The sequence below is a fragment of the Panthera pardus genome, unplaced genomic scaffold, assembly GCF_024362965.1.
Source record: "Panthera pardus isolate Hobbes unplaced genomic scaffold, ASM2436296v1 HiC_scaffold_8, whole genome shotgun sequence".
Classification (NCBI taxonomy): domain Eukaryota; kingdom Metazoa; phylum Chordata; class Mammalia; order Carnivora; family Felidae; genus Panthera; species Panthera pardus.
The window spans coordinates 35,016,618-36,158,819 of NW_026527013.1; the positions used below are offsets into that span (position 1 = coordinate 35,016,618).

A 1,142,202-nucleotide genomic window follows, 5' to 3' on the forward strand; every position below is an offset into this window, starting at 1 on the left:
CAGGAATAGTGAATGAGACAATTAAGAATTGCTGAATGTCCTGATGATTTCATGAATAATGGCAACTATTTAGCATGATTCTGGCCCAAATCTCTTTTTGCTTAATAACAGGTATTTCCACCTGCAGCATCTCATCATAATTTATGGATTGTGGGGTATATGGTATATGGGTCTGTGAAACAATAGAAAAAAATATTAGTCTCCTCCTCAGTTCCTGGCATAGAGCTCTTAAAAACCTTGGAATTCCGTGGGTTATAGGAGCATCTTTCATTGTAATGAGGCAGCTTTTGGCAGGTTCCTGGATAGCTTCAGGATGGGGGCACGTCACCAGAGAGACTAGGCCATGATTGGAAACTTGGAACTTGTAACCCACCTCCCATCTTTCAGGAAGAGGAAAAGTGGCTGGAGATTGAGTTAACGATTGATCAGGTCAACATGATAAATCCTCCATAAAAGTCCCAATAGTACTGGGTTTGGACAGTGTCCGGGTTGGTGAACATCACCATGTGCTAGGAGGGGGACACTCCAACTCCATGGGGACAGAAGCTCCTGTGCTCGGGACCTTTCTAGGCTGTACCTTATGTATCTTTCCATCTGTATCCTTTATCACATCTTTTATTACGTAATGTACTGATAAAAGTAAGTATTTCCTTGACATCTATGAGCTGTTCTAGCAAATAATCAAACCGAAGAAGGGGGTCATAGGAGCCTCTGATTTATAGCTGGCTGGTCAGAAATACAGGCGACAACGTGGGATTTATGACTGGCATCTAAGGTGGGGGGCAAGGGCGGTCTTGCGGAACTGAGCCCTTACCCTGTGGGGTCTGCACTCTGGTTAGTGTTCCAGGTGAATCAAATTGAACTGTAGGACACAACCAGCTGGTGTCGCAAAGAATTGCTTGCTGTGAGGAAAATCTCCACACGTCTGCTGTCAGAAGGGTAGTGAGTGTGAGTAGAAGAGAGGCTCCTAGACTGTTTTTCATGCACAGGCTCCCATGGCCACATGCACGCTGTGGTCACTGCACAAATAAAGATTCAAGCACACGAGTCACTATTTGCTTAAACATTTTATGCATTCATCTAATATAACACAGCAGTTAAGAATGGGGAGCTTAGAGCTACCAAAACCCATTCTTTATCTTTTACTAGCTGTGTGACCTTTCGAAGCCTGTGTTTCTCATCTGTAAAATTAACAATGGTAATGACTTCATGGGGGTGACTGTGAAGAACTAATGAGAAAATTCCCATAAAATATTTTGCAGAGAGTTTGGTATATAGGAAAAGTTATTATTATTCCTTTATTTGGTAAATGTGTTTTGAATACCTAGCATGTACTGGACAGAGTCCCGGTGGAGATGCAAAGGCAAGTTCTGTTTAATTTACCCTCAAGGAGTTCACAAAAGATTATAAAAATATTTTTAGATAGCAAGGCAGAATTATGGTAAAAAATGATTATGGCTCAAAATCTCCCCATCCACGCAGTTGCAGTGATACATGTCAATTGTATGGTTTGACAAGGCATTTAATTTGGTCTTCTGTGGAACCGTAACTGGTTTCAAATCTGACAGTTTCCTTTTATATTCAACATCTGATGCTTCTATTCATCCTGAAGGATTATCTTTCAAGCAACGCTCTGTGCAAATTGTATGTTAAAGCATTATCAAATAACCTAATGCAATTAGAGCCAATCGTTGCTGATGTGATCAATTTCAAAACCTCTAGCCTTTGAATATAACACAGAATAATTTATGGTTAAACTCCACTGGATTTTTCAAATTAGATTCCATGTTATTTTAGCTGAGTAGGAACTTACAGAGCCCCAAGGCGCTAGGAAAATGTAAGCAACTGAAAAAAGAAAAAGAACGTAGACTGACAGCCTTACCAAAAAGTGATCTAATTTGAAATTTCACGGAAACTGGGCAGTCACAAAGTGTTATGATACCACATAATTTCAAATCGATACTGACCATAAACTGGGTTTGTTAATTACTACAATCTCTCACTGCTGTGCAGAGATCAAACGGGGAAGAAAAAGAAGATGGTCATAAACCAAAGACTCGGAGGGGTGTATGCCAACTTTACTAAAAAATATTTGCTGGCTTCAGGGCAAAGCAGCACATAACCCAGGATTAACAGCATCTTTACCTCATCAGCAATGCTGTTAGAAAAAGCCACATGGCTTTAGTTTCTTTATTTGCACATGAGAGAATATTAGAAAATTATCTTATACCTTGTATTTAAACATCCAATCAAAATGGCTTGAGCAACCTGGGTTGATGCCTCAGTTTCATTTTTAGTGAATGCATAAATTTAAATGAAACACTACGTGAGACATTTGGAAATCCATTCGTGTGATAACCCAAGTAATTCATAGAACTGACTTGTGAAGATGTGGCTTAAAAAAACAGAAACTGTATGATGCTGGAAATTTCCTGTCTTCAGGGACAGAAAGTAAGTACGTCTTTCCTGAGTGCTGGTTTGCTTAAGCCTTCTTCCTTCCCAATCTTATCCGGGTTACTCAGATCTTTCCCCTTAGCTTCAATAAATTGACCCATCTTTATCTATTATCTAGCTGATTGATATAAGTAGTTTAGTGCCAGCATACATTTCCAGACTAATTTTGCAACTATTTCCATTTACTCAGTTTTTCTTTCTGGCTCTCTAGAACTGTGTGTTTCCCCCCCTAAGCATAGGGTTGCTGTCATCACCCTTTGGCATTCTCTGTTCACTCTCTCTTTTTGTTTGTTGTTTGTTTGTTTTTGCTATGTGATTAAATTAAAGTCCTACTCATCCTGGAAGACCCATTTCTAATATTCTGTCCTCTCTGAGGCCTTGGCTGTATTTTCACAATTACCTTTCCTATTTATATCATCCTATAGTTGTTCATTTGGTTTGGGTCTGCCCAGGCGGACTGTGGACTCTGGGAGGGTCAGGTTCATATCTCATTCATTTTTGTATCTCCAGAGACCAGCACAGTCTTGACACATAGTAGATACCTCATAGATGTTTGTTGGATGAAAGGCTTCTTTATATGGTGATTAGCACCCTGCAGAAAGATGTAAAGCTAAGAAGCAGTGCACTAAAATCCAGCTTGAAATGGCATAAGCTGTCACGGCCCCAAGGAGGGACGTCTATTTTGGTTGTAATTTATTTATTTTTTAAAGAGTGTATAATTTATTTATTTAAATTCAAGTTAGTTAACCTACAGAGTAGCATTGGTTTCTGGAGTAGAACTCAGTGATTCATCATGTGCATACCACACCCAGTGCTCATCCCAACAAGTACCCTCCTTAATGACCATCACCCATTTAGCCCATCCTCCACTCACCTCCCCTCCAGCAACCTTCATTTTGTCCCCTGTATTTAAGTCTCTTAGGGTTTGCCTCCCTCTCTATTTTTCACATCAAGATTAAAAGCTTCTGCACAATGAAGGAAACAACAAAACTAAAAGGCAACTGATGGAATGGGAGAATATATTTGCAAATGTCGTATCAGATAAAGGGTTAGTATCCAAAATCTATAAAGAACTTGTCAAACTCAACACCCAAAAAACAAATAATCCAGTGAAGAAATGGGCAGAAGACAAGAATAGACACTTTTCCAAAGAAGACATCCAGTTGGCAAACAGACACATGAAAAGATGCTCAACATCCCTCATCATCAGGGAAATACAAATCAAAACCACAATGAGATACCCCTTCACACCTGTCAGAATGGCTAACGTTAACAACTGAAGCACCCATAGATGTTGGAGAGAATGCAGAGAAAGGGAACACTTTTACACTTCTGGTGGGAATGCAAACTGGTGCAGCCACTCTGGAAAACAGTATGGAGCTTCCTCAAAACATTAAAAATAGAACTATTCTTACAACCCAGCAATTGCACTAATAGGTATTTATCCAAAGGATACTTGAGTGCTGTTTTGAAGGGGCATAGGCACCCCAATCTTTATAGCAGCACTATCAACAATAGCCAAAGTGTGGAAAGAGCCCAAATGTCCATCGACTGCTGAATAAATGGATAAAGAAGTTGTGGTATATATATACAATGGACTACCACTTGACATTGAAAAAGAATGAAATCTTGCCATTTGCTACAACATGGCTAAAACTAGAGTGTATTATGCTAAGTGAAATAAGTCAGTCCGAGAAAGGCAAATATCATATGATTTCACTCATGTGTGGAATTTAAGAAACAAAACAGATGAACATAGGGGAAGGGAAGGAAAAATAAGATATTTTGGGATTTATTTACCGAAGAGGTCCCAGTTTTGCAACATCCATAGTGGCATAGTACATGTTAATAGCAGGCCTGGTTGGATGGATGGATAAAGAAACAAGTGAATGAAATTTCCCATAATCCTCTAGAGCTACGGAAGAAGAAGAAGACGGAGGAGAAGGAGAAGCCAAACAAGATTTTTCACTGGGCTAAAACTATCTAGTCAGCTTATGAAAACTGATCAGGTTTAACGGGTGATTGCTTATCTCTTTGTTCTAGTCAATCTTTGACTACTTCCGTGAAGGATGAGTCCTGATGTCTGCATCTTAGGTTGTATTACTCCACTGGCAATGGCAACTGAATGGTATTATTGTGAACACAGGTATTTTTTATGATGATTTGTGTGTACTTCTCTTTCTCTCCTACACATTGGCAGCAACTCTTGGACATTCTGCGGGGATGTTAAAACTTGTCAACAAGGAGTCCATTGGCTCTTGTATAAGCATCTATACTCTCAGTAAAAGAGAATGGCCCTCAGGTCTAGTTATATAAGAGCCAATCCCCCTCCCCACCCGGCAAAAAAAAAAAAAAAAAAAAAAAAAAAAAAAAGAATTCCTAGGCAAAATGCAGGCTGTTTAGTTGACTTAAAATAAGTATTTTAGTTAGAGTCAATTTGTTTCAGTACACTGAAAATGCTAACCCTATATTGTAATACACATTACATATTATAAGTAGACCGGAAGGGAATGTTGGATATGAGCTCATTTCTTCATTCACTCATTCATTTACTCAACAAATATTTATGTTTGTTCAATGCTTACTGTAATGCTTAAGGTACAGTACATGTTTGGTGAATATGACTTAAACTGAATTTATTCATGTATTCATTCTCGCATTAATATTTATGGGATAGTCACCTCAGGCCAGACACTGTGCAGTCCTAGGGATGTATTGGTGATCAATGCAGACAGTCATTGCCCTCACGGTGCTTAAAATAATTGACCTATTTTATAGGTTCCCCTCTGAATGATAGTTGACCCTGTTCTTAAACATGCTAGCGAAGGAGGCATTTCATGAGTAGCCTTCAATCCTTGCTGCACTTTAGAACCACCTGAGATACTCCTTTAAAATACTCATGCCTGGGCCCTAACCCAGACCAATTAAATCAAAATTAGTGAGGGTGAGAGCCAGGCATAGCTCCTCTTCAAAGCTTCCCAGGAGATCTTTCACAGAGCCAAAATTGAGAATACTTAAGTGATTCCCTACCCTCCTGGGCCATCATTGTTATGGGTAAGATTGTGTCCCTTCTCTCCCCAAATTCATGTGTTTTGTGTCCTAACCCCTAGTACCTCAGAATGTGATCCTACTTGGAGAGAAGGTCTTCGATGATGTAATCAATTTAAAATGAGGTCATTTGGTTGGGCTCTAATTCACCAGGACCAGTGTCCTTATTAAAAGGAGGTATTTAGAGACAGATAGCCACACAGGGGGGCACCAAGTGAAGGGGAAGGCAGCAATGGCGGTGAGGCTTTTGTAAATCAGAGAATGCTAAGGAAGGCCAGAACCCCACCAGAAGCCAGGAGAGAGGGACAGAACAGATTCTCCTTCCCAGCCTTGGAGGGAACCAGCCCTGACAGGCTGACTTGAACTTCTGGCCTCCAGAACTGTGAGGTAATACATTTCTATTGTTTAAGCCCCCCAGTCTGGGGTACATTGGTAAGGCAGCCCTCACAAACAACCACAATCATGGTCTTGATAGCTGCAGTGTTTTTTCAGGGTTAAAATTTTTCAGCCTTTCCTTCCCCTTCCCTCCTGAAAATGGGCCAGCGCCTGCCTCTGCACGCAGGTGGGATTCGTGTGTTGGCTCTTCTCTTTCTGTGGTAGGTTATCTTTATTAAGAATCAAAGTGTTGAAATGTAAATGACCACCCCCCCCCCTCCCCCCCCCCCAGCTGGAGCCTTACAGCCTCACTCCATGATGAATAATCAATGTGCAATAATTCCACTTGCCAAGCAGAGCTCTGGCTTCAGTAGCTGCTTCTGGCAGATCGATAAAGTACTCGAAGACACTTGTTTCAGCGGCCCTTTAAATTCCGCATCATCATTTGATTTGCTCCGACAACATTCAAGTCTTGCCTCTTTAAGTTATTGTTTTAGCAAATTCAATTTGCAATTACTTTCAATATGAAAAGCTTAAGAGATTCAGTTTAATGCCTTATTAGCTGTAAAATCAACCACTGTTTCAACTGCACAGTACAAGGAGCAGTGGAAAGGCCTCTGTTGCCCGGCTAAGTCTCCTTCTGAGTTTCTGACCATAACGGCATCTTCAGTCGCAGAGTTGTCCTGCTAATACCTGCTATCTAAGTTCCTAATCACTGGACACAAATTTGAATTATATTTTCCTCCCGTGTCAGGGATTCCTGGGGTAAGAACAAGCTACTTTGAAGATACTACTCCCAGCAGAGACTTTTTGCTCGTCTAATGTGGATCCATGCAACAGGCAGCTTCCTAAGCTCATAATGAGGCAGATGCTAATTTTAAAGCAAGGGGCAAAATGGCGGTGACTGCAGCCTGGCTTTACAGGGTGGGGAGAGGGAAGACTTTATTGTCACACCGTTTGAATTATTTACAGTAATGTGTTTTTCTGTTTCTGGATAGTAAGAGTTAAAAGTGAAGTAAATCCTCACTAATTGAAAATAAAACCGGCCTTCTTACTGTGGTGTCCGAGGTCCTACAAGCTCTTTCCCGCACCTGCCTCCTGGACCACCACTTGGGGCACCCACCCCTAGTTCATTGCCTTCCTGCCCCTGAGTTGCTGTCTGCGACCCAGGCAGCCTGATCCCTCAACAGAGACTTTACATTTATTGACAGAATGTCATTCCCTTACATTTTTTTTTTTTTTTTGGGCCTGGTTCCTTTTTTCTTAACATTCAGGTTTCTGATTAAATGTCACCAATCAGAGAAGCCTTCTCTGACCATCTTCTCCCACCTCTGCCCCACTACATCCCTTTATCTTGCTTTGTTTTAATCATAGCACTCACCTCCTTGTATGTGAAATTATTATTTATTTCACTGTTTTGTAATCATCGGACTTTGCCTTCTCTGCCTTCAAACACTAGAATGTAAGCGCTGTGGAAGAGGGGACCATTTGGTGTTCATCTCTGCTTTTCCGGTGCCAGTGACTGGCACACAGTTTGCACTCAGTAAATGGTTCTCGAAGAGTAAAGAGCTGAAGCCATATTTTATTTGTTGCTGTGTAACAAACCACCCCAAACTAAGTAGCTGAAACCAAAACCTGTGTATTCTTTGTCCAGATCCCCTGGGAGGTCAGGCACTCTGCTTTCTGGTTTGGGTGGGTTTGTTGGGCTCCTCTGAGATGGGCTTCTCTCTATGGATTCTTTTATCTCAGGTTCTTTCATTTCTTCAGGCACAGCGGTGGCAAGGTTTAAAAGGATGAAAGCAGGAGCTTCAAAACCTCTTAAGGCCTAGGCTGTAGAACACACACACTTTTGCCAGATTCTGTTGGTTAAAGAAAGTCACAAGGCTAGCCAATATTCAAGTGAGTGGAGAAATAGACTTGGCCTCTTGAGAGGAGAAACGACAATGGAGCATGTGCACAGGGAACATCATTCATTGTGGGATCATTATGACAATGATTGCAAATTAAAGTAAGTTAAATTAAATGACAAAGCACATATTTTTGTGCAAGTGCTCCATCTGACCTATATATGGGCATAAATTTTTGGAACATTTTTTAAAATGTTCATTTGTTTATTTTGAGAGAGAGACAGCGTGTGAGCATGAGTGGGGGAGGGCAGAGAGAGAGGGAGAGAGAGAATCCCAAGCAGGTTCTGTATGTCTGAGTAGAGCCCAATGGGGGGCTTGATCCCATGAACAGTGAGATCATGACCTGAGCCAAAATCAAGAGTTGGAAGCTTGATCAGCTAAGCCACACAGGGGTCCTATGTCTTATGCATTCCTATCTCAGACTTTGGCATTTTGGCAGCCTCTTGGGATACCCCACAAACCACAGATGCTCAATAAATGCCTTCCTGTTTTTACTGCCACTGCTGTATTTACATTGCCATATGTAGGGTAAGCTTCACTTTTTACATTCACGTTAGTGGACATACAGGGATTCTCCAGGCCTTAGGTACATCAATTCAAATAAATGAGAGTGGATTCTGGAATAAATTATATTGATTTTAATTCGGACATTAAATATTTTTTAATTGCTTTTGCAATTGAGGAATTGATCTCAACAATGCAGATAGAGCAAAAGTAGATTAGTTTTATTGAATTCATAGTGACCTGATTAAAAGACAGTTGTTATGAGGGAAATAATTTTGCTTCCTATTTCACTGCAGATTGTTTTTTCCTTCAAAAATTTATTGGCTTAATATAGTAAGTAAAGAAGATGGTGAATTTTATTTAGCATTGTGCAGAATGGCTTGGGGGCAGTTAAAAAACACATTTCTGAGAATATTTCTTTCTTCAGATGATTGCAAAGCTTATTTTGATCAAGAAAGTGTGTTGCATGATGTGATGATTTTTATGTTGACTGAGCAAACAGTCCAGTGGCCACATAATTCACCTCTCAACACTGACTTAGATCTTTATTTTCTGAAAGAACTGTTGAAATGTGAGTCACTGCTCAGGTTCTTTTCTTAAAACAAAACAAAACATTCAAGCTTGATTTAGGAAAATTTCTATAAAACAAAGGGAAATAGAGAAGAAAGTAAAAAGTCACCTGATCTCCTGAAATCTCATCTTGACTGTTTAAGAGATAATATGCAGTATTTAATTCAATTTTGAACTTTCCTTTTTTGGATTCCGGAAAGATGAAGTTTTGGATACATATTCTGACAATTCCTTCACTGTCCAACCTGTTGCCACCAAATAGATTTGGATAATGCAGAATCCCTTGTTATTTGACTTTGCTGTGTAAACTCCCACTAACTGGGAACAGATTTGGATAGTAGGCATACTACTACTAATAACCGAAATCTATGCTCTTCAAAGAAATTGGTACCCCACTGATCCCATGGTCTGTATTGCTTGTTAGTTATTTTGTTCACTGAAGAATATATTGGAAAGGAAGATTCCAGCTGGGAGCATGATTTGTCATTCCAAGTTCCCACATAAAAACAGAGCATTTAGGCAGCAAAACCAAAGCCCTTAGAAAATATTTACCACAAAACCATGTCACATTGTGTCTTTAACAAACTTCACATACAAGCTGTGGAGGGAAAGTGTGTACGTCAGTAAAAACCATGGTGTCATAAATATTCTGTTCTGAGCACTGTCAGGGTAAAGTCTGGGTTCAGGGAGTTCCTATGAAGACTTCACAGAGCAGCACAGATTTTTTTTTTTATGTCGTATCACCTACTTAGGGGTAACCTTCATACATCAGATTGCCATTCAATATCGCCCATGTTCTTGTTAGGTTTAGTTTACTCATTCAAACATTATTTGGCTTGTCAAGCTTTGTTGATGAGTGTGGCTTGAATGGTACTTGTGCAAATCTGATATTCTGAAGTTCTAAGAATTGCTTTTTACTTTTTATTTAAAAAAAAAATTTTTTTTTTTTTTGTTTAACATTTATTTATTTTTGAGACACAGAGAGACAGAGCATGAACGGGGGAGGGGCAGAGAGAGAGGGAGACACAGAATCGGAAGCAGGCTCCAGGCTCTGGGCCATCAGCCCAGAGCCCGACGCGGGGCTCGAACTCATGGACCGCAAGATTGTGACCTGAGCTGAAGTCGGACGCTCAACCGACTGAGCCACCCAGGCGCCCCTGCTTTTTACTTTTTAAAGATCAGTTACAAATCGTTCAGGAGAATAGGCGATGTCATTTAGCTACATCAAGATGGATAGCAATGACTAATTATTGAGTCTAATCCATAGAATTAGATTCATTATCATCTCCCCAACTGTGGTTTTCACTTTGTTTCATCTAGCTTAATTGAGATATAATTGACATATAACATGTTTAATGTATATGCTTAATGTGAACAATGTGTACGATATATAGATTTATATGTTGTGAAATAGTGACCAACGTAGCATTAGCTAACAACCCCACCATGCCACATAATTACCATTTCCTTTTTGTGGTGTGAACATGTTAAGAGCTACTCTCTCAGCAACTTCCAAGTATATGATACAGAGTTATTAACTACAATAGATGTGCTATACATTAGATGCCCAGAACTTATTTGTCTTATTTCTGAAAGTTTGTATCCTTTAATGGTGTTATTTATTTATTTATTTGTTTGTTTATATTTTAAAGAGACAGAGAGCACATGAGTAGGGGAAAGGGGCAGAGTGGGAGGTGGGGAGAGAGAGAGAATCCCAAGCAGACTCCATGCTCAGTGCAGAGTCCAGCATGGGGCTCCATCCCAAAACCCTGAGATCATGACCTGAGCCAAAATCAAGAGTTGGAAACTTGATCAGCTGAGCCACCCATGTGCTCCCCTTTTTTTTTTTAAATGGCTTTATTTTTAAACAATGTTTTTCAACAATAGGCACTATATACACAAATAGTTGCAAGTTTTAGAAGTTAAAATGCAAACATAAAAGGTCTTTAAGTTCGTTATCACTGTGCTTTGGCCCTTGATCTGCTCCAACCTCTGTTAGGGTTTAAGAGATTACTCAACAGTTACTAAACCTTGTGTTAACTTCTTTATGATACAAGTGATGCATGCTAATGTCAGAAAAATTTAAATCCTTACTAGGAAAGGGATAAAGATTACCAATACTTCCGATTTTTGGCAAAGATTGCTATTTAATGTTTTGATATATATTACAGATTTTTAATGCAAATATATTGTTTTTCCAAAGCAATATAACGATTAATATACTGTTTGTAATCTGAATTTATCTTTTAACAATTTGAAGAAAATAATTCTCTACATATTTATTTTAGATAGTTTTATAGTATTTTATTATATGGACATGCCCTAATAAATTAACTAGTCACCTATTATTCTTAGATATTCTTACTTTCTTCATTTTTTTCCATTCACAAAATGCTATAACAGACATTTGCACATTTATTTTGACTAACTTGCCTAATTGCTAAATTAAAAAGAATTTATAGACATAGAATAAAGGAATTCATAGACAGAATTCATGGAAGAAAAATATATGCATTTTAATGTTTTCAATCAAATTACCAAGTTGCCATTCCAACTGTCCAATTTTATTCCTTTTTTGACACATATGATGATGCCCTATTATCCATAAGTAATGGGGTTTTTTTTTTGCAAGTAATGGATTTTCCCCATTTTTACTTTAATGTTCATTTCTTTTATCAATAGTAAAACTGAACATATTTGCTATTTTATATGTATTGTCTACTAATAGACCAGAGGAAGAGTTAATAGTAAATTAAGAGTAGAGAGTTAATTAACTTAGGACATGAAGCACTTACTGACTGGCCTCCAACCTTTAGTATGTTAATAGAGGAATTTTAAAATAAACTTTAGGTTCTCTATGTTGGAATAACGTGCAACTTTGAAGAGAATTCAGTTGTCTCCTATGTACTGAACAGAAAAAAATTTATAAGAGACATTGTTAAGTGATAAAAAGCATGTTGCAGAATAATCCATATAATAAAATTCCATTAATGTAAACAAGTCATAAGGCAGAATTTAGGTTTCCTAATAACTAAAATTTGTTTATTTAATGATTAAAAATTAATTTTATTAGGCATTATATTTACTTATTTAAATTAAAAATGTGCGAAAGATGATCGGTGTTGAGACTCTCTTCTCCCTCTGTCTGAGCTCCTTGATTCCCTTCCCCGGAGGTTGTCAAGTTTGTTTTCCTTTATAATCCTTTTAGATATATTTTCCTGCATTAAAAAAATAAAAATAAATACACACAATACACAGTGTCCTGTACCTTGCTTTCTACATGTGATGGTGTATTTGAGACTTTTCACTATCCGTCTATTTATTTAAAACTTTATTTATTTTGAGATGGAGGAGGGGCAGAGTGAGAGGGAGAGAGAGAATCCACAAGCAGGCTCTGTGCTGTCCGTGTAGAGGCCTATGTGGGGCTTGAACCCACAAACTGTGAGATCTTGACCTGCGCCCGAATCAAGAGTTGGATGCTTAACTCACTAAACCACCCAGTGGCCCAGAGACCTTGCGATATTTAGATGTAAAGAGTCCCTGTCTTGGCCTCAGAAGTTTCTATTGTATGGATGGATAATTTACTAGTCTCCTAATAATAGGTACTAAGTTTTTTCCTAATTTTTTGCTAGCACTAAAAATGCTATATATATATATACCCTATGTGTGTGTACATATGTTTGTATATTACATGTAATATATAAAATTATACATAATAATGAAATACTGTATAGTATCACATATTTTTATATATTTATGTATTTCTAAAATTTCAAAATGGTTTTAAGAACGTCTGGAAGCTGGAACACAAACAAGGGCCACTGCCATGGAGAGGGGGTACCAAGGGGTGTGCCAGGGAGGGCTTTCCTGATCATTTTAGACCCTTTTCTGATTGCCTCATTCTTTTCTGTTTTACTACTTTGAATTTTAAGTTGAATTTAAGCCTCATCAGATTAAAAATGGTGATTTAGACTCGGCATCATGACTTGGACAGACACATCCTTTGGGAAGCTGGCCCTGGAAAGAAACTGTAATGGGAAATCGTGTTATTTCCAAACAAGTTCCTCCTCCTGAGGGTGATGGTTAGGCAGGTACATATTAGCACATGGATAAAAAAAGGAGTTTTTGTCCTTGAGATCCTCAGTTTTGGAAAGAAATAAGGCTTAAAACTTAACTCCATTTTTTAAAATGTTTTTAAATGTTTGTTTTTGAGAGAGAGAGAGACAGAGACAGAGCATGAGCAGGGGAGGGTCAGAGAGAGAGAGAGGGAGACACAGAATCTGAAGCAGGATCCAGGCTCTGAGCTGGCAGCACAGAACCCCACACAGGGCTTGAACTCATGGACCATGAGATCAAGACCTGAGCTGAAATCAGACCCTGAACTGACTGAGCTACCCAGGCGCCCCTTAACTCTGTTCTTTTGAGTGTCAGATTTCTCAGCTGGAAGCCAGGGTGAGTGAAGGCTGGTGGGCCAGAATTTCTGTAGTTGAGGGAATTACATACATACAGACATTTAATATCTATATAACACACTGTCTAGAGGCACGTTTGTAAAGAAACAAATGATTCCTGTGAATGTAAAGATGAATCCTTTTAAAATGATTTATCTTGTTACATGTTGACATCCAGACTTTTCGCTGGATCTTAATATTTCACATTGTAATGCTTGATCAGATTGAATATTGAACATTAGCAAGAGTATGAACATTTCTGAAAAATGACATAATTTATTTTGTGAAACCAATTCCAAATACATGAAAACATGGGGCTTGAGTCAATTCATCAAGAATATCAATAAGCTGATAGAGCTGGGGCATTTTCATTTCCATCATAATCTTTAGGCCATATTCACAGAAAAATTACTTATTAAAGCAGCCATATGTGTGATTAATGGGTTGGTAGTGGTACTAATTACTCATTAGAATGCTAGGACTCAAATATCCTAGGACTTGAAAAAATATAGTGATTTTCATTAAAAGTGTTGGCTAGGTCTCTAAGTCTCAAAGGGCTCCTATTCTGAGCTATAAGGACATGGTTTTGATCTAAAATGAAAGAAAAATTATCTTAGGAAGGTCTAAATTGACACTAACATAATGAAAGCCTTCTTTTGTGTATGTTTACTTGAGATGTGTGTCTCCATATTATTTGAGATAAATAACAAGTTCCCATTTGCTTATATGTATTTTAAAAGTTAAAACTTGGGAATGTATATATTTTTTAACCTATTGAATGCTTGATCATCTACAGATAAATGTCCCTTCATTCCCCATTCACCTTCATTGAATGGGTGCTATTGTACAGTGGTGGCCTATCTGGCTATTCAAACAAAAACCAAACTCAAAAATTCATAAATTCAATTGGGCATCAAATGAACAGCATTAATCATCATTAGCAGACAAACAGCGCATGTAGGAATGACTTCCTTTCACATTAAAAATATTGTCTCCATCATTACCATTGAACACGGCAGCTCAGACTGAAAGGGTAGATATTAGGTAGAGGAAAACTTCTAAGTAAAGAGAAATGTTCTGAAACACATTTAAAAAATAAGATGCAATCCAAAGGAAGCCAGCTTATTTTGTTTGGGATATGACAGTCATGTTAACATTCTAAGTATTAACTATATTTTTTACACAAGTAGTGTCATTAATTTTCACGAGCTAACAAAACATCCTCCCCCCAAACACTTGCATTTTAATTAAGCACAGTAGCGATGAGTGCTATGAATCACAGTGGTGTTTGCTTTCGATGATGGACAACAGAAAAGAGGTTGATTCTTTAATTTTCCTAAAAAATTTCCCAGAAATTTCAAAATATATTAAAGAATAGCTTAAAAACATTGAAATGCCAAGTTAGCATTTTCAGATGGGAGAGAATTTTATCTAGTGAGTAATGCATCTGGTGAAATTTTTGCCTGTATAGAAAAGAGAGAATTTAGCAATTCTCCAGCTTCTGTTCATAGGATAGTAGGGAAAGGCATCAAAAGTCTCCACCCACCAATAAAGAATTAAGAAATAGCAGCATGATGTAAAGAGAATGTGGACATTAATTTGGATCTTTTGCTATAAATCGAATTCAGTGGATACTTTTAAGATTATTTAGTATAAAATAATATAACATATAATATAATATAATATAATATAATATAATATAATATAACTTTATAGTGTAGACATGTTGTTGAATGTATAACCATGCACAGTACCTTTTCTTGAGGTTCATTATCATTTTATTTCCTTTATATTTCAGGGGGCGTTTGACTGAAATAATTTGTCATTCTATAGTGACAAAGGGTCAAGATTTCATTGGTAATGGAAAATGGAAATAATTATTCTCATACTTGAGATCATCAGCTCTTGACCTCTGAAAAAAACCCACAGAAAAATCTGTTGGTCCTGCAAAGCTATTATTAAAACTATTGCAGTAAGGAAGAATAGCACCTTTGCAAAGGCTTTGTACTGTCTGAAAATGTGAAGTGGCAGTAGGACACATAGAGAGTTCTAGCAGGTGGGCCAGAGAACTTTAAGGTGAATCTTCATTGTGATGGGGCAGAATCTATGACATCATAGCTTTGGCTTCATGGGCACAGTGAGGTGAGGGGCTTGAAGCAGACATAGTGGGCAAGAGATTAGTTTTGCTAAGTAAAGTGTCTTAGTTTTTACACCTCATCTTCCAGGAGTAGGTGTTTTCTGGAGCCAGCCTCTAAGTAATATTTGTTGTTGGTATTTTTTAACGTGGGGAAATTCTGCCCATCCCAGAATTGTTTAACTTGGGGTCAGGAAAGAATATAGTGTCAGTACTGTATAACCTGGGGACAAGGAATATGTGGTGTGATAGGCAACCTCGATACCGTTCATGCCCATGTGTAAATTCTCTCCCTTTGACTGTGGACTGGACTTCATAGCAACCAAAGAAGAGAATAGAAGAAAAATGATGGGTTGTCACCTCTGAGATTAGGTTACAAAACCCTGTGACCTCCACATTGCTCCTCACTCTGTTATTCCCTTTTGCGGCCGTTGCTCTGGGGGAAACAAACTGATCTGTTGTGAGTAACCCCAAGGAGAGGTCCTTATGGCCAGGAAGTGATGACTCCAGCCAACAGACATAAAGGACAGGAGTCCTGCCATCAGATGTGCATGAGCTTTACCATAGATCCTTCCCCAGTTGAGGGGTAACCTGACTGCAGCCTGTGACACTCTCAAAGGTGTCTATCTGCCCTTTGCCCAGATTCCTGACCTTCAGAAGCCACGAGATAATGAATATTTGCTATTCTAGTTTACTGTGTTCGGGGGAAATTTGTTATGCAGCAGTACATAACTAATACATGTTGGTTTCACTTTTCAGGATGAAGGAGTATACTTTTGCCTGAAATTTCCACTTTGAAATAAGTGAAATAAATAAGCGGCTTTACTAGCTCAAATGAGTCAGTTACATTTACTCATTATATGCTGAAGCGATTTTGAGATTTGAGAGAGATGCATCCTATATTATCTTCATCACAAGCTTTTCTTCATTGTGTTCTATAGAAATTGGCCCTATTTGGAGTATAGGAACTACCCTATGGAGGGTCAGCTGAGGGGATTAATGCTTCCTTGATGAGCACACTGGGTTAACGCCCTGAAAAGAGTTTATACTCAGCTTCGTCTCTGGCACATGGTAGACCTCAAGGGTATTTGAGAAAAGCAGGTATGTGCCCGGGACCTGCTTCGGATGTGGACTTTGTCAGCCTTGGCCTCAATGCAGCATTGCAGTGAGGCCTGACCCCTCCCACTGTCTGTGAGTGTCTGAATACCATTCATATACTAACTGCTTGGAGCAAACAGTTTTCTTCTCTGCCCAGGGAAGTCCAGGCCTTGGTAGGCAGACATCTTTTCAGAACTTCATCACTTTTTAAATTTAAAGGAAAAACGTGTCAACAGTGTTACTCTGAGGAATTTACAAAGGGGCATATGATCACTACCTGGGACAAGGAAAACTGAAGTACAGTCCCAGACAAGATATGGCTTCTAGGGTAATTTGTGAAGGGACGGTCGCCAATATTGTCCTGAAAAGTGTCGAGATACCGGGTTTCTCCTAACTGCTCTTAACTAGCTAGTGATTTCAACTGTTCTTGGTAGGGGTGACAGGCAAACAAGAGGGGTCAGAATGCATTTGGGTTCTGCATATTTCTCAGTTGACTTCGGTCTTAAATTTGGATTTAAATAGAGCATAGCTTAATTCCATTTCTTCCAAACATTCAACTTATTTTGAACCATACACATTTGAGTGTTTGCTCAATTTGACTTTGAGTGTTTGCTTTTGGGTTTGTGGACTTTATAAGCTCTTTCCATCTTTATTTTTCTTTATTCTGTCTACCGACATTTGTTCCTATCAGTTACCCTTCTGTTCCCCTGATTTTGCAATGTCTGTGAACATGGTGAACAAGGACAGAGGAAGTAATAGCCCAAGAGACAGCGGGTGTCTGTCCATGGGTAAGGAGGTATGGAACAGGTACCATGCAGATAACTTGGCCATGCATGAATACATTCATCCACATAAGAGCTGCCGGACATTATAATCTCACTGTCATTCCTTACTAGCTGGGTCACCTTGCCTTTTCTACTTTCTGGGCCTTGTTTTCCTTATCTTCAATGTCTTCTGCCAACATGGGGAGTTCAACTGGTATACAATTGGCACTGAGAGCCTTTGCAAATCATTGCTAAAGTCTTTATTTATGAAAGCCATTGGTTCATATCGTAGGGACCCTGTTCGTGTTTTCTAATTCATTACATTCTTTTTTTCATGAATGGGCCTCACAAATACTCACGTGTGCTGTTGCTAAGTCTGTAATAAAACTGGCTTCAGAGAATCTTTAGGGTCCCAAATATCTGTATTCCCATACTGCTCTGGGGCTGAGGCATCAAAGCCTCAGTGTGAATCATTACATCAGAGGGGACAGGTGTTCAGCCTTCATGAACTTAAACTCTAGTGTGGAACAGTGTCCTGAGTAATCCAGAAATTCTAACCAGTTTTTCAGGGGCCAGATTCAGGATGAAGGTATTCTCTGGGACAGAGTGCATTTAGAGACTTGGATATGAAATAGGCAGAGCTTTGTGGATGAAGGTTGGTAATGCTAGACATCTGGGCACCTGGAGTTTCAATGAAAAGGCGAGATCATAGTGCCGTGGTTCCCAAATCAGTTGCACGTTGGAATCACCTGAAGGTCTCTTTAAAAAGAATGAAGCTGGGGTGCCTGGGTGGCTCAGTCGGTCAAGCATCTGACTTGATTTTGGCTCAGGTCCTGATCTCACAGTTTCGTGAATTCGAGCCCCGTGTCAGCTCTGCGCGCTGACCATGCAGAGCCTGCTTAGGATTCTCTCTTTCTCTCTGCCCCTCCCCCACTTACATTCTCTTAAAATAAATAAATAAACTTTAAAAAAAAGAACAAAAAAATTAAAAAGGCTGAGGCTGGCTTCTACTTTACTCTGACTTTGTTGTGTGGAGTGTAACCTGGCATCAGGATTTAAAAAAAAATCCATTTTTTTAAAAGTTCACTTTTATTTATTTTTAGAGAGGGAGTGGGGGAGAGGGCACCAGCAGGAGAGGGGCAGAGAGAGAGAGGGAGAGAGAGAATCCCAAGCAGGCTCAGCGCTCTCAGCACAGAGTCTGACACGGGGCTCGAAGTCACAAAGCATGAAATCATGACCTGAGCCGAAGTCAAGAGTTGGATGCTGAATTGACTGAGCCACCCAGGTACCCACACTATCAATTCTAATGTCTAGAAAAATTTGAGAACCACCAGAGTAACGGCTAACGGCTTCAGCTTTGAATTCAGACAAATCTTAGTTCAAATTTCCATTTTGTTACTAGACTCTGTGACTTTGGGAGAGTTCTTTGACCTCTCTTAAGTTTGGTTTTCTTTTTTCCTTTCTTCCTTTTTCTTTTGTAAAGTGGAGATAAAAATAACACCTGGACCATATGGCCATTATTAACGTTAAATATATGCTTAGCATAGTGACCAGCACATGATAAATACTCAGAAGATATTAGCTAGTATTCCCACTGCCAGAATTTCAGTTTTAGAAGGATGCTTGATGGTGGTCAGAGGGGAGGTGTATTTAAGAACCAAGATAGCAGGGGGTGTAGGGAAATGGGGCTTCCCTGCTAACCTGGCTTCTCCCTATCCCCACTTCCAAGAATCAGGCAGTGGGAATATTTGAGAGAGCTGCTGTCTCTTATTCTCCAGCAATTCTGACTTGCAGGAACTCATCAATGAACCCATTTGACTTATTATAAGTATGTGCGATTTTGAGGTTGTGTCAAGGGAACAGGTTTGTTATGGTTGTTCTAATTATGTGAAAATCGGGTAATATTATGCGTACATTTTTGTGGCAGTTCATTTAGAAAACAGGCTTAGTTTCTAATAACTTAAAAAAGGAAAAGAGGGGAGGTCTAAGTCATAATTAAGTGATTTTGAGTGCATGTTCGACCAGAAACGTATGGTTCTGGATACTTCAAATCTCTGCTGAAAACAGCTGCAAATACACCCAGAACCATCAGGATTTAAATTTCAGGTATATGTATATATACATATATATATATATATATATATATATATGTATATATACATTAGATTTGCATTGTTCTTTATTTCATTTTTAACTGGCGCTAAGCATTTTATACACACTCCTACCATTGTTAACAGTTGGCTGCATTCACACTAATGAAGTGTCTTTTTGAAATTAAACATTTTATTTTGAGATAATTGTGATTATCTCAAACTGTAGATTCACAGGCAATTGTAAGACATATCAACCTTTTACCCACTTTTTCCCAATGGCAAATATTGCAGACGTATAGTACAATATCACAGCCAGGATATCGATGTTGGTATAATCAAAACCAAAACATTTCCAAGACCACAAGTTTCTTCATGTTGCCCTTTTATAGACATACCGACCTCCTTCCTGCCCCTACTTCCTGCCTCATGCCTGGCAAGCACTAACGGCTCTCCACTTGTATAATTTTGTCATTTCCAGGATGTTATACAAATGGTATCACATAGCATGTAAACTTTTGGAATTGACTTTTTCACCCAGCACAGCTGGGTATCCTGGTAATACTAGTTTCATAAAATGTGTTGGAAATGTTCCCTTTCCTTCTATTTTCTGGAAGACAATCTATGGAGTCAGTATTAATTCTTCTTTTAACATTTGATAGAATTCTCCAGTGACACAATCTGGGCCTGGAGATTTAATTTTGGGGAGTTTTAAAATTACAAATTCAATTTCTTCAATGGCTATATGGCTATTCATATGATCTACTTCATATGGGGTGAGGTGTGGCTCATGCTTTTTTCAGGAATTAGTCCATTTCATATGAATCATCAAATTTATGTGTGCAGAGTTGTTCACAGCATTCCCTGATTTTGTTGTCTGTAGGGTCTGTAATGCTATTTTGTTCCTGCTACTGGAAATTTTGCTTCCTCTCTTCTTCTTGTTTTTAAATTTTTTTTTTAAAGTTTATTCATTTTTGAGAGAGAGAGAGAGAGACAGAGCGTGAGCAGGGGAGAGGCAGAGAGAGAGAGAGGGAGACACAGAATCCAAAGCAGGCTCCAGGCTCTGAGCTGTCAGCACAGAGCCCAATGGAGGGCTCAAATTCATGAGCCATGAGATCCTGACCTGAGCTGAAGTCGGGTAGGGCGTTCAACCGACTGAGCCACCCAGGCGCCCCAGCCTCCTCTCTTATTCTTTGTTAGTCTTATCAGATCTGTGATTTTCAGATATTTTTTCCCATTCTGTGGGTTGTCTTTTCACTTTCTTGATCGTGTCCTTTGAAGCTCAAAAGTTTTCAGTTTTGATGAATTGCAACTTACCTATTTTTTTTTCTTTGATTGCTTGTCTTTAAGTGTTGTACTAAGAAACCACTGCTTACTCTAAAGCCATGAAGATTTACACTTACGTTTTTTCCTAAGACTTATAGTTTTAGCTCTTACATTTATATCTTGATCCATTTGAGTAGTTTTGTGTGTGTGTGTGGTGTGAGTTAGAATGTTCAATTTCATTTTTTTATGTGTGAATCCCATTATTTTGATTAACGTTTCCAGAAAATGTATTTTTCCATACTTTTCATTTCCATCAGTCTGTACTGTTATATTTAGGGTTTCTTGTAGATGGCATAATTTCTATCCTTTAGCTGGTGTATTTAGACTGTTTACATTTAATGAAATTATTAATATGTTAGTACTTAAACCTGTAATTTTGTTTATGTTTTATGTTTGTTCTCTGTTTTTGTTTTTTCTTTTTCTTTTTTCTGCTTTTCTATTTTCACATATTCTAGAATTCAATTTTCTTTTATCTATAGTGCTTTTGAGTGCATCTCTTTGTATAGCTTTTTAAGCAGTTACTCTAAGTAGTACATTGCATATACATGACTTGTCACAGTCTATTGAAGGTGTCATTTTTCTGGTTCAGTGAAGTATAGAAAATTTGCCTTCCTTTATGTTCCTTTACTTTCCCTCATGTGTAACATAATTGTCTTAAATATTTCTTGTTCATACCACATCCAATGGCGTTAAAATTTTGGCTTCAATGACCAAATGTAAATTAGAGAACTGAGGAGGAAAAGGAAAGTCTATTGTATTTACCCATATTTTTGCTTACCATGTTCTATCTTCCTTCCTGATATTTCAAACTTCTTTCTTTTATTATTTCCTTTATGCTTAGAAAGTTTCCTTTAGCCATTATTTCAGGGTAGGACTGCTGGAGACAAATGTGTTTAATTTTATTTTATCAGAGAATGTCTTACTTTCTCCTTAATTTATGAGGGATGATTTCTCTGGATAGAAGGCTCTGGCTTGGCATCTCTCTCTCTCTCTCTCTCTTCTTTCTTTCTTTCTTTCTTTCTCACTTGAAAATGTGAGAATTCATTCTGGTCTCGATTGTTGTTGATGAGAAATTCATTATCATCCAAATTTTTTTCAACTTAGACGTCACTTCCCTCACTGCATTCAAGATATTTTCTTTGCCTTTACTTTTTTTTTTAAATTTTTTTTAATGTTTATTTATTTTTGAGACCGAGAGAGAGACAGAGCATGAATGGGGGAGGGGCAGAGAGAGAGGGAGACACAGAATCGGAAGCAGGCTCCAGGCTCTGAGCCATCAGCCCAGAGCCCGACGCGGGGCTCCAACCCACGAACTGTGAGATCGTGACCTGAGCTGAAGTAGGACGCTCAACCGACTGAGCCACCCAGGTGCCCCCTCTTTACCTTTACTTTTAAGAAGTTTGACCATGATGTGTCCTGGTGTGATGGAGGAATTGTGCCTCCCCCAAATTCATATGTTGAAGCTCTCCCTAATGCTCAGTATGATGGCATTTGGAGAATTCCTTTAGGGAGGTAAGTAAGGTTAAATGAGGTCATAATGGTGAATTCCTAATTGGACGGGACTGGTGTTCTTATAAGAAGGGAAAGAGATATCAGTTTAATCTCTCTCTTTCTCTCCATGCATGCACAGATGCACAGAGGAAAGGCCATGTGAGGTCAGGGTGAGAAGACAGTCATCTATAAGTTGAGAAGAAAGTCCTCACCAGAAACTCACTTGGCTGGTATTTTGATCTTAGACTTCCAGCTTCCAGAACTGTGAGAAAATTAATTTCTGTCATTTAAACCACCCAGTGTGCTACATTCTCTTCTGTTATGGAAGCCTCAGTAGACTAATACATTTAGTGTGGATTTTTTTTAGTTTATCCTGTTTGGGATTCACTTAGGTTCTTGAAAGTAGGTTTATGTCTTTTTCAAAATCAGGAAGATTTCAGCCATTATTTTCTCAAATTTTTTTTAGTACTGCATCTTTCTCCTATCCTTTTGGGACTCCAATGGCATGATCCAGTGGCTAGATCTTTTGCTGTGGTCCCATGGATTCCTGAGGCTCTGTTTATTTATTTTTAAATCTGTTTTCTTCCTGCTAAGGTTGGGTAATTTATATTGCTTTATTTTCAAGGTCAGTATTCTTTTGTTTATCCTCTCCATTCTGATTTTCAGCCCATCCAATGAGGTTTTAAATTTTGGTTATTGTATTTTTCAGGTTTAAAATTTCCATTTTGTTTTCCTTATATCTTCTATTTCTCCAGAAAAACTTTCTATTCCTTTGCTGAGACTTAATTTTTTTTTCCCATTTGTTTCAAATGTATTCTTACTTGTTCATCAAAGCATTTTTATGGTGGCTGCTTTAAACATTTTGTCATGTGATTCTGACATCTATGTCAGCATGGTGTTGGCATTTATTGATGTTCTTTATTAAATTCAAGATATTCTATTTAAAATTAATTATTTAATATTTTAGAGAGAGTAGAGGAAGAGGGGCAGAGGGAGAGAGAGAGAACCATAAGCAGGCTCTACACTCACCCTGACATGGGGCTTGATCCTAAGACCTAAGATCAGGACCTGAACCAAAATCAAGAGTCAGATGCTCAACTGATTGAACCACCCACGTGCCCCTAAATTCAGGATATTCTTAGTTCTTAGTATGATGTGTGACTTTTTTTTTTTTGTTAAAACCTGGAAATTTGGGGTTTTATAAATATTTGGGTATTTCTGAATCTTATTTAAGCCTTCTGTTTTAGCTGGCTTTCCCTGATACTACCAGACAAGGTGGGAGTTCCAGCTCCCCACTCTTCTTTGAGGGTGGGACAGGGAGAAGTTACTGTCCTTGTGGGGTTGAAACCTCGGCTACCTGCCCTGCCTTTTGTTACTGCTTTAGCAGCGTTTGGAGTGCTTTGTTCAGCCTGGCAGAGGTGACTTCTAGGTTCCCCCATCAGCCTTTGCTGTTGCAGGCTGGGAAGCGGCCATGGTGTTTTTTTGTGGTGTGTGGCTGGAGTAGTTATTTTCTGACAGTTTTCTTTCTTGCTAGGCTGTCCTTTCGCTGGTTTTTGGTTGGAGAAACAGGAGTTCATTTGTTTGTTTGTTTAATGTTGATTTATTTTTGAGAGAGAGAGAGAGAGAGAGAGAGAGAGAGAGAGACAGGGCATGAGTGGGGGAGGAGCAGAGACAGAGGGAGAGACACAGGATCCAAAGCAGGCTCCAGGCTCCAAGCTGTCAGCACAGAGCCCGACGCCGGGCTCCAATCGTGAGCTGTGAGATCATGACCTGAGCTGAAGTCAGACACTTAACCGAATGAGCCACCCAGGTGCCTGGGAGAAAGCAGGATTTAGCTGGAATTTCTTTTGTATGTTCCTGTTAGAATTTCTGGATTGCTGGTTTCTTCTGTCTAGAATGCATGAAGCAAAACAGCTCCTGCCCACCTCCCCCCAAAAATCAAACTAGAAAAAACACAAATTAAACAAACCTGGGAACCTGATCATTCTGTTGTTTTTCAGGTCCCAAGATCCACAGCTCATCTGTCTTCTCTCTATCGTTAAGAATTTCTTTATGTTTCTTCCATATGTAATGCACAGGTTTTTAGTTGTACTTAGTAAAAGGCATAAGAAAAAGTATGACTACTCCATCTTTCCTGTCATGGAAGTAACTTGAACCCTGTCATTTTAATGGCTAATGATTTTTAATTTACTGTAATGTGCATTTTAGTTTTTTTAGAGTAGACATAAGACAAACACAAATTTTCTTTTCGTGTGTTCATCACCTAGTTAGGAAAGCACCATAGAATACGTATCAAGTAGCCTGTGGCAATACAGTTAGCATCACAGTCTCCAAAAAGAAATATGTGGACGAATATATAATATATACAATTCAAGGCTGGCCTTATGCTGTTGCATTTAAATCTGTACATATTGTGTAGTTTTTATATCTTAAATAGCTTGTTAGCCTACTACCAGCAGTCCATTTTATTTGGAATTAAAACCTTTCTGTGGACATTAAGTAGCTACAGAAAAAGCAGAAATCAGCACTTTAAAATTGGTTTATTTTATAACTAAATGTCAACTAATTACTCCAATAAGTTGAAAATTCTTGCTTATATTAGCCAGAGTTATGTTCATTTTCCGAGAAAAAAATTCCGTGTCATAAAATCTCTCTCTTTCTCTCTCACCTCCTTGTTATAAAAAGTTAAGTGTTTCCTCATCTGGGTTTTACTATAGGAGTCGCATAAATGACCAGATTTATTAAACATAGACTTCTTGAGAGCATTCAGGAAAGTTTACAGTCTTCAGTCAGTAGACAACCGCTTATGGGTCTGCAAAGCTTACTCTATGAGCCCCTGTCTGGGGCCATTGCCAGAGGCCTCCCCCAGGGAAGTGTTTGGCTCTGTCTTTTCTCAACCACTGTCTTTCCTTTGACTGGGACTGTGTCCAAGGCATGCCTAGATTTCTTGTCTTCCTCTGATCTCACCTCAGTCCATCACACCTCAGGAAATCCCTTTCTTACCTGTTCCTGTATCTTTCTTTAGCCCTGGTCCACCAACCTTACCCCTTCCAGCTCCAGTTACTTCAGAAGTCACAGAATCACCATTCCTTCTACACAGATGTGGGAACAAAGACCTGGCGAGATTAAAGTGGTTTTGTTAGGACAGGCATATTAATAGTGAAACAGAAGATAAGAATTCCAGTTCTCTAACAAAAAATATTTCTATCTTTGTTGCATTTTTATAATTCCCTCTTTCTCTTTTTGTTATCTTTCTATAATCACCTTGGGGGCAAAGTAGAGGGGAATAAAATATCACTAGCAATGGGTGATTAATGACAAGAATTGACCCAAATCGAGAAAAGGAAAGCCATACATAGATGAATAAAAAATTACAAAATAACTATTGTATCCTGTAATTCAAATTCCCTTCACATTATCTAGGAGTCAATTCACCTGGTGTCAGAATCTGGAGAGAGGTTGGATGGGGCTTTCTTCTACTGTTATGGAAGTAGTCTAAAATATATACTAGTAGTTGACATTTCTTGTGAAATAAAGTTTTTTGCTTGAAAGTAACAGAAAGCCAACTGAAAAAATGCCTGAAACAAAGGAAAAATCAATGGCTCGTATATTTAAGAAATAGGTTTGAGGCACAAGGATTTAAAAGTTGTGGTCAGGAATTTATCTTTGTACATTTCTTGGCTCTGCCTTCCTGTGTTGGCTTAATTTCCAAATAGGATTGACTTTTAAAATCTTATTTATTTATTTATTTATTTATTTATATAAGCACCATCAGGTCTGTATCTTAAAATCTTAGACACTCTAGGGGAATGAAGGTCTTTTTTCACAATAGTAAGAGTGATGCACATTTTCTGACTGGGACTACTAAGGTCACATGCTCATCTCTGGACCAATCTCCTGAAGACTGGAATGCTCAGATTAGCCTAAATTCCTAATAGATTTCTTAACCCCAGAGATGGAGTCAGTTCTATTGAACTACGTAAGTTGAGGGAAGGGTAGGAATATTTCCCATAGAGGAATATTGAGACACTATCAGCGAAAGAAGGAAAGAATGCTGGGAAGATAGATCAACATGTATCTATTGTCCACAGAGGAAGTTATAATCTGAGTAGAGAATGAGGTCAGGGGAAAATTAATCCCATAAACACCAAGACTTTCTTTGCTATCTCTGATTTAACTATCTCTTCTGAATTGGAGATAGGACCCTAAAGGTTCAGATTTCTCCCAAAATCTGTTTCAGAATTTTCCTGAAAATTTTCTCCTATCACATGCCTTTTGTGTTAAGAATTTGTGTGTCATCCTCGTGCAGGGCCCATGCTAATCTTCTCTGTATTGTTCCAATTTTAGTATATGTGCTGCTGAACAAGCACATACGTCACTTTTGTTATTAAAACTATCTTTTTTCAAAGCATGAGTCTTCAAGTTACATTTTTTAAAAACGAAATTATTATTCAATTTTATCTTTTCTACTTTGTTTAACCATGTACATCAAGGCAATATGAACCCATTGTGAATATACTTACTTTATTCTAGCAAAGTTACTGCGTAGGTAAGTTTGGGAGGCTAGACTGGAAATGTAACTACTTTTTGTAAGTATTTTTTTAATGGAAAAATGAATTTCATGTTCCACACAACTAATTAACAAATGAACCAGTGGAATACAATTCATTTGCAAGCACACACTGCTAAGAAATCTAGGGGATGCATCAATGAACTTTAATTACATGGAATCATTTGATTAACTTAGTCTTCCTCCTCTACTCCAATAACCAGGTGTCTTCCTGAGCAAAGTTTTAGCAGATATGATCAGATGTACAAGTTGGGACAATCATGTTTATTTGGATAGATGACCTAGATATAACTATGCCTTAAACAGAGCTCAGTTCCCTTCCTGGTGAGTATGTGGGAGGTTAGGAAGGTATTCTCATGTACAGTGAATTGATCAGAAAACCTTGTTTCCAAACAGATGAAAAGATTTTCATGACTCTTAAGATAGGCACAATCTTTAAGCTGATGGTTTTGGTGTAGCCCTTTAAAGAATGCCTTTCTCAGAAGAGGTCTTCCCAGGTGTTAAGAAGAGCAGTGTTTGTGTTGGCCACTCTTGTGTGCTACCTTTGGTTTGCTAACATAGAAGACTGATGGCAGTAATGTTAAACTGCAGTTCAATGTTTTGGAAAGAATCCATCCATCCATCCATGCATCCATCTATCGATTCCTTCACTAAGTATAACACAGGTATAAGATTCTGAAAGAGGGGGCCAGCCAGGCCATTGGGTCCCAACCCTCAGGTTTAAAGGAAACTTGACTTTTGACACCTGATCAGCTAAACAAGTTCATGGGAATAGCATGAGGCCTCATCACAAAGGTTGACCCCAACTGAAATCTGAGGGATCCCAGAATGGTTAAATAGGAAATTGAGAGAGTAGCCTCAATCCGAATCCAAAAGTTGCTTGATTCCAAGGGAGGATCTCAGAACGTGTCATAGATGGTTTGATGGGAGAGTGTGGAAACAAGGACAAGTCTTAGGAATATATAGTTTGATGGGGGAGATTGATGTGTAAAGATTCATTATAATATCAGGCAGAGAGAAACAGTTGCTATGCTGGAAGTAAAGGCTTTGGGCTAATGAAGGATTCATGACGGCAATGACCTGAATTCTTGACATCGACTGTAACTTTGACAGACTTTGACTCCTACCACCTGTGTGGTGAATATCTTATTCTGTGTGATTCCAAACGAGGGGAATTCCCTTAGCCCTGAGACCCATAAACTGGTTAATGGTTAATGGTAACTTTAGGACAGAAAACAAACAAACAAACAACAACTATATATATCTATATATATCCATATCTATATATATGTATATTGCCAAGAGTTTTATTAAGTAGTTAGGTCCAAATAATTTATTTATGTTATTTTTTTAAGTTTATGTTTATTTATTCTGAGAGAGAGAAAGAGAGCAAGTGGGGGAGGGGCAAAAAAAAGAGGGAGAGAGAGAATCCCAAGCAAGCTCCTTGCTCTCAGCACAGAGCCCAATGCAGGGCTTGAACTCACGAACCATGAGATCATGACCTCAGCTGAAGTCAGCCGTTTAGCCACCTGAGCCATCCATGTGCCCCAGGTCTAAACAATTTAAAATGTATAACATATTTATGTCCTAACAATTTAGTAGCTGTTAGAAAAAACACACGTGCACTGGACAACAAAAAAATGTTTACTTCAATTTTAAACAACCATAGTTATTGACTGACAGATGGGTGTGCCTGTCAGGTACTACACCGCTTTTCAAATCTTGGTGCCAGAGAGAACACCCACCATCCTTTATTTGCATTCCATCGTGATTTTTATGTGGCCTTGGCTTTTTATCAGAGTACGTGCTGAAAACCCATCTTTACAAAGGTAAGGCGCTCTCAAACGGAGTGGAGCTAATGTCAAAGTTGTGAACTATCATAGATACTAATTCATGCAGTGTCTACAGATCTTGAGTATCTATTTCTTTTACACATTTGAAACACCCTGTTGTGCTGTTGTGTTTGCTTAAGTGCTCTGTGCACAGTCCGGGAACTCAAACCTTAGCTATTTTTTCTCTGTTTATCGTGGTGATATCCATGCATTAATCCCCAAATCCTGTGTTCGTGTTAGGACAAGGGGCATTCTGCTTAGTCAAAAATATAGGCTCAGAGAGTTGCCAGTAAACTGGATCAACATCAGTCATGTTGAATTGAGCTAAAACCATGGAGATGAACTATCAAATCTGGAGAGGATAACAGAATACACTTATTACTTAAATTTAGAGTCGGTGTAGCTTGATGTATTTGTATTTTTCATGACTCAGAAGAACTTCCAAGTCTTGAGGTCCTCACCGTGATTATTCATGAACATGGTTCTAGTGAGTTTAGTGGTGCCCAGCTTATAGATTTATGTTATCAGAATGCCAGTTTTACACTAGCTGTACTATGCAATATATTATTTCTCTAATACCAGTAGTGTCAAATGGGTCTAGAGCTATAGACAACTTTGGACTAACTATATTTTCTGGCAGCAGTGAAAGAGAATGAGACATAGGTTTGTGGGAATAAGAAATGCTCATGAAAATAAGGACCCAATAGATTTGCTAAAAATTTTTTTTTCTGAATGGGATGCATATCAAGGGATTAATGTTTCTGAAATATAATGTAGTTCTTTTTCTCACTTAAGTAAATCTTGCCTTATGTTTCCCCACCCATGAGGTCCATAGCATTTGTTGGCTGAGGGGAAGACAGGTACCATCCTGAACAAAGACATCATGGCTGGGCTCTGAACCTCAGGAAGAATATTCTGGAGTCCAGATAGCAGTGGTTATCCAGTTTTAGTAAGCATCAGAAGCAGTTGTAGGGTTCGCTACGAGATGAATTACTGGGCCCTATTACTGAAACCCGTTCAAAGTTTCTGGTTTAGTAGATGTTGGGAAGGCTCCCAGAATTTACATTTCTAATCAGTTCCCAGGAGATATTGTCACTGCTGATTTTCAGACCACACTTTGAGAATCACAGTAGTTCTTGAAAGTCAAATGTACTGAGAAAGATGTGGGATTTGTGAATTTCAGAGCTTTCATTTCCATATCAAAAGCAAAGCATAGAGTTCTAAACCTGGATTTTATTTATTTATTTATTTTTTTTATCACAGATCGATGTTAGTAGGCATTACCAGATGGGATGAGAAGTCCCCTCTGCTGATGGAGAAAAGTGACCAAGGGAGGGGAAAGAAGACAAAATGACAATAAAGAGACAAATTGTTTTCACCCCCTTTCCCCAGCACTTAGAGTTTAATTTAAATAGCATAAAATAACAGTCATTAGTTAATGTGAGGAAATTGACTATTATCTAAAGATTGTTGTCCATTTTCTTGCCTTAGGAGGTGTCAGACCTTTCATAAAAACTCTGCTAGGATGTTTCAGGGTTCCATCCTGTTGCTATTAAATTTTTTTCTATGTGTAAAAATATTCTAACTTCAGAATTCCAAGGTACAGCCTCACGAACAGTTTCACATGCATGGGCAGTGGTGAATTCACTAGCGACTTTAAATAAGATATCACTCTACTGCTGAATGCATCAGTGTTTTTCAAGGCTTTGAACTGTTAACAATCTTCCTTTTGTTTTCCACTAAGGACAAAAGCTGTATCCTTTTCGGCAGTGGGCACAACCCTGTAATGGTATTCCCTCCTGTTTGGATATGACAGATACCCTCTCAGGAACTAAACTCATTTCTGCACGAGGTACTTGAGACTTGGAGAAGTAAACCACAATTTATCTCCTCTAAATAGCACTCCCCATTTCAGAGCATGAGGCAGATAACCTCAATGTGAACTTTGCCTATGGATGTTTATCTACAGCCTCCAAGTAATATGGATTTATTCTGGTAATATACAGACCATTTTGCAGATAATGTCGAGAGCAAACATTTTATTACTGATTTCTTGTAAATTACACATGGCTGTGTTTTAATGGATTTTCCTTCCAAGCCTCAGTCTCATAACATGAGTAGTTATACAGATTTTTATTATGATCTTGAATATTGACTTTTAATTATACACTGGTTAACAAAACAAATAAGGCTGTCATTTCCATCAAGGGAGTGCTAAGGATAGAGGGTATCTTTTGATATCCCTCCTACCTTTTCATCCCAGTGCTACTTGCTTTAACATCACCCACACCAGGCATAAAAATGTAAAAATATCACATTACTTTAAGAAGGCCCTGGAGCAGTTTTTAATTATGTTTATCACAGAGGATACATGGCTTACAATAATGATGGTTGAAGGGCACCTTAGCAACTATATTCAAGGGTAAAAAACGCTGTTCTGAGGGGTATATGAGATTTCCATCTCAGTAGGAGACAGACTGGAAAAAAATACATTTAAATTGAAGCCAGGAAAGGTAGACAATGGAATGAACTTCCTAACCATAAGGATATCTGGGGAAACAAGTCATTAAAAAATCCAAGGACTAAACTCCACTCTTTGTGATATATTCGAGTTCTTAAGATGGCCTTATAGAAGATACAGCATCTCACAGCAATGGCCCGAGTCTTGCAAATCCGAAGTCAGCATCTAGAAATGGTGACCCCTCTAACACTGCTCCTGTTCTAAGACTCAGTGAGCTCATCCTTGGAGATAAGAAGAGGTGGTGAGGAACTTCTATCAGATGTGTATATTTTTAGATTCTGTTTCTGAGTATGAGGGTTAAAGGCTTTTGAATCGCTTTCCTCCCTATTCAGGCAAAAAAATAGGTCAAGAGCTCAGTAAGACCAAGGAGATCAGTGGTTTATTTTTGTATGGTGGTTAGCATTCTCCTTAACCCTTTCTCCCAAGAATATCCTGAAATACATCCTGTGAGGAAATATTAGTGGTGACAAGAAAGTCAGGATATTGAGGTCTAAATGAGCGTTGGTTGTTTAATAAATCTTGGTGGGAGATATGGATGAGGGAATGAAATATGAAATTGTGATAATAGTGTAGTTGGGATCAAATCAGGTTAATGTATTTTATTGAGAACTCTAGAAAATCAGAGTAAAGAAGGACCTCAGAAATGAAATTTAATCCATTTTTTAAAAAGTAACGGGGCAACTGAATAACATGCTTTTTTGGTCATCTGAATAATAGTATCAGAATTGGGCAATAAAGCCAGTATGAATGTGTTTCCATACATTATACTCTTTGGGGATGCTAGTTCTCTCTGCAGCTTGTCTTATGGAAAAATCTAGAGGTTTTTTTTTGTTTGTTTTTGATTCCTATACACTCTCAACAAAAACAGCCAAAACCTTAAGCCAGTTATTTAGCTCAATCTGGGAAAAATAGAAACTACTTGAATGTCTGACATTATATTAAAATTCTTCCATTAATTCTGGGGCCACCCGTGCCAACTTGGCAATGAAGTAATTAAGATTATGTTAATTACTTTAAAATATTTTCACTACAGGGATGCCTGAGTGGCTCAGTCCGTTGAGCATCTGATTCTTGATTTCAGCTCAGATCATGATCTCACAGTTTGTGATTTTGAGCCCCGGACAGGGGATAGGGCTCTGTGCTAACAGTGCGGAGCTTGCCTGGAATTCTCTCTCGCTCTCTTTCTCTCTGCCCCTCCCCGGCTTGCACGCGGTCTCTTGCCCTTTCTCTCAAAATAAATAAACATAAAAATTTTTTTTTCACTACAGGAAATAATTTTGTCACTTTTATAAAGTAACATTTCCACAGACGGTAGCTAGACAAGAAAAGTTGTTGCTGGAAATACGTATCAATGACTCGATGAGTAAATGGGGTCCTTTAATTTGATCAGGTGTCTGTTTCTTGACTTGTTGGTTGAAATGGATTGAAAACCTCACCATAGTGATAAAAACTGCAAGCCCATGGTCACTTTGCATGGAAAATGCATATATTTTTGGAGCAGATATGAAATTGGGCCATTTTTCTCAGCATTAAGTTTGTCTCAATACTTTTGGAGAAAGAAGCGCTTACCCCTTAACTTTTCAGCCATTCTGGCCAATTATCAGAAATTCTTTCTATCCCACTAACAGAATCAGTTCTCCAGGAATAAAAGAACACACACAAACTGCAACTGGAGGAAGTTATGTTTATTTCAGAGTCTCAAGGAGCCATGTGTTGTTAAACAAAATATAAAATGTGCAATAAACTTTAGTTATAAAGGACTTTGTTGGCTATAAAATTTTATTTTACGGCTGTCCTCCTATGGCTAAACACATTCAAGATCAGTAAAGTATTAAAATATTTGAGATGGCAGAACACGAAGCCTAATTCCAGAAACACAGCAGTGGGAAAGAATGACAAGGGGCAGACACAGAGTGGCTATCCTGTCATCTCTATAAAGCCCATCCTTTGACTATGTACGTAATTAAAAGGGATGCACAGGGTAGAGTGAGCATCTTTAATTGATCATTTCCATTACTCTCCACACTAATACCAGTTGAAACTGAGAGTGACAACTTTGAGCCAGAACCTTGTTACAGTCAGTCAAATGCAGGCACTTCCATCTTAAGCAGTCAGAATGTTGAAGAATTTTCCTGAGACCCAAATTGTTTTCAGAAGCCTGTGGGAGCTGAGAAAACGCATAGTGTTTTAAATTTCCCTAAATGTTCAGGGAGGCGGGGATTTTTATTTTTAAATACAAACCCCCTTATACACTGTCTGAAGAAATCCTTTGTTACTGAAATAAGTCTCTCTGTGGAAAATTATAATTTTCAGGGGAGCTTCCCTACTCATCAGACTCAAGGCTGGTTTGGACATTGCAAAATTGCATTATATTCCTTGAGGATAGGAATTACTAAATAGAGGGAGCAAAATCTTAAAAACAAGAGGATGATGGTGTTTTGTGCTGAACCACTTGCAAAATAGGAAAATTAGAAAATTCTTTTGGATCTTCTATCAGACTTAAGAACATGATCAGGATGGTGTTGCTAAAACCCACCATTTTCATTGCTTTCGGAGTATCATTGTTATATTTGAACTTGCTTTTTCAAGTTCCAGCTCTCTGGTATACACATTTGATTTATTGAGGTTTTTGTTGTTCCTGTGTGTATGTCTGTGTGTGTTGGGGGGAGGGGAGGGTAGTTTTTATTATTATATCCTCAGTTTCTAGCCCAGCGTCTGGTACATATTAGCCTCTTAATATATCTTAAGGGAAGACATTTTAGACCATTTGCTTTTGTTTCCTATTTACAAAAGTTATACTTATTCATTATGGAACAAATTAAAGGAAAATAGAAAAAAAAATTAAATTCACCCATAACCTTACTATCAAATTTGGATGAATTGGTATTAATATTTTGGTGTGATTCCAAATACCTGATTAGTGTATATATACACATACACTCATAAATATACCTAGAAACACAGAGTCACACACATATATACATACATATACCAGGCACCCAAATTGGTATCAAAATAAGTATTCACTTACATATTCTTTTTAAATTTAATTTTCATGAGTTGGAGAATATTTAATCTGATGTAAAATTATGTATAGAATTCTCAGGGACCACTCACTAAACTCTCAAACCATGAACTTTACAAACTGGGACTCAAGAAGCTTCCCTATGTTTCTCTTACTGGCTAGTAATAACATTTATTGAGCATTTACTGAAAGCATAAACTCTGCTAAGCCCTTGATTCATAGTATCCTGTTTTGATCCTTACAACAACTTTTTGAAATAAATGCTATTAGGATGTTCTGTCATCTCTATCTATCTATCATTATATATATATATATATATATATATATGTATATATATATATGTATATGTATATACATATATTTACATTATTTTAAAATATAAATTTATGTTGTGTTTATATAAATTGTATATTTCTATATTTATTTGTATTTATATTCGTATATTTATAAAATTGGTATATAACATTATATTAGTTTCAGGGGTATACCATGATAATTCAACATCTTTATTCATCACAAAGTGATCATCTCAAAAGTCTAGTTACCATCTTTCACCCATTTCACCATTCCCAAACCCCTTCCCTTCTGGTATCCACCAACCTGTTCTTTATGTCTATAAATTTGTTTTTGCTGTTTCGCTCGTTCACTCGTTTTGTTTAGATTCTATATATGAGTGAAATAATACTGTTTGTGTTTTTCTTCCTCTAATTTATTTCACTTAACGTAATAGCCTCAGGATCCATCCATGTTGTCACAGATGACAAGATTTCATTCTTTTTATGGCTGAGGAGTATTTCATTGTATTCCTGTACCATTTCTTCTTTATCCATTCATCCATAGATGGGCATTTAGGTTCTTTCCACATCTTGGTTAAGGTAAATAATACTGCTATGAACATAGGAGTACATGTATCTTTTCAAATTAGTGTTTTCATGTTCTTCTGATAAATACCCGGATATACAATGGCTGGATCATATGTTAGTTCTATTCTTAACTTTTTGATGACTCTCCATATTGTTTTCCATTCTGTCTGCACCAATTTACATTCTTTTTTTAAGGGTTTGTTTTTTTTTTTTTTTTTTTTTTTATTCATTTGAGAGAGACCAAAACAGCATGAACGGGGGAAGGGCAGAGATAGAGGGAGAGAGAGTCCTAAGCAGGTTCCATGCTGCCAGTGCAGAGCCCAATGCAGGGTTTGAACTCATGAAACCATGAGACCATGACCTAAGCCAAAACCAGGAGTTGGACACTGAGCCACCCCTGTGCCCTTGCACCAGTTTACATTCTTACCAACAACATACCGGGGTTCTCTTTTCTCATGTTCTTACCAAAACTTGTTATTTCTGGTCATTTTAACGATAACTGATCTAGCTAGTGTGAGGTGACTGATATCTCACTGTGGTTTTGACTTGCATTTTCCTAATAATTCGTGATGTTGAACATCTTTTGATGTGCTTGTTGGCCATCAGTATGTGTCCGCTTTGGAAACATGTTTATTCAGATCCTCTGCCCATTGTTTAATTGGGTTGTTGGGTTGTTTTGTTGTTGTTAAGTTATATGAGTTCTTTGTATATTTTGAGTATTAACCCCTTGTTGGTTATGTAATTTGCGAATATTTTCTTAGGAGCTTCTTTTTTAAAAATTTTAAAAAATGTTTATTTATTTTTGAGGGACAGACAGAGACAGTGAATGAGCGGGAGAGGGACAGACCGAGGGTAAGACACAGAATCTGAAGCAGGCTCCAGGCTCTGAGCTGTCAGCACAGAGCCCCATGTGGGGCTTGAACCCACAAACCATGAGATCATGACCTGAGCCGAAGTTGGACGCTCAACCAACTGAGCCACCCAGGCGCCCCTCTTCTTAGGATGTTCTTTTTAAAACCTACAGAGTATAAGTAATTTGCCCAAGTTTTCCCACTAGTAGGTGGCACAGCTGGGTTTCAAACCCAAGACTGAAATCTAGGTGCTGAGCTTTGAACCTGTGAAGTTAGTACTGACTTGACTATTACCATGACTGTGTTACACATGTGGACATATCTTTGAGCCCCTCTACCTTTCGATCACTCGGCCTTGTTGATCATATTTGTGAAATATCCTATTTTCCATTTTCTCACCAATCCCTTAGCTCAATGGTTCTCAACCAGGGACAGTTTGCCCTCCAGGGAGACATCTGGCAACGTGTGGGGACTTTATTGTTGTGGTGGTGGTGGTTGCTTGAAGGGGATACTACTGGCATCTACTAAGTAGAGGCCAGGGATTTCGCTAAATATCCTACAATACCCAGGCTCCCAAAGCAAAGAATTATTCATCCCCAAATGTTAATAGTACCAAGGTTGAGAAGCTCTGCCTTGGTTCATTTCCACAGCCTTTCTTGTCTAAACATAAACAGCCTCCTAATTAGTTTCTCTTTCTTACGTTTCAGTCTCATCCACACTGCTTCCATGGTTATCTCTTTAAACACAGATGTAATCATGCCATGCTCTTGCTCTGTTTAGCTCTGGAACTCTGGAGAACTGCCCGTGTCCAAATGTAGATTCAAGCAGTTTTAGATTGTCTGACTTCAGTGAGATTGAACCTCTCTGAATCTCAACTCCATTACCTATAAAATAAAGGGATAATAGCTATTCCTAACTTTGATAGGGTTCTTGTGAGGATATTAGCACTTCATGGATGGCACAAGGTAGGTCCTCAGTAAATGTTATTCACCATTAAGAAAGAAACCTTTGAAGGTTTTTTTTTTCCTGCCTGCAGAAAAAAGCCCAAACTTCTCAACAAGACATTTCAGACCCCTCACTATGTACTCCCACTCAGCAGCCTGTTTTCTGGGCTGCTACCCTGGATCTTCTAGGATCTGTGCCCCACTCAGGCAGATCTAGCTGTCATCCTCTAGATTCATGGGGATTTGGAGGTCTGCCTTTGCTCCTGCTCCCCTGCCTGCCTGGGGAAGTCCATTACTATCTCCTCCACCTGGAAACATCTGTCTTCTTCAGGACTCTATTTATCCTTCTTCAATAGCTAGTTAGATGATCTTACTCCTTCCTCTACCTTATCACAGTATTTTGATTATTCCGTTTATCAGTCCGTCCATCCATCCACCCATCTGTCCTTCCACCCAACCACTTATCTATCATTCTATCCTTCCACCCATTCATCCATCCATTAGGTGGTTGTAACACCTAGTAATTAAGATTACAAACTCTGGAATCAGGTTTCCTTAGTTCAAAAATCAAATTCGTGTAACCTTGAACAATTTACTTGGCTTTATGAAGGCTTGATTTCCTTGCCTCTAAAATAAATATAATCACATTGTAATTGATAAAATCATTGTGAAGACGGAACGTGTGTACAGCATTTACCATGTTACTTGCTATGTATAAGCCCTACGTGAGTGTTAGCTCTCATCCGGCTTGTATTTGTTATGCATCTACTCTGTGACAGGTCCTCTGCACGTTGTGCCTGCCTTCTGAAGAGTGGTGCATGTGCCCAAATGTTTCATTAAAGAGCTTGCTTAAAAAGGTAATTAAAAATATCTCCCCATTCACACCAACGCTTGAAATACAGGTGGTAAAAATACTGTGTCTGTCAACTTCTGCCCATGTTTCATAAAGTTCTGCTGGCCAATATTTCTCTCATACTAAATATGCACCTATTGTTATGAGAAGTGTGGTCAGTCAAAAGAAGTCTGCTATCTTCCTGCAGTGGAAGACTCTCCTCCATTTCCAACCCACTTTGTAAGCTGCCTTTTTGGGCATAATACAATCAAAAGAAATCTCTTCAAGATTATGATAATGGCCCTCAGGCTTCTCCATTACCCTAGAGCTGAAGAGATGATAGTGTCATATTTCTGTAGAAGGAATTCAGTGACTGCTTAATTTTACGTGCGAATGTTGAATGCTTTGTATTTTGTTAAAATTCAGATTAAATTCTCCTCACTAAGCAAGTGATCCAATCTGATTAGTATAATACATTCTCCTCTGTTGCCCACCATTGCCAAAGGCAAGGTATTACTTAGAGAACCACTCCCTCCCCCCAACCTGTACACACATAAACGCAAAATAAATAGATCTGTGCAATCATTATTGAGCTAAAATAGCACTTAGAAATGTATTTTCATTATGAAAAATGGCCAAATAAGAGTTGCCGACTATTTGTAGCCCTGTAATGTAAGTCAGATAAATTGGTGCCCAGAAGTCTGACATTTCAAAAGCCTGAGAATATGTTGCATTTTTTCTGATATGCCGTTTTTGTAATTCTCCCCACTATTTTCCTGTAGCATGAAGCAATTCTTCTGTGTCCAGGCAGTTCAATTAGAGCATTGTAAAAAGCTGTCCTAATGACTTCAGCATAAGTGCCCCTGAGCAATAGGTATAATTTTGGAGAGGAATAAGTTCTTCTCTTACGACCCTGGTGTGGGCTCTAGCGTTAATTAAGTTGGAAAGAGAATACACCATCGGTAGCTTCTCAACTTAGTTAACCTGCCCAGAGACTTAGAAACACACTATCACGGGGTGCCTGTGTGGCTCAGTTGGTGGAGCGTCTGACTTCGGCTCAGGGCATGATCTCGCGGTCTGTGAGTTCAAGCCCCGCGTCGGGCTCTGTGCTGACAGCTCGGACCTTGGAGCCTGCTTCCGATTCTGTGTCTGCCTCTCTCTGCCCCTCCCGCGTTCATGCTCTGTCTCTCTCTCTCTGTCAAAAATAAATAAACCTTTAAAAAAATTAAGAAACACACTATCTCACCTAGAATGGGTTCTCTGCTTGGGTCAGCTTAGCACCCCCATGCCTTCTGTAGCCAACAACACCCTCATTGTCTTCTTAATAGATGTGTATTAGGCGGCTCCACACTGGGGTGAGATAGCCATAAAGTCATCTCCTCTGAGCACGGGCAGGCCTTAGAGGTTGACTTCTAGTGCATAGAAGGCAGCAGAAATGACACTGTGTGACATTTGAGTCCCGGCCGGAGGTCAGCAAACTTTTTCTGTAACGGGCCAGAGAATAAATATTTTTGGCTTTTCAGGCCATACCCATATTGTCTCTGTCATAACTACACAGCTCACCCACTGTAGCATGGAGCGCAAGCGAGGTCGGCTGTGTTCTGATGAAACTGTATAAAATTAGGTGTATGGTCAGATTTGAGCCACAAGCTATAGTTGGCCAATCCATGGGTTAGGCTGTAAAAGATGATGTGGCTTCTGCTTAGCTCTCTCTCTTCAAGTAGACTTTTTTTTTTCTTTTAAAGAAGTTTTAGGGGCACCTCGTGGCTCACTTGGTTAAGTGTCAGACTCAGTTTCAGCTCAGGTCATGATCTCGTGATTCCTGTTTCTGAGCCCGGCTTCAGGCTTTGTGCAGACAGTGTGGAGCCTCCTTGGGATTCTCTCTCTCTCCATTTCTGCCCCTCCCTAGCTTGTGCTCTCTTCCTCTCTCTCTTTAAATAAATAAATAAACTTAAAAAAAAGAATTTTTAGGTTCACAGCAAAATTGAACAGAAGGTACAGAGGTTTCCCGTGTATTTATGGTTCCCCCCACAGAACCATAGCCTCCCACATTGTCAATATCCCCCACCAGAGTGGGACATTTATTATAATTGATGAACCTCTGTTGACATGTCATTATCGCTCAAAGTCCTTAGTTTATATTGGAGTTCACTTTTGGTGTTGTACATTCTGTGGCTTTAGAAATATAATGGCATGTATCTGCCACCGTATATCATACAAAGTAGTTTCTCTGTGCTTTACCTTTGTCTCCCTTCCTCCTCCCCAGCTCTGGCAACCATTGATCTTTTTACCATTTCCACAGTTCGTCTGTTTGTATTTTTCTCCCAGAATATCATATAGTTAGAATTATACAGTATGTAGCCTTTTCATATTGGCTTCTTTCATTTAGCTTGATAGCTCACTTCATGAGCTTCTTTCATGAGCTTGACAGCTCATTTCGTTTTAGTACTGTATACATTCCATTGTATAGATGTACCAAAGTTTACTTATCGACTCACCTCCTGAAAGATAAGTTTTGGCAATTATGAACAAAGCTGCTATAAACGTTTATGTGCAGGTATCTATGTAGACAAAGCTTTCATTTGGGTAAATACCAAGGAGCGTGATTGGTGGATCATAAGATACAAGTATGTTTAGTTTTGAGAGAAAACTACTAAACTGTGTTTCAAAGTGGTTGTGCCATTTCTCATTCCCAGCAGCAGTAAATGACCTGTTGCTTCACATCATTGCCAGAATGTGGTGGTGTCAGTGTTCTGGATTTGGGCCATTCTAATACATCAGTAGTACATCTCATTGTTGTTTGAATTTGCATTTCCCTGAAAGCATATGACGTGGAACAACACATATACATTTCATATACTTATTTGTGACCTGTATATCTTTTTTTGGAATCTCACTCTTCAAGCCACCATTTTTAGCTGTCCTGAAGCCACCATTCAGGAAACGCTCTGAAGAAAGACGATATAGAGATAGAAGGAGATGCTAAGGAGCCCTAGTTGTTTAAGCCTTTTCTGACAGATGTATGAGAAGGAAGTCTTCAAGACGAGTCCAGCTGAGCCAAAAATCTATCTTACTGCAACCATATTGTAAGACCCTCCTGTGAGAACTACATAGGGGAGTGCAGTCAACCGCGAGTATTGAGAGCTGATGAGATGGACATATGACCTAGTTCTTTCTTTCACTATAGTTCAACACCCTGCTCATATCATTTTGTACAGGGTTGGATGTATATCTCAGTTTGATCCATTCGGACTCAATTTCTTGATCTTCACCGTGCGAAAGAGTAGAAGATCTCTCTTTTTGCTTTGTTTCTAACTGAATAGCATGTAAGCCTGGGGCTCCTAGTGTGCATCATCATACCATACAGGAAGAGCCTGTCGAATACAATAGCCAATGAATGGGGGTGCCTGGCTGGCTCAGCGGGTTGAGCGTTTGACTTCGGATCAGGTCATGATCTCATGTTCTGTGAGTTTGAGCCCTGCGTTGGGCTCTGTGCTGACAGCTCAGAGCCTGGAGCCTGTTTCAGATTCTGTGTCTCCCCCTTGTTCTCTGCACCCCCCCCCCAACTTGGGCTCTGTCTGTCTCTAAAATAAATAAACATTAAAAAAATTAAAAACAAAAACAATAGCCAATGAAGAAGACAGCAGGGAAGACAGGGAAAGAGAGAAAAAGAGAGATCACTAATGGCATGATTCGGGTACCTGCACAGAACTCTTCCTGAGGGTTAACGCTGGGTATTTCAGTTACAAGAGCCAATTGCAGGGGGTGGTTGCCAGAGACCAGGTGGTGGGAGATGGGTGAAATGGGTGAAGCGGGTCAAAAAGTACAAGCATCAGTTATAAAATAAATAATTTGTGGGAATGTAATATACAGTATGGCAACTACAGTTAACAATATATCGCATATTTAGAAGTTGCTATAAGAGTAGATCTTCAAAACTCTCATATTGGGGTGCCTGGATGGCTCAGTAAGTTAAGCATCTGGCTCTTGATTTTGGTCATGTTCTCACAGTCATGAGATGAAGGCCCGCATCACGCTCCACACTGGGCTTATAATCTGCTTAAGATTCTCTCTCTCCCTCTCCTTCTGCCCCTCCCCCACTTGCACATACACTTTCTCTAAAAAAAAAAAAAAAAAAGAAGAAGAAGCTCTCATCACAAGAAAAAGTTTTGTAAGTCTGTAGAGTAACAGATGGGGTGATTATTTCACAATATATAAACATCTCAAATCATTATGTTGTATTCCTAAAAATAATATAATGGTACATGTCAATTACACCTCAATAAAAAAGAGACAGCTGTTGTATTACATATAATCATAAATCTTAAGGGTAGAGATTGATGAATTTTAAAAAAGTGGACACAACCGTGTAACCAGGAGCAAGATCAGGGCACCAAAGTTTATAGCTTTCCCAACACCCTGACTCTTGTCTACTTTCAACTAGTTCCCAGAGGAAATTGCTGTCTTGAATTTGACAGCATATATTAGTGCTTTTTTTTTTTTCTAAGAGCTCTGTACAAATGTAATCAGATAACATATAGTCCTCTTCATCTGACTTCTTTCATCCAACATTCTGCTCATGAGACTTGTCCATGTGTGTGGACAAGATTAGATTTGATTTTTCATTCGCATTTCTGTATAATTTTCAGTTGTGTGAATATTAACACAGTTTATCCAGTCTGTGGTTGGTGGATGTTTCCAGTTTTTTGTTTATCAAGAATAGTGATGCCGTGAATATCCTTGAACATGACCTTCAGTGAACATTTGCACACAATTCCACCAGGAATGTACCTTGTGATGAAACTACGGGCTTACAGAGAATGCATATGTTAGGCTTTATTAGTAACCACCAAATAGTTGTCCTAAGTGGATATTCTTCCAGGAATGTATGAGAGTTCTGATTACTCCACTTTCTTGTCAGCACTGAGCATTTTCCATCTCACTTATTTTATTATTCTGTTTAGGTGATGAATTTGTATTGTGGTTTTTACATTTCCCAGATGCTTCATGAGGTTGGGCACCTTTAATTTATGTTTATTGACCATTTTGATACCTTCTCTGATGAAGGATTCAAGTCTTTTACCCATTTTTCTATTGCATTATCTCTCCTTTTCTTATTGATTTATGAGAGCTCTTTATTTATTCCAAATATGTGTTCTTTTTGAAGAAATATAGATATGCTAATACATTTTTAAATGTGTGTTTGAATTGGGACTTCATCACTTAAAACTGGCTTATTATAGTATGTGGCTTGGCTGAAACACTGGACACCAGAGCAATAGTCTCTTTGCTGTTCCATGAAGGGAAAAAACCAGACATGATGGCTTAATTGAATGATAGCTAAGAATTCTTCTGACTTCCCCGAATAGATTTTTGTTATTAACTACAACTTCATGAGGCATGAGCAGAGAGTGGCAGCCCATGTCCCCTTTTGTGCTAAAATGGGAGAGTTGGAGAGGAAGGGATATTTAACAGGCCCTGGGTGGATGTATTTCCTTCATTTTCTATCTTCTCTATTTGTCTTTTAAAATAGTTTGCACCAGAATGCACTGCGTTGTCACTCCTTGCTCCCATGTCCACCAGAATCTCTGATGCCCCTCAGGTTGGTTCTTAATGGTCCTTCGGAAGCCCACGTGAAAAAACCAATGTATTTCTGACTGAACAGGCAATGGAACTTCTAGGATACAAGATTCTTCAGAGGTGCCTAATGTCAGAAACTCTCAAATTCTTCCTTTCTTTTATCTGTTACAGTAAGATGTAAATCAAGCACAATATCTATACTCAGTGGGGAAGAATGTCTTTTCCACTCTCTTCTAAAATCTCCAGGTAATACATGTATATGTGGATTTTTGAAGCTTTCTCTCTCTGCATAGCCTTGTTATGAATTTGCTATGAAGTTCATGCTGGTAGAGGAGTCCATTATCAAAAAAAAAAAAAAAAAAAGGGTAGCTAGGAGACTGTGAAGAAATAGAAATTGACAAATCAGTTAAAGTGGCAAATCTAAAATAAACCATTCATCAATAAATAATACCATATCCGTCACAGGATTATTAATATATTTGTTTTTTTAGAATTCAGATATACTGAAGGTCTAAGAGATTAGGTGACGCACAGGAAATAGTGCCTACAAGTAGTTAAACTTGAATTTGCTATTTATAAGTGTAAATCATGAGATAGCAATGACTTTTAACACATTAAGCGTGGGAACCTAGTTCAATTTACTTCTCAACATGTGGCCCTTAAGTCTTAAGATAAACTAAGATAAGTCTTAAGATAAATTCCATGGGATATGACTGGTATCTTAAAGGAAGTGAGGTACAAAGAATTTAGAGATAAATATTTACTCTCCCTTACCCATACTCCTCGGCAGATAGACCAGTAAAAAATTACATTAATCTCCTAGGGTTGATGCACTCTAAGGAGATGCACTTCATTCATGCAGTTAATACTGATATTGCTTGTAGTCTGTGAGGCATGGTGAAGCTCCTTTCCTTTACCTTGGTAAAGGAAAACAAGATGATCAGATTGCAAAACCCGTCAACTTTGCTCTCTGATCATGTCTAGACAGTTGATGGCCTTGCCTCTTAGGATCATAGTCAATGGTTTCGCATCAATAATTTGATAAGTGGGCATTTTTGAGACGCTACACTTTCCTGTCATCTCTTGCTGTGTCAAACACCTATCTTCCCGTATTCATTATGACCTGGTAACTCAGTGGGCTTGGTGATACTTGGTTTAATTGAAGTTTCTCAAGAAGGAACTAAGAAGGCTCAGCAGCTTAAAATACTATCTGTGGATAAATTAGAAAAATGTGAACTGAATTTTAAGCATCTAAAATAGTTGCTGAATTTGGATCCCCCGTAATAAAATTTGAAAGCAATAGTTACATCTAAATTTAGATACTAGATTTTAAAAACCTGGTATCATTCACTTTCATGTTAAGGGAAAGATTCAAGATGGCATCATGAATACTTTTTGGAGAAATGGGAAAAAAATGAAGTGACAGAAGAGCAACAAAAGAGTCAGAGGTTAATAATACTAACACTGACCAAAAGGATAGTGATACTGCCATCCATACATTTGTATAAACTTTGGTTAATCTCACTTTTATCTACAGACTAATCCTGTGGTCTTAGACTGAGCAAACAGCGTTGTACCCATTAGAGAAAACGGGACAATCGGTGATTGGGCTAAATTATTTTTAATAACAGAACTCGGCCTAGAATTGTAGTCTCTAACTTCTTTGTCTATTTGAAAAGGCAAGGAAAGCACATCAAAACAAAAACAAAACCTCTAGCAAATTAAAATAAACTTTGAGAAACAAAATTATTATTATTTGCTTCATTTCTAGTCGTTGGGAGTAATACCATTTAGAGCTACAGTTTGTTTTGTTTTTATACTATGTCCTATGCTAATGACTATGAAGGAGGAATTATTCCCACTTTCCAGATAATTTAGCAAAAGTTACGTATGGTGACCACCGGAGGAAGGATTATCAATATCCTATGAATATATACATAAAATAACAACGACCACCCCCACCACCACAACAACAACTCCTGTAGAATCTACTGCTACCTAAGATCTTGGTTTCTAATACCATTCTCCCAAACAAAGGACAAGCAGTTTTTGGAAAAAGGCTGATTCTAGGACTAAGGTAGGAAATAAACAAGAAAACCAGAGTATTTTTACATTCAGGTAGTAAAAAAATTGTCCTGAAAAAGGAAAAAAAAATCCATAATGATAGAGGTATGTAAAAGGGAAACAGAAATCACTTAAAAGAGCTCTCGGGGTGTCTGGGTGGCTCAGTCGGTTAAGCGCCAGACTTCCACTCAGATCATGATCGCACAGTTCATGGGTTTGAGCCTCCCATCGGGCTGTGTGCTGACAGCTCAGAGCCTGGAGCCTGCTTCAGATTGTGTCTCCCTTTCTCTCTGTCCCTCCCAGACTCATGCTCTTTCTCTCTCTCTCTTCTCTCAAAAATAAATGTGAAAAAAAATTAAAAAAAAAAAGAGCTTTCAATGGCCAACACTGAACAAGTTGAGTAACAAAATAAAGTAATATCAGATTATAACCTAAAGCATAAAATAAATGTCCATGAGTCTATACTGATATAAATTAATGATAGAATAAATAAATTGGAGAGAATAGGGGCGCCTGCGTGGTTCATTCGGTTGAGTGTCTGACTTCAGCATACGACGCGATCTCACGGTTCGTGGGTTCGAGCCCTGCATTGGCCTCTGTGCGGACAGCCTCCTTTGGATTCTGTGTGTCTCTCTCTCTCTGCCCTCCCCCACTCACACTCTGCCTGTCTCGAAAATAAATAAACATTAGAAAAATTAAAAAAAGTAATAAATTGAAGAGAATAGACAAATCTCCTGTGCATAAGATTCCAAATATTTTATTTACACAGTTCGCTCTCAGGGAGGTAGATCATAATTCCCTCATTCCTTAAGTGTGGGCTGTGCACAATGACTTTTTTCCAAGGAAGAAAGTGTGGAAAGAGGGAAAATAACTCTGCAGCAGAGAAGTCTGACAAGCACTACCTCAGCCAAGTGATCAAACTTGATATCATCAGTAATAAGTCATATTTGCTGGCACATACCCTTGATCTAATGTGATGAGAATGATTTTTTACCTGTGGTCTGTCTTCCAAAAATTCATAGCCCAGTCTAATTACCACAAGAACATCAGACAAAACCCAATGGACAATCTACAAAACACCTGACCAGTGTTCCTTGAAATACTCAAGGTCATTACAAATTTGGCTAAGAAACTGTCCCAAACCAAAGAGCCATGACGATTTCATATAATGTGACATCTGAGATGAAATCCTAGAACAGAAAAAGGATGCTAGGTAAAAACTTAGGAAATCTGAACGAAGTAGGGGATTTAGTTAATAATAACACATAAGTATTGGTTCATTAATTGTGATGAACATACCATACTTTTGTAAGATATTAACAATAGGGGAAGGATATGAAATATATGGGAATGGAGGTACTATCTTTGTAACTTTTCTTTATTTCTAAACCTCTTCTGTAATAATAAAAATTTACTTCAAAAGCCTGTAGCCTTGGAATTTAAAAACATGAGAAAAGCAAACCAGTCAGAGCAAAATTCAGTTATTCATTAAGTTAATTAGTGTGTCGATTGGTTTGTTCATTTATTGATATCTTTCAACAAATATTCTTTCATACACACTTTGTGGCAGTATAGCCCTAGGTTGTAAAGACGCCTCAGTTCTACCATGGGTAACTTCTCTCTCCAGTTACTGGCACAACTCTGACAAGAGATTTTATACCATGTTCAGTAGTAACTGTGCAAGACTGATGCCATTTGGTAGAATTCATAAAGAAAGGAGAGAAGTATTGGACGTAAGTGGCTACTTGAAGATTACTGGGCTTAGAAAATTTCCTATAATTGAATTCCGATTAAATATGATATTGCCTAGACTGATCCATTGAAAAATGGCTTTAATTATGACTATTATTTTTTGACTACATATTCTTCCAATGCACCGTAGTATTTCTCAGAGTTTACAATGACGACACGTTAATGGTTGCTTATGGCATTATCGCTTTCTGGTAATGACAAATAATTAAACCACTCTAGGAAGCTCACCTCTTTTGGCTTGCAAAATAATTCAACGGAAGTTGATCTTGTTTCCTAAGTTCCATACTTTAAAAGAAACGATCGAATTATACTTATGGTCACTTTGCTTTCCGCCAGGCGTATACTCTGATCATCAAACTCATTTTGCCGCTGAAAAATATATTGAACAGAAAAATGAAGTTCTTAAAGCATTTAGACACCTACTCATTTTGTAGTGACCCCTGTAATGTCGATGAAGGAAAGCTAGAAATACATCCTCCATTTGATGATCTAATGGCTGTTCCCCAAGCCTGCAAAAAACCCATGTAGCATAAATCTGTGTTTTGTGAAAATATCACATTGTGTTCTTGAGGACTTCAGCATGGAAATGATCTCTAGTGTAAAATCTGTATGAGATGTATGGAAGTCTCTACAAGGAATATTGGATTATTGCACTCTGTAGCTTTGAAAACCATCTTTCTTGGATGGCAGCAGAAAGCTTCAATATACTTGCATGAATTATAGATGATACCCAGTACTCTTGTTAAAGTAGCTACAGGATGCTTTTCTAAGAAAGACCCTTCAGCTGTGGATGTTGTTATGCATCTGTCACACCAAAGATTTGCCTTTGGAAATACCTTAGTATTCTAGACATTTTTCAATAAATTGACAATAGTACTCAAATACTGATTTTCTTTTCTTTCTGTTTAGTATTTTTCTTTTAGTTCTCAGAGAGGTACAGGCATGTATTTAACCTGGAAATGAAGTCATGGCTTTTAAACAATTAGCCCCAAAGAGGAATTGATTTCAAAGAAGGGCTGTCTATGAAGGGATGGGAGACAAAACCAACATTGATTCTGGAGTACAGCTTCTTAACAGTTCAGACTTGTAGGTGCCTTAAAATGAACATCTTTTCGGTAGGTAGAAAATGGGATAGTACGCAGACGAGAGGCTACAAATTAACATGTTCCTTTTCAAAGACACGCTGCTAGCTAAATTCACGCTCTTTTCCATAACATTTTTGTTTGTTTGTTTGTTTGTGTTTTGTTTTGTCTAAACACTACACACATATCCAACATGGACACTTATGTCATGAACTTGTATCATTTAACTATTTTCTTTAGAGACAGACTAAACAAATAGTTGCATTTTAGGAAGTACCTATTTTTTAAAAACCAGTGAAGTACAGTCAGAATCCCTCAGTATTTAAAGAGAAAATTATTTAATGGAAAAATGGGACTTTATGTCATTAATCATATTCATTTTTACTGTAACAAAGTTTTACTTTTTAATACCTTAAAATGATTTTCCCATTAATTATGTCAATACATCTACAAGGAAGGGAACCAAATAAATGTGTCTAATATTGAATCATGTAGATTTATAACAATTTTTTTTGCAACCAGATAAAGTATTAACAGAAACTACACTATGTTTACAGCCTCACTGTCTTATATTATTTTGGAAGGATATTATAGAATGAAATTACACATCAGAAATATGCAGAAACGGTGGGTGAAGAGGACCCTAGAGATACTAGCTTTTTCTCTGGGGTTAACTAGCTGTGTGACTGAAGGTAAGTTACTCAGCTTCTTCCACTTCAGCATTCGCATTTGTAACAAGCTTTTCTTAGACTTGTGAATGATTGAATTTTAGAATAATGGAGTTGAAAGAAACCTGCGCATAATTCCAGGGCATTCTCACTAAGCCTTACTGAATGTCAAGAGCTTTGTGACTTGAGATCAGAAATATACAAAAAAGATTCCAAAAAGAATTTAAAAAATGGGTGATTTAAGAAGGTAATGTATGAAGTTGTAGTTTCAGCTCTGATATGCCAAATGTTTGACAGTCACTTGTCAACGACTCCCACACTTACAACAACAAAAAGATGAACAAACTGAAAATCAATAGCTTTTTAAATATTATTTGTCTATTTTGAGAGAGAGAGAGAGAGAGAGAGAACCAGCAAATGCACAAGAGGGGGAGGAACAGAGAAGAGAATCCTAAGCAGGATTCTTAAGCAGGAATCCTAAGCAGGAATCCTAAGCAGGCTCTGCAATGTCAGCACAGTGCCCGATGTGGGGCTCGAACTCACAAAATGTGAGATCATGACATGAGCCAACGTTGGATGCTTACCCGGCTGAGCCTCCCAGACACCCCCCAATAACTTTTCTTTGACCCATCAAAGAATTGAGTTGAAGGCAAATCATTGTCTCAATGGCTGGACAGGCAAAGGATACAGGGAAGATAAAGAAGACATTGGAGCCATAAAGTGGTAGGAATGAATTTCTGAGTGTGGACTAAATTGAAACTTCTGGGGGCCCAATTTTAAGGGAATGCTCACATTCCCTCCTGCTTCCTCAAGGTGGATTTTACCTTGAGGAAGCTCACCAGATTTTCATAGTGGGATCCTAGGAAAAAGCCCTCATGTTTTGCTCAGGTGGAAGGGGAAAATAACTCTTTTGAAATACTCCTAGGGCATTCTTCATAACAAAGGTTTAATTTTCAAGAGAAACAGCTTTATAAGAGCCTTATTTGACCTGGAGGAAGTGGGATTGGACCGCAAAGATATAAACTGGAAATCAGTAAAAGGATGCGGAAAAATCCCAAAATATTTAGAACTAAACCACATACTTTTGTATAACAAATGGGTCAGAGAAGTTTCAAGAAAAATTTATAGATATTTTGAACTAAATCAAATGGAATATACAACTCACCCAATTTGTGGGATAGTGTGAAAGCAGTGCTTTGAGCAAAACTTATAGCATCGAATGCATATATTAAAAAGGAAGAAATCAATCATCTAAACTTACACCTTAGGAAGGTACAGTAAGAAGTGCAATTAAGCTTAAAATAAGCAGATAAAAAACCATAAGAAGTCAATAAAGTTAAAAACAGGAAATAAGAGGAGAAAATAAATGAAACAAAAAGCTAGTCTTTGAAAAGATCAATAGAATTGATAAACCCAAAGCCAAGCTAACCAAGAAAAAAAAGAGGGAAGACACAAATTACTATCAGAAAGGAAATATGGGTCATCACTGTTGAAACCATGGGCAGTAAAAGGGTATTAAAGGAGTATTGCAAAAAAATCTCTGCTGACAAAATTTGACAATTTAGACAAAAGAAACTAATTCCTTGGAAGATACAAGCCATCAAAACTCCTGGAAAGAATAATAAATTATCGAACTAAATCTGTATTTATTAAAGACATTTATAAATAATTAGTAACCTTTCAAAAAAGAAAGCACCAGGCTCAGATGGCTTCCTGGTGAATTCTGCCGAACACTTAAGAAATGACACCAATTCCCAATAATCTCTTAGAAAACTGAAGCATAGAGCACCCTTTCTAACTCCTTTTATGAGGCAAACCTATTCTTAAAAAAATTTTTTTTAGTGTTTATTTATTCTTGAGAGAGAGACAGACAGACAGACAGAGGATGAGCAGGGGAGGGGCAGAGTGAGAGAGGGACACAGAATCTGAAGCAGGCTCCAGGCTCTGAGCTGTCAGCACACAGCCTGATGCAAGGCTCGAACTCAGGAGCCGTGAGATCATAACCTGAGCCCAAGTTGGACACTTAACTGACTGAGCCATCCAGGCATCTTGAGGCAAGCATATCCTTAGCATCCTAATACCAAGACCAGAGAAAGATGTTACAAGGAATGAAAACTATAGCCTATTAAATATTATGAATATAGATGCAAAAATTCTCAACAACATGTCAGCAAGTTAAATCCATCAATGTATAAAAATAATTATACATCACGATAAGTGGCATTTATTTCAGGTATGCCAGTCTGGTCCATCATTCAAAATTTAGAATCATTCAATGTGATTTATCACATTGACCAGCTAATGAAAAATCATGATTATATCCATTAACGCAGAAAAAGCATTTGACAAAATTCAACATCCGTTTATGATAAAAACTCTTAGAAAAGTAGGAATAGAGAGAAACATCCTTCACTTGATGTAGAACATATAAAACAAATATAACTATCATCACATAATTGTGAGAAACTGGATGCTTTTCTTCTATGAGCAGGAGCAAGACAAAAATCTTCTCTCCTACCACTCTTATTCAACAGTCTACTGGAAGTCCTAGCTAGCACAATAATACAAGAAAAGGAAATAAAAGGTATAAAGATTGGGAAGAAAAAATAACTTTGTCTTTGTTTGCAGATAACATGTGAATATGTCTATTTAGAAAATACCCAAGAATGAACAACAACAACAAAAAACCCTCCTGGAACTAATTAAGTGATTATAGGAATGGCATAGGATACAAGGTTAATATACAGAAGTCAGTTACTGTTGTATATACAGAATACATAACATACTGAAAATTGAAATTGAAAATATCATTAAATTAAAAATTATCAAAACCGAAAAGTTGTTGTTATATAATTTACATTTGTATCAAAAGAAAAAAAATACTAGATAGAGACCTAACAAAATATGTATGAGTTCTATGCTATATATGGAAAACTATAAAACTCTGATACAAGAAATCAAAAAATATCTAAATAAATGGATATGTTCCTGGATAGGAAGACTCAATATTGTTGAGAAATCAATTATTCCAAAGTCCTTTATGGATTCAAGGTAATCCCATTCATTTCCCAGCAAGCCATTTTGTGGATATTGGCAAACTGATTCTATACTTTATATGGAAATGTAAAAGACCTAGGGTAGCCAACACAATACTGAAACAAGAATGAGCATAGTTGGGCGACTGACACTATCTGACTTCAAGTAATACTATAAAGGTATAGTCATATTGGCAAAAGAAGAGACAAGTCAGTGGAACAGAAGAGCCCAGACAGACCCAAACAAATATAGTTAGCTGATTCTGTACAATATCAAGATTCAAGAGAGAAGAGATAGTCTTTTTAATAAATGTTCATTAAAAATTGGATAAGTATATGTAAAAAAATGAATTTATTATTTATGTATTTATTTATATTATTTATTATTTTTAAAAAATTAAAGTTAGTTAATATACGGTGTACATTAACTCCCAGTGCTCATCCCAGCAAAAAATGAATTTAGATACAGACCTTATACTTTTCACAAAAATTAACGCAAAATGGATCATAAATCTAAATGTAAAACAAAAACTCTAAAATATTTATAAGATGATAAACAAAAATCTAGTTGATCATGGTTTTGGTGATGAGATCTTAGATATAATATCACAATCATGATCTATGAAAAAAAACATTGTTAACTTGAATTTTATTAAATGTAAAAAAAATAGTTTATAAAAGGCTTTTTTTAAGTTAATGGAAAGACAAGCCACAGATTGGGACAAAATATTTTCAAAACATATACTTGTTAAAACGTGGATCCAATATGTAGAAAGAACTGTGTATAATAGGCTAAAGATCTGAACAGGCAACTCACCAAATAAGATACACAAATGGCAAATAAGCATATGAAAAAATGCTCAACATCATATGTCATCCGGGAACAGTCAACTAAAAGAGCAATGAGATAACCCTCCTATATACCAATTATAATGGTTAAATTCCCAAAGACCGATAATACCCAATGCCATTAAGAATTCAGACCAATAGGAACTCTTGTTACTGGTAAGAAGGTAAAATGGTGTGGCAACTTTGTGGGATAGTTTATCAGTTTCTTACAAAACAAAGCTAAAAATAGTCTTACTAAATAATCTGCAGTTTTGCTCCTAATTAATTGAAACCAGGTTAAGTTGAAAATACATGTAGACACAAAACCTGCATATGAGTTTTTATAGCAGGTTTATTCATAGTAACAAAAACTGAAAGCCACCAAATGTGCTTCAATAGATGCATGAATAAAGCATAAAAATGTACATTCATACAATGGAATATTATTTGGCAACAAAAAAGGAAATGAATCATGTAAAGATATGGAGAAAACTTAAATGCATTTTTGATACATAAAAAAAAGCTTCTGAAAAGGCTATATACTGTATGATTCCAATTATGATATTTGGAGATACAGTTAAACTATAGAGACGATAAAAAGATCAATGTTTGGCAGGGTTTGGGGGAAAGGGAAGAAGAGGTCAAGAATGAGAGATTTGGGGGCCTATGAGATTATAATGTAAGATATTGTAGTTTGCATTATGTACATTGCATCATGTATCTGTCAAAAGCCATGGAACTTTATGACATAGGGAGTGGCCATAATATATAAAAATTTTAAAAATAATTTAGGAGGTCAGGGGATTCCCGGAATAATGCAGACTTGACAAGAAAATCTAAATGTATTACAAAGAGTGAAGTAAACTTACTGAGGTGCAGAATGTAAAAGTAACTTTGGAGATGAATAGAGTCTGGATGATTAAAGGCAAAAGGAATCATGCAAAGGGAAGTGCACAAAAGCACTGTACTCCAGTTGATACAGTTATTTATCTGTTTAATAATTCTGATACTGCTATACAAGTCTACTGGAATTGAACAATTAAGTCAGAGATGGCAAATAATGGGAGCTGAATTTCTCACAGTTGGAGTGGGGATTCACAGAAAAACTAAGGGAGGAGGCTAGCATGATCAGTGTGATAATAGATTAAAGTCGGAGACATCAGAGGGAAACTATGTTTAACTTAATGTCGGTACAAATTGTTACATCTGGAAATCTTTGTAGGTATCTGTATATAAGTGGGTTGGTGTACATACATAAATTTCTTTGCTCTATAAGCTGATAGTGCCTAAAAGAAATGACCTCTCAGTAGTGATGAGCACCCTTAAGAGGCAGATCTTGGCTTCCAATGTCGTTTTATAATAAAAGTAGCAAGAGTTCCTTGGTGATATGGCTGATTATTAGCCAGAAGAGGAAAATACACAAGATGAGGCTGAAGCATCTTGTACCCCAGAAAGTAAGCAAGTGCTCAGAAAAATATATATAACATTGATGGCGGTATGTCAAGGGAACACAGGAGCTTACTGCAAGAGCTCTCAATGACCAATGCTGGAAAAATTGGAGCAAGAAAATAAATAAGATAGCACTGGACTTCAACTCAAAGTATAAAATAAATATCTGTGAGAAAATACATAATGTAATTAATGGCTAGATAAATTAATAGGTGGAGAGAGAGTAGATAAATCTCCTATGCAGAAGGATTTCATAGAAACTCTGTAGGTGTTACACCTTAAAGAAAGGGGACCAAAACTCCCTATTCCTGAAGTGTGAGCTGTGCATAGTGATTTCCTTCCAAAAAATACAGTATGGAAAGGTGGGGGGAAAGGAGTCAATTTACCATGTAGAAACCCAACAAACAGTCCTTCAGCCAGGTTATCAAGGTCAATATCAACAGCCGCAAATCATTTGGATCATATGTACATTTAATATAACGTAATGGAAGCAGCACTTCATCTCTATTGCCTTCCTCCCCCAAACTTGTAACCTCGGTATAACTGTGAGAAAACTATCCGACAAAGCCCAACAGAGGAACATTCTGAAAAATACCTCACGAATACTCCTCAAAACTATCAAGGTCATCAAAACAAAGAACTCTGAGAGGCTGTCCCAGCCAAGAGGAGCCCAAGAAGATCAGACAACTAAACGTAATGTGGTATCCTGGATGGGATACTCAAACAGAAAAGGACATTAGGTAAAAAAGTAAGGAAATCTGAATGAAGCATAGTATTTAGTTAATAATAACACATCAATACTAGTTTATTAATTATGAGAAATATACCATACTAATGTAAGATATAAATAGTAAGGGTAACTGTGTTCCAGGCTGGGTAGAGAGAGTACGTGGGAATTTTCTGCACAATTTGCTCAGTGTTTGTGTAGATATAAAGGTGGTTAAAAATTGATTAGTAAAAAAGCATTTATTATCACTGAGAAAATTTGATACAAGATAATATTAACTTATGGTATAGCTTAGAAAAGTAATTTCCATTTTGGTTGTTATTTTATAAATTTTTTTTAAAGTTTTATTTATTTTGAGAGAGGGAGAAGCACATGGGCATGCACATGCATGAGTGGGGTGGGGACAGAGAAAGAGGAAGAGAGAGAGAACCCCAAGCAAGGGGGGCTTGAGCTCATGAACCAAACTGACAAACTGTGAGATCATGACCTGAGACGAAATCAAGAGTCAGAACTCGATCAACTGAGACACTAAGGCACCCCATATAAAATTCTTAATTTACTCTGCTTTAAAGATGAACTGCTTTACCGAGTACATTCACAATGTGATTTTATTTACAAATATTTTACTTGCAAAAATATAATTCTACAGGATTATAGCTGTTGGGCAAATTGAGTTATTCCTGAATGGAAATGATTGACGTACACAGAATTTTTCAAGAGAATCCAGCTAAGTGTTTTTGGGTATGATGCTTTAGAGGGCACAATTTATTCAAAATTTAAGCATCTCCTCCCCCAATTCTGTATTTATAGGTTATCATAATCAGTGATGAGTACACGTACATTGAATTCTACATTGTTATAATCAAGACATCTTGGATGAATTCTCTTATAAAATAAGTAATTTTTAAGTAGTGTTATAAGTTTAAATCCTGACATGCTAATGTCCTAAAAATGAATTATACAAATTGCTTAATTTCCATATATTTTCTTACCTATAAAGTGGGTTATTAAGAAAACTAACCTCTTCTTTCTTTTCTGTATAAATTAAGACAATCAGTGTAAAGCTCTTAGCACTGAGCTTAGCAGTTTTTGATATAAGCTGTTGATACTATTATTATCTAAAACATGTAAGGGATTAAAACAGCATAGGAGATTTATAATAATTTACATTTGCAGAGACCCTTGGGCTTTTTAAGTGCTTGATGCATGAGAAAACGCTTTAAAAACCTTTAATGGCCTTTGCAAATGTAAGAAATTAATGTTTTCTTAGGCTTGTTGCAGCTCACATCAATTCACAATGGTTCTGTAAGGTCTGCAGAGGAAACATTTGTCTTGATTTTATAGATGAGACATTGACATTCACATAATTTGCCAGTAAGTTCCATCACCTAGACTCTGATATGTTGGACAATTCCTTAACCTCTCTGAGCATCAGCTTCTTCTGTTATAAAATAAGAGTATTACCATTTACCTTCGGGATGGTTTTTGAGTGAGATAATGCACATTATGTACTTAGCTTCATGCCTTGTTTTCTCAAATTGCTATAACCATAATAACAAAACTATTATATGTAATAACATTTATTATATATAATAATATAATAATTATATACTACAATTATATTATTATAAATATATAATATTTACATATTATTATAAAACACATACAATGTAACAATAATATTATATAAATATATGATATAGCAACAATATTTATTGTATTGTAATATTTGTTATATTATGTTATTACATTTATTATATTATAATTATATACTATATATAGTGAAATAATTATATTTATAATTATATATATAATTATTCTGTTCAATTTTTGTTTTCTGTTTTCTACAACCACATTCAGGCTCTCAAAGGCAGGCAAGAGTGGCTGGGTAATAAAGATAGGACTACTGGAGCACCTGGGTGGCTCAGTTGGTTAAATGTCCGACTCTTGACTCTTGAGTTCCACTCAGGTCCTGATCTCACTGCCGTGAGATCAAGTCCTGTATCGCCTTCTGCACTGGGCATGTAGTCTGCTTAAGATTCTCTCTCTCCCTCTCCCTCTGCCCCTACTCTACCTCTCAAAAAAGAAAAATAAAAGACAGGATCACCATCTAATTTTCATCATTCAAAACTGAATTTGAGCGGACAATTGTGGCTTCCAGATCTTAGATTTTACTTATTTGCTTTAGCATTTACTGAACACCTCCCATGGCCAAGCTCTGGATGAGGTGCAGTGACCTATGGGAAGATGAATACAACATAAATTTTGCAGTTAATGAGATAACACAACTGTAATAAACTGCTTAAAGGACGTGTAGCGGGAGAATGTAAAAAAGTTACAAAGGTAAAAAACATGCTGAATAGGTGGCATTCGAATGGGGCCTTGAACAAGGAATAGAATTAGTGTGGCATGAAATTGTGATTTCAATTGGGTGACAGCCTGTGTTTCATTCTTTCAATAATTAGCCAAGAAATCATTATTTTAATAATAAAGATAAATGAGCTGTGGAGTTTTGTCCTGCTACTACATGTGTTCTCACAACGTTAATTAGTTCACATGCAATTGTAAATAGGGAATGAGGTCAGTTGAAACACGAAAGTGATATTGGAGTCATATGTGCTTTTTCGTAGGCAAGGAGGGCTACAGCAATGGGAAGAGCTAGAGCCTTCAGTGGGAAAAGGAAAGGCCTTTAGTTCTCCGCTCTGCATGCAGGAAACTTTTCAATTCCATTTTATTTTATTTTATTTTATTTTATTTTATTTTATTTTATTTTATTTTATTTTATTATTTTATTTTATTTTATTTTATTTTTTATTTTAATCTAATTTTATTATTTATTTTCTTTTTTCTGTCATTTCCATTTTAAAGAAAATTAAAAATAAATGTCTGCATCCAACTCCTGCCCCATCAACCTTGCCGAGCTCCTGTCTTGTAACAGGTGCACTTCCTTCTAGGCCCACCTTAACAACAGCCCTGCTGGCTCAGAACTTCCTTTCAGCGTGCACGGACTCTGCCCACAAGCCAGCACTGGTATCGTGTCGTTTCTTGCTCATTAGCAATGCCTTGATGGCAGTCTCACTGAGCTGCCTTCTTCAGTTGTTCGAAGCATCTTCCCAGGTACCAATTGTTGTTTTGTTATTGACTCGGTTATGAAGCTGGAGAGGTTTGGAGCACCCTTGACTGTATTTTTTCCCCCCGCGGGTGGATTATTTTTAATTTCTATTTCATAGATGACATAAGTTTTGTTCACAATATATATATCATGCTCCACCTAGTAGCACCCTTAGGTCTTAGCAAGAGGTAACCCTGGGCCCCAGGCTTTAGAGGCCCACCACTGGCTCTCCACAGGATGAGAGTTCCTGTGGCTAGGGGGATGTGTCTCCAGGAAGCTCATGCACCTTCATCTGGCACAAGCTGTTGGCACCTAGATCTAGAATTCCCTGCCCAGATGGTCCAGATTCTCTTTACAGAGCCTGCATGACCTCTTAACTGAAGCTATCTTATCTGGGATAGACCATGTGGCCAGTATGGAAACCCTACGCATGCAGGGTATTTGAGGGCAATTATTTGCAGAGAACGCAGATGAGGCGTGCATGCACAGGCCCTCATGGTGAGAGAAGAGTGAGGAGACCAGTGCTTGGGGGCTGGAAGATGGCCCTCCCCATGCTACCACTTTCTGCTGCAGAACACCAAGGACTTTGAGAATTCTAAGCTCACACCTGACCTTCTAGATCTTTATGAGGATATATTTGTCAAGGTAGGAAGAAAGAATATATTTATTTAACATTTAGTGAGATATAAATATTTAGCTATACGATCTGTGGGCCTCCAGTTGTAATCTTACTCTGGACCCTGTGCAGAGGTGGGCCTTGTTAACAGCAAAAATACCCATGCTAAGAAATTGGGCACCCAATGCCTGGATGGATCAGTCGGTTAAGCATCTGACTCTTGGTTTTGGCTCAGGTCATGTTCTCAGGGTTCGTGAGTTCGAGCCCCACAGTGCACTGTGCTGACAGTGTGGACCCTACTTGGGATTCTCTCTCTCCCTCTCTCTCTCTCTCTCTTTCTCTCTGCCTTTCCCCCCACTCGCTTTCTCAATTTCTCTCAAAATAAATAAATAAAGTTTAAAAAATTAAAAAAATTGGTCTCTCGAGGCATGAACTTTCCATCTGGTTTGAACAAACCTCCAATCTAACTAGTAATGTATAGCGGATTTAAAGGAAATGGTAACGTAAGTTAGGATAGTTATTTCTAGTGATTTTCACGGCACTGGAGAGTGCATTTTATTAGCATTGCTGCTCTTACGCTGCTGATCAATATCCTTCACCTCTCTCCCCACACCTCCCATTCTGGTGAAAACAGGGCTGCCGATACCCTAACCATAGGGTTGAATACATGGCTCACTCTGGACCAATCGTGGTCCTTCTAGGACTTTCTTGACTGGAGGTAGCAGGATTACTCTTTATTTCCCCTGGGTATTGATTGAATTATAAGGAAGTGTCTCCAGATCTGTAGGGTTGTGTTCACTCCCAGATGAATGGCTTGAGAATATAAGGCCGGCAAGAGAGAAAGAAGAAAAGGAGCAGTGGGGAGATCCTAGCTGCCGTCCAATGCCAGCCGGCTGGATACCTGCCTTTTGTGCTTTGCTCACGCGTGACCACATTGTTTCAATTAGTTTCACGTGGAGTTCCGTCACTTCAGCCAGAATTCTGACCAGCATGAGTACTTACTGGTCGTAGAATCTTAGATCGTTGCACTGGAAGTGGAAACCTCTCAGTGGTTCTCACTCACTGATCATGTCCAGTAGCGGTTTGACACCACTGTTCGTTAAAGGGGAGGGGATTTTGCCTACATTTAACACTGGCAAGTCCGAGGGCATTCTTGGTTGTTACATCTGGGGATGGAAACATGAATGGAATAAGACCGAGCAGATGCTACTACATATCCTGCAATATACATGGCAGCCGCATATGACAAAGAATAATCTGGTCCCAATATTAGTAGTGCTAAGCTTGAGAAATCTGCTCTAATCGCATTTCTGTCTTTAACCACTGTGCAACCGTGGGCAACTTATGTCACCATTTTAGGCCAACCTACTTGCTTGCATTACTTAAAGAGGGTGAAATAAATGATTGTTCGGGCTCCCTCACCCCTGACATTCATTGCATTTTATTATCTTTTACAAAAAGGTGGTTTGTGTTGCCTCTCCCGGCCCCTTTTTCCATCAGCACAGTCTCCTCAAAGAATTATCATTCCCTGTAGTTTGTCTTACTGCCCTCGTCTTTTTCTTCAAACCCAATGCTATACAAACCCAATCTGCAATATACAGAGTTATCTCTAAGGACTCTACATAAAACAATATTCAAGAGCTTTAAACTCGGAGTGACATTTAAGGATAGAAACAGTCAGATGAAAAGCTAAGTTTCTGATATGCTCTAAAATGAAGTCTCTGAATCTGCATTTCTAAAGTCTAGTGGAAATGGTTGCTTCAGTCATTATGCATGACGAGGTAAATCCCCACTGCCAGAAGGATTTCATAGAATCCTTTCCTTGTTTTTGTGAGCTACAAAATGTTTTCCCCTTCTCTGATGATGAACTTCCCATGAAATCTCTTTCATCTGTGACTTAAATATTCTTGGCGACAGCCTTTACTTTCCAAGTCAACTAATGGCAAGAATGAGGTGACAGAGATTTCTGTTGGGGAATGTGAGTGGGGTGGGTTTACGAGTTTATATGGTCAATCACATCAGTGGAAAACCTTGAGTAGCCAGAGGGCTATTGGGCCTCAGTTACATTTGGAAAAAAAAAAAAAAGAAAGAAAGAAAGAAAGACATAATCATCCTAAGATTAAAATACATTATAAAATAGATATCAAAGTGAGAACAGTACAGGAGGGATCATGAAATCCAGGGATGGAAACAAGTGAAAAGTATTTATGTCTAGAATACCTGCAGTGTGCCTTGTTCTCTGCCAGTAATGGGGGAGGATGGAAAAATGAGAACATAGCTCTTACTCTTGAGCTTTAATTTACTTGAGAACACAAACCATATATGGAGCAATTAGAACAAAAACGAAGCAGTGGGTGTTGTGAAGGAGTTTATGAATTTGGTGAAGGAGTTGTACTGCGTGGAAAGGAATAGGCAGTATGGAGGGGGCTGTGGTTTAGGCCTGAAGGAAGAGAATTTTCTCAAAATTTTAACCATTTTTTTCTGTTATGGAAATGCTACATTCATTCATTTCAGTTATTTAGTTAGTTTATTCAATAAACTGCCTTCGATATCATAGGCGACACTCCTGTCGTGCTGTGAACAAAATGCACACTTAATGGAGGAGACTGATAAATAGAATAAATAATTTGCAGATAGCTTTAAGTTCTAGTAAAAACAAGCAGAGAAAGGAACAAGGAATTTGTGGTAAGATGACATTTAAGCAAACCTCTACGTGGTGGGGGAGAGTTAGCCATGTGGATATTTTAGAGAAGAGCATCCATGATAGGGTGCATAGCCAGTGCAGAAGCCCTGAGATATGGGTTTGTCTGCCATATTTGCCATCATCAGCAAAGAGACCTGTAAGACTGGAGCTGATGGATGGGGGGGGGGGGAGCGTAGAAGACACAAGGTTAGAGAGGACAAGGACACTGGGAGTCAGACCATGCCGGACATCAAAGCACTGGCAAGAATTTTGACATCTTCCGTGATTGTTTCTTTGTGTTTAGAAGCTGTCGAGAGGTTTTGAAGAGAGGGATATCATTATCTGACTTATGTCTTAAAGAACCACTCTAGCTGCTGTGTTGGAAATAGACTGTATGGGCTCTTGGGTAGCTCAGTTGGTTGAGCATCTGAGTCTTGATTTCGGCTCAGGTCATGATCCCAGGGTTATAGGATCAAGCCCAGCATCAGGCTTCATGCTGAGTGTAGAGCCTGCTTAATATTCTCTCTCTTTCTCTCCCTCTTCACCTCTCCCCCACACTCTCTCTCTCTCTCTCAAATAAAAAAATGAAAAGAAAATAGACTGTAAAGTAACAGGGAGATTGTAGAAGCCATTTATGAGGCTGTTAATATATTCCAGGTGAGAGATGGGAGTAGCAGTAGAATTGATGAAAAAAAATGGTCATGTTGTGGATATATTTTTGAAGGCAAAGATAAGAGAACTTACTGACAGATTGGGCATGTGATGGGAAAGAAAGAGAACAATCAAAGAGAACTCAAGGATTGTTGTCATGTATGGATAAATTTTAAAAAGCCAAAGTATGAAGACGATGCAATACTTATCTAAATGCATACTATAAATATGTGTACTTTTCCAAATATTCAGATGCCAGAGGTCATATACTAATTGTTTGCTGATGCACAGCTCGGAGCCAAACATAAACCACTTCAAGCGTATTTACTCACAGATATTAACATCTTGTTGTGACCCGCACAGAATTGGTTGGAATCTGGGTGTTTTCGGTTTGCTAAATTTCATTTTTATGAGCACTCAGCATTTTATAACAGCTTAGAAGTTGAGGCAGGTCTTCCCCACCCAGCGTCTTGTTTTAGTTAAAATTTTTAATTAAAACCTTTTTTTTAAACATTTATTCATTGTTGAGAGACAGAGAGACACAGAGCATGAGTGGGGAATGGGCAGAGAGAGAGGGAGACACAGAATCCAAAGAGGGCTCCAGTCTCTGAGCTGTCAGCACAGAGCCCAATGCGGGGCTCAAACCCACGAACCATGAGATCATGACCTGAGGCGAAGTCAGACACCCGACTGACTGAGCCACTCAGGTGCCCCTAAAGTTTTTGGTTTTAGATAACTTTAGATTTACATATGGTTTTAAGAAACAATACAGAGAGATCCTTTATACTCCTTACTCAGTTTTTCCGAGTAAATAAAGTCTTGCAAAACTATACAGAATCGCCACTAAGATATTAACCTGGATGCAGTCAAGCTACAAGCCAGTTCTAGCACCACGACAATCCCTAGTTTTGGTGCCCTTTTCAAACTACACCAATTTCTGTTCCCCTTCTCCCTGTTCTCAACCTTAGCAGTCATAGCCTCTCTACTGTGCTGTTTATATCACACTTAGAATACTACAATCACTGTAAGAAAACCCCGGTGATACAGGAATGTGCTTAGAGAAAACCTGTTTAGAATGGGAAGAACCACAGGAGCATGATATATGAGAAAAAAAATATTTTCTTTTTCTTTTTCTTTTCCTTCGTGGCTTCATTTAATTTATTTTCTTTTTTTCGTTTAGTTTATTTTCTAACTGAAAAAATTTTGTGATATTTCAGACTAAGATGCGGTTGTAAGAAGTAGTAGAGAAAGATTACATGCACATTATCACCAATGGTTAACATTTTACAAAATTATAGTATGATAATAATAACTAGGATATTGGCACTGATACAATTGAGCAGCATTATTCGGATTTCCCCCATTTTATTTATGCTCATTTTTGTGTTCTATGCAGTTTTGTCATGGGTTTAGGTTCTTGTGTCCACTCTCACAGTCACCATCCTGAAGGTTCCAACACCACGAGGATCTCTTACTTTGCTCTTTTCTAACCACACCTGCTCTGCTCACTCTTGCTATCTTGCTGCTCCTGACCCTGGACACCATGAATCTCTCCTCCATTTAAAAATTTTGTCATTTCAAGAATGTTATAAAAGTGGAGTCACCAGTATATACCCTTTTGAGATTAGCTTCTTTTACTCAATTTAATTTCCTGAGAATCATTTAGATTGTTGTTTGTATCAGTAGTTTGGTTCTTTTATTGCTGGGTCATATTCCACGGCCCGGATGTGCCCCATTTTGGTTAACCATCCCCCTGCTGAGGGGTATGGGGGCTGATTTCAGTTCTTAGCTATTACAAAGAAAACTGCTGTCAATATTCATGTACAGGGCTTTTTGGGTAAATATGAATTTTAATTTCCCTAGGAAACTTCTACAGGTGTACAACTGCTGGGTCCATGGTAGATGTGTGTAGAGTTTTTTAAAGAAACTGCCGAGCTGTTTTCCAGAGTGGCTGCACTGTTTTACATTCCTAGTATTCTCTCTCTCTCTCTCTCTCTCTCTCTCTCTCTCTCTCTCTCTCTCTCTCTTTTAAATCGTAGTTTATTTTTTGTTCATGGAATTCTAATTGGGCTAAATGAACCACAATGTGGGAAGGATTTTAGAAACCTTGCTGAGACATAAAAAAAGTAAAGTATGTTCTGTGCTAATTTGGAGAAAAAAAAATCCTGTTTAACTAAACCCCTTATATAATAAGGTCATAAAAGAGGCTTTATAATAACACAGAGAGAATAGCTCTTTTGGATTTTCAGAGAAGCCTTTGTTAATATTCCACATGACCCAGCTCTGCTTAAAACTAAAGCCATGGGGATTAAGGGGGAAATATAAAGAATCAGAGTTCTAATTGACTGTGAGTTGAACAGCCCACTTTATGCCTGGATTCTTGTGTATTACAACAGTTTATAGCATACTCCACTTAGAGTTGCTGGAAGCTCTCCTTGAGGTTGTTAGCTTTCCCAGACCGACCTTGATGTCCTAGAACATCTAGTGTGCAAATGGAAGTGAGGATGTTGGGAGAGAAACTATCACACCTCATCACATCCCATCAACTGGAATTAGGGGATTAAAAATGGATTTTAATCATTGTTTTCATCCTAAGAACAGTGAACACATATTATTAATTATAATACTTATAGTTACAGCCACTATTTTTGGGTGTCTACTGTGTGCCAGGAGTTATGCGAGATAAATTACATACATTATATGCAATGTTCAAAATAAGCTGCTGCAAAGGAGCTAATTCATTTCTAATTTGAAAATGAGAGATCTTGGGTCATCAGGAATTAATCACACACATTTGTTAGAGTACTTCGGGAAATCGATCCAAGAGATATTAATTTCCATGTTGCCATTGCTCTAAGGGACCCTCAGTTGCCATTTTCATCTATTCTTAATGACCTTTCCACCCATAGTGCCTCATTACAGACCGTGGGGGACAGGAGAAGAGTTGGGGAATGGGTAGTAGAGGTAGAATGGCTTAAGGTACACAGAAATAATAACCATAGTAATAATAACATTATTATTATTATTATGCTCTCCTTTATTGAGCTTCTGCTTGTCCTTCCTTGTTATAGTATTAACATTTCACAAAAGCAACCATGAAATCAGTTAACATTTACTCTTAATTTACATCAAATAATGGTGTCAGCTAGAGAGAGATGGCATATGGTGCTTAATAAACACTATTTTTTTTCCTGTTTTTCTGTTATCCATCCTTTATAACAGGAAAACAATGTAATTTTGCGAGGCATCCGTGGAAATAATCACCATAGTTTGCATTTACAGCTCGACGATGCCTTTCTACAGAACAGCAAAGGCACTCAATAATTATATGTTAAATGAAAAAAATAAATCCCAGAGTCACATGGCAGGGGCAATAAGAAAGAGACTTAAAATGGGGAAAAAATGAAGATAAAATTCTTGAGTTGAATTTATCGGGCACACATGAAATATGGGATGGCAAATGGTACTCCACGGTTTTATTACCACTTCTTGGGGAAGGCCTGTGTAATTCATTTGAAGCTTCCCTTCCTGTGACTTATGTTGTCATCCCAGAACCACAGTAATGGAAGTTTACAGAGCTCCACATCGACATATATTCTCTCTACTGTTTATAATCCCTTTCTACCTCTGCTGCTTTCCCAGGGGAGAGGGTTGATCCCCAAAAGGTACCATAGAGGGGAATGTTGTAAGTGACATCATTCCAGATAAACATTGTCAGTAATGCAGTCGTCCCAATGTGCTTTGCACAGTGAATTTGTGCATGCCATTTAGCTGTTGGCCTCCAGGAAAGTATGGCATGCCTAAGACCGGAACTGGATAGGCCAAAACTTTGCAAAATGAACCCTTATTTGTTTTCATCTAAGTACCTCCTTCTACTCTATTCTACATATAAAAACATTTAGTGAGTACTTGCTTTGTAGCCAGATACATGTAACACCTTTGTCTTCATGACAGACGTAATGCTTCCTAAACCCGATCATGGAGCAGCTGTTATTGTTTCCAGTTTTCATTTAGGGGAAACTGAGTCATAAGGAACATAAATAGTTTATGATTGCAAAGCTTATAAAAGTCAAGTCCTCATTTAAAAGACGGTCTGATACCAACGAATGGACCCTAGTTACCATACAGCATGATCTCCTATATGGAAACTGTGCTTGACATCTGGCTGATTTGATAGTCACTCCTAGTAGGCAGCCACCTAGGGAGTTTTGTTGACCCTATAGAGAAAATGTCAAGAACGTAGTTTATAACTTGAACAAAATCTCTGCCTGTCGGAGAGAATGCCAGGGAAAGAAGACACTGTTTTACTTCCCTGTTTCTTCCCAGTGTTTATTCTGGTCTTAAAACTGCTTGGTTGTAACTAATAAATGTTATTGGGTGAATAAATGTTCATCCAATATACCATTTTTGACATAAATAATGTCATGTCCAAACAATGCAGGGAGTGCCTTAAATAAAACATGTGAATTCTGGGTCTTTCTTGTAATAATTTGAAAAATATCAATAATGTTGTCAGTTTAAAAACAGAACATGCTATCTGGCCTTTTCATCTTCTTGGCTACATTAGAAAAGGAAAAAATGTGCCCCTTCATTGGACAAAAAAGTGAACTTCTCACCACCCTTGTCTTAAGAGTTGTTTCAGGAGCACTGTATTCAATTTTATTTACTTATTTTTGGACTATATATAATTTTAGAAATGAGCAAATGAACATCAGTGTCATGTTTCTAAAACCTCAAGAAAGGTGATGTGGTGTGGCAGACAAGAACGTTGCCTTTAGAATCAGATTACTTGAATTTGAATCTCAGCTGAGAGACTTTGGGCCACATACTTACCTTCTGTGAACCTCTGTTTTCCTATCTGTAAAACGGAGGTAATTACACCCACCTCAGAAAGTCACTGTGAGGATTACATGAGATAATTAATGGGTGTTGATTTATCAACCAACTTAAATTCCATGGAGGCACAAGCAGGAAAGAGCTTTATTCTCCACCCCCCCCCCCCCTGCAACCACATTTCTCAATTCCTCGCTACTTAAGGCTATTGAGTTGGAGCTCATGTCTTAGGTAACACTCAGTGATATAAGAATAATTTCATTTTGGTAATTGTCTGCATTTGGGTTTCCCTCACAAAATGACCTTGACACAAGAATTTGGGTGCAATGAGTTTGTCTGGGAGGTGGTTCCAGGTGGTACAAGTGAAGAGATGGGGAAAGAGGAAGAAAAGAAAGACACCCTCTACCCCTGCAAAAAGCTTTGTTATGAGCAGGTGGCTACAATAAGTAACTGGGGCTCAAAGTCTCTGAGATACCTCCTAGAACATACTGAGAACATTCTCTTTAGAGGAAGGGTAGTGTAGCAGATGCTGCTGCCTCCATACCTGGATCCCTTTACTGGTCCAGTGCAAACGTTCCCTAGTTAAGCTGAGCATTGGATGGCTCAGAGCTGCCTCCCCACCCTGTAGCTGCTTCTCCTTGGAACTGTCCTTGGTGAAGCCCACCTTCTCATTCCAGGTGCCAACAGCCATTGACTAATTGATGTAGGGATAGAGAAGACGGCCCTTTGCCTCATGAGAGAACAATTCAGCTGTGTAGTTTATGCTACAGAGTCCTCCTCCACCCATGGCTTACACCATGATTAGACCTACCTGTCTTGACTAGATTGACTCTTTCCCCATCCCGGTTCTCTTCTATTTCCTCCTTTATAGATTTCTCTTGAGACCTCTCCATCCCTATGTCTGAATCTTTGTCTCAATATCTGCTTCCAGGAAACTTGGTCTAAGACAGGGATATTGGGACCAGTTATTCAAAACGCTCGCTTCCCATTGGTTGAAGATTTGGTGACACTGACGAGCTTCTGTCTTCTGTGGCCCACATAGGACCTGTTTCTATTGGGTTCGCTGCTCCTTTCATGGAGAAATCTTGGGCGTGGTACCGTCAGGATCGTTTGAGTCAGGTGAATAAGTTACCTGGTGCATGGAAATCTCGCCATGCTGAGTGAGCAGGCTGTTCTCATTGCTGCTCTCTCCTCTCCCTGTTGTGTGGTTGGGTCCATCCAGCCTCCCTTTCCGTCTTGGGGAAACTTCAAACAGGAATTGAATATCAGCTTCTTGTTTCACATATGCTCCCAAATTTAGGGGACATAAGTAAAGCTCCTTCAAGAATCTTGTCACTGAGCTCTGTACTACAAGGTAGAGGAGGGGAGAGGTAGGAAGTTAGGATTTTCTGTAGCTCCGAAAGGGGTCTGCCAGTGAATGAGGCTCTTCTCACCTTATAATCAGCTTTCACTCTCTCCTTAGAAACACTCTCGCTTGGCTTGTGGGATGCCTTCTAGGCCAACAATCATTCTGATTTAACCAATCTCTGTTAACACTTGTCTTCTGCTTGTATAGGTGGGATGGGTGATGGGGGTGAGTGTCAGAAGCCCAGTTCAGTCACCTTTTTTTGAATAAGGGGTTACCTCCTGACTCATGGGACTTTGAGACTTAGTTGATTTCCAGAACCACAGAAAGCATTCTGTGTAATATTCTTTTATATATTTAAATGAATACTTAAATACTCACTAAATGGTATCTGTTATTTTAATTGTAAAATCGGTTTCTGGCATCTTTGAAAAGCCATCACATCCTAGTGTTTATTTTAATGCCGTGACTGAGCATGTTTGATGATAAGACCATGACTCTAAGAATCAGAGACCTGGGTCTTTGTGCTCTCAGCCCTGTGTGTGACCTTTTCCAAACCATTTAACCTTTCAAGATTTTGAATTCACAACCACAATAATAAGATGCTTTACATATCTAACAGGGTTGTCCTAAGTCTGAAATGAAGAGAAACATGCAAAAACATATTTGAAACTGTAAAATAATGAAATGTCAGGTAATAATGAATAAAACAACCTACTTTTTAAAAGTTTTTTTATTTCAAGAGAGGGAGAGAGTGTGAGTGAGGGAGGCTAAGAGAGAGAGGATCCCAAGCAGGCTCTGAGCTATCCGGGTGGGGGCTGATAGGGGCTCACTTTCATGATCATGAGATCATGACCTGAGCCAAAATCAAGAGTCACAGGCTTAACCGACTGAGCCACCTGGATGCCCCTAAACCAAACTACTTTTAATTACCAGAAGGCGATTTCCCCTTTCCTTTATATATGCCGCTCTGACAAGCTGCTGTGGCTGAGACCTGACTCATTTTCAGCAGATGCCATGCTAAATGATGACAAAGTGATAAACATATGTAAATATTTCATATGGGATTGAAATCAATACGGACACATGCGAAGACATAGCTCCAAAACTGGGAAAGCTGGGCTCTGCACAATCACAGCAGAAAAAGACATGGTTGTCAGAGTGGATCATAAGCTAAAAACAAGCCTTGTGTTGTTATTTAAAAGCTTACCAGAAACTATTAATAGTCAGGGACTATTTTGTGTCAGACTTCATGATGTAGCTTGCTTGGGCCAATGCATGCTGTGGAGGAAAATGGACTGGTTTCTAATCCCTTCTTCTGGAGACATTGGACTTGCCATCCACCTCTCCAGGTTCTTTGTTGGCCAAGTTGGCATGGTTTTATGTATATATAGCCATATATGTATATGTATACGTATATGTATATGTATACATATGTATATGTATATATATTATAATATGGTTATATTAATGTGTAATATGGTTGTATACATTTATAGCTTTCCCTTGAGACCTCTCAGGTGGTTACAGATGGTTGCAGATGATGTCAGATTCTGTATGTGAAGTGTTTTGAAAAGTGTAGTGATGCTGTAGACATATAAGGTAATAGTAAACAAGTGAAAAAAAGATGGGAGAGCCTAGAAGGAAGTGAGAGATCAACTTGGAAAAGGTGTCTTAATTTATAACATCATCATGCAGAAGAACAAATGTCTTTAAATTTCAGAAAGAGAGAGGAGGGCAGGGAGGGAGAGAGGGAGAGAAAGATTGAATGGGCTCAATAGGACAAAAGCAAAGATAAGAGCCCTAGTGCTGGACTAGATGATCATGGGGGATTGTGCAAGCTTCAGTTTTGCAAGCATGTTATGTGTCGTATGGACACTTACTTATCCAGTACAGAGATGTCCCTTTTATGACATCTCACAAGTGTTGCCCATGGTCAAAACAAGAAATCGCCATTTATAGAAAATCCAGTAAGAAGTCAAACCATTTCTAAAAAATGAAAAATCTCTTTATTGTGGAAATTTTTCATACATAAACAAAATAAACACAACAGAATATTGGAGCTTTTATATACCCATCACCCAGCTTCAATATTATCACCAGTCTCAAAAGAGTATTCCTTTAAGAAATACATTCTTTTTAAGAATGTTACTTAGAAATGATTTCAAATAAGAACAGAATAAGTAATAGTAATGACAGTAATGATTTCAAATAAGATAGACTAATATAGAAGAGTGTCATCTATATAGAATATTTTCAATTAAGAATAAGAGTAATGTGGGGTGCCTGGTTGGTTCAGTTGGTTAAGTAACCGATTCTTGCTTTCAGCTCAGGTCGCAAGGTCATGGTTCGTGAGTTTGAGCCTGCATTGGGCTCTGCACTGACAGTGTGGAGGAGGCTTGGGATTCTCTCTCTCCCCCTCTGTCTCTGCCCCTCCTTGCCTCTCTCTCTCTCTCTCAATAAATAAATAAACTTAAAAAAGAATAAGAATAATGTAAAGAATACCCAGAGACCCTTTATCCAGATTCACCTATTAATATTTTTTTTATTTTCCTTTATCATTGGCACATGTAGTTTCTCTTGCTCTTTCTTTCCTATTAATATTTTCTTTTTCTTTTTCTCAATCATTTGAGAATAATTTTTACCAGTCATGGACATTTACCTAAAAAATATTTCACTGTGTATTTCCTAAGAATAGAAATATCATCTTACCTGACCTTATATAACGTCTTACACGAGTTATCAATTTCACAAATTTATTTTGATGCAATTTTATTATATTCCAAGCATAGCAGTTGGCCCAGAGATGTCTTCTATGGCATTTTTCTTCTTCATATAGGGCCCAGTCTAAAGTCAAGTATTGCATTTAGTTGTCATGTCTATTTGCCTCCTTTAAAATGTGGAACATTTCCACAGTCTTTCTTCGTTTCTTTACAAGGTTGACAATTAAAAATGTCTACAGTCCTATAATTTTCAGTATAAAGGACTTTCACCTTCTGGGTTAAAGTTATTCCTACATATTTTATTTTTTTTTGATGTAATCATTACATGGGATTTTTTTCTTTATTTCTCTTTCTGGTCGTTAATTATTATATTGTATAGAAATGCAACAGACACACACACACTTATGTACTTATGCTTACATATATGCTTAACCATGTACACATATACACACATATGCTCATTCATATACATATCTTTGAAATTCACACCAATAGCCCCAATTTCCAATTCGCCACTCCAGGTTTCTTTCTTGTCTTTTCCCATTTCATGTCTTTATGTATCTTCTTCCTCACTGGAACACTTTGCTCCCAAATTTATTCAATTGCTCAATTTTATAATCCAGTGAAAATAGTTTCACAATTGCTTTGCCCATACCATTACAAAGAACAGCCCTTATTAAAAACCGCTGAGGATTTGCTTGCAATTCTTGCCCTCACCCCACTCCACCCTACTCCATTCTGCCACAAACTGAAAGTGTATAGTCAGTTGCTTGCATTAGTTCATCCTTCTTTCCTTCCCTCTTCTTTTCTCCCTCTTGTCCTTTCTTTCTGCGTCACTTATGGGTAGTTATGATATTCATTTGAAATACAATTGAATTTATATGGTTCAGTATGCTTTCAGTGTTAGTCTCTTTCTCCTTGCATCATACAAGCGGCATTGCCCAATGTATGTTCTGCAGAATACTAGTCTCAGGAGACATCCACCAGGGGAAGAATGTTCCTGGTTAAATCACAATGGGTAAAGTTACACATTTGATTCCCTTGGAAGTCGTTCGGTCAAGAAACTAAATATGTTTCTATGAGTTTGACTTTTTTTTGTTGGTGTTCGGCTCACCGAAACAGAGAGTAGAAAAGTGGTTGCTATAGGATCTGAGGGATGGGGCAATAAGGAGAGTTTGATAAATGTGAAAATTTTCAGAAATTTTTAGGAAAACATTCTGACTATAGTTGGTAACACTGTACTACATAATTGAAATTTGCTAAGAAAATAGAACTGTAATAGTCTCACATGAAATAAATGTCAGGTAATGGATGTGTTAATTAACTAGATGGGGGGGGGATCTTTCACATTGCTTGTGTATACCAAATCATCACGCTGTACCCTTGCTTATCATTCAGAACTAGTCTTCAAGGGAACACATTTTGGGAAGTTTGGGTCCATTCATTCATTCAGTAAGCATTTACTGAGCACTCCCTCTGTACTGGGTGCTGTTTTTGGTTCTGTGGATGGACAGCCAACAAAACAAATGAAGTACCCGTACTTGAGTAATGTATTTCTCAGGAGGGCTACGGGGGGCAGGAGGCAGACAGAAATACCACATCTGGCACTGACATCTTGTATCCACTAATGTGTCCATCCAGTAAGGATAAATAAAGCCTGACCATTTCCTTTCCTCCTTTGGGAAGCCTTCAGAATGACTTCAAAATGCTGACCCCAGAGGAAAAAGAAATATGGAGGAATAAATGTCTCCACTAACCCAGATGCTAAGCATCTGAGAGAGTGTTCCTGAAATGTTCCCAGGTCAAGAGGGAATATATCAAGGGACTTTATCCTACTTCATCTGCTTACATCTGAGCACAAGCCAAAAATTAGGGGTATAAAATTTAAAAAATCAAGGGTAAAATTCCTGAGTTTTTAATCATATTCCCATGTTGATAAAATATTTATGAGCTCTCCTTCAATTAATTAGAATAAACCATGTAACACTGCAGGAAACAAATTGAAAATTTAATAAAGTAAGTTCACTTCCAATTTCTTTTGAAGAAAGAAGCTAATTATATTTAGTTCTGTAATTATAACTTTAATTAAAATATAATGCAAAATATTCCATAAAGTGAAAACAGTGCTGAGTAATAAAATGGGGCCTTTAAGACAATTTTCTCTTTAGATGAGAATTTATAATTTAAAATGAAGCCTTCAGTGTGCCATTTTCCGAAAATTTCATCCTTTCAGTATAAATTTAATTTAACAACCTACCTATAAAGACTAATCAATGTTTATTTACTGGTTTTAAATCTATTTCCTTCTGTTTGTTGTGTGCTGAAAATCTTTTCCTTTGTTTTGGCCATCTTCCTCTTAGGGTTGGATTTATTTATTTCATTATTTTTAAAGTTAATTTTAATTTTGAGAGACAGAGAGAAAGAGAGACAGAGCACGTGCAGGGGGAGGTGCAGAGAGAGGGGGAGACACAGAATCCGAAGCAGGCTCCAGACCCTGAACTGTCAGCACAGAGCCCGACATGCGGCTTGAGCTCATGAGCCATGAGATCATGACCTGAGCCAGAGTCAGAGGCTTAACCGACGGAGCCACTCAGGTGTTCCCTCTTAGGGTTGGTTTAAAGAAACACTGCTATTTTTCCCATCCATGTCATAATTTGCAGTGCGTCCCTTTTGAGTTCGGACATACCTGGAAAGTTTCAACTAAGACTTTAAACTTAGAGGTGCTGATGCTCTTAGAACTGCACCACATAGGAGTCCCCCTCACCTGGCTGGCACGGAGATGATTTGATTGCTCCAGGCAGACGTCCAGGTAGAAGGAAATTTGGATCCTTTAAAATGAAATGAGGAAAGTGATAGTTTTAATAATTATTTGCTCTCCAACACCTCTCAGACGAATACAGCTGACTAATAGCTTGCCCAGACATCAGACTTAAATTGTGAAGTCTACTGGAATTTGGGGCCATTTCGTATTATGTTTCATACCCATTTCTAAAGGCCTTTCAGACTGCTGTCTAATTCGGAAGTTACTCTGTTGTTACCCAAGTCACAGAGGTTTTATGGAAGGGAAATGCCAGGCTTGAGAAACTCGTCCCTTTTCAGCTCAACAACTCTCTATACTTTAGCATCCAATGAAGGATTCACTTGGTTTCATCCGAATTGATTTAAAATGACTAAAAAATATTTATTAAGTGCATACTGTACTTATGCACTATATGCGTATAACAAAAATGTTATACGTTCTATGCACAAATGTCTCCCCGAGGAGTTGTTAACGGTCAGATTTCTGCACCACACTGTCCCCTGCCCTCATATTCAGATGCAGTATGATCAGTGTCCATCCCAGTACCTTTCATTCAGTTAGTTAGTTTCAGAAACATACTGGGTGTTCACTGTTTTAGAGAGTGAATAACACCGTCCTTAATTCAAAGAACATGGAGCCCTAGTGGCCGATGTTAAGTGAATGAGGGAGCGCCAACAATCAGTGATCCTCTCTGCTTTCCACTGAGGCATAGCTTACCTTGTCCTGCAGGAGAGGGTAGATAGCTTAAGTAAGTAGGGACTGAGTCGGGACAGGGGGTCGTCACTTCTTTGCATGTGGAGAATAAAGTCCTGTTGCCTACGAGCGCGGCCCCAGGAGCTTGCAGGTGGTTTCCTTCATCACAGATAATCAAGCAAAGATGTTGTTTGGGGGCTGCTGGGGTGTGGGGAGATGATGCCTTCAGAGTTGTTTCTCTCTTGCTGTTCTGTTTTAGGGCCCACGATGTTGACTTCCCATCCTAGAATTGTCAAGAACATTTCAGGAACACTCTCTCAGCTTTTCAAACCTCCTGATCTTTCCAGAAAGGATTGGTGGCTTTGGGCAGGGACTTTACGTGTTTCGTCTTGGCCTCTTTCACTGTGTCTCCCTTGGGGTCCGCATGGACAGCGTGCTCTGATTTTTACTGTTTAACTGTAATCAATAAAATGATTGGAAACACGATTTGGAAAAGTTTAGCTCGTTCTAATAAGGCAAGCCCCAGCAGGAACACATTGAGACGAGCTCACCAGCTCTTCGGCCCTTATTCCAGCTCACATCTCTGATATAATAAATGTGAGCAGGTTGACAAGCCTCTTTTCGTATCTTTTGCTCTAGGTAGGTTTCAACATTTGTAAACCAAATGGGATACTATACACAACACTCCGCATCTTTTTTTCAGGTTTTGTAAAAGCATGCATTAGCCTGAAGAGCCTGTGTGACGTTAGCACAGAAACCATTGAGGGTGCCATACTGGAGGCTAAATCTATGCCATCGCAGCCCCAGAACACAGTGGCTTAGAAAGGGGGCACGTAGAGGGTGCATTTCGCCCCTCAGGGCACATCTGACAGTGCCTGGAGGTATTTTGGGTGACCGTATCTTTAGGGATGCTTCTGGCGTCTCGTGGGTGGAGGCCAGGAATGCTGGGAATCATTCTCCGGGAATTGTTCTGGCTTCTGGGCAATGCAGAGGACACCCCAGCCACCGTGTCTCTGGCTCTTTATTACAGCAGCCTACCTGACAGAACACTTAGCTTATCCCCACTTTGGTGCTGATAAATTGTGTGCAAGTTACCTCTTGAAACCTCGGTTTCCTTATAGGTTAAATGGACCTACTAACAGCATCAGTCTCGCAGGGCTACTGTAGGAATTCAGAGCTGAAAAAACAGCTCTGTGCTGGGGCAGGACGTGCTCCTTGTGCATACATTGTTATTATTGTTTAGGATTCAGGGTTTTTTGTTTGTTTGTATTTGTTTCTTTAAAAAGATTTTAAGTTTATTTATTTATTTCAAGAGAGACAGAGACAGTGAGCATGGGAGGGGCAAAGAGAGAGAGAGAGAATCTCAAGCAGGCTCTGCACTGTCGGTGCAAAGCCCCATGCAGGGCTTGAACTCACAAACTGTGAGATCATGACCTGAGCCCAAACCAAGAATCTGATGCGTAACTGACTGAGCCCCTGTTTGCTTGTTTTTTAAACGTTCATGTATTTATTTTGAGAGAGATGGTGTGCACATGTGTGTATGTGAGGGAGCAAGAGAGGGGCAGAGAGAGTGGGAGAGAGAGAGAGAATCCCCAGCCAGCTCTGCGCCATCAGTCCAGAGCCTGAGGTGGGGCCCAAACTCACAAACTATGAGATCATGACTTGACCCAAAATCAAGAGTTGGATCTTCAACTGGCTGAGCCACCCAGGCACTCCTAGGATTTATGGAGCTCCTAGGGGTTTTATGGAGCAAACAGACATCACTCCATGTATTCCAGCATGAAGAGTGTGAATTCCGGGGATTAGAGATTTGTGCAATTATTGGAAAGTGTGAGGGGGGAAAGGTCAGGATTTCTAATCCCCTCAGCCTGCAGCCCTGAACCGGCGGGTCGGGGGGCTCACCGCATGCTGCTGTGACTCTCTATGGAGGGGAGAAAGGAGAAAACCTCACAAGCCTGCAGCCCTGAATCAAGTCTTGTGCAGGAGTTCACTCAGAAGCTGCTGGGGACATCACATCTGCCACAATGCCTTTTTCTGGTAATCCACTGCTTTTCCCTTATGTCCTCCACGTAAGGGAAGGACAATTCCTTCTACAATTGATTCTTCCTGGCAGAAGCCAACCGGAAGGTGTTCTGTGAAGGGGGTTTGGGGAATGGTTCTGGCTTCTGGACAATGCGGAGGACACCCCAGAAGGGATGACAATGACATCAAAGTGACAACATCTTGACTGACTTTGTTAGTGCTCTCATCTCTGCGGCTCTTTGGAGTAGGTGTTATCTTCCCTTTTTATGTGAGAAAATTGCCACTGTGTGTGTGTGTGTGGGGGGGGGGGGGTGATGGGATGCTTCTCAGAGTCTAATTTGTAGCAGACCGGACTCTAAATTCAATTCTTCTTCCACTGTACCAACTCCTAGATGTAGACCCAAAAATTATCTACCATTTTGGAGTCATTAAAGAAAATGAAAACCTTATTTTCTGAAATTACTTTCTTGCATAGATCTCGATATCTTTATTACTCCCTTGGGTTAAAATGAGAATTCCTCTTTTAAAGTAATAAGAAAGCAGTAGAGAGGGGTAGCCATAAAGACATCGATTATTTACACCTTAGACAAAATAGTTTCTTCCTCAAGCTAGGGTATTATGTCAAAGAGATCCTACTGACCCTATGGCTGGTTTCCCTATCAAGGAATGAAATGGAAAGAGAGTGGACTTCAGATCTTGACCTGACTTTCGTGATTTGTTTCTAAGTGGCATTGAGCAAGCTAGTAGACTCCCTGAGCTCTGGTATTCTCAGAAATAGAATGGAGGTGACATCCTATGTCTCAGCGGTGTGATATGAAAATTAAATAAATAGGGTGGTGTCAAGAGAGCATAGAGAAAGCTCTTTCTTTTCTTTCCACACTTGTTTGAAAAATATTTGAGGTTCACCACTGTGTTAGGTGCTAAACATCATGAGGTTAGATGAGGTCCCGACTCCCATGGGGTGTACGATCTAGTGTGTTTGGGAAGAAGATATTATGCACAAATAAATCACATATTAATAAGGTAGCACAGATCTTCACAATCCCATAAAGAAACAAACAGGGTGAGAAGCTATAGATTAGGGGTGTGGAAGGGCATTTTAGATGGGTGTAGAAGGGCGCCTGAGGAGGTGGGTATTTGACCTCAGACCTGAAGCATTAAATACATTCTTTGTTCTAATATTTACTGGAAGCCCTGCCATGGGCCAGGCACTGTGCCAGGTACTGGAGAGAAAGAAATGAACAGAGACTGAGAGTCTCTGTCCTCAGTTCTAGTGAGGAGAAGTAGACAATAGACAAATCACTGAAGCAGTGATATAATGTCTCAGAGGGTGATACATTCTATCGGACACATAAAGAGATAAGTAAAGTAGGGCACATGTCACTGCTAAGAAGACATTTGAGCAGACCCTGAAGGAGTCACAGATGAGCCACAAGAATATCTGGAGGAAGAGCACTGCAGACAGGTGGAAAAGCAAATGCAAAGGTCGTGAGGCAGGAGCATGCCTGTTTCTTCGAGGAAAGCTAGGAAGCTAAGTAAAAGGAGTACAGGGAACAAGGGAGAGGGTGCTAGGAACTCCGAGGGGTTCAGACCACATGTGACTTTAGCTTATTGTAAAAACATTGCCCTGTTCCTTGAATGAGATGGGTGAGTCTTCCTGTGGAAAATAGACTGTGGAGCAAGTGTGAGAGCAGAAACACCCATCAGGAAGCCAGGGCAATTATCCAAGTGAGACAGGATGGTGGCTTGGCCAGTAGTAGTGATGGTGGTGATAACTAGCGGGATTCGAGATATATTTTGAGGGTAAGGCTAACAAGAGGCAAATACTGAACGATTGGATACTGGATTAAAAAAAAAAACAGGAAGAGTCAAGCTTGTCTCCAAGATGTGAGCCCAGAGCAGTTCCAGAGATGGGGGTGTCATTTACTGAGATGGGGAAGCAAGTTTCATGGTGAGAATCAAAAGCTCCGTTAAAGTCTCGTGAAGTTTAAGAAGCTAATTAGACACCTACACGAAAGTGGAAGTCTGAGGTTTAGGGAAAAGTCAAAGACAAAGATCTGAGTTTGGGAGTTGGAAGTATGTAGGTGATATTTAAACCTGTGAAACTAAATGAGACCAGTGAGGAAGAGATCTGAGGTCTAAGGGCTGGGGCACTGCAATTCACAAGTGGAGGAGATAGAGGGAAGCCAACAGGAACCTCTCTAGTAAGGTAGGAGACGGTCTAGGGAAGGAACTGCTTCCAGAAGGAAGTTGGTCAATTGTGGCAAATGTCAATAACTCAGGTAAGGCAAAGACTGAAAATCCTTGGATTTAGTGCAGCTAGGTCACTGGTGATTTTGGCCTGAGAAGTTTTGGTGTAGTGATATCAACAAAAAGTTGACTGAAGTAGACTCAAGAAAGATTGTGAGGGAAGGAATTAAACTCTCTTTGAAGAGCAAAGATATGGGAAATAACTTGGAGGTGGGGGGCAATTGTGCGGTGAAGAGAAGGGTAGACTATTACTTCAGCGTTATCAGAACGTCAAGATCCAACTTTGCATCAGAAGGAGGTTTGTTCAAATGAGATCACCGGCCCCACCCAAATTTCAAGAACGCATCAGAATCTCTCAAGGGGCAGGATGGTGAAAACAAGACAGCTGGGATGACCTCTGGTCAACGGTGGGGCCCAAGAACTTGCATTTTCATCTTGATCTCAGATGCTGCAGGGGCTGCCGGTCCAGGGAACACATTCTGAGTATCACTGTTCATGGGCATTGATTCCCTTGCTGACACTTCCCTCTAACAAAAGCACCCCATCTTTCTATGTGTTTCTGCCACTCTGTCACTATATGAATCGGCCTCATTTATTGTTCACTATTTAAATTCACATTGATATAGTCATTGTAGGAGAGGAGATCTATCTGCCTTGTTCGCCGTCATTCTTCCTGTGTGCAACACAGTGTTTGAAACCAAAAAAGTGTTTTCTTGGGATAAATGAATAAATGAAGAAATGAGTGAATGAATGAAAAGTTCCTGCAGCGATAAATATTGTTTTACACAAGTTCTGGGATGTCTCATGTGTCTTTGGAATTGTTTGTAAAGAAAAAAAGTTATATTTTTCCAAATGGCAAATGAAAATATTAAAAGCTAGTTAAATGTCAACCTCCAAGACACCCCGAGGGACCTGAGCTGGTTATTTACATTTCAAAATACATGTTTAGGAGCCCAGAGATCCCTAATGTGGCTATTATGTGGCATTTCGAATATGATCACATAACTTTCAAAGAAAATGCTGCTTGGAAAGTAATGGATCATTTTGTCATTAACTATTTACGTGTAGGTAGCCAACTGTCGCGGTCTGAGAAACCTCCACAGTGTAGGAGAATATAGTAAAACCCTGTTTGCTCTCCAATGCACTAATTAGCCTCTAAGCCAACCCATTTGAAGCAGGCTTCATCTAACACATCTCGGTTTTGCATGAGAGATATTTAAGGCCCATTCAGTTGGAAGAATTTATCTGTCAATCCAAGTCTCTTTAAAACAAAAACAAAAACAACCAAAACGGGCAGCCATGTTCCCATTAGAGTTTTTTTTTTTAAGAGTGTTAAATGAAAACATCTCTGCTTGATATTCATCATTTTGCAATGACCATTTCATCACTCAGACAACATGAATAAAAGATATTACTTTAAGTCATTAGCAACTCAGTCAGGGAAAAGAGAAAAATTGGGCATTTAAGAACATTTTACTTTTCTGTCATTTCAGACTAAATGACATTCTTAAATGATGGCTAGTCAAACCTACAGAATCTATTAGTAACTTGAAAATAAGTGTGAAGGGATGCCAAAACCCAAAGGAATCTTAAACTTACATTTATCAGGCTTGTCACATCACTGCTACTGGTAATAAAAGCATTTTTGTTTTATGTTGCAATGTCTACAGAGAATAATATTTTTTTGCACCAGAGTAAAAAGTGATATTGCAACATTCATCACATTCTTTGATATAAAATACCCCAAAAAGGCTGAAAATTGACGTTCATTATTTCAAGGCTAATTTAAAAGCCTGGCACGCTTATTGAAATTGTCCTGGTTGTTTTTTTTTATAAAGTTCCAGCATTCAACAGTCATTCCATTTTCAGAAGCATTTCCACACATGGATTTCACGGGTTTTGCTGGGTTCCCAGCCAGAAATGCTCAGATTTTAATGGTGGTGGTAGTACCTGACCAATTTATTGGAACATTTATTTTCTTATAATCACTCGGCTGCTGGTCCTGTTGCATTGTAATAACCAAAAGCCAAAGAAATGTCATTTTTCAAGTTCTATAAGATTTAATCAAAGCCCAAACTTGTACTTTCTTCTATTTTGTTCCCCCCCTCAGGGTCTCCACAGCACTGATCCAATGAAAGAAAACTCAATCTAAGGGGTGAAAGAGAAACCAAGACTCTAGGCACAGTTGAAATGGTTTGCCACATTTATATGTACATTGATTTTTACATGGCTGCATTCAGAAACGAAATCCCATCTTCTGTGATCAATTCATTCAGAGTTCCCTTCGCAGATAAATTAAAAACAAAGTGAATCTAAAACAGCAGCTCTCTCTTTTAGCTGGAGTTCTGAAGCATCTCTCAAGAAGCAAACATGTTTTTATACCTCTCTCATATGAGAGACAGGACAACAGTTGAATTCTCTGCAACCATTGAGAATTTGCATAATAAAGCAGGTGCAATTTCTCATAGACATTCAGGTTTAAGAAAAACTACCACACAGGAGAAGTGAGAGATTCCAATTCTGCCAATTAATCACTTTCCAAATGTTAGTGCAGGAACAGGGAGGTATAAATACCACTTAAAGTGTTTGAAGGTGTAGGGCGGGGGGGTGTTGAGTAGCCACGTACCTCTCTCCATGATTGTAACCATCACTTGAGCTAGTGCAGTATTTCCCAGAGCAGAGCACACATATATCTTCCGGTAAAATGTATGTTGATTGAAAGAGATACATGAACCAGGGATGCCTGGGTGGCTCAGTCAGTTGAGCATCGGACTTTGGCGCAGGTCATAATCTCACGGTTTTTGAGTTCGAGCCCTGTGTGGGGCTCTGGGCCGACAGCTAGGAGCCTGGAGCCTGCTTTGGATTCTGTGTCTCCCTCTCTCTCTGCCTCTCCCCCCCCCCCCCGCCCCCCATTCTGTCTCTCATGCTCTCAAAAATAAATAAACATTAAACATTTTTTAAAAGAGATGCATGAACCAATGCATTTTATTTTACGGGTGTTGAAAACCGTGATTAAAAAAAAAGTGCCTGGACTCAGGCACTCACCGGCTCCTCATGCTTTTTCCTGTGCTTGGAATGTGGGTTCCGCTTGCCTTCCCCCATTCCCAGGAGCTGCTCCAAGGACACAGCCTTGAGATGGTGATGTGGTATTGAAAACACCTGCACAGTATACGCGACTGGGCCCGATTAGGGGCTCTTTATAAATTCTCAAGATTTGGAGGGCGGGTGCAGGGATCTCTTTGTCTTGCTGCTGCCCAAGACCAGCCTCGCGTGTAAGCGCCTATCGCTCTTATTAAGGCCATCACCTACCGACCTCGAGTGGCCTGCCTCTCTCTGCGGTCTCTCTCTGCCCTTTGTGTATGGGTACAGATTCCAGGTTACCCCAGAAAATCTCCCCAGAGGGTTGTGAACCTACAGCTGGTTAAAGATTTCTTTGTATGTGTATTTAAATCTTGCCACAACCGCTTTTATTTTGATTTCATAGACAATATTCTTAGTGCAAAGTTACGAAAAAGTTGATGGAAAAGAAAATGAAAGAAAATTTTCAAGAGAATAATAGAATGGTGTATTCAAGATCAGGGTGAAGAAATGTAAAGGACAGAGGTGTGGGAAATACTCCCAAGACATAATTACTTTTCTTTCTCTTTGGACATCCGTGAGTTGTATTCAATGTTTAGAAGGTATTTGGAGAAAAGAGAGGAGAGAGAGAGAGAGAGAGGGAGGGAGGGGACAAATGGACCGGGAGAAGTGTAGCTACTGGAATTTCATCAGGGAGTAGAAAAGAAGCCACATGACAAACTATGTTTTGAAAAATTGGACACAAATACACAAGTATAGAGAACCAGACATCAGTGCACTGCAGCTAATTCCCAAGTCAACAATGATCAACTCATGGCCGATCTTGGCTCATCTGTATCCCCAGCCTCTCAGATCCTTTTGAAGCATCGCCTATTTCATATCATTCCACCTATAAATAGTTTCCATGTATCTTGAAGAGATAGGAACTCTTTTTAAAAAGACTTCCAGTCTCTGGTCTGGAACTTAACAAGTTGCCCCTCTGTCCTAAACAAGTAAAAACCCAAATAAACTGAAAAAAAAAATCAACAATCGTTCTTGGATCTGTCAGAGACGTGAGGTCACAAGCAAACCAGTGCTCCCGTATTGGAGACAGACAAGCCGAAACAGAGGATCATAATTACTGGAGCAGAAACCCACAAGCAGACCCAGCCTCGGGAACCAGTGTCAGGAAGGAAAACCTGAATTGTTATTGATGAATTACTAGAGACTCAGTGTGGACAACTCTGAGAATTAGAAAACTCCAAGGAGACTCGGTCAAATCCCCACATTTTTGTGAATTTTAGGCTCCAGTAGCTCTATCAAGTTCTCACAGTAAATATTTGAGAAAAGGAAAGGAACCATTTTTAAATACACCGGAGCATTGTGTTCTTAACAAGGAGGAACTATCTCACCAGAACACAACTAATCTAACCAACCTCAGCTGGCTCTAATCTTCTGTGTGGGGAAAGGGAAATACCCAGCCCCCTCTAGCCATCCTGCACCACCTGAGTCGGGGGAAGTCTCTAGGAAGTACTTGTGAAGTTCACCTTCCAGAAGCAAACACTCAACGAAAGACCGAGACCTACTCATAGGACCGTAGGAAGCTTCTTCCCCTTTCTTTATTACTCCATCACTAACGGCCTACTTACTGCAGCCTCTTTTACCCAGTACATCATGTACATTCTTGAATAAAAGATAAGGCCTACTAAAAGGAGAAACGGTTTGAAGAGACAGAATGAGCATTAGAACCACAGTCACATGACAGGAATGTTGAAATTAACATCCCAGGAATTTTAGAACCACGGTTAATATGCTAAGGGCTTTAGGGGGAAAAGTAGACAGCATGAAAGAATAGGTGGCTAATGTAAGCAGAGAAATGCGATTTCTAAGAAATTCTAAGAAAGAATCCAAAAGAAATACTAGATCAAAAACACTCTAACAGAGATGAAGGATACTTTTGATGGCTTCATTAGGAATCTGGACACAGCTGAGGAAAGAATATCGGAATTGGAGGAAATGACAATAGCTACTTCCAAAATTGAAAAGCAAAGAGAAGAGATACCAACGGACAGAAAACCGAATATCCAAGAACTGTGGAAAAATGACAAAAGGTGTAACATACACATAATGGGAATTACCGGAAAGAGAGGGAAGAGAAAAAAGAAAAGAAGCAATATTTGAATCAATGATGAGGGAGAATTTCCCCTAAATTATGTCAGACATCAAACCACAAACCAGGAAATTCAGAGAACACCAGGTGATAAATGCTAAAGAAACATATATTAAGGTATATCATATTCAACCTTCATAAAATGAAATAAAAATATCTTGGAAAAGCCAGAAAAAACATCTTGCCTAGAGAGGAGAAAACATAAGAATTATATGCTGGGACTTGCTTATGGTTTTGCCATTGTTTGTTCGTCCTTGATTGCAATTCTCTGCTATTCCTGAAGCAATGCATTTTTGTTGGTAAAAACAAGCAAAAAAAAGAATTACATCCTACTTGTCAAAAACTGTGAAAGCAAAGGGAGTGGGGTGAAATATTTGAAGTGCTAAGAGAAAAAAAACCCATCAACCTAGAATTCTGTACCTTGTAAAATTGTCCTTCAAAAGTGAAATAATGACTTTGTCAAATAAATAAAAATTGAGGGAACTTGTTGCCAGTAGACCTGTCTGGCAAGAAATGTTAAAAGAAGTTATTTAGAAAGAAAGAAAATGATGTACACAGATACTTGGGTCTGTATATTAAAAGGAAGAACATCAAAAAATGAGTAAGTGAAGGTAAAATAAATACGATTATTTTTATTATTCTCAGGTAATCTAACAGATAAGAGTTTGTTCAAAATAATAACAAAATGTATTTTTATATATAAAAAAATATATAAATATATATAAATAAATAGAAATATTTATATAAATATATATATACATATATTTGAACTCTGTAAGTGAGCTATATACATAGCAGTAAATGTATATTTCAGACAACTCTAGGCAATACCTAAAAATGTTTAAAAGAAAAATTATTATTGATATGCTAAGACAAGAAAGAAAATGTAATCCTATAAAATACTCAAAGCTACAAGGAAAAAAGTTGATAAAAAATATAGGTAACAAAGAACAAGGGCAACACATAGAAATCAGTAACAAATGTGGTAGCTATTAATTCAACTATCTCAGTATTTGCTTTAAATTTCAATACATTGATTAAAAGACAGATAATACCAGAATGGGTCAAAAAAATTGGACCCAACTTAAAGACACCTATAAACCTGAAGGGTGGAGAAAGATATACCAGGCTAACACCAAGTAAAATAAATCGGAGTAGCTATACCAATTTCATATAGAACAAACTTCAGAGCAAAGAAAATAATGAGGGATAAAGTGGGATAATCTGTAATGATAAAGGGGTCAATACTCTAACAGAATATAAGAATCCTTAATGTGTATGCACCTAAAAACAGAGCATCAAAATACATGAAGCAGAACTCATAAAACTGCAAAGAAAAACTAAAAAATCCACTTACAGAGGTAAAGAGTTTAGCATCCTTCCGTCATCGATGGACATATCTAGCAGGCACAGAATCAGTAAGGACATAGTTGAACTCAACAGGACAACACAATTGGATATAGTGGACATCTATAGACAACTTCATGTAACAACAGCAAATTACACATTCTTCTTACTCATATGAAACATTCAGCAAGATAGACCACATTCTGGGTCAGAAAATATGCCTTAACACATTTTGAAAATAGGAACCATATAATGTCTGCACAATGGGATTAAAGTAGAAATCAGTAGCAGAAAGATAGCTATAAGTCCCATTTGACTTGGATATTAAATAACATACTTCTAAATAACACATGGGTAATAGAAGTAATGTCAAGAGAAATTTTAAAATGTTTGAATTAAATGAAAAATATTTCTTTTCAAAATTTTATCAAATTTTGTGAGATGCCATGAAAGCAGGGCTTAGAGGGAAATTTTTAATATTGAACACATACATTAGAAAAGAAGAAAGATCTAAAATCAATAATCTAACCTTCCACCTTACAACGTTACAGTAAGAAGAAAAAATAAATAATAAATTAAGAGAAATAAATAATAGAAATAAAAAGTAGAACAGAAATCAATAAAATTCAAAATAGGAAATCAACAGAAGAAAATCAAAAAACCAAAAGCTGATCCTTTGAAAAGATCCATAAAATTGGTAGGCTTCTAGTTAGGCTAACTAAGAAAGAAATAGAGAAGACACAAATTACTAATAGGAGAAATGAAGGGGGAGACATCACTACAGAATCTATTGACATTAAAAGGAAAATTAAAAGAGTATTATGGATGACTCTATGCCTACAGAGTTGATAGCCTAGATGAAATGGACCAATTTCTTGAAAGACTACCATCTGCTAAAACTCACACAAGAAAAAATAGACAATCTGAAGTAGGTCTACATCTGTTAAAGAAATTAAGTAACTAATAGACTTCCGAAATAGAAAAGAACTGGGTTCATTGCTGAAGTCTACCATTTAATAGAGAAATTATATGAATTGTCTACAATCTTTTCCGGAAGGTAGAAGCAGAGTGAATACTTCGTAATTCATTCTATGAGGTCAGCACTAACACCAAACTAAACAAAGATGTTACCAGAAAACAACAGACAAATTTCTCTTAGGAACAGTTAAGAAGTCTTTAACAAGATATTAACAGATTGATTCTAACAGTGTATAAAAAGTGACTTACCATGACCAAGTGAGATTTATCCCAGGTATGCAAGGCTGGTTCAATATTCAAAAATCAACTAATGTAATCTATTGCTTCAGGCTAAGAAGAAAAATCACATAATCATATCAATAGATGCAGGAAAAGTAATGAAATCCAGCACTTATTCATGATAAAAACTCTTAATAAGCTAGGAATGGAGCATTATACTGAAAGTCTTAGCTAATGGAGTAACACACACACATAAAGGAAATAAAAGGAACAGAGATTAGGAAGGAAGGAGTAAAACTGTCTTTGTTTGCAGATGACAATATTTAGAAAATCTGAAAGAATCAGTAAAAAGCTCCTGAAACTGGTAAGTAATTATAGTAAAGGTCAATATATAGAAATCAATCACTTTCCTATATACTAACAATGAATAAATGGAATTTGAAATTAAAAACACACCAGCATTTATAGTAACTCCCTCCTTAAATAAAATACTTATTTAAAACTAACAAAATATGTATATAATCTATATGAGGAAAACTACAAAACTTTGATGAAAGATACCAAAGATGAGCTAATTGAATGGAGACATACTTAATACTCATGAATAGAAAGATTCAATACTGTCAAGATGTTAGTTTTCCCCAATTTAATCTGTAAATGCAATGTCATACCAACCAAAATCCTAGCAAATAATTTTGTGGATTTTAACAGACTGATCCAGAATTGCAAACTAAATCCTGAAGGGGAAGAACAAAGTTGGAGGACTGGCACTACCTAAATTCAGGACTTACTGTAAAGGTATAGTACTCAAAACACTGTGGTCTTGGTGAAAGTATGGACAAATAGATCCATGGAACCCAATACTGAGGCCAGAAACAGACCCACGTACATGTGGCCAACTGATCTTTGGCAAAGGAGCAAAGCCAAGACAGGGAGTGAAGATACCCTTTTCAACAAACGGTGCTAGAACAAATTGACTGCATGTACAAATAAATAAATAAATAAATAAATAAATAAATAAATAAATAAAAAAACAATTTAAGCACAAACCTTACACCCTTCACAGAACTAAATCAAAGTGGATAAGAGACCTAAATGTAAAAATAGAGTACCAAACTCATAGAAGATAACATAAAAGAAAGTCTAAGTGACCTCAGGCATGGTGATGACTTTTGAGCTACACCACCACCACCCAAGGAATAAACCATGAAAGAAATAATTAATAAGCTGAACTTTATTAAAATTAAAAACTTCTTCCCTGTGAAATACAGTGCCAAAGGAATGAGAAGACAAGCCACAGACTGAGAGAAAATATTTGCAAAAGATGCATCTAATAAGCGACTGGTGTCTAAAATAGACAAAGAACCCTTAACGCTCAAGGATAAGAAAACAATCTGATTAAAAAACGGGTCACAGCAAAGAAGATACACAGATGGCAAATAAACAAACGAAAAAGTGCTCCATATCACAGGGCGTTGGGAAAAGGCAAATTAAGACAGCAATGAGATACTCCTGCACCAGGATTAGAATGGTCACGCTGCAAACACTAACGACCACAACCACTGGTAAGGATGGAAGGCATCAGGAACCCTCATCCGTGGCTGGTGGGAATGCAAAATGGGACAGCCACTTTGAAAGACGGTGTGGCAGTTTCTTACAAAGCTAGACATACTCTTACCATATGATCCAGTCAACATGCTCATTGGTATTTACCCAAATAACCTGTAAACTTAGGTCCATACCAAAACCTGCATGTGGATATTTATAGCAGCTATATTCCTAATTGTCACCATTGAGAAGCAGCCAAGATGTCCTTCAGTAAGTGGATGGATACACTGGTAAATCCTGACAACAGAATGTTATTCAGTACTTAAAAAATGAGCAATCAAGTCACGAAAAGACAGGAAGGAAACTTAAATTCATATTCTCTGTGAAAAAAGCCAATCTAAAAAAGATGCATATTGTATGATTCCTACTAGAGGACATTTTGGGAAAGGCGAAATTATTTAGAATAGTAACAAGATGACCAGGGGATAGGTAAGAGAGAGAGATGAAGAGGACAAGGGATTTTTTAGGGCAGTGAAACAGTTCTGTATGATTGTACAATGGTGGATGCATACATTTCATATTTCTCAAAACTCAGAGAATGTACAACACCAAGAGTGAACTCTAATGTAAATTACGTGTCACTATAGGTTCATCAGTTATAACAAATATACCGCTCTGGTGGCAGATGTGGATAGCAGAGGAAGTTGTTTGTGTTTGGGGGTGAGAGGTGGCTGTGTTTGAGAACTCTACTTTCTGCTCAATTTTGCTGTGAGTCTGAAACCGCTGTGAAAAGTAAATTTTATTAATAACAAAAAGTGCTAATGTAATTCTTACAACAAGTAAATGCAGCACTTGCCAAATGCCATGAAACATCCAATCAATGTCCCGGATTGCCCTATGAATTTTTTATTTTTACAGCTTGCTTGAATCGAGTTCTAAATAAGGTGCATACATTGGCATTAGTTGATTTGTATTGGCTCTTTTACTTTACGGGTTATCCCCTCCCTCTATTACTTTTTCTTTAGTATTTGTTGAATTAATGTGGTTTTCCTAGGTCTGGATAATGTGGATTGTCTCCCCATTGGTATCATTGGTCCAGTGTCTCTGTTCCCTTGTATTTCCAAGTTGGTGACAATATTGTTAGCATTACAGATTTGATGAGATTCAGTTTTGATTTGGGGGAAAGAATATCTTAGATGGTATTGTGTGCATCCATCCGGATGTGGCCTTACACACCATTGATGCTTATCAAAATCATCATTTCAAAGAGTGTTTTAAAATGATATTTTAATTCTATCATTCCTTCTGCAATTATTAGTGGAAATATGTCTATAAAAGGAGCTTTTCCCTCACCAACTCCTGGTTACCTGGAAATAGAGTTCATACAAGAAAGACAGAACACATCTTTGATTGTTTTCTCCTCAGTGATTAACTTTCCAATTAATGTGGCTGTTTCTCTAGCCGTGGCCAACAATGGAGGAGGTGACGCAATCAATCTCTTCCTGGCAAATTGTGTCACTGAATTGTCCCTTGAGTCAATGACCAGTTGTATTATGCCACTGTACTCTCAGATTTTCTTTCTATGATTATTTTCTATTTTAATGAAAATAAAAGGCAAATTTTTAGCTCTTGCGGACGCATTGGTGTTGGGACTTCAATTTCTTCATGTTTTACATGTCAGGCACCCAAATGTCTCCAGGAGCCTGGTGTGCAGCATATATATATATATATATATATATATATATATATATATATATATATTTATTTATGAGTGAAGGTGTTCAGATGAAGGTTGTGGCCAAATGCAGGCTCTGAGGGTGGGAGCTGTTCCACAGCCCTGACTACCAATATACTCTGTAGGAAGTTCTGTGGTAGAGGGCGTAGTGTGGCTGGACCTTCAAAAGAAGCTGATGATCTGAATCTTCACGTGATGTCTCCTGACTTCAAAAGGTTGTGAAATAATGGAAAAATTAAAAACACTGCCACACAAGGTCAAAGACGACACACATGCAAATGTTGTTAGCATATGGCCCATCAACCCATTATTTTTGCTCTAGGTAATTTAATGCACTCTGTTCATCTCTATTGTCGTTTCTATTTTCCTTTTGGAAGTTGAGGGGACACACACTCTGCTTTTTTCTTTTTACTTTTTTAACGTTTATTTATTAAGATACAGCATGAACAGGGGAGGGGCAGAGACGGGGAGACACAGAACTGGAAGCAGGCTCCAGGCTCTGAGCTGTCAGCACAGAGCCCGACGCAGGGCTCGAACTCACAAACCACGAGATCACAACCTGAGCCGAAGTTGGACACTTAACCGACTAAGCCATCCAGGCGCCCTACACACTCTGCTTCTTATGCCCTAGTCTTCCTTCAAAGTCTAGATTATAGTCTTACATAATCCTAGATTATGACCCAAATGATTCCCTTTCCTGGTAGGACCCTGGGGTTCGGAGAGGAGAAATGTCCTGTACATATCAACTAACACTGTAGACAGTCTAAACCTTGAATCCAGAACCTGATGTTAGTGTAGTGCACCTTCCACTGGGTACCACAGCCTTTTATTAGCAAAGCAATAGTCCAGCACCATCATCACCTCTCTCACCTAGAAGCATCTACTCTCCCGGGCCATGGCCTCCCATCGTGGGTCTTGTTGCTTGGAAGCAGAGGATGAAGAAAGGAATTAACACTGACTGAGAACCTGCAACACTCTGGACCCTGTCCTACATGCATTCTATTTTTTACCTTAATAATTAAAGATCTCACAAAATTCCCAAGACGTGAGTACCATTATCATTTCGCACCGATGATAACAAAGAGATTCCAGGATCTAAGTACTTCCTCCGGGCTGCAAAACTACCAAGTAACAGATCCAGGTCTCTATGACCTTCAAACCTGTGTTTATTTCATAACCTCACACTGCCTCCCACCTCCGAGCTCCCAATGACACCCAATGTCATTTGCTTAATTTCTGCAACACCGTAACCTAAGCCAGATGGCTTCGGTGGTAGTGCTGCTTTTCTAGAGGACAGCCAAGGACCACAAACAGCATGTTGTCCTGGAGGCCTCTCTCCCGTCATTGCTACTAGTCTCTTTCCCCCTCTTCAAATTGCCTTTCTGGAACTCATTTACTCGCCAGAAGAAATTCAGTGCCTGAGTTAGGGTCCTGGCAGGAGACAGACAAACACTGGAGGGGGGGGAATGACTCCCACTGGGTAGGATTTCCTGAGATCATTACATAGGCAAGGGCAGTGTTAAGAGACACAAGAGGAGATGGTGAGGCACCCCACGGAGAGCAGCAGGGCACAGTCACTGCCACCCAGCAGCTGTGGACTTGGAAGAACCCAGAGCCTAGCAGGGAAGGGGCTACAGAATAAATGCGGTGAAATCACTTGCTTCCACCCATCCAACCATCCATCCAGCCAGCCATCAGTAAAATACACAGAAACGCAGAGAGTGGAACTGGAGGGGCAAACAAAGAATATCCAGCTCATTCCCCCTCCTTTTCTACAAGATGCTGCCAATGCGGTAGATAGGAACCTGTTTCTGAAGGGCACCTCTGTTGAAAAAGATCAGAATGCCTCCCTCTCATTCCCAGCTTCACTTCTGTTTCCCTGGCTGGAGTCCCAGCCAGCTTGTATCCAGACACACCTTCAGCTCTGCACTGGCAGACGTGAGAGTCTCCACCATCTGGGTCAGGCAAGCGGGGCGTTCAAGTTCATACTATAGTACCTTGAGTAGAAAAGCTCTATTCTTTCCCCAGCACATCTGCACTGTTAACATCTGTACATTCCTCCTCTTTCCAGAAACCTGACCTAGGTTTTCCCTCCACTGTCTTGTGTTCTCTGGCCCTGCTCTTTCTCTTGAACCCCTAGGGATAATTCTCCCCCAAGCCCCTCTGCTTCCAGGACCAGAGTGCCAGCAAATCGAGTTATTTTCATTTTATGAATATGCATTTACAAAACCCAAGATATTTTCCGAAGAAATTGCAAATTTGATCTGCAGAAGTGTGTTGCTATTTCTGCCAGTGGATAGAAGCCTTGCTAAATTACACCAAGGGCAAGCTAGTTTTTTGCTCTCAGAAAGCATTTTGCCTTTTGGGAAGCAGAACTACTCTTTTCTGGATGCTGTCCTGGCTTGGGAAAATGGCTTTCACTTTCCAAAGAACCAGAAAAAAATTGGGTTCTAGCCCTTCTTCAAAAGGTGATGTGCAACTTTTTTTTCCAGACAGATAGGTAAGTTCAATATTTAGAAACCCCAGTGTTTTGCCTTTGACCACATCAGAACTAGGATTTCCTTCCTCATGTTAAGACCTCTCTCATGTAGTCAGCAAACATGTTACAATTTGAAACTTTGTAGTTTCTGACAGCCTTCTTCTCCTCTTAACACTTGCTGGACTATGTAGTTTGTTCCCCCCCCCCCCCCCATCCACTCCAAGGTACAGAGGGGAACAAATGCAAAAGACAGACCAAGAACAAAGGATGTGGATCTTAGTCATGCATTCACTTCCTAAATGGAAAGCTTGCACCAGTCAGACTTCTCTGGTAGTTAACTAAGCTAGACCAGTATAATGTTACTTATGTGGCTGGTCTTCATGCCTTCCATTCCTTTCCCCTTTCCCAAGCAGAAAGTCACCTGTAACTGCAACTTTTCTCTGCCCCTCCCTTTTCTGATGCTGAAGCGGTCTGCATAGCGGTTAAGAGCACGTGCTCTAGAGACTCACAAATCTGGATCTGTGTCTTAGTTCTGCCTTTTGTTAGTGGCAACCTTAATCTCACTGAGTCTTCGATTTCCCACCTGTAAAATCGGGAAAATAATAGTCCTACTGGAGAAGAATTCTGTGACTATGGAATGAAGCAGTGCATGTAAAGCATTTAGTGCCATGCCTGAAATGCAGTAAGTGTTCAATAAGGGTCACCTCTTACTACAAATTTCCCTTTAGCTCCCAAAACAAGCCATCACCTACGGACTTATCTTTTCTTCCCACTATGGACTTTGTTCAAAATTTGATAGACATTTGCAGTGAATTTATAATACAATATGCCTTAATATTTTGGTTTTGTCTCCTGCACAGAATTCTCTAGGCCCTTCCTTTAATGAGTGCTATATCCTAAAACACTGCTTCTTTTCCTTAAAGCCACTCATACACAGAAGTGCTGGCATGTCTGAGAAATGGCCAGAGTCTCCCGGGTCCTCTCCATCCAAAAGAGTAAAGTCTCCATCTGCTTTTGAGAGATAGCAGGTTATACCTCTTCTGGCTGTTGTTCTCCGACCCAGCCCAACATCATTATGTTACATGCGTTTAGAAAGTGATCACTTCTGGGGCGTCTGGGTGGCTCAGTCAGTTGAGCATCTGATTTTGGCTCAGGTCATGATCTCACGGTTCGTGAGTTTGAGCCCTTCATCTGGCTCTGTGCTGACAGCTCAGAGCCTGGAGCCTTTTTGGATTCTGTGTCTCTCTTGCTCTCTGTCCCTCTTCCACTCATGCTCTGTCTCTCGCTATCAAAAATAAAATGTTCAAAAAAAAAAATGTGATCATTTCATTTTAACCTTAGATTCTGGGTTCTCCTATCCTCTTTCATCTCCTGTGTCCCTGCTGCCTTGTCTCTAACTACATGCAAATTATTTTTCTTTTCTTTTTTTTTTAACATTTATACATTTTTGAGAGAGAGAGAGAGAGAGACCAAGTGTGAGTGGGGGAGGGGCAGAGAGAGAGAGAGGGAGACACAAAATCCAAAGCAGGATCCAGGCTCTGAGCTGTCAGCACTGAGCCTGACACGGGACTTGAACTCATAAGCTGTGAGATCATGACCTGAGTTGAAGTTGGACGCTCAGCCAACCGAGCCACCCAGAAGCTCCATGCTGATCATGGGGCTACGTTGTCTAACACAGTTTGGGCAGAAGCAGAATATGAATCCTAATCTTAATTGCTAAATGAACTGCTTGTTTTTTATTGAAATTATTCAGCACATATTACTGAGGAGTGTGGACTTTTTCTTCTTAATTTCTAGTTTATTGGTGAACTTAAAATATCCTTTAAAAGCAGATTAAAATACAAGGGTTTTAACTTTGAAAAGAACTTGAACATTTACATATTTTTAACTTTATAAAATACGTGTAAGTTATAAAAAATGGATATACAGTGAATGCCTGTGTACCCACTACTCAGTTTATGGAGAAAAATATTACATTTTATTTGAAGCGCCCTTAGGTGCCCACCCTTGAAAACGTCGCTTCAGAGGTAATACTCTTTACTGAATTTATTTTGCTCCAGTGATTAAATGAATATATTACAGTGTATTCTTGCATTTTGCTGTTGATGGATATTGAGTTCTTTCCAGTATTTTTCTAAATTAGACTTTTTGCTTTGAGATAATTAAAGTCTCACACGTGGTTCCATGAAATAATATAGAGAGCTCCCATATAACCTATACCCAGTTTTCCCCAAATGGGACATCTTGTAAAGCTCTAGTATAATCTCATGACCAGGATATTGACATTGATGTAGTGAACATACAGAGCATTTCCACCAGCCCAAGGATGGCCATACTCATTTCTCAAGCCCTCCCCCTCTCCTTAACCTGAGGCTACTAATACTCTGTTCTTCATTTCTATCGTTTTCTCTTTTCAACAATATTTTCTAAATGGAATCATGCAGTGTATGACCTTTTAGGATTGACTTTTTCCACTCAGCATAATTTTCTGGAAATTCATCCAGCCAGTTGCATGGAACAATACTTCAATTTCTTTTTACTGCCAAGTCCTAGTGCATGGTATGTGTGTACTCTGGGATCTTTAACCATTGACCTGTTCCCCAACCTCAGGTATTTCTAGTTTGGGGCCATTATAGATAAAGTTGCTATGAACATTTGGGTCCAGGTTTGGATGGGACTATAAGCCTTAGTTTCTTCATGATAGGTACCCAGGAGAGCGATTACTAGGTCCTATAACAATTACATTTTTGTGGTCTAAGAAACTGCAAAACAGGTTTTCCACAGTGCCTGTGCCTTTTTTTACATTCCAACCAGCAATGCTTGAGTCATTCGCTCTCTCTCCTCATCCTCACCAGTTATCGGTGTCGCCATTCTGCTTTATTTTAGGCATTCTGACAGGTGTGCAGTGGAATCACGTCATGGCCTTGATCTGCATCTCCAGTATGGCTAATGACGTTGAACATCTTTTCACGTGCTCATTCACCGTCTATGTGTCTTCTTTGGTGCAGTGTCTTTTCAGGTCTTTTGCTCATGTTCTGTTTGAATTGCTTGCTTTTTAAATGTTGAGTTTTAAGACTTCTTTAAGGATTCTGGTTACCTGACCTGTGTTAGATACGTGGTTTGTAAATATTTGTTCTCAGTCTCGAGTTTGTCTTTTTTATCTGCTTAATAGGGTCCTGAGGTCCCAGTATGACTTCTCTCCACTGTGCGTGGTTATATAGATCTCTCCCTCTCCCACCAGGCTTTTAGTTATACTTAATGAGAGAAATAGGAAAAACTATATCTACTCTTTCTTCCCAGAAGCACAAGTGACCCAGTTCTTTTTTTTTTTAAACCCCTAGTCTTGTGCTGTTCAGTATATTAGCCACAGTTACATGTGGATATTTCAATTAAAATTAAATGAATTAAAATAAAATAAGATATTCACTTCTTTAGTCACAGTAGCCACATTCCAAGGGCTCAGTAGCCACACGTGGTAAGCAGCTACTATATTGGACAACTAGATTATGGAATATTTCCATTAACATCCAAGTTCTGCTGGGCAGCCCTGGACCAGAGTATATATGTCAGAGTAGAGATGCTGAGTGGGACGGTGTGAGCTCCTTAGCATTTATCAGGTAATGCTAAAGATGTTTTCCAAAGTATTTCATTGATTTATCCTTCCATTAGCTGTGGATAAGAATTCCCATTGTTCCACATTTGTGTTAACACTGGGTACTGGGTTACCACTTGTCAGACTTCAAACATTTTGCCATATTGGTGGGAGTGGAAATGATGAGGTACCATTTTCACATTTACTGAAGAGAATGGATGTCTTTTTATTTGGTTGTTGATCCTTATAAACCAAACTGTTCATATCTTTTGTCCATTTTTTCCTGTTGGGATGCTTCTCCTTTTCTTATTAATGTATGGGAGGTTAAAAAAAAAAAAAAAAGTACTGGATCTTAATCTTTTGTCAACTAGAGGGACCAAAAATGTCTTCTCCACTTCACAGCTGTCATTTTCTCTATGACGTTTATTAGTTAGTATAAGATAGGCTCAATTGGGGTAACAAATAAACCTTGAACTTCAATGGAGTAACAAAGTCTGGGGTTAGTAGGGAGATCCTCTGTCTTGAAGCTGTACCTTAGAAAATACCTGGCCTTCAAAGCTATTATAGTAAGGGAAGGACAGTTGGAGGACTGCACAGATTATTTGTAAGTGCCAGGCCTGGAAGTGGCTTATGTCACAACTGTATCATTAGGCTCCATGTAATGCGAATGAGTCTGGGAAGTGTAGAGCAACCCACTGACATTCGGGAATGTTCATAGCTTCTGCCACACGATGTTTTAAATGAACAGATGATCTTAATTTTAAGGTAATGGAACTTAAGTTTCTTGCTTCATGGTTTCTACTTCTTTAGTGTTTAGGAAATACTTCCCTACTCCAAGACCAACTCTAGACACAGTGGAGACTTTCTTGAATACCATGGTGAAGACATTTTGTTACATTGCGTTCTAAAATTATTATACCTCTGCTGTTCACATTTAGATCTTTCATTCATACAGAGTCGTCTTGTTTTAGTTAGGTGTCGATTTTATTGTTTTAGCACTATTTATAGAAAAATGCCTATTGTCACTCATCTGTCAATCAAACTTCCATAGGTGTGGGGATCTATTTCTGGGTTCATGATACTGTTCTTTTGGCTTTCTTCTATCTCAGAGCAATACCACCTTATGTTAAATATTAGATTTCTATAACACTTGACACCTGGTAAGGCAGATAGCTCCACTATGTATTCCTGTGATGGGCTCTTTTGACTATTCTTAGTCTTTGCTCTGCTATTTAAATTTCACAATCTTCTTGTCAAGTTTCAAAGTAAAACCTATTGGGAGTGAACAAATAGATCAATTTGGGAAAAAGTGATATCTTCACAATATTGAGTCTTCCTATCTACAAACCATGGTACATCTCTACATCTATCTATTTAACTCTTATTTAATATGTTTCAATAAATTTTCACAGTTTTTTTGATGTTGGTAATGTCTTGTACATCTTTGGTGAGATTGATTTGTTGGTGTTATCGCAAATGCTATCTTTTTAAAAAATTACATGTTTCAAATGCTTTTCAAATAAGGAAATTTAATTTCTTTTGTATATGTGTACTCCTTTCTATTTTTAAATATTTCCTCCTGGCTTCCATCCAGAAACAAGGTTTAGATAGCTGATTTTATTTTCTATCCCTAAAAGGTACGGTTTTATTTCTGGTTTGTTCCCCGAGTGTGTGATTTTTAAGCTCAGGTATATGGGTAGACTCTCCTATTAGGCCTCCCTGCACCACCCCCCCTCCCCCAGAAAGATTTTTCTCAGATCTTCACGTCCTGTGAGGCCTTCAAAAGTGATGCCCAAAGTTATCTGGGCTTAGAAGATGCCCTCAGGGTAAAAGTGAGCTGTCTTCTGCTTACCATGTTGAACTTACATTTTCCCTAAACTTTAGGTCTCTCGAGAATCCTTATCTTCTTGTTGATTTGTCAACGTAATGAAATGAATATTCATATTTTAATTTATTTTTATTTAATTTTAGTCAAGAGGGTAAGTTAGTTTATTTAATCTGCCATACTGCCAGAAACCGAATTGAGAAAGATGTACTAAAGCATACGTACATACATACATTTTAAACACCTTTAAAACACAATATTTGTAATGAATCTGAAAAGATATCCATATAATTGTTTTAAAGGCTTCATATAAATGACTTAGTTCTGTTGAATTACACATCTCCAGCACAATTATTGCTATTCAGACTTCTTTAACTGATTACTCCCTGCTTCCACCATTGTTTTTTCTTATTTGGCTGTTGAGTCAATAAAGTAACCTAAGGCTTGCAGTCAACGAAGTTATCCTTTTTGTTAAATGGACTGACATTTTTAAAAATTTCACTCAGCCTCAAATATTGTGGTGTTTATACTGTACATTTTGAGACAGAGTTGATGCTAACCTTGACAGATCTTGCAAAGTCAAGTTGTCTCTGGTATAAACTCCCCTGCCTTTCCTGCCACTTCATCAACACATGGCTATTGAGTTTCTCCCACAAGTCTGTTATGTGGTAATGGCAAGCTTGTTCTGATAGCCACTGGATCTTCAAGCAGATTTTCCCCAGGCTGAGAATCTGACTAAACAGATTCCTTTTGGTTACCTTATTTCTGCTCTTATTTTTTTCACAAGTTCCCTATAAACATTTCTCAGGGAGGGAGATTAAAGGGTATAGTTAATTGCTTGAGATTTCTCCTCTGTGGATGGTCAGGCCAACACACAAAACATAGAGATAATAATTTAAGCCCTTAAGAAAGCTCTGGCAATTGAGTTAAGGAAGATTCAAAATGATGAATATATGGTGCTTTATCATCATAATTAATTGAAAATGCTTAAAGCAATATCCCAATTTATTAACTCCCTCCTTCTTGATAAATGAACATTGGCCCACAGGTATCATACGTAGGTATACAATCTCATCATTAGAGATCTGTTACAAATCTTGTCCTATGATTTCAAAAATATCTGATACGTATTTCTCCTGAGATTAGTATCTGCACAGATAATTAAAATACTTCCCTTCTGAGTGATTGATACAGTCAATTGGTATACTTCCTTGGCATTAAAAAATACATTTTCGCATAACTGATCCCTGTTTGCTGTTAAAAAAAGAAAGTAGAAATAAAGAGACAGGAAAAAATCCATTATTTTATTACTCAGAGATAACCACTATAGTACTTTCAAAAGTGTTTTGTTGTAAAATAGTTTCAAATTTACAGAAAGGCTGTAAGAATAACACAGAAAACTCCCGTGTACTTCTCATCTCAATTCTATATATGTAATAATAAATAGATTATATATAATAATCCATATTATATAGAGATTATAATATTAATTATTATTTATATTATATATTTCTATATTCTTTATGTATATATTATATAATATATCTGTATACATATATTCTCATATGTGTATATATTTAGTATTATTTTTCCAAATCATTTGAGTGGAAGTTGCATCTATCCTACATTTTTACCTCTGAGTGTTTAAGGATTTATTTCCTGAGAAAAAGAACATTCCATTAAATAACTACAATTCAATGACAAAATTCGGAAAATTTAACATTGATATAATATCCTCAATTGAAATGCAGTCCATTTCAAATTTTGTCATTTGTTCTCAATAATGCCTCTTATAACAATTTCCCCCTAACCCAGGATTATATCAAGAATCATATATACAATTTAGTGGTCATGTTTCTTCGGTCTTTTTAAACTTGAAACATTTCCTTAGCCTTTTTTTATCTTTCATGACATTGACGTTTTTGTGGAGAAGAGGCCAGTTGATTTCTGGACTACATCTCAAATTTGTCTGATATTTCCTAATTTTCAAAGGGCTTTGAAAGAGTTGTATAAACTCACTGTTCCTGCCTTCCCATTCTCTCTTGAGATCCTAATTTACTCTGACTTTTGTCCCTATCATTCCTCCAAGATTGCTTCTTTCAGGTTATCAGTGACCCCCATGGCACAAAATTCAATGGTCAATTCTCAGTTCTCCCATCCAACCACTCAGCAGAATTTTTTTAGAATTCATCTCCTCCTCCTTTTTGAGTGCATCTTGCTTTCTTCACTAGGTTTTCTTCACAGAGCTATTTCCTTCATCTCCTTCCTCATTGATATTTTGTTTTGTTTTGTTTTGTTTTGTTTTCCCTAAGTAAGCTTTACTGGACTCTCCTAATCTTCTAGAACCCTAATGATGGAATGCCATATGGCTCAGTCCTCTTTGCCTTCTCTATTTATTTTCAAGGCAGTCTCACCTACAGAGAAAATGGATTTGAATACCATTTATGCGTCATCCCAAACCTATAATACCAGCCGAGGCTTCACTCCTGAACCCCCGATCATGTATCCAGCTCCCACTTGGAGCTCTGATAGACATCCTAAACTTAACATGTCCATTACCAAAACTCCTGATTTTTTTTTTAAATCTGCTAGTCTTTCTGATATACTCGGAATGACAATCAAAATTTCCAATAGGGCATTACATAATGTGATTTCCCACTAATTCGCTTATTTCATATCCTACAGCGTCTCCTTTTACCTATTGTATCCTGCCACACCAAGTATAGTTGTACCTCAGGACCTTTACACTTACTTTTCCCTTTGCCTGGAATCCACTTTCCTCAGATAACTACATGGCTTATTGTCTTACTTTAGGTTTGGAGGAATAATCCCTCATCAGACAGGTGTTTCCTAACCACCTTATACAATGAATTGTTAACCACACCACCCCTATCACTGTTTATTCAAGTTTTCTGTTTTATATCTCTTCGTTGCACTTATTGTTGTCTTAAAGTTTTTCTCTCTATTCTCTCCCTCGCTAGAATGTTAACTCCATGTACACAGAGATTTTGCTTTGTTTTATTATCTGTATGCAGCTATTAAAATCACATGTGGCTCATAGTAGGTGTTCAGTTAATATTTGTGAGGTGAACAAATATATGTCCTCTCAGGTCTTTTCTACATATAGAATGTCTACTTAAAAATTATTTGGATGATGCTCTCTCTGTGTTTCTGCCAATTGCTTTCTTAACTTAATAATATGCCCTGAATGTCTTTCTACATCACCAACTGTAGATCGAAATCGTTTTTAGTAATTTTTAAGAGAATTCCATTTTGTGGAGGTGCCCTGACTGATTTATTCAAACTCAACTGATGGACAGTTGGATTGTTTTCAATTTTTTGCTATTTCAAGCACTGCTGTAATGAATAGCCTTATACTGAAGTCTTTTTTGTAATCCAATTCGTCAAACGATGATTGACTATCTGCTATATGCAATTCACTGGTCTGGACAATCGCACGGAAAAGCAGAGACAAATATGGCATATGGCTCTTGCATTCAGGGAGCTCGTGGCCTATTCAGAGAGACGAGTGATAAGGCCAGACAATTAAGTAGGTTGAGGAAGGAAGACATAGCAGATAAAAAATAAAGTCATTTGACAAAGCACACAGGGATAGAAAATAATATAGAATGGATCCATTTGACTTACCCATCAGAATTTTTCCTTTTTGAGAAAAAAGTTTATCTTATCCTGTGGGAATGCAAGTTGACTTTTTCCAGATGTTCTGGCATTTGAAGAGAAGCCGAAAAATCTTTTTAAAATATGAAACTTTCTGACTTTAACTGCTAGCCTTCAACTCAGATTTTTTTTTTTTCAAAATCTCTTTCTGTGAACCACAAAAACAAAATAAAAACGATAATAATATAACTCCCAATCCACTTACTGGGCCATATCTGTTCTGTGACTCACCAGTTTGTAAACTCTGCCTGAAGAGACTACAAGTTCACCCTGATTTGGTGAACTCTCTTCTTTTCAGACCTTGAACCATAGCAGCAAGTTCCATTTCACATTGCAGCCTGATATGAACACACATGAACATATATGCATGAAGCAAAACTCTTAGAAAACAATACTTAATCCCTAAATCTACTTCACTGAAAGGCAAGCACTCTGATCTAGTCCAGTTCCATCTATCCTATTCTAAAAATGTTTGTCTCGAATTACTAAATTAGTGGTTAGGACTTACCAATGCTTTCAAACCTTATTAAAAACGCTGTCCTAACTATAATGATCCTTTTCCCAGCTAAACCTATGTAATTTTGTAATGTCTCTTAAGAGCTGCCTTCTCAGGTGTTTAAGATTTAGACAGCCAGATAGATTAATAAATAGTTCTTGGTGGAATCTTTTTTTTTCCTCAGATCCACAATGCCATAAACATAGCAGGTATTCAACAACAGGGATGTTTGGGGCTGGGACCTCTGTTGAGTCTCCACAAGTCAGGTTTTATATTCCGAGTTCCAGTGGCCTTGGATCTGAAACCCTGTTCCCTGATTTAGCTGGAGGAAATGGTCAGTGGGTTTCCATAAAGAAACCTAGCTCACCCAGTTGTCCTCCAACAATGTGTCCATGAACTTCACCCCGAAATTGAGATCCTCCCAATCTTGAGGACAAATTAACTCAACTGACTAGTCTTCTAGCTCCTATCCCAACCTCAGTCTAGGTCCTGATTGGTAGATTCATTATGAAGAACAAGTCATAAAAAGCCCTACTGTTTTCAACTTTGATCAGAACTCTTTCTGGTTACTAAGAAACACAAATGATTTTTAGTTACCTTGGAATTAAATGTAGCCTAGAACGTTCAATATTTGTCAGGTCACGTTGCAAATGAGCTACTGTATTCATAATGGATGTGTCACCATCATAAATATGACAAAAGGACATTTTCAAAAAGATGATTATCCACATTGACGGGAGAGAAATGCAAGCTCAAGAAATTAACATTCTCACCAATGCCTTGTCTCTCTTCGCTTTGCATTATTTAGGGATCGCTGGTGACTTGACTGAAGTCCTCCCTGCCCCCCAAAACCCACAGTGTGCAGAGCTTTCGGAATATACACCATTCTGATATCAAAGGAAGGACCCCTGTTGGAGGACTTGACATTTCCCCTCTTATCTCTGGGTTAATGGAAAGACCTGTATTCAAAGGCACCTTCGTCTCAGCGGGAGTACCGTAAGACATCTTTGGTATTGATTTATATTGGTCGCAGGTACATGCTGGATCAAAGCAGAGGAGAGTGGGAAAAAGAAGCCAGATGCAGAGTAGATCCAAGGGAAGAAAGGAAAATAGAACTTTTTACTTTGTTTAGCTAAACTGTGTGATAATAACTGGCCAACATTTATTATTATATTCTTTACATTTGTATTATATTATTTATTATAACATTTATTATTTATTATTGAGTACTCACCAGGCACAAAATCAGTGGCCTTCAACCCTCCTGTTTATGTGAATCTCCTGGGGAGCTTTTAAAACTACTGCTGTGCTGACCTCACCCCCCAGGACCCTGATTTAATTGGTCATGAGTGGGGTCCAGGCACGGGTATTTGTTTATAAATCCCGGGTGATTTTAATGTGAAGCCAGGGTCGAGAACCACTGTGTTAGATTCTACTTAAAAGCTTTTTATTCAATCCTAATAGGTCTATAAGGTTGCTATTATCATTATCCTCAATTTTCAGATGAGAACATAGAGGTAAAGGGAAGTTAAGCATTCTGCCTATGCTTATATGGGCTAGTGAGGAGTGGAATCCAAATGTGAATCCCGGTATGTGCATTCCAGAATGCAAAGCAAGTTACTGCAAAGATCAAGGGAGCAAGGAACACTTCCTGCTAGTTGTTTGGGACAAAAGTAGCAGAAAGATGACTGCAAAGAAGACAAGAAGGAGGGAGGGAGGGAGGGAGGGAGGGAGATGTTTAAAGCATGAGCAGGGTCTGCAATGTGTATTTGTGCTCACAAGGGTCCCACACTTGGTTTAATCCTCTGCTGTTGCTGTCTTGAAATTCTTAGGTTTTTTTTTTTTAAGGTTTACTTATTTTTGAGACAGAGAGAGACAGAGCATGAACAGCAGAGGGTCAGAGAGAGAGGGAGACAAAGAATCTGAAGCAGGCTCCAGGCTCTGAGCTGTCAGCACAGAGCACGACATGGGGCTCGAACTCACGGACCGTGAGTTGATGACCTGAGCCAAAAAGGGATGCTTAACCGACTGAGCCACCCAGGCGCCCCTTGAAGTTCTTAGTTTTGAACAAGAAGCCCCCTGCCTTCATTTTGCACTGGTTCCTACAAATTAGGTAGCCTGCCCAGAGTATCAGACTCATGGAAATAGAGGAGTAGACATTTTCCCTAGTTTTGAATCATGTGTGTGATGAGGTGGATGATATCTTCCCTGGAGTAATTTCAGCAAAACAGAGACCACAGTCCTCTCTTCTTTGAGGATGTTGTTCCTAGAGCTGACAGAGCCACATCTACAGCTCTGACAAGGGAGCAGCAGAACTCTGAATTGCATACGCTCAGACGCAAGAGTTGGTGGGTACAAATAAAAAACAACAATGCTCTAAAAAGTCAGTCCTTTCATTTTTCTAAATACTCATTGCTAACATTTACCGAGTGCTTTCTATATTCTAAGCACGGGTTTGCATGATCCACGGGCACCGTTTCCTTTAATGATTACTACTGCGTGAAATGAATACCATTATTTTATCCCCTTTTCATGGATGAAGGAAAAGAGAACCTAAGGACGCGGAGCCACGTAAGAGGAGGAACTAAAGTTGTAACCAGACCTGTACACTTGCCCGTTACACTGTGCTGACACTTGGAATATAATGGATTAGTTCGTGGTGTGTTCACCTGAGTTTCTGACCGTTACACTCTCCAGAGATGCTCCTTAACAATCTTCTCTTGCAATTTCTTTACGTGGAAGGCATTGAGTAATGTAGGAAACTTTTTTGTTTTATTTAAAAAACCAGGTTCTTGTCCATTTCCATCCCTGCAGAGTCTCAGTTTCCCTGTTTGTAAACAGAAGACTTAGGTGCTTTGGGCTGGGAATGGGGATGAGGGGACATAATAGCTACCTTGATTATCACTAGAAAGATTGTCAGGCAATGCTGTACAAATGTGATCTCTTATTAGATGGATTCCCCCCACCCATACAGTTTGGGCTACTTACTGAGTCCCCACATGGGATGTGATGACTTGGTCAGTGGTCTCCTTTCCTGTTCGAATCCTACGCTTCCTTTCGTATTGAGAACCAAATCACATCTGTTTCCTTGACTTCTTTTTCTGGAATTCTGTAAAGCTGAATCATAACAAGGATGGTGATTCTAAGAGTAGCTAATCTTTATGCAGCGTTTCCGATATGCTGGACACAGTGACAGTGGTTATTGGCATCAACTCCTTTAAAGTAAACCTCACAACGGCCCAGTGAGTTAGGTACATTTTACAGGTGAGACTTAAGCTAGGAGAAGAGTAATACATTAGTCAGTATCACCCAGATAACAATCTGAGAGCCAGGATCAACCCCTATTTTGCGTGGCTCTAATGCTGAGGCTCTTGGAGGCTGCCAAGGTAAACCACTTAGCTAGTATTTCTAGCATTGTGTAAATATAATATGTATACATATTTAGGTTATATACAAATTTTAGATTTGACTTATGTTATTATTGCGTGTCGATAGAGCTCCACTCATCAAATACTTAACGTACATTGTTATTATGTGTTGATTCAGAACATATGTCGTGTGTTAGCTCCCAAGCTCCCAGAGGAAGCTACGTTTTAGACTTAACGTCTTCTGCAGCATTGTACATCGTGTCTTTCATGGTGTAGACACTAAACCATATTCATGTCGATGTCAAAACCCAACTGGAAAACATACAATAATACCTGATCGCATGTCAATTTGAACATCCTCAAAATATTTTGTATGAGGCCATGATTTTTCTTGGTGTGACATAAATTCTTTGTTGCCCACACTTTTAAAATTTTATTTAGAGAAATAGTTATAGTCCCAACAAAAGAGCAGTTTATGATATGGAGCTTTTTTTTCCCCCCCACATCCCAGGGATGTCTAGGTGTTTTACGGGCCGTAAGCCATTTAATCTTCATAAATGCGGTGAATGTATCACCTCTTCCTGCCTGGTTTACCCTTAGGTATTTTCATTTCCTGCTTGCAGCACAACACCAGTGCTTCAGGGAAACAGGGCCTGTCTCCGGCTCCCAGGTGGAGTCTGACTTGTCTTGCATCCCTCTGGTGACAATTGGTGGAGGAGCTCAAGCCCAAGATGCCCAGCCATTCCTGCACACAAGAATCGTTTCAGAGAGTGGCCTATGACTCAGTGCAAGTAGAGGGGATCAGACCAGATATTTGCGGGGGGAGTTTGGAAAAGAGAAAGCCATTGACAAAGATGGCCTCCCCTTGCTGAGTACATTGGCTTGGTGGTGGCAGCCTTCTCATTACCAGCTTAAGCATGAAGCCAACAGAAAGAGGGAGGGATAAGAAAATTCAAGGAAGAACTAGCCTGGGTCCTGAGTAGTCTGCTGTATCTGTACAACTTTTCAGATATGTGAGCCTATAAATTCCCTGTGTCATTTAAGCTTGGTTGAAATGGGTTTTCTGTTCCTTATCTCCCAGTCCATCCTAACTCTAACATGAACATTGTTCTGTTACGTACAAATATTAATGTAAGAGGATGCATCAAGAGCCAAACTCTGATAATAAGAAAAATACGACATTTGCAGACTACTTAACATTTAAAAGAGTGTCTATTATGTGTTTTAATCTGAGTTTCTTTTAAAAAAAATTTTTTTAACATTTATTTATTTTTGACACAGAGAGGGACAGAGCATGAATGAGGGAGGGTCAGAGAGAAGAAGACACAGAATCTGAAACAGGATCCAGGCTCAAAGCTGTCAGCACAGAGCCTGATGCAGGGCTCGAACTCACGGAATGTGAGATCATGTCCTGAGCCAAAGTCAACCGCTTAACTGACTGAGCCACCCAAGGCACCCCAATCTCACTGAGTTTCTATAAGCCTAATAAGTTAGTGTACACAGATATGATTGCAATAGAGTTATACCTTACTAAGGAGATGGGTTCTAAACATGCAGGGAGAAAATTGTGTATAGTCAAAATTATCTTTAGGAAACCCATCCTTCAGTAAGTACAGCCCAGCCATCCATCCACCCCTTTCTGTCCCAGCATTCATTCCATCACTCGAAATTATTTATTGAGTGCCTTCACTGTGCCACATCCTGGGCACAGAGTGATGAGAAGGTCTCTGATGTCATGAAAGTTACTTTCTGGTGGATGAAACGATATTTAAATACATTAATAATTATAGACTGAGGTAGTTTCTAGAAAATTGAGATTATAGAGATTAAAAAGGAGTATGAAGGTAGTCAGAAAAGGGTTTTATGAGGAGCCAATTGAGCCCTGAAGAATGAAAATGAGCTAATTTGTTTGTAAGTAGTCAAGGGAGCATTCTACGTACAAGGAAGAGTAATCACGGCAGAGACCTCAACTGGGAAGATGTTTGATGTTTTGAGAAACAGAACAGTTTACCTAGACAGTAGTGAGTGATAAATAATGGGTAGAAGATGAATTCACAGAAGTAGGCAATCAATAGGGCATTAAGAAGATTTTTTGCTAAGTGAAATAAGTCACACAGAGACAGACAGATACCACATGTTTTCACTCTTATGTGGATACTGAGAAACTTAACAGAAGAACTATGGGGGACGGGAAGAAAAAAAAACAGGAGGTTAGAGAGGGAGGGAGCCAAAGCATAAAAGACTCTTAAAAACTGAGAACAAACTAAGGGTTGATGGGGGGTGGGAGGGAGGGGAGGGTGGGTGATGGGTATTGAGGAGGGCATCTGTTGGGATGAGCACTGGGTGCTGTATGGAAACCAATTTGACAATAAATTTCATATTTAAAAAAAATAAAATGGTTAAAAAATTTTAAAGAAAAAAATTTTAAAAAATAAGGTTTTTTTGTAGGGCACAGTATAGGAATTTGGATTTTATACTAATAGAAATAGAAGGAAAACGATGAAAAGGCTTTGAACAGGGTAGTGGCATTCTCTGACCTGAGATTTAAAAAGAATCATTATGAGAAAGGCTAAGAGAGGAAAATCAACCTGTTTGGGGGCTACTGAAGTTCAGGAAAACTTGTAGTGGTTTGTGGTAGGCTGATGGTAGTGAAGGAGAGAAGTGGCTTGAAATGAAATATACTTTGCAAGAAGAACCTCCAGAACTTGATGATACTTAGATATTGGGCGTGGATAAGGGAAAGGAAGGCATCAACTAGGTGTTTGTCTTAATCATCTGGGGGTGGAGGGATGCTATGTAGGGGGACAGGACTACAGCATGAGCATTAGGATGAGAACCAAGAGCTATTTAGGACCCTCCACGTTTGAGATGCATGGTTGACATGGCGTACAGCTGAGAAAGAGGACACAAAGGGCATGAATGACCTGTCCAAAGTCCTATGACAAATCAATGGAGAGCCTAAACTTGACCCCAGGTCTGTCTGAAGATACAGGTGTCTCCCTTAGCTAGTAGCCTACACTATTATACCAGCAACTGAACAAATGAGTTGACTGTCACTAGATTGTAAAACACCTCACAAATAGTAATGAATACATGCTTATAAGCTTAACAATGGTAGCAAGAGATTTAATTGTTTGTGAGCATCTCTATTGACAAGCTTCACGGAGTCAAGATGGGAATGTCAATAGGGCTACAAGGCTAAGTTGGCTGATGGAATGAGTAGCAGATATTTCCTTCCTTGGCTACTTTTCATGTTCTTCGGTTTATCATCACTTCCAGTAGTTGAACTGTAGAAATTCCTTTTGTCAGGTCACTATAGAAACTATATACAATAGTTGTGGTATGTAACAGTTATGAGAGGATAAACTAGTAGGTGAAGTCAGATAGTGATACAACCTACTTAAGCCTGGCATTTGCATACTACCTTGTTTACTATGCAGAATACTATTCTATGTTTTAATCTTAGTGAGTTGTTGTATGAGCCTCATGAGTTAGGTTATACAAGTATTGTTACAATTACTTTTATACAATTGTATACAATTACTGTTACAATAGGGTTGCGTCTCACTGGGCAGTTGGGTTTTAAAGTCCGTAAGCAGAGCATTGTGCATAGTCAAAATTACCCCGGAGAATTCTTTCAAAAAGTCCGACACAGCTAGTTCCCCGTCCCCCCATTAGAATTTGTTGCTATTCCTTCCATTCACACTTGGTAAAAGTAGATGGCTTCTCACTGGGGCCGTGTTATATCAAAAAATAGAGACACTCAGTACAGCAAGATGCTCATTTCTTCCTTTCTTTTTCTCTTCCTTCCTTTCTCCTTCCTTCCCTTCCTCCCACAAATTTTATGGCCTCCTACACGTCAGGTATTATTGAAGATACTGGAAATAACAGTGATGAACCAGAGAGATAGGTTCTTGACTTCCTGAGGCTTACAGTGTAACATGCATTGTGAGAGGCACACAGAATGCAAGAACAATAGTCCATGCCTCAGCTTTACATGAAAAAAAAAAAGACTCCAAATGTCTCCGTTGTTTAATCTTTTGCTTTTGAGATCCTTGACTCTTGGTCAGGATTGGCACGGGCATATCTGTTCAAGGCAGGAAGGACCTGCCCTCACCTTATTCAAATCTCACCTTTCCAACTTCCTTGGCAATTCTATTCTATTCAGACAACCCAGAGAGGGATTGTCATTGTTACCGAGGATAAACCTATTTAGGTGAATGTCCCCCTGCAGAATCATTTATCTTCCCTTCCAATTTATACTGCAGACATGGCTTTCGTCCAAAACACAGTGATTTATTAGGGTTTCTATTTAGGACTGTGTTTAAAGACACCATGCCCTACATTGTGGGATTGTTAAAGTAAGAAATCCCCATATAATTAAATTTAGAGCAGAACTATTGGTGTGGGGGAGGAGAGTTGTCTAAAGTACATACAGTTTTTACTGTGAGACTGTGGGACCCTTTGTGTCATGTCAAGCTGCCCTCTTCTATTAGTGGATAAAAGCAGAAAGCTTAAGCAATGTGACTTCATTTATCTGAATGTGCTGCATTATAGAGTGGCTTTAAATGTTTTCGAGTAGATGCCTCTGTAATTTTATAAAGACTTGGTTTAATGTCATGGTCATTGAAGTTTTTACATTTACCTGAAGTAAATGAAAGGAAACCAATGATTACTTGCAAACAAGGACCTTTTAGAAATTGGTTTTAAAAAATAAAAGACACGGAAAAATGAAGTCTGCAGCGTCTAAAGCAGTATCTTCCGGTAGAAGGAGTACAAGCCTGCTATACCCTTAATTCACGTGGAACTTCAGACGTGCTGTCACATTTCTGGGTCTCGGTTTCTCTCAGGGTAACTCACACCAGCTGCAATAACTACCCAGATCTCAGTGTTTGGACACAAAGTTTGTTTCTCCTTCTCTTCATTCTAAGGATTGTGTTTGGGGAGGTGGGATCTGACCTTTCCAGGTTGGTGACTCTACCACCCTTAGAAGATAGTTTCAAATTAATACTACTTAAAAGTTTTAGGGGCACCTGGGTGGCTCAGTCGGTTGAGTGTCCTACTTCGGCTCAGGTCATGATCTCACAGCTCGTGAGTTTGAGCCCCGCGTCGGGCTCTGTGCTGACAGCTCAGAGCCTGGAGCCTGTTTCAGATTCTGTGTCTCCCTCTCTCTCTCTGCCCCTAACCCACTCACATTCTGTCTCTGTCAAAAATAAATAAACATTAAAAAAAAAAAAAGTTTTATTGTTAACACCATTGCCCTTATAAGGAGACCATCTCTGACACTAAGTGTGTTCTTTGCTTGTAGGATTGTTGCATCTTCTCTATCTCGTGCCCCAGAGGGTGACTACAACTTAAACTTGGATTATAATGAATGAATCTTATCTCCTCGATACTAAGTTATTGCTCCCAAGAAAGTGCTTAGGCTGTAACCGACCACTAATCATGTAACATTTTATGCTTCTTTATTTCTCAAGTTTTTGAAATAACAAATGTAATACTTTTTTGGTTCAGTGATTCTGGAAGTGTTCTTCACAAAACTTCAGCCATACGAACAAAGGTGTCTGGTTGCTTCAGAAGAAAAAAAAAGTTATTTTTTCTTAAAAGTATTTTCCTCAATTACCTTATAGAATTATAGTCTTTTAAAACATATCTAAATTCTTCTCTCTTTTCTTTTTCTTCTAAGAAAAGGAAATTAAAATACCAAGTGTCCCCCTGCCCCCCACCTCTCCACTTTGGTTAAATAGATAATCTGCCAGCATCTCAATGAACAAACTATTTTGGATAATGCCATCGTAGGTAGTAGGGAGAATTAGAAGATTGTAAAATATGGCAAAGAAGAAAAACGTATTTCGGGTGGATTAATTTGGTAAGTGTGTGGGATAGGCGGATAAAGGTTGGCATTATAGAGACACGCAAATGTACTTGGAGTCTTAAAAAAACAAAAGTAAAAATATCCAGCCAAATAAAAAAAATAAGTGCAAATCAAAGGACTGTTGCATGCGCTATTTGAAAAAAACAAAACAAAGGAAAAGAGTGAGAGAATGTGGTGATGAAACAGAGAAAGTAGTATATACTTAATCCTTGAACAACATGGGGGTTGTTAGGGGCACTGACTCTCCTCTCTCCTGTCATCAAAAAGTCGCAGGTAAGTTTTGATTTCCTAAAAACCGGAGCGATTATTAATAGTCTGCTGTTGACCAGAAGCCTTATTGATTTACCGTTTATGTAGATGAACACATATTTTGTATATTATATATACTAAAGAGTAGGTTCTTACCATAAAATAAGCCAGGGAGAAGAAAATGTTAAGAAAATGGTAAGGAAGAGAAAGTCATTTATAGTACTGTACTTATTGAAAAAAATATTCGTACAAGTGTACCAGTGCAGTGCAAACCTGTGTTGGTTAAAGGTCAACCATACGCTCTAGAGAGCAGAGCAGTTAAAGGCAATGGTATTGAGTCAAAGAGATTGGGATTCTTTCCTTGGCTCTGCCCTACAACCTGTGGCACACGGGGAAGGTCACTTGACCTCTCTGACCCTAGAGTGACTCACGTGAACACACAGACATAATTACGGGGTCTATGGAATACATTTGTTGGGAGGATTAAAAAAGCACATTGTAAGTATTTATAAAAGAACTTTTATTTTCCGTATTGAATTTGGGTTACTTTCAGAAAGTTTAAATGAAAATAAAATTTTTGTTATCGATAAGACTCTAGATGATCTTAAAACTTTTTAAAAACTCAAGGGTCCTCATTATTCAAGATGTTATAAGTGGGTAACATATCTTGATTGATACATTGTGCACTTGAAGGGAAAAGCCCTTCCATTTGCTTCTATTCCTTTTCCTTCCTGAAGTGTTGTTACTCAAAGAAGCTCTGTAGAATGCAAGAAATCTGTGGGTTGTGTTTTCTAAAAAACGAATGGATAAAACCAAACCACCGGTGGAAATTTTTGAAATAAACTGTGAGAAGTTCATGGTACAAGCAGAAGATATGTTTCCTTATAGACTATATCTAAATGCAGACAAATGAATACATTCCAACCAATATAAAGTATCTAGAACTCCAAAAGAGCTGAATTCCACTGTCAGAGGGTTGGAAAAGTGAATGAGCAATCTGCTTACCAGGATTTAATTGTTTTCATTATTCCTAATGAGAATTCAGTTCCATAATATTTGTAGTAATTCTGCAGGGCAGGTGCTGAGTGTTATTCACTGTCATATCCCCAGTGCAACTCAACACGTGCCACTTAATCATGTTCAATAAATATCAGAGGGATAAATAAATGATGGAGTAAGTGAATAAAGGAGAGGATGTTTTCATGAAAGGGGAGCAGTACAGATGGAAGTGGATAAATAGTATGAAAAGGAAACATTTAAAAGAGAAGAAGAAATAAAATTTGGCTACAAATAGATGCCTTAAATGAAGAAATAAAACGATGTATAAGAAGTAAGACAGCTGAATTATATGATTTTCTTCTGGTTTAAGGAGACAGAATTCTAATGTTTTGTGAGTTCCGATATTCTCTGAATCTTTAAACTTGGTTCCAAACTGCATTAAGAGTAGTTCATTGATAGAGATTTGGAATTCAGGAGGGAATGCCCATTTGGGAGAGGATAAAAATATATACTTTGGGGCCTATGGTATTTGAAGATTGGATGTTGAAGCAGAGCTATCTGACAGAAATCTTGAGATGTGGGATAAACTAGAATAGATAGGGATTAAATGTGTGGTTCTCAAGTCCATTTTCTCTAGGCAAATACAGTATTGTGGCAAGAAGTGATTGACTAGCTGAGTATTTTTGGTATGCCCTGACCATCAGTCATTATGTTATACACAAGGAATAGAGAGCACTGGTTAATTGGGTGAATTGATTACATGGAAGTCAGTGAATAGAGATTCTAAAATAATGACGATGATAAAAGCTCACATTTACTGAGCATTTATAATGTGTCAGGCACATTAGTGTTTTCTTTTCATGTACTTTTATATTTAATTCTTCTAGCACTTCTGTGAGATAGATCAGGGATTGGCAAAAATTTTTCTGTAAGGGCTAAATAATAAATATTTTAGGCTTTGTGGGCCATATAATCCCTGTCATAACTACCCAACTCTGCCATTACAGCAGGAAAACAATCATTGACAACATGTAAATGAGTGGGAGTGGCTTAATTCTAATAAAAGATTATTACACCAATAGGCGACAGGCCAGATTTGCTAACTATGGACATAGATCATCACTCCCATTTAATATCTTCTAATCTGCAGAGCCAAGACTCCAATTCAAGTCTGTGCCAGCTCCTGTTCTCTTAATCTCTCCATTATATTGCTTGGAATTAAGCCTCAGAAAGGTGCTCTAGGCAGAGGAAAGATGACTGGATTGGATAGGAGAAATTCGCAGCAGAAGACAGAGAGACAAAGGGGCAAAAATCTGAATATGATCCACCCACATCCAAAACCAGGGAGATAAAGGTTGTAATGGATGGAAGAGAATGGGTGGAAGTCTACTGTTGGGATACAATCCCCATGGTTTTGCAACGAATGGGAAAGATGATGTGCTAGAATTGGGGATGCATATTGAAGAGGTGCCAGAACATTATGTGAAATCAGCTCCTGATCTTGTGGTTGTATGTTGTGGCTATTAAAGAAGAGAAAACATCACTGTGTCAAGATGAGCCATCCCTGCGTTTGTAAATCAAAAAGCTGCTTCTTCCCAAGCATGAAGAAAATACATGGAGTATGAAAATCAGTTGAAATCTCCCAAACAAACTCCCTGTCTTGCCAGAGCTTCAACACTGTGTCAATTACAGGGCCATCCTTCCTACATGAACCAGCCCTGACCTTGCAGTTAATCAGGGACTCACTTGGGGAACTGCTTGGCACTTGCCCCGAGGAGCTCCTTGTAAATCCGTGACAGACTGTGTTGCTCGCATAAATGCTCTCACAGCTATAGATTGTTTGAAGGGTCGAAAAGTACTTTTGCATGTTTTCAGATTAGTGCTTAGGCTTTTGCTAGTCTTGTTGCTTATCACTGAGAGATGCCAGAGTCTGCAAATGGTGAAACGCTGAAGTTTTTTATTCTCACTGGAGAATAAAAGGAACAAATCTTTCCTTTTCCCAGTTTCCTGACTTCGGTGCCTATATTATAGCATTAGCCAGGGTCCTTGAATCAGAGCTATGTATGTGTATGATTGCTTCCATAACTAGATAGCAGACAAGTTAAGGACCAAAGGCAGTGACTCATTTGTTCTTCTAGGCTTTGGGTTAACACAAAGGGAGTCTGCTGGTTAAATCTAATAACAGACCAAACAGCCCATGGAAATCTCATGAGGATCCAGGAGGGAGCTGTGGTGCAATGAAGGCTTATAAACAGATTTTTAGAACCACCACTGTAAAGATAAAAATGATGTTCACATTTTTACAAGATATTTACATGCCAGAGGAATATGAAGCTAGGTGTACTTTCTTCTGTTGATAAAAGAAATACTGAATAGGAGACATTTTTTAATTGTTTAGAATATATATATATATATATATATATATATATATATATATATATACTAAAAAGACTTCACCTGCTTGGAGAATATAGAAAATAAGGATACTACGGAGGCAGAACTGAGAGGATTTGTCTCACTGGAAGCCAAAATGTCAGGCACCCAGGTTTCCAGTCTGCCTTACAGCTAAAGGATGGGCTAATGACAGCCTTAGTGAATTAGGCACACCTACCTCAAACTTTGTATGGTTTCGTAGTTTGGGATTTCCCAAGAGCACACCTTGAGGTGTGGTTTTTGGCTTATTTGCTTATTTGGGAAGTAAACCTGGAATTTCAAGTGAAGGAATGGGAAAAGTGAGGGAGAGGATAGATGAAAGCCCATTAAAAGGAACGTTAATGAGCAGGTTACAAATATAAACAAATGAATTTCAATATTCTTGACCATCATGTAAGGAGTCCTCTAGATGGCAGGTTAGAAGTGTCTCAAAGAGAAGTTTGGTGTCTACCAGCTTCTATACGACATTGGTTGAAATTTTCCCCAAGGCATGGGCTAAGTGAGCACCTGGGACACCAAAGGAATCCCAGATGGCAAAGTAAAAAGACACTCAAGATACAACGTGGCCAGGAACTGTCCACTGTAGCTGCAGGTCAGCTCAGACCCGGACTGCGGGGATATGGGGCAGGGAGGCACATCAACAGCAGCTGCGCCATGTTGGAACCTAGATGCAAAAGGAACACAACAGTCTGTGGTGGTAAAGCCCTAGTTGAAACATTCAGGGACTAGAGGCAGTGTGGGGCGGAGTGCAAAAGTCATCAGTGCTACACTCCCAGGCTATTTCACTTGATCCCCACAACTATGTCTTCATATCAGCTGGGGAGGAAACAAAGCCTTCGGGAGGAGAGCATAACGTGTCCAAGATCATACAACTACCATGGCAAGTAACGATGTTTTCATGCAAAGAGAGCATAACAAGAGTCAACACGTGGTTGCCATTCTTCATACTTAGGGCAGATTAAGAATGTTATAATAATAGCAACAGTAAGGACAGTTCTTTGACTTTGTAGAGCGCATGTCAATGTGCTTCCTCAAACATCTTGTTTATCCGCACGCATGCTTAGGTATCCCTATGCTCCTTTCACAGATGGGGAATCTGAGGCTTCGACATGCAATCATTTGCCCAGGAAGCCATGGAATTAATTGCAGACCAAGTGCACATTGAATCCGTCCAGCGTGTTTTCTGCGCCTCCCTGTAGGCAGCAGCAGACAAACGTGCCATGCAGTTCATTTTCCTTGTAGGTATATGCCTCCCCCTATTCAATTCTCAGGAAACATTTCATGAGGTTAAAGGATCTGCTTGCAGAAGTTCTGGAAAACCCCACTGTTGCAAAGGTAAACACATAGTCTTAATACGTTTTCCAGTCTCCCTAGTTGCAGGATGGAATTAGCAAACAGTTAATGCAATCATCTGCCATTCTCCGGAGGGAAGAAAAATTTAGAGGGCATGTGAGATCTGGAGAAAGGGTTCCATGGAGAATGAAGACACTTTGAAAGGAAGTCTCTCATTGTTACAACCGGATGTGTATGAGTTTTTCCTCAGGGTTTAAAAGAGAACAGATACGAGGGTTGATGGGGGGTGGGAGGGAGGGGAGGGTGGGTGATGGGTATTGAGGAGGGCACCTTTTGGGATGAGCACTGGGTATTGTATGGAAACCAATTTGACAATAAACTTCATATATTGAAAAAAAAATAAAAGAGAACAGATACGATTTTACAAATAGTTACGTAGTGACAGTTTGCTGATCTGTGCATTTGGATTTTGTGTGCTTTCTCTCATTTTGAAAAGACCAGTGGTAGACTTCTGAATGGCGTTACAGATGAACTGTTAGAAATTTTGACTCTGCGTAGTTGTCCCTATAACTTAGAGAAATGTGTAGTTCTACCAAGGCAGGTAATATAAGGCCAGAGGATGGAATGGGTCACAGACCCCAAAGCACTGAAGTACATTCAGTTTTAAATGCACATGAAACCATCAGCTTAAGCAGGTCATCACCTTTGTGTACTTGACAATTCCATTTTTTCTGATGCTTTTAGGGTAACAAGGGATGAGAAGTAATTAAATGCCAGGCCTAGATTATTTGACTGTCAGAACGGCATAAAAAACCAAAACCAAAACAAAACGAAAAACTCTTCTTGGGTTCTTCCTGATGTAAAAACCAAAACGAAAGGGGTGAGGACAAAACGGTAAAAGAAAATTGTTGTCAGAAACGAGTATCAAATAATGCATGTGTAATTTTTTCACTTGGAATCGATATGGTTTACAAAGCACCAGATAAAAGATTGTGGGCTGGTTAAGGCTGTATCAGGACGAATGTTTACACAGTCTGCATATGCTGAGCAGGGCTGGGCTATGCTTGGAGTTAGCTCTTTTGGTTATCTGTTGTTGCCTAATGAAATACACCAAACTCGGAGGCTTATACAAAAACTATTTTATGTCTTCCCAAATCACAGTTCGGCTGCTCCAGGGGGGCTGAAGTCTCTACATTCAAGATGGCCTCATTCACATGGCTGGCAGGCCGGTGCAGGCTGTCGGCTGGGAATCCCTCTGGGGCTCCTGGCTTGGGGTTCTCTTCCACATGCCCCTCTCTACATGACTAGGTTGGACTTCTCATGGCATGGCAGTTTTACCGTGGTCATATCTTACCTGATAGCAGGCTTCCCCCACAGAACAAAAGCAGAAGCCATAGGCTTTCTTACCACTGAAGCACATCATCATTTCTGCTGCATTTTGTTGGTCACAGAGCTGGTCTAGATTCAAGGGGAGGGGCAACAAATGGGCGCAAATACCTGTAGTGTCCTTCATTAGGGGCCAGTAAAGTAAATTAGCTCTGTGTGTTATAATTTAGGACGAGTTTTTGTAGTTACCTTCGGGAATTCAATTTGTGCACAAAGATGTAAAATTGATGCCCTGCCATAGTGATCGGGGATAGGGTGTGCACCCAGCCTTGTAGGTTGGAGAAATGCAGTCTGGGGAGAGGTGTAGGACTGGTCATGTACGAGCTGCTGAGCTAGCGCTCAAGCACTTTTTAAAAATCCATAGCATTACCTGTTCACGTCCATAAAGTGCCACGAACAACATGAGGCCTATTAACTACTTGAAAGGAACATTAGAGTAAATTATCTGAATCATTCCCCCCCTTATGCCTTCGAAGGGGCCAGCAATGGGATTTTAGGTGATTTGATTTAAACACACGGTACCATCTCCTCCATTGCTCCGGAGGAATTGTGGAAACTTGGGCAAAAATTTTAGCATGTCGTTATCATGCAGCACATACACAGCATCCTTTCTTCTAGGTGGGGAACAAGTGTAGCCTAGGAACAGAGGAAAATCTCCTTCATTAAAATTCAGAGCTCAGCATTACCGCGGATACTTCCACCAAACATAGTTATTCTCACCAGAGTCATGAACATTGATAATTTGTTATTTAAGTCTCTGGAAATGTATCAAAGTTAGGGTCTCTACCCTTGCTCATGGAACTTGTAAAGCAAGTCTTGGAAGTCCGTATCCTAAAGCGATATACCCCCCGTTGATCAAAGTTTCAGGACCTATGAGTTTAATGGTCATTCTCATAATTAAGATTTCTGCCTGATGTTAATTTCCCTGGGGACTGCCCAACTTCTTAGAAGGGATATTTCCTAATTTATGATACCTTGTTAGTGAGAGCTCTGTAGCACCAAGGAAGATTGCTAAGTGTGTGTGGTCTGAGTCATGACAAAATGAGGGTAACCAACAATTATGGAGCACTCTTTCTCTGCCATACACTGTTAAAGCTATTATCATAATCTCCGGTTTTTCCAAAGAAAAAATAGAAGTATAAAAGAATTAAGTAAACTTGAAGAGCCAGGACTCAAGCCCGTAACAGCTTTACTTCCAGATCTGAGTGCTTGATTCCCGTAGGACCGTCTGTAACAGAAGGGTGGTTCTGAACTGTTGGCCATGGGCCACGACTTGTGAAACTGCAAGATCTTGATCTACTCCAGATCTATTGGATCAGAAATTCTGAGGGTGGGGGCCAGCAATGTGTGTTTTCTCCCTCCTGCTGATTCTCATGGATGCTCAGGTTTGAGAATCACTTATTTTGACTTTTACTTCAAGAAAAATGCTATAAATCACAGGGTTCACTGATTAATGGTATGACACCACGGACTTCTTGAGGCATCTAGTACTCAAGAAAGATCAATGGGCTTCAGGGAAATGATCCACATCCAGTGAACATTCCAGCTATAGTGTGACTTAATGATCATGTCTTTCACTTTTGGCTTGGAATCTGAATTGGCAGTATTTCCCGACTATCTAGTTGATTCTATGCTTCAGTTTCCTTCTCATATTAAAATATAGATAATGATGCTTGCTTTCTTTTCTTGCAGAAATGGTCCAAGAATTAATGAGCTATATTAAACTCTTTCAGTTCCTGGAAGAAAGGCAGTATATAAACAGTATATTAATATTTTAAACAGGTTAACTTTGTCTATGTGAATAAAAGTCTTTTTTGTCTTTTGATGATCAAACATGTTGCCTTTTCCCAAAAGAATTTTTTGATTTTTAAATTTCTTCTTAAAAGGCACCAACGAGATTTCTTTCTCAACCCCAGAGGAAAGAGTAGCAAGATAAGAAACCACTTTTTCTGAAAAGAGCTGAAGTTTTTGAATCCTCGTTTTACAAGTGCTAAGAGGCAGTGTGGTCCTATACCAGGAACACCAAGTTAGAGATCCAGTAACGCCAAGTTTGGGCTTTCTTTGCCACATTTTAGCATGAAAATTTGGGTGACCTCTTCCTCTTTCCTGGCTTCAGCTTACTGAACTGTAAAAAGTGACAATATAGCACAGAATTAAAAAGTACCGGCCCTGGTCTCAAAGAACTGGTTGCAAATCCTGACTTGGCCATTCACCAGTTGTGTGACCTTAGGTTACTCTTTACTTATTTACTCTGATCTGATACCCTCTGTGATTTTCATTGCCTCATGTATAAAATGAGGATTGGGATAGGATTAAATAAGGCAATAAATTTTAAATGCTCAGTTCAGTGCCGGGCACTCAACGATAAGTGCTGGCTGTTGTTACCATTAATGAAAATTGAGGGGTAGACTAGATGATCCCAAAGAGGTCCTGCCACTTTGGAATTTTAGGATTCCTTCTGGAAGTTTCTCCCAGAATCTCCAGTTGCTTTCTTTCCTAAGGATTCCACATTCATCGTGTATTTATTGAGGACCTACTATGTGTTGGGACGATTCAGAGCACTATGGCTACATTGAGCACAGCTAAAAAGTCTTTGCCCTTCAGGACTGTACATGCGAGAGAGGGCTGGCCTTTCTTGAACCATTTCAGGTACAGAGAAGCACTCAATACATTTTGGTTCCATTGAGTGGAATTCTTTTTTTGGACTGAAAAATTTCCAGCACAGACAGGACACTATTTTTCTTAGCCATCAGCTATTCAACGAGATAAAGATTTCCCTTTGACGAATGCTCTGCTTATTTATTTACTTGTTTTTTATGACGTGATGGCTTACTGCTCCGTACAGGTATAAAGAATGATGTGAAAGAGATAGGTGTCTCCATTTCATCTTGCGTGGCTTGGGGGGAGACTTGAAAAATTAGGGTAGACTGGGAAGGAGAGCATGGCAGCTTGTTTAGCAGGAAGCCAAAGGCATTTGGAAATCCATCTCTTCAGTTGCCGATGCCTGTTTGAAGGTTAAGAAGAAAGGGGTTTTGAAATTCAGCTACCTGGGTAAGGAGGGATTTATCTAGAGGTTTGGGACATCTGAAATGATGCGGCTCCAACCTGGTGGGAGGAGGGAGTTGCTGAACCTTTCTGGATTCAGACAGAATCTTCCTCCCGATACTTTGTCTCCATCGCACAGGAACAACACTGGAGATCTCAGCGGATGTAAAGATTTTAAGCAGGAAGGAGTGTGCTTCTTTATTTCTTACAGCATAAATTAAACATCACAGCAGACATCCGGCTGGGAAAAGTTACAGGAAACCAAGGTCCTTCCAGCACTCTATTAATGCAGTCTGGCCAATGGGTTCTGAGGGGTGGTGAGATCACCAGCAGGTATGGGGCCCCGGGGTGATTCGCAGCCAGCCCCGCAGACAGGCTGGAGCTCAGGAGGCCAATTGTTCTGGCTCCGGATGCTGTATCATATCCAGTCCACTTAGGTCTGGAGACAGGAATCAGAAACATAGGCAGAAAGACGGGACCAAAGAGCTTCATCAGCAACTTGCAGCAGTACCAAGGCCTGGTCTAGACAAGCTGGGGAGCGTGAGGACCAGAAGCCAGGCTGGGCTGGAGAGGGAAGTGGCCCAAACAGTGTGCAGACTGGGAGTTGAAGTCATGCTGGCATGCTTGTCCACGTGCAAAAGGGGGTGTAGTTATGACGAGGCCAGTTGAAAAACTAAGGTCAAGTCCAGACTGCTAGGACAAACTGGAGACCACTTTAGTGTCCAAGGAGATATAGAAGTTTCCTAGGGCAGCCATAAAAAAAATCACCTGAAACCTGATAGGCAACAATAGATATTTAATCTCTCCCAGCCTGGAGGCTTGCAGTCTGAAATGGGGTGTTGGCAGGGTTGGTTCCTCTGGAGGTTCTGAGGGATGGTATGTTCCATGCCTCTCTCCCAGCTTCTGGTGGCTGCATGGCAGTCCTTGGTGTTCCTTGGCTCGTGGATACATACATCTCTGCCTGCAATCTGTGCCACCCTCTTCCTATCAGTCACCTTCTCCTCTTCTGACAAGTACACTTGTCACTGGATTTAGGCCTCCCTACATTCAGCATGATCTCATCTTCAGATTCTTAATTATATCCACAAAAAAGCCCTTTACCAAACAAAGTCACTTTTATAGGTCATGGGGTCAAGACTTCCTCATATCTTTTGTGAGGTCACTATTCAACCCACTGTAGTAGATAGTAAGTCAGAAAACCTGGGCTTTAATCCCAATTGATAATACAACAATAGCTGTACTTTTTTACTGTTTGTCGAGCACTCGTTTATGATCAACAAACATTTATTGATCACCTACTGTATGCCCGGCACTATTCTAGATTCTGGGACTTCAGTAATAAACAAAAGTGGCAGAAATCTCTGTCCTCGTGGAGACTACACTCTAGTGGAGGTGGGTGGAGCAAAGACAACCAAATACTAGCTGAAGGATATGGTATATCTGATGGCAATGAGCACTAAAGAGACTATAAATGAGGGGAGGTGGCTAGGAAGTTCTGGGGGTATTAAGAACAGTTGCCATTTTAAATAGGATGGTCCCGGAAAGCCTGGTAGTAAGAGCTACCATGTGAGCAAAATCTTGAAGGGGGGGGAGGGGGAGTGCGCCCGGTAGACATCCACAGAAAGAGTCTTCCAGGTAGAGGGAATGGCAAAGTGCAAAGGACTCGGGGCTGCAGGCTGGAGAGTGAGTAAATGGCCAGCCAGGCAGAAGGGAAGTGGGCGGGATGAAAGGGTTGAAGCAGATGAGGTGGAAGAGAGAAGAGCAGTGAGACTGTGCACATTCAGCTGGCTCTCTATTGGAAGGACTGTGGCATCTGCTTGGAGCAGAGTGAGGAGCCACTGGGAATTCTGAGAAGAGATGTGACACGACGTGGTGTTCTGACTGGAGGATCACTTCTGCATCTGTATTGAAAAGAGACTCCTGGGAAGGCGAGTGCAGAGCTGAGAGACCATTGGAACTACTGCCCTAACCCGGGAGAAGGATAGCTGGAGCTTGGGCCAGTAGGAACTGGGAAACATTGTGAAGTTCTGCATATATTCTGGGGCTGGAATGCTAGAATATGCTGGGTTGAATGTGACAAATGAAGGAAGGAGTCAAGGATCCCTCCAACGTTTGGAGCCTGAAAAGTAGAAGCATTTACTGAGATTGGCCAGAGCTAATCACTGCACATGCATTAGACAACCCACTGCTCAGCTCGGTTAGGCTGGGAATATCATATTACCCAGTTTATAGATGAAGAAACTGAGATTTTCAAAACTTAACTCTTAAGACCGTAAGTACCTGAAGTAGGACTTAGACCCAGATGTCTGATACTAATTATCCCAGAGTCCAAACTCCCAAAGCCCCAGTTTTTTCCTCTATAAAGAGGCTCTTATGATCTTAACTACACCCCTAGGATTGTAACGATTGTATGAAAGGGAACATAAAAATGCTTCATAAACTATAATGTGCTATACAATTCTGTTTGTTATCTATTGCCAAGGAACAAAATATCCCAAACTTTGTGATATAAGATAACAACTTATTATTATTTCTTTTGGTTCCAGAGGTCAGTAGGGCTCAACAGGGTGGTTCTTGCTTGGATGCCTTGGATAATCGTTGTCAGTAGTGCTGGGGCCAGGGTCCTCTCAAAGGCTTCCTCACTTACATGGCTGGTGGGTGATAGTGACTGTTGGTTAGGACCTCAGCTTGGATTGTCAACTACAACACTAACACACGGCCTCTTCACGTGGCCTGGACTTCCTCAAAGCATGGTGGTTGCATCCCAACAGCAAACGTCCTGAAGAAGAAGAATCAGGTAGAATCTGTATTTTTTTTTTTCATGATGGAGCTTGGGAGGTTACATAGAATCACTTGTGCCTTCATGTATTGATTAAGGCAGTCACAGGCTTCCATTGGGTTCTAAGGAAGGGATGTAGACACCATCTCTTTTTTTTTCTTCATTTTTTAAAAATGTTTATTTATTTTTGAGCGGGGGGATGGCAGAGAGAGAGGAAGACACAGAATCTGATGCAGGCTCCAGGCTCAGAGCTGTCAGCACAAAGCCCGACGTGGGACTTGAACTCGTGAACCGCGAGATCATGACCTGAACCGAAGTCAGACGCTCAACTGACTGAGCCACCCAGACGCCCCTAGACACCATCTTTTGATGGGGGAATAGCAAGATCACAGACAAGTCCTATATGAAGAAAAGCATGTGGCGCGAGAGAAATGCCAAATGACCTTTGGCAAATACGACCTACAACAAAGTGGAAGATATTATAAGGGAAGTTCGGCAAGAGGTTTGACAACATTAGACACACTGGGTTTCAGCCAGGCACATGTACACAGAGAAAATCAGAGCAGGTCCCTAGAAACAGCCTCCCAGGGAGGCCGCAGAGTAGACAGACAGCATCACACAGACGATGGTGGATGTCTGTGCCCAGATCAGGAGAATTCTGCTCCTTGTTGCGTTTTTTTTCCTTTTTTTTTTTTTTTTTTTTTTTTTTTAATGATTCATTCCTAAATTTATATAAGGAGCCCCAGGTATTAGTGTTATAGAAAAAAATAAAAGCTATAGGGAAACATATCAGGAATATAAGTACTCATCCTCCCATCATACAGTCAGAACCAGTGTTAAGACTCTGGCGTTGGGGCTGATTGTCTGCCTGGATAGAGACCCAGGGCAGAGCACAAGGGCTTTGGGCCTAGAAATCCCACAGACGTAGGTTTCAATTTTCTTTTAGCTGGAAGATATTGGGCAAGTGACTGAACTTCTCTGTGCCTCAACTTCCCAATCTGGACAATGCTGATAATTATGAAATAATCATGATGTGGCCCAGGCACTAGAAACTAGTAAGTTCTCAATTCAGATCAGCTTGTAAAATCAGTATTAAATATATATATATATATATATATATATTTTTTTTTTTTTTTTTTTTTTTTACAAAATATCTCACAAAAACAGCCTGCATGCTCTTTTGTATCTGCTTTTTTCATGTAACAATTTTATTTTGCATATATGGCTTCACGACTCTGGAAACAGGCACCTATATCGTTCATTGTCTTTATGAGATGCACACCTCCCCATTGTATGCGTGAACTGCAATTCATTTAGCAGTTTCTTTTTTTTTTAATTTTTTAATGTTTATTTTTGAGAGAGAAAGAGAGAGAGAGACAGAGCACTACTGGGGGAGGGGCAGAAGAGAGGGAGGCACAGAATCTGAAGCAGGTTCTAGGCTCTGAGCGGTTAGCAAAGAGCCCGACGTAGGGCTTGAACTCATGAATTGTAAGATCATGACCTGAGCCGAAGTCGGATGCTCAGCCGACTGAGCCACCCAGGCGCCCCACCGTTTAGCAGTATCTAATTGTTGGACACTTAGCTTTTCAAAAAATTATTTTTTGGGGGGCACCTGGGTGGCTCAGTTAAGTGTCTGACTCTTGATTTTGGCTCAGGTCACAATCTTGCAGTATGCGAGATCAAGCCTCATGATCAGGCTCTGTGTTCGCAATGCAGAGCCTGCTTGGGATTCTCTTTCTCCCTCTCTCTTTGCCTCTTCCCCACTCATGTTTTCTCTCTCTCTCAAAATAAATAAATAAACTTAAAAAAATTTTCAAAAGAAAAAATTAGTTTTTATCTATTACACATAACACTGCAAAAATCAACTTAAATACTTACCTAATTATTTTCTTACTGCTTGGCACATTTGTTTAACAAACACATAAATCTCGACAAATTTCTAGAAGTGGATTTGTCGGGCTCAAACTGTCCAATTCAAGGTTTTTTTATTTGCTTTTTGTTATGTAAAGTTTCAAAACAAGAAAGCCTTAAAATGGATTGTATAATGAATATCATTGTATGACTAGCATCTATATTTAGCCTGTTTATGTTTAGCCATATATACTTGATCTATATTTTTCTTAAGTGTTTAAAAATAAAACTTTCATCCTGACATTTTGGCCTAACACTACATAATATGTTTTTCATAAACATGAGGACATTTCCCTATATAACCATCAAATTATCATACATAACAAAATTAAATATAATTTCCTAATATAACCTAATACTAAGTTTAGTTGGAAATTTCTCAATTGTGCAAAATGCTTTCATATTCTTATATAGTGTTTTTTTTCAAATCAGACCGTGAGCAAGAGGCTGAATCACCTATGGCTGTTACTTATCTCTTAAGTGTCTTTTAATCTAAAGTAGTCCCTACCCCCTCTATTTCCCCCCTTTAACATTGACTTGTTGAAGAGCTCAGGCTGGTTGACCTTGTCCCCTTCTGACCATTAAACCCCCATCTAAAGAAAAATCTCAGAAGTGATACGGTTGGACCAAAAGGCCATCCTGGTTGCAGGCAGTGTTCCTGGTGTGAGCTCTTAACAGCCTTCAGCTCTTAACTACGGCTCCAAAGTGAGGTCTTACATGCTAGACAGATACTTTCAATTAGAAACGTTGGCTTTGGCAGGCCCCACCCACCCTTCTAACAGACACCCAAGGGTCTGCTCTCCAGCACAAGGCTTCCTTAGGATAAAGGGGACCACCATAAATTAGTGCCAGAAATGATGCTCTCCTTTAATGGAAAAGGTGGCCTGACGTCCAACACGAGTGACGAAGACATTCTGAGAGATTTCATTCCACTCCATTTAGAGGCAGGTGAGTTTCTCCCGGGTACATTTTTATCCCTGCTGGTGGGATGGCTGAAGCAGGCCTTAAGAGTCACAGACATGCATTGAAATTCTGGTTCTATTATTAGGATGACTTGTTAGCTTGAAAAGAACCACTTAAAATTCCATTTTATATGGCACTCTGCTATATGCCAGGGACTGAGTTCTTTCTGGAGGACTCACCTGTCTTTCACCTGCTGGTCGGCAAAGATACTACCACTGAGAGGTGAGCAGGTCTCTTCTCCAAGACAGGGCTTCTCAAACATTTATGTACATAAGAATCACCTGAAAGGCAAGGGGGTCTCATAATAACCAGAGATTCTCCTGAGATTCTTTTTTTTTTTTAATATGAAATTTATTGTCAATTGGCTTCCATATAACACCCAGTGCTCATCTCAACAGGTGTCCTCCTCAATACCCATCACCCACCCTCCCCCACCTCCCACCCCCCATCAACCCTCACTTTATTCTCAGTTTTTAAGAGTCTCTTATGGTTTGGCTCCCTCCCTCTCTAACTTTTTTCCCCCCTCCCCCATGGTCTTCTGTTAAGTTTCTCAGGATCCACATAAGAGTGAAAACATATGGCATCTGTCTGTCTCTGTATGACTTATCTCACTTAGGACAGCACTCTCCAGTTCCACCCACGTTGCTACAAAAGGCCATATTTCATTCTTTCTCATTACTACGTGGCAATGTTTCTCCTGAGATTCTGATTCAGTAGATATGCGACCCAGGAATCATCTTTTTTAACAACTGCCCTAAGAGATTTTGACTCAGGTGGTCCAGGCACCATCTTTGAAGAAATCTGATCTTGGAGCCTCAGTTTACTTTCACTGATAGGTAGCACTTTATAGCAATCGCGAACCAGACATCCTTCTAGCTACTTGAAAACCATTGGCTATCAATCCTCACGGCCACCCTATTAGCTTGATATTCTTTGTACCAATACTTTACAGATAAGGAAATTGAGGCCCAGAGAGGTTAAAAAATGTGCCCAAGGTTCACATTGATATTAGGAAGCAGAGCCTAATATGCTAATACATGTGGAATATGCTGTTATAAAACTTAATTGGTTTGTAAATTCAAAAATTCCTAGAGTAAAAGGTGACTACCACTTGGTGGTGTGCGAAGAATATTTCCCACTATGATTAAAGAAGAATATCTGAGGTACTTTGTTATTCTATTGAAGCTGAGGTTGGCTCTCCAGAGAGTGGATGAATGCTTGGCAAATAGAGAGCACTCAATACTGGCTTGTTGAATGAATGAATAAATATGCTCTAATATGTTCCGATACTCTGCAAATGTTAGTCCTTGAGCCCTTACACAGATGCTATGTTTCTATGTGTCCTTTCTTGATTTTTTTTTCTTGGTCCAGTTCTGCTATATCCATGCAATACTATGTAAGTCCAGTTGGTCAATCATGGCAACTGTGGCTTGTCACGTGACCTACCTGGATGCCTTTGTTTTCTCCTACCCAGCTGCCACGTGCAGAGGGTGGGAACATTTTTGAACTGAACCTCTTCAGGGCAGAGTCCTGATACTGACTGAGTCACTGGTCATTATGAGACCATAGCCTGGTCCTTTAGCCACGTAAGTTCTCTACTTTGCTCACACAAAGGATAGTTCTCAAAATCACAGGTTTTTATTTAAATTTCAGCTCTGACAAGAGGGAGGCGGGTTAAATTCTTTGATTTTGACTTGCCTCCTCTATCAGGTGAGGTGATGTCAGTAACTAGCAGTGAAGGCTTTAGAGATTTTTTCCTGTGTTTGAGTATCTGCTCAATTGCTTATCAGCTCTGCAGACCTTGGGAAAATAACTTGCCTTATCTGTAAAATGGAGTATATAATATCTACATTAGAGGCTTAAGATAAGTTGGAATAGAATAGTACATTATAGTACAGTGCCCACCATATAGTAAGTTTGCAGTAACATTAGCCAAGTTATTGCTATGAAAAATGAAATCGTCATACCTACCTACTCTTTTCGAAATTTGAAAGAATGTTTGTAAATTACTCTGATGTTTTGTAACTGCTCTGTAAATAGTGATTGTTATGACTACTAACACTATACCACGAGGTTAAATTCAGAGATTTACAATACTTTTTTCCAGCGATAATATTCTGTGATTTTTAAGAAATAACAAAATTAATGAGCTGCCGTTTTTACTTTGAGAGATACGACACCACCATAAGAAATAATCACGTGATGTTTCTGAGACTGCTTGGGTTATGAGGAGCTCTGAACTCGGGGCTGCCTTCCGGAAAATAAGTTGTCGCCTTTAAGGGCGAGGGTTGCTACAGATGTTTCCAGTAAGAAATTTCACGACCTGAAGATTAGACAAGATCATTGAGATTTGCTATTCTTTCAGCTAATGGAAATGTCAGCCCTTTGGAGCGTTGTTACATTACTCAATCTGAGGACAAGAAACATGCAACCATAAAGGAGCTTTTAGAAACCAAAGGTGAGTCTTTGTCCTGTTTTCACATCATTCTGTTGAGCCTATCCACTTTCTCCCCTGCACTTCAGGATGAGCTGTTGTGATAGGATTGCCAGATAAAATATAAGATGCCCAGGTAAATTTCAATTTTAGGTAAGCAATGATTTTTTAGTATAAATATATCTTTATATGAGTGTATGTATGAACAGGTCCCAAATACCACAAACATTTACTGGCTAAGTATGGCAACCTTAGAATGTACCCCAGGACAGTGTCTCTCAACCTTTATTATGCATGTAAATCACCTGAGAATTTTATTCAAATGCAGATTCTGGTTGAGAAGTTGAGATGCAAAAGCTACTATTTTGAAAATCACATCCGGAGTAACAAGGGTGATGGGTTAGAGTCTCTGAAACTTGTCAGAGTAGAAGAATCACCTGTGGGGGCGCCTGGGTGGCTCAGTCGGTTAAGCGGCCGACTTCGGTTCAGGTCATGATCTCACGGTCTGTGAGTTCGAGCCCCGCGTCGGGCTCTGTGCTGACAGCTCAGAGCCTGGTGCCTATTTCAGATTCTGTGTCTCCCTCTCTCTGACCCTCCCCCGTTCATGCTCTGTCTCTCTCTGTCTCAAAAATAAATAAACGTTAAAAAAAAAAAAATCTGGGGATGGATACTAGATAGTAATTTAAAAAAAAAAAAAAAAAGAATCACCTGTGGTGCTGATTGAAAATACAGACACTTTGGCATAACAGCACAGTACTGACTGGGTGGTTTAAACAAGGGCACGTCTGGAAATCCAAGATCCAGGTTAACAGCAGGGTTTGGTTTCTTCTGAAGCCTTTCTCCTTGGCTTGTGGGCTGCCGCCCTCTTGTTGCCTCTTGACATGATTTTTTTTTCCCTGTCCTGTGTGCCCTTGGTCTCTCACTGTAAGTGTCCTAGTCTCTTCTTATAACGATGCCGATCAAATTGGACTAGGGCCCACCTTAACAGCCTCATTTTATCTTAATTATTTCGTTAAAGCGCCCGTTTCCAAATACAGTCACATTCTGAGTGAGTTGAAGTTAGGGTTCAACAGAGGAATTGGGGGAGGACACAGTTCAGTCCTTAACTCCATCTGGGACCCCCTGAAACAAAATTTCTGGGGGAGGGGTTTTCGGGGACTCATCCATTTCACCGGCTAGGAGTTCTGGTTGAAGAATAATATCCCAGGTAAGTTTTATCAAGCAACGTTTGACCAAGAATCAGAGTCACCTGAAGAACTTGTTAAACCCTCCGAGTTTCTGATTTGAGAAGCAAGGAGCTCCTGATTCTGCCTTTCTAACAAGCAGCTATTCTTAAGAACCACCACCTTAGACAAATCCCTAAAGTCCTCTGGGAAGCAGGGACAGTGGTAGCACGCTCCTCGTGTGGCTGTAGTAAGGATTTCCTGAGATCAGGAGGCAAAATCTCTTGAAGATCTAGAGCCCTGGATTAGGGGGAAATGAGTTATAGCGATGCATTTTCTACAACCTGTGAAACAGGAAACAAAGTCAATGTCTTTTCATAAACAGAAAAGCACTGACTTAAAAAAAAAAAGAACTTTCCCCTGATTCTGTACTTGACAGTCCGTGAAGTGTACTTCTGTCTTGTCCCCATAGTGGTCTTTATTGAATAGGACCATATTAGATCCCCTGAGGCTATTTCCCCAGATGTGTTGGGGGTTGAAGATCAAATCTACATATTTTGGGGATGGAATGGAGTTGAAAGAGCCCCAAATTATGTGATTAAGCCTTCATTCTCACGAGAAAGTGCTTTCTTTTTCTTGTTACAACTAAAATTCCTGAGCCATGAGTTACTTTGATGCCGGTCATGTTAATAAACATGTAAACAAAGTCTTACAGAAAGAGAAATCAATAGCTTGTTACTTTTTTTTTTTTTTTATACAAATCTCTGAAGCACTTCCATGACTCACTCTTTCTGGCATATTAGAAATCTAGAATTTAGCCAATCCAGATAAATGGAGAAGTCCTAAGAAAATGGACCCTTCTTTATACAGCAGTTTCATAAGGGTCTCCCCTTAAAAATCAATACTTGGTAATTTTCTTTTTTTTCTGAAATCAGATGTAAGTGATTGGTCGGTAAGTGATTTTAAAGGTCTTGTTTATAATAATGGCACCCTAAGCTAATGACTTTATTGTCTTAACTAGCAGGTTGGTACATCACTTGGGAGGCCAAGAAATTACTGGGAGATGGTTTCTGTTGTTGTGTGCTCTTTCACATGTTATTTCAGAGCTTCATCTCTACTTTAGTGCTCTGCCTTTAAAAACGCTAGCTGCTAGGACTTACGTGAGCACTAAATGTGTGCAAAGTCACCACTCTCCTCTCAGTGAAACATAATAGCTTCATATGTGGTAGGTGTTTTGTTACTTATATGATAACATGCTGGAATGTGTTGTCATTATTATTTTTTTGTTCACTTTAACTTTTCCTCTCCTTTTTTTCCCCTTGCTTTCTTTGGTCTTACTAACTGAACAATCAAAACATGAGGTCTGTTTTCACTTAGGGTATTTTGTCCAGCAACATTGTGAGTAAGCTTTTTGTTTGTTTTTTAAAGTTAGAATTTTAAAAAATTTATTTTGAAAGAGATAGAGAATGCAGGGAAGAGAGAGAGGGAGACAGAAAATTGCAAGCAGGCTCTATGCTGTCAAGCACAGAGCCTGATGTGGGACTTTGAACTCATGAACCGTGAGATCATGCCCTGAGCCAGTATCAAGAGTCAGGCGCTTAACCGACTGAGCCACCCGGTCACCCGTGTTTTGTTTTTAAATCGTGAAATGATAAGAAAACTGAGACCCAGACTCTAAATATCCAGACCAAGGTCAACCAGCTGGTTGTAACAGAACTGAATTTGAATGCAAGATTTTGACTGCAAATGCCATTCTTTTGGGTTTATGCTCTTCCAGTTCTTGGATTTAAGGTTAACAGTTAGTTATTGGGTTCAGTGTTGAAAACTGGTACAGGGAAAATGCACACTGGTGTTAATTTAGGGACAAAGCATCCAGCTGCCTAGTAGGTTTCTGTGTCTCATCAAAAATAGTCTTTGGCTGTTGGGTTTATTAATAAATCTGCCAGAGAGTCATCAGATTTACACGTGAACATTCCTGGTTAAGAGGTAAAGTATGGTGGAGAAGAATAAGTTAGTTGAAAACTGAGATGTGGTATTCAAAACATCTAATCAGACTGGATCCTGGGGTGTTAACCCTTTAGTGGCTGTATTGAAGAAGTTCTGGACAGCTCGCATAGAGGTTGGATACGTGGGAGCTTAGAGCAATGGCTATTTGCCAACTAATAGGTAATTAAATAGTTTAACCAATGGCATAGCAAAAACCACGTGAACAGGGTGGATATCTACCCAGGTTGAAAGCTTGGGTCCCTAAATAGCCCATTCCCTTGGATAGTTGATGAAAATTGATGTTTGTGGTGCAAAGACAAATTTGCAGCACCAAAATTGTTAATTTTCCTGGGCTACCAAGAGCTGTGAAATAAAGGTTAAAATTAGGGTTTTAAACTAAAAATGTCAGCTATTCTTAACCATAAGTATGCATCATCATTGCCTATGCAGTTTTCCCAAAATTCATGTGCCTTTGAATTTTGCTATGACTCTGATTCAGTAAGTGTGGGCTGTGGCCCTGGAATCTACGTTTTTAAGAGTCTTCCCTAGATGCGTCTGCTATATTGGATATCTCCTGTTTTACCCTCTAGATGTGCACTCAACTTTTTTTCTTAGTCATGCTTTAGTCTCAGGAGGCCAAGCTCTGTGAACTGCCTTGGTGAACTTCCTTGATATCTAGCTTCCTGTTGAGAGAAGCCAATGGGAAGCTGTGGTGGAATGTGGGAGGAGGCAAGGAGAGGGAGGCTGGTCTATTTTATTTCCTTGTCCCCTTACTTAAGGGATCATTTTGGACTGGCTTTCTCTTTGACCAAAGATCATAGATCCTTCGAAGGGGGCCCTCTTCATACGTCTCTTTCTTTCCAAGTTCTTGTAACTGTTCTCTCTTTTGGCCCCTTCCAGCAAAGGGGCGGTGACAACTCTGTTGGCCCTAACATCAGGGCACTCTCACAGCTTTTACCATTTTCTTACACCCTTGTAAACATTTTCTTTAGTAAAACTATCCCCATTATTCTATTTGGACTGTGCCATTTATTTCCTGGTGAGACCCTTTCTTTTTTTTTTTTTTTTAAATACATGAAATTTATTGTCAAATTGGTTTTCATACAACACCCAGTGCTCATCCCAAAAGATGCCCTCTTCAATACCCATCACCCACCCTTCCCTCTCTCCCACCCCCCATCAGCCCTAACTTTATTCTCAGTTTTTAAGAGTCTCTTATGCTTTGGCTCTCTCCCACTCTAACCTCGCTCTCTTTTTTTTCCTTCCCCTCTCCCATGGGTTCCTGTTAAGTTTCTCAGGATCCCTGGTGAGACCCTTTCTAATAGGCTCTTACTTATCTATTTCCCCAACCTCTCATTGAACTTAGATGACCTTTAAGAAACCTCCCATTACCAATATTCTGACTCTATCTATAGCTCAGATAAGTCAGGTGGAATTCTGCCATGGTTGATATCTCCAAGGTACAATGAGAGGTATGGAAAACCAGCTGGAATTCTAACATTACCTTCTAGCATCCTGCCCGCTTTGTGTACGATGTCTGAAGAAAGTCTGGCCAATTCTAGTCTGGCAAAGAACAAATGAATTGAGGATGATCCTAAGGAAAAAAAAAACCTTAAGTGAACTTTGTAAGTTTTATTCAAATAATACAATATGATTAAAATATAAGGGAGTTTGCTCCCAAGGACAAATACTTACAGAGGCCTTAACTAGGTCTCTGTTTGGCGGCAGAATTTTATGCCTCTCAGTATTTGCATGGTCAATTAATCCCTTAAAGTGATGACTAGTAGGCAATTTATTTGGACGGCACAAGAGGCTAATTGGTAATATTGTTACACAAAATCTTGTGGGCAAAAATTATGCCTGTCTTTTAAAAAAATGTGCCTTTGGTATTTGAAGGGAGAGCTCTAGTGCCTTGGGCCTCAGAGGAATTCAGCCTGCTGATGTCAGAATTAATGAAGAATATGGAAACTTAAGTGTAGGATGGATGGAGTGAAAATGCATTAAAGATTAACGACATTAGACTAGTAGGAGAGCCACATTTTCTGGTGATCAAAGACTCTGAGGCTTTCATCTGAAGTGCCTGGAAGAATGTGGGACATCTTGGAATTTGTCATATCGCCTTTGGTTGGATTTTATCAGCCTGTTATTCAGTAAGACGCTCCAAGATATATCCCCCTACCCTCAAGCTCTGATCTGTTCATTCATTCAACAAATGTTTTCTGAGTACCTACTCTGTGCTGGGCGCTCTCAACAAAACTGATGACAGTGATGAGTCAAACACAGACGTTGCCATGCACTAGGGTGAAATGGACAAGTTTTCTCAAATAATGGAATAAGTACACATTTACATTCTGGTGTAGAGTAATTACATTTCTTGTAATATTAAGTCCCAGGATAACAAGAAATCCTCCAGGTGTAACATACTCCAAACGCTGGATGAACTATATGAAGAAGCATTTGAATGTAGGAAAAAGTGAGGGAGACTCTCACAAGCTAGAAGAAAAAACCCTGAAAACACACCGGACAGTAGAATATGGAAGCCCCACAACTAAGGTAGTGTTCTGAAGGAAAGCATGATGGTACTCTGAGAGTATCCAGCTAAATAATCTGGCTAAAGTTGGCCAGGCATGTGTTATGGCAGCTTCACTGGAGACCCTGTGTTTGGAGCGGACTCTGTGGGGCTGAGTTGGGCTGCTGCAGGTGCCGGGTGAGCAGTCCTCTCAGAAAGCTGACCATGTGGAAAGTTGCATGGGCCAGAGTGGTCATGGTGTGTGGGAGGGACTGAAGCCAGGTGATGACTACAGGGAGGATGAAAGGGAACTCTGTGCAGTTCCTGCCCGGCAAGCTAAGCTCATGAACCATCTTTATAGGCACCCACATTTGAAAAGCTGGGCAACTATTGAGGGTTTTAAATGGTATGATAACATTAGAAATGTTATTTTAAAAATCTCCTTCTTTCCACTTTGCATAGTAGGGGGTGCAGCAGGGTAAGCGTGGAAGATGATCTGGTGAGAGTGAGAGGGCACATGTCTTAAATCCTCCTGGGAACCAGAACATCATAAACAGAACATCATGAGGGGCAGGGGTGGGGAGAGAACCCCTAGCGAGGGATGTAGGACTCTGTCCAGTGCTTCTCTTTTAAGCCTGGTATTGCTCCATCATGAGCAGAAAACCTGCACTGTGCACGTGCATGGATTTTTCTAGTTGAAGCCTTTAAAAACAAAACATGAAATATAGGATAAACACCATAACAAACCATCACTACCATCAAAAGTGCACCTTTATGGAATGAAGAAGAAAAGTTTAGTTGCATTAAGTTCTAGAACAGAAGTAATGATGTATTATAGCTATAAATCGATTTCAGAATTAATGTAGAGCAAAGGTTTTTTTTTTTTTTTTTTTTTTGGTTTTGTTTTGTTTTGTTTTTAATCATTCCTCCACCCTGCCCTAATTAATTTTTCACCATTGCTTCTCCTGGAACCATTTTGCCTCAGCCCCTAATGATAGAGATCCTTCCCCACCTCTCCATGTTTTCATTTGGCTGATTGTTATTTCTTTCAGACTTTAACTTAATAACAAAACTAACACCATCGGGGGGTTATGTCACATCGCTATGCCAAGCGCTTCTAGGCAGAACGAATTTTTTAGTTCTTAACAGCGAATGTGAGATAGGGGCTTACATTCCCAACTGCAGATGAGAAAGCAGACTCAGGCAAGCCGTATCACATGGTAAAAGTCCAATAGTTAGTGATAATAGAACAAAGATTTAAACCCAAGCATTCCCCACATACGTAAACACACACACACACACACACACACACACACACACACACCAAACAAACAAACAAACAAAGAAAAACATTAGTTGATTTAGGCAAGTTTAAATTGAATATGTATCAGCTGGGATCTTGTTAAAAAACAAATGCTGCCTCTGTGAGCCTTTGGCTGAACTGTGGACCCCATTTCAAGTCGCACTCGTATGTGCTAGGCTTTCTGTGAATATTTATTAAATAAAGCAATGAATGAAAAAGATCAAGGAAAGAAAATGCTAAGATATGTTAATGATTTCTTTGTTTGGAGATCCTGTTTTTGCCTTGCACTTTTAATTGTCTGAGTTGTAATTTTTCAGCTAAGTATGGATAGGGCACCATGGAAGATGCATGAATGAGATGTGACCTCTCTTCTGGGCTGGAAGCCCGAGATGGCAGGCAGGCAAGGACTCTGGCTCAGCGGTAGATTCCTGGAGTACAGTCGCTCCCAGCCAGCTTTCCCTACCACTAGTCATCACGAAAGTAACTACCGGTGCCAATCTTGGTGCTAAGAAGTGTTTTTTACATGTGCCATTTCACTTGTTTCCCTCAATATCCCCACACTCAAGATGATTTTGCTTTCCCCCTTTTACACACGGAGACACTGTAGCAGAGAGCAGTTAAGTAGTTTACCCACATACACAGCAAGGCTGACATTGGAATCCAAGTGGTTCTAATCCAGAGCCCCATTCATTTACCATTATGCTCATCTTGGCATCTGGAACCATAAAGTAGCAAATACAGAGAGTTTTTTTTTTTTTAATTTTGAGAAATACTGAAAATTTAAAGCATAGAAAACTATATAAAAACACTGGGATATTGACATCAATAAAGACTTCCTTTTGTCAGTCTTATTTCACATTTTTTAATGTAAAAGAAACAAAACAGAACAGGCAATGTTGCATTCCTTTTACCCCTCCATATTCCCTTTTCATCTCCCACTGACTCCTAACTTAGGGAGGCATACTTGGAGTCATTGTTTTCTATTTCTAGAAATTTTTTTCTATTTTCTCTTTTCTATTTCTAAATAATATATATAGTACTGTTTGGGTCCACAAAAGATTCAGAAAGTATAATGTGCTGTATGTACACTTTTTTCACTTGGCATTATGTTTTTAATATCTGTGCTGCATGTTATAGGTATAGCTATTTCCTTTTAAATTCAACTGCACTCCCCCTTAATTATCTATTCTACTATTGGAAGATGTGTAGGTTTTTATAATACAATTTCATGATTGCTGGTGTAAACATTCTCAAACAGTTTTCTGGGATACAAGTGCAAGAATTTTTGTAAGGTATATACTTAGGAACGGAACTGTTGGGTTGTAGATTATGTCCTTTTTAGAAACTACTGATATGTTGCCAAATTGTTCTCAAAAGTTGTTGCAGCAACTCAGTTCGTTCCGGAAGCATACACTGTTATCAGCACTTTATGAAGTCAGACATTTTTCACCCTATTTGAGTGTATGAAATACTATGCTGTCATTACTTTCATTTGTAATACTTAGGTTGCTACTTGAAGTTGAGCTGTGTGTATGTGTGTTTGTGGCTGTTGGGTTTCTAATTTGCCTGTTTGTATCATTGGCTCATTTTTTTTTCTAACTCATTTGTAGAATTTCTTATTTTTTCTGAATACCGTTTCCTATTTTTGTATGTGTTAAAAAATATCCGTATCCTGTTGCTTCTTTATATTAATCTTTTAAAAATTTAATTATTTATTTTGGAGAGAAAGAGCACGAGCAGAGGAGGGACAGAGAGAGAGAGGGAGACAGAGAGAATCCCAAGCAGACTTCACACTGTCAGCACAGAGCCTGACGTGGGGCTCGATGTCATGAACCATGAAATCCTGACCTGAGTGGACATCAAGAGTTGGATGCTTAACCAACTCAGCCAGGTGCCCCTATATCAATCTTAAGTTACTCGTAAGCTTTTCATTTGGGTGAGTTTTGTTTTTTCTTTTGCAAATTGTATTTTCCCTGTATTAAAGTCTTCTTTGTAAAGGCACAATAGCAGAATGTTTAGGAGCTTCATTTCTGGTGCCAGGCTGCCCTGAGAGGCAAGCTGGGTTGTCACCTCCTGTCCTAGCCCATCCATCTGATCTTACCCATTGCATTCATGAAGACCTTCAGTAGATGTTGAACAGTAGAAGTGACTGGAGGTGGAGTCAGTGGATTTCCTTATGAAGTAGAGGTGCTATCATGATTGGGGATTATAGAATTCTTTTTTAGGCCTGCTCTGTGTAGCAGGTGCTACGGTAAGAATAGCTTTAGGTGCTGGTGCTTCATCCTCATACAGGTTTTGGTCAAGTGATCATTTGCAGGGAGAGTCACACTTTTGTGAGAATAACAGACTCACGTCTGAAATGCTGTCCACTATTTTAGGTCTGCTACTAACTTGCTGCTTGATTTCATGGGTTTTTTGTGGTTGTTGTTTCGTTTTGGTTTTTTTTTTAGTTGCAATTATAGTTATCAGTGTCCCTCACTAGACGCATGCGGATAATGCCGAAGTCAACGTTATTGTTCCAAAGCCCAAAATAGTATCTGGCATTTTTTAAGGTAGAGGTTTAGGAGATCCTAGAATGATTAAATTAATGATCTCACTTTACCTCTGTGTTGAATAATATCTGTAAAATGAGATTAGTGGAACTTGGTCTACCTTCCATGATGAGTTGGGAAGTTTATAACAAATAATGTGTTTGAAAAGCTACTCATGGTTCATGACAACCACGGTTCATGGTGGATAACAGCAGGCAAGGAATCACAAGTAGGTGGTAAGTTTGCCTGTTTTCAGCACTAGAATGTGAATTCTATGAGAACAGCAATCTTGTCTGACTTGTCTATGGCTGTGACCCAGGCACCTAGAATCCTTCCTGGAACACAGATATTTGTTAAATAAATGGAGCAGAGTATAATTTAATCAAGATATCTTTAGTAGACTCAGAGAAAGTAAAGGAAAATAGGAAGTTGAATTCATTGGTCTGCTGTGTGAATTTCAAGAGGAGTCAGAGTTTATATGGGAAAAGTAGAAAAGAAGAAAGTAGAAGAAAAAAAATAGATATGAAAACTGTAAATGAGAATGAAGGAGACATTGTCTAGGACTTAAGAAAATCCTAGACTGAGAGGTCAATTTGATGTTTGGGGTTGTCTTTCAAACTTAATAGAATCGATTAAATGACCAATCTGATTGCATAAAACTGGTCATTAAGATGGTAAGGGAACCACAATTTAACTGTAAATGCTTGATTTAGTATTTGTAAGTCTATGAAAAGAGATGAGAGCCAAAAGTCTGTATCTCTCTGACCTTTTGCATTCTGCAGAAGTGTTTTAAGAGTTGGATAGTTGCCTATTCTCTGAAAACAATACTAATGTGTACTGAAGAACTTTGAATTTATACTTGGATTTTGTCTATCCTGACACTCTGTATTCTCATAAAAGTGGCTTTAGTAGGCATCTGTTGTTTTTGTTTGCTTACATGCATTTTTTTTTCTCTCCTAACAATATCCCAATTTATTCTGGGGAATAACCTCCTAGTCTCATACATTTGATTTGTGTGAGGATGGACTACTTTTTTATCTCCAGAAGTGGCCATGTGACCCAGGCCAGGGCAATCAACATAGACTCAGAGATGTAGCACAAGACCCAGGATAGGCAAAGACACACAGTCTTGGAATTTTGGATCTGATTGTTGTGAAAAGAAAGTCATTCTTCAACTAGGCCTCCTGCATTGACTCTTATTCAAAAGAGAGAAACTACCCAAGAGAAGAGGACCCAGAGGAATTGAAGATCACAGAGAAAAACTAAATCCTGATGATGTTGTTGAGCAGCTGAATTCTTTCTTGCTTGAAGGTCTTCTAGTCATTGCATTCAGGTCAGCCAGGAAATTCCTACTTCATTGAATTTCAATGGGGGTTCATTTGCAATTCAGACGAGTCTTGATTAATATATTTTGATTTCAAAAAAAAAAAACAACTGTTCAATGGCATTGACTCTTGAGAGCAAAATCTTCAGACATGGGCTAGTGAAAGTCAGGAATATCTCTCATACACCTTATATTAGGTGATCAGTTATTGAAAACATATCTGTAGAAACTTAACTTCTCATCGGTGTTTGTGTACCTGTAGCTAGAGGTGATTGCATATGAATAATTGGAATTAGATAATCCCAAGGCTGTTTCCAGGTCAAAAAATGTAAAATTCTGAGACAGCTTTTCTTGTAATGACCTCGTGTTCTCTCCTGTATTTTCTGGCAGCTTCTGATGACCAAGGCTACCTCTTATAAAGTTCCCGACTCTATTCCACCATTTATCCCTCCTCTCTGATCTCTGCCGAAGCTGTCTAAGGTCCTGATAACACAAGGAGGCACTGCTACTATGATATTGATGATGAAAGTAGCTACCATTTTGAATCCTCACAATACTAAGAATTTCACACAAGTCATTTCACTTAATCTTTCTAAGAACGCAGCGAGGCAGGAAATAATATGTAATGTGTAATCAATGATCCAGCATGAGAATCTTGGGTTTATTCAGTTTAACTTACCTACCCTGCAAGCACAGGTAACTTCTCCATCATCACCCTAATTAATGTCCAAAGTCTCATTACCATTGGAGGAACATACAGATTCCTATGTAATTGAGAGGTATGTTCATGGAGGTTCACTGGGCCAAAAGAATTGAAATCTATCAAGAGTTTTACCATAAATACATATCACTCCTGCTAGGTGTTTATAGGCGATGCTTTATTTGTTTTGCTTTCAAGGGAAGATTGCCTTACAAGTTCTTCCTTCAGTGATAGCTGGGTATTTAGTGATGAGGGTGACAGATCATCTATGTGACCCACTAGTCTGTGTGAACAGTGCCACTCCAAGTGATCATTCCATGAGTTTGCATACCTGGATCCTTCTGGGTAGGTGATCTTCAATCTTTTAAGGAAGTTGTTCCTAGGCTCAGATTCCAGCCTCCCAGATTCTAGCCTACTTTAAAAATTTTTTTAAAGTAATTCTTCCACTTTCCTTTGATCCCTTTGCTGCCTGCTCCTTCTCCGCCTTCTTATTCTTTTTGCAAATGTTTTCTCTTCTTATTCTTTCACAGTTGACAGGAAGGAGTCAAACTCATAACACAAATTGTTAGCAACCACAAGAAAGATGTCTTGTCTTGAAAATCAAGAACATAAACTTGAAACCATGCCAGAAGGTGAAAAGAAATTCTTAGAATTAATCTTCCAATTTCATTAAAAAAAAGAAAAGGGAAGGAAAAGGAGTTGGCTTTCCTTATTAAAACATTGTGAATATTCTTCTAAGAGCATTTCAATCTTCATTTTACAGATTAGGAAACTGAGGCTCAGAGAATTTAAGTAATGAATGAAAGATTACAGAGTTAAGAAGCTATAGAATCAAACCTAGTTGGGACTGAGAATCAAACCCTGCTATTATCCACTAAGCTTACAGGAAGTGGAAGGATGTGGCCCATGTAATTTTTAGGAAAATGATCCTAGAAAAATTTTACAAACGATCGGTTTTGGAAAAAAAATATTTTAAAAAATAAATCAGGATTTGTCAGATTCTCTTTTCCACATGTTGTTAGGGAATGAGCCAATAAAACGTTTAGAAGTCCATGTAAATCTCTAAAAAATATATAACCAACACATAATAGTCCCTCATGGTAAATATTGTTCTCTGAAATTCTTAGTTTATAGCCAAGCCCCTAGGCATTTGTTTTCACTCTAAGTTTAAAAAGGACTTTGATATGTTCTGTATGTAACTTTAGTGATTAAACTTTGCATCCAATACCTGTTTATAACCCTTTCATAGCTTTATTTCTCAATATCTAGTGGGCTATGTGGTTAACTATTTTAAATAATTTTAGTCCTTATATATAGCTACGAACATACTACCTTGTGATCCTGTAGAAAATGGAAATAATTCTTTCCATATGAACGTTATTGGCTTTTCACATTTCCCATGAAAATTTTGGATGAATAGGAAGTTTCTCCTCATCGCTCTTGATGTGTCTTTCTGCTTCGTTTCTTGTGTCAGGATATAGGAAACAAAGGGATATGTATTTAATATCATAAGAGAATATAGCCACATCCAAAGTAAAATAGTTAATTGCACAAGGTTCAACTTGCACAGGAACGACTTACCAACTTGATAGTGAAATCTGCTTTTAGTTAAGAATTTCCAGCTGCAGAAACTGAGCATCACTTTGTACAGAAAGTTTGATTTTCAAAATAAGGGAGTGCCTGATAGCTTGTTGTAGAACTACGTGCCTTTTCTAGCCAGTATAAATTGTCGCTTCTAAGTTGCTAACATTTCTTGTGCTGTACATTTTCTTTCATGGCCTGAGAACTAAGGCACCGGTGGGATGGAGGTGCAAATGTTTCATATTGGAGCTGGATGTAGACAGTATGTCAGTTGCTATACTCTGGATGTTAGAAATAGTATGGACAGGTCAGGTTCAAAGCGCTGGACTCCAGCTGGCATTAGAAATGTGTCTCCAGGGGCGCCTGGGTGGCGCAGTCGGTTAAGCGTCCGACTTCAGCCAGGTCACGATCTCGCGGTCCGTGAGTTCGAGCCCCGCGTCAGGCTCTGGGCTGACGGCTCAGAGCCTGGAGCCTGTTTCCGATTCTGTGTCTCCCTCTCTCTCTGCCCCTTCCCCCGTTCATGCTCTGTCTCTCTCTGTCCCAAAAATAAATAAACGTTGAAAAAAAAAAATTAAAAAAAAAAAAAAAAAAAAAGAAATGTGTCTCCATATTCTTTCCACAGAGTGAAGAGGGTTTTGTCTTATTTGGTTTTGTTTTGCTTCAAGTCCATCATAAAAGTCTCCTTATGATATAGTGGTTGTCCTGAAGTTAGGAGAGAGAGCTAATGTGAAGAATGTCAAAGTGAAAATGAACATCTAACATGACAAGCTAAAAAGGTAAAGAATTCCTTTAAGATTAATTCTGATGACAATTAATGTTCAGAGGTATCAAAAATCCAAGAATGATAACAGGATGATTTGGATTAAAGTCTCCTCAGGAGGGCAGAAAAAAAATAGAGGACTTAGGTGACAAGGACAGCTTATATAATGTAGCTGCCTAAATAGGTGATACAACCCTAGGTAAACGCCTTGAGCCACTACATACAGTATTGTTAGGTTATATTTAGAACGTGAACTCATTCCTACGGCTGTTATTGGCAAGTGGGAATAGTCTAAAATTCAGCATGGTTTTATCCGAAGAGCACCTGGGGATGTGGTTCAGAGATGTGGAGGCCATGTTTTCTCTTCCAATGGCCTGCTGATACTTCAAACTCAACCTGTCCCAAATGCAATTGAGTATTATTCTCCCCCAAATTTGCTTCCTCCTGAGTATTCTCTATAAAGTTGTAGGGAAAGGGAAACACCACTGTCAGGATCAGTGTGGGTAATGTACCCCCTTAGCTTTGAGCCTGGCACATAGTAAGCACTCAGTAAATAGAGAACTCAGAATGATAATGATTACCATATATCACTGCTTTTACTCTTTTAAGAATTTTATGAGGTGAGCACCTGGGTGGCTCAGTCAGTTAAGCATGCAGCTTTGACTCAGATCGTGATCTCATGATTTGTCGTTTTGAGCCTTGTGTCAGGCTCTGTGCTGACAGCTCGGAACCTGGACCCTGCTTCTGTGTCTCCCTTTCTCTCTGCCCCTCCCCCACTCGTGCTCTGTCCTCTCTGTCTCTCAAAAATGAATAAACTTAAAAAAGAAAAAAGAACTTTATGAGGTAAGTACTACGATCACTTCCATTTTTAGAGGAGAAAACTGAATGTCACCGAAATGAGGTGGTTGAACCAGACAATGGTTTGCAGGCTTCAGACTAGGTGGCAAGCTGAGGTCTCTCTGAGTGCAGAGAAAGCCTGTACTGTTAACCAGTAATCTCTACTGCTTCTCAAGAGTGTCTAATATGATTGGATAAAGGCAGTGAAGTGGGAAGAGGTTATGATTTCCACATTCTTTTTAACTGGTCCAAAAGACTTGCTACTATGCTTTGGGTTTTGAAAGTTTCCGACACCACTCTGCTGTAGTTTGAATGTTCTTCTCAACTGGAGAGAGAGGGGACCGCGTTAGCTATTAAGTCGGATACATGGCCATATTATATTTTCTGAGTGAACTTTTTAGCACTTCAAAGACTTGAAGTACAGTTTAATGGTGTTCTAGCTGCCAGTAGAATTAAAAGTCGAGTGCTATTGTGTGCTGGGTTTTGTCCCCCCCTTCGGCTGCTATTTAGAGAAGTAATTATTCTACTTGAGGCTTGCAAGGATGTGTGTACCATGGAACAAACAATAAAGATAGACCTCTTGAGGGGTGCCATGTATTATTTATTTCCCTTTAATATTTCTTACTGAGAACAACTCACTGCCTATGTTTTCTGACCCACTATAACTTTTTCTTTAGTAGAAAGGTAAAAAGACCTTAGATCTAACTCTCTGAAATTTATACCATCAGTAAATCATGCAGTAAACAGCAAAAAATATCTTCTAGTCCTTAAGGTTGCCAGTACAGGGAAGCAAAATCAGAGTTAGCTATTGCCAGGCACTGATTAAACACCCCCAAAATGGTCATGCTCCATTGAGGCTTATGAGGTAGACCAAACGGACTAACAATTGCCCAATGAGGAATTTATCCCCGTTCTATGGCCCCTCCATTTGGATATATGAAGGGGTAGACATCTTTCTCCTGTTTAGATTTCCCACGTAGTTCTTGTCTTTTGCCAATTGAGATTTGGGCGTTGTTGTCCTCACCTACGTTTCTGCTTTCTTCCCTTTAATCACGTGTGCTGAGTAATCATTATGTGCTAGGTTCATGCAGGGAGGGGACTAGGGGGTGGATAAGAGGTACAGGTCCTGGCCTTGAGGAGTGAACTAACTAGTGTTCTATCTTCTGTATTATTATTTTTTAAATGTTTATTTTATTTTGAGAGGAAGAGAGAGAGAGGGCGTGAATGGGGGCAGGGCGGAGAGAGACAGGGAGAGGGAGAATCACAAGCACAAGCAGGCTCTGTGCTCTCAGTGCAGAGCCCCACACAAGGCTGGATCTCATAAACCATGAGACCATGACCTGAGCTGAAATCAAGAGTCAGACACTCAACTGACTGAGCCACCCAGGCACCCCTGTCTTCTGTGTTATTAACACAACTCCTGGTCTGAGACCTTCAGGAGATGCTTAGTAGGTATTGATTAACTTGATATGGTTAAGAATGAGGCGAGAAGGTGATGACACCGATTTCTTCCCGGTAATAACCAGGAGCAGCTTTCTGAATTATCTCCACCTGTGGCATATGGAATAGGAGCTGCCGCAGTTTTAACTCCTAAGTCAGTAGTATTGTGTTCTGGGAGACATGAGTCAGATAGGTAAGAATGGGTGACGGGAACTGAGCTATAAGACAGCAAGAAGTTGTGGGATTTGTGGTAACCGAAGATGGCAAGCTATGTCCAAAAGCATCCAGAAACAAATGTCTGAAAACAAAACAAAACAGAACAAAACAGCATCTACAGGCCTGTAGGCTGCTGGATCATGGGCTCTGATTGTAAGAGAAACTGGGGCAAGTTCAGAGGAAAGCATTGTGGATATCAGGGGATCAATCATGTCTTAAGGGAAATAGTAGGAGCTGGATACGTTCATCCTATGTAAGTGAGATCTCAGACAGAAGATACTATTTTCTGCAGATATCTGAAAGACTGATCGGAGTGGCATATGACTTACTCAGTGTCTAAGGCTAGTATTTGGAATTCAGAGGGAGAGAGAGAGATTTTGTTTGAATAAATTTATTTGAGTTTTTCAATAGATGGCGATAAATAATGAATTCCTGTCCCTGAAAGTGTTATGACTTAGCCTGAAGAACTTACAGCTGGCATGTTGAAGAGGGGGCTGAAATTGAAGATATTTATGATCTGTATCAATTTTTCTGATTAATAATTCTATGAAGGTCAAGGTGCAGAGAAACATACTGCATACATGGATAAGTGTGAGCATCTTTTTACAAACAGTTGCATGGAAATAGAGTAGATGGGCAATTTGTCCACTATGCCAGTTGTGTACTGGAGAGGTACTGAATGGAGTTACAGATGCCTTGAGTCTTAGGAATCTGTTACATCTCAAGACTGACATGTGTAGACAACTGGAAAAATATTATGGACCTCATTTCTTAACTGTAATCAGTATTGATGAATATTCAGAAACACATTCACCCTATTATTAAATAAATAATAGCTGTAAAGTCTAGAGAAAAAGACATGAGTAGGTTAACTGCCTGGTGAATTAGTTATATATCATAGCATAACAAATTACCTCAAGCCTTTGTGGCTTGAAACAACAATAATTATTTATTATTTCATGGCTTCTGTCTATCTGGAATCCCCTGAGTGGCCTGGCTGAGTAGTTCTGATTCAGCGCATCTTATGAGGTCATAATCAACATATTCGCGTTGGTAGGCTTGACTGAGTCTGGAGGACTTGCTTCCAATGTGGTTTCCTCACATGGCTGGCCCGTTGGTGTTAGCTGTTAGTGAGAAGCCTCAGTTCCTTCCCACTTAGTCTTCTGCAGAGGTCTCTCTCAGTGTTTTCACAGAATGGTGATTAGCTTTCTGTGGACTACCCTATTCAAAAGAAAGCAAGACAGAAGCCGCAACATCTTTATTGACCTCAGAAGTCACCCTCCTTTATATTGCATTATCCTATTGACTGAAAAGGCCAGTCCTATCATCGTAGGAAGGCACTACACAAGGATATAAATGTAGAAGGCAAGAATCACTAACGACTGTCTTGAGCCTGTCTACCGCATTTCTTCAGCCCTAGTCTCGTGGATTCATGTCTCAAATAGGCCTCCGCATTTGAAATATCTTAGCCAAGGAAAGCTTCATCATTTTTAATTCCATTTTAGGTTTTTGGGGGGTTTTGTTGTTGTTGGTTTTTGTAAGTTTTTCATCCTGAAGTCAGGCTTTATAAGGGTGTTTTGAGGGACGTCTTGACAGCTTCCATCCTGGATCTCTTGCGGTGCAATTCCTCACAAAGTCTTTGGTACTTAACAACCAAAGGACACATGGGTTGGGAAAAACTCCCAAAAGCAGATGCTGAACAATCTAATATTATTGGTCCTTTGTTTTAAAATTTTAACTAAGGGTTGAAAATGTTCAGCTCTTACAATTTATATGTGATTAAAATATATATACATTTAGAGAGAGAAATTAATAGGTTATCCACCCAGCAAATTATACATATATGAAATTCATGTTGTCCTTCATTGGCTTCTGATAATTAACCTACTGTGCAAATCCTGACCAACTCTGCTATTTTCTCAGTAAGAGAGTCCTAAAAGGAAGGTTTTACTGAGTTCACTCCATGAGCTTTTTGATGGGTTTACTAAACCTATCAAAGAATTGCTGTGTCAGAATACATCATTTTTTAAAAATAGGTACTTGGATGAGATATTTTTGTTTTCCTGGTTACAATTCTGCAGCCCTGTTGGTGGCTAATTTTTTTTTTTCTCTTCTACCACAGATTGTTATAGTATTTAACGTTTATGTGTTCTCTCTCAGTACCAACTGGGGCCATGGCCAAAATTCTGATTGGGAGTGGGTGGTGGGGTTGGAAACTATATATATGATGGCTGAGCAGCTGTGATCATCTATGTTTTTGAGGCAATAATCATGAATAATGCAAAGTTAGCTATTAAAATAGAATGGGGTATGACATCTTGTTGGGTGGGAATTTTAAGGAAAAGCTACAGTTTTAGAGTTATAATGATAATACCTATGGCTAGGTGTCAACGTTATTACTCACTGTGCACTCAGTTTGAGGACAAAAATGTAACATCTTTAATTTAACCCCTGAGGAGCAGGTGACAGAAAATCCATATGATGTTGTCTTCTTTGACAGATCTTCCCTAAATTGGGTCAGTGCTCTTGCTGAGTGGTCCCATAACTCCCTGTATTTATTTGCTGTTAGCAGTTATTATGACTCATTGACTCATTGGTATCCTTCACAAGAGTGTTGACTCAATGAGACAGGGTCACTATTAAATTTCCAGCAACTTCTTTCCTTTGGGTATCAACATGGCCACCAGAAAGCCCCAGAATTACTGAGAAGAGAGTTTCTTTTCTTCAGTGTTTCCACCACATATATTAGGCACTAAAGCACTTTGCTGTGATGAGACCCTCTAGAGTCACATGTTCTCCCAGGCAATTCTCTCTCGGTGGAGGGACAGAAGTATAGTAATTGACATGAGCTGTTGATATGTTAAAGATCTGCCAAGGATATGGTACTTGACTTGGCTTGTATCAGAAGAGAGAAGGGGGAGGGGCGGGCATACCAACCCAGCAAAACGTAGGAGCAAAGACCTTTGTCTTTGGACAAATGGATATGGAGAAACTAAAGAGGCAAATAACTGGTAAAAGTGGGTTTCTAAACATGAATAGCACAACTTACCATTATGCCACATTATTCTCTTATAAATGCTATTTTATGCCATTCTTTATACCTTTATATACTAAGGCAATTTCCAACACTGGGTAGGGTAAGACATCTTCAAACCATCTGGAGAAGGCAGAAGGAGTTGATGTTTTTAGCATTGCATATATTGGTTGAGCAGATTCTACCCACCTGGGTGATAAACTTAGGTATAACAATAAAGCTGTTAAAGCAACAAAAGAAAGATAACAAGTGACTCAAGCGATTTCTGAAAATAGAAAGCAGATATATTAATCTACAAAGGCAACGATTTTTCTGAAATGAATCTCAAAACAAATTCACTTAGGGTTCTTACACAAAGGATATTGAGACAAAGTAGTATCTCATTGCTTACTCCATGGTTGTTCAAAGATTCAAATGTTGTTGGTTCATTGGCTCTACATTGTCCACAAAGGAAATAAGTAACAGGTATGTCACATATCACTTTAATTAGATAATCATATGGCTTTCAACCCCTCACCTCTACAGTGGCTGGTGTTCTTTCTGTCTTTCCCAAACACAATCATATATGATATTCATACATGTGCAAAAGCAGAACACCCAGCCTCTCCAGACATGTGAAATATTACATGATACCTGATGTGTTTAAAGGAACACTTGGTGTTAGTGTCTTTGCACTGAGGTCATTTTCTCTGTTGAAATTTTAAATGCATGCAAAATATCATTAACTAGTTCAGAATATGATTTATTATTAATTGCCACTAAGATTTACTGTAAGCCTCACTATGTGTCAGGCCCTGGAGCCAAGCACTTTAAAAGTGTAATCTAATTTAACTGACCAGTATTTGTATAAATTAATAGTGGTCTGGATAGAGGAGAGGCAATTTATTCATCTCCTTTCTTGGAACTCACATTAGAAAAGCAAGGTCATTACTTCCTTATCTCCCTGTTGAATTAAAATAAGTGGCTAGGACGTTGGTTTGTGCTACCTCTCCAGCCATATTCAGATGGTTCAGGAACAGTCTGCAACTGTGAGCAAGGTGGCTGTGCGTTTCTGTCCCTGCCAGATGTTTCTGGCCATACGCAGAGACGGGCAAATGTGTCCAGTGGAGCGGTCACCACTTGTACTGGTGGCATTGTCCTCAGCAGGTCAAACTAGCCTCACTGAGCAGTCGGGAAATTCTGGAGCTGCTCCCTGGTTGGGATAGTGGTTAGGGGCCCTCACTTAACACAATGGTTTAAGAAAGAAACAATGAGGAGCGCCTGGGTGGTTCAGTGGGTTAAGCGTCTGACCTCGGCTGAGGCCATGGTCTCACGGTTCATGGGTTCGAGTCCCATGTCAGGCCTATGCTGACAGCTCAGAGCCTGGAGCCTGCTTCAGATTCTGTGTCTCCCTCTCTCTCCACTCCTCCCCTGCTCACCCTCTGTCTCTTTCTCAAAAATAAATAAGCAGTAAAAAATTTAAAAAAATAAAAACAACAACAAATGAATTTTGTTCACATTTTAGCCATAGGGTGAAAAAGACCCAAATACTCAAAGTTTCTGAATCATAGATACTGAGGTAATACGTGGTAAATAAATTCTTTAAAGTGACCAAAAACTGGTCAAATTTGGAACACTAGGTATCCACTTAAGGAATATTTCTTAGGCTACAACACAAATTCCCATTTCCCAACTGCCAGTGAGACCTCAGAACCATAACTATCCTTAATTTGTGTATGTTTTTATGGGTTAATGGCACTAAGGGACCGTGGCATGGGTTTCGTATTAATATTGATGTTGTAGCCTCAGCCGAAATAATTTTCATTCTATTTGGTCAGATATATTTCTGGTTATGTTACATAAATGTCACACCTTTGAGCATAGAGAGACGGTATGCTAAATGTTCATCAAATAAAAGAAGTTAAAAAAAAAAAGCCCAAAGAATTACCAGTCTGGGATTTTCACCTAGAAACATAATGATCCACGTCTCTGACTTGGCTTGCTCCACAGGAAGGTAGAATCACTTCTGGCCAGCTGTTGCTTCTGCAGCATCTTGTCTGTCGCTGGCAGGAGAAAATGCTTTTCCTTCCCCTCAGGCAGGAAAGAATTTGGAATTTGGGGAAGCAGTGAAGAAAAGGTCAAGCCTGATGGGAAAGGGCATATGAAACAGCTGGTGAATTCTACTTTTGCGCTTATGAATCACTGGCTATTTCATTTTCGAGAAAACGTTTGTAAAAGTCTCTGCAGTTTGTGTAAAAGTATTGGTCTTTGTTACTCAAAATTCACAATGTGAGTTTGTACCGAGGACCTCAAAGGTTCGTAACAGGTAATAATATTCAACTTTGTCAGATAAGGTGAAAGAACGAGTCACTTAGCTAGTGAGTGAACCTAGCTAACTGTCCAGCATTAAGATCTCAGCGGAGCTTTGACATTTGACTATTTCCTGTATTTAGTAACATTCACCAGTTGATTAAAACAATAACAGTAATGTTGTTTCTTTGGAAAAAATGACTCCCAGGTGAAGGGGAATGGGGTAAAAGTTGGAAGGTGGGTTATTGGTGAGGTAAAGATAGTCTGAGGAACCATGTTTCTTGATGTGATTGGAAAGGAAGCACTCAACCTGTATTCCTCAGCTTTAGCAACTGTGATGGTCTCATTATGTACATTCTTCTCATCATCAGGACATGGATGTCATTTAATGTATGTGCTTTATTTTAGTGTAAATAACAACACGGTTAAGTGGAGTAATCACCATCTGGGATGGGACAAAATTAATAAAAATGATCCTCAAGGATCATTACCCTTCAATGATCCTCATCGTCTCAACACTTACCAAATCTGACACCGGTGTCTCTACCCAACTATGATACTTGGTATTTTCCAGAGTAAAAAGAAGGGGCAGAATTAAAAAAAAAAAAAAAAAAAAAAAAAGAGGAACGACTTAGCATAGTGCTGGTTAGAAGCCAACCTTGCACTTAGAGACAAAGAAAGAGGAAAGAGGGGATGTCATTGAAAATGAATAAGGACTTTTGAAAGTTCTTTTCTTTATAAAAGCAGTGAGAAAACTGGACAGCATTGTCCAAATAAACTTTTTCAAAATTTTAAAAGCTAACAAAGGCTTGCAGCAATCTGGAGAATTTTCGTTGAAGAAAAACAGGTAAATCTTCCTAAGAAGAGTGGGCTTTGTTATATTTTAACTTGCTCCCCTCCCATCTCCCTCTCTACAGCTCCGCAGTAACACTGAAAACCAGCAGACCACAATCTTGAGAGAATAAGGAGACAGAATATGGTCGGAGTTGCCTCACAGCCACATTCCTAGAGAATTAGCATTATTTCACCTGTTTGATAGTTCCTAGGATGACCCCAATTATGAAGCTGGCTTTCTTTGACCTGACTTACAGCTCACCCACTGAAGAAAGCCTTAGTGAAGACTTTTTCCTGAGATATTTGTCAAAAATCTGTAGGGGTGATTGTTTAATTTTGTGGTTGCCTGAGGCACTGGATGATGGTTGCAGCAAACAATAGGCTACACCCCCCCCTCCAAAAAAAAAATTAATAGAAAGAGCTGGGAAATGAGGAGTTTATTAAGGCTTTGGAAAACTCTCCCATATTTCTGAGAATTTAGGAAGACACGCGCATAGGTAGGGCTGTGCACATTCCCAGGGCTGCATGAATGCTTACAAAAGACCTAAGTTACATGTCCTAACCTCTTACCTCTGGCCAGTCTTGATGTTCCTTGCAAAGCATGAAGTAAAGACTAAGGTAAAGTCAAGTGGCTGACTGAGTATTAAAATGTGCCCCAACATGCACATGGAGGTCCCTAGCAAAGACTAGGATGCCTCTTGGTTTCCAAGTTAGCAATCACTAAGCTAACTAAGCAGAAATCTGATGGCCAAATAAGGAAAAGAATGCAGATTTTACAGAATTAGTTCAGAAACATTACTGGATAAACAATGACCAGCAACAATAACAAGTCCTGGGGGGGGGGGGGCGGAGATTATGGTTTTCAGAGTTTCTACAATACATTATTTTAATGTCAAGTTTTCAACAAAAATTATGAGACATGCAAAGAAATAAGAATATCTAGCTCATCAACTCCAATATAGCCCAGCTCCCCTGATGAATGGATAAAGAAGATGTATATATATAGTGCAATATTACTCAGCCATGAAAAAGAATGAAACTTTGCCACTTAGAAAAACATGGGTGGAGCCAGAGAGCATTATGCTAAGTGAAATCACTCTGTCTGAAAAAGACAAAACCCATACGATTTCACTCATATGTGGAATTTAAGGAACAAAATAAGCAAACAAAGGGAAAAGGAGAAGGGCAAGCCAAGATGCCTCTTAACTAGAGAGAACAAACTGATTCACCAGAGATGAGGTGGGTGGGGTTAAACTGTTGATGGGGATTAAGGAGTGCACTTGTAAAAAAAAAAAAAAAAAAAAAAAGGTATAGTTCAAACACAAGAAAGAAGCGATTGATTAAACTCCCTAAGGAGCCCCACATGCCAGACAAAGTAGATAAACATTTTAAACTGGCTATTTTAAATAAGTTCAAAAAACTGAAGGAAACCATGCTTGTGAAAGTAAAGAAAATAGAACAACAACTTCTCACCAAATAGGGACTACCAATAAAGATATAGAGGATATAAAGAAAGAACCAAATAGAAATTCTGGATTCGAAGAGTACAATAACTGAAATTTAAAAATTCATTACAAGGGCTCAGTGGAAGAATTGAACAGGTGGAAGAAAGAATCCTTGAATTTAAAGGTAGGACAACTGGGGTTATCCAGTCTGGGGAACAGAAACGAAAAGGAAGAAAGAAAAGTAAACAGAGCCTTCGAGACCCAAGGGACATTCAAGTATATTAATATACACACAATGGGAATTCCACAAGGAGTGATGAAAGTGGAAACAGTAGCTGAAGAAATAATGGCTAAAACTTCCAAATTTAATGAAAAACATTTATGTACACAACCAGGAAGTTCAATAAACTCCAAGTAGGATACCCTCAAAGAGATTCACACCTAGGTAAAACATAAATTGTTGAAAGGTAGACACAAACAGAGAATCTTGAAGGCAGCAAGAGAAGAGTGACTCATCATTTAAAGGGATTATTGATAAGGTTGATCACTGATTTCTCCTCAGAAGCCATGTAGGCTAGAAACAGTGTGGTGATATATTCATTGTGTCCAGAGAAAAAGACTGTCAAGCTTATTAAAATCCATCAAAACTATTATCTCAAAATTTCCATCAAAATAAATATCTCAAAAAAATTGAGAAATTAAGAGCCTCTGAGATAAATCAAAATGGAGAGAATGCTATATTTAAAATTTCACTAAAAACAGATCAAAAACCTAAATGTAAGAATTAAAACTTGGAGGAAAACACAGGTGTAAATCTTCATGACCTTGTATTAGGCAATGGTTCTTTAGGTATGATACCTAAAGCACAAGCAACCAAAGGCGGGGAGAAAACATAGCACAGGATACCATCAAGAAAGAAAAAAGACAACCTCCAGAATGGAATAAAATATTTGTGTGAACACACACACACACACACACGATAACATACTCTTTTCTTATATATGAGGAGTTAATTTTTGTATATGAGATGAAGTGATGTCCAGCTTCATTCTTTTGCATGTGGACATTCAATTGCCCCAGTACCATTTGTTGAAAAGACTATTCTTTCCCAGTTGAATTATCTTGACACCCTTGTTGAAAGTCATTTGACAATAAATGTGGGAGGTCTTCTGGATTCCTAATTCTGTCCCTTTCATTTACTTGTATATCCTTATGCCATTACCACACGGTCTTGATTATTGTAGTTTAATCATTAAGCTTTGATACTGAGCTTCAGACGTATTTAAGATGTGGATTTGAGAGAAGTGATCATCAATTTAAAGGCAGCTGGATACTAGCCCTTTATCTGATATCATTTGCAAATATCTTTTCCCATTCTGTCAGTTGCCTTTTAGTTTTGTTGATGGTTTCCTTTGCAGTGCAGAAGCTTTTTTTCTTGATGAGATCCCACTTGTTCATTTTTTGCTTTTAATTCCTTTGCCTTTTGAGATGTATCCAGTAAGAAACTGCTGCAGCTGAGGTCAAAGAGGTTGTTGCCTGCTTTCTCCTCTTGGGTGTTGATGGTTAGAGGATGTTTTGCTAAGTAACATAAGTCAGTCAGAGAAAGACAGATACCATACGTTTGCACTCATATGTGGCTCTTGAAAAACTTAACAGAAGCCCATGGGGGAAGGGAAGGAGGAAAAAAATTACAAACAGAGAGGGAAGGAGGCAAACCGTAAGAGACTCTAAAATACAGAAAACAAACTGAGGGTTGATGGGGGGTGGGTGAGAGGGGAAAGTGGGTGACGGGCATTGAGGAGGGCCCTTGTTGGGATGAGCCCTGGGTGTTGTATGGAAGTCAACTTGACAATAAATTTATATTAAATAAGTAAAAATAAATAGATAGATAGATAGATAAATAAATAAATAAATAAATAAATAAATAAATAAATAAATAAATAAATGCAGGTGACATAAAGATAGAAACTGCATCTTTACGTCCAATGCCCCAACTGGGAAAGTCCCAAAATTTGCATTCTGCAAATTGGATCCGTGTGAAGACATACAGCCATCGATGCTAGTTGGTTTGACAGAATGAAGAAAGAAGCATCATGTGGGAGTAGGACATGTCTGAAACTTGAGTCACCCAAGTACCACTGCAGTATTTTTCGCTACAGCCACTTACCAACTCTTCTGTCATTTTTTTAATGAATTGATTCACTCAAGTGCCTAATTGTTTATTTTCACAGTTCTGAGCTATTTTATTTATTTTAACACCTACCATGCCATGAGCTCATAGGAAATGGATTGCAGCAGCTCAGACCCGTTGGCATTGGTTCTCACAAAGTGTGCTTCTCTGGGTGGGGCAAGCTGGTGCTTCAGTCGAACCCAAGTACCTTTCTCTTTGGCTTCCTTCTTCTTCTGATCATTTTCCGTCACACATTTCACAAAGCTGTCTTGGTTCTTTCAGTGCTTAATATGCTCAATATGTACATTAGTTCTCTTGGCAACAATCTTGCCCTTAACTTGTTTGTTTACAACAATGCCAAAAGCATGCTGGGTAACAGTGTAGACTCTTCCAGTTTTGCCATGGTTACATGTGTAGGGCATTCCTTTCTGAACAGTGCCCATTCCTTTGTCTACAGTATCATCTTTCCTGTAGATTCCTGTGAATATGGCCCAAGAAACAACTCCATGTTTTATAAAAGGCCTGGACAGAGGGGTGCCTCTCCTCTTGCCCTTTGTGTTGATCATTTTGGCGAATTGCAAGATGGCAATTCTGGCTGAAAGGCAAACACCTAACTGTTTTAAATGACAGCTCTGTATAAAACACCTTGAAAGAAATGTTATTTGTGAAATCGTGCGTTTTAAGTGCTAGTAATATTTCTTCTAATGCATGTTAAATAAATAATTATTAAAAATAAAGATTGTCCTCTTAATACCTAAAATTTTTTAGAAGCCGTAAGGCATATGAATTACCAATTTTGGGAGACACTGCTGTTTATAGAGACCCTTCTATGGATTTATTTTATCAGATTTCTAATTCCATTGTATTAGTTTTCTGATCTTTGATGAACAATGCAAAATTCACCGAACTTACCTGAAAAAATGTGACCAAAATATGTCACCCCATATTAGCTATCATTTACTGAGGGCTTCCTGGAAGCTTGATCCTAGGATGGCCTGCCAAAAATTATGTGGCCAAGTTGTTCATTAACTACTGTTGTGGATTGAATTGTGTCCCCCCCCCCCCAAAAGATCAGTTGAAATCCTAACCCCTGGGACATGTTAATGTGATCTTACAATAGGGTCTTTTCAAATGTAATAAAGTTAAGATAAGGTCATAGTGGATTAGAATGGGCCCTAAATCTAATGACTGGTGTCCTTATAAGATGAGAGAAATTTGGACTCATACACATTAGGAGAATGCCATGTGACAATGGAGGCAGAGATTGGAGTGATGGGTCTGTAAACCAAGGAACACGACGATTCCCAGAGCTAGAAGAAGCAAGGAAAGATTCTTCTCTAGAGATTTTGGTGGGAACATGATCCTAGGATACCTTTACTTCAGTGTTCTAGTCTCCAGGCTGCGAAAATAAATTTTGTTTTAAGCCAGGTTTATAGAAACTTATTATATATCTCTAGAGAAATAACATAGCTATCTTTTATGTATAAGGTTGAGGAAGGTAGGGGTCTCTCATTTTTGTTCACTGCTAATTTTCAGATCCTGGACCAGTTTCTCACATTTGGCAAATACAGTTGAACCATGAACAACATGAGTTTGAACTGTGAAGGTCCACATGTGGATTTTTTTTTCAATAAATACAGTATAGTAAGTGTATTTTCTCTTCCTTAGGATTTTCTTAATAACACTTTCTTTTTTCTCTCTTTATTGTAAGAATCCAGTATGTAACACATATAACAAAAACTATGTGTCAATGCACTGTTTATGTGACCAGTAGGGCTTGTAGTCAGTGGCAGACTATTAGTAGTTGTTTTAGGGGAGTCAAAAGTTATACATGGATTTTCAGCTCTATGGGGTGTTAGCACCCCTAACCCTTACATTGTTTAGGGTCAACTGTACTCGGTTCACACATTTTTGAGTGAATGAATCCATAGGCTTCTTTATAATCCTAAGAGTTAGACATTCATTGTTTTATTGTATAAACCAAGCCTAAAAGAGTTTGAGAAACATGTTCAAGGTTACAGAGCTAGTAAATAGTGAGCTACAGTTCAAACTTAGGTAGTCTAATCCCAAAACCTGTATCCTTTTCACCATACTCTCCTACTGTAAAATATAGAGCTGGAATCAAATGATCTCATAAAGTCCCTTGAAGAGAGCCATGGTTCTGTAATAACATATAAGGTTTCTTAGAGATTATTGCTAAATATAAGGTCATTGCTTAGAAAAATATTTATTGAGGTTAAGAGCCACAGAGAGAAAAGAAATAACAATTAGTTTTCATTTTTTTGTTCAGTAGATATTTACTAAGCACTTACTATGTACCAGAACCCATACATATTTTACTTGATAGATCACATCATATGTTTTTCACATTAGTCTTGCCAAGTTGAAATAATTATCATTTCCATTTTACACATGAAGCAACTGAAACAAAGTCATACAACTTGCTGAATGTCACAACTAGCGAGTAGCCAAACGTTGATTCGATGCAGACTTTGAAATTACAAATCTCTATTACAGGAACACCTTGTGCCCTCTTATTCTGTATTGTACCCTTTCCACAAGCCCTAGTTCAGCATCGTGCAGCCCAGAAAGCCTTTCTTTAATGTTACACTTCTTGTGGTATATTTCTTGTGTGTACCACTCATTTGAAAGTTCTCTCTCCTTGGTCTACCTTGAGAGCTACCCCATTATGCTCCCATGCTTACACACAGCAGATACATAATCAACTTGACTTGATTTAGTTATATAAATGGTGCCAAGAAAGGTCCTGTGCAGATTCCTGAACATATTTTCCAAAATTTCTAGGATGACCACATGCGTACTGTTTCAAACTACCATGTTGCTTCTGACTTTCTTTAAACGTTTTTAATCACTTGCATTAATATTTCTTGGGGTGCTTGTTAACAGTACATTGTCCTGGGTTTCATTTCAGACTCACTGCATCAGAGCATCTCAGCGTTGGGTCTTCCCAAATTCAGCCTATGTTGTTCCCATTGTCTGAAGTGTCTTCTCCCAGTTCAGTTATTCATTAGAACAACTCTCTTTGTATTTCTCATGTTGGCTTAGATGCCCCCATCTCTAAGAATATTTCTATTTACCCCAGGCTAAAGGTGTGCCCATCAAACTCCATTTACCCCTTTGTGTGCCCATTGAACTCTTCAATGTTTAGCACTCTGAATGCTCTAATGTCCTTGTGCCTTTACTTATATGTCTATTTTTCACAACCCAGTGAGCAACTTGGGACCAAGGACTTTCACTATCATATCCCAAGTTCTTACACAGCCCCTGGCATATAGCAGTTGGTCAATAAGAGACAAATGCACAAATAAAAAGAGATAATGGAATTGATGAGCAATTAGGAGCAGTTAATTTCTCCTCAAATTTCTGCCAAGAACACACAGGGACAGAATATGTCTTTATTCAGTGTTAGTGAGGAGATCACATTTTGTACGTCCCACCCCTCCCCATGCTCAGCCATTTTCTCATTTGCAGGATTTGAGTTACAATTAATAGTCATAGAAAAGCAGAAGGAAACCACAAGAGTTGATGGGGTTGTTTGTCTTACTCATCTCGTTTGAAAAGGACACAAATGCAGTAAATTTAGATGTTAATGGGACAACAGCCTAGCCTCCTAAATAGTTCTGGGCAATGTTGACATGGCTTCTGTTGAAATGCAGGAAGAAACCAGTAATGACAAACACATAATTTTGCAAATCACAGTATTTCAAACAAAACACACCCTTTTGGCAATACAGGCTAACTACAAATTGAGGGAGCCGCCGGTCCCTTTTTTTTTTTTTTTTTTTTAATGTAGGATGTTTTTGTTTTTGGTACCATGTAGCGGGTGTTCCATTCTCTTGCAGCCTCTTAATAAATGCTTCTAGATTAGACTTAAATAACTAGTAGCCTTCACGCTCATGTATGTGAAAAAGAAAAAAAAAATGCCTTTTGGATTCCTTTTCTTTGTCGTCCACATAGTTAACACAAACCTGCCTTTGGAGAGGGCAGGAAAATCTGCTTGTTCACCCAAACAATGGGTTGGGTGCTTTGGTGGGTTGGTGGTTTGTGGAAAGATTCTTGATTCATGATAGGAAATACTCTTAGGTTTCGTCTTGAGTTTGTCTCTAACTAGCCAGGTGACCTTAGATAAGACACTTGACTTCCATGATTATTATTATTATTATTATTATTTATGCCCTTACTTGTCAGAGGAACAAAATTCTAGCTTCTGTGTTAGCTCATATTTTTATTCTGAGGATTTAATGAGACAATGTTCTAATGAGGGTTCGTCTTCTATATAATAAGCAGTCACTTAAAAAATACCAGGAATATTTATAAGTAAATGAACCAATTTGTATAAAGGTGTTTTGGAGGTATAGAATTACCCAAGAATATGAAGGCTGTCAAAAGGTCAGAAATTTCCAGAGAAAATTATTTCTGAAGTATTCAGGCTTCCTCCTTCTTATTCAGAATCTGTTAACCTCATCATCCGAGCACTGTTCTCTGTCAGATTAGTCCTAAGAGAAAAGGGCCACACCCTGGATACATTTTGATAGAAGGAGAAATAGTAAAGACTTACCACAGGAAGGAATGATTGAAGCCCAGGTGGAATGTTCCAGGGTGGGCCCATGGATTGCCACACCTTGGGATCTGAGGCAACAAAACATGAGAAGGGAGAACAGAGAGAGACCTAAGCTGAAAAGGCAGAGTCTTGTACTAATTGACAAAATATCCAACTTGTATATAGAGTTTTGTGCATTGGGCTTTGGGGTCATGACCAGTGGTGTGCTGATTAATATTTTACAATCAATTCTTTGGGTGGTGGGCAGGGGTGGGGGTGGGGTGCGGGGAGGCGGAGGGGAGCCTTAATTACAGTACGGTTAAATTCCATAGTGGAAACACATCCACTCTGGCTGATTTCTAGCCACTGATGGTTTAACAACAGGCTGGTAAAATTTCTGAAAATTTAACAATCAACTCTTCATGAGCCAGTGTAAGCCAATTTAGGCAAAATAGTGGATAAGATAACTATGAGGTTATAAGAACTTTTGATAAAACATTTTCAAGAGAAGTGAGAATTTGTTAACTGACTCCCATGTTCCCAATACCTGGCTTCAGTAATTATCAAACCATGCAAATTCTTGTTTTATCTGGATCCCACCTGCTCCTTCCATCCCCAGATGGGTTATTTTGAAGCCCGTTCTTCAAATGTGTCTCTAAAAGATGCAAACTCTTTAAAAATGCAACCACAATACAAAAAAAAACAAAAACAAAAACAAAAAAAAACACACAAGAATAATTCCTTAAAACTATCAACTAACCACCAAGATTCAAATTTGCCTGAGTACATAGAGATTTTTGGGGGGAGGGGGAGGGTATACAGAGCCTATCCAAATCAGGATCCAGACAATTGTATTTAGTTGATACATCTCTTAAATCTCTCTTAAGCTATAGGTTCTCTCTTCGTCTCCCCACCTTCTTTATTTTCTTTGCAACTTATTTGTGGGGGAAACCAGGTCACTTAAGTCTTAAGTTTTCCACAGTCTGAATTTTGCTGATTTTACTTCTATAGTGTTGGTAATGTGTTCTCCTGTCCCCTGTCTTTTTTCTATAGAGCATAATTGGATCTAAGTGCTTGATCTGATTTAGGTTTCTCTCTCTCTCTCTCTCTCTCTCTCTCTCTCTGGGGGGGAGGGGAGACTACATGCAACCACAGGGTCTTTCATGGGGAAGGGTGGAACTTTTTCTCATTGCCTCCTTTTAGGGGACACATCGTGTCTGGTTCTCTCTCCTTTAGTGATATTAAGATTGATCAGTGGGCTCAGCCTGAAATGGATGACATTCAACATTGCCAAAAAAAAAAAAAAAACAAAAACCCACCCCAAATCTGAAATACATATTTCTTTCTGAGTCTTGAAGATGCCTTTTTACCACAAAAACATAAATCAATATACAAGCATAAACACTTACTAAATCAACCCACCCATTTTATTCACGATCACTTCGCCTCTGAAAGCTCTTGCTGTGTTTATTTTCTCTGCACTGAATCTGGTGCTTTGACTAGGAAGCCGTAAATACAGTTTTTGATGAAATACAACTTCACCACTAACGCCAGGTCGGCAAGCATTCCTTTCCAATTTTTCTTCTTAACCTTGGTTTGGTCAGTAGTGAGCGTTCCGTTACATTTCCTTCAGGACATCCCAGCCAGAAATTTCGTTTCAACCTTCTAGAAACTTTTTCCTCGAATGTTTAATTTCTGATGGACACAGTATTACCAGGACATTCACATCTGCCAGGTTGTACGGGCAGGATGTGAGGGTGCCTAAGGTGTGGGCAGACGAACAAGCTCTATCACCTGGAGTCTGGCTGGTTATTCTAACTTTCTCTAGCTACTGGTTAGGCCTTAATACACTTAGAAGGTTGTTCTTCTAATTTGAACTGTGTGAGACTTTGGCTGGAGGGTAGTTCTGTGTCCCAGTGATAAAAGAACACATAAAACAACCCAGTGCCTGATCATTCTCCCTGGCTGTCAGTGAATCATGTGTAATAGCGTCTCCATGCAGTTTGCGCCAATTTGCTTGCAATGGCATCCTTTTCCGTGGGCTTGCTGCTCAGCAGGCCCTGAAGCAATCTATGAATAACTTCCCAACAGATGCTGTTTATGAATTGAAGCAAATGGCTTCCCTGTTTCTCTTTTTTCTCACTTCAATAATTTTCAGTTACATTACGATGAATATTTATAGTCCTGTAGCAGTGCATAAAAATGGAGAACAAGCAGACCTGGGCATTGTTTCCTACGTGAGTGCTGTTCTAATGGGTTTTGGCTGACTGGTTTTAATAATGTTCTGCTGATGGACTGAAAAGAGAATGCAAATTGTAGATCAGTCATTTTCGTTCAGTGTTTTAGCAGGGTGGGCATTGATGGAGCGCTGGCCGCATCCTCGCGCCCAGACGACACCTTCGCTCGCCGCAACAACCTGTCGTGTCCTGTGTGTCTCCTCTTTCTACTTCGTTTGAGTAATTTCAGATGCGTGACTTCAACAGAGACTCTGACACTAATGTAAGGGCTCATTAGGTTTATTTTACCACTCTCTGCGGGTATTACTATTTGTGACTCAGGTGACTAAGTGCATTAGAAGCCGGGGCCCAGCTCATATAATATTCCTAGGAATTAAAACGTAAAATCACAGGGAATAGATTGGTTTTGATTTGCTGGCTGCTGCTGTAGAAAGGGACTGGTCCACATTTTACTCTAAAAGGGATTTTCTAAGACGCTTCACAATTCCATGTTTTCTTAAATATCACGAAAAGGAGAGGACTTCTATCTAAACATACCTCCTACATTTGATTCTAAGGGAAGCAACTCTGTTTTCAGTGGCTTATGTTTCAAAGAGCTGATATACCTTACTTGCACTTTCTATTTACAATAATGAGTTAGTTAGCTAGCCTATATTTTCCAAACCATTGACTGTGTCATATTGGCCCACATGCAAATAATTGCCTGTTTGGCTATTTGCTTATAAATAAGAATGTTGAAAATTATATGTAAATATGTATATGCATGCACCGTGAGTATATATTGAAGCCTCCCAAAATATTCAAATTGTCCCATTTTCCACTCTTGCGTTATGAAATGCTCGCCAACTCCTGAAATGAAACCACATTTATTATGCATGCAAACCCACAATATCTTTACCACCTATCATTTGTATGCTACACACTCTTGGTTGTGCTGTAACACAACAATAAAAAAATAAAAAAGGCAATTTGAAGAGGAATATGTTTCTTGCTCTAACTGCAGAAGATGCCAAGAGTGATTTTCCTTTGACAAGAAATATAACCTGCCATCCTGAAATATTCTAAAAATTAATGAAAAGCTGAAGAATTTAATATTTGATAGAGAAATGTTATTTTTAAAGGAACTAATATACAGCATTATGTCCCGAAGTGATTATTCTGCCACTAAAATACAAAAAATAAGACACTCTGGAAAGGTTTCCAGGCCTGGAACAAAAGTACTAAGAATAGGCTACTTTTACACAACAATTCGCCATAGTGCTTTCTATTTGTTTTAAATCATAGTAATACATTATATAAGTAACAAACGTTGAGAGTACATGAAGCTAATGAGAAAATGGTTCTCCTTTCTAGATAACTATAGTTAACAGAGACTTGTATATAATTTTAGATGGTTATATTGAAGATGTGACATTTACACAGAAATGCCTGTCTTCAAGGGAAACATGTTCCCCTTCTCTGTTGTAAATTTCTTTCTTTTTCTTTCTTTTTTTTTTTTTTTTTTTTTTGGCTAATTCCTTAATGATCAACAGCTGTGCTGGTTTCTAGGTAGGCAAGACTGTTTATTCAGGTTGTTTCTTCCATATTATTCCTTCACCCAAGAGTAACATAGAGTTTCCTTCTAAATATGCCTTTTAAAAAGCAAGAGGAGGCTTTGGGGGACATTGTTACTTGCTGATGACCTTTTCGGTAGTGGCCACAACTTCCGGAAATGAGTCTCCTTCTTAGTACAGAGGTGCTGCAAAAATGTTATTTGGGTATGGAAGGTTGTGTGTGAGAAACTTAGGTCTGGGATGTTCCAAAGCCCAGCAGAGCTTTGAATCTAGGTCTATATGACACAAAAGACCATCCTCTGGACCAGTGTGCTCCATCAACCTGTCACAGCATCTCCCTAGTGGCTGGAGGTGGACAGAGCTCATTGACAGAGGAGGCCATCCATCCCATAGGTGATGTGCTCTAGATCGATGAGACATTCCAGATCAACTTGTTACTATCTACTAATTCCCCCTTTTATGACCGGAAGGGCTGCAATTGTCTCCACATCAGATGGAAATTGGGGCAGTAGGGATTGTAAAAGTTATTTGCATGATACTTACATCTGTAGGTGTCCACAAAATCTCGAAATGTAGGCAAATATGTCACTATTATTATATATCATCAAAGACCTCTTCAAATTATAGGAAATAAAATATTATCTTTGTTTCCAGACTTCGTAGACATCCTGTTATCCTTCAAGACAACTTGAAGAAAAGATTTTTTTCCCTTTGAAAATGGGAAAATACATGGTGGTATTGAATATATTATTCTGGGGTGCCTGGTGGTATTAAACACGTTTTTCTGGAGTGCCTTATCTCAGTCGATTAGGCCTCTGACTCTTGATTTTGGCTCAGGTCATGATCTCACAGTTGGTGAGATTGAGCTTCACGTCGGGGTCCACACTGACAGTGTGGAGCCTGCTTGGGATTCTCTCTTACCCTCTCTCTCTGCCCCTCCCCCACTCCCATGTGCATGGTCTCTCTCTCAAAATAAATAAATGTAAAAGAAAAAAATATGCTTATGTATATATATGCATATATAAAAAATATATATTATTTATATATATTACAATATATAAATAAAAATATATAAATATGTTTATATAGAGATTTATATAGAGATTTATATATAGATTTAAAATATATATATATATATATATATATTTCTTTGATTTATCCAGTGTGACTAAATTGCTTGGTTATGTTTTTCCTGTCTATCCTTTCTTACCTTTCTCATCTGTTCTGTCATATCCACACCCCACATAATTCATTTATCCATCCATCTCTTCATCAATTTGACAAATTATGTTTTTTGGGCAATTACTGGCAGGCACTATAGTAAACACTAGGGATTCACTAGCAAATAAGATAGAGCCTGAACCTACCCCAAGGGAATACTGCCTTTAAAGGGGTTTCTAGACCAACATGAAGCCTTAGAACACCGTGAGATAAATGCTAGAATAAGTGAGGGAGATAACATGCAAATGTACCTGGATAGGTAGGTTTGGGGTAGAGGAGGATGGTGTATAAACAGAGACCCAAAGGATAGTAAGAGTTCACAGTGAAATATGTAAAAATGACATAAAAATGTTCCTGGCAGGGTCCAGGGTATGTAAAGGCCAAGTGAAGAAAAAAATGATGGCCTTGTAAAGAAACAAAAGATATGTGTATCTGGGGTCAGAGTGAAGTAGGTGATTGGGAAGACTGAGTGAAGACAGAGGGAGACAAAAGACATCATTAGAGGTGAAGACTGGAGGGGTAAAAAGGTATGGTGGGATGTGATTTTGAATAGGGTGTGGAAGCCAGGGTAAATATATTAGGTTCCATTATTCTGAGGGTAATGGGAAGTTAAGATGATTTTCAAGGGGAGTAATGACATGAAATTTTCATTTTGGAAAGAACACTGTGGGCACAGCATGGTTGTGGTCTATTTGAGAGGTGAGGGTAGTCTGAACCAAAGGTGTCCAGAGAAGTAGACAGAATAGCATGTTTAGTGGGAAACCACTGTCTTGCTTATCAACATTTTCCTCAACTTGACGTTCAAGATGCCTCCCATTATGGAGCTTACTTCTCAGTTAAACATTAAAACGCAGTAGGAAACTACTCTTGGGGCCAATAGGAATTCTTTATAGTCTCATGAAAAAACTTCTCCTTTTGTTCTTCCAGCCTTTTCGTACTGTTTTTCCTTGTTGTCTTATCTATAGTCTCTGTGAATCTTTTATATGAATTTGTATAAATTTATAAATTTCACATGAATTTGATGTACCTTGAAGCACTGTGGGGAAGGGTATAGGCTTTGGTGTTGGACCCACATGGGTTTATGTCCTGGGCCTACTACTAAATAGCTAAGTGACTTAGGACAAGTGTCTTAACCTCCTGAGCCTCAATTTGTTTACTTTTAAATGGGCATCGACATCATCATCTTCTTTATTTTCCAACTTTAAAGCCAAAGACTCACCTACCACAATAACCTTTGTGGTGTCTGGTTCATTAGGCCCGGAGGCAAGTCCATGATTTATAATAAGCACCTCCAGAGAATTCTAAATCGTATGTGAGAAATGGAACATTAGTCCAAGTTCCTTTTCATTCAGTGTAAATATAAATTCAAACATTTGAGGCAACCTAGATTAAAAATTTAATTGTTGGGAAAATCAGACTTTGTAAAATATTAACACCACTTGGCAATTACATGTAAACCTTGTATTATTTTACTAGCATAACCCAATAACTAGAGGTTAGATGTAGTTAAAAATGATTGTTGCCCCAGTCATTGTAGAAGCATGCATTTTTAAAGAGCACATTTTAAACACCACAGAACGTAACCCATGGCAATTCTCATGGAAATTAATTTTTTGTTTCTGGACAAAGAGTTCAGAGCCAATCAAAAATCAATCAATATAAACACTAATGTAAATCATAATTAAGGATGACAAATAGATGCTTGTACCATGTTAAATAATGTATTTAAAGAAACAAAAATCCAAAGTAACAGTTCAAAACCAAACCATCAGTTTTTATGGGATCTATGATGGTGATATTTCTCTTAATTTCCTCGGAATTTTTCTGGTTACCAGTAACTGACTATAAATACCTTCTATGGTGTTGCAAATGCTGGAAGGTAGGAGTTCTATGATATTTTAAAGGGAGTTTAGGTTTTCACGTGCAGATTCATTTTAACCAACTCTTGATATTCATTCGCTGCATCAATAGGGTCATATGGTTCTGAGATTTTTCCATGGGAGACCTCTGATGTGTATGGGACTCATAACTTGAAGGACTGGTGGGCATCTCCCATGGGTTTGCTGAAGTCAATACCTACAAGAATTCATGCAAAGCAAGAACGTAGATGATGTCCATTTCAAAGCAAGGGTTTATAGGAAAAAACATGGGCAACAAAAGCCCAGGATACTTTTATCTTATTAAATCAATTTATTTATTTTTGAGAGAGAATGCGTGTGAGCAGAGGAAAGGCAGAGAGAGAGAGAGAGAGAGAGAGAGAGAGAGAGAGAGAGAGAGAGAGAATCCCAAGCAGGCCTCTGTCAGCAGAGAGCCCACCACGGGGCTTGAATTCACAAACCATGAAATCATGACCTGAGCCAAAATCAAGAGTCGGATGCTTAACTGACAGAGCCACCCAGGCGCCCCAAGCCTGGAATAATTTTAGATAACATGTATAGTAAGGAGCCATCAACTGGGTGGCAAAGAGGGATGTCAGCCGCACGAGGAGTGCCAGCCAGTGATCCAATGAATACGGTTCACACCTGGAAGTAACTGTTGCCATAGTACACAAATAGAAAATGAAGGTGAAACACCAGCGCATTCAGACCTCATAGAAATGTTGTGAAAGTCCATTTGCTGGTAAAGGGACTGAGCATTTGGAAGGAAGGTATAAATTTATTATATCTCTCTACAGGTAGTTAGTTATATTTAAATACAAGCCATGCATTAGAAGTACAGCAACCCTTCTAAGCTTTCAGTATTTCTAATGAGTTATTTAATTTTTTATACTTGTAATGTGCTGCCCGATCAATAAAGCCTAGATAAAAGGTACTGTACCACGTTACAGCTTATATTATTAAAGAACACAAATTTAAGATAATGACTCTAGTTTGTACTACTTCAAAGTAAATTTCTGTTTCAAGTCACCAGCTGTTTGTATTTGGCTCTTTGAAGGTAATTTTCAAAGGGATCTACATATGTAACGGAGGTACACAGAGATCATTGTCTTTAAAATTTAGTCCATGAGGTATCTTCATGTCTGAGTCTGAATTTGTCTGTATAAATGACTTGGCGGGCTGTGGGTTCTTGGCTTTCAGTGGGCATCTGGGGAAGCTGAGGACATGTGTGAATCAGATCTTCTGAATACAAAGCATGGCTGTACCGAAATCAATCGGCAAAATTTACCTTGTCAGCAACGATGGTAACATACCTGTTCCTCTCTACCACGTAGAAAGTTAGGTGGCAGGATTATCTGATTAGTCTAGTTAGTCTTTTGCACTCAGTTAATCCTCAGGCTAAGTTTGCTTTGTTCCTTGCATTACTTGGGTTGGAAAAGGTCTCCTTGAATAAGTTATGATTTAAATTATAGACTTCTTGGGGTACCTAGGTGGCTCAGTCGGTTAAGTATCTGACTCTTGATTTCTGCTCAAGTCACAATCTCGTTCACTTGTGAGACTGAGCCTCATGTTTGATTGAACCCTGAGTCCGGTTCCTCCTTGGGCTTGGAGCCTGCTTAAGATTCTCTTTCTCCCTGTCCCCTTGCCCCTCCCCCCCATCATGCTTTCTCTCTTAAACAAACAAACAAGCAAGCAAACAAACAAACAAACAGTAGACTTTTTAGGTGTAGTGGTAATCCTTAGAGGCATATACTTCTTATGGGCTTGGTAGATTGACCTGGAAAAACTGACAGTGTTCCAAGATCTAGATTTCTTTGACTTTCTTTCTCTTTTTACTATACTTGCAGAAATAGCTCACTATAGTCAACAGGCTCTGTGGACTCAAGGTGATATGAAAAACTATTTACTGTATCTGCTAGGAGTAGAGTGTTGTGTCCTAGCAATTTAGATATGTTATCTGATTTAGTGTATGCAAGAACTCTAGAAGACTCCCTGTTTTGTAGATAAATAAAGCTCATAATTATTAAATAATTTGCTCAAGCCCATAAATCCAATGTTCAGTTACTTCTAAGGCTTCCTCCAACAGTATAAAATCTTGATTCCATGAATTCATTACTCTTCTGTAGAATATAATTTGGGATAATAACTGTCTTTTTTTATCTCATCCCTATTCAAGGGGTTTAGTTAATAAATTACTAAGCACCTTATTACTCCCTGGTAGAGAAGGGTTTTTGCCTACTACTTAGGGTTTCTCATGGCAAAAAGGCGGAAAACAGCATTTTTTAAAGTCTATTTATTTTGAGAGAGAAAGAGAGCGAGCATGAGTGGGGGAGGGTAGAGACAGAAGGTGAGAGAGAATTCCAAGCAGCTCCATGCTGTCAGCACAGAGCCTGACATGGGGCTTGACCCCACAAACTGTGAGATCATGACCTGAGCCAAAATCAAGAGTTGGACCCTTAAGCAACTGAGCCACCCAGGGGCCCCTGGAAAATAGCATTTTTGAATGTTTCTGATGTACTGTTGTTCTTCTCTGTAGAGGTCAAACAAAAAAGTCCTTCCAACCACTAAAAAGTTAGATTCATTAATTATAAAACTTTTAGTGCTTACATTTTATTCCAGGAATTATCATGGCAGCCTTTTTTTTTTTTTTAAAGTAGGTTGCAAGGACTGGTTTGCAGTGAGCTGTAACAATCAGCTAAAAATTTATTTTTAAATGCTACTTGTTGAATTTCCAGGACCTGCCCTGGGAAGATAAAAAACAGAGCCCTTTCTTAACTCAATTAAGAACACCACAAGTGATATCTCCATTTCCCTGTGTTTTCTCCCAGCATGAGATGACTCAGCCAGAAATAGCGTGATAATATCACAGATGTTCCTTTGCTCGGATAGCTGGTTATTGCTTATCTCAATGATATTTTAATACAAACACACAACTGTTCACCCTGTTTTATGGCTGTCAGAATTTTGCTTCATATTTAACAAATGGAAGTTTATGAGCAGATGTATCATTGACTCAGATTTACTTTTTCCCTCATTATGTTGCATGGAAAAGCTAACTGCTGGAGAGGGTATTAGCCATATCTGCACTGATAGACTATTGGAGTCAGGTTGTTCATCTGGTCCGTCACTTCCCAGCAGCTTCATAGCCCGGTGAGCTTCAATCCCTCTTGTCAGGACCAAAAGATTAAAATCTGAATCTAGGATCATGCAAAAATTTCTTCTGTTTTTGACAACGAACTATGTTTAACAGCACCACATTCTCCCTTTGCTCCAGGTACAACTTTGCAGAAAAACCAGAAGTTTTCCTCAACCATCGTCGTGCATAAATGATGGTGTGTGTCTGACTCAGTGTATTCAGCAGGGCTCTGGAACCAGACACACACGGCTTCAAGTTCTGACTCCCTAGTGATTCGGTTGTATGACCTTGGTCAATTCACTTGCACTTTGACCTGGTCCCTTTCTGTTCTCCAGCCTCATCCTGAGCCTCCATTTAAACTCACTTCTGTCACATCAGCCTTTTAATTGTTTTATTGAAACAAGATGCAGGATTTGTCCTCTAATGGGCCTGACGCCTCACCCAGGAGGAGGAGGATTTCCTTGGGAAATTCATCTCGAGTGGCACTGAGCAAGGTGCTAGGCTGTTGGCAATCACTTCCACCAATTGGAAAGTCGGTCTCCAAATCCACGGAGATGAGGTAGAAGGTTATCGAAAACAAACAAAGCAGACAAGCGAGACTGGAAACCAGAGACCCATCCAGGGAACCTGCTGCAATTCCTACTCCAATTACAGGGTGATCAGCAGCTGGGAAACTTCATAGGGACAATTTAAGCCAAAACAATTTACAGCTCTAATAGAATGTTGAGGAATCTGGTTCCAGGTTAAAATTCTCTCTGTGATCTTTGAGACCCAACCACAGGCAATTCCCAGACTTTCCCCAGCAGGTCTGATCAGGGGTAGCTGCCCTCCCCACACCAGACTGGACGCACGGGGAGTGCATTGCAATTTGCATTCCTGTCCCAGACCTCTCTGATGAGACCTCCTAATCAGGGGTCATGGCTGAGGCATTTTTCCCTATTTTGACCTGGTACCTTTCCCCACAGACCCGTTTTTTTCCCTGCATCTTCCTCTTCTGGTCCATGGGCCCATGAGAACTCAGGAGACTTGTTCAGGGCTCCTCAGCCATGAGAGGAATCCCCCATCTATGTGCATTGCCCACCCCTGCCCCTTGCCCATTACACTTCCATGGGGGGCAATGGAAAAACAGGGAAACCACACCTCTCTTGTGTCCTACTCTGTCACAGTACTACCTAAATTCTTGATAGTTACTGTCATTTTGCTCATTGTCCTAATTGCCCACCTCAACACCTGAATCAGGTGTCCAGGCATATCAATAGATATGCCACTGTGTTTCCTGTTCTGTGCATTTTAATAACAATACTAAGAAAAGCTAAAATTTACGGAACAATAATTCAGCACTAGGCACTGTACTTTAAGTGCTTTACAAAAATTAATTAATTTGGCACAATTTGAAAGTCATTATCGTTTCTAGTCCCATTTTGTAACGAATCTTAGACAACAAGGGGTCAAATTGCCTTATTTTATTTGGATAGTAAGTGAGAAAACCAGGATTGAAGCTGGATAATATGGGTTGAAAGCCTGTACTTCTAACTTCTAGGCTAAATGACTTCTCCTTTACTTCCTTTGAAAGCACCTGAGTCCTTCCCCTGATTCTGACATAGTCCCATTGGTCATGTAACTATGCTGCTATGAAGTCAGGGCTGTCCTTTCCCTCCTTGGACCTTTTTCACTTCAAGTCCACCCATACGTTCATCCTGCTACCTTCTACTCATCTGGCATATTTCAACTTAAAGATGGTTTTCTCTAAGAAACTCTGCTTGAAACCGCTCTGCATTTATTCTCATAGCATCCTGTGTCTCTTCTTTGAACACTTCTCACAATTGCATTCAAATAATTACGTGTTAACTAGTCTCCTCTGCAAATCTCAGGCTCCCTGCAGGTAAAGGTCATGACTTTCCTGGTCATTATTGTACCTCCACAGTAAGGTGCAATGCAAAGCTTATCACCGACCTGAATGCAAAAATTGTGGCTGAATATATCAAAATTTTCTGTGTGTAGATTTCTTCATTTATAGTGAAAGAACAAAAGAACTGTGTTACAGGCCTTTTGTGAAGATATATCCAGATATTATTGAATTGTAGGATATTACATATCTATAATGTGTCTCAGAGTATGTAGAGCAATGCTTGACATATAGGAGTTGCTCAGCAAATACTAGTTAGGTTTGCTATGGTAGCCATAGTAGGCTTCAAATTGTTTTCTTCTTTTCCATGTGGGATGATTGATTTTCCTTGATCCTTTGAAGTTAGGCTAGCCATGGTGACTTGCTTTGGCAAGTAAAAGTGATACACATCACTTTCGAGTAGGAAGTTTAAGAGTCTTTGGTGGTTTTTCATTGCTCCCTTTCCCCCTCTGTCATGAGGCCAGCCAAGACGTGGCACGAAGGACTGCTCCTTCAAAGAGGAGGCATGCATGTGATGACATTCAGCCTAGCTTTAGATGACACACTTGTGAAACTCGATCCAGAAATAAAACTTTGCAAGCCAATGAGATTTTAGGGTGGTTTTGTATAGTAGTAAAAGTTAGCATACGCTAACTGGTATATTTAGCCCAATGGCAGGGCCATTAGAGCCATGTGCATATAGTGATTCTTTTGGGAAGTCACTTTTGAGGGCCCTTATTTCAGTATCAAATATGCCCTTAACAATTCGAGACACACACTTGAATGAAATACAAAATGAAGGTCATATCTTACATTTATCAAACACATAATAATTTAGAAACTTTTATAAGTGCTTTGTGAGTATTACCCCATTTAATCCTCAAAACCTTTGTGAAATCAAGTAGAAACTATGACTTCCTTTGTACAAAGAAATTGAGGAACAGAGCAGTCAGATGAAATGTTCTAGTCGCTGACAGAGCCAAGATTTGAGCCCAAGTGTTCTGATTTTAGAGCCTGTATTTTATCACCATGCTACATTGTGTCACATATAAATTCACAAATGTGCAGACACAAGTAGAAAGGCAGCCATCGTAAAATGCTAAGAAGAATGTGTTTCATTGATGACGAATTAATCTCCTAATACGGAAAATGGAAGAACAGGCTGTATTGAGATTTTTGTCAGGTGTCAAGTTCTACCACTTCAACTTTATTTGCTTTCCTTCTGTAAGATGAATAGTATGATTTAGCCAAGGAAAGGATCAGTCCCATTTATTGGAATCTTCCACCTGCTGTCTTATAGGCGAGTGTGAGTGGACCCATGGTTCAACTCCGCAGATGCTTGGAAAGCATAGCTTCATGAGAGTTGTTCTCAGAGGGGTTATTCAAACCCCCCCTTATTTACTGACTTAACAAAGATTCTATACCATCCCAAGTAAACACCCAAACAACCACTCTGACGTTGCTTAGATGGCCAAGGGTTTCAAGGAAGTTAATATCCAAGTGAGATTTCTGAGTTTTCTATGATACCTCAGGCAAAGATTTGGGCTTTCATTTTGTTGAAAGTGTAAAAAATAAAGATAAGCACATTTTAAAATATAATTCATTGTCAAATTGGCTTACATGCAACACCCAGTGCTCATCCCAACAAGTGCCTTCCTCCACTTTCCCCTCTCCCCCACCCCCCCATCCACCCTCAGTTTGTTCTCTGTATTCAAGAGTCTCTTGTGGTTTGCCTCCCTCCATCCCTGTAACCATTTTTTCCCCTTCCCTTCCCCCATGGACTTCTGTTAAGTTTCTCAAGATCCACGGTGAGTGAAAACATACGGTATCTGTCCTTCTCTGACTAACTTATTTCACTCAGCATAATGCCTTCCACTTCCATCCACATTGCTGCAAATGGAATGATTTCATTCTTTCTCAATGCCAAGTAGTATTCCATTTAAACCACCCCAATGTTTATAGCAGTGCTTTCAACAATAGCCAAATTATGGAAAGAGCCTAAATGTCCATCAACTGATGAATGGATAAAGAAGATAAGCACATTTTGGATCATTTAGGAGGTGAATGGAAATCCAAATGTTGGAGTCTTTGGAAACAATGAGTTTTGAGTCATCTAGGTCTGGCTTCAAAACCCGGCTCTGCCTCTGGGTGATGCTGAAGCATGTTGCTTATAGTCCCCAAGTTCTAGCTTCTTATCTATTAATTGAGCATGATGAATTCCTGAAGTATGTGGTTACTATTAAAACTAAATTTAATTTTGTCTTTTTCTAACATATAATAAATATCCAATAAATGAGTAAAGTAGCCATTATTTATAATTAATTATTAAGTAAGGAACAGATTTCTTAAAAGAATAATTCTGCATTATAATGGGCTGCCCAGGTACTTATTAACACAGATATCTCCCAGAGGACTTTTCCATGGATTGATAACATCACGAATGTTACCGCAGAAATACTGGCTCCTTTTAAAAGATGTTACTGCTATTTGGCAAACAGGTAAAGCCCAGCATGCCCCAACTATGATTCAACACAGTTTGTAACACAGGACCTAGATAAGTGGATATCTCAAGGAAGAAATTGTTTTAGCATAACAACAAAATCAGGTAAAGCAGAGACAATAAGAGAGAGCAAAACAGATAGATTTTATAAATATAAAGTGAAAACCAAGCCACTCTGGCAATTACAGCTTTCATATGATTTATGCCTTTAATTTGTCTAAATCAGTGACCCATGGAGTATTGGCATAAAAATTTCAAATTCAGCAAAAACCTAAATCACTCTAAGGAAACAGTGAATTTTTATTAGTTATCTTTCTTTCATTGACTTCTCCCAAACAAAATGAATTCTTCCTGGAGTGAGGCAAAATGAAGTATTATACTTTATGAAGATATTATCGATCTGTGATTCTTAGCATCCAATATGTCATGGAAACACAAACACAACTTGACTGTGAAATCAACAGTGCAGAATTACTATTCAAAACGCTTTCCCCTTTTCTTCTGTGTAACATTAACACTAGATATCATTTTTATCCGGTAGAGAGCAACAGAAATGGACTCTGACCAACTTGGGTTAAAAACGAAAAAAACTTCTTGGAAAGATAAGGTGTAGCTCAAAGAGTCAAGAGAATAGATAAATAGCCAGGCATCTAAGCCAGGCTTAGATTTTCCCCTCACTCTGGTCTTTAGCCTTCTAACCATCCTGATGTTTCCCCTATGGCTCTATGTGGCATGATGTGTCCCCTTGTCTTAGGAAATATAGGTAATAAATTCTTCTGTTAACATGGACTTTTCTGCATCATCATTTGGTCAGGCTACTATACGTTAAATCCTGGATATCAGTTTAGAGCAATTGCAAACCTGATTCTGCCAGGTTTTGAGAATATCCACATCTGGCTTATATTGGCACTCAAAATTAGAGGGAAGTACACCAAAAAGCGTTGGTGTGGAGTACCCTGTTTGCACACTGTTCCCTCATGGGGAAGAGAAGGGCTGTGTGTCTTTCTACCTAAACCCAAGTAAGATGTGATATAAGAGGAACACTAAGGGACGTGGACAGGTGTCCCTTCTTGTTTAGGTCTGTGGTAGTACGGGAAATAATAAAAAATGGTATATAGTTTCACAGAATCATTGTGAAAGAGATTCCATCTAGGATAACTCCCAGGATGAGCCAAATGACCCAAAAGAGGAATAAATAGCAGTAAGACCAGGAATAGGAGGAGAGTTGAAAGCAGCCATATAAAAAGGAAACACTGCTCGTATCGTGGGAGCTACAGTTAGAAGCTCCCCCTGGGAGAATGTCCCAGGCTCAGCCACTAAACCGCAACATCTTTCTGGGTTAAATTCTTCATGCCTCAGAGACCTATATGGGGAGGAAGCTGTGGAGGATGGGCAGGGGAACAAGAGAAGCCAACCAGAGCTCCTTTATTCACTACAGACTTCTCTGTTTCAAGTGGATCTAAACTGGGCAAGGAGAGCTAACTTCCCTGCCACCTTCATTTTATAGTGCAGGCTATGACAGTAAAGCCTTCATTTCCCAGCATTCCTTGATTTAGACTTTTCCAACTGGATGCTCCACAGGAAGATTCCAGAAAGCAGAAATAAAATGTAGGTGCACTTTGGCTTCTACTCTGTCTACATGCATGACCCTGATTGGAAGCCTTGAGTTTTCTGTTGATGTGCTCCAGTGAGTAATCCTGAGATTATGATTTCAGGCTGGGGCAAGGGCATGCCATTTGCCTTCTTGGGAATGTGAATCTAGGAAATGGGGTATTGGCTGTGAAACCAATAGTTGTTACGGCTGTGGCTTGTTGGTATCTGTGTTGTTTCCAGTCTGGAGTTGGCCCTTCCAGGCAGTTTCTCAATGCTCCACCTTTCTTTTTTTTTTTTTTTTTTCTTTTCAACGTTTTTTATTTATTTTTGGGACAGAGAGAGACAGAGCATGAACGGGGGAGGGGCAGAGAGAGAGAGGGAGACACAGAATCGGAAACAGGCTCCAGGCTCCGAGCCATCAGCCCAGAGCCTGACGCGGGGCTCGAACTCACGGACCGCGAGATCGTGACCTGGCTGAAGTCGGACGCTTAACCGACTGCGCCACCCAGGCGCCCCAATGCTCCACCTTTCTGACAGTGGTGGAGGCCATTAAGTCTCATTTTGAACCCATTCTTTTCTATTCTAAAGCAGTGTTTGTATAATGTTCAATAATCTTCGATAATGTTGACGTTTTGAGTCTAATGATTCTATTGTGAGGGCTGTACTTTACGTTGTGAGATGATGAGCCTCTGTGAGGTGCCCACCGCACCTGTCCTATTTCCCAGTTGTAATAACCCAGACTGTCTCCAGACATTGCCACATGTCCCCTCATCAGCAAAATCACATCCTGTAGGAACCACTCACCTAAAATCATATATTCTGTTTGTCCTACCGCCTTTCTGATTCTCTTGTTCCATTCTGTATTGTGTAAGATTTGAAAAAAAGATGGAGGTTTCAAATCGTTCCACAAAGCAAGAATTTGGAACAAAGAACATGGCATGGCTTCCTATCACTGGAACAGTAGGGCTCTTCTAGGGAGACTTTCTACCTGGGTATGTAGCATGAGCAGTGGCCGGGCACACTATGGCCTCAAATCCTCATTCTGTGAGTCTTTGAGGGTTAGGGGTTAGGGTTAGGGTTAGGGTTAGGGTTAGGGTTAGGGTTAGGGTTAGGGTTCCATCCCCATCATTCTGTGGTACAGGTCTTGGGATGTCAGAAAATCATATAGCAGAAGCACATTCTAGGTAGAGAATTTACTTTGCTTCAGCTTGCTGTCCAGTACACTCTTTTATAAAGTTTGGTGGCATTGTTAGTCATACTCTGACAAGTGTAATTCTTATATTTTGATAAATTATAAAATGATTATGTCTTATTCTAATTCCCTCTCCTCTTTCCTCTATTGAATTTTGGGTAAGACTTTTTATAGTATCATCTTTCAAATTATAAATTGTAATACGTGTTCATTTTGGAAAAATCTGAAAAATACAAACAACACAGCAAACATTATGTATGCCCCAACTGGCCACAGGGGCCTATTATTTATGTTTTGTTGCACTTTCTTTCAGTAGTGTCATTTACATTATTTTTATATGTGTGCATGTCTATATTTGTGATTATATGCTTTTTGAACACAGTTGCCTTGTTAGCACGGAGTAAAAGTTTCCTTCCCGCTGATTTACATAGCTGTGTTCTATGTAATATGTCATATGACATTATAAGAAAAATCATGAATTTTCTTCTCACTGTTCTATGTCTGTGCTTTTCAGGGCTAATCTTCTCCATCTTCTCCGTGCTGTTCCTTTATTCACTAGGTATTTACTGAGTCGTTCCAATGTGGCAGGCAGATTCTGGCTTAGCCACTAAGTAAGGATACAAAGCTAAGCACCCTTGAGAAGCTTTTCAAAATGAAACCCATGAAGAAATCATTTCAGTGCCATTTTCATTGCTGCCAGCGCCACTGAAGCAGCTTCTTTGCAATTATTTAAAAATAGGTATTAAGGTCCTAATTGCACAAAGGACTGACTTAAGCAGGAAGCTAGAAGTTTCAGGCAGACATGCCAATGCAGATACACATCTCTAAGTCACATCAATCTGAGGTTAAGGACAGTGCATTTTCACAGAAGAAGGCAGGGATCGGTAACTAACTGCGGGGAGAGCTGGGAAAGTGATCAGAGGCGCAGCTCAATCAGTTATTTGCCCAGTCAAACCCCAGGGAGGCTTTGAAGCAAAAAAGTTATAAGGGAAAAGAACCAACTAGTGGCACCAGGTGGTGGAACAGATTTTATGCAGAATGTTACCTGTTGCTTTAAATTTCAGTGTCTGTAATATTTCTTAAAAAATAGAAGAGTAACCCAGAGCGGAGGTGAGTGCAGGGATGGGTGAAATAGGTGATGGGGATTAAGGAGTCCACTTGTCAGGATGAGCACCGGGTGATGTACAGAATTGTTGAATCACTATATCGTACACCTGAAACTAATGTAACACTGTAGGTCAACCATAGTGGAATTGAAATAAAAAGTTTAAAAAAGAACAAAAAAACAAAAAAACAGGGTTTCCTGGGTGGCTCAGTCAGTTAAGCATCTAGCTCTTAATTTCAGCTCAGGTCATGATCTCACCATTTGTGACATGAGCCCCATGTCAGGCTCCACGCAGACAGCATGGAACCTGCTTGGGATTCTCTCTCTCCCTCTCTCTCCCCCTGCCCTTCCCCAACTTGCACACACATGCATGCGCTCTGTCTCTTGAAATAAATAAATAAACACTGGGGAAAAAAATAGGATAGTCACTGACGTCATTTACATCCATGCCCTGCTTTTAAGCAGCCACGCCCCTCAGCCACCACAGACACGCTTGGCTTGGGCTCACCAGCTGTGTAGAAAGAGTTACAAGGGTTAAAAAGCCTGAAAGTTAAGAAGACTATTGAAATTTCACTGTAATTCTTTATATCTGGGGTTTAAATTATGTAAACAGTAGTGCAGTTGGCTTTTGCTGCCACATTATCATGAAATTGTGTTGCACAAAGAAACCTCAGAAAGAATCCTCGACTGGGGTCTTCTGTGAGAAAGAACCATGCAGACTTCATATGGATCTCTGCAGGTGATTCAAGATTGAGGTTACATGCCTCCTTACACCTGCTCAGCCTACATGCACTCTCACTGCGGACATCAGTTGCTTGCTTAGTTTCCTGTTAGAATGGCCCCAGTGGAGGCTCCTGTTCTTACGGTTCTGGAGTTTTTATGACCTTCCCTCCTCACACAGATTACTGTGTGAAAATCATTGTTCTCCCTATGGTAGAAGCCACATCAGTTCCAGCCCCAGCTCTGTGCCCTCAGAGCTCTGGCTTTCCCAGTGGCTGCCCAAAGGTTCCGGGAAGATATTAACCCATAACCCAGAGGTGCAGGGAATAGCACCATAATAGCCCATGGACAGAACTTTGGCCAATAAGTGGCGGGAGAGGGAGACAAGTCAGCATTAAAGTGCTGCTACTCCTCTCCTCAATGGAGTGCTCTGAGGCATAGCCATGTGGCATGGCTTCTGAGTGACTGAGTGACTCAGCTGGGTTGCTGGGATGCTGAGGCCAGCTTCGAACATTCTACCCAGTCTTGCTTTCCCTTCCTCCCGGCCTCATTCCCCGCCTTTCCTAGAATTAAACAAATCTCCATGAAGTGAGGACACATTTTTAGAAAAATATGTCCTGCTCATCATGATTGGATAAGTACAGATAATTCTTACTTTTGAACTTTCATTTCAGAAACAGAAATAAACAATTGATAAGCTATATCCCTGAATATTATTGCAAAAACAACAGGTTTCATCTCAAATTAGCAGTGATACTGTAACTAATAGAATTTAGTGGCAACAGTTTTCTTTTTTAATTAATTAATTAATTAATTTTTAAATTTACATCCAAGATAGTATATAGTGCAACAGTGATTTTAGGAGTAGGTTCCTTAATGCCCCTTACCCATTTAGCCCTCCCACAACCCCTCAGCAACCCTGTGTTTGTTCTCTATATTTTAGAGTCTCTTATGTTTTGTCCCCCTCCCTGTTTTTATATTATTTTTTCTTCCCTTCACTTATGTTCAACTGTTTTGCATCTTAAATTCCTCATGAGTGAAGTCATATGATATTTGTCTTTCTCTGACTAATTTTCCTGAGCCTAATACCCTTTAGTTCCATCCACATAGTTGCAAATGGCAAGATTTCATTCTTTCTCATTGTTGTGTAATACTCCTTTGTGTGTGTGTGTGTGTGTGTGTGTGTGTGTGTGTGTGTGTGTGTATATATATATATATATAATATATATATATATATATATATATATATATATATATATATATATATACCACATCTTCTTTATCCATTCACCCATTGATGGATATTTGGGCTCTTTCCATACTTTGGCTATTGTTTATAGTGCTGCTGTAAACATTGGGGTGCATGTGCCCCTTCGAAACAACACATCTGTATTCCTTGGATAAATACCTAGTAGAGCAATTGCTGGGTCATAGGGTAGTTCTATTTTTAATTTTTTTGAGGAACCTCCATACTGTTTTCCAGAGTGGCTGCACCAGTTTGCATTCCCACCAGCAGTGCAAAATAGATCCTCTTTCTCTGCATCCTCACCAACATCTGTTGTTCCCTGAGTTGTTCATTTAAGCCTTTCTGACAGGTGTGAGGTGATATCTCATTGTGGCTTTGATTTGTCTTTCTCTGATGATGAGTGATGTTGAGCATTTTTCATTGGTCTGTTAGCCATCTGGATGTCTTCTTTGGAGAAGTGTCTATTCTTGTCTTTTGCCCACTTCTTCACTGGATTATTTGTTTTTTGGGAGTTGAGTTTGATAAGTTCTTTATAGATTTTGGATACTAACCCTTTATCTGTTGTCTCATTTGCAAATATCTTCTTCTCCCATTCCATCGGTTACCTTTTAGTTTTGCTGATTGTTTCTTTCACAATGCAGAAGTTTTTATTTTGATGAGGTCCCATTAATTCATTTTTGCTTTTGTTTCCCTTGCCTCCAGAGACATGTTGAGTTAGAAGTTACTGTGGCCGAGGTCAAAGTCATTTTTTGCCTGCTTTCTCCTTGAGGATTTTGATGGTTTCCTGTTTTACATTTAGGTCTTTCATCCATTTTGAGTTTATTTTTGTGTATGGTGTAAGAAAGTGGTCCAGGTTCATTTTTCTGCGTGTCACTGTCCAGTTTTCCCAACACCACTTGCTGAAGAGACTGTCTTTATTCCATTGGATATTCTTTCCTGCTTTGTCAAAGATTAGTTGGCCATATGTTTGTGGGTCCATTTCTGGGTTCTCTATTCTGTTCCACTTTGCTGAGTGTCTGTTTTTGTGCCAGTCCCATACTGTCTTGATGATTACAGCTTTGTAATACAGCTTGAAGTCCACAATTGTGATGACTCCTGCTTTGGTTTTCTTTTTCAAGATTGTTTTGGCTATTTGGGGGTTTTCTGGTTCCATACAAATTTTAGGATTGTTTGTTCTATCTCTGTGAAGAATGCTGGTGTTATTTTGATAGGGAGGGAATTGAATATGTAGATATCTTTGGGTAGTATTGACATTTTAACAATATTTGTTCTTATAATCCAGTAGCATGGAATATTTTTCCATTTTTTGTGTGTGTCTTCTTCAATTTCTTTCATAACCTTTCTATAGTTTTCTATAGATTTTTTACCTCTTTGGGTATGTTTGTAGGTATAGGTATAGGTTTCTAGGTATTCTATGGTTTTTGATACAATTATAAATGAGATTGATTCCTTGATTTCTCTTTTTGTTGCTTCATTATTGGTCTATAGGAATGTGACTGATTTCTGTGCATTGATTTTGTATCCTGCGACTTTGCTGAATTCATGGATCAATTCTAGCAGTTTTTTGGTGGAAACTTTGGGTTTTCCATATAGAGTTTCATGTCATCTGTGAAGAGAGAAGATTTGACTTCCTCCTGGCCTATTTGGATGCCTTCTGTTGTCTGATTGCTGAAGCTAAGACTTCCAATACTATGTTGAATAACAATGTTGAGAGTAGATATCCCTGTCGTGTTCTTGACCTTAAGGGGAAAGCTCTCAGTTTTTCCCCCTTGAGGATAATATTAGCATTGTGTCTTTCATATATGATTTTTTTGATCTTGAGGTATGATCCTTCTATCCCTACTTTCTTGAGGGTTTTTATCAAGAAAGGATGCTGTATTTTGTCAAGTCCTTTCTCTGCATCTATTGAGAAAATCATGTGGTTCTTGTCCTTTCTTTTATTGATGTGATGTATCACATTGATTGTTTTGTGGATATTGAACCATCCCTGCCTCCCAGGTATAAATCCCACTTGGTTGTGGTCAATAATTCTTTTAATGTATTGTTGGATCTGGTTGGCTAGTATTTTTGTGTCCATGTTCATCAGGAAAATTTGTCTATAGTTCTCCTTTTTCGTGGGGTCTTTGTCTGGTTTTGGAGTCAAGGAAATGCTGACTTCATAGAATGACTTTGGAATTTTTCCTTCCATTTCCTATTTTTCAAAACAGTTTGAAAAGAATAGATGTTAATGCTTCTTTAAATGTTTGGTAGAATTCCCCTGAAAGCCATCTGGCCCTGGACTCTTGTTTTTTGGGAGATTTTTGATTACTAATTCGATTTTTTACTTGTAATGGGTTTTTTCAAATTTTCTATTTCTTTCTGCTTCAGGTTTGGTAGTTTATATATTTCTAGGAATTTCCCCATCTCTTCCAGATTGCCCATTTTTATTGGTGTATAACTGCTCATAATATTCTCTTATTATTGTTTGTATTTCTGCTCTTTCATTCTTGATTATACTTATTTGGATCCTTTCCTTTTTCTTTTTGATCAATCTGACTAGGGGTTTATCAGTTTTGGTAATTCTTTCAAAGAATCGGCTCCTGGTTTCATTGATCTGTTCTACTGGGTTTTTTTCCTCAATATCATTGATTTCTGCTCTAATCTTTATTATTTCCTGTCTCCTGTTGGTTTGGATTTAATTTGCTTTTCTCTTTCCAGCTCTTTAAGGTGTAAGGTTAGGTTGTGTATCTGAGCCCTTTCTTTCTTCTTTAGGAAGGCCTAGATAGCTATATACTTCTCTCTTATGGCCATCTTTGCTGTGTCCCAGAGGTTTTGGGCTGTGGTGTTATCATTTTCATTGGCTTCCATGTACTTTTTAATTTCCTCTTTAACTTCTTGGTTCACCCATTCATTCTTAGTAGAATGTTCTTTAGTCTCCAAGTATTTGCTATCTTTCTAAATTTTTTCTTATGGTTGATTATAAATTTCATAGCATTGTGCTATGCACAAACTATGCACTGTATGATCTAGATCTTTTTGTACTTGCTGAGGGCTGATTTGTGTCCCAGTATGTGATCTATTCTGGAGAAAGTTTCATGTGCACAGGAGTAGAATGTGTATGCCATTGCTTTAGGATGAAATGTTCTGGATATATCTGTTAAGTCCATCCAGTCCAGTGTGTCATTCAAAGACATTGTTTTATTGTTGCTTTTCTGTTTATATGATCTGTCCATTGTTGTAAGTGGGCTGTTGAAATCCCTTACTATTATGGTATTATTACCAATGAGTTTCTTTATGTTTGTGATTAATTGATTTATGTATTTGGGCCCTTTCACGTCTGGAGCATAAATGTTTACAACTGTTAGATCTTCTTGGTGGATAGACCCCTTAATTATGATATAATGCCCTTATTTATCTCTTGTTACAGTCTTTATTTTAAAATCTAGATGGTCTCATAGAAGTATGGCTACTCTGGCTTTCTTTTGGTGACCATTAGCATGATAGATGGTTCTCCATCCCCTTACTTTCAATCTGAAGGTATCTTTAGGTCTAAAATGGGTCTCTTATAAACAGCATATAGGTAGATGTTGTTTTCTTATCCATTCTGTAACCCTATGTCTTTTGATTGGAGCATTTAGTCCATTGACATTTATATTAAGTACTGAAAGATATGAATTTATTGCCATTAGGTTGCCTGTAGAGTTGGAGTTTCTGGTGGTGTTCTCTGGTCCTTTCTAGCCTTTGTTGCTTTTGGTCTTTTTTGTTTTGTTTCATCTTTTCTCCCCTCAGAGAGTCCCCCTTAAATTTCTTGCAGGGCTGGTTTGGTGGTCACCAACTCCTTTAATTTTTGTTTGTCTGGGAAACTTCTTATGTTTCTTTCTATTTTGAATGACAGCCTTGATGGATAAAGAATTCTTGGCTGCATATTTTTCCAATTCAGCACGTTGAATATATCCTGCCACTCCTTTCTGGCCTGTCAAGTTTCTGTGGATAGGTCTGCTGCAAACCTGATCTGTCTTTCCTTGTAGGTTAAGGACTTTTTTCCCTTGCTGCTTTCATGATTCTTTCCTTGCCTGAGTATTTTGTGAATTTGACTATGATATGTCTTGTTGATGGTCAGTTTTTGTTGAATATAATGGGAGCCCTCTGTGCTTCCTGGATTTTGATGTCTCTGACTTTCCCCAGATTAGGAAAGTTTTCTGCTATAATTTGCTTACATAACCCTTCTACCCCTTTTTCTTTGTCTTTATCTTCTGGGACCCCCTATGATTCGGATGTTGTTCCTTTTTAATGAGTCACTGATTTCCCTAATTCTTAAATCATGCTCTTTTGCTACTCTCCCTCTTTTTTTCCTCTTCATTAGTCTCCATAAGTTTGTCCTCTATATTGCTGATTCACTGCTCTGCATCATCCACTCTTACTGCCATAGCACCATTTGAGATTGCAGCTCAGTTATAACAGATTTTTATTTCATCCTGACTAGTTTTTTACTTCTTTTACTTCCACAGAAAGGGATTCTAATCTGTTTTCAGCCCCAGCCAATATTCTTATTATCATAATTCTAAATTCTGGTTCAGACATCTTGCTTGTATATGTGTTGATTAAGTCCTTTGATGTCATTTCTTCCTCTTCTTTCTTTTGGGATGAATTTCTTCAATTTGTGATTTTGAAGGAAGAAAAGAAATTAATAAAGTAAAAAAAATAAAAAAAATAAATTAAAGTATTAAAAACAACACACAAAAAAAATCAAATGATGCTAGATCCTAGGTGTATTTTGGTCTGGTTGTTAAAAAAAACACCTTGATAAATTATACAAAAAAGGGAAAGATAAGAAAAGGAAAAAAAGGAAAAAAGGAAAACATTTGAAAGTTTGAAAAATGGATACATTAAAATAGAATAAAATGTAATGATGGAAGTAAATAGAATTTTAAAAATTTACAAAAAAGCAAAAAATACAGTAGAAAAATTAAAGAAAAATCTTTTTAATAAAAATGGAAAAAAATAAACTTTTTCTTTCCATATTCAATAATAAGAAAAAAAATTGAATAGATGGATCAGTGAACAGAATCAAATACGATTGAAATTATATCCAGTTGCCCCTAGACGTCAAACTATGAAGCACTTTATAGTCCGTAAACTAAGCAGGCACAGAGACTTGTGTTCCTCAAGAGTGTGGTTGGCCTAGTTCGGCGGGGCTTAGTGTGACGGCTCCATTCTCCACTAGATGGGACTGCTTATCTTACTGGGGTGGATTATTAAGGCACGTGTAGGCGTGTTATGTGTATACACTGAAGGGGTGAAAATGGTGTCACCCAGCTACCCAGTCTCTAGTACCAGAACTCTGTGCTTTCCCTGATCAGCAGTTGAGCACCCCTCCTTTGTCTCTGGCTTCTGTCCACTCCCTGCTTCTACACTGTTCATGACCAAGCCATCAGGCTTCAAGGTGGCACCTCCCACCGGAGTTGTATCTCAGATGCAGCTGCATTTCCCATCCCCTCACTTCTGAAGGACTGCGGGTTTGACCCATTCTGACCCTCTGGGGAAGGGTCTCCCTGAGCAATGACTGGGTGCTGGCTTGCCCCCAGTAACGTTCATGAAATCAAGCTGCTTCCAATGCCCAGGGATTGCAGCTGGGTGCCAGCCCACTCCAGAAACAGTTTGCAAAATCATGTAGCAGTAGGGTTTCAGGGATTATGGCAAATCACAACACATATCTGTTGCCAGCTTCACCCTTCATGTCCTCATTCTAACACCAGCGAATGTGGCCATTCTCCTGGGTCTGCTGAGACCTTTGCCTGTGGGAAGGTCGCACTGCCTCTACCAAATGTCCTCCCAGCAGGGGTACCACCTCTGTGTGGCCCAAGGACCCCTCAGACCTCATTCTCTGCTCCTGGGGATTTGCCCCTCCCACCAGAGCACCGCCAGGTATCGAGCTCCGGAGTTTCAGACTCTGCACTTCCCCTGTTTATAGAGTCTTAATGGAATTTAAACCCTCTCCTTTCTCCTTTCTCCCTCTTTTGTTCAGTCCTTGTGGCTGTTTCCACTCTGACATTTTCTCTCCAGCTGCTTTCAGGGAGGGGTGGGTGCTTTTCCCATATTCTTCCCCATCTCCGTCCTCTCTCCACAAGCAAAAATAGCTCCCTGCCCTCTGCGGCTTCTCTCTCCCCCAGTTTACCTCTTCATGCTGCATACCTGCCGAATTGTGTGTTCAGGTTGTGCAGATTGTTGTGTTAATCCTCAAATCAGTTTTCTAGGTGTGCAAAATGGTTTAGTGTTGATCTGGCTGCATTTCAGGGATGAGAGACACAAAAAAACTCCCACACTGTTCTTCCATCTCGGCCCCTCTCGCAGACGCTTTCACATAAGGTCACTGAGCCAGTGGGGTGGGAAGGACTAGAATTCAGGACCATCCGTCTGTGTTTGGAGCCTCTCAGAGAAGTGTGTTATAGGATTCCAGTGTTAGGTCACTGGGCATCACTGTCAGGAAAGAAACATAAATGTTTTTATGAGAGAGCTCAGTGCACCAAAACATAAATTTTCTCATGGAAGTGGGCTTGTGCATTCCCAGTCCTTAGCATCTGACCCTGCAAAATATATCACTGAAAAAAGAAGAAAAGAGCCATGCATCATACTGGTGTATACCACGTCCCAAGCAGCCAACTGGGTAGTTCTGTCAACGTACAACATCTACCAATTCGATCACATTTTCCAAAATGGAAATGGCACCAAGAGGGAAAACTCCTTAGGCATAAATTCATCATACATGCTTGATACTCAATGGGATGTTTTCACATTAAAATAAGGTACCCAAAGCAAAAAGTAACATTGTAGTAGATGAAGTAAATTGAGGATATTGGCTGCTGAGAAATCTTCGAAAGAGTATCTGAGGTATGTAATATCAGTACAGTCATTTTGCCAATTTCACTCCTGTCACATAACTTAAAATGCCTTTCAAAAGCAGTAAGTCAAATCCCTAAATCTTATCCCCTGTGGATTTAAGAAGCAAACCAGAGCTCCCACGACTAGGCCAGGGCTCTATCTATTGGGGCAGAATTTCAGCACTAATAAAGAATGTTGATTCCCTGATTTAGTCCCAGCCCCCAGATTACTTTACTGTAACTTTTCTTTGGCAGCTTATTTCTTTTGAGTAGTTGTTTATTATAAAAACCAAAGGGAAATAAAAAGTACATAAATTTTTTAAACCAGCCCTTTTCAACTCCCTCCTTATGCCCCACTGAGTTTTTAGAAGCATGTGCGTTAGTGAAGTGTTTGCAGTATTCATGACTTGAACTTCTAATTTATGAGCTCTTAACCGTACACTAATCATCAGCACACTAACTATTAATATTGTACTCTGAGGATTTTCCCTCCAACTTCTATTCCAAGCAAAAAGAATATTCTTAAAAATGATATTCATTGACTTCCATAAACAGGCAGGTCAGGTTGGAACATAAGCCATTGACATTGATGTGTGGATGGTAGTGTTATCAGAAGTTATTTACTACATGAAATGCCAACCTTGCCAATTTTTAAATGTTAATGGCCTTATGGTAAAAATGACAGGTTTATACACTCCACTGAGGGATTTCAGAAGTTTGTAATCTTGGCATGGGAATGGCTTGATTGTCAAATAAGTCATTTTTACTTATCTTTTAATTATAGGTGTTTATGAACTTTTATAAATTTGAAAGCAAAACTTTCTGGAATGTTGAATATAATAATTGAGCCTAAAAGACTGAATTTAATATGCCAGGTTGACTGATTTTGGAGGAGGGCAGATTTCTCTGTTGATCCTGGGGGAAAAACGAACCAAAATAAATTTTAAATGGATTATGCGGATTTGTCTAAGCAAATCCAGAATGTTCGGCTACATTTATAGGAAATTCTGACCGACTCACTATAACTTGAATGTATCATCTTAGCAAATTAGAAAGAGTTGCCCAGGGCCCAGCTTATCCTAAGAGACTGTGCCAACATGTCCATAAAAGTTCTAGTTTGTTACTTAATTTTTTATTTCTTGTATGTGAAACTACTTTTAAAAATGTTAAAAGACATCTCATCTTTGAATAATACTCCTTAGATGTGTATTTTTACCTTAATTATTGGCGTATTAAATTTAATATTTTAGGAGGCTAGCCTTAAAGTCCTTATTTTATGTGATGGCTAAATTTTGCTTGAATTATTCATGAGATGTTACTATAGTTAATAGTATGTTATACGCATATAATTTGTATGGATGATACTAAATCAATTAGGAATCATTACCTAACCCTTACTTGATAATAGAAGAGCTGTATGCTCTCATCACAACTTACTTATGGCTTCAGGGGATTTAGCGAAGTGTATTACCTTCACAAAGCTGAGTTAGAGGATGTGTAGAAAGTCCTATGACTATGCATAATATTCCAGGTATAATTTTCATTCACGTCTTTGAGAAACAGTTTCAGCCATGATTAAGTAACCTAATAAAACTGCTGAAAAAATTTGTAATTATAGAAGATAACTAGCCACCCACTAGTACAAAGAAATGGAAACTAGACAAAAATTACTTCCATTAGTATCATCAAAGATAATCGTTGTAACTTTGGTATATTTATTCTTAGTCTTTCATTGACAAAGTCCCTGTTTTTGTTTTTAATAGTGCTATGTTCACATATCTAATGAAATCCCATTCTGTGTTATACTAATGTTACAGATGTTTTTCTATGTAATTTCAATTCCATAGTGGCAGCATGAAGATGTCAGCTAATTCCTCCTACAAAACAGCCTTAAAAGACTCATATGTAGAATTTTCCATCTGTATATCATCTTCAGTGAAATGTCTTTTTTTTTTTTTTTTTTGGTCTTTTGTCCATTTTCTAATTGATCATTTGTATTTTTTTCTTTCTAAATATTTGTTTATTTATTTATTTTTGAGAGAGAGAGAGAGAGAGAGAGAGAGAGAGAACGAGAATACACACAAGTCAGGGAGGGAGGAGCAGAGAGAGAAAGGGAGACAGAATCCAAAGCAGGCTCCAGGCTCTGAGCTGTTTGTGCACAGTCTGATGCAGGGCTCGAACCCATGAACCGTGAGATCATGACCTGAGCCGAAGTCGGTCGCTTAACCAACTGAGCCACCCAGGTGCCCTTCTAATTGATTATTTGTTAAGATTATCAGTATATTCTAAGTATGAGTCCATTGGGAACACATAAATAAAACCACAATGAGGTAGTCTTGGATACCAATTAGAATGGCTAAAATAGGGGCACGTGGGGTGGCTCAGTTGGTTAAGTGTCTGACTCTTGATTTTGGCTCAGGTCTTGATCTCAATATTTGTGAAATGGAACCCCCTGTCAGGCTCCAGGGTTGGCACTGGCAGCATGGAGCCTCCTTAGGATTCTCTCTCTCCCTTTCTCTCTGCCCCTTCCCTGCTTGCTCTGTCTCTGTTTCATTCTCCCTCTCTCAAAAAAAAGAGAGAGAGAGACTAAAATAAACAATAGTACCAACGCCAAATGTTGGTGAGAACATGGAGAAACCGGATCACTCATGCTGATGGGACTGAGAAATGGTATAGTCACTCTAGACCACTGTGGAAAACAGTTTGGTAATTTCTTTTAAAACTGATATGCAATTAAAAAACTCTAATATGCAATTATCATATGACCTAGCAATTATATGCTTGAGTGTTTGTCCCACATAAATGAAAACCTGTATACACACACACACATACACACACACGCACACAAACCCAACAAGCTGCACACAAATGTTCACAGCAGCTTGATTCATAATAGCTAAAAATTGGAAACATCCCGGATGTTCTTCTACAAGTGAATGGCTAAACAAACTGTGTATGTATTTATTCCAATGACTGCTACAACAATAAGAAGGAAATAACTGTTGGCAAATGCCACAAGTTGGATGAATCTTCGCTAAGTGAAAAAAGTCAGTCCCAGAATACTAAATATTCTATTCATGTAACATTTTGAAATGATAGTATTCTAGAAATGAAGTTCAGATTAGTGGTTGCCCGAGGTAAGGAAGGGATAGGGGCAGGCAAGAGGTAGATGTGTTCCTAAAAGGACAACACAAGAGATCCTTCTGATAGAAACACTGAGTATCTTGACTGTGGTGGTGGATACACAAACTTACACGTGTGATAGCATTTTGTAGAATAAAATATATATGCACACAAATAAGGAAAACTGGAGAAATATGAATAAGATCAGTGTATTTTATCAGTCAATATCCTGGTTTTGATATTGTATTATAGCTTTCCAAGATGTTAACATTGAGGGAAATTGAGTAAAGCATACATGAGATCTCTCTTTATTATTCTTTAGAACTTGATATAAATTATAATTATCTCAATAAAAACTACCCCAACCTCCCTTATCACTTGGAAGTAACAGAAGATAGAGTTCTGAGCACAGAAAAGTTTGATCTTTAAACAAAAAAAAATCAGAAATTAAAGAGCTGCAGTCTAAAATCTGAGTATAAACTTTCCTCAAATCCTGAGGTGACCTCAAAACTACATATGCTTGGAATAAGGAAGACCAAGCCTGCTTGGGATTCTCTCTCTCTGCCCTCTCTTTCTGCCTCTCCCCTGCTTGTGTGTGTGTTTTCTCTCTCTCTCTCTCTCGCTCTCTCTCTCTCTCTCTCTGTCTCAAAATAAATAAATAAGCTTTAAAAATAAACAAATAGGGGCGCCTGGGTGGCTCAGTTGGTAAAGCGGCCGACTTCGGTTCAGGTCATGATTTCGCAGTCCGTGAGTTCGAGCCCCGCGTCAGGCTCTGTGCTGACAGCTCAGAGCCTGGAGCCTGTTTCAGATTCTGTGTCTCCCTCTCTCTGACCCTCCCCCGTTCATGCTCTGTCTCTCTCTGTCTCAAAAATAAATAAACATTCAAAATAAACAAATAGATAAGTACAGATACACAATTTGGAAGTAAAAAGATGGAAAATTATATCATATTTAAATAGTAAGCATAAGAAGGGGATCAATATATTAATATATAACATATTATATATATATGTGTGTATATATATGTATATATATATACACACATATATATGTATTAGACCTTAAGACAAGGAGTAGTAACAGAGACAGTAATATTTAATGAAAAAAAGATCAATACAACAGGAAGACAAAACAGTTATAGAAGTCGATGTACCTAATAAAATAGCTCTACAATACATGAAACAAAAAATAACAGAAGTGAAAAAAAATAGACAATTTAAAAATTATGAGCAAGCATAGTTAGAAACTCCAATACTCCTCTCCCAGTAATTTACAGGACCAACAGAACAGCAGAAAGGATTTAAAAGACTTGAAAAATACGAACCAGTTTCACCAAAATGACATTTTCAAAATAGATTCTACTGAGACAGCAGAAGATGCATTCTTTTCATGAACACATGGAAATTTCCCCAAGACACACCAAATACAAGGCTATAAAAAGAAACCACAGTGAGTACAAAAATATTGAGATCATACATAGGGTGTTATCTAACTGTAGTAGGACAGACAGGAAAGAACAAATATTGTATGATGCCACGTAGACGTGGTATCTAGAGTAGCGACATTCCTAGAGACAGAGAGTAGTCGAATGGTGGTGTCCAGGGTCTGGGGGGAAAGAAGGAGTGGAGAGGTATTGTACAACGGTATAGAGTGTCAGTTTGGGGAGATAGAAAAAGTTCTAGAGACGAATGAGAGTAGTAGTGGCACACATGGGAATGTATTTAATGCCACTGAACTGTACATTTAAAAATGTCTACAATGGCAAAATTTATGTTACGTGTTATTTACCACGGTTGAAAAATAAATTACAAGAAAAAAATGGAAATCATTTTGAAAGTAATAAAAAGGAAAATAAATCATGTTCAGTTTCATGGAATATGGCTAAAGCAATGCTCAGCAGCACTTTTAGAGATTTAAATACTTATATTTAAAAGAAGAAACATCCTAACTCAAGTTCTAAAATTGCACCAATTTCTAAAGAAGCTAGCAAAAAAGAGCAAATTAAATTTAGTAACAAGTGACTAAATAATAAAAATCAAAGCAGAAATCAATGTCAGGAAATGCTATGAACAATTTTACGTCAATAAATTTGATACTTTCTATGAAATGGACAAATGTATTGAAAAATACAATTTACCAAAACAGCCTCAAGAAGAAATAGAATACCTGAACAGCCCTATGTCCATTAAAGACATTGAATTCATAATTTAAAAATGTTCAGGAGGGGCGCCTGGGTGGCTCAGTTGGTTAAGCATCCAACTCTTGATTTCAGCTCAGGTTGTGACCTCAGGGTTATGGGATCGAGTCCTCAGGATCTGTGATGAGCTGAGTGTGAAACCTGCTTGGATTCTCTCTCTCCCTCTCTCTCTGCCCCTTCCTGGCTCGTGCATGCACTCTTACTCTCGCTCTCTCTCTCAAAAAATAGATGAATAAACATTTTTAAAAAATGTTCAAGAAAAAATAATGTAAAACCATGTGGCTTCACTAGCGAAATAAACATTTAATGAAGGAGGTCAACTAGTCTTTCACAAACTCTTTAAAAAATAGGAGTCCAGGGGCACCTGGGTGGCTCAGTCGGTTAAGCGTCCGACTTTGGCTCAAGACATGATCTCACAGTTTGTGAGTTCAAGCCCTGAATCGGGCTCTGTGCTTTCAGCTCAGAGCCTGGAGCCCATTTCTGATTCTGTGTCTTCCTGTCTCTCTGCCCCTCTCCCGCTCATGCTCTGTCTCTGTATCTCAAAAATAAATAAATGTTAAAAAAAAAAAAAGGAGTCCCCTTGCCAACGCATTTTATGGGACCAGTATTACACTAATAGCAAAACCATATTAAGATATCCTGAGAAAAGAAACTACATAAATACAGATGCAAAAATCTTTAACATGATCTTAGCAAATCAAATACAGCATTATATAAAAAGAAAAATTAATCGCAAAGAGGAGAGTATAATCCTAGGAATTCAAGACTTGTTTAACATTCAAATATTAATGAATGTGATGTATGACATTAACAGGATAAAGGATTAAAGAAACTATTTGATCATCTCAATAGTAGTAGAAAAAAATTTAACACACACTTGTATTACTAAAATCTCATAAAACTAGCTTCAGAGAAGTGCTTTCTCAACTTGGTAAGGAACATCGACAAAAATTCACAGCAAGCATTATACTTAAAGACTGAGTATATTTTGCTCAGTTAAGAGTTAAGAGTTAAGAATGAGTTAAGAATGAGTTAAGTTAATGTTAAGAACGAGTTAAGAATGTCTGTTTCTTAAATTCTTAAATCCTTGTAAGGATACAGTGTTGTACTGGAGGTCTGAATCAGTGAAACAAGACAGGAAAAAGAAGGAAGAAGCATCTATATTGAAAAGGAAGAAAGAAAAGTATATTTATTTGCAGATGACAATATCATGTATGTAGAGTCCTAAGAAATATATTTTAAAAGCTGTTTGAACTAGCAGATTAAGTAACTTTATGCAGTATAAAAGCAATATCAAAAATGAACTCTATTCATTTTTTTTTATTTTTTAATAAATCTTCAGATTTATTATTTATTTATTAACAGAATCTTCAGCAGGCTCCAGGCTCTGGCTTCCGAGCTGTCAGCACAGATCGCGATGCAGGGCTTGAACCTACGAGCCATGAACTCTTGACCTAGCCGAAGTCAGACACTTAACCAACTAAGCCACCCAGGTGCCCCTGAACTCTATTGCTAATACAAGTCATGAACAACTGGAAGATGAAATTAAAAGTACAATTGCATTTACAATGATACCTATAATAAATCGAGTTCTTGAGAGTTATTTTAACAAAGATTAATGTGTAAGATCTGTATACAATATCACAAGAAATTGCTCAGATAAATTAAAGATGAACTAAATAAAGGGGGAGAGATACCATGTTCACAGATTGAAGACTCAATGTTATTAAGATGTCAATTCTCCGATATAGATTCAATTCCATTCTTCTTAAAATTCTCTCCGAATTTTTGTAGAAAGTGACAAACTCTTTCTGAATTTATATGGAAATGCAAAGGGCCTGGAACTGCCTACATAATTTGGAAAAGTATGAAATGAAGGACTTATACTACTTGATTTCAAGCCGTAGTATAAATCTTCGTATAAATCTATAGGGAACAAGACATGCCACAGTCATAGTTAAAAAGTAGACAAATTAGAGGCACAGAATAGCATCTAAAAATGAATACAGACATACATGGATTTTCAACAAAAGTACCAAGTTAATTCAATGGGGGAAAGAAGTGTCTTTTCAACATATGATCCTGGTACAGTTAATGTGGTAGGCAAAGTAACATTCCTTATCCCAAGGGTGTCCACAACCCAATCCTTAGAACCTATTTGGTCATATGACAAAGAGGAATGGAGATTGCAGATGGAATTCAATTTGTCAGTCAGCTGACCTTGGAAGAGCATAGGAAAAACATACTGCATTATGCAAATGGACCCAATATAATCATGAGGATCCTGAAAAGAGAAAGCGGGAAGAAAAGAGAACCACAGAGGTCCCAGGGTGAGAAACACTGGGCTCAATGCTGCTGGTTTTAAAGATGGAGGAAGAGGGCTATGAGCCAAGGGCAATTTCTGTAAGCTACAAAGGACCAGGAAATGGGTTTTCCCTTAGAGCTCTCAGAAAGGGTCACAGTGCTGCTGACAACTTGATTTTGACTCTGTGAGATTTATGGTGGAATTTTAAACTACAGAACTGTGAGATAATAAATTCATGTTATTTTAAACCAGTACCTTTCTGTCAATGTGCTACAATCATAGAAAAATAATGCAATTGGATATCTGTATGGGATATCCAAATTAAATGGAAACTCATCATAAACCTGAGTGTAAGACCTGAAACCATAGTACTTTTGGATAAAAACAAGAAAAAATCTTTTTGTCTTTGTGTTCTTGGTTTAACGAAAGATTTCTTAAGTATGATATAAAAGGCATACACTTTGAAGAAGAAAAGTTGGTAAATTGGACTTCATAAAAATTTAAAATGCACTGTCTTTTTGAAAAACTCTTAGGAAAAAAGAAAGGTAATTGACAGATTGGTAGAAATATTTACGAAGTCATAAATCTAAAACTTGTATCCAGATTATATAAAGAACTTACAAAACATGCAATCCAATAATAAATGGCAAAAATTTGGACAGATACTTCAGTGAGGAAGATACATGATGACCAACAAGCACACTGGGAATGTTACATGTCACTGGACATTTGAAAATTAAATTATCAAGGAAAAACCACTGGACACCCATCAGAATGGCCAAAATTAAAAAGAGTAATGACATCAGGCCTTTGTAGGGAGGTGGAGTTAATGCAACTCTAATTCACTGCTGATGAAAAAGCAAAAATATAATAGCCACTTTGGAAAACAGGTTGATAGTATCCTATAAAGTTAAGTATACACTTATTTTTATGACCTATCCGCTCTTTTCCTGATTATCTATCCCCCAAAAATGAAACGTGTCTCTCCTAGGATTCATAGTTCTGCTGTGAATATTTATTCACATTACTTGTAACATCTAAAAATTAGAGTAAACTACAATTTCCATCACTTGGTGCGTGGATAAATAAAATATGGTATCTCCCAACAAGGGAATACTCTTCAGCAATAAAAAGGAGCAAACTGCTGATACATGCAATGAGGTAGATGGCTCTCAAAGTTACTGTGCTGAATGATAAAACTCAGATGCAAAAGATTACGTGCTTTATGGTGCCATTCCTATGAAATTCTAGAAAGGGAAAAAATTATAGTGACAAAACAGAGTTTTGGTTGGTGGATGACAGGCGTGAGGGGAAGAACTTGATTGAAAAGGAGCAAAGGAAATGTTCTCTGTCTTAGGTGGATGGTAGTTACAAGGCTGTATTTTTGGGTGAAACTTGTCAGACTATGTACTTAAAACAGGTTCATCTAGGGGCGCCTGGGTGGCTCAGTCGGTTAAGCGTCCGACTTCAGCTCAGGTCACGATCTGTGAGTTCGAGCCCCGCGTCGGGCTCTGGGCTGACAGCTCAGAGCCTGGAGCCTGCTTCCGATTCTGATTCTGTGCCTCCCTCTCTCTCTGCCCCTCCCCCTTTCATGCTCTGTCTCTCTCTGTCTCAAAAATAAATAAACATTAAAAAAATTAAAAAAACAAAACAAAACAGGTTCATCTTATTATATGTAAATTGCACCGCAGTGAAGCTCTTAAGCAATTAGAGTATAACGCTTTATAATATTTGTCATGTTTAGGCTTTGATGTAATTAACACTAATAAAGAATAACACTTACTGCGTTTACTCAGGGTTCATACTTCCTAATTTTACTTTTTTAAATTGTCAGACTCAGTTGCCTTATGGAAGTATTGGAAATAACCAAGATTGGTCATTCAAAAGACATCATCTGATGTGCATGGGAACCGAATCACTGAAAGGGGCGTAGGCCAGTTAGGGGGAGTCCTGGCAGTTATAGGTGAATTGATGTGTAAATTGTGTATCATTCCAGGAAATAATAACAGTAGTGCCTACCTCAAGACTGTTGCAAGGATTAAATGAAGTTAGGCATCTGAAATGTTTAACAATTATGCTTGAGCCATAATTCATCCTCAATATAAAGTAGTTGTTACCTTCATGAAATCTGTGCTTTGTCCATGAAGAAATGTGCATCAAGACGGTAGTGGTTAAATGTTGCTTCTGCCTGTCTAGCGTATCTTCCCTTTCTTCAGGTAACTAAACATTGTATTTTTATTTTGGGCAACTGCCCTTTTCCCCGTCAGTGAGGTCTTGGTTAAGCAATTAATCCCAGAGCCAGTCGTGATATTTGATCTCTGTGCTCAGTAATTAGCTAAGGAGGGGCCCTTGATCCAGGCCAGGCTAATTAGAAACTTATCTAAGACCTAGTAACTCCGTGATGAAAGTCAGTGTTGGGGTTACTCAGTGCTGTTTTCTGTGCCTTGAGGAAAAGTCAGGCAGACAGCAACGCTTCCCTTGGGCAGAAGAGTTGAAAGCTAAGCATAGCAGAGCCCTACGGACATTGTACTTCTGGAATCACTGAATATCTGACTTTCCAGTTTCATGAGTGAATAAACTATATCCTCCACACCCCTTTTGCCTACACTAGTTTAATGTGAGTTTCTTCCATTGACAACCAAAAGAATCTAGTGTTTGAAACTTTGGTTTTAGCAAGAACGTTTTCTCGCGCACACAATGGTTCTCATCTCTTGTGGTTTATTTTTTTTTTTTCTAACTTACTTGAAATATTAATTCTCACGATCCATTAATGATGGTAAATTTTGAATACTGCATGATAAACCTGATTGTAAAGAAAATACTCTTAGTCCATGGCATACAAGGCTATCTGATATTTCTGGCATTCAGGCCCATTGAGGCAGTTTGCATTTGAACTGGATGTAAGCAGTGCATACATACATATGTGGCCAGTCTTTTAGAACAAACCATGACAAATTTTGGAGAGTTTTAAATGTTTATTTAAGCCTAGACATACCATGTTGACAGTTCTGAATCTAAGATAATTGGTCCTCGTGATACTTAAAATACATCATTTATGTTCTTATAAAAATCCTTATTCATGGATATGCTGATAATTTGAATACCAGTTCCGCTACCTACTGGCTATGCGTTCCTGAGCAATCAATCTCTTTGTGTCTGTTTCTTCATCTCTAAATTTAGAGTGATAATTGTCCCTATTTTGCAGGAAGGTTGTAAGGATTAAATGAAGTAATATCTGTAAAGGGCTTAGAACAGCGCCTGAAAGTTAGCTAGTGCTATCCAATTATTTGCTGTCGTTATTGTCACATCAATTTTTTTTTTTACTCACAATTGTGTTTTGGTAGGATGAGGAGGGGATACAAACATAGGCTTAAAAAATTTCTCACGGCCATTGTCATGAATGACTGCAATAAAGAATTAATTAAATTGAGTGGATGAGAAATTTAATACATATAATGTCATTCATTTCCAATGCATCTTTCTTAGGCTAGGGGCTCAATAAGGGTCAAATGAAATCAATTCTCCGTAGCACATAACTAAAGGCACACATAATAATCTTGTTTACTTTACGGTCGTGGGAAGTCTGGGTCCTTATAGCTGACTTGCTTAGCTAATTATAGTTATTTCTTCCGTGAGCAAAACCGTGACAATAACGGCAAAAACTTAGCCATGAAATGAAAGCGTTTCTACAATGAATTATAGCTTCCTCTGTCCTCTTACAACAAGTATTTTTCAACAAGTTTTGTGTTTTGTGTAAGGTATCTTAGGGTTTTCTTTTATTTCTTTCTTTCTCTTTTTTTAAAGCTATTATTGAACCATGTGGACAACAGTGGTGTCTTCAGATGCCCTCGCTAATCCCAGCGAGCTGTACTTTGTGAATACTTGTGTCGGATGCTGTATTATTTTCTGTCCTCTCCCTCTGTGTTAGACACTACTTCTTGCTGAAAGTGTGTCTGAACTTCTGTTTTCTTTCTTGTGTGTTTTTTTTTATAATAGCTTATGTGTCCAGAAATGAAATAACTAAAATTGCTCAAGTAAGAGGAAATGACTAAAATAAGAGTAAATCAGTCATTAGCGAGTATACTTTTCTAAGAAACACATTAGTTGGTTTATTTTACACATTTTAGTGCGTCAAGGATCTCTTGAGGGTCTCATTTACCCCAATCCCTCCCACCTTGCCCACTTAATTCTACATATGGGTTTGTTAAAAACGTTCTCAGTCTGAATGAATTTGTCATAAGTTCATAATACATCTATCTGATAATTCCATGATCCCAATAGGGGGGGACAGGATTTATTGTTAATTTTTAAAAGAGGTGATATGGGTAACTTGCCTTTTCTTTGCTTGTATAATGTATTGACAGGAAAACATGAGGATTTCAAGTTAACAATTCCTCAATAATATCTATAATATGCCACGTGGATATGCAGCGGATTTTTCAGAATTATAAAAATTTAGTTTTTGATAGGAATTGTCTTAGTGTTGCGGTCTTATTGTCATAGCCAAATTTGTATTTAATTCTTGTTAAATGCATAAAATAATTCATATTTATGGTGACTTAAACATAAAGTAGGCTTTGAGTAAAAGCTTCACCAGGACCTTTTGAAATCACCAAGAGGTGATAATGAGAAAAAATTGAATCTGTCACCTGTGGCCAACTGTATACTAGCAAAATGAATCTCCTTTACTTTGAAATGCAAGCCATTATTTAAAACAAAGCATGAAACGAATCAGTGACACCCACAGTATACAGACTTGATGTAAAGATTTAAAATATTCACCAGTTGAGTTCAAGGCAACAGCTCTGGAGGTAAAAGGGCATTTTCACGAATGCTGGTATGCTTCAAAGGAGACTTTCACAGTATGGAGAAGTCAAAACTTTGACCATTAGTTTAAACAAAGAGGTCTGATCTTGCTGCCTGTAGGTCACGTAATTCTCATTTCATATTAATTAGAAGTTATGCCCAATCATCAAGGGTAGAGTACATTTCTAAATTATATTCTCTTCTAAAAGAGCTATGAGCGTAACCTCCGTTAACACTGGGGAATGTTAAGAAGGCAAGACTTTGCATGTTGAGATAAAGGTATGTCCCTCTAGCGGAGGGTTATATCTTACCCGTAACTGAGTAATTCTGACTCAAGTGACCTATATTGGGAAATAGATTTAATAGTAGAAAGATGGTGTATTGATGGATCCCTGCCAGGCAAGAACAGAAAGTTCAGAGCATTAGCAGTAACTGGAAGAATATAGGACATGATGTTATTCCCAAAATTATCAAAAAGAGAAAATATAACAGGGGGAAAAAGTAGTGTGAACTGTTTCCTTCCCTTACCTCTCTGGATGTACAAGTTAATGTTTTCTTAAATGGAGTTTTTTGTATCAGATTTCTCTTCTGAATTGTTCAATGTTTTATAGATTCTCATCTAATGAGGAATAAACCAAAAGCTTTTGTTTATTTTATAGCAATCACCGAGTCCTCAGCATATAATTCTCTGAAGCCTATTTGTTGGTGTTCTAAGAAAATGAACTGCTTCATCTGTGATAAAGCCAGAGTACGCAATAATCTTCCAATTGAACGTCCAGTTAAGAATGTCTTCTGGTCCTCAGAAGCAAGCTAAATGTCTCTAATAGAATTACTTCTTCATGGAATTGCTGGCTTAGGGAGTAAGAAATCTTGATTCTCCTCCTTCTTCCTTTTCCTCTCTTCCCTCCTACCTGTATCCTGCCTTCTTCTTTCTCCTTCCTTCCCTCTCCCTTTCTTCCTCCATCTTTGCTTTACTTCTGCGCCCCCCTCCTCTTCTTCCACTACCTTAGTTCTTGTAACATTGCTTAAAAAGTGTCCCAAATTTGAAGCATCTTGAAATTTTTGTTATAGAAAATGCATAGGAAAGTTAATCTGATTCTTAAAAACAGAATTGCAGATTCAATATCTTATAATAACTTGCTAGTGTTTTATTGACTTTGTGTCTTCAGGACTGAGCTAGCGTTATCTGAATTAGGCGGTAGCATGGAAAGAGACCAACCAACCATCAAACAACAGGAAAACAGCAAACAACCTATCTTTGTTCAACATATAATGCAATACAGACTGAGAACAGATTTAAAACTTTCAGGAACTATATCACTGATGTTTTTCTGTACGGGGTGCTAAAAGGAATTTAGATGTGTTTGTGGTGCAACACAATCTTTAAGGGCAATTTTATGAAGGGCGATCATCAAGCCACAAGTGTTCCTTTGAAAAATGCAGAGTTCTTAATTGTATAAACTTGGCTCCTATTTTAAATAAGGACTCAATCAGGACTTGTATCTGCACCATCACCTCCTCTATGATTTAATTATTTCTGAGCTTTTGGGTGTGTAGATCACACATTCTGACATTTGATAGCACAGATGCTTTCCTAATTTTCCCTTAAGGATATAGACTGATTTCGTACATAGACATTCTTAGAAAACATAAACCTTCCTAATATCATTAAGGTAATAAAATGGTTTGTTTTTAAGGAATTATAAACTTAAAGTAACTTGATCCAAGTTAAGGCCCAATTCTCTCTGCCCTTTCAAATTCTGGGGCTGATTTTATTTAAATCGGTGTCTACCGATTGCACTAAAAGATACCCATGAGTTCAGCAAATGTTACTTTAATGAGAAGAGGAGTAAATGGTCTCTAATGATCTCTAATTTTCTGGCAGCCATACATTGTCTCTCTCTTCAATGAAAGGAGTAAAAAAATGGAAATTGAATAGTAGAGAGGAAGCTCTCTCTAACTGTCTTCTAGACACTGGTAGATTTGTGTTCATAGTTACTCAGTAGCAGTAAGCTCTGGGTACCTTGACTGGGCTTGTCTTGTTTCAAGTCTGTTTTAAAATCTGTATTTCATGATATGAGGTGATTTCCAGGACAAACTGTAAAATTCAAAGGAGCAAGGAGGGGAGCAAGTATACATACGTACACACAAATATACACACATATACTTTTGTGTACACATATTCAGTGTGTATACAAACAGATTCAATATCTCTGAAAGGATGTATAAGAAATTGGCAATGAGATTGCCTTTAGAACAAGACAGAGGAAGAAGATGAATCAATTTTCACTATATGTACCTATCTAAATTTAAAAGAAGATTAAAAGTGCCTTCTTCCATACAACTATCCTAAGTTGGTATTAAAGCGGATCTTAGATGTCTCCTAATTATACGGCAAGTTTGAAATAAGTTGCTGACCTCATTACCTTGGTAAGAAACTCTCATATGTATATATGTTGATTAAATAATCTATTTATAATGTGACAAGATAGAAAATGACTAGGGGTGCCTGGGTAGCTGAGTTGATTAAGTGTCCTACTCTTCGTTTCTGCTCAGGTCCTAATCTCAATGGTTCTTGAGTTCGAGCTCACGTTGGGCTCCACACTGGCAGTGCAGAGCCTGCTTGGGATTCTCTCTCTCTCCCTCACTCTGCCCTTCCCCTACTCATGCCCTCTCTCTTTCTCTCTCTATCTCAAAATAAATAAAACTTAAAAAGAAAATGACTAGAGTATACTGGTAATTAGAATCTAACTACTGGCTTTGTCACTACAGGTGCACATGGGGTGCACTGAGAAAGAAATACAGAAGATTCTGAAGTCAGTGAGACATTTTTATGAGACCAACTGTTAAGTTTGTGTATATGTATATTTCATATGAATCTTTAAAATGTCTGAGACTATTAAATCATATGTAGGAATATCATATTCTATCTGAACCTCAAACGGGAACTAATGCTCTCAGTTTAAAGGAAAGTTTTGAAGAATTGATGAAAAAACATTTGGTCTTTAACAGTTAGATATGGGCGACCACCATAACAATGACTTAAAATAACAAGTATTTATTTGGCTCACAATTCTGGTGGGTGGTTCTTTTTTTTAAGTTTATTTATTTATTTAGAGAGACAGAGAGTGTAGAAGGGGCAGAGACAGAGAGAGAGAGAGAGAGAGAGAGAGAGAGAATCTAAGTAGGCTCCACACTATCAGCACGGAGACAAATGAGAGGCTCATGCTCACAAACTGTGAGATTATGACCTGAGTGGAAACTAAGATTTGGCTGCCTAACTGACTGAGCCACCCAGGCACCCCACTGCTGGGCAGTTCTAATGTGAGCTGTCACCCTCTTGTGTTTGTGGTCAGTTGGGAGTGGCCACTGGAAAAAGGTAAGTTGGCTCTGCTCAGTAGTTTGGGACCCAGCACATATCTGGGATCTCAACTGGCAGGATTAGCTGGACTGGCATCTCATCTCTATTGTTTCCCTTCCTCCTGAGGTTATTTTCATGGGTAAGACAGTTTCCAGAGACAGAGTGACAGTTCACATGACTTCTTGAGGCCCAAAGCTAGAGGTGGCACTCTGCTTCTTTTGTTGCATTTTGTTGGCCAAACATGCCACAAGTCAGCTCAGGTCCGTGAGGTTGGGAAATAGGCTTCCACCTCTTGGTGAAGGGACTTCAAAGCCACTATGCCAGGGATATGGGTCCTAAAAAGTAAATGACTGTGGCTACCTCGTCTTGAGCTTTAGGCCAAGGACCCTGAGTTCAGTAAAATGTATATATTTTTTCATTAAAAATTTTAAAATATTTACTTATGTTTGAGAGAGAGAGAAAAGGGGGAAGGTAGAGAGAAAGGGAGACAGAGAATCTGAAGCAGGCTTCAGCCTCTTAGCTCTCAGCCCAGAGCCTGAAGTGGGGCTCTAACTCATGGACTGTGAGATCATGACCTGAGCCTAAGTTGGGCGCTTAACCAACTGAGCCCCCCAGGTGCCCCAAAGTGTATCTATTTTTAAATGCAGAAATTCTCAACAAGATACTACAAACTAGATCTAACAATACATTAAAAGAATTATTCATCATGATCAAGTGGGATTTATTCCTGGGATGCAGGGCTGGTTCAATATCCGCAAATCAAAGCGACACATCACATTAATAAAAGAAAGAATGAGAATCACATGATCCTTTCAATAGATGCAGAAAAGGCAGTTGACAAAACACAGAATTCTTTCTTGATAAAACCCTCAGGAAAGTAGAGATGGTAGGAATATGCCTCACCATAAAAGCCATACATGAAAGACCCACAACTAATAACATCCTCAGTGGAGAAAAACCAAGAGCTATCCCCCTAATAGGGATGTTCACTCTCACCACTGTTATTCAGCATAGTGTTGGAAGTCCTAGCCTCAGCAATCAGACAGCACAAAGAAATAAAAGGCATCCAAATCAACAAGGAGGAAGTCAAACTTTCACTCTTTGTAGACGACGTGGTACTCTATGAAGAAAACCCAAAACTCCACCCTCCCCAAAATGCTAGAACTGATAAAGGAATTTAGCAAAGTCACAGGATATAAAATCAACACACAGAAATTGGTTGCATTTCTGTACACCAAAAATGAAGCAGCAGAAAGAAATTATGGAATTCTTCCCATTTACAATTGCACCCAAAACCATAATATACCTAGGAATAAACCTAACCAAAGAGGTAAAAGATGTATACACTGAAAACTATTGAAAGCTTATGAAAGAAATTGAAGAGTACACTAATGGAAAAATATTCCATGCTCATGGATTGGAAGAATAAATATTGTTAAAATGTTGACACTACCCAAAGCAATCTACATATTTAATGCAATCCCTATCAAAATAACACCAGCATTCTTCACAGAGCTAGAACAAACAATCCTAAAATTTGTATGGAATGAGAAAAGACCCCAAATAGCCAAAGCAATGTGGAAAAAGAAAACCAAAGCTGGAGGCATCACAATCGCGGACTTCAAGCTGTATTACAAAGTTGTAATCATCAAGACAGTGTGGTATTGGCACAAAAACAGACACTCGGATCAATGGAACTGAACAGAGAACCCAGAAATGGACCCACAAATGTATGGCCAATTCATTTTTGACAAAGCAGGAAAGAGTAGCCAGTGGAATAAAGACAGTCTCTTGAACAAATGGTGCTGGGAAAACTAGACAGCGACATGCAGAAAAATGAACCTGGACCACTTTCTTATACCATACACAAAAATAAACTCAAAAAGGATGAAAGACCTAAATGTAAGATAGGAAGTCACCAAAATCCTAGAGGAGAAAACAGGCAACAACCTCTCTGACCTCAGCCACAGCAACTTCTTACTTGACATGTCTCCAGAGGCAAGGGAAACAAAAGCAAAAATGAACCATTGGGACCTCATCAAGTTAAAATCTTCTGCACAGCAAAGAAAACAATTAACAAAACTAAAAGGCAACCAATGGAAAAGGAGAAGATATTTGCAAATGACATATCAGATAAAGAGTTAGTATCCAAAATCTATAAAGAACTTATTGAACTCAACACCCAAAAAACAGTACAGTGAAAAAAAAATGGGCAAAAGACATGAATAGACACTTCTCCAAAGAAGACATTCAGATGGCTAACAGACCCATGAAAAAATGTTCACCATCACTCATCATCAGGGAAATACAAATCAAAACCATAATGAGATATGACCTCAAATGTGTCAGAATGGCTAAAATTAACAACTCAGGAAACGACAGATGTTGGCAAGGATGTGGAGAAAGGGGAATCCTTTGCACTGTTGGTGGGAATGCAAACTGGTGCATCCACTCTGGAAAATAGTGTGGAGGTTCCTCAAAAAGTTAAAAATATAATTACCCTATAATCCAGCAATTGCATTGCTAGGTATTTGTCCAGAGGATATAGGAGTGCTGTATCAAAGGGGCATGTGCACCCCAATGCTTATAAGTTGCACTGTTGACAACAGCCAAGGTATGGAGAGAGCCCAAATGTCCAAGAACTGACAAATGGGTACAGAAAATGTTATATACATACATACATACATATAATATTATATAATATAATATGCATGTACGTATATATATATATACCTATACATATACATACATACATACACACAGTGGATTATTACTTGGCAATGAAAAATAATGAAATCTTGCCATTTGTGACAACGTGAATCAACTGTAATGCTAAGTGAAGTAAGTCAATGAGAGAAAGACAAATATCATATGATTTCGCTCAGATGTGGAATTTAAGAAAACAGATAACGTAGGGGAAGGGAAGCCAAAATGGATAAAAACAGAGACAAACCATAAGAGACTCTTAAATACAGAGAACAAACTGAGGGTTTCTGGAGAGGTGCTGGATAGGGGGATGAGCATTAAGGAAGGTGCTAGTTGGGATGAGCACTGGCTGTTATATATAAGTGATGAATCACCAAATTCTATTCCTGAAATCATTATTACACTATATATTAACTAACTTGAATCTAAATTAAAAAAAAAATAAAACTATTTTTTAAATAAAAGAATGTTTTTCCAGTTTTAAAAGAAGTATCATTAAACTTTGGTTTGAGAATGCATCACAGTAAATCCATCATTTATTTTCACATTCTTTACCATAAGAATAATAGCTGTCATTTACTGAGCACTTATAATGTGTAAAATACAACACCTAAAGCATTGTATATACATTTATCTTTCACTTTTAACACTACAACATAAGAAACCAATCCCATTTTCCAGACAAATAGACTGAGGTTCATCAGGTGATGGTAAATGGGAGATCCAGCCACTGATTCTAAATTTGTGTGGCTATAAAATTCAGACCTCTGCATAGTACAATGGAGTCCATGTGTGGGATTAATTTTTGTGAATTCATGTCTTGGTGCACTGCACTGGGGCCAGGATTGGAGATAGAAGAGAATGAAAGAGAAAATAATTTAAATAATATGGATAATCCAAGTAGCCATTTTATCCAGTGAATATGTATTCCACGGCAACTCTGAGATGGACGCTATAAACCTGCTATGACCCAGGTCATTTGAGCTCCCAGATGCCTGTGAGGCTGATGTGTTCCCGATACTTTTGTCTCCTCTTAATAATATGGCTGTAAATGTAAGCTAGCTTCTTTATCTCCTGTTAAATCAAATAAAAAATCATTGAATTGGTAATAGAGGTATCTTGTAGAGACTGTGAGTTGTAATTCCGTCTCTGGTGGACCACACTATTCAGGACCTTTCAAGGATAATTTTGTGTCTACATACTTTTCATTTTAAGAAAAAAATTCTGACATTAAACCTCAAATGGTTGTAAATTCAGTTAACTTTGTCTTATTATCTGGAGGAGTGGATTTTAATGTTTGTGTAATAAAATGCCTTTCTGAAGTGGGATAATAGAATATTTGCTCTGCAATCTTCAGGTGTGTTAATCCAGTTAAAGCCTATTCCAAAAAAAAGGAGGTGGGGGGAGGATATAACTATTCTGCTATAGCAATGCTATGAAAGCCCTACTCAACGCATTTTGTAAAAGTCGATTTTGCTTTGTGTTTTATGAGCCATTAGTTAACTTACCAATAATATTCTGCAGGGAAGGTGAGAGTTCTGTTATGAAGTTCTCTTGGCTGTTGACTGTCATAAAGTTAACATGGTAAACAATATATAAATTGAAGTGAGTAAACACAATTATCACAGCATTTTGCTTTTTAATACTAAATTTTTATTGAAATACAGTTTACATAGAGAAATATACTTGCACATGAAAGTTTACAGCTCAATACATTTTCACAAACTGAACATACCTGTGTGAACAGCATTCACACACAAGCACATTATAAGACCCTCATGCTTCTTTCCGGACCGATGCCTCCCACCTCCCCAAGTAACCACGAGTCTTGAACAGTGTAGATATTTTTTCTACATCGTATTTTATATAATGGAGCCACATGGCATGTACTTTTTTGTGTGTCTGACTTCTCTTTTTATTTAATTATTTTTATTGAAGTGGAGTTTACATGTAATACTGTATTAATTTCAGATGTACAGCATAGTGATTTGACATTTATAATACATTACAAAATGCTCACCATGATAGGTGTAGTTACCATCTGTCACCATACAAAGTTATTACAGTATTATTGACTAAGTTCCTTTTACTGTATTTTACATTCCCACAACTTGCTTATTTTATAAATAGAAGTTTGTCCTTAGTAATCCCCTTCAACTACTCCGCCCCTCTCCTCACTCTCCTCCCGTCTGGCAACCACCTGTTTGTTCTCTACATTTATGACTATATTTCTGTTTTATTTGTTTTGATTTTTAGATTCTGCATGTAAGTGAAATCATATGGTATTTGTCTTTCTCTGTCTGACTTATTTCACTTTGCATAATACCCACAAGACCCATCTATGTTGTCACAAATGACAAAATCTCATTCTTTTTTATGGCTGAATAATATTCCATTATATATATAATGGACATTCTTCCATTCTTCATCCATTCAACATGTTGCTTCCATATCTTGGCCATTGTGAATAATGCTGTGATGAACATAGAGGTGTATATACTTTTCAATTGAGTGTTTTTGTTTTCTTCAGATAAATGCCCAGAAATGGAATTACTGGATCATGTAATCTTTTTAGTTTTAATTTTTGGAGGAATCTCCATACCATCTTCCATAGTGGCTGCACTAATTTACAGTCCCAAGAATGATGTGCCAGGGTTCTCTTTTATCCACATCCTCACCAACACTTGTTATTTCTTGTCTTGTTGATTCTAGCCATTCAGTGTGGGATGACATCTCATTGGTTTTGACTTGCTTTTCCCCGATGTTTAGTGATGTTGAACATCTCTTCATGTGTCTATTGGCGATCTGTATGTCTCCTTTGCAGAAATATCTATTGAGATCCTCTGCTCCTTTTTTAATCAGGCTTTGTTGTTGTTGTCGTCATCGTTGCTGGATTGTATGAGTTCTTTTTAAATTTTTTTTTTCAACGTTTTTTATTTATTTTTGGGACAGAGAGAGAGACAGAGCATGAACGGGGGAGGGGCAGAGAGAGAGGGAGACACAGAATCGGAAACAGGCTCCAGGCTCCGAGCCATCAGCCCAGAGCCTGACGCGGGGCTCGAACTCACGGACCGCGAGATCGTGACCCGGCTGAAGTCGGACGCTCAACCGACTGCGCCACCCAGGCGCCCCTATGAGTTCTTTATATACTTGAGAAATTAACCTCTTACTGAATATATCATTTGTAAATATCTTCTCTCATTTAGTAGGCTGCCTTTTCATTCTGTTGATTTTGTTTTGCTGTGAAAAATCTTTGTAGTTTTATGTAGTCCCAGTAGTTTATTTTTGCTTTTGTTTCCATTTTCAGAAGAGGCAGATTCAGAAAAAGATTGTTAAAGCGTTTGTTCAAGAACTTACTCTTCATGTTCTTTTAAGGAATTTCATGGTTTCAAGTCTTATAGTTAGGTCTTTTTTTTTAAGTTTTTAATTAAATTCCAGTTAGATAACATACTGTTTAATATTAGCTTCACGTGTACAATATAGTGATTCAACACTTACATACAATATTTGGTACTCATTACAACAAGTGCACTCCTTAATTCCCATCACCTGTTTAACCCATTCCCCTCCCCCACCTCCCCTCTGGTAACCATCAGTTTGTTCTCTATAGTTAGGAAACAAAATGAGCACACATAGGGAAAAAGAGAGAGAGGGGGGCGAACCAAGAAACAGACTCTTAACTATAGTTAGGTCTTTAATACATTTTGAGTTTTTTTGTGTATAGTGTCAGATGGGGTTTGGTTTCTTCTTTCGCATGTACTTGTGCGGTTTCCCCAACACCATTTACTGAAGAGACTGTCTTTTTTCCCATTGTATATTCTTGGTTCCTTTAACATAGGTTAATTGACCATATAAGCATGAGTTTATTTTTGGGCTTTCTATTTTATTCCATTAATTTAAGTATCTATTTTTGTGCCATACTGTACTGTCTTGATTATTACAGGTTTGTAGTATAATTTGAAATCTGAGATTGTGATACCTCCAGCTTTGTTCTTCTTTCTCAAGATTGCTTTGGGTCTTCAAAGACTTTTCTGGTTTCATACAAATTTTGGGATTATTTGTTCTGACTTCTACTCAGCATTGAATTTGTAAATTGATCCATGAGACTTTATACATTGCAGTTGGCTCATTCTCATTGCTGATGAGTGAATATCCATTCCACTAGGATGGACATCTGTGTAGTTTTCAGTTTGGGGCTATGAAAAATAATGCTGCTATGAATGCTCAAATACATGTTGTTTTATAAACATGTGAACATTTTTGTTGCAAATATACCTAGGAGTGGAATTTTGGGGTCGTGGACTGTGCATGTTTTCATCTGTAGCAGAAAATGCCAGTTTTCACAAGTGGTTGCCACTTTATACTCACATCAGAAATATATGGTGATTCCTATCACTTGGTGTTTTCTCTTTCATTTTAGCCAGTATGACTATCTCTCTATCTCTTACCTAAAATATTATAATTGAAATTTCCTATGATTAATATGTATAATCAATTGGAAGTTTTCAGGTTAACAATTCCAAGAAGATAATTATTTAGAAACTCCCAAAACTTATTATTTTTATAGGGAAGATGCTGTTTTTAACAGAGTTACATTGAAACTCACCTTCATGAAAACAGAACACAAAAAAATTACAGATCTATTTAACTTAAAAGTGATGGCAGCTGGTTTGTGTTTATTTTTTGGCCTTCTTCCTTATCTTATCAAACTGTAGGAATGACTAACCCATGCTTTATATTCATTAAAAAAAACTTTTATTGCAATAATCTTTCCTTTTTATCACTGTATTCAATGACTTTCGGTTTTCTTTCCTAAAATATGATCACAGTGTGATGAAAGTTAGGAAACAATCCTTTCAGAGCAGTCTGTGCATTACAATCTTAAGACCAATTCTCTGTAGAAGAAACACCTGTGGTTTCCTTTTCTTAGCATGTGTTTAAGTTTTCCTATACATGTAAGTTCCCCTTTTGCAACTCAAAAAATATAGCATTTCTTAAATAAAAAGTCTCTAGAGAGTGTGTGATTTTTGGAGAATTAAAATTTTTATCAATATTTGATTAGGGAGTTATGATTTATAAAGTCAATAGTAGCATTTTTGTGAATTTCTCAATAAATTATAAATAGATAAGAGAAGGTTAAAATAATAGAAGTTATAGTAAGGCAGTGTTATTCCACAAAAACAATGGTGGTAAGACTTTAAAAGCTGGTGTTTATCAGTTGTATGTACTGTGTTGCAAAGGGCTTTATAAATCAAGAATAGAGTCATTTTCAGATGATATTCATTATTATTTTTTTGATTGTATGAGTTGGTTCATTTCTGTAACCTAAATGGAAAGGTCACAAGAAGTATTATATCTTGTACTGTTTAATCACTAATTATTTTAAGTATTTCTTTAAAAAGCCAATTAAAAGGAGACTATTCATAGTCATATGCAGGTCATGACTTCTCTGAACAGTATGCTTTAATCTTATGGGTGAATAGAACCTGCTACGAGCAGAATGTCTTTTAAACATGTAAGCCATCTTTGGGGGAAGACCAAAAAATAAATAAATAAATAACACCCCAAAACAAGACATTACCAAATAATATCAAAAATATTAACATCTCTAAAAAAAATGAAACATTAAATGTAACTTTTCTTAGGCGTTACCATATTAACATGTTTAGCATCCTGCATGGCATTTAAGTTACCAGTGAATGGTAACCAAAAAAAATAAAAAAAATAAAAAACATGTTAAGTGCTGTTATTATTTCTGTTTTTTTTTTTAAAAAAATTTTGAAACCAATTTGACAGTAAATTTCATATATTAAAAAAAAAAAAATTTTAACGTTTATTTATTTTTGAGACAGAGAGAGACAGAGCATGAACAGGGGAGGGGCTGAGATAGAGGGAGACCCAGAATCGGAAGCAGGCTTCAGGCTCTGAGCCATCAGCACAGAGCCCGACACCGGGCTTGAACTCACAGACCGCGAGATCTGAGCTGAAGTTGGACGCTTAACCGACTGAGCCACCCAGGCGCCCCTACTTCTGTTTTATAAATAAAGATATTGAGGTACAAAGGAATTAGAACAAGTAACCTACCAAATCCCACAGATAATGGTTTTCACACGGAGGATTCAAAGTATTAAACAATAGAAATGCCTTCTTTTAAATGACCTACATGTGTAGATGAACTCAGTGAAGGCAAAGTGATCAACATAAATGAGGAAAGGGATTGTGATGACAGTAGGAAGATGTTCCAGAAGAAGTGACATCAGCAAAGCTTCCGTTAAAGGGACTCTTGAAGGGTTACTTGGCTGGCTTAGTCTGGTAGAGCATGCAACTCTTGGCTTGATCTTGCGGTTGTGAGTTTGAGCTCCATGTTCGGTGTAGAAATTACTTAAAAATAAAATCTTAAAAAGATTAAAAAAAATAAAGAGACTCTTGGAGATCATTCATGACATTGAAAGCTGAAACCTTAAGGTGAAAGTGTTGCAAGGTGACTCATATTTAGAAAGGAGTATGAGAATTTGCTGATACATAGGAAAGATGCTAACTCAGTATCATAAGTTCTGTGAGGAGAAGAGGAAGGCAATACAATTTTTTAAATAAATATATAAAACATTTTGTCTTAGCTTAGGCTGCCATAACAAAATACCATAGACTGGGTGGTTTCAACAACAGAAATGTATTTCTCACAGTTCTGGAGGCCAGAAGGTCTATCAAAGTGCTGGCAAGGCAGGTTTAGCTCTGATGCCTCTTGTCCTGTTTTGTGGGTGACCATCATCTTCCATATGCTCACATGAACTCTTGTTTGTGAGCTTGCACACAAGGAAAGAGATAGCTCTCTTCCTCTTAAAGTGGAGTTGTAACCAATCCTAACAGTTTGGGGCCCCACCTAAGCTATCTATTTTAAGGACAGAGATGTATTTATCCATCCACTCCCAGCCCTCAATGGTCAGAAGTAACCCTGTGGACATGAACTACCTCACTCCTCCAGAAAGTAAGTGAGTTCTTGTAGGAAATTTCATCCTATGATGTCTTATAAGTTTTCAGGAAGGAAGCAAGAGGGATGTGAAGTATGGCATAAACTTCACCTTAAAGGAATTCCTGGAGCTATTTAATGACATTGAACATGCAAAGGATAAAATATCAGAAAGGGAGACAACCTTAGAAAGCAATGAGTCACTGTGAGCTTGCACCATCAAAACTTGGAAGAAGCTATCATCATATCAGTGACTGAAGTGAAGGATGAAATAACAAGAATTTAAAGTGCTGTATTCTACACGTATTCTAGGTGTCTCGTATACTATCAAGAGATTACATATGAATATATGTGTATATTGTTTATCTCTAAATTTCATAAGAATATGACTACCAAAGGTGATTAGATGAGCAGAAGCTGAGATTCCTAGTTTAAGTTTGTGGCCCCTGAAGGGTCTAAAGTCATCCTAGGCTTGTAACATCTCCTGGCTTTCAGCAGAAGTGAAAGCAAATTCTCCATGGTGCAAAGTATCCTCCAGGGGTAGCCACCCAGGTTCCCAGTTCATTAAAGTAAATCAGCAGGAGCTCATAAACCACCATGAGTGAGTCAGCAAAAGCAAGGAAGCAATCAAATTTAGATACCTAATTATTTGATCTAGGAATATCATATATAGAATATAAATTACTGTATGAACACATTAAAGAAATGAAAGATGCAATGAAAATGAGCAAGCAACTTCTGAAGTTATCAAGAATAAACAGATATTTGACGAGTCAAAGTCTATTTTTGCATCAAGTATGGCCAGCTTTTTAATATTGGGGCACTTTTATAAAACAAAGATATGTGGTTCCTATACATAAATATGTATAGAAAAGATTAATGGAAAAACTGTTAGGGGAATGATATCACCAAGATGGCAATATTGTTGTTCCTGGCTTCAGTCTTCCTCACAAAAAGGACAACTAACTACTCAAAAACAAGACACAACTGAAACAGTCTTAACACACAGGAGGTGAAGCTAAATTACCTTATATAACAGAGAGCAAGACAGCCTGTGTTAGAAGGGTAAGAGAAGGAGCTACCTGTTGACCCCATTGCCCCTCCCCTGGCCAGCACAGCACCATATGGAGAGGTCAGTGTCACCAGTGGAAAAAGAGAACCCAGGGAGTATAATCAGTAACTAGCATTTTGAGTTGCTTTGCAGGAGTCCTTGCTCTGGTCTTGCACCACAAGAGTTGCAAGGGTATGTTGCATTGGGAATCAGACTGTGACAGGGAAGAGAGAAGGGGCTTGCAACAAACAGTACAAGGATCTTGGCAGACCAAGTTCATACTGCAGTGTCCAAGTTATAGTCCAAACCAGCAGTTTTGCTGCAAAATCGTTGCATCTGCAAAATGAAGTTGGGATCTCACTTTAACCAGGGAAGTCAGCAGGGTTTAGATGGGCCTGATTTGGATCCTCAAACAAGGAGGTTTGCCAGCCCTAGAGCCCAGTTTGCCTATGTCCAGCAAGAAGCTGAATCCCAGCCCCACACCCTGTGGAAAGTGCATTCTGGCCCCATCTGACTAGAATGACTGGCAACAGCTCCTGGAAGTTGTGTGGCCCAGTGGCACTTGGGCCGAGAGATGAGAAGCCAGAGCAGATTGCTCTAAGGGCAAAGCTAGTGTTAGATGTGGAGATGTACCATGCTATGCACAAGCAAGGCAATTAATTCAAGGCTTATGCTGAGAGTAACTCAGCCTCTGTCAACTGGAGAGCCTGTCTGGGAACCTGAGAGTAGCCTGGAATGGCCCCTCCTTCTTCCACCCAGGCAAGATATCTGAGACATAGTCCCCACCTGCTGTGGTGTCTTTCACCCTGTCTGACCAGAAGGGTGAATGACAACTCCTGGAAGCTGTGTGACACAATAACACACAAGCTGAGAGAAGGGTGAGCAGAGCTGATAGTGTGCAGAAAAAAGCCAGTGGCCCTGTTTGGCTAGGGAACTTAGGGTGCAGTTTGACTTAAGGCAGCAAACAAAGAGCTTTACCAGCTTTAGAGGGAACATGCCTCAATGTAATAAATATAAATATAATAAAGTCCATGGTTAACATCATACTCAATGGTGAGAGGCTGAAAGCTTTTCCTCTAAGGTCGGGCACAAGACAAATCTGCCTTCTCTTACTCCTTTTCTTTAACATAGTACTAGAAGTCCTAGCTAGAGCAATCAGGTAAGAAAAAAGAATTAAACGTTGTTAGAATTGGAAAGGAAGAAATAATATTTTCTCTATTTACAGATGATACAATTTTGGAAGTAGAAAATCATAAAGACTCAACCAAAAAACTTTTAGTCAATGAATTCTGTCAAGTTGTAGATAAAAAAAAAATCAGTAGTGTTTCCATGTACTAGCGATGAATTTCCTGAATAAGAAATAAATCAATCTCACTTGCAATAGCATCAAAAACAATAAAATATTTGGAAATAAATTTAACTAGGGAAGTGAAAGGTTTCTACTCTGAAGACAGTAAGACATTGATGAAAAAACTGAAGACACAAGTAAATGGAAAGGTGTCTTATGTTAATGGATTAGAAGAATTAATAATGTTAAAATGCCATTAGTACGAAAAGCCATCTAGAGATTCACTGCAATCCCTATCAAGTTTCCAGTGACATTTTTTTACGGAAACAGAAAAAAAGAATATAAAGATTTGTATAGAACCACATATGACCCTGCATAGCCAAAGGAATCCTGAGGAAGAAGAACCAAGTAGGAGGCATTATTACTTCCTTATTTCAAGCTATACTATAAACTGTAGTAATCAAAACAGTATGGTATTGTCATAAAAACAGAATTGAGAGCTCAGAAGTAAAGCCACGCATATACAGTCACCTGACAAGGGAGCCAGGAATACTGAATGGAGAAAAGACAGTCTTTTCAATAGTAGGTGTTGGAATAATTGGATATTCATATACAAAAGAATGAAACTGTACCCATATCTTACACCACTCACAAAAATTAACTATGCATTGATTAAAGACTTAAATATATGATCTGAAACCATGAAATTTCTGGAAGAAACATAGGAAGAAAGAGAGAAACATAGGAAGATCCTTGACATGGGTCTTGGTCACGATTTTTTTTTGGATTTGACACCTAAAGCACAAGCAACAAAATAAAAAATAAGCTACATCAAACTAAAAAGCTTCTGCACAGCAAAAGACAACATCAACAAAGTGAAAAGACAACCTATAGGATGGGTAAAAATACTCACAAACCATAAATCTGATAAGGGGGTAATATCCAAAATATATAAAGAACTCAAACAAGTAAATAGCAAAAAACAAAAACAAAAAACCAAATAACCTGATTAAAAAATGGACAAAGAAATTGAATAGACATTTCTTCAAAGAAGACATACAAATGACCCACGAGTACATGAAAAGGTGCTCAACATCACTAATCACCAAGGAAACGCAAATCACAATCACAATAAATATCCCCTTACAGTTCTTAGGATGCTCTTACTTAATAAGCAAAAGTAAATGTTGGCAAGAATGTGGAGAAAAGGGAACTCTTGTACAGTGTTGGTGGGATGACAAATTGGTGCAGCCACTATAGAAAGCAGTATAGAAATTACTAAAAAAATATTAAATGTAATTACCATATGGTACAGCAATTTCACTTCCGGTATTCATCCAAAGGAATTGAAATTGGAATCTTTAAAAGATATCCACCCTCCCGTGTTCATTGCAGCATTATTTGCAATTGTCAAGATGGGGGTGAGGGGCAAACTCAGTGTCCATTTAACAGATAAATGGATAAAGAAAATGTGACATGTTCCTACAAAGGAGTACTAGTTAGCCTTAGAAAGAAATCCTGCCAATTGTGACAACATGGATGAAACTTATTTCCTTACATGCTAAGTGAAATAAGTCAGACACAGAAGGCCAACTGCTACATAATACCCCTTACATATGGAATTTAAAATTGTCAAATTCAAGAAAAGCAGAGAGTGGCATGGTGGTTGTCAGGAGCTGGGGGAAGAGGCAAGAAACAGGAGTATTAGTCAATGGAAAATGAAAATTTCCATTGTGCTAAATTAATAGGTGCTAAAGATCTTGAGTACATCACAGTCCCTATAGTTAATGATGCTCTATTGTGTAATTAAAAATTTGCTAAGAGAATACATCTTATGTGTAGTGTTTTTGTCACATATAAAACACTGGTAAAGAAGATGGGAAGAAACTTTTGGAAGTGATAGATGTTTCTAGCATAGATTGTAGTTATGGTTTCACAGATGTATACTTACCTACAAACTCATCAAGCTGTATGCTTGAAATATGTAACTTTTTGTAAGTCAGTCATACTTCACTGAAGTGATTTAAAAAATCTTTGTTTAATTTTCCACACTAGTGTGTTTAAGGATAAAACACACATGATTTCAATAAATATCAAATAATCATTTAATACATTCTACCCTCATTTGCAATAAAACTTTTGGCAAACTATGAATAGAAGGAAATTTTTTAATCTCTTAGAGTACAAAAACCCCACAAAAGTCTACAGCAAACATAATTCTTAATTGTAAAACAGTAGAAGCATTAAATTTAAAACTAGGAAACAAGACAAAGGTGTCCAATTTTACTGCTTGTACATAACCTTATCCTGGAGGTCGCAGACAGAGAAGCAAGGAGAGGTAAAGATACGAAGAGTATAAGGGTTGGGTGCCTGGGTGGCTCATTTTGTCAAGCGTCTGACTCTCGATTTCAGCTCAGGTCATGATCTTAAGGTTCGCGAGTTCGAGTGAGCCCCACATTGGGCTCTGCACTGACAGTAACCAGCCTGGTTGGGATTCTCTCTCTCCCTTTCTCTCTCTGCCCCTTTCCTGCTCACACACACACACACACTCTCTCTCTCAAAATAAATAAATAAACATGAAAAAAAAGAATGAAGAGTATAAATGTTGCAGAAGAAGAAACCATGCTGTCATCATTTTTGGCATGTAAATATAATGACAAAATTTAGCAAGGTGGGTATAATACCAACAATAAAAGTTTGCATGTATATATACCAACCAAAAATTTATAAAACATAATTTTGAAAATATTACATTAGCAACAAAGAATGGACGGCACCTAGGAATGAATTCAACAATAAATGTACAAGACTTATCTGGAGAAAATTGAAATGTGTTATTAATTTATTTTAAAATGTAAATAAAAATATATAACTATTTTTATAAATAGATAAGCTTAATATTGTAAAAATGTTAATTCTCCCAAGTGATCTATAGGTTAAATGAAATTTTAATCCAAATCTCAACGGACTTCTAAGAAAAGCTTTACAAGCTTATTTTAAATTTTAATGGAAGATCATATACCCAAGAATAACCAAGAGACTTGTAAAGAAAAAAAAGAGAATTGTGAAAGCATTAACTCTACTAGATAGGAAGAATGATAATAAATTTACAATAATGAGCCTAGAATAGCATGATAGGTAATGTAACCAATGAATAGACTCAGAAGAGCACCAAAAGAAGCCCAAACTTTTATGGCAATTTCATATATGGTGCAGCCTTTGAAAATTAATGGAGCAAAGATAAACCTTTCAGTTAATGGTGCTGGGACAGTACATTATCCAAACAGAAAAACAAAACAAAACAGAGCAAAGCAAAAAACCCAATAATATGGGATTCCTACACATGCCCATAAACAAAATCAGTATTTTATGGATTAAAAACTTAAATGTGGAGGCAGTATTTAAAGTTTTAGAAAATAATATATAGGGTATCTTCATAGCTTTAGGATTTTAAAAAAACATTCTTTTTTTTAAAAATGTTTTTATTTATTTTTGAAGGAGAGAGAGAGAGAGAGAGAGCATGAATGGGGGAGGAGCAGAGAGAGGGGGAGACACAGAATCAGAAACAGGCTCCAGGCTCTAAGCTGTCAGCACAGAGCCCGATGGAGGGCTCGAACCCACAAACTGTGAGATCATGACCTGAGCTGAAGCCAGATGCTCAACTGACTGAGCCACCCAGGCGCCCCTAAAAAAATTCTTAAAACAAAAGTTGTTAACCATTATATTAGCTTCTCAGGGCTGCTATAACAAATTACCACATCCTGGGTTGCTTACAGCATAGAAATTTATTTTTTGGCAGTTTTGGAATCTAGAATTTTGAAATCATGATGTCTGCAGGGCCATGTGCCTTCTGAAACTTCTAGGGAAGAATCCTTTCTTGTTCCTTCCAGGTTCTGGTGGTTGCTGGCAATCCTTGGTGTTCCTTGGCTTTCCATGGCAGCATTCCAGTGTCTACCTCTGTTGTCATGCAGTCTTCTTCCCTGTGTCTCCTCTCTCTCTGTGTCTAATTTTTCGTCTTATAAGAAAACCAGTGATTTGTTTAGGGCCCATCCTAATCCAGTGTGACCTCATCTTAATTTGATTATATCCAGAAAGACCCTATCTGTAAATAAGGTCACATTCACAGGTTCTTAGTAGACATGAATTTGGGGGGCACTAGTCAACTCAGTACAACTATGAAGGAAAAGACTGATAAGTCTTTTGACTATTCACTGTAAAGAGAATGAAGAGACAACACAAAAACTGAGAGAAGGTGTTAGTAATATAAATAATGGACAACTTTATATAATTACACTATATATAATATATAAATAGCTGATAGGAATCAATAAGAAAGATAAATAACTCAATAGGAAAATTGACTAGGTTCATGATATGCAGTTCACAAAAGATAAAACATATATAGTAGATTGCCTAATGGAAATGTGCCAAACCTTGTTATTAAGCAGAGAAATTCAAATTAACATCATAATAAAATATTATTTTACTTATGATGATATCTGACAATACAAAATATTCATAAGAATGTAGCATAATATGAGATACCTAGGAATAAACTTAACCAAAGAGGTGAAAGACGTGTACTCTGAAAACTTTAAAACATTGATAAAAGAAATTGAAGATAACACAAAGAAATGTAAAGACATTTCATGCTCCTGGATTGGAAGAATAAATATTGTTAAAATGGCTGTACTTTCCAAAGCAATCTACAGATTTCATGCAATCCCTGTTAGAACACCAACAGCATTTTTCACTTGACTACAACCAACAATTATAAAATTTGTATGGAACTGCAAAGACCCCAATTAGACCAATCTTGAAAAAGAAAAGAAAAGCTGGAGGCATCACACTCCCAGACTTCAAGTTATATTGCAAAACTGTAGTAAGCAAAACAGTATGGTACTGGCACAAAAATAGACACATATATCAATGGATTAGAATTAAAAAACCAGAAAAAATACACAATTATATAGTCAGGAGTCTTCCACAAAGCAGGAAAGGATATCCAAGAGGAAAAGAACAGTCCCTTCAACAAATGGTGTTGGAAAAACTGGACAGAAATATGCAAAAGAACGAAACTGGACTACTTTCTTACACCCTACGCAAAAATAATCTCAAGATTATAATCTCAAGATTATAATCACAATGTGGATTAAAAGCCTAAACGTGAAACCTGAAACCATAAACATCTTGGAAGAGAGTACAGTCAGTAATGTTGCTGACATAGGCTGTAGCAACATTTTTCTTTTTTCCATCTTTCTTTCTTCCTTCCTTCCTTCCTTTTTTTTTTTTTTTGGTTGTCAAATGATCCTTTATTAAAATATTTTCCTTTTGTCGTTCTTAACTAGGTGGGCATTCCACTGCACCATTATTGATGTCATCTATGATGTCATGAGGGTGGCCGCCATCAACATTGTAGCCCATGGACTAGGCGGTCCCCAGAATCTCTATAATGGTTCCAGAGAGTTCCCTGCCTAAAGGTTGATCCTGCATCTGTTGGGCAATGTTGACGGTCTCATCAAAAATGATACTTCCACTGTGTTTAATGTTTTTCTGCTTCTTTCTGTCTCTTGGCAGCTCCTTGAGGGCTTTGATAATCAGGGCAGAGGCAGAAGGTACCACTTCAATCTGGGCCTGTCTGGTTATGAATGGTCGGGTTCACTGTAATTCCCAGACCTTTCCAGTCACCTGTTGCCTTGGCAATGTCATCACCAACATTTTTTGGAGACAGACCCAGTGGCCAATCTTCAGGGCCAGAGCAGACGTGGCACTGAGTTTGCCACCGGTGCACCTCAGGTATATGACTTTGATCTAGTTGGGGTCGAGCTTAGGAGGCGTGTGGGAGGTAGTTGGTGCCAGCGGTTGGTGTCAGATGAATCCAGATTTGGGATGATCAAAGACTGTTGCACCGTTGCCTCCTCAAAGCTGAAAGCCAAAAACCTTTTTCTAGATACATCTCATAAGGCAAGGAAAATAAAAGCAAAAATAAACATTTGGGACTACATCAAAATAAAAAGCTTCTGCATAGTGAAGGTATAATCAAGAAAATTAAAAGGCAACCACTGAATGGGAGAAGATATTTGTACCTAACATATCTCATAAAGGATTAGTATCCAAAGTGTATAAAGAGCTGATAAAACTCAACTTGAAGAAAACAAATAATCCAATTGTAAAATGGGCAGAAGACATGAAGAGGCAGTTCTCCAAAAACACATCCAGATGGCCGATACACATGAAAAGATGCTCAACATCACTCATCATCAGGGAAATACAAATCAAAACTACAATGAGATATCATCTCACACCAGTCAAAATGGCTAAAATCAAAAACACAAGAGACAAAAAGTGTTGGAGAGGATGTGAATAGGAACTCTCTTACACTGTTGGTAGAAATACAAACTGGTGCAGCTATTATGGAAAACAGTATGGAGTTTCCTGAAAAAGTTAAAAATGGAACTACCCAATGGTGCAGCAGTCAACGCTACTGGGTATTTTCCCAAAATATACAAAACACTAGTTCAAAGGGATACATACACCCCAATGTTTATAGCAACATTATCAACAATAGCCAAACTATGGGAACAGTGCAAATGTCCATCAATAAATAAGTGGATTAGGAAGATGTGGTGTGTATGTGTGTGCTTATATACACACACACACATATATGTATATATACACAAAGGAATATTATTCAGCCATGAAAAAGTTATGTTGCCATTTGAAATGATCTGAATGGAACTAGAGAGCATAATGTTAAGCAAAATAAGTCAGTCAAAGAAAGACAAATACCATGATATCACTCCTATGTGGCATTTAAGGAAAAAAAGGAAATGACCAAAGGAAAAAAAGGGAGAGGCACGCACAAACCAAAAAACAGATTCTTAATTATAGAGAACAAATGAATGGTGGCCAGATGGGAGTGAAATGGGTGATGGATATTTAGGAGCACAATTTGCTGGGATGAGCACTAGGTGATGCATGGAATTGTGGAATCACTAATTTGTACACCTAAAATTAACACATCACTGTAGGTTAAGGAATAAAATAAAATAAAATAAAATAAAATAAAATAAAATAAAATGAAATAAAATAAAATGAATGTAACATAATACAAACTTTCATACATTACTAGTGAGATTGTTCACAAAAGCCTTATTTTTAATAGAATGACATTAGAAATAGCCCAGTATTCATTGGTGGGATAATATATATATTGTGATACATTCACGAAATTCACTATTATACAACAATTTAAAACATGAAATAACTATAGGTACACGTGATAGCACAGTTGAGGGTTCAACCAAGCAAAACTATTTGATATATCCGATCAATATAATTTTTTTATAAAACAAGAGAATGATAAATATAAAATTCTAGATAATGGTTACCTTCAGGGAAGAGGGGGAAAGTTGATACAGAAAGGATCACACAAAGATATTGATAATGTTCTCATTCTTGGGTGGTGGGTTCATATGTGTTCATTTTACTAGGTGCCTTGTACAAAGCAAGTATTTCATGATATAAATAAAACAAAATTCATACATTTTTTAAGTGTCATGGTATAGGAACCCGGACATATTCAACACTTTGAAACTAGTCCCATTTTCATTGCAGTGCTGATGGGCCAGGATTTAAGCAGTGATTAGAATGTACTGGCAAATTTTACGGTTCCTGGAGTCCCACTGTCTATCCTGGAATCTTGACTCTGCCATTTACTAGCTGTAGGATTTGGGGGAAGTTTCTTAACTTCTCTTTACCTGCATGTCCTTGTCTTTAAAATGAGGATAAAAATGAGCCTGGCTTCACAGGGTTGCTGTAAAGATTATGTAAAAGAACGGGGTAAAATAAAGCTCTTAGAACACAGTTGCTTGAACACAAAGTTAGTTCCTAGTAAATAGGACCCACAGGGATTAAACCAGAGGCCTGAAATATGATCACACACATGCCCTCTTGCACTTCTTCTGTTGCCATGAGCAGGCCTTACCCATAGGTAGCTGCTTTTCTCCTTGCCTGGACTCCAGAAGAAGCACATGTGAGCCCAACCCACCATAAGAAGAAAGGTCAAGTGGGCCTGCCATCTGAGGCAGAACTATGTGTCTGAGCCCAACCTCCCTGTCTGAGCCCAACGTAGATGAACCAATGCCCACCCACCATGCAGTTAGAGAACTGAGAATAAAAAATCATTTGCAAGGATAGGAGTCTTAGAATATTTTGTTGGCAAAAGTGGTTGATGGACATGTGAGATGCTATTATTATTATAATAGTAATTATTCAAGTAGTTCACTCATATATGAGATACTACGGCTGTAATCATTATTATTATCGGTATTGAACATTTTAAAAGAGAGTTGTTCCTGGGTCTGCAAGGTTTATCTCACTCACATTTTACCTCGTCGGGTTAGACTTAGTGCCTTAAAATACTGGGAATTTTTAGTTTCTGTCTTGAGCGGCTGCCTCAAGGATAAATATCTTGTTCCCATTGACCTCATCCCTCCTCTGGCTCCAGAACACATAGACTTGAGCTGGCTTTGTTTCGGCACGCTGCCGTTGTCAAAAAGACCTGACAATAGAAAAGAGACACACTATCCCTAGTGCGGTAAACAGTCAGCCTTGTAACTAGCTATTTGACATCTCTATTATGAATGTCTCCCTTTATTGTCAGAGCATCCCACAGTTCATAAACCACCCGTGCACAAATCGTCTTATTGATCTACGTTGCAACCTGTCTGGTAGCCAGGGTCAGGATTAGGTTGCCTCCTGCGTAATGAAGAGCTCTAATCTCAGAGCAGTTATAGTGACTTGCCCAAGGCCACAGAGCTTTTAAATGGTACAACTGGACTCAAATCTCAAAGTTCTGATGCCAAATATTGCTTTTCTTTCACTGCTCCATGGATGCCTTTGAATACCTCCAGTTTTCTTGCTTGAGAATATACTTTTCAACAGGTTACATCACCAACAGATTGGGTCATTCTCTTATGTCACACTGGTGCCATGGGAAATGGGCAGTGCATGGATAGCAGCAGACTGGCATTCCTATGTTAGCCCCTGGAAGTCAGACAAACACACAGATTCCAGAACAGTACCTCCTGTGACTCTAATGAGAGAATGCAGAATCAATGCACTATTGCCCTTTTTCATAAACTTATTTGGAAATTAAGGTATCATGTGAGATGAACTGATAAATGAATTTAACATATTTTCTTTAAAACATCTGCACAGGGGCGCCTGGGTGGCTCAGTCGGTTGAGCGTCCGACTTCGGCTCAGGTCACGATCTCATGGTCCGTGAGTTCGAGCCCTGCGTCAGGCTCTGGGCTGATGGCTCAGAGCCTGGAGCCTGCTTCCGATTCTGTGTCTCCCTCTCTCTTTGCCCCTCCCCCATTCATGCTCTGTCTCTCTCTGTCTCAAAAATAAATAAATGTTAAAACGTCTGCACAAAGCTTTCCAAGGGACTGCACTATCAGATGTTCTTGTTTGCAAAATTCTTTTCAGTGATGTTACATTATTGTAAATCACACACGTCATTTTTGCCAAGACGGTAAGAGTTTCTAAAATAGTCTCTTGTTGCAGGAAGAGAACTGGGTTCTGTGATTCAATGTTAGGGGTGAAGGCTCAGGCATTTGACCACCTAAATTGCTGTCTCATTTCCACAATTTGCTGGTTGGGTGACTTTGGACAAGTGACAAGATCTCTAGACATAAGGTTTCTCATCTATAAAATGAGACAACTAATAAGACCTTTCTTATAGTTTTTATGAAGACTAAACAAGAATTCATACACAGTGCTTAGAAAAATAACAAACGAGTCAGTGTTCAAATACTAGAAATTTATCATTAATTATTTCTCAGACAGACATTAGCTGGGTGTGACCTTTGGCAAGTGATTTCATCTTTGTCATTTGCTTCGTCTGAGCTGCATATCATATGGATTGCTTTACCTGAGTATTATGCAGTGTTTAAAAGTTTCGATTTGAGTCAGATTGCTTAGGCTTCAGATTCCATGGGCAAGTACCAGAGTATCTCTAGGCTGTGGTGCCCTTTTTTCTTAAACGATGAAAATAAGAGAACCTACCTGATAGGATTGTTCAGAAGATTAAATGAGAAAATTGATGGTCAACACTTAGAATGATGCCTTACATGTGCCATTACTTAAAACATGGTACTGATAATACAACAGTGAGGAAGTTGGAATAAAAGGCTAAAGTTATTATCCTTGTCTCCCTTGGTCTCAAAGAGTTGACTCTCGAAACCTCCAAGCAAGAATACTTTAGAATCAAGACATTGACATCTTTGTGATGGTAGTCACCTGTCCCTGGGTTGTTAGTTTCTGGCTCCTGCTGGGTAGTCCGGCCTGCCCTTGGCTTTGGGCCCTCCCTCCCTAAAGGGGCATGTTTGGGGCTGAGCCAGAGTCCACATACACACGGTGGGTCCCACAGCTCACAGCTGCTGCCAATATGTTGCATAGAACACACTCTCCTTCAGAGTTCCTCTTAGCTGTTATTCCAGAAGTGTTTGGTAGAAGATACCCCTCAAAAATCCCTTCCTCCTACATGAGATTCTCCACTTCTCACAATTCTGGAATGGCCTTTCTGTTCATCCCTCGCCCCAGCCCAGCTACATGTTATCATCTCTGATCCCTTATCCATACCTGGAACACTCTCTCATCTCAGCCTGTAAAAATCCAGGCCTCTCCATCTTTAAAGGGCTAGCTAGAAACATGTTTTTCTTCACAATTAATCAGAAATCCTCCCCTTCATCTAAACTTCTCATCACCCTGAAAAAAAAAATGTGACCCCTCTACTCTGGCCTGTAAGGATCTATGTGATCTTGTGATCTGCTCTTGCCTGCCTCTCTGAGACCATTTCCTGCTTCTCTGCTTTAGGTGCCCAAGCCTTCTGTCGGTTCCTTTAGGATTCCAAGTTGATTGTCACCTTTTCGTCTTAGTACTCACTGTTCAACTCTGCCTGGAAAGCTTTCTTCCAAAATCGTTTTCTCGTCTTTTTTCCCCCCCTCTTCATTTTTAAGCCCTCAAAGAGGCCTTCCCTGAGCACCCAAGAAAGAGCCAAACCAGACCATACAAAAACCCACTTCCATTCCGGTCACTCTTGCACTGGTTCTCAGCTGGAGGTGATTTTGCACCCCTAGGAGATACTTGGCGATGTCTGGAGGCATTGATGGCTGTCATAACTGAGAAGGTGCTATTGGTAGTTCGCGGGTACAAGCCAGGGATGTTACCAAACGATGTACAGCCCAACCCCCACAGCAAACAATTGTCTGGCACAATATATCTGTAGTCCTAAAGGTGCAAAACTCCATCTAACATATAGTCTTGTTTTATTTTCTTGAAGGAATTTGACCCTTTGAAACTCTCACTCACTCCTTTTCCTGGCTTTGCCTACCTCCCGCTTTAGGATGTAGGCTCCGTGAAAGCAGGAATCTTGTCTGTTTTGGTCAATACTGCTGCATCCCCAGGGTCTGGCAGGGTGCCTGACACTTGGTAGAAGCTTGAAAACTATTAGTTGAATTAATAAAACAGTCAGTGAATAAATGTTGGCAGGAACTTTTACCATGCATAGTGCTTACTCACACTGGATACCAACCAGGTGTTTGTTATCTGTGCTTGTTCTTGAATTACATAGTTGGTGGCAGGGATATGACCTCACAGCGACAAGCATGATGAATAAATGCAGGATGGCCGAAATTAGCTCATTAAAAAGAAGTACCCAAAGTAAGCATATTTTGCTTTTCCTCTGTGTCTAAGTATCCACGCAGCAATTCTCCATATCATAGGCTGCTGGTTGCCTTACCTGTGTTCTGCTGAGTGCTGCCGGGTTCCTCGTATATTTAATCCTGATTTTGTTTATAACTGTGTTTTTAGCTACCTAACAAATTAATAAAAACCAACATACATTCTCATAATTCCTGGGAACACATTAAAATTCCTAACACTGAACTTTGGTGACCAGGTTAACGAGTCCTTTTCTCCAGACGTTGGAATCTCACCTCCACCCTCTGGCCTACACACCCTACTTCTGTGCATATGCAATGTTTGAAATCCCGAGGACATGTTAATGATTTGGGATTAATTCTAAAGTGTCAGTGGATTGAAATTCCAAAGCGCACTTGTCTGCTCTTTTAAAACCAGGCAGGTGAGTGCAGGCTCAATGAAATGGCAGTGATGTTTCTTTGGTACAGTTCTCCTAAGAACAGAATCGCACACAGTGTGGTGACAACAGGGTCATATGCATGAGCACGGTCCACTTGGGATAGCTTCAGCAATTGTATTTCAAGCATGATAGAATGTAGCATTGGACTTTGCTTGTTGTCATGGAACTAGGGCCTATGAACCCCTTTGTTCAAAAGGAAGTCAGCCAAGGGTATCCACGTAAGGCGTGTTAAGAGCTGACCGTGTCTTTATCATTTCCATACTTCTCCTATAGCCTCTGTAATCAGAGGACTAGATGCGCTCCTGAATTCATAAAAAGAGGAAGCTGTGCTATGGGTTTAACCCCTTCTTCTGTAAAGGACGGCAGGGATTCCAGAAAACCATGTAGATATTGGGCTTATGAGATCAAGGTTGCTAATTTTGTTGTTTGATTTTTCTATATTTTTGCTAAGTCTTTTTCTGCTTGTACAAAAGGTACGTCATCTTTCTTCTCTGATGGTGAATTTGCTTATTTTTCATCTTGTAGTTGTCATTTTCTACTTTATGTATTTTGAGGTTATGGTTTTAGGTTTATACTAGTTTAGAACTGTCTACCTTTTTAGTGAATTAAATTGTTATTATGGTTAGTATCAAATGATTACTATTGGAATGAATTATTTTTGTCCTAAGGTCTATTTTGTCTGATATGATTACTTCTATACCCATTGTCATTGAGTTACTATTTACCCGGTATGTCCTTTATCTTTTAACCCTTCTGAATCTTTATATTAAGATATATCTCCGGGGGCACCTGGGTGGCTCAGTCGGTTGAGCGTCTGACTTCAGCTCGGGTCATGATCTCACAGTCTGTGAGTTCGAGCCCTGCGTTGGGCTCTGTGCTGACAGCTCAGAGCCCGGGTCCTGTTTCAGATTCCGTGTCTCCCTCTCTCTCTGACCCTCCCCCGTTCATGCTCTGTCTCTCTCTGTCTCAAAAATAAATTAACGTTAAAAAAAATTAAAAAAAAAAGATGTATCTCCAATAAATGGCAGATGCTGAAGTTGTAAAAAACAGGCAGTTTTGTATAAGTAGACTGCAGAATTTGCTAGAGAGTTAAGCCCGTTTACATTCATGTGATTTCTAGTATATTTGTGTTGATTGCTGTCATCTTATTTATGCTCTGTAGGTCTTGCTTTTCTTTCTCCACCCCCCCCCCTTTTTTCTCTTATTTTAGATTTATGAAATTTTGTTTCCTTAGTTCCATTTTAACCCTTGATTTTTTTGGAACTTCTAGGTCATATATCTATTATTATAGTAATGATCCAAGCTATTATAACATGCCTGTCTTAATGACACCCAAAGTTAACCAGTATCTTTATCACACTGCAGAATAATAAGAACTTAGAGCATTTTACTCAGATCATCTCCCTTACAACCTACATATTACCATTTTTTATGTGTGAGTTTTAATCCCTCCCAAATTAGACAATATTATTATATTCTTTACTGTTAGTGATTTTTTATTCACCTTCTTGCAACTCAGCCCTTCCATGTGATAAAATTTTCCTTCTGTTTGATAGACATCTGTTAGAGTTTCTTTTAGTGAGAGTCAGAACCTTCAATAAATCACTCAGTTTTTGTGGTATGACTCTTACTCTCAGGATAGCACGTGTGAGCAAATTCTTGATATTGTTAGTGATTACACCTTGAAGCAAATTTGACTGTATTTCTATTTCACATTTCTGGATGCTATAAATTAAAGGGAATGGAAAGAGCACAAGTGGAGATATTAAAGAAACACAAGCCCAATTATAACCATTAGCTTGATGCGATGTTTTCTTTTTTGCTGATTAAAATTGGTCAAATGAAGAAGATCTTATGGTTTATCCTAATATTCATAGCAATTCATATATAAAGATACAAACACAGAGAATGAGACCCCAAGATTGGCAATAATCTTATTTTAAATATTTTATTTTTTTTTTTAATTTTTTTTTCAACTTTTTTATTTTTTTATTTTTGGGACAGAGAGAGACAGAGCATGAACGGGGGAGGGGCAGAGAGAGAGGGAGACACAGAATCGGAAACAGGCTCCAGGCTCCGAGCCATCAGCCCAGAGCCCGACGCGGGGCTCGAACTCACAGACCGCGAGATCGTGACCTGGCTGAAGTCGGACGCTCAACCGACTGCGCCACCCAGGCGCCCCATTTTAAATATTTTATTTGATCCAAACTGCCTTCTTATTGATGGGCTTTAATAAGAAAACATATATTTGAACATGACATTAACTGAAGCTAATAAAAAATTGCTATAGTTTCTTTTATATATTGAGGTTCTACAAAATCTATCATTTGAGAAGACAGTTCCTCTAACTAAATGATACCAGTGATGAAAGATGTATTTTTTCATTACACATGTGATTCTTTACCAGCTTATTATTCTTTGATACAGAACCTTAAAGGATACTGTTGTTACTTTGTAAATAAAGAGTAGGTTTAAATATTGCCTGCTTTACTGTAACTAATTGAAACAAAGTTTCAGAAAAACTTCTACAAAAATGTAAGTTAATGCAGGCTTTTCTCTCATGGATCTATGCCTGGCATTTCTCTCACCAAAAGGGAAGGTAAATGCAGTTGACATTGTGTCTAAAACTCTTCAATTCCTTGTTAGCATACAATCATGTACTCTTACTGAGGAGAGGATTTGATGTTTGTGATTAAACCAATCTAGGACAAATGAATTGTTACCAATCCGGCTAATGACAATAATTAACTGCTACTTCTTAAAATTTCCCGTTTCCTGATTAAATATAATCGCTCTCTAGTTTACCTGTTTTATTGACACAAAGTATTGACGTAATTATTTTTTATAATAATGTAGTCAAAATGATTTTTTTAGCTATATTATACTTCCATTTCATATAACTCCTTATATGAATATATGTATATTCATATATCCTAAATTATAGATATATAAATCACCATTTCCATTAAGTTTCCATGCGTACTTCCTCTATCTTTTGATATATATATTTAGAACTAAAGATCCAATTTTTATGAATAAATAAAAGAAGGGAAACTATTAAGCAAATTCAATCATTATGTAACTGCATGGTAATTCTACTTTTAATAATTTTATAATTGAATGATTCAGCCAAAGCTCTATTCATTAGAATTATTCTTCTTTGGAAGGATTATTTGATATAGATTTTAGTTTAAAAAGAACAATGCTGACATCATCATCATCTCAACAACAATCATAGTCGCTATTCTTTATATCATATTCTTTTTTTTTTAAGTTTATTTATTTTGAGAGAGAGTGTGTGTGCATGCACTCATGAGTGGGGGAGGGGCAGAAGGAGAGGGAGAAAATCTTAAGCCCCGAAGTGGGGCTCGATCTCACAACCCTAGAATCACGGCCTGAGCCAAAATCGAGAGGTGGACACTCAAGCAAATGAGCCACCCACACGCCCCTATATCCTATTCTTTTCTACGAGTTCATTTAAATTATTTCATTTAATTCTCAAAATGTGATGCAGGGAAGTAAATAGAACATGTAATATGTCCCAACTGAGAGATGAGAAAAATGAGTTCTATGTATTTCAAGTGACTCAACGAAGCTAAGACTTGATTCCAGGCCTTCTGTTTCTGCCTAGTGTTCTCCTACTGGATGCAATCCCAATACTTGTGAAACCCAAACCTATCACCTGTACTAAGCAGTGAATTCTATGTAACCTACAGATACCTTCCTGAAACAATTTTTGAATCTCGAAATAGAAGTACATGTATGATTTTTCATAGATTAACCTCTTCTCACACCTTGGATATTAGCTACAGATTTGGATAGACTTAAACCTGTATTGTCTGACCTGGTAGTCACTAGTTACCTATCACTGTTAAGCACTTTAAATGTAGAAAGTCTGAATTGTTTTAAGTATCAAAAACGTGAGATTTCAAAGACTTACTACGACAGAAAGTAAAATATCTCAATAATTTCTAATATTGATTATATGTCAAAATGAAAATATTTTGGATGTAATGTGACTAACATATTACTGACAGTAATTCCACCTGTTTTTAAAAATTCTTTTAAGGTAGTTATTAGAAAATGTATAATAATATATGTGGCCTACATGCACACTTCGCGTTATATTTTTATTGGACAATACTGTTGTAGAGTTTTCAATTTTCTTGGGTATATTCCCCTGATTTTATTCTTTATTTAGTATGTTTTCCCTTTTAAAATGATTTAGACTTTTATGCCAGTATTTAAGGCTCATATTAACATAGTCATCTGTTTATTGCCTATATTTGGCATTCTACACTTTAATCTGGACCGTGTTATGCTATTTAAAAGTTTGTTAAACCTTCCTAAATTTGAAATGACTTTCAAATGAGAATTTCATATGTGTTGTAAAAGTCTAAAGTGTTCTAAAAAAAAAAAAGTATAAAGGTAGAGGGGGAGGGTTAGGTTACAAAGCAGCTTTATCCTATAAAAATAGAACTTAACAATGAAGTAAAATTGTACTGAATAATTACAATGGAAAGTTCTACCTGAGTTTCTTCTCTACTGTAAATGTAAAATATATACTCTCCCTATGTGTACGTATATAATAGATAATATATATATTCAGTTCTTATATTAATTATAATACATGATATATATAACATGTATAATATATATATAATATATAATATATACTGATATTATATTAGAATACACACACATATATGTATATATAACTTTCCCAATTTGTGTGTAAATGTGTGTGTGTACATATATATGTATATATACATGTGTTTTTCAAGGACCAGATGAGTGAATGAACACACAACACTTCAGAACAGTGTCTGCCATAAACAATAAACATTAGCTTTTATTTTGTTACACATTTTGATTGAACAAACCTCACAGATCAACATACCCCCATCTGATCCATGGCACCAAAGAACTTCACAGCTAATATGGGAACAAGTATTAATAAAAAAGAGTTGGAGAAACACATCTAAATACATTATCGTCTTTCCATACCCTGTAGCCTAAATATCTCTTCACTTTTGCAATTGTCTGTTTTTATTTCTGTTGCTTTAAGAATTTCACTACTAAAGGGGAAGTAATAGGTTATTATTTAGTCAAACTCTCTTAACAAATGAAGAAGATGACCCCAAAAGAAATTAAAGAACATGTCTTGCACTCAAATCGTTATTTAAGAGATGCAAGAAGCATTTTATAGAGCGATTGCCACAGACTAGGGTTATGTAGAAGCTTTGAAGACATATCTTATTTAATCATCATAACAGACAAGCAAAATAAAGACTGTTACTTCTCCCTTTGCATAGGTTTGAAAATGGGAGCTGGAAGTAATGGAGTCGATTGTCCAAGGTCACACATTAGGGAGAATGGCGGCCAGCGGATAAACCCCAGTTTGATTCCAAATCTTGTGGGCTTGACCTTGTGTTATGCTGCTTTCCTTGTTAGTTGTTTTGTTTGTTAGTTTTTACTTTATGTTATTATTTTATTTTATTTTATTTTATTTGAGAGAGAATGCAGGCATGAGTGGGGGAGGGGCAGAGGGAGAAAGAATCTTAAGAAGGCTCCATTTCCAGCAGGGAGCTGAATGCAGGACTTGATCTCACCACCTGAGCAGGTATCAAGAGTCAGAGGCTTGGGGCGCCTGGGTGGCTCAGTCAGTTAAGCATCTGCCCTCGGCTCAGGTCATGATCTTGTGGTCCGTGAGTTCGAGCCCTGTGTCGGGCTCTGTGCTGACAGCTCAGAGCCTGGAGCCTGCTTCAGATTCTGTGTCTCCCTCTGTCTCTGACCCTCCCCTGTTCATGCTCTGTCTCTCTCTGTCTCAAAAATAAATAAACGTTAAAAAAAGTTTTTTTTAAATAAAAAAAAGAGTCAGATGCTCAACCAACTGAGATACCCAGGCACCCCTGTTTGTTTATTTTTAAAGAAAAATGACAAAACACAGAGATTACAAACTAATGATCCCTGGTCAGTCTTGGGTGGAGGTGAATTTAGGGCATTTGCCCCCTCTAGACTCTCACTGGTGACAAATGACCACACAGAAAGGCGGCAGCCCAAGTTTCATGGTTATGGAGCCCTAAGCAGACACCCCATGGAAACCCTTGATCTTTTCCCTCCAGCGAGAATGAACAAACAGGATGAGGAGTTAACAAGATTATGATGCACAAAAATATATAGACATACTTCCTTGAGGGACATGTAAACTGATGTAAGGAACAAAGAGAGACAGAATGTGAAAACGGTTGTGAAAATGATTTTTTACTTCTTCTCTGTCTAGAGACACCAGAGCTTAGCTTTTATTTTTCAACAGAATCATCAAGTTATAAGAACAAATCTCTGGATCTTCAGTGTAATAGACCCAGTGTTAATAAATTAAAATAATTTTTAAATTGGGTAAAGTCAATCCAGTTAATTTAATTGCTTATTAAAGGAAAACATCAACTTCTCCCTTTATTATTAAACTGTCTTAAAACTTATATTAAGTAATTATCTGAAGTAATATGAGGTCTACCGGACTTAATGATTTGAACAGTCAAATTTGATTAGAAAATGTCATGAATTACTTGAGTCCTTCCAGCCACCACAACTGTTCCACAGATAAACCTCTCAATCCCAAACTGAGGGCGTGGAAGGAAGAATGGAAGATAAGTCGATTCATCCAAAAGTATTCTTCTGCTTGCCTGGATCCAATGAGTACAAAATGAGATAGTTCTAGACAAGTCACATGAGAAGAGGCTACTCCTGGTAAGAATGGGTCTATTAATTTCATATTGCTGTTACACCAAATTGCCACAAACTTAGTTCGTGGTTTAAAACAGTCAAGATTTGTCATTTTAAGGTTCTGTATACCAGAATTCTTACTGGACTTAAAATCCAGGTGTCTGCAGGACTGGGATGCTTCTGGGTACTTTGGAAAATAATCCATTTCCTTGTCTGTCCAGCTTCTAGACCTGCCTGCATTTCTTGGCTTGTGGCCCTGTGCCATTATCGTGAGGGCCAATCATGTAGCATCTTCAAGTCTCCCACTCTCTCTTTCTCTGTCTCCATCTCTGTCTCTCTCTCTTCTGCCTCCCTCTTCCACTTATCAGGACCCTGATACAACCAGCCTTCACCACAGAAATACAATTGCCTCATGCTGTCCCTTTCACCCCTGTGACCAGCCATTCCTTATCGCAGTCTTCCTGCATCCCCTAACATCACGTATTGGTAACCACAGTTGGTTAGGCTGCTTTAATTTAGTGTGTTCTCATTTAGATGAATGACCATTTTATTGTATTCCATTATCACCCAAGAAATCTTATCCACCAGGAAACAGATTTATCCGAGCTGAAATTTGTTTGGTCATCTGATCTTTTGGCTAACCCACACTCTTGTAACGATGGCTTTGTTCATCCCACCCATACCATATAATTTGTACTATTCGTGGAACTATCTGGCTGAATTCTCGGTCTTCATTTTCATTTTGCCACATGTATAGTTGCTTCCAATGTCTGTGTGTATAGCGACACATAATAATATCTGGATGTATACAGATGCTCACAATATCTGGGTATGTGGACAGATATGCACAGTATCTGAATATGTATACAGATATACATGTAGAAATTTATATAGTGTATGGAGGTAAATATTTGGCAAAAACACACTCACTTAAGGGAAGACTGATATCCAGTGCTTGTACTGTCTGTTCAGAAAGTTTGGAAGATGAGTTACGTGGAACCAGTTGTGGTAAAATTATGTGGATAGTTGTCTCAAAAGACATGGGTAGACAGAAGACCATGCTATCTATATAAATACCAAATCTTGGTCTCTGAGACCCAGATAGGTCTCACTGGTAGAAGGTAAATCTTATCACGAGATCTGAAGAATATTTAAACACCAGTGAATCAGCTCCTAGAGGTAAGATCACCAGTAACATCACTACTGGTGAATTAATGGTAGACTCTAGATGTTATTTTACCATGGACATAATCTCTTAATATAAACCATGTTGTAAAAGAAATAAGCCCATAAGCATTATATTCAGATTCAATAAATAGTAATTTTTTTATGTTCATGTTTGGTAAATAATTTGACAAATCTCCTACCAGAATCCCATGGAATTCCAAATAAATCAGTAGATTTCAGTTTAGCTGTTTAGTACTTGTAATGAATTCTTAATGTCTAACAGCGTCTACTGTTTACATTTGCCTGGGGTCTCTAAAACTTTATGAGATGAAATGATTTTTCTGGTCCGTGGTGTATGGTTGTCATAGAATTAAAGTGTTTCATGAATTTCATATTTGAGCAAATGACTTCCACTCTTCAGTCTCTTATGGGAAAAGAGAAGGAGGTGGAGTTGCATTTAATGGTCTGCTGTCTTGTCTAGATTGAATTTGTTATGAATCACATGGGTCTCAGTTGTACTCTCATGCGTCCTTAAAACAAACCACAAATTCTATGGGACACATATTTTGTTCTTTGCTGAACACTGAATATATAAATGATGATTTAAGGGGCATGAAACTGAAGTCGGTATAAGGCTACAAACAGTATGTTAATTTTGTTGAGAAACATAAAAGAAAGCTTGTTTTGAATATTCTTAAAAGTTTAATAAGAGTGCCTTTCAAGCCACTATAGAAAAGAGGCTCACAGGAAAATAGATATGGATCCCTTAGCTTTTGCTCAAATGTACCCAGATTTCCAATTATAAAATTCGTGTAAAGTCAATGATTTTCTCCTTTTAGGATCACTTAAAACAAGTGGTAAGAGTTATACTGTTATTTAAATGGGGAACATTCATGTGTCTCGAAAGGATTTCTGTCTAAACCTGGGAGACTGCAAAACTCATGCGTGATTCTATTTGAACACTTTGGGGTATTCATCAGAAGAAATCAAAACAGCAGAGAGGAGTGAGCTGGCTGACTGGCCTCAAGGGAACAGTGGCTCATTAAGCTTTTCTAGAAACTCAGATTAACTAAGTTCATTCAGCCTCCGCTGAGGTCCTATTAGGATTATACTTGGCTCTAGCCACTGGGGATACAGTGCTGGATATGGTAGGCAATGTCCCTGCCTGATGGCATTTATCTTCTTTGGGGTGACAGACAAAACTCATAAACAAATTGATATGTAATATATTGTCACAGAGTTATTTATAAGCGCTGTGGGGAAAAATCAAGCAAGGTCAGGGCCCAAAACGATAAAAATGTCACCTAACTGCCCCAGGTTTACTTTTCCTCACAAGGAACTTTATGATTTCTTTTTGCACAGGAATTTAAAGTAGCTTTTAAAAATACACAAGGCTCAGAATAATTCCTTAAATATTTGAGGAAGTTGGGCACGAGGTCAGAAAACTATTACATCCTGGGGTTAAATTAGATCATGGAAATGTAAACCTTATAGTCTGGTACGGTGGCTGCACAGGAGCCATAAACTTGGCACTGAACCTGTTGTTTCAAGCAAAGAGAACTATTCAAGCATTTCCTTAGATTGGCTATCGCCAAAACATGAATACCATCTAGGGGTTCATGTGGACATTTTACCAGCCCAGAAAGACTTTCTGGTATGGAATGGATCCCGTGTCCTAGAGTGGGCGACTCTTTGATAGCCCTCATTGAAAGCCCTCATTGAAAGTAGTTGATCAAAAAAAAAAAAAGAAAAAAGAAAAAAAAGAAAGTAGTTGATCACTTGAGACCAGTTGCCAAGGTAATTAAAGATCACATTATTTCAGCCTGAGTGTTCATTTCTTCTTGGACTTGGGGTATGTATTTGTGCACAGTGTGTGTGTGTATGATGTGGGGGAATGTCTCAGATCTTTCTGAGAATTTAACGAAAGCTATGGACTCTGTGCCCTAAGTATGTCCACCCATAATTTGGCACACAGTATCAGGGCATCAAGGAGTTTCTGAAGACCAAGCCAAAATCATTCCCCTCTCATTATAATATTACGAAAACAGGAAAAGGAGGCTTACTGTCATAGGCTCTGATTAAAAAAAAAATTAACATGCAAATATTATTTGGCCAGTTATTAATAGAACCATATACTTTGAAAATTAAGATCTTCTATGGAAAGGTAAGTAAGCAAGACACTGGCATCTCTAACAGTATGTTAACAGGTTGGACAAGCCAACTCTCATATTGCACCTAAGTCCATTGCCATTTATATCTATACTGTCTAGGTGTCTGCTTTTTCTTTTTATTTTATTCACTTTTATATTTTTAAGCAACCTGGAGAAGATTTCTGTGACAGTGTGATATCTGCTTGTCAGTATGATTTCATATCCCAGGAAACGGAATTAACTAGCTAACTAATAGAATAGAATGGAATACAGTTTAACAAAATCCCTCTAGTTTAGCCAAAATTGAAACTCAAATCTCAGAAAGTTCTGTCATGACAGTAAAGAAAAGAACACCAATATAGATGGATAAATCTCTTAATTGCAAAGCATCAGTTTTTAACCCTCAGGTTTGGCATCATTAGCAGGATTTCAAATAATTTCACCGACGGGGACTCATTTGACCAAGTCTACATTTATACACCTCACTTGTCTAAATAAAATCAAATGAATCTGAGTAAAAATGCTCATTGCGACATGGTATAACTTTACCCGTTATTTTTCAGCAGTTCATTTTCTCGTTGCTCTTGTTTTTCCATTTTCTTCCCCTTGGCATTCAAAACCCGTGTTGGAAGACAAAAAAGCAGATCATGGAGGAGTCATTAGTTACCATAAAAGACAAGCAAGGTCTCTGTGTGGGGCACACAAGTCTTTGGTACTCAAGTGTGGTACTGAGTTAACAAACTATAAATGCCTGCTTCTGTTTTAGAGCCCCACAATGGCAGTGCCCAGTAGGAGAGAAAAGTATATTTTCTAAAAGAACATAATTCTATTTAGTGTAAATCTCTCTTCAGGTACACTTGCATAAGTACTTGTTATATGTAAGTGGCTCTTTTGATATACAGTGGGTGTGTTTCTTGAAAGTTCAGTACCCATGAGACGTTTTTAACTCGAGCCCTGTTTTTCCAGATAATTTGAGAAGATGTTCAGAAAAGAAAACTTTTAATTGGTGACTTGCTAGTGGGCTGATCATTGCTTAAGAGAATCATACACTACACTCAAATAAATATATCATTAACGGCTACTAGGTCGGGAATATTTGCTGGGGTTGCCCATGTGTGAAGCAGCATGCGGCAAATCATTGCCCAAGATTCAAGGTCTCTTCCCTCAAGACTGTTCATTTGGGCATGTACTTGGGGCACAGTTAAGTGTTCTGTCCCTTGGTATATTGAAATGTCATGGTTTCATCTTCCCAATCTTTAATTTGCTTATTAGAGCATAGAGTACAAATAGCATGTGTGGCATAGACAAGGATTAAATGAATTGATATACGTAACACACATGGAATACTTCTGTACATAGATGGCACTCACCACAGCTGGCAATTGTGAAGATCATATGTTTCCTCTCTGGCAAACATATGATGGCAATATCGTAGATTTCTCTTCGTACCTCCATTCAGTTCTAGCTACTCTGAAGGATAGCATCCTATCTTTCTGATGGATCCCAATTTTGCACACCTGCTTTCACAAGTTTTTTGGGTTTTTTTTTTTTTTTTGGTTTTGTTTGTCTGTTTGTTTGGTAGTCAACTGTAATAGTTAACTGTAACTGTAATTGTCGTTGCAAATGTGATGGGTCGTTCCTATGATGTTCTGGGATCCTACCTAAAATGCCTCCAGGATCTCTCTACTCTTGTGCCTCCAAACTTTTTCCAGATCTATGAACAGTTCTTACTATGCTGGGAAGGTAACGCCCACAGCAAATCTCAACTGCTCCAGGATGAGAGTCTATATAGAAATTTTCCAACCTCTCCACTTTTGGAGAGACCCATTCTGAAACATATTCTACAAGGTTCTCAGTTCCAGGTAGGAATGAGCCTAGTTTCTCATACCCGTCTCCAGTAAAATAATGCAGCTTAATTGGCATTTTCTGTCCCCATTCTTCCTGCTTCCTGGGATCATGTCTCAAATAAATTACCTGAGACTTTGTCTCGGGCTGTTTGATGGCAGAATCCAACTTGACATGCAGAATATAGCTTATATTTTCACTCAGGCCGTCTCAACTGTAGTCTCCAAAAGTGGTGAAAATTCATCCCCTTATTTTCTTGTGCGCTGCAGTAACAAGGAGAAAAACTGGGGAATCTAATTTTATTTATATAGAAAATCCATAAACTTAAATACCTTTTCTTGAAATTTTTTATGAAGCTCCACATAATAAGTGAATTATCATTAATAAACACGTAGATATGTGAAAGATGCTTACTTCTTAATCTTATTAATCTTTCTTTCAAAGCAAAAGCCATATTTATAATTTTAATTATATCCTCACTTGTCTCTTTGCCAGGTTTGGGAGAGATATTGAGGCAGCTGTGACTTATGACCAATGAGTAATTTCATGTTGAAGCTGTGAATGAACAGAATCTATGGGAGAAATATAAATTGAAGGAAAGGAAAAGAAGATACATTTTCATCCTGTGGCCAGGTTGATTGATCTATCACCCCAACCATGACTTCTGCTGTTCACCATTTGGCCAATTGAACTGAGCAGTAATAGAGCATATCTTGATTTAGGGCTAGACAGTTCAAATCTCAGCTAAGCCTCCTCTACAAAATCAGTTTGTGTTGTTCTGTAGGCATTTTTACATATCCTGTGTCTGTCGTTCTGCCTATCTTTGGCTATTATGAATGCTTTATTTAACTTTTTCCTTGGAGGGGTATGCATGAGATTGGTAGTTATTTTTCAACAAGAAAATCAATTAAGATAAGGACTCATGCAACCTGATCCTCCCTTTATGGAAACTTCCATGCAACAATAATCCCTGAAGGGATGAATCTTAACCAATATGGCTTTCATCGTGCAAACTAACAGCTTGTAGATTGGATTCAGCTGGAAGATTTGTTGGTTCGGCCTGCTCAATGATGGTGATGATTTTAATTTTAATTACTTGTCATTTAAAAATCAAGGCGGTTTTTTTATGCCTATTTTATTTTTAGCTTAGTTTCAGGAGTTAATGGTGTTATATTAGTTTCAGGTGTACAATATACTGATTCAACAGTCCCATTTATTACTTAGTGCTCTTCAAGATGAGTGTACTCCTAATCCCCTTCACCCATTTCAACCATCTGCACCATGCACCTCCCCTCTGGTAATCATCAGGTTAAATATCAAGGTGTTTTAAACAAAAATGAATATTTAGAGCTTGTAAAGCATTGGGAACTCTAGCAAATCCAAGTCTCTGTGTCTAGTATGGACACATAGGCTGCAGCTCAGTATCAAATATCCTTCATTTTGAGGTCATCATGCGCCTCCCCCATCCCTGCCCCCCGCCAATACATGACCACTTCTTGGTCCTTGACTTTGTTTCCTTTGTTCATTTGCTTCACTCATTTATGCTACCAGCCTATTCTTTGTAAGTTTTGAATTTGGGTCAAAGTTCTTATAACAGAGAGAACACAAATTAAAATAACTTCCCTTTTTTTTTTCTTTTTATTTTATTATTTTTTTTTAACGTTTATTTATTTTTGAGACAGAGAGAGAGCATGAACGGGGGAGAGCAGAGAGAGAGGGAGACACAGAATCGGAAGCAGGCCCCAGGCTCTGGGCCATCAGCCCAGAGCCCGACATGGGGCTCGAACTCACGGACCATGAGATCGTGACCTGAGCCGAAGTCGGACACCCAACCGACTGAGCCACCCAGGTGCCCCTTCCCTTTTTTTTTTTTAAGCCAAAATAAATCTAGGCTACAATGGTACAGTTTAAATCAGCAAATTCTCCAGCTTACTAGGGCCTTCACGATTTGGTCCAAACTCCCTTAACTTAGTGATATGGACGCTGAAAAACAGAAGTTAATTTCTACCTTAGGGTCACATAGCTAATGATAGAGTATGTCAGCATTCCATTGGTCTAGATAAGACTTTGAGGATGCTTCACTTTTTCTCTTGCAGCAGAAAGGCTATGTCTTTCTCCAGGATTCTGGTTATTTAAAAAGACTTCATTTTTTAAGTCAAGGTCTTTAAAAAAACAATTACAAAATAAAAATGTCTTTCAAACAGTCAAGAAATAAAACCATTATGTTTTGAAGCAGTCTGGGTAGATGTTATGAGCGTCTTGTCAAGATGATAGATCAATAGGAAGGTGAGAGCACACGCTGAGTGAAAAAAGAATGTGATAATAGAAATCAAATGCTCTGTAAAGGTTGGATGTATTATTCCTTCTAAATATTACTTTTTGGTCATTATTAACCCTAGTATTTTGTTTCATTCTTCACATTTGAAATTTCTTCCACTGTAAGGTTTAGGCTTTATATAAAAAGATACATATATTCTAATCTATTTTAGGACCTTCTTAAAGGTCATTGTGGGAATGATCTGAGAGCCTTAACAGGACATATGTATTAGAGTCCTCATTAGCTACTCAAGCAAAAACTCTTAAAATTCAAAGAATTCTGGGTTGGTATTAGGATGGAGGAAAGAGACCTTTTTCTCTTTTAAAAGCAATCCAAGAATTCAAAACTCCAGTGGATGGCCTACAGAGCCCATTAAAAATTTCAAGATGTGACATGGCCTTGATTGCTGAATTGGCTGTGCATGGAGGTGACAAGAGGGAAGGTAGTGCTGCTCAGAGGTAATATAACTCATATTAAATAAGAGTTGTCCTCTAAGAATGCCAAGCTCTCAAGGCACCAGGTAACTTAGGTCTCTTAGTTATATATTCATTTTCTGTGGACTAACCCACATGCTCCTGCCCTCTCCAAAAAAACCCTGGGTCATATGTAATACATACTAGGTGATATCTACTTTTATTTTTTTTCAATTTTTTATTTAGATTCTGGTTAGTTAGTATACAGTGAAATATTGGTTTCAGGAGTAGAATTCAGTGATTCATCACTTACATACAACACCCAGTTTGTATTTACTTGCCCTCCTTAATACCCATCACCCATCTAGCCAATCTCCCACCCGCCTCCCTCCATCAATCCTGTTTGTTCTCTTTAAGAGTTGTTCATGGTTTGTTTCCCTCTCTCTCCCCCTTCGTATGTTCATCTATTTTGTTTCTTAAATTCCATACATGAGTGAAATCTTATGGTATTTATCTTTCTCTGACTGACGTATTTCCCTTAGCATAATATACTCTAGCTCCCTCCACATCATTGCAAATGGCAAAATTTCATTCTTTTTGATGGCTAAGTAGTATGCCAGTGTGTGTGTGTGTGTGTGTGTGTGTGTGTGTGTATCTCATATCTTCTTCATCCATTCATCAGTCATTGGATATTTGGGCTCTCTCCATAGCTTGGCTATTGTTGATAATGCTGCTATAAACATTGGGGTGCATGTACCTCTTTGAATCTGTATTTTTCTATCCTTTGGCTAAATACCTAATAGTGCAATTGCTGGATCATAGGGTAGTTCTATTTTTAACTTTTTGAGGAAGCTTCATACTGTTCTCTAGAGTGGTTGCACTATTTTGCATTCCCATCAACAGTATACGAGGGTTTCCCTTTCTCCACATCCTCACCAACACCTGATCTTTCTTGTGTTGTTAATTTTTCATATCAACTTTTAAATACATGCTTCACATTATTTCAATAATGTCATAACTGGTCTCTCTGCTTCTACCTGTCACCTCTTAGAGCCTATTCCCAACCCATGAACACAGTATCCTGCTAAAATAGAGGTCATATCATGTCACTCCTCTGCTTTGACCTTGTAATAGCTTGTATCTTAACTCAGAACAAAGATCTAAGTCATTATGATGCTCCACAACCATGCTTCTCAAAGATGGTCCCTGGACCAAAAATATCGGCTTCAGAAATGTGTTAGACATGCATATTCTTAGGCTTGACCCCAGATCTACTTATTCAGAAAGTCTGGGGGTCTAGGGGTGGGCCCAGCAATCTATGTTTTAACAAGTCCATCAGGTAATTATGATACCCAGCTAAAGTTTGAGCACTACTGTGCTACAAGACTCTATGGTATTTAGATCTCATTACCCTTGGATTTCATTGACTATACCCCCTCTCCTCACCCTACCCCAGCCACTGTGGCCTCCTCGTAGCCACATGAATATACTAAGTCTGCTCCTACTGCTTTGCCTTTGAAGTTTTTGTTCCCTTTCCCCCAGATAGCCACACATGTGGCTTGATCACCAACTTCAAGTCTTTTCTTAGATGTCATCCTCACAGTTGAGGGATTCTCCCAGCCCCTCCACTATGTTAGTTTCCTAGGGCTTCCATTACAAAGTGCACACTAGCATGACCTCATCTTAACTAATGACATCTGCAAAGACTATTTCTAAATCATGTCACATTCTGAAATACTGGAGGTTAGGACTTCAGTGTACCTTTGTGATGGGCTGTAATGGAACCCATAAGCACCCTATCCATTAAAAATTGCACCCTGCCCTCATCACTGCCTATCCCACTGCTGTTCTTTGTTTCTTTTCTTGCTGTTTATCACCTCCTAATACACCCTGTGTTTTAGTTGTCTGTTTGGCTCACTACTGGCTCCCTCCTTTGGAATTTAAGTTCTACAAGGTCAAGGATTCTTGTCTGGTTGGTTTGCATCCTCAGAGTATCCACAGCTCTTATACCTGGCACACAGTAGGAACTCAAAAAATATTTTTTTGTATGAATGAAAATCATAGACTATTAAATTTAATTTTTAAGAAGTCTGATGATTTATCTTTAATTTAAAGCACAAAAAAGCAATCTCTGGTTCCCCCCACCCCTTTATCCCTTGGAGGCTAGGTATGGAGAAAATAGTATCAAACTATCATGAGAGGAAATTCATTCTGAAACTAATGGTAAGCTTGTGGGTGGACACAGATTTTTCAATAAGGGGGAAATATCCAAGGGAAGCTTTGGGGTGGAGATTTTGTTAGGTTAATAAATAAACTGGCAATCACAAACCAGGCAATGGACAGGTATCTGTAGTATAATTGGTGAAAGCAAGACATAGAGTGAAAGTCTCCTACACTGAGGTCTCTTGAAGTCACGAAGCCTCTGTTCATTCATTCACTCATTCATTCCTTCAACAAATACTTGAATATCTAAGCGCCAATCTCTGGGCTCCAAGCATGGCTATAAGACTGGATCTCGGAACTTCTGGAAACTGCCCTGTGGTATGGGATCAAACATAAGGGAGAGTATAGTTATACACGTTAGCCTTTTTTATGGGGCAAAGCTTGCATGAACTCTCTTTGTCTCCGCCCCAAAGAAAATCAGTTTCCCTCCACCTGGTCTAGGCACAAAATAATACAGGTGTTTAGTGGCCCGGTGGGAATTCACCAAAATGGAAGCCTGGATTGGAATTTCAAAGATAACACTGCTCTTTTCAGGCCTTATTATTAAACTCATTGCTGAAGCATTCCCTTTGAGCAATGCATTTAAGTGCAGGAGCTGATTAGTGAAGTATGTTAACACGTGAGGCTGTAACCTTACACCTACGTTTGCATTTCTGCTCTGCTGTGTATGAGCCATTAACTTTGGAAAAGCTACCTAACCTGAGTCTCTGTTTTCTCATCTATCAAATGGATCTCACAGTTGTGTGAGATTAATACAGATAAAGACTTTAAGCATTTAGTACAATGACTGGTCCACCTTAAGCACTCAGTATAAAGGAAAACACAAATCCAGGTGTGGAATTATTTAAGTTTGGAGCATCTCTGCTTCTCTTTGGTGGCATGTGGAAATAAAATGGGGCCATAAAAGCACATTGAGGCAGAGACCTGAAAATGAGAAACACCCGTACAAAACAAAAGATGGACAGTGGTGTCAGGAATGACACAGAAAATTATAAACTTCTCCTAGATTTCATTTTTAGGAGACCATCTGAATTCAATCCGTCATATGAGTTTGGGATGACAAATTTAAGGCAAATTTCATAAAACACTACAGGGAAGTGAACCATAATATCAAAGCACGAGGATTCATCCTGGTATTGTTAAAATTAAGCAGAATGGCTTTGGAGCCTTTCTCTTTAGCAGCTTGCTTAACCATGTTGCTTATAAAAGGCAGCAGTGAATTGAAACTGAACAGTAAACTGTGCTCTCACCATCTGTCTTAAAAGGAATATGACATAGGAGTGACTGTCATTCACACTGTTTGTAAGGCAAAACCACTTCTACGTTTTTCCAGCCTTGAGTTGAACACCCTATACAGAGTTGGAACCAGACAATTAAAAATGCCTCCGAAGGTTATTTCCAGGGCTTACATTTCAATAGGAATTCTTCAACAATGATGTTTAAGCTGTTCAATGATAATTCACGTTACTTTATTAGATTGGGCTAATTAAAACACTGAAGATAACCCACCCTCTGCCATTCTCTCCTGTCCTGTTTTCCCTTCTAATTTCCTCTAAGTGATCATTGAAATTTGGATAGGCTGTGGAGGTGACCTGACCAGTCACTAAATAACCACCATGGTCTTTGCTTTGTTAACCTGGCAGCTTTTAGAAAAACCACATTGGTAGCCACAATCTGGTTTGAGCCTAAGAATAATAGCATTGCTTTGAAAATTCAGTACCTAGACAAGCAAAGTATCCTTTTTTAGAGCAATTAGGTCAGTATTCTAGAGACGGAGACAGGGAATGAATGAAAAGCCCAAGGACCCTCCATACTTCTTCACTAGATTCTCCAGCATGCTGTCCCGATAGTTTGCTGGCCCACTTCTGACTAAACATAGAGATCTTTTCTTGCAGGTAAAGCATTTGATATACATTTTTCCTTTCTGGAAACGTGAGCAGTGGCCTTTTTAGGTCAAATATATAGGTCTACATTATGGATGGCCCACAGTGCCTGCTTTTGTAAACTGATTGCTGTTCTGTCCTTGCTTACCCCAGAGCAGAGAAGATGTTCAATCTAAACAGGCATATTTCTGCTAAATGACCTTTGCTCAGCCTTGTGTTCATTATAACTTCACAACATGTCTACAGAATTGGATTAAACTAGGTTCAGTGTCTATTTGGTAATTCCTTGCGCAGCCGATTTTTTTTTTTTAATTTAAAGCAATACTGAAGAACTCTGCTTTACTGCCAATAGCAGGGGGACTGTTTTATGAGGAGACATAATTTGACTTAGAATATTCCCCCTTCTTCTAACAGTGTGCTGTATTTTAATAGCGTTCCCATATATTATGCAAACGAAATGTTTTACAGACTTGTCACAGATGGCAGTTCGAAGTGACTATTGGACGATCACTCCATACCACCCTCTTCTTCAAAACAACAAGCTTGATTTGTCTCCCCGTGGTCCCTAAGTTGAGGAGCATAAGCCACAGAATTAAGAATAAATTCTGAAGAGTTAAGCAGGGGTGGAAAACAGAGTGTTCTTTAAAGAATGACTAGGGAAAAATGCGTTCCGGTGTGGTTCCTGAAGGAGAGAATTTCATGCCTCCACTAATAAGAATTATTATTTTTCACTATATATCATGCATTGTGCTGGGAGAAAGATGGGAGGAGGGGAAGCGAAGTGCTTGAGAGCTCCGGGGGCTGTTGATTTCCCACAAAGTTGAGTGCTTCTCATTAGCAAAACTGTGGGTCACATGTTCTCATTCTAGGCTTCTCTTTTAGGCTTTCCAGAGCAATTTTGGAGCACCTCCAAATGGTGCGTTTTGTGGCATCCATTTTTTTGGCTACAGGTGCCTTTCAAAACTCTGTGTGCAAGCAACTCATGGCCCTCTGACCTCTATTTCCTGAAAGCAAAGTCTTCCCCCCATTTAAAACAAAAATTGCTCCCGTTTCTAAATCTGGTCACCATGAACATTTCCACGGAGTTCAGCTTATCTATTGAATGAGTCACACTTTGTGACTGCGACGTGGCTGAAAGAAATCCAGTTAAACTAACTCAAGTAGAAATGGGGGCTGTGGACAGAACATGGAAATTTCATAGATCTCAGGGATAGGAAATACTGTAATGTCAGGGCCTCATGGAAAATGAAACTGGAAAGTGAGTCTGGATCTAAACAGCTCTGGGAGACTCAGTAGTCAGAACAGAAAATTAATAGACTTCATTCAAATTTGTCATCATTATGCTTTGGCAGTCTTTTATGTGTCCTTAATTTTTGGCCTTGCCACCAACCTATCATGTTTCACAGTCCCAAATCCAAATTTCTTGGAAGCCAATATGTTGGCCTGACTCACCTTTTCTCTTCATTTCCAGATCCGTGGCCAAATTATGGTTGAGGCTTATTTGAGTTAGGTGTTTTATTTTCCTGATCCAATCAGATGTGGATGGATTGGGGTACTCTGGAGGGGGAGAATACAGAAAAAGAGTCACATACTGTTGTAATATCAGAGGCTGTGGCCAGTAATAGGTAGTTTGGGAGAAGGGTGTGGGTATATCTTCTAACATAAAGTAGTCACTTTTGTTCCTAGGGACGCTTATGGAATAGACTAATTGTATTTCAGCAAAGGTAGAGTTGTTTGAAAAGGCAAGGTATTTTTCACTTACATCAAAAACATATTAAGTATGCATTTTTATTTTGCTCTGGGTCTGTTCCTTACAGCAATCAAAAAACAAGAGACTTGGTGTGCCTGGGTGGTTCAGTCAGTTGAGCGTCTAACTCTTGATTTTGGCTCAAGTCATGATCCCAGGGTTATTGGATGGAACCTGCATCCAGCTGTGCACTGAGCATGGAGCCTACTCGAGATTCTCTCTCTCTCCCTCTCTCTCTCTCTCCCTCCCTCTGCCACTCCTCCACTCACACTCTTTCTGCCATAAATAAATAAATAAATAGATAGATAGATAAAACTTCATACACGCATCCGGTGTGTGTGTGTGTGTGTGTGTGTGTGTGTGTGTGCTTGCATGTACATGTGCTTATATGCATGCACATACAATAAGAACAGAAGAGGAAATAGTATAAACTTTTAACGCCTAGAGAGACCTTACAGATTCTCCGACCCAACTCACACATTTCACAGATGAAGAAATCCAGACTCATAAAGTTTACATGGCTAGCTTAGGGGCACGCAGCTATTATAAGCAGCAGCGAAGAAATCCAGATCTCTTGAGTCCTCATTCAATGAGCTTTATAACCCAGATCTATTATTTTTTTTTGTCTCCAGAAAGGAAGTCTTTATTAATTTAAACAGGCCTAAACATATATCAAACCGTGTCAGTGCATGGTTTGCTTCTTACCTTTCTGGTCCTAGCTCAAAGGTCCCCACCACAATGGACTACCTGACCACTGTCTAAAGTCAGTCCCATTCTTCAACCCTCAGGTTTTCTAGTGTATCATTGTTTTCATAGCTTTATTTCATTTACCCCAGTCTTAAATCACCTCATGTATTTGTTTTCTCATTTTTCTCCTTCATTAAAATAGGAGATTCCACGAAGATAAAGACCATTTCTCTTCTTCGCACCTGTATCCCCAGGCCCTGCAATCCTACCCAGCATTGTAGGCACACATAAATAAGTCACAACTGTATACATTTAATAAATATAAATAATGAAAGAAAGAAATATTAGAGGGAAACACATAGACCCCTTTCAGAGCACATGTACTTCCTAATGATTGAGGTCACACAAAGTTTAATATCCCTACAATATTCCATTTTTCTAAAGGTCTCTACATATTTTTGTGTGCCACATAACAATTTCAATCGGAAACAAAACCTGGAATTCATAGCCAAGGGAGCCAGCAACATCTGACTCAGATGTGACTTTACCTGTGTGGGTGTATTACACATAAACTGTGAGTGTGTGCATGACAGAGTAACTTGGCTTAGAAAGGATGCACCCCAAATAATCTCTTTGTTTGTGAATGTTCCTCTGACTCTCTGACAGTAAGAACTGTTCATTCTTATTTCTGGCTCTTGGCAGCCTACAGATGCTTCCTGTTAGTGCTCCTGGCAGGTTACTGGTGGGGCCTGTTGTTTATTGCCCTATCTATCAAGTCCTATTTATTTTTAAAATAAACTTTAAGTATACTGTAAACTCCCTTCACAAACAGATTTTTCCTCCTCTTTTACACTTGACAAGCCTCTAAAAGGAATAGTAACTCTGTCTCATAAATATTTGAACCCGAACCTTTTAAGAAAGAATTATACTTAAGGCACTCAAGAACAGGAATAGTTTCAGTCTAAAATCTCCCTTACAACTACTCCTTCTCTCTCATTCACTCACTCTCTCCCTATTTCTCTCTCTCTCTTTCTCTCTTGATCACTGTTCTTTTCAAATTATATTACCTCATCCTGATTCTCTACTGACCTTCCCCCTCCTTAGTCATTCCACACTGAGTCCAATTCTCTAGTCAAAAATCACCCTCCATATCTTGCTTAAACATTGATTAAATATTGTAAATTTCCTTAACAAAAAGTTAAAGTGCTTACTATTTCCAAGCTCATTAGGCCTATATCTCTTTCTCAGTCCTCTGTCATGCAACCTATTATTCCTTTCATTGGTAAACTGTACTATTTTCCAGATGAAGCTGATGAGGGAAGATAACGATAAGGTACGACATAAAAGGGCTTGGAATTTAGAGTCCAACTGACTCAGTTCAATACAACCACTACTACTTGTTAGCTCTGACTTTGAAGAAGTCCCTTAACTTCTCTTACTGCGTTTCTTCATTGGAAAGGTGAGAACTAACAACACCTATCTGGGTAAACACTCCCGCCATTCTTTAAATATTTCCACATCTTCTCCTCCTGAGCTCATGGTTGTATTACATTCCACCAATGCTAGTCACAGCTCTACGTCTTCTTTTGGTTAATAAAATCTGAGAAGAAGTGATGTGTTTTATTCACGAATGGAAGCTTGTAGAGTCATTGTGTCATTTGCTATGGTCCCCTAGTTCAATGAGTCAAATATGGAAATGTGTGAAGAAGGAGCCTTTACCATCTGGGGTTTGGCTGTCAGCAATAAGCAGGGTCTTCTGCTGATACGCTTTGGAAATGGGGCATGAGATATTGGGATTGTTTGTTACTGCAGCAAAACTTATCCTATCCTGACTGATACATTTACTTTGCAAGGTTGTTTGGAGGATGAGTGACAATATACATAAAGTAGCAATGTAATATGCAATCAATGAATGGTAACTGCCATCATCAGTAACATTATTATCATCATTATTCCACTGTTATTTTGTTTGATTTATGTGTTCTTTCTAATTCTGTATTTTGGGTCCCCCCCATCATCTTATTGTGCTATAAATATGTATTTGTATTTCTGGCAATTCAGTGAATTGTAAGGTCTTTGAAAAGGACAAAGATACTTTATGTGTCCTTGTTCAGGCATTCTCAGTCAGGTATGGCATCTGCACCAATTAAACTCTAACATAGTACTCTAAAAGCAGATATAGACAATACATTAAAAAATGGGTGTATGTGTTTGGCAATAAAACTTAATTTACAAAAACAAGAGACAGACCTTAGTTGGCTGACCCCTGATTTGGACTATTCCTACTCCCCTCCCTCATTCTCCTTTTCCATTTTTCATTCATTTGTCTCTTTCTCATCTGGGTATGACTATATTCCCTGCTGCCACAGGCAGATTTTTTCCTCACTGTCGATGGAAATGGCACCAATAGCCACCAGTCTTTGTCATATGGGAAATAAATCTCTTTCTCCCTAGTGTTCTTCTTGGGTAATACGCCCGGGCTTAGAACAGTCTCTGTTGGCAGGGCATGGGAATTCCTGATTGGTCAGGCCTGAGTCCTATGACTACCCCTATGTTCGGAGAATAGTTGAGGCGCTGTGACTGATGAGCCTTTCAGTAGAACCAAGGTTAGGGATGGGAGAAGGAGTGGCGCTTGGTAGACACAACAGGATGCTCATTACAAGCCTCTTTCCTCCTCCAGATGTAGAGAAGCAGGGAAGAACCAAGTTCAGAGAACCATCCCTAACAGTCCCTTACTGTGTGGTACACTTGATACTATATACCCAGTCCCCATGCTTATTCCTCAAAGACCTCCTGCGTGGTCTGGAAACAAAAGCACTGGTTAGGGTTTCTGTTGGATCGTATGTGAGAAGCAGGAAAGAGAGCAACCAAGGAAGATCTTAAGTGTCTGTCATTAAGTACTTGGGTGAGTAGAGGCACCCTGTATTTGGATGGTTAAAAATCATTCCTCAAACTGTGGGGGGGGGGACAGCAGATGGGGACGCAGTAACATGGATAATCCCCAATTGGCTTGCAAGTATTTTTCTAATCTAAGAAAACTCACAAAACTTTATAAAAGGTAATAAACAAAGCAATAGGATGGTATATGAGTCAGGATTCTCTGGAAGCTCTCCAAATTCCTCTCTGCAACATGGGGGAACATCTGCAAATTCCTAATAGGAGATGCCATAATTAGGGGAAAAAAAACGTATTCCTATTATTCCTGGCCACATAAATTCTACCTAAAAGGCATTACTGGCTACTACAGATGCGTGTTGGGCACTCAAAAACTGAGTCAGTTTGGTACACCAATACCTCCTCTATTTTTACTTGGCTCAGAAAATTTAATGAAATTATACAAATCCCCGAAATCTAATATTTTTATGTGATAAGATTGTGTAAGAGGAGGGGGTGGAAGAGAAGTTTGGAAAATGTGGTGACAGATGGCAAGTGGGCTCAGGCACACAGTGTTCCTATATATAGGGGAGGGGACAATCTGGTTAATCAAGGGGGGGGAACATTTTTAAATTTAGATTCAAGTATTTTATATATTCAGCAACATAATTTACTGAAGCAGCCTAACTGGATAGAACTTTTAAATATTTTTTTTTTTTTTTTTGGTTGGGGGTGGGTTGCGTGATACATATTTTCTACAGTTTTACATATTCTTTCATGACGTCTACATTTAAAAATCAGATGGTGTCTACAGGCTTTGAGGGTGTCTTTAAAGAGAGTGCTGAGAATATCTATTTCTAGAGAGAGTTCCTTCCAAGGAAATTTAATGGGATTTTAAAAATTAGGGTCATCACAGCTAATTTAGCAACATTGGAAAATTAAAGTGAGTGCTCACAATGAAGATAACTTTCTACGTCAGTAGAATGAACAATGGATTGGCAATGAGGACACTTGTGATTAAGACCTAAATCTAGGTAAACATAAAGTGAGGTCCTTTGTGTCACTTTGCACAAGTCAGATCAGTGGTTTGGGTCTTAATCTTCTTATTTTTAAAATATGAGTTTGGGGGCGCCTGGGTGGCTCAGTCGGTTGAGCGGCCGACTTCGGCTCAGGTCACAATCTCGCGGTCCGTGAGTTCGAGCCCCGCGTTGGGCTCTGGGCTGATGGCTCGGAGCCTGGAGCCTGCTTCCGATTCTGTGTCTCCCTCTCTCTCTGCCCCTCCCCCGTTCATGCTCTGTCTCTCTCTGTCTCAAAAATAAAAAAAACAAAACAAAACAAAACAAAAAAACCCAAAAAATAAAATATGAGTTTGGATTTAAAAGTCTCTGGGGCATTTTTAGTTTTATGTTTCCATTGTTGTAAGCTGTCTATTAACGCTCTGTTAATTAGGATTGATTCTTTTGGTTGCACGTAACAGAAAGCCCTACTCAAACTGCCTCAAACTATCCCAGGGAAAGTCTAGTATGTGTTGTGTGGACTTGGATGGTTTGATTCAGCGAAGAATATTTTTACCATTAGGCACTTGGCTTTCCATGGCAGCAGCCTCGTGTTAAGGGTGGCAACCTCTTTAGAATGTCCACATGCCTTTAATGACTTTGAGTCAATGACCTGCTTCATTGTTCAGGTCTGGACAAAAAGAGAAAATCATTTCCTGAATCTTAGATGAATGAAGAACTGTTTTTATAAACCTGTCTTTGCGTATCATTGGCACCCATTGACTTCTTTGCTCATCTCTGACCGTGACCGGGGAATCCGACTGCCCTGAGCCATAGGAGAGACTCCTACAACCAGCATTTAGCCCAAGCAAAAGGGTTGTGGCTACTAACCGATTAAAAATCAAGAAGGGAGAATGTAGGTAAGCGGGAAACCATGAAGTTTACTAACCATTTAGTGCTTAGAAAATCTAAGGTTCACATAATCCTCACAGTTAAATAAGAGCTAAGAAAAAAACCCCCAAATTAACAAAATAGAAGTTTATATGGTAACTATTATCATATTAAGCACTTAATAAGCTTTCAATAAAAATGCAGGCATTGGGCTAACCTTAAAGCAGATAAACACAGAGAAGGCACTTCTTAGTTGGCAACTAATTAACAGAAATCGTGGGTATTTCTGGAGTTGCTATAGTGACCAGAGGCCTACTGCAGTAAGTTTTTGTTTCAGTACAGTGGTTTTCAAACTTGGCTGCAAATTGGAACCACTTAGGGAGCTTTGAAAGATACTGTCGCCTGGATCCCAGATCTAGAAATCTTGGCATGATTGATTTGGGGTGGAGGTCTGGACGTTTAGAGTTTTTAAAACTCCCCCAGGTTATTGTAATCCATAGTCAAGATTGGGGACCTCTGGTTTAGGGCATCTAAGTGGGGGCACGCAAAAATGCTTTCTACCCCCTTCAGTCACATCCAAGCTTCCCTTGAACTCCTTTTTATAATTCTCTTTTCCTCTTCTACTCTAAACTAGTAACTACTAGATTCCCCTCTCTAAGCTGGGACTCCCAGAGATACCACATGGTCCCCATTACGGTATGAAAAAACCTGAATGTGAGGGTGGAAACCAAGAGTGGGGAAGGCCTACTGTCAATATGGTGTGTTAGGAGAAAGGGACAAAAGGGTGGATGAGAGAAAACATGAAGTGGTGCAAAAAGCCTTTCTTCCTGGCACTAGGATGTGGTTGGTGATGCACATGTAGGCATTCTCAGACTCAGATTCCCACACAAACACCCATACACATACAGACACATCATCTGAAATTCTTCCCTGCCTCCTCCCTGTGCATCCCACTGCCAACCGCTTGCTCAGAATTTTGCTGCAAATTCGTAAAACCCCTAAAACATGAATAAATGAGAAATGGTTATGTTTATTCATTCACTCACCCTTTCATTTACTCATCTATTCTAGAACTGTTTACTGAGCACCTACTATGTGCCAGGTACATTGCCAAATGGTGAGTGAACAGTGGTAAACAAAACAGAAATGTATAGCATGTACCAAGGCCCTGAATCTGGAAAGTATTTGGAGTGTGTGAGATGGCACAATGATTATCTTGGTCACCCGTTCTGGAGTTCTAGTCCCTGTACCTTGGTCGTTGAGTGAATACTTGCTGAGTGAATGAATGCCTGAATGTATTACTGAGGGAAGACCACAGTGACTGGAGTATGGCGAGGGTAGAAGTGGGTAGGGAGGACTGGGATGATATTCACGTTGGAAATATGGGTATAAATGGCTTACGCTGGGCCTGCAGTCTATGGCTTGAAAACAAAATCTGACATATATTCTGTACATTGGAAAACGAGGGTGTATTTTTTTTTTTAACGTTTATTTTATTTTTGAGACAGAGAGAGACAGAGGATGAACGGGGGAGGGGCAGAGAGAGAGGGAGACATAGAATCGGAAGCAGGCTCCAGGCTCTGAGCCATCAGCCCAGAGCCCGACGTGGGGCTCGAACTCGCGGACCATGAGATCATGACCTGAGCTGAAGTCGGACGCTTAACTGACTGAGCCACCCAGGCGCCCCACGAGGGTGTATTTTCAAACAAGAAATGATAAGGACAGGCAAGGCATCTCTGAAACCAGAGGGATTCAAAAAGCGCCAAAGAATAGGATGTAAGAATGTTCCAGAAAGAGGGTACAGGATGTGCAAAAGCTGGGAGCCAAGAAAGGCATAAGAGGTTTGAAGAACAGAAAGGCACTATGTTTACCTGAAGATATAGAGATGAAAGATAGTCTAGTGGACAGACAAGTGAATAAGTAAATATGGCACGGAGCAGAGATGCTGGGGCGAATGCAGCAGGCACTGAATTGCATAGGGTTGCAGAGGAGGAGTGTCCAGTCTAGACTTGGGAAGCCAAGAAATACTCCATGGAGAATGTAGTACCAAAACCAAATCTACAAAAGTGGGTTGATTTACGAGGTGGAAGGGGAAGAAGAAAGGTACATAGAAATGGAAAGAGGATGGGCGCCTGGGTAGTTCAGTCGGTTGGGCTTCTGACTTCAGCTCAGGTCATGATCTCGCGGTCTGTGAGTTCGAGCCCCACGTTGGGCTCTGTGCTGACCACTCGAGCCTGGAGCCTGCTTCGGATTCTGTATCTCCCTCTCTCTCTGCCTCTCCCCCTCTCATGCTCTGTATCTCTCTCTGTCAAAAATAAATAAACATTTAAAAATAAAATAAAAAAAAAGAAATGGAAAGAGGAACAGGATGTTTCAAACAGAAAACGTTGAATGTACAGAAGCACGGAGATGTAACAAAGTATCTAAAAATTTAGAGCTAAATCTTAGTGACACATATAAATCAAATTTAATTTTAAGAGTTTATGGAGACTTAGAATTTCAGGCACCCTGGTGCACACCCTAACAATCTTTTGAATTAGGTATCAGTCAGGCAACTGGGGGAAGGTATTTGCATAGGATCTAATGGTGAGTTTGTGGTGTAGCTGAAATCCAGAGTTCATTCTCTTAGCTTTTCTATTATAGTGTGTTACTGACAAAGTCAAAAAATAAGGAAAAGGAAGGAGGCCCAAAGAATTATGGATTATACATATTATATTATATTATATTATATATGAACACACACACTTCTATTTTTCTGTATTGTTTCTATTTCTGGAAATTATCTTCCCCCATTATTAAAATTCAAACCAGAAGAAAGAGATAATCAGCCATATTGATAATATGACAAAGACCAGAAAGGAAATTGACTTGAAGAGAAGTTAGAGACAAACTTAAGGTGTCAAGAAAACTTAATGGAGTTTAAGCCCACACCAGCCAAAGGTGATTTATGATTGTCTATTGTAGTTTAACCATTGGTATCATGTAAGATCCTATAGAAAAAGAAAAACATTCCTGTTGTTAATTCTTGGGTCTTGCATAGCAGGAAATTTACTGGCACAGGAGTGAGATCAACTACAGTTTACAAGCAACAAATATTTAGGGAAAGGAAAATACTTTAGGTTGGTTATGTAGACTAAGGTCATCTTTAGAGGAATAAGTTAGTGACATTGGAAAATGTGATATATTTCAGAGAAAAAAAGCAAATCATAAAACATATTGTATATTAAAGTACAATTTTTAGAAAAGCAACAAAACCAAGTAGGGATGTTTGGAAAAGTTTATGTACACTTAAATGTAAGTACTGGTAACTTACATGTGATAAATTATAGTTGACTTTAAAAGTTTTCAATTTATTTATTTTTTATTTTTTAACGTTTATTTATTTTTGAGAGACAGAGACAGAGTATGAGAGGGGGAGGGGCAGAGAGCGAGGGAGACACAATATCCAAAGCAGGCTCCAGGCTCTGAGCTGTCGGCCCAGAGTCCAACAAGGGGCTCGAACCCACAACTGCGAGATCATGACCTGAGCATTTCAGGTGCCACAAAAGTGGCAAATAGAAATATTTATTTATCTATTTTTATTTTACTTTATTTATTTTATTTTAATTTTTTTAATGTTTACTTATTTTTGAGAGAGAGATACAGAGTGCGAATGGGGGAGGGGCTGAGAGAGAGGGGACATGCAGAATCCGAAGCAGGCTCCAGGCTCTGAGCTGTCAGCACAGAGCCTGATGCGGGGCTCGAACCCATGAACCACGAGATCATCACCTGAGCCAAAGTTGGATGCTTAACCACCTGACCCACCCACTGGCCCCAAAAGTTTACTATTTAGATCTTTAGTTTTCTACCTTTTAAAATATGAATATATTACTTTCATTAAAAAAAAAAATCACTTATGCTTGGCCAAGTCACCAAACCAGGGCTTAATACCTCACCTAATATCAGTTTTAACCTTTCCCAGAAATGTGGTCTTAACTGAGTCCGGAATTTTCTGGTCAGCACCAAAGAGGTAGTCTGTCAAAGGACACTTCTCCATCCCCACCCCCAAGGAAAATGAGGTAATTTACCTAATAAGACCCCCTGCACTTCCGCAAAGAGAATATGACCTTGCCAGAAACACTCTTTCCTTTTCTTTTGTGAACAACTTCTTTGCCCCACCTTCTTTCTTACAAAATCTTCCATTTTGGACATCTCCTTGGAGCTCCCCTCCGAATCACTTAATAAAACCAATTAGATGTTCAAATTTTTTGTTGTTTAACACTTTATATGTAGGAAAAAAAAATCAAAGTACGTCAGTTCTAAAAATACATATGAAACCATTATTAGCTTTAGTCAACACAATGGTCTATCTTCAATATTCATTTCCTCTTTATCATTATTGTCCTAATTTTCCCTTAAGTACCACACTCACCTCACTCCATGCAACTCTTCTGGCAGAAACTGATTTCTTTCTTGATTTGGGCTTGGAGAGTGTGGTGTGGCTCTAAGCCTAGCAATATGATCTTTTTTCCCTTGGCCAAGCAAGGTACCTGGCTCAAGTCATTGATTACCAGGAGCAGTAAGTGACCCAAGTTAATTTAAAGCCATACGAGAAGTGGTTTGCTAGTGGAAGCTGAAAAAGAAACTTCCTTGCTCATCTGACAGAAATCAAAACAGTTCTTTCTGTTGCCATTATGTGGATGAAGAAGCTCATAACTGAGACAGCTGTGGGCAGCTATGCTTGATCCATTGTGGAGAGCCTGCCATAGGATGCACTACTGGAAAGACAAGAGAGAGAGTTGAAAATGAGTTAGGTCCTTGAAGTCTTGGTGGAATTACTGAATCAAAGCCACGGAGTTTAGGAGGTGAGCCCCACCTGTGAACTCTCAACCTTTAAGAAATCATTCATTTCTGGGACACCTGGGTGGCTCAGTGGATTAAGTGTCCAACTTCCACTCAGGATCTCATGGTTCATGAATTCGAGCACCGCGGCAGTCTCTCTGTTGACAGCTTGGAGCCTGCTTTGGATTCTGTGTCTCCCTCTTTTTCTCTGCCTCTCCCCCACTCAGTCTCTGTCTCTCTCAAAAATAAACGTAACAAAAAAAAATTATAAAAAAGAAATCATTCATCTTCTTTATTATGCATCGTAGCTTGAATTGTTGTTGTTGTTTTCCATTAACTGAAACCAAGCATATCTTATTTCCTTCTTTCTTTGTTATCCTGGTCCTGAAAGGTTACTATCAGGTAATTCAAGGTCTTCCAGTTTAATAGAAAATTGTTTGATGTTACTGGTTTTATTTTCCTTGACCTAGCTGGCACATTCCAGAACTGTGTTATCCAATACAGTATCCACTAACCATATGTGTCTACTTAAATTGAAATTAATTAAGATTAAATTAAATTAAAAATGCATTGCCTCGGTTGTACCGGCCACATTTCAAGTCCTTAATAGCCACATGTGGATAGTGGCTGCCATCTTGGCTGGCACAGACATAGAACAATTCCAGCATTACAGAGAGTGCTACTGGATAGTGCCTACTAAGAGAGAAAGAGAGACAGTAGATGGTTAGAAAACTTGTGTTCTAACATCACCCAGGCCACTAAACTCACTATATTCCCTTCGGTAAGTAAGCTTCTTCCCTTTGTTACATCTTTTTATTTCCTCTAGAGCAGAGAGGTTGGACTAGGAGGTTTTGGAGGGTGGAGGGATCTCTTCTAGTTTCAATATGATGAAATTCTAAGTGCTTTCTTTTGATTTTTAACATTTGTAGACTTTTCTTTATTCTTCAGGGGTCAGCTGTGCGCTCTGTCATGAGATCATACTTAGAGATCAAATGCTGAGAACGAGGACTGAAAATTCAGGGCAGTTTCATTTCTTTTTTTCTAGCAAAAAAAGGAAAAGAAAAAAAAAAATCCAACACAGATTTAGTGGCAGGTAAGTATGGGTTTAAACAGCGTATGGGCCAATTTCCTTGACTAAGTGTCATAGCAGTTGACTAACACAAATCAAGGCAGTCATCCTGAATATGTGTCACTTTGTAAAAGCATGCTATTGGCTACCAAGAGAACTAGCAAAAGGTATTGGGGAAGGCACACCATCTACTTATTTAGAGAAAAACAGTTTGTTGTGTATGCTGTCATGATAGTGAACTCATATTTTACTTTTGATTGACTTATTATTATTCATTTGTTTATGCAAACAGTTGAGTGTATACTATAGGCCAGGTACTACATACATGCTCAATTCTGAAGATACAGTGGTAAATAAGATACTGGTTTTCCTTGCTCTCATGGTGACTCTAGGAAAGAGATAAAGCAGATAACAAGCAAGTAATACCAAAAACAGTTATTTACAATGGTGGTTAAGGCTACAGAGATGATACCCTGAGGGCTGCAGGAGCATGTAGCAGAGGGACTGGATCTCTTTTGGAGCAAAAGGCTACCAGGAGGAAGTTTCCCTGTCCCATTCAGGGACCCAAGAGCAAACTGTAGCACGAGTCAAGAGTGAGAGTGCTGTAAGATGAGGCCGGAGATGTAGACCGGGGTAGTGATACAGAGCCTTCTCAACCATGGTCATGAATATGGGCTTTATTTTAGGCTCAATGGAAAACTACCAAAAGGTTTTTAAATACAAGAATGGAATGATCAACATGCATCTCAAACACATTGCCTCTTACTGCAGAGTGGGGACTGATAGGTGGGAGGAGCACATATATTAGGAAAGTATTATCATAGTTGATGAAAGATGATGGTTGCCTAAACAAGGGTTGGAATGGAGAGGGAGAGAATGGATAGATTTAAGGCATAGACAGAAAGTCAAAGTAATAGGAAATGACACAATGTGGAAGTTCATAGAGAGGGAGATGGGAAAGACAGTCTTCATTTTTGGCTTGAACCATTCATTGGGATTAGGCAACAATGATGATGAATACAACTATGGATGTGTGAGTTTTATGAACCAAAGAAATCATTACTGTTTTTATAATTATCATCAAAGCAGTAATTTTCATGACCTTTATGTGCTTATATGTTCATATTCTTGTAATAAAGAGGCCACTTGGTCTCTAACTCACTAGTTTATTTATTACTTTGATCATAGAGAAGAAAGTGAAGCTGTTGTTTCAACTTTCTCTCTGTTCTAAAAGAAAAATAAAGAGACGAGAAGTAGAAGAACAAAAGAAATGACCTTGTTCTTTCTTTTTCTTCTGCCTGGAAGACAGACAAGATAAGCAATGAGGAATTATAATTGATAAAGTAATTGTAGAGATAGGCTGCTAGAGGTGAAAAATGAGATTCCTACATGAAGGTTATCTTTCCTTCCAGCCTAAGAAAAATTTTGTCTCCCATTTCCCTTTTCTTACAGTTCCTGAAAATTCTGCCTTATGTATCCAGATTCAAATATAGACCTAAGTATCACTAGTTTTATAGGAAATGATTTAGGTTCTGTTCATTCTTTGTTACTATTAATGATGCTTATTCTCTCTTGAGCAGAGTTTGGCTTTTGATTTGTTTCCTTGTTTGCTTTTGTCTTGTTTTTTACCTTGTGGATGCTATAGATTTTTAAGAAACAATTTTCTCTTCTTTACTAGTTGGAAACTTAGAGTCAAAATAATGCTTTTTGTGTATCACTTGACAGTTTACATTTCATGTTCAAACTTTACATCAGGCTCATCTTTGTTTACTTGGTCTTTTATCTTTATTATGCAAAATGTATTGTTTCTTACTAATACTGCTTATCTGTATTTGGTTGATTGGAGCTTAGGTTCTGGGAACTAAAGATAAGTCTGAATCTTAGTTCTTCAATCTTATTAGAGGTGTGATATTAGTTCAAATACTTAACTTCTCTGAAATTTGATTTTCTACCCATAAAATAGAGATCAATAAGATATAGATCTATTCGCAATTTTGTAAGTATTAAATGAGACAGTGAATGTAAAGGCTCAGCCAGGGTTTGGTATATAGAAAGAGTCCCCCCCACCCCGCCCCCAGCACCCCCAAATAGGTATTAATAGAATAGCACTGTCATCATTATTATACAAATTTTTTAATGTTTATTTTTGAGAGAGAGAGAGGGAGACAGAGCAAGAGTGGGGGGGAGGGGCAGAGAGAGAGAGGGAGACACAGAATGTGAAGCAGGCTCCAGGCTCTGATCTGTCAGCACAGAGCCTGACACAGGGCTTGAACGCACAAACTGTGAGATCGTGACCTGAGCCGAAGTTGGACGCTTAACCAACTGAGCCACCCAGATGCTCCTCATCATTATTATATTATATTTGATTATATTCTTAATTATAATAATATTGTTATTATATATGTCATATATTATATACCATCAATCATCATCAATATTATATATTATCATTATAACTCCTATTCTCTTATTGTGCTTCATTTACTTTCTCTTCATCATCCTTTCCTTCTTCTTAGCTTAAATATATTTTGAATCATGGCAGGTGATAAGAGAAATAAGGCAAGTATATACATGCTATTTAGGTCCCAAAGGTAAGACTGACAACTAGGGATAACTGCTGTGTATCTGGTATAGATAAACATAGGACTGTTTGGTAGACTGGAAAATTTCAGGTGAGTTCTAGAAAAAAAAGTAAAATAACACAAATGATTTATATACACAAATGGAAGAAAGATAACATTATTACTTAGCTAAGGGAAAAGGTATATAGCCTTCTCATGATCATGATTTAAAATAGACATTTTCAGCCACTTGATAGGTAGCCCCAGTGACTATAGAAAAAAAGAAATTGGACTTCAGTGCTACAGAAGGCATATAGTTGAGATAGAAAGTACCATGACAATTGTCCTTTTATCCATGCCTCCATTTTCATTAACCAATTGAAATGAAATAAGAAAAAACATCAGGGTTGGGAAATCACAACCAAAATGTGTTATCTCAAGAAATGCGATTTAAATGGTATACATCTAAGCCACTTTAATTTGCATTGGATTGAAACTTGGCATGTTTCTTAGTCCAGATGTAATTTATTTAAATTCCTTTAGTTGTTTTTCAATTTAGAAATATGCATAGACATAAAATCTTGCCTGTCTCAAATTTTTTTCCTGCACATTTGTGAATTAAAATTAGCCAAATTATTAAGTGGACTGTTCTTAAACTGAAGTATGATGGCTTTTATTTCTAATGCTAAGAAGTAAGAAGTGTGGCAATCAGGGGACTGAGGGATTCTTTCATGGTACTTTATGTTAGGATACAGGAAATAGCCCCTTCAATGGGTTTCCCAGGAAACTTAATAACTAACACAAAGTATAGGTGAGTTTTTTTTTTTTAAGACTTTTATAATCATTTGGTGAAACAGGGAAGAGTCACACTCCATAGGATATAGTTTTCCACCAAGAAATCCCCTTTGGACATTTCTGTTCTAAGGCCTCTTCCTGAGCCTCTAATATATTTCTGTCTCTGCCTCTCTACCTCCCACCATTTTTTTTTTCTCCCTCCTGGTTTTCTCCTTGTCATATCCTCTATCACTCATCCCTCTGCCCACTGCTTCTTATTATACAGGGCAATTCGCTGAGGATTCTTGGCTATTTAACCATTCTGAGTGTTTTAGCTTTTACCCCCAGTTACTTTCATCGGTCTTTTCCTCTGAATTAAAGTGGATTTCTCCATGGGGCAGATAAATAGGCTAATGAATAGACTTTTCTCTTCTTTACATAAACAAATGTGTATATACATAGATACTATGTTTGAAATGTAGATCTTTAGGAGTTTGGCCTGAATCATGGTTTGAACACGCAGCTACATAGGTATCTTGAATTAATTAAACTGAATGGGCTAAAAAAAATGCTGCTGTAGTCCTTGGCCATTTGTAAATACTGTGCCTGCATAACAAAATGGCTGAGTAGGACACAGCCATGGGCCACATGAACAATCAGTCTATAACTCCTGGTTTCTAAGAATCCTAAGGGATTCCAGCAGCAACAATCAGTGCTTTGGGTTTATCGCTGCTCTGATTAAAAATAATAATAAAAAAACTTAAAGTCTCCAATGGATTTCTATTGCAAGGAGCTCTGAAAAGGCAGGAACTTGGTTTGATGTGTGTACTGCTGTCTCCACAGAGCTTAAGGCAGTGTATGGACCATAAAAATTCAGTTAATACATGAATAATGTAAGTTAAAGTCCTCATCAGTCAGAGTAGAGTAGGTTATGCTGCAGTAACAAATAGCCCTCAAATCTCACTTGCTTAAAGAACAAAACATTTCTTATTCACTGTGTATATCCATTTTGGGTTGGTGGGAAAAGGGGAGGGCCTGTGCTCTGTGATCGCTCAAGAATCTAGGCTGAGAGTGTGGCTAGTCCCTGTTCATCAAGCAAAGGCAGATGCTGCTTCAACAAATAAATGTTTCAGCCTCAAAAAGACACCATCAATTCTGCAGATACTTCATTGGCCAGAACTTTATGGCCCACTCAACCATAAAGGAGTTCGGATACTCAGACAGTCCTTGTATGGCCAGAGGGTAGAAAGACCCAACTTCTTTGAAAGGTGTGAGAATAGTTTTGCTATCACAAAAAAGTTGGGATAATGGACTAAATCGCCTTAAATGCCAATATTTGTTGATGCCTATAGTATTAGGACAAATGGTCATTGGCTGCAATACAATGGACTGCAAGGTATTTGGGAGAAAAAACTGGAACTACGTTGATATTCTTGTTCCATCATATACATGTATTGAAAGTCACTTAAGCTTGAAAGAGCAAGTCTTTCTTCCAGTCTTTTTTTGAAAAATTAACAATGCTTATCTGAGTGCCTTGAACATAATCCATTACTATGTCTTTCAAGCTTGTTAAACTGAACTAATTTGTAGATAACTATGTTTAGCTTTTATTTAATCCCTAGAAAGGAAGAACATAATGGTTACTTTTTCAAAATGGTAGCCTTTATTAGTAAATGTGAACCTCCTTTTAATTTGAATGCATTAGCATAGCAAAAACAAAACAAAACAAAAAAATCATAAAGACTACCTTACACACATCTATATTTCAAAAGCCTGGAATGTACTCAATATATACGTCTTGAATGAATGAATAATACTTTTTTTGAGACCATCTTAAAGGTAAGGAAATAAGAAAATGTAATGGTTAATTTTGGGGTGTTGTTTTAACCATGAAATATTTTATGAGATGGGTTCTTGAGCCAGATCACTGAAGTTTGAAACCTGCTCTAAGGCTTACTAGCTATATTACCCTGAGCAAGTTTTTAAATCTCCCTGTTCTCCCTCCGGTTACTCATCTTTGAAATGGAGATAAGAATGATAACACTTATCCTATGGAGTTAGTAAAAAGGATTAAGTTATACCTTATAAACAACATCATATAGAGTAATGCTACTCATAGCAAAAGTTTAATGCACATTAGCTGCTGCACTGCCAGTATTATTTTTTCTTGAGATTGCACTATTGGTGTAAAATTTCTGTAGGTGTCACCAACACAACAATCATGAACCACTGAAATGAAACACACACTACTAACTAGAACTTTGGTGTTGTTACATATGTAATGTGCAATGGGAAAGACCAGTGGGGAAGAGCTCCGTGTCTGCAGGGCCTCTCACTGTTTCACTCTGTAACATGAAAAAAGGGGATGGCTTCCAAAATAGCATGGTAGCAGCATTGGCCCTTCTTTATGACACCTGCACAAGGCAAGAGTATTCTGCGGTATTTCCAAAGGTTTGTGAACAAGGAAAATTATGGGAACCACTTTGATTTTCAAAAAAAGATGAAAGACTAAACAGTACTGATGAAATCTTGGGGTGATGGTGGGTGGTCTGGGCCGACAGCCAAGACAGAATTCTTGAAGACGTCTTTGGTACAAAAAGGTGATTTTATTAAAGCACAGGGACAGGACCCGTGGGCAGAAAGAGCTGCACTGGGGTTGTGGCGGGTAAATGATTATATACCCTCAGGTTGGGAGTTAGGGATAGAGTTAAGTCTCTAAGGTATTTTGGAAGCAAGATTTCAAGGACCTTGGGCTAGCTGTTGCTAGGGAAACGCCATTTATTACTGTTGAATACAACCTCAGTCATGAGACCCTTCAGATGTGTTTCGGGGGGCCATAAACTTGGAGTATGATTGCCATCACATATCTCGGGGTAGTTGAGACAAAGGAAGTAGACTTACAGGATCTCGGAGGTTGGGATAATGTTAAGCTAAGATTCCCTTTTGCCCCAAGCAAAGTGTCCTCATCAAGGCAGCTGAGCTCCTAGAGGGAGGTCACTCTCCTGGTGTCAAGGACTTGTCAATGGGCTATAGGCAGTAAAGGAATTCAGTTTTTCATTTGCTGTAGTTTCCCACATTACCATGGCAAGCACTTAAACCCCCTTCCTCTGTTCTTGGGTAGCCAGGAGTGTCTGAGGAATATCACACATGTTCCACCTGGGAGGCAGGGGTGCCAGCCTGTTTTTGCCCTCAGCTTGTCCCATGCTCCCTCATCAGTATGACCTGTAACAGTGGCGACCACATTGGTTTTGTTCTCTGCCTTGTCCAAGTGTCTAACACATAGTAGGTGCTTTATAAGCAATTCATGAAATAACTGAATGAGTATTTCTGAGAATCAGTGCTCATGCAGTCTGTAAGTGAAAACGCGGTCAACTTGCGTGCATCGTTGACGTTCAGGTACAATCACACTATGTTTCCAAAGAAGAGAGTGTCCAAAGCATAGTACTAGAAACAAAATATCCAATTTCTGAGTGTTTTCTCTCCCCACACCAGCATGTTATTAGAGGGAGAGGGAAATTTTTTAAAAAATGCCTTGAGCATATTTATTTGTCATAACCCAGTCTTTGATGCTGAAAATGACATGTTTCTATTTATTAAACATGTTCAAAAACCTCAGAAGGTTTCTATCGGGCTTATGCATATATTGTATTCCAAGTATACCATATTCCCAGATTTAGCTGCCAAAACAATCGACAGACTTAAATTTGTATAAGCCTAACAATATTTTTGGTTAACGTACTGGTTCAAAGAACGTGAAGAGGTAAGAAATGGCTTGCAGTTCACTTTTGCATTTATTGTTACAAGTCTAACCCCCATTAACACTATCAATATTAGCAGAATGCTTTTTCTTTTGTTTCTCCTTCCCTCTTCACTCTTTTGGCAAATGAAAGGCATCAGTAATAGCTCTACATAACATACCAGGCAATACAGTGTTAAAGTGCTGCTTGAGTTGTTGAAGAGTTAGTGGGCAGGCATTACAATTCACTGTAGCTGTAATAGAGGGTAATGTCACTTTAAGACATGTGATACTTTACAGAGGAGGGATGTATCGAAACAGACTACCAGACTACTGCTACTTACAGCACCGTATAGCAGCCCTGCTCCTGCATTTTGCTGCCTTACTCTGCCCTGAATGCACAGGACCGGGGATGGTCCGTCATTAACTGTAAACTGACTCTCATCAGGAAACTGCACATTATTCCACCATCCCTTCAAAGGTCTCATCAGGCAGAGGTGACGCCAGGAGATGATTTAAAGGTGAAAATGACAAGGTTTCCACCCCTCAAACCTTGGCTCCTTTTCTGACAATACAGTCTGAATGCACCCGATGTCTTCTTTACTGTGGAAATAGCATCGGAAGAAAAAACATATTTTTTAATCCTGATAAAGAAGATTATTGGGAAGCTCTTTTTTTAAAAAAAAGATCTCCAATTGTGCACAGATGGATTTTAGAAAGTGTTAGAGCTTTCCAATGAACACTAATAGAGTACTCTGCTCTTGGCTGGATTTTTCAGGTAAGAAGCCTCTTTAAGGATTTAAGGTTCAGAAAACAGATTTGTAACCTGTTCAGTCATATCTAGGGAACTATGTAAGGCTGGATGCATTATTTTGGTGGAAGACACTTATTAACATGGAGACAAGCTCTTGGTAAGAGTAAGCCATGAGAGTGATAATGCACGAGCCTTGGAAGTGATGCTAAGAATGAAAGAAAGTTAAATTAAAAAAGGAAAAACAAGGAAAATACTGCAAATGTGAAGTCACAGTAATCTTTTTAAGTGCTAAAATATATGTGGGTGAATAAATGAGCAAGAGAAAGCACAGTCATTGAAAAACTGTTAAGTTTTGATTGTGGTAGGCTTTTTGAAAGTTGAGATGAATTCCTAGTGCATTTTAACTGAAATTCACAAGTAGTCAATGCATGCCACAGTCACCTCTATTTTGTCTTTCTACAATTTGCAGGGTATTTGAAAAAGGCCCCCAAACGCATTCATTTCAAGGTTCACAAAAGGGGTGTTGCTATTTATCTGTGCTGAAGAGAATGCATCTATGTTATATTGATAGTTCTGAAGACAATGAAGCTAAATCTGTTGTCTACAAAAGTAAACAGTGGGCAGTGAAAGTAATTATAAAGTGAATGGTCCATCTGAATCACAGAGTGAGGCATGAAAGGCACCATGCTGTTGCAAATAATGTTTTCCTACTTTGCACTTAATTATGGTTGTCACCATTTGTCTATTATAGTCCTAAACCCTTCTTAAAGACTGCATCTCTCTCCTAAAGCCCATAAATTATCTTCTATTATGTCTGTATATACATGTGTGTGTGTGTGTATATATATATCTTTCTGCTTTCTGAACATCACAGTTTTTGAAAGAGTGCCAATTTCCGTGAATAAAGAAACCACACTGGGAGGTCACTAGCAGGTTTTAAATGTATAGTTGAAATACTTGTAGTGTGTAATTTGACAGTAGAAAATGTTAAAAAGGAACAATCTGGGTTCCGGAGCTCTAAGAGAAAAGCATACACTTAACTGGATTCTTGTAGAGAAAATGCTTCCATATCACTGGCTGAGTAAGGACGATGCTTCAAGTTTGATTAATTTGGCAATATGAAATGCAGCATAAGGTGTTGTTTGAGAAATTGGACAATATGTAACACAGTTGAGTCTCTGTAGCTCCTAAGATCCTTATAGGTGCAGATAAGACTGTCAAAGTTTCAGCGCCTGAGAAAAGGTACATGTTCATCCATAAATACATACACCACCTGTATATGCATATTCATCAACACTATACAACACATGCCACAATGGGATCTTAGAAGGCAAAGCAATATTGTAAATTATGGCTCGCTCTAGGATAGAAGCATAGATGTTGCATCTGAAACTCATTTTGGCTGAGGACAATTCCTTCTGATTCTAAGTCCAGCCAGAAAGACCGGTTCTATCAGGAGATTACAACATGCCTCTGAGAAATGATTACTTAGTTTAGAAGACAGCAGAATGATTAAAAATTCATGACTGTAGAATTAAAAAAAAAAAAAGAATCCACTCTTTCCTTTCAGGCTTATGTCAGACTTACAATGAAGTTAGAAGGAACAGGAGTCTGCAGCTTTTCACTGCCTGGAATAACTATAGTTTAAAGATCATTGCGCAAAACAGGATGTATAGTCAGGATACTATCTTGCAAACTGCCTAACCCAAAGGCAAAAACTTGAATTTATTTCTGTGTTTTGGCAAGCCTTGGAGTTGGGTTTTGCAGAATTTCAAAAAGAATTCACGATCTCTTGGAGAGAGCTTTCCGTCAGTCCCATTTCATGGCATGACCTCTGCTGGGTTATTAATTCCAGCCAGCAAAGTAGCAAAGGGGACATGACGTCTGAGACCCCCCCCCCCCTTCTTTCATCATTGGGACTGACTGAGCTGGGGGCTTGAAGCTGGAGGTAATCCTTGCTGTCTCATGTTGTCTTTAGAGAATGGCAATGGTCTCTGCAATGTCCTGGGTCCTGTATTTGTGGATAAGTGCTTGTGCAGTGCTCCTGTGCCATGGAACCCTTCAGCACACCTTCCAGCAGCACCACCTGCACAGACCAGGTAAGTCGGAAGCTGGCTCCAATGCAGCCTCCAGTCTCGCTGCTGTCACCTTAACAGATGGTGGAATGTAAGTGACAGAAAGTGCTATGATGCGGGCAGCTTGCCTCTGAATTCCAAGACATATTGTTGGCTGGATGCTTGGGGGGGGGGGGATCCTAAAATGCCTCAGAGGTATTTCTATTAATTTCTCAGGAAAAAAACAAAGCAAAACAAAAAAAGGTCTTCGCTGAGATCTCCCTGCCCTCGTCCTCACGCCTTAAAAAGTAGAAGTCATGGTTTTTTGGGGTACTTTGGCCAAGAGCAAAATATTCTGCACAAGGTGGGATAACTTGCAAGACTTGAGGATTTTTTAGAGGCAAAACATGATCTTTGCTACCAATAAAATAATGTGTATATATTCCCGGGATAGCCTATCTAAGTGTAGATACTCTAATGTCGGTGTCTATGCAGCTCAGAATTTTGGGGGGATGTATGTGCCAAAATTAACTTTGGAAGTAGTTTGTCAATGAGAAAGAAATTTAAAAATAACTTACTATTTCTTGTCTGGTTTAATTTGTCTCCTTTCCTTTCTCCCTTCACTTTCTGTTCTTCCAGTTTGTTCGGCGGCTTTTTTTTTTTTCTTTCTCTTTCTCTCTCTCTTTCTTGACACTTTCAGGAACACGTTGCCTGTAGCCTGATTTTCCCCCCTATGTTGAATTTTGATTTCCGGACGCATTTTTCTTTCTTTGCCTTTCTGTTTAAAGTACATTTCTCATCCTTCCATGGCCTCACTCTTCAGTCTGGATTTTTTTTTTTTCTCCTTCTTTGCCTTTCTCGTTACTGTCCCCCAGCTCGATTGTCCTTACCCTCCCTGGTTGTCTGAAAGGATTTCTTTCCACATTCTGTTTAATTTCAGCCTTTGCGTTGGTTTACTCCCCCCTCCACCTGCGCCTGTCCCCCCCCCCCCCCCACTCCTCCCCCCACCCTCATCCCCAAGTCCGGGCTCGGGGGGACTAGTTGCGCGGCAAGCTCCAGATCCTCAGTTCTGAAACGCTCCCAGCCCTCCAGCCCCTCTCCAAATTCTTCCTGGCCTCTTCCCAAACGTTCGGCTCGTTCCAGCTGCGCGGTCCAGCATCCACGCCTTAGCCTTTCCCTGGCTCCGCGAGCGGCCTGGGCACCAATCCCGGGCTCCGGGGCACAGTCGTCCAGCAACATCTCCCGGGGCGCCGCTTGCTGCCTCCCCGGGCTGATTCCGGGCTGCTGGCAGGAAGGAGCGCGCGAGGGTGCAGCCCTGGGTCCTCCCGCGCGCCCGCACGGGGCTGCAGGGGAGCGCGCGAGCCGCAGGAGCCGGGCCACCAAGGGAGGAGGAGGAGGGGGAGGGGGCGGGGGCGGGGGGAGGGGCTGGGGGCGGCCTGAACCCCGGGCTGCGTCTGGGCCCCAGCCACCCTCACTCCCCACGCCCCGGGTCTGGGAGGGAAGGCGAGCGGGCGCTGGTGCCCCTGCAGGCGTGTATAGAAACCGCTCTGCCGCCCTTGCCTCGCGCTCGCATTTCTGCCTCGTGGGTCCTGAACCCGGAGCGGGGACCGCCACACCCCCAGGCTTCCGCGCCGAGGTGGAGGAAGAACAAACGTAGGTTTTGGAATCTTCAGGTTAGTCAGTTAATCGCCAGTCTGTTGTGGCGAAAATGCCTTTGACTTGTTTCAGCCGTACAAATAACGCGGGAAATCTTCATGCATTGTAATACTGAACAATAAGACTTCCTAACAAACGTAACTGTTGTGAGTGTTTCAGGCACAGTGTCACGTTGTCTTAGTCCCCATGCAAGTAGGTTCTGCACCCCACCGCCCCAAACGTAGCGCTGCCCTCCCCCCCCCCACCCCCACCCCCCCCATCCTGTTGCCCAGGAGACCGAAGTTCTGAGGGATCTGGTGACTAGTGCGAGAAGGCACAGCCAATAACTGCCAGTGGAAGTCAGGACGGTCTGATGTCACCTCCCTGCCCTGTTTCCCAGGGAGGGGGTAATGCCTCCCAGGGCACAGAATGGCCATGCCAAGTAAGTAGCCTCTTTGAGGAGGTCTGAACGGTTTTCCATAATTTGTGAAAACTTCCAATCTATGTTAATCCCTGGACTCCTTTAAATTGCAAACCCATTTTGAAAGGTGGCTCCCCGCAGAGGCGATCGGTGGTGTCCTTGGTTGGTGTGGACCTCGGGCCGGTCCTCCTCTCGGTGACGTAACATCAGGTGGCATGACCTTGGGAAAGTCACTTTTCTTCTCTGAGCCCAGTTTCCCATTTAGGGGTATTACGGGGGCGTAAATAAAATCGTCTTTGCGGAAGTGCTTTGCAAACCTGTGAAGCTCTTCATAAATATCAGCGATTACTGACGTGTCCCCTTAATGGACTGCAAAGGTACTTGTCAGAAACGCTGAATGAGTCAAGTTTTGCTGTGCACACAGCTAATAATCCACCTGGGACAAAAATCTCGTTTTACTCTTGTGAATGTTTTTTGTTTGTTTTTTTAGCTCTTTGATACCTGGCTAGAATATATCACCAAATGTCATGTGTCTGTTACACTCTGTATAGTTGTGAAATATAGTACGCTTTGCAATGCACGCTTTCACTTAGACTATCTCTGTTAATCAGTTAATACATGAGGTTTTTTTGGTCAGGTGTTATGGCCATGCTACTTGTAAGTAAATCCTTATGGGGCTTGTTATCAAAATATTATAATCTTAAACTGAGAAACATTAAGTTCTGACTAAAATGAAACTCAGTGTTTGTTTTCTCCACTGTCGACTGATACAAATTGCTTCTCATCATCAATGCGTGGTTGATCCGTGTGTCAAATACCCTAAGAAATTTTAGTGCCCAAACCAATTTCAACTGAAGTGCTTACACATTTGAGTTCCATTTCAGATTCATTGATGAAATTAAGAAACTATATCTACTCCTTTCTCGATGCAGAAAGATTAAAATGATATCAGAGTGAAAGTCCAATTGTTCTACCTAATAGGTTTATTCAACTTTCTTGGGTTTTCAACAATAGCTGCGAAGATTAAAGCGATAGATCTTGGACATAGCAATATTCTAGATTCTTTCAGTCAGAAATACAATCTCCTTTAATACAATCTGTTTTGATTTTAAGAGTAAATATATGCTTTTTGTGATGAGAGTTGTGATGTTTCCCTTTGTGGGCCTTAAATCTTCAGGGACACTAATGAAATGTGTATGAAAACAAGAGAGAAATCAGGACCGGTTATCTGTGACAATCCACCCCTAAATGAGCAAATAAATAAATAAATAGCTGGATAAATGAGCAAAAAGGAAAAACATAATCTCATTTTCTCAAATCAGTTAAAACAAGTGACATGATGAGAAAAAATGAGACACCAGGCAGACCCTGAGCTTTGCCACATTTGCCTAAGCTTGAAAAATCGCCTCTTTCATAAAGCAGGAGCAGGCGGACACAGCGTGCATACCAAGTATCCGGGAAATGTGAAAAATGACAACTCTTTCCCTCAGAGCCCTGAGTGGGGGAGAGGGAAGGCTTTACAGCTGCCTCCTCACCTGCTTAGGAGCGGCTGGTCCCCCTCTTGCCAGCCTCTTACCAGCAGCCCCTTCGCCATCCCTTACACAGTAAGATTGATGGTCTTCCCATCCTAAGTAGCCAATTTCAGTCTCTCAAGAAATAATCCACTACACTGACAGATGAGTGGAATTTGACGCGACGTTCCCCTTGTCAGACTGTGCCGCACCTGGATGGCACCAGCCGGCCAGGGTCCTGTAGGGGAAATGGTTGGAGATTTGGGCCAATTTCTGCTGTCAAAACATGAAATCGGGACAATGTTTTTGCGAGCCCGTGAATTTGAGATCTGTCTTCTCAGTACAGTGGGTTAGTACACAAACAGAATCAGAGTAGGTTAACTGGAAAACGGGCTGGTTTTAATAGATTTCCCTGTAGACCCAAAGTACTTTCTCTTTTCCGTATTTCTGGTATTAGGAACACACCATTTATTTTCACTTACTAGTTAAGGAGGATTAAAATAGTCAATCAAATGGAAGTGAATTTTAAAAGTACACAAATGTGTGAAATGAGCTGTACGTTAACAGATTTGTAATGTCAATATTTTAATATTTGGTCAAACCAAGTTTTTATTTTGGTAACGATGTCGGAAATTGCCATCATAACTTGAAGAATACCTGTGCCCTTATACACACACACGCACACACACACACACACACACACGCAGACACACGCACACGCACACACACACACATACTTTTATAAAGGAAGACTAAACAACGAAAACCCAAAAGTGGTGTTCTCTTGTTTCGGGTTAAAAAAGACAGCTTCAACTCTTTATGATCGTTAGTGATTGTGTAACAGGTGAAAAAGGATGAATGGTTCGCTAGATGTAACTATCTAAATTTAGAATTAGTTTTTCTCCCTTATGGATATATGAATTATGACAGTAAGTTTAATGGTTACTTAATTTTGAGTGTGTGGGTATGTGTGTGGGGGGTTGTTCTTGAAACTTAATGAAATATGGATCATTTCAAAATACTTTAGTAAGAAAAGATCCTTGGGATTCTTTAGTAATTTAAAATTATAAAGATAAATTACATGAGACAAGAAGTTTTGAGTGCCTAATGAATCATTTATTCTTGAGTCGCTGCTATTGTATTGACAGGTGTATATGGAAATGATATATGAAAAGATTACACTTAATAGAATTGTCTATGTAACTCATACTTGACCTGATTTAAAACTGTATTAAGCAAAACTGTGTATTTAGAGGTATTCGTTTATGACTTAATGATTACATAGGGAATATCACCATCCATTTAAAAGTGTGGTGTTTTTGGTTAAAATATTAAAAAGCTTTCTCGTATATCTTATACTTGTTTTTACCTTACTATTCAATATTACTTTACTGAAAGTTGCTTAAGGAATATGCATTAGAATACCCTGGCACATTACAATAAAGCATTGTTTTACAATTATAATATAAAAGAAATTGTCAGAACAACAGTGGTTGTGTGTTGGCTTTTTAAGAATTTGTACCACTACTGGATTGCTAAGTGTAGCGAATTGACTTGAGGATTAGAGCAGACAGGTTGTTATTTGGTGTAAGCTCGTTCTAGTGATAATCCATTGATCATCTGATTGATGATATTGACCTTGCCTCAGAGTCAGCTGTGGACATTTGATAAGACTTCAAATTATCCAAACCAACTAGAGATGCAAATAAATATTTCCTGTCAATCTCATGAATTTATAGGAGAATTATTACAGTGCTATATGAATATTGTTATTTATGTGAGCTCGAGCCTATGGCCTCAATTCATAGTTAAGGAAAATAAATATTATACCACACTGAAAACAAGTATTTAGGAGTGGCTCCAAGCACCATTAGAGTTCAGTTGTCAATTTCTTAAAGATCATTTGAGATGACAACTTGAACTTTTTGAAAAACTGTCCCAGTTTTAAGCTGTGTGAAAATCTCAAAGTTTGATTGTATACCTTGGTATACCATTTTTTTGAAAACAATTCGGCAGTGTGTCCCAAAGTGTAAAATGTGCGGATCCTACGTAATTCCATTTTGGTATGCTTATCCTAAGAAAACGATTGGACAGGTTTAGAAAAGTGAATGTTAGGATTTTGTTATTTTAACGGCAAGTAGTTGGAGGAGAGTTTTATCTCCGTCAAAAGGAGATTGGTAAAGTAAGTCATTGTACACCTGAACAGTGGGATTCAATGTAGCCACTGCAAACGGTGAGATGGATTTATATGCACTGTTAAGGAAAAATGCCCATGATGTACTGCTGAGTGAAAAAAACAAGGAACGAAATATACAGTTTCAAAACAATTTTGGAAAAAATATTAGCGCAGGCATAAAATAGTGTCAGAAAGTATATAAACATTCCCTATATAGTGTTAGTTAAACTTGGTGTTAGGCTAGGATGACTTAGACTTTTTATTTCCTATACTTACGTGTTTTATGGATTTGTTTTTAATGTGGGTATACGTTACTTTTTTAAAAGAAACTTAAAATATTAGCTGTAGAGAGTTTTATGGTAAAATTAGAAATGTATTGGGGCGCGTAGGTGGCTCAGTTGGTTGAGCATCCTATCTCAGCTCAGGTCACGATCTCATGGGTCATGGGTTCGAGCCCTGCGTGGGGCTCTGTGCTGACGGCTCAGAGCCAGGAGCCTGCTTCAGATTCTGTATCTCCCTCTCTCTCTACCCCTCCCCTGCTCTGTCTCTCTCTCTCAAAAATAAATAAACATGTTTTTTAATTAAAAAAAAAGAAATGTACCACACTGATCCTAGTTTAAGGAGAAAGAAAAACAAAATTGTCATGAGGCCCTTTTCCTTTTTAGAGCCTTAATCCAATAAAATGTCTAGGCCAGCATTTTCCAGTTCACAAAATGCTGTACCCTCACGATGCTCCTTGGAAAAAAGCTGTTAAGTGTTGGGGCAGTACTGACTGTCTGGTATGTTCTCCTCTCGGAGATTTGCAGTGCATGTGATGTGTATACAAGTTCTGGAAAGATTTGCAGATAGGAAACTTGATTGTGTTGAACTAAAAATTTCCAAACACTTTTATTTTACTCGGGCAATGTCTCAAGTATCTATCCTTATCACATGCATTGAGAACCGTGACCCGAAATAATTCTAGAAACCTGTGCTATTCATCTTCTTATCTCTCACTTTTAGTAAGGAATTTCACATATAATAGGTGCTCAGAAAATAGTTGTTACGTTATTAAGTGAAGAAGGAATGAATGTTCTGGTAAAATCTGAACCTCTCCCTCATTTGTTACTACTTGTGTGTGAGTGTGTATGTATGGATGGATGTATATGTATATGTGTGCATGTTTGCAATTCAGAGATAACTCAAATGGAGAGTGATGTAAATATTAAACTGTCAGTATAGCATATGCGTGTGTGTGTGTGTGTGTGTGTGTGTATTTACAATATCTTTGTGTAGCTTTTTACTCTAATATTTGACAGCACTTCCATTAATCACAATAATCCAAAGAATATGCTTATGGGTGTAGTACAAAATTAAATCCCTAAGGTTTTCAGTCACAGCATGGGTTTTTTTCCTATAGATTTAGAAAATATTGTAAGTGTGGTCTTCAGGGACTGAAGAGAAACTTCACTTAGCAAATAAGGAAAGGCCTTCTGCTCTCAAATTGTTTGATAGCAAGAGAAAAATTCACTTCATCTTTGTAGCAGGGAGAAAATAACAACAGACAGCAATTTTTCCTTTCTTTGGGGTAGAAAGAAAATGAATTATTTTGTTAACAATTTGTGTAAACTAATTGGATTTTTCTAAAGATAATGTCTTCAAAGCACTTAGGGGACCATGTTGGCGCACTATTTCTTTCTCCTTCCCCCATCTTTATATAATAAAGGTTCAGAGAAAGAAAAGACAAATGATATAATCACAGCAATTTTCTCTCAGAAGATGGATGGATATGCTGAGTGATGTGGCTATTCATTAAGCAGATTCTTCCTCCATGCAGGGAAGGAGTCAAACCAAATCTCACCCAGAGTCCAGAAGGGAGGAAGAGCCCATCCTCAGCCAAGGTCATTGTTCTGCTGTTGCCATCACCTGTATTTACCTTTACTGTGTCCTGACTAGACCTACTCTTTTAGGCATGCTTCTATTTTACCCAAGAATAAATGCAAGCTGAGTCTGTATACACCCAAAGGAGTGTGTGTGTGTGTGTGTGTGTGTGTGTGTGTGTGTTTCTCCCGAATGTAGATGAAGAATGGATGGATTGAGTCATAGGCTCTGAAGTGACTACAGTATGTCAGCCCCCAGGTTTAGATGAGCTACCACACAGTAGGAGGAAAAAGCCCTTCAGTGCTCTTGAAATTGATAATATATCTTAGATTAGGGTCAGCAGGCTGGCAGATCATACTTCTCACTGAATAAATGTTGTGTAAATATTCAGTAAGTATTTTTTTATCAACTAGGCAAGAACTTTACATCCTTTAAGAATGCGTATACTGGCAGGAAAACACCACATTAAGCCTTTTTTATATGGAATGGTAATGAGAAAGGAGCCTCAGAGTAGGGGTAGGATACTGGAGCATTGAGATCTCCCATAAGTTGTCGATTGCAGGTCTCCAGTAAGAGGGTGGATGGAAACAATGATTTTCGTATTCTGTATAGATGTCCCAAAGAGGCCATCGGTGCATCCTGCAAACATAAAGTATATTCTTGTCCATCATAGATGGACAAGGCGAATACCTTCATAGACCAGTTAACAAAAATGATTGGATCCGCCTAGGGGCCAGACATTACAAAATGGTGACAACCGTAGCAGCTCAAGAGCACGTGTGCATCTAGCGGGCACATTGCATCCTTAGCTATGCCCAAAATGGGCTCAGTGTGACCAGATCATCCGAAAGATCAAGGCACGCTGGGAACTTAGAATCTTATGTGTAATTTCCTTATCTTTTAAATGTCAGGTGGGCCAGACAAAACTTGACTCACGGCTATATCCCACCTGTAGGCTGTTAGTGTCTGACCTCAGACAAGATTATCTCCAGCTCCAACATTTTTGATTTCTAATGAATTTCTCAAATCCTTTTATGCAAGAAGGGTAGAGAAAGGTGAAGGCAGTGGGGCTAAATGGGGGATTTCTATGCACATCTCTCTTGGCTTGCTTTAAAATCATGCCTGCAGTTTTGGCCTCTCCTGACTTATCCCCAACATGCCTAAAGCGTTGAGTCTCTGGGCATTTTGTATACAGCTACTAACTGGTATCCCTGGGAGTCTGATAAACAAAGAGCATTTATATAATGAAGTCAATGGCCTGAAAAGAGGTCTCCTTTGAATCTTAGCTAAAAATAAATTAATTTTCCTTTGGATTAAAGTTTGGCAGAAGGAATAAACTACAAATGTAATGAAACAGAGGTTAGCATCAGGCAGAGTACTATTGCCTATATAAAATGCTGAATTTTAATACTTTATTAAAGTTTTCAAAATGCAGTCTGCAGTCCACTAGTAGGTTATAAATTTATCTTGAAACTCAACATTGTTTTGGGGTTTTTTGGTTTGTTTGTTTTTGTGTTTTGCTGTTCTTCTGCTTTTAAGATCTCATGTGCATTCATTTTGTATATGAATAGTCTACTTATTAGTATACCAACTGAATTATCCTTCTATTAGAATGACATGTAACTAAGGTTTACTGAGCTTTCTTAATTCAGTATTCTATTAAGAAAACTGGCTGCCAGCTCTTGGAAACATTGCAAAGTGTCTGCATGCAAATAATTAGAATTCATGCAATTTGGGGAGGGATAATTTGTTACCAGTGTAACTTGAGTGTTGTTTGAGTTGTTAGTGATTTTCAATTGCTGTGGTCTTTGCTTTTTAATTATAAATTAGCGTTGGTTTAGTTTCATCATTATCAATTAAATTTGCTGTGGCCTGTTTCATTAACCGTATAGTCTGTAATGATGCATATTTGCATGTTTTGGATTTTAGACTTACCAAAGAGTAGACTTTAAGACATTCTTGAATTGTGGTTCAGAAATGAATAACGTATATCCATATTTGAAAACACGTAAATGTAATCACTCTCAAACTATTTCTATGGTGACACTTATATAGTGGCATTGTTTAATACTGCCTGTTAACTTCTATAACAATAGTTCTCAAGATAAGTAACATTTTCGGTTTGTTTTTATAACCACAGGACATCATGTTATAACAAATGAGCATGTTAATAGGCTCATCTTATTTTATAAAAATAATTAGTGATTCCTAAGTGTATCTTTCCAAATATTTATTAACTGAGTATTTTCCCACTGGGAAATGGAAACAGGTTGGAATTGGATATTTCATGTTTTTGATGTACTGTGGGCAGGAAAGTCTGAACACGAATATTTAATGAAGAAGTTGTAACTAGAGAAGCCCTATGTATAACTCTGAATTAAGAAATATGTGGCATGGCAAAAAATAAAAATAAAACTGTTTTTTTTTTTCTGAAATAAAATGTTAAGTTATAAGACAAGAGAAGGTGCTATGGAAGCTTCTCAGATGAGGTCTTATTAGGTGAATTGTTTTTGTAGCTTTTTATGTGTTTTCATCTGATGAAAATGCAAGATGCCATGTATCAGACATGTGCTTGAGAAACTAGGTCACTGGGTGAATATTTGTAGGGCAACATTTTTGACAGCTACTCCCAGGATTGTTTAGAAATAAGAGCAGATTTATGGCATACAAGCTGCCAATCTCCAGCCCTCCATCTATCACAGGCCCAGGTCATCAATCACAGTGATTATTCCCACAGAGCCAGGATGTGATTTCAGAATCTTTCTCAATCTCTTCGCCAAACACCGCCTATCCATTGATGGTCAGTGGTGCGCAAGTTGGGAGTCTTTGTCGATCTCTGTTGTGGGTTAATTGACTGACCATCTCAAGAATCTGTTTCCTATCCAAAAAAAGTACACGCCATGAAACATTTCATTAAAAAATAAGAACGATGAGCCAAATGGAAATTAAATCAAAATCTAAAGAGCTGCATATGTCTCGTAGCTGCTGTTTAAGATAGTGCGGCATTAGACAATTCTCTCGAATAGTGAGAGTTAAACAAAACTCTCTTTTCATTTCCTCTGGAAGTTTTTCATTCCTTTCTCCATTCTTCTGTATCTCTAGGTCTAAGATGCTGAGTGGTTTATGATATGAGCTCTAATCAAATAGCATGCTGTATGATCAAAAAGCATGAAGCCAATTCTGAGCAGACTGGATTTGGGAAGCTCTCATGAAGGGGGGATTTTGTGTTGGGCTTTGAATGTTGGAAAGGAAGTCAGCTAACAAGAGAGGATCGAGGGTAGCCTGTTCAACTAGAAGGAACAGAACAAGTAAACCTGAAGCAGGTAGTGGGGATGTGGTGGGCTAGGGACTTGGATGGATATTGGCCCTAAACTGGTTGGAGAAACTTTGTATTATTCCAATTAAAGGGAAAGCAAGATTTACTTTTTCTTTGTCACCATTTTATATTCTGAGGGCTGCCTTTTCAATGTACACTGATGACCGCAGTTGGAGAGCTAGGTAAGATGGAAGGAAAGAGTCCCAGTATCTACAATTAAGGTCTCTATGGAAAGCAAATCAGTTAACTACGAAAAACCCAGGCACTGCACTCTGGACAGATTCTCTGAGTCCCCATCGTGAGGCCTTTCGCACCTTTGAATTGTTGTTACCTTTGTGTAAGGAAGGCAAAATATGTTACTACGGTTGACTTGAAAAGTCTGGTTGTTATATTAGAGAAAACTGCATATCTCTAAATCAAAATCTGAGGATAAATAATTTTTGATTTTTAACAGACAACCGATGTAATATTCATTTATCAACAAATGTTTGCTGACTGCTTACTAGGTACAGAGCACTATGCTTCCACAGTAACGGTAGTGATGCCGCTTTATTGTCACTGGTTTAACTGTACTTTCCCCACTAGATCGTCAGTTCTGTGAGGGTAGGGAGCCCCCCGCCTCCCGCCCTGGTCTGGCAATGCCTGACATGGTGTCTGCTATGTGGCGAGAGCCAAATAAATAACTGCCGAATGAGTGGATGAATGATGCTAGGAATTTGATGTCTCATTGAATCCTCACAATAAACTTGGGAGGTAGATCATCTTTGCATTGAGCCAATGAAAAATATAAACTGAGTTAACTGATTTATTCAAAGCCATGTAGCTTGGGAGGGCAAATTGAAAATGTTTCCAGCCTCTGAATAACAGCTCAGTTTACTGAGTGTTTGCTGTGGGGAGGTCCTGATACGGGCTGATTCTTAGAATATGACATTTGAACTCTGCCCCAACCCTATGTGGTTGGTGCTGTTACCTCCGTTGTACAAAACACTGCAGAATTGTGCATTATAGTTATAAAGCTGAGAGGAAAACTTAGGTTTGCCACTGACTCGCACTCAGGTAGTCTTTCCATCACAGCCAAGTACTGCTATAGCCCTTAGGAATATCAGGAAGTTAGTCCTGGTTAATTTAAATTACAAAACAAATTTCTGTGTTAAGAGCATTAGGGTAGCTAGGTCACTTAATAATTTTGAGTCTTGTGGCTGAGTAATGCTTTAGTCTCAATTTTGCTGTGCAATACCCCTGGCTGAAACCGTGTTCTCTTACTGGGTTAACAGCACCTCATTTTCAAATATTTTTTACAGTCTCCTAGTATTTTGTTTTGTTTTGTTTTTGTTTTTAGATTTTGGAGACCCTTTTTGCGCTCCATGTAGCAAAGCAACAACATAGGATAAATCTACATTTATTAGACTCGGTCTTAGTGTAGATTTTCTGTTTCACTTCAAATGAAGTTGTAAATCATTCACACTGGAAAAGAATTCTCCCTAATGGCAGTTTAACTTTTTGATAAGATTTTTTTTTTGGTATTCATCATATTGAGACTTTATAAATTATCTAGAATATTGTAAAGTGGGCTGACCTTTCTGGTAAGTGGTTTGATCATTTGTAGTAGTGTCTTTTTGCTAAAGTATGAAATTTGCTGTCTTTCACATTAAACTTGTTAGATGCATAGCCCAGTAACATGCTAGGTAGAAATTGCTTATATAATCGAATCTGAAGCCTCCCTTTTATTTTTTTTTTTCAATTTTTTTTTTAACATTTATTTATTTTTGAGACAGGGAAAGACAGAGAATGAACTGGGGAGGGTCAGAGAGAGGGAGACACAGAATCCGAAGCAGGCTCCAGGCTCTGAGCTGTCAGCACAGAGCCTGACGCGGGGCTAGAACTCATGGGCCGCGACATCATGACCTGAGCCGAAGTGGGACGCTTAACCGACTGAGCCACCCAGGCGCCCCTGAAGCCTCCCTTTTAAATTCCTCTCATCATCAAAATAAATCTTTGTTCCAAAAATATCCCTGTGGCTAGTGATGGCAGATTCCCGATACAAAGCCCACTCTCCTATGGTTATACCATTGAAGGGATTGCTAACCAACCCAGATTCAACCTCTGAATCCTTCCAGGTACAATGCTTCAATCACTGAGTTGTTAAAGGAGATACTGATGATTTCAAAAACAACCACAACCTGGGTGCCCAGGTGGCTCAGTCAGTTAAGTGTCTGACTCCTGATTTTGGCTCAGGTGGCTCCATTGGGCTCCATGCTGACAGCGTGCAGCCTGGGGGATTCTCTGTCTTCCTCTTCCTCTACCCCCCCCCCAACCCCCCCAGGCACACACGCGCTGTCTCTCGTGCGCTCCTGCACATGCACTGATGATCTCTCAGAAAAATAAATAAATAAACATTAGAAAAAAACACAACCGCCCCAAAACTATCATCACTTAGCATATATTATGTCACATTCTGTGCAAAGTGCCTTATATGGATTTATCTGTTTAATTTTAAGATGAAACATATTGTCCATTAATGGTCTAGGCTGTCTTTATATGTAATTTAACTCACCTCTCAAGGTGGGCCATGTTATTCATTTATAAATAATGATTGAAATAATTTAAATAGTCAAGGTAATATATAGCACTTGGAAAGGTTCCCACAACAGGGTAAGTCTCCCTTAAGGCAAGTATAGCATCTCCATACATCTTTGAAAATTGGGTAGAAAGTTGACATGCCTGTAGGTGTTTTACCCCACCTCCCCTCTTTGTTACCAGTTACTCTTGGCACAAGGAACCTATAGAGAGAGGAGCAGTTTGGTGTACAAGGTGAACCAAGGTTTTGCATTCCACCTCTATCATTATTATACTATTAGCTCTAAATATGGGCAAATGAGTGTAGCTCTCCTTGCCTCATCCATAAAATGGGGATCCCTGTTTACAAAATCCCCACTTTGCAGGTTTGCATGAAGAATAGAGTGATGTCTATTCTATACGTGCCATACGGTAGGTATCCAGCATATGGTATCTCATTATATTGTCATGTACGTATATGAATGTCAATGCAAAGATGGCCGAGAAGAGCTTGATACTAACACGTACCTTGTACAAAAAAGGATGCCCATAGAAATTTTGCAACTTGAATTTACTTTCATTTTATGATCACACCTGAGTCTTTTGTTAATAAAATCTATATACTTAGCACAGTTTAAAGATAGCGATTTTATAGACAATCTCTATGTAATGAATGGGTAGGCATGGGTGCTAAGTCAGTATGAACAGGTCAGTACTTAATAGCATCCTTCCTTCCAAAGGCATTTCTCTATGTAGTTACTGATGAAGGTGCTTTAATCCATAAGTTTTGGTAGAGTCTGTGTGATGCCAAATAATAGTGAACTTTGGTTAATTAACTTAAACATCTGGCCAATAACTCATTAGTGGCAAATAGTCTAGAAGTCAGCATTGGTGCTTTGTGATTCTCAGAATGCATTATATCCTTATTATAACTCTATTAAAAGAGCCACTAATCAACTGAAATCTGATACTATTTATCTGTGTTTCCTCCAGTGTTTTTTCTTTCCGCTATTTGACTTCTTACAATAACCCATCCCTTCTTTTTCATAGACCCCATCAACCAAAGGAAGAAACCCAAGCATATACTGATAAACACATTAGTACCTAAATGGTCATAGGTTTCATTACATTTATGTGTACTCATACATGTACCTCATATTTTCTATCCTGAATACAAAATTATATCTTTGTGTGTTAAGGATTGCCTGAGCATCATTGTATCTCTTATTTTGAGAATTAGCAAAAACAAACCAAAAAAAAAAAAAAAGAAGTGCCATGGTTAGTGTTTTATGTTTTAAGACACTAGGGAACCCGAGTTAGCATGAGTGGGTAGCCTATAAGGTTAGAGACATGGATTAAAGATAATATAAGAGGATGATAAATTTGCACTTAGTGTTTCAGAGTCTCTTAAGAACTATACCCACCAGGCGAGAGCTCTCAACTGAAGAGGTCAAAGCCTTACAAAAGCCTTGCTCAGTTATTTGATAAAACTTTATTATCTCCTTTTTACTGTCCTCATTAACATACTTCAAAACTGCTGTTAAGTATTTCTAGCAAGCAGAGCACTGAAGTAATTTTACAGCAGTGTAAAGGATTTATTAATTTTAATCTTTTCAGGAGTCTATTTATATTCAATTGTGACATTAATAGGTTGCCAAAACAAACTAGAGTTAATTGTATTTAATTAAATTGTTGAAAACAAGTAAGGGTAGTTTATTATTATTGTAAGCAGAAGGCTCTATTGATGTACTTGTTTGTGTGAGTAAGATCTTGTGGAAAGTTCTTTCTTCTGGGCATGGTATTATTCGGCAACATAAAGCAGCATAAAAATGCTAATTAAAGAGAGTTGTCATTATAATAGAACATTTGGAAGGGAAGCTTCACATAGTATTTGTTATCTTAAATCCATTGTTAGGTAAGAATACTGGCGTTCTGGCCAAGGCAGACATCTCTTTTTACTATGTCCCCTGAGGGGCTCCAAGACCATCTTTCCACCTCCCCTTCCTTCCTTGGAGGAATTGTTTGGTGGTGAGAAGAGTCTAAGATCTGGGTCAAGGCTTCCATGAAAAAAAGGGGCTTCGGATGAGACTTGAAGAAATAAGAAGAAGTGTACCAACAGTTAGGGATGGGGTTTGGGTAGCAAAGAATTCGAGGCAAAGATAACAGCATTGTGAAGGCAGATGCATAATCCGGGGAAGATTGTGCTATCAGGGAAATGGGACTCCTTTGTCATGGATTAATGCATGCAAATACTTTGAAGGCAGCAAGAGACCCAGTGGAAACTTACTTTGGAAGAAAAAATAATAATAATTTAGCCTTAAAAAATTAACTTCTTCATTGTGTCTGATGTATAGATACATTAAATAGATTTTTATTTAGTAGTTACTACGTGCCTGACACTGTGCCAAGAATTCTATTTTATTTCATTAATCTTACACTTATCACTGTGAGATAACTATTCTTGTTGTCTTTTTCCACCAATGAGGGAAATAAAGTTGAGAGAGTTTAAATGACTTGCCCGAAGGGCACTGGTAATAAGTGTGAAGCCAGGATTTGAACTGAGGTAATCTGATTCCAGATCCCACCCTCCTAATGACTATACTACTTGAAATTCTTTGCTTCTGCCACTATTGTTTTCATTGTGATGGACAGTATCTGGAGGAAATCGATGTACCTCACAATAGGCCAGGTGATACTGTGGTAACCAGTCAGCTCCAAATCTCAATCGCACGAAGCAATTTTGTATTTTAGCAAAGTTTATGTCTCACTCGTGCTGCTGTTCCCTGAGGTTGGCTAGAAGCTGTGCTCCATGTTATCTTCAATCCCCAATTAAGAGAAGCATCTATTTGAAATAGTACTGTTATCATGGAGGAAAAAAAAAAAAAAAAGAGTTTTGGAGGTTAAGATCTACAAATCAAGAGTCCAGCCTGAAAGTGGTGCAGGTCACTTCGGCCCACAAGTCATTGGCCAGTCCTGGTACTGTGACTCATCCTGATGGCTAGGGGCTCCAAGGTGCATCCCTACCACGTGCCCAGAAAGTCAAGAGTGGGCAATGTTGGGTGTATGTAGAGCATGCATGCCAACCATAAGATGCCTTAGTGGTTAGGAGATGATATTTTCTTTGTTGTGGTACTCTTCCACTCCCACATATCCAGTCTTACACATCTTATCTTATTTCACTATTTGGAGAAGGCTCCAGAAACTTCAGTCCTGCAGTCTATAAGCAAGAGGATAATTCAGTGAGGGAGTCAAAAAAAAAAAAAAAGTCAAATCAAAATACAATGTGACACCGAGCATCTAGTTTTGTTTTGTTTGTTTACACATAGCTGACTGTTGAGTAAGTGGGTGTTACCAGCCAGCCCCACAGCGGAGTGAATGTGAAATAAACCTTTGAGACAATGAGAGTTCCTGACCTATTCTTCAGCTCAGTCTCTTTCCCCAAGCAAACACCTAAGGCTCTTGCTTGCTCCTTCTCTCCCCTTCCCTCCCTCCATGCTCTCATTTGTAGGAATCTAATCTGTGAGCTGATGTTCAGTTTTAAGAATGGTCACCCATGAATAAAAGGTCAAAGGGTTCACTACTACACTATCTGGGATGCTGTTTTTTTCAGATGAAACTTTTCTAGGGCATATTGAGCAAGTGAGTGATATTTTTATATTTTCCTAGGTATGTTTAATTCTTTTTATTTTCATTTTCAGCACCCTATCTGTTTCTAGTTGTCGGGCAGAGAAATCAGTTATGGATCAAGTGCATCCATTTGTCATGGATTAATGCATATAAATGCTTTTATAACAGCAAAAGACAAAGGCTTGTAAGGGTGGATGCTGACTTTGAAAAGGAAAAATTAATGAAGCTAGGAAACAGTGATAGCAGAGAACATTGCAGTTTTAGGTGCTAAATGACTTATTTTCAAACCCTAGAAGTACAGTAGTGTTATTCCTCTCCCCCTTCCTTTAATAAAGCATTCTCATAATCCATAGTGACCTCAGCTGAAGAAACGTTGTTTTAGGGTGAATTAGGTTTCCTGAGAGCTGTTTTTTTAAGGAACAAGATTTCTCCTGATTAGCCAGAGAAAAAGTCTGTGTTGATGGGAAGAAAAAGCTGTAATTCTCTATTGTGAATCTGAGGGAAGAAAAGAAAAAAATAGGAAGACTAGCTTGGTCCATCATCACTTTATCTGTCCCGATGTCATTAGCAAGTGTTGCTTTCCCATGGATGGTTCAGGAGGACGGTACTCACCCATCTGGGTTAGGTTTGTGAAACTTGGCTTTCATGGCTGACCTCCCACCTCTTAGAAGTGAGATAAAGCTTAGGCAATTATTTTGTCAAGATTTGAAAGGACTTTCTACATTATCTCCTTGCTACACACACACACACACACACACACACACACACACACTCCTTCATGTAGTGTTAAAATATTTTAATATCATACCTAAGTAACTTAAGAGTTGGAAATTACTTTAGCAATCATCCAAACCAAGCTGTCATCAGTCACTTTATTTGCCTCAAAATACCCCCTGCCAAGTTGTTGATTCACTGGTTGGATCTTACCACCATATTGACTTGGGGCATGCTGAACTTGGGACTTGTTCTCTGGCCTGACTAAAATTCTTTCAATCATAAAACAGATCTGCTGCTGTGCCCAAACCTCTTCCATTCATAGTTTTCTTGATCTCAGCTCATAGCAATTCTATCCTGTCTGTTCTTCACATCAAAATCTTGGAATCTCTCTCAACTCCCTTTCTCCATATCTCACATTCAATCTCAGCAAAACGATCTCTGCTCATTTCAGAATATATCTAGAATCCAATCACATCTTACCACCTCCATTGCTGCTATCCTGGGTCCAAACCATTATTTCTCTGAGGCGAATTGTTACAGAAACCTATGGTGGTGTTACCCAATCCAATTTCGGCTACCGTCACCAGAAAGATCATTAGTCAAAAGATGAGTTTTGATTGAAAAGGATTGGGAGCTTTATTTAGGAGGCCAGCCACTTGAAGAGAAGGCGACTCTTGTCCAAAGACCAACTCCAAGGTTTCTGCCTGGCTCAGGGGCTTTTAAAGGGATTTAGGGGAGTTAATCAGTAAAGAGAGTGTGGTGACCTTCAGCATTTCTCAATCATGTGCAGACTCCATGGGCATTATCTCAGTGCTCGGGAATTGTGCTAGGGGGTGTGGTTCTTGTTTCTTGATATACAGGAGGACTCTGTTCTATCTACAGAGGAGAGCAAGGTCTATAGATATACTAAGGGAGGTCAGTAAAATCATTTCTTTGACCTAAAAGAAAGAAAAACACTTTGCTAGCAAAAATTGCTGGGCTAATCAGAAAGCCAAGGCCGTGTCAAACAGATTTGCTGGCCTCTGGGGCCTGGGAATTTCTGGTCCTTCACTCCTCAAGGCCAGTGGTCTGCAAATCTCAAAGAAAGTAAATTAGTTCTGTTACAGATCAAGGGCCTTAGGTCAGCAAGTAAGGAGTGTGTTAGCTTGTAGCAAGTTAACCCTTAATGCCAGCCCGAGTGTTGTGGCTGTGGGTCTCTTGCTTTCACCTGTGCTGCCTACAGTATACTCTCCACAGAGAAAGCAAGAATGGGTGGAAAGACTGAAAAGTCAGTCAGATCTTTGACTCATCTCTCCAAGACTCTCACTGGTGTCATATTTCTCTGAGGGTTAGAGTCCATGGCCCTACGCAATGTGCCCTCGTCTTCCCCCATTACCTTGGTGACATCTACTGTGCCTTTGTTCCCTCTCCTGAACGCATATTGCCTCTTTGCTGTCCCTTCAAAGATGCACACTTCCGTGTTCATTGGCTCTTATCTGCCTATAGTATGCCTCCCCAGATATCTGCAAGATACACATCCTTGCCCCCTTTCAAGTGTCTGCTCAAATATCACCTCCTCTGGGACCGCTCTCTTGACTACTTTATTTATATTCATTTCACCCTCCTCTGAGATCTTTGGATCCCCTAACTCCATGCTACTTTCTGCAAAAGCATTTGTTGTCTTTTAGCATACTGTATCATTCACTTCCTGATTAAATGTAATGTTTGTCTTTCCCCATCAGGATGTAGGTTCCATAAGGGCAGAGATTTTCATCAGGTCTGTTCTCTGATGTATCACAGGGCACCAGAAGGCTCTTAGGAATTATTTGTTGACTTGGGGTGCCTGGGTGGCCCAGTCAATTAAGCGTCTGACTCTTGATTTCAGCTCAGGTTATGATCTCATGGTTCTGAGTTCAAGCCCCACATCAGGCTCTGTGCTGACAGCGCTGAGTGTCTTGGGATTCTCTTTCTCCCCCTCTCTCTCTGCCCCTCCCCTGCTGGCATTCTCTCCCTTTCTCTCTATCTCAAAGTAAATGAGTAAAAAAAGAAAAGAAATATTTGTTGACTGACTGACTGACTGACTGAATGAATGAATGAATAAAAGAAATTTTAGGACTTCATGAGATAGAGACCATTTCCTCTTCTCCCCATCAAATGTTACACAATAAATATTCATATCTTTCCCCCACAGCCTTCAGGTCTCCACCAAAAATGAAATTGTTTTCTAGTTTCAATAGTCTGTACCCCTGGCATGACTCTGTGGGCCATGGCAGTGAGCATGGGGGTTGGCCTGAAGCCAATAGCCCATGGGAAGACCCTGTGACAATATCCTGAGAAAGTAAGAACTTTCATTACCGTTTTTTTTTTTTCAAGTCAGGAAAAAGTTCAGAGAGATTATGGAAATTGCCCAGTGTCACACAGCTAGTAAATGACAGAGCTGGGATTCAAATCCAGCCAGTCTGAATCTATAGCTTGTGCTCCTAACCACTGTTTTATCCTCTCACGTGTATGTACCTTGACTCTGGAAAGGGGTACACAGTTATCTTGTGATGTCATTCATAAGGCAAATTAATAACATTCTCAGGCGGCGCCTGGGTGGCTCAGTCAGTTAAGTGCCCGACTTCGGCTCAGGTCATGATCTTGCGGTTTGTGAGTTCGAGCCCCACGTTGAGCTCTGTGCTGATAGCTCGGAGCCTGGAGCCTGCTTCAGATTCTGTGTCCCCCTCTCTCTCTGCTGCACCCCTGCTTGTGCTCTTTCTCTCTTTGTCGTGCAGAAATGAATAAACATTAAAAAAATTAAAAAAAAAATTCTCAGACCCCATAGAAGGCACTTTCTTATATTTCCTCTGAGACATGGAAAGTTTGCTACCTTTTGTGGTAGTGCGTTTCAATACCGGAGAAGCTAAAAAATACTAGCTAGATTTCTACCCCCTGATACTTGGTAGAATCCTGAGGAAATTGGGACTGGGGAAGAATATCCAGATTGTTTTAAACCTGATGGTGGGAGCAGAGCAAGCTCATTGTGTCTTCCATAGAAGAGCCTTTCAGATGCAAAGATAACTTAATATGTTTCCCCTTTGGACATCCCTTTCCAGGCTAGTTGATTGTCACATGAAATGGTTCAGTTGTGGACTGGAACAGGACTATCAGTTGTAGAACCCCAATTTTTATTTAAATAGCCCAAGGTCACAATAGTTATTTCAGCATCTCTACCACCCTGCCAACTTAGATTTGAGTTTATCATCAGTAACCCCGCCCCAGGTCCCTTTCACACATGCTGCAGTGAAGACACATCTTCTCAAGTCTCTGTTTTCACAGCTGGCTACGTGAACTCAAGTGTGGCCTTTAAATTTGTCCCTGTGACTTTCCATCTTATTAGATTTCAGCCTTTATGTCATGTTACTGGAAACTTTAAACATTCCAGGTCTCCCATCGGATATATTCATTAGACTTACAAGCTTAATGTTTTTGAATGAATAGAGCAATCTATCAATTAAATATTAAAAGTTAATTTCTGAACATGGATGGAGCACTACCACATTCCAGGAATGGTAGTCGTATGCCAACATTGCATCATTTTGTGCATTAAAGAAGATCTTCTTCCATATGTGACCTAAGAGATGGAAATTTCAGGAAAAATATTATTTGAAGAGATAGTCAACCTCTGATAGTTTGTTTTAGAGAAATGGGATGTCATAGCAATATAATGAGAGGCACATATAGAATTTAACATATTCCAGTAGCTGCATTTTAAAACATTAAAAAAAAACAGGTGAAATGGATTTTAATAACATTTTTACCCAGCATATCCAAAATATTATTTTATTGGTTTCCTGTAACTGCTGTAACAATTACCACAAACTGGGTTACTTAACACAATAGAAATTTACCATCTCACGGATCTGGAGACCAGATGTTCACAACCCAGGTGCATGCAGGGCCACGCTCTGTGGTTTCTCTGGAGAATCCTTTGCCTCTTTCAGCTCCTCCTGGCTGTTGGTGTTCCTTGACTTGTGACCACACCACTCCAGTCTTTGTTTCTTTACTGTTACTTCGTCTTCTCCCTGCCAAATCTCTCTTGGCTCCCGTCTTAAAAGGGCACCTGTCATTGGAATTAGGGCCCACCAGGATAATCCAGGGTACGTGCCTCATTTGGAGATCCCCCCACTCCTTTTTTTTCCTCTCAAGATTCTTAATCGCATTTGTTTTGCAGATAAAGTAATATTCACAAATTCTGGGGATGAGGACAGGACCTATCTTTTGAGGAGGGGACATCATTCAGCCCACCTCCATGATCATGCCAGTATGTAATCAATAAAACGAACTGTTAATGAGATCTTTTACATTCTTTTTTTTTTCTGTACTAAATTTCTTAAATCTGGTACGCGTTTTATACTTACAGCACATCTCAATTCAGACACCAAATTTTCGTTGGACATTATTGATCTCTATTTAGAGTTTGTAAAATTTAAAGTTGAAAAAAGTTGATTCACATACTTGAGTTCTTCCAAGCATATTTCAAAGTTTTCCGGTGAGAAATCAAATATTAGTTTTAAAATTTGAACTAAACGAAATAAACAAACGAAAAATTTGTTTCCTTACATTTCAAGCTTAGTCGCCAAATGTAGCGAGTGGGTGCTGTGTTGTACATTGCAGTGATAACACTTCAGTTATTACAATTTAATAATACATAATAGTGACATATGCCATTATATATTGCTGACCTTAGCCATAAGTGACATTAAGTGTTGTCATTTGTGGTGCGAGTATTTTTGAGCCCCTAAAGTGTGTCGGGACCTGAGAATATGGTGATAAACAAGATAGACAGGACTCCCTGCCTCTCATGGAGGAATGTGTCTGAACTCATATTGGTGTTCTTCCCTTGCCCGTGCCCCATGAGTCAGATGTTTGTATGGATGATAAATAAGGGAACCGATGAGAAAATACGTCTGAAGACAGTTGTATTTGGCCCAAGAAGCCAGTTTATTTGAAATTTCAGTGCTTAGAACCTCAGCGGAACTTTGATTTCGGGTTTTCATCCAACATGATCTGAATGTCCTTCTGATTTCCTCTAATTAACTTCTCTTCAGGACGTTAACTTGATGTTTTGTAAAATGAAGAAATAAGAGAATATATTTAAAATGTCAAGAGAGTGACTATAACTGGAAATAAAGTGAATAGCATTATTAATAATGGCAAACAGTAATGTCACATCAGTAAAACAAGTTATAAAGACAAAACAAGTTCATACTTTTTTTTTTAAACAGAACACAACTTAATGGAGTCTTAAGCCATATATCTTTTAAATAGTGCATTTTGCCTGAGAGGTTTACCAAATAAGATGCCAATTATTTGCTCTTAATAGCAATCCTAGGCTGAAATGTACCCTTCTTAGGAAGGGAAAGGATGTCCCCTTTTTAGTGGTTTTAAAAAGACCACAAGTCAGCTCATATATTACATTATAGCAGCTTAGATTCAATACCAGAAAGAACTACACCAACAAAAAATACTGTGGCTGTGGAGATGGTTAAGCTACTCAAACGTGCTGCTAATATTGGGCTGGCAAGCATCAGTTCTAATCTTTGGAACTGTTTTCTCTACCAGCTCAGAAGTTCCCATCCAGAACCAATGCTCAGCAAATTTTTAAGAAAAACAGCACAAAACAAAACAAAAAACCCCAACCCTTATTTAAAAGTAGAAACTAGCAGGTCTCCGGAATATTTTAATGCAATCATTTTTGGAAGAAGATAAATATTCAGTACAGATTGGGGCCTGCAGTTATCCATGTCGAGAAACTGACGTTGAAGTAATTTTCTAGTGGGATAGCCGGTGACCAATTTCTTGTCCTATCTGATTCTGATTTCATTCCTCCAATATTTACGTGGTGCTGTGCTAGAACTGGTGTGCCATAAAAGAAGACGAGTAAAAGATCTTTTCACCAAAGGTCTTATGATGTAGTGGGCAATGCCTAAAGAATGAACAATAAGATCAGGCAAAGAGAAGTAATTGTTGAATAAAGGTATGAGGAAGAGAGAAGAATAATGACACTACCTGGTGTTGGGGGGAGAGCTCATTCTTGGAGTAGATGCAGTGGAAGTGAGCCAGGAAGAAAGATCACAATAATAATTCCATTTGTCAAGTTGTTAATGTCTGGATGGGCTTGCCATAAATCCCAAAGTCTTGTATAGGGTAACTAATCATTCAAAAGAGTAGTGAATAAATGAGACATGTGATCTGAAAAGTTTTATTGATAAAGACACTTTAGGCGTCATTGTGTAAACATCCATTCCGAATAATGCAGAACGATAGTATTTTTGTGAGAGGGTTGGTTTCGATGACTTGTGTCTTCTGTTAGATTTCCTGTGGACTCTATTTTCAGTTCTAATCTAAATACTGCTTGGGTCATATCCCATTGTGATAAACTACGCCAGAATCCAAGAGCCATGGTGTTCATTCTTAATCTCTAAATTATACCTATTTGTATTTTCTTATAGATTTTCCTTCTCTAAGCTGTAGGGTTTATTTACTCATTGCACACACTAAAAATTGAGTCTTGGTATTTTTCTCTCTCAGAGATTTCATTGTGTTTGGAATCTTAAGCCTCATGCAGGTACCCTTGACATCTTTTCGGATTGATTTTGGGTTTGGGCAGCCTCGTCTTTGTAGAACAAAGCAAGAGCTTCTTCAGTCTGTATCTGAGGTTCACTAGTTGAAGCTCTCAAAATTATTTTGAATTTTTACAGTGCTTGAGAAGGTAAACAAATGCTCTCTCTCTCTCTAGGTGAGCAAGTGCACTAAAATACCAAGAAGAGATATGCATACAGATGTGCTAAAATTATCAAATGGTGGCAGATTTAGTTGACTGTTGTTTTGACCTCTTATTCTTCATCTATCCCTCCTTCTGTCCCTCGCCCCATCGAAGTTGTAGACATGTAGCTCTGCCCCCAAAAACCCATCTCATCCTATGAATACACATAAATGAAATACTAATTCATTGGCAAAAGTTTTAGAAGGTAACATAGGGCTTTGCTGACCTACCTTTGTAGCGCTAAGACAAAAGTAATTGCACCTTATAACATGGAGTGAGACTTCGCTAAAATCCTCCTTTTCGGTGTAGTCCTCCCAATAGTCACCTGTGTCCTTGTCCATGTTTTTCCAAACCCTCCTCTCACCGTCACCTGGTCCGCTTCCCTCCCCACACGTCCCTGTCCTCCCTTGCCTTGCTTCACCTGTCTCAGACTCCTCTGCTATTTTCTTCAGGGAAACCCTAAACCATTTCTCAGGTACAGAAATCTGTTCCTCTTCAGTTTAGCCCTCATACCCTCCTGCCCATTGAAGGAAAAGGATCTTTCTTAGGACCGGCATACCTGAGGACTTGGGGGATGTTAACACTTAATGAATCACTGGCTCTGCTGCACTTCTGTCCTTACCTCTTCACCCTTATTCCTTCTGTCTTCCCGTCCAGATTCCTCATTCCATCTCTTGCCCTTTCTGTGTGTGATAGCTTTTCATTTCTCCCAAAACTAAGCCAGAGGAAAGAACATTTATATGTATGATTATATAGTTGACACAAAAAATATGTACTTCATATATAAATATTTATAAATACTAAATATATATACTAATACACATAATTATGTATATGTAATTACATATAATACTAAATGTATATGTATTTGATACTAAATATGCATACTTAACAGTCATTTAGGAAGGTCATGCCTGGTTGTGGAACACTTTTATGATAATGAAAAAGTGACTAAATTGCCTTCAATGTTCGGCAAAAATAGATAACCTCTCTTGTAATTTTCCACATTTTCCATTGACCTAGTTGCTGTTTGATTGTATGAAATCGGGGACTCATCCATTTTTCTATGTCTGAGCTTTCATACCCACTTCCTTTCTGCCAACTTGCTCAGCTGTTCCAATCTTCACCTTCTCTCTGTCCTCACAGTTGGGGACTGTACTTTTACTTTCAACACCTGACATATCTGGAACAATCTATCTCAAAGTCATTCAACTTTATATTTTTCCTTTAGGAGCATAGGATTACTCGTGGCTTGTTTTTAATTTTTTTTGTTGTTGTGGCGTGCGTGTGTTTTTTTAAGGCATTCACAATGCAAGTATTTAGCTTCTGACATTGATATTGACTTTGCATAATATGTTAAATGTTTCTCTTTTAAAAAAGAACATTCTCCATCCAATTTTAATACTCCGTCTGATAGTATGGTACTTTTGTATGCATATAAGCCAATAGTAAAAAAAAAATTTTTAAATAGGCCTCATTTATTCTTTACTGGAGAAATAATATATTTCCCTGTCAAACAACCTTACAGAACAGGTTTTTTAAAGAATGTTTATTTATTTTGAGAGACAGAGAGAAAGTGTGAGTGGAGGAGGGACACAGAGAGAGAGACACAGAGTCCAAAGTAGGCTCCAGGCTCTGAGCTGTCAGAGCAGAGCCCTACGCATGGCAGGGCTTGAACCCACAAACTGTAAGATCATGACCTGAGCTGAAGTCAGACGCTTAACTGACTGGTTCTTCCAGGCACCCCTGTCAAAAAATCTTTATTAGTGGAGATCTCTACTGGTGTCTAAATGCTAGAAATATAATTTACAATCTCAATGGGGTTAGAGTAGATGGACAAGTAGACATTATGTTTGGGTTTCCAATTGCACCTTTCAGTTTTAAGTTACATGTACTTTTCATATCAACCCTTTAACAGCAAGGTGGGTAGGTAACAGTATCACTATGAACCAAATGAGAAATGACCACACTAACAAGGAGCAAAGCAATGTACTCAGGAGCACAAACAGTCATTGTGACCTCTCACCTTTGACCTATAAACTAGACACAGTGGTGACTTTTGTAGGTATAGCACTATGTGCTAACCCATACCTCCCTGTAGTGCACATGACCTAATTTATAAATGGAGCCAAGTAAATAGTAGCTTGGATTTGTAGCAGAAATAAGGCCATGTGATTTTAGCATCAAAGACTTACATCCCTTAGAATACTTCCTTCACTTGATATATGATGATATTAATTGTAATAATGATAATCAACTTAAGAGTAGTAATAGTTAATATGCAACATGGATCATGATCATGTTCCGGTATTCTGGGCACTATTCTAATCTCTGTACTTGTCTACATCCATTTAATCTTCACCAATCTTGGTACTTCAAGGCACTCACGTTATTCATCCCATTTGACATAATAGGATCCTGCAACACGGTTTTCCATACCTTGCCCAGCAGCATCACATGCCTAGTAATTGAGGGGTGGGCAGTGGGATTTGAGCCCAAGCAGTTAATCCCAGACCCCCAGCTCTTAAAGATGACCTTGAACTGGCCTATTGCAGAAAGCCTAAAAGGGTTGCTTGACAAAGTTGCTCCTTTCTGCTTTTCGTTCTTGTGTTCCTGGGACTGGAGAAGGAGAAAGTCACTATTATCATTGCATGTCTCTGGTGAGTACAGATGCTTTATGTTCTAGGGTGTAAGGCCCAAAGCACTTCTGTCCCTGTGCACATGACAGCTTGGAGGTGAGAGAAACTGGGAGCACTATAGATTGGTAAAGACAGGAGTACTGGGATGAATGTTTGAACACGTAGGCGGGCAAATATCTGACACTGTCCTAGAAAGGGGAAATAAAAAATCTACACTCCAAAGTAGGTATATCATCTATTCATTATGGTTTACACATCCATCTGTATGGTGGTGCCCAGGTTGGAGGCATCTTAAGGTTTAATCACAAATCGTTTTTCTTTCGATTTGAAGATTATGCCTCTGGGTCAGCCATTCAACATATACAGATAAACCTGCTTATACAGTGGATTTGGGCATTCCCTCTGTTCACAATGACATTAGCTTGACTTGTGTGTGTGTGTGTGTGTGTGTGTGTGTGTGTGTGTTTTAATTATAATTCCCTTCTCAGATCTTGTCTCATCTCAGATTTTAAGAAAACAAGCATCCCTTGGTTTTGTCATCTGAACTCAGACTTTTCTTTCCAGAGATTTGTGGTCCAGTCTAGCCTACTTGCCATGTTGAGACATCCTCACTTAGCACAAAGCTTCTATTGCCTTTAGAATCATGCTCCCTGTTCTGAAACCCCAGACTCCCTATGTATGTGATGTCTTTGCAATTTTCCTTGAATGAAGAATTTAATATATTTGGTAAAAAGAACCCCTCCACTGTAATTACATCATTACTACTACTAACTCATTTTATCATTTTATATGTAAGTTTTGTATACCTGTTTACAAGTCCCACCTTCTCTTTCCAAGCATCCCAGTTCCTCTGATTAGAATGACAAAACAAAAACAAAAACAGAAACAAAAACAAAAAAACCTGGCAACACCACGTGCTGGTGAGGCTGTGAAGCAACTGTATGGCAACGAAAACTGGCACAATTTCTTCAGAAAACGGTTTCACAGTTTTGTACAAAATTAAACGTTCACTTTCTATATGACACAGCAATCTGACTTCTGAGTATTTGCCCAAGAGAGATGAAACTCGTGTTCACACAAAACCCATACTTGAGCACCTCTACAAGTTCTCTTTATAATCATTAACAAGGGAACAATGCTCTAAATGCCCTTTAATGAATGAGACGACACAAACCACACTGTGGTATGTATGTGCAATGACAATAGTATCGTGCAGCACGCTAAATGAAGGAAGTAAGACACAAAAGACACCATCCTGTAGGATTCCATTTATAGGACCTCCTGGAAAAGGCAAAATTATAGAGACAGAAAACTGATCACTAGTGTCTGGGGCTAGGGTTGGGGGATAGGGGTGGACCACAAAGTGGCCGCATGAGGAAATTTGGGGGGACTAATGGAAATGTTCTCATATTGTGATAGTGGTGATAGTTACATGACTGTATGAACTTGTCAAAACTAGAACAGTTCGCCCAAAAGGATGAGTTTTACTGAAAGTAAATTTAAAAATAATGAATCAAAGTGTAAAAAGGAAAGCTATCCTGGCGTATTTATAGATTGATAGGATGATTTGTATGACGTCCTGGAGCCTGTCACCTCTTTGTTTGAACCTTCTCTCTTTAAGTTGGGTAAAAATCTATGCGTCTACCAACTGGAGGGTGTGACACTATTTGGTTGTAGCTGACATTCAGGTAGGTAGGGCCTGGTAAATTCCCGCAAGGTCAGGCTAGCTGTACAAGTATTGGTGAAGATGGACCATTTACCTTTATTCTCCTCATCTATCTGCTCTGCCCCCAGATCTTAGCCCTTTTCTCCCAACTAAATGTTAGAGCATGAAGTCTGCTTTGCAGATTTCCAAAAAGGTATTGACTTTTAGGACAATCCTTCTAGTTCCTCAAGGGTTTCCAGAAATCCAGGAAATTATTTCACAAAACCGCATCTTAGATAAGAAGAACCCAGTCTGTTGCCACTTCAAAATCAACGGGATTTTTATTGCTCTCCTGTCATATTGAATTTCCTCTTTATCTTTTCATTTGTGCAATCATTCATTTATTTACCACTTACCTAGCACCACTAAGTGCCAAGTCCTGGGCCAGGAACTTAGGATGTAGAACCAAGTCCTACCCTCTGGAGTCCATAGTCAGGTGAAGCAGACAGACGTGTAACTGATGGCAGTAAATTGGCATGGAATGGTGAGGGGCAGTGGTTAATTTCTTGCTGGGGGAGGTCAGGGAAGAATGAAAAGAAATCATGGTAGCTACACTCAGTCTTGAATGATGAATACATTTTTTTCCAGGCAGAGAATGATGGGAGAAGGGCACTCCAGGCAGAGAGAAAAGTATGTTCCAGGAAAGGCAAGTTGTGCAGAATTGCTAGACGGTGACATATAAAGGTGCTTGTGTCTGCGGATGACACCAGAGATTTGAGGGCCAAATTTGCAAGGTCTTGGATATTATGCTCAGGAATTCATATTTCAATTTTGCAAGCCTGTGATGATGGGTAACCCACAAGCCACAGGCCCCATATAACTCTATCAAAGCCCACTATCTAGTTTTCTGGTTGAAAGATTAGAGAGCTACCCTCACGGTGCTTTTCACAAACGTCTAGGTATTAACTTTCTCTGTGTAAATGGCAGCTTCAATCTTTCCCAATGACATTCATCTATTCAATAAAGCAGGTAATCCATTTTGGAAGAATATACAATACATGCATGGGATTTGGTAAAACTATTTTCAGTTTTAGTGGGAAAAAACTCAGCCTGTAAATATTCTAATCTTTTCCTGTGGTAGGTGGAAGGGATCCTTTTAAATGGTTTTCAGAGAAGAGACACAGTGAGATTTGCATTTTAGAAAGATCGCCCCAGAGGCAATGTGGAGAGGGAGTCTGTAGCAAGATATATTTTACAGCTCTGGAGTCTCAATTTAAGCAAATCCTTTTTTAAACATCTTATGGCCAGATAGGACAGAGGAAGAAAACATATCCTTGCTGTGTACCATTCTGTGCAAGTAGGCATGCAATCCCCATAAAAATATGTGGTCTCTCTCCTCCTCTCTGACACAGACGAATAAGGAAAAGAAACACAAAGAAAACCACAAAGAACCTTTCCATATAATTGCATAAAAGCCTGATGTCATTTGAATTATTATATTATACATGACTGTCAACTGATTGTGCCATTAACAGACCACAGGAGCAGCATTAGGAAATTCCAGAGCAATGCTGAATTTTGCCTACAGTATATTTAGCTTAATGTACTCTTGTTTTGCCTTGTGGAATACTTTACCATATTTTATCATAATTTTAAAGACTGTCATTGTCACATTTAAGAACAATAGATCATGGAGTCTGAAAAGTCTTCCTTATGCTTTTTTAATGAGTCACTTTGGGAAGGTGATGGGAAAGAATGGATTTAGAAAATTGAGACAAGTAATTAAAATCTTTTGAAAACCGAAGTTTTGTGTCACATTAATCTTCCCTTAAGGTTGGGAAGGTCTAATTTCAGTACAACCAACAGAGAGTTCTCTACTGAGCTCAGTGTAACAACTTAGGTCATACTTTGCTTTATCAGTCCTCTGTTCTGGACTAGAAGCCCTAGGAGCCCAGGGGCATGTCTCTCTCAGCTGAATGCACAGGATTTGGCACAGAGCATGGATTCCAGCAGAAATACAGTAAGTGGCAATTGCAGGAATGACCGGGATCAAGATGGCTGCAGTACTGACCTAACCACTGAGTGGTTCAAAACACTGATGAGATGAGGAAGGGTAAGCTAGAAACTGATGTAGGTCAGATGGAGATTGCTCAAGTAGGAGTTACAAGTCATTTTAGAGGCCGTCTCTTAAAAAAAAAAATTAAGAACTACACAACAGTCAATGCTTGCAGGAGAACGTTTACATTAAATGTGGAAAAATAAACACCTCTAGTTTCTTGCAGACTTTAACCAAGATGGTTTTGAATGAATGTCACTGCCCTGAGATTGTTACTGTTACCGTTTCATTATATAAGCTCCTATCTTCTTTACACTGACTCAATATATTTCTTTTTGCACTTGTTTTTATGAAAATGAGATACTAGGAGCACAGAGGTGGCTCACACAGTTAAGTGTCTGACTCTTGATTTCACCTCAGGTCATGATCTCGTGGTTTGTGAGACTGAGCCCCGCTTCTGGCTTTGTGCTGACAGCGCAGAGCCTGCTTGGGATTCTCTCTCTCCCTCTGTGCTCCTCCCCCGCTCCCATGGGGACACGGGCCTACGCGCACTCTCTTTCCCTCAAATTAAATAAATAAACTTAAAAAAAAAGAAAATGGGATGCTATTGTACCTACTAGTTTGTGGCCTACTTTTTTCTACTGATTTGTCACAAGTATCTGTATTTTAACTCACATACAACTCATACTGTACAAGATTCTGCGTTAGTGTCTTCCTTCTTCACCAGACTATAAACTCTAGGTGGACAAGAATTATGCCTCCCTTGTCCTCAGCTCTGTAACCACACCCTGCATTGGTTGATTGCTGACTACTCTTTTGTTTGTACTATTTGCATGGTTTCTTACCTTTGGAATATGCCATCATTCATTTATTTTAATCTTCTATTATTGGTCTTAAAATTGTTTAAATGTTTATTGTAATGTTCTTTTAATGCTTATTTATTTATGTTGAGATAGGGAGAGAGTGGGGGCGGGGCTGGACAGAGATAGAGGGAGAGAGAGCATTCTGAGCAGGCTCCACATTGTCAGCACAGAGACCGATGTGGAGCTTGAACCCAACGACTGTGAGATCATGACCTGAGCCAAGCCGCCTAACCGAGTGAGCCACCCAGGCACCCCTAAATATTTATTTTAATTCCAGTGTAATTAACATACAGTGTAATAGTAATTTCAGGTGTACAATATGGTGATTCAACACTTCCATACATCACCCGGTGCTCATAACAAGTGCCTCCTTAATCCCCATCACCTGTTTCACCCATCCCTCTACCCATTTCCCCTCTGGTAACCACCTGTTTGTTCTCTACAGTTAATAGTCTGTTTCTTGACTGGTGTCTCTCTCTCTCTTACTTTTTACCTTTGCTTGTCTGTTTTCTTCCTTAAATGCCACACACGAGTAGAATCTTACGGTATTTGTCTTTCTCCGTAAAGGCTTAAACTTGTTTCTGAGTCTCAAACTTTTAATGTTTTCCACAGGAGCATCGATGAGTGATTTCACTCCTATCAATATTAGAAATTATGCCTACAAGATAATACATAGATATATTTACCATGTAAAAATGGAAACATTACAAATAAGGCCCAAGTACTCTTTATCAAACACATTTCCTTGAAGGGAGGGTCCTAGTTATTGGTGGATTTGAATTTTTCTCATCATTTTCTCAGCCTTTCCATGATATATATGAATTCATAAAAGTATATACTATCAGTTTGTGTGTATATATTTTATTTAACTTAAACAATGTTATTCTTACTATTCTACATATCTCTGCCCACTCAGTGATTATGTTGGATTTCATCTTACAGATACACAATAATGGGCAATTCATTTTTCTTTCCTCTTCCTCCCCCTCCCCCCCTCCCCCTCCCCCTCCTCCTCCTCCTCCTCCTTCTTCTTCTTCTTCTCCTTCTTCTTCTTCTCCTTCTTCTTCTTCTTCTTCTTCTTTTAGTGATCTCTACATCCAGTGTGAGGCTTGAACTCATTACCCCAAGATTAAGAGTTGCCTGCTCTGCTGATCAACCCAGCCATCTGCCCCCTCTTTCTAATTATTTTAAACAAGGTTTTGGTGAACAGCTGGATTTCTCCAGATGAAGACCTTGAAACAAGGATTAAGGTCAGATAGTTCACTTGGAGGTGACTGGTGATCTTAGGAGAGACCAGTATGAGAGTGGGGAAATAAGACTGGAAAGGGAGGGGAGCCAACGGTATTGTTCCCATAAGCGTTGCTTGGGATCATTGCTTGGGACAAGTGGGACTCAGTCCCCTTGGGGCCTTCTGGGGGTTGTGTAGAACATGCCTCAGAGAAATCCTATTTGAGGTAGGACTCCACCAACTTCAGTTTATCATTGGCTATGGGTTAATCTTGGAGTACTGACTCCAGAGCACTTCTGACTTGTCCTGTGATTGGGCTGAGCATGACTTTGCATTCATGTCCACAGCAAGTTCTCAATCTAGTGCTCACCGAAGGAAGCTCTGGGTGTTCGGGAACAGTGTTTTTAGAAAGGATGTGGGCAGGACGTGGAGACCACCTGCTACGGCATCCTTGTGCCACCTTCTTGTGCATTTGTGTTTATGCTTCAATAAGTATTTTTGAGAAACAATGTCAAATTATTCTTTTAACACTTTTACCTGGATCCTGCGTCTTGGTTCTGTGGTTTCTTGTGAAAAACGCTTATTGCAAGGCAACGTTGCTCACCTTCTCTGTGGTTCAGTTCTGCAAAGCTGTTTTTATACCTTTTTAGCTTCCTCTCCTGCTGAGTCAGCCATTCACTTTAATTATCTTGAAACACTCTTTGGCTCTCCTGATACACAACCCAACTCTTTAACATTCTCCCAGGGGAGGTTCATGGCTCCTCTAGGTGGGTTTCAAGTGAATTGAGTCAAGAAACTCAGTCACTGCTTTAATGACTCTGAAGCTGAATGCAACCTGTGTGTCCAAGAAAATGTCTTTTATAGCACTAAGCAGGATGTAATTTTTGCTGGTGTTCCAATGGTGGATGAATGATTTATCCAGAGCTACCACAGCTTTATTTTGAAAACAGTGTTATGCTTTCCTCGTGTCCAGTGGCTCACAAGGTGTGGTCATTATACCCACAGCATCTGTATCACCTGGGAGTTTGTTCAACGTGCACAGTCTTGGACCCTCCCTCCTCCACATCTACCAAGTCAGAATCTCTGGGATGGGACTTAGCGATATGTTTTAACAAGCTTTCCAGGAGATTTTGATGAGCGCGAAAGTTTCAGAACCATGGTTGTTGTCATTTACCATTTACATTTGTCCAAGTGTCTGTGGCAAATTAATTTGTATAAGAGGAAAGTTCATTTTGTTTTCTGAGGAGAATAGCAAATTCCTACCCTTCTTAACAACTTTTTTTCCCCTTTAGTAGCACATCCCTAATGAAGATTCCAGTGTCCTCAACCTCTGCACATTTATGGATTATGCAAATTCAGAAATTATTTTGAAACTCATATTACGTCAATGCCTCTGTTTCTTCCAATACATCAAGGATTATTGCAATCATACAAATTGATTATTTCATGATTATATCTTTTAAAGCATTTTCACAAAATGAATGATAACATTTGCAAGTATTATGGCTGGGAATTAAAAAGGCATGTGCTTCACTATAAAGAAATCTGTAATTCAAAACCAAAAAACTTTTATTCCAGTACCTCTTTCTCCCCTCCATCCTGTGTTGTTGTTCATATTCCCAAAAGTGCCTTGTTGAGGTTCTTTTTACATAAAACATACCCTCTTTGCTTGTGAAAGAATCCGGCTAAAAAATATTGAAACTAACTTACTTGGTTTGCCAAAATTCAGTTTGTCTGCTCTCCAAGAATTTATACATGGGTTAAAGTCAGAGAACACACATATATGCCCTTGAGTTGTCTGGAAACATTCGTAATGAGAACCTGAATCTGCCCATATAGGTTATTTCATGCATCTTTGCTGTATCCCTGTGAAGTACACATTTTTTTGTCTCCCATTTTCCCTATAGGAATAACCTAAGTGTGGGGAGGTCCAGAAAATGAACCTGGATTGAAAAGCTTTGGAACTTAACACTTTGCTGGTTTCATCATTCATTCTTTGAAAAACAGGTGTCGACTGTCTACTGTGTTGGGCATTCTGCTAGGTGCTGGGGCTGTGTGGAGAAATAGGACAGACACAGGCCAGCTCCCAGTCCAAAGTGGGCAAAAAAACCATACTCTCTTCTCTACAGACCAATGTTTTCCCACCATTTTACAAGCACTTAATCCATTGATTCAAAATGCTTCTTATCTAGAAGTTCAACATCTAAAAGATAAAATTTGAGTTACTCTGGTGAAAGGCAGTTCACCTTGGATAGTAAACCCAACTTGTGGTCCATTGAATACAGGCATGAGTCTGAATCTTCCAGCCCAGCTCTGGATCTTATACGTAGCATGGTTTGAAAACTAATGACCTAGACTGGAGGTTGTAAACATTTATCACAGAGAGGTTTTGCTGGATGCCCTCAGTATTGTAATCATATTGAAAACATTTTAATTACTTGCCAATATTATAAAAATTCAGAAAAAAAGCTAGAGTTGTAGCCTCTCTGAGAGAATTGGCAGATCTGGCTACAGGGAGCCTTCATTTTCCCATGATTGTCTGGAATTCACTACAGACCACACCATCCCCAGTTTTATGGCTGCTCTTCTCTTACTCTATTCTATTTCACCTACTGTGAACCTATGGGATGTTCTGCTTATCGCCTTAACTTCTTGTCTGAGAACCTAAGCAACATGTATTTTTCATGCATGTTTGAGATAGTAATAATCCTTCACGTTGGTATAGTGATTACATTTCTCTGACTTTATGCAGAGCAAATACTGTTTTCAATTTTGATTAATGGGAACATTGATTTTTACATATTTATATTTAAATGGAGTACTAGCTGTACTTGTGCATAACCTAGATATCTGCGTATTTATTTAATCAGCACATCTCTTAGAAGAATACTGTTTTTCTCCTGTTTTACACATGAGAGGCACAGAGGCTGGTGACTCTGGTTCAGGTCCCTGAAACTTCAGGAGTACATTAATTTCCACTTCAGTAACCACTTACATTGTGCTGTTCTGCATTTATGTGTTAACAGGAGAGTGGAGTGTTTTCTGTAAAAACAACCAAACAAAAACAGAAACAAAAAAAACTAGCAGGTTCTGACTTTTGCCAACCAATTGCTGCATGACTCGGGTATTAACTTGCTGGAAGGGGAAGGTGGTGATGGTGGAAGGTGAGAAGGAACTGATAAAACTGTCTTCTCAAAAGGGGTTGGGTGGTTGGCTCAGTCAGTCAAGTGTCTCCCTCTTGATTTCAGTTCAGGTCATGATCTCACGGTTTTTGAGACTGAACCCTTTGTAGAGCTTCACACTGGATGTGGAGCCTGCTTGGGATTCTCTCTTTCCCCCTCTTTCCACCCCTCCCCTGCTCATACTCTCTCTCTCTTTCGCTGTCTTTGTCTCTCTCTCTCTCTCTCTCTCTCTCAAAAGAAGTAAATAAATATTTTCTTTGAATTCTCATTTCTCTTCACTTTAGATCCACCCAGGTTCCTCCCCTGAGTCTCTTTGAGTTCTTCTGTTTGGGGTGGGAGAAGTATTTTTAAGAATTGATTGAAAGATTAACTGTCTAAAAGAATTTCCTTCAAAAGTAAAGAACTATCCACGTATATGAGTCAATAGTATTGATTTTCTAAGAAATTACTCATACATTATTATTTTTGGTGAGATGCGTATATATTTATTTCAATGTGTGTTTTGAAAGATAATTAAAAGATTAGCCAAGCCAAAACATACAAATGTCTAGTCTATCTCAGAAACTACTCATTTCCTTTAATAAATATCAGAATTCTTCAAAGTAATTGATATTTCTCTTCCTGGCGAAGAAAAAGCAGAATCCACAACATGAAAAATAAAAATCCAAGTTCATTATTCATAGAATTTTCTATGAGTTCTTTTTCTCTAGCATCTTAAAAGTAAGGCTTGAGTTTTGCTTTTTTCCATGCAAATCCTAAAAAGAAGCTGGGGATGCTTGTAGGATTTAAACATTTTTTTTTCTCTCTTATATTTCTTTTTCTTGGGTCATTCTAATATATGGGCTCTTTGATGGTGTTTGCCAGAGTCAAAAGCTGCCTACGTTGTTGGTGATGGTATTTCTTTTGAAGTACGTTATTTCTACGGGACGCACACAGGGATGCTTCAAGGAAAACTCATTCTCGTTTTCTGATCTAGAACCCCCTTCCCCATCTTTCCAGCCACCCTTTTGACTCAGACATAAAGGTGAGAACATTCATAGCCCTGAATTTTAGGATTCTACTCTTTGATCATGTATAACAAGCATGCCATGCCCTTAGATTTGGATGGGAATCTTTTCTAGCATCTTGTTCATTCATTCATCCAATCATTCCTTCAATCTGTTTCTACTTCGGGTGCTCAATGTATTATGTACTCTTCCCTTGTAGTACTAATGTCAGTTATATTTTTGTTTTTGGCTCTTTAAAATTTTTTTTAAATGTTTATTTTTGAGAGAGAGAAGGGGAAAGAGAGAGAGAGAGGGAACAGGGGAGGGGCAGAGAGAGACAAAGAGTCGGAAGCAGGCTCCAGGTTCTGAGCTATCACCACAGAGCCCAATGCAGGACCCACACCCATAACTGTGAGATCATGACCTGAGCCAAAGTCGGCCACTCAACCCACTGAGCCCGGCAGGTACCCTTTTGGCTCTTTAATTCGTATTTTGTTCTTGTCCCCTGCATTGTAAAGTCAACAATGGTAGGGACTTTGTCCTTTCATTGCTCACCATTGAAACCCTAGTTGTCTAGTGAAGTGCTTATTAATATCTGCTGAGTGACTATATGAACGAGCACATTCTGCACTCCCCTTTTCATGGCCCTCCATCTTGCTCAGAGTAAAATCGGAACTTGCTAGAGTGAGCTGAGTGGCCCTGGATAACACAGCCTCTGGTCCTCTCCTGGACCACACGTCCTACTATTTTCCCTTTGCAAACTTCCTTCTGGCTTTGAAATATAGAAATATAGAAATATATCAATATATATAGAAATATAGAAATAGAAATATAATAGAAATATATCAATAGAATAGAAATATAATAGAAATATATCAATAGATATATTGATATTGATAGCTAGATAGGAGATGAAAAGAGAGAGTAAGTATGGTATTTAAGAAAGAACATGGATTTTGGAATCTACAAGTTCAAACCATAGACCAGCCATTTACTGGGTGTTAGACCTTGGGCAAGTTTTAAAATTTTCTGGATCTCATTCCTGATTCTCTAAAATGGGAAATAAGAATACTGTTGCAGATCTTTTGCGAAGATTAGACATAAAATGGCAAAATGCCTGGCATATAGAAGTTCTTGAGATAGTAATCATCATTATCTTATGCATAATTATATCAGTCAGCTACTGCTGTGTAACAAATATCCACATAATCACAGGGTATAAAGTATTGGCTTCTTCCCCATTCAGGCTTCTTTGGATTAACTGCGGGCACCTTACAACTGATCTTAGCTGGCCTACTTATGCAACCAAGAGTCAGTTGATCTTGGCTGGGAGGCATTCCTCTGAGCTATGGGACCAGCCAGCTCAGATTTATTATGTCTAACACGAGCACTGGAGAGGGGAATGATGGCACAGGTGATTTGTACTTATTATGTATCACATATTGCTTATTCGTCAGCTCATAGGTTGTCTCTTAAGTCTTTTCAACTTTCTAATTATTCATTTTATTATTTTCCAAGTTTTATTCCATTTTTAAAATGAGGTGCCAAAATTAATAAAGGGGAACATTCTTATGGTGGAGCACACCTTATATCCTACAGAAGATTTCATTCATAGATGATTATCAACTGTAAAGAATCTGCAGTAGTGTTCTGGTGATATTGCCATAAGTTAATTACTAAAGTTTTGGGAATTAGTTTAGTGACAAGTTTTAATTAACTTGTCCCATTGACAGCATATTTTACCTAATAAGTTTACTGTTCCTCTTAGATTTACAGTAATTCCTTCATTTTTCTCTTGTCCCCATTATTTACGTAAGCCATATTCCCATGGGGGATACTCACTTGTGCAACCACGGTGTTGAGTAGCATAGTTATTTTGGCAGTGGTTTTCAGGATTTGAAACAAATCCATATCTTTATTTAGTTTCGGTACTAAACCGAAAAATTGAAATGCGGGTCTAGATATTTTCTTTCGGAATTTGTTGCCTATGATGATAGGTTTATATTTAGGTGACTGACTGCAGAGTGTAAAACAATTCTTCCTCAAAACAAAGACACGGTAAATAGGCCCTTGAAAGTATTGTAGCTTCCTTCATCCCAGAGTTTACTTCTCCTTCAGGTAACTCTAGGGTGTGATATGGGTACTATCATCTCTTTCAGCATAGGAAGCTGGTATAGAAATTCGAAACAACCCTCATCAGATGGTGACGTATACTAACATAAATGAACCCAGGTATGAAATAATTCTGACACAATCTTCCAGGGGAAATAAAACACACAGCAAATATGAGAAAAAAAAGTAAGTTCAAGAAGGGGTTCATCACAAAGAAATAACATAGTCGGCTGAATCTTCATGGAAAGCTACAAGGGAAAAGTTATTTTATATGGGTAGCAGGTACTTTTAAAGAGGACTGAAAACCCTCATCTCGGGAATGCACCAGAATTAACAGTTTCTGTTCTTTCTTTGAAATGCTCTGTGATTTCGCTGGGTTCAAACTGTGGTGGCAGAAACATCCTTTTCTAGTAGCAGCCAACTGAGTTGTTTAAATGATTTGTTTACAAGGAACAGAAACTCACTCAAGTTATATTAAGTTGTGGGGGATAGGGATATATTAGAAAAATTTATATGTTAGGAACAAAAGAACCAGGCTTCAAGAAGACACCAACTACTGGGTGATTCTAGATTTGAAATAGCCCTGCAAAGCTCAGAAACCTAAGATTCTGACTCCAACACTTTATTTCAAAAGAGGGGGACTCAGTTACTAACAGGGTCACTCAGACCATGTGAATGCATTAAGATGGCCAACTGTTTATGAGAGATGATGTTTAGAGCTGGCTTCAGCAGCCATCCTTTGACCGTGAGGCGGAAGCCAAGGTAATTCCAGAGAAATCAACACAGAGTCTAGATATCTTAAAATCATGAAGGTATCAAAACTTTGAACTACCTTCTTTCTTTTCTTCCTACTTTATGAAATATAAGTGCTATTTTTGAGTACTCTGTAACTGCCACAAAGAAGCACTCTGGTACTCTGAAATCAATGATACTGAATAATATAGTAGTTATGATTGTAAGAATGTACTGGGCAAGACAGATACATATGAGGTTTATGAACCTTGGAGATGGTCTTAAGGCAGGGATGCTACCTATAGTTGGCCAGAGTTTTCACTGAGCAATCAATTCGAGGGAGCCCCGATCACATGGTCCACAATGTATAACTATTTGTATTGGCCCTGGCTTATTTCCGCATTTTCTCTTTCTAGCCACTCATCTTCCCATAAATTTCCTTTTTATAACACATAGGTTATGGAAAGAAAAGAAACCCCAAACCTTTGCCTAAAGTGTCTAAGATAGGGGCAAGTCAAGGGTCTCTACTGAAGAAGGACTTTTCCCCTGAGGAGCAGCCTTTATTCAGCCCCTAGGCAGGATGTATGCATGACAGGCAGAGGGATTTCAATGTCTCTCATTATTTGAGGACTGTAGGCTGTGGTTGAGGGATTATGGCCGTGGTAAATCAATCAAATTTTTTTAATCCCTAAGAGAAAAGAGAATGGCAGTCTTTTTCTACACTGAAGAGGAATAGAAACATAATTTGCGTTGGTAGGCCCACACGGATTCTATGTCTCAGTAATGGAATCTGGACAGAGCTTTCATATTTATTAGAAGGCCTGGGGAAATGGGAATTCTGATTGTTTACGTGGAGCTTGCGGGAAAATTTTGGGTAAGGCTGGTAATGGAGCACAAGCAAAGGGAGTATATAGATGTGACTTTCTAAGATGCGAAAGAGAAAAAAGTTTGCCTCTGTCCCCCTGTCGTGGGTTTTGAGACAGAAATTGACTCTCCCCCGTAGATAGGGAGGGGAGGAAGCTGAGAGAATGCTCTCTCTGTGTGTGTTTTCCCCCTGAAATGACTTCTATTTCTCCCTGAATAAATTCTGGGTGTTCATGATTATTTATTTTTCCTGAAAAGTAGAGAAAGAATAGCAGAAATATCCAGATGTCCCCAAAATGGCTGTTACTTGGGAGTGCTTTGTTAAAGGGTATGGACTCTGGAGCCAGCTGGACGGCCTGGTTCAAATCCTGATACCACCAATTCCCAGTGTGTGGATTTGGGGTAGTTGCATAACCTCTCTGGGCCTTAGTTTTCTGCTGAGAAAAATGGCATATCTTGATTTTAGTTCCCTCAAATACGGATTCTGACATTGGAATTCAAGTGCAAGTCGTTTATTTGGGAAACGTTTCCAGGAAACATGGGTTGGAAAATGGGGAAGTAAGAGAGGGAGAGGAAAAAGTCAATAAAGGCCGTGTTATTAAACCTACAACTGGGAACTTGGTGTGAGTGTAGAAGAGACCTCAAATTTGTCCCATTCCAGGGAAAAGACTCTCAGAAATGTATCGCTAAGCCTTTGATGGTTGCTTTTGTGTCAGTTATTTCCTGGCACTTCCCACTTTCCCTGTGTTTGGACCAAATGTGCTCCCAAAGCAAGGAAAGAAAAGCCCTCAGTGTGTAGATGTGAAAGCTGGGGGGCTATGGGCTGGGCACTAACAGCATCTGTGATGACACATCCTAATACTTCATTGGGTTACTTTAAGTGAGTTTCCATGTGGTGCTTAGTGGAGTGCCGGGCACATAGTAAGCCCTAGCTCTGAGCTGGGGCCATGCCTATTGTGGTGCTCAAAAGAGCCCTGTGGGTTAGAGCCAGGGCATGGAATTGGGCTGCATTCAAGTTCAGGCTCTATCACCTACCCCTCGGGAAGCCAGATCCTCAGCCTCTAAAGCAGGGGTCAGCATCAATAACAAACTTCTTATGGAAAATCAAGGTAGTAGAGTTTTCATCTTTGTGAGCCCTATGGTGTCTGTCTATACTACTCAACCTGGCTTTCTAGAGTGAAAGCCCCCTTAGAGAAAATGTAAGTGAATGAGCATGGCTGTGTTTCAATAAAACTTGACTTACTAAAACAGGTTATGGGTTGGATCTGACCCCTAGACCATTGTTTCTCCCATAAGCCCAAGTATCTTTTTCCACAGCTGTCTAACGTGTGATAAAGAACAGGGTTGACTTCACAGGAGACCATAGAGCGTGGACATTACAAGTAGTGTCTGTGTCAGCCTGCCTGGTTTTGGACCTCAGCTGGTGTTCTTTCTGCTTTGGTGACTTTATGCAAAGCATTTCTTCTCTCCAGCCCTCGGTTTTCTCATCTGCAGAATGGACATGATAAGAATGTCTGCCTCCTAGGGTTCTTACGGGGGTTAAATGCATTAATCCACATCCAGTTTAGCACAGTGTTTGACAGACAGAACTTAATAGATGTTTCCATTACGTTAATTTTGATTTCTACTACTACTTTGCTTTCTCATTGGAAGATTCCGCTGGAATTCTATTGGGGAAAGATAACATGATAGTTCTTGAGATCCTTGGTAAGATTTGGGTCTGGCACAAATATTTGCCAGTTACATTTGACTAAACTGTTATAACTTCCTAGGCTTAAATCGGTAGTTCTTAAATAGGGGTGACTTGCTTCTCAAGGATTATTTGGCAATATCTAAAGATTTTTTGTTTCTCCTTACTGGGGGAGAGGGGACTCCTTGCACCTTGTAGGTAGGGGCAAGGATACTGCTAACCATTCTACAATGCACAGAATAGTTCTATACAACAAAGATTTATCTGGCCCCAAATGTCACTAGTGCTGAGAGTGAGAAAACCTGGTTTAGATTGGATATGTCACTTCTGAACTTTTACCCTCTAACATTTGGTACTGTGTATGTCACAGTATTTCAGATGATTTTTAAATTGTCATCATGATTTGTCAGCTTCATAGGCTTCAAAAAGATGCATGGGAATATTTTGTCAAGATAAATAGATTTAGGTGTGGAGTGTTATTTTTTGAATGACACTATCATTTAAAAAAAAATATGCCAGGTGCCTGGTTGACAAAACCACATACTTCATTTTCTTCTAAAACAATTTTAACTGTTGAAGAATCTTTCTAACAATACAAATGATGTTCTTTACATTCCTTATCTTTCTATCAATCTAGGACAGCATTTGAGATGATGAAGGGCAGCCTCCCCAATCCATCATCTATGTTGTGATTTAAGGAAGACTTTTCTCCATAAATTACCGAGCTATCTGGCAATGAGAAGAATGCAAGGCTATTATTTATACCTGTTTAACTTCTAATATTATGACAGCATGATTTTTGAAATGGACTGTCCCATTTCAAAATGCTTTTTGTTCTGAATTGCACCACATTGGAGTGATTGTTAATAGCTCTTCACTGTCGAGAAATCACCATGAACTCTTCTTTCTCTTATTTTTTAAGTGTTGAGATCTTCTCTCAACTTGACAGATGAATTTGCTAGAGAATTTGTATTAAAAAAATTGCAGCTCTAAATAGGCCATCTCCATCAATATATCCCTTCTCAATGACAGCCTTTTTTATTTTGGGGGCTCAGCTTACACCTGAATCTCCCTAGATTTCCATGACTCCTTGGTTCTTCCAATGTCCTTACACTGTTCTTGCATCTTCCCCTGGTCCATGTGGAACCTTTGGGGTATAAAGAAAGGGATCTTTTACTCTGAGGAAATAATCTCCATAAAGCAGGACACAGAGCCTTGATGGGGAGCTCTTGAACTATGCACAGCTTGTATACTCTTACAGGACATTCCTAAAAGTTATATCCTAACCAGACCTGTCCCCTGGCTTTCTCTCCTGTTGCATCATCTCCATTTATTTTATTTATTCATTTATTTGATCATGTATTCATTCAGCCAACAGTTATCTATTGAGTTCCTTCTATGTGCCTGGCACAACAGTGAACAAACAAAGTCTCCTATCAGGTTCTGAATCTTGTGTCTAGCATTACTTAATTTTTGAAGAGGGAAAACCATGACTCCCACACACAGAATGAAAGCACATCAAAGATTTTATTTAACTCTTTAATTAGGGAACCAGTAATATTTGATACTTAGTTTGAATGGGAATTGGATTTACGAAGAATTATCATATCTTTGGCATGCTATTCATTTGCATTGCCATGAGCAGGTAGCTTTTGCCTTGCTCTCTGAAGAATGCATTGATTTCACCAGCACTGTCTATAATTTAACTTTTTCTTCTCAGAGTTGCAAAATAGATTGGTGAAAGACAATGAAAGGTATATACTCCACACAATCGTATTATCCCTGGAGGATCCGTTAGACAGCATCTAGCATTCTACAGCAGTTATTGTGGTTCATTCCAAAGTCTTCACAAATTCTCTCAGACGATTCCTAGCCCAGACAATTTTCAAACATGCAAACATTTCAGATGATGAGGACAGAAGTAAATGACAGAAATAAAGCGACGTGATGTGAAACAGGGTGCTAGGTCGGGGTGGGACCTTATTTAGACCAGAGAGCCAAAGGAAATCCTACTGAGAATTGTTTCAAGTTGCACTCCCAGTAGATTGCCTATTTAAATTTAGACAAATGAGGGGTGCCTGGGTGGCTCAATCGGTTGGGTTTCTGACTTCCGCTCAGGTCGTGATCTCACAGTCCATGAGTTCGAGCCCCGCGTCGGGCTCTGTGCTGACAGATTGGAGCCTGGAGCCTACTTCAGATTTTGTGTCTCCCTCTCTCTCTGCCCCTCCCCTGTTCATTCTCTGTCTCTCTCTGTCTCAAAAATAAATAAAAAACATTAAAAAATTTAAATTTAGACAAATGTGATAGTGACTTTATTCTACAAGTGACAGTGTCCACATTTAAGGCATGAGTGTAGGCTGTTAGTAGATTCTTCTGGTACTTTTTCCAATAGCAATGAAAGCAAAATCAGGTCTATCTCCTACTCTCCTCCATCTCTTTGCATTCTTCCTCCCAAACCTCGGTGTCCATATTTTATTTATTTATTTATTTTTATTTAAAAAAAATTTTTTTTTTAACATTTATTTATTTTTGAGACAGAGAGAGACAGAGCATGAACGGGGGAGGGTCAGAGAGAGAGGGAGACAGAATCGGAAGCAGGCTCCAGGCTCCGAGCCATCAGCCCAGAGCCCGACGCGGGGCTCAAACCCACGGACCGTGAGATCATGACCTGAGCCGAAGTCGGACGCTTAACCGACTGAGCCACCCAGGCGCCCCTCGGTGTCCATATTTTAATGTATGTATTTGTTTTACTTTCATCCAGTGGAATCTGTCTCTGCCTTTCATTTTGCAGAATTTTATTTTATGGTAATTTGTGTGGTATAGAATTACCCAAATGGCAAATTAAGCTTTCAGCAAAGCAGGGCCACCAAAAATGAGAAGATGTTTTTTTGTTTTTGTTTTTAAGTAATATAGTTTTTAAAAAGTGGCCATCAGATAAATCCGAACTTTTTCTGGACTTTGTCCATTTGAAGTTTTCGTACGATCTGAATTTTGATTTGCACCAGAGTTTTCAAACTATGGCTTGTATGGTTTGCAAACATCGGCCAGATACAGCCCACTGCCTTTTTTGTTTTTTTTGTAAATAAAATTTGTTCGGTCACAGCTACTCTCATTTGTTTACATGTTCTCTGTGAGTACTTTCCCATTACAACAGCAGAGTTGGCCGACTGGGATGGAGACTCTGTGACCTGCAAAGCTAAAAATAGTCATTATCCAGCCCTTTATGGACAGAGTTTTGCCAGCTCCTGAGTTATATAATTGGTGGGAGTTAATCTTTTCATCCATTCATTTGTTTATTTATTTATTGAACAAATATTTAATAAGTAGTTACTGTGTGCCAGTGTTCTAAGATCTGTAATGACAACATAATGGGAGCCACAATTTTATGATTCAGAAGCATTTAATCTGGCGTAAATGGGGTAGATGTATTTCTTTTTTCCTTCTTTTGACTTTTAAGAGGAGAGATTAAAGAATGTGCTGCAAAATTTTAGTAATGAGATCTTTTCCTCCATGTTTTGGTTTTGGTTCTCCCAAAAGTAGACTCTCAGGTAAGGATTTAAGCGTGGGCATTTTATTTGAGTGGTTGAGGAGTGGGAAGGTAAGAAGGGGAAGGGAAAGCAGTCCATAGAAGATGTATTACTAAGCCACCTACCACAGTGGGTGACTGGAGCTGAATCCCAGGAGGAAACTCAGGGAAATGTGTAAAACACACACCTCAGAAATGGCCCACCTGAGACAAGAGGGTGGAAGGGGCTATTGATGCATTAACTCTCAGGAGTCATTAATAGGTCTGTGTGTGTGTGTGTGTGTGTGTGTGTGTGTGTGTGTGTGCGCACCCGTGCGCTCACAAAAGTGTGAAGTGTGAGGGGGGAGTTTTAATTTCTTGGTGTTTCTGGCTTTCCTCATGTGGGATGTGCCTTGATAGCTACAAATTGCCCCTCATCCAGGGTTTTAGTTTGTTCCCCTCCCTTACCTCACAGTGTAGTCTCCACAAGAGTCACGACCGAGCACGTTTACTCAGTTTCTACAGGTACCGGGTAGCCAGGTCCTAAAGCTCTATTGCCGAATAATTCTTGTCTTCCTGAAGCAAAGTTGGTACTTCTCCAGTGAAACTTCACACTGGGTGCTGACATATGGGAAGGTGAGGGCAGGTCTCGAGGAAAGAAGGCATCATCTTGCAAAGCCTTCTCTCAAGCGAACCTTCTGCTTGCTCTCCAGGCAAGGAGAGAATATTATCTTCTAACCGTGGGGTGTGGGTGATTTCTGTAGTCCCAGAAGTCCAGAGGAGTCTGAGGGTTTAAGTGTCCAGGGTACCTTTACCCAGATGAATCTATCCCATATCTCATGGTCCCCCATTTGCTCAATCAGTTCCTGACTATAACATAGCATGCTTGTTGGGACTGTGACTTAAACAGTCCCTGCAATGATTCTTTCACATCACATCCTAAGCCCTAATTTTCAACATGATCTTCCCTTAACCTGCAGAAGGTGAGTTTCTTTAAATGTTGTTGGAGAGATATTCTGGCTTTCCCACTGTACCATGGTTTGGTGTTCAGGTCACTTGAGCCTCTGCCATTTTCTTTTTTTTTTCAGCTCCCTTATGGTACCTGACCCAACTCTTCAACCCCGGGACCCTTCACTGGTCATTGCCGTGATATGTCTCAAATGTTAGAGAGATTGCACAAACTGGTGTGGCCTCTTCTATCTGTCCCATCCCAATTCAACCTCAAGTGACAGTTTTAGTAATTATGACATAGCACACCATTCACCTTGGTACCAACAATGGTGGTTATATTGCCATTCTGCTGGTTTAGCAACAGAAGCCGATTCTAAAGGTTTGTTTCCTAGGATGACTTTGTGTTCCAGTGAGGGTGACAAATTCATGCTGGTTTGCCTACTGCTATCTGTAGTAGCACTGAAAGTTCCATGTCCTGGAAAAAGTCCTCAATTTCAGGTAAATGTGGGATGGTTTTTCCAGGACTTTCTTGGTTTTGACATTGAAAATCCCTTCCCGAAATCCCCTAAATCTTGAGCAAATCGGGATAGTTGGTCACCCTATTTCCAACTGTTTTATTGCTGCAGAGGTGGACCCTGGAGTCCATCCAGATTTGTTCAGAAGGTATAGTGAATAATATGATATGTTGAAGGGAAGACAGCCAATCAAGACAACATTATTAAGCCAGATACCACAGTAAGCAATCAGATCTTACTCTCATGGAAAACTGGAAAGTAGGGCAAAACACATGCACCAGAAATTTCCCAGTAGAGATGTAAGGACCCTGGGAGGTTTGCCTACCAATCCTTCAGAGTCCTTGGGAAGGACTGCTCCTGGAGGGTGTTAAATTCTGGGTACTTCCAGCCTGTTGACCAGGGTCAGAGTGTTCTTGTTATAGTTTCAGAGGCAGAAAAAAAGCTCAGGCTCAGGAATGAAGAGGTTGGCAGCTGGTATTTGACTGGAGACACCGAAAGATCTGGAAGATAAGTGAGGCAATTCGACATTTGGTGTTCTTACCCCTGGCAGTTCTTGGATCCACATATGTTAAGTTGACTTTGTCATAGTTAAAGGGGTGGCTGGGCAAGACTTACAACAGGAGGTTTAATGGGAAAAAGCTACAGGACTCTCTTAGACCTGAGCCACAACTGAAGGGGCATCCTTTCCCAAATCAGAGTCATTGTATAGTCTACAACCCTGAATTGGGAGACAGGGATATAAATCCATAGTTTGCATATTTGCCACTGTGATAACTCAAATGATGTCTGATGGTTTACAGCTAGAGATGCTCCATTAGCTGTGGCATGTGGTCAAATACCATCCCTTGAAACAATTCCTACACCCATCCAAAGCCAGCCCCCTTGTATTAGTGTTGGAAGAGGTGATACCAGGGTGTTCCTCATTCACTCTGCTGCTGACCTCACATCATTTTATTAGCTTGATGAGTCAACATCAATTTTCCTACCTCTCTCACACATGGATCTTTGTTACAGAAATGATGGTAGGATAGAGTCAATTTACTTCCTTTCCATTTGTATATATTAGAAGCAGTTCTTTAGTTGTAAGGTTATAACTTGGCCATTGGAGCATGTGGAAGGCAAAATAATTGCTCTCCCAAAGATGTTCACATCCTGATTACTGTAACGTATTAATATATTTCCTTATATGGCAAAGGGAAGTCGCAGTTATGATTAAATTAAGGATCTTGACGCAAGGAGATAATCCTGGATTTTTGGGAAGGCTCAATATAATCACAAGTATCCTTGTAAGTGAAAGAGGGAGGCTCCAGTCAGAGTCAGGGAAGGAGATGCAGAGTCAGGGAAGACAGAAGCAGTGGTCAGGCTGATGTGATTGTGGCTTTGAAGATGGAGGAAAGAGCCAGGAACCCAGCAGAGGGGACAGCCTCTTTGAGTAGGAGAAGGCAAAGAATACTCGAGAGCCTCTAGAAGGTGTGCAACCTCACTAACACCCTGAATTCAGCCCCCATTAAGACCATTTCAGACATCTGACTTCCAGAACTGTAAGATAATACGTACATGTGCATTGTTTTGAACAACTAAGTTTGTAGGAGTTCGTTACAACAGCAACAGGAAACTAATGCACAGAGTATAATAGATGACAATGATCTTGGGAGCTAAAGTGGAGGCACTTCTATTTCTGGTGGAAGTCTAGTGTAGATGTTAAAAATTCAAGAAACCGAATTCAAGTTCCATGGCCCTATCACTTAATTGCAGTGACCTTCAGAAAGTGAAGTAGCAACTTTGAACCATGGTTCCCTCATCTGTGAAATAGGCATTGTAATGATATGTCAGGTATAGTGTTGTTATGAGCATTGAACAAGATGATGTATATAATGCATTTAGAGGAGTTCCTGGCATGTAGTAAGAGCTCAAAAGTGTTGGCTATCATTATTGTAATGTAACAGCAATGATCATTATACTTATGATGATCTCACAGTTTACAGAGCTCTTTCAACATATTAGTTTAAACTTAAATCAAGCCTGTGGGGTTGTTTCCCGCTTCTCTCCCTTGCCCTTTACCATATAGATGCATAGGATCTTGGAAGGGATAACGGCTTTGCATAAGGTCTCCAAGTCATTAATAGGTGTGGTTGAGAATGTCTCCTAACCCATTGTTCTTTTCACTTCTGGGTTGAATTTCAGAAGTAAAGGAAAACAAGCTTGGTTAAATAATGGCCCACCCACAGCCCCACGGGTTTACTATCTCAGAATGCACTTGGCTTCTGTTTGTTGAACCGAACTGTGTACTGATATCTAGGTTTTAGGCTTCTAGAAACCTTAGAGTTTGATGACTTTTCAACAAATAGGCTGCAGGAAAAAAAAAAGGCTCATATAATAGTCTCTGCTGCTCTATCTCGGGGTTGAGTCACACTGCCTGGAGAGATGAGGTCCGGTGGCAGAAAAACATCCCAAATTGAGAAGTTTCAGGATCAGAAGCCACGCAGTGATGGCTGAAGATGGAACCAAATTGTGGAGCTGTTCACTATTCGACATGCTAAGTGAGTAATACGTAATTGTCCCTGTCACATTCAGTGTTGAATGGTGGTATCATGGTGCCTCTCTTTCCTGCAACCTCATATTTACTCCAAGAGCTGAGAAAATGTATTGGGGAAAATTCATGCTAATGGCTGGAAGCACGAGACCATGTGATAAGGATTATTGTCCTAGATGCTATTTGTCGTAACAGTAATAGCTAACGCTCATTGAGTGTTTGGAAAGTGCCAGGCACTGCTGTAATCCTGCTATATATATAAATACGTTTATTCCTCATAACAACCCTGCAAGGTGGGAACTATTAGTTATCTGATTTTATAGATGAGGGATGGAGGCAGAGAGGCTAAATCACTTGCTTAAGTTCCCTGAGTCAGTAAGTGGCAGAAGTGGGATTTGAACTCCAGTGACCTGGCGCCAAGAGCCCACGTTCCTACTCATTAGTAAGTTACCTTGTAATGTAGACAACAGACATCAGAGAACAGCACACAGCATAGATGAGTTTTGAAAGCAAGAAGGGAGGATGGTGGGTAGAGAGTACAGACCCAGTTAAGGTACCATCAGAGTGTCTCTGATCACTGTGGGAACAAGGGGTGCTCAATATATGTTTGTGCAGTGACAGAAGGGGGCTGGGATGGAGGGAAACGAATTGAAACGAAAGGTCCCCCGGATAATCTTTCTCTATTCCACCATTTAGCCAAGGGCAAGCCCTAACTAAATGAATTAAGATTCAGAGGAAATAGGTCTTTGTTAAAAAAGAAATGTGTTTGTTTGATTTACCGACTCAGTTGGGAATTATTAACCCAAGTGCCATGGTGGAGGAGTGTAATTGTTTTTACTTGTAAGAGCACCTGAGCCTAAATTGCTGGCTGCAAATAAATCTGTTTGTGTGAGGCAATTGGGGGCTCCGTGGGCCTTGTTCCTGGCTTCCTCCCGTTCAGGAGACTAACCTGAGAGAATTTGCTCTGGATACTTAAGACGGTTTGTTCCTTTGGTAATCAGGGCTTGCCCAAGCAAAACTGGGAAGAGAAAGTTTATCCTTGATGCCTCCCTATTGTCCTGTAACCCACATGCTTGCTGCCTCAGAAGTCTACCATTGCAACCGTGTGTGTGTGTGTGTGTGTGTGCGCATGTGTGTGCATGCATGCATACAGCAACTTAAATTACCTCAGCCTTCCTTCATCAGGGTTTGTACACCTGCTGCTTGGACTGCATTGTGTATAGACACCGGGTGTACAAATGACCAGTGTAGCTTCAAGTTGTTGTTGCCCCCAGGATGGGTGTTTTTATTTCCATAAGACATTATTTGAGGCCATGCTGCCTTGCTTTGAAGGGCTGAAGCCAGAATGGTAGCATTTCAGACAGAGAAACAGGAAGGTGGGAGAATATTCTGGACCAGCAGGTGAGGTTATGGGCCTTTCACAGACATCTATGTGTTGTGTTTTTACGGTGAACTCCCTTTTTGTGTGTGAATAGTGTTCCTTTTGTCCCTATGAATGTGGAGACACTGGCTCTCTCTGGGACTGTTCTTGGGCCAGCTGTCTCCGGAGCCCAGTGTCTTTGTCATGATGTCAGGCACGTATGCCTTACAGGAAAGAGAAAAGAGTTGGAGGGGCGGGCTGGAGAGAGACTGTATAATTTTATTGAGCAATATTTCTTCTTTAAATGGGCTCATGGATAATTCAATTAGCTGGCTTTTGATTGCTCTTCTTAGCAGGAAAGCTCCATATAATGAACATGTGGATTCTTCAGGTCCCAATGTCACACACCATCTTGCCAGGATGGATGATTCCACTTGTTCCCTTAGCGCGTTTTGATACAGGTTCAAATTTGTACTGACTACATGTTACTCTAGTGTGCATACACACACACACTCTTTCTCTCTCTCTCTCTGGATTTTTTTTTCCAACTGACAGTTGTAGAAAGTAAATATCTGCTTAAACTGAGCGGACAGTAGCCAGTGAAGAGACAGGGAAACTTCCCAGCAGGAAGCTCTGTGACATGGGATGTGTAACTCCGTCATTCTCATCAGTGCCCTGTGCAGATGGCATATATCCGGTGGCAGAGTTTGAGGACATTTATTAAGGTTGAGAGAGGTTTTTGCAACTTGATTGTCCACATGGCAAATCAAGTAATGAAAGTAAATTTCATTAAAAGGATGGTGCTTGATAAGTTTCTCTGTTCATGTGGACTTTCCATACCAAGAATTCTACATTTGATTCCATTTGTGTGCCTCAAGGAGGGCAGAAAAGGCAGGATAAATCCTGAGAAAAGAGACTGAATAAGTTCAACGTGATGAGCAAGTTTCTTTATGAGAGAAGGCTAGAAAGGCACAGTGGGAGTCAGTGCAGGGATACTGGGTCTGAGTGGAAATGGTGTAGCCATGCACAAAATTAGAAAGGGGCCAGGCATGATAAATGTACACTTGTTTATCACATCCTTGAAAACTGAGGGTTTTGCTCGAAGCTTGAAAGTGGTGATTTAAGACTAGAGTAACGGATGCATTTTGCGCAGGTCATAAGCACTATTGATCATGTGCAGCAGCTTGAAAGAGAAGCAGATTCCAAAGAAGGGCAGATAAGTAAGTGAAGAGTAAAACTGTAGTTGATGATTAAAGGTACATTAAGAACATTCAGGAAACATCTCTATTTTGGAGGATGAAGTCATCTCTCTCCACAAAACACCCTTCACGGAAGGAGGGGGAGGTGGAGGCCCAGCTATAGCAAGATTACTTTCTTTTTATGTTCCCTGGATGGATTACATTTATTCCTCATCAAAATGGCATTTTCCGTTTTATGGGCAAATGTAGAAATGATACCTTAAAGAGTATAGTCTCTCTTCTCATACTCATGGAAGAGGTTCCAATGCTTCCCGCAGACATATAGGAGGTATATTATTTTGGAAGCTGTCAATGTATCTTTTGCTGCTACATTTCTAACAGTCAAATCCCTTGGCTGACTGTCACTTGTATATTTTTTTCTGTAATAATTTTGTCTTTGTATAGATTGGGTGGTCTCAAGCCAAGAAACATAGGAGGGGCCAGACAGGCGAGTCATAAGGACTGTTGAGATGAATCCAGGGTACTTACTAAGGAAGGGTGAGGACTGTAGCAAACTAGAGATCATATTCCATTGTTAAGGGAGGCTGCTACTACTCAGTTTCAGCCAATAGTTTCCATGTGGGGCTGTAGACCCAAAGTTGTGATCCCACACAAATATTTTCAAGAGATGCCAGAAATATGGTCAAAGTAACAAAGTTTGCTGCCATTTGAAATGATACACAGGCCCTGAAACTCTAATTGTGACTTCTAGAGAATGACTTGTTAAGGGGGTTTAACACCAAATAAATAAACAGCAACAGCAAAGCATCAAGAAAACAAAATACAGGTTCTCGACCAAACCAACTCAAATAAAATCAACAAGTAATTAATGTCTTTCTATATGTGCAGTACTCTAGGGTTTGCCCACTGGAAAATCTAAACCATAAGCCAAAACATGTACTCTTTGTTAGCTACACATGGAGAGTAGGGGCAAATATTTCAGTTTCGAGTAAAAGAGGATGATTCATGGTCATATTTGATTTATTATTTGAAATATGAATATTAGCTGGCGAAGAGCAAAAAATAATAATAATAACGAAGAAGAAGCAGTCCTGAAATGTTGAATGAAGGAAGGGAAAGCCCCATGGTATAAAGAGCTTCTAACACCCTTCCTGGGACAATGGCAACATCACTTCCATTTGAGTAAAGAGCTCGTGAAAACAATTAGTTGAAGGCACTAGTTTTTGAGAGTTTGAAAAGGCAGGCAAAGGAGGATGAGCTTTATCTTCTAGCAGGCGGTTGCCAACTCAAACACCCACAGGAGCCAGGAAGGTAACCAAAAATGACAAAATTATTTTGGAGGTGGGTTGGGCACTGTATCTAGATAAGAAACAGACTTAGGTCCAGTGGATTGTTGCCATGTAGAAATGCAGTGCCAGCCATGCCCATGAGAAGTCTAAAATCTGGGGTTTTATTTGAAACTTACAGTTTTTAAATGTTGGCAGCAAATTCCCATTTAAAAAAAAGTGTGAAGCAAAGCTTATTTGGAAGTTCATATGTAAAATAAACCTAGAGTTGCTGGGCGGGGGTGGGGGGGGTGTTGGGGGGATGAAGGTTATTCATGCCCTAAGTTCTCAGTCTACATTCTTTCCCTTCTTGAGCCAAGGGTGGTCTCTTGTCCTCAAGCGTATTTTAAATATTACTGCTGTCTATAATGGGAGACCATTGAGGCTAGAATAAACTTGGCATGCGTTATAATTACAAATATGTAAAAAAATGCATGCACATGGACAAGAAGTATAAAATGAAAATAGTTTTTTGTGAGTAAAAAGATGATTTCATTTCAAATGTTTCCTAATTATAGTATAAAATTTAAATTAGGGAAACATTAATTAAAAAATCTTTTTAGAAGTCTAGGAATTGTTGTTCCTCCAAATCAGTAGTTTAAGCCTAAGAGCATTCTCAGTGGGTGGGGGGTACGACCCTGAAAAAAAGCATAATTGCATCTTTATTTTCATTATCCTCGAATTGAAGTGTAGCACTTCCTTCCATTACGAAACGGTTAACAACCCACAGAAGCCTAAGCTGTACCTCTGCAACTTTGTCTCCAATCGAAATCCCAGGTATTTTCAGTGCTGAAATGCAGATGGCTTAACATTTAACTTATTTCTACAGAGACTTTGAAACCACAGTGGTTAGCAGACCCACATTGGATCATGTTCTGTAAAGTATTCATAAAGAAGCACATATATCAACCACTGTGTCACATATCTAAAATATAATATTTCACTATAATTAGTTCCATTTTTAATCCCATATTTTATTTTAAGGATTAAAAAACATTACTGTGAGCAGGAGTTCACTGACTTCACCAAGACTTCCAAAGAGGCTCAGGACATGAGAAAAGTTAAGTAACCCAGCTTTGACGAGCATAACAGTAGATAAAAAGGTGATCTGCTCTGGAGATAGTAGGCTGGCTTTCCTTTCTGTAAGCTTTCCTACCTGGGAGACGGACAACCCTTCCAGGAGAGTTTTCTGTTGCTCCCAGGAATTCAGGAGTAGTTGGGATCATTCACTGTTATGACAGAGAACAAAAATGAATTAAAAAATAAAGATTTTTGAAAAGGTTATGTTACTGAACCAGAGCCTGGGGTTCGCCCAACAATGGAAATTGACAAGGCCATTCTGGAAGTTCCAGGCAAGGCTTCGCTAGGAGTTGTGCTTGAGCACAGCGGAGACAGCACAAAGGGAAATGTCCTCAGGCTGCTTCTCAGGAGCAGGGGTCTGGAGAGGTCCTTAGAGGGATCTCTGAGAGTCCTTAGGCAGGAAAAGGGTGCTGTCTAAACAGGTAGGGACGGGGAGTTCTTTTGTGCTTAGGCATTCAAGCGTCATGCTTCTTCATGCATCACGTGCCTAATTAACATGTTAAATATCTACCCCTGGGTGTGATTTTCACTGTTATAAAGAGAGAGAAAGTAGGTGAAAGGTCAGTGCTGGGGTCCATCTTGGAGTAGACTGGTTTGGTCTAGCTCTTGCAGCCAAGCTTCCCTTTTGGGTGAATATCCTACTTCCCAGTTCCATGAGATACATGACTTAAGAGGCAGGTGGCTCAGCATTTTCTTCTGTGGACTTAGCCAAGGAGCTCTGGATTCTGTGTTTGGAGGTGAGAGAACCCCACAGTCCCTGCTCTGTCTCAGTTACATTGCAATGTGTAAAACCAGGGTCAGGGACAACTGACAGAACCTTGCCGAGTGGTTGTCTGTAGTGAACCAAAGTGGAGACAGAAAAACATGATGATGTTGGACCTAAAGATGGTCAAGCTGGATCATGAAAAAATGATCTAAGGGTGTATTTTCTTAAAAAGGAAGTAGGGCTTCAATATTCTGAATAGTCGTTGGGGGTGAGAAGGACTCTCTTAGCTCTTTTAGAAAAAGTATCTTCAGAAGCATTTTTTTTTCACCTGTGTAGTGATTAAAGACAGAGTTTCTATCTCCCATGGAAATGTACTGACTGTGACCAGATTAGCTCTGAATTTGCTATTATTTAAATGCAGTTTCTTGTATTTATTAAAATGAAGCGACTGTCATATTAAAATTGAAAAGGAGCAGTTGCACATGCAAATTATTTCTAAAGTTCAACCGCTGCTAAATGAGACGCAGTGCTCCTAAACTCAGAAATGCTTAACATAAATTATGACCTAATTAACATTTGCATGGTAATCCGGACTTCCTACAGCTTATTCTGCTAATTAACACATGACAAATGAGCACACATTAATATTTTATTGTAACATAACTTGTCCAAGAAAGCTTCTTAACTCCTTGGAAAACATTGTGTGTGTGTGTGTGTGTGTGTGTGTGTGTGTTTTCAATTTTTTTTTTTTTTTTGGCCTAAAATGTATCCTATTGTGGCTTATGCTATTATATAATTTTGATGATAAAATTATTTTGTGTTGTAAATTTAATGAGAGACAAAGACGCAAGCTCTAGGGTGTCTTTTTTCTTCATTTAAGTTCTTTTTTCCGTGCTTTTCTGAAAATACCTGCACTTTTGAGAAAAAAAAATTGCCTTGGTATGTACTTCTTGGCTAGTTACCGCTTGCCATGGTTAAGTGTACATTATATGCCCACGATGTCATCTCCTGGAGCTGTGGGGTAGTGAGTAAATCCAGACCCATGGAGTAGAGCAAACAGATTGTAATACTGAGGATTTTGCACTTTGCAAGTGGCTTCCTGTTGGTCATATATCCAATTAGTTTGTGCCGTCGTCTTTCATGTCAGTTGTAACAGCTCTCAATTTAGGGAGATGCTTCTTCCATCTCTACCAGGGACAGGAAGCACATATCAGTGTCCGTTGTAACTTAGATTGTTGTTGGGTGACTGTGTTTCAGTTTTGATGGGCTTTCTTGGCATATTGTAGGGGGTTTGGTTTGTTTTACTTAGGATTTTACAAGAGTGATTGCGAAGTGGCTCCTTACTTGATCACGTAAATCGGAACATGTACTCTCTGAGCTCTGGGAGAAGATTTTCTAAACTAGAACCAGAGCAATTGGCTGTGTTGGGCAATGTCCTATAACGTGGAAGCACGTTATAAGGGCGCCTCATGAGTGATTGGGAGGGTGCCTAGTGTCTTGCCCTCTTTTTTAAAGATGCCATTGGGGTAATTGAGTAACTTTTCCTACTTAATCCTTGAATCCATGGTCTGGTCTCCCAAACCTATTATTCTTCAAATGCTGGGTGTCTTACAGTTCAATTCCCATCCCATGATAACTACCTGGAGTTAGGACAGATCCTATAGGTAACGGCTCAGTCCCACAGGACTGCCTTCACTTCAGACACCAGTCAAAAGTTTCAGGCCTCCTGTACGTCTGATGAACTGGCTACAAATCATGGATTCCTACACCCCCCTCCTATGGCTCCACAATTTGCTAGAATGGCTCACAGAACTCAGCGGAACACTTTGCTTATTGTTACTAGCTTATTATAAAGTGTACAAATAAGCATCCAGGAGAGAGGGTCACAAACACAAGAACTTCTATCCCAATGGAGTTGGGGTGCCCCACGCTCCTGGCACAGGGATGCATTCTGGCACAGGGATGCATTCACCAATCCGAAATCTTTTTAGATCCCACTGTTTAGGGATTTTTATGGAGGTTGCATTACGTAGGCATGATTGAAGAAATTGTTGATGATGGAACTGAACCTCCAGCCCCTCTCTCCTACTTGGAATAGGGAATTGGGGCTGAAAGTTCCAACCTTCTAATCATGCCTTGGTCTTTCTGGTATCCAGCCTCTAATGTAAAGATACCTAGGGGCCCTGAGCCACCAGTAATCGCATTAGTATACGAAAAACACTCATCACATGATATTTCAAGGGTTCAAGGTGCTCTTGTGCTAGGAACCAGGGATGAAGACAAAATATGTATTTGTTATTGTATCACAGTATCATGACTGTTAACTTCCTTCTACTTAGAACTCCCAAAAGAGCCAGTTAAAGTGTTGGAGAATGCAAATTGAATGGAGACATATGTGTGTTCCATTTAATCTATTAATAATATGTACGTATGTGTGTGCGTTTCTATTTGTGTGTAGATGGATATAGATATATATACATATGTACATATGTAAATATATAGGTGCACGTATATGTGTATATCTATGCATCTATCTGTTTATATAAACTGGAAACAATTCAAATGTCCATCAACAGGTACATGGAGAAATAAACTTTAATATTCATACAAAGGAATACTCCTTAGCAATTAAAAGGGTTGAACTGTTGATACATGCAACAATATGGGTGAATCTCAAAATAATTATACCAGATGAAAATGAGCACATACTTTATGATTTTATTTATATAAACTTCTAGAAAATATAAGCCAATCCAAAGTGATAGAAAGTGGGCCAGTGGTTGTATGGGAGGGGGTTGTGGGGAAAGATTTTATTTTATTTTATTTTATTTTTTTCTCAATACATGAAATTTGTTGTCAAATTGGTTTCCATACAACACCCAGTGCTCATCCCAAAAGGTGCCCTCCTCAATACCCATCACCCACCCTCCCCTCCCTCCCACCCCCCATCAACCCTCAGTTTGTTCTCAGTTTTTAACAGTCTCTTATGTGGGGAAAGATTTTTAAAGGGGCAAGAGGAAACTATCTTGATTGTGCTAATGGCTTCACAGGTGTGTACATATATTAAAGTCTATCAAATTGTACACTATTTACAATTTGTTGAAGGTCAGTGGAGCTGTATAGGTGTCTGTGCATTTACATGTGTGTGCACATGTGTTCCCTTTTCTGTAAACAAAGAACATTCACTCCATGGAAGCAAAGGATTTTTTTTTATCACTGCTATTTTCCCATAACTTAGAATTGTTTCTGGCACTTAGTAAGTGCTCAGTAAATATTTGTCTAAAAAAAATAAATTAGGGATGTCTAGGTGGCTCAGTCAGTTGAGCATCCAGCTTCAGCTCAGGTCATGATCTTGCCGTTCACAAGTTCAAACCCCACACTGGGCTCTGTGTTGACTGTTCAGAACCTCCAGAACCTGGAGCCTGCTTTGGATTCTGTCTCCCTCTTTCTCTGCCCCTCCCCTGCTCGTTCTCTCTCTCTCTCTCTCTCTCTCTCTCTCTCTCTCTCTCTCTCAAAGATAAATGAATCTTAAAAAAATAAATAAATGCAAGAAAAGGGTACATAGCTCCGTAGATATAAATCTTCTATTCCTTCTTTTGAATGTGTATTGTGTGAAAATCATTATCATCTTTTTCTTTCTCTCAATATAGTAGGAACATTTCCAGATGGCCCTGGAAAATGTAAAAACACACAAAAAACCCACCCAGGTGACAAAGAACTGAGCACTACCCCAATCACAGAATAAACAGGTAGAAGGAGAATCCAGCTGTAGGTTGAAAGACAAAAGATTAGCCAAATATTTCATGAGAGGAGCTGACCATACAGAGTTAACTTCTAATTTTCAGGAGATGAAGCCTCTGGTCATTTTAGGAGCTATGGTAACATTATAAAAGTCATCAACAGGTAATAGTAAGGGCAAGATATCCTGAGACCAAAATTTGGTGGATTCGGGGCAGAGAGGAAGAGAAAGAAAAGACCAGGGATAGAACTGGAGAGGAACCCCATGATGTCTACAAGGTATATGCCTGCCATGATTCTGGATTTCTATCAGAGTGGAAGAGCGATAGTTTTCCTTGAGACACATGGTCTTAGAGGGAGTTTAAATAAAAATGGTCATTGGGGCGCCTGGGTGGCTCAATTGGATAAGCGTCCGACTTCAGCTCAGGTCATGATCTCACAGTTGGTGGATGCAAGCCCTGCATGGGGCTCCGTGCAGACAGCTTGAAGCCTGGAGCCTGCTTCCGATTCTGTGTCTCCCTCCCTCTCTGCCCCTCCCCTGCTCATGCTATGTCTCTCTCTGTCTCTCAAAAATAAATAAATGTAAAAAAAATTTTTTTTAAATAAAAATAGTCACTTGTATAGAGTCTTCAATATGGTACCAGGCAAGATGGTCAACTCCACATAGAATAACTGGGAAATAAATGTTCTGGTTAGAGTTGATTTGGGAAGAATGACATAGAACTGTAGCGTAAATTAAAATTGTTTCCATTATACTGGCCGGGATTCAAGCTTGAGAATCTACAATGAGATAATTTTTCCTCAGATTAACCCCAAATCTACTTTCTTGTGACATCTATGTTTGGGTCCTTGTTTTACATTGTATAACCATCCTAAATATGTCTAGGATTTACCTGTTCAATTGGTTTAGACCACCTTAACATTCTTCCTAATTTTCTTTGCGTTCAACATCCCTTTATCTATTCTTCATAACATAATTCATATTTTCTCACAGCTTTGCTGTTTTTTACCCCACCACCATCATGTACTTCCCCCTTTGCCGTAGAAAATTGACTTTCATCTCAAAGTTAAAAGTCTTTCCCCCTCCCAAACTGAAGGTTCTGTGAGTGTTAGGGGTGTGGCTATCCTGTTCTTATTTGATAAATATCAACATTTATCAAAATGTCTTTCATCTGCTGGGTTCTCAGAAAATAGAATGAATTAACAAGTTGTCACTCTCTTCTGGACACAAAATTGGACCTAATCCTTTAGATATGGACTGTCTTTTGAAGAACACTAACATTTCCCATTTGGGATTTTATATTTCTGTCAATGTAGCCTAAGTTTTTGCTATTTTTTATATCACATTTAAAATTTTATGGCCAATTTACCCACTTCTCATTCACTATTCATTGCCAGCGTATACTTGAATTTGTGTCCAATTTCTATTCTTAAACATCTTTTAAATGGGCTGCTCTGAGCCATGTGTCTTGTCTCAGTGTTGTGCAACTGAATTTGGATACTTAAGTACATGGCTTGATAGGTAATACAAGCACTTAGGTTTAGAATCCAGCACATTGCCCAGCACATGGTAGACATTTACATTATTGCAGAGGCAATGGTTTTTGTAAAAATAGTTTTTATTGTGTTATTCTTGTATGTTTGGAATTTGCATCAATATTAATTAAATTGTAAATTATGGTCATCCATTAATGAACTTTCCTTCCTCCCTCCCTCCCTTCCTTCCTTTTTTCCTTTCTTCCCTCCCTCTTTCCTTACTTTGCCCTTCTTTCCTTCCTTCCTTCCTTCCTTCCTTCCTTCCTTCCTTCCTTCCTTCCTTCCCGCTCATTTAACAAGCATTTTTTGATCGACAGCTCTATGCTACATATTGTGACACAAAGTTGAATGAGGCCCTGGCCCTGCCGTCAAAGAGCTGGCAGAAAGACAGATGCATAAACAATTATGATATAATTAGAAACATAATTCTTCTAATAAAGGAATTAGGAAATGCTCAAACAACAGTGTGAAGATTGGCATGGTTATTCGTTTGTGACCAGCATCGCACTTCCTGTTGCTTCCTCTGATAGTTGGTGTCCTCACATATCTTCAGGCTGCAGCATTGCTTTTGATGCCTAGGAAATACAACTCATTGCAGGTCTCCTGGCTCTGGGCACTGGCTACTAGACATTAGGAACTAACCCATACAGGGGCACCTGGGTGGCTCAGTCAGTTAAGCATCTGACTTCGGCTCAGGTCATGATCTCAGTGTATGTGAGTTTGAGCCCTACATAGCTCTCTGTGCTGACAGCGCAGAGCCTGGAACCTGCTTCAGATTCTGTGTCTCCCTCTCTTTCTCCCCTTCCCCTGCTTGTGCTCTGTCTCTCTGTCTCTCTCTCAAAAAGAAATAAACATTAAAAAAAAAAAAGAGAGAACTAACCCATACTGGACAAACACTACTTACTTAAAAATAGTTTCAAATTGACTTTTAGATGCCAGGTAAGCTAAATAACTGGTTTCAATATGTGATGCATATAACATAACAGGACATGGAATGAGATTTGAGGTTGTGCAATACCATGCTGAAGATGTCACTTTGCCCATCAAGGACTTTAATATACTTTTCATGGGTTAAACTATCGTAGATCTTCTTTTCCAGAATCAGACACCTATTTCTAGCACAGACAGATTCCTCTTGTTATGGTATCTGGCTATTTCTGCTGTTCTGAGTCTTGAGACATCACGGTATGACCATGCTGATGATTCTAAGCTTTTAAATCTTTAATCAGTCCAATTCCTGCACTTGGGGTCATGTTACTTAAGTAGGCGCCACTGTTCTCAGGAATAAACCTGCTAAAATAAAAATGTATCTATGTCTTTTCTTCCCCTGTGGTTTACCTAAAACAAACCCCAAAGAACATGGAACTGGAAACCACGAACTTCTTATTTCCTCCAAAATTGGTCATTGTCTGCTTACGAAAGACCCTGTATTATGGTTTGAGTAACATGCTTGCTGTCTCCCCTTTTCTCCCTCATTTCATAGTATATAGAAAAGTTATTTTTATTTATTGTCTTTGGATCAAACAGTAACAAAGAAACCATACGATAGTAGTAGCTAACACTCTGAGTGTTCATCAGGTGAGAATCTACAAGCTAAGTACCTTACACACATTATCTGATTTCATCCCCCTCATTGTTATACATAAGAATATACTATGTGTGTTATCTGTAATGCACATTCCTGGCTTTGCCCTTGGAGATTGCAGATCACTAGGTCTGGGTTAGGTGCAGCACTCTGCATTTTTTGGATGGTTTAAAGAAAGGGAGTAACTTGAACCCTGTAGTTTTTAACATACATGCTGGATCATTTCGATGAAGATGTTGCTAAAACTGCCCTTCGGGAAGCAATGGAGCATGGATAATATAACAAATAAATTGCTAGAATGGAAAACAAGAGGCTGGATCTGCCAGTAACTATGTCTTGTTGGTGGGATAGGTAGGGTGATAACTGATAAATCAGGGAAGGCTTCCTAGAAGAGGTGAGGTGAAATGATAAGGACCAGTACTCTGAAGCCAAGCAGCGTGAGTTCCAGCCCAGCTCTGCCACTTGCTAGCTGTTTTACCTTGACTAAGTCACTTAGTCTTCCTGTGCCTTAGTTTCCCCACACGTAAAATGGGAATAGACATAGTACTTGACTCATGTGGCCATTGGAAGAATTGAATGTGTTCACACCTGCAATTTGCTTAGAACAGTGGCTGGCACTTTGTAAGTGATGTTTAGTTATTTGCTCTCGTTGTTTTTTTGCTCTTCAAGGGTATCATCCTTAAGCTAGGCTTACGGGATACGGAAGAGTCTAGCAGGTGATTACCAGATGTGGTATTAGCAGGTGGCATTCCCAGCAGAGAAACATTATGCACAAAAGCATAGAGATGAGAAACAGCCTCATGTTGCCCAAGGAGAAAATCTGGGATGCGAGGCCAACGAAGTAGGCAGGGGGTCAGGTCCCAAATGCCCTGGGCTCGTACCATTGATTTTCAAGTGATGGAGAACCTTCACAGGAGTGTCAGAGAGCGGTATTTTTGACAGCACTCTGATGGATCTGCGGAGCTTGGGTTTGAGGGAAATAAGATGACAGGGTGACTAGTTAGGAGGACCTGGGGGGATCCAGGTGACAGAGAAGAGATATAATAGAGACACTAATGAAAAGGTGGAGGGTGAGTATTTTTTAAATATTCGGGAGATAATACAGACAGTTCTTGATTTTATGGGGCCAGGTTAACAAGAAGAGAGGGACAAAAGTCAGGTTTCTGTCTTGGGAATTGGGTGAATTGGCCATGCCCCCGATGGAGATAAAGCATCAGGGAATGTGTGTGCAGATTCAGTGAGTTCAGTTTGGGTTGTGGAGTCTGTGATGGTATGTTGTCCACATAAAGACAAGCATTATCACAGAGCACGTAGGGGCTGGACATGATGCGTGTACAGTTTGAGTCACTGCTTTGGTCTGAAGCTTGGAAGGTGCGACCCGATAGATGCAGACGCTCCGATAAATTGCAGAAAAACCCCCTGCACATATAAAGTATTCAGAGCAGTGCTCTCCTATTGCCGCAGTCTTCAGCAATAATTAGTTTATGTTAGAATACAAAGAACTCCAATGAAATTTTTCTAAAAAGAAACAATATACTCTTTTCCCAGCTCATTAGAAGGATTTCTGAAAAGAAAACACCGCGTTCAGTGACATGCATTCAAATTCTAGACCTCCAAAGGCTATTTCCAGACAGGCCATCCTTGTTCTTGGTTAATTAGAAAGTAAGGAGATAAACCAGCAGAAGAGATCCGTGGGTAGACTTTTCCATTTGTTGTGGGCTTATGGGAGGATCCCTTCTACCTATGGCTTTATTAGAAGAAGAAGGCATGTTTATGGATTCACACAGTATTAGAGTCAGAAGCAGCCTGGTATTATAGTGTGTGTGGAAAAAAAAAAAGTGCTTTCCTGAGGCCGAGTGATCTGCTCCAGATTTCACAGCAAACACATGACAGGACCAGGCACTCGGAACGAAGTCTGCTGGATTGAGGCACTGGGCGTCCTCAGTGTTCCCTACATTATTTTCAGTATTGAAACGCATATATCTTTGCACCCTCCTTAATTCTGTTCCGCCCTTTTTTCTATTTACCTTCCAGCCAAGGAGAGCATCAACTATGAATAAATATAGCCCCTGCTGGAGCGGAGTGGACATATTGGCTTGGAAAGCTCTTCTCAGCAAAACATAGTATACTAGTTTGAAACTGTCCCGTAAGGTTTGGTTAGAAAATGCTGTTGGGTTGAAATGTTTCCATATTTAAAAGACAAACGTCACATCCTCCTGCCCATTCTTTTCCTGAAAGTGTATTAATTATGCAAGTGGTAGCAGCAGGAATGGTAGTAGCTATAGTTGCACGGTCATGGTGAAATTAGTAACGATGGTGATGGTAATGGTGAGGATGATGATAGACGTTTATTAAGCTCTTTCTGCAGGCCACCTGCCACATGCATAAGAGGCTGTGCCAAGGTATAATTGAAATCTTAACACATTCAGGTTCAAATTCCTGGGATCATATCCCAGTGCAACCATTTTCTAGGTATATGACTTTGAACAATAACTTCAGTTCTCGACATCTCACTTTCCACATCAGTATGGATAACGAAAATAAAAGTGCCTGGTTGAAAGAGATGCGGTAAGACTGAAATGAAAAACACATGTACATGAAACATCTGGCGAAGCTTATAGCCCTAACTCTAACAGGGAGGCATTATTATTGTTCCCATTACACATAGTAGCAAGCTGAGGCTCAGGGAAGTGAAATAATCCACAAGTCTGCCTTATGGTAGAGCAGGAATTCAAATCCGGGTCTGTCTGACTCCCAAGCTTGTTCAAAACCACGACTGCCATTTTCTTTGAATAGATCACTTCAGTTTCAAATCTTGAAAATTACTTGTTAAATCTTGAAGAAGATCTTATTTAGACATCTTTGTGTTGTTATCCAGGACATTTTCAACATTGGAATGTTCCATAGAATGTTCCACTGATGAATCCTCTGGAATGGTTGCAGATGCCTGTTTTAGCTTTAGTGTTTTTCGGATCACAGGTGACTGATTGGTCTTTCTCAGGAAACTGACAGTTGACAAAAGGTGCACATTTAGCATGCAAGACTAGACAAAGTAGAATCACAGAAGATGGATCCAGGCTCAATCAATACTATTATTGGAACAGTATTTAAAACTCTAAATCTGACTGCTTTTTTTTTTCTGTATACAGTATTGTGTTGAGACTGGCCACATTGGATCCTGTTTTATACGGGCTGCACAGTTACTCCGTTCCCTACTAATTGGCACTGGGATAAAATTAGCTGCTTTTTGACTTTCCACTGAAGTCTGGGACCCCTGTGACTCTGAATCTTACTCTTAGGCTAATAGACTGTTAGTCAACTTCAGTGAGTTTTCTTCCTCTCTGTTCTCTTTCCATAAACTGATTCAGAAACCAGCTTGTAGTTTGTGATAAGAATATTGAAAAACCTAACTAGGATGTTACATTCGACTCTGCAAAGAAAAGATCACTTCACTAGAATTATAATGAATTGTTTTCATTTTACACCATTGTAAGTACCAAAGGCTTTAACAAGGGGGCTGTTAAAAGTAAATGCTGTTTTATTACACATTGTGAAGAAGCAGCAATTGTGATGTTGTCTAAGTAAGTTAACCTCCTAATCTTTAGACATCTTCCAAGTGTCTCAAGTGGGTGGAATGGTAAAGCCAATGTCAACATAACTGTGACTGGACCAAGACCGTTGTCTCTCATAGAAAAAAAAAATCCCTCTTAATCATCTAACTAAAATCTCCGTTAGCAGAATGACATGATCATTGTAGAAAATGTAAGTTTTTTATTGTGATTCCACTGCCATTTAAATATTCTTGGTGTAAGATGGGTGGAAAGCTAGGACCTGAGCCCAGGTATTTTGACTCTCGGTCCAGTTGTCTTTAGGGATCAGAGTTTGACAAAAGAGAGCAAGACTCCAAAGGAACCCCCACAAAAACCCATAAGTCATAGGAGTCTTTATATTATTCCTATTTCCTAATTAATATATTCCTTATTTTTGTTCCTGATGCAATGTACATACATCTTAAAAAGAGGAGGCCCATCAATACAGCAGTTATAAACCTGAACTTTGCTGTCTCATAAACCTGGGTGCAAGTTCTAACCATGACATTGTCTAGTTTTGTAACATCAGGTACGTTATTAATCTCTTGAAGTCTTATTTTCACATCTATAAACTGGGGCCATTGATAGTGCCTAAACTCTGGCTTGTTTGAGGACTGAAAGATGGAATTCACATGAAGAAATTAAAACAGTCTGAAAGCATACTCTGTGTAGATGATGATGGTGACGATGATGATGATGATGATGATGATGATGGAGATATCCTTTGTATAGTGTGTGCTAATTTATGTCTGCCTTTCCCACTAAGCAGTGAATGCCTTGAAGGTAGGAGTGAATTATATTCATGTGTGTTCTCAGAGACAGTTTTGGCCATCTTGAAGGTATTTAATAAATACAGGACTGAGTTGAATGAATTGGAGTTAAAGAGTAAGCAAGGCATAGCTTGTCCTTACTGACTATGCTGCGATTTGACATTGAGGACATCCCTGCCCTCTTGGGCTTATCCATTTTTTCCATAAAGAAGGGGTAGCCTACCTGCCCTTCAGAGATGCTATAAAAATGCATGTAACACTTAATGCCAAATTGTATCTTAATTTGTGAGGGATTAATATTTAATATTAATGGCATTCATAGCCTACCATTTCATTTTTTTTTTGTAATTGTAAAGTGCTCCAGCATAAAAGAGCCCAAGTGAAAAAGTGTGAAGGCGGTGCCTTATGTCATGCTCAAACCAAATAAGGGAGAGCCTCTCAATTCAGAGGAGGGATCTATCTAGCAAGAAAAAGCATGGTGAGTCATCAGAAAGTTGATTGAGGCACTTAACTGCACCCAGCCCCCAACCCTCACCTATTAATTTCTAAGCAGTTCCACATTTTAGTTGATACGTTTGTCTTTGTTTGAATTCTCTGGATTTTAATTGCCTCTTTTCAATAGGTTTTACGTGAAAATCATTTAAAATAAAATTATACATCAAAAAGACTGGAGGTGAATACCCCAAAATGATCATTATGTGTGAGCGGTGAGATTATAAGTGTTTTCTCTCTTCTTTCTAAATTCAAATTTGCTTTAATTTAGTTTCTGTCAGTGGCATGGAACAGACTTATTCAGACTGGCCCAGTTGTGTGAATGCTTGTGGCCAGTAAGCCAGTGGGGCTTTCTTGAGGACCTGTGCTCAGGCATCATGGGAAATGCAAAGGAAGGAATAGTGTCCCTGCAAACCTCATTAATAGTTCCCTCTTCACTCTGGCAGTTACAGGCTTCAACTGCTTTATTGGGTTTGGCTCTTTTTGGTGTATTTTCTTGCGCCTGGTCCGTTCTCAACTAGACTTCTTTCAATCGTTGCTTACTATCTTTCTCTCTCAGCTTCTACTCTCTCACCATCTCTGCTTTTTCAAAAAGTCAGCTCGTTCACCAAAACACACACAGTTTCTTAGGAAGTTGTCAAATATGCCTCTTAAAGGCGATCACAACTCCTGACCCTTATGAGAGACAAAAGATCAACATACTGCTTTCTGCAGAGCTTAGAAGTGAAATTTACTTGTTTTTAGCTTTCATCCACTCCCACGAGCATATCTACCTACTGCAATAATGTAAGTTTCTGTCACATATTTGAAATTCACTGGGACTCCCAGGTCTCTCAGGGACCAGGACAAACGTTGAATACAATGTTAGATATTCTGTAGTTTCAGTAGGTTTTCAACCAATTCCCCCCTACCCATGCAGACTTTGATATTCTAATGAGGGCATATGTATTCTTATGGAGGCTGTGCTTTCACCCAATCTCTTTCCACACTGAATGTGGTGAAGCTGTCACACACCGTAAGTCACCACCTGAACAGATGTGTCCAACATGGAAAGCTCTAGCCCCAGGTCTTGATCTTTATTTCAGAAGCTGAGCAATAATTCTGGTATTTGAGAAAACCAACAGCTGATACTTGTTGAAATTCACAATTCTCCCTACTACCCTGAAGGCATTTTCTCTCCTCACAGGAGGCACAGCCCATTTATTTGCAAATACTAAAATGGCCAGTCATTAACCAAGACATCTGGAAGTAGAGAATTACCTGATGTGCTGATCTGGTTTGTGGGTAGTCCGGGATGCAAGCCTTTGAAGGTCACTTCCTCTCCTATCCCAAAGTGTTTTATGCTCATAGACACTTCCAGAATATGGCCCAGATTATTGGGGGCACTGATCAGTGACTTCATCTAGGGGCTTGACCAATGTCAGGTGCCCATAACTATGTAGAGCTCCGGGTACGTTTGGAGGTTCTTGGAGATGTGAGGTTTTTTCCTAGGGGTTCCAACACGATTGACTGAGCTTCTTATCTGTCTCTTTGCCTTTTCATTTCAGCAGTGTGAGCTGTATATTTAATATATGTCTTTGGAGGCACGTGGGTGGCTCAGTGGGTTAAGCATCTGACTCTTGGTTTCGGCTCAGGTTATGATCTCATGGTTCATGGATTTAAGCCCTGCATCGGGCTCTGCGCTGGCAGTCCAGGGATTCTGGCTCTCTCTCCCTCTCTCTGCCTCTCCGCTGTGCTCTCTCTCCCTTTCTCTCAACATAAATAAATAAAACTTAAAAACAAATAATATGCTTCTATGGCCGGATTGTCATAGGTGTGTCTGATTAATCATTGCCCGTTAAAACAACATTCTTGCTCATTTTCACCTATTCTTTAGTAACTGCATAAAAAAGCATTCTGACTATAATTTCCCCCTTCTGATTTCAAGATTTTTATCCTGACTTGGTCTTATTTTTTTTTATTATTATTCTGTAATGAGAATGTGGAGAAGATGAGAAAACATTATTTATTTCTAATTTACCCTTAAAGAGCGGTGGCAGCCTGATGCCAATAATCATGATTTTGAAGTTGTCAGACTTATTGTGGGGTAAACCCATTTTCCCAGATAGTGGCCTGGTGGAGAGAATTCTTGAATGTTATTAGATAACAAAAGACGTTAGGTAGTCTTCTCTTAAAGGGTTCACAAAAAGAATCTTTCCCCTTGATCAGGACCATTGAGGTTAGCAGGAGATGTTACAGCATAATTTTGCCTGCAAGATCATCGTTTTATCAAAATACAAAGGGTCTTCAACAAGACACCCCACAAATCCCAAGACAATAATTACATCCTTGGAACTGGAAATCTTGCATGTTTGCAGACATTGTAGAGTTTGGCATTTGTGGCTTTTTGCACACTATGAAATATTTATGCATTGTTCAAATAACCCTGCCTAGTTACCATTGGATACCCACTGTTGTGCAGGAATTGCATTTAGAAAGGAATTCAATCTGATTTGCAAAATCCGTAAAGCTTTCATACCCAGATACTTCAGTAGAAATCCTTTTTGAGACAATAGCTGAAAATGCTGGGAAATAGATGTTCACTTGGTTTGGAGGGCTTTTTGGTATTGTGTTAATCAAAGAAAATAATTACTCTCAATATTTTGCATTTGCTTCAGAGGACATGAGGTTGCCAATGAAATTTGCCTCTCTGTGCTGGGCATTTTTTAAAACAATGATTGATGTTCGTGTAAGCAATTCATTTTAACACAAAAACATAAAAATACAGATTATTTAATACTATCACCTAGAGAAGGCATTTTAGAAAATACCCTTTTGTATTGTGTTTTGTTTTTCTTTCTTTACTTTTCACCCTTGCTTCCCTCCTTTTCTTCCTCTTTCGTTCTTTCCCTTCTTCCTCTTGCACTCCCTCCCTTTTTCCGCTTCATCCAACCATCCTCATATTCAAAACTTAATATTATACTAAACCTGAACTTTTTATAACTTGCTTTTGTAATAAAGCAGCATACTTTGAATGTCTTCCAAGCCAGTAAATACATTTCTAGTTCACGGGAGTTTTATTTTGTTGTATAAATGTGCCATAAATTATATATCGGATCTCTTACTACTAGGCATTTATATTGTTTCTAAGTTTTGTCTATGATAAACATTTCTGTGATAAATGGCTTCCATGCAATCATTTCTTCAATAAATATTTGTTGTGCTAGTACTACGTGCTGGATTCTTTAGCTACAACAATGTTAGACACAACTCGTGTTTCTGTCTTCCTATGCTTCCATGGTAAATAAAATAAGGTCGTTTAAATTTAGTTTGGGGAAACAATATTTATTTTTACTGAGACAACCTTTATCATGAGTTAGAAGGTTAATAGTTCTGGTTTTTTATTTTCCAAGGTCATTAAGAGACTTTGTATAAATAACATTGTAATATGGGCTTGGAAATAATAATATGTACTCTCGGAGCATCCATAGCCTATCTTAATTTAACTAAAAATAATGTAACAATTGTATTATCCGGCTCTCTTCACAGCCTGAGTCAAAAGGTGTATCAGGCAAATACGCAGAATTTATCTTTCCATTGATTTTGGTTTTATTGATCACTTGTGGTTTTGACACATACAGAGGTTTCCACTCATAGCTACCAGGTGGGTGGAGACAGTGTGGCATCATGTATAAAGCCCTGGCCAGGAGCCACGAATTCTCAATATGAAACTGCTTATTAGCTGCTTAACCTAGGAGGTCATCAGATATTCCTGAACTTCAGTTTCCTGCTCTGTAAAATGAGAACATATCACTAAATAATTTCTCAGTTTCTAACAATCCAGCAATCTTTAGCCTTTGGGTTTTTCGATATTACTGCCGGAAGTTAGCACCAAAATGCTCTGAGATCCTAATGCAAGTACGGATTCCTTCAATCTGAGCTATGCTAAGACATAGGGATGACAAAATAATAAATACAATGAGAGTTTTGAGCCAAGGAGTGATTCAACATTTAAAATTTTGAAAGATTAGTATCGCTCTGGGTGTTTGAATAGACTATAGAAAGCCACGTGTGAAAGTGGAAAGACCCATTGGAAAAAGCACTTACGGTTGACAAGGTAGAGATTACAGTGGCATCACCAGAAATGGCAAGAAATAGTCACATTCTGGCTCTATTTTGAAGGTAGAGTTGATCGGATATGCAGATGGGTAGCATGTAGGGTGAGCAGGAAGGAGATGTTCCCAATGACTCTACAGTTTTTGGCATGAGCAACTAAAGAGATTCTGGTTGTCAGTCACTGAGATGGGGGATAGTGAAGGAGCAAAGGTTTTCATGGGGGTGGAGGGAAGGGTTGTCAGCATTTTGGTTTTGTATATTCTCTGGGGTGCTTATTAGACATGCCGCTGGAGATGTTCAAGGGGGAAACTAGATATATGGGTCAAAACCTCAAGAGAGAGAGGCCAGCACTGGCAATTTAAATTTGGGGATTATCAGCATTGGCTAAATGCTCTTAATCAAGGCAATGTATCTTGCTGTGCCTCAGCTGAATCATTTATAAGATGGATATAATGCTTTTTGTAAAGATTAATTGAGGCGATATGAATTTTATGAAATTTTCAACACATTCTCTGTTGTATAGTAAGTAGATGATAAATATTAGCTCCTTCTCCTAATCATGATGTTACATGGATGGATCAATTGTCAATGAAGGTATTAGCCAATAAGAACACTTCTAAAATCCAATTAGAGACTTGGAGAAGGTGGAGAAAATGTGTGTTTGTCTAGCTTCTGTGTAGGGTATAGAGGGTAGAGGAGAAAAGGCAGATCCTAAAATTTATTTAGATTAGAGGTTGAATAAATAGGGGCTATTAATTACACTTTTCAGGGAAACCAAGCCATGAATCCCAGGGTCCATATTATTATGGTTGACTGTGCCAACTCTAATCTTTGTGGTTGGAGTGTGGTCCTGACCCTCCTCACCCAGATGGAAGTGTTAACTTGAAAAGCCTTGTATAGTCCTTGACATGCTCAGAGAGAATCCTTTTAATAATTCAGCCATCTGTATTTACATGGTCCCTTGATGTCTGGGCTAGGCCTTGTTAGGAATAAAGGATAAAATATTAAAGAGAGAAATATAAACAATCCTGGCTTGAATTACAATTTCTAGTTAAAAAACATGTTCATGACTCACAGAAGCTATTATATGTGTGATCTCTGAAAATGAAATTGACTGGCTGACCTCTCAAGAACCCTTCATAAACACTAAGTGAATATTTCACCACAATGACCAAGACTTTGCAGTTGAGATTAGCAACCTGAGCCCATGTACTCACTAAGAATTCCCTCCTTCATTCAATCACAAAGATGTCAAGAGCAATTAATGTGAACCAGATATCCTACTAGCTGAGAATTATAGTATTTTGGGGGTTGTGATGGCAGAAATATCGGTCATTTGTTGATAAGAGTATGCTCCTCAACACATAAAACAAACAAATCCCTGTAAGATATATGTTTCATTTTTTTAATTAAACCTTTATTTTGAGATTCTTGTAGATGCACATACAGAGAGATCTTTTGTACCCATTACCCACTTTCCCCCAATGGTAATAATCTTGCCAAACTATAGTTATTATCATAGCCAGGATATTGACAATTCATCTTTATATTAAGATTTGGAATCTTAAGATTACATTGAGATTTGAATCATTGGAATTAAAAATGTAAGATTTGAAACTACAACTCTAAAGACATGCAAAGACATCTCAGCTAATGCTATTATCCTGGGTTTTTTTTACCCTATGCTGTTCCCCTCCAACTGTGACCCTATGGGTCTGGATAGATTTCCTATATGCACTCTGGTAGTATTGTGTACTTTGCCTTTTGTAACCCTCAGCTCACTAGTAATCTTTGTTCAGTATCAGCTTTCCTTTGTGACTATAACCTCAGAGGGCAAAAATTACATTTTCTATTCACTACTGTTTCTATGGCACCTGGCAAAGTTTCTGACACCAGGAGAGGCTGGATGAGTTTCATCTGGATGAGATAATCAATTAACCTACTCAGCAACATGTCATAGAAAACTAGGACATTAGTGGTGATGCTACTGAAAATCAATGTCAGTAAGACCTTTGTTTCTCTGAGCCCAAATCTGTTCTTAGAAGATTTCCATCCCCCAGAAACCAAAATACATATGTGTCCTAACACATGGGAAAAATTCTTACTCTGTTAAAAAATCCGATGTCAGTTAAATATCAATGAGCCAACTACTGAAATGTCTTAAAATCAAGTCTGAAAAAAACGATCTATTCCAGAATGGCTTTCTTGATGAACATTGTTTTGGTTGTCGAATGTTCTGATCAGCTGGACAATTGTAGGTGAATGATTTTCCTGCCTAAATGACAATATAAGTTAATGCTTCTTGAAATCCTCTTTGTGATCATCCAGGATACCCACAGGCTTCCCTCTAGGGATGATGGAACATTGATAATTGGGCATTTTAAAAAGCTTGGCAGGTTCTCTGAAACAAACAGTCTAAGAAAAAAAGTAGACCCTAGTGGTTAGCTCGGCGGGCATATGGTATGTCTTAAAAAACTTTTTGTTGAAAAGTTTTGCTTTTTGAAGTCTGGACTGAGTGGCTGACTTTCTATCCATTCTCATGTCTCCAGTGTTGTGAGCTAGAAGATGTAATGGAATTATTACATGTCTGATTTGAGTGAGACCTTCCAAGACTTCTCAATCCACTGGGTGCTTTCTTCTTTGGCACTGAACAGTCACTTGGGATACATTAATGAATCAGTTAGACATGGTATCTTTCTTTTAGAGCTTATTTCTAATATAAGAAATGGATGAAATATCAAGCAAGCAGACCAATTAATGAACTAATTATCAATTTTGATAAACTACTACAACTGAGTAAATAAATGACCAAACTGAGCAAGGGAAAAGCAGCACTGAAAATTGGATTTTCTCTGTTGAACATAAGGAATTTCACAGAACATCAGCATCAGGAAGGTCTTTCTTTGACTCTAATTGATCAAGACAGTGACTGTAATCATTTCTGAATACAGACAAAAACATGAAGAAACCACCAAAATGACCAAGTTAATACTCTATATCTCAATTACCTAATCCCAAATTCTAGAAGAAGCCCTTTCTAACAGCCTCCTTACTCAACCCACTTACCCATGTGTTCCCTATGGAGCTGAATTGCTGAGTCAAGGTTTGGAATAAGACCTACTAAGATGTAAATTAGTCAAAGTAACTTGTTACAGAGAAGAAGAAAGTCCTACTCAGAAAGGAAGGCTCTGAGCAGATGGAGATAAACAAATGATTGGAGATGAGGGCTATATTTGTCTAGGTAGACACTATGAAGAATAAGGACCGGCATGGTGAGAGATTTCAACTTATTCAAAGGAAGTTTAGATAGATGAGTGATCTCTTGTAATGCGCAAGAGAAAAAGAAATTGAGTCCTGTTGTGCCAGTCAAGTCTTCCTTCTCTCTGAGGTAAATCTCTCAGGGAGCTTATTAAGTAGTTTTCCTCAAAGAGTTTACAGGTATATCAACAGGCAGAAGAACACTTTTTCCTCTTTCCAAAACAAACAAAAAAGCAAAACAAACAAACAAAGAAAACAACAACTCCCAGCAGTCATAAACAGGAACTCTTAGTATCTGGAGACCTACCCCAATAGCGATGGTACTTCTCAAACGTGCCAAAATAAAACCAGCTGGCCCCATGTGCATATAGGATAATGTGGGATAAATCATAATTGCTGAGTCAGTAGCCCATTTACACAGTGATCAAGATTTACACCGTACAACTCAGCGTTATTGTCTCTAGCTGAACGAGGTTGCCTGGGAATAGCCTGATTGTAGGTATTTCATTCCCTGCTGGTTGTAAACTGTCTCTTTCAAATTAGTTCAGCCTCTTTTGGGTGAGTATTCACGAAGGAATGGTTGAAAGTCCCTTTCATCTATGTTTATTTTCTCTCAAAAGTTTCCCCTGTCCTTCCTGAAAATCCAAGATGGCGTTAGGCATAGATAAAAAGCTTTTCTGTACTCACGGTGATGGAGAAAGGAAAACTGCAGTAAGCATAAGCAGCAAGACTCTTGCCTGGGTTCTTATTTAGCTCCCTTAACATCATTCTTGTTCAGCCACCAAGTTCACAGCTGGTGACGGTAGTCTTTTCACCCAGTGGATCATAGTGGCTGTCCTTTCCACCTCCCGTTTTCCATGCTATAAATTGGTCTCATTTTCTTACTGATGGCTCAGGAGATCCTCTTGCGTCAGTCTCCCTCATTTCAGCTATGAGAAAGACCTTAAAAATTATCCTGGTGTGTCTGTGGCAGGTTCTTGGTTCTTAAATCAAGCAACCCAAGAAATCCTTTCAGATATTTTCTGTATCATAAGTGATCCATGAGGCCACACGGTAGATTCTGGGGAGGTGGCTCAGTCTGATGGAGTCATTTTCTGACTGCCTTTGCCCTGTATCCATTTATAATGTGTGGTGGCTATCCCATATCAGAAGGGTGCATACTGTTAGCAACACTTTCTTGAGTTACAAGTGAAAAGATGCTCACAGCATCCTGTGTCAATATATCTTATGTTTTTATGACTCCTCCTGGAGATTGGTCCCCAGCAGTGGAAAGGGGTTCATGAGAAATAAGAACCCTAGTTTCCGACCTCCCTGGAAGCATTCTCTATTCCCCGCTTAGATGGGAATTTACATTATGTTCTATCCTGAGTTTTGTCTACTGCTGGCAGTCATCAGACTTGTCTCTTGATATGGAAAGGAAGTTTTGAGAATTTTTTTTTTCTTTTTTGACAATGCCTGACTGTCAGAACTATGATCTTGTTATGGACTCAAACTAAGCCTAATTTGACAGTCAATATGGAGCAAGGATTTTGTTATTCTAGGTGATCCCTGCCCTTTCTCTGAGGTGCTGAAACCCTTTAGGGTCAGCGAGGGAGACCAGGGTATGGTGAGTTAAGAGGAATGAAAAGTACATCAGCTGAATATTTTCAAAAACATTATACTTATCCAAACTCTAATTCTATTAAGTTATGATTTCCAACTTCGATGGGTTCATGGGTGGTTAGATCATTCATCTCCTCTGGATCAATGAATCTTTCTTGGACATCCTAAACAATTTGTTTATTTATTCAGTTTATCACTTATTGTCTCACTTCCTCCTTGAGAATATAAGATCCACAAGGGCCTGAAATGGATGATCCGTTGGTGCCGGGAACCTACTAGGGTCTCATAACTGTTTGTTAAATAGGTAAATGATGAATGGATAAAAGAAACAGACTCCCTTATGTCCATTTAGCAACAAATACTAAAAAGAGTCAGGTCTTGCATATAAGTGAGAAAGTATGTTGTCTTAATAATACGCATTAAAGAATGCTTAGAAAGTATCAGACACTGAGGTGACAATGTGGAACAAACAGACACATGTCAGTTCTCATGGAAGGAGAAAAGGGGAAGATTAACTTTTATCTTGTGTCTGCCACTTCCTAGCTATGTGATATTGGGCAAGTTGTTTAACTGCCATGAACCTTAGTATTTTCATCTGTAAAGTGGACATAGGGTTACCTATCCTACAGTGTTGTGCCTGAATCGTAGCTTCCTTCTATTTCCTTCCCCTAGGTATCAGTCTGTAGGGTGATATGAAAAATCAGAGGAAGGAAGGGAGGCAAAAGAAATTGAACAAGGACTCTGGTGCTCAACAATAATTGAAAGTTGCTTTCGCTCTTCCTGGCCATTTTTCTCCAGTTAATGAGGAGTCATCTTGTAGAATAACTCTTGGGAGTCTCAAAGAATTCCTCCAACAGCAGTGTGTGCAAGGCCACCCATCACAGGAAATGGACCGTGACCCTCTCAGAGGCCCTTCACCCCTCAGTAGCTTGGCCTCAGGCAGGCAGCATTCTGGTCCCTCCTCTTCAGGCCAGAGAGATCTGATCGGCTGTTTTCCAAGTTGTGTCTACAGCTCCCCAGACACTCCTGTTCTGCCCACATCGGATACAGCTCTTAGGTTCTGAACTCTTCTGCTTACACATTTTCTCATTTCTCACTTCCCATGAGAAGAAATTCCTGGTTCTTGATACCAATCCAAATGGAAACATGCCTGAGTTTAAGTGACCTTACCATTAATAAAAATTTTTATTAATTCAAAGAGTACTATTCAGAGACATTTTTGCAATGAGATTGTTTGGCCTGGTGCTATCCAGCACTCACACTTGAAGAGCTTTTTATATTAGTCTTGGAACTCCCTGGCTTTTCATATCGTGGGTTTAATGTCTTGTTATTTAATAGCAAGTCCTTCCTTCCCTAGTGGTATGTCTTTACTCCGTAGAGATTTCACCCCCAAGTTTCCATGATAGCTATCCATAAATATTAAAGAATTTTTAGCTCCCTAGCATCTGGGCTGAGGAAACATTTGTAAACCCTGGTCTCTGACTTACAGTAGATTATCAGGTGATGATGATGATGAGAATGAGGATGATGGGAACAACACAGTACTAACAGGTAACATTTATGGAACACTTACTATGTCTTAGACACTAGGTTAAACACTTGCTGTGTGTTAAGTAGTTCAATCCTGGCAAAATTGCCTATGAATTAGGTACTCTCAGTATCCCCCTTTCACAGATGAAGAAACTGGGCTCAAAGAGAGTAAATGGCTTGCCAAAGGATTAGAGCAGGCCTCAGAGATTTCCTGCCTCTCGCTGTGCTGAAAATGTTTAGGGTACGTTATCTTATTCTGTTCTTGGAGACACTTTGTGAAGGAGGAGCACTAGTTGTGTTTTCCAGCTGTGGAAACTAACTCTCAGGGAGGTTAGGTGACTTCCCTAAGACCACCCAGTTTGTAAAAGGCAGAGCTGGGATTTGGAACAACCAAGCCTCTACTCTTAAATCGCAGATTAGACTATTGTAGGAGTTTGATCTTTAACAAAGACGACACTGTCATTAACATGTCTAAATAATATACAAACATGTGTCCATACCCTACACTTTTGTAATCACAGAATTGTAATCACAAAGCACTTTTATCTAGGATAGACGTGAGAGTTTGGAGAAGTTATTCTGAGAGATAATGGTAAAGAGCCATCAGATGAATTGGAGGGTTTTGAAAACACCTAATTACCATCTAGCAGGTGTCTGCCCCCAGGCACGCTCAGCAGGTAAAATGGTATCTGGGGAACTGATGAATTCTTCTTTCACTACCCGTGCCTTTCTGTCTACACTGTGCTTCTGTGAGCTGAGGGATTCAGTAACAGATGCTCTGAGATTATTCTTATTAAAGTAAAAGGATTGTCTTTTGTCGCCATCGATGCATTTCCCATCCTTGTGTTCACCATGAGCACACCGTAAGAGAAATGATCATCTCATACACAAGCACAGTAGAGATCATAATGGGGGCATAACCCAGGGTTGGGTTTCTCGTGATTATAATTACAGAATCTCAGCTTCATTAACATAGGTTTTTACACATGATGCTTCTTTCCGGTAATAAACCTCATTTGAAATGAACACCTTTAAGCCTCGAGGCCACAACGATTATGTTCAGGTTGAAGAGCAATTAGTTTCTACTTATGTTTGAGTAAACAAAATAAATTATTGCCTGTGTTTGTTTTCCTTCACAATCTGCATTTGATCCTGCGTTCCCTGCATGGCACACCAATACTAAACAGTTCTCATTTGTCCTGAAATAAGCATTGGGTGAAATGTCTTTGTGTATAGCTTGAGCTTGTATTTTGTTGTCTCGCAGCAATTATTCAGTGCTTTGAATCTCAGTAGATTTAATTATCTCATTTATGCAAGAATGAAGGGAGAGGGAGGAAGGCAAACATATCCCCTGTCTTTATGCAGCTTACATTCCGACCAAAGGACAGGGTGGGCTATTTTATCTGTCTTCTTCACTGCTGTGCCCCATGCCTGGGACTTAGTAAATGCTCAGTAAATAGTTGTCTGGTGAGTACCTTCACGGGAACGTGTAGTAAAGGTCTATGATAAAGGGGTAGCCTGAGAGCCATGGAAATGTATGATGCTAGACCACTTTCCCCAGAGGAAGCTCTCCCTGCCATTCTTGACAGCCCCCTGGAAAACAAACCCTCACAGCATGGCAGTCCAGAACATGCCTCCACTGTCAGGTAAATGTGAATCTCTACTCTGTTTCCCTACTTTCTATGCATGAAAGCATTGATAGGTATCTCTCCCAAACCTCAATTTTCTCTTTTGTAAAATGGCAAATGATTCATGTGGATGCTCTTAGTGACTAGCACAGGTTAAGCAGTCAATAGCTATAATTGCTATTGACCATGCGAGACTGGTTGGGTTCTCACTGCATAGAATTATGTTATTCCTCTGAAAGGAAACTTTGTGGTGTCTTAACAGAATCATGATGGAAGTCAATAATCGAATGCATCAAATAGAAAAAGGGAGAAAAAAAATCACAACCTCCCAACTTAGACATTTTAAAGTGTGATTATGTTTTATGTGGAACAATTATAAAAACAAAAGCTGATTCTTTAGAGGCAGGAAAAACATGCCATCTGAAAGATTCTATAGAATCTGATGCAAGGAAAATCTGAATGATTTGAGAGCTTAAAACCTTTTCTATAACAGTTTACATTTAGATATTTTGCAGATAAAATACATTAGCATAACAATAATATCCATATGAAAAATTGTTTCCAAATCTCAGTTACTATCTGATTTATTCCAATAATTATTATAACAAATTTTCAATAAAGTAAAACATGTTTTATAGAAAAAAAAATAAAGTGTGATTATGTTTTAAACATTTCTCTTACATCCTTCCAAATGACTAGTGTTTCCTTAAGAAGAGCCAAATTTTCAGGGGCGCCTGAGTGGCCTAGTTGGTTAAATGTCTGACTTCAGCTCAGGTCATGGTCTCACGCTTCATGAGTTCAAGCCCCGCATCAGACTCTCCTCGGACAGCTCGGAGCCTGTAGCCTGCTTCGGATTCTGTGTCTCTGTCTCTCTCTGCTTCTACCCTGCTCGCACTGTGTCTCTCTAAAACAAATAAATGCTTAAAAAACTTAAGAAAAAAAAAACGAGCAAAATTCTCTAGTACACTGTGCTGCTTCCTCACTCGTGACTTGGAGGTATAGCTACTGGGCCTCTAGGAGTTTCAGCTTCCAAAGCTCTAAAATGAGAAGAATAAAAATAAATTTATAAAGCCATTAACTTCTGGGGCACCTGGGTGGCTCAGTCGGTTAAGTGGCCGACTTCGGCTCAGGTCATGATCTCGCGGTCCGTGGGTTCGAGCCCCGCGTCGGGCTCTGTGCTGACAGCTCGGAGCCTGGAGCCTGCTTCTCTTTCTGTGTCTCTCTCTCTCTCTCTGCCCCTCCCTGTTTGCGCTCTGTCTCTCTCTGCCTTTCAAAAATGAATAAATGTTAAAAAAAATTTAAAAAAAAAAGAAAGAGTATTTAAAAAAATAAAATAAAATAAAGCCATTAACTTCTATATCTCAGTGCGTTTTTAAGAGACCCGTGTCTGAGTAGGGCCTCTGTCATTAGTCCATCTGTTGACAAATGATTTATGGTCACTAGTTATACCCAGTGCTCCATGCCACTCCTATGATGGCATATCTGCCTTGGAAGAGCACATGGCAGGGAGGTGAGAGAAGACAAGCCCATGCACAAATTATTACATGGGAGGGCAGTTAAATTCTATGCAGGGAGATACCAAGAGCGATGGACATGTGGCAAGAGCGTCTCGACATAGCACGGGACTGTCATGTGCACCAGATGGATCCGTTGTTTTCTAGTCTCCATTCCAAATGCAGGGTTTGATGCTACTTGTCAGGTTCCATGCTAAACATTCCTTCATAGGTCATCATTCGTCATTCCAAATACCTGTTTACCGACATCGATTTAATAATCCATAAAAGGATATTTCCTGAGCATGGGTTGTGTGTCACGTATGCTGCTCTGAAATCAGTAAGGGGTGAGATTTCATCTCTCTTTTTAAGAAGCTCCCAGGTTAGGAAATGATGTAGGAAAAAATGTAGATCACTGGAGCCTGACTCAGAATATGGTAAAATCATAGACCTGAAACAAAGGCTGGGAAAAAACGTACGCCTGAGTTTTCATCCCTTGCTAGTACCACGTGTTACCATGTGTTTAGTTACCTGCCCAACCAGACACTGGAAGTTCAGCCACTCTTTTGGCTAAGGGAGAGGAGACAGGTGAGTTCCTGAAGGGAGGTGAGAGCTTCGAGGATTTGGATGCCGGGTTCCAGAGATTATCTGGTAGGAAGAGTCCTATCCATTTCTGAAGCAAAAGGGAAAAGGGGAGCACAAGCGGAACTAGAAAGCAGCCGTGCCCAGGTCTTGTGAGAAGACAGAGACTGAGAAACACAACTGCCAAGAGGTGTTGCTGCTAAGTTCTCCTGGGGTTGGTTTCTCTTGAGGGACTCCAGGCATTTCAGAGTAGAGCCGTGTGAGACTGGCAGCTTCTCCCATCATCCAAGCCTTGAACAGCTCATGTAGCTCTGCCTCTGTGGCCAGTTATTCCTGAAGCATCCCTCCAGAATCCCAAGTTAACAGATCTCAAAGTGGATGACTCTGAGCTGGACAAACTTGCAGGAGGAGCTAGGCGTGTTAGAGTAGCTAATAGCTTTTTCTCTTCCATTGACTGCATTCCCTATGCTGCACCTTTATTCCCATCACTTATTCATTCCGTAACTGGAAGCCTGTATCTTTCACTGCCCTTCATCCATTTTGCCCATCCCCCAACACCTCTTCCCTCTTTGCATTTACAGGTCTGATTCTGCTTTTTGTTTGCTTATTTGTTTGTTTTTTAAATTTCACATATAGGTGAAATCATATGGCTTTTTTCTTTCTCACTCTTATTTCACTTAGCATAATACCATCTAGGTCTATCCATGTTGTTGCAGATGGCAAGATGACATCCTATCTAGAAAAAATATGTTATACACACACACACACACACACACACACACACACACACACACACCACATCTTTATTCATTCATCTATCAGTAAACAAATAAACACTTGCCTTGCTTACATATCTTGGTTATTGCAAATTATGATGCAATAAACATAAAGGTCCTTATGTCTATATATCTTTTCAGATTAATGTTTTTGTTTCCTTTGCCTAAATACCCAATAGTGGAATTCCTGGTTCATATGGTAGTTTTACGTTTAATGTTTTGGGGAACTTCCATACTGTTTTCCACAGTGGCTACACCAATTTGCATTCCTACTGAAAGATCAGAAGGGTTCCTTTTTCTTCACATTCTCATCAACACGTGTTATTTCTTGTCTTTTTTTATTCTAGCCATTCTGCTAGGTGTAAGGTGATAATCTCATTATGGTTCTGATTTGCATTTCCCTCATGATGAGCGATGTTGAGTATCTTTTCATATGACCGTTGGCCATCTCTTATGTCATCTTTGGAAAAATGTCTATTCAGGTCCTCTGCCCAATTTTTATTTGTATTATTTATTTATTTTTTGATGTTGAGTTGTATAACTAGTTTAAATATTTTGTATATTAATCCCTTATTAGATATATCATTTGCAAATATTTTCTTCCATTCAGTGGATCAAGTTTTTATTTTGTTGACAGTTCCCTTTGATGTTTAAAGCCTTTTATATTGATGTAATCCCAATAGTTTATTTGCTTCTTTTGTTTCCCTTGTGTTAGGGCTAGTAACATTGTGAAATTTCAAGTCTGGAAGTTATCCTGGCTTCAGATGGAAATGCTTCCTTTCTTTCCTTCTGTCTAAATTATTCTAGGTGGAAACATCCAGGTTGGCTTGAACTGTGAGGCTGATGGGGATCTCTTAAAATTGAGAAGGCTGTAAACTCTTCTGTGACCAAAGTTCTCAAACCACTTCCCAATTCTTCAAATACCCTATACCTAGGATTTAAAAGGCTTCTGTTTTGCTGCTATTTAATTATCAACTTCTCAGGTAATGTGGTATGATCATTTTGCAACATCCTGTAGCTCTGCCCTACCATTCAATTATGTATAAAGCAGGATTTTTACACACCCCTAATTAGTAGGAAAACTGGGTAGAGACATTAATGTCACTTAAATAATAATATGTATAGAAAGCTGGTCCTTAAAATATTGCTCCCATATGGAATTGCTATATATACACATAAAATTTTACATGGGGCTGACTTTTGGGCCAGTACTCATTAAAAAACAAGACAAATAGCTTGCTGTTATGTATTATTATCAGTTTCTGGGAACATAGGAAAAGAAGATGTCTAGACTTACACATACTCTCAGTTATTAATCTACTTCAACCACTTGCCTGGAAGAAAGCCTCATTATTTCTCTGATTCTTAGATCTGGTTCATCAACCATTTGTAGTCAATACAACCTTAGACCCAGACCACTGGTCCCACTCTAGGCCTTGAGCTTTAGAGGGAAGCTCTGGCCTCTTCTGGTTGAGCCTCTCCCCATGAGAATCTTTGCGCTAAGGGAACGTGTCCATCCAGAACCCATGCCCCCCACCCACACCATGCTCTGGGTATTTGAGACCCTCAGATTCTTAGCACAAGTGGCCCTGAACCTGTTTTCAAGTTCCTTTTCTCATGAGTTTATTACCTCAAGGTCAGAAAGGAATTCTGGGAGTGCGTGTATATGGGATCACCAAAGAGTAGATATTTCTAAGGTGGAGCTGAAGGGCTTTGTTGTCCAAAATCATGTGCTTAACTCTTCCTAGTACAGACTGGAGTTGGGCGAGGAGAGGCCGGTGGGCTGGGGAGGTGGTCTCCATTTGTGCTCTCGCTTCAGGCCCTGCAAGTGTTGGGGCAGGTTTTGTTGGACCTGTTAGTGCCCCCTCTTTAAAAGGGGGTGCAAGGAAGTTAGCTGCAGGAGAGTAACCTAACATTTTTGAGAAGAAAATGCTAGGGGCTGGGGGAAGGGATGAGTATATTTAAAGGTTTTCTTTAAAGCGATTTTTCCCAAACCCAGAGTTAATAAGTAGAGGGTCAGAATTTGAACCCAGGTCTCTGATTGTCTCTTCCAATTAGCTTAGGGTTCCCACTTCATTTGCATATGCCTTTTGTCAGCCTGATTTACTGATTTTACCGTTCATGTGTCTCCAGTGCTCTATAGAAATTTGAAGACTAATGTTAGACTATCTTGAGTGTATCATTAATCTTTATTCCCCTTACTATTATAATGGTTGCATTCTGGACTCAGTAGCCATCATTATACCAGTCTCCTATTCTGGTCATTAAGAGGTTTGGGAGATTGCTAGCATTTATACTCATATGGTCTACTGTGTTTATTTAGATAACTACCAAAGTCATAAGCTTGCATCAAACAATTCCCAGGACAGTTCCTCATTCAGTTACCTCATTCAGTTGTCTTTATTTTTTTTAAATGCATGGCAAAATACACAATTTTTAAATGAGAAAAAAAATATAAAAATTGTGATATATATTAACAGGAAAAATTCATGACTTTTATACTGCTGTTAAAAATACCACATTCCTGGGATGCATGGGTCGCTCAGTTGGTTAAGCATCTGACTTCTGATCAGGTCATAATCTCATGGGTTGTGAGTTTGAATCCCACATCAGGCTCTGCCCTAAGAACACGGAGCCTGCTTCAGATTCTCTGTCCACCCCCCTCTCTGCCCCTCCCCAGCTTTCACTCTCTCAAAAATAAATAAACATTAAAAAAAAGTCACATTCCTAGAAATCACTTGAAAGGAAATGAATAATCTTTACATTTCATTTATTTTTACACAAATTGCACTGAAATTTTAAAGAGTTGGAGGAAAGAACTTTAACACTAAATGAGGGGTAGGCAAACTACAGCCTGCAAGCCAAATCTGGCCCAGAAGCTGTTTTTTTTAAAAAAAATTTTTTACTGTTTTTATTTATTTTTGAGACAGAAACAGAGCATGAGCAGGGGAGGGGGCAGAAATAGAGAGGGAGACACAGAATCCGAAGCAGGCTCCAGGCTCTGAGCTGGCAGCACAGAGCCCGACGTGGGGCTCGAACCCACGGACTGTGAGATCGTGACCTGAGCCGAAGTTGGATGCTCAACCGACTGAGCCAACTAGGCGCCCCCAGAAGCTGTTTTTATAAATAAAGTTTTATTGGAAGACACTCAAGCTCATTTGTTTACATATTATCTGTGATTGCTTTTGTGCTGTAACAGCACAGTTGAGTGCTGGTGATTCAGATCATATGACACCGAAAGAGTAAAATATTTACTCTCCGGTCCTTTATAGAAAATGTTTGAGGACTCCTGCTCTGAACAGTTTGTACAGACTGAATTGTTGGTTGATATAAACAGTTCAGTAATACTTCAAAGTTACCTAATATTGGAGACTTTCCAAATGGACAAAAAGCACAGCTGTGTCAAAACAGTGTTGGGACTCTGAAATGTTCAGCCTGTTCAAGAAACCCATAATCAAGTATTTACTTTTTCTTCTAAAGCAGAATTAAAATGTAAACTTATTGAAAGTAAACAAACAAACCTCCTCACACCTGTTCCATTTGCAGAGGACAACAAAGGTCCATTTGCAGAGGCCCATCTCTTGTACATAAGGGGCCAAAGTGAGGTTTTCCTACCTTGATCAGATTATTTGGTAGTTTCTTTGCAAGAGGCAGAATTGCCCTTTCATTTGAGCTGCCTTTCTATATAAACCAGGGCTAATTCCCTAAGGCCTACTGGACACGATGTCAGAAACAGGTGCTGATTCAGGAGACCAAGGGCAGTAGGGAATGCAAATGTGACCTGGTGAATTTGGTGGGCCTTACTCAACTAGTTTCAGGCATGTAATATTTTATCCCCAGGTATACCTTTTTTTGCAAGAAGTTAAAAAAAATGCCAAAGGGAAGCCTTTGTGATTAACTTTCACATACAAAATTTACAAAGTAATAAAAATGAAAACAGATTTTTTTTTAAATGTCACTTGAACAATTTGAAATTCATGGGCAAAACCAAAAACTCTACTTGTACCTCACACCATCTACAAAAATTGACTTGAAATATACAGAGACTAAATATAAAACATACAACTGTAAACTTGTAAGAAAGTGCTTCTAAGGGTCGCCTGGGTAGCTCAGTCGGTTAAGCATCTGACTTCGGCTCAGGTCATGATCTTGCGGTTCCTGAGTTCGAGCCCGCGATGGGCTCTCTGCTGACAGCTCAGAGCCTGGAGCCTGCTTCACATTCTGTGTCTCCCTCTCTCTCTGCCCGTCCCCCACTCACGCTCTCTCTCTCAAAAATAAATAAACATTAAAAAAAAATGTAAGGGGTGCCTGGGTGGCTCAGTCGGTTGAGCGTCCAGCTTCGGCTCAGGTCATAATCTCATGGTTGGTGAGTTTGAGCCCCGCGTCGGGCTCTGTGCTGACAGCTCAGAGCCTGGAGCCTGCTTCAGATTCTGTGTCTCCCCCTCTCTGAACCCCTCCCATGCTCACGCTCTGTGTCTCTCTGTCTCTCAATAGTAAAGAAACATTTAAAAAAAACAAATAGCCGCATGTGGATGTTGGCTATTGTATTGGACCTCTGAGTTTTAGAAGACATTACAAGAACAAATATTTATAACTGGGGTTAGGCAAAGATATCTTAGATAGGATGAAAAAGCACAAACAAAACAAAAACATGACAAATTGGACTTTATAAAAAGTTTTTAAAGGTTTTGCTTTTTTAAAAGACTGTGGTCAGGGAATGAAAAGACAATTTGCTGGGGGGAAAATATTTACAAGCAATTACCTGATAAAGGGCTTGTAGCCAGAACAGGGAAGAGAAGTCTCAAATTGCAATAATAAGAAAACAAAATGGGCAAATGACTTGAACAGATACTTCAATGAAGAGACACAAAGGTAAATAGCACAAGAGAAGGTCTTCCTTAGTAGTCATTAGGGAAAGTAAAAACCACAATGAATAGAATGTAACATGCAAGAGACTTTGAGTGGTTGATGAGGGTTTCTCTCTCTGTCTCTGTCTCTCTGTCATTTAAAAATAAAACTACAAGGCACCTGGGTGGCTCAGTCAGTTGAGCATCTGACTTGGGCGTAGGTCACGACCTCACCATTCCCCGGTTTGTGGGTTCAAGCCCCATGTCGGTCGGGCTTTGTGCTAACAGCATGCAGTCCGCTTCGAATTCTCTGTCTCCCTCTCTCTCTCCCCCTGCCTTGCTCTTTTGTTGTCTCTCAAAAATAAACATTAAAAATTTAAAAAATAGAACTACAAATATGAATTAAGCTAAGTATTTCCCTTGGGACCCTAATCCAAAATACTTTATTCCAATAAAGCTTCACATTGCCCCAATTTTTTGAGCATGAAACTTACTTCTGAATTCCCAGACAGGCTATAATTACAGTTAATCCATTATGTGAGTTTTCAGGGACATGTCATATCTTAGACTAAAAAGCTTGAAATTTTCAATCTTGATCAAGTTCCTAGGAGTGGCTTGATTTCATATGATTTCTGATACTCAGACAATAGCATCAAATAACAAAGTCTAGTTTTAAATCCAAATTTAAAGGGCTAAAGTCTTTTAGCACATAATGTAATGTCTATTCCAATTTCTTTCTTGTGTTTTTATTGATTTTACAGTGGCCTTTGGATGATTCTGCCCTAGTCATCAGGGTACTAATTCTGTTAAACACTTATTAACAATGAAATTACCTATTCATGCCTAACTTTGATGATTCAATGCTAAAATGTATGGGTGGAGAAATACAGAGTTTAGCAAGCTGGTAGGATTCTCTTCTAGTCATATTATGTTCCCACATTTCTGAGCAAGGTTTTCAAGGTTTTGGAGTTATTGAAAATAAAATAATCTTTAAAAGATAATTATTGTATAACTCTTTAGGACAAATGTGTGAAATAGTGTATAATCGCTTATTATTTCTGTCCTTTTAAGTGTTTATGTTAGGGGCACCTGGGTGTGCGACTCTTGATTTCGGCTCAGGTCATGATTTCGTGGTCATGGATCGAGTCCCACATCCGACTGCATGCTGAGTGTGGAGCCTGTTTAAGATTCCCTGTCTCTCCCCCTCTGCCGCTCTTACCTACTCATGTGCTCTCGCTCTCTCTCTAGAATAAAAAGATAATGATGATAATAAAGTATTTATTTTATATTATAAAATGTCAACTTGCTCAGACAAGGGCTATGAGAGCTATTTTTTAGTGATTTCCAATTGAGCTGACTTGTAATAAGTAATGTGGTTTTTTTTTTTAATTTTTTTTTTAAACGTTTATTTATTTTTGAGACAGAGAGAGACAGAGCATGAACAGGGGAGGGACAGAGAGAGAGGGAGACACAGGATCTGAAACAGGCTCCAGGCTCTGAGCTGTCAGCACAGAGCCCGACGCAGGGCTCGAACACACGGACCGCGAGATCATGACCTGAGCTGAAGTCGGGCGCTTAACTGGCTGAGCCACCCAGGTGCCCCAGTAATGTGTTTTTTTTAAATGCATCAATAGGTCCTAGACCAAAAAAAAAAAAATAGGCCAAAATGTGTTCAAATTAGGTAACTTCGCTTTCCGGAATGTCCAACGTAATAAAGCCAAGATAAAGTAGTGGAAAAAATGTCTGATTTGAGGCTTTTGTATACAGTAAAGTTAAGGATTACAATATGCTCTCTCTATGCTGGCTGCCATACCTACCTGTTGGGCTGGGGATATCACAGTGTTGTTTGGTTAAGGGGTGAGTTTCCTGGCAGAACTTGCCACACTAGACTTGAAGCGAGGAGAGCAAATTGATCTAGACAGCATAGAGCTTTACAAGTGCATTAGTAATTTTTGATACCTTGGGAATAATGTCATTGCTGATTAGATAAAGATGTAAAAACACAGCTACATGCAATGATCAAAAAATCATAGGGTATGGTTTTTAAAATCTGAGTGGGCTTGTTGGGCTTTTGTTATTATTTAAAAAAACATAATACATAAGTAAAATATTAGAACATAGCAGGGATTTGGAAATACAAAATAACAGTCTTTGCTCAATGTCAATTTCACTCTGTAGACACAACTTCTGTCTATATGTGTACATAGAGAGAGGTATTTTAAAAATGAAAGCTTTACCATAGTATACATCTACTTGTACATTTTTTAATGGACAATTTATCATTAACTTTTTCTGGTAAAATCCCTCCAGGTCTACCTCAGGGCAGTGTATAATTAGGCTTTAAGATACAATATAATGTACTTGCCCAATCTCTCTTAAAGAATATTTAGGTTTTTCATTTTCCCGCTTATTACAGGACACATGTTTGTACCCAATTATTTGCTCACTTAAGTGGAGACTGCTTGTTTGGATATGTTACTAGAAACAGTTTTTTTTTTTTAGTTGAAAAAAATGCTGTTTTCTTGAGAAGGAAACTGGGTGATATCAAAGGAGAGATTTGAAATGAAGGATAAAAGGAAAGAGAATCAGATTGCTGCATGAAGCATGAATTCATAAGACCATGACTGGATTAATGATTTATGTGTGATATCCAGAGCTTTGTGTTTTCAGTTTCAGCAAACGTATTTAAAACTATCTTCTATGTGCCGGCATTGTGCCACATGCTTTTATGTGTAATTTCTTTTTGTTGACTTAGTTTTTCTCATCGATTATGACATTCAAGCAGTCTCCTCTATAAAAAAAAAAAAAGAGGCCTTTTCACATTATCTTTGACTGAAATTTGTTGCATGTAATAAAAAGGAAACTTTCAGGGAGTGGTAAATGTTTTGAACAAAATTAATGGAGTAATGCACAAAAGAGTCACTGAAGGAGGAGAACTTTAGCTAGGATGGTAAGGACTTTGTGAAAGAGAGAACTTTCAAGGAGAAATTGAATGGCCAAGAGGAGCCAACCATGAGATATACCAAGGGGGAAAAACCAGTTTTGTTTTTGTTTTTGTTTTCTGATAAAGGAAAATACACAAAGAAACTAAGGAAGGGACTAATTTGGATTATTCATAGATCAAAAATTATTCTAGTATGTCTAGAGAGAAACACAGGGGCCAGACCATGAAAAGACCATGAGAAGGTGAGAAGGTAAGAAGTTTGAATGTTGGGAAACAACACACTTCAAGTTCAGTGGGAAAGCTATGGGCGGATTAAGCTGGGAGCCTCATAATCTGATTTATGTAATTATGTGACTGGTTTTAATTGTTCAGTGAAATGACTAAAGGAAGCAAAGGTGGAAGCAGGGAGACAAGGTAGGATGATAATTGAGGTCATGCAGTTAGGAGGTGCTGGTGGCATTGAAGGCTGAGAATAGTCATGAGTTACAGATATGTTTTGGAGATAGAATACAGTACTTGCTGTAAAACTGATTGTGGAATACAGTAGATAAAATATGGCCATCTTTCAATCTTAAAAGAGGAGGTTCTCAGACAGATCTGGGCTTCTAGCAGCTCCTAGTACTGAAGAGAGAAAAAAAGCTGGAGTCGAGAACCCATGAGGAGTGGAGTCCATTAAAAAAATCCTTTTTGCTTGGTCTCGAATCCTGAAGGGTGCCATCCTGAGAGTAAAGAGGAGACATAGGGCAGGACATGTAACAGGATAGTAGATTACATTAACAGAAATAGATCAATAATTGCATTAAGTGCCCCAAGTAAAAGCTAATTATATTTCAGATGGCTATTTCACTAAAATAGGCAAAGAAAGTCCATAAAACGCTAACCAAATAAAGCTGGTGTAGCCATATCAATATCAGATAGAGCAACTATAAGGCAAAATTACCAGGGACAAAAGGTGGCATGGCATCATCATAAAACACACAGTTCACCAAGAAGATAGAACAATTCTAAATATGTGTGCACCTAGGAACATGGCTCAAAATATGCAAAGAAAAATGGTTACAGTCGTGAGCGGAAATAATTATACAGTCATAGTGAGTGATTAGAAACTTGTCTCAAATGTGTTTTATTTTTTTCATAATCCTTGTCTTTTTGTTTGTTTTTCATGCTGTTATTCTGGTGAATAAATGGCATTGTTCATCCTGTACCATGCCTATATTCTGTATTTGACTTATTGCTTCTTCATCATGTTGTTTACCTTGTTTTTCTATCCCTCTTTCCCCATCAAGTTGGTAGGTAGTTCTGGAGACTTGATTTGACTTTGGTTCAATTTGTTTTTGACTAGATTTCTTCCTCAGTGGTGCTATATATTTTCTATTGCAACTTTTCCTGAGGCTTATAATTGACCAATGGCTTCTGGTGAATAGTAGAATATTTTAACACTTCTTGCTCGGTAATTAATATAACAAGCAGATCAAAAATCAGTAAAGATATAGAATATTTTAAAAGTCAGTGGATATATTTAATGCTATATCCAGTAACTGCAAGAAACATATTTTTTCAGCACATGTAGTGCAGTTGTTAAGACTTACATTATTTTAGATCAAGTAATTCTCAACTAGTTTCAAAAAATTAAACTTTCGGAGTATATGTCCTCTGACTGGAGTTTGATTACTGTAGAAATTGAGAACACACAGGTAACCAGAAACTCCCAACTGTTTGAAAATTAAACAATACATTCCTAAATAGTCCATAGTTCATAGAAAAAAATATAATGGAAATTAGAAAATATTTACATTTGAATGACAATGAACCTAGCATCAGAAGTTGTGAGATGCAGCTATAGTCATGCTTTTAGGGAAAAACTAGTCTTCAATGCATGTATCTGAAGGGAAAGTCTTTCTCTGAAGGTCCTTCTCAGAAGTTAAAAAAGGAGGAGAGGGAAGGAACAGAATAAATTCAAACAAAGTAGAAAGAAAGAAATAATAAAGGTAAGAACAGATATTAATAAAATACAAAACAGGGGTGCCTAGGTGGCTTAGTCGGTTAAGCGTCTGACTTTGGCCCAGGTCATGATCCCGCGGTTTGTGAGTTCGAGCCCCACGTCGGGCTCTGTGCTGACAGCTCCGAGCCTGGGGCCTACTTCGGATTCTGTGTCTCCCTCTCTCTCTGCCCCTCCCCTGCTCATGCTCTGTCTCTCTACCTATCAAAAATTAATAAAACGTAAAAGAATAAAAAATTTTATTAAAAAATAAAATACAAAACAACAATAATGAACATTTGTGCAATCAAAAGTTAGTTTTTGAGAAGATTAATAAAATTAATAAGCCTCTAGTGAGCTTAATTTTTAAAGGGGGAGTAATATCAGGGATAAAAATGAGAACCTAATCATATATCCTACAGCTATAAATTTAAGGGACAGTTGATGAGCTTTGTGCCAATAAACTTGACAATGTAAATAAAATGGAAAATATTCTGTAGAAATACAATTACTTAAAACTGACACAGAATGTTCATACTAAGTATGCATGGTCCTATGGCAATGAAAGAAATTCTATCTGCAGAGAAATAAATTTTGCCAAAAAGACACTTGATGCTTGGGTTGATTTGTCAGTTCAACCATTTAAGGGAGAAGTAACATAATCTTAAACAACTAATCTTAAAATATTAAAAGTTGCCACAATCCCAGTTCATTTTAGGAGGTATGCGTAATTAGTCAAAACTCAAAAATGGAGTTACAGAAAGTGAAAAATATAGGGCAGTCTCATGTGTAAGTGTAGATGCAGAAATCCTAAACAATGTTAGCAGACTGATATATCCTGCCATGTAGAGGTTATTCAGAAATTTAAAGTTGCTTAACTTTGATAGATTTTAAGTCCGATATAACACATTAACAGAATAAAAGAGGGAAGTCATTTCAGTTAATGCAAAGATGTGACAAAACTATAAGTTATTTCATAGTTTAAAAAACTCTTAGGAAACAACAAAAAGAGTATATAATCTAATATAGTCACCAAAACACAAGTAGATATTATATTTAATGATTAAATGCTGAAAATGTCCTCTTTCAGTTTGTTTTAAATTACTAAGGTGTGGAATAGTTTGTTACTCAGCAACAATTAACTGATGCAGTTAAACAATAGACAAGCAGGCACTGTGCACAAAAGTATATACAAGTGACCAATAAACATCTGAGAAGAAGGTCAATCTTGTTAATCATTAGAGAAATACACAACTACAATGAGACTCCTACCAGAATGGCTAGAATTAAAAGTTAACAATGCCAAGTTTCTGATAAAGATATGAAGCAACTTTAATTTTCATAGGATTCCCGTAGGAATGTAAAATGACACAAACACTTTGATAAACAGATTGAAATCAGCTAACACAGCTGAAAATACAAATACCTTATGGATTAGCAATTTCCGTTTTAGTTACATATTTAAAGGAAACACATGCATCTGTATACTAAGAGACATACACAGGACTTTTCATAGCAGCATTATTTATAAGAGTCTTAAACTGAAAACAACCAGTATCCATCGATTTATAAATGGATAAACAGCGATATATTCATAGAATGGAATATTATACACTTATGAAAAAGAAAACTACAATCAAGAGCAGCAACACGAAGTATCACATATGTTGAATATGGCACAGAAATTTATAACGGATATAATTATATCATTGAAATAGGCAAAACTAAACTATAGTATAATTTATAGTTCACTGGAGATAAAAGTATAAAGAGAAGCAAGGAAGCCATGACTATAAAAGTCAGGATTATGGTTACATTTATCAGAGAGGGAGGAGATTTTAAGTGCCAGGGGGCAGCCAGGAGCCTTCTGGAATGCTGGCAAAATTTTATTTCTTGGCCTGGGGGAAGATTACATGAAGGTTTGCTATATGGTAATTTATTAATTACTGCAATTATGTTTTATGCATTTGCAGAAAGCATGTTATACTTCATAATGAAAATGTTAAAGAGACAGAGAGGCATCATGGGAGTTCAATAGCAATTGTGGGCAAAAAAATAGCAGTGACGATGTTGCTGAAAAGCCAAGCAGTCTGTTACCGTTCCCCCTGCTATGACCACAACTACTTGGTCTATAAAGTAAAAGGCTGGTTGACCAGATGGCTCTGAGTCGTCCTTTAAATGTTGAAGTAAGATGCTGGTACAGCAATTTTGGCACAGAGCCCAAATATTGAGCCCCCGAATTAGCGAGAGATGACATCTGATGGACCAGGTTGAGGTTTTTTACGTGATCTAAGTAGCAACCCACATTAGCTGAGGTAGTTCTTCGAGGCTTTGCTCCCTGATCCCTGGGCAGTTTCGGCCATGCTGGATGTGTGTCCCCGTCTCTCAGTGTTATGGACGTGTCAGCAGAAAACACAGCCGGATGCAAATCAGGAAGTGCCTGTACCTTATCAGTTTTTTCCTATGAGCTGTTCCCATGTCTCATTTTTTTATGACAAGAAGATTGTTTTATTTATCTGATTCAAAGCCCGTTGAGTGTATCTGGGGACGATTTGGAATTGCTTGTAATACTCATGTAACACATGCCCTGTTGTTACCATAAAATATTTCTGGTAAAAACGAAATTCGGGGACAAACTACCCTGTGGTATAGATATGTACAATTATCCTCTGACAAAAATACGTCAGGTTGAAAAAGCCTTAAAGAAGAACATAGAATTCATATCATGCACGTAATGCAAATGGGTTTAGCTTTCTTACGTAAAAGAAGGACGAGTATACCATTTAGCTCTGCTACTTACAATAATGCACATGTGTTGGCCTTTGTGTGTTGAAAAAGCTATTTATTATTTGAACATTGATTCAGCTTGTTTCTCTGTTTTTCTCTCAATGTTATTAACAATTAATAATTGTTATTTGTTAGTTAACAATTGTTAATTGTTATTAATAATTGAGTTGTTATCAATAATACTTACAGAAACAAAAGTTGTTTAATCAGAGATCTCACCTCAAGAACTTTTTAAAAGGGACGCTCTGCAAGCTTTTTCCTAGAGGTCTGTGGTAGGTCTACTTAATTAAAAGTTTTCCCAGATGAAGCCCTGTAGTCTCAATTTTTGACAAATTTTTCTGCCAATCTGTTGAATTGCCAGATCTTAAAACCTTTAGTTTAGAAGATGTTGGAACATTCTGTCATTAAAGAGCATAATGTCATGTCACTTAATAGCATCTGAATATGTATGTATGTATGTATGTATGTATGCTTTCCCCTTGCCTCTTTACTGGAAGTTAAGCTTCATGAAAATAATATTACTGGGTTTACTTCCATATTATTTTCTAATATATACAACAGAAGTTAGCAACTATGGCTATGGGCCAAATCCAGCCCACCTGCCTATTTTTACAAATAAAGTCATTGGAACACAGCATTGCCCATTGGCTTACATATTATCCATAGCTGCCTTCATGCTACAGTGGCAGGGTTGAAAGGTTGGAGACAGAGACTGTATGGCCTGCAAAACCTGAAATATTTACTATCAGCTCCTTTACAGAAACAGTGGCTGATCCCTGATCTAGAACAATAACTATAATATAGTGGGTTCTCCACTGTATAACAATATTATATATTGTTATAATATAACAATAACTATAATATATTCAGTTGAATACTGAATGAATGAAATAATCATTTTATTAGTGTCTCTAAGCATTTCTCTTTTGCCCAAATACATTTCTTTTTGCATGTTACCTTTAATTAATTGTTTTATTATACTGTGGTCTGTGTTTGCAAACTTCCTTTCCTCACTGCATTAAGTGCCCTTCATTTTCTCTTGCAGCCAGTCTGGGGTTTTGGTTATGCTAAAGTACAGTGAGGTCTGGGAGTATGAGAATCAAGTTAAGCATAACTTCTCAGGAGCACATTAATTACGTATATGAGATTTGGTCCAGTTCTCATTCTCAGAAAACTGGCAATAATATATCAGATTATGAGTTCAGTGAAAAGCCAAATTAATAAGGATGGAATGTGGTATATTAGAGTGGATAATATGATTTGTTATAACCCCCAGTTGGATTCCATGGTAGGTTATCAGCATTCAGGGATAAAAGTACATTAGCTTTTAATAGATAGTTAACAGAATGTACAGAGGACTGGTCTCTAAGTTTGTAATCCCATTAGCTCTGTATAAACTTGTGAAGTGGGACCCATCTCCAAGCATTATTTCTCAGCTTTTTCTTTAATAACTGGAAAAAGCTTGGTTACTTGATATTTATAGTTCCTTATAATTCTATTACTTTATAAACACAAAACTTGATAACAAATAACCAGGAAATATAGTAGAATGACTGGTTAATGTAAGGATTCGGTTTTAATAGTTTTCATTACTTCATAATGAAAATTTCCTATCGTCAGAACTAACTTTGATTTTTTCTTAAGTGACTCGTCAGTTGTTTTTTTTTTTTTAAGTTTATTTGAGAGAAAGAGAGAGCGTGAGTAGGGGAGGGGCACAGAGAGAGGGAGACAGAGAATCCCAAGCAGGCGCTGAGCTGTCAGCATGGAGCCTGATGCGGGGCTCGATCCCACAAACTGTGAGATCCTGACTGGAGCAGAAATCAAGAGTTTGACACTTAACTACTGCAGCCACCCCGGCTCCCCCAGTTTTTTTAAATTGTGGTAAAATACATATTGTGTAAAATGTACGATCCTAACCACTTTTAAGTGTGCAATTCAGCCAAGGTAACTATGTTCACACTGTTGTGCAACCAATCTCCAGAACTTTTTCATCTTTTCCAAACTCCATGCCATCAACAGTAATTCAGTATTTCTCTCTCTCCCCCAGCCCCTTTCAGCCATCATCTGCTTACTGTTTCTATGAAGTGGACTGTTCTAGGTACTTTGTATCAGTAGAATCGGACAATGTCTTTTTTGCCGACTTACTTGACTTAGCATAATGTCTTCAAGGTTCATTCATGTTGTAGCAGGTGTCAGACTTTCCTTCCTTTTTGAGCTAAATGGTATTCCATTTTCTGTATATACTACATTTTGTTTATACATTCATGTCAATGGATCCTTGGGTTGCTTCCACCTTTTGCTATTATGAAAAACGTTGATATGAACGTGTGTACAATTGTCTCTTTTGAGACCGTGCTTTCAGTTCTTTTAGGTATATTATACTCAGAAATGGAATTGCTGAATAATATGGTATTCTGTTTTTAATTTTTCAAAGAACAGCCATACCATTTTCCAAATGATTATACCACTTTGCCTTCCCAGCAACAGTGCACAGAGGTTCTAGTTTTCCTACTATTTTCTGTCTTTTTAAAGAAAAGAGTAACCAGGGGTTCCTGGGTGGCTCAGTTGGTTGAGCATCTGACTCTTGATTTCAGCTGAGGTCATGGATCCCAGGGGCGTGGGATCCAGCACCCCATCCAGACTCTGCACTGAGCATGGAGCCTGCTTAAGATTCTCTCTCCCCCTCTGTGCCTCCCCTGCATGTACACTCTCTCTGTCTCTCTAAAATAAAAGTTTAAAAATTAAACAAAATAGTGACTGTTTCAATGGATGTGAAGTCATATCTCATTATGGGTTTGATTTGCATTTCCCCAATGAACAGTGAGTGGTGCTGAGCATCTTTTCATGTGCTCATTGGCCATTAGTGCACCTTCTCTTGAATAGATGATATCTATTCAACTCTCTTGTCCATTTTTTAATTGAGTTGTTTTTCAGTTATTGAGTAGGAGTTCTTTATGTATTTTGGATATTAATCCCTTATCTGATGTATAGTTTGTAAACATTTTCTCCCATTCTGCTGGTTGCCTTTTCATTCTATTGACTGTGTCCTTTGATGCACAATTTACACTTTATACGGTCTGATTTATCTATTTTTACTTTCGCTTCCTGTGCTTTGGGTATCCCATCCAAGAAATCATTGCCAAATACAATGTCAAGAAGACTTTCCCTTATGTTTTCTTCTAAGAGCTTTATATCTTTAGCTTGGATGTTTAGGTCTGATACATTTTAAGTTAATTTTTATATATACTGTATGGTTAGGATTAAACTTTTGCCTTCTGCCTTCTTTTGCACGTGGATATTCACTTATTTGTTGTAAAGACTGTCCTTTGTGCATTGCAAACTCTTGGTACCCTTGTCCAAAATCATTTGACGATATATGCAAGACTGTTTCTAGGCTCTGTATTCTATTCCATCGGTCTATGTGTCTGATTTGATGCCACTACCAAACCATTTTTTTTAACGTTTATTTATTTTTGAGAGAGGGAGAGAGACAGAGCGTGAGTGGGGGAGGGACAGAGAAAGAGGGAGACACAGAATCGGAAGCAGGCTCCAGGCTCCGAGCGCTCAGCTCAGAGCCCGACACGGGGCTCGAACTCACAGACTGTGAGATCATGACCTGAGCCGAAGTCGGACGCCCAACCAACGGAGCCACCCAGGCGCCCCCCAAACCATTTTGATTTCTGTAACTTTGTAATAAGTTTTGAAATTAGAAAAGTGTGGGACATCCAGCTTTATCCTTCTTTTGCAACCTCGTTTTGATATTCAGGGTCACCAACATGGTGTAATATGCATAGTTCCTTGCAATCCTATAAAATACATTTATGTAAACCACAGTTAGAGGTGAAAACAAAGGGAAAAAGTATATCCATATGTAAATGCCCAGTAGGAATTTTCATTCCATTCTTCTTTTAAGAGAACTATGGTATCCTTAATCTGGAGAGTGAGTGGAGAATATTCAAGTGGCCCTTTTTGCTTGCAAACTACACCAGTCAGTTTTCACATTGCCTCCACAGCCTTAACAGTTGTGTCTGGATCTGTTTCCTGACCTGAGAGTTACAGAGATGATATGGCCTCATCTTACCTGTGGTGAGGTTTCTAACTATTGGGTAATGGGCCTTTTGAAGATACCACTCTCCACCTTCAGGTTTCTGTGTTGTTGTAGGCCTACTCTTTTATGAAAATTCATGGAAAAAACTTGTTTTTCCATGAGGCTTTGGGGGGTGGTTATTCTAGAACATATGATAAGAGATATCCCCAGAGGACTCAGTTCCCCTAAGAGAATAAAAGGATTATGTGAAGTACTAAAAGTGTTAAAGTACTTTTCTCAAATCCCTATCACCTTTAGGAATATGAAGGTCTGGCTCCATTTTTTTATTGTCAAATGCCTGGAAAGTTAATTAAAAGTCATTTAAGAACTTTATATGATTTATATGATTTATATGGTTTTAGCTTAGATGGAGCGCTAAATTGCAAATTCAAATCCTGCATGGAGTCAATAGTGTCTTCTTTCTTCCAGTAGCTTTATTTATTTATTTATTTATTTATTTATTTATTTATTTATTTATTTTTTTGTTGCAGCTTTTTCCTATTACTGAGTCAGCAGTATGGGGATGACAATCCAGGGTGTAAATTTCTCCAAGTCTTAATAAAGAAAAGAATACTGAGTTTCCTTGCTAATAATGTTTCAGCGTGGGCTGAAAAATACTCTTTATAATGCATTTCATCCTAGTTTTTCATAGGACATGATTTGATGTAGAATTTTAAAATATACCCGAATATAGGTACAGAATGTGAATAATAATATCATTATATATATAATACATAATATACATACGTGTATATATATATATATATATATATATATAGAGAGAGAGAGAGAGAGAGAGAGAGAGAGAGATTCCTCAGGATATTCTGGCTAAATCATTATTAAATAATACAAAATATGAATATTTTCCTCTGTTTTTAAAATTCTTGCAGTACTCATTATTCTGTGTCAGTGGATCTTTCACATAATCAAGCTTATTTTTGGCGTTCCAAGAAATTTGAAGTTCACTAACAAGGTTTTTGAAGAACACTATTGAACTGAATGTACAGGCTGTAATTGAATAAGAACAGTATGTGTCTGGGGTGTGAATGAACCAGCTGGGATACTAAGTCCTCCGTGGCGTTCCTAATTCAGTCATCATGTGTTTTCCAATTCTCCCACAATGAAGCAGTGCTCATGACTGAGTATAAAAATACTAACATAAATGGACATAATTTATTATTTTGTTCAATATAATACCTTTGTCATCTAGATCAGTTAAAATACATGCACTGTGATTTGTAACAACAAATGATAATCAATTAAAAATGGAGTACCCTTCTTTCCCTCCAGAAACTTAAGTATGATTTTTGATAGGAATTTTGTACGGGGTCATCATTTGAAAGCATGGAGGAAGGTTAATTGCAGGATGTTTACAAATATATTGTAGTCCTTTGTATCTGATAATAATGGCAGCCAGTGTTTCTAGAGTATTCCATATGTGTGTGCCAAGCACTCTGCTAAGCCTGAGGTATATAGTCCCTTTATATTCACATCTATCCCATGAAGTAGGTGTTCTTTTTATCTCCATTTTAGAAAGAAGAAAGCTGAGGTCTCTAATAAGTCACGTCTCTGGGTTTCAAAGTTCATTTTATCTAACTCCAGAGTCAAATTTTCATGATGTTCTACTCTGTCTGGGTCTCTGATACAACTGTTCATTGTATCATTTAGTTCCAAGGCTTTCTATGTAATCTAACTTTCCTAATGATTTTGAGAATTTCCTTTTCAATTATACAGCCAGTCTTTCATCTCCGCCAAGGCAATGACGCCAATAACTGGGGGAAGTTGTCCCTATAATGTATAGATTTCATCATATTTATAAATACAGTGGCCCAGTGGGAGTTCTGTCTTCTATGCAGTGTAAGTTATAAAAGATTAAATAATCGCATATGTCCCAGGAGAAGTGCAGGTTGGAATGGAATCATAAATGAGGTGACGATAATAGAATGAAAAGGATTATATGGAGCTACACATAATGTGCAGCTTAAGCAATCCACATGACAGGAACACTTACTCCTGTATGAGGAGAGAAAATAAGTTAAATATGAATTTAGGGCCATGTTCTGATGAAAACCAATGTCAAGATAAACCCAGTAGTTTGCCATTGGCATATTTTATGTGTTCATTGTAAAAAGCAAAGCCTGGAAAAAGCAAGTTGCTTAAAATTCCATAAGCAGAACTTGAAATAAATGAGAAATTTATTTATTTTTATATTAAGACTTCAGTTGCTTTTATTCACCTTAACTTACTTCATGGCATTTATGTGTGTGTGTGTGTGTGTGTGTGTGTGTGTGTGTGTGTGTGTGTGTGTATTTTCATGACTCATTGAAATTTCATGACTCACTGGGTACTGGGGGCTGACCCACTGAAAATAGCAGTAAAGAAAATAACCTTCATTTTTGAAAATACTTCTATAGATTCCTTCCTCCTCCCTTCCTCCGTTCTTCTCCTCCTTCCTTTCCTCCCCACCCTAGATAGCTCTCACGCAAGCGTTTCCTCTTGCCGTAGGAAAATGTGTTATTTTTCTCCCTTGGCAACTCTCCATCATGCTCATTTTCAGGTTCACCTCCTTAGATGCTAAGATGCATTATAAGTGCAGAAAAGTTAAGAAGGTAAGAGGTACTCACCGGGGAAAAAAGTTGACAAGAAGCATAGAAAAAGGGGGCTGCTGCCTTTGGTACCTTTAAAGGTTTGCCAAAGGCTCTACTTCATTTAAATATTTCCCAGAGTGCCTGAGGGATGTTGTCTATTAGGAAGAGATGGGTGAAGGACTCTAAAGGGAAAAATGGGAAGCAGTCGTTTCCTCTTGCACAATTTGCACAAAACCCCTAGAAGAGCCCTTCCTAAGATAATACAGAATTCTTCCTATTGTATACCCAAGACAACATGGTGCATAGTCAGGTATGCAGTGGGACCTCCAGGTCTGGTAAGACTCTTTCAGTTGTCTGAAATGGCAGAGGTCTGTTCTTGAGAATTTCAATTAAATAGTTGGACTTATTTCATTCAGCCTGAGTTCATCTCTTCTCATTTAGCATAGTGGCTTGGTCTGCGATAGGTTTAACAACCAAGTGGTATAACAGTGTGTCCACGGGAATTATTTCTAAATCCGTATAGTTGCTCACCTGATATTTGGTTGTAGGTTTAATAATAGAGTAGTTATTTGTTCGGATACTATGGGCTACCTTTGCTTTCTTAATTAACCAGCTGTACTATGAGAATATCTCTACAACGTTTACACTTTGATAAAGAACGAAACTTATTTTTAAAGTGTGTTTGATTCACTACAGACTTTAGGAATCCCTCAACATATCCCTGTGTGGCCCATAAGGATGCTTAGTAGGTTTTGATGTCCCTGAGACCGTCTGAAACATTAGGTACATATGTGCATTTGTGAGGAAGATATGTTCATAGCATCATGAATTTTTTTAAATTTTATTTATTTATTTTGAGAGAGAGTGAGAGAGAGAGAGCAAGCACTAGTGGAAGAGGGGTGGAGGGAGGAGGTGACAGAGAATCCAAAACAGGCTCCTCACTGTCAGCATAGAGCCCGATGTGGGGTCAAGACCTCATGAACCGTGAGAATATGGCCTGAGGTGAAATCAAGAGTTGGATGCTTAATCAACTGAGCCACTTGGGTGCCCCACATCATGAACTTTTAATTGGAGCCCCAACTCTCTAAGTTAGGAGCATGAGCTCCTTTCATAAAGGGTATATGACAGTGGAGGGAATAAGCATAATAGCCAATGCTTTCCAAGTTTAAGAGACTGTGCTACAGAATTTGTAAATACTATCTAACACGTAAGACACTATTATCATGCCCATATTGTAGGTAAGAAAATCAATGCTTTGGAGAACTTGCGTGAGTCAGATTCAAACTCAGGAAGTCTGAGTTCAGAGCCTGGGCTCCTAGAACCTTTACTAATAAACAAGAGTTTTGGAACCTGCTCTATCCCTACCCATGGAACTTTTGCTCTCTTGGAGCATCTGTAAATATGGGTAAGGGGGTAAGGACAAAGGGTGGGGGGTTGAGGTTGGGGTCATAGTGGATGAGCTCTGTATTTCTTTTCAGTTCTATAACAGAAACAAACAACTTTCTGCCTCCACCAGGCATCGATTGAGACTCATGATATCTGAAAGCACTTGACTATATAGAAGAAATAGGTGTGAAAAAATGCAGATGATTGGAACAAGGGGCAACGCTCAGGTTCTCCATTAGGCTTCCAGACACAGAATGCTGTAGTGAGTGAAGACTCAAATCTGACTGTGGGTTTCAGTCTTTGCCTTGCATCTCACTGGCATATCTTATAACTTCTTGTAACCTTTGTTGCCTCATCTACATAATGGGGATGATAATAATGGTACCTATGTCATTGAATTAGTGGAGGTTAAATAAAAGAGATGATATATGTAAAGCTCTGAGAGCCTGGTACATAGAGTCATTTGTCCTATTGGTTTTTTGTGTGTTTTTTTGTGTGTGTGTGCGTGTGTATTTTTTGCCATTATCACCATTATTATTATTATTATTACTACTACTACCATTTTTTGTTGTTTTGAAAATTAACATTTAATATGCTTTAAAAAGGGACAGTGAATCTCATCACCAGAAAAGTTTCTTTGGTCTGTGGCTATGAGCTGAAAGATGTTCTCAGTGTGCTGGAGAGATACAGTCCCTGCCTAAAGATGGGTATAATTGGAGATGTGGAAGCCCTTTGTCTTTTCAAGCTCACAGACAGTATCCTAGCAAAGGGCCTGGAAGCGGGCCCTCATTAAAGCTTCTTAAAGAATGACAGTCACTGGGTTTTGGTGTCTCAAGTTGCGGTTCCCCAATTTACCCTTCATTTTAGCCACAGCTGTGGCGGGCGGTGCCTCAGGGGCTCAGATTCCCTTCATGCTGGCAGCACCTGCCTCAGGGGTGCTCATTGCCTTCCTGCTTTCTGTTTCAAGGTCTTTTCCAGGGAACCCACTCAGCCCGTGTATAACGGTAGCCTGCAAACAACCCTTAGCCAATGGAGACAGTGCTGACTAGTGGATAAACACTGCAGCCTTCCAACTTTCCTGGTGGACAATTCTAGAAAGTGCCGTGTGTGCTATTCAGAGGCCCCAGTGGGTTCTCAGCAGCCCCTACTGCCTTCAACACAGACTTTCAAAACACTCACTTATATTTGACTTGCTCTTTTATTGTGTCACTCTCCTTCTTCCCTTGTTCTTGTCTCACAGAATTACTTTCACAATAAACTACCTGTACATAAGTCCTTGTCTCAGGCTCTGATTTCTGGGACCCAAACTGAGACACATATGCTGCTCTAAAACTCTAATGCCAAAGCCGGTGCCATTGTGCAAATCTGTAAATTCCATTTCCTTTATTTACTGTTGAGCCCCCAGTGCCTAGCACACTATAGGCACTCAGCCAATGCTAGTTGAATGACTCAATCAGTGAACAAACAAATAAATATGCCTCGTAGACTTTGATAATGAGCACATCAGTTGTGCACTGCTCAATTTTCTTTACTAAGTGCTATACCAGTAACTTGGCAGCTGGTTGTCAGAATCTTCCTTGGAAGGCTCTCATGTCTTGCTTGGTTACTTCCATCTTTAGTCTTGGAGATCATTCAGTTCTCCTCTGTAATCCTGAAGGAAAACAAATAGTGAATTTGATGGCTGTCTATGTTTTCAAAAATTATATATTTCCAAACATAAACATGCTTTACATATCAGCAAATATCCATTGATTTTCTGTTATGGGCCCTGTCCCAGGCTGGAATAATAGACAAAGATGGAGCTTATAGATCAAATACAGAGCAAGAGGGAGCTTATAGACAAAATACAGAGTTTATAGGCCAAATGCATAGTCAAGAATACATCATGGGATGATATTTGTACCCTGGGAGGTTATAATGTGAGGCACATCATGTTAGATGGGGGTTCATTTGACTATGCACCTCATTCACTAACAATAATGACCCAGCAATCCTGCCAGCCTGACTTGAGAATGTGGAATGTTCTTCACTGAGTGGTCATGTTCCTGTTTCATTACAGAAGAGCAGTTTGTGTGAACTCTTCAATATAATAGGCTCATAATTTCTGTCTTTCTAAAAAGAGGAAGATGGGAGTTTTAGAGATTTAGTCTGCAGAATCTGATGAACTCAGTATTTTTGAATATTGGTTTAGAATAATGATATTACTACCTACCCTGAAAATATAAAATGTGTACAACAGGGTTTCACTGCAAGAACAGTTAATATAAACTGAAAACTCATGAATGAGCTTTATTAACTGATTTTTGCTATATCAGACCCCAAGCAAAATTCAGCAGTCATATTTCTGAAGATCCTGAGTAGATCTGAGTAGACTCATTTGGTAACTAAAGGGGAGGAGAAATCTTTACAGATAAATATTTAAAAGACGATGAGTCTCATTTAGGGATTAACCAGAAAATATGAAGGCCATTGATAGTGTATGAATGTCAGAAAAGGGATGGAGGGCAGAACATTTGAGTTAAGCTATCTAAATTAGGCAGAAATAGGGGTTGTTAAAGACCACAGCTAGCTGCCACAATGGCTCTTGATTAACTTCCTGTTAGGCTTAAAATTGCTTTTACTTGTAACATGGAAAACATAAGCACAGGTTAAAATGGGCTTGGGAGAAACGAAAGAAGATAAGGAGATATTAAGTGGATCTTGAAGAATCCTTCAACACAGACTTTCAAAAGAATCGGGCTTATAGGTTTGTGTGGACTTTGACATTTTTGTTGCTGCTGACAGTGGTAGTGCTCATGGTGGTGAAGATGGCGGTGCTGCTGGTGGGGATGGTGATTGTAGATTTGTGATGGTGTTGATGATGGTGGTTGTGATGGTGGTGGTGATGACGATTGTGGTCCTGATGGTGGTGGTGATGGTGATGATGGTGGTAATGATGATGGTCATGGAGATGGTGGTGATTGACGGTGGTAATGATGGTGGTGGTGATGGTGATGATGGTGGTAATGATGATGGTCATGGGGATGGTGGTGATTGATGGTGGTAATGATTGTGGTGGTGATGGTGATGATGGTGGTAATGATGGTCATGGCAATGGTGGTGATTGACAGTCATGATTGTGGTGGTGATGGTGATGATGGTGGTAATGATGATGGTTATGGCAATGGTGGTGATTGACAGCGGTAATGATTGTGGTGGTGATGGTGATGATGGTGGTAATGATGGTCACGGCAATGGTGGTGATTGACAGTCATGATTGTGGTGGTGATGGTGATGATGGTGGTAATGATGATGGTGTTGCTGATAGTGGTGGGAATGGTGGTGATTGATGATAATAGTAATGATTAATGGTGGTGGTGATGGTGATGATGGTGATGGTGATGGTGGTGACAATAATGATAGCGAGTGTTTATGATCCAGGTACCCTACTTTTCCTTTAATGCTCGTAATCAGGTACTGATGTCGTGTAGTTATTATTATTATTATTATTATTATTATTATTCAGGTATTCAACTGAATTAACAGGCTTAGAGAGTTTGCCTTTAGTAGTGGAACCAAGACACAAAGTCAGGCAGGCTGACTCCAGAGGCCGAACACTTTGTTCCACATAGTCGTTATACTAATCTAACATCTTGTTTTCCAATTTAAACTCATCAAGATCAGAGGCCATCCAAATCCAATTCTAAGCAAGACTCTACATCTTTCTGCTAAGAGACGTAAGAGTGTAATGAATAGAAGACTGTGCTCAGATCCTGAAGTTAATGGCTAAGAGGCAGGACTTCAGCCACAACTTTATGAGCCAGGCAACAATTTTATTAAGTAGACAAGCAATTCACAGGGGACTGTGAACAAGATGATATTGTTTTTTAAAGGTCAAAAACTGGATGCTTGTGGATTTAACTAAGGCGAGAATAGGTATGATTTTAAATCAGCAGCTTTATTCATAGTCACAACAGACTCCCTCCACACATATGCACACATGTCATTCCTGGTTGTCTACCACGTTCTCATGATCCGTTCTTCCCGTTCTTGTCCCCACCTGCTATTATGTGGGCACGCTCCACGGAGAGAAAATCTGGTACTTAGAGCAATACTTTGGGAATCATTTAGACATCCGGAGCTAAGTCTTTATCTCTCACTAGGTTTCCAATTTTCTTCATATTGCTCAGGCTCAGTGAGTTAACTTTAAACTGAGTGCTCCCAGAAAAAAAAAATAATAGTCTTTTACTCAAAGCTGATTTCTGGAAAAAGATAGTCTCCCTAGATTAAGTGAAAATGTGTAGCTTTTGTGCTTTGTCACTTAAACCTTGACTTTGACATCAGAATAAATCATGCTAATCAAAACTCTGAAAAGTGTGAAGCTCTTCCTCATCTTTTGGCACCCAGAATTCCCGCAGGGGGCCTTTGCCCCTGAAACATCCCAAATTATACATACAAATTAAATATCCTATACAAAATAGTAAGCAAGACTGAATACTTAATAGGGTCTCCCAATGTGCCTGGAGCTGAGCTAAGTACTTTTTTGTCCCATTTCATCCTCATAACAAACCTAAGAGTGGATGGGGGGCATTGTTACTATCTTTCTGGTGCAGAAGAGTTAGCCAGGGCTCAGAGAGGTTAAGCAACTTGCCTAACATCACACAGTTGGTAAGTGGGTAAGCCAGGGTTTAAATAACCCTTGACAGTCTTGCTCTCTGCTGCTCCTTGTGGTTAGAATTGGAACAGGTGCCACACTAGCCAGTTGTGGAATGAATAAGTCACAGGAATAAAAGGCACAGCGTGGGGAATATGGTCAATGATACTGTAATAAAGTTGTATGATGACAGAGGTAGGTGCACTTGTGGTGGGCAGAACGTAACGTGTAGAAACTTGAATCATTATGTTGTACATCTGAAACTACTGTAACATTGTGTGTCACTATACTCTTTTTTGTTTTTGTTTTTTTTTGTTTGTTTTTTTTTTTTAATGAGCCTTTGGTATAATGGTTAGAAGTTCCCTTCTTGGTTTCACATTAGTTGGATGTACTGATGTCGGTCACTCAACCCCTTCAAGCCCAGTTCTCTTATCTGTTACGTGGAGATCAATACAGCTACTTCACAGGTTTCGTCTATGGTTTATGGGAGGCTCCATTTCTAAAACGTGTTACCTAGGCATCTCTTTTCTTCTTATTGTGTGATCAATACCTTATGTATTTGGCACCTAGGCAAGATGCTGACTCCCTAACCTGGTAATTCTTCTCCAAAGCCCTGACAATTATAAGTTGTGCAATACATGATCCCTGCTAGCAGATTCTGGATTTTAAAAGGGCTCCTGGTGTCTCAGTAATAGTCTTTTCCATCTCTGTAATACAGTGTTTGCCAAACTGGGTTCCATGGCAGTTGCAACCAGGTGGTCTGAGAGGGGAAAAAAAAAACCTCCTTCTTGAAATAATTTTGAGAAATGCAGTATAATATTGGCCGGTAACATACCCATTAATTCATTAAAGGCTCTGATAAGTCCTGTGATATAGAAGCCTATACCTGTGTCTGACTACGCAGTGTTTATTTTCTTATTTCTTGGGACAAACGTGTTTTGGTTTGGGAAATATTGGCCTAGAGCCTTAAAGGCTTTTACTTTATTTGTTATTAATTAGTTAACTTTTCACAACAACCCTTCCAGGTAGCCTGGGACAGACCCTGGGATGTAGAACCCACCGCACCTCAGTTAGTTTAAAGAGTTGGCCAACAACAAAGCAGCCATGCATTCAGGAAGCTGAAGCTGGAAGCAAAACTTCCTAAAATCTCTGCCTTGAGTTAGTTTTGAACATAACCCGTTCTCTTTTTTAATTATATAATTTCAGAAATTTCAGGCACTTGAACAGCTTGCTGCTGACATTTGGAGTAGCGAGGCCTTTGGGTAAAAGCCACAAGTGGTTCTTTCTCCAAGATCAGCTCAAATCCTGCCATTTGTTCCCATGTCTGCCGTTGCCCAGACTCACTTGAACCATACAGGCCTCCACAGCAGCCTCTTAAGTCGTCTCCCTGTTTCTCTTATTCCATTGAATCCAAGCCACAGCAGAGCTTGGGGCTTGCCCTTGCAATGCTCTAAAACCTTCCTTTGTTAGAGTAAAACCTTGAGTTTGTACTCCAGCCTCCAAAGCTCTTCCGATTTGGCTCCTGTCCACTTCAACCTCTCCTGTCTCGGTTTCCCTGTATTGTCATAGTTCTCTTCCCCAAGCACACCAAGTCTTTTCTGCCTCAAGGCCTTTGTACCTCTGTTCCTTTTGCCTCCAAGACTCTCTTTGCACTAGATCTTTGCAGAGATGGTTCCTTCTCATTGTGACTGTCTCAGCCCAAATATTATGCCCCCTGTAAAGCCCTCCCTGTCACCTCTCCAGCTCATCTCCAGCCCATCACCCTGTCCTTTTCCTTCATAACCTGTTATTCTCTTGTTCATTCATTGATGGACTTGTTTGATGTCGGTCTGTCCCAAAGGATGAGCAGCTCCATGAAGGTAGAGACTTTTTCTGAAGATTCACCATTTTATCCCTAGTACCAGCATAATGCCTTAATAAATATTTTAGGAAACCAGTCCATGTGTAATGAATGAGTTGGGGAATTAGGGTCTCCCTGGGTAATTGTTTGCAGCGACATGGGACTGGTTGCACATGTGATCTTTGAAACCATCATGAAGTAGTGGTTATTTATTTATTTGTTTGTTTATACTCATCAGTTATTCCTACAGCTCCTCTTGGGAGATCCCACATTCTCCCACACTCTGGATGATGCATGATGTCATCTCTCTAGAATCACCCCTGGACTCATACTCATTCCCAAAAGGAGAGTCTGGCTCTAAGGTGGCTGTCAGAACTGTTTGAGCTGGCAGTCAGTTGCCTCTATTCTCCCCAGAGGAAGAGCATAGGTGAATTGCCTTCAAGTCCCACCTTTCCAACATCTTTATGTTTATTTTCAGATTTCTCACCACCATGCTGCTGCCCTTCTTCAATCTGCTGCTGTACTTACTAGTGTTGCTCTGAGGTGGTTTAAGCAAACTTTTTCGCTGTTGCTGTGGACTGTTAAATCCACAGAGCGAATACAGGTTTCAGCTACTGAGCGCAGGTGGGTGTTTGGTGTTTGGGTGTCTTGCTGCAGGGCGTTGGGCTGCATACAACCTTCAGCATTCAACCTCATGTCTTAGAATCACTGTAGCATTGTGGTTCAAGTTCAGTTTGTAAAGCCCCAGGGGCTGGATGGAATGCAAAACTTGGAGGCATTTCTGATGTCATAGTGGTTGGACTGGACTCTTGGAGAGTGTGGGATTGGGGCTGGGCATCAGAATAAGAGTGGACATTCGTTGAAATGAATAGTGCAATGGAGATGACTGATTAATTGGATTGGATTAATTAATTGGATTAAAAGGAGATCCCTGATTAATTGATTGGAGTAAAGGCAGAGCTATAATAAGTGTTGCTATGAGATTGAATTTTGATGGAGTCATACAACCAAGGCCACCAATATTTACTGATTGAGTATATCTCACGAAGCTTATACTATGCCAGGCTTGTTAATCTGTAACCTCATAGAATCTAGCCAACAACCAGATGAGATTTTATTCTTTTATTCATTTACCAGTGGGGGTACTGTGGCTTTAGAGAAGATTAAGCAGCTGTAGAGCAATGCCTTCTAGTTTTACAAAATGTTTGTTTGTTTATTTTGAGAGAGAGAAAGTGTGTGTGCATTTGGACAGGGGAGGAGCGGAGAGAGAGAGAGAGAGAGAGAGAGAGAGAGAGAGAGAGAGAGAGAGAATCCCAAGCAGGCTCTGTGCTGCCAGTGCAGAGTCAGACATGGGACTCGATCTCACTGACCAAACCATGAGATCATGACCTGAGCCGAAATCAAGAGTCAGACGCTCAAACGACTGAGCCACCCAGGTTTCCCAAGGCATGTGCAAGAGGAGAGAGTAAGTATGCAAACTAGGCACTGGGGGTGGGGGGGAAATTTGGAGATTTCAAAAGCAAATAGATCCAATGGCCTGAAAGGGAACAAGGCCATAGTGAGTCCTTAGAGGGAGAAGGGGGTTCAATCAGGAGACCGACACTCAAGTTGCCTTCAGACTCTTAGTGGGATGAGTTTCTACAAGGACCCCTGATAGGTGTGTGTTTGTGTGCACGTGCATGTGTGTGTGTGTGCGTAAAAAGTCGTTTCTTTGCCAACTATAATTTAAATATCCACATATTTCCTTTGTTAGCCAGTGTCGTTTTGAGAGACAAATTTAATTCTGGGTTGTTGTTTTCTTCAGGTAGATGGTGCTTACTGTCAGTCAGTGTCAGTGGCCTATTGGAATCCATCCAGGGTATATTTTCTTAAAGTATTTAAATTGGGTTTAGCTTTAAAAAAAAAAATGACATCCGGAAAGTTAGACCTTCCTTGGCTCTTTTCTAAAATATCTACTGGCTTAAGTAAGCAAGTGACTATAGACTCTGCTGTTTATCTGGAAAAGTTCTGGGTATTGGGGGAAGCAAAAAAGGAGATGTAAGCGATAAGGTCTCTAGCCTCCGGGACGCTATCATCGCACTGGGAAGACAAAGGAACGAATTCTGACTCCTTTTTCTTTCTTATTCTAACGCCATGGAGGTTTCAATTGGGCTGGTTTTGACTTTGTATGACAGAAGCCCTAAGTAAAACTGGCTTAAAGAAGATTCACGGTAATTTTCTTTTACATAAACAAGAAACCAGGACTTGAATCACTGTCTTCAGGTTAGTGAAGTCTCTTAATCCCTGGTCTCTATCTTCTGAGTTCCTCTCTGATTATTATGACTTGTCACCCACCTTTCAGCCCTGAGATGGGTGTGCAGGCAGGTGAAAAAGCAAGAAGACACAGACTGGCCAAAGGAGACCCTTTTAGAAAACTTTGCTGCAAACCTTACCCGAAGCTTTTGATTACATGTCACTCACCACACATGTCTGTACAGCAGCCTGGCAAGTGTAGTAGTGAAGCTGGGCATGTTGCCACTTGTTAGCAAAGAGCCGGGGAGAGTAGATTTCAGATGGTCGTCCAGCAGTGTCTGCCATAATGCATCTCCGGGATACCTAGCCCAGGCCAAACAAAGCCTACATCATTTCTTCTCTGATGCTGTCCCAGTCCTCAGTGATGGGGCACGTGCTTTGCGTGGCTGCGGTCCTGCAGCTGAATTTTGTCATTTCCTGATTTTCTGGCAGCATGGAGGAAGAAACACACACTCTGCAGGAGTCTGCAAGACCCAGGTTTGAACCTTCAGCTTGGCCAGAGTATGGAAGAATAGGCCTTGGCAAGTTGCTTAACCGCTCTAAATCACTGTTTTCTTCTCCTCCTCCCTCCCCTCCTCCTCCTTATTCATCATTATTATTATTGTTGTTGTTTATTTATTTATTTTTGAGAGAGAGATCGCAAGCAGGGGAGTGGCAGAGAGAGAGGGAGACACAGAATCCGAAGCAGTCTCCAGGCTCCGAGCTGGTGGCACAGGGCCCGATGAGGGGCTGGAGCTCGTGAACAGTGAGATCATGACCTGAGCCAAAGTCGGTCGCCTAACCGACTGAGCCACCCAGGCGCCCCTAAACCACTATTTTCTTGTTTGTAAACCACCATGGAGTTACTTTGAGGACCAAACACAGTTATGAATATAAAGGATCCAGCCTCGTGCTTGGAACATAATAGATACTTAAGAAATGTCAGTGGTATTTGTTGCATGCTCAAAGCTAGAAGCCGATTCTTGAAGGATTAGATCATGAGGGCTTGCTGAATAGCAGTTTATTTGAACAAGTCTTAACTGAGTCGCAATCACCGTTTCTTTGTTCCTTCCAAAATATCAAGATTCTCTTTCCATTTTACATTGAAACAACCTTAGGTATGATGATAGATGTATATGGTTCCTGCATATTTAGGGTATGTGTGTGTATCTCGTGCCCCCTTAAACATACTTCCTTTCTCTGAAACCTGAGCTGCTATGCTGAGGTCTAATAAAGGAACCTAAATTTACTTACATAGTCTTGAAATAATTTTGGGGGCGCCTGGGTGGCTCAGTGGGTTGGGCGTCTGACTTCGGCTCAGGTCATGATCTCGCGGTCCGTGAGTTCGAGCCCCGCATCGGGCTCTGTGCTGACAGCTCAGAGCCTGGAGCCTGTTTCAGATTCTGTGTCTCCCTCTCTCTCTGACCTTCCCCCATTCATGCTCTGTCTCTCTCTGTCTCAAAAAATGAATAAACGTTAAAAAAAATTTTTTTTAAATAAAAAAAAAAATAATAATAATTTTTAACCAGCAGAGAAAAAGGCTGGACTCCAGAAAGGTAAACTTGTACTTATTCCTCTGATTTGGGCCGATGCCTTTTTTCAAGAAAAAGAGAAGAGTCAAAACTAAAGCAGCTCACAATGGACCTTTATTTCCTTCGCACTGGCAGAGGTCCCAAGTTAGAACTCTATGAGTTGATCCCACTGTAAGTAAACCTGATGCTCTGAAACCAGAGGAAAAGCTTTAAACACAGGATTTTCATTAGGGTTCTCTTAAATATGACAGTGTCTACATGCTTTTGAAATGTGCTTTGATTTAAATACAGACAGCCAGGATGCAGCTCTTCTGGAAAGCCAGGCCCCCCCACGAAGGGACAGAGCCTTTTCTGGAGACCTGCAGAACCCTGTTGTATTTAAATGAGCAGGGGCAGAATCATGATTGCTCTGGGGCTGCGGCAGCATTTCTGCTGACAAGCTGCACGCCACTTTTCTGTAGTGACTATTCTTTACCTGGAACAGCTTCTCCATGGCAACCCCATTCACAGAGTGCATTTGTTACTTCTCTTTTTTTTTTTTTTTAAATGAGCAGGTTGGGAAGGAAACGAAATATATATGTTTTGGGTTCCTAAATGGAGAAAGGGGATGGGGTGAACAACAGACCCTGGGGGAAAAGCAGGGGATTTTTTTTTCTTTTTCTTGATTTGTCTCCTTCTTGGGTAGATACAAATCAAAAAGGTGTAATTAAAAAAATCACCTGGTATGTGGGATTCTCTCCTCCTTCAGTGAGCATTCTGATGAGATATAGTGTGGATCAATTAATTTGTTTCTCAGTTGATAGTGAATTTTGGCCCAGTGGTTCGCTGAAATTTCAAAGGGTACTTTCATTCTGCTTTTCACCTGTTTGTTAAGGACCTGCCATCAGCCACTCAGGCCCCAAGGATTTGGCTGAGGGGAAAATCTCATAATAGTGTTTTCAAGGATACAAGTTTTCAAAAGACAAGAGTGAAAGCACCAGAATGATTTTTCCATTATGTCAGGGGTTTATTGTTTCCCAAACTAGTTTCTCAAGGTCTAGAAATAAGAGTACTTCGTAGGAAAATCTTTCCTTTCCCTCATAATACGTTAAGAGACTTCTAGGCACAGAAAGAAACAAAACAAAATAAACAAAAACCCTCAAGCATTCAGTCACTTCACATTGTTTCATATAAATACCTTGTTTTTTTGTTTTCTTCCAAATCTCCTGTTTTTCATTGTCCCTTCAACTTTATGATTAGATGAAGGAGTGAATGTCCTGTCAGATGACATTCAGCCAGAGAGAGTTTGATCTTAAGTCAAGAGGGCGTATCTATCCCACATCACAGCTTGCTTGTGAGTCCCGATAGCCGTAGGAATGCACAGTGGAAAGTCCACAGCACCAGCCCTGTGGCAGACATTCAGTAGTATTGCTAAGTGCTCCATTGTTGTTATTATCAATAGTTGGTTTCCATAATAGTGAGGTTGTACTTAGTTGGGCACTGAATCACTGCAAATTTTTTCAGGTAGAATTAGGATATATTTGACATTGCTAGAAGTTTCTAGGACTGGGGGACTTGACTCAGTCAAGGGGGATGGCTCCAAATGCCATCATCCAAGGGGGAAATTGTGAAGAAAGCAAGGATGTGCAAATTCCTCTGTTCTGTGAATCACTCTCCTTGAGTGTGGCCACGTAGAATCCAATTGTATTTGTCCAATATTTTAGATTTGCACTGGTGTACCTTTAGAATTCTGGAAACTACCAGCGTATTTTAATTGTATTTAATGAGTTCCATGGGGAAATGAATTTCTACTACATTGTTGCATCTATCATTATATATATTTATTTATGTTAACACATGCAGATATTGAAGTACCAAATACGAGATCAATTAACCTTAGAAATTAATTGTGCATTTAAAGAGCAGTAAGAGGAGAAATATGCACCATTGGAAATTAGAGTTGGGGACTGGTTCTGTAAAGTGAGCACTGTTTCAATAATATGTGGGGATGAATAATTCCCCCTGAAATACCAAAGTGACAATGTACTGTAAGCATTGCTTTCCTCTGCAGAATTTGCCAGGAATTCAGTGGGAGACAAGTGCCATTATGGGGAAATATTGATTCACTGTAGGCACAATGTGTCTTGTTATTATAAAGACAAGAGTCTGTGGTCTTTTGTCAGCTTCTTCTTTTTAAACTAAATGTATGGAATTGTTCATTGTAATTGGGATATTTAGACTGCTTTTTTAAATAGGATGAACGAGAAGGTTTCTGGAACCTCAACAATTTTTTCACAACCAGAACACCCTAAAAAAAAAAGTTGAGTTCCTACAGTGATGCCAGATCTGACTTCCGCATTTTAATAATGCCTGGAATCTGGTGTAGGATTCCCTTCCAATTAACAGCAAGCCTCATCTTACCTGCACTCATCTATTTCTGTCCCAACTCATGTCAACACAGGAAACTGAACATAGAGTGGTTAAGACTACAAGCTCTTCAGCAGTGGCTGGCTCTTCTGTTTATTAGCTGTATGTGATCTTGGACCTACAGCTCATGTTTTCGTATCTGCAAATGAGGATATTAGTGGTACTTAACCCATGGAGCGGTTGTCAGGACTAAATGAAATAAGGCATGTGAAATTCTAAATAAGTCCTTCCTAAACACTAGGTGTCAACCAACACCACTTTCCTGTGCTACCTTGGACTTGGTTTGACTCTTGCATCTCAAACTGCAGTGGATATCGTGTAGTAGATAGGAGCGAGAACAGTCTTGGGCTCCAACCAATCACATTGTCTGTCTATTCACATCTTGAGTGGGAGGGTAATTTGGGGACAACCGCACTTGATGTTAGTCATCACAATTGATTCAAAAGGGGCAGCTGATTTGGGGACCAGTGTTCTTTGCTCATTGCCTATAAAGGTGATACTATCCTAAAGCTTTGAAGGAAGAGGACAGGGTCTCTTTCAGAAGCAGCTGAGTATGTTACTCTTTTACTAGAATATCAAAATGAATTTTCTGTTCCAGAAACTCCTTCCAGATTAAACTACTGCATTTTTTTTTCATTTTTTAAAGTGTATTTATTTACTTTGAGGGGAGGGAGAGAGAAAGAAGAGAGAGAGAATCCCAAGCAGGCTCCATGCTGTCAGCGTGTAGCTCAACTCAGGGCTCCAACTCACAATCCTGAGATCATGACTTGAGCTGAAAACAAGAGTGAACCACCCAGGCGCCTCAGCTTCTGCGTTGATCAAGAATCATACCCTTTTCGGGCTAGTATCCAAAATCTATAAAGAGCTCACCAAACTCCACACCCGAAAATCACATAACCCAGTGAAGAAATGGGCAGAAAACATGAATAGACACTTCTCTAAAGAAGACATCTGGATGGCCAACAGGCACATGAAAAGATGTTCAACGTCGCTCCTTATCAGGGAAATACAAATCAAAACCACACTCAGATATCACCTCATGCCAGTCAGAGTGGCCAAAATGAACAAATCAGGAGACTATAGATGCTGGAGAGGATGTGGAGAAACGGGAACCCTCTTGCACTGTTGGTGGGAATGCAAATTGGTGCAGCCTCTCTGGAAAGCAGTGTGGAGGTTCCTCAGAAAATTAAAAATAGACCTACCCTATGACCCAGCAATAGCACTGCTAGGAATTTATCCAAGGGATACAGGAGTACTGATTCATAGGGGCACTTGTACCCCAATGTTTATAGCAGCACTCTCAACAATAGCCAAATTATGGAAAGAGCCTAAATGTCCATCAACTGATGAATGGATAAAGAAATTGTGGTTTATATACACAATGGAATACTACGTGGCAATGAGAAAGAATGAAATATGGCCTTTTGTAGCAACGTGGATGGAACTGGAGAGTGTGATGCTAAGTGAAATAAGCCATACAGAGAAAGACAGATACCATATGGTTTCACTCTTATGTGGATCCTGAGAAACTTAACACAAACCCATGGGGGAGGGGAAGGAAAAAAAAAAAAGAGGTTAGAGTGGAAGAGAGCCAGAGCATAAGAGACTCTTAAAAACTGAGAACAAACTGAGGGTTGATGGGGGGTGGGAGGGAGGGGAGGGTGGGTGATGGGTATTGAGGAGGGCACCTTTTGGGATGAGCACTGGGTGTTGTATGGAAACCAATTTGACAATAAATTTCATATATTAAAAAAAAAAAAGAATCATACCCTTTTCTCTTCAGTCGCCTTGAATGATACCCACTACATTTGGATTGCACATTTCTTAGTGGGGGAAGTGCATATATCATTCGTTCTTCCCTCCTCAACCCACGAACGTGTTCTGATTGCCCATAGTAGGCAGACAACCCATGTCTGACCAAAACAGATTAAATCCTTAGCCTTTTACAAGAGTGAAGGGGAAAGATGCATTTTGGTCTGTTGGCCTTGACAGTGAGAGGATATATATTTGGAGCTGTTGGAGTCACCCCTGCAGAAGGCCTTGCTGAGAGCAAAGTCAACACAAAAGGAAGTAAAGCCAAGAGATAGAAACAGAGTCCCCATGATCTCTTTTCATCAGCTAGATACCACTTGGCCTAAAGCTTTGCACTGGGCTTCTCATCTGGAAGGAGAGTCCATTGATGTGTTCCTGTTTATTCCATCAGGCAGTTTTTGTTAACTTTCAATCACCTGCCATTGAAAGAGACCAGTTCAGTGAAGTTTCTCCTCATTCTGAGATATCTACCTTCACAGGTCATTTCTACTTTCTTTGAGCAGTTGGCATTATACGAGATTCCTTCAGTTGTCCCTAAAGAATCTGAGGTCACTGAGCTTACTAACTGTTGAGTTCTGCCGTTCTACCTGTAGATCAATGGGATGCCATAGATCCTGCATGCCATATTGTGAACAAACAAAAAATTTTCCAAGACAAGGAAAACAGAGATTATTTCAAGGATATTCTCTTTTATACATGGGGAAATACTAATAATTAATAGAAAATGTCTTTATATCTCATTCAAGCTTCTTAAAATCTAAAAAGAGAGGTATGATGTCAATCTCCATTGCATATGGGGAACGGCAGAGCTTGGAGAAGTTAGATAAGTTGCCCAAGATCCCATGGTTAATGGCTGCTATATCTGGGATTCAAAACCATATGATCTGATTCGCACATGACATAAAGATGAGCTAGAACCTTGTAACCTTCTTCATGCAGGGGCACCTTTAATCCAGACCACTTGTGCTTTGATGTGCAACCCAGAGCTCTTCCCTCAATTCTGTTTCCATGGTGCGCCCTGCATCGACACTTCTTGAATGTTCTTGCATCTGCTGGGGGTGGGAAGCCTTCTTCTAGACCTCAGCTTCAGATGCTGCCCACCCAACCATCTGTGGCAACAGATTTGTGTGTTATCAATTAAAGTCTAAAGGAAGTTGGTGAAGCCTCCTACTCTAACAGGATGGGCTAAAGCAGTTCCTGTTAAAACAGAAATGGGTTGTGTCTGTGATATTGGTAATTGGTAGCTTTCCAAGAGCACTTTAAATACACCCCATGCCATGAATTGCTCAGCTCTGATTCTCTTTAAGACTTTCCTCTCAGAGGTGGCTTATTTCCAAGAAGTGGACCACTACATAACTAAATAGGGTTGCCCTTGTGGGAAGCAAAGCAACATCCATAATTTGCAGAATTTACCTCTATGATTTTCTCTTTGGGACTCACTTTGGAAACCACAGTTACTTTTTATTGTATAAAATCTTCACACATATGGCACGCCATGCCCCAATTACAGTCACAAAGATTCCTTGGTTTCAACTATTCTGGAAGGACTATCCATGTTTTTGAGATGCCTTACCCAGGGAGCACCAAAATATCAAGTACACAAAATAACCAGTAACTTTAAGATAGACCATCTTAGCACATGCCCTTAATTTGGTGAAAATCCACCTAGGTTTTTATATAACCAGATAATTTGATTTTTTACATAGAGACTTTTAAAACACATGAAGCATCTACCAACTGCGATTTTCTGTGGTAGACCCTGGGAGAGTAGAGATTCGCCATATACGGTTTCTGCCCTCATGGAATTATTGTCCAATAGCTAAGCCCAGCTAGTCAGTAAAGAGTTAAGTCAGTATGACTTAAAAAAAAAGGATTCTGCATATCCTTTAAATGTCTTATGAAGAAATGTGTTTCTGAAGCATAGAACTTTAGCCTACTATGGGTAGGCACTTGTATCAACAAATATTGTGTTACCTACCTTCCCATCCACACTGTGACAGCAATATACAAAGGATGACTGCCCTTCTCTCTTCTGTAAAGTTTCTCCACCTTGGCCTATTCAATTTTGGGGCAGATAATTTTTGGCTGCAGGTCTGTCCTGTCACTGTGGGGTATGTAGCAACATCCCGGGTTCGACCTTCTAGATGCCAGTAGTGAACTCCTCTCCAGTCTTAACAACGAAAAAAGTCTCCAGACATTGTCACGCGTCTCCTGGGTGAATGGGGGGGGGGGGGGGTGGGGAGGAGAGAAGGCAAAAAATGGTCAGTTGACAGCCAAAACCAAGACAAGATGTGTAAGAGTGGACAGGTGTTTGCAAAGTGTTGATCCACAGAAAAACCTGTCTTCCAGTATTCTGTAAAATAGAATAAACTCGCTCTATCATGGTCCATATTATTGGGGAAAGGTGAATCATTCCTGGAGACAGAGGAATGGATGCACTGACTTCTCAAAATCCCTGCTGACCCTAGAATTCTAGAACACTGTTCATCTGTGACCTGGCCTAATTCCTCTCTCTCCCTGTCCCTGTGGCCTGTACTAATGATAGGGCTTGCCGAGCTGTCGCACTATCCAGAATGCCCTTTATGTCAGCAGGAAACCTGGAGGAGACTTTCTTTTCTTCCTTTTTTTTTTTTTTTTTTTTAGTAGGCTTGGCAGAAACATTTTTTTTTTTCAAGAGAGAGAGAGAAAAAAATCAAATTTAAGGACTGTGGAAAAATAACTTTCTGTGCTCTTAGGTACCAGAATCGACCATTTGTCAGAACCAAATGTCTGCTAAAGTGTGAAAAATTGTTGGAAGGCATTTTCTAAATTTTGTTATTGTGGTTCTATCAATTCATTTCCATGAGCCCTCTCATTTGTGTCTGTTGGCTGTCCAGGCCAGGCTGGCCAGCTGAGAAGTGGATCTACTGTCTTTTATTCTCAAGGTCCTGACATTCATCTGACGGTTGGGAAGGTGGCTATGCTGTAGTGGAGAGAGCTCAGAGTATGAAAGTTTTAAGACCTGGTTTTGGATCTCACCATCATCACTTCCAGGCTTCAAGATCTCAGGAGAAGTTCTTAAATCCCTGGGACTTACCTTGTCCCTGAACATGTAAGTGGTGAAAGTCTCCACTGGACTATGGTGAGCGTAAAACAAGAGAGTAGCTATTTGAAGATTTTTAAATGCGTATGGAAATTATCTGTTAGTGTGATCAGACGGTGTAATCATGTAGCAAATATTTTTTCATCATTGTCTGCTTATGCAGTGTTTTTCAATTTTAAATTGGGCAAAACCTAGTCCCCTAAGAACACATTCTAGCCATGCCTTTCATATTAACCTCTCTCTTCAGGTATGATCCCTGAACTCTCCTGTAATTTCTCACCTCAATAATCTATCCTACAGATCTTTTTCTTAATTCAGCTTTTCTGTAGTAAGACCGTGGTCTCAGCATTAGATCAAGAGTCTAATCCCACGTATGTTATTATCAATTCTTTGACCTTGAGCATGACATCTTTTATAAACTCATAGCAACCTCTGTTTCATCAAAAATGAGGGCAATAACAGATTATATCTTAGAGTGTTGTCATACTGAGAATATAAAATAAAGACTGTAAAGTGACATCAAGGTGCTAGACCCTATTAAGTTCTCAAAAAGTATTAACAGTTATCGATGAGCTTGACTCAATTAAAGCTCTTTGACAGGACTCATGTATGAAGTCTCTATAATCTACATGGTATGGTGTCAATTTTGAAAATATTTCTTTGGTTGACACAGCTCTGGGGGACCGTGTCTCCTTTATGTTCTTTGTGCCTGATGCCCCTGGAGTTGTGCCACCAGAGTCTGAGCTGTCCTTGTCCATCAGTGGAGGGCACAAGGTGTGCTACAGGAAGTCCTCCTGTCGACCCACTGGTGACATCTGCCTCAAAGCCAGAATGATGAAACCTGGGAAGGGGTTGAAAAAATGGTGGATTATAGCAAGGTTTCTTAAGTTTTTTTTTTTTAATTTTTTTTTAACGTTTATTTATTTTTGAGACAGAGAGAGACAGAGCATGAACAGGGGAGGGTCAGAGAGAGAGGGAGACACAGAATCTGAAGCAGGCTCCAGGCTCTGAGCGGTCAGCACAGAGCCTGACGCGGGGCTCGAACTCACGGACCGCGAGATCATGACCTGAGCCGAAGTCGGACGCTCAACCGACTGAGCCACCCAGGCGCCCCAAGGTTTCTTAAGTTTTAACGTGCCTGTGACTTCCCCGGGAATCTTGTCAAAATGCTGATGCTGCTTCCTTGGGTCTGGGATGGGACCTGAGACTCTGCGTTTCTAACCACCTCCCCAGGAGGCGGGTGAGGCTGGTGCAGGGACCTCGCTGTGTCAAGAGGCTCTAGACTAGGAAGGTCGTCTTAATCATATCTTTCTTTGGATGCAGTCTTTCTCTTTAGTAGGTGCCTTGTGGCTCCTGTTGAATTCAGAGCTGATGAAAACATCCCTCCTTCTCTCCTAGAATTCATTAGGTCAGTATGCAACAAGAGTCCCAGGAAATGTTCAACACCGAAAAGACTTTGGAGTGAAATAAGTTTGCCAAACTCTATCAACTATGGTTCCCCATCTTGGAGAGTCACATGATGCGTGAATGTATTAAAAACTCTGAGAAACCCTACTGGGGAAAAAAACAACTAACAAAACCCTTTTACATGGTCAAATGTAGAACTTCCCTTACATATTTTCCAAGTGTCTTTTGACTGGATTCGTTACATCAGATATTTGGGAGGGTGCAACCTTGATATCAATAGTTGTTAAACTCTCTCCAGGAGATGCTGATGTAGAATGGACGTTGGACAACGCTGGACAGGAGGGAGAGATTCTCCTAACAGAGTACATCTGGGGACAGCTCAGAAGTCGAAATAGCGTATCTGCTAACACATTGTGATCAGATGCTAAACGTGATAACTTCTGAAGTGTTAGACCTACCTCTATACGATAGGTTTCTTGTCTAAACAGACTTACATGACTTAAATCAGGCTGGGAACATGGGGACACTGGCACTGACAGATTGGATGGAGAAAGAGCAAGAGGACTTTTAAATACTCCCTAAAGCCTCCGTGCTATTGAATGCATGTCTCTATCTGTGTCTGCTATCGGCCCAGAGCTAAGAATTTCCTTGCAGCCCTTGAAATATTTGAAAGAGAAATGTTTTCCATACCTGCACTGGACATCAGTTCCATGCCTGGCTCTTTCATCCACTTAAAGATGCATTACTCGCAAAGACATTTAGCCCCCCTGGATGTAATATTCCTTGGGTGTCGGATGCCATTTGCATCTACCCTGTCTCCTTCTCAGACCTAGTGTGCAATTGAAATGTGAGCTTGTGTAGAGAACACACTTGGTAAACTGTTCCACCAAATGCATCTAAAATACTACAACCTGCTCTTATTCTGAAAGAAATACGTCCTCTCCCTTGCTGAGCATTAAGTAAAAGGTGTGGTGTCTTTGATTACCTGCTGCAGAAATTTGAGGAAAAGCGGGACCCTTGTGCTCCTGTCAGTGCTGCTTGTATTTGACGGCTGCCCAGTGCCTGGGTGCACAATGGTCCTCTGCGGAAGAGTCAGGAGCAACTTTGTTATCTGGTATGTCTAATTAATTGCTACAGATCAATTTGCTTATCATTTGCTTCTCTTACAGGTTACTTATTTCTGATGAATGGTTATGACCAAAGATGGATCCATATTGTGCTACAAATTTACCCAACCACTGATAAAAATATGACCTTTTTATGACCATTCCAAGGAACACGGCAGTCTGTACCTTGCTGGAAGCCTCGCGTATTTAACCTCCCTCGTCCATGTCATTCCAATGAGCATTTTCTACCTGCTGGGTCCCTCATTAACGCGCAATAAACATCGACACAAGTTCAGATGAGTTTGTCTAAGAAATTGTATGTTGTCATTACTGTGTATTTGCATTGTCCTCTCTTCCTAAATTTCAGTGATAGGAACCAGCATGCAGGCAGACTCGAGACTTAGCGTCTGTGAAATGACTGGTACTTGAGAAAGTTCTGGGGAACGTTACAGAGATTTCAGACAAGCCTTTAGTCTCTGTCCCTCAAGCTTCCCAGCTTTGTCTCTGTCAGGTCCCCTGCTGGATCCCTCACAACTCTGGTAACTTTCAAAGCGGCCTCCTTGTTCACCGTCATCAAGCAGCAGAGATATCTGTGTGCCTCTGGCTAGCCCTCTTTGGAGAGGTAAAGCTAGAAGGATGCACAGGCCATCTCTTTACAGGAGAGATTTTTTTTTTAATTTTTTTAACGTTTATTTATTTTTGAGACAGAAACACAGCATGAACAGGGGAGGGTCGGAGAGAGAGGGAGATCCAGAATCTGAAACAGGCTCCAGGCTCTGAGCTGTCAGCACAGAGCCCGACGCAGGGCTCGAACTCATGGACCGCGAGATCATGACCTGAGCGGAAGTCGGACACGTAACCGACTGAGCCACCCAGGCGCCCCGAGATTTTTTTTTAATCAAGAGCAAATTTATTTGAGTCCAAGATGCCTTGTGAAAATCAAATCCCCAACATTACCTGAATCAGAATACCCAAATGGAGAAAAAAAATCTGCTAAATAAAATTAAAAGCTGAAGATGTGGGATTTTTACACAAAATAATTTTTTAATTAACAGTATTCATTTTTTGTGTCCCTTTGAGGTAAAGCTGCTGTTATTACTATGCCTACTACTGGCGGGAAAACCGAGTGCTCATATCTGGAAGTAAACCAGGCAATTCACATGTGTTATCTCACTTCCTTGTCCTACCAACCATGTGCGATAGGTGATGTTTTTACCCCTATTTTCTGGCTCAGGAAACTGAAGCTTGGAGAAGTTAATAGTTAAGCGTTCACTAAGCTCTTAGTGCCAGCCTTTACTCCATCTTCATGCAGCGTACCTATATTAACTCAATTTTTTTTTACTTTTATTTGCATTTATCTTATGCAGCAATGTACTCCCGGACCTTAAGTTTTTGCGTCTTCAGTTTCTTCTGGGATGTCTTTTTCTTCTGTGCAACCTCCTCTTCCGGTTTAGGAACATTCTGCTCTTTTTCAGTGAGGACCATCTCGGTGTGGCAGGGAGAGCTCATGTGTGGGTTAATCTGACCGTGGACCCTGTAAGTTCTACACCGCATCTTGGGAGATTTGCATGCGTTTTTAAGCACGTGCAGTAAAAATTCAGCACTATTTTTGGGCACTGACCCTGTGTCCTGCCCCACTGTCTGGCCTGGGAGCACCTGTCACCTCTGCCATTGTAGCTTGTAGCAATGGAATGGCCCACATCGCTTCTGCAAAGCGACATCCTTCAGATACTTGGGAGCTTTTCTGATGTGCGTACCCTTGATGGCCTGGGCAGTCGCACATGTGTTCCTAAAGTGAACACGAAGATCGGGACCTCTTGATTTGCATGATTTTGTAGGGTTTTCTGGGTCAAGTGAATAGCACACTATTTTCAGGGATCATCTCAGGTTGCTTATGGGAAGAGCTATATCAACTCAGTGAACTCAAACTTAATGACCTTGTGAGGTAGGCACTCTTGTCATTCTGTTAATACTCGAAGAAACTGAGGCATAGCGTTTTTTAAAAACTTAGCTCTCATTTCTAGACTTGGGTAGCAGTATCTAGACCGGACTCAGCTCATGTGTTTCTGTAGCTAGTGGGTAAGCAAACTTAGGGAATAGTAGGGAGTCAGAAGTCGGAAGCCTAGGAGGTCGAACTCGGGGCTAGGTTGTCTGCAATACTTTGGTCCTTTACCCTGACGTCCAGCTCCACGTAACAGCTGTGATTTATTTCATTTGAGATGCTGCATGAAAAATGAAGCAGAATCTCTAGTGCTGAGAGGCAAATACTGTAATCATCTGCATGACTCGATTCTCTATTCCAGTAATATGAAAATTGTCAATTATGGATGAATTATGGATGCTACAGATCCCTGTAATTTGTGGCTGCAGTTTTGTAAACACGTGCAGCTGCCTTTAATTTTATTTTACCAGTCGTGTAATTCATTAACACACACCTGTAGTTACCAAAGATGCAGAAACTAATGGAGCTGGTTTCCAGTTTCCACTGTTCATGTTTTGTACACCTCCTTGTTTAATTAGCACAGAGTGGAGAAATTTGTTCAAAACAGATGCGTCCCAAGAAGGAGCCTAGTGATTATCCTTTAAGAACATACTCGAATTCCCCCCTCGGCCATTGACTTAAATCATTGCTTTATCAGCCCCAAACCAGGCATTTTAGAAAAGGAAAAAAATTGTCGAATTGATTTTTTTTGCAACTGTTATGGCAGCAAAGGCTAATCATTAAAACATGGATTTTGGAGATAGCCAGTGGAGATCCTTAGAGTCAGAGCCGTGGTTGGTGTTTGCTCCAACATGTCTGTGGGCAAAGGCCAACCAAGTCCTCACCTATGAAACGAGGGAGTGCAACAGTGACTGACAGCGAGTACTTGTTTTAGCCTTCCTCTTGTTCCCCCCCCCCCCCCCAGTGTACTGAAATTGATAGGTTGGGTTGTATATGATTATTACTTCTCCTCACTGTCAATGCTTGCAGAAATATCCAATGTTTTGAATCCTTTTTCTTCCTGCAAAACATCCTCATCTTGCCATTTTTTTAAATGTTTATTTAGTTTTGAGAAAGACAGAGAGAGAGTGTGAGCGGGGGAGGGACAGAGAGAGAGGGAGACACGGAATCCGAAGCAGGCTCCAGGCTCTGAGCTGGAGCCTGATGAGGGGCTCGAATTCATGGATCGGGAGATCACGACCTGAGCCAAAGTCAGATGCTCAACCGACTGAGCCACCCAGGCACCCCCTCATCTTGCCATTTAAAAAAAATCTCCACAAAAACCCACAACAATAATATTAATTACTATCGTAAATAATATTGTTATACTAAACAATACTATTGTTATTATAATACTATTATTAATTATAAATAATAATAATGGCTACATTTCAGAGCATAGATCATATGTCAAGCCTTCTATTAGACATTTACATCATTATTTCACTGGGTCCTCAATATAACCTAACAAGATTGGCTTCATTTTTTCTTTATGTCCTGGGAAATGGAGGCTAAGTGACTCATTAACATGATGGCTCAATCTAATAAATGGGGCTTCTGTGATTTAAACCCAAGATGGCTGGCCCTCCTCCAAAGCCTGTCCTCCATATCTGGATGCCATACAAACTTACATCTTTCAGGTGTCCTCTTTATTCCTTCCACCACATTCACCATTTACATCCCCCCTCGAATACATCCCCACCTGTTACACAAGGGGCAACGTGTTTTGTGATGCTATTTTGGTCCCATCGCCTCATTCACTTTTGTGTCTGGGTAGTTATTATTTAATGTACGGAAGTTTTTGGTGGGAAGAATAAAATCATATTGGCAAGCATAATGCCCTAAGGGTTTTTTGGCCCAATAATAGATAAGATAGATATTTTTTCCCTTACAATTTTCCTGTTCTTTGTAAACCAGAACATTTATCAAGGTGAAAAGTAAAGGCTGCCTCCTTTTTTCTGCACCAAAACTTATATACCCTGTCTCATTGTTACCAGGTCTTATATGCTGCTGAATTCTAAGGAGTAATAACTGGTTTATCTGAGAAGCTAATCCATGCAAATGAATTACCAACAGATACCATTCAATGGAGCCTTTACTGGTATGATAGACTGCGCTAAATTCTTTACAATGATCTTGCAAAGCCCTCTATGATGGCTTTATTATCTTCATTTGTAAACTAGGAAGCAGAAGCAAAGAAAGATTAAGCCATTCGTCCAAGGTATACTTCGTAGGCAGTAGAAACCAGGACTTGAAATTTACATGAATATGACTTGAGTCCCTCAGTTCTGATCTGTGCGTCACAGTAATATTTCTTAAAATGTGGCTACCTGTATCAGAATCATCTAGGCTGCTTGTTGAAAATGCTGAGTTGTGGAATGTTCAAAAGACTTCCTAAATCAGAATCTGCCCATATATGGCTTAGGAATCTACAATTTTTCAAAACGTTCCCAACTCTCCCTGGAACGCATATAAATTTTACTCAGGTAAAAAGCTCATACTTTTTGAAAAGTCCCTTGAAGAGTAACTAGTACCATGGTCACATTGGTACAAGGCAGCAAGTGAGACGATTTTGGACGCCCAGAAGTAAATGATGACTGAATACACCACCTCTATGAAAATCTGATGTTGCCAGTTTAATTCAGTCCCATGGTTTTAGGCTGGATGCTTTTAGAGAACTCCCGTTCAAACGGGATGAAGCATCAAAGGAGATTCATTTGACTATGTGCGATACAGCTACACCCAGGTGCTCAAACATGATCACCAGGAACCCCCTTCTCTCCATGTTTTGGTGCTCCTCTCTTCCTTTTGGCTTCATTCTTAAGTAGCCACTTCCCATCAGTGATGAGGTGGCCCCCCACCACCTCCAGGCTTCTCTTCTGTCAGGTTAGAACTTTGGTGGGAACATAATTCCTCCAAAAACCCTAGGACTTGGGCCCAGATTGCTGCCATAATCTTCCTGAACCAAATAGAAGCTAGGGCATGCCATGCTCCCCAAGTATGGCCAAACTGGATCTTGTACACAGCCCTGAACCTGGGAGAAAGAGGCAGTGAGAGGGGGAATCAGTCGCTCATGAACCAAGTGAGGAAGGCTTGGTTCTTAAAGGAAAGTTGGATCTTGCTACTACAAGCAAGAGGGGTAAATGGTGAGCACGAAAATCAATGGATATCCTTCTTACCAATGAATAGATAAAATGAGCTATACTCTGTTCAAAGCTCAGCTGTCATTTTCTCCCAGGTGACTGGGTGTAGCATAATTTTCTCAGCAAATATTTTTAAATGTCACGAAGTCTAACACGATCCGGCGCTGTGTCAGGTATGTCTCCTCATAGATCAATAGTGAACTGTTCACATCAGGCCCAATTAGCATTCTAATAGAATTTATTTCCCAGATGCTTCAAATCACTGGAATGGATAAAATGGTTTATTACAGGTCACAGGACACTTTCAAGGACCAATTAGAAACTGCTGTAGGTTGGGGAGAACGGGAAGGTCATAATTAGAAGCTGAAAACGTGGAAAGATGAGGGGCTGGAGGGAATGAGAACTTTGTTTGCAAAGCCGCAAGATACAGATAGAAATGAGGGTGTTTCTTAGAGTTTGAAAAGCTCATTTACAGCTTTGGAGGGCTTTGAAATTGAGCTCTCGGAGACAAGTCCATTTTGCCTGTTCATACCTGCAGGTATTAGTAGCATCATGCATATTTGCAGATAGGACTTCATAGAGGTGGTTGAGTCAGATGGTGTGGTGATCTATCTGTGGGCACTCTCGTGGTGAGATGACTAAGGGACAGTCACCCCAACCTTGGTGTGTTTCTGGAGAGAACCCTGTCATATGACTTCTTGAGTTGTTATCAGAACAACCCATGGTGTAAACGACTTGCCTTTTGTAACTCTTTTTGCCCACGTATTTCTTAGTTTGCTGCGTGTAAAATCCATCTTTTTGTAATAAAGTTATGCACAAATTCACGTATGACATGTATTTGATTATTTGTCTTAAATCAACTTCAATTCTGTTTTCTATCCTACACCTTTTAGGGCTGATAAAAAATTCTATGTCAGGCATTTTATTTAAAAAATTTTTTTAATGTTGATTTATTTTTGAGACAGAGAGAGACAGAGCATGAACGGGGGAGGGTCAGAAAGAGAGGGAGACACAGAATCTGAAGCAGGCTCCAGGCTCTGAGCTGTCAGCACAGAGCCCGATGTGGGGCTCGAACTCATGGACCGTGAGATCATGACCTGAGCTGAAGTCGGACGCTCAACCGACTGAGCCACCCAGGCACCCCCAGACATTTTATTAATAAGAGTATTTAGGGGTGCCTGGGTGGCGCAGTCAGTTAAGCGTCCGACTTCAGCTCAGGTCATGATCTCACGGTTCATAGGTTTGAGCCCTGCATCGGGCTCTGTGCTGACAGCTCAGAGCCTGGAGCTTGCATCGGATTCTGTGTCTCCCTCTCTCTCTGCCCCTCCCCTTCTCACACTCTGTCTCTCTTTCTTCAAAATAAATAAACATTAAAAAAATTTTAAAAAAGAGTATTTAATGCAAGCCATTCTAATAAATGGCATTCAATTTTTGTGGGGTTAATAGCATATAAATTTATCTCTTAGTCTTTTTAAACAATTATTTTTCATTTTGAGAAAGAGAGAGGGCATATGCACGTGCCTGTGTGGGAAGGGGAGGTGGGGAGAGAGAGAGAGGGAGAAAGAGAATCTCAAGTAGGCTTCTCGCTGTCAGCACAGAGCCCAACAAGGAGCTCCATCCCATGAACCGTGAAATTATGATCTGAGTGGAAATCGAGTCAGATGCTTAACCGACTGACCCACCCAGGTGCCGCTCTTAGTCTTTTCATACTCTGATTACATATTTGGCAAGTGACTTTTCATGTGGCAATTCAAGGATTCTCTATCCTTCCATCCATTCTCTAACTGCATCCTATGCATAGAGTCAGCTAATGGGCAAAGACTATGACACATCACCTGAAGGGTTTTAGAGGCCTGGGACTTGTGTATATCACGTCTCCTCATTTTCCATTGGCCACATCTAACTGCGATGACCCACCTTAACCACAAGGAAGGCTGGTAAAGGTAGTTTCTCTGTGTGTTCAAGAAAAGGAAATGGATTTAATAGTATTCACCCACTTCCAACTATATAATCTTCACTCCTCTTGCTTCTAGATTAGAGTAAAATTCTAGGTAACTTGTTGCCAAAGGGGACCTCATTAGCTTATTAGGATTGCAGCTAACACCCTTCCCATCCTCTTACTCAAACTCATGCCATTTCTTCCAGGCTCATGTTTTTCTTCTTTCCTACCCCTGTGGGGATTCATGCTGAGGCTGGAAACCATGATGTTCTCAGTTCATCTTTCTCAGGGCAGCATATAGCTATCTACCTAATGTTCTTGCTAGTATTCCAGGCTTTGCCAGAGAACACATGTAGATTTCCTTGCTCTGGAGACTCACAGACATCCTTTCTCTTTCCTGGTCTGGGGCTGGTTCTCCTCTCTCTTGCAGAACTTCTGCCATTCTCACAAGACTTCTCAGCCCTCACCTACCCCCACCCGCACCCACTCACCTAGTGCCCTTGGGACATTTAGTTTGACCGATATTTTCAGCCTTACCAAGATTCCTGAAGTGAGAAGCCTTGACGGGCTTGGCTACCATTGTGGAATGAAGACAGGGGAAAATGCCAAGAGAAAAAAATACAAATTATAATTCCAAGAAATTATTTTGCCATGAGTAAATGTTAGCATGTCTTGCTAATGTTTATGCCTATCAGAGCCCTGCCCTATGGCATTTAGTCATTGAAGCAACCCTATGAAACAGGTAACGTTTCTCCTTACTTTAAGATGTGGAAAATGGGATTGGAACAAGTTACATTTCTGGTTGCTGGACACACACCTTATTGGGTATAGTCCATGACAAGAGCCCAGGTACCATAGATACGACCGTATCACACTGTAGTTCCTGGTCAGTGGGGGAGCTATCACTGTGAAAGAGCCTCAGTAGGTTTGCTCATCCCCTGAAATTTGCAAAGGTTAGCAGCCGGTGGTGGCATATCAGCATTTATCAAGCATCAATTTATGCCAGACAGCACATCCATCAATGTGTATACTCTGTTTTGATGAGTTTCTCCAGTGTTAATATTATCCCTATTTTACAGATGAGGAAGCAGGGGTAGAGGTTATCCCTTATCCCGTTGCCTAAGGGTGGAGCCAGAACTCAAACCTTGATCCCTACCGTCCCATAGTCCCTAATCTACTGCACTGCCCTGTACCTCACTGAAGACCATCACAGCACGGCCCAAGGGAGAAGTCACCTCCCTCGCGGTCTGTGAGAGGAACAGCCACACTTCTCAGTCTTGGGCCACAAGCTGGAAATTCACGAATCATTTCGTTAATAATGGGTAAATGGAACAAGTTGGCCATGCACATGACATATGAGGATTGGGTATGATCCACACCTGAAGACAACGCTTACAGAAACCTCATTCCTGGCTCTTTTTCTTTATTTGCTGCAATCCGCTATAGCCCAGTTTCATGAAGTAATTTGGGGGGGGAGCAGGTATTAAGCTTGAACAGCTTAAAGTTATATAATTAATTGCAGTCAGCTTCAGTTACAATTTCTAATTGATCCAAGCATGCCAGCTTAGCACCTGCCTGCAGTCAGGAACACAAAAGCGAGGGCAGCAGGTGGTTGCAGTAATTAGGTTATTGCTTTTTTTCCCCTGTAACTACCTGGCTGCTCTAAACCCCAGGGTCAAGCAGTCTGCGCTCGCCTCCAGGATACCGTTTTGGATGCTGAGTGCTTTTGAAGGAACTAAGATCTGCGGCACAGTAAGCTAGTAGATGGGGATGGGGTAAATAAAGCCTAAGCGCCGGCCTGGTGTTTCTGACACAGAAGCAAAGAAGAGCCTGGGATCCTGAGTTAAGTCTGGAAGAAGGCAGAGACTGTTAGACCAGCAGCCATGGTACCTTTGAGCGTTTGGCTTTCTGGCTTACTCCCTCTAACCAGAGTCTCTGGGAAACGAGGATGAACATCCAAAGGTAGGCATGCAGTATGAATTTATGAAGTGTTCTCTTAGTGGTCATACTCATTGGATTTGAAATCAGAGTTGCTTTTTTGCTGGCTTGTTTGTTTATATTCCTCTGGCTTTGCTTCAAGTGTCAGGCTTCAGGTGAATTACGTGATTTCTTAGGCCTCAGTTTCCTCATCGGCAAGATGGCTAACATGCCTGTTGGGCCGACTGAGAAAATGCATCAACATTGCTTATTAAAATGTCTGCCCTGGGGCGCTTGGGTGGCTCAAGTCAGTTAAGCATTGGATTTCAGCTCAGGTCATGATCTGACAGCTCACGGGTTTGAGCCCTGTGTCGGGCTCTGTGCTGACAGCTCAGAGCCTGGAGCCTGCTTTGGATTCTGTGTCTCCCTCTCTCTCTGCCCCTCCCCCTCTCATGCTCTGTCTCTCAAAAATAAACATTAAAAAAATTTTTTTAATTAAAAAAATGTCTGCTCTACACCGAAGTGATTCATTAATGCTAACCTGTTTTATCTGTATTGTATACAAAATAGGAAACAGTTCAGTAACCTACATTTTCAGCTAGGATGATTGACCATGAATAAGCTGTGAAATGATCAATATTATCCTCATTTTCATTTCTACAATAACAGCTATAATCTTTGGAATATGAATAATGTGCCAGAGAAAACCATAAATCCAGTGCTAGCTTTAATTTATGTCCTCCCTCACCTTGAGCCAGATACTAACATACCCATTTTGTAGATGAAACCTGAGGCACAGAGAAATTACTTCCTTCAGATTTTTAGCTAATAAATGAGGGAGATGAGTTAGAACTTGGATATATTAATTCCATCACCCTTTAACCACTGCTATTTTCTGACTTAAGAAACCCTGAGGGAAATGTTCTCAGGTTCTTTTTTGCAATATTAACTAACTCTTCTATTGCACTGTAGGGTTATCTTAGCCTGGTCCTTGCGTTTTAATTCAACTTTATCTCAGAAGCAGTCAGTATGCTATGGAAAACATGCATTCGATGCGTATTCAGAAAGGGCCTGGGAAAGCTGTTGTTTCTTCATCACAGTTATCTTTGTTAGCTTCTTTCTATTTTTGCCTGCTGTCTCTGTGCTTCAAAATGGGTTCTGGAGTTTCCCATTGAAACTCATTCTGAGGTCAATGTATTCAGTGGCAGGTAGGAAACTTCGTGAGGTCCATGATCTTAAACGAGAAAGTAGAGCATTGGCAAGAGGTATTAAAAATAACTGCAATAATAATGATCGCCACTTTATCATGAATATCTGATAAATAAGCCTTATTTTTTTTTATTTTTTATTTTTTTTATTAAAAAAAATTTTTTTTAATGTTTATTTATGTTTGAGACAGAGAGAGACAGAGCATGAACAGGGGAGGGTCAGAGAGAGGGAGACACAGAATCTGAAACAGGCTCCAGGCTCTGAGCTGTCAGCACAGTGCCTGACGCGGGGCTTGAACTCATGGACCACGAGATCATGTCCCGAGCTGAAGTCAGCCGCTTAACCAACTGAGCCACCCAGGTGCCCCAATAAGCCTTATTTTTTAACTGGAAACTAATTTCTGCCAAGTGCGGTAGAGAGGAGGGAAAAAGTCTTGCTTGCAAGGCACGGGTAACAAACAGGAGAAAAATACAGTTTATTTTTAAATACTTTTGAGTCCTTTGGGACCCTTTATCCAATCAATAGAAAGGACAAAGAAAGCCTATGGTCTCATCTCCCAGGTTTTATGTTTCCTATTAATTTAACCAAGATAATAAAAAAAAATCCTATGTGCTGTCTTTAGTCATTTCCAAATAGGGCTGGCATCTTTAGCTTATCTCTGAATACCTGTGACTGCAAATTTCATTTTAGAACTGTCTTTAGCATCCGCCACTGCTAGGCGGATAGCCGCATAATACCTTTGGTTTCCTTACCAACAACCAACCTCCTTGGTTTGAAAGTAGTGTGCTATAGTCATGAAAAACTGTCTCGTGTTTTTTGGCACAAGAAGAGCCACCGTGAGCGCTGGGCGGGTTTCACATTGGGTCTTTTCACTGTGAAATCAGAGCCATTATCTCCACCTTGCACTTAACAAGTTCCAGAGATCAATCAATACCTTTCAGTAAGAATCAGCTGAAATTAAAATCCATGAAGAGGCTTCCCCCAATCCCTTTACAAAATCTACCTTGAAGAGCAACCTGAATATCGAAATCCCAGACAAACCGCTTTGCTGGATCTTTATCCTCCTGACAGCCCAAGATTGATAGGAAATAGGCTTCAGATTTCAGCACGTCTTTTAGGCTGGCATGTGTCTGCCTGAAGTTGCTCTGCAGCATTGTCTGTTCAGAAGTGCCTGCCTACTCTACTGCGGGGTCCAAGTGGAGGTTCTCCCGGCATTCCTTGGGAATCCTCCTTTTTTAAAAAAAAATTTTTTAATGTTTATTTATTTTTGAGACAGAGAGAGACAGAGCATGAACAGGGGAGGGGCAGAGAGAGGGAGACACCGAATCTGAAGCAGGCTCCAGGCTCCGAGCTGAGCCCAACTCGGGGCTCAAACTCACAGACTGTGAGATCATGACCTGAGCCGAAGTCAGATGCTTAACCAACTGAGCCACCCAGGCGCCCCTCCCCTTTTCATTAACTGTGCTGTCCTTGAACGTATAACATGTACAGTAGCGTGGCATGGCATCTTGTGCTGGGGTTGATTTCAGATTCAACTTGTAACGTGTAAATTGTATAAATAGCTCATAAAAATGATGCAAATGTGTCTTCAGTGAATCTTGATGACAGAGGTATTAGATACATTGTGGCCCTATTTAATGCCACAATGGAGATGGGTGTGAGGGCTCATAAATCAAAAAGGCCCGCCCAGCCGAGTTGTTAGAGTTAGTGAAGTTTGTTTTCTCTTTGTTCCATTCTGTATAAGATGAAGTCTTTGGCTTGCATATAAAAACTAGAGCATTTAACCCTGGAATGCTACTCTGAGATGAGATGGCCTAAATATGAGAGGACATCCTGAATTTGCAATCAAATTATTTTTTCCCATTTTCTCTTTCATTTGCACACTTATCTTTTTTTTTTTTTTTTTTTTTGCAAAATAAATACTGTGATTTCATATAATTTAAATAAATGTATGCTGAACCTTCATGTGTTTTGTAGCAGGTCAGGGCATTTTGCATGTAGAGAGGCAAGGAGAGAATCCTGCAGTTGGAACTGGGAATACATGCGTCCTTTAGAAGTCAGCCAAGCCGGGTGGTGACAGAAGGGAGAAATTCCAAGCCCCGGGAAAGGGAGTGGGTTTTGTTGTTGTTGTTCAATCACCTAGTCATTCAACAGGCAATTGCTGAGTGCCTCCCCTATGACTAGCCCTGATCTAGAGGCAACAGACACCTCACATTACTTTTGATTGATAAAATACCTCAAGATTACTACCATTAACTTTGTTTTCCTAACTTCAGTACTGAAGGTTCCTCTGCTCTTGTCTGCATGTGTTTCTTGGTGAACTAGATCAGTCTTTTCACATTAGGACTATAATTTTTCCCACCTGAATCAGTAAAAGCTAAGTTTATTTTCTTCTTCCCCTATGGCTCAAAAGTGTGGACTCTATCAGTATTCTGACTATTAAATTACTTCATTTAAGTATATTCTGGTCATTCTCTGGAAGTCCCATTAACTGTGTTTGTACCTATCCGGCATAGCGAAATTCTGAAAACACGCCAAAAGGAATATTTTGAGCCCAGGCGAGAATCAAAAGAAGGAAATATAATATACTCTTGCCTGAATGATTATGTTATCTGGAAAACCTAAAGTGCTTTATAGTGAGCTCTGTGTCCAGACTCAGAATGAGGAATGACAAAATTTTTAGATAAATTGGTTTGTAAAATATTTATGTGCACTTTAGTGGCACAGACAGGAGGTAATCTGTTTTGTATTGAATCAGCTTGGGACAGAAAAAAAAAAGTACAATGTTAATGAGATTTTTTAAAGCCACTTTTTAATTCATGTTGGCAAAAGACAAATAGTCAAGACTTTTAATTTCTATAAACTTAACGGCTGGAGAACAAATAAAGCTTTATTAACTTAAATAAAAGTAGCTTTTCTTTCAAGGGCATAGCAATTTATTTTTCTTTCTGTGTAATCTTCTGAAGGACTGCTCTCGTCTATGTATTGATCAGCCTTTTCCAGTGCGTTTAGCTGGATTTTAAGTAAGTATTGTTGGTTGGGGAGAAAAAAAAAATGCATAGCATGACTGCAGGTTGATAGAGTGGGCAAACATGTGATGTGGGAGTTAACTGATAAGCATCTTTATACATTACTCTTGCTGTACAACCTTGGGTAGATGACAAAACCATGGGGACCCACTTTCTTAATTACTAAAGTCACAGTGTGAACAAAATGGGTTGCAAGTGAATTCTACCATCACTTCTGTCGCTTTCATTATGGCAGACATCACTAATTCATCCCTGCACCTTCTTTCTCCAGGAAGCCAATCTCAAAATTGTCCTCAATTCAGTATTCTGAACAGCTCATCTCAAGAATTAGTAGCTGCTGTATAAATTTAAATGATTTGCCAATAAACAAGTAGATGATCTCTGGGTTCTATGATGCTGTGTAGAATCATAATTTTTTTTTCCTATGTATTTTCTGTAGTTTGACATTCTGGTAATAAACCTACATTTTACAGCCTGCACATGTTAAGATATGGATAGAACCCGGAAGGGTGAATAGTTACTCGTGGTTATTTGAGGGACAATAAAATTGGAATGAAAGTTTTAACTTTGCCTTGTCCTAAAAATAAATCTGGGAGATAGGGGTGATAGAGCAGTTATAATTGTTAAAATACATTTAACATTGGTCACTGTCAAAGTAAGAATCCTACATGCAGCTCTAATTAAAAACTATGCGCTCTGTTTGAAACCCTACGCATAATAGAGAACATTGTCTAATGTTCAAAAGATTGTGGAGACAAAGAAATCAATCCCCAGGTATATTAGTGTCTTGGTATAATGGTTTTTATTGTATAAACCATACTTTGAGATAAATATTTGTGTTTGTATTAGCAAAGAAAACAACTTGTAATCTTTATAGATCTGTTCCCAGTTTTTTTGGGACCAAAAATGGGGAGTGGGTAGGTGTGTGGGGGGGAGTGGAAATCCCTTAACATCTTACAATGGAAAACTTTAAGCAGCTGCTGACATATCAAAAGGTGCCCCTAGAACTTCCCGAATTCACCGTTATGACCCGGAGGTGAAAGGCACAACCTCCATGTTTAAGGAATCAATAAAATGTTATTTCAGTGCAAAAGCTTGAACTGTACTCTAATGTCAACACTATTACCTGAGTATTATGTGTGTCTCATCCCCGTTGGATGCTTTTCTATACTGGTGATCTAAATGAAAGAGCCTATTTGTGTACTGAAGAGGAAAAAATTCTCGTCGCTTGGCATGGTTCTTCCCCCAAGGCTCTTGAGGAACATGCTTGCTCATTTTCTTGTTCCCCTCATTGTTCAGTGCCTGTCTTTGAGGATTGTCAGGAGAATTCAGGGATTCTAGCAGAATACCTGGCAACAGTAAGTGCCCAGGAAGTGACACCTGTTATCTTTGTTGTTGATAGTGTTGTTTCCATCTTTTTTTGTGTGTTTTAAATAGAACCTCTATGGGGCGCCTGGGTGGCGCAGTCGGTTAAGCGTCCGACTTCAGCCAGGTCACGATCTCGCGGTCCGTGAGTTCGAGCCCCGCGTCAGGCTCTGGGCTGATGGCTCGGAGCCTGGAGCCTGTTTCCGATTCTGTGTCTCCCTCTCTCTCTGCCCCTCCCCCGTTCATGCTCTGTCTCTCTCTGTCCCAAAAAGAAAAAAAAAAAAAAAAAAAAAAAAGTTGAAAAAAAAATAGAACCTCTATGATGAATATTAGAGGAGTACTTAAATTTAGCTCAATTGAGATTTAATGGCTTCCTTTGGCCCCTGGATCTACCATTTTCTCTAGCCTAGATTGATACCACTTACTAAACAAAATCTGTGATCTTGAGAAACTTATTTAACTCACTGTCTTCAGATGTGAAATGGAATGTGATGGTAGAAGCTACTTGTAAAGTCTTGGGGAGAGTTAGATGATGTGGTCAAGTGTCTCAGCATAAAGTATGTGCTCAATTAGTATTTATTATTACATATCTCCCTTTTATTAGATGAGAAAATTAAGACTGTTGGTAGTTTCCTAGTTGTCAACAAATTTTCGTTCCAACCACACTCACTCTTGTCCTTGTAGTTTCTGTTTTCATACTTGCTTGCTTTTGATGGTTTCTCTGATAACTCTACGGGAGAGACCCTCCACTCACAACCTATTTGTATATATTACTTTTTCACCTACTTTAAAAATAGTTTTTCTTTCCTAATTGTTGTGTATGTCTTAACTAGTTTACAAAATAGCAAAATTTCTTGGGCGCCTGGGGGACTCAGTTGATTAAACCTCCAGCTCTTGATTTCAGCTCAGGTCATGAACTCACAGTTCATGAGTTTGAGCCCCATGTCAGGGTCTGTACTTGTGGAGGCTGTTTGGGATTTTCTCTCTGCCTCTCTCTCTCTCTGCCATCCCCCAGCTCTCTCTCTCTCTCTCTCTGTCTCTCTGTCTCTCTCAAAATAAATAGAAAATTTTTTAAGAATTCCAAAATTTCTATAAAAGAGAAAACAGACCTTACCCGTAGGCTGTGTTCAACTTCTAGAGCCTAGCATAGAGATACCCTCCAGGAAAATATATTTTATTTAATTGATACCTCAGAGCCCTTCTACAAACACATAGCCACAAAATCAAAACCACACAGAGGAATAGAACTGTGGTTCTCAACATCGGCATTCTTAAGAATCTTCTATTAGATTACATATCAATGCAAATTCTCATCATTCTTCCTGATTAACTGGGCCTACAGTGAAATCCTGGTAACTTTGTTTAACAACTGCCCTAGAATTAGGAAGTCAAATCCAGTAGCCACTAGCCATACACATGGTTGGTGTTAGTCTATTCAGGCTCCTATGCCAAAGTACTAGACTCCCAAAATACCAGACAGTTCTGAAGTCTCAGAGCACACATGTGGTCAGGTGAGGACCTTCTTCAGGGTCACAGACTTCGTGTGGCTTCACATAGCAGAAGGGAGCTAGGGAATCTCTCTGGAGCCTCTGTTATAAGACACTAATCCTAATTCCTAGGGCTCTACCCTCATGACTTCAGCACCTTTCAAAGACCCCACCTCCTGCTGACATCATCTTTGGATAAACCAACAGACCATAGCATGGTTATTTAAATATTTAAATTAATTACAATGAAATAAAAATTAAAATCCGATTCTTCATACTAGGGAAATCTCAAGCGTTGAACAGCCAGCCACATGTGGCTAGTGACCTATGTAAATGTTTTCATCAGTAAAAAGTTTATTAGAAAGTTCTGCCCGATACTATTTTGATGAACAGGATCCTTCAATAATACATTAAGAAATGTAGGAATAAACGTAGAGCCATGAAAATTTTGTGCTTGTTGACTTCAACTTGAAAAACTATATTTGTATCTTAATAATAGTGGTAAGCATAGCAGCTCCGCAGGTACAACAGCAGAACAAATATTGGAGCTACCATTTTACTGGGTCCATTTTTGGTGCTCTCTGTCAGGTGCATTATATATATTATCTCCTTCAAATCTCAGAGTTCATATAAGTTGATAATATTCCTATTTCATAGGAACTGAAGAAATAAATTGCAGAAAACCTTTCAACTAGCAGGTAGAGACTCAGCTTGAAGCCTGGATCTGATTCTAAGACCAAGACCTACTCTCTCCACTTCATCAGGAGGTTCTACCTATACACATTAAACTGGTTTTAAAGTCTAAAATTGATGCTGTACTTGGAATGTGTTAATTATTCTGGAAAAAGTATGCTAAAGGCTGAGTCAACCTTACGACCCTTGAGGTGAGGCTAAAAACGCTTGATTTCATTGATCTCCCCCAACCTAGGCTAAGTATCTCATTTCTGTATTCCCATAGTCCTCTCTACTTACTTCTATCTTGCGCAATTGACTCCTGGCTGAAATCACTTGCTGTGCTGACTGTACTTCCCTTGTAAATGTTGATGTTCTTGAGGATAGAAGCTGGTTCTTGATCCTCCGGGTATTCCTGTTCCTAGTATAGGGTGGATGCTAAATAAATTTCTGATAGATGAGCTAAATAAAGAGACTTAATTCTTGCCAATAAACTGGAAGATCTACTAGAAAGATGGGAATGACCATGTAAGCAGTGTCTAAATCTGCCAGGGACTGTACTAAAGAACATCCTTCTGGAACAATTTAGGCATACAGAGACTGAATGCAATCTGGAGTTACATAGCTCAAACTCTTAGATCTATAAACTGTATAATCCCTTTTAAATCTCCTGACCTTATCTCCCAATCTTGCATTTATGCAAAAATCTCCTTTCTGCTGACCGCTAGTGAAATGCTTTAGCTGGGTTGCTGATCGTTCTTCTTTTTTATTCTATAACAGATATGCTAATCTCAGGAACGATGCATTTCAGGTCTAGCATCATTAAATTAGTATCCCATTGCCTTGCTGCAATTTACTGCTGAGTCAGCATTTCCAGTACAATCTCTATTTTCCAGGGTTTCTAATTTGGCCATAAAAATTCACTCGGAGTAGAAGCTTGTCATAGGAAGTCCTGCTTCTGAATGGCATTTTTTTTCAAACAGAATCTTAAAATACATCTTTTAATGTAGGTGAACTATTGCAGAGTTTATAGATACTCAAGTGGAATTCTGGAAAGGGCCTTTAAGGCATTGTAACTTGTTCCTCGAAATGTGGACACTTCATCATGGACATGTCATCAGGCAAGGTTTGAATAGATCCCTTTGTCCTGCCTTGGGTAATTGCCCTGGGTATATCGCATAGAACATTTCCAGTTTTTGTGAACTCAGTCAATTCTCCTTTTTGCAGAATTTCTTCTTTTTCATTACATTGTTTCCCCTTTCCATTTGTTTTTGTTCTTAGTTTTTCACCTCATGATCTCATCTACTTATTTTTGCAGTGTGTGTGTGTGTGTGTGTGTGTGTGTGTGTGTGTGTGTGTGTGAGATTGTGGTGTAAGAAGTGTCTACATGGGGAAATTGATATCAGTGCTTATGGTTGGCTCTCAAATGTTCACGTAGAATGATCCACTTTGCAGACGGTCTATATTTCTCCTCTGATTTTAATTTCCCCACCCATCTGAAATAAAACAGATTAACTCTTCTCCCCCCACTCCAATGCACCGTTAATGATTGTAAAGGCCTTTGTAGATTCTCTGAGGTATATCATTTTGGGAATGTATTGTATTCTCCAGACTCGATAAAATCTCTTTGAAAGTCATTGACTTAAATGCTGCTCTACATATGCCACTATTTTGAAGTGTATGGGTCCCTTTTCTTCCATTCTATGGATAAGTGAAGAGTAGTTGGTCATACATGAACTCTTCGTACAGTTGTCCATAATGGGTAGTGAAAAGGATCAAGTTCAGGCCACAGTGCAGCAGCCTAAAAGAGAATCTGAACATAGATGAATTCCCAGAAGTTTTGCTATCTTGTGCATGGAGAACCATCAACTGTTGGAATTTTAGAATTTCACCTTCTCCCTGATGAGTGACTCTGAATCAACCAACAATGCTAACGGTGGAAAACATTGGTAAATTTGCAGCAACCTCCCTGGCATAAAGTGGGAACCCCCAACACCCTTTCTGCTATTAGCAAAACTGCCTAATCAGCAACAGTGAGACTCCCACTCCAAGCAGATTCTCTCCACTCCAAGCCTGTCTAAAGTCTTACGTTTAGAACAAGACTTTTTAGGGTAACACTTTGATCTTAAGCTGTCTCAGAATAAATAATTGTACAATTAGGCCAACTAAGCTTTTGAATATAAAGTGCATGGATGTAGCTAAAAAGATAAGCTTAGACTGTTTTATTTATTCAGGAGCATCTGTTCCATGCCAGGTGCCTGGCTCTGGTCTAAAGATGCAAAAAGTAAAGAAGATGTGTCCTCTACCCTCAAATTGCCTGCAATCTGTTATGCAAAACGGATTCCTGACTGGTACCCTATAGTGCATTTTAGAATTAAAATAAGGTCTGTTTATTCAGCAAATATTCATTAAGTGTTATCTATGTTCAGGGCACTATTCTAGACTGTGGGAGTAGACTGATGAACTAAAAAGGCAATACCTTGCCCTCCCGTCTCCCAGGAAAGAAGAATGCACCAGTAGTCACCGTGTGTGTGTGTGTGTGTGTGTGTGCGCGTGCACTCACGTGTGTTCGGGGGCGGGGTGTGTGTGGCTAGTGACTTGGTTTTGCCCACTGCTATATCCCCTGCATCTAGTACAGTACCCGGTGCATAGTATATACTCAGTAAATATTTGGGAACTTGAATAAAAATAATCATGAGTAAAACAAGGTCACAGGTGCCTCAAAAGGAGAAACCTTCACATGGCAAAGTGATCATCAGGGACGAAGGAAGGACTGGTTCCTTCTGTCTGCATCAGCTTGAGAAGTCCAGCCTGACCTTGAGTTGTTTGGAGGAGATGGAAGAGTGGAGAAAAGCGAAGCAGCAATGTCAGACGAGGGAGAGAAAAGCTCAAACAAATGTAGATGTGAAAGACCATAAGGCATTCCAGAAATTCACTGCAACCCAAGCTCAGAGACTGGACAGGTGGTTTGGAACTCGACCGTGAAAGTCTTACTTGCCAGGGACAAGGTTGTGCTCTCCCATGGATTAGTGACACCTGAAAATGTTTAAGCAGAGTAGGTCTTGAACCCATCTGCATTTCTGAGTTTCTCCTTTCCTGAGCCACCTCTACCACCATCTTGGGCAGTGTTTTGTCCTTCCTGTTAGTACATTTTCTTCCTCATCTGTCAATCAGACGGCTTACCATTCCTTTGAAATTTCGTCACATCTGTCCTTTATGGTGAACAGAGTTGGATCCTGTGTCTCCTTACTTAGAAAGTCACTAAACAACTTGGCATCTTGAAACCTCTCACAAGGAAGAGCCACCTTCCTGGAGCAGCTAACGGGACGCGTTGCAGAGTGGGTGAGAGACCAACGGTGCAATCGGTAACATAAAGAACGCCAGCAGAATCTGCCTTCTCACATTAAAAATTAACAATTTGCAATCTACAGCAAAGCCTGCCACACTCCTCCCTTGTGAAGCTCATAACGGGAGAAAGCACCCTCCCCAGAGGATAAGAAGGGAACATTTTTATACAGAGGTGCCAATTTAATCATCAGAGGAAAGTTCTGTGTATCAAAGGGAGGGCAGAACTCGCAGGAAGAGGCTGGTGGTTTAATAGCCCATTTGTGAGTCCTGAAATCCCGTTATAGGCTTGTATAAAGGCCAGAGGAAGTACATCCGCCACGAAGCCTTGCGCAGAGTAGACATGCAGTAAATATCTTCTGAATGATAAATAAGACCAAGGATGTAAACTAGCCACCTCTGGCAGATGCCTCAGCAGTAAGAATATTCTTAATATCATTTGCAGAAGCTTTACAGTTTATAAAGGCTTTCATTAACACTGCCATCTTTATCTTCATTACTACCGAGCAGGAGACAAGAATTTTCACCATGATTCACGGGGGTCTTAGGAATGGGAAGGGAACCAGTCAAGGTCACGTGGCTGCTTAGTGCTATGGTTGGGACATGTACTCACATCTACCGAATCATAATGTAGGATGTTCCTTCTGTGCTCAAAGAGAGTAAGTCCCATACAGTAATGCTCTCATTCTTTAGGTGTGGTCTTAGGGGACTGCTTCAAAATCACCTAGTAGGAGTCAAAATGCAAACTGGAGGCCTTCACCCAATCAAACTCTCTTGAAGTAGGATCCTGGGGGAATCTCTGTTATTAACGGCAGTGCTTCAGAATTCTCACCATTGTTGTCTATTGATTGGTCCTAACAAACTTTTTTCTTTTTTTTTTCCTCTAATTTTATGTCTTTGCAAATACAAGACAAATTTGATTTGTTAAGTTCACTCTGAATCACTACACCTGGTTTTAGGTTGTATTCCTCCCAGCCTGGTGGCATTGGGTGTAACTAAAGATTCTTAAATCTCAAAAGTTGATGAATTAGGGTGTGCCTATCAAGTCACTTAATGTTGTTAGAGCAGATCATTCCCTGAAGTTCCCAGCATGTTCAGCACATAATGTAGTAAACTACATAGTCATTCTCTGTTGTATATTAATATATTTGCCAACTTTGGAGCAAATAGTTAAAAACTGTACAACTTTGTATTTCTGGAAAGACTCAATCCTGAATCGCCATCACCTATTTAACCCATCTCCCCACTCGTCTCCCCTCTGGTAACCATCAGTTTGTTCTCTATAGTTAAAAGTCTGTTACTTAGGAGGTGCCTGGGGTGTTCAATCACTTGGCTGTCCAACTCTTGATTTCGGCTCAGGTCACGATCTCAAGGTTTGTGAGTTGAAGCCCCATGTCAGGCTCTGATGCAGTCTTTTGATGTAGTCCCAATAGTTTATTTTTGCTTTTATTTCCCTTGCCTGAGGAGACCTATCCAGAAAAAAAGTTGCTTGTGCTGCCTTCTAGGATTTTTATGGTTTCAGGTCTCTCACTGAGGTCTTTAATTCATCTAGAGTTTATTTTTGTGTATGGTGAATGTGGTCAGCTTTCATTCTTTTGCATATAGCTGCCCAGTTTTCCCAGCACCATTTGTTGAAGACACTGTCTTTATCCCATTGCATATTCTTTACTCCTTTGTTGAAAGTTAATTGACCATATAATGGTGGGTTTATTTCTAGGCTTTCTATTCTGTTTCGTTGATCTCCGTGTCTATTGTTATGCCAGTACTATACTGTTTTGATCACGACAGCTTTGGAATATAACTTGAAGTCTGGAATTGTGATACGTCCAGCTTTGCTTTTCTATTTCAAGATTGCTTTGACTCCTTGGAGTCTTGTGTGTTTCCATACAAAGTTTATGATTGTTTGTTCTAGTTCTGTGAAAAATGCTGTTGGTATTTGGATAGCGATTGAATTGAATCGGTTGATTGGTTTTGGTAGTATAGACATTTTAACAAGATTTGTTCTTCCAATCCATGAGGGTGAAATGTCTTTAAATTTATTTGGGTCATCTTAAGTTTCTGTCACCAGTGTTTTATAGTCTTTCACCTCTTTGGTTAAGTTTATTCCTCGGGATCTGGTAATTTTTGGCTCCGTTGCAAATGGGATTGTTTCCTTACTTTCTCCTTCTGCTGCTTCATCATTAGTATATAGAAATGCAACAGATTTCTGCACAGAGATTTGATATCTTGTGACTTTACTGAATTTATGTATCAGTTTTAGTTGGATGGGGTATTTCAGGTTTTCTGCAAAATATATCATGTCATCTGCAAAATGGTCTAAGTGTTACTTTTTCCTTACCAGTTTGGATGAGTTTTATTTGTTTTTGTTGTCTAATTGCTGTGGCTAGGACGGAGGGTAGTATGTTGAATAAAAGTGGTGAGAGTAGACATTCTTGTCTTGTTGCTGACTTTAGGGGAAAAGCTCTCCGTTTTTGATGATGTTTGCTGTGGTTTTTTCATATATGGCATTTATTATGTCGAATTATGTTCACTCTAAGCTGACTTTGTTGAGGGTTTTTATCATGAATGGATTGTATGCTTTGTCAAATGCTTTTTCTGTGTCTATTGAAATGATCTTATGGGTTTTATCCTTTCTCTTATTTATGTCATGTATCATGTTAATTGATTTGTGAATATTGAACCACACTTGTACCCCAGGAATAAATCCCACTTGATTGTAGTGAATGATTTTTTTAATGTATTATGGAATTCAGCTTGCTAGTATTTTGTTAAGTATTTTCACATCTATGTTCATCAGGGATATTGTTTGTAGTTCTCTCTCTCTCTCTCTCTCTCTCTCTCTCTTTTTTTTTTTTTTTTTTGTGGCATATTTATCCGGTTTTGGTATCAGGGTAATGTTGGCTTCATAGAATGAATTTGGAACTTTTCCTTCCTTTTCTGTTTCTTGGACCATTTTGAGAAGAATAGGTATTAACTCTTCTTTAAATGTTTGGTGGAATTTGTCTGTGAAACCATCTGGTCCTGGAGTTTTGTTTCTTGGGAGGTTTTTGATTTCTGATTCAATTTCTTTGCTAGTTGTCCATCTATTCACATTGTTTTGATTGGTTGTACATGATATCAGGGTAATTTCTATTCCAGGATAGGAATTAAATTCAGAAGACACTGGTTTTTCTTCAAATCCTACGGGCAGTTTATAATTGTGGCCAATAAATTCTGGTATCAAGGGCTTAGCTAAAAATTATTTATGATATTTGAAGTTATTTTACCTACCATGAGCTTGAAAATCTTTTTATAAAAACTTAGTTCAAGTAATCTAAATCTGCTGCTTAAGCCATTCAAGTAAGCGTATTTGGAGAGCCTGGGTGGCTCAGTCAGTTAAATGTCTGACTCTTGGCTTGGGCTCAGGTCCTCATTGCCCCATGTGGGGCTCTGTGCTGACAGCATGGAGACTGCTTGGGGTCCTTTCTCTCTGTCTCTCTGCCCTTCCCTGGGTTTCATGCATACACAAGCTTTCTTTGTCTTTATCAAAATAGATACATTTAAAACAACATCAACAAAAAACACAAGCATATATATATATATATATATATATATATATATATATATACATGTATATATATTACATAATATATAAAGTCTGTACCTTAATTCTCAGAGTATACAGTCTTTATTTCATTTATAACATATCACTTATTTGCAGTAGTATTGGTACTGGAATACCTACCTTTTTCTCTGCATTAGATCTGTACTTCATTTTTTTTTAATGTTTTTTTGTTTGTTTGTTTTTTTGAGAGAGAGAAAGAGTATGGGTGGTGGAAGGGCAGAGAGAGAGAGAGGGAGACATAGAATCCGAAGCAGGCTCCAGGCTCTGAGCTGTCAGCACGGAGCCTGATGTGGTACTCGAACTCACAGACCATGGGATCATGACCTGAGCCAAAGTCAGATGCTCAACCGACTGAGCCACCCAGGCGCCCCAGATCTGTACTTCCTTAAGGGAAGGGTCATATTTTTAACATCTTATATCTTGCACAAGGTCTTAAGCAAAACAGGTGTTACAACACTGGGCCTCTATCATGTCCTGAAATGATTCGTGTCTCCAAGAATTGGTGCTCTTCTCCTGTTGAATCAGAGTTGACATTGAGTGACCAACAGAATATGCCAAATGTAGTGATGTGTGACTTCCAAACCTTGGTCATAAAAGGCCCCGGAGCTTCTTCTTTTCTTGGATCATTCACTCTAGGGGATACCAACTCTCATGTCATGATGACTCTCAAACAACCTTTTGCCCATGTGGAGTGGAACTGAGGCTGCTGAATAAAAACCCAACACAAAGCTACTAGCCTTGTAGTTGAATCACCTTGGAAGTGAGTCTTTTTGACACCGCCATTACCTGACTGCAACAAAACAGAATCCAAGCTGGAATCACCCGACCAAGCAGTCCCAATTTGCTTTACCACAGAAACCACAGACCAATAGTTGCTTGATCACATAGCAACTGAACATCTGTTTAATGGATAGGACTTTTATGGCTAATGGATGATAATCATTGCTTTAAGCCAATAACTTTTGGGTAATTTGTTACTCAACAATAGAAAATAAATACACAGTTTTATGACTAGAGACAAGAGCATGATGTGAAAGATTCAGGTTATTGGACGCATGCCAGTTGTCATAATGATCATAATCTATATCTCATTCTGTTGGTTTATATGAAGATTTTAAGAGAAAAATTAGTTTTTAACTAGGTTTTAGAAGAATAGATTATGGTGGTGAGGTAGAGAAAACAACTCCTACTTGTGGTAAATTCTCAAAAGATTAAACCTTCAGTGGTTGGTCAGAAGGTTTGATATCCTGGTAATGAGAAAGGATGCCAGTTGCAGAAAAGGCAAATTTGGAAATTTAAGAAAGACCTGTCAGGAAGCCCTTCCAAAATGGTGGAATAAGTCCCTGTAAAAATCTGCTCTCTGTAAAAGCAATAACAATTGCAAACATTCTCTAAATCAGCTTGTGTAGGAATTTGGAAGTAAAGTCTTCTAATAATTAATGTAGCACTCATTCAAAGAATGCAGCTGAATGTCAGTAAGAAAAGCAAGCTTTGTGACATCTTAAGTTTTCTTATTCCCATTTCCCTGTCCAGGCAAGGTAGTAGCTGTGGAAACCGATAACCTCGCAACCATGCTATTTGTCAAAACCAACAGTTTGTGAGGCGCTGGGTAGGGCAAAACAGTTTGGGTTCTCTCAACAGCCCGATCCCTGGAGTATTTTCACTATTTTTCTTATCCAGTAGCTCCTTGAAAAAAAACAATTCTTAGGGCTTTCTTTTATGTAGTCTGATGCAGATTTGTCTGCGCAAACAGCCTATCCCGAGTGTTAAAACAGTCAGCTGCAGTGATTTAATCCTGAGGCAGGGATACAAGTGCTGACCAAAAAAATTAAAAGGAAGAACTGAGAAATAAGATGTCCATAGGAACATTTTAAATGCTCCAGCATATTTTAAATACTCGAATAAAAGCCCAGAAGTAACACACATGTTCAGGGCTGTGCCCATGTCAGAAATAAACTGAGAAGGTCCTGAACTGTGTTTTATCTGTGGGTCATATTAAGACTCAGTCCAGGGCAAAAGTGGAAAGCTAATTCAGAGTTGTAATATGCCAGAACACTGGAGCCATGTCCTAAAACATACAGATACTTAGCAAAGACTGGGATACCTACTGGTTCCAGTTATTTAAGGAAATCTCTAACCATTCACTACCTAACAATTAAGTTCCTCAAGCAGAGATGTGAGTGGCTACATGTACACACAATTCAGACATTACACAATTAGTCTGGAAAATTCACTGAACCATCACCAGTAACAATAGCAAATGTTGTGGAGGTGTGGGAGGCACCGTAAAGCCTCCTCCCCAAAGACGTAGAAGTTCTCATGGTCAGGAGATAGGAATCTGTTCTGTTACCTGAAAAGGAGGAGTTAAATTAGCCAACAGCTGGCTTGGAAGAGATTATCCTGGATTATCTAGTTTCCAATTTAAAGGCTCTTTGAATGTGGAAGAGAGAGGAAGAAGACTTCTTCTCCGAGGGATAAAATGTGGCAAAGATTCAAAGAGCTGCTAATGACTTTGAAGAAGTGATAGGGCCACCAGTAAAAGAATGCAGGCAGTGTCTAGAAACTAGAAAAACCTTAAAAGAAAGAAAACAGATTCAATCACAGAGCCTCCGGTAAGGAATGTTGTCCCGTCCCGCCATCACTTTGGTTTTAGCCTGTTGAGACTCATTTTGGACTTAGGACCTGCAAAGCTGTAAAATGATAAATTTGCATAGTTTTAAATCACTAAATTTGTGGTAACTTGTTTCAGTGGCAAGAGGAAAGTAATATGGGGTCAGGGAGGACATGCTTTTCAGAATTGCAAGATTATATATTTAAAATGACAGGTTACAAAAAAGAGGAAAGCATGTCCCATACCCTGGAAGAAAGCCAGTCAATAGAAACTATCCCAGAGCCAGCACAAATGTCAGACTTCATAGACAAAGACTGTAAGTAAGCTGTTAAAAGCATTGAGTGAGGAAAAAAAAAAGCATTGAGTGAACTACATTAAAAGTGTTTAATAAAAGTTATGTCTAGAGATGAGTGAAAAGTTCGAGAAAAATGTCTCACCAAATTGTCAATAAAGAGACATTATAAAAGAAAGAGACAAATAGAAATTCTTTGAGTTCTTGACATAATAAATGCCATATATGAAAAACCCACACCAAACATCATCAGAAACTCAGAGCTTTTCCCCTAAAGTCAGCAACAAGACAAGAATGTCTACTCTCACCACTTTTATTCAACATACTACCCTCAGTCCTAGCCACAGCAATTAGACAAGCAAAACAAATAAAAGGCATCCAAATTGGTAAGGAAAAAGTAACACTTAGACCATTTTGCAGATGACATGATACATTTTGCAGAAAACCTGAAATACCCCATCCAACTAAAACTGATACATAAATTCAGTAAAGTCACAAGATATCTCTGTGCAGAAATCTGTTGCATTTCTATATACTAATGATGAAGCAGCAGAAGGAGAAATTAAGGAAACAATCTCATTTGCAATGGAACCAAAAATTACAAGATCCCTGGGAATAAACATTTGATCTGGCAGAAGAGAGAACAAAGAAAATTTGAATATAGATCAATTTAGTCCAAGATTTCTACTATAATCTCCCTTCCTCCCTTCCTTTCTTTAAGAATATTCTTTATTTAAGAATAAACCATTCTTAAAAAAGAATGAAGAAAAATGAACAGAACCTCAATCTGTGGGAACCTCATTACATGTACAGATATATAGATAAATGAATTAAGAAAAAGGAGGGAAACAGAAAAAATAGTGAAAAAATGACATAAATATTTTTAAATTTGATTAAAAAAACCTGAATGCCTAACAGGATAAACTCAAAGAGATGCACACCTACACATATGTTCAAGTTGTCAAAATATGAAAATAAATCTTGAAAGCAACAAGGAAAAACAGCTCATCCTGCACAAGCCTCCTCAAAAAGATTAACATCACTTTTCATCAGAAATCATGAAGCCTAGAAGGTAGTAGGGATGTACTCCAAGGAAGAAATAGATAATTCAATAATGATAGACTTCAGTCTTCAATACCACCCTGTCAATAATGGATAGAATAACACAGAAATAGAAAGCTTAAAAAATAGATTTAAGAAGTATCTATACAGCACTTCAACCAATAACAGAATGTACATTTTTCTCCCAAGTACATGTGGTACATTGTCCAGGGTAAGCCATATATAAGTCCATAAAACCAGCCTTGATAAATGTAGAAGGATAAAAATCATAAGTTTATTCTCCAACTATAAGGTGATCAAATTTGAAATAACAGAAGGAAATTGGGGAAATCCACAAATAGGTGAAAATTAAACAACATAGTCATAAATAGTCAAGGTGTCAAAGATGAAAACTGCCAATGTTACACAATACATTGTGGTAAATAAAAATGAAGATATAAAATACTAAAACTTACGGGATGTTACAAAAGCACTTGCTTAGAGGGAAATGTATAGCAATGAATACCTATATTGAAAAAGAAGAAAACATTTAAAACGTACAGCCTAATCTTCCACTTAAGAAACAAGAAAAATAATGCCCACTTTGGCAGCACATATATTAGAACACTGCAGAGAGGATGAGCGTGGCCCTGTGCAGGGATGACGTGCAAATTTATGATGTGTTCCATATTTCAAAACAAAACAAGAAAAATAAGCGCAAGTTAAACTGGAAGAAGGAAAGAAGAAAGGAAGGGAGGAAGGAAGGGAGAAAGAAGGGAGGGAGGGAGTGAGGAAGGAAGGAAGGAAGGGAAGGAGGAAGGATGGGAGGGAGGGAGTGAGGAAGGAAGGGAGGAAGGAAGATTATAGTAGAAAAAAATGAAGCAGATAATAGAAAAACATGGGAGAAAATCAAAACTTTGTTTTTTGAAAACACAACAAGATTGACAAAAGTTTACCTAGATTGATCCAGAGAAGGAGAGAAGACTCAAATATCAAATTACTACAATAAGGAGTCACGAAGGGAATATCACTAATGATATTACAGAAATAAAAATAATGAGAAAATAATCTGAGTAATTGTATGCAAACAAAGTAAACAAATTCCTAGAATGAAGTTTCTAAAACTGAAGAAAGAGAAAATGTGACTATAACTGTAACAACCACACATAATACATTAGTAATCAAATAATTTCCTGCAAAGAAAAGCCCAGGCCAAGATGATTTCATTGATGATCTATCAAACCTTAAACAATTAACACCAGTGGTTCACAAAGCCTTCTAAAAAAATAAAAGAGAACATAATGCTTCCCAGCTCATTCTGAGTCTGGTAGTATTCTGGTAACAAAATCAGACAAAGCTCAATATCCCTTATGAATATAGACATATCCTCATACAAAATACTTGTAAGTAGAATCCAGGAATATATGGAAAGGATTATACTCCATCGCAAAGTAGAATGTTTCCCTAGAATGCAAAGTTGGTTTAACATATGAATATCAGTATAATAGACCATATTAATAGACTAATGGAAAACATCACATGACCGTCTCAGTAGATGCAAAAAAAAAAAAAAATTGACAAAAGCCAATAGCCTTTCCAAAACAAACAAACAAACTAAAAACTAGGAATGTAAAGGAATTTTCTAAGCCTAATAAATTAGGTCCGCAAAAATCCCACAGCTAATAGCACACTTAACGGTCAAAGAAGAAATGCTTACTTCTCTAAGATCAGTAACAAAAAAAGGATGTCTGTTCTCACCACTTCTATTCAACATTGTTTTGGAGGTTCTAGTCAGGGAAATTACAAAAGGAAAGGAAATACATGTATCCAAATCGGGCACATTGGGAAGAAGTTAAACTATCTCTATTTACTGATGCCCATGATCTTGATTTAGAAAATCCAGTAGAGTTCACTAAAAATCTTTTAGAATGAATAAATTATTATTAGAACTAATAAATGAGTTTGGCAAAATTCTAGAGTACAAGGTCACTATCAAAAAGTCTCTTCTATGGGGGCAGCTGGGTGGCTCAGTTGGTTAAGCACCCAACTTCAGCTCAGGTCATGATCTCATGGTCCACGGGTTTGAGTCCCACATCAGGCTCTGTGCTGACAGTGTGGACCCTGCTTCAGATTCTCTGTCTTCCTCTCTCTCTCTCTGCACCTCCCCTTCTCATGCTCACTCTCTGTCTCAAAAATAAACATAAAAAAATTTAAAGTCTATTGTATATTTATATACTAGTAATGGAGACTCTCAAAATTAAGAAGCAATTAAACTTTTATTAGCAACAAAATAAAATAGGAATAAACTTTTAAAAAGTGCAAGATGTATACACTGTAAATTATAAAACATGGCTGAAAAAATTAAATGTCACAGTTAATTTAAAAGATCATATGGTTATGATTGAGTTAATGTTAAGACAAAAATTTGATCCACAGAGTCAATGTAATCTCTGTCAAAATTCCAATTACTTTTTTACATTTTGAAAAGCTGATCTTAAAATTCATATAGAAATGCAAAGAACCTAGAATAGTCAAAACAGGATCATGTGTTTCTGCCATGAGGATGGAAATTATTATTATATATATAACAGAATTTTCATCCTTATGCTATATATATTTTATATATATCCTGTGTGTATGCAATAGTAATGAGAATCCAGAAATAACTCTTACATTACAGTTAACTGATTGTGACAGAGATGCCAACCAAGTTCAGTGGGGAAACAACAGTCTTTTCAACATCTAGATAAGTTAATGCAAAAGAATGAAGTTGGACCCCTACCTCACACCATATGAAAAGATACTTTATAATGGATTACAGAACTAAATGTAATAGCCAAAACTGTAAAACAGTGTGAAGAAAATGGGAGTAAATCTTTGTGACCTTGTATCAGGCAGTAGGTTAGTAGCTAGGACACAGAAAGAACAAGCAATGAAAGAAGAAATGTTGAATTCAATTTTATCAATTATTACTTACCCTTATGAATAAACTTGTATTTCAAGGACACCATCAAGAAGTGAAAATAAAAATCCAGGGGTGCCTGGGTGGCTCAGTCAGTTAAGCATCTGACTTCGGCTCAGGTCATGATCTCGCGGTTCGTGAATTCGAGCCCCGCGTCGGGCTCTGTGCTGACAGCTCAGAGCCTGGATCCTGCTTTGGATTCTGTGTCTCCCTCTCTCTCTGCCCCTCCCCCGCTCACACTCTGTCTCTGTGTTGCAAAAATAAATAAAATGTTAAAAAAAAAAAAAAGAAAATACAGATCCAGAATGGATGAAAGTATTTTCAGATTACATACTTGATAAATGTATAGTGTCTAGAATATATAAAAAACCCTTTTAACTCAACAATAAAAAAAGTTTTAAAGTGGGCAAAGAATTTGAATAAACATTTCTCCATAGACGACTTACACATGGCAAATAAGCACATAAAAATATGTTCAAAATAATGAGTAATTCAGGAAATAGAAATAATTACAATGAAATACAATTTCACACCTATTAAGATGATTAAAATAAAAATGATAAAAACAAGAATTAGAAAGGATATAGGGAAACAGGAAGCCTCTTACACCTAGGCATTGCTGATTGGATTGTAAAATGGTGCAGCCACTTAGGACAACAGTTGGGCAATTTTTTGGAAAAAAATTACTGTTACTGAAGTATGACATGTAGTAACCTATTTCAGCTGTACATCAAAATAGTTTGATAATTTTATATAGTATGAAATGATCACCAAAATAACTCCAGTTACCATCTATCACCGTACAAAATTCTGATAATATCACTGACTGTATTCCCTATGTTGTACACATCCCCATGACTTAATTATTTTATAACTGTAAGTTTGCACCTCTCTATTCTCTTCACTTATTTTGCCACCTTCCCTATCCCTCCCCACCCTGGTCACCAGGTTTGTATCTTGTATCTATTAGTCTATTTCTGTTTTGTTTATTATTGTTTCTTAGGTTCCACATATGAGGTAAATCATATGGTATTATTTTTGTCTGACTTCACCTAGGAAAGTGCTCTCGAGGTTCATCCATGTTATTGCAAATGGCAGCATTACATTTTTTATGGCTGAATAATATTCCCTTGCATATATGTATCCCATATCTTCTTTATCCATTAATTTAGCAATGCACACTTAGGTTGTTTGCATATCTTGGCTATTATAAATAGTTCTGTAATGAACACAGTGGTGTATATATCTCTTGAGATAGATTTTTTTTTGTTTTCTTTGGATTAAAAAAACCATAATTGGAATTGGTAAATCATATTGTAGTTCTGTTTTTAATTTTTTGAAGAATCTTATTTTTCTCCCTAGTGCCTGCACCTATTAAACATTCCTACCAACGGTGGATGAGAATTCCCTTTTAATTACATCATCGCTAACATATTATTTTTTTTTCTTTTTGATAATAGACCATCTGATGGGCATGACCTAATATTATGTTGTAGCTTGATTTGCATTTCATTGATAATTAGTGATATTGAGCATGTTTTCATGTATGCATTGGCCAATCTGCATGTCTTTGGAAAACTGTATATTCAAGTCCTCTGTCCATATTTTATTTTGTATTTTATTTAATTTTTTAAAAATTTTTTAATTTATATGTATATTTATTTTATTTTATTATTTGTGTTTTTGTTATTAAGTTGTATAACTTCTTTATGTATTTTGAATATTAACCTCTTATTTGATGTATGGTTTACAAATACCTTCTCCCATTCACTATGTTGCCTTTTTGTTTTGTTGATAGTTTTCTTGGGTGTGGAGTTGCTTTTTAGTTACATATAATCCCATTTGTTTGTATTAGCTTTGTTGCACTTGCCTGAGGAAAGGGTCCGAATATATATATATATTGCTGAGGCTGATGTCCAAGAGCTTTCTGCCTGTATTAGGTGAAAATAAAATCCTTGGATGAATTTCTTCAAAACAAACTTGCTGCCCATGTTTTCTTAAAGGAATTTTATGATTTCAGGTATGGTTTCAAGTCTTTAATACCATTTGAATTTATTTTTGTATATGGTGTAAGATAGTGGTCCAATTTCATGCTTTTGCATGTAGTTGTCCAGTGTGTTTATTTCTGGGCTGTCCATTCCATTGATCTATGTGTCTGTTTTTCATATCAGTACCATGCTGTTTTGATTACTATAGCTTTGTAATATAGACCGAAATCAGGGGGCATGATGCCTCCAGCTTTGTTGTTTCTCAAGATTGCTTTGGCTTATTCAGGGTCATTTGTTGTTCCACACCAATTTTATAATAGTTCTAGGTCTGTTAAAAATGTCATGGTATTTTGAAAATAATTGCATAGAATATGTAGGATGCTTTAGGTAATATGTACATTTTAAAAATATTCTTCCAGTTCATGAGTATGGTGTATTTTTTCATTTGTGTTGTTTTTCTTTCATCAAAGTCTCAGAGTTTTCAGAGTCCTGCATCCCATAGATTTTGGAAAGTTGTGTTTTCATTTTTATTTGTCTCAAGGTACTTTGTGATTTACTCTGCTATATTCATTCACCTGGTTTAGTAGCATGTTGTTTAGTCCCCATGCATTTATTTTTTTTCCAGTTTTCTTCTTGTACTTGATGTCTACTTTTATGCCATTATGGTTGGAAAGGATGCTTGATAAGATTCAGTTTTACTTAATTTATTGACTTGTTTTATAGCCTAAGGTGTGATCTGTCCTGGAGAATGTTACATGTATACTTGAAAGAAATGTGTATTCTTCAGTTTTTTGGATGAAATGTACTGTGTATATCTGTTTAGTCCATCTGGTCTGATGTGTTAAGGCCACACACATTTTTTTTTGTTTTTTAAAGGTTTTAATAGACATACACTGATTCTTTTTTTAAATTTTTTTAATGTTTTTATTATTTTTGAAAGAGAGAGACAGAGCATGAGTGGGGGAGGAGCAGAGAGAGAGAGAGAGAGACACACACACACAGAATTTGAAGCAGGCTCCAGGCGCTGAGCCATCAGCACAGAGCCCGATGCGGGGCTCGAACCCACAAACTGTGAGATCATGACCTGAGCTGAAGCCAGACGCTCAACTGACTGAGCCACCCAGGCGCCCCTTTTTTAATTTTTTTTTTAATCTTTATTTCTTTTTGAGAGAGAGAGACAGAGTGAGAGCAGGGGAGGAACAGAGAGAGAGAGAGACGCAGAATCCGAAGCAGGCTCCAGGCTCCGAGCTGTCAGCACAGAGCCTGACCCAGGGCTTGAACCCATGAACCATGAGATCATGACCTGAGCCGAAGTTGGACGCTTAACCAACTGAGCCACCCAGGTGCCCCAAGGCCAATGTTGTCTTACTCATTTTCTGTCTGGGTAATCTATCCACTGATGATAAGTGGGGTATTAAAATCCACTACTATTATTGTATTATTGTAATTTTTACTTAATGTCTGTTAATATACACTTTATATATTTAGGTGTTTATATATTGGGTGCACAAATATCTACAAATGTCCTTTTCTTTATATGACTCCTTTATCATTTGCTATGTCTTCTTTTGTCTTTTGTCACAGTCTTGGTTTCAATGTCTGATTTGATCTGATATGAGTATTGCAACTCCAGCTTTTTTATATTTCTCTTCGCTTGGAATATCTTTATCCATCTCTTCACTTTCAGTCTGTGTGTTCTTTAGATTTGAAGGGAGTCTCTGGTAGACCACATATAGTTGGTCTTGTTTTTTTTTTTTTCCATTGAGCTAAACTTTGGGAGCAGTCAGTCCATTTACATTTAAAGTAACTATGAATAGGTATGTATAACTATGAATAGGTATGTAGTATTTTGGACTTGTTTTCTGGTTGCTTTTGTAGCTCTTCTCTGCTACTTTTTTCTCTTGGTCTCTTCCTATGTGGTTTGGTGATTATCTATAGTGTTCTATTTAAGTTCCTTCTGTTAATTTTTGTTTCTATTGTAGATTTTTGGTGTGTGGTAACAATGAGGTGTGTATATATATGATATATATGATATATATATATATATAACATATATATATATAACATATATATCATATATATAACATATATATAACATATATATATATAACATATATATAACATAAATATATATATAACATATATATATAACATAAACATATATATATAACATATATATATATATATATATATATATATATATATATATATATAAAACAGTCTATTTTAAGCTTATAGTCACTTAGGTTCAAATACATTCTAAAAGGACTACATTTTTACTTTCTACACACACACACACACACACACACACACACACACTTTGATATTATTGATGTCAACTTTTACATCTTGTTGTTTTGTGTATTCCTAAATCGCTTAATGTAGTTTTAGTTGATCTTACTATTTTTGTCTTTTAATCTTCGCACTAGCTTTTTAAGTAGCTAATCCACTACCTTTAGTAGGAAAATACCCTTTTACTTAGGACACTTATATTTTACTTATATTTACCTTCAGTAGTGAGATTTTTTTTCTTTTGTATATTTCCTTATTTCTAGTTTTGGTCTTTTCTTTTTCACCTAAAGACGACCCTTGAACATTTCTTATAATGCCAGTTTAGTGGTGATGAGCTTCTTTAGTTTTTGTCTGGGAAACTCTGTATCTGTCCTTCAGTTCTGAATGATAATCTTGCTGGGTAAAATATTCTTGGATATAAGTTTTTCCTTTCTGGCACTTCAGATATATCCTGCCACTTTATTCTAACCTTACAAAGTTCTGCTGAAAAATCAGCTGATAATCTGATGGGGCTTCCCTTGTATACAACTCTTGGTTTTTCTCTTGCTGCCTTTCAGATTCTCTTTTATTTTTAACTTTTGCCATTTTTTTAAAAAATCATATCTTGGTGTGGATCTCTTAAGGTTCATTTGTTTGAGATACTCTCTGCTTTCTGGATCTGGATGACTGTTTCCTTCTCAAGTTTAGGGTCATTTCAGCTCTTATTCCTTCAGATAAATTTTCTGCCTCTTTGTCTTTCTTTTCTCCTTCTAGAGCCCTTATAATGTGATTGTTAGTATGCTAGATGTTGTCTGAGAGGTTTCTTAAACTATCCTCAGTTTCAAAAATTGGTTTTTCCTTTTGCTGTTCTGATTGAGTTATTTCCATTAATTTTTCTTCCAGATTGCTGATCCATTTTTCTGTCTTCTCTAATCTGCTGTTGATTCCCTCTTGTGTATTTTTCATTTCAGTAATTGTATTCTGGTTGATTCATTTTTGAATTTTCTAACTTGGGTGAAGTTCTGTGTTCTTTCCATTCTTTTCCCAAGTTCAGTGAGCATCTTTATGGCCATTACTTTCAACTCTTATGTTCATTTCTGTAGTTTCTTCCCACCCGTGAGGTTTTATCTTGTTTCGTGTAGAACATATTCCGCTGTCTCCTCATTCTTTTTGACTTCCTGTGTTTCTTTCTGTGAATGAAGTAGATCAGCTACCTCTCCCAGTCTTGAAGGAGGGGCCTTGTTTGGGAACATCCTCTCTGTAAACTGTGTGATCCTAGAGGTTCTGGGGGCTGGCTGGAGCTAGAGTGGGTGTAGCCTGGGGACGTCCCAGGATGCATTGCATTGGGGCCGCCGTGGTGGGTCAGCCGGGGCTGGTACAGGTGCTCTCCAGGGGTTCCAGAGTGTGCCGTTCCAGGGCCACACTATCAGGACAGCCGGAACTGAAGAGGGCACAGACTAGGGTTCTTGGGTCTCTATTTGCTGGAGCCACCCTCATGAGATAGCTGGAACTGGAATGGGCATGGTCCAAGATGCATCTAAAGCATACTTTGCTGGAGTCAACTTTGTAGAACAGCTGAAGCTGGAGTGGGCACAGCCTGGTGGGGTCTCTGGGCATGCTTCTCTGGGGCTGCCTTGGTGGGGTCACTTGATCAGGCATACTTTGCTAGGGTTATCTTAACTGGATGGCTGAAACTGTAGTGGGTTTTGGCTGCAGGAGGTCTTGGGATATGCCATACCAGGGCTGCCTTTCCAGGATGGATGGGCCTGGAGTGGGCATGAGCCAGAGGTTTCCTGAGGTGTGTGTTTTGTGGCTGCCCCAGTGAGACAGCTGGGGCTGGTGTAGGCATGGATGGGAGGGTTCCAGGGGGGTGCTGTATCAGGCCACTTTGGAGGTATAGTTGGGGGGATGGATATAAAAACTGATGCTTCTCAGTGCCTCTGACCCCAGACAAAGTTCCAGCAGTTACCTGGTCTCTGGAACATGTTCTGAGGTTGGTAAATAGATTTCTTTCACTTACATTCTAGTTGCCCTTTAAAATGCTTCCCCCCCCCCCCACCCCATTCCCTGGGGTGGGTAAGTCTGCATACAGGCCCCTCAGTGATACCCCTCCCTACTCTAGGTTGTTGCAATGGAGGTAGGGTTCCTGTTACCATGCCTCCATCTGTCCTACCCTTCACTATGTGGACCCTCTACCATTTGTTGTGCAGAAGTTGTTGAAATCACTGTCACTTGTTCTTCAGGGGCAATTGTTCTATATGTAGGTTTAAATTAGGTGTGTTTGTGGGAGGAGATGAGTTCAGGGTCATCCTACATCACCTTCTTAGACTTGGCCTCTGACATGTTAAACATAGTGTTCCTGTGTGACCCAGCAATTCCACTCCAAGTTGTATACCTAAGAGAACTGAAAGCACATTCTCTGGAAAATCCAGTACACAACCATTTATAGCACCATTATGCATGGTAGCCAAAAGCAGAAACAACTGAAATGTCCATCAACTGCCAAATGTGTAAGTACAATGTGGTTTATACAACGGAATATTATTTGACTATAAAAAGGAATGGAGTGCTGATAAATGCTAGAAATGTATAAACCTTGAAAATAATATGTTACATGAACATAGCCAGTCAAAAATGCCATATAATACAGGATTCAATTTTATGAAATGGCCAGAATAGACAAATCCATAGGGACAGAAAATAGATTAGTAGTTTCTAAGGCCTGGAGGTAGGGAAGAGTAAGGGGTGACTGCTACCCTAATTGTTATGGGTTTTTTTTTTAACTGAGATGGTGACATGTTCTAGAATTAGGTAACAGTGATGTTTGCACAACCTGTGAATATACTAAATACTGCTGAATTGTGAAATCAAAAGTGTGAATTTTATGGTATTGAACTATATCTTAGTAAAGCTGTAATATATAAAAAAGAAGAACCTTTTAAATTAAGTAACATGTCATTAAAACTATAGTAATTGAGGTTACGGAAGCAGTGTTAATTCAGGAACCAGAACAAAAGCTAGGCAATCCTTGTCCTCAGTGTGTGTGTTGAGAAACGTGCTTCACGTAAAACTCTCAGTAGAGATGGTTCAGATTGTAGTAGTAGAGATAGTTATCAATTTGGGCAGCACAGTATCATGGTGGCACTTGGCTGTGGACCAGGAATAAGGAGAACCTAGCTGGAATTCTAGTTCAGGCTTCCGACTGCAAGTGTGTGTGTGTGTGTGTGTGTGTGTGTGTGTATGTGTGCGCGCGCGCGCGCTATTTGACAAGTAATTTTATAGTTGTGGAGTAAGATGTGGAGTTTGAGTTAGACCCGAGGTGGAACAGTCTCCCTCAGGGCGCTGTCTTTGGAAATGGTAAAGGGTAGCGCCTGGTGGAGAAACTGAGAGAGGCCAGGAGAGCACAGGGACCCGAACCAGAGCAAATCCTTCTTCATCTGTTTTATACATTGTACATTGTTTTGCTTGGTGAAAAGTTCACAGTCCCCAGGCTAGATGTTTTGGAAGTGTTTTTAAGCTGTGTCACTCCATAGGCTCTGATAGGAATTTCTATTTAAATACGGTCCCCATCTCTTTTCCATACTTTCCCTGAAACCCTTGCACTCTTCCCTTCCACAATAAAATTGCACTGTCCCTGACAGGTAGAGTATAAACTCTCTGAGGTACCACAGACTTTGAATGCATGCAGTTACATTTAGACTGTGTGTGTGCTATATGATTTGTTTTATTCAAGTATAGTTCACATGCAGGGTTAAAATAGTTTCAGGTATACAATATAATGGTTCAATAATTCTATCCATTTCTTAGTGCTTATCGATATAAATGTATTACAGGGATGCTGGGTGGCTCAGTTGGTTAAGCGTCCAACTCTTTTTTTTTTAATTCATTTTGAGAGAGAGAGAGAGAGAGAGAGAGCGCACAAGTAGGGGAGTGGCAAAGAGAGAGGGAAAGAGAATTGCAAGGAGGCTCCACACTGTTAGCACAGAACCTGATGTGGGGCTTGATCTCACAAACTGTGAGATTGAAATCAAGAGTCAGGTGACTGACTGAGCCAACCAGGTGCCCCTAAGCCTCCAACTCTTAATTTAGGTTCAGGTCATGATTAAGGGGTCTTGAGATCAAGCCCTGCCTCAGGCTCCACACTGCGTGCTTAAGATTCTCTCTTTCTTTCCCCCTCTGCCCCTCCCCCAGTCATGCTCAAACAAACAAATAAACTCTTAATCTCCTTTATATATTTCACCTCTCCTCTCACCACTTCCCTTCTGGCAAGCACCAGTTCCCTGTATTAAGAGACTGCTTTTTGTTCTCTTTTTTTTTGTTCTTTTTTGCTGTTGTTGTTTCTTAAATGGCACATATGATTGACATCACATAGAATCTGTTTTTTCTGACAGACTTATTTCACTCAGTATTATACTTTGTAGGTCCATCCATGTTGTTATAAATGGCAAGATTTCATTCATGTCTATGGCTGAGTAAAACTGCACTGTGTGCACGTGTGTGTGTGTGTGTGTGTGTGTGTGTGTGTACCACATTTTTATCCATTCATCTATTGATGGACACTTGAGTTGCTTCAATATCTTGGCTATTATAAATAATGCTATAATAAACATAGGGTTATATGTTCCTTATTGAACTTGTGTTTTTGTTTTCTTTGGGTAAATATCCAGTAGTGGAAATACTGGTTTATATGGTAATTCTATTTGTAATTTTTTGACTAACCTGTGTGCTGTTTTCCACAGTGGTTACACCAGTTTGCATTTCCACCAACAGTGTTAAGAGAATTCCTTTTTCTCCACATTATTGACAACACCTGCTATTTCTTGTGTTTTTGATTGTAGCTACTCTGATATGTGTAATGTGATATTTCATTATGGTTTTAATTTGCATTCCTCTGAGGATAAGTGATGATGAGCATCATTTCAGTGTCTTGGTCATCTGTATGTCTTCTTTGGAAAAATGTGTATTCAGATTCTTTGCCCATTTTTAATTAGATTATTTATTTATTTATTTATTTAGTATTGACTTCTTTCAGTTTTTCATATATTTTGGATATTAACCTTTTGTAAGATGTATCATTTACAACTACCTCTCCCATTCAGTAGGTTGCCTTTTTGGTTTTGGGATGGTTGTCTTAACTGTGCAGGATTTTTTATTTCATTATAGTCCCAACAGTTCAATTTTGCTTTTGTTTCCCTTGCCAAAGGAGACATATCCAGAAAACTGTTCCTGTGGCTGATGTCAAAGAGATGACTGCCTACGTTTTCTGCCAGGAATTTTACAGTTTCAGGTCTCCAATTTAATCCATTTTGAGTTTATTTTGTGTATGGTGTAAGAACATGGTCCATTGTCATCATTTCGCATGTTGCTGTCCAGTTTTCCCAGTACCATTTGTTGAAGATACTGGCTTTTTCCTATTGTATACCTTTCCTCATTAATTGACCATGAAAGCGTGGGTTCATTTCTGGACTCTCTTTTCTGTTCTCTTGATTTATGCATCCACTTTTGTGTCAGTTTGCATATTGTTTTGATTATGACAGTTACGTAGGAGGTCTTCAAATCTGGGTTTGTGATACTTCCAGGTAGATTGCTTTTTGGTAGCATGGACTTTTTTTTTTTTTTAATATTTTTTTTAACGTTTATTTATTTTTGAGACAGAGAGAGACAGAGCATGAATGGGGGAGGGTCAGAGAGAGGGAGACACAGAATTGAAATAGGCTCCGGGCTCTGAGCTGTCAGCACAGGGGCCCGATGCGGGGCTCAAACTCACGGACCGCGAGATCCTGACCTGAGCCGAAGTCGGCACTCAACCGACTGAGCCACCCAGGCGCCCCTAGCACGGACTTTTTAACAATACTGGTCCTTCTAAACCCTGACCATGGAATATCTTTCTATTTGTTTGCATAGTCTTCAACTTCTGTCATTAATGTTTTAATAGATTTCAGAGTAACAGATCTTTTACCTCTTCGGTTAAATTAATTCCTCGATATCTTAGGATTTTTTGGTACAATTGTAAATGAGATTGTTTCCTAATTTTTCTTTTGCTACTTTATTATTACTGTATAGAAACGCAACATATTTGTTTATTAATTTTTTATCCTATGATTTTACTCAGTTCATGTATCAACTCTAGTAGTTTTTGGTGGAGTCTTCAGGATTTTTTTTTAATATTCTTTTTTTTTTTAAGTAAACTCTACCCCCAATGTGGGGCTCAGACTTACATCCCTGAGATCAAGAGTGGCCAGCTCTACTGACTGAGCCAACCAGCTGCCCCAAGGGGTTTTTTTTATATATAGTAGTGCCATGTCATCTGTAAATAGTGAAAGTTTTACTTCTTCTTTACCAACTTGGATGCCTTTTAATTCTTGTGATTACTGTGGCTAGGACTTGCAGTACTACATTGAATAAAAGTGGTGAGAGTGGACATCCATGTCTTATGTTGGATCTGAGAGGAAAAGCTCTCAGTTTTTCACCATTGAGTATGATGTTAGCTGTGGCTTTTTCATATATGGACTATATTACATTGAGGTATGTTCCCTCTGCCCCTACTTTGTTGACTGTTTTTGTCATGAATAAAGGTACTTTGTCAAATTCATTTTTAAGAATCTACTGAGATGATCATAGAACTTTTATCCTTTCTTTTGTTAGTGTAATACATCATATTGATAGATTTGTGAACCTTGAATTGCCCTTCTGTTCCTGGAATAAACTCACACTTGATGGTGGGAAATCATTTTTTAATGTGTTGTTGGATTTGATATACTAATACTTTGTTCAGTAGTTTTACATCTATGTTCATCAGAGATACTGGCCTATAGTTCTCTTTTTCATAGTGTCTTTTTCTCTTTTGGTATCAAGGTAATGCTGGCCTGTTGGAATGAATTTTAAACTTTTCCTTCATATTCTATTTTTTTTGAGTAGTTGATGAATAGGTATTAACTCTTCTTTATTTATTTTTTCCCAATATATGAAATTTATTGTCAAATTGGTTTCCATACAACACCCAGTGCTCATCCCAAAAGGTGCCCTCCTCAATACCCATCACCCACCCTCCCCTCCCTCCCACCCCCCATCAACCCTCAGTTTGTCCTCAGTTTTTAAGAGTCTCTTATGCTTTGGCTTTCTCCCACTCTAACCTCTTTTTTTTTTTCCCTTCCCCTCCCCCATGGGTTTCTGTTAAGTTTCTCAGGATCCACATAAGAGTGAAACCAGATGGTATCTGTCTTTCTCTGTATGGCTTATTTCACTTAGCATCACACTCTCCAGTTCCATCCATGGTGCTACAAAGGGCCATATTTCATTCTTTCTCATGGCCACGTAGTACTCCATTGTGTATGTAAACCACAATTTCTTTATCCATTCATCAGTTGATGGACATTTAGGCTCTTTCCATAATTTGGCTCTTGTTGAGAGTGCTTCTATAAACATTGGGGTACAAGTGCCCCTATGCATCAGTACTCCTGTCTCCCTTGGGTAAATTCCTAGCAGTGCTACTGCTGGGTCATAGGGTAGGTCTATTTTTAATTTTTTGAGGAACCTCCACACTGTTTTCCAGAGTGGCTGCACCTATTTGCTTTCGCACCAACAGTGCAAGAGGGTTCCTGTTTCTCCACATCCTCTCCAGCATCTATAGTCTCCTGATTTGTTCATTTTGGCCACTCTGACTGGCGTGAGGTGATATCTGAGTGTAGTTTTGATTTGTATTTCCCTGATGAGGAGCAACATTAAGCATGTTTTCATGTGCCTGTTGGCCATCTGGATGTCTTCTTTAGAGAAGTGTCTATTCATGTTTTCTGCCCATTTCTTCACAGGTTATTTGTTTTTCGGGTGTGGAGTTTGGTGAGCTCTTTATAGATTTTGGATACTAGCCCTTTGTCTGATATGTCATTTGCAAATATCTTTTCCCATTCCATTGGTTGCCTTTTAGTTTTGTTGGTTGTTTCCTTTGCTGTGCAGAAGCTTTTTATCTTCATAAGGTCCCAGTAGTTCATTTTTGCTTTTAATTCCCTTGCCTTTGGGGATGTGTCAAGTAAGAAATTGCTGTGGCTGAGGTCAGAGAGGTCTTTTCCTGCTTTCTCCTCTAGGGTTTGGATGGTTTCCTTTCTCACATTCAGGTCCTTTATCCATTTTGAGTTTATTTTTGTGAATGGTGTGAGGAAGTGGTCTAGTTTCAATCTTCTGCATGTTGCTGTCCAGCTCTCCCAGCACCATTTGTTAAAGAGACTGTCTTTTTTCCATTGGATGTTCTTTCCTGCTTTGTCAAAGATGAGTTGGCCATACGTTTGTGGGTCTAGTTCTGGGTTTCTATTCTATTCCATTGGTCTATGTGTCTGTTTTTGTGCCAATACCATGCTGTCTTGATGATTACAGCTTTGTACTAGAGGCTGAAGTCTGGGATTGTGATGCCTCCCGCTTTGGTCTTCTTCTTCAAAATTACTTTGGCTATTCGGGGTCTTTTGTGGTTCCATATGAATTTTAGGATTGCTTGTTCTAGCTTCGGTAACTCTTCTTTAAAGGTTTAGTAGAATTCACCTGTGAAACTGTTTAGTCCTAGAGTTTTGTTTGTTGGGAGTTATTTTATTACTAAATCAATTTCATCACTAGTAATCAGTCTGTTCCTATTTTTTATTTTTTCCTGATCTGGTTTTATAAGGTTATATGTTTCTAGAATTTATCTATTTCTTCTTGTTGTTCAATTTGTTGGCATATAATTTTTATAATATCTCATATTCGTTTGTATTTCTGGGATGCTGGTTATTTCCCCTCCACTTTGATTTTCAGTTTTTTATCTTTTTTTCTAATTAAACAAGTGTTTTAATTCTTAATTTTGAGAGAGAGACAGAATGTGAGTTGGGGGCGGGGGAGAGGGAGACACAGAATCTGAAGCAGGCTCCAGGCTCTGAGCTGTCAGCACAGAGCCCAGCGTGGGGCTCAAACCCACAGACTGCAAGATCATGACCTGAGCTGAAGCTGGACACTTAACTGACTGAGTCACCCAGGTACCCCATTAGTTTTTTATCTTCTTTTATGATGAGTTTGGCTGAAGACTTAACAGTTTTGTTGATCTTTCAGAGAATCAGCTCCTGATTTCATTGATCTATTGATTTTTAGTCTCTAATTTATTTCTGCCATAATCTTTATTTTGTTACTTCTATTGGTTTGAGCTTTGCTTATTCTTCATTTTCTAGCTTCTGTGGGTTTAAAATTAGGTTTTTTATTTGATAATTTTCTTCTTGAGGTAGGTCTGTCTTGCTATAATCTTGCCTTGTAGAACACTTTTTGATGCATCCCAAAGATTTTAGACCTTTTGTATTTTTGTTTATATTTGTTTCCATGTTTCTTGATTGATCAGTTCATCATTTAGTAGCATGTTATTTAGCCCCCATGTATTTGTGTTCTTTGCAGATTTTGCCCTATAATTGGCTTCCAGTTTTATACTGTTGGGGTAAAAAAAGATTCGTGATATGATTTGTCTTTTTGAAATTGAGACTTCCTTTGTATCCTAACGTGATCTAATGCTAGAGAATGTTCTATGTACACTTGAGTATTTTGCTCTTTTAGGTTGGAATGTTCTGAATATATCTGTTGGGTGCATCTCTACCACATCTCCAGTGTGTCATTCAAAAACACTGTTTCCTTGCTCATTTTTTTCTGTCTGAAAGATCTATTCATTGATGTAGGGGGGTGTTAAAGTCCCTACTATTATTGTATTACTGTCAATTTCTTCCTTTATGTCTCTTAATAGTTGCTTTGTGTATTTGGGTGTTCCCATCCTGGGTGCATAAGTGTATGTAGTTGTTATATCCTCTTGTTTGATTGTTGCCTTTATCGTTAGGTAGTGTCCTTCTTTGTCTCTTCTTACAATCTCTGCTTTAAAGTCTATTTTGTCTGGTACAGCTTTTTGCTTCCATTTGCATGATAAATGTTTTTCCATCCCTTCACTTTCAATCTGCCTGTGTTTTTAGCTGTAATGTGAGTCTCTTGTAGGCAGCATATATATGGGTCTTGCTTTTTTATCTATTCCACCACCCTTTATGTTTTGATGGGAACGTTTAGTCCATTTACATTTAAAGTAATTACTGGCAGGTATGTACCTATTGCCGTTTTGTTACTTATTTATGGTTGTTTTTATAGTTTTTCTCTGCTAGTTTCTTCCCTTGCCCTTATCTTGCGGTTTGTTTGCTTTCCTTAGTGGTATGCTTGGATTCCTTTCTCTTTATTTTTTGCATATCTATTACATATTTTGATTTGTGATTACCATTAGGATCATGTATAACATCTTATGCATGCAGCAGTCTATATTAAGTTGGTGGTCACTTAAGTTTGAGCCCAACATAAAATTACTAATTTTTTACTCCTTCTCACCCACATTTTATGTATATAATATCCTATTTTACATCCCTTTATTTTTTGAGCCCCTTGACTGATTTTTATAAAATTGATTTTACTGCTTTTGTGTTTTGATCTCTGTACTGGTATTGTAAGTGATAAATCTAATTTTCATGTTTATATGTAGGTGTACATATTGTTTTTCCTTTTCTTTTTTTTTCTTTTCCTTACTCCTGATTGTAGCCTTTTCTTTTCACTCAGAGAAATTTCTTGACTACTCCTTGTAAGGCTGGTTTAATGGTGATGAACTTCTTTAGCTTCTGTTTGTCTGAAAAACTCTTTATCTCTACTTCTATTTGGAATGATAGTCTTGCTGGATAGAGTATTATTGGTTGCAGGTTTTTTTTCCTTTTAGCACTTTGAGTATATTATGCCATTCTGTTCTGAGGTTTTTTTGAGGAAAGTTTTTTGAGGAAAAATCAGCTGATACCCTTAAGAGGTTTCCCTTGTTTTCTTTTCTCTTGCTTTCTTAAAAATTTTCCATCATGACTTTTTGCCATTTTAATTGTTATGTATCTTGGTGTGGACCTTCTTGTGTTGATTTTATTGAGAGCTCTCTCAGCCTCCTGGATCTGAAGGTGTGTTTTCTTCACCAGATTAGGGAAGTTTTCCATTATTATTTCTTGAGATTAATTTTCTGCCCCCCTTTTCTCTCTTCTCTCTGGGATCTCTATAATGATATTATGCTTGATGATGTTGCTGAGTTCCCTTAACCTATTCTCACTTTTATTTTTTTTTCTTTTTGCTGTTCAGTTTGGTTGTTTTCCATTAATCTGTCTTCCAACTTGCTGATCTAATCTTCTGCCTCTTCTATTCTGATTCCCCTAGTGTATTTTTAATTTTGCTTATTGAGTTCTTTATCTCTGATTGGTTCATTTGTATATTTGTTTTCTCCTTTTTGAAGGTCGGAGGTCCCCCACTCTTTTCTCAAGTCCAGGAAGTATCTTTATGCCCATTACTTTGAATCTTTGATGAGGTATATTGCTCATCTCCATTTCATTAGCTCTTTAGCTGTGATTTGGTCCAATTCTTTCATTTGGGACATATTTCTCTTTCTCCTCATTTTGTCTAATTCTCTGTGTTCATTTTTATGTATTAGGAAAGTCATTTATGTCCCCTGATCTTGAAAGTCATAGCCCTATGGAGAAGAAGTTCTTTGGTGCCCTGTAGTGCAATGTTCCCTGCCCGCCAGAAACGAGCACTTCAAAGGTGTCTTCTTTGCACGTTGAATGTGCCCTGCTATTGTGGCTGAGCCACATTAGCCTTCTGTCTGTTTGGATGCGATGACCCCTTTGCCTATTATGGCCTGGGTTTGGTCCCTTTGTTGTTAAAGGAATAGTCTGGGGCCATGATGGACTCATAGTTGGGCACTGGACCAGATGCCTGCTCTCAGTCTGTTTCCTGATGTTGTAGGTCCACTGAACTTCAGGGTGCTCTCCCTGCATTGTTGCCTGAGAGGCTTTTGTTGGTGGGTGGGGCCTGCAGAGAAACTAGATGTCTGCCCCCAGTGTGTTTTTTGGGGCTGCAGTATCACTAACCAATGGGGTATCTTCCTTTGCTTTGTCCCTTGAGAGGCTTTTGTTGGTGAAAAGAGACAGCAGCCAGGCCAGATGCCTGCCAGGATTTCAAATGCACTAGTTGGCAGGGTACTCTCTCTGTATTGCCAGTTATAATTTTCAGCTGCTGAGACTGCGAGTGTACTGGTGTGTGTGGTTATATTACCTTCTCCTCAGGGCAGGAGTCACTTGGGAGTGGCAGCAGTCCCTGCCAGGGCTGCTTATAATGTAAGACTAGGCAGGAGCCAGTTTGGATGGACTCCTGAGTGGGATGGATTGGATGAGACCATCAACAAGAGAATACAGGATGGGGGCATGCATTGTTAGTAAGAAAGGTGGTGAATGTTCTCGCTGGTTCCTGCAGGTGTCTGAGTATCTAGGCTGGGGAGAGTGGGAGAGATATGGTGCCCAGCAGCTCTTTTGTTCATGGACAAGTCTTCTAAAAATCCCTGCTCCTCCAGCATATATCCTAACATGTGTAAATAAATCTCCTTTATGTAAGCGCAAGGCAATTTTCTTTCCTTTTTTTTAGAGTGAGAGTATGTGTGAAGCAGGGAGTGGAGGAGAGGGGGAGAGAGAAAGAAGCTTAAGCAGGCCTTGCACTCAGTGCAGAGCCTGATGCAGGGATGCATCCATGACCCTGTGATCTTGACCTGGGCTGAAATTGAGTCGGAGACTCAACCAACTGAGCCACCCAGGTGCCCCCCACAGGCACTTTTTAAACCATTTCTATGCTGTATCTCATTGTTGTTATGCATGTTTAAGGTGGTGACTCAGTTTCCTACTGCCCTCTAGCTCTCCCAGAGCCAAGCCCACTGATTTTGAAAGTACCTGGAGTTAAGCCGCACCGTCTAGAAAAAGTGATGAGGTTAAGCCCCATTGTTTTTCAAAACCAAATGTTAAGGGAAATTGTTTTCTCAGTTGAGGCTCTCTATGTCTGGGATGCTTGGTATACAGTATGCTCTTGTCCCTTCTCTGTGCATGTGATGTCCATCCCATTTGTCATTTTAGTCTTACTGGAATCTTGGTTCCCGTCTGCATCTCGGCCCTTCCTACACTTTTCAGTATGTCCTCTCCATGATTAACTGAGGAAAGTCTCTTCCACCTGTCCAGGGATCATTTTCTGGGTTGATTGCACTGATATGGCTGTTTTCTAAGTGTGTCCATGGGACGAGGTGAACTTTGGATTTCCTGCTCATCTTCCCCATGCCTCCGTGTTGCTGTATTATTAACATTTCATGTAATATGTCAGAGTTGTGAATCACACAAGTCATTCAAGAACCACTTTGCAAATACTTGAGTGGCAGCTCACACATAGAAATGTATCTGTTTTCTCAACTTGGAGATGTAATTCATACAATGAATATAACAGAATATATTCATTTCTATAGGGCACTTAAGTGGCCTCTTCACTTTCCTGTGTTGATAAATGTTTGAATTTCCTAGTACATTGGAATAAATGTGCATATTTTGAGTAAATCCTCTAAGTGTAATAGCAGTCTTATGTGTCTATGGTTTTGTTTTGTTTTGTTTCGGAGTAGGAATTGGAATCTGTCATCACACAATGTGGCCTGTTTCCTTTGTGTTGCTTTTTTATACGGACTTTGAGGACTATAGCTTTTGAGCTAACTCTCCTCCTTAGGTTTTCCTTAATGGGAATGCTATATCTTCATGTTGCAAAAGAGCAGTTGGTCATCTTAAGACATCAAGCTTGAAACAAAGAGAACCAGGGAAATAGTGTAGTGTGAGGTTCCTTGTTTTATCTTTACCTAGATTTTAAATACACATTGGTCCATAGATTTATGCAGAAAGTATGTTTTGAAATCATCAAACACTTAAGAAAATTGTGGGATTCAAGTCTCCCTTTCCTATAAGAATACATTGAAAGAATAGATGTAAATCTACAAAGGTTGGTGTTCATGCTCCTTTTTTGTCTTCCTTTCATTAACTTTATTCCTAAGTATTCTTTGCCTAAGTTACCAATATGAAATGTGGTATTTGTCGTTTGTTGTGGTATTTTTAAGCTACTCCCTTCAGTTCCAAAGTCACTGATTTTTCAGAGGCTTTCTGATGTTTTTTTTTTTTTAAAAAAAAAACAGTGCTAGAATGAATAAAGAATGTTTAGATAACAAGTTAAAGGATTTTTTAATTTTTTAAAAATCATATCTTCAACTTGTAAGGAAACACATCTTTCTGGGTGTGAATCTGTTACCCAACATATTTTCAAAGTGATTTTGAATGTTATAAAAAGAGTACAGTGGTAACCCAAATCTCTTTTAGAATTCTATTCCAAATAAATAGTAATATGGACCAGCAGCTTGGGAGAAATGCATAATCCAAGGCCCCACTCCAGATATACCAAATCACAATCTGAATTTTCATTGGATTGCACTGTATAAGCACATTATACTTTGAGAGGCACCGATTTTCATGGAACTGAAAATGGTGGCTGCTATTTTAGTTTGCGAATCGAATTATTGCTTGTTCATGATAATAGAGGAAATAATGTAAACATAAATACAGTTGACAGATAATTTTTTCTCCTTTTTAATCTTGATAAATTTTTAAATTGGGAAGATTTACAGTATTTCAAGTGTCTTCGGTAATAGCAAATGCTATCACCATTGTGATTTCACACACATTAAAATTTACATAATTCATATTTGCGCTAAAAGCTTCTCTCTCTCTCTCTCTCTCTCTCTCTCTCTCTCTCTCTCTCACACACACACACACACACACACACACACTCATACACACATCTACTAATAATCCATTCCAAAAATATCCCCCTAAAGCCTGACCAGTGCGTTTGTACATTTAGACAATGCTCCTTCTGGGATTCCCAGGCTACATAAAGTAGCCAAGGGTTCATTACAACGATGTCACCAGCATAGCGATAATTAAGGCTGTATCAGCAATTTAGGGGTTTATAACTCTGCTGTAAAGTCGTGCTCTGGGATGAAAGTCAGCACAAAAGCTCAACCTGGGAGTAGATTGTTTGCCGGATCTGGGAGGAATGTGGAGGAAAATTGATTTCATTGTTTGTGATTCACTATTACTGCTCATCTGATTCTTGGTGGCATTTGGATTAAGATATTTTATGGACTGGTGATGATGGAGAACTGGTATTTTCACTCACGTCTTCCTAGACCTTACTCAAACTGTAAATATTACAGTCACTCAGAAGGTGCCACTGTTTATATTACACAAATGGGGACAAATATGCATAAGAAAGCCATTAAAAGGGAAAAGGAGTAATTCTAATTAGGCAGAAATGGTCACATATTTCACTGAAGGAGGTTGCAGTGGATTCCTAGGTTGCCTGTATATTTCGACCAGGGAGACACCAAAGCGTGCTCCTGTGAATTTCTCTGGGATGCTTACGTGGTAAATCAATGTTGATGTTTAGAAAAGTTTAGATCCGGCTCTTTCAGAAAACGAACATTCACATTTGACTTCTCGTAGATGTGGCTGCAGAGCTAGTGGCTGAAGGGAAGCCTTACTAAGTAAAACAATCCTGGAGTTGTCTGCTCTTCCAGCTGCTTTACGGTCACGTTGCTCTTTGGAAGAGAGAAACTTGCCATCCTGAGACTTGTAGCCGTAGTAATCAAGAATATAATAAGACTGAACTCCTATTATAGTCAATTTGTGATTAGATACATTGTCATCTTGGGTACACATTTAAATGTGGTTTTAGGCCGTTATCTAAAATGTAGTCCCCGTATAAATAATTAGGAACTCCTGATTTTCAACAAGGGATTTAATATTAATGGTGTGTGTAATAGTTACAAGCTGGAACTCCTGGGTCAGACAGAACTGGATTCAAACACTGTTACTGCTCCCTTTACTGTCTGTCTGGGCTTTGGGCAAATAACTTCAGACTTTTGAGCTTCTGTTTCTCTTTCTAAAATATCACGGTGATTATAGTAGCTACTTCAGAGGATTATTATAAAAATGAAAAAGATAATCCTGCAAAGCACAGTGTCTGGTATGTGGTAGTTACTACTGTTAGGCAATGCGGTGGCCTAACCAGAAAGGCTTTTCAATTTGTCATTTATTTATTCATTTACTCACTCCTGTGTCACACCTGTCAATTGTTTTCATGTGCTGGACCCCCTGATTAGATGTTCGGTACAATGGTGACCAGAATAGGTAGAGTCTCTTGCTCATTTAGTTAACCCTCTGGGGGAAAGGATGCAATCAGATACATGATCATGAATTATAAGAGGTGTTCGGAAAGAAGCAAGCAAAAGTTGAGGTTGGAAATCAACAATGGGGAGAGGGGCATGATAATTAATTTCAGAGCATTCAGAGAAGGTTTCCAGCAAGCATTGTTTATGAACCTAATAACTGAGGAACAAGGAGTATTTGGAAGACCAGCTCAGGGAAAAGTATTCCTATTGGAGAAGCAGGAGCTGTGTATGCCTTGATGTAGAAAAAGCTTGGTACGCACGAGGATCTGAAAGAAGGCCGGTGGCTGGACCATAAGGAAGATGAGGTACAATCATTAGATGAGCTTAAAGAAGAAAACAAAAGCTAGGTAGTACTGGGTTTGGTAACCCTTGTGAGAATTTTAGATTCCATTTAGAATGTAGACAGGAACTCTAGAAGACATCGTGTCATAAGGTTGAGATTTCAGGAGGTGCTTCAAGTTGCCCTATCAAGTATGGCTTGAAGAAAATCACCAGTGTCTCCCCAGGCTTCCTCCTTACTGGTCATAGGGGAAATTTCCAAACTTCCCTACCTGGGGCTATTTTGTAGCTGATACACTTTGGGATGTTAGATGTTTTCATTGTCCATGGATCAGGGAGTGGGGGAAGGAGTGCTCAGAAGGCACTTACTTGGTAAATAAGAGTAGCTTTTTATAGCAGAACCACTCACAATTGCATTCACTGTTGTTTTGAAACTTACCTCATCATTCATATTTTCGTTAGGTCGTAACTTATTTCCAGAAAAACTATAGTTTCCATCTCCTTATTTTCTTTGCACGAAAACACCACTTCGGGAATTTTTAAAAATTTAAAATTCTAGGACATGTACCAGATCAGCCTATTTCTTTGATTTTTCTCCTCTCTAGGTGGAAACTATTTTTAAGCATCATACAATATGATACTACTACATGACCTTCATAACTTAATTTGAGTGCATAAGGATCACAGACTGAATGTGGGAGTCTCATTCGATTTTTTGTTTCACACTATGGTTTTTCTGCTTTTTTGGTTCATCCCTCTTTTTTCCTCATTTTAGTTTGGCATGTGTTTCTAGAGAAATTGAAGTTGTAAAAACTGAATTGAGGGCTTTCTTTTTTTGCACTCCATGTGTTGCTGAATTATTAAGTAATAATGTAATAACAGGCACTTATCTAGTACTCTATTCAAGGACTTCTTATTTGCAACTCTGTCCCTGGAGAACACTGAAAATGTTTTCTCTGTAAAGTTTCCAAAGTAACACCAACTAATCTTTCTCTTCTTGCTGTACCCCAACAATGCTGGAGGTTTTTTTTTTTTCATGCATTAGTTATCAACTAAATGAGTTGGATGATATACATCTGTAAAATAGAACATCATCATTTCTCTTGAATTGTGTTTTAAGTCAAGTAAGGCAATCCAGCTTAAATACATGCTCTTCACATTTGGGAGGACGGCCTTCTGTATGTCCCTCGTTTACCCCACCCATTCACTTATATGTTTATGTGAATGCAAATAAATCATCAACCATGGATAACCAATATAGGCAAGTCAGCTAGTGCACATCACATTTTGATACCTGGTTAAGATTTGTTCCTGCCTAGAACGGAGAACATAGAGTGTTTTAATTATCACTCTGAGCCTCACTTTGAGCTAGGCAGGTTGTAAGTCGAAATGGCAGAGGAGCCATGTAAGAGATGGCTAGGATACTGAACAAGAACCTATAAGCAAGTTTTCTTTGGCCAACCTGTGTTGTCGCAACACTTGAAATTCAGATAATTTAAGACAGAAACTAGAACTCACAGTGTCCCTTGAAAAATTAGTCAGTTGGCAAAAGGGGGCCCTCATTCCTGCTTGGCCCAAATCAGCAGGAGCTATAGTGTTTTTTCCCCCTCAAAGAGGAGGCACATGCCCCTGGTTTGCCAGGATCTCTGCATTATTTCTCTTAGCATCTGACATGCTTTAGTTGCTTACAGTCCTTGCTGGATCCCTGTAGCCTTTCAAGTGTGTGATCATTGGAACACTAACATCCCTGGGGCGCCTAGGTGTCTCTGTTGGTTGGGTGACTGACTTCAGCTCAGGTCATGATCTCATGTTCCGTGAGTTCAAGCCCCGTGATGGGCTCTGTGATGACAGCTCAGCCTGAAGCCTGCTTAGGATTCTGAATCTCTGTCTCTTTGCCCCTCCTGCTGTTGGCACTCTCTCTCTCTCTCTCTCAAAAATACATAAACATTAAAAAAAAAGAAAGAAAGAACACTAACATCACCTATATGGTAGGCAGCTTTTAAATGACCCCCCAATGATAGCCTGCTCCTAGTTGTTAGGACTTTGTGTGATCCCCTCCCTTTGTGGTGGGCTGGAGCTAGTGATTGTCTTCTGAAACACACACACACACACACACACACACACACACACACACACACACACAAATTTGACAAAATTGATGGGATCTTCTGAGGTAGGTTATTAAAGGATATGACCTCCATCTTGCTGGCATTTTCTGTCTTGCCTTCTTAGCCTGCTTACTTGCATGAAGCAAGCTGCCGGCATGATGAGACACACTGAGTAGGGAAGCAAGAGTGACCTGTGGCCAAGAGCCAGTTAAGAATTAAGGCCCTCAGTCCAACGCCCCATAAGGAACTGAATCCTGCCAGCAACCACACTGGTGAGTGTGGAAGCAGATCCTTCACTGGTTGAGCCTTAAGATAAAGCCACAACCCTGGCTGATCCCTTGGTTGTAGCCTGAGAGACCCTGAAACAGAGGACCAGATAAGCTATACCCAGATTCCTGACCTCCAGAAACTATGTTGTGTTAAGCTGCTGACATTCAGAGTGATGTGTTAAGCAGCAATAGATAAATATCATATTACTTCAGAGAAAAATGGTGCTTTGAGTAACCCATACAAGAAACTTATCTTGGGGGCACCTGGATGGCTCAGTTGGTTGAGCATGTTGGTTGATTGCAACTCAGGTCATGATCCGAGGATTGTGGGATTGAGCCCCTTCCAGGCTTCGTGCTGAGCATGAAGTCTGCTTAAGATTCTCTATCTCTCATGGGGCATCTGAGTGGCTCAGTTGGCTAAGTGACTTTGGCACAGATTATGATCTCGCGGTTCAGGTGTTTGAGCCCCATGTCGGGCTCTGTGCTGTCAGCACAGATCCAGCTTCAGATTCTATGTCTGTCTGTCTCTCTCTTTGCCCTTTGCTCTTACCCCACTTGTTTTCTATGTGTGTCTCTCTCTGTCGAAAAAGTAATAAATGTTAAAAAAAAAAAAAAGATTCTCTTTGTCTTTCTCCCTCTCACTCTACTCCTCACCCCTGCTTGCACTTTTTCTCTCTCTCAAAAATAATATTAAAGAAAATCTCCTTGTGATTATAAAAATCAAACCAGTGATTTTTTTTAATCTCATAACTATAGTTTTAGCATAATGACTGACATTAGAAGTACTCAGTTGCTATGAAATAAAGGTTGCCAATGGTAAGTTAACTGTCCCATGAGACTGTTACACAGAAATGTCACTTGTATAATATTACATCAGTATTGTTTGAGTAGATTTTCTCTGAAGCCCCTTCAAATGTTCTTCCAAATATTCTGATTATCTCGAATATTCTGTATGTCTCAAATTCAAAAAGGTTGAATACTATTGACTATACTAAGTTCTCAGACTATCAGACTCCTACAGGAGACTCTATGAAACTCCAGACACGTGGATGGGCTCCTCTCAGTAAGCATGGGGTGAAGAGCAGTGGTTACAACTCCCTCATCTGTAGAGTAGGATGAAAGCTAAGTTAAAAAAGAAGCAGGACAGGGCAAAGACCCTGTACTCACTAATCAGAATATGATTCTTTGATAAGAAGCTGTATAACGCTTAGTGGGTTACTCAGTGTCACTGTATAACCCGTAGTGGGTTCCTCTTTGTCAGTTGGAAAACAGGATCCTGTGCATTGCTGTATTCAGAAGCTTTGTAAAAGCCTCCAGATGGCACCAGTAATTGTGTTCCGTTTCGAGATAAAAGTTGATAAGACATGGAGTGCAATGCATGGTACCTTTAGCTTCTGAGATTATAATATTTAGGTTTTAGGGGCTACAAACAGTGCAGTAGTATTTTATTCAAAACTATTTTGATGAGTTAACATACTCAAATACAGACCTGAGAATTTGGAATGATGAATGCTATGTTGTTGCTACAACTTGTACCCCTGTCATGTCTTAATTCTCCTACTTCTGTATCATACTGAATTTTTCAGATTAACCTGAAACATCCTTTTAAAGGGCTTAATGATACTCACACACACATACTTCACTGTGTGTTGTAATGTAATCTCTTGTAGCCCTTATACGATTTCTTGGTATAAACCTTGCACTCTTGTGAACCTTACATAAAACATAGTACTTTATGCATTATATACATTTATTAGCAGTGTGGGCCAATTTATTTTCTTACTTGATAATAAATCCTGTTTTATAAACATTTTCATTTTATGCATCTGATGGTGATAAATATCACTTAGATTTAGTTGAAAATAAAAATAAATATAATTTGTATCTAGGTTCAAGCAGTTAATAGATAACATGTTAATAATGCAAATCATCAAAATCACATTTCTGTTACCTCTTGTATTAATAAACTCTCCTAAATAATTATCCCATTATAAAATCCTTCCTGTATTCAATACATTTGACCTGAAGGATGTGTATGTAGTTTTATTATCAATCAGTAGCATCACCTGGCCCTTGTTTTTGGTGAAAATGGTAGTCTGAGACAGCTTTCACTCTTCAGAAAGTCCATTGACTAATCTTGCCCAAGTTCACCTTTTAAAGTTTTCCCAGGACCACTCATTGTCCATTAAGCATGCAAAGTAGATCAAAGGTTAATGATGCTTAATTGGGCTTCATTAAATGATAATATAAGATCTCCAGCTCCTCATTAGGTTCCAGGATTGGACAGCAATGTCATAACATCAGGAAATAATGAACTAGAAGACATGCATTATCATGCATTAGAACACTCCAGCAACTTATTATGTCTCAGATACATTGTCTCAAGTGAGGTATAAAGTGAGGTGCATATTAATAGCTTGGTCAAGTTCCCATTTTGAGAATGAACTATAGTTTCGATATAATGAAGACTTTCAGATTGGAACTGTTATGATTTGGGAAGAGTCTATTGGATCCTGTTTATGTTTAGTGACTATTTATTAGCTGCCCTCAGCCACGAGAGACAAGGTTGTTTGATCATTCCACCACTTACGCAGTCCACTTAAAACATAGCATTTTAATCATGCATCACTTTTGAATGTAAGTACTGGCCATTATTTCATTTCCTGTGTGGTGATTCCAAACCCACTTCAGTAATACAAGGGATTAAGATAGCATATTTGCTACTAAGCACATTTTATGTAGATCGGAGTCTGTTCTCTAGTTTTCATTTTGCTCAGAGAATGGGAATCCATGCATACTGAACAGTCATAACTGTAGTTAACATGTCAGGGAGAATGAATACACAAATGTGTAATATAATTCCATGTGCTTCAGAGATAACCACAATGAGGGATAATGAGCTAACCCTGGTCTTCTGTAATGCAGAGCTAATATACTCAAAAAGATACTGTCCTTCATCACAGTTTAATGTAATTGCTCCTAATCCGTAACCTGAACAATAAACTCAAACGTCTTATCCAAACACTAACATTAAGCTCCTTGTCTCCAGGATGTCAATGTGGCATTTTACATTTGTATGCCTCAGAAGGGACCTGGACAGCAAAAAGTACCTCCTGTACCGTGTTCTCCTGGAACTTTTCTATGAATTTCTGTGAATAAGGAATCAAATGACTGAGTTGATGCTAACATTTATAACTCAGATGATTGACAGAAGATGGATATGGTGATGAAATAAATCACTTCTACAAGATAACATGACAGCAATCTCAGCCTAAATCCTACACAGAAGCAAATAACAGATTTGATGGCCTTGCAGGGTTGGAGGCTTAGGAAATTATTAGAACTCCTATTTTGGAAACGCTGTGGCTAGAAGGTATACCAACATATTTTTCACATTTAAGATAAGCTCTGTGCACACACGTGTGTGTGAGCGTGTGCATAAAAATCACACCGCAATAAAATAAGTTGAAATGTTACAAATGTATTTGGGGGATGTCTTTGCTTCTGTCTCTAAATGGGTACTATTGATTATCTCGACAAAGCAGGTGTTGAATAAATATTGGGTTTGAGTAAATGAGCAAAGATAAACTACTCACTCGTGTGGAATTGTTCTAGCAAAAGAAAGATAATGGGTCCAAAGGATATTGCCTGTCGTACGTACACACTTAATCTTTCTCAAAGTAATGTATGGACGACTATTTTACTTGTAAAAATGTTGGTTCCTGAACCTAGCGTGATGCAGCAGATTCTCAAAGGTGGAAGCCCGGGGAAGTGTGTTTTACACCAGCGCCCAGGAAATCATTCTGCAATCTTCATTTGAATAACCAGTGGTATAAATTCAATTTCCTGTTTGGGATGCTACTTCCCCCCCCACTCATCAACTTGATAAATATTTAACTACAATATGTGATAGGAACTTGGCCCAAACACTTTCTCGCATAGCTGCCAGGCTGTTAGGGATCACAGACAACTGAATACACAGCACACATGCACATAAACTAATCTGTGTTGGAGCAGCAGGAAGGGCACCCCTGAAGACGTAGCATTTGAAGGGCCTTGAAGGCTGTATAGGAGCCAGCCAAGGGCAGGCAAGGAAGGGAAGATACAGAGATGGGAGACTAGCAAATGGAGACAATCCTATGTGTGGGCCCAGAGTCAATAAAACAGGGTGGTTTTGAAACACAGAAAGCGTTAGTGGCTGGAGAATGGAATGGAAGACTGTGGCACAGAAGGGGCTGGATGAAGGTGGAAACTACAGGACAGTATAAACTTGTGCTCAGCCGTCTTCAGTACTTTGATACCGCTTTTATGATTTTGTTCCACTTGAGTACGCTTGCACTGTTAATTCCTGAATATGAGGCTCTGCATCTATTCATTTCTTTCCTTAAATGCATTTGTTTTCGGGACACCTGGGTGGCTCAGATGGTTGAGCATCTGACTTCAGCTCAGGTCATGATCTCGCGGTTCGTGAGCTCAAGCCCCACGTCCGGCTCCGTGCTGACAGCTCGGAGCCTGGAGCCTGCTTCCGATGCTGTGTCTCCCTCTCTCTCTGCTCCTCCCCTGCTCACACTATGTCTCTCTTTCAAAAATAAGTAAAGATTAAAAATAAATTAAAAAAAATAAAAACAATCAAATGCCTTTGTTTTAAAGAAAGACTTCACACTGCTATCTAACAGATTTAGGAGGCCACTTTCTAAATGAACCAAACTGAAACAAAATTAGATTGTTAAATGCGAAGTCAGAATTGCTGCCCTCTGAAGATGCTAAGCCTGTTCTTTGTCAAAAAGGGAGGGGAGCCAGTCTTAGGAAGGAGGTAAAGCTAGCCTAGCGCCAGTATGAAACTTTGTGTTATAAGAAAATTGATAAACTTTCTCTTCGTGCAGTCATGGTTATTTAGTGCCTCAGCCATGTACCGCCCCTTTGGAGTACTATCCACAATCATCTTGAGAGTCTTCTATAATACATTTCCCACTCTTTGGGAATAGTTATTTTAAATCATAAAGATTTTGAATTCTGTCCTAAGAGCAATTAGAAACTGTTGGAGGGCTTTTAAAGAGTTCATGGTATGCTTCCCTAACTTGTCCACCGAGTATCCAGAAAAGCCCCAATCCAAAGCAGCAAGTTGAAAATGCCTTTGAGTTCTCGTGTTCTCTTTTCAATATTCAAGTGTGATTTTGCGCTCTCCAGCATAATGCAGCCACCTCTCATTATAATAATAGACCGTTGGGGTAAAGCCTCTTTGACTAGGATGTGAGTGCAGATACTAGGCTTTTGTTTACTTTCTTTCACTGTCCTACCCCTCATCCCTGCCATAGGGACGGGCACATAGTAGTGCACCATAAATGTATGTTAGTAAGTGGACAAATTCCTGGTGTTTGTAGTGTGGCTTCTAGTGGCCTCCAACACATGCATTTTTACAGTTAAAAATCATACACTTAATGCATTTATTTCTTTCTCATACTGAAGGAAAATATGCTTTTGAATTGGCAATTGACTGATATTTCCATGTTTCAGATATGCTTCTAAGAAGTCTGGTGGCATCATTTACTAAGAGAGCAGAGTTCTGCATTCTCATTACTCCATTTAACCAATGCAATTCAGGTTGTATATTTTACATGTTGTACTCTGAGTCAGATCTCCATTGCTGAGAAGAATCCTTGTCTTGTCCCCGCTTGGAGCTAGGAAAGATTGTTGGTTCCTCTGTTGGTGACTCTACCCTTCTATTAACCCTTCTTCATGCAGACACTTAATCTGCTTGGGCTCTTTCCTTCCCTCTTCCCCCGCCCCTTCCCCTTCTCCCTTTCTTTCCCTTTCCCTTTCCCTTTTTCCCTACTTCTCTCCTTGTCTTTCCTGCTGTCTCCAGTTCATTAATTCATTTATCAAATGTAGTGTGTGCCAGAGTTTTTACTAAGTGCTCAGGATATATTGAATTGCATTAAGCTGCTGGGAAAGCTCAAACTTTTGGGAATGGCATGCTAATTTCCCACCTTGCTAGGAATTGGCCCCTTAAAATGACCAGTGTATCTAGTCCATAAAATACACTCCTAAAAATGATCTTTCTTTCCTCTGTGGATAATGAACAGATTTTTGAAAACATGTGGAACTTGTTTAGACAATGACTCAGGCCAGTTTTCCTAGATACCCATCCCATCATTAGGTTATCACTCTGTTTCAGGCCAAACTTTTATGGAAATTAGGAATATCTGTGCAATAATGAAGCCCCGAGTCGCATGCTCAATTCATCTCACTTATCATTTTTGGGTGTGGATAAAAAATAAAACATGAGCGTTGCTTCTTTGTCTACTTTCCCAAATAATTTGAAATCCTTTCCTGTGTATAATAAGCGGCTCTTTAAAGTATCTTTAAAATTTTTATTTATAGAAGTATCACACACAAAGAGGTGTGCAAATTATCCAGGTAGAGCTTGATGTATCATCACCAAATGAACACATTAGAGCCTTAAGTAAAACATTATCAGTGACTCAGGAGGAGCCTTTCTCATGCCCCTCCTATTTACCTCTACTTCCCACTGAAGGTACGATTCTCACTTACAACCCTACAGACTGGTTTTGTCCATTTGTGAACTTTTGGTGATGGACTGCTACTCTGTGGTCCTATTTGTGCCGTAGTATGTTTGTGAAATTAACTATGTTAAGTGGTACAGTTCATCACTGCAGGGTAGAATTGCAGGACCATTTTTATAAATCCTCTGTAGTAGTGAATTTCAGTTTGGAGCCATTATAAGTAATGATGCCACGAACTTTTTGTGTTCTGGAAGCACATATTGCCGTTGGGTACATACTTAGGTGTGGGATATGGGGGTCATTCTATGCAAAGCATTTGTTTAGCTTTAGTAGAAAATACCAGTCAGTTTTTCAACATGTTAGACATTTATATTTATGCTAGGAGCAGCATATAACCCTTTGGGCCGGGCATTCTTGCCAGCATTTCATTCTGGGTTCTGCCAGTCTTTTTTTTTTTTTTTTTTTTTGCCATTTTGGTGAGTGGTGCGGTGGCGTTTTGCCTTTAATTGCATTTCATTAATTCCTAATGAAGTTGAACTCTTGTTCATGAGTTGTTGGCCTTTGGGATATTCTGTTTTGTGAGCTTGCTGTTTCTGTTCACATTTCTTGCCCATTTTCTACCGTATTGTCTAGCTTTGTCTTATTGATTGAGAGCAGTCATTTTATATTCTGCATATAAGACTTTTCTCATCTGTGTTGCATAGTCTGTTCTGTAGATTGCTGTCTCATTGTCTTATGGGTGTTTGCTTGCTTGGTTTTAAACTTAACAGAAAATTTTACCTTTACCACAGTCAAGTCTACTTTTTTGCTTGTTGAAAAATCCTCAGTAACAACCTACAAAATTCCATGCTGCCCAATTTTCCTGAACATTGGTAAGAGCAAGTTTGCAATGTGATTTCCCCTATCAGTGCTCAGTTAATTATTTTAAATAGTCATTTGGCTTTAAGGCATAATTTTTAGTGGATTGGAATTGCTCTAAATATTTTTCTATAAAGCCATTGGAAACTAGTATCTGTTATATCTGTGTTAATGTTTACAGAAGCAACACTGGCTCTAGCAGTGAAGTCTTTGTGTTTCCATGAAGTATTAAGTGCTTTAGAGAGAAAGGACAGTAGCTTTTCTTAACTCTTAATTACATTCTTCTTGGCACTGAGGATAGAACCACGGATGAGTAAGGAAAGATGACATTTTGACACTGGCCACCATTTTAAATGATGCTTGTTTCAGTTAATGTTTATTAATCAGTGCAATTTTGATGAAGTGTATTCTTTGTGGCCTGTCATTTCTATTTCCTTAATAGATGAGGGACCAGGTGTGTGCCATGGAATAAGGAGGGCTTATGACCATGTTCAAGTCTTTCTAGATCTAGGCTGTAGTCATCAATTTTGGAGAGTCAGACTCTCAAGTTGGATCACCATGAGTGATTATACTCTCAGGGGCTTGTTTGCACCAGTTGAAATCCATGGAGCATGACCTAAACTCTTGGAATGTAAAATTATGGAATGCAAGTTGTATGAAGGTGTGATCTGTGTCTTGTTCATCATTGTATTCAAATGGCTAGGCACACGGTAGCTGCTCAGTAAAAGATGCTTCAGTGAAAGAAGAATTATGTACTGGAAAGTAACTAGCACTGTCTGTCTCATCCTTGGCTCTTTTAATTTAGCATTCTCACCCATATGCTATTTTTGGCGGGGTGGGGGTAAGAAATCTAGCCCCAGAAAGTAAATTTGTTTTAAATGTTGCTCCACAATGACCTTTAATATCATCACCCCTGCACCTGTTCTTATTAACTCTATTTCATACATTCTGGGCTTTATACTCCCAGTTTAAATATCAACTCTGGGTTGGCAACCCATTTCAGTTAGCCTTTTGTATATTTAAATATGGCTGCCCACTCACAGCCTTGCCCCAAACTCTGATTCCATGGCCTCATTGAGAGCTTCTCATTTCTAGCACTCACCTTTTAGAAGTTCACAAATTAAGCCAACAAGAGAAAGAAAACAAAATTACAGAAGCTATGTTTTATATTCAGATAAAAATCGCAATGATGTCTTGTCCACTTAATTATTATGTAGCTGTTCCCTTCATTGAAATTGTTTGATCTCTCTAAGCCTCAGTTTCTTCATATCTAAAATGAGAGCAGTAATGAGACCTCCCTCATAGAGAAGCTTTGAATATGAAATGAGACACTGTAGGACAAGGGCCTGGCACAAAGGGAGTTGCCCTAGCTCTTGTTCTTGTCAATTCTGTAATTCTTACTGGCATCATTGGTGTTCTCGGTCATCTGCTGTGGGAGTTTCTCCTGGCATGTGAGTGGACTTTGGAGACCCATTTACAGAAGAGAAGATTGCTCGGTGAGAAAGAATTAGAACAAAGGAAGCTGGTGAAGTTCATAGATGTTTATATCAGGGTCCAGGGACTGGATGAATTCTTCCTCCACTTGAAGGACATTCTGTCAAAAGAACTGCTATTAAGTGGAATCAGCCTGCTCTCTCCTTTGAATGGTGTCAGAGAGATACTAACAAATTCTAATGTTTGTCATTTTTTTCCCCTTTATTATTCATTGTCGGTCACCAAAAGCTTCTTTTATGGCTACATTGTACTGGAGTGAAAGAAATGATTAATTAGATCATAGCTTATCTGAGATTCACTACATTACAGCTTGGCAGTCTTTCTGATAGGGGGAGGCTGGCCTTCCTTTGGATAAGCTTTCGGTGATACCCGCACATCATTAGGAAAGACATTTGCAAATATTTCCTGAAGATTCTGCCACTCAGGCATCTCAACTTGATATTTAGGAGGTTTTTTTTTCTTTTCCTGGAGACAAAATAGTGAGGTGGGAAAAGTCTGTCACCCTAAGTGAGTTGGAAGGGGTTAGTGAGAACAGAATAGGAAATTCACCACAGGAGCTGTGAATAGATATTTTTGATGTATCTTTTTGAACCAGAGAAATATAAACTTTTTATTTATTCCTAATATAATATGTATCTGGGGCTTCCTGAAACAAGGTAGTATGAACTTTGAGAGACGAGAGTTCAAATACGATAAATAGAGTGTCTGTCCCAAGACACAATTTTTTTAAAATTTTTTTTTAACGTTTATTTATTTTTGAGACAGAGAGACAGAGCATGAATGGGGGAGGGTCAGAGAGAGAGGGAGACACAGAATCGGAAGCAGGCTCCACGCTCTACGCGGTCAGCACAGAGCCCGACGCGGGGCTCGAACTCACGGACAGTGAGATCATGACCTGAGCCGAAGTCGGCCGCCCAACCGACTGAGCCACCCAGGCGCCCCACCAAGACACAATTTTAACAAACACCTCTCACTTCATGTTGACATCCTAGTACTTGTAGGTGTTTCCCCCATATTGCAATCCTCATGTTTTTGAGGTCTTAAATGCTCATCTGCATAGCAGGTTGAATTCAGAAATTTGGATTCAGCCAGTCTGAGATGTGAACTTCAAATATGCCCTAGAGGAAATCGCACGTAAGTGGTCTTGACACTACATTTAGAGAAAAGGCTAGTGAATGTTTTATGACTAATATATAGCGTGTCTATCTTGTTTGTTTTGTTTTGTTCTGTTGTTTTGTTAAACTCAGTGGCAAACACAGTACAACACTTTTAATCCACATGATGTACTTTCTCGTTTAATGTCCTTCCTACGGAATCGCCAACAACTCGACAAAGAGCTGAGTACATAGTCAAGGTAGCATGTGTCATTAATTTAGACCTTAAAAGCATTTCCCCAAGACACCTAGGACTGTCATCATGGAAGTATTTATTAATCCTGTTCAAGCAGTGAAAAACCATGGTTATTGTCAAAAGAGAGTGAATTACATTCACGAGTAAATTGAAGTTGAAACTTGTGGCTTCACTAAAGAGGCAAAGCTGAAATTGTACCCAGTTATTCTTGTCTTTGCGTGTTTGTTCATTTGGTTTTGGTGTTGTTACTTGTAGAACTGACAGAGCAAACTATTTAAGGGAATGCTATAGTTAGGTCAAGTTCCATATTAGTAAGTTGGACTTGATTCACCAGCTCAGCCTAATTCTGTAGTTGCCACAGGTTTTTTTTAATCAATTTTTTTTTTTTTTATTACACCGAAGGCCATAGAATGAAAGCCTACCAAAGCCTACTTGGCTTAAGGTCCCAACATGACAGGTAAACTTGAGGCTGTGCAGCTTTGAGGCAAATACTCATAAGTCCCTAAGCCAGATGATAATGGGCAATTGGTTTTCACCATGGGCAATTTAGGGGTCCTGATTGATGTAGTCATTATCTAGGACCTGACCTGATGGTATTGGAGTAATCTCCTCAGTCATAGTGAATGAATTACCTGCTTCCTCCTGATTCAACCATTAGGTGAATTCTCAGTGCAGGGCTTCCTTCCATGTTTTAGGTTTCTGTCCTTTGCTTTGGTCTCCCTTTTGTTCCCAGAGCCTTGCATAAATGTGTCATTAGCTTTAATTCTAAAGTATTTGTCTTCTGAGCTATGAGAATTGTGTCGCTCTAGTCCGACAACTTTTGAGTGACTACTCTGAGCCCTATGCGGGGACTGTAAGGGAATAAGCAACACAGCTTCTATTCTCATGGAGATCACTACAACTAAAAGTAGACAAACACCTTTTAGTTATAAGATGAATAAGTTCTGATAATCTAATATACACCACAATGCCTATCGTTAATAACACCATATTGTATACTTGAAATGTTCTGAGAGTATATCTAAAGCATTCTTATCAAAAGAAAAAACAAAGTAACTTTGTGAGGTGATGGACGTGTTAAATAACTTGATTGTGGGAATCGTTTTACAGTGTCCACATATATCACATCATCACTTTGTGCACTTCAAATACATTGCAGTTTTATTTATCAGTTATACTCTGATAAAGCTGGAAAAAAGTAAACAAATGTGACTAAAATTATAATGAATATTTTAGTAGGAAAGTAAAGGAGACTCTAAAAGTGTATAGTGTTGGGCTTTATCTCATCTAAAGGAGTAAAAGATGTGGTCCCGAAGGGCATGATGGATCATGTGAGATCTGAAGCTTGACAAGGAAGTTAACTCAGGGATGGTGGGGCCTATGGTATAGTTGAGCAGAGGGAATAGAGTATAGAAATGTGCCCAGAGAGGTCCAGGATGACTGTAAATCAAACAGGACAAAATATAGTGGAGAATATGAGCCTAGATGGTAGGTGGGGGTATACCATTCAGGGCTTCTTAAGCCTCATTAAAGATGCTGAGCTTTACGCCGGGGGGGAATGAGAAGCCGATGAAGTGTTGTTAAGTATGAGGAATCAGCCACAAGACCTATGTCTTACTCCTAAGTAAAAGATAAATGTTAGTGTTTGTCAGGATAAGAGAGGATCTGGAAAAGTCTTCATTCAACATATCATGCTATTTTTTTAAAAGATTTTTGAATGTTTATTTTTGGGAGAGAGTCAGAGCATGAGTGGGGGAGGGGCAGAGAGAGAGGTACACAAAGAAACTGAAGCAGACTCCAGGCTCTGAGCTGTCAGCACAGAGTCTGATGTGGGGCTTGAACTCACGAACAGTGAGCTCATGACCTGAGCCAAAGTTGGACACTTAATGGACTGAGCCACCCGGGCACCTTTTATGTACCATGCTTAACTACAGTCCTAGAGGGGTAGGATCTGGTAAGAGAGAGATACCTTATTTTTATTTTAGGTACTTCCCTATTATTCAAACATAAGTTATTTTTGTATTAAAAGTTTTTTTTAGTTTCGATAGCATTGATTTCTGCTCTAATCTTTATTATTTCCTGTCTTCTGCTGGTTTGAGGTTTTATTTGCTGTTCTTTTTCTAGCTCTTTAAGGTGTAAGGTTAGTGTGTATATCTGAGACTTTTCGTCCTTCTTTAGGAAGAACTGGATTGCTATATACTTTCCTCTTATGACCGCCTATCCTGCGTCCCAGAGGTTTTGGGTTGTGGTGTTAGCATTTTCATTGGCTTCCATGAACTTTTTAATTTCCTCTTTAACTTCTTAGTTAGGCCATTCATTCTTTAGTAGGATGTTCTTTAGTCTCCAAGTATTTGTTACCTTTCCAAATTTTTTCTTGTGGTTGATTTTGAGTTTCATAGCGTTGTGGTCTGAAAATGTGCATGGTATGAGCTCGATCTTTTTGTACTTGTTGAGGAACAGAGGGTTACTGGAGATGTTGGGGGGGGGGTGGGCTAAATGGGTAAGAGGCATTAAGGAATCTACTCCTGAAATTATTGTTGCACTATACGCTAAATAATTTGGATGTAAATTTAAAAAACTTAAAAAAAAATTAACAAGGGAAAAAAAGTTTTTTTTAAAGATGTCAAGTTAAAGGAATAGCAAAACATTATGTCCTACCTTAAGTATTTTACTAAAAATGTCAATAAAGGGAACAGCAAGTTAAATAGTATTCTAGAAAGAAAAATTGACCAGAACATTTACCATTGAAACTTAACCAAACATCAAGAAAACAAAAAGCCAGACTATGTCTTCTTCCGATGAGCCTTCTTCCCTCAGCATGAATTGATACTCAACAGTTGCTTGCATTGTCAAGGACAGGGACTTAGGCAGAGTTTTATTTGTTGAGTCTGCTGCATTCTTGAGAGTGTGGCTTTCATTATCATTTGGAAGCCAACATTTTTCCCCAGGCAAAAACATCTCTGAAATGATTATGTGAGTCAATAGGAAAATATGATTTTCCTTACACAAATTCTGTTTTCCCCAAGTTTCTCAGCTTACCTAGGCTTTAGAGCTGGGTTGCAAAAAAAATAGAATAGATCTCCTCTGTATCTATGGTATATGGTAGCTGTATTAGATTTCTGTTCTTATGCTGTATAACAAGAAATCATCTGAATCCCAGTTTCTCAGTACTGTATATATTTATATATAGGTTCATGGGTTTGCCTTTCAGTGTGATTTAGCTGGTCTTGGCTGAATTTGGATGGGATGGGCTGTATTTCAGGCTTTGTTTCAGATTGACATTGGCTTTGTGTATATTCGTTCTGAGACTTAGGAAAGATGGTTGTCTATCTGGGGTATGTTCTTCCTGTGGCAGAGGGCTAAAGCTCATGGGGCTGGTGGAATCTTGCAATGCCTCTTAAAACCACGGGCTAGAACTGAAATATTATCACTTGTGCCCACTGTAAAGCAAGTGAAATGGTCAAGCTCAAAGTCAATAAGTTAGAGATGCATGTTCTGCTTCCAGTAAGGGGATTCTCTGCCAAGTTATGTGCAAAGGGCATGTACAGTTCTATCAGAGAGAGGAAGTGAAACATTGGGAGCAATAATCAAGCCTACCATGGTGGCTAAAGTATCATTAAATGGGAGTCTCCTTTGTTTTCTCCACTTAGACTATGCCATTGTGCAAATTGGAACTCTTTAACCACTCTGGGGCGGTGGTGGGGGGGGCGGGGATGATTTGACTAACCAAAGAATTATCTCTACAGATACTCTAATGGCAGACTTGGTGTCAGTTGATTAAACAGTAAATGCTGTGCTATCATTATCAAAGGTAAACTGCATTCAAAAAAATCAGATCATACGACCAAGCAGTATGATTTTTTTTTTTTGCCACATAATATCCACTTAAGATGTTCTTCAGGGATAAAGGACATTTGTATGCAGTAAATCAGTTAGATATTGTAAAATTAGAAATGAAAGCTGTTTCAAGAGACAAGCTTGTCATTTTTAGCTAATAGAGATAGTTTTTTAAAGCAGGATTGAGGTTGAGTTGGAAGTAATAAAGTAATAAAAACAGAGTAAGAAGACAGAATAATAAACAATTCAAAAGTATTACTTTTGAATGGGAAAACATGAGTAGATTTTAGTAGTACTCAATACATTTACTCTTCAGGTTCTCTTTAAGAAAGTAATACTGCTTTTAAAAATGGTAATAAAGTGATTAGAACTAAGAGTCATCTTCTGCGTTAATTAAGCTAAAAAACAAAAACAAAACCAAAAACAAAATAAAAAGGGTAAGTTTTGCTGGGTGTCAGCCATGTATCTCATGTACCTAGACATCCCTTTATTGCATTTTGCAGCTACATTATTTATGTGCAGTGATCTCCAATCATGGCCCAGAGGTTCTGATTATAATTTACAATTCATTGTGCAAAAGGGGAAGTCAGGATGGCAGAGGAAGTAAGAGCCAGACTTTGGAAGCCTCAGTTAAGTTTTGTAACTCTCTGTGCCTCAGATACCTTTTATGTACAGCAGGGATAATAATAGCATTAGGGTCTCAGGGCTCTTAGGAGAATTGACACAATGCCTAGAACACATGTAGAAAATTGTCTAGCACACAGTGTCTCTTAATAAATAAGTGCTTGTTACATAACAGGGCTCTTTAGGTAGAGGATGTACATGGATCCTGAGTGGGAGACATGCTTACATCCTTCCCTTGGGGCAGTGCGTTGAATTGTGGCCCCACACCCCAAAAAGACACATTGAAGTCCTCACTCCCAGGATCGGTTAAGCGAGATCTTATTAGGAAATAGAGTCTTTGCAGATGAAATCAAATTAAGACGAGGACATACTGGATTTTATTGAGTAAAGAGTATCATAAGGAGAAGATAAGTTGGAGTTAGACGCACACATATGAGGAAGAAGGCCAGAAGACAGAAAGTAGAGGGATGCACCTACAAGCCAGGGAACGACAAGGCTTGTTGGCGACTGCCAGAAGCTAGAAAGAGGCTTACGGGATTCTTCCCTAGAGCCCTCAGAAGGAGCACGGTCCTATCAACAAGTTGATTGCAACGTCTAGCTTCTGGAACTATGAGAGAATGAATTTGTTGTGTTAAGTCACCTCGTATGTGGTCTTCTGTTATGGCAACCCCAGGAAACTACTATGCTAGGTGAACAGCTCGGGGCAGAGTACTTCAGTGTATGAAAACTTCATTTCCTCTGCTTTAAAATGACAGTGACAGCAGTAGCTGTCCCATAGGGTGTAAGGACTTACGTGTAAAGTGCATAATACAGAGACTTGCATATATGACGTATTCATTGCAGGGGTAGGGTTGTCATCGACGTCATCACCAAATAGTGGTGATTGTTTTCTTCCAGATTTCTCAGGAATAGTCACTCCTTGAGTCTAGCCATTCCATGTTCTATAATCCTGCTTCAAGTGGATGTGTTCCCTGTATGCTAATCTATGTCTGGCTTTCATGTGCTTTTTTTAATGTTATCTTGATGGCAAAGGTCATTATGAAGCAACATTTAAAACAAATTTACTTTCTGGGGCTAGGTTTCTTGTGCCCCCCGCCAAAAAAAAATGGCAGAGGAGGTGGAGGGTGTGTTTGAAGGGATTGGGGCTATAGCCTGAAATAGCCCATAGCATTTGAAAATGTTCTTTTGAGCTTCTACCAAATTTATGTGCATTTGCTTAAATATAAATATGGGTGCTTTGAATTACTACTACATTGCTTACTTTATTTCTAAATTCTCCAGGGGAAAGTTTATGCCCTGAGAGGATACAACATAAGGCTTCTTGTTCCCATTTAGTCCCCCTAGTCCCAGCACACTACTACAAACATGTGGACTTATCAACTTTTAATTAGAGTTTGAGAATTTCTTATGTACAGATGATTACTGTGTCTTAGCTGGAACTTCAGATAAGATCTATCCATTAAAAAAAATTTTTTTTTATGTTTATTTTTGACAGAGAGAGAGAGAGAGAGAGAGAGAGAGAGAGAGAGAGAACATGAGTGAGGGAGGGGCAGAGAGAGATGGAGACAGAATTCGAAGCAGGCCCCAGGCTCCTAGCTGTCAACACAGAGCCCTACGTGGGGCTCGAACTCACAGACCGCGAGATCATGACCTGAGCCAAAGTCGGATGCTCAACTGACTGAGCCACCAGGTGCCCCAAGATCTTTCCGTTTTTCAACTTCAGTCCATTTAGGCCAGGGGTCCTCAACCAGAGGTGATTTACCCCCCAGGGAAGATTTGACAATGTCTGGAGGCATTTTTGGTTGTCATAAGGGAGGATACTACTGGAAGTTGTGCGTGGAGGCCAGAGATGGTATACAACATCTTTCTTTGCACAAGCCCCACACGCCATTAAATCCTCAGGTCCCAGATGTCAGTGCCAAGACTGAGAAACCTTGCTCCAAACCATGCCCGGGATGATCACATTGTATTTGACTGTCTCAAACCAGAGAGATTTCTACTTTGCAGTGAGGTCATTACCATATAATACTTGATTATTCCCCCCTCTGGCTCTCCATAGCTTGTTTTGGTGTTGCCTTGAGCTCCTAACACTGCTCCTGGGAAGTAGTAGATGCTCAATAAATGTTTTTTGATGGAGTCTGCTGTCTTGCACCCAAGTGACTCTGCCCCTCGGGATGAAAAAATATATTTTCTTTCTTCCTGTCATTCAAATAGCACCAGAAAGGCATAGGATTTCAGAAACATTATGATTCTTAGAAGCTGGGTCATGCGTCAAAGAGCTGAGGTTTTGGGAAAAAACGATCCTCCGACAACGGCAAGGTGGAAGCTGGTCAAGAATGAGGGACCTGGCCCTGCCCTTCTCATCCATGGGTGAGCAGCTCTTGCCAGGCCCACATTGCTCTGTTCTCTGTAACTTAGTACTTACGCCTAGGCCCTCAAAATACCCATTTCACATATCAATGGGTAACTTGAGTTTAGTTCATTTTTCTGTGCTTGAGGCCTCGTGGAGCCATTCCCTAATTTTCTCAGCATCCAAGAATGCTTTCATCAGACCCTCAATTCTCTCTGCACACTGCAACTAAAGCTATCATTACATTGTATCAGAATAGCTGTTTGGTACATACCTTTCCCTCTCAACAGTGAACTCCTGAAGGCTTGGTCTTATTTATTTTTGTTCCCCCCAGTGCCTGGAACATGGTAGGTACCTTGCACGCATTTGAACGAGTGAATGAATCTTGGAGGCAATCAATGTATAAATCAATCAGTCAGTTTGGATGATACTTCTGTGGGTCTGCATTTGTATTGACTCATCTGTTTCCCAATGTATAGTCACCATTCTTTTAGCCGAGGAAATGCAGGTCATGTTACTGTAAGGGAAAAAACAAAGGGAGATTTATTCCCTCAAATACTTTGACAGACCTAGAATGTAGTTGCATATGGGAAGCAAAAATGATATGATCAGATTTCCATCTTTTGTCTTTCCTCCTCCTTCTGTTTTCCTGTGTTACATTTCCTGTATGATTGGAACCAGGCGTTCCAATTGCTATTGTCAGCACTGTGTCTCTGTCCATCTTACAGATGGGCCAGAAGGCCACCATCAGTCCCTGCTGAGCAATCATGCCCTGAATCTTCTTGAGAACCTTCCTAGGAAGAACTTTAATTGGTTCAGTGTGGGTCATTTGCCAGCATCTGAACCAATCACTCTGGCCTTACAGGTTGATCCCAACCATAGGACCAAATCTCTGGCTGGGGGAGGTAGAGAAAACTCCAGCCAATGGCATGGACTGGATTTCAGAGACCCAAGAAGGAGTTCATAACTAGGAGAAAGTGTAGAAAGAACTGCTAGCCAAGAAAGCATAGTGGATGCCCAGTATATCAGCTATCATATCACAGATTCACCAAGTGTTGCCTCTCTTTTTCTTCTACAAGGCCTAGAATCAAGCTTTATACCCCAGCTGTAATTGGCGAATATATATAATCACCAACTGAAGAAAATGTGTGATAATTTACTATGTTAGGTGTTGCCAGCACTCTGGTTTATTTAGAATGGTTTGCCAGCACAGTGCGTGAAAAATTCCATAGCCCATAAATAGAACATTTATGCTTGCTAAAATGTTTCCGACTGCATACTGTATGGCTTTTCTTAACAAAAAAAAAATGGTAAAATTTAGGAGAACTAAGTGGGTATGGTATGGATTGTATGCTTTCATCAGATCAGTTATATCTTTTGGAATTACCTGGCTTTTACCTAGTACATTCTATGACTGTTCAGTCAGAAGGACAAGCTCCTTTGAGGTTGGGGGAACGCAGTGAGCATTGCATCAGGCAACAATCAAAATTCAAGACCATGGTGTCTGTTCTCCATATCAGTGGCAACATCTAATTACACAAAAGGAAATGTCAGTGCCTTTTTTTCTTAATTGCTGGCAAGGTGGTTGTTATTAAATCTAACTTCGGTTGACAGGAACTATTCCAAATTATTTTACACAAATGTACAATCAGACAAGGCATAAATATATCTTTGTCAAAACTGCACGTGAGAGCTCTTGTTTAAAAACTTAACAAATAACTGTACCTTCAGGCTTCGATGGTAAACTTTGTTGCAAACTCACTGAACCCTGAAAGAAAAGTACTTGGAGAACTGAGATCTGTTAAGTTATATATTTTCATTTTTCATTTTTCATTTTTGGTTTAATTGTTCCTGAATATAGTGGCTTGAATGCTTCTGAAACTTGAGTTACATGTGACTGAATACAATGTAACTCAAGTTCTGCTAGAATGTTAGCTCAGTGGGTACAGGAGTTTTTGTCTGTTTTGTTCAGTACTGTATCCTCAGGGCTCGCTTAGCATGTAAAACTTGTCTAATAAATATTCAACAAATGAATGAATAGTGATTAGTCTTTAAAAATCCTCACAATGTAGACCTTAATACTGGACATAGATTTCCTAGAACGCTTCATAACACATACTTTATCAACACATATGTAATGAGCACCTACTTAATTACAGCATAGTGTTCAGTTCTAGAGATTAAATAACAATTTCTGGAGATACTAATCAGAATTCAATCAGCAGCTATTCAAATTATCTTAAGTGAAGAAAGGGAATTTACTGGATTATGTTTTGGAAAGTCCACGAAAGTAAATATGACCTCAGTTATAGCTGGATCCAGAAGTCCTAATGATAAAACCTGGATTCTGTCTCTCTTGTTATATTTTCATCTCTACTTTCTTCTGGGATGGCATAATTCTTTTTTTTTTTACGTGTATTTATTTTCAATAGAGAGAGAGAGACAGAGCACAAGTGGGGGAGGGGCAGAGAGCGAAGGAGACACAGAATCCGAAGCAGGCTACAGGTTCCGAGCTGTCAGCTCAGAGCCAAACACGGGGCTCGAACCCACAAACCGTGAGATCATGTCCTCAGCTGAAGTGGGACACTAAACTGACTGAGCCACCAGGCACCCCTGGTTTGGCATAATTCTTATACATCTCATAGCAAAGATGGTCATGAGAAGGGCAAGTTTCACCTGGCCTTATGGTTAGAGATCCCAGAAAATGAGTCCATTTTTCTGTCCCCCTACATCCATATGAATTAATAAGTGATTCTGATTATCTCTCTTTCATGATACTGCTCATTTCTGAACCAGTAACTGTGTCTCGAGGCGGAGATACCCTGATAGAAGAGCTTAAATCATGCACCATCACAGGGCAGGAAATGCACAACTGGGATTGGCAGCCTCTGGGACTAACATGAAGAGAAAAAGAGGTAGATCCCGCAAATAAGGACCAAATAAAAGCAACAATCCCAGAGCAGTTCAGGACAGATGTCCACCACATTCTCTCTTTGAGGTTTTCTGTATAGAGTTTGATTTCAGTGGTAAACTTTCCCAACTCCCTTATGAGTAAACTGAAATGCTCGGGCAAATGTGATTTGCTCAAGGTCATCCAGTGAGTTAATGACTAATCTATGAGATAACTAAGATCTACAGTTGCCTGGTTGAGAGCCTGTTCCCACTGTATCATTTGGCCTCCCAGATGCCCTATAAACCTACTTCCTTTTTTTCCTTTCACTTCAAGCATAACTTTTCCCATTTGGTAAATCGTATCCTATTATAGAATTATAAAGTAGATTGGCCAATTGCAGTTGCACATGCAGGATAAAACTGACCTTGTATGTAATGTGTGGGGATTCCATAACTTGGGTAAGCCCAAGAAAATGAACCATGACTTAATAACATTGCAGTGTGAGAATTATGTGAAGGAGGATTTTTAACTTATTCTGTAAGATAGGCGTGATTTTTAGACATCACACTCTTCCTGAGATGATTAAAATCAGTTCAATAACAGGAGTTTGTGCTTTATGAGCTGAAACTCTTAGTCGGTAAACCCAATGGAAATCATTGCAAGGATCGGGACTCTGGCTGTGTTCATTTCACAGCCGCTCTTTACACAGCTAGTAGCCACTGCGATATGCTAGACTCGGCCTCAAAGCCTTGAGAAGAGGTAAATGACCATAAGGGACTGTAGGAAATGGAAAAGAACATAGGGCTTGGAGTCCAACAGGGCTTTCTGACTTAGGACAAGGCACACAATCTCCAAGTCCCACTTTCTTTCTTTTTTTTTTTTTTTAATTTTTTAATGTTTATTTATTTCTGAGACAGAGAGAGACAAAGCATGAGTGGGGGAGGGGCAGAGAGAGAGGGGGACACAGAATCGGAAGCAGGCTCCAGGCTCCGAGCTGTCAGCACAGAGCCCGATGCGGGGCTCGAACTCACAGACAGAGAGATCATGACCTGAGCTGAAGCGGGACGCTCAACCCACTGAGCCACCCAGGCGCCCCTCCAAGTCCCACTTTCTATATGGGTTAAGAGGTGGATATTTAGAGGTCACATACTAGGCAGGTCCATCAGTAACGGGTAGCTACGTTGCTGTAAGAGGGCAAAGGTGAACTTAGCGTGACATTAGACTCATGGAGACGGGGCAGTGTCCCTAGATAATCTTTTCTTCAAACCACTATATTTATTTGTAACTGATGTGAATTTCCAAAGGAACAGACCATAAGTGAAATACAAATTATCATAAGCTGTGCCCCAGAAAAAATAAAATTACTGTTTACCTAAGCATGAATAAAGACAAAAAGAGCAATTATTCCTAGAATTGGTCCTGCTCACACTAACAAGAATATGTTAGGTAGCAAAATACTAACCTGGAGAAAGGGGAAAAGTTAGGTGGTGTTCAGATTTTCTCTTCGGTTAAATCGAGCTTTCTGGAAACATGCAAAAACATTGCATGGTTACAATGCACTGGAATCCTTTTGCAGTGGAATTAAGAAGATAGTCACCCTGATACAGCAACCATATGACTAAGGGCATGGTCTAAAATTTCCTTATCAATCCCCATGTCACATGGAGATTGGGATGATTTCAAGTGTTGTCATTCTTTGTTCTGTGTTTTATTTTAAAACTGCAGATGTACACAGATGTAACCAGCCATCTTTGACTAGTAAAGAAATTTAGAGTAGGTTTTAAATTATGTCTAACATTATGAGATAATAAAGAGATACAGTATATGCTTATTAAGGGAGTAGCATAATGGCTGATTTGAATTTACTTCCCTATCAATGTAGAGAATATGATATTTTCTTAGAAAAAATGTAGTATGACAACCAATGACAGATTAAAGCTAGTTGGCAGTCTTAAAATAAATGTTAGGGCTTCTTCTCTTTTCTATGTCTGTGATTTGTCATGAAATGCTATAAAATATGTGTTGATAATAAGTTACTCATGTTTTATAAAAATAGAACAATTTCCAGCCCTCTTTCAGTCTCACATAGAAAAATCAACTTAAATTGGCTTAAACAAAAAAAAAGAGGATTTATTGATTCATATATATGGAAAAAAAATAATATGTCTCAGGCATAGTTGGGTCCACTTGTTCAACATCACCATTAAGCATGCTCCTATTTCTAAGCTCTGCTGTTCTCTGAGTTGGTATTGTTGTCTGGTAAGGTCTTTCTGTGTGAAGACAAGAGACCTACCCCCAACCCCCAGTTCCTGCTTTACATTCTGTCACCTTAATTACTTTGAGCCTAAGAAAACTTCTTTTTTTCAAGTGGTTTCAAACTGGGCTATATCAGTCATACTTTAACATCAATAAAATCCATAAATGCTATGTACATAGTATGCGTAGGTAATAGGTTTAAGGTCAAGGACCTTACCTATGGTAAGGACTACCCTGAGTGTTACCAACCTGCCTGATTAATGGTTTTTACAAAACAGGTAGTTTTCAGCCCCATATTAGCAAAAAATGAGGATACTTCTCACTGTTGACGAATACAGGGTGACTTCTTGGTAATCAAGATCCATACATTTATGGTTGTCTAAAACTTTCCTATTCTTAAGGCAGGGGTCCAAGATCCTACACATTGTGCTTTCTTGGGGTTTTCCAAATTAAATGATGTTAAAATGTCACAATTAATTAAAACAGGTACTATTTCTGTAAACCTTCTGAAAAACTCATAAAAGTGAAAAATACGCCCACATGCTAAAGGGTTGACTGTGCAGAACATCGTTACCGCTTGGATTGCCTCTTTTTCTTGTTGCCCTCCTGAAGTGGCCAACTTCACAGAGTAGACTGTGGTCATGAGCATGTCATGCCAATTCTTGGGGCCCCACTCCAGGCTTGAGATCCATAACTTTGACACTGGGTCCCAGTAATCTCTCTTTAGTTGAGCCATCTATGTGCATCTAGATTCTGATGCACACTAAGGTTTAAGAACTACCAACTGCGAAACCAGCAAGCGATTTGTTGGCACAGTTTTGTAACAACAATTCCATGAAAAGTTTTTGTTCCAACAGTACTAACCCTTGTCGTAGTGGAAGTAATTACTAATCTCTTAACCGTATCCGAGGCATAATGCACGTCTCATTTGGTGATCATCTCTCTCCAATTAGGTGCTTTTATGAGTCCCATTTTATAGAAAATGGAGAGGGGAAAAAAAGTGTCTCTTCAAAGCCATACCTCTAAATAGCAACACTCTGATTTTCTCACCCATCCATCTCATTCTGTCATTTTGGCACTTGGAAAGGTGCTTTCTTCAGGTATCAATGGAATAACAATAGGCTTCATATTCCTTTTAATATCAACCCGGCTTGTTTTTTATTTTTAGTTGTATGGGAAAAGAAAAGGTAAAGTTACTATTGTTAGTTTTAATCTTACAACATTGTCCACGGTAAGACACGATCTGCCAGTCACCGCTGTGGAGAGGATGTGCATGTTGTAAGCTATCCCTTCTGTCTGCCTGGGACCTGTGCACCAGTACAAACCTCGTCATTTCATTTCAGTGCCTTCTGGCATCAGTAGAGCCCCTCATGCATTTAAATGTCGGAGCATACCCTGTGGGTTGGCTCAGTGGTGTAGCCAGCCAGGTTGTTACCGCAAGCAGAGTCTGTGCAGTATATGTGGGCACACTTTTCTCTTGACCCTGAGGCCTCTCTGGGTACACACTTCCAGAGAAGACTCTCTGTGCAGGTGGGGTCCTGCCAGATTTGAGAAAATACCTGAATCCTTTCTGCACCCCGCCTTTAGTAGTCACTGTTAAGTCACTGGTCAGGAGAACCTACTCAAATAATTTGAATGCTTTCATTTAGGGAATGGCTGGCTCTTGAGATGAACTCAGCCCCAGCAAGGCCACATTCTTGTCTTCAGAATGAAGCTGTTTCAGTTCTCCTGGAACAATACCATAACCACCATCGTTTAGTGGCCCAGGCGGTTCCTCTCCCTGCAGAAAAAAAGAACCAAGGCAGCTCTCCTGGTGGCAGGCATGTGCCTATGCCCATGCTGGCCTTCTGTGCAAGATTCCCTCGAACCTGTATGCCTTTTTTGTAACCAAAGTTAGAAGGTGGCTCCCAAGACCCCCCCCCCTTCCTGGTGTCCGTGCCCCGAAGAACCTCTGCTCTTGAGTGTGACTGGGAGTTACCTACTCAGGTGAGTCCTTTAAAAGTGAGCCTAATGATCAGAGTCAGAAAAGCCTGAGAAATGCAAAACTGTAGGCTCACTTCCTCCTTTTTATGCTGTTGAATGGATAGGACCTGAGAGAGAGCTCTGGGTGCTGAGGTCCTCAACCAGCATCTAGAAAAAAAATGGGGAACCCCAGTCATACAGCTGCTAGAAAATGAATTCTGCCAACTTGAGGGTGCGTGGCATCAGATCTTTGCCTAGTCCAGCTCCCAAATGAGGATACAGGCAGCCCATACCTTGATTTCAGCTGTCAGAGACCCTGAGTAGAGGACCCAGCTGTAACGTGCCAGCCTCCTGACCCACAGACACTGTGAGATGATCAATTTCCGTTGTTGGAGACCACCAACTCTATGGAAAGGCGTTAGGTGGCAATGGAACACAAACAGAGCCTGGAACACGTTTAGCCCTCCATCCGGAATACTCCACCACGTAGTGGTAATTTCCGAGAACTGTTAGACAAAAACTGGATCATGTGGTTTCATAGCAAACGGAAAGCAGCACAGAAATGCTGTGATTTCTCACCGACAGTTAAGAGGCTGGCATATCATGTAGTTATTGTCCCTTCTGGCTTCTTAACCAGTTGTTCTGCTGTCTCCCACATGCACTATTATATCCTGTGTGTGGTCTCTGCCCATGGACTTCCTGGGTTTTTGGCTTCCAGGGTGTTGACACATTGATTCAGAATTGCTGTAGTATGTTTTCTTTTCGAAATCGCTGAAATATTTTCATTGAATCAATAAATACTGCAACATCCCTAAGGTGTTTTTTGTCTATGTTGTTCATGAGTGCTATATTGGAGAACTGAATATTTCAGTTTTATAATACAGATACAGCTCTAACAAAGAGTGTAAGAGCCACCAAAATTGATAACTAGTGTATCATCAGGTTGAAATGCAGGAATACATAGTCCCAAGTAATAGGCATGATGAAACCTTTAGTGACTGAAATTCTGGGCCTCTCTTTTAAACTCGCGTACCTCAGTTTTAATTTTTGCCTTAAGTGCGTCCTTGAAAGCATCAAAGTTCATCACACATCTGTTTTGTTTTTCATTTTGCTGCCCCGGATCTGTAGAGGGCTTGTGTTTTGAGAGAAAAAGAAAGGGAGAAGATAACTGCAACGATCTCTCCTATTACTATCAGGTCCTATTTTTGAAGAAATTTCTATTATCTAACATGTTCCATTTGTTTTACCTTAGAAGTGTGATTCTGTTACCAGAACTTGAAGAAAGTGAAACTAACTTAGAAGGCTTTGTCACAAGTAGCTTGACTCAACTCAGGAAAACCAGGTTGTCACGAGCCTGAAAAACAGATCAGTGTGGCTAAAGCACAGTGAGTGGGGAGGAGAGGAGTATGACATGAGATTGGAGAGGAAAAAAAAGGCCAAATAACGGGCGCCTTGTGGGTCATTTCTAAATGCAATGGCAGCCATTGAGCCAATGACAGGTTTTTAGTAGAGAAGCAACATGATGTTCTTTAGGTTTTAGGTTGACCAGTCTTGCCACTGGGTAGAAAATGGATGGACAGTTTCACCTGCTATTATTGTCATTCTTCTTTTTGTTTTCTTTCATTGGTTCTGCGTGTGCACACTCAGCCCCGAGGCTGAAGTAAACATGGAGCCTCTAGATGGGCTTGCAGCCCACTATTCCGGCCAAAGAGGAAGCTGTCATCTTGAGAAGCTCTCAGGATATGCTATAGTGTCTTTCAGTAAACTTTCTCAGGGTTTGACAGACATAACTTCCAAATGGTGGTATTTGTAAAAACGATTTTAGGCAGAGAAAAAATAAAACATAAACCTAGAGATGCTACCATTTTCTTTGCGCTTCAGTACCGCTTGGTACCTGATTCTTTTAGGTGATATGATCAGTTATAATACTTTGTCGTCAGTTAACTAAAAGGCAACTCAGCTAATGTAAGTAGAAAATAAATTTATTGGATGACCACCAGGAGACTAGGTAAATTGAAGGGAATATTGGAAAAACAATTTTTAGGGAAAAAAAACAACAACAAAACCCCAAAGAAGTCATTAGCTGGCCATGATTTAAGATATAGGATCTAGTTCACACTTTATTCAGGTTTTTGCTTCCATAATGAATGGATTTCACCACTTTTGTTATTTTCCTTTTTGCTTCATTCTCCTTAACTTTAAAAATTTTGAAAGCTCATTGATGTAGTTGGACACTGTGTACTTGGAAGAAGTAATATTCCAAAAGGAAATCATGGTGTCTTTACTACAAGTGATACTTTCCTTTCTCTTCCTCTGCCTCCAAACTCCCTACAGGGTGAGGCAAGGGAGGATATTGATGTATGAGAGATATTAAATCTTAGGGGAAATTAATCCTGTGGATTCTACCAATCTCACACCCAGCCAGAAAGAGGCCCAACTTACACGTTCAGGGTTATTTGATCAGTAAATTATGAAAAGTCATATACCATGTATTTCTGCATAATTCCAGTTTAAGAATTATACCCATGGTTAATGTGTGAAACCAGAAGGTATGTCTAGCTTAAATATTCTTACCATTGGAGTCAACCAGAAAGTTTTGCTTAAACCTAGAAGAGCCCTTAGCACATTCTTCCAATATTGAATCAGTTCAACCTTGGCTTCAATAAAAAAGTACTTGACTTTTGTCCATCCTTGCCCCAGATGGGTATTATTATACACGAAACATATGATTATATAAAAAAAGAGTTAACTTCAAAGTAGTTCATGTTGTTCCCACTGTCAGTTGTGTATGTATGTGTCTACTCTGCTATACCAGTGGGATGTCCTGAAGCTGTTTCTCAGTTGATTCTGACTATCCAAGTCAAACATAATAGCATTGATTTCTTGGATTAGCTTGTTAGAAAGAACAGATCACCTAAGCTATTGGTCTTTTCCTTGGCATACATTGACAGCTCAGCATTCAATATGGTCCAGATGCTTTTGTCTCTCCTTCTCATTCCTTCTAGTTATTTATAGAATACAGTCAAACATTTTGGAGCAACATAGCTTAGTTACTAAACTGATGAGGAACCAAGCTCTGTAAATAGAAACTATGATGTTTGGTCACTCTCCTGGCCACATAGGGTAAGTACAGCCTTTTGAGTAGTCTTCCAAAATCCTCCCATCCAAACCTTAGGTACTATGAGATCTTTCCCTTTGCAAGAAATTTGGCATGTTAGAAGGTCTAGCCTTCTAACTGCATGATTTCCATTGGGTAGAAGGGCATTGTGCTTCAGAGCAAAGGTTCTGGGTTCAGAGAGACCCAAATTCAAATCCTGATGCCATTCTGCCTCACTGTGTGACCCTGGGCAAATTAGTTCATTTATTTGGGTCTCCATTTCCTGGTTTTCAAATATAATAAGAATAACTGAGGTTAAGTAATGTAATACGTGTTCAGTTCTTGTTACTGTGTCTAACACACATCGAGAGATCAAAAAATGTTTAAAGTTACCAGCAGCTTCCCTGTCCCCTTATGACATGCTTTGCAGGCTATTCCCAGTCCCCCCATATACGAACTATCTTTGGTGATTCATTGCACTCATAAGAGAATTCTTTGCACCTGTCTTTTAAATAATAAATGCCAAATATTTGCTTTTGAAGGTGATAAGGAAAGAGAGACCCCAAAGAGCAAGTGGGGACTTCTCTACAATCTTAGCTCAAGTGTCTCAATAAGGAAGAAAGTGATAGTTTTGCTTAGAGGTTATGTGTATCTATTGCTGATCTGTGAAATGAAGGGAACTCAGATTTCTGCATTATTTAATCATAGCAACATAAAGTTCCATAAAGCTCCTTTAAATTCAGTGCTACGTTTTTAGGCCAGTATGCCAGAGAGGTTTCACCATGAGTTAGTGTGGTTATAACTGAAATCAAAACCCAAGGTAGTTGGGGCACCTGGGTGGCTCAACTGGTTAGGCATCGAGCTCTTGATCTCAGCTCAGGTTTGTGAGTTCGAGCCCCACCTTGGGCTCTGTGCTGACAGTGAGGAGCCTGCTTGGGATTCTCTGTCTCCCTTTCTCTCTGCCCCTCTTTTCCCACCCCTTAAAATAAATAAATAAATAAACAAACAAACAAATAAATAAATAAATAAATAAATAAAACTTTAGGTAATAAGCATGCCTAAGAGGAATATTAATAGTAGCAAAAACAAAGTAACAATAATAAATAGGAAGGCAGGTTGTATCCAACATGCCCAGAGTACTTTCTATGCATTATCTCATTTAATCTTCACACAAATGACATAGTTCTGAAAAATCATAAAATGGGGGGGGGGGGGGGCGTCAGACAACCTAAGTTGACATACAAGCTATGTGAACTTGGCTCAGTTATTTTTCACTCCCAATTTTGCCATAAAAAAAAAAGGAGTATATAATTCTTAAAAATTGGATGGTTGGAGAAAATCTAGGTTGAGTTGGGTTTGATGATAAGTTTTAAGATACAGTGCTAAAAGCGTGGGCCTCCAAAGAAGTTACTGATAAATTAGACTTTATTAAAAATAGAATTTTTGCTCTGTGACAGATTTTAAGACTATGGAAAGACAAAACCACAGACCCTGGGAGAAAATGAATGGAAAACAAACACCCAGTGAGGTATAGCAAGCCATTAGAATGGCTTAAATACTAAAAAAACTTGCAAGAGCAGTTGCTGGCAAGGATGTGAAGCAAATAGAATTCTCATTTGTTGCTGGTGGGAGTAAAAATTGGTACAACCACTTTTCAAGACCATTCGACACTTTCTTACAAAGTTAAACATAATCTTACCATATGATCTAGCCATTATTCTCCTAGGTATTTACCCAACTGATATAAAAGTTGATGTCCACATGGAAACCTGCAGGTAAATGTTTTTAACAGCTTCAGTATGTGAATGCATAAACAAACTATGGCATACCCAGACAGCGGAATATTATGCGGCATAAAAAGGAGTGAGCTTTCTAGTCATGAAAAGACACGGAGCAAACTTCAATGCATATTGCTAAGCCAAAGAAACCATTATGGAAAGGCTACGTGATGCATGATTCCTACTGTGTGGTATTCTAGATCATCTGTGGCCAGATATTCAGAATGGGGCAGGGTTGAATAGATCAAGAGCAGTGGATTTGTTTAAGGCAGTGAAACTATGACGTGTGATACTGTTATTATGGGTACATGACACTATGCATTTGTCAAAATCTATTAAAATTTACACAAAAAAGAATAAACTTTAATGTATGCAAATAAAAAAATCCTTTAGAGGTCAAGGGAATCCCAGATGAATGTAGACTAGGAAAAGAACAACAACAACCAAAAAGAATCTTATTAAAATATAGGAAACAACCTCGTTGAAAGGAATAGAGAAAAACAACACTGACAAGTAGTCTTGGAAATGCATGGAGTTTGTAAAACCAGAGGTAAAAGAAATTGCACGTAAACATGCACTGTAGTTGCTAAAGGTGTATCAACACATATGGGTTAAATGTGTATATATTTGGGTTGATAAAAACACACAAATGCCCTTGCTGTAACAATGAGCACACTTAGCATCCAGATCTTGGTTGCTAATAGTATTACCTAATAAAAGGATCCAGGACTCCTTGCAGAAGTGGCTAATTCAAGGACTAAGGCAGAAAATATACAAGATGAGCCTGGGGCATCTTATAATGCCTGAAAGCAAGGATGTGCACACACACAAAGTAAACACCCCACACTACTAGAGTCAAAGGGACACAGGCACCAACGGAGAGAGCTCCCAGCAAACAAAACCAGAAAAACAAAATAAAGTGGTTGTGGGTTATAACCCAAAGTTTAAGATAAATATCCATGAGTTCATAATGATGTAAACAAATAATTAAACCCACAAATACATGGGTCTACCATGTAGAAAACTTCCAAATAATTTGTTTAGATGCTCTCCCTTCAAGGATCTAGGGCACAACTCACTACTCTACGTGTAGGTTGTGAGTAGTGACTTCCTTCTAAAGTGAACAATATGACAACGGGGGATGGGAGGGAAGGGTGACTTGAAAGTGGTAAATTTGACGGACAACACCTCAGCCAGGTGATTAAAGTTAACATGATCAGTGATGCCATTTCGATAGTATGTGCCTTTGATGTAATCAGATGAAAATGACACTGGGGGAAAACTGGTGACTTAGTCATTTGAGCGTATGACTCTTGGTTTCGACTCAGGTCATGATCTTAAGTTTCACAGGATCGAATTCCACATTGGGTTCTGTGCTGACAGTGCACAGACTGCTTGGTATTCTCTGTCTGTGTGTCTGTCTCTCTCAAATAAATAAACTTTAAAAAAAAAGAAAATGACACTTGGGCTCTGTGGTTATCCTCTTTGAAACCCATAACCTCAGTCTAATTATGAGAAAGACCTGAGATAAATCTAAATTGAGTGGTGTTCTACAAATTATATGACCAGTACTCCTCAAAACTGTCAAGGTCATCAAAAACAAGGAAAGTCTGACTAAGTGTTGCAGCCAAAAAGAACGTAAGAAGTTAAGATGATCACATATAATGTATCCTGGGTGGTATGCTAGAACAGAAAAAGGACATTAGGAAAACACTAAGGAAATGTAAATAAACTAGGGCTTCAGTTAATCATGATATGTCAGTATGGAATCCATAATTAAGGCAAGTAATGTAGAATATTCGTAATAGGGGAAACTGGGTGTGGAGTCAGTAGGAGCTCTATATTATCTTCATAGATTTTCTGTGTGTCTAATACTGTTCAAAAAATTTTTTGTTTTAAAACTGGAGAGTTGGTAAAAGTTAAGATCGTGTATATAGTTCACACATTTTATGTGTATTAATTTAGTTCGTTCTTACAACTCTTTGATAAGTGCATTTATCTCTTGTAATGTTCACCATAACCCTTTGCATCACTTCATTTGCATTAGCTTTTATTATTATTATCATTTTTATTTCGAAGGTTATTTAGACTTGAAGACAATGAATATCCTTCAAAGTGGTGGGTGAAGCTCAGAAATGATAAGGCAAATGCTATGTACTTGTATGGCTTTCTAGGAACAGTATCCAAAGCTCCTACCATGTCTTCCGGTCATTATGGCAGATGGATCTTTACACACTAGGTTCCCTGGAGATGTAATCTGCATCCCTCAGTATTTGTTGTTTGCATTTTCCAGCAATGTAAAACTCAATGTAAAACATTCAAGCCTTTCAGGCCCCAACTGTAGAAACTCAATGAAGGGTCTCAAGATTTCCATTTCTATTTAATTACAGAGATGTAGCTTTCCGGGTATCTTCTCAACATTGAATGACAGATAGTTTTAAAATACTAATAGTAGTTTAAAATACTAATAGTATAAAGTGCCAGCTGAAAGTGTGTTTCAATATAACTGTATATTTAGGGGGATCAAATGTGACTTCTTAATAGGTTAATTAATGACACTCAGGTTAATTCATGACACTTTTTAGAGGGGAGGATTTTATTCTTGATAGTCCAGATCCCTGGTTTGTGGTGATTATTTCCCAAATTACCACACGTTTGTGGGGAATGACGCTGCCTCTGTCAGTGCAGACCTTGATGTTAGAGTCTGCAGTGGTGCTTATCACTCCCATTGTCTTGAAGTTTTACATCTTAGATCTTTATGTCTTTAAGTTTCATGCCTGGCCCGATTGGTATCCATTTTATGATAGTTAGTAATACTAGCAGCTACCATCAAATGTTGGAAGTACATCCAGATAGAAGAGAGAGAACTTATTCTCTGGAGTGCCAGAAAGTAAAATTTATATAAAGGTTAACATTTACACTGAGCTAAATTTCTCTTGAATTCACCGGAGGAATATGTTGGCTTGTGAGATGGTTAGATCTCTGGCTGTGATCCTTGCTGTAGAGGAGTGTCTGAATTTGGGGTGGACGGAATGAATGGCCCCTTGGATGTCTGTCAAGATTTGAGAGTGTACAGATGTGTTTCTTTGGTACCTTTTAGTTTCTTACCGCCTCTGACCATCACAAATAGAACTTCATCTTCTCAGCTCTGAATGTGAAATCCTTTTGAGTGTCCTTGATAATGCTGAAGGATTTCTAAATAGTACTACTCCATTCCTAAGCATTCTTTTTTTTTTTTTTGAAATTATTTTAAACCAAGATGTTCTCTAAAAGGATTTATAACTTACCATTAGAAACCCTCTTCATTGCATTTTAGCCCTTTAGGATTTTGTAGGGATTACTAAGGGGATTTCTTTTTATCACTAGGGAAATATGGCTGCAGCTATTATGTCTTAAAAAAATAAATCTTAGGCATAGCCTGACAGTGAGAAATGAATTTACATTCCTCTCCAGAACAGGTTTTCTTATAACACAAAGACATTTTAAAAAGTATTTTAATTTGACAAAACTGTAGTGAAATAAAACCCAGAGGAGTTAAATCCACCTGTGAATGTAGTTTACTAATGCAGACATCATTGAACATCAAAACATAGTTGGGAATGCACAGTATTTAGAAAGTAGTGACTTTCTAGCCCTCTGTCCCTCTTCCTTTTCAGATCTACCAAATGTAACTGCGTGCAAATACAGGTGTCTTTGTAACACCTCACCGTTGCACTGCCTCTAACCCCAGGTCCATGCCATTAGCTTTCTTGCTGGCTATCTACCAGGAGTCACTCTCAGGAGCCCCTCTGTTCTCACACATGGGTGTTTGCTTTCTCCAGGCCTTCCAGAGAGCCCATCACTGATGCTTCACCTTTTAAATGGCCCACCCGATTTGGTCAGGTTCATCCAGAATCTCCTTTATGGTTAACTTAAAGTCAACTGATTGGTAACCTAAGCAAGGGAAAACTATTCTATCGGGGTCACTGGTCCTGCTCACACCAAAATGAGGAGAACCACAGGGTGCCTCCATCAGAGTGTGGGAATCTTGGGAGCCATCTTCAATTCTGCCTGTCACAGATGGTAACAGTTTTGGCTTAGCATTGGTTTTGAGTTCTGTGGATTTGTTACCACAATACGAGACCTTGTGCATACTGGGCAACAGATAGGAGAGCTACTATAGTCATCAAAGCATGAAGTTTTTGTCTTCCACCATCATTTGTAGATTTAATATCATAAACCAGTTTAGGGTTGGCTGGGAGGCTCAGTCAATTAAGCATCTGACTCTTTTTTTATTTTTATTTTTTTTTCAATATATGAATTTATTGTCAAATTGGTTTCCATACAACACCCAGTGCTCATCCCAAAAGGTGCCCTCCTCAATACCCATCACCCACCCTCCCCTCCCTCCCACCCCCCATGAACCCTCAGTTTGTTCTCAGTTTTTGAGTCTCTTATGCTTTGGCTCTCTTCCACTCTAACCTCTTTTTTTTTTTCCTTCCCCTCCCCTATGGGTTTCTGTTAAGTTTCTCAAGATCCACATAAGAGTGAAACCATATGGTATCTGTCTTTCTCTGTATGTAAGAATCTGACTCTTGATCTCAGATCAGGTCATGATGTCACAGTTCGTGGGTTCCAGCCCCGTGTCGGGCTTCTTGCTGATAGCGCAGAACCTGCTTGGGATTCTGTCTGTCCCTCTCTCTACCCTTCCCCTGCGCTCTCTCTGTCCCTCTCGCTCACTCTCTGTCTGTCTCTCTCTCTCTCAAAATAAATAAAGAAACTTAAAAAAATCATAAACCAGTTTACAAGTTTTACATAGACCCACTTAATTAGGTGAGTCACAATATGAACTATAGTAGAGCACAAATTAGACCTTAGAAACAAAACATTTTTAATTAGAAAAAAATGCCATTTAGCTTCTAAATTCAGTTTGTTTATTTAGTCAATAAGACAAAATATTACAGGATCACTGGAAAGGATACCCTCAGAGAGTTTGTAGGTTTGGGATATTGTTATACAAATCTTGTCTGCAATACAAATCTGAAAAAAGTCCATGCTCAAGTAAAGTGAGATCTGGCAGATGTTAGATGAAGAAATGATTAATTCAAACTCAGTTAATTCTCACAGATAAAGAATTGCACTCAGGCTTGGAGCAGAGCAGGGTAAGGCATTTAACTCTTGATACAACCTGAATGTGCAGAAAAGATGTAATTTCTTTAAATAATCTATAACTAATACGCTCTTCTTCCCAAGTCCTTTACCCTGTAATTAGTGAAGGAAAAAATATAACTATGGGTGAATTTCCAGTCAAGATAACAGGTCTGTCTGATCTTTTAGTTCACACAGTCTCTTTAGGAAGTGTTCAGTCTCTTATTCAAGAATGTGCTGGAAAAAAGGTGTTCAGCCTCTGATTTGTACCACTACCCCTGAGATATCCTCCAATATGGCATCTGGGTGTGTGGGTGAAGAGGAATGGCTTTCTCTGTCTCTTGGTGGAGAAGATTTTGAGGTCCTTAGGTCATGGAATTCTCTGGCTCCTGTCTCCTGAGTAATATCCCTTCTTTCTCTCTCTTTAGCTTATACTGCTGGCTTTGGGGGTGGCTGGTGGTATTGTTGACTGGGTCTGTTTTGGCTTCACTGGAGTTAGTGGTGCTCACAGCAGACTTAGACTTAAGTCATCTCCACTGGGAGAGATGCCTGTGACCTCTGCAGACTACCTGTGACCTCCATCAAGACCTGGCTTCAGTGGTTGGCTTATAGCCCTAGTAACAAAGCTGCCTTCCTCCTGCTATAGTGCCCCTGTTGGAAGCCTTCCAGTCATACCCTCAGCAAATTCTAGTCTTAGGTCTATCACACCAGAAACAAGAGTTGGCTCAGGAATGCTAAGCCTCGGGACTTCTGTCTCCATGCTCTTGTGACACACTGTGTCCTCAAACTGACGTGGGAAATGGCTTAGAAAACCATCATGTTCTAGCACCAAGTGCCCTTTTTCATTTGCCCATCTAGTCAACTCCACTCACTGGGCTTTGACCTAGAGTGAAGAAAATCCGGACCGAATTTTACTCCCCTCTTCTTTTTCTCCTTTCCATTATTTCCTTGGGCCTTAAAACAAGGGGTTTGTCCCTATTCCTGTCTGAATCTTCCTTATATGAAACTGTAACATAAAGAGACTAGATTGCCTTTTGATATGTTAAATGAGGAATAAAATAATTTTGATTATATTTTCTCAAGTAAATAGCATGGCTTGTAAAGCAATTGTTTTACAACAACCTTGATTTTTTTTTTTTACGTGCCAGAAGGAAAATTACCTTTCTTCTCGTCCTGCTTCTGTTCCTACATTCATTTTTTTAACTTTTTAAAAGTGTATTTATTCTTGAGGCGGGGAGGGGCAGAGAGAGAGGAGAGAGAGAGAGAGAGAGAGAGAGAGAGAGAGAGAGAGACAGACCCAAGCAGGCTCTACACTGTCCATGTGGAACCCAACATGGGGCTTGAACTCAAAAACTGTGAGATTATGACCTGAGTCATGAGTCAGATGCTTAACTGACTGAGGCACCCAGGCACTCCTATTCCTACCTTCCTAATACCCATCCTCTTCTACAGCAAAACAGGTGAATATACTGGAACAATGAGGTAAAAGTAAGAAAGAGTCCATGAAAAGCACCTTAATGGTTTTGAAACTCATTTCAAAGTTTAATTGGTAATTTAATCAGCGAGTAGGTAGGTAGAATAGAAAGAGCAAATATACCGTGGGGAGATTCTTAATGAATATGATACACAAAAACATGATGTGATCGTGCTATTTTCTTTCATCCCTTCTGATACGCCTTTAAAAATCATAATATTTGCAGTATAATTTGAACACACACAAAAATGTTACCTAATATGTGTGGTAGAACAAGAACTCAGAGTGTAGTTGTTGAACATTGAAATATAATAGAGAATGACACCTGGACAGTGCTTTGGGGCCAGCTATGGAGAGTTTATTCCTCAAGATGAATAGCTGCTGGTCTTGAGCAAACCAGAAATCCGCTTTTTCATTTTACTTTCATGGTCTGAATGAGAGTGAGAGGGATCAGAAGAAAGCCTGGCTCATTTAAAGTTTGTGGTTCTGATTTACAGGTGCAATGCCATGTGTCTTTTAGAACCACAGCACAGCTAAGGAATAAAGGTTGATGTGGTTTCTCTTGCTCTTTCCAGCAAACTTTATCTGATGTCATGGAGGAAGAAGTCAGCCTGTAGATAATTGTTCTTTTCACAAGAAAAATTTCATGCCAGATAGGGAAGCACTATGTTGTCCTTTGCGTCTCCTTTTCTGGTCTATCTTTATTTGCAGGGTTTAAAGTAAGGCAATTAGAGTTGGTCTCTTACCTGCTTGCCTCTCTGGCTGACAGCTTCTGAGTTCTAGGAAGAGTGGGGCTGTTTTGCTCCATTTCCATACCCTTTCACCCTTCTAGTTCCTAGCCTAGTTTTTGCTTTTTTTTTTTTTTTTTTTTTTTTTTTTTTTTTTATCTTTTTCTACCTGGAGGGGATTCGATATCTATTTGATCAGTTAATTTGGTAGAATTAGCTTCCTGGAGTTTATTTGTGCAGGATCTTTGTTCCCTCTCTGTGCAGCAGATTGAGTGCTCATTCCAATGGAGGAATCATTGTTATGAGTCGTGACTTAAGAATTCTTTTTTTTTTTTTTTAAATGGGGCATCTAGGTGGCTCAGTTGGTTGAGTGTCCGACTTCAGCTCAGGTTGTGATATCATAGTTCTTGGGTTCAGACCCCAGGTTGGACTCGGTGCTGATAGCTCAGAGCTTGGAGCCTGGAGCCTGCTTCGGATTCTGTGTCTCCCTCACTCTCTGTCCTTCCCCCGCTCACACTCTGTCTCCATCTCTGTCTCTCTGTCTCTCTCTCTATCTCTCTCTCTCTCTCAAAAATGAGTAAACATTAAAACAATTTTTTAAAGGATTATTTTGAGAGGGCCTATCATTTTTTAAAGCAGAAATCACATTCTATTGAACACCCTTAATTATGACATTTTTCTCATCCTTTGTGACTTCATTTCCCTTTTGAAAGAAAGCAAGTCTTTGAAACCCGCGTTTGGTGGCCAAGTTGGGGGGGATCAGGATGAATGGTTCTCTTTCTGGTGAAGATAATCAGTGTGCTTTCCTTAAGGGCCTATTAAATGATTTTTAAGGCCGTTTCAAAGTACTTAAGGGTGAGATAAGTTACCAAGCCTCTCAATATTTCCCCACACCCTTGGAGGGAAATCTCTGCCCATAAACAATCTAGAGTTTCTACTCAAAGTTTTGTTGTTGTTGTTGTTTGTTTGTTTTTTCAATTAATGAGTACTTGCTATGTCTTAGACATCGTGCTAAGTGCTTTGTATGTATTATGTTATTCAGTAGTGTCATCCAGTATTTACAACCAAGGTGACTGAGCTTTAGAAATAAAGCACTTAAGACCCTTGCTAATTTTCTCCAGTGAGTGTGTGTGAGTTACACGTAGATGCACAAAAGTCTCTTATACACGTTTCTTATCATTGCCATGCCTCTGTAATAAAAACCTAAGTCTGCAGAATTTTACCTACAAACGGATGGATAGCATGCAATTCTGGAAAGACCCTCCCAAGTTCCCTAGGTGATATCCCAAATATTTAGCCCTCTAAGAGTTTTCCCCTTGCCTGTTGATGGGATGAAGAAGTTTAGACAAATGGCTGTTATTTTATCAGGAATGTTATTTACCCAGAGCCATGACAAATGCTGGTCAGGGCAAATGTAATTCATGCCACACCTAAAGTTGTTAGCAGTTTTAGACTGAAATCAGTGATTGATCGGAGCTGTCTGGATTTCACCCTGCTTTATGTTAAGTTCAGCATTTAAAATAGAATGCAAGGCCATACGGCCATGTTTATGTGAATGCCCCAACATCAAATACATTAATTTGCCTAAACCTTAATCCATTGTTTTCTTTGTCCAGAATGCAGTTAATGAGAATAAAATTTATTGAGCACAAATTTTATAGCCATCAACCGTGCGAGTCTTGGCAAACTGCTAGTATTTTGGGTGTATTATGTCTCCCTCCCCGATGAATGTTTTCTGGTTTGCTGCTCACATTCAACATAAAATCTGAAATATTTTGGGAAGGTTGAAATGCACATCCGAATCACCTTCAGTAAATTAAGGTAGATTTAGGCAAATGTAAGACTAGCTCATAAGTAGGAGTTAAGACTGTTACTGGCTCTGAGCCCCCTGCAGGTGGGTGCCTGCCTTGAGGCAGTCAGAACCCCCAGCTTATTTACCTCTCCTTGAAATGTAAGAGGTCACACAATCACCTACTCTTTAGGGTCCAGGCTCTGACAGAGGAAATCCTAAAACCTTAAATACATTTTAATCTTCTTTTTAAAATTGTTGTAATTGAAGCCGAAGGGCTACTAAGTTAACCTTAGCTTCTATAGGAAACCCTTTGGGATTCTACAAATCCAGGAATCAGAGGGGTGTTAAGTTTGAGATGTGAGCTTGTTTCTTGAAAACTCTATGGCCTGTGGCTTTCGATAGGAGGAAAAGTAACAGCATAGTAAAAAACAAAACAAAAAGAAACAAAAACAGATGGGCCATGGGAGTCACTGTCCTGAATGAGGTTCACAGGCTTTTGTTTTGAGCAATTCCCTTCATTGCTCTGGGCCCCAGTTTCCCCACCTTTGAAATGCAACATTTAGCCCATTGATTTCTCTTTTTTTATTGATTTATTTTGAGAGAGAGAGAGAGAGAGAGGGAGAGAGAGAGAGAGAGAGAGAGAGAGAGAGAGAATATCCCAAGCAGGCTCCCGATTGTCAGCACAGAGCCGGAAGTGAAGGTCGAACTCATGAACCATGAGATCGTCACCTGAGCTGAAACCAAGAAACAGTCTTTGAATCAACTGAGCTACCCAGGCACCCCTCGCCCAATGATTTCTGAAAGACTTTGAGCTCATACGAGTAGTCAATAATAGAAAGAGGGGATTCCAGACTTGTCGTTTGGAGAAGGGTGTAAGACATTGCTGAGGAGGACGGTGATGCTCTCCTTGGTATTTTGTATTTAAGAAACGCTTTGCCTGTAGCACTGTATTCATTGTTTGGGTGGAATTTATTTCTCTGGGCTTAACTTAGTAGAGTAAGAGGAGACACAACAGGGAAGTTTCGGACAAGCTGTAATGTCTAAGAAGGATCCTCTGCCCATACATACATAGCAACTAAACAGGGTCATCTATTTAAAATACATTTACCCACACCAAAGGAAGCATTGAGAGCAACAGTTGAAATAGATGGCCTTGGAGTTCCTGCCTGTGGTGGCAATATGGTGCCACAGAAGGAGGGCCAGCTGGCGACCTTGAGGTCATGTCTCCTCTACACATGTCTGCGCTCTCTGCCTCAGGGCACGGACCCCAATAATGACGGGACATACGTATTTCCTAAGCAACTACTATGTGCCCGGCTCTGTACCAGGCATCCAGCATGTAGAGCCCAAAACAGCATAATAAGGGAGTAGGATGTGTCCTCAGTGTCTCTGGGTTCAAGTCCTGCCTTTACTTTTACTAACCTTGAGATCTCCAGCACTGTAGTTAATTGTTGTAAACTAAGCCTGACTTCCCGCATCTTGAATTCCTCTTTGTCTGTCTCCCTACCTGCCAACGTGTGGAATCCTGAGCAAGTTTTCAAAAGTCTCTGAGCCTCAGGTAACCCGTGTGTGAAAGGGAAGAGCTAATAATACTTGCATCTCAGAATTGCCGTGAGCATTGCGTAAACATAGTCGCTATGAAAATACTTTGAAAACCATCCAGTATTATGGGAGATACTGTTTGTTCTGGATAAATTTACAGCTTATAGTTGAGACATGACTGGAAAAGTCATTTTGCAAAAACTGTATCACAGCGCTCAATGGGCATGCAGTCATTACAAGAATTGAATTTCGGGTGCCATTTTCAGAGTTCAATTTACATAGGTTCAAAGAAAGACCGATAGAAAAAATGTGATTTATTTTATTTTATTTGGTCTCGAGGTCTACCTTTCCCCACTATTTTTTAGCACTTCTTGATCAGACAATTAAAAACAAAGGGTCAGGGTATACCTCAAAAGGAAATGATTTTGCATCGTAGACAAATGCTTTTCGCTCATCGGCGGAGGCGCTTAGAAGTGTTGGACATGCTTTCATGCCCATTAACAAAGGGAGAGGAAAAACCATATTAGCACAACCACAGGGTTTCTGTCCGTGTTCTGTTTCATGTTCAGATAAATGACTCTTATGCTTCTGAGGGACAGAATTTTTATATGGGCATATGAATTGTCATTTCAAAATGTTTACTCGCCCTCCAGCCCATCCTTGCCTCCCCCATGTATCCCCATTTCTATCATGCTTTCCTGTGAGGTTCTAATATAAGAGACACAGTGGCTTCACAAGAATAAAACTTGCGCTCTATAATCTAGGACCTCAGGGAGCTTGTACTTTATTTTTTTTATTTTTTTTAAATTTTTTTTTAAATTTTTTTTAACGTTTATTTATTTTTGAGACAGAGAGAGACAGAGCATGAATGGGGGAGGGTCAGAGAGAGGGAGACACAGAATTGAAATAGGCTCCAGGCTCTGAGCTGTCAGCACAGGGGCCCCATGCGGGGCTCGAACTCACGGACCGCGAGATCCTGACCTGAGCCGAAGTCGGCGCTCAACCGACTGAGCCACCCAGGCGCCCCAGGGAGCTTGTACTTTAAGTGAGAGTGAAGGTTTAGGCACTGCTTCCCTTGTCCTTTGCCCTCCTTTTCTTCCTGTTAAGTTCCATCGTACAGCACATTTTACAAGATACAGTGATGACTATTCAGTTACTTACGACAATCAGTCGACGTGAGATGTAAGCCGTGCATGAAGTACTCTCTTTCTTTTGAAATCTGAAAAACTGAAGCTCAAACATGATTTGCCCCAAGTCACAGAAGCAGTAATTCTCAGACTGGTCACTTCCCGGCTCGGCCCTTCCTGATCCTAATGCTTCCTCATTCCGCCCCACCCGCCACGCACACACTTGGGAAAACCATTCTTGGCAAAGGCAGTGACTGCCAGTGAGCACCATCAGGAAGCAGACTTGACGTTTGGAGGGGCCAAGGGTACCCAGCTTTGTCCTTAGGTGCTGCAGGGCACATGAAGAGCGGCTGATCTGGCCTCTGTCACTTAGAGAACATTTATTATTATGGGGAACCAAGATGCATAGGTGGGGTTGCAAGCCTGGAGTCAACTAGTTATTGTTACTGGTAAAACTTAGTCTTTAAGTGTTTCACACAAAAAAATTTTTTAACAGGAGGCAAATATTTCCACGATGTCTAGCTTATATATGCAAATATTGCATATATCATACGATTGCATGTAATACAGCTAAAATATGCAAATTTGGCATGTTTCATATAGAAAATAGATACTTTGAAAATTGTGGATTAGCTCGTATCCTAGCACTCTCTGTTTAGGTATCATCTAACTGGAGTGAACTAAAAATAAATCATATGTCATTAGATAACCTCACAGTACATCCATTAATTTCCCTTCCTGCTAGAAAGCAATGAAATTGTGGTTGGGGCTGTGTTAAGAACATTACATGAAAAATGAGGAGAGGGAATAAAGACAGATTAGAACATAATTACGGGGGCTGGCGTTCAGCCAGGTCCTTTCAAGCCTGGCCAAGTTGGAGACCGCCTATCTCCAGGAGAACCTGGAACATGAGTACTTCAAACTCAGAAGGCCACCTCCCACATGGCTGGACTCCACACAGCAGTACTGGTGGAGGGGGGTGGTGGAAAGAGTGCATCAGAGAAGACCACCAAATGCAAGGGGGAAAAAATTAAGAGGAAGGCTGGATGGAAATGGAGAAAAAAATAGTGATCACCTCTGTATTATAGAAAAAAGTGATGTGGTTCTATTCCAACTCTGTCAGAGATATTAACTTTCTCTCTACAGATCTGTCTCAAATCCTTAGTGAATTCCCAAACAGGGTGTGAATTTATCACTCAATATTGGGAGCATCTGGGGCTTTTCATTTTATTAAAATGATTCCTTTTTTCCCACCACAGATGCTCCATGGACCAAGGTCTGTACATTATAAGTGAAAAGTGATTCCCCAAAAGGAAATCTTTTATCACTAGCTGTAACTTAGAGTTGAACACATGCTTTATTTTGGACACTGCCTTGCAGAGAAAGCAGCAAAGGGTTGAACTTGGAGACAGGCTGACATGTGCAGAAGCTTCCAGCTTGCAGCTGGACCTCCTGAATGGGAAGATAAACACACCCTCATCCAGCAGGTGTATTTGAGGTTGGCTCATCTGTAAAAATGGAGAAAATAATAGTGACCTGACTGGATAATTATGAAGATAAAAGGAGATCATGCATGTAAAGCATAATCTCATCACCTGATGTGTTGTCAGCCCTCGATAAATATTAACTTGTACTACATCAAGGTTGCCAGATAACCAGACTCAAAAACATTTCTATAGAAAACACGTTATTATTACTATTATATATTTTCTGTTCTTTATAGCAATACCATATGGCTCTGTACTTACTTAATTTTCTCTGGCTGCCATGGTAAGTAACTGTGTCCGTATATACAGGTTTACTTGATTTCAAAGCAGCTTCTTAGTAAGTCATGCTTTGGGAAATAAGTCAAAACCTGAATAAAACCATCTAATGTGATGTCACACTGGAAAGGAATAAGTGAAGGTTGAAGAAAGGAGGAGATTTGGGGAAAAGAAGATGGAAAAGGGACGCTATGAGGATAAAAGTGAACGGATTGCCCCAAAGAGTGCGTTTTGCACAGGACACTTTTCCTCCTCTCTCCTGTGGCCACCTGCTCACTGCCCCCTCCAAATACAGCATCTATCACAACTGTTCAAAAACAGGTAGCTTGATATTCACCAATTCTAGAAATCTTGGCTACTGGCTTTACCTCTTTGAACCAAATAAGCACAATAGTGTTGGTAACATTTTGTGTTACAGTAGATTTGAAAGTCATTCTGAATGTTTCCTTACTGGTTTTCTTCACTGAGAAGGTAACTCAGATTTCCTGTTGCTCTTTCTAATTTTTTTTTTTTCAGTGCTCAAGAGCAACAGTTTGATCTATGTGAAATAAACATGTGTAAGAAATCCTTATATGCTAGCTGAAAAAAATGTTAAGTTCTTGCCAGGATATCTTATTCTAAAACAGAAAAAATACCTGCTGTTCTACAGTCTGAAATATCATCTCTCAACAATTTTTGTGGTTTGTGGTTGCCTTGGGGCAAATACCCCAAAGTAACCAAAGTAATAGCACAAAATATCTTTTTTGGTTTTTTTTTTTCCCAAATGCTGCAAAATGCTTTCCTAGGGTAGAAAATGTAGAAACATAGGCTAGAAGTACAGCATGGCCAGACTAATTGTCACCTGGACAGTTGACTTTTTCCCCACAGGTGGAAGGAGACTCCTAAAATTGTGATCATTTGTCATGTGAGTTGCTCCCCAGGTACATTTGTTAGACCAGAATATAGATGGGCTTTCTTTCACGTTGGATCTGTTTCATGTTCGAACTCTTCCACTTACATGTGCATTTTAAAACCCTTTAGGCCTTAGCTTTTTCATCTGTATAAGAGAGGTATTTATAGCACATGCCTCAAACACCTATTTATAAAAACTAAATGTGATAATGTATGTAAAGTCCTTAGGACAGCACACAGCAGATATGGCGGTGGCTTAATAAGTAATTGTTTGAATATCCTTCATTCATTATTTACTGAGAGCCATCTCTAACCACAAGAATCTTAGCATATTTTGTGTATTTTTCTCACAGACGGAAGGGGGTCATTTGTTTATATTTTTTACTTAAATATATGCATGTGTGTTTGTGGATTTACACAGAACTACACTAAGAGGAAGATTCCATGCTTTCCGCCAGGCCTAGAGATACCAACTTTTGTACACATGTATTTTACCTAGCATTTCATTATGAACATTTCAATATCCAGAAACAGAGGAAAATTTAACAATAAACACTCGTTGCCAACATCCAGCTTGCACGGTTAACATTTTATATTTATCGTATATCAACAGATCCATTTGTTCTGGAATCCATTTTATTTTTGCTAACAGTTTTATTGAGATGTGATTTATATGCCTGAAAGTCCACTTGTTTCAAAACACACAATTAAATGATTTTTAGTAAACTGGTAGAGTGTATAACCATCACCATATTCCAATTCCAGAACATTTCCATCATCTTGTAAAAGATTCCTCATATCCGTTGACAGTTACTCCCTCTTCTTACGTTCAGCCCCAGGCAACTTCCAGTCTGTTTTCTGTCTCAATAGATTTGAAAGGGCATAAGTTTTAACCAACATAGCATGGATTCATGGGGTGCTCCTATATTTTGGTTCCCAGGACTACAAAGATTTTTATGAAACTGTCCAAGACCAGAGAGACCTGCTTATTATTTTCATGAGGCAGAGTTTATATGACACAAAAAAAATATGTCCCTATAATTTTTGTTATCTTTCTGCTCCCTTCAATTCCTTATACCTAGAGCACGAAATCATTCCCATTTTACAGATACAAATGAGGCAAGAAAGAGGAGAAGGAGGAAAGACTGAAAGTGGCCAGAAACCCCGGAGACCCAGGCTGTTCATCATTTTGCTGATTGCTTTGAGGCTCGCTTTGCTGAATATCTCTGTACCTGCATGGAAGATCCCTAGATGGGGGAATGCACAGATTACCCAGCAGCTGATATTTCTGTGGGTTATCAGCTAGGGTGGTAATTGCTTGAACAGATCCCCCACCATGGCATTTGAGGGTGCAACCCGACAACAGCAATGGCAGGTGTTTGGAAACTGCCTTTGGAATTGGCCTCCTACAGGAAGGAGTTAGATGCTGACTTCGTGGGTGAGGAGGGAAGTCGAAGGCGTTCTCAGAGGGAAGTTGCTTCTGTGGCAGGTTTCCAAGCAAACAGATTGAGCTTTCTTTGACATTAAAATCCCCTGAAGATATAGAAGGGTGGGGAGCGGGCAACTGGAACGCCTCCCTCACACGTGGGGCATCTTTCCTTTCGGGGATAAAATTGTCACTGCCAACCCAATGGAGACGATTTGAGGGTGGTCACATCTGAGTGCAATTGAAGTATAAAAAAGCACCAGTGCTTCCAACACGTTGTACGGCTATAGTTCCCATTTTTCTGTTTCCAAAACAATTGGCCCCAGACCCATTCACAAGTGACACTGTTCTGGGTTCTTTTTTCATGGCTTTCACCTGGCCCATCGAAGTTCTGCTTGGCCTTCTAAGACCGAGTCTTCCCCGCTTAGGTTTTCTCCAAGAGGTTAATGTCTCCCACATTTTATAGTTCTGGGAAACCAAACCAAACCAAAACAAAAACAAAAAGTAAAACCGACAAAAACAGTGTCATTGGCGCTTGCAGTCAATGTACTTAGATTTCCTCCGATGATTCAGTCCCTGCAAAGCAAATGGTTGAGGGCAAAGTGACAGAGCAGGTCACTTTTATTTCAAGCATTGTAGCTTGTGTTGTCTCTTTGGTGCAGCTGGCCTTGAATTTCTCACAGACCAGACTCTCTGCTCCACCCCCGCGTGTGCATACATGTGCGTGTGTGCACATATACACCTTCCCGGGAGTTTTGAAGGTCTTGCTCTAAAAGGGCAATTGCATTTTCATTTCAGTTCAAGGTGAAGGAGCTAGTTGCTGCTTCTGTAAGGATCGTAAGTATTCTGCCTCTAATATTGGTGTTTTCTAGAGAGACTTTGAGTTCTACTCTTTAAGTAGAAATCTTACCCAGATCCAAATAAGTGTATTATTTTGAGTTAAACACTTATTCCTCCTACATCTTGCCACATTAGTCATGGAAAGCATTTTGGAGATCATCCCCTTACAGACTGGGGCTCTTCAGGAGTAATTACTTTGTCTCTATTATATTGATAGCAGCTCTAACACCTACCAATGATGAAATCCTGGGCATGTTAATTAATGTCTTTGAGCACCAACTGTCTCATCTGTAAATCACATGTAATGATTCAAAGAAATAGGTGTATCAGGAGGGTTACGTATTGGCTTATAGGTTGGTACTTAGCCAAAATAAATAGTGCATGCTGGAAATGGAGAACTTTTGTTGATGTCTATCCAACACATCTTTCCATTTTTCCTAGAGAGTCTAGGGAGTCCTTATGATTTAGTTGGTGCTGAACACACCCATTTTCTGTGAATCTGGCCAGTGAAAGCTTCCTGTGACCCTGGTAGTCCATTGAGACTCAGAGCTGGGATGCTCATGTATATGTTGGCAAAGAGAAACTGCCTTTCAGCTGGAATTAAGCTGGGGGGGGGGGGGTATAAATCTGGAGCTTCCAAGAACCACCACTCACATCGAAATTTCTTTTTTTTTTTAACTTTTTTTAAATGCTTATTTATTTTAAGAGAAAGAGAGTGTGAGTGTGTCAAGGGGAGTAGAGAGAGAGAGAGAGAGAAGGAGAGAGAGAATCTCAAGCAGTTTCCATGCTCAGTGTGGAGTCCAACACAGGGCTTGATCCCACAGCTGTGAGATCATGACTTGATCCGAAATCAAGGGTCAAACACTTAACTGACTGAGCCCCCCAGGTGCCCACCCCCACATTGAAATGTCTTGAGAGTGAAGTTAAAGCAGAGAAAAGTGGAGCTGAGATAGGGCAAAGAGAAATAGAAATAGGGAGTTCTTGCCACATGGGTTGACCATCTTAGAGCTACCTCTGAAACTAGAACTGTTGAAAGACTTCCATTTGTTTAAGTTGGTTTGGGTTGGGTGTTTTGGCAACTGCAGTTGGGAGTCTTGATTAATGTACTCTTATACTTGTCAGTAGTAAAACCACCACGATATTGCCCTCCTCTGCCAATCTGTTGTACAGGTTGATGCTCAGTAAAGGCTGAACATGGGGCGCCTGGGTGGCTCATTCGGTTGAGCTTCCGACGTCGGCTCAGGTCATGATCTCACGGTCCGTGAGTCCGAGCCCCGCATCGGGCTCTGTGCTGACCGCTCAGAGCCTGGAGCCTGCTTTGGATTCTGTGTCTCCCTCTTTCTCTGACCCTCCCCCATTCATGCTCTGCCTCTCTCTGTCTCAAAAATAAACAAACATTAAAAAAAAATCTTAAATAAATAAAGGCTGAACATGTGAAAGTTCATAGTTCAGTAGAGTAGAGCCAAGGGAAAGGATCGCATTATAAAAAAACTTGGGGGGAGGGACATGCCTGAGTGGCTCAATTGGTTGAGCATCTGACTCTTGGTTTTGGCTCACGTCATTGTCTTGAGGTTTGCAAGATCAAGCCCCATGTGGGCTCTGAGCTGGCAGCATGGAGCCTGCATGGGATTCTCTCTCCCCGCTCTTTGCCACCCCCCTCCTCTTTCTCTCTCCCCCTCTCTTTCAAAATAAATATTAATTAAAAAAATAAAAATGGTAATTCTGAACCATCTAATTATTCATATGTCTAATTTCTCAGGGCATACTGACTAATATTCTAAGCTTTTTGTTTAAAACATACACACACAGGGGCGCCTGGGTGGCTCAGTCGGTTGGGCGGCCGACTTCAGCTCAGGTCATGATCTCGTGGTCCATGAGGTCGAGCCCCGCGTCGGGCTCTGTGCTGATGGCTCAGAGCCTGGAGCCTCTTTCGGATTCTGTGTCTCCCTCTCTCTGACCCTCCCCAGTTTGCTCTGTCTCTCGCTGTCTCAAAAATAAATAAACGTTAAAAAAATAAAAATGTTTTAAAACATACACACACATACACACACACACATTAATGAGATTGTTTTAGTTATACGTTTATTTCAATAATTCATACTTTGAAAAATATATTTCCACATACTAGATCCTTCAGAATGAAATTACAAATCACTACCATTTTGCCTGTGTGGTTCAGTCATTTAAGCATCTGACTTCGGCTCAGGTCATGATCTTAAGGTTTGTGAGTTCAAGCCCTGCATCGGGCTCTCTGCTATCAGCACAGGGCCCACCTGGGATCCTCTATACCCCTCTCTCTCTACACCACCCCTGCTCACTACTGTCTCTCTCTCTCTCTCAAAAATAAATAAAAACATTTAAAAAAAAAACACAAATTACTACCATTTCTGGAATTAGGAAATGGCATTCCTATGTAGGCGAAATACTGGGCTAAGACCAGTTAAATTCACTCCCTTTCATTATTTGTTAATGGACTCTGTGACTGGGATAATAAAAATAAGATGTGCTGAAAGGAGATATTTATGGCCCCAACTTAGGAGGCAGATAATAACCAAGTACACAATGGGAAAAAATAATTATGGGGTGGAGTTGTTTAAAACACCTCTATTGCACCAGATATTTCAGTTACAGTCTCTTATATTCACAGTGAGTTAATATTATTCATGAGAAATTGTTCCTCTTAAAGTGGATTTTAATTATTCCTGAAACTAAGTGTCAATTAGAACGTCTCTGTTGGGTCACATAAAAATGGCTTCATGAAATGACATCTTCACTGAAACCACTTCATTGAACCTCCTGGCTGAGTTGTGTTGGGAGAGGCAGTACCTTCTCATGATATCATGATTGTGGAATTTGTGGAGGAATATTGATGGCGCATCAATAGGAGCTCATAAAACGTGTGCTGGAATTAATGTGGCTTCAACAGGAATCTCAGAGATGAATTAGCTGCTCTAATCAAAATTAGGCTGTGTTCACTAAACAGTAAACCAGTGAATAATTTCACAAGCATATGTTGGCATTGTAAGACACGATGCACAGCGTAGACTATTGATCCTCAAGTAGCTAATAGGCTGTCAGTTGGTTTATTTTAAATGCTACCCACACATCAAGTGCTAATGGATAATTAGGCATGTATATATAAATTCAGGTATTCATCAGTGCAGTCCATGACATTCTGGGAATAACATATCTTTGAGGCAGATTATATCATAATAAATACATAATCTATGTTTTTCTTAGCTTTTTTAAATTAATTTTTTTGAGAGACAGAGAACACGTGTGTGCATGGGGGAGGGGCAGAGGGAGGGAGGGAGGGAGAGAGAGAGAATCCTAAGCAGACTCCACACCCAGTGCGGAGCCCAATGTGGGCCTTGATCTCAGAACCGTGAGCTGAAGTCAAAAGTCCAGGGCTTTACCGACTGAGCCACCCAGGTCCTCCTCTTTTTTTTTTAATTTAAAATTTCTCTTTGTTGTTTTTTTCAATTACAGATATATTCCTTACTCATTGTAAAAAAATAAATAAATAAAACTATTTCAAAAGATGCTGAATTAGGGTCCAAGCATAAAAGAGAAACCACACAGTAACTGGAACAGAAATTTAACATAAAGATTTATCGTCTACAATAAGGAATTGGAGTACCATGGGATTGGCTACTAAGATTTAAAGAAACCCTAAATATAATTAGAATAGGAGATATAATGAACATTCACTACCCTTAGTGCTGAGACAGAGAACCCTTGGAGAACCTTCCTCCCCCAGGCTGAGATCTAGACCTTTTTGGGTTTCATGAACCATATTAATTTTACCAGCTAATTTGTCCTATTGGTTACATGCACTGGTTAGAGGAGAAATTCAGGATTTGCTATGAAGAGGGACTGGCAACTCAATGCCAAGTCTGGTTATGTGTTTCCTTCAGGTGAATTGTCCAGGATAAAAGCTTTAATTTTCATATGTGTAATACTTGTCTATGACCCATTAATGCAGCTAATTTTTGAAAATTTCACTTTTATGACAATGACAACTTGGTAGGGGGTTGAATGAGACTTTAATCAAACGCTGGCAGAAAGTGACTAAATACCAAAGGAAGAGTGGAATTGTTTTGTGAATTCTTTCCTTTGCCAAATTGATGGTTGATGATTCAATATTTTGTAATATCTTAATGGAAACATGGACACTGCAGACAACCATGATATTAAATCCATTTTTTGGTCTCTCTTCTCTCCATGGCCCCAGTCAATACATACGTAATTTTATAGGGGAAATTCTTCCCTGAAGGAAAACGTTACCTTATTAGTGAATATTTAAATCCATAGCTTAAGACTAGTTTCTTTCAACAGATACTTAAGTTTGAAACATGTGAAAATTAATGGTCTATGGAGTTCTTTGGGGGTCACACCTTTAAAACGTATCCCACTTTTTTATTTAGGCTGATTTCTAAGAAGTTTTCCCAAATGGAAGTTCTTGAGCTAAATATAGCCTTTTTCATATTAAATTTTTGCTGGAGACTGATTTTAGGAGGCATAGACTGGAACCACCCTAAGAATGTGTATTTATACTTATTTGTGCCAAAACAAACTTTTATAGATAACTCAATTAAATGGGAAGTAAGGAAATCTTCTTAGTTTTCCATTCTTCTTCCTTTACCCCATTTTCCATTTGTCAAGAATGTGGTATTAAGAAGTATCATGAAGAAGAGAGTAGGGGCCAAAAAATTAGTATAGTTTAAGCAAATGTTAGAAGGCTTGTCAATAAGATGTTAGAACTCAGGAGTCTTAAGTCTAAACTCAAATAGTTGCTTACAATTACGTGCTTGGATTTGTTTCTTAATTAGCTGTCTTAAATTTCCAATTTGTGGTAGAACAGTTACCATACTTTCTTCCCTAATGTTTGGGAAGAAGGTATTTTTTTTTCCTGTTTGTCACTCTTTACCCAGGAGAGGCACCTGAAATTCTGTGTGAATTACACCTTCTACCCCACTCTAGCTCCAAATAAAAACATTAACCCTGATGATGATGTTGCCAGTATTTAAAGATGGGTCCAAGCCTTTCAGAGAGTTCTCAAGGCACACATAGAAGGGTGTAAGTAGTGTTTAGTGTAACTTCTAATCTCTCAGAGGCTTAGTTGCCAAAACAATTAGCAGCTTTAGTCAAGGGGAAGGAAGCAGTCCATCTGCTTCTTTTGTGCCATTTAGAGCAAACAGCCAACTGATCACTGAATCCCTCAGACAATTAGTCAGAACCATTTGTGGCCCCCATGTCCTCATGAAACCTCATTGACACGTTCATAGATGAGAAGACAGATGGTTTTGTTGTAAATGAACTTGCCTTTTAAATATATAATAGCACCTTATAAATAAATAGTGCTTTACCACTAAAAGGCTTTCTTGTGCATTCTGAAATCTGATGCGCCCAGCAGCTCTTTTGTAAAATGAGTGATTTTACAAATGAGGCAACAGAGAATTAAGGAGCTGAAATGATTGCCCAAGTTCATGGCTGAGCCAGGATTAGAATTTACTGTCTTTTGACTGCCAGTTCGGTGCTCGCTCTACTACACTTTTAGAAACGATGGAGGGAATGGGTTGCTCTTGGATATTTTATGCCGAATGATCTAGGAATACTCCTATCTTATCCTCAAGTAGTCCACCCCACTTTATGGTGTCCCTTTAAGAGACAGATGAACAGGAAAGTTGCTTCAGAACACAATAGCACTTCGTGTGCAGGTGAGCATGTGCAAAATGGCAAGTCAGAAGTCTTAACAATTAAGGGCACCTTAGGGATTTTTCCCTCTCTTTTAAACACAAAGGCAAGTTTCAGACTATTGTGATTGGTCCGCTACATGGGACACCAGAAAGCGAAGCAGAGAGAGTGCCAGAAGATGTATGATTAAGAACATCACCAAAACCTTCCTCTTTTTGTTATCACTCCAGCTGCACAGAGAGAAGCAGTACCTTCACACTGTGTCACATTCGTATGACCTTTTACTACACAGCAACCTTGCCCACTGGTAAACAGGGACCATTCTGTGACATAGACATAGTATGTCCTAGAATTTGATGCATTGAATATGTATTACTCTCCTGTGGTAAGCAAGGTAGACAGGGATAAAGAGAGGCAAAATCTTGGTTCTAACATTGTGTTAGAGTTCAATATGCCTTCTGAAACTGCTTTGCATTTTATAAAGAACTTTCTCCAAAGAACTCATGGACAGTGTCTTACTGATTTGGACTACCGGTTGGGGGCGAGGGGGAGTAGATATGCTTCTCTTCCTCAGTCTAGGCTTTGTTGCCCAAAGGCAGAAAGCAACTTAGCCATAAATACAGAATTGTAAGAAATACTAAAGAAGTCTGTGTTTTCACCATATTTATCTCTGCCAAAGAAAGCTTTGAGGCACTAAAATCATCTCTAGTATGGATATTCTCGTATCTTTCTTTGAGAGGGGGGGATACAGATCTCCTCAGATATAAACCATCACAGAATATTTCTGGTTTGCCTATCGGAAATCATAATAAGAAATTTTATGTCTTCACCATGATTAGGTCACTTCTGAGAGGAGTAAAGAAAATGTTGGCATTGCAAAATGATCCTTAGATTTTTCATAAAATTGCTCATTAGAATAGTTATTTCATATAAAAAGTTTTGCTACTTGACCTATTAGAAAGAACACAAAATTGGTAAAGTCTCTTTATTACAGATTTAAATAGAAGTAAAAGAATACAGCAATTACTTGGTGATCTTTTGTGTGTTTTTTTTTTCTGATACCATGAGATGGCATAATTATCTTATAGGGATATTTTTGGACAAATATTATGATTCTATGAGATTTTTTTAAGGCTTTCTGGACTCAGAGTGTATTAATGGGAGAAACAATGTTAAGATGTCCATCTCTTCATGACTTTTAAAGAATTTTTTTCAGCTTGTAAATGAATTAATGCCAGAAAGAAATAAAACTTTAGAGCGAGACCCAGAAAATGACTCTAAACTCCAAATAGATGTATTTTTCCAAGGATGTAATAATGCTTTTCCTATAATGGATTGGGGTCAGACGTTGTTGTATCTTAATTTCATCTGATACTTAAACTTCCTCATGGCTCTGTCCTGGTACCAGACCCAACTTTTGACCTCTCACAGGTCAGTTGGGGTGAGGGGCGGGGGGTGGTGGTCAACAGCTCAGTGAATAAATGAATGGGCAGAGGAAAGGGTGTGACAGACACATGTGCATTACACACAATTTATTGCTCGATACCAAGGTTTTATTTTTTTCGTTCCCAGCAGAACCCAGACTCCCCAAAAATGCATTAATCTTGGATCCAGGGCCAAAAGCAAGACCCACAGGAAGCATAGGGTATGAGAAAGACATTTTTTAAAAAATGGCCATTGGAAAATCCGGCAGCTTAGCAAATTATCTGAGTACTGAAAATGTGGATACCATTTTCAAATTTTAGAAATAAAATTTTGGAACCAGAGATTTTGTTTTGCCCCTTTGTCATGTTAATTGTAATTTTTGTTTGTTTGTTTGTTTGTTTTAATCCTAATAGCCCTGGATTTTGGCCTGACCACTTGCTCTGTCTGTGCAGTGATACAGCCTGAGGCTGGGTTATTAGGTTGGCAAGCTTGATGCCATTTAGGGTACCAACTGGAAGCTGGAGTGGGGGGGGATTCTCTTGGCATGAATGAATTTAGGGGAGTCTCTTGGGAAGGTCTAGTCCCTGTCCATACCGTATCTCAAGCATCCGTATGAAGCAATAGATAGGAAGCATTTCTAATAAACTCCTCCGTTCTTGCACATACACAAGAATTTCTAGAGTGCTCACTGTTCCTTTAATAAGTTCCTTTAATTTCTAGAGTGCTCACTGTTTAAATATTCTTAGACACTTCTTTGTTTATATGGCAAATTCCTCTTTTTCTTAAATATTAAAATAAAGATACATAAAGCAGTCTAAGTTATTACAAGTTCTGAATTAATGGAATCTAAATTAATGAGGTTTTACTGTACATTAAGTATAGTACATCTCCAGCACTTGTACCTAATGAATTTTTGCTCCTAGTAGTTAGGTGTTATTTAATTACAGCTGGAATCTTTAATATCACCTAGTTTAATCACCATATTAAAAACTATTTAGAGAGTTGATTTGCTAACATCACAAATTTAGTTATAGGACCAAAAATGTGATTTCCTTCTCCTATTTCAGTGTGACTGGTCAGAATTAAGTGCAGGCACCTATCGTTACATAAACTGTAAAATTTGATGCGGACTATATAAAACTTATTGCTGTATGTGTTGTATGTAACGCTTAGCATATGAGGATTCTCAAGCAGCGATGTGAGATGTGTGTGCATGTGCAGTGGAGAAAGTATGATGAAATAAATGCTGTTTTCCATCTCTAATTTCCTAGGAAGCATTTTAAATTATTCTCTCTCCCGAACAGCACGGGTACCCGTGAGCCTCGGTGTCACAGTGGAATTTTTCCTAAAGTGCAAGGCTTTGCAAGTGCTTACCTAAAATCCTGAAATCAGCATAGTTTTTGTAACTTTTTATTGTGAGATAATCACAGATTCCAAAGAAGTTGTGACCAAATGTATGGTTTGGGGGTCGTCTGTCGCACCCTTCATTCAGCGGCTTCCCCAGCGTTAACCTTGTGTGCAATTAAAGTACCATGGCAATGCTGGTCCAATTCACCGAGCGAATTCACATTTCACCAGTTGACGCCTACACTCATGTGCATGCGTGTGTGCGTGTGTGCATATATGTGAGCACGCCTATATCTATGCAATCTCATCACATGTGTAGCTTCACGGACCACCACAGCAATGAAGATACTTGATTTACTGTCATCACAAGGCTGCTTTGTGCAAACCCTTTATAGCCACACCCATGTGTTTCTCCCATTTCTAGCAGCTCACGACCGCTAATCTGTTCACCATTCTATGATTCCACTAGTCCACAAATACAACATATGTGGAATCATGCAGTATGTCACTTTTCAAGAGGGATGTTTTTCATTCGGTACAACTTCCTTGTGGTTTTTCCAGAGTGCTAGGTGTATCCAGAGTCCACTCATTTTTATTGCCACGTAATCTTCCATGATAGAGATACGCCGCAGTGTGTGTAACCATTTACCGTCTGAAGAACATTTGTGTAGTTTCAGGGTATTGGGTATTGTGAGTAAAGATGCCGTGCACATTCTAAGGAGAATAATTTTTCATTTCTCTGCAGAAAATAACCGATTGTGTGATTTCTGGATCGTATGTGGTAATTCCTTTTTTAGTTTTTAGTGCAACTGCCAAGCTATTTTCTAGAGTGGCTGTACCATTTTATATTCCAATAGTAATGTGTGAGGGATGCAGTTCCGCTGAATCCTCACCAGCATTTGATCTGACGACTATTTTTTATTGTAGCGATTCTGATAGGTGTTCAGCGATACCTTATTGTGGTTTTAATTTGCATTTCCCTAATGGCTAATGATGTTGAACATCTTTTCATGTGCTTAGTTGCCGTAGGTATATCCTCTCCAGTGAACTGTCATGTCGTTTATTCATTTTCTAGTTCCAGTGTTCGTTTTCTAATGTTGAGTTTGAGGCGAACTTGATCTATTGTAGTTTACGCCTGTTATCGTATGTGTGATTGGCAAATAGTTTCTTTCAGCCCCTAATCTGTCTTTTCATCTCCTTAATGCTCTTTTGCGGAGCAAAATCCTCTTTTTGCTGAGCAGAAGTTTTTAATTTTGACCAGGTCCACTTTCTCATTTTTCCTTTCATTTACTGTTCTTTTGACATCAAGTCTAAGCACTTTTTGCTTACTCCTGGGTCCTGAAGATTTTCTTGTATTTTTCCCCCTAGACATTTTAGTGTTTTATGGTTTAGATTGAAGTCCATGATCTATTTTTAGTTAAATTTTACAAAAAGTATGAGGTTTATGTTCAGACTCATTTGATTTCCTGTGATGTCCATTGACTCTGGCAATGGTTATCAAAAAGTTACTCCTCATCCACTTCATCACAGCATGATATTTTAAAAGATACATAGTCCTTAAATAAGTTATGTGTCTCCCATAATGATAATTAGAAACTTTTGAGCACTTACTCTGTGCCAGGCATATTTATAAGCATTTTACCTTAATTATTAACTATTATTTTGCATACAAACCTATGTGCGCATTAATATCATGTTCATTTTAGAGCTATGGAAACAAAGTTTGGAAAACATTAACCAATATGACAAGATCGCAAAGATAATGTGATATAAAGAGTTAGAATCCAGGTGTCTCTGATCAAAAACCCATAACATGCTTAGTACTAAAATGTTTGCTCACCAAAGGAAGCTCAGAATCAAGGCTTTTCATCTCTCAAGTCATTATATTGCTCAGTCAGGATCAAAATGACCTCTTTGGCAGAACCTTCAAAATACGTTTCTGCAGATCAAGAAAGCAGCTAGAAGTTTGGAGACCAGTAATGAAATTCAACCAGAAGTTTGCTATTTTATCTATAACCATTTTAGAAAATGAAATGATGTCTTCATCCATAATCATTTTCTTTTTTTTAAACAAATTTTTAATGTTTATTTACTATTTTTGAGAGAGAGAGAGAGAGAGATAGAGAGAGGCAGAGACAGGGAGACACAGAATGCAAAGCAGCCTCCAGGCTCCTAGCTGTCAGCACAGAGCCCAACACGGGGCTCAAACTCAGGACTGTGAGATCATGACCTGAGCCGAAGTTGGACGCTTAGTTGACTGAGCCACCCAGGCACCCCCAGGATCACTTTCTAAATGATACTCTTTACCCTGCCAATGGTTACAACCAGGGCATCTAACACATTTTTGCTCTTTTTTTACTCAGTTTGTATTTAACAGAAATTCTTCCAGAATCATTCTGATTTTCAACAAAGATCACATAGCTATGGATGACTTTCCTTATTTGAGTCTCTAATTCCTTTTTAAAATCTTGATAGGCTATTTTCCTGGACATTAACCTGTAGTAATGATTTCTTTGTGATTTACATGTTATACCCTCAATTTACATATATTTCTAATGTGCTAGTTTTCATTTCATGGAGGCTTGCTTAGATGTTGCCAATTAAAGCAAAGTGAACAAGAGGGTCACCTAGTGCCATATGTTGCCTGGAAGGGAATTGGCAAGAGTTCTTTTTTGTTTTGTTTTGTTTACCATAGTTCTACTTTTTTTTCATAAACATTTGGTACTTGGTCACCTTTTGCAAATAGAAAATGTTGTGGGTAGAGCAAAAAATCACAAGATGAATCGTTTTGCTTCCTCTACTGGTTACTTGCTGAATGACCTTGAGCAGCCTCCAATTCTAAACCTGCACATCTTATTAGTGTAGATCACAAAGGAAAATAATGCTTTGCTCTTGAGGGTTAGCTTTTATTGTTTTCACTGTTTTGTGCAATGTATCAGCTGGGTGTTTTGAAGCAAGAGTAAGCATGTGGGTCTTTGACAGGAGCCAAGAGAAAGCCTATTGAGGGCAGTAGGCAAGACACAGGCACGGGTAAAAGTTAACATGACGCAGTTTCCAGAAATGGAAGGACCAAGAATCTGTGTGTTTCATTCCCTGCCCCTATCTCCGAAGTCAGCAACAGAGTCTGGCATTCCCCTCTGTCTGCTCTTGGAGTTCCTTTTTCCATACCTCTGTGTGGAGCTTGTAAGGTAGTGGAATCAGTTGAAGTGCCCTGGCATTTGAGTATCTCACACTTATCCTAAGGCAACCACCCAAACCCCAGCCATCTGTTGCCTTCAATGTGCCCAAACCAACCTCAGACGGGGTCCCAACCTTCCCGGGGACACAACATTGGAATAAGAAAAAAAGGGTTTGGGATCCTCTTGGTCAGTCTGTTTTCATTGGTCTCATTGTTTTCTCTCTGTATAATGAGGTAATGACTCCAGCTCTCACTGGTCTGTTGTGAATATGAAATGGGATTATACAGGGAAAGGACTTTGCAAATGGCAGAGTGCCATCCCCAGTCAAAGGATTGTTACTGTCTCCTAACAGGGAGTGGTACATTGTTCTGCTTCAGCTCACTGACTTGGTTCCACCTTTCACTATAATGCGAGGATTAGAGTACTTGGAAAATGGGCAAGTCTTCACTTTTCCCCCTGGGGAGAAGGATGGGAGAAAGAATAGGTGACTGATGATTCTCAAGGATAACACAGATGAAAACATGGAATGAGAAAAAACAAAGTTAGGGAATTAGGCCACTTGAGTCCCAATATTGGCCCCTGTGCTTATTGAGCTTCCTGTTGCCTCAGTTTCTCCGTCAGCTAAATGCCAGAGGATAATGATTCTCGCCTCAGGGGGTTGATGAAATGAAATTATGTCAGATGATGAGCAAAATGCCTGGCACATAATAAACTTCATGACATATGAGTTATTGTGTTGCTATTATTAAAACGTCGAACCACCCTACGCACCTCTTACCTGGTTCTGTCTCCCTCCTTCCTTTTCTGGAGTGTGAAAGATGAGTGTAATTAGAAACACAGGGATGTTTGTTGTGTATCGTCGTGAAGAAAGTCCACCTGGAATATCCCCTCCCACACTAACTAAATCTCTGTTTCATATGCATCCTCTGGAGGAGATTCTCTCTTTTGCTAGGAATTGTTTAATTCCTTCTCCTCCTGCTTTGAAGACTCCCCACCCCCACCCTTGCAAAAAAAAAAAAAAACAAAAAAACAAAAAAAACAAAACAAAAAAAAAACACCAAAAAACAAAAACAAAGGCATGGGAGGATTACTTTTTCTCATTTCACATGTCACCAGAGCTAGCACCTGTCCTAATTCCAGCCCTGGTGAGCTCCAGCAGGCCTCCTCACCTGGCCTCGTTTGGAACCTTGTCAATTTCAGGATGGTTTTTGCCTGAAGCCACTTCAAGTCGCTCCCACTACAGGTTTGGCCAGGGGACCTGGAGGTGACAGGCTGGGCAGGATCCGTGCACCCTCGGGCCCGGGATTCTGTAGGGCTGTAAGCAGGGTCCTGTTTGACTCTCTCCCCAAGTGCTGCCCTCATCGTTTTAATTTGTACTTGCTGGATCCTTTCCTTTTTCCACAAATTTCTGATTGCAGCCCTGCATGGGAGAAAGGGATATCATTACGTCTGATTTAAAAAACAAAACAAAACCACCCTCGCAGCAAGGCTTTTGACTCTACCCTGGAATGTGAAGGGGAAATTCTTGCAACTGGGTGATTGAATTAAGTTCTGGTGGGCACCTTGGGCTCTGAGCTCTCTGCAGTGTTTCTGCACTGAGCCCGAATCAATTAGCCTGATCACTCTTTGTCTCCATTTGTGTGGAGAAGCGTAGAAAGTCTGTCGTTGTGAATTATGTAGTGTAACTTTGGAAAGGTGACTTAAATTCTCAGGCTGTGGTTTGTATCCTTGAAAAACTGTAGATCATTTGAATATCAAGGTACTATAGGCTAAAGGGCAGAACTAAGGGTGACCACATCTGGAATACTTAGTTGCAAAAACTGTTACAAAAAAAAAAAAAAATCTCATTTTAAGATCCTTTTAAGACCTGGACTTTGAGAATCCGATGAATGTGAGCCTTGAAAACATAACTGGCTTTCAGTGCATGCTTGTCAAAAACAGTGGCTAAAATGATGGTTGTTAGGGTGGCCAATGACCCGGGTGGCAAAGAATTGCATGGAGTGGATCAACAAACAGGATAGAGTTTACTTACTCTCCAAGGGAGGAGAGGGGCCGGACCTCAATATTAGCATGGGACTTTTAAGGGGTTTGAAGGATGTGAGAGGGTTACAGCTATGCCCATAAGGGAGAGTGTGTAGGGAGGGGGTCATCTCTTGGCCAGGTAGAGTAGGAGGTGACGGTTTCCCAGGGGGCCGTCCTGGATGTGGGGTGTGGTCCAGCTGGAGAAGAATATGTTTTGTAATTGTGGTCTATTTTCTGAGAATGAGGAGCATCATGACCTAGAAAAACAAAGAGTTAGGGCCAAGTACAGACCCCTGTGAGTTTTGTCTGCAAGCTTGGCTGGGGAGGGGGCTTTGACTAGAACACTTTCCGTTGTGAAACACTAAAAATATTCATTGTAATAATCTCTAATAACCATTATGCAGTGGTAATAGTACAAAAAGCTTTATTTGCGAAGTCCGAGTGTGGGGCTACTTGTTTTATAAATCCAAGAAAATCCCAGTTTGGGTCATACACAACCCTAATAAGGACCACTAAGTGCAAACACTTGATAAAGCTCTGTAGTTGCAGATCATTAGTGGAGAGAAGATGTCAATCTGCCTTTAGGCTTGACATTTCTAAATAAAATTAAATTATTGAGAAAAGATTAAGGATGAGATAGATCACTTGGAAAGAACAAAGTTTGTACAATGGCTGAAACCAGACATCAAAGTAAACATCGTACTAAAGTCAGCATGCCTACTGAAGATATCCCCACACAAGCCAGCTGCTTTCAGAAACCCAATTCAAATAGGTTTAAGCACCAAAAAAAAAAGTAGTAGTTCAAGTGACTAAAATAATCCAGAAATAAAACCAAATCCAGGAACTCAGTGACGTCCTCAGAACTTGGTCTCCCCTAATCCCTGATCCTGCCTGTCTTACCTGAGTTTCACTACTGGGCAGAACCTTCCCGTCAAGTCAAGATATTTCAGGGGTTCCAGGCTTCACATCCACCAGGTCAGAAATTCCACTTGGGGGGCGCCTGGGTGGCTCAGTTGGTTGGGCAGCCGACTTCGGCTCAGGTCATGATCTCGCGGTCCGTGAGTTCAAGGCCCGCGTCGGGCTCTGTGCTGACAGCTCAGAGCCTGGAGCCTGTTTCAGATTCTGTATCTCCCTCTCTCTGACCCTCCCCTGTTCATGCTTTGTCTCTCTCTGTCTCAAAAATAAATAAACGTTAAAAAAATTTTTTTTCAATAAAAAAAAAAAATTCCACTTGGGAGAAAATGTCTCTCCCAGGTGTATCAGCAGTAGTTCTGAGACTGAGTCTTCTACCTGGTTTGTGTCCCAGGACATCCCTGAGAGGTTCACGATTACCAGGGCTTGATTTTAACATTGCTCCTCCCTTGTATCAAGAGGCATAAGAATACAATAAAGGTGTTTCTCCAGAGGTGCCTGGATGGCTCAGTCGGTAAAGTATCCGACATGAGCTCAGGTCATGATCTGGGTCCCACGTTTGTGAGTTTGAGTTTGTAGTTTGTGAGTTTGAGTCCTGCGTCGAGCCATGGCTGACAGCTCAGAGCCTGGAGCCTGCTTCAGATTCTGTGTCTCCCTCTCTGCCCTTCCCCCTACTCAAGCTCTGTATCTCTGTCTCTCTCTCTGTTTCAAAAATAACTAAACATTAAAAAAATAAATAAAATAAATAAAGGTGCTTCTCCAGAGGAAGTAGAGCTTCTGTTACCAGAAAAAGTAGAATGGTTGCCCAAGAAACATAAACAACATGGTGTCCTGTACCGCCCCCTGCCAAAGCTAAATTTGGAAGGAATGGGATGGAAAACTGAGCACCTCAAGCCCAGGAAGGAGAGAAACACTGAAAAGAGGACATGAGATGGCCTACCTCCCCCGCCCAGTGCCTGAGATCCACTTTACCACTAGACAGAAGGGAGCAGAATAAAGCTAAGGCTGCCCAAGCTACAGAAGGTGCAGCACTGCCCCATCATGAAGCCCCGTCTCAGAGACGTGCTGGTATTTTCTGAGTACTCTCCAGGGCCGGAAGCACAGCCTCCGCTCCAATGTGGGCCCCTAGACTGTGACGTGTGTGTTTCAATTACTTGTCCTCCAAAGGCACATACCTGAAGAACACCGAACAATGAAAAATGGCTCTCTGACCGATAACTTTTTCAGGGTTTTCATCTCCCAAATGTATATCGAGATTATTAATGTGAAGGCACGCAACAAATCCATTCCGGAGAAAAAGTAGTTCAGTGAATAGGCATGCCCTGTCATTACCTATAGTCCTATCCCTGCCTCATGGTTCAATGTGGTGATTCTAATCCACACTCCTCTGCCTGCTAACTGTGTATGTAACCCTGGACAAGAGTGACTCTCAGTTTGCTTGTCTGTCCCATGGGGATAATAATAATACCCCTTGCAGAGGTTTGTTATCTTGATACTGGACAGACAGTAAACACACTTTCTGATTATTGTTCAGGCATGTTGGCATCGTTTGAAAATGGTCTCAGAATTAATCAGACCTCTTTGCTTATAATATCCTGAGAAGGTATGATATACCAATGTTCAGTATTAGGGACCTGAAAACTAGAGCAAGAGTTACATAATTCCTAGTTCAGCCTGGCCTCTGGCTCATATTTTATCCTGAGGGGGGGCCCCTACCTTGTCTATCCAGACTCTCTCAGAATAACCCATAATATTTCCCATGGTCAAGAGACTAGCTCTGTTCCCAAAGCATTCACAGACTTAGCAACAGATTATCTTGTGCCCTTTAAAATCCCCACCTATTATTTCTTTTTCAGGTGGCCAACCCCTAAGGCAAAAGGAAAATGGCTTGAGTGGGGATTCCGACAGGGACTCAGAGAGGAGAAGGAATTTTCTAGCCACGTTGGGCAAACTTAAGTAGTCCTTTGGTCATTTTTCCAGCAATTTTCTTTTTCCCTGGAGCCTGACCCTACAAGACAAGGATCTATTTTCAAGTCAGTTACTATTCATAAAGGGCATAATTACACAACAATCAGAAAAAGAACCTTCTTTTCCTTATTATGGTAATGAGGTGGTAATTTTTGAAAGAGCTACAGTACATAAGATATTTGGCATTTGCTTTCTTTTGACTTCTCGCTGCTTTTGGTTTAATACCGCACCATTCCCTTATCTCCAGTTAATTAGCAAAGCAGTGATAAGTGGCAGTTTATAGATTATCTTTAAACAAGAAAACAAAAGAAAACAAAATGTGGCCATTCACTTCTCACTCAGTGCAGGTGATAGACCTTCAAGAGTTTGGGTCCTGACGGTGGGTACAGATTTAGCTGCTCACGATCCTGTTCACAGTCTCAGACACCAAGCTCCAGGACTCATCTCCAGCTCTCTGCCCTGTCTTAATACCTCCTGTCTTTTTCAGCTACTTTTTCTTTAATGTTTGCCGCGGCTATGTGCTAAGTGCTTGACACATATCGTCTCTTTGATCTGCATACTTCTCTGTTAGCAGTTCTCCTGTTCCCTTCCTTTGTCGTTTTCATTCTATCCATTCATAGCCTTCAGTGAGCATTCGCTGAGTGCCCACTCTAGGCCAGGCACTGTTCTAGGTACTGTGGATATAGTGATAAGAAAAGGCAAGGTTTGCCTTCTAGTGGGGGCACGAGATAGTAAATGAAAGACGAGACGGTGGTGGAAGAGAGGGAGTAAAAAAATGAAATCTGAGCAGAGAGCTAAGTAAAGCAACGGTGTGAGTGAGCTCCGGGGAAAGTGTTCCAGGCATAGAAACCATCCTGTGCAAAGGTCCTGTGGAAGAAACAGTGCTTGTGAAGAACAGAGTATGGCCTCTGTGAATGGAATGTGCTGAGAGGGGTAGGAGGGCCAGGGCCTTGGAGGCCAGATAAAGACTCTGGATCTCTTTCTGTGGATAATGGAAAGCCCTATGTGGGTGGAGCCGGGAAGTGAAATGCTTTACCTGCTAGGAAACTGAAAACAAAGGGATAATAAATAACTCACTGATAGGACCCATTTGAGAAGCCCACAGCCAGGGTAAGGCATCTATGCAATTCCAAAGCGTTAATCATTTATAATCACAGCATAGCTTTTTAGTTACTCAGTAGATAATTTCATATATGTGTCCCCTTTTATTGACTTTATTGACAAACTTTGAAATTAACTTCCTTTTCTGTTGACATCCCCTCACTCAAAATCTCAGCTGGCTTATTTCTTATTGTATTCCTTGCTTTCACTTACCCTTAATCCCCTCCTTCAGTCACAGATCCAGTTAATTATCCCCTATAAAATTCACAGGGTGTGGCCCTTCTTTTCCTTCAGTCCCACTATCTTATCGCCTTCCAGCTATGTATGCTCTATCTTCTTGTGATTTCCGGACCCTCAGTGATCTGACAGCAGCCTACCTTTTCAATCCCGTCTCTCCCATATCCTCAACATCTCAGATTGCTCATCTGCAGGTGATATTTTGACCATACGTACCTTTTTTTCGAAATGTTTTTTCCATACAAATTAGGATACTAGATTCTCTTCTAGAAAAATCGGAAGTCACAACACCGGACCCATGTCCCCACAGGCTGAAGCTGAGCAGTGGCTGCCCATTTGGTGTGGGGCATGAGCTCTCTGGTTTTCCACAGTCTGCACCACTGTCTATAGTCAGACATCCACAGACATCATATATAACCTGTCTGGTCCTTGTAGGCATGGGCACGGATTTTGGCACTAATGAAGAATGTTAGCTCTTAGGACTTAATGGAGCCAAAATATTGGGTTGACATTCCAGCTCTCTCACTTACTCAACTTAGGATGTTGACTGGTTACTTGAAATTTCTATGGCTGCTCTGCAAAATGTAGGTAACAGTGATACCTATCTCATATCCTTGGCATGATGATTAAATGAGTTAATACATGCAAAAACATTTAGAACAATGACTGGATGTAGAAAGCACTCAATAAAAGGTGACTTTTAAGGTTGCTGTTTATAATTTCTGCTCTGCATCAGTTAAATTGGTATAGTTTTCAAAGTGAACATGTCTTTTACAGTCTCATCTCCCTGCCAGGCACTATCCTAAGTGCCTATCCTAATCCTCATTCCCAAATTGCCTATCGATCCACTGTGATCACTGATTCCTATTCATCTCTTAAGGTCCACTTCAAATCTTACCCCTTTATGAAGCCTTCACTGGCCACCCTTGCTGGACTTCATTTCTCACTGCTTTCCATTCCTCCAGCTCTGATTTTGTGTGCTATCCCTTGTACATTCATCTGCTCGTTGGCATTGCTTTTTAAAAATTTTTTCAAACGTTCATTTATTTTTGAGAGAGAAGAGAGTGCGAGTTGGGGAGGAGCAGATAGAGAGGGAGACAGGGAATTCGAAGCAGGCTCTGTGGCATCAGCACAAAGCCTGATGTGGGGCTCAAACCCACGAACCATGAGATCTTGAGCCAAAGTCAGACATTTCAACCAACTGAGCCATCCCGGCACCCCTGCATTGCTTTTTAGCTATCTTGTGTTGATGTTTTTTCTCTCTCTAGCCAGATAGGAGAATCCTAATAGAGATGCATGGCAGGTGATGATTGGGTCATGTTTCAACCTGCTGGCAGAGAGTTGGCACCAATGCTCTGCAGTATAAAATTTATTTTCTGAGACCTCATGAGGAAAATTTTATCAAGATACTTTTCTTGGCCAACAATACCAAGTTAGAAGGTCATGTTTCTCTCCAGTCAGTGGAAGGTTGGAAAAGGTAGCCAGTTACAAATTGCAAAGTTGTGGAGTTGAAATAGTTTTTCCATCCCTTTGAATGGCGGTTGAGATGGGTGGAAGGTCATGACCGTGTGACACTAATTCCAAGTGGAAGCTCTAAACCTAACCGGCAAATGTATAAAAATGACTAGGGAGTCTGTTTCTTTGGAGTTCTCGAAGTTATATACGAAACTGTATATACACATACAGAAATGACTGTGGCTCATATTGGGCCTTCGTCTTCAAGATGGATAAAAGACACAATATGAGAATTCAAGATATATTAGGTTATGTGATAGAGATAATGCAAATAATTACTGAGAAAGTGTGGAAATCAGTTACATCAAGATTGAGCCATCGAAGATGATTGTTAGTAGAGGTGGAAGATTCAAAGTGTACTTTTTGATAAATGTCAGTGAATTGCTGTGTAAAATTCAGTCAAATCTCAGAAAAAGTTTTTAAACCTGGAAGGAAGATACTTGTGCCATCATTTGCATAAGTCTCTGAAATAAAACACTATTCCATATGCCATCATGGTGGGGAGTAGGGCTATAATTACCAAGGCCATTTTCTAAATACTACTGCTGAAATCCATCCATATGGGAACCAAAGAGATCTTGTGATGGATAGTTATTACCTCTGTGGAGGAAAGCTAAAGATAAGTAGCAATATTACAAATAATCCTGGTTTTTAACAGGGGGTCTACCACAATTAAGTCCTCGTTTTCTGAAAGTGACCTTCTAGAATGTTCATGTCAGACTCTCCCAAGGACCATGGTATCTGCCATGCCGGCAGAAGGGAGTAGTGAGATCATTTGATCGATCACAGAGAACCAAATTAATTCTGCTGGCAGCAAACCACACACACAATGCCAGCCTACATCGTGAAAGCAATAGAAAAGGTAATTTGATCCTCTGGCTAAAGCTAGCCCTGGAAGTGGCAGGCACTTGGCCCCACTGAAAAGGTGGGGAGGAAATGAATCTTGTAATGAATTACTTGTCACTCAAAGGTATTTGATTTTACAATAGGAAATAATAACTCCTCCAAAGAGTGACCATTTTGCCAAAAAAGGAAGCAATAAGTCCAATAAGCGCGAGTGAAACAGGTGACGAATATTCATGCATCTTTAGGTCATATGCAACTCCAAACTATTAGATTAAAGTAGGATGATTCAACCTGAGAAGTGTGACTGAGTAAAGAAGGAATAAAGAAACGGTGTGGTTTTCGTATGACCTTCTATTAAATATTGGTTTTGTTCTGTTAGCTTTGACTGACAAATCTACGTGTATAAATCTGGTTTGTGTCTAATTTAGAATAATGTAATCCATTTACATTTATTGGTTTGGTACCGATTGCAAGTAATCATTAAATCTGGGTAAAGAAAAACATTGACCAACCCTTTGGTATACCAAAGAAGTATTCAAAATTGAGGACCCTTTAAAAAGTCTTGATGTACAATCAGCAGTCACCAGTCTTTTTCCTTAAATGTGACATTTATTGGGAAGGAAACTTTATATTCCACTTTATTTCTGGTAGTGTGAAGTACCTATTGTCTTGATGTCCATTCATAGGATACCACGATCAATGGCTGCAACATAGGGAAAGACCAAGGGAAAAGTAAAACCCAAGGTAGAGATCTTTACATTTTTTTTGTTGTTGTTGTTCATTTGCCTGTTTTGTGAGGAATGATAATTTACTTGTTTAAGGGACCCAGAGCTTCTTGGGATTTTCTTTTGTCTAACATGTGTGTAGCAGGGATGATTGGAGGCAGGCTGATAGAAACTGAAAGGCCACTCCAGTTTCTCTGGCTGACAGACAGTTAAAGCTGTCAAAACTGAGGAGGTTTCTGTCTTAACAAACATGTTTTTATTTAAGAGAAAGGGGGTTAATGAATCTATTTACTAATAACTCATCTCGTCAGTGATTCTATTTGGGACTAATTCATTCTTTCAGAACAGTAGCTTTAACTGCTGCAATACGTACTATTTATCAAAGCCAGAAAATTGAATTAAAACATTTGTGGGATATTAGATTCTCATATCAGGCCAGATGGCTAACTCCAGCTACCTTTAAGTTGGGGCATAATAACAGCTTTTTCAGTTGTGGAGTAGAATACAAGAATTTTTATTCTCACTTGGTCTTTCATTCTCACTCGGTCTCAGGAGTTTTTAGGGCATGGTTGCTAAAGCGTTGCCACATTTTAAAAATATACTTCTTTAATTCTTCCTTTAGCCACAGGGAAATGCCAAGTATTCTGTCAAACCCAAACTCCCTTAGCACTGAGATGTGTCAGAGCATGTAGATAAACTGTGAGATCAAGACATTGATTAGGGTACTTAACATTTTTGTACTTTAGTTATCACATCTGTAAAGTGGGGATGATAATTGTACCTATCTCCTCATGTTGTAGTTAAAGTCACATCTTTAAATGATGCTGCACCTGCGGTGTTATTTATGAGCTGTTACTGTGTCCTTAAGAAAATAATGTCTCTGTCCGTTACTTAGCACTCACTGTTAAATGTCTTGAATGTCTACCATAAAAAATAAAGATAGCATTGAAAGCATTTGTATAATTGTTTTTGAATGTTTTCATGCATATAGTCTTATTTATAAATTCATGTGCATGAACTTGACGTGAAGAATGCTTTTTGGAGACTTTGGAATGTGAGGACAACAAATTTAACTGGAGGGTGAATTACAATGTAAATCAAGCTGGATATTATGGGAAAAGAGGGTTGTCGGAGTTTTGATGTTTTGTTGATGTGTTTATCGAGTGGGTCCATCCACTTTTCCCTCCCTCTCTCCGCTGCCACTATCTCTGCTCTACCCACATTAACCATATCTCCCAAATGCCTTTGTACCTCCTCTGGTCTGTTTTTCACACTGCAGCCCACCTGATGACTGAGGATTGTCTACCACCTCGTGTCACTCCCAAGCTGAGCATACTCACTTCTTGGACTTGGGGTAAACAGAACGCATCAAGCTCCTGCCTCCCTCTCTCGCTTCATGTCCCGTCCTGCCTCGCTCAGTGCCTTTAACCACACTGTCCTTCCCTCGGTCCTTGAATACATGGAGTATTTTTAGCCACAGTACGTGTGCACATGCTGTTCTCCTATGTGGGACACCTTCTATTTGTACTTCCTACCTCTCGTTCCTGCTCATCCGTCAGATCTCAGCTAAATATAACTTTCCTAGAGAGCACTTCTTTGAAGCCCAGCCACCCTACCCTAGAATTTAAATTAGTCTCCCCATCATTAATCTATTTTTCTGAAAAGCATACTGATCTTTTCCTTTGTATAACTTACTTCCGTTAGTAGTGTTACATTTTTCTCTGTGTTTGTTTAACATCTGTCTTCCCCAGTAGACAATTAACTCTATAAGAACAGGGACTGTGTCTTTTGGTTGGTTGGTTGGTTGGTTGGTTTTTAACATTGTATTTGGATACCCAGGATATTGCCTCAGGCATGATTGGTGCTTAATGAATAGTTGTTGAATCAGTGAATGCGTGGACTAATGAACACCTACTGTGTGCCAAGCCCTGAGCCAAGGGCACAACACTCATGATTTTATTTCCTCATCACAATAACTTTTTGAGTTAATTACCTTTAGAATTGCCATTTTGCAAAAGAAGAAATGATCTATCTTCATAGAGTGGGCATAGAAGGGACGCTTAGCTTCCTGTAAAAGTTGGCTACCCTTCCCCTACAGTATGGGATGAACTTAATGACTTGCTTCCAAAGAATAGAGTATAAATGGTAGGAAAAAAGGTAAAAAACTATAACTGTGTTTACAGTGGCTAAACCTGGAAGGCACTGTCTTAACCAAGTGATCAAGGTAAATATAACCAATGCTAAAGCATTCTTATCATGCACCCCAACATGATGGGATAAGAAAGACACTCCACCTGGTTGATACCCTTCCCCCAAACTCAGAATCTCAACTTAATCAGGAGGAAACATCAAACAAACTCAATTTTAGGGACATTTTACAAAATTCCTCTTCCCAACTCTGAAGATCATGAAAAACCAGGAAAGATAAAGAAACGGTAGAAATCAGAGGAGACAAAGGACACACATATACTAAATAAAATGTGTGATCCTGGGGAAGAAAGGGACACAAGGGAAAAGGCTAGTCAAAGTCAAAGGCAGTTCTGGTTCGGTCAACAGTAATGTACCGTTGTTAATTTTTTAGTTCTAACAAATGAACTGTGATTATATAGGATGTTAATACTAGGCCAAGCTGAATAAAGGATATGCAAGAGCTGTCTGTAGTAGCTTTGCAACTCTCTATTAACCTAAAATAATCCTGGGGCACCTGGGTGGCTCAGTCGGTTGGGCGGCCGACTTCGGCTCAGGTCATGATCTCTCTGTCCGTGAGTTCGAGCCCCACGTCGGGCTCTGTGCTGACAGCTCGGAGCCTGGAGCCTGTTTCAGGTTCTGTGTCTCTCTCTCTCTGACCCTCCCCCATTCATGCTCTGTCTCTCTCTGTCTCAAAAATAAATAAATGTTAAAAAAAAATTTAACCTAAAATAATTCTAAAATTAAAAAAAAAATAACCAAAGTGGGTTAGAAATCAGGACTTGTGTTTAGCTAATATACCCTGGTTGCCTAGCTAGTATACCATGACTTAAGTTGATGCAACATGTTGGTTCTGATTGGTCAGGGCTCCTGTATGGCATGTTGTTGACTATTTTGATTCTTAGGAGTATGTTATATTGTCTCTGTTTAAAAACAAACAAACAAACAAACTTAAAATTGGCTTTCTGTTACAGAGTATTTCCTTTAAAATATTTTGTTTCAGAATAATAAGAAACTGATGTGACTTAGTCATTTTGTTTAACTGAGTGGTTGCCATGGTGAATCTAGCATTCAGTGAATATTTGCAAATCAAAATTTCTGATAATGCTATTCCACAGAACAAGAAATAGCAGCTGCGGATGGTGTGATTTCAGAGTCTTGTAATAACTTTGTAAATTGATGCCTAACATTGGAAGCCTTCTCCTCCGATGTCAGGCCATGTTTTGCTTTGGATATCATCAAAGGTATCCTAGCATGTTTTCCATGTAAAACATAGTCCAGACACGAGCAGCACCTGGGAGCTTTGTTGAAACTCAAATCCCAGACCCCACCCCACACTCACTGAATAAGAATCTGCAGATTACCAATAAGTTGTGAGGATGTAACGTATAATGTAGCGACGATACACAGTTGATAACACTGCACGTCCAGTTGAAATTTGCTTAAAAGAGTAGTGCTTAGATGTCTCAACCCAGAAAAAAAGTAAAGATTGATGTGTGAGGTGATAGTTATGTTAACCTGCTGGGCTGAGTCCCTTCACAATATATACAAACACCAGACCATCATGTTGGTTGTCCATTTTAAATATCTTATAATTTTATTTGCCAGTTATACCTCAGTAAAGCTGACAAAAGATGGTAAGACTTTATCGATAATTATTAAGAGCTCCTATAATAACATATGGCCCTTGTATAAAATTAGCATGTGTTATGAAAATGTACATAAAAATTGGGGGCATTTTTATATAATATTGAAGTTAGAAATTCTGGGGCTGCTTAACTGGCAATGCAAGAAACATGTTCAATTGAGTATAGTTTCCATCCTTCCAATTTTTATTTTCCCCTCATCATGGTTCTGTTTAACTCGAAAGCTTTTTTTAAAAAAGAATCTCATCAAAAACCCTTTCTGAGCCTCTGTTCACTTAGATCACAATCTCCTATTTAATTTTCCTCAGCTGTTATTAACATGTGTTGATTTCACTCTCTTTGTCTTAATCATTTCTTGCTAGGAAATCTAACCGCAGCATGCTCCCTGTGTATTCCAAAGGGGCCCTGGCCCTGCTGCCTCCAACGTCAACCTAATTTGAGAGGTCTTTTCATGTGAAAATGACTCCCCACCATCAAGGGCAACTCATTCGTTAATTAAAGATGATTTAGCACACTCACCCAGAATCCCACCAAGACCGGCCTATTGACTCCTGGCAAGGTTTGGCCACATCACACTTGATGTTCCCAGTGGGAATTTCTATGAATTCTGAAATGTCGGAAGGATGTTCTGATCTGTCCCTGTAGGGAGAGGAACTTTTCTGGGGCACAGATGCGATGTGAAGCCCGAACTTACTGAGTTCATCTTCAGTCCTTAGAAAGATCACATGAACATGAAAAACACGGCTTCGCAGCCAGTTGGAAGGAGCTGTCTCTGTGAGGCTTGTTCCAGAGCTGGCCCAAGACAGCCAAGTCCCTTCCCTCTGATGGTCTACAAGCGCTGCTGAGTGACAGAGAAGCTAAACCAGCCCTTTAGAAGGGTCTGGACCACCTGGCCCTGACGTGGCTCATTAAGGTGCCAGGCCCAATAGCATTGAGCTATTTCTCCGGGACACTTCACACCTCTCACATGTCATTTTAAAGGGTTTCTACCTTCAAGTAAAAGCTCTGAATATTGAGAAGAAAAAAATTATACAGTCGGTGGAATGCTAACGTCTTGAGTTTCTAAATTGACCAGCGCCATCAGATGAGAGTCCCCAGACGCAGTCAGCAAGTTCTTATTCCTCTTGCACATGCCAAGCTGCTATACTTTAGGGCATAAAACATTTCCTTTGTAGGGAAAAGAAAGCACCCATGATAAGGACAACATTAAAGTAAAGTGGTCACCGCTGGGGCTGAATTGAGACAGAAGTGGAACGTCATCGTGTTCATGGGGCGTGATTTCAGCTACAGCCAGGATGGTCGTTTAAATTTTGACACCATTGGAGTAAGGGTGTCCCTGCCATTGGTGAAGAGTGAAGTTTGATTTGGGGCTTAATGGAATGAGAGGGAGATAGAAAACCTCTTTAATTGGAGAGATCTCTAGGATGTGTGTTGTGGAGTTAAAGGTTTTATAAGGAACATAATTCATGTCCTTTCCTCGAGGAGGAGGTCCGGATAGACTGACCCTAAGTAAATCTCTGCCTCCTTCACTTCCACTGCTAGTGATACTGACATTTGGCTCATTTTCCAAGGTTTACAAAGAGCTTTCACAAACAGAAGTGTGTTGAATCTTTATACCTCTGTGGCGTGCCCGGGATTGCTATTCTCCTTTACCACACTTGTTCCAGGTTTGAAATGCTGCATTTCTAGAACACAGGGCTGTCCGTTCTTGGTTAGGGATTGGGAGCACGGATCATTCCAGGAGACCTAGAGTGGGAAATGTGGTTTCTAGATGCTTGGGGATGTGCAGAGAATAGGAAAGGAAGGCCAGAGAATTGGGCCACCTTTGTCCACCAGCTTATCTGGCTTCTGCAACCATCTTCCCTAGGGGATGCTGCCCAGCTCCCAGGCGTAAGTCTGTGGTTTTAATTGGCTTATTGCCATAATCTGAAGCCATGTGTCCCGCCTGACTGGTTTTTAGTGGGGCACATCCACTCTTGGGTTTAGTCAAGTGAAGGAGGCTTCTGTGGATGAATACACCTAAGTTTCTCCTGTGAATATTCCCGAAGATGCAGGGAGCATTGGGTGCCAGTAAAAACAGATTTCCCAGGGATAGTCTTCCTGCATGCGAATGAGCCTCCTTCCCAGGGGTACATTCACAAAGAGCTGAATTTCTCCTCCGGGTAACCATGTGTTCCCACCCCCTGGTGTAAACTGGGACACTGGGACACATAGACTAAGACTTCTACACCCATACTTTTTACTAAGCAGTTTGCATGTATTATTTTATTCAAACAAAACAATCCTGCGTCAGTTTTAAGGTGGGTAAACTATTGTCGTTTCATATGAGGAATCTGAGCTCCAAAAGCTGAAGTTACTCATACCAGCTTTACCAAAAAATCGAGTCTGAAGGCAAGACTTGAAGCTCAACCGTGGGACTCTAGAGCCTGTGTACCTAGAGGTCTCAAGGATTGTCCCCCTGCTCTAAATGGAAAGCTTTCTGTCACCACCTCCATGTAAGTGAATTTGTGTAGCAAATTTGTGGGGACTCCTCCTCACAAAGGATTCTCGATTACGGCAAGGTTTCTCTGGTAACTCCTGGAAATTTTGTTCTCCACTGCACAGGTTGCTTGAAGGATTTCCTTTCTAATGTTTAAGGGGTGGGGGTGGGGAGATCCAAACCCTTACGTTACTCTTTGTGTATGTAACTTTTCAATCCTGCCTTTTCTTTTCCTCTGAGGGCTATTTCCCTGTCTCCTTCTTGTTTCTTCCAGTAAGCCGTCCGCAGTAGGAAGACTACTGGCATGAGATACATCTCTGCTAGACAATTGTCAGATGTTATTAGGGCTACGAGGTGCTGCTAGGAATACGAACTGGCTAAGATGACTCAGTTCTGGAGTTTTTCACAGTCATGAACTCATTAGAAGGGCTGTGGTCCCTTGCCACTGGCAGTCCAGACAGTGCGTTTGGCTTGTTCTTTGTGTTGAAATTTTCTGACTGTGTGGAAAAGGTAAGAGGTGAGACATATTTTCAGCATCATTTTGTCGCTCTCTTTTATGACACCAGCTCCAAAAATAAAGTTCTGAAGTCTTTGACAGCCATTACGTGTCCTTCTTATTTCGAGAAGATGCCTAAAGTTTTGGCACCGAAAGACAATGTTCTAAAAAAAGGACAGCCGGGTCAGGAACATAAGAAAATAAGAGGGGAGAAAACGCCATTTCAGTTTCAACAAGCAGAGATATATTTTAAGGTGTTGCCTTAACTTTGACATTTGGAGGTTTAGCACATCCAAACCAGAGACCAAAACTGCCTGGCCCCGGTGACTCAGTGCACTGTGGTGCTGACAAGTTGAGGGTGGGGGGGTGGGCAGTTCAATTGTCAGCTAAATATTAGAGCTCCTGAGGCATTTTCTTCCTCTGCTACTTGACCTCGCTTTGATGGCCATTATCATCATTGTTCCCCCACACTGGGAGAAAATAGGGCGAAGGAAATGAAAGGTGAAAGGGATAGAAAGGAAAAGAATGAACAGTGGCCAGTGGCCAGACACCCTGATGGGTGGGAGAAGAGGGTCGAAGGGTGGTTTTCTTCCAGAAACCTAAAAATACCCACCTCTTACCTGGTTGACATTTCTACTCTGCTTTCCTTATGCATATGCTGTAGGGGCTGCTATTGTTGCTTCTCTGGCTTGCTCCTTGCCCTTTCCTGCTGTTAGAAAGAAACCAGTCAGTTGAGTAATCATGATAATTGAAAAAGATGTAAACTTTCAGAGTGGCTGACACTAACTCATTACCCTAAGCTGTCTTGCCTGACTGAACTAACATTAATTCTAATCTCCCATTACACCAGGCATGTGAAAGTTTCCAGCGAATGTGAATATTTCTTCCTCCCTTGCTTTCCTTCCCTTCCACTTTCCTCCCTCCCTCCTTCCCTTCCCCCTTCCTTTCTTTTTTTCTTCCACATCTGCCAGCCTTGTTCTCATTGATGCTTATGCGGCTCTTCTAAGGACCACACACTGATAGCTTGGCCCAGACCAGTTGATTGCAAATCTGGGTGTGCATTTGCACCACTTGGGGGTCTTATTGAAATACAGATTCGGATTCTGTAAGTGTAGGATGAGGATGAGGCTGGGGATTCTCCTTTTTATCAGTGTTCCTGGAGATGACCGTGAGGCAGACTCTGGGATTACGCATTGGGAAACTTCAAGACAGGGGTCCACTCGTTTCTAGTGATTTTAGAGGTCACCGATTTTTAACAAAACCAAAGGCCTTGCCAGAACCTGTTCGCTCAGATCTTCATTTGGTGAAATAGTTCCCATCTCAACTCTGGGAAGTCTGATGCCCTTCCCCAGTGCTAAAAGGTTTCCAGGAACCACATCCAAATGTATTCTTCCCCTCTGTTGTGGTACAGAAGTGAAGTGGCTCCAAGACTTCTAGATTCCAGCAGAAGTGGATTTCAGTCTATTCTCTATTGCTTTCTAAGGTAACCTCTCTAAACCCCTGGTTAAAGGAAGTTTGAAAGTAGTAGGTGCCTAGATGGGTTTGTGGATGGCCTCAGTGGAGGGTTAGCAAGCATCAGAACACAGGAGTTCAGATGTAAGTGGTTAATATTTTGAGGTGATTGTTGTCACATTTGGTGTGGGTTTTTAATGTTTATTTATTTTGGAGAGAGAAAGAGAGAGAGAGCAAGGAAGCGAGCAAGCGGGGGAGGGGCAGAGAGAGAGACAGAATCCAAAGCAAACACCAGAGTCTGAGCTGTCAGCACAGAGCCTGACATGGGGCTCGAACCCATGAACCATGAGATCATGACCTGAGCCAATGTTGGAGGCTCAACCAACTGAGCCACCCAGGCGCCCCACATTTGGTGTGTTTGTATTTAGGAAGAAGAGGAGAGACCATTCCAACATTTCTAACATTGTCTGTACTTGGAATTAGGAAGTATTTAGTGTTACTGTATGTGGAAAGTTAGACAATGCTCAGTGTATATACAAGTGTCTTAGTGTTTTCATGCAGCACTGATTTCCCCGTCAGTACAATCATTTGGAACTTGACTCCTGTTGGTACCAAGGGTTTTTCAAGAGGTCAGGGCTATCTGTGGGCCAAGTATGAAAATGCAATCTGGAACTGCCAAATGATTCAACCACAAGTAGGCTTCTACTTGGCGTGGAGCTTCTAACATTGGTGTTGATCCTTTGGGTGAAGGTTCTAGTGGAAAGGTCAAAAGTAACTATTTCCTGGGAGGTGTGGTAGACTAACCCACCAGCAGCTGTGGGACATATCATAGATTAAACAGTGGAGGAAAGTCAACCCTCAATCAAAATTCATTAGGGAAGCACATGGGAGCCATTTAGCTTATATGAGCCATTTAGAAAATGAGCTCAGAATGATGAGAAAAGAACAGAAAATATTGTTTTTATTGAAGACTTCTTAAAAGCATTGATTTTTGATCTATATGAATCATATGATCTATATGAATTTTGATCTATATTTTGATCTATAAAGACGATATCTCTAATAAAATCAGGGTATTATTTCAAGAAGAAAGAATGGATTATGGGCAGGAAAAAGAACTGATTTCTAAGATCTAAAAGGGAATAAAAGTGATATATTCCTTAAAAAAAAAAAACTTGGGTGAGAGAGAATCCAAGCCTTGACAAGAAAGAGTGCCTGATGTCTGTCAGAGACAAGGTGTTTTTGGCAAATACTTGACAGCTTCCAAAGGGTTAAGAGTTGAGAAGTTGGGGTGGAGGATTATACTTACCAGTATTTTGTCACTTTCCATAGTAGATTTTACTCTTATACTTGTGTGTGTGTGTGTGTGTGTGTGTGTGTGTGTATAAATGTATACAATAAGCTTATTCACCTCAGAATTGGGGATGTGATGCCAGCCAGAGGGTTTTACTCAAATGATGGAAATGTGGCTAAATGATTTCCAAGTATATAGCTCTTTGCACTCTGTAACTCTAAGTAGATGCCCAGGGGAAAATTCTCTTTCCCCAATCCTATTGACTTATGGAGATGTATGAGGAGATCCAAGCTCTGAGCACAGTGAAATACGGCTTTGTATTGCATTCGCTTTCTGCCAAGGATAAAAATCACTTTCCGTGAAAAGAGCCTTATTCTCACCAGGTGAAAAGCTGCTTTTTTGTAATAAAGCACAGGACTTTGGAAACCCGTGTCAGCTCCCAGGTGCCACTGGAGTGCCCTTCAAAGAGGGAGGGAAGAGGGGGGCTTGAAACCTTCTGCTTTGGCACCAATATGGCCTCCGATTGTTCTCCTGCTTGGGGACCTGCTTTGCTTGCTAAACCTCGGTTTCCTCATCTCTTCAGTGACTATGATAAAGTAACAGAAAGCATGGGGGTCTAGTCAGATCAAGCCCATTAAACATAAAACACAGGACTTGGCATACGACAAGGACACAAACAATTGGCGATCGGTAAGTATATGACTATTTGGTGTAGTAAATGGACCCTAATAATTCCATGCAAGTTGGGCAAATGGTACCTTCATTCTATTTGGGGGGATTCTGGATTAAAAAACAGACTACGTGTTGAACTAAAAACCTAAGCAGCCGTTTTTTTGTGACACTTATGGGAATGCATCCCTTTTCGCTGTAGTTTCCTCATCTATGAAACAAGAGATTCCAAATACAACCTTTAGGACCCCTTCAGACTTTAAAACTCAGAAGACTCGCAGTAAAAAACTTGTGGTAGCTTTAGTTTTTGTGTACAGTAAGAACGTGGTGAATGTTTTTGAAACAGAGCTAAACTTGACATCAAGCTAAACAATGAGTTGGTAGTGGCTGAAACTGGTAACGTATGAAAATAGCCTTTATTTTAATACTTTCAGCTTCCCACAGTTGGATATGCACTGGGTTGGGAGGTGAGAGCTTTGGATTCAAGTCCCATTCATGCTTTTATCTTACAAGGATGAACTGAGTGCCTGCTCTGTCCTTTGCTCTTTGCTCAGGACAGGGGTTATATTTTAATTGGGGGAAGGGGGTAAAACTATGTGATGGCAAAATAATAACAAATTTTGCTACATGCTATGAAGGAAAGAGAGAGACCAAGAGAAATAGAAATATTACTAATTAAGGCAGCCTTATTTTCCTATAGCAAGGCTTGTAAAAGGAAGTGAGATCTAAGTTGAGATACAGAGTAAAAAGAATTCAACTAGGCAAAGGAGAAAGAGAAGAGCATTCCCAACAGAGGGCAAAAGAAGTGCAAAGGCCCTGAGTTAAGTGCAGTCTGGATATCTTTGAAGAACCGAGCAAGTAGGGCTGAAGCAGGGTTAGTCAGGGAAAAACTGTGTAATTGCAGAAAGGAAGGGGCCATATCATATGTGATCTTGTAGTGTTGACAAGAGCTTGCTTCATTTTTGTTTTTGTTTTTTTGTGCATTGAGACACGGTTGCAAGAAACAAGTTGACTTATCTTTAACACCACTCTTGGTACTGTAGGGAAGGAACAAAAGTTTGGTACAGACGATACCATTTAGAAAGCTGTTAGAGAAATCCCCTAAGGAGACAGGGGCTACACTGGAGGGGGCGGGATGTGTGACAGTGTCACCCACAAGAAGAAACTTGCAGCCTTAGGAGTGTCTATGTCACTTATTTGCATCGCTTTCAATCTCTGGAGCTCCGTTTCACTGTAATAAGGGCATGCAGAATACAATCTCTAAGGACTCTCCTAGATCAACATTTTATTCTAGTTTATAAATATCTCTAAGCCAGATGAACCCTTCTATCAAATCTGTTTGGCTTAGGTCAGATGCGGTGATTTGCTCTGACCAGCTTCCCAGACCTTCCCCAAGGCAACAGTGTGGGAATATTGATGCACCAAAGAATAAGAAATTAGCGTGGATCCTCTTGAGAACTGCGCGGGTTGACTGGCCTCGAAACGGTGTTATTTTCTCTCTTTTCCAGTTGCAATGACTTCAAACAATGGTAACTCGGGTACACAAACAAATGTCCAATTCCAAATGCAGACTATAAAGTTCCTAAATCCAGATTATAGATTAATTAAGTTTCACTCGGGGGTGTTTAGGATGATGGTTTTCATGGAGAGGTGCAAACGAGTAAAAAGAGCTGTGATGGAAGTTTTATTAAATAAAGAATTAGAAAGAGAACACTCTCCACACCTCCTCCAACATTTTCTTTCTGGCGTTCAGATAAAAATGAAGAGCAGAACAGTGCGGGATGTCAATACGTTCAAGAAAAGCCAAAGTTCGTTTCTGCTTGCAGATTCAAATGCTGCCGGCAGATCAATGTGAGCTTCACGGCGCGCTTTGCAAAAATCGTTCTGCAACTAATATCCTCAAGGACAAGACACAGCCTGCTTTGGCTTCTCCAGGAATTGGTCTGGATTGCTGTGGGAGGCAATATTTTGTACTGGGAGGATGTTGAGGGACTGGATAGTTACACTACCCATAAATCACATCATCAGGACCTCACAAGAGCGCAGAGGCTTTTAGTGTTTGCATTTTTCCCCATGGGGCGTGTGTGTCACTAGCCTTAGAAAGTTCAGTTATGGGCTCCTGCTTCAATTCAGTGAGATTATGACCATGTGTGCATGCTCGCTTTCTCTTTTTGTCTTTTTTTTTTCTTTCTCTCATTGAGTTCTATTCTCCGGAAGTGATTCTCTTAGCAAAGGACCTTTTTCACAGTTTTGTTAATGTTGCAGAATTAATATTTAGTCCGCATGTAATCTGTGGAAACACCGTGGAGGTGTGTGCCTAAAGTTAGTATTCCTTGAGCAAAGCAGACAAGGTAAGTGTTGTTAAATATTCTATTAGATTTAATTTTTCAAAACCCGTTTTATGATGCTGGATGGAGGAAGTTAATCAGTGTGCATCTGTTGAGCACATAGCCTAAGAACTGGGGTTCTGCCTTGATAGGGCTTGCGGCTAAAAGAGAAGGCAGCCAAAAGAAGCCAATAATTAAAATGTAATAAGTGGGGAGAAACATGGAAGGCAGCCCTTGGTGGATAGTGGAAGAAGTCACATTTAAAGATAACTGCTCAGGGCGCCTGGGTGGCTCAGTCGGTTAAGCGTCCAACTTTGGCTCAGATCGTGATCTCACGGCTCATGAGTTCAAGCCCCACATCGGGCTCCATGCTGACAGCTGGGAGCCTGGAGCCTGCTTCGGATTCTGTGTGTCCCCTCTCTCTGCCCCTCCTCCGCTCATGCTGTGTCTCTTTCTGAAAGTAAATAGACTTTAAAAAGAAAAGAAAAGAAAGATAACTGCTCAAGAATGAATAGTTACCTGCCAGGGGGAGGTGGGAAGAATTTTAGGCAAATGCTCAAAGACGGTATGTTTTTCTTTTTTTCAATTTATTTATTCGAATACAGTTGATGCAGAAGGTCACGTAAGTTTCAGGTATACGACATAGTGATTGCCCATCTCCGCACACTATGCTATACTCCCCACAAGTGTAGCTACCATCAGTCACCGCAAGATGCTATTACAATATCATTTGACTCTATTCCCTGTGGTGTGCCTTTTACTGCTGTGGGAGGCAGCATGCTCTGATGAAGGAGCACAGCAAGACCAGTGTGGCTAGAAGGGAGAAAGAAGGAAGGCAGGAGGGCTTCAAGTAAGACCACCCATGTCTTCAGATGTTACATCATCCAAGGCCTTGAAGTACTGTGGGCCGTTTTTCCAAAAGTCATAAAAAGTCACCATTGGAGAGACAAACACTAGAATTTTAGAGCAGGAATATGGAACGGGGCAATGAGACACAGAAAGCTTAGAGGAGATAGAAGCTAGGATAAACAGGAATATCTCTGGGAAGAGGTGACATTGGAACGGAGACCTGAATGGCGCAAAAGACCCAGCAGAGGAGAGATGGGAAGAAAGGATATTCGTCCAGCGAAAGAGCTAGAAGGTGCAAAGACCAGGAAGCAGGACTGTGGTTTGGGTCTGATGAATAGATAGAAGGCAATGGTTGACTAGGATTTGGACTTGAGTGTGTACTCATTAATCTTAATGCTCGCCAGTGCTGTCACCTGTCTGGGTTTCCTGCTTCCTGAGGTGTGGGGGCTTTTTCTCTTTCACAGAGACCACGTTTCCTCTATTCTGTACTCTCAGTGCCTGCGACAGTGCCTAGGACTCTTTAGACACTCAGCAAACATTTGTTTCACAAAGGAATCTCTCAGATAAAGTGACCATAAATCTAGGGTTAAAATTCTAAAACTAGAAAGAAATCGTTTAAATGTTGACAGTCATTAGCCATTTTGTAGTCTAATACCCCAATGTTTAAAAATCTAGAAATCAAAGCAATCAAATTACCTGGAAGGGTAGATAGAACCTAAGTAACAAGACGGGGAAAAAAATTATATAAATCAGGGTTTCTCACCCTCAGAACTGTTAATATTTTGGACTGAACAATTCTGTTCAGCTTAGCAGCATTGCTACACCCTGCCCACTAGAAACTGGTAGCACCCCTTCAGTGGTAACAACCCACAGTGACTGCAGATATTGCCATATGGCCCAGTTAAGACAACGGGTATAAAAGTATTAATGCCGGGGCGCCTGGGTGGCTCAGTCTGTTGAGCGTCTGACTTCGGCTCAGGTCATGATCTCACAGCTGGTGAGTTCGAGCCCCGCATCGGGCTCTGTGCTGACAGCTTGGAGCCTGGAGCCTGCTTCGGATTCTGTGTCTCCCTCTCTCTCTCTGCCCCTCCACTGCTCACACACTGTCTCTCTCTCTCAAAAAATAAATAAACATTAAAAAATTTTTTTAAAAGAAGTATTAATGCCCTGACACTTGGTAAAATGTTGCAGAATATGTACCACTCGGAGGAGTTTCAACTGATTTGTGTGCAAAGTTTGCTCGAGAGGTAGAAATGTGTCCCCTGAATTGAAATACTGTACATCATGCATATGTTCTTAGCAGCAGCTAAACAAAGATGCTTAATTTTTTTATGATTTTTTATGGTTAGTGTTCAGACATCCATCATTGTAAAAGAAACCACTTTCAAAGTTTTTCTTATAAATATGTAATATAATTGTAGAGTAAACCTCCTTTATCATTCTGATGGGGGATCAGACTAATATTCATCTGGCATATTGAGTTTTATCAGAATTTTATTCTATTTTTTAAGTAGTTTGTTGAGGGAGGGAAAAAGGAGAAAAAAAGTTGACCTGCAATGTGTTGTATTCTGTGGAATAACACAGTTCCACTTTGTCATTAAGCTGTACCATATGGGGGCGCCTGGGTGGCTCAGTCAGTTAAGCGTCTGACTTCGGCTCAGGTCATGATCTCGCGGTTCGTGAGTTCAAGCCCCACGTCGGGCTCTGTGCTGACAGCTCAGAGCCTGGAGCCTGTTTCAGATTCTGTGCCTCCCTCTCTCTCTCTGACCCTCCCCCATTCATGCTCTGTCTCTCTCTGTCTCAAAAATAAATAAACGTTAAAAAAAATTTTTTAAAAAAAGCTGTACCATACGGTTTTCCCATACAGTTTTAAGAATTTTTAAAAAGAGCTTTTTTCCCTAATCTTAAATATTCAGAGAATATAGGCAAGTATACAGAAGAAAATTAAAATCATCTATAAACCCACAATCTAGAGGTAACTATGTATATTATGCTTTAATAGATTAATTTATTCCCTCATTAAATTATGTGCCAGATATTGTGCTAAGGCTCAAGATTCATGGTGGACCAGATGTACAGGTACCTCTTTAGGGGAAGCCTATTTGCATATATATTAGTATGTATATTCTGCCTCTACTCATACCAGATGTACCTGGACACCTGGGTAGTTAAGGAATGCTTGGCCAGGAACTGTTGGGCTTTAAGTGGCAGAAACCTGAAAAATATTAAATTAATGGCTTTATCTTACTTACATAAAAAGTTTGAACCCTTCAGGGCTGATTCAATGAGTCCACGCTTCCCCTGGGAACCCAGGCTCCTTTGTTTTTCTCTTGTGCTATTGCTAAGCATGGATTCATTGGTCCAAAGCTTACAAAACAGCTGCCCTTTTATTCAGATGTTCATCCAGATTTTGAACTGGAAGAAGGTAAAGGAAAAAATGCAAAAGGAAGGGCCGTGTGAGTCTGATCCTGTAAACAAGCTCTCTCAGAACTTAAGAATTTTCCCAGTGATGTAGATTTCTATCTCTTGCCTAGAACTATCATGTGAATCCAGATGCAAAAGGCGAGAAGAACCCTATGAAATTGTTCAAAGTTAAAAGTGATATACATCTTTCTAAAAGTAGACATTCTCTTTCCCTAAGATAAGCATCGACTGTTTGGAGTTAAACTTCCATATGCTTGCTTATGTATAGACAAAGAGAGTCACACACATTAAAGTTATTTTTTCTTCCCATTAAAAGGTATGGTAGACCTTTTCTTTTTCTTAACAGTCTATCATTGGCAACCTTTCAGATCAATCTGTTTAGACTTAAACCATTTAGAAATAATAATTGTATTATAGTCCCCACAGTGAATATATTATAATTGTTAAACTTCCCCATCTGAGTAGATACATAGACTTTCTCCAAATTATTGTTAACAAGTAAGGCCACAGTGTATATCTTTGTACTGTATGCATACACAAATGGATGACTTCTTTTGTACATAAGCATTCTAGAAATAGAATTGCTGGGTCAATACATATGAAACATTTTTAAACATTCTAATAATTACTGTCAAGTTGCTTTCTAAAAGGTCATAATCATTTATGCTCCCAACAATGTATGAGAATTTCCTTTTCCATATCTGCATCAATGATGGATGTTATCAATATTATTGTTTTATAACAACATAGGCAATAATGTATCACTGGGTGGATTTATTTTGTAGTGTTTTGAGAGAGAGTGAGAGAGAGAGAGAGAGAGAGTGCATGAAAGAGAGACAGAAGGAGTAGGGGAGAAGGGCAGAGGGAGAGAGAGAATCTCAAGCAGGCTCCACACTGAGACCCAACACGAAGCTCAATCCCACAACCCTGGGATCATGACCTGAGCCAAAACCAAGGGTCAGACACTCAACCGACTGAGCACCCAGGTGCCCCCTGAAACTTTTTATCATGAAGAATATCATGGATACTCAAAAATAGAATGAATAGTACAATAAACTCTCATTGCCCATAATCCTGTTTCAACATTTACCAATATATGGCCAGACTTGTTTTATCTGCATGAGGTTTAATCCTTTGCTTGTTTTTCCTGCCATTTCCCTCTCCACTCTTTGTTGTTGTTGTTGTTGTTATTGCTATCCTCGTCATCATTGTTTGGTTGTTCGTCTTTTACTTGTCATCCTAGTACCAATTTTGATTTCTTCAGTCTTATGTATTTGGTCTTGAAACATCATATCCATGAGTCAAGTTTTCTCTCTATCACAGAGATAATAAATATGTGGCAAGAATCTCATTACCTTTCCCCTTCTGTACCTTGGTAGATATTATTAATTGAGCTATACATCTTTTTGCAGGAAGCCCCAGTGTATCCTTATGACTCTTGAGCAATGGTTCTCAAACTTCAGTATGCATAGCATTACCTGGAGAGCTTGTTAAAAACATGTTCCTAGATCCCTCCTCCATAGATTTTCATTCAGTACATTCGGTGCAGCACCTACGATTCTGGATTTCTAATAACCTGCTAGGCAATGCTGATGGTACCTGTCTATATATTACACATTAACATTTTTCTAGACCAGTGCTTCCATTGCTGCACAAATGAATCACTAGAGATCACGTTCGAATGCAGATTTGTATTCAGTGGGTCTGCTGAATAGCCTGAGATTCAGCCTTTCCAACAAGGTTCCAGTTGTATTGCTGGTCCGTGGACCAAATTTCAGTATGTAGATCTTCAGTGGCCACACTGCCATAGAAAGAAGGCTTGTGAAGTTAATCAGCCAGCGATGCCTGACCGAGAAGGAAGGGCTTTCTTGGTTTCAAAGAGTTTTGAATATCACTACACAGACTAAGCCCACACGGGATACAAAATAATGAACTGCGAAACTTTTCTTAGAATTTAGACTTCACGGGCACCTGGGTGGCTCAGTTGGTTAAGTGTCTGACTTCGGCTCAGGTCCTGATCTCGCTGTTTGTGAGTTCCAAACCAGGACTTACAGCTCAAAGCCGGGGGCCTGCTTCAGATTCTGTGTCTCCCCTCTCTCTGCCCCCCTCGCTGTCTCTGTCTCTCAAAAATAAATAAACATTAAAAAAAATTAGATTCTAGGGCCCTCCAATGAGAAATCCTGATTCATTGAGTTTGGAGTGGAGCCTGGAAATTTATCTTTCAGACAACTCTTTTGTCAATTTGAGGGCACAAGTAAGTGTTGGAGCCACTGCTTTACATGCCACAGATGATGCACAGGTGTTCTTTCTTGGATTCATCTGGTTCCTTTCCAAACCATCCATCTTATCAAGACACACGTATTTGCATTGACCTTTTACATGATGCTGCTGCACGCTGTGGGCCATGCAGAGATGAATCAGGAGTTGAATCGGAGATGATCGTATCTCTCTAGATCAGAAAACCTGGTGAAAGATACAGATACAATAACACATAATCTACCTGTATAGGAAGTCAGAGAAGAAAAAGATTGGTTTTCTTTCTCTGCTTTCTCCCTTTTAAAAGTTAAATTTAAACATTTGCTCAATGGGAAACTCCCCGCTCAACAAGAAATCTCACAAAGCCTAAGAATGCCAAGGTGATGGTCCTCCATGTAATCATCATATGGGTTTTGCACATGGGTTATATTGCCGATTATTAGCTAGGTTTGTAAGAATAATACAACATGTTGTTCATTACACATTGTATACGACAGGAGGAAGTGAACACCACCTAGAGAACCATAACTTTGTTCATTCTTTGACTTTGGGGGAATTTCAATTTGTAGCCTTAATGAGATACAACTGTAGTTTTTGCATTTTAAGTAATGTGCCAATTGTAGTCTTGCACCGCTTTCTTGTTTTCCTAAATTCTCGTCCTGTATAGCTTTCTATACAGGGTGTAAAAATTATGAAATGCTAATAATGTAAGTGATATGTTTACCATCTGCTGGATGGTGCTATTCACTGTCATTAAGATTCTAAAAGGATTGCTTGAGAAAACAGAATAGTGAAAAGGAAAAAGAACTGTAATCAAGCATAAAAAGACTTATAAAAGAGGGAACTGAGACATCTTTCAGCAGTGACCTTTCTAACACTGATATTGGGCCGGGACTGTAATTGTCCATCATTCTTTTCAATGGTCAATACTCCACTCACCACAACTCATTCTTTCAATACCATTGATCCCTTTAACAACCTTGGTTGGCAATCACTCTTTGTAAGTTACACAGTTAGTGGCATTCTTTCTGCCCTGTTTTGTGGTTCACTGTTAAACAGTCTCAACATATATGTGTTGATGAATTCAGCCTAGTAAGTGAATTAGGAAATTCCACAGGTGGTAAAAAAAAAAAAAAAAAAAAAAAAAAAAAAAGTGGCTTTTAGGCAGGTTATCGTACTCGTTAAAAGGATGCCTAGATATAGACTGTCAGCCTTACCATCATTGCTAGAGATCTCTACCTCCATTTCTAAAGGAATTGAGCACGCCTGTACTTGATTTGGTGATCTGTCCCCTGCTGCACAGTGGGATGGTTAGAAATATTTTGATGCTGTTAGGCAACTTATTTCTTATTCTTTTGGAGTATTCTTAAGGAATAAGAAACCCATATAGTTTCTAATAAAATATTTTATAAGATTTTAGCATTTTCAAGTTTATATACATTGTCCCCTTCAGTTCTTAAAATAGGTCTATATGATAGCCATGATAAATGTTTTATTTGAGGTTTTACAGACGATTAATTTGAATCTTGGGAAGTTTAAAGACAGTGATTACAACCTGGAAGCCTTATGCATTACAAAGAAACTTAAAGTTGCACAAAAAGAAATGATATTATGAGACTAAAACCTTCATTTTCTGACTTAGTACTTTTCCTGTTACACCATTTTGCCCTTGATATTATCTTTATGCCATATTAAAATTGTATTTTTAGTGGTTTCTTTTTTATTTATTTATTTTGTGAGAAACGTGGGGGTGAGAGAGAAGCAGAAAGAGAGGGAGAGAGAGAGTCCCAAGCAGGCTCCACACTGTCTGCACAGAGCCCAATATGGGGCTTGAACTCACCAACTGTAAGATCATGACCCGAACAGAAATTAAGAGTCAGATGCTTAACTGACTGAGCCACCCAAGTGCCCCTATTTTTAGCGAGTTTTGAATAAAAAAATGCTGAAAACATGCTGTAACATGAAGCCCTAGAATCAGTTATTAAGATGTTTTGATTTGGGGAGGGCCCCAATCTCCATATTAAACACTCTAACGAAGCAGATAGCTGCTTCTTTGAAAGGAATTACATTGAATTCTCTTTATTTACAGTACAATAGTGATATAGGTGAATTGCAACCAACTTAAAATTCATATTCAGATTTTTCATTCATCTGGGTCATTGTTCACACAATCTGTCATCAGCTCCAAAATTCAATTAAAGGTTTTGGGGCCTTTTATTTGATGTGATAGTTCTGTGGGAGCTGATAAATTTGACTTCTTCCATGAAAAGTTTTTACTCAGGATAATTAAAAGAGTGGATGTGTCTGTGGCACCACCATTCTACTTGTTTGATTTCCATTAGAATAAAATATCAATATATCTGATCCACCCAAGTGGGTGAATTCAGTTTGCTCTCTTTCCTTTCCTCTTCCTAATGGTGATGATCATGGACAGGTCCTGAGAACTTAATGTGAACCAGACACTATTCTGAATAGTATGTGTGTTATCTGTACATAACCCTGCGAACTACCTCATTGGGCAGCTGCAGTCATTGGGCAGTTATTATCCCCATTTTACAGATGAGGAAACTGAGAGTCAGGATAGTTGCATGATTGGTAGAACTGGAATTTATCCACTGGCTCTCCAGATCCAGCACTGATTCTTTTAGAATTGGCCAGATTATGCTGTCTTTCCCGGTATTATATTTAATTTATTGTCTTTCCTGGTACTATAAAGCAGAGTTGTGGGCATCTCCTTGTACTTAGCAAAGGAGTATCTTTGGGTGGTGGTATCCTGTGAGAACTTCACATCATATGCCTGACATTACTTTGATTCCTTGTCATCACAATCAACCTAACCACCCCTTCATGCAGCAAGATAATGAAATCTATTCTAAGGGCATTGCCAATGTGTAGGCTACCTCTTTAAGTCTGAAGGTAGCAATTTCTTAGTAACGTAAGATGGCAGGTTATGTCCATCTTAAGGATTGTAGAGCAAAGTCATGGAAACCACAACCAGGTACATAAATGGGGAGCACAGCCAGCCCCCTGGACAGCACCATCACAGCAGCATCAAGGTTGGGAGGAGCTGTACCAAAGCATTTCATCTTTGAAGAGGAAAATTGTTGGCCTTCATTCTCTAGCGGGTGAAGTATTTGCCTAGTGCACACAGTTTCATGGACAAGCTGTCCGGTCTTTTCTTTCACGAAGTCAGTCCGAAGTATATCAAATTCCCGGTTAACTGATTCTGGCTCTACAGTAGCCAAACCACTGGTCGGCTGATTCATGGAAAGAGCCTTCAACTTTGAGCTTGCAATTAGGTGAATGGGTTCAGTTGGCTGTCCAATATGTACTAGACTTTGGGGCATATATATCAAATTTCTCTGAACCTTGGTTTTATTCATAATGCAATGGGAATAAAAAAAATCATGTTGTATACACAGTTTACCTTTTGGTTGATTTTGGAAGATAAACTTCCTTCCACCTATGATTCTCCTATATTGTAAAATTAATTCTCAGGGCAACAGACAGATGTAATTTATTTTATGATTAGAGAGGATTGATACTTAAATGAGTAAACCCTGCTGTAACTGTTCACCTATAGAGATTTTATAACTACCTTAAAATACAAAAAGGCAGAGAGCCCTGAGTCTGTATCTGATATCTTTTGTTCTTTCTTTTACTCTAATATACTGGTTCTCAAGCTGTAGTATACGTAAGTATTACTGTTGAGGGTTATATACACCAAGCCACTTGGCCCTGCTTTGTGGGATATGCAAAGAATTTTTTATGGTAAGTTATGCATACTTTTAATATTATCTCTAAATTTAATAAAATCTCCATCCTCCTTAGAAGATAAAACTCCATGGCATTCCTATATTTCTGGGTGAATTCTGGCCCAGGCATTTACAGTAAAAGCTTCTAAATGCTTCTGAGCCTCAGTTTCATTCTCAGTAAAATGGAATAATAAAACCCACCTTGATATATTTTAGTGATGACTGAATTAGATTTAAGACTATATATACATTAAGGTTCTTGCATATTACAACAATTTTAACAGCAAAGGTCTTGACACATTGTAAATACTTGGCTAATGTCACTTTCCTTCCCAGCTTACCTCTCCCTACTATAAAGCAGCAATGAATGCTCATTCCTGGGTTCAAGGGCATGCAGCTGTTTTCGTTTGCTATTAACTTTTATACATTGCATAGGTGCAAATCTTGCAAAATACTCATTTATTGGCTGAATCCTCTTGAATGAATGGTTGAGTAGTTTCACACATCTTGTTAAGGTAGGTAAATGCTGTAAGTTACAAGATGAACATATCAACTTGAACAAGAAGCCAGGACTGAGATTTCTCTGGTTATTCCACATCCATCATGTGGTATTATTTGTAACTGGCCAGGTTGACATGAGGCTTTTGATATTGAATCTTCATAGATGCCCACATCAGTCAAAGAATTTTGAAAGAGGAAAAAGTTTGATGAGATTTTAGTCTTTATATATTTTTTCAGCCAACAACCTTAATTACACTTTATTGATGTCAGAAGATACAACTCAGAAGACTGTGTTCCTCTTAAAGTCTAAACACTTCTGTAAGCTGTTGGATTATTAATTTTTTCCATCACTCTGGGAATTAAAAATAAATGCCAGCACTGTAAATTCATCAGTCACTGCACCAAATTTTTCAGAATGGCCAAAATTTTAAAAATTGATAATAAGTGTTGGTGCAGCTGTGGAGTAACTGGAACGTTCGTATTTTGTTGGTGAGAATGTCAAACGGTAAACCACTTTAGAAAACTGGGAGTCATTAAGAAAACATAGGTCTCCTCTATGACCCAGCTTATGTTCATAAGATACTGAGGTAAATGTCTTCAAAAAGATCGTGCGTGTTTTTAGCACCCTTATTTACAGTAGCAAATACTGGAAACTATCCAAATGTGCATCAGCAGGAGAATGGGTGAATTAGTCATGCTATGTTCATACGATAGAAAACTGCACAGCAATAAAAAAGAATAAACTACAAATACATTGAGAAGCATGGATGAAACTCAAAAACCGTTAAGATTGATAAAAGAAGTGAGGTACAAAAGAGTTCATAATGTATAAATTCCTCAATATGAAGTACAAGGACCAGTCTATGCTGATGGCAGTCAGAATGGTGTTTGCTTCTGGGGGGATAGCTGATGACTGGAAAGTGGCACAAGAAGTGTTGGGATGAAAATGATCTAAATATTGATCTGGGTGGTGCCAGTATTCAACACGTGTGTGTGTGTGCGTGTGTGTGTGTGTGTGAAATGTATGCATATGTGCTTTAAAGATATGTAGATTTTGTCATATCCACATTATGCCTCAAAAAACTCCAAATAACCTGTCTATTGTACTAGAAGAGATTTATTAATATAAGATAGACACAGGAAATTACTGATTTTTTATGAAAAACTTTCTGAATACCCACTTTCTTCAACAAATATGGGACATGAAAAAACGGGGTAAGGGGTAACTATCACAGATTTAAAATTTTTTAATAGGCATATCAGTCAAATGCAATTTATGTGGATTTTGTTTGGATCCTAATATTTAAAAAAACCTGAAGATATTTTTGAGTCATTGGGGGAAAACTGAACATGAGCTAGTTGCTAAATGATATTAGGGGCTTATATCATTAGGGGGGATGATAGTATCATGACTCAAGGTAAAATGGTAAGGTGTCTAGGACTGGCATTAGATATTTCACCCAGTAAAGGGTCAGCAAACAAATGAAACAAGAATAATGCCCAGATGTTGAATTTTAGAAATGAAATCCATTTTTATGACTTAGGTGACCGAAATAAGTAGGGCAAAAACAATAATAAAGTGTTAGGGTGGGATGAGGGGTGAGTTAATGAGTCCATTTAAAAAAAATTTTTTTAATGTTTGTTTTTGAGAGAGAGAGAGAGGGTGCACGTGCAGAAGCGGGGGTGGGGAGGGGCAGAGTGAGAGGGAGACACAGAGTCTGAAGCGGTCTCCAGGCTCTGTGCTGTCACCACAGAGTCGTCAATGACTCAGGACTCGAACTCACATACCGTGAAATCATGACCTGAGCCGAAGTCATGCTTAACCGACTGTGCCACCGAGGCACCCCAATGAGTCCCTTTTTTGAAACAGAGCTTGATGTACCCGTGAGCTGTTCAAGAGGAGCTTGCTGACTCTGTGGGCCAAGAGCTCATCACTGAGGTTGGTCCTGGAGAGAAAGATAAAAGGACCCCCAGTTCTTCAAGTTGCAGCTCTGGGTTTGAAAGAAACCGGATACAGAGAATATTTGGAGCGAACCAAAGAGCTGGCAGAGCCGAAGATGCTTAATATGCAAAGAATAGACAAAGGGAATGGAGAGCCTAGAGCAGGCTAACTGGGATGAATGAGGTGACCCAGGAGGGGAGAAAAAAAAAAGGGCAGAAAGCCCAGGAAATTTAGGAATTGCAGAAAGCATTTTGTGAATTGCAATCAGCAAATAGTTTCTGAGCACGTCCCATCTACCCCCCCCCCCCCCCCCCGAGCATTGAGCAGTGGAGAGGTTGTTGCTGACATCTTCCTGCGGCTGTCCCACTGGACTCTTTGGGGACTAGGGGACAAGCACAAGGTTGCAGTAATGCAGAGCAATCAGAACATGGAGTATTAAACTCTTACCAGAAGGGTGGGTACAAGAGAAAGAAGAGTGAGCCCGTGAGAGACATCTGAAGCACTCTCCACTCCTTATGCTGATAGAACAAGAGGACACCATCTCTCCGGGAGAGCCAGGCACGTGTGTTGGCATCACACTTTTAACAGTGCCATCCTTTACGCTCTGCAATCGGAATAGAGGCTCCCTGCATTTCAAGCAGGGAAACTCCACGGTCACAGGGCCCTGCAGTCAACCATGCTGCCAAGAAAAATGCCAGGAAATAGCCATTTCTCTGGCCTAGAATTAAAAGTGACCCGCTTTCATATTTCCTTGGGCTCTGCACGCCCAAGTGGAGACCCTATTTGCCAAGTCTCAGCCCACGGTTAATTTAGTTCCCTTTTATTTTTCCTTAATCCTTGAATTATCACCTTCGTGAAAAACTGCGTGTGTCATAGAAAAGCTGACACCAGCCAAAGTGGAGTATCGCAGCCCAAATGAGGCTATTATTGCCCTATTACATGGGGAACAGGCTTCCCTTTGCCCTTCATTCATCACCTGCAAACTATGGAAACCTAATCGAGCCGCTTTGTTTTAATGGCAGCTGCTCTGCCCTCCCCCGCACTGGTCTCCCCCCTCTGCTCCATGAGCAAACAGATGAGTTCCATTTGGAGTTAAAGTTATGGTGCGTGAAAATCACAGTGAGGGGCAAGAAGATTTTTTCTTTGCCTTCACGGGACAGGGAGCATCAAGCACTGTTCTCTTTCCCTTGAAGTCTATCCCAGGACACCCGGCTGCTGGGCACCCTGTGAGATCCTTTGCAGACTGGAGGACCTCACCTTTCCATTGTGCCCCCTGCTAAAGGCTTTAAAGATCACTCCTGAGGTTCCTGTGTGCATTTTAAGTGTATGAAAAATATATCTGAGGAAATGGTTTTAATAGCGGATGTTTCCTAGCCTGTGTTACACATTATATACACTTCCAATTAGGATTCTTTATTATCCCTCCCTCCACGATGCCCTGAAGTAAGGCCCATTTGTGAAATCTAATTATACATGCATCTTTCCATAGATAAAGGACATTTTTAGACCTCTCAACATGTACACACTTCTTACGTCTGTAAGGTGTTTGTTGGGTAGTAGGTTTTTTGGGGCAGGGGGCTGTTTTTCTGAAAGCCCCCAAATGATTAGTGTCCTTTGATTGATTTTTTTAAACGTCAACGTTCTGAGGACATTGCAAGAGACCATGTAGACTCCTTTTAGTGACGCCCTGTCCTTGGTTTCTGAAAGCTTTTGCTCTCATTTTCCATTACTTTTCTCTCTGGTCATGGATGATCTACCCTCTCCTTGCAGGGTTGAGAGTTCATGGCTGTTTCTAATTCAGAATTAGCAGATAGAGAAAAATATGCTGCTCGAGGTAATAATTCTCCCACATTTGTGGCTGCTCACCTGTCACAGTGTAAAACAGAACGTGGCTCTAGGCCCCCGTGTGATGCCTGACATTGCCACAGGCACAAAAAGAACATTTATTTTTTTAAGCAGCTCTGCTAACATGGAGCTATCCTTGGGCTCATGTTTGTGTTGAATCTAAAGGAGGTGGTGAAGGCAGAAATGAGGCAAATAAAATGCAGATCGGCTGTGGGAAGCTCCCATTTCCTTGGCTCAGCCTACTGGAGGATTGGCCCATGCAAGATTACGAGACGAGAATTCTTTGTGTTTGTAGTCTTCCCTAACCACTATTTTTCATGATGTCTCTTAATCATTTCTCATCCAAGCATTTTTCCCTATCTGCTATCAATGCTAATGTCTCCCCATCCTGGTTTTCAAATTAAATATCGTACTTAAAATATTAATACCGCTTGTTCTTTGATTCTTTGTTTATTCATCTTATGCAAAACGCAAAACGCAACAGCGAGCCCCCCCCCCCCCCCGTCTATATTAAATGCTAGTGTATGGGCAGACACAATGACTTATTAATGACTGTTGTATGATATGGAGAGCTAGGGCTTTATATAAGCATGCAATTCGTATTCAAAAATGCTCTGCTGGTACTACCCTGTAGGGAAAAAAAAAATGAAATATGTCTATCTTTTCAAAGAAAAAAATGACTTGTCTTGTAAAGACCATTGTAGAGGTAAGGAAGTATTTCAACCCGGCCAAGTTTCTTGAGTCCCCAAGGAAGTTAGCTCATGTCTTAAAGTATTTGGGTATGCAAATTTTTGTAACATTTATTGAAATGGAAACCACATACTGTAAACCTATAGCTCAGTGAATTAACACAAAGTATATAACCACAGCTGTGGCCAAGAAATAGTATATTTTAAAGGTGTCTTATTCGTGTGCCTAGCCCATATTCTGTTGGGTTGTTTTTGCTTCTTGTATGATTTATAGCTGTTGTTTTCTTTGTAAGGATTAGACATGGATTCTCTGTGTACTCAATGTGCTAATAAAAGCCTACTGTGTAGGCTGAATTTTCACTCTTTTATTCATATCTTTTCATGAATAGAAGTTCTTAATTTTATTGTGGTCTAATTTACAGAATTTTCTGCTATGGCCTGTGTTTTTTGTGTCCGATTGTAAAAATCTCTTTACATGAAGATAGTCTTCACTTTTACTTCCTAGAAGATTTACTGCTTGCCCTTTGGAGTCAGATCTACATTGACCCCAAAACTTATTTTGGGTGTTGATGTGAGAACGATGGGAAACCACTAGAATATTCATAGAAGAGGCTTGGCATGGCTAGTTTTTATTTGATAAAGACCTTTTTTGGCTGCCATATGGAAGATGGACAAGAGACGAAGTAGGGAGAACATTTAGAATATTCTGCTTCAGCAGTTTGGACAAGAAATGGTTATGGCTGAGATTTGGGGGAGTAGCAGTGATCATAGAAAGGAATGGTTGGATTTGAGAAATGTTTCAGGAGGTAAGCCTTCAAATTTTATAGTTGGGGAGGAGAGGAAAAGAAATTAAGGATGCCTCCTCGGTTCTTGAGCTGCTGGGTGAATGACGGTATTACCGATTATGATTATGCAGGCAAAAATTAAAAAAAAAAAAGATTTGTAGGGCAAACTAAAAAAATCATGTTTTATTCAGGTTCAGTTTGAGGTGATTCATCTAAGTGGAAATGAATGAAAGAATGAATGAGTGATCCACTAGACTTGCACACGACAAAATAGAGCACCTAGGTATTTTGACCCTATGTTTAGGACTTTTCTCCATTACAGCAATATAATGCACAGAACATTCCATTGAACCTATTACAAAGCATTATAGAAAAACAAAGTAAGATCTTCTGGTCCAGTAACTTTGGATACTTTTTATACTAACTCCCTTGATGGTTTATTATATACATCACTGAAGTCTCAGGGCAATTCTGTAAGAAAACAATGCTACTTTTGCTTTATTTAACCTGATATTTCTCAAATTTTTTTCTACAAAAGTGCTTTTTAGGAAGACCTGTTAACATGCCTTGAAACTAGCATTAGTATTCTGTGAAATAATCTTCAGGAAAAGTTATTCATCAGCCTGCTATCGTGTTAACACAAATGCACACGCCCTGGAGACTTACTGCAACACTCAAAAATAAGCGAACAGTAAACATTATGCTTGATCAAATTTGTCTATTTCTGCAATCTTATGCAAGTGGCAAAATGTCTTTTAACTGCCCTTTGTGAAGGGCAGTTCCCTTGTGTCATAATAATTGAAAATTAAGAAGTTACGGAGTCATAATTAAATCGTCCCCTTTGAACCTTTGTTGACTAAAGCTGCATATTAACCACATCCCATTCAGACACAAGTAGCAAGAAATATTCTTAACACCAACTGCTACAAGATAACATAACAAGCTTTGACAGCTTCCTAATTACCTGACTATCCAGCAGTTAAAAACACTTTAATACTGTAGCAATTTTCTTCTTTGCACATAAGTCAAAAGGTATATCTAATTTGCTATTTAATTGATATCTATATTGCTGCTCTTAAAAGAATGTACGCTCCCCAGTATGTTTAACTATTAATTTGTAACCTTTGATCTGCATATGAGAAATAATTATAAAAAGAAATTACTCGTGATCAAGCACACTGATGTCAAGCATAGATAAATCTAAAACTGTAACCCAAAATGGAATGAGCCGTTTAAAAAAAAAAAAAAAAATTTTCCTGAAGATATAACTCAGTTTCAATTGAATTTCAATTTCGATTATGTGTTATTTTTCACCCAGCTAAGCTTTACTTTTCTGACCTGTAGAATGGGAAGAATAATGATTTTAGGATCATCGTGAACATCAAATAGAAAGGATGCGTATAAAAGGATTAGAGCAGAATCTGGCCCATATAAAATGTTCAAGGAACGTTAGCTCTATCTGTCTCAGTTATAAAGACTTTTCGGTTCGACAGGAGTATGAGCTCAACATGTATTTGTTCAACTGAAATAACATTAAATCACATTGAAATTTCCCTTATGACATTAGTAGACTAATAGATATTTAGAACCAGAGTTATAGACCATAAGATACTATCCCATCTTCGATACAATTGGCCATGTAATTATGAACAGTTACTAGACCTGGAAGATACCTTTGAGAACACTGTTCTAGCATCCATACACAGAGTATACTTTACCTGTCCAGTGCTATGCTAAGCCTTTTACAAGCATGCTCTCAGTTAATCTCCATAACAGCCCTATGAGGTGGGCAGTATTGTGGATCCCGTGGTACAAGAAAAACAAAATTAAGCCTAGAGACTGTAAGACCAAAGAGCGAGTAAGCGATGGAGGTAGATTTTGACCGAAGTCTCTTTGCCTGCAGAACCCATACTCTTAACCACTGTAAGCACTACTTTTGAAAGACTCTTATGAAATAAGTCCTTTCCTAAAAGAAGGAATGGAAGCTAGAGGAGGATCCACACGTAAGGTAGGGCATGTTAACAAAATACGTCCATTCCCTACAGAAAGAATCTGGATCACGTTTAAAGAATTTTCGTAGTGTTATAACCCAAAGTGATGTTGATGTCCCTAAACCCACAAATCCCACTGGATTGAATGCTTCCTTCCAAATAACCATGTTTGTTTAGAGAATCCTGGGTCCGCTGCACTACAAGGAATAACAGTTAAAATGCATTCCCTGCCCTTAAAAAGCTGGTAATTGTCTAGTGGGAGATAAGAGAGTGGCAAGTGATAATATTTTTCCTTAAATATATAGGAGCTGGCTGCATGAACCAGGGCACTTCAAACCAGAAGAGAATATAACCACAGGTAAAATAGGGGGCAGCAGAACCATTCTTAAGGGGAGTGAACAAGGAGAATGTGGACATTTGTGGGAAGTGTTTTGGGAAAGGTGGCTCTTCCTCTGGGTGGGATTAGAATAGGTAGACTAACTGGACAGTTTGGCTACTTTGGGACACAAGGAGACGAGTATGGCACGGACTCATCATTTGCTCTGAGCCAACTTAAGGTAGTCAGTCTACTTGGAGGGAGATCCATTAAGATGTGAGAGAAAAAGTAAGTTCCCAGAATAGGAGTTTACATTTGAGGGAAAGCAATCTTTTCAGGATCCTTTAAAAAGTTGCACAATCGCAGGGTGCCTGGGTGGCAGGCATCTAGGTTGAGCATCTGACTTCAGCTCAGGTCATGATCTCATGGTCTGTGAGTTCATGCCCCACATCGGGCTCTGTGCTGGCAGCTCAGAGCCTGGAGCTTGTTTCAGGTTCTGTGTCTCTATCTCTCTGTCTCTCTCTCTCTCAAAAATAAATAATAAACATTTTTTTAAGCTGAACAATTCCCTTGGCTTGGAACTCTATAAGGCTTCTAACAATGATTTTAGAAAAATTTCAGAGAAATTTACCTTTCAAAATCTTTAGAACATTATTGTTGTATTTTTACAAACATGGTTTCAACCTCCATTCATGGCTTATACTCTTCTGTTACCATTTTCTCTCCCAGCCACAATAAACCTGGGCACATTTGTAGTTTCTTTCTATATACATTATGTCAAATGTCGTATACTCTTCATGTACGTATCCCGAGATTAAGAATCCCTTTTAGCAACCTCTTTAGTTTCCTTGATCTTGACTAGAATGTCATGGTTCACAGTATATACTCAGGATCGATGGGTAAGAACTCAAACCTTGACCTTGTCTTTGATATTTAATCACGGGCAAGCTGGCCACTCCTAGTCCCATGGTTCAGGTAAGCATCTACGTCTTTGGGCGTCCGTAAAGGATTAAATGAGATGTTGATTATGACGGGGCACAGCTTGTTGCCTGGCACATGGGTTTAATCAATGTTAACTATTGTTCTCTTCATAAAACGTTTGTAATTACTTAGTATCTAAAGCTTTTCAGTGGAAATGGAAGGCGGGGCAAAGAAGCTAGTCACGAGAGACCAATGAGGGAAACTGAAGATCAATTTCCAGGTTGAGAACTGGGGTGAGAAAGGCCCTTTTCATTTCATTTTGAGGCCTGCTGGGGGATGCTCCCTCCAGCCCTTTTATAAAGGAGGGCAGGGAGAAAGCAAACCTTGTCAAAAAAACACAAAGAAGCAGAACTTGATCAAAGCAGAGAATCTCTCTGCAACACTATCGAATAAGATTTAGGATTTTTTGTTGTTGTTCATTTGTAGTGAAATGCATTCAGAGAAACATTACCAATCCATTCAGAGAAACTTATTTTATTCTTGCTTAGTTCTTCCCTTATTTTAGGGAATACTTGACACTACCTGTGATGGTCAAAGTATGCAATAAACAACAACAAAAATTCACGTTTTAATACTATACACAATGTTCTCCCAATGCTTCTGGAATTGATAGATAGGACAGTGTAATCCAGAACAACATCAGTCAAATGCAAGCCACATGCTTGACTTTAAATTTTCATGTGGACGCATTTTAAAAAGTTAAAGTGAAATTTATTATATCTCATTTCATCCAGTATATCCAAAGTATCATTTCAATACATACTTAATATACAAATTTGTTAATGAGATGTCTTGCATTCTTATTTTTATACCAAGTCTTGAAATCCTGTGTGTCTGTTACACTTACAATGCATCTGTCTTCTGATGCTAAATTTTCAGTGATAAAAGTAAAATGCCAAAATAATTAGGTTGTGTTTAGAGAAAAAATATTTTATATTATTTTTATTTTTAAATTAAATAAAATTAGCAGCACCTGGGTGGCTTAGTTGGTTAAGGCTCCCAGTCTTGATTTTGGCTCAGGTCATGATCGCAAGGGTTTGTGAGTCTGAGCCCCTCATCGGGCTCCTTGCTGACAGTGGGAAGCCTGCTTGGGATTCTCTCTCGTTCTCTCTCTGCCCCTGCACCTCTCTCTCTCTCTCTCAATAAATAAACTCAAAAAATTTTTTATAGAAATAATTTGGGGCTCCTGGGTGTCTCAGTGGGTTAAGCGTCCAAACTCTTGATTTCAGCTCAGGTCATTATCTCACAGTTTGTGAGTTCAAGCCCCACATTGGGCTCTGCACTGGCAGTGTGGAATTTTCTCTTTCTGTCTCTCTGTCTGCGCCTCCCCTGATCTCTCTCTATCTATCCAAATAAATAAATGAACTGTAAAAAATAAAAATAAATAAAATTAAAACTCCTTTCCCTGAGTGACATAGCCAATTTTGCCATACATAATAGCCAACGGGTGGCTCGTGACTGCCATATTAGAGCATGGGTTTACAGGGAAGAATGTGAATTTACAGTCAGAAGCTCCAGGGGCACCTGGGTGGCTCATTCGGTTAAGTGTCTGACTCTTGGGGCACCTGGGTGGCTCAGTCGGTTGAGCGTCCGACTTTGGCTCAGGTCATGATCTCACGGTTCATGGGTTCAAGCCCCACATTGGGCTCTGTGCTGACAGCTTGGAGCCTGGAGCCTGCTTCGGATTCTGTGTCTCCCTCTCTCTCTGCCCCTCCCCGACTTGCGCTCTGTCTCCCTCTGTCTCAAATATATTTAAACATTAAAAAAAAAAAAAAATTAAAAAAAAAAGTGTCTGACTCTTGATTTCGGCTCAGGTCATGATCTCCCAGTTTGTGAGATCAAGCCTCACGCCGGACTCTGTGCTGATAGCATGGGGCCTGCTTGGGATTTTCTCTCTCCCTCTCTCAATGCCCCTCCCCTGCTCACACCTCCACATTCTCTCTCTCTCTCTCTCTCTCTCTCTCTCTCTCTCTCTCTCTCTCTCTTAAAATAAATAAATGAATTAAGAAAAAAATAACTAGAGCCAGAAGCTCTAGATTTGAATCCTGTCTCCCACTTACTCACTGTGTGTCTTTGTACAACTTGCTTAACTTCTCTGAGCCTCACTTTTTTTGCTTTTACAGAGCCCCCCCCCCCAAGTTGTTAAATTTGTTTGTTGTGAGAGTTGAGTAAGATAATGGGCTGTAAAATGAAATGTAAACATAAGGTATTTTAAATTTAATGATAGGGAGGGAGTTAATTTTATAGGGATTTCAAATCAGATTCTACATTTGTGGAGACTGAAACAAATCATCGTCACTATTGCTAATGTTGATTATAAATCCTAAAGGTAGGATTCGGTGGGTTGTTACCTTTTTAAAGCAGTTCTTTTTTCTCCTTCCTGTTAGCAAATTCAATGCTTTCATCTTGATTTTTAGTTCTCAAGATATAGTTTTTAAATATAAAGGAATACTTCAGAAGTTTCTGAGGAAGAGTGTAAGTGTTAGCATGGTCACAGTGGGGGGGGTGTGTGTGTGTTTGGAAAAAATACACATCACATTGTTAAACGTATTTACCCCATAGGTAGAGATTCAAAGAGGGGCTTTTCTGTTTTATTTCAAAGTCCTCTGTATTATTTCAGTTTTAAACAAAGAACATACATTATTTCTGTAATAAAAATCAGGACATGAAAAATATCATCTGATATAAAGCAGAAGCCTCTGATTCTACATTCGTAAGAGATCAAATTAATTATCTTTGGCGAATGAACCTTATTAATGTGCATGGGAATCAATGTGGAGAAATCAGTAAATCAGAGTTATTTTATATCATGAAACCCAACACCATAAAGGGGCCCGTGTGAGCTGCAGCCCCACCACAAAATCAGCCCTGGCAGTCGGGATCACGGGCCCTCCTAACTTTTTCCTTGATTCTGTATTTGGCATCCATGTGTGTTGTTCCTGTCTCAAGCATTTTAAAACATGTGTATGTCTCTTTATGGGTATATCCTCTTGAATTTCAGTGTTAGCCTCTCTAGGGGATTATTGCCTGCTTGGTTGAATTGTTCCCCAAAGCCCCCTAAATGAATTTCTGTCACATGTGCCTTGAAATCTCTATACAGACCACATAATCGTAAACATTACCTTGGATCTGATGGAAATTCATCTAGATGTTTTCGTGCTATTCAGCCACAGAAAGTTAGAATCCGTTTTATGTATTCAGATTACCCTTGAAGAGAACACAAGGTAACAAGTGATGTGTAAGGGCTCAGAAAGACATCTCCTGAACAATACCTCCTGCATTAGATTTTAGTCGACTTGCTCTTAGGTCTCTGGTAAACACACTTGTCCAGATGGAAGCACTTCCTAATTTAACATACGAGTGACCCACCTGTGTGCCTGTATATTAATATACTTATACTGATTATATTAATAATTACCGAATGCTTACTTTCTTCATTCAGGCTGCTGTAACCGAATACCACAGGCGGCGTACCTTAAATAACAAAACTTTACTTCTCACAGTTGTGGCGGCTGGAAGTCTGAGGTCAGGGTGCAAGCCTGGAGAGCTCCTGGGGAAGGTGCTCTTCCCGGTTTGCAGACGGCCGTATTCTCATTGTGTTCTCCTGTCGTGAGACAGCAGTCTTCTCTCTCGTGTCTATTCAGATAAGGGCACAAATCCTATTTGCAAGGGGTCTACCCTCATGACCTGATTGCCTCCCGAGGGCCCCATCTCCGATTCCATCACGATGGGGATTTAGGCCTCAACATGTAAACTTCAAGGGGATATAAACATCCAGTTTATAGCACTTACTATGTGTACACAGTGTGTTAGGTGCTCAGGATAATGGTGAACAGACACAGATGCTGCCCTTAGGAAGCTTGTTATCACAGGGAGGCCTATTCATCCAATAACCAAATGGAAAAATTTAACCATAGCGAGAAGCAGAGAAAGGTGTCGGAAACAGTGAAACTGGAGGCTTTAGGAAGGAAATAACCTAATTGGAGAAGTCAGGAAGGCCTCTATGGTTGAACTGAGACCCAAAATATGACAAAGTGCTCACTTGACCATAGTAGATAAAAGGAGGGTGGACCCCCCAGGTAGATGGAACAGCATGTGCCAAAGTTCTGAGGTAGAAGATAGCATGGCACATTCAAAGAAGACAACGGAAGCCCATGTAGCTGGAGCTTAGAGAAGAAGCAGGAGTATAACACAGGATGACGCAAAAGGGGGGCAGACCTTGCTGGGCTCAGTTGGCTCTATCACAAATGTTGATCTTGAGTCTAAGCCTTTACACCTAATCTCGTCTTTTTTTTTTTTTATTAAAAAAAATTTTTAATGTTTATTTATTTTAGAGAGAGAAAGGGAGTGCGAGCAGGGGAGGGGCAAGAGAGAGAGGGAGACACAGAATCGGAAACAGGATCCAGGTTCTGAGCTGTCAGCACAGAGCCCGACGTGTGGCTCAAACCCGTGAACCATGAGATCGTGACCCAAGCCAAAGTCAGACGCTTAAGTGACTGAGCCACCCAGGTGCTCCTCTGATCTTTTTTCTAATACCCATTGTAATAAGGTAATCACTTCGGTTGTTGGGACAACTTAGACTGTCACTAGCCCATCTTCAATTTTTTAAGCAAGCCAAGAATTACCGTGGAACCTTCTCCTTGGGTCTTGAGAACAGCTACTCTCAATTTGGGATCTGCATCTTGAGGCGCTGGTGAGATTTACAGCAAATTAGGTGATAAGACCTCCTTCCCCAATTCCTGGTGATTCTGATTGCATAGACCTAGGGTGGGCACAGCCACCTTTATCTTTTAAACCTTCTCCTAGTCAATCTGATGGTCAACAAAGGCTGGAAATTCAGAATTTCAGTTTTGTGCATCACCTCTTTATTTATTGATGTCAATCTTGGCAGAATAGACGATATTACCAGTCATTTTTGGAAATCAGCTAATGGGGAAGGTTTACAGCAAAATTTTCCTCTTTTTTTTTTAAAGTTTATTTGTTTTGGGGGGGGTGCACACAAGTGTGAGCAGAAGAGGGCCAGAGAGAGTGGGGAGAAGAGAGGGAGAATTCCCAAGCAGGCTCTGCACTGTCTGAATGGAGCCTAATGAGGGGCTCAGATTCTTGAACCATAAGATCATGACCTGAGCCAAAGTCAAGAGTCAGATTCTTAACCAACCTAGCTACCCATGCGCCCCATAATTTTCCTCCCCTGATGTCAGTGGGCTTTGTGATATTTCAGTATTTGAAGTTTCTGTGGTCATCTATATCAAGAATATTTCTCTACATTCATTTCTGTTCTTTTGCTTTCCTCAAAAAATGCTGATTCTCTTTAAGTTGGTGTTTGCTTTTACTTTGAAACAGAACTCAAGCAGTTCTTATAACAAGCTCAGTAAGTCTAGCATTTTCAGATCGTGCTGTTTTTATCTTGTTTCTCATTCTGTAAGAACTTACTATCATTCAACTACTTTCTTACAGTCGGTATTATTTATACTTCCTGAACACTTCAGAAGTAAGACAAAGATGTTTCCTCTCAGACTAAATTAGTTCATCGGACCTGGAGATTGCTTTCCCTGTCCTTATCTGTTAGTCTGTTTCCATCCGTTATGTAGACTGAGGTATCTGCTCTTGCTGTAGACTGCCCTGGAGAGCCGGTGCCCACAGTCCACGATAAACAAAGCACAAGCCAATAATACAACTGTCTTGGCCGTGGCCGGAGCTGGACACCAGTTCTGGCAGAGGCACTTAGATACTTCTTGCAGGAATTTGAAACACGGGTCCAACATATCTAATTAGTTAGTTTGGGCTACTTGAAGTGAGAGGCCATGTAGAAATGGGACTGGGTGGGGCTATAAATACCAATGGCCAAATAGTACATATGTCATCTGCTGAGCAGATGTTGGAGGAGCGCAAGTCAAGGGAATGGAATACAATGGAAAGGACAGGAAGGGACAGAAAAGGAGAAATTGAACGGGATTGTAGCAGTGATGGAAAATCTGGGAGCTGAAGAGTGGAATGGATAGAAAGAGCGACAAAAAAACAGAGGAAGGGAGGAAAACACACACACAAAAGGGAGATTGACAGAAAGAAGACTGTAGAAGAGATAATGGGGCAGAGAGACACAGGGGATAGAAACGATGATACAGAGAGAAGTGGGCCAGAGAGAAGGAGATGTGCAGGAAGATGAGGACACAGAGAAATTGCTTTTACTGGGAAGAGTTGTATCCTGCCATGAGTCCTTCCAATTCTCTTTCCTGTCCCTGAATTCACTATCGGATTAGTGGTTAGATCCGCCCCCCTCATTTTTCTTCCAAGTGTTATTTATCTTTTTTCCTTCCCTCTTTCATTAGAAGTTTCATTTGGAAGTTTATTCAGAAGTTTTATTTTATTTCTCTTTTCCATAATGCTGATTCTTTGACATGCCCAGCTAGCTCAGTAACTTGCTTTTTAACTGTGTTTTGAAAGACTTTTAGACTCACATAGTTCCAAAAACAGGACAGAGAATTCTCATTACCCCTTGCCCAACTTCCCCCAGTGATAACCTCTTACGGGGCCATAGCACAATTAGTAAAACCAGGAGCCTGACATTGGTGTAATACTGTTAACCATAGATCTTATTTAGATCTCATGCCCTGCTTTTTTTTTTTTTAAGTGTATAGGTCAGCGGAATTTTATCACATGTATAGATTTCTATAACCACTACTAAGATCTGTCAAATCTTTTTTAAAGGTAGTACATTCACATGGCTAAAAAATCAAAATGATATTAAAAGGTATTCAATGAAACATTTAAATCCCAACTCTACTTCCCCATTCATCTTGTTTCCTGCCTTATAAATGGTCACCTTCACTAGTCTGTGTTTTCCTTCCATTCATCCTTCTTTAAAATATAAAGCAAAACATTTATTGCAGAGAGAGCGAGAGAAAGAGAGAGTGAACAGGGTAGAGGCAGAGAGAGAGGGAGACACAGAATCTGAAGCAGGCTCCAGGCTCTGAGCTGTCAGCACAGAGCCTGATGTGAGGTTCCAACTCAGAGACCATGAGATCATGAACTGAGCCGAAGTCGGAAGCTCCACCGACTGAGCCACCCAGGTGCCCCAAAATGTATGTATTTTAATGTATATCCTCTTTATATAAAAGGTAAATTATTTATGTAAACTATTCTGCCCCTTGCTGTGTTCACTTAATATATGTTGGAGATCAGTTCATATCCTCACACTGAGAGTTCCTTGCTTCTTTTCAAGTGCACCGTGTCCCATTGTATTAACACTGTACCTTTAATTCACTTACACAATCTCTGAGTGGCTTTCTTTGCCAAAAAACACGCCACAATATATACCACAAAACAAGAGCCTTAGGGTAAGTTCAAGAGAAGCTTGCCAAATGTACACAATAACCTGGGGCCACTCTATCAAAGGCTGAGGGGCAAAGTAGCCACGTGGCTGAGAGCAGAAAAAGTAAAGAAGAATTCAAAGCAGGAGCACACCTCTGCAAGACTGAAAGGATGGATTTTTTTTTAATCAAAGAGAACACCACCTGAACTACTTGAGATAACGGGGTCATCCCTGAATTAAAAACTGACATTGGAGACTCAGCAGCACTCTGCAAATTGTCAGAAGTCTGTCAGATGACGGACAGTGCTTATGTGGAAAAGCAAGAAAGAACATCACCTAACTGTCTCAACCAAGTTGAAAGAAAGATTGCTCTAGAATGATAGCATTAATTAAATGTACATATTTTAGAGATCAACTTTTCTGCTAAGCTTATTCAACTTCATATTCTTAGTTCAGTTTATTCTCCTTCCTTTTGTTAACGACTCATTTGCTTTATGTTTTCTGATAATCAGAAAGGCTTCAGAGTTTGTTCTATACTTTCTTTCAAGTGTGTGTGTGTGTGTGTGTGCATAAACACACATGTAAGTCCAGTTAAGACATATTCAATCATCACTACCAGACATCAGATGTTTTCTTTTACATAATTGAAAAGGAGGGGTAAATATTCTGAGTTGGAGTTTGAATGGCCAAGGTAATGATTATCTTAGACTTCCACTCATCAGTAAAAATACTAGAAATACTAGAAAAAAAAAATACTACAGCACTGAGCCCAGTACTCTTTCACTGCCTTAGAGATTCCAAGAATTCCTCAGAAAAGCCATTAAATTCAGTAAAGAATATTTTAGCGTCTTTTATGCATCAGGCATTAGACATATGTCCAAGGGAGAATTTCCTACTCAAAGAGTCCCCTGGTCTCTCATATAAAAATCTACCACGACTGGGGTGCCTGGCCAGCTCAGTCAATAGAGCGTATAACTCTTGATCTCAGGTTGTGAGTTCAAGCCCAACACTGGATGTAGAACTTAATTTAAAACAAGTGTGTGTGTGTGTGTGTGTGTGTCAGTAAATATTAGCCACTTCTATTATCAGTACCACTGTGGGAAACAAGTGAGACAGTGAAGGAAAGTAATTTCTCTTTATAAAAAGCTGTACAGGGGGTGCCTGGGTGGCTCAGTCAGTTAAGCGGCTGACTTTGGCCCAGGTCATGATCTCACGTTTCGTGGGTTTGAGCCCCGCATCGGGCTCGGTGCTGACAGCTCAGAGCCTGGAGCCCGTTTCCGATTCTGTGTCTTCCTCTCTCTCTGGATTAACACTCTCTCTCTCTCTCTCTCTCTCTCTCTCTCTCTCTCTCTCTCTCAAAAATAAATAAACATTAAAAAAAAAAAAAGAAAAAAGGCTGTACAGGTATAGACTTTCAGATTGCCAAGTTACCTGCTTCAGAGACATGCATTTGTGTTCCAGCAGGAAGCTCAGTGCTTTTAACCAAATTTATGGACAAAATGGAAATCCTTCCAAATGCTGGCATACTGACAGATGAGATTTTTGAGAAAAGGAGCTTTTGATTGACCTGAACTGAATGCTGAAAAGTTTGCCATTACTCTGTCTAAAGAGGGGACAAGAAAAATGCCTTTTGGTCCAATTCTTCTGGTTATGGGAATTCGGTAGAAGAATTAAAAATATGTCACAAACAGGCAGAATTCTTAAAGGAAGCTACAGGGTTGCTGACATAAATTTGAAAAGCAGTTAAAAAAAAAACCATTCCTACCCCTTACTGAAACTTTATTTAAAAAAAAAGCAAAACTAAAACATTTTATTGCCCTGTGTTTCCCTGGATATATACTCACTACAATTTCAAATATGAGGTCTGCACCTGTAATACAGTACTTTCTTAAGAAAGGTAGACATTATATTAGTGGAAAATTAAAGTGTACAGTTTTATCCACAAAAAATAAGGCAGAGCCACTTTGAAATGATAGAAATCAGAAATTGGATACTCAAATATGGCAAAATGAAGGTTTGTAAAAGCATTCTAACCATGTCTTCATCCTATCGCATATTAAAGTAGAAGATATTGGGGGAGCCTGGGTGGCCTCAGTCGGTTAAGAGTCAGACTTCGGCTCAGGTCATGATCTTGCGGTTCATGGGTTCGAGCCCTACGTCAGGCTCTGTGCTGACAGCTCAGAGCCTGGAGCCTGCTTCGGATTCTTTGTCTCCCTCTCTGCCCTTTCCCTGCTCATGCTCTGTCTCTCTCAAAAAATAAATAAACATTAAAAAAATTTTAAGGAAGCCAAAGTATGGAAGGAGCCCAAATGTCCATTGAGGGATGAGCGGGTAAAGAAAATGTGGTATATATACACAATGGAGTATTACTCAGCAGTCAAAAAGAATGAAATCTTGTCATTTGCAACTACGTGGATGGAACTGGAGGGTATTATGCTAAGTGAAATTGGTCAGTCAGAGAAAGACAAAAATCATATGACTTTACTCATATGAGGACTTTAAGAGACAAAACAGATGAACACAAGGGAAGGGAAACAAAAAAAAAAAATAAAAACAGGGAGGGGGACAAAACAGAAGAGACTCATAAATATGGATAACAAACAGAGGGTTACTGGAGAGGTTGTGGGAAGGGGGTGGGGTAAATGGGGAAGAGGCATTAAGGAATCTACGCCTGAAATCATTGTTTCACTATATGCTAACCTATTTGGATGTAAATTTTAAAAAATAAAAAATAAAATTAAAAAAATTTTAGTAGAAGATATTCAATAGCTGTGTGATTTAAGTGATAGATACCTGATGTGAGTATACATAAAGGAGAAGTTTGCCTTTAGAATAAACTCTGCAGGGGCACCTGGGTGGCTCAGTCGGTTAAACGTCTGACTTGGGCTCAGGTCATGATCTCACGGTTCGTGGGTTCGAGCCCTGCGTCCGGCTCTGTGCTGACGGCTCGGAGCCTGCTTCGGAGCCTGCTTCGGAGGCTGTGTCTCCCTCTCTCTCTCTCTCTGCCCTCCCCCGCTTGTGCTCAGTCTCTTTCTCAAAAATAAATGAACATTAAAAAAAATTTAAAAAAAAGAATAAACTGCAAAATTCAAATATAGCCAAGTTTTACTTGTAAAATCCCAAGTCAATATAAGCGAATACCTAACCATAGAGAAGAAATCTTTTGAAGTTTTCTTTATATGTGGACCGAGGTAAAAGTTCTTCCTGTTAATCATTTTATCTTTCTGTTACAGCTAATTTTTTCCATATGTAACTCTTTCCTAAATGGTATGAATGAGGGGTGAGATTCAGATCTGCAACATTTCCCATGCCCCCTCCAGATACTGGGATGTGCATATAGGCTGAGGATAATGCCTTGTTCCCAGGATTTGTACTAAGAAAAGGAGTGACAACCATTACTGTGGTACTCAGGAAGTAAGATAAAGCTTGTAAAGCCCTGTTCCACTTTATTCTTTTCAAACAGCCACTGAAATGTAATAGACAGATACTTTATTACGTACAGAGGTCGAAGAGAACCTTGGCAAGCCCACAGTGTTAAAATAGAGAACCAAGAAGGTACATTTCCTTTTGATGCTAATGAGTTATTTGGTTAGTCCATAAAAGGAAGTAAAAGTGAAGTTATTGTGGGAAAAGTTTGCGAAGGAAGGTTTATTTGGTTGCTTGGTTGGGTAGTTTCATTTGTTTTGTGTGTTTGGCAGGCGAGGCAAAGAGTCATTGGAGTAGATCACATAATTACATAGTTGCTAATCCCTTTGAGGATGTGTCCATTTTGCCCCGCCCCATAGAACACAAAGGAATAAAACTAGAATACAAAAGACTCCATGAGTTCCCTAGGACTGCCAAAACAAAGTATCATAAACTAGGTGGTTTAGCACAACAGAGATTCATTCTCCTTTCTGAAGGCCAGAAATGTCAGCAGAGCCATGCTCCCTCTGAGACTCTGGGTAGCATTTTTTCTTGTCTCTGACTTTCAGCTGTAGCCATCAATTGGTGACACTGCTTGGCATAGAGTAGCATGAGTCCATTCTCTGTCTCTGTCATCACATGGTGGTTTTCCTGTGTGTCTGTTTCTTCTGGCACTTATCTTTTTTAACGTTTATTTGTTTATTTTAAGAGAGAGAGAACATGTGTGCGCATACAGGGGTGTGGGGCAGAAAGAGTGGGAGAGAGAGAATCCCAAACAGGGTCTACACTGTCAGCACAGAGCTCCCTGCAGGGCTTGATCCCGTGAACTGTGAGATCATGACTTGAGCCGAAACCAAGAGTCGTATGCTTAACCAACTGAGCTGCCCAGGTGCCCTTGACTTTCCTCTTTTTATAAGGACACCAGTCATATTGGATTAGAGCCTACTCCAATGGCCTCATCTTTACTTGATTATATCTGCCAAGATGCTATTCCTAAGTAAAGTCACATTCACAAATTCACCACCTGCCAAGAGTTAGGACCTCAGCATATTTTTGGGAGGGGGAGGAGTAGATAGCATCCAACCCCTAACAAAGACTTAGGGAAAAGGGAAATCCCTTGAAAGCATAATTTTCTAAAAGAAAAATAGTAGGCACTTTAGATCCCTGGGAAATATAGAAATCACTAATAAATCCTCTAGCTAGAGCACATAATTACAAGGATTCTTGAGAGGGAGTGTGGTGAGGGAGTAGAAGAAGGTGCCTCATGCTTCTGAAGGGTTTACAAGTATCACCAGCAAAAGAACAGAGGTAAAATTATGAAAATTGACGGGTGTGAGTCGAGTGATTAAGAACGCCAGTAAAGAGCCAGAAAGGCTGATTCACTTGTTGCACCACCACTTACTACCTGTTGGAACTGCAACATGTTAGATAATGTCTCCATGCCTCAGTTTCCTCATATAAATGGAGATAATAATAGCACAAGACAGTTGTGAGTATTAAATTGTAAAGAGAACACCTAGAATAACGTCTTGTGTGAGGCATGGTTTTAATACATTTGGAAACCATGATTTAGGGTAAGCTACTAATTAAAACCCTTTGATTATTGAGTAAGGGAGGTGAGAAAAGAGGGAGCAGTGTGTGATAGGGCACCTGGGTGGCACAGATGGTTAAGCTTCTGACTTTTGCTTAGGTCAGGATCTCACAGCTTGTAGGTTCGAGCCCCGTGTCGGGCTGTGTGCTGACAGCTCAGAGCCTGGAGCCTGCTTCAGATTCTGTGTCTCTGCCTATCTCTGCGACTTCCTCCCTCCTTTCTCTCTCTCTCTCAAAAATAAATAAAAATAAAAAAAAAAAAGAGGGAACAGTGTGATTTCATATAGGGACTAGATGCCTGAAGTTGTTCTTGCAGAGAAAATACAAACCAGTGATCTTTAGATTCTAATAAAAAAATCCAACCGTTGAATCATGACTTATACTTAGTGGTTGCTTTTCTTTGAAGTTGTATCACATTGTACCTCATTTTTACTGGGTGTTTTTTTCTTCCCAGTGGATTCAGTGCTTGGAAATCACAAGTAACTATTTGGGTTTGACTTTGCCAAAAATGTAATTAAATAACAATAATTATCAGATTGCTATTACTTTTGAAACATCCAAGAATTAAATACCCCCCAAGTTTGCCTGAGTTTAGTTTTTGAACCTGTAGAAACACTCTTTAACTCAAACATCCTGTGTGTGTGTGTGTGTGTGTGTGTGTGTGTGTGTGTGTGTGTGTTCAAACGTATATGCTGTCAAAAACATGTTTTGATGGAACAGTTTAAATTTGGTCTCATACAAATTAACAAAATTTCCCCACTGGATAGACCCTGATCTCAGAGGAGCTACAGCTGGTCTCTGGAACCATACTCTGTGAAATCCTGTCCCCCCATCAGTTACCTGTCTGAAATGTCTGAAGGACTAGCAGGTACCTCTGGACCTGGCTGCCCAAGAGGAAGGCCATACCCCCTAGGTTGCTGTCATTCATGCTGAATCTTCAGGGTGTAAGAGACGGGATCTTCCTCTAGAGTATCCACATTCCAGCACCGGCCTCACCCCCATGCTTCCCCAAGAGACCAATTATGGCTTAATTTGCATATGCTCAACCAGTGTCTGCCAAATATTTGCATGCCTTTTTCTGTAAATGTTTGGTGACATTTCAAAGCAGCATTATGTAATGGTTAAGAACGCCATCTTCAGAGCCAGCAATGACTGGTCAAATGCCAGTTCCACCATATGACTTTGGAAAGCCATTTAACTGTTGTGAGGCTTCTGTTTCTTCATTTGTAAAATGCTGATAATAATAGTGTGATTGGGATACTGTATGTTAAATGTTTAACACACTCTGCAGCACATAGCCGTGTGCCTAATCAACCTTCCCAACTTTAGCTATTATTTTTCATCCCACATTTTCCAAGGCCAAAGTCCATCTTATAATAATGAAAGAAAGTTATTTAGAATATTTATTTATACCTATCTTTATTCAAAAGTTGGGAATTATTTTGGTTAGCTTGATTTAGAAATATTTGTCTAAGCTTGGAATTCAAGATGAAAAAGAAGTTGGACACTTTGAATAATTTTTCTCATTGCCAGTCTAGAGTGGTCTAGTAGGTAAGATAATTGCCAGGTATGTAAATACACGATGGCCACAAATTCTGCAGTTCCAGAAATATATTTAGAACAGTAACATCTATTATATTCAGCAGTAATATTCAACTACCTGTATAAATAATATGACTTTCTAATTTACTCAAATATAATGGATGTATGACTTTGTCCAGTGCTCCTTTGTGGCTTTTGTTGGGAACGCACCTCCCCTTTTCCTTAAAACAATTTTCATAGTTTACCCTTATTATTTGATGGTTACTTTGTTTCACTGAACAGGGCAAAACACTTGAAAGGATTGGAGATTGGAAGCGTATCCTAGACTCCTTCCTTGTTTTGGCATTTTCATTTCATCTGGGGATTGAGGAATTCATGAGACAGTGGCTTCCCCAGGACTGGAAAGACATAGTGAGGGTGAATTCCATGTGAGAAGGTGAGCGTGAGGTCAGGGTTAGAAATTTGTAAAGATGCATAAGAAATGGATGATCATTGCACCAGAGACTCATCATTGCCCTTGTCACTTCATTGGTTTCTAATATGACTATGTTAGCCTTCTTAACTGTTCCAAAATAATTATCTCCCTTAAAGGGAAAGTGCTCGTTTTTAATACTGCCCTCTGTTGAAATTACTTGACCAAGTAGCAAGTATAGTAAGAAGTTAGGTGATCTGAATGGAAATTTCACTTCCTAAATTCAAAATAAGCCCCAAAATGTTGGAGCATTCACCCACTGAAAACCTAGGTTTTACACACCAATCCTAGTGTGTAAATTCAGATGCTCTGGCAAGGCTTCCTACCTTAGGTCATTCTACCACATACACTACTTAATATCCAAAATTGCACCTACTTTATTACATCCTGTCTTCATGAAAATGCTGCCACCCCGTACATGGTCATACTCTAAAGTTACTGGTCATTTTTGTTTGTTGGTTTGGGTTTTTTTTTATTTTTTTAAATTTTTGTTAATGTATGTTTCTTTTTGAGAGAGAGCCAGAGACAGAGTGTGAGCGAGGGAGGGGCAGGGAGAGAAGGAGATGCAGAATCTGAAGCAGGCTCCAGGCTCTGAGCCATCAGCACAGAGCCCGATGCAGGGCTCATACTCACAAACTGCGAGATCATGACTCCAGCCAAAGTCGGACACTCAACTGACTAAGCCATCCAGGTGCCCCTGTTGGTTTGTTTTTTAAAGAGATACTTGTATTCATTTAATAATAAAAATACTTTTTTACTTTAATTTTTTTCTTTATTCTCCCTCCTGCATTTCCCAGTGAATTTGCTGTTTCCTGCACAGACCACATGAAATGGATAGTATAATAAGTAGAGGCCATCATAACAATGCAGAAAAGTTTCTCCTTGGCCAGTTTGTTTATAAAACCTCATCAGCCCCCTAAAATTTAAAAATGGTGGGGTTGTTTCTATCATTGTCCACCGTGGCCTGGGAAACAAGTGATTCCATCAAGAGGATGATGCTCATTTATTTTGAGCATATGCTCATCGATGACACACACACATATATATATAAAGTGCTGTTAGAGGGGCGCCTGGGTGGCTCAGTCGGCTAAGCGGCCGACTTCAGCACATGTCGTGATCTCGCGGTCCGTGAGTTCGAGCCCTGTGTCGGGCTCTGTGCTGACAGCTCAGAGCCTGGAGCCTGTTTAAGATTCTGTGTCTCCCTCTCTCTGACCCTCCCCCGTTCATGCTCTGTCTCTCTCTGTCTCAAAAATAAATAAAGGTTAAAAAAAATTAAAAAAACAAAACAAAAAGAAGTGCTGTTAGAAAGTAGTAGGTAGCCTGAATCATCTCTCTCTCTCTCTCTTTCTCTCTCTCTTTCTCTCTCTCTCTCTCTCTCTCTCTCTCACACACACACACACACACACACACACACACACACACACACACCTGGAAGTAGCAGGTAGTTCAAAAGCACTGGTTGTACTAAAATCAAATAGAAATTAGTACAAATACTCTAGCCTTCATGGCTCTCATGATCTACTTCCTACCTACAACTCTAATTTTTAGCACCTTGCTTCTTCAGTATGTTAAGTGCCATACCAGTTTTTTCCTATCCCTGCAACATGCCCCCTGCTCTAGAGCCTTTGTCTTTGACCTAGAATTACCTTGTCATGAATCTTCACATGGCCAGTTCTTCCTCATCAGTTAGACCTAAGCTCACATCTTAACCAGTTGAAGGTACCCCTTACTCCAGACATTTAACATGCCACAATTTTATTTTATTGTCTTCTTAAGGCTTATCACGCCTAACAGCTTGGTTTGTTACTCATTTTTTCCACTCTACCATAAGCTCTGTGAAAGTGAAAAACATACCATGTCAATGATATCCTCAGTCCCCCACATACCAGGAATATATAGGTGGTGCTCAAAAAATTATTTGTTAAATATAATCACGTAGACTTCAGTAGTAAAATAAATAATCATAGTGTGTACAAAGATACCTAGTATCTCGAAGAGGAAAGGAAGAAAGGCTTTCTATCATTTACTGAGCACCTACTAAAACTAAGGTATTATAACCACTATTATAAGCACTAAGGTGCTTAAATTGTCTTACTTAGTTCTCATATCGTGAGAATTCACAGCATCACTAAATAACCAAGATGGATTTGAACCCATGTCTATCCTATAACAAAGCATTGTCATTTACCATTAGGCACAAATGTGGAAAGAAACCCAGAATATGTACAACGAAGGGCTCAGAGACCTATTTACCTACCTAACACTTCTCCCTCTGGCCATCAGAAGTGATTACTTGTAAATGCGCACTCCGTGAGATTTATATCATTTAGATTTTTTTGTTGTTGTTAGCAGTGGTAGAAATCTCCACTTAAATCTGCTTGAGTGAAAATATAAAATAAGATAAATAAATGTCTCAGTGCACAAAATTGAGCAGGTTGGAGGGATATCTTTAAAGGAGGCTTGACCTAGTGCTCGTATTATGACAGTAGGAGCCCATTTTTTTTCTTCCCAGTTTCCATACTCTCCTTCCTTGGTGTGCACATGGCAGGTGGGTAGTTCTAGCAGCTACAGACATCATGTATTCTCTTTCATGTCAGTGGGAACAAGGAGGTTTGTTTCCCCAGTAGTCAAAGCGCTGCCAGCCCATATGGTATGTTTGTAAAAATTAGAAAAAGGTACCCCTATCTTGAGGAAATTTCCAAATTTGGTGTATGACTCTATCAGTAATTACGGAAACATAGATGAGGCCCCCTTAAAAACAATGGTAATCATACTACTTAAAATAATAGAATAGAATAGGTACATTTTACATCACAAAAATTAAGAATCCAAAGGCATTTCCATGTATTAATTGGCAGAAAACAATTACATGGCGTCCTTTTAGAAAAACAAAATGAAATATTTTCAAAGCCTACCTGCACCAAGAGTATAACTATAGGTTTTGCCGTCTTCGTAGTGAAGGTGGAGGCCACAAGTAGTTTTCCTTTTAATTTTGAAAAGCCACGTTCTTGACTGATGACCAGTATTGCCTAAGTTGAATGTATCTTAAATGTTCTAAGATGAAACCACGTGGAAATTTTCCTGGGGAATGAATATTTCATTGTTGCAACAAGAGTTGCATTGTAATATTTGTAATTTTGTATTAAAATTTATTACACATGTAATTTTGTATTATAAATGTTAGAAAACCTATAGCAAATTTACATCATCATCTTCTGATGTCCCCTCAGTATCCCATTCCTTACTTTGTTCCTCAATTTCAAGTTTATATTTTACACGATTGGAGTAGTTCTTGTTCATTATAATTTTTCAAGTTACATCTCAACTAACAGTCTCATAAACTATTATAAACTTGTATTTGAAAGGTGAAATGGTTAATGTAAAATACAGTGTAGGAAGAAATGTATTCTAAAATATAGTTCTGGGCCATAGAAAGTGAATAATAATGGTATTCATATTTGAAATGAGTCTCATATTTTCTGTGCTGGAGAACTCAATATTAATGCTAAAATATGTTACATTTATGGACCTTAAATTATATGTATTTTTAAAACATCATTTCATTTTTCTTCAAAGAATTTATTATTTCTTTTAGTGCTTTCAAATGCTTTATGCTGAAATTTGGTTGCTCATTGTGTTGTTGATAACATTAATTTTGTTTACAACTTCATGCCAAATTAACACTAATCAAATACATTTGAAAGCAAATAGTTTGGGGATTATAGTATTGTTTTGCATCCCAGAATCTGTCTACTCTGTAAGCTCCTTGCTTAGAATCAGAAATTATTTTTAATGCTGCTTCATTGGCAGAGTGTCTGAATTCTCCAGCTTGCTTATCTTTCATCAGTCAAAGCATAATGATCTATGTATACCCTGGCAGAGCAACAGTCTTTACTTTGGTTTGCTGGAAAATTGTCCTAATCGGCTGATTTTCTTAGAACAAGACATCTTAGTACCATCTGCCCCCCAAATTGTTAAAATAAATATGTAAATCATCTGTGCTGAAGCTAACAAAGTTATAAATAAGAAAAAATGTCATAATAAAGAAGATATATCAATATGAATGGTCACCCCTCAGATCTAATGTCCTTCCTCAGTGTACAACCTGGACAACTGTATACAACTGCCTGGGAAAGAGTGGGAAACAATAACAAAAACATAATATATTCTATTTGATCCTAATAGCCAGCCTTGGGTTATTCGTCTAAATCATTCACTCCACGCATGTGCGTGGTGCATGGACTATTCTCATGTGCCTTCCTTTTACTGTTAGGGACAAAGTTTAAAATCATTCTTAGTAGAAGCCCAAAGGCTAGGAATGGAGGGATGGTTTTGTTTTAAGAAACGGTGTGAATATCAGCCTGCAGAAATAACAAATGTGCTTGGCGTGTTTGATTACCAAGATAAGTAGAAACGTGGAAAGGAATCCGTTTTTTTCCAACATGAAGCAACGCTATAATTTCCACCGCATTATAACTGAGTATCCCTGCATAGGATTAAAATGACTCCAGTCCTTGGTGTTTATTTGCCTAGGCTTTAGGATCTTGTTCAGTTTGGCGTTGGATTGTTGGTTTTCTTACGACAGCCCGTGAACTATCTTTTGGGAAGACACTACCCTGTGTATTGAACACCTGGTCCAATTAGATAGTGATGGTTGACATGTGGGCGAGTAGGCAACTCTACACTTCTTTGTAAAATTCAAATAGGAACACCTGTTCCTGCTCAGAGAGGAGCTGATCATATGTTGAGAGCTGAGTTTTATGTGGATACTTATCCATAAAGGAAATTAATATCTGCCTTTTGCAGCAGACTTACAGCAAAGTCACACTGTTGACACATAATCATTCCTGCCACTTCTTCGGTCCCCTACACTCCGATTCTCTGGCTCTTAGTGGTCCACAAATTGGTGTCTACAAATAATTCTTCCTCCATTAAAACCACATATCACTGGACAAAATAAAAACGATTGGCAAATTCTTCTCTTGATGGGATTGATTTTTGAGGGAGAAAGCATTGCTCTTCGGTCCACGTGAGTGCGGGCCTGTGCACGCGCACACACACGGTCCCTGTAATGGCCACTGAACGCACTTCCTCGCGGATACTAGTACTGCATTTGTAAATGCATTTAGCAAGAGCTTTTATATCCAAAATCTTAAAAGTTCTTTTTAAAGACATGACCTATAATGAGAGAAGTTCAGCCTGACCCCTTCAGCGTAATGAAACAGGGGAAGCTCTGGCACAGAAGCGATCACAATAATAAGGGAAAGAATATTCGGGTCCAAAATTTGGAAGAGTTGGCTAAAAGGTGACTTCCTCTGGTTAATTTTCATTCTCAGGATAGTTCTTTGCATGCATAATGATGGTAATAGTGATGTACATTACATATATCACTACACATACATCAGTGTTGGATAAAAGAATAAAATATATGAAGAAGGTCATCAGACATGGAAAAAAGCAGCTTTCTTCATTATAAGAAAGGACTGCAGTAAGTAAGACATCATGGAATATTCTTCTCTGGAAATCATGAAAGCCAGACTTTGCAGCCGTTTTCTAAAGCCAGTTAGTTCTGCTCTTCCTGGGGGAGGAAATGCCAACCCACATGTCCTTTCTCTGTTCCACTGAGCAGTAAGATTTTATGATTTCTGATTGGAAAGTGATGGAATAGGAGAGCCGCAGGATTACAGAATTAAGTCATTCCACACAAAACTGTCAGAAACAAGCTTAAATGCTTCCCAGGCTGGTGAACCCATGCTTAATTCTGTCATGTTCCGTTGTTGTTATGGAAGACGATCGAGTCCTCTCCCATGGAGCTGAGAAAGGTATTCCTTATATCATAAGAAATAAGAAAGGTGAGCCTTCCTCCTCCGCTGAGCCGTGTGTGGAAAGTACATGAGCTTTGCTGGGACAGGCAAGTTGGTTTTCCCTGAAGCCCTTTGGAATTGAGTTAATGATGAATTCTTATGCCTTAAAACCCTGGTGATTTCTCTCTGAAGATATATGACTCCATTCACTTTACTCTTCTTATGCCATATGTGCACAGCTCTAAAAATCAAAAATTTCCCAAAACTTCCTTAAATAGTTTTACATACAAACTTTCAGCTATCCTAGAATCTGACAAATCAAATCATTGTAATGAACCACAGCAAACAGCTCATGTCGGAACAGCTGTAAGCACAATATGCAAATCGTGTTTACTGGTAGCTTATGCTCCAGAGAAATAATCTTTATATGACTGCTTTATTATTTACAGTAGTTTCGAAATTTAATTTTTGTCAACATTGACAGATGCCATCCATGTTAATACTTGGACGGCTATATATGGAAAAGGCTAAACATATGCAGAGATCTCGTGTTTGTGAGCTGATAATGTGGTTGACAAATGGGTTTAACAATATCCAGTCATTTCTGAGCGGGCCACGGAAATCACCTGAGGTCTGTGGTAACAGTGAGGAGGAAGGTCAGAGGAATATGAATGAAGAAGGAAGAAAGCAGTGACTCTGGAGAGCGGTGCATATAATGAAAGCATGACAGAGGATGATTAATTATATTTCAGAGCCAGATAATTCCCAGAGAATATGTGTGTACGATAAAAAGTTTCTAACCTTTGCAGTTGTAATTAAATGAGGGATTCACTCATCTAAGCGGAGTAAAGACTATTTTGTTCCATTGCCATGCTAATGCACCTATTGAAATGGTTATTTTAAATACGCGTTTTACTGCCTGCTTGTAAAGTTGACAAAGCCGAACAATAGCTGGGAGGTGAGGAAGAGGTTCACCTTGCTAAATGGTTAAATAAATTACAGTGGCTTAGAAAATTCGCCTGCCCTGCACTACCTCAGAATTTACCCTCATGTGAAAAGGAAACAAAACTAATTATTTACCAGTACTGTTTCCTGTTGCTTTAGATTTAAACCTTTGGCTGATTAATGTGTTTGCAATGTTTGGATTTTTCAGAATGCTCTCCTTTTAGGTGCCTTACTTGCAGTGGCCTGGGGCTTCTCTCTCTCTCTCTCTCTCTCTCTCTCTCTCTCTCTCTCTCTTGTCTTTTTCTCGGCGTTTCCTTGCAGACAGGCGAAGTAAGGGATCTCGAAAACATTGGAGAACGCTACCGTTTTGTGAGATGGATAGAGAATTTAATTCATCACATTTAATGGGTTTAAATTCATTAAATTCACATTTTTCAAAAAATATTTACGGACCGCTATAGGCGCCTGATGCTACCCTAGGCACTGGGAGGAGTCAATGCCTACAAGTGCCTGGCACATAGTAGGGCCTCAGTAGACATGTGTGGGATGAATCCATGAAGTAGAACTACATTCTAGTGTCTGAATCCGCTGACTTTAGTCAATTCTTGGCCTGCTTTTCTAAAATAAGGAGAGAAAGTAGCGAGAATATAGCTAATGAATGAATGTTTCTCAACTGTTGTGGTAAATGGAAAAATAGTCTTATATGTCCATTATTTCCTTGTACATATTTTCTATTGCATTGTGATAGTAGCATGTGAGGTCCTTGAAAGAGCTGGTGATAGAGCAAAAACTTAAGCTCCATACATAATAACTGCAGAGTCAATAAATTGCTGATGAGTTGTAGAAGGGGATAGCTGAAATTTTGCTAGATAAGGAGTTGATTAATAGGAAAAAGGATTCCAATACTCTGTTTAAAAATTGTTCTTTTCTGGTTAGAGAGAGAGAGATGTCAGAGGTCTAATCACTCATGCTAAATCTCTGGGGATTTTATAGCTCTTCTCAAGCGAAATGGAATAAATTGGTGGAATTGGGAGACCAGCTTAGATGATGGTGCGTTAACAAAGGACTCCCCTGTTACCTGCCACAACCAAAGTTTCTTTCTTAATTAGCTTGCATGCCAGCTGCAGCTTTATTCTATGTTGCTTCCCTCCCAGGACCCAGGGTAAAGAACCAATATCTTTTAAGAATATTTCCAGTCACTGCCCCGGAAGGAAAAGAGACCCGGTGAACTGTGTACCGGTTCTTGAAGTTGCTGTCCGTGAGCGACAGAACACTTGGGTCCACTGTTCATTGATGGATGCAAGTTGTATGGCCACTCCTGAGCTCACCAGGGAGAGGACGTATATTCCTGACCCTGAGATTCCTAGGAATGGAAATTGGAACACCTGATAAGCTAATAATCCAATCTATCATAAGTGATTTTGCCAATTTCTCCCCGGCATATAGAGAATGTCTTCATAAGGAGTCTTTACAAGGAATGTCAGGGGTGGAAAGGGAGTGAATTAATGATGAAGTCGTTGAAAACCCCCCGTGGGCTAGAGTGCGACTTGTTTTTTCTCCTCTGGTCCCTTGTACCTAGCATGGTACCTGGAACATGCCAGATGCTCAGTGAGTGTTTGCTGATTACCGGGGCAACTACATTATTTGTGTGAAAAAAGCAAAGTGAAAAGCTAGGCCATTTATTTGAAAAATACGGGGGAGCATACCCTTTAGACTTGTGAAAGTATATTTTCCATTTTTCCTCTCTCTCTCCCTTTCTCTCTCTTTATTTGGTATCTAATTTCAAGCTTGCTCAGGCACATGGACTTGCTGGTGAGCCCTACCTACCCCACGAGGCGCACCAGCTGCCTGCTTCCCCTCCCTGCATTGTGTTAATCTGACTCTCTTACCTTCCTGCTGAGGAGCCGAAACCCACAGAAATAGAGTGAGTGTCATATCTGTGGTCATCTATAGTGTGTTGGTACAAACTTGACAAGAAATCAGCCGTCAAAACCATCTATCTAATGTTACATTGTCTTGAATTCTAGAGTTATATTTTTCTTCCTCCTTGAGTATTTCAATTGCTTTTTGTTTCCAGTTTCCATTTGAAGCAATAGGACAGGTTGAATATTGTTCTTAAACCGTTTGATACATTTTTTTTCACATGAAACCTAGTTCTTTTTGCATCTAAAGAATGTATTTTATGATTGCTGAAAAGATTCTAAGGGCTTATGGTCCAGATAGGTCTAGATAGAGAATTAGTTGAATTTAAGCCCTCTTCCCTAAGGATACACCATGTGATACATCTATTAACACAAGGAATGGATCCCAATATTTAAATTCATAGGTAGAAGAAAGAATTCATGACATGAATAAATACCCACTTTTTAAAGGAATTCCTCTAATGCAGATATCTCAGAAGACAGCATTTTATTTGAAGATCACTCTCCTCCCCCTCTTTCCTTCCTACCTACGCATCTTCAACAAACACATCCTTTTCGCTTGAGGTGTCTTGGGTCCCATTAGGCATACAGAAACTGAAATCTGGGTTCACTTTAAGGACATGTAGGAGATAGGTGATAAAAAGACTTAATCCCACAAAGAGATTTGATCCCCGGGTATTACTTCTTCACCAGTAGAATCCATTTCAGCGTGCATGGTTTTCAAAGCTGAAAGTTGAGCTAATTCAACACAAGTGGCAGACAGAGCCAGCAGTAGCATAAGTGAGATAACTGTAAATGTCGAGAGCAGAAATTCTCTCCCAGTGGTTAGTTTGCCCCACTCCCCCGGGGACATTTGGAAATGTCTGGAGATGTAATAGTCATGACTGAGTGGAGAGGCCACCGCATCTAATGGGTAGAGGCCAGGGACACTGTGAAACATCCTATGTTACAAAGGACAGCCGTCCCTTCAACAAGCAATTACCTGGCCTCAAATGTGGACTCTCTGAGGTTGGGCAGCCCTGACCTAGCTGCTCCATCCAAGGTATCCAGGAGGGTAGGTGGCTTATAAAAATGTGGTCATTCTGTCCATTGTCATCACATGGATGGATGCGTACTGGTGATGTCTGTCATTGTTACCAGTAAGGATTTTGACACAGTTAAACTCATTCTGGGCTTTGTCCCTCAGGTAATAATATTTTTTTTTTCACTTTCCCATCTCAAAATTAATTCATCATCCTTGAAATAGAGTGAGAAGGATCTTTTTTTTCTTTATAGTTCAGAAGAGATGTTTCCATATGAGAAGGATTAAATCCTTCATTCTAGTTTAGTATTCCTAGGATGGAAGGAACTAGCTAAGCCATGGTTTGGATCTAATTTATCCTACTGAGCTATTTAAAGTCTTCATTATCATAAAAATAATTGGTATTTTCATAGTAACATTAGAATGGTTGTTAGCTTTGATAAAGCAAGTAATGAGACACCTACTAGAGCAGAGTTGTTTCTAAAATAATGATTTCACCTGAATTTCACCTGAATACTTCATGTCTAATTTGAGAAAATATGTATACTTCATATACATTATAAATAGAAAATATATATTTTACATATACACATATGTAAAAAACAAACCAACAAACAAACAATAAAGCCTTCATTGTTTGCAATTTAACCATCAGTTTTGCAGTTTGGGCTGGGGGACTGGGGGAAATAATTAACCAAGCCCTTCCTCTTCCTCCCCAAAGTCCCTGTCACTTGAAAGATAATAGAGGTCCTATAAATGAGGACTATAATAATACTTTAGCTTTATTCATGGTAAAGCCAGGTTGGGAACAAGGCTTAGCTAAGTGGCCACAGTATGGCTTTTTTGTGTTTTTCCCTCCCCATTGGACTTACCCCATGTGTGGGCCTGGCTTTCTGCCCTCAGACCCACACTTCACCCTTCCCTTGCTCTGCCACGTGCAGCGTGGCTGGCTGCTGCAGGCTGCGTTTCCTTGGTTCCTTTGGCAGCTGGGTTCAGACCATAGTGGGTGCTGATGGGAGGTTGGAAGGTATTAGGAAAGGACAAACGAGTATTCCTCCTTCCTTGCCTCTGTGACGTCCCCAACAGCTCTGTCCCAAAGACACCCTGTGGTTCCACATCCTGCCAGAGAGGCCTGCCATGGTTCCACCTGTCACTGATAGACTCTGAAAGTGAAGCCCCCAGAAAAGCACCTCCTTCTGGTCTCCTTCCGGCCCAGGACCACACTTGGTTCTCTAATACTGCCAAGCCTCATTTCCTCTTTGGCTTCACGCCTTTTCCCTCAGCTCTTATAAGTAGTTTTCTGATGGAAGCCATGTTCTAAAGACTCTCTCACACTTGGACTCCCCTAGAATTCCACACGTCTCTTGCACCCAGAGCTCAAGGTTCTGCCCCAACAGCAGGAACTTGAGAAGAGAAAGTTCACGCCCCGAGAGTAGGTTCTTCCTTGGAGGAGGTACAAGCATTCCTGGTCATTTTTCCCCCCAGGCTTTTTGATCCGGTAAAAATTTCTCTTCCCACCTGGGGAGAGAGAAGACGCTGGGGAGGAGCTGAAGAAAGTCTATCCCATTTAGCTCCCCCTGGAGAATGGGGTAGAAGTTTCCGTGTTTGTTCTACACCGGAGACCATACAGACCAAAGTCATAAGAATGATCTCTAAAGCTAGACCGTCTAGGTTCACACTCACCACCTGCTTCTTGCTGGCTGTTTTATACAGGGAAGCCGACTACTCTGTCTTTACTTGGTCTCAGTATAGAAGATAGGGGATAATAAGGTTACTTCATAAAATTATCATTAGCTCTATGTTGTCTTATGCAAAAAAATTATTAGAACATTGGTTGGCACGTGGAAACCCTCTTATACATGGCTACTATTATTGTCCCTCTGGGTCTGCACATAAAATGGAGGTAAAAATAGCCCCTACATCATAGATTAGTTCAAGATTGAATGGGATAATGCACGTGCCTGGCACATAATGAGTGTTTAGTTACTTTACAATTATTGTCATTTCATCTGGGGGCCAGTATTCCCCCTAATGGTGGAGAGAGAAAAAAAAAGAGGGAAATAAAAGTATATTGGTAAACAAATTGAGATTTTTAAATATTTGAGAACGAAATGTTCAAGATGTTTCTTTTCACTTGTTTCGCTTAAGGGGTAAGAAGATAGCTCCGGTTTGTATAAGAATCATTAGGTAAGGCTGACATGTAATAATAAAGACTGAAATTTTTAACATGCTAGGGACTTTTAGGAAGCTGCATGTTGTCTGAATATTTGAATGATAGGAAGCCATCGTTCCTCTTAATTGTCTATTCTGTCCTCTCTGCCTACCAGGTCATTCCTTCCCTGACCCTCCCCTTGGCCGTCCTCTCCCCCACTATTTATCCATCTGCATTACCCCCTCCCACCTGGCCTTCTACGATTATACATCTTTCAGCCTATCCTAGGCTCCATCTGGACTTAGAGGCCATGAAAACCGCAGGGGGACCTTGTTTACCATTTTAAAGGAAATAGCCAACTGCAACTCCAAGGTTTTCTGACAGACCCTAAATATGAATAGTCACTTTCTTCTCTCTTTGTTTAATGTCATTCATAACAGACATATTTCCGTCCTAAAATAAATTCCCATGCATTTAGGCTATAGTCTTTCCCTAAAACAGAGAGATCTTTTTCCATAGCCGTGGACACAATGGTTCTCGAACCTCACAGCATACTTTATAAATACAAAGGACAAATTATTCTTAAGGGCAGAGGAGGCTTCTTTTCTAATTTCATGGTTCTGGGGCCAATATGCCAAAAATACCTACGTAAGGGAAAATTTTCTATGATCTGGTATCATAGCTAAGTTTATGGGACGCATTCACATTTTGCTTCGGACTCCATAATTATTGTAACACAAAAATACTAGTTTGACATACTTACTAATTAAATTACTTAGTCAATCTTTAAGTAAAATTAATACTTGAGTAAGATGTGCTGGGTTTATGTCCTTCCTCTTCCTCTCGGAACCATCATCTATCCTTCCAATGACACACACTGTATTCGAGAAATCCAGAGAGCCATTGTTCGTTAATTTGCACAGTCCTGAGATGTCAGTGTAACTGTCTCCCGTTTATTCAGATCCACAGATTTGGAGAGGTGTTGCCGCTTGCCCAGTCAGATTCATATAGTAAGAGACAAAGTTTGGGCAAGAGCTAAATGAATTAGGTGAAGTCTAATTTCTCCCGCTACGTCGCACAGCCTCACTGCCTCTAGGAAAATCAAAGCCAGTTGGGGTCCTGGGATCATAAACATAATTCTTGCAAAGGGGTGTCATTGCTTATATTAAAAGATGTTTTGCAAAACAAATTGTACATAAAATCCTCACGTAATTTTGCCAAGCATTGGTCTCACATTAAACCCTGGCTTCAGTGTGACCAGGGCTGCATGTCCCGGATCCAGGTGAACTAACCATATACCGGGGAGGGACGCTATCTCCTCCAGATGAAGGGAATTAGGATTTATGCATCCACCTGTGTAAAGTAATGGCTGCCACCTGCAGACCTACCCAGCTGTGTAAAATTCTCTGAAGTAAATAGACGCAAGTGGCCAGAACTTGGAAACAGGCTGGAGACTCGGCAAATAGGAGCCAATACAACTGCAAAGAAAAAGCGGGGAGAGTTGGAAGCCAAACCAAACAATGTTGACCTTCTACAAAGAGAGGAAGCAAGAGCATCCGAATTAACCACGGGTCGGTGGTTGACAATTTTCTGGCCAAAATGTATTGAATTGCCCATCTTTGTGTCTGTAACTAGATAACTTTGGCCCTCAAAATTAACATTTTTCGAGGCTGAACCGCCCATACTTGTTTGAACCTGGAAGAGGGAAGAAACGCCAACCATCCAAGGATGAAGGTAAGCCTGGTGATAATAATATTTGTTTATTCCTTTAGCCTGTGAGATCAGTTGGAATTCATTTCTTGAGAAATAATTCTCAGAAGCAGAATGTTGTAGAGCATTGTTTACCAAATGCCAGCCTTTGGTGGATTTACTGTGAGGCGAATGAAACTTTAGATCTGGAACCCTCCACCTTGGAGGAACCTTACTGTGTGCGCCATGGGGAGGGGAAGCCAGATTGTCATCAGGAGTCATTTCTGTTTAAGCGTTTCTGATAAAGTGCCTGCAGGGATATCAGAAGAAGGGCCCCTACATCTCTTAAGTCTCCAGGGAGTCTGTATTTCTTTTCTCACTCTCAGTAAACAACTTGTCTGCTTAATTCTGTATTTTTCTTAAACAGCTTGCCCTACCCTCGAACTGTATAAGCTTTAGGCTTCCTGAAACCTAGACCTCTTCCTGGTAGTGCTGGTCCATGACAAACGTATCACTAGTCCAAAATGAAATGAGAAAAATGAGAATAATGTAGAGACTTTTCCATAAAGCTAAACTAATCATATTAATCCTACTTTGGTGAGATTTTTTTTTTTAATGCAGGGAGAAGGAGGAAATATTTCCTTACTGTGTTTTGCTGATAAATGCCCTTTCTTTTAGGAACTTGGCCATAGAGAGTAATTTCTTAAAAATTACCTTCAGGTAATAAAAAAAAAATTTGGAAATTCTATGTCTATATAGCCTAAGGACATCAAAGAATATCAGAAACACAGCAAGAATACCGGGAACATCTACAAGGCCATGAAAGCAGGGCTCCTTACTGGGAACCACACATGTTGGGAAAGTGTAGGGACCTATAGCAAAACTGTGAGGCAGGGCTTGTCATAAGATGTATCTTGTTAGGTATCTGAGGGACGTTTCTGGTTTTGCTGTGGATTGTGTGCTTTCAGAAAACAGGGGCATTTCAGTGACTGGGTACCATGACAAGTCTTTTAAGTAGGCGAGAAGAACAAATTAGTAAATCAGTAATTAGTAAAGAAACAGCAGTCCCTCATATTAGGCGAAGGTTGGGGGGGGGTCATTTTTTTGTGGCTTGATCATGTTCTTGTTTTTTCTGTGCTCAGATAGGATAAGAGGGTGGTCTCTCTTTCTTCGTCTTCATCAGGGCCACAGAGTAGCCTTAACTGATGTTGGTTGGTGTTTGAGAAATTCTTTGTATTTAGCAGGAAATTACCATGGTCTGTTAGAGCCAGTACTCCACGCTGACAGGAGTATGCCAGTTAGGGGTGTCTGTCTGCCTCTGCCTCTCCCCCTCCTCTCTGTCTCATCTCTCAATATCACAACTATTCACGAAATCCAAGTTTGGGAGCCACTGCAATACAGTCTTGATGAACATGGGTTTGAGTTTCCAGATGTGTGACCCTAGGAAAATAATGGCGCTGGACATCACTGTTAGGAGTTATAGAAGGAAGGGTGAGTTAAACATGCATTAATCCTTGTCAAGTCCTATGGTTAAGAGTGTGGATAAAAGCCACATGAATTAGTTTGAATCTTGTCCCCTGCCTACTCTATGACCTTTTGGGCTGGTTTTTCAGCCTCTTCCTCATCTGGAAACTGCTGAAGATATTAGTATGCATTTCTGAGGATTGTTCTGATAATTTAGGCAATATATGTAAAGATTTTAGAGCAGTGCCTTGCACTAAGTGCTCGGTATTTGTAGCTACCGGTATGATAGTGTTGAGAAAGATCACTGTCATTATTGTGTACCTGTTATGTGCCAAATGCTGGGCTTGACATCCTAGTGAATTTCTCTCTGGGAGCTGCAATGGCAGTGAGCTTTGAGAGGAACCAGTTGAGGTTTTAAGATCTGTTGTTGTATGAATAACATGTAGTATTTGACATTTATTGACTTGTCCATCACTTTTTGTGGTTCTCATAGTTCTCTGAGGATCCCAAAGACTCCCCTAAGCTGAATGAGGCCGCTGAGACTTGAAAGAGGTTAAATAATGTACCCAATGACACATGCCTTGCTGGTGATAAAGCACACTTGAACCCACATCCCAAACTCTCAACCGCTCCTCTGGGATCACAGTGCTGTGACACGAAGGGTTCATCATGGGGCAGTAGATAGAATGATATTTTTTGGTCTTAGCTGGTGAAGGGGGTCATTTGAAATAGAGTTAGGACAAGTTAAAATGTTGAGAATCCAAGAAGATGGCTATTCCTACGAAAATAGAAGTGAAGGGCTTAGCAGAATTTACTGGACTTTGAAGTCCCACATGCTCTTTTCCTGAAGATCCTCTTTTTTTCTTTTTTAAATTTTCACAAGACAGTAAAAGGAGTTGAAATTTTCAGACTGATAAAGAGTACTAAGTTCCCTGTTTGCCGATATTAGTATTGAGTAGAACCAACTTGTGGAGGGTCCCTTGTGTCACATGTGTGTAAAAGTATCTGCAGTTGTTTTCAGTGAGTTTTGACGTCTGCATCCTTTGGGTTGTGTCACTGACAATGACCCAGGGAAATTAAGCCTGGTAAAGGGGAGGGATATAACTGAATAGAATGAGAACCATTTGGAATTTGCTGGGTTCACTAATCATACCTGTTAACACGTATGTGTTTCCCCTTCAAATTATCTGTATATTCACATCAGCCTTGGTTTGATTACCACATTATTTGCATTCACCACATCGTTTCTGCTGATCTGCATAATGCTGCTCCATCTGTGCCACCACTAGCTAACTGCCCCCTCCACATGGCCAGTGCATCATCAGAATTGGATGTTTTGTTTTTAATTTTTTAACATTTATTTATTTTTTGAGAGACAGAGCATGAGCGGGGGAGGGGCAGAGAAAGAAGGAGTCGCAGAATCCGTAGCAGACTCTAGGCTCTGAGCTGTCAGCACAGAGCCTGATGTGGGACTCGAACTGACAAACCTCAAGACCATGACCTGAGCAGGCCGGACGTTTAACTGACTGAGCCACCCAGGTGCCCCCAGAATCGGATGTTTGATTGGGCACCTGAGTGGCTCAGTCAGTTAATCATCTGACTTGATTTTGGCTCAGGTCATGATCTCATGGTTCTTGAGTTGGAGCCCATATCTGTGCTGACTTTGTGGAGCCTGTTGGGATCCTCTGTCTCTCTCTCTCTCTCTCTCTGTCTCTCTGTCTCTCTCTCTCTCTCTCTCTCTCTCTCTTTCTCTCTCTGCCACTCCCCCATGTATGCTCTCTATTTCTCAAAATAAATAAAGGTAAAAAAATCTGATGTTTGAAAAGACACATAAACTTTCACCCTGAAGTAGAAAAGAGTAATCATGGCAAAATGAAAGCAAATTGGAATGTAAACAGCTCTTATTACTAGATACACACAATGCAGAGATATTTATAAATTGTCTCATTTAATCCTCAAGACTTTGGGAAGGAGATATTAACATCCCCTTTGAAAAGATGAAGAGATGGGACAGAGAGATGTTTTGTGATAAATCCACAACTATAAAACAGAGTTTGGACATCTTCAAATACAAGGGTCCAACTTCTGGATGCTATGTTGCCCAAACTGCTACCTTTCCCAAGCGTATTTAGATATGAACAGGGAAAGTATTTTATGAATTTTAGGCCTTCAACTTAGAGCTTCAGCAAGAAATACATTTAGAAAAACTTCAAATTAAAATGGATGTACAACTGAGGAGAGGCAATATGAGGTTAAGTATTAGCTATGATATTAAACCAGCTTGGGTTCAAGTGCTGGCTTTACCACTAATTAGCTGTGTGAAACTCTGGCCAAAATATTTAACATCACTAAGCTTTAATTCTCTTTTCAGTAAAATAGAGATACCTACAGTAATTTTACAGCCTTGTTGAAAATATGAGATAGGTTAATTCATATATATCCTTGGCACAGTTCTGGGCACAAAATAAGTACTCACAGAAGGGTATGAGTTGGGGTATTCATTGCTTTGCCTAAAGTTCAGTATCATTTGTTTGTAATTAACTAAAATTCATGAAAATCTTCAGCCTCTCCTTAATGATAGGACTATTCATTGAAGAAGTGTTTTCAAATGGATATCATTTAAAGCAACATGTAGGGCTGCCTTCCTTCACCATCGAACTCCATTAGGAAGAATAATAGGACCAGGGTAATCTAGAAACTAGACATCCTCCAAATCCTTGAGAATTATTACTACAATTTTTTGTAATATGAGTAAAGTTTTAAATGGAGGTATCTGGATATTGAAACAATAACTTGATTACAGGGTACTACTTTGTTAATATGGTAACTTCAAGGGCATCTGAGTTATTGTAGATTATTGATCTATGAATCTGTCATTATAAAAAGATATTATTCTTTGCTGCTGCCTAGGATCTCATTTTCCTCATCTGGCTCAACTGGAAAGCTGTCCTCAACTTCTATATTTTCTACATGTCTAGTTTTCATGAATCAGCTTGTTGGTGATCAACTGGGATTTTGTGCTGCTCTCACAAATGCATTCCCCAGTGTCTGGCCCAGGCTGTGTGGAGTGTTGAAATTACCAATTTCATAAAATTGCTTTTGATGTTGGGTAAGATGCTATTTTTATTGAACACGGCAATTGCCGCCCCAGTTTCAGAAGGACAGTCTCTTCTTCTTGATGATCCTATTTAGTTTCAGATTTGTGTTTGGGGAAAGTAGTTATTACCCAGCTTTGAAGCCCCTTGAGCTGAAATTGCTGGGCAAAGTGTCTGCTGGGCCGGGAAGCTAGTCTAAGCATTTCAGCTATTTCCTGAGAGGTATTAACAAACCCGTGTGGTTGCCCTGTGCACATTTCAAGTTCTGTGGATTATCCTAAATTGTTCAGTGCATTTTCCAGGGACTTACATAAACCAGAAGGCTAATATGAGGCATGGATGCATTACCCAGTTTTCATTGTGCGGTTTACTTTGGAGTTTACTCTGTCTGAACATCAACTCACAGATAACACTTATTCCTGTACGCTCTTTATTTCTTCATTCATTTCGGAGAATAAGCTCTTTATATATAATGAATGTGTACTTAGCATTACAGCTCCAAAGAGGAGAGGCAAATGAAATTGAGCTAGAAACCAGAGCTTAATGGGAGGGAACAGTGGCATGGAAGCAAAGAAGAGAGAGTTGGTGGTAAGCAAAGAGGGGAGATTACATATAATGAAATAAAAACTAAGTAGGAAGGGAAATACGGAATGGCAGGTTAGTCGCAAGGTATGTGAAAAATAGGGAAAAGAATAACATAATGATGTAGCCAAGTATTCTGATGCTATCTATGCCTTTCATCTTGTCTTTCAAGCTGACTTGGAGAAATAGAACATCATCTTACCTGTGGCCAATCTTAATGACTAAACTACCATGTTTGGTGTCTAGCTTCCAAAGTCTGTCCATCTTGGATCACCTGACATTCTCTGAAGTGATCGAGTCCTCAGACTGGCCAAGCTGGGTCCGGTGCTCATTCCTATGATTCAAGAATCATGCCAGCCTGACTAAACTGCATAAAATGCATTACTTACTGTGTAAAGAATTTCAGTAATCATGTAAGAAGGGACTTTGGAGTGGATATATGCCAGGCCCCCTCTCTCTGTTTTCACTTTCCCTTGATTAAGCCCTATTTTGATTTCATATGCTTGTAATGACCATTTATTGAGCCCTTATGATGCTTCGCATGTGTTAGCACATTTACTCTCCAGAACAATCCCATGAAGTAAGATATGTTATCATTTTCCCCATTTGTAGAAGAGGAAATTAAGGCTTGGAGAAATTAAGTAAATTTTCCAGGGTCACACAACCAGTGATAGAATTGGGATCAGAATCAAGTGTAACTAACTACCACACCTTCTAATCTTGTTTGTTTGTTTTTTCCATTTAACTTTGGAGATTTGTCACTCTGAGATAGAAAATTGAAAGCCTATCTTAGTGGTCTTAGTCTAAGAGGTTCTGACATTTTCTACTTTCAGTAGTTACATGTCTTTTTCCCTTACTAGGTTTAAATCTCTTGAATACAGGGAATTTCATTCATGGTTGTGTGTTTTGTTGTTGTTTTTTCCAGTTTAAAAGTGGTTCCAAAAAAAAAAAAAAAGTGGCTCCATATCCTAAAGAATTGAAAACAGGTATTTAAACAAAAACTTGTATAGAAGGTTCATAGCAGCACTATTCACGATAGCTAAAAGGTAGAAAGAAAAATCCAAATGCCCATCAACCGATGAGTATATAAACACAATGTGGTATATCCATTCAACGAAATATTCAACTATAGAAAGAAATGAAGCACTTTTACATGCTACAAGGGGTGCACCTTAAAAACATTATGCTAAGTGAAAGAAGCTAAACACAAAGGCCACGTAGTATATGATTACATATCTAAAAAATAACCAGACCAGGCAATTCATACAGACAGAACATAGCTTAGTGGTTGCCAGGGGCTACAGGGAGAGAGGAATAGAGAATGTCTGCTTGAAGGGCATGGATTTCCTTTGGGGATGATGAATATGTTCTTGAACTAGACTGTGGTGATAGATGCACAACACTGTGAATGTGCAAAATGCCACTGAAGAGTTGTACACTTTAAAGTGGTTGAACTGGTGCATTTGATGCTATGTGAATTTTGCCACAAAAAATTCCAAGCACAGAGTAGGTATTCAGAAAAATCCCTGCTGAATAAACAAATGAACAGAAACTGGTGAGATTCCAGAACTTTAAAAAAGTTTTGGAGTAACTTGGTCATGAGGACTCTACTCTACTCCGTTGCACAGAAACATGTTCTTTGTGATAAACAGAAGCCAAAGGCACCCATCTTCTAGCATGTGATTAAGAAATGTTTGTAAGACCATTTGCATGTGTTTTCCCCTCTTGATTCTTCAAGTTAGAAGGAGAGAACATTCATACTATTAAGTATAATTCGATGCAGTATAGTCATGCTATATTTCAATTACTTCTTTGCCGTGAGATTTGTGAGACAGCTTTGAAACATACTGAAGAAGATTCTTAAGCAGAAGAAGGTCATGATTATTCGAGAATGCAAGATCTTTCAAATGTATCTACATTGGACAGAATTACTTAAGCATCGTATAAATCAGGATAGACGCTCAGGGCATGTGCATACAAATCCCCTGGTGAATTTGTAAAAACGTAGCTTCTAATTTGGGGCACCGGGGTGGCTCAGTCGGTTGAGCAATCAACTCTTGATTTTGACTCCGGTCATGATCTCACAGTTGGTGAGTTCAAGCCCTAGCCGGCTCTGCGCTGACAGTGCAGAGCCTGCTTGGGATTCTCTCTCTCCCTCTCTCCTTGTTCCTCGCCAGCTTGGGTGCTCTGTTGCTCTCTCTGGGGTCAGGCCTGAGAGTCTGCATTTTTAATCTCCCAGATGACACCACTGCTGCTAGATCATACACCCAGTTTGATTTTTGTGGGAAGAAATTAATTCTGAAACGCCAGTGTTTTGACACTTAGGCTGTAAGTCTTATTTAAATGTCTTACTCATGTTACGTATCTGATGAAGTTTCAGTGAGAAACTTAGCTGTACAGAGTCACTCAGGCACCTACGTCAGTCAAAAATCTGACATCTTGTAGTTGAACCATCTAAAGGATGGGAAAGGTGAGGGTTGGTAATTTGAGCCCTAGCAATTAAGTACTTTGACCTCAAGATGTCCCGTGTCTCTTTTAATCATATTTGGTTAGTTAGAACTCATCCTGTGAGCATGCCTAAGTTCAAGGAAGCAGAGAATTATAATCTTTCCATACTCAGAAGTAGAGCAGAATAATATATTAGTGAATCATAGTAACTTGTCATGTTGAGAGCCTGGGCATGGGATTGCATCATGTGAATATACTTGTTATTCACAAGTTTCAGAGGAAATACATTTGCCTTCAGGCTTTAGATACATGCTATTTACAAGAGAGTTTGGAGTGATTTTTCTTTCTCCTCATAGGATAAGCTAATAATTCTTATGGACCAATAGAGTTTGGGAGCCAAAAAGAATTGTAGAAGTTATTTCCAACCCTCTTACTTGTAGAGGCATAAAAAGAAGAGTAATCACTTTTCTTTCCAGAAAAGGAATATTAAGTCTAGAATTCAGTTGTTTTGGCTTATACTTCATGAATTTTTTATGGCACCACTGCCCATTTCTTAGTCTAAATAAATGGCAAATGATGGATGGATCATCCAGAGAGCAGTTTTTCCATATCCACGGGGAACACACATGATCTTATAAAGAATTTTGGCCCCCTTTTAGTTTTAGAACAGTTGAATTAAAATGGAACTTAGATGCTGAATAACTAAAATTTCCAGGCTCTTTCAGTGGTTCTTAGGCACAATTTTTTTTTTGGAGGATATCCTAGAAAATTTAAGGATATATGGTTTTAAACCCCCACAAATACAGATAATGGCATCAGAAGACACATGATCACGTTCCAAATTTGGCAGGTCATTGAGTCCACTTACTGTAAGAATTTCCATTAATTCTAAAAATGACAGGATAAATAATAGATGATGTCAGTAGCCAGAACAAACACCAAGTTGTCATTGAATTATTTCCTCAAACAGAAATGCCCTTAGAAAGGAAGAAAGTCACATGATACATTTTGCGGGGAACACGGCAGGGTTAGTTCTAGAAAAGATTTCGTAGTTGCTTTGTCAAGTTTTGATTTGTAACCCTTCCTTGCAATTCCTGAATCCCAGCCCACTGCTTTCAGCATTTGTTGTGCTTCTCTTTCTCCTTAATATGCTGAGTTGGAAAAGCAAGCAATCATTAAGGAAAGGGAGCTTGCAGCCAGGCAGACTTGGGCTTGAAGCCCAGCACCTCCCTTTGCCAGCTGTGTGGCCTCAGGTAAAACATTGAATCTCTCTGATCGTTGGCTTTCTAATCTTACAATAAAGAGCATAATATCTACTCTGCAGGGTAGTTATGACGATTATAAACAAGATATGCAAAGCATCTAGAAGAAGGTCTAGCTCTTTACTTGGGTTGTTTAAATGTTGGGTATTATTGTAATGCCATGTGAACTGGGCTCTCAGCCTGAGAGCCTTAGCTGTGACATCCTGCCCTGACACAACAAACCTTTGATCTCTTGGTTTCATGCTTTCATGATCTTCCAAACAGACCTCCCTGTTACTACACTTCTCCAGTGCATTTTTGTCGTGCAGAAACCTGGCTTTGCCATAGAAACCTAGACATTGCCATATCTACTTACATTTTAAGAAAATCCGGAAATCTGTTTATGTGACGTTTCCTCCTTTTTGGCCCTATCAAATAAAACAAATCTGTGAAGCAATACAAACACGTGTTTGGCCCATGGGCTACTAGTTTGTGACCTCCTATTAACCTTAATTCAATATTCTTCCAAGGAGATTCCTCACCATATCTGTTTGACAATTACCTGGTATAAATAGGGAAAAAAAGGAGAGTTCCAGCCATCAGTCCAGATGGCTTAACCCCACAGACCACTGAGTCAGGGTTTGAGTATTTGGCCCAATAAAAAATTGAAAGCTTTTCACGTGATTCTGTGCCCTCTAACGTTTAACACCATAGACTGGTTGAAGGTACTACCCTTTGAGAGAAACCATAAGACAGATTCTGGGAGACACAGGGACAGGATAGTGTGGCTCCCAGAGGGATCATTACTATGTGAAGTGATACATGCATCCACCTAAGCTTTACATTTTTGACTATATATCTATTTTGTCTCTTGTAACTGAAAAAGAGCGCTGGGCATGTCTGAGACATTGAGTCCCTAACCAATTTCATTAATTCACTGAAGACCACATGGTTGAATTTTCTAACCACTTAGTGGGTTTCTGTCAAATTGGATTAGCCTATGTTCAAGTACAAAGCTGAAGGTTCTTTGGCTTGGAGTTCATTTAATGATGTGAGTATTTGTTTTTGCTGTACAAGCTTATGTTGAAAACTCTCCTCCCTGGTGAGCTCTGGGCTACCTGTTATGGATCTTTAGTGCCTGTTGCTAACAACTCTTGGATAAGGCCATTCCTTAATTTTTACTTATATAATGGAACTCATCCATCACATTTTACAGAGACTTTTTGATATGGTCAGTGCTAAGCAATGTTCAAAAAATAAATTCCTGTTCCAAATCTGTTTAATTCGAAAGCAATTACATTTGGCTGTGTTCTACAGTCAATACTGAATATGTTGTCTTGCAGGTGATTTTGTTTTATTAGTGATTTCTGACTCTCAACCAAAAAAATGCTTTTTCATTTCTCTTCCAGGTTTCAGTTAGTGTTAGTGCTTTTGTCAATAGTAAATGTTCGATAAGTGCTATTAAATAAAAAACAATACTTTCACCTATCAAATTTTCAGCTTTTATTATGTACCAGGTTCTTTGTCAAGCTCTTTACATTTTTTTAACATTTATTCATTTTTGAGAGACAGAGACAGAGCACGAGCAGCAGAGGGGCAGAGAGAGAGGGAGACACAGAATCTGCAGTAGGCTCTAGGCTCTGAGGTGTCAGCACAGAACCTGATGAGGGGCTCGAACCCATGAACAGTGAGATCATGACCTTAGCTGAAGTTGGACACTTAACTGACTGAGCCACCCAGGCATCCAGGATGTCAAGCCCTTTATAATAGATTATTTTATGATGAGAATTCCTAGTTCATCCTCACCAAAAACTTGTGAAATAAATATTATTGTCTTTTTATATATGATAAAACAGAGGCTAGAAGGATGATAGATAATCAAGCCATGAATCAAAATTTTGTTTCCTCATCCCCAAACCTGTACAAAAGGCTGATTTATATAAACTGTCTTAAGGAAAGTTTCAAATAATTTCTGCTTCTGCCTAATGTCTGATAACTATTTTAGTCACCTATTTCTTTTTTTTTCTTTTTTTTTTTTTAATTTTTTTAACCTTTATTTATTTTTGAGACAGAGAGAGACAGAGCATGAATGGGGGAGGGTCAGAGAGAGGGAGATACAGAATCTGAAACAGGCTCCAGGCTCCGAGCTGTCAGCACAGAGCCGGACGCGGGGCTCGAACTCACAGACTGCGAGATCATGACCTGAGCCGAAGTCGGACGCTTAACCGACTGAGCCACCCAGGCGCCCCATTAGTCACCTATTTCTACCATAGTGCCTCTTACCAAATTATTTCAAAACTCATCAACTTAAAATGAGCATTATTGTTCACTCATGGGTCAGCGGCTTGTCTGAGGTTGGATCTGACTACAGGATGGGTTAATGTCTATTCCATGTTTCTTATCCTGGGGGTCATGCTAAGGAATGGCAGCTTTCTAGGGCATAGTTTCCTCATGGTTGGTGGCAGGAACGGAAGAGAAATGAACAATGGCTCTTGAGCACTTGGGATAGGGCGAGACACATTGTGGGCTCTACCCACATTCTCTATGGCCAATATCATCAGCAGTGTCATGGAACGTACACGGATGTGAAGTTCAAGAGTGTGAATACTGGGAGAGGGGAAGGTATATAAGGAATTACAGCAATGATTAGATACATCAGAACAACTGTTTTCTTTCTCACTGTCAAAGACATGGGATTGGATTCTAATGAGCACAGCATTAAAATCACTGTACTTATCTACAAAGTGTAACAGGATTTTATTCTGTGACTCTTATTAAAGTTATTCTAGGGGCACCTGGGTGGCTCAGTCGATTAAGCGTCTGACTTCAGCTCAGGTCACGATCTCGCGGTCCGTGAGTTCGAGCCCCGCGTCGCGCTCTGGGCTGATGGCTCAGAGCCTGGAGCCTGCTTCCGATTCTGTGTCTCCCTCTCTCTCTGCCCCTCCCCCGTTCGTGCTCTGTCTCTCTCTGTCTCAAAAATAAATAAACGTTACAAAAATTAAAAAAAAAAGTTATTCTATTATTTTATGGTGTTTTTACCACAGAAAACTTATTTATAAAAATGTGGAGAATTGTATTATTAGAGACACAGTCTCAGTCTATGCCATGATTACTGTTTAAAGATGATTATGACAATGTGGATGATAATGGCCAACTAAACTTGACAGAGAAAGTAATTGAAGGTTCAATCATTATGGAAGATATTATATATACATGAGAAATAGGAGATTTGTGTATTAAAAAGGCATTTTATTAAAAGCTCTTTTGATGTTTTATTTTGGTGAAACTAGGATTTATAATCCTCTTGTTCTCAGTAGAATCATATTTTTGCAATGCGTACAGCTCTACTCAGACATTGTCAGTGTTTTTTTAATGTTTATTTTGAGAGAGTGAGAGTGCGTGTGTGTGTGAGAGAGAGAGAGAGAGTTGGCAAGGGCCAGAGAGAGAGGGAGAGAGATCATCCCAAGTAGGTTCTGCAGCACAGAGTCCAATCAGGGCTCGATCCCATGAACTTTGAGATCATGACCTGAGCCAAAATCATGAGTCAGACACTTCACCAACTGGGCCACCCAAGTACACCAGTGAATTTGAACATAGAATCACTGATAGTCCCCTTAATGTAGATTTTTGAGGAAACAAAACGTCAATAAGAATATCTTAACCTACTTTTTTATTCTTCTTTGCAAACTATGACTTACCCTCATGCCTACTCAGTGGTGTTGCTAAACCAGTTCTCCAACAAACAAACAAACAAACAAACAAACAAGGTTTTGATTTGTCGTGTTTGCTAATTTCTGTAACATAAATATTCCCACCATGGCCCCTTTCAGTTTGCCAGTGGCTTGAGAACCAACTCACATAATGCTGCTATTAGCCAGCTCACCTGAACCTCTTCCAATATAAATAATATATAAATAATACTACTTGTTCCATTGAAGTTCCTTATCTCTTTTATTTTCTTGTAATTTTTCTTTCATATTGACTGAATTTGTTCTCATATACCATCAAAACATTGCATGATGGAGGCGCCTGGATGGCTCAGTTGGTTAAGCATCGGACTTCAGCTCAGGTCATGATCTCGTGGTTCCTGGGTTTGAGCCCCACGTCGGGCTCTGTGCTGACAGCTCACAGCCTGGAGCCTGCCTCGGATTCTGTTTCTCCCTCTGTATCTGCCTCTCCCCCACTCATGCTCTCTATCTCTCTCAAAATAAATAAACATTTTGAAAAAACATTGTGTCATGTGTAAGTGTGAAGATCATTATGAAAAGACTGTGCTTGAAGCCTCAAAACAGGCCTCTGTGTTTCTCTTTTTTTGTTTTTAATGTTGATTTATTTATTGTGAGAGAGAGTGTGAGTGGGGGAGGAGCAGAGAGAGAGGGAGAGAGAGAGAATCCCAAGCTGACAGTGCAGGGTCCATTGCGGGCTCGATCCCGTGAACCGTGAGATCATGACTTGAGCTGAAACCAAGAGTCAGACTCTTAATCAACGGAGCCACCCCAGCGCCTCAGGTCCCTGTGTTTTTGATGTACTTACCAATTACGTATTCTACGTTAGAAAGACACACAGAATTACATGATTTTGTAGCATGCTGTCTGTTACATGTTCCTGGTTTAAGAAAGAAGCTCATGTTTTCTTTGCACTTAAATAGTCAAGGTATCAGTGAACCAAAGAACGTACCACCTTTTTTGTCTGCCAGTTCCATCTGAAACGGGCTATGTGAAATCCAGATCAGTAACTGTGGATTGCACTGGGGAATGTAGTCAATATAATAGCTATCTGTGCTGCCTTGCCTCTCTTATTTGAATGGACATGGATTTGAATGGGGAAAAAATAGCCCCCCTTGCCAGGTGTTGAGCAAAGTAGTTAAACTAGGTGAAGGGTACCCTTAAAGTGTCTCCCTGTGCCGTCATCTTTCCACAGCCACTGACCCAGAGTTGAGTGATGACCTCATACTCTGTGTACTGTCCTTCTCTCCTTTTTTTTTTAAAGTGTTTTATTTATTTATTTTCTAATGTTTATTTATTTTTGAGAGACAGAGAGAGAGAGACAGCGTTGTGAGCAGGGGAGGGGCAGAGAGAGAGTGAAAGACACAGAATCTGAAGAGGCTCCAGGCTCTGAGCTGTCAGCACACAGCCCGACGCGGGGCTCGAACTCACAAGCCGTGAGATCATGACCTGAGCCGAAGTCAGACGCTTAACCGACTGAGCCACCCAGGCGCCCCTGTCCTTCTCTCCTCTTTACATGACTATTTCCTTGCACAGAAACAAGAAAGCTCCGTTGCTTCTATCTTAGATATATTAGAGTCCTTGAAGAATTTCTAGCAGTAACCACATATCACTTGTTTTCTCTAATTCACTAATTCATTTATTACTCACCAGTGGCAGGCTATATGCCCTCTTCTATGCTAGGAAAGATGCAAAAGTGAATTAAATCTTTTCAAAACTCAGAATCTAATCAGGAAAACACGAATCTGACCAACACCTGCATGTCTGTACTATCAGGAGGAAAGTGATGAGCACACGATCAATATTTTAGGTCCAGATCAAGTAAACAGAGACTTCCTCAGTGGGGGGTGCTGGGAGCCATTGAAGCCTTTCTAGAAAGAGTTGCATTAATAGTGGGTAAGATGTTACCATATGGAGGTTGAGAAAGGGTGAGATAGTCTTCCATAGTAGAAAGAGTTGGAGAGATGGGGGAATAGAGATGATACACAAAGGTATCCTGCTTATTCAGTTTCCCAGGAGCTTAAAACGGGAAAAGAAGAGACATGGAACAAAAACGTAGCCTTGATAAAAAGGCTTCTGGTACCAAGGTGGTTTGGGAATGAACTTCATTGAGAGCGGATCATTGAGTAGGGGCATATTATGGGAAAGGGATCTTGCTAAAGAAATTATCACCCAGGGGTTACCCCCTTCTCCTAAGGCCAGTCACATGTGTAGATGGATGGATGGAATGTTTGCACCCTTCTGACCAATTCTTCTGGAAGCTGGGTGGCCTCCAAAAGAAATGACAACTGATCCTGACAAAAACAAGGTAAAGGGAAGAAACCCACAAAATGAAGGCTGCCCCTTCCCACCAAGGCCTCAGGGATATGTCAGGGGAATTTGAGATCCAAGCCAGTTTGGAAATTAACTTAAAAAGGTGCTGGAAAACTTTGCCACCTCACTGCAGAACAACAAAGCGGTTGCCCTGTTGACTTTTCTTTTGTTTCTCGTCTCTGATCCTTGCTTAGAATCGAGGAGGATCTTCAATCAGCTCCAACAGGTTGCCAACTTGTTTATTCCCATACGAAGGCAGTCAGAGCTAGTAAAAGTTAGCTAAAACATTAGGTACCATTCAAATCTCTCTCTCTCTTTTCTTAACTATACAAATCCCGTAGAAAATAAGATTCTCATGTCTTAATTGTGATACCGAAAGTGTCTTTTCTTCTCAGCATGCTTGAGATAGCAAAGTAATTTTCAAGCTGAATGTGATTGTCTCAGACGGTCATGATTCAAATATTTAATCTAAAGAGAAAATTCCCAGAGTGCTTCTCTCATCATTTCTCAGTTCTGTGGAGAATAAAAGCCTCAACTTTATGTGATCTGATATTATTTCCATTATTGGTATTATGCTGTAGGCAAATATCCTTCAAGAAGCAAAGTCTACTTCCCTTGTGCTTAGCACGTTACACATCACAAAGGCCCAATCTGGTCTTTACAATATGAGCCGCTGCTACCTTGTAATCTGTGGAGAATTTAATAACAATAATTTCACTTTATGCAGTGCTGCCTTTAAGATTTAATAGTAGATTCTTCACACATTCCAAGTATCTTTTATCCTTTCAAGTCCTTTTTTTATTCATGGATCAAATTTCCTATAGGCTCGTTGTTTTAACAAAGTGCTATCAGGTGGCTAATGTAGGAGTGGGTGAGAATCTATAGATTGATTACCTCGGGAATTGAATGAAAGAAAGTTACTTAGCAACCCACCGGAGGCGTTTTGAGCTTTCTCATTACCCATAATGAAGAAAAGGTCATGGGTTAACTCTGTTCTCTAAATGGCTGGCATTTTCACGCATCCCAAATAAATAAATGTTACCTCTCAGGCAGTTTTTTTTTTTTTTTCCAACTGTAGGCTTCCGACCACCTACGTAGAAGTCTCCTGGTGGGAATAAGAATGCAGATTCCTGGGGTACTCCTCATCCCTGATGAGTCAGAATTTCTGGGGATAGCGAACCAATAATTCACATTCAGAAGAAAAGAACCCGTGTGATTCTTTGGCACACGAAAGATGGGGACTCACTGCTGGGTTTGGTAGTTTTACTACTGAATTTTATCCCCACAAATAGTTGTGTATTAGCCTCCCCAGGTTTGTAGGTAAGGGTAATGAGGATGGGAGTGGCTTATGTGTATGGTTCTCACACTGTGTCCTGCTCCATCCTTGAACACTAACTACATTGATTCCACAGAGCTTTGCAGGATGTTTTAAAATTGGGGGAAAGATACAGTGATGCTCAACGTCTCTTGAATAGTGAGCCGGTGCCTAGCTTAAGGTAGTTCGCTCTCAAATTCTGTATCATTTGTACTTTTTGCGACATTTTTAAAATTTTTTTTTATTTTTTATATTTTTTAATGTTTTATTTATTTTTGAGACAGAGCATGAGCATGAGCAGGGGAGGGGCAGAGAGAGAGAGGGAGACACAGAATCCGAAGCAGCCTCCAGGCTCTGAGCTGTCGGCACAGAGCCCGACGCGGGGCTGGAACCCACGAACCGTGAGATCATGACCTGAACCGAAGTCAGACACTTAACCAACTGAGCCACCCAGGTGCCCCTGCGACATATTTTTGAGGATATTTTGTCTTTGTATAGATGAGTTTCCAGGAGTTGCTATGATCCAAAGCATGTCTCAAGAAATAAGAGTGGTGGTGTCTCGGGGCGCCTGGGTGGCTCAGTCGGTAAGAGCACCTGACTTCGGCTCGGGTCATGATGTCACGGTTCATGAGTTCAAGCCCCGCAGCTGGCTCTGTGCTGACAGCTCAAAGCCTAGAGCCTGCTTCAGATTCTGTGTCTCCCTTTCTCTCTCTGCTCTTCCCCTGCTCACATTCTGTCTCTCTCTGTCTCTGTCTCTCTCTCTCAAAAATAAACATTAAAAAAAAATTAAAAGTGGGGCGCCTGGGTGGCTCTGTCGGTTAAGTGTCTGACTTCGGCTCAGGTCATGATCTCGCGGTCTGTGAGTTCGAGCCCCACGTCGGGCTCTGTGCTGACCGCTCAGAGCCTGGAGCCTGTTTCGGATTCTCTGTCTCCCTCTCTCTCTGCCCCTCCCCTGTTCACGCGCTGTCTCTCTCTGTCTCAAAAATAAATAAACGTTAAAAAAAAATAAATAAATAAAAGAAAAAAGAGTGGTGGTGTCTAGTCTGATTCTGATGTCTGAGAAGTTGTGCTTCAATATAATATTTTGTCATATATACATTTTTAATACAGTAATAATATTTTGTCATATATACATTTTTATATGTATGTTCTATATTTATAATATTGGATATACTTTAATATAATATTTACGTATTCCATTTAATATTATATATTATCTATAAATACAATACATTTAAATACATCTTATATTTTTATATTTTAATTTCTTTTTTTTAACATTCACTTATTACTGAGAGACAGAGAGATACAGAGCATGAGCATGGGAGGGGCAAAGAGAGGAGGAGACACAGAATCCGAGGCAGGCTCCCAGGCTCTGAGCTGTCAGCACAGAGCCTCATGCGGGGCTTGAACTCACAAACTGGGAGATCATGACCTGAGCCGAAGTCGGACGCCCAACCGACTGAGGCACCCGGGCGCCCTGTATATTTTTATATTTTAAGTCTATTTCTTATTTAGATAAAAAATATATAAGTGTTATATATACGTTTAAATATGTAAATATGTGAAATATGTATATACTATTATGTGGGAAATATATCTTTTATAATATTTAATCTTTCAGGTTATGCGTATTATATTTTCAAATGGCTGCTAAGCTGTTAGGACATAAATATCTATGAAGTGGTTGTACTAACCACTTAATAGCTGGAAAGTTGGGTCTGGCATGAACCGTGAAGAAACCACAGAGACACTGTGGATACCATGTGACCTGACGAGGCTCGGGAACCTCTGATTTAAAGCATGTGTTTGTGGAAATAAAATACGAACCCAAGTCTGCCTGTCTCTACGTGCCATGTGTCTTCTACGTGCTTCTCACATCATAACCTCATAAGAGATTTTCAGAGTACATGTGTGCATGTGAGCCAGCTCTTATGGGACAGGATTCTCAGGTCTGAGCCATTAGCGTAAGAGTCCCTCTCCTAGACAAACGGTCAAAGTGAACTGGACAGCATGTAACCTTGACTCCACCCTGACTTTGCTACTAGCTAGCTGTGTGACTTAGGCTAGGTCACTCAACTTCTCTGAATTTCTAGGTTTTAGTTCAGTCTACCACAGCTAATAACAGAGATAAGAAGGAAAGGAGGAATAAATACTACAGAGCCTTTGCCTGGCAGGTAGTCTTCCAAGTGCTTTGTGTCCTTATTCTATTTAAATTGTCTGTTTGTTTGTTTGAGAGAGAGAGAGAGAGAGAGAGAGAGAGAGATTGAGAGCAGGAGCCAGGGAGGGGCAGAGAGAAAGGGGTGCAGAGGATCCAAAAAGCAAGTTCTACACTGACAGCAGCAAGCCCAATGTGTGCCTTGAACTCATGAGTCATGAGATCATGACCTGAGCCGAAGTCAGACTCTCAACTGACTGAGGCAGCCAGGTGTCCTCTATTTAATCCTTAAATATCCCCGAGTTAGGTTATTATCCCTATTGAACAGATATGCAAACTGAGATACTGGGAGGTGAAGGGAACAGAGGCTTTTCAACACCAGAACTTGCATTCTTAATCACTGTCTACAAGAGTGATAAATAAATTGAGTTAAATTCTATTCCAGGCTTTAAAATAAGAAAGTAAAATCAAGTGCCTCATTCATATTTAGATCTTGGGAGACTGATATCAAATGGAGTATTACCAAATATTAACCTACATCCAGGATCTGGAAGAGACCATCCAGACCAACTGTTGACCCCTCAAGACAAGCTATGTCCCACTGAATCTCCAGAGACCTGTCATTGAGGCGGGGGGGGGGGGGGGGGGGGGGGGGGCGGCGGGCAACGGATTGAAATAAAGCGCACAACCAGGGCTGGATGTAACCTCATGGAAGTCTAGGCAAGTAGGCCTAGAAGAAGAAATCTGAACCTGGGACCAGGCAGTTGCTGCTTCGTACTTCCCATCTGCCCTTAGTCTCGTCATCACAGCCTTTCTTTATGTACCAGGATGGATATAGAAAGAGAGCTGCTCTTTTACACAGGAAAATCCTCTGACTCAAGGAAAATAGAAATGGGATTAGCAGCACGCAGAGTGTAAGAAGTCAGAGAAGAACGTGAGAAATCGGCAATATGTTGACATGAATCATAGAATGACATTTCAGCTTGACGAGGAGACCCAGGAGATCATGTTCAAGCATTTCCTTAAGGCAGTGAGATACCATCTTATTCAAATGTTTGCTCTTGCCTGGAAAATACTCTTATAGCTAGAAATTTAAAAAACAAAACAAGGAAACAGTCCTCAGTAAAAAGTGTTGTGTTTACCCGATGATAGCTTTTGAATATTTTTAATGAAGATTCTGGAAAGCCAAAGGTATCCCATTAGAAATTTGTGCAATATTTTGTGTGCATGGGGTGGGGGTGGGGGGACTGGAGGTAAAAAGGGTGAGTCAGAAGATGCACTGAGGATAATTGATCATGAAATGTACATTCTTAGAGACAAAGATGGGAAAGACTGTCAAGAAAGAGCAGCTTGCTAAGTTACATACTGGGCTCTACCAACCAACTAAATATCTGCTTAGAATTTTTCTAGAGGGAATGGCTGGCTGCTTAGTTGCTGTTCCTTACCAACAGTTTCTCTGGGACCTTACCACCTGCATGTAGATCAAGTTTGTCTAATTAAGAAGCAAAAACATTTAAAGTGCTAGAAGAACGGGTAGCCTACCAAAATAAAATTAAGCTTTGTTTGGGGCTCTTGGGGGCCTCAGTCGCTTAAGCAACTGACTCTTGGTTTCAGCTCAGGTCATGATCTCAAGGTTCATGAGTTTGAGCTCTGCATGGGGCTCCATGCAGTGTGGAGCCTGCTTGGGATTCTCTCTCCCTGTCTCTCTACCCTTCTCTGGATCAAGCTCATGTGCTCTCTCTGTCTCTCTCAAAATAAATAAATAAACTTTAAAAAAGTAAGTTTCACATGTAGATATTAAGCAGGGGATACTGCTTACCTGTCATTTTCCTTCTCTGAATCCAGAATCCCCACTACTCTACTCACAGGGGAACCTCCCAGCATAAATATCTCCAAGTTATAGTACTCACAAGGATTCTTTATTATTTTTATGAAGTCAGCAGAAGGGTTGGTTGCAAATTATCACTAACATTTGTTGAACGTCTATTGTCTGACCATCATTATACACAGTACTTGGTATACATTTTATTTAACTGCCAAAGCTGTGGTGAGAGGTTTCAAGCCACAAAGTAACTACCCAAGTTTAGAATTTCTAACTAGAATTGTTCCATAGTCCTAAATAATGAGCTATACTGGTTTCCCAGTTGTTTCCCTTACATGATATAGAGAAATATATATAGGTTTTATATAAACTTTATTAAAACATATAATATATGTATGTATTTATTATATATTCATGTTTTATTGCATTATATATTATAATTATATTTCATTTAATTATATAATTTATTGTACATACATTTTATATATAAATATGTATAAACAACACATGTTAAAATATTCAGATAATATGTAAATATTAAAATATATACATATATTTAAGTAAATAAACACACAAAACACATACAAAAACATCAGACACACAAAATAATTACAAAATAATTACAGTATTCCTAATGAGCATTGATGCAAAAATCCTCAACAAAATAACAGCAAACCAAATTCATCAAAATGTTAAAAGAATCATACACTGTGATCAAATGGGATTTATTCCAGGGAAGCAAGAATGATTCAACATCTGTAAATCAATGAAATACATCACACTAATGAAATGAAAGAAGAAAATCATATTATCATCTCAGTAGAGGCAGAAAAAGCATTTGACAAAAGTCAACATCCATTTATGATAAAAACTCTCAACAAAGTGGGTATAAAAGGAGTGTACCTTAACATAATAAAGGCCATTTATGACATGCTAACAGCTAACATCGTTCTCAACAGTTAAAAGCTGAAAGCTTTGTGTATAAGATCAAGAACCAAACACGGATGCCCACCTGTATCTGACATAGTATCAGAAGTCTTAGCCACAGCAATAGCACACAGCAATAAGGCAGGAAAAAGAAATTAAAAGCACCAAAATTTGAAAGGAAGAAATAAAACCATCACTATATTCAGATGACATAATTTTATATACAAAGCATTATAAAGACTCCACCAAAAAAAAAAAAACTAGAACTAATAAATGAATTTAGTGAATTTGCAAGGAACACAATATAAAAAAAAATGCAGTTTTATTCATTAACAATCAAGTATCAGAGAAACTAACAAAAAATCCCATTTACAATTCTATCAAAAAGAATAAAATATCTAAAAATAAATTTAACCAACAAGGGAAGAGACCTATATGTGGAAAACTCTAAGACACTGATGAAAGAAATTGAACTAGTTAATTGATTGGAAGAATTGATGTTGTTAAAGTGTCTGTATTACCCAAAGAAATCTATGGATTCACTGCATTCCCTATCAAAACTCCAGTGGCACTTTCACAGAAATGGAAAAAACAATAATAAAATTTGTACAGAATAACAAAAGGTCTCAAAACTATTTCTCTCACTGAGGAAGAACAAAGTTGGAGGCATCACACTCCCTGATTAAAACTATACTACAAATTTACAGTAATCAAAACAGTATAGTATTGGCATAAAAACAGACACATAAGTCAATGGAAAAGAATAGAAATCCCAGAGGTAAAGCGATGCATATATCGAAATTTATATATTATGACAAAGCAAGAATATACAATGGAGAGAAGACAGTTTCTTCAATATATGGTGTAGGGAAAACTGCATAGCCACATGCAAAAAAATAAAACTGGACTGCTATTATATACCATACACACAAATTAACTCAAAATGGATTAAAGACTTAAATATAAGACCAGTAACTTAAAACTCCTAGAAGAAAACACAGGTGGTAAGCTCCTTTATAGGGATCTTAGTTTTATGTTTTTGGGTGTGACTAGAGAAGCAAAAAAAAAAAAAAGCAAATATAAACAAATGGGACTACACCACAATGAAAAAGTTCTGCACACTAAAGGCAACCATCAACAAAAAGGCAGCATATTTAGTGAGAGAAGGTATTTGCAAATCATATATCCAATAAGGAGCTAATATCCAAAATATGAAAAGAACTAATACAACTCGCTAACAAGCAAAAATGGAGAAGAGCACACCCTCTTGCACTGTTGGGGATGGTATAAACAGCTACTGTGGAAGACAGTATGGAATTTCCTCAAAAAAATTAAAAATACAACTACCATATGGACAAGCAATTCCACTCCAAGAACTTATCCTATGAAAACAAAAATACCGATTCGAAAAGATACATGCACTCCCTTGTTCATTGTGGCATTATTTACAATAGTCAAGATATGGAAGTAACCAAAGTGCCCACCAAGAGAGGAATGGATAAGGAAGACGTGATATGTATGAAATAATACCACTGCTCATACATAAAAAAGAATGAAATCTTGCCAAGTGCAACAACTTGGATGGACCTTGAGAGTATTATGCTAAATGAAATAAGGCGGACAGAAAAAGACAAATACTGCACAGTTTCACTTACATGTAGAATCTCAAAACGGAACAAATGAACAAACTTGGGGAAACATTTGGCCAGTAGGACCACAGTTGGCTGATTCTTACCCTAAAATCACTAGCTTTGATGTGTGTGTGTGTGTGTGTGTGTGTGTGTGTGTGTGTGTGAAGGGCCTTACATTTTGTTCACAGTATATTAGCAGTAGTTCGTCAAGATGTTCCTTTTGAAAGTGTCCCTTTTGAGGTAGCCACTGCCGTCCTTCTCCGCAACATTGAGATTCCTTCTCTGTAGCTCTCTTTACTTGGAATGGCAGACTAGAAGATTTTCACATGGGGCGTGGTGTGGCATTATGGAAAGGGCACTGAAGTCAGGAAACCTGGGCTCTGTCGTGATGCTCTCACTTGCTAACTCCGTGGTGTTCACTCCTCACAGCTTGTACATCCCCTGTCTGTAAAGCAGACATACTCACAGTGCTATTGGGAAGCTGAAAGTATGAAAAACAGAATATTTTTTATTCCAGCCTATACTTCTTGTATCATCTAGAACAAGGTATTCACTTCTCTAGATCTCACAGTCATTGCGTAGAAGGTGGGATCATGTACCCTGTAAGAATCAAAGAGATAATATATGTACAGTATTCACTATAGAGCTTTGTACATAGAAAGTCCATACCAACTAGTATTTCTATTTTTCCATATACTTATGGTGATAGACTGCTTCACGAATTCCAAACCATAGTGCAGATTTAGACACAGTATAAGTCTAATTTTTTTCTTATTGATATACTGTGATTGTCTTTTACCATCACATGTATTTGACTTCTTGAATAACAGCTTATTCTATCACAACACATGCTTCTTTGAACTAGAAATTGGGGGAATGGAAACCATTTGCCAGCTACTTACAACTTCTCTTCCTAATTTTATTCCTTGGATGTATTTGAGAGGCTAGAGGAAGGGAAATTTAGGCTGTCTTTTTTTCTGAGCTGTTATTTAACTTTGGCTCCTAAAGCACCAGTGAATTTTAGAGGATTTCCATCTTGCTACTGTTCTGAAATATTTCAACCCATGCTTCTTGATGACCCTTGTTTTCTTCCTTCTCTCTTCTACCCCCAAAACTTCTGAAAGCAATTTTTAAAACTCAACGTGAAATCTAAGAATGAATTACTGCAATCCCCCAACAGCCACAGGGATCACGTTCCTGCATGAAAAGTATAATGGTTGGAAAAACTGTAGTAGAAAAGATCAAGGACTCATATAAAATAGAGGGTAAGGGGAAAGCAATAGGAACAGGTTTTGATAATTTTAAAACACAATTCATAAAAGTTCTAGAAGGCTTTGCTTCTGAAACAACCTGGATTTCTGATGTTAAAACCTTCTTAAAAGGCATGCCAACCTGCTTGTTCTTTATAAGGGACTGATACATTTTTTTCTTTTGGGAAACTTCTCCTGAATCATTCTCAATGTACTCAAGAAATGTGTTTAATGTCATAAAATTTGAGATAGTATCTCCCACAGTCTGTTATCTAGACTCTACCTTCTCTTTGAGGCATTTAAAAAATGAAATCAGGCTTTATTGTCTTCAAAATCCTTTGTGCTTGTTTTTTTTTCTTTGTTTCCACCAGCAAAATCTGTTCTAATTGCCATAATGTTCCATCAAATATCACAGTACTTAAGTGCTCATTTTTCTGGACATGATATTCTTTTATGAAAAGGTGTTGCAGAAATAAATACCCCGTCTCTGTTCTGCTTCTGTATATTCATATTCCCGCCCATACAGACAAGAGGAGGGGTAAACAGTAATGATTGTTTAGTTTGTCAACATATCTGTTTTACTTGGATATGCTGTGTTTTTAGAATCTGACCTGGCATTTTAGATTTTCACACATTAACAAATCTTGATCGGGGATCAGGAAACTTAAACTGTAAAGGGCCAGAGAGTAAATATTGTAAGGCTTTGAGGGCCATATATCTCAGTCACAAATGCTTAATTGTCCTTGTAGGGAGAAAGCAGCCACTGGCAATATGTAAAGAAGAGTGTAGCTGTGTTCCAGTAAAACTTTATTTGCAAAGGCAGACGAGGGGTTGGATTTGGCTCTCTGGTCCTAGTTAATGTTTATTATTTATTTTTTGAGAGAGAGCAGGGGAAGGGCAGAGAGAGAGGGAGATTGTGGATCTGAAGTGGTCTCTGCGCTGGCAGCAGAAATAAGGATGCGGGACTCAAACTCACAAACCCTGAGATCACAACCGGAGGTGAAGTTGGACGCTTATTCGACTCAGCCACCCAAGCTCCCCGGTTTGTGGAATCTTGATTTCAGTTCTCATCTTCTCTTGAGTGCAGGATGGGCAAGCGAGACCAGAAGATCAGCATCATAAGAATCCAGAGTCAAACAACAACTGTTCTTTTGAGATACAAAATGAGCTATATATTAGCTACAGCCCCACTACCTCCTGTGAAACTCCCAGCCCAGTCGGCCTGATTCATCAGCGATGCTTCTCTGGCCTCTGGGATTTGGAGTCTGCGACAGGTTTAAGGGATATAAACTCAATCACTCATAGGCAAACATATTGGTATATATATAGCATGCATTATTTTCAAACTCTGGAGAGCCAAACTATGGATGGCAAGACTGCAGTTAAAAAGCAATTTATACATATTCAGTTAGTGATTCAATTGGCTTTGTTTGATACAGCATTACTTGAGAAGCTGTGGCTATAATCTCTGATTTAGAAGAGCTGAGACTCCAATGTTCTACACAAATTTGGAAAAACAAAATGTCAAGTATTGCGTTATATACGATAAGAGCTAGGTGCTGTTCTCATCTGAATATTTTACACCACTGTGTGGAATCCAATGACAGGACAGGGTTCCTCAAAGTCTGGCCCCTGAACTAGTTGCATCAGAGGGAAAGTAGGAGGGAAGTATACTTATAACTTGGTAGGAACTGCTGATTCTTAGGCCTGCCACAGATTTTCCCCATCAGCCTCTCAGGATCTGCGTATTTAAAAGGCCCCAGTGTGTTTCTTATGTGGGGAGGAATTTGCAGAACTGCAATAAGATCAGAACAGACATAGTACTTCCTGTTTGTTTATTGGATGTGATTTAAATCCCCTTTTAACAGAAAAGCAGCGGGGTGCCTCTTCAGAACAGAGTCAATTACATGTAAGAACATTTATTCCAGGCACAATTAAGCACTGATGAAAGGTTGCTAATCTGTGGCAAAAAGAGTTTTGTGCCGGGTCTTCTAATAACTATCTGTGTGGCCTTGAACCAGCCACTTAACCTCTCTGGCCTCAGTGTTCTACCCGAAGGGCAGAAATGAGAGCATTGCCAAATGACCACTGAGACCCCTTCTAGCTGGCACATTGACTTTAAAATTCTATAGATTTCTTTTTCTGGAGCATGTGGGGCCTATCATATCTTGCTAGTGAGTTAGAAGAAAATCATTCCCTCTTATTAGATGGCTCACCTTTATTCCAGAAGAACGGGGCTTCTCACCCTTGGAGGCACATGGACATTGCATGGGAGCTTTTAAATCCTGATGTCCAGGCTGTGCTCAGATCATCTAAATCCAAATCTCTGGATATGGGACCCTGGCATCAGTATTTTTTCTAAGTTTATTTATTTATTCTAAGAGAGAGAGAGTGAGAATGAGAGAGAGAATGCAAGTGGGAAGGCACAGAGAGAGAGAGAGAGAGAGAGAGAGAGAGTGAGTTTCCCAAGCAGGCTCCATGCTATCAGAGCGAGCACAGAGCCTGATGCAGGGCTCACACTCACAAACCATGAGATCACAACCTGAGCCCATATCAAGAGTTGGCTGCTTAACCCACTGAAGCACCCAGGTGCCCCAATCAGTATTTCTTATTAAAGCTCCCCAGGTAGTTCTCACGTGCAACCTAAGTTACTGAACATGTAGCCCAAAAGTTACTTGATCTTGAGAGTGACCTGCGTAGCTTGTTAGAAGTGTGGGCTCTCGGGCCCCTGTCTTCAACATTCTAACATTCTCATGCATTGAGCCTGCCATAGGTCCTGGGAATGTGTGTTTTCAATAAGCAAGCTAGGTGAATGTTGTGATCTGGTAAATTTGGCAAAACACCCCCCAGAGATTTGCTTTAGTACATCAATCAGAGTTCAGTGTGGGGGCAGGATTACCAAGAGTCTTAAGGAATAAGGGCTGTAGAATAGGAATAAGGAAATACACTTGAGGGAGAAGCTGGAGAAGTGAGGGTCTGAAGGAATAAGAAGGTGCAAAAAGAAGTCTCTAACCAGCCCTCCCGAAGCTCTGGTGAAGTAGGAGCTTGCGTGGAAATGTGGGAAGGCAGGTGTCCTAGCCCCTGGCGGAGAAGCCCATGGAAGGCTGTTGGCCCAGAGTCTAATGTTGGCCCTGAGGTCACTGGGGATCTGCAGGGTCACCAGCGGGGGAGAGCAAGGAAAACCACGAATCCACGTCTTTCCTTGGCCAGCACTTGAGAATCGCAGGCTTGTGTTGCGCTCAAGTCTGACTCAGTCACAAATCACAGGATCTAGAAAACCCAGCTCCTCGTTAGCCAAATTGACCCAGTAATCAACCAGGACCCTTAGAAAATGGCCTCTTTGTCCTCTTAAAACTGTGCGTTTTCACAACTGGGGTTACTCCTCTCTTCTCAGTCCTTAAATTGTACCCACTCTAGTAGAGTCCACTCCACAAATGTGTTGTTCTCCTGTGTTGGAATGGTCCTTTATTCCAGGCTCCGGTTTTTCACTTTTCACTCGTCTCCTGCCTGCCTTACGAAGCTCACCTAAATCTTTTGGTCCATATTTGGACAGGCAAGAAGTCTGTAGTCTGCTTTCATAAGTCCTCTCTGTTCTGTAAGAGTCACGCTGTCAAGATGGACATGCTTACAGGCGTCTCCTTGTTTCTTTACGGAAGACACATCCATCCTCTTGGCCATGTATAGATGATCCCGGCCTTATGGTTCTCTGCTCCACGCAAGCCCAGAACGCGACTGGTGTGGCATGAGCCTTGTAGGAATAATTCGTACTTGGCGGTTTGAAATTTTCTTGATGCTTTAATGGAGGGGTGTTTCTAAACTAGGTTTATGGATAAGCACATTGTTTGTATTCTTAGCCCACAGTTTGCTGCATAATCTGCCTTTTCATGCAACAGTGGCTTCAGGGAAGTAGGGAACAATAGAAGGAAAACTCTAAATGTTCAGGAAAAGGTGATGGCAAGAAAAATCCAGCCTGAGGCAGAGAGTGGGGGAAGAAAGCCAGTGCGGAAGGAAGGAGAGAAAGCATCTTTATCATTAGCAAGGCAGCACAACATTTCCATCACATAATGTCTTACCATATGTGATGAATTTCACCAGTAGTATCCGTAAGGTTTGCTTTATTCCAAGTGTGGACTGAGAAAGGGAAAGTTCTATTACAATTCCAGAATTTACCAGTGGCCTGAGCAGTAGGAAATGGGGTTTCTAGACAAAACCCTGCAACTAATGCATGTGACTTGGAGCAAAGTGTTTCTGAACTTCGGGCCTCTGCTTTCTCATCATTAACTATGGTCCTTGGACTGGATTAGTGATGGCATATTAACAGCCCATAGGCTACGTATGTATTTACTGATATTCCAGTTAGGGCCTTTTCCCCCCACTTTTTATTTTATTTTATTTATTTTATTTTTTTATTTTTATTTTTTTTATTTATTTTTTTAATATATGAAATTTACTGTCAAATTGGTTTCCATACAACACCCAGTGCTCATCCCAAAAGGTGCCCTCCTCAATACCCATCACCCACCCTGCCCTCCCTCCCACCCCCCATCAACCCTCAGTTTGTTCTCAGTTTTTAACAGTCTCTTATGCTTTGGCTCTCTCCCACTCTAACCTCTTTTTTTTTTTTTCCTTCCCCTCCCCCATGGGTTTCTGTTATGTTTCTCAGGATCCACATAAGAGTGAAACGATATGGTATCTGTCTTTCTCTGTATGGCTTATTTCACTTAGCATCACACTCTCCAGTGCCCCCACTTTTTAAAAAAAAGACTAAACTCCAGATTTTTTTCAGATGTCATTTGTTTTTCTTCTAACGTCCTTTCTTTATCTCATGATCCAACCTAGGGTACCACTGTGCATGTAGTACAAGGTATTTTTTAAATTGAATTGTCAGTTCTTGAAAAGTAAAATATTTTACTTAAGAAATCTGGATTTCACACATCCTTTGAAAGCTCAGGGGTTCTAATGACTAGAGTCCTGTGTGCATCACTTCATAAGCTTGCTTATAGCAGCGAAAAGCAACCGAGTCACCAATGACTGCCCTTTTGGATAGGATGTGTGCACCTCACTTTGCCACAGGGTCCTCTCCTCTCTCTACTTCCACCCAGACAATAGGACTAGGTGACAAGCCATTAGCTCGCCTGGAACTTCCCGTGGTAGTGTGGTTGGTCAAGTGACTATGGATCATTCATTGTACAAATACCTCTGTGAACAGTGAGAAACTATAAGGAAACCCAAGAAGACATCATGTTCCAAAGAAAAAACAATGGGCAATAACAAATTTGAGAAAACCAAGATACGTTGAAATAAACAACCCACTTCATTCATTTCCATGAGCTTCCTGGCCTCCGTAGGTATTTTGGGTTGAAACCCTGGGCGAGAGCAGCTTTTCCATTTCCTTCCATTTTGGCCTTTTGACGAAGTGGTGTTGTGCTTAGTACAGTAATGATTATTATTACCATCATTATGTTATTATCATCCCACTTTGCTGACTCCCAACAGTAGCCTCATAAAAAAAAACCCTGATCCCAGAATGCTTTGCAGTTATGCAAAGATTTGTGCATGGTGAAGACTATTAGGGGGAAGTAGCTTGTGGAATTGATTAAGCATACTTTATATAACTCGAGGGAAAAATTAGGACTACATAAGCAAAAGTTAGACAGATGTTATTCCACCACGATGAAGGCCTTTCTTATTTTCAGAGATACAAAGTAACTGAATAGGCTGCTTGTCAGGTGATCAGCACCCTGTCCCTTAGGTTGTTCAAGCAAAGACTAGATGACTGTCTGTCAGGGATGCTGTAGGTCTCTTGTCCAGATATGTAGCCATGAGGTAGTGTATTTAAATTTTTACTTAAATGAAATGTATAAAACAGCTCCTGAATCACACGATCCACATTTCAAGTGCTAATAGCAATAAGCACTAGTGGGTAGTGGCCCTTTCACTGGATAGCACAGGCAGAGAACATTTCCGTTATCACAGAAAGTTCTGGTGAGCAGCACATTGTAGAGGGGTGTCCTGCTCTGGAGTTCTGAATCTGATTACCTGGAAAGGTCAATCCAGGAAGCATGGAACAAATGTAAAGAAGGGACAGAGATACTGAGTATACTGAATGGCTGGTGCTGAGCCTCAGTTTCCCCAGCTCAATAACTAAAACTTGCCTCAGAGTGTAATTATGAGTATAAATGGATAAAATTCAGGCTCAGCACCTGGCAGAAAGTGGGACATCACACACTTGCTCGGTTCTTTCTTAAGCTGAAGGGAAGGAATTATGTAGAGCCAGCCATCTCCAATAGAGTAAAGCCTCCCTCTTGTGTCAGCTTCCCCCCAAAAAACCAGTAGCTACCATCAGAGAACATATAACCGTGTACCCGACTCTAAGCTAAACTCCTTGCATACAATATCTCATTTAATTCCTGCCACCGTCCTGGGAGTTAAGTACTCACGCTGTCCTCATATTGAGGAAACTGAAGTTTACAGAGTGTGATCTACCCACAGTTATAAAGGGTATGGATACAGAATTCAAACGCAGATTCTTTTGACTCAGAATAATTCTAACTTCTAACAGTTAATATATATAGATTACTACCTATGACAGATACTGTGCCAAGAACATTAATACATCATGCCATTTAATTCCTATAGCTGTTTTGTAGGTGAAAATTTTTTGAATATTCAAATGCTTTGTTTTTAACCATTCTTATACAAAACAGACGCAACTTTGTGGACCCAGGTCTCTCTAGTACTAGGTATTTGCTATGTGCCCAGCCTAGCCTCCTTGTTTATAAGATAGATGAGCAGAATCTTTAGGGGTGATGTCCCTGTGGCCTTTGTCACACAAAGATGAAGATAACAGGGTGGCTGCGTGGCTTAGTCAGTTACGTGTCTGATTTCGGCTCAGTTCGTGATCTTGCAGCTCATGAGTTCAAGTCCTGCAAACTCACAACTGGTGAGTTCCAGCCCCACATCAGGCTCTCTGATGTCAGTGCAGACCCTGCTTCAGATTCTCTGTCTCCCTCTCTCTGCGCCCCTCCCCAATTAGCGCTGTCTGTCTCTCTCAAAAATAAATAAACATTTTTTAAAAATACCAATGTTTCTCTCCCCTTCCCAATGATACTATAAACCTTTAGTAAACAAGAATTATATCTGTAACATGTTTCTTCTTTTTCTCTCAGAACTTACGCAACATGCAAGGATTAAACAAGCATTTGCCTAATTATATGGAGCTAAATCTTCTAAAAGGACATACTGACCAAGAAATGTTTCTTATTTAGCAACTTACTTCAGTGAAAACGTACCCATTTTCATGAAACACAACATACTCTCATTATGTATATATTCATTATCACTTGAGCGATTGATAGATGGGTCTTGTCAAGATGGAAAGATCTTCTTTTCTCAGAAAGATAACTGGGACCATAGGGGACGCAAAAAGCGTTAAGTTGATATAGGACCCATCGGTAATTTTTTGTTTTATTTTATTGTTGTTTAATTCCTTAAAAAGCTATGACATTTGTTTCTTTGTTTGTTTAAGACAGTTTTCACTCCTTCTATTGTAAAAGATCTCCCCAACCCTGGTCAGTTTCTCAGCAAGTTTCTCTGCTGAGCCAGTCAGTTAGAAAACTCCAATGAGCTCAACAATTGGTTAAGCAAATGTTTCTGAAGAGGCTGAGGCAGAGGAAGAGAGTAGCTGTTAGCAATTACACGCTTTCCAAGCTTTCTGATTCATTGTTGTGCAAAAAAAAAAAAAAAAAATTAAAGGTGGAATGACCAGGCATTTTTGTGTCCCTGCTGGAGATTTTAATGTTCCTTGGGTTTTGTGGATTTCCATTTCTATTTGTTCTGGTTCCCAAGGAATGCTGAAGAAGATGTTCCATTTTAGTTTAGATTTTTGAATCTTGGAAACTGGAGAGAGGATTTTTCTTTAAGAGATGACAGAAGATATCAGATTATGAAAAGTCTTCAAATATTACATGCAAGTGCTTAGATTTACTTTACATGTTGCTTTATGTGCTTTGTTGCTGTTTTTACAAAAGTATTATAGATTTATTAAATAGACTGTCTTATCAGCAGTTTGTTTGGGTGATATTTTCAGGGAGCCAGCATTCAACAAAGCTGTTTATTCTTACCATGGTAATAAAGCTGGAAGTCGAAGATACCTGTATCCAATCCTATGCCCAGAATTATTAACAGATGTGTGTATTTTCAGACATTTTTCTATACTTATGTGAGCTCTCTGTGTACATAATTTTGGCTTGTTTTTTTTTAAATAGAATCATTCTAGTTCTATATCTTTTTATTTTTTTTTAGAGTGAGAGAGTGCACACAAGCAGGAGAGGGGCCTAGGGAGAGGTGGAGAGTGCAGTGGGGGGAGGGCAGAGAGAGAGGGAGAGAGCTAGTGAGGGAGGGGCAGAGAGAGAGAGGGAAGGAGAGAATCGTAAGCAGGCTCCACACTCAACACTGAGCCCCATACAGGGCTCTATCCCACGACCCTGGGATCATGACCTGAGCTGAAATTAAGAGTTGGGTGCTCGACCAGATGAGCCACCCAGGTGCCCCTAGTTCTATATCTTAATTATCCTTACTTTTGTATCCTGGATATTGTTACATGTTTTCTTATTGAGCTGATAATAATATTCATAATTAAAATGCCAGACACAGCCGATAATTATTAAGGACATGCCATATATCAGGTTCTATACTCTTATATTTACATTAATCATCTCATTAACATTCCAATCCACCTGAGGCATTATCCCAGTTTTATCATTATCTCCATTTTATAGGAAGGGCCCTTGGAGCTTAGACAGGTCCAGTAATTTGCTCAAGGATACATAGCTGATAGCTGATGGACCCTCTCAAACACTATAAAATATGGCTTCACTTCCTAAATGGTTGAATATTAATCACCTGGGTGTCTTGTTATTCACCTACAACTTCTACTAACCCAGTCCCCATTGAGACTGCCCCATCCCCACCCCCTGTCCCTAGACAACTCTCTGTCTCCATCACTGCTCTACCCATAGCCCTCAGCTACACATGCTGCTGATGAATGAATGCTGCCCACCCCTCTTTTTATAGCCTTTGGAATTATAGCCCATGTGGCCCAAGTTAGTGATATTGTTATGGTTCTTGGATACAGTTGTAGAAAACTCACCACAGCATCATGGAATAGACAATAATCCTTGCACGACTGTTAAAGCTCTTGGCGCCCATCGAGTGATCTGAATTGATTTTCTGTTTCCAGACCTAAATCTACCTTTAACTCAGCCTAAGGCAGAAGTTGCTTTAACATATGGAATTAATTGGGTATTCTCTTCTCTTATGGGTATGGCCAATCCACCACTAAAATATAACTGGGTCTTGCCACTTTAACAGAAAGTCTTTTTCTTGCGTGAATTGGGTTGACAGCATAAACTTGGTGTCCAGTACACAATTTCCTACTCTTGAACCAGACACATATCACATATAAGACGCTTCTCCTAGGGGGCCTGGGTGGCTCAGTCAGTTGAGCGTTCGGCTCAGGTCATGATCTCACAGCTCATGAGTTCGAGCCCCGCGTCTGGCTCTGTGCTGACAGCTCGGATCCTGGAGCCTGCTTTGGATTCTGTGTCTCCCTCTCTCTCTCTGCCCCTAACCGACTTAGGTTCTGTCTCTGTCTCTCTCAAAAATAAATAAACATTAAAAAAATTTTTTTAATAAAAAAAATAAAAATAAAAAATAAGACTCTTCTCCTGAAGATACTTCCTTTTTTGATTTAAGTAGACTTCACGCCCAGTGCAGAGCCCATCATGGTGTCTGAACGCATGATCCTGAGATCAAGACCTTAGGTGAAATCAAGAGTTTGGACACTTAACCAACTGAGCCACCCAGGCACCCTGATAGTTCCTTTTTTGTTGTTCACCTGTTGTGCATGTATGAGAAGTTTTTCCTATATGTTCTGTGGTAAAAGGCAAATATTCTTAAAAGCACGTTTTTCAGAAATTGCCAAAAAGATTCCAGTAACTCTTGGGTTTTAACATTTGTGGTAGGCAGAATAAAGTCTCCCCCCACAAACTGCTACGTCCTAATCCCTGGAATCTGTGAATATGTTGTTAACTGAGAAAGGGAAACTAAGGTTGCATATAGAAATAAGGTTGTTAATCTGCTGATTTTAGAGAGATTATCCTGGATTATCTGGGTAGCCGACTATAATCACAGAGGTCCTTCAAAATGGAAAAGGGAGGGAGAAAAGAAGATTTAAGTGATAGGTTGTGAGAAGGACTCAATCTGTCACTGATGGTTTTGACAGCAGAGGAAGGAAGCCATCAACCTTGAGAAGGTGCAAAAGACTAAAGCATGCATTCCCCCCGAGAGGCTCCGGGAGGTAACGCAGCCCGGCCAGCACCTTGATTTTAGCCCAGTGAGACCCATGTTGGACTTCTGAACTACGCAATGTCAGATAATAAATTCGTGTTGTTTTAAACCTCCAAGTTTGTGGTAATGTGTTAGAATAGTAATAGGAAAGTAATATAGCCAGTAAATACCCCTTCATAGATTACCAAATCATGGCAGGAGCTCAACTTTGTTTCACTGTCAAACCAGAAGGTTTATTTCATCAAAGGAACTACCTATTTTCATAATGAGCCATTCTGTAGGTTCCATTAGTGGGGACCTTGATAGAAGACATTTCAACAAAACATGGACAAATCGAATGAGAAAACTTAAATCTTTGCTCCCTTATAAAATTTTACATCAAGAGGGCTCATGGGTTTACCGTTCGTGTTGATACTTGTGTGTGTTTTTCAGACCCCAGTTTATATTTTTCAAAATTGAATCCATGCCGCTGTCGTATTCACAGCCATGCAATACTGGTGTAGATCCTCCCCCAACCCCCTTGAATGATACAAGTAAATAACCAACTTGAGTGGTTCTTCAATTCCATGCTTCCTAATGCTAAATGACATGGTGATTTCGTGGAAGAATATTTATTCAACACATCCTCTTGGAGGCCTACAACATCCAGAGAATTCTAACTATATCACTAATAGCAGCCGTTTTGAACAACCAGTTTAACAAATGCAAAGCATTTATGGTTAACAATGTAAATGCTTCGTAGAGCATAGGTGCTTATCCTCTGTGCAAGGCTATTTGCCTAGTTACGGCCATAGTATGTGACATGATATACGTCATGGAGTCCCAGCACTGTTGTTGGCATAACTAATTCAAATTTTCCTCCCAGAGTAGGATGCCAACTTCACTTGTCACCCAACACACATTTACAAACAAAAGGGCCATGGCTGGAAGGAAGGGGCAAAATTCACATTATTCACACTCAATGGCTATGTCACTGAGTGTAAATTTTTAAAATCACAACTGTTCACTCAGTAGGCTGAAAATTTCAAATCAGTATCACTAATATTGTCATAGTTAGTCATTTAAAATACTGTCTGTATATATAAGTATGACATATGCTACTATTTAAATTCACAGCTTGGCCTCATATGAAGACACAACAATGCTAAAATCACTGACTCATATGGAAATGCTTACATTTTGTTCTAAAACAGAGATCACTGTACTATACGTTAGCATGTTGACAACATATTGCCGCCATGAAATAGGCTTTACAGTATCCCAATGAAAACTAAAATTTATGAATATCAGTTATTATTCATTGAACATTAGAGCTAGTGAGAGTCTTTTAAATCAAGAAGTTTAATGTTCACAAGGCATAATATTTCTAGTATTTTCTGCCATGATGATAAAAGTTTGGTATGATTTTAGGCTAAAGAAGTAATAAGATGGAGCACCTGGGTGGCTCAGTCAGTTAAGCGTCTGACTCTGGATTTGGGCTCAGGTGTTGATCTCACCATCACGAGATCAAGCCCCGGGTTGGGCTCCATGCTGAGTGTGGAGATTCTCTCTCTCCCTTTCTGTCTGCCCCTGCCCGGCTGGCACCCACATGTGTGCACTGTCACTCTCTCAAAATAAATAAATAAACGTTAAAAAAAGGAAATATTAAGGCAAAATACAATTTTGGTGGAAACTCAAACTTAATTACTGATATCTGAAGAATGATATCACAGATATATTCGGGTATTTGAATAATTGTAGACGGGTAGTCAGTCTCCACTGGCTGCCTCCAGTAAGTGTTGAGCAAACATAAACAGATTAAATTGTTGCACAACAATCTTGGGTAAGACCTAAGAAATGAAAAGAAAGAATCAATGTGTCTGAATATACACTATTTGCAACCTTCAGTGTTGTGTAATTTTGCATATATTTAATTTATTTGTGATACAAAAGAAATGTGTCTTATTATTGTTTTACATGGGAAACTTGGTTTCCAAGAAAGTAACAAATTTCTTTGAGTTACAAAGTTGGTGAGTAGCAGAGTTGGCTAAATGCAAAATCAATTTGGATTAAATAGTATGAGGTGGATAGTACTGTCCCTAGTTGATAGCTGAGAAGACCAAACCTCAGAGAAGCTGAGTGACTTTTCTAAGGTCTCATAGCTAGTACATGGAAGCATGGCATACTCTTGACCTCTAAGCTATATTGTCCTACTGAGAGAGGGCAAAGAAATCTTATGTCTTCCAGACATTTCCTGAGAAACAGTAACTTGAAGGAAACATAAACCAGAAAATACATTTGTAATTTTTAAAATGCCTTCTGCCTGATTTTCTTTGGAAGACCTACCCTCATTCTTATTCTGGTTCTTTTGAAAGCATTGGCTCATTTTCTTGCCTAGAATAACTAATGCAATTCTCCAATGCATCCCCAAAGAAAGGCAACTTCTAGCTTCTTTCCATCTGGGTACCCACACTAAGGTACAGGTACCTCACCGTATTTTTCAAGGTCACAGTGATGCCAGTGCAAGGGTTTTACCTATTTCCCTCCACGCCGCAGACTGTTGGGCATTGGATGGTTTCCATCTTGTTCACCAGGACCTGAGAACTGTTTACAGTCCATGAACTTGGGGGACTCAAAAGCACGAGCTACCAGAAGTTAGGAATCTTGGAAATGAAGATTGCACAGTGTGTTTAAAAAAAATTGTTCCCAGGAATAAGCTGAGAAATGTACCCAACGGGACTGGGAGGAGGGACAACAGGAAGTAGAATGACCAGTGTAACTGGAGACGTGGTTACTATTTGCCGCCTCCACTTTAAGTAAATCAGCCCTTAGGACAGAGAGAGCTAGCAATAAGCATATCCTGAGGTGTTTTTCCTTAAATACAGATTCCTGGGCTCCAGCCCAGACTTGCTGAGTCTGGAATTCTGGGAAGTGCCAGGTAATCTGTCTACTTCACAAGCACTTCCAGTGAATCCTGGCACACCAACTTCAGAAACGGTGATTTGTGGCAATTAAGACCCATAGCAGAGCCTAGGTAATGTGTGTGATTCGAAAGGCCTATCTCTAAACTTTAAGAAATTAAGCTACCAAATGACAAGAGCACCTTAAAGGGGAATTTGTAGCAAAGACTTAAAGAGGGTAAGGGTGTTAAAGCTAGGGATGCATTTCAAAAGAAACCTATTTCTAGGAAGATATAATTATCTTATAAGCTGATATGCATGTAACTTTATAACCTCTAAACAAACAAGTTTAGAAACCGAGATACGTACCTAAGAATATCGTAGACTACACATTCTTCGATTCTCTTTTGCCATTGTGGATTTGGGTGAACTTAAGTGAAATAATAACAAAAGTAGCTAGCTATGTGCATGATACTAGTCCAAGGAACTCCCACATGATAATTTTCATATTACCTTTTCAATCTTCATAACAACCTTTTGTATCGTGCTTTCATAGATGAAGAAACTGAGGCACAGGGAATTTAAGGAATTTACCAAAGTTCACACAGAAAGATCCAGGCAGGGATTTGAACCCAGATGTCTAGCTGTGGAGATTCTCTGCTACATAACACTGTTGGTTGGTTGTTTGGTTGGTTGGTTGGTCGGTCGGTCGGTTTGTTGTTTTTTGGATGACAACCAGCTTGTCTATAAAGGAGCTTTTGCCCTTAATGTTGATCATAAAGCTGAAAGACTCTTTTATTAAGCAGTGGGGTGGGAGAGTCATGATCATTGTAGTTGTGTTTGCTGTAGCAGTAACATGCACTAAGCAAGCACTGTGCTTTGCCATTCATATGCTTCACCTCATGAATTGCCCAGTGAAGTAAGTATGCCTTGGTCCTTTTTGCAGATAGGGAAACTGAATTTCTTTCCGAAGTTCCTCATTAACTGCTAAAATGGCATAGATACTGAATGATGAATCCAGGTTTTGAATGTAGGTCTCTCTGGCCGGAAAGCTCGTTTTCTGGACACTGTATTGCCACTTCTTAGGGAATTAGTGTCAGCACTCAGAAGAGTTCAGACCCAAGGCAAATGACTTCCAACACAAGGACCATGTCTACTGAAGTCATGTCTGTACCTGAAATTATTTGTGGAACTCACCACTTACAGAGGAAGGCAAGTTTGGATGCTCAAAAAATGGAACGCAGGAAACATTTTGACCATGATAAAGGTGCAGAGGGGGAAGAGGGAACACCAATGTGGAATAAATATCAAGGATGTGAATTACCATGTAGGACATTTCCAGTAAAGATGCATGGGTGTCCTTTCTGGTCTCCCTCTTGAGGTAGTAGCTGAGCCAGAGCCCTGCTTCAGGGTGAGTGAGTGTAATGGTTTGAATCCTGACCTCCAGAAAAGGCAAGAAGCACCACCCTTCGTATGAACAGAGAAGCTCACAGACCTCCTTTAACATCCTTATGCTGAGTCCCTGTTTTCAGACCATTACACAGTATGGTGCTGATTGGTCTTAAGCAGAAAGATCTAAAATGGAGACGGGGACTTCACTGGGTGGAAATGTAATGACACAGGAAGCCGTATAATGTAATGTATACAAATGTGGTTAATCCCTTCCTTAGAACAAAGCAGTGGTGGCAGAATTTCAAAATAGAAGTTTCAAGGCAAGACAGTGCAAACCCAACTTTGAGTTTTGGACAAGTTCCTTAACCTCTCTTGAGCCTAGATTTTCTCTTTTATAAAGTGAGAACAAGAATAGCACTTATCAAATAAAGAACCTTAAAAAAAAAAAAAAAGAATAGTACTTATCTCAGATTGGGGGGATAAGATGAAATAATTAAGATGAGTTGCTTAGTGTAGGGTTGGACGAATAGTATGTGCTCAATAAATAGGACCCACTGTTATTATTAGATGCAAGATTCAGCATGAAAAACCTGGAAATGTATCCATGCCTCTAAAGCCAGATCATATTCAAAGATGTTTATGGTCTTACCTCTCGTCAATTATTATACCCTGGACATTGACCATGACTCATTCAAAGCTTCAAGAACTCATTGTTTATACCTTTAATTTCTCTTTTTTTCTTTCAAATTTTTACTTAAATTCTGGTTAGTTAACATACAGTGCAATATTGATTTCAGGAGTAGAAGTCAGTGATACATACGACACCCAGTGCTCATCCCAACAAGGGCCCTCCTTAATACCCATCACCCATCTAACCCATCCCCCACCCACCTCCCTCCATCAACCCTCAGTTGGTTCCCTATCTTTAAGAGACTTTTAGGGTTTGTTTCCCTCTCTCTCTTTTTGTCTCCCATATGTTCATCTGTTTTGTTTCTCAAATTCCACACATGAGTGGAATCATGTTTATCTTTTCTGACTGACTTTATTTCACTTCACATAACACACTCTAGCTCCATCCACATCATTGCAAATGGCAATATTTTATTCTCTTTGTTAAGCTGACTAATATTTTGGTATGTATGTATGTTCCAGTGTGTATGTATACACACACACACACACACACACACACACACACACACACACACATTACATCTTCTTTATCCATTCACCATTCATCAGGCAATGGACATTGGGGCTCTCTCCACAGTTTGGCTATGGTTGATAATGCTGCTGTAAAGTACCAAGTGAGGTTCTATGTCAAAGTGCTTCAGGCTTTGCCACTACAGAGATGGTCAGTTTGTCTATTTTTTAAGTCCCAGCTGAACCTTTAAGGGAACAATTTCTGGCACAGAAATCTCCCAGAGCCTAGTGTTTTCTGGTTCCCCCTTCGGAAATGACAATTCTTGTAAATAATCAGAGCCACTCTTGAGCAATTGCAGTCCATTTAGCAGCCCCTTACTTCACTTGATACAGTTGTTTTAGGAAGCATGCAAGATCTTTAACAGTATTGCAGTGATGGAGTGAAATAGAGCAAAAGGAAACAAAAATTGGATCAAATGACTGTGTAACCCTCTGGTCTAATAACAGCTTACAGCGTCCATCAAAGGTCATATGCCATGATTTTTCTCCATCAAATGGCAAAGGATAAACAAGAACACCACAAGTCACCTGTAAGTGAGGAGACAAAGCTGGAAGAACTGTGTTCATCCAGGTGATGCTCCTAAAATCTGAAGAAGGTCAAGCTGGGATTCCTTGGTCCACCAGCTCAGACACATATAAGAATCACCTGAGAAGCTTTTTAAAAATTACTGTAGCCCAGCCATACCCTAGACAAAATATAAGGCTCTCTCTGGTGGGAACCGTAAATTTGTTTGTTTTAAAGCTCTCCAAGGGGTTCCATTGTGAAGCCAAGCTTAGGAAATGGTGCATAAAAGTTATAATAAGGCAGGGGCACCTGAGTGGCTCGGTCGTTTGGGCATCCGGCCTCTGCTCAGGTCATGGTCTTGCAGTTTGTGGATTCGGACCCCACATCAGGGTCTGTGCTGACAGCTCAGAGCTTGGAGCCTGCTTGGGATTCTGTGTCTCTTTCTCTCTCTGCCCCTCCCCCACTTGTGCTCTGTCTCTCTCTATCAAAAATAAATAAATGTAAAAAAAATTTTTTTAAGTTCTAATAAGGTAGATTGTAGGATAGCAACAGAAAACAAAGGGCAACTGCCTGGGTGGAGGGAGTGGTTCTGTTGTTTGCAAAACTAATGTTCAACATTAATGGCTGACTTAACTGCTGCCTGTATCTGGTGGTGAAGCAAATTAACTCAAATGCAAACAGTGTATTTATATGAACATAGTCCCATACATTTATTTGAATCCCAAGCGGTGCTCTAAAAGCTAATTACAATGAAAAATATGCCATCCTATGTATAAATATACATGCAATTCTGCCAGTTAGTTGCCTGGAATTTTCATTTTGTTCACTCTCCCAAGTGAAAAGCTGGGAATTCTATCCCTCCACCCTGCCCTTGTTAAGTACCAGACAAACTGGGGAGCCTTTGAAAATGTGCCCAACCTCACCATTTTCTCCTCTAGTCTCTTAATCTAACTAAATTTACTGGATGAAACAAACCTAATAGATAGACATTAGCTATTAAACTATTAGCTTTTTTTCTGACAACCCAACCTTCTGAGAGTTTGTAAACAAGACTAGCACTGAGCATCATAGAATTTGGTCTATAAGAATAGATATTTTCCACTTCCCACAATTCAAGGGGGTCTACCAACGACCTTATTACTACACCATGAGATTATTTCTCATGGGCCGTAAAGCCCTGACATCTCTCCATGAAATGTAAAGGTAACACAGTCAAAGGAAAGAGAACCCCATTATACAGAACACTGATAGAAGTGCCTCATAAAGACAGCTGGCATGTCAATCTGACAAGTAACCCCAAACTATCTTGAGATTTTTAGTGTTCTTTGTAATGGAAAATGGAGATTCTAAATTGTCTTCTCTATTCCCTCCTTTGGTTCCTCAGCATCATTTTTAGATTTACTTATTTGCACAAGTGAAAGAGGGAAACAGAACCCCAGTATGTCCCATCTATGCCATGGTGTCTCCACCAACAAACCTTTCACCTAGATCCAAGGGAAATTGGGGACAACAAATCCTTGGGATTGGCTACAGTTTGGGAGCAGAACCTCATCACACATGAATGTATTCTGAATTCGTGGTTTATGCCTATCTTCTATTTTTTCTTCTTTTTATTTCCTCTGTGAGTAACTTCATATTAGAACGAGAACCAGTGTGTGGTGGAGAGTTAAGAAATCATTTAAGGAAAGCATTGGATGAAAATAAAATTTATTGTGTAGGAGATATCATCTCTCTATGGCTATTTTATTAGTTGATATAAACTTGTTTTATCAGATTATATAGCAGAAACTTCACTTCTCCAAAGCAGGTTCTGTGGCTCCAATACTGCTTAGTCAGGAGAAAAACATTCTGGACCATCAGTCTAGTGCATATGTGTGCACACACCCACCCCCCCCCCCCCCCCCGCCACACCAAATGAAAATAGAACTAAAGAGTCTAGTACGTAAATAATTTTGTAGTGGAAGGCCATGAAACCTGCAACCATTATTCCAGTTGAGATGAGCTTTTGACATATACTTGGATCAGAATATCTTTTATCATGCATGCAAAGATAGAGGTGACATGTTGGCTTGTGTTGCATGTCAATACGTTAATGGTGAAGTTCAACAAAATTGCAAAAAAATAAAGTGCGTTTTTAAATTTTTTGCAAAGAAATCATGTGTGCAGTGAAGGTATATGCCTTTAAACAAATAATTTAAATTAGCAGAATATGGATGAGACCTAGTTTTAAAACTCAGTTGTCAACTGCTTTACGCAGTTGGTTATTAGGCATCTGCAGTCACAGTACAAAGACGATAGTGTCCAGTCTGGTTTCTGAGTGATCTTTCTTCCTTTGCCAATTCTATTTTTATAGCCCTTGTTCCATTTAAATCCTCAATTTCTTAGGGATTTGCCGTCACTCACTCTCACATTGTTTTCAATCTCAATATAAATTGGCTCTGCCTCTTGCGTTGTTTCTACAAATACTCTTCTTGTTAAACAAGAGCTTCTCTTTCTAGGATTCTTATTAAGGATGAACCCATGTCCTTCTCAAAATATTTGCAAGTGCTACACCTTTAAAACCAGGAGAAAGCCTCCCTTAAGACAATAGAGAAGAAAATAAGACCACCCATATGCTTTTAAAACACACAAGAGATTTGATGGCTGAACAAACATTTGTTTTAAATTGCACAACATTCACAAAAAAAGTTTTGTAGCCTGAATTTAACCAAAGTGGAAGAAAGAGCTGAACTTTAGTTGCCAAAAAAAACCAAACTGAATTGCTTACTACTTAAGGAAATAGGTGTTACAAATGAGATGTAGAGTTAATTTTTTTTAAGTGTGTGGGACAACAAAAGCGATGTCAAAACCCTTATAGGTATTAGAAGTTGTCTTCCTGAAGGCACATGGAAGAACCACAACAAAACTCTTAGAAAATTTGAGAATGGCTGATATCCTTGCTGAACCTCCTTCCTCTTTGTGTGTGTTTGTTTTTATTTTTGTTTATTTTTAATTGCCTGTACTCCATAATCACTGGATAAGTTGTGGGGGTGTCAGGGAGATGGTTGGGAGCAGTTAGAAGCGATGCTTACACAGTTCCCCTTATTAAATGTGTTAGGACACCTGCCATTCAGTTCCAGTTTCTAGCCAATGAGTGCACAAACAAGGCAGTCTGGTCCGGCGGAGGGAGAAAAAAAGAAACTCTGCACTTAATTGACTGTCACCATGTGGTTAAATCTTCTGGTATGAAGAAGGTATTTGGGGGTATAATCTTACAGAACACTGATTTTCCTCCCCTCCCACCTCATTTTTTAGCTACCTTTGGTTAGTTATCTTTTCCTTTAACTATAAGAGTAAACTAGTATAATCATCTAGCAATCAATGAAGAAAAAGTATGAATAGGTCAAGCAAGCCAGAAACACTTTGTTTTTCTTACTGACTCTTCTCTTAAGGGCAGACTGTCATTTTTTTCATCTCCCCATCAGGTATCTGTCTGAGCCTTTGTTTCTTCATTGGTAAACTGCAGATAATACTTCTTTCTCGAGGTTTTTGTGAAGCTAAAATGCTTGTAATCCCCTATTCCAGATGTGTAACCTCGATTGCATACAGGATTTAAAAGTAACCAAGTGGGAGATTTAAAAGTAACAGGATTTAAAAGTAACCAAGTAGGAGATTTAAAAGTAACCAAAGCAGCCAATTTGGAGGCAGAAGTGAGCATGGTAAACAGATGAGCAGGGGCTACTTTTTTTTTTTTCTTCAATATATGAAGTTTATTGTCAAATTGGTTTCCATACAACACCCAGTGCTCATCCCAAAAGCTGCCCTCCTCAATACCCATCACCCACCCTCCCCTCCCTCCCACCCCCCATCAACCCTCAGTTTGTTCTCAGTTTTTAAGAGTCTCTTATGCTTTGGCTTTCTCCCACTCTAACCTCTTTTTTTTTTTCCTTCCCCTCCCCCATGGGTTTCTGTTAAGTTTCTCAGGATCCACCTAAGAGTGAAAACATATGATATCTGTCTTTCTCTGTATGGCTTATTTCACTTAGCATAACACTCTCCAGTTCCATCCACGTTGCTACAAAGGGCCATATTTCATTCTTTCTCATGGCCACGTAGTACTCCATTGTGTATATAAACCACAATTTCTTTATCCATTCATCAGTTGATGGACATTTAGGCTCTTTCCGTAATTTGGCTCTTGTTGAGAGTGCTGCTATAAACATTGGGGTACAAGTGAAGCAGGGGCTACTTTTAATTGAAAGTGGGGTACCTAGTCATCCTGGTCCCCAGATCATTATTCCCATGAGTGCACAGAGGCCCACTGTTGTCAAACATTCTGATACTTTGCAGAGAAACTAGAAACCTAGACCCTTTTTTTTTTAAGTTTATTTATTTTGAGAGACAAAGAGAGTGTGAGCAGGGGAGAGGCAGAGAGAAGGGGAGAGAGGAAATCCCAAACAGGTTTCATGCTCTCAGCACAGAGCCCAACACAGGACTTAAACTCACAAAACCTGAGATCATGATCTGAGCCGAAACCAAGAGTTGGAAGCTTAACCAACTTTAGATAATTAAGAATTACCTAAATTCTTAAGTTATTTTAAGATGTCCCTAGGGGTGCCTCGGTGGCTCAGTCGGTTAAGCATCCATCTACGGCTCAGGTCATGGTCTCACAGTTCATGGGTTCAAGCCCCGCATCAGGCTCTGTGCTGATAGCTCAGAGCCTGGTGCCTGCTGTGGATTCTGTATCTCCCTCTCTTGCCCTCCCCCACTCACATTCTGTCCCTTCCCCACTCACACTCTGTCCCTTCCCCACTCACACTCTGTCTCTCTTAAAAATGAATAAACATTTAAAATTTTTTTTAAAGATGTCCCCAAAGGTTGAAAATAAACAATCCAAGAAACCCAGAAATTTGGTGTCATTTGTTTGTTTTTAAAATACACCAGGAATCATGTTGATAGTTTTGTGGTCTGGCCAATGCCAGAAGAACATAACTCTGCACTATTTGGAGCTCGTCTAGAGCCTGGCAGCAACACAATGGTTCATTCTCAGGTGAAGATTGACATGCAAGGAAAGAGCAAGACTGTCATCGAGACTGATCAAGACCCTAATGGAGAATAATCAGTCCCAGAAAGCAACAGCATGGAAGCCCAAACTCTGAGTTAATGAGCACTTTGATGAAGAGAGCCAGGTGGGATGGGACGTGGGCTACCAATCTTTGGTGCTGCTTTGGGCATGTGCTCAAAAATGCCATTTATACTAATTGCTTACCACATGACAAATAGCCTAGTATGGAACTGGCAGACGATAAGAAAATGCAGCGTAGAGAAATTTCAGGGCATAGTACAGTAGAGCCTTGTTTTCAGATAGAAGCAAATGAAAGCTGAACTGGAAAAATACAATTTGGGGAATAAACTGCCAAGATCTGATCCAACAAAAGTTGAATCAATAAAATGAAATAGCACAACCAATCAGATGCGGGGGGTGGGGGGGGCGCGAGAAGCCAGCACCAAGGAAATCCGTGATTAGAAGGAAGAACTAAAAGACACCATAGGAATAGCCTCTATGAGACACTAAACCCAGGAATCTGTCGGAAAATACAAAAGTTATTTGAAAAGCCATCCAGGTTTAATTTTTTTTTTTCAACGTTTTTTATTTATTTTTGGAACAGAGAGAGACAGAGCATGAACGGGGGAGGGGCAGAGAGAGAGGGAGACACAGAATCAGAAACAGGCTCCAGGCTCCGAGCCATCAGCCCAGAGCCTGACGTGGGGCTCAAACTCACGGAGCGCGAGATCGTGACCTGGCTGAAGTCGGACGCTTAACCGACTGCGCCACCCAGGCGCCCCAAGCCATCCAGGTTTATAAAGGAAACCGATGTGCAAGATCCCCAGTCTGTCTGCAGGCAGATCTCACACTGGAGATAGTAATGGATTTACTTGGCCTCAACTTCAGTGGGGAAAAATTTGGTCCCTCAGTATGTAAAGTTCACAGTTAACATATCCTTATAGTTTTAAATTGCAAGTTCCCACTACCATTTATGGAGCGCCGGGTGCTGCTCATGAGGAACGTACAGATCCTATCCTTGAAACTGTGCCCAAGAGAAAATTGTCCAAATGGCTAGCCCCTCTTACACGTGGTTGAAAAATGAGCATTGAGGGTGAAGAAGCATGTTCGTGAGCGTTGCATTTAAAACAATGGCAAACAGGGACCGCTTATGCTCAGACCAGACCTGGTTAGGGATATGTACCTTTATGGGGTCTCTTTAATGACTCTAATGCCCCCTGAATTGCAAGCCCCAGAAAGACGTGGCCGCCACTTTTATTCACTGATTGGTGCAATTGTAGCCCTTTAACACAGTGGCTGGGACACAGCAGTCACAGCAAAAATACTTGTGGAATAAATGAACAAGTAAATGAAGTAAAAACTGAATTCACTTGCTCGATCTGGTAACTACCATATGATGAATAACTACTCTGTACCTAGCTTTTTTATAATATTACTTATTCTGATACTCTAAGGGCAGAAAAGAGTATGGTTTTCATTTTACAGATGAGGACACCGAGGTTCAGAAAGAGAGAGGAACTGAATGAAAGTCACATAACTCCCGAGTGGCAGAAGTGAGATTTGAACCCAAAGCCGGTTAATTCTCAAAGCAGACTCCTTTCTGTATTAGTTGTATACAGATAGGCTTAGAGGAGGTGGCTCGAACAATACAAAGAAACAGAAGACTTAAATCCAGGTTATCTCCTTTAACCCGACTGCTCTTTCTATTAGATCACAGTCCCCATACCTGCTTTGTTTTCCTCCAGGAAACCCTGGCAAACAATACGTCTTGGCTTGTTTTGCTCAGCAACCATCAGCATGCTCTGGCTGTGTAATAAATGTTGATGTCAGAGCTACCGTAAGAGACAGAAGTCTTTTCATTTTACATCAAGACACGAGTCACCATCTGGAAGACCAGATATGCCAATCTTAATTTGAGGCCAGATTTTTAAATCTAACTCCAGTGTGAGGGAAATGCTTATCAGCATTCAAACTGGAAACTTGGGTCATTCTGCCTGGCAAACATTCATTTTCTTAGGACCCTTTTTCATAAGTAAAAGCAAATGGATTCTGCAAACAGCTAGAGCCCATTTCTGCATTAGTTCAGACTCTTGTCTGACAGGAATAGAAACCCACTTGAGCAAGAATAAAACAGAGGGAAGGAAATTTATTATAAGGATATGCAGTGTCTCTTCAAACCTGAGGGCAGGAATGCACCTAAGACTCAGAACTAGACCCAAGACACGGTCACTCTCCTTTCTGAATCTCTCTTCCCTGCAAACTAGCCTTTTCTGCTTCTTAACTCACATGGTAAAACACAGCTATCCAAGCATTTCGTGATTAAATTTAGTATTCAGGAGGCCAGCCACGTGTGTGCAGGAATCCCAAATCCCCTTTGGTCCACCTTGGGTCAGCGGTCGACCCCTGGCCAATCCACCTGAACCAGGAAGCCAGAGGTCACATTTTGCAAATACGGTTGCTTGCACTATAAACATATGGGTGGAGCAGAGCGGTAAGGGGCTAGTTCCTGTACAGAAGAAAGGGGTGATGGGGAGTGGATTCTTAGCAAGTCAGCTACCTTCGGTGGTCCTCCATACTGTTATCTATACACACATGTAAAAGAAAAATGTCTCTACTGTGTATAGTTTCATACAGAGTAGAATTTGAACGGGGATGTTACTGATTGTAAGGGTTTTAAAAGATTAATGTTTCTTATGATAAACTGGCTCTTTGAGCACTCTAGAATTCAGTATGCCTTGATGCATAAAATGACTATTAAGAACCCCACAACCATTCTGTATTATGTCACCACACCCTGACTGTTTCTAAAGATCACCACGACATGCCAGCACCATGTTAAGCATTCACCTTATGGTATGTATTGATGAAACTCATTTACTTCCAGGTCTCCTAGTTGTTCAGTTACTTATTATGCTTTCTTGTGAGATAAATGTCCCCAGCCCTGCCAGGAACTCCAGCTCAGCCTTTTCATATTATCTCAGCAATCTCACGAGCTCTGTCTCTATACATTCTTTATGGATCGCATTACTTTCACTGCCTCTTATCTCCCTGCCTGCAAAATCAGCCTCCAGTGGAAAAGTAAAAGAAAAGCATTCTCTCCAACCACCTTTCTCTCTTGGTGATGGCATCATGGGCTCTCCATAGGCTAATCACATTTCAAAATAATTGTGTTTGGGGATAAATTTATCTGGTGCTGATCTTATCAAACCCAAATCTTTGTAGAAGGAGGTCCTCTTTTGACATGACTGTGCCAGACGTTTTTTTTCAGGGTTCCCACCTGAACGCTAATCCTCTCCCACATAAATAGCTCTCTGGCCTCCTGTTTTTCACTCTGTCTGCTGCTCAGCCGTTGTCACTGAAAGCGACAGCTTTTTTCCAAACAGGCTTCGTTTCCATTGTGCATCCTACTCCAGACAGCGATATTATCACTTGATGGTGTCTATCAGGACTTTCTATTACCAAGCAAATAATTTCTAAATCTATATCAATTAAAATATGGTTCATTAAAAATCATAGGTGGTGGCTTACCTACATAAACCACATTTGAAATCAACTCAGGGAGTATATATTGCATTTGTTCCATACAAGTCACTGAGTAAAAGGAATGGAGATGAATCACATGCTGTCCCTGACCTTACGCCGATCATGATCTACACATTTTGTATATAAATATGCCCCCATCAACTCACATTGGGGGAAAGTCAATCTCAGATGAATGTATAGATGATTTCCAAGGACCACTATGAATCTTTTTTCCTTGTGTAACTTACGTTCATTAAAAACCAGCATAGTATCCGCTCCTTCATATTTAACATTCTTAGCTAATAGTAATAATGAATTTTTTTTGGCGTTCTCTATATATCATGCGCTGTTCTAACTTTGTATACACAAGTCATTCACGTCTGTGGCCATGTTGGAGACCTTTACTGCAGCCCACTCTTTATTTACACATAGGTAGGAGCACCTGGGTGGCTCAGTCAGTTAATCATCTGCCTCTTGATTTCGGCTCAGGCCACAGTCTCACAGTTCATGGGATTGAGCCCCACATCATTCCTCACTGATGGCACGGAGCCTGCTTGGGATTCTCTCTCTCTGCCCCTCCCCTGCTTATCCTCTTTCTCTCTCACACACATAAATAAACATAATAAAAAATAGATAATGTTTATATATACATATGTAAAGATTTGCCTTATCGCAGCGCACAGTTGAGGATGAGCCCCTGTGTTTATAGTGCCACCCCCATCCAAAATGAATGAGAATCTCTGAGCAAGCAGCCCAGGCATCTCTATATTTTTAAAGCCTCCTACAGATACTCACCAGTGAGTATTTGAATACCAGTATCTTAATAAGATGATGTTTTCCATTGATCCTTCATTCCATTTCAATTTGTATCTTGTGTTTGTCCTCTGGTCTTAAGCAGGATATGGACCTTTGAGGCCCACGTGCTCCATACCCATCAGTTATATGCCATTCCTGAAAAGGGACACTTCAGGGCAGAGTTTAATTGCCTTAGTATTTTACCTTGGAATCTAATATCTTGGGATTGTTTCCCAGTACCGGAATTTACTAACTAGGTTTGCTTGGGCAAGATAACCTCTCTCAACCTCAACTTTCTCATCTGTGATAATAATAGAGCCTACCTTACTGGACTAAATGAGATAATGCATGCATCTAGTGTGTTACAAAGAACCGGGAAAGAACTGCCTTTTGCATTGTCCTCTATAGCCTTTTGCTTGTCATTTTGAAACATTTCCAATGACTACAAAACCACATAAATCCTGGTCAACAAGTAACGTTGTTGGTTAACCAAGTTATTTTGTGTTTTTAAATGAATTGTTGATGATGGTATATTGTTTTTATAAGTGAGTATACTCCATAGTAAATTTAAAAAAATTTTTTTAATTCATTTTTAAGGAAGAGAGAGTGTGAGTGAGGGAGGGGCAGGGAGAGCAGGAGACAGAGAATCCCAAGCAGGCTCTGTACTGTCAGCGCAGAGCCCAACGTGGGACGCAAACCCACCAACCATGAGATCATGACCGGAGCCAAAATCAAGGGTCAGTGCTTAAGCGACTGAGCCACCCAGGCACCCCACATAATAAATCATTCTTAAAGTTCTCTTTGACCTGAAAAACTTAGATATGCCCTATCCATCTTCATCAGTATCATCATTAGTTCATTTTCATTCACAGAATTTTACAACATTGAGAAAACTTACAGTGACTCATAGGTAGGACATGTTTCCGAGAAAACAAAGAGCAATGGTCAAAATCAAAGATAAAGCTAATAGAAATTCCTCTAGATTCACCACTTGCCTAATCTACCTCACAATTATGGAGGATGTATTTCCTCAAAATTCAAATACACTAGAGTTTTGTTTGAACTTTAGTTATAGACTGGCTTTCACCTGGCATATAGTTGCATTCTAACAGGGGTTAGTAGGTCGTAGACACTGCCATAGTGAGTGGCTAAGAGGACAGACTCAAAAGCCTGAGGACGTAGGTTCAGATCCTACCTTTTCAGTTTATTAGGTCTGTAACTTTGATCAGGTTATTTAACATCTCTGGGCCTGTTTAATTTTCTAAGAATGGACATAGTAATAGTTTCCATTTTATGAAAACTGAATGAGCCAATCCATATGAAACAGTACAATATGTAGTGTATTTTAAACAACTTCCAGTATTTGATATCATTAAGTTTATTTATAATATTGCAATTAAGCATATCTATAAACCATTGCAAATTATAGCCTCCAAGCCAAATTTAGCTCATCTCCTGTTTTTGTCAATAACGTTCTCTTGGAACACAGTCATGCTCGTTATTTGACACATTGTCAGGCTGCTTTTGTGCTGCAATGGCGGTGTTGAGCAGTGGTGAGGAAAGCCACTTGGCCCCTGAAGACTGAACTAGTTACTATCTGGACCTTTACAGGACTAAATTTAATCCCCATAGCATGAAAAATATTTTCTGCCAATAACACTAGGTGGGTACTATCGCTATCCCTATTTTGCATAAGGAGAAGCAAAAATTTAGAATTATTATGTACAATGCCCAAAGTCACACAACTAGCAAATGGCAAAGAGTGTGGAACTTGAACCACTGTTTTTTTCCTTTATGACTCAAAGTCCACATTTCTAACCATATTTCTCAGATTCACTTAGGTCATTCTTTGATGACAAATAGGGCTTGGGTAGCGACTCCTCTTTTACTTTGTTTCTAATCTCAGAAACAAAGATGGTACAAAGAGCGCATGTTTGAAAAGTCCACGTTTGGGCCACCCACCTGCATTTTACCTACACCAAGAACTCAGGCAGGATGATATGCTCGATCTAACTTAACAAGCCTGAACAAAGCTAGCCTGGTGACAGGTGTGTTTTCCTGCCTCCATCTTTGTTGAAAACCATCCTCCTCCTTCCAGGATGGAACACTTGGCCTTCACCAACAGTGTTGCCTCCATAAGGTCAGCTGTGTAGCTAATGAATTAATGTTACAGACTGTGGCTTCCTTTCTTATTGGCCTCTTGGATATCTGCTCTGTAACTACTGTAGTAGGTGTGGAGCTAGTTGAAATACCGAATGTCTGAAGCTTTGCCTCCCCCAGAAGCTTATTTTGTTTGAGAAGTTACCATTTTCCTTTGATTCATTTTTGAAATACGTCATGTGCATAAGAATTAGGTCCAGTGAAAGGTTTCCCGTGAGATCAATTTGCAAGAACCTTTAGTTTAGAAGGAAAGATCATTCTCTAGTGTGTATGTTGGTTTGATATGGAAATACATACACTTGCTCTACATGTAGATTGCTAGTGTGCTCCGAATTTTCTTTGTAAAGTCAGAAATTAAATCCATACACCCTGTGCCTTAATGATCCTTTTTTGGTGTCTGCATATAGACACTTTCTTAAGGATGAAGCCCTTAAGCATGAGAAGAATGTGATGGCATGAATCTGATATCTGAACCTTCAAAAAGCTGTCTTTGTTGTTGGCTGAAGGTGGGATTAAAAATTCTGGTGGCTATAAATCCAGGCATTGTATTTCCAGTGATAATTAGGTTTCTTACAGATTTCATATCCTCTATGCTCGACTCCAAATGGCAGTCTGTAGTCCACTTTGCAATGGGGATCTATTTCACAACATTAAGAAAGACATTGTTAGATTGTCAAGTGGCTTTTGGAATTTTCCATTACATTAAAAACCTCTCCTTAGGATCATTTATTAAAGAAAAATTAGGTTTAAGAAGCCTAATGTGGACTTATTTATGCTTTCTTACATTAAAAAGCACCACCTAGACTTTTTTACATGGTAATTTGTCCCAGTGTACCATGGAAATTTTATGTCTCAGTGAAGAGTCTTGGTACAATTTTACCTTGTGCTCAACCTTCAACAAACATTTACTTAGAAATAGCTCTCTGCCTGGCGTTATGCTGGTGCTGGGGAAACAAAAGAATCAGGGTGTATTAGGTCGATCTCTTTTCTCAGATTTTTCTTTTGTAAGTCTTCTTTCTCCTTTCATGCAGGACATCATTTCTTTGCCATAGTTAAGGATCCCTATACAGGGTCATCAGTAGTAAATGCTTCTTCCAACAGTGACATGAAAACTTTCTCTCTCTCTATCTCTCTTTTTTTGTTAGTAGAGAGGCACACGGTAGCTTCCTGAGACCTACCTTGCCTTGGAAGGTTATTTCTTATTTTTTTAATATAATTTATTGTCAAATTGGCTTCCATACAACACCCAGTGTTCATCCCAACAAGTGCCCTCCTCAGTGCCCATCACCCACTTTCCCCTCTCCGCCACCCGCTCTGTCAACCCTCAGTTTGTTCTCTGTATTTAAGAGTCTCTTATGGTTTGCCTCCCTCCCGCTCTGTTTGTAACTGGGTTTTTTTTCCCCTTCCCTTCCCCCATGGTCTACTGTTAAGGCAGGATTTCATTCTTTCTCATTGCCAAGTAGCATTCCATTGTATACATAAACCATATCTTTATCCATTCATCAGCTGATGGACATTTAGGCTCTTCCCATAATTTGGCTATTGTTGAAAGCCAACATTGTTGAAAGCATCAGCATTCCTGTATCCCTTGGGTAAATTCCTAGCAGTGCTATTGCTGGGGCATAAGATAATTCTATTTTTAATTTTTTGAGAAACCTCCACGGTGTTTTCCAGAGTGGCTGCGCTAGTTTGCATTCCCACCAACTGTGCAAGAGGGTTCCCATTTCTCCGCATCCTCTCTAGCATCTGTAGCTTCCTGAGTTGTTCATTTTAGCCACTCTGATCAGTGTGAGGTGGTATCTCAGTGTGGCTTTGATATATATTTCCCTGATGATGAGGGACATTGAACATCATTTCATGTGTCTGTTGGCCATCTGGATATCTTCTTTGGAAAAGTGTCTATTCATGTCTTCTCCCATTTGTTCACTGGATTATTTGTTTTATGGGTGTGGAGTTTGGTGAGTTCTTTATAGATTTGGAATACTAGCCCTTTATCTGATATGTCATTTGCAAATATCTTTTCCCATTCCATCAGTTGCCTTTCAGTTTTGTTGTTTCCTTTGCAGTGCAGAAGCTTTTTATCTTGATGAGGTCCCAGTAGTTCATTTTTGCTTTTAATTCCCTTGCCTTTGGAGATGTGTCGAATAAGAAATTGCTGCAGCTGAGGTCAAAGAGGTTGTTGCCTGCTTTCCCCTCAAGGATTTTGATGGTTTCCTGTCTCACATTCAGGTTTTTAATCCATTTTGAGTTTATATTTGTGTACGGTGTAGAAGGTGGTCTAGTTTCATTCTTCTGCATGCTGCTGTCCAGTTCTCCCAGTACCATTTGTTAAAGAGACTATCTTTTTTCCAGGATACTCTTTCCTGCTTTATCAAAGATTAGTTGGCCATACATATGTGGGTTCAAATCTGGGTTCTCTATTCTAGTCCATTGATCTTTGTGTCCGTTTTTGTGCCAATACCATACTGTCTTGATGATTACAGCTTTGTAGTAGAGGCTAAAGTATGGGATTGTGATGGGGAGGTTATTTCTAATATACCCTCCATTCAGCGCTATGTTTTCATGCAAAAACAATGATGATATTATATTCTTTTTGGTATCTAAGTCCTTTCTGGCTATATCATTAAAAGTCATTCATGAGATTCAAGGTAACATTTCCACTTTCCACCAAAGGAACTCACGTTATTTTATAAAAGAGTGTTAATCATTTATCACATTACAAGCATACGCTATATAGTTTGAAGAGGCATATTCAGTATATGAGTACATTGCTATTTTTAGAAATCAAATAAAATTCCTATGTCTTAACTCACATTACCAAAATTAGGGCCAAAGGAATCTTGGCTGGAAGAGATATGCAAAAAAACCCAAAAAACAAACAAACAGAAAACAAAAAACAAAAAAAAGATTGTTAGAAGAGATTTAGGGAAGCATATGCCATTGAATAAATGCATATTAGCATCACTAGATTTAAATCTTACCTTTATCAAAAGGTAGTATGGATTTAAAGGAAAAAAAATGGCTGACATCACTAAACTAGGTACTAAGCTTTTATTAATGAAACCCACAAGCACATTAGCGATTTTAGTAACCACATCACACAGAGGGCTCATTCAAAATTCACCATCAATTTAAACCTCTCTCTCTTTTTCAAACCACTGCAGTTGCTAAGCCTCTTTTCCATCTATACTTAGGGACTTGTTTCTAATATGTCGTGTCTAACATTTATCTCTCTTGCTTCCTTCTAGCTGCGTTCAGCTCATTATCCCACCTGCAGATTTCTTTTTGGATCTTCCCACCAGTATCTTAATTTGCTCCCCAGAATAAATCCCCATCACCTTCAGACTTAGATAGCATGCCACTGTTCATGGTACCACATTCCTCTGGACCCCTTTGGTCCCATATTCTAAAACTGTACAACTGACAAACAACGACACAAAGCCAAATCAATCTTAAGAAAGACCTGCTCCTTTTTAAAAGTTTGTGGCCATTTGATTTTTTAAAATATAAACGTAGACAGCAAAAGAAGCCTTTCGAATGGTCATTCTAAAGCTTAACAATTAGCCAACAGCGCCATCACAATGGAATATAGATCTCCATGTGATTAGCCATTGATGCTTTAGCTTTACTTCAAAAATCCGTTTTGGAGAAAATTAGGTTGTAATTGTTTGCATTGTTAAGTGATATTTATCTGGGAAACTAGCCCAAGAGAATTATCGTACATCGGTGATTTGGAAAAGGGGTTTTTATTGTGCAAGTTAATAAGCCATAATACAGATCCCTTTATTTGTATTTTTTGCATGATTTTTTCTACAAGGAAAATAAGAAAACTATTCCTGATGATGGACCGAAAAGTGCAAATAACTTTTTAATTAAAAATGAAATTGTGCATTCTGCCAACTAGCGTATAGTCTGTGCTGATAAGGACAATTCTATATTTCCAAAGTTTGGGACTGTAGATAGTACGAGGGAAACAATTTCCCTTCTTCCCTTTCTAGATGTTTTTGGCTGGCCTATTAATTAAATTGACGTAGTACAAATTAATGGAGAAAAACGAGTTGTATTTTGGGTATGCAGGAGCCCCACAAAGATGGGGGAGGCTCAGACACAGTCAGGCAATGGAGGCTTATATGCACACTGAGCTAAGGAGAAGGAGGTCGGGATCTGGGGCTGCAGGGGAGGAGGATAGTGTACAGGAAGACCGGAAGAGCAAACATTTGGTAAACAAATGGTTGTCATGCCATGCAGAGACAGGGGGACACAGAGAGGGATTTGATCTCCAGGCCTTGCTGAGCTTCCCCCAGTTTACCACACCTGACCCATAGTCTGGGTAATTATCCTTGGTGATAGCTGTCTCCCTGGACCTCTAAATTCTTAGAGACAGAAAAGGAGGAAGTAAAATACACTTTGAGTCTTTGGGGCCATGAGTGTATTTAGCTCAGAATAATCCACCTTCTAAAGTGGCACACTTGGATGAGGTCATTATGAACCCCTTCGGTAGCTATCCTGGAGAATATGTCTGGACAATTTCTACCTTGGATTAAGGAGCTCTGTATGTAGTTGTAAAACTGTCACATACTTTGCTTTGATTTTTCAATTATTCTTTCTAAGCCTAAATATAATAGGTATTTGACAGTGCGTTTTAAGCTCATGTTTGTTTGGGGGTTTTTTTGTTTTGTTTTGTTTTGTTTTTGTTTTTGTTTTTGTTTTTTTGGTGTAGATTTGTTTGTTTTAACCAGAAGAACACATAAAAGCGTTCATCAGTTTGGCCTGTGGTAATTAAAAATATTTTATTCATTTTTTATATCATCTTCTATAACTATAATATTTTCCTATCTATTATGAATAAGGCTGCCTTGAATATCTTTGTGGATACAGCTTTGTAAACTTTTGCAAAGGTAGTGGTAGAAGAAACTTCTAGAATTCATATCACTGGGTCAAAAGCTATGTCCATTTAAATTTTTTTTAATGTTTATTTATTTTTGAGAGAGTGTGAGCAGAGGAGGGATAGAGAGAAAGGGAGACACAGAATCCGAAGCAGGCTCCAGACTCCAAGGTGTCAGCACAGAGCCGACACGGGGTTCAAACCCACAAGCCGTGAGATGATGACCTGGGCCGAAGTTGGGCGCTCAACCCACTGAGCCACCCAGGCGCCCCCAAAGCTATGTCCATTTAAATAGTGGTAAATACTGCCAAATTCTATTCTTTAAAGACGTCTTCTTGATATTTCCTAATCGTGTTTGAGAGTGTCTGTTTCTGCGTGCCCTCATCACCTCTGGATACCAACCATCCCTGTCATTTTTCCCAAACTGATTGGGGAAAATTATTGCTAGATTAACTTCAGTTTTCTTGTTTTAAAGTGAGGGTCTTTGTTTTTGTTCATTTATTTCTTTGTTTATTTTAGAGCAAAAACCCTATTGAGATGGAGATCTTTTAAAATAAGAAAGTCACAGTGTCCAGTGTTTACTTCTTTTTAAATAATTTGTAAAACGGAAACACAATATACATTAAGAAAAGCATACACATCATGAGTGAGCAACTCAATGAATTTTCATTACCTGAACTCATTCATATTACAATTCACATCAAGAAATAGAACATTGGCAGCAATCCAGAAGTATACTACTGACCCCAAGGTGACTCTTTCCTAATTTCTAACCCCACAGGTTGGTCTTGCCTAAAACAAACAAGCAACAACAACAAAAAACCTTTTTATTTAAATTCATCAGTATACTATATCCTCTTTGATGTCTGGCTGCTTTCATTGACTGTTCGTTACTTCCAGTTTGGGGCTATTATGATTAAACCTCCTATGAGAATTCTGGGACGGCTCTTGCATAAATGCAAGATAAATTCATTATCCTTGGGTATACACCTAGAAGAAGGATGACAGTTTTCCATACAAACTTAAACATTCTTTCATGGTTTTTTTCTAATGTTTATTTTTGAGATAGAGCGGGAGCACGAACGGGGAGGGGCAAAGAGAGAGCGGCACAGAGGATCCAAAGCAGGCTCTGTGCTGACAGCAGAGAGCCCCATGGGGGGCTCAAACTCATGAGCCGTGAGTTCATGACCTGAGCCGAAGTTAGATGCTTAACTGACTGAGCCACTCAGGTGCCCCTAAACATTCTTTTAAAACACTGCTTCAATCATGTCATTTTGCTCAGGGTCCTTAAAATAAACTGAGAACTTTTTAACATGGGTTTTAAGAATTTCACATCAGGTTATCTTTTGACCACTTTCCTTATTCTCATCTATAAAGCACCTTCCTCTGTGTTGACCTGAGTAATCTTCAGCCATCCCAATTCCTTGCAATTATGCTTACAACAAAGCCTCTTTGAACACTACTTTGCCTGGAAATTTTTCAGCTCTCTTTTGCCCTGTTGGCTGAGAAAATCTTGCTCATCGTTCAGGTTTTAAGTCGTTTAGAAAACTTCCCCTTCCCACCAAACTGGAGTTAGGTCCCCTTTAAGGTGCTTATCAAAATCATAGCATTTACATCACTGAACTGGATTTTTTTTTTAATTTTCTTTTTTTTATTTTTTTATTTTATTTTTTTTTTAATTTTTTTTTCAACGTTTTTTATTTATTTTTGGAACAGAGAGAGACAGAGCATGAACGGGGGAGGGGCAGAGAGAGAGGGAGACACAGAATCGGAAACAGGCTCCAGGCTCCGAGCCATCAGCCCAGAGCCTGACGCGGGGCTCGAACTCACGGACCGCGAGATCGTGACCTGGCTGAAGTCGGACGCTTAACCGACTGCACCACCCAGGCGCCCCTTTTTTTTTAAATTTTCTGTCTTTCCCACTGAACTGTAAATACCTTGGGGATATTTACATTGTTGTATCCTTTTGCCTAAGGTAGTGATGACAAACAGTAGGTAGTCTTCAAAATATTTGTTGAATGAATTAATGATTGTGCGAAGGAACAGATAAAAGCCACTCATGATCCTCAGGACCCAAAACCGCTGGCTAAAATAAGGACCCATGAAATCATAATTCTTCTACTTGAGTTTCTAGAAACTCTTCCGTACAATGTGTCTCTTTGTGTACATTCACCTGTCCTTTACCCTCCACTCCGTCATCGCATACTTACCAAACACAACACTGCACAACATAAGTGCTGATGGTTTTAGACCAATGTGAACAGTAACTTTGTATCGCTTCACTACCATGAATATCTGTCTGTATATGGAAAACCTGAGTTCGAGTCCCGGTTCCAAACCTCTCTAACTGTGCCCGGGGGTAAGCCTTCCTATTTACACAATGGGTAATAACAGAAACTAAGCCTTAAGCTTGTTGTAGGATTAAAAAAACTAAAGTCTGAAAGGTGAAGCCCTGTGATCTACCAATGTTAGCAGTCACGATCGCTCTCACAGCTTGAGGCACACCCTCTGAGATAAAGGATGAGTGGGACACATCAACCTTTTTTCACTTAGCTGCAAAAATGTTAATTTCTGGGGCGCCTGGGTGGCTTAGTTGGTTTAGTGTGTGACTCTTGATTTCGGCTTAGGTCATGATCTCACAGTTTGTGAGTTGAGGCCCCGCGATGGGTTCCGCTCTGACAGTGCACAGCCTGCTTGGGATTCTCTCTCTCCCCCTCTCGCTCTGCCCCTCCCCTGCCCTCTCTCTCTCTCCCAAAAAAATTTTTTTGTGTTTTGTTTTTTGTTAATGTTAATTCCTGTCTGCCCCTCACTCCACGTATCAAATGCCTAAGGGAAGAGTTGGAGTTTGAATTCAGCGGCATCAGGGTCTGGCAAAGTTTTCCCGTTAAGGGCAGGATAGAACTAGTTTATGCTTTGTGGGCCAAAAGACAAAACTGAGGGTATTATGCAGGTACTTAAATAACATGGTTGAGAGAAAACAAAGCTCCACAAAATTCTTTTTTTTTTTTTAGTTTTTTTAAAACATTTATTTTTGAGAAACAGAGAGAAGCAGAGCATGAGCATGGGAGGGGCAGAGAGAAAGAGAGACACAGAATCCGAAGCAGGCTCCAGGTTCCGAGCCATCAGCACAGAGCCTGATACGGGGCTTGAACTCACAAACTGCGAGATCATGACCTGAGCTGAAGTCGGACGCTTAACCGACTGAGCCACCCAGGCGCCCCTCCACAAAAATCTTTCTTGCTGGAATTTAAGATAAAATGACAATCGAGTAGAATTGATTTTCTCTCTAACCTTCCAAGAGAAAGAGCAGGAACGCCCTTCTGCATGCACTAAGCTTGCTCAGTTCAGCGGCTTATGCTTGGGAAGGGGAGAGCTAGAGCCAACAGTGAGTCACCAGGTACGTGGTGCTGACCCTCACCCCTCTTAGGATTGCCAGGAGTGAGCAGGCAAGAGCTAGGGGTCCTGCGTCTCCTCTTCTCCACTTCCTCCTAAATCATGTAGCCCCCATCGCTGTAGGCATCTCTCCAGGATGATGGAGGAGGTAATGATTTTCTTAGGTAATTTTAACCCAGTATTTTTTCTGCCTATTCCTCTCCATGGTCTTTAAAATTAACCCCATTGAGGAGTGCCTGGGTGGCTCAGTCCGTTAAGCGTCAAACTCTTCATTTCAGCTCAGGTCATGATCTCATGGTTCGTGGGATCAAGCCCCACATCAGGCTCTGCACTGACAGTATGGAGACTGCTTGGGATTCATTCTCTCTCTCTCTCTCTCTCTCTCTCTCTCTCTCTCTCTCTCTCCCCTTTCTCTGCTTGTGCTCTCTCTCTCTCTCAAAAATAAAAAGTAAATGAACTTTAAAATTAACCCCAATGAACAGATGAGGAAACTGACAGTGAGAGAAATTGATCAAGGATTCCAAGGTTAAATTAATACCAGAACTGGGAATAAAACTGCACCCTGAGTGGTCCGAGTCTGTTTCCTTGGCTGCTGTTTTATATTGCTTCCCTAAGCTTTCAAAGTAGATGTGCTGGAAGAAAAAAAAAAAAAGTGATGGATTCAGGGATGAGAGATTGGAAGGTGAAAAGTTGTTGGACAGGAAGGAAGCCATTCTAGGTGGACATGAAGGTCTAAGCAAAACCATGGAGTAAAAAGGAGAAAGGCATTCTCTCTGTAAGGCTCTTCCCATGAAGACCTTACATGTTCACAAGTATCCTCATGTAATAGCATTCCTCCAAATGTCTCTATGCATTATTTTTTTTTAATTTTTAATGTTTATTTATTTTTGACAGAGAGAGAGAGACAGAGCATGAGTGTGGGAGGGACAGAGAGAGAGGGAGACACGGAATTTGAAGCAGGCTCCAGGCTCTGAGCTGTCAGCACAGAGCCCAACGTGGGGCTCGAACTCATGGACTGCAAAATCATGACCTGAGCCGAAATCGAACGCTCAACTGGCTGAGCCACCCAGGTGCCCCTCTATACATTATTGATGTTAGCGGAAAATTGGTATGAGCCAACTAGGCCTTCTCAGTAGCTAAAATCCCCAATGTAGACCACATTAACCTGAATATAATTTGCTGTGAAGAAGAAAACTTCAGACTTAGGTTGAAATTTATGTACTTTTTGGACAGCTTTCCCTAACGTTATTTCATTACAGTTATTAACTTACTTGACTGTTTCTTAAAAGAACTTAAAACTTCAATAATCATGCTCTGCTTTTTCAAGTGATCACTCACAAATGTTTGCTGTCAAACTGACATCTAACCAAGGAAGAATGGTCATTTCTTTTTACAGGCTTCTCACTGCAGGGTCATTCATTCTTTATGTATGATTTATCTAAACTAGTGCGTTTAATATCTTAAAGAATGCGTTCTTTTACATTATGTATAAAAATATGTCTCTCATTAGTATACATAGCTTAAAAGTCAAAATTGGTCTATTTTGAGGTATTGCTTCTACATTGCTCAAATGACAGTGAATCAATGCATTTGGCCATAAAAATGTTAAGGTAACTTTGTGTTACTTTAGATGGAACTGGTTTATTCATATCAGTCAACATAATTAAAACATCAGAAGGGCTGAGGATTAGGGTGTAGTACAATCTAAGTTAGGCTGTACTGAGCAGTTCAGATTTATTACTCCATTTATTCCTTACAGTTACCTTATGAAGAAGGTGTTCCCCTAACCCCATGTTACACAGCTCAGAGAGATTAGGAAATGGATCTGTTTTACGTGATGTATAAGCAGCAAGTTTGGGATTCAAACCCACATTTGGCAGATATTGAGCCCAGGAGGCTTCAAAATCACATGAATGATTTTGCCAATCATTTCATGGCTCTGTTGTTTGGGATTGCTTAACGACATAGCCTCAACCATCCAGTTGACTATGAGTCACTTCAACTGATTCTTGAACTATCAATTGCTAGGGATCGATGTGGTGAGTTATTTGGACTTCACCCGCAGTAAAAGTCACAGAAAATCAGTATCACATTGATTCTTGATCAGTTTCTCTCAGTAAATTTAGAAATATTCAACAATACTTGTAGATGCATAAGCATATGAGTGTAATAAAATTCCAGTCACTTCATAAAAAAGGGTAGAACAATAGCTATAATAATAATAATAATAATAATAATAATAATAATAGTGGTAACAAAAATGACTACTTACTTTGAATACTTACTAGGTTCCAGGCACTGTGCTTAATGCTTCCTGTGCATTTTTAAATTTAGTCCTCACAAAGACCCTATAAAGTATAATGTTAGAACCCTAAAACCTTAATTACTGTGGTATTCTAGAAAGATACTTGGCTTTTGCCTCCTGTTTCTGGCACATAGCTTCTGAAACCCTTGGAAATTGCCAAAGTAATAGAGTATCTTTTGTAGATTAAAGAGACGACTGGTGGCTGGGGGTGCTTAGATAGTTTCAAAATGGGAGCTGGTCACCAGAAAGACTGACACATGATTAGAGGGTTGGAAATTTCAACCTTGCTCCCCTACTTCTTGCAGGGAAGAGGGCCTGGAGGCTGAGTTAATCATCCATGGCCATTGACTTTTTCAGTCTTGTGTATGTAATGAAAATTCTATAAAACCCCCTAAATGTAAGGTTTGGAGACCTGAGTTGGTGAGCACATTGAGATGCTGGGCAGGTGGAAGCTCCATTCAAAACACTCCACCCATCCCCCATACCGTGTCCTATGCATGTCTTCCCTGTAGCTATTCCTGACTTGTACCCTTTATAATAAATCAGTAAGTGTAAGTAAACTGCCTTCCTTAGTTCTGCGAACCATTCTAGCTAGTTATTGAACCTGACAAGGGGTCTTGGGAATCCCCACATTTATCACCAAGTCAGACCGAAGTGCGTGTGGTTCGGGCACCCCACTTGCGACAGGTGTCTGAAGTGAGGTCATTCTTGTGGGACTGATCCCTTCATTCTGTGGGGTCTGTGCTAACTCCAAGTAGTTAATGTCATAATTTGAATGGGATTGTTGGATATTAGTTTCTGTTGGAGCGTTGGAGGTGTGGTATGAGAAAGAAACCACAGAATTCCCAGTGGCCTACTCATGTACGGTAAAAGGAAAAAGGTATATTAGCACACTTAATAAGTTCAAAGGTAGAGCCAGCAGTATTGAAGCTCAATGTGTCATGAGGGCTTAGTCCTTTGCTATGATTCCTCTCCACTTTTCTCCATGTCAGCTTGGTCTCACACAGAATCTCCCCAAAAGTCAGCCCACAGCTTTAAGCCCAGCAGAAAAGAAAGCTTCTTTTCACATAGTACTTCCATACAGCCCTCATGTTTAAGTTCATTGAACCACCTTAGATCACAACTTATTCTCAAACCAGTCTCCGTGACTGGGATGGACCATGCAGTTTTGCCTATGCTAGGTCACAATTTCACCTTTGGAGACTTTGCTCACCTGCACTACATGGACTGAAACTAGGGTGGGGTGGTCACTCCCCAGATGATTAACTTGTTCATCAGAGAAGAGGAAATGAGTCATAGATTAGCAAGAACAGTGGATTTCAGCTACAGAAAGTGATAGTCTCCACTATCCCCATTTTATAGACAGCTACGTTAAGGTTCAAGAACTTTAGAGTGACATGTCAGTATCTGCCAGTTACTAAGATATAAAGCCAGTATTCCAGCCAGGAAATCTCAGGGTAGTTATAAAACCACAGTGAATTTCTAGGAACTAAGTCTGCAAGTAAAGATTTTCAAAAGGAGCTTGTTGCTCGTGCTTGTAAACTTAAAATAGAACAGAGAGTTATGTTTGGATTCAGTCAAGTAAAATTACTAACTCTGAACCAGACTCTTAAAGAGCAAAATACATGTTTTCTTATTTGTACAGATCTTATAGATGCTGTTGATTCTTGGAAGATGTCCCTAGTAACTGGAATCAAATGCCAAATGTAGTAGACATTTTTACCTGAAATTGCCTAATCCCTCATCCTTAGTGAGAATATGCACTGGGTAGGTATGAGATGACAGTCACATAGACCCTCCTCAGAGGGTAACGTAAGTAAATACTCCCAAGTTCCCTCAGGTTGTTGGCAGAATTCATCTCCTTGTGGTTGTATGACACCCAGCCAGGGGTTACTCTCAGCTCATCGGGGCCACCTGCAATTCTTTGCCATGTAAACTTTTTCAAAGCTAGCAATGGAGAGAGGGTCTCCCTAATGTCTACTAACAAGATCTTACCTAGAGATAAAGACAGAGATAACCGTGGTGTGGCATCACATCATCCTTGACACATAATGTAACCTAGTTACAAGAGTATCATCCTATTACCTTTCCTGTATTCCATTCTACAGTCTAGGGGACACTCTAGAATCTGTCACTGGCCCATCCTTTCGGCCTTCATTCAACTTGCCCTCACTACCCAAAATGTGTGTTTCCCATCACTGCAAAAACAAGCCGTCCTTGAAGGACCAAGGGCCTGCATCAAATACTTCTACTTCCCCAAGACTTACTTAGTCCATTAGGTTGAAGGAAGTATCTCCTGGTTACTTCGAAACCTCCAGTACCGATCCCTAAACTCTCTGGACATTTATTACTTTTTGTTTTGAAATACTCATTTTTTTTTCCATGTCTAAGCACTCTGACTAGATCTCTGAAGCCGAAGGCCCGCCCTTCCTTTCATTATTCATACATTTGACAAATGTTTATCCAAACCCTAATATGTGACATTGTACCAAAACTACATTAGGTTTCAAGGGACAGAAAACCCCAACCGAATGGTGGGTTAAACAGATTGGCAGGCGGTTTATTTTTTCTCATGCAATAAAAAGTTTGAACGTAGGAAAAAAAAAAAAAAGTTTGAAAGTAGAGTTTTGGTGACATTGGTTCAGCGGTCCCAAACTCTCAAGATTAAAATCTCTGTGATTCTCTTGGCTTCTTTTTTTTTTTTTTTTTTTTAAGCGTTGCTTTTTCTCATTGGCACACCATGGCTTCCATAGTTCCAGCGTCAGGCCTGCATTTTGGAGAGGAAGAAACAGAAAATGGTAAATAGGAAGTTAATATGTCTGGAAAACAAAGTTTTCCTAGATAGCCTCACCAGACTTTGATTTATATTCCACTGGCAAGAACTGTGTCGTGTTTCCATCCGTAGCTGAAAGGAGAATGGAAAAATATTTTTGAACGGGCGGGCATTTAGGCACTCAGATCAACATTCTTGGTCTAGCTCTGTGAAAAAGAAGAGAATAAGCGTTGAGTCGGCCACAGTGATTTCCACCCTCAGGCACTGTGCTGGGCATTCAAGGCAACATGATCAATGAAAACAGTTATAGCCCCTGCTTCATATAGCTTTTTTCCTAATTAGAGGACACAGGCAATAATGAAATGTATTTGTTGAACACATGTAAAATTCAGTTGTAATTGTGCTGATGTGAAAAAGGTCACAGGGCTCTGAGCATTGGGAATGGGAGGAGGAGATTCGAAGGACCTAATCAGGGAAGTTAGGAAGGCTTTCCTGAACGAGGAGCCCTTATGGTGGTTGGTATCTAGTTCAGTTGTAGCACCTAACATAGGGTCCTTCATATAACAAAGCTTATAGCAAAGAAGAAAAAATCACGACACAGAGTCTTTCGATGCCTAGTAGGACTGTACTTCGTGACTCTTTTTATTGCAAGTAGCAAAAAAATCTAATTTCACACTGAGGTTTTTTTTTTTTTTTTTTTAAAAAAACAGGCATGTATTCATTACGGTTCACCTTCTACCTTCTGGCACCAGGTAACATCAGGTAACATCACCCATGTTGTCAAGTAGCACTATGCTTTTCCACTTGGCTTCCCTCTGTGTTGACTCCATTCGTTTGGTGCTTTTGCTCTCATGATAGTAAGGTCGTGGCGAGCTCCAGATTTACAAATTTTCATCAGAAACCCATGGAGGAAAAAAAATATTTTCCCAAGAATAAATATTTTCTAATTGGCTCCCATTGTGTGTGGATTAGGCCAGGCACCCACGCTTGGGGCAATCCCTTGGTCACCAGAAAATGCATGATCCACCTTGCAAGTCCTAAGTCTTGTGCCTTCTCCCGGACGGGGATAGAAGGAGCATCTTCAAAACTCCACGATGTGGGAATGAGGATGAAGACCCTTGGCTTCTCATGGAAAAGCAAGACGCATTCACCAGTGGGAGTGGGAATGTTTGCTGGGCAGGCAGGAGGAACAGGGGACTCCACAGGGTAGAAATGACTAATGGCTTCATTCACTGCCACAGCTAACAAAAATAATAGTAATAACATTAAGAAAAATGCTTATTTTCTAAGTGTTCCTTATTATACCTACCCATACAAATCCGTTCTACACTCCCAGCGTTTTGAAAATGTATCCAGCCTGCTTTACCCAACCCAGAAGGAAAAACTAGCTCTGAGGTTTGAAATTGGTAAGTATGAGATTCCCAGAGGATGGGGTTTTTAGCGGGACTAAAACCCTTCCCTTAGCCCTCAAGTCCACACCGTATGCCCCAGTGCTCACACACTCATGCACACATACTTCCCTCGGTGCTGATGGGCTTAGAGAAGGTCCATTAAGTGAAGCTCATTTCAAGCGCAGATGGTCCCAAGTAGCTTAACGTTTGCCTAGTGGCCAGACTAAGTGATTTCGGATGGCCTTAGACTTCTGATCACATCCATGCAGCCAGGGAGGAAATGAAACCTTGTTTATCATCTTGATAAACAGTCCCTTTCAGTGCCTCTGGACGCTGTATGTAACTCGGTAGAGTCAAATACTATTAAATTGTCATCACTGTCAAAAAGAGAAGTAATAAGTTTTTCTACCTGAGTCATAGTTAATGACTTCTACAATGTGTAACACAAATCAGAGCTTCTGTTTGTCTGCTTTCCCCCAAAATGTGTGTTTTCTGAGATTTCTGGCTGTGAACGTGAGGCACAGTCTCATGATATAAATAAGTATATACTTTTATTATCACCTCTCAGCGAAGCCAATAAAACATCAAGATGACAAGGGCCAGGTTCTTGGCTCAGGTGAGGTATGTGCACGGAGGAAACTAGGAAGCTCTATCTTGTTCTGGTTCTCCCTGGAAAGCGTAGATTTGAAAGACCATATTTCACGGGTGAAAGCCTCGGAGAGTCTGCCTCCCTAGTTACCATTAAACATATTTATAGAAGTTATTTAAACACTCTTAAGGGAGTAATATACTACTTTTACTTTAATCATCTTAAAGAGTAATTTATTAGTCGGATTAGGCCGCATTAAACCACACCAACTCACCACCCCCAAATCTGATTGGCTCATACAACAAAGGTTTATTTGTTCATCTGGCAGCATGCTTGTTGTGGTTCAAAAGTGGGGCTGTGTTGATAGACGTCACTCAGGGACTAGCATTGCTGGGGGAGCCACCATCTAAAACCAAGGGCTGGGCAAACTCTGACCCAGACATCCTGTCTGCTTTGTCCTGCCAATGAGCTAAGCATGGCCTTTACCTTTCTAAATGGCTAGAAAACCTCAAAAGGAGAATATTTTGTGACCCATAAATATTGCACGAAACCCATGTTTCAGTTTCTATAAATAAAATTTTTTTGGCATACAGCCACACTCACTGGTGTAAGTATTGTTCGTGGCTACTTGCCTGATAAAATAATAGAGTTTGGTAGGTGCCACAGAGATCAGGTAGCCTACAAAACCAAAAATATTTACTATCTGGACCTTTATAGAAAAAGCGTGCCGACGACCCCTGACCTAAAATATTTTGGGTTGGGGACACCTGGGTGGCTCATCCGGTTAAGCCTCGGACTCGTGCTTTCACCTCAGGTCATGCTGTCACAGTTTGTGAGTTAAAGCCCCAGGTCGGGCTCTGTGCTGATGGTGCAGAGCCCCCTTGGGCATCTTTCTCCCTCTCTCTCTGCCCCGCCCCCTCTCATGCTGTTTCTGTCTCTCTCAAAATAAATAAATAAACTTAAACTAAAAAAAATATATTTCTGGGGGCGCCTCGGTAGCTCAGTCTGTTAAGCGTCCGACATTGGCTCAGGTCATGATCTCACGGTTCGTGAGTTCGAGCCCCCCACATCGGGCTCCATGACGACAGCTCGGAGCCTGGAGCCTGCTTCGGATTCTGTGTCTCCCTCTCTCTCTGCCCCTCGCCTGCTTGCATTCTGTCTCTCTCCATCTCTCTCTCTCAAAAATAAAATAAAACATTAAAAAAAATTTTTTTTTTATATTTCTGATTATCACACCAGCAAGAAGAGAGCCTTGGTGAGTCTTGCATAGGGAATTAAAAACTCATCACGGTAGTGATAAGTCACTTTCATTAATACAGAAATAGTCACATGGCCCCACTTCCCACAAGGCGACTAAGAACTATGCATAAGTCCAGGAGGAAGAGAGCCAGAGAGAGTCATTTAGCACTCCTGCTGGCTGCCAGAGCTAAAACTAATAACAGCAAGAATATTAATAGGAGGAAATTGCATTTTTCTCATACTTCAGGCACTGATCCAAGTGTTTTGCCAGTGTTTACTCGCTTCATAGCACTTCACAACAACTTCATCCTGAAAGTACTGTTATCTTCCCCATTTTACAGATGATAAAACTAAGAATGAAAAGCTTAAGTGATATTCCTGAGGTAAATACAGTTAATCAAGGGGGAAGGCAGTATTTCATCCCAGTCAACAGAGCTCCAGAATCCCATCCAAACACTGGACTCTTACCATCGAACCACATGCAAACCCCTGGGACTCATAGAAGTGCCAGTGACTATTTCTGTATTAATGAAAGTACAGTAGAGACAGCTCCCTGACAAAACCCTTAATTGTAAAGTTCAGTAGATGCAAAATGCTACTTTTTGTTTTTGTGGGACGGATTTCCATAACGCCTGATAATTCAGGTAGGATTGTGTGTTGGAGATTCATGTGGTTTTCCTCCAGATACTGAAGGAGGAACTTGTAGTTTAAAATCGCTTTCTGACTCAGCAGGGGGACCCCCTGGTGGGCATCAGACCCTCAAGTAAGATCACTTCTTTCAGAGGAGAGTATTTTACAACCACTTTCTTCCTGGATTAACTCAAGGTGTATCTGTCTTCCTGTCTTTGCTTCTCGGCCATCTCAGGAATGTTGTTGCACGAGCATTTTTGTTGTTAGCGTTGTGTAGCTTGTGGAAGACATGTCAAAGAATACAGTCATGGCTTTGAGGTGATAGATTTGGAGCCATTCTCTTGCCTGCTTTATTTTGTTGACTATGCTTTCATGTTTTCCTAATGGAGTTTATGCATAATTACCACCCATGTTCCTATTAACATCCATCATACTTACCTGTGAAGGATAATGGAAGAATCTCATTTTAAGAGAATAAAACAAGTGTATAACTGTTGTTGGACTTCCACCTCAGAGAGTATTCCTATCTGTATACCATTGAATAAATGCTGGGAAGAAACCCAAATAGAAAGATGAATAAAGACATAGGAGCAGATAAGATTCAATATAGACAACATATCAGACCACCCACCATTGACAGGACATTCTGGAGCCTGCAAGGCAAATTCTTCCATTTTTCACCCTTTCAGAATTCTCTTCCTTTATCAAAATTCTTGTGAGAAGTAACCGCCTCCAGTGTTGTCTTTAAAACTGGGTTTCGTATTTTTATGTTTGTCATAAGAATAATGTTAGCTTTTATTTATAGTATGCTTACTGAGTGCTGTTTGGTATATTAATACACAATTTCTAATTCTCCTAATATCCTGCAGAGTTGGGCATTTTCTTTATGAAGGACCAGAAGTTAGAGATTACGATTTGTTCCTAGTTATCCAGCTAGTAACCCATATTGTGTTATTTGAAATATTTAAATATTAATGTATTCAACCTTTAAGGTCAGTGTTTCACGTAATTTTAGGGGAATTATTATAATATTATAATCAGAGGAGTTGCTCATGTAAAATAAGTTTGACTGTCTGTTTGCTAGAAATTGTTGCCCTATCATTCCCAGCCTGGAAAGCTAGCAATAGAGAAGAAAACCTGGTAACCTACCACCTAGCTGGACTGGTGATTTTGGTTTAGGCAAAGGACTTGGGGGGATCCAAGTGGGATTTAGATGAAGAAAGTTGTACCTTATAGGGGACCAGTGGACATAGCTACTCCTCTAATCCTCATTCCCTTTTAACCCTTGCCTTCATCAAAATAGTGGAGAGGCATTAGGGTGGCTCATTCAATTAAGCATCTGACTCTTGACTTTGGCTCAGGTCATGATCTCACGGTTCATGAGTTCAACCCCATCTTGTGCTCTGCACTGACAGTTCAGAACCTGCTTAGGATTCTTTCTCCCTCTCTCTACCCCTCCCCTGCTCACTCGCTCTCTTGAAATGAGTAAATAAACTTAAAAAATAGTAGAACACAACTTATTTATTTTACATCCTCTGATATCCAAACCACTACTGGGGTTTGCCCTCTCTAATGCTATCCAAGGCATCCCTGCTGGAAAAAGAGTAAAAGTTGTGTAGTATTTAAAGAACACTAAAGACTGAAAGGTGTTCTTCTTACAAGCTCGTTGGTACATCTTTGGGTAAAATTTGTTTCCGTGTTGTTAGAGAAGTTCTTAAAAATAATTTTTGCAGTAGAGTTTCATCATATCCTATGTGTAAGCCATTTTCTTCCTTAAAAAAATAAATAAAGGAGAAATCTTGGGGATGGGTGATAAGCGCATTGTGGTATTTCATTACTTTTAGCAATCTTGTTTTAGGGGAATAGCAGGGTCTAAATGTTTCCCAGTGGCCCTGACTGGGAGTAGGGATACAGGTGTGAAGAATGGTCCATGTTAGTGAAATGAGGGAAAAAATGAGAAGGGTCACATTTTTTCTCAGTAATAATCCTGATTCCAATAGTATTATTAAGAGCAGAATGCCTTTCAGAGCTTATTCCTAATGAGGTATTATTATAGCTGCCTATACTTATTTAATTCTTATACTCTCTCATAGTCCTTGGAACAACTCTATGAAATTAATGCTATTATTATCCACATTTTATAGACAAGAACCTTGAGGCATAGCATGCAAAATGATCTGAAGCAGCAGATCCAGGACTTGAATTTTGGCAGCCTAGCTCTAGAATCTGCGATCTTATTCATTATGCTATATTGCCTCAAACAGGGCTTCCCAGCCCAGAATTTGTTCTTTTTTCTTCCATTCATCTGTCTTCTATGTACCCCAGAGCCCTAGGAGGGAGGAGATGGTAATTTGTTTAATCTGAAGCATAAACAAATCAAGCAGCCATTTTGCCCTCCTCGACCAAAACATGCTTAAGGATCCATTAGTGTCTCTCTTGTCAGTGATTTACAGACGAAGACACTTGGAGCTTCCTTCCAGTCTACTGGGTCAATAAAGCATTTTTAACAGAGTCTTAAATATGCATTTCTGACAGCCACTACCATACATTCCAACAGAGCTATTTATAAGGTCTTGATCAAGAAGCCCTATAAAAGTGAATCTCAGAAAAATCTGTGCTTTGTCTCCTACGTAACATCTTTTAAAGAAAGGAACCATTTGCAATGAAATGAAAATGGAAGGATCTGAGTAATTATGTCTGTGTTAACATTCCTTGCTATGTTTTATTCATTTCCTCCAGAAGTTGCCCTCAACTATAAGCAGATATATCCTGGCTTAACTCTTAATGAGGACTAAAGTTTTCTTACAGTTATTATTATTTTTTAAAGTCTGTGTGTTTATTTTGAGAGACAGGGAGAGAGAGGCGAGAGAGTGTGTGCATGCATGCAAGCAGGGGCGGGAGCAGAGAGGGAGAGGGGGAGAATCCCAAGCAGGCTCCACACTGTCAGCACAGAGCCTGATGCAAGGCTTCATCCCACAAACCATGAGATCATGACCTGAGCCGAAATCAAGAGTCAGATGCTTAACCGACTGAGCCACCCAGGTGCCTCTCTTATGATTACTTTTAATTGCAATTTCATTTTCCAGTCATTTTGCTTAGAATAATAAAAAGCTTGTCTTTTGTACGTTTTTGGCATTACCCCAAACCAAAGTTCCAAGTAGATTTTTCTAGAAGGTATATTAGGTCATTTCTTTGCAAAAATTACATCTATCACTCAAGTTTGTTTTCTTAAAAGATCTCATAGTGAATATTCAAATAGGAATAGGTCCCCCAGAGATGGTTAATTTATATTATTCTTTCTTCTTTTCCCTTCTTTTATTTCCTCTTTTTTTACTTTCTCTCTCCCCCTCACTTTTTTCCTTCCTTCCTTTGTTCCCTCCCTCTCTCTTTACTCCCTTCTTTTCTTCCTCCCTCCATTCTTTTTTTCCTTCTTTCTTTCCTTCCTTCCTTCCTTCCTCCCTTCCTTCCTTCCTTCATCATTCAATCATTTAGCAAAAGTGATACTATTATTCTAGGCACTAAGGATAAAGAAGTAAACAAGATGTGGTCCCAGCCACGTGGAGTATGTAGCCCAACAGGATAGACACATAGTGAACCAAACATTTTTATTGGGAGATACACTGCAAAGGAGAATTTAGGCTTGCTAAGAGATCATACCATGGGGATCCAAAGCTAGTCTTTGGGGAAGAGATTTATTCAACAAATGTTTACAGACCAAACCTGGACCAGATTCTAAGGCAAATACTAGGGATAGAGTGATAAAAAAGAAAAATTGCTACCCTCACCCTTTATAGGAAAAGCAAGACATCGTTTGAAAATGCCAAAATAATACTTTGTGATATTATTGTGGGAGAATTATGTAAGGTTGTAGAATCATATAGCAGGGGAATCTAACTCACTGTATGGTTCTTAAAGAAAAAGATACTTAAAGAAGATCCTAATGATGAGTATGGGGGGCAAAAAAAAAAGAATAAAATAAAAATATAGTACAGGGTTTAGACTTACAGTCTCTCTCTTTTTATTTTTAAGATTATTTTCTTCTCTTGTAACTTTGTACTGTCCCCTAGCATTTCCTTTCCCAGAAAACCCAGTGTTGTGATAATTTTGAATTACTTGGCTATGCTTAGTCATTGACATTAAGCCATCAACACCAAAATATACTAGTGAATGTCAAATTGCCTGGCAGATGAAAAGGATTAGACATAGCATTTTCCGATAAGTGCCCATTCTTAAGTGGCTGACCCAGTTTGTAGCCCAGAGCAATCCAGTTGCTTGGTATGAGCACTGTTAGATGAACATTCCGGGAGCAAACCCTGTTTTATGATGGCAGCCTTCAAGTTTTTAGCCATCTGCTTGCCAGTCATTTCTAACCTCATCATCCCTTTCATTCTTAACATATAATTGTCATCAGTGGGGACTCTTTTTAAGAGAAATGTTACCCTTAGCAATTCATCTTCTTTGTGTTTCCTCACATGTGCAGGGGAAGACAGTGATGTATTGAGCTGGGAAGGAGGGATCATTGCTAGGAGCATATTGGGCTTGGCATTTTTTTCAACTTCTCCAGCTCAGAGAGAGTTGCTGCTGCCAGAAATAATCTTGAAATGCTGTCTTTCCCCCCCGTTTTTGGATATTAGAAACTTTCTCTTCCTGTTAAAAATAGGTTTTGATAATGTACTCAGAGGTCTGACAAACACAAGAGAAAAAGCAGAAGGGAAAGTGGAGAGCTGACCCATAGAGCTTCCCTACAGGGGGCTGCCATTGCCACTGGGGTGAAATGGACAAATGGAGTGAGAAGCAAGGCTCCCATTTAGACAATTTGTGGAAGAGGAAGAACTGAGCAATAGATGTTCATCTAACACATCTAACATTTTGGATTGACCCATGTGAGCCGGGTAATTACTGTATTTACCTTCTAATCTAAAAGAACTATGAGGCCCCTTATGAAGTGCAATTTAGGATATGAGGCTAATTTCTTTTTTTAATTTTTTTAAAGTTTATTTGTTTATTTGAGAGAGAGAGAGAGAGTTGGGAGAGGGAGAGGGAGAGAGAGAGAATACCAAGCAGGCTCTGCACTGCCAGCACAGAGCCAGCCCGATGTGGAGCTCAAACTCATGAACTACGAGTTCATGACCTGAGCCAAAACCAAGAGTCAGACAGTTAACTGACTGAGCCACCCAGGCAAACCATGGCTAACTTCTAATATTGTATCTTAGATGTTTTCCCATGGACAAAGTCAAGTGATGATACAAGTAATAATCTGGAAATTTCTGAAGAGTACAGAAAACCTTCCTACTGTTCTTTGTGCCCCATTCTTTGCTGTTAGCTAATAGGTTACCTCATTGTCTTATGTGCTATATATACAGATGCTGGGTGAAATCCAGGTAAAAAGCCATTTTCCAGATAATCCATAAGCAAAAAAAAAAAAAGGGAAGTTCAATTTATGGAGCACTTAAATGACTGCTGTGAGCGGCGATAGATCATTTTGAAATCATTTTGACTTGGACTGAGATAGAATTTATGAATGGATTGGCATTGGCACCAAAGAAAAGTCTGAAAGACATTTACATGATAAATATTATCATTATGAGTTTGTAATAACCTTGGCAGTTAGGTTTGAAGTGACAGTTAACTAGATAATCTTTAAATCACAGATAAAATCGATTTAAAGGGACAATTTTCTAGCTTCCGGAAAGGGTTATGACAAATCTTACTCTTCCTTTTCATCATCAGGGACAAACCTGAAGAATATTTTGGTTTGCAGTCCCCTTGTTCAAGCAGCCAGCTTGATAGAAAAATTCTATCCCTATGGTTATAAGAGAAGTTCAGAATTTTATTTCATTTCACAGGATTTGATCAGCTTCTCATTGTGTCTTGGGTAGACCAAAGTAAATGTGGGTTCCTTATATAGCCAAGAAGTAAAAAACACATAGAAATTGGGAGGGGGAAGTTGATCTTACAATCTTACTATATACTACTACACCAAAGGCATCCAAGCTTCTCAAGAAACAGTAAGTTACATATTATTTGGCTGTGTAAAAATTCATGACCGGCTCATACTAATCATTCATTTTGTTCAATCACCCATCTATCCATCCATCCAATAATATTTATCATTTGATATTAGCTTTAGAGGGCTGATCATCAGCTAAACAAAGTTGTTTCCACTTTTTCCTTTGCAGAAGCATTCCTTTAAGGAATGGATTCTTGGGGTGCTTGGGTGGCTCAGTCGATTGTCCAATTTCAGCTCAGGTCATGATCCCAGGCTCATCGGATCTACTCCTATGTCAGGCTCCATGGTGAGCATGGAGCCTGCTTAAGATTCTCTCTCTCTTTCTCTTTCGCCCTCCTCTGCCCCTCTCCCCCTACCCTGTCTCAAATTTAAAAAATAGATTCTTGTACTCAATGTCAAAAACAACTAGAGGTGCTTCTCATTGTCTCCAGTAGAAGTGAACCCTCTTAAGTAATTCATAGAGCCCCTAAAAGCATAACTTAAAAACTTACAAGCAAAAGACTAGAGATACAAGTGAGCCTTTTCCTGTCAAAGATCTAATATTTTTATTTTGTCAACCCAAGTCATTGGACCAGGGTTTCATGGTCTGGATAGATTAACTTGCTCTGGTTGGCTGTGGCCAGGTCAGTCACAAATATAAAACTTTGGAGTCAGGAGATTTGGGTATGACAGGTCCAATAAGACTTTCTGAATTTTAGGGTCCTGTGGGCTCCAGAACCTGGTTGCATATTCCACATTGGCTTACCTAAGCAGTCAGTGTAAAATGAAGCTATAGTTCAAGCTGTCAAGATCAGGTGAGCCTGTTATTTAGAGCAACACCTCTCTGGCTTCCTGTGTGCAAATCCATCATCCATGAGCCTGCGGAAGACGTGGTCTGGGGTCACTGACTTTATACACAAGGTTTTAATGCAAATGGAGCGCTTGTCAATTCCCAGTCTCTGAGTTCTTCTCCCCTTTTCACAGAAATGTCAGCATGTATGCCCGAGTGGGGCTAGCGAAAGAGCACTGCATATGGGGTCAGAAGATCTGGGCTCTGGTCCACACGCGGCCAGATAATAGTTATCTGGGTAGTTAAAACGTGGGCCACTTTTTTAGCTGCTCTTGATCTCAGTTGTGTCCCCTGTAAATGGGGGTAATCATAACCTCATTGGTCTCTAATAAGCATAAAGGAAATGGACGATTTATCATGTGTCTATCATGGTGTCAGGAAAATAGTAAGTACTCAAGAAATGGTTAACTCCTATATTCCTATCGTTATCACCTCTACTTATGTGGCTGTGCCATTTGCCTGGTCTAAGTCTGCCTCCTCACTAGAAAATCAGCATAACAATAGTCCTATTTCTATCTGTGAACTACTTTGCAAGTAAATTGAAATATGCACTTAAATGTTTAAGAAGTAGACAATAAGGGTCCTTGTCCTTGAGGATATTATATTCTGAGGGGGTTGGGGGGCATATAGACAATAAGGTAAGTAAATAAACTACTTACAGTAATTGAAAGTTACAAATAGTCTGGAGGTGATGAAGATAAGGACATGGAGCAAAATAAAGGAGATAATGAACGCTTTCTAAGAGAATTATGGTTTAAATAGGGTAGTCCAGTGAAACTCTGAAAAAAACGACATTTGAGAAAAGATGTGGAGAGAGTAAGGGAAGGCCCAATAGATTTGCTAAAAGAGTGTCCCAGGTGGGGCATAGTTCAACTTGTCAAGAAGATCAGAGGAGCCTCTTAGAGCAGTGCCTCCCTGAGTTTAGAGTAACCCTCAAAAGGGACCACGCCTACCATTTGGAGGCAACAGCTTGCAAGACCAGTGTCCCTAGAGCAGAGAGATGGAGGGAAGGATAGGAGCAGATGAGGGCAGAATATAATTCGAGGAGGAAGCGTGAGTTGGATACTTAACCTTGATAAGCTTCCTAAACGTAGCTTCAGACTTCCTTCTGCAAGAACTTCCAAAGAATGACAGCTTGTGACAGGATGCAAAAAAGCACCTTTGGGGTCCAGCAGGCCCAAGTCATGCTTGTGTAATTTGGGACATGTTATTCAACCTCTCCGAGTCTCAGCTTTTCATCTCTAAAATAGGGGCAAAACCTGTTATAGTTGCTGCAAGTTTTGTCAGTAATGTGGGTAAAGTGCTGAGGACAGTGCCCAGCATCCATCCAATCAGAATCCAGTCAATGTCAATGAGCACTTAGCTGGTGCAGAACTGTTCCTTTGGCTCATCTACAAGAGTGTTGGGAGAGACTGGCTTTGGGCCTCCAGTGGCCACCTCTCTGTCCACATTATTTAATTCAGGGCAACAATCTGGATGATTTGGCATGTCTGTCACTGCCTTAACTGTAAATCAAATGAGAGTCAAGATCTATCCTAGAAGCTTTTCTATGGCTTATGCTATTTTTATTCATAAATGTTGCTCTAGTCTTCCATTAAAGCCAAGTGGTGACTTAAACATTGGTGGTATTTTCATAAAGTGTAGAACCAGCTATTACCGAATTGACTGAGGGTACTTACAACTGACAATTACAAGTTAAAGCAACCTAATTGCCCTTATCTGGGTGAAAGAATGTAATGTGTGATTAGCCCTATTGTTTCATTAACTCTCATCCCAATGAAGGGCTTGTGGCGACAGTGAGATACTCTTCCCATGATCCAAGTTCAAACCCCCTTATTTCCTGCTCAGAATTTTGTATTGGCCTTATGTTTCTTCTGCTTTGCTACCTTGCACTTCTCCAATTCCTCCCTAACACAGCAGCCAGGATGGTCAGTCACTCTTGAACAATATCTAGATCCTTTCAGTTCTTGGCTTCAAAATCCCCGTTTGTGCTTTGTTCGAACAGAATCACACTGAATACTCTTTCTGGAGAGGGAAGATCTCTCCAGTTTAATCCTATGTCAGGTCCTTAGTTCATCTACCCTAAAATATTTTTTTAATGCCCCGACCAGCTCCTTAGAGAAATGACTGGTTATAGGACTGGGACGGGAAATATACAAGATGAGCCTGAGGCATCGTGTAGAGTCAGAAAGTAAGAAAGTGCTCAAAAAAAAAAAAAAAGGTGAAGGGCAAGCAACATGGGGAGACAGAACACAACAACCAAATGAAGGGACTGAGAGTGGCCAAAACTGGAGCATTCTGAGCAAGAAAATAAATAACGTAGTGTTGGGTTATAACCCAGTGTGTAAAATAAACATCTTTGAATCCATACTGATATGAATGATTAAGTAAATAGATGAAAAAGAAGAGACAAATCTGTCATGCACAATTCCCCGTAATTTTAGTAGATGCCTCAACCTCACAGAGGTGGAGCCTGACTCTCTACTCCCTAAGTGTGGGCTGTACATAGTGACTTCCTTCCAAAGAGGACAATATGGAAAGGCAAGGAGGAGAGTGATGTTATCTGGAGGGAATCTGACCAGCCCTGCCTTAGCCAGGTGATCAAGGTCAACATCAAGAGTGGTAAGTCATGCTGATAGTATGTGCCCTTTACCTCTGTGGTCTTCCTCCAGAAACACATAACCTCAGTGTAATCATAAAAAAAAAAAAAAGAATCAGATAAATCCCATCTGAGAGACATTTTCCAAAATACCTGAGCAACACTTCTCAAAGCTATCAAAGTCCTCAAAAAGGAAGGACTGTCTGAAACCATGATAGAGAACTATCATAACCAAGAGAAGCCTAAGGAGCTATGACAACTGAATGTAATGTGGCATCTTGGATGGCACCCTGGAACAGAAAAGGACATTAGGTAAAAACTAAGAAAATATGAATATAGCATAGACTTTAATTAATAATAATGTGTCAGTGTTGGTTCATTAATTGTAACAAATACAGCATACTAATATACGATGTTGGCATTAGCAGAATAGAAATAGGAAATAATAGGGTGTGGCATATGGGAACTGGCAGTATTATCCTAACCAATTTTCTATAAACCTAAGACAATTCTATATTAATTAAAACGTGGTTCTAAAAAAAGGCTGTGACCTTTCACATTAATGAAATGCTTTCCCTTCATCATAGCCTGCTGAAGTTCTCCCTTTCAACTCACAACTTAAGAAGCCTTTCAATAATTTGGCTGAGTGAAATAAGTCAGTCAGAGAAGGACAGGTACCATATGCTTTCACTCATATGTGGATCTTGAAAAACTTAACAGAAGACCATGGGATAAGGGAAGGGGAAAAAAATAGTTACAAACAGAGAGGGAGGAAGGCAAACTATAAGAGACTCTTAAATACAGAGAACAAACTGAGGGTTGATAGGGGGTTGGGGGAGAGGGGGAAAATGGGTGATGGGCATTAAGGAGGGCACTTGTTGGGATAAGTACTGGATGTTGTATGGAATCAATGAACCATGGGAATCTACCCCAAAAACCAAGAGCACACTTTACACATTGTCTGTTAGCCAATTGGACAACAAATTATCTTTAAAAAATAAAATAAATAAATAAGTAAATATTTTGATACTCAAAAAAAAAAAAAAGAAGCCTTTCGAATTCTTCAAAAACAAATGGGTCTCCCCTTTGGCCTATATCCACAGAAATTGCTACTTGCCTTATGGTGTTAATTTTAGGTAATGAACTTCCTTCTTCATTCATTCAACCAACAATTATAGTGTACCTACAGCGCTTGTTGACAGTAAGGCTTACCTGGGCCCTGGCCAAGCTTTCAAATTGCCTGTGGTCACAGACGTCTGGTTACAGTTGTGTGAGACAATGTGTAGGGTGCTAAGAGAATGAGCAGTGGCAGCAGTGAGGACGCTTTCTTAAAGGAACTGACCTTTGCATTTAGTTCAGAGAAGAGTTCATGAGTGAACACATTTGAGTTGTGGGTGGAGGGTGGAAGGATAGGAAGTAGGAGGAAGTATTCTAGGACACACCATCTTTGCACAGTCACTGAGGCAGAAAAGAGGAGGAAATTGCCAAGGAAATATAATATAAATGTGACCAGATATAGTCATAGGTAGCATATACGGACATTCGGCCGTGTGTCAGGCTCAGTGCTCACCCCTCTACGTGTGTTATCTTGGTATGCACTCATGCAACCCTTTGAGGCAGGTGTTACTATTTTTACCATTTTACAGATGAAGAAACTGAAGCACACAGTAAGAGGCAGAGCTGAGATGCAGACGAAAACTGGCTGGCTCAAAAGCCCAAGCTCTTCCTGCCATTGAGAGGAGGTAGAATTAGTTTCACTTGAACCAGAGATTCTTTTGCTTCTTTCCTATTAAACCAGGGTTTATCAACCTGGGCACTCTTGACATTTTGAGAAAGATAGTTCTTTGGTGTAGGATCTACCCTGTGCATTGTGAGTTGTTTAACAGCATCCATGGCCTTCACCTGCTGGATGTCTGTAGCACCTACCCTCCACCAACAATGACAAATAAAATACCTTCAGACTTTACTAAATATCACTGGTGGAGAGGGCAAATAGCAAAATCACCCCATCCCCAGCCCTGCCTTGAGAATCATTACATTATTTTGTGGGTTCTCAGGGTAGGATGGGGCCATGTCTTAAGTCTTTCCTGACTTCTGTCTTCCTTCCCTCCTCTCCTTCTCTCCAGTGTTTCCTAAGTGCCCCCTGTGTATGGGCTGAACCCATGTCCCTAACAATTTATCACAGAGTGACTTGTATACAGTGGTTGCTTAACAAATACTTGCCGAATTTATGCCAACTGGATCCTAAATGTTACGGGTCCATTCTTGTCAAATAAAGAACATTCTTCGTAACATAAAACTTGATACTGGGGAAGTTAATTTCTGGTTTCCGGGTACTTGGAGTATCTTTAGTGTCCCTGTAGAGCTATCCTACAGGCTGGCAAGACCCACCTGAATGCTCACCAACATTTAGACAGACCCAGCAGTGCACCTGTTAAGAACCTAGTGGAGAGTGACATACATTAGGTTGCCAATAAATGTTGAATGCATGGCTGACCTGTAACAATTAAGTGAAGCCATATGCCTAGCTCTGTAATTTGAGATGCCATTTAAAGCACATACCTATTTTCTCCAGCAATTCTTTCTATCATTTTTTGGATGAGATCTGGATTTGGGAAATGACTCCCCAACTAGATTTTCTATTCAGCCCCCTTGAGAGTAGGCGGGCATTGGGCGGGAGAGCTCATTTCTGGGCAGTTTTCCTGCCACCGCTGGTTCTGTATCACTGGAGTGTCAGTTGCTTGTCATTAAGCGGGAGCTCAGAGAATTCTAAATGGAAAGATAACATAGGATTGAGCTCCCAAAATATAATGCATTTAAATCAGATAGACTCTTTATTTTGTGTTAGCGCCAGGCATTCCCTGGTTCACCGCTTCTCAGCATATACAGCCCGGAATCGTTGCCTCTTGAGCACTATTCATTGGTGGTCTTTGGTGCATTTGAAGTATAGGGCTGTACTACCTGTCTTCTGCAGGACTGCACGTACCTACTATAGAATCTTGTATACGTGTGTGTATCGATGTTACAGAGAGAGGGTGAGAGAGAATCCCACAGTAATTATACTTCCTGGAAACTTTTTCTGTAATTTCTCTTACTCTCCCCGACCCCTCCACGTGTACCCCCACAGGCTTTAATGGCCCCTCTAATCAGTGTCCCTCTTCTTTCTGTCTTGCCAGAAGGAGGGACATGTGAAGTGATAGCTGCACACAGATGTTGTAATAAGAATCGAATCGAGGAGCGATCACAAACAGTCAAGTGTTCCTGTCTGCCTGGAAAAGTGGCTGGAACGACAAGAAACAGACCTTCCTGCGTCGATGGTAAGTGGCCAGTTTTACATCTATCCTTAGGTGTTTATGGAGGTGTTCACTGCGCGTAATAAATATTTTTTGTTTCATCTACGGTTCAGGATAACGAACAAGGTGCATCCAAAGAGTTAGACGGCTGTACAAATGCCCGTCCTCAGCAGACTTTGAATTCTTGTTTCTCTGGCTGTGGAATTGTCGCATAGCTCTATTTTAATGTTTTCTTAGAGATTAAGGTACAGTAATTTTTCAAGTCAAGAAATTGGAGGGCCCCATTCATTTCGGAAGTAATTTTAGATGAGGTTATACATAATGATGATGGTGACGATAGTACTAAAGATAACAATACCTAACATTTACTCAATGCAAATGTAACGAGCATTTACTATATGCCAGGCACTGCTCTGGGTTTATCACATACATTCGTAAACAGAGATGCTTTGAATGCTTACGATATGCCAAGCAGTGTCTTAAACACTTACCATGCATTATCTTATTTACACCTCCCAATGATCCTATAATAGTTCCCTACTGCTGTGTAACAAATTATCCCCTCAAACTTAGCAGCTTTAAACAGCAAACATTACCTCACAAGTTCTGTGGGTCAGGAATTCAACTGAGCTGTGTGTGACTGGCTCAGGGCATTTCATGTAGTTGCAGTCAAGATCTAAAGGCTTGACTGCTGCTGGAGGAAGGTTTTAAGATGGCTCACTCACAAGACTGTTGGCATGTGGACTCACTTCCTTGCTGTGTGGTCCTCTGCAGAGGAGCTCAGTGTCTCACAACATGGCAAATGGCTTCCTCCAGAGTGAGTAATCCAAGAGAACAATATAGAAGCCACAATAACGTTCTCTTTCATAATCTAACCTCAGAAGTTACCCTTCATTGTTTCTACAATATCATATTGGTTAGTGAAGTCATCTCCATTCAATGTGGGAGTGAACTATCAGGACTTGAAGGCCAGAAGACAGGGATCATTGAGACAGATACATTTTTCCTCCCATTTCAGACATTAAGAAACAGAGGCTTAGAAGGGTTATGTAATGTTCCATTGGTCCCATGGCTGACAAGTTGTAGCTTGACTGACTCTTAAGCCTAGAGTAACTAACTGTAATACCAAGTCTTGGCCACCATCTTTAAAACAACTTTGGGGGCGCCTGGGTGGCTCAGTCGGTTAAGCGGCCGACTTCAGCTCAGGTCATGATCTCGCGGTCCGTGAGTTCAAGCCCCGCATCGGGCTCTGTGCTGACAGCTCAGAGCCTGGAGCCTGTTTCAGATTCTGTGTCTCCCTCTCTCTGACCCTTCCCCATTCATGCTTTGTCTCTCTCTGTCTCAAAAAAATAAATAAACGTTAAAAAAAAAAAATTAAAAAAACAAAACAAAAAAAAAAACACAACTTTGTATGTCCTAATAGTTGAGCCAAGGCTCACAAGGACCACAAATATCTCTCCCCATCTTTATCTTTCATAATTTTAGAGCCAAGTGTGAGGTGATGTTCAAATTCTTCAGTAAGAAAATCAGGACTCAGAGAAGTGTGTCACCTGCTCAGGGTCACACAACAGCAATTAGACCCTGAATCTCTTGGCTTAGGATCCCTGGTTGTACCTCTAGAATGTAGACAGAGCAGGACACCTTCTAGACTGACTTGTGTTATTTATTTTCATTATTATGTGGTTAGAAAGAGAAACAAACTCAAGCTACACCAAGTAAAGTTGTTTTTTAAGAAAATAGAAGAATCCTGGGGAGCCCAGTTATAGGAAACCTCATGGGATTCAATTCATAAATCCTTCAAGTGGAAGCCATCTTGTTTTCTTTGTTCATGGGACACACATTTTTCTGATCTCTGTTCTCCTCATTTTTCTCTGTGTGAACTGGTTCCCTCTTCCAAGATTTTAGCTCTTGAAGCCCCATAGCTTAGGAGCTGGTGTCAAGTTCTTATTTCCATGGTGCCAACTCTGATCTCATGGGGATCACAATACAGCCCAAAAATATTTGACTCAGTTCCTTTGTTTTAAATGTGTTCTCCAAAAAGACAAAACATACCTGGCTCAGCCTGGGTCACGTGTCAACCTTTGCCCAATCAGCCATAGCCAGAGAGCCGTACATGTGGCACGTACAGCTGCCCATCATGTACCAAGCTTTTCTTTTTTCTTTTTTCTAAAGGATGTGGAAAAGCCAAGTTTGGGAATATACTAAGATCAGTACGTTCTCAATTAAGGCATTTTCAGTGGTCATTTGGCACTATTTGGAGACATTTTTTGGCCTAGACATCTGTTGCAATTATGGGGGTACTATTCACATCTGATGGGTAGAAGTCAAGGATGCTGTGAAACATCTTACAGTGCACAGGCCAGCGCCCACAGCAAAGTATTATCAGGCCCCAGACGTCAATGGAGCTGAGGTTGAAAACCTGCGCTATGATTATTTATTTCTTGTAGATCGCAGTCAACACGGCAAGGTACCTCCAGTGCAGGAAAGGCAAGCAGCTAGTCTAGAAATGCTGCTTTTCTTACTTGCAGGAGGAAACTCTTGGCCCTTGAAGCCAATAAATATTGTAAAACCGTGATAGTTTCTCACATTGTCTGCCAAAGAAAAAAACATCGAGTCTGTTCACTATAAATCTCCATTTTGTTTCCAGTTCATTTTTATCTCTAATGATCTAGAAATAGAATTGCCTTCAGGATTTGGATGTAAGACACAAAGAACAATACATTGTTTATGCTGGCAGAGGGGGAAATGGCATCTGGCCCTAAGTTTCTATGAGAAGTTAAAGCACATGATGGTAATATTTTGTCTGTTGGAACGAGTGTGCTTGACTTTGGAAACTCTGAATCCTTTAAGGTGGTAGGTTCAGGCAAGAGGGCTATTAGTCCCTATCTTCCAAGCAAAAGTCTATAAAATATAGAGTATTCTATAGGATCAAGCTGATGATTTATGTTTTCTAAAGCATTCCACTCTTCCAAAATCCTTGACTCCGTTGGCATGTCAGAGTAAAGTCTACATGTTACTCTGGTCAACATTGTTTTTATGGGGGCGCCTGGGTGGCTCAGTTGGTTGAGCTTGGTTTTTTTTTTTTTTTTTTCAACGTTTTTTATTTATTTTTGGGACAGAGAGAGACAGAGCATGAACGGGGGAGGGTCAGAGAGAGAGGGAGACACAGAATCGGAAACAGGCTCCAGGCTCCGAGCCATCAGCCCAGAGCCTGACGCGGGGCTCGAACTCACGGACCGCGAGATCGTGACCTGGCTGAAGTCGGACGCTTAACCGACTGCGCCACCCAGGCGCCCCGGTTGAGCTTGGTTTTGACCCAGGTTGTGATCTCATGGTTATGAGATTGAGCCCCATGTCAGGCTCTGCACTGATCCTGGAGTCTGCTTGGGATTCTCTCTCCCTCTGCCCCTCCCCTGCTCCTACTTACTCTCTCTCTCAAGATACATAAGTAGATATTAAAAAATTATTTTTACGGGCCAAATCTCCTCATGCAAATTAAAAATGAAGCATATATATAAACTAATAATCATTCCAGTGTAGTTATTACGATCACGAGCTGTGCCATTAGACAGACATGAGTGGAACTCAGCTACACCAATTACTAATCTAATTACCTTGGACAAGTCACATACGCTTGTTACTTGTTCCTTAGCTCTGAAATGGAGATGGTAATTGTTTCTACTTCTCTAGTTTGGGATGAGGATTAAGGAAGTCAAGTGTGTTTTGCATAATGTCTGATTCCCATGAAGTGCTTGCAGAATGATGGCATCTGTTTCCTATCTTACTAATAAGTGTGGGTAATACTTGGAAGAACACATTGCTTCACAAAGTTGTGAATCAAACACGGTAGCATTTTAGTGCCACCTTTTCCTAAAACTGCTTCTCCCTGATTATCCTGGAGTTCACTAATGCTGGTAAGTCATCTTCAGGAATTCAAGTTTATTATAGGAATTCTGAAAACTACAGAAATAATCCATACCTTAAAATCACACAGGATATTATTGCTCAGAGATTATCATTACTTTGCAAGAAAACATGTATATGTCCTCTTTGGCTTAACCCGTTACTAAAAAGAAACTCACGTGGTAGGTATTTTATTGAACTAAAATGTTACAGTGCTTTTTATCAACAGCTTGTTTCCTTTAACATGAGGTGAACATTTCCCAATTTAAAACATATTCTTCAAAAACATTATTGTTAATAACTACATGGGGCTTCAGAGGTGGATATAAATGATTGATCTATTTCCTCCACTTTGGCATATTTACAATGTTTGGCACACTTCTCTAAGTCTAAAAATGGATGGAAACCAGCTTCTCCCCATAACAGTAGTTGACAACCCATACACCATATTTGTCCTGAATATATTCTGTTGTACATAGTGCATTTCCCATGTAAGCATTCCAATTGCTGTTATTTACTTTCCTCTGAAATTACAGGTCACTTGCCTTCCATAGCATTTTCAAAACCCGACAAACAGCTATGATTTTAAAATAAGCATATATTGTATTATTCAAAATCGGAGACCAGATGATTTAAAATGGGACATACATTTGCAGCGTAATCTTAGCAACTTATTCAAAAGTAGAATATAGGATATTGGGAAAATTTTTCAAATAGTGGCCTTTGAGTTTAAAAAGTATATTCTATCACCTAATAAGTGAAAATACCAAAAGAAACTCTCAACACTAACATTCACTCAATTTTGTGATATGTATAAAGACTTTTTCAAGTGTTATGCTCTTGGATTTGTGCCTAGCACTTTTCTGACCAAATATTAAATCATTACACTCTGATTCACACCCTCTTGTGTCTTGTTAAGTATTCTCTAACCCGAAAGGAAGGCACCTTCCTCACTATCATTGTTAACAATAATAAAAATAATGGCGGGGCACCTGGGTGGCTCAGTTGGTTAAGCATTTGACTCTTGATTTCAGCTCAGGTCATGATCTCAAGGTGGTGAGTTCGAGCCCCTGTTGAGTTCCCTGCTGGGCATGGAGGTTGTTTGGGATATTCTCTCTCTCTCTCTCTCTCTCTCTCTCTCTCTCTCTCTCTCTCTCAAAATAAATAAACATTTAAAAAATTGATGGCTAATATGTTCCTGAAGGCTCACCATGTATGTATGATTCAAGTCGTTCAAGTCTCTGTATTCATTTAACTCTATCCCCAACCCCTGAAGGTGTCTCCTTCTCTTACTTCCCTTTTGCCTGTCAGAAAATTGAGGCACAGAGATTCTGTGACTTGCTAACCATCACGCAGCCAATAGTGGCAGAGCCAGAAATCCATCCCGGGCTGTCTGACTCCAGGGCCCTATTTACCAAATGTGGGCAAACAAGGATGTAACATAAACACACGTTCCCTTCCAAAGCCTTAGAGATACCAAAATCTCTAGATGAGAAGAGGGGGGAAGCCCAGCTATGTGCAGACTTTCAGAAACATCCAGTCCTTTGGACCATACCTGCCCCTTCCCTCTCTGTGTCAGAGAGGATTGATTAATTGCCCTTTCTAAGGTTGTAGTCATTGAGCAATTAGAAGCATTTTTATAAATAGTGATTTCTGTTCTATGGAATGATTGAAGTGTCATGGAGATGGGGAAGTGGCATAAAATGACTATTTTATGGGGAATTTTTCATGTGGTTTTCTCTCTTTAGGCTTTTATTCTCATGCACTGTAAATGTGAAAAAAATCATTCAAGTACTAGTTTGTAGAGAAGGGTTTTTAATTCTCTGTAGATTTTGGCATCAATCTTATTAAGAAGAGTCTACATGATAAGTTCATAGGCCTTTCCTTTTCATTCACTGTGAATTCTGACCATTTCTAAGACTGATTGCTACAAACATTGTCTGCTATTGTCGTCTTTTTTTACTGGATACCGGCCAGAAGCGACTAGCTTACATCACAGAACTTCCTAACTTTCACAGCTATGGAAATCCCAGATTTTTTGTTTGTAACTAAGATTTGTGTACAGTTAATGTAATGGAAAAGTAATGATATTCCTGCTTATTTCTGTGAAGACACAAACCCACAATATAAGAAGACATTTTACTGCTGGCTCATCATACATAACCTTTAAGATAAGAGCAAGCAAGAAAGAAAGATACACAAATATTCAGACCCAGAAAAACAGATAGACTTACAGGGAAGGAGACAGACAGTGAGAGAGGACATACAAAGAGGGACAAGGAAAGGGGGAGTCAGAGAAAAAGAGGTGTAAAAGAGACATGAGACAATGAGTGCTTAGAAGGTATATTAAACATCTACCTATGAAATAGCTTTATTCATTTGTCCAAACAATTGTTTGTATTCACTCTCACAGTTATGACTAATTTTAACAAAATGAAATCTACTTGGTAGATTGAGACTTTGAATGTTTTTTTCAAGTTGCATGATAAGAGATTCTGGAACCAGAATATCTGTAAAAATAGCTTCTGGAGATTGCTTCTTTAGAAAAACCATGATAAAAGTTTCTTGACCACATACCAACACATTCCCTAGAGGCAGCCACGGTCGAGAAAAAGGTCTGATAACTGAAGGAAATTTGAAATTCAGCAATAGTTTTCTGTAGAATGTTATGAAATATATATGAGAAATACTGCATATAATAACCCCTTCATAGCTATTCAAAATACGATAGCATATTAAAGGCTCTGAGAAGTTCTGTAGACAAGAAACTTGTTCAACTTTGACCCATTATGTCCCAAACTTCCTTGACTAGAGAACCTTTTTCTTTTCAACACTTATTCATATCCTGTAGACCTAATGTTCCATGAAACAGACTTTGGGCCATGCTGGTATGGACTTTATGGACTATGTTTTTGTTTTTGTTTCCAGGAATTCCTCTTAGGTCTTTTGAGACTAATAATTCCTATGCCAGTAGCTCAGTGTTTTTCCTAAGACTGGCTAACCAAGCATCGCACAACGGGTCTTGGTGGTATGTGATTTATAATATCTCTGTGACATGTCAGGCTCAGCTGCAGTTTGGAAATCATCTAGGGACCTTCCAGAGCAAACATTGTATGAAAAAGCGTAAGCCCTTATTTTTATTCACAAATATTAACCGTTTTCAAGAACAAGGGAAGATGACCTATTTTGGTTCCGCCATTTGTTACTTGTCCACACAATGAAATACGAAGATAATGAATTGCTGTGGTGGATCAGGATGGCACAGCAACAGTCTGTGGTCCCTTCATTACTGTCTCTGTTAGAAACCTGCTTTGTTCTTTCAAGGCAGACTCCAGCTTGTTTAATAGATGGGACGGTGAGCTCAGTTGGCTTCATCAAGAGGCATTTCTGAAGGGAGATCCCACTGTTATTGAAGAGGGTCTACTAAAGGATCATTAGTAAAATTGTGGCACATCTAGGTATAATTTCTGAATTACATACAAATTTGCTTTTGCTCCCCTACTTGGCACCTAGTCCTGCCCAGGTACGTGAGGGATCCAAGCCTCCATTAGCAAGAGGAAGGAGAGAAAGGATATAGAGGAACTGACAAAGCTTTTTGTACCATCTGATAAAAGGTCTGTCCCTGCGTTTGTTCCTTTGCATAATAAAGACAACAGAAATTCAGCTTTCAGGTTTTCCCATGCTTCCTTTTTTTTTTTTTAATGTTTATTTATTTGTGTGTGAGAGAGAGAGAGAGTGTGACAGAGTGTGAGCAGGGGAGGGACAGAGAGAGAGAGGAAGACACAGAATGGGAAGCAAGCTCCAGGCTCTGAGCTGTCAGCACAGCGCCGGATGATGTGGGGTTCGAATCCACAAACGGGAAGGTCGTGACCTGAGCCCAAGTCAGATGTTTAGAGGGAGCCACCCAGGCGCCCCAGATTTTCCCATGCTTCTAAAACTAAGACTGGATGTCATTTTTTTTAAAGCAGCAGTTGCCAAATGGTAGCCCACTGGCAGAAACTACCCTCAGACCTATTCCATAGGTTGGCAGAGTGATGGGGAAACCTGACTGTGTGCCTTTCAAAGGGACACTCCAGTTTTTCCTGTGCCTCTCCACTTTCTATTACACACCTGGCTGTGGCCCTCTGATGTGACCTGCCTGATCCCTGACGATAGGGGAATCCATGCTTCTTGCTGAGAGTCATTTCCCTGCTATTCTCATTAATAAAAAAATTAATTTTCTGGGGAAAAAAAACCCTGCTCTTTGATATCAAAGTGATATACATAACTTGGCATAAATAGAAGTGTACATACACAAAAACAGCAGAGAAAGGAAGAGTAAATCCCCTTCTCCCCTTTCCCATTGAACCTCTCACATCTTAATTGCCAGAAGCATCCACTGTTACCAGCTTTCTGTGCATCCTTAGAGAATATATCCATGCCCCCGCAGGCCTGTGGATAACACATACATACAACCTGATAAATCAGAATGGTGTTATATAACTGAAACATTGGTCTGAATCTGTATTTTTTTAGCATAAGAAAATATCTTCCAATAGTTGTCTTTCAGTGAAAGAATGGGCGGTACACATGGAAAAGATGTTCAGCATCACTCAGTTGAAGAAATGTAAATTAAACTCTGAAATGTAATGTTTCATCAATCAAATAGGCAGAGATAAAAAGTTTGGTGATACCCAGTATTAAGGAAGGAGAGAAAAATTACTTATAAATCATACTCAGTGATAAACAGCTTACAGACTCAATTAGTTAGCCACTTTTCTTTATTTCTTTCACCAGAAGAGAAGATAAATAGGAAATTTGGTAATGAGACTGGATGTTTGGGGAACATAATATGAACTACGTGTGTTTTAACTGTTCATGGTGACTTTATTTAGCAAGAGTTCATGTGTACATCATGCCCTGCATTTCTTCAATAAGGTCAGGTTCATCCATTTGGATATCATCTAAGACATCTTCTAAGGATTTTGATTTCATTTCCATGGGAAAACCATATATGAAAGTATATTTAGTGCATACACCTGGACATAAATGTAGGAAGTCCATTGTAAAGTCCATTAATGTAGCCACTTGGGAGATACAAAATTCTCTGCACAAGTATTTGTAGTGGTGTGTATGTCGTGTGTGTGTGTGTGTGTGTGTGTGTGTGTGTGTGTGTGTGTGTGTGTAATCATGGTACAACACCAAATTCTTGTCCCTTATCTAGTTGGAATGTACTTCCTTATACAGAATTCCAAACTCATTAAGAAAATTTCCTGAAAGTAGCTCCAAAGTCATTCATTTCCATTTATCTCCAAAAAGCTTAGATGTTTTCAAATACCTGTTCTTGTCTGATATGAGAGCACTTTTAATCAATTCTTATTTCTTTCAAAAAAGGGGAAAAATGTTGTTCTAAATCTAAGGAGTCAGCTCCTCATCCCTCTCCAGCTGGGCCTCAGCCCAGATAAGGCAAGATTTCAGGGTCCTGTGTTATTAATGTGCTGTCCATATGAATAACGAGCAAACCTTCTGAATTATTTCACACTTCTAGGAAAATCTATAGCCCTGTCCTTCCGCAACAATGCTGGAAGCCGCTCAGGATGTTGGTACATTTCTTTGTGGAGTGTTCAGATATCTTCATCTAAGAATGTGGTAAAACTTATGTCCCCTTCTGAAGCCTGTGCAGAAATTTATGCAGGTGAATAATATTTTGAAAAATTAATGATGTATTCCTCAATACACCCAAGCTAGTGGAATTTTTGAGGGCCTACTTCAAACCCAGACAACAAAACATGAATCACCCACTAACCAGAGAATAGAGGCCCAAATATTTGGTGTTTAAGTTCAAAAGCCATTCCGAGACTCCGATACACAATGGAAGAGTTCATTTATTCCTCCCCCCAAGGTAATATGATGGGTCAGCTCAGGGAGGGAGAAAGAAAGGAACACTTGAGGAGGAAAAATGTGGTCCACTGGAGTAAAGGCTGCCTACCACTACCACCAGAGTTGTGTGTCACCACCTATAGACTCACCTATCCAACCACCAGCCAAGAGAGCACTGTACATGATAACTCAACACACTGTCTTCATATCCTTTTGGTTGCCTTCCTGGGAGACCATCCACAAACGGCAGCTAGCCTGTTGCATCCTGACTCTCCAACAGCAGTCATAACCACCGGAGTCTTAGCCTTCCATACTGCATAGGTGACCTCCAGGATGCTTATGAATTCCCGGAAGTGGAAGGAGGAACTTAGGCTCCTTAATAGGTAGAGTGGACATAGAAAAGAAATTTCATGCACCAACTACCTAAGACTAGATTTCTCACCGAGCTAAGACATTGGTGGAATACTCTTACCTTCCCAACCTACCTACTTCACGTATAATCCCTGATATTATTTGGTACTTTCATCACTGTATCATTTTTTTTTCATTTTATTTTTTAAGTCATTTCTACACCCAGTGTGGGGCTTAAACTCACAACCCTGAGATCAAGAGTCGCACACTCCACCAAGTGAGCTAGTCAGGCACCTCCCAAGATTGCATTATTTAAACAATTCAATGGAAAATTCAATGGACTCAAATTCAGCTCTAGCTAATATTACTTAGGCTGGTAAAGTGATTGCGTGGTTAACCAGCCACTCCTTCAAAGGAAGGTCCCATTTTTTCAGATTTAGAAGGGCCTGCATGCGCCTCCTCAGAAGGTCTCATTCATCATCTCCTTTGGTGCCTACACACCAGATTTGCTTTCTGCTGGACACCTGTTCTCATCAACACTCTTCAGAGTGCAGGAAACCTAAACACTCTCAGTAGTGGCTCAAGTGAGAAGCCAAGTTATTGTGAGACTCTACAGGAGTCCAAGCGCAGAGATTACTCCATAGCGAGACTCAAGGAAGCTAACACAGAACCAGGACACGTGTGCTTCTCATAGTTCTGTCTCACACATGATGTCACCTTTCGTCTGGGGACCCTTCTGGATATTGGCCTTCTCTTTTCTCTGTGGATGAGGGAGGTTAAGTCTGTCTATGTTAGCTGGAAACAGTCCTGTCAACTGTATGGTCACTAGTTATAGTACTAGTTTAAAACTGCTAGTTATACTGGCTGAAAAGTATCGAGTCCTCCTCTGTGACAGCGCCTGTGTACTACATGTGCAGCCATACCTTACTTTATTGAATGCCACGGATACTCCATTTTTTACGAATTGAAGGTTGGTGGCAACAGCAACTTTTCTCCAACAGCATTTGCTCACTTCGTGTCTTTGCATCACGTTTTTTGGTAATTCTTGCAGCATTTCAAAAATTTTCATTATCATTACATTTGATGTGATGCTCCGTGATCTTCGAGGTTACTAGTGCTGTTGTTTTGGGGGGCAGCATGAACCACACCTGTTAGATGGTGAACTTAATAAAGGTGTGTGTTCTGACTGCTCCACAGACCAACTCTGCTCTCCCATCTCTCTCCCTCTCCTTGGACCTCCCTGTTACCTAAAATGCAACAATTTTGAAATGGGACCAATTAATAATCCTACACTGATCCCTAAGTTTTCATGTGGAAAAAAAAAAGTCACATCTCTCACTTTAAATCGAAAGATAGAAATAATTAGGCTTAGTGAGACATGTCAAAAGATGTGTCAAAAGCCAAGATAGGCAGAAAGCCAGGCCTCTTGCATGAAACAGTTAGTCAGAATGTGAATGCAAAGGAAAAGTTCCTGAAGGAAATTAAAAGTGCTACTCCAGTGAACATATGGGTGATCAAAAAGGGAGACAGCCTTATTGATGATATGGAGAAAGTTTGAGTGGTGTGGATAGAAGATCAAACCAGCCACAACATTCCCTTAAGCCAAAGCATAATCCATAGCAAGGCCCTACCTAACTCTCCTCAATTGTGTAAAGGCTGAGAGAGGTGGGGAAACTTCAGAAAAAAAATATGAAGCAGAGGTTGGTTCATGAAGTTTAATGAAAGAAGCCACCTCCATAACATAAAAATGCCAAGGTGAAGCAAGAAATGCTGATGTAGAAGCTACAGCAAGTTCTCCAGAAGTTCTAGCTAGATAACCAGTGAACGTGGCTACACTACACAACATATTTTAAATGCAGATGAAACAGCCTTCTATTAAAAGAAGATGTTGTCTGGGATTCCCATAGCTTGAGAGTAGAAGTCAATACCTGCAAGCTGACACAGTCCTGTTAGGGGCTAATGCAGCTGGCGACTTTAAGTTGAAGCCAGTGTTTGTTTACCATTTCAAAAATCCTATAGGGCCCTTAAGAATTATGCTAAGTCTCTCTACGATCCAGTAATTACACAACTGGGTATTTATGCCAAGAAAACAAAAGCACTGATTTGAAAGGATGGATATGCACCCCTATGTTTATTGAAGCATTATTTACAATCACCGAATTATAGGAGCAGACTAAGTGTCCATAGATAGATGAATGGATAAATAATATATAGATACATAGATATAGATATAGGTGATATAGATGTAGATGATACAGATATAGATATAGATGAATGGAATACTATTCAGCCATAGAAAAGAATAAAATCTTGCCATTTGCAATGACATGAATGGAACTAGAGAGTTTAATGCTAAGTGAAATAAGTCAGAGGAAGACAAATACCATTTGATTTCACTCATATGTGGAATTTAAGAAACAAAACAAATGGGGGAACAAATGAGATAAATCAAGAAATAGACTCACAGACTCTTAACTATAGAGAACAAAATGATGGCCACCAAAGGGGAGGTGGGTGAGAGATGGGTGAAATAGGTGAAGGAGATTAAGAACACACTTATCATGATGAATAGTGAATAATGTATAGAATTGTTGAATCACTATATTGTACACCTGAAACTAATATAACACTGTATGCTAACTGTACTGGAATTAAAATTAAAAACTTAGAAAAAAAAGAATTATGCTAAATCTACTCTCCCTTTGCTCTAGAAATGGAACAGCAAAGCTTGGATGTTAGTACATCTGTTCATCACATAGTTTGACTATTTGAGGCTCACTTTTGAGACCTGCTCATAATGAAAGTTTGTTTTTTTTTTTCAAAATACTGCTCACCTGATCATCCAAGCTGTGATGTTAATGTAAAATGAGATTAATGTTGTTTTTGTACCTGCTAACACAGTATCCATTCTTCAGACCATGGGTCAAGGAGTAATTTTGACTTTCCAATCTTATCATTTAAGAAATATATTTTGTAAGGTCATAACTGTCATGGATAGCAATTCCTCTGGTGGATCTGGGCAAAGTAAATTGAAAACCTTCTGGAAATGATTTACCATTTTAAATGCTATTCAGAACATTTGTGATTCAGGGCACCTGTGTGGCTTAGTTGATTAAGAGTCAGGCCCTTTTTTTAATTTTCTTTAATGTTTAGTTATTCATTTTGAGAGAGAGAGAGAGAAAGTGTGAGTGAGGAAGGGACAGAGAAAGAGAGAAGATCCCAAGCAGGCTCAACACTCAGTACAGAGCCCAATGTGGGGCTAGATCCCACAACTGTGAGACCATGACTTGAGCCAAAATCAAGAGTCAGATGCTTAACTGACTGAGTCACTCAGGTACCCCTAAGCATGCAACTCTTGATTTTGGCTCAGGTCATGATCTCATAGTTTGTGAACTCAAGCCCAGTACTGGTCTCTGCACTGACACTGGGTAGCCTACTTAGGATTCTTTCTCTCTCTCCCATTCTCTCTCTGCTCACCCCTTCTCTCTCTTAAAATAAATAAATAATTTTTTTTTAAAAAAGAACATTTGGGGTGCCTGGGTGGCTCAGTCGGTTGAGCGTCCGACTTCAGCTCAGGTCACGATCTCGCGGTCTGTGGGTTCAAGCCCCGCATCAGGCTCTGGGCTGATGGCTCAGAGCCTGGAGCCTGCTTCCGATTCTGTGTCTCCCTCTCTCTCTGCCCCTCCCCCGTTCATGCTCTGTCTCTCTCTCTGTCTCAAAAATAAATAAACGTTAAAAAAAATTTTTTTTAAAGAACATTTATAATTCATGGAAAGAGGTCAAAATACCGATATGAATAGGAGTTTGGAAGTTGATTCCAACTGTTATGGACAACTTCGAGAGGTTCAAGTCTTCAGTGAAGGAAGTAACTACAGACGTGGTAGAAATAGCAAGAAATTTGGAATTAAAAATGGAGCCTGAACATGGGATGAATTGTTACAATGTCATGAGAACACTTGAGCAGATGAGGAGTTGCTACTTATGAATGAGCAAAAAAGTGTGCATCTTGAGATGGCATCTACTCCTGGTGAAGATGCTGTGAAGGTGGTTGAAATGAGGCAAAGTTTTTAGAATATTACATAAATTTAGAGGCAGGATTTGAGAGAATTGACTCTGATTTTGAAGGAAGGTCTACTGGGCGTGAAATTCCATCAAACAGCATCCCATGCTACAGTGAAAATCACTGCAGCAAATTTCTTGTCATCTTATTTTGAGAAATTGCTGCAACCAACCCACCTTTCAGCAACCACCACCCTGATCAGTCAGTAGGCATCAACATCGAGCCAAGACCCTCTACCAGCAAAAAGATTACAACTCACTGAAAATTCCAATGATGGTTAACATTTTTTAGCAATAAAGTATTTTTTTAATTAAGGCATGTACATTGTTCTTTAGACATAATGCTATTTCAGACTTAATAGACTACTGTATAATATAAACATAACTTTTATATGCACTGGGAACCAAAAAAATTAGTTGACTTGCCTTATTGCCACATTTGCTTTATTGTGGTGGTCTGGAACTGTACCTGCAATATTTCTGAAATAGGCCTGTATTAATTTATGTAATTCTTAAAGCAGCAGCCTTATAAGAAAGTTACTATTATTATCCCCAAATTATTGAGGAAGAACCTGATGCCATAGGGAAGTTAAATCATTTCTTCTAAGAATACCAGCAGGAGATCTGGGGCCCCAAATGAGGAACTGCTAGAAATGGTTGTAGAAGATTGTACGAGAAGCATGGATAGCAAAATTTCAGCGTACCTGCTCACTTCTTGTATTCCCTTCCTCAGAGAATGACACCACCATTCAGGCATGCTGGGTCCTTACCTAAGCATCCCCTCAAATAGATACACCATTATCATTCACATCCCATGGTTCTCAGATACTTCAATTTCTCACCATTCTCTGATTTCATTACTGCCATAGACTCTTATGTTGACCCTAATTAATGTTCCTTCAATACCATGCTCTGAGTATTGTCCAACTCTGAATTTGTCACCCAACTGGAACTACCAGCTCCAGAGGGCCTCCCTCAAACCACCACACTCAAAACTAATAAATACCCTCCTCCACATCCTTGAAGCATCCTGTACAACATTTACCGTAACTTAACATATTGTACTAGATCCTTTTGTTGACTGTGATTTTCCCTGATAGACTCACCCATTTATTCAACGATTATTTGCAAAGTGTTGACGGCATCCTAGGAATTATGCTAAGCACTTAGTCACATAATGATGAACAAAGCCCTTGCTTTCATGCAGCCTACAGTCCAGCAGGGGAACACATGTTAATCTAATTACATGTTCCAATGTTCAGGTAGACATTACATGTTCAGACAGAAAGAATTCAGTCCTCAGAGAGGGTGTTATAACAAAGAATCTAAAGAAGGCTGGAAAGCTGAGGCTTCCGTGAAGAAGTGAGAGGAATTTGGAGATGGGAGATATGACTCAAGCTAGCTGGGTGAGAAGCTTTCCAGGCAAAGAGCCAGCGTGGGCAATAGCCTTGGGTTTTGATCAAGAACTTCAGAGAAAGCCATCGTGGCTGAAACCCAAAGAACAATAAGATCATGTGTGAAAGGAGGCAGAAAAGATAGGTGGGGCTAAATAATACTGTTGTAATTGATCTGTGCCTCTCCAGTTCTTAATACAGTTCTTTTTTGTTTGAGTGTAGTTGACACACAATTTTACATTAGCTTCAGCTGTACAACATAGTGATTCAACAAGTTTATACGTTATCCTAATTGTTAAAACTGAGACGTGCTAATCAAATTCTTAGAGAAGGCAGCGACGAGGAATCTCTTGTGGGAAATTGGATGGTAAGTCAGCCTGGGATTTGGTACATGAGGAGGTGACTCAAGAGGCCTCTACTGCAACCAAAACCTCCTTCTGTAGTGTCTGCCAACAGATTGCAAAACTTCAACACTCACACTTCAAACAATGGCAAAGCATGGCAAATCAAATTGCCTTGTTGATATCGCCGCCTTCCTCACATGCTGTTATCCACATGGTGGCTGTCACCTGAATGTCTCACACTCTGTCCGTTCCCAACCACTCATCCTGCTGAAAGAATCCTCATAACTACCACCAAATCAAGCAAACAAAACCTTCTGATAGAAATTTTAAGTCACTGACTTTCAATTCTATTGTCTGTCATTAGATAACATTTTAACTAGTAGGTTCTTTATGCCTAGAGGGACATTAAGGCAAAAGGTTTATAATTTGGGATATACATAAACGTGGGGGCTAATTACAGGCTCAGGTTAGTTTATTTTCTTTCTGAACACTTGATTGTCTCTGACTCCAGTTCATTTCTTCATGAATTGATAATGCCACGTTCTTTGGAGCCGAAAAAAAAAAAGTCTCCCTAATACCTATACCAAAGAATGTCTGACCCCTGTGTTCTTGAAATCTGGGGTAGTGTTACAAAGCTGTAATCATCAAGACAGCATGGTATTGGCACAAAAACAGACACATAGACCAATGGAATAGAATAGAGACTCCAGAATTGGACCCACAAACGTATGGCCAACTAATCTTTGACAAAGCAGGGAAGAATATCCAATGGAAAAAAGACAGTCTCTTTAACAAATGGTGATGGGAGAACTGGACAGCAACATGCAGAAGAATGAAACTAGACCACTTTCTTACACCATTCACAAAAATAAACTCAAAATGGATAAAGGACCTGTGAGACAGGAAACCATCAAAACCCTAGAGGAGAAAGCAGGAAAAAAACCTCTGTGACCTCAGCCGCAGCAATTTCTTACTTGACACATCTCCAAAGGTAAGGAAATTAAAAGCAAAAATGAACTATTGGGACCTTGTGAAGATAAAAACTTCTGCACTGCAAAGGAAACAATCAACAAACTAAAAGGCAACCAATGGAATGGGAAAAGATATTTGCAAATGACATATCAGACAAAGGCCTAGTATCCAAAATCTATAAAGAACTCACCAAGCTCCACACTCGAAAAACACATAATCCAGTGAAGAAATGGGCAGAAAACATGAACAGATACTTCTCTAAGGAAGACATCCAGTTGGCCAACAGGCACATGAAAAGATGCTCAATGTTGCTCCTCATCAGGGAAATACAAATCAAAACCACACTCAGATGTCACCTCACACCAGTCAGAGTGGCCAAAATGAACAAATCAGGAGACTATCGATGCTGGAGAGGATGTGGAGAAACGGGAACCCTCTTGCACTGTTGGTGGGAATGCAAATTGGTGCAGCCACTCTGGAAAACAGTGTGGAGGTTCCTCAAAAAATTAAAAATAGACCTACCCTATGACCCAGCAGTAGCACTGCTAGGAATTTACCCAAGGGAGACAGGAGTACTGATGCATAGGGGCACTTGTACCCCAGTGTTTAGAGCAACACTCTCAACAAGATCCAAATTATGGAAAGAGCCTAAATGTCCATCAACTGACGAATGGATAAAGAAATTGTGGTTTATATACATAATGGAATACTACGTGGCAATGAGAAAGAATGAAATATGGCCTTTTGTAACAACGTGGATGGAACTGGAGAGTTATGCTAAGTGAAATAAGTCATACAGAGACAGACAGATAGTGTATGTTTTTTACTCTTACGTGGATCCTGAGAAACTTAACAGAAGACCATGGGGGTGGGGAAGGGAGAAAAAAAAAAGTTAGAGAGGGAGGAAGCCAAAGCATAAGAGACTTTTAAAAACTGAGAACAAACTGAGGGTTGATGGGGGGTGGGAAGGAGGGGGTTGGTGGGTGATGGGTATTGAGGAGGGCACCTTTTGGGATGAGCACTGGGTGTTGTATGGAAACCAATTTGGCAATAAATTTCATTTAAAAAAATAATAATAATTAAAAAAATCTGCGGTAGTGTATAAAATTCAAATGGGTACGCAGGCATTAATGAGTCTATTTTGTGAAGGAGATAATGGAGAAATGGTTGTTTCTCACATTACCAAGTCCTGCTCCCTTCAAAATATTCAAGCACATGCATTTGATTAACAATGTAATAAAGCCATACGTATGCTATAAAAATTATTCACTGTACTTAACAGCCCTTGTAGAAAAACTACAATAATAATTACACATATTGTAAATTATTAAGCACTATGTGTCAGGCACCTCCCTGAGAATGTGAGCCATATTTTTACATGTCATTTTACAACATGAAATGGATACTGTTATTATTGTCCCCATTTTATTGATAAGGAAAGTGAGGCTCAGAACAAAAAGGGGCTTGCCAAAGGTCACATGGCTACCCAACTGTAGAGCCAGGATTTAATCCTGGATAGTCGGATAGCAGCGTTCCTCTAAGATGTTCAGACTGTGTTGCTTCCCAGACAGAGAACAAGAAAATTTGTGTGGCAATATAGAATCGCTGCACTTGAAACATGCACAGGCCTGGATTTCCACCCTCGTTTTGCCACTGATTAGTCCACTTTCCTTCAGCATATTATTCTCCTGGAGCCGTAGTCTCCTCATCTGTTAAGCAGAGAATGAAAAAAGTACAATGTCAAAGAGTTGATGAGAGTATCCAATGAGATAATGCACACAGGGGCGCATTATCATAACCGGCTGAGTGGCTCAGTCGGTTAAGCGTCCGACTTCGGCTCAGGTTGTGATCTCGTGGTCCGTGAGTTCGAGCCCCGCGTCGGGCTCTGTGCTGACAGCTCAGAACCTGGAGCCTGCGTCTGATTCTGTGTCCCCCCCTCTCTCTCTGACCCTCCCCCTGTTCATGCTCTGTCTCTCTCTGTCTCAAAAATAAAAAACGTTAAAAAAAAATTAAAAAATAAAAAGATAATGCACACAAACCACAAAATCCCCAGGCATATCGTGAGTCCCCCGTTATATTAACTTTAATAAACTCATGATTATTTTCAGAAAACAATATTAAATTTATATTTTTGTTAATGAGTGTGCATCTAGATTTTGAGATAAGAAACCATGAGTCAGAACTGCGGTTTTGATTGAAATACCAATAGTTATATACCCCCACCTCAGTGGATTACCTCCAACCATAAAACAAGACTTTTAAGCTCCTGCAAATGTGTGTACGGAAACAAAAGAAGGTGAGATAACTAGTTAGGATCCTGTCCTCAGAGAAGCATGAAGAAAGAAAGCAAGTTGATGTGATGCTTGTTTTTCCATTTGGAATGGACTTAACTTTGGCTTTGGTCTTTTCTCAACATTCACAGAAGAGCTGCCTTCTTCTCTTGTCACTAGAGACACTCTCCCTGGGTGAGTTCATTCATTCACTCTCATGGCTTCAAAGACTTAGACGGTTGCTACCTAACCTAATCCATTTTTTCCAAACTCCCGGCCCTTTTATTCAGGCAATTATTAGACACCACCATTTGGATTTCTCAAAGGTACCCAAATTCAATATGCTCAAAATGGAGTACACATTTCTACCAGCATGGTAATGCACACGTTATTCTCACATCGGTGAACAGCACCTGTATTGCAGTGGACTAAATGTTTATGTCCCCCCCAAATTCGTATGTTGACATTTTAAGTCCTGAGATGATGGTCTTAGGAGGTAGGGCCCCTGAAGTTCATGAGGGTGGAGCCTTCACAGTGGGATTAGCGCCCTTATAAAAGAGGCCCCAGAGAGATCCCTCACTCCTGTCCCCAAGCATACAACAAGTTGACCATCCGCAATCCAGTAGAGGGCTCTCGTCAGAACCTGACCATGCTAGCACCCTCATCTTTCACTTACATCCACCACAATCGTGAGAAATAAATCTCTGCTTAAAAGTTACCCAGACTACAGGGACTCCTGGGTGGCTCAGTCGGTTGAGCGTTCGACTTCGGCTTAGGTCGTGATATCATGGTTCATGAGTTCGAGCCTCGCGCCAGGCTCTGTGCTGAGAGCTCTGAGCCTGGAGCCTGCTTTGGATTCTGTGTCTTCCTCTCTCTCTGTTCCTCCCCTGCATGCATTCTGTCTCTCTCTCTCTCTTAAAAATAAAGATTTTTTTTAAAAAAAGTTACTCAAACTATGAAAATTTATTTTAGCAGCCTGTAAGAACTAAGGCATTCATCTATTCCTCATTCAAGCCAGCCTCTCGGGAAACATGTTTGCTTTGTCTCACTTCCTCACGCCCACATCCATTCTACCAGGCATCCTTGATGCTACTGCTTAAACATCTCTCCAATCTTTTCTCTTTTTTCCATCCCTACTTCTAACAACCAGGCTCAGGCCATTGCCATCCTTAGCGTTCATTGCTGAAATGTCTTCTTGTTGCCTGAAGCCTCTCTCATACATGGCCTTCAGTAAGTAATGTAATTCTTCCTGATAGATGCTACCAGGGTGTTTTGTTCTTCCCCTTTTGTAGCACAATTCCCACTTTAAACTACATTTCAATGTTATCTTCACTGCTGTACAACAGATGCTATGCGAATGTCTTGTTCAGGCTATATGTCAGTGCCCAGCTCAATGCCTGGTGTAGACGCTCAAATAATTCATGCCTTTTACACCTAGGCTAGTGGGATCAGACAGATTTGTGTTCCATTCCCCCCTCTACTATGATTCTAAGCCTCAATTTCCACATTCCTGAAAATGGGAATTACAAGAAGACAGCTTCATGGTGAGATCATCAGGATGAATTGAGGAAATGCATGTAGAGCACGTAACATAGAATTAGTTCTCAATAAAGATTGGTTCTAACAATAAAGACCCTCCATTTCTGGTGGACCACCTGTGGGGCTCTCTACTCTTAATATGGAGAAATTAAAGTCGACACAGCAACTTTCAGCCTTACACTTGAGTAGGCGTAGTTTGTACAGAACAGAAGATTCTTTTGGCCTCGTTATTCTGCAACTTCACCTGAAATATTGCACTCCTTTAATTTTTCTCCATGGTGAAAGCAGAGGAAAGATGAATCCTTGTAATTGGTGGGAGCAATCAAAAGTCAGGTGGTTTTTAACTTCATGGAAGGGATAATCACTATCAACAAAACCAAATTGACAATGAACTCTTTTAAATATTTACTCGACCTAAAATAAATAAAATTGGTTTTTACATTGTGTTACTAATACCTGGCTGGTGGTGTGTGTTGTGGTAACTTGGGATGCTTTGCACTAAAATTTAGCTTTTTCAGTAATTAAAGGGCTATAATCTCTGGAAGGTTAGTCTCTCTCTTGCCTTTATACTTGTCTCTGAATGCAACCTCTTCTAGCTAGGCACTTGTATAAGTAACACTCACTGGAAGACAGTGTAAATATTCTCTACTACTTATAAAAAATGTTATATAAACAGATTCATCTATAGAAACTCATCAGATTCTCCACTTAAAATGATTGTTTTTTTTAAATTTTTTTAACGTTTATTTATTTTTGAGACAGAGAGAGACAGAGCATGAATGGGGGAGGGTCAGAGAGAGAGGGAGACACAGAATCTGAAGCAGGCTCCAGGCTCTGAGCTGTCAGCGCAGAGCCTGACGCGGGGCTCGAACTCACAGACCGCGAGATCATGACCTGAGCCGAAGTCGGCCGCTTAACCGACTGAGCCACCCAGGCGCCCCAAAATGATTGTTTTAAAGTACATTAAAGAGCTTGACATTACTTAGCCCTTTCTTTGTGTTTATATAATGAGAACTTTTTATTCCATTTTAATGCAAACAAAAAAGACCTCAGACAGAAACATATCCCATCCCTGACTCTTCCTGTGTTCCAATGGAGATAAAACATATATGAGGATGAAGTTTACACAGAACTCTTGATCAAAGGTAGAATTATTCAGTATACTCAACAATTATTCAGGCAGGCAAGCTCTACAAATGGCTTTGTAGCCTACTGACTGGCTGGCTGACTGACAGAATATTGGTATATCTTTTAGAGTTAACATCATTTGTCTGAAACCTGTCATTTTTGATGATTTCATCTTTGAGGATCTAAAGAATTCAAGAGAAAAGTGTTTAATACCACCTCCTGTATAAACCAAAAATGATACATAAAATGGCCCAAGAAAATGCCCACCTCAAAAGATTCACTCCGCAAATACTGACTCATCCTCTCTGATCTTAAGCATCAGGGATAGAGTAACTGATAGGACATTGACCCTGCTTTAATGATTATGGGATCCAGGGGAGACAACAGTAAATGGGTGCTTTCAAAATTGGGTGATTTGTGCTGTGATGGGGATTAGCCCAGGGTGCTCTGAGAGCAGAGGTGAGGGTGCTAACCCAAGCTGGGGAACCCCATCAGAACTGACATTCACACTGAGGCCCTAAGTATCTAGGTAAGATGATGAGAAAGAATGTTTGAGGTAGAAAGAACCATACCTGCAGAAGTCTGGAGTCAAGAAGGTGTCTGATGAATCCAAGGATCTGAAAGCAGTTCAGTGCACCTGGGGAGAGATGAGCATAGGATAGGTGTGAGAAGATGTGAGACCAGAGTGGTCACCAGGGTGAGAGCTCATGCAGCATCCTGGCAGCCATGTTGCAAAAATGGAACTCTGTCCAAAATGGATGGACTCAGGCACTAAAGGATTGTGTGCCCATAAATGACATGGTTGGATTTATCTTGGAGAGTATCATTAGCTAGCAAAGGAATTAACAAGTTGTTTCTCCTATAAGAACTGCTTATAGGAGCTTATATAATGAACTGCTCTTCATTGTACTTGGGCCCATATTTCTAACCGATAGAATAAACCCAAGAAAGGAGTGCCGGAAAGGATGCCGGTCAGTTGTGATATTTGGGTCAAAGCTCGCTCAGCAAAGGTGCGTCACAGTTTTGTGGGCAAAAACTCAGGGTGAAGATTGTGGAAGAGGAAGCAAGTTTCAGAGGAAGTCATGGCATTTAATTAGACCTATGACTCAAAAGCCCTGCACTGTGCATATTCAGAAGGTCTAGGATGGGATTCCAAGGTTCTTCAGGAAAACTCTTGGCAGTGTATCAACAGCACTATGGCAAGAGGAGAGTTGATTCCACTGATGTCTTCACCATGGAAGGAAGAGACCTCCCATGCTAGGAAGATTAAAGAACACTATGCTTTGCCACTTAGCTACACATTAGAATCACCTGGAGAGGTTCTTAAACTACCAATGTCTTGACCACACCCCTAGGCATTTGTACTTAATTGGGCTAAGGTGGCTCCTGGCCATTTGTATTTCTTAAAAGCTCCACAAGGGATACTAAATTGTAACTAGATTCAAGAACCAAATGTGTAGTGGCCAAGAGAATGGGCTGGAGACTAAGGTGGTGGGAGTTGGAATTACAGCCCTTTCTGGAAATGGAAGTATTTTTGCTCTTTTAATTTTTCATTTGTTTATGCATTAAAGGTGGCCTATATCGCTATATCTGACATAGGAAGACAGATAAAATGTAATGTCAGCATGAAAGGAATATAATTCTTACTCCTCTGCCTTCAGTTTCCTTTCTGTAAAATGGAAAACTAATACTATCTCCCTGGTAGGATCAATGCAAGGACTAAATGAGTTAACAAATAAAGTGATTTACAAATACCTGGCAGATAAGTGCTTGATGAATATAAACTATTTTTCTTAACCCAGATGCATTTAATAAGAGAAATGAGGACAGAGGCGGAAATCACAAGACATGTTCCAAGGGCACCAATTAGTTTGGCTGGTGCCTCAGGGAGTAATAGGGAAAAACATTTAGAAAGGCAAGTTGGGGCCAAATTGCTTTCTTGAGTTCCAGGCTAATGTTCACATTTGAGCAAGTGTTCATTAATTGATCATCTAATAACGTGGTCCCCAAATGTGAGGGAAGCAGGTGTATATTGTACAAAGTAGAATAAATTAAAGGGTCGCCCAGAGTCCATTCCAAAACTTGGACTCTGATATCAGTTTAACACAAATGTGGAACCAACAGATGTCTCTGTGAAAAGCTGAGATTAAATCAGCATAGAGCTTCAAAAATGAACAAGGAGTCACTGGGTATTAATAATCCCCGGTGCTCAGGGAGACAGATGCTCGTCTTTGTGACACCTTGGCTCTCATTCACAGATAGAGCTGACTCCACTTCTGTTGTCCAGATTCAGCCCACTTTATTAGGAACCTCTTAATGGTGCTGAAAGTGGTTTCTCTTCTCTTCATTTTTCATTTATAAATATTCAGAAAAAGATTAAAGGTAACTTGCCGGGATGCAGCCCACACATCAGGGAAAGATAAAATGTAATGTACGCGTGAAAGAAGTCAGGATCCAGGGAAAGCAAGCATAGGAGACTTGTGAGGAGGCCAAGAGGGAAGTGAACACATCGAGAGAAGGTCACGGGGGCCTATAAATATGCCAGCAGTGGGCTACAAATTGGCCTTAAGCCTTCTAAGCCTTACAGGCAATGCAAAGAGGGAAACGAGATTGGTTACAAGATTTAGGAGGTTCCCAGCTTAATCCAGGCAATTTCTTAGGAGGGGAACAGCTATTCCTGGCACAATACCAGAGAGCAACCTCTCCGGGTTCAAATAAAGAGGATACCATATAAAATAATGGTATCTACAGCAAACCCCAACACCCTAATAGAGTGCTTAACACAGAGTGTCTGCTAATACATATTTAGTGAGTGAATGGAGGAAGAAAGAAAGGTTGGAGGAGCCTGTACTATATATCACAAAATTCATGGGGTGCTTTGCCAGCATTCCTTAGTGTGGGCTGATGGCCTCCCACGATTCAATAAAAGTAGTTCCAGTGGTTGTGTGTTGCACAATGACCCGGTTCATGCAGCAGTGCTCAGCTAGCCTGACTGAAACCAGAAACAGATTTTAGTTACCTAGGGAAGAGCACGGGTTATCCCACAGGCAAACTTTCCTAAAGACTGCTGCTCTGCACCAGGCATCTGATAAGAATTGAGGGGCAGAAATGTGATGTTAGCATCCTATATAACTCTGGCTTCTTGATCCAGTGGCTGAAATTCACTGCTCAGTCACATGAAAACTGATTCATGGGTACGTGCATGGCAGGTGGCTCTCCTCTGTGTGGTGATTCAGGAAACCTCAAATCCTCCTTATTGTAGCTCTGTCATTTACGGCTACTGGGAGCATCTCCATCAAACGGCAGACAGTGGCAAAGACCCACCTACTTCTAAGGCCCAGAAATGGTCACATCCATTCAACTCACATGGTCTTGGTGAGTGGTCCCACTTCATTGTAAGGAAACTGGAAAATAGAGTTTCTAGCAAGGCAGCCTTTTCTTGGTCGCTTCTTTGCTCTATGAAAGAAGAACACTTCCAGAAGAGCTCTGGAAGGCAGCTGGGTGTCTCTTCCCCAGTACTCATCTCCAGCCACCAAATATGTCCCCACACAGAGAACAACACCCATCCCCCTCACCAGAAGAGATAGCCAAAGTCCAGAGTCTCCTATATCGGAGTAGTTTCTTCCAGACTAGACGAGACTCATCGTCTGGCCTCCTAGAAACTATAACATGCATGATTTGACCCTCACCCCACCCCACATACCAAATATATGTGTGGAAGCAGGAACAGAAGCAATAAAAAGTGCCCTTCAGAGCAGGAATGAAAGGGAAAGAAACGGAGTCACCATTTCTTCCCAATCTGAAATCCTGCCCAACAGGCATTGTAGGGATCCCTGCTCTACTGGTCCATGTTCCTCCATGGCCCTCCTCAGTCACATGGCAGGTCCTCCTTGTCCATCATCCCCTGTGGCCTCATCTGAGTAGAGTGCCAGGCAGAGTGGCCCCCTCGGGCTCTACAGTTTTCACGGCATATTTCTTATTCTTAGTAATTTGGGAACCTAAGAGTTGCTTTAAGCTTGGATGGCTAAATACATTTTTTTTAATTTAAATCTGAGCTTTCTCTTATGGCAACATAGTTCCTTCAAACACTCAGAGGCTCCTGACCTATTTTTCCCGCATAACCTCTGCCTACCAGTAATCATCTCCAGTGTTACTTCTTAGAAAGGGTTCTCAAGTCTGCTTTATTTCTTTGCTCTCTCAGCCTTGTGTGACGTGCATTATTTCCACCAGGAGTGGTCACGTGACCATTGCTAAATGGACTGAGTCTGGAAGTACAGTCCTTGTCTGTGCTTTCCAGTAATGATATTACACCATGGAAACATACAACTCTCCAGTGAAGAGCTGGCCATTGAACTGTTCGTCCCTAAGAATATTTGCAGGAATGTGAACATTCTACCGTGTCTGTGGAATGTCCATTGCCGCTGCTGCTGCGAGCTCTTCTTGAAATTAAGATGAATCTGTGTTCAGATGCCAGATTTACCCTTTGCAACTCCTGTAATCTCAAGCACTACTCTACTACTTTTAATATCACATTTTGTAATCTATAAAATATTCACAGGGTTGTTATGGGAAGATAAATTTATCTAGTTTTACCAATAACTTTTCGGTAACTTAAAATGTGTGTGAAGAGTTCTCTTGATAATTATAGTCACCCTCTTCATTTAGTTTTTGTCGTAATCCAATGGTAATTAGACAAGACTTGGACTTGCTGGTATTTAATCTTTACGGCATGCCATGTGTGTGTGTGTGTGTGTGTGTGTGTGTGTGTGTGTGTGTCTCTATATAGACGCACACTGCATTTTGAGCATTTTGTTTACTGCAAAACTAGCTGGTTTACTCAGATACCTGCTTAGCAGATTATGAATAGTCCATTGTCTATTTCTGCCATTTTTAATTTTGCATCTTGGGGAAGTGGTATCAATCACTTCAGAGCAGTTAGAAGAAAGTCTTCTGATTACACCAAACAGCCTATAATTTGATCCCAATTTGTGTGGTGGTTGAATGTGCACCTTTATAGAATTGAGCACTGAAGGATTATCTGCTTTGCGAGATTATTGTTTTAATCAGTCAGCAAATGAACAAATGATCTATGCAATGGAGTATGGGCAAACTAATTTTCTCAGAGGAATTCTCCATGGATAATTTATATTGAACAAATATATAAATACTGATGCAGTTCCAGACATTGAAATTAGCATTCAGCATGAAAATTTTTTGAAATGAGTTCTAGCTGTTAACTTGGTAGGAGGGAATTCTATCTGCCTCAGACATATGGTCCCTTAGGCTAACGCAGGGGTTCTCATGCAGCAGAATTACCTAGAGGGCTTCTTGAAACACAGATTTTTGGACTTCATCTTCAAGATTTCTGATTCTGTACATCTAGGCTCAGAAACGTACATTTTTTTAAAAAAAAAACCTTCAAGTGATGTTGCTGTTCTTGAGATCTCACTCTGAGAACCACTAGCCTAAAGCAGAGTTCAGTGAACTATGTCTTGCACCTTCAGTCTGACATACCATCTGTTTCAGTAAATAAAGTTTTACTGGAATACAACCATGATCACTTGTTTACTCGCTGTCTGTGGCTACTTTCACACTACAATGGAAGAGATGAATAGTCCTAACAGGGACCATATGGCATGCCAACCCAAAAATATTTAGTATCTGTTACTTTATCTCAAGAATTTGCTGACCCCTGGCTAAAGAATAGGGAAGTAAGTGTGGAAGAGAAAGGCAAGAGACCTGGCCCCTTCTCTTCCATCTGTACCTTATATAAGTTCCCTGTATGGCCTCAGAATTTGAATTAGCTATGAGCTCACCAACAGGACAGTAAATTATAAAGACAAATCATTTATATATGCCTGTCATTAAAGAGTGCAAATTAAAAGAAATTGAATTACACACTTCAGTACCCAATTTTTGCCAGATGGGTGGAAGCCTTACATCTAAAAGGAATCACCAGGTCAGCTTTCCTCTTAAACCCTTCACTCTTGGAAAAGACACAGTGGAAGCTTAATCTTTTGAGATGACAGAGGGGCTCAGTGAGTGTGATGAATGGTTCACTGCCATGTCCATTTAATTAGAGAGAACTGCTCATGTGGACCCAAGTCATGAGTCGCGATACAAGGTGTCCACTGGACAGAGCGCATAATCTCCATGCTGTTGCTACTTGGTGAGGTCTTCATTGGAGTCGTCAGAAAAGAAGATCTATAGCCTCGTGCTGACTCCTTGGATCTGATCACTGTGCTTTACTTAGGGCCATCAATTATCTGTCTGTTGCATTTTTGAGTTTGTTCAACAGTAAAGGATGAGCCAAAAGATTCTCTTGGGTTGTATTTGGTCATTTGGGTAAGAAACTTTAAGAGGATTATATGGTATTGGGTTGATATCCTATACTTAAAAAGTGAGGTTAAAAAAAAAAAAGGAAAGTAAATGTGCCATGTGCTGTTCTTACATTGATGCTTATCAGCTCAAGACACATCTTGGCAGCCTCATGATATTCATGGTAGCATTACTTTATTCTATAGAACAAAAAACTGAGCTTTATTTAGAGAGCTGAAAGGACTTTCTCAAGTTTACCCTACTAGTAAAAGCCATACCCAGGATTGAACTGTGAACTAACAACGAAACTGTCAACTACTCTACTCTGCCCGTGGTAAACTCCCTCCACAAATTTTCTGAATGTGATCATTACATTCATCCATAAGCATCATTTACTTTGGTCTTACCTGTTCCCCCAGTGAGTCACTCGTCTACTCTACAGAAAACAGCCTTGCATCAGGTATCGGTGGCCACAGCTCCTAAACTCTTTAGCTTCTGGTCTGATCATGGACTAAGCCAAAAGAGTCCATCCCAAAGATAGGGACAATACGTAGATAAGTGTAGATGGTAGCTGAAATTTTTTTAAGTGTATGTTTCCACGGAGTAGTGTACCTCAAAATCAGGGGGAAGTACGCCCAGGCCCATAAACTGAATAATCCCGAGGCTGTCAAATAATTTCCACCTCTCAAGTCGCCTCTAATCAATTGTCAGTGGCTGCTGCAGTGCTATACTGAGAAGGATTCTGAAGCTCTGTGCTGCTGTAGAAGGAAAGAACATTATAAATAGTAATCAGAAAAAAATCAACACATACTGCAGTAATTGCCAGGTCCAGAACTGAACACGTTAAAATATCACCTTGGTTAATTTTACACCAGTCCTATAAAATAGGTACATGTGAAGGAACCAAAGCACCGAGTTTAATGATTTACCCCATTCACATTCAGTGTAATTAAGTAGCAGGGCCAGGATACAAGCCCAAGAATCTGTCAATGGTGTGGTCACTTCCTGCTAGAGGGCAGGAGTGTGTGTGACCTTTGCATGCCTGAGGTACTCTCCTAGTGAGGGACAACATAAGAAGATAGTCTCAGAGCTTTTTAATCTGTTTTGTGCAATGGAGGCTTTAACGGTCTTGTCACATCCACAGACCCCTTCCCAGAATAATGTTTTAAATGCATACTACAAATCACATGAGGTAACTAAAAAAGTCAAATATACTGAAATCTACATGTTGAAAGTATTTGTAGAAGTCACTTTGTAAGAGAGTAGTATACATACTCCTTTATTAATGCAGTAAATAACAAGACCCATCAGTGAGTCTAATAGCAGCTATAGTTTGAAATAATGAAGAACATAAACAGAATTTCAAATAATCTGCAACAACTCTGCTGTGGCAGGAAAATCTTGGCGATTTCCATCTGGATGTAGTTGCGTGAACTTCTTGTTCTAGTGTTTGTTACCTTCTTACATAATGGAAGGAGTTGATAAATTTCACTTAAAGGTTAATGAAGGTAAAGACGTAATTTTTGTTCCTGTGAAGGTCACAGACCCTCTTATTTCCGAACACTGAATCTTTGAACTACATTAAAAGTAGTTCTGATGTTGTAAAAGGAAAACTGGATATGGGAGGCAAAAGAAGTAGAATTTAATAACTGTTTTGTAATTATGTAACCTGAATAAGTCTCCTAACCTCTCTGAGTTTCACTTTTTTTCCCACTGTAAAATGGGAACAAACCTCTGTTCTGTGGATGATGTCGATAAAAAATAATAATGTAGCTGGAAATGACCGTTTAAAGCCTTTTCTTAATAAATTCTAAGAGATCTTGATTAGTATTCAAGAAGCCACTTCCCCATTCATACTGGGGAAAAGAACAAACGAACTTTTTTTTACTGAATGCCTCCTGTGTGTCCACACGGGGATAGGGTTCATGCTGTTGAGGTATAAATATGAGTGAGTTGACCACCTTCCTTCAAGACAGTTGGAATCTACTCTGGGGAAGACAGACATATCTCCACAAAATAGTAGGGGAAATGCAGTGATAATGTGACGAGGAGAGAGGAGCCAGGGAAGACCCTCCCCACCCTTCTCGCCTTTGCTGGAAGTGATAACCAAGCCTTAAAGGTTGAATAGAAGTTTGTCAGGCAAAGAAAGAGTTACTGATGTTACAGCTAGAGGGGGCAGCATAACAAGAAATACACAATAAGAAAAGACCTTATGAATGCAGGAAATGAGACTCCTTTTGCCATCTCCAAAGCATGAATTACTAGAGAGGAGAGGGCTTTTGGAGAGATAAGAGGGGAGAAGGAGGTGCCAGAACACAGAAGTTCTTACCTGCTGTGCTAGGTTTCTTGAACAGTATTCTGTAGGGGATGGGAGACCCTAATGTTTTCTGAGTAAGTGATTGATACGATAAGAGATCAGAAAGAGAGTACAAACTGGTGATCTTCTGAAAAAATTGGTATTTGTTTGCCAAGTGTATTGACTTTCTAAAATTCTTCCTATGTTAAAAAATCAGGAGAGGGGCATCTGGGTGGCTCACTTGGTTGGGCATCTGACTTTGGCTCGGGTCATGATCTCATGGTTCATGAGTTCGAGCCCCACAACAGGCTCTCTACTGTCAGTGTGGAGCCTACTTTGGATCCTCTGTCCCCATCTCTCTCTGCCCTTCCCCTGCTCATTCTCTCTCTTTCGCCCTCCCTCTCTCTCTCTCAAAAATAATAAAGAAACATTTTTTAAAAATCATGAGACTACCCTCCTTCCAAAAAATGAAAAGATACAATATCTCTGAATTCATATTGTGCTTGGCATCATTTGGCCATGGCTGACTAGTGACTGTCTCATTTAGACTGGGCAGGAGCTGTGCAGGTGGTCTTGGTCCCACCACTCTTTGTTTCCTTGCCAACTCTGAGCCCAAATAAGTAAGACCATTTATCACCAGGTTTATGGCACTTTTCCTATAGTTAAGAAGTATTTGTCTGCACTCATGTATCTGTTGAAAGTGAAAAAGTGAAAGATACACCAAGTAGACCACATGTTTCAAGAAAAATAAGAGAGACAATATTTTCTGTCTTACTCTAGCATGCTTCACTCACTCACGATACCTGCCCAAAGCTTGACATTTGAATTTGCAGCCTGTCTTGCCATAGACAGTGTGGACTGATGGGCTCCTGGGAGATGGGTTCCAGGAGCAAACCGGAGGCAGGGAAAACAGTGGGGGGTTTCTATGTTCCAGGCAAGGCTGGATAAGAGTGAGGGTTCAAACTATGGAGCTCAGGTTGGAAAGGCGGGGTGGATTCACACGATCCTTAGGGGATGTGATCGAAGGCTTCGTGATTATTGGCTTGGAGGCTATGAGAGCAAAAAAATTACTTTCTCTGGTTTCTGCTTTGTATATGGAAACTGATGGTGGTTCTGTCGACTAAGGGAATAAGAAAGAAAAGGCAGACATAGGGTGAAGATGAGATCAGTTAGGGACATGTTGAGTTGGAGGTAAACTTGGAACACACAACAGCAATGTTGAGCAGAAAGTTGGCTATGTGAGCAGAGAGATCTGGGTGAAAAATTTGGATTTCACTAGTCAGCAGCAGATGGTTGGTAGGTGAAGCCATGTGAGTAAATTCCATCACTCAGGGAGAGCCTGACGTTCAAGAATGGCTCATTGACAGATGCCCAGGGAACAGCACATTTGAGGAAAAGATCCCACAAAATCGCCCTGGAAAAACAAACAGGAAGAAAAGGATTCCAGACATAGGGTATTATGGAGGCCAGAGGAATAGATTTTTAAGAAGTGTCCAATGCATTAAGAAGAGAGAATGGCCCATTCGTCTGGGAAATTTGGAGTTCATTGTTCATTTTAGTGAAAGCAAGTTCAGTGAAGTGATAAGGACAATACCAGCTAACAATAATAATTACATAGTACTTACTACATTGCAGGCACAGCCCTAAGAGCTTTCATTTTAACTCTTTTAAAACAAAAACTTATAAGGTACTGTGGCTATCCCCATATTACAGTGAGCCCACTGAGGGGCAGAGGTTACAAAATTTTCACAAGGAAGGACAGCAAGTAAGAGGTAGGGGTAAAGTCTCAAACTCAGGCTGTCTAGCTCCAGAGTCTAGGCTCTGGATTTTAGTACTGTTAGGTTCTGTTTTCACACTGAAATGGGTAAAAAATAGAGTGATCCAGTTTATGCCTATTGTGCCAACATCCTACCTAAAAAGAAGCAGTGTCTAGATTGAGATGATATCTGATCACCCCACTCATGCAGTGAGCAGTCAAAAAATATTATGAGCCTAGACACGTCTTTGAGTCACCATGCGTTACAGATCATATAAGCTCTTGAGAAGCAGTTGTTAAATAAATGCATGAGAAATGTTGAATCTGAGTGGAGGAGTGAAATTGGTACCTAGTATGGTAAAAACTCAAACATATTAATAAAATTTTAAGGAATTTGTCAGTAGAGGAGAAACTTGAGGGAATACAGAAAGACATGTGGTGATGTCTCTAAAGGGAGAAAACGAGATGGTATTGAAGTTACTCCTCCATCACAAAAGATAAAAGCTACTAAGATCTTATCCATTGGGGCACCCGGGTGGCTCAGTCATTTAAGCATCAGACTTGGGCTCAGGTCATGATCTTGCAGTTCGTGGGTTCAAGACCTGCATAGGGCTCCCGTGCTGACAGTGGGGTGCTTGCGTGGGATTCTCTCTCTCTCTCTCTCTCTGCCCTTCCCCATTGTGCTCTCTCTCTCTTTCTCAAAATGAATAATAAATAGACTTACAAAAAAAGACCTTATCCATAAATTCATATCCCTATCATCATCTCTCTCCATCTGGACATTCTTCTATACATTCAACACATATTTATTGACTCCTAATAATGTTCTCAGCACAGAGAGGTTGAAATGGTTTTATTTGTTTTTCGAGTATAATTGACCAACAATATTACATCAGTTTCAGGGGTACAACATAGTGATTCACCAAGTTTATACATTATGCTACGTCCTCCACAAGTGTAGCTGCCACCTGTCACCATACAATGCTGTTACAATACCAATGACTACATTCTTTATGCTGTGGCTTTTATCCCATGACCTATTCATTCCATTATTGGAAACCCATACCTCCTTCTCCCCTTCACCCTGGCAACCATCAATTTGTTCTCTGTATTTATGTCTGATTCTGCTTTTTGTTTTTTCGTTGGGATTTTTTCAGATTCCACACATAAGTGAAATCATATGGAATTTATCTTTCTTAGTCTGACTTATTTTACTTCACATAATACCCTCTAGGTCCATCCATGTTGTCTCAACTGGCAGCATCTCATCCTTTTTTATTGCTGCATAATATTCCATTGTGTGTATATGTGTGTATTTATATACACATATGTGCATATATATATATATACTTATGTGTGTATACACATATGTATATTTATATACACATATGTATAAGTATACACACATATATTTATATACATGTACACACACACATCGTCCTTATCCATTCATCTATTGATGGCCACTTAAGTTACTTCCATAGCTTGACTGTTATAAATAATGTTGCAAAAATCATAGGAGTGGATATATTTTTTTGAATTAGTGTTTTCGTTTTCTTTGGGTAAATACCCAGGAACAAAATTAATGGATCATACAGTATTTCTATTTTTAATTTTTTGAGGAAGCTCCATACTGTTTTCAACAGTGGCTATATGTAGCAACATGGTTCTAGATATGTCTCCTAAGGCAAGGAAAACAAAACAAAAATAAACTACTGGGACTAAGTCAAAATAAAAAGCTTTCGCATGGAGAAGGAAACCATCAACCTACAAAGGCAACCTACTGAATAGGAGAAGATATTTGCAAATGGCATATCTGATAAGGAGTTAGTATCCAAAGTATATAAAGAACTTATACAATTCAACACCAAAAAAGCAGTCTGATTAAAAAATGGGCAGAGGTCCTGACTAGACTTTTTCCAAAGAAAACATAGGGGTTGACCTAAAAAAAAAGGAAAAGGAAAATTCAACATCTAAGGTGGGGAAAATACAGGTGCAGATGTACACAGGCATGAAAAATTTATAAAGACACAGGATGGAAAATTGAGAAGGACCACAATGATGAATTATACTCACTCACTGAGGCAGGGGCCAGAGCCATTTGCTAAGAATGAGTCCTGCAAACTGAAGGAGAGAGGTGGAGTTTCAGAACAGTCAATGACGGTGAGGTAGACAGTCGGCTGATAATAAATACACGGATTAAAGGGCAATTCTGATGGCCTGATTGAGGCTGGAGACCAGGCATTGGATGAGGAAAATCCTGTACCAAAATGAAGACTTGGGATCGGTGTGCCTCGGTCAGAGAGGACGCTCTTGTCTTCCATCAGGGAGGCATTCCTGGACATGTGTGAAATTGATTGTAAATCACTTGTGTTGTTTTCTACATATTGAACATGCCCATTTAACATATTTAATGTGTTTCTGACATTTACAAAGTGTCTAGCAGGCTGTGGGCAATCATTATTTAAAGCATTTTACTAAAAGTACCCCTGAGTAGTTCCTAAACACTGCATTCTTTTTCAATCGATTCTGAATATCCCTGAAGAGGGAATTATAAATGTTGAATACTGTAGTTGTCAATCATGGGCTCATCTCCTCTCCTCTTTGAATGATAATATAAAGTCATTTGAAACACTACATGTAGCCAGACACTCATTTTTCCCCCTCACTGCTATGGCATTGCTTTATTTCACTAAGACTGAAAAACTGGATTAATCTCTAGAGACGTAAGTGTTCGCTAACCTTGAGAGTTACCCGCTCAAGATTTTTGAATTCTTTTTAAGAATGATGGGGTTTGAGTGGGTCAGAGGTGGTGCCCAAAACCCTCTGTCTTGACAAGAGAGCCATTGCAGACTCCTCTCAACCTCATGTAATTTGTGCTGGGGAGTGACAGCTCCTATATTAGGATGTGAAAATGTCTCCAATCAGAAAATGCAGCGTGTTTCAAAAATGACAGAAATAGTGCATGTTATAAATGCAACTCTTCTTGAAGCCACTTCTCACTCCTGTTCTGATAAAAATGCAAGCTGGAGTCCTGTCCTCAGTGACTGAGGTTATTCCGGATGCCCAAAATGAGTGGATGAGGAATGGACTTGAAACAGCAGGTGAGTGGAGGTAGGGAGTGGCAACGGGCATTGTCCGTGCAGAACACAAGTGCAAATCTCTTTGTCCTCAATTATATTTTGATACATTCTCTGCCTAGAATATCAATGCCATCTAATGAGAAAATGTGCAGCGAGGCCATTTGGCAATGGGCAACAGATTTTGTGTAAGCATCTGGCATAGAAGTAATTTGACAAACAGCAATATGCCAAAATTGTGTTAGATAATTTTTAAGGAACTATTTGTCAAGCTGAATACTCATTATTCCTGGGATGTTATTCATCAACCCCATGATTTAAATGACAATTAGATACAAGTCTTTCATTGCAGGGAAGGCTTTCACATTCCCCATAATCTTCTCCATGCTTCTTCATTGATAAAGATGCAACAATTTCAATGCCTTCTTGCCTTGGCACTCTGCTGGAAATCTGAACTGAACTCTGGGGCACATCTGAGTAAATAAAGCGTAAAGAGAAATACTGAAACGAAAAATTAATTCTTTGCACATTCAATGGAAGTAGAAGCAGGTTAACAGATGTTTGTTATCAGTGGGGCACCTAGGGCAACTTGGATATTTATAGCAGTGGCTGCAATTGTGTTGTTAAATGGGCATGAGTCTTCTCCAGCTTCAAATAAGAGATCTCCTATATTCGACCCAATTGTAAAAGAATTGTGCCAGCTTTTCCAGGTTTCCAGCGTTTTCTTCATAAGAAATAAGGTCACCATATATATTTCGTCTCTTAAATGTTCCCTGGCTTGAAACCTTTGTGTGTTTCGTCTATTGTGTTGCATCTATTCTGTTGCTTCTCCTGAACTTGATTCTGTTTACCCCTGGTGGAGAACCCCTTGGTCCCTCCTTATTTCCTCAGTCTGTCATCTCCTACTTGGTCCTGGTGTTCTTCCTCCCCAGTGTTGATCTCGGTGTCGGGTCTTTCAAGCAGTGTTGCTCCGTAACTGAATTTGGCAGCCTCTATCTACATTCCCTCACTGTATGCTATTTGATACAAACCCCAGCTATAGATTGTTAGAGAAGTCCATTGCCTTCAAGCCCATTCCTAAGCTTTTAAGAAGTATTGGAAGTCTTGGGCTGTTTGGACCTTAGGCAAAGCCATTTCATCCATCCACACCTCAGCTCTCAATGACAGTTCTTTGCGACTATTGTTGCTAATCCATAACAGCTGCTGGTTCAGCCCCCTTCTCCTCCTCCTCCTTCTTCTTCTTCCTCTTCTTTTCCTCCTCCTCCTCCTCCTTCTTCTCCTCCCATTCCTCCCCCGCCATCACCTCCTTCTTCTTCTTCTTCTTCTCTTTCTCCTTCTCCCCCTCCCCCTCCTCCTCCTCCTCCTCCTCCTTCTTTTCTCCTTCTCCTTCTCCTCCTCCCCTCCCTCCCCCTCCTCCTTCTTCTTCTCTTTCTCCTTCTCCTCCTCCCCTTCCTCCTCCTCCTCCTTCTTCTTCTCCTCCTCCTCCTCCTCTTTCTCCTTCTTCTTCTTCTCCTTCTTCTTCAAAGCCCCCACACCCACCCCTGTCCTGTAACTCTTCAGGTTGCATAACAGTTACCAAGAATGTCTAGTTAAAATGCTATCTTCCTAACACCACCCCCAGAGATTGTGATTCAGTAGATGGGGGTGGGGGATCCAAAAATCTGCCTTTTTAGCAAAAATCCTGGGTCATTCTGATGAAGTTTTCCTGTGAATCATGCTTTGAAATAATTGACCATATCACTCTTATGTAAGGCAATGAATCCACGAAACATTTTAATCTTTGGTTTTATTGTGTGAATTAGTAGGCAGATATTTGATAATCCATGGTTACAGCTTTGCTTTTCACCAAGATCACTTGTTCACTATTTTATCATTTCTAAGAGCGTTCAGCAAAGTTAAATGGTCTGTCCAATTCAACACCAGGGCATAGGATTTTAATTCTGTTTGTTGTTCACCCCAGTCTTCTTAAGGGTCTCTAAAGATTCTCAACTGGGAATAAATCCTAAGATGGCAACTACTACTGTGACATTCCCAGATGTCTTATGGCCAAATACTCCATATGTAGGTCACTTAGAGTTGCTTGGCTGAGAATCTTGTGTGGTTGGAGTAGATATATTTGGAGAGTTTCTACTTTTTAAAAACTTTCTCACTACTGCTATAGGAAAGGGTAAATCACGTTATATTTAGTAATATCTTCTCAGATAAGTTCTCTGGGATACAGACTCTAAGAGAGATATGCATGCAGAAGATATATTGAGGAGGCACCTGGGTGGCTCAATTGGTTAAGCAACCGACTTCAGCTCAGGTCACAGTCTCCCAGTCAGTGAGCTCAAGCCCAGCGTCGGGCTTTCTGTTGACAGTTCAGAGCTTGGAGCTTGCTTCAGATTTTGTGTCTCCCTCTGGCTCTGCCCCTCCCCTGCTCATACTCCGTCTCTCTCTCTCTCTCTCTAAAATAAATAAACATTTAAAATTTTTTTTTTTTAAAAAGAAGTTATATTGAGTAATGGCCCCAGGATCTGCACCTGTGGGAGGGAAGGTACAAGGTAGTCAGGATGACCGAGGCAGGACCAGAGTTGTGATGTAGTCACAGCAAACTCTACAGCCATCACCCCAGGATAGCTCTTCAGGATTTTCTCCCTTAGGCAGGGAGGTAGGCCATTCTCTCCCCACATTTGCTGCTCATTAAATGCAGGGTGACCCCTGGGAGGGATTTGACTTTGGGCAAGGAGGCTCTCTTCAGCTGAAGACAATTCCCAGTGAGCCGTGGCCCCCACAGGATCTGGGAGAATGAGCCTCTTGGTTGTGAAAGTGGAGATCCACCACAAATATTCCTAGTCTTTAGGATAATAAGCTTCAGCAACATTTAAGAACAAAGACAATAGACAGACTTTAGAATATTAAGAACCCTTGATAATGTTTAAAAATTCGTATATTTTTACACTTTGATCGGGAGTTCAGAATCCATCTTCTAGAAAGAAATAAGATTTTTAAAGTAGGGTCTAATTTCAAACATGATTTTTTGTTCCCTACTTCTTTTAATGCACTAGGAGAAGTAAGCAATGATTTAGCCTTGAATGTTCATTTTTGAAAAATACAAGTTCAGAGAATTGAATAAATATGACTAAATCCTGGTTCGGAGGACAAAATAAATGGAACTAATACTAGTTTTATGGGAGCTGAATGAAAGTGTTTGCAGTTGATAGAAGGTATTATCTCATCTTGGAAATGAGTGATAAGATCAATACAAAGAAATCTCATTGCTGCTTTTTCCCTAATTCCCTATTTGCCCATATAAGACTTTCATTTTGAGATGCCCCAGTCAAGTGCCCATGAAGTAATATCATCCCTAGTGAAAGAAAAGAAAAGGATAAATAAAAGTAAACTTCTCGTGTGTAATCCAAGATTCCTGAGGCTCTGGAAAACACAGTGAGGCTGTGTTAAAATCATTAACTCTAAAATCAAGCTGTGTTATCAGTATTAGTTTCTTTAGATTCACCCACTAATCACCATTTTGTGGGAAATGAATGCACTGAAGGCCCTTCATTGGGGCTGGAGAGAACACTTGTTCCATCATCTAAAATGGGGGCCTTCTGGTTTTCCCCCAATTTCCAAGTGGGCTCAAAAATTGCTTTTTTAGATATCAGAAGGAAAGGAGGAATGAGGCTTTTTTTTTAATGCTTCCTCTTTCTACAGAAAAAAAAAAAAAACTTAGCTGGAAACTGCTTAGGGTGGTATTGATTAAAATAAAAGAGGGGAGGAAAAAAAGTGGACATTTTCAAATCTCAGAATTCCAGATTTGGAAGGAAATTTTAGCTCATCCTGCCCCATCCCAGCCCATCTGATGCTTCACATGTTTCCCTTCTTACATCATGGAAGAAATCAATGGAAGGATGATTTTCTTTCTCCCCCTCACCACTCACTCTCTGGGGTCTAGTTTCTCCACGAATAAAGGACTTTTATTTTTCAGTGCTGTTACTCAGATCCAGAGAAGAGACAGACTTTTAGCATAATAAGGTGCAGGGTAGATGCCAGCAGGAGCATAACCATTTAATAAAAGATGTTGAGCTATATTTTTAGAGATTGCATTCAGAGGCAAGATCTCTGTGGGGATGTCTTTCTCTTCTCCACATTCCAGATTCAAAGCATCCCTTGCCCCTTCCCAGGAGTGGAGCCCCAAACACAGAGGATGAATATACACACAGAGATGCCAGTGAAAGGGGAGGCAGGTTGCTGAGTCCCTCTGCCAGAGTTTCTGGCTCTATAGAGCGGGCCTGGGGCCTGAGAATCTCTATGTCTAACAAGTGCCCAGGTGGTGCTCATGCTGTTGGTCTGGGAATCACACACGGAAAACCACTATGCTAAAAACTTACAAAAAAATTTTTTTAATATATTGAAGGGCGCCTGTGTGGTTCAGTTAAGCCTCTGACTTCCGCTTAGTCATGATCTTGAGTCCTGGCATCAGGCTTTCTGCTTTCAGCTCAGAACCTGCTTTGGATCCTCTGTCTCCCTTTCTCTCTGCCCCTCCCCCACCCCCGTCTCTCAACAATAAATAAACGTTAAAAATTGTATCTGTATCTGTATATAGATAGATTTAAAAAGAAGAAGATACCTTTAAGTGAAATCTTTCTCCAAACCCCCAAATGTAAAACAGATAAAGATCTGCTCTTAGAGCCCAAGACAGGCAACCGAAAGTGTGCAAATACCTGGCCAGGATACCCTGAAGAGGTCCACACCAGTCGTGCTGCACGTGTATGTGCATAGCCTGAACTGGCCATGTGGCCCAATTTTTTTTTTCCTAGCAGCATCCAATCAACTCTCAGCTTCCCTGGCAGTCCTCACTGAATCCTGGATCTCGGTGGAAGTGCCAACCTGAAGAGGGATTGAAGGCTTGATCCATACATCTCCCTCACTTTATTTCCATCCCCTTTCCGTAACAGTGGTCTCTATGGTTTTTGTGGAAACTCTCATGTTAGAGCACAAGCTAACCACAACATATCATCATAGTGTCGTTGAGAACGAAAACCTATCTCATTTATTATGTTCATCTATTCTCAAGCAGAAGACCGTTGGCCTTGCGGTCCCATTTGCCTTTCTTCCACTGCAATCATGGTATGTCATTTTAGCAGTGCTCTCCTGGGACGCAGGGCAGGACAGTAGATGCGTCCTTCTCTGCTGGTTTTCTGGTTACTCCTCCATGACAGAGAGTACCGTGGGCACTTTTGGTTGTAATGTACAATGGGTTAACACCTTTGGAGGAAAGAAATCATCTCTCCCAGAGCTGTTTTCTGGGTTGCAACGAGGAAGTTCAAGGTAGAGAAAGCGGTAAAATCTTGCTATGTAGAAGAGAGAAAGTTAGTGATTATGAGACATTGATAAGATAGAATATGTTTTGGCTGTTAAAGGCACACTTTTGAAAACCCTGGGAAAATTCTCATTTTAATGGTAGATAAACAGGATCTAACATTTTGGTGTATTTTGAAGTATTCTTGAATACATGTACGTATATACAAAAACAATTTTTAACAAAATATCATTTAAAAGGAAATACTATGTTAAACGAATAGAGAAACGATCATTGGTACATTCTGTGAAAAGTAAGATATTCTAGTGACTTGTGTCTTATTACTACTAGTTTGTCTTAAATGGTATCATGAGGAAAGTCCACTGTCATAAAGTGACTGTTTAAGCTTTAGGTTTATTCTGTATGCTAATATCTTATGATAAATGGAATCATCTCCTTCGAGAGTAACCATGCATTTTTTTTCATATTAAATCATGGCATATGCCCAGAACTTCTTTTCATTTCCTCGCAAGCAAATTAAAATTACAACACACACACATGCACACGCACATGCACACGCGCACGCACGCACACACACACACACACACACACACACATATGCATAAGCTCTATTGGTAGAGAAAATTTTACCTTTTGTTATGGGTGTGGCTTATGTAACAGTTAGTGAGTTCCAAAACTGGCAAGCCCTAAGATAGTCAAAACTACTCAAGACGTTTGTTAAATTCAATTTCAGTGATCTCTATAAAAACATAGATTAAATTTTTGTAGGTTTCTGTTGTCACTCTCTCACTTCTTCATATGGTACCTGCTTCTAAGTTCTTTGGTTTCTTGTGATCACTATCATTTTAGCTGAAAGGGCATCAGTGAGTTCTCTAGCACATGGGAGGAGGGCATAGATTTCCATCCAGGGTGACACATTGATTGAGTCAGCCAGTAAATTAACAGCGTCAGAACACCATTAAATTTTAAACTTAATTGGTTTCTTCAGTTAATTTCTATGCATATAATCAATAGATGCCAGAAAAAGTTAAAGGAGTTTTTTAGCAAGTATCTATTTCCTGGAGCATAATGGAAAAACCACTGTTTCATCCCGGAGTTATTACAAACAACTTGCATTTCAAATGCAGTCACTTACAAACCTTTTTTATCACAAGGTTTCATTTTAGTTGGGTTTTTGATTAGCCCTTTTTCTTGACGAGAAAATGAGGATTTTAGTAATATAATCAGTTAGGCTTTCTCCCTGGATCTCCCCCCCAACATGCAGAAAAGGTACACCTGCCTATTGAATTGTTTTGCTTATTTTCTTTATATTTGTCACTTGTAAACTCTCTTTCCACCCAAGCATTGAATCTGTGTCCTGTGTTCCAGATTTACACAGAAAGGAACACTTCAACATAAAATGCCGAGCACGTCCTCATACCCAAGAATAAGTTTTGCCAGTTGATGTTGGGCATTATTATTGGCTAAAGTTAAAATCTGATAACTTTTTTTGGCAGGATTGACATTTAGTTTTATTTTCCTTGAGCCATTTCTGCTGAATTATGACCATAGCTTAGGAGGCAATTTCATAGCCTCCGAAATAGCCCTCATGTTAAGATACATGTTGTTACTATGTGTGTGTGTGTGTATATATATATGGTTATATATACATATATATGGTTATATATACATATATATGGTTATATATACATATATATGGTTATAGATAGATAGATAGATAGATAGATAGATAGATGGTCAAACATATGGTTTGACACAAATTCATTGATCTATTTATTAAGTGAATGGATAGGCTTATGCTTTCCACATCATTTCATAAATAACAACTGTGCTTTTTCTGACCCTTCACAGATTTGAGTCAGCACACTCTTGATGAGGTAGGATGACATTTCACTTTTGTGGGCAAATGAAATTTGATTTCATGCCATTTCTGTCAGCCAGGTAGGGATGACCTCGAATACCACCACCGTCGCCCAACTTCTTGTCTGTTTGTTGAACACCTTCCATGTACCAGGTACTGACATATTTGCTAGAGCTATGTAGATAAAGAACATGGATGATGCCCCGGCCTGCCTTCCAGTTTGAAGACAGTGGGAGTAAAACACTAAACAAGAAGGAAAAATACATCAATATTTAAATGAGATGATTTCTGATAGTAAAAATAATGAGATGAAAACAAAAGGTAAAGGTACAGAGAGGTGACGCAGAGGGAGCTCCTTTCCCCCGAATGGTCAGAGAAAGTCTCTCAGGGGAGATACATTTGAAGTGAGACCTGAAGGGACCAGAAGGAGCCAGTCAGGTAAAATCTTATGGGGAGTCATGACTCCCAGTCATAGTCTCCAAGGTAGGAATGAGTTCATCCCATTTGTAGAATGCTCAGAAGTCCCTTCTGACTGAACACAGGGAGGGAAGGAGAGAGTGGCATGAGATGTCAGACTGAAGGAAGCCGGGGTCACACGGCATAGGACCTTGTAGAGCACAGTCAGAGGTGTGGATATTTTCATCCACACAGTGGGAAGTTTTCAGTGGGTTTTAAGCAAAGGCAGTAATGTTATACGATTTGTTAAAAAAAAAAAAAACCAATGTAGCTAATGTCTGCTGTTTGAGAGTCAGTTGAAGGTAGGGGGATGGATGAAAGGCAGAGCAGTGATGAGATATCCTTTTTGCGTTGCCTCTCAGGTTGTAGTTCTGTATATTTAGAACAAACATGGAGCTATATGACTTGCTAAGTACAAACGTAAAGGAGAAGCTGGGGTGCCTGAGTGGTTTACTTGGTTGAGCCTCTGACTTTTGATCTCAGCTCGTACTTCGTGAGTTTGAGCTCCGCGTGGGGCTCTGTGCTGGTGGTGGTGCAAAGCCACCTTGGGATTCTGTCCCTCTCCTTCTCTCTCTGCCTGTCTTTCTCTCTCCCTCTCTCTCTCCAATAAATATATGAACATTAAAAAAAAGTAAAGGAAAAAGTAGATTCTTTAACTGCTGAGGAAGACACTGTTTCCACCTTCTTCCTTAACCTACAGAATCCTAATTTGGGGCAGCGGTTTGCTCAGGGACGGGTAGTCCATTCCTCAGTCCTGCGAGATGTGTCATGATGTCCTAAGCCATACATAATAATCCCAGCCTCCTTTGCTAATGATTGGTTTAGAAGAGGGTATGTTTAGAAGAGGTTTAGAAGAGGTTTTCTTATAGATAATGAAGGAGAAAGTTTTCGGTGGAGTGGGGTGGGAGGGAAGAAGAGCAGAGAGCTTCATAAGCTGCCATAAGGAATTTTGCTTCCCAATAAAAAGAGAGATAATGGGAGGCCCCTGCCTCTTTATGCCATAAATATTAAGTATTAAGGATTACTGCCATTACAGAAGCCATCTTATAAGTATACAGGGACCAAATCCAATGTGCAGGGGATCACAGATCAGAAAGAAAGAGCCTGAGACTATGGAGCATCAAAATTGTGGAACCATCCATGTCTAGACACTTCTAGTTGTCTTTTATGCTTAAGCCAGTTTTGATTTGGGTGTTCTATTATTTACAGCCAAATACATTCTAATTGGTATATGTGTGTATAAATTTGCTGAGCCCTATCGTGGACAGTAAAATGAGGAGTAAAGTCCCAAAGAGCAATGATTTAAACAACATAGCAGTCAGTTTCTCAGTTAAAGTCTAGATGCAGATATTCCAGGACTAGAATGGGTCTTTAATTTTATTCTTCTACTACCGGAGAACCCATTTCCAAAGTAACATTTTAGGACAAGTACCTGCTCAAGCTCCAGCTACCAAGTCCATTTTCCAACGAGCAGGAAAGAGGAAAGAGAAGGATAAGGCCTTTCCTTTCAAGGACAGCCGTTTCCACCAACATCACTTTTGCCCTTGGTCACATGAGTTCTCTTAGCTACAAAAGAGGCTGGAAAATGCCTTTTGGCTTAAGAACTGTGAATCCAGTGAAAACTTGGAGAACCAGTTACCAAAGGAAGAAGGTAACATATGGGGGGGGGGGGGAGCAGAGATGGGGGCAGTCTCTCTGGCACAGACTGTTGTATTGGCAGATTGGCAATTATTGGCGTACTGAGAACTGATCGTATTGTGTATTGCCCTGGTAATAGCTACCATCTACTGAGTGTGTCAGGCTCTGCATTTGAACTGCCTGCCAAACATTCCACTTCTTGCTCTGCGTCGGGTCATATCGTCGATTTATGCACTTCCTGCTACCCTAGAGCTTGGGAAAGGCATAAGTGAGGTGACGTGCTTCACGTCTCAGCAAAGCATTACTTACTGATGCAAAACTGTGCAGAGTTTCTCCACTGCCACAGTAGCGGGTGTTCCAGAGCATGTCTTCTCTCTTGGTCTCATTCCCAAACTGCGAACGACAATGAGATGGAGCGGACAGCCCAGCCAACCTGCAGGGGACACACAAGTGGGAAAAGAAAACTGTGTTTTAAGCTCCTGAAATTTGGATATTGTTTTCATGGTGTAACCCAGGAAGCTTAACTGATGTATGTGTATTCTCTTCCATTCTAATAGCACTGAAATGTAACTTTTGCCATTTCTCCTTTCATATGGTTAGAGAAGGTAGGAAGGTAGATAACATGTGAATGGCCCACACCTTGAAACATTCGATCTTTTTTAGGTATGAGAATCTGAGTCTTTCTCATTCTCTGTACTCCATTACAAATGTTTAACTGTTTATCCTAATGATGAATACTTTTGAAGAAACTATATTTATATTTTTCAAGGCTTTCGGGACCCTCATAGCCATGATTTCACCAGTTTTCTTTTTTTTTTTAATTTTTTTAACGTTTTATTTATTTTTGAGACAGGGAGAGACAGAGCATGAACAGGGGAGAGTCAGACAGAGAGAGACACAGAATCTGAAACAGGCTCCAGGCTCTGAGCTGTCAGCACAGAGCCCGACGCGGGGCTCGAACGCACGGACCGAGAGATCATGACCTGAGCCGAAGTCGGCCACTTAACCGACTGAGCCACCCAGGCGCCCCTCACCAGTTTTCTTTAAACACTAGGTCTCTGACCATTGAACACTCACACTAAGACCATGCTTATGAGTGGGTAAATATCTCAAAACCTAGTCTCCCTCTCTCTCTCCCCCTTCCTCCCTCCCCCACCTGTCCCTCCCTCTCAAAAATAAACATTAAAAAATTCAAAACCTAGAGATGTTCATAAACCTTATATACATTATAGGAAAGATTTAATAAGTAGTCTGTATCTTTTGAAAATCAAAGATAACTGTACCCCTTAGTATGATGTCAGGGAGACTTTACCCAATACCTATTAAATTCTTTTAAAGGTCTTTCAGTGTCACAGGCCATTTCCACTTTTTGATGGCCCTGATACATAAAAAAAGTCAAGCAATGTTAAAACAGAGTTTCAAAACTTATAAAATGTTTGAAGACTTGTATTTAACAAGTTTTAGCTTTTGATGCAAAATGAAAGAAACATAGTATTATTGTTATTCACACCTTAATAATAGGAAATATAAAAAATATTAATTCATAGTACCTAAACCAGGAAGGTAGTGATCTAGAGACAGCATAGAAGTTTAACTATGTATGACATATACTTTCCTGTATTCCTACATTGTGCCTCTGTTACTTTGTGTATAAAACTCTTTGAAGATATTTTCGTAAGTCTAAATTGCACTTCTTTGTATTTATGAGACATGAGCCAAATTCCACCAGCAGCCCCTCAATGACAGGCTTTGCTTGTTGCATTTTCAAGGCTGAGCACCTCTGCTGCTAGGTTGAGCCAAAACAGGAAGAAGGAGATGAAACTCAAATTAGTCACATTGACCACTTGATATCCATTCCTGTCAAGGGTTTGGCCTAAGAGGGCACTGAAGCTATTGGGTAAAATGAAGTTTTTAAATTATCAGTAGATTTCAATTATAGTATTTGTGCTCTCCTAGACCTCTATTACCACCAATGGTTGAGAGTTGGCAATATTGTTGAGATTTATGATGCTTCTTCAGTGGTTAGCTACATCCAGCTTGAAGCTCACGTTATCAACACTTTTCTATTATCTTCAAATCTGGTTTCTAAGAAAGACATATGTTTGCTGCCTGCATGACTTTAAGAACTGCTAACTCATCAATAGGTATATCATTTTTAGTAAGGAATGAATTCCACGAAGTGTCAAATTATTTCTTGTCAAAGTGGTTGATCCACTGGAAAGTCACAGAAGAAAAAAAAGAAGAAGAAATGAGCAGTATGTCCCAGCAGCTCAAATTGAAGTTCTTTTCCAATCACTTGTTTAGGTCAGAGCTAGAAAAGGCTTAAAAAGTTGGAGAAAAGAATGCATTTATTTTGTTTTGTTACAGTATTGTTGAATGTTAAAAGACGGAATTTGAAAGAAACAGTCAGTTGTTCTTCAAATGGAAAGGAGGCATGTTAACAATGGAAAAACCATAATTCGTTCATCATCTCTTGCTAGCTTTTAAGTCTGGTTCTCTTGTTTTTTCTTTTGAAAAGTCAGAGAGATGTTCGGTCGGACATTGGGAACTTCACTGGCTGTCTTCCAGGGGCATTTCCTCTTTCCTACTGGGCCAGATGTTAAATAACTTGGGTTCAAATTCTGGTTCTGATACTTTTTAGTTATATAACCTTGGGCCATTGACTTATACTATCAAAGCTTCAGTTTTCTTGCCTGGAAAATAGAAATAGATAATAACAGCACCTATATATAATAATAGCGCCTATGGGTTTGAACTTTAAAACTACACATAAAGTCCTTATGGTAATGGAACTAAATGTTCAGTTTCTTGACTGTGGTAGTGGATACATGAGCCTGTAACATGTGCTGAAATTGTTTAGGACTAAATGCACACACGCAGACACACACACACACACACACACACACACACACACAAATACAAGTAAAACTGTAAAACTCTGAATAAAATCAGTAGATTGTATTAATATCCATTTCCTTGTTATGATATTTTACCATATTTTGGCAAAATGTTACTATTAGAGTAAACCAAGTAATGAGCTCTCTCTATGTTATTTTTTATAATTATCTTAACTTAGAAATAATAAAATGCATATAAAGCAACTAACTTAGTGCCTGGGACATCATAAGTCCCCAGTGAATGATAGTGATTTTTAAACCAAGTGCCCACTTACCTAATGAATTACTTTGACCAATAAAATTTGCTTCTTATGTGGAACACAACATAAAAAATGAAGAATGGCATATCAGTCAAGCTTTCAACAGAAAATAGAAGCCACTCTAGATATTTTGATGAGGTTTTTATTTTCAGAAGATCCCACAGATGATAAAGCAAACCACCGTCCATTATTTCAGCTACCTGGGAATCCTCAGTAGCCCAGGAAAGCTGTTGACCTGAACTGGCTGAAACTTCCACTAGAGAACAATGGCTTTGATTTCTCATCCACCTTCCAAAACTGACTCAAATGCCTCTCACTGACTGTATCTAACCAGAAAACATAGAAATGGGATTCTAATTCTCAGCTTCTTCCCAGTGACAAAGAGGGGATATAGAAGGAAATGATGAAAATGATAATGATCATCCCAAGACAATGATAATGACAATGAGGATGAGGATGATTGTAACATGAGTCTGTGACAGAAAATCCAGGACAGATAGAAAATGAAGAATTTTCTGTAATCTCTGGATGTATAAATTGCTAAGTGGATTTTTTCTTAACTTGCCCGTCTCTTTTTGTGTTTAGCATTTATTACCAGACACTAAAGACCTAGTGGTCTTATTTGTGGATGACATTGTTTCCATAATGAAACTTGCCACCAGGTAGCAACAGCCTCACCTGTTGGATTTGCCTCCTTCTCAACTAGAATTGACCAAAGGTGGAATGATTACTTGAGATAAGGAGCATCATCTCTGCAATCTGTCTGCCATGGTAGGCCAGGCCAAGTAGCTCCAGACAAAGGAAATAATAGTCACTTGAGATAAGGAGCATCATCTCTGCAATCTGTCTGCCATGGTAGGCCAGGCCAAGTAGCTCCAGACAAAGGAAATAATAGTCACTTGAGATAAGGAGCATCATCTCTGCAATCTGTCTGCCATGGTAGGCCAGGCCAAGTAGCTCCAGACTTCCAGATTCCTACAAGTACAGAAAAACTCTAGAGTGACCCTCTCGACTGAGGTTAGCATACTCATTCCCAACCCCACTCCCTCTCTCACATAATTTGTTATTGTTGTTGTTTATCTTCCTTGAACTTATTACAATCTCTAATCATTTTATTTATTTACTTGTGTGCTTATTTATTCTGTATCTCCTCTCCCTTAGTATGTAATCTCCACAAGGGCTATAGCCTTTTTTAATTTGTTATGCTTTAATTAGCCAGCGCATAAGAGTTCTGAAACATGGGAAGAGTGAGATCAATATTGAATGAAGAAAGGCTTCAGGGAGAAAGTCACCATGAGCAAAGTGGATTAGCTTATGACTTATGACATGGTGCCTTGCCACCTAAATGAATAAAAGGCAAGGTTTCATTATAAGTCTTGACTATAATTTAAATGCCAAAACATTTCCTAGGCACTTGACATAGATAGGTATTTTATAATATCATAACACTATTATGAAGGCATTATAGATGGTAGATAGATAGTAAAACAAAGGGTAGAGAGATTAAGTGACTAAACCAGGTTTCTCAAATTGTTCAAGACACAAGTGCACCTGTTTCTGGACATGTGTCTTTACCACTGTTTCAGGCTATGTCACTTCTCTAAAGGGGATAGGAACAGGGATTACAATAGGAATGAAGCACTGTCCGCTCATCCGTTTGAGAATCTGAGGTTTTTCCTCAGGCTTGATTTCTACATCTATGCCGCATTACTCAAAACTATGGTGAGTTGACTGTACCATCCATGGGGGCAAGCCAGAGCTATCCAGCTGTCAGAATTTATCTACATCCAGAAGCTTTAGAACTTGTTTGGTAGAAGCCACCAGAGTAAAGCTCAGTAAGGTATGGACCCACTGTGTAGCCTTTGGTCTCTAGTGATCAAAAGCTAAATGCAGCTTTCAGAGAGCACGGTGGTCAAGAGAGCCAACTTTCCATGGATGTATCATGGGTTTGACACTCTTAGCTTCATAAATCCTTGAAAATTGTTTCCCTAACTATATTCCCAATCATTTCTGTTACTTTTCCACAGAAATAAAATTTGACAAGGCTCATACATAGAAAGGCATAGAAGAGATTAACACAAAAGGACCCAAATAAATCATCAGTAGGATAAGGTCTCTAGCAGAAGTGAAAAAATAGTGTAAGAAGGAGAAATAATGAAAGTGGCAGAGATAACTTTGATTCCTGAGACAAAGTTCTTGCTTATCACATTAGTGTAGCTTTGTTTCTTCACTATATGACTGTTTTTCCTCTTGAATATCAGAAATGTGAAGTGTTTCTCAGAGCTGAGATGAGATCTGCTGAACTGATTAGCTAAGGTCCTACTTCCTTATCAAAGAAGCTCTGTTCCTTTGAATTTACCATTGATGTTGAAATCAAAAATCCATCTTGCTCAAGGTCAGATGTGAAAAGGTTCTGTCGCCACCCTTTGGAGCAACTTTTTAAATGTTTGGATTCTCATTTTGAAGAGCTTGACTTTCAGCTGTTAAGTCTGAGATAGTCACCATGGTCTCCAGAAACCAGCCGCCATTTAACATAGTGAGAAAGTGCTTGGTATCTGTCCTGCCTGGCATAGAGGCTATGAAAGAGAAGCATGGAACTCAACTAGTCTTTAAAAATACAGATACCGGGCACTGAAGAATTTGAGGTGACATACAATCTGTGAAGAATTCGGGTTTAACCATTTAAAATTTATACCTATCCTCCATTCACTGCCTGTTTGAAAGTATGGAGTAAGAAAGAATATTTTCATATGATTAAGGAAACCCAATAAATAGCATTTTTCTGTTAGGATGGCTTCATAGTTAGACACCTGTTGATTATGCACTGATGAGGTTACAGTATCTGATGTGAACTAGGACCTCACCTAAATTAACCCCAAGTGGATTATTTCCTAACATCTGTCTTTTCAAGCTCATAGGAATTTTTTCCCAGGATCACGTATTTTAAAAAGGAGATGTAAAACACAGTAACCTGAAAAAAGTTCTACCAGTGCTATAGTTATTAGAATTTTCAATATTGGTGATACAATGAAACAGGTAAAGTCTATCATGATAGCTATTGATTTTGTTGTTGTCTTTGTCAGTATATAACTTACATACTGAAAATTCCTGGAAATTTATAGCAAGTAAACTTACCCATGTATCCAGCACATGATGAAGAAACAGATATTATCAGCATTCAAGAAGCCCCTTTGTATTTCCTTCTACCTCCTACTTTCCCTTACAGATATTAAGTATCCTGACTTCCAACACTATATATTAGTTTTCTAACTTCTTTTGAATGAATGAACACATTTGAACTTCTTTTTGTCAATGAAATTATATACTATTTATTCCTTTGTGTCTGATTTCTTTTATTTTTGTTTTTTAATGTCTCTTTATTTATTTTGAGAAAGAGAGACAGAGAGAAAGTGTGAGTGGGGGAGGGACAGGGAGAGAGAGGGAGAAAGAATCCCAAGCAGGTTCCATGCTCAGTGAGGAGTCCAGTGTGGGGCTCCATGTCACAACCATGAGATCATGACTTGAGCCAATATCAAGAGTCGGTAGGGGGCGTCTGGGTGGCTCGGTTAAGTGTCCGACTTCAGCTCAGGTCATGACCTCCCGGTTGGTGAGTTTGAGCCCCGCATTGGGCTCTGCGCTGACAGCTCAGAGCCCGGAGCTTGCTTCAGATTCTGTCTCCCTCTCTCTCTGCTCCTCCCCTCCTTGCACTCTGTCTCTCTTTCTTTCTCCAAAATAAATAAACATTCAAGAAAAAAGAAAAAAAAGAGTCAGTAGCTTAACCTACTGAGCCACCCAGAAGCCCTGGTCTGTTTTTTAAACCTAGTTTGTGGGCAGGATCCATCCATCCATATCATTGTTTACAATAATTGTTTCTTCTTTTTAATTGCTGTATGGTATTTCACAGAACGAACATACCACATTGTATTGATTTATTCTACTTTTGATGTGTATTGAAGTAGCTTCTGGTTTGGGACTATTTCAAATAGTACATTTATAGACATTGTTACATACCTCTTTTGGCACACATATGTGACTATCTCTGTTGGATATAAACCTAAGAGTAGTATTTCTGGGTGAAAGAACATGCATATTTTCAGCTTCAGAAGATACCATCCGATAATTTTCCAAAGATGTTTTATCAACATATACCCTTACCCACAGTGTGTGAGAGTTCAGATTGCTCCATATATTTGCTAACACTTCGTATTATCAAGTTTTGCGGGGATGAGATGTTAAATCATATTGTTGATGTATCCTTGCCATTTTAATTTGAGTTTTAGAATTTGAGTTTAGAATGAAGGGTATGGATCATCAGTAACATGGAAACAGTTGTGCTAATGGCTTGGGGATCCTTCATCTGTTCCCAAGAGACTTAGATCTGGTGTATTATTCATAGAAAAAGGAGGCAATTTTTAAAGCACAGAATTTCAGAATTAGGAAGACTTCTGGGGATTAAGACTGAGGTTGCTCCTTGGAGAAAAATGAGCAGACACATTCCCTGTGATTCCTAAATTCTCACAGATGTCAGCCTTCGCATTTCCTGTCCCATTAGGTACTTCCAACTTGGCCACTATCTTTGTTTAACAAATTGGAACATGGGGTGGCAAGTTGACAGAAGAACTGAGAATTCTCAGCAATGTTTACATCATGTGCTCAGGACACCTGTGCATATTTAGTTGTTCTGTTCAGTTCCTCAGCAAGAAAGTCAATGGGTTCTCCCTAAATGAGAGATCCTGCAAGCCTCTCAGCAATCTGAGAGAAAAAATTCTAGTTACTTCTATGACATGAAGGGGAAGTAAAAAAAAAAAAAGAAAAGAAAAAAAATTATTTTCAGTGAGGTTTAGAGTCTGAGAAACTTGAAACTCTTTTTCAATGAATATTTATCCACCTTCCATAAGAAGCTAAAAGCTGAAATAATCATTCTTCCCTTGAATTCTGGAATCACATCTGTGCTATGGTAGTTTATAAGCTATGGGAAGTGATGAATAAATATAAGTTTATGTAGATTGAACCTATCAATGCTAGGATTATTTTATTTTAAGTGGTCCTCAGTTTCTGTTCCACTTTGAAGCAACCAGCCCTTTTTTTCATTTACATAAGGACAACCTGAGCTCTAACATGTAACTGCACAGTGATTAAAATGTATTATTTAAATGAGTGACTGTTTTCCTGAAAAATGCATAAATGTGTTATGTATGCAAATACCAAACTCTAGTTCTACATTATAAGAGAAAAAGAAAATTCCAAAGAGAAAATTAATTTTATGATATATTTAAATACATATTCCTTCATAGTGATCATATATGCATTAATATGTGGTATATGTATATATATGTATATAAATATATATATGAATATATATTGCTATATGCTAAAAAAGCTCCATACACACAGATATACTTATGTGCTGATGTATATTTATATGAATGCATATATTTCTATTCCCTATAATAGAGAGCACAAGTTGGGGAGAGGCAGAGAGAGACAGGGAGACAGAATCCAAAGCAGGCTTCAGGCTCCGAGCTGTCAGCACAGAGCCCGATGCAGGGCTCAAACCCAAGAACTGTGAGATCAAGATCTGAACTGAAATCAGACACTTAACCTACTGAACCACCCAGGTGCCCCTAGATCTTAGTTTTTCAATGTCCTCAATGAGAATTCTCCAAGAGTTTCAGTAATCAATATCAGTACATCTCTCTTATTTTTTTAAATGGCTACATAAGTTGCCAGTACAGCCATCTCCCATAGTTCAGCTGAACTCTCTCTTCTTCTTTTTTTTTTTTTTTTGTTTTAATGTTTATATATTATTGAGAGACAGAGAGACACAGATCGTGAGCAGGGGAGGGGTAGAGAGAGGGAAGACACAGAATCTGAAGTAGGCTCCAGGCTCTGAGCTGTCAACACGGAGCCTGATGCGGGGCTCGAACTCACAAACTCTGAGATCATGACCTGAGCCGAAGTCAGTCGCCTAACCAACTGAGCCACCCAGGCGCCCCCGAACTCTCTCTTCTTGGTGGACATTTTGGTTCTTTGCTATTGTGTTTTGTTTTGTTTTTTTCTGTTAAAACAGTGCTGGACTCTCTCCATAGTTTTGCTATTGTTGATAATGCTGCTGTAAACATTGAGGTGCATGTATCCCTTCAAATCTGTATTTTTGTATCCTTTGGGTAAATACCTAATAGTGACACAAACACACACACACACACACACACACACACACACACACACACACACACAATGGGATATTACTCACCCATCAAGAAGAATGAAATTTTGCCATTTACAATGACATGGATGAACCTAGAATGTATTATACTAAGCAAAATAAGTCAATCAGGGAAACACAAATATCATATGATTTCACTCATATGAGGAATTTAAGAAACAAAACAGATGAATATATGGGAAGGGGGGAGAATGGAAGAAGGGAAACAAACCTCAAGCGACTCTTAATGATAGAGAACAAATGAGGGTTGATGGAAGGAGGTGATGGGGGATGGGCTAGAGGGGTGATGGGTATTAAGGAGGGCACTTGTGATGAGCACTGGGTGTTGTATGTAAGTGATGAATCACTGAATTCTTTTTTTATTTTATTTTTTAATAATTTTTTAATGTTTATTTATTTTGAGACAGAGTGTGTGTACCTGAGCAGGGGAGGGGCGGAGAGAGAGAGAGAGAGAGAGAGAGAGAGAGAGAGAGAGAGAGAGAGAGAGAATCCCAAGTAGGCTTCTGGCTGTCAGGCAGAGCCAGACACAAGGCTCTATGTCACAAACTGTGGGATCATGACCTGTGCTGAAATCAAGAGTCAGCCACTTAACCAACTGAGTCACCCAGGCACCCCCAAATTCTACTTCTGAAACCAAGATTGCAATGTATATTACCCAACTAAAATGTAAATTTAAAAAAACAGTGCTGGAATGGACATCCATATTTAATATCTTTATATAACACGAGACTGTATTTGTAGGATACATTCTGGAAAATCGACATGCTCTATCAGAGGGGTTACATAAATTTTGAAAATATTTCCAGGCTTTTTGCTTGTCTCTGCAGTTAGGCATGATATCAACTCCACTCAAATCATAGGAATCAAGAGCAGGGAAAGTATTGTCATGACCACAGGAAGGAGTAACGGATGCTTTATAGGTCAACAATAATAACAACAACAACAAAACAGCATGTGTATACCTGCATGCATTGATATTCACAAGTAGACACATACACAAACTCATAGACACACATCTCCACTTTAGAGAGAAGTCCATAAATTATTATTTGCCTCATTTTCAGCTATGACATTAGCTAACATGATTTGAAACAAGTCTTTCACTTCTCTGGCCTTGGATTATCTCATTTGCAAATTAAGATACATGGCTTTCAAAATGTGATTTGGATACCACCAACATCAGCATCACCTGGAAAGTTGTTAGAAAGGTAAATTCTCAAGGTTTGCTCAGAAGCAGCTGAGTCAAAAACTCTAGAGGTGGGGCCCAATAACCTGTTTTCACAAAATCCTCCAGGTTATTCCTAAGAATGCTGAAGTTTCAGAACCATTCACCTCAATGATCTGGAATATCCCTACCAACTCATATGTTCTATGAAACTCTCAAATCCTCAAGACCCTAGGTATCTATCTCATTGCTTCCTTTTAGATTGTGAGGTTTTTGAGAGAAACAAGGAGGCCAGAAATACAATTAATGGTAAGTGTTGCTTCTTATAGCAAATAATGAGAGCATATTATTATAAGAATACCTCATCATCTTGGCTACCTTATCAACAATTATCTTTTGAACTTAAATGGCTGAATTCTAATATCTCTCTGATTACTAGATCTGATATTTACTCAGACTCTGTGACAACAAAGCATGAGCTCTTTATTCAACTCATGAGCATTACCTGAATTCTGACTTTACCCGGTGCCATCAGGGAAATCTCCTGAAATCTTATGATGACAGTAGACCTTTGGGAGTCTATAAACAGTGGATGTTTTAATCTGTTAGTTTTCTGAAGAGTATTGCTATAAACAAGCGATGACTTCCTGTAATTATTAAAAGTAATTATAAACCCTGAATCGCAAAGTCACTTATTTGGGAACATGAAAGAGTTTTAGAAAAATTGTTCACTTTACATACCTCTTTTCACTTTATTGGTAATGCGGCCTTTAGAGGTAGGTATTTATTCATACCTAGATTCTGCCTTAATTCACTGCATATCTTGAACAGCTTGCTTAACATTATTGAAAATCTTTCCTTAGCTCTAAAAGTAGAGTATTACTTACCTTACGGGGTACTGAGAGGCTTTAATTTGTTAATTTCTATAAAGTAGATAGCATAGCACAGAAGCAAGTATCAGTAAAAAGCAGCTTTTTAAATTGGTCTAAGCTTTGGATCAATAATTTAGGAATTTGCTTCTAGATGAGTGATACAGAGAGAGAATTTCTAGACATCAGGTTCCTTCACCTTTTACCCTACTGCCATGGTCCAGCCCCTCCTGCCATCCCTCTTCAGTTCACTCCAAAACATAGTAAGGACCTTGTAGCTTCAGTGTTTCCACATTTACCCTATAAGTCATTACCAGAGTAATCATCCTTTGTATACTTATTCCTTACTCAAGAAAACAGTGGATAAAGTACATATTAATAAACATTTGCTCAGCATGTATTGGGTTCTTCCTTTATACCAGGCACTGTGTTTGGATAGTATGGATACAAAAAGCAAAGTCCTGTCTCAAGAAGCTGAAGCGTCTGCAGGAGAGAGGCAAGTTAACCACTTATTACCATGTGGTCTAAGCAGTGCTGAGGTAGGGAAAATACCAGGATCATGGGAGACCAGAATGGGTACAGGACTCAGCTGGAACAGTGGTGAAGGGATCAGTGAAGACTCCCAAAAGAAGATGTTGGCCTTTCCATCAAGACTTAATGGACATGGCAGTGAAACATCCATGATTTTTTTTAAACGTTTATTTATTTTTGAGACAGAGAGAGACAGAGCATGAACGGGGGAGGGTCAGAGAGAGAGAGAGACACAGAATCTGAAACAGGCTCCAGGCTCTGAGCGGTCAGCACAGAGCCCGACGCGGGGCTCGAACTCACGGACCACGAGATCATGACCTGAGCCGAAGTCGGAGGCTTAACCGACTGAGCCACCCAGGCACCCCGAAACATCCATGATTTTTGCTACACGGTTTTCATTTCCTGATTCTCCTGGTTACAAGGTCCTAATTTTCTTGAGAAGATCACCTTCCCTACCTTCAGTTCTGCCTTCTTTTTTCTTTAATTTTTTTTTTGATGTTTATTTACTTTTGAGAGAGAGTGGGGGAGGGGCGGAGAGAGAGAGAGGGAGCCACAGAATACCAAGTGGGATCCAGGCTCTGCACTGTCAGCACAGAGCCTGATGAGGGGCTCAAACCCACAAACCACGAGATCATGACCTGAGCCAAAGTCGGACATTTAATGGAATGAGCCACACAGGCGCCCCACTTCTGCCTTGTACTAGAACTGATGGCGTGCCTCATTCACCACGCTGACAACTAGCCTAGTTCTGAGCTAATTAAAGCAACACATTCTTTGGCCAGGGCGATGGATTCACGCAGGAACAGATGGTCCAATTGGAACCATTCAGTAACAGTCTCCCTGAGAACCTCTAGAACCTTAGGGTTGAGGGAGCTTTTGAAAGCCTTCTGCATCTGGAGCCAAAACAGAGGAGGAAGAAGAGAGCAATGGAGAGAAAGAAACCTGTGGACATCATTTAAACCCCGGAATAAAGTTAGTCCTATTTGTGTATTGCTTAATTCATAGAATCACTGAATTTAACTTCTTTCTTAAACTAGGTGGGGTCATTTCTGTTGTCTCTTGCAACCAACATAGGGTTTTGCCAGATATAGGGAAGAGAGATGTTTCCAGACTAGAAAACAAGCGCCGAAGTAAGCCCCTGAGAGAAGATGGTGCCAGCAGACGTCATCATGTAGTGTGGCTTGGCTGCAGCATCGAATGGGACAGAGGAAATGACTTGAGAAGATATTGGTGAGACAGACGAAGCTCGATTCATAAAGGATCTCATATAACTTTATATATGTATAAGAGGTTGGCACACTTTTCTATAAAGGATCAGGTAGTAAATATTTTCAGCTTTGTGGGCCAAGAGGTCACAATTCATAAAGGATCTCATATAACTTTATATATGTATAAGAGGTTGGCACACTTTTCTATAAAGGATCAGGTAGTAAATATTTTCAGCTTTGTGGGCCAAGAGGTCACATATGCTCTCTTTCAAAAATATCCGACTCCACACTTACAACACGGAGGCAACCCAATACACCATAAGGAAACAAATGAACGTGGCTGGGTTTGTGGGCTATACCAAATGGGACGCATGGGGAGACTGATCTATTTTATAATATATGTATCATAATGGTTCTGTCCAATAGAAATACGTGCGTCACACATGTGATTTTAAATTTTCTAGCAGTTACAAGCAAAAAAAAATGTAAAAAGACACAGGTGAAATTAACTTCAGTAATATCTTTCTTTAATCCAAAGGCATCCAGGATATTTTAACTTCAAAGTGTAATCAATATAAAGAATATCCGTGAGATATTTTACAATGCGTTTTACATGTTTGTACGAAGTTTCTGAAATATAGAGTACATTTTCCACTTATAGCATATCTCAGTTGGAAGCAGCCACATTTCCAGGGTTTGATAGCCACTTGTGTTTCATGGCTACCATGTTGGACATTGTAGTTCTAAAGCACCCTCTGCTGTGTAGAGAATGGATTTCCCATAGTAAGAATGTAAACAAGGGAATGAGCTAAGAGGCCCTAGCAGTGGTCTAGAGGAAAGGAGATGGTCCTGGGTAATAGAAGCAGAAAGAGATTAATTTGGAATGTGTTGGGGAGATAAGATCTAATGAATTGGATTTGAGAAATGCAGAGACGAATCAAAGAGGATTTCTACAGGTTGGCATAAACAGCTGGGTTGTTGTTTCCATTTGCTGCATGAACAAAGCCTAGGAGAGAACTAAGCTAGGCAGAAGCAAAATGAGGAATTGGGTTTAGATACATTAAGTTCAAGATGCCTATTAAGCATCCAAGAAAGCAGTTAAACAGAGTGGTGCGGTCCCAAGGATCCATCATTAATCTTATAGGCAGAGATAGTTTTTCATATTTCAAAATCTTTGAAAAAGCAAGTTTTAATCTACATATGCTTGGCCCACATTCTCCCCTTCTCCCTTCTCCTCCTCCTGTTTCTGAAGAGATTGATTTCACTTTGCATGAGATGGTACAGTATTTTCCATTTAAATAGAAACCTCAAATAAATTGGATTTAAAACCTTCTCGGGGAAAAAGGAAACAATTTGCTTGCTGGGGTTTAATTCCAAGGCAAGAATCATAACCAAGGCTATTTTAAGTCATCTCTTGATTACCTTCCATGGCGGCACATGCTCTTGAAAAGGTAGGGAGATTACTCGAATTTCAAAGAGGTGGATGTGGCCGTATCTACACAGATGAAGAAGCCACAAAAGGGCTCATTGGTTGCAGTCCCCAGCACTCAAGCCTTTAGCGCTTCTAATCCACCCAGAACAAATGACTGTCCTTTTTTCTTCTTAATAATTTCCACAGCTACAGGCTAAAAAATCTCTCTGGTAGTCAATGCCAGTACTTTGTCACACACAAGCCAGATGGGGGAGACGGGTAAATGCTGCCAACTCGCCAACTGGCTTTACCAGATGTTTGATTCCAGCCAGTTGGTTTTGAAATAACTACTTGTAAGAGACAATGCATTGGACTTAGCCACAATGGGGCGCATAGCAAAGCATTTAACAATGGTGAACTCTCAGCTCTGTGAAATGAACCCTTTTTTGATGTTGTCAGCATAGCAATAATCCTTATAAAAAGGCAATCATTGAGTTAATTTTCCAGATGTCTTGATATCGTGGGCATTTGAACAACTGAGTTACCTATTTCTCATCTCTCTACGTGGCATTTAATCATCATGACCAATACTCATGCACTCTTTGGGGGACAAATTGGCATGTGCTGTTGGTAGGCTTCTTTTTGAAAGCATTTAATACTAAATATGAGTTTATTGTGATGATTTTTTTCCAGTAAGTTTGGACAATAAGCCAAGGACAAAATGAAATAAAATATAAGAAAGTACAGCCCTTTGGGATCAATTAACCCAAGCAAGGGCATTCTTAAACTTCTGAAAAGATGAAAATATTAGGATGGGTCAGAGTGTTTGAAAACTTCAGAATTTAATTGCAAATAAGAGAGAATGTCAATTGCTCAGATATGTGACCTAAATCCAAAATATTATAAGGTCAGAAAAGGTTTGGGGAAACTTGGTAGTTCTCACCAGCAAAGTACACATGGTTCTAATTACAGTGAGAAACCAGCAACATGGGCTTTAACCATGATATGAATTTCTTTCATTGTTTAAAACCTCTGGGTTTGACAAAAGAAAAAATAACCATGTTTGTGATTTTCGTTTTTCACAGCCAGTTAATTAGGCTTTGTTATAAATTGTGGCATGTTGGTAAAGGTGGATGTGTGTTGCTATAAATGTTGAAACTCCTGTCAGCGTCAAACTGTTTGCTCTACCAAAAAAGATAATGTGATAGAAATTAATCTTACTGAAATGCTTAGGGTCTCGTGGATGTTTTTACTTTTGCTTTTCATTGGTGCATATTGGAGAACTTCCACATAAAAGAAACGTAGCACAGATTTCCTCTTCGTAGAGTCCCTCCACCCACAGACAATCAGTGATCAGTAGAGAGGGATATAAGCATATTTCAACACATTCCAGTACTATAGATGGATGGCAGTATTTGTGGCTTTTAAGAATAAACACTTTAGAGCCCCATCCAGTCCCTCATCCAGATACTGTGCTTGATCTTGAGCAAATTCCTTGAATTCCCTGGGCTTCATTTTTTTTCTATCTGTATAATGGCAATAAAATACCTCCATCACAGGACCTTGTAAAGATTAAATGAGATATTCTTTATTTGTTTATTCACTGATGGACAACTTTGGTTGTTTTCAGATCTTGGCTACTGTGAATGATGCTGCAATGAAGATAAAAAGGCAGATATCTTTTTAATATCCTGTCTCATTTCCTTTGGATATATACTCAGAAGTGGAATTGCTGGATTATATTGTAGTTTTATTTCTCTGAGGAAGCTTCATACTGTTTTCCATAGTCACTGCACCAATTTGGGCACTGCACCACCAGCATTTCATGGGGATTCCCTTTTCTCTACATCCTCACCAACTGTTGTTACTTTTTGTCTTTTTGATAATAGCCATTCTAACTGGTATAAAATGATGTCTTATGGTTTTGATTTGCCTTTCCATGATGATTAGTGTTATCGAGCAACTTTCCATGTGTCTGTTGGGCAACTGTATGTCTTCTTTGGAAAACTTTATTCAGTTCCTCTGCCCATTTTTTAAATTAGGATATTATTCAGCCGTAAAAAAAAGAAGGAAATCCTATGGGTGGACCTAGAAGACATTACACTAAGTGAGAGAAGTTAGAGTAAGATGAATACCATATGATTTCACTTATATGTGGAATCTTAAAAAGCTAAACTCATAGAAACAGAGTAGAAATGTGAGAGAATGGGGGAGATGCTGATTATTGGGTAGAGTCTTGGCGGTTAGAAGATGTATACATTCTGAGGATCTAATGCACAGTGTTGTGATTATGGAAAGCTGCTAAGAGATTTATCACAAATTATAAATGAATAAAAATAATGAAATAACCAATGTGATGGAGCATACCCTCAGGTTATGTGTTCTTATTTATTTAGTCTGCATATAAGCTCTTCTGTGCTAATGTATTATGAACACATAGACAAAAACCTGAGCATACACACACACACACACACACACACACACACAATATTAGAGGATGAGATGTTTTCTGTTCTATATATTGCACCTGTAGAGACTGGTCCATGTGAGTCCCCAGTTATAATTGTGTTGCTCCAGAAAAGGCTAAAGGCTTTGTAAAAACTCCCTTCCCTCCTGTGATTGAGCCTTGATAAATTAAGAACCATCGTCTTTTTCTGGCCCTATTCTATTTCCATCAGTGGCCTTTCCTGCATCAAGCCTTTTCCAGAACACTCAGTGCAGGTTTCTATGTCCCTGAAGCTTCCTTTTGTGAAAGTTAAGGCAGCAAAACCAGGGAAGTCAGACTACAGAGAGAATTTCTGAGTGAATTGCTTCTCTGATAGTCTGCATAGCCTCCTTTCTTCTTGAGTTCATCTGATCTCTCCATGAATGAAAGAAGAAACCAATGAATGAATCAGAAAAGAGTGTTTGTTCAAGTTCTCTGTTGTTTCACTGTGGACTCTCATTCTCGATTTTATTCAGGGATGACTTTTCAATCATGAAGTTTCAAGATAAGTGACTTTGGAGTTTGAACCATAGTTTGCTTGGAATTGTTTCCATATTTATTTTGTAGAAAACACAGAAGATCAGAAAGGAAAGACAACATTTTGGGATTTTTGTTGTTGTTAGAAGGAAAGCCTTAAAAAACAGTCTTGTGAGAATGCATTTCCATCTTCAAGCTCTGGGTGAACTGAGCCTTAAAAAGAAAGCCCTTGAGGGGCACCTAGGTGGCTCAGTTAGTTGAGCATCTGACTCTTGATTTCCGCTCAGGTCATGATCTCATGGTTCGTGACACAGAGCCTTGTATCTGGCTCTGCACTGACAGCACAGAGCCTGCTTGGGGTTCTCTCTTTCCCTCTCTCTCTGCCCCTCCCCTGCTTGTGGTTCGCTCTCTCTCTCTCTCTCAAAATAAATACACATTTTTTTAAAAGCCCCGATTTAGCATGTAAAAGGGGTACTTCCCATGTTAGCTTGTTCATAAGGTTGAGCTGGGGAAGTTTTTGGACATAGATTTCTTGGTTTTATCCCAGATCTACTGAATGTAATTTCTAGGGAAAATAACTGGGAATTTTTTTTGTTTTTAACAAATACATCAGGTAATTTTTATGATCAGGCATATTTGGATACTGAGTGATTGGAAAGTTTAAAACAGATTTAAGGATAATGAACCATATTGCTAATTGCATATTGTAAATATGTGATATTTTCCTAAACTGAGCAACATTCTTTGGAGGCATCAAGCACAGAGGAATGAGACAATATCTGAAATTGATGTTGACTCTTCCCAAAAGCACCCAGTGAAGTCAAATATGGTGTAATAATGGTTGAGAGCTCATACTTAAGAATCTAATGAACCAGGATTCCATATTAGCTTCTGATTTTACTTGCCATGTAATTATTTGTGGGTTTAGCCTTTCTAAGCTTGATTTTCCTGAAAATTAGGACTGATATTATAAAGCTTTCAGGGTTGGTGGTAAGTGTTAACTCTAACACCACATCTGGTATAAATTTCAGACCTGTCACTTACTACCTTGGTGATCAAGACTTTGACCTTGATTATTCTCAGTTATCTCCTCTATGAAACAGAGTCAGTGATAAAAATTATCTGCATCCTAGTGTGTGAGTCTCTTCTTTCTTCGTAGAATAACTCACATTTTATGCTGAATATCAAATAGCACTGCTAAAAAATATATAGCCAAGTGTGACCCTTGCAATGTAAGTTTTATTTCTTAGAAAATTCTCCCAGAGAACTTTTCTCCCTTGCCACATTTGCTGCTAGAAAACAGATGTGAAGGCACCAATGGTCATCTTGGATCATGCAATGATCTTGAAAATAGGAATTACTCACAATGATTAAATTCCTAATGATAGTACACAAATCTTGTGGTAATGCCTTCTAAGTCATCTTTCCTACAAGAAGCCTAAACTTTTTAAGCCTCTATTGCAACTACTCTAGCATTTGAATGCAATTCCTACTGATATTTTCCCTCATTCAGTCACTATAAGGATAAAATTAGATAAAGCATGTGAAACGTGTTTAACAATGCCTGGCACATAGAACATGCTTTAAAAAAAAAAAGTGATAATTTTTATTTAAACTGGGCTTGGATTCCTTAGTACTTTCCAAAAAGATCATGTTGATTCTCTGGACTGTGGACAATGCGGTTTTCAATGAGGTTAAGTGATAGCCGGGGTGAAAACCAAGGGAACACAGCAGAAACTCCCTTAACTGACCTCTAACCAACACACCAGGTGAACTCATACTCTCCATTCTTTCTATAAAAATGCCACCAAAAACTTTTGGCTGGCTAATAGGCCACTTCCTTGTTTATTTGAATACTTGTGTTTTCGCCGATTGAGTTGCATACGTAGCAAGATTCATTGTTTCCAAACTTGTTCATGCATATTTTATTTGCTATTGAAATAATAATTTAATTAAATATCATATAAGTTAATGAAATATGGGATGGAAAAAAAAGATTTAAATGCTTTAGAAAGTTTAAATAAAAAAGAAACATTGCCCTTTTGCAGGTGGGAAAAATTGCTTCAAAAAGTATTCATGGGAAGTATTCTCTGCTCTGCTTTAAGTTCCCACTTTAAATAAAACAAAACCTGGCGTTAAAGATAATGCATAATAAATGTAGTTTATGCAAGGATGACAACTTGGAACCTCAAAATCTGGATTCTTACTCTAAGAAAAGTTCTTGGCCTTAAATTTTTAAATTGGCAAATAAGTGTACATTTGGCTATGTTAAGTTACACTGAAATGTATATAAGGTATATGTATCAACTTGTCACTTATTGTTTTAACTGAATTTTTCGACTAATTTACTTACTACCATTCTCAGTCCTTTTGGATTAGGGGGCACATTTTCCACCCTGTCCACAGTCTACCCTGCTGCAGGCATAGCCCAAGGACAAATATCTAAAGCAAGGCAGGGTTGATTGTAAGGGTACAAAAAGATACACGCCCCTCTGGCTCCCATGTGGATCCAGAAAGGAAGGAAACTGAGGAAGGAATTTACATCAAAGTCAGTTAGGCAACTCCAGACTTCCCTCACAGACTTAAAGGGAAAAATGATCTATGTGGACATTGATTTAAGAGGCGTCCTTTGAAGTGCTCTTGTTTGTTTTGTAGGATTTTCCCAATTGCCTCTTGAAACACAATGATACTGAACCTTCTTTTTCTCAAGCAAAACAACAGCAACAAAAAAAGAATAAGAAAAGAAAGAAAGAAAAAAGAAAAAGGCAAAGAGCAGATCTTTTCAAATCAGATATCACTGTGTTTATGTTTTGTCTAACGTATGCCTAAAGTTGTTTTCCCATGAGAATTTGAAGGAGGTATATGGCAAGGGCTGCCTTCTTAGTCTGCATGTTCAAGGTTAAAGAGTACCAGGAATGAATAAATTATGGGGAAAGATAGCATGTTAAGGTAGACAGTTTCCAAGGTGGCCTTCATCTGTTTCTTCTCTCTGTGTGCATATTTGCTGCTCTCTATGTTGAGTGACTGAGTCTAATTCCTTACCCCTTGAACCCTGGATATTCTTCATGTTTGCTTGACCAATAGAATGTGAGAGGAGTCACATTCTGAACTTCCAGGTCACATGAAGCTTTGCATCTTGCTCTGGTATCATGGAGCACTCCTACTGGGATGATCCCTATCAAAACTCAGCTCTAGTGCTGCAAAAAGCCCCATGCCTCATGGAGCGGTCCTCCAGTCAACAGTCTCAAAGAGCACCTAGCCAGCAGCAGCAACAGTCTTTGTTCCCGCAGGTATGCCATCTTGGATATCCAAACCTCTCATACCTGTAGATGACCAAAGACCCCAATTGACAACTGATTGCAGTTTCATGAAAGATCCCAAGCAAGAACCTCAAATCTGAGCCATTCAACCCACAAAATTGAGATATCGTATTGTTGTTTTCAGCTACTAAAATTTAAGCGGTAGATAACTATAAGAGATGTTGTCAAGCATAGTGGTTGAGAGCATGCAATCTGAAGGTCAGGACTGGGTTGGTATGTATCCTGACTTGGTCTTTATTATCTACACAAAGGTAGAAAATTACTTACTGCTTCTGTGACTCATTTTCTTCATTTCTTCATTTCTATGGTATGGGTCATAGTATTAACTAATTCATGGGATGGTCCTGAAGACCACATATGATTATGCTGCATATAATAAACATGGCATATAGTAATGCACGAACATCAGCGTCATCATCTTCTCAATTATCTTTACAGTTACCACCATTGCTACCACTACTATTAACATTGTTATTGTTTCTCACCAGCTTAGAGAGAGAGATTTCTGACTTGGTCTTCATGAAAATCCAAATGAAAAAACAAAACTAAAAACCACCACTTTGCAGTGCCTTGTACATAGCAAATATTTGGCACATATTAGCTGTTAATAATACCACTTTTTTCTGATTGTCAATGTTCTTGGGTAAACTTTTATAGTGCTCTATCAACTATTCAAAATTTCAAGATATGTTTTGGACCCTTTCTCATCTCGAAGTGGTTGCTAGAAGTCACAATATTTCAATGATTTAACATAGGTCCACTAGCACATTCAATAACGACTTATGGAGTGTCAGGAATATGACAGACCTTATTATGGGTACAGAGGATTTGGCAAGGAAGGCAGGCATATATTAAACAAGAAGTTGTAAGGGTATAATGACAGTTTTAAAGAAAGAAAAGCAAGGCAAAGCTATGTGCATATAAATTAGAGGAATCCAAGGCGATCTGGGATTGAGAGGTCTCAATAAAGTGCTTTCTGGACAAGTTGATACCAAAAAGGAGGATGAGTGGACGTGTAAGAGCAAGTAAAAGTGACACAGTTGGGTGGGTGGCAGTGGGGGGTGGTAGTGTGTCCAACACAAGTGTCAGCCTGAGCAAATGTCCTGAGCTAGGAAAGAGCATGGTTCCCCCAGGAAATGAAAGTAGACAGAGCGGGGCTGGCTATCATGAAAAAAAAGCTTGAGAGAAGCCTGGAAAAATAAGCAGACCCCTCAGTAAGTACTTTCCACACTCAGATGAGGATTTTTACTTTTTCCTAAGGATATATGGAATTACAGTGAAGGTTTTAAAAAATAAAATGACAGTATGGTGGGTTTGTTTGTGGAGATGGCTGTAACTGCTGTGTGTGGAAAGGATGGGATGAGTGTGTGTGTTAGAGGAAATAACTGTAGCCTAGGAGGAAAGGGATGGTTTGGACTATACGTAGTGGTGGCCTGGATGAAGAGCAATACTCAGCAGTACCCTGCCATTGGATAATTATCCCCAGTTGGTATGAATGAACTGAATTTTTCCAAAGGATCTACTTGATGATATTCTAGAGAGCATCACCTATCAGGGGTTCTGATGGCTTATCTCTGGCTTGGTGGTCAAGTATGTTCTTCATCAAGAGTGGCTTAAAGCTCAGTCCTCGGTGTTGTGAAATGGTTAAGAGATTCGGTGTTAGAGTTTGAATTCTGACTCAGCACTTACTGGTTATTGTAGGACCTTGGAAGAATCACTTCTCTGTACCCCCTGTTTCGTCATCTGTAAGATGGGCCTAAGAACACGGTCACCTTCATGCAGTGAGGATTAGAAATAGGGAAAATATTCGTGATGGAAACTGGAATGGAGAGAGGCCTTAATGATAATAATTATTATTATTTTATAATCATCCATTCCACATGTATGTATTGAACCAGGCCCTGGGATTCAAAGATAAATTAGTGAATGTCCCCACTCTCACAGATACTTATAATCTGCAGGTGTTGGGTTATAAATCACATGGATAAATGGGTGCTGTGAGCCACGAACAGTGCTATGTCTGTGCAAATGTAAATACCAAACCACAAAAGTTTACTGAGGCTAGATGGGCCCAAGAAGCTGCATGTCTCGAAAGTGGAGTTTATTATTTTAAGAAAACAAGGCCAAGGTGACCCCTGATTGAAAACGTGGTAGTTACAGAGCCCAAGATGTCACTGGAAATGCAGGACAGCTTGAGGATGCAAAGATCATTTTCTTTTGAAAGCTGATTCAAGCAGAGGATTTTAAAAAACCTATTTTGGATCATAAAAATGCCTCCAGAAGTTTTTTGGTGGCTTTTTTTTTGAGAGAAAACTATTTTAGTGGCCACCACGTAGAAGGAAACATTTGAAGTAGTCCCTATGTCTGGAGGATCAGCTGCCAGGGTGATTGACTTTGAAACTGTCTTCAGGGACTTTCATGAGTACAGGAGATATTTTTTAACACTTACTGGGAAATAGAGCCTTGAAAGCCCGTCTCCAGCAAACGGGATTTTTGACATGTATTGACTAGAGCCTAGGAGTAAATTTTCCCTCTCCTACTTTTGCAACCGTCTTTTGCCTTTATCTTGATAGAAGTCAAAATGGTCAGCTTCTTGTCACTAAAGTGGAGCTGTAGAAATTGTCGAAGAGATACATTATCCCTCAACCCTCATAAAGCAGCCTGGGTATTAAAATATTGTTGGAGATCCAGGCAGAATTTTTATTTATATTAAGCAACTCATTTTATTTGTCAGGGCCAAACTGACAGGAATGACAATTATCTGGGGCAGTATTTTCCATGAAAACTCTTTATATGTTAATTCAAAAAAAAAAAAAAAACACTTACTGTTTATTGAAGCATTCAGATTGTTCTAAATATGTTTTAGCAATGGCATGACTTAACTGAAATTTGAATTCTTGGGAGGGACGGTATTTTTGCTTTTTGTTCTTGTGTATCGTTTAGGGGTCTTAGGTGGCTCTGTCACACAGTGGATAGTGCATTGGGCTTATATTGTTTAGGAGTCCTTTTTTTCCTAAGAATATGCAATACAAACTAAATTCTTGAATTCACATTTTAAATTTACAACATAAAAACCTTTAACCTACCATAAAAATGTAAGTGTAGTAATAGATTTTAAAGTTCTAATAGAAGTAAGGTAGTATTTGGGAAAACCCCATTATTTTCCTAGTTGGGGAAATGAATATATGAATAAGGGAGGTGGTTATGTCACAGTTAGTTAATCAAAGTGAAAGGTTAGAAAATTTATATTTGTCAGGATTCTCTTGGTGACAAGTGACAGAAAGCCTAAACTGGCTTTTTTTTCTTTGAAGGAGCAGAAGGAATTTTTTTTGGCTTACATATAAGTGATGTCCAGTGGTGAAAACTTACTAGCTGGGGAAGCAGGTAAAACACAAGTACACAGTAACAAGGAAACTGCAGGTTTCATCAAGGTATGGTCACAGATGATGTCATCATGCTCAGTTTCTGTCCACTTCTTGGTCGAATCTTCCAATATGTTACCTTCCTTCCTAGGCCCTTTGAAACGGCTCCAGACATCTCCAGCCTCACACTTTTCTGGGTTTCTGGGGGAAGCGAGTCTCTTCATAAAAGTCTTGGGATAAGCTTAGTTTGGACTGATGAGTTTGGCTTAAGTCATGTTGTGTTCTAAGCCTTGGTGTTTCCATCACCCAGGACTTTTTAATTGTTTCTTTTTTATAACCAATCTGTCATGGAGCAATAATTTTGTGAAATACAATTAAAAATGAATTAACATAAAAATGAAAGAAAAAAATGGACTTACAAAATACAAGCCCAAATTATTATTAAATTTCATAGACATCAGATTACTCTGTCAAATTAATATCAAATTTTCTAACCACTTACTCTTAATTTCTGTACTTACCTTGTTGCAGGCCCATAACAATCACACTTTGAAGGAGCAGTACTCTAAGCCAGGGGTCAGGAAACTATAACCTACATACCAAGTCTTCACCTCTACCAGCTGTTAATAAAGTTTTATTGGAACATAGTCATGCCCATTTGTTTACATATTGAATAGGTTGCTTTCATCATATAATAACAGAGTTGAGTAGTTGGAGGAAGACTGTTGCCTTCAAGGTGGAAATATTTATTGTCTGGACCTTTACAGAATAAAGTTTGTCAGTTCCTACATTAAACAATCACTGTGACCAGAAGACCATGGTTTATGATTGGATGAGCAAAAGTAATACGCACAACTCATGAAGCATATGCGTGCACGGTAAAATGGGGTGATTTTCCAATGGAAATTGAAATTCAGTTACAAGAAGAAAGGGAACAATATTCTTGGAAGCTAAGAACCTTCATGTACAAAATTTAGATCTTTCTACTTTTCTTTTCCTCTTTCCTTGATTCTACTTCAAATTGAATTATTATACAAAATGAATGCACGGTCAAAACATGCCTTAGGTGAAGTCGGGCCATAACCAAGACTGGATAGAATTTGTTATCGCAAATCCTATGAGAAATGAAGAGGAAGAAAATATGCAAAATAATAAATAAATAATTTTAAAATGGTATAATAACAAGAGAATTGATGATATCTACCATGATAGTATATAAAGTGATCATACTTACAATTATTTAACTCTAATTATCAGAAATGAAAATGAAAACTATTTGGAGATTATATTTGTTTGGAAAATATTTAATAAATACATACCATGAATACCTAAAACACTGTGCTAGACATTGGTCTTTTCAAGAGACTTGGAGGGAGGAGCAAAACTGTAATCAGTGGGTAATTAAATAAAATAACTGCAGATTATAATTTGGCTATCATTTGACCTAACCAAAAGGAGTAGGAATAGAGATCAATAATGGGGAATCTCCTTTAGCAAGAAAGACATCTGTGAGAAAGTGGCACGGAATCCAGGCTCCCCCAAAGGGGAGCAAATAGCCAAAAGAAATATAGTGTACAAACATTTTCAAAAAAGGGAAAAGCAGTTGCCAAGTCTCTGCAGCAGGGAAATCTTGATCTGTTCTAAGAAAAAAAAAAGTGTGGTTGACATCGACTAAGCAAGAATAAAAATAGTCCAAAAACCTTTGGCATATTTTAGAGGCTAAATCATTCCGGCAGTGTCTTAGTGCTTGCACATTCTCTACTGAATAGTAAAGTGGAAAGATACTGAAGGATAGTAAGCAGGTGGATGGTATGGCTTTGATTTATTTCTTTTAATATCAGTTTTGCTGCTATGTATTGAATGAGTAATAGTAATGATGATAATATTCAACTCCTATTAAGGGCAATGTTCTAAGCAATTTAAATGTGTTAAATTCCTTAATCCTCACAGCAAGCCTGTTATGAATTCCATTTTATAGATAATGATTATAATTACTGTTCTTATTGTCTGCTAGGAAAAATAAATTTGGGTCTTCTTGTGCTTTAAAATACATAGAAACAAGGACTGTCATCAAACACAAAATACTTGTTAATGGAACGTAGCTACAATGTCCAAATATCCTGATTTATGATAATTAGTACTAATCATTTCAGACAATTGATGGATTACTAAACATTGAGTAACTGGATAGGAACTGAACATATTACTGAAACACAGATGAAAATAGTCAGACAATCATAGGCAAGTAGATATAATCTCTACGGTACCAATATAACAGATTATGGAGAATTATTTTTTAAATGTTTATTTATTTGGGGGAGAGAGGGGCCGAGAGAGAGGGGGAGAGAGAATCCCAAGCAGGCTCCATGCTGTCAGCACAGAGCCCAACAAGAGGCTCATTCTCACGAAATGTGAGATTATGACCTGAGCTGAAATCAAAAGTTGGATGCTTAACCAATGGAGCCACCCAGGCGCCCCAGACTATGGAGAATTACATTTACTTCAGAGAGGACCCAGTTCCCATTGCCTGCATGCTTCTCCCTCCCTATCTTTGCCACTTGTACTTGGATTTGCCTTATTCACCTTCATCCTTGCAAATCAAACACCTCCTTATTCGTGCTGTCAGAAATATCACATGCAGAAAGCTATGATGTTGTCGGAACAAGTCTTGACCAAAGCATAAGACTCAAATTCAAGCCTCAAAATCATTCCAAGATCTAAAAGAATTGAAGATTTATATTCAACTCGGAGCTCTTACATGAATGTGTCTAATAACAATATTCATAGTAGCCAAAAGGTTGGAAAACCAAATGTCCATAATTAGATAAATAGGTAAGCAAAATGTGATATAGTCATACAATAGAATATTATTCAGCCAAAAATAAGGAATGAAGTACTACTCCGTGCTACAAGATACATGAACTTTGAAAACGTTATACTGGATTGCCCAGTTTGTTGGCATATAATTGCTCATAATATCTTCTTATTATTGTTTGTATTTCTGCAGTGTTGGTTGTGATCTCTCCTCTTCCATTTGTGATTTTATTTATTTGGGTCCTTTCTTTTTTCTTTTTGATCAATGTGGCTAGGAGTTTATCACTTTTGTTAATTCTTTCTAAGAACAAACTCCTGTTTTCATTGATCTGTTCTACTGTGTTTTTTATTTTGATATCACTGATTTTGGCTCTAATCTCTATTATTTTCCTTCTTCTACTGTCTTAGGGCTTTATTTGCTATTCTTTCTCCAGATCTTTTAGGTGTAAGGTTATGTTGTGTATTTGAGACGTTTCTTCCCTCTTTAGGAAGGTCTGGGTTGCTATATACTTCCTTCTTATGACTGTCTTTGCTGCATCCCAGAGGTTTTGGCTGTTGTGTTTTCATTTTTATTGGCTTCCATGTACTTTTTAAGTTCTTCTTTAATTTCTTAGTTAACCCATTCATTCTTTAGTAGGATGTTCTTTAATCTCAAAGTATTCATGGTCTTTCCAGATTTTTTCTTATGGCTGATTTTGAGTTTCATAGCATTGTGGTCTGAAAATATGCAAGATATGGTCTTGATCTTTTTGTACTTGTTGAAGGCTAATTTGTGACCTAGTATATGATCTATTCTGGAGAATGTTCCGTGTGCATTCGAGAAGAATGTGTATTCTTCTTAAGGATGAAATGTTCTCAATATATCTGTTAAGTCCATCTGGTCTAGTATGGCATTCAGAGCCATTGTTGCTTATTGATTTTCTGTTTAGATGATCTGTCCACTGCTGGAAGTGGGTATTGTGAACAATTATATGCCAACAGATTGGGCAATCTGGAAGAAATGAACAAATTCCTAGAAACATATAAACTACCAAAACTGAAACAGGGAGAAATAGAAAATTTGAACAGACCCATGACCAGTAAAGAAATTGGATTAGTAATAAAAAATCTCCAACAAACAAGAGTCCCGGGTCAGATGGCTTCCCAGGGGAATTCTACCAAACATTTAAAGAAGAGTTAACACCTATTCTTTTGAAGCTGTTCCAAAAAATAGAAATGGAAGGAAAACTTCCAAACTCATTCTGCAAAGCCAACATTACCTTGATTCCAAAACCAGACAAAGACCCCAGTAAAAAGAACTACGTACCAATTTCCCTGATGAACATGGATGCAAAATTTCTCAACAAGATACTAGCAAACTGTATCCCACAATACACTAAAAGAATTATTCACCACGAGCTAAATACAATACACTAAAAGAATTATTCACCACCATTCCTGGAATGCAGGGTTCATTCAAATTCTACAAATCAATCAATGTGATACATTGCATTAATAAAAGAAAGGATAAGAACCACATGATCCTCTCAATAGATGCAGAGAAAGCATTTGACAAAATGCAGCATCCTTCCTTGATAAAAACCCTCAAGAAAGTGGGGATAGAAGGATCATACTTCAAGATCATAAAAGCTATATATGAAAGACCCACCACTAATATCATCCTCAATGGGGAAAAACTGAGATCTTTCCCCCTAAGGTCAAGAACATGACAAGGATATCCACTCTCACCACTGTTGTTCAACATATGGTTGGAAGTCCTAACCTCAGCAATCAAACACAAAGAAATAAAAGGCATCCAAATTGCTAGAACTGATACATAGGGTATAAAATCATTGTATAGAAATTGGTTACATTTCTATACACTAGTAATGAAATAGAAGAAAGAGAAATCAAGGAATCAATCCCATGTACAATTGCACCAAAAACCATAAAATACTTAGTAATACACCTAACCAAAGGCGTAAAAAATCCATACACTGAAAACTATAGAAAACTTATAAAAGAAATTGAAGAAGATACAAAAAAAATGGAAAAACATTCCATGCTCCTGGACTGGAAGAACAAATATTGTTAAAATATCAATACTACCCAAAGCAATCTACATATTCAGTGCAGTTGCTACCAAAATAACAGCAGCATTCTTCACAGAGATAGAGCAAACAATCCTAAAATTTGTATGGAACCAGAAAAGATCCCTAATAGCCAAAACAATCCTGAAAAAGAAAACCAAAGCTGGAGGCAGTACAATTCCAGACTTCGGGCTGTATTGCAAAGCGGTAATCATCAAGACAGTATGGTACTGTCTTGAGAATTGACACATAGATCAATGGGACAGAATAGAGAACCCAAAAATGGACCTACAAATGTATGGCCAACTAATCTTTGACAAAGTAAGAAAGAATATCCAATGGAATAAAGACAGTTTCTTCACCAAATGGTGTTGGGAAAACTAAACAGCGACATGCAGAGGAATGAACCTGAACCATACGCAATGAACCTTGACCTACACCATACACAAAAGTAAACTCAAAATGAATGAAAAACCTAAACTTAATACAGGAAGCCATCAAAATCCTAGAGAAAACAGGCAACAACATCTTTGACCTCAGCCACAGCAACTTCTTACTTGACAAGTCTCCAGAGGGAAGGAAAACAAAAGCAAAAATGAACTATTGGGATCTCATCAAGATAAAAAGGAAACAATCAGCAAAACTAAAACCCATGGAATGGGAGAAGATATTTGCAAATGACATATCAGATAAAGAGTTAGTATTCAAAATCTATAAAGAACTTATCAAACTCAACACCCAAAAAACAAATAATCCACTGAAGAAATGGGCAAAAGACATGAATAGAAACTTCCAAATAAGACATCCAGATGGCCAGCAGACACATGAAAAAATTCTTAACATCACTCATCATCAGGGAACTACAAATCAAAATCACAATGAGATACCAATTCACACCAGTCAGCATGGCTAAGATTAACAACTCAGGCAACAACAGATGTTGGGAAGGATACAGAGAAAGAGGAACTGCTTTGCACTGGTGGTGGGGATACAAACTGGTATAGCCACTCTGGAAAATATTATGGAGGTTCCTCAAAAAGTTAAAAATAGAACTACCCTATGACCCAGCAATTGCGCTACTAGGTATTTGTCCAGTGGGTACAGGAATGCTGATTTGACGGGATACAGGCATCCCAATGTTTATAGCAGCACTATTAACAATAACCAAATTATGGAAAGAGCCTAAATGTCCATTGACTGATGAATGGATAAAGAAGATGTGGTATGTGTATGTATGTGTACACACACACACACACACACACACACACAGAGGCAAGGAAAACAAAAGCAAAAATGAACTTTTGGGACCTCATCAAGATAAAAAGCTTCTGCACAGTGAAGGAAACAATCAGCAATATATATATCATATATATAAACAATCAGTATATACACACACACACACACACCACACACACAATAGAGTATTACTTGGCGATCAAAAAGAATGAAATCTTGCCATTTGCAACAAGGTGGATGGAACTAGATGTGTTATGGTAAGTGAAATAAGTTAGAGGAAAACAAATATCATATGACTTCACTCATATGTGGAATTTAAGATATAAAACAGATGAACCTAGGGGAAGAGAAGCAAAAAAAAAAAAAAAAAAAAAAAAGATAAAAACAGGGAGGGAAACAAACCATAAGATACTCTTAAATACAGAGAACAAACTGAGGGTTGCTGGTGTAGTGTTGGGTGGGAGGATGGGCTAAAAGTGTGAGGGGCATTAAGGAGGACACTTGTTGGGATGAACACTGGGTGTTATACATAAGTGATGAATCACTAAATTCGATTCCTGAAATCATTACACTATATGTTAACTAGCTTGGATTTAAATTGAAACGAAGGAAGGAAGGAAGGAAGGAAGGAAGGAAGGAAGGAAGGAAGGAAGGAAGGAAGGAAGGAATTCAGAAAGAAATGAAGAAAGAAAGAACATTATAGTAGGGGCACCATGGTGGCTCAGTCAGTTAAGTGTCAGACTTGATTTTGGCTCAGGTCATGATCTCATGGTTTGTGGGTTCAAGCAATATGTCAGGCTTTGCGCTGACAGTGCAGAACCTGCTTGGTATTCTCTCTCTCCCCTTACCCCACTCACACTATCTCTGTATCTCAAAATAAATAAATGAACATAGAGAAGGGAAGGGAAGGGAAGGGAAGGGAAGGGAAGGGAAGGGAAGGGAAGGGAAGGGAAGGGAAGGGAAGGGGAAGGAAGAGATTATACTATATAAAAGAGCCAGAAATAAAAGGGCATATATTGTATATACATTTGTATAAAATGGCTGGAATAGGCGAGTCCTTAGAAACAGGAAGCATACTAGTGGTTACCAGGGGCTGTGGAAAGAGGGAAATGGGGAGTGATGCTTAGTGGGCACAAGGTTTCCTTTTGGGACCATGAGAATGTTCTGGAACTTGATAGTGGTGATACATATACCTTGTGAGTGCCCTAAAACCCACTGAAATTTTACTCTTTAAAATAGTTAAAATGGTTTAGTTATGTGAATTTTGCCTTCACAGCTTTTTATCAATTTTTCCAAGAATCGTTCCTGATAGGAATGCCTTTCTGGTAAAAAGCGAGTATGTGTCCATTTCCCCAGAATGAGGCCTCATTTTCTGATAACACATATCTTGGAAAGGAAGCCAGTGAAACAGCCCTGATGGATTCGTTTTTGTATTTGAACTAAGTGCTCACTGCTGACAGAAGGATTAACTAGTTGGTGATGGCGATGATCCATGGCCATGGTAGTCATCATCATCATTATACCATCATCACCATATAATCGGGATAAACTTGGTAATCAGAGAAGAAAATTAATCCGGTAGATAGAAAACTCATTTTTCGTGCATAATTGACCGGTAGATAGAAAACTCATTTTTCGTGCATAATTGACCTGTGTTTTATAAAAGATTACATATTTGAAGTATAAACTTGAGATGAAGGGACAAGGAAAAGATAAATAACCACATGTGAATCTCATTTGTGTACAACTAAATAAAAAGAAAAGGGTAGATCTTGCCAGCCATGGAATTTGTACATGCCTTTTGTCTACTGTAGGCATTTTTCTGTAACAATGTTTCCTGTACAACCAAGTTTGTCTTGCCCAGCTCACCAGGTTGAGCCAGAGGGCTCACTAGGCCTTTGCTTTGGTAACCAGTAGGGCTTTTTTTGCTGCCCCCCAAACCTGAGTTGCTCAAAGCACAAACTCTTCAGAGTGGCTGTGTCGATTTGCCTGCCATAGCCTTGTGAGGGACCTCCTTTGACTTGAGTTGTGTTCCTGGAGCATCTTAACCAAGCTTGTCACTAGGATCCAGTCATGACAGCCAATTTTTCCTGCACTTTCCACCACTAGGTCTTTGAGCTGACTTGATTAGTTTTGCTTGAGCCATACAAGAGCACAATCACAAAAGCCCTGCACCTATCCCTGCCATGCGACCATATATCAAGTGGCCTCAGATATGACTCCATCTCTTTCAAAGAAAAAGGAAATCTGTCAAATCTATATTGTGGTTATCAGTTCTTTTCTTCGCCCTTTACTACAAATTTCCCTTCCAGCCTCAAAACATTTGAGGTAATGAGCTTTAAAATGTTCCCCATCTGCATTAATAAAAACATCACTGACCACAAAATCTCTCCAATGGTAGCAAAGCCAAAGGACAGTAGTTTCAACCTTGTGCTGTGGTACACAGCTGTACCACCATCCCTTCAAAGAATCAAAATATGGTCAAGAAATGAATATTATTCCTGCTAAAACTAAAGTGATCAACTCAAAAACAAAGGTTATGACACAAGGCTGTCAGATTGTAAAATTTGTGGGTTTCGTGGAATGGTAAGGAGAGAGTATATCTTGCTGCAAGTAAAAGAAACGTGGCATTTGGCTAAACAAGGAACCAAAGGCCAAATGTGTTTACTAGAACGTGGAAGAGTACCTCCTATGTACGGAAAAGAGCAGAGTCAGGGCAGCAAATGCTTCTACTCAAACAGTGACAAGGTTTTGGAGGGTGCCCCAGTAGGTAGTGGTGGAAATTGCAGAGGCAGTGACAGTTTAATCCTTTAAAGTGTTAAACCACTGTGTTTAAAAGTGTTTTGCAAACACAGCACATTAAGAACCATGGTCCAGGATATAGTCATACGTGATGCAACCTGTATTCTTCCAACACCTTCTCCTTTTGTCTTGTAACAGGTTTTCTCACACATGACATTTTCCTATAACTTTACAATCACATTAATAATCTTATAATCACACCCTTCAATGTAAGATTCTCATTACCAATTCGCCACCACCTTGTATTATTTTTCTGTGTCTGCATAACAAATTACAAATCGAGTGACTCAACACACGTACATCAACTCAGTTTCTGGATGTCAGGAGTTCAGCCATGGCTTAGCTGGGTCTTCTGTTCAGTGTCTACCAGTCTGCTTTCAAAGTCAGTTTAGGCTACATTCTCAACTAGAGGCTCAATTAGGAAGCATCCAGTTTCACGCTTATTCAGGCAGTTTCTAGAATTTATTTCCTTGCAGCTGTCTGATTGAGGGCCCTGGCTTCTTACTGGATGCCAGATGGAACCTCCCCTCAGATCCTGGAAGCTCCTTATAATTCCCTGTCCCATGGCCCTCTCCATCGACAGTTCACACATGATGGCTTCCTTCTTCAAGTCCAGCAAGAGAATCTCTCTCTGGTCTATGAAGATAGAATCTTATATAATGAAACATAATTATGGAAGTGACATCCTCATCTCTTCTGCCATATTCTTTTTTTTAAGTTTATTTATTTTGAGGGAGAGAGAGAGCACATGAGCAGAGGAGGGGCAGAGAGAGAGAGAGAGAGAGAGAGAGAGAGAGAGAGAGAATCCCAAGCCGGATCCACACTGTCAGTGCAAAGCGTGACGTGGGTCTCGATCTCATGAATTGTGAGATCGTGACCTGAGCTGAAATCAAGTTGGATGCTTAACTGACTGAGCCACCCAGGCTCCCCTTCCATATTCTGTTTTCTAAAATGCATTTACAGGTGCTGCTCATAAAATGCAGAGGGGATTGAAAGAGGACACAAATAATTAGCAGTCACCTTAGCATGTGTCCCCTGTGCACCATACATATAGCAAATATGCCTTATCAATTTATACTCCAAGGTAGTTTCCAATATCTGAGAGTTGGTGTAAACCTTATTTAGGCATAATACGTATTGATCTCTATATGGAGCTGCATTGGTCTGTATTTGGTTGTGATCTGACTGGCTCACTGAGGCCCATTAATTCAGGGTGAAATAACTGTCCTTGTATTGACAAAATGTTTCATATGTAAAATATTTGTCATGGAAGTTAATTTTTCAGGTTGCCCTAATTTAATACCTAACAGTGATCACTGCAATGAATTTGACAGAGGAAATATTCCTGAAAATGTCTTTCATTTTGGAAAGATTTAAATATAGCCATTCATTTCACTTAAATCATTCCCAAAAGCAGCCATCCTGCAAATGAATCAGAAACCTGTATTCCTATGGCATTACAGTATCCCACATTATTTTTTTCCGGGATGGAAGGTGTTTATTATGGCCACAAGCGAGGCCTGTGTTCCAGGAAGGGTCTTGGATATTTGAAGTTCTAGCCCATGCATAGCAAATCCATAGCTTTCATGATGCCTTCCTGCCACCCATGGGAGACACTGATAATCAGAGCACTCTTTCTTCTCAAGTTTAGACCCTGCTTTATAATCTTCAAAATTGTACCCTAAGCAGCCACTATCAATGACTGGATTGGCACTTGAGTTAAAGCCTGTTGGCCCTCCTTGGTCTGGACAGCCACCTAACTTACCTTACCATAGAACCACCTTTGGGTCCCCAAAATGAACTAAAGATGAGATAATCTGCTAAAAAACAAATAGTAACAATAGACTGATGAAGAACAGTGGTGTAATGGGTTGAGGGAAGAAAGCCTGCTATTGGTGCTACTGAGATAAAGTAGAAAGATGGTTTTATTGAAATATTATTTATATGGAAAAAATGAGATATATGAGTATGCTTTGAAAATTATGATCTCTGATTATTTGGTAGTCAGATCTGAGCAAACAAGTTCAATTAAAACTAGGAGCTAGAATTCTTCTGCTCTTCTCCCCTTCAACGTACCCTCTGACTATAGTTAACATTCAGCTGGGCTTTGCTGAGAAATACAAGATCTAATAAGAAACACAGGGGTCCTTCTAAGTGGGCCTTACAAAGTTTTTGAACTCTAAAATTGTTACATTTTCCATAAGACTAGATTAACTCTTGAGAAGCATTTTGATGTGGTAAAGATAACTGTAGACCAAATACCCAGATATCTTAGCATATCTCACTCTGCGACCTTATATGAACCTCTTAACTCCCTTAACCCATTTTCTTCATAGGAAAAATGGCCAAATACTTGGACTGGCCACTTAAACAAAGAAATTATTTCTTACAGTTCTGGAGGCTGGAAGTCCAAGGTGAATGTTCTTATTTCTGGTAGGGTCTCTCTTCTTGACTTGTGAATGGTTACCTTCTCATTATGCCTCACATGGTCTTTTTTTTTTTTTTTTTTTGGTGTGTACATGGAAGTGGAGGGTGGGGAAGAAAGTGAGCTCTCTGATGTCACTTATAAGAATATTAATCCTATCATATCAGGGCCCCATCCTTATGACTTCATTTAGCCTTAATTACTTCAAGTATAGCCATGCTGGGGGTCAAGGCTCCACCTATAAATTTGGGAGGACACCAAAATTGAGTACACAACAACATAGAAAAATGCCCACTGTCCAGAAAGACATCTTGGGTTTGCCTTTATATCTTTTGTAGCATATCTTGAGCTTTCACTGGGTGTCAGCCTCTTCGTTGTTTCAGTTAATCTTCATAGCAACCCTATTTGGTAGATATTGTCATTTTGCTTACTTTCTAGATGCTTGAAAAAGTCAAGCATTTGGCCCAGTGACCATGTGACTTGTGATGGAACCATTCATTCAAGACAATTTTTGTTCCTTTGTGCCAGGAACAGTCCTAAGCACCTAAGGTGCATTCATGAATAAAACAGAAAGAGATCTCTGCCTTTGAAAACTTTGCATTCCAACGGTGGGAATTAGATAGACAGACAGACAGACAGACAGGGAGAGAAGAGAAGAGAAGAGAAGAGAAGAGAAGAGAAGAGAAGAGAAGAGGAGAGAAGAGGAGAGAACGGTAATATTTTAAATTAGGAAATTATAAGTTAATGAAAAAACAGGATGGGTGATGTTGGGTCCCAAATGCTTGGAGAAAGGGAGATAAGTAATAACATTAAATAAAATGATACACATAGAGCTCACAGAGCAAGTTAGAGTCAAATAAGTACCAGAAGAAGATGTCGGAGTTGTCCAAGCAAAGCCATGGGATGGGACAAGAGAAGCAGCAGAAAAAGCAAGAGCAGAGGCCGGAAGGCAGGAGCATGGTGGGGGTGTCAGCAGTGAGGTCAAGAATCAAATACTAGTCTGTCCAATTGGCTAATGACTGGCAGATAGGCCTCTAGGTATTGATGTGTTTCTGTTAATCTCTTCATACAAAAAGAACTATTTATTGAACATCTGGTATGTGTTAGGCACGGTCCTAGGTGACTTATATATACTCTTATGTTTAACTGTCACAAACAAATTACACAAGGAGTCTGAGGAAAGCCTGTATCGTGTGGTCCAGTGTGAAAAGAAAGAACACAAGTTAATCAAGCATTGTCAATATACATGGCCTTGCTAGAGTTCATTTCATATTCACTCTACCCTTCAGGAAGGTAGAGAGAAAGACAGTTATACATTTAACTGAAGGACACTGGCCAGATTTTTTTCATGATCCTAGGCAGGTGTACCTGGCAGCCCTGTCTCTTGAAACCCCACATTCCATTCTTTGCTGGGTTAAGCCATTATCAAGACAAAGTGAGTATGGGGGCGCCTGGGTGGCTCAGTCGGTTAAGCGGCCGACTTCAGCTCAGGTCACGATCTCACGGTCCATGAGTTTGAGCCCCGCGTCGGGCTCTGGGCTGATGGCTCAGAGCCTGGAGCCTGCTTCCGATTCTGTGTCTCCCTCTCTCTCTGCCCCTCCCCTGTTCATGCTCTGTCTCTCTCTGTCTCAAAAATAAATAAAACGTTAAAAAAAAATTAAAAAAAAAAAGACAAAGTGAGTATGTTCTTAGTTTTATATGAACAAAAAGGGATTCAAAGAATTAACCAAATTTCAATTTAAATCGCGTAAAATTTAGATATGCTTATGGGCAAGGACTAATAGAGATCATGAAAAATGGGAGACTTTTTAAAAAATCACTGTTGTCATCCTAATTGTTTTTAAAACCCAAAGCCCCGTGAAAGGGTGACACATCTCATCCTTTTCAGCCATTTCCACATGCATGTAATTTACTGGTTCATTCCTCTTCAGAGAATGACACACAGCTACACGAGGAAAAGCAAAGGAAGGTTCTCAGAATGTGAACACTGCCGAGGAGGCAGAGGACAGAGGATAAACCAAAGGGAAATAGGATGTGTAAAGGAAGGATAAAATGAGGCTGAAAGGAACAACACCATTTTGTCAAGGCACCTGGCTCCACAACTAGTCCCTTTTTGGACTTAAGGGGTAAAGACCCACATTATATGTAACTTTGAGTCCCCATTATGTCAGGATAAAGTCCAATGCCATTATCATGCCTTACAAGACTTTTAATGATCTGGCCCCATCTTTTTGTTTCATGCTTCCTGTAGTATTCAGGCATTTGCAAAATTTGATCCCTCTGCCTCTGGTGCTCTTTCTTTTTCTGTTTTGCATCGCTCACAAAAATCTTCCTTATTTACCCTCTGAGGCTGAGTCTGGCGTCTCTCACCTGTGCTGCCTTAATATCCACTGCTTACCCTACAATAGACTTGTTACCCAAAATCACAACTGCCCATTGACTTGACTGTCACATCTACTGCCTTCTGAGCAACAAAGGAAAAGATCGAACAGTGCTTTGGCCAGCCTTGCATCCCAGTGCTTAGTTAGCACTTTGCCTAGTACTGGTAGACTGCCAGGCGATCAAGTGATCACCTCCTCCACTCGCCACCCCTACACACTGTCATAAACAGATACATACGTACATAGCCCTCTTTGATATTTTCCCTTCCACTCACGGGTCCTAAAGTGAAAAGTCACCCCCAGTCTTACACCTTGAGCTGTAGGAGGAAGCACAGTTTAACCCTCCTCTCTCATGAAGAATAGCTTACCTGTTAACCCAGAGAGCCACCTCTGGTCAAAGTGGTCCAATATCACATTTCCCAGTTTTGTGTCTCAGGGCAAAAGCCCTCAGCCACCTATGCTCCCAACTGTCCCTAAGATATTATCAAAATGTATATTACATTTAAAATTTAGAATTTACATCCTTTTTCTAATGTTTATTTTTGAGAGAGGGAGGGAGGGAGGGAGGAAGGGAGGGAAGCAGGAGCGAGGCTTGAGCTAAAATAGGACTAAGCCACCCAGGTGCCCCTAGAGTTCACATACTTCTTAAGGTAAAGAAATGGAGACTCACAAAAGTTGAGGAAGTCAAACAAGGTGACATGGTTCATTAACGACACAGTGCAGATGTACACTAGGGAATTCTGACTTTCAATTCACTGTTCTTTCCGCTGTAACATTTTGCATAGAGAAAAAAATGAATAAAACAAAAATAAAAATGCAGGAAAGTGACAGATATATTGGGTTCTGCAAAAGAGTAAAGGGAAGTAATAGGCAAGTTATTACTCTTCTTTGCCTATCAGGTAAATAGAAGTTACAAATTTGCTCCCAGATGTAAATCAGCTTATTATGATACATACGATTTTATACCTTTTGATTTCAGTATGGACTTGTTTATTCAGAAGAACAAGAGAAGGTCAAGTATCTAGTGTATTGATTTTCCAGGCATATATTAAGAGGACTCAAATGCAAATACGTATCTCTCCACACTGTGTTAGCTATTTTCTGAAAGCAGGAGTGGGGGTGGAGTGGGGAGAAACCTCATTAGATCTTTTATAATCTTATTTCATTTGCTTTGTATATTGAAGATTACACCCATTGCTGTTTATTTTAAATAAACATATAGTATAAATATCTGGGTAGCAATAAATATGGAAATAAGGCTCAGCCTCTTGCTATGATGAATTTAAACATGAAGTAATGGGTATGAAAACAAATGTGAAAATAATACTGTTAGCAAATGCATTTGTCATAAATGTTATTAACGTAATTATCTCTGTAGCTTCGGTAGGTTGCTAATCACATATTTCTAGGGGAAGACAAGATGAAATAACTTATTCCTTCTAGAACTCAGAAATACACTAGAAAAGGTAGTAATTGTTCTTATATCAAAACAGTAAACCCTGAGTTAATTGAATGGAGAGAATGGGGTGTGAGCTGGATAAATATCATGAGTTTTTCACACTATAAAATGATTCTGAGGAATTCTTTACTTAAGCTAAGAAGGGGAATATCCATAATTACTCAGTAAAAAGAAATACCTACTTTTAAATTGCAAAAGAATACTATTAGTTAAATTCAGATTAATATTCACGAGCCTTACAATCCTTTAACGTTTTCCTGGTGGTCTTAGTCACCACAGAAAAACTGAATTTGTTGAAATCCTTTGTCTTTGCTATAGTTCTTAATATAGCTTACTTATTCAAATTAAAACCAATATATCATTGTAGAGTAACAGTAGACAATAATAAATATATAAGTGATATCCAATATTAAGTTGAGCACTTATATATCAGGAATGGCTCTGAGTGATACAAGTGATGATGGCAGCCATCCCCATCATCAATAACACATGCTGAATTTATAGGTGGCAGGCCCTCTTCTAACTTGTCTCTGTATTAACTGTTTAATACATACTCATCCCATCAATGCTACCAGATAGGAAAATTATGATTGTCCCTGTCTGATGACAGCAGGCACCAAGGTTTATAGAAGTCACCCAATGTAATCAAAGTTACAAGAACCTTAGCCTCACTGACTCCCCAGTTAAAGTTCTCAACCAATTCATGCGCTGAAGGACTACCAGTCTTTATAAACTTCATTCTGTTTCTCTCATCACTTAGCAGACTTAGATTTATTGCCCATAATATAGAACTTAGGCACTTCCAAAAAAACTTACTGTTTAGAAAATATCATGAACTTTTCAAAGTTGAGACCATTTTATCAACATGAGAAATCATGAGCAGCCAGCTTAAGAAAATATACTTTTAAAAAATTAGATATGAGTGTCATTAACTCTCTACGATTTTCTTTACCCACCCACAGAAGTACAGATGTAATCCTATAACCCCCCCATCATGCATGTGTATTTATTGAAGGCTATGTAATGGCCTGTAGGGTGTCCAGGGCTAGAAGATTCAGCTAATAGTTTTTATTCCATCTGTGTACCAGATACAATACTAAGATTATGATATCTCATTAAATTAGCACATTGCTATTAAGTGAGTTCTTTCATTTAAAAAAAAAAAAGCTATGGTTGGCCAAGGGTCAAAAACTTGACCAAGGTCCGATTAGCTAATAATTGACTTAACTGGGATTTAAAGCAAATACATTAAAAAGAGTGTTTTATTTGGTGTGAGAGCTTGTGATCTTGACTGTTGACAATAAAATCTTGACAGGTGCCTAAGAAAAAAAGTTTAACTTTCTGAGAGCTTTGTCAGTATTAAACTTTGTACATTTTTCAAAGCACCTGTGTTCTCTCCTGTAATTTCAATAACTGTGTAAAGTGAGTGGTATACCCACGTTACAGATGAGAATCTGAGATTTAATGACATGACATGATTGGCTAACGTTCTCATCTACACTAGTGTTCTCTATGAGATCAGAACTCAAGTCTTAAATTCCATTCCACTGTACATCACTCAAGAGGTGCCTCCAGAGTGGTGAACACAAAACATGAAAGGGATGTGGAGAACAAAGCTGCTAACTCCTTTAGGAGTAGTGTGGGTACTGCTGGTGAAGGGGTAGGCGGGCTTATGCCAGATGATGGTTAATAATGCAGGGCAGATGTTATGTCAGGTATATTAAGAGCAGTTGTATCCAACAGAACTTTATGTAGTGAGAAATGTTCTCTTCTTCACTGTCCAGTAGGGGAACCACAGCCACATATAGTTATTAAATACTTGAAATGTACCTAGTGTGATTAAGGAGTTAAATTTTAATTGCATTTAATTTTAATTTGAATAGTCACATGTAGCTGGTGTCTGCCCTATTTGACAATACTAGCCCTGGACTCTTAGCATCAACCTTAGGAGTCGTATCTATCTTTTCTGCTGACACAAATCATTGCCTCTTTCATAAAGAGAGGTGCAGCCAAGTAAGTCCCCCCAACTGTGAGCCCTAAACATGGTTTTATTTGCCTATTTCAAATTGCCTGTAAAAGCCCTAACTCCTTTCATTAAAAACCTTGTTAAGATGAGGAATAAAACAGGTGTTATTCCTATTTTACAGAGAAGGAAAATGGAACTCCAGCCATCCAAGTAACTTGCCCATTGAGACATGAGCTAATGGTTTTGACCATTACACTATTCTGCTTGTTTATATTTTTCCCAGCTTTTGTTAGACATACAATTAGAAAGATCAAAATGGTCTTTGGACTGAGAGCCCTCCTCTTTGGGTTTGGCAAAATATTTTTAGACGTATCTTCAGTTTGCCCCTCCTACTTCTTTTCGTGTGACTTCACTGTTAAAACAGTGCCTTTGATATTCACTTAAGATATGCACATGTATACAAATATATGTATAGGGATCCTTGATTTTATTGTTTGTAAATCTTTCCTTCTCGTTCACCTTTCTCCCCCCTAGTATAGCTTTTCTTGGTTGAATTCTCCTTTAGTGGTGAGAAAAAAATTCAACTAATTTGGACAAAATTTTATTTTCCCATGAAATGAAAGGCCAGTGCTATGACTGTTTTCAGATATCACTACCCCTCTCTCCATCTTCCTTCTGTTTTCTTCTATACTGACCTCAATCTCAAACAAGCTCTGTTCTAGGAATAAAAGAAAAAAAATGCTACCAGCAGGCCCAATTTCATATCTTACAAGACCATCACCTGATAATGAAAAGAAAGCATCTTTTTCCCATTTGCATTAGCAAAACTCCTGTAATGAATATCACTGATTGACTCAGGTCACAAGCTCATCTTTGAACTAATCACTGTGGCCAAAGAGATTGTTTTCATTTTTAGCTGCTGCATAATTACCCCCAAACGAAGTGGCTTAAAATAGTAATCATTTAATTACATGTTACTATTTTATTCGTCAGTAATTTGGATACGTGTCTGTAGGTTGATTCTTCTGTCCCACATGACATAACCAGAAGTCACCCCATGGTGTTTAGTTGGTGACTGAGCTGGGCTGATCAGAAAGTCAAAAATGGCTCATTTACAGGCTTAAAGTGGATGGCTGGAAGGATGGATTCAGCTTATCTACATTCTTTTCAGCATGGTAATCTCAGGGTAGCTGAACTTCTAACAAGCATTTACAGAGAGAGGATTCCAAGAAGCATGGGTGGAAGCTACAAGGCTTTTTATGACCTAACTTAAGAAATCCTAGAATACACTTCTGCTGCTTTCTGTTGGTCAAGCACGTTACTCAGGCCAACTCAGTTTCAGCAGGAGGGAAATGATACTTTACTTTTCAATAAGAGGAGTGGCTATTTTTTTTCCTGCAGTCATTAAGCTACATGCATATGGAATGATCTGATTGGACGAGCCTAGTCATATGCCCTCTCTGTTGCCAAAGGATGGACCCCTCCACCTCCATGCAAAGCATCCGACTGACATTGTGACAAGAGTAGTTCCCCAAAGGAAAATGAGGGTATTTTTGCCAGAAGACATGGAAGCAGATGCTAGGTACATAGAAACAACAAGCTACGTTACAATTAATCTTGGCATCACCAAATCTGTGATTCCAACAGCTTTGTGGGGAAAAAAATATGCCAAAAAAAAAAAAAAATACATCAGGCTCATAAAAGCTTCAGTTTTATCCTCACTCAGCCACTAATTAGCTTGGGCTAATTATTTAAAATCTGAACCTTACCTTCCTTATCTGTAAAATGTGGATAATAATAGCCATCCTAGGGTTTGCTGTGAGCATTAATGAAGTACTGTACATAAAGTACTTGAGGTTTGTTCAAAAACGTTATCCCCTTCTTTTTCTTTCCTAGATAAACATCCTAAACTGTAGCCATGAGCTTCTCTTGAAACGAACATCCCCTTTGACAGTGGCATGGAATGTAGTATCCTAGGGAGTGTGAAGTGTGCAGAAACTAGGCATTGTTTACAGGCTGTGCTGGCCATCAGTTCCCCAAATCCATTTCACAGTGTTCACCTTGATCAATACAAGCAGATACAGTCTGGTCTCTGTTCATCTCTCTCCTATTTTATCTTCAGAATTCATCTCTCTCACAATCCTGAGCATTCAAGGCCATTGGTGTTTTAAGGAATGTTGGAGGCTGCTCAACCCATCTTAATAATGAAATTTAGGGCTGAATTTACCTTTTCTCTTTTATTGGTCATCACTGATAAAACTTGATTGCTTAATATTTTTTCCTGGACATTCAGGTCCTGGAAACTGTCTTCCAAATTCAGTGATTAAATGTGTCTTAAAATACCAGACCGATGACTTCTCAGTCTGGTGCTTTTCATCATGAAGACACAGCTAAAACTGAACTGTCCTTCAAGAAATGTCAGCCTTGGATTATACATTTTTTTTTTTTAGTGTGAACGCCAACCGAAAATCTTAAGCTACTTAGGTTGCAGCTGTTTTCGTATTTTACAGCCCCATTTATTTATCTCTTCAATTAATGTGTCTAGTTCTTGGATTTGATCTCAATTAAAAGTGCTCTTGGGTTGAAAGCAATCGGGATATTGTGTGACAATTAAGGATAGAACTAATTCATGCTACCTCCTCCCGTTCTCCATGAGGTAAGCAAAAAGATCAAGAGAGCCGTAACAAGAGAGAGAGGTTGTTTTATTGTGTCTTACATCTTTAAAGAGAAGATCTCAGCTTGGTACTATCCTGTCTTTAACGTCTCTCTAAAATTTACTCATTGCCAATTTTTAAAAACAAATTGAGGACTTCACCTTAGGACAACAGTATCTAACTAGATTTAGTAACCTTATTTTGTATTGTTTTTTATTTAGACCTTACAGCAAACACCCATTTTCCATTTATAACAAGGAAATAAAGTTCCCTTTTTGTATAAATTTAAGTAAAAGAAGCTATTTCTAGAAGTGACACTCTGTGGCCTAAAACTCAGGTGAAGCTCTTTGTACAGCTTCTGTTGCCCTGGCTCCTTGTTTATAGGCCAAGCATCCCAAGTTTGTCTTGCAGCCTGGGTGCAGGGAATGCTGTGGAAGCCTGCGATCCGAGGAAAGATACAAGGATCTTCTAGGTTACCTCTGATGGAGATCTGAACAGAAGGAAACATTCAGGGAGGCCACACTGCTTGCTTCTGTCAAATGAATTAATTCATGCCTAGAACCATCTACTAAATTGCACCTTCCAAATGCAGAACTGTGGCACAAGAGGAGAAATCCGTCTGACAGAGAAACGGTATCACCTGAGAGGACAGAGCTGGCACTGGACCAAAAGTGATGGTTTCCATTATAATCATGGTATCTTTGATTTGTCACATCAATTGCATTTGTCTAGTTAATTAAGAAGACTGTGATCATATTTCACAATACCTAAAGTACATCCAGCCTCACTTGCCCTCACTCACTCATAAACACACACTAGTGGTCCACAAATGCTGAACCACTCACTAATAGTTCTGGGAATACAATTTTCTAACTCACACGTCTGGGTTGTGCACAGCATTACCTCCACTCAGATGATGCTTCTCCACTTTGCTCTTTTGCAAATCACTATTCATCCTTGAGCACTTATCTCTGACATCATTTCTCTGACCTTTAATTGGCTCTGGAAAAGGTGGCTTGGGCTGATTCACACTTCTGCCTCTTACTAGCGGTGCGAGCATGGACAAGTTATGTAACCTCCCTTTGCTTCAATTTCCTCCTCCCTAAAATGGGCTAATAATGGTGCTCACATTCCAGAATTTTTATAAGGATTAAATTATAGAATCAATACAATTCAATGAGCTCAGTGCCTGGTGCTCAATAGGTGTTATGATTTCAAAGTGTTATTTATTTTATCAACCCACTGACCACATTGATTGATTAAATGATATTTTATTAAACCGAAAGCTCCTTAGGCTTAGGGTATATGTGGACTGAAATTTATTCAGTTTGTCCTTAGCCCCAACATAGTACAGAAATTCAGTACATTTATGTTTAATAGACTTGCATCCGGATGAACTCAGCTGATGCTTTCTTGTATAATAGTAATTAAAAGTAAGGTTTGTATTGGGCATTGATCTGGGGTTTTATGTGTATTGATCCCTTCAATTCTACAATCTTTTAATTTAAGTCCTATTATTATCTCCATCTCAGATATTAAAAAAAAACCGAGGCAGAAAGAAGTTAACGCCTTTCCCAACATCATACAATAGAGCCAGGATTTAAAGCAGGGGAATCAGACTTCAAAGATTTCACTTTTAACAGTCACACTTCAATGATTTTGCTGCTCAAGAAATTTATGTAACAGGTATAAGTCTGTGTGGATATGTGTACTAGATTGTTTTTAGTTTATTTCAGATGATAAGCTTTTCAGTATAATTCACAATATTACCACCATTTGCATCAAACCAGGTACTATTTATAGTAATCTGGTATGTTCCGTTTGTTAGTTACAAAAGCACCAAACTGAGCAAAACAAGAAATTCCGTGGCTTGCTACTGAAAAGTCCAAATGCCAAATGAGGCACATCTGGACTCAGACCATCCGGTAGAGCTCAAGACTCGGTCTCTTGGTCACCAACTCTTGGCAGTGATTTCCTGTGTTTTGTCTTTGTTCTCAAACAGGACTATTTTATGTGGGGTCCTGGACACCAGATTTTTGATTTACGGGGTTAGCAAACTCATGGGAAAGAGACATTCTTTAAGAGCCCATCAAAGGTTCAGCACCAAGTCATGGGGTAGTTTCATTTACATCTGAACCAATCACTGAGGCACAGGGGAAGGAATATGCAGAGGTTGGGACTAGGACCCATGACCATATGAATTAAGAGAATGAGAGAAGCTTGTTTCTCCCAAGGTAAACTCAATGGGTAAACTCAGTGGGGGAAATGGAATTATTGTTGGAGAGGCCAAAATAGCAGACAAGAACAACACTGGATTCAGATTAATTTTTCTTTTTCCATGAGGCCTGCTCCTTGGTTCTTTACATGATGACAACTTTTGCAATGAATATAAATAAGGCTATATTTGATTTTGATTATCAGTAATTTGTCTTGAACTCCCAAATAGTAGAAGGTGACACGTGTGTCTATATTTTTCAAGCTGTTGAGCTTCTTGGTCTAAATTACAATCTAGAAAGGGGCTAATTAGAAGATTACTGATGATTGCCTTATAGTTTTGTATCAGCTACATTCTGTAGCATGAAACATCTCAGAAATAAATTCATATTAGGCTGTGTGTGTATTATGGAAAAAATTCTATAATACAAAGCAGTATGCCTTTACTCAGAATTTCATGTTAATCCATGTTGCACTGGTGATTGTTTTTTTCTTTAAGAAAAGTTGTCATCTCAGAAAGTGAAATAAAAATGGTTTTTTGAGCTTGGCACTTGGGTTAGAGCCAACTTAAAAAACTCAGAGCATAAAATAAGAAAAAAAATTTCTTCAGACCTGTCTTCTCCCAAAATCATATCAATTCAAAAATATTTTCAGACCCTGTTCCCATGGCTCAGATTCAGGTAGAGATAGATTTCAGTCTGCTACAGCTAAGACAGAAAATGATTTTAAACCAACAAATAAATACTAGGAGTTTCTTTAGTTGCTATTCCCCCCCCCCTTTTTTTTTTGAGGGCTGATTTTCAGCCCTTTTCCAATTTCTTTCTTGTGTTACAGCAAGCTTCAGAAGAAAATTTCACCAAGAGAGCAATTTCTAAATACTCTCTTCTTCTTGCCCAGATAGTGCCAGAGACATGTAAATGAATCTTAATAGTTTAGTAAAATTGAATGTGGCTTCTCTGGACCATAATAGTTAGTGTGACTCCATCGTGAGCGTATCTGGATTGTAATTAAGAAAGCTCAACATTGCCACTGACACTGAAGTGCTCTGGGAAAATGCCTCATTTACATAGAGCTATGCCAGCTCTCTATCTTCTGCATCTGGTGCGTGGTGAAGGATGATGTGATTGTACATGCAAAATAGGGAGACACATAATGAGGACCGAAAGCCACTCTCAGGATTGTCTATAGGTCAATTGAATTTCTGAGTTTTAATGCCAAAAAGGAAATTGTTCTTCAGCTGTTGTGAATATCTAGTACCTGTGGCTAGCAATGGCAATGTTCTGGTCTGGTGCAAAGAAACTACTGCATTCGTTCATTCATTCATCTATCCATTCATTCAGTTAGTCCACAAGTATTTATTGAATACCTTCACTGTTACTTAGGATTGTGTTAGGAAGCAAGTACCAGATGCCCAGTTGGAGTAGCTTGAATAATATGAATTGCTTTTTCTTGTATGACAAGAAATCCAGAGGTATTGGCTGGTGGTGTTCGTTCACTGGTGAAGTCAGTACCAGGAGCAGTTTCCTGCTGTGATAGCTACTGAAGTTACAGCTGTCACAATAAGTGTTCAAGACAGCAAGTGGGAGGATTGAGGACAGGCCAGCAGTGACTTTGTGGAGCTAGAGTCAAGGATGATCTCATTCCTACATCTGCTGGTTAGTAGGCTAGTTAATCCAGGAAGGCCTCAGGTGGAATAGTCTACCTTTCATCATGGTCAGCAGGGGGTTCCAAAGAGCAGCAAACCCAGACATAAGCGCTTTCAGCCTCTTCCTGTGCCACGTTGGCTAATTTCTAATTGGCCAAACAAATCAAATGACCAAACCCAGATAGAAGGACTGAAGAAATAGACTCCATTTTTTTAAAGTTTTAATTCAAATTCCAGTTCATTAGTATATAGTGTTATATTAGTTTCCAGGGTAGAATATAGTGATTCCACGCTTCCCTACAATACCCAGTGCTCATCTCAAGTGCACTCCTTAATCCCCATCACCTATTTCACCCATCCCCCCCAACCCCCCCCCCCCCCCCCCCCACCAGACTCCACGTCTCCATGGGAGGAGAGGCAATGTCACATTGCAAAGCTCTGGACAGAGAGAAAGATTCTGTGGCCATTGCTGTGATCAGGAGAGAGGATATTAGTATCACCTGACATAAAGAGATGCTAAATAGAAAAATTAAAAATGAATCCGCATGACTAAGTTCCTAGCACAACCAGTGCCACCATCTGTACCTTCTTCACAGATGCTCAGCCCTCAGATTGAACTTTGGGTTTACAATGCATCCCGCTTCCAATTTAGCTAAACTTACAGATTTTTAAATCACAAAAGAAGATATGTGCCTCAAGGCACGAACTAGAATTCTGAACTTTTTGCAAATGGCTGCATCTGAAACATTGTTATATTTACGTTACTGGTTTCCTTTGATTTTCTAGCTTTCCTGACGCTGTCATGAACATGAAGTAAATCAGTTGCAAAGTGTTGGGGCTCCTGAGTTCAGTCTGTTAAGTGTCAAACAGTTTTGGCTCAGGTCATGATCTCACGTTTGTGAGTTTGAGCCCTATGCCAGCCTCTGCCCTGGCAGTGAGGAGCCTGTTTGGGATTCTCTCTCTCTGCCCCTCCCCCCACTCATGCTCTGTCTCTCTCCCTCTTTCTTTCTTTAAAGAAATAGATAATTTTTTTAAAAAAAACACTGCGAAGTGCCAGGGCACCTGGATGGCTCAGTTGGTTAAGTGTCTGACTTCAGGTCATGATCTTGCACCTCATGAGTTCAAGCCCTGCATCGGGCTCTGTGCTGACAGCTCAGAGCCTGGAGCCTGGTTCACATTCTGTGTCTCCCTCTCTCTCTGTCCCTCCCCCATTCATGCTCTGTCTCTCTCTCTCTCCCTCAAAATAAATAAACATTAAAAAAATTGTTTTTAATTGTGAAATGCCAGTATAGTGAGCTTTCTTTTCCCATATATGTTAGCATTTCCTAAAATCTTATTCTGATTGTTTAAAAAATGTGTCTGATTTTTTATCAAAGTATAATTGACATACAGTATCCTATTAGATTCAAGTGTACATTATAGTGATTCAATATTTTCATACATTATAAAATGATCCCCATAATTAAGTCTAGTTATCATCTGTCACCATACAAAGTTGTGACAATATTATTGACTATATTTCCTATGCTGTACATTACCTGACTTATTTATTGTACAACTGAAAGCTTGTACCACTCAATTCCCTTTACCCATTTTGCCACCACCCCCCCTCCATCTCTTTCCCGCTGGTAACCAGCTGTGTGTTTCCTGTATCTAGGTGTCTGTTTCTGTCTTGTGTTTTTGTTTGGTTTAGATTTTAGATTTAAGTGAAATCATGTAGTATTTGTCTTTCTCTACCTGACTTATTTCCCTTAGCATAGTACCCTCCCTGTCCATCCATGGAATTGTCAATGGCAAGATTTCATTCTTTGTTATGACTAATATTCCATAGTATATATACTATATACTATATATATATATACTATATATACTATATAGTATATATACTATATACATCTTTATTCATTTATCCATCAGTGAACATTTAAGTTGCTTTTATATCTTCGTTATTATAAAGAATGCTGCAATAAACATAGGGGTGCATACATTTCCTCAAATCAGTGTTTTCTTTTCTTTCTTTTCTGGTGTGTGTGTGTGTGTGTGTGTGTGTGTGTGTGTGTGTGTAAACACCCAGAAGTAGAATTGCTGAATTATATGGTAGTTCTCATTTTTAATTTTTTGACGAATCTCCATACTGTTTTCACAGTCACTGCACCAATTTATATTCCCACCAGCAGTGCACTAGGGTACTTTTTCTCTACATCCTTGCCAGAGCTTGTTGTTTCTTATCTTTGGAGACTGGCCATTCTTACTTGTGTGAGGTGATTTCTCATTGAGGTTTTCATTTGCATTTCCCTGAAGCTTAATAATGTTGAGCATCTTTTCCTGTGCTTATTGGCCATCTGTAGTCTTCTTTGGAAAAATGTCTATTCAAGCCTTCTGCCCATTTTTTAATTGGGTTGTTTGTTGGAGGGGGGGGTTGATATTAAGTTAATATAAGTTTTTTTATGTATTTTGGATACTAACTCCTTATTAGATGTATAATTTGTGAATATTAACTCCCATTCAGTACATTACCTTTTTGCTGATGGTTTTCTTTGCTTATATGGAAGTTTTTTAGTTCAATTAGTCCCATTTGTTTATTTTAGCTTTCAGTTGCCCTTGCCTGAGATGACTGATCCAAAAAAATTATTGCTCAGAATCCTACCAAAGCACTTACTGCCTGTTATCTTCCAGGATTTTTATGGTTTTAGGTCATATGTTCAAAAGGCTTTAAACCCTTTCGAATTATTTTTAATGTTTATTTATTTTTGAAAGAAAGAGAGACAGAGTGCAAGCACAGGAGGGACAGAGAGAGAGGGAGACTCAGAATCTGAAACATATTCCAGGCTCTGAGCTGTCAGCACAAAACCCAATGCAGGGCTCGAACCTGGCTGAGTCACCCAGGTGCCCCCCTTTTTGAATTTTTTATGTATGGTATAAGATAGTGGTCCAGTTTCATTCTTTTTCATGTAGCTGTCCAGTTTTCTCACCACCATTTTTTTTAAGAGACTGCCTTTTCTGCATTGTATAATCTAGCATCCTTTATCATAGATTAAGTGACCATATATTCGTGAGTTTATATATGGGTTCTCAGACCTATGTATCTGTTTACATGCTGTACCATACTGTTTTGATTACTGCAGCTTTGTAGTATAATTTGAAGGGAGCATGATACCTCAAGTTTTGTTCTTCTTCCTCAAGATGCCTTTGGCTATTCTTGGTCTTCTGTGGTTCCATACAAATTTTAGGATTCTTTGTTATAGATCTGAGAAAAATGCTATTGGTTTTTTGTTGGGGATAGCATTAAATCTATAGAATGCTTTGGTTAGTATGGCCCTTTTGACAATATTAATTCTTCCCATCCATGACCACAGTCTATCTTTCCATTTATTTGTGTTGCTTTCAATTTCTTTCGTCAGTATCTTAGCGTTTTCAGAGAACAGGTCTCATACCTCCTTGGTCACATGTTTTCCAAGGTATTTTATTCTTTTTGATGCAATTGTAAATAAGATTTTTTTTCTTAATTTTTCTTTCTGATAGCTATTTATTAGTGTATGGAGACACACTGGTATATGTATGTCAATTTTGTATCTTGTTACTTTACTGAATTCATTTATTAGTACTAATAGATTGTTGGTAGAATCTTGGGCTTTCTATATAAAGGGTTATGTCATCTGCAAATAGTAACAGTTTTACTTCTTCCTTTCTAATTTGGTAACATTTTTTAAAGTTTATTTATTTTTGAGAGAGAGAGAGAGAGAGAGAGAGAGAGCACACGTGCACAAGTGGGAGAGGGGCAAAGAGAGGGGAAAAGAGAGAATCCCAAGCAGGCTCTGTGCTGTTAGTTGTTAGCATGGAGTCTGATATGGGGTTTATTCTCAGGAACCCTAAGATTATGACCTGAGCCAAAATCAAATGTCAGATGCGTAACCAACTGAGCCACCTAGGCACCCCCCCCAATTTGGCGACTTTTATGTCTTTTTCTTGCCTAGTTTCTCTGTCTAGGACTTCCAGTACTATGTTGAATACAAGTGGCTAGATTGGGCCTCCTTGTCTTATTCCCAGTCTTAAAGAAAAAGATTTTGGCTTTTCACAATTGACTATGAAGTTAGCTGTGCGTTTCTCACATATGGTCTTTGTTATGTTGAGGTACATTCCTTCTATACCCACTTCCTTGAGAGTTTTTACCATAAATGGACGTTGAATTTTGTTGAATAGTTTTTCCTGCATCTGTTGAGATGATTAAATGATTGTTATCCTTTATTTTGTTAATAGAGTGTATCATGTTGATGGAGCCATATTCGCATCCCTGGAATAAATCCCACTTGGTCATGTTGTATGATCCTTTTCATTTATTATTGAATTTGGCTTGCTACTATTTTGTTGAGGAATTTTGGATCTGCTGCATAGTGGCCTATGATTTTCTTTTGTGTGTGTTTCTTTGTCTGGTTGTGATATCAGGCTAACACTGGCTTCATAAAAAGAGTTTGGAAGTATTCCTTCCTCTTTAATTTTTTGGGGAGGATAATTTGAGAAGAATCAGTAGTGACTTTTATGCAACTGTTTAGTAGAATTTACCTGTGAACCATCTGGTCCTGGACATTTGTTTTGGGGGAGTTTTGAAATTACTGATTCGATTTCATTATTTGTAATCTGTCTATTCAAATATCTTTTTCTTCATCATTCAGTTTTGGCTTGTGTGTATCTAGAAACATTCCTTTTTTGAGGTTTTCCAGTGTGTTGGCTTATAATTTTTCATAACAATCTCCTATAATCCTTTGTATTTCTGTGGTATCAGTTGTAACTACTCCTCATCATTTCTGATTTTATTAATTTAGGCCTTCTCTTTTTTTCCTGATGAGTCAGAGTAGAGGTTTACTTATTTTGTTAACTTTTCAGAGCCAGCTTTTAGTTCCATTAATCTTCTCTATTGCTTTTTTTCTCTATTTATTTTAATTTCTGTCCTGATCTTTATTATTTCCTTCCTCCTACTTTGACTTTTGTTTGTTCTTTTTCTAGTTCCTATATGTGTAAATTTAGATTGTTTACTTGGGATTTCTCTTATTCTTGATGTGGACCTATATTGCTTTGAATTTCCCTTTTAGAATTTTCCCTTTTTTGCTGCATCCCACACATTTTGGAAAGCTGTGGTTCCATTGTCATTTATTTCAAGGTAATTTTTTATCTCCTCTTTGATTTCTTCAATAACCCATTGGTTGTTCAGTAACATGCTGTTTAGTCTCCATGTGATTGTGTTTTTTCCATCATTCTTCTTATAGTTGATTTCCAGTTTCATACTGTCACGATCAGAAATGACACTGGATATTATTTTAATTTTTTGAAGTTGAGACTTGTTTTGTGGCCTAACATGATCTGTCTTGTAGAATCTTCCATGTGCATTTGAGAAGAATGTGTATTCTGCAGTTTGGGGATAGAACATTCCATATATATCTATCAAGTCCATCTGGTCTCATGTGTTTTTTAAGGCCAATGTTTCCTTATTTATTTTCTGTCTGGATGATGTATCCATTCATGTGAGTGGGTTGTTAAAGTCTCCACTATTATTGTATTACTATCAATTTGCCCCCTTATGTCTGCTCATACTTGCTTTATATATTTAGGTGCTCCTGTGTTGGTTATATAAATATTTACAAATGTTACATCTTTTTCATGAATTGACCTCTTTACTGTTTTGTAATGCCTTTCTTTGTCTTTTGTTACAGTCTTTGTCTTAAAGTCTATTTTTCTGATGTCAATAGTGCTACTCAGGCTTTCTTTTTGTTTTCATTTGTATAGGATATAATTTTCCATCCTTTCACTATCAATCTGTGTGTGTCTTTAGATCTAAAGTAAGTCTCTTGTAGACAGCATATAAATTAGCCTTTTTTTTTATTCATTCAGTCACCATATGTTTTTTGATTGGAGCATTTAGTCCATTTATTTTTAAAGTAATTATTGATAGGTATATACTTATGGTTATTAATATTGTTTTCTGGCTGTCTTTGTAGTTTTTCTCCGTTCCTTTCTTCTTTTCTTGGTCTCTTCCCTTGTGATTTGATATTTTTCTTTAGTTTTGTGTTTGTATTCATTTCTTTTTATTACCTGTGTGGCTAGTGTAGGGTTTTGATTGTGGTTACCTGAGGTTCATATATATTGACCTGTATATATATAGCAGTCTATTTTAAACTGATAGTTGCTTAAGTTTAAACACGTTGTAAAACCACAACATAACTACATGCGGGTGTAGCAAATTTTGTATTTTAACCTTTATCCCAACTTTTTAAATAGCTGACTCAGTACCTTTACTATATATCTGCCTGTATTAGTAAGATTTTTTTTCTTTGATGTTTTCTTATTTTTAGTTAATTGTCGTTTCTGCTTAAAGAAGACCCTTTAACATGTAAGTCTGGTTTAGTGATGAACTTTAGTTTTTACTTGTCTGGGAAACTCTTTGTCTCTCCTTTAATTTTGAATGATAACTTTGCCAGGTAGTGTATTCTTGGTTGTAAGTTTTTCCCTCTCAGTGCTTTAAATATACCATGCCGGTCCCTTCTGGACTGCAAAATTTCTGCTGAAAATTCTGCTGGTAGTCTTATGGGATTTCCCTTATATGCGACTATTTGTTTTACTCTTGCTGCCTTTAAGGTTCTTTCTTTATCTTTAAATTTTGCCATTTTTATTATAATGTGTCTTGATATGGATCTATTTAGATTTTCTTGTTTGAGACTCTGTATTTTCTGGACCTGGATGTCTGTTTTCTTCCTCAAGTTAGACAAATTTCAGCCATTATTTCTTAAAATAAGGTTTCTGCCCCTTTCTCTTTTTCTTTTCATCTGAGACCCCTAAAAAGTGGATGATAATACCCTTGATGTTGTCTCAGGGGTCCCTTAAACTAACTGCATTTTTCACAACTCTTTTTATCTTTTTGCTGTTCTGATTGGATGATTTTTTCTTACCTTGTCTTCCAGATTGTTGATCCATTCTTCTGTATCATCTAATCTCTTGTTGATTCTCTCTAGCATATATATATGTATACATATGTGTATATATATATATACATATATACATACATATACATATATATATACATATATACATACATATACATATATGTATACATATGTATATATATATTTTTTTATTTCACTGGCAATATTCTTCAACTCTGGTTCTCTCATATTGTTTAACTCTTTATTGAAGTTCCCATTGTGTTCTCCACTCTTTGGGGAGTCCAGTGAGCATCCTTATGACCCTGACTTTGAATTCTCTGTCAGGTAAATTACTTCTGATTCATTATGGTTTTCTTCTGGAGTTTTATCTTGTTCTTTCACTTGAAGCATACTTCTCTGTCTCCTCATTTTGTTTGACTTCTATTTGTTTCTCTTAGTTACATGAAACAACTACCTCTCCCTGTCTTGAAGGAGTGGCCTCATGTAGGAACCTCCACTATGTAGATTTCATGTGCTGACAGCTTTGACAGACCTCCTGGAGCTGGAGCAGGTGTGGGCCAGGGAAGTCCCAAGGTGCACCACACCAGGGCCACCCTGGTGGGTGGCTGAAGCTCCTGTGGGTGTCGAAATGGGTCCTGGGACAGGATACAACAGAGCAACTCTGGTGGGACATTTGGAGGCAGAACAGGTGTGGGCCAGGAGATTCCCCGGGCTTTCCACGCCAGTGGCACCTTGGTAGAATGGCTGGAGCTGGGGTGAGCTGGGGACTTGGGGCTCTCTGGTTTGCCTTGGAAGGCTGGCTAGGGTACCAAGACCCATGCTATCAAGGCAGAGGGGAAACGTAGAAAGTGGAGTTTGCCAGTGCCTCCCCCTCCAGAGAGAGTTCTAGCAGTTCCCCACCTTTGGGCAGTCTAAGGCTAATAAATGGATTGCCTTCACCTATAATCCAGCTGCCTTTGAAACTATTTTTTTTCCATTGTGTCCCAGGGCAGGCCAGTCAGTGCACTGGCCTCTCAGTGATACCCTTTCCTAGCTTAGATCATCATAGTGGGAGTGGGATTCCCATCATTACCATGTCTCTATCTATCCTGCCCTCCTCTATGTGGTGCCTCTATTGTTTGTGTGCAAAAGCTGTTCCGTCAGCCCTCGATTCTTCTTCAGGAGGAACTGCAGCATATGTAGGTTTAGATTTGGCGTGCCCATGGAAGGAGGTGAGTTCCAGGTCTTCGTATTCTGCCATCTCGGTCACAACTTCAAAGCGTTTGGTATTACTGCAACTAAATGTTTAGGAATCGGGACCTTAAGATTTCTTATTTCCTCTTCTACTTTAAAACTCATATGTGACAGCTCTGGTTTGCTTTTGTGTCACTCAGACTGCCTATATCAAGTGGTGCTAAGCATAGAGTAGACAGCCTATAAATATTTTCTGATAAGGGAAGTTGAATTCTTCCAAACCATTCAGACAACTCCACACAAACAACCATGCTAGCTGTGTGGTATCTGTAGAGGAAAATAAGACATTGATTCTTATTTTCCAGTTCTCAAGGGGTTGGCAAATGAACGCACATGCTAAAGAGGTTTGGGGCAGTTCTTCTAAATTACAAAAATATTCAGTTATCAAATTATTTTGCCATTTCAAACACATACACAAGAATCACATTAGATCCGAGAGTGTTCTATGATCAAAGTTTACACATTTCATCCTCACATGAAAGGTAGGTTATGTTTTCTGAAGTTAAATTAATTATAATACACCTGAAGGTATCAGAGTCTCCCACAGAGACTGCATGAGCATAATCGCATTAGAGCATATTGTTCTCTTACTTTAGCATATATCTATGAGACAGGCAGAGAAAGCATGGAGAGCCACAGGCTTTTCATCCAGGACTCACCCCTCCCAAGGTTTCCATGTTCTCAGTTGTAATTTACTCAACCACCCATGACATCCTAATAAAATAAGAGAAACAATGTGTCTTGTTCAATTCCCCATGATTTGGCTTCTAAGGCAATAGGTGAGTTCAGGGTTAGAGACACCTCTCTCCTACTTGCTATCAATTTTTATAGATCTGAAGAGACCTAAGAGGTTTTATGTGCCCTGTCCTTTTTCCCTTGTCTGAAGTCTCCATCATTGCCAAGAGCATCTCCCTGGGAGTTTGAACTTTCCTTTAATCTAATCCATTTAGAAAATGACTCACAATTTATTGAATAAAGTAGAGAAAATTGATACCTTTTCATTAGGCTGACAAAGTCTTTTTCACTGTTGGCATCTGAAATGTGTTTTCTATTTAAATTTTATTTATATCAATCTTCTCTAGTGGGAGCAAGATTAAAATGAAAGACCTTACAATCGGCGTACAACTTTCCCATTACTGCCAAGATCGCAAGCCCTAGTTTTGCAAAGGGACTTGATGCCAAGAATTTTCTGGGAATAATTTAATATTTGGGATCAGTTGCAAAGTGGAATCAACCAAAAGTGATATGTTAATGTATTAATAACAGTAAAAGTGGTTACTTTACATACAAAAAGAGGAAAATGCACTTAACTGACATTATTTTATTATGGTAAATCTGTAGCAATTTTAGTAAAAACTGTATTATAGAATTTAATAATGACCTCACAAAGTACTTTTCCAAATTGGGAAAATACTTGTATACAAATATATTCCTCCAGTGAGCCATTTCTATTGGAAGAACGCAGAGAGCTAGCACTCAAAAGATCTATACATGTGCATGTGGCTTAAAAGTTGCATATATATCTTTTTTATTCTGATTTTCACTTTGACTTAAAATACAGAGACATTTTGGAGTTCTTCCCCACAACCACATCCAGCGCCCCCGTTCTGTTACCATGAAAGTAAAAGGATCAGACAGCAACAGTGACCACAGGGAAGCCAAATTTCAAAGGGACCAACATAAATGCCTATTTTATTCTGAAATAGCAAGGTTCTCCATCTGAGTTTGCTAAGCCTAAGGTGTACGTGTGTAGTAAAGACATCCCATTTTTCAGGGACTTCCAAGAAATATCAAATTATAGGTGTGCCTAGGTGGCTCAGTCGGTTAAGCGTCTGACTTTGGCTCAGGTCATGATCTCATGGTTCGTGAGTTCGAGCCCCACATCGGGCTCTGTGCTGACAGCTCCGAGCCTGGAGCCTGCTTTGGATTCTGTGTCTCCCTCTCTCTCTGCCCCTCCCCCGTTCATGCTCTGTGTCTGTCCATCTCAAAAATAAATAGACGTTAAAAAAAATATTTTTAAAGAAATATCAAATTACACTAAGGAATGCAAATTTTTTTGTTGTTCTTTTTTTGTATTGGTGTAGAGCCTTCATTGTTTGACCTCATTAGTCTCTCCTCACTTGTTATAGCCCTCTTGGTTAGGTTTCTTTAAGGACAAATTGAGGCTTTGTTGTCATTGTTGCTATTCTACTATTTTAGGTCTATTCTATAGATAGTCAACATGGAATATGAAGACTGACAGTAGGCTGCGTTCACTAGCTAGCTAAGAATGTGTTTCTGTACCCCCAAAAGATAAGTAAATGCTTATCTTCACTAAATACTTCACTAAAATCGTTAAGAATTCTAATCTGGTTGATACAGCCCTGCAGAGAAATGGGTACTTATGGTGAGAAACAGTGTTAGTACAGTTTCTCTGAAGGACAACTTGACAATTTATGTATCACAAGTGCTGAACATTTTTTTTTTTACCTCGGGACTCAGAAACTCCACTTCTTGGAATTTTCCCTAGGCAAATAATTAAATATATTTGCAAAGATATATGCGCAAGGGTGTTGATATAAGCATCTTTACTAATAGCAAACGGTCAACCAACCAACAACAAAAAAAGAAAAATTTCTAACACTGAGGGATTGGTTAAATAAGATGCACCCCTACTAAGGAGTATTATGTGGGCCTTAAAATAATGCATTTCATTTTTCTAGACATAGGAAACTGTTTATGATTCCATGGTTAGGTGTTGAAGAAGGGTGGCAGGCAGTATGTGTGGAATGATCTTACTTTTATTAATAAAATTATCCTAGTTAGTATATGCATTTATTCAACCATTTAAAAAATACATATTGATGACCTGTTCTGTGACAAATATCCAGGTAAAGTAAACATGTCATGTGAATGCAGGGAGTAATGAGGAAAATCAAAGCAGGCGATAAGGGGAAAGAGTCAGGGTCAAGCGAGTGTGGATTATTTTAGGTAAATTATCAAGAGAGGCCACTCTAAAACAAAACAAACAAAACAAAACACAACACAGTTGAATTGTGGCTTATGAATGGGGGTTAATGGCAGTCTGGGGAGAACATTCCCTGGACAGAGGGTAAGCCAAATCAGAAAAGAGATTTACAGATTTGCAAAAGAGGTAGAGGGGCAGAGAGATTGATACAGATGGAGGGTGGGGGTGGGGCTGGTAGAAAAATACATGGTTGGAGAGAGAGGAAGAGCCAAGTAACATGGGACTTTGAAGGGCAGAGTAAGCAATGTGGAATTTATTCCTTGTGCTGGAAACCTTTGGAGAGTGTTAAGCAGAGGAATGATAGGAAATGATTTGCATTTTAAAAGATCACGCTGGATGCTGTGTCAAGAATAATCAGAGAGAAATTCTGGAAAAAACATACCCATATGTAGCAGTCTACTTCTGCCTAATGTGATAATGTTTATTTTCCTTTTGCTAATTATCTGTATGCTTTGAATTTTAGAAAAGAATATCTATTACTTTTAAAATTAGGGAGGAAAGTGGTGCCTGGGTGGCTCAGTTGATTGAGCATCTGACTTTGGCTCAGGTCATGACGTCTTTGTTGGTGAGTTCAAACCCCACACCCAACTCGCTACTGTCCCTCAGCATGGAGCCCGCTTTGGATCCTCTGTCCCCCTTTCTCTGCCCCTCCCACTCGTGCTCCCTCTCAAAAATATTTAAAAAACTAGGAAAAGCAAAGGTTTCTATGGTTGGCAAAAACAAGAACATCAGAATGCGTGTGCCTCCACAGAATTACACATCACACTTTACCATAAACCTCAGAGTTGCTCTTAAATGTTTTAAACATATAATGTTAAGTTTGAGAACACAGGAATGTTCAGTAGAAAATTTATTTAATAACCATGATTCTTTGCGCTCCTTCTTAAACTTATATTTAAAGTTAGGTAGACACACAAATGAAAAAACAGAGCTAGAGTTAATTTTACAATAAAACCACTGATTTAGTGAAAGCCTACCACCCTCCAGTGTTTGATTTATAAGTGAACGCAAGGATAGAATCATCATGTAGAGAAAGTGCAGGCCAAGCCGGGAACTCCAGCCTTGGTGTCTGTAGCCCACAAAGAAGAATATCAGTACTGGCAAGAATTAGGAGCACTCCCTTGAGTGGACAAAAAAGTCTCTGCGTATTCCTTGTTACCAGAGCCGATAGTTTTTTTCAAAGCAGTACGAACTGCACCCCTACGGTCTGATAAGACAGCTTGGAACAGCCCAGGACAAGTAAAAGATTTCTTTACATTTTGTGTTTTATCTTGAAATTCCCCTGAAGCTAAGCGTCTGCCTCACAACATGTATAATTGTTTGCTTTACTATGGAAACAACTTTGCTGATGACTTAGTTATTAAATTACTTCATCAAGGAAGACCTTTATTTGTTTTTTTTTGGTGAGCATAGTGCCCATTCCCTACCTCCCTTTCATGTGGCTGCCATCACTTTGTAGGTCTTTTTCTGACTTTTTGTTGTTGTTGTTTGTTTATTCATTTGTTTGTTTAGATGCCACATATGAGTGAAATCATATGGTATTTGTCTTTCTTAGTCTGACTTAATTCCCTGAGCATAATACTCTCTAGGTCCATCCATGTTGTTGGGAATGTCAAGATCTTACTCCTTTTATTGCTGTATAAAACTGAATGAGAGAAGATATTGGAACTGATATAGCTAATAAGGGGTTAATATCCAAAATATATAAAAAGCTGACTCAGCTCAACACTCAAAAACCAAACAATCTCATTGAAAAGTGGCAGAGGACTCAAAAAGATATGTTTCCAAAAAAGACATATGGATGCAAACAGACACATGAAAAGATACTCAACATCACTCATCATCAGGGAAATGCAGATGAAAATCACAATGAGATATCACCTCACACCTGTCAGAAAGGTTTTTTTAAAAAAAAAAGAAAGAACAAGTATTGTCAAAGATGTGGAGAAGAAGGAACCATCATGCACGGTTGATGGGAATGTAAATTGATACAGCTACTGTGGAAAAGAGTATGGAGGTTCCCACACAATGATCGAATAATTCCACTACTGGATATTTACCCAAAGAAAATGATAACACTAATTTGAAAAGATATATGCACCCCTATGTTTAATGAGGATTTTTCTTACTACCATCACCCTGACAGTCCAAATCAGATCCACTCATTAATTTCCCTAGTACCTTTTTCATAATTTGTCACTCTGTATTATCCCACCATTGTATTTAGTGTCTATCCCCCACAACAGACTGTAAGCCACTTTAGGGTAGGCTAGGAAATGTGTCTGTCTTATGTCTGCTTATGTCATTCACAGCAGTCAATGAATAACTTTTGAATGAATAAAAGATCATTTTTGTCTTCAAACACCTTCAAGGAAGATAAAATTGCCCCAGTTTGAAAAACCCTGGAATAGAATTTGTAGAAGGAAAGCAATGCTCATCACTCGTCATTAATTTCCTGTGTGCCTCTGAAATATGTTGTAGATGCTACTAATAAATACAGTCTAATTAGTAAAAAACTGGATATAAGCATCCCACAATTCACACAAGCTTCCGTTAAAGATCAGGCATTAACTCTCTGTGAAGGTAATTGGATGGATGCATACATAGCTCGATAAGGACACATGGATAAATAACAGTAATAACTGCCATCTGTTGCATATAAAGTTTATTATGTGTTACACCGAGATCCTGATCTCTAAAATTTACTGTAACCAGTTGTGATTTTGTTTAAGTGCTTTTATAACTCAATAACCTGACACTTGACCTAAGAGACTTTCCAAAGCCATGCTGTCCAGAAGTGGTGGCGTTAGTTAGGATTCACACCCAGGTCCCTCTGTCACACACCCAAGAGCTTAGAGTCTTAACCATTACATGATGTGTCTGCCCTGGAGCTTATCCTTAAATGTGGGCTCACAGGAAAGAGGGAGTTGGGCATGGCTGCAGGCGACAGTATTCAATGCCTTTAACTTTCTGTTTACTTTGATAAAGACAGTAACACAGAGGGAGCCACTGCAGGTCTTTTGAAGAAGAGCATTGTAGCAGCTGTTCCAACAACCTGTGCAAAAAGGAAGGCGGGAGGGCTGTCCCAGCCTTCTAATGGAGTTCCAGCCATTGCCTAAATTGCATGACAGGTTGCACAAAAATGAGCCTGGAAATTTGTCTTGATTGATGTACTTATAACGTACTTCTGGGAACATGAATACAATCATATGTTCAACCATTTAATTTATGCTCAAACTCTCATAAGTCATAGAAGCAAGCTGGGTGTTTGGCATAATACCGAAGAACAATGGTTTACTCTCTCACTTTGTGAAGAACTGTGTTTCTGTTTTGGAGTGATTTTATTCTTTAGAATCATAAAAATGATGATGCCGATGATAATAATAGCTAATATTTATCAAACATTTATTGAATGCCAGATATGCTGCTAAGTGCTTTGAATGCATTTTCTCATGGCATTGTCACCATCCTTTGATAGAAGCATGATTTTTTTTTCTTTTTCTCTTTCATTTTTTTTATTCATTCAATCATAAATTGCAAACCTGCCTTGAGTTACCGTGTGCCATTCAAAGATGAATGTGATATGATCCCTGCCCTCAAGAAGCACACTGCCTGGTGAATAGACAGGCACACGAGCTAATAATTCAAGTGCGGTGTGGTTAAGGTTATGGCTAACATAGTTGAGTTATTGCCATATGGTTTCCTCAGTTGTTCCTAACATCGCTTTCAGCTCTGCCCTTCTTCACGGTTCTGGAGGAGGCATCCAAAATCAAGACCTATCCCTTCTGTTTGAATGCACCTGTGCTCATGTGGCATTTCAGCTACTTTCTTCTTCCTCCTTCCATCTTGTACATCACTGCCAAATCCATTTTCCCCCAGTCACCCGTTAATCATGTCTTCCCTTTGCTCACAGAATCTAGAATATTCAGTGACTTACCATTCCTTTGAGGGGGGAGGGAAGCCTGAGCTTCATGCTTTCAAGAACTTCCATAATCTTATTAAGATTTTCTTGGGGCGCCTGGGTGGCGCAGTCGGTTAAGCGTCCGACTTCAGCCAGGTCACGATCTCGCGGTCCGTGAGTTCGAGCCCCGCGTCAGGCTCTGGGCTGATGGCTCAGAGCCTGGAGCCTGTTTCCGATTCTGTGTCTCCCTCTCTCTCTGTCCCTCCCCCGTTCATGCTCTGTCTCTCTCTGTCCCAAAAATAAATAAACGTTGAAAAAAAAAAAAAAAAGATTTTCCCTTCCCGCTCCCAGCGTGAGCCTATTCTTCCTGCACAATAACGTGCTTCCTGCCAGAGGAGCACTTTGCTCATTTGTACCTCCTTACCATAATACATGCCAAAATGCCAATAGTGCCCACAGAGAGAGAAACCTTGAGCTAAGTCATAAGCTCTCAGGGCAGGAACTATGTCATGTTCATCATTTTATCCATGTCACTAAGCCACATAGTCCTTTGGCTGCAGAAAGTGCCCAAAGAACACTTACTAAATTGAGACCCAAACATTGTTTATTGGAACGATGAAAAGGGACTTTGGCTCTTTAATAAGATAATGTATATTTGCTGTATTTATTAACTCCACTGCTTCTCAGTACCTTGTTCTCTTTACGTGGTAAGATACCACAAAGTAAACAACAATAACAGCAACAGAAGGACTTCTCTATTTAAGACTTCTCACTGAAAATTGGATTGAGTCTCCTTTTACAGTCTCTCTTTTTTGCTCTGCAGCAATATGATGATATAAGGATGAAATCAAAACTCATGATTAAAGTAGCTTTAGTAATTTTAAGAATCTTTCAAGGAAAATGAACATTCTTGACAAAGTTGAAGATCAGATATTTTCCTGAACATGATACAGTAAGAGAGCGAATTCCAAACCCCAGGGTTAAAAGGGACCTTTAAGAGCCTCTTTCCTAATCATCATAGATAAGAGAGAGTTGGTTTTTGCAGCTGATATTTAATTAACTCTGTTCTTCTAGGGGATAAAAAGTCCTCACAGAAGTTATATGTCTACCTCACAAGTTTCTTGTGGCTTCAAAAATTATTCACTACTGAGACTTTCTGTTAAAATGCTGTAAGTAATAAAATCAAGCAATATGGAGCTCTGTCTAGGAAGAAACAAATATGATATAAACTAGCTATTATGCAACTCATTTTTATGTTAATTTTATGAGAAACTACATGTTTTGTATTTTCCTCAAGCGTTTGTATTTATATGAAATTTTTTTCAATAATAAGACATCAGAGAGAATTCATTCATTCACTCAGCAATCACATGTTTAGTAAGAGTTCTCTGAATCCTGAACACAAAACTATCATAAGTTAGCACTATAATGATGAAAAACAAGGATTTTGTCATTAACCAGGCCTGCACGTAGTGTTAATTCCTACACTTCCTACCTGTGTAAGCTTGGCCAAGTTTTTTAACTTCTCTGAGCTTCATTTTTTTTTTTTTTCATCCATACAATGGGTTCATAATAATACCCACCGTTAGGATTGCTCTGAAGATTAAGATAATACATTTAAAATTTTTTTTTAACATTTATTTATTTTTGAGAAACAGAGAGAGGCAGAGTGTGAGCAGGGGAGGGGCAGAGAGAGAGGGAGACACAGAATTCGAAGCAGGCTGCAGGCTCCAAGCTGTCAGCACAGAGCCTGACACAGGCCCGAAGTCACAAATCGTGAGATCATGACCTGAGCCAAGTCGGTCACTCAGCTCAACCTAATGAGCCACCCACGTGCCCCTAAGATCATACATTTTGAAGTACCTAACACAGAAACTCAGAAGAGGCCATCAAAAATGTCCATTATCGGGGCACCTGGGTGGCTTGGTCGGTTAAGCGTCCGACTTCGGCTCAGGTCGTGATCTCACGGTCCGTGAGTTCGAGCCCCGCGTCGGGCTCTGTGCTGACCGCTCGGAGCCTGGAGCCTGTTTCAGATTCTGTGTCTCCCTCTCTCTCTGCTCCTCCCCTGTTCATGCTCTGTCTCTCTCTGTCTCAAAAATAAATAACGTTAAAAAAAAAAAAAAGATTTAAAAAAATGTCCATTATCATTTTTATTATTGCACTGACCATTGTAATTCAAGATATTTAGAATTATTTGTGCCTGCATTTTTCTTATAGATATCTCCATAAGAAAAATTATAAAGCCAGTTAAGTTGCATTAATATTGCATTTATTGATTAAATCTAATCGATCATTCCTCTTTCAATGATCTGAAGGTTTTAGGTGACTTCCAGTATGGGAGGAGAGAGCACAATTTGTAAATCCTCTCTGTGAATTTTTTTTTAAAATATTGCAGGAAATATGAGTATATGAAAAAATTAGGGGAAAAGACTATAGTTTGACCTAGAAGATGATGTGAAAGATATTAAAATGACCATGTAATGCATAAATCAAAAGCAAAATCAGTCTAATAGCATCTTTAGAAAAGCAACCCTGGAAGAATGAACTAGATCCCAATAAACCAGAGGGTAACGTCAAAGCATCCAACTCTGTTAAGGAGAAGCAAGTGTAATAGGAATTTTTAGAGATTACAGGCCAGTCTGGGGATGTTTTTATTCTTAGAAAGGCTTTCCTTTTTCCCTTTGAGTCAGTGGACCTTTACTCCCTTGAATTAAAGGTGATCTGTGGGTTTTGAGATGCATTCTTTTTCCTATTGTCTACATTTTCATTTAGAAGACATTAATGCTTAAGAGACAGAAACTGCTTTGTTAGCTAACAACAGAGTAGGTCAGCTCTGAGAGGGCAGAGAGCAACCTCAAGAAGAAGGAACAGCGTCCTTTAGAAGAAAGTTAGAGATGCTAAAGTTGACCCCACTGGCAGTTGTTCATTATTTGTGTGCCTCTGTGGGGAAAAAAAAAAGTCACAAACCCTAAATGGAAGACTGTCTGGAAAGGCAATTTCCCCTCGGAGCTAAGATCAGAGGCTTTCCATTCTTGTTGATGTCGATTCAGGGCAGCAATAGTGAAATATTAGGTGGGATTTCAGGGGACAAGTGTGGCAAATGTCACCAGCCTGTTGCTGCCTGAGTGCTAACCGAAAGGACGCTTCCGATTCTAGGCTCTCAATAAACACTGCCAAACCCTGGCTTTTATCTTAGGTTACTGGAAGCTTTGCAGTTTATTTTTGTTCCCTTTTCAACGCTACATGTGTTTTTCTTGCTGCCAAAGTACAGGCTTCTCTCATTTAACATCGTCACCTATTAATTCACCTAAATAAAGTCTCTTTTACCTGTGACTGGAATCTTCCCTTATTCCACATGCTCATAGAGAACCCTGCTATTGAAAAGAAAGAAGCTCTTAGCTCTCATAATCATTTTGTACCCTGTGGAGAATTTGTGTCTTCTGTTACTACTCCATGTTTTACCAAAATATCACGTTGTCTTGCATACGGATGGACTATTTAGGAGATTTTACTTCCTATACTTGCGTGCTATATTCCAATGGAGATGCATTTTATGTGGTTCATTCTGGTCCGCACATAAGGTATAAATCAAGCAGAGGCAAAATTACCCTTGAAAAATTCCTTAAATTGACCCGATAATGGAGTAGACATGATTTTGCATATAAGATCAAATTTTGCAATCCATACGCTGGATTCCAGAGGAAGGAAAGTCCAAAGTAAGGGTCTTGTAGAAAGAAGAAAGCTTGAATATGGGCAGACGTCCCCATGTCTGTTTAAAAACCATTCTGTGTTTAAATTAACAATCTAATCCCTCTCTCCGACTGGGGACTTATAATGTACTCCTGCTTTGCTTCGGGATTTACTTCATTCCATTTTAATAAGAATCCTCTGTGATGTTAACAGATGTCATCTGGCCTCTTTGTCATTGTGAGAAGGAAACATCAAGGTGGGGACTCCCCTCCGGCAGGTGTAAGAGGCTGAAGGCGAGTATCTCTAGAACTAGGGTTCTAGTCCAGTGTGAAAACAGGCAATCAGAAAGCACGACACAAGAACCACTGGCAGACGTTTTGAGAATTTCTAATGGCAGAAATAATTCTTCGCTCATGAAGGCAGTAAGGAAGATGTGGAGCTCCTTGACTTGGGTGGAGTGCATCCAGTCGCTATTTTATAAAATCTTAAAACAAAAACCAGACTGTGCTATAAATACATCCACTCAGTTCATCGCCAGCTTCCTGTTGTGGTCATCTCTGATATCACCCTGCAAAATAGGGCTTTTTTTATCAGAGGCTCAACTTTGGAAAGTTCGACCCACCTCATATCAAACATCAACAGGAAATGCAGCTGACATGAATATACCTGTGATTGTAAACAAATACTTCTATTTATTAATAACCCTTAGTTTTTATTTTGCAGATTTTCTTTTATGGTTCCAGTCATTTCATTTTTTTTTTCCTGTGGGTAGGCCTTTGAAATTCTCAAAGAAGGCCCGAGGCTGGGGGATGAACCCTAATGCCGGGTGGATAAACTGGCCTTTCTGAAGGAATAGCTCTATCATTCTGAAGGGCAGTTACTACTTTTGTCCCCTTCCCTGAAAAGGAAGAGTAAAAGGTCCTCGGTTTGTGAAAACATAAAGTTTTCTCCAGAAAGTATACCTCCCAATGCATAGATTTTCATCTTTCAGGGTGCGAGGGTGATTTCTGACAAACTGTTGCTTGATAAAACCATAAAATTAGAAAATCAGATTTGCTCTGTAAGACCGGTAAATGAAAATATTACTTTTCTTCATAGAGAATTCTTAGCCGGCCCTAGAAGGTTCAAGAGAAAGTAGCGTGCTTCAAAGAGAATGAACACCTAGAGGGTCACGTCACTGGTGCCCACGTTGTTTGGATGAATTGCAAACACACTTGTTTCCTGTTTTTGCACAGCCTCCATAGTGATTGGGAAATGGTGGTGTGAGATGGAGCCTTGTCTAGAAGGAGAAGAATGTAAAACACTACCTGATAATTCCGGTTGGATGTGCGCTACAGGCAATAAAATTAAGACCACAAGAGTAAGTGTATTTCTTTCAAATATCTCATGCATGTTACCAACCATACTGTGTTGCCTTTGAGTTGCACAACAGCATCCAGGGAAGCTTTGAACAGGAGATAAGAAGACCTTTTCCCTGACAGAAAACATTCTTAACTGTTCATATCAGTGTCCATCCAGCAACAAGAAGTTAGACATGGAACTTGACTTTTCCCTGCTGAGCAGTTTAGCGTTTGTGTGACTGGGTCACAAATAAAGCTGGATTAGCATAGCCAAAAGGAAGAAGAACGGTAAAGCAATTAGTCGCATAATTCAGCCAACTACTACGGTGCTCAAAATAGATAATAAAATAAGAGTCCTGCCTAATTTGTCCAGATGGTTTGCGGAAGAGGGCTGCGTTTAAGTACAGCCATTTTCTACATGTTCTTTAAAAGAATTATTTGATGATCTTTTAAATGAGTGAAAAGTTTTTGTGATGTGAATTATCATTCCTTGGTTTCTGTGGTAAAATAAGGAGCTATCTTCAAAATACATAACAACCTATATGGTGAGGCCATCCAACCCATGAGAATTGATATCATGTTGCCAGAGCAGTTTGGAAAAGTCCAGGTAGGATAGCCATTGGCCCTGTAGATAATAGATCATGGGAAAGTATGGGAGTCCTAAAGAGGGCAGGGTAGAAAGTGTAGCTCAGAGCACTTAAGACAGTATTTATTCAAATGTAGTACAATATTTTAATTACATAATTACAATCATGTCAATATTTTAATAACTAGCGTGGTTTTATGTATATATATCATGTGGCTCTCAGCCCTGTTGTGTGTATATGTGTTTTAATGTACTGGGTATTGTTGAAAGCCAGATCCACCAGTTATAAATCCCAACATGCTGAACTTGTAGCCTTCCAAAAGGGTGACTCAAATTTCAAAGGTCATCTCTAATTCCCACCCCTATATAATGAGTCTTAAATTGATCTTTTTTCTCAGCATTATCTTCTCAAGAAATAACATTGGTACTGGCAGCCTCGTGATACAGAAAACATAATATCTTATAAAACATATCTTTCATACATAAGATAAGTGGAGACTCTTCTGCATATCCAATTTCATTGCCTATATTGACTGCATTAAGCAGTAAATTGTTATACCTCATTGGCTTGTGGCCAAGAGAGGTTCCTGAACCGTCCTAGCTTGTTAACATGCATTCATGCACCTGAGATGCTCAGCTTGGATTATCATATTTCACTTCAAAGAAACAGCCTCAGGAGAGATTATTCAAAAATGAACCCAGTTCATGACACTTACCTCCAGAAACCATCTTCATTAACTGATGGAGAGTGGATTTCATATTTCCCTTTGGTTACATTTTGCCTGAAACTAATTTTACGAAACAATCTGAAGACGCCCTTCCAAGTCAGTTTTCAGATACTCTGAATTATCATCAGTACGATTGGAATTCGATCACCATTGTTTAAAACAGGTTGCTGATGTATTTTCTGCCAAAACTCTATTTCCTCTTCCAAATGATAACTGATCTCCCTTTATTGAATATAAACCCTGCTCTTATGGTTCCTCCAGACCTGAAACTCAGTCAAGAATAAGAATACAAGTCAAATTACTTCAGGATTTGAGTATGTGAGATTCCAAGGGTACCAACTAGGAGACTCTTTGGAAAATAGAATATAAATAAACAAAACACAGAAATTGTTAATGCTACTTTTTATGACTATGTAACACTTTTTTTTTTGGCCTCTGTAGGGTATATTTTAAAACACTGTGAATACATCCTAGACATTTTCTTTCCTCACAGAAGTACAGTGCAGGTCTGATCACAATAATAGAGGCTGGAGCACAGCCTCTGTGTTTGCTACTGTCCTGGGTGGGCTGAATGCAACCCGACAGTTGAGTGTACAAGAGAAATAAATCCCCCATGCAGTTGGTTTGAAAGCAGAGGATGTACCTGTTCTGATATGTGCATCCATTTCAAGCGAGGAAATAAGAGGTTGCTCTACAGTCGTGTGAGCAACACATCACTCAACTAATAAATCTCAACTCTGTCTTTAGAGAAGGAAAAGAAAACACTAAGCTGTACTTTTTACACCTTGAGAGGACTCAGACATTACTACTGACTTAAATTTTGTCCCCACTTCCTTACAAAGAAATTCACAGTGAAATAAGCAGTTTTAAACACAAAGGCACCAATTAACTTCAGCTGATACATACAGGAGCTTTCCATTCTGTATAAATGGCAGGCCAACACCAGTCCTTAGATTATAGGCTCCAAAATAGGTTTTATATTAATTTTTCTAGTATGCCCCATGTGTTTTTCCCTGTCACAGTGTAAATATGCCTGTACACTTCAAGTATTGACTCTGGCAGTTTAACTTTCAAAACAGTTGAATAAACAGATGCACTTTAATTGTGAGTCATAGGTTTTCAATGTTCTACTCTTATTTAAGAGGTAATCTTTAGGATAAAAAATTCAAGTTCTTCTCAAAGAGGAAAAATTTTTTTAAATCACCTCTTTGGTTCTTACATATAAGACTGATTCAAAGAGAGTGGTCTCAGTAAAAAAAAAAAACAAAAAAACAAAAAAAAACAAAAAAAAACACAGAAGAAACATCCCCAGATTGTTAATGGCAACTGCGAGTTTCCGTCATACTGTTATTTTTTAAAAGTAACGCCAATATGAAGATATTTGCAAGATAGAGTCCTAAGATGTCATTTTCCCTATATAGGTTTTTTCAGAACCTTCCTATTATGAATTACTTCCCAAATAATCACCCTGAGTCAAAATTCTCAGCAGTCTGTGCAATGTAGATAAACAAAAGATGTTTCAAAGTGTGATCTAATTCAAAGTTGCATGGTGCTCATTTTTTAAGGCTGGTGGAGAGTAGAAATTCATTGTTTGATTTAAAGGACCAGGCACCCCAGAATATGAACTAGCCAGGACAACAGGCCACAGTCTGAAGGAGAACCTTGGGGAAACTAGATCTGGGTGACAATATAACCTACAGAAGGAAGGAGAAAAGATAAGTAGAATGAGGCACAGGCTTCCCTTTCAGGAGACTGGAGAGAATAAGTCTTAGGAAAGAGGAAGCTTCCTGAATGTCATTTTATGGAGAGAAGGTAGTCACCCTTGAGAAGTTTTCCAAAACCCAGCATGGGGTACAATAAAGCTGGTGCCAGAAACCCTCCTGGGAAGAAGCCTGGTACATCTGGGTGAAGTTTCATGGCTAGATTTTAAACTACACCTGCTCGACCATTGCTTCAATTGTTTCGTTGAATTACTTTGTTGGTAGTTTGTGGCAAGACAAACCAATCCAGATATTCACAAGAGGTAGTTTCCTATGGTTTTACAAAAATATTGGTTTATTTTTTTTCTTTAAACGTAACATAAGTTTGAGGGGCCCCTGGTGGCTCAGGTCATGGGATCCAGCCCCATGTCAGCCTCCACGCAGGGCGTGGAGCCTGCTTTAGACTCTCTCTCTCTCTCCTTCTGCCCCTGTCCCCTGCTCGCATGTTCTCTCCCTCAAAAGTAGAAATAAAAATAAAAACATTTCTGAAAACAAACAAAAAAAATGCATAAGTTTGAAAGTTGGGGGCGCTGTTGGGAAATTGGCTCTACAGATTTTGGATTTGCCACTCTCCATAATCAGATGAGCTAATTCCCTATAATCAATATTATATTTAATGTATATGAAATAATAATACATAATATGCTATAATATAGTACATATTTAAAAAAAATAAGCTGGGGATGCTGTATCTAATGCATTCAGGAAGAAATGTATATACTCTGTGCATTCAAGAATAATGCTTTAATTTATAAAGACAGACTTGCCCCAGAGGAAATAAGTTGTTTGACAATGCTGTAATAATTCACATATAAAAAGGGAACATTGGCTTTGGGGGACATAACAAGGCAGGGAATGAAATGAGGAGAAAACCAAAGTCACTAGGAAGGCAAAATTAACAGGTTAAAATAGTAGAACATAATCTGGTATAATACCTGGGAAATTATCAAGCAACTTTGGATTTCCTTCAACCCAATATGTTAGTGTCTTTCAGACTCCTGGGAAAATGAGCAGTTAGATATACACAACATAGAGTCAAGTTCCATTCCCTAAAAGGCCGTGTTAGACTGCCCATCTCACCACAATGGCTGTCCAGCCAAATTGATGTTTCACACAAATGCACTACTGTCATTTGCCCACACTCACCTGGGCCCATCCTCCTAACGGTGACTCTGACCTCACATAACTCCATCCATTCTCATCAGCCAGTGTTTTTTATATTACAGAAGGGCAAACTTCCAGCTGTGACACATCCCAGCTTCATCACTCAAAATTCCATCAGGTGTCAAGGGTTATAAAAGCCTTTACTATCCTGATGTTCAGACCATTTTGTATGAACTAGCTTTAAGAGAGAAGGGTAGGAGGGAGAATGTGGATTTGGAAATTTCCAGAAGGAAAAACAAATCAATTTATGCCGTCACAATTGCCCCTGGGTCCAAGTGAACTCATCCATTTCTTTGGCCAATAAATATATTTAAGCCTCTGCTCTGTAAAGTTAATGTGTGAAGGTCTTGGGATGTGATGACCAACCTCCTGTTCTTACATGGAGGATACGGCCTAAGGTTGGGTAGTGCGGGGTAGAGATGGTAAGTTGATAGAGATAAAAGAAAGGCAACCCATTTCAGTTTTATAAATGTCACTTTCTCCCTCCTTTTGGTGAAAAATAAGACAGTGGAAACAGGAGGTGATACACATTACCAGAATGTAGGAAACCAAGGTTTGGAAGAATCTGTCATTTCTAAGGAGAGGATTAAAAAAATAATAAGTGTGTGAAGATTTCTTACACATGCTGCCCATGGCACAACCAACTTTTGAAAGGCAACTTTATTACTATTCCTATCCAACCTTAAAATCTTTTAATGGACTCCACCCCTGGACCCAGAACACTCAATTTCTAAGACTATAAAGAACCAAGAGATTATGAAGAAAAATGCCTATTCCTAGAACTCTAAAGTAGAACCTTCAACTCTATTAGAATCATCATTTCTGCCCTAAACCAGTGACACTCTGTGCATGTATCCTGTTGAATGTTAGAGTCTTTGGGCCATATTCAAATAGATTAAATGGCATCATTAGTTCTAGGAGTATGCTCTTGGTTACTCTTGAATACTATGTCACTGAGAGGGAGAGTTCCTCAACCTGCAAAGCCCTCCTGTGTTCCTAAGAAAATGTGTTCGAACCTTGGCAGTGACTTTACCTTATGGCCACCCCTCTACCTGTCACAGCAAGCCAGCTTGACAAGGTCATGGAATGACCTACTCAGTTCAAATTCTCATCAGACATAGGACTAACTACATAATTTGAAGGGCCCAGGACAAAAATGAAAACATGGCGTCTCTAGTTTAAAAATTAGTAATAATTTCAAGACTTCAATAGAAGATCATTAAATAGAGTGTGGGGCCCTTTCCAGCACAGGGCTCTGTGCAACTGCATATGTGACATGCTCATGAAGCCAATCATCGTTATTCATTGCTCCAAGAGTCCATTTCCTCGGTTGTGGCAAAATAACTTTAATGAACTGATAAAAATATGATGGCCTGTCAGTGTGCTTTTTTATCACCATTTGAGAACTACGGTTGTAGACTAACATTTTTGGCTTCAGATCACTTGAAAGAAGCCACATACTAAAAATTCAAGATGTCCTCATTTTCTGCCTAGTCACCTTTCTTTATGCCTTCATTTTGTTCTTTTCTCCCTGAAATTTCTTTCTGTCTTTGGTTTCAGATTCACCCAAGAACCTAATGGAAGCATTTGTTATAGTAGCAAAGGAAAACCACCTCTGCAGAAAATACATTTTAAGAATTTAAAACATCTTACACATTACAAGCCAAATGGATTTCTTATTTGCACTTTGACTGGTTACCAGAAAATCACAGTGCTTTTACTGTGTGTCATGAAGTATCCTATAGTGAGAAGACCCTGCATTTTTGGCAACACCATGGAAAGTGGGTTTAAAAAAAGGGTTTTCTCCATGAAAATTTTTGGGATTACGAAGAACGATCAACTATCTTCTAATTTGGATCTATAGTTACTTTGTACCATTTTAAATATATGTATATATATAATATTTTGAAATATTATATATTCTCTTCAAGAAATGAACAATACCACAGTTTGAGGCGGCTGGTGTACCTCTTTGAGTTTGGATGTCTTGTTTTGTTTTGTTGCATTTCTTTTTCTCTTGGCAAGGAAGACATGTGCCCTTCTGAAATTTCAACATGGCACTCACGCTGGAAGGCCAGCTACAGGTGGACTCCTGGAATCTGAGGCATCGTAACAATACTGAATCGAGAGCTTCCTTCTGTTTCTACCAGATGGCCCAAGGAAGCACATCGTCCTGTTTTATTGCTTTCTACCCTGTGCAATATTAGCATGCAAGCTTGGCTTACATAACCATACTTTATATTCAATTGATATATAATAACCATCCTAACCTCTTCCAGGAAAGTATTTTTAGAACTACTAGCTTTTCCACAGATAAGAAAAATAAGAATTCTTGAGGGAGCTGCTCCACCGTGCTATTAAGACTCTGGCAAAATTATGGTAGAATACGGATCCCTGTATTAATAAGTTCTGTAAATACAATGTCTTAAGGCTTTGTATAGCTGTCCTAGACTGCAGAAATGTCCTCCAATGAAATCCAAAGTCTGGCATCATTAAGTACATAGTGCTGTAGCAACAAGTCTTATCATGGTACCTCTTTCTATGTTTGATTTGCTTTTTTCATGAGTATTCAAATCTCTTCTGGTGAGATAGGAAGACCATTAAAGCAATTAGGTTTCAAAATGATCTATGTGACCAAATGCTGGACAGCCCTATTAAAGTGGTAAATAACTTCTTTCTAAACCTACTTGTCCTCTTTATTTGCCATTTATTTTTCCTGAGTCAGTTTTAGCCAAATCCACAGAACACCCTGCTTAGAGACTCGTAGTCACCCAGAATTTTTCCATGACGTCTTTGCTACAATCACAGCCAATATTTCCAACCCCAGTATTCTGAAAATCAGAAATTCATTACTATGACTGCTGTGTTCTCAGCCAGCAAGATTAAATGTCAAATCCCATTATTGGGTTTCTGTACTGGTCACTTGGACAATACATATGGGGCTCCCATCCCGAAAAAAGAAATTCTTGTCCATCTTCTCTTTCTAAAAGTTACTCAGATAATGATTATAAAAAGGAAATAACTACTTGTTATCTACCTGGGATAGTGTAATAGTATTATACATTCCTGTTGCTTAACCTATCATATTGCAAGGATATCTACTTTTTCTCCAAAGCCTTCCCTCTAGAATACATGTTTTAGGGCTTCGTATTAGATCACCAGCACATTTGGCCGCCTAGTTTGGAGTTTTAAAGTTAAACCTCAGGTAATATCCAGAGGCTCCTTAATGTCTACCAGTATAACTTGAAGTCTGATTGAATATGTAGATACTCTAATCAGATAGATGGGTTCTCCATCTTGAATGCCTATAAAAGCATCCAGAAATGGAAATGGAATCCTAACCACAAAATCTAGGCTTTCCAAATACTTTCACAAATATTTGCCAGAAGATAGCATAAGATTCAAACAACCAAATCACAGTCTCTTGAATTTATGGTCACTTTCTGCATACCGAGTAATATATTGGCAATCGACTTTCACCTGTAATTTTCAGAGTAACAACTGAGATCCTAAATGCAAAGAGTGACCTAGAACGGTACATCCCAAGTTGGGGAGGAAAAAACCTCCCTAATCAAATATATTGGGGGAACATTTTTAATAAAATAAACAGACATATTTACTGAGGAAATTTTCAGAATCTTTAATGCACAAAAAGTGTTGTATGTCTTCAGGAAAGACTAAAACATGGGGAGCAAAGTAAAAATCTTCCCAAATCCAGGCATGTTAGGTGGATACTTGACTAATGGACAGCACATCCCTGCCTAGTAAGAAGGTACAAGAAATTATTTCTCTGTGAGGATATATTCACTGCCTTGTTACATCTTCAATTTTTTCCAAGAGCACCAGCAATCTGGATTTTTATGTAACATCTCCTAACATTCTTAAATAAGAGGAACTAATCTGAGATGTTTGCTATTAAAAACTCTGCAAGCATTGTTATTGCCCCAAATTCCATGATCATGTAGTCTTTTCTATGAGATTACTGTTTCCTGGAATACCCTGTTAACAGCATTGGTCCTGAATGGAAACTCAATGTGAAGTTTGGCCTCGCGCATACAGACCCTTCTCATAATTTACGATATGAGGAACTCACAGCTTCTCCTCTTCTGTAACCAGAGCCTGTAAGTCAATGAAAGAATTAGTCTAGAGGCCCACATCTGTCAGTTCATTTCGTAGTGGTTACTTGATGCATTAGCCTCCCTTGGAAAGACCTGGAAGAAGAGAGAAGGAGAAAAAAAGACCATATCAGAATCAGGCAACCGTCCCATAAAACGGTGCAAATATTTGTAAATGTCATCAAATTCAATTTGGATTTATCAAGTCCCTTATACAAATGTGTGAACCGTCACGTTGTGTTTAAATTGGACCCACCCCATTTAGGGGGGGATTCAGTAGCTACCCCATGCCTACATGTGTGGTTTAAAAACTTTTATCATGTATTGCTGGTAATAAAGAGCTCAGTGTGGTATGACTAATAATGATTTTGAGCTTGTGCACCAAGGATGATGAATAATGTCATAACATAATTAGAGCAAATGGAAAGGGTTTCATCCAGACCCCGTTTCTTGGTAAAAAAGAAAATATGGCCCATTTCATAAGACAGATTTGCCAGTTAGGTAGAGCTTATTTATTGACTTTTTTTGCCTGATTAGATTTATCTATTAATGGATTTGGCAAGCACACAGAGAAGTTTTGCTACTTGGCTCTATTCCATTATCGAATGATGAAGAATGTTTTCACCAACACACAATCCAACATCCTTTTTCTGGTGAAATCCAGTGTAACTTTCACAAAACAGTATGGCGATTTTATACTGCGGCATCTTATGCTACCTTGTCATTGTCACTGATATAAGTTATGAAAGGTATAAAAATTGTTTACATGAGGAGATCCACACATTCCTCACGTGGGATATGCACTGCGTCCCGGAAGGTTAAATAGCATGCCATAATATGAGTTTTTCTTTTAATTAAGCTTGACACTTTCATTTCAAGATCTCTTAAGGTTTCCTTGACAAAGAAATGTACCGTATTCCTTTTAACGAGCTGTCTGTCTTCTAAATAAAAGGTTTGGTGTCTAGCAAATTCTAGGGCTAACCCACCTCCATCTAGTTTATAAATGTGAGAAAATAAGATAAAAGATGTACTAAGGAAAGGGAGGACTCAGGACTAATGGCAGCAGTGATCGAATCAGATGTCCTAGTGCCCGTGGACCTCAGACAAACTGTTTAAAATAGACTCATGTCCACACTTAAAAGTAAATTAAAAAGAAAGACACACACGCGTGCACGCGCGCACACACACACACACACACACACACACACACACACACCCATCTCATGTTAAAGATTTAAAACTTTTAGGGGCACCTGGGTGGCTCAGTCAGTTAAGTGACTTCAGCTCAGGTCATGATCTCACACTTTGTGAGTTCGAGCCCCGCGTCGGGCTCTGTGCTGAAAGCTCAGAGCCTGGACCCTGCTTTGGATTCTGTGTCTCCCTCTCTCTCTGTCCCTCTCCAGCTCACACTCTGTCTCTCCTTCAAAACTAAAATCAATTAAATAATTTTTTTTAAGATTTAAAACTTTCAGGTTGAATAAGCCAGGTGTTTTTTTTTCCTTTGTAAAACTTCTCAGAGGCATATCAATGGAAGCATGGCATGCTCACATCATTGGTCAGTGAATGGCTCTCATCTGTCTGTTTGTTATTTAATTTGTTTCACTTTTTTGAAAAGTGTTAAGCCCTCCTTTATTTTTTTTTGGCAGCTAGTTGCATTATTTTTAAAAATAATAATAGCCAATCCTTACACAGGAAAGCTAGGACCCCAGACATAACTGACTATATTTATAGACTAGGCACTGTATCTGTAGCCCTAATTCCCACCTGTTGAGAGGCGCTAACCCAAGAATAGGCTCGCATGAATGTGCTGAGGAAAACCTGAGGCCAGACTTGCCGTAAGTCAGTGGTTGTCAACCGTTTCGCCAAGTTACATGGATGCGTGGTCATACCTCATGAAGTGGGCTGGAAGTGGCTTCTTAGTATTAATTAATAAAGTCTGCAACTATGTCTTGGAAGGAATTATAATTATCTCAAAGGTAGTTCTCAAACAAGGCCTACGAGGCATATGTGCCTACGGGAGCTAGTCAGGAAACACAAGTTAATTAAAAGGGTCACCTGTTCATGCGTAGGGCCACAGTGACGAGACTGGCGATGGGACACCACGGTTCCAGCAGCCAGCATTTGGTCCCAGACTATTGTTGCCACGCAGCAGTAGAGAGCCGGGGTGGCCCAGTTCTTCTGTTTGTTGTTGTTTTGCGAAAATCCAGAAACTCAGAGGCCTGTATAAATTCTCTAAATTTCAGTATTTATAACACATTGGATTTCCATTAAAAGAAAGTGGCTGAAGACTCTGTTCTGTCCATGAAATAACAGTCTGCAAATCTGGCCTAAAATTACGTGATTCCCATGGATTTGCATTATCATGTGCCTCCTCCGGTGGCAGAGAAAGCAACGGAGATAGAGCTTGTTTGAAGATCATTGCGCTTAACTTGCCGACTGCTTTACTTTTCTACAGAAAATACTGTGGGTGCAGCAATAGAGACCAACTATCCTTGATCGGGATCATGCCGTGGTCACACAAAGAGGTCATCTGCTGTCTAGAATGGAGTAAATTGATTAATCTGTAGATTTCAGCTTGGGGGCCACGAGCTGGTGCGGGAGTAAACTTTAGGGACTGGAAGAGGGCAGTGCAAGTTCAGCAGATCCCAGCTGCTGGAGGTAAGAGATGTGAGAAGCTTGTGCGTTTAATTTGAAGAACGTTACAAATTGGGTGCCCAGTCAGAATGGCCTCTTGTCTCTGCTTCCGTGTTCCACATACCGCTGCCACACATGTGGGTTCTTGAGTTCTTTGCCCCTGATCTGGATCCTCCCCCAGATTTAGAAACTCTCAAGGTTTCTTGCCCCTCCCACCTGCCGCTCACTTCAGCATGGCTACTTTTCTCCTCTCTTTCACATTTCAGGCTGATAGGGCACTGTTTTTTGAGGGGAAAAAAGCCCTAAAATGTAAGCCAGAAAAGTCCCCCCCAAAGATTTAAGTCCTTGTTCTCCACTTACAACCTAGAAAATCCTATACCCTCTCTCTCTGAGTTTTCATGTCTATAAAGCAGAGACTGTGCACAAAGTTTAAAGGTTATGGGAGGACCAGGGAAGTAGAGAAGATGGAAATGTTTTATAAATGGAAATCAGTACGTAAGCATGATTGTTTTGTTGTTCTTTCAGATTCCTATGATTATGTGTCACCTAGATGCTACCTGTGTCAATGCTAGCCCCACTCAAGGTAAACCAAAGAACAAACTTAGGTAAAACAGCCAAAATGTTATTTCATATTCTCTTTCTAGAAAGTTAAATGTCTAGACTGATCTTGCTCCACTTTGTAGGATTTGCCATTTGCCCATTACCACTGGCTGCTGTCTTTAAACCACTGGAAAATGTCAATGTAACTTACTCTTGAGCAATGCCATTGATACAAGCAAGCAATTGCGGGTTGGAGAAGGCACCTTGCTGGTGTCCAGAATGTTTATCCAGTTGATAACGATCTGAGCCATCTGGTACATAAGACAGTTTTCAGCAACTACACACGATGTTATTACCTGGCTACTTTTTTCCCACATCCAGCCTCTTGTCCCTCGGGCTAACTGTCCAAGCAGGTTCCCATAAAACCCTTGTTACTGCAGAGGTATGACCTTTCATTGTCCACTCTTACAGCTACTAAACTGGTAAAGATTGCTTTCAGTCAGTCGTCATTCAGTTAGCAAGTGTCTGTTGAGTAGTTACTGCATGTCAGGCACAATACTAGATACTGGAGATAACTTCAGAATTTACATTATTCTAGGGGAAGCAAACCAAAAATGAACAAATAATCATAAATCATGATAAAATAAATGCAAAAGGAGCCGAGAAAGTAAATAATGGGAAGGAAACATGAACTTTAGGAAGAAGGGTAGTGAGGGAGCCTCTCTTCAAGGAGGTGAAATTTAGGCTAAGAACTAGAGGGTAGCAGGCAACAGCCATGCTGTTGAGGACATGAAGAGGACAGGAAGTGAGCAGATTAGTATGTACCAAGGCCTTAGCCACGGAGGACTTCATTGTATTTGCAAAACTGAGATAAAGTCTCTTTCAGTTTGCTGTCACAGAAGTAGTTAAAGCAAAGTGACCTGAGTTTGGGGAGGTAAAATTGGAGTCAGAGAATGAGGCTATACAGAGTTTGAGTTTAATCTATATTGTGCCAGGAAGAGATGTTAGTAAAAAGGTTTTTAACCACGGAGTTAGTAAAAAGGTTTTATAACCATTTATACTTACACTAGACATTATTAGTGTCCATCCATATCGTCTCCTTGGTCCCATACACATGCATGGTAGACCAGATGTATCAGGCAAGAAGGAGAGCAACCATCAACCATTGGCAGATGGGACTCGATGTACAAATCTCCCAGTTTTCTCTCTCGCAGGTGGCACGACTCAGAGTCATATTCTCTATCATGACCTGTGACCATTGAGCATTTGAAATGTGTCAACTGTGACATAAGAAATTACTTCAATTTTTATTTAATTTTAGTAATTAAATAGCCAGCTGTGGCTAATGGCTATTGTATTGGACAACCAAGTGGGATTGATCCCCAGCTGCCCCAAACCTGCTCATAAAGATGCATTTAATTGGGTTCCTCTCATTTCCTGTCTCGCTGCCTCATTTCCTTGCCATTGCTGCGTACTTTCATCTCTCATCTATACTATTTGCACTGAAATCTCTGTCTCCCAGCCTTCCTATGGAGAGACCCACCTAAGGCAATCTTAAAGTGACCACTGTAGTCCAAAAAGGGAAAAAGATGGGAAGGGCACACAAGTGGAACTGGAGGTACCGGTAAGGAGGTTTTTATACTATTTAGTAAACATACATGAAGAATTTTCCTGTCAAAACCGGGGGCAAATCAACGAGCCATGCTTTTCCTTTTATGGAGAAGCTAAGAGCTTGCATTCACATCTCAACTACATCTGTAGATTCCATTTAATAGGATTAATTAATTAATTAATTAACTAATTAATAATTAATTAGTTATCCAAGGCCATCTTGATTAGCCAATAAGGCTGTGCCACATCTCATAAAAGTGAATCATAGTGAGAAAGCTTTTAGTCCCTTGTGATTCAACCTAGCCTCATCATCAATGAGCAAAGTTTCAAGTGAATTATTAACGAGAAAATTTCAAATCTGTCTCTAATCCTGGTATTTTCTTTCACCAAATGGTAAAACAAGTATGGCATTCTAGAAAATGCAGTGAAGAACCCAAATCTCTAGGCCTAACTTAAGGAATCATTTACACTTCTTGAAGGGGTTCTCAGAAATGACATCCTGTGCAGGCAATACCAAATCATCCCAACAGGAGAAAATGTTACCCTAAAGTTCCAGTGTGGAATTTTAAAGCACGTAAGTGAAAAATTGGTACAGTCACATAATCAGTAAAGATTATATGTATGCAAGAGTGACAGAGACCTCTAAGAATATCGTTACAAAGGTAAATGAATTTACGACTAAAATTGACTTCCAGGAATAGTAAGATCATGCTAAAAAAACTTCTTGTAGCTATGTTCAAAGCAAATGGGACAAATCTGCCTAAAGCCAGGAAGGTGATAGAAATTCAGATTTTTCTCAGGCCAACTATTTTGTTTCTATTTTCTTTTTTGTCAGTAAAATTATCTTCTGCCTAAAACATCTGAAAGGAATATATTGTTAAGAGAGAAACTCAAGATAGAAGAAATTTGTGGGGGCGGTTTCCCTTTTTTTTTCTTTTCCAATTTTCGTTTAAATTCTAGTTAGTTGACCTACAGTGCAATATTGGTTTCAGGAGTAGAATTCAGTAATTCATCGCTTACATACAACACCTGGTGCTCGTCACACCAAATCCCCTCTTTAATACCCATCACCATCTAGCCCATCCCCCACCCATCTCCCTCCATCCACCGTCAGTTTGTTCTCTATCTCTAAGAGTCTCTTGTGGTTTGTTTCCCTCTTTATTTTTCCCCCCTCCCGTATGTTCATCTGTTTTATTTCTTAAATTCCACACATGAGTGAAATCATATATTTGTCTTTCTCTGACTGACTTATTTTGCTTTAGCATAATACACTCTAGTCCATCCATATCACTGCAAATAGCACGATCTCACTCCTTTTGATGGCTGACTAATATAATGTATATATCACATAGAAGAAGTGGTTTGTAAGACAGCATCTAGCTCTCCTCAATGATTCAAGCACCCTGTGCAGTGATGGGGGGAGGGGGGAAGCCCTGCTTTGTACTATCCATTGATTTCTGCGCTGTAAATACTCGCGTCATGGCCGATTTCAAGCTACGAATGTGAAGTAGGGAAGAGATGTGTGTGATTGACCCCCACAAGCCAGTAAGAGCCAGCTCCAGTGTATAACCACCTGTGTGAAAAAAAATCACAAAACGATCAAAAAATGACCACTCCTGACGGGGAATTTTGACATATCTGGAAAAGACACCTGAAGTCTAATATTGGTTAAGTATAGCTACAATTGTTAAAAAAGAGGAAGTGAATTTTTAAAATTATAGACCAGTGCCCCTGAAGCCAGCCCAGGGCAAGATGCTGCAGTAGATCATTTAAGGAATTTTTGTGAATAATTGGGAAAATAGTGATCACCAGGAGCCAACTTGTGTTCACTGAGAAGAAAAAAGTCATGCCAGACACCTTTTTTTCATTGGCCTATTTTCTTTAACTAGTCCGGAAGACTTTAAGAAATTGATGAATATGGGGGCGCGTGGGTGGCTCAGTCGGTTAAGCATTTGACTTCAGCGCAGGTCATGATCTCATGGCTTGTGAGTTCAAGCCCCACATCAGGCTTTGTGCTGACAGCTCAGAGCCCGGAGCCTGCTTCGAATTCTGTGTCTCTGTCTGTCTCTAACCCTTCCCTCCTCATGGTCTGTCTCTCTGTCTGTCTCTCTCTGTCTCTCTGAGAAATAAATAAGCATTAAAAAATAAGAAAATAAAAGAAATTGATGAATATGATATGTCTAGACTTTAGCAAGGTAGGTGTCCTTGGCCAAAGACTGGCAAACTATGGCCCTTACAGTAAACCTGTCCTGCTGTCTGTTTTTATAAATAAAGTTCTATTGTGACACAGCCAATTGTTTACATATTGGCTATAGCTGCACTTGCACTATAACAGCCGTTGGATAATGGCTACAGCAGAGATCTGATGGCTCAGAAAGCCTAAAATATTTAGCAGTGGGTCCTTTATAAAGCTTGCTGACCCCTGGTCTATTATGGAAAAGGCTGGATGATAGTAAAAATTCGTGTGGGCGGGACACCTGGGTGGCTCAGTCGGTGAGCGTCCAACTTCGGCTCTGGTCATGATATCACGGTTCGTGGGTTGGAGCTCCGCATCGGGCTCTGTGCTGACAGCTCAGAGCCTGGAGCCTGCTTCACATTCTGTGTCCCCCTCTCTCTCTGCCCCTCCCCTGCTCACGCTCTGTCTCTCTCTGTCTCTCAAAAATAAATGAATTTTAAAAAATTTAAAAGAAAATTGTGTGGGCTCATAACCGTAATGAATAGCCATATTCAAATGTTTCTAAATCATGGAATGATCGTATTCTGGAGGAAGGTTCCTAGTAGCAGAAACCTGAGTTCTGTCCTGGCTGTGTCCAGTGCCTTGTCTTATTACTAACCATGTGAAAGAGGGTATTCACATCGTATGCAGACAAATCTTGGAGATGGTCTATAGTCAAAGTGGTCATTCAGAATATAAGATGGTGAAATCAAGTTCAACCAAACAGGCAGGCAGAAGAAAGTAGTTTTGATGGTTATGAATAGTTGAAGGACATGATGTTTAGATTTGTGAAAAAGAATAAACAGATCAAGAAGGAGAAGGATATTTAAGGATATTTAAATATTGGAGGTTTTGTCGTTTAGAAGAGGGACTAAATTAGTTTTCTAAAGAGTGTATGGAATTTATAACTAAATATATTTCAGTTAAGGTAAGAACAATGTACCCAATAGGCTTTTCATAGGAGTTAGTGATTTTCTTGTTGTGAATGGTGTTCACACAGAAGAGAACTCTTAGGGGTCCTTTAGGAGGATTCATGCCTACACAACTTTGTACTTCCCAGAATTTGTGATGTGCTGAGCCTGATTTCTTACCAGTAGAGTAGAATAAAATTAGAGATAATTTGTACTATCAGATTCTTATGGTGCAAGACATTCTTAAACCCTGAAGAGCAACTGAATCCGCCTGTATCCAAGTTGCCTCGTTCAGATGTCCAGATATCCCTTAACTGACCCAGAAGTATTTATTGTTCACCGGCCATCAGTTTCTTCAAAGCAAGTTAGCCACACCTGGAGCAAGCCAGTTCCATTGCTCATCAGCCAGTTACAGCAATAAGGAGATGATGACGGGAGTGACTTGGGGTCACAGGAATTTTACAGGAAACCGGCAGCCCTATGTTATGGAGATGGGACAAAAGATTTCCGGGATGTTTGATCAGGTATAACTTCAACTGCAAGGATGAACCAGTCAGAAGTTTGATAACAGGGAAGCAGCCCAAAAACACATAGGTCAAAACCCAAATGGCTGAAGGCAGGACTTGGTTCAAAAATGTAAAACCGAACACATCACTAAATATTTTACCCAGGGATGTCTCCACTACCTTTCCAATGGTTTATCAGATTATAGTTATCATTAAAGTTATAGTTATCATTAAAGACAGTAACATATAATTAGTGGGATACTCCATAAATGAAAATTCACCTGGACCAAAACCTCAACTCTATTTCACTTTCCTGTCTTAACATGCCCATTATGATCTCAGCATTGTTTCCAGGCATATCTAAATAAAAGACCACCAGATATTCCTTTGCCCTGGGAGAAAGTTTTGTATGGGGAGAAAATTGTTGAATGGAAACACTCAGAGGTGCCACGTTCAGTGTAAATTAATTTTTTATTGTGGTACATTTACCCCGACTTCAACAACAAAGTGCCAAATACTAGTGCTGAACAATGCCTGCCTGCATGCAAATGCCATCAAAGAAATGTGTGGCCTATGTCAGAGGAACATCGCCCTACAAAATAATCTCTTTATAAACCTGCCCTAATGCGGTGATTGTCAACCCTGAAACCTTTTGACATCACGTAAGCCTCCTGTAATGAAATTCATGGATAATACAACTTCTCTATACATGTGTTTCCAAAAACTTAATGTAGTTTGCAAGTATAATATAAAAGAGAAATGCAAGAAATTTGATGTATAATAAAAATAATATTTATTTTGACGTGTAGGTGCTCTGGCACATAATGTCAGAAAACGTAATGAAAAACTTAGAGACTTGAGCACATATACAATGACTAAGTTTAGATTTAGGAGAAGTAAAATTTATTCAGATACTGCTGATGTATTATATTTTAAATTACAGATTAAGAAAAATTTTGTGAGTGCGTGTACAAATGCTTTAAGGTATAGACAAAGTATTACAGAGAAAGACAGATACTGTATGTTTTCACTCTTATGTGGATCCTGAGAAACTTAACAGAAGACCATGGGGGAGGGGAAGGAAAAAAAACTAGAGAGGGAGAGAGTCAAACCATAAGAGACTCTTAAAAACTGAGAATAAACTGAGGGTTGATGGGGGGTGGGAGGGAGGAGAAAGTGGGTGATGGGCATTGAGGAGGGCACCTGTCGGGATGAGCATTGGGTGTTGTTTGGAAGCCAATTTGACAATAAATTTCATGTAAAAAAAAAAAGAAAAGAAAAAGAAAATATAGACAAAGTAACAGAGAAGGTGCGTTTACCTAAAGCCAACAATGCAGCATCTGTAAATAAAAACTGAAAGAGTTAGGTTTATTGTTGACTCAAATCCACAATCCATGTTCCTATTGCTAATGTGCTGTTTCTAAAATGGTGACTAATTCTTGGTAAAGTTCAGGACAAAGAAGGACAGTCTTTCCCCATGTACATGTTAGCCATGCTCCTGAGTAATTTTACTATATCAAAGTCATGCCAGCACGAATGCCCATCGACTGATGAACAGATTAAACAAAATGTGAAAGAAACCAGACACAAAAGGTCACATATTATATGACTCCATTTAAATGAAATGTTCAGAATAGGCAAGTAGATTGGTTGGTTTCCGGGAGCTGGAGGGAAGGGGGAATGGGAGAGTGACAGCTAGTTGTTGTTTGGGACTAACGGAAATGGTCTGGAATTAGATAATGGTGATACACAACCTTTCTTTTCCCTTTTCTTTTTTTTTCCCCCCTTTTCTGTTTTGTTTTGTTTTGGTTTTGGTTTTGGTTTTTGGTTTTTGTTTTAAGTATAGTTGGCCCACAATGTTCCGTTAGTTTCAGGTGTACAACATAGTGATTCAACATCTTGATATATTATGCTCCATTCGCCACAAGTGTAGTTGCCATCTAGATAGACAACCTTTTGAATATACTAAAAACCATTGATTTGTATGCTACTTTAAAGGGTGAACTTAGGCGTGCCCGGATAGCTCAGTTGGTTAAGCATCTGACATTGGCTCAGGTCATGATCTTGTGATTCATGGGTTCTAGCCCCGTGTCGGGCTCTGTGCTGACAGCTCAGAGCCTGGAGCCTGCTTCAGATTCTCTCTCTGCTCCTCTCCTGCTTGTGCGCTCTCTCTCTCTCCCTCTCTCTCAAAAATAAATAAATCAAAGGAGGAAGGGTGAATTTTATGGAACGTTAATTATGCCTCGGTTTTTTAAAAAACATGCAAAATTTCTCTTTTGTGTCTGAGTTCACTTCTGGGCTCAGATCACTTAAAACAGGTTTTCACTTACACCAACGTTCACTGTGACATTAATTATTCTTTGGGACAATGACTCTGCCTTGAGCAGCATTATGTCACGTACTTCAGGCATACAGCATCTTTTTCTTCTCACCACATAGCAGTAGCAGCCCATAACCCCTGTAGCAACAATTAATCGTTGCACAAATTTCCACATGGCCCATAAGGGTAAGGTTTTGCTCTTGTTAAGAACTATAGTCATAACAGCATGCAAAAATAATTAAGACGTATCAATACTTGGCACTGTACTTTGCTGGATTTCCATCTGACAGTCAGCCCTTACCACCCCTGAGGGATTTCAAGGACTGTTCAAGCTGTGTCTGTTGGTTCCTTCATCTGCCTTTCCCTCCCCATCCAATTTTTAAGACAGCAATGCAGAATATATTCTTATCCCGTGATCCATGAGATGATTGCAGGTTTCTGTTTGGATTTTTTCCAAAATAAAAATTATTAAGATGTGCGGTATTCCTCAGAATTTACAGCCTCTCTTAAGATTCAATAATGATATGTTTCTTAGAAGGAGCTTAACAACTTTATAGTTCAGTAGTGCTTTGAGGTAGAGGGTGCATTAAAAAAACACACACAAAGCTTCCAAACTATTTAGGATTTTTTTTTTAATGTTTCTCAAAGCTTTTTCATTCTTGCTTGGGTTTTTTTTTTTTTCTTTTTTCATTTAAAACAGCAGTTAAGAGAGCCTCAAGGCATGGGAAGGGCTTCAAATGTGAAACTGAGTAACTGACTGATGGCTTGCAGGGTTGAAGCTGCACTGTGGGCTGCTTGGCATCACAAAAAGCAACTAAGAATCTTTTCAGTTTTTCTTTTAATGAATCGTTCCCTTCCAAATGCTGAAGGCTTCAAACCAAGATCTAAGTCATTGATTCCTAAACCAAGTTTTGGTGCACACAAAGATGTCTCTAATGGCTTCAAAGAGAGTCTAAAAGTCTCAAAATACTTTATTTTTATTTATAGTCTTTTTCAAAATAGAATATGCCCTGAGAGTAACTTAGAAAAGATGGATAATGCAACTCAGACTTTCTCAAAAATACTATCTCGGCCTGCTGGTCACTGGCCAACATCACTGGGAGCATGCTTTCTGCAGCCTCCTGTGGATGATTGCCATTTGTGGGATGGGATTTTGATGAAATAATTATTCAGCTTAAACATTGACTATAGTTCCAAAGAGAGGAGAAAAGAAGGCATTGATTTCAAAATGTCATTCTCTTCCTAAACACCACAGAGTATTTTTTTTTATGTTTATTTATTTATTTTAAAGGGTGGTGGACAGAGAGAGAGGGAGAGTGAGAATCCCAAGGGGGTCTCTGCTCAGCACGGAGCCCCACGTGGGGCTTGACCATGACCCTAAGATCGTGGCCTGAGGCTAAACCAAGAGATGATTGCTTAACCCACGAACCAGGTGCACCAACTGAGGATTTTTAAATCCCAGAGAAGAATTAGAGAGAGATCTTATATTTTTCATGATAATTCCATTTGGCCTCCAACATAAACACTGCAAATTCTACAACTGGATATAAAAACTCTTTGTGTCAAATATTGTAGTCTAAACATAAAATTAATGATCTCTTTGAATAAGGTGAACCCTACATTTCAAATTGCTCACATTTCACATTTATTCCAGATTGCATGTAAAAAGCATAATAGATTTGGGTCAGATCAAACACATTATTAAAAAAACTCAAGACCGGCTAAAAGTCTCTCAGGGACAGCCTTTCAATTAGCCGGGAAACAGTGGTCATTATGTTGGTTTTCTACCTTCTGAGGTATTTAACAGATGTCAGTGACATTTGACATGTGTGCATATGTAAGACATGGATTTGACAGAGGGGACTTTGAATTTCTATGAAATTTCAGGGTTGGCAACTCAAAGCCTAGTTTAAGCGTTTGATAGAAAAGTGAGTCTTTGGGGCCCTCATTCTACCCTCTCTGCTCGGAGAACTTCCAGCTCTAAGGCCAAAGTTCCTGAACACACATGAGGACGTATAGGTCCATTACTTGTTCATTGTTGGAGCAATTGTTTTTTTTTTCTTTTTTAACTTTTTATTATAGCAAATTTCAAGCATAAAACAAAAGTGGATGATATAGTATAATGAACACTTGTTTACCCAAAACCCAGCTGAAACAAATGGTGGTACGTCGCCCAACTTTTTTTATTCTCCACATGCCCACCAACATCCCCCACCCCAGATTATTTTGAAGCAACTCTTATCATCTCAAATGTACATCTTTCAGGCTGTAAAAGGTAAGGCACCTTTTAAGAAAACATAATCACGATATGATTACCAAAACTAATAAACAATTAATGAATCATTAATATCACCAAATGCCAGATCAGTGCTATTTGTGCTCTTCTGATTATCTTATGATTTTTCAGTAAGTTGCAAGATCCAAATATGGATGCAAGTTCCATATGCAACAATGGATTGATATGTTTCCTAAATCTTGCGGGTTTCCCTTCTATCTTGCTTGGTTTTTTCCATCTGAAAAAAAAATTGAAACAGTCAGTTGCCTCTGTCCTGTAGAATTTTCCCAAAGTCTTCACTTTGTGGATTAGATCTCCATAGTATTGTTTAAAACAATCCTGTCCCTTGAATTTCCTATATATCAGTAATGAGATCAAGAGGCTGGATGAGATTCATGTTGTATTTTTTTGTTCTTTCTTCAGGTAAGACTTCTCCAACAAAGATTTATACTTTCATCAGGAGGCACATAAGGTCTGGTTGCCTCTTTTTGTGTTGTCATTGATCATCAGTGATTGATTACCAGTCATTGATGATCACTACTCAGATTCACTGATTTCTTAGAAGTTAGAAATAGTGATATTTTGGGGATGCCTGAGTGGCTCAGTCAGTTGGTTGTCTGACTTCAGCTCAAATCATGATCTCATGGCTCGTGAGTTCAAGCCCCACATAGTGCTCTGTGCTGATAGCTCAGAGCCTGGAGCCTGCTTTGGATTCTGTGTCTCCCTTTCTCTCTGCCCCTCCCCCACTCATGCTCACTCTCTCTCTCTCTCTCTCTCTCTCTCTCTCTCTCTCCTTCAAAAATAAATATTGAACAAATTTTTAAAAAAAGAAATAGTGATATTTTTAATTCTCTCATTCCTTCTTTGTTTATTAACTGGAATACTTGTCTAAAAAGGAAATTTTCTCCTCATCATTATCTAGAGGTACAGATTTTATAAGAAGGCATAATAAATGCTTGCTTCTCTTCATTTGTCAGCTTTCAAAATATTGAGATATTTCATCAGCATCCTCCAAAGTAATCAGTGACTTTTTTAGTATTGTTGTGACTTTGTGAAGGTCAGTATATTTGATGTCCTTTGTTTCTTTGCATGTCTCATCCTTACTGAAGCTCAAATTGCCCCCTTCTGCCGTTTGAAACTTATTGAGGGCTTTCCAGGGACTTTTGAAGGCAAACCAGAAAGGAATTTCAGTAGGAATTGCAAGGGCTTCCTGAGCAGCGATTAAGAGCCCCTTCCCTCTTGTTGGGGTGCCTGGGGTCTCAGTCGGTTAAGTGTCTGACTTCAGCTCAGGACATGATCTCACGGTTTGTGAGTTTGAGCCCTGCATTGGGCTCTGTGCTGACAGCTCAGAGCCTGGAGCCTGCTTCACATTCTATGTGTCTCTCTTTCTCTCTCTTAGTCCCCAACTTGCTCTCTCTCTCTCTCTCTCTCTCTGTCTCAGAAATAATTAATGAATAAACTTTAAAGAGAGAGAGAGAGAGTTCCCTTTGTAGAGTGCTTTACAAAGTGATAACACTCTTTTGTCTCATTTGGACTCACCCATCATTTTAGCAGTGTTGGGTTTGGGTTCTCAGACAGTACCTGATGGTACCCATGTTGAATAGTAGAGGACACATAGCCCAGATGAATGAAACAACTCTGCCAGGATAAACAAGCCTCCTTGATTGTGGAGCTGTGATGAATATCAGATCTTCTGATATCAGGGCTCTTAACAGTGTCTTAATAAAGCTAAACCCTATTTATCCTTCTTATGGTTGTTCCCATCCCAGTCTTGAGAACAACCTTAGACACCTTCTAAGATACTTGAAGACACAAGTGTGTGATTAAATCCACAGTTACCCATTCCCACAGAACACTGGAATGTTAGGGGCCAACATAGTGAATTATAGCATGTTCTATTTTCTCTTGATGAGATTCACAGTCCATGAAGTTCATCAAAAAGTCCATATCCCAGGATGAAGGAATATTGAGAAAGTGTTGCCGAGTAAGCACTTTGTAAAGAATGAACCTTTTTTTAACAAGTCCTTCTTAGTTGAGCAGGGGTAGGGAGAAGTTGGAGTTACAAGAGGAAACTCAAAAAAAAAAAAAAAAGAATTTCAGGTTGGACTAGCTTTTCCTGGGAAAGGATGAAGCCTTGTGATAGGTATCTTACTACTGTCAAGCATTTTGCTGTAACCTGGGAAACTGGATCATTTTCCTGCTGCCTAGAGATCTGACATAAGCATATTTTCTTAAGCATGTTTCAAGTCGATTAGCTTCAACCGTAGTGTTTTAAATGGTCTAATGATCTCCAACCATTAGTGTTTTTGTCCATTACAGGTTGGGAGTAAATGGGAATTTGCTGAAAATTCGGGCGCGGGTTTTGTTCTCCTAGGTAATAAGATAAAATAAAATTTTCTTAATGACTCTTTAAGCAGTTGACTGAAAAAAACAATAACTGTGACTCAAATTAATATGAAGGCAAAGGCTTTCAGCTAAAGAACAACCATAGATGTTACTAACCTCCTAACATCTTTCCATCTGTGTTCTCTGTTACTGAAATTTCTATGTTCTCAGAGATGAGCAGGGCCCTCCGGGTTGCTCAATGGATTATGCAGAAGTAAGTGGATGCCACAACAATATGAAACGTCTGAATGAAAAGCTCAAAATGAAATCAGTCTGCTTCTAACAGATGTCTAGGTATACAAGTTTCTTAAACCAATAGTTAAATCATGGGTTAGCAATCTTTTTTTGTGTAGACGGTCGGGAAGTAATTGTTTTAGACTTTGCAGGGGACTACTGAACCTGCCATCACCACTTGCAAGAAAGCATAGACAATACATATACAAATGGATAGGGCTGTATTCTGATGTAATTTATTTACAAAGTTATTTGCAAGAGCAAGTAACAGGCTAGATTTGGTGTTTGAGCCATAGTTTGCACACCTCCAACATAGACGGGGACAGAATATTTTGCTTTCATGTGAGAATTTGACACTTAGTGGCAGATGTGAGAGGAAGGGTATGGATTATAGAATATTTTTGTTGTTGTTGTTGTTGTTATATTTATTTATTTTTATTGTAAAACTGTTTTAAAGATAGTGTGGCTCTGGTAGAAGGTCACAGATCAAATTTCTGCAGGGTGAAAACTTTCAGTTACATGAGAGATGTACGTGTGTATAAGATTTTGGAAGTGGTGAGGTTAGAGTTCAGCAGAAAGAACCTGCCCTCCCAATGTAAAGGGATCCTGGTACTCAACCATACCTGACTGTCACCATGTGGAAATGTCCAGTGTCTCCATCTCCTCTAATGATGCGATGAAATCTCCCTATTTTTAAAGATTGGGAAATAATTGAAAAGTGTTTAAGACAATGCACAGGAAAACCAAAACAAATCTCAAGGTGTCCAGAAAAGTATCCATCAAGTACACAATAGGTTCTCAAAAAACATATGTTAGAAAGGAAGAGGAAAGGGAATAAGGGAAAGAGAGAGGGATGGAGGCAGAGAGGCTGAGAGGAAACCAACAAGAAAAGGTCAAAGTCAAAAAAAAAAAAAAAGGAAAAAGAAGCAAATGGTCAAAGTCGTTCCATAAACCACCAGTTTTCAAACTCCAAGCAAAAGACTACATCTGTTCATTCAGCACTGCTCTCATGATGTGGTATGTATTAGAAGAGAGGAGATGTTCTGTATTTATTCAGCCAAAATGATACGTGCCATTCGCAACCTACCAGAAATGAAACAAAGTGAAGACCAAGGCCCTGGAGAAAGAAATCTTGATTTTCATTCAAGCCCCCCATCGTGGAAGGCAGGCAGTGCTCATGTCCAGCCTCACTGCATGAGCAGTAGCGATCCCTCCCTCACTGTATGTGGTAACATCTGGGAGCTTTGTAAGGATGCCAGTGCACGCTCTCAGAGCTTCTGAGATTCTGATTTCATGGGTCCAGTGTGAAGCCCAAGGCCTTGATGTTTTTTGCTTCTTAGTTCTCTCCATGCTATCATAAAACACAGCCAGACTCGGAACCACTAACCTCAACATGAAGGACATAGGTGGTGATGATATTAGGATGATATTTAGATTTACGAAGAATAGACAATAAAAAATTGTTTCAGATGGCCATTGAGTGATGTCTCCAATAACTCATGCCATGTTGCATTGACTCATCCCGCTAGTTGAACGGTTCACACAATAACCCTCCCTAATCTTGCCCCAAACTACCACCTGACCCATGTCTTAGACCAGGGGTTGGCAAACTTAGTTCGCTGTCCGCTTTTGTATAGCCTGTGAACTAAGAATGGTTTTTATGTATTTAAATGACTGAAAAAGAATGTTAAGGAATAATATTGGTGGCAAATCAAAATGATAAGAAACTCAAATCCCAGTGCCTATAAATAAAGTTTTATCGGAAGCTAGCCATGCCTGTTCATTCATACGTAGTCTGTGGTTGCTTTTATACTACAATGGAGGAGTGAATAATTGCAAAGGGAATGTGTGGCCTACAAAGCCCAAAATGTTTACTGTCTGACCCTTTACAGAAAAACGTTGCTGACCCATGTCTGGGAGGGTGTAGACCCTTTTATTTGCAGAGACTGACAAATATAATGAACAATTACAAAGCCTGTGTGCTAACCCAACAAATGATTATGTCCCCCTCGTGTCACAGGCTCCTTCCATGGGGCACTGAGATTCTGAATCGTTGGACCCTTTGGGCAGTCTGGAGATGTCTGTCAACTCTTTTCCAGCATCATAGTTTTCAAATGCATAAAATAAAATACACAGGATTTAAAGAAAATTATATTAAAATTCAGTTATCAAAATATTCTTTAATGTGATATAGTAATATCTGTGCCTCTTTATTAAAGCATTAAATAATAAAATCTCACGGCAGGTTTATTAACTATCATAACTGTAAAGCAGTGGTAAGTGTAAAATATTTTGAAATACCTGTAACTGTAATGTGACATGAAATACCTGTGATTTCTCTAGGTAACAAAGTCGGAGGTAGGGCTTAAACCACTGTGGTTATTTGCCCACATTCATAATAGAAGAAGATGCTAAATTTAAGTTCGAGTTTGATGCAAATAGAGATTAATGCTTTTCTAACCACGCAGAGTTTCATGAAAACAAAGATACGATGTTCTTCTAACCAGGTTAGTGGACTCCTCGAACTTTATTCATAGGCCAGCATTCATGGACTCAAGGCTAAAAATTCGTGAGAGTCTCTGTCACTTCTGGGCCCATGGACACTTCCCTTTGAGCCTCCGCTTCCCATCAGTAGACAGAGAAGAGAGAGGATCATTCTGGAATTGTTAAGGGACAGCCCTGGAAGTGGTAATACAGTACAAGAGCCCACATTCCATTAAGTAGAAATCCAGGTTATGGCCCCACATAACTGCAAGGGAGCCTGGGAAATGCAGTCCACTGTGTGCCTGGGAAGGCTGAGAGACCCACATGGTGAACCTCTGGCTCGTCTCACCACAGACTTCTCTCCAGAGCACTACACAGAATGCCTGTGGAAGCGGCATTGGTCTGCTTTGACTGCCATAACAAAACACCACAGACTGAGTAGCTTAAATAAGAGAAATTTGTTTTCTTCCAGTTCTGGAGGCCGGAACGCCAGGATCAAGCTGCTACCAATTCGACTCCTGGGGAGGGCCCACCTTGTAACTCATAGATGACTGCCTTCTCACTGCGTACTGTGGAGAGAGAGAGTGAGCTCTCTGGTGTCACTTCTTGTAAGGATGATAATCCTATGGGATCAGGGCCCACCTCTTATGACCTTCTATAAACTTAATTACTCCTTATACTCCATTACACCGTGTCTCCAAATGCAGCCACACTGGGGGTTAGTCCTTTAACAAATGAATTTGGGGAGAACACGTATCAGTCCACAGCAGAAGCCATGTGTCAAGTTCCTCTCTAAGACTTGGAGAAAGGAGGATGTTTTTTTCAGAGACTTACTGGTTGCTTGATCCTAATATGGTAAACAGCTCCACATTTTTCCATTTTCATGTTTTATCCCAAAGCAACAGAGCATTACATTAATTGACTTGTCTTATTAATTCAATAAGCCGCTTCCAGGGTGAAATGCTTAGCTATGCTTGTTTGTTTTGGGTCCTTTTTGGTCGTTGGGAGAAAGCTTCAAGGCTCGAATCAGTCAGCTGTTTTTCACAGTCACTGAAAATTTTTTACGCACCGGTGAAGATTTGCCGCATTTGGAATTACTACAAACTGCTAGTTTCTCATTATATTATAATTTAATTCACACTTTTTGGGACGATAAGAAAATATTAGGTAGTTCACATATTGTAGTCGGATATTTGCTCACGGATAGTTAATACTGTATTTTAGCATTTATTTTCAATGGCATTCAGTGCAGTAAATTTGACAGCATCAGTTAAAGCCGAAAGAAACTCTTGTGTGATGATGGTCATTCTAGCCTAAAACAGTGAAATGTGGACCTCAATCAAATACTTTTTTGAAAATAAAATTAGGAAATCAACTGAGTAGTGAAAACTTCCTGCAAACAAGTGGGGGTGGGGGGTGGAACTCTAGATATTTAATGATCAGATCCTTACATTTATACACCTTAAACTGACACACTGTTATTTGTCATTTGTATCTCAATAATGCTGGGAGAAAATCTAGATATTTAAGAGACAAAAATCTTACAGGATTAAAATCATTCCTGATAGCGACTTTTAAAGGACTCCCCAGCCTTGTACTGTTGGTTTTCTTTTTCACAAAATCCTTCGGTACGGCACCAGAACAGTACAGATGGGTGCCTAATGTGTGTTTTTAATGAGATTTATGTTGATGATGATAAATATGCTATTTTGTGAAACCACATGGGATAGGTACTAAAGCATGGTGAAGGGATGTTTTAAACAATTGTTAGCAATTTAGATACTAATCTCAAGGACAATTTGAAATTTACATTATTAATATGAAAATAGCATTTTAAAGCAAGAGCATAGTCTCCTTTCTCCACAAGGACACAGACGTGCATGTTTTTTTTTTCCTTCTTTGCAAAGAGGCCATTGAACAACAGGTTTTTAGCAAAAATCCAAGAAGGTTTAAAGTGCTTATTCTAAAAACTGTCTAATATGTTGAGCCTGCAAAGCAGCTCATACTTAGAAAAGTGGGTTTAATATGAATAAATATTCGTGGCCCAGTGCCACTTAAGCCTGGAATAAAATGTGAAGTAACCAAATATTATTTTAAGCTTTCCTCTGGTGTATTATAGCAGAACCTGATACAAATCAAAGATGAATGCATTAGGTAAAAGGGTTTTTATTGCAAAGAATTGACTTTTTAACAGGTTTTCCTGTAGTAATATTAAGAAACTGATAATGATGAAAATGTAAAATTAGTAGCTTATGTGATCTTTTTCAGGGCATGCTCTGTTAGCTCTGGGACTTCAGAAACAACTTCCTTGCTTCCACACAAAACATAGCCAAAAGACTGGGAGCACATGAATCCATGCATTCATCTGTTCCTTTGAATATTTAATTATTCATTCATTTAAAATCCATTCGGTTATTCAGCAAATGATCTTGAATACCTACTATGCGCCAGGCTTTTTCCCATTTGTTTATTTTATCACATATTATTTTTTGCCCATGCATTTCAGGAATACGTTCCCTGAGGGAAAAAAAAGCAATTCAAACAATAGCAAGAATACAAAGGAAAAAAAATCTAAACTCTCACTTCACTCTTCCCAATGCCTTCACCATAACTAACCAAGCCCCAGATTAGGAGTCAACAGGCAGTGAGCCCACAGGCTAGATTTTATTTTTGTACATTCCATGAGCTAAGAATCTTTTTACATTTTGAAAGGGTTATTTAAAAATAAAAACATGAATAATATGTAGCAGCAACTGTTTTAGGGCCTGCAAAGCCTAAAATATTTCCAGTCTGGTCCTTTAGAGACAAAAAATGTTCAACTACTGGCATAGACTTCCAGACCTTTTGCTAGGTATGTATCTATGTCTGTACATATATAAACACACAAAAAGACAGAAATCTACAGTATTGCATATTTTTATTTGTTCATGGCTGTGCAACCTCCTTTTTTTGTTGTTGTTTTCTGCTTTATAGTGTATCTTGAAGATTGTTCTGTGTCAATATGTTTGCCTCAATTTCATCTTTTTTAACTTCTAATAGCATTTCATACACGTTGTGTATTCCCTGCTTCTAGAAAGCCATTGCCCTCTCTTCCATTGGGAGCAACGCTTCTCTGAAAAGGCTCCCCGATGCATCTTCATTTTAGCCCTCAACCACGCGTCCCTGTCGTCCATTTTAAATATGCATCCTTTCATTTATTCATTCTACAAAACTTTTTTTGATACCTACTCTATGTTGGGTACTCGTCAAGCCCCTAAGGACTCAATAGTGAAATAAACAGACCAAACTTCCTGCCTCAGAAAGCATACGTTCCACTAGAAGGAACGGAACCAGTTGGTGAAATAAAATACGAAGCAAGGAAGGACAAGATGAAATGTTAGAGGATGGGGCTTGAAATTGAGATCAAGTGGTCCTAGATGGCCTCCGTGAGAAAGTGACTCTTGAGAACAGACCCTTAGAAAATGAGGGTGCTATGCAGGACAATATCTGAAGGGAGGCATTTTGGACAGAAGGAGCAATGAGTAGAAAGGCCCTGAGGTGGGCTCATGTGTGGTGAATCTGAGGAAGATCAAAGATAGCAGGAAGATCAGAAGGGCAGAAGCAAAGTGAACGAGGAAGAGAGAGGTAGCAATGACATCAGAAAGGTCATAAGGACCTGTATTGTGTGGGACTTCTGGGCTATAGTAAGGACTTGGGCTTTTAATCTAAGTAAGATGGGAACCATGGTAGGGTATTGGGCACAAGAGTGACATGGTCTAATTTTCTTTTAATAAAATAATTCTGGTTGCTTCTTGAAAACAAATTGTAGAGGTGGAAATACAAATATAGAAGCCGCTGGACCAGTTAGGAGACTATGATCACAATCTAGGTGAGATATAATGGCAGCCCAGAATGGGGGTGGAAGTGAGGGTGTATTGTGGAGTGAACGTTTATATCCTCCTAAATTCATAGGTTGAATTTTTTTTTTTTTTTGAGAGAGAGAGAGGCGGGGGGGGGGGGGGGGGAGAGAGAATGAGTGGGGGAGGGACAGAGAGAGAAAGAGCAAGAATCCCAAGCACGCTCTGCATTGGCAGAGCCCGTTGCAGGGCTCGAACTCACAGAGCTTGAGATCATGACTTGAGCCAAGACCAAGAGTCGGATGCTTAACTGACTGAGCCACCCTGGCACCCCCATATTTTGAAATCTTAACCCTCAATGTGATGGTATTTGGCCTTTGGGAGGTAATTAGGGTTAGATGAGGTCATGAGGGTGAGGGGCTCATGATGAGATTAATGTCCTTATATAAAGAGGAGGAGATTCAGGATCTCTCTCTCCCTGCTCTCCACCATCTGAGATTCGATGAGAAGACAGCCATGTGCAACTTAGGGAGAGGACCTTCACCAAGCACCAGATCTGCTGGCACCTTGATCTTGGACTTCCCAGCCTCCAGAGCTGTGAGAAATAAATGTTTATTGTTTAAGCCCCTCAGTCTATGACATTTCATTACAGCAGCCTGAACTGATTGAGACAAGGTGGTAAGAAATGGATGCTTTAAACAGCCAGAAGAAGGGAAAACCAGCTTTGACTCTAGTACCTTGATCAGTAGGTAAATCCCTCTCATTCCAAAAATGATGACCTTGTGTTATAGGACAAAACTTCAGATTTCAAGGAAAGGCCAGGGTCAGCCTCGAAAATAAATCTTAATGTCTGAGATCACATCTTATATGGGCTACACATCCTTAAAGTTAGGGTTTATTAGTTATTTTAAGATCAAGGCCATGTTCTCATTAAGTGTCATCGTAGAAGATTAGTTGTAGGGTCTGTTGTGAAACCAGTCAACCTGAAAGAAGGCAACAAGGTTTCTCTTTGCAACTGTTCCAAGAGAGAATGTAATAATATGTGCAATTGCTTTAAAACTGAAATATGGAAAGAGTCTGACTGTAGGCCAAAGCACATGGAAGTTCCCAGAAAGTAGGTGAATGAGGACAAACCTAACAGCTATGGTCCTGGCAGGCTCTAAATGACCCTGGGGGTATTTTTGAACAGTCTGGGACAGTTCTGCTGGTCGCTGAGCCTTCTCTTCTTGGGGGCTTGACTTTCTCAAGCTCTCGGTAGAGGCCATACACTAGCCTTTCTCTGCTTCTCCAAATGAAGGGGTCGTTGCCTTTCTCTTTCTTCCTACAAATCCCAGAAAGCTGAGGTGAGTTGTACTGAATTGGAATGCTTTCGCATAAATGTAGTCTCAGAGGCAAGTTCAAAGTCAAGAATCTCAAGACCACTGCGTGGGGGGAATATACAATCCAGAAGATTTTGTGATTTCATCAGGGTTTTATCTACCTTTTAAACAATAATGATCCTTGAATATGGAAACAGGGTTTATGCATGCTGATGCATATAAGATCGTTTTCCCTTTAACGTGAGGCACAATGAGATTGGAAAATAACAAAACAATTATTATTTAATTTCTCCTTCCAAAGGAGAGGCCCATAATGTGTTTCAACCTTTGGAAGAAAAGAAACCTAATAATAATTTTAAATATAGAAACACTACTAACACCCTTGTATTGATGGAATTCTTTGAGTTACAAATGGCAGAAATAGGGGCACCTGGGTGGTTCAGTCGGTCAAGGGTCTGACTTCAGCTTGGGTCATGATCTCGGGTTTCGTGAGTTTAAGCCCCACCCCCAGCTCTGTGCTGACAGCTTGGAGCCTAGAGCCTGCTTCTGTTTCTGTGTCTCCCTCTCTCTCTTTGACTCTGCCCCGCTCGCACACTGTCTCTCTCTCTCTCTCAAAAATAAATAAAAAATATTTTTAAAAAAAGACAGAATCATTACTCAAACTAGTAAAAACAGAATATTTTGGCTCATCTAGCTGTGAAGTCCAGGAGTGGAGTCAAGCACAGATGTTGACATGCGGGGCATAGCAGATTCCAGGGCCTCAGATGATGTCTGGCTGCTTTTCTCTGTCCATCTCTATGTGTCCTTCTCTTTCACTTCCAATATGCATTGGCCTCATTTTCGTTCTCCTGTCATGTAATCGGATAGACGACAGCCAGCAGTCCCATGTGTATTCAGTCCTTCTTGCAACTTAGTATCTAAGCATAAGAGGATGCATCTTCTTCAGATTTCCAGCAGATATAACAAGGAGGACTGTGATTGGCCTCCTTGAGTTGAGTATCCATTCTCACATCAGTCTCTGCAGCCAGAGGAAGGGAGTACTTTGGCCACAAGTGAATTACATGATCATCTGTAGGTTCAGGGAGCGGGGGCCACCATACACAAAATCGTATGGACAGTGGGAGAAATGATCCCACAAAGAAAGAAGAGCTGAGGAGAAAAACAGATCTCTGTGCCCCCTAGACATACTTTTTCATTCTAACAGAAACATACTAAACATTCTAAAAAGCCACACTTTTTTATTCTAACAGAAACATAATTTTCAATGACTTATATTAAAATAACCATATTTGAATGTTTGAAAACAATGTGCGCATACGTTTTAGGAGGAAATGTCACTTTTTTAAACAAATGTTAACTTTTCGCTGAAGTGGAATATGTATGTGTATATATCAAAAAGTACGCCTTTTGTGAGTGTTCAGCTTCATGAATCGTGTGGTGGTATTTTGTTTTCTCCTCATAAGGTTGAAGAGTGTTTCCCATGTTCAAAAACATCTATACAGCTTAGCCTAAGGAGTGAAGAGTATAGTAGAAATGTGCTGGGGAAATATTCCAGAAGGTAGGGCAGACAGGAGGTGGAAACAAGGACAGCCACCTGTTGAAGGCAAGTAGGCCCTGTAAGTTACTCAGCATGATTTTCCACCAGCTGGGTCTGACCTTGGGTCTAGCTCATGTACAACAGTAAACTCTTTGTCACCAAGTATTTCTTAGGATGAACTATTGGCTCAATAAGAGAGAAGAGAAGGGCACCTCGGTGGCTCAGTCACTTAATTGGTGACTCTTGATTTTGGTTCAGGTCATGATCTCACAGTTCATAAGATCAAGCCCCACATCGGGCTCTGCACTGACAGTGTGGAGCCTGCTTGGGATTCTCTCTCCCTCTCTCTCTCTGCCCCTCCCACATGTATGCTTGCCCCCTCCCAAAATAAATAAACATTTAAAAAAATAAAAGAGAAGAGAGACTTATTATGTCTTTTATTTTTTTTATTTTTATTTTTTTTTAATTTTTTTAACATTTATTTATTTTTGAGACAGAGAGAGACAGAGCATGAATGGGGGAGGGGCAGAGAGAGAGGGAGACACAGAATCGGAAGCAGGCTCCAGGCTCTGAGCCATCAGCCCAAGCCTGACGTGGGGCTCGAACTCACGGATCGCAAGATCGTGACCTGAGCTGAAGTCGGACGCTCAACCGACTGAGCCACCCAGGCGCCCCTATTATGTCTTTTAATGAGAGACCACTGCCTGATTCTCTACAAGTGGAAGGAGATGCCACCAAGGAGCTAAGTATCCATCCTGGTGTGATACACAGGCTATCACATGGCTTCTTCCAGCACTTTCACTACTCTAGGGACTTGGGAGTCATTTCTAATTGTTAAACCAAGACTCATTTTTACCCACAGTGTTGTAGATACCTCACTTTTGCCCTTCTTTACCTACTTTTCACCACATCTCTGCCTCCAGGCTGACCTTTAGGTATGACGTCACAGGTTTCCGTATTTCCCGCCTGTCATTTTGTTCAACCAACAGGGGACTGTTAGTCAGGAGAACATTGAGGTCAGGGAATAATCCCTGCAGGAGTGCATGGGATATAACGGACCAAACGTCACCTGTTTGCTAACCCTGAACTAGAGAAGCTACAATTTCCTATCTCTTAAAATCCATAATTTCATATTTCTCCTTTCTCTCTATTCCTCCTTTTTGACTTACCTTACTTATTTTGGTATTATGAACCACAAGCGTCTTCCTTTGCCTTTCAAGCTGCTCTTCAGTTTCATTCGGCCTTAAGTTTGCAACGTCAGATTCCACACTGCCCTTTCTCGATCCCACTCTCTGGGTTTTGGGTGCATTTGGTGTTTAAAGGTATGTCACTGAGGCTGGCCGAGCTCTCCGTAACAATCCCTAATAAAGGACATCTCATATGACTCCTCTACCTGAGCTACCTTCCATCCATCTCCTTCTCACCCATTCCACATAAGGAAAGGTATTCAATTGCTATCACAGCATCTTCTGTACCCAGAAAGGCAGCTATGGTCTCTGATGCAGTTTCAGAAAGCAAAAACTGATTATATTTATTTCCTTTACCAAGACAAACAGCTGTCTCTTTCACCGGCAACAGTTATGATAGGGTTCACTTCTACCCGATGAATTTAATTGGCTATATTTCTAGAATGCCAGCATCAGCAGTGCTTCACTGGTTCATCAATAGCTGTTATTTCATCTGCCGAACACAGAGAAGGGCATAAATCCATAGCCATAAAGATGTTCAGTGGTTAAACAGTCTCTAGCATACACGAGGGCTAGATTGAAGAGTGAGCTCATAGAGAAACTATTATACTGGAAACTGGCTCTGGTATGGATCTCCAAAGAATGAGGTCAGATAGCTACAAGTGAGGGTCCTTCATGGAGGCCTATTTTAGTTTTCAAAGACCCAAGGATTTCCTCAAAAGAGGGCTTTACTTATGAGATTGCGCCGGAAAGATAGAAGTGAAAAACCACCCAGCAGGTAAAACGACAGCCTTTGGCATCTGAATGGCTTGGACTTGAATTCTCTCTTGAATTGCTTCCTGGGTAACACTAGGCAAGTCACTTAACTTTCTGAGCGTACGTGTTTCCCTTGTCTATTGACGTTAATGATTTGCCAAGTTATAGGGTTATTGGGATCCTTAAATAACTTTGGTAAGTAATTAGCATAGTGCCTGGCATAAAGTAAGTACTCAAGAAATACTTGGATTTTGATGGTTATGATGACAGTAATTATCATCATTATTTGTCAAACTGCGGGGCATTTTGCATTCTTATTTCCCTCAAACAGATCTTCTCTCCCTCTCTTTCTTCCTCTTTTATGAATATAGATATATAGATATATTGTAGCAATACATATATATTATCACCAACAAAAGAGTTCTCTCTCTAAATACCCAAGTTCATCAAGGCCCTCCCTCCCTTAAAGATCACTCTGCATGGGGACCTGTTTGGCTCAGTCTGTTAAGCATCAGACTTCAGCTCATGTCATGATACTTTGGCTCGAGTCATGACCTCACGGTTCGTGAGTGCTCAGGTTGCGTTTTATATTAAGTGTATTCCATTACCAGGACCATGGGCAGGAGCTGCTGACAAGATTCGCTGCAGAGTTGTGTGATTTAATACAAAGTTCTTGGTTAAGGAAGTATGACAAGTTGAATCTGCTAATTTAATCGCCATTTGTTCACGTGCTCCTCCTCACATGAAGGTCTCTGCAAAAGAACAGAAAAGGAGACAAAAGAGTTGAGAATAATGTTTCTTCATGTGCTGTCTTGGAACCTAAGAGACAACATCTTGAAGTCAGAGTGGTTACTGTGTAGCTCAAAGGTTAGCAAATTTTTTTCTGCAAATGTCATGTCCTAGTTCAGGCTGCGATAACAAAATACCATAGACTGGTGGCTTATAAACAACAGGTATTTATTTGTCACAGTTTGGGAGGCAAGAAATCTAAGCTCAGGGTGCCAGCAATGGTAGAATGAGGGCTCTCTTCAAGATGGCAGACATCTTCTTTTATCTTATCTAGCTGAAGGGGCTAGGAAGCTCCCTGGGACTTCTTTTATAAGGGAATTGGGATTTCAACAGGTGAATATTGGGGAAGCACCAATATTCAGACTATAGCAGGCCAGATAGTAAATGTTTTAGGTTTTGTGAGCAATAAAATCTCAGCTGCAACTACTCAATGCCACTGTTATAGCTTGAAAATGGCCATAGGCAATACATAAACAAAGGGGTGTGCCTAGGTTCCAATAAAACTTTACTTACATACAACAGTGAGCAGCTAGACTCAGCCCAACCTCTAATCGAGTTTATCTGTGCCAAAGTAAGTCTACCTTCCGACTAGATATGACACCTGGGACATAAAATGTGGAGATACAAATGGACTTTCCTATTGGATATAGCCAACATAAGTAATAGTGGTCATTCTTGGTTTTATTTTCTGGGTTACTTAGGATCTATTTCCCTTCGCGTCATTTGGGAACCACTGTCACCCGACCCTCTGTTCACGTGCTTTTGCTTTGTCTGGGCTTCTGGCTCCATGAGTAGGGAATGTGACCAAAATCTAACCAATGAACACACCAATTCCCCAAGCCACAGTGACTGGCGCAGGGATGGGGCGTGGTCCCAAACTGTCCAACCGGGGTAAGGTTTGTGATATGTGCAATCAGAAAGAATCCCCCAGAAGCACGTCTAGAGATTAGGACTTGAGTATAAATCGTTTACCTGACAAATGATCTCAGGAAATATTGGTTGACATTATCAGGTAAATTATAAGGGAGGGGAATTGGAGCTTCATCTTGGGGGACGAGGAGTCAGTGTAGAACAGGAGCCGCCAGAGGGGTGCACATTTATCCCGGTCAGTCACTGGTAAAGGGCTGCTCCTGGGCATGTTCATCCCTCCTACCTCTGGCCCACCCTGAGTACAAGCAGAGTAGAAGTTTTAGTCACCAAAGGGTAACATCAAGCAAAGAGATACAGATGCTAGAATTTGGAAGTTAGATCCTGCTGTCCTGAAATAAGACCTAAGGAGGATATGGGTAAGGCACCTTTAGCTTTTGCTACCACGGAATGTTGTTAGTCTCCCTATTAGGGTTCTGAAGAAAGTGGGGCTTATTTGACTCAGTTTGAGCCCTTGCATTATACTACGCCTGAAATCACCCCACAGGCATTTTCGTTATGGGAGCCCAAAAATTTCCTTTTCACTTAAACCAGATTGAGTTAAGTTTCTTACCATATGAATCAACAAGGACTAAAAATGGGAAGTTAGAATTCTTTTTCCACTCATAGTGATTCATCTTAAAATCTGATAAATATTTTGAGGCATAGAGAATTCCAAAAGGATAATAGGTATGGATATAGATATTATCTATTATTATAGATACAGATCATATGTATCATATGATATCATCTATATGTCTGTCTATACTTCTATGTAGGAGTCTGAAACTGCATTCAGGGGAAAGGTTCATAAATATGTTGGTGTTTGAATAGTACACAAAGTCACCAGATCCCCACAACCCGTCCATCCACCCACAAAATACAAGCCCAGGAATATCCGCTTCCATGAAAAGAAGTAAGTGTGCAAAATTGCCCAGGAGACTTCCTGGAGCTATTTAATAAGAGGCAGATATCTATTCCTCATAACAACTTCTTTTGGTCCACAATCTCTGTGCTTGTGGTTTATCTCTCTTTTTCATTCTTTCCACTCTTATTTGCTAAAAGGAATTAAAGGATTAGAGCTGAGATGATCTGGACAAATAGAAGAGGATCAGAAGATAATAAGAACAGGAAAACCAAATGTAGTCATTTCAGGGAAAGTCAGGGAGTCAAGGAAGTAAGCAGAGGACAACACATGCTTATAAGTGCAAGAGAAGGGTCGGAAAAAAGATTAAAAGAAATTTTTTGTAATGCCTAAAGCATACACTGTGTTCTCGGATGAAGGGAATCTATTTCTGTTATATTTTTGCGCAGGCTGCTATTTCATTCTATGTGATTCTGGGCTGATCCACACGTACACAAGCTAAATAAGCGTGTGAAACCCTATGGCATCTGTGACCCATGTGGTCAGTCTATGGTATCTCATTCGGGAGGCATAGTTCAATAGCCCCGCTATAGATTAAGATGGACTCCATTTGCCTATTTAATATTTCTGTTGAATATCTTCTGTGCCAGCTGTGTTCATGCCACTAGTGATTCAACAGTGAACAAACTAAACAAAAAGTATTTTCTCATTGATTTTACACTGAGGGGAGGAAAACATATGTCAATCAAAATAAAATGTGTGACAAGTTAGATGAAAAGCGATATGGAAAAAAGTGCAGCAAAAGACGATTGGGAGCACTGGGAGCAGAGAGCTTCCTTGAGATGATGACTTTTGTCCCAAAGTATGAAGGAAGCCAGGAGAGAGGCAGTTGTCTGAGGAAAGAACATTCCGGGTAGAGAGAACAGCAAGTGTAAAGGCCTGAGGTGGGAGAATGCTAGGCCTTTCTTAGAATTACAAGGAGGCCCATAAGAGACTAGAGCCAGGATCAGCAAACTTTGTGTGTGAAGACAAGATAGTAAAAGATTTCAGCTTTGGGGTCCATACAGTCTCCATAAAAACCACTCAGCTCTGCCACTGTGGTGTGAAGGCTGCTACAGACAACAGGCCATCAGTTACTGACCTCTGGTCTAAAAGAATGAGCAGGTGTAGTGATATCTGAATGTGTAGGGTCTTATATATCATTGCAACAACTTTGGATGTTACTTTGCATATCAGTCGGCGTTCCCCAGCGAAACAGAACCAACAGGATGTGTGTATGTGTGTGTGTGCGTGTGTGTGTGTGGGGGGGGAAGAGATGGAGAGAGAGATTATAAGGAATTGGCTCACAAGATTATAGAGGCTGACCAGTACCGAGATGTGCAGTTGCCAAGCTAGAGACCCAGAAGAGCTGATGGTATAGTTCCACTCTGAAGACCAGTAGGCTCAAAATCCAGTATTTTGAGCTAGTCATGCCTTCAACTGATTATATGAGGCCCACCCACATTAGGAAAGGAGATCTGGTTTCCCCAGTCTACCAATTTATATGTTAAACCCTCAAAAATACCCTCACAGAAACACCCAGAATTATATTTGACCAATATATGTGGGTACACTGTAGCCCAGTCAAGTGGACACATAGAATTAATCATCACCATCACATTGTATATGGGATAGAGGGCTGTTAAAGGATTTGGGCAGTGTAATGGCATGATTTGATTACATGGTAGCCGTATCACTCTAGCTGGTGTGTTGGGCAGACATAGGGCAACCAACCAGGAGGCTATGTCGATATTTTAGGCAAGAGATAATAGTGGTTTGAACAGGGTGGTAGCAGTGTAGGTGGTGAGAAGTAATCAGATTGGTTTTTGACGGTAGCCCTTACTGAATTGACTGATTATGTGATACGAGTGTGTGAGAAGACTCCAGTAGGGTGGGCTCTCAGACTTTGTCCTGAGCAATTTTAAAGGATCACAGTGTCCTCAGCTGCGATAGGAAAGATGATAAGAAAAGCTGGTTTGGGGAAAAGATTAGGAGTTCAGTTTTGAACAGGCGATGTTAAAATGCTGGTTAGGTATCCAAGTGGCAAAGTTGATGTAATGATCTGAATGTTTGTGTGTCCCCTCCCACCATCACCACCCCTACCAAATTCTCATTCTGAAATTCTCACCCCTAATTTGATGGTATTAGGAGTTAGGGTTTCTGGCAGGTGCTTAGGTTGTGAGGGCGGAGCCCTCATGAATGGGATTTAGTTCTCTTACAAGATAGACCCATAGAGACCCCTCACTTGTTCTGCCATGTGGGAATTCAGCAAGAATGCACTAGCTGTGAACCAGGAAGAGGGCTCTCGGCAGAAAGCGACCATGCTGGCCCCTTGATCTTAGACTTCCAGCCTCCAGAACTGTAGGAACTGTTGCTTTTATAAGCAACCTGGTCTGTAGTATCTTGTTATAGCAGTCTGAATGGATGAAGAGAGTCGAGCAGGCAGGGGTGTGTACTTGTTTGAAGTTCAAAGGGAAAAGTCCCTCCTTACCTGAATTCATGAGATAATTCGAGAGATCCAGTTGAAAAGTTTCAACATTTACTATATCCCCTTTCCTCTTCTCTCCACATGCTGGAGACTCTTTGGAGCCCTTGTTTGCCCACTGTCCACCCCTGCCCCATCCTCTACATGCCCATCATCCCCTCTTCTCCATGGCTTCATTGTGAAGATGTAATGAACCTCTCTACTGTACCAGTTGAAGCCTTACTCTACCAATGCCCTTCTGTATCTGCCTTTCTCTGCCATTTATTGGATCTGTCTCCTTGCATCTGCTGGCTGGGGAAAGGCAAGGAATGGATTACAAAGTAGGGGGATGAAGAGAGAATTTGGGCTGAAAATTGCCCTTTATTTTCAGGGGTCTATGAAAACAGGATGTAGGGACCTCCTATGATAAATAATAGCAACAAAAATATGTGTGTATGCATATCAGTCATAATTGGCTAATGTTCATTATCTCAATGCTAATTTAATAGAATCATAGAATTCTAGAATTTTATCAACTCTGGAAGTTCAAAGATCATTTTGTCCCACCCTGTCTTTTCTAAATGAAGAAACCAAGATCAATAGCAGTGAACTAACTTGGCTGAGCTTCACTTTTTCCCAGAAAGCTATTCTTCTATGAATTACCATATCAGTATAATTCTTATAAAGAGGTGAGTCTAATTCACATAATTTATGGAACGTCTAAGACATGTAGCTTTTTGAAAACAGCGTTATGAAAAGTGCTTTCTATTCACCATTTCACTGAATCCTCATAACTCTTTGAGGTAGTTAAATTACCCCACTTTTAGAAATGATTACCCAGAAGGCTCAAAGAGGTTCAATGTCTGGCCTTTCACCTGGCTGGGCAGTGATGGAGCCAGGACTAGAAACTTGTCTTAGTCCAGTGTCTTTCCCTGCACAGAAGTACCCTTCAATCATGGATCATTGTATGTGTTGGGCTGAGGGTAAGGGCTAAGGATGATCCACATTAGATGGTAATTTGGTCTCTCTCAATCTGTTTCAATCTGCTAAGGACATATCTGGGTGTCCCAGAGATTGACCTGGCATACTTCATAAGCTTTGACTTTCTCTGAATGACCTGGCTTTGTCTTCATGAATAGTGTTGTTCTTTTATCGGTTTGTTTGCAAGTGTTGGCAGGTCGTATAAGTGGGTATGGGATCTGTTCTAAAGACAGAGAGAAAGTATGCACATAAGAGAGAACATACACGCTCTATTAGCCCACAGCGTTACAATGTGAAAATCTATGACAAATGTGACTTTGACACGAACAGGTGTTAGGAAGTTGTGGTAACCAAACAGAAGGCAGTAATCTTTGCTGATTCTAAACTAACTGTACTGAAATCAAGAGAAGACACAAACAAGCCACAAGTCCATTCCTCTTACCATGTACTGTGTTGTATTTTCTGGCCACATAATGTCTCCCAGGGTGGATTCTAAAATATCCTCATATAGAAGAGGGTAGGAGAGGAGTCTTAGTTCTTCTTACTAAGGAGAATTTGCTAGGAGAAAAGAGGGAAAGGTACCAGAGCTGTCTCCAGGGATGCAAACTTTTATTTTTAATTTAGCAGATGCTAACCTCATGTTTTCGTTTATTGCTCCTCCTGTTTTATGTGCTCTACTTTAAAAACTCTTCCTCCTTTTGTCAAATATATCTTATTCTTCAAGACAAGCATCCAGGCAAGGAAAATGTGTGCAAATACAAAAAGAATCTTTTCACCACCCTGATGTCTTCATGTTGGTTGGAACAGTGTGTGGCACCCAAAGATTGTGTCCCCACCTTTTCAATATTTTCACTCGGAAGGTTTAGATAAAGAGAAGGCAGTAATTGTCAAGATAACGCTTCTGGGTGTCTCATCCTTGACACTCTTGACATTTTCAACGAGATCGTTCTTTGTCGCAGGGCCATCCTGTGCATCACACCATGTTTAGCAGCATCCCCGGCCTCTATATACTAGATGTCAGTAACATCCGCCCCCACCCCGCCCCACCCCCGTCATGAGAATTAAAAATGTTTCTGGAGAAATGGCTGATTCTGTGGCTGGGGTAAGAATACATAAGATGAGCCTAGGGCATCTCACAGTATCAAAAAAAAAAAAAAAAGGAAGTTACAAAAACACACACACACACACACAAAATCAAGGATGGGGGGATGTCAAAGGGACCCTAGTAACCAAACGAAGAGCCCTCAACGGCCAAACCTGGGGACAATTTGAGCGACAAAATAAAGTAGCATTGGATTTTAACCCCAAGTATAAAATATATATTCAGGAGTTTATACTGATCTAAATAAATTATCGAACAATTAAATGGGATAATAACATCTTCCCTACAGAAGAATTAGAAGTGATTTATGTAGATACTTGCCTCCAAGGAGGTGGTATTTAGCTCCACACTCATCAAGTATGGGCTGCATGTAGTGACTTCCTTCTGAAAATTACAGTATGGGTGATTTAAAAAGTGACTTTATAGTGAAGAAACCTGACAAACACTACTCAGCCAGATGATCAAGGTGAACATCAACAGTGATAAGTCATGTTGACATGATGTACCCTTGATATAATGTGATGAAAATCACCCTTTACTTCTGTGATCTTCCTTCCAAAACCTATAACCCTGTCTACTCATCAGACAAACACAGACTAGTCCAAAATGAGGGATGCCCTACAAAATATCTGACCAGCACTCTTCAAAATTGTCAAGGTTATCAAAAACGAAGAAAGTCCGAGAAACTGTCACAGCCAAGAGGAAACTAACAACTCCGATGATTAAACCTTGCATGGTACCCTGGATGGGATCCTCGAACAGAAAAGAGACATCACATAACAGCAGATGAAATTTGAAGAAGGTTCAGACTTTATTTAATGATGTATTGATATTGGCTCTCAATTGTTACAAATGTACTATGTAAATGATTAGCACAAGAGATGTTTTTAAGAGGAGAAGCTCAATATGAGGTATATGGAAACTCACTACCTTCAGATCTTTTCTGTAACTGTGAAACTATTGTGAAATAAAAAAGCTAATTTAAAACAGTGTTTCTGGATTTTGGCAAATGTCCCCTTGGAAGAGAAATCAACCCCAACTGAGAACCATTGCTGTAGAGTATCTGGGTTCAAGTCCTACCTCGAGCACTTTCTAGCTGTGCAGCCTTGGGAAAATTTCTTAGCATCTCTCAGCCTCCAGAAAATGGGAATAATCACAATACTACCTCAGAAGATTGGTATGAGGATCAAGTAATGCAACATTGCAGGCTGGCACTTAACAAATACTTGATAAATTTCAGCCATGATAACACTATGGGCGATCATTATTAGCAATTCACCTTGTGTGAGTGGTGCACCACTAACATGTTCCTATTTGTTTCTAGCCCATCAGCCTCCAGGAAAATAAAATGATTTTGAGTGCAATCTGGGATTAGACAAATCTCCTCTCTTGCCTTGAGGAAAAGAATGTGCCTTTTGGACAATGACAGACCTCCCTGAACCTGCAGGCTTTCTCAGGAAAAGCCCAAACAGTGATGGACAGCAGCATTTCCTGCCCTAATATTGAGGCCGCCCAGGCAGCCTGCATGAGATTTACTTTGGTAAGACTCATATATTGAATCTCAGGGTGAGAAATGCAGCACGATGGCAGGAAGATGAAGCTGCCTGTCTGGCTGGAGACCAAGGGTAGGGGGAGCGAGAAGGGAGGACATCAAGACATCACTGTGTAAGGAGCCAGCCCCTGATGCTAGATCTGTTCAGGTGAACCATCCCTGGGGAACATTTCCAAACTACCTTTTGACTGCTCAATACTAGTGCCTTTTAAGTCATTTAACCCTTACTTTACATGTCCTGGCTTCAAAACTAGTTAGATGTAATCACCTATGCTGTTGGAGAGCTTAAGGCTAAAAGAAAAAGGACAGGTGCCTGGGTGACTCAGCCGGTTGAGTGTCTGACTTCGGCTCAGGTCATGATCTCACGGTTCATGAGTTCAAGCCCTGCATTCGGCTCTGTACTGACAGTTTAGAGCCTGGGGTCTGCTTTGGATTCTGTCTCCCTCCCTGCCCTTCCCCCGTTCTCTCCCCCCCCCCCCACTCGCTCTCTCTTTCTCAAAAATAAACATTAAAAAACATTAAAAGAGGGGCGCCTGGGTGGCTCAGTCGGTTGGGCATCCGACTTCGGCTCAGGTCATGATCTCCCGGTCTGTGAGTTCGAGCCCCGCATCGGGCTTTGTGCTGACAGCTCAGAGCCTGGAGCCTGTTTCAGATTCTGTGTCTCCCTCTCTCTGCCCCTCCCCCGTTCACGCTCTGTCTCTCTCTGTCTCTAAAACAAATAAATGTTAAAAAAAAATTAAAAAAAACATTAAAAGAAAAAGGAGAAATACATACAATTTCAATAGGACAGAGACGGAAAGAGGCTGAAGGCTATCACTCCAGCCCCTTGTCATAACTGTGGCCAAAATGAAGAGTTCAGCATCAGCCAGAGCCATGCAGCTTTTCACTCCCATGTTGCTATAGAAAAGTATAATCTTTGAAGTCAGATTAACTTGTATTTTAACTTCTCCAGCATGACTTTCCAGCTGGGTTATCTGTGGGCCAGGCTACCCTACCTCTCTGAGCCTCCATTTCTTCATCTATAAGATGGGGATAACTGTGGAGCCTAGATGAAAAGATTTTTGAAGCTTTTTTTTTAAATGTTTATTTATTTATTTTGAGAGAAAGAGAGCATGAGTAGAGACAGGGAACAGAGAGAGGGCAAGAGAGAATCCCAAGCTGGCTCTGCATTGTCAGCACAGAGCCTGATGTAGGTTGAGCTCACGAAGTAAGATCATGACCTGAGCTGAAATCAAGAATCAGCACTTAACCGACTGAGCCATGCAGGCACCCCAAGCATAAATGAGAGGATTTTTATAAAAGAAAACCAAGAGGTCCAAATGCTAACAGCGGTCATAGAGAAGATGATAATCCTGGATGGGCTGATCCTGGAGAATGGTACCTTCCCGGAGTTCAGGGACACAGGGACAACATACTGTATCTCCTAAGAGATTCTGAGTTCTCTCCAGCAAGGGACCATTTGGACCCCTTATGGCCTTTGAAATGAGGTCAGGAATGTTGATGTCATAGAATGAAATCTGTTCGATCACCTATTTCCTGTGTTGGTTACTGAGGAATAACTGGAAAGGCCAAGGGATTCAAAAATTTCAGTCCATGCAGTCTTTGCAGGGAGAATGTCCTGGAAAGCAGGCCAGCTCCGAAAGAGATGACATGTAAGGTTTCAGGGGGATAAGCTATGTGCTGTTGCGTTAACTAAGGTCCAGCTTCTTGGACCTTGACCCTTCTCTTAGATCTTGACCTCTGAAATCCTGATTTGAACCCATTTTCTAGAATTTGGCTTCATTCATTCAGGAAATAATTGTAAAGTGCTTGCTGCGTGCCTAGGCACTGAGGATACTTTAGTGAAAACAAGCAAGTTGCCAGCTGGCATTCTAAAGGCGGGAAGCCCACAACATGCAAGATAAGAAACAAACAAATGAATAATGAAGACATCCTGGATGATGAGTTCTATAAAGAAAATAAATCAGGGCCACTTGAGTGGCTCAGTCAGTTAAGCGTCGGACTCTTGATCTCAGCTAAGGTCTTGATCTCAGCTAAGGTCTTAATCTCAGAGTCATGAGTTCAAGCCCTGCTTTGGGCTCCACACTGAGAGTGAAGCCTACGTGAACATCAATCAATCAAACAGGGTCAGGGAACACGAAGTGACTAGATTTGAGGCAAACCCCAGCCAGGGTTGAGGAAAGCATCTCTGGGGAGATGACATTGGAAATGAGCCCTCAGGGAAAAGAAAGAGCCAAATGCACAAAGATTTGTAGGATTATTCAGGCAGAGCTGGTAGCCTGAACTAAGGGTATCCTTGATTGCTTCTTGCTTTTGACTTACGTGTGTCTTACCCAGAGCTGATAATCTAACTTCTTTCTACTTAGGAAAGTATTTTAGACTCTTCTTGAGTATGCCATTCATATACTTGTTCATGCATTCCCTTTTGCACCTAATTACTTATGAGGCTCCTACTACTTGCCAGATATTAGGAATAACTAACGAAGACAACAGACATGAATATTTCCTCGTGGAAATTGTGCAGATATAATCCTCCAAGTATTTCAACTAATGCACCAGCTGGTAGTACTGTCTCAGAAGGATCCTTCAGAGCTTGTCTCTTTAGGGAGTCAGCCCGTTGCTGGTAGATAGAACCTCAAAACTGGATTGCAGATGGATGTTGTGGAAATACTGGACTTTAGAATCAGAAAGAACTTGATTACAAATTCCAGGGCTGCCCGCAACCAGCTGTGAGACCTTGGCAAAATCACTTAACCTCTCCGAGCCTTAGTTTTTTCATCTTTAAAATGACTTGATTTTATGAAACTCAGCTGTAATATCTAGTAGGCTCTTCATATATGATTAAGGTGACATTTTGACCCATTTTTGTTGTCTTTCTGAGTACGTAAACTGTAGTTGTTTTCCTGAGGAGAGTAAAGCTGTGTAACCTATGTCAAGGAGTAACAGAGGTTTTTAAGGTCTACCTAGTTTAATCTGATTTACACAAAGGCAATAAATATCATATTCCCTTATAATCCAAAGGGTGTGTTTTGCCCACAGTTACCGATTTCCAGATTAACACATTCATTCTCAACATAGCTTATTACATAAGCAGCCCCTTTCCTGAGACCTGGATTCTCCAGTTGCCTATACAATAATGTTAGTTAAATAATTATCCATTGTTTGCTTGGATGGGGTGTAGAAAAAGGCTATTCTTTTCTGTGGGAAAATGGAATTGATCACTGTTGAATAATGCCATACTCACTGTTCTCTACCAAATATGGAAACTAGCAGCTGCTGCATAATGTTACCCCCCAGCATTAAACTACTGCTCAAAGAAGTTTAGCTCTAAATATGAAAAAAAAAAAAAGAAAAAAAAAAAGACATTCCCATCTCTCACACTTCCTGCATCTACCAGGGCTCTCCAAGAGCTAGTTGAGGGGAGAGCTTCAGGGGAGAATTAGCGCTTTGGGGAGAATTAGCTATTGGGTTTTGCAATCACCTCCTAGAATCAGGATCAGTGAAGGAAAATAGAGAGGTGTTGTATGAAGGTCAGTTTCTGGCTACGTCATGCACCAGCCCGTAACTGGCAGCAGGAGCTACTGCTGATTTGTACCGAGGCCCCAGGAGTTACTCAGCTGTATTAAACTATTAGGGGGAAGAATGAAAATCGAAATAGATCGCATCCATTTGACATGGGCTGCTCGAAATGCGTTCACTGGGAGTGTTAAATTCAATATAGATGACAAGGTCGGATGAGATCCACTGCCTTATTCCAAGCAGATTAACGTTCAAGTGCTCACCACAGGATATTACTGCACACTTCATTAGATTATACTTCTAACCTGAAACAATAACTGTTAAATTCCAAACTACATCTGAGTCTTGGAGATCGTGCCTCAGAGATACCTTAACCTTGGGAAGGGTAGCTGAATGGGAATTGATTTGTCACCTTCTAAAACTTGCTAGAGCTAAGAGTTCACAGTTTGACACTCAGATGGCATATTCTGAATTCTGCAGTCGTTGAAACTTAACTGGAGACTTGTATAGTCCTGTGCCTGGCCAAAACTGCTGCAGCCTCTTAAAATATTACATTAGAATCACACTCACAAATAGGACACTGCCCTTGCTACAGAAGGTGGTTTACGTTAAAATTGTCTGCTTTGTGACCCTGAGGCCAAATTTGTCCTCAGCTAACTTTGGCCAAAATTCATTTTTACCTGCACCATTTTGAGGTCATAAAGTTTAACCTGACCAGTGAGAATATAACCACAAATTTTCAACCCTTTCAATTCTATGTTTCACCTTCACCTTTATGCTGCCTTGTTCTTACAGGCTGGGGGATTGTGTCCCTTAATCAATCTTGTGCTTTCTTAAAGTGACAATATTTTACCTAGACATTATTTTTCACCTACCTAATCCTACAAGGTATTATCTATCTTCTGGACAAAAGAAATGTTTTCATGATTGCAAGCAGTGCTCAGTCTTTGCTTCAGAGAATGAATTTGTTCACTCATTTAATAAACATTAGTTGAGGATCTGCTGTTTCCAGGCATTAATTGAGGGCCTAGGGCTACATTGATAATATTGAAGGGATCTTTGGAGCTCACATACTACTGGAAATGAGAAACAATAAATACATAAACAAAACATCTAATTTCAGGTAATGGTTTAAACAGTAAGTTAAAGAAATAGAGCATACGAGTGGACAGGGTGACCATTGAATGACTTTCTAAGAGGCGGCATTTATGCACAGATCTAAAAAGATTGGGGGGAAGAATATTCCAGGAAGATGAAACAGTAAAGGCAAGCCTTTGGAGGGAGGATCAAGTTTGGTTGATTAGAACAGCAAGAAGAGCCCAATGCAAAAAGATGACAGGCCATAGGTGGGCGGGGGCCAGATGATGTGACACCTTATTGCCAAAGGGTCAGGAGTGTGGGCTTTGTTTTCTGAGTGACAGAAAACCATCCTGGGATTTTAATAGGAGAAGGATATGATCACATTGAAGCTTTATATGATTAATTGGGCTCATCTGTAGTGAATAGATCTACAGCTTTTTGTTTAATGATAACAGCTTGATAGTAACAGTTTTGGTCATTAGATAGTTCTGAGTTCAAATCCCAGCTTTATCATGTACTAGCTCATCCTGGACAAGTGAATTTCTCACTTTAAACCATTAAGGGCAAAATGGGCATAAGAATATCTGCCTTCTTGTATAAGATCATATACATGTATAATATATAGTAAATCTATAATATATGGTAAAGGTTATTTATTCATTGACTAATTTATTCGTTTGTCTAGTCAGCCAGTAGGAATTCAGTCACTAGTATTCTGTTCTTTCAAAGTCCTGCATGTAGCAATTTTTTATTAGCTTCATTTTATTATTCATTATTTTTAGGGCATTTGATTCCCCATCATCACTCTCTCCATCTTTTTAATATGGGAGGTTCCAATCTTGCCACTGAGATATTTTTGTGCTTCCTCAAATCCCACAGCCCTCCTGAGAACCTGGAACATTAGATCCCAGATTTCCATTCACTGGGTTAATACTGAGCTTCTCTCCCTACAGCATTTTTTAAAAAAAATTTTACTGTATATTTATTTTTGAGAGACAGAGTGTGAGTGGGGTAGGAGCAGAGAGAGAGGGAGACACAGAATCCAAAGCAGGCTCCAGGCTCTGAGCTATCAGCACAGGGGCTTGAATTCAAGAACCGTGAGATCATGACCTGAGCTGAAGTCGGATGCTTACCGACTGAGCCACCCAGGCCCCCCTCTCCCTACAGCGTTTAAAGGATAGGGTTTTGTGGTGGTAAGTTAGTGATTCTCTACCTTCATAATAACAGAAATTTTGGCCACACATTAAAGCCCTTAAGAGATTGAAAGCAACAATAAATCAGTCTGTAATAATTATGGTACAATTCTATTACAATGGGATGATACCACATAGTACACATGAAAAAAAAATCATCTTATCATCTTCGTTGATTGTCTTTCAACACAATGCAGACTATGTAGACTGTTTTAGACAACGAACGGTTTACTTTCCTAAGTTCCCCTAACATACCCACAAGGCAGAGCTCTTGAGTATTCCAAGAAACCCGACTCTTTCTTCATGCTGACTTGATATCATGATTAGCCTCTTCTTAATGTCAACATTTCTCTGCTCTACAGGGCTTCCTAAGTCTCACTCTGCACAACCCTATATCAGACAGAAATTATAATAATATGTACTCTCAGTTGAAAAAGAAATTAATTGGACACATTCATCAAAACTAGAAAGCAAACATGCAAAGGATTCATGGCACTCCAGTAACATTGTGACGTTCCTTTTGAGAATCACTAAAATAAGAATTGTCACCGGACTCCTGATTTTCATCTCAAACAGCAATAACCGCTCCTGGGATAATACCACATAGACTCTGATATTGTCAGCCCACAAAACTCCCAGCCTGGCATTTGATCAAAATTTTGCAAAGTCAAATAAAGCTCTGTTATTTCCTGAAAGTTGTCTATGTCCTAAGTCATTGCGTCTAGACAAGTGTGTAAGTTATGAAAAGATTTCTCAGAATGATACTTCTTACAAATTCAGAATAATAAACACATTCCAGAGCCCTAATGCTCAGAGCATGGCAAAATAAAGTATGAGTTGAGAGGTCCTATGAACAGTGCTTCCAGACACTACTTTGTTCTTCCAGTGAAAATCCTGACAGTATGTTCAGCAAATGTTTCCTGAAGTGACCATGAAGCCAGAATGTAAGATAACAAGGCAATGCAGAAATGAGGAGCTGCTGATTTTTAGCAGTCACATTGATCGGAGTTCTTGTATTTAGATATCCATTTTTGTTCTCCTGTCAAAGTCACTTAAAAGTACCATTACAGTATTCTTCCTTCTCCAGTCATCTTGAGAACTTAATATAACATGTTCTGAGAAATCCTTCTTTGTCCTTCTATAGGATGTACTTTCTGAGAGTTGTTTTCATTTAAGTAGCAAGGAAAGCATTTACTGAGACATTATTATAACAAATACTTCATCCACATTATCTTATATTTCTTCTCAATAATCCTATGAAGTAGATACCATTTTTGGATCCACTTTATAAGTAAAGAAACTGAGGCAAAGAAAGGTTAAGTAACTTGTCTCAGGTTATCACTCTATTTTGGGGCTAAGGATTAGGTCACAGAAATCAAGGATTGAGCTTTCCACAGTTTGACTGGTGAACCTTTATTCGATGTTCACCTATGTGCCATATACTAGCTCTGGGGAAATCAATCACAGCCACCAGAGCCTGGATCTGGCAACAGAAATAAAGCCTGATAGGAAAATCAAGTCACTTCCTTGGGAAGGGGTGCTTAATTAGCAGCCTGAAGGAGAATTTAACTCACCAAGCAAGATTTGGTCCTTTTAGCCTCCAGAACCCTTCCTCCCATGGTGTAGCTGGACTTCCTCACTTGGGGTCACATTCATTATTGATTGCAAATCATGTGGCCTGTTTTGATAATAGGCAGTTAGTGACAATACAAGCATAAACTTGAACTGTACTTTCAAGGTTGAAAAGAGCATGCTCTAGGTAGCTCCTGCCCTTTCCTCCAGGACCACAGAACAAACTGAGCCGAACCCCAAGCCTAGAGCCATGTATAGCTGACCCATAGCTGAACGCAGAGCTGCCCAGAGGATTAGAGCCTAGAACCTGAGTCACTGACCCAAGTGCCTGATAATACATAATTGTAATTTTCAATTACTGAGCTCAGAGTTCATTTGTTATATGGTATTATTGTGGCCATAGCCGACTAATACATCACAGACACAAACTAGAAGTTTTTTCTTAGTTTTCATGCAAATTCTTTGGCAGTGTTTCAGCATTCTCCTGAACTTGCTGGGTCACTTAACCACAGTGCTAACAATTTCTCTACTTGCCAGTAAAATTCCAAGTTCTGGGAGGTTTGGCCCAGTGATTCATGGTATTGGTCCATCGTTCAGTTCAAAGGGAATGTCATTGTGTTAAGGCAGAAATTATGACTGATCAAAAATAACCTTGAAAAGGTTATAGATTATCCCAAAGTTCAGGTCCGTGATTTTGTGTACATCCTTCTATCATTCTATGCCCATCAGAGTTTGAGAAGCCCTGAAAGAAGAAACAAGAGGGAAGTCCCTATGTAGATACCTGGACATTTGAACGTTTCAGCCTGTAACATAACTAGAAAATCTTTAGCAGAAAGTGAGATATATGGAAAAACTATAAAATGCCCTTGATTGTTCAGAGTTTATGCCACTTTCCCATTAAAACTCTCTAACATTCACCTAGTAGAGGAGATGATACAGTAGAATCTGGATGTCAGGGGCTGGTGGGGTTGGGAAACTTTTAGGTCTATATTCATCTTGTAGATTAAATGCACTCATGCTCCACCTCCAACATAATTTCTCTTTTACCTGATAAACCCCTAGAAACTTCGAAGAGTAAATAAACTAATTTCCTTTCATATTTCCTACTCCCCAGCACCGTCTTCAGTCCTCCATCTCAGGTACTGTGTCGGGGCTAGGAGTGTAGACGCCTTAAAGGGATACGTAGAGTCTTAAACTTCGCCTCAACCTACAGAAGTGCAGTACCTAGAAATTCTCTCCTCAAGCGTATGGAATGACCATCCACATAAACCAGTCAATAAATAAAATAAACTGTCCCTGGGGCACCTGGGTGGCTCAGTCGGTTAAGCGCCCGACTTCGGCTCAGGTGGTGATCTCACAGTCTGTGGGTTCAAGCCCCGCGTTAGGCTCTGTGCCGACAGCTCAGAGCCTGGAGCCTGTTTCAGATTCTGTGTCTCCCTCTCTCTGACCCTCCCCCGCTCATGCTCTGTCTCTCTCTGTCTCACAAATAAATAAAGGTTAAAAAAAATTTTTTTAATAAATAAATAAACTGTCCCCAGCAAACATCCGACAAATTTGAAAGGGGGCCCCCTGTGGCTTGATGTCATGACAGTATGATGCTTTAATCTTCACAGCAGAGGGACGATACAGTGAATTTCTCCTAAAGCCACACTTATTCCATTTAAAGGACATTTTACTGAAGTTCTATCCTTCCTACTTTTTGTCATCCAAGTGTCTTTCTTCAAGAGAAGCCTGGTGAGAACAGATGGTAGTGTGTGTTTGTATTTGCACATGTATATGTGCTGTGTGTGCAAATGTGATGGATTTCTTTATGACCGACTTTGATGCGTGGAAAGCTGTGTCAAAAATGTATCTTGATCATTTACTTGTTTGAGAAATTCAAACACCTTGCAAGCTTTGACTTAGACTGTTAAAAGGTGTAGGCCAATCAGTTAGCCGGGGGAACTCGAAGGAACTTTCCAGTGGAAGCCACTATCCCCAGAAATATCCAGAAGGTACTAGGGGAAGAAAGTCCTTCAAAGGAAACGATAATTCGTTTAACTTGCAACCTCTCATCTACTTTATCTTACCTGAACCTTTCCAAAACCTGGGAGGCGGGGAGGCAGAGACCATAACAGCTTTATAGCTGAAGGAATTAAGTCTCAGAGTGGTTACCTCCTACCTCAGTGCCAGAGTTAGAATTTGAAAGCAGACCTTCTAGCCAAGTAAACGATCTTTCCACTTGAGTGCACTCATATCCACTCTAGCCAGCTTCTGGGGTCAACATTTTTATTGGCCAGAAGATGCTTGCCTTCACGGTGTGAGTTTCTCCTACCTAAGATCACGCTTTTGTCTGGGATGCAATTAATAAGGATTCTATTTTTAACTTTGGAATATACCCATTTCTGCCTCCCATCACTCTTCCTCTCTTTCAAAGCACTCTTCCTGTCTTTCAAAAGCCACCTCCTCGATGAAGCCTTTTGGGAGTCTGTCACTGCCGCCTAATTAGATATACTTCATCTCTGCCGTAAGGCCCTCTTGGGCTTTGTGTTTCCCCTTTGGGTATATATCCACCTGCTACTAGTTTGCAGACATCACCAGGATGCTCTTTACCTTTTGTACCACCCCTCTTTCCTTTTGCCAACACCTCAAAATTCAGATTATTGTTAGCTTTAAACAGAAAAAATAAAATCGAAGCTCTCATTCTCTCATCAAAAAAGAATCACTCTGTTAGCCCGGAGCCAACTCCATCTCCCTCACATAAGCCTTGGAAATCAGGAGAGCTAGAAAGAGAAGGCCATCATTCGCAAGTCCTTGAGACCCTCCTTGGCACTCCATCGTGTGATGAAATGTGAAACCCTGGGCTGTAGACCCTGATGGACTTGGCTTTGACTCCCAGCTCTTATCACCCAAGCCGCATAACTTTGGGTAAATCACTTAACCTCCCCTTCCCTCCATTTTCTCATCTGTGGAAATCTTAACATGGTTTTTGAAAGGAGTAAACAAGGCATGGTACCTGACACGTAATAGACACTCAGTTAAATGGTAGTTGTTTTGTTACTGGCGTTGCTTCTCTTTTTGCTGCGGTTCTTACTAATAAGATAGGCAACCACACTACCCCTGGGAAAATACTGGCTCCTATCTCTTCTGCCCCTTCCAGTCACAGCCATCCCTGCCTTATCCTCTTCCCAGCTCACTCAAGGAGGCCACCAGCAGGTTTCCTGGTGCAATAGATCAGTAGTGAGTGCTGGAACCAGAATGTTAATTTAGCCTAGCCTTTGTTCCAGCCTTCCCACCAGCCTGCCTTCCAGAGAGATGAACTGGAGCAGAAAAAAAGGAGGCAGTGTTTTTTCTTTACAACACGTACCAAAGGGAATTTTTTTTTTTTTAGTCTTTAATGAACGTTGAACTCTACCTCAAGCTCAAAGTGAGTCTCAGCAACAGAAATCATTCATGGGAAGGATGGGAAGGCTCCTGGACATCAAAGCCAAACCAAACTACAGCCGGTCCCCCTACATCTCTTTCCAGAATGGGAAAGCGGTGGTGGACAAGCTGGAGTATTGGAACATAGGGTGGGGACCAGGGTGGATAACCACCCTGGCATTCAAATAGCATTGACAGGTTGAAATCAAGAAATTCCAACCTAAGACAAACACACTGCCGCGGAGGTAACTTTTCATACTTCAGACTCCTTGTCATCCTCATGTGAAACCTGCAAGCCCATGTTAAGAGATGGTTGCCTGGAAATCGGAAGTGTTCAAGATGATGAATAAAGTTACCTTACAATGAAGTCTCTGAGCCAAGGCTGGCATCTTTTTCTTCCTGTTTAGTTTATCTTGTAGGCGTGTTAAGAATGGATCGCTCGCTCTCGAGTGTAGCTTATTATTTGGGTGGTTATGCAGAGTTGCTATTTTGGACTGCCTCTGAGTTTCTGGCTTTCTGATGGGAAGTTTAATAGCTCATTAAGTGGCATACCTACTCATTTTTCCCAACCTTACCTTCTGCTGTTTTAATGTGCCCCGAAGAATTTGGAGATGTATCCTCAATATAACAAATAATGCTGGACAGCGAGTCGTGCCCTGCCCAAACCACAGCCAAGGGTTTTTTAAATGTGTAATATAAACTCAGTTCATAAGAAGTATGTGAACTATTATTGAAACAGTGCCACATAGTCCAGACCTTTCTTATATGCCTGATCTCATTTAATTTTTATAAGGTAGAAAGTATCCATCATCCACTGAAAAATAGCTTTTTAGTTTCTACTAAGTACTAGGCATTGCATTAGCATCCTGGGTTGAGATGGTGTCATTTCTCTCTTCATTCCAGAAGAGGAGTCTGGCTTCAGGGATATCAAGTGACTTTGCCAAGGTCACAAGTGAATGAGCACAACTATTAGGTCCTCCGATTGCAAATCCCATGTTGATTTCCACAGAAGAAACTTCTAGCTGAGGGGGGCCTTGGAGATTACACAATTCAGTGTTTTTACTTTGTACATGAGAAAAATAAGCATTCTGCCCAAGGTTACACTTTACAAAGAGTTGAATGCGAATGGGAACCCATGTCCCTCAGCACCTAGTACACTGCTCTTACCCACAAGAATAATTTAAGATTTACTGTGTGTTTTTAGGTCATTTCTCAAACCCACGTTCTTCACCGGAGGACATGTTCTAAAATTCTTTCTCTAATTCACACCCCTCAGAGGGCCTGATCTTACAATATAGAGGAAAGCAAGGGAATAGATGATAATGGATAATGATGATAAACATTAATAGGAAGTACCTTCTTATTTTATCCCAATGCAGATCTTAATAACTAATAGATCTGATCCACCCAAAGGTATGAGTGGTTAAAGGACCTCTGTGCAAAGAAGTATTCACAAGCTTGTTATAGAAGGCCTGGCACACAGAAGCCACTGAATCCACATTTTAGGGAGGGAGGGAAAGAACAAAGGAGAGAAAACAGGACAGAGGGAGGGACAGAGGAGGGAGGGAGGAAGAAAGGGGGGGGAAGGGGAGAGGCTAGGATTTTTTTTCTATCTTATTAACTTCTTTTCCCCCAGTGCCCAGCATAGAAGAGATAATTAGCAAATAATTATCAAATGAGTGAATGAAACACTGTGGCCAGACTTGTGTCCAAGTTGACTTCAGGCACTTGAGTCAGTGTGGAAGCTTCTTGAAGAAGGTGATGAGCATGACCCAGCTAGTGACCCCCGTTGGTCCCTTGGCATCGCCTTTTGCCTCTCTTCTGTTTGCCTGCAGTCAGAGGCAGCTTCTCAAAATGCAGATTGGATTATTAGGTGTCCCAGTGCACACAGAAGAAAATGCAGACTCCATAAGAGGTCCTGCAGTTGCCGTAAGGTGAGCTTGCTCGGCTCATTGGTCCCGCATCGTCGTAATGCCCGCATCGCCTCCCTCACAGCCATCTGGCCACACTGGCCCCGTGTCAGTTCTGGGATGCACCAGCTCTTTCCTGCCTTGGGGCCTCAGGATACACCTTTCTTTCTTCCTGGACTGGTCTGGACATCCTTTTACCTAGCAAACGCTTCCTCATCCTTCAAGAGCTCAGGAGAAATGAGCAGAGCAGCTCATCTTTTCAACAGCTTTCTGATTCCCTTCTCAACCAGGTCCTTCTTCCTTTACCGCCCGTCTCCCCTGTATCACACCTATATCAACTTGCCATCACATATTTATTTGTGTGGTTGGCTATTTAATAAGTTCCGCTGTATGAGGGACCGTATGTATTCTTTTCACCACTATGTCCTGGCACGTGGTAGTGATGTGACAAAGATCCGTTAGATGAACACATTAATGGCCTACTAAATCCTTGCAAATCTCGTGCGACTAAATGTGTTAGGTCTAGCCTGCATTTAGATCTCTGAAAACCAGGCGCTTGTCTTATTCATCTTTGTTTCTCCCACAGTACTTCACAGGGGTCCCCGACACGAAGCAAATGTTCAATAATGTTTATAGAAGAACACTCCCATAAAGGAATAGAATTCAGGATTATTACTGATACCAAGGAACAGCTATTCTGCAGAGGCTGCTAAGGTCCTCAATCCAACAAGAATAATTCTCCATCTCCCTGCCTGCCTCGTTAAGCAAACTAATGTGCCTCTGTAGCTGTGCTGAGTCTTCATTTATGTTGAAAGCTGTGTTTGCGAACGTTATTTTAATTCAGGTGTCATTGGTTTAGAAAAGCTCTTACTAGCCCCTGCGCAGGCGTCTGCAAAAATATCAGCAATCGAACTGATGACAGTTTTAAATCTAGACTTTTCGATGGAATAGTGGGATACAGGAATCGTGGTAACGTCCTGGAGATATCAGTGCAATATTTGCACCAGACGATCCTACCTACCTTCCCAATCATCTCTCCACAAAAAAAAAAAAAAAAAAGAGTTTAAGGGAATTGCACCTACAAGGGGTAGAAGTGAGGGAAAGCAAAGTACCAATGGACTGTTAAGTGGATCCGTGGCTACCACCCTACCCTTACCACCCCCTCGCAAGCCGAGCTAAAGCTTGGGGATGTCCTTGTTTGTGGTCTGCAGACCAGCGGCATCTGCATCACTAGAGAGCCTGTTAGAAATGCAGAATGTCTGCCCTCCCCCAAAACTACCGAATCAGAATCTAAATGTTAACAAGATTCCTCCAGTGACTGTGTGTACCTTTGTCTTAGAAATAAGATAAAGAAGAGAGAAAAGCAGAGAGAGAGAAAGAGAGAGAGAGAGAGAGAGAGAGAGAGAGCAGCCGCTATATCCAACTGCTGTGTCTAATGTGTGCGCACGTGCCACTGGCTCCTGTCTCGTCAGTGTCACGGAGAAAGAGACAATTAGGTTGGCAAAACCTGGAATTTGTTCTTCCAGTGTGGTGTACTCAATGTCATGAGAGTCAAGCAAAGTCCCCATCCCAGGCTGACTCAGAGAGACAGGCTTTCACGAGTATTTTACAAACTCCCAAATGATACCCGGTGACAAACTCGCTCCCACTAATTCCTTCAGCCAAAGACCATAAATGCCCGTGTCTCTGAGACAGAATGGGAGGAGGTGGAGGTGTGAGGAAGCTTGTCACTTCATATTTCAAAGATACAAGAATAAACTCCTTGGAACCCAATAACAGAATTTCAAAAATATAAATCCCTAGGCAAGAAAACTTACTTTTAGTCACCTTTCACATCTATACCCTTGTTGACACTGGGATATAACTGATTCTCCGAACTGAAAGTCTGAATGAAGGGGAAAATCACACTCAATTATCTGGGAGGAAAAGAAAGACAAGAAAATTCGTGCTCTTATCTGACTATCCACAGGGATCCAGTTTTGTAGATGTGAGACAGATATTAGGGGAAGAATTCTAGGTATCAAATGTGCGTTAGTTCATTCAAAGTCTATTTTAACACTGAACTTTCTTAAAGAGTTTTGACTCTGTCCCTAAATACCATATTTTTAATCTCTTGATTTGCAGTGACTCCATCCACTAGTAAATTTTCCCTAAGGCATCCTAGAATCTGACCAATAGAATTAGTATCCCCTTTTCTTGGGAGAGGCAACAAAAATGATACTGAAGAGAACTAATAAGCGCTGGAAGCCTTAAGGCAGGCTTAAAGGGGAAAATGAATTTGAAGAGGCACTGCAGTGTATGCGTGTGTATGCGTGTGTGTGTGTGTATAGATTTACACAAGAGACTGAGGGATAGGGAAGTATCTATAGATCTCAGACACCAGAGAATTCCTTCTGAGTCCGTGTCACAGCATTAAATCTGCCCCAAGCAGAGAAGAAGATAGTGTCTTCTAGATATATTTCCATTGGGTAGTAAATATTTATCACCTTCCCAGTATATTTTCTTCACTCCCATCTGAGTGAGGAGCTGCCCCGATGGATGCTTATACTTCGATACATAAATTCCCATTATCCTAATTAGCATGGTTTCACCTTCTATTGAGGTTTTCAAGATGGGATCTTAAGTGCTGATTTGGAACCTCAAGGAGCAGTAACCACATTAAACATGGAGTTGTTTTTCTTGTCAGTTAACCTGTGAGATATTTAAATCCTAAAAAAAGAAAAAAGAAACTGTGAATTTTAATCTCATAGTATTGCTAGTACATATGCAGCACCAGAAATAAGACAATAACTTATTTAAAAGAAATGTGATTGACAGTAGATTTAAATATCCTCTGCCCACACTTTGCTAGGTTGGCCAGTCCACATGGGGGTATACGGAATAAAGATTGTCTTAACAAAAGCTATGGGTTTTTGTTACTTAGAAAATTTGTAATTATGCTTTTACAGTGATCAGAAATAGTATTTTCTTAAATTATTGCCAGAATCTCCCTCCAAAGCAGGCAGAAAAAAATGTGATTAATTTTGTTTGCAAATGAGGAATTTGAGCTTAGTGGGATTAAGTGATTACCCAAAGTAGCATATCTGAGATTATAACCCAGATCTCCTGACTCTTATGTATGCCTGTGTTATTTTCCTTCTATCAAATCACCTCATCTGCTTTGAGGACAGGAGCATTTCTCTGAATTCCCTATCATGTGCTGTTGTGAGCCATGACAGACAAAACACTGCGCAATGCACGTGAAGTTTTGCAATAGGTAAAAAATTACAGCTCTGTAAATTATCTTCTATATTTTACCTGTTCTTCCTTAATAACAAGTGGGAGGGTTTTTAGAAGGGAATGCACAGACATCAAAAGGGACAAAGTTGGTGGACCACATGTGGCCAGATTTTTAATGGCCTGGCTTCTCTTCAAGGTGCTAATCTGTGATGCTTGGTGATGTCGGCAAAAGGAGCTCTGGGCCACGTTTCGTGCAGAGTCTGGAGTTTCAGTCTATTTTCATTTCATCTCGTCATTGTATAAGCATGTTCTAAGTGACTACTATACATCGTAGCAATAAATCAGAGACAAACCTGGCTCCCAAGGAGGTGTCTAAAGAGGCAAGTACCTAGGTTCCAAAGATGGAGGCTCCAAAGATGGAAGGCGTTTCATACAGGTTTGGGGGAATAGGTATGTAGCGTTTGTTTTGAAGGTTGAAGCCTTCTGTGTGAAAGAACAATGTTCATGCAAAGACATGGAGATGAGAAATCTTGTGAGCAATCATGTTCAGCTGGAGAGTTAAATAAAATATGATAGTCAAAGGTGTGGGTAAGAGTTGAACTTGTGCAGAGCCCTTTTGAAGCTTTGAGCTTTCTGGGGTGCCTGGGTGGCTCAGTCGGTTAAGCATCCAACTCTTGGTTTCAGGTCACGATCTCGTGGTTCTTCAAGTGTTGGAGCCCCACAGCAGGCTGTGCCGCTGACAGTGCAGAGCCTGCTTGGGATTCTCTCTCTCCCCTTCCCTCTCTGCTCCTCCCCTACTCTTGCCCTCACAAGCTCGCACTCTCTCTCTCTCAAAATAAATAAATAAAAACATTTAAAAATTTTTTTCAAACTTTGAGCTTTCCAAGAATGCCATTTTTGGTAAACTAGTTTTATATGAAACTATTTTCTGCATAATACTGTATTTCTTTGAGGTGCTGTCAGTCCGATCCTCTCCTGCTTCTGGTGAAATAGTGGGGTATAGTGACGAGGACTTGGGAAGAGAAAGACCCAGCTTTATATTATGACTCTGTTGCTTCTGTTTGACTTTGGATAAGTCACCTAACTTCACTACAACTGTTTCCTGTTTGGGCAATAATAATAATAATAATGTATTATTGGGGTGCCTGGGTCGTTCAGTCGGTTGAGCATCCGACTTCAGCTCAGGTTATGATCTCATGGTTCATGGGTTTGAGCCCCACGTCAAGCTCTGTGCTGACAGCTCAGAGCCTGGAGCCTGCTTCAGACTCTGTGTCTCTCTCGCTCTCTGCCCCTCCCCCACTCACATTCTGTCTCTGTCTCTCAAAAATGAATAAATGTTTAGAAAATTTTTTTTAAATAATAATGTATTATTTAGTCAAATTATATTAACCTTCTCATACCTACAAAAAACTAGGATGGTATTATCACCTTAATAAGGTTGTGATGAGAATTCTACTAGATAATGTGGCTACACCTTGCCATATATTGCCAACATTCAAGATAGTCACTGCCCTGGATTCCACAGCAGCCTTCTATCTATGCCCTGGGATTTGATAGATTGGAATTTTCCCTTTGCACAGTACAGCACTATTCGTTTTATACACCGCCATTTGGATTATTTAAAAAGTAATTTAGAGTGTATTTGAGTTCTCTTGAGACTGTCAATGTGGTTTACCAGGTTTAAACATTCTTTAATCCTAGTATTCAAGAAAGCCTTCTGAAGAGATGTGTGCATGTATGTATAGCAGGATAAGATAAAGTTGAAATGGGTATCTCCATTCCCTCCTCTCTTCTCCTACCCTGACCCCAAGATAGAACACACTCAAGGTAAACAAGGTCTGAGGTTCCTCCCCCTAGAAATTGGTTTCACTTGTAGAAAATGCTGTATTAATGACACTTTCTGAGCCATTGACTGGGGCCCCCATCTTTACCAGTCCAGGGAGAGCCAGAGAGGTAGCATTGGTTTTTAGAGCCCCACCCTAATGACTGGCTATAATGGCAGAGAGGCAGCCACAGTCTGTTTCAGAACTCACAACTTTTAGGGTGCCTCTCCCTTTTACTTTTCATCAGAAAAAGCCAGCTTTTCAAAAGTCCCTCCCCCAAGGCGATACATCATAATCTGAGGGACTTATCTCTTAGGAGATTTATTCTTCCTTAGACTCAGGCAGCAGACAAGGGAAATACTAATGCATCAACTATTTTAGCTTAATTAGGGAGACATATTTAATAAATCACAGTATTTGTCTGGCTGTTTCCTGTTGACCACTACAAAGCTGTAGACTGATTCGTAATCTTGAACTAAAATACACTTGCTGCCCCTACATGGCACGTTAGCACCAAGCTGGCTTATTATTCCAGCTGTCAAGGTTAGATAAGCACAAACAACTTGAAGAATTATCTCCTACACACTTTCTATCTGTCTTAAGAGCAGCATTCCTTTCAAGTGAGTTCTACAGAGACAGTCATGGTCCTAAGCTGGGGCAACAGCATTCATTGCCAAAGTGTATTTCTTTGTTCTTGGAATCACCCTCTGTGAAGCACATACTGGCACTCTATCACTTGTTCAACAAATTATATCATGTTACTACTCTGTGCCAAGCACTATGTTAGGATATTGCAATAAATAAAAATATATATACATATATAAATCTCTTCATTCGGGCAAGCTCACAGCCTAGTTAGAAAGAGAAAAAAATATATTGGGATCCATTGTTATATTGGGTTAAAAACAAAGAAAAGTTAAATTAATAAAACAGTAAGTGGAAGCAGGAAGTGTTGAGGAATAAGGTTGGGAGTTGTAGTTGCATGTGTGGTGGTCACGGAAGGCCAGTCGGAGATCGAAACATTTGAATAATGACTTCAAGGATGTGAGGAGGTGAGCCATGCAGACACCCAGGAAGAACAACACAGGTAGAGGAGTTAAGAAATGCAAAGGTCCTGAAGTAGGAGCATGCTTGTTGAGTTCGAGAAACAGAGGGAGGGCTGTCTTGCTGGGAAAGAATGAGTGAGTTATAGAGAACGAGAAGATAGATGAGGTTACACGAGGCGTTAGGGTCAGACAATGTAGGGCTTTGAGAGTCATCAAGGGGACTTTGCAGTTTTCTCTGGATGACATGGGAGCCACTGAAAGGTTTTGAGCAGAAGAGTGACATGACGGGTCTTACACTTTTAAGAGTCTCACTCTGGCTCCTGCATGTTCATTTAACAAACACTTAGTGAGCATATACTTACTGTCAGTCTTGAGGCCAGGTACTGGGGACACAAAATTGAGCACAATCTAGTCCCTTCTTTCAATTCACAGACTGCAGCAGCTATTTGTACAGGTTGCTATGAAAATGAGTAAATGTCCTATTAAATTCAGTCCATGGGCAAAGACCACGGGTTGTAAGTGAGGCTGTAATTTTTTTCCACTGCTGAGTGCCTCCCCATTCCTATATATTGCCTTCTGTTTGCTTGGTGGCAAACACATTTTTCACAGTCTCATCCATTACTTTCTCTAATCTGACTAATAACTCCTTTCTTAAAGCTGAACAAAGACTGGTATGTATTCAGCTAACAGTGTGGTGTAGCAAGATACATTTAATCAGATTTCAAAAAGCTAGTTTCTCTCTGTAAGAAAAATGCAAATTATCCAAAGGAGCCTTATCACTGTTTGCAACTGTGGGTTGCATTATTGAGAAGTAAGCAAGTAAGAAGTGCTAAAATAATTTCCTCTCCCCACCCACCCTATTGGCAGTTATATCACTTTATGTGAGTCCTGAGGCAGAATGAATATTGCCAGTCCAATATAGGGGTAAATTATCTGGCATAAGACCCCAAAACCAGATTTTCTAGTAACTTCCATGTTAAGAAAGTCACTTCTTGCTATTGCTTACCATTGATGTGTCTGTGACATAGTTTACAAATTCTTGTTCACCAGGAGAGAAATAAAGGAGTATGTTCTTCACACCTGGTGTATTAGTCAGCTTTTGCTGCATGACAAGCTACCACAACATCTCAGTGGCACACTGAAATCAGCAATTATCTCTTGTTCAAATTTTGGCAGGTCACCTGATGTGCTCTGCTTCAGGCAATGGGTTGGGCTAAATTCTGTCAAGGCCCAGACTGGAGAACTAAGGCGTGTTCTCACTGTAGAAGCCACAAGCTCCCAGAGTGTATTCAGTTAAATGTTGGCCTCCAAAATGGAATGTTCTGTCCTGACCCTTGAACTTATCAAGGTGACCTTACTTGGAAAAAGTATCTTTGCTGATGTAATTAAGGTGCTCAAGATAAGATGATTTGTAATCCCAATGAGCCCTAAATCCAGTGACCCAATGTCCTTATAAGAAGCAGAAGATACAGACAAAGAAGAGAAGGTCACGTGAAGATAAGAGAACACGGAGTGAATCAGACACAAACAAGGAGCGCCTGGGGCCACAAGAAGCTGAAAGAGGCAAGGAAGCATTTTCCTTTAGAGTCTTGACCGGGAGCGTAGCTAGCCCTGCTGACACCGTTATTGTAGACTTCTGGCCTCCAGAACAGTGAAAGAAAAATTTTATTTTAAGCCACTTGGTTTGTGGCAATTTGTTACAGCAACTGCAGAAAACTAATACACAAAGCAATGTGTAGACACATACAGAATCTTATGGTATAGGCTTGGAATTCACACACTGTCCCATCTCACTTTCCATTAGCCAAAGGAAGTTATCATATCAAACCCAAAATTAACAGGGCTGGGAAGTATACTCCTCCCATGGAGGTCGGGGAGAAGTGAAAGCAAATGATTTCTTTTGCCTAATAACAACCTAATTTACCGTACTCTGTCTTCTTTCTTTGCTAGTATTTGCACACCAGATCTTCCTTCTAAACCTAGGACTCCAGGAGATAATCGAGAACTTACCCTTGGACTACTGGACAGAGTAAAAGCTGTTCCAGGATAAAAAGGACTATAAATGAATCATAGAAAATGCAGTGGATGTGAGCTAGGTCCCCAAGGAGAAGATGGTAAAGATCTCTAAGCCTCAACCAGCCCCCCATCACCACATGGGTTCCAATACTACAGATACAAAGGGCCCTCCATGCAAATGCATCTTTTTGTTGTTACCTATAGAGTTTGCCCTAAACCATTATGCACTCTGACCCTAAGCTAATATATGTTGAAAGGCCTTCTTTTTTACTTCTTTCCTTTCAGTACATCTTTTTTAGAGTGGGCCTTGGACCACTTGTATCAAAACTCCTTAGTATGCTTTTTACATATGCACATCCTTGGGTCTCACCTCTCAGCCAGTGAATTAAAACCTAGGGCATTTTAATGCACATTGCATAGAATTTTGATTTCACAGTAAAATGTAAGCACCTCTGTTGCTTCTCCCATGCTTGTACTAAATTGCACCCATCACCAGCACCCATCAGCAGCCGTAAGTGGTGCTCTACCCTCTGGAGATATGGGGGCAACATCCTAAGCCTCCATGGTAGGAAATGTCTTTGACCTGTAGTATTTTCTCTCTAAAGCTCATGAATATTTAGTCTTCTGTACTACCGTATATTTGACCCAAGGAACACAAATATTTTCTCCTTCTGCAGCTGAGAAAGATAGATTTTGGAGACATTATGTAGCTCGCCCCAGTTCAAGAACTTTAGGCCTCAGTCCCATGCCACACGCTGATTTTGCTTGGCCTTCCCAGAATTCCCCTGGCTGAGGATTAGGGTAAAATCTCCTGACCTCTTGTAAAACCATGAAAATCACCTGAATCATCCCCCTGGCAGGAGGGGACTCTGGAGAAATAGTGGGACTCTTCAGTTTGGCCCTTGGGCATCCTCTTGCCTTGTCTCACCTGTGCATTACTTACCTGCGCATTTTCCTCACATTATTTACCCATTCTTTTGTTTTGACACAAACCTAAGCATCCGGTGGAGGAAAAAACAGTATATACTATGTTTGGGGTGATAAAGCAATGAGGAAAATTAGGCAAAATGAGGAAAGAGCGGTAAGGTTGGAGCTGCTTTAAATAGAGTAGTTAGGGAAGGCTTTTCTGATAGATACATTTGAGCAGAAACCTGAAGAAGTAAGAAGAGAACCATGGGGATAACCAGGGGACAAGGTTTCCAGCCAGAGGGATGAGTAAGCCCAAAAGAAGAGCAAAGAAGTCAGGGTGGGCAAGAGACATAGCAGATGGGACCTGAGAAAATGGGGAAGGTGGTGGGTAGGTCACAGAGGGTTCTATATAGACCACAGCACGGAGTCTAGATTTCATTCTCTATTGGGAAGCCACTGGAGGGCAGAAGAAGGTCAGAGACATGATAGTGCTAAGCTCTGACAGGAATCCCTGAGACTGCAGCGTGGAGAATGAACTGCAAATGAAAATAGGGAAACCAGGAGGAAATTAGAGGTTAGTGGAAATGATATATTTTTTCCCATTGTATTTCAAGGACACCCCCTCCCCCAAACTCTGTGCAGGGACCCAAGTTAAGAATTGATGACTTAAAATGCTATTGCATTATTCCAGGTAGGAGATAGTGATAATTTAGATTATGATAAACTTGATGGGATTTGAGGGGGTGGGTCAGTGAGGGAAACCGCATTCATTCTAATGCATAGTGGCTACTTTTTTAGATCAAACAACCAGGGCATGGCCTGTCTATGCAATTCCTTTGCATTCCTATTATTTATTGAGCATGTGTGGCTTTAAGGTCATGAAGGAGGCACTTTTACTCAGTGAGGTAGGGGAGATTTTATACCAACACTCATACACAGGGTGGTCTAGTGAGCTAATCGTGCCCTGAAGTCACATCTGATTCCTCTCCCACTATCTCCACAGTGCCTCCAACTGTTGTGAAATTGATTTGAAGTAGAATTTAGACCTTTCAAAACTGTGTTTGCTCTTCCCATTGAATGGGAGTGGTGGAGTGCATTCTCAGCGGATACCAGTGCATAGACAACTAGCAAAGGTTAATTACATTTTGGCCAAGCCAGGTTCAGCAGCAAAGAGGGCTGTAATAGTGTTGCAGTTGATTAGTGATGTCTGTCATGTCCATGAGCACCGCATTTCCCCTATGCTAATGATGGGGAGTTGAAGATGTTGGGAAATGCTGCCTTGAGAGAATTTAGGGGGTAGGTCTAATTGTGACAGGGGACAATGATCCCCATAAATGGGGAAATGGTAGTGTGAGTTTGCCCAGTAATTTATTTGTATGTTCACCCTATCTCAAATCTTATATAAAAACATAGTGTATTGTGCTCTTTGATAATAACCCACCTTGGTTTTGTTTTGAGAAAAAAATGTATGCTTATTTCAACTCTCTTACCTGCAAACTTTGTGTGCCTGGGGATTTAAATGTGACTGAGAAGAAGGCAATTTTCTTTGCTATCTACTGAGCCATTGGTGATTTTCGTTATAAAATGTCATTCTCTCCACCAAGTGTCTACTTGCTACAATTTAAAATGGGTAAGTGATCCACAGTGAGGGAGAAAAAAAGGCCAAGATCTATTGGAAAGGCCGACAGAGCCTTAACAATAGCCTTGCTGCCCGACGTCACTACTGTAGTTTATAAATAATTCATTGATCACATGGCTTTGAATAGTTCTATCAAACTCCAGTATAAGGGGTGGTAAATTACTCAACACAGTCATTTGTTTTAATCCGTGAAAAGTAGTGTGCATCAGTACCATGGCAAATAAGAATTGAAAGTCTAGCCAGGAAATCTGTTAGAAGAGTTTTGTAGATCAAAATCTGTGCCATACTTTATGAAACTGCCTCTCTTAGTGCTACCCCTGCATGGAGTCACTGTCCTTGTTAATTAATAAATAGGTTTGGCAGTCAACTCAGAAGTGGTTCTGAAATTCTTTATCAGTCTCCATGAAATGTTTTCACACACACAAAAAAAAAACTAGCAAAAATATAGTTAAACCAGAATGTATAGAAAGCCAACTCTTAACTCTATGAGGAGTTCTATTATCATACTTGGTTTGGTGTGTGAATCTGTTTTCTCATCTGGCCACTAAAGAAATAAAAATATAATCACACGTAGGTCGATAGGTAGGTAGGTAGGTAGGTAGATAGATAATGGATAGAGAAGTGATAAAGCTTGGAGGGAGAAAATATTCTGTAAATCCTTTAAAAACTAGCACTAAGATACAGCATGCAGAATATCTCAAAGATTCATGTTAGTGATTCTGTTGGTCTCACTTTTAAACAAGCAAGATGAGTAAAGTTAGAGCAAAGTCCTAGAAAATCAGACGACCAAAATTATTTCCTCCCAGTCATACCCAAACATCCACACAGGCAGACACCAAATCAATGAGAGCACTTTATATTGGCATCACTGAAGGGTGCCAATTTAGCATAATGGGCATGAATTACAAGAAGCTGAAAAGTAAGTGGAAGTAAAGAGACACTACTTTCTGTCCTAAGTGTTTGCCCTTATATAACTCTTAGAATTTCAAGTGCATTTTCTTTGTGCCAAAACCAGTATGAGCATTGAGTCTCTTATTTCCTAGAATCCTCATCATGTTGGAGGCAGCACCATAGTGTACTTGGACCATCAGATTTAAATGAAAAAGATCCAAGCTATAATCTGGCTTAGCTATTGTGTAATTTCAAATGAGTCACTCTCCTGTCCTGAAAATGAGGTGATTGGAACAGAGAATTTGCTGGATGCATTTAAACTCTGAGCACAAGGAGATAAGCTGGGGTTAAGAGGATAAGTTTTGGCAGGTAGGCCAAACCTCCCACTTAAATATGTTTGTCTATGAAGTTTCTTCACTTCTTTGGTCTCAGTTTTCTCATCTGCAAAATGGGCTTGATAATGGCCATTTTGAAAGATAATGTCTCGCTCTCAAGGAGAGAGTTGAGATGAATAACCCTGAAACATACAGTCCGTAAATACTAGCTGGTTTCCTTGGATTGTTTTGTAACAATGACTGGTTTAAATTTTTTTAAGCCAAAGGATGTTGTGGGAGAGAAATGAAGGAGAAGACAAGCCGCAAGAAAAGGAGGCTGTGCAGTGGTGACTCCCAGTCGTGCCATGTGGTAGCCCATGTCGTCGTCCACATAACCTCAGGCCATGTTGGGAGATCACAGAATACAGTTAAACCATAGTACCAAGTCCCTTTCGTGATGCTATTCTTCAGGTTTTTAGTAACGGCAGAGTGAAGGTGGGGAAAGAGCAGGAATAAACAGCAAAAAATAGCATCTCTTTTGATAGACATAGAGAGTGGCATAAAAGCTTGTTATTTGTTAAACTTTTACAAAATAAAACGTATTGATCAGGAACATGTCTACTCTCCATTTCATTTCTGACTTCTGCAGTCATGTGTCTGAGGCCTTGACACATTGTGAGGTGACAGAAATACCCACAAATTTCACTGGAACACAAATGCGCTATGTGTGGGCTTCTGAGACCTGTCCCCACAGGCACTCATTCCTATTTCTTGACTTTAGCAGACAACCCGAATGTCCCGGATGAGGAAGCAAATCCCAGGGGAGAAGAGGACAGGCCAAGTTTTCTAAAAGCAGATTATAAAATTTGAAATTGGCGTCTTGGGCCCACATGTTATGGAATACTAAAGTCTGTGCCTTGAATTAAGGGTCTCTTACCTGTTCCATGAGGCGCTTGTGTTTTCAAGAGGAGTTGTAGGTAGAAAATTAAATGGAGGTGAAACATGAATGCAGGATTTTTTCGAGATGTGTCGCTTTGAAGAAAAGTAGTTTTGTTGCTTGGGCCCGTGAGGAATTTACTTCGGTATATAGAGTCAGGTTTACTTCAACCACTGTGACAGATCTATCTATCTGGTTTTTACATAATCTTGAATAGCGTAATGCCTGGATATAAGGCAAGATATCTGCCTCAAAATTCATCGTTCAGAAAATAGGGACTCACCTCACACACAAGTCTTTACAGACTTACTCAATTACTTTATTCTCAACAACTACGTAGAAATTTGGAAAAAACCTAGCCTGAAAGACTCTCAATCCATTCTAGTTTGAGATACTTACAGAGACCCCTGTACAGAATTAATTTCTTACACTTAGTTTCTGCTGGTCTTTGTGTAGAGATTCATTATTTCTGGAGATACGAGCCTCACAATTTCAGCGTTTCATTGTCATAATTGTGCCTTTGAAAAATCTCTTTAAAATAAAATAAAGTGGGTAGCGGCTTTGGGGAGATCACCATTGTAATCATCGTAGAGTGAATGCATCGGGGTCCTGATGTTATGCAAAAAATACTCGTAGCCGGGGATAAAATGCCAACAATTAGCAAAATGCCTGTATTCACAATGCGCTGCTTGTTTAAAACTCAGAGGTGGTCTGCTCTACAAAATGGTTAGGTAGAACCCAACGTGGTTCTAGTGATGACAAAGACTTCCTTCCAGTCAGAGATACCTCCAATTGTCAGTGCCTTCATGGTTTGCTCAGCTGCACAGAGCTGCCCCATCTGAGAGTACACCCTTCTGAGGGAAGCCCACATTCAGTGATGGGTGAAGAGGGAGCAGAAAGGCCTGGCCCAAGAAGGCACAACTCTAATGGGTCGTTTGCAATCCAGAACTCTCCAGGGAGTAAGCCAACATTTTGTTGGGTCCTTTCTGTACTCGATCTTGCTTCTCTCCCCCTCTCTACCTTCCTATCCACAAGATGCTTATCCCTACTAAATACCTGCTCACCAAACTCTGTCTCCACATTTATTTCCAGAGAACCCAACCTGCATATGCATGTTTGAAGGCAGAGAGGGAAGAAAATTAAGAGTTCTGTTTTAAACAGAAAGTGTGTCAGTTATCCGTTCGTTAGACAGCTAAAGAGAGATGTCAAGGAAGCCATTGTACGTATGAGCCTAGAGCTCAGGGGAAAGGTCAGGAATGGAGATGCAAATTGGGAGAAAACCACTCATAGGTGGTATTTAAAGCCATGGGACTGAATGAGAGCTCTTGCTGAGCAAGTATAGATGGGGAAGAGATCTAAGGACTGAGTCCCAACATTTAGAGGTCAGAAAGAAGAGAATCCAACCAAGACTGAAAAGAAGAGCTAGTGAAATAGAAGAAACACCAGGTGTGTTTGGTACTCTGGAAACCCAGCAAAGAAAGAGTTTCAAAGAAGCAATTAGCCATGTCAATGTGCTGCGAGGTTGAGTAAGATGAGGACAGAGAGAATTGTTTTGGCAACACAGAGTCATTGCAGATTTAACAAGAATGATTCAGTGGAGTGGTCCAGATAAAAAGCCTGATTGGAGTGTTTGCAAGACAGATTGAGCTAAAGAGTGGAAAAGAGGAGTACGAAGAATTCTTCAGTTTCACTATGAGAGGGGAAGGGAAGAAATGGGGTTGTAACTGGAGGGAGAAATAGGGGTGGGGGAAACCCCTTTAAGGAGGGAAATCATTTCGGTATGGTTATCAACTGATTGATATGATCCTGTAGAGAAAGAACAAATAATGACACCAGAGGGAAAGAGGAAGACTGCAGGATAAAGTCCCAGAGTGGGTGAGAAGGAAAGTCATCCAGTGCATGGTGGCAGGACCAGAAGGGATAGATGATGCCATGTATCAGGAGCAAAAGAAAAGAAATGGGTACAGATGCTGGTGGGTGGTAGATTTGGTGATGGAAACATGAGAAAATTGTTTTCTGATTGCTCCGGTGTTCTCAATGAAATAAGAAGGAAAGTCATTATCTGCGTGGGAAAACAGAGCTTGACTTTCTGCCAGTAGCATAATCTTCTACTCCTTTGTAGTCATCCTCCTGCCTGACCTCTCCTCTCAATGTGTGTGCATTTTGAAATGCTTCTGACCGACCGTGTCTCCCTTTCCTTCTGTTTGCCAATAGCCATATCCCCCTGGTTCTCTGTCCGAGTCTCCCTGATCCCTTTCGTGTTGTTCTTTTTTTTTTTTTTTTGCGACCTCATTCTCTTAGCAACATGGCGTGACTCACATCCATGCCCGTTTCTTTACACCTGGGTCTGTCTCCCTTCAACTCTATGGCCCATCAATTTAGCTCCTTCTACCATTTGCCAGGGTGGGTTTTTTCTTGTGCTTTTGTCAGGCTGTACTCGTTACTAGCCAAGATGTGCCTCCCTGTGCAAATCCCAGAACCTGTGGAAGACAAAAAAGAAGTTGCTTCCAAATGGGAATGTTTAGATATAAAAATAATTCGTTCAGCTCTTTGAAAATGTCTGAGCCACTGGAAGCCATGGGTATTCACTTCAGTTAGTTTCTCAGAGATTCTGAACTGCCTGAATCCTGAGATAATCTCAGTACTAGAACAGGTCCACAGTCATTACCCACTGAACATTCATCCTATGACTCTCTGTACAAAAAAAGGATCCCACTGTCACCAGGGAGACTTCAGAGATCCTCAGTGCTCCTCACATGCCAGGAAGAGTCCAGGCTCCAGACTCAGACTTCCAGGCTTTGAATCTTGGCTCCACCCCTCTCACCAGTTATGTGGGTCGTCCTACCATCCTGTGCCTCCGTTCTATCATCTCCAAAATGAGGAGAGGAACACATTCAACTTCACAGAGTTGTTGTGTCAACCAAGTACATTAGTGTGCCTAACATTTTTGACACATCTTCTGGACAGTTTTTAGTCAATAGTCGCTGCTGATTTTATGTCAAAGGCCTGAGAAATGTTATTGAGATTAAATCTTTAGCTTTGTTTAACTTTCTTCTTGTTACACTTATTTGGCCGTAAGAACCCTTTTTAAACTTTTTTCCACAGAATTCACTACTAGTGTATGTACTTATTTGCTAAAGCTATGGTAACAAAGTAACACAAGCTGGATATCAAAAAACTCAGAAATTTATTCTCCTATAGTCTAGAAGCTAGAAGACCAAAATCTATGTGACAGCAGGGCTATACTCTCTGACGCCATTGGAGAATTAGAGTGACCTTGCCTTTTCCTGTCCTCCATAACTGCCAGCAATCCTTTGTGTACCTTGACTTTGTGGCTATGTAATTCAACTCTGCCTCATTCTTCACACGGCCTTCTTCCCTGTGGCTCTTTTGGTCTTCAGCTCGCTTTCTCTTTCTAAGGACACCAAGTCATTTGATTTCAAGTTCACCCTAATCCAGTGTGACCTCATCTTAACTTGACTACATCCTCTGCAAAGACTACTTCCAAATAAGGGCATATTCACAAGCACCAGGGGTTAAGACTGGGACATATCTTTTCAAGAAGCACAGTTCAACCCACAACAGTATGTATGAGACAAACATGTCCAATCATACTTTATTGGCCAAATCACTTCCCACCCGTAAACACTGATCTAACTCAGTATTGTTTAATGTCTGGCTCAGTGATTGGCACCTTTTGTGAACTGCCTGACTAGGTCTAAGATGAAGTAAATATAGAAATAGAAAGTAAGTTTTAGATACGTCCAGAGTAATTTTACACTGCCATGCCACTCAAGCCTGTGCTCACTGAACTTAGCCTCTTTTAAAGGAAATAGGCTAGTTTGCATGTTGTCTAGCTCATCTGGTGAGTCACTCATGGCATGAGCCCTATATTGGTCATACCATGGATTGCAAAGTTTTAAAAGTTTTGCTCACTACAAATCCATTGAGATCCACTGATGTAGCTCACAGGCTGGGAACGGAAGAAAAGTTTTTTACTTTTCCATAGTTAGTTACATAAACCCCATTCACCATTCCAACCCTGGGGTCCTAAACAAAAGATTGTTATTTCTGCCAACTTATTGTTCTAGCTAATTCAAAAATCTCCCTTTTTCTTTTGAAGAACACAATCTAAAATAAACTTTCTGTAAAGCCTTCCAGGGGACAGAGTTTGTTCGTTGTTTGCAAATAACTTTGCAATTCTGTAGACATGGGCTTCTTTGTTTCAAGACATAAACCATATCAATTAGGAGAATTTTAAATGCCTTTGGTGACATAAAAGAAGTTGTTCTTCTAAAAGTGAAATATGGAGTTCATTACGTTTCTTTGTTATTTCTGCCTACTGAACACATTTGCTATTGATGATACTTTGTGTTTTCCAGCACTTTCAACTTCGCCTTCCAAATATTTATGCATTACAGCAAAGATATTAACTCTGCAAAAAAAAATCGCTATTAAATGATAGTGAGTTAATCTGAGGGGAAGAAAAGGAGCAACATCAAATTCTAATACTAACTTGCTTCTTTAGGGATGGTTGTATATTGGAGTCAAGTTTGGATTACAATTTTTGTTTGCATTATTGTCATTTTTTTTTTGGTTTGGCTTTTAACAAAAAGTGTTTTCACTAAATATTGGCTACAAATAAATATGTAGATCAAAAAGTACAAAATGATGTGCCATGAACGATATTACTATTCTACTCTATACCCCTAGTCCCCTAACTCTTACTCCAGAGGCATTCTCTGTTAGGAGTTTGTTAGGTGTCCCCTCAAACAACCTCCAGGCACATATGTGTATATAAGCACAGGTATTATGTATATCCATAAAATCAATACACATGAGAGCATACTGTGCCTACCTTTCATCCCCTAGTGGCTGAGAGTTTATCTTGGATATAGTTTCATATGATACAGTGGAACTCTTCTAAGATGACCACAGTGACCCCCTCCTAATTGTATAGTCCCATCCCACATTGAATAGGGCTGACATGTGTTCAAATAGGACACTGCAGAAGGAATGAAGTATGATTTCCAAAACTAGGTCATGAAAAGCATTGTGGTTTCCTCCTTGTTCCTTCTTGGATCACTCTTGGGTCACTCACCCTAGAGGAAGCCAACTGCCATATTGGGAGAGTCCTCAAGTAGCCCTATGGAGGGGCAAAGAACTGAGGCATCTTGCCAATACAGTGTGAGCAAGTCACTTTGGAAATGGATCTTCCAGTCCAAGTAAGGCTTTCATTCAACATCATACAACCTCATGAGAGACTTTGAGTCTGAATCATCCAGCTAACCTGCTCCCAAATTCATGATCAACAGATACTGGGAGATCATTAACATTTGTTTCTTCAAAGCCACTAAGTTTGGGGATAATTTTAGATAACTAAAACATACCATCATATGTCATTTCTGTTAGTTATTGCAAAGGCTAATAAAGAAACAACAATCCTAAAATACAATGACTTAAATAAGTATAAGTTTATTATGCTTCCCATAAAATAGTTTGGAGATGTGAGGCCCAGGCTGGTAGGGAAGCTGTGCTCCACGCGGTCTTTCGGGGACCCAGGTTCCTCCTATCTTGTTGTTCTCTTACCCCTAGGGTCCTGTCATCATCTGTAAGATCAAAGCTGGGTTGCTATCCTATCTATACTCCAACTTGCAGAAAGGAAAAAAAAAAAAAAAAAACAAGAAAAAGCAAGTTTCCTATAAAGTGAGAGCTGAATCCATGTCATTTGGGGAGCACGTAATCACATGGCTACCCCTAATTTCAAGGAAATCTGGGAAATGATTTCTCTAGCTGACCAGCCATGTAGCCAACAAAAGCAGAAAACAGATGTTAGGAGGACCACCATTCTTCTCCAGGTTTGTAGTATTCCTTTGTTTAGATGTACAGACTTTTATTTAGTTTATCACTAAATGATGGTCACGAGACATAGGGCTACTTAGGCCAGTGTAGCAGGCTGGTCTGAGAGTGAACAGTCCGCAGAAGAAAAGTCAACCTCACACTACAGCTGTGAGAACTCTACACAACGTGCTTCGGAAGTGCTCAGTGTGAATGCTCATGGTCCTGGACATAAGAAAGTGATGACTCATACTTGGGCACAGAAATGCAAACTTTTACCAGGAGTATAAAGTGAAACAGTCAAAGCAACCAGTGCCACAATTTCTCAATGAATGTCCATTTCACCCCAAATCTGTTAGGTGTGTAAACTCCAGAATCTGTCTCTCTACAATCATGGTTCTCAACGTGTGGCCCTTGGAAAAAACACCATCAGCACCTCCTGCACACTTAGAAATACACATTCTTAGGCCCATCCCAGACATACGGGATCAGAGACTCTGGGGGTGTGGCCTAGCCAACTGGTGTTTTAACAAATGCCGGAAAAGGATTTGTTACTTGTTAATATTTGACAGCCACCAATCTAAGACCAAAAGCAGCACGTGCCACTTAGTAGCTACATGACTTTAGGCAAGTAACCTAAACCCTTCGCCTTAATTTCTCCATCTGGGAAATGGTGACGGTAATAGTGTTTATCACTGTTAAAATGAGCATGGAAAGAGCTAACATGCATAAAGTACTTTTAAAAAATGCCTTGCATTTAGTGAGCACTCAAAAATATACTAAATGTAATTGTTGCTCTTGTTATCTTTATTTTACTGACCTGTTATTTTACCAGTTTGTGGTCGAAAATGCAAATGAAATGACTCAGTCACAAGACTTCCTACTGAGAAAATGTCTTTTTTCCCTTCCTGGGGCTGTTCCCCTCCATAATCATTCCAAGGTCCCAGGAATGCTTTCTAAGATCTGGTAGACACCGACCCCGGCAGCTGCCAAAAGATGGGCCGAACCCTTTCTGTACAGAAAAGAGTGTCAACCAGAAACCCAAGTCTAGCCAAAATGGCCAAATAGTCTTAAACGTTTTTCATTTGGGGTTCTCATTTTTATCAAGCAATATGTTACTTGATATTGTGCTGGGGAATCAGGAATGATGTCGAGAATTCCCAATACTGGTCTGGGTCTGCCTAAGAGACCTAGAAACTGGGTGACATAAGGGACAAAAGCCTGACTCTCTGTAAGAAGCCGTATGTATGAGGACTTCTGTGCCTGAGCTATTTCTCCCCGGGCCCCCTCCCAAGAAGCCGACCCTACTTAGGTGCAATGAACAAAGCTGACCTTAGGTGAAATGAGCCGCAATCCTTTCCTTTACCAAAGCATTGTCTTGAGTGGAGCATTTTCCCTGTTGTCTAGACAATGGATCAAAGGTCTGTGGACCCCACCCTGAGCTACATGATAAGGATACTTATTGCCTAAATAATCGCCTGGGACTCAGAAATGGGTTCTCTAGAGACCCCAGTCATCATTAGGGCTAATGGTAACAGCTTTAAGACTTTGAGATTTTTTGGCAGGCTTAAAAATTGGTCACACTGCCAGTTTTTAGGGTCTCTCTTTTTCTTTGCAATATAATATTGTATTAGTTTTAGTTGTACAACACAGTGAGTTGATACATGTGTATGTTGTAAAATGATCACCACAGAAAGTACAGTTAACATCCACCAGCACTCAGTTTTTGTTTTTATTTATTTATTTATTTATTTATTTATGTATCCACATCTGGCGTGGAGCCCAACATGGGGCTTGAACTCAAAACCCTGAGGCCAAGACCTGAGCTGAGATCAAGAGTCAGATGCTTAACTGACTGAGTCACCCAAACGTCCTTGATATTTTTTTTTCTTATTTCTTGTGACAAGAGCCTTCAAGATCTACTCTCTTAGTAACTTTCAAATGTACAGTACAGTATTAACTGTAGTCACCATGTTGGGCATTGCATCCCCTGCACTTCCTTATCTCGTAACTGGAAACTGGTATCTTCTGACTATAAGATCTCTTTCTTCCTTAGTGCTATCAAGCCATGTCAGCAGGAAGAGATAACGTTTGTCTTGAACACCGGATACCTACCTAATAAGAGAAAATGGGGCCGAACCCCGCGCAAGCATGGCTAAGTATTCTGAGGAGTCAGGCTACCTCCTGAAGGAGTTCCTGTTCTGAAATTGCCTGCATGGCCAGGACTAGCTCTGACCTCAGCCCTGGCTTTATCGAGGGATCTCACGTATTATAAAATTGTGACAATATGTTGTTTATCTCTCCAGTATCTATCTCCACTCCACCCCATGAAAGGTCAGGTCCCTGGTTTTTCTTTGGGGGATTCCTCCTCAGTCCTTCTCAGCCATGTGTTTCAGGTGGGGTTCACTTCCCACTTATATTTCCAGAGTTTCTGATTAGCCTAGCCAACCTCCATCCCCAAGGGATTGGCTCAAAAACAAGCACCTGAACAGATCAGAACCAAGAAGATCCACGGAACATTGTGGAGAAAGAGATGGTGTTCCCAGGGATGAGGAACTCTGGCTTTCTCAGCCTTATAATGGTTTTTTTTTTAATCTTTATTTTTTTTTTTAACGTTTATTTATTTTTGAGACAGAGAGAGACAGAGCATGAATGGGGGAGGGTCAGAGAGAGAGGGAGACACAGAATCAGAAGCAGGTTCCAGGCTCTGAGCCATCAGCCCAGAGCCCGACGCGGGGCTCGAACTCACAGACCGTGAGATCGTGACCTGAGCTGAAGTCGGATGTTTAACCAACTGAGCCACCCAGGCGCCCCTTTAATCTTTATTTTTGAGAGAGAGAGAGAGAGAGAGAGACAGAGTGCGAGTGGGGGAGGGGCAGAGAGGGAGACACAGAATCCGAAGCAGGCTCCAGACTCTGAGCTGTCAGCACAGAGCCCAACGGGCCCCGCCCTCCCCCCTCCCTCCCTCCCCCCTCCCCCCACCCCCCAACTCATGAACTGCGAGATCATGACCTGAACCGAAGTCAGATGCCTAACCGACCTAGCCACCTGGGTCTCCTGGCTTTCTCACCCTTATAAAGCGAGGTCTGAGGAAATAGAATCTAGCACTTCTACAGAAATACTGATGCAATTACAATGAGGAATTGCTAAAGGCAAGTGCAGAGGCTAAGATGAAGGAAATTCTGCAGATGGCAGAGAGAGGAGAGCCATTTGGGTGTTGGTGATATTGTGTATGCCTTTGAATGAAACCTCCATGAAATATACTAGTGTCTAGATCAGTGGTTTCCAGTGTGTGGTCTCTGGACCAGCAGAGCGAGCATTAGCTTGTGACTTAGAAATGCAAACTGCTGTGTCCCCAGTTTAGACTTCCTGAGCGTGGGTGGGGCCCTGCAGTTTCCATTGTCATAGCCCTCTGGGTGATTTGATACACACTAAAGTTTGAGAAGTGCTGCTCTTGAGTGATCCAGAGAACGGATAGAAAATCAGCTGGGATAACTCAAGTATAATTATGCTCGAGTTTTCAGTGCCACAAATGAATCTGTACCTTTCTTAGGAAAGTCTCTAGAAATTTGGCTTCTATATTCAGCTATATTCAGCTATATCTTTTTGTTCTAATAGTGGAAAATCAAATGAGCTGCCTCCTAAACTTTTCAAAACATACTGGAGTTATATGATATTTGTTCCTCAGGTTGTCTTTGTGAAGGACAGAGATTCGCCAAGGGTGTTTTGTGTACAAACTCCTTATTGTACAGATGAGAAAACAATGTGCTGTCCCTTATACTTCCCGGCTAGCTAAAATTCTTCCGATCTGGCCCTTTCCACCACCTTCAGCTCTGTGTGTGGCTGAGTAATTAAATCAGTAGGTGATGGCGTCAGCCCAACCTGGGTTTGAATTCTGACTGTGCCCACATGGGCGCATTCAAGCTTTTGAGTCTCAGTTTCCTCATCTGTGAAATGGGAAAACCGGTTCTACTTTCTTTAGCTGGCTCGCGTGAGGATTCAGTGAGAATTAGTACGGGAAGGGCCACACCCTTGGTGAATGCTCAGTAAATGGTATCCACTTAGAATAGTATTGTCAAATCCATCACTGCCGCTGTGCTGTAAAATGCAGTGGCTCCCTGCACACCAGATGGCACTGAGCCAAGGAGTGTTCTCTAGGACAAGCAGGAGTGTTCTCTAGGACAAGCAGCATCTCTGTTGGGCACTGAGTAATCCAACCCACTGATTTCCTGGGACCCTCTGAATTCTCCCAGCCAATCACCCTACTCAATGGGCTCTAATCAGCATTATAATGTAATCTCTCCCTTCAGCTTCCTACCAGAAGCAGTGTTCCTAAACCACATCCCCATTTAAGACCTTTCTTCTTAAGGGAGTGAGGCAGCTGCTGATGAGAAGCTGTGTCAAGTGCCATCAAGACAACGAAAACGTTCGGTTATTCTTACTAAAGAACCAGTCTGCTTGAATCAGCGGGCGCCTCGCTTCTTTTCATGATGCTGGATTCATGGCCGCTCCACACTGAGGGAGCCAGTTTATTAATGATTTTGACTCCCTGCCTTCTCTGGGCCATCCAGATGGTGTGCTGCCCTGGAAAGGGAGGGACAACACTAAGCCCAGTAATATTTTTATAATCTCATTTATCTTGTCTAGTTCGGGATAATTTAACTGACCTTTCGGCATGGCCATGACTTTAATGACATGCGAGGGGCATTTTGATGACACATTTTAGATGGAGCAGCATCTTACAGCCAAATGAATAAAATGGAGCTGTGTTTAATAAGTGCCTGGGTTCAAACCCCGGCTTTACCATTTAATATCTGTATTTTTTGAGCAGAATTTTTAGCCATTTGGTACCTCAGTTTATCTACCTTTGGAATGGGAATAATTGAAATTACACATAGGATAATGATTAAGTTATGGTCTATAAAACCCTTCCATAAGTAAAAATAAAGAATAATAAATAATATTTGCCATTCACTAAGAACTTACCACGTGCCAGACTTTATGCTAAGTACTTTACATGTAACATCTAAATTTATCCCAACCGTCAATCAGTGAAGTATAATAGTACAATGGTAATAATAAATCAAAGTGATGGTATCATTAATAATAATGGCAGCAGTAATAATAATAATGTATGCACTAGGCACTACAGTACTATGCCTAATCTCAGCGAACCTCATTATGGGGTTCTATTACAGTTTCCATTCTGGAGATGGGTAAACTGAGAGACAGAAAGGGAAGTATCTTGCCCAAAGCCACGTAACTAGTAAGTAGCAGAGTTGGAATTGAAATTACATCCTCCCTGACTACAGATCCCAAGATCTCAACTGCTCACCACTTCAAAACCACATAAATATTGCATCATAAAATGAAGATGTCAATGTTCAAATTTCCTAGAAGCAGGGAATGGATCAAAAATGTCAATACTATTTTTTTTTCTCCAGGCAAAATTATACCAAATGGGAGACAGATGAATGGAATGGAGAATTGTAAAAGCTCCCACTTGGCTGTGTGGCCAGCCCTGTGTGCTCCATGAAAATGAGAGATTATTTCCAACATGAAAAATGACTCCATTAAGTAACCAGTTTTAAAAAGTGTAAAGTCAGCACCTTCTAGAAGATACTCAGTTGTGTAATAAAAAAAATAAAAAAGGTGTAGGCTTTTATAGCATCCAATTATGGGACAAGTGAGTTATATTTAAAGGTGTTTAAAAAATGTGAACAGAGGAGTATGAACAGTTGTAACTGGTCTGCATATTAAGCTCTTTCCAAGGCCATGGGGGATGTGGGGGAGTGTGCAACTGAGGCAAACTTGGTAAGGCTGAATGGAAGCAGTGGGTCCATGACCAGAGACAGAGAGAGTGAGGATTGTAGGCATCACTCATCCACCACCCACTATGCTCCTGTGTGAAGTCCTTCCACCATTTTTGGTGGCCCTTCCTATGGTGTTTTCGTTGGAACCCTTATTAGCCCCATTTTACAAATAAGGAAGCTGAAACAAAGACTAGTATATGACTTTTCCAAGGTCCTACTTCCTGTTCAGGGGCCACACCAGGGTTCATACTGACGTTTGTGTACTTGAGAGCTACTGTGCTTTCTACCATGTCATATTGCCTCTTTAAGAAGAGACCCCAAGAGAAATTCTAGGATTTGAAAGCTTAGTTTTTGGAGGCAATGACTTTATTTTTCTTTGCACAGTGTCACGTTTATTTATACACAATTTTATAGATGGGGACAAATTGAAGACTCACTATTATAGAAATGCCTATGATAACACAGCCTGATGAGAAAGATTAAGGCATTCCTTCTGGGTCCTGAGTTCAAGAGAAGCATTTGTGTATTTATCTTTATATCCTAACATTTTATGCCAAGGTAGTATAGAGTACATGCTCTATAAACGTTTACTCAGTTGTCTGGAATTTTATTCTTCTAGTTCCCAAACGACTCAAGTGAAGGCAAACATGATTTAAGTTCCTTGAACCCTTGCAGGATGCCTGGCTTTTCTCCAGTACCCGTTTTTGCCCTCCAAAGCACAGTGATAAGCATGTAGATGCTCCAGTCCACGCAGTTAATACAGACGCTACAGGCAGTTCTGTTATGGTAAGCTTCAAGTTCAGTATCTGCCTTTTGGGAGGCCATGAAGTACTGAGTTGAATATTGACACCCACCTAGATTAAAATAGTAGCTGTGTTCTTGAAATTTTGATTCTTGAATTTTGATTCAGTGATAGAATAAAGAATACTAGAGATTCAAATTTTAAAAAGAAGACTCTATTTACTATAAATCTCTATGCGGAAAGAAGAAATGATGCAAGTCCCAAGAATGGTTCGATTCTCCTATCTTCTTGAAATCTTGAAGTTATAATCATTATTGTATTCAGTCTTATGTGCCATTAGTTTAGGAGCTTGAACAAGTGGCCAGCAGCTTCTTTAAAAGAATTGTCTTTCGTGTGTTGGTAGGGATGTTGTTGTTTTGATTTGTTTTTCTAGAACTGCTTTTTATTTTTCTGTAGTCTCAGGATTCTAGTAATGTATGTGCATTTGGGGCAGAGGTATCTCAGAACTTAGGGGTAGCCTACAGGTACTTGTATCAAAGGAATGGAACCATGATAGGAGAAATAACGGTTACCCAAAGACATCCGTCTCCTAATCCCCAAAACCTGTGAATGTGTTGCCTTTATATGGCAAAGGAGATTTTGCAGATATTGTTAAGGGTCTTGAAGTGGGAACATGTTCGTGGATTATCCAGTGAGCTCAGCGTAATCACAAGGATCTTTCCAAGATGGAGGTAGGGTGTTCTAAGGAGTCAGAGAAGGAGAGAGAATAATGGAGCAGAGGTCAGAGAGAAGGGATTGCTCACTTTTAAGGTAGAAGAGAGCCACAAACCAAGGAAAGCACGTATCCTCTAGAAGCTGAAACAGGCAAGGAATTAATTCTCCTCCTAGAGTCTCCAGAAGGGACATAGTGAGACTGCTGACCTCCCAAAGTGGAACATAAGGCATTTGTATTTTTTAAGCCACCTTGCATGTGGTCATTCACTACAGAAGCCATTGGAAACTAATACAAGGACTACATTCCTTACCAGCAGCATCTGCAAAAGAGAAAGTTGTTTCCTGTTTGAGCTTAAGAAAATAGCCTATCCAACAAGAAATCCAAGGGTCATTTTGGCTACTTATGATTTACCGTAAGGTTTCTCAGCCTCAGCACTATTAACATTTTGGCTGGATGATCCCTTGTTGAGGAGGATGCCCTGACCATTGTGGGATGCTTAGCAGCATCCTTGCCTTCTACCTACTGGTGGCCAGTGGTACCCTTCTCTTCAGTTGTGACAAATCAAAAATATCTCCAGACATTACCAAATGTCTGCTGGGGGAAGGAAGGTGACAAAATTTCCCCCAGGCTGAGAACCACTGTTCTAGCTTAAGTATATGCTCTTTAACTATATAATTTCTGATGACAGGGAGCAGACCATCTTTCTTCCATGATCATAGTTCATAAAGTAGCCAAACCCTGAGACACACAAAATAATGCTTTATTCAGAATCTTTTTGCCGCTCAATTACAAGGCAAAAAATCCTTGCCTCTGGACTAGATGGAATAATCTCATGGCTTGTACCAAGCGATCAGACAGGATTTATTTGCGGATAAAACTCAGCTGATAACCCAAGGCAAGTTATTAATCTACTCAGCTCAGCCAGCTAACACCTTAAGGCTGTTACTCTCAGTAGATGCCAAATAAAATGTTTTATCAAAATGAGTGGGGTGGCACTGTACCCCCCCCCCTTTTTATTTGGGAAAGTTAATTGAGAATCCAACTCATAACTGTTACTGGTTCAAAAATCCCAAATTGTATTGGAATGAAATATGGTAAAGCCTGAGTAAAAGAATCAAAGTGATTCCTCTGACTCTAAGATGTGTGCATTATTGAACACAGAAGCAAAAGTGGCCTCTACAAACCCAGTTCTCCCTTCTCTGCATTAACATGCCTGCTAAAGGATGCCCGATGTCAGAAGAGTATGAGAGAGAGAGAGAGAGAGACTCTATCTCATTTTCCAAAAGCAGTTCCTATTGTGGCGTAGATAGGTTTAGCAGAGAGATATGGCAGGAAGTCAGAACTGAGGAAAGGAATATGAGAATAAATAACTCTATGAGTTAAGTTCAGCTAGAATGGAAGATAGGATGATGTTATACACTGAGTGCTTCTGCCCCCGCAGAATTCATTTGTTGAAGCTCTAACCCCCATTGTGATGGTTTTTAGAGATGGAGCCTCTGGGAGGTAATTAAGTTTAGATGAGGTCATGAGAGCAGAGGCCCCTGCTGAGACTAGTGTCCTTATAAGAAGAAGAGAGCAGAGCTCTTGCTCTCTCTCCAACATGCAAGGACACAGCAATGAGGTGACTGTCTACAAGCCAAGAAGAGAGTCCTCCCCAAGAAACCAACCATGTTGTCACGCTGATCTTAAACTTCCAGACTCCTGAACTGTAAGAAATACATATCTATTGCGTAAGCCACCAAATCCATGGTGTTTTGTCACAGCAGTGTGAGCGCTAAGACAGACAAGCAGTAGAACCACAGAAATTGTATCAAGGGCTAGAAAGATAACACATTTGAGGCTCTGGGAGTGACCCCCACCATCACCACCAACCATCGAGACCTCTGGCTTATTAATTAATGTTGTGAATTATGTAAACATAAAAGTAATGTGCTAGGTTGAAGGCAAGGGCTAGATTCTCCCACTAGCTGTATGATTGTGGACAGGCCTCTTTGTTGCTTTACGTTTTGGCTTCCGTATTAAAATGTGGCTAACAACACCTGCCTTGAAAGAACATCATGAGAAGAGAGTGAAATCATATATATGCAAGGGCTCAGTATGTGGCAGGTACTCGGTAAAGGTTAGGGGGCTCCCCTCCCATGCGGACATATCCTGGTCAATTTAAAACAGGTCAAACCTAAATGAGCTGGGTTTTGCCAACCTGTGAGTGTGAATGAAGGTATGTGAACATTTATGCGCGGTGTGGATAATTACCAATTCTTGTGCACTCAGGGATGAAGGGCAGTCCTTGTAAGGGTTTCCTTAGGGTGGATATCTGCAAAATATCTGCAAACTGGTTTTTGTAAACCCGTCTTCTAGCCCCCATTCTTCTGGAAATTGTACCTAGGTTCTCTGTGGAAAGTCACCTCTTTCTCACTCTTCATTTACGGGTTTTAGTGCAAGGTGACAACACCCTGTCCCATTCACACACACACACACACACGCACACACACGCACCTGTCTCCAGAAAAGAGCACTTCCTTGGTCTGGGCAGGGAGTTTCATTACCCACCCAGACCAGAGTGAATCAATCTCAGGAATACTGTGAGCATATTAGGGAGGAAAAGGGGGACAATAAAGCAGAGCTGAAAGATGGAGAGAGACGGATAACAACAGGTCCCCTGGATACAGCCATTCCTGAAGCTCTCTGCTCCTTTGACTTCCCAGAAGTCAATTTATGTTTATGCCAGAATGAATTCAGTATCCCTACAGAGAGACGCCTGACGAATTTGCTCTCCCACAAATACTTCAGGATTTCGCCTTGGGGTGAAATTACCTGTGGTTCATGAGTTAGCTTTCTTAGCCGAACTGATATTGTAGCTGCAGTTCAAAGGCTCCTGGATCCGCCCCAGGACTAATTGGTTGGGAATGTGTAGTGATAGCCAAGCTGCCACCACCAACTTAGTAGCCTGACCACAGCTACTGTCTCAGTGCCGGTTGTAAGGAGGTTTTCACTGTCAGCCTCCTCTGCCCCAATCATCCAGAGACTACGAAAGCTAAACCATTCCTTTCTGAGAGACAAGGAGCATTCTCTTCGTGATGCTCGCTGAGTAAGGGACATAAAAATAACAATTTTATTTAACAACAAACGTTCTAGCTGTTATTTTCTGCCCAAAGTCCCCAACACATGAACCATTCAGGGCTAGTGTTCTCCCCTCTGCTCCAACCATGTTCTCTTCCAGAAAGCCTAGCTGACACTTTTACTGAACTAGAGTTTGAGAGGTTTTTCTAACCGGGGAGGTAAAAGAGACAGAAAACAATAGATAAGAAAAGAAAGCAAGGAAAGCTGAAATAGAAGTGTGAGGTTCGAATAAGGTGCTGTCATGATTTGTGATAAATACGGCAACACAGCATTTAGAAAGGAGAGGCACTAATGAGAGGTTTCATTTTATTCGCGAATTTTTCCTGATGTGAAAAATGGAACTTTTTCCTGCTGCTTAACTGCCAAACAAACTCTGAAAAACATATCCAGAGGAATAATGAATCACTTGGATACTGACCCAGCCCATGACATTAAAGATGAGTGCAGATATTTAGGAACTGGCAACATCTGGGTACTCGATTGACATACCAAGCTGGCCTTTTTGTATCTGCAGTCTGTGTGTACCTTTCCATGAGCAGATACCCTTCTCTGAATTACACAGAGTGAATCCTACTGTGCCGTTTTGACCATGTTCCTTACTCAGGTACCATTTTTGTTAATTTCAAGTCAAAAATATCCTTCGAAAAGGTGGAGAGTGCCAGAAGGAAAGAATTTAAAGATGGGTAAGAGTAAGACGCTTTAGTAACTCTCTGTTTAAATAACTCCAGCAACGTTACTACTCTGTCACTTTTATACCAGTAGAAACTCGGAGTTTGAAGTGCTACTTTTGAAATAAAATTATAAAGAGGTTTTGGTAATTAAACACACTCTTTTCTCTTAACCCCTACTAGTCTTGAAATCACTCACCTGGTAAGGAATCTGCCGTGTCTCAAAACTAGACTGAAGGTTCTAAGTGCTCTAGATCTCTCTCTCTCTCTCTCTCTCTCTCTCTCTCTGGGTCCCTTTCTGCTTTTACCAAGGCTTCGTCCAAAGGCTTCAAAGCTAATGCTCTTCCTTCCTCCAAGCTAAGTGGAAATTGTGGCCTCCATCAGCCTATGTCTCTTGAAATGTGTATGTCCCAAGTTCAAGAAAAAAAGTTTGGGACAAACAGAGTAGATTACTTTTGTGTCTCATTTCCAAACCCCAAGAGGATATGGTGGCCAAAACCGGGCCAGGTGTCCAACTCTGGTCCAATCACCTCATGCAGAGAGGCGACACCATGAAATGCAAACATCATCATGAATAACCACAGGGCTATTTTGGAAGTAAGTCAGAATCACAGATGATAGCTTTTAAAAAACCGTGCCCGTCATTTCAAATTCAAACCAAAGCCCCCCTCCCCCCCAATCCCTCTGTCTCCTATGCTCTCCTGCCATCATTAGCTAATTACAGCTGTGGAGCCTGCCCTCCAAATCCGAGCCTGGAGAAAGCCTGGTTCCCTTTAAGTGGAGCTCAGCCAGCAGTTGCTTTCTCCAATGCAAATTTCCTACAAACAGGCCCTGCAACTTAAAAGGAATCTTTAAACCCCATTAAATAACACAGTTCCTTAGCAGGAATATCTCCTGGGAAGGGATGTCTTCTGTTCAAATGCTATGTTATGACAAGCATGACAGGCTTGATGGGGATCTGTTCTGACTCATGACATCGCTTAAATTAGGTTAGGTAGAATGTGTGTAGGCATTCTAAGAAAAGCTCCTCGGGGCCCCAGCCCTATTATTTTTGTTAATAGCTCTGAATTATGAGCTTTTCCAAGGGACGATAAACCCGGTTTCCACACTAGGTACATCATGGGATGTATGTAATGCATGAAGACTTATCAGCAAAGCCAGTTGGCGTGCACACATTTAATACTAATTTACTGTTGTATTTCTTCTCCTCTCTCTCCCCTTCCACTAGGCCAGAGTTGGCTTGCCTTACCACTGGAACTTTAATTTCTCACAAATGTTACAAGGCTTTCTCCTGTTTCCAATTTAATTTTCACCCCAGGGGAGAGACCTGCGGTATCTTCTCATCCCTACCATATGCCTCAAACTTGATTCACAGTCCGCTTTTGGTTGGGGGTGGGGGCAGGGTCAGAGGCTCACCTTGCATGTGATTATTATTGATAATTGTCAAAGATATAAAAACATTGGCTCCTTGGTCTCATTTACTGCATCTTATCACTTTTTGGCTGTAATGTAAATCTACCTTTTTATTTAACATTCAATGAAATTTGAGTCAGGTCTTCCTTGGTTGCAAGTTGCTAGAACTTTCTGTCTCTCCTTTTCTTGGCTCTGTCTTCGTATGCTGCAAAGACACCTGACGGTTACAGTAGCCATGTTCCCAGCTGCAAGCCGGCAGAATTTTCCAAGAAATCCAACAAAAATCCCATACTTGCTTTTGCCCCGGTTTCAATCACTGTGGTCAAGAGAACAAACACTCCGATTAGCCAAGCCGAGTTCCCAGGTCAGCCCTTGGAGCCGGAGGGTGAGGTCAACCCTACTTGAACTATAGGGAGTGATGTAAAAGGTGAGCCGGTGCTCCAAAGGCAAAATCAAGATGCTGCCATAAGAAGAAAGGGGAGTGTATGCTGGGCAGCATAAACCCAAAGTTTATTTGCATTCTGCATCTGTCATCTCAGGCTGCCATACAGAATACCGCTGACTGGGGAGCTTAAACACCAAACACTTAATTTTATTTGCTCACAGTTCTGCAGGCTGGAAGTCAAGATCAAACTGCTGGAAGTGTTAGGGATTCCCCGGGTGGCTCAGACGATTGGACATCAAACTTCAGCTCAGGTCGTAATCTCACAGTTTGTGGGTTTGAGCCCCACATCAGGCTCTGTGCCGACGGCATGGAGCCTAGAGCCTGCTTTGGATTCTGGGTCTCCCTCTCTCTCTCTCTGCCCCTGCCCCATTGGCGCTCTGTCTCCGACTCTCAGAAATTAATAAACGTTAAAAAAAATTTTTTTTAAAGAAAGTGCTGAAAGGGTTAGTTTCTGATGAGGCCTCTACTCCTGGCTTACGGAGGACCACTTTTTCCCTGTGTCTTCACGTGGCCTTTCCTCTGTACTGACACACTGTTGGTGTCTCTTCTTCTTCTTATAAGGGAATCCCATCTGTTCTGCTGGATTAGAGCCCCACCCTTATGACTTCATTTCACCTAAACTACCTCCTTACAGCCCTATCTGCAAATGCAGCCACATCATGTGTTAGGGCATTTGACGTATGATATTCGAGAGGGACGATTCAGTCCATAACATGATCCAAACAGAATGAATAGTTGTGATAATCAAGATCATACAGTTAAAAACAGGGCTGAGGCTGGAAGTCAGATAACTCCTCCTAAAGCAATGTTCCCTTTGCCTGATTGCCCTTTGGTCTCTCTCTCTGTAAATCTCTGCCACGCTTCTTGTTGGGAGCTAGGGATCAGAAATTGTGCAAGTGAACAGCCCAGGATATGAAACTAGGTTAGTCCAAGGTTAACCTCACCACTATTAACTTTTTTGGCTCAGATAATTATTGATGATTGGGAGCCTTCCTGTGCATTGTAGGATGTCTACAAGGGTCCCTAGCCTCTATTCATTAGATGCCAGTAGTACTCCGTATGGACGAGTAAAATGGCTCTAGACATTGTCCGATGGAGAGCACACAACCCTGGATCAGAATCATTGGCCTATTCAAGCCTTTTGAGTGACTACCTCCCCCTGGCTTACTACCAAAGAGCCATTCAGAATTCTGTAGCTCTAGCTCTTTAACCTTCTTCAAATCATCGCTGTCAGAAATCACTGTGAATAAGAATCAGTTCGATTCGGGGCGCCTGGGTGGCTCAGTTGGTTGAGCGTCCAACTTTGGCTCAGGTCATGATCTCACGGTCAGTGAGTTCGAGCCCTGTGTCGGGCTCTGTGCTGACAGCTCACAGCCTGGAGCCTGCTTCAGATTCTGTGTCTCCCTCTCTCTCTGACCCTCCCCCGTTCATGCTCTGTCTCTCTCTGTCTCAAAAATAAATAAACATTAAAAAAAAAAATCAGTTCCATTCTTGGGCCCTACCCACAGAGACTGTAATTAAATAGTTAGGTATGGAGTCAAATGTATTGCATGTTTTATAAGTACCTTGTGACCAGTTCCTTAGAGTACCAGCGGTCATCTTGCCACTAACTCCTTTATTCAAGATCTACCGAGCGTGTGCTGTGCCAGGAATTGTTCTAGGGGCACCTAGGTGGCTCAGTCTGGTAAGCACCAGACTCTGGACTTCAGCTCAGGTCATGATCTCACGATTCATGAGTCTGCGCCCCCCACATTGGGCTCTGTGCTGACAGTGTAGAGCCCACTTGGGATTCTCTCTCCCTCTCTCTGCCCCTCCTCTGCTGGTACAAGCTTGCGTTCTCTCTGTCTGTCTGTCTCTCTCACTCTCTCTTTCTCTCAAAAATAAATAAATAAAAATTTTAGAAATAATAATTGTTTTAAAAGGTAGAATACAGTATCACTTCCTTCAACTGGCTTTCATTCCACCAAAGGAGATAAGCAATAAACACCATAACAAATAAATAATTAATAATAAAATGTAAGTGATGTCGAGAAAAACCAAACCTAATTGTTGGGGGTGGTAGCGGGGCAGTCCCAGGTGCGGAGATGAAAAGTATATTTGTAAATAGAATAGACAGGGTGACCGAAATGAGAGAGTGATATTTAAGCAGGTACAGGGAGAATGTAAGGAAGTATGCCAGCATGCAACTGAAGGAAGAGCATATCAGAGGGAGAGTCGTCAGTGCAAAGGCCCTGAGGTGGGTGTGTGCCTGATTTATTCAAGGTGGACTAAGAAGATGACATGGCTGAGGCAGAGTAGAGGGGATGAGGGTTGAGAGTAAATGGTGAGAGGCAGTGATATGACATAAGACATCGCATAAAATTACAGGGACTTCATATAACGGGAAGCCATGAACACGTCTTGAGCACAAGCATGACACGGTTTGACTTTTACTGCTGGGTTATCATATTGCATGGGAGGCAAAGATGGGAAAAGGGAGACTAAGTTAGGAGGTCACCGGAAGTAGTTGCAAGGAATTCACCGGTGAGATTACAGAGTGGCTTCAACACAGTGCTATGGAGAAAAGCGTGGAAAAGAATGGTTGAATAAGCTCGAGGTCAAAGTGAAGACCATTAGCCTAAACTGTTCTTAGGGGAGGTTCGCTAAAGGAGAGGAGGAAAATGAGGCTCTGGGAGAAAGAAGCGATGGAATGAATGGGGACTGTTATAAGGCTGGAGAGACGTCTGTGCTTTCACACAGCTGGGAACAATCTTGCAGACAGGGGAGAATTGATGACGTGGGAGGGAGAGGGGTGGTTTGAGCAGGAGAGAGAAGGAGGGTGGGCACAAGGTAAGGTAATGCCCTCGGAGAGGAGCAGAGGTGGTTTACCGGCAGGGACAAGAAGGGAGACAGAGCCTGTGGAAAGGTGAGTTGATGCGGACATGGGAGATTGTGGAAGTTCTCGTGTTATTGCTTGAATTTTCTCAAAGAAGGAAACGGCAAGCTGGTCAGCTAAGAATGTTGAGCAGAAGGAGATGTTAGCATTTTGAGAAGGGAGGAGGTGTCAGGAGACAACCGGGGGAGGGAACCAAGGTACTCACGCCAGGAAGCATGGCTTACCACCAGACGATGGGTCAAGGTATAAGCAAAAGATCAAGTCATTTGCTTCTGTGTTTGGGGGGGGCGGGCAGAGGGGACAGGACAACATCTCCAGTACTGGGCTTTTTTTTTTATTTTTTTGAGAAATGTGCTCAGGACACAGCAAGGAATTCACTGCGTCTTGGCAGCCTAAGAAAATGGCAGGGAGGCAAACCCTGGCAGTGGTCATGGGCGGTGGGAAGCACCTGAGAAAAATGTCCTGCTGTGCTCTTTGGTGTAAATTTGATAGCGGCCTTGGGCTGGTTCCTCATCCTCTGGTAAATAAGGTTTCCTTCTCACCTACACACTGCCAAGGGAGGGTGGGGGCAGGGGGTAGCCTTGAGAAGGTATTTGAAAGCCCCTGAATTCTTTGGAGAACAGATGCTGTAAATCGTACCAGCGGTGTTGGAGAAACGTGTCTTTTAAAGTGAGGACGCTTGTAATCTAGTGGTCAATATGTGTTGAATAATAGATAGGTGACTATCCTTTCGGCAAGTAAAATTAGATGGAAATGCATTTTTCCCAAGTTAAAATTTTCAGAAGAGAACTGAGCCAACAGCTCCTCTCCATCCTTGCATAAACAAAGGCCCAACAGGATCAATTAAGCTCATTTGTTGACTCATCCTATTAACATGCCTCCAGGCCTCGAGGAAAAGAGGAGCCCAAAATGCACTGTACTCAAGGAGAAACTTGACGGATGGAAATAGATCAGCAAACCAAATTGGGTCTGGGAAGCACGATGGGAGATGGGGAAAGGCTTCATTTGAAAATCATATAAAACTTATGCTAAAGGGAGCTGATCGTATCTCTCTATGTGTTGGCTTCCGTGCCGTAAAAAAGTGCTCTTCCTTCCTCACACTTTATAATGTATGTGTTCAGATTAGCATTGTTTCCTTCCCTGCAGTTGACTTTGAAGCTTCGTATTTATTCTTGTGGTGTTCACATGAGCTACTGTCATAACCTGCACCTGCCAGTATTAGTCCATCTCCTGCTGGGGGGATTTGACTTTCACGAGAGGCTACCAGTTGTTCAGAATCAAAGCTAACAAATAACATGGCTGATCAGATAGGAGATGTGGGTTTTTAAAGAGGAGAGGTCTGATTTTCTCATACAGTATATAAACGAAACCAATAGGCTGTTTACCAAGTTGGGATGTGATAGAAAGTTGTCACCAGAATATAAGTGTAGCCTCCTACGTCTAGATTTTCCTGTCTTTAGAAATAGCTTTGTATCTTTTTTCTGCATATTATTTAAAATTTATACAGGCAAAAATAAAGATCGAGTTTAATCCACTGCCAAGAGGTAGTGGTTTTATATATATATATATCTATATATATATATATATATACACATACAATTTTTGTTGTTAACACAGAGTTTGAAATGAGGGCCCCTGGGTGGCTCAGTCGGTTAAGCGTCTGACTTTGGCTCAGGTCATGATCTTACCATCCGTGAGTTCGAGCCCCAACGTTGAGCTCTATGCTGACAGCTCAGAGCTTGGAGCCTGCTTCGGATTCTTTGTCTTCCTCTCTTTGTCCTTCCCTCACTCGCACTCTGTTTATCTCTCTCTCTCCCTCCCTCTCAAAAGTAAATAAACATTAAAAAAAAAAAGTAATTAAAAAAAAGAAATGAGTTGTCTTTTGTAAGTGGGATTATGATGATAATTTATCCTGTCATTTACATAAAATGAGTGTCATTTTGTGTCACATATAGAATTACACATCATTTTTAATGGCTTTGCAGTCCTGCGCTGTAGAGAAGTCTCATAATTAATGTAGCCAGCCCCCTCCTGATGGGCTTGTAAGTGGTATCCAACTGTTTGCTATTATAAACAGTACTAGGAACATTGCTGTCATCGACAATGCTGTTACTTACAAACAGGCCAGAACTTGTCCTTCCTACTCTCAAATCCTCCCTTAGTCTTTCTTCTTGAAGGAACATGTTCTTAAAGGATGGTTAACTTACGGGGTTTCCATAGTCCTCACTCTTTGGACCTCAAAGTTCAAATACAAATGGCTTATTTCATGGTCAGCGTTGGTGTGGACATGGGGGGAGGGGAGGTTCCTGATCTCAACATTGCCCTATTGGCCAGCAGACAACAAATTCAATTAACACCTGTTGGCTTGAGCCACAGCTCTAGCTAGCTGCCCCCATGGGAACCCGGAGGACACATCTGAACATTCAGTTCCGGGTCCCTGTGTGGGGCCATGCTGCTCTGGGCTAATGTAATACAGTGATAGAGTTCATCTGAGAAGGAATAGAGGAAACTGCTTACATGGTACCTAATCCATTCCTGGCATTCAACAAACTAGATGGCCCAGTTCCAGGAAGGTGGGGCCATCTGGCCACGGTGTCGAGTAGCACATCACTGAACTGGAGACGAGGACTCACGCCTTGAGTGGTCTTCCTGCCTTTAGTGAGCACATCAGACAAACCCTAAGCCTCCGTTTGGGAACGTGAAACTAAATTCCTACCTCATCGGATGGTTTGAAGCTTATGGACTGTAGAGAGGTCTCAGTAGAGTTATTTTCTGGCAGCAGTGGAGGAGCGGTAGGAAAAATATTAGTTAGGGTTGTTGTCATACCTTGTTCCAGACGCGGGCATGCGTAGGAATAGCACTTGCCATGATTGGCTAGTAACAGCAGGGGTAGGACAAAAGTTTGCAGTTGAGATGCGTATTGTCTTGTGGTCTGTGTCTGTTGGTGACATTGTTATAGCAGTAACTGCTGTTGTGGTAGAAATCTGAGCAGAACTCAGGCTGGATTTCTCTATTATTTCTTTCATTTTACCTGTCTTACTGAAGTTCCCAAGTCATTATTTTGAACCCCAAGCGAAACGCAGAATTCCATCTGAGCTACGTACCCACGTGTGCTTCCATGAGGCCATTAATCCTCACTTTTCCCTTTGTTGGAGGAGAGCACAAAATCACACCTCCTTGTACTTCAAACTGTAATTGTCAGTTGCCTGAGGGAGATTCAAAAGTTTGGTTTGAAGCTGTACGAGTGGCCATGTGTTTAAAGAATAAGGTGAAAATGGTGTTTAGGACGCTGATCTTTTACATTTCATTTTTCTGCTTGCTTTCTTGACAAAGTGAGTTCCTTTTACAAAGTGTGTGTGTGGCTTTAAATTTTTAAAGGGTAGGGGAATAAAATAAATGTGTCCCTATATAGGCAATCGATTATAATTCTCATGAATATAACAAGTGGATCACACTCAAGGTTACACTTTGAAGCCTTGTATATGGATTTATTCCTTGACTCCCCACTGACTTAATAGGAATCACACTGATCAATTACAACACATAACATTTTTTTTTTTAAATTAAGGGCCAGACATCTGCTAGGGGTGCTCAAAATCAAATTAATTTTTTTTTTCTTACGAGCATACTCAGATAAGCATTCGGAAGGAGAAAGTAATTATCTAATCCTACAAGAAGGCTCACAGAACTCTAGTACAACCCTTTGATTGGGTGCTTCCTCCACTTCATCTGCAGGGATTCAGCATCCCAAATGGTTTAAAGCAATACCACCAATGTTGGGCCCATGTTTATTGTGTGCCACACAGTGTGTGAGGGCTTTCCCCTTCTACCGGTGCCTCAGTCTAGGACAGTAGTTTGAAGCTGGGCCTCGTTTGGCCCCCATGAGATAAATGGTAATGTCTGGTGACATTTGGGGTTGTCACGACTGGAGGGAGTGCTACTGGCATCCAGTGGGAATGAGTAAGGGTTGTTTCTAAACATCCTATCCTGCTCAGGACAGTGCCCGCAACAAAGAGTTATTTGGCCCGGAATCAGTTACACTGAGGTTGAGAAACTCTGGATTAGTATTTCTTTTCATCCAACAGTTGATTCCTTTACTCATCCATCAAATGTTTATTGAGTAGCTACTATGTGTCATGCTCTGTACTAGCTGCTGAAGATATCCAGAGGTGCTGTCTCCGCAAGAAGACATTTGGAGTACATGTACGGTTTTTCAAAGGTAGCTCAGGTGTCATCTGTGTTATAAATAGCTGCACTGACTTTCAAATGGACTGACTTTCGAAATGCAGAGTTCTGGGTACTACCCTGCCGATTCTCATCTCTTAGGTTAGGATGCATGAAATTGCAGAAGCAAGAGGCACCTGGGGGGCTCACTCAGTTAAGCATCTGACTCTTGATTTTGGCTCAGGTCATGATCTCACAGTTCTTGAGATCGAGAGCCACATTGGGCTCTGCTCTGACAGCACAGAGGCTGCTTGGGATTCTCTCTCTCTCTCTCTCTCTCTCTCTCTCTCTGCCCCTCCCTGCTTTCTCCCCGTCCCCCTCTCTCCCTCAAAACACATAAACATTTAAAATTTTTTAAAAATGCAAGAGATGGTACTCTTTTCTCACCCCATTTTAAAGTTTATGAACTTCAGCTATTGAAAATGTAACACATGTATTCATGCCGTATAAACATTGATACAATGAAATGTAAACAATGATATGGAATATTTGAAAAGTTAAAAATAAATACGGGGCGCCTGGGTGACTCAGTCGGTTGGGTGTCCGGCTTTGGCTTAGGTCATGATATCATGAGTTCGAGTCCCTCGCTTGGCTCTGTGCTGGTAGCTCAGAGCCTGGAGCCTGCTTGGGATATTCTTTCTTTCTCTCTGTTTCTCTCTTTCTCTCACAAATAAACAAACATTAAAAAGTTAAAAAAATAAATAAAATACACAAAATAAATCTACTTTACTTTCATTCCACCAAGCTTCCTAAATGTTAAATTATTTAACACCCACAGTAACCCGTTTGAGTAAATGTTGCTCATATTCATACCATTTTCAGATCAGCAGCATCGAGATCCACTTACCTAGGGAACTGACACCCAGAAGAGCTGAAAAATCTGAGCACAGTCATGCAGCTAGGATGTGGCAAAGCCAGGACTCAAACCGCCCAGGGACTACAATAGTCACACTGGGCTGCATATGTTTGTCCCATCAAGTTCCCCTCGTCCCTTCCCTTCTCCCTTTGACCAGCTGTCCAGCAGCATCCCATCCGCAGACCCCTCCCCAGCCCTATGCCAGCTACTTACAGTCAGCAACCCAGAGTCAGGATCTTTATCTGAATAATAGATTTCTAGTCCATTTGTTGTAAGTGGCGATAAATTAATACTTATCAATGTTTGTAAAAGGAGAAATTATTGCTCTTGACAATTCTGGATTATCTTAAGAGGATATAACCGAAAGAAAGGCTCAGAGCCAGTTAGGAACATGAGAAGGCACAGACAGAGACGAGAAAGTGCCCCAAACAATACATGATTCTCATGCTCAAAAAGTTTGAGGCTCACTTTTCCTGGACGAGAGAGGAACATGCAACCAGGAAAATTACGGTGTAACCAGCCAAATGTGAAAATCGATAGATAAATAAAATGCCTATTTACATTCTATTTAGCTTTCAAATCTCAATTCTTTGTACTCTGTGAAGCATTTTTGGCTGCTTCGGAATGCAATGACTTTCTAAGATATCCGTAAAATGAAACTATTCTCAAATTGTTTTTTAGTGTAAGTAAGGTTTTTCCTTTTTTGTCAGGTAACATCCTTTTGAGAATCATGGTTTTGTATTTCCCAGAGTGACTACACTGATTTACTGAGGGTCACTCAACCAGTAATTGTGGGTCATTTGACTACTGAAAGAAGTTTACTGATTTTGTCAAGGTACGGGGGGGAAGAAATCAAGATAGAACTTAACAAATTATTTTCTAAACACCAAAGTAAATTGTAGGTTGGTGTCTATCTAAAACCTGAGTCCACCTGGCCCAACCCCCTCAAGGCAATTAGCTCAATTGTAATATTTAAGAAGTCCTTTTTTATTTTTCAAGATTTTAGTTTTAAGTCATCTCTGCACCCAGGGTGGGGCTCGACCTCACAACCTCAAAATCAAGACTCACATGCTTCACCAACTGAGTCAGCCCAGCACCCCAAGAAGTCCTTTTATTTGGGTAGATTTTTCTTCTTTTCAGGATCTGTAAACCAAAAATAGCAGAACCAAGGCACCTGAGTAGCTCAGTCAGGCGAGCATCTAACTTCCAATCCAGTCACGATCTTGCGGTGCATGAGTTCCAGCCTGGCACTGGGCTCTGTGCTGTCAGTGCAAAGCCGACTTCAGATCTTTTGTCCCTCTTTTCCTCTGCCCCTCCCCTGCATGCACAATCTCTCTCAAAAATAAACATTTTTTAAAAGTTAAAAAAAAATAGAACCAATCAACACTCTCTTCAGTGGAAGATTGATTACCCTCTGTCAATCTTGTCTTTACCCGTCATGGCGAAGATACCAGCTACTCAGAGCTCCCCTCTCTGTCACTGTCATCTGTGGTCCGATGGTGAACCTTCCTGAGCTGTCCCTGAGAAGCAGAGGACACCTGGCTTCTAGGGGACCCATCCCTGCCTATGGTTTCTCCAGGTAATTCCAGTCAGTTACTTCTTAAATTTGGAGAATTAGCTTTGGTGTTCAAAATGGCTCCTGAGCCCCCAGGGGTACCTTCCCCAAACCTATCATTGGGTTGGTCTGGGAGCTGGCTGTGCATCCTTTTAATCAATCACCTTTAACTGCAAAGAGAGCATGAGAGATTGGCAACAGCTGAGATTGACTACCGCCCTTGTAAACTTTGCCCACGTGACCTTAGAGAGCCCAAGGAGGCGCCCTGAGTTTAAAGTCAAAGAATAGAGATCTTGGGAAACACATCCGTGTTCTGAAATCCTGCTCCATAATCACTTGCCCTTTATCAGGTATCATTTTGTTTACAGGTCCACTCATTAGTGTACAAGTTGGGGTGAACACTCTATCCTGGGCACTGAGAACAGTCATGCTGAAGCTCGTGTTTGGATATGTGTGTGTTTGTAATGTTAGCAGTCTGCAAAGCCTCTCCCACATAGGACACAGTGGATATCAAAATGATCTTCGCCCATCCTACAGAAAAATGTTTGCCAAGAAAATGCCTTGTCTTACGAGAGACTCACACAGGTCCTTGTGGCCCCTGTCTGCTTAAAGCCTCGACAGAAAAAAAAAACTGAGTTGTTTTGGAGTTGCCTCGGTGATTTGCACAGATCAATTTTACCCTGGTCAATTTTGTTTCTCACACAAACACTTCAAAAGCCAGTTAGGCGGTGATTCTGTTATCTGATCCATACAGGGTCAGGGGCAATAATTGACTCATTGTAGCCCTAGAACAAATTTTGGGAGGTAGCCTATAAATACGAGTGATAGCAGAAGAAGATAACGTAGATCACAAGAAAAAAAAAGTGCTGTGACCGGGTATGGTGACAGATGTTGAGTAGAATTTTGGGAGGTAGCCTATAAATACGAGTGATAGCAGAAGAAGATAACGTAGATCACAAGAAAAAAAAAGTGCTGTGACCAGGTATGGTGACAGATGTTGAGTAGACTTACTATGGTGATCATTTGCAATGTATACAAATATTGATCCCATTGTTGTACACCTGCAACTAACACAATGTTATATATCAATTATACCTCAATTTTAAAGGGAAGACATGTAAGGTACTATTTTAGAATAACAGAATATTTTACAATGTTTCAGGTTTTTGCCTACTGCACAAACAACCCTAATTCAGCTCTCAAACTGTGTTACAACTTCATCCACCACCATCAACCAAGCCCCTATTCCTAGTGCAATACACATGTATAAGATTGGAGCTCAAAGTATGCAAATTTGTTGCAAACCAAACAGTTGTGCGTGTGGTACCCTTGCAAATAGGGATCCAACCAGTTAACAATTTCCATTTTATGAACTGCCTACAGCTCCCGTTCTCAGAACTGATGAGACGTTTAGACACTAATACACTTTTTCTCATAGTAATGAGGTAAAAAATGGGAAGTGATAGAAAAGGCAAGCTTTTAGTACAAATTTATTTCCAACACCTTGGTCAGGCTTTGAAATGTTATTTTTAAAGATAGGCAGTCAGAGTGCATGGTTTGGAAAAGGGCAGATAATTTTCCAAGGTAAATATACGCCACTATTTCCCTTCCTTGCCCACCATAGCAACCAAATAGCAACACTTTCCTCTGGAGGTGGCCGGTGAATCCAACAGGAATGACAAACAGAAAATGACTCCATTCAGTATTTTGTTATTGACAGTGATCCATAGAATCAGATACATGAGTGGTGTTACGAGCTATTCTTTAGAAGGCAAACATAAATGTTAACTCCCGGTAAACAAGTTAGAGAGCAAGATGCACGATACATCAGGCAAAGCCACAGGAGAGAAATCAAATTGGACGTTGTCTAGGGTCTCCTTGACAGTGTAGAGGTTTTGCTAAAAATGAGACAACACTTAAAAAAAAAAAGTCCTTTAAGGCAATAAAGCAAACTTGGGGCTTTGTGTTGGCAAATGTTTATTTCAGCGTCCCAAACACTGCCCAGATGTCCATGTTGCTATATCGGGTAAAACCTTGCTTGAAACTGTCAGGCAGACAGAAATATCTTGAGGTTCCTTCTAGACCAGTGAGAGCTCCAGCTGACCTAACCCAGACACAGGAGAAGGGCTTAGGAGTGGCTTCTGGTCTTCCAAAGCAGCAAGAATTGAGCTATTTTTCTCAAGCTTCTCCAGTACACTTCTCTCACTTCATCTTTACCTTCCTGAGATTCTCACTTTTACCACCTTTCCTTATTTGCTATTTATACTCAGGAGGTTCTAAGCAATCACGGAATAACTGTCAAGCAAGAGGAGATGAAACCGTGCAAATCGCCATCCAGGGGCTAAAGTATAAAAATGGTATTTCTGAGAAAAATGTGCAAAGCTTTTGCACAGATGGAATATTACTTTTTATGCATCAAGATGTCAGGCAAATCAGGATCGAGCGAAAGGAAATGTCTTTGAAATAACAGTATTTGTGATTTATTCTCATCTCCTGTATTTCAAGCTAATTATCTTTGAGGTAAAAATCTAAAAAGACTTAATCTGTTTTTGAAGTTCAGCCCCATCAAATTAGTTGGAATATATATGTAGCTTCGTGTTGGTGGGAGTAGGATCCAGCAATTATTTCAAAATTAATCGCAACTGCCTTTGTTAATATTTTACTTTGTGACAAACTTCACCATTTACTGATTCCTCCGGTGCTTATAATTGTTCTGTCTAATGAACCAGCTTGCAAGCTAGGAAGCTAGTCACCTCAATTTAAGATCAGGAGAGGGAAATGGATACTTTATCTTAATGGAGTCCTTTTTAGGTAAAATGTGTAATGGATGCAAAATGTCCTCAGTGTATAGACAGTTATTCAGGCATTAAATGGTCGTGGCTGAAAGTTGAGCTCTGGAATTAGTTACACCTGAAGTATAGTACAAGTTCTGCGCTTCGGTTTATTATTTGAGCAGGTTTCTTATCCCCACCAGCCTGTTCTTTGATCAGTAAAATGGGAATAATAAAGGCTTTCTCATGGAATTGTTGTAGGTAATAATTAAGTTCCTGGCATAGAAGAAGCAAGCTTTTATTGCTATCGTTCTCTTATTTCATGAATATTTTCCCTCTGATAGAAGAAATTACGGAACACTTTCAGACTACGTAAGGTATAATATATATGTTTATTCCATATGTACCTAGAAGATGAGGGATTATGTTCCTCTTTGCCGATGAGAATGAGTAAAAGCAAGAATGCCCACAGCCTCACCACGACTATGTGGTCAAATCAGGATTTGAACTCCAGTTGTTGGATATTGAACCTCTGGGCTCTTATCCAGTACCATGCACTAATGTGTGCCCAGTGGCTTGTTCTGAAATGAGGCATTGACGGGGAGTGAAGAAAACAGGGCTGTGAGAGGCTCCGTACCTTTCACAAGACCTCCCAATGACAGCACTGAAACTGAGGCCAGCCTTCTGATTCCTGCCAGTGGAGTTCCCAGGTCTTCTCAACCAGGTCTTGGAGTTTGGAATGCCCACAGTGCAGTATTTTTTCAATGCCCCTTGTCATTTATATAAGCCTACTCAAGCATTTAATTGCCGTTCCTATAATTGGGAGTAATTTCTACTCTTTAGAGGATAAGCCACGCTTTTCTAAGTGATGTTCTTTCTTCTATGAACTCAACATAATGGCTCTCTGTATTTTTAAAAAATACCTGTCAGAAGTTTGCATCAATGGAAATTGAAATTTCTTCCCTTGAAAGAGCTGTCTCCTTGAAAAGCACTAGAAATTGAGAGGGATTGTCTCAAAAGCCATCCCTGGGTCTTCTACCTAGGCATTTCGAAAATACCTGCTCTTTGGTCTCAAGAGTCTAAGAAAGCAAATTTCATCCAGACATGCTCTTCATTTATTGCTGTTCTAAATGTATATTTCTTTGTGTTAGTCTATTGCACAGATAGGCACTTTTTCTCAAATGTTGTTTGTGATTTGCTTATTTTCTTGGCTTAGTATTACAGTATCTACCTACAGTTAGGGTTTTGTTCCTTTGTGACATTTTTCCTGATTGTTCATAAGATGCTTTTTTTTAGAGAGAGAGAGAGGGACTTAAGCAGGATACCGTTCAGCACAGAGCCCAACACGGGGCTTGATCCCACAACCCTGGGATCATGACCTGAGCTGAAATCAAGAGTCTGATGCTCAACCAACTGAGCCACCCAGGTGCCCCTAAGATGGATTTTAATTTCCTAAAATTCAAAAGATGTCACTGGGTAAGCCTAGACATTTAGCCCTTTTCATTAATATTTTCTTACAACTTTTCTTAAAGACAGAAGAATTGACCATTCTGTACTTTTCTTCGTTACTTACTCATTCTGTTCTGACAATTCTCTTGTCTTTCAGGGATTCCTTGTATGTATTTCTTCACGTTTCCAACCTTCTGTCCCTTTATTTTTATCTGTTTGTTTTGCCTGAATTCTGAATGTATTTATTGAATTGATTTCCTAGATACTTGATCATAGATCTACTGTCTTCCTTACTGTTTAATACACTTTTGTATAAAATAACTTTTATAAACACTACATATTTCATTAAGGAACAATCCAAAAGTACAAGAAAAGAAAAAAGAAAGTACTCATGTGAAGGCACATAGAGATCATTGTTACTGTCGGTATGCATTTTTCCCAACTCTAAATATTTCTTCTATTTGAGAAATATTCCTTTTCAGATTTTGTATACATAGGTGATCACTTGCATAACATTTATCTTGTTTTATAAGTGTGCCCATATTACTTGCTACCTGATTTTTTAGCTTAACATAGAGAGGAAAACGTACCCTGATGATGTGTATAAATTAATTCATCATTGTTAATAGCTTCATATTAATCTAATTATATGAATGTTCCATAATTTCATTATCTATTATGCAATTAATATTTACCATTTTGCCAGGATTTTACTATTATTCACAGTGGTATAGTATATGTAACTTTACATATCTTCACAGAGTTACACATTTGATCCTTAAGATCACCTTACAGAGGTGAAAATGCTAAATCCACTCCACATTTAAAATTTTGTTATCTCTTGTGGAGAAAGAGGGATACTTTTATACTGTTTGTGGGAATGCAAACTGGTGCAGCCACTCTGCAAAAATGGTATGGAGGTTCCTCAAAAAGTTAAAAATAGAGCTACCCTATGACCCAGCAGTTGCACTAATAGCAATTTATTCAAAGGATACAAAAATGCTGATTCAGAGGGACATATGCATCCCAGTATTTATAGCAGCACTATCAACAATAGCCAAAGTATGCAAAGAGCCCAAATATCCATCAACACAATGAAGTACTACTCACCAGTGAAAAGGAATGAAACGTTGCATTTGCAACAACATGGATGGAACTGGAGGGTATTATGCCAAGCAAAATAAGGCAGTCGGAGAAAGACAGTTAGCATATGTTTTCACTCATGTATGGAATTTAAGAAATACAACAGATGAACCTAGGGGAAGGGAAGCAAAAATAAAATAAAAACAGAGAGGGAGACAAAGCATGAGAGACTTACATACAGAGAAGAAACTGAAGGTTGCTGGAGGGAGGAGGTTGGGGGTGGGTGTTAGAAGGGGGATGGACATTAAGGAGGGCACTTTTCAGGATGGGCACTGGGTATCATATGTAAGGGATGAATCACTGAGTTCTACTCGTGAAGCCAAGACTACACTGTATGTTAAGTAATCTGAAAATAAATTAATAATGAAAAAAGAATCTTGATATCCTTGCCATCATGATCTCGAGAAAGTAACAATTTAAGTACCCACCAGCTTACCGGTTTGTGAGAGAGCCCATCTCTTTTTCCCTTCTCCATTCCTGAGCATTTTTGGCAGCCCAAATCCTTTCCCATCGATAGGAAAAACAAACTTATTACTTAATTTGTATTTCTTTCATTATTGGTAAGCTTAAATATGTTGTTGCGGGTGACTATTTGTATTTTTTGTAACTTTTGGTCTCATACCTTTGTGCATTTTGTTATTAGGAGGCTGCTCTTTATTTTGATTATTTACTGTTCTTCATGTTTAAGAATATTAATACATAGTGGTAATATGTTACAATAATTTCTCTAGGTTCTTCTTTCTCTTTTAACTTTATGTGTGTCATACCATTTGCTATATCAAAAATTTTTAATTAAAATACACTATAACCAAAAATCCTTTTCCTCAAAATCTCTAGGCTTATTTTTATTCCAAGAAAGACCTTCCATTACCAACACTAGGAATATATTTTCATACATTTTCTCCTAGAAATTATATAATCTTTAATTCTTTAACTCAGATGTAATTAATGTTTTTCTTTATTCTTTGTTACTTAAAACAACATAGATTTATGAAGCATACAGTTATATGGGTGGAAAATTGACATGGGCTGCATGAGGCTAAAATCAAATTTTGTCAGGGCTCAAAGGGATAATCTCTTTCCTTGTGCATTTGGGCTGTTGGCAGAGTTCAGTTCCTTGAAATTCTGAGATTGAAATCCCAATTTCTTTGCTGACTGTCAGCTCAGGATCATTCTTAGCTTCTAGAGTCCACCCACATGCCTTGGCTAGGACCTGCTTCTCCTGTCTTCAAAGCCAGCAGTGATTTTTACATTTCAACGTCCTCTCTATTCTTCCATGGTGTATGGTTAACTTAGACTTTTCCCCCAAATAGATAGCTATTCTAAATTTGAAACACTAAATCTGTCCTATACCAAATTGTCAAATGTATGTGGCTCTCCTAAATCATTTCTTCTGTTTTATTAAGGCTTTTTTATCTACTTGTTACATAACATGTTCATTTATGGTGTTCTAATAAATTATTTCCGACACGACTAACATTGTGCTATTTAATATTTAGCGTTTTGTTTACTTTCATAAAATGATGTAAGATGTACATGATCCCTTCCTATTGCCTCTCAGACATCATCTGTTACTTTTCTTCCCCTTAGTGCTCATTCCACTGCAGTCAGGCTTCCCCCTGCTCTCTCTAGTGGTCCCTACTCTCATTCCTGCCTTAGAGCCTTGGCATTAATTGATCCTTCCATCTGGGATGTTCCTCCCATCAGATATCATCATGGCTCCCTCCTTCACTTGCTGCAGATTTCTGCTGAAATGTGCCTCTTCAATAAGGGTGGAGCCAACCACCCCTCCACCCCCATTTAAAATTGCAACTCACCGCTCATGTGCCTGTTCCTACATTGTTGATCTCTCTTTTACTATGTTCATTGCCTCCTAATCTACAGTATTTACTAGAATTTTGTCGAAGCCCTATCTTGCCTGGCTAGAATATAATCTCCACAAAGGCAGGAACCTTTGCCTGTTTTATTCTTTAATGAATTCAGGCAAGAAGAATGACTGGCATAATCATTTGATGAATGAATATGTGCATGACAAAATAGTTTTTCTAGTTCAAAGGCATGCTTTTCTGATTTTATTGGAGACTAAGTATTCTTACAGTGGCAAATGTTTCATCTAGGGAAACTTGATGATTGGCTTCTTCACATTCTTCAGTGATTTTCAATAATTGGTTCTTTATTTAGCTCACCTAAAGGATGCAGGTGACTCTTATTCCTAACAGTGACTCACAGCAGCTGTGTTTCCCTTCAGTGGGGCCTGTCATAATTGTGTACGGTGAATTGTTTAGAAGAATAATGATGTTGGGGAGTTGTCATATGCCAACTTTTGTAAAGAAGAACACTTGATTTTTTGGTATATTTATCTTGTCTCCAACCACACAATTCAAATCTGTGTCTATTATAATAATTTTTCAGTTTATCATCTATTTTAGAATAGAAAAAAATACTGCCTAAACATTACCTTCTTTACTAGAATATTTATGTTTTGTTTTGTTTTTGGGTTTGGTTTTTTTTTTTTTTTTTTTTGCCTATTCATTGGCAAAGATATCCAATATAACTGAGTGAAAGCAATAATACCAGGCATCAGTAAACTTTTTCCTAACTTGAATGGCTGTACTTTTTGTATTTCCCTATGGAAATAAAAGAAAGAAAGAAAAAAAAAAAAGATGACTGCTTTCTGGGGCACCTGGGTGGCTCAGTTGGTTAAGCACCCAACTCTTGATTTCAGCTCAGGTCATGATCTCACACTTTGAGTTTGAGCCCCACATTGGGCTCCACACTGACAGTGCAGAGCCTGCTTGGGATTCTCCCTTCCTCTGTCTCTCTGACTTTTTTAACATAATTTTTACATAATATACATATTATCTATGGATGATTTTGTGCTACATTGGCAGAGTTGAGTACTTGTAGTAACACACATGGATTTTCTCACAAAGCCTAAAAGATTTGCTTTCTAGACCTTGAAGGAGATTGGGCTGTTAGTTTTTGGTACTCTTGTCCGTCAGGTCTTGAATCAGTATTGTTACTTTGGTAAAAATAAGTTGGGAAGGTTTTCATCCTGGGACTGACATAACAGATTACCACAGAGTGGTTGGCTAAAACTGCAGAAATTTTCTTCTCTTTTCTTTTTTCTTTGCTTTTCTTTTCTCTTCTTTTCTTTCTTAAGGTTCTCAAAGCCAAGACCAAGGTGAGGCCAAACAGGTTTCTGATAAGAGATTCCCTTACAGATGGCCACCTTCTTGCTGTGTTCACTTGGCTGGGAGAGAGAGCAAAAAAGCTTTCTGATGTCTCTTGTTGTAAAGTCATGGCCTCTATCAGATTGGGGCCTACTTTTATGAACTTATGTAACCCTTTTTACCTCCTAAATGTTCTATCTCCAAATACATTCACTTTGGAGGTTAAGAATTTGAGGGGGTTTACAAGTCAACCTGTAACACCATCTTTTTCTGTGCTATGAAAAATACAAAAATATTAAATAACTTTATAGACTCACCAACAAAGTTTTTTCTCGTGCTTTTTTTTTTTTTTTTTTTGGAAGACATAGATCTTTGGTACTCTTTTCAATTAAACTTGTGGATATGCTGATTTGGAATCCATTTTGTTAAGTATTTCTGTAAATAATCAACTATTCAACTTAGATTTTTAAATGGACAAACTTTACCTGGAATTGTTTTGTTATTAAAAAAAAAATCTTCCAGGAATGACTATTAACTGTTATTCTTTCCAAAGTTGTTCTTTTTCTTTTTTTTTTTTCTTTTAATTCAAATCAGTGAAAATCTGATCTATTTTATTGGTACTTTTACATATCTTGTTCTTGCAGATATCTTTCATTTCCCTTTTTGCTTTCAAATCTATTAATTTTTGCCTTAATCTTAATTCTTTCAGATTTCTTGTTAGTTACTTTATTCCTTTTATATTATTGAACTGAATGTTTTTTTGATGCTGTGTTTTTTCTCAGTGGAACTATTAAAGAGTGGGAATTTTTTTCAAGTTTTTTTTTTGCTACATCCTATACACTTTAATAAATACAAGTGTCATTGACAATACTTTCCAAAAGTGTGTAATTTCACTCTTTGTTTCCTCTTTCACCTACGAATCATTAGAATGTTGAATATCCAGTTGGCTAAACTTTTATTGTGTTATACTCCTATATTCCTTGTAGTGTTTCTGCTTTAGGAACATTTTTGAGATTTTCTATTGACTTTTTTATTCTCGTATCTTCCCTTTTTTCTAGGCAGTTTGCACGTCGACCTGGACAGTGAGTTTTTCCATCCCTCAGTCCAAATATCTTCTTGCTATGATGGCTACTAGTAGAATTGTGACAGGATAGCTTTACAGCTGTTTAATTTTTTGTCTCTGGTTGTGGCTGAACCAGTGAGGGAAACAGGTATATGAAATATGCAGAAATATTTAGACATATCGTATCAATAGAATATGTTTACCAACCCAAATTATTCCTTTGTATGCAACCCTTAGGCCTCTGCAAGTCCTCATTTTAGTCCAAGGTGTGGCATCATATGGGTTCCTCCACCTTCAATTACTGGCGATAATAATTCCTGGTAATAAGAATCTGATTTGCGCTAATTTTGATTTTTTTCTCCTTGCCCATGACTTTCCCTTTTAATCATTATCATTTCCTTTATCACTGTCATTAAGTATGAGCCCTATCAAAGGTAACTGACAATGAAATATGCACTCTAGTTTTATTGAAACTCTATATTTGGTCAAGTTGCAGACCTGACTTCTCTCTTTTTTCCCATCATTTAAAATATGTGGAAATTCTCTTGTCATTATCTCCCTTTTTTCCCTCCTTCTCCATAACCTCTCATCTTTTTGGAATTTGTCACTAATTTGAAATTAAACTGTTAATTTGGAAATAATTATGGATTCACATGCAGTTGTAAGTAATCATGCAGAGTCTCTTGGTATAATTACCCTGTTTCCGTCAATAGTAACATCTTGCAATTCATTTTTTTCCTACAAAATTGGCCTTCTCCCAAAAGGACAATAAATATACACTTTTTAAAATGTTTATTTATTTTTGAGAGAGCGACAGAGCATGAGTGGGAGAGGGGCAGAGAGGGAGGGAGACACAGAATCCAAAGCAGGCTCCAGGCTCTGAGCTCTGAGCTGTCAGCACAGAGCCCAACATGGGGCTTGAACCCAGGAACCATGAGATCATGACCTCAGCCAAAGTTGGATGCTTAAGTGACTGAGCCACCAGGTGCCCAATAAATTTACACTTTTAATCAACATTTCATATGTAATACCCTTTATCTTTTATTCATTTCTCAAATTTTATCTCTTTTTCTAAAAGTCTGTGTATTTTTATATTGTTAGCTATTTTTCTCTCAAAAATAGTAAAGACAAATTTTAAATAAAATTTTCATTGAGATAATTGTAGATAACTGAATCTACAGTTCTCTGTATAAGAATTAATGCAGGATTCTCATGTACCCTTTTCTCCCATTGGTAGCCTTTTTTTGCAAAACTGTAGTATAATTTCACAACCAGAATATTGACATTGAAACAACCCACTACATTTATTCAGATTCCCTTACTTTTACATGTATTTGTGTGTGTGTGTGTGTGTGTGTGTGTGTGTGTGTGTGTGTGTTTCTATATAGTTTTACCAAATGGATATGTATGTGTATCTGCCATGACAGTCAAAATAATGAACACTTAAAGGGTGCGTAGGTGGCCCAGTCAGTTAAGCATCCAACTCTTGATCTCAGCTCAGTCTTGATCTCAGGGTTTGTAAATTTGAGCCCCACATCAGGCTCTGCACTTACCGCATGGAGCTTGGTTGGAATTCTCTCTTTCTCAAAATAAATAAACTTTAAAAATTAATAAAAAAATAATCAACGGTTTGAACATTATAGGGGCGCCTGGGTGGCTCAGTCGGTTAAGCGTCCGACTTCAGCTCAGGTCACGATGTCGCGGTCCGTGAGTTCGAGCCCCGCGTCGGGATCTGGGCTGATGGCTCAGAGCCTGGAGCTTGCTTCCGATTCTGTGTCTCCCTCTCTCTCTGCCCCTCCCCCGTTCATGCTGTGTCTCTCTCTGTCTCAAAAATAAATAAACGTTGAAAAAAAAAATTAAAAAAAAAAATGAACATTATGAGGTTCACCCAGGTTGACCTTTTATGACAATACCCATCTCCCTCCCCACCTTCAACATCCCTAACAGCACAAAACCTTGAATTTGCTCTCCAATTCTAAAAATTTTGACATTAACATATACTACATAAGTAGAATCATATAGTATTGGATTTTTAGAATTGGCTTTTTTTACTCAGCATAATCCAATCCAGGTATTGTGCATATCAGTAATTTGTTCTTTTTTGTTACTGAGTAGTATTCCATGGCATTTCTGTACCACACTTTGTTTAACCATTCTTTTGTTGAAGATCATCTGCAGTGTTTCTAGTTGGGGCTCCTGTGAAAATGGCTATAAGCACTCATGTACAGGCTTTTGTGTGAACCTGCATTTAATTTTTCTGGGATAAATTTCCAAGTATACTTGTTGAGTCAAACGGTAATTGCATATTGGAGGGTTTTGTTTTGTTTTGTTTTTTTGCCGGTTTGTTTTATATGTTTTAGAGAGAGAGTACATGAGTAGGGAAGAGAGGCAGAGGGAGAGACAGAGAGAGAGAAAGAGAGATTCAAGTAGGCTCCATGCTTAGCACAGAGCCCAACATGGGGCTCAATCCCACAACCCTGGGATCATGACCTGATCCAGAATCAAGAGTCTGACGCTCAGCTCTCTGAGCCAGCTAGGTATCCCTATATGTTGGGTTTTATTTAAAATAAATAAATAAATAAATAAGTAAGTAAGTAAGTAAGTAAGTAAGTAAAAACTACATAAATGCTTCCTGAAATAGCTGTACCATTTTACATTCTCACCAGCTTGTATGAATGATCCACTCTTTCTCCATCCTCACCGACATTTGGTATAATCACTATTTTTTATTTTATCCATTCTAATAGGCTGATAGTGACAGCTCATGGTCATTTTAATTTACATTTCCCTGGTGGCTAATGATGTTGAACATCTTTTCATGTGCTTATTTGCTATCTCTATATCTTCTTTAGTGAAATGTCTCTTTATGTCTTTTGCCCATTTTCTACTTGGTGTGTTTGCTTTTCATTGTTGAGTTTTCAAAATTTTTTTAATAGATCCTAAACTCTAGGCCTTTGTCATATGGATCATTAGCACATATTTTCTCCCAGTGTATAGGTTGTCTTTTTATCCTTTTCACAGGGGCTTTTTTGACTTTTGATGAAGTAAGTCTAATTTATGTATCCTCTTAGAAATTGTTTTTGATGTCAAGTTGAAAAGTTCTTTGCATAGCTCTATATTGCAAAGATTTTTCACCTATGTCTTTTTTAAGTTTTATAGTTTTACACATTAAAGTCTGTGATCCATCTTGAGTTAATTTTTATATAAAACATGAGGTTTAAATTGAGGTTTTTTTTGTTTAAGGATGCCCAGTTGCTCCAGCACTATTTGTTGAAAGGCCAACATTCTTCCATTGAATCACTTTGAAACCTATGTTCAAAACCACTTGTCTGTACTTGCAAAGGGGTATTTGGAATTTCTCTTTTTTATTCCATTGATATATGTGTCTAGCCCTTTGTGAAACCATATACTTTTTATTACTCTCACCATGTAATGAGCTTTAATATCAGAGTGATTCCTCCTACTTTATACTTCTTTTTCAAAATTGTTTTAAAATTCTAGTTTCTTTAACTTTCTGTACAAATTTCACAAGGGTGTTGTCTGGGTCTACAAAATCATTTCTGGGATTTTGACAGAAATTACATTAAATGTATAGATCAATTTGAGAATGATAGATGGTATTGCTATTCTATTGAACTTCCCAATCCATTAACATGGTATGTCTCTGTATTTATTTAGATCTTCTTTATTTCACCAATACTTTGTTATTTTCAGCCTACAAATCCTGTACATGTTTGGTTAGATTTATACCTAAGTATTTTTTTTCTTACTTTTATTTCTTTGTTTCTTTTTTGCTACTGTTAATAGTATTGTATTTTTAATTCCACTTTCTACACATTTATTTTTAGTATCGAAAAATGCAACTGATTTTTGAGACACCTGAGTGTCAGTTAAATATTCAATTCTTGAGCTCAGCTCAGGTTTTGATCGTTAGGTTGTGAGTTCAGACCCCACATTAGGCTCCACACTTGGCATGGAGCCTACTTAAAAGAAAAAGAAAATGAAACTGATTTTTGTGTGTTGATCTTCTATACCTTAGCCTTGATGAAGGCAATTATTAATTATAGCCCTGATTTTTTGCTGTTGTACATTACTTGGTTTCCTATATAGACTATCATGTCATCTGCAATAACGATAATTTTGTATCTTCATTTACCATATATATGCCTTTTATTTCTTTTTCTTGCCTATTGCAGTGGCTTCAGTTTTCAGTACTAGGTTGAATGAGTGGTGATAGCAGAAAATCTTGCTTGTTTTCTGATATTAGAAAGACAAGGTGGACAGAATTAAGTACGACACTAGTTGTAATTTTTTTGTGGATGTGCTTTATCACTTAAAGCAATTCCTTTCTATGCCTAACTTGCTGAGTGTTGTTATCACAATAACTATTGGGTTTTGCCAAATGTTGCTTCTGTCAAATAGTATGAATTTTCTTCTTTAGCTTATTGATATGGTAGATTGTATTGATTTTTTCAAGTCTTCAACAATCCTTGCATACCTGAAATAATTCTAAATTACTCACGGTGTATAATTTTTTAAGACATTTTGGATCAATTTGTTAATATTAGAGATTTTTTTAACCTAAGTTCTTGAGAGATACTGGTTTGCATTTTTCTGTATTTGTACTACTGTTGTCTGGCTTTAATATCCAAGATAACACTGGCCTCATAGAATGAGACTTCTATTTTCTGAAAGTATTGTATAAAATTGTTGATTTTTTTTTTAATCTCTGGATAAATTCCCTAGGGAAACAATGTAGGTCCAGAAATTTCATTTTGGGGAGTTTTTACAGTACACATCGAACTTGTTTAAGAAGTATATAGCTCTCCAGAATTTCTGTTTCTTCTAGATTAAGTTTGGGTAGTTTGTGATTTGTGAGAAAGTGAGCCCTTTCTTTTAAATTGTCAAATTTATGAGCATAAAATTGTTGATAATATCTCTTTGTTAAATTTTTAATGACTGCAGGATCTGCAGTGAAATTGCCTATTTCTTTTCTGATATTATTGTGCCCTCTTCCCTTTTATTTTTGTCAGTCTTATGAGGGGTTTATCAATTTTAATGATTTTTTTCCCAAAGAACCAGCTTGATTGATTCAGATTGATTTATTTTGTATTATTTTTGTATTTTCACTTCCATTTGACTTCTATTCTTACTGTTTCCTTCCTTCTGCTTGCTTTGAGTTTGTTTAGTTCTTCTTTTTCTAGCTTTTGAGGTATGTAATTAGATTATTGATTTGAGACCTTTCCTCATTTCTTGTGTACCCACTTGGTGCTAAAAATTTCCCCCTAAGCACTGGTTTAGTTGTATATCACATACTTTGATATATTAAATTTTGATATTAACTCATTTGGCTGTAATTTTTAATTTCCTTTGAGACTTTCTGATCCACACATTATTTAGAAATGTGTTGATTGATTTTTACATATTTAGAGGTCTTACTATTGTCTTTCTGTTAATGATTTTCTGCTGTGAGCCCATTATGGACAGAAAGCACACTCTATATGATTTAAAATTTTTCAAAATTGTAGAAGTTTGTTTATGGTTCAGGTTATGGTGTATCTCCATGAATTCTCCATGGAACTTGAAAACATAGATGGTCTGCTGATGTTGGGTGAAATGTTCTATTTGTGTCATTAGATCATATTGGTTGATTATGTTTTTCAAATCCTCTATATTTTTGTTGATTTTCTGTCTAGTAATCCTTTCAGTTCTTGAGAGAGGAATGTTGACGTGTCCAAATATAATGTTAATATGTCTTTTTCCCTTTCAGTCCTATCAGTTACTGTTTCAAGTATTTTGAGGCATGTCGCAGACTGTGAGTCTGGAGTTCTCTCTTGTCCCGCAAGAGAGTGGATGCAGAAATTGAATACAAGAGAGGCTAATGTCCAGGAGGAGACAAGAGCCCCGAGTAAGGGTCTTCACTCTGCATTTATTAGGATCAGAAGGCTTACAGATGTGATGGATGTGCAGAAAGAGACAATGAAACAGTGATCATTAACTTATGTGTGTGAGAGAAAGGGGGTTTTGAAGATATGCCAAGTTAGGGGTTTGGGTCAATACAAAACAAAATCCCAGCGCCAAGCAGATAGCTGTTTAGGCAGGTATCAGGAGCCTTGTCTGTTTATCTTAACTTGCCTAGGAGATAAGACAGAGAAAGTTACCTCAGGGTCAACAAGGCTTTTTTTTTTTTTTTTTTTTTTTTTTTTGTCTAATTAGCTCTGGGCAATTTCACCCTGCTGTGGCTGTCTTGCGCTGTTTACCTATTTTCAGACATTTTCGTCCTGTGGAAGTGGCTTCCCGCCCTACACTTTGTTGTACGCTCAGTGTTTTCATCCTGTTTACCTGTTCTCAGATGCTTTGATCCTGTGGAAGTGGCTTCCCACTCTACGCTTTGTTCTGTGCTGGGGTCATTTTCACCCTGTGGCTGCTTTCTGCTTTAAGCCTTGTTAACCCATTGGTGCAAGCTCAGGGAATTCCTAAACTAACTCCCCACAGAGGCACTGTTTGTCTGGTGCATAAATAGTTAGGATTGTTATATCGTCCTGGTGGATTAATCCTTTTCTCATTTTGCAATATCCCTCTTTGCCTCTAGTAATTTTCTTTGTGCTAAATTCTACAGTATCAGTTATTAATATAGCCACAATACTTCTTGTAAAATCTTGCGGGTTATATCTTTTTCTATCCTTTTCTTTTCAACCTAACTATGTCATTGAATTTGGGTTTCTTACAACATATAATTGAACCATGTAGCTTTAAAATGTACTCTGCCGTTCTGTCTTCTCATTGTTATATTCAGACTATTTGCATTTAAAGTAATAATTGATTTGCTAACACTTAAGCCTGCCATTCTATTATTTGTTTTATATTTTTCTCTTCTTCCATTTCTTGGTTTCTCTTTTCTTGCCTTCTCTGGGTTACTGAACATTTTCTATTTAAATTTCATCTTGATTCACTTATAGTGCTTTTGAGTATATCTCTTTATGTAATTTTTGTAGCGGCCAAGTATTCCAATTGCATTCTGTGAGTTATCAAAGTCTACGACTATGAACATTTTACCACTGCATGTGAATTGTGGAAAACTCACTTCCATTTAGGTCCTTGTCCCTTCCTGTTTTTAACTATCATTGTTAGATCAGATGACGTCATAATTTTTGTTGCAATATTCAAATTTGATTTATACCACTAATTAGAAAAAGAGCATGTATTATATGTACCTTTACTTCTGCTTTTAACATTATTAATAGTCTTCCTTCACTTTGTAAGATTTTTTATTTTCAAATGTTATATTTAAAGAACTTCCTTTAGCCAGTCTTTAAAGATACTTACTATAGTGGAATCTTCTTTGCCTGTGGGGGATAGTCCTTCCCAAGCTGAATGCTTATGGCGGCTGAATTCCTCTTCCCAGTCTGGCTGGAGTTTTGGCAGAGAAAAGAGATCTCCAGCTCAGTGGGAAAGAAAAGCAATTCCCCTGGACACTTGTTGATAGGGATCCCAGTTGGCTCTACCTTACTAAGGGTACTGGAATCTCCTGATGTGGTCAGAGAGATTCCCTTTGAATCCAGGAGACAGTGAACCTACCTGGCTCCCTTCGGTTGCCAGATTGGTTGTCACACAAACATTCTAGTGCTTCCAATACCAGGCACAGGCACCACAATTGACACCAGTCACCAAATTAGTGCCAGACACTGAGAGCTCCTGGATCCATAGTTCTTGCTGCCACCACCTGTCGCACAAGGATTTCTGCAGTTTTGACTTCATCATGGAACCAGTTTGTCATTCAAAGTGGAAAAGCGTGTGGTTAGGGGATTTATATGCTGGGCTAAACCGAGGTCATAGGCCCATTCCCTGGCTACCAGCGAGAATGTTTTGTAGTAGAAAAGGAGCTCTGTTTTACCAAGTGGAGGAATTTCCGAAACTTAGAAAAGGGATTTACTTATTTGTAGCCACATTACTCACAAATATCTGTCAAAATACTACCCTACTCTGGAATACAGTACTTAGATTAAAAAACATTCTGAGTTAGTTTTAAACTATCATTGTTGAAGTAAATTTATATACAATACAACGCCCCTATTTAAAGCGTACACTCTGGTGAGATTTGACAACTCCATGACCCATGTAATGACCAAGACCATCAAGCTAAAAGCTATTTCCTTTACCTCAAAATGTTTCTGTCCCTTTGCAGTCAACCCCCACCTCTTTAAACAGTCATTTGTGTTTTCTGTCACTGTTAAAACTATCTTTCCAAAAATGTTCATGCAAAAAATTTTCATACATATCAAGTGTTGGCAGAAATACAGAGCAGCTAGAATTCTGAAATATTTCTTAGGGAAAAGCAAAGTGGTAAAATCACTTGGGAAAACAGTTGAGCATTGTCTTACAAAGACGAATATATACACACCATATGAGGCAGCAATTCCGTTCCTAGTTGTTTACCCAAGAAAAAATGAAAATATATAGTCATACACTTATACGTCAATATGCATAGTTTTATTCACTATTATCCCCAAACTTTGAAATAATACATTGTCTAACAACAGAAAAAATGGATCAAAGATTGTGGAATGAATGGATGGATAGAAAACAGATACACACACAGTGGAATACTGCTCAGCAATAAAATGGTACCAAATAATAATGCGTGGCTGCAACATGGAGACATCTTACAAATATTGTACTAATACAACCTAGACTCAAAGGACTGCATTTTGATTGAGGTTGACTGCATCTATTGATTTGTTTGCTAAGAATTGATATCTTAAGGTTCTGAGTCTTGTCTAATTTTAATAAACATATCTCCATGTGTTTCACGGTTTTTTGATGCTACAGTAAATGGTATTTTAAAATTTTATATTTAATTATTTCTAGCTTTTAAATTGAAATACATTTCATTTTTGTACATTGACCTTGTTTCTGGATCTTGTGAACTTGTTAAATTTACTTGCTAGTTTTAGTAACTTTATTTAGATTCTTTAGAATTTTCTACACACTCGATCATGTGATCTGCCAATAGACATTTTTACTTGTTCTTTTTTGATATCTATGGCTTTTATTCTATTTTCTAGCTTTATATAGCTTTGGCTATGACCTCTACTACAATATTTAATTAAATGTTGAAAGGAGTCATCTTTTTCTTTTTGCAAATTTATTTTTTTTAATCTTCTTAATATTTATTTTATTCTTGAGAGAGAGACAGCGTATGAACGAAAGAGGAGTAGAGAGAGAGGGAAACAAGGAATTCAAAGCAGGCTCCAGGCTCCAAGCTGCCAGCACAGAGTCCGAAACAGGGCTCAAACCCATGAACCATGAGATCATGACCCGAGCTGAAGTCAGACGCTCAACTGACGGAGCCACCCAGGTGCCCCTCTTTTTGCAAATTTAAAGGAGCATTAAGTTTTTTTACCTTTAGATGAGATTATTAGCTATGTTTTTTAATTTACTTATATATATTGGGGTAAAATATACAGAATTTATCATTTTAACCATTTATGTGTATAGTTCAATGACATGAAATATATTTATAATGTTGAATAATCATCACTTCTATTTATATTCAGAACTTCATCGCAAACCCTGTACCCATCAAACAATTATTCCTCATTTTCCATCCCCTCTGGACATTTATATCCTCTTTTCTACCTTCTGTTACTTTGAATGTGCTTATCCTGGGTAGCTTACATAAGTAGAAACTTAAAATATTTGTTCTTATAGGTCTAGATTATGTCATTTAGCATAATGTTTTCAAGGGTCATCTGCACTGTAGTATATATCAGAATTTCATTTGTTCTTCTTTAGCTGAAATATTCTATTGTATGCATATTCTACATATTGTTTGTCCATTCTTCCACTGATGCACAGTTGGGTTGTTTCCAGCTTTTGGCTTTTGCCAAGAAAAAAAAAAAGCCTGCTATAACCATAAATGTATAAATAACTGTTCAGTTCCCTGTTTCCAATTCTTTCGGGGATATAGGAATAGAATTGCCATATCATATGATAATTCTATGGCAATAGAATAGAATGTTTAATTTTTCTCAGAACCACCAAACTACATAGATTTTGGATACCAACCCTTTATGTGATATGTCATTTGCAAATAGCATCTCCCATTCTGTCAGTTACCTTTCAGTTTCATCGATTGTTTCCTTCTCCATGCAGAAGCTTTTTATCTTGATGAGGTCCCAATAATTCATTTTTGCTTTCGTTTCCCTTGTCTCCAGAGATGTGTTGAGTAAAAAGTTGCTGTGGCCAAAGTCAATGAGATTGTTCTTGTTTGCTCCTCTAGGATTTTGATGGTTTCCTCTCTTACATTTAGGTTTTTTCATCCATTTTGAGTTATTTTTGTGTATGGTATAAGAAAATGGTCCAGTTTCATTCTTCAACATGTCACTGTCCAGTTTTCCCAGCACCATTTTTTGAAGAAACTATCATTTTTTCATTGAATATTCTTTCATCCTTTGTCAAAGATTAGTTGGCCATACGTTTGTGAGTCCATTTCTGGGTTGTCTATTCTGTTCCATTGATTCGAGTGTCTGTTTTTGTGCCAGCACCATAGTGTCTTGATGATTACAGCTTTGTAATACAGCTTGAAGTCCAGAAATTGTGGTACCTCCAGGATAGGTTTTTTTTTCAGGATTGCTTTGGCAATTCGGGGTCTTTTCTGATTCCATACAGATTTTAGGATTGTTTGTTTCTAGCTCTGTGAGGAATGCTGGTGTTATTTTGATAGCTATTGCATTGAATATGTAGATTGCTTTGGGTAGTATTGACATTTTAACAAAATTTGTTCTTCCAATCCATGAGCATGAATGTTTTCCTTTTGTGTGTGTGTGTCTTGTTCATTTTCTTTCATAAGCTTTCTATAGTTTTTAGTGTATAGATTCTTAACCTCTTTGGTTAGGTTTATTCCTGGGTATTTTATGGGTTTTGGTGTGATTTTAAACGGAATCAATCCCTTGATTTCTCTTTCTTCTGCTTCATATTGTTGTGTAGACATGCAGCCTATTTCTGTGCATTGATTTTTATGTCCTGCAACTTTGCTGAATACAAGGATCAGTTCTGGCAGTTTTTTTGTGGAAAACTTTGGGTTTTCCACATAGAGTATCATGTTGTCTGCAAAGAGTGAAAGTTTGACTTCCTCCTTACTGATTTGGATGCCTTTTATTTCTTTGTGTTGTCTGATTGCTGAGGCTAGGATTTCCAATACTGTGTTGAATAACAGTTGATAACCTATGTCTTTTGATTGGATCATTTCGTCCATTTAGAGAGAATAATGGTAGATAATAATTTAGCACCATTGGGTTGCCTGTTGAGTTGGTGTTTCTAGTGATGTTCCCTGTTCCTTTCTAAAGTTTGTTGCTTGTTTTGTCTTTGCTCCAGTCAAAGCGTCCCCCTTAAAATTTCTTGCAGGTCTGGTTTAGTGGTCATGAACTCTTTGTTTGTTTGTTTGTTTGTCTGGGTATCTTTTTATCTCTCCTTCTATTTTGAATGACAGCCTTGCTGGGAAAGAATTCTTAGCTGTATATTTTTCGAGTTCAGCACTTTGAATATATCCCACCACTCCGTTCTGGCCTGCCAAGTTTCTGTGGTCTGCTGCAAACCTGATTTGTCTTCCTTTTTAGGTTAAGGACTTTTTTCCCCTTGCCGCTTTCATAATTCTTTCCTTGTCTGTTTATTTTGTGAATTTGACTATGATATGCCTTGTTGATGGTCAGTTTTTGTTGAATCTAATGGGAGTTCACTGTGCCTCTTGGATTTTGATGTCTGTGTCCTTCCTCAGATTAGGAAAGTTTTCTACTATAATTTGCTCACATAAACCCTCTGCCCCTTTTTCTCTCTCTTCATCTTCTGGGACTCCTATAATTTGGATGTTGCCCCTTTTTAATAAGTCACTGAGTTCTGTAAGTCTTGTATCATGATCTTTTGCCTTAACTTCCCTCTTTTTTCTGCTTCATTATTCTCCATAATTTTATGTTCTAAACCACTGATTCGCTGTTCTGCTTCATCTCCTTGCCATTGTGGTATCCATTCGAGATTGCATCTCAGTTATACCATTTTTAATTTTGTCCTGATTAGATTTTAATTCTTTCGTCTCTGCAGAGAGGGATTCTAAGCTTTTTTCAGCCCCAGCTAGTATTATTAGTATCATGGTTCTAAGTTCTAGTTTAGACATCTTGCTTATATCTGTGTTGATTAAATCCCTGGCTGTTGTTTCTTCCTATTCTTTCTTCTGGGGTGAATTCCTTCTTTTTTGTCATTTTGGAGGGGAAAAAATAATAAAATAAAAAATAAAAATTAATTAATTAAAAACAACAAAAAATTGAATAAAGGAAGCTAGATTCTAGGTGTGTTTTGGTTTGCTTATTGAAAGAAGCTTGAAAGAGGAAAAAAGGGAAAGAAAAGTAGAAGGTAAGAAAAAATTTAAAAATTAAAAATACATACAGAATAAAATGAAATAAAGAAAATGAAATAGAATTTAAAATTTTTAAATAAAAAATAAAGTAAAAAAAATTAATTTTTCTCTTTCTGTATCCAACAATGAGGAACAACAACAAAAAAAAGACAAGGGGGAAAAGGAAGGAAAAAAAGAAACCGATTTACACAAAAACAGAAGCAAAGAAAACGAACAGATAAATGAACCAGCAAACAGAATGAAACCTGAATGAAGTTATATCCGGTTTTCCCTATGACTGAAACTGTGAAGCCTCCCATAATCCATACACTAAGCAGATGGAGTGACTTGTGCTAGTCTTCTAGGTGATGTGCTTGGAGGGCACAGTTGGGCAGGGCATGGTGTAATGGCTCTGTTCTCCACTAGGTGGCACTGCTTAACTTACTGGAGTGAATCAGTGTGGCACGCATGTACGTGTGTGGCAGAGGTGGAAATGGCTTCACCCAGCTCCCTAGGCTCTAGCACAGGAAATTCAGGCTCTCACCCCTCCAGATACTTTCAGGAGAGTGCCTCTGTCCACTACCACCTCTACCCTGTACATCCAAGCTGCCTGCCTCCTGGGCAGGAACTCCCTCCAGAGTTTGATCTCAGATGGGGTTGTGTCAGAACCCTATGCTTCAGAGACCCCTGTGGTTTGGACCTGTGTCAACCTTCTGGGGGAGGGTCTTGCTGAGCAATGGCCAGGTGCTGGCCAGAAACCATTTGCCCCAGAAAACATTGGTGGGATTGCATAGTGGCAGAGGTTCAGAGATTATGACAAACAACAACACACAGCCAGCACCAGGTTTCACTGCATTCTGGTGTCTTTGTCCCAATACCAACAAATGGGGCTGCTCTCCAGGGTCTGCGGGGACCTCTGCCTATGGGGAGGCCATATGGCCTCTACCAAATGCACTCCAGGAAGGGGAACCACTTCTCCCCATGTGGCACATGGACCCGTCAGACCCCACTGCCTGCTTCTGGGGATTGGCCCTGCTCCCTCACCAGAGCACCGCCAGGCACTGATCCCCAGAACTTAAGACTCTGCCCTCCACTCTTTATAGAATCCTGGTGGTATTGAAACCCTCCCCTTTCTTTCCATCAGTGGTTTTGGGGAACAGATTTCTTGTTCAGTATCCTGCGAGTGTTTTCACTCTTTCTCTTCATCTCCAGGTACTTTCAGGAGAGTGCTTTCCTTGCACTCCCAGTGCACCACTCTCCTCCTTTCTCTTTTTCTGTCCTCTCTGCATAAAAACAACTCAGTACCCTCTGCAGCTTTTCTCTCCCTCAGTTCACCTCTCCTCATGGTATGCCTGCAGATTTCTGTGGCTCAGGTAATGCAGATTGTTGTGTTAATCCTCAGATCAATTTCCTGGGTGTTCAAAATGGTTTGGTGCTGATCTAGCTGCGTTTCAGGGATGAGACAAGCTCACGGTCTCCAGTTGCTCTGCCATCTTAACTTAATCTCAAGATTATCATTTTTAACATCAATTCCATTTTTTTATTATTTGAATATAGTATAAAAACCTTTTTTCCCCTCCTTTGGATCTCAGTTTTCTTGCTGTGGCAATTAGATTCTACTCTTCTGTTACTTAGCAAACATTTAATAATGACCAACAGTTCCTTGTTCATTTGCTCCTTTTTTCATTTTATTCAATCTTTTTCATCCTTTTTCTTTCTTGTATTCATTTACCAAACATTGTCAGGGTCCCTGATAGGCAGCATAATGGAACTGAAGAGTGATTGCCTTTCGGCCAGACTGCATGGGTTCAAATCCAAGCCCAGTCACTTAGTAGCTGATTGCTTTAGGTAAGTCACTTTACTTCTCTGACAGGAGGTTTCTCAATTATAACATGCTGGGGGCGCCTGGGTGGCTCAGTTGGTTAAGCAACCACCTCTAGGTTTTGGCTCAGGTTATAATCTCACAGTTCATGAGTTTGAGCCCCACGTCGGGCTCCATGCTGACAGCTCAGAGCTCGCTTGGGATTCTCTCTCTGCCTCTCCCCTGCTCATGTGCACACGCGTACTTTCTCTCACTCTCTCAAAATAAATAAACTTGAAACAATTATAACATGATATTTGATGCTATATTGACCTCCTATATAGTTCTGAGAATGGAATAGGAGGTAACTAATACTATTAACCATTTTGAACAGTGGCTCACACATTTTAAGAACCATGTATGTAAGCACAAGTTACTATCATCAATGTGTGCCACCTCGTAAAAGTCCAGCAGAGAAGACCGGCATTAGACAAGTTTGTATAATTATGCTAAGTATTACAAAAGGACACATTCTGAGAGACAAACCAGTAAATAAGATGTGCTTGTTGCCCTCAAGTAGCTCACAGTCTATTAGGGGAGAAAGACCTTAAAATAAATAATCCTAGTACCACGAGCTAAATGCTAACAGGAATTAGGTTCAAAACGATGCAGCACAGAGTAAAAATAGACTGACTGATCATGGTGGTTTATAGAGGCAGGATTCTCTGAGCTGAGTCTGGAGGGGTGACTTCTTGTTTTTCACTTCCATCATTTGATCACGTGTATAAATTCACAGAAGGCATTTAACCTCCGTTGTCAAAAGAAAACGCCTTGCATTTTCACAAGTTCATTAGCGGTTGATTTGGACTCCCTAGTTGTGTTCTGGAAGGAAAGCAAGCTCCAAGAGTTTTCAGTTCCTGATAGTTAGAATGGAGGCATGGGGGAGATATTTCAGCAAGCAAGGGATTATCTTTCACAATAGATGTGCCAATTCAGTGCAGGAATTAAGTTTTTCAGTGGTGGGTGCCTAATTGTCAAGCCAGAAACCAAATACAGTAAGAATGAAACAGTTCACAGTTTGACCCGATGAAATAGAAAGGCTTTTCCTTACAGTGACAAAGAAGTAGTGACGTCAGCTGTGCGCACAAGCCAGCTGTTGACAGAGAATAAATTTAAGTTGGATGGAAAATATCCTTGTTTTTAGAACGGGAAGGAATGGTGTGATGAATCAGTTTGACAGAATTATTACTCAGTTATATTATCCAGTGTGAACATAATGTTGAGGTGACTGTGTGTTTCTAATCCTTTTTTTTCTGGTGATAAAAAAACTATACTTAAAACAATCTTTACTCAATCCCTAGATCTGCTGAATTAACAATTACATTTTACTTGGTGAAAGCAATTTGACTAAATGCTCTCCTTTGTCCTGGAGAAAATATGACCGTGAAATAGAAAGCTTCCTAAAAGTCACTTGCCCCAGTCTTTGTCCTCTTTTCATATCATAACTAATAAGTTAATTAGCAGCAGCCAACTCTACACATAGAAGGAATAGAAACAAATAGAAGGAATGCCTACTAACAAAAGGTATAAAATCTCATTGAAAACTTGTGATACAGTGTATCTTTAGCGCTGTTTCATCATTCAATTAATGCTGATGAGGATTTCACTTACTTTTCCCCACCTTGTCATTGGAAAGTCAAGATGTTTGCAAATCCAGATTAATGACTACAGCATTTAGATACACCTGCTCAGAAATCTATTTGCATTAGTGTATTCTGATAGGTGGAAAGTATTGTGTATTTAACTCCTATTGTATATGTTTCTCTTCAATTTATAACAAAAAAAAAAGATGCAGTGAAGGACATGCTTATTCTATAATGTTTTGTGTTTTCATTTATTTTGTCACCTCATTTCCAAATTAGTTATACTGCCAGCTTTGCCATGATTTGTAGTTTTAACTTCTTTGTGTTTGGATGGTATATTTCTGTCTCCACGAAAATACTCTGATTAATGTAGGGTGATGTGTTTCAAAATCAAAATCCCGCGTTCTTTGTAAGTATTGAATACACTAAAGACATTTTTAACACAACTGCTGCTTGGGACAAATACAACTTTCCTTCAAGGCAATTCTGAGTGATAAAATAAATGGTACATGTATATAATTTGTCAAACTATATCACCAGTAAATCCTGTGTGTATGTGATGTCTCTTTCACCCTCAGGAAACTGAAAAAGAAAGGTTTTGTCCAGCAGTTCTCAGCCGTGGGTGATATTTCCCCAGAGGATTTAGCAATATCTAGAGACCCTTGTATCACAGCTCAGGAGTGGACACTAACTAAGGGTATCCAGCGGGTAGAGAGGCCAGGGATGCACTCAGCATTCTGTGATGCACAAGACAGCACGAATCTCTCTGGCTTGATCTAGCTGGATCAATTTCCCGAGCAATCGCAGTGGTTGAGCTGATCCAAGTGTACCTGTTATTATGTGTGTGCATGCGTACCTACACACACTCACTTTGTGAACTCAAATATAAAGACTGTCTCTTGCGCCTACATCTTGACAGCCTGAAAGGTGCCATAATTATTCTGACTTGCTGACAGCACGTCCCTGCCGTGGTCGGTTCGTTGTGGCTTTTTCTTGAACCCATTGAGAGGCACAATGGGGAACGGGAGAAGCTAAACGGCACCACTGTGAGTAGGCGCTTGCTCTCCAAGCTAGCCGTGATTCTTGCCAAACCTAAGCTGTGTGCCCTAGCTTTGAACACCCTTTTCACTGTGGTTCCTGTGGAGATGAGTGGTTGTGCGTTCCCTTTCAAGAGATCTGCTTTCTGTAGCCTGCCATTCCCAACGGCGTGCAGGACGGAGAAAATGATACTGAACTTTACAGATTCAGTAATTCTGTGTTGCAGAGACTAATCCTGCAGACCGTGGCAGGCACGTCTTCCTTTCCACGTACAGCGTATTTGTATCTTGCTTTCAAAAGCACCAAGGGAGCTTGTAAGGTGTTACAGTCTGGGCGCTTAGGGAAGAAAAAAACACCAGCAGAAAGGAAGAGCTGTTGTGTGGTTGCCTGTACTCACTCAAACACCTTAATTTCTGCTCCCGGGTGTCAATCAGTCAACATATAATTACCAAGTATTTGCAGCATGCAAAGCATTCATGTGGAACTGTTAAGAGGGGAAAAAAGACCTCCTGTTTTCTGAATTCCTAAAAAAAAAAAAAAAAAAATAGGGGATAGGTGAAATGATGGCACATATGAGTGAATTCAAGGAAGGATAAGATTCATAACCAATGAAGGTAATGATACGATGCTAAAGATCACAAGAGGGGCTAATACATGAGCATCTTGCCTCCACTCCCCACTCCCACGCTTGAGGCAGACATGAGTTGTGCCCTTCTTTGCTGCTGTAGCCAGACATAGACGCAGAAATCGTTTCAACACAGCAATGCAAGTGGCCATAACCACTCAGTGGGAGATGGTATCTGAGTTGAAGTCTATTTGCCATCCTGGGACCGTGGATTCTAAGTCACCGTGGTTTGGATAGAATAGACTAACGGGTAGATGCGATTTTGATAGTGAGCGTATTTTTGATCTGGCCCTGACACCATTAAAATCATCGTGTTAGGAAAGTATTTAGAGAAGATTTCAAACGCATGTGAGCTGGAATATGGGGCTTCATTAAAATAAGTGGAACAGTCAGAGAAGCTGCTGGTTTGTGGAAAAGAGAGAAAAATGTCGTCTTAGAATTATGTACCATTACATCTCTCATATTCTCCACATTCTGGAATTTCCCTCCATTTCAGTTTCTCACTTTTTCACTTCTTCCCCCTTGCCTGTCCTCACATTTTTCCTACCCTCTTTCTGACATCACCCATGTCTGACACTGAGAATAATGAAAATAGGAGTATATGAATAAAGGCAGAAGCCTCTCCTTGCCTTCCTGAAATGGTTTTGTAATTTATTACCAGTTTCAGCTTCTGCAAATGCAATTTTTTACCAGCTCGAGTGATTTTAGGTCTCAGTTCGTTGATAATAATTATAATGGTGGTAAATATTCATAGCTACCATTTAGTGGGTGCACCCCATATGCTGGATATACATGCATAATTTCATTTCTTCTTCAGAACAACTCTTTGAGAATAGATATTATTAACATCCTCCGTTTGCAAAAGAGATTTAGGTAACTTGCCCAACACTACCCAGCTAGGAGAAACCATGGAGCTGCTTGGCGCTGAAGTCCAAACTATTAAAAATAATGCTTTGGGGCACCTGGGTGGCCCAGTCAGATGAACGGCTGACTTCGTCTCAGGTCATGATCTCGTGGTTCATGAGTTCAAGCCCCACATCGGGCTCTGTGCTGACAGCTCAGAGCATAGAGCCTGCTTCAGATTCTGTGTCTCCTTCTGTCTCTGCCCCTCTCCAGCTCACACTCTTTCTCTCCCTCAAAGATAAATAAACATTAAATAATAATAATAATGCTTTTTCACACCAGTGAAGAAAAGTTATTAAAATAAATGATTTATCGGGATGAGAAATACAGATGTATTTAAGAAACAGTGAGAAATTGAAGTCCTTTGTGTATGTTTATGGTAACGTATGGAAATAATGTATGACAGGGGAGAGAGCGAGGGAGATGGAGAGGGAGGGAGAGAGAGAATATGTGTGTCACTATTCATGTCCTCCTCAGAGTTCTAAAGGGGGGAAAAAAAGCCATAAAATCTGCTGGATGAAGGAAACACTAGGGTGTCCCTGTCTGGATCAGTGTGGGAAACACCTACCTGACAATTAGGAGATGAATATACATCCGGGGAGAAGTGAGCTCGTTTAGCGCCAGAGTCCATTATCTGTGTGGGTACATTATTATTTCTGAAAAGCTCTGTTCCAGACATGATCCTGGCCACCTATCCTTTCTCTTCCAAAGGCTGTGAAAGACACGGTATCCATCTGTTTTTGTGTCATAGTTGTGGCTCATTAAATACCTCCTGCAGGAGACGTACACATACCTTCCTTTCCCTCTGTGCGAGAATGAACGAGAACGAATGTGCAGGTAAGGAAAAGTCACTCAACACCTTCCCCGGCAATCATGGACTTGTTAGTAGATACTGCTTGTCAAGCTTTCCTCAGTCACTGCCAAGACACTCTGTCACAGTTTGAACGACTCTGTGAGCCCTTCTGATGTCTGGAAGTAGAACGCTCATACTGTCAGGAGGGTTTACTCTGTCAACAGGACAGCTACATTACCAAGTCTAATTGCACACATTTTTTTTTTTTTTTAAAGGAAATGTCCGCATCACGTGCTGGACATAGAAGTCAAAGTATAGCAGAAAAGAAAGGCTTTTGGTGAAGTAACGTCAGTTGCCTTTTACCATCAGCTTATAGCTTAATTCAAGTACTAAGTTGTTGTGAGGACAGTGGGTCAAGAATCCTTCTTCTGGACTCGTGGGGGAATATAATCCTTCTCGTCCAGCTCCAGCCAGATTCTGTTTGGGGGCCATTCCCATTGCTTTAATTAGGGGAAATTTTTGATGTTGTAAATTCATAGTATGTCACTCTTAATTTCTGTACAATCCATCACACTCTGAGCCTGTGTGTGGCAGCCCTTTTTAATAAAGGATTTTGCAGAGCACCTGCTGCGGCAAAAACATTTTATCATCTTTGCTAGCTCCAGGAGTTCGAGCATTATGTCATGTTTGACTCCAAAAAATATATATATATTATTATAAGCCCGGGAATTAGAAACCCAACAATGGAACTAGCTGATTGCAATTGCCCATGAAGCTATCACATTTTGAAGAATAAAACTTGGTAAGTTTTCATTTTAATCAAAAATTATAACAGGACCAGGGGTGCTTGTCTGAAACGAATAATTTCCCCATTTCTGGATGCTATCGGATAATGGCTCTCTCATCCATGAATTAATTATAAAACTAGCAATACTCTAAGAATATCAGATTGTATCCCCACACTTTCTTTTAATGATAACTTTATGTTTCATCAACTCAGAGCTTAAGGGATAGTAGTGAAGAGCCTTCAAGAGCCAATTTTTAAAAACATCTCACCAGCTGTCACACCTGGAAAGATCATCAAGGGCTTGCTATGTCCCCAGCATCATCCTCGTATAATTGGCTCATTGAAGCATCTCAAATTATTAGAATAACTTTTAGGGAAAAACTTTTCTAATAATAGACTTCAAGAAGCATATTGGGCCACCTGGGAGGCTCAGTCAGTTGAGCGTCTGGCTTCGGCTCTGGTCATAATCTCTCATTTCATGGGTTCGAGCCCTGCATTGGGCTCTGTGCTGACAGCTCAGAGCCTGGAGCCTGCTTCAGATTCTCTGCCTCCCTCTCTCTTTGCCCCTCCCCTGCTCATGCCCTCTCTCACTCTGTCTCTCTCTCTCTCTCTAAAATGAATAAACGTTAAAAAATTTTTTTTAAAGAAGCATGTGTAAAATTGCCCCCACTCTTTCCCAGCTGAGTAACATCATCCGTAGCATCTCAGCCCAATTCCACAACTTTTAGGTGTTTTTATTTGTTTGTTTTGTCTTATTTTTCACTTGATCCAGTGGTGTCTTTAGGATTGTACCAAGATTCAGTCCCGGTTGTTTTTGAATGTTATTCTTATCTTTTTTTTTTTTTTTTTAATATATGAAATTTACTGTCAAATTGGTTTCCATACAACACCCAGTGCTCATCCCAAAAGGTGCCCTCCTCAATACCCATCACCCACCCTGCCCTCCCTCCCACCCCCCATCAACCCTCAGTTTGTTCTCAGTTTTTAACAGTCTCTTATGCTTTGGCTCTCTCCCACTCTAACCTCTTTTTTTTTTTTTTTTTTTCTTTTTTTTCCTTCCCCTCCCCCATGGGTTTCTGTTATGTTTCTCAGGATCCACATAAGAGTGAAACCATATGGTATCTGTCTTTCTCTGTATGGCTTATTTCACTTAGCATCACACTCTCCAGTTCCATCCATGTTGCTACAAAAGGCCATATTTCATTTTTTCTCATTGCCACGTAGTATTCCATTGTGTATATAAACCACAATTTCTTTATCCATTCATCAGTTGATGGACATTTAGGCTCTTTCCATAATTTGGCTATTGTTGAGAGTGCCGCTATAAACATTGGGGTACAGGTGCCCCTATGCATCAGTACTCCTGTATCCCTTGGATAAATTCCTAGCAGTGCTATTGCTGGGTCATAGGGTAGGTCTATTTTTAATTTTCTGAGGAACCTCCACACTGCTTTCCAGAGCGGCTGCACCAATTTGCATTCCCACCAACAGTGCAAGAGGGTTCCCGTTTCTCCACATCCTCTCCAGCATCTATAGTCTCCTGATTTCTTCATTTTGGCCACTCTGACTGGCGTGAGGTGGTATCTGAGTGTGGTTTTGATTTGTATTTCCCTGATAAGGAGCGACGTTGAACATCTTTTCATGTGCCTGTTGGCCATCCGGATGTCTTCTTTAGAGAAGTGTCTATTCATGTTTTCTGCCCATTTCTTCACTGGGTTATTTGTTTTTCAGGTGTGGAGTTTGATGAGCTCTTTATAGATTTTGGATACTAGCCCTTTGTCCGATGTGTCATTTGCAAATATCTTTTCCCATTCCGTTGGTTGCCTTTTAGTTTTGTTGGTTGTTTCCTTTGCTGTGCAGAAGCTTTTTATCTTCATAAGGTCCCAGTAATTCACTTTTGCTTTTAATTCCCTTGCCTTTGGGGATGTGCCGAGTAAGAGATTGCTACGGCTGAGGTCAGAGAGGTCTTTTCCTGCTTTCTCCTCTAAGGTTTTGATGGTTTCCTGTCTCACATTCAGGTCCTTTATCCATTTTGAGTTTATTTTTGTGCATGGTGTGAGAAAGTGGTCTAGTTTCAACCTTCTGCATGTTGCTGTCCAGTTCTCCCAGCACCATTTGTTAAAGAGACTGTCTTTTTTCCATTGGATGTTCTTTCCTGCTTTGTCAAAGATGAGTTGGCCATACGTTTGTGGGTCTAGTTCTGGGGTTTCTATTCTATTCCATTGGTCTATGTGTCTGTTTTTATGCCAATACCATGCTGTCTTGATGATGACAGCTTTGTAGTAGAGGCTAAAGTCTGGGATTGTGATGCCTCCTGCTTTGGTCTTCTTCTTCAAAATTACTTTGGCTATTCGGGGCCTTTTGTGGTTCCATATGAATTTTAGGATTGCTTGTTCTAGTTTCGAGAAGAATGCTGGTGCAATTTTGATTGGGATTGCATTGAATGTGTAGATAGCTTTGGGTAGTATTGACATTTTGACAATATTTATTCTTCCAATCCATGAGCAGGGAATGTCTTTCCATTTCTTTATATCTTCTTCAATTACCTGCATAAGCTTTCTATAGTTTTCAGCATACAGATCTTTTACATCTTTGGTTAGATTTATTCCTAGGTATTTTATGCTTCTTGGTGCAATTGTGAATGGGATCAGTTTCTTCATTTGTCTTTCTGTTGCTTCATTGTTAGTGTATAAGAATGCAACTGATTTCTGCACATTGATTTTGTATCCTGCAACTTTGCTGAATTCATGTATCAGTTCTAGCAGACTTTTGGTGGAGTCTATCGGATTTTCCATGTATAATATCATGTCATCTGCAAAAAGCGAAAGCTTGACTTCATCTTTGCCAATTTTGATGCCTTTGATTTCCTTTTGTTGTCTGATTGCTGATGCTAGAACTTCCAGCACTATATTAAACAGCAGCGGTGACAGTGGGCATCCCTGTCGTGTTCCTGATCTCAGGGAAAAAGCTCTCAGTTTTTCCCCGTTGAGGATGATGTTAGCTGTGGGCTTTTCATAAATGGCCTTTATGATCTTTAAGTATGTTCCTTCTATCCCGACTTTCTCAAGGGTTTTTATTAAGAAAGGGTGCTGGATTTTGTCAAAGGCCTTTTCTGCATCGATTGACAGGATCATATGGTTCTTCTCTTTTTTTTTGTTAATGTGATGTATCACGTTGATCGATTTGCGAATGTTGAACCAGCCCTGCATCCCAGGAATGAATCCCACTTGATCATGGTGAATAATTCTTTTTATATGCTGTTGAATTCGATTTGCTAGTATCTTATTAAGAATTTTTGCATCCATATTCATCAGGGATATTGGCCTGTAGTTCTCTTTTTTTACTGGGTCTCTGTCTGGTTTAGGAATCAAAGTAATACTGGCTTCATAGAATGAGTCTGGAAGTTTTCCTTCCCTTTCTATTTCTTGGAATAGCTTGAGAAGGATAGGTATTATCTCTGCTTTAAATGTCTGGTAGAACTCCCCTGGGAAGCCATCTGGTCCTGGACTCTTATTTGTTGGGAGATTTTTGATAACCGATTCAATTTCTTCGCTGGTTATGGGTCTGTTCAAGCTTTCTATTTCCTCCTGATTGAGTTTTGGAAGAGTGTGGGTGTTTAGAAATTTGTCCATTTCTTCCAGGTTGTCCAATTTGCTGGCATATAATTTTTCATAGTATTCCCTGATAATTGTTTGTATCTCTGAGGGATTGGTTGTAATCATTCCATTTTCATTCATGATTTTATCTATTTGGGTCATCTCCCTTTTCTTTTTGAGAAGCCTGGCTAGAGGTTTGTCAATTTTGTTTATTTTTTCAAAAAACCAACTCTTGGTTTCGTTGATCTGCTCTACAGTTTTTTTAGATTCTATATTGTTTATTTCTGCTCTGATCTTTATTATTTCTCTTCTTCTGCTGGGTTTAGGCTGCCTTTGCTGTTCTGCTTCTATTTCCTTTAGGTGTGCTGTTAGATTTTGTATTTGGGATTTTTCTTGTTTCTTGAGATAGGCCTGGATTGCAATGTATTTTCCTCTCAGGACTGCCTTCGCTGCATCCCAAAGCGTTTGGATTGTTGTATTTTCATTTTCATTTGTTTCCATATATATTTTAATTTCTTCTCTAATTGCCTGGTTGACCCACTCATTCGTTAGTAGGGTGTTCTTTAACCTCCATGCTTTTGGAGGTTTTCCAGACTTTTTCCCGTGGTTGATTTCAAGCTTCATAGCATTGTGGTCTGAAAGTATGCATGGTATAATTTCAATTCCTGTAAACTTATGAAGGGCTGTTTTGTGACCCAGTATATGATCTATCTTGGAGAATGTTCCATGTGCACTCGAGAAGAAAGTATATTCTGTTGCTTTGGGATGCAGAGTTCTAAATATATCTGTCAAGTCCATCTGATCCAATGTATCATTCAGGGCCCTTGTTTCTTTATTGACTGTGTGTCTAGATGATCTATCCATTTCTGTAAGTGGGGTGTTAAAGTCCCCTGCAATGACCACATTCTTATCAATAAGGTTGCTTATGTTTATGAGTAATTGTTTTATATATCTGGGGGCTCGGGTATTTGGCACATAGACATTTATAATAGTTAGCTCTTCCTGGTGGATAGACCCTGTGATTATTATATAATGCCCTTCTTCATCTCTTGTTACAGCCTTTAATTTAAAGTCTAGTTTGTCTGATATAAGTATGGCTACTCCAGCTTTCTTTTGGCTTCCAGGAGCATGATAAATAGTTCTCCATCCCCTCACTCTCAATCTAAAGGTGTCCTCAGCTCTAAAATGAGTCTCTTGTAGGCAGCAAATAGATGGGTCTTGTTTTTTTATCCATTCTGATACCCTATGTCTTTTAGTTGGCGCATTTAATCCATTTACATTCAGTGTTATTATAGAAAGATATGGGTTTAGAGTCATTGTGATGTCTGTATGTTTTATGCTTGTAGTGATGTCTCTGGTACTTTGTCTCACAGGATCCCCCTTAGGATCTCTTGTAGGGCTGGTTTCGTGGTGACAAATTCCTTCAGTTTTTGTTTGTTTGGGAAGACCTTTATCTCTCCTTCTATTCTAAATGACAGACTTGCTGGATAAAGGATTCTCGGCTGCATATTTTTTCTGTTTAGCACACTGTAGATATCGTGCCAAGCCTTTCTGGCCTGCCAAGTTTCAAAGGAGAGATCAGTCACGAGTCTTATAGGTCTCCCTTTATATGTGAGGGCACGTTTATCCCTTGCTGCTTTCAGAATTTTCTCTTTATCCTTGTATTTTGCCAGTTTCACTATGATATGTCGTGCAGAAGATCGATTCAAGTTACGTCTGAAGGGAGTTCTCTGTGCCTCTTGGATTTCAATGCCTTTTTCCTTCCCCAGTTCAGGGAAGTTCTCAGCTATAATTTCTTCAAGTACCCCTTCAGCACCTTTCCCTCTCTCTTCCTCCTCTGGGATACCAATTATGCGTATATTATTTTTTTTTAGTGTATCACTTAGTTCTCTAATTTTCCCCTCATACTCCTGGATTTTTTTATCTCTCTTTCTTTCAGCTTCCTCTTTCTCCATAACTTTATCTTCTAGTTCACCTATTCTCTCCTCTGCCTCTTCAAGCCGAGCCATCGTGGTTTCCATTTTGTTTTGCATTTCGTTTAAAGCGTTTTTCAGCTCCTCGTGACTGTTCCTTAGTCCCTTGATCTTTGTGGCAAGAGATTCTCTGCTGTCCTGTATACTGTTTTCAAGCCCAGTGATTAATTTTATGACTATTATTCTAAATTCACTTTCTGTTATATTATTTAAATCCTTTTTGATCAGTTCATTAGCTGTTGTTATTTCCTGGAGATTCTTCTGAGGGGAATTCTTCCGTTTGGTCATTTTGGAGAGTCCCTGGCGTGGTGAGGACCTGCAGTGCACTTCCCCTGTGCTGTGGTGTATAACTGGAGTTAGTGGGCGGGGCCGCAGTCCGACCCGATGTCTGCCCCCAGCCCACTGCTGGGGCCACAGTCAGACTGGTGTGTGCCTTCTCTTCCCCTCTCCTAGGGGCGGGATTCACTGTGGGGTGGCGTGTCCCGTCTGGGCTACTTGCACACTGCCAGGCTTGTGTTGCTGGGGATCTGGCGTATTAGCTGGGGTGGGTAGGCAAGGTGCACGGGGGGTGGAGGGGCAGGCTTAGCTCGCTTCTCCTTAGGTGATCCACTTCAGGAGGAGCCCTGTGGCAGCGGGAGGGAGTCAGATCCGCTGCCGGAGGTTTGGCTCCGCAGAAGCACAGAGTTGGGTGTTTGCGCGGAGCGAGCAAGTTCCCTGGCAGGAACTGGTTCCCTTTGGGATTTTGGCTGGGGGATGGGCGGGGGAGATGGCGCTGGCGCCTTTGTTCCCCGCCAAGCTGAGCTCTGCCGTCCGGGGGCTCAGCAGCTCTCCCTCCCTTTGTCCTCCAGCCTTCCCGCTTTCCGAGCAGAGCTGTTAACTTATGACCTCCCAGACGCTAAGTCGCGCTTGCTGTCGGAACACAGTCTGTCCGGCCCCTCCGCTTTTGCCAGCCAGACTCGGGGGCTCTGCTTGGCCGGCGAGCCGCCCCTCCGCCCCGGCTCCCTCCCGCCAGTCCGTGGAGCGCGCACCGCCTCGCCGCCCTTCCTACCCTCTTCCGTGGGCCTCTAGTCTGCGCTTGACTCCGGAGACTCCCTTCTGCTAATCCTCTGGCGGTTTTCTGGGTTCTTTAGGCAGGTGTAGGTGGAATCTAAGTGATCGGCAGGACGCGCTGTGAGCCCCGCGTCCTCCTACGCCGCCATCTTCCGGAACCCCCCCAATGTTATTCTTATCTTTTCTCCCTTTTGCCCCATTGTGTCCAATCCTGAGTCTCACCAACCTTCAGAAAGAATCTCCTGTCTCCACCCTGTCCCCACCCCATGAGCAAAGTAGTTCAGTCACTCACAAGCTTTAGAAGTGACTTTCCTGGAGGACTGCTGATTCCAAGGAGAGGAGGTACCTCTCACCGGTCACCCACTGGGAGAAATAGAGGCAGTAGCTCTTCCTACTGTACTTCTCTTAATGCGATGACAAGGCTGAGTGGGGGAGATGGGGCTAGTTAATGGCGCCCTTGAGCAAGTGCTCCAGGAAAGTAGCTGCCCTCTTCATTCTGACTTTGGAACATCCTGTATTTCTCCACTCTTCTTCAGCTGTGGGCTGAAGACACAATTCTGTAACCAAAAGGACATCCTCCTGGGTACCAATCATCATCCAGGTTCTTTACACATGTTCTCCTCAGCAAATCACTGATGATGTTCCGAAGTAGGTTTGTCATTTCCATTTGAAGGATGTGGTGGTTTGTGAAGGTGGCATACTAAGGTGGTTAAATTGGCAAGGCAATATCAGTCATGGGCTCAAGTTATAGGTTCTGTAGATTTTAACTGTTCACTAGATCTAAGGGTCAGATGCAAGTTTGGCATCTACCGTTGACCTTCTCATGTTTTGTGTACCAATTCTTAGTTGTTACTACTTCTCTCCTGGTCTCTCCCTTGTTTGAAGCTTCATCGCATAAACCATACTACCCCAGAGATCTGGTTACTTCTCAGATTTAAACGTTTGCTAATGCTGTTCACTACTCTTCAAAGCTCTTCCATCCCCCTTCTTTAGCCACTTACCTCAGATGACATTCAATCATTAAGCTACTTAGCAAGTACTTAGTGATGACTTTTAGCAGTTAGGATAGGCTGGGAAACAAGCTGCAGAAACAAACCTGCAATACAAGTTGCTGATAACACAGGTTATTTTACACTCGTATAATCCGTGTATCTTAGGTGGCTGATGGCTGTGCTTCATACTTTCTTCAGTTAGAGGCACAGAGTCTCCAGCATCTACAGCAGCTCTGTCCGGTAGATCTTTATATGGTGAAGGAAATGGTCAATGTCAGCACTGCCAAAATGGTACCCACTACTCACAGGTTGCACATGAATACTTGAAATGTGGTGAATGTGACCAAGGAACTAAATTTGTGTTTTTATTTACTTTCAATGAATTTAAATTTTAATAGCCACATTTGGCCACTGGTCACTGTAGTATAGAATACAGGTCCAGAATATCATGTGTGGCTAGGAGTGGGAGAAACATGGACACTCACATAGTAGTCTTTCGATTCTTCTACTCAGAAGTAATAATCATCATGCCCTTTTGCATTCAGTCAGCCAAAGTAAGTCCCATGTTTGCCTCTAGCTTCCAGGGACCCCAAAGAGCTATTCCCCCTCGTGCTCTTTGGAAGAGAGAAAAAAAACTATCAGTGAGTAGCTCTAATGAATTGCATAGCACCGGTGTTTAGCAATCTGGATATTCAGTGCAAAATGAAATCCATATGTGCCTTGCCCTCATGGAGTGTACAATTTAATGAGGCAGGGAGGATGGCGATGATTAAAAATACACAAATACACAGTTACATGTCCTTGGGACAGAATAACTAATTGTAAATAAATACTTGTAATTTATATAGGGTAGGAGGAAGGTCTTCTTTGAAAAAGTAACCTGAGCAATGAGTATAAAGTTCTTCAGAGTGTGGTGAAGAATGTCAGACACAGCATGTGTGAAGGCTCTAGATTTAAAAAGTGGTTGGTGGTACCCTCTCAGAAGTGAAGGAAGGCTTATGAGGCTGGAGTGTAAGCCTAGGGAGGAAATGGCACCGTGAACGTGGAAAGAGCAAGGGCATGTCATACACGGTGTTGTAAGCTGAGACTTTTGTCAGGAGGAAAGACATTAAGGAGTTTCCTGCAAGGAAAGACATGATCTGCTGTACAGTTTTGAAAGGTCACTTGAGCTGCTCTTTGGACAGTGGGTGTAGAGAGGGACCAGAGAAAAGAAGTGGGAAAGCCCATTGTGTTGGTTAATTTTATTTGTCAATCTTACTGGGCTAAAGGACATCCAGATAGCAGGTAATACATTTCTGGGTGTGTCTTTGACGTTTCCAGGACATGTTAGCACTTGAATCAGTAGAATGAATAAAGATTGCCCTCACCACTATGGGTGGGCATCATCCAATCTGTTAAAGGAGCTGAATAGAACAAAGAAGTGGAGGAAGAACAGACTGCTTTCTGTTTGAGCTAAGACCTTGATCTTCTCCTGCCTTGCAACATCGCTTTGGGCTCTGAAAGTCACAGACTAAATAACACCATTGGCTTTCTGGTTCTCCAGCTTGCAGAGAACAGAGGGTTCCCTAGGGAACCCTAAGAAATCCCTCCTCGAGAAAGGATTCTGGATTAGTTATCTGTTGCTATGTAGCAAAAAAGATGGAAACATAGGGTTTTAAACAACGCTCATCTATGATCTCAGTTCCAGTGAGTCAAGAGTCCCTGCATGGCTTAACTGAGGCCCCAGCTCACGGTCTAACAAAACTGCAATTCACGTGTTGGCCAGTCTGTATCTTCTAGAAATCGGAGTCCTCTTGCAACCTCATGTGGTTGTTAGCAAAATTCATTTCTTTGTAATTGTAGAACTGAGATCCCCATTTAGCTGGGGGTGATTCTGAATGCCTGCAGTCCTTGCTATGTGGCCCTCTCACAAAGTGCCGTCTTGTTTCTTCAAGGTGAGCTTGAGAATAAATCTCTTCAAAACAGTCCACTCTTGTACCTAATTAAGTCAGGCCCACCCAGGATAATCTCCCTTTGGATTAATTCATAACCAATAGAATTGGAGTCTTAATTACATCTGCAAAATTTCTTTACCCGACATGTAATCTATTTTTAAATTGTTTAAATTAAATTTTAGTTAATATACAGTGTAATATTGGTTTCAGAAGTAGAATTCAGTGATTCATCATTTACATACAACACCTAGTGCTCATCCCAACAAGCGCCTGCCTTGATATCCATCCCCCCTCTAGCCCGTCGCCCACCCACCTCTCCTCCATCAACCCTCAATTTGTTCTCTATCCTTAAGAGTCTCTGGTGGTTTGTTTCCTTTTCTTTTTTTCTGGTATACGATTTAATCATAGGAGTGATGTCCTGTCATAGTCACAGGGCCTGTTGATACACAAGGGAAGAGAATTACACAGGGTGTGTTCACCAGGAAGCAGAAATCTTGGGGTGGAGGGGGGGCACCTACACAGCGTTTAGCCCCCCAGAACCTCCCGCTACAGTTGCCTGTAGGTAAGGGAAAAGGGGGCAAGAAGTAGGCAGCTATTGCCTCCCAAGAACCAGTTCATTCATGTGGGTCTATCATTTTGGGGCAACTTCATTTGATCACCTGTTCACTTCTGACAGACTAATTTAGCCTGCCCAGATTCACAAGAGACTGCTCAGAATGCCAGAATGACATCACTATCATTTAGCACACGGTGTAGCTGCCAAGCAAACAAGAACAGGTGTGTTGCCCGAAGAAACTACAGAAAGTGCTTAAAGAGAGTTTGGGAATCAGAGAGACAACGTTGAAATATGTCAAGTTCTTTGCGCTCAGATTTAGTTTCTTCATCTTTAGAATAAGGGTCATTTAAATCACTACGTGGCATCATCCGTGAGGAATAAATGAGATAAGATGTGTCAAACCCTTACCACTGGACCAGGTGCCAGAGAAGCTTGCAACAACCATTATCCTCTTATCCTCCTCACCAGACACAGCCAAAGCCAGATAAGTACTTGTTGCTGTAACGCAGTTGAAGGCCGGCAGCTTGGGATGCTGTCCAGGTTTCATCCCAGGAGGGGTTCCAGAGCCGAAGCGAACAAGCTCACTGGCATGTCACTAAGCCATTGTGGGCCATCATTTCCAAGTCTGTTAAACCAAGATAACTTCCCCCTCTGTCCCCTTTCACTGATGAAGTTTGTGGCAGCAACTCAAAGGCTCCTGGGGGAAAAAAACTCTCTATGGGATAATCAAAAAGTGATAAATACCGTGCATCATGTCTCTTGTTTCCTCCCACAGTATAAAGGTATTCTTGCAGCTCTAACATGTCTTGGTGACAGAGCCTTCCTGAGCAATCTATCATTCCATTACTTTATAGCTGGGATTTGATTATTTATTCATTTGGACTCTGCTTCATGCCGCTGAGCAGCAAGTAATCAATTAGCACTCAATTTTCCTGTTGTCACACCTGTATGTTGGAATGGGCACAGTTTCCCTGCCCTGCATCTCTGAAACCCCTGGAGTATTCTGGGAATCTTGAAATCTCAATACTTGCCAAATATTTTCAAACACAAAGTTTCATGCCTTCTCAGCTAAATACGGTATACCTCAGTTTGCCCTTTGGTAATTGATTTGCAGGGGTTTACTCTGAACACAGATGCAACTCATTCAAATCCATGCATAAGGATGGAGAATATAGGATGAGAATATTATGTTGTCTCAGATTGATTATATATCAAATGTCGATATTCAAGATGCTACTAATGTAGACATGGCTGGTAAAACAAAGAAACAAACAAACAAACACAGGAACGCATTTTCATATCCACGTTTCAGAACTGAAGACATTAAAGAAGGAAGAATTGTTTCTTGCAAATAAACTCATTACAAGTTGGTCAATTATGTTCTCTGAGTAAAGTGCATAAAATCAAATTATGTGCTGGAATTATGCAGAGGAAATAGTCCAAAAGAGTACAGAGAATAGTATTGATAAACATACCCTGTTAATAAATCACACTTCCAAAAAGCAATCATCTGGGCCGGGGTTGTAAACGTGGTCCAGTCCACTGACTGTTTTTGTAAATAAAGTTTCACTGGAACATAGTCACACTCATTTGCTTTCATGTTTTCTGTGGCTGCTATCTCACTTCAAAAGCAGCATTGAGTAGTTGTGACAGAGACTGTATGTCCTGCAGAAACCTAAAACAGTATTTGGCCCTTTACTGAAAATGTTTTCTGGCCACCGATCAAGAACATTCGTTATTCAATTACTTTTGTTACATACGAAATATATTTAGAATATTGCTTTATCTATAGTTGAGCCCCAAAAGAGTCAATTCACATAGGAAGTGTGTCAACAGGAGGCAGGTGCACCTAACAAGAGAGTCCCAAGATATATTAAGCCAAAATTGGCGAATTGAAGGACCAAATATAATTCAACAACAATAGTTGGAGACTTAAATACCCTACTTTCAATAATGGAGAAAACAACTAGAAGCTGAACAAGGAAATAGAAGAATGGAACAACACTATGAATCAACCAAACTAATACACATCTATAGAACACTCTACCCAACAACAGAATACACTTAAAGTGTACATGAAGACACCTTCAGTGTAGATTATATGCTAGGCAATAAAATAAGTCTTGAAAATGTTAAAAGAATTAAAATCATGTAAGCCATGTTCCCTAACTGCAACTGAAGGAAATTATAAATCATTAGCAGAAGGAAATTTGGGGGGGGGGGGGGAAACGTGTATATTAAGAAGCATGCTTCTAAATAACTCAGAGATCAGAGATGAAACCACAAGGGAAATTGGAAACTAGTTTGAGGTGAATGAAAATGAAAGCAAAGCATACCAAAACTTGGTACAACTAACAGAGTGATTAGAGGAAAATTATTAGCTGTAAACACCTATGTTAAAAAAAAATCTTGGGGCCCCTGGGTGGCTCAGTCGGTTAAGCGGCCGACTTCGGCTCAGGTCATGATCTCGCGGTCCGTGAGTTTGAGCCCCGCGTCGGGCTCTGTGCTGACAGCTCGGAGCCTGGAGCCTGCTTCGCATTCTGTGTCTCCCTCTCTCTGACCCTCCCCCATTCATGCTCTGTCTCTCTCTGTCTCAAAAATAAATAAACGTTAAAAAAAAATCTCAAATTAGTAAGCCAAACTTATACCTTAAGATATGAAAAAAAGAACAAATTAAGCCTTATACAACCAGAGGAAAGGAAACAATAAATATGAGAGCCAAAACAAATGAAATAGACAGTAGGAAAAAAAATAGAGGAAATCAATAAAACTAAAAGTTAATTCTTTGGAAAGTCAACAAAGTTGATAAATCTTTAAACTGACCAAGAAAAAAAAGACTATTAAAAATTATCACAAAAGGAAGGAACATTACTATAAACTTTATGGAAATAAAAAGAATTAGAACAGAATATTATGAACTTTTATATGCCAATGTATTAGATATCTTACATTATATAGAAAAATTCCTGGAAAGAAACATTTTAGTGGAATTAACTGAAGAAAAAATAGAATATAGACCTCATTAGGTCTATAACAAGCAAAGAGATGTAGTGTTCAGGAACACTTTCGACAATAAAACGCCAAGATGCAAATGACTTCACTGGTGAATACTATCAAAGGATTAAGAATAATTAACACTAAAACTTCTTAAAATCTTCCCATAAATAGGAAAGAAGGAAACACTTCCCAACTCCTTCTATCAGGTGAGAATTATCCTGATACCCAAATTAAGCAAAAATATCACAGGAAATTAAAACTACAGATCAAAGTCTCTTAAGAGTATTGATGGAAAAATCTCTTAAAAGCTTTAACCACCCAAATCCACCAATACATAAAAACAGTTACATATGATGACCCAGAAAGATTCATTCCAGGAATGCAAGATTGGTATAGCATATGAGAATCATTGTAATTCACCACATTAATAGAAGAAATGACAAAAACACATGATTATCTGAATATAAAAAGAGAAAGCACTTGATAAAGTCCAACATCAGTTCATGATCAAAAAACTAATAACATACTAAAAATAGAAGGAAACTTCCTCAACCTGTTTAAGGACACACTTGAAAAATCCATAACTAACACATACTCAATGTTAAAACTATGAAAGATTTTTCACTAAGATCAGGAACAAGATGTACATGCCTACTCTTGCCACTTCTATTCAACAATGTCTTAGAGATTTTAGCCAGAGTAATTAGGCAAGAAAATAAAAATAAAATGTAACCAGATTGAAAAGAAGGAAGTAAAATTACCTCTATTGTCAGGTAGCATGCTCTTGTATAATGAAAATTTTAAGACATCCACCAAAATAAAGTATTAAAGCTAATAAATTAATGAAGGTTTCAGGTTACATGATCAGGATTAAAAAGTCAATTGTACTTCTATACTTCAGTCATGAGAAATAAAAAATTAAAACAATTCCATTTTCAACCGTATCAAAATGAATACTTAGGAGTAAATGTAACAAAAGTAGCATAAGGTTTTTACACTGAAAACTACACAATATCATTGAGAGACTTAATATTGTTAACACATACCAATGCTCTCCAAATTGATATACTGATCCCATGCATTCTCTGTCAAAATTGAAGCTGACTATTGTGCAAAAATGTGTAGGCTGGCCCAAAAACTCGTAAGAAAATACGAAAGACCTCCCATAATCTATCTTGAAAAAGAAGAGAATTATAAGACTCACATTTGCAAATTTAAAAACTTCATACCAAGCTACAGTAATCAAGGCATTGTAGTGTTGCTATAAAGACAGACATAGAGAGGGGCGCCCAGGTGGCTCAGTCAGTTGAGCGTCTGACTTCGGCTCAGGTCACCATCTCGCGGTACGTGAGTTCTAGCCCTGCATCGGGCTCTGTGCTAACAGCTCAGAGCCTGGAGCCTGCTTCAGATTCTGTGTCTCCCTCTCTCTGCCCCTCCCCCACTCATCTTCTCTCTCTCTCTCCGTCAAAAATAAATAAACCTTAAAAAAAAAAAAAAGACAGACATAAAGATCAATGGAATAGAATTGTGGAACCAGAAGAAAAAACAAATTTATGGTCAACTTATTTTCAGCAACTACGACAAGGCAATTCAGTGGGGAAAGAACAGACTTTTCAAAAATAAGTGGTGAGACAATTGGATATCCATAAGCAAAAACAAGAAAGGTTGCACACCTTGTGTAATGGTTTGAATTAGGATTCCCAAAGGTATCGGTTTCTGTCCTCTGGGATCTGTAAATGTTGCTTGATTTGGAAAAAGGGTCTTTGCAAATGTGATTACATTAAGAATTTTGAGATGTGGAGATGATTCCAGATTATCAGGATGGGCCCACAATGCAATCAGAAGTATCCTTTATAAGGAGGAAACAGAGACTCCACACAGAGGAATTGAAGGCATGTGATCACAAAGGTAGAGAATGGACTGATGTAGTCCTAAGCCAAGGAATGTCAGCAGCATTCCAGAAGCTAGAAGAGGTAATAATAAATTTTCCCCTTGGCCTTCTGGAGGGAACACAATGCTGCTGACACCTTGCTTGTGGCCCAGTGAAATGAATTTCAGACATCTGGACTCAAAAACTGTGAGATAATGAATTTCTGTTGTTTTAAGCCAATTATTAAAAAGCCATATGAACCTAGTATGTCTACCTCACATCATATATAAAAATTAGCTTAAAATGTAACAAAGACTAAAATTCAAGTGTCCAAATTATTTATTTTTTAACACTTAAGTATAAATTTTAGTGACCTTTGATTAGATAGTGGTTTCTTAGGCAAGATATCTAAAGCACAATGAATAAAAGAAAAAATAAAATTGATCAAAATTAAAAATTTTGTGCATCCAGCAAAGGAAACAGTCAACAAAACTAAAAGGCAACCAATGAATGGTAGAAAATATTTGCAAATGATATATCAGATAAAGGGTTAGTATCAAAAATCCATAAAGAACTTACCAAACTCAACACCCAGGAAACAAATAATCCAGTGGAGAAATGGGCAAAAGATGTGAATAGACATTTTTCCAAAGAAGACATCCAGAATTTCCACATGAAAAAATGCTCAGCATCACTCATCATCAGGGAAATACAAATCAAAACCACACTGAGATATCACCTCAAACAGGTCAGAATGGCTAAAATGAACACCTCAGACAAAAACGGATATTGGCAAGGATGTGGAGAAAGGGCAATCTCTTGCACTGTTGGTGGGAATGCACACTGGTGCAGCAGCCACCCTGGAAAATAGTATGGAGGTTCCTCAAAAAATTAAAAATAGAATTTCCCTACAACCCAGTACCTGCACTACTAGGAATTTATCCAAAGGATACAGGAGTGCCAATTCAAAGGGGCACATGCACCCCAATGTTTATAGCAGCACTATCAACAATAGCCAAAGTATGGAAAGAGCCCAAATGTCCATCACCTGATGAATGGATTAAGAAGATGTGGTGTATGTGTGTATGTATGTATGTACAATGGAATATTAACAATGAAAAAGAATGAAATCTTGCCATTTGTAACAACGTAGAAGGGACTGGAGGGTATTGTGCTAAGCAAAACAAGTCAGTCACAGAAAGACAGATTACATGATTTCACTTATATGTAGAATTTGAGAAACTTAACAGACTATCATAGTGGAAGGAAAGGAAAAATAAGATAAAAAAAAGGGAGGCAAACCATAAAAGGCTCCTAAATACAGAGAGCAAACAGTTGATGGGGGTGGGGAAAATGAGTGATGGGCATTAAGGAAGGCACTTGTTGGGATGAGCCCTGGCTGTTAGATGTAAGTGATGAATCACTGAATTCTACTCCTAAAGGCAAGACTACACTATATGTTCACTAACTTAAGAATAATTTTTTAAAAAATATATCATAGGACACTGTCAGGAGTACATAAAGACAACCTACAAAATGGGAGAATGTATTTGCAAATTATTTATCTGATTAGGATCCAGTATCCGAACATATAAAGAACTCCTATATTCCATTAATAAAATACAATCCAATTTTAAAATAGGTCATGACTTGGAAAGGTGTGTATCCAAAGAAATTATACAAAAAGCCAAAAAACACGTGAAAAGGTAATCACATCATTAGTCGACAGAGAAATAAAAATAAATAGGGAAATGAAAATAATACCAGTAGGTGATGTGATAACACTTAACACTCCTTAGGATTACTGTAATTTTTTTTTAAATGGAAAATGAGAATGTAGAGAAATTGGAACCCACACACATCACCAATCGGAATGTAAAATGCAGCCACTTTGGAAAACACTTCGACAATCTCTCAAAAAGTTGAAAATAGAGTTACTATATGACCCAGCAGTTCTACTAGTAGATCTATACCCAAGAGAATTGTAAACATATTTCCACAAAAACACACATAAACAAATGTTTATAGCAGCGTTATTCCTAATAGTTAAAAAGTAGGAACAAACAAAATGCCCATCAACCACTGAATGAATAAATAAAACCTGGTCTGTGCATATAATAGAATATCAATCAGCTATAAAGTGTTGATATATGCTACAACACGGGTGAACCTAAAAATTATGCTAAGTTAGATAACCCAGACCCAAAGGAAAACGTATTGCATGATTCCACATATATGAGATATTCAAATAGGCAAATATAGAGAGACAGTAGATCAATGAAGGGCTTTGGGGAGAAAGGAATGTGGAGTGGGAGGAATGGGTATGAGATTTCATTCTGGAGTGATAAAATTGTTTTGAAATTGTACAGTGTTGGTGTCTATAAAACTTTTTGAATATACTAATAATTCACTGAATGGTACACTTGAAAAGCATAGATTTTACAGTATGTGAGTTATAGCTCTATAGAAAACAAAACAAGGAGGTGAAGTAGGTTGTTCATCAGTAGACACAAATCATCATTATCCATATATGTCCAAGACAGAACAGTTCACCAAAATTTCCCCTTTTCTCCTTTGTCCTAAATATTTTTCCTCTTGGCTACCCACCAGGTTAAAGTCCTTTGGGAAACTTACACTTCTGGGAACATGGAATATATGTACCTTTCATTATTTCTCCCACTAAGTGCAAGTAAAATCTCTGGACAAATATAACAGAAGTCTAAAAGGTGGAAACAAGAAGGTAGACTAGGTAGGAAACCTAGGATCCAGGGAACAATATGATACGGAATTACCTGGGCTTTCTTTCTGCCTCACTTCTGTCTCAGACTGGGTGCTGGAGAAACCAGTGACCTGGCAACACCAATGTGCATAGACCAGAAAATCTCAAGGCCCACATGGTTTTACTAGAGAAGTCTGTCTAACATTTACAGCATAATTAATACCAACTGTAAACAGTGTCTCCCAGAAAACAGAAGAGGAGGGAGCATTTCCCAATTCATTCTGTATAGCTGCTATTATTCTAATACTAAACCAGGCAAAGGCCATACAAAAAAGGAAAACTGTGCACCAACATCCCTCATGAATATAAATATAGAAATAACTAACAAAATTCTTATAAATACAACCGAGTAATATACGAAAAGAAATATACACCATGACCAAGGAAGGTTTATTCCAGGGATGCAAAGTTATGATATTCAGATATCAAGTGATATAACTCACTATATAAAAGGCTAAAGAAGACAAAAGACAAAGATCATATCATTCGATGTAGGAAAAAGCATTTGACAACTTTCAGTACCTATTTGTGATAAAAACTCTGAGAAAAAAAGAAATAGAGATGAATTTCTTCAAATGGATAAACAATACCTATGACAGCCCTGAAGCTAACATTTTACTTTATGGTAAAAGACTAAATGCTTCTCCCCTAAGATCAAGAACAAATCAAGGATGCCTGCTCTCACCACTCTTATTCTACATGGTACTGGAAGTTTTAACTAGCACAATGAGGAAAGAAAAGAAAAGGCACATGATCAGAAAGGAAGAAATAAAACACACTTTTTTCAGATGGCCTGAAGTTTTATACAAAAAAAATCCCAAAGAATATATAAAAAGAAGAAAAAAAAACCTCCTGGAACTTTGAAGTTAAAAGGGAAAAGTATTTGTATATACTAGCAATGAACACATGGAAAATGAAATTTAAAAAATAAATGCTATTTACATTTATTCCAAAAATATGAAATACTTAGTTGCAGATCTACCAAAACCTGTGTAGGACTTACATGCTGAAAATTGCACAGTACTGATGGAATAAAATTCAAAGATGTAAAGAAGTGAAGAGATATTCCATGTTCATGTTCATGAATTGGAAGTCTCCAATTAGTAAAATTCTCCATAAATTAATAAAGAGATTTAATGCAATCATATTTTTCATTAAAAAACATTTTTTGTAATGTTTATTTATTTTTGAAGGAGAGACAGTGTGCAAGCAGGGGAGAGGAAGAGGGAGACACAGAATCCAAAGCAGGCTCCAGACTCTGAGCTGTCAACACAGCCTGACATGGGACTAGAACCCACAAGTTGCAAGATCATGACCTGAGCCAAAGCTGGATGCTTCACCAACTGAGCCACCCGGGCACCACAATTATATTTTTCTATGTAAGCAAGACTACTCTAAAATTTATTTGGAAAGACAGTGGAACTAAAATACCTAAAAGTAATTCTGAAAAATAAGAATAAAGTCAGAGGAGTCACTTTATCAATTTTAAGATTTATTATATACTAATCATGACTGTATATTTGGTGGAGGGATAGACACATAGATAAATGAAACAAGATAGAGAATCCAGAAATAGATTCATACAAGTATGGCCAAGTGATTTTTGACAATAGTGCAAAAGCAATTTTTTTAGTATTATTTTGTTTGTTTCAGATTTGTATTTAAATTCTAGTTAGCTAACAGATAGTGTCATATTGGTTGCAGGAGTACAATTTAGTGATTCATCACTTACATATAACACCCAGTGCTCATCCCAGCAAGTGCCTTTGTTGATACACATTACCCATTTAGCCCATCACCCATTTAGTCCATCCCCGCCCACCTCCCTCCATCAAACCTTAGGTTGTTTGCTATAGATATAGATATAGAATCTCTTATGGTTTGCTTCCCTCTCTGTTTTTTTCCTGATTCCCCTATGTTCATCTGTTTTGTTTCTTACATTCTACATACGAGTGAAATCATATGGTATTTTTCTTCCTCTGACTTACTTCACTTAGCATAGTATACTCTAGCTCCATCCACATCGTTGCAAATGGCAAGATGTCATTCTTTTTGATGGCTGAGTAATATTCCATTATGTATATATACCACATATATTTACATATATGAGACACATCTTCTTTATCCATTCACCAATTGGTGGACATTTGACATTTGGGCTCTTTCCATAGTTTGGCTACTGTTGATAACACTGTTATAAACATCAGGGTGCATGCACCCCTTCAAATGAGTATTGTTATATCTTTGGGGTAAATACCTATTAGTGTAATTGCTAGCTTATAGGGTATTTTTCTTCTTTTTTTTTTTAATAGAATTTATTGTCAAGTTAGGTAATATACAGTGTATATAGTATGTTCTTGGTTTTGGGGGTGGATTCCCATGATCCATCACATACAATACCCAGTGTTCATCCCAACAAGTGCCCTCCTCAGTGCCCATCACCCATTTTTCCCTCTCCCCCGCACCACCCCCATCAATTCTCAGTTTTTCCCCATATTTAAGAGTGTCTTATGTTTTGCCTTCCTCTTTGTTTGACACCATTTTCCCCCTCCCTTCCCCCATAGTCTTCTGGTAAGTTTCTGTTTCTTCTGTTTCTTCTGTTAAGTTTCTTCTGTTAAGTTTCTCAAGATTCACATATGAGTGAAAACATGGTATTTGTCTTTCTCTGACTTACTTCACTTAGCATGATACTCTCCAGGTTGATCCACAAGGTTGCAATGGCAGGATTTCATTCTCATTACCAAATAGTATTCCATTGTACATATAAACCACATCTTCTTTATCCATTCATCAGCTGATGGACATTTAAGCTCTTTCCATAATTTGGCTATTGTTGAAAGCGCTGCTATAAACATTGAGGTGCACGTGCCCCTATGCATCAACACTCCTGTATCCTTTGGCTAAATTCCTAGCAGTAGTATTGCTGGGTCATAGGGTAGTTCCATTTTTAATTTTTTGAGGAACCTCCACAGTGTTTTCCAGAGTGGCTGTACCAGTTTGCATTCCCACCAACAGTGCAAGAGGGTTCCCATTTCTCCACATCCTCACCAGCATCTGTTGTTGCCTGAGTTGTTAATGTTAGCCACTCTGACCACTATGAGGTGGTATCACAGTGTGGTTTTGATTTGTATTTCCCTGATGATGGGTGACATTGAGCATCTTTTCATTTGTCTGTTGGCCATCTGGATGTCTTCTTTGGAAAACTATCTATTCATGTCTTCTTCCTGGATCTCTGCACTGGATTGTTTGATTTTTGGGTGTTGAGTTTGGTAAGTTCTTTATAGACTTAGGATACTAACCCTTTATCTGATAGGTCATTTGCAAATATCTTTTCCCATTCCATTGGTTGCCTTTTAGTTTTGTTGATTGTTTCCTTTGCAGTGCAGAAGCTTTTTATTTTGATGAGGTCCCAATAGTTAATTTTTGCTTTTGGAGATGTGTTGAGCACGAAATCAGTGCAGCTGAGGTCAAAGAGGTCGCTGCCACTTTTCTCCTCTATGGTTTTGATGGTTTCCTGTGTTACACTTAGGTCTTTCATCCATTTTGAGTTTATTTTTGTGTATGGTATAAGAAAGTGGTCCAGTTTCATTCTTCTGCATGTTGCTGTCCAGTTCTCACAGCACTATTTGCTAAAGAGACTTTTTTTCCATTGGATACTCTTTCCTGCTTAGCACCAAAGCAATTTAGTAGAGAAAATGTAGTCTTTACAACAAATAGTGCTGGAGCAAGTGGACATCCATGTGGGGGTGGGGGGGTGGGAATGAACTTTGGCCTAAACTCCACTTGTAGGAAAGATAACTGAAAATGGATCATAGATTTAAGTGTAAAATGAAAAACTATAAAATTTACCAAAAAAATTACACCTAAAAAGAAAAACAAAGATAAACTTACAGAAGACAACAACAGAGTAAATCTTTAGGACCAACAGCTTAATGAAAGGCTGTTAGGATACTAAAAACATGACCATCCACAAAATAACTGATAAATTGGACCTTGTTAAAATTGAAAACTTTTACTCTTCAAAATAACCAGTTCAGAAAAGGCTAGCTACAGACTGGGAGAAAATAGGTACAAACTACATATCTGACAAAGGATTTGTATCTACAATATGGAAGAAACTCACAAAACTCCTGATTAAAAACAAACACTGGTAAAGTATTGGTGAGGATGTTGAAAGACCAGTCCACGCATACATTACTAGTGGAATGTAAAATGGTAGAGCCACTCTTGAAAAATAATTTGGCAGTTTCTTAAAAAAAAACAACAACAACAATAAAAAAAAAAAAAAAACCACATACATTTATCATAAGACCCAGCAATTGCACTCCTGGGCATTTGTCACAGAGAAATGAAAACCTAATGTTCACACCAAAAATTTGTATATAATTGTTCATAGCAACTTTATTTATAATGTCTAAAAGCTGGAAACAATCAAAATATGCCTTAGTTGGTAAATGGCTAATCTAATTGTGGTCCATTCATACCATGGAATACTACTCACCAATTAAAAAGAACAAGCCATTGACATGTATAACCTGGATGGATCTCAAGGGCATTGAGCTGACTTTTTATAGAGATGGAAAATAGTGGTGATCAAGGGTTAGGAATGGTGGGTGGGGGTGGTCGGGTGTGACTTAAAAGGGTAACATGAAGGAGATCTTGGTGGTAATGCAATAATTTTATGTCTAAAACTGCACATACGCATTGTACCAGTGTTGGATTCCTGGTGTTGACACTATGCTGTAATTAGGTCCGATGGAACCAGTGGGTGATCTTGGTGAAAGAGACAAGAGACCATCTCTCTGTATAATAATCCCTGCAAGTCCTATTTCTAAATACAAACTTAAAAAGTAAATCTGAGGGGAACCATTCACCCTGGTGGGCCTAGATTTTCAACATGCCATTTTGCTAACAAGTCTGTTATTTAAAGAGTCAAGTTTCCTGAGAATGATCTGCCTACCTTTCAAAGCATCTTAGATTCTAATGGACAAATTAACTACATGTCTCTGTCAGTGTCTTGGGACTGTCTGGACGACTAAATTTCAGATACAATTGGAGGATGAAACTGCAGGAAAATTGAACCTGAGGTGCTTTAGTATCTTAACCTCCCATTAGATGAACTCTGAATTATTCTGAGCGATTGAATCAATGTGTCTCTTGAATACATCTGATGTATAGAGGCATCTCTAGCAATTGATCTGTACCACACCACAGCTCTTTCAATGATCAGGAAAAAAAAAAACAGAAGAAAACTTTTTGTTTCTTGATTCTTCCCCCTTTTTAACTGAACCAAAGGGTTATTATAGCTTTTACACGTTGAGTGAAAAACTAAAGCAGGGCTCAAACATCACATATGATCAAAGGTTTAATTATGTCATTAGGCACTTTTACCAACAAAGGCTTTCCTTTGATTCAATAAATCAACATCCACTATGGTCCCTCCATGGGGACCATAGAGATTGGTTTTATAATTTGTCTTTCCTGCTATCTGCATTTTATTCCAAATGCAGTCATTAGCACTGATTTGATATTGCTCGTGATAACACAATACTTGCTATCTTTCTGACAAAGAGAACTTTTTAGACAGAAACTTAAAGGGAATTCTCTTTTGTTAGATTGTGACAAAGTAGAATGAGGATACTTATTGAAAAATATATGTGGCTTCACTGGAGACCAAATGAAGATATGCCTCTTCTTCTCTCAGGCCTTAATTTCATCATTGTTCTTCTGGACTAAGTGGCCCAGATTGAAGAGATACCTTTCTCTAACCTGAAGAAACCTTGGACTGGCCAAGGAAATCTTGTGTTTTTTGCCAGAGGCATTTGGTTATCACATGCAGAGCTGCATAACCAGAAGAGATTTCCCCCCAGGCCCTGCCTACTCTTCCTTTTAGCCATGAAAACAACCTCTTCCTATCTAATAGCATCCTGTGGGCTCCTGTTTTCTGCTGAGACAGCGTCTTGGCAATTGGGATGAAGTTCCATTAAACTCCAAGGCACGTACTTCCTTATTTTACCAGTCTTGCTGACTGTACTTCGCGTAATGTCTTTTTACTAAAATCAATTAGTGTCTTATCAAATTTTTAGTTAAGTAATTCTCATTTAAATTTATTTACTTTCTAAGAACTCAAATTCCCAGTTCTGGACAGTCTTATGTAATTACAAAATTAATTATAGCATTAGGCTCCAAATCTCTTTCCTTTTGATTTTTAGTATCACCACCCTGATATAGCTTCGTTTTTACATTGCCTTCTCTGGGGGTACTTGAAGCCTTTGAAGCCATGAGAATGAGTTGGGGTTTCTGACATTATTATTCACTAACATTGACTCAAATTACAGTCCTCTGAAAAAGGTTAGTAGGAACATGACAGGCTCTGATACTTAACATCTCTGAGTATTCACAGTGGCTTTTCAGTTTTTTTCTAAGACTTATTCTGTTCATCTGCCTCAGTCATTGTGGGTGCTTGTTAACATCAGTTTCCTTTCTTTTTCTAGCAATTTCTGTACAATGGATCCAAAGATTTCTAGACTTGTATCAAAACCTAGAATCTGGAGGATCAGACAGAAAGGCAATAGATGAATTCCGACGGCTACACAACACTCCAAACATTCTGATAGATGACATCTCTGGGTTGGTGGGACTTTTATAAGAGATCAAGTCGAAAGAGTGATCATCTTAGAGAGTTTTGACACTTAAACAAGATGTCACTTCTAGCTATCTGGATTCTCTTCCTTGCTGTGGAATAATAATTCAGTTTAAGTTAGAATGACCAAGGGAGCCAAGGGAATATCTGAAGGGAGCCCAGTTGGAGATTAAACATGTTAGCGAACCTGTCTCAAAAAAGGACATTGAGAAAGAAGAAGTTAAAACTACACAATGTCCTCCCTCTTAACATTTTATATATGAGATCTATGTGTATATTTTAACTGAATGGGATTATACAAGAAATAAATCAGTACTCTTTTAATGGTTCTATAATACTTTATTGCTTCGAGATATGATAACATATTTAGCCACACCTCCTTACAATACGGTTTTATTTTGAAATATTTTAAGACTCACAAGAAGTTAGAAAATGAGTAGTTTACGTGTACCTTATGCACAGTGTTGAAACCAGAATATTGATGGTGGTACAATTTGTCCTTATTTATTCATGGGTTATTTGTGAATTTGTCTACTTGCTAAAATTTATTTGTAACCCCAAAATCAATACTCAGAGAGCTTTCACAGTCATTTGGACATGTGCCTACATAGAGCAATAAAAATTTGGGTCATCCAATACAAATGTCTGCAGTTGATGTTAAATACAGGGACACTGCCTTTTTGTTTCAGCTCCCATAGTGTAAATGAGATTCTTTAGGCAGTCTCCTTAGCTCCACATTCTCTTGCATTTCTGAGCTTTTTGTGGTCACTGCACCATTTGAGATGGACTCCAAGGGTAGTGCTGAGTGCTGGCTAGTGTTTCTAAGCATAAGAAGGCTGCAATTTACCCTGGAGAAAATACACGTGTTAAATAAGCTTTGTTCCATCATGAGTTTTAGGGCTTTTGTCCAGGAGTTCAATGTTAGTCAACATTATTGTATTAGATAAGGTGTCTTTAAACAGAAACACATATAAAATAAGGTACTCTGTTGATTGGTTGATGAAAATGTGACCAGAGGCCTGCAGGAACAGAAGCTTGTATAAGCTATAGGAACAATGATTCAGTATTCATTAATTTAGTGCTCATGGTGACTTTATAGATAATAACTACCATGAATAACAATAATCACCTGTACAATGCTGGTGAGGATGTTGAGTAACTGGATCCCTCACACATTGCTGTTGGAATGTAAAATGGTACCACAATTCTGAAAACATTTGGCAATCTTTCTTATAAACATACACTTACCATACAACCCACTAACTGTATTCCTGGGTCTTTATCCCCGGAGAAGTGAAAACTTAAGTTTGTACATGCATCCTCGAATTTGTAGGTTTATATGTTTTGCCAAATTTGGGAGGTCTTTAGCCACTTTTTTGAGCACCATAGTCTTTCTCCTCTCCTTGTGGGGCTTTGAGGAGATGATTATTAAATCTCATTATTTTATCACAGGCCCCTGAGGCTCAGTTTATTTCAGTCTGTTTCCTCTCTGTGGCTCAGACCGGGTGATTTTGATTGGTCTATCTGCGTGTTTACTGATTTCTTTTTCCTATCTCATTTCATTTCTGCTATGAAACCCATCCATGGAAGTTTTTTTTTAAATTTCACTTACTGTACTTTTCAGTTCTAAAATTTCAGTTTAGTTCTGGGGCACCTGGGTGGTTCGGTCAGTTAAACATCCAACTTAGGCCCAGGTCATGATCTCAACATTCATGGGTTCAAGCCCCATGTTGGGCTCTGTGCTGACAGCTCAGAGCCTGGAGCCTCCTTTGGACTCTTTGTCCCTCTCTCTCCCTGCCCTTCCCTGCCCTCCCTGCCCTCCCTGCCCTCCCTCCCTCTCTCCTCTCTCTCTCTCTCAAAAATAAGCATTAAAAAATTATAAAATTTCCATTTAGTTCTTCTTTACATCTTCCATTTTGTTGTTGAGATAGTCTATTTTTTGTTTCAAGAGTGTCATAATTGCCTCTTGGACCATTTTTATGGCACTTGCTAGAAAATCCTTGTCTGAAAATTGCAGCAACTTTGTCATTGTTGGCATCTGCTAATGATAGTTTCTTATTTGAGTTAAGATTTTCCTGTTACTGATGAGTAACTTTGGTCTGCATCCTGGACATTTTGAATATTATGTTATCAAACTCTAGGTCCCATTTAAATCTTCTGGGTGATGGGTATTGAGGAGGGCACCTTTTGGGATGAGCACTGGGTGTTGTATGTAAACCAATTTGACAATAAATTTCATATATTGAAAAAAAAATTTAAAAAAAATCTTCGGTTTTGATGGCTGGTCAACCTATTACATTCAAAATGTATGTCTTGGGTCACTCTTGTGGGTGGTGGTTCAAATGTCAATTTAGCTATAAAGCCTTTGCAGGGCTATTTCCTTCTATTTTACTTATATGTTGATGACAAAATGTCATCAACTGTAGTATTCTCAGCCCTGGGTGGGGATGTGTATGGCTGCACATGGTTCGTACCGGTGCTCACTCAAGATAGGTAGATAGGAATAGGGCACCTAACTGGCTCAATTAAGCATCTGACTCTTGATTTCAGCTCAGGTCATGATCTAGTGGTTGGTAAGTTTGAGCCCTGCATCAGGCTCTACATTGACAGTGTGGAGCCTGCTTGAGACCCTTCTCTCTCCCCCTGTCTCTCTGCCCCTCCCCCACTCTTGCTCAAACACACACTCTCTCTCTCAAAATAAATCAATCAACTTTTTAAAAAAGGTAGATAGGATTAAAGATCTATGCATTGTGGAATTGCTCCCTTCCCAGCTGTTTGCACAAAAAGAAGGTAAGTTTTTTAGGGGGCCTATTTTTGTCTGACCTCTTTGGCATTTCTGGGTTGAAGGCCTCTCCAGTGCCTCAGGACACACAGGACACAAGGAAGGAAGGGAGACAGGAAGGAAGCAAATGAGGGAGAAGGGAACGAGAGGAAAAAGGGAAACAAAGGAAGTAAAGGAACCCAGTACCTCACTGTTAGGTTGTTCTTGGAGTCCCAATGTGCCTAGCAGGTCTGACCTTCCTCTATCTTTGAGTGCTCTGCTAAGTGACTTATGTGTTTTGTCCAGGGATTTTTGTTGCAATTTGCAGAAGTAAAATGGAATGCATCTTGCCCAGAACCAAAAGTATAGCTCCGTTTGGTAATTATGTAGGATTTCTGATTTTTGCTGTTAGGAACAATTCTGTGACATATTCTTGCTCATGCCACTTGGCCTTTTGATGCCTTAAATTCCTCTAAGTAGAAATCTTGAGTCAAGAGGTATTATACCACTAGGCCTCTTGATATGCAATATGTACAGTATATCACTGCACCCCTGCAACCCTTGTTAAATGTTCTTTCTTTTTAATATTGTCCAAACTGATACATGAAAGGCTGTTGAGTCTCAACTATTTATCAAAAATTGCAAACCATTGTCATTTTAGTATTTCTTTTATGAATTATTATACTGTCTATTAACTTCACTCTTCAGGTGTTCATATTTTGCTTCCTGGTTTGCAAAAATTTTGTATGTATGGCTACTAACATTTTGCCTGACATATAAGCTTAAATAGGATTTCTAGTCTGAGTTTTAGATTGGTTTACAGAATTCTGCCATGTGAAAGATTTGTCTTTTTATGTAGTCAAATCTATCAGTTTTTACAAGTATTTTCCTATTGAAAATGGATAGCTTCCAGGCCCTACCCTGAGCCTGAAAAAATCTTTTTCCCACCTCTCACCCCTTCTTGCATTTGAGATGTCAGGAGGGAAAAGAGAAATGAATATAGCTCTTTAAACCACCAGAAGAATGGAGTAACAAGTGAGGAAGACCTTCTACACTACTTTTTTGTCTAACCAGAAGTGAAATAAGAGCCTTCCAAAAACACACTCAAATTTCTATTTTCCTCTCACCACAGCCCAAGTGCCTACATCACCAGAACAGTCATCTGTACTGATTTTCGACAAAGTCCCTTTCCCTTGAGAATGTCAGACACAGCATGTTTTAGAGATCCCCTTCCCTATTGCCATTCTTTGTGCTCTACTGGCGAATCAGGAAAGACAGTGATTGCGATAGCATATGGCGGCATCCAATACCAGTTTTTCTGATTGTGACAGTTTCAAGAGTTGTCACTAACTTTTTCTCAAGCTGAGACTTGATGGTTTTACTCCAGTTTCTTTACTGTGGCATTAAGAATCTGTTTCAGTCCTCTGTGAGATATACAGCACTCATAAATATTTAAATATTCCAAAGTATTGTCCTGATTCCTATTTCAACCCATGCCCCCACTGAGCTGACCTAAGCATTCTGCTCTATTGATTTGTGTGTGAGAGAGTTTGAGAGAAAAATGATGGATTATTTTTTATGTTTTCTTTTCAGTTACTGCAATGCTAAAATTGCAAGGACATGATTTTATTTTCTATGATGTCTGTGAATGGTCTATAAAACACCAAATGTTGAACTTAATATATGTAACAAAGTAAGGGTGAAGATGCAATTCAAAAAGAGGGCAGAGAAGTTCCGAGACCCGAGCTGAACTACCGAGAGTAGGATTTAGAATTTGGAAGTAGAAGACCAAAGTTCATTTGCTTGCTTCCATTCCTTGATCGTTAATTACAGTTATTCAATTAATAATTCAGTGTCCTGAACTATTTTGATAACGCCTCATTAAGGGGATCAAAGCTGATAATTAAAGGATGGGTCAGAGACCCTATCCATAGAGAGCAAAGGCCCAAATGAGCAACATGAAAGAAGCATCATTTCACATTCCCAACATGTGAGCAGGCTATGAATATTGATAGCACCAAAAAGGAGAGAAAGGGACTAAAGTCTGGGCTTGCAGAGGTCTGCTTTGTTCACAGTCCAAAATCAATACCACAAAGACTGCCCAACATGCTTCAGTAACTGTTCATCAATTATTTACAGAGCTCTTTTGTTCAAACTTTGTGTTTACAAGATTACTGGAAGATGAACTTGAAAGAACGCTGTTTGTATGTATGGGCTGTATTTGCCATCTCAGGTGGCAGATTCAAATCAAGGTACCTGTGTGCCACATCCTTCTGCCTAGCAGTGCTTCAGCTTCTACCAGAGTAGTACTACAGGTCCAAGACATTGACCTGTCCACGAAGAAAGCACAAGTGTTTTCCATATCCTACCTAATTGACAGCCAAGGTCAAGGGAAAGCAATGCTCTTTGAATTGTTTTCCACATTTGTCCTTGATCTGCTTTCTCAAAGTTCCAACGGACTTGGAAACAAAGGGAACACACTTGAACATCTATTCTTACTTGGTCCTAATTTTCTGTTGGTTATGTCTGCTTAAACCTTAGGTTCCTTGAACCTTGAAGTGAGGGCTGGCTGTTTCAGTCTTTTTTTGTATGAGGCCACTATGTGGGCTAAAAATTACTCATAAAAGAGAAACACCTTCATCAAGAACTATTTGTTAATCAACATGCTAAGCATGTTGTGATACGAAATGCTTTTTAACATTTCCTGTGAGGTGTGTTTATTATTATAACCATTTTATAGGTAAAGAAATTGAAACTTAAAATAGCTGAAAAAGGTAAATAGCAGAGTTGATAATCAAACTTTGTTTTGTTTGCCTTCAGCACCTGAACTCTTTGCCATTATCTTGTACAACATGTTGGAATGAACTCCTTAAAAAACAAACAAAACAAACAAAAAACCAAAAAAATCATGTTCTTCCTTTGTATTGAACAGGAACTAAGAAATGTTTCTGTAAAGGTCCAAAGACCAAGTATTTTAGGCTTTGTGTACCATGGTTGTCTGTAACAACCATGTGACTCTGCTGTTTTAGTGCAAAAACAGCCAGAGATGATACATGAACAAATGCCATGGCTGTGTTCCAATAAATCTTTATTTACAACAATAGCCATGCTGATTTTGACCCTATAGGCTGCAGTTGCCCAACCCCTACAGAAGAATCCACATGCTTTTAGGTACAACCCTTAATAATGCCTGGCCTATTTCACGAACACCCTAAATGGTAAAGTTAGTTAGCGATGGATTCATCACCAGTCAGTGAGTCCTTAATAGCGCATGACAAAGATTTTTGTGCAGAAATTTCTTCCAATCTTGAGAAACTTGTCTGTGAACTAGTCATTTTGGTAAGGTTGTTTCCATTGACACTTTCAGGAGTCAATACCCAGTCTGTGCATCAACAATTTTTTTTTTCCAGAAATTCCTTAGTATGGGCAACAATTCAGCTGAGGGAAGCAGACCAAGTCATGGGGTTGGATTAAGTAGGGAGCACATGTCAAAGGGGCCACTGTCTTCATCCATCCGACAGCTGTGAAGGAGTAGGGACTCAGTGTTACTGCATCATCTTGAGAAAAAACCTTGGGAAGCCATGAAACATGCTGGGGCTACAGATACCTGCCTGCCTGCAGCCTCTGACTAAAGATTACATGGAGAAGGGTGGTTTTCTGCCAGTTTACACAGTGGTATCTATAAAATTCTAGCTGGTTATAGTCTAAGTCCAACTACTGGATAGTAGTTGGAAGTTTTCAGTTTTTGTTCTATATTACCTAAGTCTCATAGTGTCCCTTCAATAAGTAAAAGAGACCACAGTCACTGTTTTAAACTCAAGTAGACATTTGCTAATGAATATTTCACCCTATTTTATTTTAATAATTTTAATCAAAGTACAGTTGACATACAATAGCCTGTGTTTCAGGTGTGTATCATTGTAATTCAATATTGTTAGAAGTTGCAAAATGATCCCCATGATAATTCTAGTTACCACGTGTCACCATACAAAGTGAGTATGATCTTATTGACTATATACATGACTTCCTTTAAATTAAAAGTGGAAGCTTCTACTCCTTAATCCCCTTCACCTATTTTGCCAACCTCTCAATCCCTCCACCCCTCTGGTAGCCAACAGTTTATTTCCTACGAGTCTGTTTCTGTTTTGTTTTATTTGTTCATTTGTTTTTTAGAATGAACATGGATGTGAAATCATGATACTTATTTTTTTCTGACTTATTTCACTTAGCCTAATACCTTCTAGGTTAATCCGTGGTGTCACAAATGGCAAGATTTCATTTTTTTTCATGGCTGAGTAATATTGTATACAAGCATACCACATCTTCTTTATCCACTCATGTATCCGTGGACAGTCCGGTTGGTTCCATATTTCGGCTATTGTAATGCTGCAATGAACAAAGTGGCGCACATATCTCTTCTTCTGTTTTCATTTTCTTTGAAAAAATACTTAGAAGTGGATTGCTGGATTATATGGTAGTTCTGTTTTTAATTTTTTGGTAAACCACCATACTATTTTCCATAGTGGGTGTACCAATTCGCATTCCCACCAACAGTGCACAAGGGTTCTCTTTTTTCCACGTCCTCACCAACAGTTGTTATTTTTTTTATCATTATTTTGAGAAAGACAGAGCGCTAGCTTGGGAGGGGCAGAGAGAATCCTAAACAGGCTCCGTACTGTCAGTGCAGAACCCGATGTGGGGCTGGAACTCACAAACCATGAGATCATGACCTGAGCTGAAAGCAACAGTCAGACACTTAACCGACTGAGTCACCCAGGTGCCCCTCTTGTCTTCTGGATAATAGCCATTTGACAGGTATGAGATGATATCTCCTTGTGCCTTCCATTGCATACCCCTGATATGATTCATGTTGAGGTTCATGTGCTTGTTGGCCATCTGTATGTCATCTATTCAGGTCATCTGCTCTTTTTTAAATTGGATTATTTGTATTTCTGCTATTAAGTTGTCTGAGTTCCTTATTTCTTAAGGATAGTAACCCTTTATCAGACTTGTGGTTTGCAAATATTGTCTCCTATTCTGTAGGTTGTTCTTCCATTTTCTTGATGGTTTCCTTTGCTGTGCAAAAGCTTCATATATTTTTATATATATTTTAGCTTTTGTTGTCCTTGCTTGAAGCAACTGGTCCAAAAACATATTAGTAAGACTAATGTCAAACAACTTACTGCTTGTGTTTTCTTCTAGAATTTTCATGGTTTCATAAAATTCTTGGTTTCTTATATTTGTCTTTAATCCATTTTGATTTTATTTTTGTATAATGGTATAAAATAGTAGTCTAGTTTTATTCTTTTGCATGTAGCTGTCCAATTTTCCCAGCACCACTTATTGAAGAGACTGTCTTTTCTCCATTGTATATCCTTGCCTCCTTTGTCATTCTTGATCATACATATATTGAGGTCTTTTGGTAGAGAGAGGGGGACTCCATTCTATTCCATTGACCTACATGTCTATTTTAATGTCCACACCACAGTTTTTTTTTTTTTAATTTTTTTTATTTTTGGGACAGAGAGAGACAGAGCATGAACGGGGGAGGGGCAGAGAGAGAGGGAGACACAGAATCGGAAGCAGGCTCCAGGCTCCGAGCCATCAGCCCAGAGCCTGACGCGGGGCTCGAACTCACGGACCGCGAGATCGTGACCTGGCTGAAGTCGGACGCTTAACCGACTGCGCCACCCAGGCGCCCCTCACACCACACTGTTTTGATCGCTATAGCTTTGTAATATAGTTTGAAATCAGGGAGCATGGTACCTAAAGCTTAGTTCTTTCTCAAAATTGTTTTGCTATCAGGGTCCTTAGTGATTCTGTACAAATTTTAGCATTCTTTGTTCCAGTTTTGTGAAAAAAAAAAAATCATTGGGACTTTGATAGGGATTGTATTGGGTCATATGGACATTTAATAATATTAATTCTTCCAATTCATGAGCACAGATTATTGTTCCATTTGTGTCATTTTCAATTTCTTTCATTAATGTCTTAGAGTTTTCAGAGTACAGTTTCTGAACCTCCTTGGTTAAATTTATTCCTAGGTATTTTGTTTGTTGTGATCCAATTGTAAGTGGTATTTTTTTTTAAGCTTCCTGTTTCATTATTAGTGTATTTAAACAAAACCTATTTCTGTATGTTACTTTGTATCTGATCACTTCACACAATTCATTTATTCTGATTGTTTTTTGGTGAAGCCTTTCGGGTTTTTTAATAAATAGTATCATGGCATCTGCAGACACCTTTACTACTTTCTTTCTGATTTGGGTGCTTCCTTTTTCTTATTTCCATGGCAAAAACTTCTAATTATATATTGAATAAAAATGGCAAGAGTGGATATGCTTTTCTTGTTCCTGATCCTAGAGAAAAGCTTCAGCTTTTTACCATTAAGTATGATGTTAGCTGTCAATTTTCACATATGACCTTTATTATTGAGCCAAATTTCTTCCTTACCTGCTTTGTTGAATTCTGTTAAACGCTTTTTAGATGATCAATTGATTGGTATCCTTTGCTTCATTAATGTGGTGTATCATGCTAATTGATTTTCACACATTGAATCATTCTTGCATCACTGGAATAAATCCCACTTGATTATGGTGTATCATCCTGTCAGTGCATTTCGAATTCAGTTTGTTTAATATTATGTTGAGGATTTTTCCATCTTTGTTCATCAGGGATTTTGGTCTGTGATTTTCTTTTCTCGGAGTGTCATTGTCTGGATTTGGTATCAGGAAATGCTGGCCTCATTACATGAATTTGGAAACATTCTTTTCTCTCAAATTTTTGAAAAAAATGACGATAGATATTAAGTCTTCTTTAAATATTTGGTAGAACTCAACTGTACTAGACTTTGGGTTTTAGCAAGTTCTTAAATTGCTAATTGAATGGCTTTAAATATTTGGTAGAACTCAACTGGTAGTGGACATTTGGTTTTGAGGAGTTCTTAAATTACTAATTCAATTTCATTACCTGTAATCAATCTGTTCAGAGAGTTTTCATGATTCAGTCTTGGAAAGTTGTATGTTTCAAGGAATTTGTCTATTTCTTCTAGGTTTTTCAGTTTATGGCAAAAAATTGTAGTAATCTCTTTCACTCTTTTTATCTGTGGTGGTAGTTGCGACTTCTCTTTCATTTCTGAAATATCTTGGCCCTCAACCTTTTTTTTTTTCCTCTTGATTAGTCTGGCTAGAGGTTTATTCATTTTGTATATCTTTTCAAAGAACCCATTTGGTCTGTTGATCTTTTCTTAGTATGTTTTTGGTCTCTTTCACTTATTCTCATTTTGATCTTTATTATTTCCTTCCTTCTACTAACTTAGGCTTTTGTTTCCTCTTTTTCTAGTTCTTTTAGGTATAAAGTTAGATTGTTTATTTGGGATTTTTCTTGTTTGTTGAGGTACACCTGCATCACTATGAACTTCTCTCTTAGAATTGCTTATGCTGTATCCCATACACTTAAGAAAGCCGTGTTTCCATTTTTAGTTGTGTCAAGTTATTTTTTAATTTCCTCTTTGATTTCTTCATTGACCTTTTGGTTGTTTAATAACATATTAGTGTCCATGTGTTTGTGCGTTTTCCCCACTTTTTCTTGTTGTAATTGATTTCTAGTTTCATAGAAACTAAAAAAGTGATTAGAATAAGTGACCTTTTTTTAAATCTTAAATTCATTGAGAGTTGTTTTGTGGTGTAATATGCACTCTGTCCTGGAGAATGTCCATATGCACTCGAATAGAATGTGTCTTCTGCTGTTTGGGGATGGAATGTTCTATATATATCTATTAAGTCCATCTGATCTAAAGTATCAATGAAGGCCAATGTTTCCTTATTGATTCTGTCTAGATGATCTCTACATCGAAGTAAGTGGAGTGTTAAAGTCCCTTACTATTCCTTTATTACTCTCAATTTCTCCCTTTATGTCTGTTAACATTTGCTTTTTATATTTAAAATATGTATTATGTTGGGTACATAAATATATAAATGTTATATCCTTTTCTTGGTTTGACTCCTTTATCATTATGTATTGCCCTTCTTTGTCTTTTGTTACGGTTTTTGTTTTAAACTCTGCTTTGTCTGATAGAAGTATTGCTACTCTAGCTTTCTTTCTATTTCCCTTTCCTTGGAATCCCTTATCCGTCTTTTTACTTTGAGTCTGTGTATGTCTGTAAATCTGAAGTGAGTCTCTTGTAGACAGCATATTGATAGGTTTTGTTTTGATTTTATCCATTTTGCCACTTCATGCCTTTTGATTGGAGCATTTAGCCCATTTATTTTAAAGTAATTATTAAAAGGTATATACTTATTGATATTTTGTTAGTTGTTTTCTGGTTGTTTTTGCAGTTCTTCCTTTCTTCTTTCAATCTCTTCCCTTGGGATTTGATGGTATTTAAAAAAAATTTTAATGTTTTATTTTATCTTGTGAGAGAGAGAGAGAGAGAGAGACAGAGCATGAGCAGGGGAGGAGCAGGGAGAAAGAGGGACAGAGAATCCGAAGCAGGCTCCAGGCTCTGAGCTGTCAGCACAGAGCCCGACATGGGGCTCGAACCCACAAACTGTCAGATCATGACCTGAGCAGAAGTCGGATGCTCAACCAACTCAGCCACCCAGGCGCCCCTGACGGTATTTTTTAGTGTTATGTTTGGGTTCCTTTCTCTTTATATTTTGTATATCTACTGTAGGTGTTTGGCCTGTGGCTATCATGAGGAACATAGATAGTGATTTACATATGTAGCAGTCTATTTTAAGCTGGTAGTTGCTTAAGTTCTAATTCATTTTAATACCCCACATTTTTTTTTGAGAGATTGCAAGCATGGGAGGGGCAGAGACAGACAAGGACAGAGGATCTGAAGTGGGCTCTGCAATGCCAGCAGTGAGCCAGATGTGAGGCTTGAACTCATGAACTGCAAGATCATGACCTGAGCCAAAGTCAGACACTTAACCAACTGAGCTACCTAGGTGTCCCAATACTCCACATTTTTAATCTCTCTACTTTGATGTCTTATTTTACTTCATTTTATTTTGTATATCCCTTAACTATTTATTGTTAGAGTTGGTTTTAACTTTTTGTCTTTTAACCTTTATACTAACTTTTCAAGGGACTGACATACTGTTTACTATATATTTCATTTTACCATTGAGATTTTTTTCTTTTATGTATTTTCTAATTTCTAGTGAAGTCTTTTCCTGCTTAAAGAAGACCCTTTAACATTTGTCGTAAAGCTGGTTTGGTTCTCTGGGAAACTCTTTACCTCACCTTAAATTCTGAATAATAATTTTACCAGGTGGAGTATTCTTGGTTTTAAGTTTTCCCTTTCAGCACTTTGAATGTAGTATGCCACTTCTTTCTGGCCTCAAAGTTTCCACTGAAAAATCAGCTGATAGTCTGACAAGGTTTCCTTATATGCAACTATTTGTTTTTCTCTTGCTGTGTTAAGGTTTTCTCTTTAACTTTTGCTTTTATATTATGTTTTGGTTTGGATCTCTTTGGGTTCTTCTTTGAGACTGCTTTCTGGACCCAGATGTTGGTTTCCTTCCCCAGGTTAGCGAACTTTTCACCCATTATTTCTTCAAAAAAAGGTTTTTAGTCCCTTTATCTCTATTCTTCTGCTGGGATCAATATAATGCAAATGTTAATATGCTGGATGTTGTCCCAGAGGTCCAACTAGTCTCATTTTTTAATTCTTTTAGGTCTTCTGACTGGGTAATTTCCAATGTTCTCTCTTCCAGATTACTGACCTTTATCATCTAATCTGTAGTTGATTCCCTCTAGTATATTTTTCATATCAGTTATTATGTTCTTCAACTTTGTGACTTGTTACGTTCTTATACTAACAGTCTTTCACTCTGTTCTTCCATTCTTCTCTGGAGTTGTGTGTTGAATGGGCATCTTTATGACCATTACTTTGAATTCTTTATCAGGTAAATTACCTCTGTTTCATTAGAGTTTTGGGGGGTGGGGGTTATATTGTTCTTTGGCTTATAATGTATTCCTCAGTCTCATTATTTTTTTTTGAACTTTCTGTGTTTGTATCTGTGAACACTTATTATGGAGAACACCTCTCTCTCCGAATCTTGAAAGAGTCACCTTGCATTGGAGCATCCCCAGTGTAGATGCTATCTGTGCCTGGTGGCTTTGACTGCGCAGTCTAAGCTGAATCACGTGCAGGCTGGAGGGCTCCAGGTGGTGCTGCACCAGGGCCACCCTGGCAGGATAACTGCAGCTGGAGTGGACATGGACCACAAGGTCCCAGGGTGCTGTAAACTGGATCAACCTTGGCAGGACAGCTGGAACTATAACCATGGGCTGGGCTTCTCAGGGCATGTCCCTGGAGGGATAGCTGGAACTGAAGCAGAAGTGGGCACTCTGCCTGGTGGCTCTTTGATGGGGCCACCCTTGAAGGATGGCTCAAGTGGTGCAGGCCTGAGGGGGTTCTTGGGTGTTCTGTGCTAGGGCTGCCCTGGCAGGATGGCTGGTTTGAGCACAGGCCAGGGGAGGCCCAGAGCATACACTGAGGCCACCTTGGTGGAATGGGTGGTGCAGGCTCAGGGTACTATGAAGGTAGGGGGTTACATAAACAGTAGTGCCTGGTGGCACCTAAAACCTCAGAGTTCCCACACTCTGGTTTATGCTGTAGGGTTGTAAATGGCTTTCCTTCACTTCCAGTGTAGTTGCATTTTAAATGGCAGTGCCTGGGGCAGGTGAGTGTGTGTACAGGTCTCTCAGTGATAGCCCTCCCTAGTGCAGATCATCACATCAGGGGTGGTGTTCCCATCATTACCATGTATCCATCTGTCCTAGCCTACTTTATGTGGTCCCCCTGTCATTGCTTATGCCAAAGCTGTTCAATGAACCTTTGGTTCTTCTTCAGTAGAAATTGCTCTATATTTAGTTGTAGATGTGGTGTGTCCATAGGAGGAAGTGAGTTCTGAGACTTCTTAGGCTTAAAGGACCATCTCCTTGCACCCAATTCAAAAATGCCAGCAGTACGATTTTTCATCAGTGTACTGGCACATTATAAGACTGTGGCAAACAGTGTGGTGCTGGACCCTGATAAACTAGGTCAGCTACTAGCCAGATTCTAAGACTCACCCATGTCCCTGACACCCTAGGACACAGGGTTAGTATGTTATCTGAAAAGCTCTCATAAAATTTCTAGTAGTAACTATGTGAGTGTGGGTAAGTTTAATTTTATTGGGTCTTAAATTCTATACAATGGGAATATTCATAAAGACCTGCCAAGTTGAAAAGAAAAAATGGATTTGTGTGTGTAAGGGTAGATGATTTGGGGGTCTTGGGAAGGTTCTTTAACTGTTTGTTGAATTTAGCTTATGAATGGAGTTCTACCTGTATAGAGTTGAGGTCCATACACTTCAGAGCCACACATCTGGATCTGAAGAAGAGCTATAAAATCTAGGAGGTTGCTGCTGCCTTTGCAGAGTCAAAGGCTAAGTCTACAACCTTGCAGGGCAGCTTCACGTTTTTAGATCTAAGAATTGAAAGTCTGCAGGTGTTGAGATCACAAGTGCCACAATCAGAGGGCTTAATGCTGCCATTAATCATGTTCTCACAACTCCATCAATAGTTTTCTATGTATTCTAGGATTCAAAGCAAACCTATCTTATGCACCTCCTTACAGGAATGGTATAGGGCTGATAACATTAAAATGCTTCTCCAAGTAGGCTTCATTTCAGGACTAACTTTTGAACTCAATAAAAAGTACACTTTGAAGCAATAATGGATGAGAATGGCAGCTCTAATACCCACCATTTTCCCTAATGGACCATTTATTCCCCCCCCCAAAGTAGTAGAAATGTATCTCAAGGTGAAGCAGTGTCATTTGTACTTGATCTTATTTGGTGGACAAGATCAGATGTGTGTGCAAAAGACACATTCTTTCATGTGCCATAAAATTGACTTTTTAAACTCTCTGTTCTTACCGTGGAGGGTCCTATACTAAAGGCAGCAGAGAATGCCTAAAACATCATGTGGGGCCATACACTTAGTCAAATTTCCCTAGGTTTTAAATGATCTTGAATGCTACGTGTATAGGTCTCAAGTTTGCCATACAGTTGACACGCCCACAATTAAATGTAATTTTAAGTGATTTTTCACATTTGCATTTAAGGCAATAAAATCACAAAAATTTATGTGCCATCAGCAGAGTGACTTTTTTACTTGTAGGACAGTAATAATTCTGGTAAGCGTCCAAATTCAAAGTTAGCCAACAAGTGCATGTCAGCCATTTCCATTCTTTTTGCAAGACTAAAATAGACATACTTGTTGCCCCTATAAATGTTATAGTACTGTTTTCCCCAATGACTGTGAAAGGACAAGGATAATTAATAGTGCAGAAAGGATGTTTTTTGCATTTTTTTATAAAATCTATCAGTTATTACAGTAGTAGGTGTTTCAATGACATTATGCATTTAAAATCTGGGTCACTTTGCATCTGTAATATATTTCTCCATGACAGCATCTGAGACTATGCAGACACACGTCTGCTGCAAAATCATTAAACCAAGAGAAAATGACTCAGATTTTACTTACATTTAAAAAAATAACAAATGAGAAAAGTGCTAAGTGAATAAATCATTTACAGTCTAAAAATCAAACATTTCAAGACTTCTAAGGGTTAACAAAATATTTTAAGTGACATAAACTGGATCTCAGAAATCACCCTTGATCTAAACAGAGACTGTTTCAGATTTTAAATAATTTACTTCTATGACTATACCTTAAACCATAAAAATCCCCACAGGTGTTATTTCTTTTGTGAATATGTCATGATCAAGCTTTGGTTATAAAATATTGGAGCTGATACACTTCCTTAGCACTCAGTAAAATGGTGTACTGATGTTAAAATGTTATTTTATTTCTGCTAACCTGACAACAGAACTTAAAGTGCAAACATTTAAACGCTCTAAAGCAAAAATACAAATGCACACACAAGAACCCCACCAAGTCTATTCATTAAGATTTAGAAAATAAATTTTCTTCCCTAATCAGAGTTTTCATTGATCTACACCTGCAAATATGTTTTGCCAAAGCATTTTGATACTTAGACCCCTTTGAAACCACTTTAATGCAAGGACTAAAGGAAAAGTTCAAAAGAAGACCGGAATAAGAACCCTGTGAACCCGTCCACGCTCCTTTGTGAAGGCAGAAAGAAACAGAAGACCCAGTGAAGATCCACTTTGAAGTCTCTGCTTTGTTCCTCCAGGGTTTCTTGGAGGTTTGGTCCTTGGGATCCAGATAGGATGTGAATTGTGTGGCAGCCCGTGGCTATAATTCAATGTAATAAAATCATGAAGCCGAGAGGGCTGGGACAGTTAAGTGAATGACACTCCGTACAGCATACTTATACAAATGTGATGTTGCTGAAATCCAAGACGATTTTCCACAAACCAGCCAGGATGGTAATCCAAATAGGAGACTTCTGCATCCTGTTGCTCCTCCCACGTTAAGCACATCTGTCTTTGCTACCGTGTTACCTAAAACAAGTAAGTGAGCATTCAGTATCTCAGCCCCACCAAAAAAGGTCCCTTCTACTACCAGACCCGTAAGTCCCTGTCTATGTCATTTGTGCACCGTTTGGCACATTGTTCCTTTATTTGTAACCCACCTCACCAAATCACCTGTTCAAATCCTTTACATTTCTTACTTTCAGGTTGCAAAGAAAACATGCACAAAGACTTGCACAACACGACATTATGTACCTTAGCTTGGTATTTTTTAGAGTTATCAAAACCCCATCAGATTAGGTACATTCATTGCCCATCAAGTTAACTCATGCATGTTGAGGATGCTTTCTTGAAGGCACTAAATTTTTTCAAATGAATGCCAGTGAAGATCCATGTATGTCAAGATCAAAATGCTACCTTTGTTACTTTTTAATGTAGTTAACTTTTATTTTAAAAAATAGGTTATTTTAGAAAACTGCCATAATGACTGCAAACAGATCTTCATTAAGAAGTTTACTATTTTCTCTACTTTTAAATACTTAGAATAAATCAGCAGTTTCTATAGTTTTATTTGGTAATGTATTTTACAGGTTAGCTAATCCATACACAAGCTAGAGGGAAAAAAAAACCAAAAGCTTAAGATGTGAACCTGCCTATAACATAAAAAGATATTACTTGATGACAGAGTCATCCTGCCTGGTCTTTAGACCCAATCAATTATTTATTCAAACCTCAGAGTTGCTGTTAATTGACATAAAGCCTTTATTTTATACATTTTACAAAAGAGCTGCTCTTTTGTTTGTGCTGGGAATACTAGAGCAAACACAACAAAAACCTGTCCTCATGGAGTTTATCTACAATAGGGCTAGCATACTTTTTCTATAAAGGACCAGATAGTAAATACATTCACCTTGGTAGGCCATATAGTCATTGTCACAACTACTTAACTCAGCCTTTATAGCACAAAAGGGGCATAGACAAGACAGCATTGTAAACTAATGGGCACTGTTTTATCCCAATAAAATTTGAGCTGTAGACACTGAAGTTAGGATTTCATGTAATTTTCATGTTACGAATTTTTTTTTTCCTTTTGTTTCCAACCATTTAAAAGTGTATAGAGCATTCTTAGCTCACAGACCTTAGGAAAACAGGCCAAGGGCTGGATGTGGCTTGCAGGCCACAGCTTAGTGATTCTTATTCTAGAAGAAAGGGATGGATGAAGAGACAAAGAAAGGATATGTCAGAACGTGATATACGCTAGGGAGGAAAAAAAAGATACTAAGGCCAGGTGGGTAGAAGTCTTGAGATTTCTAGAGGATTGTCAGATGAGGAGAATCTGGAGTGATGAGAGGGAGTCCTGACTACCTAGGGGGAAAAACTAAGGCCTTTCTCCACCTCAGGTACAAAAGTGAGACAAGGGGTGCATGGCTGGACTGTCAACTTAAGAGGATCAGTTTGGTAGAAGATCTGAAAGGCAAAGCCAACAGGACAAAGGATGGAGAAAGTGAGGATTCAGGAACTACTCCAGAGTCTTAATCTTGAATACCGGTCTTTTTCTGATGGGGAGGAGTATCACTGCCTGAGCTTCTTCGGCTGTTAAATGTTTAAGTAGCATCCTCTCCCTTCATTTATAGTGAAGAGTGAGTGAACCGTGAATGCCATGACCCGGTGCTTGTCCTGTGATTAACCTCATGAAATGGTGGCTACTGCCACATTAGCTCTTTCTGGATCTAAGTACAGATGGAGGATGTAATTCTCAATGCATCTTATTTAAGGAAGCTTCCTTTCCATGCCCAGCTCATTTTGGAGCCAATCTAAAGTTGAATGACAGGATTCTTTAGCATTTATTTTCCTGTAAACTTTTCATTTTGCTAATTGCATATGTAAGGTTCATTGTCACTTTGAAATTTGGTGGATACCACACTGCTAACATGCCAATACTAGCTCTACTCCACAGAGATCAGGAAAGACAAGACCTCAGGGGAAAGGAACCATCTCAGCTGGAACTTAAAAGACAACTAGAATTTTAGAAAAGAGAAGTGATGAATGAGGTAGCAGTGGGGGTACGGAAATACATGGTCTATTGGGGGAGTCACATTTAGGGGTTGACCTCAAGATGCTTACACTCTATTTTCTGTTACCCATGGGGATCCATTGATGGTCTCTCACCAAGGAGAAACCTGGGCAAGGAATTTACCCTGGAAACACAGAAAACAGCACTACAGCAAAAACAGAGCAGGTGTGGGGCCTGGTTAAATGACAATCAACGGATGAAGCACTTTTTAAGAATGGTTTGCCCCATCCCAGACTTACTATACCAGACTATCCAAGGAGTGTGGCTCAAAACAGTGGGTACAAGGACCCCCTAGGATGAGTTTTCTGAAGCTACTGTTACCATTAAATAATTATTATAATAATGCAGCAAAAGAGAATGAAGATGATTCATAGCGGTAGCCTAAGAAACAGAGAAAGGTACCATTCACAGGGTGTTTTCAGGCAGATACCATAAGAACGGGTCATCTTAGATCTTAAGGGTAAGAGATGGTATAGCCGAGAAAGCCTCATTTAACTCTTCTCTCTCCTTTTCTAATATGAAATACTAGAAGCATGCAGAGAATGCAAACTTAGAAGAAGTAAATGCAGTAAGAGAATCAGGTAGGATGCTTACCAAGAGCTACCGGAAAAAAATACATTTGGATCCAGTTAATTCTTTGCTATGGGGGACCCCTCCTATGCATTTTAAGATTTTTACAACCTGTCTGGCCTCTACCTACAAGATGTCTGAACAACCCCCATTCCCACAACGTGTGGCAACTAAAAATGACCCTTAATGGAAAAACTGCCCCCGGTTGAGAACTGCTCCAAAGGCATAGCTCTTTACCCTTAGATGTTGGAAAAATAAAACCTTAAACATCTAAAATTTCTTGAAATTCAGTACGATTTATTTCCATTTTCAAACATCAAATAGCCCTGGACAGTGGCTGGCTTTCGTGCTGAAACAACATTGTGTGCAACTGTTCGGAGCTTTAACACGAACGATTCCAAATGAAGACGAGGAAAACTGAGGCAGAATGACAGTGAAAGTTGTATTTTTCCACAAGAACTAGTAGGTGAATGCTCTCTGCGAACACCAAGAGCTATCCAGGCACAATAAACTCACTGCCAACCTTTTACACCTGGAACAGACAGCATGGCTTCCTAGAAAACTGTCCCCCTCGTTTTCTGATCTTCATCTAAATCTGTTAATCTCTCAACTTGACTGCTCTCTTCATATTTGCATTTAAATGAAAAATAAAATTCTGACATAGGTCTCTTACTGCAGATCATCTTACTTTTTAGCCTTTCCACGTGTTGATGTTGGTGTACAGGAATTGTTTAAGGAAAATGAAAACTATTTTGTCACACAGTTAATATCCCCCCTAGAACTGTAATCCCTCAACCGTTGTAGGACCGCTGTCTCACTTATGGGTAAGGTTAGTATCTATTTTAAGAAAAAGAGAATCTCGGGGCACCAAGTTCTTCCCAGAAGCCAGTCACACCTCCACAAATGAATTTGCTCTGTGTTCATAAGAACCATAAAAGACATAAAATGTTTTATGCAGTTCAAGCCACAATGAGTTGGATTAATAAAGGAAACAAAGTTTTACTACTTTGAGATTATTCTCAAGTGGCATATCACTAAAAAAAAAAAAAAAAAAAGCAGCTAAGTATCATTATGGCTTAGGGAACTGTATTGTGTTTCTACAACTTTTAGAAGTTCCAAATGAAATGTCACTACCGTTGAGGTTTTAGCTAGAGCAAACTTATATTCCCAGCAGACAGAGCCAAAATGCCCCTAAAGGTCTGCTTCCTGCAAATGCTCTAACTGCATACAAATAGAGAGGGAGCCTCCCCAGCAAGAGACTACTTAGACACATTCTTTTCCGGAACATAGTTGGCTTGTGTTCATGGTCTTGTTTTATATTCACATATAAGAATCAATACAAGAATAATCTTCTAAATGTTATTTCTTTGTCCACAAGAAATAGGATAAGAAGACATTTTTATCATTGATGGATCTAATATGCTAGCTCCTTGGAAGCTCCAACATTTTTATTCAGGAAGGGAAGGGGGAAAAGGGGCTGAAAAGGGCCAGGGTGGGGGGAAGGATAGTGGAATTATTTTAAGGCAGGGTTTGCTTAGCAAGCACACTTGGGTTTATATAGATTGGAAGTTAATTAAAAATGATGGGGAATGCTAACTTCTTTCGTCCACCAACAAGGGACTCCATGAACGTCCACTGCTGTGGATATAAAAGCATACACAGGCATACCTCAGAGATACAGCAGGTTCGGCTCCAGACCACCCCAGTAAAGCAAGTATTGCCATAAAGCAAATAGCACAACAAAATGAGTATCACAAGAAAGCATGCCAAATTAATTTTTTGGTTTCCTAGTGCATGTAAGAGTTATGTTTACACTACAGTGTAGTCTGTTAAGTGTACAACATTTGGTCTAAAAAAGCAATGTACCAGCCTTAGTTTAAAAATACTTCATTGGGGCGCCTGGGTGGCGCAGTCGGTTAAGCGTCCGACTTCAGCCAGGTCACGATCTCGCGGTCTGTGAGTTCGAGCCCCGCGTCAGGCTGTGGGCTGATGGCTCAGAGCCTGGAGCCTGTTTCCGATTCTGTGTCTCCCTCTCTCTCTGACCCTCCCCCGTTCATGCTCTGTCTCTCTCTGTCCCAAAAATAAAATAAAAAAAATTAAAAAAAAAAAAATACTTCATTGCTAAAAAATGCTATCATCTGAGCTTTCAGCCAGTCATAATCTTTTTAACCGTGGAGGGCCTTGCCTCTGTGTTGATGGCACTGACTAATCAGGGTGGCAGTTGCTAAGGGTTGGGGTGACATTGACTGACTCTTCCTTTCATGAAGGCTTTCTCTAGAGCACGCCATGCTGTTTGATAGCATTTTACCCACAAAACTTCTTTCAACATGGGAGTCAATCCTCTAAAACCCTGCCATTGCCTTTCTCAACTAAGTTGATGTCATATTCTAAGTCTTTTGTTGTTAGGTCAACAATCTTCAGAGCATCTTCATTAGGAGTAGGTTCCATCTCAAGAAACTACCTTCTTTGCTACACCATAAGAAGCACGTCTTCATCTCTTAAGATTTCTCATGACATGGCAGCAATTCAGTCCCATCTTCAGGCTCCATTTCTAATTCTTTTGCTGTTTCTGCCACATCCACAGTTACTTCCTCCACTGAAGACTTGAATACCCCAAAGCTGTCCATGTGTGTTAAAAGCAACTTCTTCCAAATTCCTGTTAATTCTGACCTCTTTCCAGGAATGAGAAATGTTCTTCATGGCATCTAGAATGCCCAGATCAATCACAGGAATCACTACCTGTGGCAGCTATAGCCTGATGAAAGTCAAAATAACATCCATTCTGTAGCCCATGGATCAAGAAGTCATTTTAGCAGGCATGAAAACAACATTAATCTCATTATCTATCTCCATCAGAGCTCTTGGGTGACGAGGTAGATTGTTCTGAAAGGAATCTTTTTTATAAGCAAGAGGTCTCAATAATGGGTTTTAAATATTCAGTAAACCAACTTGTAAACTGAGGGACTGTCATCTAGGCTTTGTTCCACTTGTAGAGCAGACAGAGTAGATTGAGCCTAATTTTTAAGGACCCTAGGAGTTTTTGGAATGGCAAATGAGCCCTGTCTGTAGCCTAAAGTTACCAGCTGCATTAGCCCCCTAACAAGACAGTCAGCCTGTCTAGGCATTGACTTCTCCTCTCTAGCTATGAAAGTTCTAGATGGCATCTTCTTTCACTAGAAGGCTGTTTGGTCTACAATGAAAATCGGCTGTTTTGAGTAGCCACCTTCATTGTCTTAGCTAGAACTTCTAGATAAGTTGCTGCTTCACCTTGCACTTGTATGTTATGGAGATGGCTTCTTTGCTAAACCTCATTGACCAATATCTGCTAGCTGCAGACTTTTCTTCTGTACCTTCATAGAATTAAAGAGTTAGGACCTTGGTCAGGATCAGACTTTGGTTTAAGGGAATATTGTGGCTAGATGGAGGTTTTATTCAGACCACTAAAACTTTCTCCATGGAAGGGGTTCACTGGAGTAGTTTTTTTAAATGTCCTTCATGAGTTTTGCCTTTGTATTCACAGTTTGGCTACCTGTGTCAGGCCTCCCGACTAAGCTTAATCACTTCTAGCTTCTGACTTACAGTCAGAAACATGTGATTCTTCCCCTCACTGGAACACTTAGAGGCCCATGTAGGGTTATTAATTGGCCCACTTTCAATATTGTTGTGTGTCGGGAAATAAGGAGGCCCAAGGAGAGGAAGAGAGGGGAACTGAACGCACAAAGGGGTGCCACCCTAAACTTACAATAGTACCATCAGTGATCACTGATAACCATAGCAAATAATGAAAGGATTTGAAATACTGTGAGAATTACCAAAATGTGACACAGAGACACCAAGTGAGCCAGTGCTATTGGAAAAAATGATGCCAACAGACTTACTTGACACGAGGTTGTCACAAATCTTCAATTTGTACAAACAACAACAAACCATAAAAACAGTATGTGCAAAGCACAATAAAACGAGATATGCCTTTATCAGGTCATTCAGTCACCTTTATATTACCAACAAAAGTTGACAATTATACTACTGCTGATCTTGTATTTGATGCCAGCTAAAATTTATCTTTATAGTTGTTTATAAATGTTATCATTGTTCTAAATTTATTCTTTCATTAGAATGACCAATGTTATTACTTTTTTTTCAATTTTATTACTTTCTCTTCAAAAAACTTATTGGGACTATGAAGGTAACTGAAAACCGACATGAGCTCTGACTTCACATGTCTGTTCTTAGAACACTCTAGGTACTAAAAACCTAACTATACCTTTCCATGGAAAGTATAACCATAGTAAATGTTGAAAGATAGAGGAGACATGGATCCCGTCAGTGAAGGATTCTAAAGAAATAATGGTTAAGGAGTAAAGAGGGGAGGGAAGCACATTCCATGAAGAACACCTTTCTCTGCAATTGCAAAGGCACCATGGTAAGAGGTACTAACAGAAGACTGAAACCAACAAACAAACAAAAGAATGATGGGATGTGACTTCCCAGGTTATTTATTAAGACCCAGATAGGCAGGCAGACTAGCTAGGAATATCTGCATTTCACAAATGTGATTGTGGTCCTCATATGGAGAATGACCTAAAAAGGGAGCATGAGTGGATGTGAGGCATCAACATGAGACACAGTGGGGACAGGACCACTGTTGTAAGGATGGTGACCAATGCTCAAGGAGGGAGATGGAAATAACAAGCCCAGGGACCAGTAACAGACTGGACATAGAGAGGTAAGGAAGAAGTAAGATTTTGGGCTCAAGAACTGGGTAGACACTGGTAGACTTCTGAAAGTGTGGGGACTAGAAAGCACATCCTTGGAAGAGAAAACTCTTGACTTAAATCCAAATGTTACATAAGTCTTACTCCTCACAGGAAGTATCCCTCCTTGAGCAAATCATCTGGATGTGGAATCTCACCATGCTGTTTGGATATTGCTGGCTGTCGACTCTGATTCCTTTATTTTAAAGTGGGCTCCCGAAGGAGCTGCAATGAATTGAGTGACTCATCCAGCAAGTCCCTGCTCCATACGATCTGACATAAAGGGTGATATTAGGCAATGGGCTTTTCAAAAGGCCAAAGTAATGGGATGGTACCAGCCAAGGAGGTTTATCAACATAAAATAGTGTCGCTGGTGGTGCCAGGATAAACTGAAGGGGGGACACCACATAGTTAATAACCTGGGGAAGTTGTAAATGAGAGTTGTGTTTGTCTATACTTGCCTTTGTAGTTTTGACTTTATTGCCACTGCTACAGGACCAACCTGAGTAATCTGGAAGCACTTTACAATCCTCTCCTTCCAAGCAAGGATTCATGTGGCACCACCATTTCTGAATCACGATGGAAGCTGGAAAACAAAGGCCAAACAGTGTTTGTGAAGGTGTTTCTTCCTCCAAATAGGGACAACATAAAGCTCAGATGGATCAGTATACAGATTTCAGACTGTAAATAAGAACTATTTCAACGTAAGTCAATTTAAAGACTGCGTTCAGCCACATGCTCTAGAAAACAGTGAGATCCCAAGCTTTACAACATGCCTGGGTATGAATTTGGCTGTGCTTTTTTTTTTCCCGCCCATGACCTTAGGCTATTTAACTCCTCCTGGACTCAGTTTCTTCATCTGTAACATGGGGATAAAAATAGAACCTCACCACAGATGTCAAGAAGATAAAGGTAATCCACAGCAAAGTCTTGGCTAACCATGGACCAGTCACTGGGTTGTCAGAAAATGTTAGCTACTGGTGTGGTCATCATTTTGTAGGTTACAACAGTGTATGTTGAGCTGGCAAAGTCAGTACATTTGACGGGCTTTGTTGCCAGTGGCACAGATTAAAAACAGTAAATGTTTCCATCACAGAGGGGTTCATCTCTCCATGCCAGTCCAGCAAGTGGTAGAATAACTCCTTAAACTCAACAGCTGGAAGCCAAGTAAAAGTTGGCGAGCCTGGTACTCCCTCACATGCCCACATTCTAGGCTTGTTCTCTCACCTGGAAATTTTCTTTCCTCCTTACCCCATCATCCCTGCTGACATCTACCAGTAAGAATTCTCCAGGTGTGGACGCAGACTACGAGAAGTTAAGGAAACTCCATCAACTTGGCCAGGTATTCTCACAGAGTCAAAGGACAAAAGGGAATGTGATTCATATTTAAAGGTGGGCCCAGCCAGAAGGCTGGTACTGATCAGAGATCTAGGGCTGCAGGTACGGTGTGTGGATTAAGGGAGATGGGGTGGCTGAGCCCTGTTTCTCTCTTGTTTTTAATTTTTTTTAAGTTTGTTTATTTTTGAGAGAGACAGTGTGAGTGGAGGAGGGGTGGAGAGAGAGAATCCCAAGCAGGCTCCATGCTGCCACCGCAGAGCCTGATGCAAGGCTGGAACTCATGAAACTGTGAGATTGTAACCTGAGCTGAAACCAAGAGTCAGATTCTTAACTGACAGAGCCACCCAGGCACGCAGAGCTCTGTTTTTCTGTTGAAATAGCAGCACTAAGGTAAAAAAAAAAAAAACATACCTCAATGGATGTGACTTAAACTACCATGTCTTGGGAAGTCTGAACTCAACTTCAAGCAAATCTTGAGAATTCCTAATAGCTAGTTTTTACTGAGGGTCAGGCATCCTGCTAAATGTATTTCCTTCATTTTATGGAGAAGAAAAGGCTGAGGCTCAAAGTCACACTGGGCAAACGACACTGGAACAGAGGCATTCGACCACTGGAGCCCCCTCATCAACCCTTGTTGTATCCATACCCCTCCCTCACACCAGCGAGCTGTAGTAGAAACAACTAGAGGTATAGAGGCAGTAAACAAAAGTAGATAATACAGCAAGCTCATGCATTAAAAACTCTTCTCCTGTCAGGCAACAGCACTATGGCAGGATTAGGGCACAGGACCATTTCATTATCAGCTGAAATGGCCAGACATTGTGTTTACTCTACACGAAACCACCATTCCTTATTCTGGCCCAATACTGTGCTACTGTCAGATTAGAGTCCCATTAAAACCAATAATCCCTAAATGAGGCACAATTGTGATCTAGAAAAACCATACGTTAGAAGGTGCCAACACTGAGAAAGGAATATAGCTCTATGGGTTACTTATTTTGGCAGAAATTGCCAATGAACTTGAGTAGACAGAGATAGTAGGGTGAAGTTGGAGAAAGCTGTATGCTCTTCAGTCACAAATATTATAGAAATCTCACCTTAAAACTGAGTGGAGCTTTGTTATTTTCAAAGCCCCTTTCTATACCGTTGCTCTTATGATTGTCCCAACAACCTTCAGCAGCAGGAAGCAGAGGCAGATGGTTCCGGAAATAAAAACAAGAGCCTTCCACAAAGCGAGTAAAATGAGGGAGGAGGTATGAGAACCTAGGCTTCTTCCTCTTGATCTGCAAGTCTTTCGACTGTACCACAATTTACAATAATAGTTTAGGTTACCATAGGCTACACAAAGTTTGACCAGATTCAATGTGCTGACCAGTCCTTCATTATTTTCTGAATACCTCAGGTTGGTCCCAAGTGGATATAAAGATAAATAAGAGATGGTTCCCAACCCTCAATTTGAAAATTCCATCTGCAGGACTGCAAAAGTTATATAAATGTTGACAGAGCTTAGTTATATTTACACAGAGTTACAGCTGAATTTAAAATACTTTTTTTTATCTTTAAAACAGTTTTCTTAGGCAGATTCTCTGCCACTCAGCAGTGGCAACCTGACAGGTGTCAGGGCTTCATGGAGGATTCCAAAGAGGCTCAGACAGATGACAAGTGATCTGTGGAAGTGAAGACACTTGGCGCTTTGAGACAGGGAGTGGCCCACCAGAAAGCCAGGAGGAGGTCCATGTGGCTGCAGTGAGGGGTCAGCAGAAAAGCAAAGGACAGTCAGCTGAGCAAGGTGGTCTGAGAAGCAACCTTCAGGGGCTCTTAATGTCAATTCCAGATTAGACTTGATTTCTCAAGCAGAAGGGAGCGATGGAAAGTTTCTAGTAAGGTGGTTCCACAACCAAGGGAAAACTGTGTGCCCAGGAGAGCTAGTCTGGCAGGTGATAAACCATTGGGGACAAAAAGGAGTCTGAAAGAGACCAAGTGAGGCATAAGTTGAGAAATCTGGGTGTAAATTCCCTACAGAGGAAATAATTTGCTTCTTTCTATCTCAACTTCACAGCAGAGAAATACAAGCCCTTATTGGCCTCATGGGGTCCCAAGATAATTCTGATGCCAAATCTAGAAAAGGAGCTTGAGGGGATTTAAAAAAAATGCCAATTCTTAACTATAGAAAAGAGTAAAATAGTTTCAGAATACTTTAAAAACGTAAATTTATTTAAATAAAATAACAGCATGGAAGATCGAGCTCTTGTGAAATTATTTACCAGTTTTCTTTCATTTAACTGGAAAATGTGATTTTTCTGAAGACAGATTCACAGTAGGTTCCTTAAAATAGACTTTAAATTTCAGGATAGGTTGCTATTTGCTTAAAAAAAATCATTTTCATATCTTAGTGAATACGTGGGACCCTACAAGTGTGTTAAAGACTTACTTAACAACAAATGCTCTTTCAGAAAGGAAACCTTCACGAGAAGCACCACAGTAGCCACAAGAAAAGTTTCTAGTTCCTTTATGAGTTAAAGACTGACTAAAGAACTCACAGCTAAAGTGAGGACCATTTAAGGGTTTCACCCACCAGTGAATAAGGTGATTAAAAAGTCCAGAAGTCCGGGCATCTGGGTGTCTCAGTGGGTTGAGCATCCAACTTCAGCTCAGGTCATGATCTCACAGCTCATGGCTTCAAGCCCCCTGTCCGGCTATGTGCTGACAGCTCAGAGCCTGGAGCCTACCTGGGATTCTGTGGCTCCCTCTGCCCCTCCCCCTGCTGGTGCTCTGTCTCTCTCTCAAAAATAAACAAACATTAAAAAAAATCTTTAGAAAAAAGCCCAGAAGGTCAAGCTCTGAGTGCGTACTGAGCTCAGCTTTGGGTAGAAACAAAGGACCCAGGAGCAGGATTTTGTTAAAATAACTCTTGAGAACATCTGCCCACTTAACTGAGCCTTGTCTCCATGGGAAAATAAGTTTGTAGGAGGTCTCTATTTTATCCTGTTATAAAATTTCATAATGAGAAAGTGTCTTGTCACTTCTATTTTTAAAATAAAATTCTTTAGAAAGCCCCATGCCTTCCTGACTTATGAAAATACAAAACATCCCTATCTTCAAGCTGCCAACCTGTAATGAATTTCTAGTTTTATGCAGAAGGAAGACAAAAAAAAAAAAAAAAACCAAACCAAAACAAAAAACCCTGAAGCTCTGCTTTTATGGTAGTGACTAGTGTTTTCTGTAATGCTGTTTTCTAGGTGAAAATATAATGGGACCAATTAGCTATTTCGTTCCTGGTACATTTTCCGTCCTCTCTGTTGCATAAAGTAGATTGAGATTTTTTTCTATTCCTTGTCCCAATTAAATATTACTCCATGACATAAAACACAATGTGTATTCATATAGCTATTTACGTAAACCCACCTTTGAATAAGACTACCAACAAACAGGCTCACTTCTCAGGAGGTGGTCTTCCATTTTTTGTCTTAGTTCAGTTGTATTTACACCCAGTTAAGCTTTTCTAAAGAAAAGGACACTTTGACGCTGAAACTACAGACAGAAAGGTGAAGAACACATCTTCCTAGAATATGGATGTCTTAAAAATAGAAACGATCACAAAAATATGCTCTGAGTGTCTAATATACTTAGCTACTTTGTTCTTAACATTGTCATTTCAAGATGCTCTTGGCGAATTAACCTTAAAGAAAGATTTATTAACTTTAAGCCGTTGGTTAACTTTAAATGTAGGCAAGTGGGAAGACCTGCCAATTTAGATTTGTTATTTCAAGAAAAGAAGCCATTCCAACCTGACCCAGGTAACATGCAAAAAGGCAGTCCTAAGAACACGATTTTTTGTTCAAGAACCTTTCACTTGTTCACACACTTCACACATAACAAGGTACTGTGTTTTCCGCAAAGTACACAGAGTACTGACTGAAGCTGTGGATAAATATGTACAGAACGATCTTTTGGGATCTAGGTTTGTCTTCTAAACTACGTGCAAGCTCACACAGTACAACCATGTACAGCAGGGACCTGCCTCTAAGGCAGAGTTACTTGATCGTAGCCCTTTAGAGGCCCCATAATTCTCGATTGTATGGGGTATACATGCAAATGATAACACTGTCACCAGCATCCCTGACTTCAACCCACGAGATGCCAGTAGCACCCTCTCCCCCAGTATACAACCCAAAGTGTTTCCAGACATCATCAAATATCCCTAGGATGGCCAAAATCACCCCTGGTTAAGAAACATTGATCGAGGGGGGGCACCTGGGTGGGTCGGTCAGTTAAAGGTCTCTTTCTCACCATTGGTTGAGTGTGAGCCCTGCAAGGGTCTCTGCACTGACAGTGCAGAGCCTGCTTGGGATTGTCTCTCCCCTTCTCTGCCCCTCCCCCACTTGCACACACTCTCTCTCAAAAATAAAGGGGCGCCTGGGTGGTTCAGTCAGCTAAGCATCCAGTTTCAGCTCAGGTCATCATGCTGTGGTCCACCGTCCACGGGTTCGAGCCCCAGTCCAGTTCTGTGCAGACAGCTTGGAGTCTGGAGCCTGCTTCGGATTGTGTCTCCCTCTCTCTGCCCGCCCACCCAACTTGCACGGTTTCTCTCTCTTGCAAAATAATAAACATGAAAAAAAAATTTTTTAACTCTGGTTACAGAGATGTACTCAGCCCATGATGAGAAGCTGAGCTAGTTCATGAGACTTCATTAAAGCTTTGGCTGGTGAAAATAATCCCAATACATGGTAAATACAATGCCACCTCTACTCCTTATCTTCCCTCCTGCCTCCACTGTGGCCAATCCCCCAAGACGAAAATCTGCATCATCTCTCTCTGAATCTGTTTCTCTGGCTCACTCTCACTGCTCTCTCTCCCACACACAAATCCTGGCTACTCCAGGGCTCACCCTGAAACCTATGCTGACAACCTATCTGACCTGTCAAATTCAGAGATCACATCGTTCCTTTTCAGGAATTTTAGGGTATTTGAGATCAACCTTGCTCCTTGAATATAAATTCGCCAAAGGCAGGAATTAAATCCTAAAATTTGAGTTGATGGCAGGTCTCTAATAGCAAAGGCTCTGCCTGCATCTCCAGCCTCAACTATGACCACCTCAGAGCCCAAACGAGCTACTTCTAGTTCCCATGGTCACGCTGCTCATCCTGACATGCTTTACCCTGCTACACCACTTAGTTCCCCTCCTGCCTGGTGAAATCAGACCCAGTGCTTCTCACTGGATGTCATCCCTGACCCCACATCTGCTTACTCTTCAAGTACCTTATTTCCTAGAGTTTGTCTCTCTTTCCCCATAAACTGAGCTCCTTGAAAGCAGGGCCAGGGTCCCATTAACATGCTATTCCCCAGCACCTAGGACATGCCAGGCGCAATGTGCTAAGTTAAAATACAATGAACCAATGTATGCAGGGTGCACATCCTTCCAACCTCCCCCAGTGCTTCTGTAAAGTACACCTTGTTGTCATTTACCCTACCGCCACTGGGAAAAACTCAGAAACCCACTTTGTCTTTTAGGTGGCATCATGGAACACAGCCAGTCACAAAACCTTGTGAAAGCACATCTTGAAGACAGACTCTGTAACTTATCACACAGTCCATAAAGCCACGCAAGTTGTCTACAATATGAACAGGAATTCTAGGCCTTAACTAAGTAATCTGTGACATCTCAGAAAACAAACTGGGGCATCAGAAGAAGAAAAAAAATAGCTGCCTCCCATTTCTCAGCTTTTATTAGTCTTTTTTAAACCCAATGTTTAGAAAGCATTCACTCTGACAAAATAAATGATGCTTCACCATAGTACACATTTATCCCGTTTTATCATAAAGCATTCAGCATTATCTCTGTACAGTGGTATTTTGATAAATGTGAAGAATACAGTTCCCATCATTAAACAGCTTCGTATATTTGGCAGTTGAAGATTCAAATGGAAACATGCTCACCAACCACATAGTTGTTTGCTGTAGGAACCAAGTAGCCTTGGCTATAATCAAGTAATTTCCCACCCCTCTGCCCAAATCCCCAATGTGTGGGACAGACACATTTCAACAATGCAGGATTTTATAAGTTAATTATAACTAAGAAAAAAAAGGACTTATTGGAGGAAAAACAACAGCTAATTTTTCTCCCTTTTTAACTAATAAAAGCTATGATTTTATGGAAAAGCAATGGAAACACAAGGTAAGTATCTGTGCTCTAGATTAACAGAAATGCGTAAGGAGATTCCACTTTCTATGTCAACATTAATTAATGCCCTGCTCCAATGTCTTCTCGCTTTTGTTTTAATTTAAATGTAAATTCAAGTGAATTTTATATTTTAGATCCTCTCCACATTCTTATTGACAAATATGAAAAGAGGGACGGATCAGCAGAGACTAGGTCTTCCACAAACCAACTAGCAGCATGATCCTGCATAATTATTGTGGGATAAAGATTATTATGGGATAAAGCTAAAAGCCCTAATGGAAGCATTCAAATAATGAATAGAAGATCAGGGGGATATGAAAACAGACACATATTCTAACTAGAGCCTAAACTACGATTTCCAACATCTCCTCTGTGACTTTGATCCAATAAACATTTATTGAACACTGACTGTTTGCCAGGCTAGGCTAGGTGCAGGGGACACAAATATTAATACACAATCATAATCCTATCCTTCAGAATTTGGTTATTCTCTGGATACAAATGTTGTATTCATGAGCTACATATGTACATACAGCTAATCCTGCAATGTTCAATACAGAAGCTTCTAGTTACAAGTTCCAATTTAAATTTAAATCCATACCAGTAACATCTCAAATGCTCAATAGCCACATGTGGTTAGTGGTTACCAATGTTAGTGGACATACGTGCATCAACACATCTAGCTGAGATATAGAGAAAGAATATATACATCATCACAGAATGTTCTACTGAACCAACTCTGCTCAGACACCAAATAATTGATCTCTATTACTTACTCATCGTATGACACCAAGGAAATCATTTAATTAGCATATAAGTCTCTTTGTCTTGACACAGACACAACTAAAATGTCCTGCAGTAGATGAACAGCTAAACAAATTATTACCCAGCCATTCAATGAAATGCTAATCAAGCGAGTAAAAAAAAAAAGAAAAAAGGTAAAACAAAACAAAAAACAGGTCAATAGGTACCAGCACACAAAGATCTCATCAACATAATAATGATAACAGGTTGGATTAAGAAGTACACAATATTGGTGGAGGGACCAAGATGGCAGAACAGCATGGAAGGTTTTTTTTTTGTTTTTGGGTTTGTTTGTTTTTTTGCATCTCTCATCCATGAAATATAGCCAGATCAACACTAAACCACCTTGCACACCTAGAAAACTGATTTGAAGATTAACACAATATGCACAACCTGAACCACAGAACTCAGCAGGTATACGGCACAGAGAGGTGAACTGGGGGAGAGAGAAGCCACAGAGGGCAGGGAGCTGCTTTTGCTTGCAGAGAGAGGACAGAGGTGGGTGGGGAGAGTACAGGAAAAGCATCTGGAGAGAAAGTGGAAAGTGGAAAAGTGGAAACAGCTACAGGGACTGAACAAAAAAGGGAGAAAGGAGAGGGTTTAAATTCTATTACGACTCTATAAACAAGGGGAGTGCAGAGTCTGAAACTCTGCAGCTCTATACCTAGCAGGACTCTGGTGGGAAGGGCAAATCCCCAGGGGCAGAGAGTGAGGTCTGAGGGGTCCTTGGGCCACAGAGGGAAAGGTGGTTCCCCTGCTGGGAGGGCATTTGGTAGAGGCTGTGCAGCTACTCCACAGGCAAAGGTCCCAGCAGACCCCAAAGAACAACCACATTCGCTGGTGCTGGAACAAGGACATTAAGGGTGAAGCCTGGCGCCAGATGTGTGTTGTGATTTTCCATAATCCCTGAAACACTGCTACACAATTGCGTGAATTTTTTCTGGGGTGGGCTGGCACCCAGCCACAGTCTCTGGGCATCGGCAGCAGCACGTCATGTAGTGTGGCTGGCACCTGGCCGTTGCTCAGTGAGACCCTCCCCCAGAAGGTCTGAGTGGGTCAAACTGCAGTTTCTCAGAAGTGAAGGGTTGGGAAACAAAGCTGCATCTGAGATACAACTCAGGAGGTAGGTACCGCCTGGCAGCCTAACAGCTTGGTCACGGACAACGTAAAAGTGGGGAGTGGATGGAAGCCAGAGACAAAGGATGGGTGTGCGATTGCTGATCAGGCAGAACAGAGTTCTGATACTAGAGACTGGGTAGCTGGGTGACACCCTTTTCACCCCTCCTGCACCTGCGCATACAGCCCTACAAGCACCACCACAATACACCCCATGAGCTAAGCAGCGCCATCTAGTGGAGAATGGAGCCATTACACTAAGCCCTGGCCAACTGGGCCATCCTCACTCTTCAGGAATACCACAAATCTCTCTGCCTGCTTAATTTATGCACTATAAAGTGCTTCATAGTTTGACTTCTAGGGGAAACCTGTGTAATTACAATCGTATTTCAGTCTGTACACTGATCCATCTATTCAATTTTTTTTCTTTTTCTTGAATACAGAGAAATAAAATATTTTTATTTTATATTTTTATTAAAAATATTTTTAATTTTTTCCACTATATATTTTACTTTTTTGTAAATTTTTCAAATTATATTTTACTTCCATCATTTCATTTTATTTATTTCACTGTATTCATTTTTTTTTTCAAAATTTTAAACGTTTTCCTTTTTTTTTTTTCCTTTCTTATCTCTTTTTTCTCTAACCTATTAAGCTCCTTTCAACACCCACACCAAAACACACCTAGGATCTGGCATCATTTATTTGATCTGTGTGTGTTGTTTTTAATTTTTAAATTTCAATTTTTTTACCTTATTAATTCCGTTTCTTCTTTCAAAATGACAAAACGAAGGAATTCACCACAAAAGAAACAGCAGGAAGAAATGACAGACTGGGACTTAACACAGATACAAGCAATATCTTGAATTCTGAATTCTGAATCACGATATTAAGACTACTAACTAGGTTTGAAAATATGTTAGAATCCCTTTCTGTGGAGATAAAAGAAGTAAAAGCTAGTCCAGATGAATTAATAAAAGCTATAACTGAGCTGCAATCTCAAAGGGATGCCATGGCAGCAAGAATGGATGAGGCAGAGCAGCGAATCAGCAATACAGAGGACAAACTTATGGAGAATAACGAAGCAGAAAAAAAAAGAGGGAAAGTAGCAAAAGAGACGATTTAAGAATTAGGGAAACCAATGACTCATTTAAAAGGAACAACATCAGAATCATAGGGGTCCCAGAAGATGAAGACAGAGAAAAAGGGGTAGAAGGGTATTGTGACCAAATCACAGGAGAAAACTTTCCTAACCTGGGGAAAGACACAGACATCAAAAAGACACAGATTCAACAAAAACTGACCATCAACAAGACATATCATAGTCAAATTCACAAAATACTCAGGCAAGGAAAGAATCATGAAAGCAGCAAGGGAAAAAAGTCCTTAACTCACAAGGGAAGACAGATCAGGTTTGAAGCAGACCTATCCACAAAAACTTGGCAGGCCAGAAAGGAGTGGCAGGATATATTTAATGTGCTGTATCGGGAAAATATGCAGCCAAGAATGTTTTATCCTGCAAGACTGTCATTCAAAGTAGAAGGTGAGATTAAAAGTTCCCCAGACAAAAATTAAAGGAGTTCGTGACTACTAAACCAGCCCTGAAAGAAATTTAAGGGGGACTCTCTGAGGAAAGAAAAGATGGGAGGAAAAAAAAAAAGACCAAAAGCAACAAAAACTAGAAAGGACCACCAGAAACTCCAGCTCTGCAGGCAACATAATGGCAATAAATTCATATCTTTCAGTACTCACTATAAATGTCAATGGACTAAACACTCCAATCAAAAGACATATGGTAACAGAATGGATGAGAACACAAGATCTATCTATATGCTGTTTACAAGAGACCCACTTGGGACCTAAAGACACCTTCAGATTGCAAGTAAGGGGATGGAGAACCATCTACCATGCTAATAGTTGACAAAAGAAAGCTGGAGTAGCCATACTTATATCAGACAATCCAGATCTTAAAATAAAGGCTGCAACAATAGATGAAGAAGGGCATTATATCATAATTAAGGGGTCTGTCCATCAAGAAGATCTAACAATTGTAAAAATTTATGCCTCCAACGTGAGAGCATCCAAATATATAAATCAATTAATCATGAACATAAACTCATTGGCAATAATACCATAATAGTAGGGGACTTCAACACCCCACTTACAACACTGGACAGATCATCTAAACAGAAAATCAACAAGGAAACAAGGGATTTGAATGACACACTGGACCAGATGGACTTAACAGATATATTCAGAACACTTCATCCTAAAGCAGCAGAATATACATTCTTCTCCAGTGTGCATGGAACGTTCTCCAGAATAGATCACACTGGGACACACATCAGCCCTCAACAAGTACAAAAAGATCAAGATTATCCCGTGCATATTTTCAGACCACAACGCTATGAAACTCAAAATCAACCACAAGAAAAAATATGGAAATATAACAAATACTTGGAGACTAAAGACCATCCTACTGAAGAATGAATGGGCTAACCACGAAGTTAAAGAGGAAATTAAAAAGTACATGGAAAGCAATGAAAATGATAACACCACAGCCCAAAACCTCTGGGATGCAGCAAAGGTGGTGATAAAAGGAAAATATATAGCCATCCAGGCCTTCCTGAAGAACAAAGAAATGTCTCAGATACACAACCTAATCTTACATCTTAAAGAGTTGGGAAATAAACAGCAAATAAAACCCCAAACCAGCAGAAGACAGGAAATAGTAAAGATTAGAGCAGAAATCAAAGCTAACAAACCCCCCCAAAAAAACAGTAGAACAGATCAATGAAACCAGAAGCCAATTCTTTGAAAGAATTAACAAAATTGATAAACCACTTGCCAGTTTGATCAAAAATAAAGAGGAAAGGAACCAAATAAATAAAATCAAGAATGAAAGAGGAGAGATCACAACCAACACAGCAGAAATACAAATAAGAGAATATTATCAGCAATTATATGCCAGTAAAATAGGCAATCTGGAAGAAATGGACAAATTTCTAGAAACATATAAACTACCAAAAATGAAACAAGAAGAAATAGAAAATTTGAACAAACCCAAAACCAGTAAAGAAATTGAATCAGCAATCAAAAATCTCCCAAAAAACAAGAGTCCAGGGCCAAGATGCCTTTCCAGGGGAATTCTACCAAACATTTAAAGAGGCTGTTAAGAAGCTCTTTTGAAGCTGTTCTGAAAAAATAGAAATGGAAGGAAAACATCCAAACTCTTTCTATGAAGCCAGCATTACCTTGATTCCAAGACCATACAAAGACCCCACTAAAAAAGGAGAACTATATACCAATTTCCCTGATGAACATGGATGCAAAAATGCTCAACAAGATATTAGCCAATCGGATCCAACAATACGTTAAAAAATTATTCACCATGACCAAGTGGGATTTTTACCTGGGATCCAAGGCTGGTTCAATACTTGCAAAATAATCAATGTGATTCATCACATCAATAAAAGAAAGGACAAGAACCACATTATCTTCTCAATCGATGCGAAGAAAGCATTTGACAAAATACAGCATCTTTTCTTGATAAAAACCCTCAAGAAAGTAGGGATAGAAGAATCATACCTCAAGATCATAAAAACCATCTATGAAAGATCCAATGCTAATATTATCCTCAATGGGGAAAAGCTGAGAGCTTTCCCCTCCAAGGTCAGGAACAAGACAGGGATGTCCACTCTCGCCACTGTTATTCAACATAGTACTGGAAATCTTAGTGTCAGCAATCAGACAACACAAAGAAATAAAAGGCATCCAAATCGGCCAAGAGGAGGTCAAATTTTCACTCTTCTCAGATGACATATGATATTCTGTATGGAAAACCCAAAATATTCCACCAAAAAAACTGCTAGAATTGATTCATGAATTCAGCAAAGTCCCAGGATATAAAATCAATGCACAGAAATCAGACGCATTTCTATATACCAATAATGAAGCAACAAAAAGAGAAATCAAGGAATCAATCCCGTTTACAATTGCACAAAAACCCATAAAATGCCTAGGAATAAACCTAACCAAAGAGGTGAAAAATCTATACACTGAAAACTATAGAAAGCTTATGAAAGAAATTGAAGAAGACAGAAGAAAGCAGAAAAATATTCAATGCTCCTGAATAGGAAGAACAAATATTGTTAAAATGTCAATACTACCCAAAGCAATATACATATTCAATGCAATACTATCAAAATACCACCAACATTCTTCACAGAGCTAGAAACACAATCCTAAAATTTGTATGGAACCAGAAAAGACCCCAAATAGCCGAAGCAATCCTGAAAAAGAAAACCAAAGCTGGAGGCATGACAATCCCAGACTTCAAACTGTATTACAAAGCTGTAATCATCAAGACCATCAAGACAGTATGGTACTGGCACAATAAAAGACACTCAGATCAGCTGAACAGAATAGAGAACCCAGAAAGGGACCCACAAATGCATAGCCAACTAATCTGACAAAGTAGGAAAGAATATCCAATGGAATAAAGACAGTCTCTTCAGCAAGTGGTGCTGGGAAAACTGGACAGTGACATGCAGAAGAATGAACCTGGAACACTTTCTTACACCATAGACAAGAATAAACTCAAAATCGATGAAAGACCTAAATATAAGACAGGAAGCCATCACAATCCTCGAGGAGAAAGCAGAGAAAAACCTCTTTGACCTTGACTGCAGCAACTTTTTACTCAACACGTCTCTGGAGGCAAGGGAAACAAAAGCAAAAATGAACTATTGGGACCTCATCAAAATAAAGCTTCTGCACAGCGAAGGAAACAATCAGCAAAACTAAAAGGCAACTGATGGAATGGGACAAGATATTTTCAAACGACATTATCAGATAAAGGGTTAGTATCCAAAATGTATAAAGAACTTATCAAACTCAACACCCCCAAAAACAAATCATCCAGTGAAGAAATGGGCAAAAGACATGAAAAGACACTTCTCCAAAGAAGACATCCAGATGGCCAACTAACACATGAAAAAATGCTCAGCATCACTAAGGAAATACAAATCAAAACCACAATGAGATACCACCTCACACCGTCAGAGTGGCTAACATTAACAACTCAGGCAATGACAGATGTTGGCAAGGATGCAGAGAAAGAGGATCGCTTTTGCATTTTTGGTGGCAATGCAAGCTGGTGCAGCCCCTCTGGAAAAAACTATGGAACTTACTCAAAAAATTAAAAATAGAACTACCCTCCAACCCAGCAATTGGACTACTAGGTATTTATCCAAGGGATACGGGTATGATATTTCAAAGGGGCACATGCACCCCAATATTTATAGCAGCACTATCAACAATAGCCAAAGTATGGAAAGAGCCCAATGTCCATCGATGGATGAATGGATAAAGAAGATGTGGTGTGTGTGTGTGTGTGTGTGACACACACACACACACATACACACACACACACACACAAACACTGGAGTATTACTCGGCAATCAAAAAGAATGAAATCTTGCTGTTTGCAGCTATGTGGATGCAACTAGAGGGTATTATGCTAAGCAAAATTAGTCATAGAAACACAAGTATCATAGGACTTCACTCATACGAGGACTTTAAGATAAAAAAGAGATGAACCTAATGGAAGGGAAGCAAAAATAATACAAAAACAGGGAGGGGGACAAAACATATGAGACTCTTAAATATGGAGAACAAACAGAGGGTTGCTGGAGGGGTTGCGGGAGGGGGGATGGGCTAAATGGGTAAGGGGCATTAAGGAATCTACTCCTGAAATCACTGTTGTACTATATGCTAACTTAGATGTAAATTAAAACACACACACACACACACACACACACACACACACACACACACACACACAATATGATACCATTTGGGTAAAACATGCATTCATACTGCAATATACCACTTTTTCTGGAGAACTATCTCAAATACACAAACAGGCCAAAAAAAAAATGTATTGACCAAACAGATAAATGCAGTTATTCTTACAGTGGTGGCCAACAGGGATTTGGCCCAAATAATAAATGTATATAAAAAGTAAAATAAGCTACTGCAGAATAAGGTATTAATATTTTCTTTAGCAAGGGAAAGATATTAAATATGATTGCCACCCTAACTGTATTTTCCAGATCCTGATGCTTTGAGAGAAATGTAGAAGACTTCTTATATCTAAAGATTCTATGCTGGATAGAATAGAGTTTATGCTATAATTCAAAATTCTTGAAGTTTAAAATCCACACAGTAAACAAACACATTCATTTGAAAACAATCTATGATTACTGAAAATGATTATGTTCTCCATTGTGCCCAAATCATTCATGCACCAGCCAATGCGAGAGTGGGTAGAAAGAAGAAAGAGAGACAGTTCCCATCTTCAAGCAACCTAGAGATTAATGGGAACGCACACATTCGGATCTGAAAACATAACGGGATACATGTCATGAACTAGATATACAGTGAGACACCAGAGCATACAGGAGATAAGGAAGGAAAGGAGGAATTAAGTAGACAGAATGTGTGTTGTGGGGAAGAAGGCAATGATCCAGGCCAAGGATACAGGTACAAGTGCAGGATAAAAGGGAACATAAAGTAAGGCACCTAGAGGCACAGTTGGTTAAGCATCCAACTTTGGTTCAGTTCATGATCTCAGAGTTTGTGAGTTTGAGCCCTATATCAGGCTCTCTGCTGTCAGCACAGAGCCCACTTCGGATCCTCTGTCCTCCTCTCTCCCTGTCCCTTCCCCACCCACCCCCTCAAAAATAAAAAGGGAACATAAAGGACCCCACTTGGATGTGGGTAGTATAGTTGAAAGAGAGGAGGGAGACAGAGCCAGACTACGCCAGGCTTCAAAAGCCAGGGTAAAGAATTTGGATTTTATTTTAAAGATACTGGGAGGTCATGCAAATGTGGTTTTAAACACAGGACTGACATGATAAGTTCTGTTTTTGCAGAAGGATCTTCTGACTGCAGGGAGGAAAATGGGAGATAGGAGTAGTAAGCTTGTCAAAATGTAATCTGGGCTCCTACACTGTGGAGGTGACAGTGGCACAGAGAATTGGAGACAAAACAGGTATGGTTTGGATTCAATTGATGGAGAAAATAAATATGTTCAGCTGTCCCGTCTGGAGAGAGAGGAACTTTGCAAATTTCTTTTAAGTGACTCTTGTTTTAATGCTAACCATCTTCTTTTATAGATTACAATCCTTTATCTGTTATCCCCAAATCCAAAAACTCTGAAAATGGACAGGAGTTCTGTACAATGGCAACAAAACCTGATTTGAATTAACAGGAGGTTGGTCATCTTGCCCTATCCTGTTCCGAAAGAATATTCTATATACTGCACTCCGAAAGAATATTCTATATACTGCACTGTAGAAATACTAGCATCTGTGAATATGGGGTACAACTGGAAAAGACAGTAGGTTCGTTAGGTAACAGATGCTGTATGTACTATGCTGCCTTTAAAAAATCTGAATTCAGCAACACATTTGGCCCCAGGGTTTCTATGAAGAATTGCAGATGGTAAGTTGGCCATATTCACTTTCCAGATTTAACGGTCGCGGAGATCATGCTGATACCCAACTCTAGTGACCATACAGACCATAAATTTGTGCCTGTGTTTGGTAGGGGAGGTGGGATATAGGAAAGTCAATTATTATTCTTGATTGTGTGATTCTGGAGTAAAGAATGCATATGTGCATTTTAATGGCTGACCTTTAGACACGCATCAAGTAAGAGTAGAAGCATTCACTTTCAGGGAGTTTTCTTGCCACTATAGATCAAGTGCTACAAGGCTTAACCTCATGTATCCATTCCCCTGGGGAATGATACTTGTTTCTAACAAGCTGTCTGCTAGAAGCGGCCAGAGGCATCAAAAGGAATCAATCCCAGGCCTCTATCAACATTCATTCATTTTTTAAAAATATTCATTGGCACAGCACTCTGCTAGGGGATTTGGAGACAATAAATGACATGTGATTCCAAACTTTTCTCAAGGAAGTTGTTCCAAAGAAGATGTTTCATAAATGTTTGTTAAAATAGTAAACTAGATATAAAGAGAATGTAAGTCTGTAACATTAAATATGAGTTGAGAAAATCAGGGTGCTAATCGCTTTGGAATTGAGAGCTTGAGATCAGGGAGAAAATTGTGTCTAGGGAAGCAACTGCTTTTTTTTTTTTTTTTAATATATATATTTTTTAATGTTTATTTACTTGTGAGAGAAAGAGATAGAGAGAGAGGCATGAGCAGGGGAGGGGCAGAGATGGAGACACAGAATCCGAAGCAGGCTCCAGGCTCTGAGCTGTCAGCACAGAGCCTGACGCGGGGCTCGAACTCACAAACCATGAGGTCATGACCTGAGCTGAAGTCAGACGGTCAACCGACTGAGCCACCCAGGTGCCCCAGGAAGCAACTGCTTTGATGCACACGATTTGGATAGACAGTTGGGGAAAAAAAAAAAAATCAAAGCCTATCTCCTTGATTGTCCAGTAACAGAATTCCCTACTAGTACCTCTTGGGAAATATCATTAATTAACTTCCCTTATCCACCAAGCAATTTGTGGAGTTACAATTATGTTCATTTTCAGAGCAGCACTAACCTAGAATCAGCCTCATATTCCTTGAGTTGCAACGACTGTAAAGCAAGGAGGTTCTTGGTAGTTTTAGGCACTTTTTGCAGGATTGGAGAAAATGGACCAGAAAGGTCTTACCTTCAACGCAAGAAGGCTGAGCCCGAGTTGTGCCAGCAACCTGTCCTGGGAAGCAGGAACACTTGACTGTTTGCGATCGCTCTTCTATGCGGTTCTTATTACAGCACCTGTGCACAGCGACCACCTCACAGGTCCCTTGCTTGATTTGGTGGTGACCTGATGGATAAAGGGGGAGAAAAACAAACCCGGCGCTGTGAGGAAAAAATGAAGCTACCACATAGACGAATGATGCCATGACTACATTTTCTAACTTCCTGTTCTATGCTTAGGAATCTTTATAACTTTTCCCTTTCATATAATTTCAAATATATATAAAGGTGGTATGAATAATGCAAAAAAAAAAAAAAAAAAACCTCCTATGAACCTGTGGTAGTCAGAAATTCAGCCCCCAGGACCTTCAACTCCTAGTATCACAGCCACAGCTAAATTATGCTACTTACATGGCAAAAGAGATTTTGCAGATATAATTTAAATCACTAACTGGTTAGCGGCACCTGGGTGGTGCAGTCTGTTAAGTGTCCAACTCTTGAACTTGGCTCAGATCATGATCCCGGTCAGTGCGTTCAAGCCTCCCATTGGGCTCTGCACCGATGGCTCAGAACCTGCTTGGGATTCTGTCTCTCCCTCTCTCTGCTCTTCTCCCACTTGCACATGTGCGCTCTCTCCCTTCTCCCCCTCAAAAATAAACATTTAAAAATTAAAAAAAAATTTTTTTAACATTTATTTCTGAGAGACAGAGCATGAGCATGAGCATGAGCAGGAGAGGGGCAGAGAGAGAGGGAGACACAAAATCCAAAGCAGGCTCCAGGCTCTGAGCTCCAGGCTCTCAGCACAGAGCCCAATGTGGGGCTCGAACTCACCAGTGGTGAGATCATGACCTGAGCCAAAGTCAGACACTTAACAGACTGAGCCACCCAGGCGCCCCTAAATTTTTTTTTTAAATCACTAACTGGTTGGTCTTAAGAGAAGGAAATTATCCTGGATTGTCCAGATAGGGCTGATGTGATCACGTGAGCCCACAAAAGCAGACAAATGAAGCAGAAGGGGAAGTCAGATTGAAAACAGAAACACTCAAATCACCACTGCTGGCTTAAAGACGGAGGGGTCAAAAGGCAAGGAAATGGTGACTTCAGTCCTACAACCACAAGGAACTGAGTTCGGACAACAAACTGAATACATGTGGAAGCAGATTCTTCCCCAGAGCCTCCATAAGTAAAGCGGTCCTGCTGATACTTTGATTTTAACCCAGAGGTCAGACTCTGAGCAGAGGAACCAGCTAGTGTGCCAAACTTCTGTCCTACAGAAATAAGCCCCTAAACTTGTGGTCACTGGTCACAGCAGCAATAGCAGAATAATATAAGACCTTATGTGTAGGTTCACCATTGTTAACATGCAACCCTATTTGCCTTGGCATTGCCTCTCTTTCATGTATCTTTCTGAACCATTTGAGAGTCAGTTGCAGATACGATACCCCTTCACCCTTAAATAACACCTGAGAGTGTGTTTTCTAAGAACAAAGACATTCTCTTACATAATTATCAAAATGAGGACATTTGACGCTGATACAATGCTATTACATAATGCTATTATATAATCTACAGGTTTTCCAGATGTCCTAATAATGTCCTTTATAGCCATTATTCCCCTTGTTCAGGATCCAACCCAGGGACCTATGATGTATTTCGTTCTCACATTTCTTTAGCCTTCTTTAATCAGCTAATACTTTTCAGCCTTTATCTTTCCTAACCTTGACATTTTAAAGAATACATGCCAGTTATTTTGTAGACTGTCCCGCAATGGTTCCTATGGCCCTGGTCAAGTCTTCAAAGATTCCAACCCCAGCTGACAGCTAACTGCAATCAGACAACCCTGAAGCCGGACCACCCAGTGAAGTCACACTCACATTTCTGATGATGAGAGAAGAGACTGTATGAAATAATATTTGTGGGTTGTTTTATGCTTCTAGGGTTTAGGCTAATTTGTTACAGAGCAATAGATAACTAATACACTAATTCTGGCTATACCAGGATTGGATAGACTTACCTCTGCTCTGATAAAAACAATGTAAACAAGATTGTGGAGGCAATGTTTAGAAATTATTAATAAAAGACAACCTTTTCAAGCCCCCTTGGGCACTCTCAATTTTCACACATACTATTTACATATAAATTGTTCCGTGAATTACAAGCAATCTCATCTACTCATTAAAACAGGTTTCCCCAAAGACTGTCAGGGGCTAATGCTCTGCTTGGTTTCTGTTGTTTGGTACATGGCCTTCAAATCACAAAACTAGTTTAAAAATCTGAATTAGGCAATGTTTTTAATCGATCAAGTTAGCCCTTCCACAAAACAACCTCTAAATTATTCTGACAAGTTTCTCACCCTTCCTCTGCATACTGTGCTGTCGGTGGAAGCAAACTTCAAAATTACTGGCAAGAACAAATACTAAGGCAAAGTTTCATTTGTAAAACACATAAAAGCAGAACCAGTTCCCAGAGAATCAAACCACCATCATGAGAGAGAGTTTTCAATCTACTACAGAAGAAAACATCAAGTGATTACAACTATAAACCTAATTAAACGTATACAACAAGAATGCAGATTTCTCATAGGTAGTTATACACAAACTGTAAAAATTAAGTAAAAATAAATCGTAATTACAATGTGAGGAAAGTAGCATGGGAATTTAGTGCTGAGTAAGCAGAAAAGTAAGGACTTTGAAGAGTTCATGAGGAGATCCTGTCTCTGGTTTCCAATTGCAAGCAAACACAGTCAGGTCAAACATTCCATGAATGGCTAGCCATGTAGTTGGGGGGGGCCAAGGTGAATTTATCCTCAGTCCTCCAACAGTGTCTTCCCCTCCCTGTTGGCCACTGTTGCCATTTGCTCAGCTGCCACAACAAAGTACCACAGGCTGGGTGGCTTAAGTAACAGATCAAGATGCTGGCCAATTCAGTTCCTGGTGAGAGCTTTCTTCCTGGCTTCCAGCAACCAGCTGCCTTCTTACTACGCACTCATGCAGCAAAGACAGTGCTCGGCTGTCTCTTCCTTTTTTTTTTTCCTTCCCATGAAAACACCAACTCTCCCTTATGACCTCACTTAACCTTTATTACCTCCTGATAGACTCTGTCTCCAAATATAGTCACATTTGGGCATTAGTGCTTCGACATATGAATTGGGTGGGGGGGGGGGGGACACAAATATTCCATCTATATAACAGCCATCATGCATTAGATTTTTTTAAAGTTTATTTATTTATTTTAAGAGAGAGAGAGAGTGAGAGTGAGCATGAGCAGGGGAAGGGAAGAGAGACAATCCCAAGCAGGCTCCGCTCTGTCAGTGCAGAGTCCCATGCAGGGCTCGATTTCACAAACCGTGAGAGCATGATCTGAGCTGCTATCAAGAGTCAGAGGCTTAACTGACTGAGCCACCCAGGCGCCCCACAGTAATTAGATTTTATATGACCCTAGAGAGTCATGAAGATAGCACTTAACCTCCTTAAGAAAATAAAGGAAATGTGTTTTAGCAACTTAAAATAGTTGAGAAGTGATTGGACATTTACTAATATTATAGTTGCTTAGAATTTTGCTGCTAGTTAGCCATCCACGAATACAAACAGATTTTTTTTTTCCTTTTCACAAACTTGTCTCTGAATAATCAGCTTGCTGGTCTAGGATTTTATTCACATATACAGACCACTGACTATTGTACTTCATTGATTTTTAAGATACATATTTTTCTCATCTTTAACATTTCAGGAGCTATCACAACTGATAGCATCTTATCACTGTAATTGGCAATGCTTTTCTTTCTTAGAAATACACAAAACAGCAGTCTGTCTCACAATCGATGGTCTTAGATTTGATAAAATAGGGTAGTTTGCAGGCACTGTTTTAAATTCTTTAGAAATACTTTCCTATGTAATCTTACAAAAATGCTATGATGTGGGTACTATTTTCATTCCTTTTGCACGTTTAACAGAATGTACAAACATTAATTTGCCCAAGGTCACACAACTAGAAATTGAAAAATAGAGAGACATAAACCCAGGCAGTGTCTGGACTGTCAAAGTGTGCAGGGGAAAGGTAGTAGCTGTAGTAACTACTATTTCACTAAGTGGAGCCAAAACGGCATCTCCACCTCAGCCAATCACAAGAAATGGCTCAGTCTCCCACTGAAAACATCTTTCCTCCATGAGGACGGTGTCTGCGGGGCTCTATACAGTCACTAGGTCTAGTCGTCTGTGTACTGATAACACTGGACTGTGGTCTTTGAGTAAGAATAGCCCTCATTTCTTTATAACCTACAGTTTCTGGTGGAGGCGGTAAGTCTTCAGAAACGAGTTCTTAAAAGTGCTTAAGGAACGAGAGCAGAAGACAGGAATCCATTGTGAGCTGCAATGCACAAAAACCACAGATCGTACTTGCTTGAGCAGTTCATCTTGTATTAGCCAGGGCTCTAAGAAACTGGCTCACGTGCTTATGGAAGCTGAAAATTCCTAAGATCTTTAGGGTAAAGGCACTAAGATGGAGATTCCCGGGAGCCAAAAGTTCAGTTCAAGTCTGAGTCCAAGGGCTTGATGAGACCCAGGAGAACCCATGTTGGCATTCCAGCTCAACGAATGGAAGGCTCAAAACTCAGCAAGAGCTGATGTTTCAGCTTGCAATGGCAGGAAAAGATTAATGTCCCAATCCACAGTCAGGAATAATTCCCTCTTATTCAGGGGAAAATCAGCCTTTTTGTTCTACTTAGTCCTTCAACTGATTGGATAAGGCCCACCCACATTAAGGAGGGAAATCTTTACTCAATCTATCAATTTGAATGCAAAACTCCTCCAAAACACCCTCAAAAAACACACAAAATAAAGTGTGACCAAGTACCTGGGCACCCCATGGCCCAGTCAAGTAGTTATATAAAATAAGCCACCATAAACATCACACAACTATGTAGTGTAGTCCTGTTACTTGGGGGGAAAAATGAAAGCTTTTAAAACAGACAAGAAATTTTCATGGTAAACTCACTTTTCTAGAAAAGTACAGGAGGGATGCCTTGCACAATAAGATTGGTACCAACGAGTGGCCACTACCAATAAATTCACTTAAAGATACATCTCCCTCTTCAGCAACAGGAAACATTTTGGTTGGGGATCCATCTTGAAAACTAAAGTAAATATGTATACATAAGAGAGGTTGCAGCTGAAACTTTTCATATGGGATTTACCTTACTGTTTCAAGGTATGAACTAGGACAGGTAAGACTAAGTTATCCAGGAGTAGATCTGTTCTCTGAAGAAAAACTGGCTGAAGAAAAAACAAAACTCTATCCTCTTGATGCTGTCTCTTAATCCCTGTGAGCTGCTAGGCTATTTCCCTGCCAGTTTTGTCTGGGTAGGTAGAAGGGAAGATATTTATTTCTATTTATTTAACCAACACTTGGATACAATATGCTACAGACTAGACACTGTTCTCAGTGCTCTTGAAGACATATCTTCTAAATGTGGAAAACTGACATTGTTCCTTGATGCCTTTCCACACTTCTGACCTTGCAACCAGGTGGGGTAGGCATACTTTCTTTTTTGGGGGGAAAATAAAAGGTGACTTAAGATATTATCAAGACTCTAAAATCTAAGATACGCAATTCTTCATTCACCTGAAGTTAATGTGGACATCATCTAAAGTATTATGATCATTCTTAAAACATTAATTTACTACTACGCAATTGCTAGAGAAGATGGATTAAACTTATCTGGAGAGTAAACTGTTTAAATGCTTATCTTTTTTTCCTTATTAACTATGCTTTTTAGAGACATTGTGAACAACAAAGGAAATGTTCATTTGTCTCAATGCAGTGAAAGCCCTTCCACTGTTCAGGAGAGAAACTACAAAACTTCATTTGCAACAGAAGTTCTTTCACTGAAACTATTTGAAAGCCAACAGAGACACAGGAGGCATCAGATGAGAGTGATGTGCTTCCTGCTATTATTTCCCTTGGATCCTTTTCCTTTTGTTCAAATCCCTTTTCCCCCTTCCTTCTCCTGCCTAGCACAAGAACATACACCCTTAAAAGGAAGCCTCACACTCCAGTGATCTTCTTAGAAGGCATTTATTTGAGTGTGGTTTTCTCTGTGGCATTCTCATCCTTTCTCTCTACGAAAGCACGACAGAGGAAAGAGAATGCTGAAAAGAATTCATGAAAAGAAAGCAGACAACGAGGCATCTCCTACATTTCTCAACTTTCTCCCCCTATGCCTGCCCCAGGTTAGCTTTCAGTCACAAAGGGATATGTCATAGTACCGATGTAAAACAATGGTAGCCATGGGACTAGCTGGGCAAGTTTGGTAACTTACTTGTGGAGACAAGTATCTTCTGAGCTCACACTAGGCATGAGGCCCCCTGCTGGCAATGACGATAGAACAATAAAGAAGCCACATGGCCTGTGGTCTTAACAAGTAGAGAGACTTGAAGAAAATATCTCACAAGACTCCCAAGGAGGAAATGGCCTTCTCCTTAGCTTCTGGTAACGACAGAGGGAGCCATGGCCTTGCAGTCAGAATTGCTGAGCTAGGATGGTACCTTGCAGACTTGGGTAATTCCAAGGAGGCTCTCACTCTCATTTTCTCAGACACAAGGAATTTATTATCTACATCACATGATGGTTATAAATCTTAAACTGCTTAATGAACATAGTGAACTACTTGAAAAACCATGGATGTTGAATAAATGACTTGTTTTTGTTGACACATTGATTCAATAAATATTTGTTGAGCATTTACTCCGTGCTGGCACATGCAAACAATGCTGAACAAAACAGGCCCCCAAATATCCTCTTCCTCAAGGACTTTTCATATTTTAGTAATGAAAGAAACACAAAGCAGGAAAGATACAATTTAAAATGGGGAGGGCCTCAGAAACTAACATTTGAGCGAGAAATTAAAGCAGTAAGAGAGTAAGTCCTGAAGATATCAGAGGGAAAGAGGCCCTTAAAGCTAGAGCTATGTGAGAGAAGGAAAAATTAATAGTAGATGCCAGAGAAATAATGGAGGGTGAATGGGCAGATTATAGAGGGCCTCATGGGTCACTGGGGGCTTGGGCTTTTACTTATAATGGGGTGGGAAGTCACTGGAGATTATGAACTTAGAATGACCTGATCAGACATATATTTTGTAAAGATCTACTATGAGCAGAAGAGTAAGGATGAAAGCAGGGACATAGCACCTGCCCATAGTAATCCAAGGAGAGGTGATAATAGCTTGGACCATCATAGCAGTGGAAATGATAAGAAAATGTCAGGTTCTGGATTTATTTCGAAAGTAGAAGGGACAGGATTTGTTGATGGCTTAAATTTAAGATGTGAGAGGAAGAGAGGAGTCAATGCTGACTCCAAAATTATAGACCTGAACAATAAGAATAGTGGGTTGTCCCTTAAATAAATGAGTGAAAAACTAGGAGCTTGGTTATTAAGTTTTAAATGCCAATTAGATATTTAACTGAGGAAGGTCAAATAGGCAGTAAGACATTTGAGTCTGGAATTCAAGAGAGAAGTCTGGTTTTCAGATGGACAGTTACTTACCACTGGAATATAGGATGGTATTTAAAGTCATGGCACACTGGATAAAATCTCCAAAAGAGTAATTGTAGCCAGAGGGAAAAAAAAATAATTATTTATGCGTTGAGTTTGGAAGAAAAGAAAAAATAGCCAGTGGCCTTAAAAGAACCAAAAGTGAATGCATAAGGTCAAAGAGGTGGGTTCAAGATGGTAACAGAGCAAGATCTTGAACTCACCTCCTCTCACAGACTCAGCAAATCTACAACTACGTATGGAATAATTCCCTCTAAAGGGGCCTGAAAAATCACTTTAGAGAACGTCCACAACAAAGGGTAAAAGGACAGCATTGAGACAGGAAGAGGCAGAGACATGAACTCACCAGGAAAAAAATCATCCCAGCCTCAGTGCCTCACAACCAGAAGACATTACAACGGTACAGAACTTTTCCTTGAGAAGCAAGGGATTCGATCTCCACATCAGACACCAACCCTGCGCAGGATAGACAAGCCCCCAAATACCAGGCTTTGAAAACTGATGAGGATTATGCTCAGGAGAACTATCAAACTGTGGGGACTGGAAACACTGTGTAAAGGGGCTCATGTGCACAATCACTTGACCTAGAAACCAGCTCAATAATACCAATCTGAAAAGCACATACACCCTAGACAACAGAGATCCACTTACCAATTGTACAGTGTCTGTTACAAAGGCAGCAGACAGCAGAGACTCTCCACAGAAAATAAGACACTGGTGGGAGCCATTTTTGTGATCTCAGTCTACCTTATTGATACTGGCACCGAATGGGTGTCATTTTAGAATTCTCCCCCTAACCTGCTAGCACCAGTGGGTAGTACCACTGAGAACTCTGCCCACAAATGCACAGAAGCAGTTGCTGATGAACCCCAACCTTGGACCAGGGGCCAGACCCACCCACCTAACATAGGAGGACCAAAATATTACAGCAAATATTAACAGGCATAAAGAGAAAAAATAGGCAGTAATACAATAGTAGTTGAGAATGTGAACACCTCACTTACATCAATGCGCAGATCATCCAGACAAAAAATCAGGAGGGAAACATTAGCCTTAAATGACACATCAGAACAGATGGACTTAGCAGATATATACAGAATCATCTATAGAAAAGCAGCAGAATACACATTCTACTCAAGTGCCCATGGAACATTCTCCAAGATACATTCCATTTCAGGCCACAGAATAAGTCTCAATAATTCAAGAAAACTGAAATAATTTCAAGCATCTTATTTAACCACAATGGTATGAAACTAGAAATTAAATACAAAAATAAAACTGGAAAAAACACCAAAACATGGAGATTAAACAACATGCTGCTGAAAAATCAGCGGGTCTTTGGACAAAAAATAAATTAAAAAAATACCTAGAGACAACTGAAAACAAAAATATGATAAAACAAAATCTACAGGATGCAGCAAAAGTGGTTTCTAAGAGGGAAGTTCATAGCAATGCAGGCCTACCTTAAGAAATAAGAAAAATATCAAATAAAAAATCTCCCTTTACATGTAAAGGACCTAGACAAAAAAGAATAGGTAAAGCCCCAAATTAGTAGAGGGATGGAAATAATAAAGATCAAAGTGAAGAGAAATGAAATTGAGACTAAAAAGATAAATTATATTAAAAAAAATAAATTATTGTCAAGTTAGCTAACATACAGGGTATAGTGTGCTCTTGGCTTTGGGAGTAAATTTCCATGATTCATCACTTACATACAACACCCAGTGCTCTCCCACCATTTGCCCTCCTCAATCCCCATCACCCATTCCCCCCCCCGCCACACCTCCCATCAACCCTCAGTTTGTTCTCTGTATTTAAGAGTCTCATGATTTGCCTCCCTCTCTGTTTGAAACTATTAAAAAGATAATTTAAAAGATCAGTGAAACTAAGCTGGTTCATTGACAAACACATAGACAAACTAACCTAAATAAATAAATAAATAAATAAATAAATAAATAAATAAATAAAATAGAGGACTCAAATAAATAAAATTTGAAATGAAAGAGGCAAAGTTATAACTGATAGCATAGAAATAAAAGTATCAAGAGACTACTACAAACAATTATATGCCTTCAAACTGGATAACCAAGAACAAATGGATAAATTCCAAGAAACATACAATCTTCCAAGACTGATTCAGGAACAAACAGAAAATCTGAAAGGACCATTTACTAGTAAGGATATTAAAATACTAATCAAATACCTCCCAACCAACAACAGACCAGGACTAGATGTCTTCAATGGTAAGTTCTACCATCCATCCAAAAAAGAATTAATACCTATCCATCTCAAACTCTTCCAAAAACTAACAGTGGGTAAAACTTCCAAACACATTTTATGAGGCCAGCAATACCATGATACCAAAACCAAACAAGGATACCACACTCACAAAAATTACAGGCCAATATTCTTGATGTATATGGATGCAAAAATCCTCACCAAATTACTAGAATGCTTAATTCAACAAAACATTAAAAGTATCATACATAACAATCAAGTGGGATTTATTCCAGAGAGCAGGGAAGGTTCAACATCTGCAAATCAATCTACATAATATATCACATTAATAAAATGAAAGATAAAACTATCTTTCATCTCCCAAGATACAGAAAAGCACTTAACAAAATTCAACATCCGTTTATGATATAAAGTCTCAACCAAATGGGCTTAGAGGGGATATACATCAACATAATAAAAGCCATATATAACAATCCTACAGCTAACCTCAACTCAATGATGAAAAGATGAAAGCCTTTCCTCAAAAATCCAGAAGACAAGGATGCCTACTTTTCCACTTTTATTCAACCCAGTACTGTAAATTCTAGCTACAGTGATTAGGCAAGAAAAATAAATAAGAAGCATCCAAATCAGAAAGGAAAAAAGAAAACCATTTGCAAATGACATACTATATTTAGAAAACACCAAAAAACTACTGGGGTAAATGAATTCATTGAATTCACAAGATACAAAATCAATATACAGAAATTTGGGCATTCCTATCCACTAAAAAACAAACAACTAGCAGAAAGAAATTAAGAAAACAATACCATTTACAATTGTATCAAAAAAGAGTATAATTCCTAAGAACAAATTTAACCAAGGAGACAATGGCATTTTTCACAGAAGCAGAACAAATTATTCTAAAATTTGTATGGAACTACCAAAGACCTCAAGCAGCCAAAGCAACCTGGAGAAAGAAGACCAAAACTGGAGGTATCAGGCTCCCTGATTTTAAACTACACTACAAAGCTATACTAACCAAAGCAGTATGGTATTGGCAACAGAAACAAATGATCAACAGAACAGAACTGAAAGCCAATAAAAACACAAACATATATAGGGACAATCTATAAGAAGGAGCCAAGAACATACAAGGAAGAAAAGTCGGTTCAATAAATGGTGTTGGAAAAACTGACACAAATGCAAGAATGAAAGTAGACCGTATTTACATCATACACAAAATTAATTTAAAATAGATGGACTTGAATGGAAGACTCGAAACCATAAAATTCTTGTAAGAAAAAATGGGCAGTAAATTCATCAGTCTCAGCAACATCTTTGTGACTCCAAAGGCAAGGAGAAAATAAACAAATGAGACCACATCAAATAAACAGCTTCTGCATAGCAGAGTAGACCATCATTAAATGTTAAGGCAATCTAAAGGAATGTGCAAAGATATTTGCAAACTGTCTACGTGATCAGGTGCAAATATGCAAAATATATAAAGAGCTCCTAGGGCTCAACAACAACAAAAATAAAAACACTTAAAAAACGGGCAGAGGATTGGAGTATACATTTCTTCAAAGAAGATATACAGATTGCCAACAGACACATGAAAAGATGCTCAACATCACTAATTATTAGGTAAATGCAAACGAAAACAGAGTAAGGTAACACCTTATACCTGTCCGGGTAGCTCTTATCAAAAAGACAAGGAATAACGAGTTTAACAAGGCAAGGATGTGGAAAAAAAGAAAACCTTCATACACTGTTGGTCACATTGTAAACTGGCATAGTCACTATCTAAAACAGTGTGCAAATTTCTCAAAAAATTAAGAATACAACTAACATATGACCCAGCTATTCCATCTCTGGATATTTATCCAAATAATACAAACATACTTAAGTCAAAAAGATATATGTACCCTTTTGTTCACTGCAGCATTTATTTAAAATAGTCAAGATATGGAAACAAACTAAGTATCCATCAATAAATGAATAAAGATGTGAACACACAGACACAGCAACATGCAGGGAATACTGAGCCAGAAAAAATGAAATCTTGTCATTTGGACAATATAGATGGGCTTCTGAGGGTATTATGCTAAATGCACTAAGTCAGACACAGAAAGACAAATACTGTATGATTCCATTCACCTGTGGAATGTAAAAAACAAAATAGATAAACAAACCAGAAACAGACTCATGGAAACATCAAATAAACTACAGGTTACTCAAGGTGGAAGGTATTAGAGGGCAGGTGACATAAATAGGTGAAGGGGATTAAGAACTAATATATGAGTCACAGGGATATAATACACATCATGGGGAATATAGGCAGTAATCCTAGAATAATTTTTGTATGATGACAGATGGTAACAACTTGTCACGGGGATCATTACATCATGTATAAAAATATCAAATCACTATGGTGTGAAACTAAAACTCTAACAATACTGTATGTCAAATACACACAAGTGCAAATACACACATGTCAACACACACACACACACACACACACACACACACACACACAATAGCTCCCACTTTAATTATAATACAAAAGCTGGCTTTAATTAACAACACATAACTTTTCAATGTTACGTTGAAATACCACTTAACATTTTAGTGGAACGAATCTTCCATTATTTCACAAGCAGTCCATCAAACTGTCTGTACACCCCCCATCCCCAAATTCACTTGTTGAAGCCCTAAACTCCAAGCGACCACAGTTGTAGATAAGGCCTTTTCAAGGTAATTAAGGTTAAGTGAGATCTTAAGGGCAGGGCCCTAATCCAGCAAGACTGGTGTCCCTTCTCTCCATACAGGCACAGTGGGAAGGCTACATGACGTCACAGTGAGAAGGTAGCCATCTGCACACCAGGAATCAAGTCTCCACCAGAATATGAATTTGCTAACACATGGATGTTGGACTTCTAGCTTCTAAAGCTATGAGAAAATAACTTTCTGATGTTTAAGCCACCTGATCTCTCCTTTTTTGTAATGGCAGGCCGAGGTGACTAATATACACTGTTACTTATTAATTCTAACTTTAGAGAATGAGTAAAGGTGACATACTTCAGATCAAGGGGTATCGCACTAATAACATGACTGGGCAAAACAAATCTTTGGGGATCACTCATGTTTCTGAAAAAGTCTCTCTCCATGTGTGCATGGGTACAGGTGTGTGTCCGTGAAACTGCTTTTACCATTCATTACAGAGTATTGGGAAATATCAAGTAAAAGGCATGATTTTTGTCTTTACCTGCTGGTGGTCTGGATTCTGCCTGCCTTAGTTTACAGCAACAAAGACTACTACAATGCCAAATTGTACTGGAGAATGGTCTGGTCCTTTGGAAATATACGTAGCTTGCCACTTACTTATAAACAATTCAGAAAAAAAATGGCAAGATAGGCAGACAGATTTTTAACTGGTAGTTCCAATATGATAGGGTATAATGTGATAACTCTTGTAAGAGATATAAAGATGTTCATTCTACTTTCCTTCCAACCCTTCTTTAGGTTTTCTAACTGTGCAAATATGAAATTGGGGGGTGTAGATGGAGGCAAGCTAACATTACAAGAAATAACTAGAAGGCATTATAGAGCTGTAGACCCCAGATGCCTGTTTAAAAAACCAATCTGCCATCTCTCTACTTCTGTGAGGTTTCCAACAAGGGGCTTCACTTCTCTTTGCCTTGGTTTCCATATCTGCAAAATAATAAACCTTCAGAGGTTTGATGTGAGCATAAAGCTAATATAGAGAGTACCACATGGCATATAGTAGCTGCTCAATAAATATTAGTAATACTAGTAATAATAATACACTACATACTATCATAACTATTATTACTCTATTATTAGAAACTATTAATTTTTTTAATGTTTATTTATTTATTTTGAGAGAGAATGAGCAAGTAGTGGAAGAGCTAAGAGAGGAAGAGAGTGAATCCCAAGCAGTGCAGAGCCCGATGTGGGGCTTGATCCCACGACCCTGGGATCATGACCTAGGGTCAAGAGTTGAACATTCAACCAATTGCACCACCCAGACGCCCCTATTATAAACTATTTAAACAATTAGTAAACTGGGAAGATCTAGGAAGAAATACAAAAAACTAGATTCAATTCATTTTCCAAAAAATTATACTTCTCACAATAAGGAAAAAGTAAATGCCTTCTCAGAGCAAGAAATCAGCATTGCAAAGGCCCCTTAGCCAACTGATATTCATTGTTTCTGAGATAGGAGATAGTCAGCCATCTTTGTTTTAATTTTTTCCAGCATGGCACATGAATCCATTTACTTCCCCCCAAGTTTTCATCCAGTACCTCCTCAAACCCTGAGCTGTCCGATCAAAAACCAGGTGATAACAAACTTAGGCATTTCCAATGATGTGAGTCTTGACTCCTATCCATCCTGGACACGCCAGTTCCTATTTCTCTGGCTCCTGGTTTTACTACTGCCTAATACTTTTACTGGTTTCAAAATCAGCAGGATCACCAGGGGACAGGAAATCAAATGAAGTGCCTCCCCATGCCAGTGGATGAGACTGAGCACCCTTCCTCTGAAAGGGGAACATAACTGCAGAGACATAGAAGAGACTGCCAAAAGCCTCTCCAGGTAGAGGCAACTGATGAAGCAGAGAGCCCACATTACACTTTACCCATGCCTCCCCTCTGAGTCCCAGTCTGCCTCCCCCTCTTTCCTAGCACACAAAAAAAGGAGGGGGACAATTAAATGTAAGGTTTATTTGAAAAACAAAAAGAAGGACAAGTGAAATTGCTGTGTTCAAAGAACATGTTTAAAAAGCGATACGTACAAAATAAAAGCAAATGAGAATTAAAGATAAAATAAACAAGGCTTGTTTTAGTCCCTGCAAATCCCTTTCAATATCTGCATTTGTGATTTCAGTAACATTTCATACATAGCTGGATAGATTTATTTGTTCTACTAAATTTGTATGCACAACCATCTCAGTAGACAAAAATAAATGTATGCACATATAATGTAGAAATTGGCGATACGCTTCTATTTGTACATTTAAAATACAAAAAGTATATATGTATTTTTAACATTCTCCCTTAGGAAATTTTGTTCTATTTTACTTTCTAATGGAAATAGACTCTAGCAAGAAACTGCATAATGTTTTTCATCATACCCTAAACAATATTTTAGGTGTTACTTAAACACTCTCTTATAACTATGATTTTTCTTGACATATTATACATGGCACAAAGTACCTAAGTCTAGAATTCAAACAGAAAATTACCCTGACGTGGCATTATCAATGTGTCTTTAACAGCACATAGCAGAACCAATTTTCAAGAGATGTTGTAATTTCTAAATTCCAGTTAAAGATGGTTGAAGAACCAGCTTTGTTCGTCTCTCTTTCCTAAGACTTCACTAAAACTCCAATAAAGGAAGACAAAAGATCCAAACTCACTAAAGCAAAGAGAGCAAAGTGGAGGTACCAACAGCCGAGACACCTTTAATAGTCTCTGGGAAGATGGAAAGTAGGTGGATTAGGAGTAAGTGACAGAGACACAGAGAAGTGGATACTGAGGGAACGAGACAGATTCAATTCCAAGGCCCTCAATGGGTCCTTCAAGGCATGGGGCTGAAAGCATCAGTATACTCAAAATTAAAATCTACTAGTCACTAAATCCTATCTATATTCAGAGATGTCACCATTCCCTAAGAAAGCACAGCTGACCTTTGAACAACACAGGTTTGACAGTACGGGTCCACGCATGCCTGGATTTTGTTCGATAAATATAGTATGGTACTGTAAATGTATTTTCTCTTATGATTTTGTTAGTAAGATTTTCTTTTCTCTTGCTTCCTTTATTGTAACAATGCAATATATAATATGGAGAACATACAATATAAGTGGGTTTTTTTTAAAATATTTATTTGTTTTGAGAGAGCATGAGCAGGGGAGGGGCAGAGAGAGAGGGAGAGAGAGAATCCCAAGCAGGCGCAGCGCTGTCAGCATAGAGCCAGATGCAGGTCTCAATCCCAGGAACCATGAGATCATGACCTGAGGCAAAATCAAGAGTCAGACACTTAATGGACTGAGCCACACAGGTGCCCCCAAAATGTGTTAATTGACTATGCTATCAGTAAGGCTTCCAGTCAACAGTAGGCTATTAGTAGTTAAGGTTTTGTGGGAGTTAAAAGTTATACATGGCACAGGGGTTGGTGCTAACTTTTGCACTGTTCAAGAAAGAGTACAACATTTGGAGAAATTTTCTAATATGAAAAAGATTAAAATAAACAAAGTGAGAAAATAAAACTAGAGGATAGAGAATTAATGCAAGGAACAGACAAAGACCTAAGAGTGCTAACAGTGATTGTAGGACTCAAAAAAAAAAAAAAAAAAAAAAAAAAAAAGGAGGAAGAGAAGGAAGAAAAGGAGATGATGAACTTTTACTGTGTGTCATTATACATGTATGTGTATATACACATACACCTATATATTTGCCTTTATACATATCCCCTTATTAGTTTCATATATAACTTTATCAATTCCCATAGTTATGGAATACACACACACACACACACACATTAAATCTTTGACAATAGGTAAAATAGGGGAATAACACAGTTTCACAAAATCATCCATCAAATATTCAAAATACAAAATGAAACCACATTTCAAATCCCCATAATAGGTTACTGAAAACCATACGATAATAATGTCAGCAAAAAGAAAACACCATTAAGAATTTTTTAATAGCAAAATCAAGAGTTCTCCCCCAAGAAAATCTCTCAGATTTCAAAAAACATAAAGAGATGTAAAGAATGAAACCAAACAGGAAATACTTCGAGAAACAATCCAGATGGCCCAAAATCCTATTCTAGAGATAGAGAACAACAAAAGCACAAAGCATGGTGAGAATATCACCAAAGAAAAAACACATGTCCAAGATCAGAACAATGAGTAACTTCAATCCAGTTTGCAGAAACACAGCATGAAGAGCAGACCAACACCACAATACACATAATCAAGAAACAAACTTTTTAGGATAACAACAACAAAAACATACCCCCAAAAAAGGTAAAAACTTGGAGATGCCAGGGTAGGAAATATTAATAGAGAGAAAAGGAAACAAAACCATGTTATTAGGCTTCTCAAAACCACCACAGTATGCTAAATATCAATGGAGTCATGCTTTCCAAATTCTAAAGGAAAATTTCTATATCCAACCAAACTATCAATAAAGTGTGAAACAAAACATTTTTCAGGCATTGCTTCAAAACTTTTATTTTCATGAACCCAACTATTTAAGAACTTGGAGGAGGATATGCTACAGCAAAATAAAGGAGCACAGTGAGAAAGAGAGAGATATGGGAAAACAAGAAATTCAATCTAAAAGATCAGTGAAACAAAACCACAGGGTCAGTGTTTCAGCTAGCCAGAATGGATAATTCTGGAACAAGAGACTCTGATATGATGCCTAACCCAAAAAACATATATACATGCAAATAAAAGTTAGGAACAGTAAAACTGTCCAAGAAAAGCAATGTAATCTTTTACCTGTCGTAACAGAAGATTAATAATGTCTAAAATTGATGAATCAAGAAATCACAGTATATGCCTATGTTTAGAAACATGGTACAAATAAAAATCTAAGATATAAAAAAATAGTTTCAGCTGGAAAGAATTGGAAATACAGTGAGAGGAGGGAGTTTATTTTCAATAATATACCAATCTTAATTTGGTAAATTTAATCGTAACCAGCCAGATGATTTTCAAAGCCATCCTATCTTATATTCATAGCTGAAATCTTTACAGGCATGCATATATATATATGGATATATATATATCCATATATATATGTTGATATGCATATATATGTGTTGATACGCGTGCACGTGCACACACACACATATGTATATGTGTGTGTGTGTGTGTGTGTGTGTGTATATATATATATACATATATATATATTCATATACACATAACACAGATGTATGCACACATAAGAAGTGGCTCCTTTGCAGTGGTAACTATGCCTAAGTATAGTTTGCTATTTTAAGTAAGTTTTTTTTCTATGACACTAAGGTTCAAGTAAAAAAAAAAAATCTATCTTTATGTGCTACATTTTTCAGATATACTTAAGTAGTCACACAAGAGCACCGTAATTCCTTACAAGAATATTGGCTAAAAACTCTTTTTAAAACTTCCAAGACAAAAGGGGTAATCTCAATGAAGGATGGGCTTATGATAGTTAATTTTTTTCCTGAGCACCTTCTCTTAGACTATAAGCTTCATGAAGGCAGAGAATACAACTTGTATTCATGATTAGATCCCCACAATAAACATTCAATAAATTCTTTTGGAATTAAAGAATTAGGCCTGTTAGTCCTCTTTTTTCATATACAGCCCACATTAATACTAGAAGACAACAGCTGCATTAAAGGTCCATCAATAGCCTGTGAACTCGAGCCAGTAAAACCTTAATACCACAGAAAACCAAGGAAGATTTCCCTGCAGGAGACTGTATGCTCATCCTCTGGGCTAGTTGGGAGCTCAGACTCATTAAAAGAAGAAGAGGAAGAGGAAGAGGAAAAGGAAGAGGAAGAGGAAAAGGAAGAGGAAGAGGAAGAGAAAGAGGAAGAGAAAGAGGAAGAGAAAGAGGAAGGAGGGGGGGAAGGGGGGGAAGGAGGAGGAGGAATTCAAATATAATCCTATTCACATGCCAAACCTTGTTTTTCCTAGATTTTTATCAGTTAGTTCATTTTTACTTTTCGGTTTTGTTTTGTTTGCTTTTGATAAAACTCTTGAGATAAACACATTAAAAAATGCCTCCCTCCTAAAAACATGATGGCCTTAAGAATGATGCCCAAAGAGGGGTAAAAATAGAGTTTCTTGTGTGGGTTATACAATTTAAATGCTGTAAGGACAGTAAAGTTTTTGAGTATCCAGGACAAGTGGGTGATAACAAGTTTTGAACTGCCAGAAACAAATCTAGAACAATATACCACTGCTGATAATAGTGATCATCTCTGAAAAATGACACCAAGGAAGACAATTTTTGGAATAAACAAGAATTGATTTTATAATTAAAGAAAAGAAAAGCACTATAAAAATAGGAGTAAATAAAGCAGATGTTCTCTTAACCAATGTTCTGCAACAGCAGTTTTCAAAGGAGGTTATGCCAACTTCTAGAAATACAGAAAGATTTCTGAAGAGGTACACTCACAATTAAGAAAACTGGTTTCCAGCTAATTCTCCATACATGGTTATTTTACCTAAACATATAGGATGTGCTCGGATGGAAGCATAAATATGCCTGCTCTCCAGTCCCGGCTCGCTTTCTCTCATTTTATGAAGAGAAACTTTTGTGCAACCCATATTTCGCTGTGGTGCTAGGAATAAATATTTCTGGGTTAATACCCCAAAAAAGAAGAGTTTGAAATTTGGTGTCACAGAAGGCATCCTCCCCAACTTTCATCTCATTAAGAGATGAAATCCCAAAACAATTTTACTAATGAGGAAGAATTTTAGATGTCAACCTAAAGGCTTCACAAGGGTCTCAGAACCACCCTCTACTTTTCCAAAGAATCTCCAATTCCAAAGTGACAAATAGGCAAGCTTTACACAAACAAGACCATATGGAATTCAGAACATTAGATCCATGCTGAAAGAAATAACCTTCATATGACAAATCAATTGATTGGGAAATGAGTGCACATTACAGACACTAAGTTCAAATAAAATATTTAAGGCAAGTTTTATCTTTTTTTTAAAAAATAACGCCTTCTCTAAAGGATTTTTTCAGTTAACCAGGCAACTACTTCTCTCTATCACCTAGATGAGAGCATCTACTAAAAGAAAAGGTCGCAATTAATTGCAACAGTCATTCCTAAAAGAGGACATATTATCCCCTATAACATTAGGTGTTCTGTTTCTACCCTAACTAGGGTGTACTGCAATACTACAGTGTAATCCTCAAGCTACCTAGAATTACCGCAGTTTCAGAGATTAAGGGTTACATCCTCGACAAGACTGCTCCCACTTCAGATGCCAAGTCACCTGCAGTTCTGACCACCTTGGCTACACATTCAGGGGTTCCCACAAGCCCATCAGCTTTGATAAGTCACTAGAACAGCTCACACAACTCAAGGAAACACTACACTTATATTTTTATTAAGGATATACACAGGGTAAGGTCTGGAAGGGTCCTGGACACAGAGCTCCCATGCCCCCTTCCCTTGGATTAAATGCATGTCATTCTCCTAGCGTATGGAGGTTTTGTTTACCAACCTTAAGGTCAATGGAACTTGTGTCCAAAGATTTTACAGAACTACCATTACATAGTCGTGACTGATTAAGTCACTGGCCATGTGATTGAACTCAGTCTCCAGCCCTCCTCCTCCACCCAGAGGTTGGAAGGCTGCAAGTTCCTAATGTCTAATCACAGCTGGGTCTTTCTTGTGGCCATCCCCTACCTCCCCATCCAAAGCTATCTAGGGACCCAGCCTGAGTCCCTGCATTAGCTGCATTAGCATGACTGCATTAGCATGACGAAGTGGCTTCATTAGCATAACAAAGACAGTACTATCCACTCAGGAAATTTCAAAGTTTTTTAAAGTACTTGCCAGGAAGGGGCAAACACCCGAAATGTTCTTTATTATATCACAAGAGATAAATCAAAATTGTGGAAAGATTTTTGGGGCACCTGGGTGGCTCAGTTGGTTAAGCGCCAACTTCGGCTCGGGTCATGATCTCGTGGTGAGCTCGAGCCCCACGATGGGCTCTGTGCTGACAGCTCAGAGCCTGAAGCCTGCTTCAGATTCTTTGTCTCCCTCTCTCTCTGCCTCTATCCCACTTACACTCTCTCTCTCACTCAAAAATAAATAAACATTAAAAAATTGTGAAAAGATTTTGTTAAATTTTTAATGAACTTTTGGGTTGAGAGAACCAAGAGCAGGGCAGCTTAAAGAGAGGTAAGAACAAGAACAATCCTGGGATCTTACAATGATAAAAAGCAGAACTGTGCTGCCATTGTGGGTGGGGAGAGAGGAGATGGGTAGGAAACCAACTCCCTCCCACACTGCCTTCCCTCTATAGATGCGAGGGCAAGTTCAGCCACCAAGGAGGGAGAGGCAGAAGAAAAAGCATTGAAAAGGCCCTGTCCTTGAAGCTCAGACATACAGGGTTGCCTAAGACTGATACTGGAAGAGAAGAGCCATCAACATCCCTGCTTCCTTCACAAGACTTGCACTGAAAAAAGAGCACTATCAGTCTACCACTGGGGAAAGGACAAAAGCAACAAGAAAGACCACCTCTACACAGGTCCAACACTAAGCACAAGGTAGTACCAGTCCACTACTGAAGGGATGGGAAAGCTGTGGGGGCACTGAGGGTAATGAGGGCAAGAACAACATCAAAACAAATTCAGCTTAACTACAGACTAGACTGACTTAACTCATGGCCTCATGGAAAAAAAGAGATGGGCCTATTCCTGATCATAAATAATATTTATCTCAGTTTCCTCTTCCATACACACTGTCTTGCATTAAATGACAATTATGAGACATACACAAGAAACCAAGAAAAAAATGACCCAGAAAACAATGGAACACCGGTTTTAAAGTATTGAAGGAAAAAACCTGCCAACCCAGAAATTTATGTTCAAAAATGAAGGCAAAATACAACAGGAAAATTAAAGTATAATTCCAAAAACTATTCAAAATGGCAGGAATGGGAGGATGAAGGGACAAAAAAAAGCAACAAGCAAAATAAATAAATAAACCAGTAGTCTCAAATCCAAACATATAAATTATTATAGTAAATAATAATGGACTATAGAATTCAGTTGAAAGGCAGAGACTGTCAGAATAGACAAAACAAAAACCTAACCCAAATATATGCTAGCTACAGGGTATACACTTTATTTTTTAATTTTAATTTTTTTCAGGATATGCACTTTTGAAACAGAAAGGTGAAAAGTAAATGAATAGAAGAAAGATATATTATGCAAGAGCAAGCACAAAAAGAATAAAATAGCTGTATTAGGAGTAGACAGAATATATTTCAAGATAGATGGATAAAGATGAACATTTCATTAGAATAAAAAGGTCAGTTTAACAGAAAGATATAGACATCATTACACTATATACAACAGAGCTTAAAAATACATAAAGCGAAATGATTGATTTAAAGGGAAAATGGAAGGAGGGCTCAAGGTGTCAGCCAGAAGACCCTGAACTCCTCTCCTCTCATGAACACAATAAATTTACAGCTTACTTACACCAGGCACCCTAATCTCCGGGGACCAGCAACAGAAAGATAAGTACCCAAAATATATGGCTTTGAAAATTAATGGGGAATAAGACGAGGAGGATAACAGAATTACAGGTAATGGAGATCTCAGTCTTAACAAGTTCATGCACAAACCCACTCACCCTGATATCCAGGGCAAAAATAAAAGTTTGAAAGTACCTAGACCAATAGAGAACACAACTTATTAATTCCAAAGCAGCTATTAGAGAGGCAAGAACCTGCAGAGACTCCACCTAGGAAGGAAGTGTGGGTAGAGGCTATTTTTGCAAAATCATCCTAACTTGCTGGTGACAGAGCTGATAGGTGCCATTTTTGGTGTCCTCCTTCTAAATTGCTAGTACCATATGGTGTCCTTTCCATACCCACACCCTACCCACCACCTACAGTTCAGAGTTGCAAAAAGGCTGAGCAAAAACACCCCAGCACTGGGGCACCTGAGTGGCTCAGTCAGTTGGGCATCCGACTTTGGCTCAGGTCATGATCTCACAGTTTGTGGGTTCGAGCCTATGTCAGGCTCTGTGCTGACAGCTCAGAGCCTGGAGCCTACTTGGATTCTGTGTCTTCCCCTCTCTCTGCCAATCTCCCACTCATGGTCGGTTCGCCTCTCAAAAATAAATAAATGTTAAAAAAATTTTTTTTTTAAAACAAAAACACCCCAGCACTGCCCAACCCTTGCAAATACTGGGCCACAGCTCTATCAGGCAAACAACCTGATCCTGCCCTTCTAGTCCAGAACTGGGAACGGCAAGCACCCTGAGCCCTACCCACCCCAGTCAGCAGCAGCCAAGCGAAACCAGGCCAGGCAAGTATCCCAGTCCCACCCTCCCCAGGCAATGGATGGGGACACACATGGACCAAGGAGTGCCCCAAGCCTCACTCATCCAGCTATGAAACTGAGCCACCAAAGGGCCAGGAGCCGTGACATCCCAGTACTGCAGCTAACCAACAACTGGGCGCAGCAACTGCCCTGAGCAGAGCCCATCCCACAGAAAGATCAACTCCAAAGCAGGAAGAGTAAGCACCTTGAACCCCATCCTCCCTATGTAGTAGCCAATCCTCAACAAGTCCCAGTAAGTTCCTGGAGCTCCACCAACCCCACCAGAAACTAAAGCGCAACCAGCAGGGTAAGTGCCCCAACTAATGACCTTCCCAAGCAGCAAAGGAGTGCCCCAGTGCTGCTGACCCCCACACAGAGACTGAGCCACAACCAGGATGGGCAATCAACTCTAACACAGCTCAAACCACTCAGTAACCAAACAGCAACCTGTTACAAATTAATACCCAGAGCCCGGTCCTTCCCTTACAGAAGCCAAGGCCCAAACACAACACAATTCACAGGAAAGACACCACAGAGTGCCAGACTCTGATGGAGAAGAGAGACTGCACTCTGGGCCACAAGGAATAGCTCCTACAGAAGATGAGTTATGCAAGACTGAGGGAGGTAGCTATTTAGCTTAACATATACAGATTAACAAAGAGAGACAGGCAAAATGAGGAGAGAGAGGAATATGCTCCAAACCAAAGAAGAAGGCATAGCCACTGAAAAAAAATTAGTAAAGTTCATTTATGAGTAAAGTTCATTATGTAGAGAATACATAAAAAAAAAAATAGTAAAATGTATCACCAAAAATATTAAAATGTAAAGTTTTGGACTGTGTTCAAATTTAAGTTATTATTAATTCAAAAGAGACTGTTACATCCATATAACCTATTTTATGTAAACTGAAGAGTAACCAGAGCACCTGGGTGGTTCAGTCGGGTGAATATCTAACTTAGGCTCAGGTCATGAGTCATGACTCATGAGTTCAAGCCCCACATTAGGCTCTCTGCTGTCAGCACAGAATCCACTTTGGATCCTCTGTCCCCCTCTCCTTCTGCACCTCCCCCACCCAAGCACATTCTATCCCTCAAAAATAAATGCACATTTAAAAAAAAGAGTAACCACAAAGAAAAAAAATCTTACAGTAAATACACAAAAGGAGCCAAGAATCTAAACAAAACACTAAAGAAAACATTCAAAGAACAAAAGAAACAAAGAAAGGAACAAAGAACTAAAACAACAGCCAGAAATAAATGAACAAAATGGCAGTAAGTACATACGTATCAATTATTACTTTAAATGTAAATGGACTAAATGCTCCAATTAAAAGACACAGCGTGGTTGAATGAATTCAAACAAACAAACAAACAAACAAACAAACAACAGTTTTTTCTATGTGCTGCCTACAAAAGACTCACTTCAAACCTAAAGACACGGATGGAATTTAAAGGGTTAGAAAAAAAATGTATCAGGCAAATAGAAATAAAAACAAAACTGGGGAATAATACTTGTATCAGAAAAAATAAACTTTAAAAGAAACTGTTACCAAAAAAACAACAACAACAACAACAACAACAAAGAAGAGCATTACAAAATGATAGGGGCTCAATTTAACAAGAATATGTAACATTTGTCAATATTTATACATCCAACACAAGAGCACCTAAATATACAAACCAAATTCTAATGAAAGTAAAGGGAGAAACAGACAGTAATACAATAATAGCACAGGACTTTAATATACCACTTCCATCAATGAACAGATCATTCAAACAGAAAATCAATATGGAAACATTAGCTTTAAATATCACATTAGCCCAGCTGAACTTAATAGATATATGCAGATACATACAGAATACTCCATCCAAAAAAGGCAGAATACACATTATTTACATTCTCCAGGATAGATTACATATTTGGCCATAAAACAAGTCTCAATAAATTCAAGAAGACTGAAATATTTCAAAGCATTTTTTCTTCCCACAAGGGGACTGAACGACAAATCAACTGTGGGAAGAAAGCTGGAAAAAACAAACAAAAAAAAAAATTAAAAAACATAAAAATGTGGAGATTGAACAACATGCTCTTAAACAACCAGTGAGTCAATGAAGACATCAAAGAGGACAACAAAAAAATATCTTGAGACAAGTGAAAATTGAAAGGCAAAGTTCTAAAACTGTTGAGAGCAAAAGCAATTCTAAGAAGTTTACAGCACTACAGGCTTACTTCAAGAAACAAGAAAAACCTCAGATAAACAATCTAACTTTACATTTAAAGAAAACAGAAAAAGACAAAAATGTCCCAAGTTAGAAGAAAGGATAAAAAAGATCAGAGTAGAGGGGCGCCTGGGTGGCGCAGTCGGTTAAGCGTCCGACTTCAGCCAGGTCACGATCTCGCGGTCCGTGAGTTCGAGCCCCGCGTCAGGCTCTGGGCTGATGGCTCAGAGCCTGGAGCCTGTTTCCGATTCTGTGTCTCCCTCTCTCTCTGCCGCTCCCCCGTTCATGCTCTGTCTCTCTCTGTCCAAAAATAAATTTAAAAAAAAAAAAAAAAAAAAAAAAAAAAGATCAGAGTAGAAATAAATGAAATAGAGACTGGAAAAAGACAAAGGATCTAAGAGTATTAAGAGCAGGTACCCTGAAAAGATAAACAAAATTGACAAACCTTTGGCCCAACTCATCAAGAAAAAGAAAGTGGGAGCCCAAATAAAATCAGAAATGAAAGAGGAGAAATTTTAACCAATGCAACAGAAATACAAAGGGTCAGAAGAGAATACTGTGAACAATTAGCATATACAGAAATAAATACTGTGCAACAAATTAGACAGCCTAGAAGAAATGGACATATTCCTTGAAACACACCCCTTACAAGACTGAGACAGAAATAACAGATTAATTACTAGTAATGAATTAAATCAGTAATTAAAAAAAAATTCCCAACAAACCAAAGTCCAGTGTCAGATGACTTCACAATCAAATTCTACAAAATATTTAAAAACTTAATACCTATCCTGAAGTTATTCCCAAAAATTGAAGAGGAAGGAATAATTCCAACCTCTTTTTACAAGGTTAGCATTACCCTGATAACAAAATCAAAGTTGGTTTAGAGGGAACACACCTCAACATAATAAAGGACATACATGAAAAACCCACAGCTAACATCACATTCAAAGCTGAAGAGCTAAAAGCTTTTCCTCTAAGATCAGGAACAAAGCAAGGATACCCACTCTTACCATTTACAGTCAACATAGTATCGGAAGTGTTAGCCACATAAATAAGAGGAAAACAGAGGCATCCAAATTGGTGAAGAAGAAGTAAAATTGTCACTATGTGCAGGTGGCATACCACATATAGAAAACCATAAAGACTCCAGAAAGAAACAGAGAAGAGAGAGAGAGAGAGAGAGAGAGAGAGAGAGAGAGAGAGAGAAAGAAAGAAAGAAAGAAAGAAAGAAAGAAAGAAAGAAAGAAAGAAAGAAAATATTAGAATAAATGGATTCAGTCAAGCTGCAAGATACCAAATTCACACACAGAAATCTGTGATGTTTTTATATACTGATAATGAAGTAGCAGACAGAGAAATTAAGAAAACACTCCCATTTACAAGTGCAACAAAAAGAATAAAATACCTAGAAATATATTTAACAGAGGAGGTAAAAGACCTGTACTTTAAAAACTATTTCACACTAATGACAGAAATTAAAGATAACACAAATAAACAGAAAAATACCCTGTGTTCATGGATTGGAAAAATTAATACTGTTACATGTTACCCAAAGCAATGTAATCCCTATGAAATCCCAAAAGCATTTTCACAGAACTGGAACAAATTATCCTAAAACTTGTATGGAACCACAAAAGACCCCGAAGAGCCAAAGAAATCCTGAGAAAGAACAAAGCTGGCAGTATAGTGCTCCCTGATTTTAAACTACACTACGAAGCTACAGTTAAAGAAAAAAACAAACAGTATGGTACTGGCACAAAAAACAGACACAAAGATCAATGGAACTGAATAGAGAGCCCAAATATAAATCCATGTTTATGTGGTCAGTTAATCTATAAAACAGGAGGCAAGAAGAATCAGTGTAGAAAAAGACAATTGCTTCAACAAATGGTGTTGGGAAAACTGGACAGCCACATGCAAAAGAATGTAAGTGGACCACTTTCTTACACTGTACACAAAAATAAACTCAAAATGGATAAAAAAGACTTAAATGTAAAACCTAAAACCATACAACTCTTTCAAGAATACACAGGCACTAAGCCCTCTGACATCAGTCTAAGGGGTATTTTTTTGGAATATTTCTTCTCTGGCAAAGGCACCAGCAGAAAGAAATAGGACTGCAACAAACTACCAAGTTTTTGTACAGTGAAGGAAACCATCAACAAAACAGAAAGGTATTTTAGAAAAGTAGGAGAAGATAGCTCCAAACAATATATCCACTAAATATCTAAAATATATCAAGAATGCACACAACTCACAAAAAACAACCTAATAAAAAAAAATGGGCAGATGATCTAAATAGACATTTTTCCAAAGAAGACATACAGATGGCCAACAGCACATGAAAAGACACTCAACATCATTAATCATCAGGGAAATGTAAATCAAAACCATAAGGAGACACCACCTTATACCTCTCAGGATGATTATGATCAAAAAGATAAGAAATAACAAGGTTGGCAAGAATGTGAAGAAAAGGGAACACTTTTGCACTGTTGGTGGGAATGCAAACTGGTGCGGTCATTATGGGAAAATATGGAGCCTGGAGACTCCTCAAAAATTGAAAAATAGAACATATGATCCAGTAATTCCACTTCTGAATATTTATCTAAAGAAAAGAAAAATGTCTACTTGAGCAGATATATACACCTATATTCACTGAAAGATCATTATTTACAATAGCCAAGATAAGGACACCCAAGTGTCCACAAAAGATGAGTGAATAAATGAATAAAAAAACTGTAGTATTTGTATACAACACAGTATTACTTAGCCAGAAGAAAAGAACAAAATCTTGTCATTTGTAACAAGGATGAACTTTTAAGGGTATTGTGATAAGTAAAATGAGTCAGACAGAAAAAGAAAAATACCGTATGATTTCACTTGTATGTGGAATCTAAAAGGCAAAACAAATAAAGGAACAAAATTCATCAATGCAGAGAACAGAGTGGTGGTTGCCAGAGGGAAAGGGGGTTGATGGTGGATAACAAGGGAGGAAAGGGGTCAAGAGGTACAAACGTCCAGTCATAAAATGAATGGGTAATGAGGATGTAATGCACAGCATGGTGACTGGTTAGCAATGTTGTATTGTACATTATGTAGCTTTATAAGGTGTTGGAAACTAAACTTACTGTGATCACTGCAGTATACACAAATATTGAATCATTCCGTTGTACACTTGAAAGCAATACCAGTATGTTTCAAAGAAGAAAATATCACAACTTGGATTTAGCAGTGGATACTTAGATATGTTTAAGACATTAAAAGTACAAGCAAGAAAACAAAATTAGATAAACTCAACTTCATTAGAATTAAAAACTTTTGCCCAAAAGACACTGTTTAAGGAGTGCCTGGGTGGATAAGTTGAGCTTCCAATTCTTCATTTTGGCTCAGATCATGATCTCACAGTTCCTAAGTCTAAGCTCCCCACCGTGAGTGCAGAGTCTGCTTAGGATTCTCTCTCTCCCTCTCTCTTTGCCCCTTACCCCACTTGCATGCTCTCTCTCTCTCTTTCTCTCTCTCAATAAGTGAATAAACTTTTTAAAAAAGACACTGTTTAAGAAAAGAAGAAATTGTAATACACGGTGTAGGAAAAATAATTTGTAAAACTCACCTAATAAAGGACTTGTATCCAGAATATAAAGAACTCTTGTAACTCAGTAAGAGAACAAACTAATGGATATATAGCTCCTTCTCCAATAACATTCAACAACATCAACATATACTAGAGAAATGCAATTTGCAACTTTAATAAGGTGCAGTAGGTGCCTATTAAAATAATTATAATCATAAAACTGACAAAACCAAATCTGATGAGAATGTAGACAAATTGGAATTCTCATACACTGCTGGTGGGAATGCAAAATTGTATAGACACTTATGAAAGCAAATTTGCAGTTTATTACAATGTTAACCAGGCAACTACCATACAACCCAGTAACCCATTTCCCAAGGGAAATGACAACTTATTTCCCCAGATGGACTTGTATGTAAACACTGGTTATAACAGCTTTTTTCTTAATGGGCAAAAACTGGAAACATCCCAGGGCACATGGGTGGCTCAGCTGGTTAAGAATCCAACTCTTGATTTCAGCTCAGGTCACGATCTTACAGTTGTGAGCTCAAGTCCACGTCCAGCTCTGCAGTGAGTGTGGAGCCTGCTTGGTATTCTCTCTTTCTCCCTCTCTTTCTGCCTATTCCCTGATCATGTGTATGTGCACATGTTCTCTCTCAAAATAAATACACATTAAAAAAATAACAAAAATTAAAAGCTAGAAACATCCCAGTGTCCATCACTTGGTGAATAGAAAAGCAAATTATGGGAAATCCATACAAGTGAATACTACTCCACGGTAGAAATGAACAAATTACTGTCATACACAACAATGTGGAAGATTCTCAAATGAATTATGGTAACTGAAAGAAGCCAATATATTGTATCATTGTATTTATATCTCAATCAAGAAAACAGAGAAATCATAAGGAAAGAAATCAGATCAGTGGTTGCCAGGAGCTGGGTATTAAGGAACAGGAAGGCAAACATACCCAAGGCAACTTTCAGGAATGATGGAAATTTTCTGTAGTTTGATTGTGATTATTACACCTACTTGTATGTATTTATCAAAATTAATCAAATGTATGCACTTAAAAGTGGTCCTTTTTCTTACTGGAGTATAGTTGATATGTAATATTATCTCAGTTTCAGGTATCCAACATACTGATTTGACAATTATATACATTATAAAATGATCACCACAATAACTATAGTTACAACCTCTCACCAAAGTTCATCACAATGTTGACTATATTCCCTATGCTATACATTAAATCCCCGAGTTACATATTTTATAACTAGAAGTTTATGCCACTTAATCCTCTACATCTATTTTCACCATCCCCACAACCCCCTCCCCTCTGGCAGTCACCACTTTCTTCTCTGTATTTATGAATCTGTTTCTGGTTTTTTGTTTGTCTGTATGTTTTGTTTCTTATATTCCACATTTGTTTTTATCTGACTTATTTCACTTGGCACAATACCCTCTAGGTCCGTACCTGCTTTTGTTAGTAGCAAGATTTCATTTTTTTTCTTTATGGCTGCGTAATTTTCCATTGTGAATATACACACCTTCTTTATCCATTTATCTTTTGATGGACACTTAAGTTGCTTCCATGCCTTGGCTATTATTAACAATGCTGCAGTAAACATAAGAGTGCATATATATTTTTGATTTAGTGTTCTTGTTTTCTTTGAGGAAAGATGGAGAAGTAGAATTAATGATATTTCAATTTTCAATTTTTGAGGAGTCGCCATACTGTGTTCTATAATGACTGTACCAACATGTATTCCTTGCCAACAATGCATGAGGATTCCAAAAGAGATGATTTTTGCATATGTAAATTATGTCTTTAAAAAACTGCCATTTTTTCATTTTTATTTATTTATTTTTATTTCTTAATTTACATCCAAGTTAGCATATAGTATAATAACGATTTCAGGAGTAGAATACAGTGTTTCATCCCCTACATACAATACCCAGTGCTCATCCCAACAAGTGTCTTCCTTAATGCCCTTTGCCTATTTAGTCATCCCTCTACCCACAACCTCTCCAGCAGCCCTCAGTTCTCTAAATTTAAGAGTCTCCTATGTTTTGTCCCCCTCCCTGTTTTTATATTATTTTTGCTTCCCTTCCCTTATGTTCACCTGTTTTGTATCTTAAATTCCACATATGAGTGAATGCATATGATATTTGTCTTTCTCTGGCTAATTTCGCTTAACATAATACCCTCTAGTTCCATCCATGTTGTTGCCAACAGCAAGATTTCATTCTTTCCGATTGCTGAGTAATACTCCATTGTATATATATACCACATCTTCTTTATCCATTCATCCATCGATGGGCATTTGGGCTCCTTCCATTCTTTAGCTGTTGTCAATAGCGTGCTATAAACACTGGAATGCATGTGCCCCATTGAAACAGCACACCTGTATCCTTTGGATAAATACCTAGTAGTGCAATTGCTCGGTGGTAGGGTAGTTCTATTTTTATTTTTTTGAGGAAACTCCACACTGTTTTCCAGAGTGGCTACACCAGTTTGCATTCCCACCAGCAATGCAAAAGAATTCCCCCTTCTCTGCATCCTCACCAATATCTGTTGTTCCCTGAGTTGTTAATTTTAGCCATTCTGACTGGTGTGAGGTGGTATCTCTTTGTGGTTTTGATTTGTCTTTCTCTGATGATGAATGCTGTTGAGCATTTTTTCATGGGTCTGCTAGCCACCTGGATGTCTTCTTTGAAAAAGTATTCATGTCTTTTGCCCATTTCTCTACTGGATTATTTGTTTTTGGGATGCTGAGTTTGATAATTTCTTTATAGATTTTAAATACTAACCCTTTATCGGATATGTCACTTGTAAAAATACCTTTTCCCATTCCATGGGTTGTCTTTTAGATTTGCTGACTGTTTCCTTTGTGGTGCAGAAGCTTTGTATCTTGATGAGATCCCAATAGTTCATAGTTGCTTTTGTTTCTCTTGACTCCCAAGAAGTGTTGAGTAAGAAGTTGCTGTAGCCGAGGTCAAAGAGGTTTTTGCCTATTTTCTACTCTAGGATTTTGATGGCTTCCTGTCTTACATTTAGGTCTTTCATCCATATTGAGTTTATTTTTCTGTATGATGTTAGAAAGTGGTCCAGGTTCATTCTTTTGCATGTTGCTGTCCAGTTTTCCCAACACCATTTGCTGAAGAGACTGTCTTTATTCCAATGGATATTCTTTCCTGCGTTGTCAAAAGATTATTTGGCCATACATTTGTGGGTCCATTTCTGGGTTCTCTATTCTGTTCCATTGATCTGGAATGTCCGTTTTTTGTGCCAGTGTCCGTTTTTGTGCCAGTACCATACTGTCTTGATGATTACAGCTTTGTAATACAGCTTGAAGTCTGGGATTATGATGCCTCCAGCTTTGGTTTTCTTTTTCAGGATTGCTTTGGCTACTCTGGGTCTTCTCTGGTTCCATACAAATTTTATTGTTTGTTCTAGCTCTGTGAACAATGTCGGTGTTATTGTGATAGGGATTTTATTAAATATGTAGATTGCTTCGGGTAGTATCAACATTTTAACAATATTTGTTCTTCCAATCCATGAGTATGGAATATTTTTCCATTTTTTTGGTGTGTCTTCTTCAATTTCTTTCATAAGCTTTCTATAGTTTTCAGTGTATAGATTTTCCACCTCTTTGGTTAGGTTTATTCCTAGGTATTTTACGGGTTTAGGTGCAATTATAAATGGGATCGATTCCTCGATTTCTCTGTTGTTTCATCATTGGTGTATAGAAATGCAACAGATTTCTGTGCATTGATTTTATATCTTGCCACTTTGCTGAATTTGTGGATCAGTTCCAGCAGTTTTTTGGTGGAATCTTTTGGGTTTTCCATATAGACTATCATGTCGTCTGCAAACAGTGAAATTTTGACTTCCTCCTTGCTGATTTGGATGCCTTTGTTCCTTTTTTAGGAAGGTGTGGATTGCTATACACTTCCCTCTTATGACTGCCTTCTGCTGCATCCCAGAGGTGTGGGGCTGTGGTGTTATTATTTTCATTGGTTTCCATGTACTTTTTAATTTTGTCTTTAACTTCTTGGTTATCATTCTTTAGTAGGATAATCTTTACTCTCCAAGTATTTGTTGTCTTTCCACATTTTTTCTTGTGGTTGATTTCAAATTTCATAGCATTGTGGTCTGAAAATATGCACGGTATGATCTCAATCTTTTTGTACTTATTGAGGGATGATGTGTACCCCAGTATGTGATCTATTCTGGAGAACGTTCCATGCACACTGGAGAAGAATGTATATTCTGCTGCTTTAGGATGAAGTGTTCTGAATATATCTGTTAAGTCCATCTGGTCCAGTGTGTCATTCAAAGCCATTGTTTCCTTGTTGATTTTCTGTTTAGATGATCTGCCCAATGCTGTAAGTGGGGCGTTGGAGTCCCCTACTCTTATGGTATTATTGCCAATGAGTTTCTTTATGGTCATGATTAATTGATTTATATATTTGGATGCTCTCACGTTGGGGACATAAATGTTTACAATTGTTACATCTTCTTGATGGACAGACCCCTTAATTATGATATAATGCCCTTCTTCATCTATTGTTACAGTCTTTATTTTAAAATCTAGATTGTCTGATATAAGTATGGCTACTCCAGCTTTCTTTTGGCAACCATTCACATGACAGATGATTCTAAAACCCCTTACTTTCAATCTGAAGGTGTCTTTGGGTCTGATATCCATTCTGTTACCCTATGTCTTTTGATTGGAGCATTTAGAGAATACTGAAAGAAATGAACTTATTGCCATTGTGTTGCCTGTAGAGTTGGAGTTTCTAATGGTGTTCTCGGGTCCTTTCTAGGCTTTGTTGCTTTGGGTCTTTTTGTTTTGTTTCATCCTTTCTCCCCTCAGAGAGTCTCCCTTAAAATTTCCTGCAGGGCTAGTTTAGTGGTTACAAACTCGTTTAGGTTTTGTCTAGGAAACTCTTTATATCTCCTTCTATTATGAATGATAGCCTTGCTGGATAAAGAATTCCTGGCTGCATATTTTTCCACTTTGGCATGTTGAATATATCCTGCCACTCCTTTCTGGCCTGCCAAGTTTCTGTGGGTAGGACTGCTGCGAACCTTATCTGTCTTCCCTTATAGGTTACGCATCTGTAATTCAAATGAAATTACATCCAGTTTCCCCTAGAAGTCAAACAATGAAGCACTTTATAGCCTGTACACTAAGCAGAGGGAGAGACTTGTGGTGGTCCTCTAAGGCTTGGCTGGCACAGTTGGGATGGGGCTTGATGTAACGGCTCTGTTCTCCACTAGGTGGCACTGCTTATCTCACTGGGGTGGATCCGTGTGGCCCACACACAGGTCTACGCACATGCATGGGAGAGGTGAAAATGGCATCACTCAGCTTCCCAGTCTCTAGCATCAGAACTCTGTGCTCTCGCCAACAGGCAATCATGCATCCTTCGTCTACAGCTTCCGTCCACTCCCTGCTTCTGCAGTGTCTGAGACCAAGCCATCAGCCTGCCAAGTGGCACCTCCCTCCCGAATTGTATGTCACATGGGGCTGTGTTTCCCAACCCCTCACTTCTGAGGACCCTGCAGCTTGAACCTACTCCAACCCTCTGGGGGAGGGTCTCCCCAAGCAATGGCCGAGGGTCAGCCCAACCCCGGGAATGCACAACCGCGCTGCTGCAGAGGCCTGGAGACTGTGCCCAGGTGCCAGCCTGCCCCAGAAAAATTTTCCATGATTGTGTAGCAGCAGCAGTTCAGGGACTATGGTAAATCACAACACACATGTGGTGCCAGGCTTTGCTGCACCCTAGCGTCCTTGTTCCCACACCAGCAAACACAGCTGTAATCTGGGGTCCGCTGGGACCTTTGCCTTTGGGGAGGCTGCATGGCCTCCACCAAATGTCCTCCCGGCAGGGGAACCACCTCTCCCCACGTGACCCGAGGACTCCTCAGACCTCCCTGTCTGCTCCTGGGGATACGCCCTTCCCACCAGAGCACTGCCAGGTATTGAGCTGCAAAGTTTCCGATTCTGTGCTCCCCTATTAATAGAGTCCTAATGGTATTGAAACCCTCTTCTTTCTCCTTTTTCCCTTTCTCGTTCAGTTCCTTGTGGGCGTTTCCACTCTTTCTCTCCAGCTGCTTTCGGGGGGGAGTGCTTTTCCTATACTCTCTCCCATCTCTGTCCTCTCTCCACAAACAAAAACAGCTCCCTACTCCCCGTGGCTTCTCTCTCCCCTAGTTCACCTCTCCGTGCTGCATACCTGCTGAGTCATGTGGCTCACAACTAACTGTTGTGTTAGTCCTCAGGTCAATTTTGTAGGTGTGCAAAATGGTTTGGTGCTTCCATGCTGCTCCCCCATATTGGCCCCTCCCCCCCAAAACCTCTGACCTGCCTTTTTTTATTTTTTTTTTCAACATTTATTTATTTTTGAGACAGAGAGAGACAGAGCATGAACGGGGGAGGGTCAGAGAGAGGGAGACACAGAATCTGAAATAGGCTCCAGGCTCTGAGCTGTCAGCACAGAGCCCGACGCGGGGCTCGAACTCACGGACCGCGAGATCATGACCTGAGCCGAAGTCGGCCGCTTAACCGACTGAGCCACCCAGGCACCCCGACCTGCCTTTTTTTAAATGCAGGATGTGTAACACTGTAATTGGTCTTCAAATACTATAACTACATCCCTAGCAATAAACCAAAACAAAGGTGGACAGTGTCAGAATCAGACAAACATAGACAAAAAGTTCTAGCCAGCTTAGGAGCTTCAGTGCTGTGCCCCAAGTCCAAACAGGAGAGGCCCATCTACCACTTCCTAGGAGTGTTCTTAGATAAACAACAACAAAGGATCCTTGCAAGCACTGAGGATTTTCCTTCTAAAATAAAATACAAAGAGGCTGGTGATGCAAAAAAGGTGCTGGATCTGTTTCAGAGCTCCCCACCTAGTTCTCTGACACCCCAGATGATTCCAGAATTTGCAAGATGAAATAAACTTTGAAAAAACAATTCTCTCTCTTCCTCTTTCTCCCTCTCTCCCTGACTCACTCACACTCACACTCACACACAGAAAAAAAAGTTAGAAAGAACACATACCAAATACAACAAAAGTGGTTGTCACTAAATAACAAGATTACGGAGATGTTAATTTTGTTTCACTTGTCAGATTTTCCTGAGTTATTCTTATAATGATCCTGTTTGCTCTTGCAATAATGAAAAAAAGGTCAAAACACAAATGATAAATTAGAAAAATATTTGTAACAGGACAGATGGAACTATGTTCTTCAATATGTCAAAAATGCTTACAATCAGTAACAAAAGATTATGGAGTATCCAAAGAATCACAAATAGACCAGACATAGAAATAAAATACAAACTGCTTCTAACCATATGAAAAGATGTTCAACCTCACTAATAATTTAAAATGTGCAAATTAAACCAACCTAGACTGGCAATTTAAAGTTTCAGGATTTAGGGGCACCTGAGTGGCTCAGTGGGTTAAGCATCCGACTTCGGCTCAGGTCATGATCTCACAGTTTGTAGGTTCAAGCCCCGCATCAGGCTCTGTGCTGACAGCTTGGAGCCTGGAGCCTGCTTCGGATTCTGTGTCTCCCTCTCTCTCTGCTCCTCCCCATCTCATGCTCTGTCTCTCTCTCAAAAATAAACACTAAAAAAAAAGTTTTAGAATCTACATAGAGTCATTGTGAGGGATGACACAATCTTTTGTGTAAATTGTTACATTGTGTAAATATTGTAACAATGTATTTAGGACACTTTTAGAAATATGCATCAAAATTTTGAATGCACATACCCAATAATTCAGCAATTCTAATTCTAGGGATTTGTGTTTGTCTAGGTACAGAAATATTTGTAATATCTACACAGCATCATGTATCAGGCTCTTCAGTACCAAAAAGCATAAACAAACTTAATGTCCATCAATAGGGGACTAGTTAAGCAAATTATGTTAAGTCCACACAATACAGGAGAGAGATCTGCAGGGATTTCTATCACACATGTTCAATTTCCACAATTAAATTAATAAGTCAAGTTTCAGGACAGTATGGAGACCATTCTCCTCCTGTGTTTAAAAAAAAGAAAAAAGGAGACACAAGTGTAAACATGCATGGACAGTTATTGGAAGAAACACAAGAAAATGGTTAACTCTGGCTACCTCTAGGTAGAAAAACTTTTGTACATCCTTTGCACTGTTTCAAATTTTACCATGTACATGTATTAACTTTTATAACCACTTAACCTTGAATAATAACATACCGTACCTTGGTTTTCTACTTTGTAAAATGGTAATACGTGTCCAGCTCATCTCAGAAGGTAATTGTGAAAACTTAATGAGGAAATACAGATGCATGGAGGTGATTTGTAACCTTTAGAGAATGTTGCATAAACTGCATTAAAGTCATATATTATTGCTAATCATGATTTTTTCTAAGCTAGAGGTAATCATTTTATGGCCCAGGATTTACATGATATAGATTTAAGAAAATTTAATTTAAGGTGAAAAGATAAATGAGAAATAAATGCTAAGAAAATAGCTATAAAATGTACTAGCGGAAGGATTTTGTATTGTTTTGCTTTTAAGGACAGAGTAGAAAAATTAAAAGGGTCAAGGAAAACATACAAATACTCATGCAAAAGGCTTTTTGAAAAATCTCTGTGCTAAATAAAAATTTCATCTCTAACATTTTTGAGGTCCTTAAAAATGAAGAGAAAAACATCACATGAAGTTCCACAGGAGCCTCGTAATTAAAGGAGAGTCAGTCGAGGCCAAGGTGATCCAAAGAGAAATATGTTCCCTCCATGCTGAGTGAATTTTAAACAGGTGTTTGCAGGTATCAATAAAGCTAATGTTAAGAGGAAATAGAAAAACAACGAGACCTCAGAGTATTCAGCAGAGACTGAAATTGCAACAAACTAACCCCCTACACTCACTATTAAAAGCTCATTAACTCCCAGCTGTTCATCCATTAGGCTGAGAAGAAGAAAAAGCGCATGCCCTAGCTGTCACATATTTATACCAGAGGTTTTCATCTCATAAAAAGGAGAGAGAGGGAAGATAAGGAGAAGATAACAATCATAATTATCTCACCAGGCTGTGGAGAAAGCTGTGCTAAGTACAATAAACCTCTCAGGCAATAAAGTCAGATAATGTCCAAAGTCTGTCATGTAAAGAAGAAGAGCAGAAGTTGGATGATGCCCACTGGCATCACGGGTCTCGTCCTTGAGCCTTTCAGAAACCAGATCCCCATGACTTACCCCAACAGGTCACATCTAATCTGTACTACAAGCAGAAATACCTGCAAATGAAGTATTTTTCACCAAGCTATTCACTATGGGACACAGTCTTTGACTACAACATTAAATTAAAAGAGGGCACAGGAACACAAATCAAATTTAAAGCAATCTGTCCTTAAAGAGGGATGGAATGGAGCTGCTTCTTGTTGATAAGGCTTCTAGGCCAGGGCTCAAAATCTGGTAACTTGTAAAATGATTCCAGCCCACAGGTATTGTGTTTGGCTCAAGGATCCTAAAGGAATTTAATTTCTTAGTTGTCAATATTTAAAAGTCAAGAGATTTAATTCAATGGTCTATCTCCAGCTTGCCTGACAAAATTGGAAGACTGCAATGCTAGGCCTACATTTGCCTATTTCAATTAGAAACAAGTCTTAAGTGTTTGAGGTTTTTTGACCCTTGTTATAGTCCCAGAAGCAGAAAGACTTAAAAATAAACCTTCTGTATATAAATGTCATGCTATGGTGTAACAGATGGATCCTTTTTCCCAGCTCTTTTTCACTATGTAGCCTCTCTATGAACCTAGCCTCACCTATCTGGCTGAATGCCTACATTTCTTCTCTCTCACCACCTGGCCACCTTGCTCCTCCTCAAACATGCCAGTCACCTTCTGAGTCAGGACATCTGCACTTGCTGTTCCCTCACCTGGAACATTCTTCCCCCCAGAATTCATCAGTACTGGCTCCTTCACCTGATTCAAGTCTTTACTCCCACGTTGCCTTCCAAGAGAGGTCATCCTTGACAACCCAATTTAAAAGTCCAACTCTGATCCCAGCTTTATTTCTTCCTGGAGAACTCATGACACATGCCATAGTTTATTTGCTTATTTATTGTCTATTTTCTCCCACCTATGATGTTAGCCTCAAGAGGGCAATTTTTTTTTCTTTTGTCTACTGCTCTATCATCAATTGTCTGGTGAATAACAGTGCCTGGCACATAGAAAGCACTGAAAGAAAACAGTCATTCAATGAATTAAATGTTTCTCCTCAGAAAACAAAAAGCACACACTTAACACATACACGTATGTAATAATGAAACCATGATTACTCCACACCTCTAAAATGAGAGTACAATGTATCATAGCCCTAAAAGAAATGCTAAAGGATATTTTTCATGCTGAAGGGAAATCCTAACAGAAAGAAATTTGCAACTTTATCAATAAAGGAAGAGCAATTTAAGTGGTAAATAATTACATACATATTGTCTATTTTTCTCCTCTTACATTAAAGAAAATGTGTATGGCTATTGAAGGCAAAAATTATCACATTACTTGGTGGGGTTTTTAATGTACACATCTATAATAACATTTGGCAGCTATAATATAAAGGAAGGAGGATAAACAGATTTATATGCTTGAAGGCTTCTATATTTTGCTCAGTGAGTCCAAATAGCAACTTTAAAGTAGATTGTGAAAGATTAGATATGTGTATTTTAAGCCCTAATTTTTTAATCAACCATTAAAAAAAAATAATAATACAAAGAGATAGAACCAAAAAGATGATAACAAAGTATCAAAATTCACTCAACCCAAAAGAATAAAGGAGAACAAAGGAGGAAAAAGTAGTAACCTACCAAAAACAAAAAATAAACAAAAAAAAAAACAAACCCCAAATAATTAAATGATAGACTTAAGTCCAAATATATCATCACATTAAATGTAAATGATCTAAGCAACTAATTCAAAGACAGAGATTATCAGATTGAATAAAATAACAATACTTGTAGTTTAATGCAGTAAGAACCCTTCATATGCTAAGGGAAAAGGACATGCTAAGTATACTCAGCTGACGTGTGTTACACAGTCAATTCTGAGATGGAAGTTCACCGTCCCATTCATAGGGAGATGGAAATCCCCTGAATCCCCTAGTACAAATGACCTTAAATTAGACATGAGTCTGGAAGCACTGCAACCAGGGAACAAATTGTTACAATGCCAAAGAAGTAAAGTAAAATGGCTGCAACCATTGGATCTGCAAACTTGGGGCAAAGTGGGGAGAGTATAAGCCAGAAATAGCAATAAATTTAAAGGATCTCTCCCACCTTTTGTACAAGTTTAGCATTAAGAAACTAAGAAAGCAAGACTCAGGAACCCTACTCTGGCAAGTTTTGGCTCTAATATCCATGCCCACTACCAACACACACACTGATTTACTTTTAAGTATTTATGGGCAATGCCAATGTGGGTATTAGCTTAGTAGGAGAGTAAGTCAGGTGTGTAACAGATGGAGACTGTTATCAGACACATGTGACTCAAAGAGGAAGGAACATGGTAAAACAAGGTCATTGTGGCTGGAGGCATCTCGGTACTATGGACTGATCTTAGGCCACAGGGTCCAATAAAGGGCTCCACCCTAAAGACCTGACTATACATGGCCCAAGGGCCACTGGTCACAATGGTCTTGCTCTCTGTTCAATCAAAGTGTTACAGGTTGAGTTGTGTCCTCCAAAAAGATATATTGAAGTCAGTACCTAAGAATGTGTGCTTGTTTGGAAATAAGACCTTTGCAGATATAATCAAGTTAAGATCAAGTCTAATCTAAAAGACCCGTGTCCTTACAAGAGGAGGAAAATGCCAAGTGAAGACAGACACACAGAGTGTAACAATGGAGGGCAAGACTGCAGTTATCCAAGGAACACTTGGGGCTATCAGAAGCTGAAGAGGCAAGGAATGATCCTCCCCAAGAGCCTTCAGAGGGAGTATGGCCCTATGAACAAGCTGATTTTGGACTTGTAGCCTCCAGAACTGTGAGAGAAAAACTTTCTGTTATTGGCAGCCATCTAGTTTATGGTACTTTGTTAGGGCAGTCCTAGGAAACTAATACCGCAAAGGGCGACATTTCTCTTTGGAATATATAATCACTTCAAGAAGAAAAGATAAGGTTTTGTTTCCATTAGAAGAACACCCAAGAAATAAATCATTCCCTGCCTCACACCTTTGTCTGATGCAGGCATCTCAGGGTTTTTAAAAGCCTAGGAAGTAAATGAGAAGAACAGCCATATAACCTAAATAGGTACAAAAACAAATGGAAAGTCCTGTATCTGAGGTAGTGGCAGCTTCTCAGCTCTGCATATACTAAACTTCTGTTAGAAACAAGAAATTAAGATTCTGATGTGTATATTTTCAGACAGTGAAACACTGTGCAGGCTGAATACAGCACCTATTTGGGCCAAACACGGCCCACAAGCTATGAGCCTACAATCCCTTCTGTCAATCACACCCTGTACCCCAAGGCAGAGACTAAGATTCTAACAAAACCCTGGAACTGGCAGAAAAGTCATAGTACTTTCAATACTTAAGAACCTACCCGTGGATTTCACTAGTTGTCTGGACTTTTTGAAGTTATTAAACACTCTTAATTTTTCTTAGAAACATCCCATCAATATCCATCCTTGCAAGCTCATTTCACTCATAAAATGAAATGCTGGACTGATACCACATTATTAAATAGTACTTACGAAGGTTACGAGGTTAATGGACAAAAAACCCTTAACTCATCATCATTAGTAGAGGGAAATTATAAATTATTAATCTTATTTCTGTTTTTTGATTGAGAACATTAGCTATGATTACATATATGGACTCACCCACTGACAATCATTTTTTCAATCAATGAGTTGAGGGAATTTTTCTAAGAGAGAACTGAAATTTCAAAGTTGATGGCACATATCCTGATGTCGTGGTCTGGTACATGGCCTGGATATCAAGATTTTTAAAAGCTCACCAGATGGTCCTAGTATGGAGCAAAGTTTGCAAACTTGTACAACAGAAAATAGAATGAAAGACTTTTTCTAACACTTGGGTAGTATTTGTTTCAAATTCAAATTATAATGTACTTATACCCCAAAGATAATCTCCTCAAAGCTTTCAACTTCTCAGGAAAACAATCAGATTGATTTATGCTGTCTCTTGCGCTGTTTTAGCTGATAAAAAAAAAATCTTCTGGGTTACTAAATTGGTCTAAAGTTTCCCATGTCATTGTGTAATTATTTTTCTTTGCACAGGCAATAATTTCTATCTTAGGTGTTTTCAAATTAACCAGATTAAAAGAATACCAATTAACTGTGCACAATATGTGTTCAGAGGATGGATACAATTTTGCTTCTACTCCTAATGAAACTGAGACCTTTCATCTCAAATTCAAGCAGAATCTCAAACACTAAAATGAAATGAGTTTGATATTTTCCTATTTCTATTAAATTGATGGCCATCTACACACAGGTAAAAAGCCTCCTCATTCTCTTCATTATCCCTGTACAGCTGCACTACTGCTTCTGGGAGATCAACGGGTTATAGTGTCTCTTAAGAGTGGGATTACATCTTTCCTATATTTCTGCTGTTGTTATTCTTGACTTCGCAAAGCATCTCAAACTTTGGCAGGCAAATACAGGCAGTTTATCTCTCTCTCATTTGAGGGAAGTGGAAACCAACTTATCCAAATCCTACACTGGGAGATAGATCTGTGGATGAGATTATGTGATTCAATTCAGAAAAAGACACATTCCCCCAACACTTACTAAAAAAAAAAAAAAAAAAAAAAAAAAAAAAAAAAGTATTATTTTTAAATTCCACTAAGCGGATTGTGTAATTAAGGAATACTGGGCCAGTAACTGCACCAAGATGATCATCGGTCTACTGAAAAACGCCCTCTGTTTTAATTGCTCTCTTGTCATTCGTTTCAGGGTTTGGTTTTGCAGCAAACTGTTTCAGATAAGCAATCCTATTTGGTGGTTTGTAGCTAGGCAGCCCAATTCGGAAATCCAACTGCCACTTATACAATGATTAGTCATAAAGCTAAATGGCAAAAATGGCATGTTAATTTTGAGCTGATATTTGAGCAAGAGAACATTAAAAACATTTAGCATAAGCCAAAATGCTCTCTACTGTAAGAGTTAGCTGAACTTCATGAAGAGTAACAGTTACAATCTTTTGCAAAAGGAAAGAGACTTTGAGCCAGTTCTTTAAAAAAGGGAGCTGCCATTTTTGTTGCCGTGCTTGAGTTGTGGATTTTAAAAACTGCATCACGCATGCAAGTTTAATTCACTCTTGTAACAATGAATCAAATGTAGGCATAGACAGAGGGATTCCAAATCAGATAAAATGAAATTCAGAAAACACCATCTCTTTACCTGCCGATCTATAAAATAACTCAAGATGTAGCCTTACTGTGTTTAATGGCATAATCAAAAAATGTGTCAGGACACTGGAATTGCAAAGCTGCTTCACTTTACACCCTGTCCCCGATGACTCATTTAAAAGTGGGCAGGTTGTCAGAATCGATGGGACATAAACACCTTTCATTCCCTGAGGAGCTGCTAGGATCCTGACCCGTGCCACCCCCTATTTTTTTAAACTCCTCTCTTTGGAATACAAGGTTTTCTTAAAAATTCTAGTATCTTTTACCAAGCTTTGGTAAGCCTATGATTATTTATTTTGTCATTGATGAGAATATGGAACTCATGTTATAAGGAGTCAATGACCATGAATATAAGCTAAGAGGATTAATTTGCTTCATTTTCTTTACCCTCTATTTACCCTTTGTTTTCCACCCTGGCTGTTCTCACTTCTTCCTTGGTCATTTTAAAAGCCATAGGTTAATATAAACATGGCCGTATGTTACTCATGTTAAATATATGCTGTTAATACAGAGTAACCAAAAATGACTTTAAAGACCCTCACTGTCAGTTAATACAAGTAACAGGGACAGCTCTGGTCTTCAGATGATTTTCTCCTTTCCCCCCCTGCCCAGATGACCACAGGTCTGCTCTCCAGCTTTGTTAACCCTTCCAAATCACTTCTTTCCATTTTCCTTGGCTCCCTCCTTCCTTCACACTTCTTTCAAAATGCCACACTAAGTATTGATCTCAATAGTAAATAGCTTAGGCCTCTCTGCAAATATCAGTGCCAAGAATATCTGTCAATCATGGCAGGTGGAGGGCGAGGGGTTGGTATATACACTCCACACTGCAGAAAGCATGATGCAACCCCATTAATGAATGTGACCCAGCAATTCTGATTCCCTTCATTATTATTAATAATCACCCACTTAACACCACCAAGGCAAAGAGTAGTTGAAATTGGCTCCATCATAACACAAAGATGAAAAACAATACAGTTACTGCGGAATTAAGGGCAGATACAGTTGAAAAAACATACTCTACTAAGAGTTATAAAGCCTAAACTAAGCCTTTGCTTTTGAATCATGTTTATGCTTCACTAGCAAAATCACCATTAATTTTGAAACCTTACATTGCTATAATTGCTTTACTAGCATTGAAAGACATACTTGGGTTTTCACAGTGATTCACTCAAGAACCACAGGTAAGAAAAAGAATAAGCATAAACACACTTTTCCGGCACAAGTGTTTCTTTGGATGTGTAGGTTACTGAGGAATTACAACAAGGAGCTGAAGGTAGTGAACTTATAGCAGAAGCTGGTTTTCTGATGTGCTTTTGCATCTCTATTTTAGAGAATAAAGACAGGTGTGTCAGTCCACGAACTACAAAATAAATTCCAAAGGCTCCCTTTTTCAACAATAGGTATTTGAAGCCTACTGTGCATCAGATGCTGTTTTAACACTCGGGATATAGCTCTGAGCAACAAAGACCTGGTCCCCATCCCCACGGAGCACACAATCTTTTCTACTCCATTCACTGGATGAATCTGACAGTAACAAGAGACATCACACCACTGTGTATTGTCAGTAGAATTACAAACCATTTTTACCAATGTGCATACACACTTCAAGGGCTGAGGCCAAATAGTAAGGCCTCAACACATGAGACTATCAAATGCATCATGGAGGAAAGAACCAGGGTATGCAGATTCTATTTTTCGGGGTGGGGGGGGCTTTATGAAATAGGGAAGTTTTGAGCAAGGTTTATTGGGAAGGAAATGAACATGGAATACTATTCTGTGTGTGGCAAATTGGTGCTGTGATTTAGTCAAACTCAGGTGGCAAAATTGACAAGAGAATAATTTTACTTAACTGGGACAACAAATAAGTTGACCATGGTATTAGGCAATCGTTTCCTCTACTTCATGACACTCTCTGTCCTACGTGTATATTCTGGTAGGGAGATTACATGCACACACAAGCCAATCATGCTCACTCTTCCACACTCGGTCACCAGACCTGACAATACTATTTCCCAGCTACCTCCTAAATCCATCATGACAGACTGCAAAATTGGCCACAGATTTCTCCCCTCCTTTTATTTATGCCCTTGCAATGGACTTTGTAGCTTCTCCCAGCAAGAGGTATCTGTTTCTATCTCTGAATCCAGGATACATACCTATGACTTACTTTGGCCAGTGGGACATTAGCAAGCATTTGAGTGGGACTTGCACATTGAGACTTGCCTTCTTGCTGTTCTTTTAACACAGTCAACATGTGAACAAGTCCAGCCGCCCTATTATCACTCAAAGCCAACCAACCTCAGACATCTATGTGGAGCCATCCTGATCATTCAGCCCCTAGGAGACCTGCTAAATGACCACAGACACACTAGCAGGTGAACACACAGGCACCCCAATCATACTCTGTTGAGCCTGGCACAAACCAAGACAACTGCCAAGAATTTCAGGCTAAACAACGGCTGTTGTTTTAAGCCGTATGTTTTGAGGCAAAAGCTTCTACATTGACTTACTCATCTCCTTACTCGGCCATCATAATTTCTCGCCTACAGTATTGTCTTCCATTTTGCCCTCTCCAACCATTCTCCGTGATATGGCCAGAACAATCTTTCAAACTATACAAATGAATGTGTATTATATAAACTACATGTATATGAGGCAACTGTCTGGGTCAGTCAGTGGAACGTGCAACTCTTGATCTCGAGGTTGTGAGTTCAAGCTCTACACTGGATGTAGAGATTGCTTACAAATAAAATCTTAAAAAATAGATACATATACACACATACACATATACAATATATGTATGTATTTGATGAACAGAATGGTGTGTTGCAAATGTTTAACAACCATCTCAGAGGCAGGAAAGGTGGATGATTTGTGGCATTTGCTAATTTCCATGGTGTAACCAGTCCTCCATGGTGGATTTCAAGCTACCAGGGTTTAAAAATTTGTTTGCCAAAGTCTTACAAAGTGAATCACCAGTTTTCAAAGCCAGTATACACCCCGGTCTTGTACAACACTCACTCTTCCCTCCTTAAAAAAAGAAAAAAAAATTTTTAAGTAGGCTTCATGCCCAGCGCAAAGCCCAATGTAAGCTTGAACTCATGACTCTGAGTTCAAGACCTGAGCTGAGATCAAGAGTGAGAGTCAGACGCCTGGGGTGCCTGGGTGACTCAGTCGCTTAAGCGTTCCACTCCCAATTTCAGCTCAGGTCATGATCTCACAGTTTCATGAGTTTGAGCCCTGCATCAGGCTCTGCACTGACAGCACAGAGCCTGCTTGAGATTCTCCCTCTCTTTCTGCCCCTCCTCTACTTGCATCTCACTCTCTCAAAATAAAAAAAAAAAAAAGAACCAAAAAACCCACACAATATGTCAAAATTCAATGGTTTACTCCATTCCTTTAAAAAAAAAAGTCAAGCGTTTAACTGACTGAGCCATCCAGGTGCACGCTCTTTAAAACTTTTAATGGATAAAATCCAAAATCCACAGATTACAATTCTTAGCTACCCGAACAAATTCATGTGTCCTGGAAATCACAAAATAGAGAAACACTTCAGTCAGAATTTTATTTTGCCCATACAATTAAATTTTAATCTACTGCCAACATTTTTAATTCCCCAAGTATGAAATGAGAAACTCTTGAAAAACCAGACAATCTAGCATCGTAGATTGGAGCTCAGAGGACAAAGACACTTGACACCGGTTTGAGTGTTTTGATTCATAATCCCTGCCCCCACAGCTTGTACCAATTCTGGCTCACTTCTTGTTATTATGCATCCTCCTAGACACAGGAGTTTGAATATGGTGTATAAAACTTTCTGAGCCTTTCTACATCCTTCAATAGGCAATATTCCATTCAGCTTATTCTAAATTCTCCACACTTATGTGTAGGTAATTCCAGGACTGATGTTAAAATAACACCTCCTCATGGAAGACCTTGCAGAACCCCCTGACTAAACGTTCCTGTTACACTCTCCCATTCCTTCTTTATTGTTAACATTCATCGTGCTTACAGCGACCTGTGAAATGCCAGTGTCCCCCTCTACATTTTAAGTCCCTCAGAGCAATGATCAACACTTCAGTACTCAGCACACATGGTCTGAGAGACAAATATACTTTAAATGTTCATTAAGTAAAAGAATAGATTCCAGAGATAATCAGATAAACATGATTTTGTGCAGAGATTCCCACAGGAAGCGCTTGGAAAAGAGGTAAAAAAAAATTAGCTAGACATTCAAGAATAGCTGTAGATACAAAAAGCAGAGAGGGCAGAAAGCATTCTAGATGGGAACAGCTTCTACAGTTGTGAGCTTTGGACCGCCCAGCATCTCAATGCCAGTAACAGCCTGATCTTCCTTTAGTGAAAGACCCTTTCTTTCCCAGGCTCAACCTGGTGACTCAGGTAGGATCCTACCTTCCAGCTCCATGTACAGACCTTATGACCCAGATCTAAGAGGTCAGTGCCTTGCATTTAGCCAAGTTCATGACTCAGTCCTACCTAAAGCAGGCCCAGTTAGAGCTAACCTGGTCTTACACCCAACTGATGAGTTTATTGCTCTGTCCCAGAACACTGAAACTCCTAAGGACAGAAGGTTTGAGCTACTGCTGTCATCTTGCCACCACATGGAACCAGAAAATAAAGGTAAAATCCACAGGAGAGCAGAGGCAAAAAACAGACAAAAAGTGAATCCTGGAGCTCTTGTTGGAAGGTCAGTCAGGCTATAATGACAGCAAGCTCTGCCTTCACAAGGGTACCTTCCATCCATGATTTGTTGTTGGCTTCAGACACATTGGATAAGTTACTGCCACTTGGAAAGAAAGCTAAGTAAAAAAAGGATCCTTATGACCAATGTTATAAAAGCTCAAGACCCTGAATAAACCACATGCTCATTGCAGGGGGTTTATAGTCAATGATTAGGGGATGAGGCTGAAAAAGAAAAAAAAAAAAAAATGGCCAAACTATAGACAAAGACCTGATTATAGGAATCAGACACCTTACTAGTTCCAAAAAGAAGGGTGCTACACAGTATTTTTAAAATATCTATATACAGAATAAAATTGTATATTGCCTTTTTCAGAAAAGCAAAAATAAAATGGAAGTCACACAAAGTAAAATAGGACCAAGAAAAATCATAAAATATATAAGTATCAGCAAATTTATTGTAATTAAGTTTAAATAGGAGCTGAGCTGGGGCGCCTGGGTGACTCAGTCAGTTGAACATCCAACTCTTGGTTTTGGCTCAGGTCATGATCTCGTGGTTTGTGGGTTTGAGCCCCACATCGGGCTGCCAGTCAAGAGCCTGCTTGGGATGCTCTCTCTCTGTCCCTCCCCAACTCCCACTCACTCTCTCTCTCTCTCTCTCTTTCTCTCAAAATAAATAAATAAACTTTAATAAATAAATAAATAAATAAATAAATAAATAAATAGGAGCTGAGATTCCTGGTAATCAGGGTAAACGTTTATGTTCTAGACAACAGGGAACCATCCATCAAAGGATTTTTGAACAGAGACACGTTAGGAATACTTGGTAGGCAGAATAAAACCAAACCTTCCCCTTGCCCCACTCCACCCAACAAATGTCCACATCCTAATTCTCAGAACCTGTGAATAGGTAACCTTACCTGGCCAAGGGACTTTGCATGTGTGAATAAGTATCTTGAAATGGGGAGAAAGGTCTGGATTATTCTGGTGGGCTCAATAGGGTCACAAGGTCATTCTAAGAGGGAGGCAGGAAGCTGAGAGTCAGAGAGAAGGCGATGTGACAAGGGAAGAAGAGGCAGAAGAGGCCAAGTCATGAGAGGCCATGGCCAAGGAATGAGACAGAGAAAGGACAAAGAAACAGATTTACCTCCCAAGCCTCCAGAAACAACCAGCCCTGACAACACCTTGATTTTAGGACCTCTTATCTCTAGAACTGTGAAATGATACATGTGTGTTGTTTGGAGCAATTATGTTTGTGGTATAAAGCCAATGGTCTTACAGACACTCTATCCTGGCATCACAGAGCCAAGCTTTTCAAAACAGAAGGAAGCACGGAGTGATTCTTGCACAGCCCAGCAGTTCTGCCGATAGGAAAAAATGGAGCCACAGAGCGGCTAGGCAACCTGCCCAACCTCAGAAAGAGTGACTTCCCTGCCTCGCTGTTCACACTCCCCTCCAACAGGTGTGCCCCATGCTTGTTTCTCAGCTCTCCAAGGCCTGGCACCAGAATGGGGAGGCTGCCTTTTGAAGAATTTCATTAAGGTGCGTTTGAAAGCTTGTCAAAACTTAAAGAGCAGAAGAAAAGCAAGTTCTTCTGCCAGGTACATATTCCACAAATTTAATGAGAACCAGAGCGCATGAAAAAAATGTGCTGGAATCATCATTAATGAGACGTGGAATTGCAAAGAGGCTAAGGAGAGGGCAAAGTTATAAGATCAAAAACAGGGGACATCAGCTTTGTCACCAAAGCCATAGGTATGTGGCAGGCATCCGAGGGGAAGAGCACAGATGCCTACCTTTTGACAGTTGCAAAGCTAATTGGGCTTTCACGTGTTGAATGGCCACCGCAGCCTGGCACAAAAGAGCCCACCATTAATTTGGGTGGCCACTCTCTTAGGATGCCAGAGTTGCACAGCCAGAACTGTCATGCATTTAAGTTCCAGAAAAGGTCACCCATCATCCCAGGGTCATTAATTTTACTCTTATGGAGACAGTACATGAAAATGGTATTTATTAATCATTTATTTTTTTAATCATGGGACATGTCGATTTCCAGGTGAAACACACACCCATATCCCTCTCAACCAAAATATTAAGAAGACTTACTGTTTTGCTGAAGCACCCCTGTTTTATTGTGTCAATTTATCTAATTGACCATCACCTTGTAGTTATGAATGAGCTCTGGAATCCCTATGAATTTTGCTGCAGTGTTTTGGGCAATATACACGTACAGGTTGGAAACCAATTAAATCTCTTTTCCACTAATAGCTGTTTGTGGCTTATGTGAAAAGTATATTAAGAAGCTTCTTAGAATCTTAGATTAACAAGCTTCTTAGTTCTTTATACTTCTCCATTCACAGCACAAGCTATGGTGGTGCTTTGCTTGCTATAAGTATCTGGTGATAGCAACAAGAATGTGGCCCCTAAAACCATTTTTACCTCCCACCCATCTATCACACCAATTCAATTAGGTCAAGTCTTAATTCCATGATCCAGACCAGAAGTTGGCAACCTTTTTCTCAAAAGACCAAACAGTAAATATTTAGACTTGGAGGGCCAAGAAGCAGGATAAAGGATATTTCCATGCCTAAATAATCATTTAAATTGACCTTTTAAAAATTTAAAGTATGAGGGGGCCTGGGTGGCTCAGTCGGTTAAGCGTCTGCCTTTGGCTCAGTTCATGATCTCACCAGATGAGTTTCAGCCCCGTGTCAGGCTCTATGCTGACAGCTCAGAGCCTAGAGCCTGGAGCCTGCTTTAGACATTTACGTACAAGAGATTTTTCAAAATGACAGGAGGGAGATTACACTGTATTCTTACCCTGTTACAAAATGATAATAGCGGTATTAAGCAACAGAGAAAACTATTCTAATGGATATCACCAGTTAGCTAACTTTTATAGGCACTTTTTCCTTCTCTAATTGACATTTTATAAATGGAAGCTGCTTCGTAAGTGTTCCATTTTGATTTGTACCAATCTGTTGACATCGCACATGAACTGGAAGAAAATATGGAGCCTTCTGCTTCAAGTATCTTAATTTACATGCTAATCAGAAGGTCAAAATGAATCTTTGTCATGTTTAGAGCCCTGAACATTGGCCCAGAAATAAAAGGCAGCCTGGTGATTCTTGTTTTTTTTTTTCTTTTGCTGGCAGGAAGGAAAATCTTTTTTTAAAAAAAGGAGCAATTGATAACAATGGAGGTTTAGGACGACAAAATCTAGCGCATTAGAAAATAAATACTGTGGAAACTGCTTTGGTACAATGAGTATGACTGTGTTTCAGTTGAAAATTGTCCTTCATTCCAATAGCAGTGGAGCAGCAGATGGCCTGAAGTTACCATAAATATGGAAGCTCTAGAAGTACTCTGCTTTGAAGAGCAGCCAAAACACAACAATGTTGAACAACACAGAGCACACAGAGAACCGTCTGACACATGCAGAAGAATGAGAATCCCTTCTCCACAGCATAAGATTTCTAAGCACAGTAGAACACCCGAGACATCACCCAGCTTTTCCATGCAGCAGTGACGCATGTGGAAGCCCCATTCTTAAAGGTTACATGACAAGGAAGTTAGCCTTTCTTTCTTTCAATTAAATTACCACATTTTCGCAATACAGAACCGGAAAGAGAATTTCAAGGGCTTTCTTTGGCAACCTGCTGTCAAAATCCCCTCTTACTCTTAAGATGAAAAGCTGTACAACGCAATGGACAATTCTAATGGGTTGGTTTGCTTTAGCTTATGTGTAACTTTCCACCATTCTCTAGATACTGTGACTTTTTTCCTTGCTTATATCTACCTAACTGGATACCTGAAATGCCATTCAAAAAGTTCTTCATTGCTGAAATTACAAAGGGAGCTCATTTTCTTTTTTTCTTTTTTTTTTAACGTTTATTTATTTTTGAGACAGAGAGAGACAGAGCATGAACGGGGGAGGGGCAGAGAGAAAGGGAGACACAGAATCGGAAGCAGGCTCCAGGCTCTGAGCCATTAGCCCAGAGCCCGACACGGGGCTCGAACTCACGGACCACGAGATCGTGACCTGAGCTGAAGTCGGACGCTTAACCGACTGAGCCACCCAGGCGCCCCAGGGAGCTCATTTTCTATGTACTGCAGCTACTGTCACAATATTCTGTAGTTACCAGGCTTCAGCAAATAAATACATATGAGATCCACATCCATCTACTTGTTAATGCCTACTATTTACTGTACTAAATAACTAGAGATACAGAAATGCATAACTTAGAACAATACTCCTTTCCCTGTGTTTCTAGAGAATTGGTTTGAAACTGCTATCTTCTCTAGATCTGAACGGTAAAAGGAGGAGTGCAACATCCCTGATCCGTAACTCCGTCCTGGGCAAGGTTGATTTGTTCACAAGTGCCACGTTGATGTGACCATCACCCATTCAAGGGGTATGACGAAGGCCGAGACCTGCCATGATGATTTATGTGGAAAAAGAGTGACTGGCAACTACTCTGCCAAGGGTGAGTCCCAAGAAGAAGACTAGGGTGGGGAGGGAAGCATCAACAAGTCTGGCTGGGCTGGAGGTCTGAACCTCAGTCTCTAACCCTATTTTACTGATGTTTTGATTTTTCTCTTGTTTTCTCTTGTTTTTCATTAGGTTCAGTAAGTGGAAAAAAGAGGGATAGGACTCATTGTATCAACAGATAAGATGCCTGCCCTCAAGAAGCTGAGAGCCTTTACTTTTTGGTGTTTTGCAAACATTATTTATATATTTAGACCATGAGTAGAAAACAACGTCTAGCCCACTTCTTCAAGAAACATGAATTCAATGTATCCCTTTGAAGAAACTACTGACCCATATTTCAAGGCACCTAAAAATGTAGTCTCTGGATAAGTCAATACATAAAGGGCATTAGGTACATATAAGATAATATAATTATTTGAAAACAACTCACAAACAACCAATCGGGTACACGGTATCTTGAATTTGGATGACTGTAAGTACATGATAACATTTTGAACATTGCAGAAAAGCAATATGCCAGTGACCTGGACAGTATTTTATTTTACAGTTTATGCCCTGGCAATCAGGGGGCAGAGAAAAACACTTCCACTGAAGTCTGTGACACAGTATTTTCTTTCTAAGAGAAAAATGGCTTTCCTCAAATTCACTAGTCAGTAGCAGACACTATTCTACTGGTTCTCACGCACTATAATTGTCTGATTTAAAAACTGTCAAAGGCATCAAATAAGAAAATATTTTACTTTAAGTGACATTTCTAAGGAAGGACAAATAAGCCCCAACCATTTACTTTGCCAGTCTTATTTATCTAAAGCATGTATTATATACGGTGGTTAAGCTTTTATTATAAAAAGCTTACCACCCAGGACTTGGCCAAGAAGATATAAGCTTTACATGTAGGATTTGGCCAAGAATGCACAGACTGATGATATACAAGTGTCATAAAGAGTTGTTTAATGAATGCTAGCAAGTGCCAGAAACTATTCTAGAAGCTGTGAATAGAAGAGTGAATAAAATCACTCTACAACTACTTTAGCGAGGGACAAGAAATGCTGAGTATATCAGACATGTCAATCACAACATCTACTGACTTGCTCTCTCTGCTCACATTCAATGCTCGATCATCTTGTGCCTCATTTCCTACAACCGAATGGTCTAGCGTAGCTAATCCATAGGCTGTCTAGTGACTAAGACCTTTGGTCTGACATTAAAAAAACACCAGATGGAGTTGATCTCCTTCCACTCCCGAACTTGAACAAAGGACTGCCAAGAGATAAGGTAGTTATAGCAAGGGCACTTGAAGCCAGGAGTTCATGAAGTCTGTCTTTCTGTAAGGAGGACAGCAAGGCCTTGTTAAAGGCAAATGCTAGCTAACGTTACAGCACAGCAGAAACAGGGAGCAAGCAGAAGCAATGACGAAGAGCAGTAATCCCCAACTCAGAACCAGACTGCCCACACATAGACATTTTGGAAATATATAGGGCAGTTCAGGTCGTCTCAGGAATTGGGTGGACAAGGGCATCTTGCAGTACTCCTGAAGTCTTGCACAGTGAAGAACTCTCGAGAGATCTACTTGAGTTTTGATATCCTGCAGTACCTTCATCTACATTGCATATAAAGGTGGAGTGCACTAACAAGTAAATGTAGGGAGGACCGTTTTGTTTTGTCCGGAGCTTTGCAAAGAGACGCTCACCATTTCAGGTAGACCTACCACCCACACAGGACTGCTTTGTGTCACGTTCTCCAACCTAATACACCTCTGCTGGTTTGCGTCTGAAGCTGTTACATTCAGAGATTCCACAGAGTGTTAAAGTATCTGATAACATCATGCCCTCTGATGCTGTCAGGCCTGAGCATTTACATATTGAATACAGATCATTCTATTCCTTTTGGTTTCTCCTTCATAATAGGGTAAGGCATAGTACTAGAGAGTTTTTCTTTAGTTGTGTGTATAAGTAGATTGTACTCTTGGTGAACTTTGGCTTAAGTCAGTAAAGGAGGTACTGAAAAATATTTCTTGGGAAAAAAAAAGAATTGAGATGGGGTTGAAACCAGTCAGAACAGAGGAGGAGGAACATACAGGAGAAAGGGAGTGTTCTAAGACACAGGCACTCACATCCATGAGCAAGCCTCTAAAAATGGCCCTTTCAAGGCTTCCAGCTGGCCCTGGACCTTCAACTCCCCCACCCAGGTCAGGCCATTGCAAATACCTCTTGCCCCCTGTCCCATGACCCTAATATTTATCCAGCCACCATAACAATCATCCTAAAATGATCATTACTAATGTCTTTCCAAAGTTCCAAGTTATCTTAAAGTGTTCACAATCTAGACCCAACAAATCTTCCTAAAATAACTTATTGCCTACTCAAGCCCTCTCAATGAGCCGCCCTAATCTACACTTTTCCCTAAATAGATCACAAGCTGTCTCAAAACCCATCTTCATACCTTCTGGTTTCCCTATGGCAAAGCCTATTCTCAGCTAATTCTAAACCCTTTATCTTTCCCTTATGTTTCAATACAAATCCCATATACAGAAGTCGTAAGTGATCATTTGTCTTCTAAATATCTAGAGGGAGCCACGAGGTATGACACAGCAGGCCAAATAGGGTATGTGACAGTACAATAACAACCTGCCCCCAAATCTCATGGGCTTACAACAATAGTTTCCTTCTCACTTATGTTAAACATCCGATGTAGATCAACAATGCTTCTGTTCCAGGTCATTCATTTTCATTCTAGAACACAAATTAAGGGAGCAGCCTTTATCTTAAACATGGCTGCTCTTCATGACAGAGAGAACAAAGAACATGGGAATTCTTTTTTTTTTTATTTATTTTTTAACGTTTATTTATTTTTGAGAAGAGAGAGACAGAGCATGAGTGGGGGAGGAGAGAGAAAGAGGGAAACACAGAATCTGAAACAGGCTCCAGACTCTGAGCTGTCAGCACAGAGCCCGATGCGGGGCTCGAACTCACGGACCGCGAGATCATGACCTGAGCCGAAGTTGGACGCTTAACCGACTGAGCCACCCAGGCGCCCCTAGAACATGGGAATTCTTAATAATTCTTAAGATTTTTACTCAGAAGGTGCATGTCACTTCAACTCAGATTTCACTGGCTAAAAGCAAACCATATGACCAAACATGATGTCATAGACGCAGGGAAGGAAAGGGCAACAAATAGTTTCAAAGAATATTAAAATCTTTAATAAGTGAATCAGCTTACATAGTGAACACTTCCTAGCAACACTTTCATACCTCTAGTTTACAGGGTTCATGCTCAGCAACAAGTCATTCATTGGTACTCTATTCTAATAGGATGATAGCAGTGGGTTTGAACATGTTTAATTAATTTTTTTAAGTTTATTTATTTGAGAGAGAGAGCATGAGTAGGGGCAGAGAGAGAGGAATAGAGAATCCCAAGCAGGCTCCACACCATAAGCATAGAGCCTGCTATGGGGGGTCGAACTCATGAACTGTGAGACCATGACCTGAGCTGAAATCAAGAGTTGGATGCTTAACCAATGGAGCCACCCAGGGGCCCCAGATTTGAACATTTAAAGTGTAAGTCGAAGCCCTGAAAGAACAGTGATCAATATAAATCAAAACCAATAATATCTCTTGGATCGCCATTTTGTGAATTTAGTTAACCAATGCAATTAAGTTCTACTACAATAAAATACGGTAGACATGAATTTATAGTGCACTTTAACAGTATGGAGATTATAGTTATTTGTCTAGAAACATGATTTGTTACCAATATCATATGGCTGGGTGGGGGTTTTTTTTGCATTTTTAAAATATACAAATTTATAATAGGGAGATAGAAAATACTACAGTCTTACTACATGCAAAAAGTTAGGAAAAATGAAATCCTCCACAATTAAACAAAATGTGAAAAACTTCATTTCAAAGTGAGTAAGCCATGGAAACTACAAACTGGTCATGCTATGCCACAGGAAGGTGTCCATATAGCTGGAATGCGGACGCCCAGTGACTTCGTTAGTACCGTGGAAACCGATTCTGCCAATTATCTTACTCACTATTGTGCTGTTGTTTTAACAGTCACCACTTACAAATTATCTTTAGTTCTATAATAATGTCATCCATACATTCAATGATGCTGAAAAACGTGGCCAAACATCCATAACTTTTGAACCACCTCCAAAATATATACCAAGCTCTTAATTTAGGAACTCAGAGCTATTAGAGGTAATACGGAGGAAATGAACACAGCATCAAGGAAACAATAAGATATGATAGCTGTAGATTTATGAGCCATGAAGTTAACTTTGTTTTTCTGGTTCTTTTTTCTCCAGGAGAAAACAAGTCCTCAAAGATACACGAATTATGAATTACACGAGTTCTTACTTATCACTCCAACAATAAACCCCACTGCCCCCCTCAATTTTAAGTCTTGCCACAAAGAGTAAGGCCATGAGGGCCCATTCACAATAACTACGCTTCTTTCAGGTGTTTTGCCCATATCCAACTTCTTATCCAAAAGAAAAATGAGAAAATATTGACATGCTTAAACCACGATAAGTACCTAACAGCGCTCTGTCTTCTATTTAAAGACATACATGGCTGTCAAATCCATCACTTACAGAGATATTTGCGAGTGCTCCTCCAGTAAATCTGCAATGAAAACCGCCTGTAGAAAACCTCTACTGGTATTAATTTTTGCAATCCTACTGAGCCTCATGTTAACAAAATAAAAATGTATTATGCTCACTCTATTTTTGTGGCAGGTGTGGAAAGCTTTGAAAAGCTACTTGTTTACTTGTGGCTGGCATAGCTGTCTTTCTAAATTATCCAGTGAAAACAAATACTGACTTTTGAAAAAAAAAATGTAATCCCGAGGATGAGTAGGATGTAAAATACTGAATTGAGTCAATGTCACTAACATCTACATGCCTACTACGTGCAAAGCAATGTGCCAGATGTAAGCCTAAAATTCTCACCCAAGGAGCTATTTAATATGCTATCAAATAAGCGATTCTCTCATGAATTCCAGCTGAAGCTCATCTGCGTATACCTCTCAGGGACAACCATCAGCACCATTTACTGGACCTTCTTATTCATTCTCAGTCAAGAAAATATTGCTAGCCACTGCTACTTATCCAAAATACCTCTAAGAGACTTCACTGAAAATCTTGCTGCATGTTTCATTCCTTTTGCAGTGTTTAAAGCTTTGCTAATATGGAATTAATATCACACTCACCTCTTTAACCCTACTGTAAAACTGTTTATTCACTAGCTCTTCTCTCTTGGTACATTAGTTTTGTTCCAATAATGTTTCAAAACCATGAGGCCTACATCAACTCACACGGATTTACCAGAATTGCATTCACCTTTTCTAAATGAAGGAATGCACTCATTTCCTAGTCCTCACGGACTTACCACCTCTTCAACCCCAGAGAATATATAGAAGATATTCACTGGCTTTTAAGTATGAGAACCCTGGGGTTTCAGGGCTCCTGGGTGGCTCAGGTGGTTAAGCATCCAACTCTTGATTTTGGCTCAGGTCGCGATCTCACAGTTGATGAGTTCAAGCCCACATTGGAGTCTGTGCTGTCAGTATAGAACCTGCTTGGGATATTCTCTCTCTCCCTCTCCCGCTCACTCTAATAAACTTAAAAAAGAGAGAGAGAGAGAGAGAGAGAGAGAGAGAGAGAGAGAGAGAGATCCTGGGGTTTCATCATACTTCCTGTTGTCTTTTCGTAATGCCCCTGCCAGGGATGCATACCTGAGGTCCTCGGGCATCAAGGGGCCCACAGTCAAAACTTGTGGGGGAGGGGATACAGGGAAAGTGAAGTTAAATGGGGAAAACAAGTTATATCTTTATTCCCCTGACCTCCCACTGAATCCAGCAGTTCCTTCAATGATGAATATAGTCAATGAAATCCAATACTATCAGCTGTACCTGAGATTTTGTCACCCAAACAATCGTGGATATTTTCATCTCACATTTCAGTTGTGTCAGACATGCTAAAAAGTCCTTTCTGTTCACTTCTGCTTCAAAATTACAGTAGTTATTAGGCCTGCTACATGATCTTTTTTAGTTTGTTATTAAAGTTCAAATATCAGCTTAACTCTCAGTTGTTTTGATATTTGATAACTGTATTTCAGTATAATGGGTTTTCTTAGTTGTAGTATTGAACTTTATTTTATGAATTAAAAACATAATAAATTTCCTGGGGGCACCTGGCTGGCTCAGTCGGTACAGCATGCAACTCTCGATCTAGGAGTCATGAGTTCAAGCCCCACACTGGGCCTAGAGCTTCCTTTAAAAAAAATAAAATCAGGATTTAAAAAAAATGGTGAAGATGGTAAGTGCTATGTGTTAAAAAAAAAAACAAACAACATAATGGGTTTCCTTTGTTGTAGTAATGATTTTAATTTTGTCAACTAAAACCACAATCCAGGGGTCCCTGGGTGGCTTGGTGGGTTGAGCATCTGGCTTCGGCTCAGGTCATGAGCTGTGAGTTCAAGCCCCTGAGTTCGAGCCCCGCGTCAGGCTCTGTGCTTAGAGCCTGCTTCAGATTCTGTGTCTCCCTCTCTCTCTCTCTGCCCCCATCCCCACCGCTCACGCTGTCTCTATCTTCTTTCTCTTTCTCCCAAAAGTAAACGTCTAAAAAATTGTTTAAAAAAACAAACACAATCCATACGTAACTCTTTTCTGACAAAAAGAGTTCATGACTCGGAGGATGAACGCTGGTGGTGTGGTTCAGGGACAGTGCCCAGGACCAGTGAGGAAGCTAAGGCCTGGAGAGACTAAGTGGCTACTCTAAGTTATTCCCAAAAAAAGTGACAACGACAACAAAGATCATTTTTTTAATACTTAACTGTATCTCTTTCCTATTACTGTTGTAACAAATTACTTCAAATTCAGTGGCTTAAAACAATACCAACATTATTTTTATCGTTCTGCATGTTGGAAGTCCAAAACAGGTGTAATTGCATTATAATCCGCATTGACAGGGCCACATTCCTTCTGGAGGCTCCAGGGAAAAGCTATTTCTTTGCCTTTCCCAGATTCTACGAGATGCCCGCACTGCTTGGTTCCTGGCTCATTCATCTCCACAACTAGCAACCACATCACTCTACCTCTAACTAACATCTCATCTCTTTCTGACTCTAACACCCCTACACCCCCACTCCCTTTTACTCAAAAGGACCCTTGTGATTACATGGGGCCTACCTGACTCATCCAGGACCATCTCCATACCTCAAACACTTAACTTTTTTTTTTTTTTTAATTTTTTTTTTTAACGTTTATTTATTTTTTGAGACAGAGAGCGACAAAGCATGAATGGGGGAGGGTCAGAGAGAGAGGGAGACACAGAATCCGAAGCAGGCTCCAGGCTCTGAGCTGTCAGCACAGAGCCCGACGCGGGGCTGGAACTCACGGACCGCGAGATCATGACCTGAGCCGAAGTCGGCCGCTCAACCGACTGAGCCACCCAGGCGCCCCTCAAATACTTAACTTTTAATCATATCTGCAGTGTCCCTTGTGTCATGTAAAATAACCCATTCACAGGTTCCAGGGATTCAGATATGGATCTCTTTGGGAAACCTTACTCTGCCCACCATTCTAACCATATTTCTTAATTATGTTTAGCATGACAAAACAATCCAATGAGTTTGAAAATATCATCTTCAGTGTAACAGAGGAGAATTTTGAGGTTTTAAGTTCGGAGTTCAAGGTCACATGGCCAGCAAGGGGCACAACCAGGATTTGCTCCTCTTAGCCACCAGAGCTCCCTTGGGACACCTACCATGAACGAGCTGCTTTACCTGTTTGGTATTTCCCTGTCCTTTTTCCTCCAGACTTGCTGCCCTATCTTTTCTAGACCCGCTCTCACTTACTCTTGAACAAAGAGTTTTAATGCTTTCCTTCAGGCCTTTTGAGAGCCTAGTGCTGTCACTGCCATGACCCCGGTCAATTTAGAATTTTATTTTTATTTATCCAGTATTAACCTTACCTTAAATGACATACTTCAGAGGAGGGGAAAGCAAAAAGGAGAGGCTCACTTAGCAGCTTCTTTATCCCCACCGTAACTCGTAAGAATGAAAACACAACCTTTGAAGAGAAAGCCTTTCGCTACCTGTGAGTCCTGTTCAGGATATCTCAGGTCCATTCAATGACCATTTCTGCCCTTCTGTGCAAGGCTTTCTTTTGCATTCTATGGGCAACACAGTGAAGTATCCATCCCTGCTCTCAAACAGTTGACAACCTAAGGGATGTGAGAGGGAGTAAGCAGAAATCAACACTGCAAACCTGTTGGACGGGGAGGGACACGGTCAGTAACCCAGGCTGGTGGTCAACATCACGAAGAGGCCTTTAGTAAGAAATCAAACCAGAAGGACCTTCAGGACAGGCAGGGAGCTCTGTAAGAAAAGAGGGTTCTGAAGGGTGAGAGAGTGCTGCTGGACAGAAACAGAGCACAGAGGCCAGGAATCATGGCAGAGTTGAGGGAAGTTTATTTGAGCTAAAGAGAAGAGGTAAGATAGCAACAGGACACTGGCCTGGAATCAGAAAGCCTACTTTTTGAGGAGCCAGTTCTGCCACTATGTGCGTAACCACAATTACTTGACCATGCCAAGTTTTCTTGTCCATAAAAAAAAGGATAAGAAGAAGGTTAATTCAGAGGCGTGTTATGCAGATAAATAAAATGATGTAAAACCACCCGCCACAGTGTTTATCTGCATTTGAGGGTACAGTCGCAGTAAAGAAGCACTACCTGGAAAGGAAGGGGAAGAGGAGACAGACATAGTGCAGATGGTCCCCGACTCACGATGGTTGGACTTAACGAGTTTGTGACTTGGAGATGATGCAGCAGCGGTACACATTCAGGAGAAACCATACGGAATTATCGAATCTGGATCTTTTCCCAGGCTAGCAATATATGAGAGAATGCTCTCTGGTGCTGCTGGGAAGTGGCAGCCACCGCTCCAGTCGGCCACGCATTCCCGAGGGTCACCACCAACACATTTCCAACCATTCTGTACCCACAGAGTCATTTGGTTTTTCACTTTCAGAACAGTACTCAATAAATCACATGGGATACTCAACACTTGATTCCAAAATAGGCTTTGTGTTACTTGATTTGGCTCAACCGTAGGTTAATTTAAGTTCTCTGAGCACATTTAAGGGAGGCAAGGCTACGTCTATTAAGTGACTGTTTGGTTTATGCTATTATTTTCAACTTATCATGGGTTTATCAGGACGTAACCCAATCATAAATCAAGGAAGATCTGTACAGTATCATCAATGGTCTGAGGAGGCTCAAGAATAATGAAAACACATTCCTTCTAAACATTCGATACTTGTCTACTCCAACCTTTCTTACCCGGTAATGGTAATGTTATGAGGACAACCAGATGTAAGATAAAATAAGAGGTCGTGTACTATTTCAGATTTCCATTTTAAAGGAAGTTACCTGTTGCTCCAAAGACTTTGGAATAATAACAGATTCAGCATATGTAATACACAGACACAGAGCCTAGGGTTTTCCATGACTGCAACATAACTTCATATGAAATATAGCACCCAAGGTTATATTAGCATGTCTGTCTAGGAAGCCCCAGTAAAAAAACCAAACAAACAAACAAACAAAAACATCAGTGTAAAGATTATCGTGAGTATCGAAAGCATTCAGGTTAGTCATGAAATAGAACTAGAAGAAATAGAACTAGTAGAAATAGAAGTGAAATCAAGAACTTTTCCTAAAAATAAGTCTGTTAAGAATGAACACTCCACAAACTTTTTTTATTTAAATTGTGTGTAAATATTTAATTTGGAGGAACTATTTTTCTTAATTCTTTTATAAACTTTGACTGAAAGTTTCCCTTAACTGAGATCCACTCCTAAAACGTCATCAACAATGACAAAAATCAAACATTTTCGGGTCTACAGTTGAAAAAAATGTAAAATCTAACCGCTTTCAAAGTTCCTGTCTTTACAAAACAGAGGAATAAAAGTCTAGTGTCAAATGCATACCAAGGTATTCCCATGGTGAGCCGGGAGATCTACGGCAAAGTGGCAGCCTCAAGTCTAAGCTGCCTCATGTACATAACAATGATAAAAATGTGGCGATTACCTGAAACATTTATTGTAAAGTTTCGAACACTCTGTTACATGGCTAGCGGAGACATTCATTCCCCATTTCATACACCTCATTAGCCAGGGTAACACTCACCCTGGCTTCTCTCCCCAAGTTGGAAGAACCCCTCTATAGAAAGGAGAAACAAAGACTTACATAATTGGTGGATTGGCAAGTGTAGGCAGAAGGAAGTGGCCATTCCAAGGTCCATCTGTGGTATGAGCCCTTTTATAATCTGCTTACCTGAACGGACACTAACATTCTGATCTGCTTGGTTCTGTGTAGTAAGGAACCTACACCAACCATGCGTGGTAAAGAAGCCATCTCATTTAAGACTAAAGTATGGGCAAGTCCCCTTTGCCATAAACCCAAGGCTACATTCTCTAATCTTGCCGTTATTGGCAGTAACGTTGAAATTTTAATTCTCCACCTGTTTGATTTTTATCACTTGGTTCTGAATTCAGACACGTGGTAAAGAACGTTCTCTACCTCAACTAATAGGCACATAACACTAATACCTATTACTAGCATCATCACCTAAATCTTCCTGAGGTTCACTACCTTATATCCAAGCGCCTTCTTGATAACTTCATGTGAGTAGCTAATAAGCATTTCAACTCAACATATCCCACATCCACTTCCACTCCACACACACACACCTGCTCCTCCCATACACTTCCTCATCTCAGAAATAGTACCCCCTTCCTTCTGGCTGATCAAGCCAAAAATATTGGCATCATCCTTGATCCCTCTCATTCTCTCTCAATCCACATTCCATCTGTCAGCCAAGTCGTGTTGGCTCCATTTCACAACATTTTCAGAGTCTACTCCATTCTTGCCACCTCTCCTGCTACCACCCTCATCCAAGGCACTACTGTTTCTTGCCAGAAATTATTTCAACAGCCTCCTAAGTGGCCTCCATGCTTCTGTTCACTCCTTCCTAAGTTTCAACACCCCAACAGAGTGATTCTTCTAAACTGCAAGTCAGGCAATGTCTCCCCCTGCTCAAAACTCACCAAGCTCTTGCAGCTCATTCAGGGTAGAAACCAAAGTCTTCACAGGGGCCCACAAAGCCCAATATGGTCTACAGCCCCACTCCCTGCAGTACTCACTCCACTTAACTCGCTGATCTGACCACCTACTTTCCTCACAGCCTTGGCACTCGCTCTGCCCTCCGCCTAGAACACTTGCTTCCCGTTATCCTCAGGTCTTTGTCTAAATGGCACCTCCCAGGAAAGCCTTTCCCGATGACCCTTTCTGAACAGCCACATCGCCCACACCCACCCTGCTCCTCCAGTCCCTTGACTCTATTATTTTTCTCCTTAGAACGCATCACCATCTGATATTTGTTTTTCTGTTTATCGTGTATCTCCACTCATTAGCATTAAAAGTTCATTGAAGACAAAGACTTTGTTTCCCTGAAATGAGAACTCTGGCTGATACAGTTAATAATACCCAGATATTTGTTAAAGGAATAAATGAGTGAGGTGAAGGCACAGGATACAAACAAAGGTCTTTCTTCCTTGCCTGCGGCTTCTAGAAGACTTGATAATAATAACTATCTTGAAAAAATAAGCCCCAAACTGCAAAGTTGCAATTTCTCCAACTAAGGTAAACTCGTGAAGTTAGCCGCTCAAGCGCAGCACAGAGAGAGTATTTTTGTGGGAAATCTCACTACAAAGCTCCGATGTCACGTGGCTGTCTTGCAAAGGTACAAAGTTGGCTTGCAGGTGACATAATTAGGTCACTGGGGGCAGGAATTGCTTAGAAATGATAAAGAAATCCGTATGTCTCCTCAAGTCAGTCTCCCGGTCGCTTCTACAGCTGCGCCTTTCCTCTTCCCTCCTCAGGAACAAAAGCCAGACTCTCAGCCATTCCACACCATCTTTACTCTAGTACATTCCACTTCAGGGCGGCCATTTTATTCGTCTTTGCACACCCCTCTTTAAAATCACTTGGGATTCTTCAAGCACGCCTACAAAATTGCCCTTCCCTTTGAGTCAGAAGAACCCTGTGCAAATCACGGTGTATTTTCCAATAATATGCAATATAGTTACCAAAAAGAAACCCATTCCAGCAAGATCTGGACGTTTTATTCTTAATACCTTATTAAGTGCTCTAAAATGAGAAACTACAGAGAAGAAAGAAGAAATGGGTGTACGGCCCTCCATCAAAGCCTCTTACCTCTTCTGATTGTTGGCATGAGAATGGACTACTATGTTTTGTAGGAACACCCCCATCACAAGAGGATGGGGGTTTTGTCTCAAATCTCTTGCCCCAGAAATAATCCTGATTCCTCCATCCACCAGGATGTTTTGTCAAAACACAACTTTATTCCCAATACTGAGAAGAAATTGAAGGCTCAAAATTAAAAGGGGCTCATATCTATTTAAGCCGCAGGGAACAATTTAGGTCCCTGCAAATGGTACTTAACAAATTTAAATCAACTGCTACATATGAAACAGCCTGAGTATCAAGAAGCTTGAGAACCAAGGAGCCTCTATGTACAAAAATCTGGATTCTAGGACTGACACTTACACAGCAATTCATCGACTGAATTACTTTACCCTTAAAATCAGTTTCTATAGGGCACCTGGGTGGCTCAGCAGGTTAAGCATCTGACTCTTGATTTTGGCTGAGGTCATGATCTCATGGTTCCTGAGTTCAAGCCCCACATAGGGCTCTGCACTGAGAGTGGGGAGCCTGTTGAAGATTCTCTCTCTCTGCCCCTCCCACCTGCTCTTTCTCTCTCTCTCTCACTCAAAATAAACTTAAAAAAATAAAAACACCAACGTTAGAAGTGGCAAATCATAAACTAGTCGTTCATTCAATAAATGTCTATTGAGCACCTACTATGTTACAGGTACCCTTCTAGGCAGGGAAGAGAGAACAAAACAAAAAAATTCCTGCCCTGATGGAGTTTACTTTCTACTAGTCCTTCAAAAAGAAAAGTTATTTCCAAAGCAAAAGTCATTGCTAGTATGGAACTCACTTTGTATGGAAGAAAAAAAACACTCAAATTGGAATCCAGAGGTCAGGGTTCAAGATTTCACCATGTCGACTGCTTGCTGTGCTTCCTTGAAAAAGCTCCTTAATTAACTTTCCAGCTCTTTAGTTTTGTGTATTATATCAGGATGCAAAGGATGAAAGAAAGCACCTAGCAAATTACCTGGCATATAGAAGGTGTTCAAAATTTCTAAAGAACAGTGGTCATAATCGGTATGATTCTCCAACCCAGGGCTGGAAAATTTTATGACCCTGAGGCCAAATCCAACTGGCCACGTGTTTTTGTAAACAAAGTTTTATTAGGACACAGACACACCCATTCATTTATGCATAATTTGTGGCTGCTTTCACATGACAACACCAGATCTGAGTAGTTGTGACAGAGGCTGTATGACTCACAAGGCCTAATACATTCACTCTCTGACCCTTTGGAGAAAAAAAAATTGCCAACTCCTGGTGCAATCCCAGAGTTACACTAAATGATCCAAGAACAGGTACCAAGAGCATCTCCCAGTAGCGGGTTTGAAGAGTAGAATCCGAGGCCTGAGCCCATCCACATTTTAGCAAGATCTCCAAGTGTGATTCATTCGACACGGAAGGTTGGGAAACCCAGCTGGGGAGTGAGCCCATGATAATACATGCATTCTTGCTCTCCAATGACTGGGTACATTCCAACTTTCTCCTTCCTACTTCTCCAGCCAAGAGATGAATTAAGACCAATGATTTTATACCTTAGTGAACATCAGAATCACACATATAGCTTGGTGAAAATATAAACTCCTGAGGCCTCACTCTAGTGATTCTGATTCAATGAGCCTGAGATGGGGTCAAACAATTCACAATTTTTAAACTATCACCCCCTGAAGATATTCAGACACAAGGGATCCTAGAACATCACTTTGGAAACATTGAAAAGTATGCTTTTATATCCTATAGAATTGGGGCACAAATCAAAAGCATCATTTGTGTCGAGTGCTATTAACATTTTTCTTATAATACTGAAAATGTCACCGGGAAATTTGTTAGTAGTTTATCACAAAGTGATGACTCCACAGCTGTACATGGGTTAAGTGCTGTAACTCTGAGCTACAAAAAATACTTTACCAGAATTACTGTTTTCAGTGACAAGAATCCATTTTTATATCTTCATGACCTTAATCAAGGAACTTTACTGAACACCAGAGGTTTATAAGGCATCACTGTAGGTAGACGGAGAGTCCAACACTGAGTGATCCATGTAACATTCATTCATTGCCCAAATATTTGTCCAGAGCCTGTTCCACAGCCAGGCACTGTTTTTTAAGGCTTTGAGGGCCCCCTATTATTTCTTCAAGTTTTAACACCCCCCCCCCTTTTAACCCTTTAAAATGTAAAAATCATTCTTGGTTCTCATGCAATACCAGAACTAGCTATGGGCCAGATTGGGCCACTGGGTTACAGTTTACGGATCCCTTCTCTAGGTGATAGGACTACGGCAGTGAATAAAAACAGACAAGAGCCCCTGCCCACTGAGAGACCATACTCTAGCAGGACACATGTAGTAAACAAATACAGTAAAATGTAGAGAGCAATTAAGTTCTATGAAGACAAATAATGAGATAAAGAGTGACAGCAGAAGAGGACTTTTCATAGAGGGTGGCCAAGGAAGCTTACATGTAAGCAGAATTCTGAATGAAACAGAGAAATGAATATTCCTCTCGCAGATACAGCATAGCCTGCCAAAGTTAAATTATCATCATGGGTCCCTCCATGCTGTTGCAAATGGCAAGATCGCATTCTTTGTTATGGCTAATACTCCGTTTTATATAAATACCACATCTTCTTTATCCACTCATCTATCAGTGGGCACCTGGGCTGCTCCCGTATCTTTGGCTTTTGTAAATCTTGCTGCGGTAAACAAGGGCACATAGAGGGTATAATGCTAAGTGAATTAAGTCAGAGAAAGGCAAACACCACATGATTTTACTCATATGTGGAATTTAAGAAACAAAATAAATGGGAGTGCCAACTCTAGCTTTCTGCTCCAGTCATGATCTCATGATTCATGGGTTTGAGCCCTGTGTCAGGCTCTGTGCTGAAACTGCGGAGCCTGTTTGGGATTCTCTCTCTCCCTGTCTCTCTGCCCCTCCCCTGCTTGTGCTCTAGCTGTCTCTCAAAATAAACAAACTTAAAAAAAAAAAAGAAAGAAAAAAAGAGACAAAAACCAGACTCTTAAACACAGAGAACAAATTGGTGGTTGTCAAAGGGGAGATGGATGGGGCCTGAGGAAATAGATAATGGGGATCAAAACTTCACTTCTTTCTTTTTAATTTTTTAAATTTACATCCACATTAGTTAGCATATAGTGCAACAATGGTTTCACTTCTCTTGATGAGCACTGAGAAAGGTACAGAATTGTTGAATCACTATTGTACACCTGAAACCAATATAACATTTTATATTAATCTCCCTGGAATTTAAAAACACAAATAAATAAAACACAGGCTTTGAGAAAGAAAGAAAAAAAAACCATGATCACCATGGTGAATAATGCGAACACCATAAGGAAACATAGGAAACAATGTCCAAAACAAACACAAGTCATTAATAAAAATGGCTTCAGGCCACAAATATTAATGGTCAAGACAGAAGTGAAAATTTTACTACATGATGTAAATGCAAATATTTTAAACAGGTCCCAGAAAACTCCGCACCAACTCAAGCTTCATTAACACTCCGATGCAATTCACAACCTTTTCATATTGAAAAATGTTCCCCTGCCTCTTAAAAAATCATTTTAATGCCTTCTTTCCCTGACATATGGCCTGCCACTCTGCCTTCCAACCTCACATTAATCCATTAGAAGCATTAAGTTTGAGATCAGCCAATCCTCACTACCGAAGTCTGATGCAAAAGAGTATCTGGTCTTTGGATTTACAGTTAAGGTGGGGGGGGGGGGGGGGGCGGGGCGGGGGGCGGGGGGGAATCTAAGGACACCAACTCTGTAAACTGATGATCATAGAGACCATCAGCGACAGCCACAGAGGTGCTGGGATGTGAGGAAAATGGAAGAGAACCGTGATGGGTCCACCATGAAAACCAAGCTGTGCCCACAAATTTAATATTCTATAGGCAGAAAGCTAGAGGAAGAAATAACTTTATTAGACTCTGCAGTTTACCTCCTTTCATTTCTGATAGAAGCTGTGAAAGGACAAGATCTTTTCTCCAAAGAGACGCTTTGCTCCCATAGGCTAAACTCTCAAGAAAAGATAGAGATTGTGAGACAAAAGGACCCTGTGGCAAATGTGGGCTGTATCAGGAAACCCCCTGGGACGGAACTTATTCTCACCACTTACAGGTTGCAGAAAGACCATTTGTAAGCCTAGGTAAGTAATCTCTCCAAGAAATGCTCCAGAGATATAAAACACATGGCTTTTAAAAATAAAATTCTTTAATTCTGTTTCCTTTAATACCCAAAGACAGGAGCTAAAGAAGTCAGCTGATGACCTTGTCACATACCCAGTGTGGTCATGGAGAAGGGAAAACCGAGTCCTGGTCCTTCCCCATGGTTCCACAGGTTATTAGCAAACACCCTTCCTGCATGAGGAGGCTTTCATGGTTTCCCTCTGGGAGACACCATACCTGCCAAACCCTTCACCAACCATGGCTAGACTGACCAACAATTGCCATTCTTTATGTTTGTTTATTTTTTGAGAGAGAGACACAGTAGGAGTCGGGGGAGAGGGGGGAGGGCAGAGAGAGGGAGATGGGAGACCCAGAATCCGAAGCAGACTCCAGTCTCTGAGCTGTCAGCACAGACCCCAACACGGGGCTCACACCCACGAACCACGAGATCGTGACCTGAGCCGAAGTCAGACGCTTAACCAAATGAGCCACCCAGGCGCCCCAACATTGCCATTCTTGCTTCAGTTACTATTATCTCCTAAAATACTGAACTAAGTGGAGTTTCTTTCTAATCCTGGGCTTGCCCTGTCTCACATTCTGCACCTCTGCTATCAAGACAGTAACGCTGTTATTACGTGCAAAAATCTAACACCATTCAAAGGCTTCCTTTTTACAAGTCTAAACAGAAGGTTACCTTAAAGAATAACACACACACACACACACACACACACACACACACACACACACACACAACTTTTAATCTGCATTAAGTCTCTGTGGTTCCACAATAGTCTGGCTTTGTTCTTGCCTCTCTTCCCTGACAGCACAAGGCTATCAGCCCCTGAGCTAAATCACAAGGCATGACTATCACCCTCCACAATTCATGCACTGTCACCTACAATTGATCTACTAGAGGGGCGTGAGAGCGTCTCAAAGGCTACCAGTTCCACCTTGGTAGATTTGTGCACAATCAGGTATGAAATCACTTGGTCATAAAATCCACATTAATATCCCAGATACATAACATATTTTGGAAACATTTGCCACCTTTGTATGCAGTTCCTGTCTTGAACTTGTCCTCCACAGGTTAAGCGAAACATATTCATAATTCACTCACCAAGTATTTTTTTTAACGTTTATTTTAGGGGCACCTGGGTGGCTCAGTAAGTGTCTGACTTCAGGTCAGGTCATGAAACTCATGGAACACAGGTTTGGACCCCACACAGGGCTCTCTGCTGTCAGCGCCGAGCCCACTTCGGATCCTCTGTCTCCCTTTCTCTCTGCCCCTCCCCCACTTAAGCTCTCTCTCAAAAATAAATATTTTTTAAAAAAATGTTTATTTTATTTATTGGGGGGAAGGAGCAGAGAGGAAGAGAGCGAACCCCAAGCAGGCTCTGCACTGTCCACGCAAAAGCCTGACGTGCAGCTCGATCTCACAAATGGCACTCACCAAGTATTTTTAAGTCCCCGCCTTGTGTCAAGAATTAATGCTAGGAATTTCTCTAGGAAAGCTAAAGACTACCGCTACTAATACCTACTCCTTTTATAGCACTATGCCAACTTCCTATGCAATAATGTATTCTATCTTCACATCTACCCTAAAAGGTAGATGTTATTATCAGCCCCATTTTATCGTTGAGGAAAGGGAGACAAACGAGTCTTAGTTTCCACAGCCATTCAGTGGCAGAACCAAAATTTGAACACAGCCAGTCTGGCTCCAGTGCCTGCACCATTAACCGCCACCTTGCAACACCTGTGGGTATCGGCCTTCTCCATCTGTAACTGGAACACACACAAAATGAACCTGTCCAGCACTTTCCTAGGCTCTACCCTGCAGGGAACTCCTGAGGCAGATAAGGCATGGAAGACAATGAGTCGGACAGCATCCTCTCTCTGCTGTTAGCCCTCTATCTGCAAATAAAAATCATGGTCTCCGCTTGTAGTCTCTAGTCCTGTGGGCATGAAATTTAACTGGAGTTTCCCGTGACCCGTGTAAGGTCTTCAGTCAGTAAGGTAGAAAATGTAACGGTCTTTTTGTCCTACTATTCGACCTCTCCATGGACCATGGTTGGTCAACTCACCTTGGTGGCAATGGATCCATGAACGTGGATTAAAGGTAAATAGGGGCTAGCCTATTCTGTCCTACTTCCTCATCCCCTCAATGATCCCTCTGCCCTTTTAACAGCTCCCACATCCAGGGCCAGCGGCTCAGGGAATACTATCTATTACTACCTCCAGAGGCAGTGAAGCCTGCATGACACCCCTCCCTACCCCGAGACAGAGGTCCTAGCCCCCGTACCACATTCTTAGGCATGACTGCCTTAGGGTGGGAACATGCACAGTTCGTAGTACGTGGAATGTGGCACACTGTCTCTTTTCTATTGCGTAAGCTCACCTAACAAAAACCAACTGGATTCACTGGAACAGTTTGTCAGGGAGAATGCCAACTAAAAAAAAGAAAAAAACAAACAAAAAAACAAAACCAAAAAACGCCTAGGGAAAAATAAAATAAAAACAGTCCTCTAAAAGTTCTCCCTTAAATAAATTTCCTACCTCTAGCACAAGCTATCCTTCCAGGGAAAAGGAGCAATAAAAACTCCAGCTGATGAACATAATGCAACATAGTTTTTCCATTATTTATCTTTATTTAGCTATTCGAGTAGGAGTCTCACTTAAAAATCCATATTTCCCTCTTCTCAGATTTCTTACGTTCTTTTTGCTCAATCGATTGATCTGAAATGTGACGGTAACTCGGTGTGACATTATTAAAGATAGCCACAAATGCTTTGACACTCAGCTGAGGGAGAGATGGGGTGGGTGTCCCCTCCCTTTGAATATGAATGTGCTGTGTGACCACTGCAAATATTAGAATATTCAGAAATCACACTGAGCCGATTTCTGGGCCCAGGCCTCCAAAGACTGACAACTCCTACTCCATAGCTTTTGGAAAGCGTGTTCTTGAGCCCTGAGCCAGTAGTAAGAGGTTCAATAACGCTGCTAGAGAGACCGTTTGGAGAGACCTGAAACTACATGCAAAGAAACACAGCTGAGTTCAGGCTTCCCACGCCAGCCAAAGTGGCATAAACCTCAGTGAAGCTACCTTAAATCCCTCACACTAGCCCAGATGTCATCTCAATGCCACTAAGCAACCCAATCCACGTGGAGAACCACCCCCTCGCTAAGTGTGCCATATTCCTGATCTGTAATCACGACCTAATAAAATGCTATTTGAAATCATTGCGTTTTGGGAGTCATCTCTTACAAGCTTCAAATAATAACCAGTCCTGCCTCAAAACCCCAACTTTTAATCACATTGTCTCACTCACCATCTTCTCTCCCCAAGGATCCACTATTGAACGGCTTATTTGCCATTCCTCAACAGGTTCATCTATTTGCACTGCCCTCCCCATACTTCAGTCTCTCTAAAGGGCCTTTGGCTTGCTGGTTGCCATTTACCAAGATGCCACAAAATTGCCACTTTCCCCGTAGAGCAACCAGCATCTTTGCCCTCCTTTTCAAATTCCATCTGGTCACCAAAGGCTCTTATACCTTCAAATAAATGCAACACGCTATACTAAACACTTAGGCGTAAGCTACTAATTGGATTATCTAATTTCAAAATTTACTGATATGGTCTAGTAGGTATGGAAGATCAAAGGTAGGCAAGACTAGAGGGGGGAAACAACCTGGGGGAGAGATAAATGGGACTGGAACCTGGATGGTGGCAGCAGAAATGGAGACAGTTTCAAGGGCAGGATTAAGGTCAAACCTCTAGGACTGGGTTGAGCAAAGTTGAGCACACCTCAGAACGACCTTCTTAAAAATTCAGCTTCCTAGGTTCAGACCAAGAGACACTAACTGAGTAGATCTGAGTGGGAGCCCAGGAACATGTGTTTTAATAGCTTCTGATTCTGATGCAAGCGGCCACAGACCACTCTTTGAGAGGCCCTACTTGGGGTCTTAGCACATGATGAGCGAGAAACATGAGAAGACATGATGAATCAGCACGAATTCTTCAGTCTCAAGACATACAAGGCCAAGACAGAAAACGGGAGATCAGGAGGAGCTCATTTGCAGGGAGATGACTGTTTCAAGCCCACTAGTGTTAGGAAGAACCAGGCATCTTACTAACTGCATTCAGGAGTTTGGGAGGAAAAACTGGACCCAGCCCCTTCCTTCTCCTTTGGGACTTCCATGCCCGCAGGACACTTGTATTTGGCCAGCTCTGAGCCACGTGAGGGCCACTTCTGTGCAACTGACCTATGGTTGTCCACGTCTGCCAGCAATAGAATACAGAAGTCCATCTAATTCCAAGGAGAAGCATTACCAAGCCCCACTGGCTACAGAATTGAACTGAAGTGAATTGAAATGGCCAAGCTTCAGCTCGGCATAAAAGTCAATGCACACCCACGACCAATTTCTTTTCAGATTCACTAGGCCTGAATCCTTACTCATTGAAATTCACTAACCAAGTTCCCAAACATTATCAGACCACCCTCAGTTTAGCACTGTCACCCACCAAAAGGAAAGTAAACTACCAAGACTGAGCCCTCAGCTCTCATGAGCTCTGGGGTCAGGGGGGAAAATCCCTCATCTCATATTCATGATCAGACTAGATAATCCTTTTGGATCTAAAAACCCTCTGTGTTTCCCCTACAGTGTTCTGAAATAATTCCTCCTTAATAAACTCAGCTCCCTTCAAAGGAAAACTGAGGGTTCTTAAACCAGAATTGCAAAAGTTCAGTTGTGATTCACTTGAATCTTTTGCAAGAACATGGTAATAATGTACAAAGCAATGTCATTTCTGAATAAGTAAATTATACTTTAATTTATAATGTCAAATAGATATAAAGTTGGAGTGTCACAATGTTTACATATCTATTAGCCTTAATTATTATTATTATTATTATCTACTACAGAACTAAGGGGGAAAAAAACACATTTTTCCCCTGCTTGTGTTCTAAAAATAACTCAAGTGTTAACAGATATGAGTCAGTTGTGTTTTTAATATGAGAAAGTGTGACTCTTTAACATTCATCTTCCTTCTATTAACTTCAAGCTTATTTTAATGTTTTAAATGCATGATTTACCATTTATTAATTCCACCTTACCTCCCCTCTGCCTACTAGAAGGAACTTGTTCTTAAAATCCAAGTAAGTCCCAACTGTCCTGTGACGTGGGGTGGGACTGGGACCTCTAACTTTTTGTACAATGCAATCAGCACCCCTCTATATTTTCCTATACTCTCTAACTCATCTGTTTTCCGTGATATGGCCCTTTATTAATTATTCACTTCAATGCAATAAATATTTATTGAAGGCCTACTCTAGACAAAGACAGCACAGCCAAGCAGGTAATGGATGGAAAAATGCCCAAGTCTGAGGCATTCTGGATCCTCTACTTACTACGTGCGTGACTTTGGGCTAGCTGCTTAACTGCTGTGCCTCAGTTTCCCTATCTGTACAAACAGAGCTAACAGTATAATATACAACACTGCCTCAAGCGTAGCAGGCCTCAGTAAGTATTAGCTTTGACTGCTAACACTATTTCTAAGCATATTCCTGGGCTCAGGGAAGATGGAAATAAACAGGGTACAGTGACCGTTTCATATTTTAGAACTCACTCCCTGATTTAACAAATACTAACTGAACACCTGCTATGTACCAGACACTATTCAGAGGATATCATTGTGAAACCTCTTTCAATGAGAGAGAAAAACAAACGAAAGTCTACTAGGATGTCAGATAATTGTGAGTTCCATAAAGAATTATAAAGCAGGATAAAGGGTGAGAGAGTAATATGGTGGGACAGGGGGCACCTGAAGAGACAGCACTGAAGCAAAGTCCTCAGTGAAATACGGGAGTGAACATGAAAGAGAGTTCAAGGCAGAGAGAACACAAGTCTGAGATGAGAGCAATTCTTTTAAGAACAGCAAGGAGGCCAGTGTGGCTGCAGCAAAGTCAGTAAGGAAGACAATGGCAAGAGATGATTGTCAGGGATCGATCTAATGAGGGCCTTGGAGGTCACGGGAAGGGCTACGGGCTTTATTCTAAGGTCACTGGAAACCACTATATGGTTACAAGTAGGGAAGTGACATGATGTGCAGTGTGGAGAATATACTAGAATCACATGGATTTTCACTAATTTTCAACATGCTATCCATTCACTAGTTGCTCTTGTGAGTTCTCGCAGCTCCTTGTGGGCAGACACCAAGTCCTGCAATTCTTGGAATCTCACCCAGCCTCCCTGGAGCAAGGAACAGATATATGATCAAAGCTTTCTGACTGAATGAATGATCTCTGCTTCTCATTTGACTCCATTAAAAAAAAAAAAAATCACCAAGTATCTTTAATAAGCTCTTTTCTCGGGTTTTGTTTTGTTGTTTTTTTTTTTTTTGGGGGGGGGAAGCTGGTTTGTTTCCTTTCCTATCCACCTTTCAAAGAAAAGTGAATAACAATTTCTCCTCCACAGAAGTCCACATTCCAACAACCTCAAGCAGCTGGAGCACAGCCCTGAAAGAACACAAAACATTCTATGGAGCTCTGCAAGAACTGGTCATAACTCGTGGCACCGGGGTGGCTCAGTCAGTTAAGTGTCTGACTTCGGCTCAGGTCATGATCTCACTGCTCATGGGTTCGAGCCCCAAGTCAGGCTCTGTGCTAGCAGCTCAGAGCCTGGAGCCTGCTTCCGATTCTGTCTCTCTGTCTCTCTGTTTCTTTCTCTCTCTGCCCCTCCCCCACTCGCACTCTGTCCCTCTCTCAAAAATAACCATTAAAAAAAGAAAAAAGAATCAGTCATAACTTCCCAACACACTCTTACTTAACCTATAATCCTAACCCTTGGTCTCAAATGCACAGCAGAATAAAAATTCTAATACAGGATGGTGGAGTTCTTAGGGACCAGAATATTGACCGTGATAACAGATCATTATATGGAAGTTAAAAAAAAAAATCTAAATCACAAACTATGCAGAGTGCTACTACAAAACTCAAAACTAAATGCTTCTAAAGTAGTTGACACCAAAGAGTTCACTTACATTCTATATCTTTTAATTTACAAAAAGTAAACAGTAAAATAGAAATCTAGATTCGTCGAATTCAAGCCAAGTTTCGGTATACAGTAGGTGAAGATTGATTTGCTGTTGTACTTTATATATAATGAGAAGAAAATTTGATTTCTGTAATGAAGCCCAATAAATTGCTGACATTATAAACTGCCAAGTAGGGGAAATGAAGTTGCAGAAGATTATTTAGAGTAGGTGTCATTTAGGTTAGGAAAAAAAAGAGAGCAAGGGTTTTGTATGTACTTACACATGTACCTAAACATCCTGAAAAAGAATGGGTGGATAAGCAGACAGTGGTAAGTACCAACCCAACATCCCTTTGCCCCAGCAAATCAGCAAAATGATTGGGTTCCAAAGTGGTCATGTGACAACGTTGTGGCCAATGAATGCAAGCACATTGTACTGGACACGTTTTCCAGAAAACCTATTGCACTCCTGACAAAGAGGATGGGAGTCAGGTGCCATGTTCATGTTTCCCTTTGCCCTTTCCTGTTTTTCCTGCCCGAAATGAACACGCGCTAGCTATCTAGGATTAGAGTGGCCACCTTGCCACCATAATCACAAAAGTCACACAATAAGGACAGCGAGGCAGAAAGGAAAAAAAATACCTGGATTTTTAAACAGTGTACCACTCTGGACTATCCACCTCTAGGTTCCTCATTAAGGGGGAAAAAAAATAAGTTGATTTGGTTACATTTAGTTGATTATGTGCAGGTGAACACAATCCAAACTGATTAATACACCAAACTAACAGCTCTGGTTAGCTCTGAGGTCAAAACTGGGTAGGGGCACATGGGCAAAGAGGCCTGGAAGCTCTGATTTTATCTTCCTGAATGTTTTAAAGAACATTGCTTTATTATTTGTGTCCACTTAGTCAGAAAAAAAAGAGAAAAGAGGATCATTCTAAGAGTCCATAGATAATATTGCACAAAGGAATGGGCGAGCATGTTGGCTTACACAATGTCCCTCTCCGAAGATTAACACGTTCCCAAACACACCTAACTTGTCTGACTATTCCATTCTTCCAGAGTCTTATGGAAGCTTCTCTTGACCTAGATTTCAACCCACTAAGCAGCCTCTTGGGGTAACAAACTTTATAAGCTCCATATGTAGCAGTAACCTTCACATGATTTTTAAATTAACTCCTAAGAGTAGTCTCAGGTAGGAATCCTGAGCTGCAAACTAGGTATTATGATTCCCCTTCTACTAGGACTAATCGATACTAGGAAAGGCACTCACCCCAAGATACGGTTTTCAGCACTCCTACGGACGGAATAAATAATAATTACACCTCAGGTCACTGAAAGGATCTGAGCGTCACCACAAACATGAGGGGATAACAACACAGACTTCCAGGACCAGGGTGGAAGTCAAATGGGATGTGCGTACGGTAGATGATTTGGCTCAGCTCCGGTTAATAACATCGTAATAATTACTACTGTCAACTAAACTCATCACCATGTACATAACATTCTTCTTGAATTAAACTTAAATTCCCAGAGCATTCTTATAATCAGCTTCCATGCACCTGTTCCAGGTTCCAAATGTGGCAATCAGATTCCCTGTCACAATGGCATTCAATGATTTCTCCCACTTCACGCAAAGTGTCCACATGTTGCCACATAGCTACTTCTGAAAGCTCAAAGATATACTGGTGGCACAATTGTTAAGTGATACAGTACATCTAAAAGACAAAGTCCCTCTCAATAAAGGAACATCATGGCCTGTCAATTTGCTAAGCACATTAAGCATACAGAGAGCATTGCACAGATGGAAAAACAATGCCTGTACCCTAAACTATGGGACTAATTTGGAAAGAGGGTTAAAAAGGAAATAATGTTAGATGTTAGCTAACAAGAACCCATGGATGTCAACCTTTAACCACTCAGGTAATGCTCTTAATTGCCATCAAAATGATTTCAAATCATTGAAATGGAAAATGGTTTTTACATCCTATGACTGCTTTCCTAATGTATCGTTACCTAAAAATAAGTTATGTAGAAGTACACTGTGAAACATAAATGCATATACACTTATTTATATATATAACCATACTTAAATATATTTACATATACATATATATGTATGTATATGTATATATATAGTAAAATGTTAATTCTCCTTGTTAGAGCTCCAAAGACAAAAACCACTCAGAAATAGCACTTAGTTTTAGCACCAAAAAGCCCCTGAAACCAACATTTTTTTAAAGGGGGAGTGGGGCAGGAAAAAGCCCTATTATCTGAAGCAATACAATATATTAAGCTCTGACTCTAGTCAAGAGAGGAGGTAAGGACTAGAGCAGACCCATTTATCTCCATCTCATTCCATCATCCAGTCATGTAAATCTGATTTCTGATTCTCCATCTGCTTATCAAACATCAAGTATCACAAGACGCTGTCTTCACTGAGAGTGATCCTGTTTTTCCTCCCCTCTGTGGACTGTCGGATCCTGCTCACTTTATCAATCAGTATGGCATTATCTCTAAGTCCTCACGTGGAGCAAGGAAGCCATTGCATAAAGCCACCTGTTCCCGTATGAGGAACAAGGCTCGCCCACAGATAATACTTCATGGAAATGCTTGCCATCCCTTACACATGCACCATCCCCTTAAGTCTCAGTGCTTGGAAGGCTATCAGGAACAGCAAAACGTCCATCCGCTTTCACAATATCCTTCTTGTAGTTATGCTACAGTGAAATTATAATACTATCAATCTAGTAACCCATCATTTTAAGGAACGCCTGTGGGAAGCACAAGTATTACTTCTTGACTTTCTTAGTTGATGGGAAAAGAGAAATTATGTTTTTTATTTATCCATTAAGTCTTCTTTTTCAACGAAATTGTACATAAAAATATTTGATGGGTTAGCGGGAACTATTCTAAGTGGTGTGGGTGTGTCTGAGTGTCAGTGTTTAATGGACACACATCCACACAGATCCAAGTGGAATCCTCACAGCAACTTTACAAGGTACATACAATTGCTATTTCATTTGACTGAGCACACTAGTGTTCAGAGAGGTTAAGTAATCTCCTTAAGGTCACACAGCTCATCTTGAAGAAACCGGTATTTATTTCCACGAGGTTTTGATCCTGGAGCCGAAACTCTTAACCAATGGGCTATGAATGACGACAACGCATGCAACCTGAAATAAAAATCTTCTAGTTATTTTTATCTTTATTCTTGAACATGTGAATCAAGGCTCTCAGACTCAGTTGCTGATACTACAGGGTCAAGAAAGTCAACATAAATGAGGGAAGCAGGTGGCATAGAAAATGAAAAATGCCCCAAAGGCTGGGGCAGCTAGCAGTCAGCTACAGCAAACTGTTACAAAGAAGAAACAAAAATCTAGTGTTTCCCGAAATCTGAATTTTTATGTCAAATCCTGTGATTTTCAAAAAATGCAACCGATAAAAAAAAACACTTTTAAATATAATCTGGGCCAAACAAAACATTATGTGGTCCACCACTTTGAAACCTCTGCTTCCAACGATAACTTAACCAAATTTTGGTGGGGGAAAAATACATCCAACCACTGGCAATAAATAATTGGTGATGTTCACATTTCCTAGCAAATATCTGATATCTGTTTAACTCTGGAAAACGTGAATCCCTCCTTCCTCCTGAGACAGTTAACTAAACTTGTTTCTTAATTCATGTCTTCCTGCTGCAAAGTTTTCCTTTGCTCAGGTAGAAAATGACCTTGCTGCTTCTATTTATTATTTAACAGAACTCAGTCTCAAAATCCCTGTCATAATCCATAATAAAATAGAGAGCGCAAAACTTAATCGGCTGTAAATGTACAGTAGTTAGCATTCACCGCAAAATGCTAATAATATTTCGAGAATGCCATTTCTCTTCCTGGCCTTTGGACCAAATTGGTTAATGGGCTGAGACCCGGGAAATAATGGAAATGATTTAGGCAGAGAACTTCCCAACCATGCGCCAACCTTGAACTGCACTGCATCCAAGCAGGAAAGCAGCGCCGAGGTGGTAGCCTATCACACAGATTTGGCGATGAGAGTTCACCAATCCGTGTGGACACCTGTCACTCTGACAAAAGGACCATGTAATATTTCAGTCCCAAGCAGCCACTGCCCACTTTGCAGACACTCCTAGCACCTGATTTTCTTAGAATACTACACAATTAAAACTGAATGTCTACTGGGTGTGCAGAATGTTTAAATCCGGTGGTTGCCAAGGGTTTTCTAAAAGGTAGTTCTAGTCCATTTAGGTCTCTAACCCAATATGCTAATCACGTACACTCATCACTGGGCTGTGACCCTGAAACGGATCAAGGGAAGCCCAGAAATTATTTTTCCACAATCTTTGCCTTCAAATTCCTCCCTTTCAAAGAAGACATCTCATCCACAGCCTCTGGGACTAGAAAGGAGAATGGCCACCGTGGCCTGCCACCAATTAATATTTTGTAATGTGGCATCTGCACCCCACACATACACAACCCAGCAATTCCTCCCAGCCGTCCATATATCCCAGGGAAATTTCTGAACAGGTCCGTACAGGGACACATACATGGATCACCAACGCACTTTTGTTGGTGTTCTTCTGGTTTGGCTCTGGGATAGTGGAGAACTGGAGCAACCCAATGTCCACTGCGAAGAGAATGAAGTCACCTGTGGAGGGTGTCCGCTCGCTATGGGATGTTCGGCAACAATTCGAATCTTGGGTCTGTTCTTTACTCACTCTCAGGAACTAACTCGGGAAAATCTTTCCCGCTTACATCCTGAAAAGCCGAGATGACAAACCCTGAGAAATTTTACTTTACGTGAGAAAACAGCCTATTGTATTCAATATTCGCTCCATTTTTTAAAACAAATCATATTGTGCCAGGTACCCTGTGAAACAAAAATAAGATACCCGTGCCCATCCTTTCGGAATTCTTTGCCTTGGAAAGGAGAAAGACACAAATCCTTTTCATGCCCAGTGATAAAGGCCGCAAAAGACGTGCACACCCATGCAATGAAAAACACTGAACGCACTGCCACCACCACAGGAAGCCGGGAGATGGAAGGACACGCTGCTCTAGGCAGCCATGCAGGGGCGTGAGCCCACCTCCCCTGGGCTCAGCTCTACACCCTCTGCGGCAAGGCCATGGTCCTGCAAGTTTTCAAGCATTCCCTTATTTCTCTCTCCACAAATGGGCAGGAAGGGACACTAGGAATCACCAGAAAACCAAGCCACCTGTGACCTGTCGTCTTGACTCCCACCTGCTGGAACTGCAAATTGAGAACACGAATGGGAGCCGTGGAGATTCAACTTACTGGCTACCTGATGAGGGCCAACAAACTCCACCGATGTCCCCCCAAATGGGTCACACACAAGCTCCATGTGCCAATATTGCAGTATGGCACCGGAGCTTTCCCCTAGCATGGTGCTGACTGACGTATCCCCTACGGCCTTTCCCAGCTGGTCCAAGAGTAAGCTTATCTTTGCTGACACCTGAGGTGGTGACAGGCCAGCCTGCCACACAACCATCAAGTAATTGCCCTGGAGGGAAACAGCTCTCCGTGGATGCCACTAGTTGCCTGTGTTTCCAGCACCCCTTACCAAGACCCTGGGCTTGTTAACAAGGGCAGGGAGACAAGGATGTGGCTGTAAACACAGCAAATCTTCCTCTTTTTCAGGCCACGGTGAAACCTGCAAACTTCCCCTCAAAACAAATACTGGAAATGGATAAAATAAAATTCATGGGATTGCAAAGTAAAATAGCCACATTTTTAAACAGTGTTTAGGACACATGCACACCCACATGTCGCTGTTAGTAAAAATAGGCATAGAGTGGCACACGGACCACACGACAGTCATTACAAGGATGTTTATTTTTACCCTAATTAACCTGTTGATTAACGTGTTCCTGAGGGTTTCCAAACTAGTACATATTATTACACAATATTCATAGAGATTCTAATTCTATCCTTCAGGAACGCTCAAGCTACAAATATCTTCTAATTGTGAAATGCATCACTCTATCTGCCACACATGCCCCCTTATGAGCCAGCAGCAACGTGGATCAAGCAGGATAAGGGACACTGTCAGGGGCCAGGGAGCAGAATGCAGGTATTTAGTCATCCTGGATTGGAACCATCTGAACTGGCATCTCAGCGATGATGAAACCCACTGGCCACAACTGCTGACCTATCTGTGACCACGCCCTCACTACAGCTCAATGCTCACGAGCACCTTAGCAATAGATCATTGAGCTGGAGGGTTCAAGTTACATTGAGTGTGAATACATTTTACTCCTAAAAATAAAGGTCACAATCTACTTCCAATGAGACGGTAGGTGCATTGTTGCACTCTGACTACAAAAAGGCACCCATGACACAGCATTAATAGAAAATCAAAGCCCTTTTAAGTCAATTTCTTTTTTCTCCATTAAAATGCCATCAGCACACGCTTGAAAAATGAGATACGTACAGATGGGGGACATCTATCTAATGTTGTAATTGCTACCAAGATGGATAGAAGGACCCATAAGAATCTGCCCCTCTCCTAGTCAGATCTACACATTGTCAATTTAAAAACTCATCTAACTTCTGTGTTTTACAGCTGTAGAAACTGAGGCCAAGAAATTCAGAAATTTATCATAGTAATATTTCATGGTCTACAAAACTAGTTACTGTCTAAACCTGGAAGAAAGGTGGGTCTCCTGGCAGGCGTTCTCAGGCATTAGAACTACACAGATGTAATTTAAAATATTTTTATCCAAAAAGTTGTATGGTTTAAATTATGACACACCATTATTTTAACTTACTAATTCAGACTAATTAGAGTGGTCATATCAGTCTGGCTTATTAACATGCCTAAGTAATTTAAAAATAAATCTATGATTTTATTATTTTCAAGTACTCTCAGCAACTTCACCTAGGTAACAAGAGGAGAATTTATAATTGGCAATATTTTTATTTTACCTGCTAAAAATGCATTAGGTGCATTATTTACAAAAATTAACTCCACATGAATCACAGACCTAAATGTAAAGCCTAAAGCTAAAACATTTTCTAGAAAACAACCTCTGCGACCTTGGGTTAGAGACAACCATTCCTAAGACATCAAAAGCGCAATACAGAAAAGCACACACTGGGAAAGTGGACTTCATCAAAACGACAAAAAAAATATGCTCTTCAAAAGACACCACTAAGAGGATGAACCAACTGACAGAAATTATTTGCAATTTACTTACCTGGTGAAGGAATTATATCAAGGATACATAAAAAACTCTCAAAACTCAGTAAGCAAAACAAACGCTACTTTTGAAAAAGGGCCAAATTACTGGAATCCACACTTCGCCACAGATACACACAGCAATGGAAATCAGGTGCGACATCATCAGTCATTAGGGAAAAGCAAATGAGAACCACCGTAGGGTATCACTGCACACTTAGTGAAAAGCCCACCAATAAAAACACAGAGCCTACCGGGCGTGCACAACAACATGAGGCACTGAGACTCTCATTCACTGCTGGTGGGAGTGGGGGGCTGGTCCAACCACTTTGGAAAACAGTTTGACAATTTCTTAAAATGTCAAACATACATCCACCACACGAACCAATCATTTGCTCCCTGGTATTTGCTTAAGAGTAATGAAAGCTTAGGTCCACATAAGCTCTTGTACAAAATGTTCATAAGGCCTCTCTCTGAAATGGCCCAAACTGCAAAACACCCCAAATGTCCATCAACAGGTGAATGGATAAACAGTGTGTGGCCAACAATGGAATTACTCAGCAATTTTTTTAAATGAGCTGATACACACGACATCACGGAAGAATCATAGAACAATTATGCACACGGAGGGGCACCTGGATGGCTCAGTCAGTTAAGCGTCTGACTTCAGCTCAGGTCATGATCTCGCGGTTCGTTTGCTGGAGCCCCCCCATGGGGCTTCTCTGCTGTCAGCACAAAGCCCACCTCAGATCCTCTGTCCCTCTCTCTCTGTCCCTCCCCTGTGCATGCATGCACCCTCTCAAAAAATAAGTAAACTTAAAACAATTATGCCCAAAGAAATCAAAGAAGAAAAAAATATATACTGCATGATTCCACTTAAACACAATTCTACAAAATGCAAACTCATCTCTAATGACAGAAAGATCAGTAGTTTACCTAGGGATGGTGGGGGCAGGGGCAAGAGGTACCGGTTATCATGAGGGGCAAACCTCTTTCAGGGGTGACACATATATTCATCATTTTGATCGTGCAGATGGTTTCATGACGTACATATATGTGCTAAAACTTAACGAACTTGGATGTCTGGGTGGCTCGGTCGGTTGAGCATTTGCCTCTTGATTTTGGCTCTAGTCATGAGCTCATGGTCCGGAGATGGAGCCCTATGTGGGGCTGTGCACTGGGTATGGAGTCTGCTTAAGGTTCTCTCCCCCCCCCACCCCTCCCCAGCTCACACGCATGCAGCACGCGCGCTCTCTCTCTCAAAAAAGAGAAAACTTATCAAATTATACACTTTTAAATGTGCCATTCGCGGTACGTCAGTTACACTTCAATAAAGCTGTTAAGAAGAAATGCAATTAAAAGAAGGGCTTTACATTCCAACATAAGACCAAAACTCTTTATATGAACTATTTAATTTAAAACCTCACAAAAACACTTTGAAATGTGGCACGTTGCTAGGCCCATTTCCAGGAAAAAGAAACTGAGGCTCCAAGAGAATGAATAACTTTGCTATTCAGGAACTCACATAGCTAGGACTTTACAGAGCAAAGGCACAAGCATTTTGATTTCACGTTAAATAAATGCTTCCAAAGAACTTGACAATTTTTTAAGATAACTTCAACAGCTCCCAGGCAAATATATTTACACTATTTATTTGCTTAGCAAATCTCTTTTCATAGACAGCACATGGGTAAATGTCATCCCTATCATTCCAGGATAATCACAAGCTCTAAAATTAATAGGGTTCAAATTAAGGTTTCAGTGACTCAGAAACAATCCAGGTTCTGACGTGTGACACACCCCCTGAGAGTTGCAAGTGAGGCTCACTGTAAAATAAATTCAACATCAGCACAACACAGGGTGGAAAGGACAGGCTAATAACCTTCTTGCTCCCACCTGGAGAGATCAAACCCCTGAATTTTTCTCCAGGAGCAGACACACATGCACACACACACACACCCCTGGCAACCAAACGCTGATCTAGCCATTCTGTGGATGTTTCAAATTTCTAGGTGGTGCCCTAAAAGTACGCTAACTAGGAAAATAGTAAGCTGCCCTCTCTCTTTACATACAGGCGTTATTTCCTACAGGATACGATGGGCCAGCAACAGCTTAAGCCCATGTAATACTGCCAACTGGAATTCCCCATCGTCCGCTGGTCAACACTACTTGGAAGTCTTTAGGATGACACTGCAGGACATCTGGCGAAGGGGTAGAGAAAACAGAAACATATTCACTTCCCTGACTCAAATCTACCCAGGCTCTCAAAGCTCCTGTTGGAAGAAGTGCCTTCCACCATCCCTTGCAAATGCTTTCCAAACAACAACTTCCGTGATTGTGCTTCATTTGGAGGAAGAAGACACACAACTCTGTTCTCCTTCATCCATCACCAAGTTCAGGTTGCTCAAGTCCTCCACCCCCAGACTTCAGGTATTTATTTCTAGTCCTTTAGCAGGTAGCAAAGGTCAGTGACGAACCAGAAAAAAATTACCTGCTTCTAGTAACACTATGGATACTCCCATTTTATTCATTTCATGCTCATAATATCTTTTTCCTGAAACAAAGTTCTCTATTATTTTCCCTTCTGACCTTGAGACCCCATAACTCACATCAAACAGGTAAGAAACAGGAAACGCAATTGGAGACGTCACCACCTTCAAGCTCTCCTAGTCTTGTTTAAATGGGTTACAGTTCTCACCTGATTTCCAACATTCCCTAAAACAGAAACACTGATGGCACATGACATTAGGAGTGAAATTGGGTTTTTTAAATTTTTTTAATGTTTATTTATCTTTGAGAGAGATGGAGAAACAGAGTGTGAACAGGGGAGGGGCGGAGAGAGGGAGGGAGGGAGGGAGGGAGAGAGGGAGAGAGGGGGAGAGAGAGAGAGAGAGAGAGAGGGGGAGAGAGAGAGAGAGAGAGAATGAATGAATCCCAAGCAGGCTTCAGGCTCTGAGCTGTCGGCACAGAGCCCAACGCGGGGCTCAAACTCACAAACTGTGAGATCATGACCTGAGCAGAAGTCAGACGCTCAGCCGACTGAGCCACCCAGGCGCCCCAGAGTGAAATTTTTTTTAACTCTGTATACACACATAGCCTTCTCATAAACAATCAATCATTTCTAGTAGCTTTTTGAACATCTCTTCAATAACATTATTTCCAGTGTGCTATTGTGAGACCACCATATGGGGCAAAATATTTCAAGCATCCAAACTACACCTAAGAAAACACAAAACCTTTTTCTTCCTGTCCCATCTCTACCCTTCCTGACTCTTTTTACCAATGATTTCATTTTCTTTATATGGGACAAAAGATTCTGATTTCCTTATATAGCACTGACATCCAGAGGAGATACTGACCTATAGCTTTTAAACCCCAAATTGTAGGCTTTGTTTAGATGAGTTTAACTGCATGGCTTGAAAGAGGAAAGAGGAACTTTCTTCTCAAGGGTGAGGAGAATCTTTTTCCTAACTACCCAGAGAACTCTTCAAAGGCGGGATCTTTGCCTGCTCTGCCTCAAAGACTCAAAAGGGGGCAGAAGGAAAAGTCTGCTTTGCCAAGTAGGGTGACTCCCCAGCTCATTTAAGGAACTGAAATCCTTTTCTCTCCAGTCAGTGAAACAACCCTTCCTTCCCTCGAAAAACGATGTGAAGCCTGCTCATTTGTCAGGCATTTTGCAAGGCTGACCTTGCCGACAGCACTGGGACTTGAACTTAGAGCTGAGGACGTCAGAAGAAGCCGGAGATTAACACCTCGTGTAATCTGTTCCTTTCCCTTCATATTAAATGCCAAGGTTCTGAAAAGCCCATCAAGATGGCACTGGAGGAAAACAATGTAGGGTACAAGGTAGGTGAATGGACGCTAGAGGCTTTCGGCATCCAGGAATGACCGTGCTGGTGCAAAATGAGTATTTATTCACAGTCCTTCCGAAAAGTGGAGATGGAAGTCACCTTTTTAGAGGCAAAATATCCCTCTATCAGCCCAGCTGTGGCACATTAAGGCTAAAATGGAGACACAACAGGCCTGGATGAAACCAGAGCTTGGTAAGAGCAAGAGTCTCCCTTTGTTTTTCCTCCCAAATCAGTGATTCTCATCTCTGGCCCCAGGCCTGAACACTCACCAGGTAGCTATTAGCTAATACAGTTGCCTGGGCTCCACCTGGCAAGATTCAGACGCAACGCAGCTGTGGTGAAAAGCCTCTGCCTTTGATCGTGTAATAGCTCCTCAGAGAGAGAATTAAGTAGGCATCATCATACAGACACCCTTATCAATCACCGCCCAAACAGAGGCTTTTTGACCATTCCACAATCCTTCTTCTTGTTGATAAAACAAAGGATTTGCCTGTGGAGCTGCGTCCATAAAGAAACCATTTGCTGGAGGTGGGACAGGAGGAGGACAGGGAAATTATGGAAGAAACTGTACTGAAACTGCATCATCAGATTGCACCTGAGGGGGTAAATGCCCAGTATTGGTCAAAAGAAGCTGTCCGTGGAGTAACTTCAAGACTTACTGGCTGGAGCCATCACACACACACACACACACACACACACACACACACACTCACTCTATCTCAAATTATTTTGAGACTTCACTCTTCCTAAAAGTACTCTCTTGCAAAGAATGGTCACATAGGCAGTGATGAGGAAATGGAACGATCTTCCCCACTCTTTATGAACATAGGTCACAAACCCCACTTACCTAGCATCTTCCATAAACCTAGAAGTAGTCATGGGGGGAGGGGGGGAAACTAAATACAACATAAAAACAAATTACGTAAAACACAGATAAAACATTGTGCCCTACAAGTGACCCATGAAAATGCAAATAACTCATAATTCTCATCTTTCAGGAAGTATTGTTCAGACCCAATGTGTTAGCTTGTGCTATTTATCATAATACATGTGGCTATGGAGCACTTGAAATATGGCCAGGGCCACAAGTAGAAATAATATTTTGGATATATTAGGTTACATAAAACGTATTCATAAAATTAATTTCACCTATTTCGCTTAACTTTTTAACACGGTTATAGAACATTTAAAATTACATATGCAGCTCTCATATTTCTACTGGACCACCATGCAGTAGACCAGGCTTGCTTTCTGCTATTGAGCTCTTCTGAGCCTTGCCTGCCCCCTAGTGTCAGAACTCCGGCAACACACGCAAATCATTTTCCAAACATCTGTATCAGTACTATTCATTTTAGTCTGCAAAGTAAACAATAGTAGCTTACATATGCAGCTTTATTATTTGCAGTTTTCACAAGTAAGTTGCATTTGAGCCTCATCAAAATAACTCCTGTAGTAGAAGTTGCATTCCCCACTTAGTTATTATCTTGGAAAGAAAGACATTTCTTACAGAAAATTAGGGCCAAATTAGTCATTCCAATCAAAAGTACCTGCAGAGTTCCTGTAAAATTTCAGCCATTATAGGAGCCAGAAACATGAGCTCAAACTTAGATTCAATAACTACCCTTCGATTTATCCTAAGTTAAAAATAACACAAGGCACCTGTAGGGGCTAAGGGCTGGCCACCCCCAAGATGGGCCACGTTGGCATAAAGGTTATTTTGAGTTGAAAGCAATCAAGACCCAGTGGATTAAGTAAAGCTCTTTAACTCCCCATGAAAACTGTGTAAAACGATTTTTGATAGAAGACCTGCTCCAGGAAGAGAGCTATCACCAGAAGTAACTATATTATGATATAAACCAGGTATGGTAGAGAGGAGGAATAGGCCTGGTCCACGAACATTGTCTATGACCCACTGTTCCTGAGTATCCCGGCAAATATCTGTTTACCGCACATTTACTGCTTCATTCTTCCTAAGGATTGCATTCCTTCTCTTTGAAGGCCCAGACCCCTACCCACTTCTTAGTTCAGAATGATGGACATACCTCATTTTGCCTGGCTTTGTAACTTCCATGTCTGTATGGATTCCCCATACATAGCCTATTAAATTTTATTTTCTCCTGTTTATCTGTCTCGTGTCAGTATGATTCTTAATCCAGCTAGAAGGACCTTGAGGGGACCAGATATTCTTGCTCCCTGACACACCAAATCACAGAACCACAACATTCAAATTTTCATCATCATTTATAATACGGAAAACAGGACACCTAAATTACCATAAATTTCGACAGTACAGATAGCTATAAAATAGAATACATTTAAAAGGAGAAGGCAGGTTGCAATAAAGACAACTAACATTCATTGAGCACTAACTGTGGAACACAATTCTTAGCACTTTCGAGACGTGAATACAGGCATACCTCGGAGATACTGCAGGGGCAGTTCTAGACCACTGCAATAAAGTCAACGACACAATAAAGACAAAAGGATTTTGTTTCCCAGTGCATATAAAAATTATGCGTACAATACACTATAGTCTATGAAGGGCACATTATCATTAGGTCTAAAAAACAATGTACATACCTTAAAAATACTTTATTACAAAAATTGCTAACCATCATCCAGGCTTTCAGTGAGTCATAATCACTGATTGACTGCAGATCACCATAATACAATAATGACATGGTTTTAAATATTGCAAGAATTACCCAAATGCGACACAAAGATGTGACATGAGCCAATGCTATTGCAAAAATGGTGCCAGTACACTTCCTTGCACAAGATTACGACAGACGTTCAATTGGAAAGAAAAGATAAAAAGAAAGAAAAGGAACGAAGAAAAAACAATTCAGTAAAGCACAAGAAAACCAAGTATAATCAAACAGGGTATGCCTGTGGTGGACCCCTAGTTACAAACCTAACGGGACTCTTTTTTTTATATTTTATTATCTCCACTTTACAGAGGAGACTAAGTCCCAAACGGAATTGATAATCCGCCCAAGTACAGAAGGGAGAACCAAGCACACGTGAAACTCCCACAGCTCACTGCACCACGAACAGTACAATCCCTTGTATCTGACCCAGGCATTTCATGTCTTCTGCCAGCACCCAGGAAACTGTGACTGGCGGACTCATTAGCTGGCAAGTAGGGGGAGATCTCAGACCTGTCACAATTCTCATCACCTGACCAGCTTCCAGCACCTCCAGTTCACTCTGTCCCCAGCTTCCTGCAGCCTTGTTAGAAATTCCTTTTTTCCTGCTTTCTTCAACTTGAGCCGAAACGTCAGTCTTCATAAAGCAATGCTCTTCATCACGGTCAGCCTTTTAGAACCATGAAAAACAAGACTTTTTCTCTTGTACATGATAAAGCTTTGACCTCCCAAGGCACTGATCTATCTCCTTGTACCGACACAATTCCCAGCCGTTCCTCAAAGATGAAAGTTTCCACACCGGCTCTCATTCTGGATGCCTCTAAATACATACATAGCTACCATTTATGGAGTGTTTACTATGTGCTAATCCATCTGCCTACTTTTTCTCATTCTGTCATCCCCATAACCTCGTAAGGTAAATACATAGAACGTTCCATTTTCACAGACAATGAAGTAGGTTCAGAATGGTTAAGTGGTCTTGACAAAGCCACACAGCCATACGTGCAGAATGAGGATTACATTTGACTTGAGAGTCCAAATACTTGGTTCCCTTTATGGCTTCATTCTCACGTGTGTTCCAATTAGTCAGGGCCTATTTACACCTGGACAGAGTATAGCACATAGGAGGCTTTACACCAAAGCAGATTATATTAAATAGCAGCTAAGCACCACAGCGTCTGCTGTCATTTAAAACCCCAAAACAGGTCATACTTAAAGCTCCCTGGGGAAATAGAGCCACTGAAATGAATCTGCAAATCAGCAGCACCTACGTTCCTAACTGTCTGTTACATCAGAAAAGAAGCGATGATGTTACATCAGAGAAGAAGCATCCAACTTCTAAGGGGAATTTTAAATTTCTTTGAAGTGTCCAATTTCTCCTAGGAATAAATCTCAAGGTCGTAGGGTGTTTATCATCCCAAACTCATCATGTCTACACTGGACGAAACTTTTGCAAATCTCCCCCCAGTACTAATTCCACAAGCTTCTCAAGTTTCTGAAGCTGGCAGCACCTTTCCACCATGTTGTCTGCTGCCCTCTTGCGGGGAAATGGTGCTACTGACAGGAAAAAAAGAGGAAAAAGAAGAAAAAGACAAATCACTAGTTGAAGAAATAACAGAGTTAACTCTGACTTCTTTTAAAAGAAACTGACCTAGCAGTTGACCCTTTCACCTTTTCTATTGCTTGAGGCTACACAAGTCCATGTGGTCTCACACTCCATCATTACATCAAGTAAGACCTTAAAAAACAAAGAAGGATGGTCTTTTGTGTTTTCTAATTCCTTAGAAATACCACTTGTGGACTTCTGTCCATGAATGCCATGTGCCTTAAAGAAAGACTCCCACCACCTATCCTAAGAAAAGTAGGTGGGGTTTTATTGGGTTTGGCTTCTTAATGCTTGAACTGAAATGAAAACCGCAAGCCACACCTAACACCTCATCTTGCAAAAGTGGGGTGAGTCGCACCTTCTTCCCCACCATCTTAGAGAGTCGTTGTAAGAACTCTCCTTGTTTAGGGGCGCCTGGGCGGTTCAGTCGGTTAAGCATCTGACTTCGACTCAGGTCACAATCTCGTGGTTCGTGAACTCGAGCCCCACGTCGGGCTCTGTGCTGACAGTTCAGAGCCTGGGGCCTGCTTCGGACTCTGTCTCCCTCTCTCTGCCCCTCCTGCACTCATGCTCTCTCAAAAATAAACATTAAAAAAATGTTAAAACAAAAGAACTCTCCTTGTTTATACGCAACCATCAATGAGCCACTCTCCTAATCCAAGCCATTAAAAGCATCCAATAAACTTCTAACTAGGGTTTCCTGGGGCCACAGCTCCTTTAATTGGCCAGCACCAAACAAAAAGCCCTTGGGACAGTGTCAGGAGTCCTTCTGGACACTCAGGCACAGGCTTCTGCAGTTAACCCTCTGCGGCTTGTTCCTGCTCTGGAGCTGCCTACATCCAGAGCGGAGTAAAAATCTGACTAGAGCTTCTCAGCCTCTCAGTACAGACAGCCTCCCCCACCCCCACCCCAGTCCTGTTGATTCTGACTCCGAGTTTTCTATCAGCGGAGCTCTTATGCTAGGAAGAAAACCACAGACTTGCTTCTCCTGAAGGTCATTAGTGAAAATTTCTACCAGTCCCCAACCCCTCTCCATCACACACACACACACACACACACACACAGCCTCACTGGAATGGGAGGGAAAAGGGAGAACAGTGAAGGGATGAGGTAGGGGATTATCAAAGTGCCCAGTCTACAAAAAGCTTTTGCAAATCAATGAGTAAACAATCACGAGAGCCAAAAGAAAAGTGGATAAAGAATACAGTAGCTCAAATAAAAACAAACAGTTCACCAGCACACCGAGTTGTCAGTCAAAAACAGATGCAAGCCCATACAACCCACAAGTTGGCAAAAAATTAAGACCTGATAGCACCAATGGGGTGCCTGGGTGGCTCAGTTGGTTAAGCAACTGACTTCGGCTCAGGTCATGATCTCGCAGTTTGTGAGTTCGAGCCCCGCATCGGGCTCTGTGCTGAGAGCCTGGAGCCTGCTTCTGATTCTGTGTCTCCCCCTCTCTCTACCACTCACGTGCTCATGCTCTGTGACTCTCTGTCAATAATAAATAAATGTTAAAAAAAAAAAAAAAAACTTGAAGCACCAAGTGTTGACAAGGTTTTGGGGAAACGGGCATGATCACTCAATTAATGTTAGTGGAAGTATAAATAAGTCCAAAAGTTTCGAAGAGCGCTTAGGCACTACTAAAACATTAACGTGCTGGGTCAGAAGCTGAATACTCACCAAAATTCAGGTTCTGCTAATCTCCCTGCACAGCTAAAGTGTTTCCCAGTTGCTCTGCAGTAAGGTGTGGTTATGGGCCTCTGGTATACACACATACTGGTATACACATTCTTTTTTTTCCAGAAGGATAGTTGTTAATGATTAATTTTATGTATCAGCTGGATTGGGCCATGGGATGCCCAGATACCTGACTAAACATTATTTCTGGGCGTGTCTTGAAGCATACGGGTGGCTCAGTCGGGTAAGCCCCCAACTCTCGATTTCGGGCCAGGTCATGGTCTCATGGTTGGTGAGATCGAGAAAGAGTTAGCCTCCATGATGACAGCATAGACCCTACTTGGGATTTTCTCTCTTTCTCTCTCTGCCCCTCCCCCACTTGCTCTAGCCAATGGCAGGACGGTGCAAGTGATGCAGCCCTCGTCTAGGCCACCCCATTAACACCTCTCAGGTGAATTTTCCCTGCACATCTCCCTTCCCAGGTGACTGGAATAGAGGCCACTCTAGGACAACCGGGGATGCCACAGGTTGAAAATGATAGTACTTCCATCCACTGTCGGTTCCAAAGAGACTGCAGTACAGAATGATCACCCGGCTGACGTAGTTACCTCCTACCCCCAAGACTTATAAGCAAAAACCAAACTTCCATTTGTTGAGCCATTCTGTGTACTTGGTCTTTTGGTTACAGCAATTAGGCTACTCTCACTAATGCATTTACATGCACTTTAACTCAATATCTCACTACTAGGAATTCATCTGAAGTTGGAACATACACAGTTGTATAAATATGGTAAGAAGCCAAGCGTCCACAAAATTGGGAGTGGTCAAATCATTTATGGCACATCCATACCATAGAGGACTAAGCAGTGTGACAGAGAGTAATAGATCTATAAGCACTCACATAAAAAAATCTACAAACTCTGTTGTTAAATGGGGAAAAAAAATCAAAACAAGGAGCACAATAATATGTAAGTGCATACACACATACTGGTATACACATTCTTTTTTTTCCGGAAGGATAGTTGTTAATGATTAATTTTATGTATCAGCTGGATTGGGCCATGGGATGCCCAGATACCTGATTAAACATTATTTCTGGGTGTGTCTTGAAGCACATGGGGTGGCTCAGATGGGTAAGCCCCCAACTCTCGATTTCGGGCCAGGTCATGGTCTCATGGTTGGTCTCGTGGTTGGGCTCCATGATGACAGCACAGAGCCTACTTGGGATTTTCTCTCTTTCTCTCTCTCTCTCTGCCCCTCCCCCACTTGCTTACACTCACTCACTCTCTCTCAAAATAAATAGTTTTTAAAAAATATTATTTCTGGGTGTGTCTGTAAAGGTGTTTCTGGAAGCAATTAGCGTTTAAATTGGTGGACTGAGTAGATGCCACTGCCCAATGTGTCAGAGCCTCATCCAATCCCTCCACCTTGCAAATTACAGATCATGAAACATCTCAGCCTACACAGTTATGTGAGCCAATACGTCATAAGAAATCTCTTTCTATATCTAACACACACACACACACACACACACACACACAGACACACACAGTAAAAGAATAAGAGAACAGAGCCCCCTTCAGGAGGGAACCAGTCCTGGCTCCTTTGATGGTTGTTTAGACAAGTGGTGAGAGGGATTTAAATCACAAAGATGAAGGAAGCCCCCAAAAGCCAAGAAGCACGTGCTGAGAATCCAAATAAAATCACCTAGGAATGAAAATTTCATTTCCTTAGCAGAATTTGCCAAGGCTTTGCTCTGACTTCTTGCTGTCCTGATTGCTGTTGAGTCTTTGCTCATATGGAAGATCCTGTCCCTACTTCTTGTGTATATAATTCTAATCTTAATTTATATCTATCCCTATGGTTGCACCTTTTCTAAATTCAAAGACATGAGGATTGCCACATGGATAAAAACTGAAGGTTCCGTCACATCCTGTGTTTCCTTCAACTTTTAATCACTTTCCAACACAATGCTGCAAGCTGAGTTCCTGGATGTCTGGAAATCTGTTCTTGATAACCTGCCCCACTGAAAGGTTTGCCTGACTGCTACCCTCTCAACCTCCACCCAAGAAAAGAGATACAAATTAAACAGATAAGACTAATGACTTCACACACTCTATCCCTGAGAACAAGCTCATCAAAAGACACACAGTGCAATGACCAGCTAGCTGTAGGCACTTCACAGCAGCCAAATGGTATTGATTTTATGCTGATTCATTAAAATTTCAATTATTTTTCCCTTCTTCTCTGAACTCTCGCTTGAGAAGGGAAAATTGAGTCGTGAGAGATTTTTAAACTCATCTGAAGCCTAAAATTATGTCTTAACCTTTAAATACCAGAATAACAGAGTGGAAAGCACAACCAGTTACACATCTGAAGGTAGGGATATCTGATAAACTCTACACACAAGACCTGTGGGAGAGAATTCATGATTCTGACCTATACCTGGTTTAAGGGTTCAATATTCACTTTTTCACCAAGCCGTCAAAGCAAGCCTGGCATTGCCACGCCTCAAACTATGGAAGCAAAGACAGCAAATTAATTACCTGGCAATAAGTCCACAAACGTGAATTACTCAGGAAAACACAATTCACTGTGGGCTTTCCAAGTATGTACCACTTTCAATGTAGATGTAACAAGGAAAGGGGAATGGGGGCAAACACACACACACACATGCACCTGCACAACCACACACAGATACTTAACTGATTATTTTCATCTTTTTTTAGAAATAAGCAAAGTATAGACCAGGGTCTCACTAGAAATTATGAGGATGATACTCTAAAACTTTAGACACGTCTTATTTTAGGTCCCATACAAAAGCTACCACTGCTTTTTTATTTCCTTTCTTCTTCATTTTTTTAAACCCTTCACCATCGTTTCTCCACACATGTTGAAAAGGTCTTAGATTATCTGAAAGCTTCGCTCCAGCCCTGGAAGTGTTTAAGTTTACCAATAAAGATGTTCTGCCTTCAAAGGAAGCTACAGCAGTAATACATGCACAAAGAAAGTGCTGCTGGCTCTCTGGGATTCTTTGAGAAAAACCACTGTAAGAATGGAAATGTACTCAAGAAAGGAAAAGGAACAAACCTGGAAAACATCTTTAAAAAATGTCTGCAGCAACATTCTTTAAACACCACACCACTGAACTGCTTTGCTCTGATTATTTCATGCTTTCTCCCGTTATTTATACACCATCAAAAGCTCTTGTCAATTACCTGTGTCTCAAACATGGACTCTGACGTTTGCAAGGGTTTTATTAATTGATCTCAGTGGCATATCATGAGCTTAAAGGGCTTACCTGCGTGTCCCCGGAGGTGCTGGCTCGAGGCGGACATCAGCTTACAGCACACCATTAACACATAGGCCAGAAAGAGCCAGTGTGACAGTAACACTGACTTAGCATAGACTCTCATCCTGGAGAGAAAGCAGGACACAAAGTCAGCGAGAGCTCAGTGAGGTGAGGCCCTGGGGCAAACATGCCAACAGGCTCTGGGGGAAACTGGGAGAAAGCTGCAGGACATATTCAGTGCTGGACTTCTTCTCCCCCCAAGGAAAGTGAAGGCCAATTACATCTGATTTGCACCCAGTATTAACTCAATGTGCAATGAACACTTTTTGTAATTATGAGTTTTCATGTTAGCAATGTGCTTCAGTGAGAAGTCTATTTAGGGCCACCTGGGTGGCCCAGTCGGTTAAGTGGCTGACTTCAGCTCAGGCCATGATCTCACGGCGTATGGGTTCGAGCCCTGCATCAGTCTCTGTGCTGGCAGCTCAGAGCCTGGAGCCTGCTCCAGATTCTGGCTCTCCTGCTCTCTCTTCCCCATCCCCACCCAGCTTGTGCTCTGTCTTGCAAAAATAACCATTTTTAAAAAAAATTCTTACAACTGCTAAGTCTATTTATGAAGCCCCAGTGTATAGCTTGACTTGTCCTGATAGAACATGGGGGTATGTATACTATTTTATATCATGAAATGAGAAAGTTACATACTTAAAGGTGGATTCAAATAAAATAGCCACAGTTTCTGCATTTCAAAGAAACCACAGAAATTGTCACACTCAGCCTGAGAGTTCTCTCCTGGCTACATACTATATATACATATTAATATATGATTATCAGCCTCAAAGTTTGGTGGGAATATGGGCAAGAATAGGTAAATATAAAATAAAAACAGATGAGAAGATAAAGAAGATGTGGTATATATGTATGATGGCATATTATTCAGCCATGAAAAAATGGAATCCTGTCATTTGCAACAATTCGGATCGATTTTGAGGGCATTAGGCTAAGGGAAACAAGTCACACAGGAAAAGACCAATCCTATTTGATAACACTTATATATGGAATCTAAAAAAGCCACTCAGAGAAACATTGTAGTTAGCAAAGGTTGGGAGGGCAGAAAAATGGGGGTGATATTGTTCAAATGGTATGATTTTTCAGCTACAAGATTAATAAGTTCAGGGGCCTAAGGTATAGCATGGTGGTTACAGCTAACGATAATTTATCATATACTTAAATGTTGCTAAGAGTAGATCTTAAATGTTCTCATTACAAAAAAGAATACATGACAGGATGGAGATGGTAGCCAATACTATGGTGGTCACCATTTTGCAATTTATATATATTTATCAAATCATCACATTGTATACCTTAAACACATACCGGGTTATGTATCAATTATATTTCAATAAAGCTGGGAAGATAAACCTAGGTTCATATGAATGGACAGTATCAAAACAGTTGCTCAACGACAAGTTCATGTGGATGTGGGGGAAAGGGGCAGAGAGAGAGAGAGAGAGAGAGAGAGAGAGAGAGAGAGAGAGAGAGAATATCTTAAGAGGCTCCACACTCAGCACAGAGCCCAACACAAGGCTCAATCCCACGACCCTGGGACCCTGGGATCATGACCAGAAGCTAAATCAAGAGTGTAATGCTCAACCAAATGAGCCACCCAGGTGTCCCATCCCCCAATTTTCTTTTTAATTGAAGGATGGTTGACATCTCCCTAATTTCCTGCCCTTTTTGACATGACATTAGATAGAACGTGATCGACTTGTTTCCAATTTTTTTAATTAACTTTTTCAAGCAAAAGTCAGAGAGGTTGGCATGTGAAACTCCAGTGGTATTAGGCACATGAGTCATGTTGTCCCTGATATAATTCACTAGAGTGGATCAAAGGAATCCCCTTCATATATGTAGTTCATGTATCAACACTCACGGACAGACAGTAAAGACAGGCCCATGGGCTTGGCTTCCGTTTTGCCTCACTAGAGATGAAATTTCTGAAGCTCTGGAAGGAAGGGTCGAGATCCCATGACCACCAGCATCACCTCAGCCAGAGCCCCGAGTCTGTGCTTGAGGGAAAGCACCGCCTTGGGCACCTAGCATCCAAATCATACTCCAGAGAACAGGTTCTACCCCCACCCTTCTCTCTTGGCGTCTCCCAGTTCAGCCACACAGATCTTGTTGAAAAGGTATCATCCTCCTCATTGACAGGAGACACCATCTGCCTTTGAAGCAGCCAGGGGAAGACAAGGTTCCAGTATCATCTTTGAACAACTCGGCATTAAAAAGGCACCAAGTGTTGACTTTCTTTTGCCCGTCGCCTTGGAAATCCTGAGCATTCTAAACTAACATGGGGACATCAAGTCTCTCTGCTGTAAAGGCCCTACACATGCCTTCATTTCTCAAAGCCCCATCTCCTATCTCTCCCATCTGTTTATTGGTAAGTGTTCCAGTCAACAATAGGCTCTTTTTTTTTTAAATGTTTTATTACTTATGTTAGAGAGAGAGAGAGAGAGAGAGAGAGAGAGGGAGGGAGGGAGGGAGAGAGAGCGCACGAACAGAGGAGGGGCAGAGAGAGAGAGGGACAGGGGAGGGGCAGAGAGAGAGAGGGAGACACAGATTCCAAAGCAGGCTCCAGGCTCTGAGCTGTCGGCACAGGGCCTAACACGGAGCTTGAACTCACAAGCTGTGAGATCATGACCTGAGCTGAGGTCGGATTGTTAACCAACTGAGCCAGCCAGGTGCCCCAGTCAACAGCAAGCTCTTAGTAGTTAAGTTTTGGAGGACTCAAGTGCCCCAACCCTCGTGTTGTTCAAGAATCAACTGTAATTAATTATAGTATCATTTTAGGGAATTGATTATTAATTTATTACTAACTGGCGAAAGCATGTAGTTTCAAAATTCCGTATTTGTGGAATTTGTGGGCAAAGTGCTCTGTCCCAACCCATCGTGTTTTAAAATTCCAGTTGTGGGGTGCCTGGAAGGCTTAGTCAGTTGAGTGTCTGACTTTGGCTCAGGTCATGATCTTGTGGTTGACAAGTTTCAGCCCCGTGTCGAGCTCCATGCTGACAGCTCAGAGCCTGGAGCCTGCTTCAGATTCTGTGTCTCCCTCTCTCTCTGCCCCTCCGCTGCTCATCCTCTGTCTCTGTCTCTCAAAAAATAAATAAATGTTTAAAAAAAATTTTTTAATAAAAAAATAAAATACAATAAACATTAAATTTTTTTTTAAATTCCAGTTGTTAACTCCAATATTAGTTATTGACCTAATTGTTACAAAAGCTCTAACCCAAGTGTCAAAAATTCAAATGCCGGGGCGCCTGGGTGGCGCAGTCGGTTAAGCGTCCGACTTCAGTCAGGTCACGATCTCGAGGTCCGTGAGTTCGAGCCCCGCGTCGGGCTCTGGGCTGATGGCTCGGAGCCTGGAGCCTGTTTCCGATTCTGTGTCTCCCTCTCCCTCTGCCCCTCCCCCGTTCATGCTCTGTCTCTCTCTGTCCCAAAAATAAATTAAAAAAAAACGATGAAAAAAAAATTCAAATGCCTGCAAGTGAGGGCATAGGCTGGCGAGACCCGAGGCACTGGGAGTGGCAGGGAGTGGGGAGGCCTAGCTAGGGACAGCGGCTGCCACCCCGGACTGTTACTGTAGCCCAGGAATGTGAGCCCAGGGAGGCCAGGACTAACTTTTCAAGAGAAAATGGACTCTGGTATGCGATAAGCACGTTTTACATGTTGGCAACTAACTCCATTTGTCTTATTTTAAACACAGAGTGCAGAACAGACCAAGTAAAACACACTTGCAGGCTGGATCAGGCACTTTGGCTTCCAGCTGGCAGCAATTAGTGACCCCAAAAGGGAGAATTTTAAGGAATCAGATAAATGGGGTATTAGTGTTCTGTTTCTGCATAACAAACTGCTACACTCTGCAGTTTAAAATGACACTGGACCTATTATCTCACAGGGCACTTAAGTCAGAAGTCTGGCACATTCTAGCCAGGTCCTCGGCCCAGGGACTCACAGGACAGAAATCAAAATGTCCTCTGGGCATGTCCTCACCTAGAGGCTCAACTGGGGAAAGCATGATGTCCAAGCAACTGCGTGTTATCAGCAAAATCCATTTCCTTAGGCTCATATAATTGAGATCCTTGTGTTCTTGCTAACAGCCAGGACCTGCTCTCAACTCTGAGGAAAATGTTACACAAAGGGAACGTGCTCTCCCTCACTATCCTTTCCTTCAGCTGGCATTCCTCAGAGGTACCAGACTGACCTGAAGACCAGAATCCCCCCCTGCCCAGTCCATGTATCCACGATCCATTCTCTGAGATGTGAGGCACATTGCTGAGAACTTCAAGTATGAACAGCTCTCTCTCCTTGTAAATAAACCCATCAAAGTCAACCTGGTTCTGAAACTCACCTTCTTATTCTTTTTTTTTTCTTTAATTTTAATGTTTATTTATTTTTGAGAGAGAGAAAGAGACAGAGTGTGAGCAGGGGAGGGGCAGAGAGAGAGAGGGAGACACAGAATCCCAAGCAGGCTCCAGGCTCTGAGCGGTCAGCACAGAGCCCGACGCAGGGCTCAAACTCATAAACTGTGAGATCAGGAACTGAGCTGAAGTGGGACACTTAACCGACTGAGCCACCCAGGCACCCCACCTCCCTACCTTCTTATTCTTAATCCAATTTCCAGATGCCCATTGGCTTCTTAATTCTTTACCTTCCACTCAGTACCATTAAAGACTTTTCTTCGGCTTTGTGGCTTGGCTCCCCTGTCTCTAACCACTAAGTCCCACCCAATTTAGTCTCCAAATTCAGATTGGGTCTTTCAGGTGAACTATAACCTCTCCTACCTAATGTACAAGTGAAATCTGGTTTCCATCTGTTTATCAGTCTCTTTATCACCTAAACTTGTCTGAATGGATCTTACCAAATTTGGAGAGTATATTTGAGATTCTCTGAGTATCAAGGTTGGGAATTGCTTGAACAGAGAATTAATTGACGGGTGCTCTAGGGTTATCACCTACGGAGAAGGAAGGCAAGGGAGGGGAGAAAGCAGGACAGTAGGAGAAAAAGGCCTCAGATAACCCAATAGAGAATTCCACAGCTGAGATGCCCATTCTCAGTGGTCCCAAGTTGGCAAGGGCCACACCTTTTCCATGTTGATCCATCACTGGATATGAGCCGCCCCTAAAAAGGGGGGTAATTTTAGGCAAGGGGGCTCTTTGAATTGAGGATAATTCAAAGAAGCTGTAGGCCACCTTCCGCAGCACTCCCAACAGTGAGGGAATAAATCCTTCATTCCTAAAGGGGGATCTGGGCAGGGCATTGTAGTGTCCACTACTGTCCGTCTTCAAACAGAAGACAGCACATGCAATACACCTCATTTACTTTGTGGGGCTGGGGAGTCATCCTCAAGAGAAGACTCATCCTCAGAGGTATAAAGAGACCACACCATGCTTGTTAAAATGTCACAGGAAGTGGTTTCATACATGAAGCCTCTCCCTGCCAGAGCCTGTTTTGACCTAAGATCCATTCTCTTCCCTTCCCCTGGGTCACTCCTACCAGATTCGATTTCCAGGCCCCTGAATCAGCTGGCTTTAACCAATAGGAGATGGTACCTAGAGCCTGGAGAATGAAAGAAAAAGGATAGGGGTATTTCTCCCCACCTTCTCCAATTTGGGAAGGATCTATGGAGGGGTCATTTCTCCTCCATGGTGCCAGTCCCTGCCAGAAGGCCCATTATGGTTCTAGCTCCCACCGAGGGTCCCTTCCCCCAGGTGCTGGCAAACACAACTTCCTTCCTGTTCTACAAGCCTTGGATGGTAGTAGCTTCCCACTGTTCCCTATCCCTGGGCTGCCTCCACACCTTCTGCTTGACTTCTCTGACTCCCCCTTTATATATATTCCCTGAATTCAATTCCCGTGTCCAACATTATCAGAATGCCTTTTCTGTTTACCTGGTTGGATCCCAACAAACCCCAACGCCAAAGCCTCAAGGGCACCCATTCCAATCCTAGGGGATGATCCCTGATCCATTTTCTTATAAGGACAACTCTATGTAGCAGGTTCCTGGGAGACGTTTGGGTGCCTAGAACAGGTATTTACTTAACAACAGCTGTTGCTGTCTGGAAAAAGGCCTGGGGATGAGTGAGCATTCAACAGTCTTTATTTTAGTCAATAAACCAGACCCCCAGTAAAAAGATTTCTGACCTACTACACGTACCATAATATTTCAACTTCAATTTCTTCCACATTGAACATTTTGTTCAAAAGTATAACAAAATTGGCTTATCTTTAAAATTTCGCCTGTCACCCTACCAAGTAGCCAAGACACTGCTTTACAGACGGAAATGGTTTCAAAAATGAGAGCTAAAATTTGAAAAACTTGGATTCCCAAAATACCCAAAAATTCAAATGTAAAAGAAACCTTTTATAAAGGATCATCAACTCTAAGATACTCCGTTTTGCTAAATCCTCAATGCTTCATAAAGAAACCATCTCTAGGTGTCTGTTAAAATCATTTTACCTTGGTGACTTCACAAGATATGGTTCCAGTCAAACACAATTATTTCAAGATGAATTTCAGACCAACTCCAAATTCCCATTTGTAGCTATCGCCAACAATTTCTGCAGTTCCAAAAAATTATCTTAGCTTGGGAAGACCTATTTAAGAAACAAAAAAGATGGCAAGGCATTAGCATTCTAATGTTGAAAGGATACAGATTTCCGGTAGCAAAATACTGTTTTTTACAGTGAAATCTGCAGTTGCAGGACTGTGGTAGGCAACGGAATGCATCTATATTTGTAAAGTGTCCTAACACACAAGGGGGGAAGGATACAGAATCCTACACTCACTAGCCACAGATGTGGTTAACAGAACACAATTTTAAAGGAAAAGTTCTCTCAGCAGCAAAGGCATTCAAAATTTAATGGAGGATCCCAAACCATTCATGATGCAAAATTCCATTCTCCCCATTTTTTAACATTGGAATGAAAATGAAGTGGGAGATTGGCCATTCCAAGAGTTCCACAACTTGCCCAAGCTCACAGCGCAGTGGAAAAGCCAGCACGTCCATCAACTGATGAATGGATAAAGAAATTGTGGTTTATATACACAACGGAATACTATGTGGCAATGAGAAAGAATGAAATATAGCCTTTTGTAGCAATGTGGATGGAACTGGAGAGTGTTATGCTAAGTGAAATAAGTCATACAGAGAAAGACAGATACCATATGTTTTCACTCTTATGTGGATCCTGAGAAACAAAACATAAGAGACTCTTAAAAACTCAGAACAAACTGAGGGTTGATGGGGGCTGGGAAGGAGGGGGTTGGTGGGTGATGGGTATTGGGGAGGGCACCTATTGGGATGAGCACTGGGTGTTGTATGGAAACCAATTTGACAATTAATTTCTTATTAAAAAAAAAAATACCAAAAAAAAAAAAAAAAAAAAAAGGAAAGAAAGAAAAGCCAGGAAGGAGGAAGAGGGTAAATGTCTTTCCAAAATAAACCATTACACCAAAATACAAAGAACACTTGTTAATTCCCTAATTGACATCCAACACGGTCCTTTAATGCACAGACCTCAAAGGACTTTTCTACTCAGTGAAACATTTTTGCAAGGATTCAGATGATCCCAAACCAAAGACATGTCAAAGGGGCGGGGGGGAAATGGACCTTGAAACTACGCCATTTTTTTTTAAGCTTATTTATTTATTTTGAGAGAGAGAGCGAGTACAGGAGAGGGGCAGAGTGAGAGGGAGAATCTCAAGCAGGATCCACACTGTCAGCACAGATCCCAAAACCGATCAGTCCCACGAACCATGAGATCATGAGCTGAGCTAAAATCAACAGTCGGAAGCTCAACCAAGTAAGCCACCCAGGCGCCCCAAAACTACACCATATTTAACATTGCTAAGTTAAAGGCATCCCTCCCAGTGGTGGAGATCAGAGAAAAATGACGATGTGCATCAGTAAATATTACAGTTGCAAACATGAGATAAAAATGTTCACTGCAACACAGTCTAGTTACTTTAGAATCACACTGAACCTATTACAACCCTGCCACAAAGCACAACTGAGCCTTTTCTCTTCTTTAGATGCCCTTAAAGGTAATTACATGTTTGACTGAAGAACACAGACCCACCCCTTTGGGGCTTAAGGAAAGAGAGTCGGCCTTGAGTGAACAGCTCAACAAGAGGAAAGAGACTTTGAATAACTGCACAAATATAAGGTATTTGGGGGAAAAAATACTGGAAACTGTTCATGTCCCACATCCTCCAACTTTATTAAGTATGTTTGTCCTGATGTCCACCCAAGGGCACAGTGTGACCTTCTGTTATCGGAAAGAAATACACAGTATAATTTATCAGAATCCATCATAATGAACTTCCCACATATTGGAAACCAAAATGACCTTTCCTAGCTAATATTTATCTTGTTTTCTTCACACAAAAGGAACCACTGGGGATTCTTCTTTTCAATTCATTAAAAAATGGACCCATCAGTGAAAAGAAATGTGATCTCATCGTTCGTATGCCAGACAAGGAGCCAGGAGTTTAATTTTAGGCTGGACAGTAACTCATTCGGTCAGATTTTCCCAGGGTGTACCCTAGGCGCTGGCTTCAAAGGATTAACTCTTTCTTGTCACTTCCAAACTCGAGTGCAATCAAGAGCATGAATAATTTCGCACATGGCACCAAAAGCATTTACTTCTAGTCATTTCTTTTCTCTGTTGTTTTCCAGCCATAGTACAGTCCTTTCTACCCATCTGCTTCCAAACGTGTTTGTTTTTAAAGAGATTCCATGTTTTCCATGATGAAAGACACTGCCCATGTCTTGACTTAAAAAAAAAAAAAAAGTTTTCGTGCGCCCCATCATTCTCAGAATGAACTTAAAACACTTGGCATTTAGATGTCGGGTACATTTTTCATCTTTTCCCTCATGTGTTAGTACTGCGTAGGGATAGTCACTCTCTTCCAACAAAGGAGCAGAGAGTGCCTGTTTATGTTTCCCAGTACCAAGAAACTTGGAGGTTTCCAGCCACAGGAGACCATTCTTCAGATGTTTAATTTATTTCTGTTGTACACAGGAAAAAATTCTGCCTACACTTGATTTCTTATCAAGGAAATAGTGAGGTTTTTTTCCCTTTCTCTTTTCTCTGGATCTATTTGCCCCCACCATGAGTAGGGCGAATTCCCTAAGGGGATTATTCTTTTGAAATAGTCATTTACTTGTAGATAAGCAGCCTCAGAATATCTGTGTTGGTTTTGCTGCACCCGCCTCACTCCACACATGTCAATCTGGATAGCATCAAGTTCCTTCTCAGCTTTCCAGTCTACAAATTTACAGGGATGATATATCACAGTTCCTTTTAGAATTGGAAGACACAATGACCTTACAGCAAGATCTAATCACGACGCAAAATCAGACTAACTCAAATTTGAGGGACGCTCTAAAATGTAATTGCTTTTGAAAGTATCAAGGTCATGAAAGACCAAAAAAAAAAAAAAAAAATTCTAAGGAATTGTTTCAAATAAAGGAGAGACACATGGCAACAAAATGCAATTCTGATGGTGCACTGACTGGATCTTGGGACCAGAAACACACACATACACACACAAAGCTATCCTCAGGATGAAGTGCCTACACACACATACACACAACATACACACATACTGCTATAAATGACATTATTGCGACAATTAACAATTTCTAAACGTAGCCTGCAGATTAGAGGGTTGTAGCAACCTTAAGTTTCCTGATTTTGATCATACTGTAAATAAGAAAGAGAATGTCATTACTAAAAAAATACACCTTGGGGCGCCTGGGTGGCTCAGTCAGTTAAGCGTCCGACTTCAGCTCAGGTCACGATCTCGCGGTCCGTGAGTTCAAGCCCCGCCTTGGGCTCTGGGCTGATGGCTCAGAGCCTGGAGCCTGCTTCCGATTCTGTGTCTCCCTCTCTCTCTGCCCCTCCCCCGTTCATGCTCTGTCTCTCTCTGTCTCAAAAATAAACGTTAAAAAAATAATTAAAAAATTAAATTATGTTAAAAAATACACCTTAAAATATTGAAGAATAAAAAGCAAATGCCTCTACCTCATTTTCAAATGATGCTGGGGCAGAGGGGGAAGGAGGGAAGGGCAAAGGAAGGGAGACACAGAAGACTGAATGTATGAATATAAAAAATAATGAGCATAATGTAAGCAATTGGTGAATCCGGGTAAAGGGCATATAGGCATTCTTTGTACTATTCTTTCAACTTTTCATTAAGTCAGAAATGATGTCAAAATAAGAAGTTACATGTCTTTATACGTATATATAATTTATTGTCAAATTGGTTTCCATACAACACCCAGCGCTCATCCCAACAGGTGCCTTCCTCAATGCCCATAGCCCACAAAAAGTGACATATCTAATTAAAAGCCTTCCATTCATAAGATACACAAAAGTGGTTTAGAATTTATTACCAATCCTAAACAACACGGAGAGTTGGTAGTTGTAATGTTCTGGTTAATTCAATTCTCTGAGCATCTACTCAAGCCCCCACAGAAGCACTCACATAGTGCCAGTCCCTATGTTAAAGCACTTTAAAATATTTGTAGGATTGGAGCATCAGGGTGGCTCAGTTGGTTAAGCGTCCAACTTTGGCTCAGGTCATGATCTCACGGTTGGTGAGTTCAAGCCCCATGTCAGGTCCTGTGCTGACAGCTCAGAGCCTGGAGCCTGCTTTGGATTCTGTGTCTCCCTCTCTCTCTCTGTCCCTCCCCTGCTCATTCTGTCACTCTCTCTCTCTCTCTCTCTCTCTCGAAAATAAATAAACATTAAAAAAAATTTTAAACAAATAAAATATTAGTAGGATTTATTTATATCCTGATACACAGATGAGGAAAGTAAGGCATAAAGACAGTAAGTGATTTGCCCAAGGTCACCCAGCCAACAAGCAGCTACGTTAGGATTCAAATTCAAGCCATCTGGTACCAAGGCACCTACTGTTCCAGTTCCTGTGAAATTATTTCCAAAAAGTATTAGTCTCTTTTCATGCTTTAGTAAATAGACTGAAAATACATCTATCTTCTTTAGGGACTCAAGACCTTGATCAGCATCCTAAAGATGAGAATTCTGCCTGGAAAAATGTGTGTAGGCAACTGGACTAAATGTGCAAGCAGATCCAGGCTTGGAGCCAAAGGTGTTTGCTATTAACCCCTAAATAAATGTTGCTTCATCTCGGAAAAGCTGCGAAAAAAACAGGGATTCAGAATTGCTGCAGGCTTCTGATTTGCTGCAGATTTATTAAAGTCTTATGTCATTTTCCAAATTAAGACCAAACATGCAAGAATTCTAAAGTCCTTGAATGCTTAAGCTGCCATTTTTCAAACAGATGGGAGACAACCACACTGGAGATCACAACTTGTCTAAAACATTGCAGAGAAAATACACCAGAGCCAGAACATACCGCATGAAGGCTAAATTACTTTTGTGGATTTCAATGAAGGAATTCGGCATTGAAACAAAACCAAAGGAAAAAAAAGAGGATTTTTGTCTATGCACCCTCCCAGACTCATTTCCTGACAAACTCCAATTTGGAAGCATTTCTGCAACAACACAGCAGAGCAGATTCTCGCTTAATAACAAAGCAAACAGGGGGCACCTGGATGGCTCAGTTGGTTAAGCAACTCACTCTTGATTTCAGCTCAAGTCAGATCACAGAGTCATGGGATCGAGCCCCATGTCGGCTTCACGCTAAGCACGGAGCCTGTTTTGGATTCTCTCTCCCCCCTTGCCCCTCTCCCCTGTTGACTCTCACTCTCTGTCTCTAAAATAAAAAAATAATAATAATAATTAAATTTAAAAAAATAATAAAGCAAATGGTCCCAAACGGCACTGCCCTTTCCCGCCTGGCCAATGGTGAGTGTTACAAGTTCTGCCTTGCATCACCTGCACAGTGGCCACTTTCCAATAACTGGCTATTTCCAGACTCACCGTCAGTTCGTCTGACCTCCCAGGGTGGGATCTACTAGGAGGGCCTGGCAACTCTGGTTCTCAGTCCCCGCCCCCGCCCCCACCCCCCGCATCAGGGAACAGGTTAGCATAATTCTCCCAACAACTGATAAAAGAGGTGACACCTTTAAAAGTTTGGATGTTGTAATAAATCATTTTACCACACTAATTTCTACTCAATCAAGACAGCAGATGATGTAAATGACAAATGCATCATAAATTAGCAACCTGGGTTTAGGGAGTTAAAAAAAGGGGGGGGGGGAACAGGTTCGTGAGTGGAAAACATGAGAAAAGATGATCCCACTAAGGGATGTCTTGTCTGATAAACAATGGAAATTTTGAAATGGAAGTTGCCTACATAAATTCATTCATCATTTCTTCAGACAGAAATGAGGAAAGATGTTTCCATTTCCAGTTGCTTAAATAACAAAACCGCACTGAATTGTCTTCTGGAAATTTTAAAGCAGCTTTTCCACAAAAATACATAAAAGCCGATGTAAACCTTCTCTTCACAAATTTATTCTGAAACAAGTATTAATGAGTTTCCTATTTTTAAGAGTGTGCTGATGAAGGTAAATGTATCTAATAGGTTATTGATGCTTACATGAATATATTTCAAACATGGATACATGGCCGATGCCTCCACTGGGCTATCATTTATAATTATCACACGATGCATGGAATTACTTAGTAATTTAGAGCATGTTCACCGTCATATGTTAGAGTGGGCACGTTTTTTCTGCCAGAATGTGGTATATACATGTCATAAATTGCTTTTTTATTGCCTGCTTAAAAACATCTATGAAGAATTTACTACTGAGCCATTTTAGAACATATTAAAGCATGTTGTAAATGAGCCATTAAAGACAATAACTGTGTCTATTAAATATTAAACATTTTATAAATGGCATTTTAATTTCAAGTGTTAGCAGTACTATCTCATCTAAATTAGCTGGTGGAGAGTTCTTTAAAAAGGCTCTTCCAGTTGGCGATGATTTAAATAAATTAAACAGACATGCTGTGTTTTTATAAGGTTCACACACTGTCATTTTAAGAACCGAGAAATTCCTTAAAACCACACAGCATCCTTACTTAAGGGCAGTGACACAATCCTTTCTAGTAGAATTATGAGCAAACAGTGCATTTTGTTAATGAAGAAAAATCCAGCCTTCCAGTGACCACGAGAAGCACAAAAGCAATCATCACTAAGTGACAATGGTTGCATCCAGAGCCGGTATACAGGAAACGCAGAAAACAAACTGGCAAGTTACATGAAATGAAATGCACTCACCGAATTCAGGAACACCCAGCGTGACTCTACAGCTTGTTGTCCGAGGGAAATCGCCCACGTCTGGGGCTGAACCAATGGGAACAGTAATGGCAATTTAGCCATAAATCTCTCAAGGCCTAATTATCCTTACTGCAGAGGGTTTATTTCTTTTAATTAGACCAGTTTTTTAATTGGAAATTTTCCTCTCATTTCTCATTTTTCAAATCATCAAAACAGAGCGTCCAAGGATTTTAACATAATAAATAACCAACATAATATGTGAAGGCTACCCACAAGTTGCCAAGCACTTGAATTTTTACCATAAAAGTTTTTATGTGATGTGATCTAATGTCTACATAAAGAATATTCGTAAGGTAAGTTGTACATAAAGATGGGTAACAGTGCCTCTACTATGTTAACAATTGCACTCCTGGCTGGGGCATGGGGTTACAGGTTGGGGATGGGGGTGGGGGTCAGGGTCTGTTCACTTACAACCAGAATAAACCTCTTGAGGGGAAGGATGATATTGTATTTCTCCTGTACCCTAATCTCTACCATAATGTCCTGTGCATCATGGGTGTTAAATATGCTCTGTTAAATAAATGAATAAATGTAAGTCTTTAGTTTCACTCCCAAATGAACGGTCATCTAACTTCTATGACCCTAAATGAACCTGTGAACTAATAGAGTTCAACTAGAAGACCCGCCAAGGTGACTTCCGTATGTGAAAATGACTCACAGAGCATTCTAGGTGAAACACAGTATGATTCTGATATAGATAACATGCAGTTCATGGACATATATACACAGTAAACTCAGCCGTGACAGAATTAATGGCAAGGCAATGCCCACTGCCGACAATATTGGCCATTTTAATCTATTAGTGGGACAAATGCTTCTTAAGAGCTTAATCTAAACCTTTATTAAATTTCAACCTAAAAATCATCTTATGTTTGCCAACAGTGCCCTCCTGTGGCAAAAAATAAAAAGTCTCTTGACAGTGCTAATGTTAACTGACCCACATTTTTGTTAAATAAGTAGATGTTTTAATTTTTTAATAAAGCCATATTTATAAACAGAATATAAGATATCCTTAAATAAACATAAGATTCTACATATTTTATTTTTTTAACATTTTTATTGATTTTTGAGAGACAGAGAGACAGAGCACGAGTGGGGAAGGCGCAGAGAGGGAAACACAGAATCCGAAGCGGGTGCCAGGCTCTGAGCTGTCAGCACAGAGCCCAAAGCAGGGCTGGAACCCACGAATCATGAGATCATGATGAGGTCATGAATCATGACCTGAGCCGGAAGTCGGAGCTTAACCGACTGAGCCACCCAGGCACCCCAACCAGCACTTCTGATCAACTCTCCCGCAGCAGGCCATGTGTTGGGCACTGTGCACAGAGGATGGCTAAGGCCCTGGAGCTAGTGTTCCAGCATGGGAGACAGACAAACAGGCAAACGAGCGTGAATAAGGTAACTGTGGATTGGAGTTAAGTATAACCAAGAACACAAAAGCGAACAGTGTGACAGAGACTGGCTGGGCTTGGAGGATGCACAGCTACCTGGACTGGGTACCCGGAGAAGGCCTGCTGAGAAGGGGACTCTGATACAATGGTGAGCGACAAAATGTGGGCTTCAAGCGCATACTACATAGAGAACCAGCATGCGCTTGCAGGAACCACCAGCCAAAATAAACCTGCTGTAGTCAGCAGCAGAGCAGCAGTCGGAGTGGCGGGAATGGGGGGGGGGGTAATAAGCTAGGGGAGGGAGGGGTTGGAGATGATATCACAGAAGTCCCGGGGGCAAATGATGAGGGAGATTGCAAATCATAGTGTGGAGCTGGGATTTGATTCCACACATGCGATGTGAGAGTTTTAAACAGGACAGGAAAAGGAGACGGGTTAGGGAAAAGAGCCCTCCAGCTGCTGGGTAGAGACTGCACCCTGTGGTGGGGGGTGGGGGGGGATGCTGAGAGACTACTGTAGGAATCCAAGCAAGAGAGGGTAACGGCTTGAAGCAGGATGGTGAAAAAAGAGCCAAAGAAAAACTCATGTTCTGAAGCCTAAGGCAGCAACTGCATACAGCAGGCTACCAATAAATGTTTGCGAACCAATGAGCTGGTGCCTAAGGGAGCAAGGGGGGTAAACTCCCCTTTCCCCTTCATTAATTCTCTCTAGGGCTGGCGTCTATCTTACCTGTGGGTCCAAGAAAATTACTGCCTTATCTATACCCTCAAGTGAAGAAAAACTAGCAAAACATTTTATTCACTGCTTGTCTGTCACACATGAAGGTCTCAACCTAGAAGTGCAAGAGAACGAATCTAGGCTTGAAATTAATGTAACGTGGTGTGGCGAGGACATTTCAACTTAAAAAGAGAGAGAGAGAGAGAGAGACAAAGAATGAATTTGTCCAGCTATCTCAAGAATAGAGCACCAATGAAGTCAGGCCTCTTTCAGAAGAAGTCCTCTCACACATAACACCGGGTTACCTCAGGCACTCCGTGTGGAGGCAAACTAATGAACTAACTTGCAAGGTCGAAGTCTCGGGTCTTAGTACCAAGAACACTGGTTCTTATCTTACGGACATTGCACACCCAAGAGTGTATTCTATTTCACTCTTCCCTTTAGCTAACTAGGAAGCTCTGAGCCAAATTTATAGCCTACCCTCAATAAGCAAATAGAACTCTTCACCATGCGTTTTATATGCCTAATTTATACTTAGTTTTCTTTATCTTCCCTTTATCTTTCACTTCACTCAATATTTTTAAAGACGTTCTCAAATCTGTTTTGATGGGGACAGATACAAATACATGAGTATTATGAACAAGACCACCTTATCTAATATGCCTTAACGGATCCAAAGTTCAACTCGCCCTGTCTCTATGTCCACTCCCCTTTTGCCTACCCATGCCGCTCACCAGACCAGAACTCAAAATTCCCACCTTGTGACAGTCACCTAAGGGTAAAACATTATTTCCCTAGAATAAAATGAAAAACGTAACCCAGACCACATGATACAGGAATTAACAGGCAATGAATCACAATGCAATTCAAGGATGGGTTTCCTGGTAGATTGTAAGTCGTTAGGGAAGGGGTCAAAGGACTTTTAGGGTCTGGTTTATGTGAGGCCCAAAGTCTATTGCATGTAATATAGGGAAGTAAGCAGTCAGAGGACCTGGAAGAAGACAAGGGGCAAGGGATGGGATGGCAAGGGACCCCAAGGGCATATGTTTTACAGCTTTAAGAAAAGATCAGCCTTGGCTCACAGTGATTCATAACCAATCATGCCATATGAAATTAAGATAGGCATTGTGTGATCTGAGAATCTAGAAGAATGTTCATGGGCCCTGGAAAGCAATGGAAAGCCACATCCGATTGCTTTGTATCTAAACTCAGGAGAAGACAACCGAAGAATCTGGCATCGTGGTAATAACCTAACAGATGGGTACCCAGGGCCCAACATTGGACCCGTCGGTTCACTTCTCATCTCATTTACTCCTCGAAATCATCTGAGAACACGGTTCTGTTTTATTTTGTTTTCAATTTGTACAGAAATCATTCCACTTACTTACCCAATAGCACAAGACAAGGAAATGGGGGACTCGGGATTCCAAACTAGGCTGAGAGAGTCCACCCTCTGGGAGGAAAGGGGCGTTTAAAACAGAAAAGTCTGGAGAAACCAGAGAGGGGGGCTGGACGTAGTAAATGCTCAGTCAAGACTGCAGACTGCGGTGTGCACCATACACAAAGTCCCACTCAGAAGGCCTCCCATCCGAGGATGGAGGTGATGACAAGGACGGAGCCCTCCTAACACCCGGCCGCGGCTGAGGAAGGAACCCATCACATAAATTCCTGCCACATCTACTTTCTCATGTGTGAACACTAGGAAACACCTATCCAGTATTTCAGTGAACATGTCTCAGTACATCTCAGTAGATGAGACGGGCTCTGCGAGTACAAGGCACACTGGGCCTGAGTACAAAAGAAAGACCCACCCCACCAATCATCTTTAAGACTCATTACACGCGGATATGGAAACAGTGTAGACATGAGGGTTAAACAAAATATATTATGAAAGTGAGAAACAAAATGCAGGCCTATCAGTAACACCGTAAGTTGTGATTCATAGACAACAATACACTCCCGATTATTTTTTTTCTCTTCATTTGGAAAGAACCTGTGGCACTCACAGCAATTGTCTTAATCTCCTCCTGATTTGATAGCATCGACTCAGACAAAGGCCTGTGAGGCCATTCTTCTGTATTCAAGACCCCCCCCCAAAAAAAAAACAAAAACAAAAACAAAACCAGCTAATATTTATAACGCGTTACAACCAGAAACTGACTTTTAAGAAATTTCTATGCCGAGTCCACATTTTCACACAAGAATTCACTAGTCATGTTTCTTTGGGGCATCAGGGAAATATTCTGGCAGCAAGTAGGCCCATATAAGGAAATCATGGGGTCATGATCTCGTAATTCCAGCACAGAAAAGATGTGCTACAAACTTGACAAGACTTCTAAAGCAGAAAAACACAAGAGGCTGGCAACAATAACCTCTTATTCTTAGGAGTTTATGCCCTCAAGGTAATAAATGCAGCATTCATCCCCAAAAGGAAGAAATGAATATAAAAACTAAGATTGTCACAATCTGCTGCATAACATAAAAATACATAAGATGTAGATTTAGCTTTGTCACCTACGGGACCTTTAACCTTTCATTAAAATAACAGAGTCCCCTGAAACCCCGTCCGTCCGTTGTAACCAGTTCCAAAGTACTTTTGTAAACAGGGGCCAGAGGGAGCAGAAACAATGAAATTCCAATATGATCCAGCTCTTTTTTCCAGTCCTTCATAGGCTTCCTGCCTCAGGACCTCTGCACATGTCATTCCTTTTGTTCATAGACAAACATATTGTTCTGTCCTTCTCCACTTAGTTACTTCCTACTTCATCTTCATTTCTCAGGACAACCACCCGGATGGAGGCACTTTCCTAATTACTAAATAAAATCTCTAAATTGTAGCCTTTTCTTCTTGATTATTCAGAATTGCATTGTTATACTCACGGGAGTCTCACCCATAAGACTGGAAGTTCCATGTAGGCAAGAGATAGGTTTCTTCTCTCAGCACTGAATCTCATCTCTAACCCTTGCTACCAGACCTGGCATGTACCAAGCATTCAACAAATAACTGTTGAATCAATAAATGAATCTGAAAACCTAAACTGAAGCAGGATATCCAGTCTCCTTTCCCCAACAAATCTGGGTTTTCAATCACAGTACTCACCGTGTGGCAAAATTTTTAACTAGAGACACTTTTTTAGGTGTGGAAGGAACTGGAACTACGGCTTTCCCTGAGAACATCCCAGCCCCCACCAAACCTCTTATGAGATTCATGGCAATATCGTTTGTTGTGTTGTTCGGCCGCCCATGGCTCACTCAAGCCACACCAGGTAAAGTTTCTGCTTCCTGGGACTTAGAATTGAAACCAAGATGGGGCGCCTGGAGGGCTCAGTCGGTTAAGTGTCCAACTCTTGGCTTCAGCTTAGGTCATGATCGCACACTTTGTGAGTTCAAGCTCCGCGTCAGAAGCTGATAGTGCAGGGCCTGCTGGGGATTCTCTCTCCCTCTCTCTCTGCCCCTCCCTGGCTTGCTCTCTTGCTCTCAAAATAAATAAACTTTAAAAAAAAGAAAGAAACGGAGAGATAGCTAGTCATTTGAGACTAAGCTACTGAAGGGGAGAAACATAAATTTGGGAGTTGTGGAGTGGCCATCTTTCTCTCAGTACATGTAGAGGCACCAAAAAAAAAAAAAAAAGGCAAGCCAATCTGCACAGACACAAGAATGACACAGATACTCAAAGAGCAGAAATGAGATACAAGAGTCTGATCCAGGTTCCAGAAGGTTGTTCTATTTGTAGCCTTTCCTTGGCCTCTCTTCATTCCATAAGAACTCCTAAGAATTTTTTTTAAATAGTAATTTTCACCTTTGGTCTAGCTGGAGTGATTTTTTTTTTTTGGTTGAATCCAAATAGAATTACCCCCGTTTCATTGATGGGGAAACTGAGACCCAAGATGTTAGCTTCCCTAGGTTACAAAGCTAATTGGTGGTACAGGCAGGCCTCATACTCACACCTTCTAACGTAAGAGTAACTCCGTCTGCCCTGTCCAAGTGACAGCTTCTAGCCACGTGAGCCATTAAACTGAAATGAACTTACATGAAATAAAATTTTAAACTGAGTTCATCAGTGGCACTAGCCACATTTCAACTGCTCAACAGCTCCACCTGGCGAATGGTATATTAAAGAGCACAGCTATAGAACATGTCCATCACTGCAGAGAGTTCTATGGGACAGCACTGGATCCATGAAAGGTCAGTACCCTTCATTTGAAAAACCTAAAATGAACTCGAGAAACAGGAAATGGCAACTCAGAAGCAACAACCCACACAGGAAGGAAAAAAACTTACACAAATCTGTCAGTAATATCCTCAGAGGGATAAGAGGGTCTGTAACCAAGAAACAAGATCAAGGGGTTATTTTAAAAACAAAAGAGGGAGCACCTGGCTGGTTAAGTCAGAAGAGCAAACAATTCCTGATCTCGGGGTCATGAGTCCGAGCCCCCACGCTGGCTGTAGAGATTACTTAAGTAAATAAATATTTAAGAAAAAAAAAGAAATATTCAGGGAACAAACAAGAAAATCAGCAGAAAGATGACATTTCCCAAAAAGTAAAGCAAAAAGAGAAACGGAGGGGAGCTAGGAGAGAAACATAAGAAAATTAGAGTGCCAGACAAGGAAGTCCAGTACCTGAGTATTAAGAGTTCCGCTAAGAACAAAGAGAAAATGCAAGGGTGGGGAGGGGGGAATAATCAAAGAAAAAATTTTATTCACAGGAATGAAGGATACAAGGGTTTAGTACCCGGCACAATAGTGGAAAACAACATACACCAGAACGCTGGAGACAAAAAGAAGATCCTTAAAGGTTCCAGGATCCAGGATTTTATCAAGGATAAAAAACAGGTCAAATGCAAAAGAACCCATCTCCCAAGGTATTTACTGCTCAAGCATACCTTCTAAGAAAGCAAATGGAAGGGGTGCTCACCAAATAAAGGAATAAGCTAAGAAAGTCTTCCTATGCAGGATGCAGGAAACATGATATCCAGCACCGGTGCAAAAGAATGCAAGCCGTTTTAACAAAAAGACCCAAAAATTCAATGGCTCAAACATAATAAAAGTTCATTTCTCACCAAGAAAAGTAAAGTAAAATAAACTGCAGAAGCTCCCTTCAGCCGATACACTAAATGCAGTGGAAGACACTGGAACATCAACAGGTCTTGCCAACCCACGACATGGGCTCTCATTCCCAATGCGTCACATCTGTTCAACAGGCAAATCATCGGACCTCCCTGAACCTCAAGTTCTTCATCTTAAAAATGGATTTTAGAGTTTACTTTTTTTTTTAAGTTTATTTATTCTTGAGAGACAGAGCATGAGCAGGGGAGGGACAGAGAGAGAGGAGGAGACACAGAATCTGAAGAAGGCTCCATGCTCTGAGCTGTCAGCACAGAGCCTGACGCGCGGCTCTAACTCACGAACCGCGAGATCATGACCTGAACTGAAGCCGGACGCTTAACCGACTGAGCCACCCAGGCACCCCAAAAATGGATTTTAAAATAGCTACTTGGGCTACTGTAAAGTTGAAATGAGGCATGGTATAGGGAAAGGCTGAGTAAACTGCAACCATGCTAATGTGAGTTGTTGTAATGAGTAATAACAGCTCACTGTGACTTCCAGAACCCCTATAAATGCCCCATGTTGCCCTAAAGCTTTCCTCTGCATGAATTCATTTAATCCTCCCCACAATTTGAGGCAAGTGCTATCTTTATCCCCATTCAAAGAGGAGGAATTTGGAAGCAGGGCATCCAAATGTAACTTGCTCAAGTTCAGCTACCAAGTGGCAGAGCTGGGATATGGACCCAGGTCCCAGCCTCTGCCCTCCTAACCACTGTGCAACACTGTCTTTCCAATGTCTACAAATGAGTGTTCAGGCCTCCCTTTTCTCCTACCGCTACCACCCCTTTTTTTCAACCAATACCTGGATCGTTCACTTTGTGGATACACACTCTCAGGCTTTCGCTCCGAACATTTTCCCCTTGTGTGCATATATTTTCGTGTATGGGTATGAAACCTTACTGGACATGAAACCACTTGATGTCAAAACCGAAATCAGCCTTGTTCACTCCACAGCGTTATGCAAAGTAGTAATCAGCAAATGGATCCTGCCTGAGAAAACCTGACAAACCAAGTTAGTAAAACCACATTCCAAAGTATTTTCAATCTAATAAGTAATTTCAGACATCATTGGTTCTCCCGATCAATGGCTATTTCTATAACAGATGAAACCAAAAAAAAAAAAAAAAAAAAAAAAAGCAGACACAGGAATCCCTCGAAGTAGCATCCCAGGGTCGTGGCTCTCGTCATTAACATGGGTCTGACCTATAATGATGGCAGGTACAGTGCTGACAACACTTTCCTTCAACCAACACTTGCCGAGCATCTCCCATGAGGAGACAGTAGAGCAGACAGTCACCAGTGGCCTAGCCAAACAGGAGCTTTAGCACAGGCCGTAAAGCAAACTGTCAATCGTGGAAATGGGGGTTCTGAATCTGGGGTCCTTGGGTAGAATTCAAGGGTCCATGAACTGGGATGCAGAAAAACAATGACATCTTTATTTGCACTAACCTCTATTTGAAACTCAGCATTTCCTTCAATTATCAAAGTCAGCAACAAACGACACAAGTTTATAACAGTTCCTATGACTTGGTCACAAAGAGAAACCACAGGTATTTTCAAGTTACATTACAGTTTGTGGTGCATACCTCAGAATATGTATCCATCACCACTCCACAATTATGTAGTTAATGGATCCGCCTGTAGAGCATGCTGTTTAATGCATTAATACAAAAGTGCACGCTCTTGATCACAAATTGCCTTAATGTTTTGGTCACTACATATTTTTTTTTTGAGAGAGAGACCGAGTGTGAGCAGGGGAGGGGCAGAGAGAGAAAGATGGAGAGACAGAGAATTCCAAGCAGGTTCCACTTGTCAGCACAGAACCTGATGTGTGGCTCGTCCTCATGAACCATGAGATCATGACCTGAGCCGAAATCAAGAGTGGGATGCTTAACTGACTGAGCCACCCAGGCACCCCTGACCACTACATTTCAGTATAGCTGGCTTCCTTTGTAATTGTATAAACTTTCTTTCATGTGTTTTAAGGTATTATTCTGAGACAGGATCTACTGGCCTCACCAAACCTCCAAAAGTAAATACGGCACAGAAAAAGTTAAAGAATCTACCTCCCAAGACGTGGCAAAACATGTGATACAATATCACAGCTACCTTCTCCCTCCTTCCCCTTCCCACCCTAAGGAAGCTGAACCCAGCACCCATCAATTCTGCCAGTACTGACACCACAAGTTGGAAAGAAAACTCACAGATGATGCAACTGACTTCTGTGTAAGGCATAAACCAGTCACAAAAGCACCAGGCGAGAGTTGCAGAATGAGTTTTCCAAGGTTGAAAAAAAAAAAAACAATTTGCCCTGTATAGAAAGTACCATCGTTTCAAGTACTTCTTGCAACCACTATTTGTAATGTATTCCAACTTGCAAGTGTAGAAATGGCCTCATTATCCCCACAGAGGTCCTTCAGAAAGTCTATTTCAAAGCAAGCACATTTGAAAGTTAGCCCGCAATCTAAAAGCCAGAGCTATAAATACGCATGGCCTGGGAAAGAAAGCAAGAGCAAGCTGGATTCCATGATTGCATCTTCAAGGAAGAAACTGGCAGAGCTGGAGGCCAGCAGATTGCTCAGTGAGCAGCTGAGAGGAAAGGGAGATGAACTGTCAAAGATCTTTAGGGTAACAAGTGTCAGAAGTCCAAGGGCAAAGAGACCCCTGTCACCCTGAAAGAGATAAAATACACATGCAAGCAAACACTAACAAAGAGGTTCATAAAAGCTTTCCCGATTTATATCGCAAGTGCCTGTGCAGGCTGTGACAGAAGGCAGGGGACAAGGAAGTGAAGTTATCGATATGAATGGGGTCTCGGGGTGAGAGCCCCCCGCCCAAGCAGAGCCCAAGACAAGGACATGAGGTGCATGACTGAGGTTGCTGCCATGTATGGTGGCAGGCAGATTCCATAGGGCCTCCCCAGAATTGTAGAGAACGGCTCCCAGAATCGTCCGTTGCTGAAAGCATCTCTCCACTGGGTTTTCATCAGAGGTATTACCTCCCATTTTCGTGCGGGCCGCCTTGGCTTGTACACACTGCATCGGAGAAGGCCCTGTGAGGAAGGTAGAAGGATACCTGACAAACACAAGGGACAGAACGTGAGCAGCTTGGGCTGCTCATTCAAGTTGCTACCTTGTGTTATTTCCCTCAGCTCCCCAGAAGTTCACCTCTGGACTTGCTCAGAATGGTCCTCTGCAGCTGCCGGGGGATGAGGAATATGTCATAAGATACCAGAGGTATCTGCTACCCACGGCAAATGGGGAATGTGAGCTTTTTCTTCCAGAGCAGCTTTTCCTGCACTGAATTTCAAAATTCATTCACTCACCAAATATATCTGAGCCCCCACTATGTGACAGGCACTGCCTCAAGGGATGGGGACAAGCAGCGAAGGGGACACGTGAGGTCTCTGCCTTGTATTCTGCTATCAGCCATCTGAAAAAGGAGTATTCCAGACATTGATTAAAAAAAAAAAAAAAAAAAAAAAAAGATGACAGCAGAAAGTGGCAAGGAAGGGGGAGAGGGCAGAGAGGATAATTTAGCAAGGGCAGTCGAAACTTGTTGGAGTTAGAGACTAAAAGATGAGAGAAGCCAGCTGTGGGACAGGTGGAAGAAGGACTTTGAAACAAAGGGAACAGCATGTTCAAAGGCCCTGAGGTACAAAGAGACCAGCTAGAGCGCCAGTGAGAACAGTCTCCCCTAGGGTGGGTGCAAGAGGGCTTTTATTAGCAGCAGTTCTCATTGGTCAGAGAGAGAAAGCGCACTGTGGAAATTCATTTTCAGATAATGATAAATTCTGAAAAGTATACAGAGTCCTGTCTTCAAGTGGATTTCCAACCAAACCAAAGGATTTCTTTTCCTGCTTTTTTGTTTTGTTTTGTTTTCATTTTTATTTGTTTGTTTGCTTGGTTTTGGTTTTGGTTTTTTGGGTTTTTTTTTTTTTTGTTTTTTTTGGGTTTTTTTGCTTTCCACGTTTTCACCCACAGATCACTGAACTGGGGAGGTTCCCAGGGTTAACGAGGCTTGAACCCAAAGGAAAACTCCCCAACTGCCTGTAGTCCCAGGGCATTTGGAAAGGAGAAAACAAAACTAAACCATAAAGTAATTTCACATCTGAGGGAGAAAAGGTAAGGAGCAAGTGGCAGGAGGTACAGGTGAACAGTGTCCTGTGCACACAGGCCAGCTAAGGAAGCGGGGTGCAGCCTCGGGGCTCCTCAAAAAGGTGAAGGGTCCTTCCTCAAAATGGCAAAGCTTGTTCTGCATCCCCGCTCCTTTCTCATGTCATGGGCGATGATACATTGATTGGCACAACAGAAAATCAGGTATCGATTTCATATATCCCTCCCTGGACATCAGAATTGAGAATCTTGCCAGCTGACTGCCCTCTAATTTCAATTATTTGAGGCCTCTCAGGCTTGAGAGTCTCAGTCCACAAATAATAATCACTGCTATCAGAAACCTTTTATTTAGCACTAACTAGTTGCCAAATGTTATGCTGAAAACTTGTTGTATATATTAACTCATTCAAGTCTGCACAGCTTTCCGAGGCACGGACCTTATTAGAGGAAATTCAAACACAGCAAGGTTAATACTTTGGCCAAGGTCATAAAGCTGGTAAGTGGGGAAGCCAGGATTTGAACCAGCAAGGGTCTCACTCCAGAGTCCTTCTCTTAATACAAGCTCTAAGGGCTTTGTTAAATCCGTGTTAACCGCACAGCTGACTTGCCGTGGTGATGGTGTCGTGAAGGTTGGAAGCCTGCCTGGAAAAGAGAGCCCACATCTCGCACACAACTCCTGCCATCTGAAAACCAGTTTCCACAGTATGTTACATCCATCATGAAAGGGTCTCAGTAAAAATGATTTTAGCCAAGAGAGAGAAAAAAAGGAAAGGTTTAGAGAAATTGATCCTCCAGTAATACCCAAAGTAGTCGAAGAAATTAACGCCCATTGTCCAAATAGAAGGTGGAGGCAAAGATATGCACCAACTGTCATTCTCAAGATAATAGCTTTCTATCTAGCTGGCTCCTGGAAAGTCACCTGCTTTGGAGAATGCCTCGATCCTCAAATGAAAAATCTTCCAGCTTCTGATACGAGTGTCAAGAAGGCAAAAGGCTGGAATGAGCTGAGCCCAGTTGAAGGCAAAAGGCTGGAATGAGCTGAGCCCAGCAGAAAACGCACAGAACTACAAAAGGGCTATTTTTGTCACGCTCAGGGCAAGGAGAACAACAAGACATGGGTCTCTTGCTTGGAGACAGTGGCATGATGCTAACGGGTGACAGCGAGTGGAATTACTCAACCTCCAGTCTATGCCTGTGTTCTGTTAAGAAGGATGAGATGCTTTCCATAAGGGGTAGAGGGAACACAGGTTAGAGGGAAGTGCGGTCCAAAATAGGTGTTGCGATTGTCAGAGTGCCTGCCCTCTCTAAATGAGTCCAAGGATCCTCGCCCTGATGAATTAAATCCCATACCTCTGATGGCATGGGATGTGAGGTGGCAAAAATATTACTGGCAAACTGAAAAATCTGGGAAACAGGAGACGTACCAGCAAATGAAAAGGAGTGAAAACAGAGGTTCTGCCAATCACGTTATCAGTAAGCATGGGCCAACCTCACAAAAAACACTTAGAATGCCATTATTAACATGCGTGGCCAGGAGCAGCAAGGATTCCTTGGAATCTGTATGGATTCAACAAGGAATAACCCATGCCAGGCAATGCTCATTCCCTTTTTCATACTCATAGCAGTTGACGATCAAAGGCTGTTATGATCACCAATTCCAGAATTCAGCAACATGTTCTAAGTTTTTCATAAAACTCCAAGCAAAACTATAAAGAAATATAGTCCAGACATAATGAAAATAAATAGGCTGAATAACCCATCAAAAGTTTTCCTTGCTGCTGATTAATTACATCTATGTCAATTCAGAGTGTATTCTCTAGAGGAATGGCACTGGACTCCGTCCAGGGCCCCCATCCTGGTCATCTTCTTATCATTAATTTAGATGCTGACATTGCCAGCATCCCACTCAAATTTGGGGATGATCTGAACCCAGGAAGAAAAACAACAGTTTTGATATGTCAAAAGCAAAACTGAAAAAACTCCAATAAGGTGCCCAATCCATTGAAAGCTAAGAGAGTTAAATTCTCTGGAGGCAAATGCAGGTTATGAAGGTTGGGGCTAAAAACCTAAGTAGAAAGCAGAGGATGGAAGAAACACCGCTCTCATGTAGCACATGGAGGAAAAATTGCTCAGAGATATCTCAAATGACTTTGAATTTAAAATGCTGAATTTAAACCAGGGAATACAATATGGCTACTAAAAATGCTATTTTGATATTACGTTTCATTAATGAACGTATATTACTTACAACTAGAGAAGGGTAATTCGGTTATACTCTGAATTAGACCAGAATGAAAGATCTCACATTATTCAGTCCAATTTAAGATTCAGTTCTGTCCCATAGCACTTCTGCCGCGATGAAATGTTCTGTATCTCCAATGCAACAGTCATCCCCATATGTGGCTACTGAGCTCTCGATATGTGGCTAATATGGCTGAGGAACTGAATTTTTAGTTTCATGTCACTCTAATCAATTTAAATTTATGTAGCTGCTTATGGCTCATAGCTACTGTATTGGGCTGCACGGCTCCAGACCAAGCCATACGCCAAATGGTGAAGAAAGCCGGGAGGAGAGCAAGCCTGAAAAAAAAAAAAGACTCGGGGAGACAAAATGGCAACAGTATTTACTATCTGAAGTGCTGTCTTGTGGAAAAAGGGTTAGAAATATTCTTTGGAGCCCACTGAACAGAACTAGGACTTAGAGAAATTAGAGTAAAATTAAAAAACAATCGTAGCTGTGTAGAAATAAGTGTTTAATAATGACAGTGTCAGTTCCGTAAAGCAAGACCATAGCCTACCCCGTAGCAGAGTGCCTGGCACTGAGGAGACCCTCAAGAAATACTTCCATTTAATAAGTAAATGAATTGGGGCACCTAGGTGGTTCTGTTGGTTAAGCATCTAACTCTTGATTTCAGTTCAGGTCATGATCTCCCAATTTGTGAATTCGAGCCCCACACTGGGCTCTGCACTGACAGCACAGAGCCTGCTTGGGATCCTCTGTCTCTCCTCTCCTCTCCTCTTTCTCTCTCGCTCAAAATAATTAAACTTAAACATATATATATGTGTGTGTGTGTGTGTGTGTGTGTGTGTGTGTGTGTGTGTATGTTTATATGTGTGTGTGTACATACATATATATATATATACATGTATATATGTATATATATACATACAAGGGGGGCGCCTGGGTGGCTCAGTCAGTTGAGCGTCCGACTTCAGTTCAGGTCATGATCTCGCGGTCCGTGAGTTCAAGCCCCACATCGGGCTCTGTGCTGACAGCTCAGAGCCTGAAGCCTGTTTCAGATTCTGTGTCTCCCTCTCTCTCTGACTCTCCCCATTCATGCTCTGTCTCTCTCTGTCTCAAAAATAAATAAACGTAAAAAAATAAAATAAAAATTAAAAAATACATATATATATTAAGTGAGTGAACCAATCAATGAAATAGGAACCTGTCCAAATGGAATACAAATGTGTCAAGACACAACGAATTCCCCAGTGTGTGGGAGTCCCCAAGTAGCTGGCTGACCACTGGCCGGGACAGGCACCCACCAAAAGGCTGCTGGACTAGATCGCCTTCAGCGTCCTTCCAAATCTGCTCACAGCCTCACATCTGCTATCAATGGGATGGGATTCAAACCCTGACACTCACTATTTCTGTGATGATACATCTACTGCTGCATAACAGATTAACTACATACTTGACAACTTCGCACAGCACAGAACGCATTTATTATCTCACACTTTCTGTAGACCGGGAATCTGGGCACAACTTAGCTGTGTGCTTCCTCAGGGTCTCATGAAGCTGCATGCAAGGTGTCAGCCAGGGCCAGGTTCTCACCTGAAGGTTCAACTGGAGAAGACCCCACTTTCCCACTCACGTGGATGTTGGCAACACTGTCCTTCATCCTTGAGGTTGCAGGACTGAAAGCTTCAAGGCTTTTTGCTGGCTCTCAGTTCCTAGAGGTCATCTGCATTTCTTTGCTACATGGGCTTTCCCAAGATGCCTGCTTACATCTCCAAGCTACCAAAGAGAATCTCTAGGGCAAGGCTACTAGCAACCAGAGTTTACACATGTAACAATCATAGCTATGACATCCCATCACCTCTGCTGTATTCCACTGGTTAGAAGCAAGTCAGATCCTGGCCCACAAAGGTGTGAACTCTAGGAGGCAGGGATCACACAAGGCTACCTACCGCAGTGTCTGACAGTGACCTTGGCAAGTCAGCACACTCCAGCTTCTCCTCCATAGAAATGAGGCACTAATAGGGGCACCTGGGTGACTCAGTTGGTTAAGCATCGGACTCTTAATTTTGGCTCAGGTCATGATCTCACGGTTTGTGAACTGGAGCCCCATGTTGGGCTCTGTGCTAACAGCACGGAGCCTGCTTGGGATTCTCTCTCTCTCCCTCTCTCTCTCTGCTCCTCCCCTGCTTGCTCTCGCTCTCACTCTCTCTCTCAAAATAAATACCTAAACTTTAAAAAGAAAGAAAGAAAGAAAGAAAGCAAGCAAGCAAGCACTAATAGCACAATGGAGTCATTATTGGCACATTTAATATACAAACTCACGTTAGAATGTAACCAGGGTCAAGTTTGTCTCCAAAGCAGTGTTTAAATGTCACAACAACAGATTTCATAGAATAGATATAGGTTAAAGAGATTTAAGATTAAAAGAGAAGTAAGCCAACCCTTTAAGCCAGAGAAATACTTAAGAATTCTCAACTCATCACCCATCTATGGAAGTTTGGTAGTTACAAGCAGAATTCATTCAACATTCATTTATTCAATGCATTTGAACACCCAGACTTCTGCATTCCCTTTGTTCCTTCCTGTGGACTAGCTCAGCAGTTCTCAAACGTAAAGTATAAGAACTCTTGTACAGGGTTGTACCCAAAAATATTTTATGGGATGTTTCAGGAAAGAATTCTGACTATACACTGTTTTTCTTTTAGACACTTAATTCAGCACGAAATCCCATGGGCAGTCTGACTCCATTGTCCCAACCTCATAAGCTTGTCCTGATAAAACATCATTAAAAGGGTGACACAATGTTTGGTACTTAATTAAGTGTTCGATAAATATCAGCTCCTATCTCCTATTAAATTACTAAACACACACAAAAAAGATTTGATGATAGATTGTGCCTGGAATATTTGCTCATTTCGATGTCACTTTCCCCAAAACAGGGTTAGGCTCTGTATCTTTCTCTTCTGTGGAATTTACATTTCAATAACTGTAGCCACAAAACATGTTAAGGGCCCGGTCACATTCTGGGCAGCTTGCTGCTAAAACTGAAGACGCTGCCGACGTTCAAGAAGAGAGCAATTATGCCAAGCTGATCGATAAAACGAACTGTAAAGATTAATCCTCCATAATCCATTTTTTTCCTATAGAGGACTGAGCACGGCGATTTCTCACTCCTCTACCCTATGTCTCTATCATCTTCTCAGAAGACAAGGACAAAACACAGACAATTAAAAGGTGCTTTCCAATGAGACCCAAATGTTCTTCCCTACAAGATTTACACTCCCTGCAGATGTGGACTGCGAGGGTAAAGAGAAAGGGGACGATAACAGAGACATCGTCTTGGGCACTGTGCTGGACAAGGTCCCCATGCTAGCTCATTTGTATCACACATCCTTCCTAACTGATGGGTACGATCGACTCTGTTTTACATATGGAGAAACAGAAGCTCCGGGAAAGGTTACCCGGTTTGCCCAAAGCCACACACACACACACACACACACACACACACACACACACACACACACACACACACCCAACATGGAATTGGAAGCTAGACCCTCAGAAGAGGATGCCCTAATATACAGCATCTCTCCAGCATAGCAGAATCACCAAAGCCAATCAACAAATATTTGAAAGTATATGTCCTGGGCACTGGACAGCTTATAAATAAGCCAGAGCACCAATAAGCAGGAAAGACACAAAAATACAAATTCACTTGTAATTTTGGAGTAGCAGGTAGGGGACAGGGAAAGAAGATTGTTTAATTTATACCAGTATGTCAGAAAAGGTTAGACAGAAAAATAAAAAGCCATAAAGCCTCCAGGAAAGCTTACGTGTATGTTGTGATGTATGTGTCAGCAGGTGGGGCTGTCTTGGCTCAAAACCCTTATTAGTAGTAATATGTTTCTTGCCCACACAGAGGGCTCTGGCGCCCAGATCATCAGCCCAAGTGGTGTGAAATCATTTCAATTCTCCGCACCTCACCTCTGAGGCATCACCCCTCCCCTAAGCCCCCTTGGATCAATGTTTCATCCGCTACGTTCGAGCGAATCACTGATCCTACCCCTTCATTCTTTGAGTCTAGGCTCACAGAATATTTCCCGCACCTTTATTCCATTATTTCCATTCTATTATTTTCCCCCTTGTCTGTTTCCCACTTCCCAAGACATTAAAGGGAAGCCCGCCCCTAAAGGGTGTATAAGCAATTTCCTTTCCTAACACCTGGCAGGGCCCCTTTAATCATGAAACATCAGGAAAAACCTGCAAACCAAAATCTCCCTTCCATTTTTACCAGTCCCATCGAAGCTGGGTCTTTTTATTTGCCTGCAGACACTACATCAAAAGAAGGGGGCGGGGGGGGGGGGGGGGTACTGGTTGATTAAAAGACTGCCATAGCTCAAGGACACAACCAAAATGTTAGATGCCTGACTTAACTACTGGCCACTAATTAAATGCAAAACAGTAGCATTAATGCAAAAGGGGATGAGCAACACTATATTGGGCTTTTCTTTTTTTCCGAACAGGGAACACCCCTGGTTTTCCCCCCCCACCCCCACTCCATCCCTCTGCATTTTCAAAGTGCCGGGGACCAGAAGAGAAACCGAGCAGCATACCGTTAATCAACTCTTCCTCATCTGCATGTGACGCTGCATTCAGAGAGAATTAATGACGGGTGTAGCTGAAAACCAGGCGGACCAAGGTGCTGTTGGCTCCCACTCAAGTGCTCCTGGATTTCTGGCTGTTCTCTTAAGCCCCAAGAGATCAAACTCGGTTCTTCTGCTTCAGCCAGAAAATTGCAAAGTCCTAAGACTACTCTCCCTGGGCTTCAGAAAACCACTAGAGATTAACAAAATGAAAAGAAAAGATGCTGAGTTCTCTGATATTTTCCTCTGGGTGTTTGTTAAACCACTTGGGGATCTCACTTTAGGGGTTCACGGCATTTACACAGGTTCCTAATGCAGGTGGCTGTTGAGAAAGCACGACTGAAGGCATTGGGGGAAGGAATCCTGCCCCCAAATATTTCCCCAGCCAGGTTATCTTGCTAGAGATCAATGCTTGGGGTTATTAAGGAATTGTATGTCCTGGAGGAATTAACATGGGAAGACTTTAGGCTACTCAGTCTTTCACTAAAATGCCCTAATGACTATCCTTTTGAATAACACCAACGAAACTAAATAATAATAAATACAGTGGGGGCTTATATTTAATGAAAACTTCCTGCGTGTCAAACACTGTGCTGTGTGCTGTGCGGGTATTTCCTATCCAATTCACACCTGATATTTTCTTTTTAAAGATGAGGACACCTGATTAACATTATTTGCCCAGGGTTGCACAGAGTCAGGACTGAAGCCAAGATTGAAATCCAGGTAGAGGGACGGTAGAGCACGGTTTTCTGAAGGCCACCTAGTTCTGCCCCATTCACACCTAGTGGCTGGTTGGGGTTGCAAAATAAAGCTAACCACCAGGGAGCAGAAAAGAGGGCATAGGGGAGGCAGCATGGCCAGCTGGAACACCAAAGAGCCCAGGAAGAGGGGGGAAAGACGTCCTGGAAGGGACAGGGAAAGGCTGCCAAAGACAAAGCTTGTTTTATTTAGCAGAATGGTTATGAGCAGAGCCTTTGAAGGCAGGCCACCTGGGTTCAAATTCCAGCTCAAATCACTAGCTGCTAGCGTTCAATTTATAGTGCTGTTCCTTGCTGCCTCTCTGTCGGGCACAAGGTCCTGCAGAAGGGTAACCATTTGGAGAAATCAATGTTACTAATCTGATCAATGTTGGAAAGACATTCTCAATTAGAGACGGAGAAAGACAGAAAGAGAGAGACGGGGAGAAATTCAAGCTCTGAGCTACTAGTTGAGTGATGCTGACAAGAGGCTCCACACTCTCTTTTCCAGTTTCCTCCTCTGTAGAATGAAGACAATAGTCCTACTCACCCCAATTAAATGGGCTAATATGTTCAAACGATTTGGAATAGTGCTTGGCACACGACAAGCGCTACATAAGTGTTTTAACTATTTAACAATTCTGGCAAGAACAACCCGGGCTCAAACATTAGTCTGAAAAAAAAAAAAAAAAGCTATGCAAAAGAAACAACCATTGTATGTCCACTGAAACCACGTATGAGAGTGTTCATAGCAGCCAAAACCTAGAAAAAATTCAAATGTTTAATACCGGGATGGATAAGTATAGAGTGGTCTATCTGTACGATGAAATACTACACAGCAGTGAAAAACTGTTATGTGCAAGATCAGACATCATATTGCCCAGAAAACTCAGGAAAGAGTACACACACAAGTTCCCACGTATATGAAGCCATAGTAGAAGGAAAGCTAAGAGAGAGATTCATGGTCACCTAAGTGGGGTGGGTATAAGGGACCCATTCTGCATTCTGAATAGCAGTTTTGTGGGCGTGCTGCATATATGTGCATATTCACACGGCTAAGATTTGGGTACTTTATTATAAGTTACACCTCAAGTTTCAAAAATGAACAAAAGCCACTGGGTCAGTATGGTACATGTGATTACACGTACAAAGTTAAATTTTTTGTTTTAATAATAGTTTCAAACATTATTTAAGCACTGAGGCATTTAGCCTGTGTTTCATTAATTGAAAGATTAAACTCGTTATTTCACTGTCTCGTCAAATGAGACTGAATATAAGTCTATTTCAATAAAAATATGGGAAAATTTGGGGAAAAAAACATGAAGGCAATGTGCAAATGACTGAAACTTAGAAATTCAGAAATCACCAGATTATGAGGCAGCTATGGATGGGAGTCAAATGGGCCTTTATTCTAGTCCAAGGGTGGAAGGACTGAACAGCCTGTTCCTATACAACCTATAAACTAAGAATGGTTTTTGCATTTTTAAATAGCATGGGTGGGGGAGGAGGAATCAAAATGATATTTCTTGACATTCCAATTTCGGGACTCCTGGGTGGCTCAGTCAGTTGAGCATTTGACTCTTGATTTCGGCTCAGGTCCTGATCCCAGGGTTCCTGAGATCCCTGCTCACTGAGGTGTTCGCAAGTAACCACCATAATTAGCTCCTTTGCTCCAGAGTCTGACTTTATAAAGCTCACAGGACATGTGCAAGCCCTGAGTTCTGACCCAGTGGCAATCAGAGCACCATCGGAAGTTGCTTCCACAAGACAATGCAGAAAACAAACCGTCGCGAGGGAACTGATGGGTTTCTCGTAATACATTATAAAATTTTCCCTTTTTTTTTTTTTTCTGGAATGTTACTGAGCCCTCAGGTTAGTTCTTGCTTAAAAACCAACCCACTTTAGAGTCTTCTTCTGTTTTCAAGGCATTGGTGCATCTTCATTTTTTTTTAATATTTATGTATTTATTTTGAGGCGGGGGGGAGCAGAGAGAGAGAGAGGGAGAGAGAATCCCAAGCAGAGTCCAACCTATCAGCGTAGAGTCCGACATGGGGCTCAATCCTACCAACCACAAAATCATGACCTGAGCCGAAATCAAGAGTCGGATGCTTAACCAGCTGAGCCACCCAGGTGCCCCAGCATTATCGTATCTTCAGAGCATCAGCACTTAAGGCTATTGATGGAAATGTGCCAAAAGAAAATAATTGGGAGTGCCAATTGGCTGATAAGAGAATTTGACTGTCAAACAGTGATGGAAGATGAATTTTCCTACCTCTGAACGTTCAATAGACTATCTCTTCCACATGGAATATACTTCCTCCTATCTTCAGTGTAGCTACCAGACTGAAAGTTCCCTGAATATGAAAACCGTATTGGAATCAAGAATGGTACCCTGCTCACCATCTTATGCAAAATGGGCATTTGAGAAATACATGGAAGAAGGAAGAAACAGGAAGTTCTAGTCCTCATTCAATACATATGGTACTGATTAAGACACACTGAGTTTATGTGCTCATTTCCTCAGGTTTTAAGTGACTCTCTATCTCTGCAAAAGCAATAACTATTTTTGACAGACAAGTTCAAAATTAAAACCTACCGCCGTGAATGTGTACTTTTGGAAATAGGGTAAATATCTTACAGTTGTGAGAAGTTGTTTCGTATAGAATGCTGTTTAAGAAAAGGTGTGAGGTTCCTACTGGCTCTAACGTTAATCATTTATGATATACTGTGGTTCAGAGCTCAGCAACTGGAATCATTTCAGGCAGTAAATATACATTTCCTGTCAAAACACATCAAATGGGTAAGACTTCAATCTATTGGAGAATGAGTTGTAACTAACTTCAATATTGGCAATTTGGAGAATGCTCTGATGGCTTTTAATAGCTGTGGCAGTTTTCTCTTCACTTCTTGCCCCCAAACCACAGAGAATCTCTGTCTGACCCTCCCCAGAAATAGTTCTCAGTATCTATGTAGTATGGGAGGGATGTAAAATGCACCCCTCCAGATCCAAATCTGCCGTGGAGCGTGTCTGTTCCCATCACTCAGATCTTCCAGAACTAAAGCTATGTCTACACATAACTTGAAAGAGCATTCTGGATTTATGAGCTATAAATCCTTCTACCATGTTATGAACTCATTAAGGGTGAGGTGTTAACCTTCTGCCTGTACCATTTCACTTCACTACATGTAATGATGACGTAGAAAATAAAGGCTTCAACACAAAATGACTTGCTCTTTTACAAAAATTAAGTCCCCTGGTACGCAGGCCAAGGCAGGTACTTTAGCACCATACAATCGCCAAGGCCTCCTGCTGCTTTTATCTGTTTTGCCTTCTTCCCACCTGTCTTTCTTCCTCAAGGTCACCTCATGGACCAAGACGGCTGCTCGGGCACCAACTATCACATGACATTCCAGTACTTAACATATCCCCAAAGGGCTCCACTCTCAATGTTAGGAAGACTCCCACAGAAATACCACCTGTCATTTCTACATGTGTCTCACATGGCCACCCTACTGCCAGAAAGACTGTGAAACAGTCATGATTCTGTACAGCATGTGCCTAGCTAGAAATCAGAGCGCCATTAGGAAGGAATGGGTGGAAATGGATATTATGTAGGCAACAAGCATCTCTTCCACAACCCTGTATTGTATGTATACAGATGGACCATCGAAGACCAAATAAAAGAAAGAAATGTAGATTCTCCAATATGGCGCCTCTTGTCACCTCACGGAACCTCCCAGGAGATTCCATTCTATCATCCTGGAGGCCAACACTCACCCATAGATGTGAATATTCTCAGACTGGACATTTCTTCTCGGATTGGTCAGTAGTGCATATTCCCTCATCATGTTAACAAAGTAGCAAATTTCACAGGTAAACAGCATCTCAACTCTACTTATTGTGACACCAACGTGTTCTATGGTTTGAGTTTTCAGGTTTTGTCTCCTGTGAAATTTAATTATAAAACCGTGTGTGTTTCTATCTCATCCAAACCCAAGAGCAAGATCACAGTCTTACTCCCCTGTGTGTCAACATGGCAGGACTGAAAGCTGAGAGAAGTGATGGCATTGACCAAGGATCAGATGGAAAGGGAGAAGCCCAAACTCTGAATTCCACAGCTCTGCGTTTTCACACCAGTGCCCAGCCGTATGGAAGATCACTACAGCTTGGCAGAGGCAATGTGGCTTTTGGCAGGACTTCAGGAATAATGACAGTGTGCATTTATACACTAAGCTGCAGTTTTCAAAGCATTTCCACATAGTCAGCAATTGGAAACACCCACCAATGCTTTATAGGAGGCCAGATTGCTGTTGCTCTGAGTAGGTAAGGGATTTATGGCCTTGAGGTAACATTCATGATTTAAAGAATAAGGAGCCAGCCAAAAAAGAAAAGGAAACAAACAGGATGCAAGTTCCAAGGAAAGGAACGTCAAGTACAAAGCCATTGAGGAAGAAATGAGTCTAGGCATTCTAGGAAATGAGAGATGGCCAAAGTGGTTTTAGGGGAATAAGCAAGGGGAAGGTGTCTCAGATGACATCAGAAAATTGAGACACTGGCAACTGACATCTTTTGGCCCTACTTCTACACAACTGCTACTTTTCCTACAACCACATGCATTTTCTTTCTTTTTTTAATTGTTTTAACATGTATTTATTTTTAAGAGAGAGAGAGACAGTGCATGAGCAGGGGAGGGGCAGAGAGAGAGGGAGATCAAGAAAACCAAGCAGGCTCTGCACTGTCAGCACAGAGCCTGATGTGGGGCTCAAACTCACAAAACGTGAGACCAAGACCTGAGCTGAAATTAAGAGTCGGACTCTTAACTGAGCCACCCAGGTGCCCCACTTCTTTTTTCTAAAGCAGTCTCCATGCCCAACATGGGGCTCAAACTCACAACCCCAACATCAAGAATTGCATACTCTATCGACTGAGCCAGCCAGGAGCCCAAACAAAATCCATTTTCAACATGGAAATGTTATCTATCTTCTGTCTGTCTCCACCTCCACTCAAATTCCTTCTCTAACTTTCAAGAAAGAGAAGGTATCTTTTAATAGCAACATATGCTATTCATTTTCAAATATCTACAAAGTTTCAGAATTATAAAACTCCATTTGCTTTAAAAGCAAATTTTCCACAAGCTTTCTCTGTGCTTTCAAATTTTATCTCAATATGTGTATTTTTTAAAAGAAGATATACATACAAATACACAGGATCCTATTGCTTATCTATCCAGAGTAAGGAGAGAATTCCAAACCCCTGCTATAGTATTTACACCTAGTAGGCCCTCAATTTCACTGGCTCCTTTGGCCTATCACTTAGAAGGTCCCGTGTTTCAAACAGTTAGAGGGAGAAAAAATTTTTTAATATCTTGGCATCCATCAACCAGCATTTTCAAGGGCATGAGAACTGCAGCGCCCAAGGAGCTGTCTAAGGTGCTTAAGGTTAATGGCTGTATTTACATAGCCATCAATTCACTTTACAAAGAACTGCCCTGGTAGAATGATACAGCTCCCATCAGGAAGCCCAGCCCCGGCAGAGCAGACAGGAGTCTGAAGGAGGGAAGGAAAACGCCTGATAAATCTTAACGACTCCGTCCTGTTTTCATTAGATTATTTATCTCCCTCTTTTCAGTTAAAAAGTCTTGATCCTCTTGTTGAACAAAACAGACTACACTTCCATCACTTGATGAGTCACTTACTAAAACATTTTGACAGTAAAATAGTAGCTGTACCCCTTCTGAGGGAGGTATACCTATACATGCACTGTCCAAAAAGGCAGCCACTAGACATGAGCAGCTATTTAAATAATGCTAAATTAATTGAAAATAAATAAAATTTAAAATTCAGTTCCTCCTTGACAACAGCCGCATTTCAAGTGCTCAACAGTCAGTCACATGTGGCTCAGTGGCTGCTGTTAGTGGAGGACACGGATTTTAGAATATTCTCTTTCATGGCAGGAAGTTGTACTGAAACTTTTGTCCGGTCTGTAATGTAAAAGGCTTGACCTGTAGGAAACAACTAAATAAAATGCAGTACGTTCCTAATGAAAGTTAGTTAAAGAAAGGGACAAGAGCTATGGGTCACTCTCCAAGACAATGGTAAGGGAACAATGCAAATTATTGAAACAGATGTATATAAATTACTATTTAAGTGAAAAAATTCTACACAATACTACACAATACGACCTATTTAGTAAACATATGTAAATTAAATAATATAAATAGAAAAGTTTAAATATATTTTGATGTTTCCACATTATACTTTTGAAATAAACGCAAATGCTCCCTACTTTTACTGACCAGTGAGCACTGACAGATGAACTGCAAATGGTTAGGGAGAATCTACCAGCATACCATCAGGCCACTCTCCCTCCTCACGTTGGGATTTCACTGAGACATAACGTATTGTACATATATGCAGAAAGAGATTAGCCAAATTCTTAACAGTTGGTGGGGAGAGAGCTTTAGAAATGGGTTGGAGGAGTCGTTAAAGGTGATCTTTACTTTTTATCTTACTGCAATTTTACTTTTATTTTTTTTACAACTTGCATGTCACCAGCAGGGCTTCCACAAGGTCACTGGTTGCTTATTATCACTGGCGGAATCACTGTCCATATGATACAAAACTAGCGGCTGTAACTACACTGCCAATTCCCAGCCAACAGAGAATTCCATCCACACTCTCTAGGTTCTATAGTAAATAAAATGCCATGCTTTTTTTTAACTGGATATTTGTTCTTTAAAAAAAAAAAAAAAGATTAGGGCAGATGAGGGCAAGTTTGTTGTTTGGATGCTTCTGCCGTTTTGTCTTCCATGTAAACTAACTTCTGCCGTGCCCTAGTCTGCCACTCAACCTGGAAGCCTCATCTTCGAACTGTCTGGAGTTGAGAACTAGAGGGGGACAGAGGGCAAAATGGCAGGCAGCCAGGGAGGAGAGCTATAGCATCTTGACAGTTGGGCAAAGATGACCAAAGTGAAAACATGCCAAAGGGACAACAGTGACTGATGGGTCCCAAGGAAATGTTAGTACAACATACACAACACACCACAGCCTTCGAGAGAACACCAAAGTTCCGCAAACCAGCCATGTAATTAAAACACAGCTCTGGAGACAGAGGAGGTTAAACGACTCTGACCCAGCCCATCCACTCTTCTTGGTGGCTGCCAGTTCCAACCTTCCTGCCAACACCCACACATTTCTATACGTCAGACTATCTCTAAAATAATCTCCCAAAACCCCAACTTAAAAAAAAAATGAATAAGGATTTAAGCAATCAAATTCTTCAACATTTGTTTCTCATTCAGGAGACTGTAGTTTGCAAACTTCAAGTTCTCGTTAATAGTGCAAGACATAGTAAAATCTACTGAAAGCTTTTCATTTAACCAAACATGGACAGTAATTTATTCCTCCAAGTGGTAAGAGAATGCACCAAGCCAGGCATCTGTGCAAAAACTTTCCATACCCCCTTCAGTCCTATAACTCTATCTACAATTCCATCTTCTGGTCCTAACTAAATCTTCAATTATTCCCAGAATGGATGAAATCTTAAATCCACATCAGCTTTTAACATCTGCTGAGTCTTAACTATACAGGAACCAAAACGAAATTCCTGTATGTCACCTGCCGATAGGATTACAATTTAAATCAGACTCAAAGGATATGAAAATAGAAGGCACATTTTTTTTTTCCTGATCAGTATAGACATCAGCCAGATGACAGAAGTAGGTGATATGCTGGTTACATGCTACATACAGCAAAACAGCCTCAATACCCATTCACACAACTGTACGATTCTTATTCTAAAAGGCCTCAACTACAGGGGCGCCTGGGTGGCTCGGTCCGTTAAGTATGCGACTTTGGCTCAGGTCATGATCTCACAATTGGTGAGTTCAAGCTCTCCATCAGGCTCTGTGCTGATAGCTCAGAGCCTGGAGCCTGCTTCCAATGCTGTGTCTTCCTCTCTCTCTCCCTCTCTCTCTCTCTCTCTCTCTCTCTCTCTCTGTGCCTCTCCCGTTCGTGCTCTGTCTCTGTCTCTCAAAAATAAATAAACATTAGAAGTCCTCAACTACAGAAAATACATCTTATACTCTAAAAGGAACTTATGGACATTATCAAAATCAGTGTCTCATATGTGTAACACTGATCCAACCAATATCTAATTTGTATTTTGGCCTCAGTAATCTATATCGATCTTCAGAATTATACTAGTTAGACAAACTTAACCAGTGTATCACAAAATGAGAAGCTCACAACCTAATCAAAATAACCCTGTTCTATGAAAATCTCCATATTAAATTTTTTACCTCTGAAAGATGAACTGGAGAAGGGTAAAGCACAAGCCTGTCAGCATCAACGCTCTGTGGGACTCGTTGGAATGCAAATTCTCAGGCTCCGCCCTAGACTTACTGAACCAGTAGCTCTGAGGGTGAGCCCTGGGAATCTGTGTTTGAACAAAATTCTCCTTATACACTAGTCTACGTGAAAACACGGAACTGCAGGAGAAAAAGGAGCCCCTGCACAATGTTGGTGAGAGTATAAATTGGTACAGCTTCTGTGGAAAACAGTATAAAGGTTCCTCAAAAAATTAAACATAGAAATACCATACAATCCGGTAATTCCATGACTGGGTATTTACCCAAAAAAACCAAAAATACTAATTCAAAAATATATATGCACCTCTATGTTTAATGTCCATTGAAGCATTATTTACAATAGCCAAGATATGGAAGCAACCCAAGCGTCCATCAATAGAAGGATGAATAAAGAAGGAATAAAGATGTCTGTCTCTCTCTCTCTCTCTCACACACACACAATGAAATATTACTCAGCCATAAAAAAAAAAAAAAGAATGAGATCTTGCCATTTGTGACAACACAGATGGACCTAAAAGGGTATTATGCTAAGTGAAGTAAGTCAGACAGAGAAAGACAAATGCCATATGATTTCACTTATACGTGGAATCTAAAAAACAAACAAACAAAAAGCAGAAAGAGATCCCTAAATACCAAGAGCAAAGTGATGACTGCCAGAGGGTAGGGGGGCTTGGGGGATGGGCAAAATGGATGAAGGGGAGTGGGGAAATCCAGGCTTCCAGTTTTGTAAGGAGTAAGTCATGGGGTAAAAGATACAGCATAGGGAATATAGTCAACGCTACTGTAACTGTTTTATATTAACAGAGGGTAGCTACACCTGTGATGAGCATAGCGTAAGGCATAGATTTATTAAATCACTACGTCATACACCTAAAACCAATGTAACATTGTGTGTCTATTATACTTTAATAAAAAGAATTGCAGTAAGATTAGAATTGGGATACTGGCATACCAAACAAGATTGATAACAAGAAATAGATTTCTTAAATCCAGTATGTTCAGAGGACAAAAAAAAAATTGCCATCAGCATAAACCCTATATTCTCTCCTCGTTACTTACTTCTAAGTAAATGAGGACTTTGAAACTTGTATATGGATGTAGTCAACTGCTTGTAAGTTCATGTCTATTTATGCTATGGTTCAGAAATATTTGCACATCAAACTAGAAACGGAGTTTACACTTGGGATCATGAGTCTTTTATAAATGTGAAGAGAGTAAATTTGGAACCAAAATGTCTTGAAGAAACAGAGCTTTCTAGGAATTCTGCCAGTCCTTTTTCTCAGGGTGACCTTAACTTTCAGACTTGAGTATTTTCCTTCTCTGATTAATACTTCCGTAGGATGATTAGTGTACTTTGTTTGAGTATATATCCAGACAAGCTGACTTTTCCCCTGTTACCAGGAACCTACAGCTTGCCTCTCCATCCTAAAGGGTAACCCACTATGCAAGACCAGTATCAACAGCCACGTTTACTGGTTCTCTGCTCCCTCTACTCACCCACAAAGGACGTAGGGCTGATAGGTTCCAAACACTGCCATTTTCCTTTTAAACAATACAGAAACCTTGCAAATGAACTGCACACATCTGACTTAGGATTCCCAGGAGGACACCCCTAGACACAGACTTATTTCTAGGCCTTTAGAATCAAATTAGAATACCCCATCAGACACCTATTTGTGCAAACGTTAATTTCAAGTGTATTTAAATGCCTTAGCGTCTTGCTTTTTGCTCATCACATCAAGCAGAGCTGCTTGGACTGTGTAATCACAATAATGAATAAACATGGGGTGCTTATAAAGGACTCGGGAACCACAAAACTGATCAGTTGTTAATTCTATAAAGTGACAAAACGTGCCTTCTTTTGCAAGAGCTCCATTTACCTGTATTTTTGGTGGGGAAGACGCCAATGTCTTCTGCCTACTGTCTCCGTAAAATAAAAATGCAATCATCACTCAGATCCTACCTAAGGCTTATCTTGATCTCCATTATTTCCTTGTACTGTCTATATCCATGGCTACCCCCACCTCCAACGAAAAACAAAAACTGGCATGGCATTTTAAAAACCCTGAGCTGCATGGTTATTAATCGCCAGAGGGGTTGAGGCAGCACTAATATGAACAGCCAAAATAACCACAGTAGATATTTATCGGCCTCTTATTATTTTGATCAAACACCAATTTCACAATGAGCGTGACTCACAGAACACCGCAGTTCAATCAAATTCCTTAGTGTGGTAAGATCAGGACTTTCAGAGCTTCTTCTTGCAATCAACACATTTGTTATTTATCTCCTAGACCCCCACCACACCCAGGCCATGCACAGGAGGTGTTCAGGTCATCTTTCTTGAAGTGAAAAAATGAATCACCTAGAAAGAGCTTTGGCTCTCCCACACTGCCTGGGTTCACGCCGTGGCTCTGCCACAAGCTTCCTGTGTGGTTTCGTCCAACATACTTCACTTTCCTAGTGCACAGAAGGGAGATGATGACGCTCTCTACCATGGAGGGCTTGGGAGAGAATTAAATGAGATAGTGCGTAAAAATGTTCAGTGCAGTAAAATGATACTGCCTCTATGAAAACCAATACTGACGGATCCTCAAAAACTAAAGAATAGAATTACATGATCCGCCAATTCCATTTCTGAATATACACGCAAAAGAAATGAACACAGAGACTCAGAAAAATATCTGCAGAGCCATGTCCATGTGAGCGTTATTCACAGAGGCCGAAAGGTAGCAGTGACCCACACATCCATCGATGGGTGAATAAACAAAAGGTGATGTTTCCCAGCCTTAAAAAGGAATGAAATTCCAACACACATTACAACATGGATGAACCTTGAAGACACTATGCGAAGTGAAGTAAGTCAGGCCCAAAAAGACAAATACATGATTCTCCTTCAGTGAGGTACCTGGGGCAGTTAAACTCCTAGAGATAGGAAGTAGAATGTACCTGCTAGGGGCTGAGAGGAGAGAGCTGGGGAGCCACTATTTAAGGGGCACAGAGTTTCAGTTTTACGGGACGAAAAGAGTTCCAGGGATGGACGGTGGGGACAGCTGTAAAACAATGCGTATGTTTAATACCATCGGACTACACGCTTCAAAATGGTTAAGCAGGGGGCGCCTGGGTGGCTCAGTCGGTTAAGCGTCCGACTTCAGCTCAGGTCACGATCTCATGGTCCGTGAGTTCGAGCCCTGCATCGGGCTCTGGGCTGATGGCTCAGAGCCTGGAGCATGCTTCCAATTCTGTGTCTCCCTCTCTCTCTGCCCCTCCCCCGTTCATGCTCTGTCTCTGTCTCAAAAATAAATAAACGTTAAAAAAAAATTTAAAAAAAAAAATGGTTAAGCAGCAGGACGCCTGGCTGACTCAGGCAGTAGAACATACGAGTCTTGATCTCGGGGTCATGAGTTCAAGCTCTGCGTTAGGGGTAGAGATTAAACATAAAACCTTAATAAAAAGAAAAAAATTAAAATGGTAAAGTAGGTGAACTGATGTAATTTGTATTTAAGCACAATTTGTTAAATGTTTACTTATTTTAGAGAGAGAGCGACAGGCTGTGAGCAGGGGAGGGGCAGAGAGAGAGAGGGAGACACAGAATCCGAAGCAGGCTCCAGGCTCTGTCAGCACAGAGCCCAACACAGGGCTCGAACTCACGAACCACGAGATCATAACCTGAGCCAAAGTCAGATGCTTAACTGACTGCGCCACCTAGGCGTCCCAATTTTAGCACAATTTCTTAAAACAGTGCAGTACCCAGCAACATCCTTATTCAACAAATGATAGCTATTGTAGCTACTATCATTTTTTGAAAGGTCAACAAAGCAAATATTTGACAAACATTCCCTAACGTAGCGGTGGCAAATACCAGCAGAAAACTTTAGCAAAAGAGACATTTGTTATCTAACGTCCAATTCCATTCAAATGCCTCCTTGCCCACTCTCACCCACCCCTACACTAGCTGGTACCACGTGGCTTTGCTGGGGAGGTTTAAATGTTAACCAGTTCATTTCCCAAATCCTCTCAGCCGAGGTGAGTGGAAATTCAGCACACAAGGAGACTGAGACTGGTACCAGGGGACAGATTCATAGCCATCCCCCAGCTTGCTTAATGGAGCTCCATGCTCCCGAGCAGATCCAAGGGTCTGCAAAGAGCAGGACAGAGGGTGAAGATGTGAGTTTTATCCTGGGAGGACTGGGTCCATGGTAACCAATTTTATGGCTCTTTTGATTTGTGTCCGTGGATGTGTGTGTGTGTGTGTGTGTGTGTGTGTGTGTCGAGAAGGAATTAATCCAAAAATATAGATGAAGAAAGCTGTGTGTCTCCGATGTGAAGCTGGGTTGCATAATCAGTTCTGAAAGCAGAGAAAAGGTAACAGATGTTTACATTACAATCTGGCTGCTTCTGCAAGAGCTGCCAAATGATTTAAATAGTCACGGAGATTGCAGGCCCCAGTGAATTGTTGCCCCCACTGGTACATGCAGAGAATTCACCCCAATAATATATTTTGGGACTGCCTTAATTAAACGCCCCACTGTATAAAAAATTTCTGGCTTACAAACTACTTAAAATATTAAATTGAGGGGTGCCTGGGTGGCTCAGTCGGTTAAGTGACCACCTTCAGCTCAGGTCATGCATGATCTTGTGGTTCGTGGGTTCGAGCCCTGCGTCAAGCTCTGTGCTGACAGCTCGGAGCCTGAAGCCTGCTTCGGACTCTGTGTCTCCCTCTCTTTCTGCCCTCCCTCATTTATGCTCACGCGCCCTCTCCCTCTTTCTCTTTCAAAGGTGAATAAATGTTAAAAAAATTTTTTTTAATCTTAAACTAGACACCAATTAAAAAAAAAATTTGAACAGAAGGACTTTTTCCAACACTCACATTATGAAACTTGCTGTCTCTGACAAAGAGGAATGCATTATAAAGAAACTCAAAATTGCTTTTTGACTCGGAGTGTTTTATGACCAGGAGGAAGACGAAATTTTACATAGAAAAACATATAGCCATGAAAAAGAATGTCCTCTAGCTCTCTTCACTGAATTGTCATCCTTCCCAGAATGGTTCCAGAGTATATCCAAGTCTTACACGAATGCAGATAAACAGCCATCACTGCACAGAAAGTCTTCCTAATCAAGGGCATTTCACCTGACTGCATGGATGTCAACAGTCTCTTTCCCTGCCATGGTTTCACCAAAGGCCTGCCAGTGGCCCTTTGCCAAGTACAGATTATATGATATATGGCCTCATTTATCTAAAATGATTTGGTCTAAACGTCTATATGTGGATAAAGGCACAAGGAAGGAAATGGAAATAGGTTTATTGAAATATGAAAAGGTATTTTCTCGATGGCAAAACTGGGTTCATTTTTCACTTTCCTTTTTATACTCTCTTACAGTATTTGAATTTTCTACCCCAAACACACATTATCTTTACAAATTAAAGAAATCGAAAAGACATCTTCAAACCAGAAGGCTAGAGCAACAGCAAGAATCCTAGCTTCTGCATTAGACACCTCAGACCTCAGTTCCCTGCCCAAAATAGGGAGCTAGGGACATTGGATAAGCCCTGGTCTGGGCCCCAAAACTTGACCTGGATCGGCGTTTCTCCATCTCAGCACTACCAACATTTTGAGCCAGAGAGTTCTTTGTTGTGGGAGTGCCCCATTCATTAGCAGAAGTTTAGCAGCACCCCAGGCTTCTACCTGCTAGAGACCTATCTAATTTGGTTGTAGTAACCAAAAATGTCTCCAGACCTTGGCAAATGTCCCTGATGGAGCAGAATTGCCCCCAGTTGAGAACCACTACCCTAGATGGTCTTTAAGTTTCTTCCTTCCTGGAAACTTTCTTGGATTATTTTAGACTCTGTGCCTAAAGTCTCAGTTTTAGGACCAGTGATGCACAGGGAAGTGCCCACGATATACCAAAGTCTCATCGATGTTTTCATGATTCATTAAGCAAAAGAAATAAAACTGTGAATTTTCAGAGAATACTTTGGGACATGTGGCATAAATATGAAACAGAATTCAAGCAGGTGCAATTGTCATTTAAAAAACTAATAATAACTGGCTTTGGACAGTTCCACCTTTAGTTAAGACAAGTAAAATGCTATAGAAATGTTCAATTGTTTTCTAATTTGAAATGAACTTACAGCACTAAAAAAAATCAAAATAGACTACTGTTTTCTGCAATGCCATATTTTTATTAAAAAAGAAGAAAAAGCCTAGGGGGTGCCTGGGTGGCTCACCTGATTAAGTATCTGACTTCTGGTCTCAGCTCTGGTCATGATCTCACGGTTCGTGGGCTGAAGCCTTGTGTCCAGCTCTGTACTGTCACTGCAGAGCCTGCTTGGGGTTCTGTCTCTCCCTCCCTCTGCCCCTCCCCTGCTTGCTCTCTCTCTAAATAAATAAATAGACTTCAAAAAATAAAAAATAAAAATAAATATTTGTAAAGGCCTACTGTTTTTTTTTTCTATTTTATAAGAAATACTATGGAGCACCTGGGTGGCTCAGTCAGTTGAGCATCCAACTTCAGCTCAGGTCATGGTCTTGCGGTTCGTGGGTTCAAGCCCCACATCAGGCTCTGTGCTAACAAACAGCTCAGAGCCTGGAGCCTGCTTCAGATTCTGTGTCTCCCTCTCTCTTTCTCCCTCCCCTGCTCATGCTCTGCCTCTCTCTGTCTCTCAAAAATAAATAAATGTTAAAAAAAAAAAAAAAAAGAAAAATACTCGAGTGTCTTTCTAAAGGAGATATTTTATTCTTCTGCATGAGCAATACTACAATCTTATGAAAGGAGACAAATTAGCCACATCTTTACTATCTATCTTCCTAAACACAGCATATTTTTATTTGCCATTTCAAAAACATTTTATTAACAAGAACTCCCTAATATCTGACACCACCATACTTTTGAATTAAAATTATTTATGCTCATGCTAATGACTTGCTTGCTACTTGTAAGATCCTGACACCTTTTGAATTAAAAAGAGTGACAAAAAAAATATTCAACACGGTTTTAGATTCATGATTCTTTGAAAATCAGTAGTTCATCCATATAGAGAAAGCCATTTATTAACCAGGATGTTTCATTACCATCAACATTCTACACCTGACACACATTAAGTGTTCCACAAATGCAGAACACCATTATCATTACTCACAACCATGCCAGAAAACAGAGTTTTATTCCAAATAACCAGTTTGGTTTTACAGCAACTAAAAAGCACAAACTATGAAAGAGGAGACTATCACTCAATAAATTAATATTCTGAGTTTTCAAGCCTTGTATCATGCCTCGTCGTCATTTTAACATCTGTGTCTTATTATGTGCTCAAATAGGTCCAAATTGAGTCACGCTACCCCATCTTCTTCCACTGCCACCTCCCCTTAAATGTCTCTTTTGTAACCGCAGATACCATGACAGCTACTTGAAAGTGGCCCAAGCTTGCAGCTGTCAAATTCTTGAGCTGGGCTCAACCAGCATAACATTCTAACAAACTGATCCTTGAAAGCAAAAGAAGGGGACATGATTGGGCTCTGCAGACACAGCGGAAATGAGGGGTCCTTCCACCATCCCCACACCACCCTGCAGGCCTTTATTGGAAAAGTCAGGAAAGGACACTGGGCCGGAAGTTAGGACCCTAGTTCTTTTTACACCGTAGTGGACTGAAGTCATAACACCTTCTAGCCCTGATCTTTTAGAACACTAAACTCTTGAAGTATTCTCCAGATTTAAAATTCTGTGAGCTTTTGGGTCTTTCTTTAAACCAGATGGTGCAATTAAATTTATGTTTGAAAGTAAAAAAAAAAAAAAAAGCACAAGAGCCCTTTTAACTGACTTTATGGAAGAAATGGGATTTAGTTTGAATAGTAACTCTAAAGCAGGAAGAGTTACTTCTTTTTCTAATAGATATCAGAAAGATGGAAAGCCAAAGTTAATTACAAAGTGTAATTCAAGCCTATGTCTGTAAGCAAGGACTTCAAGGAAGGAAGTGAGCTTTTTCTAGTAATGTTTTCAAAACAAGTATTTATGAAGTGATTAATGTGGCCAAGATCACTTCACCAATCCCTTTGTGGACATCCTTTCCCTACTGCCTGTCCCTCACCCTCAATCCTGTATCTCCCTAACAAATTAGGATAAAGTACGCTGTATGATCTCCCAGTCATCCAGGATTGGCTTCAGGACTTGAAGTCATTTTGCTAATCTTAGCAGATGTATTTATCCAACACCGGATGAAATGCACACACGTACACAAATAAGTCCATCATCTAGATGTTGGATAGATGTTCCATCTATCTTGAGGAGAAAAAAAAAATCTCAGCAGGCTAGGCCAGTTACCATGATGTCTCTCCATTACTGTAAAGAAATTAGAGCCAAAATATAGGGTAAAAACTCCCAAGGAGGAAAAAGGCAGAAGGGGGGAAAAACATACTTCTCTGCAAATTGTAAAGAGATCTATAAACTGCAGTCTTAATTTTATTAAGCTAAGCTTCTTAGTATAGAAATCCCCAAAACTCTCCAACTGGGCAGCTAATTGAGTTAGGAAGAGCCAAAATGACGTCCCTCTTTCTCTTATTCATCACAGGCGATGTACAAACGCTTGCTCAATATGATAATGTGACTCTTGTCAATGCACGTTCAAATCAGATAGAGGATTGGCTAGTGATGATGTCATCCCCATGGGTTAATCCCCAGTGAATGCAGTTTTAATATCATATGCATCAACACAACATTTACATAACAAAGTATTATATTAAGTGTAACAATAAACGGAGGTACAGATATTGTATTAGAGAAAGGTTACGTGACACTGAAAAGGAGGTGGGGGGACAAAGACTTTTTTTTTTAGATTAAATGGAACTAGGTCATCAAACAATACACATCTCTAAAAAAAGCAAAAAATAAATATTGAAATTCAAGTGACCTAGAACATTCTAGCACTAGAAATATGAAAATGTTGCTTCCAATGAAAAATATTCAGTAATTAAGTAAAAACATTTATAAGTTGTGTGTGTGTGTGTGTGAGAGAGAGAGAAAGAGAAGTTTTAAAAAATTAAAGTCATTCAAAAATAAGTGAACAAGCAAGTATTGCTTTTCTGTGAACAGCAACTTTATCAGGGAAAATTGGCCAAGTCAAATTGTGACTTAAAACCTTACAGTAAATTTTAAAGCGTCAAAGGGTAGTTAAGATGCCACAGAGGGAAGAGAGAAAAGTCACGCAAAGCAGAACAATGAGACAGAACTGAGGGAGGAAACCTTGAAATACAGCTTTATGAGAATATTGATCAAGTAATGTCCACATATATGAAGAAAGCTTTTTGCACAAATGAGCAATGCCTCCTCACGCGGTCAGTTTGGGAGGACATAAGTCATTATTAGTCATGATGATTCTGAAAACTGTCTCTTGCTGCCTTATTAAGATCTGTATTTCCAATCCAAAGGAAGTGTTAGGCTTGCACACTGATTTATGACTACAAACTTAGCAGAAATGCCTCTCACTGTAAAGCCCACAGGGAGCTGTTGAATTTTTTAAGTCATACATCTGTTCAAGAATGACCAAGTGTAAAACACTGATTATATTGTGATTGGGCAAGTGTGGGTGTCTGGGTGTGCAGGTTTAATTTTCAGGTTGGTGTGGATAATCCCTATACCAAGGGTATTAGAGAAAGAAGCCGACCAAGGCTTTGAACACACCGATCCCCACACACCGGGATTGCCTGTCACATCACATCAACCTTGCTAGTCTTGGAGGGACGGCCATAGAAAAGTTAAAGGGGAAAAGAGTACAGGGATGCAGATGCTTCACCAAGGGGGGTCCTTAAATCCGGGTTGGGGGCAGGGGAGGGGTGGAGTTTGGGCACTTGAGTAGGTCTCAGTGAGTCCATGAATCTGTACGTGTACATCTTGCTGCGAGTTGCCTCATGACTTGCCTAAGGCTGTCACTGGCATCCGTGGAACCCCCAGACGTTAAAAAATACTGATTCAGAAGAAAATACTGATTCAGGAGAAAATCCAGTGGCACCGTGTCTAGCTTCAGCTGCCTCCATAGATGTGGGATATCCGGCTTTTCACTTTTCATCCTTCCCAAGCCATGAGTTTAGGGTTAAATATGCTCTCCCTTTCAGGAGCGGATTGACAGGGCAAATGATGCAAGACAACGTTTAAAAAAGTGGGGAAGCAATGCAGACACTCTGCCCTGGTGGCTAATCCGAGGTGCCTAAGGCGGGAAGGGACGGAACTTCCAGACCCGCTCTTAGTGCTTCCACATGGGCGGGAAGCTTAGCGCTTCAGCCGGAAGACGCGTGCCAGGTGCACGCTGAGTCCTTCCAGCAAAAGCCTCACAGCCAAGATTTCAGGTGTAGGCTAACCAGCTCTCTCCCGTTGGCTCCTATAAGGATCCCGGCTCAGACCCAAGGATTGAAGCCCAAGGCCGGCTTCTGCAAAACAATTGCTCACCACGAGTTCGCCCTCGCCCTCTTCATACCGATCCGTAAGTGGCCTTTCCCGCACCCAAGGAGCTCCCTGGGGATCTCTGAGTGGCAGACACGAACCCTGAAGTTGCAAGATGCAGCTGCCCAGCCCCAGCCATGCATCCTCTCACTCAGGAGCGCGGCTTCCAACTTCGAGGTGCACGGCAAGCACCGCACAGGAGGTCACTCCCGCACTCAAGAGCATCGGGGTTGGGGGCGGGGGGCGACGAGGTGCTGCCCGGAGCCGAGCCAAGCCGGTATCAGCCCGAGAGGCAGCTGTTACCCACGAGACAGAGACTGAGCACTGGATCCAGAGCCACCCCAACCCCACCTTCCCGCCCTGTCCTTTCAGCTCCCAAACCTTCTTACTTGACTAGAGCCGCAGCCAAGTCCGGCGGCCGGGCCCAGGACGAGGCACGGATCTCCGCACAGAAGCCGGAGGACGCTCACCGCGCCACTTCCCTGCGGGCGCCCAGGGAGTGGCCCAGCACCTCCGCAGGCTGTCCGTGAAAGTTCCCACGTCTCTCCGAAGACAAGTCCGAAACTGCCGCAGAAAAGCAGCGACCGTAGAAGCGCGGACGCGACTCCCCTCCTGGGGTCCGGCAGCAGCCGCACGCCGGCTCGGTGCGCCCCGTCCGGGCCGCGCGCAGAGAGCAGTGCAGGGCGGAGCCGGCAGGCGCGCGGGCCGGGAGGGGCCGACCCACCGCGGGCCGCGCTGATTGGCCGGGCCGGCGGCCGCCCCTTCCCCCGCCGGGCCCGGTGGTCCACGTGGGCCGGCCCTCGTCCCGCCCCGGCCCCGTACCGCCCCCGACTCGCCTCCGCTCGGCTCGCAGCGCCTCTCCTGAGCGCCTCGCTGTGGCCACCGCTCCGCGGGTGCCGGGGAAAGGTATTCTTTCCGAATACCTGGAGCCGCGTGAGCCCTCCATGAGGGAGAAGAATTTAGGGTTCGGCTCCCAATGCAAAACAATCCCCACGCACGGTATCTGCGTCCGAAGACCCGAAACACTTCGCAGACAGGCTTCCTTGGCGGCCCAGAGCGTAGCGCAGGCATCACTAATCCGGCTTCTTATGTAACTTGCTTGCGTGGGAGAGGAGGAAAATCCGCGCACATGTCAATAACGGAATACTTTGTTATTTTAAAAATTACAAAAGTACGACTAAGACTTCTTTGACTCGCACTCCGTGCTGAACCTTCCCCGACTGAAGTAACGCTAACAATCTGTCACATGTCAATAGTATTCGTTTTACAGAGATCCTCATTGGATCTCCATTTTGTAGGCAAGAAAACTGAGGCGCCAACAGGTTAAATAACTTGCTCAAGATTACGGCTAATCAGTGGTAACTGTGTAATTTGAACCCAAGGAGTCTGGTTGCAGAGTCCACGTTCTTTAATATTCGAAGTGTAATCCAGAAGAGGCATCCCCAGAGACTTTGTTAGAAATGCAGACTTTGAGACCCCACACTGGAATCAGAAACTTCATTTTAACAAGATCCCCGGGTGGTTAGTTTATGCAAAAGTTTGAGAGGCACTGCTCTCTACCACTATCCTGTTCACTGTCATTGGTTTGCCTTACTCTGCACTGATATGAAATAATGCGCTCTCCTGCCTCTACCCCCATCCTGCACTTCAAAGTGTATTTGCCCTTCTCTGAGCCTACTGCTTGAGCCAATGTATCGAAGCCTTCCTGCCTCCCTTCCCCCTACCTCTGTTCTTTGCACACGTGTACCCCATACCATATTATTTTGCATATCATTTAACACTTTCAACACTTTGTTCTTATCAAAATCAGGGCTCTGGGCCAAAGACAATCATGTTACAAAGTAGTCACCAGTCTTAGAGGGAATTCAAGCATCAGAGACAGGGGCTTCATCTCTGAAGTGTGCCTTTGTGCTAAGATTCTAGGGAGAATGAGGGCAGGTGCAAGGAAAACCTATAAGTACATGCCAGGAGATGTCATACCTCTCTCCTGAGACCATTCATTCATTCATTCACTCAAAGCAATTGAGGGTCAACTGTGTATCAGGCACTGTAAACAGGTGCTGGTATCTGCAGAAATAAAACAGTAAAAACTCCTCCTATGGAGTTTACCTTCTAGTGAAGGGAAGCAGGTAACAAATGATAAATAAGTAAAGTACAGATGAGTAGAAGGTATGTTACAGAGAGAAATTAAGTGTAGAAAGGGAGAAGAGTGCTAGAGCTGGGGCTATTGAATGGAGTGGTCAGGCTAGTTGTCACCTGAACTTTGGAACAAAGACTTGGAAGGGCTGAGGGAGCAGGTCATTTAGAAGAACTCCACATTCATTCATTCACCAAATATTTATTGATTTAGCACGTTATGTCAAGCATGGTTATGCCATGCATCTGAGTGTTCACTTAAGCTCTGCTTTTTTCAGATCTCCAAGTCTCCCTAGACTGAAGTTTACCTGTCCTTCGGGGGGGGGGGGGGGGGGGGGGGGCAGGCAGGGAGGGGGGAATGTAAGCAATTGTGTGGCTCTACCTAATACCATATTCTCCCATCTTGGGTGTTCAACATTGTTAGGGGTTTAATTGTGTCCCTCAAATTCATATGTTGATATCCTAACCCCTAGTATGTTGGAATGTGACCTTATTTGAAGACAGAGTCTTTACAGAGGTCATTAGGGTAGACCCCAAACCAATGTGACTAGCATCCTTATAAAAACGAAAACTCTGAAGACAGAGGCACAAGGAGAATGTCACGTGAAGATGAAGGCGGAGATCAGGGTGATGCATCTACAAGGCTAGGAATGCCAAAGATTGCAGACAAACCATGCAAAGAGGAAAGAGGCATAGAACAGACTCTCTCTCTCTCTCTCTCTCTCTCTCAGCCCTCAGAAGGAACCAACCCTACCAGCTTCTTAATTTCAGATTTGGCCCCCTAATTTGTAGTGCTTTGCTAGAGCAGCCCTACCAAATGAATAAAAGTATGATTCTTAGGCAAGATGGTACAGTTAGGTACCATCTTCAATTTTCCAATGTCTTTTGGCAAGAACCCAAAATGGTCTGATCAATTGAGATTTACTAACCAAATCAGAAGAAAAGGCAAATTATGTTTAAAAACAAAAAGCCAGGGGCACCTGGGTGGCTCAGTTGGTTGAGGGTCCAAACTCTTGATTTCAGATCAGGTCATGATCCCAGGGTCATGGGATTGAGCCCAGTGTTGGGCTCTGTGCTAAGCGTGGAGCCTGCTTAATATTCTCTCTCATTCTCTCTCTCTCTCTCTCTCTCTCTCTCTCTCTCTCTCTCTCTCTCTCCCCCCATGTCCTCCTCTTGCATGCTCTCTTTCTAAAATTAAAATATATATATATATATATATATATATATAGCAAAAAAAATAAAAACAAAATGCCAAATGAGCCCCAATTATTTGATTATTTTTACATCATCTATTTATTGAATGCCTGCTGTGCACCAGGTTCTGCGATATGATGACAAGGCAAATGTAGGCCCTGCTTTCATGTGACCTGTGTGTCTTGTTACAGGAAGAGTTGGACAGTGAGCAAATCATCAAATATATGAACAAGGTAATTTCAGAACCGAGTAAGGGCTTAAAAGAAGACTAGAGGATTAAAAGAATGGAGGATGGGTTTAATTTAGATTGGCTGCCCAGGGAAGGTCTCCACGAGGTGGTGACATATAAGCTAAGACCTCAGTGACAGATAGCCATCCAAGCAAAGAGCTGGCAGAAACTGCTCTAGGCAAAGAGAACAATCCCTCTTGGAAAAGAAATATCTCTGCCATGCATTCCATAACACTCTTTCTTTCGCTCTTTACCACCCATTGTGCCTCCTTTGAGGTAGTACAAAATCAATTAATGCCTGTCTCATAAAAATAGGGTCAAACTCTTTATCTTCTTAAGTAAGAACCTGTGAAGGCTGTACACATGCAGTTTTACACGCATGAGCAGCCTCACAAAACACCCTTTGACGTGGTTCTGTATTTGTGGATGGTGATAGCACATGACTGAGACACTGTTTATTTTCCTTACCTGTAGCATCTGTTGGACACGCCCTGGTGCTTAAGCAACAGGCTGATAACTGTGCCTGAGAAGGAACATTCCAACTCTCTTAGGCCCACTTACAAAATCCTCATATTATCAAGTGAAGCTTCAGTTTTAAAATTTTGCTATGCTCATGTATTTTGAATGTCATCTTTACTTGGGAGATTAGTAAGAACACTAACGTTAATCCGGCGGACTTCACATGGATTGTTATCCTCACAACCCTATGAGATAGGTTCTCTTATTTATAACATCCATTTCACAGATGGGAAAACTGAGGCTCAAAAAAGACTAAATAATGCACCCAGAGTTAAGACCACTATTGGAGAGCCGACTTAGACCTTGAGCCGGTCTCTTTCACTCTGAGGCTTATGTCAGGATGGGCCAGCCCAAAGCAAAAAGCATGTGTGTTTTCCTTTGCATTTGCCTTTGAAATTTTCAAAGCACTGTTTTCTAACTTTTTTTTTTTTAACCCCAGCCCTCTAGCTTTCAAGTTCACTCTTCTAGGCAGATATTTGCTTTGCTTTCCTTCACTTCAAACTGGGAACTGCAAGAACTTTGATAAATGAAATGACTGATATATATTTTGTTTTCAGCCTGTTTTTCAGCATCCTCTGAGGAAACAGGAGTCAAGCTCCTTGAGCTCAGCCTGCCTTGTCAGACATCCGTGCCTCATACACGGACACTCTCCACCACAAAGGGGGGCCCCTCCCCTCACTCGGATACTAAAGACCAGACACCCATGCCAAACCAAATGCCCTACACGATGCGCTATGCCAGCTCTGGCCCTCTTTACACAGATACTAATAGGTCCTCCTGCCTGAGAGTGAACATCTAAAAATGGCTTCAGCTGATCTTTGTGAATCACTTTCTATTCTAGTAGCTTCCCTACAGTCTTGGCCAGGGAAAAAGCCCGGGAAATTTGCAATGGTGAAAAGATGTGAGGTATCTCTCCTTGGATCCTGGATTCCCCCACCTCGCTTAGGAAGTGGGCAGCCGTTTTAACTGTTAAATGACTTCCTGCCTGGGATGGCTTGGTCAGGCTTGCTTTAAACTTCTGGAACCCAGACAAGGTATCTGGCCATTCGCTTTGGAAGGCTCAGGTGGGTTTCACTCTCCTTCCATTCACTGACCACAAATGCTTCAATAATTTATGCCCTGGAAAAGAAGAGCACTTCAGGGAAAATTAGCATAAGAAGGATTTATGGAACCACAGTGGGAGGGCATTTTTAGAGATCACACAAGAGCTGTTGCATGGAGCAGTATGAGCCAGTTCCAAGCAGGACCAGCCTCAGAAAGAATCATCAAAGAAATAAGACTCCTCTGGTACTCTCTTTTTCCCATCCCTTCCACCCACTGTCTCCCAATGTGGCTACACAGAAGACCACTACTGTCATTCATTAATTTATGTTTTCATTGATTCTTTTATGAAGTCATTTAACATTTTTGTTTGTCAAATTTGCACATCCTGTTCACAGCAGTATGAGACACACAGCCAAAAGATAGGAACAACTCAAGTGTCCTTGAATGGATAAACACAATGTGCTCTGCACATACAGTATCATATTATCTGGCCTTTAAAAAGAAGGATATTCTGATACATGCTAGAAGAAGGATGAACATCGAAGACATGCTAACTGGACCAAGCCAGTGAAAAAAAAAAGACATCTACTGTATAATTCCTCTTATATGGGGCATCTACATTAGTCAAATTTGTACAGAGAGGGTAGAATGATAGTTGCAAAGGATGGAGACAGGGGAGAATGGGCAGTTTAGTGTTTAATGGGTATAGAGCTTCAGTTTTGCCAGATGAGAAGGGTTTCCAGAGATGGATAATGGTAATGGTTATGGAACAACACAAATGTACTTAACACCATGGAACCGTACCCCTACAAATGGTTAGGTGGTAAACTTTATATGTATTTTACCACATTAGTTAGTTTTTTAAACTAACATTCTTCTAAATCAATCAAGAGTGACAAAATTTTAAAGCTTGAAATGTGAGACGTAATTTAATTTTTTTTATTTTTTTGAATGTTTATTTTTGAAAGAGAGAGAGAGTGAGGGGTGGGGAGGGGCAGAGAGAGAGGGAGACAGAGAATCCGAAGCAGGCTCCAGGCTCTGAGCTGTCAGCACAGAGCCCGACGCAGGGCTCGAACTCACGGACTGCGAGATCACGACCTGAGCTGAAGATGGACGCTTAACTGACTGAGCCACCCAGGCACCCCAGATGTAATTCAATTTGTATCAGAGCTTACTAGACTTAGACTAAACACATTTTCATGTAAACAAAAAAAATTGTTTAATTTTGTTTGTATATGCTAGACATAGTAATAGGCACTTGAGATTCAGTTGTAAAAGACATTCATAATCCCTCAGAACTTAACAAAAACATAGCATGACGACCTAGATAGAATCCTCATTCAGTTTATACTTTCTTCCTCCAACAAACATGGAGTCCCATTGAAATTTTTAAAAATAGGAGAGACTCTGTTGACAGAAATGCAGAAATGCTTGACCAGTGATAGGCTAATAAGAATACTATTCTGACGGAAAACAGGGTTTGTAGTCACATTTGTATCCCACCATGGGCCTAGCCGGGCCTTTCTAACTCTGTATTCTTTGGGACAGCCATCCCACATCACAGAGAGTGATTACATGTACTAAGAATCCCTTCCTTCCCTGTTCACCAACTCAGCTTGCTCTGAAAAGACTCAATCTAGATGAGGATGATGGTCAAGAGACAAAGGTCATCAAGTATCTTTGGAACTTGGGTTCTGAGGAAGCTGAGCTTGTATCATGCAAGTGGATACTATGGCAAACTTAGGGTGGAAATAGTAACCACGTTTCCGGTCCATAACTGTGCTATTAAATCTCCTAGACTTATAGTGGAAAGTTTTGGAGAAAGCAGAAAAATAAGTATGGGGTTTTATTCCAACTTTCTTTCCATCTCCTCTATTTTTATACCGGCAACAAAAACCACCTGCCATTCGACTTTTATTTTTGGACTTGAATATTTTACCTCTACCTTGAAATGACGTTATTTAGTCAAAGGTCATAAATGTTAAAGTAGGATTTAAGAGGCTTCACTTGGACATCTGACATTTGGAATACTCTTGATCAGGGACTTACCCACCAGGGAGGCCAAATCTATCAGTGGACCTCAAGTCCCATGGATTTCAAACAAGTTGCAGTACTAAACATTTGCCTCACTGCCAAACACCCCCGTCTGAGGAAGCATCCTAGGCAGAATCCTTGATTGCCAGTGACAGAAACTCAACACAAACAAATAGGCAAAAAGAGGCTACTGCTTGCGTAACTGAGATGCTCTAGAAATGTAACTAGATACTGGTATTCAAGGGAGGGCATGAATGTGTAAGTATTTCTTCTCCATCTCTTGGCTGTGTTCTTTTGCTTGCATTGGACTCATTCTCTCTTACTAAGAGGAGGTTTCTTCCAAGAGGCAGGAAAGATGATCTTCAAAAACTCCAAGCCATCTCCTTCCAGCCATATGACCTTAGATGCAAAAAGAATTCTCCTCTCGCTTCAAATTAAAGAAATGTAGGCCAGGTTGTTTTACAAGCACCTCCTCATGCCCACACTGGGTATAAGAGGTGAATAGCAGTCACACTATAATCACACAGTTACATTCCTCCAAAAGAAGGAGTGTTGGACAATAACTAATGTCCATGCCAGGAGTGTGCCACATACAATGCCCTGATTGACCAACCCATACGACAATAGCTAATTAGATTAGTTTAGGCTCCGGAACCTAAAACTGTCCATCCATCCACTATTTCTGACTTGCGTGGTCTGGCTGGAAAAATGGCATGAACCAATCACACTTTCCTCCCTGGAATTTGAAAATGGAAGCTCAAGAAACTGAGCCATTGATTTGGGGCAGCTGAACTAAATTACATGACAAATACTTATGGGTAATGTGCAACTGAAGTTATAAAGAAGCCAACCTACATAACTGGAGATCAAAGAAGAGACAAACATTGACGCTGAGACCATATCACCTCTGAAAGAGAGGTTCAGGGACTTGCTGGCTCAGTTTACTGGGAGTCTTCATTAGATGGTCTTCACTCTCTCCACTTTACAGATGAAATATTGAGGTTCAGAGAACTTATCTGATCTTTCTTAATGTGATGTTTCAAGCTAGAAAGTCTCTAAGTCAAGAATACACTTTCCCCCTACTGCAAGAGGCCTCAGAACCTTGAGTAGCATTGAAAGAGCTGTACTGACTGCACAGATTTGGAAATCATCTATCTACTTAGACTCCTAGAGGCATTCCCTAAAGCCATGGAAGGGCGTGAGGCTGCCAAGTGAAGGATCACAGGTAGGGAATAGCGGTGATATTACTCATTTATCAGTGCTCACTCTCAGCAAGACTCCACACATTATGTACTCTCTCAGCAAAAGGGAGGTTAGGGCAGAATTTGTGGAGATAACAGTGATCATGCTTCTAGGTGCCACAACATGAAACAAACTTCAACTTGTTTTGTAGGACTTGGTGATTTTCCTCCCATGCTTATGCTGCATATACTCCCATTTTATCCAGCCTGAAAACTTCAAGAGAATCTCCCTTTTACACATGAATTTATAAATAAATCTTGCAAATTAGCACAGGCATACAGAGCCAGGCTGAAGAAAATGAGACAGAGCATATCAAAAAGTGGGTGTCAGGTTGAATATGGCAACCCCCAAGGCGACACCTCCACCCAGTCATGATAAACAAGGTTCCACACTGAGTTGATTCTGCCCCTGGTGAATTCAGAACATTCTAACATTTTAATAAGATTTTTAAGAGCAACAAATAAAAAGTAACGTATGATTCATCATGTCAGCACTTTATTCTGTAACATTAGCACACACTGACATAAATTTTAAGGAGTAAATACATGTGCTGAGATGATTTTTTAAATATTCCCTTGTACTTCCTTTTAGTCCATGACCCTACTTTCCATCCTCACCCACAACAAATTCAAGCAGCTAGACAGTATGCTTACAACCCTAGGGAAAAATGTACCAAAGCAAAACTCGGAGAACAAAGACACACAGCCATGGCTTATGAGTTTCAAAATAGGCCGCTGAAACCCATGCTGGAGATAATAGTTTTGAAAGGGTTTCTGAGCCCCAGAAGCCAAATTTTTGAATATCAAAAAGCCACAGCATATCTCGAACAATAGATTGGGAAAAATAGCCTCTCCTCTAGCTTTCAGACAAGGCAAGATTCCATAGGCTGGATGGAAGAGAAGATCTGATGAAAAGAAGAAAGTATGAGGCCAGTGAGCATTACCTACAGAGACCACCATGGACAGCTCTCCTGGGTCATGTGAGATCAACAACAGAAGTCTGACCTAGGATGGATGTGCACAGGGCTTCTCAACCTTGGTGCTGTTGACATTTTGGCCAGATAATCATTTTGGCCTGGGACCGCCCTGGGCATCGCAGGATGTTTAACAGGATCGCTGGCCTGTACCTACTAGATGTCAAGAGTACCCCTAAGTCATGACAGCCAAAAATAACTTCAGATATTGCCAAATATTCACTGGGATGGAGGGTGAAGAAGGGAAGGTGGAGAGAAAATGCCTAGGTTGACAATCAAGATGGGAAGAGGGAAAGAGGGAAAGAGAAAGAGAGATTACACAAATATCTCTTTCTAATGAAAAGTTATATGTTCTTTATATAGCAAACTTTAAGAACACAAAAATCACCCCCCCAAAAATCATCTATATTCTACCCACTCAGAAATAATCATTGTTAATGTTTTATCTGCACACATTTTTTCCTATATATGTATTTTATTTTCACAAAGCCAAAGATTGGGGCCATATAACCATAGGTTATACAGTTTTGTAACCTGCCATTTTTTTACTTCACAACATGTTGTGGATTTTCATGAAGGTACAGTATTCCTTAATATAGCCATAACATAATTTAATTAGCCAATCCCCTATTGCTGGACATTCAGGTTACTCCCAATATTTCGCCATTACTGGTAATGCTCTGATGAACATTACATATTCCTTTGACTGTTTTCTTAGGATGAATTCCTAAGGAATGTTCTTAGATAAAACTGATATTTGGGGGCTGTTTCTATAACATTTGCACTTTCATTGGTTTAAGCCATAGTTTGCTGATTTTAAAATATACCTTCTATTTCTCTAGTGTTTCTTACTCCCCCACAGAGCTTTCCACTTTGTCAAGTATGCAGGGCAGCTACAAATTGTCCCTTTTTACCGAGAAGAAAACAAGTGATCCCAGAAGTTAAATGACTTGCCCATGGCAACACAATTATGTCGCACCAGAAGACTAAAACCCATCTCCCCTGAGTCACCTGGGCTTTTGGCTAATCGTGCTCACATTGGTACCATATTTGCTGCCAAAATTGAAATAATTCAGAGAAGATGAGTATGTCCCATGCTCATGGATGATGTGCAAGTTTGTGGGCACTAAGATGTTAGGATAACTCTTGGTTATGAGTCCTGTCTCCAAGTGCTATTTGTGTACATTCCAGAGATCCCCAAACATAGTCCAAGGCCATGAGACCTTGGATGAGTGAATCTACCACTCTCCATGCAAAATTCCACAACCAATCTCCTCTCCAAATGCTGACTTAGAGGGATAATATTTTAAAATGCTAATTCCAACATCTGCTGCCATCTTATCCCTAAAGCCAAATTAAGTCGGTACAGTCTGCTTTTACTTCCGGTTACACTCTAACACAGATTTATTACCAATTAATTTCTTGTCGAGGAAAAACAACCCCGTCATAAGTATTTTAGATAACAACATCTAAGTATTTTATATTGCTTTAAGTCTGAAAAGTTAGAATAGAGATTGCATCCAATGTTCATTACCTCTTAATGTTTGCATTCTTTTTCATGTTTTGATTCACCAAGAAAAAATGAAAATGCTACCCGCTGCTTAGCCATTTTTTAGGTTTAATGAGATTAAATAAATTCTGAGGGGGAAAGGAGTACCGCTTAATAATGTTTTAAGTGGTTTGTGGAAACATTCCCTCTACCATGGGCACAATTTTAAACCCAAGCCAACTTCTGCAGTGCTACTGAAAGCTAATGAATGCCTTAATAATATGCAGAGGAAAAAAGCGATGAGTTGATTAGATACAGAAATATCCTAGACCTCTGATTAGGAAAACAACTCCATTGTACTTAGAGACAGAGCTCATAACAAAGAATTACCCGAACATCCCAGCGATCCATTTCACGATCCATTAATAATAAGTGATCTTCCTGGCAGCATACGTTGAGGTAACTGACACTCACTGATTTGAGGGCAGACTTCAAAGCTCCAGATAAACCTTGAGCCAATTTCTCCCGGTCCTAATATTACTCAAAAACTGAGCACAGTTTAGAAGATCATATAACTTTTCCATTTCCTAGAACCCAGTTGATTCCAATCCCTCCTCCAGTTAATTAAAATTCCTTTGCAAGTTGGCAGGTTTTTAATAAAGTATTTGACAGATTCATCTAGAAATGTTACTTTACTTTTCCTGATTGTCTACCTAGTCTTTGGAACTGTTATGTATGTGCATGTCTTTCTCTGTGTATAAGATTATTACCTTCAAACATACTTGCTTCCTAATAGTTGAACATCCAACTGTGTAAATGTACATCACATAAAACTGAAATACACAGTTTCTTAGAATCTGGCAAATTCTGAGATACTTGTTACTTGATCCTTGGGGCCCCAAGCAAAGGAATATGTTAGATGTAACACTGCTTGGGTAAAGGAGGCAAATATCAAGTGGCAGGAGCCACTTGAACAAATATACCATTAAAACCTCTCACAGAATGTGAAGAAGCCATAGACAGGAAAACACAGGCAAAGAAACAATAAAAAGAAGTACAAGCTACAATATGGATGAACCTTGTGAACATTAAGCTTCATTTCATTATTAAATGAAAGAATCCATGGGGCGCCTGGATGGCTCAGTCGGTTGAGCATCCAACTTCGGCTCAGGTCATGGTGTCGCAGTTCGTGAGTTCGAGTCCCACATCAGGCTCTGTGCTAACAAACAGCTCAGAGCCTGGAGCCTGCTTCAGATTCTGTGTCTCCCTCTCTCTCTCTCTCCCCCTCCCCTGCTCATGCTCTGTCTCTGTCTCTCAAAAATAAATAAATGTTAAAAAAAATTTTTTTTTAAATGAAAGAATCCAGTCACAAAAGACTTCATATTGTATGATTACATTTACCTAAAATGTCCAGAACAGGCAAATCCATAAAGAGAGAAAGTAGACTAATAGCCATGAGCTGGGAAAGGGGGACCAGGGCTTGACTGCTGAACGGGTGTAGGGTTTCTTCTGGGGGGGAATAAAATGTTCTAATATTAGGTAGTGGTGCTGACCACACAACACTGTCAACATACTAAAACCACTGAACTGTGCGCTCTAAAGAGGTTAATTTTATGACAAGTGAATTATATCTCAATAAGGCTTAAAAAAAACAAAACAGGCAGAGACAGAAAGGAGTCAGAAGAAAAGAATGAAGAGCCTGAGGTGCGGGGGCTTTAGTTACTAAGAGAAGCATCTTTTCTCCTTGGTCTAACTTGACTGATGAAGTTTCCAGGCAACTCTGATATAACTAATTAAAATATATATATATATTTTTAAGCAAGATAAAATCAACCCTGGATCTGTGCTCACCTCAACCACGTAGATTCAGCAAACATTTCCCAAACTATGTGCTAGCCACTTAAAATATAAAGAGATTGCTGCCCTTTTGGAGTCACAATCTTTCAACCAGAAAATAAAATATCTTTTAAAATAAAAGAAGAGGGGTACCTGGCTGGCTCAGTCAGTAGAGCACACATCTCTTGATCTTAGGGTTTTAAGTTCAAGCCCCATGTTGGGTGTAGAGGTTACTTAAAATCTTTAAAAATAAAATAATAACACTGTATACACTGTATGTTGGCTAACTTGACAATAAATTATATTAAAAAGAAAAATAAAATAAAATAAAGGAAGAGAGTACAAAGGTTTGAATGATTCTCTTTGGGTGTGGAATCATGAGTATTTTCTTTTTTCCAGTGCTCTAGAATATAATGACTTTATAGTACAGAGAGGGAAATGAATTTTTTATATAAAAAAAGGAAAAGGTATTGGAGAAAAATACAGTAAGTGCTATATTAAAGCTCTGGAAGCAAACGGGAAGGAGAAAGGAGTTGAGTATCAGGAGGGTCAGAGAAAGCTTGACAATTATTTGATACTAGCCCCAAGAGTTAGGAATCTTGGGCTTGAAAAAGTCTAAGGATGTTCCTCCATTCTTCATTCCTGATCTGAAGGACATGATAAAGGTCAGGTCCTTCAGCCTACCAGAGTGAGCCTCAAGGCTCACCAGCTCCCCACCCCTTCCCCATGCCCCCTCTGGGAGAAGTGAGGGGCTGTAGCTTTCAGCCCAGGAAATATTGTCCTACCATCCGCCCACCTCCACTCATGGGTTAGACCTGCCTTTGTTTCAATAGGGCAGGAATCTTGTTAACAGATAGGAATCATTAGGAAGGCATTCACTTCTGGATCTGGGCCAGCGGGTGCCACTTCAGACTCTCCTGTTGTTGCCAAAGCACATAACACAATAAGACAGTTGCTCTATTGGTTTGCTGCAGAAGTAAACGCGGAAAGCTTTGCTATTAATGCACACACAGTGTGTGGCAACAGGTAGAGGAAAGCCTCTGTCCATTCAGTTACTCTGCGGGAGAGATGGTTGCCTTTTCAAAGCTGATGCATCCAGTTCATTTATTATTATGAACTGTTTGCATTGCCACAATTCTGACCCCATCATCCTTTATCTTGTTCTTGTGGTTACCCCAGCCTTCTCTGATGGAACCAAAGAAGATGGCAAAAACCACACCAGCTCAAACCCATGGTCCACCCATCCCTGCATTCTGAGTGCAACAGGGGAAGGGAGCCTATTATTAAAAAAGAGGATGGGCTTTGGGTTTGAATTCTAGCTCCATCAACTCATCAGCTAATTGACTTTGGGAAAGTTATTCCAGCTCTCTGGTGCTTCATATCCTCCTCTATAAAATGGGCATAATTAGTAGTGCTCTCATAGGGTGGTGGTGAGGACTATTTCAAATCAAATACACACAATCTCCTGGCACTAATTAGTACTGAATAAATTTGAGGTCATTTTCATTACTTCTCTTAACGGGAGACTTTCTAGAGCAGCATTCCCCAAGGTTTAGAGACATTATCTATGTATTCTATCATTTTCCTCTTGACTGATTTAGCTAATGAAGATATGTTTATGTATATATAAATGTATACAATATATATATAGGTGTGTATACATATATGTGTATCTATAGAGCCTTCACTTTATTGGGGCTATCCTGGTTGCAAGGGATAGAATTTCAATTTGACTGGCTTAGAACCCCTCCAAAAATTTAGGAAACATTTATTGATTCACATATATGAAATCTTGAGTGGCAACTGACCTTCAAGCACAGCTGCACGCAGATAGCCAAATAATACCATCGCAAATTGGTCTCCCTTCATGTTTTAATCTTTGGTTTTCTGTGTGTGGTAAAATTAACCGATATACATAAAGTACTTAGAATAGTGCTTGTCTCACAATAAGCACTAGGTACATATTACTACTATCCTACTTTTACAGATCAAGAAACTGAGGCACAGGGAGGTGGTATAGGTGTTTGATATCCCAGCAGGCCAGGCAGTTTCAAAAGACTTTTCTTGACCACTTCTCTCAACTGTCTCCTCAGTGGGACAGAACAGGAGGTTGAGCCCTGATTGTGAAGGGGTGGAAAACATAAGACCTAAAAGACAGATGCTTCCAAAATAAAGCAAATGAGCAGGAAAGGTTGGGTCACTTGCCACTCGATAGGGTACTATCCTTTCAAATCTGTGTGTTTTCTTTTGAAGCAGAAAATAAGTTCCTCCTTTTTTAACTCATGCAGAGATCCTATTAATCCTACACAAAGACGGTAGTTACACTCACTTAAAAAGTCTAGAGGCAGGAGGGGTTGGAATAGGAGTCCTAGTAGCTGTTACTCTTTGTTGACAACCCCATCTCCCCTCCCCAAACCATTATCTGCTCTTGTCTGCTGCTCTGCGCCCTACAAGCTCACCTACATGGAATGACCCTCTGAACTTCTCCCCCCTGCCCCGGCTTCTGGGTGGGTTTGGCCACTGGTCACCTGCCTTTGTGAATTCAGGCCCAAAGGGAGTGGTAATTCCCATAGTTGTTAGTCCTTGGGTGCTTCGCCTGGTAGGTTTTCTGACCCCAAACAGCACCTTTGCACAGAGCCCCCTTTGTTTCATTATCTTCAGTTGAAATCTTTGAATTTGTCATTGGTCTGTAGGTCCACATGAGGACTTTTGCGGGCCCTTGGCATTGCTATTTTCATGAACACTTTCCTCTACGAAAAACTATTTAAAATGATATTTTATGACTGCGTTGGTAAAAAGATGAATGTAATCCAGGTTGCATTATATCTACTTTTTCTCTTCTGACTTTATTTACTTATTTACTTATTTATTTATTTATTTATTTGTGGAGAGAGAGAGCACATGCACACACATGCACCAGCAGGGGAGAAGCAGAGAGAGAAGCAGAGGGAGAGGGAGAGGGAGAGGGAGAGGGAGAGGGAGAGGGAGAGGGAGAGAGAGAATCCTAAGCAGGCTCCACGCTCAGCGTGGAGCCCAATCCAGGGCTTGACCCCAAGGCCCTGGGATCATGACCTGAGCAGAAATCAAGAGTCAGACGTTCAACTGACTGAGCCACCCAGGTGCCCTTTTCTTCTGATTTTAAAAGAAAGTAGAACATTTTCATGGGCTCCTAAAAGTGTCATGGGCCCTAGGCATTGTACCTGCTACTCAAAATGGAGAAGTCAGCCCTGCTTGTTTTCTGCCAGCACTATGACAGATGCTGTCCCTGCTACCTGCATACCTAACAGACAAAACATAGAAACTTCTAGAAAGGTGGGGTGCTATCAAGTTAAGATCATGATCCTCAGGTCAGATTTCCCAAACAGCCTGTTTCCATTACAGTGGACCCGGCGTCGGCATCCTTGCCCTTAAAGCAGATCCTGTTTCCAAGTCACAGCTATGATGACAAGATAATAAAGGAAGAAAAATGGAGTATCTAGTGTTAAATTCATGCCCAATTCATTTACTACTCGCCACACTCCAGGGGCTGATGGCACAACAATCACATTCTTCGTTAATAACACTCACTTTCCCCTACGTAAATAGATCACTTCATAGCTGAGAAAGAGGGAACCTTTTCTATATATTCTCAGATCACAGTTTTGCTTCCAGGATTGGAAAGCAACTTAGCATTTTTTGTTTTGTTTTTAAATGAGAACCGAGCGTGTTTTGAGGATGAATACTGCCTTTAATTGGCAATCTGTTAAGTATTGACGATCTTGAAGGTTATATTCAGGATTTTACTTGCTCAGCCAGCTCTCGGTCTGTGAGCATCTCGGAGACCAGGCGGAAGGAAGTGGACAATGTGAAGCCATCCTGGGAAAAAGACAAGCTAGGCAGCAGAAGTATTTTTAAATGGAAAACAAACAGTTATTGATTTTCTTTTGGAGTTTCACGCCTCACACCCTACACAATGCAGACCAGATTCACAATGCACTTCAGATTCTCTCTTTGCCTTTTTTGAATCTTCAGTTCTCATTTCAAGGTAATGGCAGATTTAAATCTCTAAGCCCCTGGATCCCTCTGATTCCCCTTCCCAGTCTATTCTTTGACTGACTGGAGGAGGGGGGAGATCCCTAAAAGGACAGAGGAAGCTGAAAATCTGCCCCTCAGCATTCTGAATATCAACCATAAAACTAATGAACTGTGGCAACTGAATTGTCTAAGTTCATTCCAAATTATGTCTCAGTAAAGTTCATCTTTGTTTCCAATTATCATCCTGGAATCATAAATGTCGAATCTGAGGTACAGCTTCTCAGCTCTGTGAATCTTGTTTGTATTCTTACTGTTAAGGCCATGATAGGTGAAGGCCCACTTCACCGGATATTTAGGGCAATGGGTCCTCTCTTGACAACAACAACAAAAACAAATTCTTTCATCTTTTAAGAAATTAAATCTGAAAGGTCTCTGAAAAAATAAACGTCCTGATTCAGTGAATCTGAATTTTGACAGGTTCATGAGGATAGTGTTTTTAAATGTATCTCCCTTACCTATTCATAACCCAGTTATAAATCATGTTTATTTTACGTCTTTTTTTCTTCATCCTCTTATGACTATAAAACATTTACCCTGACAAGTTTATAAAGAATATTGAGGTTGATACTTGCTGGTCTTAGTGGAAATTAATCAAAATCCATCTGTTCCCTTCTCGGCCTGGACAATTTCATTACCACTAAACCAGGGATTATAGGATTCTTACATCTTCTTTTTTTCCAACACAGTTCAGTTGATTTAGAAACAATGATTAAAGCTGCTTACTTTAAGGAAGATTGTTTCCAATCTTGCCTTCTTGCAAGGCAGAGAAAGATGAAAGCATCTTGATCCTGAAATATTTATATCTAAGACTGGAAATCTGTATCGGAGGCATGATGAACGATTGCAACCAAAGATTTTTTATTTTAAAGTCATATTTCTTATCTCCACACTTCACTTTCCTTACAAGCTACAGGAAAAAGGCACTAAGTGCATTCACTGCCCCCTCTCCCAGGTAAATTTTCCACCTTTATTTAATTGTAAATCCAGTGTGGCATAATAAAGAGACTCAAAGATAAAGATTACCTTTCTGACACTGACTATTTATAGGGATAAATATCAGTTATCCTTATGTGGCCTTAGAATGACTGCTTTGAAAGGAATGCAGAACACAAATTAGAGGGAATGAATTTAAGCCTCCCGCAAGGAGATACCTTGATCTGGGATTCAAGAAATCTAAAGAATTAGAAGTGATTACTAGAGAGTAATTCTGGGTTTACCCAGCCTCAGAAAGGTGCTATAATTAACTGTTCTTACTCTTAAAAAAATATCTGGCTTCCATACTTTTCCCCCTCTAAGGTCCTTTAAATGGAAGTAAAAATGCTCAGACCTTAAGTATACCATTGGATAAGCTTTGACAAATGCATCTATTCATAGAACCATCACTCCAATCAAGATCTAGAACATTCTATACTCTTAATTATTTTTGGTGTGGCTGTTGTTAATAAAATGGAAATTATTATAGCCCTCTTCTACTAGGAATGAACGCCCCTCTAAATCCCAAAAGGAATAAAATAAAACGAAAGACCTGTTAGCTGGGTTCCCTATGGAGCCAAATGCTTCTTTGAAACCATTCCATAGCCAGGGCCTTTTAACAGCATAACAGAAAAATGAACTGATCTTGACCGGCAGGCAGAGGGGATGGCGTCATGACCCAAACATCAGATTAGAAACACAATGATTCCCTGGGACTGGATGCTAAATCCTGGCAGACAACGCAGCCTTTTCATCTTCTGAAATGGATAAATTGAATGAAGCTTGGCCAATTCTGGGCCAGACTGTTGGATCAAATTCTGTTTTGTTTTGTTTTGTTTTTTAATTTTTTTATTCTGTAAAGTTCCTAACTGTTCTACATAGACATTAAAACTTCAATTACAGCAAACCCAGAGATGGCCCTTCCGTCCTTGACATGTCCTCCTTCCTCACGTGTTCTTGTGTGGCACGAAAACAGTTACCCAACTATATTCCCGGCCTTCAGGATCCTGCACCTCAGGGCTGCTTCCTTGTATGGCAAGAATCCTGCAGAATAAAAGGAGAATTACAAACGTTCATCCTTGGAAATCTTGAAGGGAATATATACCTACCCTAAGGAGTGCAAACTGCTCTCCGTTTCATTCAGTAATTGCTTCCAGGGGATCTAAGTACAAAAAATAAAGGATGAACGGACTGAAGAGTATAATAAAAAAAAGCTGCATTGTGGGGAGTCGCTTCTATTGGTTTGTTTTTTAAACGAGGAGTTCTGGGGTGCCAGGGTGGCTCAGTCGGTTAAGCGTCCGACTTCAGCCCAGGTCGCTCGGTTTGATCTCACGGTGTGCGAGTTCGAGCCCTGCATCGGGCTCTGTGCTGACAGCTCGGAGCCTGGAGCTTGCTTCGCATTCTGCGTCTCCCCGTCTCTCTGACCCTCCCCAGCTCATGCTCACACTCTATCTCTGTCAAAAAGAAATAAACCTCAAGTGAGGAGTTCTGTACTGCCAAGTCCTATTGTCACCGTACTGCGGTACCACAGAAGAGCCAAGACTCTGAAGCCAGACTCTGAGTTCAAATCCTGACTTGGACACATATTTGATATGTTACTAAACAAACCACTTACTTCCTGGTACTTCCATCTCACCTCTGTAAAATGGGGACAGTAATAATACCTAGCTCAGGGCCAGCTAACTTTTTCTAAGAGCCACATACTAAATCCTTTAAGCTTTGTGGGCCACCCAGTCTCAGTCCCAACTGCTCAGCTCCATCATTGTAGCATAAAAACAACAACAGGCAGTATGTAAATTAATGGGTGTGGCCCTGTCCCGGTAAAACTTTAAGAACCCTGTAATTTGAATCTTATATAATTTTTTATAAGACTTTATATATATATATACTTTCCATATATATAGATATATATACACTTTCCATATATATGTATATATATACTTACCATATATATAGATAGATAGATATGTATATATATATATACTTTCCATATGTATATATACATATATATATGACTTTCTTTTTTTAAAGATTTTATTTTTAAGTAATCTCTACACAAAAGTGGGGCTTGAACTCACCACCCCATGATCAAGAGTCATATGCTCCCCTGACTGAGCCAGCCAGGTGCCCCAAGGCTATTTATTTATTTATTTGGGCAGTGTCATGTTTACAACAAAATTGAGAGGAAGGTACAGAGATTTCCCAAATACCTCCACCCTTCGCACATATATAGCCTTCTCCATTATCATCACCACTCACCAGAACGATGTGCTTTCGTTTTGGTCTTGTTTGTTTGTTTGTTTCTTACCAAGGATGAACCTACATTAACATATCATAATCATTCAGAGTCTAATTTACCTTACTGTTCACTCTTGGTGTTGTACATTCTATGGGTTTGGACAAATGTATGACATATACCTATCATTATAATATCATACAGAGTATCTTTACTGCCCTAAAAATCCTCTGTGTTCTACCTATTCATCCCCCCACAATCTGCGATGGCTGATCTTACTGTGTCCATAGTTTTGCCTTTTCCATAAAGTCATGTAGTTGGAATCATACAGTCTGTAGCTTTTCAGACTGGCTTCTTAGTACTATGCATTTAGAGTTCTTCCATGTCTTTTCATGGCTTGATAGCTCATTTTCATAAGTGCCAAATAATATTCCATTGTCTGGTTCTTCCATAGTTTATGTATCCATCCTCCTGCTGAAGAACATCTCGGTTGCTTCCAAGTTTTGGCAAATTAATCATAAAGCTACTCTAAACATCTTTGTGTAGATTTTTGTGTGGACATAGGTTTTCAGCTACTTTGGGTAAATACCAAGGAGTACAGTTGCTTGATCTTTTGGTAAGAGTATGGTTAGTTTTTTAAGAAATACCCAAACTGTCTTCCAAAGTGACTACACCACTGTGCATTCCCACCATCAAAGTAGGAGAGTTCTCTTGATCCACAACTTTGAAGGCATTTGGCGTTTGTCAGTGTTCTGGATTTTGGCCATTCTAACGTGTATGTAGTGGTATCTCGTTGTTGTTTTAATTTGCATTTCTCTGACAACCTCTAATGTGGAGCATCTTCTCAGAGCTTTATTTGCCATCTATCTTGGGTGATGTTTCCGTTAAGGTCCTTGGCCCATTTTTCGATCATGTTGTTTATTTCCTTCTTGTTAATTGTAAGAGTTCTTTGTATATGTGGGTAACAGTCCTTTATCAGATGGGTCTTTTGCTGAATCTCATGTAATTGTCAAGAAATATTCTTCTTCTTTTGATGTTATTTTTCAACTCTTAGAAACTATAAACAACATTCTTAGCTCACAGGCTGTAAAAAACAGGCAGCAGCCAAATTTGGCCCACTGTACATAGTTCCTGAATTAGCTCACAAGGTCAAGTATTAACACATGCAAAGCTCTTAAACCAGTGCTTGACACATCATAAGCACCACATCCATGTTACTATTATCTAGTGGAAGGTGATGACTGCTACTCTCTCCAGGGGTCTGGTATTAGTACGATTTCCCAGAAAGTTGACTTTATGGGTTTTTAGTTTTGAGAAAACGAGATAGAGGTCCTCAGAGAGAAAATGATCTTAGTGTCTTCCTCCAATATCTAAAAAAATATAGTGAACACTGCCTCCAGATATGGATCCAACATACAGAGTGCGCCATTGTATAGATCCCATCACTTGGGGAATGATTTTTTAAAGCCATTGCTGTCCATTTTTGCACATTAAATCCCACAAAGAGATTTATTTACAACATTAAATCATTTCCTTGCTGCCTGGCTACATTTTTAACTATTAAAATATTCATCACACACTCTAAGAACCCAATGCCAAGTGTTTTATGACCTCTTAAAGGATGACTTCTTTAAAAAAAAAATCACCTTCAAATGTGGATGTCAGCTTCTGAATGAGTCTAATAAAGAGTGGCCCACTATCACATATCAAAGGGAATAAACAAGAGCCCATTGTCCTGGAAAACACCACCAGGGATGAGCTGATTAAACAGAAATGTATGTGATGCATAAAGGTTGTGGGCTCGGGAGGTGGGGATGAAAAGTGGGGAAGAGTGTGAGGCAAAATTAGTTTGCTCCCCAGTATGAGAAACAAACTCAATTGTCTACAACAATGGTTCCCAGCAACAGTCAGTTTGGGCCCCAAGGATACGTTTGGCAATAGCCATAGACATTTTTGGTTGCCACAGCTGAGTTGAGGGGTGAGAGTTGCTACTGGCATCTAATGGGTAGAAGCCAGAGAGGCAGCTAAATAGCCTACAATCTACAGCACAGTCCTACACAATAAAGAATTCTTTGGCTCCCAATGGCCTTGTCTGCAAGAGCCACCCTAACTGACCCCAACCCCACACCTGACTTTGTCTTGCTTTTTCTTTGAGTTGGATATGATAGGCGGGTGTCAAACAACTAAACATAAACCCTGGACAGCATCCTTCCCGATGTTTCTATTCAGGACCCCGATTCCATTTGAACTCTACCTCCCTCCACTTTTTCAAAAGCATCGTGATGGAAAAATTGCAAGATTGGTGTTCATTTAAATTACACAAATTAATTCAATTACCCTGAAGAAAACTGGTACCAGATCACCAGATTGCTGAGCAACTGATGCTAATTTGGTAATTCAATTTACTAAAGAGGTAATGTGACAAATGTGTAAAAGCTAGTCATCTGTAGCTAGCACCAAGCCATCCAAGGCGGTCAGTACCTGCTGTGTATCAATTTGGATCCATTTCTACTCCTTGTTCTCAACCAAAATGAATCTGCTCGATTTCTTTAAGTAAATAAGGCCCTTTTTAGAGCAACACATGGTGAAAGAAGAGGTAAAAATGAACTTCTGTCCTTTCACAAAGACTCAAAATGCTAAAATACTAAATCAGCAGGGAGAACTGATAAAAAGCTTCCAAATCAGTTTACGAAGACTCAAAGTAATTCTGATTGATCCAATGTAACTTGAAATTGTAAGTACATCAATTAACTTTATATATTTAACGCTGTTTTAAAAAACACTTGTAATATCAGTTTAAAACTTTTTATTTTTTTAGGGGTGCCCGGATGGCTCAGTCAGTTGAGCGCCTGACTTCGGCTCAGGTCATGATCTCACGGCTCTGGCTCGTGAGTTCGAGCCCCACGTCGGGTTCTGTATTGACAGCTCAGAGCCTGGAGTCTGCTTCAGATTCTGTGTCCCTCCCTCTCTCTGCCCCTCCCTCGCTCATGCTCCATCTCTCTCTCTCTCTCTCTCAAGAATAAATAAAACATTAAAAAAAATTTTTAAACATTTTTTAATATATTTATTTATTTAAGTAATCTCTACACCCAACCTGGGGCTCAAACTCATGACCTCAAGATTAAGAATTACACGCTTGTCTGACTAAGTCATCCAGGCACCTCTAAAACTTATTTTTACAATAAAATTATATTTAAGCTGTATTTGTAGAGTGCTTTAAACTCTATTTAAATTCATCTGTATTTGGAGAGTGGTTCACAATTTGTGGAATGCACTCATATACATTATCTCTCTTGAGTCCTAAAACAACTCTAAGAAGGAATAGCAGATATTTTCATCCTCGATTTACAGATGCAAATATAGGTTTTGGTCCAACATATGGGTCTCTTTGACTTAAGAGAACATTCAACTGATGACACCGTGTTTTTCCAAAATCTTATTAGGAGGGAATATGACAGAGACAATGGTTTAGATTCCTTAGTGCTAAATAAACAACCCAAAACTCAGTAACTTAAAACAACAAACCTTTCATTGTATCTCACAATTTAGTGGGACAGGAATTCAGGCAGAGCTTAGCTGAGTAATTCTGCTCCACATTAATCTGACTGGGATCACATGGGTCACTCTGTGGTATTCAGCTGGTGTCTGGTGTGGAGGGTCCAGAATAGCTTCACTCACATGCCTTGGTGGAGGCCAGCTGGAAGGTTGGGCTCAGCCCGGTCCCTCCTTTTCCACGCTGTCTCAAGGTCTCTCCAGAAGGGTAGTAAGACTTCCTACATGGTGTCCAAGAGCACATATTCTGAAAGACAGGAATTGGAAGCTGCTGATCTTTCAGTGTGTGGGCCAAGACACTGGCACAGGGTTACATCCACCATAATTAATTGTTCAAAGTGGTCACAGAGACCACCCAGACTTAAAACATGAGGGGAATCAATGGGAGGAAGAGATCCCATCTCTAGAAGGAAAGACTGTCAAAAAGTCTGTGGCCATCTTCAGTCTGCCATGAGATCTTGAGACTCTCTTCCAACTTAAATGTTTAAAGATGGCCCAATGACTCTGACACCTTCCCTGACAGTAGGAGCTATTCTCCTCAAAGAAACTAATTCTATCCGGTGAAATTGCAAATCCTAGAGGGCTGAAGTAAGCAGGGCTCAGCACCCGTGTATTCACCTGTAGTGTCCACTGACTGACAACTGTCTGATCTTATCCATTCCAATGGTGTCAACCATCATTTCCATGCCAGTGGCATCTACTTTCCTAGGCTCCCAGACTCCTGCATCCAACAGGTACCTCCAGTGGATACCTCTCAGTCGCCTCAGTTCTAACACAAAATGGAACTCGCTGCCTTTCCTCTAAAGCCTGCCTCTCTCCCTCCTTCCCTTGGCTGTGATACAGCCATGTACCTTTTCTTCCATATCCGCACCGAGTCTTGATGTCTCCTTCACACTCATACTCTGCATTAAATTGATAATCATGGCCTAGAGATGCTAACTCCTAACATCCACCCAAATCTCTCCATCCTCACTGCCCGCTGTCCTCAGTCATGCGTCTTCTACAATCTTCTACTTCCTCTGCTTCCTGTCCTGCTTCCATGCAATCCAGAGTGACCTTTCTAAAGGTCCAGATATGATTATGTCACTTCCCATTGTAGCTGGGAGGCACACTGTTGAGAATAAAATCCAAATTCTTTAATGTGATTTACAAATTTTGTTCTTATATGATTTGATTTGAAGACACAAATGCTCTCCTGCCTCAGATTTCTCTCTCTCTGACATTACCACTAAAACATCTATATTATCCATTCCTTTCAGTCATGGCATCTGAAGTCCCTGTTAATTGCAAATAGATACTGAGAGGAGTAGCCACAATTAATACTTCATCAGCCATGAAGTCCTTTACTGAGGTGCATTCATCAAAGTATTTCTGTGGCCTGATTTCATAAAACATTCTGTACTGTGAAATTATCCTATATGCCACTTTTATTAGATTAAAAAATTAGATAGTGATTGATATTAATAGAAAAAGAAAGAAAGAAAGAAAGAAAGAAAGAAAGAAAGAAAGAAAGAAAGAAAGAAAGAAAGAAACCAATGAATGGAATGGTGGAAAAAGCCACTTTAGATGCAAAATTTCAAAATCATTTGGTAAATCAGCTAACTGTCCTCATTTGATAAGGTTACCATAGCTGGAAACGAATCGAATTCCCCAAAAAATAAATTCCAAGAGATGACTTACATGCATTGGTCACAGATAAATTTGCAGAATCGATCATTTCCGGATATTAGGGACCCATTAAGCAAGACTCAAAACTTGTTTCCATATTTAGCTCAACTTCTGTATTATAATAGTATTTATTACTATGATAGGATTTGACCTTTAATGAACTTTAACATTTTTGAAACTCAAGTTCTCTGTGTCCTCCTTGTCCATCTTCCATTGATATTCTGCTTCTCCAAGTTCCTATCCTATTGGCAAGAAATGGAACATAGACAGTGGCCAGCGTCAAAACACTCATAGCCCCACCCTCCCACATGCCCGGGCTCCTGGCTATTTCTGCTGATGTACCTTCCTCAAATATCTCTAGCTCTACTCATTTATTTCTGATGCACCTGTCACCTTTCCCATCTTCTTCTTCCCCAGCAGCCTTACGTCTTATTACTTAACTTTCCAAAGCCCCCATATATCATTCTCCTCTAAAATCTGAATTTCAGTGATGATAATGGAAATGATGATTAGTCAACATTCTTTTTGCATCACTTTGATGTTATCTTGAACCATCTCCTCTAACCCTCACAATAACACTATATGCCTAAGTATTGTTAGTGTCTCTTTTACAGAACAGGAAACTGAGGCTCAGAGAAGTTAAGTGATTTTGCTAAGGTCGTACAATTTATTGATATTTTACAAAGAGATTCTAACAATGCTGAAGCAAAAATTTAAATCATCTTTTTGTACACTAAAATTTTCATGAGTAAAATGATATGATGTCAAAGATTTGCTTCAAGATAATCTGAGGCAGAGGGAGTGATGTGTGGATGAAAAAAGAGTCTCCATGAATTGACGATTTTTATAAGTAGATGATGGGTACACAGATGTTCATGGTACTACTCATTCTACTTTTGTGTATGTTTGAAACTTACCAAATAAAAAAGTGGGTTTTTTTTTTTACTGTCATTTTTTTCAGACAATTACAAATAGCCCAAGCCTACGGATCATTATAGCCTTTCCGTGTTTACAGATAATTTCAAAATGTTCCATTATGCATCCAGGCTTATAAACACCTAATGTCGGGATATGGGGTAAACACTCCAGCTTTAGATACAAATGTCTCATCTTTGTCACCCAAGTTTATTTTTTTTCCTAGATCTCGGTAATATGCATTGCATACTTGCCTTAATGGAAGAAACAATTACCAGGGCACTGTTTCCGACTGCATAGTGTTATCTTTTAATTAACCTCGGTAGCCTTTTTTTTACTTAACCTAGTTTGAAAACTGACAGCCAATTGGGCTGTCTAAATAATGGTCTCTGCTGTTCCTTTATTGGGTCTTTTCAATCAAAACAACAGTTCCCTGTGTAGGGTCCGGCTCTGCAGACCCGGTGATACTTTCTATTCTGTTATGATCCTTGTCACAGACATCAGTACAGCAACCTGTCTTGCTAACCAGACTGCTTAGAATTGTTTCAATACATGAAACACAGATTGATCCAATATGTCATCTTCTCTCAAGGTATTCCGAACTCTACCTTGGGGGAGCCTGGGTAGCTCAGTTGGTTAAGCATCCAGCTCTTGGTTTTGGCTCAGGTCGTGATCTCACGGGTCATGAGTTCGCGCGCTACGTCAGTCTCTGCGCTGACAGCACAGAGCCTGCTTGGGATTCTGCCTCCCTCGCTCTCACTGCTCCTCCCCTGCTTGTTCTCTAGCTCTCTCTCAAAATAAATAAAAATAAACTTTAAAATTTTTTTTTTAAAATTAAACCCTTCCACCAACTTACAATGCCCAGTGTTGTGAGTATGTGAGGTGGCTGGATTCTTGCTTATCTGCCCGAGGGTTGGATGAAAAGTACCATATTTCTGGGTAGAAATGTATCAGGATGAAATCAGTTTTCTACAAGTGTGCACGCCCTGGGACCCAGCAGTGTCACATCTAGGAATTCATCCTAAGGAAGCAATTGTACAGATGCACAAAGATGTATGTGTAAGGATGTTCGAGGCATGGCATTTCTTCCTTAACAATAATAAGTAGTTGGAAAAAGCTCAACAGTCCAGCAATATGAGATTGGCTTGATGAAATTATCTGCAAACATCACAAATGTCGATGTAAATATTTTTATGGTAATGAGGAGGTACCATTAAATCCTGTTGGCAAATAGCAGGTTATCCAGAAATATGCACAGTAGGAATACATATAAAGCCTGGCGTGAAAAAAGTTGTACCTATATACATATACACATGCGTGTCAAATCTGTATGTACGTGTTTGAGGGAGTGTGGGGGATATTCACAACCACATCTGACTTGATAAATATGGTTTCCTTCACATGATTTCTTTTCACTTCTCTATATCTTCAGGTATTTCTACAGTGAACGTAGTACCTACCAAAGACATTTTAGAGGAAACAAAAATAACAGACAAAACCTATTCTGTCTAAATGTGTTTCAAGTGTTGAGATAAAAGGAAAATGAAAAAAACCTGGAGAAGATGTAAAAAACCTTTTGGGAGCATTGTTTCAATAGAGAAAAGCCTTTCAGCATTAATTATTGAATAGAAATGATGGAAAAGGTAACAGGTAAAGGAATAGAGAAGAGGTCAGAGTCAGTCTGCAACTGGTAACAATATTCCAACCTGAGGCTGAGAGCTCTGAGGTGTGGGACCCAAGACCAGTGACATTCCCTCCCTGTCTTGGAATGCCAAGTTCCCTCCCTGTCTTGGAATGCCACAGCTTTTTGGAATTCCTATATAGTGCCAGGCGTTATTCCCTGACCCCTACCTGAAGGTAGGTCTTCCTAAGGGTTGGCCCAGAGGTTTTATGCCTTGCCCAAAGTCAGAGCTACATCCTAGAGTTGAGGTTGTGAGTCCAGATGTGCCCTTTACTACGAAGCTTCAGGGACTCTCTATTACAAAAAGAGGGCCCCACGAAAACTAAGAGAGAGGCATTGTCACTGTTGTGTTAGTGACTAGGATAGGACCTTGGTAATACCTGGATAGAATTCTCTGAAGACAAATGGGGTCAAGCTGAGTTGGCCAGGCAGCGATGAGAGGACTCTTAGGAACCAGAACTGAGCCTTTGTGACTGTAAATTATTCAGGCTAGATGTTTACAGTGAGCAGTTTACCTTCAGGCCAATATTAACTTCCGTTCCTATTACTATCAGATTAATTGCATTGTTGCTTTTTCTAAATACGCTACAAATCAGGAAACGTCTAATTCAGCAGTTAGTCATTAAAGTAGCAGTGAATCTGCAATTGTTATCTGATGCTCATCTATAAAATAATGCAAAAATCCAGGATTGGATTTGCTTGGGTTTTTTTGGTATGATAAACAGAGCATTAATAATAAGTAACTGGGATATTGTTTCTAAGTTGGAAAGTGAAAAATTCTTCAGACAACAAAAGAAATCAGGGCAAATAGACAACAGAGGATTGAACAAACAAGGGTAAATTTGCATTTTTAATAATGGATCCATAGAGTACATAGAAACCACAGTTGCAAATACTTCCATTTCAAGGTTAAAAAAACTAGAAAATATGTAAGTACTATGTATGTCAGGATGTTCATGGACAAAGATGAGACAGAGTTAAAGGGGATTTATTATTATCTCACAAATTTCAAATAGCAATGTACTAAAAAGTCATATTTCCTGGGTAGTTCAGAGACTATATAAAAATATGCACATATCCATATCCATATGTATAATAGTCTTCATTTTTCATTGTTCCCCATGATCTCATGCCTTTACATTCAGCTAATATCAAGTACTGTTTTACAGCTGATCGATAAAACACAGTTTACATCAAATGACCAGAGAGTTGTCAATTTTTAAAAATCCCGGCCTCTCTTGTGAATTGCTAACTTCAAAGACATGCATTAAGATTATTAAGCAAGTAATGATTGATTTATTACATAACATTACGAAATGTTTTCTTTGAAGCACAAATTAAAAGGTCATGGATGCCCAGATTTTTCTTCAGGTTGATAGTTAAAATGCAGAATAGATCATATTGCCGGCCGTGAAGGACGCATGAAGGGGATGTGAAGTAACTCTCCTTTCCAGGCAATATTTTAATGAAATGCGTAATATTCTGCAGTGGATTAATGAGGCTGTTCTCTATTTTCAAACAACGGGGAGACAATTAAGACCCAATCCTGGGAACAAATTGGTGTCGCTGTTATTTTCTGATGGTATTTAAAATGACCATTGCTGCAGCAACAGGGCATTATTTAACAGAATGGAAAATAACCATTTACATCCAGCAATTCGGCAGAGATATTCAAGAGAAAAAAAAAATGTATGTGGCAGCTGCTGTTCCTAGAAATAAAGCTGACATTTTCAGATGAAAGCAATTTGACCAGCTAAAACCTAAACATGCTTTGTGCCGTGTTCAGAAGTCACCCAAAATGCTGCCAACACGCTAACACCCTCCATAAAGCCAGCGAGCTGTGCAATTTCTCACCCTGGTTTCAGAACACTCGGAGAAGAGATGGGTAGGGATCTTTGAAGAGGAAGGACTTCAGAACGAACAGAATTAATTAGCCACATGAGTATAAGAAAAGCCATACATCAAGTGTGGAAAAGTCATCTACATATGGAGATTCACTGGGAAAAACTGGTCTTCCAGCCAGACTCAAAGTCCAATCCAAGCCTACTCTCAACACCTGTGTGTCCTAAATAATCAGCAACGATATTGCTCAGTAAGCTTGCATACAATACAAACAGAACAATAAATTATGTATTTTCCCAGGGCAGTGTTATAGAAAATGAGGATGAAATTTCAGTGAAATTCCACAGGTGGCCAATGAGAATAAAGTATTTTTCCTGCCTAAAGAGTCACGTAAAGTCAGCGAGCTTTTCTTACACTTTCGTGACTGGTAATTGTATGTTTACCTCAGTATTTTCCCTGAGGAACATTCTTTCTAATTCTACCTCTTAAAGCTTTGGTCTTCCCTTCCCAGGTCGCAAAGCTATTTTGCTTGCTATTTTAGATAACTTCTATAATTTAGTTCTGCCCCCCCCCCCCCCCCGCCGAAGAAGTCTACATGGCCAAACTGATGGTCTGAAACGATAGGTTTAAAGAATAATTCATTATACTATCAAGATCTTGGCATGCCAATTGCTGAAAAGACTATTTTGAGCTGTCAGATCTAAAGCACATATTTTTTCATTGACTGGCATGCCAAGTGCTTGATGGAATAATGAATTGTTCCCACTGACATCACCATCTCACACAACCCTTGGGCCCTGCAGCATTTTTGAGGGTGATGAATAACGCGGCTCTCTTTCCCTCGTGTATAAAACTAGGAGGGTGAGGTCAGGTATAGGGACTTGCTGAAAAAGGGGGTGGGGTTTAAGAATGGGGTGGGGGTTGGGACGCCTGGATGGCATAGTCGGTGAAGCGTCAGACTTCAGCTCAGGTCATGATCTCACGGTCCGTGAGTTCGAGCCCCGCGTCGGGCTCTGTGCTGACAGCTCCGAGCCTGGAGCCTGCTTCGGAGTCTGTGTCCCCCTCTCTCTCTCTCTCAAAAATAAACATTAAAATAAATAAATAAAAGAAGGGGGTGAGGGTCAAGGGTACCATAAAGGTCAGCCACAACGGTGGTACCTGTTATACACTTAAGAACTAAAAATACACACGAGCTCACATTTTGACATGATCGCCACCCAAACACCACCGTCCAAGTATTCTGCTTTCTCACTTGGGAAGCGTTTGGGTTTTGTTTTTTTTTTTCCTGAGACTGGGAAGCTATTTGTGGCCACTGCATGCGACTCAGAAACTCAACTGCTCTGACTCAGAGACAAGAAAGGCATAAAGGCTATGATGTCACTCATATTTCACTAAAAGAAAAAAAAAAACCAAAACAAATGAAAAACAAACAAAAAGCAGAAACAGGTCCATAAATACAGGGAAGAAACTCCTGTCTGCCAGAGGGGAAGGAGGTGGGGGGGGGGGGGGTACGGGCAACATGGGTGAAGGGAGAAGGAGGCAGAGGCTTCCAGTTATGGGATGACAAAGTCACAAGGATAAAGGGCACAGCATAGGGAATAGAGTCGGTGATGCTGTAATAGGATATGATGACAGATGGTTGCTACACCTGTGGTGAGCGGAGTATAAGGTATAGAGACGCGGAATCGCTATGTTGCACACCTGCAACTAATGCAACCTTGTGTGCCAACTATGCTCCAAAAAACCATTCTTTTTTTTTAAAGAAGGCTCCCAGATAAAAGGCACAGAGCATGGTCTTTAGCAAGGGTCAGATCCATATTCCCAAGTTCACTCTGCTCCTCAGACACCCTCATCCCCCACGGAGTCTCTAGGGCGGCCCGAATATGCCCGGCAAACTTGCCAGGGGCTGTGAAGGGCCCGATCCACAAAATGCTGAAGGCCGACGGAAGGTCACCATCCAGAGCATCCCTGAAAGCACCAGGCGCCTCCCACCCGCGTAAAGAACTTATCTCCCTGATTTAAAAGGCAGGCTTGGCCCTTCGTTGAAACCAACCTCTGGCTCCCGGTCAGCGGTCTCTTCTACCACATGCCCTGGGCAAAAAGCAGTAACACCTGCTTCAAGCACGTCCCTCCTCCTCTACTGAGCAGCAATCCGTTTTATTTATTTTACCCAACTCGCACCCCACCTCCCCCTCCAAAATAGCTTTGGTTCCCCCCCATCCCAGTAGTCAATTGCCTACCAACAATGGAAAACTGAAGTCTCAGCCCCTCCTTAAACACATTAGCAAGTGAATGATTCCCCCCCCCCGCCCCGCCCCCTCGGGACAAAGACCAGGAGCGCTTTGTAAAAAACCTGGAGGAGGAGGCCCTCCTTTCACAGCCCCGGAGTGGCCTGGCGGCCTTACAGAACCGAACCGTGGGTTTACGTAAGTGCACACATTTGCATAGTTCCACACACCGTTTGCCATTTTATCGCAGACTCACCGAGCGAGCGGAAGCAGTTACCAGTTACGACGTGGCGTCCGAACTCCTCACTTCCCAGCTGGCGGCGCTGAGGCCTGGAGCCTGCGGGCGGGCGGGGAGGTCGTCAGGTGAAGCTGACGAACCCCCTCAGTGGGAAGCCGCGTTCAAGGCCCGCAGGCCTGGGGCCTCCGCCACAGCGGGTGCGTGTTTGGCCCTGCGGACTCCCGCTGGCCTCCTCCCCCACATTCGCTCCCCCGGGGGCCTTCCAGGGTTGCAGACGTCGGGGCCGCTCTCCTGGAGCATTTCAGAGGCGAGTGGTCACAACACGAAGGTTTCTCTGCTGCTCGGGATACACGACCCCGGCTTCCTGTGTGTCTGTATCTTCTTCCGCCTCTTCACCTGCCTCCTCGCCTCCCTATTTGTTGAGGCCTCACCTTGTGCAGACACTGTGTTACTGCACTTCCCTTCCTCCCCTCGGCTATAGCACATTCCTGCCCTTCAGGGCACTGACCTCAGTATGAGGCAAATACCCTCACCTGATTCATATCAGCCTCCCCATCCCTTCACCCCTTGCTTGCCCAGCAAAGTACCTTGCATGTACAATGACCTCACAGTAACTTTGAGGTTGGCTCGCAACCTCAGTAGCCCCCTTTGACAGATGAGAAAACTGAGGCTCTGTGAGTGTAAGTGACTTGCCTAGGTCACCCAGGCAGTAAGTGGCAGAGCAGGGTATGCTTGTAATTTTCACTGTTCACACTGCCTGTCATCACGTTGTTGTTGTTGTTGTTGTTGTTGTTGTTGTTGTTGTTTTTTAACGCTGATTCATTTTTGAGAGACAGAGACTGAGTATGGGCAGAGAGCGAGGGAGACACAGAATCTGAAGCAGGCTCCAGGCTCTGAGCTGTCAGCACGGAGCCCGATGCGGGGCTCGAACTCACAAACTGCGAGATCATGACCTGAGCCGAAGTTGGACGCTTAACCGACTGAGCCACCCAAGGCACCCCCCTCTTGTTTTTTGTTGTTTTTTTTTTTAAGGTTTATTTATTTTGAGAAAGAGAACATGCATCGTGGGGGGAGGGGCAGAGAGAGAGAGAGAGAGAGAGAGCGCAGGGATGTGGGGTGGGCCTCAATCTCAAAAACCTTGAGATCCTGACCTGAGCCGAAACCAAGAATTAGGCGTGTAACCAACTGAGCCACCCAGGTGCCCCTGTCATTACGGTTCTGCAAAGCCCCCCCAATTTCTTGTGAGACATCATGTACCCACACTGGCCAAATGTCATTACCCTACAGAAGACCTTCCATGGGTCTCAGGAAGTCTCAGTGGGCAAAGCAGACGTTATCCGCAGGCGACTACGGCTTCCCTTCCAAGAGATGGCCACGGCCACGGCCTAACGCTGGGTAAATCCAAAATCTGCTCTATGCCTTACCAGCATGGGTGAGTGAGCCCTTGGAACAGGACGCTGTATGCTAGTCACCAACCAGTCAGAACTTTTGTGCGGGATTCCTGGCTGACGGGAGCAATTTACTTTCCACCAAGAAAGCACACTTTTAAATGCAAATATTGATAGAAGGAAGAGGAAGAAGAGGAAGGAGAAGAAGAAAAATGACAGGAGTGGAACACATCGTTCCCAGCTGTTGGTCCTTTTCACTGGTGTACAAGCAGAGCTGTGAAAGAACGGGCACCTTTTCCTGCCTATTACTTTTATGCCCTTGTCCTCCAGATTTATCACTCCCACCAAGTCACCGCCACCGTAAACCTTGTCTTTTCAATAGACCGCTATTTGAATTGCAAAAACCCAACTCTCCAGGAACATATAATCTAGCACAAAGTAAAATGATAGTATTACAAAGCGATTTCCGAAAGGCGATTTATTTGCATAGACCTACCTGCCAGGCTGGACCAAGGGTCCGTCTCCGCCCACGCTTCGGGTTTGGGGACCGTGCTGTGAGATGCTCCATCATCACACCTTGCTTTTAATTTCACAGAAAAGCAGATGTGGTGATGTCGGTGTCAACCAGAGGAGGAAAACCTCCCGGTCCCGTTTCCACAGAGTGAACCATAAACACTTGCAAAAGCAACCTGTGTAAACTCTCTCCCTGATGTTGCTGACTATCCCCTGCATTTTTGAAAAATGACACATAGACAAAGATGTTTCTCTAGAGGATTTACATTTGTCTGTCAGCGTAGAATTACTCTTACTGTGAGGTGGGGCTTTATTGCCTTCCTCCTCGTTTTCCACCTGCCTCGAGAGTTGGAAGGGTTGGTATGTGCGTGTTTCCTTAGTTCTTCCTTTTTCCACCTCCCGCTACCTCCTTTGGAGCTGGCTTTCAAACATTAATCTTGCCATCTCCCAGCCTCTCCGTAGGTCAGTTCAATATGCATCCAGTACTAACCTCATCTGACTCTAGTCCCTGGCTCTAGTTACTTGCCCAAATCACGTTAGCTACGGGTTTGCCCCTGGGACTTGGCAACACCCACCGTTAGCTGCGTCTTCCATTTGCTGATTCCTCGTCCAATTGCCTCCTATCACACCGGCCCGGTTTCTCTGGCACCTTTATTTAATACTCCACCCGGCTTAGATTTCCACCCAAAACGGTAGGCACTTCAACAGAATGTGTCCTTAGAATCTTTCCAGATTATTTCCGAAAACTCCAATTGCTTCTCCGTATATTTGTCCGGCTGATTGACCTCAACACAAGAAGGGACAACACGTCAGCGCAGCTGGATGGCATTAAAGTTGGAGTAGGAAGACCTGGGTCCAAGTCCTTTAACCTCTGTTCGCTTCCATCACCAGGGGGTAGGGTGGGGAGAACAATACGTAGAGTGCAAGCATGGCTGTATCATGTAGGTTCTTTCAGACGGTCAGGAAGAGAGATCAATTCGTGACCTAATGTCGAAGTGGCCTCGTGGGTAACTGAAAAGTGGCTTCGGCAACCACGCAGCGACTCAGATCTGGTGTCTTGGTACCAGGGAATTGGCATTCTCTTTGTCCCGAATGTCCCCTCTGAATGGCTGGGTTGTTTGTTTACCCTTTATCTTGCAGCCTCCTGACTGGACAGACTTTCGCTCAGCTATTGATCCCTGGTCCAATCCACTGTTATCAGGTAGTACAACTCATTCAACTCACAAACATGGTGCAACTGACCAAAGCAACTTCATCCCCAAAGCACTGCCCGGTACCCTTTCTCCAGAAGGGCCCTGTGGCCGTAGCAAGTGCTTCCAGGTGCCTGGAGAGGGATTCTTGCAATGCTGACCCTCATACTCCTTGAGAAAAAGATCCAGTGGGCAAATAAGGTTGAAACAGTGAAATATTACCTCTTCCTGTTTAGCTATATTCACAACGCACATGAGCGTATCCAAGGCATGGAGACGCCCTGCAATAAACAATTCTGTTAAACAAGGCTTGTGGCGACATTAACCAAGCAAGCCATTTTTTTGTGTCTGGGGAGAGGCCTGGAAATCAGAATACAAGTGCTCCCCAGATACTAGAACTTTAAATAACAATAGTTCCATATGTCATAGCACAATCATTGCACTTAATGAACGTATCCTATGGTGCCAGGGACTACACAAGTGTGCCTGCGTTTTTAAAATTGTATCCTTAAATCTGCTCTGCCTGATAGGTATTACCACCAATTTATAAGTAAGAAAACTGAAGCGCCATGCAGCTGGGCAACAAGGCTGTGAACACGCAGCTTTTGTTGTCGCAAGGTGGAAAAGGCAGGGTCTTCTGACTTCTGTGCCTGCATTCTTTGGTCTACACAACTTGCCTCTTCCAGGAGCCCACCTTTCTGTTACCGGTCTGTTACCAGTGCCTGTTACTGGTTGGCAGTCAACAAACCATTGTGGAACGAACAAATGCCATGAAGGACCTCCAAGGTCCCTCTCAGCAAAAACATGCAAAAATTCTGCAATTCAAGGTTGCTAAGAATACATGATACTAAACACTTTGAGAACCACATTAGGTCACGTCAGGACTCGACTGTCAACACTCTTCAATTTATGCTTTAAGCACTTGTCTTCCATGTCTAGGTTTCAGTGAACTCCTGTGCTTACAGTCTGGTTCTGCTCAAACTAAGTCATAACAGCAATTGTATATGTGATAACACCCATAAAGCCTTTCTAAGAAAGGAATTAGCTCCTAATAAGAATCGAAGAGCTAATGTGCCAGCTACAGGTCCTTAAATAGACCTCCCATTCCAAGTAAATTCCTCTGCACATCACTGAGAATGCATTCCACTAAATAGTGTTTGTCACTAGACATTGTCTTTCCAGGGCCAAATGCTTTTCACGCAAGTTAAGAGTGATTACACAGGACTAAGCTATTGGCTGCAACTAAGAAATTCCACACTTAGGTGTGAAACCGTCTGCGAAAGTTCCCGCTTTCCCTCAAATCAGGAATGAAACAAATCGAGGCTCCTGGCTGGCTCGGTCCGCTAGGGCTCTGACTTCGGCTCAGGTCATGATCTCACAGTTCGTGGGTTTGAGCCCCATGTCGGGCTCTGTGACAGCTCAGAGCCTGAAACCTGCTTCTGATTCTGTGTCTCCCTCTCTCTCTGCCCCTACCCCACTCGTGCTCTCTCTCTCTCTCTCTCTCTCTCTCTCGCACGCGCTGTCAAAAATAAATATTAAAAAAAAAACACAAAGGAATGAAACAAATGTATCCATATGCAGAAACAAGGTCTTACTTTGTCACTCAGGTGTCTGGAATCTATGTTATAATGGTATGAAAACGCCGGGCCTCAGGCCACACAGAGACCACTTGGAAGGGCTTGACTGCCACCGCGTGGTCAATGCATGCGTTACCGTCCCAAAGCGAGGGCTGACGCGGTCTATGCGCTGCTCTAAGCCACTTCTTTTATGACAAGAATGCTTATGACACCTTTTGACATGCCCCAATAAGCTAAAAGAGAAGAAAGGTGTTAAAATGTCTGTCAACAGTCCTTGGATGGGAATAGGTTGTTTTAAACAACTGGTTGCTCTAAGGCAATAATACCTGAGATAATTTTAAATGCTCCTAGTTTTGAAAAAGCACGTATTTTTCAAATTCTCTCTCCATTGGCTGTGTTTCAAAGAAAACGATTCTGTAATTGCAAGAAAGGGCCTAAATCCAGAACTATTTTCTCGATTCTCTATTTTCCCAGCTAATTTTTCTCTTTTTTCCCTCCCTCCCTTCCTATTTTCCTTCCTTCATTACCTGTAAACTTTCTTGTTTAAATTCCTTCA

General features: G+C 39.7%; 2 protein-coding genes, 4 long non-coding RNA genes, 1 other non-coding gene and 1 pseudogene across 11 annotated transcripts; 2 read left to right on the forward strand and 6 right to left on the reverse strand.

Moving 5' to 3' along the window:
• Positions 1–26,476: 26,476 nt before the first annotated feature.
• LOC128775728 (U6 spliceosomal RNA) lies at positions 26,477–26,582 on the reverse strand. The gene has a single exon (XR_008420708.1). It is a non-coding gene; the product is annotated as a U6 spliceosomal RNA (small nuclear RNA).
• A 128,051-nt stretch (positions 26,583–154,633) lies between these two features.
• LOC109279130 (60S ribosomal protein L21-like) lies at positions 154,634–155,113 on the reverse strand (annotated as a pseudogene).
• An 80,790-nt stretch (positions 155,114–235,903) lies between these two features.
• On the reverse strand, positions 235,904–268,841 carry LOC109279036 (uncharacterized). 3 transcript variants are annotated; one of them, XR_008420567.1, is made up of 4 exons: positions 256,972–258,621; positions 256,528–256,873; positions 246,375–246,479; positions 235,904–238,349 (listed from the first exon to the last, which is right to left on the reverse strand). It is a non-coding gene; the product is annotated as an uncharacterized LOC109279036 (long non-coding RNA). The 3 variants fall into 3 exon arrangements; XR_008420566.1 differs by lacking the exons at positions 235,904–238,349; positions 256,972–258,621 and adding exons at positions 242,505–243,352; positions 268,464–268,841; XR_002085965.2 differs by lacking the exon at positions 235,904–238,349 and adding an exon at positions 242,505–243,352.
• TAFA1 (TAFA chemokine like family member 1) lies at positions 265,380–771,314 on the forward strand. Of its 3 annotated transcripts, none has more exons than XM_019469762.2 (5): positions 265,380–265,855; positions 267,810–267,930; positions 651,776–651,913; positions 764,290–764,414; positions 770,193–771,314. In XM_019469762.2, exons 2-5 carry the CDS (start codon positions 267,813–267,815, stop codon positions 770,208–770,210), a joined length of 399 nt encoding a protein of 132 aa, XP_019325307.1. In that variant the 5' UTR covers positions 265,380–265,855; positions 267,810–267,812; the 3' UTR covers positions 770,211–771,314. The 3 variants fall into 3 exon arrangements, with proteins under 3 accessions (XP_019325307.1, XP_053754150.1, XP_019325306.1); XM_053898175.1 differs by having other exon boundaries at positions 265,383–265,855; positions 651,773–651,913; XM_019469761.2 differs by lacking the exon at positions 265,380–265,855 and having other exon boundaries at positions 267,431–267,930; positions 651,773–651,913.
• On the reverse strand, positions 385,721–387,937 carry LOC128775665 (uncharacterized). The gene is made up of 2 exons (XR_008420568.1): positions 387,427–387,937; positions 385,721–385,864 (listed from the first exon to the last, which is right to left on the reverse strand). It is a non-coding gene; the product is annotated as an uncharacterized LOC128775665 (long non-coding RNA).
• On the forward strand, positions 388,104–391,343 carry LOC109279037 (uncharacterized). Its single transcript, XR_002085967.2, has 2 exons — positions 388,104–388,539; positions 391,107–391,343. It is a non-coding gene; the product is annotated as an uncharacterized LOC109279037 (long non-coding RNA).
• On the reverse strand, positions 527,099–545,568 carry LOC109279038 (uncharacterized). The gene is made up of 3 exons (XR_002085968.2): positions 545,404–545,568; positions 529,593–529,683; positions 527,099–527,211 (listed from the first exon to the last, which is right to left on the reverse strand). It is a non-coding gene; the product is annotated as an uncharacterized LOC109279038 (long non-coding RNA).
• A 159,482-nt stretch (positions 771,315–930,796) lies between the features above and the next one.
• Positions 930,797–1,105,540, reverse strand: TAFA4 (TAFA chemokine like family member 4). Its single transcript, XM_019469759.2, has 6 exons — positions 1,105,266–1,105,540; positions 1,060,298–1,060,434; positions 1,053,796–1,053,911; positions 957,649–957,804; positions 939,974–940,098; positions 930,797–932,144 (listed from the first exon to the last, which is right to left on the reverse strand). The coding sequence occupies exons 3-6, from the start codon at positions 1,053,908–1,053,910 to the stop codon at positions 932,133–932,135; spliced, it is 408 nt and encodes a 135-aa protein (XP_019325304.1). The 5' UTR covers position 1,053,911; positions 1,060,298–1,060,434; positions 1,105,266–1,105,540; the 3' UTR covers positions 930,797–932,132.
• Between the last annotated feature and the right edge of the window lie 36,662 nt (positions 1,105,541–1,142,202).

What these genes read in the sequence shown, in the direction of transcription:
- TAFA1 (XM_053898175.1), top strand. Translation starts at nt 267,813, where the DNA reads ATGGCAATGGTCTCTGCAATGTCCTGGGTCCTGTATTTGTGGATAAGT. An exon ending in GCACCACCTGCACAGACCAG is followed by an intron (nt 267,931 to 651,772) that starts GTAAGTCGGAAG and finishes CTGTCTTGCCAG; the next exon opens with AAGGAGGGACATGTGAAGTG. An exon ending in CAGACCTTCCTGCGTCGATG is followed by an intron (nt 651,914 to 764,289) that starts GTAAGTGGCCAG and finishes GTTTTTGCACAG; the next exon opens with CCTCCATAGTGATTGGGAAA.
- TAFA4 (XM_019469759.2), bottom strand. Translation starts at nt 1,053,910, where the DNA reads ATGAGAGTCTATGCTAAGTCAGTGTTACTGTCACACTGGCTCTTTCTG. An exon ending in GCACCTCCGGGGACACGCAG is followed by an intron (nt 957,805 to 1,053,795) that starts GTAAGCCCTTTA and finishes TTTATCCATCAG; the next exon opens with GTCACCACCAAATCAAGCAA. An exon ending in TCAGCCTTCTTGCGTTGAAG is followed by an intron (nt 940,099 to 957,648) that starts GTAAGACCTTTC and finishes TTTGTTTTCCAG; the next exon opens with CTTCCATCGTGATTCAGAAA.